The sequence below is a fragment of the Phyllostomus hastatus genome, unplaced genomic scaffold, assembly GCF_019186645.2.
Source record: "Phyllostomus hastatus isolate PE091 unplaced genomic scaffold, TTU_PhHast_1.1 phas_contig_30, whole genome shotgun sequence".
Taxonomy (NCBI): domain Eukaryota; kingdom Metazoa; phylum Chordata; class Mammalia; order Chiroptera; family Phyllostomidae; genus Phyllostomus; species Phyllostomus hastatus.
Window position 1 is genome coordinate 6,413,840 of NW_025333841.1, and position 1,153,433 is coordinate 7,567,272.

Sequence of the window (1,153,433 nt, forward strand, 5' to 3'; positions counted from 1 at the left end):
ACATCATGTTTTTTAAAATTTCATTGTTGTTCTAGTACAGTTGTCCCAATTTTTCCCCAGTTGCTCTCCTTTACCCCACCCACCTTCCCTCACTCCCCCTCTCCCACAGTCAAACATCAAATTGTTTCATCTATAAATGCTTCAATATATGTCTGTAAATTATAATGTAATTTTATCACTGTAATTTATCTCATCTAAAAAATTAACAATTTCTTAACTATGAAATATCTGGTCGATATTAAAATTTCCCCTATTAAGAGGAAGAAAAGAAGCCCTGGCTGGCGTAGCTCAGTGGATGGAGCGCGGGCTGGGAACCAAAGTGTCCCAGGTTCGATTCCCAGCCAGGGTACATGCCTGGGTTGCAGGCCATAACCCCCAGCAACCGCACATTGATGTTTCTCTCTCTCTCTCTCTCTCTCCCTCCCTTCCCTCTCTAAAAATAAATAAATAAAATTAAAAAAAAAGTGTTTAAAAGAGGAAGAAAAGAACAGAGAAAAATAGTTAAGAGAATAAAATGGAAATACATACCTATGAATAATCACTTTAAATGTAAATGGCTTAAGTATTCCAAACCAAGAAGAAAAAATTAAAAATGAACAATAAAATGGCAATAAATATGTATCTATCAACAATTGAATCTAAAATAAAACAAAATAAACAAGCAGAACAGAAACAGACTCATAGACACAAAGAACATTTTGACAGGATGGGAGAGGGGTTGGAGAGAAGGGTGAAAAAGATAAGGGGATTAAAAACTATAAATTTGTTATTACAGAATAATCATGGGGATGTAAAGTATTGCATAACAATATAGCCAATAAGCTCTGGCTGGTGTGGCTCAGTGGATTTTGTGCCAGCCTGTGAACCGATAAGTTACTGGTTTGATTCCCAGTCAGGACACATGCCTGGGTTGCAGAATGAGTCCCCAGTAGGGGGCATGTGAGAGGCAAACACAGATTGATGTTTCTCTCCCTCTCTTCCTCTCTCTCTCAAAATAAATAAATAAAATCTTTAAAAATATAGTCAATAATATTCTAATGACTATGTATGGTGTCAGACAAGTGCAAAATTTATTGGGATGATCGCTTAGTAGGTTATGTAATATCTAATCACTGGGGTATTTACCTGAAACTAATGTAATAATGTATGTTAACTATAACTGAAAAATAAAAATAATGTTAATATGGAAAAATAGACACATACACAAAAAGACATAGGATAGCTGAATGTATAAGAAAATAGGACTTATGTATATACTGTCTACAAGAGACTCACCTCAGAATGAAAGATACACACAGACTAAAAGTAAAAGGATGAAAAAGGACATTTCATGCAAATGGGAAGAAAAAAAAGCTGGGGTAGTATGTATATCTGACAAAATAGACTTTAAAACAAAGTCCATAGTAAGAGACAAAGAAGGATTCAGCATAATGATAAAGGAAATAATACAATGAGATGATAAAAGCCTTGTAAATATTTGTGCACCTGCCCTGGCTGTGTAGCTCAGTGGATTGAGTGTGGGCTGCCAACGAAGGGGTTGGTGGTTCAATTCCCAGTCAGAGCACATGTCTGGGTTGTGGGCCAGGTCCCCAGTGGGGGCCACATGAGAGGAAACCAAAATTGATGTTTCTGTCCCTTTCGTTCTCCCTCCCTTCCCCTCTCTCTAAAAAGAAATGCATAAAGCCTTAAAAAAAAACCAGAAGAAAACATTTATGCACCTAACATAGGACACCTAAATGTGTAAAGCAAATCTAGATAAATATGAAGAAAGAGATTGACAGTAACAGTCATAGTAGGGGCGTTTAACGCCCCATTGACATCAATAGATAGAACCTCCAGACAGAAAATGAACAAAAGAAATGGTGGCCTTAAATGACACACTAAGTTAAATGGATTTAATTTATTTCTTCAGAGCATTTCATCCCAAAGCAGCAGAATATACATTCTTTTCAAGTGCACATGGAATATTTTTAGGATACATGACATGTTAGGACACAAAAGATGTCTCAATACATTTAAGAAGATTGAAATCATATCAAGCATCTTCCCTGACTATAATGGTATGAAACTAAAAATCAATCACAAGGAAAAAAACCCTGAAAAACACACAAAGACATGGAGGCTAAATTACATGTTACTAAACAATGAATAGGTTAACAATGATATCAAGGAAGAAATAAAAAGATACCTTGAAACAAATTAAAATGAACACACAACAACCCAAGTATCTGGGATACAGCAAAAGCATTCCTGAGAGAGAAGTTCATAGCATTACAAGCTTACCTTGATACAAAAAAACCTCAAATAAACAATCTAACTTTACACTTAAAGGAACTTAAAAAAGAACAACAAAGCCCAAAGTGAGTAGAAGGAAGGGAATAATAAAGATCAGAGCAGAAATAAACAAAATACATTCTAAAATAACAATATAAAAGATAAATGAAACCAAGAGCTGGTTCTTTGACAAGGTAAACAAAATCAATGAACCTTTAAGTAGGCTCATCAAGAAAAAAAGAGAGAGGACCCAAATAAATTAAATCAGAAATGAAAGAGAAGTAACAACTGACACCAAGAAAGTAAAAAGGGTTGTAAGAAAATATTATGAACAACTATATGCCAACAAATTGGACAACCTGAAAGAAATGGATAAATTACTACAAACATACAATGTTCCAAAACTGAATTCAGGAAGAATCAAAGAATCTGAATAGACAGATTACAACTAGCAAAACTGAAGCAGTAATAAAAAAAACTCCCAACAAACAAAAGTCCTTGACAGATGGCTTACCAGTTTGATTTTTACCAAATATTCAAAGAACTAACACCTATTCTTCTCAAAGTATTCCAAAACATTCAAGAGGAGGGAAGACTCCCAAGCTCATTTTATGAAGCCAACATTATTCTAATTATAGTAGCAGATAAGGACACTACAAAGAAAGATAATTATAGGCCATATCCCTGGTAAACATAGATGTTAAAATCCTTAACAAAATATTAGAAAACTGGATGAAGAAATACATTAAAAGATCATACACCATGATCAAGTGGGATTTATTCCAGGGATGCAAGGTTGGTACCATATCTGCTAATCAATAAATGTGGTACACCATACACAAAAGGAAGGATAAAAATGGCATGATCATAGTCATAGATGCAGAAAAAAAACATTTAATAAAACCCAGCCCCCATTTATGAAAAAAAAAAACCAAAAAACAAAAAACCCTCTCACCACAGTGGGAAAAGAAGGAACATAACCTCAACATAGAAAAGTCCATGTATGACAAACTCACTGCCAGCATCATACTCAATGGGCAAAAACTACAAGTGTTTCCCTTAAGATCAAGAACAAGACAGGGATGTCCACTTTCACCTCTCTTATTCAAAATAGTATTGGAAGTCCTAGTCACAACAAACAGACAAGAAGAAAAAATGAAAAGCATTCAAATTGGGAAGAAAGAAGTAAAACTGTCATTATTTGCAGATTACATGATACTGTATAAGGAGAACCATAAAGATTCCACCAAAGAAATACTGAAACTGATTAATGAATTTAGTAAAGTAGCAGGATACAAAATAAATATCCAGAAATCAGTGGCATTTTTACATGCCAATAACAAAGGATCAGAAAGAGAACCTAAGAGAACAATGACATTCCCAATTGCTTCAAATACCTAGGCTAAAATACCTAGGAATAAATTTAACCAAGGATGTAAAATACCTGTACTCAGATAAGTATAAGATACTGAAGAAAGAAATTGAAGATATAAATAAATGGAAGCATATATCATGTTCATGGATAGAAAGAATTAACATAATTAAAATGTCCATACTACCCACAGAAGACTATAGATTTAATGCAATTCCTATCAAAATACCAATGGCTTATTTAAAAAAATTAGAACAAATATTCCAAAAATTTATATGGAACCACAAAAGACCCCAAACAGCCACAGCAATCTTGAGAAAGAAGAACAGAGTTAGAGGAATTATGCTACCTGATATTAACTACACTACAATGCCATAGTAATCAAAGCAGTGTGGTACTGGCATAAAAACAGACACATAGATCAATGGAATAGAATAGAAAGCCCAGAACTAAACCCACACCTTTATAGTAAGTTAATATTTGACAAAGGAGGCCAAAATATGCAATGGGGCATAGATAGCTAGTCAGTATGATGTTGGGAAAATTTGACAGATATGTGCAAAAATGTGAAAGTAGACCACCTTCTTACACCATACACAAGAATAAGCTCAAAATGGATTAAATGTTAGACTCAAAACCAAATGTTAGACTCAAAACTGGAAGAAAAGGTAGGCAGTAAAATATCAGACATTAATCATAGCAATATTTTTTTCCACTACATCTCCTTGGGGCAAGGGAAACAAAAGAAAAAATAAACAAATGAGACCACATCAAACTAAGATTTTGTACCACAATGGAAACCTTCAACAAAATGAAAAGACAACCCACTGAATGGGAGAACATTTTCCAACAATACCTCTAATAAAGGGTTAATATCCAAAATTTATAAATAACTTATTAAAAAACTCAACACCAAAAAACAAACAATCCAATTAAAAAATGGGCAAAGGACCTGAATAGACGTTTCTCCAAGCAGCACATACAAATGGCCAATAGACATATAAAAAGATGCTTGATGTCACTAATCATCAGAGAAATGCAAATTAAAACCACAATGAGATATCTCCTCACACATAACAGAATGGCTGTCATCAATAAATTAAGCAACAACAAGTGTTGGTGAGGACATGGAAAAAAGAGAACCCTCGTTCACTGTTGGTGGGAATGCATATTGGTGCAGCCTCTATGGAAAACAGTGTGAAGTTACTTCAAAAAATTAAAAATGGGCCCTGGCCTCATGCTCAGTTGGTTGGAGCATTGTCCCATACACCAAAAGGTTGTGGCTTGATCCTTGGTCAAGGCACATACCCTGGTTGCAGGTTCAATCCCCATTAGGGTGTGTATGGAAAGCAACTGATCCATGTTTCTCTCTCACATTGATGTTCCCCTCTCTCTCTCTGTCTCTTTCTCATCTGCCTTCCTCACTTTCTAAAATCAATCGATATATCCTTGGGTGAGAATTGCCTTATGACCCAGTGATTCCACTTCTGTGACTTTGCCTGAACAAACCGGAAACACTAATTTAAAAAAATATATATATATATATGCACCCCTATGTTCATGACAGTGTTATTTACAGTAGCCATTATCTGGAAGCAGCTAAAGTGTCCATCAGTAGATGAGCAGTTATAAAAGCTGTGGTACATTTCTACAATGGAGTACTACTTGGCCATAAACAATAAGGAAATCTTACATTTGGGACAGCATGGATGGACCTGGACAGAATTATGCTAAGTGAAGTAAACCAGTCAAAGTAAGACAAGCATCATATGATTTCACTCATATGTGGAATCTAATGAACAAACTGAACTAACAAGCAAAATAGAGACAGACTCATAGATAGCAGGCTGCCAGTTGTCTGGGGAGGGGGCTGAGGAATGGAGGGATTGAGCTAAAAAGAAAACAAGAGAGAAAACTCATAGACATGAACAACAATGTGGTGATTGCAGGGGAAGAGGAGGGTGGTATTGGGAGGTAGAAGAGGGTAAAGGAGGGATAAATGGTGATGGAAGGAGACTTGACTTGAAGTGGTGAACACACAGTACAAATTATGTATTATAGAATTGTATACTTGAAACCTATATAATTGTATTAACCAGTTTCACCCTAATAAATTCAATAAAGGGGAAAAAAGAAAAAAAGTTCCCCTATTGTTTCACAAATATGTTGGTACATTTTTATGTTTGATTCAGGGTTCAAACAAAGTCCATGCATGGCCTTTGGTCATGTTTCTCAAATGTCTTTCAATCATTATGTTTTCCCTTCTTTTTCATTTCCTTGAAATTTTGTTGTTCAAGAAATGGGAGACCATAAACTTTTTCCTCATTCTTTCCCTGGTGCCTATTGTAGTTCTTAGAAAAGATTCAAAACTTAATCACGGTTTGTGAATGAATGAGGAAATGGAGGGCCACAGTCTCATCAGCTTGGTGCAACACTTGATCAGACTTTCCACTTCTCAGAGGCCTTTACTTGTTGTTTATCCTTGGAATAGTCTCTCTTCATTGACCCTCTCAGTCTCCTGGTCTGTGAAGTGGAGCAGCTAATACCTGCCTTCTGCTCCACTTCCTGGGAAGGTTGTGACAAAGGCTGGGATTTTAAAAATAAAGCCTAAAACAGCTTTGAGCAATTGGTGCTATAAATACCAGGGAAAGAGTTCTATTATTAAATGTCCTTTGTTCATAGAAGCTTCAGGCAGAATAGTAAGGTTGAGAAGTAGAACCCCTTTCCTCTGTCCTTTGTGCTTCCTTGAGTGTGGCAACTAGAAGAGTTAGAACTAGGAGCATGCCCTGGGGTGGGGAGCCTCAAGGCTCCCTTTAGACCAGTCAGCCCTGCTCTGGCTGTGGCAGGCCTGCAATATCCTATTCCATCCAGGCAAATATAGAATAGCCTGGAGACCAGGAGAACTGAGACAACTGTTCCTGTTTTGAAAAATGTCGGAAGGATGTAGCTGCAGGTGGGGGTGAATGTGTGGCTCTAATAGGGAAGCCTAACCAGGAAGTCACTGGGCCCCACGGGGGAGAGCTGAGATTTAGGTTGGACTCCTGACAGCACCTGTGGCCCCAGTGTTACTGGCAACAATGGAGAACTTCTTGTCTGGAAATTCTGCACATATTTATGAGTCAATTAGTTTTTATTTGAAATAAAAAGATCAGAGAAGCTTTGATGAGTGGCCAAGAACTACTGCAGAGAAGTTAATAGCCAGTGAGGTCAAGTTTCAGCCTTCCCTGGTTTGGAGAGAATCCTATTCTGAAACCAGCAGCCATGCGATATTAATCTGAGCCAAGCAGGCAGCCAGGAAACAAAAGGGGACCTTCCCTACAGGCATTTTGTACATAAACTGCACTCTAGAGAGGGCTTTGCAGGGGCCTTTGCAGGAGGCTGTATTTAGTGTTTTACTTCCTACTCAGCCCCCTTACCCCGGACACATATTTTCCACAAGGTGGCACTTGTTGACACCGGGGCTTTTTTATTTCCTCTTAAGACATTTTGAGGGAGAGGGAAAGGGAGGGAGAAAGAGAGGGAGAGAAACATCGGTGTGTGAGAGGGACATCTATTGGTTGCCTCTCACACACGTCCTGACCAGGACCAAACTCACTACCCAGGCATGTGCCCTGACTAGGAATCAAACCAGCGACCTTTCACTTTGTGAGGTGATGCTGACCCACTGAGCCAAACCAGTCAGGGCTGCCTCAGGACTTTAACACACTGGGCATGCACACAGGGTGTTTGCTATGGGAATTACAAAAAATGACAACAGAACATAAAGTTTGCAAAATGATCAAAGCACTAGGAATTTTAAAAGTAAATTTAAAAGTAATAAGGACCTAAAAGTACCAATATGTGGAGGGGAAATTCTCTAAGCTTTCTGTATGCCCAAAGGAGGGGCTTATTTTAGAAATGGAAGAAGTATGATTTTTTTCTCCTCAACTCAAAAGTGGCTGAACTGATTTAGCTCAACCTAATAAAAGACAAAAACCAAATGTGTCCTGGTACAAGATTTCTCTGTGGAACAAAGTAGAAGCAACCAGAGGGGTAAGACCATGAAAATCTAGTGCCTTCAAATCATATTCTTCCAGCTGATTTTTCAGATGCCTATTAGAGGATCTTGAGGGGTAGGTTTTCTGAGTCAAATAGGCAACTAACTCAAGTTTAATTCTCTTTTTAATAAGTTACTGAAAGTTTTTCCATGAATCTGAAATTATTTTTTTAATCATTCTCACCTATGGAGCGCGGGCTGGGAACCAAAGTGTCCCAGGTTCGATTCCCAGCCAGGGTACATGCCTGGGTTGCAGGCCATAACCCCCAGCAACCGCACATTGATGTTTCTCTCTCTCTCTCTCTCTCCCTCCCTTCCCTCTCTAAAAATAAATAAATAAAATCTTTAAAAAAATCATTCTCACCTTAGTTTGTTTAAAGCTACTAGCATAGGCAGAATTTTTATATGTGTTTAAATCATGAATTTAACTGTGCATTGAACAATTGAAGAAGCAAGTGGTCCAGAGCTATTAGCACAAACTTCAGAGACAAATAGGCCTCGGTTCATATCCCTAGGTTCTCTTCCCTTACTAGATGCTTGAAGTTGATATGAAGCCTTACTGCTTCTTGTGCAGAACTTGGACAAATTTACCTCAGAAGTTTGTGACAAGTATTACCTAAGATGATAAACACAAAACACTTAGAATAGTGCCTGACATATAATGAAATCCCCCAAATCGTGTTGGTAATAGTAAGTAGTATTTATGAAACTGGGGGTAGCCCAAGGACTTTTCTTTATGTTCTTTTCTACCAAATAATCTAGATCAGTGTATTTTTAGAAAAGTGAGATTTTGTGATGACCAGCAGTAAGAAGTAGAGTTTATGTGGTGATTGAGTACATATATACATAGAAGAAGCAAAAGTGTTACAGAACAATACTTTTACTGTGTACAGTGCATTCTATTCTGTTCTACTCAGTTGTATTGTATTCTGTTCTTTTCTATTCTACTCTGTTTTATTTCCTGGTCACAGCCCACTAAATAGATTTCACTACTGTCTAATGGGTCTTAGCCCTCAGTTTGTAAAAACACTTGCTAGATGAATCTGGGTGAAACAATTACCACTCTCAGAATCCCAGAGAACTGTCTTCTTCTGAATTAACACCTCTGGTAAAGGTTTGGAGCCAAAACAAATGTTCCCTGAGTTTTCTTCCCCATTAAAGTCACCTCTTAGAACAATAAATGACAGCTGCAAAGTGACTAGACACCAGTCCTCCTCATACTTTCACCCCTGGCCTGGCTTTTAGATGATGACACTCTTTCTTTTCTAGATCTTTCTAGCAAGGCAGACCAAGATGTGTGTTTGGCTTGCAGAACCAGGCATGTGTGTGGAGGGAGGGGGAGGGAGGGCTAGAGAGGGAGGGGGAGAGAGAGATTGATTGATTGATTGATTGATTGATTGATTGTAGGAATTGGGGAAGAGAGTGGAAGGACTGCCAGCTTCTCAGTTTTTCACTCTTATGTCACCAACCCATCCAGTTTCTGACAGGTTGGAGCAGAGTGCTCACTCCCTCTGGAGATGGCTGAGACAGTGAAAAACAGCCAAAGCACCAACAGTCACCAGCCCATTGCTCCACCTCCCTAGTTTGGTCCCTTCGACTTGACAGAGCCTTGGTCCAGTAAGATGATCTGACCACAGCTGGTCTCCTACACTTAGAACAAGTTGGAAGCGAGAGAACTTGGGTAAGGAATTTGGTTTCACTAAAAATAGCTACAACATAGACCCTGTGACTACCACTCCTCGGGACAGTCTGATATGAACCACACAGGGTTCATTGACCCTTGCAATCACTTTGGACTATTTGCTTTTCCTGCCTGGAGCCCTTGAAACCAGAGGGGCTTAGGGAGTTGGGGGTGCTTTGGCTCAGATAAGGACTCTTGCAAATACCAGAAACGCATGGTGATGATATGACCAAGAAGCTTCCTCCTCTAGGGAGCGCGTGACTGCTGGCACTCATAACAACAGGTCCCTTTAAGATTTTGGTCCATGGTGAGATCTTGCTTGTTCCTCACCACCAGGCCCATTGCATCTCCACTTCTAAGGTAGGTGAAATCAAACTCTTTGGGGGAAATGCTACTGGAATTGTGATGCTCTTGGGAAACCCTGGCCCAGGTTTCCTCAGCCTGGGTCAGGGAGGAAAATGTTAGGGCAGGTCATAGCTTACAAATGAAAGTCTAAGTCCACATTCCTGACACACTGATCAAGCCTCAGCAGTGTTTTGGAATTATTTCTTTTCCTTGTACTCTTCTACTCCAAAGCCAAGTTATTAGCTAGCAAGAAAGCACCTTGAGTTTTAAATTTAACCCTTCCTCAACTTCGCTGTCTATAGATGCTTTATTTTAGGTACTTCATCGTTCCTGTCCTGCTATTAATGCTAAGAATTTGAATTTGACTCAGGGCACTGGTGATCTGTTTGCCTTTTCTGCTGTACAGCAACAGAGTAATACAGACCTGCCTAGAGCAGGGATTCTTATAGGTTGGGCAGTCTCTGCAGGAGAGGGAATCCAATACAGGTACCAAAACATTTGCTTGGATTCAATTTTTCTTCCTGAAATACTGCTGTCAGGACTCATCTCTGGTTTCTAGCTTGTTTATATAGCAAGGGGCCTTCAGAGAAGGAGTTGAAATTGAAGGGGACTTGGAAAGTTCTGGGTCTGAGGTTAGGAGTCTTCTGAGACAAAAAGAAGCTGCCATGGTAGTTGGAAAGTTAAACACTAACAATTTCTTGCTTAAAGTTGACTTTTGAGACTTGCACTAAGCAAACTACTATGCCAGCATTTCAGCTTGCCAAACCAAGTTGTTTTTATGTAAATGAAGAGACATTTTAGTAACAGGTATGTTTACTTTAAATGAAAATGACAATCTCAAAATATCACATAGCTGGAGGAAACAAATCTATAGACTCAGAATCATCTGTGCCTGCTTATTTTTTTTTGATGGACTACTGACTGATACTATTTAAACATCATAATCCCTTCACTTTTTCCCCTTCACCCATCTTCAAAGTAGATGACTGTCCAAATAACATAAATTAAAATCTTAATCTTATAAGAAACATTTTGGAAGTCATATGGTCTACCTTTTATTTGAATTGGAGCATGAGTTGGAATGAGTGATCATCTGGTCTATACCTAGATTGTTGCCTCCACTTCCCCTGTGATATTTCCACTTTGAAGCCACAGCTCTATCAGCATCACATTGTACTAGCACTTTCTACTTTCCAATATTAGTTTAAGGTTCATTCATGTTGTTGCAAAGGTAAATGAAACTAGCAGATTTTCAATTATTTCCCTCATGTTGCATGTATGCAACCATATGGCATCATTAATACCAGGCAATAGTCTTACCACCCAAAAGTGTTGTCACATTTTATTGAAAGTTATTGGGAGTTTTACATGTAAATTGGGCATACGTTTTATTGAAACCCTGTAGAGAGAAAATGGTTTGCTAGAGGTTGCCTCTAAATACCACACTTGCAAAATACTTTGAACAAATGACTCCACTAACAAAATCTCCATGAACAAACAGCTTTTTAGGAATGCACTTGTTAGTAGAGCAATGATTTGTGAACTCTATTTTATGAACCATTGCCAGGCTGGCTGCCCAGGAATAACCTGGAAAGATTATTTCAAAATATAATTTCTGGGCTGCATCCCTGGAAATTCATATTCAAAAGGTCTGGGAACGGAGCCCCCAGAACCTGCACTTCTGAAAGAAATTGTGATAATTCTGATGCATAGCCAGATTTAGGCAGCACTTTGCAAGTCAAGGTCCTCCTGCTTTTGTTTTATTTGTTTGTGTCAAATCTCCCCATGAATTAAGTTCAAAATTCTTCACTTGGCATTCCCCAGGTCCTCCATGACCTAACCCTAACCCACATTTCCAATATTATTCATTATTATTCCTCTTCACCATCCCCACCCCCCAGTCAAAGTGAATTGGCCATGTTTTCTATTTTGCTTTCAGGCCTGGACACTTTGCTAATGCTGTTGCTTTTGACTGCTGCGTCCTTCCTAACTTTTCTGCCCACCCAAGCCTGCTTCATTTCTCATGGTTTGTACTTTAGTGTGCATGACTTGAAGGGCATCTTTATTTTTTAAAATATTTTTATTGATATTCTATTACAGTTGTCCGAATTTCCCCCCCTTCCCTCCTCCACCCATCCCATCCCTCCTCCCACTCCCATAGTCAATTCCCACACTGTTGTCTATGTCTGTGGGTCATTCATACATGTTCTTTGGAGGGTGTTTTTTTAAAAAATGCTGGGACTCACTTCTGGGGATTCTGATTCAGCAGGTCTGGTGTTTTTAAGCACCTCAGAGGATCTGATTCTGACCATGTTTTTAGAAACACTGCATCTACCTCAAATTTTATTGGTTTCTAAAACCACTTCTCCAAGTGTTCATGCTTCCCCACCCTAATTCTCACAGCATTTGGTTTCAGCTCTGGAATTGAAAACTTCACCCTCTACCTTTTATTTGAATTATTCCTATATATCATCATTTCCTTCACTCAACATTCACTGAGTATGTAATATAAAAAGTATATATATATACACACACACACATATATATATGTATATATATTTGTTCTTTTTTTTAACCTTTTTAATTGTTGTTCATGTACAGTTTTCTGCCCTTTTGCCCCACCCCTCTCCACCACCCTAGCCCTCCCCACTTCCCTCCCCTGCTTCCACATCCCTTGTTATTGTCCATGTGTCCTTTATAATTGTTCCTGCAATCCCTTCACCCTTCTTCCCTATAATCCCCTCTCCAACCCCTCTTGTCACTATCAGCCTGTTCTCTATTTCACTGTCTTTGGTTATATTTTGCTTGCTTGTTTGTTTTGTTAATTAGGTTCCTGTTAAAGGTGAGATCATATGGTATTTGTCTTTCACTGCCTGGCTTATTTCGCTTAGCATAATGCTCTCCAGTTCCACCCATGCTGTTGCAAAGGGTAGGAGCGCCTTCTTTCTGGTGCATAGAATTCCATTGTGTAAACGTACCATAGTTTTATGATCCACTCATTTACTGATGGGCACCTAGGTTCCTTCCAGCACTTGGTATTGTAAATTGTAAATCTCCTCTACTATGAACATTGGGGTGCATAGGTTCTTTTGGATTGGTGTTTCAGGGTTCTTAGGATATAATCCCAGCAGTGGAATTGCTGGGTCAAAAGGCAGATCCATTTTTAGTTTTCTGAGGAAATTCCACACTGTTTTCCATAGTGGTTGTACCAATCTGCAATCCCACCAATAGTGCACTAGGGTTCCTTTTTCTCCACAACCTCTCCAACACTTGTTGTTTGTTGCTTTGTTTATGGTGGCCATTCTCAATGGTGTGAAGTGGTATCTCATTGTGGTTTTAATTTGCATCTCTCTGATGGCTAGTGATGCTGAGCATCCTTTCATATGTGTCTGGGCCCTCTGTATGTCCTCTTTGGAGAAGTGTCTGTTCAAGTCCTTTGCCCTCTTTTTAACTGGGCCACTTGGCTTCTTAGAGTGGAGTTGTGTGAGTTCTTTATGCATTTTGGAGATCAAACCCTTGTCTGAGGTATCATTGGCAAATATGTTTTTCTATATGGTTGGTTCTCTTTTTATTTTAATCTTGTTTTCTTTAGCCATGCAGAAGCTTTTTTATTTTGATGAGATCCCATTTGTTTATTCTTTCCTTAATGTCCCTTGCTCTAGAGGACATATCAGTGAAAATATTGCTGCATGGAATATCTGAGATTTTCCTGCCTGTGTTCTCTTCTAGGACTTTAATGGTGTCATGACTTATATTTATATCTTTTATCTACCTTGAATTTATTTTTGTGTATACTGTAAGTTGGTGCTCGAGTTTCATTTTCTTTTTTGCATGTAGCTGTCCAACTCTCCCAACACCATTATTTCAAGAACCCCAGCTTCTTGGCAGAAGGGTCTCTGTCTATTTCTCTCTGTAAACACCTTGGGCATGAATGTGCAGTGTGTCGATGGGCATGGTGAAGCTTAAATCCCTCTTTGATAGATGAAGCTTTATTTTTCCCTAAAAGATGTGGATGTGAGGCAGCTTCTATCTCCATGCCCAAAATGGGATTTGTGTCTAAATGAGATTTAGACACAAGAGTGGGATCTGAGAAGCCTTCTGTTGTTGGGCAATCTCAGCACGCAGTGATGACTGGATTCTAGGTAGTCTTGTGGCTTAGGCAGGATGGAAAGCACCTGGCATTTCTGAATACAGTTGTTCTGATATAAAGGAGGGATGAACACCATGAAGGAAGTGGGAAGAGCAGAGGAAGGGCAGGGGACATTGGGTGATGGGGATTTGCAGGGTCTTCCCTTGGGACTGACTTCCCTGATTTGCCTGACCTGGTATAATAACTGCAATCATTCTGAAATTGTCTGTGATTGAAATGTTGTCGCTCTTTAGTTATTTTTAATTTTATGTATATCCATAGAATGTGTAATTATATAAAATATATTCAATAACCCATATTACTAGCCTAATATGTACCTTTCAATATTTCTAATGTCATAATTACAAAAACCATACATATGTACAGATACATGCATCTATATTTTGTATTATAGATTATTTTACAGAAATTATATCTGGTTACTCACACTTTTCTGCATGTTACAAGAAAATTCTTGCCATTTACTAGCTGTGGACATTAGGGCTTCAGTTTCCTCATCTAGAAAATGAGGTTGATAATAATACCTATCTCATAGGGTTGCTGTGAGAATTCAATGAGTTGAAATACATACAGCACTTAAAACAGTGCTATATATGAGTGTTTGCTGTTTATGTCATTACTATTATAGTCATTCAACAAAACCTATGAGTAGGCTGAAGTTGCTTAATTTCCATGCACCTGCAGCTGCACAGAATTTTGTTATATAGATGGAGAATGATTTATTCAAACATATGACTTTCAGTGGACATTCACTTTACTTCCATTTTAAAAAATATTGTATTTTTTCCATTATCACTTAATCCCTTAAACCCTTTTTTGTTACTAAAAAGCAGCACTGCAATATGCACCTTTGTATATATATACCTTACATGCCCTTGCTTTTCTTGCTTTGAGACAGATCCCCAGGAATGGAGTAGCTGGGTTGAAGAGTGTATATATATTGTTTTAATTTCATTATATGTTACCCTTTGCTTTCTAAAAATCATGTAGCAAATGCACAATTCCACTAGCAATGTATGCTTATATACCAATTCCTGCAATCCAATCAACAGTTGATCTAACTGTTCTTTTAATATTTTAACAGTCCCATTGGGTCAAAATGGCATCTCATCCTTATTTTAACTTGAGATTCTCTGGGCACTCAGGAGACTGTGAAAACTGTTGGCAGGTGAGAATTCTGCTGAACCAAAAATAAAATTAAAATTTTAATGGTATTTAAAACTAAAAAAAAGAGCCCTGGCTGATGTGGCTCAGTGGATTGAGCACTGGCCTGTGAACCATAGGGTCGCTGGTTCAATTCCTAGCCAGGGCACATGCCTGGGTTGTGGGCCAGGTCCCCAGTAGGGGACATGAGAGAGGCAACCACACATTGATGTTTCTCTCCCTCCCGTCCTCTCTTTCTAAAAATAAATAAATAAAATCTTTAAAAAGAAAGAAAAAGAAAAATGTGTTTGTCTTTTGAATTTGCTTTTCTGTAAAGTGATGTTTTATATCCTTTGCCTTTTTTTAATGGGATTTTTTCCTTGTTGATTTGTAAGAGATCATTGTATATTAATTATATCTATAATCCTCCTCATTTGTTGTCTGTATGCAGCTATGATTTCAATTTCTTTTTTATTCATTTTAATTATTTTACCTTGTGCCAAAGTTTTGAAAAATTGTATATATTGAAATTTATTTTATGACCTTTCAGTTTTGAGGATTGGTCAAGATAGTCTCCCCACTCCTAGGTTGTACATATAGTATCTTAGAGTTTTTTTGCAAGATTTTTTACTGTTATTATATTTAAATATGTCTTTATCTAGAAACTATTTGATTTTTGGTGTAAAATGGAGATCCAATATTATATTCTTTGAAATTAATAGTCAGTTGCATCCATATTATTCATTAATGATCTATTTTTTTCCATTGAAATGAAGAATCATCTTTGCCATACATTAAATAAGTATTGGGATTAAATTCTGCATTCTCTATTTTATTCTTCTGACCTAATTGCCTGTTATTTTTATGACACTATCATAGTTTAGCTTAATTATGGTAACTTTAGGGTATATTCTGATATTTGGTTAAGATATTTCTTATTATTCTTATTTTTCATGACTATTCTAAGGGTTTTATTCTTCCATATAAGTATTAAGATTATGTATATAAATCCCCACTTTTCTTTAAAGAGTTTATTTACTTATTTTTCTAGACAGAGGGGATGGAGTGAAAAAGAGAGGGAGAGAAACATCAATGTGTGGTTGCCTCTCACACTCCCCCTACTGGGGACCTGGCCTGCAACCCAGGCATGTGCACTGACTGGGAATTGAACTGGGGACCTTTTGATTCACAGGCGGGTGCTCAATCCACTGAGCCACATCAGCCAGGGCTAAATCCCCACTTTTCATTTCAAAAATAATATTGGGAGTTTAAATCATAATTTTTTAAAAGATTTTATTTATTCATTTTTACATAGAAGGGAAGAGAAGGAGAGAAATATCAATGTGTGGTTGCCTCTCCTCTGCCCCATACTGGGGACCTGGCCCACAACCCAGGCATGTGCCCCAACTGAGAATGGAATTGGCGACCCTTTGGTTTGAAGCCCGTGCTCAATCCACTGAGCTACACCAGCCAGGGCTAAATCATAATTTTAAAAGTAATATTAATTTTGGTAAAATTTAAATTTTATAATACAAAGTCCTATGATTCTGTCATTCATTCTTTTTTTTTCAGATTTGACTTTAGTCCTTTAGTAAGCTATTGCAGTTTTCTTCATACTGACCCAATGCTTTTCTAGTTAAATTTATTCCTGTGTATTATATAATTTTTATTATCGTGAATATAATATTTCCCATTTTTATTTCTTGGTGTTGATTGCTTGAATAGAGAAACACTATTTCTTTTGTATAGTAATTTTGTATTATTTACCATACCACATTCTCTAAATAGGTTTCACTGATTTTACAAGAGTGTTTTGTTTGATTAGCTGTACAAATATACCATTAGCAGACAAAGAAATAGATGTCTTTTCTGATGTTTATACTAGTTAATTCTTTTTCTTCTTTTCTTTCTTTCTTTTTTGGTCTTTTTTTGTAAGCTAGAATCTCCAAGGCAATGTTGAGTAATAATAGGGATAAGAAGCTTTCCTGTCTTCTGAATTTGATTTGAAGAAGTCAGCATTTTGCCTTTTAGGATAATATTTGACATCTGCCTTTGGTAAATAGTCTGTATTATTTTAGGAAATTTTCTTATAATCCTATTTAACTTAGAAATGTATTGAGAATACAGTTGAGTTTTATCAGTTGACTTATAAGCACTTCTTGATATCATTATTCATATGGCTCTCCTCTTTAATTTATTGATGTAATGAATTATGTTAATAGATTTGCTGATATTGAACTTCCTTTGCATTTCCAAATGTAATCCTGTATGTCAGTTAGTAATTTATGTGAAATAAATCAGCTAATATCTCGGTGGCTTCAAAAACAACAATTTGTTATCGCTCATATTAGTTGGGGCCTGGCCGATCTTGCCTGGGCTGGGCTGAGTGACATTGCTTGTCACTATAGTCCTGTTGCTCTGTTGGGGCTGCTTTGCTTCAGGTTGTGATGGCTAGAAGGGCTCTGCCACAGGGAACTCTTTGGGGCCTGCAGGCTAGTCAGGCTAGTCTCAAGGTGACTGGCTGCCAGAACCATAGGACAGAAGGTAGAAATGTATAAGGAAGGCCTTAGCTGGCAAATGGCACATTTCCACCTCATTTTATTCACTCAAATGAAACATTTGGCTGATTCCAAAATTAAGGGGCAGGGAAATGTATACCAGACAAGTATTTATGGCAGGAACTCCAAAATCTCATGGAAGAAAATTGCTAGGTACTAGGAGGGGGAAAGAATTGGGGTCAATGCTATAATCCACCATGCATTTATGTAGCCATAATTTTACTTTATTGAAAGACAGCTGGATTATATTTGGAGGAATGTTTTATTCAAAATTTTAGCATCTCTCTCTCTATATTTTTAAATAATATTTTACTTATTTTTAGAGAGAGGGGAAGGGAGAGAGACATAGAAGGAGAGAAACATTGATGTACCAGAGATACTTTAGTCGCCTCTCGCACACCTACAACCAGGTACCTGGCCCACCACCCAGTCATGTACTCTGACTGGGAATCGAACCAGCATCCTTTATATTCACAGGTCAGCACTCAATCCACTGAGCCACTCCAGCCAGGGTAGCATCTATATTTTTTTAAATAACATTTATATATTTCTCTTTTGTAGCCTCCTTTGTAGGTTTGGATATTGGATTTGGATTAGCTTCATAAAAAGTAATTAAGGGGGTTACCAGTGACCTGCTTTGCAGATGACCCCAGCAGCTTTTGCCATTAAAGAAATCAATGGCTCTGGCTGGTGTGGCTCAGTGGATTGAGCATGGGCCTGCAAAGCAAAGGGTCACTGGTTTGATTCCCAGTCAGGGCACATGCCTGGGTTGTGGGCTAGGTCCCCAGTAGGGGGTGTGTGAGAGGCAACCACGCATTGATGTTTTTCTCCCTCTATTTCTCCTTCCTTTACCCTCTCTCTGAAAATAAATAAATTAAATCTTAAAGAAAAAAAAAGAAATCAATGACTAGCAAAACCATTGCAGACACTCCCTGTAGATTTCACTGCACTTTTGCCCCACGGGTATTTTCATTCACTGACACCAGCCATCTGAGTCCCCCTCAGTTCCCTTCCCCTTGCTACTGCTTGAACCTCAAACCCAAACCCTCATCTACAGCAGCAACCGGCCTAGGACTCTTCAGCTGCATAAGTGCACCACTCAAACCTATACCCCCACAGCTGGACCACGCCACTATGTGCACTCTCAGGGCTAGACCCTCCAGCTGTGTATTTGCATGCTGCCAATCCAGCAGCCATCACCAGATTCCAATGCCATGCAATGGCAAGATCTTAACATTTACAGAAGTGCGTGCTGATAGCCAAGACCCCCACATAATCTTGTGAGCCTGGGTCTTGCCTTGTGTCCTATCACTGGACTGAACCACTGGGCTTACCTGAAGCTAGATGCTCCAGCTGTGCACCTGCATGCCCCGAGCCTGACTCTCAACAATGGCCTTGTGTACTATGTGCATGCCCATGGGGAGATCATGCAGCAACAGAAATGCAGAATATTCCATCCAGCAAGAGCAGAATATATTCTTTCAAGTGCACAAGGAAAATTCCTAAGGATAGATGATAAGTTGTATCACAAAACAAATCTCAGCAAATTTTAAAAGACTGAAATTATATCAAGTATCTTTTCCAACCATAATTGTATGAAACTGGAAATTAATGACAGGCAGATAACTGAAAAATTCACAAATATGTGGAAATTAAACAACACATACCTGAACAATCAATAGAACCAAAGATGAAATTTAAAAAAAAATCTTGAAACACACAAAAATGGAAAACAGCATAAGAAAACTTATGGGATGTAGTAAAAACAGTACTAAGGGGAAAGTGTATAGCAATAAATGTTTACATTTTAAAAACCACCAATGCCAAATAAACCACCTAACTTAACACCTCATGGAACTAGAAAAAACAAGAACAAACCAAGCCCAAACTGAGCAGAAGGAAAGAGATAACAAAGATCAAAGCAGAAATAAATGTAATAAAGGAAAAAAAGTAGAAAAAGGTCAATGATAACTAAAAGTTGGTTTTCTGAAAAGTTAACAAAACTGACAAACCTTTAAGTAGACTACTAAGAGAAAAAGAGAGGCAACCAAAAAATAAACATATAAATGAAAGAGGAAACATTACACTCTATATCACAGAAATACAAAGGATCATCAGAGACCACTATGGCCAATTATATTGCAATAAATTGGATGACCTACAAGAAATGGATAAATTCCTAGAAGCATATTATCAAGTCTGAATCATGAAGAAATAGGAAATCTGAACAGACCAGAAAGAAGTAAGGATATTGAATCAGTAACCAAAAACTTCCCAGCTGAGGAAAGCTCTGGATCAGATGGCTTCACAGGTGAATTCTAGAAAACATTTAAAGAAAAATTAATGCTGAATCTTCTCAATTTTTTTCCAAAAAAACAGAATAGAAGGGAATACTCCCAAACATATTTTATGAGGCCAGTATTACCCTGATATACCAAACCCAGGTAAGGATACCACAAGAAATAATAAGTACTCCTGATGAATATAGATGCAACAATTCTCAACAAAATACCAGCAAAGTGAAATCAGTGCATTAAAAGAATCATATACAATGATTGAGTGGGATTTATCCCATGGATGGTTCAACATACAAATCTATAAATGTGATTCACTACATTAATAAAATGAAAGACTAAAGTCATATGATCATCTCAATAGATATGGAAAAAGCAATTGACAAAATTTAATATCCTTTCATGATAAAAAACCTCCCAACAAATTGTGTATAGAAAAAACATACCTCAACATAATAATGGTCACATATGACAAATTTAGAGCTAACATCATACTCAGAGGTAAAAGGTTGAAAGCTTTTTCTCTAAGATCAAGAGCAAGGCAAGTGTGTCTACTCTCACCACTTCTATTCAACATAGTACTGGGAGTCCTAGTCAGAGCAATTGAGCAAGAAAAACAAATAAAAGGCATCCATATAAGAAAGGAAGAAGTAAAATTGTCTCTGCTGATGACATGATCTTCTATATAGAAAATTCTAAAGATCACCAAAGAACTGTTAGAATTAATAAGTGAATTCAGTAAATTTTCAGGATACAAAATCAATATATAAAAATCAGTTGCATTTCTATACATAAACAATGAACTATGTGTAAAAGAAATAAAGAAAACCATCCCATTTACAATAGCATCAAAAAGAATAAAATGCTTTGGAATAAATTTAACCAAGCAAGTGAAAGATCTATACACCAAAAACTGTAAGAGACCCTGATGAAAAAAGTTGAAAAAGACAACAATAAATAGAAAGACATCCTTGCTGTGGCTGGCATGGCTCAGTGGATTGAGTGCTGGCCTGCAAACCAAAGGGTCGCTGGTTTGATTCCCAGTCAGGGCACATGCCTGAGCTGTGGGCCAGGTCCCCAGTAAGGGGTGCTCAGGAGGCAACCGCACATTGATGTTTCTCTCCCTCTCTTTCTCCCTCCCTTCCCTACTCTAAACATAAATAAATAAAACATTTTTTAAAAGAAACACATCCTATATTTATGGATCATGTTGAGGTATGCTCCCTTTATTCCCACTTTGCTGAGTGTTTTTATCATAAATGGGGGCTGGATTTTATTGAATGTTTTTCCTGCATCTATTAATATAATCATGTGATTTTTGTCCTTCATTTTGTTTATGTGATGTATTACCTTTATTGATTTGTGAATATTGTACCATCCTTGCATCCCTGGGATGAATCCCACTTGATCATGGCATATGATCTTTTTAATGTATTTCTGAATCCAGATTGCCAATATTTTGTTGAGGATTTTAGCATCTATGTTGATCAGAGATAGTGGTCTGTAGTTTTATTTATTTGTTGTATCTTTACCTGATTTTGGAATTAGGATGATGTTGGTGTCATAAAAAAGTTTGAGAGTCTTTCCTCTTCTTGAATTTTTTTGGGGTAGTTTGAGAAAGATAGAGGCTAGTTCTTTCTTACATGTTTTGGTAAAATTCACCTGTGAAGCCATGTAGTTCAGGGCCTTTGTGTGATGGGAATTTTTTGATTACTGCTTCAATTTCACTTGTTGTTGTCAGCCTATTAAAGCTTTCTGCTTCTTCTTGATTCAGTTTTGGTAGACTGTGTTTCTAGAAATTTGTCCATTTCACCCAGGTTGTCCAATTTCGTGGTATCTAGTTGTTCATAGTTTTTTTCTTACAATCTTTGTATTGTCATGGTTTCAGTTGTAACTTCTCCTCTTTCATTTCTGATTTTGTTTATTTGGGTCCTCTCTCTTTTTTTCTTGATGAATCTGGTTAAAGGTTTTTCACTTTTGTTTATCTTTTCAAAGAACCAGCTCAGAGAAGTTAATATTATTGAAATGTTCATACTTTCCAAGACTATCTATAGATTCAACACCGTTCCCATCAAAAGTTAAGTGGCATTTTTCACAGAAAGAAAAGCAATTCTAAAATTTGTAGGAACTACAGGATAGCTAAAGCAATCTTGAAAAAGATGAAAGCTGGAGACCTCACAAGTTCTTATTTCAAATTATATTGCAAAGTTACAGTAATCAAAACAGTATGGTAGTAACATAAAAACAGACACAGACTATTGGGACAGAATTGAGAGGCCACAAGCAGACAAGAATGCTCAATCTAAAAAGAATATTCTCTTTAATGAATGGTGTTGGGAAAACTGAATATCCACATTAAAATAATGAAATTGGACCCCTATCTTACACTACTCATAAAAATTAAACCAAAATGGATTAAGGATTCAAACATAAGGCCTCATACCATAAAACTTCTAGAAGAAGATATAAGGAAAAATCTCCTAGATATTGGTCTTGGCCATAATTTTCTGGATATAATACCAAAATCATAGGAAAGAAAATAAAAAATCAGTAAGTGAGACCATATCAAATTAAAACTCCTTTGCACAGCAAAAGAAACAATCAACAAAATGAAAAAGCAACCTATAGAATGGGAGAGAAATATTTTCAAATCATTTAAGTAGTTAATATATAAAATATATAAAGAACTTACACAACTTAATAGCAAAGAATAAATAAATAAAATCTGATTAAAAGGTGGGCAAAGGACCTGGATATATATTTTTTCACAGAAGATATATAAATGTCCAACAAGTACATGGGAAGGTATTCAACATCCCTAATCATCAGGGAATTGCAAATCAAATCCACAATGTGATATCACTTCACAACTATTACAATGAGTGTAATAAAAAAGCCAAGAAATAAAAAGTGCTGGTGAAGATGTGGAGAAAAGGAGCCCTGGTGTACTGCTGTGGGAATGTCCACTGGTGCAGTCACTATAAAAATAGTATTGAGGGTCTTCAAAAAATTAAAAATAGAGCTGAACATAGAAAAAATAGATTGAACATAGGCCTGCAAATCACAGGGTCACTGGTTCAATTCCCAGTCAGGGCACATGCCTGGGTTGTGGACCAGGTCCTCAGAAGGGGTCACACAACAGGCAACCACACATAGATGTTTCTCTCCCTCTTTCTCCCTCCCTTCCCCTTTCTAAAAATAAAATCTTTAAAAAAGATGTGAGATATACATATATGTATGTATACATACACACACAGTGGAATGTTAGTCATCCATAAAAAGAATGAAATCTTGCCATTTTTTACAATGTGGATGGACCTTTATGGCATTAGACTAAGTGAAGTAAGTCAGAGACAGACAGACAAATACTGTATGATGTCACTTGTATGTAGAATCTGAAAACATTAAGCTCATAGAAACAGAGAGAAGAATGATGGTTGCCAGGCTAAATGGAAATATGTTGGTCAAAGAGCACAAATGTTCATTTATAAGATAAATAAGTTCCAAGGATCTAATGTACTGTGTGATGATATAGTTAAGTATTGCATACTTGAATATTGCTATGAGAGTAGAGGTTAAATATTCTCACTTGTCCTACAACAACAACAAAATGGTAATTATGTGAGGTGATGGGTGTGTTAACTAACTTTATTTTGGTAAACATTTCTCAATATATACGTGTATCAAATCATCATATTGAACACCCTTAAAGGTACACAATGTCATGTGTCAATTATATCCCAATAAAGCTAGAAAAAAAAAGATTCAGGGGCTTCCCTTCATCCTTATGGTCTGGGATAGTTTAAATGACATTGAAATTACTTGTTTTTTTTTTAAGTTGAAATAAAACAGATGAACCAATATGTTATTTTATGTTATTTTATTTTATTTTTATTTTATTTATTTTTTATTTTATTTTCATTGTTGTTCAAGTACAGTTTTCTGTCTTTTACTCCTATCTCAGCCCAACTCCCAGCCCTCCCCAACTCCCTCCCATTTCTACCCCCCTAGTTTTTGTCCAAGTGTCCTTTATATTAGTTCCTGCAAACCCTTCCCCTTTTCCCCTGAAATTCCCTCCCCTCACCCCTCTGAACACTGTCAGACTGTTCTCTATTTCAGGGTCTTTGGTTATATTTTTCTTGCTTGTTTATTTTGTTGTTTAGGTTCCTGTTAAAGGTGAGATCATATGGTATTTGTCTTTCACTGCCTGGCTTATTTCACTTAGCATAATGCTCTCCAGTTCCACCCATGCTGTTGCAAAGGGTAGGAGCTGCTTCTTTCTTGCTGGTGTATAGAATTCCATTGTATAAATGTACCATAGTTTTATGATCCATTCATTTACTGATGGGCACTTGGGTTGCTTCCAGCACTTGGCTATTGTAAATTGTGCTGCTATGAACATTGGGGTACAAAGGTTCTTTTGTATTGGTGTTTCAGGGTTCTTAGGTTATAATCCTAGCAGTGGAATTGTTGGGTCAAAAGGCAGATCCATTTTGAGTTTTCTGAGAAAATTCCATACTGTTTTCCATAGTGGTTGTACCAGTCTGCAATCCCACCAACAGTGCACCAGGGTCCCTTTTTCTCCACAATCTCTCCAACACTTGTTTGTTGCTTTGTTCATAGTGGCCATTTTCAATGGTGTGAAGTGGTATCTCATTGTGATTTTAATTTGCATCTCTCTGATAGCTAGCGATACTGAGCATCTTTTCATGTGTCTCTGGATCCTCTGTATGTCTTCCTTGGAGAAGTGTCTGTTCAAGTCCTTTGCCCATTTTTTAATTGGGTTGCTTGTCTTTCTAGAGTGGAGTCATGTAAGTTCTTTATATATTTTGGAGATTAAACCCTTTTCTGAAGCATCATTGGCAAATATGCTTTTCCATATGGTTGGTTCTCTTTTTATTTTAATCTTGTTTTCTTTAGCCATGCAGAAGCTTTTTATTTTGATGAAATCCCATTTGTTTATTGTTTCCTTTATGTCCCTTGCTCTAGGGGACATATCAGTAAAAATGTTGCTGCGTGAAATATCTGAGGTTTTCCTGCCTATGTTCTCCTCTTGGACTTTAATGGTGTCATGGCTTATATTTAAATCTTTTATCCACCTTGAATTTATTTACTTTGTGTATGGTGTAAGTTGGTGGTTGAGTTTCATTTTTTTGCATGTAGCTGTCCAGTTCTCCCAACATCATTTGTTGAGGAGGCTATTTTTACTCCATTTTATGTTGCTGCCCCCTTTGTTGAATATTAATTGACCAGAGAGACTTGGATTTATTTCTGGGCTCTCTGTTCTGTTCCATTGGTCCATGTGCCTGTTTTTATGCTAGTACCAGGCTGGTTTGATCACAGTGGCCTTGTAATACAGTTTGGTATCAGGTATTGTGATCCCTCCTACTTTGCTCTTCTTTCTCAAAATTTCAGCAGCTATTCAGGGTCATTTATGGTTTCATATAAATTTTTGAAGTGTTTGTTCTATGTCAGTGAAATATGCCAATAGTACTTTAATAGGTATTGCATTTAATGTGTAAATTGCTTTGGGTAGTATGGACATTTTGATGATATTAATTCTTCCAGTTCATGAACACAGTATGTTTCCATTTGTTTGTGTCTTTCTTGATTTCTTTCTTCAGTGTTGTGTACTTTTCTCAATACAGATCTTTTACTTCCTTGGTTAGGTTTATTCCTAGGTATTTTATTTTTCTTTTTGCTATATAAAATGGGATTTTTTCTTTATTTCTGCTTCTGATGTTTCATTGTTGGTATACAAAAATGCCTTTGATTTCTGGATATTGACTTTGTATCCCACTCTTTTGCCAAATTCATTTATTAGGTTGAGCAGTCTTTTGGCTGAGTCTATGAACCAATATGTTATGACTACTTTTTTAACAGAACTATTTAATTCACCTTTCCAATCTCTTTTTTGATAATTAACCTATTTGATACTTCTTGTCAGGTTAATTTTGGTTCCTAAAAAATCATTTTTCTCTATGTTTTCAAATTTGCTGCTGTAGAGTTTAATGTAATATCATGTTATAATTATTTAATTCTTGGTGTGTACTTCCTCCCTTCCCATTTTGTCAATATTTATTCTTTCTTTTCCCTTAATCAGTCTTGCAAGAGGGTTATCTGTTTTGTCTTCTCAAAGAACAATTTTTCATTATTTCTTAATTCCAGCTTCTTTATTGTTAAAACCTTTTCCAAGTGGTTTTCCCAAATATCTTAAGATGAATACTAAGTTCCTTTACCTTTTCATTTTTGTTTGTTAATATTGAAGACATTTAAGAATGTAATTTTTTTTCTGAGTACAGCGTTCATTATGCTAGATAGGTTTCAGAATAAATTTGTCTTTTTTACTGCTTTATAGATTGTAATTTCACTTTTGACCCAGTGGTGTTCTAGCAGTGTATTTCTTAACTTTCAATGTTATTTTGTCATCTTTTAAATTATTTATTTAAATTCTATCACTGTTATACTCAGAAAATCTCTCTTGTAGTATCTGTTGAGAAAATTACTTCCTTTCCCTCTGTCTCTTCCATCTTCTTCTAGAAGACTTACCATTCTCCAGGATCTACAAGTCTCATATATTTTCCTTCCTGATTTCCCTCTCCTGGTATTTTTGACTTGGTACTCTGTGACTCTTCTTCCACTTGATCTTCAAGGTCACTATTTTGGGTCTCAGCAGTGATCACCCTCTTATTCAGTTCATCTACTGAACTCTTTCTTTGAGGAATCATATTTTGTAGTTCCAGAAAGTCTCTTTTTATGCTGCACATGAATCTTTGTATATGTTCTATTTTGCTGTTATTACTGTTATTGTTCAAGTTATCATTTGTCTGTCCAATCAGTTTATTTTTTTAGACATGCGTTGCCTACTCAACTTTCCTCTGGTTGCATGGCTGAACTTGCACAGTTGGCTATATACTATTTTGTTGTCAGCCTATCAGGGTCAGCTCACTATGAAAGAGATCTTTGAGAGCTCCTCCAAGTGCTAGTGGACCCTCAAATGGTGGGAATGAAGTACCTGAAGGCAGCCACCCTCTTCCAAGGTCTCCTTGCCTCTTCCTTCCTTAATTGACCTGGTCTGCTGCTTTAGTTCACTCTTTCTTGACCCCTTGGGGATGTAGGAGTGTGAAGAAATGGTCTGATATTATTTCCCCAACCTCTTGGTTATCCTTGTGCTGGAATTTTCTGGTCCTGGGTCCAGACTTTGCTCAGCACTAAAGAGAAAGCTCAGGAACAATTCTTTCTTTCTTTTTTAAGAAAGAGCTAATTTATTTATTTACTTTTAGAGAGAGGGGAATGGAAGGAGAAAGAGATGGAGAGAAACATCAATGTGTGGTTGCCTCTCATGTGCCCCCTACTGGGGACCTGGCCTGCAACTCAGGCATGTGCCCTGACTGGGAATCGAACTGGCCACCCTTTTGTTCACAGGCCTGCACTCAGTCCACTGAACTACACCAGCCAGGGTGAGAACATTTCTTTCTCCTGAAACTCCCACAATGTCTAGGACCTCACTCACATGCAGTTCTTCTCCATAGGCTTTAGTAGCTATTTAGCTGAGGATGGGTAAGCAGCCAGGAACTAGGAATGGGAAACAACTCATGAATTAGGTTATCATCTTCCAAAAATCTTCTGTGGTTTATGAAGGAAAAAAAAGGGGGCCTTTATGTGACTGGACCTTAGTTACATGATTTCCCAGGGCGTCACTTTATAGTAACACTTGACTGGCAGTGAGGTTCCAGGTGGGGTGGAATCTGTATCAGTATGTGTATAGCATGAAAATATTGCCATAAAAGATGTTTTAAATATACAATATGCTCATACAACTTGGGAGGATCTAGGAGAGTGAAGGTTGAGAAGGTTCATACAAGAGGATCAAACATATGTCTCTAATGACTTCAACTGGAAGCATTGGGGGTGAGGAAGCCAGATCTCACCCCAATGAATTCTGAAAAGGCATCAGGTCTAGCTGCAAAAGGTGACCAGGGAGTAGGAGCTCATAGAGAGATCTGTTAGGCCATGTGGGCTGTTACAGCCTTCTGATAATAATGACTTCTAATGGCTTTACTCCCACCTTCCAAGACTTCAATGAGTTTCTCTCAGCAGCAAACTCAAACCTGAAGCCACATAAGGAAGTGTCTTCTGGGTAACCTGATTTCTGGCCTTTTTCAGAAGTGGCAGTAGTAGCTGAGCTGACAACAGACATTCTATCACTGTGCCCCAGCTGGAAAACCAAAGTGTAGCAATACAGGATTATTGGTAGGGCTAAACTGGTCCCTGGAGAGGACTTCTGGGTACTGGGTCCCAATAGCATAGATCTCTTGACTGGCATAGTTTAATTTTGGTCTCAGAGTTATCTTCCTTGCTAACACCAAAGCCAGACCATCACTTACTGACTAGTCATGCATTTTTTGAGAATCATCTGGTCCACGCCAACCAGTGCCAAGACTGTTAGGTAAGTCTTCTTGACTGTGTCAGCATATGGCAGTACAAAGTGCATAGCATTTTGCTACAGAAAGACCTGGGTTCACATCTTGCTAGTGCTATTTACTGACTCTGGGAACCTGAGTGATAAAATGATCCTTTCCAGCCTTTTTCAGTATTTATAGATGAAGGGTGACAATATATATTTTTTGTCAAAAGTACAGTTTATATTCAATATTATTTTATATTAGTTTTGTGCATACAGTATAGGTGGTTAGATAATCATATACTTTACAAAGTGTTCCCCCCAATATTTCCAGTATCCACCTGGTACCATATGTAGTTATCGCAATATTATTGACTATATTCCCAATGCTGTACTTTCTATTTCCATAACTATTCTGTAACGACCAATCTATACTTCTTAATCCCTTCACCTCTTTCATCCAGTCCTCCAACACCTCTCCTCTCTGACAACCACCAATCTACTATCTGTGTCTATAAATAAATGTGGGTGAGGGGAGTAATAGAGTCCTGCTGGACCCCAGCAGTGGGAGTGGGGATAAGAACATGAAATGGGAAAAAGGAGGCTGCACTGACACAAGTGGAATGGAGAAAAATAAAGAATTACAGAAGTAGGAAACCGAGCAGGGAGTGTTCCTTAGAGAAGATCACAATTAGCTGCAGTCTGGTAGGTCCAGTGACACCAGCAGTGTGATGGATATAGTCATGTAGACCATGTGTCTGGTGCCTATCCATTCTGCACCAGGTAAATCACACCCATTGGGTTACAAACAATTTCAAGTCAAAAAAAGTGCAGGTACAAGTGTCTCATTGTTAGAAACTCAGCTTGATATTTCTCAACTATCTTCAAATGACTCTTTTCTCCCTAAAATGTAACAGTCATATCAGTATCAGCTGGGTATCAGGGCTCTTTGGTATGTGTAAATCCAGGCCTCAAAGTAGGTTCCAGGCAATTTCCCAAAGATGGGGAGGTCAGAGGCAAAAAGCACCTGTGACACAGTGAAATTCACTTAAGTGGCTAGAGGAAGAGGTAGACTCTCAGAATCTCTCTTTTCTAAAATCCTGGGCAATAAGACAATTGGAGAGAAAAAGAGAGAGGAGTCTCAGGCTGGCATCTTTAAAAGCAAAGGGAGTTTGTTGTGAAGTCTGTTCTTTAGGAGTCAACAACTGTGAAGTGAAAGGTGAGGTGGCAGGATCCAGCAGAAAGAGAAGTTACATTGTGCAGCAGGACCAGCAAAGCCTTGGCCAATCAGATGGGGAGCTATGGAGAGAGCAGTGTCTGTCAGAGAGCCTATGTTGATCTGAAGTAGCCAGATCTTGCTCACTTGCCGGATGTGGGCTGCTTTAGGAAGGTGACCTCAGGCAAGGCCAGGATTCTACACTTGATACAGACCCTGAAGGAGCTGACAGGTGGAGGCTTCCCACTGACCCCACTGCTCCCCACAACTGGCCGCAAGCTCTTCCTGGAAAGGGAATTGGAACAGCACCCATCCATGTCTACTTCATGGAGGGTCACATGTTGCCAGGAAATGAATGAAGGCCCTATAAGCCTTGAGATCTCTGCTCTTGCTCTAATGTTTGGCTTTATCTTTGGAGAAATTTTAGAGGCACTAATTATTCCATAATATTTACAAAATATGCAATGTCATATAGTAGAAAAAGCAAGGACCTTGGAAGCAGAAGGTCTCCTTCAGTCTCAGTCTAAGATGCTCCTGTTTACTGTGATCTTGGATAGGTTGTTTACCTCTCAAGTTTCTTTATGTGGAAAATGGAGAAAATAATAGTCACTAACTCAGAGGGTTGCTTAGAGTGTAGAATGGCATAATCTGGAGAAATATTTAGTGCAGAGCAAGAAACCTAGTACATTAAATAAATGGTGTTACAATGATGAGGCTCTTTACTGTGACTTTGATGTGCTGGGCACTGTGTAAACCATGGGGTGGGCATGGAGGGACTAGTCTTAGAAGAGTCTTACCCAGTACTTGTCATATAATAGCTTACAGTCTCATTGAGGAGTCAAACTGTGGGCAAATGAAAGTGTGCTAGCTACTTACCACTATACCCAAGAAATTTTCAAGAAATAAGTTTTTTTTCTCCTTGAAGTGTTTGCTGTTAGTATTGTCAGTAAATCCACTATAATGGAGGCAAGAACAGGATTTGAAAATCTTCTGGAAATTGACTGAGGCCATGGTCTTTTTGTGTGTATTATTTACTGGGACAGACAGTGACTCGGTCCTCTGATTCTGGTATAGAGAATCAGGACCATGCTGTGAGGAAAAGACCACTTTTGATTAGCCATTCCTCTTGACACAGGAGCTTCTGAATGATGTGCACTGATAGGGATTCTGGATGGAGCACCGATGCTGCCCAATGTGTTCCCTGTTTTGGAGCTAGAGTAGATCCTTGAACAAGCTCTATTTCATCGTTTTCTTATTCACTGGAGAAGAAAGTGGCAAAATATTTAAAGATGTTTATTCCTTACAGACATCCTAACATCACACTACAATGGTCCAAATGTTCAATTTCACAGGAGGCAGAAAATCACATATATGTTTGATGTAGATTGGAAAGGTGTTCTTTTTTTAGTTTAAGATTTATTAATTTATTTATAAAGATGTTATTTATTTATTTTTTTTAGAGAGAGTGGAAGGGAAGGAGAAAGGGAGAGAAACATCAATGTGTAGTTGCCTCTTACACACCCCCAACTGGGGACCTAGCCCACAACCCAGGCATGTGCACTAGACTGGGAATGAAACTGGCTACCCTTTGGTTTACAGGCCCACAGTTAATCCACTGAACTATACCAGCCAAGGCTAATATTTATTTTTTATTATATTTTGTTGTTTATGCTATTACAGTTATCCCCACTTTACCCCACTTTGCCCATCTACACCCACACTCCCCAGGCAGTCCCCATACCGTTGTTCATGTCCATGGGTCACACATATACATTCTTTGGCTAATCCCTTCACCTTCTTTCAACCAGTTCCCCACCCCCGCAACAGCTATCAGTCTGTTCTATGTACCTATGCCTCTGTTTCTACTTTGTTCAGTTTATTTTGTTCATTAGATTCCACATATAAGTGAGATCATATGGTGTTTGTCTTTCACTGATTGGCTTATTTCACTTAGCATAATATACTCCAGGTCCATCCAAGATTGGAAAGGTCTTAGTGTGAAGCCATTTTGGAGAAAATCATTGACATTTCTCTTATAACTTCTCTCGCTCTAAAGTCCCATTCTAGTCTATAGAAGACCAAGAAATGGAGACAGCTTAGTGCAAGAGTCATTCTAGCATTCTCATTTCAGTTATCTGTTGCTGTGTATAACAAATCACCCTAAAACCTAGTGGCTCAAAAAAACCCCATTTTGTTCATAGTTCTGTGGGTCAGGAATTTGGACAGGGCACACCAAGACTGGATCTTCTCTGCTCCGTGAAGTCTAGAGCCTCATAGCTTGAATCTCTGGGACTTTGATGGCTTTTCTGGGGTCCTATGTTTACAGCCTTGGTTCCTACCATCAGCTTGGTTCCTCAGTTCTCCTTCACATGGTCTCTCCATCTAGCCAGATTGGGCTCCCACACAATACAGGTCTTAGAGAGTCTGCCTTCTTACATGGTGATTGACTTCCCCCAGAGAGAACATGGAGCTGCCAAGTCTCTTAAAGGCTAGGCTTGGAACTGGCATAGCATCACTTTGGCCATATTCTATTTGTAAAAACAAGTCACAAGGCCAGCTTGGATTCATCAGGACATGACCTCTAGAGGGTGGAGTGGCATATGCATACAGGTTTAGGAGAAATTGATGGTCACTATTCCATTTACTATTCCTGTTCTTCCATAGCTTATTAACCCTAAAGTGTAGCAGCTAAAATTATCCATTTAATTTTGCTCATAATTTTGTGAGTTGGGAATTTGAGATGAGATCCATTGAGTTCTCCATTGAGGGGTTTTCTTACAAGATTGCAGTCAGATGTGAACTGGGACTGCAGTCATTTGGTAGTTTGCCTGTGCTGGACATCCAACATGGGTCTCTTTCTTGGCTGGCGGTCAACACTGGCTGTTGTCCAGGAGCTCAGTTAGCGCTGTCAGCTGGAGATCCGAGATGTAAACTCTCTAGCACTATGGTCTCAGGGTACGCACACTGCATGCCTGGAGCCTAGCTTTCCCCAAACAAACATCCCAAGAGGGCCAGGTGGAAGCTAAATGCCACAGTTACTATCTGTGGAGATTATCCTACCCATTGCTTATCTCACAGAAACTCACCAGGTCACCTGAGATTCTAGTAGAAAACAATCTTAAATTGTGATGTTGATCAACATTGTAGGGTTTGAATCAGAAATGAATCCTTGCAGAGCCCTCTAGTATTTGGATCTCAAGCTTCACATTGCTGAGACGTGAGCTTAAAATTAAAGTGACTTCCAATGTCCAGATCTTAGTCCAGTGGGCCTTTCTTGAGCTCAGGTACCCTCCTTGGGAGTGTAGTTTATGCCAGGCTGCTTCTTTTTGGACCGGCTTTCTGCTGTGTTTTTTTTTTTCCCCAAATGAAGAACACATTTGGTTGAGTGAGAAGCAGTCTTGTCACTAAAACATCTAATTTGGTCTTGCCTGATGACAACGGCACTATACTCAGCTAGTCCAAACCTGCCAGGAAAAAAGCCCAAATTGTATCTGTCCTCTGTGCCCCCACTTACCCCAATGGGAGCCTCCAGTGCAGACATTGAAACCTCGTGGCATCTTGCCCAGAAATACTGCTCAGAGCTGGGAGAGGACGAGAAAACATAGGATCCAGAGTCTGGTGTCTGGAGGGATTTTGGGCACTGGTATGAAATAGACACAGGACTAAGGATGAGACTCTTGGGATCTTTACCACTTTCATACCAAAGACTTAAGCCTCTGCCCCTTACTCCAGAAAAATAACCCCAGCTCTCTTAGAGGTGTGGCCATGCAGCATTTTATTATAGAATATTGATTTAATTCCAGGACTAGGTTATTCATCTGCACAGAAGTTGTGTCCCAAGTTTTATCAGATGTTTGGAGTTCTCTCCCATAGCAAGGACAGACACAACATGGATGGGACTATTTTACCATAGTGACAGGGCAGAGGAAAGTGGAGTGATCAGGTAGTGCAAATTGCTATACTGAAAAGTGGAGGTCCTTTCACCCTAGTGGGACAGGGCAGAAGGATCTAGGTGGGGAAAAGGAACTGCTACAGACTAAGCCAGGGCTTTATTGATGCCTCAAGAGTGAGTCCATTTGGCCCTGGCTGGTGTGACTTAGTGGCTTGAGCACTGGCCACTGAACCAAAAGGCCATCTTTAAATCAAGAAGAGTTTCCCTTATGAAGAATCCAACCATGGTGGCACCCTGATCTCAGAATTCCAGTTTCCAGAACTGTGAGAAATAAATGTTTGGCACTGGCTGGTGTGGCTCAGTGGATTGAGTGTCAGCCTGCAAACCAAAGGGTCACCAGTTGGATTCCCATCAGGGGACAAGCCTGAGTTCTGAGCCAGGTCCCCAGTAGGGAGTGTTCAAGAGGCAATCACACATTGATGTTTCTCTCCCTCTCTTTCTCCCTCCCTTCCGCTCTGTCTAGAAATAAATCAGTTTTTTTTTTTTAAACAAAGAGTGAGTCCAGGCATAGCTGGTGTAGCTCACTGGATTGAATGTGGGCTGCGAACCAAAGGGTTGCTGCTTGGATTCCGAATCAGAGCATATGCCTGGGTTGCAGGCCAGGTCCCCAGTGGAGGCCACATGAGAGGCAACCACACATTGATATTTCTCTCCCTCTCTTTCTCCTTCCCTTCCCCTCTCTCTAAAAATAAATTTAAAAATATTTTTAATAATAAAAGAGTGAGTGCATTTGGTGGTGGGGAAAAGACCATTCTCCTAATGCCCTCTCACAGATGTCAAACCTTCCAGCTGACCATACCAAATTACCAAGTAGCTTGGGGGCTGGAGACTGGAGCATGCCTTTTTCTGAGGCAGTGCCAACATTCTTTTCATACAATATTAAACATCTCACAGGGTTTTGAAGAGGGGAAAGCCCCTTTTCTGTTCACAAGAGAATCCTGGTGGCCTCCTTAGCAGGGTCTTCATTTAGATGAGATTGCTTGACCTGACACTTTAATATTCATATTCTTTGGTCTGTGCCATGAATGCCCTTATGATATCATTGATTTTTCCCCATATGGACACACATCACTATATTTTTCTTGCGTGAAGTGTTTATTTTCTTTGTCTTCTGATTATTTCTTTTGCAGGTAGCAAAGTGATCCATACTTGACTTATTCTTTGTGTTCATGGACAGAGTCCACTAATACTCCCAAGTATATTTCTCTTCAACTCACCTCAATTATATTAACTAACCTAGCTTTAGTCATATGTCAACTATTAGTTTCCTTCAATGAACAGGAAGATATCTGGCTTCCAGCAGGAAGTTACACTTGTTGGAGGTGCCATTAGTGATATTGCTTGGAGTGGTGGGGTGAGTTCTGATCTGTGCAGAGAACTTTCTTGGAAAATTTAATGTGGCAGGAAAGCTGAGGCAGGATAGACATAAGTATGATCCTTAAGATCTCCCAAGACAAAGACTGACTTTTTCCTAAAAGAAACTCTTGTTGCTTACTGGGGTAAAGGGGAAAAAGCAAATGTTATGTGTATACAAGAAAGGAAAGAGGGAGGGAGGGAGGGAGGGAGAGGAGGAGTGAGAGAGAGAATGCGGGGGGGGAGAGAGTGTTTTAGAACGTGCTGAGTTAAGGGAGTTCAAAAAGATCTCAGAGTTTAGGATTGGCAGATAAGTCCAGTGAAAATGTGCTTCCCACCTCCTTTCAAGAGGCCAGTTGGAATGTTGAGAGACCATGTGACTTAACAGAAGAGCAGTGTCTAAAAAGAGACCCACCTGATTTCTATCCTGGCTCTCCTGATGTTTTATCCAGGCTCTACCACTTACCAGCAAGTTGATTAACTTCCTGGAACCTCAATTTCATCATTGGTCAAATGGAAATAACAAAGTCTCAACATGTCCTAAGCCTGTGGTGAGGATGAAATAAGATAACGATGTAAAGTATTTAGTATGCTGGTTGGCACAGGGTAGGCACTAAATCCATGGTAACTGACTATTATTGGGTGTAAGCTGTCTAAGGACTGTATCTTCTGCCCCTCTACCTTTTCTCTAAAACCACCTGACTCTCCATTCCCTTTGAATTCCAGTCATTTGAAGAGAAATTCCTTCCCCCCACTGCAGTGCTGATATTAATTAATGGTCTAATCTGGGGTTGGATAATCACATTGTGTCATCAACCTCCTAACTATTAGATATTAATTATAAGAAAAACAGGCCTGGAGTTCCTCCCAGACCTAGGACAGAGGCTGCAAATTTCATTTAGAGGGTTGCCGACCTTTAGGCCCAGGCTGGCTGCAACGGGCAGACCACTCTCTGGTCTTGAAAGCCACAGCAGGCTCTTGTAATTGGGTTACCGCCTGGGATTCAATAGGACTAATCCATCTATATAATTTCTTCGCCTTGTTTAATGCCATTAACGAAACTGAATTAAGGAGCGTCTGGGGTTGGGTGGGATGAAGGGAAACGGATTTTCTGCATGGGAGTGGATGCCGCCTCTCCACTGCCAGTCTGGAGCCCATGGCCTCATTAATGGATGACTCTGAGTCTTGCCAGTGGCCATCCCAGTCCCTCATCATAGCTTCAGGCTTCCAGGTATAGGTGCGCCGCTAAAAGGCCATCGGGAAAAGGGTTTCCCAGGACGCCTCAGGTCTACCCTGTCCTTCCTTGTCTTTGTTTGGCTCTTTCTCCATCTCAGTCCTCCCCCTCTTGCACATTTTCTGAGCAGTTTTCCTTCTAGTTGAAATATTCAGGGACCTTACATATGTTTTGTGACTAGTGTGTCCCAGGCGATACGTACTTATTCCAGTACTCGCCCCAGTCCCACCTCACTCCGTTTGCATGGGGTTGGCCATTCTGGGTTGGGCACTCTACTTGCAGTTTGCCAACCAGAGCGTCCAGCTGTAGGAGGAGGGGCCTGCTTGTGGGGGTGGGGGTGGGAGGTGGCAGCCGCTGTTGTCAGTTTCTCTGGGTGCCCTAGTGACACCCAGATCCCAGCGCGCCCATCTCACAGAGATCCCGGCTATCTCAACTTGGGCAGCTGGACATTGGAGGAGAGAAGTCACCGACTCCTGGAGTGAGATTCCACTGATCGCTGCAGGCTGTGGCCAACAGCGGAGTTCCCAAAGTGTAGGTGGCGACCAGAGCGAGCTGGACAGAGCGGCGGGGACCGCAGCTGCTGGGAGCAGAGGGGTAACGGGGGCAAGGGGGGTGTAGGGTGGTCGCAGGGCTTGGATCTCGGCCGCTGACAGTGCGAGTGCACTCCGGCAGCGCCCATGGGCCCTGCGTGCCCCAAAGGGGTTGGGGAATGTCCGGCCGACACGCTCGCCTGCTCTCCGCGGGGCTCACCCGGGTTTTGACAACCCGCCGGCTGACGTCCGCGCGCCCCTGGCGAGCTCTCCCTTTACTACAGCGGACTGGCGGCTGCGTGCCGCCCCGCCCTCCCCGGCCCCCGCTCCCCGTGAGCCCACACTTTGCCGCGGATGTAGAAGGCGTCGCCGTGTAGAGTCACAGCTCCGAGACCCGAGAGTTGTTGGGAAGGAGAGTGCTAGCGAGGGAACAGGAGAGCCCTGAGGGGGTGTTGGTGTAGTGAGGGAGAGAGAGCAGGTAAGGGCCAGCGGTCCCTGCTCCTCTGCCTTGAGCAACTCGGGCCCCCCTTTTAGCAAAATAATATGAACCTGTGAATTGATTGAACAGAAGGAAGGTGCGACCCTCCCCTCTAGATTCTCCGCGGGCAAGGAGGTGCGCGGTTATGCGGTGTAACAGGCTCACACGTTGCTTATCACATGTTCAAACATTTCCTTTTCGGAGAGGCTCCTTATTTTTAAATGAATATTTTCGTCTTTGTTTTGATTTTTTTAAAACTGTCCTTCGGCTTTTATTTTGATTGAGTTGGCGGCCCGCTGTGGCTTGAGAAAGGGGGGAAAGCAGCCCGCTGGCGCGCGGGGCAGCCCACCCAGGCAACTCCCCGCGCGGCCCGCGGCCCGGGAGGCGGCGGCAGAACAGAGGAGTGCCGGCTGCCCCTCTGGGCGGCCCCGGGGTTGGGAGTGTGGCTCCACGCGAGCAGGCGGGCGAGCGGTTTGGAGAGACGCGCGAGGGACGCGGAGAGAGCGCCGCTTTGTCTCTCCACTTCTTAAGGCTGGCGAGCGGCTCCTCCCGTGGCCGGCCGCTGGGGCTTGCGGTGGTGGCAGCAGCGGCTCCTCCTTCACCTCTTTCCTTTCCTCCCCACTCTCTCACAGGCAGCAGCAGCGGTGGCAACGGTGGGGGGGAAAGCGGATCCCGCCCCAAGCCACACCGAGGGGAGCTCTCGGTCAAGACTTGCCGCCCTAAGCACTCTCCCAAGTCCGGCCCGCTCGGCGAGGACTTCCGTCTCCTGGGCGAAATTTGTGAAGCAAGCTGGGATCTATGAGTGGAAAGGTGACCAAGCCCAAAGAGGAGAAAGATGCTTCTAAGGGTAAGCCTGCCTGCCGAGTAAGCCTGCTTCCCTTCGCTTGGTTTTCCTCGCCCCCCTCGAGTGCGCTCCGCCCTTCCACGGCTCCCGGCCTTTCTCCCAGAGCATAAGCTGCCCATGACCTCTGCAACCCTGGGCGAGAAAGGACGAATCAGGGGCGCTGGGGGGGGGGGGTCTGTGTTTGCACCACTTTCCTTCTTTCCTCGTGGAATTGTCGCCCCGCGAATGCCTCCAGCCTCTTCCACTCCCCCTCTGGACACTCGGAGGCGGCGCTGCGGGCAGCCGAAGCTGCTGCAGCCCGGAGCGCCGGGTACAGGGCTGCCTGCTACCCGCTGGCACACGGTTTGTTTGAGTGCATGTGTGTGAGAGTGCACGAGTGTGCATTTGTGTGCTGCGCGGGTGCAACATGGTGACATACTCAGGAATCTGCCCCACTGTAAGAACCCAAGCCCGGATCCACCTACAACCCCCTCTCCCCGCCCCCCAAGCAAACAAAGAGCCTGGCCAAGACGCAAAACCCCTCCCCCACGCTTCTTTCCCCCACACGCCCCCTACTCTCTAACTCTGTAGCCTCCTCCTTAGAGGACAGGAGCTTGCAACCTTCCACATGCCATGAGCAAAAGTGAGCATTCCCAATGCCCCAGCGCCGCCCGCGCTGCGCCTCAGCAGTGCAGCCTCGCCAAGCCCCGGGAGAACAAAGGCTGTGGTCCCCTTGCCACTGGTGCCCAGCGGGAGCGGGCCTCCAAGGAAAGGAAAGTCCCCTCCCTTCGCTTTCTGGGGTTCAGCCACCTGGCCCGGGGAGCCTGGCCGCCTGTTCCCTGGAGTATGCGTTTCGGCCTGGGGCCTCCCAATGGAGGGCTTGGGAGGCGCGGCGGAGCAGGACTCAGGCTAGGGAAAACTCAGGAGAGGGAAGGGGCGTCCCTGTGGCCCCCACGCCGGCCCGTCCTAGCTGTTGTCTTGCTAAACCCGGTTTAGCTCTGGCAGTAAACTGGAGACAGCATCCTTGAAAATCCGGGTACAGAGGGAGGCACAGAGAGGGGGTGTGGTAGAGCAGTGGGGGGAAAGGCAGATGCCTTGGGTGCAAGTGTCCAGAATGGCCACAAAGCAGACATTGGGATGGACTGGATCTGCTGGAACCGCAGCGACCCACACCGAGTCCACACTACAAAAGTGGAACTGCAGAGGGAGGGGGGTGTGCACAGCTTTCGTTCATGGGGCCCCGATTCCTCTCAGCCTTGGCCCCCCTTCCCTCCCACTCCTTTCCCTGTTCCTTTTTCTCTTCTCCTCCTTCTCGCCTCTCCCCATGTTTCAGAGCTTTCTTTCCCCGGGAGATTCTAGGGCAGCGCCAGACCTCCCCCGCGGAAAGTTGTCAAAGTATTCAGCTCAAGGCCTCCATCCTTGTTACTAAATGGAACCGTTTCTCTTCCAACTAGGCAAAGCATTGACGAAAGGCTCGGGGAGTTTATGGGGAGTTTAGGTCTGTGGTCCTAGGGATCAGTGTTGCTGCCAGTCTGGCTCAAGGCTAGAGTTCAACACCTCAGACCTCTCAGACCGGCTGGCTATTTGATGCTCACAGGTTAATTGAAACCGTCATTTGGAAAGGAGAACTTCTGCACATTTCCAGAGCTTTCCTAATTGTAATGCATCTTTAATGCATTCATATAATAAGGGAACACAACTTCAGGGTCTTTAAAATGTTTTTTTTTTTCCCACTGAGGGCTAGTATAGGTAAATGCAATTGAAGATTGTACCACCAAATTGATCTAGGCAAGTGATTCCCCTTCTGAATCTGGTTGTATTTCAAGTTTGTTTCTGGAACTTTGGTTCCTGAATTCTGATTTCTATCAGGTGGTTACCTAAACTTTATTTCAGGCTACCTTTAAGAGAACTCTAAAATCAAATTCATTCACAGAAAGTGAATTGCTGTTTTAGGAATATGATTTGCAATTGTCCAGAACTGATTAAATCTGGAAGTATTACAGCAAGTTTCTGTAGCTCAATAATGAAAATTTTTCTAGTTGTATGTCATAATATTTTCTTATGTTGACTCACCACATCTGAAACTGAATACCTCTCTGTAGGAATTCTGTAATTAGCATTTGGAATTATGGTTGCAATTAGAATAAATTAAAGTAATTTTATAAGACAACTTTTAAGAAGGAATTGACTTTCCTGAAGAGATGGGAATCTTATGGCTGCTAAGAGTGGGTGTCTCATCTCTGTTTTCCTGTTGGTTGTTGAATGTAGAGTGTTTTCAAAATCGTGAATGCCTGATAGTCGTATTTTTCCCTTTCAAGGATGTTAAAATCTTCTGTCACTAAATTTTAAACACTACTTTTTGTGCTAGAGATGATAAATACCAGGTTTATTGATATTTTTAGTCAGTAAAGTACATTGACCATCTTTATGAAGAGGTTTGGTTATTTATAAATTTCCTATATATAGGTCATTAAAACTTTTTTAAGCTAAGGGACTCATGAGCACACTCTGCGAAACATAGCAAGATATAGGATTGAACATTTAATAGTTAATTTGAATATCCACATGTTTGATTTTCAACAGTGGTGTCACAGATGATTGAATCAAATAAAATAACTTTATAACCGTTTGAATGAATTTCATAATGTTTTCAAGAGTATACTGCTTGTTTAAATTCAGCCTCCCACCCCATCATTTGGGGTTTATTCCAATAGCCTATCATAACTACATATGTGACTATCACAGACTACAGCATTTATAGTTTTTAAAACACAGGTAGTAGGTAATCAGTAAATTATTTTGTGCTGTTTAGTGAAATAGGGCATTTAGAGCATAGAAATTGCCGATTTTCTCTTTAAATGATGTTTTCTTCAACTCCTGGAGGTTAAGGCCAGTGATGGACAACGATCTTTTGGATAACCTTTTCAATTATGTAGCCGGCCAAGACAGACTCTCTCCTCTGTGGCAGGGAGGAGGGCATCTTGATTATCTTTGAAACTGTTATTATGGCCCCTTGTACAGCAAATCATCTTTTGTGTATTTACTTAGGCTTCCCATAAACTTTGAAATTGGCACATGTATATATAGTTTTGGGGCACTTAGGTCCTGAATAGGAGGACCTATTTCCATTTCAGTGAAAAACAAAGCATAACATTTGTTTGTTCAAGCAGATACTTTCTTAGCTTTGACTCACTATTCTCTACCTTGTCACATAAGATCCTTTCAGCAGTTCTATGTTGGAAAAGCTTACAGTTAAGGCTGTGTCTGGTTTACTGCAACTGTATTTCTGTGGCATTTGGAAAATGTGTAGCCTGCTACAGATAAAACCAGATAATTTCTGGACTGAGTAAAATTGCTGGACAATTCTCGATTTCAAAACTATCATTTGGTTTGTATGTAGCTACCTGTTTGGAGTTGGGTGTGTTTTTCCTATCACCTTTTCCCTTGTACTTAGCCAGAAAGCTATCACACCTAGCAAATTTCAAAGCCACAGTGGGACTGCTGGAACCAGCAGCATGCCGGGCTTATGCTTGCTGGCTGCTGGGCAGTGCAGGACAATTCCAGGCATAGTCCAAGAAACCAGCCACTTGCACAGCTGTTGGCACATACATTTATGGGCATGGCTCATTTTCTGCTCACTTCCTGGCCTTTTCTAATGGCCTCTTTAATCATACCTAAGAAGGACAGGGCATTGTGGTCATGCAGCCAGCATATCACTTCTTGAACATTGAATGCCATTCCCAAAGATCATCTTGGTCTTAGTGGGTTACTGTAATAGCATCCAGCAAATGTCACTCTCAGGCTTGGGCCAGGTGAAGCAGGTGTTTAGAGGTGTTTTAACCACAAGAAATCATGACGTTGGTGACCGCTTATTAAAAACTAGCAATCATAATCTACCTATTACTCATGCAGGCACTTGTTCTTTCAGCTTGTGAATAAATCATCATGGACCAGTGTTTTTATGCAATGTTGTAAGCCCCATATTTTCTTCTGGACTGAAGGTGGTGATCACAGCCTTGGTGAGGGGTTGTGGCCAGGGAGGTCTGTGATCAGAAATGTTAGTGTGTTCTTGGGAATCAGTACACAAGATAAGTGCACAGTGCCCCCAAATCCCCTTCATTATCATTTCTAGCAGTGCATAGCTTCTTCATTGACAGAGGCTGAAGCTCAAAGGGGGAGCAAGTTGGGACATGGGTTAGGGGTACTGTATCCTCTCCATTACTTAGTACTGCTTCCTCTAAGTCTCTTTCTAGTGCAGTTCATATCATTAAAAGGGGTTAGGATGTATCCTCGAGCTGGAGATAAAGGTGAGGTTGGGGTAGGAATAAATGTTGGGTTGGGGACTGGGTAAGAAGCAGAAAGTGAGCTGTGGGCTGAAGGAAGGGGTTGAGGTTTATGCCTAGAGCAAGGAAATGTCAGATGGCCTCAAGAACAGGATCAGAACTGTGGAAAGAATTGGGTTTGGGTGCTAAGCTGGAGTGCTGATTTTTGAGGCAGTGAGTAGGGAGATGAAACTGTTAACATTCCAGGTCTCGTTGCAGCTGTGCTGTTTTATGTTCAAATCAACTCCTCATTTTGGGAATTACAATCAACAGAACAACCAGAATGTGTTGCAGCTCTTCAAATACATTCAATAAAAAAGGATTTCTAGTGCTTGCTTCATTATGGCTTATATTTTTAGAGTTGAGAAATTTGAAAAATAATTGCTGAGATTAAATAATTCAAGGAGAAAAAAAATACATGAATTAAAGTACAGTGAGTGGAGGGGATCCTACATGACTATTACCTTGTAAAGTTCAACATGATCTTTGAGATGTGAAGATTGGGCACATAATATGGTTTTAGCAATTAGTAGGGAAGACAAACATCCGCATAAATCATTGTCTGCCTTCACTGTTACAGTTCTCTATCCAGAAGACATGTCAACACTGGGATTTCTCAGCACAGGCTGAGGACTGGACTTCAGACTCATTGTCCTGGTTGATGTGGTTCATTTTAGTCAGTCCTTACCAACTCAAAATTTACCTTACCTATTTGTTATATATCAATTCTACAAACTCAGTTGATTCAGATTTCTGACATTTTTAAATGTCGCATTTTACCACTTTTATGAATGCCATATCTTGAAGAAACCTTTCTCAGGGGTGTAGATTTCTAGGTAAATACACTAATTTCCCCAAGAAAGTGAAATCGTATATAGTTAATAATCATTATGACCATCATTCCAGTCGGCTGGTCTAATTTCTCCTTGAAATGGATAGACATTTTTTTTTTCTCTAAAGAGGTGTTTTCCGGGGCATTAACCCTGAAAATGTGAGCTTTGTAATAGGAAAGAGAGAAGTTCTTGATTCTTGGGGCACAATGGAAATGTGAAGGGCTGTTTGATTAAGTACCTGGGTTTATGAGAAACAAAGCTTTGATTACAATTACTGTGTGTGAAGATTACTGCAGAGCAGTCTCCATACCCTGCTCTTGCCTCTGCCCTTTGAAATGACTGTTAGCACTGATTTTCCAATTGAAATGGTATTAGTATCACTGGCTGATGATCTTCCCCACAGGCAAAGGGGAGAGGGCACTAGGTGTCTGTCCTTGCTGATTCTTTTTAACTCAGGCTTAACTGCTAGTGTAAGGTTTGGGTTGACATTCTAGGGGGTACTGTGGGGCTAGGCTGAGCTGGGTTGCTTGCTTGTCCTGCCTACTGTCAGCTTTTGGCAGAGACCTCAGCTTTGGTTTGGACAATTACTATTTGACCCAAAAGAGTTCTCAGCTGTACATGTCTGTCCTATTCTTTGGATCTTGTCTGTAGTAGGGTCTGGGAAGAAGGAAAAAAATATTTGGGTGAAAGGCAGGCCTGATCAGAGGCCAAATTAGCAAGAAGTCAATTAAAAAATAGTATGAACTTGTTTCCTTTTTTGGAATTGCAGATTATATATAGTAACCAGCCCAAATCGAAAGCGTCCCTCTCACTTGACAAATGTTTACACCCATATAATCAGCAACAAAATCCATATACAAAATATTTTCATCACCCCAGGGAGTTCTCTCATGTCCCTTTCATGTCATTCCCCTTTCAAAGGCAACTACTATTTGATTTCTGTTATATATTAGCTTTGCCTGCTATTGAATTTAATTTAAATGGAAGCATGCAATATGCATTCTTTGTTTTTGAAACCTAGCCGTCTCTCCATTCAGCATACTGTCTTGTCCTCTGGTTTCTTGGAAGACCCCCTCCTGGCCCACATTAGGAGCATTTGTTGAATGATCTAGTCAGGAGGGAATTCCATGAAGCGGGGATATGTTTTATTCATTTATAATAGTAACAATAATGATTATGGTTATTATAGTTATCATTATAGTCACTTTTGAATTTTCGAGCATTTACTATTTACTAGACACATATTATCTTTACATATATCTTATCTAATCCTCATGGTAGCCAAATGAAGTAGTGATTAGTACTTAGGGACTTTACAGATGAGAAAATGGAAGCTTAGAGAGATTATGTAGTTTGTATGAGGTCACACAGCTGGTGGGTTGCAAATTACTAGCATAGTGCTTGGCATTGCACAATCAATAAATAATTGTGTAATGCATGTACCATGCACATGTCAAAACTCACTTCCAGTTTCTTGTCCTATCAGAAAGCTGTGTGACGGAGAACGTCTCTGTCAGTGACTCACTGTGGCTTAATCTGAACATGCCTGGGGATATTTACATTTTAACTAATAATTGCCAGAGGCAGAGCTTTAACCCTAAGGAATTAATAATGTCTGTGGTTGACTTTCTGACACTTAGATAATTTGGGGAAGGAATTTTGATTGCGGTCCTAAAAATAATAGTTTTTCTGAACACTGACTGTATGCCAGGTATTTCACATGAAATATCTCATGAAATCTTCATAACAATCTCTGGAGGACAGCTATACACACTATTATTGTTCTCATTTGACACATGCAAAAACTGAATCTCAGAGATTGAGGCCAGCCAGAGGTCACTTGCCTAGCAAGATTAGAGTGACAATTTGAGCCAGGTTTCACTGACTGCAAATTCATTTCCTAACCACTTTGTTATACTGCCTCCCTAGGCAACACAACTGGTTCTTCTCTAATGTAGGTTTGCACAAAGACAAAATTACTTCTGGTTTTCCAATGGGGACACAATTAGGAAGCGTGTACCTTTACATGCACGAGTGTTCCAGGGCTGTTGTCTTGGTGCAGCTGAACAGATCTCTCAGCATTTCTTGGGTGGATTTAGCATACCAGGCACTGTGCTGGGCCTGGGCATTCGTGCAGAGATGAAACAACCCAGTTCTGCTTCAGGGGTGCCCTTTCCTCCCTCTTTGGCCTTGGACATTGACTTTCTGCTTTCCGATGTTCATTGCCCCTCACTTGGCCATAACTGTGACTTTTAAGATTTAAGCATCCGTCAGTTTGAAAATAATAGTACTTTTTTTTCCAGAACTGTGTCTGGGAGCTTGTTTCACCTGTTCTCAAGACTGCACTTCCTCTTAATTCATTGCTAAGTAAAACTTCCGATTGTTTATTTTTTCCCATTACACAGCATATGTTTTGAGTCTGTCTTTCATCAGAATTATGTCTCATTTCCCTTCTCTGTCTTTCTCAATCCCACCTGTTTTTTCCTCCCTCTGTCCCTCTCTGCCACCTTCTCTCCTTTTCTGTTCCTGTTCTTGTCAACAGATGTCAGTGGTTTTCTTTAACTAAGTGTGGTTCCTTAGGGTATGCAGGATCATTGGAGGGTTCTCAATTTCTGGATTTTTTCCTTTGATAGCAGTACTAACTTCAGCAAAAGACATTCCCCCTCTTCCACAGAAGAATCCTTTCACCACTTATTATATAACTCATTTTAAATGGGAAAAAAGTGTGAGCTTTATATTTTACACTATTTATGCTGCCTTCAGTTAGATAATATTTCCCAAAATATATCTTGTTAACAGAGACATACACTTTGAGCAAGCATATTAATTATATTCTCAAAGTTAGGAAGTATGTAGTTTCTCTGAGCTGCAGAATCTATGTTTAACAGCCGTAATTAACAGTGGCGTATCTCTTGCATGGTGATAGGTAAGTTTAACAACAAATGTAAAACCCAGTTCTCAAATGATGTAGATAGCATTTCTACTCTTCTTAAACTGTGGGCTAGTGAACAGATTGAGTACTTACATATTTATCTTGCTGTTAAAAGTAGAAGTAAACAACCTAAAGAAGGCAGGCTGAGTTCAGTTCTTGAATATGCCTGCAGATACTTTCATAATCTTCTTTCAACCATGACTTTGAAAGTATCGTGAATTTACCTGCTTGTTTTGCCTTTGATTGTCTATATGTATGCTTGCCTCTCCCCTTGGGAGGTTTACTGAACATGAAGACTTCCAAGAGCTGTTGGATTTGCAAGTGATTTTCAGAGCTCTGGGAACAATGTGAGCCAGTCTCCTGGAAGCAGGGCCAGGCGCTCCTCGCTGCTCTCATTTCAGGGAGCATTTCCCGACCAGCTGGAAACCAGACAGCAGCGCTGACCAGTCGGTCAGGTTAACCAGCGTCCCTCAGTCACTGTGGGTCTGGCAGGCGGGTTTATTACAAACCTCAGTGTGCTCATTAGCCTCGTGATGTGGCAGCTGCCTAAAAAAGAAACACGGAAAAGTTGTGTCACCAAAGGTGAAACTTGACGAAGAGCCGCTGAGCACTGGGCATGACAAAGCTCCCTTGCAGGCAGTGGCGGCAGGCAGCGGAGGGTTTAGCCACTTGCCTGAGATGCCCACGGCCCCACCTGCTTGAATGGGGACGCTGCAAAGTGAGCCGCGGCCTGAGCTGGTGATACTGTCGGCTACAGGCAGGGAAGGGGTCGTCCTCAGGCCTTGATGGTGTGTCGCTAAGATGGTGGCAGCTGCAGGAAGCACCCCATCCTGTCCTTACTCTGCATACACTTGACTCACCCTCCCAATGCCTGAAAGGCAGACAAGGAAGGCAGGTTCCAATGAAAGCCTAGAAGTCAGGGCTTGGCCAACACAAGAGCTTTGGTTCTTCAGTCTTCTGGTCAATGCTAATTGGGTGTTAGCAGTTCAAAAATACAGGATACGTCTTGAACAGAATGGTCAGGGCTGTTTGGAATTTATTTGTGTGATTTTACATTGCTTATGTTTCATTGTATTGATTTTTTCAGATTACAAAATAATGTACATTTACTGGTGACAACTGGGAAAATCCTAAAAGCATAGAGAAGGAAATATCACCCAAGAGTTCCACTCCCAGGTTAACTTTTTAAGATTTTCCTTTGTCTTTTTTCCCCTGAATTTTAGGATACACTCATATACAAGGATAATTTTCTTCAAGTGTATGTGTGAGATCATATAGTATATACTATATAACCTGCTCTATTCTCTTAACAACATGTTAGAATGTTTTTCTATATGATTAAATCTGTACCATCATTTTTAGTGTGTGCACTAGGGGTAGACTTGAGTTTTGAGGGTGACAAAGGAGAGCTGGTGATTTCGTGCCTGTGAGTGTGAAAGGTTTTTCTGTACGGCCTCAAGAGCCTTCTCACTGAGCTCCACAAACATCAGTTGTATTTTACAAATGTACATATACAGATATGTGCACATATAAAGATATATCTATGCATGCATAATTCTGTAAATAGAAAAATAAATGCATGTTGTATACACACACACACACACACACACACACACACACACGCTTAGAATCAATTCTGAAGGACTCGAAACCAAAAAGAATCTCTGGGTGGTTGGCTATAGAAGATGTATGGTTTTTATTTGTATCTTCTCTTTTCTCTACAGTTGAGATATATAATGATATTAATGATATAATAAGTAAACTCCAAACCATACCAGAAGCCTTCAGAATGATACCAACATTCCATCTGAATTTAATATTGCTAATTTAATTTGGAGTATAGTTCCCACTTTACAATGGGCCATCTTCCAAGTAAAAGTGGCTACATGGTTCAAAGCATGGATTTTAGAAACTTGGGTTTGTATCTAATTTCCTCCACTATTTGCTATGTGATTTTGGGAAAATTATCTTTCTAAGCTTCTTCACAATGGAGATACTTACATTTATCTCCTAGGCTTATTTTAAAGATGGAATGAGATAATGCTTGGAAAATAGAATTTGGTCAATGGTGATATTGATAATATTAGTAAAATTGTAGTGATTTTTATATTAATTATTCAAGTTATAGGGTTCTTTTTAGAAGGCTTGTTGGCCATAGAAACAAATCTACAGATTCATACATCTGTGTGACAATCATGCACCAATGTAATGGATTTTTGTTATACTAACTCATGCATTAATACATCCATTAATTACTCAATAAATATTTCTGAGCCAGGCACTGTACCAGACACTGAGGATACAGTAGTGTGCAGAACAGGCAATCATCCCTGCCTTCATTGAGCTGATATTTTGCAAATTTACTTAGAGGAACCAGACTTTCAGGACATAGAGCACTGTGCTCCATTTTGGTCGTATGCTAAGTGCTGAGTACCCTGGTGCCTGTCATGGCCATGTAGGCTCTGCTCAGGTCCCATCATCAAGGAGGCACCCTGATCATGGGGTATTGGTTATCCTTGGCCCAGAGACTGATAGAGCTGAGGTTCTTGAACCTGCTTGGGCATCAGCATCACCTCCTAGAACATACATCCCCCACTGTAAGATGTTAATGATGTATCCCTGGCTGGTATAGCTCAGTGGATTGAGCACTGGCCTGCAAATAGAAGGGTTGCTGGTTCGATTCCCAGTTAGGGCACATGCCTGGGTTTCAGGCTAGGCCCCCAGTACAGGGCATGTGAGAGGGAACCACACATTGATGTTTCTCTCCCTCTCTTCTTCCCTTCCCCTCTCTCTAAAAATAAATGAATAAAATCTTTAAAAATAAAAAAAATAAGTTGATAATGTAGATCTCAGTGTGAGGTTTATGGACCCATTTTTAAATAAATCTTTTCAAGTGATTTCTAATACTCAGCCACTTTAGGAACTTATTGTTCCTGAGTGATGTTTCTCAAGTTTGCCTGAAGTTAAGTATCTTTGGTAGGGTATGTTAAAAAGAAAAAAAAGTTACACCTCCTTACCCTGGCCTGCTGGATCAGAAATTTAGAAAGAGAGTTCGCAAATCTGAATTGTAAACAAGTATCTGAGTGATTCTTATCTTCAGGCAAGTTGCCAAAATATTGTCCTGGAGACATCAAAGTACCCCTAGAAATAATGTGTAAATGCATATTTTTCTGGTGAATGGCGTTTATAGCTTTTAGAAGTTTCTCAGATTGTTCAGTTTCTCTAAAAATGTGAGGCGAGGTAGAGCCCTGAGGTCTGTGCCCAGCATTGTTGTCAATGAACTGAATGCTGTGGGTTCTGAGTTTTGTGGTAGGTTGAAGTAAATAACCTCCAGTGCTCATAGCCTGTTCATCTTCCACATACAAATACTGTTCAGAAGCTTCCTTTCTCCTCCTTTTCTCCTCTTTTCTCTCTTATTGCTAATCCTTCCTTCATTCTTCCTCTTGCTGAATTCTCTTTAGGAGAAAATGGAGAAGGGAACTTCAAAGCCTGGGCCTTTCTAGGGAGGGCAGGCCTTGGAGGGAGCTTTAGGAATGCTATCCAGAGCTGGCAATCCCATCACAGCTATTAGATGGCAGAGGTCAATGCTCAAATACTTTGACCGTCCCAGTTGCTTGCACCTCAATGGATCTTGATGTGGTGGGTTAAGGTGGTAGGTGTGGAACTTCTATGATACCCCTTTGCTAGTTCATAGCAGGTGGACAGGGGAATTCCTTTTCTTGGACACTACTTTCCTGCCTGTATCCAGATAGCAGTGTGAGGTTTGGACCAGGCCTAGATGCACCCCTACCTCTTCTCATCCTTTAGGCACCAAGCAGTGTCCCTGTAATTGGTTCATGACCAATCAAGTGCATTGACCTATTACTGCTAGTTACTTTGAATTATAAATGTTTCTTCTTTTTTATTTCCCTGGGGTAATTGGGATTTCAGGCTATATAGAATGACCTGATTTGTACCATAAGAGCCTTTGGGACTTTGACAGATTTCACCATTGAAAAAACACACAGCTTTCTCCATCCACCCCACTGGACATAAAAGCAACCTTTGAGTTGATGGAACAAAAAGTGTACTTATAAAGGGCATCATGCACAGAAGGGGAGGAAAGGGAAGTAAGACAGTTCATCCTCTTTTCTGAGGCCATTGTCTCCAGACAAATGACAAAACCAAATGCCTTGAAAAATCTTGTATTGATTTTTAGTGCAGAGGTATCTTCTTGGGATCTGAAACACCTGGTAGAAGGTAATAAACTTGTTCCCCTGCCCTTGAGCCAGAAGTTGACTTGCTTAGTTTCTATGGCAGGAGGAAATGAGAGTAGTTGCTCCTGTGAGAGTGAGATTTTGTCTAGGGTGCATCTCTCTTGACCATATTGTGTACAGGTGAGACTCACTTTATGAAATCCTGATATGTATAGATGGGTCTGAAATGGTGAATGGGGGGTAGTTACAATGTTGAAGGAGTTATTATTTTATGAACAGTTTTTATTTTAATAGCATCGTCTCTGGTGTGTCTAAATGTTTCTTTGGAGATCAGGGATTACTTGATTAAAAATGAAGAAATAAAAGGCATGCCTAGAGGCCTCTTGTGGAAGCATTTAGGTTTCCTGCAAATTCTAATTACCCTGTATTTTGCCATGTATAATACGCACCCATGTTTTGTGTGCATCATACACGAGATTATGTAGCCATGGTATGTAATCATTCTACCCATGTGCATCCTTATTTTCCCCTAAAAAATCTGGGCAAAAATGTGTGCATTACACACAGTAATATACAGTGTAAATCATTGCTCAGAGTGGCTATTTGTGCTTCCCAGGTTCTTTTTAAAAACTTTAAAGTTTTCTTTACTTTTGTTATAGTAAAATATATAACATAATAGTTACCATTTAATGATTTTAAATGTATAGTTCTGTGGCATTACATACATTCATACTGTTCTGCAACCATCACTATCATGCTTTCCAGGTCCTTAATCAGGAGTTATAATGGCTGGAAGGGACCATAATAACCATTTGTTCCAACCTTCCCATTGCAAAAAAAGAGGGAATCGAGCCCACAGAGAGGCAGTGAGGCACCCAAGGTCTTAGAGCAAGCTGGTGACAGGGACCTTGCCCAGTGCATTTCCATGTGACCACACTGATAGACTCAGGCAGGTGGCCTCTTTTACTATGATGGTAAAATCAAGGATTAATGTAAATATTTAGGCTGCCTCTCTGATTTTTTTTCTTTTTTTAATCAAGCAATCAATCAATCGTGATGAATTAGAACCAGAAAGCCCTTCAGACACCATTTGGCTGAATTCCTAATTTAAAATATTGTCTCTACTTGCTAGTTCTACATCTAAATTGAACTACAAAAAGATGCTAACATCCTAATTTCTAAAATCCTGGCAAATTTTCCCCCTGCCTTCCTTCCACTGCCTCCATGACATTCCATGGTTAAAACCAGGTCCTTTGTGGGTGGCTGTTATTAATATGCTTTCCTTGGGATGTTTACAGTAACTGCTGTGACCTAAATAAGATTGCTTGTATTGTTTTCCTTCACAAAGGCAAGAGCATTTTAAAAAAGTGTGTTCATTTCCTCTCATACCACCACATTTACCCATGACTAAAAGAACTAAAGTTTTGCAGTTTTTCCTATTTATGTATTAGATGAGGAAACTTTCACTGGAAGAAGAGTACATATATACAAGCTAAACATTTGGGGACTTTGTATGCCATAACCACTTTTTCTTGGAGTAGAGGTTCATAACAATATATCATCTTATGTACCATGTATCATCATGTTATATACCATGTATCATTATAGCATGATCCTTTAAAAGTTTATCCTATTTCTAATTGTGGTAAAATGCCTAACATAAAATTTACCATCTTAACTATTTTTAGGTGTGTGATTCTAGAAGTGTTAAGTATAATTACATTGTTGTGCAATCAATCTCCATGATGTTTTCATCTGGCAAAACTGAAACTCTGTCCCCATTAAACCACAACTCCTCTTCCTCCTTACCCCCAGCCTTGGGCAACCACCATTCTATTTTCTGTCTCTGTGAGTTATATTACTTTAGATACCTCACATAAATGGAACCATACATTACTTATGTCTTTGTGACTAGCTTATTTCACTTAACCTAACATCCTCAAGATTCATCCATATTGTAGCATGCACTAGCATTTCCTTCCTTTAAAAGTCTGAATATTTTATTGCATGTTGTATTATCAGTCAGGGTTCTCCAGTGAAACAGCCCATACCTATCTATGTCTACATAGACAGATATAGATACATAAGAGAAGATTTATTATAAGAATTGACTCACATGATTATTGAAACTGAGAAGTCCCATGATTTCTTATCTGCAAGCAAAAGAACTAGGAAGCTGATGGTATATATAATTCAGTGTAAGTATGGTTTAGAACCAGGGTAGCTGTTGGTATAATTCCCAACTGAAGGCTGAAGGCTTGAGGGGACAGGCTGGTGTAAGTCCCAGAGTCTGAAGGCCCAGAACCTGGAGTCCCAATGTCCCAGGGCAGGAGAGGCTGGACATCCCAGCTTAAGAAAAGAGAGAGAAATATTGTTCTTCCTCTACTTTTCTGTTCTATTGGGGCCCTCAGTGGAGTGGATGGTACCTGCCTATATTAGTGAAAGAGTTCTTCACTTAGTCTACTGACCCAAATGCTAATCTGTTCCAGAAACATCCTACAAACATACCCAAAAGTAATATTTACCACATATCTGGGCACCCCTTAACCCAGTTAAGTTGACACATAATATTAACCATCACATATATATAGTGGTACCTTGGTACTCATCGTTAATTTGTTCTAGAACTTGTGATGGGTACTGAACAATGAAGCATTTTCTCTTGTGGGGCAGTGTTGTGACTTATACAAGTTCTAACAAGTATGATAAGTCCCAAGCAAGCACCGAGTCCCAAAAAATTTTTTTCTCATCAAAATACAATGAGTACAGGGTTTGGTGAGTTCTGAAGCCACTGAGTACCGATGTATGATTGTATAGATCACATTTTCTTTATTCATTCACTTGTTGATGGATATTTGGGTTGCTTCCACCTTTTGACTATTGTGAAAAATGCTGCTATGAACATGGGTGTTGATTTTTTTAAAGATTTTCTTTATTTATTTTGAGAAGGTATGGGATGGAGAAAGAGAGGGAGAGAAACATCAATATGTGGTTGCCTCTTGCACACTCACCACTGGAGACCTGGCCTGCAACCCAGGCATGTGTCCTGAATGGGAATTGAACCAGCGACCCCTTGCTTCACAGGCCTGCACTCAATCCACTGAGTTACACCAGCCAGGGATGATTGTTTTTTTTTTTCATTGATAGGAGAAATCATTTTAAATAATTAGTTTGTTTCCTTAGTCTTTGGTCCTAGGTCATCAAAATAACATGGTGCATAAAGTGAAAGAAGAACCCAAACCATCAGGTACCTGGAGTACTGATGTGTTAAGCTAATGACTTGCAAGTTTGAGAACCATGAGATGAGTGAATAGGACTTTTCTTGTTCCTCTTAGATCTATTTATTGTTCATGGTGTTTTTTGTACAATGATTTTTTTGTAGAAATAATTTGGTTCTTCTATGATAGCTTTCAAGACCTTTATCCCTGCATTTGGAGTGAATTGTGCCTTCCTGTGCCCTTTGCAATTGATTTCCATTTGCCTTTTGCTTTGTATGTCTCTCCCACTATATTGTAAACTTCTTGACCCTGTCATTCATCTCTGAATTCCTGGGACCTAGGACAGAGCCCATAAAGCAAATGAAGTAAATGCTTGTTTGAATAGAAATTTGACTCAATCTGTCATTTGGAAAATGTTAACTTCCTAGTTAGTCTTGGAACAGTTTGACATTTTTATTTGTTTTTCTCTGCTTCTTTTATGTGTGAGGCATGGCTTATGTTCAGGAGCACAAATTAGGTTTACATATGTGGCAATTAAGGTTTTTTCCCCTCAATCCTTTTTGGGGAGTGGAAGAAATATTTGCTGAGTACTTTGCATCGAATAGAGGAAATATCAAGGCCTGAGCTTTAATTTTTGCTTTGTGTAGGTCTCTATGGTCATCCTCACTGTGCATGCTCCCCCCCAGTCACCTCTGAAGGTGGTTTGCACAGGTATCATGTGTGGCTTTGGATTGTATAGCTAGTGCTGTCAGTGGGGTTTGTATCAGGGCACAGATTTTCCACTCTCTGTACTGGCTCCCAAGCCTTGTTTTTTCATGCACCCTGCTGTCTTCTGAACCCTCCCTAACATCTTTATGTGTTTCCAGAAATAGAAATCTCTCAAAGTGGATTGTGCCTTCTAATAAAAGCCCTAGCAATGTTTAATATATTTTGTTTCCTGTTGGTGAAGAGAGCATGGATCTACATTACTTTCAAGTAATAGATAAAACTTTAGAAACACATGCCTGAGAATCTGGACACCGTTCTTTCAAGGAGCACTAGCCATAGGGCAGGCTCAGTGCCAGGCACTAGGGAAACACTGATGAGGGAGAGAGTCCTTGCTCTTGCTTCCATGGAGTTGATGGTGGGTGAAATAGACAAGGAATCAGTATTCTGACCTAGGAGGATAGAGAGTGAGGGAAGCTCATATGAAAGGGAACTGATCTAGTAGTGTGGTAGAAGTAGTGGGAACATTAACCTGACACCTGAAGAAGGAACAAGAAGTTGTCAGTTGATGAGAAGAAGAGCATCCTGGAAAGTGGAAACAGTATATGCAAAGGCTGGGAGATGAGCAAGAACATGGCTTATTTAGAGAACTGAAGGGAGTTCAATATTCCTAAAGGAGTGAGTCATCTTTGTTCCATGGACAGTCCTGCAGATGTTGGATTACGCCACTCATATCAGTGAATATTCTCATTAATTCCAAATTTTAAGCAAGAATACCAAAAATACCATTTCTCCATGCATTAATGAGCAGATCCTTTGATTGGATGAAATATGTGAAGAGACAAACTATTCAACATTCAGGCAGGCTCAATGTTACCTTATGTACATGTTTATATACTGACTGAACAAAAGCATGGGATACTATCTTTTTAGTAATGAACTATAGAAATGATCCCTAAAAGTATAGTCTTTGGGATACTATCTTTTTAAATGAATAAGACTCATTAGATTTTAAGTAGATGCATGATTTTTATGTTGTTTTTGTCAATGTTGTTTATTTTTTGCTGTTAGAATCAGAGGCTTTGGAAGTTTGTCAGTTGTGTGCCCCATGATAAGAAATCCATACGTACCTGCAGTGTGATTTTATTTTTATTGATAACAGCAGTGAAAGCTACCTCTTAGCTATTCAGAATATGGATTGTTTAGCAGTCAGACACTATCAGTCCAGAAAGCAGCTTAATCAACTTTATTCATACAAAAGTACATGCTAGTGATATGGCTAGTATTTGTAGGTCATGAATTTTTATTAAGTCAAAAAAACCCCATTGATATTTAACAGATAACATCAAGCAGGACACAGATTTATTTCTGACCCAAGTTGCACCACTTCTGTTAGCTCTCAGCTTTGATGTCAGCATTGCATGAAAGCAAATGTGCTTTCACTAATATTGCCCAGACTTTGTCACATAGAAATTTCAGGATAGTTCCATTCATATCATGTATTCACTCAGTGAACATGTATGGGGTGCCAGCTTTGTGTCAGTATTGATTGTAGGTGCTGGCGATACAACAGTGCATAAGCTATAGATGGTCTGTGCCCTCATGGGGCTCACAGTCTAGAGAAGAAGACAAATATAGTCACTTGGGGTGAATAAAATGTGAGCAATGCTGTAGTAAGAGAAACCTACTGTGCAAGCCCAGAGGAGGACAGCTATCTAACTCAGCTTTTGAAGGATGAGGGAAGGCTTCCTGAGGAGAGCTATTTAACTGCGATCAGAAAAGTGGGGTAAGAGCTAGCATGGCCAAGAGGAAGGGCAGGAGGATTTCAGGCCCTTCAGAGGGAACAGCACATTTTGAGAGAAAGTGATGGGATGAATGGAGGGAAGGAAGGGAGAGAGTGATGGACAGGGGTTGCAAATATAAGTATAAATGTGAATAATTGAATAATACTCATTATGGCAAGGAGAGGCATGGGATGCGCCTGGGGAAGTAGGCAGACAACAGCACACAAAGGCATTGAGGGATTTGTCTGTTGGGATGAGGAGTTTGAATTTCATTTTTTAAATTTATTTTTTTATTTTTGTTTATTCTATTACAGTTGTCCCAATTTTTCCCCTTTGCCCTCCTCCACCCAGCCCATCCCCTACTCCCACAGTCAATTCCCAAACTGTTGTCCATGTCCGTGGGTCATTCATACATATTCTTTGACTAATCTTTTTCCCTTCTTTTCACCATTCCCCCCATCTTCCTCTGGCAGCTGTCAGTCTGTTCCTTGTTTCCATGTCTCTGGCTCTGTTTTGCTTATTAGTTTATTTTAAATGCATTGGGAAACCTTTGGATCATTGTGTGGTGGGGGGCCCTATAATCTGATGTACATTTTAAAAAGTTCTGTCTGGTTAAGGGAGCAGTGAACATGCTGAGGGACTCAGGCTTAGACTTAGCAGGGTAAGCATGAAGGTGGAGAATTTTAAAGATTTCAGAGCACTATTCAGGGGTTGGAGGAGTTTGGGTTTAATGCTAACAATAACGGAAGTGGTACATTGATATTTAACTAAGGGGGTGGAGTCAAGAATGATGACTCCATGTTTCTGGAATGCAGTTCCATCTCTAGCACTTACAAACTGTGGAATCTGGGCAGTATCACTTCTCCGGGCATCTCCTTTTCTTCATCTCTTAGGTGTCCCCACTGTGATTTGTAGATTCATTTTCAATGGTGATTGATACTGAGCCTAATATCCTTTACTTCTAAATATATAGGAGACCTTCAATAAATATTGGTCAAATAAATGAATTAACATTAGTCAGTCAACCTCCCACTTCCTTACACAGGTACATTTCCTGGTTAGGTGCATATTAGTGTATTGTCTCTCTCATTATTATTTTCAAATGAGGACTAAATTAGTCAAAAGTGGAAATGAAACCTTAGAGGGAGTGTGTTATAATGGTCCCCATATTGGAACTGGGACTTAAGAACTCAGGTTGTATTTCTTATTTTCCTGTTGTTCTACATTAAGAAAATCACTTAAATGCTTTATATCAATATTCATGTCTGTACAATGCAGATGATGATGCCAGATCCTAAGTTTTAAGGGGTGCTATTAACAAAATAGCATTTAAGTGTTTAGTGTTTATAGTAGACCATTTTCCTTGGAACCTAAGGGTAGTTGTCATGGCCCTGGGGTAAGGCAGACAATAGAAGTACCTGAAGAGCTTTTGCTGGGAACCCTTGCATCTGGAGACTGTGGCTCACTGCCTTGTGTGGTGGCGGGGCGGGGGGCTGGTCCTGCACTGTGTGCTGCTGCTGTGTGGGGGATCCTTCTGTTCACTTTAAGGGAGAGACCTTGCTCTGCATAGTCTTGTGCAACATGGTCTTCTCTTGTTTCAGAAACACCACATGCAAAACCACAATTGTCATGAACCTGATTATAGTTAAGAGAAAATATACAGGTATTGGGGTTGCTGTTGACAAAGGCTAGATTTTCAGGTCAACAATATGAAGTCACACTGCTTTGGGATCATTGCACCAACGGATTGGTGTCTTCTGATTGTAGTATGGGAAGCTGGTATTATACAGTGGGTTGAAAGAAATACTTTCTTATGCACAAGCATACAAAATAATGTGAACTTCTAGCTCACAAAATTTGACAGATTTCATGGATTTTGTGGTTTTGCCATAATGAAGACATACAAATCTTTTTACATTTTCTTATTTTTTTTAGAAAGTAGGTATTGCTAGATTTGTTGGGGACATGTCGCAAGGTACTCAGCATACCATTTCCCCTTAGATAGCCCAGGTTGGCCCCTATAGGGTTTTTGAATCTGTACCATTGAATCTAATCTAATGAGTTATGCACCAGTGCAAAACAAAGATAATGCAGGTACTGACCAGGGCCAGTTTCATTGGTGCATGAACAAAAACTGCTAAGTGGTTTACATTTGAGGCTATAATAGTGAGAGTTGTTCCCAAATGGATTTGAGTGCTCTCTGTGAAGGGGACGGTCATGTTAATGCAGAAATGCATTAGCAAGTATGAAGAAATGAAAAAGGTTGTTCATTCTAAAATAAAACTAAAGTTTGTATTGGAAAATTTTATCTCAACTTTGAAAGCAAGAAGTTTTCATATGACATTTGTTCAGCAAATACTTACTGAATATCTACTATGTATCAAGCACTGCTGGAGACATAGGTGATGTAACAGTGAATCAAACTGAGACCCCTGCCCTTCTTATAGTTGTATGTGTATGTGTGTATATAGAGATGGGAGCTCCTAATAAGCAAAATGTAGGTAAAAACATAGGTTATCTGCTGGCAAATGTAGAGAAAAATCTGAGAATGTGTGGTGGTGGTGACAGCGAATGTGTGCAGTTTTATGTGTGGTGGTCGGGTATAGACTCGCTAAGGTGACATTTGAGTAAAAACTTAAGAGAAAGCCATGCAGATATGTGGGAAGAGGATTGCCAACCTTTGCATGCTGCCTGGGGGAAAAAGTGCCCAAGAATAAAATGTGTGTTACCCAGAACTAAGAGAGTCAGTGTTGTTTTTATTTCACAGGAATGAAGTCCTTCTTCTACGTTCCCCTATAAATTTGGCAAAGCAGAATTTAAAATGCAATATACAGTTACTTGATTCTTAAAAGTGTACAAACAGCTTTTTTCTCTATTGCAGTCTCTGCATCCACATAACATTGGATGTGCTAAATTGGTCTGTACTGTGTATACACCTGCTTTGGTGTTGAAAACTACTTGCTGATTTGCAAATGCAAGCATGCCAAAATTTTCATTTATGGAAATGAAAGCATGAACCATTTTTATATCTTGGAAGAATGATCACCTCCCTGGTATGGAGGTTTGTTACTGAACTAAAGGGGTTTGTTCACCTGCATGCATCAAAGCCCAATAAGACATGAACAGTAGTTTGCAGCAAAGAAAGTAAGGGTTTATTTAAGGAAATGGTGCCAATTCAGAAGACACAGGTGAACTAGTGCTTCAAAACCTGGTTTCCTAATGGCCCACAGCAGGCCAGAATGCAGGGTCCGGCGCCAGTAACACCTGAATGAGTGTGGTTGGTAGGATAAAAATATGGGTGCAATCATTTATACTTTTAATTTAAACATTTTACCCACAATGTCATATGGTGTGCTTGAGTGTGATATTGTTATCTCACAGAATTACATGCTTATGATTTTGTAATAAAAGATTTTGTAATATAAGACTGTGTTATTTGTGCCAGACACTGTATATATGGAAAAATTATTAGTCATAGTGATTAGGAGAGTTTGGATTGTGGACTCTAGTGATTGGTTGAGGCCAGGGTTGAGAGTAGTTGATCATTGTATCAAGTCCTGAGGTCAGCCATGGTGTCATTCTGTTTAGTGTCACAAGGGTGTGGTCCTAGGGTCTTCTGCTTTCATGGGCCTGAGGCTGAAACACAACTGAGGTCAAGATGTTATCATTAGTTTAAGTGAACCTCTGTTCCCTTGGTTGAGAGACCTGAGGCTTTATTCTTGACAGTTTTATGCTAACCAGAACCTGATGTCCTACAGGCTTTATGATTCAGGGAGTGGACATGTCAATATGTCATGGTGCTATTAGACTGGAGAAAACTAGCTTGAATTAAGGAAAAAGTCATAGTAAAGAAATGAAGTTTGTTTGATGTTACAGGTTCAGCTTGAGCTACTTTGGACCATATGAGTTCTGAAACTAGGAGGGAGTTCATAGCTAGGTGGATCCACCTGTCCTGAGGACCTGAAAGGTGCAGGAGAGAGAGAGTAGCGTTGAACCACATCGAGTAGTGAGTGAGTTACAGTCATGGGGAGGAGACATTCCCCTTTAATATCTGTTGGGGATTAATGTTAGAGCTAGTAGATGAGTATTTCTCTCACTTCCTTTTTTAAAATTTTTATTTATTTTTAGAGAGAGGGGAAGGCAGGGAGAAAGAGAGGGAGAGAACCATCAATGTGTGGTTGCCTCTTACATGCCCCCAACTTAGAACCTGGCCTGCAACCCAGGCATGTGCCCCGACTGCAAATCAAACCGGTAACCCTTTGCCTCGCAGGCAGGCACTCAATTCACTGAGCCACACCAGCCAGTGCTATTTCTCTCACTTTCAACAGTGCTCTAGCCCTTGGCACTTGCAGGTTGCTAGGTAGGAAGACCTACTGGGACTGGAAGAGCAGATCTCTGATCCTGCCAGTGGGGAGGCCACAATCCCCAAGAGACACAGGTGAACTGGTGCTTCAAAACCTGGCTTCGGCCTTTTCTGGACAATATTTGTGCATGTGACATTTTATCTTTGGTACCTACCTGTCTGATGAGTATGTGCAAATAGATGGAGTGTTGGGGTGGATATCTGCTGGGACAAGGAGCTGTTGTAATTGGGAAGGGGCTGGCAGATTGACCTTCCCCCCTCTGTCTTCAGTTAAGTGCTCATTTGTTATATAAAGATGTGAGTGGGACAGGGTTGGAGAGAAGGGAACTGTATGTTCCTGTGGGAAGAGTACAGGAGCTGGGTGCCCTTGGAGGAGCCTCTTTGTGTCACTGGGTCTCAGTTTTGTGAACCTATATACAATGAGAGTGGCATTTTCTAGTACCTACCAAGCTTGTTGGGGAATAAAATGAGATATGGTGTGTAAAAACACTTGGTGTAGCACTTCTATACATGTGTATACTTTTATAAGTGAATAGCTTTACCGTAGAAATTTTTTAATGGTGAAATATTCAGCTATTCAGGTGACACACAGCCTTTTCTTAAGAAATGATGCCAAATTATCATTATTCATTGGAAATTACATGTTTGCTTCCTAAGATTTTATCACCCAGATCATTTCATTTTGATATCTTTCACACCGCACCCCAGGGAAACATGTGGAAAATTTACTATCGACAAATAAAGATATTATACCTTGAAGGGGACAGGCCCAAGTCAGCAGGAGGGCTTGCATTTCTGCTGCCTTGCTGTCATTCAGTGATGGAAATATTATAGAATGTTTAACACTATATGTACAAGAACAAAAGTCAATTTCAAAAGAAGGAACCTTATGACACTTTAATATAAAAGACTGATGGTTCTATTGAAGTTCAAAATAGAAAACTGGAAGTTTTTCAGTAAGGACCCTTGAAAATATTTATGGTATGCAGTTCAGTGTCCCCCTTGAGGCTTTGCCCTTTCATATTCAAGTGAAGGTGTTCCTGAGACTGCTCACTAAAGTCACTTTTGCTGTGTGGACTCTCAGCATCTCATAGTGAAGAGACAATATGGTCTAGTGCTTAAGCACACAGAGTTTGTGCCCTAGTTTTCCCACCAGTAAAATGGGCATAACAATAGTGTGTACCTCATTGGGCTGTTGTATGAATTAGGTCAGTTAATGTATGTAACAGAATAGTGACAGACACATAGTAAATGCTATGTAAGTGTTTGCTACTAGTATTACTTAGGTGCTCACAACTGAGATTATTGGCCTAGATGGTCTTTGGTAAAATAAAAGTCTGGCCCTGGCTGGTGTGGCTCAGTGGACTGAGTGCTGGCCTGTGAACCAAAGGCTCAGTGGTTCAATTCCCAGTCAGGGCACATGCCTGGGTTTCAGGCGAAGTCCCCAGGTAGGAGCATGCCAGAGGTAACCACACATTGATGTTTCTCTCCTTCTCTTTCTCATTCCCTTCCCCTCCCTCTAAAAATAAATAAATAAATAAATAAAATCTTTAAAAATAAAACAAAAGTCTGAATAAAGTCTGTGTTCTGTAGAGAGGGAAAGGGGGGTGATAAGGGAATCATGTTCAGTAAATAACCAGCAATATCTGCCACAAATGTTCTTGCCACCTCATTCAATTCCCTGCAAGGCCTAGTTCAAACATTCACCTTTTCTATGTTACCCACTCTTCTCCCTAAACCTACTGCATAATTTCCAGTATAATCTCAGCACTTTCTCTACTAAGTTCTTGGATAATATCATTTATCATACTGTGTCATATTATCTGTTTATGGGTCTGTCTCCCTCATTAGGCTATGGGCTCCTTGAGGGCAGCCTGGTGTAATTTAAGTACTGTGCCTCAGAACATAGTAGACACTCAATCTGTGTTAGTTGAGCAGTGACTATAGCTGGGTAGAAGATTTCTCTCTCAGGGCTGTCCTTCCTTGTGGTGACTATCTTCCCCACTAGTAGACTAGAGCTAGCCCCAGGTGGCCTGAATGTGGTGCCTGAACATGCTGCCTGCCCTTGGCTGTACTCTCTCTGCAGTGGGCTGCTGGACAGCTGAAGGTGGTGATCATCACAACCAAGGTGGGCTGTGGCAATTTACTGGGGCAGAAGGGAAGTGGTAACTAAAATGATGATACATCTCTACCTTCATGGGACAGGGCTGGTAGCTCTATGCTTTGCACTGTCTCTTCTGAGGCCTTCTGAAAGGCCCTCAGGCAGATTGAGCTGCTGTTTATCCCATGCATTCCTGGCCATGTGTACATCTTTCTTAAAGAAGTGGTTTTATTGCATGATGAATAACTCATAAATCACAGCTTGTTTGCCTGTTTGCTCCTCACTAGACTGCAAGCCCTGCAAGAGGGCAGGGACTGTCTTTTTTGACTTTGTGGAGTAGCCTATGGTAAATGGTTATTAAATGAGTAGAAGAAATAGGTAATCAGTTTATCCTTCTGATACTATTTCAGCAATCTGCCCAAATACCGCTGAAAAATGTATCTGATTACTTGTTTCTCAGCCATCTCTTCTATTTCTTCAAACTTTCAATAGGCTGTGGAACCATTTTTTCTCACTTGGTACCTGGCACACAGGAGGGTTCAGTGAATGAGTGTTGAATTGAATGATACCTGAAAGCAGCACAGATGTCGGGTACTTCTACTTCCTGGGTGTATTTGGTGGCAGGAATACAGATCAGCAACCTATAGCACAGCAGTCGCTGGGGGAAGGGTGTCAGCATCCCACTACATATGGGGACAGAGACCCCACAGTCAGCAATTAATCAGGTGACTCCATTGCACACCATCTTCAACTCTATCTTAAATTGTATGTACAGCCTATTGTAATAATGATGCACATAAAGCCAACCCATGTCTTTGAGGTGGTCTACTTGATAAGTTGAGAAAGTATATGGTATTTGTTAGAATGAGGTTTTTCGTCCAGAGAGAAACAGAACTAAGGAAAAATTAACCCCCAGTATTTCAGAAAACTCAATATTTAAGGATTCTGCATAATAGCATTTTTGCAGGGGCCGCCCAAGCTTAGATAATAAATTAGTGCATGGGAAACCCTTAGGGAACATCATTTCTAGATGTTCATTTAGCTGAGTGTCCAGCAAGGTGTGAGGTACTGTGAAGAATACCATAGATTGATAGGGCCTATTCTTTTTCCCCAGAGTTTACATTCTCATTGATCTTAGAAGTTTATATCTGAAATGGCAGTGAGCCAGTGGAGAGGATATAAACTATAAAGTTGAGCTGTTTATTTTGTACATGTGGGAGATCTTCAGAGGGATCATGCTAATGTCAGGGTAAATCAGCAGAGCTGTATGAAAGGAGGGAGGCCTTGGATGATAACAGTAAAGGGAGTGGAAAGTTCAATCCAGGTAGGGGGTTGGGGGGAGAGAGGAATGGAAGTAAAAATGATCATGGGGCATTGCTGGTGGGCCCAGCCTGACAGGATCATTCATTCATTCATCAGGTGAAATTTATTTGATCAACTACTTTGAGCCAGGTCTTGTGCTATATACCGTGAAACAGCAATAGATGAGACATGGTCCCTGCTCTTGCTAATATGGGGACACACAGGGAGTGCATTTGTTTACTCATCAGTCATTCATGCCGTCATCAAACAACTAATAAGTGTCTCATTTGGATGTCACTCAGTGCTGCATGCTGGCCACACAGAAATAAATCAGATCAGTCCAGGAAACTTCCATATTGTAGGTACATGCAGATATTAAACATACATTCACCATTTGCAAAGTGCTTTTTCACATATGAGGCAGGTTTAATCCTCATACCAGTCCTGAGAGGTTGTTTTCATTCTACTCCCCATCTCACAGATTAGAAAACTAAGGCACAGAGCAGTTAAGTGATTTGCTTCTGATCACACTGCTAAGAAACAGCTGAAGTGGGACACGAACCCAGTTCCTCTGTGTTTTCCTTTATGTCTTGGGATCACAAGACTTACTGATTGAGAACTATATGAGCAGAAGAAAAGGTTGAAAACTGATTGTTGGTAGAAAAAGATGCATCTTTTCCTAAATGAATGAAAGAATCCTTTCTCTAAATGAGAGAATTGCTGTCAACTCAGGGAAGGTTGTGAAATGTTTGAAGACATGTAATGGGATGGTAACTAAAGGACTGAAAAATAAGAAGGCTCCACATCTGAGTGTATTGCTTCACTAGCCCACTGTGAGATCCTCAGTGTGGATTAGCCATGATCTGTGATACAGTCCGTGCTGTTCTTTCTTGCCTCAGAGCTCGGCTGCAGTTGTGGAGTCCTTCCAGACTGACTCCTGAAGACGAAGGCAGTCTTAATATTTGGAGAGGACTTGGATTAAAAATGAAAACTTACCAGACAAGAGCCTTCCATGTCAAAACTCTTCCTCTCACACCACACTCAAATTGCTTTGATCTGTTCCTTTCCCAAATAACCAGATCTAGGCTGCCCTAAGACAAGCCAGTTGGCATCATAGAATATTGACTATAGAGTTAAATGTTCTGTAAAGTACAAATGTTGTTAAAAAGGCACATGTGGTATCTTATCACCTGTATGTGTCAATTCTTGATCTTGCTGGCTTATAATTCATATATATGTTTTTAAAAAGAAAAACTGTTAGGTAGTTTGGGTGATTACATGGATTTCTCCCTCCCTCCCTGCCCTCCCTCCCTCCCTTCCTTCCTTTCTTCTTTTGCTGAGTCAATATTGTTAAGATAAAGATATGAAAAAGATCTAGAACACTTGTATGCAATTCAATTTCTTATTCTTTCCTGCAATCAGAAGATAAAGTGGGGAGATAACTGGAATGTGTTTGTGGCAAAGAATGCAGGAAAGAAATTGACTGTGATTATAGACCTCACACCAAGATTATGATTATAGACCTGACATCCAAATTGTGCAGATTGAGACCATATGCAACACATGGTGCAGTGTTTTTCTAGGCCTAGTTTCCTTGATCTTTCTTTCAAGTCCTTAGATACCAAGCTGACTGTTGAGAAGTTCTCTCTCTGGTAATCACATTCTGGAACCCTCCCTTGAGGGTTTTCATGGAGACTTTTCAAACTTTGCAATAGTGTAGAAGAAATTCCATATGTGACATAGTGGTGTGGAGTGTGGGTTGTTGGTTATAAATTTGTGATGGGATTGTCTGGGTGTTAGCATGAAAGTACTTGTATATACTTGGCAGCATTCTCTCTGGGGCTGTTAGAGTTGAATGGATAGGAATATCGATTGATTTGGAAGTCGCTCTGGCAGTATGGTGTAACTGATGTCTTTCACATTCCTTCTTTCCATTTTCTCTGTCATCCTCCTAAACTCTGTGACCTCAGAGAACAACCCAGCTTTCTATGGTTGAAGGAACTGATGTCTGCAGACCATAAAGCACTTGCCTAAGGGTTGTTTTTGTTGTTGTTGTTGTTTTTGTTTTTTGTATAGCAAAATATAGCTTCCAGAAATGCTTTCCATTAACCACATTGCTTGCTCTTTAAAACAATTTGATAAGGTAGGTGGGGCAGGTTGTTTTGTTACATTGTATAAATGAGACCCTTTAGGGCCAGAGAAGTAAGATTGCTTGTTCCAGGTCCAAGAGAGAGTAAGTAGCATAGCTGGGACTAAAGCACAGATCTTCAAATGTCTAATAGGATACCATAATGCCTCTGAATCTTTTTTTCCCCAGAACAGACATTTCTGTTGTGTTGAGTTTGTGTGTTGTGTCAAAGGACCTCCTACATCATTTTTTTGACACTACTCTTCATTGGTACTTGCAGTTGCCTCAGATTGGTAATCACCTTTTAAAACTGGTAGCTATTTTGTTTCTCTAACTTTCTTAGTCATTTGTGCTGCTATAACACAATCCCACAGACTGGGTAGCTTATAAACAACAGACATTTATATTTCATAGTTACGGAGTCTTGAAGTCCAAGACCAGAGTGCCAGCATGGCTGGGTAAGGGCCCTCTTCCAGGCTGCAGACTTCTTGTTGTAACTTCACATGGTAGAAGGGGCTAGAGAGTTCCTTGTGGCCACTTTTATAAGGACACTAATCCCATTCATGATAGCTTTACTTTATGACCCAATCACCTTCCAAAGGCCCCACCTAAAAACATCACCTTGGGCATTAATTTACCAATATGAGATTTTAAGGGCACAAAACATTCATACTATAGCACTAGCTATATTATGATTTCTTTGACGCTTTGAGATAGGCAGGTTTTATACATGTCTTGTAGCCCCCTTAGTACATAGCACATAATATACGCTTGCTGAGTATTTTTGTTGATTGACTGATAGTTGAAATAAATTGGGGACTGGCATATGTCTAATAGAAATCTGAAAATTCAAGTGTTTTTTTGGTTCTTGGCTCAGGATAACAAAATCATAGGTAATACAATTTGATCCTCTCCTAGCCTAATAAGGTGTTATGTAAAATTTGTATTTTGATTGGAGAAATTCTGTGTCTGCCAGCAGATTCTGACTGTTAGAACATGAATATACAGATTAATTTGTGGTTGCAGAGTTCTGGCATAGGGTTTGTGGAATACAATCTAAATGATCCCCAGAGCTTTCTGATGTCTGCCAATAGTGAACAAGTTGATCTTTTTCTCCTTTTAAGATTTCTATCTTTGGATTTTTTTTTCAGAGGTTCACCGAGTACTGTTCTGCTCCTAAAATCAGAACCTTGAAAAGCAAGGGTGGATCAAATACCTGATTTTTGCTAAGAGCCAAGAAGGTGGAAGCCAGTACAGTCAAGGTAGAAAATGGAGAGAAAGCAAGAGGAAGGATGAAAGGGAAAGTGTAAGCAATGCAAACAGGAATCTGGCATAAGCCTGATGTTTGAATCAGAAAACAAGGCTCCTATGGGCCTGGCTGAGTGTCATCGCCCCACATGACCTGCTGGCTAGAAAGAGTTAATGTGTCCCTTCACTAAGGCTGATCTTGCTTCCATTCTGCTGCATATCTAGCCCAAGAATCATCAAATTAAACACATAAAACTTTTTATTCAAATTGGATTTGGGTCCTGATATTAAGGAGTAAAAAAAAAATAACCATTTCAAAGCCATTTCATATGTTTATGAAAGTGTGGGGTTTTTATGGACCTGTAGGGAATTTAATACAAATAAAATAGAAATACAGAGTCATATCTGAACTATATGTTGAAATCATATTTTGATGAAGCTAGTTTTAAACAACTGTACTTATTGAGGACTCACTGGGGGCAAAATACACTCTAGGTAGGCTTTTCATTTTTTTTCTTACAGGGGAGAGAGAGAGAGAAAAAACTAGTCATATTGAAATGACGTGAACATTTATAAAAGCAAATAATAGAACAATGCATATTCTTCACTCTTGAAAAGTTTATGAATCAGTGGCATGTCAAAGCAATATCATAATCACAATGTAGAGAAGATAATCCATTGTTTTCTTGTATGAAGTCATTAGCATTCTAAATTATTCATTTGGAAATAACACATTGAAAAGAAAACAATTAGCACTGCTCTTTCACATGATAGCGGTGTGTCCTTGGGCCCACTCAGGAAGCTGTTGAGTAATGGGCATGTCGATTTGTTATTAATGCATTATATATTTCAGAAAAAGCATCAAATTTGGATATGAAATTGAATTTTTCTTTTTACAAAATAAAAGTCATTATGAGAGGTGATAAGTAGATAAGCAGGTAGGAAAACAAGGCAGTAAGGCAGAGTGTGGATTGGGTCACAGGGTCTATTCACACCCCATTTCTGCCGATGGGAGATTATAGTCTAAGAGCATGTAGTAGAGGTTGGATTAGAACCTCAGATCAGAAGCTATTCAAAGACTCTCTTTTTCCCACTCCCTGCACTTGTTTCTTTCACAAGCTTTTCCAATATTCTTTGGGTACTCTGTTGTACAATCTAAAAGAAATTCACCATCTAATAATAGTTTTATTAAGGAGGAGAAAGGAGCACAATCTAGAATTTGCATTTCACATGTTCCTAATAAGGCTTCTTCTTTTAAAAATAGCTCTGAGAATGGAGCCTTATTCTTTCATCAAGCTTGCATTGGGTACCTACTGTCAGCTCTTGGGGACACAAAGATGAATGGGACATGTCCCATTTGCCAGTAGTTCATAAACTAGTATGCCCTGTGGGGGAGGAAAAATAATTTTCCTTCTACCCTTCAAAATTCTTCTGGCTTATCTAATAAGCAAATTGACATGAGACAGATTAACAGGAGAAAATAGCCAATCTTGTTACATAAATACATATGGGGGTTGTGTAAGAATATGGGACCTGAGGACAAATGTGACAGTTGATGTTTATATGCCATCTTGAGCTGGGGTGGGGGTAATGGTTTGGACTTCAAAGGAAAAGTAGGAAGTTCCTCCTTCTTTAAGCAGGTTTTTCTGTCTGAATTGCTCTAGGTGGATAACAGTGAGGCAAAAGTCTCTCCTTAAGTCTTTTGTTTCTTAAAAATAACTAGCTAAAATAATCAATATCCCTAAAAAGCCATATTTGGGGGTAGCAAAACTCCATTCTCCCTCAGCCCCATGGGGTAAGAAATAAGACAACATCAAGGGCCTATGGGAATTCAGGGGTGGGAGAAATTGATTTTTTGCTGCAGGCCTCCTGGAAGAGGGCTGGTAGAATTGGGCCTTGATGGATGGGTAGGACATACAGAAATAGGGAAAACACAGGGAGCAGTCACAGGGTTGAGAAAGCATGTGGCATGGTGGCTGACAATAAGATGTAGTTTTTTTGTGGGGGTGTAGGGCTTGTGGAGGGAAATGATAGGAAGTCAGGTTAGTAATGCAAGTTGAAGCTAGATTGATAAGGATGGCCTTGAATGTCAGACCACTCTATTTTGGCCTTTATTCAAAGGTGCTAAGACATATTCCTGGCAGTAGCCAGGCATCTTAAGGAACAGAATCTATAGTGTATTGTGGTAAGAGACCCAATAGAAATGAATGCAAATGGTTGGAAGCCCAGAGAAAGGAACACCTCAAATGTCAAGTGTGGAAGCTGGGGAATAGCCAAGAAATGCTTCATGTAAGAGATGACATTTAGCTGATTCTTGAAAGATGAATATGAGTTCTCCAGGGGATGAGTTGGGGAATGGCCTTCCAGGCAGAAGGAATAGCAGCTGCAAAGTCTGAGAGGTTGGTGAGAGGGTGCCATGCAGTGGAATGGCGATTACTTTTGTATAGGAAGTGTTGCTGTAAGTGCATACCAAGAGATAAGAAAGACTAGGAAGAAGGTAGGGACTGGGTCACAACAGTCCTGGATGGCTGGGATAAGGAGCTTGGACTTAAAGGGCCATATGCAGGAAACAGGCCTGATGGGCCACTGCTTTAGAAACATCACTGTAGCTGAATTAAGGATGTTGGGTTAGCACAAATGGCAAAAGCTTGGCTTGCCGGGAGAGAGGGCTGGCAGTGGGACCCAAATGTGCAAAAACGTTTGGGGCTTAGAGTCTGGGATAGACTTGGAGAGTGGAATATAAGGATTTAAGGGACTGATTTTTATGCTTTTAATTAACACTATAGTTTTAGCACCAGGACTCTTTGTTCCAAGGAAATCTTACACACAGTCCTCTGTGCAGCAGGGAAAGGGAAACTTGTGGGGTTTTGTTTACACAACACTCAGCTGGACTAAGAGACTTGGCATTTTGACTATTCAGTACAAAACTTTCATGAAAACTAGTGGAGTTCACAAATGGTCTTAAATGAAATACCATGCAGCTATAACATGTGTTTTCACATTTACTCACCTGAGCATGAAATAGTGTTCTATCTTCATGTTGAACTTGAGTCCTATATTTGTAAATTTTGATACCTTCTCTTTAAGTATAATCATATGGTCTTTGAAAGGGTAGATATTTGTAGTTTATGTTCTGGTAAAGTGCATTGTTATACTTTGCAAATTATTACTCCACAGTATTTACATATTAATGTTTGAGAGGACTCCTATGCTTTTTTTAAAATGAGTTTGTGGCATGTTTATTATGACATTGTCCCTCATTTTTGCCAAGTAGAATTTGTCTGACTTTGTGGGCTGATGAATGGTGCCATATTTATTTTCTCTATCAGATGTGTGGGTGGTCAGTGCCGGTATTACTTACAAGCTCTGAGATTGCCGGCTGGGAGTCTAGATTCATTGGTGATAGGGATGTGTACCATCATCACTCATGAGAGATCGGGGCCACTTGAGATTTTGACAACTGGCTGTGTATTTGGTGTATTGTCATTGTTGGATGTTACTTATCTGGGGCACTGTTATTACCACATCCCTGAGTGAGTTGTCCCCTTTTTTCAGGTGTTGCCAACATTCAAATTTCAGAGATTGGTAACAGAAAGTTGTTCAGAGTAAGTTGAGATGATTGACATTGACTGAGCCTCTACTTTTCTATAATTAATGCAATGTTGACATATTGGTTTGGGGTGTGTGTGTGTGAATGTAATTGCTGACTTGACTTTTGCTTATCTTCATCTCTGTAATTAGAATATATTTTGTCTTGATGTTTAGATTAAACCTGCCATTTTCGCATAAACAGTTTACTATGTGCCAGCTGCTAGGCCAAGTACAGGGTGTAGAGAGATTATTTTACCCTTGAAGAGCTCACAATCCCATAAGGGAGACAGACAGTATACTTAGGCAAGTTCTTCAGCTGAGTTATATGCTATTTATTAGAGGAACATGAGAGGAAGGAGATGTTAATTTATGAAGGATAATTGCTCAAGGGAGGTTTCTCTAAGGAGGTGATACTTGACATCAGTCTTACTAAATAAATAGAAATTTGCCTAATTGAAATGCAGAAGGAACATTACTTGCAAAGGCTTACTATCATGAAAGAGGATGAAGAGTTTGGGAAGCATGTGTGGGGTTAAAAGGGAGGGTGGAAATATAGGCATAGGCCAGGTCACAAAGGATCTCATGTTTAGGTGAGGAGCTTGCATATGTTGCCTTAGGTAATGGAGGATTGGTGGAGAGATTTAGATGGAGAAGCACAATGTTCAAATTGGGTTTTAGGAAGGGCTGTCTGGTGGCAACATGGAGGAACTACAGCTGAGTTACCGGTGCAAGGTGGAACCCCATTGTGATCTGGTCTAATGCAAAGAGCCTGGGGCTAGTCAGAAAGACCTGGCTGGGTTTGAGTCCTTATTCTACTGCTTATAAGCTATGTGACATCAGGAAAATGATATCACTCTTCTGGGCTTCAGCTTCCCATCCATGAAATGGGGATGGTTGTTCCTATCTTCCAGGGCTATGGTAATGACTAAATAATATTGGATATGTACTAGCTGCATCATATGCCTGATATGTGATAGATGCTCAAGAAATGCCACTTGTCTTCCTAACTCCTCATATTTTCACTCCTGCCCTTCAAATGATGTCTGCAAAAATCTATTTTGCTCTGAGATTTTCCCAGAAGTGTCTGTTTGGGTCCTGTTTCTCTCAGATGGCTTTGTGGTGTTTACTTGTTCACTTAACCTTTGCCACCTCACTTCAATCTGACATAAACAGCATTTTTAAGGACCTGTTACTTTTTCCTCACCATCACTTACTGTGGCCTGTAAAACTCAAAGGTGTTGGCTTGTGGACTGCAGTGTACCTAGTCTTGCCTTATATTTTAAGTAGGCTCCTCATGACAATGCACAGTCCTATCTACAGACGAAACATTTGTTCAATGGCTCTATTAACCCTGTAAAATGTTGAATTTAATTCCAAACCGTGTTCAGCTACTTGGCAAAAGATGCAGTGATTTACTTGCTATAAATGCCCTGTACGTTTTATTTCATTTCAACATGCCTTTTATTGAGTGTCTATAACATCGAAGCCATTGAGCCAAGTGAGAAGTTGAGAGTTGACTCAGACATGGCCTGTGTCTTCCTAGTGCATGTTTTCTGTAGGGCAGGGAGGTGTGTAAACTGCTATAGGATCGCAGTGGAATTGAATGAGTGATCAATAAAAGAGCAGATAAATCAGCAAAGGATTTGCTGTGGGAAAGCAAAGGAGGGGGACCTTTATCAGGAAGGGATCAGAGAAGTACTTCCTGGAGGAAGGTGGCTTTTGAACTGAACCTTGGAAGTTCAGTAAGAGATCTAAAGGTAGAGATGGCAGTGCTACAGGAACAAAGACATAGTGTGTATGTCACTCATTGTGGTTGGAGGGTAGATGTATTTGGAGGTGAGGCTGAGTAAAATAGTGAGGGTCCTGGATGGCCTTGACTGCCAGGTTTGGCAGCATATTCCTTGCCAAATGGCCATTGAGAAGTCCTGGATATTATTAACAGATTATTTTGTTGTGTTTTTTTCATTACCTGCTTATTGTAAGAAACCTGGAAAATATAGAAACATGCAAAACACACACACACACACAGCATGATTCACCAAAGAGAAAAACCAGTTAAGGTTTTGGTGAATTTCTTTTTGGTGTTTAATTTATTCCACGGGGATATACATGCTTACAGCTCTACTTTTTATATTTTTTCTCCTATGGTATTGTGAACTGTTTTGTTTTTTGGTGTGATTAAAACATCCTTAACACATCATTTTTCATGACTGCATACTGTTCAATCATGTGGGTGTAATACATTTTATCTAATCGTTCTTCAATCGATGGCTGTTTCAGAAGTTTATAATTCTGTATATGAGGGCTATGATGAATGACCTTGTTAATCTCTGTAGTGTCAGTGATGGTTTTTGAGGAAGGGGAGGGACATGATCCCATGTCAGTTTTAGGAGGATCATTCTGGGGGCACTGTGAACAATTGATTAATGAGATGAAAGATTTGAAGCAGGGAGAACAAGTCGTTAGGGAACATTCCATCAGTGCAGGTAAAAGAAGATGAGAGATACACTAAGCCAGTGGCAATAAGAAGGGAGAAGAGATGATAAATGAGAAGGACTCTAGGCAGGAAAATGAACAGGAATTACGATTCATTGTTTGGTGAAGTATACCATTAGCATCACAATTTTGTAAAAAAAAAAAAAAAAGATCGAAAGTCTTTGGCCTCCCCTTTCTGCTGTGCTATTGCTGAATAAGAACCTCAGGCAGGGAAGTGGGTAGACCCTGTTTTCTGATAGCTTCTCTGACTATTCTTGTGCAAACTAAAATTGGAGAACCACTTACTTAGCCCTGTGGGCCCTAGGACCGAGGGCCTTGGTTTCTTGCTGGCTATATGCCAGAGGCCACCTTCAGTTCCTTGCCAAATGGCCTTTCCCAATATGACTGCTTGTTTCTTTAAAACCAGCAAGAGAAGGAGTATCTTAGCAAGATGATATATTAAATTTCAGTGCAGTATGCCCTGGCTGGTGTGGCTCAGTGGATTGAGCATTGTTTTGTGAACAAAAGGGTTACTGGTTCGATTCCCAGTCAGGGCACATGCCTGGATTGTGGGCTAGGTTCCTGGATGTGGGTACTGGAAAGGCAACCACACATTGATGTTTTTCTCCCTCTCTTCCCCTCTCCCTTCCTGTCTCTCTAAAAATAAATAAAATCTTAAAAAAACAATAAAAAATAAAAGAAGTTGTCTTGAATTGTATAACCTTTAGGCCTTGCAAAATGTAGATCTGTCCTGCTGGTCAAGGTGTCAGGTAGGCGGTTAGTTTCTTGGGTCTGGAGTTCAGCAGAAAAGTCAGTGCCCAGTGCATGGTTAACCCACAGCAGTAATGGGGGAGCTCCCAATTAATATCAGGCAAGCTGGTCTCAGGAGTTCTACTTCAGGAGATTTCTTTGATCTCACTAGAGAAGTCCTTGCTGCCCAAAGCTCACCCTGACAAACAGTGCCTAGCTGTGGCTGCCTCACCTTGGCCCAGTGACTGTTAGCAACAGGCGGTAATTAGCGGGAGGAATCCCTAAATCGCTATCCCAAGCACTTTCTCAAGAGCAGAGAGGACAAGTTCCAGAAGACTGCTTTTGTATCTGGCCCAGCATTCTTTGAGAGCTCATGCTAAGCAAAGAGGAGGAACTGGAACTGTCAGGCAGATATCTTCATGCTCTCCTCTATCCATCTGTTATCCACTAGGCATCTGCATCTCCAGGGCAAACATGCTTCTGAAGACTGCTGGCTCCTGGCTCCTGAGTTGTGTCCTATAAGAGCCATTGAATGTTTCTGCTTTCTTTCGGTATCCAGGACCTTACAGGTTCCTACCCCAGAATAGTGAGTCAGACAGTCCACAGTTAGCTGAAGTCTCCTGAAGATAACTCATGTAAGGCAACTTAACAAGTCAAATAAGTTGTATCTTTACACTTCTCACCATCTGCATGCTGGGGAATATTTTTGCTGAAGGTGGGAAGTTGAGGGGCTTTCCTTACAGGGGTGTCCAACCTGTGGCCCACAGGCTGCATGCAACCGAGGAGGGCTGTGAATATGGCACAACACAAAATTGTGAATTTACTTAAAACAATATGAGATTTTTGTGTGTGTGATTATGTATCGCAAGGTATTTAATGTGTGGCCCAAGGCAACTCTTCTTCCAGTATGGCCCAGAGATGCCAACCAACACTGCTGTATCTAGCAGATTCTTGTTGGCCAGCCCTGACCTGGCAGGGACCTCCATAGGGACACAGATCTGGACTAGGCTTTAAAGGTTTTCCAACATTGGGTTCCAACATGAGTCCTGGACCCTAAGGATGTGGAAGTGTTAATATTTCTTTCAGTGCTATATATACACTAGTATTGCCTTAGACTAAATGATCAATATGGCCTATATATGTGCTTCTGTTTTTCACATGTATGTGTTTACTATTGTGATGGCAGGTTAAGGACATAGGCTCTGGAATTTTACTGCTTGGTTTGAGATTCTCCATCTAGAGTGTACCAGCTGTGTGATGTGTGATGATGCTGGACAAATTGCTTAACTTCTTTGAGCCTCAGTTATAATGGACGTAGTAATTTTATCTTAGAAGGTTGTCAGGCTTAAGTTAGTTCCAAAAATTGCTTAGAACAGTTCGTGATACAAAGTAAGTGCTGTGTTAACCTTTCTTGTTATAAAATATGAATTAACAGAACTACTCAGTGTGTTCTAGGTGGTTCAATGTTTTCTCAGTCAAAAGATACTGAAAGTACCAGCACTGCCATGCTCCTTATGTGAGCGCTGAGCTGGGGATACAACCCAGGGCTCCTGACTACAGTTGCCACATAATTTTTGCTACTGCATACCCTACGTTTTGTCTCTTAAAACCTTTGCTTAATGAAAATAAGCTGACTTTTTTGTTGTTCTTGTTTTTATTCGGGGTTTATTGTCTTTAAGTAGTTACCTTTTGATATCAGGGACCTCTTTAATTAACCAGCAGTGATTGTCTGGGCACTCTCTTCACAGTTAATGTGTCCAGAAGAGCCCTTGTTCATAATCATTTGCTTCCATGGCTATGTTATATATTACTGCATTGCTTTCCTGAGACAATGGATATGTTTTCCTGGATACCTTTCTTGCTGATTTAGGGTTGGTAAGTACATTGTTTCATTGATACTCTTAGGACAGTTGACTTATTGCATGCTTTGTGAGCAGCACAAACTATTTTGAATAAGAACACCTATTGGTAACTCAAACTAGGGATATTTTTGGCCTCCTCACTCACTCCTGTACACTCGCTTGCTTGTTGTATAGCCAGAAGCCCATTTCACTAGTGATTGTGCAAGAAAGCCTAACTCTTACTACCAGGACCCAAGGACATACCTCCCATCCAGGGATAGTTGATGGATGTTAAATCATCATTAAAATGAGAAGACCTTTTCTGTGTTTGGTCTTTTTTCAAGATGGTACCTGTGTTAGGTTTCTAGGATTGCTGTAACGAATTGCCACATGTTTGGTAGCTTGAAACAAAGAAATTCAGTGTCTGTACAGTTCTGGAGGCTAAAAGTTGAAAAGCAACTTGTTGGAAGGGCCATGCTCCCTTCCAAGGCCTCTTCTAGCTTCTGGGGTTGCTGGCAGTCCTTGGCATTCCAATCTTTGTTCCACCTTCCCATAGCCTTCTCAACCCTATGTGTCTGTGAGTGTCTCCTCTTTCTCTTGTGTCTGAATTTCCCTCTTCTTATAAGGACACCAGTCATTGAATTAGGGCCCACCCTAATCCAATGTGACTTCATCTGCCTTGATTAATATCTTCAGAGACTAATTCCAAATAGGGTGATATTCACAGGTACTGAAGTGTCCTTGTTAGTTTAGGTTGCTATAACAGAATACCATAGACTGGGTGGCTAAAACAATAAACATTTATTTCTTTAAAAAATGATTTTATTTATTTATTTTTAGATAGAGAGGAAGGGAGGGAGAAAGAGAGAGAGAAACATCAATGTATGGTTGCCTCTTGCACGCCCTCTACTGGTGACCTGGCCCACAACCCAGGCATGTGTCCTGACTGGGAATTAAACCCGCGAGCTTTTGGTTTGTAGGCCAGCACTCAATCCACTGAACCATACCAGCCAGGGCCAAACATTTATTTCTCATAGTTCTGAAAAGTGGAATTCTGAGATCAGGGTGCCACCATGGTTGGATTCTTCATAAGGGCACTCTTCTTGGTGTTTAGATGGCCATCTCTCTGTATCCTCACATGACAAAGAGAGTGAGCTCAGGTCTTTTGATTCCCTTATAGGGATAGTAGTGCCATCATGAAGACTCCACTTTCATGACCTTTTTCAAACCTAATTTCCTCCCAAAGGCCTTACCTCCCAAAACCATCACATTAGGCATTAAAGCTCCAATGTATGAATTTTGGGAGGATATAAACATTCAGTCCATATCATGGGGGTTAAGATTTGAGCATATCTTTTGGGGATATACAATTCAACCCACAACAGCAGCTGTTTCCCTTTATCTGTTATTATTCCTATTTCTCATATTTTTTTTAAAAAGGGAAGTCCCCCCTACCTTCCCTGAGCAACCCAGTAGTACAGGAATAACTTGATTTATAAATTTGGATGAAAAGTCATAGACTGTTAAGAGCAGGAGGAAGAAAATAGAAGATATTACCCATTTCCCTTATTTTACCAAATGAGGCCTAGTGGAAGGAGAGTACCTGGTTAAGGGTAGAAATCTGGTAAGTGGTAGAGCTGGTCATCAAACTTCTCATATTCTGTAACCCTCAGGTCAATTGCTTTTGCATTTTCTCTTGATAATGATATTGGTTGTCATGCTTAAATAACCAACCTCATGTGACCACAGTATGTTGAGGCAAATTCCTATAAAACCAGGAATCTCCAGAAAATTGGAAGTTAAGATTGGTCCGACCAATATTGGAGTTTTTGTCTGTCTATGGGGGTAAATTGACAACCAAAAGGCTTTCTAGACTCCAACTCTCTCTTCCATCCATTTCACCTCAATCTGATCAATATTTTTGTTGAGCTATTAATCTGAACTAGAATCTGGGGGTTCACTGATCAGAAGAGCAGATACTATTCCTGCCTTTACAGAGCTCACAGTCCTGTGAGGGCTAAAACAATGCTAGACTCAACTGTGCTCATTCATCTGAGGGCTGTGAGGGGAGTAGCACACAATGGAGGCACCTGGTTCAATCTGAGGGTAGAGGGTGAGCATGGGGGAAGTTGAGGAGCTGAGACCCAAAAGATGACTGGGAGTTATCCAGAAAAGGAACAGTAGAGAAGGGTCGGAGGCAAAGGAATGTTCCCCACAAAGGGAAAGTGTGTATGAGGGCCTGGAGGTGAGCAAGAACAGCACATTTTGGAAGAGCTGAAAGAATCCAGTGTGGCTGAAGCACAGGGTATTGGAGGGGGTCATTGTAAACAGCTTTGCAAACTTTCAGGGATTTGATTTTTTCCCCCCAGAGGCAGTGAGAACTCGTCTCAGGGTGTCTGTGCTTGGAATAGGCATTCAGGCTGGGGACTCAGCTACCAAATGAGTTCGAGTAGAGCTTTATTTTGAATAAAGAAAGCTTCAGGGTATCTCCATTCTGGGTAGAACCACCTCTCCAGTGTTTTCCCCCTGTTATATGTTAAGAATTAGCTCCAGCATCTGTCTCAGGCCCTGGAGCTGGACAGTTTTCTGTAGGGTATGGTTTATAGCTTTTAGTCTGCGGTTAAAGGCATGTGTTTCCTGTTCTGTGTATGTGCATATGCACCCTGGCCCACACAGGAGCACTTATAGCCAGTATACACTGGTCTTGGTTTTTAACTTAATCACTCTGATAATTACTGCAGGGCCTTCTCCATCTTTTTGTAATAGTTCACAGTGAACTTAGAGTTTCTTTGGACTTGCTTTTTACCTTCTTGCACTGAGTTGACTATGGTTTCCTCTTCTCTCGTTGATCATATCCATGCTTTCCAGCTTCAAAAAATTCCTCAAATTTGTGTATACAGAATACCCTTTTGTTTCCCAATTCTGTTCATGGTGTTGTAATTAGTTCCTGTTAGAGTGATAAATATTAGTTCATCTCAGTGTCTCTCAAGTTTTTAAAATTTTACTATTGCTCCCCTAAAGATCCTTTTTAGACATTTTCCCTAGTTATAGGCTTATGAAACTTTAATAACACAGATGTTTTTGTATGTGTTTGTGTACTGTATATATGTCTGTGCTTTATATGCAAAAAGAACAAGTATGGGGTTAGTCTTTGTAACATGCAGAATTAAGAATGCAAGCCCTGTGGATGGGGTGGCTCAGTGGATTGAGTGCTGGCCTGCAAACTGAAAAGAATGCTGACATTTTAAACGTAAAAGCTAAATTAAAAATTAAAAAGCTACTAACAAACTTATTTGCATTTGCTGAGTAACTTTTAATTGATTTACATAAAATTGCAATGTGTCAAATTACATACGCAAATTTCCAATTTATAGAAATATATAATGATAATAGCAATGTGATCAAATGACAAAACATCATGCAAAACTGGTTTTCCAGTAAAAATTAACTTCTTTTTTTAATATATTTTATTGATTATGCTATTACAGTTGTCCCATTTTCCCCCCTTCACTCCCCTCCACCCTGTACACCCTCTCCCACCCATATCCCCCACTTTAGTCATGTCCATGTGTCATACTTATAAGTTCTTTAGCTTCTACATTTCCCATACTATTCTTACTCTCCCCCTATCTATTTTCAACCTACAATCTATGCTACTTATTCTCTGTACCTTTTCCCCCTCTCTCCTCCTCCCACTCCCCTGTTGCTAACCCTCCATGTGATCTCCATTTCTCTGTTTCTGTTCCTGTTCTAGTTGTTTGCTTAGTTTCTTTTGGTTTTGCTTTAGGTGTGGTTGTTCATAATTGTGAGTTTGCTCTCCTTTTACTATACATGTTTTTTCTTTATCTTCTTTTCTTAGATAAGTCCCTTTAACATTTCATAAAATAAGGGCTTGGTGATGATGAACTCCTTTAACTTGACCTTATCTAAGAAGCACTTGATCTGCCCTTCCATTCTAAATGAGAGCTTTGCTGGATAGAGCAATCTGGGATGTAGGTCTTTGTCTTTCATGACTTGGAATATTTCTTTCCAGCCCCTTCTTGCCTGTAAGGTCTCTTTGGAGAAATCAGCTGACAGTCTGATGGGAACTCCTTTGTAGCTTACTGTCCCCTTATCTCTTGCTGCTTCTAGGATTCTCTCCTTTATTTTTACCTTGGCTAATGCAATTATGATGTGCCTTGGTGTGTTTCTTCTTGGGTCCAACTTCTTTGGGGCTCTCTGAGCTTCCTGAATTTCCTGGAAGTCTATTTCCTTTGCCAGAATGGGGAAGTTCTCCTTTATTATTTGCTCAAATACATGCTCAATCTGTTGCTTTTCCTCTTCCCTTTCTGGTACCCCTATAATTCAGATGTTGGAACGTTTAAAGATGTCCCGGAGGTTCCTAAGCGTCTCCTCATTTTTTTGAATTCCTATTTCTTCATTCTTTCCTGCTTGGTTGTTTTTTCCTTCCTTCTGGTCCACCTATTGTTTTGAGTCCCAGTTTCCTTCCCTTCACTATTGGTTCTCCGTGCATCTTCCTTCATCTCTTTTATGGTAACCTGTATTTTTTCATGTAATTTGTGCCCAAAGTCAACCAATTCCGTGAGCTTCCTGATCGCCAGTGTTTTGAATTGTGCATTTGATAGATTGGCTATCTCTTGGTTGCTCAAAAGGATGAGTCCTGGGGGGTTGAGTTGTTCTTCTGTTGGAGACATATCTCTCTCTCCTTTTTTTTTTTTTTTTCGGTATGGTCCCTCTTGTTATGGCGAGGGGCAGAGCCTTAAGTGTTCACTGGGGCTGGGCACCCCAGTCACTAGATTGTGACGTTGTATGTGGGGGCAGGAGGGAACAAAGGAGGTAGATCCGTTCTCCTGGGGCCTCAGTAATGCCCCTGGGATCCTGGGTTACGTGCTCTGCCCTGGTCCACAGTGCTGCCTCACTGGGTCCGCCAGCCGCTGCTTGCGTACTGAGGGTCCACCGCTGCAATCTTGCACGCATCCCGGAAGGCTTACTCGCTCCCAGTTGCCTTACGCACCCAGTTCTCCCCTATCTCCACGCGCCACGACCCGCGCCCACTCCTCCTCTCCGCCCCTCCTACCAGTCTGGATGAATGGGTCTACTTCAACTTCTTGGCTGTCCGACTTCCATTCAGATAAATTCTCTATCAGTTCTGGGTGTTATTCTGGCTCTAAATAGTTGTTGTTCTAATCTTGGTTGTGCTTGGAGGTATGGTACGTCCACCTATGCCTCCCTCTTGCCGGAAGTCCTAAATTAACTTCTTAAAAGTATTTTTCTGAACTTAATTTTTAACTATTACTTGGTGTGGGAAAATAACTTCCAATTTAGCTTCTAGATATTTATTCAGATCTTGCTGACAGTTTTTCTTTTCATTTGACATAATTAATCATGAGTTGAATGTTATTTTTAGGATTAAAGAAAGTATAAACTGAGGACCAAATATAAACTAGACTCACAAGGTTGCCAATGGTCACTAAGAGGCATACACAGGTGTGTGTTGGCCACAGTTTTGCAGCATTGATCTTACATGTTTTGTGTACTATCAATGAATTCATTGTCAATGCTGCTCATGCAATATCCAAGAAAACCCAACAGGAGAAATTACATGCTAAGCAATAAGATTTTGTTGGGTAGGGTAAGCTTTAGAGGGCCACAAATCACTGTGAGTTTTGCCTCCCTCTCCCCGAAACAATTTCCACCACCTTGAAGGCTGTATCACCTGCAAGAGAAAGCATGGTTTATTTGACTGTCCTCTTAGAAGTCTAACATATAGGTCCTGTGAAAACTGCATATTAAAAAGCTATAGGCAGAGTACCAGAAAAGATGCAGGGAATGAGCCATTGGCCTGGAGAGCAGCTTGGGTAGGGCACTAAATGAGGGGGCTGGGCCACTAATGAGGATACTCTGGCAATGGGGTCAAGGTCAAGTTTAAGGGCACCTGCTTGGAGTTCTTCTGTCTCTTACGTTCATTGCATCCCAGTAATTTTTATACAATGACCAATTGATGTTCTCTGTGTTATCTAGTTTATGAGCTGTGTGCAGGCATTTCATCTTGTTCTATTGCCAGTATCTAGCACAGTGCCTGATACACAGTAAATATTTGTTAATGGAATAGGGAGAAGGCACTGCAGATGGATTCTAGCTACTACATGGTCTAGATGAGGGCTGGATCCAACAGGGAAAAAGAAGATGTAATATCTGATGAAACTCCCAAGCCACCATCTCCAAACAAAGCCTTCTCTTCAGTACCAGTGCGTCTACCTCAGCCCAAGCGAGGACGTCATTGTGAATAGCTAACTTTGACCATTTTGCCATTTACATACCGAAGTAGTTTTGATGTGAAAAGTTCAACTGGGTATCTTTCTAAAATATACTAGTTAACTACTTTCCTTTTTTTTATCAAATACTACTAAATGTAATTTACCTTTTACTGGAGACTCAAAGGCTTCCTAAGAATCAGTTCTTGGGGTATGAGGAGCATTTAATCCTACACTGCATGGTCTGAGAGCACTCTCTTGAGTTTTGGGCCTGATGTTACTGAGTTGGCTTTTTTGTCTCCTTTCTTGGCAGGTCAGTGACTATCACTTTCAGCTGTTGTTGGGTGGTATTTGTTCTCCTCCCTCTCATTTGATGGTTCTCAGATGTTCAGAGGATGATCAGTAGCAAATCTCATAAACACTTTGTGTACAGAAGAGGAAACTTCCAGTGAGGAGCTCCTTGTGAATAAAATTTCTAGAACTGTGTGTGTGTGTACATACTTGTACACTTCAAAGAGATCTTTTCTGCCCTTCTTACTGCCACTGTCTAAGTTCTGGACAAGTGAAATGTGCAAATGAGTTTTGTGCTACATAAGCAACTGATTGGTGTAACATCTTCTCAGGCGAGTTTATGGAAAGTATACCCATGAGGAAGTTTAGCTTCGCCTCTGTGGGCTCAGTCCAAGATTCCTTTTGTGGGAGCTCATCCTTGAATCAAGGGCTATAGATTTCCAATTCATAGAAAAAATAACCCATGGGAGATCTAGGTTGTTTTGCACATTATGACATGTACCTACTCAAGTAATTATATCAAGTAGCACTATCCAACAGTGTTTTTTAAAAGTGCTAAATAACATTTGGTTGGGAAAATGTAATTATTTGAATGGGAATTCTGACCCAGATACTTAACTGCTATTCTTAGAACATTTTATACTTAACAGACATTTTTTTCACCAAACATACTAACCAGATATAATATTAATAGCCATTATAAGTGTGAACACTTCAAATTTTCAGCATTTATAAAGACTGAGTCCTTGAGTATTGCCCCTGTATCCATTTAACAAAGTGTCCTCAATGTACCACAGCATGTGATCCCTCTTTTGATGCCAATTCCATGTTTCTAATTTAATTTTTAAATCCTTAATATAATGTGTTACAATGGTATGTATTATCTTGATAGGTCTGGAAATGGAAAAACCTTTGAAATGGTGCAAATTTATGATGTGCAAACATCCTGAAAGACTGGAGGAAGAGTAAAGAATAGAAGAAAAGGGGGGAGAGAGAGAGAGAGAGAGAGAGAGAGAGAGAGAGAGAGAGAGAGAGGGAGAGGGAGAGGGAGAGGGAGAGGGAGAGGGAGAGGGAGAGGGAGAGGGAGAGGGAGAGGGAGAGGGAGAGGGAGAGGGAGAGGGAGAGGGAGAGAATCCTCAAGGGAAATAATAGGGTCTTTGTAAATACATCACCAAATCACTGAGACTGACAGCTAAAAAGGTCAAAGCCATTTTAATAGTGCAGGAGACTAAGTCCAAGTAGCCTTGGAAAAATAATGATGTTTTGAGTAACTTGATGGTGTACTCAAGATTTGATATTGGGGACAAAAGAGAATCATGGCAGGACTCTGAAGCTGGGCACCTCATTGGCTGACCAATCCTTGTGTTCTGGGTAGGGAGATCAGGACACTAACCAGACCTGCCCCCATGATTCTCAAAATACTTCCCAGGCATCTAAGCCTGTGGGAGGGAGGGGAAAAGCAAGGGCTCTTATGCACTGACAGAAAAAGTGACATTAGGTGCAGGCTCATTAGAGCCAATAAGCTCAAGCACAGGTCCCCAAATGTGGGTTTTGTTGAACATTGCTGGCATTTCAATGTTCAAGATGGACATACTGTATTTATTTGTTTCTGATTTTCAACAGAAACTTCGTGATGCTTTACCATAATATCTCATGGCTTCTTTCAACTAGTTGCCACTGACATTAGAAAGTCTGATTATCTTGCAGCTTTCTGGGTTGGAGCTGATTTGGGAAGGCATTTTTAGGGTAATGATGTTCATTACCCTAAAATTTCTTCATTCATTCATTTTTTATTCATTCGATAAAGCTGCCCTTTAGAATTTATTGTGTAAGCTGCATACACCAAACATGTTCTGTCACTGGGAAATTCTATCTCCCTCACTAAGAAATTTTAGCATTATAGTCCCTAGGTGTAAGGAATCGATTCCTAGATAGCATTTGAAGTTCTATTCTGAATAGGCAGGTGTGTGTTCTGTATGGAACTGTCCATGTGGGTGTGGGGTGAAGGAACAAGGAAATACAAGAGCTGAGCAGTTGTGGGAGGAAGGCAGGAGCTGTGAAGGAAAACAGTTATCATCCACTGCTTTTTTAAAAATTTCTCTTCTTATCTCTTATACTTGATAAGTATGGGTGGAGTGCAAAAAACCCCAGAATTTATTTATAAAAGATATGTATTTATTCTTATATGTTTCAACCTCAGTCACTTTCAAAGTACTATCCATTTGATGCAATACACCCAGTGGGATGTTTTTTTCCACTGCTCAAAACAGTTTTTGAAATTGTTGATCTGGATGCCTTTTAGTGTGTCTGCCATTTATTGTTTCACCTCTTCCACATAGGCAAAACTTTTCCCTTTGAGGACTGTTTTTAGCAGGGAAACCAAAAAAAAAAATTCACTTGGGACAAGATGGGGTGAATAGGGAGGATGGGGCATGGGGGTCATGCCATTTTTTTTGTCCAAAACTGCTGAATACTCAGTGTGGTGTGGGCAGGTGTGCTCATAAATCACCCATCACGATATGTGCAAATGCGTTCAAAGAGCCTTCCAAAAAAAATTCACTGACGCCGAATGTAGCCTCTCACAAGAATGCTAGCTGGTACACTGATACAGGTGGATTCCTAGACCACTCCCCTAGCAGGGGAAACCTGTACTAAAGGGACCTGCCCTCCAGAAGGTAATTCCAGTTTTTTTGAGTCCTCATTCATAACTGTGTATGTAGAAACTTTTTCAAAAGTCCAGGTATCCCACTGTCAAGGGAGCACTCTGCTACTCTTCCACATTTACTGAAGGAAGGGAGGATGCTCATATAAGCTGGATACCTACTACATACCAGGCACTTTCACACATACTCTGTGTACTGGATTGAGTAGTGACCCTCGTAAAATTCATGTCCACCCAGAATGCCAGAATGTGACCTTATTTGGAAATAGAATCTTTGCAGATGTAATCAGGTTAAGCTGAGCTCATACAGAATTAGGGTGAGCCCTAAATTCAATGACTGGTGCCCTTATAAGGAGAAAGAGATTTGGAGACACACACATATACAGAGCCACGTGAAGACAGAAGCCAAGACTGGAGTTTTGCATTGCAGCCACAAGGCCAAGGAACACTAAAGATTGCTGGCAATTACCAGAAGCTAGAAGAAGCTATAAGAGCCTTCTGGCCTCCAGAACTGTGAGAAAATAAATTTCTGTTGTTTTAAGCCACCCAGTCTGTGGTATTTTGTTTATAGCAGTCCTAGAAACTAATACATTGTAAATAAGGACTTAGTACAGCCTGGATAGGTGGGTGCTCTTAGATACCTATTATAGATTGAGAAGCCGAGTCTTACTGAGGCATTCTCATTTCGCTGGCAGCACAGATATTTTGTGAGTACCTGCTATTGAGCCTGGCACTTGGAGGTTTATAGATGGTAAGTGTAGCCTTCACCCCCAGGAAGCTCCCTGAGTATGTTCATGAGTTCTCTGTACTGTGTTTGTGTGTGGTGGAGTGCTGGCAATGGAGATGGGTTTCCCCCATAGGCCTTGTGACAGGGGGCTGCTTGTCCGGCACTGCCTTCATCTGCTTATAGGCTGCTTTGGTCCCCTCCCCGCCTTTTTGGTGTCTCTTCTTGATTCAAAGATTAACAAGTTTAAGCAAGTCTGAGGATTCAGTGGGAGATGTGTCCCCAGCTACTTTCACCTGATTCTTTCCTGACTCCTAAAAGTTGAGGAGACAATAGCTTAGTATTTCCTGGACTGAAGGTTGAGCTCTAGGAAGGCTTTTTAGGTTGGAGACATTTGATGTAAATTTTGAGGAATTTTTCTAATGGGAAAAAAGAGGCAGAGCAGAGGCATTGGTGGGAAGGCATTTCAGGTTGAGAAAGGGGCAAGGGGAGAAGGTGCAGAGAGGCGCTGGGGCAACAATGTTAGTAGCAACTAGAATGTAGGTTGTGTGATTTTGCTGGGACAGGAGGAAAAAGGGAGATTGAGGCCAGGATGAGCAGTATTTCTTTTCCTCCCCCCATTTTCCTAGTTTTAACAGATTTATTGAAATATCATTGATACACAACAAACAACACATATTTCAAATGTATACTTTGATAAGTTTTGATGCATGTATACTGTGAAACCATCACCACAGCCAAGATAATGAACATATTTATCATTCTCAAGTTTTCTTGTACTTTTTACCCTCCCTGACTCCAATGCCCATACTTTGTCCTTGGGGGGCCACCAATGAAGAAGTATTTCTTAAAGTGTGGTCCACGGACCTCCAGGCATCCCGAATCCCTTTGACTGGGTCTGAGAAGTTCTACCTTTTCTAGTTACATACCTGTGTAAGATGGGATTTTTGTGTGTGTGTGTGTACGTCAGGAAAAACAAACTCACAACAAAATGAAAGGAAAATTCTCACATGAAAAGCCAGCTCTCCTCTAGTAAACCAGACGTTGAAGTGATTTGTGAAAATAAAAAACAGTGTTGCTCATACCTACATTTTTGGTTGTTTGGAAACTACAGTTATTTTACATAAAATGTGGTTATTTTTTATAAAAACGTGGTATTTATGTTACCATGTAATTACATTATTTATATGAACAGGTAGTAGGTCTATTCTTGTTAACTTCACATATATTAACACCTGGATATTTAAAAATTTCTTGCAATTAGGATTTCTAATATGATAAATATGGACAGATGTAACCCATATAAATAAAAAGCATTTTGGCCTCCACAATTTTTTAAAGATATTGCCCCTATTTTCCCCCTGCCACCTTTCAAATATTTTTTTCAAAAACCTTTTAGGATTGTTGCTACAAAGGGCTTAGAATGCTATGCTGAGGTTCATAAAATGTTTTTCCCCAAGTAGTAGGTACCCTTTGGAGATCCAGCAGTGGAGTGACAGGGTCTGTCTTGGTTTTGGAAGGAGGCCTCTGGCAGCATCAGGATGGCTGAAGACTGCAGGAGTCTAGGCAAGAAGGATGACCCACTTGAGGAGCGTGGCTTTGGGGAGTGAAGAGAAGCGATCTGTGTTGAGGGGTAATTAGGATGGAGGTACAGTCCCAAGACTTTGTTCTCATAGAATGCAGAAGTGAACTGCCCCCCTCCTCCCCAGAGGAAGGGAAGAGTCTATGGCAGTGGTTAAGAGGGAAGCAGCTTTTGTCTCCAGGGTTTTTGGCTGAACTGTGGCAGCTGTTCCAAACTACTGGATCTGTGAATTTAGGCATGTGGAATCAGCCTCTCAGATTACCTAATAAATATTCAAAAACAAATGTGCTTACAGATTCCTGACTTTCTTTTCAAAATCTTCACAGCATGTTTCTCAGAGGCAAGAAGTTTCTCATTGGCCTTTTCATCTCATTGGTTCTTTGTCTTGTTTATTCTGCTTATCAGACTTAGAGGGAATGTAGTGTTCACATTGCCCTATCTTTGGCAGTCTGTTGTTCTAACATTTTTCTTTTGAATGGCCTTAGGTGATTCTTCAAATGTCCAGATATTCTTCTTATCATTAAAGGAAATCTATCAGGACCTCTCCTTGCCAATATCTCTTTAGCCTTTAGCTCATGTTACCTTTGGACGGTTATAGACACCACCAGCACAGTGAAGCCACTAACATTTGATGAGTGCTTATTCTCTTCTTGCCATGTATTAGTGCCTCTAGTCCTCATAAAACCTCTGAGGGATGTATTAGTTTTATTTCATTCTACAAATGAGGAAACCAAGGGTCACAGTAATAACACTGCTTTCCCAAGGTTACATGCCTTAAAAGTGCACCAGCCAGGAGTTGAATCCTGCCAGACTGGTGCCCAAGTCTTCTGTATGAACCAGCACACCTTACCTACAAGCCAAACACCATTTATTCCCTCAATCTGTTAATGATTAGAGAGACTTACTATTTAGCAACAGATTTGGAAGAATGATATACTTAAATTTTTCTTGGAGAGAGTACTTTGTTATTCTGTAGAAGTTCACACCTTGCCTATTTTTATTGTCTGTGATGCCATTTATGTTTTTATGTGGTGGTATTTTTACCATTCTCTTTCTGCTGGCTGTCACTTTTATCTGCTGAACCTACAGCTGATTATCTGTGCTATTTTTTCATTTAACAACTAAAATATTGACAATAAACATCTCAGTCATTGCTTGCAGCTTAGAAAATATGTGATGAAACACATTTATTGTAACTCAGTTTTGGAAATGATCTGTCTTCATATTCTGGTGACAGATGCACTTGTAAAGAACTGGTGTTTACAGCGTAGATTTAGATCTTTCAGAAGGAATGAGGTGGTCTCTCTTAGCCCAAGGGCTTCTCAGGCAGTCCTGTCCTTTGAGTGTTTGAGCACTGCAACATCTTAATTTGGAGTAATTGCCAGGGAACTCTTTCTGGCTCTCAGAGTAATCAGTGTGTTGGTCCCAGATTTCACCAAACGCGTGACCTTACATTTACAGAAGTTAATGTGATTGGAGCTGCATTATCAAGCACTTCCTTTTAGCAGACATTTAATGAGTATTGACTGAGTACCTACTATGTGCCTCTTATGCACCAGAGTACTGAATAAGATTGATATGTTTTCCATCTTCATGGTTTGTTAGAGGAAACAGAACACTGAAGAGCTAAATACATATAAATAAGGTAATAAAAGGAGTGGGGAAAGGCTGGGAAGGAGATGCACAAAATTAAGACTTGTCCTAGTCTGCAGGTTGTGAGGAGGCTTCCCTGAGAAAGTGACTTTTCAGCGGGAATGGGATGGGTGTGGAGGGGTTAGTGCATGATGAGAGGGAGGGGAGATTTGCAGGTTGAGGGCTCAGCAGATGTGAAGGCCCATCAGAGAAAGAAACAATAGAAACAGAGAAGTTCAACAGAGCTGGAGCAGAGCTAGTGAGCAGAGGGTGGCACAAGATGATGCTGGACTGAACCTTTTTTTTGATGGCCATGGGAAGTCATTAAAGGATTTTAAGCCTGGGGTAACATGATCCAATTTGCATTTTGAAAAGGTCAATGCAGTTACTGTTCATTCCAAAAATAATTATTGAGCATTTACTACATTCCAGGCATTGTCTTTGGTTCTGGGAATAAGTCATAGAATAAAACAGACAAAAAAACTTCCTTGCCCTTGTGGAATTTGCATTCTAGTGTGGGCACAGGGGTGGAGTGGGTAGGAGGTAGTAAAGAAATAAACAAGTAAATACAGAAGAGCAGCAATGGTCTGGGAGTGTGCAGTGGGGGACAGGGTGTCAATCTATAATGGAGCAGTAAGGGACGACCACACACAGAATGTGGAGATTCAGCAAAGGCCTGAAGGAAGTGAGAGTTGGAAGCATAAGGGAGAAGAGTGGCCCAGGCAGAAGAGTAGGTGCAAAGGCTCTATGGGGTAACATTTTGTCCTTAGTGCAGAAGCAGCCCCTGGGTTGGGCGTAAGGGGCAGTGTGGCTAACTGCTGCTGCCTTGCTTCTTCAGCTGGCCTTCTCTGCTTTCACACCAGCTTCTCAAAAGGCAGTGAGTACTGTGGTTAAGAGTTTGGGTTTTGTAAAGGAGCAGAAGTGGATTTCAATCCCAGCTTTACCACATGCTGGACGTTTGGGCTTGAGAAAGTTACTTAATCCTCCTAAGTCTCAGTTTGTTCATCTTCAGTGTGTGGCTAATAAGAATATGTACCTTACAGGGCTGTTGTGAGGATGCATATAATGTGCTTAGCACAGTGTCTGATGCACCCAATAATTGCTAAATAAATGTTGGCTGCTATTGTTGTTATTGTTAATAGTGATTCCAGAAGGTTCTTTCAACTTTGCATCGACAGAGGGCAGTCCCTAGTTAGTCTTTGGAGAGAGGAGCACAGGACCATCCACTTTTGAACCCTCACTTTGTGACAGTCTTCAAGTATGGTGACTGGACCTGCTCACCTTTGTTTCCCTAGGGCCCAGACTAGTGCACTGGCTAGAGCAGGCACTGAATATAAGGCAAAGAGCTTGAGCTTCAACTGGATATATAAAGGTTGCTTCAGAGAGTTTTGAAAGGTTTCCCCTAAACACATACATAATCCTCACTGAATAGGCAGTTGTGGAAAAGTGCCAAAGAAGTGAGATCTGGAGTAGGCAGTAAGATCTAATCTTATCCTGACCATCCTCCTGGCTGAGACTCTGGGCCCATTGTTTAACCCCTCTGAGCCAGTTTCTCTCTGTCCACAATTAGAATAATAATACTTGCATTGCAGATGCTTGTGAAAAGTCATGGGTTATATAGGTAATAAATGGCCTGCCTAATGCCTAGCATTCATTCATTCCTTCTTCCTACATTGACTGAATGCCTACTCCTTGCCGGGCTCAGCACTAGGTATCAGAGACAGTGCAGAAAACTTAACACAATAGGCCTAAATGCTATCCTTTGAAAGGCCTGCTTATGAGGTTGGTCCCTGGCTGGTATCTGGGAATTTGGTTTTCAGAAGGATTCCTGCCATTCCTTAAATGATAAGGTGTTTCCCTGTGCCTAAACTGTTTATACAATATGGTTTGTGCTGACTTTGGGGAGTCAGTAATTTTGCTATGTGCTAGGCAGAGAGTGTCTACAAGACCAGCCCAAAAGATAAACACTGGATACTTAGTCAAATGAGCTTCTCTGATAGACATTTCATTTCTGTTGTCACACTTGTTGCTGGGGGAACTAGGTGTGTTTTGTGTGATTTTCCCTCCTGGTTTTCTCTGGATTTGTTCCCATGTGCTTTTTTCCTTTTGCTGATTTTGATTTGTATCTTTTGTGGTAATAAATCACAACTGTGAATGCAACAATTTGTTGAATACTGTGAGACTGAGCAAATCATTGAATCTTGGCGACTTTGGCATGTGGATATGGATAAAATTGTAGGGTGCACTGTTTGTCCTCCGAAAACTCACACTTTAGATAAAAAGTTTAACATGTTGATATTTAATTGCAATGCAGTGAGTGAGGTTAGTGTATGTGTGTGGAGGGGCTGGGGTAGCCTTGAGGAGGGGCATAGATTCTAGCCCTGGGGAGCCAGGAGAGCTCTTTGAGTTGAATCTTGAAGTTGGTTACGTGAAGCTGGAAGGGAACACATTAGACACCATTAAAACTTAATAGGGCCTTCTAAATAATTTTAGATCTGAGTCACTGTTTTCTTTAAGTGTTTGTTTAATGGCTTTAGGCTCAATCATCAAGTGTGGGTTGGGGACTCATTGTTGTAAACTACTCTGTTGTAATGCACAGGCCAAAGATGAAGAGAAATGGTCCCTACTTTCAAGGAGGGTCTGAAAGTTTATGCAGTGAGTTTTTTTTAAGATTTTATTTATTTATTTTCAGGGAGGGGAAGGGAGGGAGAAAGAGAGGAAGGAAAACATTGACATGTGGCCTCTGGCTTGCTCTGGGGACAATATAGGCATGCACCTTGACTGGGAATCAAACCAGTGACCCTTTGGTTTGCAGGGTAGTGCTCAATCTACTCAGCTGCACTAGCCATGGCTGTTTGTTTATTTTTAGAGAGAGGGGGAGGGAGGGAGAAAGAGAAGTAGAGAAACATCCATATGTGAGAGAAACACTTGATTGGCTGTCTCTCACACTCCCCTGGTGGGGGACCTGGCTCACAACCCAGGCATGTGCCCTAACTGGGAATCGAACTGGTGACTTTTTGCTTTGCAGGAGGATGCCCAATCCACTGGGCCACACCAGTCAGGCTGAGATGTTTGGGTTTTGAGGCAATCATGATGGAAGTTAATGCTTGTGATGATGAGAGCTAGCCTGAGGGTCAGCAGTCAGCAAAACATTTCCTGAGAGGCAGGGTCTAGTCAGAAGGACAGGTATGTTTCTTTTTTTCCTTTCTTCTTTCTTTAATTTTATCTCTTCAACTACAGTGTACATTCAATATTATTTTGTATTGGTTTCAGGTGTACAGCATAGTGATTAGACAATCATGTACTTTACCAAGTGTTCCCCCAATATTTCCATTACCCACCTTGCAAGAGAAGTAAGTTTCAACCTTGACAGGAGAAAGACATTACAGGAAGAGGAAACAGCATGTGTGAAATACTGTGACAAAAGGGACCACGATGTGTTTGAAAACAATAAGTAGTTCAGTGTATCAGGAGAGTAGCTGATGAACAGGAGGTAGGCACAAGCTCTGTTGAGGAACTGGGAGAAGAAATGAAGTAGGACATGTAGAAAAGTTGTTGGGCAGGGTGGAGACCCAGGTAAGGTAGGACAGCCTGAATATGTACTGGCACCAGTCCTTAAGGTTCCACCATGTTGATATGGCATTGAGAGTTTGCTACATGGGAGAAATAGGTGGAAAAGGAGACACAGAAGTTAAGGACATTGGCAAAAGGGATTGAAGTTGGGGACTGTCATATCTAAGATGAAAGGCAAAAATGACCTAATAGACTTATTGGAGTCCTCACTCTTCTGACTTCTCTACTTTTTTCCTGAGTGCTGAAAAGTGGCAGTAGCAGGCTGAGAGAGCTAGTGACCAGAAAATAGGCTGTTCAAACTTAAGATATCAGAGTTGAACTATTCCAGGGGAGTACAAATTCTAGGGGTCAACAAAAGTATATAGTGGTGACCTTCAGAGATTAGGAAAGCAAGGAACTGAGAGGCTAGTGGTTGGGTATGTTATTCACATGTACACTGAAGTCCTGTAGGGTAAGTGTGGAACTTTCAGTGGAGTGGCAGACTGGGAGCCAGGTGTCAAAGCCCCCCATGAATGTGAGAAAGTCCTGGGGCCCAAGGTGACAGTGATTAGAGGGAAAGGGCACTGTCACCTCATGGTTGTGAAACTCAAAGGAGAAGGGACATGTTTCCTATAATATGGATCTGCTCTTCTTCCTCTGCCATTGAAATCTCAGTTTGACCCACTTTGGTCCTTAGGGATAGACATACTTTCAAATCTGTGGAACAGCCACCTGTGCATTCTTCTCACTACCTGCTCCCCACATCCTCTCCATTTGCTTTGCCCCAGCTTCCTGGTGAGAACATTTTTCTCATTTTCCTACAAGAACTGTCCTCAGCTTAACTTCACTAAGCCTCCTATTGGGGTATGTTTGTGCTTGCATGAGGAACCTGCTTCCAAAGACCAGACAACCCTGCGTTTGGAGAGCTGCTTTGTTATTTACCAATATTATTTCTCAAAGTGTATTCCAAGAAAATACTACTGCTTAGGAGTGACAAGTTCCATGGCAAAATATTGGAGAACCTATTAGCCCCCTTTTTATTGATGTTGATTAATAATCTACATTAGTATATAAAGATCTTGAGAAATTTTGCAGTAGGGAAATCTTTAGGTAAGTTAGCATTTTCCAATGTATTTGACCACTGAAGCTCTTTTTTTTTTCACTTAATCCCCATCAATAGTGGATGGATAATATTGTAAAATGCTGGTCAGTTGTCAGAAAACAAGTATGTAGACTTCTTCCCCCCTGACCATTGGTCATTTGTCTAGAAGAGATGCATATTGAAACACTGGTATATTTTGATTCTACTACTACAAGATTTCACTGTATTCCCAAGTTTAAATAACATGAATTACTACATTTGGTTAGAATTAACACATTGAAATATTTTGTTTAGACTGTCATTCTTATGTTAAGTGGAAACATTAGAAAATTAACTAAAAGCGTTTCATTTTCCTTTGGAAGAATTCCCATAACTAAGATTAGAATCTAAAAAGGAAAATGCACATTTTCAGAGTCCTCTTGCTCTTATTTTAATTAAAAATGACAGCATAAATTTGAAGCTAACCACATTATTTACTCTTAAGGTAGTAATAAAATTTCTTTGCAAATGCATGTGGATCATTCATAAAAATTAATTAATGTCTGGGCTTAGATATATACTTTGTAAATATAAAAAGACAAAAGTACTAAAACACTCTATAAAGCCATAATGAAACATGAAATAATGGAAATGAACAACATACTCCCTTAAATAACACTTTGATCCTGAGAGAAGTACAGAACCCAGTAACCCAATTGTTTTAATAAGGAAAACAAACATAAATATGAACATATCAAAGTAATGTGAGGTGTTGCCAAAGTGGTACTTAGAGGAAGAAGCATTCTTCCAGGTGTTTATGTTGCTAAGAAAGGGAAGGCAAACATAATGAATTAAGCTTGCATATAGATGTTTTTGAGTAGGAGCAATGTCAGAAGCCAGAACATGGGCTGAAGGAAGTGATAATAGCATAGATAAGTAAACTGGAGGAAAAGCTGATAAACCCTATAGATGATTTTTGAAAACAAATGAACAATGGTTTGCCTAACTAAAAGAAAGAAAACACAGATTCATTTAATTAGAAATGAGACAGGAGAACTGACAATAAGTATAAAAGATTTAAAAATTTATAAAGTGACAGTACCCTCCACTGTATGCTAATAATCAGATAAATCAGACCTGGAGAGAATGGCTCCCTACAGAATGATAAAATATAAAAATTCATGCAAGATTAAGTGGAAAACAAGGGCAGACCAATTATAGTGGAAGCAATAAGAAGTCATTAAAGTCTTACCATGAAACCTGCATAAGTCCTGGGTACTTGGACACAATACATTAATAAAAAGACCTCAAACTTTGAAAACCATGATATTTTTGACTGTCTACTATGGCCTAGATCATTTATACATACACACACACACCACCAAAGTTCTGACCTATACAGTGATTATGGATGGGTACTATTTGTAACACTAGTTTACAGTACATAATAGGCTCTGAAAAATTAGATGACATACTTAAGTCACAGAGCAAGTAAGTAGTAAAGCTAGGATTTGAACTCAGATCTGTCTGGCTACAAATATAAAAAATTACACTATATTATACTTTCTAAAAGTATAAAAAAATCTACAACTCTCCTAAATTGTTTTTAAATGTTGAGTTGATGCTACTTTGCTCAATGCTCAGTTTACTTTTTTTTTTTTTACAAAATATGATTTCAATCCACAAATTGGTGAAAACCAAAAAAAAGTACAGGCCAATTTTACTTATGGATATTCATTATTTAAACAAATATAAATAGAAAATCATTCTACTTAAAATTTTATCTGATCAAGTGAGATTTAATCTAAGAACACCGGATAAGGTGATAAAATGAAAATTATGTGACAATTTATCATATTAATATGAGAACATAGTTAAAATAATATTTATCTTAGTAGATTTTGAAAAGACATCTAATAAATGGAACAACTCTTCTTTGGCAATGTGTTTGGTAACCTGAAAAAGAGTATGATTTTTACATATTCCAATATAAGATCTAATAGTACCTTTCATAGAGAAGAGAGTTTCAATAAAATAAGGAAAATTACAAATGACAAAGGTAGGACTAAGGTTCTACCATTTTTTTAAATGTTGTAGTAGAAATGCAAGCCATAGTCATTGGTAAGGAAAAAGAAATTAGGTGAATACCATCAGCAAAGAAAGCCACGCCTTTATTCAATCTAAAATAGGAAGGCCTACCACTTACTGTATGTGAGACATTGTGATAGGTACTGGGGATATACCCCAGAAAATCTATCCATATCTAGAACATACAGGGTCATCATATACTAGTTAGTATAAATGAGGTTAACATCATCTTGAACTTCAAGGCAAATGAACACAAATAGTCATGTTTTTCTAGGTGCAAACAACTGAAGAATATAATAAAGAAGATAATTCACTTGCAATGGAGAGAAAAATACATTAATACTGGGGCATTAATTTAATTTGGGACATGAGATTTATTTAAATAACCCTAAAGGGAGGAATCAAAGGCATTAAATAAATTAAGGGAGAGATACCTTGCTCTAGTTGAAGAGAAAAATATGTGGGGGAGATTCCAGTATTCCCTGAGTTAATATAGAGTGTCAGTGCATGCCAATTAAAGACCTGGTGGGATACTTTATGAGATGTGATAAATTGCTGGAAAGATTTATCTGGAAAAATAGGCAGAAAACCTAAAGAGCTTTTTTCTTTTCTCTTTAAAGATTTTATTTATTTATTTTTAGACAGAGGAGAATGCAGTGAGAAAGTGAGGGAGAGAAACATCAATGTGCAGTTGCTTCTCATATACCCCCTACTGGGGACCTGGCCTGCAACCCAGGCATGTGCCCTGACTGGGAATTGAACAGGAGGCCCTTTGATTTGCAGGCCAGTTCTCATTCTACTGAGCCACACCAGACAGGGCAGAAAACCTAAAGAATTTTGAAATTAATCATTTGAAATTATACTTTCCATCTAAGGTCTCTTTTTCCATATCCATCCACTTCCTAGCAACAGTGCCTGACTCATAGAAGGTTCTCTCTATATATTAGTTGAAAGAAGACAGGAAGGGATCCTTACTGTAGGGATTTGAAAGTAAGCTAGGGACTGACTAGTGGCTTTTCACAAGGTGTCAGAGAGCTGATGAGAAGGGACCTTAGGGACTTGGTCCCATCTTTAAGCAAGCAAGGCAAGAGTGGTTATAGTCAGAAAAGATGAGAATGTTTCAGGATCTAATAGTCTGCCTGATGATGTTTTCCTAGCAGAAGAGGGACTTGCCTCCTAGCTTCCTGCCTGGGCTTTTCCTCAGCATGTGGAATGCTCAGGCAGTGCTGCCATGAGACCTGGGGACTCTCACTCATCAGTCACTATCTGCATAAAGCAATGAGAGAAGTTCAATCATGGCCACCAGTCTGGACCTCATTGCTTTCTGCTGCTACTTGGGGTCTGTCCCCTCTACTTTTCAGATGCAAGAAATACTCCATTTTTGAGGCCCATCTCTGGTGTGAGATCTTTCTCAAATGCCCCTAAGAAAATGACCTTTTTCTGCTCCCTACTTTTGCAATAATTACTTGTTTCATGAAGGTCCTAAAGCAGGCCATGTTAACTCTTGTACAGGCACACCTAACAGATATTGTGGGTTTCATTCTATACCCACACAGTACAGTGAGAATCAGAATAAAGCAAATAATAATCTTTTTCCTGGTGGAGGGTCTTGCCTTCAGTTTGTAAGAAATACAATATGTGTGTAGTACAATAAAGTGAAGCACAATAAAACGAGGTATGGCTGAACAGGCATGCCCCCTCCACCAAATTCCTTGAGGGTGAGATGTAGGTTTCCTTCTCTCTCTCTTCCACAGCATCACTTCCCAATATGGTGATCAGAATCACTTGAGGAGATTTTAAAGAGATAGATATCACTGACCATGGTGATTCTGAGTCAGTAGATCTGGGGATATAATATATGATGACTATATTGCATTATGTTATATATTATATAGTATTGTATATTATTTCACATTATACACGTATGTATGTACACACACACACACACACACATGCATCTTGCAGATTATTTTGCTGAAGAACCAGATTTGGGAATTCTGGTTCCATAGCATTGAAGACAATATCCCACCCAGGAACTGGGTTTGGGGGATGAGGTAGGTGTCATGAAGAAAGAAAGCATAACTCTAACAATGAGAGCTAGTGGCCAGGGCCAGGGTAGCACCAGCATCCCTGGTCCCCAGGGTGATCCACTGCTGATACTGAGCTTCTAAAGCTCCTGTCCTGGTTGAATTACATTCCTGGCTACAACTAGGCTGGAACCCATGTTAGGGTAAGGAAGTGTCTGTAAGGCCAGCCTGCAGAACTGCAGAAGTGGATAGAGGAGCACTCAGGCCAGAGATCCAAGATGCACCTTCAAACCAGGGTGAGGACCTAAGGTGACATCAAGCTCCAGAGCAAAGTGAAAAGGGATCACAGCACTGGCAACCTTTATAAAGTCATGCGACACAGTGCAGAATCTGTCCAGTGTGCTGAGGCTTGGTGAGGAAACAATTACAGGCACACTCCTAACTCCTGAATTGGGGGAGGTAGCCACAACTGGCTTATTTGCTTCTGAAAGGTGGCCATATATCTTGAAATTACCAAATCCTGCTTCAGCATTGCTTCCAAAGGATGTGCTTAAAAATGAATTATGATATGTTTGACACATTTTCCCCCCAGCCCTCCTGACTCCAGGGAGTGCTGGCTTGGGTTGCCTGTGGTGGCTGGTAGCCTCAGCATGCCACATCTGACTGGCATTCTGTGTAAGTTCCACGATGTGAAAATGGTTAAAAAACATTACTAGGGCCCTATTCCTTGTTGGCCTTTTCTGCAGCAATGTACAGTCATGTCCACTTCCATCTCTACACCACCAGAGTGGTGGCATTCAACATTTTTCTTGCTCCATACCCTTGAGAGACAATACCATTCCAGTGGGTAAAGGTGCTCTGATTCTGAAGAGGGGAAGGCCATGATCAGGATCTCCCCAGAGTGGATATGGTTTGATAAAGCCCTCCCTCCCAAGGTTACTCTGAAATATCTTCCTGGGGGAGTGAGCCATGTTCCTAATCCCTGAGCGTCACTACTTGCCAGGGCAAAGAGCACTTTTACTCCTATGATTTCCTTGTTTCCTTTGATTGAGCAGAATTATCATCTCTAAATTCTAGAGAAGGAAGCTGAGGCCTGAGCTGCCTAAGTTTCTCACAGTTAGAAAGTAGGAAAGCCAGCAGTAACACCTGGGTCTTTTGACTCCAAGTCCAGTGCCACTTTCTGTGTCACTGTGCCCTATCCCTGATATTAAGATTAGTACCTGAGAAAAAAAATGGCAAAGTGAGAGACCAGGCCCATGGACATGCTGGCAGACTTGTATGAGGTAGCACTCAAGGCATGTTGGGTGTGGTGCCACCAGTAGGGGGCTAGGCTGGATCTGGGTGTGGCAAGCTGGAGTGAAGCCAGTAAGAAGACCCAACAGCCTGATATGGCTCAGCCAACAGACCCCTGGGTATGCTGCACTCAGAGCTGAAAATAGCTTTTAGGCTTTGGGCCTGGTGGGTGAAGCTTTTCTGTACACAGCAGGGGCAGGTTTTACTGTTCCTCTGATGTCTCTTCAGCCACACTTGTCTGTTGGAGAACAGCTCCCTCAAACAGTCCTAATTCTCACTGAAGGGCCATGACTCTGCCTTCAACAAATGCCACGGTGATTGTTGAGTGGTGGGTGGTGTAGTTTTGTGTCACATTCCAAATATAGGACAGCCATGCCTGTTCATTCCAGCAGGATTTATTTAGTACCATTTTTTGGGTCAAGCCCTGTGTACTGGGTATTCAGGATCCAGGGATGAATGAGCCACAGTCCCAGAGAGGTCACTGACAGATAATTCCAACCCAGTATGATATACTTCATAGGGACACAGATTGAGTGCAAAGCAGAGGTAGGGTGCATGTAAGAGGAAGATTCCAATTCCCTCAGAGTACTGGTGGAATAAAAAGGTCTGAGAACATTTCTTGGAGGAGAAGAGTCTTGACTTGAATTTGAAAAGATAAACAGGATTCATTCAAGTAGGAGAGAAAGGGGAGGAGGGCACTCTAGGGCAGGGATCTGCAAACTTTTTCTGTAAAGGGTCAGACAGTAAATGTGTTGGGTTTTATGGGCCATGCAGTCTCTGTCCCAGCTACTGAATTCTGCCTTTTAGTGCAGAAGCTGCCATGGCTAACTGCCAAGTATGCCCTGTAATGTTAGGTATTGTCCCTATTTGAGCCTTGAGGAAGTGGGGGACCGTGGAGTGAAGTGAATTGCTCAAAGGCCAAGCAGTAGCTGTGTGTTAAGCACCTCATGTGAACACAATGGGATCCAGGCAATGGTGGCTGGGGCCACAGGTGCATGTGGAATAAGGCATGTGGATGAGCTAGAGGAGGTGGGCATGGGCTGGTGCTAGCACATGGACCTATTTTTACCCTCTATTCTTGTCCTTTTCCACCTACCAACTACCCCTTTCCAAGGCCTTGATTCTATAGCAGCTGTTGACCTGTCAGCTACACATCTTCATTTGCACCAGCTCCCCTAACACAGGCCCTGACACTGAGCAAGAGCCTAGTCCATGTTTCCTTAGTTGATTAACCTAGGATTCAGTTCAGGGTTATGGATCATTTAAAGTACTGTTTGTAATACAATTGGAATCAAATTCTTTTGCTCTTTCTATTTGTTTTAATTGATGCAACTTACTGCTCATAAAAATGAAGACATTCAACTCTATGGAACTGCATCATAAACATAGGAACTCTTCCAGATTATACTGGCATATCCCCAAAGGGAAAAATATTTTTCATTCTTAACTAATTATTTTTAAAATGAATGGCAGGTGGAACACTACAAAATCCATAATTTTGCAAGCTGAATAAAGAACTGAACATCTTTTTCTTGCCAAAAGAATTTACTGGTGTTAATGACAACAGTGGTTTTTTTTTTTCTGGATCAGATTGAAGACATTTATGAACTAATCAGTCCTAAATATGAATATTCCCATAGGGAGGCTGTTTCTAAGGAGACTTAAAAATACCCCTGAAGTCAGATGTGTAGCAATTTCTATTTCTGTGACTTCCCCTCCCCATTTGCTTCTGTAATGGATTTCAGTTGGTTTGGTTCTTGTTCCATGCCATGACATTATTGCCTTATTAATTTTGAAAAGAAATTTTTTTTCCTGTCTCAAGGACAGCATATAAATGTGTACTATGTGATTTTTGTCACTGGATTCTTGTTTTGGAGCCTTAGGGCATGTCCATTGCCCATGTAGCTGCAGTGAGACTTAGCAATAGCACCTTCTTCCCAGAGGATATCTCTAAGAAAGTTCCACTTGGAAGCTGGCCCACTCGCAGCCCGCCCTCCACCTCTGGCCTTAGTGCACTCCCCTGTACCATTTGTCTTTCTTGACTTTGTCATGGTAATAGCAAGTGCTTCAAGATCACCAGCTCTGGACCTGGCTCCATACAAACATGCTCTTGGTGGAGCCTCATGAAAACTTTGAGAGCGTCTTGCTCTTATTCCCATTTTCTGAATGAGGAAACTGAGACTCCAAGGGGTGAGAAGAGTTGGCCAGGGTGACTCTGAGTGGAAGCTGCAGAGCTCTGATTGGACCCCAGAAATTTAGTCTCACTTCAGGGCTTATGTTGTTTTTATTTCAGTGGTTGGCCCACTTGTGGAAGGAAGTGCTTGCACTTAGTTGTAGTTCCTGCACTGCAAGGCACATGTGATAATCTAGATGTCCAGAATGGTGTAAGAGAGTAGAGTCTGGGAATCAAGGTCTGTTAAGGTACTGAAGGGAAAAGTATTAGCTAAATTCCTATGTGATGGGCTATATCTATGAACAGATTTCTGTGTTCATTCATATGTAGTTTTAATGGCCTCCTATTTAACCCATTGGTGAGGAAGAAATTTGTGCTCTAGGATTATGGGGATGGCTCCAACACAGTGGTCCCTATCCTTTTTGGCATCAGGGACTGGTTTCATGGGAGACATGGTTGGTGGGGTGGTGAGACAGCAGGAGGCAGAGGTCAGGTAAGCCTCCCTTCCTCGCTGTGGACTGGAGATGGGGGGAGGAGAGAGGAGGTAGACCTCAGGCAAGCTTGGCTTGAAGCCACTTCCTAACAGGCCATGGACCCCTGGTCTAACACACAACATCTGCCACTGACCAGATGATACAAACATCAGTTTATTAGTCACAAAAAATCACAGCCCAGGCAGTAGGACACCATACCGCCTGCAGGGCCACACATTTTCCTCTCACTTCCTCTGCTCCTGACTGGCCCCAGTTCTTCCTCATGTAGTGCTTCCTTGTGTAGTGTGCCTCCTGCTTCTAGAGGACTGTCACTAGTATCATAACCCTTTTTTTCATGGCAGTCGCTTCCTTGTCTGCATGTCTTATCACACTTGATTAAAACAAATCCAGGGTACTATTAAATTAGGTCTAGAGTGGTAACTGCTTTGCTCATGGTCACACAGGTAGTGATAGAGCCACTTCCAGAATTCAAATCTCCCAAAATATAGACATATGCCATTTCTTTTATTTACATGGTTGCTTGTTTTACAAACAGTGCAGAGGTGATGCTATTAAGAAAGCACCCTAAACACTTAAAATCCTGTCTGATCTTTTCATGGAGGATGAAAATTGGTAACTCATTCTGTGATGGGCTCTATGGATGAGGAATAGGAGGAAATGCAGTAAATTACAGTGATGTCAGAAGGTAACATTAGAAGCCCTTGGAGAAAATAAAAACAGCAATAAATGATTATATGTTTCTCCCTGTTCTACTTGCTACTATAAAATGGTACTATTGCATGCAAGAGTCATACTTACTTGTCAGGAGAGTGCCACCTGAAATTATTAGTGAGTAAGGTTATAATTGTATGTTTGTGGTTTAGAAATGAGTAATATGCTTGTCATTTTTCCCTGCCTCCTCTGCATTCATTAGTCATCTCTATTTCAGTAGTGAACCTGGTTGTCAGTTTAGGCCTGACTTTAGTCTGAGGTGCTAGAGGTAGGGGCTTAAGTCTTCCAGTTGGCCCACAGCTCAAGGGGTCTGGAGGACCAGGAGGCTCAGGCTGTGCCACTGCCCTGGGGACATGTTCTGAAGTAACTGATGTAACTGATGTTATTGTTTTATCCTAGACCTGCTTGATCCTTTACTCTCAGCCCCAGCTTAGTTCCATACACCAAAGAGATGATATGAAGAGAATTAGATGCATGAGGAATCAGGTGAGGGGATGCTTCATTGAGCAAATAAGTAGGCAGTTATTGGTGGGGGGTGAGGCAGGTACTCATTGCCTGGGACCTGAACAACAGGGTGGTACCACCTGAGACACCCATCAGATGTAATGCATGTGTACAGGGATGGGGTGGGGTGACTGTCTCCTCCTTGCTTTTTGCTATGCTTCTCATCTAAAACATAATAGGCAGAGGACTTAACTCAGATGGTTATATACATTTCTGGACAGCAATGGGCTTCTTGGGAAAGGGAAGACACACTTGATTTAGTTTCTAATAATACCTAGGGATTATAGCAGTAGTTTCCCCACTTTTTTAAAGTAGCAGGACCTTCAAATGAAATTTTAAACTTAGGCTAATGGATGGAAAAGATATATAGATGATAGATAGAAAAGAATGGCCTTGGACAAGACACACTCCTTCTGGGCCTTGATCTCCTCTGTACCAAAACAGTAGTGCTTAATCTAAATTTCTCAACCATTGACATTTTTAATAACAATTTTATTTATTTATTTCTAGAAAGAGGGAAAGGGAAGAAGAAAGGGAGAGAAACATCAGTATGTGGTTGCTTCTCAAGAGCCCCCACTGGGGACCTGACCCACAACCCAGGCATGTGCTCTTACTGGGAATCCAACTGACAACCCTTTAGTTCACAGGCTGGCACTCAATCCACTGAGCCATACCATGCAGGGCTCAACTATTGACATCTTGGACAGGATAGTTCTTTGCTGTATGGGACTGTGCTGTGTATTGTAAGATGTTCAGTGGCATCCCTGGCCTGTACCGATTAGATGCCAGTAGGATCCCTCCTGCTCCCACCCAAGGTATAACAACCAAAAATGCCTGCAGATATTGCCAAATGCCCCCAGGGTTCCCAAACCATCCCAAGGTGAGAAACAATGGCCTAAGTGGTCTCTGGCACTTATCCCCCCTCCCCTTTTTATGTTCTGAGTGGTTAGTCCTAGGAGGTTCATCTTAAGTTCTTAGTTAATGGTAGCCATTCTTATTGTTATGTACTTCCCTTTATTAGTCCTAGCGTGGCTTTCCTCTTCTAATACTGTGGCTGATATTTTTAATGTCCAATTTGGTAGCACAGCTCATCTTAGGAAGCAAAATGGTCTGCTTCACTTTCTTATTAGCAGTCTCCAGGGAAGTCCAGCCATCAGTAATCAGGTGGTTGCCATGGTGGAGATGGGAACATGGTCACTTTGTACTGTCCTCCCTCCTGCTGTACATTCTTAAATTTGGCCTTTCCTGTCCTCACTAATGTTCCCCCTGGTGTGCTATTCTCTCTTGCTGGTTAACTAGACACATTGCAAAATGGAACTTTTGTCTGCTCCCCCTTTTTCTTTCTTTACTAAGCTAGAAGCAACAGGATTCAACCTCCACAACAACTTCCTCTATTACTTTAGGTTGTTTCTACTGAAAGACCATTAAAATCAGCTTTTAGGTTTACAGCAAGAAGGGGAATTTGCCATTTTTATATTAATTTTCAGATAAAATATTCAGATAATTTTAAGATAAAAGAAAATGCTGGAAGAGTATTTATGGGAAGAATTCAAGCACAAGAATATACAAATGTACAATTGGATTATTATAGTCCAGGGGTGTCAAACTCCTTTTCACCAGGGGCCACATCAGCCTTACAGTTGCCTTCAAAGGGCCGAATATAATTTTAAGATTGTATAAATGTAACTACTCCTTAACTTTAAGGAGTTAAAATTACATTTGACCCTTTGAAGGCAACTGCAAGACTGATGTGGCTCCTGGTGAACATGAGTTTGAAACCCCTGGTCTAGTCTATCATATATTACCAAAAACAAGCTGGTCTTTTGGGATGAATGAGAAATATTAATTTCTGTATTTTCTTGATCTAGGAGAAAAAAAATTCAAGATGAGAAAACTAAATTAAGGATACTGACCTTAATGCCATAAAATGAGCACCCCACTATTTTGGAATTTGTCCATTTTTAATGAAAGTTAGCAATGACCACTCATCATATAGTCCTCATTAAGATTGCACAGTAGTCCATGATGCAAGTCGGCTGTTTTGTTAATTTGCTATTGCTATTGTGAGTTTTTTGTGAAACACTATGATATAAACATTTGAGAACACTTCTCTTTAGTCCCCAGCATAGGGCCTGACACCTAGTAGGTGCCTAAGACACTTTTGTTGAACTGTGTTAGCAGAATTGATCCTGGAAATCTGCGCAATTTGCTCATTGAGTTAAACGGCCACTCAGTTTTTAAAAATGGGAGTGACCTGGTGCATCCACTATATACCATACCATATTCAAGCTGCTTGAATTATTTATATAAAAATATTAAGCTCCTAGTATGTGTCAGGCACACATAGGAGATGGTTCACTAAACAGATAGTTCACAGTCTCTGTAGTCATAGAGTTGACATTCTAGTAGGGAAGACAGACAAATGGCAACAAAACCACAAAGAAATAACTTTAAAATGATAAGAAGTGATATGAAGGATACAAATATTTGAACTGAGAACTTATATATATCGTAAAAGTCATTCACCTCCAGATGACAGAAACTTCTCAAAACAATAGCTTAAATATGTTTCTGTCACATGAAAGAAATCAGGAAGTGATCATTATAGGGTATAGTGTTTCTATGATGTTGTTACTGGACTAAAGGGGTCCATTTGCCTACACATATCAAAGCCCAATAAGACATGAACAGGAGTTTGCAGCAAAGAAAGTAAGGGTTTATTTTTAGATAGTAGCCCATGCCCAGAGTCACAGGTGAGCTAATGCTCAAAGACCTGGCTCCCCCATGGCTTTCAGGGGATGGGTTATATTGGGGAGAGATCATTAGTCATGGTGACTAAGGGCATCAGGGTTGTGACCTCTACTGAGTGGTCAGCACTAGGGTAGGGGTAGGTAATCGGCGCAGCTGCTCCAGACGCAGCCGTGGCATTGCATGGTCTGGTTTCGCTGCATTTCTGAGCCTGGAGCTGAAACACAGCTGAGGCCTAGATGTTATCCCTAGTTTGACAGAAACTGTCTCTGTGGTCAACAGACCTGATGCTTTGTTCCTGAGTTAATTTGATGCTGATCAGAACCTCTGTGTCCTGAGGGCTTAATGCTTAAGGGAGTGGTTAAGCAAGGGAGAAGGAGGCAGGCAAGTCAGGGTGCTGGACAAGGCCAGTTTGAATCAAAAGGAAAGAAAAGAGAAAGGTCATACTAAAGAAGTGAAGTTTCTGCACAGGTACAGTGTCATCAGGACACAAGCACCTTCTAGGTTTCTGCTGACCACAGGTACTCCAGGTACTCTGGATTTAGAATGGGGTTTCCATCCTTACAGTCAGTTCTTGGTCCAGGAGACCTGGTGGCTTTCCAGTAAGGAAGAAGGAAGAAGGAGGTAGAGGAGGCAAAAAGGCCTGTTTCTCAGCTAAGTCAGTTCCTTTGAGAGCAATCTTGGAAACCCCACCCAACACCTCCACTTAATGTGCCAGTTACAAAGGAGGCTGGGAATGCTGTCTTTGAGCTGGACACGTGACCCACACTGAATAAAATGAGGGTTTTGTTAGTAAAAAAGAAAGTCAACTTGCAGAATTTTATGGAATTTGCTAAAAATAGCAAAGTTTTATTTTTATTATTATTGTTTTTATTGTTGTTCAGGTACAGTTGTCTCCACAGTTGTCTCCATTTTCCTCCCACCTCTCTGCCCCACCCCACACACCCCCACCTCCCACTCTCAGTCCTGCCCCCCATTTGGCTTTGTCCATGGGTCCTTTATACATGTTCCTTGACAATCCTTTCCCTTCTTTCTTCTCACCTCCCTTCTGGTTACTGTCATTTTGTTTTTAATTTCAATGTCTCTGGTTATATTTTGCTTGCTTGTTTGTTTTGTTGATTAGGTTCTACTTATAGGTGAGATCATATGGTATTTGTCTTTTACCACCTGGCTTATTTCACTTAGCATAATGCTCTCCAGTTCCATCCATGCTGTCAGGAAGGGTAGAAGCTCCTCCTTCCTACCCTTCCTACCCTTTCTGCTGCGTAGTATTCCATTGTGTAAATATACCACAGTTTTTTGACCCATTCATTTACTGATAGGCAAATAGGTTGCTTCCAGCACTTGACTCTTGTAAATTGCTCTGCTATGAACATAGGGATCCATAGGTTGTTTTGAATTGGTGTTTCAGGATTCTTAGGGTATAATCCCAGCAGTGGACTTGCTGAGTCAAAAGGAAGTTCCATAAAAATAACAAAGTTTTAAAAATGACCCTCCTTCCTTTCTACCTTCCTTCCTTCCTTCCTTCTTTCCTTCCTATTTAAGAACACTTCAAAAATCCCTGTTGTCACATAGGACATTCTAGTGGGGTAAGACAGAAAACAAATAACATAAACATAAGTAGATTATACATGTCACATTTTATATAAGGTTGAGAAAACATCATTGGCACTATTGTTATGGGTTTTTTATTGTGTTCAGTTTCTTCACCAATCGCCTTACTGAGCTCCCACATCAGTGGTGTGAGGTGGACTTCATTTCCCCCACTGCCCAGGTGAGGAAATTGGGTAAGTAAGTTCATACTCTTGCTCAGGTGTCACCACCTCCAGGAAAGCTTCTTGTTCAAATGTCTGTTTCACCCATGAAACAATGAGATCTTATTGGGCAGGGACTGATTGTACTGAGTTTTATAACCCTATGCCCTGACCCAGGACATAACATTTAGTCAGTACCCAATAAATGTCCAGTGGTTGAACATTCCTAGTATTTCATTGTCAGAGCTCACATTCCTAGTATTTGAGTGTCAGAGCCAAGATTCTGATCCATGAAGGCCTATTGGACTTCAACCCCATGCCCTTTGGTAGTGTGAACATTTGTCCCAACTTCATCTATTTTGTACATCCAGATTTTATTTCATTTTTTGCACTGTTCTGGAATGTTCATAAAATATCACCATACATCTAGATTTTAGATAATTGTATTTTCTAAAGCAGATCCAGTTCTCTTTTTTGCATGATGGAATTTGTTTACTTCAAGGTAAAATAAATGGACCCTCTGAGGCAAATCATTCTATACAAAGGGCATTCCTATGGTGCCCAAGCATTTTCTCCCATTCTCTTCAGTAAGCCAGATTCCAGGTATCTGGGCCCTACAGCCTTGGGTAGAGACCTAAGCTCTGTGCTTTTCTCCGAACAGTTCATAATCAAGTCACTTGATGACTTGCCATCCAAGGCTGTAAAGACATTAATTATTTAAATTAAGTGGGTGTTAAGAGAATCCGAAGTCAGTTTTACTTTGCCTAGAGGCATCAGAATCCAAGAGTATTAGAGCCGGAAAGGCCCTTAGTCATCCCTGGTGCAGTCTATTCATTTCCCAGGAAGAGGAAATGGAGATTCAGAGCAACAAAGGCACTTGGCCAAAGCTAGCAGATAGCAGCCGTGCCACCTGACTCCCACTCTAGTGTTCTTTCTGCTCTATCATGCTGCCACTTATGCAGCACATAAAAGGGATTCTTACCGAGTATGGGGAATTGTGAATGGACTCTTACTCAAGAGTAAAGAGGTGAATCATGATAATTTCACCATGTATTTCAAATAATAACGCAAGTACAGTCAACCCCAACCTGGCTTGAATTAGCAACATCTGCTATGGAGAGGTTATATTTTTTTTAGTAGAGTCTTTCTAATTCGGTGTTACTTGCCAGCACTGCAGAATGCATGAGGAGGCAAGTATACTTTTCTGATTCCTGAGAATACATTAAGATTCTAATAAGGCAGCAGCAGGATATAGCCAAGAGAACATGGGCCTTGGAGTCAGGTGATCTGGCTTTGACTCATGGCTTCACAACCTACTAACTTTGTGAGCCTTTGATAAGAACCTTCTTGGAGCTATTGGAGAATCTGGAGGCTCATACACTTGAGGCTAGGAGGAGGGCTGTTGGGGAGGGACGTGATGGCTTAGTCTGGAGCTCTAGAATGTGACTGCATTCCACTAGGTCTCTGTGGCCAAATTTAGACAGTGATTGTAATAATTTGGATTAGCATTGATAGACACAGCCTTTGGATAAACTTGCCTCTAGTTGGTTATATATGAACATTTCCCTTTGCTTTCATAATGTTTTAGTACTATTCAAGAAGCCTCTTTGATTTTTTTCTGGAATAGAACCTTCTATAAATGAAAAGATACATACACACGTGTGTGAGTCTGTGCATGTGCACACACAACCTCTCCATAATTAAGTACAGCAGGTCCTTGAATAATGTTTTGATATAACGTGGATTAAAAAAATCAGTTCATAGCAAACTTCACTATCTTTGGGGCTTGCACCTTGTCTCCATCTGTGTGGGCTTTTTCTGGGTCCTTCAGTGTCCTCCCACATCCCAAAGATGTGCATGTGAGGTGAACTGGTGTGTCCACACTGTCTCAGTCTGAGTGAGTGTGGAGTGTGAGTGCCCTGAGATGGAAGGGTGGCCTGTCCAGGAGGGTGTCCTGCTCATGCCCTCAGGTGCCCAGAGAGGATCTGGCATCCTGAGACTCTGAACTGGAATAAGCAAATTGGAAAATAAAGATCTGATTTGTTTTTATTCATTTAAAAATAGTGTATGTATAGCCCACATCTATTCCAGTGTTTAATATTAGAAGTGTTTTGGGCCCTTATTTAAGAGTTTGGTGATGATTTTGTGACTATAAATATACTTTAGGAATATAACTCTCATTTCTATCAATTAGCCTCTGGTAAAATTGCTTTCATTCTATGTTGTTTCCCTTAAAGTTGCAATTCCCAAGAATCCATCAATGATGTTATTGGAGGACTCCATGAATTAGTTAATGAAATATATATTGTGCATACTATGTGCAAGGCCCTATTATAGGTCCTGGGGATGCATTTTATGAAATGATAGTGAAAGCCAGGTGAAATATGGGTAGGGGAAAATAGTAGAATGAATGAAAACAAGGAGGATTGTGATGATGGCTGCCATTTATCTAGTGCTCACCATGGGCCAGCCACTGGCAGGTGCTATATATACATATACATCTCTCACCAGATCCTCACAGCTGGCCTATAGGACTTTTATTATTATCACTGCCCTCTTACAGTGAAGAAACTGAGACCCAGTATGTTCAGCAACTTTCTGAGGATCACACTGCTAGCAAGTACTGGTGCTTGGACTTGAGCTTAGTTGTGACCAGCTCCAAGGCTCAAGGTCTTAGCAACCTTTTATGTGTGTTAAAAAGGCAGTGTAGTGACTGGTGATGGGTTAAAGCCTTCTTTTTGAGGAGACAAGAGTATCTGAGAACTAGACTGTGGTGATAGTTGCCTAATTTTGTGAATTGATACAAAAAATCATTGAATTGCATATTTTAAATGGATGAATATTATGGAATGGGTATCATATCTCAAAGCTGTTATTATAAAAAGGCAGGGTAATTTGGTGGTTTTATGCTAACTAGGAGCTTACTATAGGCTGTGCACTGTACTAAGGGTTTAACAAACATTATTTTGTTAACTCCCATAACAACCCTGTGAAGTTGGTGTGCCATAATCCCCATTTTACAGATGAGGAAATCAAGCCTCAAAGAGACTAAGACATAGGTCTGCGATCATGCACCTAATAAGCATTGGAACTAGGACTCAATTTCATGTGTATTTGATTCTAAAGCTTGTGTTTTTTTGTCTCCCCAAAGCATGGTAGACATTGGCTTTCTTTTTAGTGTCAAAGAAATATGGCCCCAGTTTTTATTGGTCTTAGAATTTACTATCCTTTCTAGTACTAAATGGTCATGGAATGGAACTTTGCAGTGTTTCTGCCACATCACAGCTCACTTGTATTATTGTCCATGTAAAAGAAGCTGGGGGGTGCTGTTGTTCATCCAGCAATTTAATGACTAAATTTTATGTCAGGTATAAATTAGAGATTGAAAAAATGCTTCATGTCTAACAAGTTTAGAATGGGGCAAATGTATTTGCTATTTGTTATGCTCATTTCTGGCAGTAACAAATCATTTTATTTTAAATGTACTGTTCATTTTTGGGTGCTGTTTTGTTTTTCTTATATAAACTTTTTCCATTTATAACAGCCCTTTTTTTTCTAGAAATAGATAGCATTCATAAACTGGAAGTTTCATTGGGGAAATTTTCTGTGGCACTGCGACAGAACTGTCTTGGCAGAAATACTGGAATCCTATAAAATAGAGTTGTTATTGATATACTTTAATCAAAAAATTCTGTTTAGAAGCAGTAAAGTCATGCATTGTTAGGCATCCTTGGTTCTACCCTTATCCTGCTTGCTAAAACCATTTTCCATCTATGGAGTGACACCATAACCATATATCTCCAAATTTCTTTCCCTAGTACTAAAAGAGAAGTCTTTTTTTTTAAAAAAAGATTTTATTTATTTATTTTTAGAGAAATGGAAAGGGAGGGAGAAAGAGAGGAGAGAAACATCAATGTGTGGTTGCCTCTCACATGCCCTCTACTGGGGACCTGGCCCACAACCCAGGCATGTGCCCTGACTGGGATTCGAACCAGTGACCTCTTGGTTTGCAGGCCAACACTTGGTCCACTGAGCCACACCAGCTTGGGCTAAAAGAGAACTCTTTTAAAAACAAAAAACAAAAAACCTTTATTGAGGAAGAATTGACAAATATAATTGTATATATATATAATGTGCAATCTAATGATTTGATATACATGTACACCATAGAATGATTGCCAAAACCAAGATAATTTAACACATTCATCACCTCACATAGTTAATGTAGGTAACTTTTTTGTGTGGTGAGAATGTTAAAGATCTACTCTTATTTTTTATTATTTTTAAAGATTTTACTATTTCCTTTTAGAGAGAGGGTAAGGTATAGAGAAAGAAAGGGAGAGCAACATCAGTGTGGAAGAGATACATTGACCAGTTGCCTCTTGTACACCTACAACTGGGACCTGGCCCACAACCCAGGCATGTGCCCTGACTGGGAATCAAAGTGGTAACCTTTTGGTTCACAGGCTGGTACTCAGTCCACTGAGTTACACCAGACAGGGCAAAGCTTCATTTTCTTCTACCTTTAACTTTGTATCCTTTGACCAACATCACTCTATTTTCCTCTCCTCTTAGCCTTTGGCAAACACCATTGTATTCTGTTTCTATGAAATCAGCTTTTTAAAAAGGAGGACTCTTGAGGGTTGTAATGGTACTGTGAATCCCCCAGCATTGCCTCCCTGGGATGGTACAATTATTCCCAGTCCTCTCTGATGTCTAATAACATAATGACAGGGTTCATTTTGGTGTATCAGTCTCCAGGGCAAACCTTTGTAAGACTAGCTGTGATTGTCTGCTCTGGCAGGAGGCCCCTTCTCAGAGTCACCTGAGTATATCCTGCCCACCTCTGCTCTGCACTTTTGCTCGGGCTGTCCCCACTAGCTGGGATGTATTCATACTCTCTCCCCATTCTGCCTCTGCCTTTTGAGATCTTACTCATTTGTAGCAGTCAACAGTGATCTGTAGGCATCAAAAGCTACTCTTGCCGTTTGAAGCAAGTATAGCTGTTTAATTACTGCTGTTTAATTAGGTACTTACAAAATCGCTGGGATGGGAGGAAGTGGGGCCTCTGGTCTGGGTCTCCAGGCATGATGCCCACAACACCAGCACTGAACTGGCCCACCAAAGGGAGCCACTCCTGTTTTCACCTCCAAGGAGATGGGAGGCTACCACTGGAGCAATGGCTTTCAGGACATACAGCGAGGACTGCAGTCCAAGGGAAGGTGGCTATCACCACAGCCACTGCAATTGACTCTCAACACCCACAAAGCCAATGACTGGACACTGGAACACTGCTTGTTAGGAGTGAAAGACTAAACAGATTAAGATGTAGGAAGATGACCTTTTTCTTACCCTAGTCTTCTAAATACATGAGTATATAAAAATAAATAAAATGAATATATAGGGTTCCAGCACAAATAATGCCCCTCTTATTACAAAATCTTTTAGTACAAAATGATAAGTATGTAATTCTGTAACATAAGAATATTACACTCAAGCACACCATATGACATTTTAGGTAAAATGTTCAAATTAACACTAAACCTATTATTAAACCTATATTATTACCTATCAACCACACTCAAGCAGGTGTCACTTCTGCTGGGTTCTGTATATGTAAATCTATACTCCAAATATAAATAGAAAATATGTGACTATGAGATTAAATAATTTGCATAGATTGTAAGCATCTTGACCTACTAAAACACATTTTATTTCCTATGCCCCCTGAATTGTACTTCTAGAATAGTGTTTTGCCCAAATGCTCAATAAATGTTTACTAAATTAGTTGAAACTAGATATGTTGTTGGAAACTACCTTCCCCTGTTTGGGCTTTAGTGTTCTCCTTTGAGAAGTAAAGGGCTTGGATGCACTGATCTCTAAATTCTTTCAGCTTATATACTTGGAGTTTCCTTGGGTTGAGTTGCAGGGGCGGCCACAAGAAGAAATGCCATTATAGTTCTCTGTGTGCCAGGCTCTATTCTAAGCACTTAACATCCCATGTTTCCTTTGAGCCTCTCAACAGCCCCATGAGGAAGTTATGGTCCTTGTCCATTCGTACTTCACATGTGAGGAAATGGGTGCTCAGAAAAGAGAAGTCACTGATCCATGGTCACACCACTAGTGAGTGGCTGAGCTCAAATGCCAAGTCATGTCTACCTGACTGCAAAGCCTTCCTTCTCTCAGACAGAATGACATCTTAGGCATAGTTTTTTCTTCTTGTCTTCCTTTCCCCTTTCTCATGTATTCTTGTTTCATTTTCATCATCATCCAAAAGCATGGCAGGTCTCCTGGCCTATATCTTATGGGTCTTACCCCTTTTCTTGAAACTGAAGTTAAGTATAGTTTTCTTGGTATTGACCACATGTGACATGTGTTGAAAGCTGAGAGTCATTCACATTGCTGGTTTGGTTGTTGATGAACACCAATGAGCTGGTCCCATCTCCCTGAACAGGGACACATACCACAGGACCTGGTTTTGATACCTATCAAGAGATTAAAAGCTAGAGAATACCTTATTGAGTAATTTCTTTTTGGGGCATTAATTATCTAATATTGTTCTTTTTATAAAACTTGCTTATTTTTGTAATAAAATATTCAATATCATTTTAGGCTTAAAATCCATATTTGTATGCATAGAATGAGATCTGGAAATACACGCTAAAGGTATTAATCATGTTTATATGTAGATAGTACAGTCAGGATTTTTTGTGGATTCTATTATGTGCGTATACTGATGTTTTTCTATCATGAGCTTGTATTACTTTAGTAAGAACAGAAGAATTATAGAGCAAAATGTTGACCATGCTTTGAATTGGCATGCTCTTAAAGCTGAATCCATCACATGCCTTTCCTCTGTGCCCCTGACCCTCACTCAGTGAGATGCAACACTCTTGTATTTCACCAACCCACAGAAACCGGACTAAATTGTTATTGTCAATTAAGACAGGACAATTGTTATTGTTAAACCGGACAGGAATTGTTATTTAATTTTACAGATGAGAATACTGAAGCCTGGAGTGTCCATCTAGGAAGAGGCACAGCCAAGACTTACAGAATCCACATTCTCTTATGCTTATCACTTCAACACAGCATTTCCATTAATTAAATGAAATGATACTAGGTATTCAATAAAATGATAGTTATTGCCGCTGGTTGCTTCTCCTCCACTTCCTTCTCATCACTCTCCTCCTCCTTCTACTCAGTATCCTTATGGCAATTTATATTTTGAGAGGTTTCTGTCTGTTTATGAGTGTAGTAGAACCCCCAGAAGAGGAGGGGTGACATCAAGTGCAGAAAATCATCCCTGTGGCATCTCCTTCTCTTTCCTTTCTCTCTCCTCCTCCTTCCCTCCATCTTTCATTCTTAAGTTAGTTCTATAAATATATTTTGGACAATATTTTATTGCCTCAAAACATGTGGTTTACAAATAGGAAATACAAATTATGTTTTTAAAGTAAAGCAATGGATTCATTAAACATTTTAATATATAGGGTCTGGCAAAAGTAACGCCCCTATTCATTACAAAATCTTTTAGTACAAAATCATAAGTATGTAATTCTGTAACAGAACATCACATTCAAGCATACCATATGACATTTTAGCTGAAATTTTCAAATTAAAACATAAATTATTACAACCATATTATTACCCTACAAACCACACTCAAGCAGGCGTTACATCTGCCAGACCCTGTATTTTAAAGGGCTGAAGAGTAAACACCTTTCTCCTTGTCAAAAAAGTAAAGTACACTTTCTCTCCATCTCTCTTCCACCCCTAACTCACTCCCCCATCTGAAGTGAACTTCTTTTATTAAGTACAGAGTGTCTGTACACACACATAAAAACACACACCTGGCTCCTCTAGCAGTGGCCCAAGCACCACGGCACTGTTGCCAGTGCAGATGTCTCCTTACGCTGAATCCAGGGCAGCAGCCACAGCAAAATGGCACAGTGGTCATGCTTGCAGCTGTTCAACATACAAGAGAAATGACCAAAATGCCTTATTTTCAGGAGATCTTGCTTAGGCCTATGAATGGAGTCAGGCAGCAGGTTAGGCAGGAGAGGAGGTCAGCTTGGGTTGATTTAGAGGCATTCCCTTTAAAGTTAGAACATTTGATAAAAGGTTATTGCTGGAGGGGAGTGGGTATGCAAATATTGTCCCCACCAGAGGAGGGATATACTTAATTCAAGCAGACTCAATTCCCACTTCAGGGGCCACCTTTCCTTCTGCTTCTTTCCTGTCATCTCAGAAGCAGCTTTGGGATTTCTCAGGGTGGGACAAATCAAGGTTTGTTTTCAGTAAAGATCACAGGAAGTTGGCTGTTATTGCCCTCTCTCCAGAGAAAACAAGCCCTTAGTTTCTCAAGGCAGTGTCCACATGAAGGCACCAGAAGTGGCTGCAACACACACAGCATCTCTGGGCAAAGACTTCTTTTGTAGAGAAGAACCTTCCTATTCAAATCGAGCTACCAGAGTTCCCAAATACAGGCATCCACAAACACACTCAGAAGGTAGCCTCCAGCTCCCTCACATGCCTGGGTGGTTACCTCTCCCAAATCAGTTTCTCCTTCATGGCCACAACAAAGTTTTTCTGAAGTTTATTGATGTTTGGTTTGATCAGCTCCTAGGAAAGTGGATTAGGAGACAGATCCCAACATTAGGGCAGGAAAATTTAGGCCCAGAGTGCCCTTGGGTTTGTTCCAATGGAGCTTTCTCTCGTACAGAATTTTAGCAGTTAGTCTGATGACCCAGGAATGACCCTCATCTAGAGCAGCTGCTGCTCCTTAGAATTTGGACTTCTAAAGGTCTTAAGACACTAGAAAAAGTTAATATCCTGAATAAGCTTTCTTTCTGTGATAATTTGGCAGGCTTTCTCCATGAGGGACAGAGGTGAGGAGAAAAGGCAAGGCACCAAGCCAGGACTGACTCCACTACTCACCAGCCTCTCCGAACACCAGCTCCCAGAACTTATAAGGGGAGGGGGTGGGAATGGAATCTGCATTTGGTGAAAGGTGTGATTTTCCCCAACCAGACCATGTAAGCTCTTGAGAGGGTTCCAGGAGGCATGGGCACTGCTGTCCAAGCTATAAACATTCCAGCCAGTTCCTTGCAAAAGATGCCCCTGCAAAGACCTTTGTGCGACAGCAACAGCTGTGCTGACTGAAGAGGTGTTTGTGGTGGGTTCTCCTTGTTCTGAGTTGCAACCACTTTTTACTTTCAGAGATGCTCCTCAGACACAGTGGTGGGTACTTTGCTGGCATTGCTCTCCTCCTCCTCCTGGAGTTTATTTTCAGGATTTTCTTTGCTTTTTGCCTCCGGAGATCTGCCTTGATGAATGCAGTGAGGGCTGTCCCAAGGGTGAGAAAGACACATAAAAAGATGTTCCCATGCATGGTTCCATAGTTGCTGATAATCTGTCCCTGGGAGATGGTGAAGATGATCCCAAATACTTGGGCAGACATGTTTAGGAGGCCAGATGACATGCCTTCTGATTCTGGGTATGTCAGCTCCACAGCAAACTCAAAACCCCAGCGGGAGATGGCCAGTCATAAAGAAGCCCATTGTGCCAGTGGTGATGAACACTATCCACAGATGTCCCAGGTTCAAGGTCATGGTGTACACCACCATGCCCACCAGAGTCATGATATAGACAACCAGGACTATCTCCTTGTAGGTTTTGAACCTACTGAGCCAAATGCCTGAGATCACAGCCCCAAGCATTCCTGAAATGATGATGGTCAGGCCAATTCTTCCAGCATTCACTTCTTCCCCCGGATAGTGCAAGATCACCATGCGATTCAGCAGAGTGGACAAGGCATAAAAAGCCCCAGCATTCAGACCATAGGTGATGACAAGCAGTATGAAATTGAGGTTTTTGAAGAGCCAGGCAATAGAACTTAAGTATGAAGCATCATGGGATGCCAAGGCATAGCTCAGGGACTGGGCCCTGCTGGGGGGATATTTATGCTTCTCCTTGAATATGATTATGACAAGGATAAAAAGAAGAGTGGCAAAACCTCCTATTAGGTAGAACATGTGGCAGATGTGGTAGGCAAGCTTGTCCTTGTCTTCGATATTGGGTACCAAAATAGGAGGGACAAAAAACCCAATTGCAATTCCAAGCTGATTGCCAAAGACAGCTATGGAGCAGGCATTTGAAACCTCATTAGGTCCAAACCAGACTGAAGCTATGTGGGAGAGCATGCCCAGGATGAAGACCTGTGCCACAGAGCAGATGACCTGGCCCAGTATAGTGACTGCAAAGAGATGTGGCTGCAGACTGCCCAACTTCACCCAGGCCCCCAGGCAGTTGAGAGCGGAACCAGTAAGGGCAATGGTGCGCAGGCCGAATTTTTCCAGCAGCCAGGCCACTGGCAGTAGTAGAAAGATGTAGGTCAGCATGTAGCACATGGACAGCCAGTCAATGGCAAAGGGACTGACCTCGTAAAAGTTCATGAAGATGTTACTAACAGAGCCATACTGGATCCACTGAAAGGCATTGCACATTGAGTAGTAGCTAAATAACAGGACCACTGCCCAACGGCGCTTGCTCACCTTGATCACTGTGAAGTCCTTGCATCCTGAGCTACTGGGGTGCACTGAACTACTTGGGCTGGCCAAGCCACCTCCTTGGGCCAAGGTACTGGAGTGGGTTGAACTTCTGGGGTACACAGAGACACTAGGGTGAGCAGACATGCTGGGTTCTGCCTGGAGCACAAATTCCTGCTCAGGGGTGCCATCGTTTTCTTCCAGGTTGGGATATTCATTCACCATGACCACGGCCTCTCCTGGAGCCCTGGACTGGTGCTGAGGATTCTAGCACTCTTAAGGGATGGTAGCCTAAGCTGGTCCCCTGAAGCTGATAGGGCACTTGTCTCAGTCTGTTGGTCTGTCTCAGAAGAAATTGAGACTCAAGCTTGCATAAAAGCCACAAGTTGATCTCCCAATGCTCACCTCCGAGACTTTGCCCTCACTTTTCTGTGGAGCCCGCTGCCCCCAAGCCAGCTGCAAACTCCTCAGCCATGTCCTAGCTGCCGGTGACTTTACTTGTTCTAAGGCGTTCTGGCCACGTTCAGCCCCTGATGGAGGAAAGAATTCACTCTTCTGGTAGCCACTTCCCCTAACTCAGTCGCTCAAGGCTGGCTTGGGGCCTCGCCCCCTCAGGCACACGTGACCGCCCCTCCCATCCCTCCCCATCCTTGGGCATCCCTTGTCTTCCTACCTTGCTCCTCCTCTCCCTCCTGCCTCTTACCCCGCCCACTCCTAATGACCTTGAGCCTGGTGGCTCAATTGTTTTGCCACAAATTGCCTGGTGCATTCCTTTCCAACACCCCGTATGCCATGGAAACCATCAGCTTAACCCCTACCTCCTAAACTGTCCCTCCAATTCATGTGCCCCTCCCAGAGCTCTATGCGGAAAAAATCCCATCTGCCCTTCCGAGGTAACCTCCAAATAGAGTTTCCTCACTCCAGTCCGCATCTTCTGGCTATAAATATTTGTTTTAAACTCTCCTGAAGATTCACTGGAGATTCAAACTTAGCCATGGCAGATGGCCTGAGAGGCCAGCTTTCATGACCAGATTCTTCTCTTTTCAGCAATGAAACATAAATATTTTACAATCAGCATATTTTATCTGTGAACTAAGGCTTTCTGATTACTTTCCATCAGCAGAGCCTAGTTTATTTGTTGCCTTGGCTTTTAAAGATGTGTCTTGTATGTAATGTATTCGTGACAACCAGTTGCTTTTGTTTTAAGAAAAGTCATCTCAGAGGGACAAGTTACAATATGCTCCCCCCAACCCAAATGTAATTTTAGATGTGATAAAATAACATCTACAAGCATTACTATAAAGGGCCAGATGTGGGCTATAATAGTGCCTAGCATATGCCTCTGTTTATCATACTTTGTACTTGTCAGTTTATTTGTCCACACCCCATTCCTCCTCACTCTACTGTGTGCTCCTTAAGGGTAGGTCTGTGTCTTAATCACTTTCATATCCTCAGGGTCTGATACATATTAAAAGTAGAATAACAATGAAAAATAACATGGTCTCTGCACAAAAGGATAATTTACAAGCTTCTGAAACTTTCTGGAAATATCCTGAGGCTTGAGTTCATCATCTGTTCAGCAGGTGCAGGAGTGATTTTACAGAGTGGCTGCTCAGGGACTCTAGCTTGCCTCCCCCACCCATTTCTTCTTGGTCTTCTTGGTCTCCTCTTTGTCCTTCAGGGACATGCTTGCATCAGCAAATCCTGGCTCCTTCACACTTGGCAACAAAGAGTTTAAAGTCTGTTTATAAAGAATGTCAAAGTCCCATTTGAAGTCTACGTACTAGCTTTCCCATGTTTTCACTTTATTTAGAGTCCTAACTAGATCTTAGAAGTTGTCATCTCTGCTAACATATTCTCTGAGTCTGAGCCCAAGAAAATGAATCATGAAAATATTTAATTCAACTGCCAGAAACAGTAATGAGGATAAACATGTTAGAGGCCCAAATTGATTATCCTGTGCTCCCAGTCCATCTGTGAAAGCTGTTTCTTTCTCCAACCCTAAACGTTTGTAAGTGCAAGGGCCATAAGACCACAATCAGCAGGAAATTACAAAACTCTGGGCTTCTAAAAGCGAAGCCCAACCTTTGGAAGTTCATGGCATAGGAATTGGACAAATTTATGTTAAAGATATAGACAGAGGTAGCACTGGACCTTAACCACCACCTTTGTGGCTGACAAACTGGATGGCCCTGGGTAAGTCACCAAACTTCTCTGTGACTCTGTGGAGTCATCTGACAAGTGAAGGCACTCAATATTGAGTGCCTATGTGGAGTTACCAGGCAGCTTAAGGTCACCTCTGTGTATGGAATGTGCTTTGAAAGCTGGAAGGTGCTGACATGCTCACAGGAGGAGTTCCTCTTAGGGTGGCTGCTTGGTTACAGATCTTGCAATAGAGGTCAAAGTTTGCTTTAGCTCCACTTTGCAGACATTTAAGATTAGTAATCCCATGAAGTATTGCTCAAATTACTTCTGAAATCCTGTTATTGCCCAGAGAATTCAACATTGCCAAGCATGTGTGCCAAGCATGTGTACCAAGCATGCTGTATTTTTTACACAGTAGAAATGATCTTGAAGAATTGAATGAAAATCATATAGTTATACAACAACTCAAATTTACTTAAGGGAAGTTTTGTTTTTGCAAGAAACCTGTGATGAATTATTTGGTAAAGGAAAAAACCCTTTTGCAATGGACATAATCACCTTCTATTTCTTCTGTAAGTTTAGATTCTTGTGTCATCTTTTCTTCAGCCTGCAATGTATCCTAAAGTCTTGTAATATAAAATAATGCACTCTGTCATATTCTACAAAGATGATAATGTAATTTAAGTGTTTAGCAAATAAAAAGCAAATACTTATTCATGGTGATAGTAATTGTACCTGTTTATTGAATGCTTGCTATGTGCCCCACGCTGTGCTAACTGCTTTATATGCTCTGTCTTATTGAAGCCTCATTATTTGACAGATGTCGTCAGGCTGGACTATAGTAGTTTATATTGTATAGAGTTTGGAGCCTGAGTCATGGGACTGGGAGAGAACATAAAAGGTCTCAGGTTAAGAGGAGGACCCTGTAGTCCAGAAATGGAAAGCAATTTCCCTTGAGCCACTCAACAAGTTATTGGAAAGACTGGGATTAGAAAGGATGCTTCCATGCTCCCAACCCAGTGTCTGTTCCCTACACTACCCTGTCTCGACTGCAAATAACACCTCATGATCTATGGATGCCTGATCATAGTGGTCACAGGTTAAGGAATGAATAAATTATAAATAGATTTTATATTTTAAAAGTGCCCAGCAGTCCTGAATCCAGTGCCTTTCGTACCTGAGATCTGTTTAAGTCTGGTGAGAGCTGGCTAGATAAGGAGTCCTACTGAAAAATAATGCTAATATTAATAATAGCCTTGGTAAAATATATAAAGAAGAGTAGAGTTTAAAATGGAAACATGTTGAAGGACATAGAAAATCACACAAGACACAGCATTGGGCCCAATATGATTGAAACCACAGTTGGGCAAACTTTATCTATAAAGGACTAGATAGTAAAATATGTGAGGCTTTGAAGTTCATATGGCCTCTGTTCCAATTACTGACCTTTGCCATTGTAGTATGAAAAAAAAGCCACAGACTGTACAGAAACACATGGGCAGGTCTGTGTTCCAGTAAAACTTTATTTACAAAACAGGTGGCAGGCTAGATTTGGTTTATGAGCCATAGTTTGCTGACCTCTGACTTACACAATTCTGGTCCTGTATTGAGGAGTGTGAGTTGATATGTTTCTGACTGCATTGGGGTATGTATTCTTTTGTCAGGCAGGGAGGAAATGGCTAAGCCCAAGTTAGGATAGAGCAGTCCGTATTGCCCAAGGTCCCTGGTTACCCATGAGTGTGCCAAAGGCCACATTTCTCAGAGGGTATTCCTTACTGATATAGTGGCTATTGAGTTTCACTGTTCTTTTTGGAAACACAGCTTAAGAGGTATTTTGAGCAGTGAAGTCATATCAGCTAATGTCTCCTAGTGGTGATGATGTAAGGAGACTTGACTTGGGGTGGTGAGCACACAATACAGTGTACAGATGATGGGCTGTGGAATTGTGCACCTGAACCCTGTATAATTTTCTTAACCAGTGTCACCTCAATAGATTTTAAATTTTTTAAGTAAAAAAATAATTAAAAAACAGAGAAGCTCTAGCCTTAGACTCACCAAATACCAAACCCTACAAACTGTTCCTCTGAACTTAATTCCCCTCCCCACCATTGTTCTCCTTATTCAGTCAAAAGTATTTCTGAATAATGATAATGATGGTCATGCTGGTTAATAATTATTGAGGACCTTCTATGTGTTAGGCAATTCACCTGACTCCTACCGACAACTGTATGAGTCAGATACTGTCATTTCCCCCATTTTGTACAATTTTGACAATTGGCCTCAAAGAAGTTCATGGCTTGATCAAGGTCAAAGAGCAATTAAGTGGCTGAAGTGGATCTAAAGCCCAGGCTAGGTGATGATAAAGTCTACGGTTTTGATCACTCTACCACACTTCCATCTCTCCCCCAGGTTCTTGAGGGCACAGTTAGCCTGCCTTTCAATGTAGTCATAATCTTTGTCTTCCCCTGAATCTGGATCTGAGAATGTTTTCTCACTTCTTGCTCTCCCACATCACTCTTGTCTGTCCTTCCTTCCCAGTCTCAGGCCTGTAGCACTTCATACCTGGACTGCTGCATTGGCTCCTGACTGGCCTTTCTTTAAAATAGCTCTATTGACTAGAGAGAAGGGAGGAGAGGAATAATGTGGGAAAGAGGGGGAAGGGTCAAGTCAAGGAACACATATAAATGACCCATGATAATGGACAGCAGGGTGGGGACTGACTGTGGAAGCAGGTAATGGGAATGGGGGGCAGAGGAGACCAATGGGGGGAAAATTGGGACAACTGTAATTTAACAGTAAAAAAATAAAATAGCTCTATTGAGATACAGTTCACACACCATACAAGTTACCTGTATAGTCCATTTAAGAACATTTTTGTCACTTTACAAAGAAGCCCCAAACCACTTAGCTACCACACCACTATCCCCTGTGCCTCCTCCCTCCAGTCCTAACCGACCATGAATCTACTTTCTGTCTCTTTGGATTTCCCTATTTAGGACATTTCATATGAATGGAACCACAGAGTAAGTGGATGTCTGTGACTGGCTTCTTTTGCTTAGCATAATGTTTCCAGGGTTCATTATGATTTCAGGGCTCATTGATGTTGTAGTAGTTTATTCTTTTTTGTGGCTGAGTACTATTTCATTGTATGGATATACCATATGTGCTTATCTTTTTATTGATTGATAGACATTTGGGTTGTTTCTATCTTTTGTATATTCTGAATTATTTGTCCCCTTAAATGTATTTTGCACAGCATTCTCAGATTATTTTTCTTAAAGTGCAGCTCTTACCATGTCACCCCTCTGATTGAAAGTCATCTCTGATTTCCCATTGCTTCTAAGGACATTGTTAGAACTCCTGAGTTTGAGTGTTATTATGGGAAAGTGGCTGGCATAGAGTGCACAATTAGGCTGTGTAGGAATGGCAAGGGAACTGGGCCTTACTAAGCATCGAGCATTTTCGAGTTGCTGGACCCTTCCCACATTGATGGACTCTTTCCACATCAGTGGGTTCTTCCCACATTGCTTCTGCTTCCTATGAGCTCTCCCTTACTTTTTATCTTCCAGGGCTCTCCCATCTGTACTGCCCACATGGCATTCCACACATACTGCTGCACATTGGGAAGAAGATGCTGCTCTACGTGTCTCATTTCCTTTGCTGATCTGGGGAACCCTTGTGATCAGGGATCAAGTATGACTCATATTTATGATCACAAGTGTAATAATAATACCTGTCATTTGTTGGAGGCATTGTTATGTGCCAGGCCCTCACCTAGCTCCTTTCATTCTTTAACTAACAAGGCCTCAGGGTAGGTACTTTTATTTTAATTTCACAGATGAAGAAACAGACTTTCATGGTCTAAAGTAACTTGTATTGAATATTTGGTGACTCAGTAAGTTAATGATGATAGAGCTGAGGTTCACCTGACTCCAAGTTCATACTTCTACAATGCAGTGCCAACAAGGACTTCTTTTTCACTTCCTACCTCTCCTCTTCTTCCTCATCCTCTTCCATCATCAGGTATCATCACTCCCATTTTGAAGATGAGGAAATTAAGGTGCAGACAAGTTAAATGTCTTCTCCAGGGTCACATTCTTAGTAAATGATGGCACAGGGGCTTTAAAATGAGAACTTCTGTCTGTAAGCATATTTTTGTTTTCCCCAACTGTACTATGGCATTAGTATGTGCTGGGGCCTCAGCAAGCTCTTTGATGATGATAATTGTCATGTTATAAAACAATAGGAAGGAGAAGATGCACATACATAAACAAGAGGAACTATAACGTACTCTATAGTGATAAGGATTATAAATGCTGTGAAAATTTGAGAAGAGTCATGACTGGTTCATAAACGAGGAACTCCTGATGCTAGAGGGTGAGTTTAGTGAGGGAGAGAGGGAAAGAGAGGCATAAAGGAGATAGAAGAAGAGATTAAAATCTTCCCATGGGGCCATTCTCCCAGTTCAGTCTTCCACATTGACCCAAATTCTCTAACAGTCTGGGCACTGGTGTAACTACCATTGAGACAACTGTTAAGAAAGAAACAAATAGTTGCATAATATGGACATGAGCGTGTGGTTTTGTAATATGCTTATATTTCTCAAAAGGATAGTCAAAGACATTATACATTTGGATGATGTCTATCAGAATTACTTGAATTTCTATTTTAAATAAACTTGTTTTGGTGAATATATCAACACCATTTCAATGACTTTAATTTCTGGGAAAGTTCACAAAAGCAACCATCTATGCATCAAAGCATGAGTCATGCACAGATGTAGTTACGGCATGCTGTGTCTGTTGATAGGCCAGCCCTTCTGACTAGGGCATTAGCCCTAAGTAGAGGCCACGGCCTACGTAGGTTCTCCTCTTTTCTCTTTGGTTCTGTGTTGTGAAATATGGAAGCAAACCCCACAAGCCTTAGCTCTTGACTCAGTCAAAGGTCAAAATGGCTCAGTTTCTTCAGAAAGCACAGCCCTATATAATGCTTCGGCTGCATTCTTCCAGGGAGTCCCCCCAGGGGACTACAAGGACTGAAGACAGCTCATGTTAGATGCCTGGGAGTCTGCGCTGGCTTGGAAACCTACAGATTCTTTGGGTTCTGCTTTGCATTTCTCTCAAAAGCCCTTCTCAAAAGCTCTTCTCAGTCCTCAGAACAATCCACTTATAAAGCCTACTTGAAATTCTTAAGATTTAGCCTTGTCTATAGAGTTAACTTGTATTTCCAGAGTACTGTTTGCTACTCATATTCTGAAATTGTTCTGTACTACAGTGTCACAGAGTTGTTTCAGAGAGCACATCTGGTGGACTACTGAGATATTAAACCAATTTTTAAAAATCTGCATTTAATTTCATTTACTAAAGTTTTTTAAAAAAGATTTTATTTATGTTAGAGAGGGGAAGGGAGACAGGAAGAGGGAGAAAAACATCAATGTGTGGTTGCTTCTTGCATGCCTCCTACTGGAGACCTGGCCCACAACCCAGGCACGAGCCCTGACTGGGAGTCCAACCAGTGACCCTTTGGTTCACAGGCCGGTACTCAATCCACTGAACCACAACAGCCAGGGCTCATTTACTATATGTAGTTTTAAAGGAGATATATTGGGGACTGAATGCATTTCTTTTTCATTGCAAAAGTATTTCATATTTATTCTGAAGGTCTTGAATTTCCTCACATTCTATTTTTATTCCTCAAGTACTCCTCATATAACAGCTCTTTTAGTTCTCTTGAAAGGCAAAGTAGTACTCAATCTCCATTGAATATTCTTTTTCAAAAATTGTAAACTTATTTCTCACTTAAAAATATGATACCATGTTGGATTAAAAACCACAAATAATAGAATGTTTTCAAAACAAATGCTGTAGTTGGAACAGCAGTAAAATAAATCTCACTCATTTTTAGGTATTTGCAGCAGACTATTTACTAGCTTTTGGCTTCAAAGATTATTAAAATATACATTTATTGAATTCTAACCAAACCACAATATTAATAATCTCTGGAGGCAATAGTGGACTATTGGCTTCTTGCCCAAATGGCTTTGACGAGGATATGGCCTTTGGTTCTAATGCCAGCTTCTCAGCAGAATTTAGAGTTGCATCTCTGAGTCTGGTGCATTTATGGTTAGGTAGCAAATTTTCCTCAATCTTGATGGGCTTGTTCAGTTTGAAGGTGAATGAGTCGTATTTGAGGACTGAACAAACTCAGAACATCTCAACCTTACAAAAGAATGCTCCTCTACCAAAATTGGCACCAAGTTACTTGAAAGCCACTTAAAAGCTGATATGACATTAGCATGAGCAGAGCTTAGGAGTATACCTAAAAGAGAGCTTAAGAGGAAAAGTACATATCAATTGGATAAAATAATTTTAATCTCAGAAATCTGAATTATTTTAGTTTTCTTTCAACATGACAGGACTAAAGGAGATGGATGTCAGCCCGTACTTGCCATTAAATAAGAAAGGCATGGAGTCTGAAGGAAAGGGTCAGACTTGGGGAAGAACCCTCTTAGCTTAAGAAGAGCAGTCCCAAAGAGGTCCTCTTAAGTAAGGATGATAAATGGAAATTAATGGCTCAGACGCCACTAATACTAATATAACATACATTAAATATCATTGATTATGGTATTTGATATCACTACATATCACATACAAAAATAGATTGCTTCTCTATCTTGATCTTTTCTACATGTCTTGTGAAGATGCTAAGCCATAGCAGCTACTTTTCTTGGCTTGTCATATTGTGGGAAAAGAGCAGAGGATGGATGGTGGTATATACATTTCTTCCACTTGTGTCAAGGAATGTGGCTTACATATAAAGTTAGCGATGCCCATTTCCTTTTCAACATATGAAAGATCGCATCCTTACACTGAGGCTTGGTGTTTGAGCTTTTACTTTGTAAGAAAGTGGGAATTATTAGGAAGCTTTCCACCTTTTCTGGCTAGTGGATGAACCCTATTGTTTACAGGTATTCATGATTTTCAAAAGGAAAAAAAATACCCTCCCTCTTGCTTATATCATGGCTCCCCCAGAGGGGCCTCAACTGGGCCCTACGAGTGCCAAGTTTCTACACAGTAGTCTGCCTTCCCGGAGTTAGCTACCTTTTGGAGTTTAGTCCTCTGATAAAAATCCCTAGTATAATTTACTGTCAGTGCTGCTCAGAGCCTTCCATTCTTCTTCTTATTGGCCTGTTATCCTCCCTTCTCCCCACTGTCCCTGTCTATTCCCCTTCCTCTCTCCCTTTTTTCTTCTGTTGCTTCCTCTCCCTTCTTTCATTTCTCCATTCCTCTCACTTGTAGGTGCTAGCATATCCCTGGCTGAGGTACTTGTTTTGGTAGCTTTTCCTCACCTGTGTAATCTCCTGTACATGTGTCCTTAGTACATGGTCTATTGATTATGGTAAGGCTGGCTTTCAAGCTGGGGCCATCTGATCTGCAAATCCTGCTCATACCCTGTCTCAAAGAAGTTGTTTTGCTTTCCTAGTGGTTGCTGTGTGTGTGTGTGTGTGCGTGCACACGCACATGTGTGTGTGTTTGCTTTACTCAATAAGTGGCCAGATGGCCCACATGGCTATTGCAGTATTCTGGGGGTATGGATGGACCCTCCTTACACTCAAGTCTACCTCTCAGTTGCTGCCAGTATTTCTGGTAATGGTTCCAGGCTTTTTGGACTTAATTGGTCAAGGAATAAGTTGTCATTTTCATTACCAGTGATCTTCTAATACAGCAGTTTTCACACATTTTTGGTTTATTTGTTTTGCTTTGTGTTCTTTTACCAGTGATTCCTATAAATCCTCTGTGAAATATTATACCAAGTCCAATATTTCCAACAGGTCAAGTTGGAGCTGCTTTGCTTGAAATTTTGGTGGGAAACTCAGAGCTTGCCTTCTTCTTCCCCTACGGGTCCACCAAGGGATTCTGTGGAGAGTACTATATTTCTTCACAACAGGGTTTGTTATACCCCTGGGCTTGTTCCCTCTTTTACTTCATAGGTGAGATCCAGATCGCAGGGGAGCAGACATGGTACAGAAAGGCTCAAGGGCAGGTAATTGAAGTATTGTGCAACTAGGAGCCCAGTCACTGGTCTTAAATGAACCAAAGGGGCAACCCTCAAGTCTATATTTATATTAGTATTCTGACAGCTGTCTGGACATTCTTGGGGCTTAAGATGCAGTAGAATCATTGTTCTGTTTTTTAAAAATATATTTATTTATCTTTATATACAAAGAACTCACATGACTCCACTCTAAGACAAGCAACCCAATTAAAAAATGGGCAAAGGACCTGAACAGACACTTCTCCAAGGAGGACATACAGAGGATCCAGAGACATATGAAAAGATGCTCAGTATCACTAGCCATCAGAGAGATGCAAATTAAAACCACAATGAGATACCACTTCACATCACCCAGAATGGCCATCATAAACAAAGTAACAAACTACAAGTGTTGGAGAGGATGTGGAGAAAAGGGAACCCTAGTGCACTGTTGGTGGGACTGCAGACTGGTACAATCATTATGGAAAACAGTATGGAATTTCCTCAAAAAACTAAAAATGGAACTGCCTTTTGACCCAGCAATTCCAATGCTAGGCTTATATCCTAAGAACCCTGAAACACCAATCCAAAAGAACCTATGCACCCCAATGTTCATAGCAGCACAATTTACAATAGCCAAGTGCTGGAAGCAACCCAAGTGCCCATTAGTAAATGAATGGATCAAAAAACTATGGTATATTTACACAATGGAATTCTATACAGCAGAAAGAAAGAAGGAGCTCCTACCCTTTGTGACAGCATGGGTGGAACTGGAGAGCATTATGCTAAGTGAAAGAAGCCAGGTGATGAAAGACAAATACCATATAATCTCACCATTAACAGGAACCTAATCAACAAAACAAACAAGCAAGCAAAGTATAGACAAAGACATTGAAAGTGAGAACAGGCTGACAGTGGCCAAAGGGGAGAGGAGAGGGGATAATGGGGGAAAAGGGTGAAGAGTTTACAGAAATAATTATAAAGGACATATAGACAATAACAAGGGGGATGGAAATGGGGGAGGGGGGCAGGGAGGGCTGGGGTGGTGGGGAGGGGTGGGGGGAAAAGGCAGGAAACTCTACTTGAACAACAATAAAAAATTATTTATTTTTAGACATTGGAAGGGATGGAGAAAGAGAGGGAGGGAAACATCAATGTGTGGTTGCCTCTCATGCATCCCCACCTGGGGACCTCGCCCACAAACCAGGCATGTGCCCTGACTGGGAATCGGACCAAGCCGCCCCTTGCTTTGCAGACTGGCATTCAGTCCACTGAGCCACACCAGCCAAGGCTCATTGTTCTTTTTGAGACAGAAAAAAATCTTCTCTATCACTATTCCCTTCATAAAAAATCCTAGGCAGAATCAGCCATAGACAGCCATTTGACAAGTACTATGCCTTTGATGGAGATTAGTTAAGAGATTGAGATTTATTCTTATATTATAATGAGGTTATTTTCAACATTTATTCCAAGAAGAGAGGCTGCATCAGTGAGACCCAGCAAATACTAATTTACTTGATTCACTTGGCTATGTCATTTGAAGGCTAGGGCTAAGATGGGTTGTGCTCACAGGCACAGGGTTTTCAGAGGAAGCAAGGCAGGGAGCTGAGGTGAGAGCACTGCACTGGGGCAAGGAGCACAAAGAAAGCAGCTCCACTGTCCACTGTTAGGAGGTGCAGTCGAGAGGGGTGGTTCTAGGCTCTTTTTAGACTCCTTTTAGCCTCGCCTCCCCCTCTGAGCTCTGGAGTTGAATAGTGGGCTTCCTTCAACAACCCTCAGATGGTTGTCCTCACCACCACTGCCCTATTTGAAGCCCTCCTCTTTCCAGCCTGGACTATCATGGGAGCACAGCAGTGGTCTTTCTGCCTCCATACTTTTTAGCTGTTTTTTAAATTTTTTTTATTTATTTTCATTTTTTATTGGATTTATGGGGTGACAGACAACAGTATGGTGATAGCCAGTGGGAAAGGGGGGAAGTGGTTGTTTGTTTTCTAATGACTACAGTGAAATGTATATGCAGAAGAGTACATATAATATATGTACAAAAATTAATTATAATGAAAAAATAAAATGAACCCTCAGGGGCCCCCATATAGCCTGGGAAATAGAATGATACTACCTGTACTTTATAATCTTGAATCTGACAACCTTGCTAAATTCTTTTAATAGAATTCTAATAATTTATAAGATTCTTTTATTCTATGTAGTTAATCATATCATCTGTAAAAAATGACAGTTTTATTTCTTCCTTTCTGGTCCTTGTGACTACTTTTCCATTGTTTCACCTTACTGCGTTGGTTAAGACCTGTGCATGCAATGTTGAATCAAAGTGGTAAAACTGACCATTCTTCTTTTGTTCCTGATTTTAAATGGAACACTTACACTATTTCACTGGTGAGTTATGATGCTTCCAAATTATTGTGTATGGACAGATTTTATCAGCTTAGAGAAATAACCAGATATAATTAGCTAATAAATTTTATTGTGAATGGATGTCGATCTTTATCAAATATATTCTCTGTATCTCTTGAAATGGTCATATAGCATACTTTTTACTTTCATTCTCTTTTACTACTCTAAAGCAATGCAGCGGTTTAAACTCAGAAAGTTTTAATGTTAAAGCAAACTTAATTCTTGGAATTAACCCAACTTGGTCACAATTTATTTTTCCTTTTATACTTGGCTAAATTTCAGTTGCTAATATTTTCTTTAGCATTTTTACATTTATGTTCACAAATTAGACAAGTATATATACTTTTTTCTATTGCTTCTGCCTATTTTTGGTGCCAAGGTGAGAGTTTCATAATAAAACAAGTTGGGAAATATTCCTTTCTTCCTTTCTCTCAAAGTATTTGTATAATATTGGAATTGTCTGTTTTTTGAATGTTTAGTAGAAGTAGCCTGTAAACCCTCTTCCCCTTGGGTCTGGCATTTTTTAATGGAATGCTTTAAAAAATAATGATTATTCCCTGGATGGCATGGCTCAGTTGATTAAGCACTGGCCTGTGAACCAAAGGGTTGCTGGTCCGATTCCCAGTCAGGGCACATGCCTGGGTTGTGGGCCAGGTCCCCAGTAAGGGACACGTGAGAGGCAGCCACACACTGAAGTTTCTCTCCTCTTTCTCCCTTCCTTCCCCTCTCTAAATAAATAAATAAACACACATTTAAAGAATAAAAAAATAATGATTCTATAGAACCATTGTTGAGTCCATTTAAAAATTTATACTTTTCTAGTAACTTAGATATTTCATCAAAATTTCCAAATTTATGAGTGTAAAGTTGCTCATATCATTATTTGGCTTTTAAATTCTTTGCTGCATCTACAGTCATTCCCCTTTTAATTCTTAATATCGGTTATTTGTGCCTCTGCTTCCAGTACTACTCCCTTTTATTTCAAAGTCCACATAATCACCAAAACAATATTATTAAAACATGGTACTAGTCATATAGTTATCTTTCACACTTACAAATTGTAGCAGGACTTTCAAGGCTCTTTATGATCTAGTCCCAGCCTAGCTTTACATTTTTAGCCTTTTTTAATTCATAACTTTGATTTCTGTTGACACTGGACCCTGCCATGTTTCTCCTGGTGTATTTTAACATCCCTTGTACAGAACCTTCATTTATGCCATTCCCACCCTGTCCTATATGTTCATCCTTTGAAATACCTCTTGTTTCTCAATGCTCATCTCAAATTATGTCCCATGAAGCTTCCTCTATTTTACTCCAAACAAATACATACCTCATTCTCCTGTGTTTCCATCACATAGTTCCCCAAACTTCTCAATTGCAAATATGACCTTCTATTTGATATTTAATGAGTGCTTACATGTCTACAAAGTCCTGTAGGTTGTGACTCTCTTGAAGGCAAGACCCTGACTTATTCTTGCCTGCATTCTAAGCACCTAGCAGGGGATGACTCAGAATCTGTGAAATTCAATTGAACTGAATTAAAATGAGTGGAACTGAACAGGCAAAGTGTAAAATTGAAAAAGTGAATTGTAGGTCACATGGTGCAATCTAAGGTAATGGGAAGATGTCTTTACCTCTAAGCAGTCTTCTTTCATTCCCTGATTGAAGTCTTAAAAGGGAAGGAGACAGCTGTTTCAAGGAAGCTGGGAAATAGCTCAGAGGGCCAAGCAGAGACCAGGAGTGTTTGGAGTCTATGTATATTTGGGGGCAATTTTGGTTTACTGTTTCCAGGCAGTTCTCTCACCACACTAATGCACAGGACTGCTTCAGGGCTGCCACATCCATAGTCTTACAGGTTGTCTAGTCCAAACCCCACCATTGTGTACATGAGGAACTGGAGGCCAGAGAGGAGACAGTATCTCACTCAGAGTCACATAAAGTGGGAATCAAGCCTGCACTGAGATCCTGGGCATTTGATGGGAAGACCCAGATTGGGAACTTGGCCATCTGTGCAGACTACCCTTTCTTATCAGTTAATTTTGCAAGGTGACATGCTCTTTATTTTCATTTGAGCTTTTAGTGCCTTGAACACAGAGAGCACAATTTGTAATTGGTTTTGGACTCCCCACCATGACTCCCACATAGTTGGCCCTCAGTGGGGGATTGGTGGCTTGATTGAGTTAGACTTCTCCTTTTTTGACCCTTATTCATAAGAACTCCTAGTCTCTGAATATGGCATTGCCCTTGGCAAGGTGTAGTCTTCCACCAGATGCAACTCCGTTCACCTAGAAGTGGCTCCTCAGTGCACTGAAACTCAGCATTTCCACCTCCACTCCTCTATTAACTTCAGTTTCATATCCATTAACTCTAGTTCCTTTAAGTCCATTCCATATTTTGTTTCTAACTCATGCAGGTTTGCTATAAATGGTCTTGCATTGCATGCATGCAGTTTCTGGAGTTTTTTTTTTTTTTACTTAACTTTAGAGCTATATGGTAATTCTACTCATAGTGCCATAAAGAAAGGTGTGTGATTGTGTCTACCATGTCTATAAGATGCAAGATAATTTGGTTATGAATCTTGGTTTTCTGGGTCTTGCCACATTAAGAAAGGAAGTCTCCTTTGAGATAGTAATATAACTACAAACAAACAAACAAGCAGGCATAATAGAGGGGCTGTATAAAAGACATTATTTCCGAATGGTCCACTATACTTACTACTTTTTTCTTTATTGAAATTTCTATGGCTGAGGTGCTTCCCTTGGCATCTTCTATCAAGCAGAGTGACCTTAGTCAAGCCATTTCATCTTTCCTAGCCTCAGTCTCTTCATTTATTGACAGAGATCAAAATGTAGGGAGGATCCAATGAAGTAATGCCTGCCAAAGCGCTTAGACATGGTGTATGCAGTCCACTGTGCAGTAAGTAGTATGATTGTTCATTATTGGGGGGCCCAGAAAACAGTAAAATTCAGCTGTAGGAGGTGTTGGAAGAACAGAGACACTGTTGTGCTCTTGCACAGGTCTCCTAATGCTGGTATCTTCAGTGCTACCAAGCATGTGCATCTCGGCTCCGTGGACACACAGCGGGTTGGAGCCCCTGATACTTTTGGCACGCTGAGGGAGTTCATTGGGATCACCCCTTCCTTTGACATACAAAATAATAGCTTACCAAGTACTGCAGGGAGTCCAGAGCCCTCTTCCATATCTTCAAGAGCCCCTGGCTCCCCGGAGGAGGTGGGGGCTTATCTTTTCCTCTTAGACAGCTCCAGCTGTCACTTGTTTCTTCACTATCCCCTGGCTCTCCTAACAATAGCAGATGGTTGAAGAGTATACATGAGCATTCTGAAGGCAGCTGCCAAGGGGAAGCTGTCTAAAAATTGTGAGCACATGCAAGACGGTAAGCTAGAATTTAGCAAGGGACAACTCTGAAGGCAAGAAAGCACATGGATGTGTAAGCTGCAGTGATTGTGACAAAATTATCTCCAGCCCACTGGAGCTATGCCTTCTACTGGTGTGTTGCAAGGAGTTGATCCTCCCATCAATTTTACTCTCTTTCCATAGGGATGACTTTGCTGATTCTGGTCCATAGTAGTCTACAGGTGTTTGTAGCATGCCCCAGGACTCATCCCTGGAATGCTTTATTATTCTTGTCCCTGTCAATCATTTCAAGCTCTCTAGCTTTCTAATGGTTGTTCCACTTTTAGTCTTGGTGAGAGTTGTGAAACACATTTTGTTATAGAAAGAATGGAGATCCGATTAGCTTTATTGAGTATGATTACCTTATCTTAAGACCAGAAATCCATCCCTGGAGAGAAATCCAAGTTAATTACCTAGTTAATTTTCAGTAGCTAGTGTCAATGAATGGTGGGAAGATTGTGTGCATTGCTCTGAGTAGGTCAAACCTAAGCTTCTAGGAACATGGTGGATCTTCCTCTGCCCTATGCTTCCCAGCTACTTTTTCAGAGTTTCAGTTGGTAAGTAGTGACATCTGAATGTATATACATAATTGCCTGTCAAGCAGCTTCTTCTGTTAGCTTTGATCCTGGGAGGTAGGTTGCTTGAAGACTGCTATATCAAAAAGCCCCTGCTAGAAGCTAAGACCCAGAAAATCAGGGATCACAGACAATTAGAGACAGTTGTATGGAACAGGCTGGCTTCTATTGGTTTGGCCAAAAAGTTCATTTAGTTTTTTCCATATGATGGTTCTAGTAGTACTTAGTTGTCTTTAACTTCATTTGAAACAATTTTGTTAGATTGTATTCTGACAGGTGTCATATCAGTGTGCATTTAAAAAATATTATCAAAATTGGTGAACTTTTGTGCAGCCATTTTAATGTTGAAGATGGAAGAAAATATACAATGTTTTTGATGTTTTATGCTTTATTATGTTAATAAAGGTAAAGACACAACTGAAACGTAAAAAAAAAGATTTATGCAGTATATGGAGAAGGTGCTGTGACTGATCGAATGTATCAAAAGTGATTTGTGAAGTTTCTTGTACTATTGACATTTTGGCCAAATAATTCTTAGCTGTGGGGCTGTCTTATGCAATGGAAGATGTTTAGCAGCACCCCTGGTCTCTACCCACTAAGAGCCAGTGGTGGGAGGTAGCTGACATACTCAAAATATCTAAATTGATAAAGTTATTGGCCAAAATGTGTCTTTTACAGAAGAAAAGCCATGCAGACTTTTGGGCCAACCCAATACCTGTACATTCTACCCCCAAATCCCTCTCTGAACAAGGCAATTAGTGAAATATTTTGATGAGGTCATATGGTTTAGGAGTTGAGGATATAAAAGGTGCGCAGAGTTTGGCCAAATTAGCCCTGGGTAGAGGAACTGAATATTTAGAAGCTGTTTAGTAATGTCCCTTCAGGGAACAAGAACGAGTAAGGTATGTGTGATCTGTGACTACTTACTGCTGGAGATCACTTAACTGCCACTCAGCAATTAAGTGTGGACCAAGTGGAAGAGAAGGAAAAGTATACCTAGCAGCCACCTCTCTACACTTCCCAGGCCACTGCCCCATTTCAGGGAGGCTGTTGTTACTGCTGGTCTGTGCTGTTGCAACAAACAGCCTCCTGTTCCCTAACTCCCCACATCTCCCCTTTCTGGCCTCTTCTCCCTCCAGCATTTACTGTAATTCAGTGCCAACTACATCCTTCTAAGGCCCAGTTCTGACCACCATTGCCCTGTACTCAGACTTCAGCAGCTCAGGAATAGTCTACCCTCCTCAGCTTTCTGTCCATGGGCTTCCCAACCAACTGAACAGCGCCCTGGTCTCCTTCCCCTGTATTCATTTCCAGCTAAACTGGACCCCTCACTGCCTTCTGAACACACCCTGAAGTTTTCTACTTCTGCTACAGGTGTTTATTTACATGTACTTCTCCTCATAATTTTACCTGTCATTTGTCAGCATCATCTACTTTATTAAGCTTTCCTTGATTCCCTGCCCCCAATTGGATAGGATTTTTTTCCCTCTGAACTCACATAGCCTGGTCATTGGACTTTCTTCTTGGCTTCAATTCATGTTGTTTGTGACTTATCTATCTGCCTCCGTTCACAGTGAGTTCCTTAATGGTCAGGGTCTCTGCTAGATTCATTGTCACATTGTTGCACAGTATCCTAACAGAGTCCTTGATTAATGTTGGGGTGGCCCCAGCTGCCACTCTGAAAAGCTTGTAAAAACTCTGAGGTTCTGTGGGAGGTGATGAAAACACATTACTCCCCTTCTCAGGACTTCAGGTTTCTGCTCTGCCAATCAGGGGTGTTGGTCAAGGTCCTGGTTAGCTCTAATATTCAACTTTACAAAAAAATGCTTTGTGTAACCAGGTGTTCTCATAGCGTCCAAATGTTTCCTTTTGCAGCATTGGCTTGTGCTACCTTTTCATATTGTTGGATAGGAAGGAGACCAAGGGATAGTTTATGTTTTTTTTTCCTTCTGGGATCCCAGATCTCCCAATATTTCTATTGCTTTCCTAATTTGTGATCCTGGAAACCAATGCAGTAGTACAAAGTCATGCAGAATCTGCACAATACCATAGTAATGCAGGTTTAACTTTGGGTGCAGTGCCTGCTACATGAAAAGCATGCAATGAAGATTCGCTGTTTTCATTATCATTATTAACAGTTATTTTCCAATAAGATATGAGTACAAACTCCAGATTTGTCATTTACTAGTGATACGGCTAGTAATGTCACTTTCCTGATCTATAGAAAGCTCTACCAGGTGGGGACTTATCTTGCAGATACATTGTTAGTATTAAGTTACTTAAGCTTCCTAGCATGGTCATGATGCTTGAAGGTTGTATGTCATAGCTCAAAAATGTAGTTATTGTTAGGATGATGGTGATATTCATGATAGTTAACAATATACTATAGGAGCTTAACACATTTATCCAAAGGCCAACTTATGGATAATCTTCGCTGGTGGGGCATGCGATGGATAAACATCTGCAGGCTAGGATCCAGATTCAATTCAGACCATTGTCTCCAAATGTATCCAAACTCCTCAGAATGCCGAGGTTCCCAGAATGTGTTTAAAAACTCACCATTCTGTGTAACTCCAAATAGCCGAATAGAAGTGTTGCAAAACTGCAATTTGTGACATGTGTCTTAGCGAAATACCCAGAAGATCTTTGCTGTCTCTGTCATATCAATGCTTCTTTGATTCCAAATAGCAGATCACTGGCAACCGTACAGTCCAACTATAGAGAGACACATTTGAGAGATATTCAGTAACGGGCCTTCTAGGAAATTAATCCATACAAAGTACCAGTCAGGTATAATTTTCTTGGCTGTGGATGGAAAGGTGTTTTGTTTTGTTTTGTTTTGTTTTGTTCTGTTTTGTTTTGCCTTCAAATACACAATTTAGCTGGGTTATGGAGTCAGAGCAGTGTGAGAGGTGCAGACACAGAAATTGCTGTGTTAATGACAGTGTTTGTGAGACTGAGATAAAACTCAGATCTTCAGGTTTTGCAGGAATAAAGTGGTAGGGTCAAGAAGGTATGGACCACTACTGAGTTAATCCACAACCCATCACCTGCTTCTCATAACGGAAATACCTGCATTCAACAAGGATGAGTTTGCTTGATATACCTGTCAAAACACAAGACAAATATACAGTCTATCAAAGGATTTAGGAAGTGCAAAGCAAATTCTAGAAAGTAGCATGAGGGAGAGAATTTAATCAAATAGTTATTATTTAAAAATATTTTTTAAAAAGACCAAAAATTACATGAAGAATAGTAGTGGATTATTGTGGAAAGAATGCTGGACTAAAGACACTTGAATTCTCAATCAATTTTGTCAAGTACTCTGTTTAAGTATTCTCTAGCATCAGCTACCTGTTCTGTAAAATGAAGTGGCTGAGGTGTCTTTCAGTTCTAACACCCTTTGACTGTGATAATGACATGATAAAAACTGCATATCAATTAATAATATACATGTCCCTGAAACAAAGTGAAAAGGATTCTTTTACACTTTTTTAAAAAAATTTTTTTTTAGATTTTATTTATTTATTTTTAGAGAGGGAAGGGAGGGAGAGAGAGAGAGAGAGAGAGAGAGAGAGAGAGAGAAACATCAATGTGCGGTTGCTGGGGGTTATGGCCTGCAACCCAGGCATGTACCCTGGCTGGGAATTGAACCTGGGACACTTTGGTTCCCAGCCCATGCTCAATCCACTGAGCTATGCCAGCCAGGGTATTCTTTTACACTTTTGATCTAGGTGTGGAAAGTATTTACATGGGGATACACAAAACTAAAGAAGCAAAACTTCCATATCTGTAATGTAGTTACTTGCATTTGGTGTTCACAGCTTAATTTTTGTTTTTATTTTGTGGGGGTGAAAGTCATACAACATGCAATTAGCCATTTAAAAATGTCCGTACTTGCCCTGACTGGTGTGGCTCAGTGGACTGAGCTCTGGCCTGTGAACCAAAGGGTCACCGGTTTGATTCCTAGTCAGGGCACGTGCTTGGGTTGTAGGCCAGGTCCCCAGTGCAGGGGGGCAGGGGGACGGCACTGAAGAGGCAACCACTCATTGATGTTTCTCTCCTTCTCTTTCTCCCTCCCGTCCCCTCTCTTTAAATATAAATAAATAAAATGTCAAAATATATATAAAATAAAATTTAAAAATACTTGTTTAAAAATTTCCAAAAAAAAATGTTCATACCCATTAAGCAGTAACTCTGTATTTTCCCCCTTCCTCCAGGATGACATACTTTTAAAAATATACCTTCAAAGTGATTGCAAAGGTGGATTGGGTATTTGGGCACCCACAGCAGGGAAAGAAAGGAATATCCCTGCCTTTGTCTCTTTGCCAGTAAATTTGGAGGGCAGCAAAAAGGTGCTTGCATGTTTCTTGGGACACCCAGACTCCCAGAAACTAGCGTATCAGCCTTTGAAACCAAGATTCAGCTACTTTGAGAGACTTACGGACTTATGGGTAGGAACCCCCTATTTGCCATGGTGTTGAGCAAATACAAGTTCATTATTTTGAAAAAAAAAATCATTTAAAAAACCCCCAGGAAGTTTAACTAAGACCAAATAAAAAGTAAAAATCACCTAAATTTCTATCATGCAGAAAGAATCACATTTAGTGTAATGCCATTGAGAATCTCTTTCTACATGTTAACACATATGCTGTATTTTGAAAAGTGAGATCATATGGCACAATTTTATTATTTTTTCCTAGATAAAATATGGCTATTAAAATTACTGCATAAAACAGAACACCTGTTTCTTAACTTTTGTTTTCATTCAACAGTATATTTTGGACATATTTTTCTGTCAATAAATATACTTTTGGAGCATCATTTTAATTGTTGCTTAGTAGTCTATTTTAAGTATATATTACGATTTCCTCAGCTGGGCTCTGCTTTTGGACATTTAGGTGGTTTTCAGTTTTCAGCTATGATAATGATGCTGCCACCTGTGCCTAAATCTCAGCTTGCATCTGTGATTAGTTCCTTTGGATAACTGTGAATACTTGCTGTTTGCTCACTTGGTGATGAGGATGAGGTTGCAATGTAATGAAAATAAGGCAGAAATTAGTTACTCATATTAGAGTCATGTATTTGCAAACACACGTCCCGTGGCTCTTTTTATTTTATGCAATACACCCATAGCCATTATTTCATTTGATACTAGCAATGGCAAGTAGCCAATATTTTTTGTACACATATGTACCAGACACTGCTATGCCCTTTAGACTGAGGTATCTTATTCATCCTTATTTGTTATGTGCTATTATTATCTCCCTTTTAGAGTTGGGGAGAGTTAGGAAGCTCAGAGCAGTTATGTAAATTGTCCAACATGTGGTAAGTAGTAGAGCCAAATTTTTACTTTGTGGGTTTTTTTTTTTTGGATTCTAACTTTAGTATTCTTTCTGATGTACCACAAACTTGTGAATTATAGGATGTTTCAAGACTACATATGAACAAGTGATATAAAGTCCATACACCAGTTAACCTGGAAAGATTTAAGAATAAGGAAAAAACATGGTGTTCATGGATCGTGTTCCCTCCCTTGCCATCCAGGCTGGCTTTGCCTGGGGATGCCTGCCTCCTGTCGATTTCACAATGTGGTCCATAAGAACTATAGGTGTGGTACCTGCCATATTGGACCCTTTCCCAAAGTAAGACTAGGGTGGCCATGCCCAAGGGGTCAGGTGTGATTTATGAAAGCCCCAAAGAGGCCAGGAGCAGAGATTAGGAAAGATCCCATTTCCATTAAGAATCGCTGTGAATTAGGTTCTTGGGCTGAGTGCTCAAATGAATTCATCATTAAAGAGCTAAAAAATGTGTTAAAGGATACATTCGCTGAACTTTATGGAACTGTCTCATTCTGTGCTGAGGAACAAATGATAGTTTGTGCTGTTTATTTGTCAGGAAAAGGAAGGTATAAAATGAAATTTACACATTGGTAGGCCCCCAAAGAGAATGTCTTCTCTCAAAGAAAGCTACAGGCTATGGGAGAACAGCTAAGGCTACATTCAGGGACCAAAATAATTTTGGCATGCGGAGCCTCTGCCTGTTTTCAAGGACATCTGCTAAAGGTCTGAACTGTATTCTGGTTGGTCTAGGTGCTTGGTGACTCCACTGAACTGGGTCATCAAACTGGTAAGTGCAAAGGTTATGTATTGACAGAGGTCAGAGGTATGAGGTTCCTTGGAGATCATCTAAATGCTAACTAACTTCCTGCATTGACTGATGAGGAAAGCAAGGCCTGGACAAGGAAAGGGACCTCCACAAGATACCCAAACTATTAACTTCCAGTGTCAGAGTTCAGTAGTGACATTTGCAATCTTTAGTACAAGCAGTATCACCCCAGACATGTAGAACTGAATTATTTTCCTCATTTTCTGTCTCCTCTGCCTCTTCTACCTTCTTCACACCTCCTCTCCTTCTGCATTTTCTCTTTCTGTTCTTCTTCCTCCTCTTTCATCTTCATCTTTTCTATTCTCATATTCTTAACAACCACTTTGGTGTGTGTATCATACCTGCTGTCTAATTAACAACTCACTTTACATCCATCATTTCATTTGGTCCTCCATTCCTCTTGACCTTAGTGCTCAGAAACTGAGAACCTTACATAAAGTGTAAGCCAGAGGCCCCTCCCTATTCAGGCTGTGTGGCATCCTGAGCATTGTACAGATGGTGTATACATGCCACAGACTTCCTCCTGGGGATACTTTCTGTAGGTGTTTGAGGGTTGAACTTCTGTGGCACAGCCTCAGATTCTGTGGCAAAGAAAAAGAGAGGTCAAGAAGCATCCCTGACATTGGATCCAGACCCTAAATAGAACTTCCTTGGCCAGCATACTTCCCATGTTAACTGGCTGGCCCTGCACTGCCATGGGTCCTCACTCATGGGTGCTCTTGAGTCAAGACCATGTTCTATGTAGGCCTCATCACTCACACAGTTGCCCAGGGTCCATCTCCCTGAAGAGAGTCAGTTTTTATTTATTTTTAATTTTTTTATCCTCACCCGAGAACAGTTACTTATTGCTTTTTTTTTTAGACAGACAGGAAGAAAGAGAGAGAGACATTGATGACAGAAAGAAGCATCAATTAGTTGCCTCTCATAGATATCTGGACTGGGGATAGAACCTACAGTCTAGGTATGTGCCCAGGCTGGGAATCAAACACACAACCTTTTGGTTACGGGACAATGCACCAGCTCAATGAGTCACACATGCCAGGTCCCTAAGGAGCATAAATTTAATAACCTAGCCCCCTAAGACATTAGATTTCTATCCAAAAGATGAGAAGTAGGGAGAGAGAGGGAGAGAGCAATAAGCATGCAAAAGGTAATTTTACAGTGAGAAATTTGTTTTCCTTTCCTTCATTCATTTTGTTGTTCTCTCCACAAATATTCAGTTGAGTACCTAATAAGTGTTTGGTACTACTTTTCACTGCAAGATACATCATCCTCAATGACTTTATATTCTAATGGGGAGAGAGGGGAGACAATAAACAAACAGACCTATCTTATAGCATAGCCAAGTATTGGAAACAGTCTAATTGCCCATCAGTAGATGAGTGAATCAAGAAACTATGGTACATTTACACAATGGAATACTACACAGCAGAAAGAAAGAAGGAACTCCTACCCTTGGTGACAGAATGGATGGAACTGGAAAGCATTATGCTAAGCGAAATAAGCCAGTTGGTAAAAGACAAATATGATATGATCTAACCTATAAAAAGAACCTAATGAACAAAATAGAACCAGAGGCATGGACACATGGAACAGATTGACTGTGACCAGAGGGGAGGGGGAAGAAGGAGGGGGGTAATGGTGGAAAGAAGGGCAAGAGACTAGACAAAGAGCATGTATGAATGATCCATGAACATGGACAACAGTGTGGGAATTGACCGTGGGAGTGGGGGTGGGATGGGCAGAGGAGGGCATAAGGGAGAATATTGGGACAACTGTAATAGAATAACAATAAAAAAATCTTAAGAAAAAAAGGAGAGTTAGAGGTGTGAACAGAGAGGAGATGGTATGAAGTGGTCTCAGGGAGAATAGACAAATGAATGGGTTGGGGGAAGAGAGTAGGATGGCAGATAGCACTGAAGGCACACACTTGAGGTTTTAGGCCATCAGTTTATAGGAAAACAGATGACATGGTCGTGTGTTTTTCCAATCATGTTAAACTGCTTGGGAACAGGCATTGAAGAATTGGGTTAACTCACATTGGGGTTTTGTCAAGCGTGGATGGTAGAGGGAGGAAGGAGGAATTTAGTGTATGCCTACCTTTTCTCAGATTTGCCTCCCTCAGCCTCCTCAATGTTTCCTAATTTTAAAAAAGATTTTATGTATTTATTTTTATAGAGAGGGGAGGGGAGAGAGAAAGAGAGGGAGAGAAACATCAATGTGTGCTTGCCTCTTGCATGCCCCCCACCAGGGACGTGTCCCACAACCCAGGCATGTGCCCTGACTAGGAACTGAACCAGCGACCCTTTGGTTTGCAGGCTGGCACGCAATACACTGAGCCACACCAGCCAGGGTCCTTATTACTTTTGTGTGTCCTCTCTCACTTTGTCACTTGGCAGGTAACACTTTTACACAGGTGTGAAATATGTCCTCTCTAGTTACAGGTAGACATGGGGGAGAGTAAGAGAAGAGCAGAGCTCCAGAAGAAGCACATGAATGTAAGCAAGAGAGATTGGCATTGTGTTTGTAGAATATTTACTTTTAAGAAAGTTTAGAACAGTTAGTTTTGGGGAAAAACTCATTATAATTGTGTTTTTTTGTGATCTTTTGAGGTAGCAGTGTTTCCATTTTGGTCGATGTAAAAGCCTTCTGGTTATTTGTTAACAATGTCAACTACTAACATTTATGGAGTGCTTACCATGATGAAGGTATTTCACTGAGTGGTTTAGATGAATTAAGTCATTTAAGCCTCATAACAGTGACAGGAATTAAGTACCATTTCCACTATTTTTAGATGAGGTTAGGTAATTTGTCCAGTATAACATACCTAGCAAGGTTCAACTAGGTTTTGAACCCAGAAACTTGTGATTACTTAGTACATATCCTTCACCACTCCTGCACTGCCCTTCATTGCCCAATAATTTGCATGTTAAAATCTGTACACTCACCCATCTCTCTGTCCATTCACGGTAACTTTCCCAGTGCCCACTCTGTTGTAAGTAATTGTGTTAGTTGCTGGGTAGGACAAGGGTGTGGGTGGGGTTCAGCCCCAGATTCTTCATTCTTTTTGTGCTTAGTTAGGGATCCTCAAAGAAGCTAAAGGGAGAGTGGCATTTCTGCTTGGAAACTGTTATGGAGGCTTGTATTCTGGGCTTGCATTATATATTCTGATGATTGAGCCTGTGGGACTGTACCTCTGCCTCCTGCATCTCTGAGAACTTGTGATCATATCTTCTGGTTTTGCTGATTCTGTGGCTCTTAGGCTTCCATCTTGTTCTTCTCCATCTTTTTCTCCCCTGATCCCTTCCTCTGAGCTCATAACTCTTGTAGGAGAGTCTGAGACCTTCTTCTGGCTCCTTTCTACCAGGCTAGGCATGACAAACTGCCTTCCTATTATACTTAATGCCAGCATGTAAATAGAATATGCTTTCTGCTCACATACTGCTGCCATCTCTTATATCCATCTAGATCCAAGAAGCCTGTATCATCAACATAAAACCCATAGAGGCAATGCATGCTGGGAACCGGTCTTCCATATCAGAGCTGATAACCATGGATCAGTGAATTCTGTAGATCACATCTGTCCTAAACAGCAAATTAGCTATGCTTGACTTCAGCTACCATATTTTGCCTGCTGTGAGCTTGCTTTACCCTTCTATGAAATGTGTTTCCTAACATCATGGAAGAAATGCATAAGATTGATCAGAATTGACACAATTTGTGCATACTTCTACAGTTATCATTGTAGTAGCTGCTTTGAAAGGCTCAAGAAATCCTTTAGCCATTTTTCCTCCTCTATAAAGTTTCATTCAAATTTTAGTGGGTATATTTATGTGGAAGTCGGATCACCTTCCAATGATAGCGTTGTTAGTGTTTCGATGTTTGCCTGAGCAGATCGATTTGTCATTATGAAAAAATGTTTGAACTAAAAAGAATCCTCTGAACTTTGTTCACTAATCTTATCAAAGAAAGTAGAGCAGAACATGTAAACAGAAACCTGCAAATTAAATTTACTTTTCCGATTCAATGTATTTGATCTGCATTTGTTATTAAACTAGGGCAGTAGTTGCTTCTTGATTCTGCAATAACATTGAGGTTTAGACTATGTTACAAACTCCTTAAAATTTTCATGGGGTAAAGAATCAGCAATGTTAACTGCTAATAACATATACACTTTGATATTAAGTTAGGATACCTCATAGGTTATCTCATTATCCTTACAGTCAATCCCATGTATCAGGCTTTGTGAGCACCATGCGATGGTACCATTTCTGGAAACAGCTGGGCTAGCCCTACCACGTGGTGACAGTTTGTTTTGGGTAAGCCAATAGTGTCAGAAGCGTTAGACCACTGGCAAAGATGATTTGCAGCCATGCCAAGGTCCAGTTTCTTCTGCTTGACTCACAGGGGTGGGTTATTTCTCAAAGCTCTGTTTAGATTTTGGGAAACTGGGCTAATGGCATGAACTGTTTGCTTCCTGTCTATCTCTCTCAGGTGTTTCCAATCATTCCCTAATTCACTGTCTTAACCAGGCATATAAATTGGAGCCACTGGAAGGAAGGAAGGAAGGAAGGAAGGAAGGAAGGAAAGAAAGAAAGAAAGAAAGAAAGAAAGAAAGAAAGAAAGAAAGAAAGAAAGAAAGAAAGAAAGAAAGAAAGAAAGAAAGAAAAGAAAGAAGGAAGGAAGGAAGGAAAGAGAGAAGGGAGGGAGGAGGGAGGGAGGGAGGAAGGAAGGAAGGAAGGAAGGAAGGAAGGAAGGAAAGAAAGAAGGGAGGAAGGAGGGAGGAGGGAGGAGGGAGGGAGGGAGGGAGGAAGGAAGGAAGGAAGGAAGGAAGGGAGGGAGGGAGGAAAAACACAAGCTTAAGACTTAGAGATGTTCAAATAGCTCAAGTGAATGGAATGTAGTAGCAAAGAGGAGGTCACCTGGACTCTTCTCTGAATCCTGATTTCATCACTTGGCTATTCATATGCCCTTGGGCAAATCATTTACATTCTCCAAATCACCTCACTTTCTTCATTTGTCAAATGGGTAAAATGTTCACACTGCTTTCATATGGTTGTCATAATGGGCAGTAAACAGTGGTACACAGGTAAAAAATACACTAAATATTTGAGTGCTTACTACACATTATTAGCTCTTAAGTGTTGATCAGGCTTCTGCATTTTAAGAAGTTTAGAGGGTATCCGGAGTTCTATTCACACTGAGAATCACTACTCCTAAACAACAGCTTCCTCTAAACTGTCCTCAGCAGCTGGTGCAGATTGCATGCTATAATGCCACTTCATGAAAGTATGTATATATTGGGTGTCTGTGCTTTGCCTCACACTGTGCAAGTTATTGGGGACACAGAGACCATGAAGTATTGTCCCTATGCCTAAGACCTGAGTCAGCTAATACTTCATTCTGCTTTGTGGTGAAGCAGCAAAATATTTCCAAACATTATACAATAAACAGTCCTTGTGGCATTCAGAGGTGGGTTTTATTTCTAATAAAACTAAGCCTCTCCAAACATAATTGTTTTTTTAAAATAAAGTGTAACAAACTTTCCATTGGTAATCTTTATTTTAATTATGTTCCAGTGGCTTTTTAAAAGGAAGTGCAAGTCCTTTGCCCACTTTTTAATTGGATTCCTTGTCTTCTTAGAGTGCAGTCGTGTAAGTTCTTTATATATTTTGGAGATTAAACCCTTGTCTAAGGTATCATTGGCAAATATGTTTTCCCATACAGTTGGTTCTCTTTTAATTTTGATACTGTTTTCTTTAGCTGTGCAGAAGCTTTTAATTTTGATGAGACACATGAAATGATGTTCAATATCGCTAGCTATCAGAGAGATGCAAATTAAAACCACAATGAGATGCCACTTCACACCAGTCAGAATGGCCATGATAAACAAAGCAACAAACAACAAGTGTTGGAGAGGTTGTGGAGAAAAGGGGTCCCTAGTGCACTGTTGGTGGGACTGCAGACTGGTACAACCACTATGGAAAGCAGTATGGAACTTCCTCAGAAAACTGAAAATGGATCTGCCTTTTGACCCTGCAATTCCACTGCTGGGACTCTATCCTAAGAATACTAAAACACCAATCCAAAAGAACCTATGCAACCCAATGTTCATAGCAGCACAATTTACAATAGCTAGATGCTGGAAACAACCAAGATGCCCATCAGTAAATGAGTGGATCAAAAAACTATGGTACATTTACACAATGGAATTCTATGCAGCAGAAAGAAAGAAGGAGCTCCTACCCTTTGCAACAGCTTGGATGGAGCTGGAAAACATTATGCTAAGCAAAACAAGCCAGGCAGTGAAAGACAAATACCATATGATCTCACCTTTAACAGGAACCTAAATAACAAAACAAAGAAACAAGCAAAATATAACCAAAGACACTGAAATAGAGGACAGGCTGACAGTGACCACAGGGGAGAGTAGAGGGAATTTCAGGAGACATTGGGAAGGGTTCACAGGAACAAACTTAAAGGACACATGGTCAAAAACTAGGGGGAAGGTGGTAATGGGAGGGAAGTGGGGAGGGGTGGGAGGGGGGGCTGGATTGGGAGTAAAAAGGAGAAAACTGTATTTGAACAATGATTAAAATAAAATTTTTAAAAAACGGAAGTGCATTTTTTAAGGCTCAATTGGCATTTATTGAGAACTACCATATGCCAGACATTTTTAATGATGCTCTTTTTTTCCATTCTGATGGCAATCTGTGAAGTTGTCCTTTTGACAGTTTATGAGGAACTGAAGGCTCAGAGAAATTATTCCCTTGCTCAAGATCATGTAGCTAGTAAAAGACAAAGGCACGATTTGAATCCAAACCTGTCTGACTCCTAGTCACATTTTCTGCCCACCCTTCCCTGATGCATGTAAGAGTTAAAGATGAGAGCTGATTACTGAGCAATGTTTAAGGGCCACCTTAAACATTTTTTAAATTGGGCTAAATAGATGAATGTGATAAATGCATGTAAGTGCTCAAGAACTATTAGCTGTGTTGAGGTTAGAGGTCACTTTTAATGTCAAGAATGGGCTGTGTTCTCTCCAGTTCTTCTCCCACTGAGTGGATTAAATTTGCTTAAAGTTGAGCTTAATTATTGGAATGATGAAATAATAATTTGTGGATATCAACTGTGTGGTCCTCAGTCCTGCTAGTTTTCATGTCCTTCAGCTTAACTCAGGCATCTCCATGACCTCTAGTTGAAATATATGTGTGAGATTGTTCACAGATTTTACATCTGAACAGAATTTAATACTAAAAACAGCAACAGCAAAATGATTTGTTTTACATTTTGATCCTGAATTGCTGCTCTGTCAAGGTGCATGTTAAAGTTTCAGAGATGCCTCCTTTTCTTTAAAGCAGGACCACCAAGGGGTCTGGGGAGTAGGCAGCTACAGCCTACCAGAATACAGTGCTATTAATGTTGAATTGAAGCTGTGTCCTCAGTGTCAGTCAGCATCATACTGTCCTGTCCTTTTGCAGCAGAATTAATTGATCCCAAGTTCATGTACAGTGATACAGGAAAAACAGCCTTGCAGTTCCACAAAACTCACATCTTCAAATCTAAACATTTCAGAGAGAATATTCTTTCTTTTCTTTGGTGACATTGAATAAACACACCCATGCCATGGGCTGCAGTAGGTGGTAGGCTGTAATACTTCCTGTGGTTCTTCTGGGAAAACCTCAGAGGTACACTTGGTACCTGTGCCAAGTGTCCTCACCACTTTCAAGGTATTGAGTTCTCAGATGGAGTCACCTGTAGATCCAGGGAGAGCTCTGAGAGAAAATATAGGACTTTTTCTCCTCGCCAATTCCCAGGTGAGAATCAGATTGCAGCCTCAGCTAAGTGATTCTTCTTTTTTTACCTTTTCTGTGTTTAGATTTGCATGTGATCAAAGCTCATCAGAAACATTATGATAGGAAACAGTTACATTTTATTTATACTTCTACTTAATGTTTTTATTTCACTGGCCAAAGATAAGACAAGGAGACTATATCAACTCATTAAAATAAAAAAAAGGTATCACCCACTAATGTTGATTGCTTTAAGGCAGATTTATTTTTGTACCTGCAGAAGATGCTGTGGCTCTTCACTGCCTTTTCCTTTTTCTCTGTGGGTTCTGTTGAACATGAAAAACAGACACTGTTTTAAGTAAACAGGTATCCAAATGAGTTCAAATTACATTCCATACCAGTGCATTTATTCCAGTGATTGCACTGATTATGTTTGACCATGTGATAATTAGGCCACATTCAGATCACAAATTCCCATTTTACACCTTTGGGTTTTCTAATCCAAAATGTACTAATGGCCCGAAGAGTGCTTTGGTGTTAGGTGACCAGAGGAACCATTTGTATAATGTTTTTGCTAATGGACAGGTTTAAATGTAGGGAAGGCTGTCTTCACAGATCGAGGCTCTGAATGGTCAGAACAGGGCACCAGTATAATCATTAGAGGGCACTTTCTCTTCTGAGTAATGGTGGCTAATTGTTATAGATTCAAGCCACATAAATGAATGTAATTGGAGAAATACACACAGACATGCCTTTTGCCATTGGTTTGGAATGGGTAGTTTAATATATAGGTCTATATGGGTTTAACATTAAATCATCCATTTCAAACTAATGGTAAAATAGGCTAGAATAGAAATAATTAGCATGTGATCAAATTGAGAGCCTTTCGTTTCTCTTCCAATCCTTCTGATGTCAGCTCTTTCTTCCACTTAATTATTTGAGCACCTCAGACAACTCTGAGCCAGGTGAGGAGTAAGGACTCAAACATGTTGACTCCGAGGGATAAATAAGGCAAATGTTACCTTCCCCACATTAGGCTCATGGGCATTTTGAAAGAGGGCTATGTGGAGACAGCCATCCTTAATGGGAAGGAACAATATCCTGATGATCGCTTTTTAGCTACTAGCAGGTAACTCCTTCTGCAGAGGCTTTCCTTAGACAAGGAACAGTTTTTAGTGAGTGTCTAGGTAGAACTAGGAATAGATCCCACTGAGCCACCAATGGAATTAAGCAGTGCCTGTTGCAAAGAAGTCCCTGTGATGTCAGGTAGGGGACAGGAGCATCTACATATTGGAGAAAGGCAGAGTGGGACGATCTGGGGAACAGGAGGGAGTATGGGTTGAATCTATGGTTCAGATCATGAATCTACTACTCATTCATTCAGCAAATGGCACTAGTGATCTTCTTGGAGCTTACCATCTATGCAAGAAGATAGATGTTAATGAAATGGCTCATTCATTCATTGAAGAGGTATTAAACTTACTATGTTACAGACATGGTATGTGCTATGCAGAAAAAGTACAGGTTATGAGAGACCTGACTTCATATGGGGCATCAGTGAATTTCACTGATGGAACATCATGACCTGAGGAAGTGAAACTCGAGATGAGATATGATGAATGAATGTGAAGAATAAAGAGTTGTTTAGGCAAGTGTATGTAAAGGGAACATTGCTGAAAGAGGGAAGGATGGGCCTGAGGAAAGAATATTTTGTGTTCTAATATATTACATGAAGGCAAGCATTTCTGGAGCATAGCAAATGTGGGAGAAAGCAAAAGCTGAGCCTAAGAAGGTGGGAAGGGGACAGAGCCTTCTAGACCTACCTGTCCATAGTAAGGTGTTTGAACATTTTCATAAGAACAAAGGGAGGTCATTGTTGGGTTTTCTGTAAGATAATGTTTTAATTAAATGACTGGCTATAAGGAGGTGGAGAATGGATTAAAACAGGAGCCATACTGAAGGGTAGGAGACTATTTAGGAGGCTGTTGAAGAAGACTGGACAAGGCATGGTGGGGGCCTAGTGTGGGATGGAAGCAGTGGAAGAGAAACATGGATGGACTGTGTGACCTTGGGTGAGTTGCTTCACCTCTCTGAGCCTAATTAAGCTTATTAACTCTCAGATTTAGTCTACCATATCTATTGATTTAAGAGCAGGCTTCACTGCTCAGACCATCTGCTATGTGTAAGCTCCCTTTCAATGTTGACTATTCAACAGAAACATTCTGTCTATACTTGATATATGAAGGAAAAACAAAACTAGCTCAGAAGTGTTCTGAATTGTATTTGTTACAATTTCTTGAGGCTGGTGGTCTAAATACACTTTTGTAATAGAAATAGGCTTTGAAATAGATGAAGGAACATTGACACAACACTGCACCTGTTATTCCTTTCATCCTAAAGTACTAAACAAAAGATCCAAAAGAAGTTTCCTTGCATTCAGCAGTAATTAAATACAATGATAATTAGTTAGGAAATTGATAACAATAAAGAGAAATTTAGTGCCAGCTACCCATGAAGAGGCAGTTCAAGCACTACCTTTTGATCTTAGAGTTTCAAAGACTTACAAACAAACAAACGAAAAAATGTGTTTCAGCGTTATAGTGTCTTCCTCCAAATCTTTGAAACTTGGCAAACATTTCTTGCCAGCTCATCATGCTAAGCTCTGGATTAATTTTGCACAATATCCAATAGGCAACAAATGACTCTGTGAGTGATGATTTTGATTCTACATATTTAAACAACATTACCTTTGTAGACAAACCCTGGTTGAGGGTAGGCAGACACTGAAACTATATGCCTAAATCTTTCAAATGGTTCAGTTCTGTTTGATTGATATTTGTCTTGGTGCTCTGGGCAATTTTGTGCTAGACACCTTCAGGGAAGGCAATGGCGGGAATCTAGCAAGCAAACAGTGTTTAAAATATGGAAGATTTGAAGACCAAAATGGTGAAACAGAGTGAGCTCTGCACTCAATGATTAGAGATTAAAAATTATTTTCTGACAATTGGGCACATGTATAAAAATTGACCTTTTACTAAGCCTTAAAGGACATCTCTAGTATCAAAAAGTCAGTATCATGTAGACTAGGTTATTTAACAAAAATGTAATACTGTGTGACATCCACAACTATAAAATAGACTAAAGGAGGGGGGGAAATGTTGTCACCCCAATAGGTACAGAAATCATTCAATAAACATGTATGGTTAATAACAAGATGAAGGCTATCTATGAAAACTCTGTGGCAAACATTATGCCTAATCGTAATATATTAGATATGTCTCTCTCAAGTCAGCAACAGGACTAATAAGAAAACCTATAATCACTGTTTGTATTCAGTATTATAGATGCGGTTTGAACGGGCTCATTGGGAAAAGAAAAATAGAAGGATTGAAAATATATTGTTTTTGTCACAGATGGCAGGATTTTCTACACAGGCATTGTTAGAGAACATGTAGACAGACCAATAGAAGTGATACAGAGTTCAACGAGTATCCTGGGAGTAGGAACAATATGTAATAATCATTAGCGCTCCTCTTCCACAGTAAGAATCAAGGAAAAATATTTTAAAAGACAAATTCTAACAGCTAGCATGGCATCCAAAATTATGCATTGGTGTATTTTCTTCCTTTCTTTTGGGTCTTGAGTCATTTTTGCAAGATTTGCCCCTTTCACCCCCAAATGCTTGGGCCATGAGCTTAGTTATTCCTTTTTTCCAGGCCCTCTAAAGAGAAATTAACCAATTTAAAACAGAACAAATCAGGAAACAGGATTATTGGGAAGAGCTTAGAGAATATTATTTTGTAATGCTTCCTCTTCCAAGTATGTGGTGGCTTTCTTATAGCTGCTACTATGAAAACTGAAAACCATAGTGATAACCCTGCCTCTTCTGGTACCAGCTTATTCAATTCATTCCTGTCTCACCTAAGGAGTCAACTCCCTATTAGAATATATGTTTTCTCACTTGAGTGCATTCAAGCAAAAAGTTTATCAAGTTGCTTTCCTTTTAATCAACCCCATTGACTTTAAAAAGCTAATTTGGAAATGTTTAAGAAAAAGGACACATGGACAAAACGGGAGTTGGATCAAGAGTGGAAAGTGGGGATGGCTGGGGTGGGGGAAAGTGGTGGGAGGAAAATGGAGACAACTGTACTTCAACAACAATAAAAAATGTGAGAAAAGAAAAGAAAAAGAAGTATAAAAAAGAAAGGGAAGACCAAAAGGAAATATAAATACTTAATGACTTTCACCAATAAATAAGAAGCTATTTAAAGACACAAGCTCTGGTTCCTGTGATTAGATTTATAGAACAGAAGGAAACTATTGCTCTGGGGGGGGGGAATTAACCTTTGAGCAAATCATTGCAAGAAGATTTTAAAAGTATATTGAAAGCAAAAGTGTAACATCACCTCAAGGAATCCTTGAAACTTAGGGATGTTGGTGAAGATTTAGTAAAAGAAGATTTTGATGTTTATAGATAATATTTAGACAGTTGTGGATCCATTACACCTGTCATTGCATCCATTATAGAGGATATGCATTATGTTTAATACACAGATGAATGGGATATCAATTTGATAGAAGATAGTGTCTTCATAATAAGTACTGAATTACTAAATAATATGAACCTATATCTAAAAAAAAGAGGAAAATGGCAAAAAAAACCCTGCTTTGTATATAAAGAAGATAGATATCTTTGTCTTCAAAGATGAAAAATTTAATGGTTAAAGCAAGGACAGAATTCTTAGAAATGGAGAATAATTAGAAAGAAATGTAAGGACAGAACAAGGAAAATGATACCAAGATGAAACTCTATATCTTTAAAAAACAGATGAAGTGGGTTTACATGTGTATGCAAGTGTGTGTATGTATATCCTATAACCTTCTAAATCTATAACCTTCTAAGGAGAAAAAGCATGACTTTGAAAAAGTGTATATAGTAAATGCAAATAAAGGACCAACACATATTCTAAAAAATGAGAAGAAAAACTTTGCATATAGAACTACTGCAAGTGAGTGAGTCCCATGTACGAAACATACAAGCTTTCATAGGAAAAAAAATGTCATTCCTGAAATATAGAAACAATGCCATAGTAACTAAAAAGCAGCCTCCATACATCACTGGAATTGTCCTATTTTGTTTAATAAAAGGTCAAAATCAAATCTAATTTAGTGAGCTCAGAATATCAGCTACTTTTAAGCACATAAAGTCTTATAGCCTTAGCTATTTATGTAATTTATGAATATATATTAGAATTAGAGTTTATTTGCAAGATAAATTGCTAAATTAGAAAGAAAAAACTCATTCACACAGTAGCAAAACCCATAATAAATCTCGAGATATACCTAACAAAATATATCTTTTAAGAAAATATTAAATTTTGATGAACATAATGACCTATTATAAATAATAAACAAAATACAACATTTTAAAGGTTTATAAGACTCAATGTAATAAAGAAGTCAATTCTTCATGATTTAATTGTAGTTTAGTGCAATCTCAATCAAACTCCACAGATTTTTTCCCATGGAACTTTTGACAAATATCCTAAAATTTGTGTCGGAAAGGAAAGGGCAAGGATTAGTTAAGATTCTCTTGGAGAAGAAAAATAAGATGAAGTAACTAGCTCTATCAGGTATTAGGAATTGTTATTAAGCCATATTAATAAAAAGTGTGATATTGATACTGCAATAGACAAATATACCAATAGAATGCAATTGAAATTTCAGAAACAAATGCATGGGAAAAATGTAAATTTTCTTCCCCAGTCTAAACAGAAATGTCAACTCAAGATGGATTAAAGACTTAAATGTTAAGAGCAAAAATTATTTGTTTCTGAGTGTTTTGAAGAGTATCTTAATGATTTTCAAGTTGGAAAATGATTTCTTAAAACCATAGCACAGAAACCATAGAAAGAAAACATTGATGAATTTCACTTCATTATAAAAAAAAACTCTGATGAAATTTAACACAAAAAAACTTTAAAATAATGACACACTGGCTGGTATAAGGTATTTTTAACTCTTATAAATAAGGAGGGATTAATATCCAGAAGCTATAAAGTACTCTAATATTCACTATGAAAAATAAAAACAGTTCATTAGAAAAATGTGCAAGGATATGAGCAATTGAAGGGAAAATGATTCACCTATAAACATCTGAAAAAAGGTAATCATTTTCACTAGTAATAAGGAAAATGCAAATTGAATTCAAAATAAGACAATCCTTTACAACCATCAAATTGGCAAGTGTTAAAAAGCATCATAATGCCATGTGGTCAGACCAAGGGAAGATATAGGGAACTAGGAGTTCTGACTGAAGTATAAATTTATACAGCTGTTCTGGAGAGCATTGTGGCAATATCTAGCAAAGTCAACAAGGTGCATATCTTATTAAGATCCTGAAAAATCCCTTCTAGAATCTTATCATGGAGAAATCCTTGCACATGTAAGAAGACATGAATAAGAATGTATTGCCATTTAAATGTTTATGTCCAACAATATTGGAGTGGATTAATATTATAAATAATAACATATTTAAAGAATGGATTGCTATATGACACATAAATTAGTGAACTATATCCATATGCATTAATACAGATGAATCTGGAAAATATTGTTTAGTGTACAAGCAATTTGGAAAAGGACATGTACAGTACATTTGTGTAAAAGGACAGAAAAATAAAGAGTTGGCCATGGCAAGAGGGTCTCTTGGAGCTTAGATTTTTTTTAGATCTTTTTTCCATGATGAACAAAGAAATGGCAAATATGGATACATGTAACTAATCATTATCTTCATAAAACAGCAGTAATGGGAATGTCTAATTTGGGGAATAAAATAAGACTGAAATAAAATATTGAAAAATGAAAAAAAAAGAGTCTTTTGGAGCCATTGTATAGTGGGCCATACATAGCCCATGAGGTTCCTTTGAGGAGACCATTGAAAAAGTTTAGTCCAGTCTCCTTGTGCCTGACAAACCTGAAGCATTGAAGCAGGGAGACCCTCTTGTACATGTTTACTTAGAGAATATTCTTCTCTTTACCCTTGAAGAAAAGCCTGGTGTAACACCATCTATTATTGTGGCAGTGACTCGTACACTCTGTGGTGGCTCTCTGCCTGGGAGAGTTCAGAGGTCAGATGACTCAGGATTTTATATTAAAAGGCTGAGTCTACAATCTGAATCAGAGGAACTTAAATTGTGCTTTTTTCCTCTCTTTTATGCCTCACTGAAAACTTTTTGAAAGAAAGGGGACCAGTGATTATTTTTTTTTCAATCAGTTAGCTTTTGGTTGGCTTTTGTTAAAGATTAGAAAGTCATTTCTCAAAAATTCAGAATTCTCGGGCTTTTGGCCACATTAATAGTGAAAGTGATGCTCAAAGTTCTTCTGTTTTCCCCACACTCCTCTTCCCCATTTTTTTTTTTCATTCTCAGAACCTGACTGATGAAGCCAGCTCTGACAAGTAACTTTTTGGTTGATTAATCCCCTTGAACTCAGTGTAAGTTTCAAAGAGAAATGGGGAGGCGACTACAGAACCTCATCTCATGTGGCCTCCCAGGCTCCTGTCACCATATTTTAGGTGGTAGGTTTCAGGGTTCCTAGTGCTTGATCTGAAATTCTCTTTGCAGCTATTAAAGAGCATGACTGAATTACGTATTCATTGGGAACTTGTTCTATTCATTCTGGGAGGCTGCAGTTATTATATACATTTTGAATGTGCAGTTTTGTGCTAAGTATAGAAGCCATTGTGATATCTATTGATTTATGGACTTTCCTCACCTCTTTTTGCACAGTTTTCACAAGATTACATTGGGAATCAGCATATATGCATGCTCTTTTAATGACATGAGAATCTAGTCAAATTAACAAGTAATATAGGAAATTGGACTCAGTCCAGTGTCTAAGAAACATCATTTTAGACATTTACATGACTAGATCTATGGGTGTGGAAGTTTAAAAGTCTCCATAAACCTCAAAAAGATTTTTTATCTTAGATGTAGTTTTAGAATGCTCAATCACCTTGGTGAGGTTCTTCGGTAAACCCCATGAGGACATGGATTTGCTTGTCTTGTTCACTGTGGTACAGCCTAGCATAGTCCAGGCACATAGTAGGACCTCAGCATTTGTGAGATGAATGAGTGGGTGAAGAGGTGTAAGGAAGAAAAAAAGGGAGGAAAGAGAGAGGGTGGGAGAAATGTGCTTTGAGAAGGACTTCCATGGAGAAGGTATTCACTTTGCAAGGAACATCACCTTTCATATTTAAAATGCCTGCCCTCTTGCTTTGGATACCCAGGCTGCCAACCACGGGATACTTGCAGTTTATGATCTTTAAAACGTTTGAAGCCCATTGCAGGGACTAAGGGAAGAAAACCACATCAAGGCTGCGCCACTCCTTTTTTGGTTTTGACTTCAAACACAATGTTCAAGATGATGCAGGTATTTGTATAGAGTTAATATTCTTCCATAAGTTAGAAACAGCTGAATTGTAAATAGCCTCTTTAGATGTTTTAGGAAACTGCTTTACATGAATCACATTCATATAGAAAATACTATGTGTAAAGCTCATTAAATGCTTACAAATCGAATAAGTCATGGTAACTAGCCCCCAGATTAATAGAGGTAACATTACCAGCACTCTAGAAACCACTTTTCTGCCCTCATCCAGAATTTACTCCTCACCACAAGGGTAACCACTATAACTCTGAACACCATAGATTGGATTTTCCTATTCTAAATGTTTTATATAAATGGGATTATAGAATATGTAGCTTTTGTAACTAGCTTCTTTCACTTAGCATCATGTTTTCTGGGTTCATCAATGTTCAATCAATGGAAACTTGAGTTGTTTCCACTTTTTGGCTATTGTGAATAATGTTGCTATGAACACGTGCAAGTATTTTTGTGTACATACATTTTAAATTCTATTGATAGATACCGAATAGTGGAACTATTGGGCCATATATTTTTTCAAACTTGTTTTTTAAATGGCCAAACTGTTTTCCAAATGGCTACACCATTTTACATTTATAGCAGTAGCTTATAAAAGTTCTCTAGGTGCTCCACATCCTTATTAGTGCTTGGTATGGTTAGTGTTTTTAATTTTAGCCATTCTGGTAGGAAATCTATGGACTTTGTTCTCTATAGATTTTTATGTCTTTTTGTGAGACTCAGAAAATGACTCCAAAGCTAACTTTGCTAAATTAACTAATCTTAGATCGTTTCCTATCCGGAGCCTTAATTGGCACAACCAGTTTTTTTGTCTTTGCTAAAAATGTGCAGACAGCCTTCAAGATTTAGCTCAGGTGCCACTGCTACTGGAAAGCCTCTCTGACTCCTTTTTACCTAGCCTGCATGTGATGGCTTCCCTCTGAAGGTCTCTTTCCTTTCCGTGTCTTTCAGCCAGTCCTGACACAAAGTAGGTGCCCACATGCACCTTCACTGAGTGACTAGATTTTTCTGGTAGACTGTATGTTCTACACCTGATTATTTAAAAAATCTTGCACCCAAGTTCTGGGAGGGCTAGAAGTCCCCTACACAATCCCATGATTTTACTGATGAGAAAAGTTGAAGCTCAGAGAGGGGAATGGGTGTAGCCAGACAACCTGGGCCTAGTGATTGGGTCGCCTGACGCCTTCCTATTCCAGGGTTCTTTCTACCTACCCAGACAACCTCTGTCACTCATGTTTGCTTCCCCTCTGCTGCTAATTTACAGAGATTGAAACTAATCTTTCACAGATGTGTGTGTCTGGGGCAGGACCTGTACATTTTCAGGGCCTAAATTGAAGGTCAAAGAGATGTCTGTCCTTTCATTGAACATTGCATCCTCTAGCACAGAGAACCACCATCATCTAAGCCACAGAAAGGAAACTGAAAGTAACTTTTCAGCAAATACAATTTTTAATGATACACATATAATATTTTGTTCTTTTTAATATTCTGATCATGATTAAGAATTTCAAATAGCTCAGGGAGAATTAAGAAGATTTACACCCACATTATTACTCATAACCACTTACAGCAAAGAAAGAAATCTTTTAAAAAGATGTTTATTGCTTTCATACCAAATGAGAATCTGAATTAAAATGATTCCCTGCACAATCTTTCAAGTTGAAAGTACATTCAGCCATTTTCAAAATCCCTTGTAATAACAATAATGTTCTGTAATTTCATGGAGTTTGTATTTTTCAAAGGAGATTAGGGGAAATGATGTAAACATGAACTTCCTAATTCTGATCGTGCAGCAACTGCCCCGGGTCAATAATGTTACACCTGTTTGTCAGGTGGAGACACTAGTGCTCCAGTGTCTAGACTTGAAATTTTGACCCCTGGGCACCCTGTGAATTTACTTCAATTGGGAGAAACTTAGTTTTTCAGTAATTGTCTGACCCTCCGTTCTTAGTGTGTAAAATGTGATTATCATGTCCATTTCATAGAAATAATTTATGTAAGTACTTAATGCTTAGTAGGTCTTTCTTGTATGGTAATGACTGTTGATTCTCTACTGGAGAAGGCAGTGGACTAGAAAAGAGGGCTTTACTGATACCCCCGCCGCCAGGTATCATAAATTCTCCATTCATTCATTGATTTATTGAGAATAAATTGATTGCTTCATAATCCTGTAGTGGAGGGCGGTGTGATGTTAGGTGTTATTATTATGTTTTATTTTTTTAAAAATTTTGAATTACAGTTTACATTCAGTATTGTTCTATACCACCATCTGGAGTAGAACTCCTGGGCTTTATTATTTTTAACTTATGATTTTTATGAATAACCATTACTCCAAGTGCTAGTGTCTAGCATCCTAAAACAAGGCTCATAAAGAATGTTGCAATAGAAAAACCACTGTATCATATATCACATAATGATATAAATGAACAGATGAGCTAAAGCAACTCCTCTTATCTAAGTAAATGTTAGAAAGAAAGAATTCAGGGACTTGTAATTTATACTAACTCCTGGACCTGGTATATCCCTTTGTTAGATTAATGGCCTAGAACAAGCCAAAAATGTAGCTTCTTCCTTCCTCCCTCCCTCCCTCCCTCCCTCCCTCCCTCCCTCCCTCCCTCCCTCTCTCTCTCTCTCTCTCTCTCTCTCTCTCTCTCTCTCTCTTCTGCCAGGAGAACTTTCAGAACATGGCTGAAATCAGTCATAGGCTTATCATGGATGTCTCAGAAACTAGTTATAACTCCTATTTTTCCAGAGCAGGAGAAACTGTAAGGAAGGCTGCTAGAGTTGGAAAAAAGCCCTTTGCCTGGGAGTCAGGAGACCTGGCTTCTAGTTCCAGATCAGTTACTGCTTTATATTATGACTCTGAGAAAGTCACTTCTAGAATAGAAAAAAATATATGGTCCAGCAATTCCAATACTAATATCTACCCGAGTATTGAAAACATATGTCCATGGAAAAACTTGTACATAAATGTTCATAGCAACAGTATTCATGATACCCTATAATAGGTTTCAGTTTCCTCATCTGAAAACTACCAATATAGTCAAAACTCTTAATTATAAACTGTGTTGTACAGTTTTGTAGGATTCCACAGAGGTGTCCCAAGATCACTGAAGGAGACACTCTGCCACCTCAACCCCTAACCGCAACCCAAGTAGTTCCATTTTCTACTGGTTTATACATGGGGGCTCTTCTTAGGGTTTAATTTGAATAAAGGGTACCAATGCCTGAGTAAAACTGAAAATCCTTAGGCTAAGTGATCCTCAAGGTGGGCTTTAAGATTCTATGACATCTGAATAACCCCTGTGGATGTCTATGCCATTTTCAAGTACTGATATGTTAGCCAGTCCTTAGGCCAGAATGATGATGGTCATAGGTGTGTCCACTATGCTACCTAGGTACATCTTACACCTGGACTATTGGATTCAACAGAGCATCTGAACTATCAAAGAAAGTTTGAGTTTGACTTAATTTTGTTTTACTGTTGCACATTCATATCTGTGTGTACTATATTTAGTGGGGATCTAAGTGTATTTGGTGGGTCTTCAGTAAGTGAAATGCTTGATTAATCCATACATGCCATTGCTGAGGTATGCCAAGTAGCAGAAAGTTTATTGAATCACATAGTGAACAATTTAAATTTAGAGCAGTGCTTCTCACAGTTAAACACAGGATGTCATGAGGAAGAGCTAGAGAAGAGGCGTGTGTATGAGTGTTGGCCATTTTTTATAGATATATAGTAAAAGCTGATTTATTTGAGGCATAGAGTTATTTCAGGCAATCTGCATTAACTATGCCTGAAAATGGTTCTTCTGAGCTATTACATTTCCAAGTTACTAAAAAAAACACATGTATGAAAGCAGAAATCTAAATTTTGTCAGGATACACCGAACATCTCCAAGAATGTAAACTGGAGGCGTATTACACATTCCATTTTAAAATGTAGTGGCCTCCCTCTGAGTGACAATGGTGCTATTAATGTCATTTTACATGGGGGGGGGAGGACTTTGTGACCCTAGTGATTCTTTTATGTGAATTTCTCCATTTATTTTTAGCTTGTTTATCTATTTACCTATTCATTTCTTCATTTTTGCTTTGCCCCTTTCCTCTATAGGCTCTAATGCTTATGATAATTTACTTCATTTATGCATTCTATAACCTAGACAGGATATCTGCTGACACAGAGCAAGGTTTTGTGATAGGCACTGTTGGGGATAGTGATGATGAGCTATATTTCTTAGTGTATTATTGCATTTTGGAAGGTAGTGTTTTGAAGAGTTATCACTCTTCAAAAGAGTGAGGCTCTTCTTTAAGACATGTGAAACAAAGCAGATATTGTATTGAAGATGGAAGCAAAGGTGGGAAGATGGGAAGGACATGGGCCATGTATGTCTTTTATTACGTGTTATCTCATGTCACATTGATGTGTTAACATATGTCTGTTCTTTACTAGACTGATTGCCTGGAGAACAGATTTTTGACTGATAAGGGATTCCCAGAGTCTAGCACATTGCCTGTAGAGTTGGCTTTGCACATCATATTCAATGAATGAGAGAAAGGAAGTGTGAGCTATAATTTGGGAGAGACTGTTTACGAAAAGTAAAATTAGGTAAAGATATTTTGCTATGAATTGTTTGACACATTTGTTGACATCTGGGATGAGGAAGATTTTAATTGATTGGGCTTTGAATTATGACAGGTAAAGATTTAGATCCCTCCCAAATGTTCACGCCAGTCTTATCCCAAACATAGCCCAAATTTTTTTCCTCACTGCCCATTACACAAATGCACTGATCCTAGAAGTCATAAGGAATGCAATTGGATTCTAAAACATATTGCCATCTGTGCCATGTATGGCTGAATTATGAGAACTCATTCAGTCAGCAAGATGGAAATAACATCTGCGTAGACAGACAATAAACTCAGACCAGCTTCCCTCTGAAGCCCAGCTGCCATTGTGACTCATGGAAAGTTCCCAGCCTGAAAAAGCTAAGAAACACAGAGTAGTCTCCACTTGACCCAGGGTGTAGTCTCAAAAGGACAAGGACAATAAACAAACCAGTTTTGTGACACTCCTGAACAAATAGGTTTCAATTAACTCATTTATTTTCATGGACTCAGGTTGGCAGTAGGGCAGAGAAAAGGGAACGGTAGAGGAGATGAGTGACACTTTATCAAGGTAGGTTTATTACAGGAATGCAAGGTTGGTTCAACAATTGGAAATATATCATCATGATAAATTTGAGGCATAAAAGCCATATCATGAGCATATAGAGGAAAAAATACTTTATAGATTTTTAAAAATCAGGAATGAATGCTCAATTTTAAGTAAAAATTGGAATAGAAAGTTGCCTCTTAAACATGATGCAACATGTTTACTATAAATCAATAGTAAATATCATAATAAATCAAGAAATACAAATGGCATTTTTATTAAAATTAGGAATAAGACAGAGATTCCCCCATCATCGCTGTTATTCAACATTGTTTGAGAGGTAATCATTACAGTTATGTGTGAAGGAAAAGAAATTAGTTGTATAAACAAGAAAAATGGCAAAATTATCCTTATTGAATGTGATATCAGTATATATCTATAAAAACCAAAGAACAACTATAAGTTCTTCAAAGTGAAGAAGAATTTAATAAGGTAGCTTGATACAAAATAAATATTTAAAAAATCAATTGATTTAATTTATAATAGTACTAACCAGTCAGAAAAAAAACCCCACAAAATTTCATTCACAACAAAGCTTAAGTAATAAAGTCACCCAGAAATAGAATTAATTAGAAAGATATAATATGTGTGAAAAACAATAACATTTAATATAATAACAGAAAACAAGACCTCTTCAAAGTTAGAGACATATCATACCCATGCATGGCAACGATGATTATCTTAAACACTAACAATATTTTTAAACTTGAGATTGTGGTTCTGAAGTTTACATGGAAGAATAAATATGCTAGCATCTCTTGCTAATAAAGAAATAAGGAAATCTTAGAGAAGGAGAAGTGTGAGGCAAAATTTCTCCTGTCAGATATTAAATTGACTATAAAGAAGTGAGTGTGATATTGATCCAGCTGTGAACAAACACATAAATAGGTCAGAACTGAGAATATAGATCCAAATATATATGGGAACCTGCTATATGCTAAAGGAATTATACAAGTCTGTAAAGAAAGAGTGGCTTCTCAATATACAATGTTATAATATAAAAATAGAACCTCTTCTTTACAACACATACAAAGACATATTCTAAATGTATTAAGTTGAAATGTAAGAGAACTATCAAAGTATTAAAAAGCAGTGTAAGAGAATATGTGTATGACTTTAGGGTGATCTTCCTTAAGCAAGACATGCATCTAGACTATTTAAAGGAAAAAACTTCACAGATTTTATTACAAATGATAATCAATTGGGGTAAAATATTTGCATACATCTGTCAGTGTAAAGGTTGGTATTGCTAATATACAAAGTACTCCTACAAATTCATAAGACAAAGGAACTACCCAATACATATATGAGCAAAGGGATAAAACAGGCAATTTAAGAGAGAAAGTACAAATTTGTTGAAGTATTTATTTGGAATATTAAAACAATGGAAGGAACCTGAATGAACATCCATAGGGAAAATGCAATGATGAACAGGTTCTCATTTCCACTACTCATCACATAACGGCACCTTAAAATGAGATGCTGTTACACTGGCCCAAATAAACATATCAGTAACATTTATATTTGTCAAGGGTATGGAGCAAAAGTACTGCCCTGCACTGTTGGTGAGGGTGCCAATGACTACAACCTATTGGGAGATTAATGTGGCAGTATTTTTAAAAATCTTATTAAATTTATTGAGGTGACATTGGTTAATATGATTATATAGGTTTCAGGTGTACAGGTTTATGATACATCATCTATATATTGCACTATGTGCATTAACCACCCAAAGTCAAATAATCTTCTGTCACCATATTTGACCCCTTTTATCCTCCTCCATCTCCCCATACCCCCCTTCTCCTGTGGGAAATGGCTGACTGAATTGTGATAATTTCCAATTTTGGAGTAATATGTGGCTAGAAAAAAGTTGCCATTGACCTATATCTATCTGTCTACAAACTTGGAAGACTGTCCACTATATATAATTAAATAAAATGAGCAACTCTTACAATTGCGTGTATAGTATGGATCCCATTTTGTTAAAAAACAAGCCGAAGTATGGATGTATATTTTCTGTTCATTTATATGGAAAGATAACCATAAAGCTGTTAGTGGTGGTTACATTGGGGCTGTTACTGTATGAGGGAGGAGAATGAGGGAGGAGAGTGTGCTAAGATCTTTGCATACATTTGCTCATTCAAACCTCCAATTAATCTTAGAGGTAAGTAATGCTATTATCTCCATTTTACAGGTGAGAAAATCGAGGCTCCATGAGATTGAGTAACTTGTCTGAGATCATACAACCCATAAGTACAGAGCCAGTTCTATGGGCTCTAAAATCAGTGTTAAAACCTGTAATGTTCAGAACCTGAGAAGATGTGCGAGATGGTGATACATATGGATTCTTAGATTATTAAGAAAACATACCCAGTTTGTTTGGTATAGTGATGATGTGCTTTATAGTTCAAGGAGGACTTTGCATAGCTAAGGAATTCATTTACTGATTCTGTCTTGACCACTAACTCACAGGGCAACCTTGGGCCTGCCTCTCAGATCCCATGAGATGGAGACCTGAGCAGTTTGAATGACTGAACTAGAAGAATGCAGAATGAAGCCCTTGTGTCTGTACTGTCCCAGTGTTTTCAGGGAAGACAAGTTGTTTCCTTTGTTTTTGTATTCTCTGAACAGATGCTCAGTCTTCCTTTGTGGACTCTAGAGGATAGGCTGTAGCACAGAGGGGTCTATAGGCCCATCACTATCACTAATTCTCTACTGTTCATCCTTGAAATCATTAAATTGGTTGAAGCCATAAGAGCCATGCTTGTCAGTTTTGTTTTGTTTTTTTGATGGGGCTCAGGGATCCTAATAAATAAAAATTCATTCTGTCCTTTTCAAGTCAGTTGAGAAATAAAATTCAAAAAGCAAACAAATGGAGACAGAATGCTAACATTATTATGAATAACACTGATGGGAGAATTTGGCTTTAGATCTGTGCTAAGAAGTGTCTGCTAACAACTTGACTCCACCCTATCCCCCTGAAGTGCTTTCAAGTCCATTGTTTATCCATTCATCCACTGATGGGCATTTGAGTTGTTTCCACTTTTTGGATATTGTGAATAGTGCTGCTGTGAACTTCATATTCAAGTATTCGTTTGAATACTTGGGTTCAATTCTTTTGGGTAAATGTCTAAGAGTGGAATCTCTGGTAATATGGTAATTTTATGTTTAACCTCTTGAGAAACTACCAAACTGTCTCCTACACTCCTTTCTACACTCCTTTCTTATAACTTTCTAGTTATAAGTTAGCTGTCCCTTATGGAAAAATGTAGCCCAATGGATGTACCCCACTGGTGAGATCACTTAGTCCTCTTCCTTGTGGTGTAGAGTAAGTCACAGGTGGGTAAGAAGCCAGGAATATGTCTCCATATGATATCCCTTCACATATACACATAGGACAGGGAAATGGAGTACTCCTCCCTTCCGCGACAGATGACATAGCTGGGAAAACATAACTGACATCCACATCAGTTACTGAATTACAATAACCATGCCAATTTATTGAGGATCAATAACGCACCAGGGAATGTGACAGAATCAAGGAACATTTTCTGTCCTTTGTAGGTTCAGATTGCAAAAGCTTAGGATAGACTTTTATTTTAATTTATTTTCTAAAGATTTTATTTATTTATTTTTAGAGAGAAAGGAAGGGAGGGAGAAAGGGAGAGAAATATCAATGTGTGGTTGCTTCTCGAGCACCCCTTACTGGGGACCCAGCCCACAATCTAGGCATGTGGCCTAACTGGGAATCAAACCAGAAATCCTTTGGTTTGTAGGCCGGGACTCAATCCACTGAGCCACACCAGGCAGGGCTGGACATAGATTTTTTAAAATGAAGTAATGCACTAATCAGGATCCAGGATACATTAAAAAACCCAATTCTCCGAAATACAAATTTAACATTATATCGTAGTGTCTTTCAATGATAAGTGAACTCAGACTCTCATTTTGTCAGTTCATAAAATATTTAAAGGGCCATATCCAAAAATATTACACATAATTCAGTTCAGATGAGCACTGCACAAAATTGAATAATCTGTCTTTTAAAAATAATATTTAAATTAAGAAACCAAATGGAATCATTTGCTGTACTTTATTATTAAAATTGACTATTTTTACATAAATGGATGTTAATACATAGGCACCATACACTACCATCATTATATCTGTCAGTTTCAATGTACAAATGAGAGAATTTACCATCATCATGTAATACATGACTCTGCCCCTAAACTCTGAAGTGCAGGTATTACTAATGCACTGATTATATCTTCACCTACCCCACTAAACCATTGTCAGACACTGCCTGTGATGTTACACTAGTGCAACACTCCATTCTCAGAATGACTCCTGGTCCAAATGACTCATTTCTTATGGATCTGCCTCCACATACCCCAAACCCATGTTACGCACCATTGGGTACTACATTAGTGTGGGCCACAGAGAACATCCATCTCTTGCTAAGAATAACAGTGCTATTGTATAGATAAAGCCTAGCTCCGGGGTTTTGAATGGAAATAGACAAAGGTAACAATGCCTCCTTTATTTCTTTGTGTAAATTTCATTTAAACTCTTAGATAATGTAGATATACCTGCTCTTCTAGTTAATGGCTCAGTGCCCAATACTGTCAAATACCATGATGGAATATTCTGGCAGGTCAGCAGTTTTACTCATGTGATTGAATGTTAAGGATATTTCTTGTCTATGCTGGGCTACTAAACACCTCAAATAATTTTGAGTGTTTTTGACAGAAGAATGGGCAACATTTTTTTCCTAGAGAGTAAATGCCTTTGTGGTTTGGTATTTAAAACTTGGATGAATTCTAGTAGTCCATTTTCCATGTTGTTGTTTCAATCACAATCAATAAGTATTGTGATGCTTTGTTGAAGTGCCAGCTTTTACATTAAATTAAACTCAAAGTTGGTGTGGTTAATGTAATTCAAAAATACCCATTAGGGTTACCTGAAAAAAGTTAGGAACAATGATTGCAACTAGAACACAGAATTAAAGTTATCCAAGCAATTGAGTTCTACTCAAGTACTTGGGTTTAGGCGCAAGAGCAAAGCTGAGATTCAGCCAAGTGCAGTGCTGAAAATAGAAACTGCTTAGTAAATGCTAATTAAATGAGTGAATACATGTAATTAATAAAAAAGGAAGGTTATCCATAATATAATTTTAGGTGTCAGTGGGAAAAACCCATACTGCAGAAGAGACTTAGACTAAATAAAAATTCTTGTTTTGACAGGCTCACCATGCAAGAGTATCAGTGCTTTTATACACACATTATAGTTCTAGCTAGTCCTTTCAAGTGCTATCTCATTGATTTAAATATGTTATAATAGAAAATAGATCTGTCCATTCTATTCCACATTACAGGAGATTAATAAAAAACCTTTGTTGTGTCATATGTATCATATTGGTCTATTCGAGTTTGTCTGACCTTCTGTTTTCTCAGGCAACTTCTGATTTCCCACCTTCCCCAGTTCTCTCCAAGGATATTGGTTCTTGGTTTCCTTTGATGTTGCCTAGTCTAGTCTAAATTTTACTCCTAGCTGCGGAGAATCTCTCTGCCCTCCACCTCTAAACTTCCCTCCCCTCACACAAGTAATGCTTCAGTGAGATCAAATTCCTTATTCTGTGAGTCTCTTACTTGACCCGTATGACTGGAAAATGTCACCAACTTCCTTGGTAGATTTAGCTACCACAGTGATGAGATGGGGCTTTAATGTTGTCAGGCATTAAAGTCATAGCAGGACAAGGAACTCAGCTTCTCTGTGCCTCACTGTCCTCAGTGGTGAAAAGAGAATAATGATGATATTTTATAGGGCTATGATGAGGATTAAATAGGCAAACACTTAGTGCAATCCATGCATGCAGTAAATGCTCAAATAATGTATCAAAAGGTGATGGTGAACACTAGGGTTCCTCATAGAAAAGCCCTCCCAAGCCACTCTGTTAAACAAACTTCTCTGGAAAAGTAGCCCATTGGTCTCACTTAATTTGCTTGAAAAATGTAAGTATTCAAACTTTTTGAGAACCATTTGCCCATCCCTAGTTTTCTGACATGCTTCACATTCTTCACCTTCCCTCAAATTATAAAGGGCCCAGAAATTTAATTTACAGGTGTTCTATTTGCCTGTGATGTCATCTAAATGAGCCAGAAGACTTGATTAATTCATTCATAAAGTGCTGATAGAGGGCCTGCTATGTGATAGTTGCTGTTCTCAAGTGAACAAAACAACATCCCTCCTTCTTTCCTAGTGAAGTTGAAATCAATTAAGATAGCCAGGTCTTCTTTTCCAGTCTCCTTGTTTAGCTTTGCCCTACTCTTACCATTATTCTCTCCCAAATTACCTTAGTTTTGCCTTTTCCAATTGTTGGCTAATTAACTTTGACAGAGAGTATTGGAGCAAATTTAGAGCTGAAAATCTATGTTTTCCCTCTCCTCTTGCTACAACATGCTGCTGTTCTCAAGAACAAGCCTAGCCGTTCCTCTGTCATCCTGTCTGGGAAATGATGGAATAAGTCATTTCTAGGTAACCCTTACCTTGTGCTAGGCTTCAGTGTTTCTGACACTGCTCTAAGGGCTGTAGCACTTCCTGACACAAAGGAAAGGGCAGTGGAGTCAGACCCAACTGGACTCAATGCTCAACTTCACTGCTTCCTACTTCTGTGACCTTCAGCAAGCTGCTTCACCTCTCTGACCCTTAGTTTCCTTGTTGTTGATTGACGATAATAGTGATTACCACTTTTCAGGGTTGTAGTAAGCATGAAAATGAGAGTATGTTTGTAAACACTTAGTACAGGCCTGGCGTCAAGTAAGTATTCAACAAACATTAGCTTTTTTACTTAATAGCCTTAGAGTAAGGGATGCCTGGTTTCAAGTTTCAGTTCTAAGTTTACCGACTGATTAACACTCAGCAAATTACTTACTTTCTCTGAGCATTGGTTTTCTTTTCTGTAAAATGAAATTTGATATCTACTTACCTACATGGTTAGTCTAAGGATTAAATGAGATAGAATATTTAATGACATTGTACAGATCACAGCCCTTTCACTCTTATGTCTGTTGTTCACTAACAAATATTTTTTTAAGGTCTTGTGTTCAGCCCTGGAGGTACAGTGGAGAACAAGATAGACATGATCCTTTGCTCCCCTGGAGACATATGAATTAATTAAATAAGCACAGTTGGTGAAAAAGTTATGAAGGAAACTAGCATTGCTATGATAGAGAATAGTAGTTGTTTACTTTAAATTAAAGGATCAGAAGGGGCTTCTTTTAAGAGATGACATCTAATATGAGCAGTATATGAGGAAGTGGCAATGGGAAAAGCATTTCAGCCAGAGGGAACATCATGTAGAAAGGTCTTGACAGGAACAGCTTGGCTTGTTCAAAGAGCTAAGAAACCTGATTATTTTGAAAGAATATATCCCATCCTCTTTTTAGAAAAGTAAGGAAGAGCTGTTTACATTATCAAATATTCTAGAGAGGTCAAGGGAGTGACGGCAGTCAAAAAGATTTTAAGAAGGTGGCCACTGTAAACCTTTCAAAAGTAATTTCAGAATTTTTACCAGTTAAGATCCCAGAAAAAAAACAGGCAGTACACCCAAAGGAGTAACTAGAGGATAATTTAGTGAAGGATCTATTTACAAAGCTGTGGTTGGGGTTTAGGGTTAATGGTTAAAGGAAATCAGCATGGGGAAGCATGCACAAACAAGAAGACCAGGAAGCTGTTATCACCCACTGCCCTGAAACAGCTGGGGTGGAGGCTCTTACAGAGTCTGGAGAGAGCAGTAGTTGCTTGGAAAAGGCCTGCTGTCAGTCCCGTGGCCTTTGGTAGAGGAACACAAATAGTGCCAACCTGTAGCCCAGCACCAAGGAATATGGTGGTGGGGCCATGTACCCTACCCTTCATTCATCCTCTTGCCAGCCTCATATGGGCCAAACCCAAATGGAAGCCAGAAGGGAAGGTAACCAGTTTGATGCAATCCAGAGAGATTAGCCTTCTGGAGCACAGAGCAGGGTGGAGAGGGATGGGGTGTGGATCTGGAGAGACAAGTGGAGGCTATTCACTGCAGTACCTAAGATATAACTGTGGCAGGCTGAATAGCGATTCCCAAACATGCACCACACCTAACCATGGAACATATGATTATGTTACTTTACAACCATGGTAAAAAGGAATTCACAGGATTTTGAGATGGGGAGATTATCTTGGATTATTTGAGTTACCCTACTCTTGAGAAAGGTCTTTTTTTGGAAGATTTTATTTATTTATTTTGAGAGAGGGGGGAAGGAAGGGAGAAAGAGAGGGAGAGAAACATCTATCTGTAGTTGCCTCTCACATGCCCCCAACTGGGGACCTGGCCCACAACCCAAGCATGTGCCCTGACTGGGAATCAAACAGGTGACCCTTTGGTTTGCAGGTTGGTGTTCAATCCACTAAGCCATGCTAGCTAGGGCCAGAAGGGTCTTTATAAGGGTATGAGGGAGGCAGGAGAGTCAGTGAAGGAGACGTGAAAACTGAAGCAGGAGTCAGAACGATGTTCAGCCATGTGCCAAGTAATGCAGATGACCTCTAGAAGCTGCAAAAATTAAGGAAGGAAGTAGATTTTCCTCTACGACTTCCAGAAGGAACACAGCCCTGCTGACACCTTGCTTTCAGCCCCGTGAGACCTATTTTGCCATCCAGAACTACAAGAGAATAAATTATACCAGCAATAGGAGACCAATACCCTTTTATTCCCATAGTGTTTTTTTAGTTCTGTAAGCAGGTTCATGAATGAGGAAGAAATTCTTTTTTTTTTCATTATTTATAGAGGGAAAGTGAGAGTCAGGTTTGAAAAGGCTTGCCCACAGCTAGCAAAGGAGGCAGCTCTGGATGTAACCCAGCTCTCCTGACTCCAAGGTCAGTTTTCTTTTCACTTGACATCACACACTGTAGAAAAGTGACTGAAGGAAGCTATGTTGCAGGGAGTTATGGGGCAAGTATGTGACAAAGAGTAAAGTTGCAAAGTTGTCCAATGATGGTAGAAGAGCTTTCTTTATTGGAGTGAAGAGAATGTGCCACTTGATCTGAGCCTGCATTTGATTTCAGGGCTTCAATCCTAAACCTGTGCTTGCTACAAGGTGCTGGTTTCAAGCTGGGCACACCACAGACCTAGGGCTTAGGTGGGGACAAGATATTGGGGTTCCTTCAACCAGAGAAAATATTGGAATTCTAGGTCAGATTCCACTAAAAAAAGGATCTTGGGGCTAGAAAGACTTGAAAATTCTGGTGAACATTTAAATTGACACTGTAGAAGATAAGAGGAAGCAGAAACTCTAGGGTGATGGCTAATCAAACCCCATGGGACTCAGAGAAAGAAGAGGGAATAGCAGACTTTGTGGAGACCCCCAGAGGCCTGACTGTCCAGTTTTCAAGCAGAGGGTGGCTTTGAGAAGTGGCAGAATGTCATGCATATGACAGCATGTGGGCTGACATTTGATTTTGAAAGTGCATGGTAAAAATTGGAGCTCTGTCACCCATGAGGCTTAAACACATTTGTGATGCCAAGGTGTATCTGTTGGATTGGTCAAGGTCAAAATCAATAGATTTCTCAAATCTTCCCCTATTTCATAGGTCAGGTGTGCTATTATTCTATAGATCACTAGTGAATTTCTCTGTGATCCTTAAGTATTTACTTGACATAAAAATGACATTTAATGTTTACTTATTGGTCCCTTGGCAAACAAGGGACATTTTATATCTCTAATACCTTAAATATATCATCTGGAATTACTGCCCATGGAGCATTGCCTGGCTTCTAAGAAATGTGCTAGAGTTTCAAAAGGCTCTCCTTTGGGAGCAGTGGGGAAAAATACTATATTTTTCTCCTGTCTGCTCCTCTAGAAATGCTCTTTGTGAATGAAGTAAGCATATCAGAGAGCTCTGTCCCTGCAATGCATCTCAAGCCTCCTAAGCTCACTTTGAAATATACTTTAGCTCTAGGCACCAAAATTGCAGCGCAGCACCTTACCACAACTAGGCATTAGAGACCTGCCATTGTGTCGATGGTAGGGATGGTATTGGGAGCATTGGCACTGTATCCCATTCTACACTTTAGGAGAACCCATGGGAGGGAGGAAGTTCTCTTAGTCCTCACTGCCAAGAAAAACTCCCATTTCTCATGAGCAACTAATGTGTTTTCTAACTTATGGGCATTTGGAATTTTGTTATGCAGTGGTCAGACCCACTGAATAACAGAACTATGGCTGCATATTAGAAAGATTAATTAAGGCATGGCCCCAGTCTCAGGAATTTAATTTTTCTAGTGTGTGAATAATTTTCCAAAAGCTCTTTTCCCTCAGCTAAAGCTGAGGATCGCTGTTACAACTGATTGGGCATCTTTGCTTTGGCCACTGAAATGCTCAAAATTAAGTTCAGGGCATTTTCCTACAGCTATATAGGACTTTCATGGTGTGCAGTTTTTAGTGCATTTCTGGTCTGGACTTGATGTTAGTGACATTCTAATTTACACTTCCTCCTAATTGTTTTTACCTCTTTAAAAATCACATTGTCATTCTGTAGTTATTGAGGCTATTGAAAATGGTCTTCAAAATGAGGCAAAAAGATGAATTGATGGGAGGAGACACAAACCCAGCCCAGTTCCATGCAGTGTTTATCATGGGTCTGCTCATTTTCATGGGGCACTTTAAACACATTGATACTACAAATGGCATAGGACTGGTCACTCCTGCTGCAGAGATAATAGAATACACTATCCTTTGTGATGTTACCATTAAAGTATTCCAATAGTTCTTTTGCTTTTTAATTGAAAAGAAGAACAATCTTTTTAAAAATGGAAAAAAGGCAAGGTGAAAACCAAATCGGAATTCCACCCCTTGCCCCCAACACACACACATACATCATGAAAAATGCTCAGAAAACCAATCTGTCCTCAGAGGGCTTTTCTTTAAGCAAAATAAATAAGGCTAGAAAAATCAACAAAGCAAGTATTTATTTAAAAAAGAAATAAGCCCAGTCCTCAAGATACTTGAACTACACATTTGCTACCTACAAATCATGGAGACCCAACAAGTCATTGGCTTTAGTGCCTTCCCACTGCACTCTAGACACCATGAGCTACAAAGCCCTCTGAAAATGGGCCCCATTTACCTCTTCATCTCTCAAACCATTCCCCCCTACTTTAGTCATAATGCACTTCTTTCAGTTTCTAGAACATTCTCTTTCTTGCCCTGGGCCTTTATACATACTGTTCCCTTTGTTGGGATCATATTCTCTCCCTTGTCCTCACATTCACCTAGCTAACTCCCCCTTATTCTTTTCATGTTTCAGCTTAGATGTCACTTTCTACTAGAACTTTTCCTTGAGTCTCTAGACTTCTTGTTCCCCCACTGTGGCTACTTTTCCTGTGGAGCCACTTCTACTGAATAGTGATTATCCAGTTAATGTCCATCTGTCTTCTCAGACTCTAGGCCTCCAGGACTGAATCATTTGTTACTGAATTTCCAGCACTGACTGCAGTGGTTAGCACAGAGCAAGAACTCAATAAATAAAGTTTACTATTGTGATTATAAACTGTTTGTTTCCATGCTTGAAAGGCAGTTGGTCAATGTCAATAATGCTGATAGAAGTCATCTGGGGAGCAGAACAGCCACCATAATCAGTGAAAGAAGACAGAAGCTCAAGTAGCATGTAGACTCTATAGCTGGACATTACTTTTCCTTGCTGTTTATGTTATATCAGGGATAATAGGACAGGCAGCAATGGAGAGAAATCAGCTTATCACAAATTAATTTTCAGTTTTAGATCACTCTTGCTCTATGCAACAGAAGGTTGTAGTAGTTGGGAATTTGAATGATTCCAAGATGACTGCTTATTTCAACAACTCAAAGGAGTTTCTGAGGCTTTGTCCTGTACCATACTCACTTTGTCATGAAGTGGAAGGTGCCTGAAGAATGACAGTTTGGGGTAGAAGCACAAGGGTGGGTGTCATGAAATGTCATGGTGTTTACATGGCTTTTTTTGGCACTAAGATTTTGTCCATTTCCTTTTAAGAAAGCAGCTGTGTATCACTGGCCAAGTGGCTCAGTTGGTCCAAGTGTTGCCTTATACAACAAAAGGTCGCAAGTTCGATCCCTGGTCAGGGTACCTAGGTTGCAGGTTAGATCCTCAGGGTGCATACAAGAGACAGCCTAATGATGTTTCTCTCTCACATAAATGTTTCTCTCTCTCTTCTTTCTCTTCCTTCTTCTCTAAAACCAATTTAAAAAGACATATCCTCATGTGAAGCTTTCAAAAACAAGAAAGCAACTGTATATATTGGGAAGAGCTTTGAATTTGGAGAAAGAATTTCTTATCTGTCTACTTCCTAACAGTGTTACTTTGGGCAAGTTGGCTGATCACTGAGCCTTGATTTCCTCATGTCTAAAATGAAGACAGTAATGTAAGCCTTGTGGTCATCTGGTGGAAATTTTCTCATACCTAAGTGGGTGATTGATAAAAGTTTGTTAAGTTTGAATGTTAAAAATATATATCCCATTGGGATAAGTGTGAACATTCTGAATTCTTTCTTTCTCACAGTTATGGATAAATTTAAACATATTTATTGTTATTATTAACATTGTTTATTTACACAATACCCCTCTGCACCAAAAAGATATAGACAAAGAATATCGAGTAACTTATCATTCCAAATAAAATTGATTTGTTTAATAAAGCAATGGCTGCCAGAAATTCCAATTTTGCTCTGCTTTGATGTAATCTAAATGCAAACTGGGAGTTTTCCTATAGAGCTGAGGGGAAAAAGAAGGCTCACAAATCTCTCTAAATTAGCCCCTGAATTTCAGCAGCATTTCTTTCTGAGTATAATAAGGTATTCTGACTCTAGTCTTTTAATTATTCTACCAGGCTGAGAAAGGTGAACTGACAAATAAGCCTGGTTCTTCCTTGGTACCACAAAATTCAAAGAAGAACAGCAAGTCCCTTGAAGTCCTCCTCTGTTCTTTTGAAATGTGTGTGATCTGGCTCCTGAGACTGCAAGGTTATTAACTTGAAGCAGGAAGGTGGTAGAGAAATGAGTAAAGAAACGTCCATCCATCTCAGTTGTCATGGCTCCTCTGTAACTCAGACCCCAACAGAGCAGGGAGCAGTGAGCTGCGAAATACAAACATGAGCTCCCTCCCACTTGCTGCTACCAATATATCAAAACTCCTTAGGCTACTCAGTAACATGGCTAATGTTTTCCTTTTATCTATGCCTCCCAATGTCCAAGCCAAGTCCTCCTTTGCTTATGGCACTGAGGGTTCTCCTCCCTTTTTCCTTATTCATTCACTGTCAGTACCTAACAACTTCTCTGTGCAAACTAGCTGGGAACACATTATATGCTCATTTGTTACTTAGGTACAGTACAGATGCTTCCCGACTTACAAAGGAGTTACATTCCAATAAAGCCATCCTAAGTTAAAAATGCATTTAATACACCTAATTTACTGAACATCGTAGTGTAGCCCAGCCTACATTAAATGTGCTGCAAAAACACTGGTAAGACTGTGTACAGTGTAGAGTCTTGGTTGTGTAGCCTTGTGACTGGGTGGCTGACTGGGACTTGTGGCTCACTGCTGCTGCCCAGCATCATTACAGAGCACTGTGCCACATACCAGTAGCCCAGGAAATGATCAAAATCGAAGATTTGAAGTTTAGTTTCTACCAAATGCTTATTGCTTTCACACCATGGTAAAGTAAAAAAAAAAAAAAGTAAGTTAAGGCATCAGAAGTCAGGGACATAAAACTATAGAGAAGTATAGGAGTATAAATGGACTCTCAGAGACCACCCTAACAACTATATTTTGTGGTTTTCAAATTGTGCTTTGCATACCCTATGGGTGTACTCTCAAGTGGTATGAAGGGCTCCATAGAGGGGAAGTTGGTACCAGACGGGTGCCAAAAAAAGCTGAATGGAAAAGGCTGTGGCCAACCTATCATTCCTTCAACTAGAGAAGTTCTATTTTTATCTGCACCTCAAATTTGGCATCAGCATGAGGTTTCATTTAAATAAATGATGCTATGCCCAGTGCAATTAGTGGAGAAAGCATTTGCTCCAGCTCTGTTACATATCCATAGAGGAGTAGGAAACTGTTCATTGGGAATTATATTATTGTGCACCTGCTCTGGTTGCACAGATATGTGTTCTCTCTTCAGGTGTAATATGAACTTGTGAAAAGCAGGGTTTGTATTTGCTGACTGTGTTTATGAATAGACACCTTGTCACCTCCCATTGGATGAAGCAATATGTTCTTCATAGATTGATCGCTTTTAAACTTTTGAGTTGTCATTGTTTGAAAGTCTGATCAAAGTTGTAGACCTGTTACCATGAAAAATGCTTGTAAATAGTACAATTTACATATTCTCTCAAGGAATTAAGATGTCATCGAAACTCAGCCACACACTCTGAGAGTAAAAGTCCCTGCAGCATAGGCTTCTCTTGATTGACCACACTTAGACCATCCCAATATTGGAAAGTCTAGTTCATGAGAGACTGAATTCTTCATTACTTCACATGTAAAGATGCTGCCTGGCCATAGGGCAGGATGGCATAGCAGCAGAAAGCACAGGAGTTGGCATCAGCCAGAATGGGCTCTAGGTACGATTGCTCAGATTTCTACATATGTTTCCTTGGACAAATCACTTAACTTATCTGGGCCTCATTTTCCTTATCTGTAAAATGGGAATGCTGGTATTGTCTACGTTATAATGACCTCATAGGGTTGTTGTGAGGAGTTAGTGTGTTTATATGGTGTAGAGTAGTTGGACAAAATGCCAGTTTCCTAAAATTTATTGACCCAAGGGCACCTGCCTTGTGTGGAAAATTGAATTGGATGCTCTCTCAAGTCCCTGGTAATTTTGAGATTCATTGTTGGCTTATCTTTTCTGTGATGTTTTGTTGAATAATCCAGAAATTGTTATCTTCTTGCTTTGGATTTACCCTCAAGCTGGTTTTGTGACTAGAATCTTGGGTCATGATTGCTCTTCACCTCAAAGGTCAGCTTTAAAAAACGTCTTAAAAATACCTTCAGCTTCTTTGAAGAGATTTTGCACCTTTATTGTAAAGTGGCTCTGTGTGCCCCTTAGGAAGTTGAGGAAACTTTGAACAGAACTTTTGATATGTTTTATTCCGTAGTCAAATAGTCTAGGGAAATACACAATTATAAACAGATAGTGTAAGCTTGGAATTTGTCATCTGATTTGGCTTCAGACTTTTAAATACATCAGCCATGTGATGTTCTAAAAACTTGATCTTCGCCCTGGCTGGTGTGGCTCAGTGGATTGAGTGCAGGCTGCAAACCAAAGCATTGCAGGTTCGATTCCCAATCAGGGCACATGCCTGGGTTGCAGGCCAGGTCCCCAGTGGGGGCCATGTGAGAGGCAACCACACATTGATTCTCTCTCTCTCTCTTTCTCCCTCCCTTCCCCTCTCTAAAAATAAATAAAATCTTAAAAAAAAAGAATATTAAGTATTAAAAAAACCTGATCTTCAAAATGGATACCTTTTGTCTTGCATGTAGTAGCTCCACTCCAAATATGGCACCCAAATGAAACATGCTTTCTTGGATTAGGTCTTCTCTCTGAACCTGGGCTGGCTTTTGACCAATGGAATGTGGTAGAAGTGACACTACATGACTTCTTGGGCTAGATTATAAGAAGTCTTGTAATATCAGTCTGAGTTTCTTGGAATTCTCATTCTGGGAAAAGTTAGATACCAGGTAATAAGTCCAACTACCCTAGCTCCACCATGCCCAAAGAAGCTAAAAATGTTAAGAGACTATGTGGAGAGAGAAAGATGTTTGACTTTCCCCCACCCCAGCTGCTCCAGCCATCCTTAGCTAACAAGGGAGGGAAGAGGCTATCTTGGACACATAGTACAGGAGAATCTTCATAGCACTCCAGCTGCCATGTGGCTGGAGCTGCAGGAGACACCCCATGTAAGAACTCTTAACTTAGTCCAGTTAATCCACAGAACAGTTAGGTAATACAGTAAATTGTTCTTTGGATCTACTAATTTGGGGTAGTTTTTTTTTATAGCAATGGATAACTGAAAAGAATGCCTAAATCAAAGATGGAGGTGGGAAGGCACCCACAGGCATGAACAATGGTGAATTGTATGTAGCTGCCAGGAGGCCAGTATCTGGTAGGATTGTTGGAGGACATGTGACTTCCTAGTAGTAAGAGGGGCCAGATTGGTTGCCATTGACTCAAGTTGATGGGCTTTAACCCTCAAATAAAAAAAAAAAACTAAAACAAATTTAGGAAAAAAAAAACACTTGTAGCTCTGGCTGGTGTAGCTCAGTGGATTGAGCATGGGCTGCGAACCAAAGCATCGCAGGTTTGATTCCCAGTCAGGGCACATGCCTGGGTTGCAGGCCACGGCCCCCAGCAACTGCACATTGATGTTTCTCTCTCTCTCTCTCTTTCTCCCTCCCTTCCCTCTCTAAAAATAAATGAATAAAATCTTTAAAAAAACACTTTTGATTGGGTTAAGATCACTTTGCAAGAATACAGCTTATATCTCTCTCACACTGAACCCCTTGGTACCTAAGTTCATACCTTCTTTCTTATGACAAATTTTATAAAAGATTTTGTGTTATATTTTCCCCAAATTACTTGCCAGACTGACTTCATGCAACTGTCAAAACTAAGGTTGGCAAAGTAGAGCCTGCGGGTAGAAGATCCATTTTGTAAGTAAGGTTTTATTGGAACTTGCCCATTTCTTTACATATGGCCTATCTGATTTCACAATACAGTGGCAGAGTTGAATAGTTTTGACAGATGGTATGGTGTACAAAATCAAAAATATTTACTATCTGACCTTCACAGAAACATTTTGCCAAACCCTCATCTAGATCATTAACAGTTTGATGAAATTTTAGATTACGTGCTTATATTTTGTTAAAAGTACTGTTATACTTTGACTGAATCTGAGAACTTAATTTTTAATGCTGTTCTTTTAATTTCATTTTTTCTTAGGTATGCGTTTTCTGGTGTATTATCCATTACTGCATGTAATAATCCTGGTAGCTAAATATTTCATCCCTACTTTATAGATAAGGAGATTTGAGACCTCAAGAGAAAACGCAATTTTATTAACATCATATAGTTGCTGACATAATTGAGCTAGGATGTGAACCCAGTCCATAGGCTCCAAGTACTGTTTTTTTTCCTCCTATACCAATGTTTTTCAAAACTTAGTTTACTTTAATTTATGTATGTATGTATGTATGTATGTACCTATGTATTTATGTATGCATTTAACTGTTTGGTGGGAGAACCTTCTTTTACTAAAAAAAAAATGCTACCCATGAGCCCATTGTGTATAAAACAGATTAAAGCAGAACTTCTTTGCTCAAAGTGATCTGTAATCACACCTCTCCTCATTGCAGCTAGTGCCTGCTCACATGCAAGGGCACAGAAACACACACACTTAGACTTCAGCCTTAATCTACATAAATACAGTGTGGACCACTTCAGGACCTTTAACAAAAGCGTGGAATGACATGAGGCTTGGGACATCATCATTAAGTCTTTGTTTTTCCTAGAGCACAGATGTCTCATTGCTCTTCTGCCTCAATTCCAGTGATTCCCAAGGCATTCCATACAATTACAAAAAAGTGTCAAGGATAACTGTATTTGTTTGTGTCACTGCTGTCACCACTCCCACACTTTAAATTTCCCTATGGAAATCTAAAGTAATCTGAATACTATTGTTCTTTTTAAGTGCTATTTTTAATATAGTACAACCATATGATGGGATGTTAGATATAAAGATTAAAAGTTATAAAGATATTTAGTGATATGAGAACATATTTACAGTGCAATTTTGATTTAAAAAGAGCTTTATAATACACTTTGATCTCAGCTTTGCATGATGTCATTTGTGTGGAGGTGTGTGCATTAACTTACTTACCCCTAGACAAATAAAACTGGAGAGACCTGTGCTTTAATGTTGACAGTCATCTCTGGGTGGACAGGTTCTGCGTGGTATTTTTATTTCTTGCCTTAGATCTTTGTGTATTGTCTATTCTTTTGAAAGCATGTAGAAACAGTCAATCTACCCAAAATAAGTATCTCTATGTACTGTATTGTGACATTTTCTAATATTGCTTCAAAAATTTGAGACGAAATGGCTGGTCTGGAAGAATAGAGGCACCTTGGTTGCTGAATTCTTCCTCTCTGAGTCTTGCATTGTCCTTTCATTCCTTGTATGCCTGTATTTTTATGCCTCTTCATTTAAAGTGACATTAAAGAAAGGGTACAAAAGGCCCTTGGCGTTTTATTTTGCATGTTTAAAGATAGATCTCTATTTATGGCCTATCACTATTGGATGAAAACTCAACCTGAAATAAAACTGTGTTTTGAACAAAGAAGCACAAGTGTTAATTGGCATTGCATGTTTTGTATGCAGTAACTGTAAAGTATGAATGAGATTATATTTAGGCAGATAAATGATTTGGAAAATTTAAAGAGTTACAAATGAGTCTTTAGGGCTCATGAAAGGTAATGTATGATATGTTCTATTGCTTTGTACAGAAACTTTTGTACATCATAAAAGTGTATTGACTATATAAGTTTTTAAACATTTGTATTTTGAAGAAAATTTAAAAAGAAACTGTATCCCATTAGGAAAACAGGTTACACATTAATGCCCCCTTTTTTATTCAAAAAGATCAGTGTCACATTATGCAAGCATGTCTGTATCAGTTAGATCCTAAGTGACAGTATAATTTATAAGGTCTAAGGAAGCTTACATAAGAACAAATATTTTTCCAATACAATCAAATGCCACTTTGAATAAGAAGCACAGTAGAAGAGATGCAATGGATATGTGTAATGTGTGCTAAATTCATGATTGCCTTGGGCACTACTAACGCCACACTGGCTAATTTCACTTGACAGCCAAAAAAGAGGAACTAAGGAAATATGGCAGTTTCACCTCCTGCATCTATTTACAAACTCCCATGGTGACCTCATTAATCTTGGTGAGGAGAAGCACTGAAAGACTAGCTGCAAAATACCAAAATGACGGCTTGCAAAAATCAACATCCAGTCCATCTGCTCCTGGTTTTCTTTATGCTGGCGTTTGGCAGCTTTATAAAGGGGCATGCCAAGGTGTTCTGGGTCACAGCTGAAGGAGGAGAGTGCTGCCTCAACACTGGCTGGAGTGGCAGCAAATGTTTCTTGGCTCTGCTATGCCTGCTGGCCAGCCACAGAACTCAGTCTCCAGCTCTCCCACCTCCTTGCTGCCACTGGTTCTCACCATGATGCTGGCAGGAATGGTGGAGAGAAGAATGGAGGCTAGCATTGGGCATCCCACCAGAAACAATAGGTTGGCCATGCAGTCATTTGCATGTGCCAAGGGATACTAGCTTTTGCCTTAATCTGAGTACACCAGGCAATTTGTTGGACTAAGAATGCTTTAGTTGCCTTGATTCACTCTGTATTTTCCAACTGACCAATTGTTTGATGGCCAAGGAGACTGAATAGATTTAGATTTAGCAAACAGTTATTTTGCATTTGCTCTGTGCCAGGCTCTGTGCTGGTCACTTTGGCACTTTCATCTCATTTAATCATAATATTTTGAAGGTAATGTTACTATTCTCATTTTTAAATATTAAACTAAGGCCCTTTCTACTAACCCATGCTGTGGCTACTCTTACTTCAGGGAGAGATATGTTAATATTTTCATAAATAAAATTATATCATATATGTGACATAAAAATGATCATCTTTCAAAAGATATATGTCAGTGCTAAACATTGTAATTAGGTATAGAAAATTATACCAAGGATCTTGCACTGGTGAAGTGGTATGAGAATAGGGAAGTTAGGACAATGGCAATTGGCATATAATTGTAATCCTGAGCCTACACATTTCAAGGCTGTTCCTGAGTCCTGTAGCAGGCATTACAAGAAAGGCCATGAGTCAGATGGGTGCAAGTAGAACCAGGAAAATGCATTGTGATAGACACCGAAGGAGGGGGATGTTTTAAGATGGAGCAGGGATTCAACATTGTGTGATATAGACAGGAGGTCCAGAATGACAAGGACTGAAAAGAGACACAGTATTTTATTTGGGAGGTCAATGCAAACCTCACCAAGAGCCCTTTCTATGAAGTGGAAAAGGCAAGAGATAGATATTATAGAATGAGGAGTGAGTAGGGAGTGAAAGAGAAGACCATGTGTGGTTAGTCTACTGCTTCCAATGGTTTGGCTGGAGCAGAGAAGGGAGAATTGTGTGGTTTCTAGGAGACAGGTCCTTAAGGGAGGAGTATTTTTAACCTACAGGGGAGTTCCTATAAGGCTTTCAGCTGATTTTTCAAAAGAAACTTTGCAGGCTAGAAGGGATTGGCAAGAAGGCTTCAAAGTGATAAAAAGCAACCAAGATTGCTCTACCCAGCAAAGCTATCATTTAGAATGGAAGGGCAGATAAAGTTCTTTGCAGATAAGGTCAAGTTAAAGGAGTTCATTGTCACCAAGCCCTTATTATAAGAAATGTTAAGGGACTTACTTAAGAAAAAGAAGATCAAAACTATGAAAAATAAAATGGCAATAAATACATATCTGTCAACAATTGAATGTAAAACACAAACTAAACAAACAAGATGAACAGAGAGAAAATCATGGATAGGGAAAGGGTTTTGATGGTTGCCAGATGGGATGCGGGTGTGGGGAAATGGGTGAAGAGGTGAGGGGATTAAGAAGTACAAATAGGTAATTACAGAACATCCATGGGGATGTAAAGTACAGTATAGGAAATGTAGTAGCCAAAGAACCTATCTGCATGACCCATGGACATAAACAATGGTAGAGGGATTGTCTGAGGGAGTAGAGAGAACTGGGTGGAGGGGGGCAAAGGGAACAATACTGGGACAATTGTAATAGAATAAAATATAATTTAAAAATTTTAAGGCATTGAAGAGACTCTATCATAACTACAGTGTGAAATGAAAGGGTCTGTATGGAGAGAATGATTTGAGGTATAGGAGAGGACTTGGAGGCCGATGTCCATGAGGGGAAACGAGGGGATGGGGTTGTGGCACAGAGAGGAGGATTGTCCTTGAACTGAGGAGGGACATCTCAATCCTAATTCTTGAGGAGAGAACATGAGGAAGGATATGATTTGTAAATATTTATGTTGGGGATGTAGAAAGTTAAAAAAAATCATAGCCAACATCCTCAATTGTGTTACAGGTATTGAAATTGGAAAGGGCAGGTTTGAGTGAGATGCTTTGAAGCAAGATAATGAAGGCTTAACATGGTCATCAGAGAGAAGGAAGAATGTAGTGGGAATTTGGTTGAGACTCCAGCAAAGTTTGGAGAACATTCATTTGCAATGATGCCAAACTGCCTGGTTTGCATGAATTTCTCTTGCTGGGTAGAGCAGGAAGGGTAGATTTTAGCATTGCATGAGGGTTTGGGATTGGGGGTTGTGGCAGAGGACAGTAGTGGAAAGATGCTGAGGAGGCAAAGAGCTTGGGTTTGTGTCCATCAGATCTAGGCAGAGTAGGGATGAAAATGAAGACAGAAGCCTGGTAGATTGGAAGATAATACAGAGGTCAATGGACTGGACTCTCAGAGGGTGAGGTCAGGACTTGGGGTACAGAAAGAGGTGGCAAACCATAATCAAAAATCATTCCGAATGGGTCACTAAAAGACATAGAATGTTATATAGCTGGGAGGCAAACTTTTCAAGAGACTGGAGGTTTTTACATAAAGATTAAGGAATAATGAATTATGATATTGGGCTATTGGCACAATAGGGCCATATCCACAATATTCTGGTATTAAGATATAAAGTATAAGTGGAAGATTAACCAGGTTGGAGCTTGAGGCCAGTGGGAAAGTTTATGGCACTTCTTTGCAGCCCTGTGAGTTATAGATAAGTGAGAAATGGGTGAGAGCTCTTGGAGTACAAAGCTTGAATGTGGATAAGGACCCCAAACTTCAGGGCATAGTACTATGTCAGTATTTATTACCAGGCTGGCAGTTTGCTTGGCTACAGCTTAATCTGTGATGAGTGATATCTTGAGAACATTACACATTTCTTAATATTTTATATTCTGGTTGCTTTTGATACCTGTTATTCATTTTTCCCCTGCCTATTTCAAGGGGTTAAGGTAGGGATTCAGTATCTGAGATTCCTGGTATAAAGCATCAATAGAATTGACTAATAATGTATTGTTGGGTAATTTGGGAAAACATTTGAGGGGTTGGATCTGGCCTTTTTCCCACCCAGTTTTTAGAAGAGACTTTTAGATATTCTGTGACCTGAAAATATCCCCATATGACTATAAAGTGAATGTAATATTGAAATTATTTAATTTGCAACAGTCTTTTAAAAAAAAGATTTTATTTATTTATTTTAGACTGTCAGGAAGGGAGGGAGAAAGAGAGGCAGAGAAACACCAATGTGTGTTTGCCTCTCATGCACCCCTAGCTGGGGACCTGGCCTGCAACCCAGGCATGTGCCCTGACTGGAAATTGAACCAGCCATCCTTTGGTTCACAGGCCAGCACTCAGTCCACTGAGCCACACCAACTAGGGCTCAAGTGTTTTAAAATGGCTCCTGGGGCCCTGGCTGGCATAGCTCAGTGGCTTGAGCGCGGGCTGGGAACCAAAATGTCCCAGGTTCGATTCCCAGCCAGGGTACATTCCTGGGTTGCAGGCCATAACCCCCAGCAACCGCACATTGATGTTTCTCTCTCTCTCCCTCCATTCCCTCTCTAAAAAATAAATAAATAAAATATTTTAAAATGGCTTCCGGGGAAACTTGTGGTAAAAATGATGTTTGTGGCAGTATTTATTCATTTACTTGATTACTGTTTTCTTACTGCTCAGTGGCATGGCTGTATATACCTGATGATCTTCTATGTATTCACTGAGCAGAAGAACCAGCCCATCAAGGGAAAAATTTTTTTTTCTATGTACCTAAGACATAATATTTAAAAGCAGGAGAAACTTTTGGAAACTCTTCAGAAATTTCATAGTGTTACTTGACTGGGGTGAAGGCAGGTAAAAGTTTTTTTCTCATTTTATGAAATTAAGATATATTCATTGTAAAAAATATTAAAAACAAAAAATATACAGAAACAAAGAAAAAAGAAAAGTCACTTTTAATCTGACCAACTAGAGGTATTCATTAGCATTTTGATGCACATTATTTAATCATTTTATGTCTATATGCTTTTAGCAAAAAATGGGATCACAGTAACATTTAAAATTTTTTCCTGATTGTCTTATGAACATAATCAAATATCATTAATACTATTTCACAAAGTGATGTTCAATGTAGAATTCCATTGATTGACTGTATTTAACCATTTTCCTCATGCTGTATGTTGGGGGTTTATATATTTTTGAAAATACAAATCATGCTGATATGAACATCCATGAGAGGAAATTAATCTTGCAGACAGTCATGATTACGTACATGAAGTCTTAGAAATATAGTAGCTGGATCAAAGTGTTCTCCTCTCCCCCTTCCCTCCTTTTCTTCTTCCCACCCCCTCCCGCTTCTTTTCCCTTTCACTTTCCTCCTGCCTGCCTATTCATCTTTCTTTCTGCTTTCTTCTTTTCTGTTACAATGCAAACTTCAAATCAAATGTGACCTTGTGACTATGGTGCTATGGGTTTATCAGATGTGTTCCTGAGAACATCAGGGGTTAACAAATTTCAGCCCATGGGACAAATTCAGCCTGCCTTAGGGTTTGAATGGCCTATAAGCCAAAAATGCTTATAATTTTAAATGACTGGAAAACATCTAAAGAATGATATTCTGTGATATGTGAAAATTATATGAAATTTAAATTTCATTGTTCATTAATAACATGCAGAACACAGTCACACTTATTTGTTTATATATTGCCTATGGCTTCTTTCATGCTCCTATGGCTGAGCTGAGTAGTTGAAACAGAGACTATACAGTGTGCAAGTGTCTAAACATTTACTGTCTGGCCCTTTATAAAACAAGATTGATGATCTCTGATTTAGGTCAGAGGGCTTCAGAAAGTTATTACAGCTAATACATAAATCCTTTATTTTGACTTCAGAATATTTTGCTTTTATGCTCTAATCTATCTATATTGTAAATCTGTGTCCCCACTTTGTGAGTATAATAATAATCACAATTTCACATGTTTTTTGTGAAGAGTGGATGATTCATTTGAAGCATTTAGAATAGTGTCTGACTTAGAACTGATAAGCAGTCACCGGAAAGCATAGCAGATGGTTCCTTTGGGAGGATGCACCATTTATTTCCAAGGAAGGAAGCCCAAGCTTGCTTATTTTGAACCTCATATATGTTGGGCATGTATCTGCCTTCTATGACCATTGTGGATGCTCCCTCCTGTGTTTGGGGTGAGAATTATTCTCTCTGATGAAGTAGTGTCTTTGGGTTGGGGACTTGGTAGATATGTTTTGGGCATTCCTGGTGGTTGAATGTGGTCAAATATGTTATATTTATGTTACAAAGTCACCATCAGCCACACAAGGATTACTAATGCTCATACAATCAACAATTTTTAGAAAATTAGGACAGTGAAGGAAATGATAAGAACTGGGTTGAATAAGGAGAAGAGAAACTGACAATGTGGAGGGAGGCAGACAGAAGGGAAACTATTGGAATTTGATGGCTTTTTAAATCTTTCACTAGATTTAGGAGTCATTTTAAAAATAGCTGATTATTATGTGCCCCCAAAAGAATACAGGGAACAATATACAGAAAACGTGGGGTTTTAAACACATTACTAGGGAAAACTTCAGAACCAAAGGTTGATTTTTGCCCTTTTTAAAAAACTTTTTAAGTCTTCTCTGTGCTCCTTTACATATCCATTATAGCTTGTTCCTTCTCTCCCATCTTAGAAGAAAACAGTCCCTTCCTTCCTACCAAGGCTAATTTGTTGCTCCTATTTCCCCTTCCTCCTGTAGCTCCTGTCTCATTCCCTGCCTGGTTAATCTCCTATCTTCTTCATCAACTATCCTTCTGTGTCCCTTAACCTTCCACATTCCTAGTGATATTTTCTACAGAAAATTTATCACAGTGCCCTCTTGGTATTTGGAGGAACACACAGCAGGGCATCTAATATGAATGAAAGAGACCAGTTCCTGATGTTTCCTGACACAGTCAGTCCTCACTCATCCAGGTCAATGGAATGCAATGTTGATATTGCAGCTATTTTTTAAGTTTTCACCTTTTAAGTGTTCACTCTGTTCAAAATATTTTAAATCCCTTTACAAAATTTTCTTTGACCATTGAATTACTTGGATTACTATTTCAGTTTCCAAATGATCTCTCTCTTCCTCTTTTCCTTTCTCCCTCTCCCTTCATTTGTTACCATTGTTATTGGATCTTATGTCTTTTTAAAAGTATTTCTTTGCAATTTTTGAATGTTTCTCTATGGCCAGTATATGATCAGATTTTCAATGTCTTATGTGTGCTTGAAAGGATGGTATATTCTCTAATCACTGGGTTCTATAGGGTTCAATTAAATCAAACTTGCTAATTATGTAGTTCAAATCTTCTATGCCTGTAGTAATTTTTTGCCTGATTGATTTGTCACTTTCAGAGACATATTTGTTAAAACTCTGCTGCTATAATTATGGATTTATTGATCTTCCCTGTGGATATACCATTTTTGTGTCACTTATTTTTAGACAGTATTGTTACATTATAGATATATTTACATGTAATCATATAATAAACCTCTGTTTCCAATAAAATTAATAAAAATTAAACCTTAAACAAGAACTTACCTTTTAGAGGTATTGTATTTAGCAGATGGAAGCCTAACATTTACCTCCTGAAGTATATCATGGTTTTTTAACTTATAAATACAATACCCTGGTCATCATGGAAATTAGAATTATTCTTGATTTATTTTATTTATCATTTAAATCACAATTCCATCACCCCATCATAATCACTGCCAATAGTGCACCATACAGTCTTTTATTCTTCTCTGTACATTTTTATAGTTGAGATCTTATATAAAACACAATATTATATCTTGATTTATTTTAACTTTGCTGTTTTATACTTTCTCATATCATTACAAGCTCATTTTGGACATCATACTTCTGTACCTCTAACCACCAAGAAAATTAAAATGTACTTTGGGATACAATCAAATATACTTAAATAGTAAATAGAACAGAATCTAATTGTGAATTATAGAAATTAAAGAATATAACTTGAACATCAATCATGTTATTTATACCACAGTTTAGGACATTTGAATTATAGAATTTCAATGATGGTTGCAGTCCTTGGGGAAAACTTCATAGCAAAGGTGGAATTCAAGCTTACATAACATTGTCTTCCTCAGTACTAAGCCAGCTCCATTTAGCAAAAGAACTAGGGAGGGCATGAACCAGGCCTCATAATATAGAGTGGGTGATGAAAGAAAAAGGCCCATCAACTTTATTCTAGAGAAGAGGGTGATAGGATTCACCAAGCAGGATGGGATCAAGTTCTGGAGGACCTAGACCATCAAGAGAGCTATTCTCTGTATATAAGAGAGATGACTGTAGCTATGTTGTTGGCACATCAAAAAAAGAAAGAAGGAAGGAATTTTTATGTCTCTGGGTCATGCTGTCTCAACCATAATTCTCTGTTGAGAAGGAAAGGATGGAACAGAAGCACTTTAAGAAATGAAAGTGAAAACATTAAGATGATTTTACTGGTGAATTTGTAGTTCTAAGTAAGTAACAACCAACGCATTTTATTCTTCTTACAAAGCTTCAAGAATGTTTTTAATTGTCCTGATAGGAAATGGAAAGGAACCAAGCCTTAAGAAGCTTGAGTGATTTCATATGACCACACTACTAGCCAGACCTTAGGGCTCCTAGTTTGATGTTTTTTCTTTATTTCATACTGCTTCTCCAGGCTAAACATGATAGTTTTTTAGTGATGTAATAATGGTTTCTAGTTCTTTTACTCCACAACTTTTGGCCAGTAGGTGTAAGTTTTCCTTTAAAAATTTTACAGTACTAAATATCAGAAGGGGGTGAGGAACCAAACATCCCAGAGAAGGCCAGCCTGATAGTTGTTTTATAATTGACCTCTTCTTTCTAGACTAGATTCTTGTAGGATTTTACACTGACACACATGTGTGCTTGCACACCTGCACACACAGACCCATGTTTATCTAACAGTAGATCTCTTTTCACTGGTTTTGCCTGAAATTTGATGAACCCATTTTAGCAGTATACTCAACTTTATCAGCATCAGCTTAGAAAAGTCATCCTCAAAATAAATTATTGTTTGTCTTACAGTTATTCTTCTTTCTCTCTTAGGAATGCTTATCATGCCTAAATTAGTTCTGCCCTTCATATCATTAATCCTTTCTATCACTTTGCCATATTTTGATCTTTGATTATTGTGCTCTGCAGATCTTCATAATGTGAATATTTGGTTTCATTTTCTGTAGTATTATTTTGGCTCTTTGTGTCTCTCTTAACCTACCTTGCTCTCCACTTTTTACCTATTTTAGTAAATGGAACCTTCATCCACCCACTTGTTCAAGCTAGCTGCTTCCTATCTTTGAACACCTATAGACAAACCTTCACCAAGTCTTCTTTTCTATCAAACATCCAAAGTATGTGTTGCATCAGTCCATTTCACAAAGCAAAATAGTGGCCAAGGCAAGTCTGGAATCCAGATCTTCTGGAAGATTTACTATGGAAAGATGGAAATAGCATTCATTGGCTTTAACTCCAAGCACATCCGGGTTTGTTTCCTGGCTTCACCATTTTCCACCTGTGTGACCACAGGCAAATTATTTAATTTCTTTGGGCCCCTGTTTACTTCTTTATAAGAAGTTAAAATAGCTACATCTCAGAATTACATTTTTTGAAAATTCTTATATGATTCCATTTGTATGAAATGTCCAGAATAGGCAAATCTATAGAGACAGAAAATATATTTATGTTTGCCCAGGGATGGGAGGGTATGTGGGGGGAAAATGTGGAGTAGAGTCATCTGCTAAAGGGGATGGAGTTTTGTTTTTTTTTTGGCGGAGATGAAGAAATATGTTCCTAAACTGATTGTTGTGATGCTTGGACAATTCTGTGAATATACTAAAACCATTTAATTGTCTACTTGAAAGGTGAGTTATGTGGTATGTGAGTTAAATCTCAACAAAGCTATTTAAAAATGTTTTAAAATAGTGAGTAAAAGATGAGAAAGTTTCTGAGGTGGTGGACAATGGAGTTCCTTGGGCCTCAAAGCCCAGTCCAATCTTTCTGCCTACTCAACATTGCCATCTATCTAAGGAATTTCATCTACTTGTGTACTGCAACTTTATTTGACCTGATAGTGCTGACAACGCTAATGCAGAATTACCTGAGATATTTGAGAGAGTTGAGGACATACCTTTTAAGCAGTTTGATTTACTATTCATCTCCCCCGAGAGAGATCTTCCAAAGTGGATTTACTCTGATGCATCTTTACTGCAAACATTTGATACAGTCTGGAAGATTTAAAAGTTGGGGACATACCTTGGGCCTTCATTTGTAAGGGGTTCCAGTTACTGGTCTCCACATAAAAGTATGATCAGGGAGGCTGAAATGTTACATCCTGGCCCTTGATTTTATTAAGAGTTCAATCTAATCATCTCTGCTTCAAACCAACCTGAATTAACACAGCCCAAAGGAAAGTCCTTTGATGCAGAATTACTGAAAACATTCCCTGTGATTGAGAGGGGGAGACCTGAGTGGTGTGTGTATATATATAAGTGACTGTATGTATATATTATACATGCACATACTCATATATATGTACACGTATATATATATGTATTTGTGTGCATATATATATATATATCTCCATAATATACTCTATATGTACTCTATCTCTATCTCTATCTATTTGCTGTATATCTTATAGAATAAAATGAGTTTATTTAACATTAAGTCCTTTGAAAGAAAGCTGAATTATTTACCACAGAGGTCAGTGTTTAGTATTTGATGTGAAGGAAAAACATGAATATTTTGGAAAGATATAAAATAAAATGTGACTTTGAGAGGAATTAGTGCATTTACATCTTTCTTAAAAGCACAAAAACTAAAATTAAGAAATGTTCATATTTGTATGGTGTGGGAGAAAGCAACTGTCCTTTGAGTGGCCCATTTCTTTTTGAATCTCCATGCAAAAGGTAAACTGGAGACACGCTGGGACCAGGGAGGCTGGAGCAACCTAGATAGGACATTCAAAGGTAAACCATATGATTGGCCCTGAGGCACCTCACAGACTGTCATCTCAAGTACTGTTGCGGAGCCAAATGCTGAAGCGAATAAAATATGTTCTAGTTATGCTTGGGAGACCTCTCAAGCCCAGCTGCCTTACTTTCTTCCTCCCTTTGCTTTTTTGCCAAGATAATGCTAGAAGGGAGAGATTCAAGGGGAGGAGAGGGCTGGGATGACTCCATCACTGAATTATATTTGTTACATTTTTATTTGCATCTGAAAAGCTTTGATTTTTACCAGTTCCATGTTTACTCAGGAAGTTAAGGATGGGAAGGAACCAGGAAGAATGCTGGGTCTTGATCTTTCACTGACCTTGGGAAAATTGCTTTGACTCTCTGAACAACTTCTTTATTTACAAAAATAGAGATTGGGATAATAATACCTTTTCTACTCTTTTCACATATTGCTTGTTATCAAAATATAAAGCACCAAACTTACTTATCACTTAGATGATATTTTTAAAACCCTTTCACAAGTCCAAGTAATTCACATTTGAAATGAGACTTAAATGTTTAGCTCAACTAAAAGAAAATAAGTTAACATAAATGAAATGTTTTCTACATATTAAAAATAGTAAAAATTAAAAAGTAACATGAAGTATGTTGCTAAGGGTACAAGAAAGTGGCCACATTCATAGCCTTCTAGTGGGGGTTAAAATAATGCATCTTTTTTGACCCAGCAATTCCACTGCTAGGATTATATCCTAAGAATCCTGAAACACCAATCCAAAAGAACCTATGCACCCCAATGTTCATAGGAGCACAATTTATAATAGCCAAGAGCTGGAAGCAACCTAAGTGCCCATCGGTAAATGAGTGGATCAAAAAACTATGGTACATTTACACAGTGGAATTCTATGCAGCAGAAAGAAAGAAGGATCTCCTACCCTTTGTGACAGCATGTATGGAACTGGAAAGCTTTATGCTAAGCGAAATAAGACAGGCAGTGAAAGACAAATACCATATGATCTCACCTTTAACAGGAATCTAACCAACAAAACAAACAAGCAAGCAAAATACAACCAAAGACACTGAAATTGAAAACAGGCTGGCAGTGACCAGAGGGGAGAGGGGAGGGAATTTCAGGGGAAATGGGGAAAGGTTTGCAGGAACAAGTATAAAGGACACATGAACAATAACAAGGGGGGGGGGTGGAAATGGGAGGGAGGTGGGGAGGGCTGGGGAAGTGGGCTGGGATGGGGGTAAAAAGCAGAAAACTGTGCTTGAACAACAATAAAAATAAAAATAAAAATAATAATGCATGTTTTTAAAGGACAATTTGGCAGTATGTGTCAAAACCTAAAAAAGTTGTGAAATGTTTGATCCAGCAACTCCACTTTTAGGAAATTCATTTGAAATAAAGGATCAAAGATATTCAGCTGTGCATAAAGCTATTTTTTTTCCAAAGGAGTTTGTTGCAGGGTTATTTCTCATGGTAAAATATGAGAATACAGCCTCTTGTCCTATAATAGAAATGTAGTTAAGAGAATAGAAAACATGATGAAATATAATGTAATAGTTACAAAGCATTTTTAACAAAACAATTGTTGACATAGAGAAATGTTCTCAAAGGTAGGGATCCTTGTTTATGTGTCTTTCAGCATAGTATGGCATTGTTTATAAGAATGATGGCCAAGTAAACCATAGACTATGCAACATTAGAACATTAGTTAGTACTATAATATTGTACTTGCTCTGATAAAGTAGTAAGCATGGTTAAAAACTCTAAATTCTTAATGTTTCCTAAACAAGTCTATAAGGATATTGATATAAATGCTAAGTGAAAAAGCACACTATACACTCATTATAATTCATACTATCTATGCATACCCAATATATGCATAGAAAAATATAAGAGAAAGTATCTTGAAATAATGTCAACTTCTCTTGTATAGGAATTATGTGCTGAAAATGTTATCTTCAAAATTTGAATTCACATGTGCCAAGGGAAATAGTATTTGAAATTTTAAAAAGATAGTAACAACAATGCTGTAGACTTAGTGTTTACCTCTCCAAATTCACAAGTTGAAGCCCCAATCCCTACAATTGTGGCATTTGCAAGCAGAGCCTTTTAGAGACAATTAGGTTTAGATGAAGTCCTGAGGTTGGGGCCTCCATGCTAGGACTAGTGCACTTTTAAGAGAAGGAGAAGACCACAGCTTACTCTCTCTGCCAGATGAGGACATAGTGAGAAGGCAGCCCTCTGCAAGGTAGGCAAAGATCTCTTACTGTGCAAGCACCCTGATCTTGGACTTTCCAGCCTCTAGGACAGGGAATGTCTATTGTTTAAGCCACACAGGCTATGGTATTTTGTTACAGCTGCCTGAGCTGACTGAGACAAACAGTAGCAAAACTGGAGGGACTGCATCCTATTTCAGAGATCCACTAGTATCTACTCTGATAGTTGAGGAAAATTATGATATCTGTAATCACTAGAAAAAGTTTCAATAATTTTAAATGCATTAGTCTTGATACCAAAAGGTTGAGTCAACTGGCATTTCATAAAAATAATGAAAACTGTAGTTATTACTTATTAAGCATATACTAAGTTCCTGACACTGATAGAGGCACTTTTACACCTTAGGATGTTCAATTCTTATGACAACAAAGGATTTTATTTAATCCTCACTATATCTTTTCAAGTTGGTAATTATGTTAATTTAACAAATGTGGAAAAAACACGTAGCCATGATCTGCAAAAGAGCAAGAATTTGGTTTGTCTGTTTTGTGTGCTTCTGTTTGTTTTCATAGTAAGAGTTTCTAGAAGGGGTAGTATTCGGCTCTGATGGTGAACAAGTAACTAGAGTTTAAGCCCGAGTATTCTATTGTCTTAGGTACTCATTTTCATTAAGCATAGATGGGGAAACCTGCTTTACTCCTTAAGTTCCCCACTTTGGATGAAGTAGACCAGATGGCAAGGAGGGGCTATTTTAAACTTTTCACTTTGAAATAACTTTAGGCTTACTGTAAAGTGGCAGAATTAGCGCAAAGTTTCCACATACCTTTCACTTAATTTTGTTTAATTTTAACTTCTTGTACTACCATTGTATAATTACCAAAACTAGGAGAACAACATTGATATAATACTGTTAACTAACCTATAGATTTCATTTAGATTTCACCAATTATTCCACTAATGTCCTTCTGCTAGTCAAGGATCCCACAGCTAGTCAAGGATCCCATCTAGGATCTCACATTGCATTTAGTTGCCATATGTCCTTAGTCTATTCCAATTGGTGATATTTCTCAGTATCTTTAGTTTTTTTTTATTTTAATTGTTTTTAACATTTTATTTATTTACTTTTAGAGAGAGGGAAAGGGAGGGGGAAAGAGAGGGAGAGAAACATCAATGTGTAGTTGCCTCTTGCATGCCCCCCACTAGGGACCTGGCCCACAACCCAGGCATGTGGCCTGACTGGGAATCGAACTGGCAACCTTTTGGATCACAGGCCCATGCTCAATCCACTGAGCTACACCACCCAGAACCAGTTCCCAGTATCTTTTTTCTTCCTTGACCATTACACTTTTCTGGGAATGCTGGCATTTGGAAGTCAGGTTTTTTGTTCATTTGTTTTGTTTCAGAATGTTCTGAAATCTGGGAGTCAGGTTTTTTTGTTCATTTGTTTTGTTTCAGAATGTTCTTTAATATGTTTTGGTGTGGGGTTTCTCATGATTAAACTCAGATTATGAATTTTTGGCAGGAATAGCACAGAAGCAATATCATGTCCTTTGCATTATATCCTATTAAGAGGTACATTATTTCAGTATGCCTCCTTGCTGGTGATATTAACTTTGACCAGTTGGTTGATGTGGTGTCACCAGGAACCTTAGGTAGCAGCAACCCATTAGCAGTTACAGCCATAATGTCATGGAAAGGTACCAACAGGTGAGAGTGTGTGGACTGCTAAATTCTGGACCAGGCCCGCTAGCCTTTCCTACCAATATTTGGAATCTCAGTTTTGGTATCTGTGTGTCTGCAATGGACCTGGAGCCTCCAGCTTAAAGGCAGCCTGCAGTTTTCCCAAGGCACAAAGATGCCTATGGAGGGAGCTGGGGTAGGGATATCTAGCCTATGCTGTGCTAACAAAATCATGAGCCCTGGCTGGTAACTGCCTTCTCCTAAGAAAGGGACACTGTTCACTCATAGTCTCAGTCTATCTATGCTGAAAGGGTTGTACCTACCTTGAGCTTTTCTCTTTTTTAATTTTTATTTATTGATTTTAGAGAGAGAGGAGGAGAGAGAAAGAGATAGAGAGACATCAATTTGTTGTTCCACTTACTTATGCATTCATTGGCTGATTCTTATATGTGCCCTGACCTGGGATCAAACCTGCAACCTTGATGCATCAGGAATGATGCTCTAACCTACCTTGAGCTTTTCTAATTAACAGAAGTTCCATATAGGCTAGTGGAGACCCTGGTGAGGATTCAGAACGAAGCCTGTCTGAGTCTAAACCTGTGTTTTTCACTCTTTGCTCAGAAAGCTGAACTAAAGTTGAGATATATCTAATTTAAACCTTAACATTTAGAGATAAACAAGAATTTAGGCTTCCAATGGTTAAGAGACCTACACGTAGTCATACAGTACAGACTCAGGTCTGGAATCCAGGACAGATACTTAATCCAGGACTGTTTGTACCATCAAAAAAGCTTAGTCTAAAGGTATCATACTGTGCACTTCTGGGGGTGGGGAAGAATCTGTAATTCACAAAATAAGAAGTCTCCAGGCAGGGGCATACAGAGTCTAAACCAGGGGCGTCAAATTCATTTTCACTGGGGGCCACACCAGCCTCGTGGTTGCCTTCAAAGGGTCAAATGTAATGTTAGGACTGTATAAATGTAACTACTCCTTAACACTTAAGTGAGAGCTCAGCATTGCCACTGAGTAGAAACAAGGTGCTGAGCAGGATAAAACAAGGTGGAGGGACAGATTTGGCCTGCAGGCCTTGTGCTTGCACCTGTGGTCTAGAAAGATTCTTTAAGATGCCAAAAACTTGTCCCCAATATTAATTTATTTTTACCAAGTCTTTTTATAAGCTCTGCTTAGAAATCTATAGTAAGGCTTCATTTGATGCAAGGCTGATGAATGTTATAGCTTATTTGTAGATTTCAACCTTGAATTTTGGAGGTGATAATGTGACGTGGGGGGTTGGATGAGTGTTGGCTCTATTCTTGGTGTTCCCCATGGTAGTTATACAACTCTAGGCAGAACATTTAACCTCACTGAGATATATAACCCCCCACCCTCTGCTTAACAATAAATTGTGAATATTCTCCCATGTCATTATTCTTTTACATCACTATTTTTATGTCTATACAATATTGTGTGACTCAAGTATCCAGTTTCATCAGTGTCCTATGATGGTTAGATGTCTGTGCCATTTCCCATGTCTATGATAATTTCCCATGTGCTTCTATCTCTGTAAGCCCCCCTAATTTTGAATGTTATTTTCAAATGACACCTTCCACACCAGGTGTCTCTAGTGTAGAGATGTTTAAATATGAAAAATCGAAAGTAATAGTTACTCTTTATTGAACTTCCTTTCTATGGAAATATTTTGGGTTAGGAAATTTTCAAGATAGGTATCACCAGTGGTTCACCCCAGCTGGAGAAAAACCCAATGAGGCTCTTCTCGGAACTGTGGCTGTGATCAACGCAGCCTCTCAGCATCCTGGACCAGACACCTGTGCAGTAAAATAAAATCCTGGGACACCAAATCAATTGACTTGCTAGATGGATTACTTCCATATTGACATACTGGTGTCCAGGGAGCACAGTTTTCATTTTGATAACAATTCAGGATGAGTCCTCTGGATCATTAAATACAAGTACCACTTCTCTGTTTCTCTTGGCATTATTCCTGGTTGGAGATATTATAATCGTATCATTAACATAAAGGAAGAAACTTATTCCCCACCTTGCTATGGCAGGGCAGCATAGGTTTGATTAATCTATAAATGGCAGTAGACAGCTGACCACACAAGTTAAAGGGAAGGATGTCACAACCTTAGTCCTCATTTTGCTTCTCAAACTATTACTTAAGTCATTAATAATTTCTCTTCTCAGCAATCTCCAGAATATTTATATGTACTCCCTAGTGGCCAGAAAATGAAATACAGAAATTCACTGTGCGACCAGCCACCATAAGGAAGATGCCAGCAAGCATGCTCAGAATGAGGCATCTGTAACAATTTCCTCTTTTACCCTTTTCATAAGCCTCACAACTTCGTTTATGCTAGTTCTACCTGCTTTCTGTGATTGTATTTGTAAATGATGCAGCTAGATGGATTGGCTGTCCACTCGACTAAGTCTTTGGCTTTTTTTAAAAAATTGTGGTAACCTGTGACATGAGATCTACCCTCTTAACAAATGTTGACATGTACAATATGGTACTGTTAAGTACAGGCACTGTGTTGTATAGCAGATCTCTGGAATTTATTCACCTTGCATAAAAGGAGGTTCTTGGTTCTAGACTACAGGAAGTTTGGGCTCCCTGTGTCATGTACATGTTGCAATCCCACATGTTACTGTTTGCATACTCCTTCAAGCATACCCCTTCTGCATACCAATAACAGCAGAGCTGTTTTAAATGACAGTATTTACCTGCAGCCTTATGCTAACAAATTTTGGCACATTTCCAATCTGGTCATCCTTACACATCTATACAACATGAAGATTCCAGCTGAGGAACCTGTGATATTATCTCATCATTATAGAGTATATATCCATTCAATTATTCCTTTGTTCACTCAGTAAGTATTTATGGAGCACCCGGTATATGCCTGTTCACCTGTAATGAGAATTAGACATTTTATTTGCTGATTTAATTGGCAAGTTAGTGGGCTACTGAAAATAAGGCCATTCAAGGCTTATTAGCACATGGATAGTTGAAGCCAAAGAGCAGATTATATTCACAGCAATAGGGAGTATCAAAGGAGAAGAGAAAGGGATTAATGAAAGAGGTTTGGGAACACCTAGGTTTAAGCAAATGGTGTATAAATAAAAAAAAAAAGAGCCTGCTGGAGCACATACATTGTGAGTTAGGAGGGAAATGATTTTGCTTGTGGTTCCTAACTATGGAATGAGTGAAAACCAGAAGAGTAGTGATCATGCTTTATAAATTAAACTATTATTTTTATCTGTAACAATAAAACTGGGCTCTTTTTATCCTTATGAGAAGATCCTTTGTATCTTCAAAGGTATTTTTCATTACTAATGAAGTCATATAGATTAATTTTTTTGATCTCTTCATCAATACTTAAAGTGAACTCACAAATGCATAGCATCTGTTTCTTATATACTTAGGTCATCATCAAAATGTTGTACACAAATTTTATAGCCAAAATCTGAATAATAGATGTTAAGAAAACAAATGTTAACCTCAGCCACCATTCCTGAGATACTTCCAATATGATTTCAAGAATTCCTTTTTCCTCCAATGTATCTGAGTCCTATTACCATCAGCTAATTTACTAATGTTCCCATTTTGTATACATCATTTGGACCTTATCTAAGCCAATAAGTAGTCATTTTTGTCATTGCTGAGATTATTCAACTAAGTGAACACCAGCCATATCTTTGCTTCAGCCAACAGTTATCCGATTTTGATTTTGAAGAAGTTGGCGAAATGAATTTGTCATGCATTTCATCTGCAGAGCTGCACATCTGGAGTTACTTGCAGGATTTGCACCTTGCATTTTGCTGCTGATGCTGGTTCCATCTGGAGTGGCAAGGTGTTTAGAAGAACCCAGGGAGCTATTTGCAGATTAGGAACAGAGGCTAGGAGCTGGCTCTAGGGGAGGAGGAAGGATGGTGCAGAGGTTACAGTGACCCTCAGGAGGCCTGGATATTGAAAATAGTTATATCCCTAGAAAAACAGAGGATGCTTACTCTCATTCCTACCAAAACTGCTGCTGCCTTTGTTTATGTCACAACATTCATGCTATACCTCAAAGGAATCATAACCATCTTCTATGGTCTCTTGTCCCTTATCTACAGTTCCTCTTTGTGTAGCGGTCAAATCTGGAATGTGAGCCTTGCAGTTCAGTACATGTGCCCAAAGAGACACAGGCATTTAGTAAACTGTGTGGCTTTCTTTCCTTTCTTCAGGTTTTTTTGTAGTTTTTTCATTTAAAATATTTGTCTCACAAGCAATATTTCAACAGTTTAATATGTTTGGCTTAAAGCGATGGCAGGATAATAGGTGATTAAAAAATGTTCATTCTATTTTTGTCAATTTTCCATGTTTCTTTGCTGTGAGTAGCTTGTTATGCTTTTTAGAATATCCTGTGGTAAGCAATGAAATATAACATATCCCTATATTTAAAATGAATTCAATGGGAAAATTGCATTACTTTATAGAAATTAACACTAGAGCCTATTTAGTTGATGTGTTAACCTTCTCTTTGAAAATATTTTTATGATGTGGGAAAATGTGTCCTTCTCCTTTCCTATGTGGGTAGCACATACTCCTGATGATTCAGTGATTAACTGGATTTGCCAACCCAGTATAAGGCATATTCAGCTTCAAGTGCATGGTGTCGTGGAAGCAATTCAGGTTGGGGTCATGGCACATAGTTTCATTTTCTGACTCTGCCATTTACTTATTGTTTGGTCTTGGACTTGGCTTGGGCCCCAGTTTCCTCTTGAGTAAAATGAGAGAAATTATGCTAGATGAGCTCAAAATGCTACTTTGGTTGTAATTACCATGCTCAGTCACGGAGCTGGGCTCTATTGCTCTTGTATAGCAAAATAATAATAATAATAATAATGATAATAATGATAATAATAATAATAAAACAAGCAATCCCATCATTGGTGAATTTCCATGCACACAGGGAGAAACTCATAGTGGTTAAGGGCACAGGTTCTGGAGGAATCCTGTTTGGTTTTGAATCTGATCTCTATCACTTAAAAGCTATGCAACTATAGGTAAGTTGTTGTTGCAGGAAATTCCATCCTGTTTACCAGAGATATTAGGTGAAAAAGCCACAACTATGGACAGCTGACCTGAGTTCTGTTTGCTACTCACTATCCTTTATCCTCTCAGTGTCTTTATAAAAAGCTGTGATTCTATGAACCTTGTTAGTGTGGCTGGGTAGACATGCACACACACAGCCTCCTGACAAATTACCCCCAAAACTGGGACATCAGTTCCTATCTGTGAATCTGTGTCACTGAGTTCCTTTCCACAATGTGTTTGCTGTGATCTAGACACAGCCTTCCCTTTCTCTTCTATGTAGTTCTAATGGAGGATGCTAATGTTTCCTTTCCTTCCTCAGTCCTCAGTGGTGTCAAGAGGCCAACCATACTAGGAGGAGGGGTGCACCCTTAGAGCTCTATGTGAGGAAGCTACTATCTAACCAAAAGGCATTAGTATGATTAGGTGTGATGCCATTAATATTTCCCCAAACTGCCTTTATCCTATTAGTGCTGTAGGTAATTTTCGTGGCCAGGAAACATCTTCACTTGTGCTTTTAGTTTAATGGGAACTTATGACAGTGTTGCTCCATTGCTCTTAAAGAAAAAAATACAAAATTTTTTTAAAAAGCTGCATCAGAACACACAGTGAACTAATCCAGAATCTTAGTATATTACATTTTCATCTTGCACCTAGTTTTAAAAGAATCTTTTAAAATACATATACAGTGGTGCCTTGGTACTCTTTGTTAATTAGTTCTAGAACTCAGGACGAAGGCCAAACTGAAGAGTACCAAACAATAAAGCATTTTTTCTTGCGGGCCAGCATTGTGACTCATACAAGTTCTAGCAAGTGTGATGAGTCCTGAGCAAATGCTGGGCACTGAAACATTTATTTCTTGTCAAAATGTGACAGTACAGAGCTTGACAAGTTCTGAAGCCAATGAGTACTGGGGTATGACTGTGAAGTGCTGAGTTCTTCCTGACTCTGGTCTTTATTGCTACCCACCAGTGAAACCTGCTCATTTCATAGATGGAGAAACTAGGGGTCAGAGAAAAATATAATTTCTCCAAAGACTCTTGGCTACCTAGTAGCAGAGCCAGGACAGGGACAGTAGCCTCTGGATTCCTAGGTCATGGTTTTCCCACTCCACCTTGTGCTAATTTTTGCCTGCCAATGGATCATATAAATTAAAGTTCTCTTCTACCAGTATGTGAAGGTGTGTATTTGATATTTGGCTGAAAGGACCATTCATCAGCTGTTTTGTACAACTTACTCTATAGCTTCTTTTCAATGCCTTCCTGGTTTCCATGCAGAAATCTGTTACTGAAATGGAGAATACATTTCCCCTCACTTATCAATAATTTGTTCTTCATTGAGAAATATATGTTCTGAGTTTGAGTTTTATCTTTGATTTTCCCAGGTGTATGTGTGTCAGGACTATGTGGATGGGCTGGACAAGGATTGTGACATTCCATTGGGAAAGGGTTAATCATACTGGTAGAGAAAATGGGCTTGAAGTAAGAAAAAAAGTAATTATTCCAAGCACAACTACTCTCTTTTACTCCAATCAGATTCATTAACCTGACAACACCCAACAAGTCAGCTGATTTCCGCAGATCTGTCCATATCCTATCTCTGGTCATACCTGCATTCTTGACCTTAGTGACCTTCCCCCGAACCTAATTAAATCCTTCAACCTTAAGGAACCACTTTAACTGAAACCTTTTTACATCGTTTGTCACGTCTTCCAGTGCTGACGACACTCCTGCCCTCATGCTCCCCAAATGGCTCCACCGAAATAGTACTGAACATACCTTCCTGACTCTTCTTCCAAGACTTGCCAAACTGCTCCACCCTGGTCATTACCCAGGCTGATCCTTGATTCTAATTACCTACAGGTGACTGATTCTGGGAGCCAGTTCTAAGTCAAGGGTGTGAACAAACGAATGAAATGAATGAAGAGGTTGTGTGTGAGGGAGAGAGAAATAAGGGGTGAGGAGAAGGGTGGGTGCAGAGTGCTGATTAGGAAGGGAACTTCAAGATGTGGCTCCTGAACCTAAAATTAAATTAATGTCCTTTACTTTTGGATAGAGATTGGGAACGAGTTGAATACATTATATAGGCTGCTTCTCAATTTTCACCACCCTATGGACTATGGACCAAGTGGACTATTAGACTATATCACTTGATCCTGAAGGGAAAGGTTGATTGAAAATTCTTTGGAACCCTGTGTGGGTGAGTGAAAGAGAGTGGGAAGAATTCCTTTGTGGTCCTTCAAAGGAGTATGTCCTACCCATCCTCATGTCTTCCCCTTCACTCCCAGCATACTGTCACATACCTGACATAGAGCATTTGTTTGGGATCATTCACATATGTCTGATTTTTACTTGCTTCCACAAGCAGCCCCTTCCCTGAGGTTTATGCACACACACGTACATAGATGCAGGACTGTGGTTCTCTGACTGGGCCATATTCTCTTACATCCTCTTGCTTTTGCATCCACTATTTCTCTGTCTAGAACGTCCTTCCTCTTTAACTCTTATTCAGTCTTCCAGTATTAGCACAAGCATTATTTTATCCAAGAGGCTTTTCTTGCTGACTGTAGCACTCCCCGAGATGTTTTTTCTCTGTGTTCTGAGTCTTTCACATTATGGCATTGTTATCATAAGAGTGAAATAACCAAACATGATGGTTACATTTCTGATTTCATATAAAACTGTGAGGCTGTAGAAGGTATTGGCTGCATTAAATTCTTTCTATCCATTGTGCTTAACCCAAGGCCTGGCACATATTAGGCTTTCAGTATCTGTTTTCTGAATATGTGAATGGAAACCTTCTCCGTACACATTTAGTCTGCTCCATTTGACCCATTTGTTCACCTCTTTGATTGTTCGTGCCTAGAAACTGAGCACATAGACCATGAAGTCACCAAAATTAATGGGCATTGACAACAAGCAAAGCCTATTCATTCTTATCATCTAGAAAATAAAAGATACCTGTATCTCTCCTAAACATGAATTTCTTCTACATTTTTCTTACAATTAAAGACAAAAAAATTCTGGAAACATCCATAGTGCTGACTAGTATTCCAATCTCTAGAGATTACTATCATTTTTCAACCAGCTGTTTCATGAGAAGAACTGTAGCAATTGTTTAGCATTTTGTAGCTAATTGCAGGAACAAAGTGGCTACCAATGCAAAATTTGGTTTTTAAAAGAAAACATTATCTCCCTAAGCAAGCACACATGGTAAAGACAACATGAAATTATCACCAGTCAGCATTCATGAGCCAGGAGAGAGATGAAGTGGTAGATTTTTTTTTTATATCTAGTGAAGAAGTTGAAAAGTAAGATATTCTTTGTTTCAAGGAAATTTGCAGAATCCAATGATACAAATGTTGGAGAGTTAAAATGAGGTAAGGTGTGGCTCAGGGACTAAAAGGAATGTGTAAGAAATGCTGCTTGAACATTAGAGAAGCACCGAGAGGTAGGGTTTTTTAACATTTAGTTCAGGGACCCTCGAGTTTTTTTTTTTTTTTTTGCCTGTGTCCTTCCTAAAATGATAAAAGTATGTGGAAAAGGTACATAGCTGTCCATGTCATTATTTTTATACACATAAATCATAGTTTAAATAGTTGCAGAGGATGTAATTTTCATCATGTTGCATATTTATTATACATTCTAAGTACATTTTCATTACAACTGTGGAAATGCTCAGGTAGCTCATTCAGTTAATGGAAAATGTCCACCATGTAACTTCAATAGTTAGATAATTCCCCATTGTCAAACCAATCAGCCAACTCAGATTGACTTTCTGTTTGAAAGAGTCTGATTTTACTCTTCTGTGACAAGAATTACACTACTGAATTTTAACATCAAGATAGGCAGACAAGGCACACCCCCTTTCCATGTCTGTTACTTGGATGAAATAAAGATACTGCCTCATCAATACTTCTTACCTGAACACTCTTTGCTTTGCTCTATAGGACTCCCCTTCAGGAGCTTCTACGTTCTGGAATTCTTCCTTTTTTAGGGGGATTTATTTTATTTTATTTTTTATTTTTTCTATTATAGTTGATATTCAATATTACATTAGTTTCAGGTGTGCAGCATAGTGGTTAGACAATCATATACTCTATAAAATGCCCCCCCTAATATTTCCAGTGCCCATCTGGCACCATACATAGTTATTCCCATATTACCAACTATATTCCCCATGCTGTACTTTATATCCCCATGACTATTTTGTAACTACCAATCTGTATTTCTCAACCCCATCTCCCTTTGTTGTTTTGTACTCTGAAGGGCTTTGGTCCCTGAGATTGCTCCATGGGAAAATTCAAGGTGGTCAAGGGGTCTATCTCATCAAATGGGAAGAGGCACATTATGGTAATGCAGGTGGGAAAGAAAAAGCTACAAATGATGGACAGATATCCCAGCCTCCTCACCCTCTGCAAAGTTAGATATGCACCTAGACTTGGAAATTTCTGATCTGTGTACTCCTCTCTTATTTTACTGATGGGTCATTTTATACCTAGAAATAAAATTGGACTCATCCAAGGCAGCAATGTTTGTTAACCAGTGATAAAGTCACTAATGGAATATACGGTAGGTATTTTGATTTCTCAGCTAGTGTACTTCCTTCCCCGTGATGTCTCATTAATCTATCCTACGTTTATGTGACTGTAGTCTCTTTAGGCTGTCACACTGGAGTTTTCTCATAGAAGATAAGAGGTCTGACCTTGACATTTCTTTACAAGGAGGTATTTGTACATAGAGAACTCAAGAATGGTAGTTGTTTGTATCTGCTCTGACATTACTTGCAGGTTAATTGGGTAGGGTTACAGCTTGACAAGCCTTCATTCAAAAGCCTGTAATTTAACAAGCCTGTTCCATGTTAGTTGGAAAAGGCACTCTACCATGTAGTCAAAACCTCTGGATGGTTATTAATTTTTGAATCATTTACTATTTTCCTCATTTTGTTATTCTCCCAGATTACATTGTAAGGTCTCAAAGTACATAAACTCTGTCTTACTTCTTTATCTCAAAATCCTCTAAAACATTCAGTAGTAGGTACATAGATGTCTCTGGAGTCAAACTAGACTAAATTCAAATATCGGATCTGCTGCCTGCCAGCAGTGTGACTCTGGACAAAATATCAACCTTTCAATATCACAGTTTCCCCTTCTATAAAATGGGTTGTAAGTATTGAGTACGAGGTCTGTCCAGAAAGTGTCCAGCCATGTATTATGACAAATAGAGACATTTATTGAAGAAGATACAAGAAACATTGTACATAGGACAATGACACCTCAGTCCCTTTCAAAGTAGGCACCTTGGGACTGCACACAGTTCTCCCAATTGCCATCAGCTGCCCTGTCATATTTTCCTGAATCTCATCAATGGTCTGAAATCTCTTCCCCTTCAAAGATGATTTTAGTTTTGGGAAAAACCAGAAGTCACAGGACACCAAATCTGGGCTGTAGGGGGTGCTGAGTCACCTGGGTGATTTGATGTTTTGCCCAAAAACTCAGCACAAAATGTGACATATGAGTGGATGCATTGTTGTGATGAAGCTGCCAATCACCAGTTGCCCATACCTGTGGCCTTCGGAATCATCTGAATAGTTTCCTTGGAGGAATGTTCAAGCTTAACACAAAATTTGGTGCAGATTGATTGCTATACTTACTTAGTAATTTTAAATGCAATGGCCACACAGTACACATCGCTCACTCAACAGTGTCTACTGGCCTCACTGACTAGTACAGTGAAGTAGTCATTGTTCACACATGTGCATTCCAGTCCACTCTCCCTGGCTGCCAGGTTACATTGATGTCAAGCAAACCATTCTCGTTATATTATCAATGGCTGGACTTTTTCCAGACAGACCTTGTATATCATATAAGGCAAGTATACATGGTATAATTATAGTAGGTACTCAGTAAATGTTAGCTGTTGTTATCATTATTGTTGATTGAAGCCATCAAGTAATCTAATGGTAAGAGAATCAGGGGAGCAAGCCCGTGAAGAGCAAAAGGACCAAAAGTATATTAAATTCACCCAGAGGCAAGCTCCGAGGGAGAGAGGGCTAAACAGTGTTATGCAAGGCTCATCAAGTCACATGTGAAATAATGGTTTAGAACAATGCTGTTCAGTGGGTCTTTCTATGATGACAGAAATGTTCTATATCTACAACAGCTAATACAGTAGCCACAAGTCACATGTGCCTCTTGAGCAGTTGAAATGTGGCTAATCCTAATGAGAAATTAAAATTTTCATTTTATTTAATATTAATTAACTCATAGTTAAATTTAAACAGCCACATGTGGCTAGTCTACCATTTTGGCCAGCACAGTTTCAAGACTTATGCTTTATTTTTGTCAGACCATAAGTCTTTGTGTATTAAAGCCAGCTTAAATTGCAATGACGTTAAATCTAACTCAAGGATAGTGAATGCCATGTGGCTGTTGGCAGTGACTTGGCATCAGGGGCCAGTTCCAAGCAGGACCTCCTATGATAACACCTTCACCTCTCCATGTAGGTGTGCCCTCTTTCTCACTTTTCCTCTATATTCCAGTCCATCATTCTCCCTTGTTTCCCTACAGTCAGGCTCCTCTGCCAAACATATTTTGAGACCTGTGCATATGTAGTTAACTCCTTACCCATTAGGTACCAACTAATTAAGGTTAATAAGATACCCATGAGGCAGTATATTAAAACACCTGTGGTGCAAAATCATCTTTTCCCACACTATTTTTATATGAACAGTTATCCTCCATCAATGTAGGATTGATTCCATTCACATATTAAGTAGTATATCATGGGCAAGATCATTGAAGAGTTTGTGGACTGTCAGCAAAGGTTACCACCATTTACCAGAATAGATACAGAGGATATTTCAGTACTTTCCTCATCTTATAAAACATTATATTTTGAAATGTTAACTAGTAAGGGAAAGTGAAACTTAATATAAGTTAAGAAAATGAATTACACTTACTGTATTTGGAAGACGAAGAGGGGTATTAGTTAGACTACTTGAACCCAGAAGGGTGCTTATTGTTATTCATGCAGCATCTGGTGCCATTGTTCACTATATGAACAAAGTTTTAGGCCTCCTAAAACAACCCCTTTCTGCATTTTAATATCCAGGTTAAAACAATTCATTGTTAGTATTTAAAGTATTTGAAATGTGTACTGAGTCATAGTCAATATGTGAAATGGCTTGAACATTTGCTATTGTAAACAAGCTTTTTTGCAGAGTGCTGTAAAACATTTTTATTTGTGGAACCCATCCATATTAAAATTATAACTTTAGTAGCCTTCTGTGGAGAAAATGGTGAATCTGACCTTTTATGCCAATTGACCATGGAGAAGAGAACCATATTTTCTATAATCAAATCCCAACCATGTCATCGTGACCGTTTTCTTTATGCAAATGTTTCTCTGTCAGTCTCCTAATAACTCACCTTAATCCATCTTCAGTGGCCTTTTCCTTTTTTCAAGAAATTCTTATGAATAGTTTTTATTTTCTTAAAAACAGAGGTAGCTGTTATAAATTCTTAACCATGTTAATAGAGTAAGTGTATATATTAAAACTAATCCTCTCAGGAAGGCATGGGAAAGTGGGTCTTGCTTTGGGATGGCCATCAGGGCCCAGGAGCTTCTCTGAGTCCTGTGTCTAACACTGACCATACAGTGTTGGAAGGTCAGACTGAAAACAACAGTTGTCAGTGAATGGCCATGAATGCAAGGCCAGGCTTTAATTTTTTCTTCCTATACAGAGAGAGCTAGAAGTAGTCAATGAACAGTGGCTAAAAAAATCTAATACAGCATGTCCCAAACAGCTCCCTCAAATCCCATTTTCCTGTACTGCCAGTCCATCAATAACATCACTTTGTTCACCATCATTTTGTTTTAACATTGATGAAATGCCATAAGAAGTTAAGTCTTTTTATCGATCTATATATATATATATATAATTGATATATATATATATATAAATTGATAAAAAGACATTATATAAAATGAAATATATATCAATTTATATCAGTAAGCCTATGGTAGAAAACAATTGGTTTTATTATGTTATTTAGCTTAAAATTACAGAACCTATCCATGACATTAAGTGAGGACTTACTGTATAGGCCAAACTGCCTCCTTCCCAGTATGCATAGTGACTGTGCCCTTTACTATTCAGACCTCTGTATGTCCTGCAGTGTCTCACAACCTAAAAGTCAAGTCCTTCACAATTTTGCTCTTTCCCTCTTTCCCAGACTTTCTTCTCACCACTCTGCCCTCCTGCAGCCCTGGTGAACTGCCCTCCATTCTCTATCATCCACCATACTTTTTTGCCATTTCCACTTGCTCACACCATTCCTCCTCCAGGGTCTTTTGTCTCCTCTGGATCTGTCAGGCAAAGGTTAGGCATTCTATTAACCCAATTTGAATCTTACCTCCTCCAAGTTCCCAGAGCCCCCCAGGCAAACTGAAGGGTTTTTTTTTTCCTCTCTAGTCATCTGACACTTAGATACCACTGTATAGAAGATGAGCTGGTAATCAGAAACCCTAGCCTTTTGCTAGGTGTGTGATCTTGGACAAGAAGACATTTAACCTCACTTTCGAAGCCTGTGCCTTCATCTGGAAAACAAAGATAATGCCTTCCCAGCTCATGTCACTGGCTTGCTGTGAGCCTCAAAGGAGATAATGCATGTGACAGCTCTCACTGCACAATGAACTGCCATGAACACAGGCAGTGTTGTTCCTTTTATTATTTTTCTTCGATTGGAAAATCAGCCAAGGCTGTTTCAAAGCAATCATTCTGAAAGGTGTAGAGGGAAGAACTTTGTTCAGCTAGTCCCTGGACATGACTATCTAAGTGTCCCAGAAACTGTAGGATTTCAGCCTCCAAACTCTACTTTCTAGGCTGCCTCTGGCACCAGAAGAGGCATGAAAATCTTTAGTCACACAGCATGTTCTGATTTAGGGGTTGAAAGACTAGGTTACCGAAATCACAGAACTTGCTTATACTAGATAATGAGTTCCATGAGCACAGGGATTGGATCTGACTTTGCTCCGTGTCTTTCATAATGCTTAGTGCTATGCTGATGCCGGTCTTTAGAATGTGCTCATTCTCAGTCTCCTTTAGTGAGCTGTCTGATGAATGCTAAAAACATCTGATGTAACACATGTAACTGAAACCCTAGCTGTTAGAGTCCAAAACCCGTATGAGTCAATCTCATAGCTGTTACTCTTCTCTCTTCCTTAGTTTTCCTACAGATTTGAGAGGTTCTCCTAACCTTCATTAAACATTCAAGAGTTGAAGACTTTGAAATAGAGATAGGAGCCCTGCCTGGTGTGGCTCAGTGGATTGAGTGCTGGCCTATGAACCAGGAGTTGCCAGTTCCATTCCTGGTCAGGGCACATGCCTGGATTGTGGGCCAGGTCAGGTCCCCACAGCGGGGCATGTAAGAGGCAACCACACATTGATGTTTCTTTCCCCCTCTTTCTCCCTCCCTTCCCCTATAAAATAAATAAAATCTTTTTTAAAAAGCTCCTCTATTTAAAAAAATAGAGAGAGGAGATAATGACTCCATTGAAAGGGTGCTGAGAGGTGAGTCTGGGTCTCAGAGTAGAGACCAAGCAGAACTATAGTGACTGGGCTTCTGCAGGGTGGCATTCTTGTCTGAACCCTTGTTCTCAGGGGGTCAGGGGAGCCTAAGCAGCTTTTATTATAAAATGAACCAAATGGCACCAGCTAGAGAGATCCATTATCTTGTTCATACTCTTTTAACCAGCTCATCATGTACCTAGCAACTCACAGTAAAGAGATATGGACAGCCCGGTTCTGTTAACACCATACTCTTTTCAGCTGCTTATATTTTTTCCCAACTTCATTCTATTCTATCTTCTCTAATTCTGGATTCACCCAGCTCCTGGTCTCTTACCCCTATTACTCTTTCTAACCTTGAAATAACCTATTGATGTGGCTTTGATACTCCCAGGGGATATCGTAGGCTCAGCCTTTAGTAATTCTTCTCTGTATCAACCCAATTCATGTCCCTCTAGCACTCAACTCAGCACTGGCCTATGACATAAGCTACCTTTGTCTTCTGTCACTGAGGCCAAGGCAGCTCCTGTGAAGAAACTAGCACCCACTGGGTCTGGTGACCATTTTGGGCTCTATATCCTAGAGACAACAAATGATCTGGTTGTCTTATCCTTTCACCTTTCAGATGGGGTTCTGATCTCATAGTCTATTATAGGACCTGAAGTGGCATCCCCTTGGCCCACTGTGCTAGCCTGAAACCAGGAATTGATTTCTGAATAACTTCCATGCTTGAACTCTGATGGTTTCTTCTACTTCCTAAATGAATCTTTCATTCAGTTATAACATTCAGGTATAAACATTTACTGAGTATATAACATTCCTTTATGTCTCATGGATTTGTCTTATCTACACAGCCAAAATATAAGTTCTTTGAAGGAAGGATGCTCTTGAAGTGAAAAGAAACCATCCAACTGATTCATGAGATTTTGTTTATGTGCTCAAGATTATATAGGGCTAGATAAAAGTAGGCTTACAGTTGTGAGTACACAAAACAGAGATTATTCTTGTATTATTATTTCATTATTGTATTATTTTTCATATGAGCAATTACAAATCCACTTTGTCTACCCCCTATATTCAGAACACTTAGCACTTGCCAAGCACTTACTGTGCAGTAGGCTCTGAGTTAAGCGCTTTACATGTAACATTTTATTTAATTCCAACATTCTCCCTAAGAGGTAGGTACTGTTGTTCCCACTTTACAGATGAGGAAATTGAGGTCTTGAGAAGAGGATAAATAACTTGCCAGGAGCCACACAGCTAATGAGTACTGGAGCTAGGAATTCAATATATCGCTATTTGACCTTAGGGCCCCTGGGAATTCCCTGTCCTATGTATTACCTGGAAACGCTGGTGTGGTGGGCCACTATAGTCACTCCTGTCCAACCTTATTTATACCGCATTGCATTACATGGAAATGCTTCAGTTTTGAGTCTAGGATAAGAAATGCACCATGAACCGACTGAATTTTTGTTAACAGCTGAGACTAGGTTGTTGAATTTTACTTTCATTCAGGTTCAAATGAGTTTACTAAAAGATGAAACAATTAGTGCTGCTGTTATGTGGTTGTTCCTTAAGCATCTAAATGTAATATTTATGTAGAATTTCTCAAGTATCGTACCTGAAAACATTTTATTCCTTGCCATATTTGAAAAAAAAGGTTTGATTGCTGCAACAAGTGTGGATAATAGTTGGGAACTTAGAAGAATCTGAATGGCTGGATGAAAACTCAAGTAGATAAGGGTGAGTTTAGAAGTGATTTTGAATGCCCAAGCACACTGTTCAATAGCAGATATAGTGGACCCACTTACTGCTTTGTGGGAACAGAAATTCCTCCTGAAGTTGTAGTGGTAGAAGTGGAAACACTCTTCTAAAAATCTTTTATCCCTTTTTTTTACTTAAAATTATATCATGAAGACATTTTTGTGTTAATCAACTGAAATTTAGATAATTATTTTAACAGGTATAAGTATTCCATCAGTTGAATGAGCCATCACTACTCCCCATTTTTATTTGTTTGTTTATTTATGTATGTATCTTATTTTGTTTTAAATTATATTTTACATTCAAAATTATTCTGTATTAGTTTCAGATGTATAGCATAATAATATAATGGAAACACTCTTGAACTAGAAGCTTTGTGGCAAGCTCTGGCCTTTCAGGGAAGGCTGTATCTGAATTGTCACTGTTTCTGTAGCCCACCAAACCCTAGCCAGAGGGACACATTGTTTTGCTTCTTCACCTGTCTCACTGCGGGGAGCGACATGGCAGAATAGACATAGCATTAGCTATGGGGGAGGGGAGAACATACAAATCCTAGCTGTTTCCCTTTACTAACTGCCTGAGTCACTGTAAAATGGGGCTTGAGGACCACCCTCCTTCCCTCTCTCCATTAAATTTTAAGAAATACTTATCGAGTTGCTACTATGTGCCAGATTGAACCTATGTTCTAGTCAGTTAATCCTGCTGTGAAGATTAAATGAAAGTGGTGGGTGTGAAGTGGCCAGAGCATAGTTAGTGCACAGAGGTGTGGATTTCTTTCCTTTATCCCCATTTTGGCATTATAGCATGAGATGGCACACACACATACACGTGCACTCGGATCTGTGTGACTTTCATTTATTTTAGTCCCAGACTGTTGCCATTCACATACACAGCCCTTATGGCAGGTGAATCAGCAAATCAAAAATGGGCTTGATTGATTTGCTTGAGTGACTTGCCCTCAAAAAAAAAAAAAGCGGAATGAATGTATGAATCTAGTTGAGTCAGGTGGCTTTGTGGGTTTCCACTGGTGTTAGAATTTCAAACTTAGTTTCCTGCTGCTGGTTACACATGAGAGGCAATAGTAAGCTATCCAGTGTGTTGTAGTGATGTGATAAGTAACAGGCATCCCTAATACATTGCATTTTGGATTCAGAAGCCAGTACCCTTATAAGAAAATGACATTAGTAATGAAAAACACACTGTGTTAACGTATGACAAATTTTGCAAATATGACACCCCTAAAACTCATTTTATTTTGCAGGCATTATACAAATTATATTGTTATGTTGCAATTGTATGTCCTACTTGTTCATTCTCCTCCACATAAGGCTCTGCCCCACGTGTTTCACATCTTGGTGACACCACCAAATGATTCAGAAATCTGGAAGTCATCCTAGATGTTTCTCTGTCACCCACCTTCTCCCAAAACTGTTCTGTCTCAAACTTCTCTTGAGTCTGCTCCTTAAATAGATCTCCTCTCCATCCCCACTCTTAGTTCATGCTCTCATTAGCTCAGTCATTGATGATGGCAATCACCAAAAAGGCCTCTTTACCTCCAGTTAATCCCCCTCCTCCACCTTTTCCACCTCCCAACCACCTTACTTTAGAATACATTTTCTATACACAGTTAGTTGACCATGTCACTTTCCTTTTGAAAAGTCTTTCAATGGCTCCCTGTTGCCTATACAAAACAAAGCCAGGACTCCTTAGAATGATAAGCAAAACTCTGCCCAGTATATTTTCTTCTTTTCCAGTTTCAACTTCCATCATCCCTGTTTTTTTCCCCAATCATACAAAAATACTTACAATTCCAAAATACAGCATTCATCCATTCAGTGGATATTTATGTCTAGACACTATAGTGCAATGAACAAAAGAAACAAAAGTGACTTTTTTCATAGGTTTACATGCTATGTGGGGAAACAAACAATAAACACATACATTATTTTTAGAACGTATTTCTCTTTCATTTTACCCTTTCTTCTGTCTGAGGAAACTTCCTTGCTCTCTCTCCAGATATTGCCTACTCCTCTTTTAAGCATTACATCTAAGGTAGATTTCAGTCTGCTTTCCTCTTTTCTCTGCACTTACGCTTACTTTCAGTATAGCACGTGGTTTGCTGTTGTTTCTCATTGTTTGCATGTCATACCCAGCCCTTATGATGTTCTCTACTTAGTGGGACAGTATCTCTTTCTGCTTTGCCTTCACAGTACCCTGAACTGTGCCAGCACTTTATCAGGACTCACAGGTGTTTCAGTCCACAAAAGAATGAAAGGAAGGAGGAAGGAAGGAGATGGAAAGAAGGAAAGGGGAAAACAAAGACTGAATGGAAAAAGGGAAAGGAGGGAGGAAGAAAGGAAATAAATTTCTTTCCATTTCTTCTTGGCTTATAAGTTTTAACTAGTTTTGAATTAAGACCCAGTAGGATTGCATAGTCAAGAAAATGCCCCTAAATTTTACAACTGATGATATTTCCTAAAAAGGGTAGAAAAAATGGAGTTTCCCCATTGTGTATTTGGTTTGTAAGTCATTGTTTGAACAATTTTATGTTTTTTAAAATAATTTTTAAATTGTTATTCTATTACAGTTGTCCAAATTTTTCCCCTTTTGCCCTCCTCCACCTATCCTACCTCCTGCTCCCACAGTCAATTTCCACACTGTTGTCCATGTCTGTGGGTCATTCATACATGTTCTTTGTCTAGTCCCTTCCCCTTCTTTCCACTATTATCCTCCTCCCCTCCGGTCAGTCTGTTCCATGTTTCCATGCCTGGTCAACAACTTTATGTTAAACTAAGAAATGAAATGAAATATCCCTCACACACAATTAATCTCAGCTTTCATATCCTATTGCTATGTAATAATAGCCAGAACTTGTAAGAAGTATAAAAGCAGAAATCACATGGATAGCAGTATGATGATTGCTGGGCAGGGGCGTGGAGGTGGGTAAAGGAGGGATAAATGGTGATGGAAGGAGACTTGACTTGGGGTGGTGAACACACAATACAGTGTACAGATGATGTGTTGTAAAATTGTACACCCGAAACCTGTATAAATTTTTAAACTAGTGTCACTTCAATAAATTCAATAAAAACAGATTGATAGACTTGAAATGTCAAATTTTATTTTTAAAAGAACCTCTTCTATTCCTCAGAATATCAAAAATAAAAAAGCTCTTCTTTTTTAAAAGTTCTGTTTCTTGAAAAGAACTTTAAAATTTATTTTTCAATTACAGTTTGCATTCAACATTATTTTGTATTGGTTTCAGGTGTATAGCATAGCGGTCAGACAATCATATACTTTACAAAGTGCTCCCCCTGATATTTCCAGTACCCACCTGGCACCATACATAGTTGTTACAGTATCATTGACTATATTCCCCATGCTGTACACCCCATGACTGTTTTGTAACTACCAATTTGTACTTCTTAATCCCATTACCTTTTTCACTCGGTCCCCCAACCACCATCCCCTCTGGTAGCCATTACTCTATACTCTGTGTCTTTGAGTTTGTTTTATTTTTGTTTGTTTTATTCTTTAGATTCCACATATAAGTGAAATCATGTTATTTACTTTTCTCTGACTGCCTTATTTCACTTAGCATAATACCCTTTAGGTCCATTCATGCTTAAAAACTCTTCTTTAATGCTCCTTTTAATTATCTTTATACATTCAAGAGAATTCTGGTCTTTAAGAATCTTTTCAGGGCTGGTTTCATGGGCATGTGATCTCTGCTTAGTTTAATGCTATTCCATTGCCACATTGAAGATTTTAATTTTTGAACCAGAGGCATGCTGCTTTTTTGTTCACACTGAGCCCCACAAATTATGTACCTAGTCCTGAGTCTTCTTGAATCATTCTACAACCTCCTTGCTCCCAGTGATACTTTTTACATCATGTCCATTTGTATGGTGCTTGGTGCAAGAATGTAGGAAACCACCTTTTCAGTAAACATGGGCTTGCCTGGGAAAGTAGAGGCCACCTACCTGTCCCATACCTTCCCTGTGCACTATATATCCTAGCATCATTCATATGTTCCTTCATTAATTGAACAAACATTTCCCATGTGCATCCTGTGTACCAAGCACTGTACTATGCACTGCAGATACAGCAGTTAGTAAATGAGTGCTGCTCTGCAGGAGATGTAGACACAAGGCAGTAGAACACAAATGAATGTGGAGGTGATGAGATAATCACAGAGGGGAGCAGGGAGCAAAGAGCAGAGGCCCCTAACACTGCCTGGAGTTAAGGAAGGAGTTAAGAAAACCTTCTGAAGGAAGCTGACATACAAATGATGACCTGGGGGAAAAAAGGTGGAAGTGAGAGGCATGGCCTGAGAAGGGCATTTCAGGTTAAAGAAACAGCATACTCCCTTGCTGTTCTTTCCTCAGTAGGACGAAGCACTTGACCTGCAGTGGGAATTCCTCAGGGTAGGGGTCAGGTGTTTGCGTAACAGCGGGACTGGACTTTACACCAGAGTTTTACACTGATTCCAACCTGTGTATTGTTGTGCTTGCCCCCATGGATGGGTGGAACTACATATTGTTTAATGTCTGAAATGTTCTATGGCAGAAGAAAGCGGAAATAGCCACTGCATCCCTTGTCTCTAAGGCATCAATAAACCCTCTGGATATTTAGAAAGTCCTAAATTTCAAATAGATTCTACTAAAATTTATGAGCCCTTGAAGAGCTAGGCATCATACTTAGCTTGTGGGTCATAGAAAAAAAAATGTGGTGGGGCAGATTTGGTACTGTGGGCATTTTCTGCAGCTTTCTGATCTAGAGTTTGGCTTTTACAGACCCCAGATCCTTTGTTTACATTTGCTATTAGTCTTTCTAGAACATTCTCCCTTAACCCCATTTCTAGTTAGTTTTCCCTCAACCACAGTGAAGCCTTCTTGCTCTACAGATTATGTTGGAACTAAATTCACTACTGCTGTGTGTTTCTGTAGCACCTTGTGACTTCCCTGTCAAGTCCTACATCATACTTGGAAGATGTTATTTCCTTAATATTTAAGTTTCCTTATATACTGGAAACTTAAAGAAAGTAGGGTCTATAGTTCTGTAGTTTTACTTTTATTTTAACAGTTAAATCCAAGCTCCCAGCCCACTACCTGGCTGATACTACCTGTTCAGTAAGCATGTATGAGCAAGGGGAGCATCACTACCCCAGTTTACAGATGATGACATTGAGGCAAAGCTAGTTGATCCTGACCAAAGTCAAAGAACTGTAACAACTTTCCAGTTAACCTTACTCCTTTTAAAAAACATTTTAAACATTCAAGGGGCACGCTTAGAAATGAAAGAAATAAGACAAGGTAAATAGGACTTTATATAAGCAAAACACCAACTGTAAAGATGGTATGTGGTTTGTTTTCTCCTTATTCCCATGGGGTATGCAGTGTAATTAAGGGAGGTCAGATAACTGGATAGAAAATAAGTCCAATCCTCCAGGCTAGTTTGCAGCATGTGCCAAGAGAGTTTGTGTCAGTGGGCAGTGCTGTGGTGAGGTGGAGACGTGGAGAAGGTCAGAGGTGGGCACTAGGCCCAGCCATGGGAATCACCTAGGATACATCTCTCTAGGGAAGTGTTGAGGTAGGGATTGGCTAGCCAATACAAAGGCAACAATAACCTCTACAGCATATGTGTAAGGACACTCATGAACTGTTTCCCAGGTACTTTGTTCTGCAAACTGCTACACACCAGTCTGTAACTACAGGAATGCTGAGAGAGGTTCAGCAATGGGAGTGGTCAGAGAGCCTTGCCAAGGGTGGGGTTCTAGCAGATGCACAGAAAGTTAGAGCGGGTATTTTGTGACTCATGATAAAGAAGTCTGGGGGCCAAAAAAGTTTAATGTTCCTGCCAGTGTGTCATTTAGGACATTATCTGAACCATCAGGAAGTATTTATTGAGTGCCTAGTATGTGCCAAGAAAGTAAAATGGGGATTCTATTTCTGGTGGTTGAACTTTTAACTCCCATCTGTTTTCTTTACTTTGAGTTGAATATAAATATGATCTGGAGTAAAAAGTAAATCTATTTCTGTGCCTGCTCATTCTTCATACACCTTTCTGCTAAACAGTACCCAGCAGCTGTGCCAAGTCTTTCTGAATGCCATGAAATCATTTGTGCATTTTGATACTGTATTATGGAAGTATTAATTGTTTCTCCTCACTTCAAAGCTTTCTAAATAGCTTGAATAATGCTACTAGTCTCTTCTTTGAAGAGATTCTGTGTCTTGTAATGATTTCTCTAATTCCAGTATGGTAGATTAGATGGGAGTTGATCTCTTTCTCTCTTTTCCTTTTTATTTGTTTTTAAAAATTGGATATAATTGACATACAGTATTATATTAGTTGTACAACTTAGTGATTTGATATTTATATGTCTTGCAAAATGATCATGATAAGTTTAGTAACCTTCTGTCACCATACAAAGTTATTATAATATTATTGACTATATTCCCTATGCTGTACATTCCATCTCCATGACTTATTTATTTTATAAGTAGAACTTTGTACCTCTTAATCCCCTTCATCTATTTTGCCCATCCCTCACCCCCCTCCTCTCTGGAAACAATCAGTTTGTTCTGTGTATCTATGAGTCTATTTCTGTTTTGTTTTGTTTTGTTTGCTTGTTCTGTTTTAGATTCCACACATGACTGAAATCACATGGCATTTGTCTTTCTCTGTCTTACCTATTTCACTTAGCAGAATACCTGCTAGGTCCATCCGTGTTGTTGCAAATAGCAAGATTTCATTCTTTTTAATGGCTGATTAATATTCCATTGTATATATACCACTTCTTTATCCACTCATCTATTGATGGATACCTAGGTTGCTTCCATATCTTGGATATTGTAAACAATGCTGTCATCAACATAGAAATGCATATATCTTTTCAAATTAGTTTTTATTTCATTTGATTAAATACCAAGAAGTGGGATTGCAGCATTGTATAATAGTTCTGTTTTTAATTTTTTGCAGAGTATCTGTACTGTTTTCCACAGTGGCTGCACCAATTTACATTCCCACCAACAGTGCATGAGGATTCCTTTTTCTCCACATCCTTTGCAACACTTGTTATTGTCTTTTTGACAATAGTTATTCTGACAGGTGTGAGGTTATTATCTCATTGAGGTTTTGATTTTCAATTCTCTAATTATTAGTGATATTGAACATCTTTTCATGTGTCTTTGGGCTTCTATGTGTCTTCTTTGGAAAAATGTCTGTTTGTTCCCTGCTCATTTTTTTTATCAGATTATTCATTTTTTATATTGAATTGTATGTGTTTTTATATATTTCACATAGTAACTCCTTATTAGATATATCATGTTGGAATATCTTTGGGTAGTAACTTCTTATCAGATATATCATGTGCAAATATCTTCTGTCTTCAGTAGGTTATCTATTTGTTTTGCTGATGTTTTTCTTTGTTGCACAAAGGCTTTTAGTTTGATGTAGTCCCATTTGTTTATTTTTTTGTTTGTGTTGTCCTTGCCTGAGGAGACATATCCAAAAAAATATTGCTAAGACTGGTGTCAAAGAGTTTACCAACTATGTTTTTTTCCTAGGAATTTTATGGTTTCAGGTTTAACATTTAAGACTTTAATCCATTTTTAATTTATTTTTGTGTATGGTGTAAGAAAGTGGTTCTGTTTCATTCTTTTAAATGTAGCTGTCCATTTTTCCCATCACCTATTGAAGAGATTGTCTTTTCCTCACTGTATATTCTTACCCCCTTTAGTAGATTAATTGACCTTATAAGTGTGGGTTTATTGGACTTTCTATTCTGTTACATTGATTTATGTGTCTGTTTTGTACTAGTACTACACCATTTTGATTACTATAGCTTTGTAGTATAGTTTGAAATCAAGAAGCATGAACCTACATCTTCTTTGTTAAGATTACTTTGGCAATTTGGTGTCTTTAGTGGCTCCACATAAATTTTGGAATTATTTGTTCAAGTTCTGTGAAAAATGCCATTAGTATTTTGATAGGGATTGCATTGAATCTGTGGATTGCTTTGGGTAGTATGGACATTTTAGCAATATTAATTCTTCCATATATTCACTCAGTGTCTTTCCATTTATTTATGTCATCTAAAATTTCTTTTATCAATGTCTTACAGTTTTCAGAGTATGTGTCTTTCATCTTCTTGGTTAAAATTATTCCTGGGTATTTTATTTTTGATACAATTATAAATGTGATTGTTTTCTTAATTTGTTTCTTATAGTTCATTATTCATGTATAGAAATGCAACAGATTTCTGTATATTAACTTTGTATCTTCAACTTTACTGAATTTATTTATTAGTTTTGACAGTTTTTGGTAGAGTCTTTGGTAGAGTTTTCTACATATTGTATCATGTCATGTTAAAAGTAACAGTTTTACTTCTTTTTTTCCAACTTGGATACATTTTATTTATTTTTCCTTGTCTGATTGCTGTGGCTAGAACTTCTAATACTATGTTAAATAAAAATGGAGATAGTGAACATCCATATCTTGTTCCTGATGTTAGAGTAAAAGCTTTCAGCTTTTTACCTTTGGGGATGATGTTGGCTGTCAATTTGCCATATATGGCTTTTATTATGTTGAGGTATATTCTGTCTATTTGTACTTTATTGAGAATTTTTATCATAAATGGATGCTGTGTTTTAAAAGCACTTTTTTTGCATCTGTTGAGATGATTATATGATTTTAATTCTTTGTTTCATGACTGTGGTGTATAACATTAATTTATTTGCAGTTCTGAGAAATACAGTTTGCAATCTAATCCCTTCATTCCTTTACATGAGAATATTGATTCAAAGAGTGCAGGAATGAGTAACACAAAGTTATGCATTCAGTCAGAGGCAGAGCTGAGAGTGGAACTCCTGGCCCTGACCTCAAGGGCAGAGCCTCAGGCATTTTTCTTTCCTCTTCTAATTGCAATTCTCCTACCACCCATACGACATCAGCTTCACAAAGAACCTGAACAGACACAGTTTAAACCCCAATTTTATGTAATCATCACAATTTCAGCAGCAGGAAATGGAAATAAAGTTGACTTGTGTTGTCCTCCCTTTAAGGCCATCTTCATTTATCTCATTTCTGCTGGTTCCCTTGCCTGCATCCATTTTATAACTTGTACTTTTTTAGAATGCACAACATAGTCAAAAGCATTCCCTGTGTGCCCAATAAAGTGCCATACTGGTGGCTTTCCACAAACACTCTGCTATAATTTTTAAAGAAGCAACAGCTAGCCATGCCCCTAGCATGGTACTTGCTTGGCTGCAGGCCACTAGCTAGAGAAGAACGCACTCTGTTATCAGATTTATCTCCACCCCAGTCTTCCAAACTACTTTGTCATTGTCAAGAAACCTGACTGAGCCCCAGGTGCAGTCTCTAGACTTGTTATGGACCTGACTATGGGTAAGCCACACCACGTCTGTCCTGGTCTCCCTTTGCTGTATGTTGTTCCAAGATGAGGACAGCTCCTTTTGGGTACCAGAGTGTAGAGAGAGAGAGACCAACCAGCAAACTTAACAAAGCAAAAAGGCAGTTCACAGATACCTTTGTTGGATTTAGGTGTAAGCTGGTCTCTACACTTCCTGAGTTGAAGACCAATATTCCTTTGAGTGGAATTTCTCTGTGCATCAGAAGCAAAGGCAGCTCCACTTACACATAGCTTCAGCCTAACCAGGGTATTGAATATGAATGAAAATTTGCCAGACAAGGGTTCCAAACCAGGGTGGTGGCATGGTATAGTGCTTCAGAGTACACACTTTAAATGCATTCAGTTATGCCTTGAATCCTGATTCTTCTACTTAATATCTGTGTGGTATTGGCCAAGTTAACTTATTTTTGTTGTGCCTCTATTCCCTCATATATAAAAATGGAGAAAATAGTATCCAAATTAGAAGAGTGTTTTGAGGAGTAAAAGAGACACAGATCACTGAACTTTTGCTTCAACAAGACATCTTTGTTGTTCAGTAGAACTGAATTCATATCCTGGCTCCAAGACTTCCTGTTGGTCAGTTCTTTCATTTGTATAAAAGGGATAATACCCCCTACTTATTTCACAGGGTAATTGTAAGCATTAAATGAACAACTGTATGAACACTTCTTAGCATAGGGTATAACACATAGCCCTCAACAAATGGTATTTGCCATTGATATAATAATTTTACTTCATATGATACCAATCTCATCAAGAGCTCTTAATAGTAGAAGCAAATAAAAAATAGTTGCTTTTTTCTCCTTAGCAGACTTCAAACAGAATCATTGAAAATAGAGTTTACCCACGAAGAAGGGACAGGTGGTAGTTTTGGACATAGTTTCTCTATAGATATAGATATAGATATAGATAGATATAGATATAGATATAGATAGGTATATAGATATATATAGATATATAGAGATATAAAAATAGATAGATATATGTGTGTGATATATATAGATATATATATGATTATATATAATCACATATTTATAGTTTTGATTAATGTTAATGACAGAATCTCCCAGCACAGATATGATAGATATGATTATACAACACCCTGGCATAGAGGACAATTTTATTGAAAACTGAAATTGTATGAAAGAACACATGTAATGCTTTTCTAAAAATGCAATGTGCTGGTTAAATGTGTTTAAGTGCAGATGTGTGGAAAGTTTTGAACAGCATTGTACAGTGAAAAGAGCAGGGACATTGAGAAGAAACAACCATGGAACTAGAATTCTTGGACACATTACCTGATTGGTGTGAGCCTCACTTCTATTATCTGCAAAATGGTGTTTAACTGAGTAGTGTGAATATTTTGTGATTGCTACATGGAATATAAGTATACAATCTGGCACATAGTAGATCCTCAAAAATGGTAGTTTATTTATTTATTTTTATTCAACCATCTATTACTCATTTTAAAGTTAGAGACAATAATACACTACATTCATAAGTATTTTAGCATATATACAGTTATCTAGAGTTCAACATTTGTGGCACTGAAAAATATTGTTCAATTATAGTTGACATTCAATATAATTTAATATTAGTTTCAAGTGTACATCATAGTGGTTAGACAATTACATAATTTACAAAGTGTTCCCCTCCCAAATTCTAGTACCCACCTGTCACCATACATAATTATTACAATATTAATGACTATTTTACCTATAGTATGTTGAATTTATATGTCCATGACTATTTTAAGTATATTTTATTGATTATGCTATTACAATTGTCCCATTTTTTTTCTCCTCTTTATCCCCCCTCCACCCTGCACCCCTTCACCCTCCAGCATTTCCCCCTTAGTTCATGTCCATGAGTTGTATATATAAGTTCTTTGGCTTATCTATTTCCTATACTACTATTAACACCCCCCTGTCTATTTTATGCCTACCAGTTATGCTTCTTATTCCCTGTACCTTCTCCCCCCATTCTCCCCCTCCTTCTCCCCACTGATAACCCTTCATATGCTGTCCTAGAACTTTCTCAGCCTCTCCTCGTTTTTTTGAATTCTTGTTTCTTCATTGTTCTGGCTTGATGTTTATTTCATTTTGTTTCAAATCTTTGGTTTGAGTCCCAGTTTCCTTTCCTTCACTTTTGGTTCTCTGTATATTTTTCTTTATTTTACTTTATATAGCCTTCATTTCTTCCTTCATTTTGGGACTAAGCTCAATCATTCCTGTGAACATCCTGATTACCAGTGTTTTGAACTCTGCATTAAGATAGGTTGGCTATCTCCTCGTCACTTAGTTCTTTTTCCGGAGTTTTGATCTGTTCTTTCATTTGGGCCATTTTTCTTTGTCTCAGCACACTTGTTATGTTGTAAGGGGTGGATCCTTAGGTATTCACCAGGGCAGGCAACCCTCTTTGCTGCCTTGTGGCACTGTCTGTGGGGGACGGTCAGAGAGGGAACAGTGCCACTTGCTGGCTCTGCTCTGCCCCACTTTCTGTCACTTCCCTCACTTCCCACAGGCAGATTGTGCCCTTTCAGATGCTGATTCACAGGTGGGTGGTTTTGTGTTCATTCTAGGGCTCTGTGTGTCTCTCCCACAGACTCTCCTGTGAGACTGGAAGTTTCTCCCACTGCCGCAACCCCCACAAATTTTTACTCCCATAGGTTTGAGGCTTTAGTTTCCCTCACTGAAGCCCTTGGTTCTGCAGTCTGTCTCACTTCCAAATTGTTCTTCCTAGCTTATTGCCCCACAAATATGGGACTGACTGGTCTACCAGCTACCTCCTTGGTTGCATCCTCTGCCTCAGCTGCCCTTCTCTACCTCTCCTACCAGTCTGGATGGATTAACTCCTTGGTTGTCAGGCTTCCGTGAAGTTTGAATTTCTGGCAGTTTCTGTTGTTGTTTTTTTGTTTGTTTTTAAAATTGTCCTTGTCCTTCTTTTGGTTGTGCAAGGAAGTGAAGTGTTTCTACCTATGCCTCCATATTGGCCAGAACTCCTGAGCTGCTTTCTTTTTCCGAGTTCCAAGTTTGGAATGTTGGTAAATTGATGCTTCCATAGACCTCCTCCAAATCCTAGGCATATCAGTATATGAGCAGATCCACTCCCCCACAGTATTTTATAGCTATAGGTTTTGAGTATTTAGTTTTCTGGTCTGCCATTTTACCATGGATCCTCTCTGCCCACCCAGCTGCCCATCTCAGCCCCTTCTATTTGTCTGGATGAATGCTTCCTTAACTCCTTCATTGTTGAACTTCCATACAGTTTTGATATTCTGACAGTTATGGTTGTTTATTGTTTTTACATTGGCTATTATCCTTCTTTCGGTTGTGTGAGGAAGCAAAGTGTTTCTACCTATGCCTCCATCTTGGCCAGAGCTCCCTGAAAAAATGGTAGTTTATTGATTATCCTCATATTTTAGTGGCTTGTGTTATCACTTTTACATGTGATAACAAATAAAGGTGAAATCTTGATTTCCAAATGAGTTACACCCTAAAAGAGGAAAATAAATTTTTTGATAGATTTCTCCTCTCTGTGTTAGGGAATTACGTTTACAAAATACATTTGTTTGATGTGTGAGGCTGTTTGCAGATCACTCATTGACTCTACACATTCCTATACACTAGAGGAGTATTTCTGGCTATTTGTCATGTCTGAATGATATAAACACACATCCCATTGATTTTGTGTAATGGAGAAGAATGTGGCATTTACTCCATACATTTCCCCTTTTAACACCTTCCATTGTAACATCTTCCTGTTGTGGTGGGGCAAGAAAAGAGAGGGTTGTGCTTGTAAATTGCTTTCTGCTACTGCTACTGCTTTCAGAGTGAATACACAGACCAGAGCATTTAATGCTATTGGCTAAGTGCTGTTTCTGCATGTTGAAGTCATCAAAGGCTTTAACTAAGGCTTTTAAGCTATATCTGTTGAAGTTCTCCCCATGGGATTCACTCTAGGCCCTTTATGCTCTGGTCTGAATCTATCTTTATAGCCTTACCTCTTTTCTTGCCAGTGTAAACCATTTACTGTTCTCCACATAATTCCCACCTTTTCCTGTTTCTGCATATTTACTCCTGCTGTACCCCTCCCTTACTCTGCACACTTGAGAAGCCCTTCTGGCCATATCTGTCTGCTAAAAGTATATCCCTCTATACTAGTTGAATAGTGTTCTCTCAAAATTCACATCCACCTGGAGCCTCAGAATGTGACCTTATTTGGAAATAAGTTCTTTGCAGACATAATTAGTTAAGATTAGGTGTCCTTACAAGAAGTCATTGACAACACAGTGTCAAAGACACATGGAGGAGAATGTCATGTGAAGGCAAAGGCAGAGATTGGAGTTCTGTAGCTATAAGCCACGGCACACCAAGGATTGCTGGCAACCATCAGAAGCTAGAAACAGGCAAGGAAAGATACATCCCTGGAGCCTTCAGAGGGAGGATGGCCCTGCTAACGCCTTGAATTTGGACTTCTACTCTCTAGAATTGTGTGAGAATAAATTTCTATTGTTTTAAATGATCCAGTTTGTGGTAATTAATAAATAACAGTGGCAGCCCTAGGAAACTAATGCACCATTTTTCAAGGTCCAGCTCAAATATGACATCTTCCTGGTTCTCTTCAACTAGATGTCAGTTTCTCAATTTTCTTGATCTCTGTAGCACTGCTACTGTAGAAAGATCATAAACTTTGGTGCCAGAGACATTTTGACTTTAATTCTGGCCATCTACAGACTTGATTTTATCATCTACACAATGGGAATAATAGCAACTACTTAATAGGGCTGTTGTGTCAATATACAGGGTCCAGCAGAAGTAAAGCCTGCTTGAGTGTGGTTGATAGGGTAATAATATAGGTGTAAAATTTATAGTTTTAATGTGGACATTTCACCTAAAATGTCATATGGTGTGCTTGAGTGTGGTATTATTATGTTATAGAATTACATGCTTGTGATTCTGTTATAAAAGATTTTGTAACAAAAAGGGGGAGTTATTTGTGTTAGACCCTGTATATGACTCTCCCTTCCCCTCTAAACTGAGCCAGTCATTCTGCCCCATATTGCCTTAATTTGTATTGAGATCACTTGTTCTGCTATTACTAGTTCAGGTGTTGGAGAGAGCATGGATAGGTCTGCAATCAACTTGGTATACTCTAAGAGAAAAACCAATGGTAGAGAGAAGCAATGTTCAAGGAGTCGAACTTTCCAAATTGAGGGTATCAGGAGTCCAGTTTTCTATTGTGGGGGTTCTATCTATAAGTTTCTAAATTGAGTTATAAGGGAAATGGGAAATATCTGCTTTTAGCCCCTGAACTCCAGAGTTGTAAAACTTGGGATGGGTTTTCTCTCAATGGCTAAGTATACAATAGGAATTTTGGAGATGTTAGAGCCCTCTGTTGTATGCACAGCTCCTGTACACGGCTCCTGTACACATCCCTGGAATATCCTTGCACTTGGCCACATGTTATGATAAGGCCAAAAGCCCACCCCCTGGCATTCTGGTCTTTCTTCCTCCGGGATATCTTCTCAAAGTCCTCATCATCATATGAGGATTCCTGTTGTTTATTTTTTCCCTCCTGGAGCTTTCACTGCCAGGCCACAAATTGAGGGCTCAACATGTACACCCTGTCCTGAGTTCTTTTTGGCTGTCTGGACCCTCAGTCCCCACCCTCACCAGTCTCTTTTTAATGGTCAGTAGTAACATCATCCCATTACTTTAGTTCATTATCTCCTTCTCCAGGTATACCATCAGAATTATTTGAGAGCCTTTTTTGTTAAATCAGTCTGGAGTGTTTCTAGGCATTCACTTGTGCTCTGGTTAGTATGACAGACTTAATAAATACAACATGCCTCCCCCCTCTATCTAGATAAGCCATTGTATTCATTTACTAGATCTATCATAACAAAATACCACAGACAAGGTGACTTGAACAACAGACACTTATTTCCTCACAGATCTGAGAGCAGAAAGTTCGAGATCAAAATGTCAGCAGGGCTGGTTTCATTCTGAGGCCTTTTTTTCCTTAGCTTTCAGATGGCTGTTTTCTCCCTATGTCTTCATGTGGTCTTCGGTCTGTGTGAGTGTATATCTGTGTCCAGAGCTCCTCTTCGTATAAGGACACCAGTCCTTTGCATTAGAGCCTCACCCTTATGACCTCACTTTCTCTGAGTTACCACTCTAAAGGCTTTATTTACAGATACAGTCACATTGTGAGGTACTTGGGGTTAGGACTTCAATATATGAATTTTGGGCACACAGAGGCCAGCTCTTAACAGCCCTGTAGTTGCTGTATGATCAGAATCAAACAGCTTTGAGGTCACTTTGTGATGAATTTATTGTTTAGCCTTGGTTCCCCAAATATAAAATTTTCTAAGAGTTGAGATTTTAAGCCCATAGTTTATAGAGATAAATTATTCAAGCACAATTCACAGGTCTTTTTTATCAGGAGAAGCAAATGAGTCAAAGTTAACACTTGTTGAACACCTACCATGTGCCAAGCACTGTAATGGGATTTTATATTTATTTCTCACAGTCTCTCAGCAAAATTATACCCTCATTTTTCAGATGTGAAAATTAAAACTGAGAGAGGCTAAAGCAGTTTGCTCAAGGGCACAAAACTAGTAAGTACTAGAGTTGAGATTTGAATATAAATCTGTCTGATTGTAAGCCCATGCCCTTTCCACAGGCATCTCTTATCTGGAATTGAAAAACAAATTAAAAAAAAAAATTCAAGCTGTTGCATTAAAATGGAAGAGAAAATACCTTTATATCTTTGTAAAAGAGTTTGTAAATGTTCACAATCATCATTTATTCATATTTCCATTTATCATATACCCATATATTCTTTCTAGGATTGCTTCATTTGCTGCTTCTGTTTAAAGCTTGCCATGCAAATTGCACAATGAAGAATTAGGAAAGGATGACATCAAGGTGGTTAATTATCAATTGAAAAAAGAATTGGGGGTGATGGTACAGAGAGTCTTTTGAGCCATGCTGGTGTAATGAAGTGATTCAGATTTTTCCTAGGGCGTCTGCAATCAAGCTTCAGTTTGCTTTGTCACAAAACATTGGCTTGCAGTACCAAAAATGGTCTGTTTGTATGCATTGTTCTCATACAGTTTTGTTCCCACACTCTGAAAGTAGTCAGAAATTATACAGGGAAAGTCAGAAGCATCCAGTTGTCTGTATATTGTCTATGATTGGGACATATTTTGTGCTACTATTTCTACCAGTGAATAGTTCAGCTCCTAATGATGAATTCTTTGCAGAGGAATCAGTGTTCAAATGGCAGAAAAAATACATTTCAAAGGATTAGAAGACTAGTTGAAAATGATAATGGCAATAATAGCAATGCTTTCTACTGTTGAGAATTCTTTACAGTTTACATGGACCTTCTATCTTTCATTTGATTTTCACAAAAACACATGGAAGTGATCAGTCAAGGACTGTTATGTCTATTGATACTTTCCAGATGTGGAAGCTGACATTCAAAGAGGATAAATGGAGGCAGAGCAAACTCCTAAGTCTTTTGATCACTCCTGACTCCCTTGCTAAATTCTGAGTTCATTCACTTTCAGCTGTTGAGCATTTTTTCCTCTTGGAAAAATTTATAATTTAAATTTGGGCCATGAATAATTGTCTACTAGTTTCCAATATCCAGTGGATGCCAATAAAGATACAGTGGCACTTTTCTCCCTAGGCTGTGTGAAGGAGAGCATGTTAGTGAATTCAGTCCATAGCTCAACCTTCTATATATACTTTGCTCTCATTGTTAAACTCAAAACAAATAGCCACCAGTTATTGAACATTAGCCATAACAAGTGTCATCTTTGCATTATTTCTAACCCTTACAATAATTCTGCAAGAGAGATATCACCATACCCACCTTACAAATGAGGAAACTGAGTCTTGGAGCTGTTAAGTAACTTTCCCAAGGTTACACAGAGAGTAAGTGGCAGAGCTAGAACTTATATAATCATCCAATATGGCACCAGACCATTTCTTTTAATCACCATATGTCTTTAACTTGGAAAGAATTTATCCTAAGGAAATAGATTAATTAGGAATAAATAATAATTCTAGAAAAATACAATGGAATATGTACCCAGAATATGAAATTGTCAACATCATCTAATTAGCTAATAGTTTCCTACAGTCAGATGAAAAGTGTATGGTATAAACAGGCTTCTGTGGAGGTAGCCCATAGGCTGCCCTGGGAGTGTAAAGAGGGTGCCTTCTTAGCTTTTATTGGGTCAGCCAAAATGTCGGTTCCATTTTCTCCCTAAAATAAAAGGCACATTTTTTTCATTTTCACCAATATCTTTACTAATTTGGATAGTCTCGGTATGTCGGCTATCTTCCGCTATTGGCTCCTACTGGGTAGAGGCCAGGGGTGCTGCTAAACATCTTCCAATGCATAACACAGGCACCCAACAAAAAATTATTTGGCTAAAATGTCAATAGTATCAAGAAATTTTGTAAACCACTTTTAACATGTTCGATCAGTCACAGCACCTTCTCTATATACTGCACAAACCTTTTTTGGTGTGTTTCAGTTTCATTTTTACCTTTCATGAAATAATAAAACACAATACGGCAAAAAATTGTGTATTTTCTTCCATCTTCAATCTTAAAATGGCTGCACAAAAATTCACCAGTTTTCACTTTTTCAATTTTATTTTAATCATCGTTCAAGTACAGTTTTCTCCCTTTTACTCCCATTGCAGCCCATCCACCCAACCCTCCCCACTTCCCTCCCATGACCACCCTCCCCCTAGTTTTTGTCCATGTGTCCTTTAAATTTGTTCCTGTAAACCCCTTCCCATTCTCCCCTGAAATTCCCTCTTCCCTCCCCTCTGGTCACTATCACCCTGTCCTCTATTTCAGTGTCTTTGGTTATATTTTGCTTGTTTCTTTGTTTTGTTGTTTAGGTTCCCGTTAAAGGTGAGATCATATGGTATCTGTCTTTCACTGCCTGGCTTATTTCGCTTAGCATAATGCTTTCCAGCTCCATCCATGCTGTTGCAAAGGGTAGGAGCCCCTTCTTTCTTTCTGCTGCATAGAATTCCATTGTGTAAATGTACCAGAGGTTTTTGATCCATTCATTTACTAACGGTCATCTAGGTTGCTTCCAGCACCTAGCTATTGTAAATTGTGCTGCTATGAACATCGGGGTGCAAAGGTTCTTTTGTATTGGTGTTTTAGTGTTCTTAGGATATAGTCCCAGCAGTGGAATTGCTGGGTCAAAAAGCACATCCATTTTTAGTTTTCTGAGGAAGTTCCATACTGCTTTCCATAGTGGTTGTACCAGTCTGCAGTCCCACCAACAGTGCACTAGGGTCCCCTTTTCTCCACAACCTCTCCAACACTTGTTGTTTGTTGCTTTGTTTATGATGGCCATTCTGACTGGTGTGAAGTGGCATCTCATTGTGGTTTTAATTTGCATCTCTCTGATAACTAGCGATATTGAAAATCGTTTCATGTGTCTTTGGATCCTCTGTATGTCCTCCTTGGAGAAGTGTCTGTTCAAGTTCTTTGCCCATTTTTTTAATTGGGTTGCTTGTCTTCTTAGAGTGGAGTCGTGTAAGTTCTTTATATATTTTGGAGATTAAACCCTTGTCTGAGGTATCATTGGCAAATATGTTTTCCCATACAGTTGGTTCTCTTTTTGTTTTGATACTGTTTTCTTTAGCTGTGCAGAAGCTTTTATTTTGATGAGGTCCCATTTGTTTATTCTTTCCTTTATGTCCCTTGCTCTAGGGGACATGTCAGTAAAAAAGTTTCTGCATGAAATATCTGAGATATTCCTACCTACGTTCTCCTCTAGGACTTTAATGGTGTCACGGTTTATATTTAAGTCTTTTATCCACCTTGAATTTATTTTTGTATAAGGTGTAAGTTGGTGCTCGGGTTTCACTTTTTTGCACGTAGCTGTCCAGTTCTCCCAACACCATTTGTTGAAGAGGCTATTTTTACTCCATTTTATGTTGCTGCCTCCTTTGTCAAATATTAATTGACCATAGAGACTTGGGTTTATTTCTGGGCTCTCTGTTCTGTTCTATTGGTCCATGTGCCTGTTTTTTATGCCAGTACCAGGCTATTTTGATTACAGTGGCCTTGTAGTATAGTTTAGTGTCAGGTATTGTGATCCCTCCTACTTTACTCTTCTTTCTCAAAATTGAAGCAGCTATTCAGGGTCGTTTATGCTTCCATATAAATTTTTGAAGTGTTTGTTCTATGTCTGTGAAATAAGCCAATGGTACTTTAATAGGAATTGCATTGAGTGTGTAAGTTGCTTTGGGTAGTATGGACATTTTGGTTATATTAATTCTTCCAATCCATGAGCACGGTATATGTTTCCATTTGTTTGTGTCTTCCTTGGTTTCTTTCCTGAGTGTTATGTAGTTTTCTAAATACAGGTCTTTTACCTCTTTGGTTAGGTTTATTCCTAGATATTTTATTTTCTTTTTTCTATTTCACATGGGATTTTTTTCTTGATTTCTTCTTCTGCTGTTTTATTGTTGGTGTGCAGAAATGCCTTTGATTTCTGGATATTGACTTTGTATCCTGCTCTTTTGTCAAATTCATTTATTAGGTCAAGCAGTTTTTTTGGTGGAGTCTGTAGGATTCTCTGTGCACACTATCATGTCATCTGCAAACAGTGACAGTTTTGTTTCCTTCTTTCCGATTTGGATGCCTTTTATTTCTTTTTCTTGTCTGATCGCTGTAGCTAAAACTTCCAGTACTATGTTGAATAGAAGTGGTGAAAGTGGACAGCCTTGTCTTGTTCCTGATCATAGTGGAAAAGATTTTAGTTTTTGCCCATTGAGTATGATGTTGGCTGTAGGTCTCTCATATATGGCCTTTATTATGTTGAGGAATGCTCCCTCTATTCCCACTTTGCCGAGTGTTTTTATCATAAATGGATGCTGTGCCTTATCAAATGCTTTTTCTGCATCTATTGATATGATCATGTGGTTTTTTGTCTTTGCTTTTGTTTATGTGATGTATTACATTTACTGATTTGTGAATATTGTACCATCCTTGCATCCCTGGAATGAATCCCACTTGGTCATGGTGTATGATCTTTTTAATGTACTGTTGGATGCGGTTTGCCAGCATTTTGTTGAGGATTTTAGCGTCAATGTTCATCAGCGATATTGGCCTGAAGTTTTCTTTCTTTGTTGTGTCTTTATCTGGTTTTGGAATTAGGCTGATGTTGGCCTCATAAAAAGAGTTTGGGAGTCTCCCATCGTTTTGCATTTTTTGGAATAGTCTGTGAAGGATAAGGGTTAGCTCTTCCTTAAATGCTTTGTAGAAGTCTCCTGTGAAACCATCTGGTCCAGGGCTTTTGTGTGTTGGGAGTTTCTTGATTACTGCTTCAGTCTCTTTTGCTGTTATTGGTTTGTTGAGGCTTTCTGCTTCTTTTTCATTGAGTTTTGGAAGATTATATTTTTCTAGAAATTTGTCCATTTCACCTAGGTTTTCAAATTTCTTGGCATACAGTTCTTCGTAGTAATTTCTTACAATCCTTTGTATTTCTGTGGTATCTGTTGTAATCTCTCCTCTTTCATTTCTGATTGTGTTTATTTGGGTCTTCTCTCTTCTTTTCTTCATGAGTCTGCTTAAAGGCTTGTCGATTTTGTTTATCTTTTCAAAGAACCAGCTCTTGGATTCATTGATCCTTAGAATTGTGCTTTTAGTCTCTATGTCATTTAATTCTTCTCTGATCTTGGTTATTTCCTTGCTTCTGCTTGCTCTGGGCTGTCGTTGTTGTTGTTCCTCGAGTTCTTGTAGACGTAGGGTTAGGTTGTTTGTTTGAAATGTTTCTAACTTTTTTAGGTGGGCCTGTATCACTATGAACTTCCCTCGCAGGACTGTCTTGCCTGTGTCCCATAAGTTTTGGGTTGTTGTGAGTTTGTTTCCATTTGTTTCCAGAAACCTTTTGATTTCTTCCCTAATTTCATTCTTGACCCATTCATTGCTTAATAGCATGCTATTTAATCTCCATGATTTTGAGTGCTTTGGGTTTTTTTCCTTGGGGTTGGTTTCTAGCGTCAGTCCCTTGTGATCTGAGAAAATGCTTAGTATGATTTCAATTTTCTTGAAATTGTTGAGGCTTGTTTTGTGTCCTATCATGTGGTCTATCTTTGAAAATGTTCCATGTACATTTGAAAAGAATGTGTATTTAGCTTCTTTGGGATGGAGGGCCCTGTATATATCAGTAAAGTCCATTTCATCAAGGGTATTGTTCAATGCCACAATATCTTTGTTGATATTTTGTTTGGAAGATCTGTCCATTTTTGACAGTGGGGTGTTAAAATCCCCCAGTATAATTGTGTTGCTGTCCATATCTTCCTTGAAGTCCTCTAAGATTTTCTTTATGTATTTGGGTGCTCCTATGTTGGGTGCATATGTGTTTACAATACGTATGTCTTCTTGGTGGATTCTTCTCTTGAGTATTGTGAAGTGACCTTCTGGGCCCCTCTTTATGGACCTTTTTTGGAAGTCTATTTTGTCTGATGTGAGTATTGCTACCCTGGCTTTTTTTTCCCTGTCCAATTGCTTGGAAGATTTGTTTCCAGCCCTTCACTTTCAGCCTGTGCAGGTCTTTTATCCTGACGTGGGTCTCTTGTAGGCAGCATATGTGTGGGTCATTTTTTCTTATCCATTCAGCTATTCTGTCTTTTGATTGGAGCATTTAATCCATTTACGTTTAAGGTTAATATTGATAGGTACTTATTCATTGTCTTTTATGTACGTGTATTCCTCTCTCTGTCTCTCTGTCTCTCTGTCTCTCTGTCTCTCTCTCTGTCTCTGTCTCTCTCTCTCTCTCTCTCTTTTCCTTCCTTTCTTTAAAGCAGTCCCTTTAGAATCTCTTGCAGAGCTGGTTTGGTGGAGGTGTATTCTTTTAGACTTCTTTTGTCTGGGAACCTTCTTATTTGGCCTTCTATCTTGATTGAGAGCCTTGCTGGGTAAAGTAGCCTTGGTTGCAGACCTCTGGTTCTCATTACCTCGAGTATTTCTTGCCATTCTCTTCTGGCTTGGAGTGTTTCCATTGAGAAGTCAGCTGTTAGCCTTATTGGGGCTCCCTTGTATATTACTTCCTGTTCTTCCCTTGCTGCCTTTATGATTCTCTCTTTGTCTTGAAATTTTGCCATTTTAATTATGATGTGTCTTGAAGTGGGCCCCTTTGGGTTCCTCTTGATTGGGACTCTCTGTGTTTCCTGGATTTGTGTGACTTTTTCTCTCATCAAATTAGGGAAGTTTTCCATCATTACTTTTTCAAGTAGGTTTTCTATCCCTTGCTCTTCTTCTTCTCCTTCTGGTATCCCTATTATACAGGTATTATTACGTTTCCTGTTGTGTTGCCTTTCTCTGAATCCCTCTTCATTCTTTCTTTTTAAAATATTTTTTTATTATTTTTTTAATTTAATTTTTTTTTACATTCTTTCTGAGCTTCTTTTTCCTTTTCTTGCTCTTTCTGGGTGTTCTTTTCTACTTTGTCCTCTAGCTTGCTAGTCCAATCTTCTGCTTCATCAATCCTGCTTTTCATTCCTTCTATTGTGTTCTACCGTTCAGAAATGGCATTCTTCGTTTCCTCTTGGCCCTTGTTGATAGTTTCTATTTCCTTTTTCATGTTGATATAGTTTGCAGTGAGATCACTGTAGCTTCCCTCTAGTTTCTGGTAGCTCATTGTGAGTTCATTGAGCTTCCTAATAATCATTGTTTTGAACTCAATATCTGATAGTTGAGTTGCTTCTATTTCATTTAGCATTTTGTTCTGAGGCGTCCTCCTTTCCCTTCATTTGGGGATTGTTTCTTTGTTTTCTCATTGTTTGTGGGATTCTTCTTGTTAGCCTCTGTTTCTTAAGTTGGTCTGTTCTGGTTCCCTGTGATTATGGTGTGAGCTTCTGTGGTAGAATGCCTGTGACATTCAGTGGTGCAGTCCCCTTCGGGTATCCTGGTGTTCACAGCTTCCCCCTAGTCTTTTTGTGATCAGTTGGAGGAGTAAGGCAAAATGGTTTAAGACAGAAAGACAGTATTCTATTACATTTACAGTAGCAGCCAGTAGAGAAGAGATGGGATATCCTTTGGCTACTTATAGTGTTAACTGTGATCTTCCACCCCACTAGCCATGATTTAAAGGATGGAAAGAAGATAAGAGTCTTATTGGGGATGAAAGGATTGTTAGTTGGATCTAGAAAGCTGTGATGCTGTGGGAGGTCAGATTCTGAGGTAGGGTAGGAATAAAGATTAGTAAATAGGAGTAGTGTGTAAAAGAATAGAGACAACCCCCACAATAATATAGTTCAGGAAATTGCAAAGTGGGCTGAGATCGGGGAGGGGTGTTGAGTAGTATTTACCATTGTATGAACTAGGTCTTATTTACAGTAATATTAAAGCAACAATCATGTGGCAGAACCTATGAGATCTAGATAACAAGAATAAGGAGCATAGAACCTTGAGAGGTGTACTAATGAAACACAAATGAAGGACAGTAAGTTATCAACACACTGTGACTGAGGTAATAGGGGGAACCTATCAAATGACAGTATAACCAGCCAAGCAAAGAAGATTATACAGAAAGAAAAAGAATACCAAAATACTATTAAAATTAAAATGTCAGAAAAGTGAGAAAAAGATAATACAAATTTGCAGTAACTTGCAGGCTCAAAAGAAAAGGGAAAAAAAGCAGAAGATGGAGTGCAGGGGAGATACATTTGGAGTGGAAGCAATAATACTAGGATGAAAGGAAAAGAAACAGAAGGAATTGAGCGATATAAAAATAATAAGAATTAAAAAATAAAAAGTCACTTAAAAGAGAAGATAAATTCAAACAATAGAACAGCAACAGCCAAGAAAAGAAAAGAAAAGAAAAGAAAAAAAGGCAAACAAACAAAAAAAAACCCCACCTCTTTTTGGTTTCTAAGTGGCCAGACCAATTTTTCTGGTCTTGCTGGCTTCAGCAGGCTGAGGGGCCTTTTGAATGCTTATCACTCTTCCCAGTCAAAACTCAGTCAGACTCTCGGGCACTGTCCCCAGGGCCAGCAGCACACTCTCCCCAGAGCTGATCCGACATTCCCTTACAAGACCCTGGATGTGGGTATGGGCGCTCTTAAGCACGTTCTCTGGAGCTCACTGCCGTGGTCTCCTGTCCCCTGGGCTCCGGAGCCCGACAGAGCTCCTGGGTCTTTTCTGGATTTATGGTGGAAGCTCCAGGGATCTCAAAGGGGCGAGCACTTCCACCAATTTCCCCCTGCGGGCTCCAGGAACCCCTGAAGTGCCGCGTCCCTTCTGGGTTCACAGCGTGAGAGTTGGAAATCCCAGAGGGGCTCGTGCTCCCCCGAGTTCACCACTGCAGCCTCCAGAAACTTGCGAACACCTGCGCCCTTTCCTTGTTCAGGGCTGCAAGGTCTGGGTCTTCCACAGAACCACACTCCCAACTGGCTGGGGGCATGGGGGCACGTCCAGGCCGCCCCTGGTTGAGCAGGCTGGGGGCACTCACCCTTCCCAGGGCTATGTGTGGGTGCCTGCAGCCCCTGCGTGACTGTCTCCCAGTCCAACTCCCCTCCCTGTGCCTTCAAGCAACAAGGCCTCCCCTGGTGTTGCTCAACCCTGTTGTCCAGGGAGGGAGCAGTGACTCCATTCTCCTGGGAGCCCTGAGACAGACCCGGGAGCACCGGGCCTGGGGGCTGCAACCCCCCTGGTTCCCACGCTGATCCCTGGGTCCCTGTTGTCCTGAAGCAGGATGTCCTTTTTAGCGTCTGGTTTTTCAATGTCCGTTATAATTTTTGATGTCCTATTTTCATAAATGTTGCGATAACCTAGTCCCCTTGCTCTGTTCCTGCACTAATCCGCAAGTTTCTCTCCCCTGCACAGATGAAGGGGATCACACTCCCTCCAACAAAGCCCAACAAAATTGTTTTGAATGAAGTTAAAGACAACTAAGCACCACTAGAGCCATCTTACGGAAAAAAATGTAACAGACTTTTTGGCCAACCCAATACAAAGTTATTTCTGACTTCCTGTGTCTGTAATCCACTGAATCTTGTTTCCATATACCTATTACTTTAATTCATGCATAATCACTTAACTGAAAACATACTCACCAATATAAGTTTCGGTTTCTAATTGCTCTCCTGATGAAGGGTTAACCACTTCTGTTGGCAAGTGATATTAATAAGCATAATAATAAAGAGCCTTGGGCAGGTAGCTCCTTTTTACTAAGGGTAGTCCCCTCAGTTCATGAAGCTGGCAAAGAGTCCTGAACAAAACTGCCTTCCTTCATACTCCACTGCCTGAGTGATCTGTGTATATCCAACTGCCTCTTCTGCTGCTATCTACGATTTGCTCATTACACAAGGTGCTGGAGGCCAGCATCTATGCTGAAGGAGCAGAGGAGCAGGCGTTACGCAAAGCATCCTAATGACTCCACATGCATTTAGGTGAAGAGGCTTAGTGCATGTCCCATGGACTCCTGTGCAGCAGTGAGGAACATTATTTTGGATATAAAGATATAAAAAATGAAAGCCCAGGCCTTACATTACACTGCAGGTGCATCATGGGACTCTGCCTTTCTGATGATGGCAGCGACCTTTTTCCTACGCTGTTCCTTAAGGGTGCACTCTGACTTCCCAGTGTGGGCTGCCTCTGCACACTTACTTAACAACTCAGCCCCCTCACCACTAGCAGAAACAGAACCCTTAGAGAAATGGTGATCAACAACTTTTCTGGGAGGTAAACTGGGGAAAAGAAAACTGTGTATGGGATAAATAGTAGGCACTTCAATGTATAGGACCAGAAGGAAGGACAGAAGGATGAATGCATGTCCAAAATGAAAAAGGCTTTCTTAATCCCATGCTGGTGGTGGAGTGGTGGGAAATGTTTATTCTTAAAATGTTATATTACCTCTTTCCTGAATAGAAAAATACTAGTGAGAAAATTGCCACTGCTTTTCAGCCACTAAAAAAATGTAGTATCTAAGCATATTTGAGGAGCAGCGACATAGAAGCTGCATTTTAATCTTCCATCTTGAAATTAGCCTGCTGGCTCTAAGATGCAGCCTATGCTCTGCTGGCAGCTCAGGAGTGCTTTAGAGGATTTGCGAGCTGGAAGGGCCCTTGGAGATGGTCCAGTCTAGTGGCTCCAAAAGTTTTCATCACCAAGGGCACCTTTAATTAATTTCTCCCCGCATTTTCTGTTATGGAATATCTGGCTTGGTAAACAGATTACATTTATCACATAATAATTTCTTTTCCCATAGCATTTTGCTCAGAGCCATTGATAACTGCCCATGAGAGCATCTGGTCAGCATGAAATAATCAATGTGACCACAGTAAGCTGATATAATTCCTTCCCAAAGCAAACAGACTGTGTGGTTGAGTTAGCCTGGGGTCTGCTAGATCTCAGGGATCTTTACAATCTATTTTAGGCTTACTGAAATGTTAAAAATAGCTCATAGATTCCCATCATGACCTTCTTGTAATCCTGTGGAGAGCATTCATCTTCTTTTCCTATAAAGTACTGATGAGGAGACTAAGATATCTTTTCAAAGGTTTTATTTATTTATTTTTAGAGAAAGGGGACAGGAGAGAGGAAGAGAGGGAGAGAAACATCGATTGGTTTGCCTCTCACACATGCCTCCAACTGGAGACAGGGCTGCAACCCAGACACGTGCCCCAACCAGGAATCAAACCAATGATACTTTGCTTTGCAGGATGATACTCAACCAACTGAGCCATGTCCATCAGGGCTGGAGACTAAGTGAGATTTAATAACCAAAGAGATAAGCCCAATGTTACGTAGCACCTTAATGACTAGGAGGACCAGAACTCACATCTGAGTCTTAATTTTCTTCTTTGAATATATTCAATTTTCATGTGCTTTAAGTCTGAGAGCTCCATATTGTCTTGTACTGTTTGGTGACAAGGACTTTTTAATGAGCAGATGAGAAGGAGAATACAGCAAATAGCATTTGGAGAACTTTGAGGATGGCAGTTTTTGGTACAGACCTTTTGAACAACAGAGGGCATTAAGTAAGGTGGAATGAGAGTGTAGTTTTGTAGAAAGGGCACAATATTAGCAATGAGAAATAATGTGCATTCAATGTATGGTTCCACCACTTAGAGGCTATGTTACCCTGTGTCAGTTCCTTATTCCTCTGAACTTATGTGTCTGATACATGTAGGCATTCCATAAATATTTGTTTGCTGGATTGGTAGAATAGGCACAATGATGCTTACCTCATGGGATTGTGTATGGATTGAATGAGATTATATAAGTAGAGTTGCTGTAATGTGTCTAACACATAGGAGGTGCCAAAAATAAAAATCCACCATGGATTCATTAAATAACTTATAAAATAATACTAATAGATAACATTCTCCATTCTGAATTTGTATCCACTCAGCCTCCTTTCCATGAATTACTTCAGTCATCTCCTTATAGAATATCTCAGGTATTCTATAATGCCTTTGGCTCTTTGAAAGATTCACTTAGGCAGGCAAATAGTGTCCATGTTATCCTCTAATACTTTGTCCCTGAGGGCTGAAAATGCAGTGAGTTATTCTCAGCAGTGAAATTCACCCTTCTCTTTTGCTTTCATTTCTTTTACAGTGATGATCTTTGATAAAATGGTTGGCATTTGAATAAGAATATGCCAGGATGCTCATTCTGTCATTCTAGATAGAGTCATAGTGAAGTTCCACTTAGCTTTTTGGTTTTTCCTTCTTTTAGCCCTATGCCATTACCCATGTGAGACACATCCATTGGCCATTCTTAGTTAATGATATTATTGACAGATCTTTCCAGAAGGTGAGATAACAGAGCTTCAGGAGTACATACTTGATGTTTTCTTCATTGGAACTAATAGTTGAGAGCCCTGGCAAGCTCCTGCTCTCTTAGGTTTAGTGATATGTTGAGGCACAGGCTTAATTGTAGGACATACTGTCCTACATGTAGGATGCTATTCACATGGACTAAAATGAGTTGTGCACAGACTACAAGACTGGATGGCCATAATCTACACATTCCACATTGGAGCTCACAGGAGGCCTCTGCAGACCTTCATTACTGGCCATGAGTTGTAGGAGTGAGCCAGCAACTCTCTCATGCACTTCTCTGTAGCCTACTTTGATGCTCAGGAGAGGAACAGGTTGTCCAGGCTATGATCAGCAGTCTCCTCTCCTGGTCTCCTGGCCCCTATGGTGCAAAAAAAAAAATAGTGTGATTCTTTTTAAAGTATCTTTTTAAAAAATATTTTATTTATTTATTTTTAGAGAGAGGGGAAGGGAAGGAGAAAGAAAGTGAGAGAAACAATGTGTGGTTGCCTCTCGTACACCTCCTACTGGAAACCTGGCCAGCAACCCAGGCATGTGCCCTGACTGGGAATCGAACTGGTGACACTTTGGTTTGCAGGCCAGTGCTCATCCACTGAGTCATGCCAGCCAAGACCATCGTATGATTCTTATGGAAGGTTTAGAGTCAAGTCAGTAGGAGGGAACAGATGAGGTATTCTTCCCTGCCCCTTGGAATTTTAGGTAGAGTTGATGTAAATTTCATGAGCAAAGTAGAATCTTGGCTTGTCTAATGCTTGCAGAAACTAACTTCATCAGGCTCAGATAAAATTTTTCAATCTTGTAAATGACCTAGAGCAGTCTCGAAGATGAAAAGTTATATGTTGAGTGGCAAAACAAGCAAAATACTTGAAGAGTACAATGTACAACAAGCCAGTATAATGAGAATTTTCCCAGTTTTGTTTTTCTTTCAATATTGAGGGGTTTTTTCCTTGTGAACTACGGAGATGAAAAATACCTTGAAGTCTACTTAAGAATGGATTCTTAATTAAGTGTCTAGAGATTTGTTGTGTGAGGTAAAATTCTAAGAAGGTTCTTTCTATGGACAGGAAGAATGAGCTTTGTCGCAGCAAGCCAACAAAAGAGTGATTTTTTTCTTGTTGGCTTTTCTTAGGAAGCCAGTGGAGGAGAAAAGCACTAAAGAGGACATTATCTCATTGCTCAAAAGACCAGGGACCCAGAGCTGAGGCTACCTCCAAGCTGTCCCTTTCTTTACCAAATTGTTGTATAGATATGTGTGTATGTTCAAAAACATACTCCAGCTTTAGCTATTTGGGGGCTGTGCTTCCAGATGAAGATGATACTCTGTGCTTCTTCACTTAAGTAAGTATTTTTCTGCAGAGGAAGGAATGTGCAGGAGTGGGACCATAGGCTTAGGGGTCTAAGCTCTGACATTTATTACATACATTCCCTCAGTCAAATAGCTTACTTTCTCAGTTTTCTTGCCTAAGAAATGGAGAGAGTGGTAACACCAACTTCCAAAGCTTGTTTCATTGCTCAAATGAGATAGTCCATGTAAAAATCCTTCTCACCATGCTGGGTATAATAGTAAGTTTCTCACTATAACATAGATGAACCCTGGATGGTATGGCTCAATTCATTGGAGTGTCATCCCATATACCAAAAAGGTGGGGGTTTAATTCCCCATCAGGGCACATATCTAGGTTGTAGGTTGTGGGTTCTATACCTGGTTGGGGCACATATGAGAGGCAGCCAGTTGATGTTTCTGTTACACATCTTTCATCTATCTCCCAAATCAATAAACATCTTAAAAAGAAAAAAAGATAGATGATAATGACTGTTTTGTTGAATAAGATCTGTCTGGGCCTGCAGACTGTTTCTTTGAAGATGATTCTAATGAGAAGTCCTCATCTTTTGGGTCAGTGAATCTTATCAGGGAATAATGGACACAGGCCTACAGATGGCAGGTTTAAGCTCCGTCTGCTATTCTTTTAGAATGAGGCATTGGTTTCCAGGGATTCCTGGTGAAACACGGCTTCAGTATATACACAGTAGTGGAGAGGGGGCTCAGACACCTATAAATTAGCAGCAGTGCCACTTTTTCAGAGGAATGTGAGGCCATGGGTATGACCCAATCTGGCCCCATTGTATTTGGGAGCAGGGACCTCCCACTTGTATGTCATCATGTGAGGTTTGAGGGCTTTCCGTACAACACTGGGGATTTTCAATTTGTGAAATCTGAAACAGCATCTTTGATTTCTTGCCTTCAACAGATGAATACAGGGAGAGATCATTTAACTTAGATCCTGCCCTGGGTCAGTTGACCTGTGGCTTTCATAAATAAATTTTCACTAGCAGCTTTAGCAATGTCAACAGGATGTCAAACTAGGTCCAGAGTCATTATTTCCTGGCACTGTGTCAGCCAAGCCTGAAAATCTTGAGGCAAATCAAAATTTATTTTGTAGAAACTGGCTTTAAATACAAGCCATTCTACCCCAAGCCCTTTAAAAGGAAAGTAAAACTAAAATGACACTTAAAACCAACCATTCCAAGACAGGGAAACCTCAGAAAATGCCTGTGAAGACCTAATGGACAAGCTTCTCCTCAGAACTTATCCGGCCTTCACCTTGCTCTGAACCCCAGCCCCCATGAGGAACAGAGTAGAAAAGACTGCATTGTGTTCTGCATAAGAAACTTACCTAAGCATCTAGGTTTAGGGCCTCATTTGTAATTAGACAGTTTCTTGGAAGTACATCAAGCTCAGTCTCAAATCAGAACATCTCTTGGGGGAGAAATCTGTATTTAGATGTTTCATTTAAAAATTCATCATTGAATAGCACAGTATTTTGTTGCAACTCCTACTTGATGCAGTCCAAATTCTCCCTAATTCTTTTTTGATTACAATGATGTCATTAATAATGGATGGAATGGAGGGGGTGAGAATGTGCCAGAGGCTCAGCAGCAAACAGAGGGCAGCACAGGCAGGTAAGTCAGTGCTCTGTAGGGCTGCAGAATCCAGTTCATCGCAGACCAAGGGCTTGCCATCCTGCCTCCCTTTTCTGGATGCCACTGATTTTCATCCTAGAACTGCTCTGATTTGGCCTGGAGAAATGTCCTTTTAAGTAGTGGGCAGGAAATGAACTACTGAAAAGTTATTTGGCAAGAAGATTAAGTTTCCCCGAAAGTTGGGAAAAGGAGTTTTTGTGTTGGTACTGACAGCCTATACTTCCTCTTCTCACATTCTCTCCTTTTCATTCCATTCATCCCACCACTGACACTACCTTTTTCAAAGTCACCAGTGATCACCTGTATTGCTCAGGAAATTGTTCTTTCCACCTCTCATTTGATCTCTTAGCAGCATCCACTAGTATATTGCCCCCTTTTCTTGGTTTACTTGATTTCACAGTCTCCTGCTTCTCATTCCTCCCTGGATACTCCTTCTCAGTCTCCTTTACAGGCTTGTCCCTGTCTAACCAACCTCTCAATGAGAGGCTTCTTTAGTGTTTTATGAGGTTGACTTCCATATTTCCTTTTTCATTTGTAATTTGTTCCCCAAATGTGTTGTGCAAAATATTCTCTCTAAAGCAGAATACTGAAGTGGGTTTAACTGTGAAGAACATTGATTGTTTATTGGCTTTCTCTTTTTCTCCTTGGCCTTTGATTTTTCATTTCTAGATCATTCACCTAGAGTTACACTTTCAGAAAATATTAACAGATTATCTGCACTGTGTCAGACACAGTGCCGGCTACTATAGAGATTGTGGGCTAGGGGATAGCCAATTGCAGTGCAGTAGGATATGTGATTGATAGGCTGGCAGGGAAATGTCTGTTCATTCATGCAGTCATTAATAAGTACCTAGCTGTGTACAAATAGTTATTCAGCAGATATTAACTGAGAGTCTACAATGTACCAAGTGCTATATCACACACTAGGGACACTCTGTGGACCGGAGCATAGCCCTTGCTCATGTACAGACTACAGTTTACTTAGAGAGTCTGAAGGGCATCATAAAGGCAATGTTAAGTGTCCCACAGGGATGATTCGGGTACAAAGATGAGTATAGATGAAGGTCTCACTTTCAGACCATGTGTGTGTTTTGTATTATTATAAGTTTTGTTGAAAATATTGGTATTTACCAAGTCCCTGCCAGGTTGGTTGATGATAGTATGCACAGGAACAATTTCTGGGGCTCTGCTTCCCAGCATGACTGTGTGACCCTAGACCCAGTGAACTATGCTTCCAAGACTGGGAAGTCTCATTTTGTCTCAAGTCTGTTTCTCTGAGTTTCTGCTAAGCTCTCTAGAGAACGGAATAGAGATGGGCTGGAGGGAAAGAAGGGTACCTCTGTTCAAGCAGAAGGGGGCCCTTGGATCGCTGCTGTCACATCAGTCATGTCATAGAGGTGCTCTGGCTATGCAGGGACATGATCTCTCAAGCAGAGATAATTAAAGCCAAAGTTACCCATATTCTCATGTCTAACTTCCATCCTTTTCCTCACTAAAGTGTAAACTCTCCTCTACAGCATCTTGCCTCTCCCTTGAGCCATGGCCTTGCATTTCATATTATTAGTCTTTGGGGGCTCCTGTACAGAGGGGTGATAGGGAGTGGTGAAACATTGGAGCTCCCTGTGAAAACCAGCATATATGGATTTTCACACAAGTATTCTGACAGAAGGTGTGCTTCTATAGAAAGGAGCACATATGAGGTGCTCAATTAATATTTGTTGAATGAATGAATGTATCACAATGTGAGCAGGAGTTTGGCAGAATCTCTGCTGGCCAGCCATGATGCTAGACATTAAAATGTCAAGATGAATGACCCTGGGTCCCTGCCATCAAGGACCTCAGTTCACAGTCTAATACAAGAGATTGAAATACTGACAAGTAAATACCACTCAGTGTTGTGATTATTATGATAACAACTAATGCTGATTGAGCCCCTATTATGTCTAGGTAATGCTTCATGTGAACAATCTCATTTAATCCTTACAGTAGCTATGTGGGATCTCTTATAAGTCTCTGTTGTTCAGGTGGAGGAACTGCCACAATGAGTGAAATGAGGGACAGAAAAGTGACAAAACCTTAATTTAAACCAGCCAGAGGGACTCCAAAACTTGGGCTCATAAGTGCTTTTGCTGTTGCCTTTCAGTCTTGGTTGAAACTTGAGGACATCTTGGCATGTATCAGTGAGATTACTCAGGGACAGCTCTTTTTGTGCAGAGAGAGGCAGCCCAGGGATGGAGATTTAGAGAGAAGCAGTAGAACGTGGTAAGCTGGTTGGTTCATGATAGCACACCCAGTGTAGACTAGGGGGCCTTCTGCCCATAAGATTATTGAGCTGTAGTGTCAAATTTGAGATGACCCATCTTTGCTGAGGTGCATCTTGGGGACTTGAGAATCACCTAGTATGCCCTGCCCCTGTCTGTGGCTCTAAGGATGCCTAAGGGGCCCAAAAAGCACTGCAGAGATTAAGTCTTCACAAGAATTTCCCAACCCTGAGCTTAGCCAAGCAGTACCCTTCACTACTCGCATTTGGGAACAGCAGGGCTTGCAAGTGTGCCTCATGGACATCACAATGAAACACAGTACAAAACTTCCATTTTTCTCCTTTGACATTCCTAAAAAGACAAAATTATGATGTGGAACAAAGTAGGGGTGGGGGCAGGTGTGACTAAAATGGGGTAGTGTTTTGCAGTGATCAGTTGTGGTAGTAGTTCCTCCACCCTACACACTTGTTAAAACTCAGAGGACTGCCCACCAAGAAAAGTTAATTTTACTGTCTATAAATTTTAAAAAAGGAGATTTAAGAGAGAAGCAAGCAGGCCCCATGTAGGTTTTATTTTTCACCTCTTAGTTCCTGCACAAAAACACAGGCGTCCAAAGCCTTTGATGGTTTGGCAGGGTTGGAAGAAGGGTAATAAGAGAATAATTGGTTGAACTTAGCACCTGATTCTTTTCAAGTCATGAGAAACTAATTTATCTTCCCATGTGCCATCATTGTTGTTGAGCTACTAAATGCCCTTATTTAAAAATGCCACATGGGCAAGGTGGGATGATGCATGGTGATAGTGCACACTCTGCATAATCGTGTGAAGCTTGGAGAAAGAGCATTTTTGCCAGTGTTTTAGCCCACAGTCCCTAAATGCTGCACTTGACAGCATTCTGTCAGTGTTTGACATGACTTCAGTGCTTGTTTGTGCTTGTAGTGAGAACAGGTGGTCCTTGACTTACATATGCTGTGACCTATTATAGGGGACACCCACCAAGTTTTCTGCAAGGACTGAAGGCTGGAAACTTCAGTTCTGGTGTCAGAGGGCAGAAGGACCACTCACCTCTGCCAGATTTGGGATTCCTCTTTTTCCCCTTTCTCTCTTCTTGTTCTTCTTCCTAAAGTAGAGGTTTTGCTACAATCCAGGATACAGCAGGGGAAGAGAGGGAATAGTTTGTCACAGATGATATTCTAGCTAGACTAGCTTTGGTAATGTGCATAGACTTTTTCTAAACCCCTCCATTTATTGGTTATTGGATCTTTGGCAAGGAACTAATAAACTTCTTTGATTCTTTCCTCATCTGCAGCATGTGAATAATAGTACCTGCCTTGCTTAACTCACAGAAAGACTCTTTAGGTTAAATGTCAAAGTGCTGGGCACATTTGTATCACAATAAGGGCAAAATGAATACGATATATGATAGACTACCTTGGACACCTACCATTTCTTCCCATGGAATCCTGTGTTTTGATTTCCAGCGTTAATAGCCTCCAAATTACAAAAGCATTTTTGAAACCTACAGTACATTTCATCCAGTTTCTTTTCTTTTTTCTTTTTTTATTTTAATCATCGTTCAAGTACAGTTTTCTCCCTTTTACTCCCATTGCAGCCCATCCACCCAACCCTCCCCACTTCCCTCCCATGACCACCCTCCCCCTAGTTTTTGTCCATGTGTCCTTTAAATTTGTTCCTGTAAACCCTTCCCATTCTCCCCTGAAATTCCCTCTTCCCTCCCCTCTGGTCACTATCACCCTGTCCTCTATTTCAGTGTCTTTGGTTATATTTTGCTTGTTTCTTTGTTTTGTTGTTTAGGTTCCCGTTAAAGGTGAGATCATATGGTATCTGTCTTTCACTGCCTGGCTTATTTCGCTTAGCATAATGCTTTCCAGCTCCATCCATGCTGTTGCAAAGGGTAGGAGCCCCTTCTTTCTTTCTGCTGCATAGAATTCCATTGTGTAAATGTACCAGAGGTTTTTTGATCCATTCATTTACTAACGGTCATCTAGGTTGCTTCCAGCACCTAGCTATTGTAAATTGTGCTGCTATGAACATCGGGGTGCAAAGGTTCTTTTTGTATTGGTGTTTTAGTGTTCTTAGGATATAGTCCCAGCAGTGGAATTGCTGGGTCAAAAAGCACATCCATTTTTAGTTTTCTGAGGAAGTTCCATACTGCTTTCCATAGTGGTTGTACCAGTCTGCAGTCCCACCAACAGTGCACTAGGGTCCCCTTTTCTCCACAACCTCTCCAACACTTGTTGTTTGTTGCTTTGTTTATGATGGCCATTCTGACTGGTGTGAAGTGGCATCTCATTGTGGTTTTAATTTGCATCTCTCTGATAACTAGCGATATTGAAAATCGTTTCATGTGTCTTTGGATCCTCTGTATGTCCTCCTTGGAGAAGTGTCTGTTCAAGTTCTTTGCCCATTTTTTAATTGGGTTGCTTGTCTTCTTAGAGTGGAGTCGTGTAAGTTCTTTATATATTTTGGAGATTAAACCCTTGTCTGAGGTATCATTGGCAAATATGTTTTCCCATACAGTTGGTTCTCTTTTTGTTTTGATACTGTTTTCTTTAGCTGTGCAGAAGCTTTTATTTTGATGAGGTCCCATTTGTTTATTCTTTCCTTTATGTCCCTTGCTCTAGGGGACATGTCAGTAAAAAAGTTTCTGCATGAAATATCTGAGATATTCCTACCTACGTTCTCCTCTAGGACTTTAATGGTGTCACGGTTTATATTTAAGTCTTTTATCCACCTTGAATTTATTTTTGTATAAGGTGTAAGTTGGTGCTCGGGTTTCACTTTTTTGCACGTAGCTGTCCAGTTCTCCCAACACCATTTGTTGAAGAGGCTATTTTTACTCCATTTTATGTTGCTGCCTCCTTTGTCAAATATTAATTGACCATAGAGACTTGGGTTTATTTCTGGGCTCTCTGTTCTGTTCTATTGGTCCATGTGCCTGTTTTTTTATGCCAGTACCAGGCTATTTTGATTACAGTGGCCTTGTAGTATAGTTTAGTGTCAGGTATTGTGATCCCTCCTACTTTACTCTTCTTTCTCAAAATTGAAGCAGCTATTCAGGGTCGTTTATGCTTCCATATAAATTTTTGAAGTGTTTGTTCTATGTCTGTGAAATAAGCCAATGGTACTTTAATAGGAATTGCATTGAGTGTGTAAGTTGCTTTGGGTAGTATGGACATTTTGGTTATATTAATTCTTCCAATCCATGAGCACGGTATATGTTTCCATTTGTTTGTGTCTTCCTTGGTTTCTTTCCTGAGTGTTATGTAGTTTTCTAAATACAGGTCTTTTACCTCTTTGGTTAGGTTTATTCCTAGATATTTTATTTTTCTTTTTTCTATTTCACATGGGATTTTTTTCTTGATTTCTTCTTCTGCTGTTTTATTGTTGGTGTGCAGAAATGCCTTTGATTTCTGGATATTGACTTTGTATCCTGCTCTTTTGTCAAATTCATTTATTAGGTCAAGCAGTTTTTTGGTGGAGTCTGTAGGATTCTCTGTGCACACTATCATGTCATCTGCAAACAGTGACAGTTTTGTTTCCTTCTTTCCGATTTGGATGCCTTTTATTTCTTTTTCTTGTCTGATCGCTGTAGCTAAAACTTCCAGTACTATGTTGAATAGAAGTGGTGAAAGTGGACAGCCTTGTCTTGTTCCTGATCATAGTGGAAAAGATTTTAGTTTTTGCCCATTGAGTATGATGTTGGCTGTAGGTCTCTCATATATGGCCTTTATTATGTTGAGGAATGCTCCCTCTATTCCCACTTTGCCGAGTGTTTTTATCATAAATGGATGCTGTGCCTTATCAAATGCTTTTTCTGCATCTATTGATATGATCATGTGGTTTTTGTCTTTGCTTTTGTTTATGTGATGTATTACATTTACTGATTTGTGAATATTGTACCATCCTTGCATCCCTGGAATGAATCCCACTTGGTCATGGTGTATGATCTTTTTAATGTACTGTTGGATGCGGTTTGCCAGCATTTTGTTGAGGATTTTAGCGTCAATGTTCATCAGCGATATTGGCCTGAAGTTTTCTTTCTTTGTTGTGTCTTTATCTGGTTTTGGAATTAGGCTGATGTTGGCCTCATAAAAAGAGTTTGGGAGTCTCCCATCGTTTTTGCATTTTTTGGAATAGTCTGTGAAGGATAAGGGTTAGCTCTTCCTTAAATGCTTTGTAGAAGTCTCCTGTGAAACCATCTGGTCCAGGGCTTTTGTGTGTTGGGAGTTTCTTGATTACTGCTTCAGTCTCTTTTGCTGTTATTGGTTTGTTGAGGCTTTCTGCTTCTTTTTCATTGAGTTTTGGAAGATTATATTTTTCTAGAAATTTGTCCATTTCACCTAGGTTTTCAAATTTCTTGGCATACAGTTCTTCGTAGTAATTTCTTACAATCCTTTGTATTTCTGTGGTATCTGTTGTAATCTCTCCTCTTTCATTTCTGATTGTGTTTATTTGGGTCTTCTCTCTTCTTTTCTTCATGAGTCTGCTTAAAGGCTTGTCGATTTTGTTTATCTTTTCAAAGAACCAGCTCTTGGATTCATTGATCCTTAGAATTGTGCTTTTAGTCTCTATGTCATTTAATTCTTCTCTGATCTTGGTTATTTCCTTGCTTCTGCTTGCTCTGGGCTGTCGTTGTTGTTGTTCCTCGAGTTCTTGTAGACGTAGGGTTAGGTTGTTTGTTTGAAATGTTTCTAACTTTTTTAGGTGGGCCTGTATCACTATGAACTTCCCTCGCAGGACTGTCTTGCCTGTGTCCCATAAGTTTTGGGTTGTTGTGAGTTTGTTTCCATTTGTTTCCAGAAACCTTTTGATTTCTTCCCTAATTTCATTCTTGACCCATTCATTGCTTAATAGCATGCTATTTAATCTCCATGATTTTGAGTGCTTTGGGGTTTTTTTTCCTTGGGGTTGGTTTCTAGCGTCAGTCCCTTGTGATCTGAGAAAATGCTTAGTATGATTTCAATTTTCTTGAAATTGTTGAGGCTTGTTTTGTGTCCTATCATGTGGTCTATCTTTGAAAATGTTCCATGTACATTTGAAAAGAATGTGTATTTAGCTTCTTTGGGATGGAGGGCCCTGTATATATCAGTAAAGTCCATTTCATCAAGGGTATTGTTCAATGCCACAATATCTTTGTTGATATTTTGTTTGGAAGATCTGTCCATTTTTGACAGTGGGGTGTTAAAATCCCCCAGTATAATTGTGTTGCTGTCCATATCTTCCTTGAAGTCCTAAGATTTTCTTTATGTATTTGGGTGCTCCTATGTTGGGTGCATATGTGTTTACAATACGTATGTCTTCTTGGTGGATTCTTCTCTTGAGTATTGTGAAGTGACCTTCTGGGCCCCTCTTTATGGACCTTTTTTGGAAGTCTATTTTGTCTGATGTGAGTATTGCTACCCTGGCTTTTTTTTCCCTGTCCAATTGCTTGGAAGATTTGTTTCCAGCCCTTCACTTTCAGCCTGTGCAGGTCTTTTATCCTGACGTGGGTCTCTTGTAGGCAGCATATGTGTGGGTCATTTTTTCTTATCCATTCAGCTATTCTGTCTTTTGATTGGAGCATTTAATCCATTTACGTTTAAGGTTAATATTGATAGGTACTTATTCATTGTCTTTTATGTACGTGTATTCCTCTCTCTGTCTCTCTGTCTCTCTGTCTCTCTGTCTCTCTCTCTGTCTCTGTCTCTCTCTCTCTCTCTCTCTTTTCCTTCCTTTCTTTAAAGCAGTCCCTTTAGAATCTCTTGCAGAGCTGGTTTGGTGGAGGTGTATTCTTTTAGACTTCTTTTGTCTGGGAACCTTCTTATTTGGCCTTCTATCTTGATTGAGAGCCTTGCTGGGTAAAGTAGCCTTGGTTGCAGACCTCTGGTTCTCATTACCTCGAGTATTTCTTGCCATTCTCTTCTGGCTTGGAGTGTTTCCATTGAGAAGTCAGCTGTTAGCCTTATTGGGGCTCCCTTGTATATTACTTCCTGTTCTTCCCTTGCTGCCTTTATGATTCTCTCTTTGTCTTGAAATTTTGCCATTTTAATTATGATGTGTCTTGAAGTGGGCCCCTTTGGGTTCCTCTTGATTGGGACTCTCTGTGTTTCCTGGATTTGTGTGACTTTTTCTCTCATCAAATTAGGGAAGTTTTCCATCATTACTTTTTTCAAGTAGGTTTTCTATCCCTTGCTCTTCTTCTTCTCCTTCTGGTATCCCTATTATACAGGTATTATTACGTTTCCTGTTGTGTTGCCTTTCTCTGAATCCCTCTTCATTCTTTCTTTTTAAAATATTTTTTATTATTTTTTAATTTAATTTTTTTTACATTCTTTCTGAGCCTCTTTTCCTTTTCTTGCTCTTTCTGGGTGTTCTTTTCTACTTTGTCCTCTAGCTTGCTAGTCCAATCTTCTGCTTCATCAATCCTGCTTTTCATTCCTTCTATTGTGTTCTACCGTTCAGAAATGGCATTCTTCGTTTCCTCTTGGCCCTTGTTGATAGTTTCTATTTCCTTTTTTCATGTTGATATAGTTTGCAGTGAGATCACTGTAGCTTCCCTCTAGTTTCTGGTAGCTCATTGTGAGTTCATTGAGCTTCCTAATAATCATTGTTTTGAACTCAATATCTGATAGTTGAGTTGCTTCTATTTCATTTAGCATTTTGTTCTGAGGCGTCCTCCTTTCCCTTCATTTGGGGATTGTTTCTTTGTTTTCTCATTGTTTGTGGGATTCTTCTTGTTAGCCTCTGTTTCTTAAGTTGGTCTGTTCTGGTTCCCTGTGATTATGGTGTGAGCTTCTGTGGTAGAATGCCTGTGACATTCAGTGGTGCAGTCCCCTTCGGGTATCCTGGTGTTCACAGCTTCCCCCTAGTCTTTTTTGTGATCAGTTGGAGGAGTAAGGCAAAATGGTTTAAGACAGAAAGACAGTATTCTATTACATTTACAGTAGCAGCCAGTAGAGAAGAGATGGGATATCCTTTGGCTACTTATAGTGTTAACTGTGATCTTCCACCCCACTAGCCATGATTTTTGAAAGGATGGAAAGAAGATAAGAGTCTTATTGGGGATGAAAGGATTGTTAGTTGGATCTAGAAAGCTGTGATGCTGTGGGAGGTCAGATTCTGAGGTAGGGTAGGAATAAAGATTAGTAAATAGGAGTAGTGTGTAAAAGAATAGAGACAACCCCCACAATAATATAGTTCAGGAAATTGCAAAGTGGGCTGAGATCGGGGAGGGGTGTTGAGTAGTATTTACCATTGTATGAACTAGGTCTTATTTACAGTAATATTAAAGCAACAATCATGTGGCAGAACCTATGAGATCTAGATAACAAGAATATGGAGTATAGAACTTGAGAGGTGTACTAATGGAACACAAATGAAGGATAGTAAATTATCAACACACTGTGACTGAGGTAATAGGGGGAACCTATCAAATGACAGTATAACCAGTCAAGCAAAGAAGATTATACAGAAAGAAAAAGAATACCAAAATACTATTAAAATTAAAATGTCAGAAAAGTGAGAAAAAGATAATACAAATTTGCAGTAATTTTCAAGCTCAGAAAATGGGGAAAAAGCAGAAGATGGAGTGCAGGAGAGATAAACTGGGAGTGGAAGCAATAATACTAGGATGAATGGAAGAGAAACATAAGGGTTTGAGAGATATAAAAATAATAAGAATTGAAAAATAAAAAGCCACTTAAAACACAAGATAAAATCAATCACCCAACAACAGCCAAAAAACAAACAAACAAAAATAAAATAAAATAAAATAAACCTTTTGTTGGTTTCTAACTGGCCAGACCAGTTTTTCTGGTCTTGCTGGCTTCAGCAGGCTGAGGGCCATTTGAAATGCTTATCACTCTTCCCAGTAAAACTCAGTAAGTCTCTCAGGTACTCTCCCCAGAGCCAATTTGACTTTCCCCTACTGGACCCTGGGTGCTCCCAAGCACGTTCTCTGTAGCTCACTGCCTTGGTCTCATGGTCTCCCGGGCTCTGGGGCCATGGGGCCCTGCAGGGCTCCTGCATCTTTTCCGGTTTCACGATGCAAGCTCTGGGGATCACAAGGAGACGCGCCCTTCCCCCAAATTTCACCATGGTGGGCACGATGTTCTCGGGAAGCACCCACATCATTTCTGGATTCATGGTGCAAGCTCTGGGGATCGTAAAGGGATGCGTGCATCCACCAAATTTTTCAGTTTCGGGCTCTAGGAACCCTCTAAGTGCCGTGTCCCTTCTGGGTTCACAGCTCGAGAGTCAGGATTCCCGAGGGGGTGTGTGCCTCCACAATTCACCACCACAGGCTCCAGAAACCCAAGAACGCCTGTGCCCTTTCCTTGTTCAGGGTACGAGGTCTGGGTTTTCCACTGATCCACACTCCCACCGGGCTGGGGGTGCGGGTGCACTTCCAGGCCGCCCCTGGTCCTGCCGGCTGGAGGCACTCACTTCTGCCAGAGCTATGGGTGGGCGCTCGCAGCCCCTGCTCGATTGTCTCCCAGTCCAACTCCCCTCTCTGTGCCTTCAAGCAACAAGGCCTCCCCTGGTGTTGCTCAACCCCCATTGTCTGGGGAAGGAGCAGCGACTCTGTTCTCCTGGGAGCCCTGAGACAGACCCAGGAGCACCGGGCCTGGGGGCTGCAACCCCCCTGGTTCCCACGCTGATCCCTGGGTCCCTGTTGTCCTGAAGCAGGATGTCCTTTTTACTGTCTGGTTTTTCAATGTCCGCTACAATTTTTGATGTCCTGTTTTCAAAAATGTTTCAGTAACCTAGCCACTTGCTTTGTTCCTCCGCCGATCTGCGAGTTTCTCTCCCCTGCACAGAAGCAGAGAATCAAGCTCCCTTGAGCAAGGCCACCATCTTTGAACCTCATCCAGTTTATTTTCAAAGCTCTGAACAGAGAGTCATATTCCATGAGCAAAACATTTGAAATAAAATACAGATTCCCATCGAGGTAGCAAAAGATGCCAAATTGTTAGTGTACTATGAAATAATTAGGCAGTATTGAAAGATAGTTATTACCATGACTGTAATTCATTTGTACTTACAATCAAACTGAGCATTTTTGAGACATAGTCATATGGGTGAAGGATGTTCTTAATTCTACATCTATATCAATTTTTTAAAAAATATTTTTTTATTTATTTTTTGAGAGAGGTGGAGGGAGGGAGAGGGAGAGAAACGTCAATATGTGGTTGCCGCTTGCACACTCCCTGTTGGGAACCTGGCTGCAACCCAGGCATGTGTCCTGACTGGGAATCAAACCAGCAACCCTTTGGTTTGGAGGCCAGCACTCAATCCACGGAGCTATACCAGCCAAGGCTGTATCAGATTTTTGAGGTGAAGGCATTCTGTCTTGCTTTTTGGTTATGAGTCCACTCCCTCTGTTGAACTCCTGACATTTTGCTGGGACCACTCTTACAGCTTTTGTCATATTTTGCCTATGGTATAATTGCTGCATCCCCTATTACTCTAGAAGTCCCTCCAGGGAAGCTAGGTCTTCCTTGGAGCATTATGCAGAGTACTGTATACATTGCTGGTATCTGGATTTAGGTGTTGAATTCAAAGTTCAAAGCAATAGTTTACATTGAATTCTAAGAAGGCAGACTTTTTTATTTAGGAAGGCAAAACAGAATCTGCTGATTACAGAACATTTAGAGATATTGATAAGCAAAACAAAGTTAACATAATATGTAACCCACCACATAGGTTAAAAGGTTTATTATTTAATCTGACTTAATTTGTACAGTTACTGTGGTTGATGCTATGACTCTAAAGATGACCATGGCATGGTCAACACCTTCATAACTCTACAGTCTAGTGGGAAAGACAGATACATGTACTTAGTCCTGTGGGCAATAGGGAGCCAGTATAAATTGTGAGCAGGACACTGACAAGAGAAGAATATTTAAGGAATATTTATCTGACAGCATTACGCAGGATAGTGTAGAGAAAGTGAGGCTGGAAGCACAGAAATCAGTCAGGAGACCATTGCCAGGAGGCCACACATTTTACTATTTGGCCTTAACATAAAGATGATATCATTCAACCAAAGTGAACCTCTTTCTAAGTTAGTTACTCTAGGAACTTGAGACTTGGAGGCTATTGTTTCCCCCTTCACAATACTGAGCAACAAAGGACTCAGAGAGAGTCTCAGTGTAAGGGTGACAGGCAACTGTTTTCTCTCTCTGAGTGGCTGAGCTCTCAAACCACACTTCAGAACCTGAGCACTAGTGGTCATATTGTTAACCTGCAAGTCAGCCACTGGGTGTCCATGTTAAGAAATATCTTGGGCAATCCTACCCACTCTATCTCTGTTACCCTACAACAAAGAAAATTAGATTTTCTTAAAAATCTGGATTGTCTTCACTGACAACTTTCAAGAGACCTGTGTTTATAATTAGAATTCCTTGATTTATGAACTGCATTGAATAACTGTGTTATTACCAAAGTGATTGGACTGTCAGAGATTATCATTATTAATGATTTATTACAGACTGATGTTTTATAAGTCAGACTAAACAGAATTCAATTTTGTCTTGTTAAAAATTGACTTGCTATTATGGAAGAAGCAGGACTAATCTTGAGGCAAGACATGCTTTTTGAGACACTTAATGATCTAAATATAGTTGCTCTAAATTTAGCAGATGTGAGGTATTGTGAGATTTTGCTAATGAGCTTTGAGTGAGTAAACCAGATGGACTGGACAGTACAAGAAGTAACTGAAGCACACAGTGACCCAAAGAAGGTTCCTGAAGAATGTACCTCAAAAAGTCAACAGTGTAGAGACTTCTGCTCAAGATGGCAATGTAGGCAGACATGATTTGCATTCTTCCACAACCACATCAGACTTACAACTAAAATATAGAAAAACCATCACTCACAACCATCATAAATCAAGTTGAATGGAAGTCTGTCAGCTACAGAATTGAAGAAAACACATCCATCCAGACTGGTAGGAGGGGCAAAAACACAGAACAGGCTGGGTCCCACATCTTTGTGGTGGATAAAAATTTGGGAGAGATATCTTGGGAGCAAGGGGTCCCAGCCCCACACCAGGGCCCACAGCCCAGGGTACTAGTGCTAGGAAGATAAGTCCCCATAACTTCTGTCTGCAAAATCCAGCAGGGATGGAGCCAGTGGAAGAAACTTCTCTGAGTTTCAAGCAATCCCTCTTAAAGAAACCATGAACTTACTCAGACTCACTCCCTCCGAGCTCTAGCACTGGGGTAGCAGCTTGAAAAGCATCAGTGACATACAGGGATGAACTGAAGTGTCTGGCATCAAGGTGAGAGCTTGGAGACAGCTTTCTCCTGGTTAGAAAGGTGGACAGAGACCACTGTCTGATTTCTGAATCCTCCCCTCACAGAGCAACAGAGCCTGCAGGATGGTGCCATATATGAGACTTCATCAACCTTGTTAACTCTGTCCCCATCCACTCTGGATAACCCCTGAGGCTCCTTCCCACCCAACTTATGAGTTCACTCAAATTGTTAACAATGGCTTTTCCATATGAATGACTATCATTGGCTCATACTTCCTAAATCCTTCCAAACAAGCAGCAGCTGGCCTCAGTGAGCCCCCAGCCCCTGTACTTCTTGCTAAGTGGCCCAAGCCCAGGCACTAGCAGCAGCCAGCCTAGAGCCACAGCTTGGCCTCACCTGGGAATCTCCAATCCCAGCACAGGTAGCAGCCATCTCAGATGGCTTTATAGCTCAGGCAGGGTGGCCCTGGGCAAAACACAGGTGGGGGCTCACCTTGGCCTGCACCACCTGGGAAATTCCATGGCCTGTGCACCCAGTGGACAACTACAGACCATGTTGGAGCACCACCACCCTGCCCCTGCACAGCTGATCCTCCATGGAGGATGGAGGTTGGTGGTCAGTGGTCACAGCCAATCCTTGCAGCTGATTGGCCTGGGTAAATCCCTCCCATTGATCTGCCAACAGCAACCAAGGCCCAACTACAAGAGGAGGGTATACTCAGCTCACATGAAGGGGGTACTTCAAGTATTCAGCTTGGGTGATAAGAGAGGCCATGTCACTAGGCCCTACAGGACACCTACTACAGTAAAGCACAATACCAAAAGGGGAAGTCATAGCAGCTCTACCTAATACATAGGAACAAATGCAAGGAAACTGCCAAAATGAAGAGACAAAGAAACATAGCTCAAATGAAAGAGCAGATCAAAACTCCAAAAAAAGAGAATGAAACAAAATGGAGATAAGCAATTTATTAGATGCAGAGTTCAAATCATTGTTTATAAAGATGCTCAAGAAACTTAGTGAGGACCTCAGCAGCATAAGAAAGACCCAGTCAGAAATGAAGGACACACTAATTGAAATAAAGGACAATTTAGAGGGAAACAACAGGGGAGAGGAAGAGGCCGAATCAAACCAATGATTTGGAATATAAGGAACAAAAAATAATCAATTGGAACAACAAGAAGAAAAAGGAATCCCCCAGAATGAAGATATAGTATAAGCAGCTTCTGGGACAACTTCAAGCATCCCAACGTTCGCATCATGGGGGTGCCAGAAGGAGAAAAGAAAGGGAAAAAATTGGAAATCTATTTGAAAAAATAATGAAAGAAAACTTTCCTAATTTTGTGGATGAAATAGACATGCAAGTCCAAGAAGCACAGAGAGTCCCAAACAAGATGGATACAAAGAGGCCCACTCCAAGACACATCATAATTTAAATGTCAAAGGTTAAAGACAAAGAGAAAATCTTAAAAGCAGCAAGAAAAACCCAGTTAGTTATGTACAGGGGAATTCCCATAAGTCTGTTAGTTGATTTGTCAAAAGAAACTGCAGACTAGAAGGGATTGGCAAGAAATATTTAAAGTCATGAAAATCAGGGACCTCCAGCCAAGATTGCTCTACCCAGCAAAGATATCATTTAGAATCAAAGGGCAGATAGAGAGTTCCCCAGACAAGAGAAAACTAAAGGAGTTCATCATCATCAAACCATGATTATATGAAATGTTAAAGCAACTTATTTAAGAAAAAGATCAAAACTCTGAATAATAAAATGGCAATAAATAGTTACCTAGCAACAGCTAAATCTAAAAAAACAAACCAAGGAAACAAGAAGAATAGAGACAGAATTATGGATGCAGAGTGTTTTGATTGTTGCCAGATGTGAGTAGGGTGGGGGAATGGGAGAAGAGGTGAGGGGATTAAGAATTACAAATAGGCAGTTACAGAATAGTGACGGGGATGTAAAGTACAGCATAAGGAATGGAGTAGCCAAAGAACTTATACACATGACCCATGGACATGAACAATGGTGTGGGTATTGCCTGAGGAAGTGAGTGGTACTGGGTGGAGGGGAGCAAAGGGAGAAAATTGGGACAACTGTAATAGCATAATAAATAATTTAAAATAAATAAAAATATTTTTTAAAAGTCAACAGTGTAATGACAGTCAATTTCAAATATTTTTTGTACACTTTTGTCATATCTGCAGTTTAAAGTAACAATTATTTTTGGTTTTATAACCAAAAATCAATAAATGTATTTGCTTTTCAGGAAAAAGGGCAATAAAAATAGTACGTTAAAGTTCAACTTGTGCCTTCTGAAAATGGTAAAAGTTTTATGAAACATTTTTTAAAATGTGAGTGCTCCTGGTCAGAAAGGTGTAGAACCAAAGATAAATTTCAAGCCACCAAAGATTTGGAGACTTTTCATTTGAGAGATGAGGAAAGGAGATCTGAAGAGGTCATACTATCCCAAGGTCTTATAGTCAGTAAGTGGCAAAGGTGGGTGTCAAATTAAGCTCCCCACTACTTCCATGTGGGTGTCAAATTAAGCTCCCCACTACTACCACTACTCAGTCCATACATATAAGTTACTTATAGGCCTGAGAAAATGGCTGAACCTCTGTGTGCCAAGGGTAGTAGAGCTAGAGTACTTGCAGTGAAACCCACACTAAATGGATTCCTATTCTCACAAACATGGCATGGCAATTTGAAAACAACCAAGAAGCAAACAAACCCAAAAATTAAAAAATAAGCTGATACATTACACTCCTGGCAGACCTTTTCCCCTCTTCTGTTTTTTTGCTGGGGATATTTTTCATTTTATTTCAGGGAAAGGGATTGATTTTGATGGCTCCCCAAACTGTGATCTGGTGTGGGAGAGTGGGATCAGTGGGCTGTTTTGCTGCACAAGGTTCTGAGCTCTTCTGAATATACACCAGGTATCTTTCACCTTCATGGTGATGTTTAGGTTTTAAAGGATACTGTTGGGAGTTCAAGTACACCATTGGAACCAGTCTCAGGAAAAGTCCATGGAAATGAGCTCCTTTAGAGAGGATGCATCATTGACTAAAGCCTGTCTTCAGAAGGGGTGTCCTAGCCTAAACTCCACAGAGGAGCGACATTTATAATGGCGGAGTAGGAGTGGGTATTTAGTTGGCTACTGACTTTCGTTCTGTGTGAACACCTAAGCCATTGGGAAATGCACATGGGAAAACACTTGCTATGGATTCAGAGCCCATTTCTTCGAAACTGAGCTATGGTCATTCTTTCCTATTTATCTACCTGTTTTTATTTGAGCACATAAAGCTGTTTTAGAATACTATCAATTGCCCTTCATTAGGCTCTTCTTACTAGACTCGTGATTACAGTACAGCTGAGGAGAGTACACATGAGTTTTTAGAGACAGTAAATACTCTTATCATCATATCCTTGGGTAAAACTAGAAATACACAGTCTTTTTTTTGTATCACTTGACAGGAGGTTATGACTCTATTCACATATAGCCCTGTTAGGTATGTTGGAGGCTTGGGGCAGTTTGGCCACAGAGTCATTTTTAGGTTTGGAAGAAAACTCATCTGCCAAAGTAGATATTGTGACATGTTTTATTTTTAATGAGTGTATTTTCCTGTTTCAGCTTAGAGATTTTGGTTCATCATTTTAGTTATTTTTAAATTTTTTATTGATTGATTTTAGAGAGAGGAAGGGGGGAGAGAGAAACTTTGATTTGTTGTTTCACTGATTTATGCATTCATTTGTTGCTTCTTGCATGTGTCCGACTGGGGATCAAACCAGCAGCATTGGCTTATCAGGATAATGCTCTAATGATCTCAGCTACCTGACCAAGGCCATTTTGATACTCAACAAAAGCATTCTGCTTAGAATCTCAGCACCCTGATGGATTGGAGTTTCACAAAAACATTTGCTAAGTAAAGGGGATTCGTACTGTCCCAGACAGTGTTCTCTAGAAGGTTTTCCATAAACATCTGTAGCTAGAAGATTCCCTGTCAGTCTCTACTCCCCAGCTGAAGATGGGACTGCAGCCCTCACTGCTAACTAGGGAAAACTTGACAGTTACTAAAAAAAGAGGGTCCCTTTCTACCAGTAACAACCAACTCTGGTCTAGCATATGGGCTATCTCTAAGCATCTACTGCAGCACATATTCACTATTGCCAACTACCTTGGGAAGTTGGGGAGTAAATGGCCCCAAGGAATGGACTCAAGGGAAAAAAAACATAACTGGAATTCTGATTATGGTAGAAAATCCTTTTCAAGTTATAGTTCACAAGAAATTTTTTTCAGAAGAGAATTGATTTTAGAGGGTGCCCTCCCCCATTTCTACTGTCCTTTTCATTTCTTATTTCCTGAAGATGATGAATTATTCAATATAGGATACATGCATGTCTTGGTGACTGGCCCAAGTTGCTAGGGATACATCAAGTGGGTCAGCCCAGAGCAGCTGAGGGAGGTTTGGGGTATCTTCACAGACCTTGACTTTTCAACTTCAATTATAAATCCGTTTGGTAAAGTTATGGTTTAAGCTGCGTGTGGTCCCTGTGACAGGCTTTTGGTAAACAGCTGCAGTACAGAGGCAGCTCAGGCCTTATTTGTTATCATTTCTACTAAGCTACTAGAATAACTTCATGGGGAAGGTGATTTAGAAGGTGAAAGTGGGCAGAGTTTAACAGTATAGGTTCTTAGGTTCATGAAGTAAAATGATGCTTGGCAAGTGACTATTTTTGACTTTAAAAAAAAAGGTTCAAAGACCTTTTGATTTTTCCTCCTAAATAGGAGCAGAATGTTTTGTTCATGTAACTTCATTTCTGCTTCTTCTCTGGATATGGGGAAGTCTTTTTTGGAGGGAAGTTTGTCCCATTCAGAGAACAATAGATCACATTTTCCATTGCACATTTGTTTTATTATCCATCTACCTTGCTTCTGTGAACGTCAAAATAAACAACACCCTACAACATAAATTTGTCTTTTTCTAAATAAATGAACACAGTACTTATTAGTTGAATTCAAGCAGCTTTCCCATAGAAACATTATACCATTATGGCATAAACACAGCAGAAAAAAATGGACACCTTAGCATAGCACATGTTTCACTAGGAGCTTGACAAATATGTTGACCTCAAAGTAAACAAGCTATATTTTCTCAGACTTGATGAAGCTCATTAACTTTTTCAGGGCACTTGCTGCTAGGCACCCACCCAGCACCCTCCTGGCTTGAGTCCATGGCTTTGAAAACTATCAGTTTTCTGCCATATACTGGTTGAGGGACTGAAAAGATGAATTTACAATGATACTGCATTCATTCGGCAAATATTTATTTTGCACCTGCTCTGACCAAAAACAGTGGTAGGGACTGGAAGTGGAAGACACAGTAGCCCTTGCCTTAAAGGAGCTTATAAGCTGTTGAGAAGATTAAACACACACACACACACACACACACACACACACACACACACACCCCACAGCTAAAGCATGGAAATTATAGTTCATGATGGTGTATGGCAGAGGACCAGGGTGAATAGTATGGACCACAATTGCTGCAGAGTAGTCTAGGGAAAGGAAGTTAACCCTGTGGACTCATGGATCCAAGGAAGGGGCTCTGGCAAAACTGAACTAAGGAGATCTGGAAGAATATTGTAAGCACAGAGGAAAGGGAACCATGATGTTGCCCACATAAGGCAAGTGGTTGTTGAAGACCTTGTGTTTTTTAATTTTATTTTATTTCTTCAATAAAAAAATACGTTCTTTATTTGAATGCAGTGTACATTCAATGTTATTTTGTATTGGTTTCAGGTATATAGCATAGTGGTTAGACAATCATGTACTTTACAAAGTGTTACCTCTGATATTTCCAGTATCTGTCTGGTACCATACATTGTTATTAACATATTATTGACTAGGAAATATTCTCTGTGCTGTACTTTACATCCCTGTGACTATTTTGTGACTACAAATTTTTACTTCTTAATCTTTTCACCTTTTTCACCCAGCCTGCCCCCAACACTCCTTCCCTCTGGCAACCATCAGTCTGATTGTTGAGGACCTCTTCCTTGCTAAATGCTAGGAGCAAGTGAAGAATAGGCCTGGCATTGTCTGGGCTAGCTTGGAACTTACCCTTTACTATGAAAATGATTGTTTTAATTATATTTTATTGTTATTCCATGGTATGACAAATGTGCAAAGTGCTGTACATAAGTTGACAATCCTTTCTGAACTGCTTAAATAAAGGAGGTGAAGAGATTAGAGTAGGCTGTGAGTGTAGCCTGCCCTGGATCCTATGGCAGGATCCAAGAACTAGAAGATCAAGAACTAAAACTAATCATTTCATCATCTTGGGTCATATAGACACTCATCGCTTTTTCTAAGATCACTTCAAGTTCTTGTCTCTCCTTTTCTTCATACCATGCACACACACGCATTTTTTTGTTTTGTTTTGTTTTTTCTACTTTTATGGATTCATGGTTCCCATCAGCCTCAAATTTAAATCCACTTCCTGGTTCAAAGAGCCAACAGAAATTTATCACAATTCCTGTGTCCCAATGCCAAGTGGCCTTCTTTGGTGGAATTGTCCATTTTAATTCAATGAGCTATGCCTAGTGGCACAAGTCATGTGACTTTGAGAAAAGAACAAGAAAAATGACTGTCATTTCAGGTATAGACAGACATTGTTAGAAAAGAGCAAAAGCCCAAGCAGAGGCTTTATGTCTGACCCAAACATGGTGTGTTTGATCAACAGTGAGGAGAATGGCATCACTAAACACCAGGCTTGCCATGGTGAGAAGTGGTGAGAATGTAGAATGGAAAGATGGGTACCATGGGCCTGGGTTTTAGTAGGTTGCTTTAAATGTGGAGAAAGTAAATCTGGGTGTTTTATTGGTAGTGAAGTACATACCGATAGCCAGACTCTCAGGAATTTTGTAGAGAAAAATTCCTGTCCTGGATGTGGAGTTGTGGCACTGGAGTAAGGATTTTCTGAGATTGTTCCCCAGCATTTGGGTCTTTGATTTGAGGTTCTTGCAGATGCCTCTCAGAGAGGAACTTTGATGATTTTTCTCTCACCATGAGGAGGGCAATGCCCATTGGGGATTAGGAAACTCATGAGGGGTGAGGGCACCACTGGGTCCAGCCTTCTCCCTCTGGACAGTGCTGTGCTAATACCTTTGCACAAGAGGACTGTGTCCTTCAAAGGCAGACATGGAAGAGATTAAAAAATCTCTTGACTTTTACTCTTGAGACATGCCTCTTTTCTTGAAGAAAACCCCCAAAATGGGGTCAGATTTTTGGAAAATGCCTATTGCTCATCTTAGAATATTTAAATTCTTTATTTTATTTTGAAATTTATAAATTATACAGTTATAAACATTTAATACAGAAGTGAGAATATTTTCTCACTGTGGAAGATTCGGGAAAGTACACAAAATGTCCATGACACTAAACACCCAAAGAAGATCAAGTTGGCATTCTGTTGTATTCCTTTCCTGTATTTTATACATGTTGTATATTATTTAAAATAAAATTATAATAATGCAGTACACACAGTTTTGTATCCACCTTTTAAAAGATTTGTATTTACTTATTTTTAGAGAAATGGAAAGGGAAGGAGAAAGAGAGGGAGAGAAACATTGATGTGTGAGAGAAACATCTATTGGTTGCTTCTCACACACACTTTGACCAGGCCGGGTCCTGCAACCCAGGAATGTGCGCTGACTAGGAATCAAGTCTGCAACCTTTTTAGTTTGCCAGATGACACCCAACCAACTGAGACACACCAGTCAGAGCTCCTGTTTTGCCTTAGTAGTATATAGTGAGCATTTCCCCATGTCATTAATATTCCTGGTGGCTACATAGTTGTACTGAAATATAGTTACTTATTTGGGAGGGTTTGTCAGCTTCCCCTCTCCAAAATAATAATGCATACAAATATCTTTGTCTGTAAACATTTGACCATGTCTCTATTTTCTTAGTCTGGCTTTCAACAATTGAAATTACTAGGAGAAACAATGTGGTATTTTAAGGTCTTGTTACATAGTTTCAAATTGCTTGCTAGAAAAAATGTACCAATATATACTTCCAGCAACAGTACATGCGAGTGGCTGACTATTGTATCCTTTCTGGTGCTAAGTGATGGCATGGCTTATAATCTATACCAGCTGGATAGCTGGAAAGCTTTTACAGGGTAGGGACCATGACATTAACTTCTTTAATGATGCTCAACACGTATCAGGCACAATATGCATATTTTTTTTAATAAATCATAGTCAAATGGAAGGTTATAAGGTCTGTTACTATTACATGTGATTTGCTCCAGGTCTGTGCAGAATGCAAGAGGAAATGAATTGAAGCACGTGTAGGAGGAAGTAGTGGAAAGATGAGATTGAGAAGTGAAAGGCTAATGATGTTGTTAAGTACACTGGAAATTAATATAAGCAAGTAGGGCCAGGGAAAGAAACTTGTTAAAGATACAGTATGGGCAAATCTGTGCAGCAAAGCACAAGCAGGCTATGGATTGTTTCAATGTAAAAATCAGGAGATTGAACCTTGGACTTCAGTCAGATATGTCTGAGGATCCCCAGGACCTAAGTGAGAACTGCAATAATAAAAGTCAGAATTTTATACTTATTTATTACTTAATTCATTCATTTAACAAATATGTTTTTGAATTGGCATTATTTTCATAGTGGTAATGCAGCTATGAACATGGTATTGGGGCTCCTATTCTGGTAGTTTTTTCAGAAGCATCAGGAAAGGAACCTAGTACAAGGTTTGCACTCTAGACCTAAAGAATCATCTTAGCTTTCCAAGAGGCTGACTAAGTTTCACTCACTCTTCTCTGGCCACATAGGCCTCCTTGTTGCTCTTCAAATACACTAGACATGCTCTCACCTTAGTGAGGGCCTTTACAGTGGCTACTCCTTTACTGTGGAATGGGCTTTTCTCAGATGCCCACTAGACCAAAACCTTTGTCTTGTTCAAGTCTCGGTCATGTCTTACAATGTTAGTGAGACCTACACTACCACCCTATTCAATACCACACACAGCCTCTTTCAATTCCCACCTCAGGTATTCCTGCTTCCCCTTATTGTGCTCACATTTTCCTTTCTGTTGTCAAATTATACTATACTTTTTATTATGCTATATAATATACTTTTTAAATTCATTTTTTATTTTTGTTCAAGTACAGATGTCTCCATTTTCCAGGTACCACTTTCCTCTGCCCCACGCACCCCTACCTCCCACCATCCATTCTTCCTCCCTTTGGCTTTGCCCATGTGTCCTTTATACATGTTCCTTGATGACTCTTCCCCTTCTTTCCCTCATTACCCCCCTCCCCTCTGGTTACTGTCAGTTTGTTCTTTATTTCAGTGTCTTTGGTTATGTTTTGGTTGCTTGTTTGTTTTATTGATTAGGTTGTTCATCGTGGTGATTGCTTATTGTCTGTCTGTTTCCTCTCACTTCATGAAAGCAAAGATCTTTGTGTTGGCCATTCTATATCCCTGTAGCCTAGGACAGTCTGTGTCTTGCACACAGTAGGGGAACATTGTGTATTTATGGAATGAATAACTGATCATGTGCTGGCATGAATATGTTTGGCATTGATCTAGCATATTCAGAAGAGCAAGGCAGAAAATCTTCCATTTCCTGAGCTATGGGCTATGGACTCCAGATCAAAGTCTGTAGAAATACCCTCTTCCATTTCTTGGGGTTGATGGTGAGATCAGCAGGAGAGAAAGGACAAAATTACAGGGAAAATTTGAGTTTAGAATGTTGTGGCCAGCTTTGTTATGGTAGCAGTAATGCAGGCTAGCATTTCAGAGGTCTTTAAGTGAAGGACCTCATCTTTGGATCAAACATGAAGACCGGATTCCCATGGCTGTTGCTGCTAGTTACTACAATTAGTCCTTCCTTGACCACCTCCCCTCTGATCAGTGGTCTCAGCAAACAGTTGTTCACTGTGGTTATCATTCCGTGACCTGTCCCATAGACAAACTCAGCCTTGCCATCAACACCAGGACAAGAGAGGATTAGAAGAAAAAGATCCACTAGGAGTAGACTCTTTGGGAAGTCCCACAAAAGTCTCAGTAAGGGAGAATGAGGGAATGGGAAATGTGGGGGCTATCTGAGCAAGTTTGGAATTCTTTAGTGAATTGTGTGGCTGTTACTCATCCCTTTTGGGGTGTGGGTAATGGGGTGCAGGGAGAACCACAGCTGGATTTTTTGCTGAGTCATACACTTGTATTTGTGCTTTGCCTTCCATGGAGAAATCCAAGGTTGCTTTGCAATGACTTTGTTAAAATTAGCACTGTCAGAGAGCTCCTTAAAGAGTCTTGCAAAGTCTTCCAAAATAAATCAACATGGGGTTTAGTCATCCCTCTTGCTTCCTTCGTCAACTAGAAATTATTTTAATGGGAAAGTGAGCCAGTAAGATCTTTGTGGTTGCCAGTTTTGAAAATATAGGTTGTGATAAGTAAGGAAGTTAAGGTAGAAAGGGTCAGATGGAGAAAGAGGGTCAAATGCTGGTTATGTCACTAACTGGCTGTGTGACCTTGCATGAGTTCTGTAACTTCCCTGATTTTCATGTGTCTCACAAATCAAAAGTGAAGCTAACAACACCTGCTTTCTCAAGAGGCACTGGATGTGTAATTAAGTGGAATAATATATAAGAAGCATATTTCTTGGCACATATAGGTCCTCAACAAAGAACAGAAATGATAATAACTGCTTTTCCTATAGCCTTCATATAAATATGTTCCAAAGCAAGCTCTTTGCTCCCTTTCCTACTGTTCTCATTGAGAACTGCTTCTCCTTGACTTCCCAGATGCTCTCTGATGCCTTGATGGCGCATCTCTTCCTCTCTATCACCACTACTAATACTCTAGGTCACAGCCCCTCATTACTTCATACATAGGCTAGTTTAACAATATTTTTTCTTTTTTGAAAAGATTTTTATTTATTTATTTTTAGAGAGAAGGGAAAGGAAGGAGAAAGAGAGGAAGAGAAACATCAATGTGTGGTTGCTTGTCATGGTCCCCCTACTGGGGACCTGGCCCACAACCCAGCATGTGCCCTGACTGGGAATAGAACTGGTGGTCCTTTAGTTCCCAGGCCTGTGTTCAATCTAATGAGCTATACCAGCCATGGCCCAATTTTTTTTCTTGATATCCCCTACTTCAACCACCTACCAGGTAGGGAAATTCACCTATTATGGTTGTCAAATTCACCTAGCTTTTGGTTAGGATGTTTGTTTTGGCTTCCGCCCTATTCTGCTTACTGGGTGGTTGAATTATTTAGGAATAGTATAGTACTATGTGTAATTCAAGGATAGGTTCTTGGTTATTCAGTTCTGCTGTGCAACCTTTGGCACAGGTGAGTATACAGTAGGTGATCTGTAAAGGCTGGTTAGAATGAAAGTATATGGGAAACTGTGACCAAGTTATCCTGAGGGGTGTTAAATATCACTGTCACTATCTGAAATAATCCCTATTTATTTTTTATTTGCATACATATATGTTCTGGCCACATGCATTGTTGCCTGTTTTACTCCTGTGCCATGCCAGATGGAGGTAGATGCCCAGACAGCTCATCATTCCCCAGATAACACCTTCAAGTGAGAAGGGACTGTGCCTTTCATATTATTCTTTGCTATGTCCCCAGAACAGAGCCTAGTGCTTCTGGTGACCATATTTTCCAGTTGTTGGAAAAATCCTGCCTGTAAATGAAGTCAACAGAAAGAAAAGAAAGACTGAGAGATGGAGAAGAGAGGCAGAGTACTGCTGACATTGTTCAAACTCTCTGATCTTGTCATGCCTGAAGCCAACACACCCCTTGGTCATTCTATTTATGAGCCAGTAAATTCCTATTGTTACCAAAGTGAATTTGAGTGAAGTTTCTGCCATTGGCAATCAAAAGAAGGCTGACTAATACACCCTTTTACCTCTACTTCAGAAAGCTTCAGGAAAATCAAAAGGAACTTTTCATCAGCAAAAGGTTATAAATTCTGATATTAAAGTTTCTACATGGTTATCTTTTTCTGCCTTGATCAGTTCAGGGATGCAGAGATAATGATGCCACTGGAGACAGGGTGCCTTGGTAATGGGCTAAAGAGCACCTGAGGTGGTGGTGAAAGTTGCTGCTTTAGATAAAGGAAGTGACATTTGCGCTGACATATGAATGATGAGAAGCAGGCAGACAAGTGCTTATCTAGAGGAAGAGAATCCACATAGAGGAATCAGCAAGTACAAAGGCCTAGAGATGGGAAAGAGCTCAGCGTTGGTTTGACAACTCCCCAGAAGGTCCAAGTGGCTGGAGCTTTGTGAAAGAGGAGATGATGGATGGGTATGGAGAGGTAACCAAGGGTCACCTCCATCTTTCAGGAGAAGCCATGGCTTGGGGAATGATGAGCAGTCTGGTCATGTACCCTTGTCTGCAGTGATACAGGAGTAAAAATTGGCACCAACAAATGCAGTAGGGAAGGCCTGCATTCAATTCAGTAACATCACAGAGTGACTTACCTGGCTGGTACTGTGTCATTTGGTATCAGTGGACAAGAAGATGTCTGCAAGGTTGTAGGAGCAAATCAATTATTATATTAGAAAAGTCAGTGAATCACCCTCCTGCTTTGATCATGTAGTTATATATTTTCCGTTTGACACTTTAGTTAGTTAGCATAGCTGAGAATACATGAGAGTGAATGGGAATAAAGGAGAAACAAATTAACCTCTCACATTCACCAGGGCTTAATTTAGTGATTGCCTCATTGTCCTAGATAGGCCAGTAGTACACCTTATCTCAGTGGAAGGACTTTACTCTCAGAATTCTGCTTGGTTTCCAAAGGGCAATATCATAAAACATGAAATCATAACAGTAATAAATTGATATTATAAAGCTTATCATACTTTAAACATACTGATGATGTAATAGAATATGAATATAATAGAAGCGTATTTTTCCTTTTAAGTTCTGGGACATTATGCTTGCAAAACACCTCAAAATCATGTCTATTCTCTGGCACTGAAAGCATCTCTAAATCATTAATGTATATATGTATTACATAAGAAAACTATCATTTAAGAATATTTTGCCCTAGCTGGTGTGGCTCAGTGGATTGAATGAAGACCTGTGAACCCAGTGGTCTCTGGTTTGATTCCCATTCAGGGCACATGCCTGGATTGTGGGCCAGGTCACTAGTAGGGGGCATGTGAGAGGTGTTTCCCTCTCTCTCTCCCTCCTTTTCCCTCTCTCTAAAAACAAATAAATAAACTTTTTAAAAGTTTTCTCTTTTTCAAAAAAGAAGATTTGGTAATATGAATGAATTCATCTCAATTCAACAAACATATGAAGTGCTTGGTATAGATTTGCAGCCTAGAAAGAAGACTTATCTCCCTTTATGGAGAGTGATTGGATGGGGCAAGACATGAAGCAGGGAGTTCTATTATGAAGCATTGCTAGTACTTTAGGGAAGAGAAAATATTAGCATGAGCTATGAAAGTGACAGTGGAGATGATAAGTGGACAGCAAAAGATATTTAGGAACTAATCTACCAGGACTTGGTGACAATGTAGATTTGGGGAGATAAGGAGAGACAGTAGTCAAATGTGTTTATGTGGAGTCAACAGACTGTGGTCAACTGACTGGGAAAATGATATTGCTTTAGATAGAATTGGGTATTCTTGAGGAAATCTAGTTTGGAAAGATGCTTCCTAGTGGGCATCTGGAAAGCAGGTTTACAACTGAACATCCAATTATATCCTGAAGATGTAGCTTTAGAAATTACTCCCCCCCCCGGCGGGGGGGAGGGGCTCTGTTCGCAGGGCTCCCCTGACTGCCACAAATGAGAATAAGTCTACCAAGACATGATCTGCTTGGGGAGGAAAGGTGGCCGATCTCTCAAAGGAGAAGGGCCAAGAGCCTTTTCCTCAATGGGCTTTTATTGGGTTCATTTTACACAGGAATATAGGTAAAGCTCATCAATTATTATCAGGCAGTAAGGATCAAACAACAGATAACATAGTAAGAACTCTGAGGGCCTAGTTTGAGTCAGGGTCAGATAGTTAAAGAGCCATAAAACTTTGAGGAACAAACTCACTTCTTGCTTGGACCCTTATCATTTAATTGAGAGCATTCTAAAAAAAGCAGATTTCACAGGATTTTACATATTCTTTCTTGGGCCTGATCTCCCGGGTAACCTGCCCTTTCCATCACAGGGCTGCACCACCCTCTGTCATTGTTTCAGGTTTAAGTCAGGCAGGGGAAGTAAGGCAGCCAAGAGATTATGAGACTTCTCCCAGACAAAATGAGGACTCAGGCTATGTCAAAACCAAGGGGCAAGGGTTCATCACCCCCTCTTGCTATAGCCCCCCCCAAGTCCTTCCCTGTGGGGCCCCTGTGATTGTGCCTGTCTTAGATTGTCCCCCCCTTGTGGAATCTTACCCATCATTGGCTAACCAATCAAGCATTGGGGGGCAGGCAGGATAAAGAAAAAGGAGCAGAAGCTGTGCCCCTGCCAGGAAAGATAAGCTTTGTCTCCTTAGTGGCTTATGGTCCAAAGGTCATTCACTCAGCCTTAGCCATGGGGAGGGGGGGTGGTTACAGCTTCTGAAACCAGGCAGGGTGGTCCCCAACACACCCCACCACCCCGAGGTGATTGCTGAAGCCATGGAAATGGATGAGCTCATCCAGTAAGAAAATGTGAAGAGAGAAGATAATTCCAACAGATTGAGGCTTACAGAGTCCTATGCAGGCCAGCCTGCAGTAACCCAGCATGACTTTCCCCATGAGGTGATTAGAACCACTGGGTCTGTCTTGATTTGGGATTGAAGCCTTATGCTATGGAAGAGGGAATCCAAATGCTGTCACTGGAATCATGTTTGATAGCTGGATGATGAGCCTCAAACATTGAGAATAAACATCGCTTTCATTTAGGATATAGTTAAGGTATCTCTAATCTCACATTTAAACATTTAAGATTTTCAGAAAGGAAAAGTAATGTCCAGTAGTAAAATCAGCTTTAACACCCTGGTTTTTCTGGTTGTTTCATGTGTGTAAATTTCATCTCCCCAATAAATTTTCTGTTCATAATTTTTGGATGTCCCCACAACTCCTAGCACAGTAGCACAGTGCACAGCTACTGTAACATACATTCAAATATCTCTTGTAGAAAAAAAAAAACATATCACAATAAGTAGAATTATGAGACTAGATAGAAAGATCCTTGAAACACTGTCAAATCTGTTCACAGGCTATGTGTAGGACTGCAGTCAAGTCGTCCCATAAATATTGACTTTCTTCTTATGAATCACAAGATATGTTTCTTTGACTGAGGCAAAAAAAATGTCATGTGGAGAAACCATAATTTCGAGAACTCTTTATGGCTGGAAGTCAGAAATACCAAAGGAGTCAACAATAATAGAAACAGGAAAGGACAATTGTAAGACTCACCCAAAGGACCTTGATAATAGCATTTCTTTCCTTTTTAAAAAAAAAATATTTATTTATTTTTACAGAGAGGGGAAAGGAGGGAGAGAGGGAGAGAAATATCAATGTGTGGTTGCCTCTCACATGCCCCCTACTGGAGACCTGGCTGGCAACCCAGGCATGTGCCCTGACTGGGAATCGAACCAGCGGCCCTTTGGTTTGCAGGCTGGCACTCAATCCACTGAGCCACACCAGTCAGGGTGGTAATAGCATGTGTTATAATACACATCCCATCAACCTTGTCACTGAAAAAGGAGGGCCACTTTGGAGTTAGAGTTAATACCATAAAATTAAATACTGAATTTGCAAAGAATAAATGTCCAAAGCATCACCACCCAAGTTCATGATAAAATGAGGTATTAACAAACTTAGGTGTTCACATTGCAGTTCCTACCTGGAGGGAATGATGAATGGATGTATGTTCTAACCCAATGCATTTTTTTCTGACCTCTTCATTCCCTTCAGGAACTTCTGAGACATGATGTTGTGGTTGGTAGAGTTTGCTTTTAAGATGAGTAAAACTTAATGGTTGGGTATATTAATATTAACTAATTCTTCAGTGTTTGCTATCTACCTGGCACCATACTAAGCCATCTATCTAGTTTCACTTAATAATTGAAATGACCCTATGAAGTAAGTTTTATTGTTTGTATGTTTATAGATAAGAAAATTGAGGCTCAGATGGGTAAAGTAACTGATCTGAGGGAATATAAGAAGTGGCATAGCCAGCTCAAATCTAGGGCTAAATCTAAGAGCCATGCTCTTATTAAGAGCTATGTTTGCAAGATGTATTAGCTACATGGAAATCTGCCCATTTTTTGGTACATAACTGGAGAGAGGCACATCAGAATTTATGCAGTCTTGCCATTAACTGTTGAATACTTTGTCTGTGGAGATGAGGTAGGGAGTAGCCAAGATGAAGAGAACTTGGAGCACTTTTCCCAGCAGTTATTCTCACCACACTCCTTAAGTTTTACCTTCTCTGTGGTTAAATCAGTGAAAACTAGTCACACAACTCTGTGGCAGTTGATAACATATCATTTATCCTCATTTATCTTCTAGGTTATAACATTTTATGGAATTATCTAAGGGACAATATGATTCGATATTGCTAACATGAAGAAAACCACCAAAGGTAGAGTTGTCCATGTAAGAACACCTCCACAGTTCATTTGAATGATCTCAGCTTACTTTGTGGGGACATGTCAAATTAATTTCAGCTGAAGTTATATGAAAAGAAACAACCTTATCATTATCATTAGCATCCTTTTATACAAGCCATTAATCACATTAGTGCTATTTGCCAGGCACATTATATCCATTATTTTAATTAATCTTATTAAAAATCTCTTTAAGGCAGGGATATCAGATATTGTAAAAGAGGGATGCCTGAAATAAAAAAAAAGGAAACCATTAATAAAAATGTTCCTACTAAAGTAAATAGCCTCAGGAGCTGAACTGGAGGGTAACTAGTGTAGTGGATTCCAAGAAATTGTTGGAGCTCCACACACTGAGTTCTCTGAAGCTAAAATGTTGATGCCTTTTGTGATATTGCCATCCTCTCTCTCCTTCCCGAATCTCTGCCATCTAACCTGTTTTCCATAGCTATAATTACATATTACACAAATGATAATGTACAATGAATCATACAGTATATAGCTTTTTGAGATTTTCTTGTCACTAATTCAGCATAATTTCCTTGAGGTTCATCCAAGTTGTTGTGTGTAGCAAGTTGTGGTATGGATGCACCACAGTTTAACCAGTTATCTATTGAAGGACATTTGGATAATTTACAGGTTTTGAAAATAAGTCTTAGTTTCTCTGGAATTAATGCCCGACAGTGCAATTGCTGGGTTGTATGGATGGTCTAGTCTACCAGAGTGGTCATACTGTTTCCCTCTTGTTAGTTTACATTTTCAAGATTATCTTTGAGATGGAATATCTTTTTATATGTTCTGTTTCCTTCCTTTTCTTTGAAATTCCTATTCATGTAATTTGTCCAAATTTTATAATGAGTTTTTTGGCTTCATTGACTTTGTTGCAGTTCTTTATTTATTGCTACTGGTACTCCTTTTTTGTTACATATATTACAAATGTTTTGCAGTCAGTGACCTGTTAATTTGCTCATGGTACCATTTTAATGTACATATTTTAAATTTTAATGTAGCCATATTTGCCATTATTTCTCTTTATGGTTTGTGCATTTTGTGGCCTCAACTAAGAAATCCTTTTGCACTTTATTCATAGGTAAACTGCTTAGAGTTTCAAATAGTCTATCTGCTCTTAATTTGTACACAGTACTAACACTCCTGCTGATCTGATTTTGAAGCACCTCACACATTAGAGGCACTGTGCTGAAGGGGTAAGAAAATTATAGAGACACATACTCTAATGACAGTACCTAATGATGATTTTCTTCTCATCTCAACTAATTGTGCTATCTGCCAGCCAGTCATTCACTTCTATTCATACTTCAGGACTCAATAGCAACTTCCCTGGGAAGATTTCCTTGACACATTTCAAGTCTTGTTCCAAGTTTGTCCTCTGCATTCCCACATCACCATGCGCTGCCCTCATTATAGCACTCCTCATACTGCATGTAACTGTGTGTTACTTGCCTACATGTCCCACATGGTTTTAGCTCTAAGAGAGAATAGATTGAGCCTGTCTGACAGTTGTATCCCCTCACTGCAGCACTGGGTCCCATGGTAAGTGATCAGGTTCTCTTATTGAATGTGGGGATGAAGGAGATCCATTTAAAATAATCATATATTGGACCTCACAAAACACAATAACTCAGTGTACTTAGTGCAAAGGCAAACTCTCTTGTGATCCAGGACTTCCTTCCACAGGGGAGAAGCAGGCTGGGCAGAGCTCTGTGGGCAGAGCTCCTCAGAAATATGGTCTGGAGCTCACAGGGTACAGTGGAGAGTTTTATGCTCAAAGCAATGAGAGGCCTTGATAGTTGAAGGGGTCAGTTAAGCCAAACAGAGGGAAGGTCCAGTTCCCAGAGAGTATAGGTATAAATAGCAAGCCCCGTTGTCAATAGTCCAAAGATACATGAAAATAATATTGAAGCACAAGTAGACTGAGAGAGAGGCTATTACATTTTTTGTCCTCTATTTAGGAAGACAGAGAAGTGTATCAATTGTTTCAGAAAGCTTTTGCTCCAAGGTAGTTAAACTATCTGGTGGTATGGTTCCCCTCCTTTGTCAGATAGAGACATGGACACAGACACGTTCCACCCAAGAAAGATGGGTCAGAGCTCATGAAATTCCTGGCAGCTCCTTATTTCAGATGAAGTGATCACAAACTTTCATTTCAGACTCATTGTAACTCATGAAAATTGTTCCACTGGCTTCTTTTCCAGTAGCTCCTGCTGCTCTTGGGCTTTGACTACCTCATGAAGCAAGAGGTTCTTTTTAATCAGAGAGCAGAAAGTCTAATCTTATGTCATGGCAACCTGTTGCTGAAGAAATATACACTCCTGGATGCTGTCAGGAGCCAAAGATGCTCACAGCAAGGCCACTTAAAGTGAAAAGAGAAAAATAAAGAGCAAACTTCCCAAAAGCATGAGATGTGGGGAACATTTTGGTTAGTTTTTATCTTTCCTGAAGTGGAAGCACTTGTCCAGGAGTGAACTATCATTTAGAATTTGTGGTAAATTATAGGAAAGGAAATTCCCTCAGGCTAGACATCATGCTCACAAAGTAAAGTAAAGGATGGAGAGGCTCAAAGCTAAATATGTATTTTCTTAAGTCTTAGACTGTTTGGTTATTCAATGTCATGCTGCTCCTTTTTTGCTTTATTTCTTCTTATTCTTATATAGTTAGTATTGCTGTTTGAGTCACTACATAAATATAATCAGAGTCAGCTTCAAACAAATCTTTGATATTTTGTACCATACTACTCTTCTTTCTCCCTCTCTCTTTTTCCTTCACCATTGCTCTTTTGTAATTCAGGGACAATCTGGTATAGTAATAAGAGCTTTGGTCCAGATGCCAAGGCATCTTGGCTGTAGTCACAATCCTGACACTGACTCACTATGTGAACCTGGGCAAATCCCTTATCTTTTGTAAAATTCAGTATTCCCATCTATACAAAGAGAGGGTTGGATGACTTGATCTCTAAACTTCCTCAAGTTTCTGCTCATATTGGTCTCATTGTTATATATGATCACTGCTCAATTGGTTATTGATGTTATGTCTGAACATCAGACAGTAATGTGATCATTTTCCCAGCTAAAGTAGCTTTTTTTTAAAGGAATCGATTTGTCAAAAAGGAGTTAATGTGTTCTGCCTCCTTCATATAAATATTTCTATTTTTGTCAACATCAGACATTGGAATTTATAATCAGTGAGATACACTGAAAGCTAGCCCTTCTCTGACTCATTGCTGCCCCCTTCTGATGGTGATCTATCAGAATATGTACTCTCTGTTCATTGTAATCCAAACACCAGTGCAAGCTTCCTCACGTTATCAAGTCTGTTCCTCCTGCTATCTAGCTTAACTGGGTCAGAATTGCAAATGGATTAATTTTACTTGCCAACTCCAATCAGTTGGTGAAAGATATCAGGAATGTATGTTCAGGAGCATTGTGAGGACTGTTTAGCCACTACAGACTTAGAATTGTCAGAGTGACCAACATGTTAGGACTTTATCATCTAAGACCTAGCATGAGATTTTCAAGTCATCTCCTGCCATTTTATAATCTACTCACTGGGGGTTGTGAGCAGATGTTGCTCTATGATTCTCCCAAAGCTGTAGAAACACCTTTGTGTGACACGAGCTGGACCAATTGAGGGAAATTATCCACACACCACAGAACTACTTGCTGGTCACACTTTGCAGTTTCTTATGATCCAGGACAAATATTACTTATAGAATTATTTGCTGTGAAATGGGTAAGACGTAAATGTGATTTGTGAGGGTGCTGGGACCAAAAAAAATCAGAGAACCAAGATAATTCACTATGTAAATTGGTCCACCATTGGTTCTATGCATACTATATGCCAGGCACTTGAAAAGGCACTTTCCTTCATATCTAATCCTTGTGATAATCCTATGATGGAGGTACAGAGAAGGTTTAAGTAGTTTTCTAAAGTTCTCATGGCAAATAATGAGTAGCTTTACCGCTCTCAAGTGTATGTATGGAAATTGATGACAGCAATGAACTCTTGAGGATTTGAGTCTCTTCTAACAGTGGAAGGTGAGAAGACACAAACTCCTGTTCAGGCCTTAGTGGATCAATAAGAAAATATTCCTTCATCCTCCATCTAAGTCCTGAACAGAATGAGACATGGCAGTGAGGTAGATGAACATAATTATATCTCTCTGAATTCTGATAAAGCTGTTTAGAAATCATCACTTAGGTGTGGGGCCAAGCAGACCAGAACATGTTCCTTCAGGGAAGCATATTTCAAGAGAAAGCAGGGCTTTCAGCTTAATATGGCTATTTCATTCTTCCAAACTTATAAAATAGACCCGTTACTCCTTCCCTGGGGTGGGGTGCAGGAGGTAGTGGAAAGAGGCTAAGGGTGTTCTACTTCAGGCAGTCACCCCACATAGAATCATGGACATGGCAGAAGAAATTTCCCCTAATAGGTATAGAGTGCACTGTTGAATGGCACAGGTCAGTCAGGAGGAAGCCTAATTATCCAGACCAGAGCCAAGGAGTATAGTGCTTAGTTTGAGAATCTTCTACAGCAGCCAGTCTGGGGAACTAAGCAAAAAGTCTTAGTGTATAACTCCTAATGAATGACTCTGAGTAGCAATTTTCAGATGACACCCTGTGATGAGCATCTCCGGCTGGCTTACCAAGTGTTCTTTCCCATTGTAGATGATAAAATCCTAGCGACATCTCAAAAACGCCCTAGGTCCCTCCCCCAGGACTAAAAACAGGCCTAGCTAATTTCAAACTCCTGCTGTTATGCATATAAACTACATATATGAACAGTTCTTGGAAAGAGAGCTAACGTTCACCTACAGGCAAGAAGCCTGCTGTCCACAGCACTGTTCCCAGAGCTCTTGACTTTCCAGTGGGGATGGTCATGTGGCAATGGCAGCAGGGCTTGGGAAGAGTCAGTCATGGGACTGGGAATGATAATGATAAGGTCTTAAGGCAGCTTCTCTCTGAAGTCGACCCTGAGACAGGATTTGAGTTCAAGTGGTTGATTTGGAAGGTGATTCCAAGAAGCACCATTATTGGAGTAGGTAAGTGATACAAGAAGTAAGAAATGTAAAAGCCGATACAGAATATATTATTTAGCAGGTTCCCACTTTGGGTGGGGGGTGGGGGTTCACTCATCAAGGGGATTGTAGAAGTTGTGCAAAACATGCCTCAGAGTTAAAGAAATGAGTATTTATTGACCAACTCCTCTCTGTTAAGAGCTATTCCTGGAAACATCAACTCCATGAAAACATCAATTCCCTTGAATTACTAACTATCCAGCTGACTTCATGTCCAGATTGATCAAGTTTCTGCAGCCAGAGAGTGTACTCCGGCAGGCAGAAATTATAGGTCCTTGCAGTAGAAAACTGTCAGTGTATCCTGTTCCTACAGGACACACCAAGGGGATGTGGGTGGGATATAGACTGCTATGAGACCTGAAAGGACCTGACTCTGGATTTTCTAAGAAGATTCACTAAGTCTTTGCCTGGAGCACTTTTCCTACCACTTCATGTCCTCCCTAAGGAATTCTCACCATGAATCTCCCAACCTAAGCAGGAAATTTTTTTCCCTTTGGTCCAAATAAGAAAAATTATTTTTTCCTTCTTTTATTTTTTGGTTTGTAAAGCAAGAAAGGTCCAGCAGAAGCTCAGAAACAGTAGCAAGGTCTTAGCTTTACACAAGCTTTGGACACTATTAATGAGCTTGGAAGCTGTCAATGTGCTTTCAGGCAGATTGGTTTTAAAGAAAAAGGGCAAAAAAGTATATCCTCAGTCATGGATGTCCCAGCCCCGTTGTCTAGGGAACTGAAAAGGAATCCAGCATGAGGGGCTGGGCTTTATTTTGAGGAATAGGAAGACAGGCAGAGGATGCGAAGTTGGCCTCAATTACCATGTGGGGTGGCTATATAATAGTAGTGGGAGATGGATTCAGGCCCAAAGGACTAGAAGCAGATTTGTGTGGAAGGCAATGGCTGCTCAGGAGATAGGAGTGGATTCGACCATCTGGTCCAGTGCCCCTTTGCCTGGATCTCAATACTTTCTTGGCCATTAGCTGCTTGCTGTCCAGGGGAGATTTAGGAGGGAGGTAGGGATGTCTCTCAGGAGGAGAACTAAGGGCAGTATCTCTAAGAGAACTGAGGGTAGATTTGTAATTAGTGAATGAAGTTTGTCAAAGGCTCATGTACAATTTCCATGGCTTTTTGTATTTTCTTTATTTTGAAAGCCCAGAAGGGAAGGAATTATCTCAGTGGTAGCCTTGCTGTCACTAATGAGGCATTAGCTCCTGTGGTTCAAGCACAGTACACACAACACTAACAGGAGAGCAGTGAGGGCATTCCCTCAGGGTGGGTCTGCATTGAATCCTGGGGTAGAGGCATGATGTTTCCATTAAGTTATTTCTTCCTGGAGTCTTACCTTTGCACCATAATCCCCAAACAAGCTATTGAATTCTTCCAATCATTAAGGATTGGCAAAATCTGTCAAATCATATTATTTTTAAGGATGATTTTTGAAGGCTACTTGTCCAGTGTTGTAGTTGTTTTTTGTTTGTTTTTCCTTTTTCCCTGTTTATTTTTGTAATTCTGGGCAATTTAGGTCATCACATTTTTCACAAGTCTTACAGCATCTCAATGATTACTGAGGTTTCTGCGTAGGTGCAAGAGGAGAAAACCATAATAAGGTCCCGTCCCTAAAAGAAGAATGATGCTGTCTGGTTACAAATGGGTTCTGAGATGTAATGAAACAGTGTTTGCAATTTATTGCTGTGGAGTCATAGCCTGCTTTGATTGAGTTCTTTTTGTCAGGGCCTTGTTTTCTCTTCATAACAGAATAATATAAGAGCAAAAAGCACATTCTGAGGAAATGTCAGGCCCAAACACTGGCTGCAACCAAAGGAAGGGTCAGGACACTCCCTTCCAGCAACTTGTACAGTGCTCTTTCAGGAGTTCATCTTCCTAGCATGCAGCCTCAAAACTATCCCCACCCTCCCCTAACCCACACTGCCATTTTGAATAGGAATTTCAGGGAGAGACACTACAGAGCCTGAGTGTGAGGCTTTAAATCTGAGACCTTTTAAATTTTTTTATAAAGGAGGGGTTGCGACTTCCAGCCAAGATGGAGGCATAGGTAGACACACTGTGCCTCCTCGCATAACCAAGGTAGGGACAACAATTTAGAAATAGAATAACAACCAGAACTACGAGAAAATTGAACTGTATGGAAGTCGGACAACCAAGGAGTTAAGATGGACACGTTCATCCAGACCGGTAGGAGGGGCAGAGTTGGGAAACTGGGCAGAGAGGGGTCATGTGGCACAAAGAGCATAGGGACCGGGCATGTAAGGTTGCAGCAGGAAGACCCTGGGTGCACAAGTGGCAGCTGGCAAACTCAGCGAGGCGGCGATTGTGAAGCAAGGCACTGCGCACAACCCAGGATCCCAGCGCTGGGAAACAGAACCATGGGGCACTGATTGAAAACACCTGTGGGAGTTGAGGCATAGGGAGAGACTCCCAGCCTCACAGGAGAGGTCGTTGGAAAGACCCACAGGGTGCACAAGCCCACCCACATGGGAATCAGCACCAGAAAGGCCCAGTTTGCTTGGGGGAAGCAGCGGAAGGGACTGAAATCGGCAGAGAGAGGAGCAAGTGCCATTATTCCCTCTCGGGCCCCATCCCCCACATCAGCGTCACGACCCAGCGACTGGGTTGCCCTTCCCTGGTGAACACCTAAGGCTCTGCCACTCATACAAAACAGGCACGATCAGACAAAGAGAGAGAGAGAAAGAGAGAGAGAGAGAGAGAGATGGCTCAAACAAGAACAAATGAAAGCCCTAGAACCCATCCTTTTAAGCAACTGAGAGATAGCCAACCTATCAGATGCACAGTTCAAAACACTGATGATCAGGATGCTCCAGAATTGGTTGGTTTTGGTTGCAAATTAGGTGAAAAAATGAATGCTACAATAAATGAAATGAAGAAAAATACACAGGGAACCAATAATGATGGAAAGAAAGCTGGGTCTCACATCAATGGAGTGGACCAGAAGGAAGAAAGAAACAACCAAACAGAAAAGAATGAAGAAATAAGAATTCAAAAAAATGAGGAGAGGCTTACTCCAGGACATCTTTAAATGTTCCAACATCCGAATTATAGGGGTACCAGAAAGGGAAGAGGAAGAGCAACAAGTGGAAAAGTTATTTGAACAAATAATAAAGGAGAACTTCTCCAATCTGGCAAAGGAAATAGACTTCCAGGAAGTCCAGGAAGCTCAGAGAGTCCCAAAGAAGTTGGAACCCAAAAACGAACACACCAAGGCACATCATAAATACATTAGCCAAGGTAAAAATGAAGGAGAGAATCCTAGAAGCAGCAAGAGATAAGGAGCCAGTCACCTACAAAGGAGTTCCCATCAGACTGTCAGCTGATTTCTCAAAAGAGACCTTACAGGCAAGAAGGGGCTGGAAGGAAGTATTCCAAGTCATGAAAGGCAAGGACCTACTCCCATCATTGCTCTATCCAGCAAAGCTTTCATTTAAAATGGAAGGGCAAATAAAGTGCTTCTCAGATAAGGTCAAATTAAAGGACTTCATCATTACCAAGCCCTTATTATATGAAATGTTAAAGGGACTTAACTAAGAAAAAGAAGATAAAAACAGGTATAGTAAAATGACAGCAAACTCACAATTATTAACAACCACACCTAAAACAAAAAGAAACTAAACAAACAACTAGAACAGGAAAAGAACCACAGAAATGGAGAACATATGGAGGGTTATCAACAAGGGAGTGGGAGGAGGAGAGAGGGGGAAAAGGTACAGAGAATAAGTAGCATAGATAGTAGGTAGAAAATAGACAGGGAGGGCAAGAATAGTATGGGGAATGTAGAAGCCAAAGAATTTATGACACATGGACGTGAACTAGAGGCAGGGAATGTGGGTGCGGGAGGGTGTGCAGGGTGGAGGGGGATGGAGGTGGGGTAATGGGATAGCTGTAATAGCATAATCAATAAAATATTTTTAAAAATTTTTTAAGATTTTATTTATTTTTTTTTACAGAAAGGAGAAGGGAGGGAGAAAGAAAGGGAGAGAAATATCTATGTGCAAGAGATATTTGTTGTCTCTCACACATCCTCCACTGGGGACTCGGCCTACAACCCAGGCATGTGCCCTGATTGGGACTCAAACCAGCGACCTTTCAGTTTGTGGGATGATGCTCAACCCACTGAGCCATGCAAGCTGGGGCAAATTTGAAACCTTTGCCATGACATAAATTCATGGGCTCAAGCATAGCCACAAAAACACAATCACCTAGGAGCCATTAAAATGCAGGGTTGCCAAGATCTTGGTACAGTGGGTGTAGGGTGGGGTTTGGGAGTCTGTGCTCTTTAATCTGTTCTTTGGCTTGCCAAATTTTGGTCAATTTGTGCCAATCCCTTATTCTAAATTGATAAAATAATGTTACATTGATAGAAGAGCTTTGTAACCCTAGTTCAGTTCCATTTTTCCCCTTTCCTTTGTATGGACAGCTGACTTATTGATTAATGTGCCCTCGAAGCCCCTATCTCTGGTCAGTGTTTTGTTCTCACATCTGCCTATGATTTGAAGGATGGCCTTAACATTACTGAGGTTGAGTTTTCCCTGTCTTCTATGTGGACTTAGCCACTCTTGTTTAGCATGCAGAATGCAATGGGAAAATGACTGTGAAAAGCTCAAAATGCAAACTACCATGGAAACAATGTAGTATCAGTAAAACATGTATACTCAGCAGATGAAGGGGATGAAATTACTCATTTTCTCAACATTGGATTGATCAATCTCTGCTTGTCATCTTAAATAGAGTGATTTACAAGGAATTATAGATTTCTAGACTGAATTTGCCTGGGTTACTGTATTTTATGTCAGTCTTAAACATTTTTTAATGTGCTATGCTACTTCTGGGATACACACAAAAATGATCCCCAAGAGAGTAGGAAGCTGTTTGCTCAGAGACTTAGGAGTTTCTCTCCTTTTTATTCCTTTTTCCAGGAAGGAGAAGTAGGTGTTCTGTCAAGGTCTGTGTTGGGCATTTACATATCCATTCAAGTCACGGAACTATTCCTGAGTACCTTCTGAGGATGGGCGTCATTTTCTCGGTGTTTATTATTCTGAGTGTTTCCAGGTATATAAATAGATATGAGGAATATGCTGTCCTGCTTTGACAAGTTTACAGTAATGGTTGGGAAATTTGGAGTAGATGTAAGGTATTAGTTGCTTGTGATAGAGGATAAAATATTTGCCATGCAGATTCAGAGGAGGAAAAGGTCCTAGGATATTGGAAGAGTGAAATACTCTCTGGTAGTAAACAAGATTTAAGATGTACTTTGAAAAACATGCAGGATCCAATGAGACCAAGGCATTCCCACTACAGAGAACAGCTAGAGCAGTGGCCTAATGGTGGGCACAAGCATGATATGTTTGAAATTATCTTCAAAATGTACTGAAAGATTTTTAGGTTATCCTGGAAAAGGTCCAATTTCCCCTTTCTTGGGATTTTTAGGCATCAGGCATCTCAACACCTGTCTTGGCATGAAAAAAAAAAGCCTGGGGTATCAGGGCTTGTGAGCTGTGGGAATGAACAAATGCCAGTAGCCCTGCAGGCATGGGAGCCAGTTGTGGGGTTCCAGTGAGGGTCCAGCACTGGGGTACTTTATTACTGAAACAGGTCTAGTGGGTCAGGAAAGCCAAGAAATCTGCCTCTCTCACAGTGTAAATGAAAAAGCCTGGGCTTTGCAATCAGATCAACTGGGATTTCAGTTCTCATCCTGCCACTTACCAGTGTTATCCTAGGCAACCGTTAAATACAATATAATGGGTGTAGCATAGCTGTTAGAGCTGTTACATTGTAAATGCTCAATAAATTAAAAAAATAAATTAACTGCTTGAGTCATGTGTTTGGAGGTCAAGTTTCAAAGAGCCATTGTAGATGCTCACCTAGGTTCCCATAGAGCCACAGTTTATTTCTCTTTCTGTTTTATAAGATATTGTGTCTCCTTTATGTCTCAGTCCTTTGTTTGACTTTATCCAGGATCAGGATGGCCCATTACACATTCCTGATCTGGCAGAAAGAAAGACTATCCCTTCAGAACTTGCAGTGGATTCCTCATTTGGGGATTCTTTCAGCTGATGCTTCCATCTTGCTCTCCTTTGACATTCTGGCTCCTACTTGAGGTTTCTAATTCAAAGCCAACTTGAAGTTGGCTTTGTCCTGTCTGTATGGGATCCTGACCTTAAGCCTTCCATGATACCAATGTCACCTCTAGGCCAAGCTACCTTAATGCCTTCTTAAATGTACTCTGGTCTTTGCATGTGGCCGATTTTCCTAGCCAATCTTATAGATTGTTGTTGGTCAAAGGTGATCAACCTAGACATGACTGGGGGCCTTGGGCACTAGCTGGGGACCAGCCTTAGTGCTTGTTGACCTTGAGCAGGACTCCTCAGCCCTGGTGACTCCTGACATATGATACCCCTTAGGCAGGAGGATCATAGCTTGATCTTATCTCAGCACACTCTGAACAAGCTGGTGGTGGTCCATAATGGCTCCCTCTGGCCAGCCTAACACTCTTGGCCTGCCTTGAGCTGTCCATGGAGCTTTTGAGCAGCTTCTAGACTTCTGTGATAGGCTGGGAAGCTGGTGGTATAAGTCCTAAAATACATTGGCTTAACTTTGTTTAACCCAGTATTTCCCCAAATCATTAGATCATGACACTCTCCCTTCTCATGTGCACTTTGATTCATGTACACACCCACCAAATACCTATTTAACATACCTAGAAAACAGTTTCTCCATACTTTCAGAAAATGTCCAAATTCAGTTTTCATAAACATGCTGTAAGACGGATGATCTCCATTTAATTGACATAGAAAATGGAATTCAAAGAAATGAGACTACTTGCCCAATGTCACCTAGTGAGCTCGCACCAATTGGAAATCCTACTGGTCTTCTCGCACAGTCTGTCTGCAAGCATGAGGCCAGCCCTTGGCCCCTGTGATAGAAATGTCATGTGAGCACAAAGTAGGGAAACAATGCCCTTCTACAGGTCATCCATATCAACTAGAAGTCAGTGTTAGTACCCTGAATCTTAGAGCATGGGTGGGTTCTACTTTGGAACTGGATTGAAATCAGACAAGAAAGCAGTCAGGAAGCTTCTTACCAGTATATTATTCAGTCTTGCACCCAGGAGTTTGTCATGGGGGCTTCTGTCATCTTTACCTCTCCCTGGGCTTGGTAGAATTCTCCCATGAAAGGAGATCAGATTCTGCCATAGTTTCTGCCTGCTCTGCCTGGGAAGTGAGGTCCTTATCTTCCACAGCCACTCCCAAGCTTCCAGCTTCTGGCACTGGGTGGGGGTGGTTGAGGGGCTTTTTAGTGCTGATTGGTATTTTCATGCCCCAGGGACTAGGGAAAGAGTAAAACAACAACAACAACAACAACAACAACAACAAATCCTTTTTCCTAGAAGACTTGCTCACCTTGAGTTACAGAGGAAATCCAGATATGGACATCTAGAAGCTCAGTGATGCCCCAGCACACCCAAATGCCCAAAGTTTTCTTTCAGTGAAGTTCCAAGAGTGATATTTAGCATGGTACTTGGCTGTGTGCTTCTCTGAGCCTGTTTCATCATTCACAAAAAGAAGATAACCACACTTAGTCCTGTGTAATAGTGTGGTTGTAAGGATTAAATGAGATAATCGATGTACTTTGTAATATATGTTTCTGATGAGTCCCTGAGGGCAGGATTTGAAATAAAGAAATTGCTTCAGCTCCAGACAGATGTTATGAATATTTTGTTATTAGTCCCATACTTTTGGTAGCAATATTACTTAAAGGTCCAAGATCTGCACAACTGTGACTCACAAGCAAATGCAGAATAATAGCAGCACCTGCTAGCTCTCAGACCAAGTGTCAGAGCCCTGCAAAAAGGATTAGCTTCCTCAGCACTCAACCATGCAAGTAAGGGTGACTTGAAGTGCGGGTAATGTCCCAGCTCTTTAAATTGCCTAAATGTGTTAATATTACCCATGCATAAGTGCATTAGCAACTCAGAATGGTAGGACTAAAGCCTTTTCCTCCAGCCTCTACCTCTCTTTTTATAGATGACAAAGCTAAAGATCCAAAGAAGGGACTATATCTGGCTCCAAAGTGACACAAATAACAAATGATAAAAATATGATTCTTACCCTGATCTTTTACTAAATAAAAGATCATGTTTTATGTGATGGCAGTGTTCTGGTTTGGCATTTTTATAGATATCACTTGAAAAATATAAAAAATGATCAAGAGGAAAAAACACCTAGAATCTCATTTCACAGACAAACCCACTATTACAATTTGATTGTAAAATTGCCTTTCTTTCTGTCTTCTCTCAATGTTGAAACCCAGGGCTGTCTTCTCTCAATGTTGAAACTCAATGCTTTCCCTAGCACATCATGCTTTCTAATCAGCATCCTTATTTGATAATTTGATAAACAATAGTTAAGTTTGTAATTCTCAAAACCAAGTAAAGCTGCTGATGAACTCCAAATATTTGTGGTACACCACAAAAACAGGTGCAATAATGAGATTAGGAACAAATCAGATCACCAGGATGTCCCAGAGCAGAAAGCCCAGTTGGTGCTACCCTCTCAGGGGAATCCCCCAAAGCAAAGCCCTGCCCCAACCCCTGGCCTCAGAGATCATGCTCAGTGGCAGCCTCTATATCTGAAGGTGGCCCTCTAAGCCTGTGTTCTTCCCAACTGGAAAGGGAGCAGAAAATGCAAAGGCCAAATAGGATGTTTCTTATGGTTCCTTTAATAGCAGAAATGCAACACCTAGGCCCCAGGTCTGTTTGACTCAGCTTCTGTCCTCTCTCCTGTGGCTGGATTACTAGAGCTCCAGCTGCAGCCTGTATTTTAACTCCCTGTTCTATTCCCAACCCACAGTCTTCTTATCAGTCTGTTAGGAAAGGAGGAAGAGGAGCTAGTGGAGATGTGACTATGGGGGACTGAGACAGTTCAGAATGTCCTTGCAGTTGATTCTGCCTTAATGGAGGTAATGTTATAGAATCCTGTGTGCTGGTAGAGAGTAGAAACCCCTTTGTTCTTGCTCCCTTTGTTAAGCTGATCCAAGAAGTTCCCCCAAGGCTTTTCTTAACAGAGGATCCATATCCTGTGTGCTTCACTGTCTGACCACAGTTCTTTGGGGAGGCAGAAGCGAATGCTACTGTCCTAGCCAACTTGAATTATAGGAAATCCATGGGGGAGAGAGCCATGTATGTAGCCTCTTTGTTACACAGCACCTCATGGAAGCAGCCATCTATTTTTAGAGGGGGTGGGAGAGGCAGTAGCTTACTCTTTAGGGGTGGGGGTAGAATAATGATCTACCAGACTTTAGTGTTAAAGTGTTTGTAGCTGAGCTGCAAATGAGACTTCCTTGCTTGCCTCAGTGTGATGTTGTCACCATCACTGCACATTCCTGAGCAACCAAAACATGAATGCTGTGGCAAGGAGACATAGGACTGAAAGCCATAGGGCTATTGGACCAACTGCCTGAGCAACTGGATTAGAAAAAATATAGGTGGGCTAGTCACTAGGAACATTGAAACCTCAAGGCTGTGCTCAAATGTCACCCTCAGTGAGGTCTTCCCTGGCACTCTGTGTAAACTAGCCCCTTTATTTTGTGTTGTTGATCTTCCCTGCACATATTACTACCTGCTAATATGTTTTAATGTGTTTATTAATTTTTATTTTAAACGATTTTATTTATTTGTTTATAGAGAGAAGGGAAGGAAGGAAGAAAGATTGAAAAACATTGGTGTGAAAGACAAACATCCATGAGATGCCTCTCACATGCCCCCAACTGGGGACCTGCCCCAGGCACGTGCCCTGACTGGAAATTGAACTGGTGACCTTTCACTTTTGGGGATGAAGTCCAACTCACTGAGCCACACTGGTCAAGCCTGTTTATTATTTTTTTCTGTTGCTCATCTCACTCACTAGAATATAAGGCCCAAGAAAACAAGGACTTGTTTTTATTGACTTTTGTGTCCCCAGGGCATAGATAGAACAGTATCACGTGCATGGCAGATGCTCAGGAAATATATAATGAATAAATCAGTGGACTGAGTGAGTGAATGAATCAAGTATTAACAAGACCAATGAGTATGCCAATGACAGTGACAAAAACAATACCAGTTGATATTTATTGAATGCTGTATATTAATTAACCCACTTAGTCCCCACAGCAACTCTGAGAGGCACATTCTGTCCTTATCCTCAATTTCCAGTTAAGGAAAATTAGACTTGGGGGTTAAATGACTTGACTCTGTGACCTTGAGATCACGATGTGATCACAGGCCTTGGGACAATTATTCTAGTTACACCAGACTTGATAATATTTTGAATTGTGTTATTTGGATTTTTCCCCATGATTCTTACCCAACTCTGTAAAACTCTTTTGCTAGTATGATCACATGAGCTGGAGATCTGTGTAACCTGTGATGCCCATGAGCTTGTCATCATAAACCCAAACTGGCAGAGCAGAATATTCCTCATTTGCTCTATGGCAGAGAGAGCCACATTCTTTGGCACAGTTGGGGCCCCATGGTGAAGCCATACCTGATAGATAATGGTACTTTCTTTCCCTGAAGATTTGGAATAAAGAAGAATGACCCTTCTAACATGCTCTAACATTGACTTTCTCCAGCTGGGAGCATGGCCTAGACAGCCCTATTTATTTACTTAAAGTGTTTTACAAAGCCAGAACATGTTAGGGCCTTAGTCAATTTTTTATTTGCTTTTATTCATGAAATTGCAATTTGTATGTACTCCCCCCCACCACATAAAATGCCACAAAATACAGGGTGTGGCACAAATAATACCTCCTTTTTATTACAAAATCTTTTATTATAAAATCATAAGCAAGTAATTCTGTAACATAATATCACACTCAATCACACCATATGACATCTTAGGTGAAATTTCAAATTAAAACTATAAATTATTATACCCATATTATTGCCCTACCAACCAAACTCAAGCAGACCTTACTTCTACCAGACCCTGTATTTTAGACCAAAAATGCGTATCAACTAATAGCAGCCCACTGAGCTCCCCCCGAGCAGTGTATATTTATGTGTATATCTATAACTCCTCAAGGCCCTGCACAGGCTGATTTCCTTCTGAGAGCTCCAAGGTGCTGTCAGCATGATGCCAGGGCAGTACATTGAATCTTATTGTCATCCTGAGCACAGCGTAGCCACACAGCAGCACTTGGTGCAATCCATTGTCAGAGCAGTCACAGCATTATCTTGTGTTTGTGGAAATTAAAGTCTCTATCACGTGTTTGTATTCTAATGAGACAATTGAAGAGTTCTGTTATTCATTTTAGAGACCTACACATGAATGAGGGAAACAAAGAGACTTTGTGTTTCCTTGGAAGATTCAAGGGATCAAGCATCATGTACTCCACGGAGTCTGCTCAGTCACCTCCCTGCCCCAAGCATCCCAGATTTTAGGGAAATTTTGTGCCATTCAACCTAATCTGGAACTAAGTTCTTTCTCAGTGTCCAAACCAGTAGCAGATTTCCTCAGCCATTCTTTCTTTCCTTTAGGTTGAGGCACGATTATACTCACATCTATTAGGAAACCACTGAGAATTCAAAGTACTCTTCAGTATCTCATAGTGATTTGTCAATAATGAGTAAATACCTAATAGAAGGAGTACAGACTCCTGATATTTGCATTCCTTTCACATTAGAGAAAAATCTACTTGTTACCAATTTCAATTTTCAATATATTTTATCAGCACAAGTCATAAATTATTTAGGAAAAGTTGCTCATGTGACTTGTTCTCTTGGGGTGCACATGTCTCTTCTCCCAACTAGCTCAGGATTTCTCACCCTGGCTGTATATTAAAATCACTTAAGAGGGCTTCTAAAAATTACTCATGCCCAGGGTCTACTATGGCCACATAAATCAGAATGTCTGGGGGTGCAGCCAGGGGAGTTCTGATGTGTACCTAAGATCGAAGCCCACTGAGTGACAGAAGTTTCAGTGCCCCTGTCCCCACTGTTACTGTGTAGCCAGTGCTGATTGAGAACCAGTTCCTTAGAAAGGTGTTTTACGGGCAGACCCTATATTAAATGCCTGTTTGCTCAGTGCCCTAACAGTGCCATACCTGGAACTGTGGCCCTTGAACCTGACAGGTACTCAACATACATGTGCAGAGGATACTAAATAATCCAAATAATTCAATTTGCATTGAATTTGCAGTCACCTTGTGCCATCACTAGAAATATCAATGCAGTTGTGATCATATTTCATTGTGAACCCCCACTCCTATACCGCTTTCTGATGCCCCATGCAAATACTAAATCAGTATCTTCCTGGAGATTACAAAGTGCTCCTTTGAAACCTTACTTGAGCTACTTCTATGTAACTAAACTTAAAGAATCCTGACGCAAGTCAGTGTCCTTTTGATATAGTAGTTTTGGGTTTGGAGATTTCTTGTTTGGAAGGAACCAATAATCATGATCCACTAATGGATCATGATCCATCATGATCAATAATCATGATGCAGTCTGAGATCCACTTGGACCACGCCTTCCCATTTTATGAAGCAGAGGTCGAAATTGTGTGAAATTGGGTGCTTTGACTACTTGAGGCACATTGTCAGCCTAACCTGCAATGTGGGTGAGATGCATGGGGACCTTGAAGGGCTTGTCTAACTCTCCAAGGTTCAGGGTTTTCCCCTGGTAAATAGCCATGGACTTTGTGGTACCAGGAGAAATAGCTTCTGCAGACTACATTGGTTGCTCTTCAGCTGACAGAGTGTAGTTTTATTGGTCCCTACATATTTTGTCACTTTAATTTTTATAGATGTGTTAGTTTTTTGTTGTCTGTTCTACAGATGTGTTTTCTACTAGTGTATCAACATTCAAGTTTGACTGTTGGCACATTCAGTAATGGGTATTTGGAGAACTGCTTTTTATTGACAGCCTAGAAGATTGTATGCAAGGGATAGTCAGTCATCAATGCCTGATAACTAGATTTTCTTTTCCTGTTTTTAATTGTTAAGCTGTTTTTAAACTGGTAGGGACTGGAAATTCACTGGGGCCTAGATTTTCTTTCTCTGTTTTATTTTCACCATTTCCAGAAGCAAAGTAGATCTGTTTCTATGAAATTGATCTTTATTTAGGCCCTGCTCTTCCTATACTGGATAATAAAAATTAGACACTGACTCAGTGTCTAATCCAGTTCTCTAAATTAGAATATTCATCATTAAGTGCTCCTCTTTTCTACATAATATTTCATAACTGTTTTGCCTGTTGATTCTTTTAATAGTTATTTAAATGTGTCTCTTTAAAATAGGAGTGTTTTTTTTAATATGGGACCCCTCAGACACACCTATAACTGATTTTATATTGTTATTTAAGCATGTAGGTGATTTTGCATACAATATGTGTTTTGCTGGAAATACAGAAGCCATTAACAAATACATCCAGAATTGCCTTCATAGATTAAAGAAAGTCCTTGCCTGAAAATATATATTTATGGTATTTAAATATTTCTACCAAGATGCTTCTTATGCAGGGTTTTAATCATTTCATTATTTTCTATTCTTCCTCTTTTCTCTTTCCTAATTGTTACTTGGACAGAAAGATGGGGGAGAAATAGAGATAGATCCCTTTTACACTTCGTTTTCCTTCTACAAAAACAGTTAAAAAGTTAATGGTAGAAGGGTAAAACAACTAGTTAAAATGGGATTGTGAGACTATCTGTGGGAAGGAGGAGAAGTTAGTAGTGGTGATTGAATCCTGTTAGAAAAGGAGGGGTGGTTTCCTTCAGAGAACCAGGAACAGGTCAGATCAGAATGAGACTGCATTACCAAACATAAAGAGTGAAACATTCCCTCAGTCTATTATTCAGCTGATAGGCCACATGGAGAACATTTGTGTGTGTAACAAAAACGGGTACTGTAAGTACCCCTTGGTATAACCATGAGAGTAACAATTACTGTCAAGTGCCTTGCTCTAATGGTCTAACAGAAATATCTGACAACGTTATATCTGCAACTTGTAGGGTAAGAGGTTTGGATGGTATGGAAACATCAGTGAAAGTAGATTTTAGAGCCACCACTTGAATACCTACAATGGAGGAGTAAAAACTCTGTTAGTGTTTGTTTCTGTTATTTTACTGTTTTTTTTTTGTTTGTTTTACTGTATGATTGATTAGCTTAACAAATCTAAAACTATTCAGTTTCTCTACTCTCCTCACAAGACTCATAAGGTATTGTAAATCAATGTTTTTAACTTTGTTCTCTCAATTACCATGCATCAAATTATTGTCTACCAGTATTTAGTTCCACCTTGTTTTCACATTCCCTCCATTGGCCACACTTTTTTATTATTTAGAGTTCATATTTATTTAGATTCACCAGCAACTTCTTTGCTTGTCATTTTCTCTTACATTCTCCTTTTTTTGGATTCAGGTGCCTTCTTTTCAAACTACAGTATATCCTTTCAGTGAAGTTCTCTAAGCAATATACTAAGTTGGGTTATTGTTTTGTTTTGTTTTGTTTTGTTTTTGTCTGAAGATGTTGACATTTCAATTTTACTTTTTTAATGCTAGGTTAACTGGGTAGAGATGTCTTAGTTTCCAGTGCTATCTTCAGCATTGTTGCTGTTGTCAATCTGATTGTCTTTTATAGGCAATCTTTTATTTTTCTTCAACCACTTTAAATATTTTTCTCCAGCTTCCTACAGTTTCGTTGCAATGGTTCTAGATATGAATTTGATTTTATTTATCCTTTCTGGAACTTAATGTGTTTCTTAAATCTGAGGATTCACTTTTTCCCTCAATTCTTGAAAATTACTGCCATTATATCTTAAACTGTTTCCTCTCCACTCTTCTATCATCACCTTCTGAAAATCCTTTTAGACTTTGGTTGGCATTCCTCACTTTGCCCTCTGTCTATTGACCTTGTTTTCCTAATTTCTATTTGTTTAGCTCTCTATACCACGGTCTCGGTTTTTTCTTTTTTCTCTCAGAAACCTTCCAGTTTACTGATTCTTCAGATCTGCATAGATTTAAAATAGCAAGGGATTGATTGCTTAAATTTCATGACTCCTGACACCTTCAAACTCCTTCAAACTAACTAAAAATTCAACTGGAATAAAGAATACAGCCCTAGCTGGTATGGCTCAGTGGACTGAGTGCCAGCCTGCAAACCAAAGGGTCACTGGTTCAATTCCCAGTCAGGGCACATTCCTGGGTTACGGCCAGGTCCCAGTAGGGGGTGCACAAGAGGCAACCACATATTGATGTTTCTCTCCCTCTCTCCTTCCCTCCCCCTTTCTCTAAAAATAAATAAACAAAATCTTTTTTAAAAAGCTTAATTTAAAAAAAGAATGCAGACATGAGGTCTCAATCAGTAATTGTGGAGTGTGTCATGGTAGAAAGGGTACAGCCCTTGGAATTTTTCTGGATAGAACACACTCAATGAATGTCTAATGAATGATTGATTGAATTGTTGGATGACTCAGTGAACCTATTCCCCTATATAAATGCAAAAAAAAAAAAAACAAAAACAAAACCCTAGTCTCTGACCTCATATTGCATACACCTTAAAATGGAAGCCATCACATTGCTTTGTAATTGTTAACTCATCTGTACAAGTATACTGAGAGCTAGTAGAAGGAATGGGAGTCGGGAAAATATTTTCAGAGGCAGTAATGCATGTACTGGATTTTGAAGGATCATCAGGAGTTTGCTAAGAGTAAAAGGCATGGAAGTGGGGTGGGACTGTCTATTCAAAGGCTCAGAGATTCACAAGAGCCTGGGACTCATGGAGATGGACATATCAATGGCTGCCGACAGGGTTATGCTATGAAGATAAAAGTAACATGTTCCCCCACTGAACATAGGACCCGTGGCAGAACTATGAGGCTTGCTGACATTCTAGCACTTTTATCCTCTGTGTCACAGTGCAATTGACTGTATCAGTCCAGATGCTAAACACTGCAACTGGGGAGGAAAGAAGAATTACCAACTTAAAAAAAGAAGCAGATTTGGTATCCCTTTCATCACATACTCACTCATTATGTGCCAGACATTACGACAGGGATACAGCAATGCACAAGAGAGACCAGATCCCTGGTCTCCCTATTCACATGAAGATTATGCACTAGTGAGGAGATTCATGATAAATGTGTAACTCAATACTGAACTGGTGTCATAAAGTCCTAAATGCTCTGAAGGAAATCCAGCAGTGTGAACAGGCAGAGAGTAATTGGAGGGATGCTTCTGTAGCTTTGTGGGGGGTGTGAGGTGGTATTAAGAGAGAGACCTAGATGATGTAAAGTGGCTTGCCAAGAAAAGAGACAGAAGGCAGAGGAAATGCAAAGCTTTTAAGGCATAAACAAAGGATATGTCCAAAGGACAGAGAAGAGCAGTGAACTGGGGGAGAGTTAGAAGAGAAGAAGCCATGAAGGTAGGTATGGCCCATGCCAACTAAGGTCTTGTAAGGCCATGTGAAAGTGTTAGAACATTTTCTTAAGTAACAGGAAAAACCATTGGACAGTATTAAGCTAGAGGAAACAGTGAGATTTGGGTTTTGTTTTTTTTTAAAGATTTTATTTATTTATTTTTAGAGAAATGGGGAGAGAGGGGTAAGAGAGGAGAGAAACATCAATGTGTGGTTGCCTCTGGAGCACCCCTACTGGGGACCTGGCCCACAACCCAGGCATGTGCCCTGACTGGGAATTGAACCAACAACCTTTTGATCCATAGGCCAGTGCTCAGTCCACTGAGCCACACCAGCCAGGGCCAGGATTTGGGTTTTTAGAGTGTTGCTCTGGTGATTGTGTGAATAATTAAACTGGAAAAGACAAAAATGCTAAGAGGGGAGATAAATTAGCAACCTACTGGAGGAGAGTAGCAGAGGAGTGGTGGTAACTTGTACTAGGGTGTTAGAGTGAGGAAGCGTGATCAGATCTGGGACCTATTTTTGAGGTAGAACCCACAGGACCTGCTGATGGATTAGAACTGAGAGTATAGGAAAGAGGGAAACCCAGGATTTGTACTGAGTTTCCAGGAGGTACCTTTAAGTGAGATGTGGAAGATCAGCAGGAGGAACAGAGGTAAATATCAAGAGTTCCAGCTTGGACTTACAAAGGGGTAAAGGCCTAGCATGGGAATGCTACATAAGGGCATGTTGCAAAGGGTGAAGATGTGATACCGTATGGAACCCTGAGTTAGTAGAAATTTGCACACTAGTAACATGATCAGCTTGTGGATTTTAAAATGCAGCAGGGCCTCTCAAATGGCAGCTTCGAAGTGCTGACCAATATAGAGTAAAAATGGTTGTGACTCATGAGCAAAAAGAGCCTTGCTGACTTCCCAGACCTGATTCAACTTCTGGCCATATACAAGTTAAGTTCTTATTCTTCTCACCTTCCATTTTCTCTCTCTAAAACATAGCTCTTTCCATGATTATAAACCCAGAGCGCATGCACACACATATACTCGCACACATGAGGACACACACATACACACACACACTCCTGTGTCATTTCCAATTTTCAGATTGAAAGTGAATGACCTCACTTAAGGAGCTGGCCTAGCTCTCTGCTTCATGCTTCTAACTGCAGGCAGTTTCCAGAGGATGTGAGAATTAGTTACTCATTTACTAGTTACCTAAGGAAAAGCTAAAAATAGGCCTTTGGTGGGGCAGACAAATGCACTCCATGGGGATTTCTTTTTTGGAGAAATCCAAGGTGGAGTATGGCCAACTTATTTTTGCCTTAGCCTACCATGTGCCTATAGTTGTGAGTATTCTGCCTCTGGCTGCTTTCTGCTTTGAGATCCAGAAGGCTTCTCTGGGTACATGACTCTTGGGCCCCAAACCTCAGCTTCTCTTGCAACCTCACTAAAATTTTTGAGGATGGAAACTTTAGCAACTGTTGCTCCAGAAATGGAGTGCATTTTGCCAATGTGCCTGGGTTTTTGCACCAAGGGACAGGCTGAAAAGATGACATTCCCCAGCCTCAAAAGTTGCTCTGTGGGATGTTGAGTACAGTGTATGGTTTGGGCAGTGTGCTAGGCTATACATGGCAAGAGGACTGTAATCAGCTTAACAATTGTGACATTGCTAGTGGTATTTAAATATAAGCTTTCTGTTTCCCTGTTTCTCCTACTCATACATATCAACCTCAACCCACAACCAGCAAGTGTGGAGTGTCTTAAAGTTTTGATAATGTACCTCCCACAAGCTTTTTCTTCCCCCCTCCCCTCCTCTAAGCCCTTCCGATCTACAAGGCACAGCAGTGACGGGCTGTGCACTGAATAAAGAACTGGACAAAGGCTAGAGAACCTGAGAGAACAAGAGAGAGTATTGAATCTAGGTTCTAATTCAGGGAACCCAACTGTTGGAATTATATGGAGCAGGGAAGAGAGGCTGAATACTCCAGCGTGAAGGAAAATGACAGAAAGATCTTTTCTCAGTGAAAGGAAGCATTCCAACAATATTAGTCTCCCCCTGAGCCCTTGAGGTGGGCCTGAGAGAACAGGAGTGAAGAGAAGGTTGACAATAATAAAACACTAGGCAGCTTCGCTGAAGTTTTCTCTCCCAAACTGCCAATGGAATACAAAAGGCAGATGATGCAGATTCTCTCCTTTCCACCTATAAAGTTACTCTGGAATTTTATGAAGATGGCAAAAGAATTTTTTTATTCTTTCCCTCTCATGAATTTCTTCTTCCCCCCAAAATGTGAGGAATTTAATCATCTCTCAATATACTTTGAATCTTCTGTTAAAAAAGAGGTCTGAATGCTTTAAAATCATAGCAGAACACAGAGGAAAAAAGCGAGTCTGGACATGCTGAGTGAAGGTAAACTACTCCGTGTTTCTCCCTCAAAGAATGAAAGTGTAAAGCAGGTCCTGGACTCTCCAGGGTCTTTGCATTTGACCATATACCTCAGTAGAAGAAAGTGTGACAAATCCATCAATTCAATCCACCCCACATATAGCAAGCGCATACTTAGTGCCTAGTCAAGTGCCTGTCCTCTAGTAGATTTTTAAGAAATGTTTATTGACCAACTGCTGTTTGCTTTGACCCTGTACTAATCGCTGATGACACAGAGGTGAATAATACAGGTAGCACTTGCCCTCAAACAACTTACAGTTTTTAGGGAGCTAAAAGGTATGCAATGGAATAAACTAGTGCTCTTCCACCCTCCCTTTTGCCATCTGTCTCCAGCTCCACTGGGAGATCTTAATTTTTGTTGCTATTGTTAATGTCAGAGGAAGCATTTTGTAAACAGAAGAGCAAATGTGCCTCTTTAGCGGGAGAAAGATCCCATGACATTTATTTAGGCAAGTGGGATTGAACTGCAGAGGCAGACAATGCTGTGTCTGAGCTTTGTACATGTGGAACAGTTTGTCAGCAGCACTGCTGAAAGTCTGAGAGGGTGTTTCTTCATCCAACAGGTGTTGGCAAGAGTCTTCTGAATGTTTGGCCTCATCAAGGATAAAAGCATGGGCTTTGGGGTTCCATTATCACAGACTGAATAATCCCAGTTCAGATCTGAATTTGGACCAGTGCCCCTAAATGCATTCACATGACAAATTGTTATGGTTGGCCATATAGGCCCTAGCTATGGTATGAGGCCTGAAACCCATCAGCTCTGTAGGGGTTTGATGGACTAAGCTTTTTGGTCATGTGCCTAGGTTAATCCACAAGTATTCCCAGACTTGGATATCTTCTGAAGCAGCACAGTAGAAATAGTGCTGGCCTGGCACCCATGCATGTGGCAATAGTGCAGCATCTGCTGTGGCTCACTCTGCTGCTCTGAGGCTAGGCTGGTGAGTTTCCCTTCTAGATTTCTAACAACTATGCCTGATATCATGTCACCTTAGAGCCCTCTCACATAATTGTTCATAGTAGTTAGGGATCAGTGGAGTGTGAACCATTCCTAGCCTGGGGACCATGCTTACTTAACCAAGCAAGGCTGAAGTGAGTGCTCCCTGGAACTTTTGATTGGATCAGGGATTTACATGCTTTGCATCATCTACATCATCTTGTTACTCTTCCATCCATGTTGCTACTGAATCACTGGTTGAAGAATACATAGGAACCATCCTGATGGAGATGGCAGAAGAAGGATTGGGGAGCCATTCCAGGCAGGGGAAGTAGCCTGTGAAAGTCCCAGATGTAGGAGAGCAATTGTTTTCCCAATTTACTAATTAGGTCACTGAGGCTTAGAGGAGTTAGACGTGTTGCTCTGAATTACATACTAGTGGGTAGCAGAGCCCAGATTTTATCTAACTTCAAAGCCTGTGCATTTGCACATACACTGCCTCACAAAGGCCAGGCTGAGGGTTTGGGCATGTCTTGTAAGAAGTGGGGACCCGTTAAAAGGTTAGGAGGGAGGTTTATATGAAGAAAGCAGTGTTTTAGGATGACTGCTTCAGTGGCTGTGTGGAGGCTGGGTTAGCAAAGTGAGAGCCTAGAACTAAAGACCAGGTGGAGGGTCCTGTAAAAGCCTAGACACAATGGTTTAGGGCTCATTACCATGTACTGAGCTATTGATATTTACTTCCCCTTTCATAATATTTGTCACACTTCTTTTTAAAAAAGATTTTATTTATTTATCTTCAGAAAGAGGGGAAGCAAGGGGGAAAGAGAGGGAGAGAAACATCGATGTGAGAGAGAAACATCAATTGGCTGCCTCTCCCATGCCCCCAACTGGGAACCTAGCCCCCACCCCAGGCATATGCCCTGACTGGGGATTAAACCAGTGACCTTTTGACAAGGGATCAAGCCAGCTCAGGCTGGCACTCAATCCACTGAGCCACACCAGCCAGGGCAACACTTCCATTTTTTAATGCTGGTTTTTACCTAGTAGTCTATGAGCTTGAAGAAGATAGAGATAAGAATGAGTCTCTCTTATTTCCTGCTTTATCCTTGGGGCCCAGCACAGTTCCATACATGTAGTAAATATGCAATAAATACACACATGAAAGAATGTGAATGAAGAACAACAACAAAGATTTGAAATGTCTTGGTAAAGTAGATAAACATCTTAAAAATTAGAGTTAGGATAATAGAAAGCATTTCATGAGTACTTGATGTGAAGTCAGCAAGTGCCTCAACTTCATTTTCTCAATTTATCTTCACAGTCAGCATGGAAAGTAGGCCCTATTTTCTACAGCTAAGGAGATGCCCTTGAAGGAGGGATAGAGTTGAGCATGGTGACTATACTGTAGTGCATACTTGAAAGTCAGTAAGAGAATAGATCTCAAATGTTTTCACCATACACACATACAAAGGTAATTATGTGAGATGATGGAGGTGTTAACTAACCTTACTGTGGTAATTATTATAATATACTTGTATATTATAGCATCATGTTAAACATCTTAAACTTCAACAATGCTATTTGTCAATGATATCTCAATAGAGCTGGAAAAAAAAAAAAAGAAATGGTAGAGTGGTTGGTCACATCGCAAGGAATAGGCTGAGCCAGAATCTGGGTCGGATTAATTCCAAAGACTGTATTTATAAGCACTCTGTTGAGGGCCTGGGAGAATTTGGGGCTGAAGATTGAAGCTGGAAAGATTGGGGTTGAAGTAAGAAAGGGGAGAATATGCTTTCTGAGGTTTCTTTTGACGTACTGGTCTATGATTTTGAGGATTTTTGTTTTAGGCCTCTTTTGAGGTAGTAACAGGCCAGCCCAGTACAGATCAGATGCTCAGTAGATCGCTGATGATAAGGAAATTAGGCTTAGATAAGAAGTCAGGCTGGAGTAGAAAGTTAGCATCCATCAGCACAGGGGCGACAGGTGATATCCAGAGTCTTTTCAGGGCAAAGACTGTAGAGTGTGAAGCCCACAGGCCCAAATCCCCCACTTAAGTTGACAACTGTACTCAGCAGACTAGAAGAGAAAGGGGAGCTGACAAAGGAGTGTCTTACCCAAGGTCCGACACCTAGACTCATGTACACAGACAAGCCAGAGAAGTATGAGGAGAGCCTGGAGAGTAGATGCTCATTCTCTCCCCTGGCTGGCTGGCTGGGTAGTGCACATACCCAACAGATTGATCACCTGGGCTGGAGCAGAGAACTCAGATTCTTCTTCCCCAACAGTTCTGGGCAGGAATATGAACACCAAAGATTTGTTCTGAAGGAGCTTGCTTTGGTAGAGCCACTAACACATTTTCAAAACAGGTTGTCATGTAAGGAGAGCTCAAGAGAAGCATTGAACATACATACAGAGCCAAGTGGGGTGTTCTGTATTCCTAGTCCAAATGTGTAAGTGTGAACACATTGGGGCCATTTAGCAGGCAAGACAAGTGCAGCTTTAGGAACTGAGTGAGGGGCAGATAGAAAAAGGAGCAAGGGATTATTAGTGTTTTATGCTTCCAAAAGGTCATATGGCCAATAAAGCATACTGCAAAATTTTTGAAAAGAGAAACTCGTTAAATGTCCTTGCTACTAATAGGCACATATGACTGCCCTGATGATATTGCTGCCTAGATAATTACTGAGTCACTGCTGCTTGGAGGTCTTGTCTTTGCAGCTCTCAAACAAGTTCTCACAGTCATCTCCTCAGTGGTCACTTAAGCAGTAGGAATGCCTACAATGCTCACTCCTACCCAGCATCCTCTACCATATGACCCTGTGTGCTCACTTTCAGCTCCACCACACATTTTCTGCTTGACATTTTGAGTCATCCCCAGGATCCTCATGATATTATTAGCTAGAAGGCATCCCTAGAAGGATCACTTGCTCAGCCCGTCTCCTCCAACCCACTTAGAGCAAAAAATAAAATTAATCCAAGAAGCTGACAGTCCTGGTAGCTGGACAATTTTATTCCATAGACTGAGGCACAAATACATTCTTTCAACTATTAACATCTTACCAACAATTATACTAATGCAACTGTTTACATGGTGAGCCCTCCTCCTGCCAGAAAGAGAAAGAAGGCCCAGGGATCATCAAAACTTTCAGTGACCAAAAATATTAGTGCACTTTCACACACATTGCTCTCTGGCTGCCAAGAGCTGCCTGATATAGACCCATTGCCTTGCTCTGCCTACCTCTGCCTTTGTGTGCTGTGCATTGCAAGGGAATATATACCTTCACCTCCAATGCCAGCAACAATCTGGTTGCTTAGAATCAGAGTTAGCCTAGACATAGGATGACAGCTTTAGCAAAGAGTAGCAAAGCCTTTAGTATCTGAGAGACATATGAGCAATAATTGTTTAATGCAAATCTTTGTTTAGCTTTCCAACTATTTCTTGTTTTTTTCCGTTGTGCTTTAAAAAGATACTGATCCACAGACAAAAAGAGAGACGGCCATATGTTCTTTGTTCCCTGCATTTTCTCCTGCTCTACTTCTACCATCTTGTGTATGTGCCAAATGTCTTCATCTTCTCTTAGGAGTAACAAGTAGATCTGGGTTTATTAAAAAGAAACAAACATAATACTGGACTAAACGTGTGCACACACACATAGTGTCTCTCAGGAGTCTCAGCAGTGATCAGGAGGCTGAGAACTAAACTAATTAAGATCTTTATATGTATAAAAGCATAGAAGGCCATCTCTCCTCATTGAGGAAAGCACCATCAAAAGCAGATTTGGACAGCAGAAAGAGGTATTTAGGATGAAGTTAGGAAGATAGAAGAAAATGTTATTTCTTCTTCTTTGAAAATATTTAAAATCCCATTTTTTAAAGATTTTAATTATTTATTTTTAGAGAGAGGGGAAGGGAAGGAGAAAGAGAAGCAGAGAAACATCAATGTGTGATTGCCTCTCATGTGCCCCCTACTGGGGATCTGGCCCACAACCCAGGCATGTGCCCTAAACGGGGAATCGAACCAGCAACCCTTAAAACCTCATTTTTAAAATGGTCCATCTGAAAGGGCTTAAAGAAACCCACAAAGAGCCAATAAACCTATGAGAAAACCTTGGCTTCCTTTTCTAGTAATCAAGAAAAGTTAAATTAATAAAATATCTATTTTATATTCATCATATTGACAAAAGGTGGTTTCATTAGTTTATATTTTAATTATAATATTCATTGTTGAAGAGTATTAAATTGAGACATTCTGTTAGAAATTTATATTCACACCAATCCTTCTGACAATCACATTGACCAGATGTATAAATAAAGCCTTAAAATGCATATATTCTTTGACATTGTAGTTCTACACCTAGAACAAAAACTAAGAAATTTCATTGTCCTTTGCATTTTATCTGCAAATCTGATTTAGATGTTCATTGCTGCTTTATTCATTATAACATAAATGGAAACAACCTGATTGTTCAACATTAGGGGATTCTTTGGTAGCATATTATGTGGTCACTTAAAATTTGAAGTGTATAATGAATTTTAATAACATGAATAATACCTACATATAATGTTATGTGAATACATTGAGTTGTAAAAGTTTGGGTCTAATTAATTGTATGGGAGAAAACTAACAATATGTAGAAATAAAAGAATGAGGAGGACAAATATGCCAAGATTTCAACAGAAAATTATTTCCAGTTAGCGGGTTTGTGTGTAGTTATTAGCTTCTTTATTCTTTTCCTAATTTCCAGATTTTCCACCATGGGCATGTGCAGGTGGGCATAAGCAAAACTAAGCTAATTTCAATATATCAATGCCACAGACTAGAGGCAGGTAAGGATGCAAAGTCCAATTATATTTCAGTAATTTGAGGTGGGATGGCTATCATAGATTTCCTTTAACATAATGTGATCAAGTCTGTGCCTATGACCTCATATCAATATAGAATTATCTGAAAAGGAAATTTGTTAGTACTTGCTTTTCCCTCTTGGGTACATTCTATTACTGGTCTCATGTTTATCTAATGCATGCCATTCCCAATGGAAGGCTGGTTGGAATGAAGTAGCCATGCAGGTGGTAGTATAAGTTGGGCCTTATTTATTTTAATTTATACTTCATGAATATCAAATAAACTGGATGGACGAGAAATTTTCAATAAGGCATCAGAAACCTTTGCAAATGAATGTTACTCTTTTGTTTAATTTTTTTTCTCAATGTGCCATTTGCATTTTACTTCCTGAGTTATTTATTGTTTGTGTTTCTCATAGAATTGCTGGGTTAAATCTCTCTTAGTGCTATTTATGAATATAGTGCAGAAGCAATAAAATACTTATGAGGTCATTTTTGCAGGAAGAATTTGATTTCCCAGTGACAAGATGCAACTAAAAGTATTTATTAAATGTAGCCCTGACTGGAGTGGCTCAGTGGGTTGAACATCATCCCACAAACTGAAAGGTCACTGGCTCAATTCCCAGTCAGGACACATGCCTGGGTTTTGGGCCAGGACCCTGCTTAGGGGCATGTGAGAGGCAACCAGCGGATGTTTCTCTCCCTTTTTCTCCCTCCTTCCCTCTCTCTCTAAAAATAAATAAATAAAATCTAAAATCACTAGGACCATACTAATCCAACTTGGAGATTGAGCTTGCAAATGTGAATCATTACAGACTACATTTAAAAAACATTGATTGCACATGTATGCAGTACAGCTTTACAGATTCCTAGGAAAATTGAAATGACTTGCTATAAATAATAGAATTGATGCAGTAAAGTGTTAACAAAGAAAATAGGCTGTAGGCAGTGTGGCACAGCATGCACTTTTCTCACTTCTTTTGATAAAGGGAGTTGGATTCAAATTATTTGTGACACTGCTACTATGTCCTTGATAATAACAATGTGATCTTCATAATCAGATACCATTTTGACTCTGTGCTGTGAACATGGGGCTAAGTAGGGAGCAATCACTCAGGCACTGTTTTCTTCATGTTCTTTTTCAAATGGAATACCAACTCTGGGGATTAGTCAAAAGGCCCTAGAAGAAGATTCTTCCAAATCAAATATGTCAAAATACTAAAGCACTTCTATGCTAGAAGAAATAGCATTTAGAGGCTAACGGGACTACAAGGGAGCCCACCTCAGACATCCATTCATCCCATCTCTATTATATTAGAGAATCTACAATAGCCACTGGAGATTTTTGCATGGGCAAGTGTAATATACAGTCCAGGGTAAACTGACTGGACCATTGTTACAAAATCACTGTCTCACCAGCCTTCTTAGTAGGTTTAACTGAGTCTTATTTTGTAGTAATTTGACAGCCGTTGCTACCACTTAGAGTTTTGCTCTTATGTAATGCAAGCTCAGCCATTGGTGCAGTTTCTAATTATATGATAACTGCTTTGATTTTCACAGAGCCCTCTCTCTTTTCTTATGAATTCCTAGTATATTCACACCACTTTAAATTTTCTCCTCAGAATAATTGTGTGAGGTAAGCAGGGAAGATAGTACACATCCTCAGTCTTCTTTCCAAACCCCCTGGGAACCAGTGTTTTCTGGAATACAGAACTATTTTGGAATGAGAATGGTCATAACAAATATTATGATATGGAAGCTATTTCTGATAACCTAATTCCATAGTCATTCCTTGTGAGCTTCTGCTAATTTCCCTACTCAGGACTCTATGTCAGCTCAGAATATTCCCTGGTCTGAAGTGCCTTTTCTTCTCTACTTCACTTACTCTGAAGCATCCTTCAACTCTCCTCCAGGAAGTCTTCTCTAACACCCACTCTTTATATTGATACTTGCTCTGCTGGCCTCCTGTAGCACTTGTCCTCAGTATCACTGATTCCCTATTTTATTACCCTGTCCTTCATGGGATATACACATTATGTTTCACTAGTATGTATTGTTTGCTTTTGGTCCCGCACTGTACTTACTATTTTATATTGATCGTATCACTTAATCCCTATCATTAAGAACTTTAATTTGGCCCATTTTATAAGATTCATGGAGATTAAGTGACTTGTCCATGGACACATAGTTCATCAGTGGTGAAATGGGTATTTAAACTCAGTTTCCATATGAATTCAGAACCTATACTTTTAACTAGTACATTATTTGGTATTAGTCTATGTTCTACAAGCGCTCACACTATAGCTGGGAAGCTGTTTGAAACCATGTATTTCCTGATGGTGAATTGAATGTTTGTATCCCCCTCAAATTCATATATTGAAGCCCTAAGCCCCAATGTAATGGTATTAGGAGATGGGACCTTTGAGAGGTAATTAAGTTTACATAAGGTCAACATCATTAATCATTAGGGAAATACAAATCAAAACTACAATGAGATATGACAGCAAACCTGTGAGGATGAGTATTTTCAAAGTCAAAAGATATCAAGTGTTTGCAAGCATGTGGAGAGAAAGAAACCCTTATGATAGGAATGTAAATTGGTACAGCCTTTCTGGAAAACAGCATGATGATTCTTCAAACAACTATCCTTATCTCAAATTTTCAGCCTCTAGAACTTTGAGAAATAAATTTCTGTTTTCTAAGCTGCCCAGTCTTTGGTATTTTGTTATATCATCCCAAGATGACTAAGTCACTCCCCTTAACACATTGGAACAGAGTCAGCGGCCTCTCCTGTGCTCAATATTTGTACCTGCCTTGATAGTTTAATAATTGAGAGGTGACTGAACCTCATTGAAGGCTAGCTCAGCATGTCTTAGCTTGGCACATGGTAAGTCTACTGAAAACATTCCTGGGATGATGTAGTTCAACTCCAGATTGTATAATTCAGCAAAAAAAAAGTACAATGTGGCAAAATTACTTAACCTCTCTGTGCCTTAATTTACTCATCTGGGAATAATAATAGTACCTCCCTCAGGGTTAGTGTGAAGGATAAATAAATGAATTAATATGTGTGCAGTACTTAGAACAATAGATGGCAGAGAAAGCCCTATAGGCTTATACTACTGGTTTGTTGTTAGTATTTGTAACTTGAAACAATGGAGAAGGGTGGTTTTGATAATGCCACCAGAAATCCTTGTCTTACAGAAGAGAAGTGCTACCACTCTCTCATATTCAACTGGGTACAATGCTTGACACATAACAGGTCCTACAACAATATTGAAGAATGAATTAGTTGTGGAGTGATCTCAAACCATCACAGTACTGGAATGCTTATGTAGAAAATGTTCAAAAGGTAGAGGTTAGATAACAACTTTCCCTCATGTTAAAAATGGGTGGGTCCCAATAAACACTGACTTCCAATCTATCCCTCCCATCAGAGCCCCTGAAGCCCACTTTCTGGCTCAGTTCTGTGGCAGGGCCCCTCTTTCATGATAGATCATTCTCAGTTCTAGCCTTGATGTACATTTATAAACAAGGATGACACAGAAATAATTTTGTTTTCTGGCACATGAATGAAAATGATTTTTCTCAGAGCACTTCATGCCTGATTTGTCATTTCCTTTATGAGCCTGTTCAAGAGAGCTGGGCTATGGGATGCTTCGTGAAAGCCACATGCATTGTCTTCTCTAAGACACCAGGGAGATTTGATGGTTTTTCTTTTGGTGAGATTCTAAGGAGATGCCCTTCTATTCTTGGGTAGATTGCCTGCTATTACTCCTGGGGTTTGTCATGATGGCATCCAATCAAAGGACTTTTGTACAGTTGGGAGGAAAACCAATCAATCAAGCATTCTTGCTGGGAGGCACCTTTGAGACCATCTAGCTGAAATTCCCATCTGAGGGCAGAGACCACATTTGCTTGTTTCCCCTTGCATCTCTGTTATGTAGTACTGTACTTGGCATAGAGTAGATAAGTCATAGACATCTACTGATTAAATGAATATGTTCAAGGGGGAGAATGGAAATACTTCATGTTGGACTATTTGGATTTGGCCATTCTCATCTATACCACAGCAAAGAAGGCTTTTTTGTTGTCTTCACCTGCACCCCTAGCATGGCCTATGCAGCTCTCTTCTGTACCTTCATACATCCTTCATTTCCCTCATTACAGCACTTGCTGTACTATAATGTCTCTCTGTCTTTCTGCCCCCACTGCCACTCCTGCAGTTCTGTGTCTTATCTTGTCTACTACTGTCTCCCAGTGCTGAGCTGATAGTTGGTGGTCTAACAATATTAGTAGGATGAATGAGTCTAATGCCTCTGTTGGTGAGCAAGAACAATTATAGTGCCATACATCACATTTATATCATACAAAGGGCTTCTGTGGACAGACTTCAGAAGAATGCTGTATTCATGAGACTGCTGTCAGGGGAATGGTTGATCATCAAGTTCTTCATTTGGAACACAGGAACAATAATAGTGAATTCCTGGGAAGGTCAAAGGGATTCAGTGGGAAGATCCTCTGAAGGGCTCTAGCTCATGACCTTTATGGTAGCAGGTAGAATTTTGCTTTGCCCCTCACCCCATCATATGAGCAGGAAGAAGGATGGGGAAGAAGGAAAAATGGCAGTGCCTTGGGAAGCAAGCAAAGATTACCTCTCTTCCCACTTCGTTCCCCTCCCTACTGCCCTTGCTAAGTGATGGCTGCTAAATGGCAGCCATCAACCTTAAGGAATCTGGGAAGCACCACTCCAAATGAGGACCTGCTGAGTGTAGATCTTGGAGGATGAGAACAGTAGAGCACTGAGTCAGGTTCCAGGCAAGCTGTATAAAAACAGGAGCCTGTGGGCTCAAATGCTAGAGACATAGGAGATGGTGAGAATCCCAGGACAGGAATTGCCCTTATGATCATAATGAGCTAGATAGATGGGTGCCCACAAAGATTGAGCTTCAGCACTGGCTTTCACAGTTTCAGTATCTGAGAATTTGCTATAGTATATTTTTGCTGTTAAGTAATAGGGCTTGCAAAGTGACATCCCTAAGAGCACTAGAACGGAATGATTCCACACAATGGCATTCGTCTTAAACTAACAACCAGAGGGTTCTGGCAAGGGTGAAATGGAAGGGACGATCATTTCCATTGTTTCAACTGCTTCTCATTCATCCATTTCTTCCAACATTTACTCATTCATCCAAGAAACATTTTAAAAATCTGTTCATGTAGGTGAACAATTGGCCAATGATCCAGAAACATATTAGTGAATGAGATAGACACGGGAGCTGTCCTGGTGGCATTTACAGTTCTAAGAGGAAAAATGAAATCACATTACAAATATAATTTGAGTTCATGGAGGACATATGAGAAGAGCTATATTAGCAGAAGAAAGTATGCAGGGCCAGAGAAAGGGCCTTTGGTGCTGAGAATGGATGGATGAATAGGCATTAACTAGAAGGGAGTAGAAAGAGGAAGGAAATCATGAGAGACCTTCTCACTGGCAGAGGGAACCAGCATAAAAAGCCATCATAAAATAATAATGGGATAAATGCTCGGACAGGGGGAGGAGAAGATACTGTGAGCTTAGCCTAGTCTCCATACAACCTTGAGAGATAGGCAGGGCAACTATATTATCCCTTTGAGCACAAAGGAAATGGAGACTCAGATATTTTCATGCCTTTAATTAATGTAACGAGTCATTATCAAGTGCCTACTAGGGTTAAGTCACTGGGCTGGGGCCAGATGAACATGTTGTGGTATGGTCCCTGCCCTCCAGGAGCTTACTTTCTAGTGGGAAAGTAGAGTGAATTAGCCTAGGTCACAGTGCTGGTAAGAGGTAGGGCTGAAACTTGAAGTGATCCGACTCCAAATCCAATGTTCTTTCCATGTTGTCACATTGTGGCTCAACAAGGAAGAGGCCCTATCAGTCACATCCATGATGACTTGGTCAGATAAAGCAGCTTAGCTTTTGTTCTAGCAGCTGATGAGGACTTCCTTAACATTTACTGAGCACATTGGGAACCTGACACCATGCAAGGTAAAGTTGAAAGAAAAAGAAAACAGAATTTGGCCACAGCTCATCTGTGTGACAGCCACAGCTGCCCCTTTTTGGATTATTTCTGTGGGCTGGACAGTTTACACACATCATGTTATGTAACCCTAACAAACACCCTGTGAGTGAAGTAGATACTCATACAAATTTGCCTGTTTTACAGATAGGGGTGCTGAGGCTCAGTGAGGTTATGCAGCATTGTAAAGCTTGCTCAGTTACTAATTCTGGGTTTTAGAATATAAACCTGTGCCATCTGACTCCATAGCCCATGCTCTGAATCACCGTGCTACACTGAGTCTCTCTACCAGACTGGAATGAAGTAGATGATGCTAGCCTAGAGACAAAGAGACAGCCTGGGACAAAGTCCAACAAAGATTGCTCTTCTTGGCAGGACTCCCAGTCATAGTTGTTGAACAGGTGAAAAAGCACAAGATTGGACACAGAAGAACAGATTGACCACATCTGCTAATTTCAGATGTCAAGTGACTGTTGAATCCTGGTTTTCTACCATAGATTTATGAGGCCATAATTTATTAGGCTTTTTTATCCTCCTGGTGTTTTGTTTTGTTTTTTTTTTTTTACCCAAGTAATTTAAGCTATGGTACATATACAAGCTGAATTTTAGAGGCCTGCTGGGAAGTCAGATTTACCTCAAACCTTATTGTGTATCTTGATGTACAAAGTCCTTTTACATTCATGGTCTCATGGGATCCTCACAGCAACCCCAATAGATACTTCCTATTTTATAGTTGAGGAAATAAGAAGGCTGAGAGAGCCCAAGGTCATGAAGCTAGTAATGGATTAGAAGCCATTTCTGGGGACCTTTGCTGTTGCACATGGGTGAAGGCACACCTAGCCTTTGGAAAGCTTATCACAACTTGCAATTCTGTTTTTGTGTCAACCACTGAAATGAACCAGTCAATAAAACATTTGAATTTTCAAAATGTGTGCTGCTCACACAGGTGTATAATGATGCACACAGATTTCTTTTTCATTTCAGATGCAAAACTTTAAAAGTATCAATTGTGTTCATAAACACTGTATCATATATTATAGAAGGCATATAAAAAGTACAGTGTATTATTTTCTAGGTTTCCTAAAACAAGTAACATATATGAATAGCTTTAGTTGATAGAAGCTACTGGATTTCTGTTCAGATATAGGTTATTGGGGTGAGGGCAGGAGCTTCTGTTCTTTTTAGGGTGTACAACACACCTTCACTGCATTTGGATTTTGTCTGTGTACTTGGGAAGTGTCACTGGATTTTTCTCTTGCAGTGTCTCATTGCTCATAACTGGCAGGGTGGGTAGCTTTCAGCATTTTCACTTTCAAAACAAACATGACTGACTAATAACCCATGTAGATACAATGACTCCAATTGGTTTAGTGAACATTTGAAACCATGAAATGGGAATACATGAGAAAATCATTGTGTTTTTTTTTTAAGTGAACCTAATGCAATGGAAATGGTGTAGATGAAACAGAGGGGAAAGATGTGAACATTGGAAATATATTCCAGTTGGCTAAAGCTTAGGTGAGAGCATTGAAAATTAAGGAGATATTTATTCACTTATTCAATGAATATTTAATGAGTCAGGCATTGTTCTAAGCACTAAAGGTACAGCAGTAAAGGGAAAAAAAGACAGAAATTCTTGCCCTGTTAGAGCTGACATTCAAGAGAGGGAAAAGGAGGCAATAAACATAAATAAAACATTTTTATGTCAGATGTTGATAAGTAGTGTGGAGAAAAATAAAGCAACAAGAGAGATGAGAGTGCTAGAGTGTGTGTTTGTGGTGGGGCAGGGGTGCCTAGAGAAGGCTAAATTGTGGAAATGACATCAGAATAATGACCTGAAGGATGAAGGGTGGAGGTAATACTGATTATCTGCACAAAGAGCTCTAGGCAGAGGGAAGAGCACGTGAAGATACCTTGAGATGAAAGCATATTCAAGGCCAGCAAGGAGACCAGTGTAGCTCGAGTGGAATAAGCAAAGGAGAGAATACGAGGAGATGAGCTTAGAGATGGCCAGGAAGCTGGCCGGCCCACAGTAGGAAGTTTTGTTTGCAAGGTATCTGGTGGATGTTCAACTTGTGTAGTTTACACTGTTCGGTGCCTTGCCCATATTCTCTTTACCAGTCGTGTAAATTCCTATTCTTTAGCTGCTGGGTATGTTGGTTGCTAAGGCTCATAGTTGCCCCTTCCTATGTAACAGGATCCCTGTTGCCAGAGAGGTTTTGCTTCCTCATCGTTGGGGCCAGCCCATAGCCAATAACTGGTTCAACCCCTTTGCCTCAAGGTGGGATCAACCCTGTGGTACAGTTTGTGCCCCACAGCTCCTCATAGGATCGTGTTAAAGCTGGACACACCAACAGGAATATTCGAGATGAATATGTTGAAGGAAGAGAGAGCAGGGCAGAGGGGCTTGAACACATGGAATTAGGTTAAAGCTAGACTCCAGTTGAGCCCACCACCACCTTGCTTGGTTAGCTCCTTCCCCTGCCCTTTCCTACTTGGTCCTGTTCTCCTCCAATGAACCTCTGTCTCAGGATCTGCTTCTAGAGAGCAGAAACTAAGACAACCAGCTTTTAGCAACACAAGTTTAGAAAGCTAATATGCTCTATTTTCTCCTCAAATGCAGACTTTTGATTATATTTTATGGAACCAGTCACCCTGGATGCTGAGAGAGATCATTCATGCCAGTCTCTACTACCTTCCCTTGCCTTTGGAAGCCAGGGAAGACATTTGCAAGCTAGATGGCACTAGAGGCACCACTGTTGACATCTGTGAATACCTAATCCTGATCCTCAGCAGAGAAGGACATTTTAACTGCAGTTTTGATGGCATTGTGTTACAGGGAGCCCTGAGAACTCCAAAGCACCCTGTGTAGTATGAGTTGCCTTGGTCTTGGCAGTGGTTCTGTGAAAGGGGATCTGATGTCCTCAGGCCCATGGGAAAATCCTATCTCAAAAGTGGGTAGTGGAGAACCTCAGACTTGGAGAGGCCCTTCAGGAGCTTGGCTTCACTCTTTCACAACCCATACAAGGGAGAGAGCCATCAGCTGGAGTTTAATCACACCAATTGCTAAAGTTCATATTGATAACCAAACATTTGTTATGAAAACACTTGTTCTTTAAACCTTGTTCCTGATAACAAGGGCAGTTTGCCCACACTAATGAGAAGTGGAGGAAAGGCAAATTGATTACTTGTTATTTTTGAGATGGGTTCACATTTGCCAGCCATGGCTTAGCTCCCTTCTCTAAGGTACAGAACACAAATAAGAAGCTGTAGTTAAACAAAAGGTGTGTAAAACACCAGCATTGATCAGATAATATATTCACTCACACAATTGCAAGATTGCAGGAAGAAGTCAATATGTATTGATTATGAGTCCAAGTAACTGAAATAAGGCATCTAAAGGGACCCTCCTGTAGGTTCACTTACCAATGAAAACCAGAATCAATCAGTGTAACAGAATATCATCACAACCCTATTTTAAAATGACCAGAATTAAGACGACAGTCATAGGTGTCAACAGTGGCACCTCTAGTGCCATCTAGCTTGCAAATGTCTTCCCTGGCTTCCAAAGGCAAGGGAAGGTAGTAGAGACTGGCATGAATGATCTCTCTCAGTATCCAGGGTGACTGGTTCCATAAAATATAATCAAAAGTCTGCATTTGAGGAGAAAATAGAGCATATTAGCTTTCTAAACTTGTGTTGCTAAAAGCTGATTGTCTTAGCTTCTGCTCTCTAGAAGCAGATCCTGAGACAAAGGTTCATTGGGGGAGAACAGGACCAAGTAGGAAAGGGCAGGGGAAGGAGCTAACCAAGCAAGGTGGTGGTGGGCTCAACTGGAGTCTAGCTTTAACCTAATTCCATGTGTTCAAGCCCCTCTGCCCTGCTCTCTCTTCCTTCAACATACTCATCTCGAATATTCCTGATGGGGTGAGTTGCCCAGCCTCACTTCTTAATATTACCCTGTGAAGTAGGGCAGAGGAGGTGAAATTGATCTCACTTTGCAGATGAAGCAATAAAGATTCAGAAGTTAAGTGACTCGCCCAAGATCACAAAGCTAGTAAGGGGCAGACTCAGAGATAGTTCCCAGTCCTATCTGCTGTGCCTTTCCAGAGAAATTCATCATGAAAAGATAATGACTTATTTTTGTTATCATGCTTAGTAATGTACTTGTTTGAGTCTGTCCTGGTGTCTTTGTTTTCTTCAAGGGCAGGACTTTCCACCCCCTTATCTGGGGTTTCAGTTTCCGTGGTTTCAATTACTCATGGCCAAAGAATTTTAAATGGAAAATTGCAGATATTTTGAGAGAGAAAAACCGTATTGACATAACTTTTATCACAGTATACTGTTATAATTATACTCTATTATTAATTATTGTTGTTAACCTCTTACTCTGCCTAATTTATAAATTAAACTTTATCATAGGCATATAGGTACTGTATAGGGTATGGTACTGTCTGCAGCTTCAGGCATCCAGTAAGGGTGTTGGAATGAAATGTATCCCCCCACAGAAAAGGGAGGACCACTACAGTTTGCTTAAGTAGTGCTCTTCTCATTAAAGCCTCCTAGTGGCTGCCTGTGCTTCCCACAGAGTGGTCCTGCAAGATGAGCTTCTGGATTGTGGCTGTATTGTTTTCACTCATTTTCATCACTTGCACAGCCACCTCTGTCCTTGTCCATCTCCATCATGTGGAAGCATGTTTTCCACTTCAGTTTATTGCCTTGGGTCCTGATTAGTTAGCATGGAGAAATGTCATCAATCAATTCCATGCTCTGTTGTGTAGAATTGTAATCGACAGTCTTGAGAGCTGGTCTTAGTGCTTCCTGTGCCTTTACACTCAAGCTCCAGTTACTTCCCCAGGATTTCCCAAAAGCAAACAAATAAATAGGGAAACAAATGTACCAACCCACCTCAGTATGTTTAGGTCAGCTTGCTTCCAGTTCAACTGCACAGTTGGGGCATGTTGTAAGATATGGGGAACAAATACTTGGTGCCCTATGAGGGGAGCTGGTGGCTGTGACTTTTATTTTTTCCTTTTTTAGAGGAAAGTGAGAGCTCTCAATGATTCAGAGCATCAAAGATAGCAGGAACCTCCCTTGCCATTGTAATAAAGATGGCCAAAGGGAAGCAATTCAATTACAAATACTAGGTCTCCTAGGAAACTTTCTAGAGATCTTGCTCAGCAGGACCTTAATGGGCTGTCTTTGTGGCTGGTCACACCTGAGATAGGGCACCTAAGATAGGGCGATTTTCTGGTATTTGATAGTGTGGGTATTTGGTAGACTTTTTAAGATGCTGCATGGGTATGTTTCCAGTGGTGGGACTGGCTCACAAGGAGTCATTTCCACTCTCTCAACTTCATTCTCTTTATACCCAAGGGTAATCATTGGTGACAGGCTTGGCCAGGGCACACGGCACAGGGTTGAAACTTTCATCCTAAATGGATCTATGCTGTGTATGAAATGGCCAAGCTGAGTCACCACACACCCCATGGTGAATGAGAGGTGTGTGAGAGAAATCTACCACAACTCTACATAAATGCCAGGGCACCTGCTAGGTGGGCACTATGCCCCACCTAGTTATAATAAGTAAGCCTGGACTAGGCAAAACACCCTTTCTAAAGCAACCACCTGCACTTGGGTAGCTCCTGTAGGGCACCTGGCTAAAGAAGTCTTCCACAATACCACCTCCTCCCACGCCAAATGCTGAGTAACGTAAATACCTCTAAATGACAGCATTCCCACATGGGGCTTATATCCACCCGCTGTATTTAGATTCAAGCTAAACCCAGGGGGCAAAACTACTTATAATTTTCTTGCCAAAACATGGAAAAAAATTAGAGGTTTTTGCCTTTTAATTCAATGAGAAAAAGCCCTACCATCTTCTCCAGCAGCTAAGTATGTGGAGGTGCTGATTAAATCTTTGTGTTTCCCTCTGGAAGTATAGTTCCTCAGCCTGCATGGGGGGACCCACTTCAAGTCTTTTTGTTGTTGCTGCTGTTGTATTTAAATTCAAAAAGGAAAAGGAAGGGGGTTGTCTGGAGTAATTTTCTTTCAAGAGGCAATGCTGATGTCCCTTAATTGAATAATCCATCTCTAATGGTGTTTTTCTTCCCAGGATTGCTTCTAAGTCTGCCTCTAACCCTATTTTTCCTGCCTAGCTCAAAAGGTTTTCAGTTTGTACATGGTTTCCAGCCCCATGGAAAGAAAAGTGTATGTTATCACGTTAATATACCCTCCACAGACAAGCCTCTGGAGAACTGTATAGGATAAGACTAGAAGAGGGCAAGACGTATATTAACTTCATGTGAACACTCATTGGTTTTACTCACTTCTGTAGGCCCCAGACAGAGTGTACCATAGATCTGGTACATAGTAGGTTCTGAATAAATTTATATGCTACTGACTTCATTGAACTTAAGAAATGTATCTGTTTTAGACACTGGGTTTAGAATCAGAGGCCTGGTTGTGTTTCTAATTCTGTCATGTATTTTCTGTGTAACCTTAAGCAAGTAACTCCTGGAGCCTCAGCTTCCCTCACTGTAGCAATCAGGATAATGCTTGCCTTTTTTATGTCATGTAGTTGTTAGGAAGTTCAAAATTAAATGAAAATGAAGGACTATATGAAAAAAATCATTTTTTTCCCTGCCTAGTGTGGCTCAGTGGATTGAACACTGGTTTGATTCCCAGTCAGGACACATGCCTGGGTTGCAGGCCAGGTCCTCACTAGGGGTGCGTGAGAGGCAACCGCACATTGATGGTTCTCTCCTTCTCTTTCTCTCTTCCTTCCCTTCTGTCTAAAAATAATAAATAGATACCTTTTTTAAAAAAAGCACTTCTTAAACTGAAATGCTAAACACATTGAATGGATTACTGTTCTACTGGGAACACCTGGCATTGGTGTGGGATCTCTTCTGTGTCTGTTGTTATCAGTGAATGATAACCTTTAGGGTTTTTCACTTACTGCATCAAAAACTTTTGATGGCATTCAATACAAATGACACTGATTATTAGCAAATCTCTTTAGGATAATCACCTCAGAGCAAAGAGAGCACAGAATTATGTTGAGGCATTAATTTTATTTAAACTTTTCCAGTGTGTATAGACACATGGGTTGAAGGATAAAATATTTTACCATCAAATAAAAATTCACTCTGTTATACCACTGAAGGGGTTTGAAGAGTCCAACTCTGCAGAACCAAAGTGCTTCCCAGGGCACTTTGGACCCTTGCAGAGGGATGGGGGAAGCACTGGAACCCAGTCATTAAATTTATGAATGGACTAGATCCATTTCAAATCTGGATAAAAAGAAAGTAAAATAATATGTATCAGTTAGGAGGAGTGAAAGGACTGGGAGCTGAAGATGGGAAACTGAGGTCCTGTGACCTTTGAATACCTCTTGACATACCTGCTGCTGAAGTACCTATGGGTTTTTCCAAACCTAGCATTCTTATAAGACACTTGGGAAGATTTGTAAAAATGATTCCCTAGCAAGAGTGCCTGGGACCTAAAAGGCATTCAGTAAACAGTAGCTGCTGTCATCATTAATATCTCATTTCTTATTATCTATCTATCATCATCATCACAATGTAAGAGAGGTTTTAATGTATCTAGTCTGTACTAGGACACTCACCCAGTTTAGTGTTTGTTTTTCAGACTCCTATGAGTTGTGAGAGAAGTCCATCCCTCCCAAATGTCTCATTTCACAGAGACAGAAACTGGTAACCAGACAGAAACTAACCTGCTCTAGATCTTAAGCAAAGGAGAGGCAGAGACAGAACCAGAAATTGGAGCTCACTGCCTCATGCAACTTCTCCTTTTACTGGCTGTCCCCTCTGGCACTTCCATCACCAACAGAGATTGGACATTTTGCATTCTGGTGGGTTATGAGCCCCATTACCAGATGATTCTCTGGGTCCTATGTTTCTTATTAACTCATATTCCTCTCATTGCTATGAACATTTACACTGTAGAACAGTGGCCAGCTCTTAGAGGCTTCCTAATACAAATTGTGCTGTGAATGGATGGTTTCTGCTTCTCCATTCTCCACAGCTGGAGTAACTGAGCTCACTGTCCCTGTTTAACCAGCCTTTTGGTGACCATGACTTGTGAGTCTAGGCCCCTGGTGGTATGCCTTCTGTCCCATTGGAGAGGTTGATATTCCTTCCATTAGAGGGGCTTGCTGTCCTAAGTGTAGGCCTTGGCATCTCTGTTGGGAGATGAGCTTACCTTATGGTCATGAAAGAAACCATTTTTTAATGAGATGGAATTACATGTGTTGCTCTCCACCTTCCATCCCCTCTCTCCCCTGCCATGCATGATTCCTATACCTTGGCTAGAGATAGGGCTAACTAAATACAGATTCGTGCTGATAGAAACGAAGTTGGCTCTACTTCCAAACCACAAGGGCTTACTTTTGCAGCCTGTAGGAATCTTGTGCTAGAAGGAAAATGTTTGTATTAGGCTGATTTTATTTGCTTAGTGCACACATGAGTGGAATTGTGGTGAGTGCTGATACTGCAGTGGAAAACCTCTGTGTTAAAGCCCAATGCCAGCCCTGGGCAGCTGATGCTGAATATGACAACACGGCAATTTGCTTGAGGCTGTGTCTTGACAGAGCCATATGTCCAGGTTTCTTCTTCACATCACATCTGCTCTGTGCCCAACTTGGAACTTCAGTTACAGGTTGTGGCTGAGATTGTCCTACAGAATAGAAATGTTGTCTGGGGCAGGTGTCTACATCGTGTCTCTCAGTCTTGAAGCCTGTGATCTAGGGCAGTGGTTTTCAAACCTCATGGCCTAAGAAGGGCAATTTTAGGGACAGAAGAGGAAGAGGAAAGCCCACATGACTCCTTCTCTAACCACTCCTAAAACTAGTTTATGTACAGATATATCTGGTTTTATTGCACCTGTCTTTATGACACTTCACAGGTGTTGCATTTTTTACAAATTGAAGGCAAGACCCTTCACAAAACAAAATGATTATGACTCACTTTATTATAATGGACTCACTTTATTATAGTGGTCTGGAACCAAACCTGCAGTATCTCTTGGAGTATGCCTGTACTCACCTTATTGTAGTGGTCTGGAAACAAATTCACAGTTATCTCAGCTAAGCCTATGTTGGGTTTCCATGAAAGAGTTTGTTTGAAAAAAAAAAGGTTCTGCTACTGAAGGGAGGTTAAAAATCACATGGCATCTGGTCTACCATTTTCAGGCCTAGGTATCAGATGCAGAGTGCAAGATCAATATGCAAAATCAGTTGTGTTTCTATATACCAGCAATGAACAATCTGAAAAGAAAACTAAGACAGAAATTTAATTTATAGTGACATCAAAAAGAAGAAAATACCTAGGAACAAGTTTAATCAAAGAGGTGAAAGACATGTGCACTGAAAACTATTAAGTTAACTAAATAAATGGAAAGGTATCTGGTGTTCATGGATAAAAAAAAGTAATAGCCAAAATATGTATACTATGCAATGTGATCTACAGATTAAATGCAATTTGTTTTTGCAGAAATGGAAAATCCAGTATTCAAATTCATATGGAATTATAAGCAGCCCCAATATAGACAACAATTATTGTGAAAATGAAGAACAAATTTGGAGAACTCATGCTTCTTTATTTTGTTTATTTATTTTTACAATTACAGCTGGCATTCAATATTATTTTATGTTAGTTTCAGGTGTACAACCTACTGGTTAGACATTTATATAATTTTATGAAGTGATCCCCCTAATATGTCTAGTACTCACCTGGCACCATACATACATCATTACAATATTATTGACTATATTCCCTGTGCTATGATTTACATCCACATGACTATTTTGTAATTATCAATTTGTCCTCCTTAAAGGTACCCTTTATCTTTTTTCACCCAGCCCTGAACCCAACTTCCATTTGGCAACCATCGGTTTGTTCTCTGTATCTATAAGTCTGTTTCTGTTTTGTTTGTTCATGCTTCCTTTCTTTTTAAATTTTTATTGTTGTTCAATTACAGTTGTCCCCATTTCCCCCCATTACTCTCTGCTGCCCTACCCACCTCCACCTCCCCCATTTAGTCCTCCCCACACTGTTGTCCATGTCTATGGGTCCTTTATACATGTTCCTTGACTTGACCCTTCCCCTCCTTTCCCTGTTATTCCCCTCCTCACTCCCCTTACTACAAAGCTACAGTAATCAAAACGGTATAATATTGGCATAAGGTGAGACATATAAACCAATGGAATAAAACTCCACATCCAGAGATAAATTGATACATTTATGGCCAATCGATTTTTTTTGGCAAGGGTGACAAGTCCATTCAATGGAAAAAAAAGTTGTCTCTTCAGTATATAATGCTGAGACAACTGGATTCCCATGTGCAAAAGAATCAGGTTGGACTCCTACTTCACAGCATATGTAAAAATTAACTCAAATGATTAACAAACTCAATATAAATGCTAAAACCACAAAACTCTTAGAAGAAAATACAGGAGTGGTTTTTTATGTCCTTAGGTTTTGCAACAGATTCTTAGATATGACACCAAAAGTATGATCAACAGGAAAAAAATTAAATAAATTGGACTTCATCAAAATTAAAAACTTTTTGTGCAAAGGACATTATCAAGAAAGTTAAAAGACAACCTATACAATAGTGAAAATATTTCTAAATCATATATCTGACACAGGCTTATTATCTAGAATTCAGATGGTCCCCAACATACAAGTGTTCAACTTACAATATTTCAATTTTATGATGGTACAAAAGTGATACACATTCAGTAGAAACCAGAGTTTGAATTTTGAATTTTGATCTTGTCCTGGTCTAGCACTGTGCATTATGATACTCTAACAGGATACTGGACAGTAGCAGTGAGCCACAGCTCCCATTAAGGCAGGCAACCATGAAGGTAAATAACTGGTACTCTGCATTGTATTGTGTTGCCAGTGGGGAGTTTTTGGGGTTTTTTTGTTGTTGGTTTTTTTTTTGACATTGTGTTCTGAGCACGTTGAAGGTAAGCTAGGCTACATTATGATGTTCAATAACACATTACATTTATTAAATGAATTTTCTGCTTATGAGGTTGTAAACTTTTGATGGGTTGGTTTATTGGAGCATAACCCCACTGTAAATTGAGGAGCACCTGTATTAAAGAATTCTTAAAACTCAACAACAAAGAGAGAAAAAATGGGCATAGGACTTGAATAGACATTTCTCCAAAGAAGATATACAATGTCCAATAAGCACATGATAAGATGCTCAACATTATTAGTCATTAGATTAAGGTGAATCAAAACCATAATTAGGCCCTGGCTAGTATGGCTCTGTGGATTGAGTGCTGGCCTGTGAACTAATGGATTGTCGGTTCAATTCCCAGTCAGGACACATGCCTGGGTTGCATGACAAGTCCCCAGTAGGGGGCTTGAGAGAGGCAACCACACGTGAATGTTTCTCTCCCTTTCTATCTCACTCCCTTCCCTTCTCTCTAAAAATAAATAAATAAATGAAATATTTTTTAAAACTATAATTAAATACCACTTCATACCCATTAGAATAGCTATAATTTTCAATTATAGTTTATATTAAATATTATTTTGTATTTATTTCAGGTGTACAGCATAGTGGTTACACAGTCATATATTTTACAAAGTGGTCCCCCTGATATTTCTAGTACCCACCTGGCACCATACATAGTTATTACAATATTATTCACTATATTCCCTATGCTTTACTTTACATCCCCATGACTATTTTGTGACTACCAATCTGTACTTCTCAATATCTTCACCTTTTTCACTCACCCACAGCTCCCCTCCTCTCTAGCAACCATCAGTCTGACCTCTGTAATCATGAGTCTGTTTCTATTTTGTTTGCTTGATTACTTTGCTCTTTAGATTCCACATATAAATGAAGTCATATGGTATTTGTCTTTCTCTGACTGACTTATTTAACTTAGTATTATACCCCATAGGTTCATCCATACTGCCACAAATGGTATAATTTCATTTTTAAGATCAAGTAATATTCCATTGAATATATGTACCACCACTTTTTTATCTACTCATCTATTGATGGACACTTGGGTTGCTTCCATAGCATGGCTATTGTAAATAATTGCTGCAATAAACATAGAGGTGCATATATTCTTTTGAATTAGTGTTTTCAGTTCCTTCAGATATATTCTCAGAAGTGGATTGCTGTGTCATAAGGCAGATCCATTTTTAATTTATTGAGGACCCTCCATGCTACTTTCCACAGTGGCTGCATAAGTCTGCATTTCCACCAGCAGGATATGAGGATTCCCTTTTCTTCACATCCTCACCAGTACTTATTGTTTGTTGATTTATTAAAGATAGCCGTTCTGGTGGGTGTGAGGTGATATCTCATGGTGGTTTTATTTTGCATTTCTCTGATGGTTAGTGATGTGGAGCATCTTTTCATATGTTGTTGTCCAAGATATCTATAATTTTTTAAGAAAGAAAAATAACAAGTGTTGGCAATGAAGTGGAGAAATTGGAACCCTCATGCAATGCTGGTGGGAATGTAAAATGGTGCAGCCACTGTGGATAACAGTTCAACAGTTCCTCAAAGGGATAGATTTATCACATGACCCAGCAATTACATTCCTACTTATATACCCAAAATAATTGAAAACAGGGACACAAACAAATATTTGTATGCCCATGTTCTTTGTAGCATTATTCACAATAGCCAAAAGTTGGAAATAATCCAAGTGTCCATCAACAGATGAATGAATAAACAAAATGTGTTATATACATACAGTATAAATTTTGATACATGCTAGAACATGGATGAACCTTGAAAATATTATGTTAAGTGAAATAAGCCAGACACCAAAAAGCATATTGTGTGGTTTCATTTAGGCAAATTTATAGGGACAGAAAGTAGATTAGCTGTTGACAGCAGATGGGTGGAGAGGAGAATGTGGAGTTATTACTTAATAGTTACAGAGTTTCTGTTTATGGTGATTAATATTTAGAAATAGTGGTGATGGTTGCATAACAAGTTGAATGTAATTCACTCCACTGAACTGTATATTTTAAAAATGGTTAAAATGGTAAGCTTTATCTTGTACATCTTATCACAAAAACTATTGTGAAGAGAGAAATATTTTCCTTCAAAAGTAGTTATATTATTTAAAATGACTGTTTTCAACTCATCTTTTTCTCAGAAACAGAAAATAAAGATCACCACAAATAAGTCTCTCCTAAGAATAAAAGACTACTCATCAAAAGGAGGCTTTTATATTTAATATTTAGAGTAACTTCACTTTAAATGGAAGAAATACTATTGACCCTTCGGTCTACTTAGATTCTATTTAGAAATTTTCTTTTGTTGTAATTTTTCTGAGGTGACTAATGCTAAATATTGAGATAATTATTTTCTTTTGTCATGGTAATCTTTATAGAATACAGAAAGCAATTCATTGTAATTACTCTGGTCCATCACCACAGCCTCTTTCTTCAATCTTAAGAATCAAAGCCTCAAAACACAGCACATTTGTGGCTAACAAAGTCCCTGCCAATAAGTGTTTGGAGGGCATGGCATAGTTGATTCATATGTTAAGGATCTTATATGGCTGTAATCAAGATGTTGGCTGGCCTATATTCCTTTCTATTCATCAGGGCCTATTCTAAACTCATGTGATTGTTGACAGAGTTCACTTGCGTGTGGCTGCAGAACCCACATCCTCATTTTCTTGCTGGCTGTCAGCTGGGGGCCAATTTCAGCTTCTAGAGACTGCCCAGTGTTCCTGGACACATGGCCCTTCCCAGGACTTCTCATAGCACAGCTTATTTCTTCAAGGCCAGCCGGTGAATCTTTCTCTTCTAATGCTTTCACTTGATTATGTCAGGCCTACCCAGATTAATCTCCTTTTGATTAACTTAAAATCAAATGACCCAGACCTTAATTACATCTTAAAAAATGGCTCACATAATCATGAAAGCTAGCAAGTCCCAAGATCTGCAGGGTGAGTTCCAGTCCAGGTCCCAAGAGCTGAGAACCGGGAGAACTGATGGTATAGCTCTGGACCAAACGCAAGCAGGCTTAAAACCAAAGGAGAGCCTAAGTTTCAATTTGAGTTCAAAGTGAGGAAAAAAGCTAATGATTCAGTTTAAAAGTCATCAAGCAGAAGGAGATCTCCCTTGCTTATATTTTGTTCTATTCAGTCCTTCAACTGATTCAATGCAGCCTATTCACATTAGGGAGGGCAATCTGCTTCATTCTGTATGTGGATTGAAATGTTTGCCTCATTCAAAAACACCCTCACAGAAATACAATAATGTTTGATCAAATATTTGGGAACTAGTCAAGTTCCTATGTGAAATAGCCATTATAGGGTTCTTCAGTAATTACACACCCTTTTCCCTGACAAGTGGACTAATCCAATTAACATGACTCATTCAGTGATTGCTTTTCTAGTGAACCTGAGTTGGAGCTGAGGGCCTTACCTCAGGCTGTTTCCTACAGCTATTGCAGGAGCACATTACAAGTATGGTAATAGTATTTTAGGCTGTGTGCCTCCAGGGAACTTCTGGGAGAAGACAAGTGAGCTGCATTTGCTCTCTCATGAGGAGGTAAAGATGAAGCCAGGAGCAGAGGCAGGAGGCCTTCTCTTGCTAGAGAATATCAGGTAGGCTTGCCTACTGCCTCTTCTGCTTGCTTTCACCACTTCCTCCATTCATCAAAACCACCCTAAGAAAGAATGTCAAAAGGATGCTGTGTTCTTTTTCTGTCACCAGAAATCTGGTAAGGGACTCTCAAAGTCCCTGCAGACCAGAGAAAAATATAAAGAAATAGTCTGCAGCAAACAACTGGCACATGCTGGTTCAGGCCATGATCATTGCTTCCTAAATCTGATTGTGACCCACCCTGATCTCAGCCCAGAACATTTTTGCCAAGGTTCCCATAGCTTAATCTGAGGATCTGTTTGCCAACTAGGGACTGACTCAAGGGTGATGTCTGAGGCCTCTGAGAATATCTTACATACATTAACCTTGTTTCTGGGAAGTTATTGGTTAAATAAGTATTCCACAAAGACATTGGAAAAAAAGAAGGAACTGCTCTGTGCAAAACAATAAATAAATAAATAAATAAATAAATAAATAAATATTTCAGAAATCTAAAAAATAAAAGATAATAAATAATAAAAGGTTACTGCTGGTGGTACTCCCGCATTTCACAGGAACTCTAAAGGCATCTTGTCTACCACATAGCAATTAAACGCCTAATTGGGAGAGTGTGTACATGGAACATGTCACCCTGGCTTTCTTGTATGCAATCTTGAACTCCACTTAACTCTCCATTAAGGAGAAAAAGGGCCATCTTTAATATGAGAACTGGGAAATGGTTCCACTCCCTCAGCTTGTAAAAGTGGCAGCTTTCAATTTCTTGATGGTGCCAACAGGCACTCCTCAAATGACCTGGTTTCTCTATTTGAGTTTAATTAATGCAAATATTAGAGGCCTGTCAGAGGAGACTAACTGCAGGGACCATCAAGACAGACAGGGAGATCAGATTCGGGAATCTTGTGCTGCCTCCTGGCATGGACACTTTGCTCCATTGCAATCCAAGAAGAAGGATTGACAGCTATATGTCCCCCTCGCATTAATATATCTGTCCCCATGTGTGACCTGCATTATCCCTCTCCATCCTCTCCTTGATGCTTTGAAATTGGACTTCCTACTGAGGTTCCTATGGGAAAATGGGAACATCATCAGTAGCTAGCAATTTCCATGGCAGTGAAAGGGTTTTAAATGAGCGTGGCAGCCTGCTCCTTCCATCTGTGAAGGAGCAGACTGGCACTCATGTCTCCCCTCCCTTCTACATCTTCCTTTCTTCATTCCTTCCTCCTATGTATTCTGGCCACTGATTTCAGGTCTCCTGGTATGATCTTGGCCATGAGAAATACCTGCTAGGGTTTCTGGTATCCACCATGAGCCAAACTGGTCAGCAGAGCTTGGCATTCTGTAAAGATTTTAGGACTTTCCTAATTCTCCAAAGCTATATTCTGGGCATTTATAAATACCAATGGGAATACTGAGTTGGGGGCACAATACTCCCTTTCTCTCTCTGTCCAGGTTGTGAACAAATAAACAAGTCAAAAGAGAAGGGTATGAACAACAAAGCATCACCTTTATTCTTAATAAAGCTAATACTAAATGAAACTTGTCTGAAAAGGTGGACATTCTATTAATGAACCCTGTAATTAGATAGCTGTACTCACTTAGCCATAGGCATCTCTGGAACTCTCCTATCATACCCTCACATGGGGCCTCCATCTGCAAAACTTAAGGCATGGAGGAACAAAGCAGAATGCATACTTTTTGTGGTGAGCTGGCCCCCCAAGGAGAAAGAGCAAAGGAAGGGGCTAGGCTAGGGATGCTAGTTTTTCTTTTAAAACCTCACCAGTGCCCCATCCAGAAAATAGCAAATGTTGGGGCAAAGAGAAACCAGCAGCATTATGCTAGCGAGCTTCATAGTGAAGAAAATATAAAAGAGAGGGAAGAGGCTAGTGTGGCTCAGTGGATTTAGCGCTGGCCTGTGAACCAAATGGTTGCTGATTCGATTCCCAGTCAGGGCACATGCCTGGGTTGTGGGCCAGGTCCCCAGTAGGGGACATGTAAGAGGCAACCACACATTGATGTTTCTCTCCTCTTTCTCCCTTCCCTTTTGTCTAAAAATGAATAAATAAATCTTTTAAAAAATAAAGGAGAGGGAAGGATCCCCACTGTCCCTTACTAATTAAGCAATAAAAACAAAGATTTCATGATCATCTCATCAATTCCATTTGAGGACATCTGGGCTCACACAGATAATGTGACACATAGCTAGAAGTAGGCTCTTAGGCTGGGCTAGGAGTCCAGGCATCTCAATTCTAAGGTTGTTTCCCCTCCACTCCTCTCTTCCACTGGCACATGAAGAGTTTGAATTGTTTAGTGGTCTCTTTGACATAATGACAGGTCAAAAATAGGCTTATTGAAGAGAAACAAGGCTCAAGAGAATCAATTTGTCAAGAATTGTTGTTTTGCAGACTGCCTATCATCATCTCCATCACTGCCATTAACACTTTCATGCAGTGTTAATGTTTGCTGGATACCTACTTAATCATATTCTATATAGATATATTTACTATAATGTGAATGCAGGGCAGAGTTAAGTGCAAGATTTCTTTCCTCCTATGCCTGAAGAGTAGAATTAGATAGCCTGCAGAAAATATTTTCCCTTTGAGAAGTGTATATTCCATGCAATTACCATTATCAAAGGTGATCTATATTAAATAGATACTGCATACTGTTAGACATACTGTTCATAAAAGTCTGTATTCCTTGAGTATATAACCAGGATCCAGCCACTTCTTTCCACCTACACCACTGAGCACTAACTACTGTCATCTGTTGTCTGGATTATAGTAGTAACCTCTTTGCCAGTCTCTCTGCTTCTATCCTCGTGCCCTGAAGTCTGTTCATAGCAACAAGAGTGAGCTACTAATCACATAAGCCAGATGATATCACCATTCTGCCTGAAATCATTTGATGGCTCCCTGCCACTCAGAAATAAAGCCAGAATATTTCAGTGGCCTACATAAGTGGGCTTCCTGTTAGCTTTCTGACCTTACCTACCACTCTCCTGCACTGTCCCTCAGTTCTAGACACATTGGCCTCCTTCGTTTTCTTTAAAATTAAAAAAATAAAGTCGTACTCCTATGTCTGGATCTTTGCACTTTTGACCCCTCTACTGGACCCACTCTTTAGATACCTCAGTGGCTCACTCTGTTCTGCTCTTCCTTCAGGCTGCTGTTCCAGTGTCACCTCACTGAGACTTTCTGTATTTTTAAAAAGATTTTATTTACTTATTTTTAGAGAGAGGGGAAGGGAGGGAGAAAGAGAGGGAGAGAAACATCAGTGTGTGGCTGTCTCTCACACACCCCCCACTGGGGACCTGGCCTGCAACCCAGGCATGTGCCCTGACTGGGAATTGAACCAGCCACCCTTTGGTTCACAGGCGGGCACTCAATCCACTGAACTATACCACCCAGGGCTTCTGTGTTATCTAAATAACACAGGCTAAATTATGCTGCACTGATAGAAAGCTCACTGACATGTCAGGAGCTTAACTTGTAAAGATTTTAGGGGTCTAGTAGCAATTCAGAGCAGCTCCTTTTTCATCAGTGATTTGGAAACCCTTGGCAGCCTCATCTTCCTGTTTTGTTTACTAACTGTGTACCCCCTTCCTTTCCCACCTCATATGTGTAAACACCATGAGGGCAAAGGGTTTTGTTTACATTTTTTCACCTCCTGTATATTGTATGCATTGAATAGTTCCTGTTATAGAGTACATTCCCAATAAGTATTTGTTGAAATAATATTGGAAAAGATGGTATTGTGACAGGGAATGGAAAATGAAAAAGGCCAAAAGAAGCAGCTTTTGGTGTGTGTTTTCTTCTCAGGTGTGAGATGGTGAAGATATGTCAATTCCACATGTAATAATTATTGTTGTTATTAAAATAACTGTACAAAGCTTATGGACTTTAGAATCTAGTTAGGTTTTCAGCATTGAGGTTTGGATATTATATTAGTTTTCTATTGCTGCCACAACAAATTGCCACAAACTTACTGGCTTAAACAACACAAATTATTATCTTACAGTTCAATAGGCCCGAAGTCAAACACACTTCTCACTAGGACAAAACTAAGGTCTTGGCATGGTTGCATTCCTTTTCAGATGCTCTAGAAGAAGATCCACTCCTTGCTCATTTTCATTGTTAGCAGAATTTGGTTCCTGGTAGGATGGAGATCCTTGTTTTCTTGCCAAGCTTTAACTGAGGTCTCTTCCCAGCTTCTAGACACCATGTGTATTTGTTGGCTCATTTCCTCCTTCCTCCATTTTCAAAGCCAGACATAGCAGGTCGAGTCCTCTCACACTTTTAATCGGTCCTGGCTCTTCTTCCTTTTCAACTCTCTGACCCAGTCTTGTGCTTCGTTTTGATTTTAAGAGCTTGTGGTTGCCTGGGGCTTCAGTAGCTAATTCAAGCCAATCTCTTTCATCTATGGGTTAGCTGAGTAGGAACCTTAATTACAATGCCAACCTTGTAACAAGGTAACATATTTATAGGTCCCAGTGTTTAAAATGGTTGGTATCTTTGAGGGGCCTTTATTCTACCTACCACAGGTATCCATGCTAGTATGGAGATATGGTATAGTGAGGAAGAGGGTAGGTTCTGGAGGCATGAAGACCTGGAGTTGAACCTCAGCTCTGCAACTTGGGAGGTGAGGTACTATGGACATGTTCCTTAACCTCTTTGACATTCAGTTCCTTGTGTGATGAATGGGGACAATAGTGATACATGCCTCATAGATGACCCTCATAGGGTTGTTGTGAATACTGGAAATGATGTGCACCGGACACTGTTTCACTCCTTTGTAATATATACTGTGAGTATTCCTCATGTTCTAAATGTGACCACCAAACCCAGCTTAGAGCCCACCTCAGAAGACCTTGCCTTTAATAGGATAAAGAGTCTGAGTGCTGTTTTGCTAACACCCCACTTAACCAGCTGGGTTTGTAGGGAATGAAGGGGAATTTGAATCTAAGTGTTTATGATTCATTTGTACCTAAATCACTAAATGCTATTTTAAGGACATTTGATTGCTTGAGGCTTTTAAAATAATTGTAATGCTCTTTTTCTGATGCAGAAATGCTACCAAGAGTAAACAAACCCGAATATCATTTTCTTTGAAATTCTTCTCCAATTTAGAGTGAGTTCCAGCATGGCACAACATATTCTTCCATCTGTAGTCCTTGTGGGGGCAGCACCCCCCTCTCCCCAGAAACACAAACTCCTTTCTCCTTTTTTACTGAATGGGAAGTTAGACACTGTGGCAGACACGAGCGCGCGCGCGCACACACACGCACACGCACGCGCGCGCACACACACACACACACACACACACACAAACCCTTACAGTTGAAATGTTTTTTAGAAAGACTTTTTGGATCTCAGCTATTCAGCTATTATATTTGGGATTTTTGTTGTAGTGGTTTCCATTCACTAAAACTGTGCCTGTTTTAACTATCTAAGAGGGTCAAGTTCTTCCGCAGCACATAGGTGAGAACTACATTTCCTGGAAATGTTAAGAACCATTTGTTTGAGCTTTCAATTGATGAATATTATGACACAACCAAATGAACTAACTGCCTTTTCATGAGCTTAAGTGCAGCTTGTGACTAACCAAGAAGAGAAGGATTTAACCAGTGCATATTTTAAATGAAACAAGATGTACTAGGACTCACCTCTTGATCAGCTTGAAGAGCCTTCTCCTTCCTCTTTTCTGTCTATATTCTTTTATCTTTTTACTGCTTCTGGAATCACTGGCACCACCATATTACATGGAATGCCAGGAAGCACAAAGCCACAATGCAATACACATACTTTATTGTTTTTGAAAAATGTTGTTTATAGGTCAGCCCATGTATTGGTATTTGCATTATGGTTCCTGCCAAAGGGTTAGTCAAGATGGGCTGCTAATGTATTTGGGTTAACTCTGATCCATGTCACTATGGGTAGAAGGAGGCACCAATAGGTGACAGAAGCCCACATGGTCAGAGTGCACTATCAGGCAGGAAAAATCAGAGAAGCCTGCTTGCTTAAAAATAAGGGTTGTATTTCCTGATTCATAAAGTAAAATGAGTTTGCTACTTAGATACCTTTTGATGGGGGGATATGGAGAGGCAGAGGTGAATGATGGCATTGATCACTCTTCCACTCATATAATTTTAAAGCAACATTACAATATAATTTTCCGGTCACTACCACTAGGACCAAGGAATTTCTGTCTGTTACAGAGCCTTTGAGCTCGGGTTTCCTGAGCTCTCAAGATATCCCAGGGACTTGGGGCAATCATGAGATATGGATCAAAGATTATCTTTTGAAACATAAAATAACAATATGAAGGAAATAGTGGTAATAAGTCATGCAAGAGTCTCCTGGCATGTGATGTGAATAAGTAGTGTCAACAAGCACATTTTCTAGGAGGACATGGCTGTAATGCTTGAGAGTGCATTCTATAGTATACTTCAGTCCTCTGAGCTTTAATGCTCCAAAAATGGGAAATACTAATAAAAAATAGGCTTTCTATAATAATTTAATCTGCGATATAACCTAGTAAAATCTTAATCTCAAAGGCCGAGAAGAGTCCAGGCAAGAAAGTTTTCTTCTGTAGCCATAACATCATTTTGTGAGCCTAACCAGAGTTCCTGTACTAACAGTTATTAATTATGCGTGGAAAACAGGCAAAATTTGTCCAAAGTCATCTCTCACTGGAGAAAGCCCTTGTCCCTGGCTGAGAAAGGACCCTACTGATGTGTAGCAGTAATGCTTTACATCTTGCCAGTCTGAGGCTTTCTGTGACCTGGATGATTGGTCATGCTTGCTACTGCAGTTTTCTATTTCTGGTGTGGGCTGTGGGGGCCAAACTCCCATGAATGGAATAGCTGAACCATTGCAGGATGCTGAGCATCTCTGAGAGTCACAAAAGGACTTCCAGAATTGGCACTACTTCTTTACAAAGAAGCTTGTAGACCAGATAGGCTTTACCCATCATAAAGTCCAGTGATCCTCAACGAAGGCACTTTAGTCCTCCTCCCATGGTGGGGAGATATTTGGCACTATCTGGAGAAATTTTCGGTTGTCACAAGTGGAAAGGGATGCTACTGGCATCTAGTGGGTAGAGGCCAGGGATGCTATTAAACGTCCTGCAGTGCACAGAGCAACCTCTTAAAACAAGGAAGTAGCCCTGGCTGGCGTAGCTCAGTGGATTGAGTGCGGGCTGTGAACCAAAATGTCGCAGGTTTGATTCCCAGTCAGGGTACATGCCTGGGTTGCAGGCCATGACCCCCAGCAACCACACATTGATGTCTCTCTCTCTCTCTCTTTCTCCCTCCCTTCCCTCTATAAAAATAAATAAATAAAAATCTTTTAAAAAAACACAAAAACAAAAAACAAGGAAGTATCTAGTCCCAAATGTCAAAAGTGGCAATGCTCAGAAAACCTGGCCTAGTTCAAATCACTTATTTTTGAAATGAGAAAACTGAGGCTCAGAGATGTAGCATGGCATTCCAAAGGTCACCAGAAAGTCAGCAGCAACTCAAGGTGGGGATGCTGGTTTCTTAACCTCCAAGAGAGCATTTTCCAACAGTTTCATCTCTGTCACGGACGGCGTTTCCTCCATGGCAGATTGCAGGCAATGTGCTGAACTCTTCCCATTTATTTTCTCATCTTCTTAGCACATACCTTCAAGGTGCTAGAGGAGACTCATTTTATGCCTGTAAAAGAAAACTACCATGTGCAAAGTGTTATAGGCCATTAGGCAAGCAATAATAATATCAAAAGAGGCATGGTTCTCACCTGCCTGGAGCTTACACTCAAGTTGCGAAGGAAAGACATGTATATGAAAATAATTATCCGTCTAACTTTTCAATGAAAGCCTGTGATAATAACCAAAAGGCTGTCCCAAGACAAAACAAGATAAATTTCTTAAACTGTTATGTGGAAATTAAGAGTTAGAGTGGGCTCTGTACCTTAGCTTTCAGAGAAGGCTGCAAAAACAGGAAGGAGTGCATCTTTCATTTGGTTAATGAAAATTCCTTGAGTGTGTATTATGAGCGAGGCACTGTGTTGTAGCCACATATTTAATGCTAAATGGGAGAAATGTTTCTGTTTCAGAGAGCTTGTATATTTGTGGGAGAATCAGATAAGAGAAAAGTATATACATACATACACACACACACACATAAAAATAATTACAGATTTTGACAAGTGCAAACCTACTTAATGTGCCTGAAAGACATCTTTGAGGAGGTAGCATTTAAGTAGAACCCAGAAAGACATAAAGGGGGAATCACAGTGAACAGCAAATGCAAGGTGTTAAGGCAGGGAAAAGCCTGGCATATTCTAGACACTAATGGAAAGCTACTGTGAGCGAGGAGAAGAGAGGCCCACAATGGAATTGAGGAGGTTAGGGAACTGCTATAGTAGCAAGTTTGTATTTCATTCTACCATGAAAAGAGTAAAACAGTGTGAACAAACAGAATTTGGAGGAAGACCTCCAAATGGGGATGGGGGAGATTGCAAATGAGATGGTTACTGAACTTTCTAGAAATATTTGTTGTTATTTCTACCTTGGCAAAATGAAATGATCATTAGTATTGATCAGTTCCACTCAGTGAATGGTTTACTTAAGTTACTCATTTACATTTAAACCTGCTGTATTCATAATGTTCACTGTGGCAGTAAAGCTTGGAGATCAATATAGATAAGTAGATGGTTAGTAAGCTGGGAAGCAAAATGGAGGTCTTGATCTAACTCACCCTGTGGTTGAATATACTTTTCAGCATGACAGGTGTTCAGTGACATGGAAGAGTAATCACTCTAATTACTCTGTTTTCTTCTCATTTTCTCATTATGTGAGGTCATTTCATAATCTGTGTATTTGTCATATTTTCTGTTTCATAGATGTTTTTAACTATTTGCTTGTTGGAGTCATTGATAACTTTGATTGGGAATCCTATGGCTGTACATGATTTCCATAGCTCTGGCGATCTCAGATTTGCTTTGATTTAAAATTATGTACCATTATGTTGAGTCATCTTTGTGATGAGTTAACTTAAAAGCAAAAAACAGCCTCATCAAATAAGTCAGAGCTTGTGAATGGCTTACAGCTTGAAGTCAGTAACCTTGCCAATTACAGTGTTCTGGTGAGGGGTAGGTGCCTTTGTGGCATTGTCTAAATAGTTTCCTAGAACCTTGCATTTCTCTCTTTGAGTAAAGAAAAAAAGAAAAAGTCATTGGAGACAGGGGTTATCTTTGAAGCTAAAAATAGTGAAGAACCCGAACTCTATTTAATACATCAATGTTTGTACAAAGCAGTTTTGCTTTAGGCTTACTGGTAAACACACTGGATCCTGGCTTCTAGGCTGGGCTTTTCCAATAACTGTGTGACTTGTCAAGTTACTTCCTCTCCCTGAGCTTTATTTTCCTTCTGTTGTAATATAAAATGTTTCATTATATTATCTCTAAAGGAATTTTGTTTGAAACGGCATGGAGGATTGCATTACAGTGTTTGAGGTAATACTAAATATTTGAGTAGCTGTTTCATGTAGCCAATGTTATATTTATTGATAAAAATTATAAAGTAAAACAGCTGAATTTTCTAAACGTAAGAAGAATAAATGATTGTCAACTTCTTTAATTAAAATACATTTTAAAAGTCTACTACATTGGAGAGGAGAAGGTAGGGAATTTCAGGGGAATTTCAGGGGAGAATGGGAAAGGTTTACAGGAAGAAGTATAAAGGACACATGGATAAAAACTAGTGGCGGGCGGAAATGGGAGGGAGGAGGGGAGATCTGGGTGGGTGGGTTGGGATGGGAGTAAAAGATAGAAAATTGTACTGCAACAACAATTAAAATAAAATTTTTTAAAAAGTCTACTACATTGGAAGCCAATCGATGTTTCTCTTCCTCTCTTTTTCCTTCCTTTCTGTCTAAAAAAATCCACTACATTGGAATTATTTTTTATTTTATCAATGATTGTTTTGCTATAGCTTGATTATTTTTTATGTGTAATTTGAAGTAGGAGTACTATATTTCTGTGAACTAGTTTAGCAATGATTGTTTTGCTATAGATTTTTCTTTATGTTTAATGTGGAATTACAGTACTACATTTCTGTAAAAATTAGTAGCTTAAGCCAGTTCATTAGGCTTGGACTTAAACTCTCTTCTCTTACCATGACTGCCTCCCACTTCTGAACTTGATCTTGATGATTTCTGAGAAGCCTGGAGAGTGAGGATGGTTTCATACTGGTCTAGTGCTGCCACTGGGAAACCTATTCTAGATGCAGGTTTGCCCATCCAATGGCTAGTCAATAGTACACATTTTATATTAGGAAGTAGTTCTTCTTTTTAAATATTTTTAAAGATTGTATTTATTTATTTTTAGATAGAGGGGAAGAGAGGGAGAAAAAGAGATAGAGAAACATCAATGTGTGGTTGCCCCTTGCACATCCCCCCACTGGGGACCTGGCCTGCAACCCAGGCATGTGCCCTGACTAGGAATTGAACTGTCGGCCCTTTGGTTCGCAGGCCAGTGCTCAATCCACTGAGCCACACCAGCCAGGGTGAAAAGTAGTTCTTTCATAAATTGTGTCATAACTATCATCCTGCCCCTAAAAGTCACTTATTTTTGTCACCTCCATGTCTGAGTATGCCACCTGTCAGTGTCTGCATGCCTGTGGATGTGTGGATTTGCATGTGTGCTCTTGTCTCCTCCAGCTCTCTACTACTCTTGTGGAGTTAAGAATCCTGAGAGGGTGAGCTGTGTGATCACGGCCAATTGCACAACTTCCTGGCAAATGTCTACTCCTTGGCAGCAGTTGTCATGGAGCTCAGCAGCCTTTCTCAAAGCACAGGATCACACGGTTTAGAAATCACCCATGATCCACTGTTACCTGCCTCAACAAGTCAACTTGAACCTCAGAAACTGGAGGAAAACTTTGTGTAAATCTATTTTCTACCTAATCACTGGAGCCTTTGCTCTCCCTCCAAGACTGGATAAATCTATTGTTAGGAAGGGCAGCAGGGGTCATTGAGTAAATGTACATAAATGGTTGAAATGAGCAGAGGCAGGAGTGGTTTTCGGATGGTAGAGATTGTATGTAAGAGAGAATGCACAAGAAAGGGAGATGGTAGAAAATATTGGACTAAGTCAGGGAAATAAAGAATCCCACTCTTTTTGTCCTGTTTTGATGAACTGAATTCTTTGAGAGCTTACTTTCTCTTTTCTAGAGGTAGTGCCCCTTGGAAGTATTATGTGTTCACCCCTTTTTAGGAAAGTAGAATTAAGGTATCACCCTGCCTTAGTGCTGGGGTGCTGTGGGAGGTCCCCTGTCACTTCTGCTGCTGTCAATTGCACATACAGCCACTATCTTCATTGAGGGAATTCTGGGAATAAAGGGATTTGATATAATTGTTTAAATATTTCCATCCAAAATGTTCTCAAGTTAAGAAATTTTGTAGGCCCAAGTGAATGTTGCCTGAACAATTTCACTTATGGTTAAAAGGTCCAAAATATTTGTAGCTCTGATGTCAACATGACCCCAAGCTACTGTTTTTCCTGAATTGACTGATGTTTGGGACATTGAATAGAGACAGCCTGAGACCCAAAGCTGAGCCATTAACTCCCAGATGCTCACGATTTCCAAGGAAATGTTCTGTGCCTGTGGTTATTACACAGATGGCTCCTTAAATGCTCTCATCTTGGCACCTTTTGCTCTTGCTAAATTCAATTTGAAGAAAGAACAGGAGAGAGAGAATTTTATCAAAAGCAATTATCCTGTACTTTTGTGACCTTCATGCTTTTCCCATCATGATGGATTTTGGGGCTCATTCATGTGTTAGTCAGCATGTCCCACTCACCAGAATATTGTTGTATGTTACAAATAACCAGTTGTATCTAATTAAACAATAATGATGGCAGTGCAAGGCCTTTCCTGGGAATTAATGACCAGCTGGGAAAAACTAATGGCTGGAGAGTCATTACATTGGCTCTTAGTTTCAGTCTGCCATTAATCTCCAGAAATGCCCATTTGTGATGTCATTCTCGGTACTGAAAAATAAAAAAAATTAAAGACCATTTACTGATGTCTGTCATTTACTTCTAAATAACAAGTTTCCTATGTATTATCAAAAATTGTCCTTTTTCATTTTGCAATTGTCCTTTAATCTCAAAATAAGGTTCTTATATGCAGTACATGAAAATGGAATCTCTCAGCTTCTACATAATCATGGGTGTTTCTTTTAAAAAAAGAGTTCCAACTTTAGGATGTTTTCTTTAAATATTTTGGATGGTAAAACCAGAATTTGTCTTCAGCTGTGATGCTGGAATTTGATAAGTGTCTATATTATCATAACTATCTGCTCATGGCAGGAAATGGTTGCAAATGTTTTTGAAGAGCAGCTGTTGCTAGTAAAGATGTGCACTCAGTGCAGTTCTAAGAAGTTATAGTTACATTCTTAGTAGATGAAGGGAACTCTCTGCCAGGAAAAGCTGTGGTAGTGTATCTATATAAAATTTTTGAGCACTGCTGCTGAATGCTGGAGGAAAATAGAAAACTGACTTAAATATTCATCACCTTCTTGTTTAATTTAATGACTTCTGAAGGAAGACAACAATTTCACATACAGGCTATCTATCTAGAACTTGTTCAAAACTCATAATACTAATTTAATATTACTTTAGTTTTTATACTACTTTTACCCCAACATGAAAAAATAAATTCTTGAAGACCTTTAAGATCCCAGCCAATACGCTGGAAATGTTTTGCCAGAGACAGAAGCTTTAGATTCCATTTAATTTCAGCCATAAGCTGTTTATATTCTCCAAACACCACAGCATTATTTCCCCCATAAGAAGTTCAGTGATGGAACAAGTCCTTCTAAATGCATGTTGAGCGCATATATTTGAGGGAGTAGAGTGAGTCAGCATGTCAGGAATCACAACTTTGGAGGTACCGACTCACTCCTAGCAAAATCCACATCCTCATTGGGAAGGGTGTGAAAGAGAAAAAATCCATTCTGGGGTCAGTTCCATATTTCTACAAATGCAGATCAAGTTTGCACCCCCTTTGGTGTGTGGTTATCAGGCTAAAGAATGTTCCAGTGTACACTAGGAAAGCAGACATCTGTTCTTACAGAGAGAAAAAAAAAACCTAGAAATTCAGTCATGCTTAGGAAATTGACAAAGGGCCTAAAAAGAAAATGTGGGCTGAAAGGGGCTTGGTGCATATCTAAGGTCAAGAGTAATGAACCAGGCCCTGCTATTCCACATTTCGACAAGGTAGGTCTTTGATCCAGTATTGATTGTGAGGCTTGCAGCTGGAATTTCTTATCTTCATTAAGGGGTTTTCAATGTCTGAGGAATATTTGCAACAGCCCTAGTTCTCTCTGGAAATCAAAGAGTAAAGAGCAGTGCCCTTGATTCTTCCATCATACTTAGTATATATACCATGGAAATCAGGTTCTTGCCAGCAGCAGAACAAGGAAAGAAAAATAAACTGATAGTGATAGCCAGTTTCAGCTGTATATACAGGGGTGGGCAAAAGTAGGCTTACAGTTGTGAGTATGCAAAACAGAATTTATTATTGTATTATTACTTATTAATTATTTTATTATTTTCCATAACAGCAACTCTAAATCTACTGTTGCCAGTCCCTGTATTTATATTGTATCTCATATTGAAGCGTGAACTCTGCATGGTGTTTATTTAGATACAATATGGTTACTGGTATTAAGATATTTTATCACACTCCTGACACAATTTCACATTGTTACATTTTCATTGTACTAGCAACAGAGGTATCTGTAGTTGAGTAAGCTATTTCCGTGCTTTAAGTATTTTAAACAAAGCCTCTAAAAATAAAACTGTCAAGCTATTAAATGCTTTCTTTGAAAAATTTTGGGGGAATGTTGTTACTTTAGTCTTCCCTAGGAGTAAATTTGATTTAAGACATTCACTGCTTTCATAAGCTCTAACTTGAGTTCATTTTGTTATGTGGTGACCACAGTTCTGGATGACGCCCCTCCTGGCACACAGGAATACATTATGTTACGGCAAGATTCCATCCAATCTGCGGAATTAAAGAAAAAAGAGTCCCCCTTTCGTGCTAAGTGTCACGAAATCTTCTGCTGCCCGCTGAAGCAAGTACACCACAAAGAAAACACAGAGCCCGAAGGTTTGTGCACGACAGACGTGTGTTTTGCTTGTTTTCTCTCATTCTTCTTTCTCTTTCTTGTTGACTGTGCATTGCCCTCTGGTGTGCTGTGTGTTGTTTGGCCCCTGACATGGTTAGGTGGCCCCCCAGCTCGCTGGTGAGTGTGTTATGCAGTCTCAGATAGGACGCTGTGTAATACAGTCATCTCTGGCACAGCACACAGCATCCTCTTGCTTCTCGCAGCTGAAATATTTTCAGCTGCTGTCATTACACTGCCCCGTTTTGGCTGCTAAAGTTGCTTGCTCCTGTAGCCAACATCTGGCTCAGTCTGTTCCTATTACCTGGCATTCCTGAGGCAGCAGTCGGCTGAGGAATGGCACTTCAAAACTGAAATAATGAGAAGACTGTTCCAAATTTTCTTACTCTCCTCCACTCCATAAAGCTTTTGCATTGCGCTAGAAGAATGCTCGTGGTCTACTTAGTTTGCTGAAGCAGACACAGACTTGCCATGTAATGCACGCCCACTTGCTCTTTGCCATAGTGAAATGCATGCCTCAAGGAAACTGTGAGTAGTTTTTTTTTTTCCTTTTCAGCTCAAGTACAGGTTTGGGAAACTCTACTTGCTGTTACTTAAATTAAGGTCAACGTGTCCCTTGCAGTCCATGCTACAAATCTGTCTCAGAACTATCTTGTCTCCCCAGAAAGAACATTCATTCATTTTTTCCAACTTTTTTGAATATATCAAATACTAAAACTTTCACATCACAAACTATGGTAAATTTTTTGCCAGCTGTGTACATTCCAACTTTCAAAATGACATTTAAGATATGTACTGTGTATGCTAATTAAATGCTTGTTGGAAAAGAGCCTGTTTCCTCATATCAAATACTATGAAAACAATTTACCAATGAATAACATTGAAGTGACAAACTTCACCTGTCCTATGGCAGTTGGTGTAGACTTTTGCATAAATGGTTCAATCTCTAAAACCAACCTTGTTCCCATTTCAAGTTGCCCTTTTGTAGTATTATGGGTGTCTTCAGTACAACCATCTTTCTAACTGGGAAAAGACTGCCACGTGGTGCTATTCAAAGGGAATGACTCCAAACTGACCTTAGTCCATTATTTTAGAAGCAATTGTTTACATCTCAAAGTCTCCCCCTGTTCTTCCTTCCAAATAGAGTTTTAAATGTTCATTGGCTGAAAATGAGAAGTGTAATTTTTTTGTTTAACTTTATTTCAGCAATAGAATAAAACATTTCCATTTTATTTTACCCATACTTTGAAGTCCAAGCTATCTTCTTTGGGTGTGAGTTCCAATGTCTACACTTGCTTATTTGGAGATGTAAGTGGTGATGCCTTACAGTTAGTAAAATAAATCTGGAGATTTAGTAGAGAAGATACTAACCTGATTTTATGCTCTACTGTAACAAAAATTTAACCAGTGACAATTGGTTTGCTATATATAGTACATTCCGATTAGTTCTGCTTTCCTTTCTCTAAAATTATGTATGAGTGTGTATTTACAAATACAAAACAGTATCTGCATTATAGATATATACTGCCTATTATATAATTATATAACAGATACCATACTGTTTATTCTACTGGCATATCATACTGAAAAACAAAATTTGGTTTGAGCAAGAAAAGTAAGTCTTTTAAAAAGCAGATGGCTAGATTCAGTCAAGCAATTGGTTAGAAACTTCAAATTGTTTTAACAATATCCAGATTTTAAAAAGAACAGTTGAATAACTAAATTTAAGTGTCCCTCCCTTTACTTACTACATATAATTTTGGCAGGATCTATTAATTTTCAAAATATCATCTGGAATATATTGTGAATACTGTTAGGAATGTTTTCAAATATGGAGAATTCTTTAAAGAACTTGTAGCAGTTAAACTCTCTTATACAAGATTTGGATAGTTTTTAATCTGTCCTTTTATCCACAAGTTTAATGGTTGCCATCATACATTAATGTGGCTGTCATCCTTTCCTTTGTAATACCGTGATTACAGGCATTGCCTTCTTTCAGACTGAAGGTTTCCCTTAGTTGTGCTCTCCTGCCACTGCAATACTAAGCTAATATTTCACTCCTATTCCTTATTATGAATTATTTGCAAATAGTATAGATTTCTTACAAAGGTGTCCAACCTGTGGCCTGCAGGCTGCGTGCAGCTCAGGATGGCAATGAATGTGGCCCAACACAAAATTGTAAATTTACTTAAAATATTATGAGATTTTTGTTTTTGTGACTGCATGTCACAATATATTTAATGTGTGGCCCAAGACAACTCTTCTTTCAGTGTGGCACAGAGATGCCAAAAGGTTGGACACCCTTACTTAGGTTTTCTGGGATGATATTTACAATTTTACTATACCTGCTTCAAACGAAGGCTCAGAAACTAATGGTGAGCTGAGACCTTACCATGAAACCAGTTGATCTCTGTACAAATTAACAGGATCCAGAAGACATTAGATGAGGGTGAAAGAAAACTTAGAGTAGAAGAGACCTTGGATAAATAAGGAGGCATTGCTAAGAAATTAACATGCTTACTTCGTGTAGGATACCAAAGCTCGTCATTGCCAGGAGGTGAAGTAACTATGGGTTTGGAAGGGTTCAGTGGCCATTCCAGAGACCTGGAATATTTTTGCAAGACTGGTTTTTAAGTGCTGTAAGGTATAATCCTCAGTTTTCTCTTGCAGTTGCTATAATGTATTATTATAATTAGTACCAATGGATAGAATCTTTATTCTAAATTATGTCATACCTTGAAACATTTTATTTTCATGCTAAGCATGTTGAAGAGAGAGTTTCTCTCATGATCTCAGTGCCCAGGGATGAGATATTACTCGATCTTGTCTATGGGCACCCACCAATTGCACTGCAGGTGAAGGCGGTGGAGAGGATCATGAAGCCACCCATGGTTTGATGTGTGCACACTGAGTTGCCAGTACAACTGCTTCAAATGAGGTTGGATTTATATAGTCCTCATGTGAAAATTAAAACTATATTTAAATTTAGGGGAGAATAAAATTTTGAGTTGGATAAGCCTTAAAAATGATTAAACTAGGCCAAAGAGGTTTATGTGGATTATGATAAAGATGGAATGAATTTTCTTCTTCCTTACCAAATTGATAAATCTACAAACATTTTCTGCATTATTGTAGGCAAACTCAGTGTTTCTTTTGGTTCGCGATCAATCGTTTTTTGTAGGGCCAGGTTATTTACATAGTTTATGGCCAGTTGAGGTTTGGTACAGACAAATTGTTCACAATCATCTGTCTCTTCAGAGTTTTGTATTATGCCCAGGACCCTGAGAGTTCATGTAAAATAATACATAAAACGAGTGATGTATCTCACTAGCTTTTCAGGGTACACTAAGGCCAAATTACACTCTGCCAAAAACAGCTTTCTATTTCTGGGCAGCCTATTCTAAAATAAGTTCTTAAATCTGTTCCAAATACTTGTGATTTTTGGTGACGTGATTATTTTCATAAAAACCACTTATGATGTAATCTTATGTGTGTAGCAGAATTTGGCTGAAGAAGCACATGCGGTATCTGAGAGTCTAATTTGGCCCGGTACCAACAACTGTCTTTGTTATGAGAAAGCCACATGGGGAGTGGAAATCATGACCAAAATCTTTTTCTTAGTGTTCCAGGAGCCTTTTGGAAAGAGAGACTATAATCTTCATAGCTGTATTCTTTTGTTCATTTTTCCTTTCATTGTCATGTGTGCCAAAATGAAATCTCTGATTTAGACTAACTTCTCAAAGCCAGTGTGTTATCAGCAGAATTGCTGCTTCCTAAACACCAGTCATTGTGCTTTTGCTGAAGTTTGAAGATTGTGCAAAAGAATCATACCAAGATACACATGCATGCATGTGGCTGCTGTTGAAAATATAGAGACAATCAAGTCATGGATTCCTAGCATTTGCTTTTAGTATTGAGATCCTGATTAAAATAATACATTTAAAGGAGTTCACATAATATGCAAAAACATTACAGAGCCCAGAGATTTGTCTTCATCTTTTAAAATCAAGCCTTTGGCCTCTTTCATACAGCCCTGTTTTCATGTGATTGAACACACACACACACACACACACACACACACACACACACACACACATTCCATCTCCCTTAGGATATCTATCACCTTTTTGATTCAGAGAGGCATCCAATTATAGTGACTCTGGTTGAAGAACAGCATCTGTGTTCCAGACCAGTGGTAAAGTATGTCAACTTTCACCAATCAAAAGAGAGCAAATTTCTGTGCAAAATGTTAAGGGGGCATATTTGTAACTAGCACAATGACTATTACTGATAATGCCTTGGTTTCTCTATCCCAGAAAGAGAATATATCAGTTTTGTCTAAATGGTAGGATAGGAAGAAGATAGAAGGATATTAAGGAACACACTGAGGAAAATGTTTTTATTTTCTTCCTTACCTTTTCTTCAACTGTCATCTGCTGTCATATGTCTTCCTCATTTTAATACTAATTTACCTTTTGAGACAAATGGGTCTCAAACTATTTGAATGAATAGTCAGTTCAGTAAAATGAAGCAACCTCTGATACTTGACACCTGAAAATGTCTTGACTTTCAGAAAAGATATAACTAGGTTCCATATCTGGAGAATTGAGGGGATATTTCTATTTTGTTAGGAAAAGATAGGGCCATATGTTTGGGTGACTTGGAAGAAATCAAATACTTTATTCTGAGCTTTTTAATTTCAAAATAACTGTGTCTTAGGGTCTCACTGCCTTTTGTTTATGACCTGAGGGTTGACAGAAACAACACCAGAGAATTTTCTTTGCTCGTTGAAGCAAAGGGCAGCTTAATTGCATAGTCACAAGACAGATAAAAAATTGGTCCATGTCAAAATCAAACTAAAGCCAGATATCTGAAGGCCTTGGTGATTAGCAACGAGTAAACACCATTGTTTCCCTACAGAGTGTTTAAATGTGTTTCTCTTGGTTGCATGTCAGCTACTTCTTAGAAGACAACTTGTTATGTCCTAATAACATTAGGAAACTAATAATGGCACTGAAGTACATTTGTTCTTCTCTGCTATTTCCCGCCTTATGACAGCAAATGCAAAATTAAGTCATATTTTGGGGATAGATTCTACTCATTGGGAAACTAATAATATGATCAAGGAAGTATACTGAAGCAGTCAATAATTCAGTTTCAGGCCAGGATGGGCATTTTTCATTCTCTTATTAGATATATGCATCTCAACCCCATCTCTGGGCTGGCTTTTATCATAGAAACTACCAACCATTCATTCATTGATGACTCACTTTTTCAAGCAACAGGCCTCCTTTCTCCCTTGAGCCTAGGTGTCCCTGTTGAGGTGGTGATGTTTTACTGGGAAATGGTCTCTTCTTTACAACTCTCATAATTGAGGTTTCCCTTAGTTAATATTGGAGGCAGATATTTCTTCCCATGTGAAGCCAACACTGATGACCTGTTACAAGTAATTATGTTTAAAATAACACTGCCTTGGGAAAGTGCTCTGAAAGGTCTACTAGATGGATGACAGAGTTATAGTGGTGTGCTTTTTTAAAATGTCAAAATCTAAGTGCTGATACCTGAAAAGAATCTGGAACTTATCCGTCCATACAAGTACTGCCCCATCAAACCTGTTACTTCAAGGGCTGCATGGCCAACATGCTTCTGAAGATCTGGTATATCCTCAATTCCTCTTCACTGTCTTCTCTTCATGGCCAGTTGATAAAATCACTTAAATTGTGGGTTTTTTTAAACAAAAGTCTGCTTTTCTGACCCAGCAGAGTATGGCCCAGGTAGACTATGTACAATCATACATTTGGAAGTCAACTACTAGCCCTGGCTGGTATAGCTCAATAGATTGAGTTCAGGCTGTGAACCAAAGGATTGCCAGTTCAATTCCCAGTCAGGGCACATGCCTGTGTTGTGGGCCAGGTCCCAGGTAGGGGGTGCATGAGAGGCAACCACACATTGATGTTTCTCTCCCTCTCTTCCTCTCTCTAAAAATAAATAAATAGAAGTCAACTATTAGGCAAACATCTGGGCTCTGAAGGGGAAGGGTTGTACTCATGTCATAGTAACCACAGCTTGTGATTCCTGGAGAGAAGAGATTCAGCCCAACAATAGCGTCATCACTGATCAGTTCATCGACAGGACCACCATAAGGGCTCAGACCTTCTATGATGGGAGTCATTCCTGTGCTAGAGGGGTTTGCCATATTCCAATGCCTGGGCCACTCTGCCCCAGAAAAAGAGAGGTCTTAAAAGAGACTGCCAAGAAGCTAGGACTATGCTGCCAGTCGAAAGGAACGATGCTCACAACCAAAGAACATTGTTTTAGTTCACAGCAGAAAGCATATTTCGCACCTGGCGGGGGTGGATGTTATCAACATGACCACAGTTTCAGAGGTGGTTCTTGTTAAGGAGGTTGCACTTTGCCATGCAAATATCACCATGGCAACAGATCATAATTGCTGGAAGGAGAAGTGATTTTGGTGGACTGGGTTTTAAAGACCCTGGAAGAAAATGCCAATAAAGCCAAAAGTTTACTCCTCAGTACCATACCTCAGATGGGGTCCATGGAATGCTCAGAAAACCTCCAAAACCTGAAAAATATGGTCCAGTTCTCTGTTTTATTACCAAGACATTAAAATAGTATGGTTTCCCAGAAGACACCAGGACTTTCTAAATCTAGTCATTTGGGGAATTCCTGTTTAATCTGAAATGTGGAAAAGCTTTCATGCCCTTGCTGCTAAGGAAGAACATGGGATAAGACAAAACCATGCCAATGTAAGGGATGCCTTCTGAAAGACATGGACTGCTTAAAAAAACTGAGGGGAAGCAAATGACTAGGAAACATGTGGAAAAATTCCTACACTCTAGAAACAAGATAAGAAGGCACAATTCACCCTTTTTCCATTAAATTCACAATAATAAAGAGTGGGAAGTAACTTTCAGTTCCTATGTTGCTAAGGAATATGAAGATGAACTGGGTCTCTGAGGCTAATAACTGGTGTCACTGTCAATTGGTACAAACTTTCTGGAGAGCAGTTTGGTAAAATGTATTAAAAGGCTTTAAAAATACTTACATTGGTTGTGCTGGTTATTCTACTCTTATCATAAAAATTTATCTTTAAAAAATTAAAAATGCATATGAAGAATATGTATAAAGAAGGATGTTTAATATAGTGTTAGTTTTAATAGCGAATATTCAGAGCAATCTGAATCTTCAAAAATTGGAGATAAATTACACTTTAGCTGTAATTAAATTGTGGAAGAGCCAGCTGAAGGTCATGTTTTTATATAATATTTAATGTCCTAAAAATTGGTTGCTCTATAATATGAAATGAAAAAAGGACATGTAAGTATTTTACATTACTAATTTTTTTAAAGATTTTATTTATTAATTTTTAGAGAGGGAAGGGAGGGAGATAGACAGAGAGAGAGAGAGAAACATCAATGTGCGGTTGCTGGGGGTTATGGCCTGCAACCCAGGCATGTACCCTGGCTGGGAATCGAACCTGGGACACTTTGGTTCCCAGCCCACGCTCAATCCACTGAGCTATGCCAGCCAGGGCTTACATTACTAATTTTGTTTTAAAATTCTATGTGAGTGTATAAGAAGACTAGAAAGAAATATAATAATCTTTTGTTAATGTATTTTGGGAGTATACTAGATAATTTTAATTTTCTTCATATTTTTGTCTTCACAAATTTTTCTGCATGAATGTAATCAAATCATAAAGATGTTTTATTTTTTTACTTGTATTTTTCCCATTACCATTTACCTCCCTTATACCTGCTTTGCCTGCAACCACCACACTGTTGTCCTTGTCCATGAGTCCTTTTTCCTTTTTGCTCAGACCCTCCACCCCTTACCCTCCTCCCACTAGCTGTCATCCGCTCCCCATCTGTGAGTCTGTCTCTGTTTTGCTTGTTAGTCCAGTTTGTTCATTAGATTCCACGTGTAGGTGAAATCATATGGTATTTGTCTTTCTCCGACTGCCTTATTTCACTTAGCGTAATGATAACAAATACTTAGAAAGAAAAAAAATTACAAAGAAAATATACCTTTCTCACTGAGCATAGTATGACCCAGGTAGAGTATGTTTCATGTGCAAAAAGGCAGAGCCTCAGTGACTTTTAGCTGTTTTCCCAAATCAAGCCCAACACAAATGCACAGAGGCCTGCCTGGTTAAAGAGATGTACCCGAATGTGCTGCTGCCTCAGCTCCCATTTTCCTCTGCCTTTTGTTTTAAATGATAACTCGCTTGTCTGGAGAAAGACAATGCAAAAATTAACTCTACTCTCTTTTACATGTTCTTAAATGATTATCAGACAAACATTTTCCAAATTATGTGTCATGGAACACTGATCATGTCTTTGTGAAAAGACAGATTCTGTGGTCAAATGCATGTTTCCCAAATCCTCACCACTCATAGTGAGTCACAATGCATAAGGCTATATTAAAGGTTTGGAGGAGTCTTACAGATTAGGAATCTCTCTTACTTTGAGCACCTCAATGACAAACATCTTCCAGCTGTCAGACTTTTTTTATTCATAACACCTGTTAACATCCCACAAGTTTGGGGAAATGCCATGCTGGCTCCACTGAGCAGTGTATTTGAATCAAAGCTGGGCTTTGACAAGTAGCACACTTTTGGAAATGAACACTACTCCCTTTTCCTCTGACCCTCACCTACTGTCTCTAGGGAAGTGCTAATCAAAGTGTAGTCTGTGGATGAGTGCTGGGTCTGAAATTGTTTGTTACTAATCCACAACGAGATAAGGAGCTTGTGCCAAATATAAGCCAATGCACTGCTTCCTTCATCTACCATATGTCTTGCTGTGGAAAAACAGTCAGCTGAGCTAAAGTAAAAAATGTACTTAGGGACATAGTTCACAGACCAACGCCAAGTCTGTGGGCCATAAATGGCAATATTTCGAGTACTTAGATGATTCTCGACTGTGACTAAACATCAGAATCACCTGAGGGCCTTTAAAATACTATTGATGCCTGAGCTCAACATCAGACCCAAACCAACCAACTCACCAATAACTTCCCCAAACAAAAAACATGCACAATCTCTTGTGGCAGAGGTTCAACATGGCTTATTTAAAGAAAAAAAGGTCTCCAGGTGATTCTAATATGCTAACAGGGTAAAATCTTTGCCTTAGAAAACTATCACCTTGGCGTAAGGTCTGTTGTGTGATGTCAGCTGTCAATTCAGAATTCTTATGCTGATTGCATGGGCCTCTTTGGGACGTGCCTTGTGATTAAGAGGCATTGCTGGACAGGCAGCACTTATATGACCTTTAGAACTTGTAGCCATTTAAGGTATCCCTCTATCTCACCACTGGCCCCCACATACACAGCCACACACTCCTTTTTGAAATCCTCTGCCTCTTTGCTGCTCTGTGCTTTTAGAAAAATAATCAGGCTTCTCCACCAGAGTGTGGTAATGTGCCACCTTGTGACCAACATCCTTTCTTGCAAGTAATTGTTGCAATACTTGTTCTGCTCTCAAAATATGATTCAGCTTGCATATGTGGGTGGAAGAGTGTCTAGGGACCATGTATGAGTGTACTTAAGGAAGAAGGCGGAGAAGGAGTATTCATAGGCCAGAAAAGTACTACTACTTCTTGACTTGTTTGCTACTGCTCTAGGGTGAGATTGCAAAAGTTGACTCAAGCTGCTCAGGACCTGGATGTCTGTCCCCAAATTACACCAGACACAGTCATCATTGAGGTGCCTATCATATAGACATCACCAGTTACTGCTGCATAAATTTAGTACAGTATGGATGTGAAAACTGACTTTGACATGATTGAGAGACTTTAATTGCTAGGCATGTTTGTAAATCATCCCTAGCATTGCATATTTCATTGATTCAGGTCTTCATGTGTTATATGCTATAACATTTGTTAGTCTGTTTAAGAATATGCAGCTTGGGTGGTGCCCTCAGGAAAGTGTGGAATGAGAGATATAACATCCTGCAGTTTATTAACACTTACCCTTATCTTGCTTCATAGCCAGTATCCACACTCACTCCAACATCAAAATCACATGTCCACTTCCACCCATGTGCTAGCATATTTCTACTTAGGAGTCCCAGCTATTTTAAGAAATATATTCTCGGAACAGTTCCAGGTCAACCTTCCAACATGTCCAGCTTTGGAAGAAATAAGTATACATTGGCTGGAAGACCAAATCTACACAGAGGAAGGGAAAGAGTTCATAGTTCCACTGAATGACTTCTACATACAGTGACAGTGCTCTGCAAAGCCACTTAGAGATATGATCACACAAACCCTGTCAGATAGGGGCTGCTTTCAACATTTCACATACAAGCAAACCAAATTTCAGAAAGGTGAAATCACTTTCTTGATAAATGACAGTACTCCATTTGAACCAAGTTTTTCTGGCCTCCAAAGCCCATGCCCTTTCCCCTCCATGGCTTTTCCAAAAGCTCAGCTTTCTCCCTCTTGCACTATATGAGGGTTTGTTGCCCAAAACCAATTTTAGTGCAGAAGACACATCTTAAGTTTCAAGGAATAAAATGTTCATTCTCAGTGTTCCCATGATAAGGAGTGGTCATAAGCAGAAGGATCTCAGGAGGTACTTGCTAATTCTGTGGACCTATAGTTAGGTGTAGTACAGCACTCAAATGAAGTAAATGAAATGACCCTTATCTTCAAGTACATGATTACTTTGTCCAGGATGCAGGAAGAAAGAGTAGAATGGTCAGTGAATACCTAAATTCAATTTGAATTTCATAGAACTGTCTCTCTATATATATTTATAAATATTTATATATATATAAACAGATCACTTGCCTGATCACCTTTCTTTAAGCCAGAGGATGCCCTTCACCTATAATGGTAGAAATGAGGAAGTATCATCTCTAATTATTAGGAAGCTGATTCTATCACTTCATTTTTCTCTCAGCTCAATAAAATTTCCACCACTGATACCACTGATAGAAATATTTCCTCTGAGTACTTCTGCTATTACCTACAGGTCTGTATATTGGCAATGAACTCTCTTTTATCACTCATTAGAAACCTACTTTCTATTTTTATTTTTTACCCGTTTTAAAGATTTTATTTCTTTATTTTTAGAGGGAGGGAGAGAGACATCAATATGTGGTTGCCTCTTCATCAAACCCCCTCCCCACCCCACTGGGGACCTGGCCTGCAGACCAGGCATGTGCCCTGAACTGGGAATCAAACTAGCAACCCTTTGGTTCACAGGCCAGTGCTCAATCTACTGAACCACACCAGTCAGGGCTTATTTTTTTATCTTTATTGTCTTTTTCCATTACCATCTATCTCTTTCATACCCTCCTCCCCCAGTAATTACCACACTGTTGTCCATGTCCATTAGTCCTTTGTCCTTTTTGCTCAATCCCTCCTCCCCCTAACCTCCCTCCCACTGACTATCATCCTGCTCTCCATCCATGAGCCTGTCCCCATTTTCCTCGTAGTTTATTTTGTTTGTTAGATTCAACATAGGAGTGAAATCATATGGTGTTTGTCTTTCTCTGACTGGCTTATTTCACTTAGCATAATGTTCTCCGGGCCCATCCATACTGCCTCAAAGGGTAAAATTTTCTTTTTTATGGCTGGGTAGTATTCCACTGTGTAAATACCCCATCATTTTTTTATCTACTCATCTATCTTGAGGCAAATAATGGAAACAATAATTGGCAATTGTCCAGAATGTACTATTGTACTGTGTACCATGTATTTTATCTAACATTTTCTTAATTCTCACAACAACCATTAGAGTTAAATTGGCTTTTTCTTTACTTTCCATTTTATGGATAAGGAAGCCCAGACTCAGGGAAGTGAAATAACTTGGAAATGGCACCAATATTCATATGCAGCCTGTCTCCCTCCAAATCCCATGGTCTCTCTATTATAACAGAATGTCATAACAAGACTGGCCCTACACAGAGCTCTCATCTGTTCTCCATGTACTTCAGTGTCATTTTATTGAAAGGCATTGGCAAGTATACTACATGAGCAGAGGTAGAGGGACCTTGTGTCTGCTGTCAGAAAAACAATAGATTCAAAAGCTGACTTGTACTTCAGAGAAAAGAGAAACAGCCAGATTTAACTTTAATGTGTTTACAGGGAAAATTCTCAACACACTTGATTTGGTCAAAAATGTTTTACAATCTGTAATGTCAGAATTGGGATTTATTCACTATGCTGGTGTACATTTATTGAGCTTCAGGCCAGGTCTTAATCACCTCAGGCCAATTGACCTTCTACCTCAAAACCTGGTCACATGAAATATCTGCTGACCTAAGTCCCTGAATGGCAAAACTTTCATTGCATAGTGAGAACTAGCTTAAGGCACGTGAAGAGAATGTCCTGCCAAATCGGGTTGGGTCATTGTCAAGATAGTGTTCTATGTGACTTTCACAAGAGTGGGATTACATGAAATGGTCTATTCCTATCTGGAAGCATGAAGAAGGAGGCCTCAGGAAGTTGTGTGATATGTTCTGTGCAGTACACTCTGCATACTGTGGTTTGGTCAGATGCTTAGCTATCAGTTTTTTCACATATTTTCTGTGTCAGGCACTTTGGGTTTATTATTGCCCATTTTCCCAACCCATGAGGTAGGTATCATCAATCTTGAAGCACTCAATGGTGAAACTGGAGAGTAGAGACATGAAAGAACTTGTTCAAAGTCACACAGCTAATAAGTGTGTTGATTAGAATTTAAAGCCAAGTATCTGGAGACTTACCTCTTTTACTACACTGTGCTTCCTCAGGTCATCCTATACCCTAACCCCTGACTCCCCCGTTCAAGTACAAGACTGAAGAAGAGCTCAGCAACATCTTATCCACTGCTGGTGAGAAATAAGGTGCACTTACTCAGTACATCCATTGGAAGACATTTCCTGTTTTTCCACATCCTGGTTTGAATGTTGGTATAAGCAGTAGACAAGGGGTTAAAGCAGCAGGCCTGATATTTGCCACATGTTCTCCTTTGTTTCTTACATGAACATCTACTAAGTGCAGGTCATTTTTCTTGCAGTGCCTCCTTAAATGGGATAATGCATCAAACCCGTAGTTTTCCTCATGGAACCACTAGACCCTAAAATAGCCTTAACTGGTTCTTCCATCAACTGCCTCTCCAAGAAAAGGAAAGAGTTCTAGCCCTGGCCAGTGTGTCTCAGTTGGTTGGACATCACCCCACAAAGTGAAAGTTTGCTGGTTCGATACCTAGTGAGGGCACATGCCTGGGATGTGGCCCGGGTCCCCAGTAGGGGGCGTGGGAGAAGCAACCACACATTGATGTTTCTCTCCCTCTCTTTCTCTCTCCTTCCCCCTCTCTCTACAAAATAAATAAAATCTTTTTAAAAAGTTAGGAAAATGGAGACAACTGTACTTGAACAATAATTAAAAAAATAAAAAGATTAGAAAAAGGGAAGAGTTTCAGGAGTGTCGTGTTTCTGAGGTGGGGTTCACACAGATAGAAAAAGCCTGTTTTTAAGTCATCCAGCTTTGGTGTCTCCCAGTAAGAGCTCAGAGTCTCCATTTTTGCTCTAGGTTTTTGTGCCCACCTTGGAGTAGAGTAATCTTGTGCACTAAGGGTGAACACCCTTCTAGAGTAGTCTCTCTGAAATTCACGGAGATTATAGGACAAACATGTCCATATTAGGGTTACTTGCTCCTTCTGTTCCTGTCTCTCAGTATGAGCACAAGTGACTTTCCAGGATTATGTGCATACAATTAACCAAGGACCTCATTGAGGTGGGAGCTGTCTCAGTACAACTCTCCCAGAGACCTGTCATTGTCCCCATGGTGGCACTGTTGACTTTACCCCTTCCAAAAACACAAAACAGTAGGACAAGTGAAATGTGGTCTCTGATTAGTATTCAAAGAATGTGAGAACACACACACACACACACACACACACACACACACAAACACACTCACACCACTAGTTGAAATAGTTTATCAAGGAAAAACACTTACAAGCAGAGAAATAATAGAGCTCACACTGTCCCTCTACTAGAGCCCTTTCAGCCCGGCAACACCCAGCCTGACCACAGCACTCTCTGGGACAACATGGGCTCAAGTAGGGTGTTCATACAGTGAGGATATTTTTCTAGCAGGCTGCCTTAGCCTGTGAACACAATCTATTTCTTTTCATGCAACAAAAGGCACTTCAAAGAGTGGGGTTTAGAGCTGCTGGCCAGTGAGTAACTTTTCTTTTTGTTCTTTCTTCAGCCATTTTCCCTCTGTAATCACTTGATTTTTCTCTGAGAAGGTAGCATTTTGGATCCATGTTAGAAACTTTGTGAACTGATTCAGTAAATTTCTAATTGGCATGCATGGTTAGCTGTTAACTTAGTGGATAATTAGTTCAATATATCCAGAGAGTTTACTGTGGGAGGGAAAAAAAATCCCCAAAGCAAATCAGAATAGTTCATGAGCCTTTTATTCTAGTGCAGTTTTTTGTTCAGGAGCAGTTACTAGTGTCTTAAAAGAGATCTATCTTCCTTCCTGGTTAGAACTATATTTAAACATACATTCTTTATTTCATCCCTACTGAATAGAGCTTTATTAAATAGATACCACAGGCAAACCACAGTGTCTGTCAACAATAAATACTCAATAAATATTTCTCATTACAACTAACTAAATAACAAATTTTGATATTCTGAGTTCGACTGGCCATTTGCCCTAATTCTAGGCAGCAAGTAACTGACAGTACTTCCAATTGTCATTAACAGAATTAATGTATTGTCAATAGATGCTTATTGTCTTGTACAAGCCAGGCATTATTCTGGTTATTAGAGTCAGCATTGACAAGAGGCATCGTTTCTTTCCTGAGGAGCAAAAACTGGCAGGAAAAGCAGACCTTGAACTAGCCTACCAGTTAGCTCTTGTATTTTAAGTCATCCTTAAAAAAAAGTGTCTTAAAACAAGAACAAGCCCTGGCCAGTTTGGCTCAGTGGGTTTGGCATCATCCTACAAACCAAAAGGTCATGGGTTCGATTCCCAGTCAGGGCACAGGCCTGGGTTGTGGGTTTGGTCCCTGGTCAGGGTGTATGCTGGAGGCAACCAATCAATGTTTCCCTTTCACATCAAAGTTTCTCTCCCTCACTTCCTCCTTTCCCCTTTCTCTAGAATCAATAAAAGAAAAAAATTGTTTAACACAGAAATGAATTCCTTCTTTCTCATTGTCTATAGGTTGGATAGGTCTGCTATAGATAGTCTATGATTAGCAGATATTTGGTCCTGTCTGAAACAGCCATGGAGACATTTGGTCTAGACCATGTAGTCCTATCCAAAATGTCCACAGAGACATGTATTTGGTCCTTGCCAAAAGGTCCTTGATATCTGGTCCTGTTCCAAAACATCCACAGAGGCATGTGTTCCATGCTGAAAGGTTCTTAAAGTGTGAAAAGATGAACAGCAGGGCCATGAACGAGTTATCCAGGTTCTTGGTGGATACAGTCAAATACAGCCACCAACCTCACGAACGTAGAGATAGAATCAAATCCCTATTACCAAAACTTTTCACAGATAGAAAATAACAAAGCCAATAATCAGGTCAATATATACTTAAGAGTAGTTGTTCATCGACCTCAAAGTAACTCTGACAATATTCATGGTAAGGAAGAAAAGAACAAATGTGAAATCCAAGATTTCTCATGAATTGCAAGAATAATAACGTTGGTACAGTTTGAACAAGGTTAAATGTTTGTGTGCTATAATGAACCATGGACCAAATGTCCTGCTGTGGTAGTTGATAGGTTCTACTGGTCTAGGCTGGGTGTTGCTGATTGAGCCTGAGTGCGCTCATACATTTGTGGTCAGTTGGTTAACCAAAGTGGTTCTCATTGTTCTAGGAAGGCCTGTCTAGGACAACTCAGCTGTCTTTCACAGTTCTCCAGCTGAAGTCCCATGAATCCATTTTTATATTTATTTATTCATTTAACACTTTTTTGAGCAACCTTGCTGTATGTCAGACACTACATGGCCCTGCCTTCAATTGCTCAGGAATGAGTTCTAGGCTTGTGGTAGGCATTTAACACTTTTCAGCTTATATAGAGGAACCATGAGAGCTAAGGAGGTCACCAAAGGAGAAATAGTGGGTAGAGAAGTGAGCCCTGAGGTGCACCAGTATTTTAAGGTGGTATAGAAGAGATAGGACTGCTTAAATGTGAAAGAAGGAAAACCAGGAGAATGTGGTGCTTGGGAAGCCAATGGAGGACTGACCTCTAGAAAGCAGCGTTAGATCAGTAGAGCACAATGCAGTAAGGAGTACTAATTTAATGCAAGCCTCTTGTATACATGGTGGGGCAAGAGAAGATTTATAGTTGTTCTTATGGAAAATAATACAGTGATTAATGAAAATACAAGAATAAACTCTGTGTTTTTCATACTCACAACCATAAACCTACTTTTGCCACACCCTTTATTCCTTTTAACATTTAGTTTTTAGCCCAATTTATTTCAATATAGTCATGTGCTGCATAGCTTTCCTATCCACAACGGAATGCATATATGACAGTACTCTCATAAGACTATATTGGGGCTGAAAAATCCCTGTGGTCTAGTAACATAGCCATCCTAGTGTCATAGCACAACACATTCTTCACAAGTTTGTAGTGATGTTGGTATAAACAAACCCACTGAGCTACCAGTCATATAAAAGTATAGCACATACAATTATGTACAGTACATAATACTTGACAATGATAATAAAAGACTATGTTACTGGTTTATGTATTTAGTATACTATACTTTTATTGTTATTTTAGAGTTTACTGTTTCTACTTATAAAACAATTTGCTGTAAAACATTATGCCCTGTTACACCATTAGCAGCCTCATACATCTTGTGTTTACCATGTGTCTTTATTGCGCCATTTTCTCTTCTGCTTGATTTGATCTCATTTTGTTTTATGTAGTAACAGGCTGCACAGGCTGTTAGGAGCAATAGGCTATATATACCATATGGCCTAGGTGTGTAGTAGCCTGTACCATCTAGGATTGTGTAAATGCACTCTGTGATGTTTACAGAATGACGAAATCGCCTGATGACACATTTCTCATCACCTATCCCCTTCATTAAGCAGCACATGACTGGATAGATGTCTCTCCACTTCTCACACCCAAGTAAATAACTGAAATAAATCATTGATGTGGGTTTGATTAGAATGACCCTTGGTAGATGAAATGATAAGGAATTACATACTGCCTACCTTTTATTTCTTTAGCAGTAGGTCTTTGTTAAAAATGTCATTGATCTTTCTTTCCCAGAATGCATGTATTGTTTAAGTCTTTGCCAAGACTAAATTATTCTTTTGTTATTTGTCCTTTTTAATGTAGTTAAGCTTTCCAGATACTTTTAATAGCCTAAAAATATGGGACCACTGGGAATTTAGATTAAAAGTAAATTGCCTCTCGAGTTTAGGATTTTTGAGTGGACATACTTTGGAGTTGTATCAATATGCTGTGATCAAGGATGACATGACATGAGTTTCCAGTAAAGCAAGTTTTCTGCCAACACTACAAATATGTATGCTCTTGCTAGACTATGGAAATTGATTCCTTTTCTAGAAACGAAGGTTTCTTGCTGAATCAAAGAGGTAGTATTTCAAAAGAGCAAATACACAGTTTTGTGGTGAAGAACTGTTGAGTTGACAATATGATATAGAGTCTATATAATAGAGCTGAGTTTTTATCTACTACTTACAAATTCAGATGCCATAGAAATGTTAACTTCTCATGCAAAATAGGATGAAAGTTTTCTGTACAAGTTGTCCCCTTGTCCAAGGTAAAATAACTCTTCCTTAATGGCCTCAAGATAGGGGAAAAAAACTTTGCATTTTCAGGATGAGGATATTAAAAATTAAATTAATTAACTTTTTTTCATAATGTAAGCTGGTCCAGAGGGTTTTGGCAAAACTTATTTTTGAAGAAAGCCTTGTACTTGAATCAGCCCTTAATTAAGATTGCATTAGGCTGCTACCCATTCTAAGACCAAGGGCTACAGCCACTAGACCCTTTTTGGTCAGTGCCCTTTGTACTAGGACAGGAAAATGACATTGTAGAAACCACTGCATCCATGCACCTACCCCTAACAGCATTCAGCTTGTCCTTAGCCCATCCAATGCTACCTTTTTGCCTGATCATGTCTCAATTAAATCTGTGCTGAGACAGTACCCTGTACCTTAAAATGTAGGCTGGGGTCTCAATAGTGGGACACATTAGCTAGCCAAGGAGAGTGCCTATTCTTGTAGCTTGTGAAACCATTTGATAGCTGTCATTCTCTTATCATTTGTCTGCTGGTCCTGAGAAAGGACTTTCAGGAGGAAGGAGAAATATCTCTGTAGGTAGGGGGAAAAGTTAGATTTAACACACAATCTGAACTTTCTTTCCTCTTCTGCTTAGTACTATACCTGCTAGTGGCAGAGTAGACAGTGGAAAAATCAGATACAGACTTGTGTCCCTAGAGTGCTCCAAATAGTAGTATTTATCATCTCTATGCATTGGCACCTAATTTTTTTCTGTACAGAAGATCAAAACAAATCAACAAATGCATTCTAATACTTGATACCAAATAACATTGGGTTAAAAATAATACCAAATTAAAAATAAGAAACAAGTGAGAACAAATTCAATGAACATATTTGTTAATTCTTCTTTCCTGCTCTGAAAATTAGTAAAATTAGTTGGCAAAATTATATTTTCCTTCAATTATTTCAGGCCCTGTGATAAACTAGAACAGGGTTTCTCAGCTTGGCACTATTTACCTTTGGAGCCAGATAATTCTTTATTGTCAGGGGCCATCCTATACTTTGTGGGATGTTGAGCAGCATCCCTGGACCCTATGTACACTGCTGCTCACCCCCAAGTTGTAACAACAAATATGATGTCTTCAGACATTGCCAAACATCCTATGAGGAGAGAAATTACCCCATTAATAACCACTGAGTTATATAATAACTATGGAAATAAGAAAGATATGGTCAGAAAATTCCTCTGTTTTTAAGTGCTAGTCAAAATGCTTCTGTTTAATCACAACCAATGTCATCCTTCCTTGGGTACTAATAGTATCAACTTAATCCAATTTTTGCCTTACCCTTCCAATCCTTCCCTCACCCCTCCAAAAGCTTTTTTAAATTATCTAAACTATAAAACTTTCCAGTAGATCTCAGTGCAGTGATTTGTTCTAAAAGTGAGGCTTCTGGCTAAATCAGTCCTTCCAAGTCATTTAATGAGTACATACTTGGTTTTTTTCTGGGTCTATTATAGGAGATCTGGAGCAGTGTGACAGGGTTCCTGCCTTCTAGGTACTTAGCGTTAAATTCTCATATATGAGAAGTAATGTAAGTCAGTTTGTGTCAAGGGCCCAGGACCTCATGCAGGAAGGTCTTTTCATTGCAGTCTTTGTAGAAAGCTCCTGCTCAGTCCACTCTATATTTTCAGCAGTGTTGATGAAGAGCAAGGGTGAAAGCATTCCTCAATATTTGCTTTTGCATGTTTTCCTATGTAATTCAAAATTCAAAGGCTTACAACGTAAAATCTAACCATCAAGACTCAAGTAATATTGACCACAGTTGGCTAGTTGCTTCTCTTTGAGTCCTTAAAACAGCCGTAAAAATGTACCATCATTTTCCTTATCCTCTTGGTTCCTTTACACAACAAGGACATGAGATCAGAAAAAAAGGGATTTTGTGAAGCCTTGTATAATATATTAGGTGACATACAGAAATTAAACTCATCGAAGTTCAAAGAAATTAATAGTCTAAAGACTTATCAAAGAGTAGAGTAAAATTGACCTCTCAGCTAATTTAATATATTTTGATTTATTTTTTTCAAAATTAATTGCAGTTTAGCTGGTTCTTACTTTCAGCTTTGCCTTTATTTCCTTCCCAAAGTAAGTGACCATATTTTGCTGTGTATATTGCACACTTTTTTGCCCAAATTTTTGAGGGAAAAAATAAGGATGCACTTTATACTTGAGTAAAATGATTATATAATCTCATGTATAATGCACACCAAAACATGAGTGCACATTATACATGGCAAAATATGGTATGTAACTTTGGGTATCTTCCTTCCTTGGGCCTGTGAAGTGAGAAAAAAATGGATTGAATGGGTACTGAATTCTCTTCCTGTTTTGAACCATTCTCTATGTCAGAATGGTTCAGGACTCAATTTGTTTCTAGGAAATTGAATTAATAGATATTGATGAAGCTTGACTTCATATGTTGCAAGTGTTGCTGCCTTCCGCTGGGCAGTTTAATGTTCAAAAGCTAGAGAGGTTACGTGGTCATATGGTGATGACCATGGGCTTCTTCTCTCTCAGACTCTCACTGAAAATAATGACCTTGATTCTGGGCTGGCTTCATCCACTGAGGCTCAGAGAGTTTAGGTTAGGCAGAACTGGAGAATCTGGTAGGTGTTTGAAAATAACAATTTGATTTGAATTTTGAGCTATAAGTGATTTAAACCAATCTTTTGATATAATGACTCCTCCATCTGGGATAGTACTTGTGTCAGGGATTTAAGCTCTTGCCTAAAATGTAACTAAATATATATTTTTATTACAAAATAATTTATTCTACAGTAATAGGTATTACACACAAGATACTGCTTTGGTAAATCTCTTGTTGGCTATAAGATAGTAGCTACATAAATATGTATTCCAATCTGTTTGTCCATAAATAAAAGACCTGATTTATTGAGTATCCACATTTCTGGGCAATTTTTTTAACTTGGGGTCTTTCACTCTTTTTTTTTTACTGGGGACAATACAGTGCATCCCTTAAGTGCAAAGTTGGTCAAGTGCAAAACTCTTAAAAGCCTTGCTCAAATGCAACCTCAGCTTTTGCCTTCCTGGGTCTATTCCCAACACTCCCACCCTGAGACCCTCTTGGAATCAGCCCTTCCTTGTCAATTTCTCAGCACTTTACTAACCCCTTCATTTTAGGTCTTTTCACTGCTTGCCTAAGATTAAACAGTTTTGTCTTCCCATAGAGGGCAGGACCCATGTCTTCTTCCTGGCACATAGTAGGTACCCAGTACAAGTTTCTCCACTGAAGGCTACAATCCTGCTGCTTTAGAAATGAAGCAGGGTGGCATATTAAGTAAATAGAATGCCCCATTATCTCTTAATGCACAAAAGAATAGTTTTCAGAATTGGAAAATACTGTGTGTTACACATCTCTGTGAAGGGTATGTTTGTCTTACTAGTAAAAGGTTTTCGCAGAATGTGTTGCACAATAAGTTCTGTCTCTTGAGTGTTGTTTTACCTTAGTGGAAATTTTAAAATGCAGAGTAAACAATAGATTCATTACTTTATCGAGGCAATTAGTCTCCACATAGAATTTGCTTGCAGGTTATGTGTGGTTAAAAACATTTCAGCTGATGATTGTATTTTCTGTATTTTAAGTTCTGAGCTGTGAGAATTCATTCATATATATTATTTTTGCCTAGTGTCTTCTGCTGGGTGCAATTAACTACAGCATAAACTGCTGCGCATGATATTCTGCAGGTCCTACAGAATTTATCTTCCCCAAGGCGTTCATGAGAGACAGAGGTAGTGGAATGGAAAGCATACAGAACTCACTGTGGAACAAACCTAGTTTTCAACACCACCTGTAACACATGCTGGGTTATTAGGACAAATGAGGGTAAAATAGAGACAATAATAGGATTGAAATTACAAGGCTGTCTTCAGGATTGATTGACCATAGTGGCTGAAACACAGAAAAAGATCAATAAAGCTGAACTATTTTTATTATTATCATTGATAATAACAATGAAGATTGAGCTCTGGGTGAGTCTTTTAACTCATTGGGTCCTCCTTCAGCCAATCCAGCCATTGTCATATACAGTTTTCAGCCACTGTTCCAAACTACTTAACGCGCCCCATCTTGCACTGTGCTTCTAGACTAGTTCCTGAGTTTCACATGAAGCTCCATCCCTTGAGCTTAATAAATGCTAGTTACTCTTATTGTTGTTAAAATTGTCCTTACAGCAGCATTTCCAAATATGTTATCCAAATGAAATGCTCCCATAGGGAAAGCTCCTGAGAGTAAAAACTGTCTGAGAAACAGCTGCTTGCCATCTCCCTGCCCTGGAGGTGTGCACTGCACATTAGAATATTATAGACTCTGAGGAGCCCTGTCTCATTGTTATTTTATGCAGATGAAATTGTTTTTGCCATTACAGAGTACCTCCCCCTATAAAAGTTCATCTGTTTTTGCTCTCTTCATTTTAATATCAATGACCCTTATAATTCTTTCACTCTACACACTTCAGGAGAGTCCTTTAATATACAGGGGCTATGAAGTTGCAGTCACTGCGATCAGACCATCAGGACCATAGAACATACCAATCTGTTCATTAGAAGTTTCTAGGTGGTTGGTTGTCAGTGCCATTTTCTAGCTTGTATACAAGTTTTTCCAGTATCACCACATGCTTTGGTACCTGGTAAGCTTTTTCTTTGATATCAGGTGAATTTTAAAGTACAGCCACTGGAACACGGAGTAATTGTATAAAAGAGTCTACATGCCATATATACACCTCCATGCTATGAATCCCTGTGTCACAAGCTTTATGACTTGTCTTTCAGTTTACTGTGAATTAGTATGCCAACATGTCAGTTTAGTGCCACAATGCCCATCTTGGAATAAAAGTTGCTTACAGTATATAGCTACTGTGTTAGGGTGTCTTGGATCATAAGTAAATCCCACTTTAAGTATCACTATTTGAGCATTTTAATTTACAAAAGCTGTAAATGGGAGTAATTATTAATTTTACTAATGGATTCACTGAAAGATTGCTTTGTAAGTCCTTTCCAAACTAGAATACTTAAATAAGCATTGATTTATGCACAACTTTCTAAGATAAAACCATTTTATTAGATAAAGTCAGGAATAGCAGCCTTCGGCTATGTGGTTTGATTCCTTCCCTTAGCAGCATTATTTGGTTCTCTTTTTTGTTTGTTTGTTTGTTTGTTTCTGCATAGTGTGCAGACCATGAAGAAGCCTTGATGACTCGAATATTTGTAAAATATTACCATTGAGGTCTTTTGTTTTACCGCTTGATAAATTTGTACTTTAGCCCTGTGTTTTCACATTTTATATTCTCTGGAAAGGCACTATTCTTCAATTTTGTTTTGGGTAGATTTTGTTTGTACACTCTGAAATATTTGTAGGGAAATGAGTTAGCCATTTAGGGGTCTGCCGACTTTGAGACCACCTGGGTGTCATTAATACATTGTAGACATATGTTGCCTAATGGCATTCATTTAGCATAAAAAAGATAAGAGGTTTTCAGAAATAGCAAACTCATTCCTAGGAGCACCTAATACACTGGGTGAATGATCCTGAAACTCTGAAGTGTTACAATACTAAGGTCCTATGGGAAATGGCGCACCGAATATTTCAGGAAGGGCACATATAATGATCTCCTTGTATAAATCAGAAAGCAAACCATTGGGGACTGAGAGGACAGATTGATATTTTTAGGAAAAGCTTTTTGCTAGATGCTATTTTTGTAAATGCCCTCACCTGAACCATGAGAACTGCCACTGGGGAGGGGGGTTCACATTTTCTAGAAGCCTCACACATTAGCCCAGTGGAGTTGAACTATTTCTTCATTCCTTAAAGAGGTAGAAAGTCCCTGTTTAAGAAGTCAGACAACTATCCTGGTGTGAGTGTGGTTGCCATTATGGAACCAAGTATAGTACAGAGTTTTGGGCACTATTGTTGGGAAAACTATAATAGAATTCAATTTTGTCAGACTGCCCTTGGAAAATGTCATCTTATTTTCAGCTAAATGTGAGCCTACTCAATAGTATCCATTGCCTACATTTTTAGTGTATACTATATGCCAATCACTGTGTTTTCATTTCATTAAATGATTTTATTTAATTCCTGTTTTGCAGATGACAAAACGGGCTTAGAGAGATAACTTGTCTGATATAAGTAGCAGAACAGGGACTCAGACTTGGGCAATCAGAGTCCAGAGGTTAAGTTCTTAACTGTCGCTTTCCAATTTGAAAGGGTCTTCATGTTTATCATAGGGTCCTGAGAAGGTAAAGAACAAGTTACTTTTCCCTTTGAAACAAAGTCAAGAGGAAGCTCTGAATTATTTTGTTTGCTGCAAATTATGGAGCACCACTATATGCCAGGTACCAGGTTGAGGCTTTATTGCATGGTTATCTTTTGTAATCCTCTCACCACTATTGTGAGTTTGATCTTATTATTTACTCCCAAGAAAATGGAGACTTAGAATATGAATTTGAATTCTCTTGCCCAAGGTTAACTAGTTAGTAATTTGTGGTGCTGGGATTTGAACCCAGATGTCTCTGACTCCAAAAACTACAGTCTTTAACTACTCTGTATTTATTTCCCCAATGAGCAACTCAGAAGACATTTTGACTACTGCATTTATCACTCACAACTGGGATGCAGCAGTGATGGCTTAAAGAAGGGAAAATGAGTGAAATGACAGTCCAGTCTTCCTGTGCTCTTTTCCAATGAGCCTAGACTCATTATTTTTAAAGGAATTCATTGCTCAAATTCTTGGGCTAATGGTCCTATCTGCAAAAGAAATGGATTGGTAGCTGCCTGTGTCGTAGTGGAAATGCCCAAAGGAAAAAATGTTTCAGCAGGAATATCATTCTTAAGCACAAATCGAGTAGGGCATATAATTCCCTTGCAGCAAGATGGAATAATCTGCTCACTGAAGCATAAAGATAACATTCCTTTTCCTTAGGAGTTGTGAAGGTATGGGATAAGTGAAGGGATGGATATGAGTTGGGGGCTTTTTAACATAGAAAATTCTAACCACTCCTGATTCCTTCTCTTTAAAGACCAAATGTTATAATATTATGGGCTCTTTGAACAAACTTAGACAGAATATCAGTAGAATTTCATGAAACTTGGCTTAGATTTATGGCCAAAATCTTTGACACAGCCCCACTTTTAAGATGTACTTTGCATCACTAAAAATAACACATTAGTGTTATGTATCTTTAGTTATCCCTTAACTTCAACCCCCATAAAGTCAGTTTTTACAAAGAGTAGAAAAGTTGGTTTTGTTCTAATATTTAAGATTATTTATAGTCTGGGGCATAACAACAGAATAATTTCACCTCTTGCTCCTTTATACTGGAAAGTGAGCCAATAAAGTACATCTAGTGCATGTACAGCCTTGCCACTAACTCATCAGGTCAGTCATGCATCCTATTGTCTGTCTCCCTCATTCATCTCCCACAGCAGATGTCCTCAGCTCTCTGCCACTTGGCTCAAGCCTTCACCCCATCTGAAGCCTACTGTATTATTCAAGTTCTCTAGAGAAACAGAACCACTAGGAATATCTATCAGGGGTGGAGAGAGAGAGAGGCGGAAAGAAGGGGAGAGAGAGATAGAGAAGGGAAGGGAAGGGAAGGGAAGGGAAGGGAGGAGACATTACATGAAATGGCTCATGATGTGGCCAAGAAGTTTACAATCTGCCATCTGCAAGCTGGAGAAACAGAGGAGCTGATGGTATAATTCAATCCAAATGAAAAGGCCTAAGAACCAGGGGAGTTGAGAACCAGGAGCACCAATATAAAGGAACAGGAGAAGATGGATGAGCAGGCCAAACAGAGAGCAATTTTACCCTTCCCCTGCCTTTTTGCTCTATTTAGACCCTCAATAGATTGGATGAGGCCCACCGACATTAGTGGGGATCATATGCTTACTTAGCCTATTAATGCCAATACTAATTAATCTCTTTAGAAGTACCCTCACAGACACATTCAGATATAATGTTTTACCAGAAATGTGGAAATCCTTTAGCTCAATCAAGATGACATAAAATTAACTATCACACCTACTCAGCCAGTGAACTCCCAGTGTAACAGAAAAAAAAAGCCCAGGTGAACTTTCTTCGTTTCCCTTGTCTGCACCTTAGAACTTACCAGCATTTGCAGTCACCCTCCATTCCATTCCCTATCTCACAGGACATTTCTCCTTTCATGCTCAAAATGAATCCTCCTTTCTGCATGTGATGTGATAGACCTTCTTCCTGCCATTTTGTTGACCATGATCTCAATCAGTTCTTCCCTCTCCCTTGATATCTAGCTTTTTCCTTCCCATTGGCCATTCTGGCATTTGGAATATAAATATGCTCAGGTAAAGGAGCTCTGGAGACTGGACACCTTTTGGTGCTAATGGGCAAGAGTAGAGAATAGAGGAAGATGAGTTTCAGGTTCATTTGCATGCTTCAACTATCCCCTATATAAAAACAACTGATTGGTGAAGTATTCTGATCTCTTAAATGGGTATAATGATAAGGACATGATATGGTTATTTTGGAGATTAAGTGAAAAAATAGTACCACTGAACAGTGTGTATCACCAAACATAGAAACTAGAACCTAGTACATATTCAAAAATAATGATAGTTGTGGTCGTGGTATTATTTATAGTACTTCTAGCAGTAGTGGGAATAATTATATGAGGAAATTGAACTGAAATATCTTCAACTTGTCCTATACTTCTCTAAGTACAAGTTTGGATCCCACAATCATCTGTCCAATCTTTAGTCACAGTGTTTAATACATTATATTAACTGTATTTAAAATTTCTCCCATTTTCATTACCTCTCACAGCCACACTGATCCAGGCATATCAAACCACTTGCCACTCCCCAATTATGCTGTGGACTTCCATGCCTCATGACTCTGTTCATGCTGTTCCCTCTGCTTTTCCTGTCTTCCCCACTCCTCCACAATTCCTAAAATTATGCACCTTGACTAGTGATGTTTTCCTCATCCCAACATTACTCTGGTTAGAGTTAGTGATTCTATAGCCTGTATATGTATTGTCCCACATTGATGTTCATTGACTTGCTTTTCCATCTACTACACTTGGAACTCCTGGAGGAATAGGGTGAGATAAGCCTGAGATCTCCAATGCCTGGGAACTTGATAAAAGCCTAATGATTATGGTAATGATCAATTGCTATGGCCTCATGACATTGCCCACTTTAAACAAATTTTATATCACATTATTGGAGATTCTCTCTCTCTCTCTCTTTTTTTACTTTTAAAGCTGTTAAATAACAATGTTCCTTTCTTAAGCATTCTTACAGATGGGAATTAATACAATATTTAGTTCCCTCCTTTATGTTCCAGTTGATGCTAAGAAATCAAATCTTTTAGCTTCTTGATTACAAGCTGGAAGTAGCCTCTTAAAAATAATTGACTACACTGAGCAGAATCCCTTCTCAGCCACTCTTCTGTCACCTCTCTGTGAAGGTGTGAATGATTTTAGTGATATTGCATCAATTTGAAAAAACAACTATGCCATCTTTCCTTCTCAATGTGTTTGAGGCCACTTAGCAAACTTGGAGGCAGAAATTATCATCAATTTACTCTTTTATCCAAGATGCAAAGCATGGCTTTATCATTTAGCAAACAAAGAGTTGCAGACAAGAGAATTCAATTGACTCAACCTCAACCACATCGACAGGGTCAGGGGTATGATGCTGGTAGGTGGGAAATGGGTTGAGGAAGGATAAAGCATGAAAGGCTTCCATGGACAAGGGACTAGATTGGTACTTACTTTTGATATTGGCAACCTTGTGTCACCTTTAGTTTGTTCACATCTAAGTCATTGGCCACAGATATCCTAAAGGCCTTACTTTCCTTTTCTTTCTTTTTCTGCAAGGAAATAAGACCCTTTCTTCCAAAAGTGGATTTTCTACTTAGTCCTTCCTTTGTTGGCATCCTCAGGTGGAAATGCTCTAAAAGGTCAATTTATCCAAATGTGTGTTTTTTTAATTTTTACTGCAGTCATTTCAGTACTGCTTACACCTCTATCTTGAACATTGTGGTTAAGACCTCCAGCTTATCCACTCACCAGATAATTGACTTTGGGCATGGTATTTAACCTTTCCAGGCCTTGGTTTCCATATATGTAATAAGATCAAACATAATATTAGTGACTAGCATTTGGCATCATTATGAATATTCATTGGAGAGTACAGAGGGAAAGTTCAGTTTTATTGTTACAAATTGATTTTACTTTTCCCTCCCACCCCCACCCCCTGCTGTGGGACCCTGCAGACCAAGCACAATTGTCTTCAGATATGTAAAAACGTTTATTTATTAATGTCCTCAAGAGTCTTAGTGAAGAAGCTTCATCTGTGACCATTACCTCAAGTTGGTCATTCTTTCTTGTAGTAATTTGTATGCCAGGATACAATCAGGACCAAATAGGGTGAAAGGTATTGTACATTGTCATCAGTTATCTGAAAATTCTCATGTATAAGTAAACTTAATAAGTGGTCAGTCTGACAGAGTAAGACCTGGCTTTAAACCAGTCATCTGAACATTTTAAGAAAGCCCCTTTAATTTCAGGGCTTACCTTTATTTTATGTTGCAGAACAAATGACCTCAGAGAAAATATATTTGTGACTAGAAGACTAAAACATCATTTTTAAAAAGGTTTTCTAGTTTTGGTATCCCAAATCTGAATTATTTATCTTCTTTTTTCATATTCTCACTTTCTTTTTCAAAATAATTTTTATGGAATTTTAGAAAGAGAAGGAAAGGAGAGACAGACAGACATATAGCTATCAATTTCTTTTTCCACTTATTGATGCATTTCTTTTATTGGTTAATTCTCGTATGTGCCCTGACTGGGGATTGAACCCGTAACCTTGACATATCTGGACAATACTCTAACCAACTGAGCTAGCTGGCCAATGCCACATTCTCACTTTCTTAAATCAACTATAGCACTTGCTTTTAAAACAAGGTTTATATACATTATTGACATTTTGGGCCAGATAACTTTGTTGTCAGGGATTGTCCTTTGTATTATAGAATGTATAACAGCATCCCTAGTCTTTTACAATTGACATAAAAATAGCACACCAGCCCTGCTCTCAAATTATGACAAACAAAAATGTCTCTGGAATGCCAAACGTGCTCTGAGCGGTGGCAAGGACATTCCCAGTTGAGAATCATCACTTTACAGTATCTTGTCCATTTTGAACCTCAATGCCAGAATGTGGGAAGAATTTTCTATTTTTCCTTTCTAAGGAAAATAGAAAAAAATGATGGCCAAGGAAGATTTAGGTTTAAGGAATGATGTGAGTAATCCAACTCAATTTCCAGATATTTTTGTAGTATTTTTTTAGTGTAAGGAATTGTGTGCTTTACTTTTATTCCCATTAATTGATTTCCTCATTATCTGGACATAGGTTTTGCCTATGTCTTAATTTATACAATAGATTCATACATTATACATCCAGGCTGAAGAATATATTTTAAAGCAGATATACTTCATTTGTTCCTCTAGATTCATTCTATAACTTTTGGGGGACCTTCTCTGTCCATAGGGTGTGGGCTGAGTCAGTCACCTAGAGTCCTTTGCCCTCTAGCTTCAAGTTGGTTCATGTTAGAGTAGGCCAGTGGGTAGCACAGGAAAGAGACTGGAGGAAAGGGGAGAGAAAACTTAGGGTTCTTCCATCTTTGGCCACAGTTTCTTTTAGGTGGCCCCTCTTCCAAGGCCGCAGATTTCTCTGGCTTCCGATAACAACTATCTCCTCTTGCCCTTTCAAATTTAAGTAGTATAACAAATTTCTACTCTTCCTCATCCCTGGGAACTTCACCCTTTCATAATGGTTCCCTGAATGCTGCCCACATTTCTGTGAATGGCCCCTTTGTTAGACACTATTCACTTACTTCCCGGAATGTTCCATCTGTTTCCTTCCTGCCTAGCGATGATCCTTCTTTCAGCGAACCCAGGTAGTTTTTGGTAACTTCTTTCCATCAGGGTATTGTCTGCCTATGATGTATGTTGTAAATTTCCCATCCCTCTATGTTTAACTCTGCTCAATAAAAGTTGTTGGCAAACCTCAGCATTATTATGTGTAACAAGGTAAAGGTAAGAAATTATTTTGACTCCTTTTATATGAAGAATATGGCGGTTACATTGTCCTCATTTCTGCAGGAAGAGATAAAGGGGGGTTTATCTTTGCTTTAGAATGGTTCTAACCAAGCACAGAAATCCTGGATAAAGCAATTATCATATTCTTGACTTGATCTGACCTTGGGGTTCAGTGTGTATTGATGATCATATCATCTTTATCATCAGTAACAGCCAACAGATATTTTGTGCCTCTCATATAGGATGACCTGAACTCAGTGCTCGGTACAGGGGTACAGAGTGTATGAACCTTGGTCTTTTTTCTCACGTTGTAGAAATTGGGCTGGGCACATAGATTATGGGGAGACAATTTGATATTTTTTTCCTTTGAAAGCATTGAAATCAGCTTTCTTTTATATTCTTCCTCTCATCATTACATCTGATCAGTCAGTCCCCCACTGTGTTCCATGTAGTCACCAAATCAAAGAAATTCCCCTTCTAAAGCAGCTCTGTCCAATAGCAACATGATGTGAGCTACGTGTTTAATTTTATATTTTCCAGGAGGCACATTAAAAAGAAACAGGCAAACTTTATTTTAATATTTTATTTAATCCAATATATTCAAATCGTCATTTGAATATATGATCCGATATATTCATATCGTCATTTCAATATTTAATCAATATTTGATAATTTGGTGAAATAGTATACTTTTAAATACTAAGTCCTTAAAATATGTATATTTTATACTTAACAGCACATTTCAATGTATATACCAAATATTCCTTGGAAATATTTATTCTGTATTTTGATTCCATCAAATTTACTATTGAAAAGGTAGATGTCTATTACCCAAGTTGTTCCAAATATACTTGAAAACTTTGCAATAACTGCATGAAAACTAGTTTTTACATTTAAATTTAAGTTAATCAAATTTTTAAGTAAGTTATGCATTCAGTTCCTTAGATGCATTACCACATGTGAAGTACTAGTGGATACTGTATTGGTCCATGCAGGCCTAAATTATCTTCAGAATGAATCTCTTTTCACCTCTCTAATACAGCCTTAGATGCAAGCTTTGCCATTGGTTGTTTGGCTTGTTACCATACTTCTATCCAACCTCTTTATCTTTAATGTTTCCCTCACCCAAGACCATCACCCTCACTGATTTCTGAAGGACTTTGGTGTAACCCATATCTGATCATATCAGTTCACTGTTTGAGGATTCTTCAGTGCCCACTGTTGACTGCATATAAAGCCCAAATTTCCTTAATATGGCCTACTAGGCACTGACCTGGTCCCTGTCAACCTCCCTGGCTTCTTTTACCTGTTCTATATTTCAAACACACTGGACTATTCCCCATTCTATAAAAGCATCATGCACTAACAGCTCTCCACAAATTCACATGCATTAAGTTTGCCCAAATTTGAATCTTTCAGGGCCCAAATTAAGTGTCATATCCTATAAGAAGCCTTCCACTAGCCCTGCTGTCAGGCATTATTAATGCCCCCACTTATATCTCGAATAATACACTTTTCCTATTTTACTACAATCAGATGTGAGTTGATCTGGCTCATGAACTCATCTAGAAGCTCAGAGAAGAGGTTAGCAAAGTACAGGCCCAGGGCCAAATTGTGTGTCTTTCTAAATAAAGTCTTACTGAAACACAGCCTTGCTCATTCATCTGCATATTATCTATTGCTCTGTTTATGCTCCAGTGGCAGAGATGAATAGTAGCAATGGAGACTGAGTGACCCACAAAGGCTAAGATATTTATTATCTCATCTTTTATAGGAAAAGTTCACTTGCCTCTCTGTCCTAGGGGATGGAGATTGTGTCCTATCTATTTGCAGTACATAACACAGTGGCAAGTTGTGTGTAAATGTTTGTGGACTTGAACAACAGATGAAATGAATGAAATTGGATTGATGAGTTGAATGAAAATTGGTGTTTTTATCTGTCATTAATAAGATTTTTTGAGGAAAGAAAAATATGACCTACTTAAAGAACAAGTATAAATGACCCATGGACATGGACATGGACAATAGGTTGGGGATTGAATGTGGGAGTAGGGAGTGGGTACGGCAGAGGAGAGCAACACAGGAAAATTGGGACAACTGTAACAGAACAACAATTTAAAAAGACAAAAAAGAATATCCCTTTTGTCACTCTTTAGAATTCTTTATGATATCTTATTGCCATATGGTAACTGTTTGCTTGAATAAAACAATTTTGTTTTACCACCTTCATTTTTTAATACTATGTACCACCTGTAATTTGTACTTTATTTGATTTTACTTGTTTCCCAAGGGGACAAATTGATTAAACCCTGAGAACTTGAATGCCTCCAACACACAGAAGTGGCAGAGGCTGTGAATTCTAGTCTTGGCTTGATCTTTGGCCTAAATGGTTACTTTGGATGAGACACTTGACCTAACTTGTTAGAGTTATTTTCTGATTCCTCAGTATAAATTACAATCTCCCACCTTCAGGTTATTGCTTGAAGTGTGTGTGAATACAATATGCAATTTTGTAATGAGTATTATTAACATAGCGTAGATTTTCCTAAAACAAAAGCAGGTATTTTTCCTCCAGAGAATGGAGAAAAGGGCAGTACAGGCACCAATTGCATTTTCTAAGGTTTTATTTATTTATTTTTAGACAGAGGGGAAGGGAAGGACAAAGAGAGGGAGAGAAACATCAATGTGTGGTTGCCTCTCGAGCACCCCCTACTGGGGACCCAGGCATGTGACCTGACTGGGAATCGAACTGGCGACCCTTTGGTTCACAGGCCAGCACTCAATCCACTGTGCCACACCAGCCAGGGAAGGTTTAAATATTGCTTAGAGTTAGGCTCCATTAGTAGAAGTTTTCCATTTGGGGGAAGAAATTTGGGCCATCAATAATCCCATCATGACTGAGTACTAACAGCAAAAGACCACTTGGCATCACTTCTAATTTTAAAACTAGAATTCTGAAAGACAAAGTTGGAGATGGTGTCACACTTGAGTCATACCTTTATGAATGAAGAACTTGAAAGATGAGAGGCGAGACATCATGTACAGAGGTCTGGAAGCTTTATGACATGAGGCGAACAGTGGAGGGGCTATCATTGGGAGCTTCCATTTCTTGGAGAACTTTCTTTTTGACAATAGCTAGAGAAATTCATTATCCACACCCAGTCTTACAGGTTAGGTTTCTAGCTTATTTTTCTTCAGAATTCTGAGGTTAGATGGTTCTACTTATCTCTTTTCCTCATAATAACCTTATGATGTAGGTACTATTATCTTCCTTCTATGGGCAAGGATACTGAACTTTAAAAAGACTAAGTAGATTTTTCCTGTATGTAGATCACGTAGCAAGTAAGTGGCAGATCTGGGATTTGAACCCAAGTCTCAGTAGCCTGTGGCCTTAACCACTGTAGAAGCTGTATTATTTTATGAGATGAAAGAAACTAGGCTTTGGAAGGGTGGGAGAGTACACATACTACACTTTGAAATATTCTACCATTTTCATTTGAAGGATTAAATCCTAGAGCTAGAAGGGGCCAGAGAAATCCCCTAATTAACCCTAAGAAGTGGAGCAACTTGCCTGCATTACTTTAGCTAAGTGAGTGGTAAATACAATACTCTGGTTTCCTGACTCCTAGTCCTTATACTACAACCCAATTTACATTTCTGGTTGAGTGTAAACAGGTGTACACTCATTTTAAGAAAATTATTTTTGCTCAAAGAGGAAAGAAGATGAAACTGTATTCCAGAAGTAAACCAAAGTTGATTTGGTTGTGCCAAGTCTGCCGGGAACCCAGGCAGAGAGGCCAGCACACAGCAGATTGCATATTTCAGAGCTTGGTTGCTGACAAGCGGGGTTCTGTGAGCAACTCTCTACATCTCCCTGAGCCTTCATTTCTTATCTGTAAAATGAGAAACCTGAACCGGGTGAAATCTATGGTCCTTCCTGGCTGATAGTTTATGATTTGGGGAGTGTGATTAGGAGGGGAAAAGACAAATTTTGGCTCAATATAAGAAATTCTTTCAAATAGACATGGCCTTGCTAAAATGAATTGGGATACCTGTAGAACTGCAGAATTTCTATATTCAAGGAGAAATGGACAGCAATTTAGTGGGAATGTTGCAGAAATTATACAGATATTAATAATTAGGTTACAATTATGATTGTTTCTGTACTTCACACTGCACAAAATAAGGTATGTTGAAATTTCCAGGCATAACCACATCATGTGACCTTGTGGTTTAACATGTACTCATTCAACAACTGGTTATTCAGTATCTTCGAGGATTCCAGGTACTGTGCTAGGACTGGGGACATTAAAACTTAGGACGTGGCCTCTGTCCTGAATGTCATAGACAAGAGGTCAGAAAATTGTAGCCCTACACCAAACCCTACCCAGAATCTCTCTTTCTAAATAAAATATAATGGGAACACAGCCACATCCATGCTCACTTTCATGCTTTCTATGGATACTTCTGTACTACTACAGCAGAACTGAGTAGTTGCAACAGAACCCATATGGCCCTCAAACTCTAAAATATATACTGTTTGATTTTCTGATAGCAAAAGTGTGACAACTCTTGCTGTAGACAGACATGTACATCTTTAACTTCCCTTCAGATCAGAAGTTTTTCAGAGACATTAAACCATATAATCATTCCACCTTTGAGTGAGAAGAGACCTGAGTGGTTCAAACTGGCCTGATTTCTCACACAACCCTCTTCATATTGTCTCTACAGCATCCCTGATACCCTGTCACATCTTTAAAAAGGGAAAGCACATCTGCACCCTACAGAGAAGTGGCAGCATTTTATAAAATTTAGCCTGACAATTTATGTAGAAAAAATGTGAGTGATCCATAGGTGGCCATTGCATTTTAAAAGGGATTAAGAACCACTGATCTTCATGTTACTCTTTGAATTTCAAATGAAGCATGTTCTGACTCTTTATCTGGCCCATGATGATGACTTTGATCCCTACGAAACTTGAGGAATAAAGGCTTGGGGCCTGTCCCTATTCCCACACAGAAGGACAAGAGCCCATTGTCTGCAGCCATGTTTTTACCACCCTGGAGTATGCCTAAGTCCAAAAACCAGGACTTAAAGGACCTCAATAAATAATTCTAGGGAGACACGGAAGAATAAATAGAATCACCTTCATCACTTTTTACCCTCATATCATGTAGGACATATTGCAGTACACTCCCCATAGTAGGAATTCTCTGCCAACATGTGTTGACTGATTTCTAGAATCTGTTGTCAACCAGGAGAGTACTATGACAGTGTGATGAATGATTTGTTGGATATTCTGTTCACTTATACATTCAAACCCTTGATTCTCTAATTATTTCTAAAATGCAATGTGAGATGCCAATAGGAGTCCTGAAAATTCTTCGGATAAACCCATGAAAGTATTCTTAGAGAAAAAATTATTTTTTCTTTTATTCTTACTTTTGACATAATTTTGGACTTCCAGTAAAGTCACAAGAACAGTATGCTATAATGCACACTGTTTCCTATATTTTTTGTAATTAAATGCTGCAATCAATAACCTTATGCTTATGTATGTTCATATTGTTGGAGATGCATGTTCAGGGTAAGTCCTGATAATTAGGATTGCTGAGTCAAAAAGGTAAGTGCATACATAGCTTGGTTAATATTGCCAAAGTCCCTTCAGAAGGGTTGTTTGTATAAGTTTGTATTTCCAGAAATATATGAGAGTGCCTGTTACTCCAAAGCCTCCCCTACACAGTGTTATACTTTAAGATTTTTGCCGGTCTTATAGGTGAGATATGGATTCTTTATGTAGTTTTCACTTGCATATCCTTCAGTATGAGTGAGGGTGCTTCTTCCCATAAGCTTAAAGGTCATTGTAATCTTTTTTTGTTTGAGTTATCTATTTATACTTTTGGCCATTTTTCTATATGGGATTGTTTTTTTCCTTCATATTTTAAGAATTATGTATGTATTAGAGATAGGCATTTATCTGCCATACATGCTGTGGATATTTGTCCTGGTTTGTCAGCTATCTTTTTGCTTATGGTACTTATTGACATTCCTTATGTTTAAATTATTGTTATGTGGAAAGATTAACAATCATTTGTTTTGTTGTATCTGGATTTTGAAGTTGTAGTTAGAAGACTTCTTACTATACCCGGCTTAAAGACAAACTCACCTATATTTTATTCTAGTGCTTGTGTGGTGGTTTCACTTTACATTTAGATCCTTGATCCATTTGGAACTTACTCTTATGTATAACATGAGCTGCAAATCTAATTTATCTTTTTCCCAATGGCTACCACCATTTATCAGAAATGTTTACCTTTGCTTTAGTTATTCAAAATATCCATCTTTATTATATCTAAAGTTCCATATTTACTTTTGTCTATTTTTGAACTTTCTGCCCTTTTTTACTGGTCTCTATTGATGTGCTAGTACCACACCTATTCAACTATAGAGGCTTTATAATATGTTTTATTGTCTGAACTGTTCACAATTTTTAATTTTTGTGTTTCCATGGCTGTTACTTTTTCTACATGAGGTTCAGTGACAACTTGTCTAACTGTATAAAAGTTTGGTTGGCATTTTTATTGGTATTATATAAATTTATAAATCTAATTTATAAATGAAATGAACTCTATACTATTGATTCATCCTATCAAAGAACAAAGAATGTCTCTGCATTTCTTCAAGTCTATTTCTGTGTCTTCTTTGAGTAGAAAAACTTTAAATTAAGAAAATTAGATTTTTATTTGGGCTACTGAAGTTTTCAAAACATGAGAAATATATTTAATGCTCATTTATTTCATATATATAACAAATGAAAAAAGAAAAGATTTGTTCCAAAATTGTTCCAACTATACCCCAAGATGGGAATGTCCTACTCCACTATTTACTCCATCATTCATTCAGTTTCATCATGGGCTTCACTGAAGGCAGAGATCAGGTTATCAAAACCAAAGAGAATAGTTGGCAGAGATAACAGTCATGGCTGATAATAATCAAGATAAAAAATATTTTAACAGTCTAGAATTATCAGCACAAAGTCAACAAGTGGAGAAAATTCTACAATGAGGTTTAAAAATAGAATCACATAGATAAAAGTCAAGAAGAAACTGCTTCAGCTGCAGTGCTTTTGATATCTGGAGGAGGTATCTATATTGACCCATACACTTAACAGGAGTCCATACCTTCTATTTAGCAGCTGTTAAAATAATATGTTCACCCACGCTTCATTAAAACAATTGTGGTGACCAGATTAAAGAGAGCAGTGCATTGCTTTGTTTGGAGCAACCTGTAGGTAGCACTTTCTTCATTTGTGATGAAACATCATAAATGAAGTGAAACACGGATGCCAAGGGGTCAAGAAAGCATCTGCTGTGAGGAACTATTGAAAGAGCTAGAGATATTGGAGAAAAGGACCTGAAAACCTAGAGCTCTTATCTTTTAATAAAAAGGTCTCAGGATTTCAGCAATGCTAAACAAGAAGCAACCGGAAAGTAACAAGAGCACAGTTCTTGATTCTTCTTCAATTTCATAGTACAGTTCCAGATGATTGGAGTTTGAATGGAAGGGAGAAGAGATGGAGAGAGGGGTTATGGAGTGAGAGAATGAGAATGAGAAAATAGACTAAAATGGAGCAACAGCGCAAACAGAGAGCTCAGTTAGGAGGATGGTGGCACAGTATAGGCAGAAGACAGTGGTGATTTGTGCTAGACTCAAGGGTGATAGTGGCGATGGTGAAAAGAGGTTAGATTTAGAATATATTTTATGGGTGGAATTAATGAAATTGTTGATGGATTGGATGTAGGAGATTAGGGAGAGCCAACAATGAAAGATGAACTTTAGGTTTGGGTTTGCACAACTTGGGAGACCATGCAGCCATTCACTGAAATAGGGAATATTGGGGGGAAATCAGAATGGAGTAGTGGTAGGATTGGAAACCTAGAGTCCTTTTATGATCATGTCAATTTTGAGGTGTCTTTAAACATTGAAATGAAGATATTTAATATGCAGTTGGCTTTATGTATATGGAAATAAAGAGACAAATCAATACTGAATCTATTAATTGTCCACAGCTCTTGCCTATATGATTGATATTTAGTACTCTGAGCTAGAGCTAAGTGGTTCATTACTATGTATTATATAGCACCTATCTGAAAGGTATGTTCAGTCTAGTTTGGGAAATAAAAAACTATTTTAGAACAATTCAAGAAGCAAAAGTAAGCAATTAAAGAAAGAGATGTAAAAATGAAACTGCAAAGGAAGTCCTGACAGGAGATCACTGAAGACTACAGTAAAGAAGGCTTCCAGCAAGTGGTAGCATTTGTTCCAGACCTTGAAGGGTATGCCCAGGGAGAGAGGAAGGATGTGGGCATTCAAAACTCTGAAAAAAATACTCCATGACCTTAATTCTTCATGAGAGTGTGCTTCAATGTAGTTTGACCCAATGACTTTGACCTTTCCTGAGAGTGTCTTGGGTGCTGTGATCCACTTTGCTTTGGGGTAGAAATACCCCAATTTTGCAATAGTGTTTGCTCCTGGTTAAGGGATGTGGATAGTGGAGTGCTGCAGGGCACATGACTTTCAAGGAATCTCAAACACTTGTGCCCTCTATGAACTACATCTAGCACCAGAGCTAGTCACCTCCTGCTGGGACTGCATCCCCTGCTTGGACTAGAATGCGGAGTGGTTTTCTCAGAGTGGCTCTAACTTAGTTTCTCAAGTAAAGAAGCTATGAAAGGAAATACAGATGTGCAGGTGGGAGGGTGCATGAGGCAAAAGCACTTCCTGCACTTGGAAGTGTTGACAGTGCACTCTGAATATAGACAGCAGGTTGTGTGTTTCTGCTAAGGCAGCTGCCACCCACAGGAGCACAGGCTGTGCTATTCTAGGAAGCCACCAAACCTGATTGTAGCTCTTGCACATTTTACCTTGTGATACATTCTTCTAAGTACATCCACACTGTACAATGCCAAATTCATGTCCTCAAATCCCCGCCCTGAGATAGAACCCAGCTCCCCTTCTCTAGCCTTGCTGAAGGGCACTTGCTAGAGTGGTAGTTTTCTAGGCTGCTTTGGGAACTCTAGGGGTTCTGAGTTGCAAAGTGCTAGGAGAAAGATGATGCAGTTAGGGGATAGACATATTCAGGGTGGGGCTAAAGACCACCTCCCCATGCAGACCATCTCTGCTTTGAATGGTTTTGTATTTTGAGTTTCATATGCTTTCATTTATATAATGTATGAGATTCATTGTTCTGAAAAGTATACATATTAGATTCAAACTCCTAATTTGACTAGATTCTTTTGTTAAATTGGGATTTTTCTAGAACTGTTTTCTTACTCCTGGTCAACAGGTTTATTAGAATTACTGGGTACATAATTTAGCAAGAAAAACATGACTTTTAAGGGGGTCTAAATCTTTGAACAATAACAATAAAAGTGACTAGAATAAGATGGCCATGGAAAAATATGAGCTGTGTCCACAAAGTATCCAGACATTTATTGAAGCAGATACAAGATACAAGAAACATTGCACATAGGACAATGATGACTCAGTCTCCCTCAAAGTAGGCACCTTGGGACTTCACACAGTTCTCCCAAGCCTCAGCTGCCCTGTTGTACTTTCCTGAATCTCATTGACAGTCTGAAATCTCTTCCCTTTCAAAGATAATTTTAGTTTTGGGAAAAGCCAGAAGTCACAGGGCACCAAATCTGGGCTGTTGGGGGGCTGAGTCACCTAGGTAATTAGATGTTTTACCAAAAATCTCCTGAGTGGGCTCATTCTTATGATGAAGAGCTGCCAGTCCTCAGGTGCCCATAGATGTAGCCTTCTGAATCATCCAAATAGTTTCTACAGAGGAATGTTCAAGCTTAACACAAAATTTGATGCAGATTTGTTGCTCTACTCGGTCACTCATTTGGGATGGGGTGGCCACACAGTACACATGCTCACTCAATGGCGTCTACTGCCCCCAGTGACTAATACAGTGAAGTCGTCCTTGTTCATGCATGCACATCCCAGTCCACTCTCCTTGGCTGCCAGGTTAAATCCATGTCATGCACACTGTTCTCATTATATTAACAATGGTTGGACTTTTTCCAGACAGAACTCATATATATACAACATTTGCTATCAAATTAAATAATTAAAACAGTATTTTAGAAAATAGTGTTGTTATTTAGGGATATTTTTTCATTAGTCTATTCATTCATTAACAGCTATTTATTGAGAGCCCACTGTGTTCCATCCTGGAGCCACAAAGATAGATAGAGCTTATAGACTCTATAAGCTAGGGATAGTTTTCAGGGATAAAGCATTTGAATGTAGTTCAGTGGGAAGACAGTTTCAAAAATTGAATATTCACCTCTTTCAAAACTTACCACAATATGGCACAAAGCAAGAATGAATTGAACTGTTTCTTCTGATATACTTACACAATGTAGAGTTATATTGCAAAAGAGACTTTTAAAAATAGGATGTGTATATACAACAAGAACCGAAGTCAAATTGACAATGCAGAAAAGAACATGAGGTATATACGTAGAGTGATATATTGCATCAATAATTCTCCTTTTATGAACCAGGAAAACCTTGATAATGCGGTCTCAAGTGTGTGTGTGTACATATCCCACAGGCACAAATAATTTGGAACTAATTAGTGATCAAGAATCATGGTAAAAAGCATCATTGGACAAGTGTTATTGACTCCAAATAATGATTGTGCATATAGGTGCATACTGAAAATAGGAATCTGAGTTTCTGTGTGACACTTTCAGGTCCAGAGTGGATTGGACCAGTCAGGCACAGGTGATATATGACAGGTAATGGTTGTGGTAGGAGGAGCTGTGACAATGAGATAGAAAGCTTTTTGAGAAAACATAATGCCACATTTGAAGAATTAGCTGTCCACAACAGTCAAGTGAATGGCTCTAATAATCCAATGAAAGGCGTATGAGAGGACAAATTAGAAACAGAATGTTTGCCATTTAGCTTCAACTCTTTTTCCTTCTTAGGGAGCGAGTTCATGATATTTTAAATGAATGAAGAGGAAATTTCAAATTCTGTGGGAGCGAAGTGTGTCAGGTTTTCTAAAGCACATTAAGTCTAAATGTGGTAATGTATGACTGTCTTCAGAGGGTCATCCGGAGAACTGACTCCTTTCTGGAACTCAGGCAGAAATGATGGGACTGACTGTACCAATGTAGGCACTATTTTTCAGAGTATGGCTTTTGTTTCCTTCATTTGCTTGTCAGTTCCAAAATTTGACTCAGTGCTGTCACCCCATCTGGCAGCAAATCAAAAGACTAACTCTGCTGCAGAGGAAGCAAATGTAGCTGCAAAGTTGTGCTTCTGTGATGACTAATGTTGTTGCTACTTTTCTGAAACACTGAGGGATTGTAAGTGTGAGAGGAAGGCTTCACCAGGACTCTAGACCAAAACATCATCAACCAGTCAGGAAGGATATGCAAATAGATGACTCTAGTGGCCAGGAGATTCCCAACAGTGGCATATTTAGACAACCGAGTCACTATCTTACCAGTTTCATACACTCAGGTTAAAAAATCACATTCTGGGGCTCAAAGGATCATGCATAAAGTTGGCCTCTAAAATGGATTCTACAAGTGCTGCTCATTTGACCCTCACTCAGTAGACTGTGGGGTTGGAAATCCTGAAGGTTCAGTCTGAACTGCCAAGACCCCCAGTCAGGACAAGAATGTGCTACACAGTAGCCCACACTAAGATGAACAAAATAGGCTGAAATGAATATGAGGAGGCCTCCACCCTAGCAGTCTAGATGCTTAAATTCCAGGTGCATATCTCCCATCTGCCCTGCTAGCTATTTAAAGGGATTGTAGATGTTTCTACTCAAATTCTTTACCTAGTGCTTGCATGGCCTCTGAGTCACCACTGACCCCTACCCAGGAGTAGCAATTATGCAGCTATGATAGGTGATGGCTTGACATCCAAATGGTGGAAGCTTCAAATTTTAGTGGTTTGAATTGGAGAGCTAGAAATGAAGGCATAAAGGATAATTAGGAGGTAGATATATTATAGCAAGAAAAAAGTAGTGGACCTGAACCAAGGTGATTGCCTTTAGAGTTGGACAAATGTGGGAGTGATTGGGCAGAATGGTGCAGGAGAACTTCATGTTGTCTAGGATGTGTCCCAGAGAGAGGAAAGAAAAAAAGTGATGAGCCTGGAGTTTCAAGCCTTAGTCCCTTGAAAATTGGAGGTGTCCTTCACAAAACAAAATCAGAAGGAAGAGTTGTTTAAGATGCTGAGTTCTGTTTCAAATATTATGAGTCTGAAGTGCAGATGGAAAATTGCATTGCAGAATTGATGCTTTAGAAGGAGGCCAAAATTTGAGAATTATGTGAGTAGTATACAAGAGTAGATGAGACCACTAAGGGAGCACATGTAGAAAGATAAGGCAAGGAGTCAAAGCCAGATCCCTTGTGAATACCTGGTTTTAGCACAGAGAGGGAAACAAGGCAGAGAAACTAGAAAAAGGGATCAGGGAGCAATGGTCAGAAAAGTAAAAAGAGCCAGGACAGCACAATGTGATGGAAACCAAGGTAAAAGAGGGGTTAGCCAATAATATTAGATACTTCAAAAGATCAAGGGAGGTGTGAGCTGAGACAAAACCATTGGATTTGGTGGCTGGAACTCTGTTCTCTCTCTTTATTATTACACAAGTGAATTAAGACGATCACCACCACCAAGTCTTTAATAATGGTATACCAAGCCCAGTGATCAGTAACTGAAAGACTTTGGAGAAGTAAAATGATACAATTTTTACTTTATTAATTTATTCATTCAACAAACCTTTCCTGAACTTTACTACATTCCAGGCATTGTGCAAGATGTTATCTTTTTGTTACCAGTTTAAGTTGTGATATTAGCGGAAACTTCCCCTGCCTCATAGCTACGCCTTGATGTAATTATTAATTGTTCTTCATTTCATCCTCAAAAATGTCCTGATTTGGACAATAAATTATATTTATTACTTATGGTTCACTTTTCCAGACTCATCTGGCCTAGTCCAGTCCTATGTTCTTCTTGCCTATGCAAGGGCTCTCTGAGCTCGACTGGAATGGGGCCCTTATGTGTGCCATGCTGTCAAAGAAAGGAATCATTTTGAAATCTTAGTCTTCACAACATGTGTTGCGTGTTTCCAAACATGAGTCTTACAGCACATGTAATGTCTTAAAAAACATAGAGGCTCTGAGACTCACCTGCCCAGACCTGATATTCATGGGTTATCTGCCAAGAATCCATGGTTGGCATTCAATGTGGATTGATTTGATGATTGAAAGTAGGCGTGTCACTTACCCACAGGAATAATTCATGGTAAAACCTAGCCTAGATTCATTGTCTTTATTTCAGGACTGTAGACATCTTTTCCAGATTATATTGTATGAAGAATTAAGTGAGGGTGGCAGAACTGACTTGGCCAAACCAAAATTTCTCCAGTGTGGTAGCAAGGATCTGAATACTTTTAGCTGGTCAATAAAGAGTTATGTATATTAGCTAGAGGCACTTGGAAATCCAGTGTGTGCTTATTTGTCAGATTTATAAATAACTTAAACCTATGTAGGAGTTAATTAATTTGGCTCCCCTCCACCTACAATTTAGCTTTTTCAGGGAATAACTTGACCCTTCTTATACCCAATGTTTGCAGGAGTTGTAAAGAGAACTCCCAATAGAACAAATAAAACCTCGCTTGGCTTGTCTGAGTTTGACTTCTTGTGTACCTCTGTGGAGAAACTTTAAGATGTCAGGCACAGCACAAAATGTCAAAATAACTCTTCAGTTAAGGACAAACACATATACTGTATTATTTCTGGCTAGAGTTATTTATAATTCTGTATTTTATCCTTTTAAATGACTGAGATTCTAAAGCAGGAGTTAATCTGTGATTTGGTAACAGTAATAAAGACAATTAAAAGTACTCCAAATTTTGTTCACTTCATCCTGACTTCTCCATTCCCTAGAGAACTTTTTAAAAGAGAATTATTGCATTTGGGACAATAGTAGGTCAGTTTCTTCACCTCTGAGATTCCCCATGGTTACATAAGAAGTTACAGGAGCTTTCTCAGTTGTCAGAATCCCAGAATGCAAGAACATGGAACAGTAGGAATAAAAAAGACTACCTGTCATGCTGACAGATCTTACTTGTAACCCTTTTGAAAAGATCTGACAGATTAGACTGCAGGTAAGGCATGTGAACTGAGCATAACAGATGAAAATGAATTGAGTCATTTGATGTCACAATGTAAATGAAGTGTGACTTTGTAGAAAGTACTCATTCCAAATGCCATGTCCCTTGTGTCATCCAATCTTTCCAGCCACTCAAGTGGATACCATCACTGAATATCATGACGAATCTAGCCCGTTAACTGTAATGGCAGTTTGTATTGTTTTGTTGACTTCATTTGAAAAAAAATAATCCCTATGAATCACTTATTTCATAAATGTACTGAATTTAATCTTAGGCTACCAAAAAATAATGGTTGGAAATAGTCTCATCACTTATCCAAGCAATTTTGCTGTAAGATCTGAGAACAATTAGCAGATAAAGTGAAAAGCCATCAATCACCTCTTTCCCAAGCTATGAAGCACATGGGACTTCACCACTGCCCCTCTTTGAGAAGTGGGTCCAGAAGGCAGAGGAGGCTGTTTCTCTCAGTCATCTTCCCCTTAGGTTACAGCCTTGGCTATGAGAATAGAACCCACTCCTGACTCCTGCACCAGCTGAAGGGAAGGATGATGATGATAGAGCTGCAGGCTGAGGTCTCATGACTGGACAGAACAACTGCCATGTAGTAAGCTCTTATTCTGTGTGAGATATTACCCATAAATGTGTAATATTGAATTTAATCCTGACATCTCAATGACAGAGTTTCTGCCATTGTCTTAATTTTACAGATATAAAAACTGTGAAACTTTCTAGCTGTATCAGCTCAATGACTATATGACCTTAGAACCAGAATGCAAATCAAGCTTTTTAGACTAATGTCCATGCCCATTTATCCACACTGCAGCCTCAGATGAAGTTAACAGTAGGGTAAATTATCCTAACTGAAGCCTAGCTGAAGTCCTCATGTTTATGGGTCTATGCATAGGCCTAGTTAGAATCCTTACATTCATGTCTGCAAAGATTTCCCTGTCATGCATATTAACCCAGGTGCTTCTGATTACAGACCCTTTGCTAGGCCCTGACTGCCATCCACTTACTCCCTGTGTCTTACAGTCCAAGAACTTTGGCCTGCATTCTAAACATCTTGGATTCCCTGGCTGAGGGTTTGTCATGATCAAACTACTCAGCCCTAAAGGTAGACAGAATCTCCTTTTGTATGTCTGCAGATGGAAGTACCTCAAACCATACTCAGGGTGTGTATTATTTTCCTGTGGCAGCCATGACAAATCACCACAGATTTGGTGACTTAAAAGAACTAAATTGTATTCTCTCATTTATCTGGAGTCCAGGAATCCAAAATCATGTTGTTTGCATGGCTTCACTCCCTCCAGAGGCTCTAGGGAAGAATGTGTTCCTTACCTCTTTGGGTGGCTCCAGAAATTCCTTGAGGTTCTCTGCTTCTATCTTCATATCACCTCCTCTTCTGTGTCTTCTCTCCTTCTGTCTGTCTTGAATATCCCTTTACCTTTCTTTTATAAGGATATTCATAATTGGATTTAGGGCCCACACAGATAATGCAGGAGGATCTCATTTCAAGATCCTTAATTTAATCACCTATGCAAAGAACTTTTTTCCCAAATACGGCACGATTCACAGATTCTGGGGATTAGGATGTGGACACATATTTGAGGGAATCACCATTTAACCCATTACAGGGGACTCAATGCTCCCCAATGATGCTCTGAACAATAGGGAATCCAGCTGTCTAGTACAGAATTGAATCATTAGAAATATGAAGATAAGATTGCGGTTATTCTTCACTGCCACATTTCTAAATATCACCCCTCACCCATCATGCCCTCAAGTCCCCAGACTCTCCTGACATCCCATGAGATCAGTTTCAGGTCAACATAGGTCCATTAGTTCATGGAAACAAAGTAGTTTATGAGAGAGAGCATGAACTTAGGAGTCGGACAGAACTGGGTTACACGTTACTGCAATACTTCCTGGTGATATGACTTTGGACAAATTACTAAAGCCTCTTTAGGACTCAGTTTACTCACCTGCAAAACAGAAATGAGATGAAGAAATCCATTTCAGTCAGAGGTTCCTATAAGAGAAAAATGCCTTTCCCTTTAGACCCAGCAAGACATGGGTTGGTTCCCTGGCTCTGCCACCCTCTAACCATGTAATTTGGACAAGACATTCTACACCTCAGTTTCCTCATCCACAGAATATGTATGATACCTCTTACCTTGCAGCGATGTTAGTATTTAATAATAAAGTGTACAGAAAATGTTGTTGGTGTAGATGCACACTTATTAAATTTATTATTATTGCTGTTGTCATCATTAGCTACAACTAGAGTATGCCGAATCTATGCCAGACATTGTACCAAGCAGAGCGGAGCAAGGCAGATGCATCTGGTTCCTCCAGTACAGAAAGTGAACTTAGAAGCAGAAAGACAATATTGTGAGAAACTAGAAACACTACTTAACTTAAGCTCCTGAAAATTAATTCCTTGGGATACAGTTAAGTCATCTTCACTCGAGTGAAATTGCATAAATGTGAGTTTAGAAAGGAACAAAGAAGCTGGAGGTGAATTAAATTTTAATGAGCAACCATTTTAACTATGGTGAACATTTTGCTATCAGGACCACAGATCAAAGGTTTCCTGTCAAAATTCATAGATATTAAAAATGTCCTGGGGATAAGTAGAGAAATGTAGACAACTGACAAATGAACCCTTCTTAATTGCATTTCACTTTTCTAGCTGAATGCTTATGGAGTTTTCCATCTTGTTTTACTGGCTAATTCCAATTAGGGTCATTAGAGTGACATAACCAGCTTGACTGTTCATAAATATCTCACATTGTACAGAAATTAAAGTGTTGCTGCAGACATCAAGATATTACAATTCAGACCATCGAGGGAGCCTTCTAGGACAATAATCGAGGAGTACACATTAGCCTTGTATACTCTTTTGATTGTAGTTTAATACAGAGCAACAGCTCAGTCTCCCAACATCAGTACAAATGCAATAGCACAATGGATGGCAGGGGAAAATGACTTCCCTAAAAAAACAGCCAATTAACAGTTTGACATACAAAAGGCAGACCTTGCCATCATTCTAGGCATTGAGTCAAGGAAGTATAAGGTTTGTTGCCTGAATGGGCAGATCCAAGTCCTGAGGATCCATTTTGGTACTCATTTATTCAATAGACAGTATCTAAGTACCTTGAAAATGTACCAGCCTTATGCCAGATGCTGAGAATACTGAGATAAAGAAAAGTCAATCATTCAGACTTAAGTGATAAACTCAAAGTTATTGTAATACACTGTTGTGCATTTTGGGAAGGGTATGGGCAGAGTGCTGGGAGAGTATGGTGGTGGGGGAGCGACCCTATGCCTTGCAGAGTTGGCGGGGTGCTTCCCAGAGGGGAGGCCATTTCAGCTGCATTTGAGATGAATGAGAATGGAGTCTGGGTATTAGAAGAGATTTTACTAAAGGCAGAGGGCAAAGGCATAGAATGTGAAAACACAAAAGGCATAAGGTGGGTGAAGGTAAAGAGAGAAAAGACTGGTTATTTGGATCTGGACTTATCTGGGGAATATTTCTGAGGTAGATTCACCAGGAGCAGGTGAATGGATAGGATGGAGGTGGGAACAGGGCATGTGGAGGTAGGAAGGCCTCAGGCTTGGGCACTGGGCAGGCAGTTTGGGCTTTCCTGGCCCCCTTTCTCCATGCAGCTCAATCTGGGCCATCAGAGCCAGTGCTTCCCTGAGCTTCTGCAGCCCCATCTGGCTGATTAACGGCTAATGCAAACATCAATTCATCGTTCCTCATTTCATTTCTTTAAAAAACATTTTACACTGTAGATAATGAGGAAAAATCTCCTTTGAAAAGTCAAGCAAGACCTGTCATTTTAAAGAAATTAATCTAAAACTGTTGCAAATTGTAAGCTAATAAGTGGGCAGATGTTGGTCATTTGATTCAGTAGTTTAAGATTTCTCTGTCTCACAAAAGAAAGATCAAAGCTTTGGTTAACCATAAAGATTTTCCAAAAATAAAGGGGAAATGCCAAATGTTTGTTTATTTGTTTGTTTTCTCCTCTCCGTGTTCGTATTTTTTTCCCTCCATTTGGCCTGGTGCTAGTAGAATTGGTGATGTGTTGTGACTTGAAAACTAGCAGTTGATTATGGAGTCTTAGTGTTAACAGGGACAATTTCAACAACATTATGGCTCAGAGGGGTTATGTAGCCTGTGCAGGATTACACAGCTAGTTAGTGTCAGATGGAGCTGGACCACAAGTCATAAGGCCAATGTTTCATTGCCTTTCCTTTGGTAGTGAATGGTGGTGACATTTGGCTAGGTAGTGAGAAAGACAGTAGGAGGTGAGATAAAGCCAGGGGGAGAAATTCTAACAAACTCTGGAAAGCCATCCCCCAGGAAAGGTTCAGATTCGCAGATAGATTGACCCATGCTTGGGAAGGAATTGCCGAGGGATTTTGATTCCCTGCAAATAAAACAGTCTCCTTCTTCTCAGGGGCAGATACAGACTGGGTATTTTTATGTTGGTTCCCTTGCCCTCCCCCTCAGCTTTTTTTTCCTGGAAATCAAAGACTGAAATCTCCCCCTGGCTTTTCCCATAGGGCTAGTTGAAAAAATGAGTAGGGAAAGGAATTTGGATTTTATTGTAAGTCTGATGGGTACTCCCTGGAAGATTTTAAGAGATAAATAAATGAATAATTTATTTTTTTAGAAGATGGCTCTGGCCCTGGCTGGTGTAGCTCAGTGGTTTGAGCATTGGCCTGCAAAACAAAGGGTCGCTGGTTTGATTCCCAGTCAGGGCACATGCCTGGGTTGCAGGCCAGGTCCCCAGTAGGAGGTGCACAAAAGGCAACCACATATTGATGTTTCTCTCCCTCTCTTTTTCTTTCCCTTCCCTTCTCTCTAAAAATAAATAAATAAAATCTTCATTTTAAGTGACTCTGGTGCTGAGTGGAGAATAGATGGTAGGGAGTTACAGAAGCTAATAAAACGTTAGAAGCAATTTTGGGGCATCAGATCAGGAATGGTAATAGCAGTGACAGAGAGAAGTACACAGAAATCAGGATACATTTTTGAAGGTAGAATAAAAAGGATAGTGGAAGAATTGAACATGAAGTGAGAAAAAGAATATAGTCAATCCTAATTTTTGTGTCAGCAACTGGGAATGGCTGGGGGAAAAGATTTTGGCAAAAAGAATCTTGAGTTTGGATCTGACCATGTTAGTTTTCAGGTACCTATTAGACATTCAAGTAGGCAGCTGGATGTAAGAGTAGAAATGTAAGCTTGAGAGTCATCCACACATAGGTAGTATTTAAAGCTATAGGACTGAATAAGGTCACTTGGGGTGAGAAGAAAAAGAGGCTACAAAACAGATTGAGGAGAGGCCAGTGAGATAGAAATAGAACCAGGAGAGTGCAGTGTCCTGGAAGCCCAGGGAAGAACAGGTTTTAAAACGGATGGACTAGTCAGCTGTTTCAAGTCCTGCTGTGAGTCAACTAAATTAAGAGGAGAGAAGAGGCCACTAACTTTGATTGCATAAAGGTCATTGATGACATAGGCAAAAGCAGTGTCTATAGAGTGGTGAAGACAGAAACTGGATTACAGTGAGTTAAGGGGGGGGAAAGAATGGTTAAACCCTAACCAGCAGGGCTCAGTGGTTTGGGCATCACCCCAAAAATCAAAAGGTCACTGGTTCAATTCCTAGTCAGGGTACATGACTGGGTTGTAGGTTTGGTCCCCAGTTGGGGTACATAGGAGAGGCAACTGATTGATGTTTCTCACATTGATGGTTTTTCTCTCTCTTTCAGCCTCCTTTCCCCTCTGTCTAAAAATAAATAAATAGAATCTTTAAAAAAATAAGAATGGTTAAGAGTGGGAATGGTGACTATAGACTACCTGTAAGAAATTTTGTTGTAAAGAGAACAGAGAAATGAGGTGGAAGCTGGAATGGAGTTGTGGGGGTCAAAGGAGATTTTGTAAAAATAAGCAATAACCAGGACATGCTTCCTGATGAGGATGATCAGATAGAGAAGGAGAAAGTTAAGTTGCAAGAAAGAAAGGGAATAACAAGAGAAGGGAACCCCAAGAAGGCTAGAGGATATGGGATGAATACTGAGCACATGTGGAGGAGTTAGCCACAGAGAGAAGGAAGGACAGTTCACTATAGTGCTTCTGCTTTGTTATCTGAGGCAAGAACATCATCTGTGAGTGAAAGGTTGGGTGTTTGATGTGTTTATAAGTTTGAAAAGGGTGGAAAAACTGAAATGCTTGCTTTGGAGAGTGGGAATGTGAACATTAAAGCAAGTGTGGTAGGATGTTCAGGCAACATAGAGGGCTCATTTGAAGTTTATGCCCATGATTTCTAAATGAAACCTGTCAACACAGCTGTGTGTTTTTCTCAGACAATATTCAGCTGCTAAAATACAGGAATGAAGTAGGCAGAGAGTACAGATGATGAAAATTGGGACTTTGAAAGGCAGATATAGAGGGAGAGAGAAATTAATGAGTTAAGCTTGTTCGCAGGACAATGAATAGACTGATGGGTTGTTGACTCTAACATCTGCATAGAATGAAGTGAACACATGAGGTAGATGATAAACTGAGAGCAGTATGCTGAAGGTCTTCATAAAGTTAACTACTAGAATGAGTTTATATGATAGCTGAACTGGGAAAAAGAAAGAAATAGGCAGATAAAGAAAGAGAGATTGAGAAGTGACTTGTGAAATAGGGGGAAAGAGTGTTTCTGGAAAGAAGGAGAAGTCAAAATGTTGAGACATCAGGATAGAGGTAGAAGAAAGGTTAACATTGGGTAGAGTGATGAGATCATCATCGGCCTTGATAAGAGCCATTTTAATGGAATTATAGGATCCATTGTAGTGGGTTGCGAATTGATTAGGTAATAAGGAATTTGGGACAGATAAGTAAAAGTTGGCTGTGAAGGGAGACTAAAATAAAATAGATGGTATTTGGAGAATACCAAATACAACCTGTTTGGAGGAATATGGTACCTTAAGTGAATGCAGTTTTTAAAAACTGAGCAATATTTGATGTTTTTAAATTGAAATTATTATTGAAATAATAGTAGATTGACATGCAGTTGCTGGAAATAACACAGAGAAATTGTTGCAGAACCTGCGCAGCTCCCCTCAATGTTAACATCCTGCAATAACATAGTACAATATCCCAACCAGGACACTGACCCTGATATAAAACATCATCCCTACCCAGATTACCCCAGCACCACCTGCACTCACTTGTGTGTATATATGTTAAATTCTGTGTAATTCTATCACTTGTGCGAGTTGTATACAAATTGCCACTGCCAAGACACTCCACAGTTCCAACACAGGAATCCCTCATGTTGCCCTTTTATAAATATAACCACACTCGTTGTGCTCCTGGGTCCCTAACCACTTGCAGCCACTAATCTGTTCTTGATTTCTATAATTTTGTAATTTCTTTTTTTAATATATTTTGTTGATTATGCTATTACAGTTGTCCCATTTCCCCCCTTCTCTCCCCTCCACCCTGTACCCCTTCTCCCACCCACGTTCCCCCCCTTTAGTTCATGTCCATGTGTCATACTTATGAGTTCTTTAGCTTCTACTTTTCCCGTACCATTCTTGCCCTCCCCCTATCTATTTTCAACCTACATTCTATGCTACTTATTCTCTATACCTTTCCCCCCTCCCCTCCTCCCACCCCCCTGCTGCTAGCCCTCCATGTGCCCTCCATTTCTGTTCTTCTGTTCCTGTTCTAGTTGTTTACTTAGTTTCTTTTGGTTTTGCTTTAGGTGTGGTTGTTAATAATTGTGAGTTTGCTGTCCTTTTACTATACATGTCTTTTCTTTATCTTCTTTTCTTAGATAAGTCCCTTTAGCATTTCATAAAATAAGGGCTTGGTGATGATGAACTCCTTTAATTTGACCTTATCTGAAAAGCACTTTATCTTCTCTTCCATTCTAAATGAGAGCTTTGCTGGATAGAGCAATCTGGGATGTAGGTCCTTGTCTTTCATGACTTGGAATATTTCTTTCCAGCCCCTTCTTGCCTGTAAGGTCTCTTTGGAGAAATCAGCTGACAGTCTGATGGGAACTCCTTTGTAGGTTATTGTCCCCTTATCTCTTGCTGCTTCTAGGATTCTCTCCTTCGTTTTTACCTTGGCTAATGTAATTATGATGTGCCTTGGTGTGTTTCTTCTTGGGTCCAACTTCTTTGGGGCTCTCTGAGCTTCTTGGATTTCTTGGAAGACTGTTCCCTTTGCCAGATTGGGGAAGTTCTCCTTTATTATTTGTTCAAATACGTGCTCAATTTGTTGCTTTCCCCCTTCCCATTCTGGTACCCCTATAATTCGGATGTTGGAATGTTTAAAGGTGTCCTGGATGCTCTTAAGCTTTCCCTCAATTTTTTGAATTCTTATTTCATCATGCTTTCCTGCTTGGTTGATTCTATCTTCCTTCTGGTCCACTGTATTGTTTTGAGACTCAGATTCCTTCCTTTCACTATTGGCTCTCCTCCGCGTATCTTCCTGCATCTCTTTTATGGTAACCTGCATCCTTTCATCTAAATTGCACCCAAAATCAACCAATTCCGTGAGCTTTCTGATCACCAGCATTTTGAACTGTGCATCCGATAGATTGGCTATTTCTTGGTCGCTCAAAAAGATGAGTCCTGGGGGACTGACCTGTTCTGCTGGAAACATGTCTTATGTCTTTCCCTGTCTCTCCTTTTTTCTTTTTTTTTTCCTTCGGTCTGGTCGCTCTTGTTATGGTGGGGAGTGGAGCCTTAGGTGTTCACTGGGGCTGGGCACCCCAGTCACTAGATTGTGACGTTATATGTGGGGGCAGGGGTGGGAGCGGGGACGGGAGGGAACAATGGCGGTACTTCCGTTCTCCTGGGCTCAGACCCTTCTCTGGGATCCTGGGCTGCGAGCTCTGCCCTGGTCCACATTCGCTGCCTCACTGGGTCCGCCAGCCACAGCTTCCGTACTCAGGGATCACCACTGCATTCTTGCGCCCCGGTTGGCTGTTGCACCAATTTCGCCCCAAATTTTCCCTGACCTCCACGCGCCGCCGATCCGTGCCAGCCCCACGCCCGCCCGGCTCGTTGTCTCCTACCAGTCTGGATGTATGGGTCTACTTCAACTTCTTGGCTGTCCGACTTCCATTCAGATAAATCCTCTATCAGTTCTGAGTATTATTCTATCTGTAAATTATTGTTGTTCTAATCTTGGTTGTGCGAGGAGGTACGATGCATCCACCTATTCCTCCATCTTGCCGGAAGTCCATAATTTTGTAATTTCATTAATGCTATATAAATAGAAGCATACAGTATGTAACCTTTTTGAATTGGTTTTTTTCATTCAGCATAATTCCATGGGAATTCACCCAACTATTGTATGTATCAATAGTTTACTACTTTTTATTGCTCAGTTGCACAATATAGATACATCAGGATTGCTTAAGCATTCACCCATTAAAGGACATCTGAGCTGTTATCAGTTTTTAGCTCTTATAAATAAAATTTCTACAAACATTTGTGTACAGGTTTTTGTGTGAATATAGGTTTTCATTTCCCTGGGATAAATGCCCTGGAGTGTAGTTATTGGGTCATATACTAGTTAGTTACATGTTTAATTTTTTAAAGAAGCTGCCAAACCATTTTCAACAGTGGCTATACCATTTTACTTTTATACAATACCAGCAATATATTATTGATTCAGTTTCTTGTATCATCACCAGAACTTTGTGTTATTATTTTTTTTATTTTAACCATTCTTGTGGGTTTATAGTTGTATCTTATTGTGGTTTTAATTTGCATTTCCCTAACAGCTAATGATTTTGAATGTGTTTTTATGTGCTTATCTGCCATCTGGACATTCTCTTCAGTGAAGTGAAATGTCTATTCATGGCCTTTGTCCATTTTTAATTAGATAATTTCATTTTTACTATTGAGTTTTGGTAGTTTTCTTTACATTCTAGATAATCTAGGTTTTGGGGGGTCAGATACATGGTTTTTAAATAGAGGGATGGGCAAAAGTAGGCTTACACTTGCTCAAATGGAAAAAGACATGAGGGTTATGATTATTACTATAGCTTTATTAACTCAAAAGGATATCATAGTGGTGAAGTAAACCTACTTTTGCCCACTCCTTTATGTTCTCTCAGACTATATCTTGTTTTCATTTTCTTCACATGGCTCTTCTTAGGGCAAATAATTTTCTTTCAGTACTTCAAAACTGCTGTGCTGATTCTTCCTGGTCTCCATGGTTTTAGATGAGAAATCTGCTGTCATTCAAATTGGCGTTCCTCTAAGGATGATGTGTTGTTTTCTCTTTGTCTGCTTTCAAGATTTTTTCTTTGTACTTAGTCAGAATTTTCATTATGATGTGTATTGGCATGCATTTGGTTTCAGGCAATTTGCAATTCACTTAGCTTCTTAAATGTGTAAGTCTGCATCTTTCACCAAATGTGGAAAATTTGAGCCCATATTTCTTTACAAATTTTTAGCTCTACTTTCATTCTCCTGTCTTAGAATTCCCATGATATGAATTTTGGATCTCTCATTTTTGTTCCACATGTTGCTGAGGCTCTGTTCATATTTTTTCACTCTAATCTTTGTTGTTCATATTATGTGAATTCTGTTGATCCATTCTCAAATTCACTGGTTCTCACCTCATCTCTACTCTGCCATTGATTTGTTTATTTGTATAATTTCCATTTGGTTGTTTTATAAATTCTATTTATCTTCTGAGATTTTTTCATAATTTTTTTCACTTATTTCATTTATTTTAAGAGAAATTGCCCTGGCTGGTGTGACTCAGTGGACTGAGTGTTAGCCTATGAACCAAAGGGTCGCTGGTTTGATTCCCAGTCAGGGCACATGCCTGGGTTGTGGGCCAGGTCCCCATTGCGGAGCATGCAAGAGGCAACCACACATTGATGTTTCTCTCCCTCTCTTCCTCCCTCTCTAAAAATAAATGTATAAAATCTTCAAAAAAAGTTCTTTACAAAAAGAGAAATGATAATTGCTCTTCAAACATTTTTGTGGTGGCTACTTTAAAATCCTTGTCAGGTAGTTCTGACATCAAAGTCATCACAGTGTTGGTATTAGTATTTATCATTCAGGTTTTGGTTTTCCTGGTTCTTTGTATGACAGGTGACATTTTATTGTGTTGGGACATTGTGGCTAATGTGTTGGAACACTCAAGGTCCTATTTAAATCTTTTCTCTTAGTAGGCAGTCACTCTGTTTAGGTTTGGCATGCAGGCATATGCTGGCATACTTCTGGCATACTCTGTGGCTTATGGTCCCAAAGGCAGTTTAATTTTTATAATCTTTACAGTGTTATTTTGGTTGGCTTGATTTATCTGTGACATGAAGGCTCCCACTGGTTCCTGCTGGTACTGCCTAAGGGGGCAGCGTTTTCCTGGGTCAGCATGGTTGAAGAGGCTTCCTGAGAAATCTACTTATCATGACTGGGTCCCACTTGCCCCAATATCCTTTGGCAGAGAAAGGAAATCTCAATTTCCTTAGGCAATTTTGTGCAGAAATAAAAAATGCTTATGGTGCACCCTGGCTGGTGTGGCTCAGTGGATTGAGTGCCAGCCTGTGAACCAAAGGGTCACTGGTTCAATTCCTAGTCAGGGCACATGCCTGGGTTGTGGGCCGGGTCCCCAGTAGGGGGCACATGAGAGGCAACCACACATTGATGTTTCTCTCCTTCTCTTTCCCTTCCCCCCTCTCTAAAAATAAATAAATAAATAAATAATCTTTAAATGCTATACAATGTTTTTTTTTAAATGCTTATGGTGCAAGATACTTGTTGGGGTAGGATTCCCCTAAATGATATTGCCTGGCAACCTGATGTCTATCAAAGAGGGAGCAACTGGCAGGTCTGCATGGACAAAGAACCTTTCTGGACTAGGTGTGCTTGTTGTGGCAGGATGCACCTTGCCAGTGCTGCTGGGCCACTGAATGTTTCTTAATAAGGAAGGAGAGTCCTGGGCCAGCAGAGAAGGAAAGTGCTTCCCTTTGCCATCTGTAGCTGGCAGGACTCCCAATTATTTCCTCTTGCTGGTGTCATGAGCCTCACCTGATATTGTCAGAGAGATTACCATTTGATCTGGGGAAAAAAACAAGCCTTTCTGGGCTGCCTTCTTTTAGTCATCCAGGGATCAGGTAATGATGGGTCTGAGTCACCTTCCCTTGAGGAAGAGTGGTCATAGGACACTCTGGCACCATAGTGTTCCTTGAGCCTTGGGATCCAAGAACAGTCAGCTTTTCTTTTGTCACCTTTCAGAGTTCTCCTTTGTTTGCCTCTCACATTATTCCCAGAATTTATATCTGTACTTTGTATGGAGAGCAGGGAAAGATGACTCTACATCATCTTGTGTGGGCCAGAAGTCCTATTATGTATTAAATGGCAGTAATGAAAAGCAAACAGAGAGAGGACAGTCAATGAATGATGTCCCACAAAAGACTAAGAGAAAAGGACTCATGACGCAGATGAAAATACCAGTTTTAGCAAGAGGTAGGGAGGAGGGAAGGTGCAGATTCAGGTAACTTTATACATTTGGTAGTAGGAATTCAAGGAATTCATAACTGATTGGGTCAGGTTATTTTTCCGTGAAACAGAGGCACAGCAGAAGAGGCCAGGAGTTTGATGTTCTTGGCTAGGAACCCCAACTATGCTTCTTACTGACTGCGAGACTTTTGGCAAGTTACTTAATCCCTCTGTGCCTCATTTTCCCATAAAAGAAAGATAATAACATACATCTATAGGAATATTATGATGATTAATTAAAATGAATTAACGTTGTAAAGTGCTTAGCATCAGGTGTTACAGTGTTTGTTTTATACATAAAAATATCCCATAGGGTTCTTGTGAGTATTAAATGAGATATGTTTGCTAAGCAAATGATTAACCACCTGGTATATAGCATTCAATGAATGTTGCTATCGTTTTCTTACTTATTCTTTTCAGCCTTGAGGTATTTTCTTACAGTAAAATCCTTGGTCAAAACTTGCCAAACTCTGCTCAATCGTGTGCTTCGGTGGAGAGGGTCCAGGTGAGAGTGAGCATGGGCCTGTGGAACCAGTCTGGATAAAAATAGTGGGGACGCGGTGACTGAGTATGAGGAACTCTCAAGATGCAATTAGAGCATTTTCCTGGGAAGCCCTTAGCCTTGGTGCACATTCCACTGGGGCAATGATTGCCTGCAGTGTTACATGCAGCTTTCTACCCTCCTTTTTCTTAATCCTGAGTGCTCCTCCAGGGTGAGGACCAGCAATAAGAAAAGGTACCCACATCTTCACATTGCAACATGCCCTCTATGCTACAACATATACCCTCTCCCAAAGTAACAGTTGCAAGTCCCTGAGAAAACTATCATTTTCAGGTATTTCATGAAATTTGTTCATATGAGCAGTCAACTACATCACCTGTGAAACAAGTCATGGTTCTACTTGTTCTGCAACAGTTGAAAAATTATACAGTCTTTCATCATGATGGGAAAGGAATACAGAGAAGAATTAGGAGTGCCATCTTGTGGAGTGATATATCATTACCACGTAGGAATAACAAAAAGCCTCCAATGGAAGCTAAGTATATTTTTTTAGTCTGAAAGGAACACCTAAGAACTATTTGCTGAATAAATGAATGAATGAGTAAAGGGGATAGGGGTAGAATAGAGACTTGCTTTGAAAAGTGGGTCTGGATCTCACCTTGATAAAATGTCTGGTACACTGTCCATTGTTGATTTACAGACCTTTAAAACTAATGTTGTGCCCTGGCTGGTGTGGCTCAGTTGGTTGGAGCATCGTCCCATAAACCAAAAGATCATGGGTTTGATTCCCAGTCAGGGCACACACCTGGACTGTGGTTTGGTCCCTGGTCAAGGTACATGCAAGTGGCAGACAGTTGATGTATCTCTCCAAAATCAATAAGCATGTCTTAGGGTGAGGATAAAAATATTTTTCAATAAAAAATAATATCCTGGCTGGTGTGGCTCGGTGGACTGAGTGCCAGCATGTGAATCAAAGGGTCATTGGTTTGATTCCCAGTCAGGGCACATGCCTGGGTTGTAGGCCAGGTTCCCTGGTGCAGGACACACGAGGGGCAACCACATATTGATATTTCTTTCCCTCTCTTTCTTGTTCCCTTCTCCTGTCTAAAAGTAAATAAAATCTTTTTTAAAACTTTAAAAATATTAAATAAATAAATAAATAAATAAATAAATATGCTATACAGAGCTATTGTGTACCTGCCATAGGGGACACTGAAGAATAAAACAGTTGCATGGAGAAATCAAGGACTACCAACTTTTCTATGTTCTAGCCTTGTCTGTGGTAGGTTAGTAGACTATCTAATGATATTATTCTCTTCCTGTAAGTATCAATGTGCTACAAATTAATAAAGCATTTAAATAGCATGAAGAATATGGCTAACTTCAGATCTGGTGGGTGTTATCCATATTGTAGCAGGTTGAACTAAATGAATTTGACAATCAACTATTTTGACTTATAATAATATCAATTTCATATGGGCCAGTCTAATATTTCAAATCATTCACTTTAAAAATATTTATTTTGGACCTATGATAAGTCTAGATAATGTGCAAGACCCTGGAAGATACAGCGACACATAGGACACGGGCCTTGCCTCCAAGAATCTGACCATTCAGTGTGAGAAGTAGACACTTAGATAGTATACCTTGTATTGTAGTCATTTCTTTTAAGCGCTGACAGTGTTAGGTTAAGCCAAAATCTGGAAAATGTTAAGAGAGGTCTAGGAAGGCATAAAAAATTTGGTATGGGGAGTAAGAGCATAGACTCTGGCACCACAGTGTCTGGGTTTGATCCTAATTTTGCTATTGACTAGCTGGGTGGCTTGGGGCAAGGTAGTAAATTTCTCTATACCTCAGTTTCCTTATCTGTAAACTGGGAAAATATATTGCCTACTTTATATGATTGAAGTGTTCAACAAGTTAATATGTACATAGCACTTAGACTAGCTCCTAGCACACAGTAAGTGCTATTTAGCTATCATCATCATCATCATCATCATAATCATTTCTATTACTGCAGAAGAAGCTTTTGAGGCATGTTTGTAGGATGATTTAAATTTCAGTATCATTCTTTCATTTTTTAATTTAATAAGAATTAACTTACTGAGGTCCCACTTTTTCCAGTTCCTGTGAGGAATGGGTAGGGACACCATGACCTACTCCTTTTGAATAGATTATCATCTCTTTCAAGTCTGGCCCTAAGGCAGGAACTAGAGCAAAGGAATGGAAAAGTGCAAGGACAGAGAACAGGAGTACTGGTGTCACTGAAATGTATGGCACATGGCAGCTTGTGGAATCATGTGGAAGGGTAAGCCAATGCCTAGACTATTGGAACCTACTCATGTGGCTACTTGTGAAGGTAAAACCCATTCTTGGTTGGCTTTAACAAAATCAACAGCAATGGCTGGAAGGAAGCTAAACAAAATGAAGGCAGCATGTGTCCCAGTGCTAGCATATAGTAAGTACCTCCAGTGTGCTCTTTAGACACTAGATGAATGCTGAATGCTCTGTGTTCTCAAACTGTGAAACACCCTTCCATAAAATATATTTTCTGTTAAATTGCTTAAAACTAAATTAATTTTAGTACCATGGCAAAAGTATTGACAGCTAAGAAGTAAGATTATAAAAGTTAACTGGTGTGGAATATGGATAGTCACAATTTTACTTAGCCACGTAACAATATATTGTAACATGGCTTTACAAAAAGTGGATATGTTCATCATTTCATTGCTCAGTATTTCAAAGTTCTTAGGCTAGTGCACCATTGTTGTTGGTGTCAAATATTTCATACAGTGCCCACATAGGAAGAGCAACATGTTTGCACTCCCCCATCCCCCGACAAACCTGACCACTGAAATTTGTAAAGGCCTTCAAAGTTAATGACCTATTAAATAGGTCACAGAGATAAAAGGCAATGTGGCTTGGCCAACACCATAGTGCATCAATTTGTGGTAGAAATGGACTTTCTCATTTATGATCTGGCTATCAGAACAGGCTGCCTATCTTTCCACCTTTGCTATTCACTAACAAAACAAACAAAATTTGCCCAATGGCAATGTTAAACATGGTTGAAAACAGCATGGAGTTAAAGGACCGGCACACAAAACAAATAATTGAAAATAAACAGCATCAAAATTCTGTCTGGGTAAAGTATTTGCTACTGCTATGGGTGCTAAAATTTGTGATACAAATACAGCCCTTGAGGGCGAAATGTGAAGTATGGGAGCCCCCTTTTCTCCCCCCTTTCCCAAATAGTTACTCCTGTGTTGTAGTCCCCCCTTATTATGTGCTAGAAGAAGGGAAGGTCATAGTAGATTGGTCTAGATTTAGAATTAATACCAACAATGTTTAGGTGTTTAAAATGTGTTATCACATTTAATTTTTGCCAGAGCTCTGAGACATAGATATTTTTATTCTTTTCATTGTAATAGTCTAAAAACTTCAATACAAAGAAATAATAAATTAATGTTTTCCCTGAAAGCAGAAAGAGCCAAATCTAACAAATCAACAGTTGAAAAATGAAGGTGCTCTCTATTTTCACTAATTACTGCCCCAAAGCCCAGGACCTTTTCTTGGAGGTGCAATACCAGGAAAATCTTACTATCCTATTTTAGCTGTTAATACACAAAGGCATCACACATAAACTTGCCACATTTAGCAAACAAAAATAGTGGATACCTGGTGAAATTTAAATTTCAGAGAAATATCAAAATTTTTAAGTATGATTTATGTCCCAAATACTGCATAGGATATAGTTATACTAAAAAAAATCATTGTTATCTGAAATTCAAATGTAACTGGGCATCCTATTTTATCTGGCAATCCTAAGTGCTATTTATAATTTCCAAATTACATAAATGAAATACAGCAATAAGGCCAATCTTATACTTGTTTTATTATCATGGGAATCCTACAGAATGAGCTTCACTTCTTTAGAGACAAATGAGCAGCAGATGTCTTATTTGGTTAATGGACCATCAGCTGAGTACAACCAACATATATATAGTAATTTAAGGAAGAGATGGGAAACATACTAAAAATGCAGGCTCATATAGAAATGTCTCTTTAGTTTACTTATTTTGGATTCATAGTGTTTCAGCTCTGAAATGGCTGTGGAGGACAATCTGTGTAATGTTTCCTCCAAGAATCCTCAACCCCAGCCTGGAACCTCAATCTTTAATTCTGCAGTTGCTGACAAAAAGACCACAAAGGGATCTTTGGGGCTGAAGATTAACCCATAGTCTGACTCCAAGGCCTTGCACCTAGAGGAAGGGGCCCCTCTCCCCCACACACATCTGTATGTGCCTTGCACTTGCCAAAGTATGCACTCCCAGGCTGAGCCTGCTGAGCAGGTGCTCTTTAATTAATTTGCACAAAAACACTAGACTCTTGGCCTTGACTCAAACAGACATTTAACACTTAACAGGCATACTGCAGAGATATTGCGGGTTCCAGACCACTGCACTAAAGTAAGTATTGTGATAAAATGAGTCGTAATCTTTCAGCTGGTGCAGGGTCTTGCCCTCACTGTAAAAAATGCAGCATCTGTGAAGCACAGTAAAGCAAAGCACAATAAAATGAGGTATACTTATATTTGAAAAGTCACTACTAAGACCCAAGGACCATATTAATACAGAGATAAATGGGGCATGTCCCTCCCAGGAATGCAGAGTCTGCTGGAGGGCAGACAAGTAAAACAATCACCACAAAGTGTGGCTTTATATGGGGTATGCAAAAGACACAATAGGAGCAAAGGGGAGGGGAGGCTGTTTCAGCCCACTGGCATGAACTAAGAGACAGTCTCGGAGGAGTTGGAGCTTGAGTAGAATGCAGATGGAAGAATGGGGTTAGTGAGGCAGGAGAGCATTGAGAGGGAGGAAAGGCATTCCAGGCAGAGAGCAAAGTGGCATGAGCAGATTCACAGAGATGTGAAACTGAATGTCATGCTTTGGAAACCTCTAGATACTCATTTTAGCTGTAGTGAGTCTGGGGGATGAGGGGCTGTCAAATAATGAAGGCTCTTGACAGAGACAATCCATTTGAGAAACACTGGATTGAACAGTGAGGTAGTTATGTTCCCTGCTATATCCCCCCCATGTCTAGGATAGTGACAACCAAATAGAAGGCACATGATACATATTTTATTAAATGAACGAATGAACTAGTGAATGAATCTCAGTTCTTTTCAGAGCCTTTAATAGGCCAATGTATGTTACAGATCTTAAGAAGGGTATAGTATACAGAATTTATATCTTATTTGACTACATACTTTTTATTTCACTGAATAATACATTTTCAAAGACTATTGTTTTTTGGAATATATTTGGAGAAATCATGTCTTAAGGAAGCATGCAAATAAATATCTACATAAATGGCCATAGCATGAGAGAAATCCAGGATAAGGCTTCAGGGGTTACACTTAGGTAAAAGATGCACAACTTTCTCTGTCAATTCTTCTTGAAACTGGATGATTGATTGATTGCAAATCTCCCGTATGAGAGGCCAGACACAAAGTGAGCTGGCCCCAGTCTTGCAAGGCCATTTCAGGGACAGTAATTTATAGTCATGTTTTACTTTCCTCCATTCACAAGTCCAAATTACACCCCAGCTAATCAGGCCAACTATTCCCACACCAGTGCTAACCTCTGAAACAGTGGTCTCAAGATAATTACAGCATCAATCAAGCACTAACTTTACATCAAGCATTTTGTACATTTTATCTCATTGATTTTCCATGACAGTTATGGGCATGGTGATACTATAATAAGAATCACTGGGCTAATTATACTTTACAAACATTATCTCTTTTAATCATCATAACCTGATCCATTGATAACAAAACTGAGACAAAAGGTTAAGTTGTGCAAGGTCACAGAGCTAGTAAGTGGCAGAACAAGGACTTGAACCTGGATCTGATACTAAAGTCCATGTGCTTAACTGCCCCACCATGTTACTGTTAGGTCTACCATAAATACTTTGTAGTGCATAAGCAAGCAGAAGTTGAATGCAACTTTTCTGTAACTCTTCTGTATGTTCACACAAATGTATCTTCAAGAAAACAACCCTAATCTCAGTGACAACCATGAGATAGGATCCATTCATGACTATTTGTGTAGTCATGGATCGAGGATGTACCATTGCTCTGTATGTTACAGATGAAGCTTGTTGACAGTGTTATTGAATTAAAAGAGTCAGCTGGAGTCATGTTTAATGCTGATTCATAACTGACAGCTGATGCTGGATGTTGACTACTATTAGCATTACACCATTAGATACCACCTGGGATTGAACCAAACCAAACAAGTCAGGAGTGTACTGTGCTGCACTCTAAACTGCTCAGTCTTTCCTACTCTCCCCACAAGAGTTCTAGGTTTCCATGAATCTGTTTCATGCATCTTTTCACATGTAGATCCAAATAAAAGAAAGGAGGTTGATCATGATAATTAATGGGACATTACTTTCCAGGCTGTTGGCACACGGCCCAGCCACTTGTGAAATGTTACTATACTACTTAGTCTTTTTCTAATATGTTAAGTATTTTTCAAGATTTTATTTATTGATTTTTTTTAATGAGAAGGAAAGGGAGGGAGGAAGAAAGGGAGAGAAACATCGATGTGAAAGAGAAACATTGATTGGTTGCCTCTTGTATACACCCTGACCGGGGACTGAACCTGGAACCCAGGCATGTGTCCCGATTGGGAATCAAATGGGCGACCCTTTTGCTTTGAGGGATGACACCCAACGACCTGAGCCATACCAGTCAGGGCTATACTACTTACTCTTGCTTTTTGAACATTAAAGCATTTATTCACAACATTGCATAGTCTTTGTAGATGAATTATATGAATGGCATACAAGGGGAGGGCCCCCCAAACAGAATTAATTTATTAAAAACTTGTGTATTTATTCTTATGTTTAAACTTCAGTCACCTTCCAAGTACTCTCCATGTGATGCAATACACCTATTGAGACATTTTTCCACTGCTCAATAGTTTTTGAACTTGTTGATTTTGATGCCTTTTGGTGTTTCTGCCATTTTTTGTTTCACCTCTTCCACATCAGCAAAACATTTCCCTCTGAGGACTTTTTTCATCTAGGGAAACAAACAAAAAAAGTCACTCAGGGGAGATCTGTTGAATAGGGAGGGTGGGGCACAGGGGTCATGCTATTTTGAGTCAAAAACTGCTGAACACTCAGTGTGGTATGAGCAGGTGTGCTTGTAAATCACCCATCATGAAATGCACAAATGCATTGAAAGAGTCTTCAAAAAAATTCACAGAAGCCAAATTGCAGCCTCTCACAACAATGCCAGCTGGTACAGTGATACAGATAGGTTGCTAGACTGGCCAGCGGGGGAAGCCTATACTACAAGGGTCCACCCTCCAGAAGATTATCCTGTTTTGGGGGGGGTCCCTCCTCATATTTTAAAATTTGCAGTAAAATATAACATATACAGAAAAGTACTCATATAATTAATGATGACTATTTACAAAAGGAGCACACCAAAAAAATGAGCACCCAGACGAAGAAGCAGAACATTCCCATCACCCCAAGAACAGTTACTCTGTTCACTAACCCTAAGGCTAACTTCCTTTCTGACTTTGAAAAGGGTAGATGCTAGGATTATATCCTAAGAACCCTGAAACACCAATCCAAAAGAACCTATGCACCCCAATGTTCATAGCAGCACAATTTACAATAGTCAAGTGTTGGAAGCAACCTAGATGCCCATCAGTAAATGAACAGATCAAAAAACTATGGTACATTTACACAATGGAATTCTATGCAGCAGAAAGAAAGAAGAAGTTCTTTGCAACAGCATGGATGCAACTGGAGAGCATTATGCTGAGCGAAATAAGCCAGGCGGTGAAAGACAAATATCATATGATCTCACCTTTAACAGGAACCTAAACAACAAGACAAAGAAACAAGCAAAATATAACCAAAGACACTGAAATAGAGAACAGTCTGACAGTGTTCAGAGGGGAGAGGAGAGGGAATTTCAGGGGAATTTCAGGGTAAAAGGGGAAGGGTTTACAGGAAGAAGTATAAAGGACACATGGATAAAAACTAGTGGCGGGTGGAAATGGGAGGGAGGAGGGGAGGGCTGGGTGGGTGGGTTGAGATGGGAGTAAAAGATAGAAAATTGTACTGCAACAACACTTAAAATAAATAAGTATATATATATATATGAGATTAGCTTAAAAATAAAATTCTACTTAGATCAGTGAGTATAATAGAGAATAGTATAAATTATTTTTTCCTTAAGAAGTATGTGGAAATATTTCAGATAACTAGTATCTCCTGCCTTATTTTGAATTATTCTGGGGAATAGCAATAAGCACATAATTTTGTGGATCCTGTTCATACTTCTGCAAGTTGTGTATTGTGATGAGGTACATGGATGACACTGTACCTTTTTCCTTTAATAGCAGGGAGAGGAGTATTGTAGCATTTACCATTGGTGACTAAGTTACAAAGGAATATTTTAAACCCTGGGAATGAGCTTAAGATTCACATTTTTTTCTGTATGTCAAAAAATTAATATAATTAGGACTTTGTTTTTAGAAACCAAACAGATTTAGAACAGGAATTCAAACCTGAATATTTCATACATGAGTAGCCCAAGAGATGTTTCATTAATTAAAGTTCTGGACAAACTTCTTCATGTTTATTTTTAATTGTGGTAAGGCATTTCAAGGTTAAGGTTAGTATTTGAACTTTTTACGTCTCAGACTTTTTAGTGAGATCTAAAATATTTAATCCACTTGATAATGAAAATAAACTATTAGGAATCAAAAAAAAAAGAAAAGAAAAGGGTAAATGCTAAAAGAATCACAACAGTGACCTGTCTACAAAATGTCAGACATGAAATTTGGACCATTTAACTCCAGAGCTAATACACCAGATAATGCATGCCTAAAACCACAAAACTTCTGAAAATTCCATAAAAAGAAGAATTTTCTAGTTTTTTAAAAAGCCTTTGATTGTATCTGGAGCAAAAATGATAGGTACCTCAACAACCAGGCCTGAAAGAGTGACCATGGCAGTAGACAGGCATATCTGAGATGATGACAGGCTTCCATGAAGCTGTGTCTGTGGGAGCTGATAGCAGTACTGATCACAAAAGGCTAAGGGCCAAGTCCTAAACCTCTTTAGCTCTGTAGTCCCTCCAGATACCCCTTCTCTGGGCAGGTATTCTCATAGAGGAAACTGCCAATGGGGAGACTTAGTTGGCCAGCTAATACTGGTCCTAAGTGCAGCCAAGTTTCATGGGGCCAAGATGACCCTTAGCTGTGCTGATACTGTCAGTGCCAGGCTCTGCACTCTATATCTAGTCTCTAGTCCTCTAAACTCCCCTCTGCAATTGTTAGTCCTTTTCACAGATGGGAAAACTGATGCTCAGAAAAGTTAAATGCCCTGGCCAGGGTCCCTCACCTAGTAACTGGACAGGCCAGGATTGCCCATGTCTTTTTAGACCGGAGCCTCCGCTTATAACCATCATATGCCAAATTTGAAACACCTCTTAGCTTCCCAGAGAGTCACTTTATTGCAGAATGCTTAACTATGGCCCCCAGAATTTCAAATTGATGTCTTGAATTTCTGCTCTTTTGTGATGATTCGGAAGAAATTTGCATAGCTTTAAAATGATTATTGATCACATCAGTTACCACTGATGAGACCAGAGAAAGACTGCAGGATCCCATAGGGCCTCACTTGTTAGTGTGGTCCCTGCACCAGCAGCTGAAAATGTAGGATCTAAGGCCACACACCAGACCTTGTGAGTGAAAATTTGCATTTTAATGAACTCCCCAGGGGATGTGTGCAAGTGTTAAGTTCAGGAAACATAGTTGAATGCCAGAGAACATAGTTTAGTCTACTCTGTTCAAAATGGGTTTACATGGAGCTTCTGTTTATCTTGGGAAAAAGACATGGGCAATGTGAATGACATTATTGATCTTCTTTCAAAAGAATAAAAAAGAAACTGTCTCCTCCTCACTGAAGCAATGGGAGGTTGTGGGAAAATTGTAATAAGAACAACCTCCCTCACTCCCTTTGCTCTCTTTGCAGGCACGTACTGTCATTAGCATTAATTGGAGTTACAGGATTCACACACCTGCTGGGGAAAATAGACACCTTGTTTTACTGCAATGTTTTACAGCATGTTTTGCTATAAGGAAACATCAGCCAGCTCAGCTAGGCCTTTGTTGATGTTAATAAATCATGTGCCATGTCAAAAAGATATTTAAACACCCTAACTATGGGCTGCATTATTTGGCTTCTAACCGCATTCTAACTAGTAACAGCAAAAGGAAATAGGTTTTCACTAAAACTATGCCAGCAGAGAGGTTGGTACTGTGACTCTGAAAGGGTTCTTCCTGCTCTTCAAGTTATTGTGTCATTAATGAACTGACCACTGTGCAAATGTTAGCTTTCTAGATTTTAACTCTGTGAGATGATAAAGTTGATGTCTTGCAAAGAAGACCCTATCACAGACTTATTCATTCATTTTTTCCAATACATATTTGTTAACCATCTATTATGTAGCAGACACCAATTTTGGTGCTAAAAGATAAAGTGATGACCAGATCCAGCCCTTGATCTCATGGGCAAGGTAGACATTTAACAAATAATATCCAGTTTGTGCTTTTGAAAATGGAAGTACTGGTGTCAAATGAAATACAGGGTGCAGTAGGGATCACTGAGGGGGGACCAAACCAGTTGTGTGGACATATGGGTAGGGTTAAGAAGAACATTCCTAGAGAAATGACATTCAAACAGAGTCTGAAAAATGAATGGCTATTAACTAGATGAAATAGGCAAGAGTTGAAAGCGAGTAGATGGTTCATTCCCAGCCCATGCAGAGTCTCTTTGGTGGGAAAGAGCATGGAACATTCAAGGATCTGAAACAAGTCCAATTAAGGCTTGAGAGTAGAGAGGGGGGATGAGTTGTGTATGAACCTAATCCTGCAGAGCTTTCATAGTCATGTAAGGGATGGCGATGCCATCTCTGGGGCCATGGTGACACCTTGAAGGGTTATTAGTAGGCTCAAATAGATGGGTATGGCTTGTTCCAGGCCTCACATCTATAAAGGACAGAGTGGGGATTCAACCCAAGCCTATCCAACTGCTTAGCCAGCCCTCATAACCATGACAATGTAGCACTTGTCCATTTATTTGTGGCTACATTTTTTCTGAAATCTCCAGGTCATCTCTAATTCAAATTGCCTAACTTGATTTATTTTGAAATATGTCTCATGTGCTTTGCGCTAGGTGACAGTTGGGCATCGGAACACAGTGCCTAGATGGTAGCACTTAGATGAAGGATTCTAGCTTTCCATGTCTAATAAACTGGTAGAGTGTAAAATAGAGGGCAGGATCACAGAATCCTACCAGGAGAAAGCTGACATGTGGAATTACTTTCTGTAAGAGGAATCCATGTTTAATAGATCTGGTATTTTTTAAGGGGCTGTCCACGCAAGTCAATAGGGAGAGACAGTACATGTAACAATAATTAAACCAGTATGCAAGACATTTTTTTTATTTTTGCACTTAAAAAGCCCTTTGACATAGCTAAGTATTTCTCTCACTGGATGGTTGTGAACATTAAATGAAGTAAAATATTATTAACCCATTTTACAGATTAGAAAAGAGGTTTAGTGAGGCCATACGATTTCTCCAAGTTACATGTTAAGCAAATGATAGAGTTGATATCCAAATTAAGGTCCCTCCTACTCTTGAGTTCTTAACTAATTTTTGCCATTTAGAGGCTTAGGACATATTTATTTTGTTGAATAGATCCTTGTCATTATCAAGAAGGAACCGACTGACAAATGGTAACAGCCATATCTCAGAAGACCCCAGATTTATTTCCTGCCTCCGAGTTGCCTTTCAAATTCTCAAGAAGGCACATTTATACACATCACCTAATTTGATCCCTATAAAAGTCTTAACATAAAAGTAACAGTTAATAAAAGGATTTTATAAAAGAGGCTATTTGAACACTAAGAAAGTGGTTGGTAAACCTTTTCTATGAACAGCTAGATAGTAGAAATTTTAAGCTTTTCAATCTCTGCCCCAACTTTGCCACTGTTAGAAAAGTTAGACAGTAACCTCAGACATTACACAAACACATGGGCATGGCTGTGTTTCCATACAGTTTTGCTTATGAACCCTGAAATTTGTATTTTGTATAATTTTCATGCATCATGAAATAATCTTCTTTTTTTTCAACCATTTAAAAATGTAGCCCTGACCAGTATGGCTTTATTGGTTGGGCGTCATCCCACAAAGTGAAAGGCCACTGGTTTGGTTCCTGGTCAGGGCACTCACCTGGGTCGTGGGTTCAGTCGGTGGCTGGGGTGTATATGAGAAGCAGCTGATTAATGTTTGTCTCACTGTCTTTCTCTCTCTCTTCCCCTCTCTCTAAAATTAAATAAATAAATATTAAAAAACACTCATCAAGCTGTACACTTAACATCTAGGTATTTTTTAAATGTAAAAACAGATGGCAGTGCACTGACTTTGATCTTCGGGTCATATTTTGCCAAGTTCAGCACTTAGATGTCGAGGTGCATGCATAAGGGTGTATACCTAGTAGCTGTTGTACTATTTGTAAAAATGTTGCATGTTTATAATCATCAGGGGTTAGAAGTTTGCTCTATACCCAAATTTTAATTCAGGCAGAACAACAGACTTTGATTTTATTCAGCTAGAGGAGTATCAGAGGGTTAATTACACATGCTTTCATCTGAAAAAAGCTGCCAAGAGTCCTTTGGCCCAGGTTCAGGGTTGACATGTTGCCTAACCATAGTTTGTTCCTGTGCTCCTGGCCTGTTCGCATGGGGTTCAGGATCTGAGGCTTCCTGGACAAAGGAAGGGGCTGCTTGGCTCAGGGTGAAGACTAGAAACACAGCAAACACCACTTATGCAGGGGAAAGGGAGACTAGTTTTGTCATGACTGGATCCATAGAATTGGCAGTGTCTTCCTTTCTACTGTGTCGCAGGCACACGGTGAAAAGCAAAGTATCTGGCTGATAACCACTTGCTTCTTCCTAAAGAGCAGCCAGCTGACAGTGTGAGCTGTTACTGCACTTATGCTGCCCTGATTCAGCTAGTTCCCAGCTCTGTTTTCTCTTTGCCCAATAAATAAATGCAAGAGTGACAGTGCTGTCCCATCACTGAGGATGTATTCTTAGCACTGGATGTAGTACATAACTGCAGCTTACCATGTGGAAAAAGAATGGAAGGCTTTGTTTTACAGCTGGTGAATTTAAGGCAGGGAGGGGGTGGTACACAAAGGGAAGAATGCCAACTCTTTACTATCTGCCAAAGCAGCCCCTCATGTTAAGGTTCATGATTTAGGATAGAGGATAATGCTATGAATGGGGATGTTAATTAACTGTTCCTAGAACATTCAATCCAAAAACAAATATTGACTTTAAGGTCTTAGCATCCAATTATCTTGCTTGCTGTACAAGAGACACAGTGTTTTTGTAGATACAACAGCCACACTTTTGTGCACAGACAAATGTAGTGGATGTGACAAGGGAGGACTGCAAATGCTTGTGGAGGGAGCTATGTGTCTGTCTGTCCCCAAACCAGCAAGGATACATTTGATTTCCTAGCTAGAGCTGTAGGTATTAAGGACCCATTCAAATAGGGGAAACCCCTCTACATATGTAGGATATGTGTGTGTATCATATTATATGGTATGTATAATACATTTTGTATTTACATTTTATATCTGGATGAATAGATAGATAGATAGACCTAACTAGAGACAATGAAACCCTCTGCTTAGCTTATAGCAAGCTTGGAAAAACAGATATATATGTATACAGATATATATATATATATTACATATTTATACAATATATATTACATATGTATTTATATAAAATATATATATATATAGCTTTCTGGGAGCTAAACAGGGGGTTGCATCGTCTCAAAGTGAGATATGATAAGACTGTTAGGCATTTTGGGATCTGTCCCTTTATAAAATCAAAACATCTTTGGAAATTTTTGTAGTTAGCCACTGTAGTCAGCAGTCCCTTCAAGGCTTGAAGAGCCAGGGGCTGAGACTACTCCAGAAGTGAGTGTATAGGACTATGACAACTAGGCAGTTCTGCTACTAAGGGTGTCTAGGATTTGGAGATCTCCTTAAGGCATGCTCATTTTGGACCTGAGATCCAGCATGCATGACATGTTTAAGTCTGATTTAGTGAACTCAAGGAGCTTATAATCCAGGTCTATATCAGCTATTATTGTTACCATTCTTATATGCCAAACATTGTACTACGTATAATTTTATGTATTATTTCACTTAATCTTCACAATAACACTATGAAGTAAGTACTATTATTATACCTATTTTATAATGTGGAAACTGATACACTGAGAGGTTAAGTAACTTGCCCACATTTACATCTTGTAAGTGTTAGAGCCAGGATTCACACCTATGCAGTCTGACTGCAGATACCCAGATCTTAACCCCAACACTATGCTGCCTCCCCAAAGGACAGAATCTAAGTTCTTCAGGTTGTGATTGTAGTGAAGGTATGTAATACATTCAGAGAAGGGCATACATTCCATTTTTCAACAATCAACCAGTTAATTTGTTCTTTGTCTGAATAGTCTTGCTCTTAGTCCAAAAATCTAGTTCTCATAAGAATGGATGAAATTAAAATTAATTCACTGTCTTTCATTCATGCTCACATTTAATAAGTATTTATTGTACATGTTAGGCTTGTAAGTAGAAATTTTATCAGAGGCAGAATTTATGTAGATCTCCCACATGCAGTTTTTTATCCAGTCAAAGGACATTGCGGAGGCATAAACGTGGAGGTGCCACCTAAAACCAGGCAAAGGGATGAGACTGCCACATGCAAGAGTCTGTACTATCCAATAAGATAGGCACTAGCCACATGTGACTAGTTAATGTAAATTAATGGTAATTAAATAAAATTAAAAATTCAGTTATTCAGTCATACTAGCCACACTTAATTGCTCCATGACTGCATGTGACTTGTGGCTCCAATACTGGACAGTAAAGGTATAGAGCATTTCCATCATTGCAGAGAGTTCTATCAGATAATGCTGATCTAGAGAGAGAGTTGGGAAGAAGAACTAGGAGAGGTGTTGACAAAACCTTGGGTACCACCTACAGTTAAGAGTCCGGAATTAGAAAGTGGGGCAGTAAAGGAGAAGATGAAAAGATGACCAGGATAATGTGGGGTCAGGAAAGCCAAGAGTGGTGAATATCAAAGAGCAAAGTGTGCTTCTCAATGTCAAAAGATGCCCACGTCTTTTGAAGTTAAGACTTGAAAAATATCCTCTGGATTTGAAAAATAGGATACTTGGTGCCACCTTGGTGGGCATTGATGATGAGGCTGCTTTATGGCAGGCACTGCTGGACAATGGAGGTTCCCAGTCCCTGCTCTCAAGTCCAATGGGGCAGATATCACATAGAGGTGCACTATCAATTTGCTTTTTGACAGTCTGACTGGCCATTGGTTTTAACAGCATGGATGGCAGAATGCCTCCCACCCAGCCTGATGCTACCTCAGTGGTTCTTTCAATGCTCGTAGTTTGAACATTTCCAAAGCCGTTCTAAGAGTGGTTAAGTACTCAGAACTCTGAGAAAGTGGCACTATTCAATTCAAAGGTGATGCCTGAGTTTGGTAATGAGAGTAAAAAATTGAGTCTGTGACCTTTGTCAAATGCATAAGTAATCATTAATAAGAACTGGATGGCAAGTGAAGTAAGACCAGGCAGCATTGTAGAGAATATAAATCTCAAGGGCCATAAAAAGCTTTGACAAGGGCCCTTTTAGTTGACTTAAATTAACCCCCTGTGTTCTTTTAGGCACACTTAACATGGTGATTCTGCTGCAATCAGGAGCCAGAGAGGAACATAAATCTACAGATTCAGGATTTTGAACCAGTGCTTGTGATAATGTAATATATGTCCAGACACATGTTCCTGGAAGCTGGAAGAAAATGTAGCTTTCATTTTGACCTGTCCTTGTTGATTAGTTCCAGGTTTTCTTTTACTTGCAGCTTTCTAGGCACCAACCTGGTGGAGTGTTAGAGGGTCTGGGCCAACTCTGTTTGGATGTAGATTCTGATACAGCTCTGCTGTTGACTCACTGACCTATTGATAAAGTCCCTATGGCATAGCAGTTTACAAGAAGAAAACTGGAGGCCTTGATAGTGAGCTGAAGTGGAATCATGGATGAGGTGGGGTAGTATGGATAGAGGCAAGCCTAGTCACTCTCAGTCTTCTAATCTGTAGTAAATTGTCTGTTAAGGTCTTCCTTTGTTTTGGCCACACCCCCAGTATCCTACTCCACTCACATTGGGGGTTCTGGAATCTCAGTTCCCAAGGGGGCTGCAACCTTGCAAAGTGAGGCTTGCAGCAGTTGCCTGATCCTTCTTCCCAAGAATCACACAGAAACTCAAAGGAAGGAGAATGGCTAATGTAAAGAAATCACCTTTAACTGGAATGTAATCAACAAAAGAAAAAAGCAAACAAAATATAACTGGAGTCATTGAAATTAAGCATAATCTAACAATAGCCAGAGGGGAGGGGGGAGGGGACAGTGGGGAGAAGGATTTTCAGGAACTACTATAAAGGACACATGGACAAAACCAAGGGGGAAGGTGGAAACAAGGGAGGGAGGTGGGTTTGGCAGGGTGGGGGGAGTAGTGGGGGGAAAATGCAGACAACTGTAACTGAACAATGATAAAGTAATTTTAGAAAAAGAAATCACCTTTCAGCCCTGGCTAGGTGGCTCAGTTGGTTGGAGCTTTGTGCCATACACCAAAAGTTTGTGGGTTCAATTCCTGGTTGAGGCATGTACAGGAAGCAGTTGATCCATCCATCTCTCTCTCTCTCTCTCTCTCTCTCTCTCTCTCTCTCTCTCTCTCTCTCTCTCTGTCTCTCTCTCTCTCTGTCTCTCTGTCTCTCTGTCTCTCTGTCTCTCTCTCTCTCTCTCTCTCTCTGTCTCTCTGTCTCTCTCAACTTCTATTCCTCTCTCCTCTCTCCCTCCCTTCCTCTTTCTGTAAAATCTATAAGCATATCCTCAGGTAAGAATTGTGGGGGAAAAAAGAAATCTCTTTTCAAACACTTGCAAGGAGCTTTCACCCTGTTACCTTTCTTTTTGGCACTTGTGTGAGCCCACATGCACATACGTGCAGGCATGAAAACCACACAGCAGCACCTTCCCACCTGTTCATCTTAGCATGAGCACAAGGAATTGTTGAAGAAGGGCGAATGTGTTAAGTGAGCTATACTGTAAGTAATGTTGATGTGCATTAACTGTGCCTTGTTGACAGACTCTGACAGTATCTCCAAGATGAATAATGTTTGTTGAGGTTGGCAGAAGTTCAGAAACCAGATTATTTCTTCAGTTATAACCATCATCTCCCCACCTGTTCACACCCACCCTCACATACCCCAACAAGGCATGCATATCATCTAGCGCAGTTCCTGACACATAGCAAAGACTCATCAAAAGCTACTTTTATTCATGAAGTCACTGTGCTAATAATCATTGTTAGGAATAGATGAGAGGTGGAATAAAGGGTCCTGATCTTCAGTATTAGCAGTAACAATTGCCATTTATTGAAGGCCTGTCATGTGTCAGCTCCTTTACTTGAATCATCTCCTCTTAGCCTCAGGACAACCCTGCATAGTCCAATTTACAGACATGGAATTTAAGTTCAGAGGGGCGACATAATTGCCCAAAGTTACATAGTTCCTAAGTGGCAGGGTCAATCCAGGTCTTTGACTCTGGAGGCTGTACCCTTTCCATTTTTCCACACTGCATTCAAGATGTAGGACAAAGGAGACAATGAGGAGCCCAGGATTAGGCCAGAGAGAGGCAGGCTGGACTGCACAGAGCAGGGTTAAGGGTCACCCCACATCCCTTGTAACCCAGGGCCTGGGATCAGTGAGCTGGACCTTTGCAGCTGCTCCACATATTTTCTTTCTTCTCAGTCTGTATTGGAACTTCATCCTTCACTTGTTTGTTTGTCCAGAGAATCAGGTGGTGAGAAATCAGGTGCTGTCCAGAGAATCAGGTTGTTGAGGTGTCTGCCCTGCTGAAGCTATGCCCTGCTTTGCTTACTATAAATAACTCCCTCTCAGCTAGTTGCCACCGATGGCATTTTATAGGGAAGGTGACCAGTTTGAAATTAGTCCTAAAGAGATGTCAGGATACCAATATTCTCTCGGTATATGCAGTGTTCTCAAACTATTGCAGAAAGTTAGGAGTGTTGAGATCTTATCTTGAAGCAAAAGTGATTTCATCATATTCATAATGCCATCCCGAGCCTGTGGTCTGGAGATTTACAGTTCACCAGAGATCTGCTTCTTTACTTATGAACCAAAAGGCAATGATGACTTATTAGACCAATATGCAGTGGAAACTGAGTGTGGCCTGTGTGCACTAAACATTTTATCCTCTCAATTCCCATTCATTGCAATAGGGCTGCAATTTGCTTTTTGTGACAGAGTTGGCCTTGAAGAACTAATGTTCAGGTAAGGGACCTCTCTGCTATTCAAGCAGACCTGGAATATGAATGCATTTGTGTATGGTATGTGGAGACCATTCCAGATGATTAAAAAGAGATGGGGGGCTGTGAGTTTATTTACATGGGTTACTTTCATTATTTTCCATTAGTTTATAGTAAAATAATCAATTGTGGATTTATTAATTAGCATAATGAAATGACTGTTATATAAGATAGAATGCACATATTGATTTTGGCAGCATCCTTTAGCAAGGATAAATGATTTTACTTCTGGGAGTTTCTGTAATCAAAACTTGATGCAAAGCAAAGAGAGCTGCAGGACAGGAATGCTTCAGGGCAGGATGCAGGCATTGAGCAGTTTAAGGAGGGGGCATGGGATGTGCCAAGAGACTTGAATTTCCTGGGTGAGAAGGGGGAAGACAGATTCATCTTAACCTTTAGATGGTGGTGAATGAAAAGAGAGTTGAGTGTCTGATGGCAGGCATTAGGACCCAGGAGCTTTCTATTTTCCCCTGCTCTGTTCAGTGGCCAAGTTGCTGAGGTCTGAGCTGTTGCTTCCTCTTAACTCTGTCTGGAAAAGACTGTTCATAGAAGATCTAGCCCTTGTTTGAAGAAGATCATATGAATCCAAGGCAGGCCCCTTTACTCTCCCCTGGATGTATTTCCCCAATTACTGCAATGAGGGGGGAGGACAAGTTTACATATGCCCGCCAAGCTCTGATGTGAGGAGGAAGTACTGTGATGGGGACACTTAGGAAGTGCTTGAGCTGCTCCTGCATTTGCTTCTCCCCTCCCACCTTGACTTGGAAGAGCAGACACAGCTTCCTCATTCCTCAAGAAAATGTTGAGTCAACAAGAAATAGCAGCTAAAGCATTTTATGACCATGGGGATTAATACTGTGTATACCAGTTCTGCACAGTGGTGAGCAGAACAGCGCACAGCCCTTAGGGTCCAACTGATCTGGCTTCAAATCCTGTCCCTGCTTACTTTTTAGGCATCTAGCTATCGTCAAGTCAATTAACCTTACTGTGTTTCATGTAATAAATGGGGGCAATAACAGCACCAACTTCCAAGGGTTGCTAAAGCAATTGAATTAGATAATCCATGTAACACAGCAATCACAGAACCTGGCATGGGGTGGGTTCTCAATAAACATTCCTCACTCCCAACCCCGTTATGTCCTTGCTGTTTCCAGTCTCCTTGCCTGTCCCTCAATATAGCACTCACTAATCCAGCATTTCAGTGTCTGGGATCCTGTATTAGGCATTTTTTTATTTCCTCCAGCCTCTGCTTCTTTGCCATGTCTGGTAACCAGCAACTCACTATCAGCTCACACACATTTCTAAGCACCTAACAGTTCAGGGAGAGCAGCTAACTCTTCTTTCAAGAATTGGATTGACATTTTAATGATGACAGAAAACAATCACAAGATAGTTATTTTTAGTTTTTCTCAGAAATTCACTGAGGTGCCACCCTGGAATTAAATTCACCTCCACATGTATATTTAACACTTAACTAAGTTCAGAGCAGCTTGGGAAGATATCCAGTGACACATGCCATAGGTAAAGCAGAGATGATGGGGACGGGAGAAATGTTTGGGAGGCCTGAGGTAGCAGTGACCAACATATATAAAATGTAAGGTGACCTAAGGGTCAAATTGTGATGCCACACAGGTTCCTAGGGCAGCATGTGATTAGGTGCCAAGCAAAGAAGCACCACACTAGGTGTACAAACAGGGATGTTTGTCCTCTCTCCTATCCCCTGCCTCACCCACCCTCTGCTCCCATCTGGGCCTCCACAGCTTCTTGTATACAACTCTATTATATGACTGCCATCACACTATATTACTATGGTTCAGGGAAAGACTGTGGGTTGTGGTGCCCAAGGAAGCCCTCGTGGATGAGAGGGGCTTAGTTCAGCCTAGAAGTAGGTAAAGGTTTGGAATTAGACAGAGGGAAGGAGGGCATTCCAGTTGGAGTATACACTGGGAACACAAGCCCGGAGCCAGAAATATACACAGTACATTGTCTCTGGGTGTTGGGAGAGGTGAGAGATGGGGATGGGCAGGACTAAGTTCACCAGGATGACTGGAATGGGGAATTTGAAACCCATAATGAGTGATGCACAGCCTGACATTTATGGAGGCTGTGCTCTGCCAGAGGGCGGGGTGCTGGGTTAGGGATAGGATGTTGAAATCAGCCAAGAGAAAAAAGATTCTTGCTGTAAGGTTTCTGAGGGCTCTCTACCGTAGCTAGAAACATATGGCCCTGGCAAGGGTCGTTGTTTTATTTGGACCCACTGTTTATCCTCCCCTGATGTAAATTGTTGGGCAAAATGGGTCCTTGTTTTATTTGGGCCCATTGCTTATCCTCCCCTGATGTAAATTGTTAGGGAAAAAGCAAAAAGGCAGCTGTACTGCCTCAAGGAGTAATCATTAGCTAATGCTGCCATCTCCAGGAACTTGCCTGCTAATGACCAGCACACAGCAGGCCTGCTTCAAACCGGCAGCCCTGGTAGGCTCCTCCCTGACCCCCACCCCCAGCTCCCACTGTCTGGATTGGCTCCTCCATCCTGAAATTTCACTGGGCAGCTGGAGCAGGGATCCGCTGCCCAGGCCTCCTAGAATCTTTGACTGCCAGCTGCCTTATCTGTTGTCTGGTCTGATAGGGATGTGTAACAAACACTGTCATCAGAAGGATAAGAAACCACTTGTGTTAGTGTGCTGGGGCTGCCGTAGCAAAATACCACAGACAGAATGGCTTAAATAGCAGAAATTAATTTTCTCACTGTTCTGGAGACTAGCAATCCAGGATCAAGGTGTTAGCAGGTTTGGTTTCTTCTGAGGCCTTTTTCCTTGGCTTGCAGATGGCCATGTTCTTGCTGTGTCCTCACGTGGACTCCCTCTGTGTGTGCACATCCCTGGCTCTCTTTGTGTGTCCAGTTTCCCTCTTATATATGGACACCTTTCCATTTGGATTATGGCCCATCCTAATGGCTTTCTTTTAACTTAATCATCTCTTTCCAGGCCCTATTTCCAAGTGCAGTCACATTCTGAGGTACTGGAAGTTAGGACTTCAACACATGAATCTGAGGGGACACAATTCAGTCTATAACACATCTTGTACAGTGAAGAGGGTAGCCTGATTCCTTGAGACTTTGAGTAAGTTCTTCCCTTGTCTGGATGATTCCTCATCATTAAGCTACAGGAGACATTTCCTCATCATTATGATAAATGGGTTAGAGCTAGAAGCTTTGAAATCTTGTTCAAAAAATAAGTGATGCTATGAAGTAGAGATAAGTTTTTCAGAAAAGAAATGCAAATTTTTGACTTGCTAATGAATGTATTTTCACAGTATAGACTGATTTCTTATTCTAAGAACAAACTAATGTAGCAATTACATTATAGAGTTTGAACTTGGTCTATGTCTGTATTAATGTGTTTATTAAATAACCATATTTTAGTGTCTTATATATGCCAGGTACTATGCTAAATGCAAAAGAAGAAAGCTAATGTATTAGGTCATATTTTCTAATTAGCTTTTATTATAATTTAAGACATATATTCCACAAGAAATTGTTGGACCCTGAGGTAAACATCAGAACCAATACTGAATTTAACCATTTTTCTTGAAGGAAGGTAAAGGGATTAGCCAAAGAACATACATGAAGGACCCATGGATATGGACAACAGTATAGGGGCTGACTACGGAAGTGGGAGGCAGACTGGGTGGAGGGGAATGAAGGTGGAAAAATAGGATAACTATAATAGCATAAACAATAAAATAGTTTTAAAAATAACCATTCTTCTACCTTTAACAACGAGTTTATAAGTATAGTCTTAAGGCTTTAATTGACCTTGCATAGTTCTGTAGTTTATTCTTTCATTCATCTGTGCACTCTGTGAATATTTCAAATATCTCTAGTGTGCTAGGCACTGTACCAGCTACTGAGGGTAGTGTGGTCAATGAAACCAGCAAGGTCATTGTCCTCATGGATCTTACAGTCTAGAGTGGATTTGAGTCTATTTTGTTTATTTCATGAACTGTGATGAGTATATTCTAGAAGCTATGTCAGGAGTTGCCAAGAGCACCCTGAGGTTCATTGATTCATTAGAATGACATACAGGGCTCAGCATTTAGTCACACTCATGGCTAAGATTTATTACATCAAAAATATACAGAGCACCGTGGCTGGTGTGGCTCAGTGGACTGAGTGCTGGTGTGGGAACCAGAGGGTCACTGGTTCAATTCCCAGTCAGGTCACATGCCTGGGTTTGTGGGGCAGGTCCCTAGTAGAGGGCACTCAAGAGGCAACCACACATTGATATTTCTCTCCCTCTCTAAAAATAAATAAAATCTAAAAAAAAAGTTTTAAAAAATACAAAGTCAACAAAGGGATGAGTTGCATGGGGAGGACTCTGGAGGAAACCAGGTACAATCTTCCAAGAATCCTTTCCCAGTGGACACACACAGGACTTGCTTATTTTCCCCAGCAACACATGTGACAGTGCATGTGAAATGTCATCTACCAGGGAAGCTCATTAGTGACCCAGTACCCAGGGTTTTTACTGAGGGCTGACCACATAGACACCATCTGTCTAGTATAACCAAAATTCCAGATGCCCCAGAAGGAAAACAGGTAGGTATTCAACATAAACCACATTGTTTGTTCAAAATTGTTTAAAGGCAGTGAGCCACTTTTATCATTTAGTGAAAGTTTCATATCAGTGTAGGGAACTGTTTGCCAGCCAAGTGACCAGGCACCAGCCAAGGCCCAGTGGTGCAAGCAGGCCTCTCTAAGGGCAGCAGGCTCAGGGCCCTTAACTTGGTAAAGTAATGAGCTAAGAGTTAGACTGAAATATTTTCCAGATTTGGCCATACAACTAGAAAGGCCAGAATGGTTATAGGATTCACATTCTTATCTGAAAGGTTTTGGGAGTCTTATAGTTTGGCATTGTTTATTTTCAGCTGACTTAGGCCCTCTTGAAACTCCAGTGTACTGGATAGGATAGATGCTTAATAATTCAGACACATCCTGATTTTTGCACTCTAGAAATTCTAAGTGTAGCTCATAGCCATCAAAAGGAAAACCACTTCTGGAATGGTGGCTTCATTTCTACCAATAACAAATTCTTATCTTCTTCCTCTATTCTCATTTGACATTTAAATCTGAATAACTCTGAAAGTGCTTCCCTTTTTGGCTGTTGGTAGCCAAGAAAGTCAAAACAAGGAACAAAACAACACTCCAGATACGTAAAGAATCCTTAGCACTTAGCTCTTGGAAAGGCAAACATTTAAGATATGCTGACATACAAGTTGAATGCTTGAATTCCTTAGTGCCTAGAATAGTGCCTGGAATCCAGTATGCTCTTAACAAATAACTGATGAATGGATAAGTGAATTAATGGATGGATTAAACATATAAATGCCAAATAGTGCTTAGGAAAGGTGTGAAAATTGGAACTAAACTATAACATGGTCAGTTATCTGGGTCCATACTTCAAATTTAATTTTTTTCATGTCTCAACTATCAGAAACATTATCATCAATAAAAATGAATAATGGAAGGTGCTAGTTCAAACATAGATACTTCTGACTTTTTTTTTCTGATAATGAGAAATAGCCTCAGAGAATAAAGGTCTGGAAAATACATTGTTCCAAAAACTGTATTGTCAATTAAATTCATGGTTTGTGCATTGGTCCCAACAACGCAAAGGATTTGGGTACTTCAAAGTGGTGTGAAATCAACAAGCTCAGGAACATGGACACAGGGACAGATGGTCCTATGTGTGAATTGTAGGAGGCCAGGGCCAGTAAGGTCTTGCTTATCACTATCTCTACACAAGCTACCTGCAAGCTTTTTGATCACACATCTCAATCTGAGTATGAGTATTTATTTATATACAAATGAAGTATGTGAATGCATCTAATACAGTTTATATTTTAACTGCTTATATTATAAAATATACTCAAGGACACAAATAGAAACTGGTAAGAAAAATAAATACAGTTGAAGGTCCAAAATATTCTTTCCATAGCCAATTGTCTTGCCCTTTCCTGAGACTCATGCATCCCACTTGGGAGAACACTGTTCTAGATTATGGTGCGTCATAGGCAATCAATTAATGATATTTACTGTATTATTGAATGTATTCAAGTCCAAGTTCTGCTACTGACTTGTGAACCTGAGCAGGTTCTACTGCCCATATTCTGGGCCTTTGTTTTATCCTTCATAAAATAGAATAATTAATCATATCTGCACTTTGGGATTATAAAAATAAATTTAAAAGTGTAGTAAATAATAATTGTGATGATGATGATAACAGTGGCAAACATGGTTAATTCCCTACTTCTTAGATGAAATGATATTAGACTCTGCTCTCATCACACCATTACTTTTGATCATGGATGTCCGTCATATATTTAACTTAAAATGATGTACTCCATACATAGGATCTGTTCTTACTGGAAATTCTGTTCCAATTGGTGAACAGAATTTCCTGCTGACAGACATTGAGGAAAGCAAAAACAGAAAAGATTATTACTCTTTAAGGACATATCCAAAAGTGGTGCCTTTCAACAATATAGGTTTACTAACCTTGTGAAGAAAAGATATTAATGGAAATAGTATAAAAGGAAGAGTAAAAGATGCTTAGAGGAGTTGAAGGGTGGCATCTTTTTATGAACTAACTCCCCCAACTAATCAACTCTGAGACATATAGGGACCTGCCATGCACCTCGCCACTCCTGTCAGAACCTATCTGTGCCTCTGACCATGGGCCTCGCTGAACTAAGGTAGGAATAAAGTGAGGAAAAATTCTTTGAGGACCCATTTTTCTCTTCTGCCCCCTTGAGCCCAAATTCTGCTGATCTGTAGAATAGTGCATGAATATATTGTGTTGACAAGGGACAACAGAGGGTACAGATAATAGGAGAGAGAAAGGCAGTAACTTCCTTACCTCCCTTTCTTTCTTCAAGCCACAGCCCCTACCACTTTCTCCAAGGTTGCTACAGGCCTACTGATTACAAAAGCCAGTGGACACAAACAATCCTGAACTAACTTGATCTTTCAAAGGCATCTTGAACCTTCAGGTAGCCCTTCTCCCTTCCTGGACCTCTCTTCCTCCTTGGTTTCTATGTCACCACTACTTCTGCATTTGCCTTCTCCTTTTTGTCTATTCCTCCATAGTCTACTTGATTGCTTCCTTTCCTGTTATAACTGTTATTGTTTCTCTAGGTTTCATCCTCAGACTCCTTCTCATCTCACTGTATACATCCTTCCTAAAGCATCTTATCTCACCTACTCCACCATCCATGACTGCCATTACCACCTCTTTGCTCTCCACTCCAGAAACTTTATCCCTCCAGGTCCCTCTTCTGTATTCGAAATCTACTAATTCTAGATCATCTCCTCTGCCATGCCCCCCACAGACATGTCCAAAACTAAATTGCATATGGGCACATGCAAACAATTAGTTGGCAAAGAATTAGTAACATTGGTTTATAGTGTCACCTATCACTCATCTTTTGAATGATATTGGCCAAGTTTAGTTTTCTCACCTGTAAAAATAGAAAATTGGGAAAATGAGTTCCAGGGTCCCCCATCTTAATGAATGACAACTTTCCAATCAACCAGTTGACCAAGTCAGAAACCTTAGCGGGGTGTCCAACCTTTTGGCATCTCTGGGCCACATGAGAATAAGTGTTGTTTTGGGCCACATATTAAATACACAAACACGAATGAAAACTGATGAGCAAAAAAAGGTTTTAAGTGAATTTACAATTTTTTGTTGAGCTGCATTCATAGCCATCCTGGGCCACTCATGGCCCATGGGACACAGGTTGAACATCCCTGAGAGGATTCCTTGATACCTTCCATCTCCAGGCCATAACCAAGTTCTCTCAATTCTTCATCCACACTGACTTTGAAATCTGTCACCATTTTCTCTATTCACAGTGTCATTGCCTGAATTGCTCTCTGGCCAGTTGACAACCTCTTAAAAGGTCTCTCTGCCTTTCATCTTACAGCCACTGAAATCACTCTAAAATGCCAAACAGATCAGGCCTCTCCCTTGCTTAAACCCTTGTATGTTTCCTCATGGCACACCAGATTGTGTCCAGTCCGTTTCCCTGGTCCATGAGGCACCACATAATCTGGCCCCTAGCAACTTTTCACAACTTTATCTCTCATCCTATTCCTGAAAGTCTGCACTGTAAGCATTCCAAACTGCTTGCATTTCTCAACTATGTCAAACCATCTCAAGCTTGTATGTCTTTCTAGTTGTTCCCACTGCCTGGAATTCTCTTAACCCCACATTTTTTCTCACCTCCATCTAACTGACTTGACTAATGACCTCTGGCTTCAAACCTTAGCTCCCTCCACCTGCTCTGAATAAGCCATCCCTCACAGACCCAAAGGCTAGGCTTTGTAGGTACCCTGCTCTGTGCTTTCAGAATGCCTTGTGACACATCTGTCATCACACTTACCACCTTGTAAGGTCATTATGTGTGCATTGGTCTCTCTCTTCTGGGAGCTAAGAGCTACTTAGGGCAGAGCTTTTGAATGATTCTTATGGGTTCTGCCAGTTCCTAGGGCAGTTACTCTCTTTGCCCAGTTGCCTCGTGCTCTTTTCTCAAGTCTTGGCTTACTACCACCTCTTCTGGGATGCCTTCCCTGACTCCAGCCTCCCAAACCCTGACCAATATGTAAGATGCCCCGCCTCTATAGCATACAACTTTGCTTTCTTAATATCTGTTTACTTGTCTGTCTACTCCATGAAGGGCTGAATTCCTTGAAGAAAGGGACTAGATTTTATTCAATATTGTGTTGCCCACCCCAGCCTCTTATAGCCAAGCACAGAGCCAGGTACAGATTAAGTCCTCATTAGACTGATTTTACTTTTCATTTGAAGATTGCAATTTTGCCTCATTTCTATTTCATTAAAATTGCATTTCTGTTTTTAAACTGCTTCTGGTTAACATCAACTTTTCCAAGCATTATATAGTTTTACAAGTTTGAATTGTTATTTTGTCCTCCCGGTCAAGTTTTTTTTTCCTTTTAAGGGAAATAACAAATATACAGGGTCTGGCACAAGTAACACCAACTTTTTATTACAAAATATTTTATTACAAAGTCATAAGCATATACTTCTGTAACATAACATCACACTCAAGCACACCATATGACATTTTAGGTGACATGTTCAAATTAAAACTATAAAATATTGTACCCATATTATTACCCTACCAACCACACTCAAGCAAGCCTTACTTCTGCTGGACCCTGTATGTATGCTTTTCAAAAAAACAGGTATTGTAATAGTCTGTTAGGACTGCCATAACAAAATACCATACACTGTGTGGGTTAAACAATAAAAATTTATTTCCCACTGTTCTGGAAGTTAGACATTAAAGATTAAAGTGCTATAAGTTTTGGTGTCTGATGAGTTTTCTCTTCCTGGTGTACAGACGGTTACCTTCTTTCTGTGTCATCACATAGTGTTTCTTCTGTGCACATGTGGGTAGAGGGAGGGGAGGAAAGAAGCAGACAAGGGGAGGGAGTACTCTCTAGTCTCTCTTTCTTTTCTTATAAGGACACCAATCCTATCAGATTAGGGCCTCCCCCTTGAGATCTGATTTAACCTTAATTATCTTCCTAAAGATCTTATCTCCAAACTGAGAACTAGAGTTTCAATGTCTGAATTATTGGGGACACACAGTTCAATCTATAACAGGTACACATCTCAAGGTTATCTAAATTTTGTGCAAGTCAGCCTTGGCCTGTGTGGCTCAGTTGATTGAAGCATTGTCCCATATACCAAAAGTCTGCAGGTTTGATCCCCAGTCAAGACGCACACAGAAGGCAACCAATCCATGTTTCCCTCTCCCCCCCTTTAATGAATAAACATATATATTTTTATTTTTTAATATTTTATTTATTTATTTTTAGGTAGAGGGTAAGGGAGGGAGAAAGAGAGGGAGAGAAACATCAGTTTGTGGTTGCCTCTCATACTTCCCCTCCTGGGGACCTGGCCTGCAACCCAGGCACGTGTCCTGGCTGGGGATTGAACTGGTGACCTTTTGGTTCACAGGCCAGCACTCAGTCCACTGAGCTACAGCAGCCAGGGCTATTTTTTTAATTTAAAAAATGTGCAATACAGTGAAATTATGTTTAAATTGTCTCAGAACCACTACAGCAGTATTGGTTGTAACCCCAACCTGTGATCCAACTTTCCGAGTTTCCATGACCTCATGTGTTAAAGGAGGGAGTTTATGCTGCTGGAGCTGGGCAGGGACAAGTGGAAGCCCCAGAGAACACTTGGGCTAGAGAGACAATGTTTGAGTTCTTCCCCTTCTTATCCTTTCATTACCTCAAAAACTTAGAATCACTGTGGAAGGCTTCAAAGGTCCATCCTCTCCAGGTCAAGCAGACTACCTTCTTCAAGAACTTTGCTTTTATCATTTTCTGAGTATCAGGGATTCAAAACTTCCCTGAGGTAGCCTTCTCCTGGAACCCAGAAATAATGGAGTTGGTGCTATCTAGGGCACTTTCTGACCCCATCCTTCTGTGGCCATCTGATACATGGATTGAGAATACAATGCCAACCTGAGATTAGGACTCTTGGGGGGCCACTAATGGGGGCCTCTCTGAGTGGTTCTGTCTGTCAGTCCTGGCTAAAGAGACCTGTGCTCAGGAGACATTAGCCTGGTATGTCCTGAAAGGGTTTTTCACTAAATAGTGGTATTAAGAAACAGTAGTTATAGGGAGAAATAAAGGATTCTGGGGACAAATTAGTATGTTTAACCCAGAGTTTCTCAAAGTTAATAGACTTCTGCACTGTTCGTTTTATTATAACTTTCATCATGCCAAATGTATAATAGGAATCTCCAGGAGTGGGGCCTGGTGAATACACCTTCCCAAGCATCCTTATCATGGGGTCTTTTTAGTCATAGAATCTTGGTTGAATTGATGTTCTCCAGGACTCACTTGGAAGTGCTAACTCTCAGAGAATCACATTAAAAAATGCTGCATGTGGTACATCTTGACTCAAGAATTTCCTTCAGGCCTAGCTCTGCTTTTTCCCTCCCCGTACCTGCCTACCTATCTGCTCCCAGTAATGCCAAATCCACTTGGCCTCCCTTCTTGGCTGGGTCTTTTCCTGTTCACCTCTTTCTTGGATGACTTAGAAATCCCATAGGATTCCGGTGCCAACCTCGTTTCCAGGCTCTATGCTTTCTAGTGAGAATTGGCAGGTATGCAAATCAGACTCTGGACCATGAGAACCTGGCTTGTTCTCAACACTAGGTGTAGAGCTTAGACTCTTGCCTGGTTAGGAGGGACACAAACCGCTGAAATCACCAGATACCTTTCAAATAGAGGCTTTCCTTAGCCCAAGGTAGAGTAACCTAGAGAGGCACTAAGGAACATGTGTACTTGCCATCTTATAAAAGACTAGTTTGTTCCTGAACGCAACAAACAAGGAAGAGGAAGAGGAAATGAAGTCATCTTTATCACATGCTTAAGTGTGCCAGACACTACAGTAAGTGCTTTATATACATTACCTAGTTGAGTTCTTACAATCACCCTATGAGATATTTAGATACAATTATAACAGTCCATTTTACACCATTGGAAACTGAGGCTCAGAGAGATGAGGAAAAAGGCTCAAGGAAGCACAGCTTACACTGAAGAGTATAACCAGGTTTCAAGTCTGTGTGGCTCTGGGGCCCATAGTTTTTACAACTTTTCTCTTCCTCGCGAATCTTCAGATGGAATGGGGCCTTTGTGCATTGTATTGACCAAATCAAAGAGAAGCTTGAATGGCTATTTGAAGTAATCACTGCCTGTCCCCTCCCTCAACCTCAGTCAAATGTTTTGTAGTCAATAGAACTATAATCGTTCAGTGTTTGTTTTATACACAATGATCCAAGCTTCAGTGGAGTCTTTGGAGGGAACCTACAATTCCAGTTATCATCCTTACAGTAAAGTATTAACCTACATCCTTATCACCTCTCTGATATCACTGAGCAGAGCTCCCTCCCACCAGCCTTCCCCCTCATATTCTCTGCATTGTAGCCCAAATTTCCTTTCTGAAAGTAGTTTTAATCTTTTCTGTTATAAAATCCAATCACCTTTTGAATAAAGTCTAAACTCCTTAAACTGAGTTTCTAAATATCCCCTGCCTACTTCTTCAGCTTATGCCTTCCTAGTCTTCTCCTCTGTGCCTGTTCTTATCCCTTTCTGGTCTGGTGTCTGGTGTGTCCCATCTGGTTTCAGGTTCTTTCACACCTCTAAGTGTTTCTCTCTTTATTTTTACTGCCTGGAATACCTTGCATCCCTCACCAACCCTATCTGCCTTGGGACTTATCACACTCAGATCCATTGTCACCTGCTCTGTGAAATGTTTCTGGTTCCTGCTCATCTTCTTGAAGTCTTGCCAGGTCTGCTATAACCTCCCAGCCTTGTTGTTGTGAAGATGGCCTGCTAGAGGAAGACCATCACACTCGGTTTGGAACAAACTCTTTCCCAGAAGGGACCTGGGATTATTTATTCTTGTGTCTCAAGCACCCAGAATAGGCCTTGCATGTAATAGGCACCCAGGAAATGTTTGCTAACTAAAAGAATGAAATGGAAGTTTCCCTAAAACAAGCAAGTATTTTTCATTAATTTGAAAATCAGCCAATAGAATCTTCAGAGTAAAGTGGACCAAAAGGAATGTAATTGGATTATTTTCCTATTTTCATGAGATATGAGTTTAGAAGAATCTTAATATTTAATTTCTCCCTCCATAAAACTTTTTGATTTTTATTGATTTTTAGAGAGACAGAAACATCATTGTGTTGTTCCACTTATTTATGCCTTCATTGGAGATCTAACCCACAGCCTTGGCATATTAGGACAGCGATCTAACCAAGTGAACTACCCTGCCAGGGCCTTCGATAGAACTCTTAAGAGGAAAATCAAAATTGCCAGGGTGAGAGGATTAGTATGCAACTGAAATATGCTAACTGTCCACCAGGTGGTGCTATGAACACAAAGAGAAATCTTTCTCCCCTAATGTTTTTCCTCAGAGAGAAACTGCAGAAACCAAATCACTTTTCCATTTTCCCTGCATTGCGTACAATCTTTAAAAGAAATTAATAACCCTTACAGCATAGTGGAAAATCATGTGTTCCTGGAACATGTCTTCCGGCTAATACAGTGCACGTGTGTACACATGTGGTGTGCATGCACACAGCCCCTCTTCTGGCACCTGTAAAAGATCTAGATGTTTAGTTTAAAGATGCATGATTTGTGGTATATCCGGAATTTCTTCATCCTAAAATTTAGGTGTTATTCGCTATGATGTCAGAAGCAGAAATGAGCAGAATAGAAGCATGTGCTATGTTGCTTTTAAACCTACCATAAATTAGACAATTATAGAAAACCTGTCCAAGTATCAGAGGTGGGCTGTTAGCTCTTCTTACTAAGAACCCACAGACACAGTGGTACCAGCTATGTGCACTACTTCAGTTTTGAATCTATGAAACAATAATGGGGGAATACATACAACACAGTCAATATTTGGGGAGTTGTAATTTTTATAATCAGTGACTTAGGTAAATTGAATCTTGTTTTCAAAATCTTACCTCCAGTGTCTGCCTTCAACATATTCCTTATGGGTTTGTGTTCAGAGTGATATATTTCAACTGTATTCATGTTTATCTTCCCCTTCAGATTCAGCTCTGTGGGAATCTGTGTGCTTTTTCCATTTGTATCTCTTCCATATGGCAGAGGTACATTGTGCAAAGGTACATTGTCAGAACTCAGTTAATGTTCATGGATCACTTGCTTATTGATCAGTTTCCACAAAAATGCTGCCAAAAATGTCAGGGAGGATAATTAAGAGATTACAGGGAATACAAGCAAGTGGGCAAGAAGGGACCAAGAGGAAGAGAAGAGGACTAACTTTTATTGACTGCTCACAGTGTGCTAGGCACTGCCCTAAGCACTTTACATGAATTTCTCATTTAATTCTTATAATAGTCCAATGAAGGAATGATCATCACCCCAATTCCACCACCTATATTTTTGCACATCTATGGCTATTACATTAAAATACCCAATTAGGTGGCATTGCTAGGAGTGTCCAAGGCTTCACCTGTACCTCTGTACCTCAGGGCCTTGGTGATGCTGACTGGGATTTGAGTTGCAGGCACAGTAGCCAGTGGGCTGTTATTGAAGCTGGGTCCTGTTTTCATGGGGCAGAGGGGGAATCTCCCTAGCTGCCTCTCTGCTCCTGCTACCATCAAAGAAAATGAGAGAGAGGTGCAGGCTATGGTAGTTGACAGCAGTGGTTCCCATCACCTGCTTGGGGTGAGGGGTTCCCTATGCAGCATTTCCTTTCCTTCCTGGAACTCATTAGTATTTTAGGAAATAAGTGACATGGGCAGGTCTGATGGACTTCTGGCAATTGGATTCACTGGAGGATGCTTTATGGAGGAAGGCAGCACAGAATCATGAAGACTCTAGGTTGGGAGAAACCATGCAGGGTATACTGTTTAACCACCAAGCAAGCTTTTGAGCCCCTTAACAGTATTCCAGCCAGTTGCCATCTATGTGATATTTAGCAAGAAACTTCACCTCTCTTAGCCTGAGATTCCTCTCATGAAAAAAAGAAAAAGAAAAGAAAAGAAAAGCAAACCTTACAGTGTTGTCATGAGGATTCAGTGAGGAAACATATACTCCTGGAATATATTAAGTACCCATTTGTTGTTTTTTAAATAGACTTTTTTTCAGAGCAGTTTTAGATTCATACAAAATTGAGTGGCAGATACATATATTTCCCATGTACTCCCTGTTCCTCCCCCTTTATTAACATCCCCCACAAGTGTGGGACATTTGTTGCAATTGATGAACTTACACTGACACATCAAAATCACCCAAGGTCCATAGTTTACATTATGGTTCTCTCTTTGCGTGGTACATTCTGTGGGGGTGGACAGCTGTATAATGACCTGTATCTATCATTATGGTATCATGCAGAGAATTCTCAGTGCCCTAAAACTCCTGTTTGCTCTGCCTATCCATCCCTCTATCCCCTGTCTGTCTCCCACTCCAACACCTAGCAACCATTTCCCTGGCTTTTCCAGAATGTCATAGTTAAAATCACACAGAATGTAGCCTTTTCAGATTGGCTTATTTCACCTAGTAATATGCATACTGGGTTCCTGCATGTCATTCCCTGGCACTATAGCTTGTTTTTGTTTAGTTCAGAATAATCCATACTCTGTAAGAGCCATAGGTTATTTATGCACTCACCTACTGAAGGACATCTTGCTTGCTTCCAGGTTTTGATGATTATAAATAAAGCTGCTATAAACATCTGCATGTAGAATTTTGTGTAAACATAAACTTTCAACTCATTGGTGATTTTTTAAAAGATTTATTTATTTATTTATTTATTTATTTTTAGAGACAGAGGAAGGGAGGGAGAAAGAGACAGAGAAACATCAATGTGTGGTTGCCTCTCATGTACCCCCAACTGGGGACCTGGGCCACCACCAAGGCATGTGCCCTGACTGGGAATCAAACCAGTAACCCTTTGGTTCCCAGGCCAGCAGTCAGTCCACATGAACTTCCTGTTCCAGAATCATATGGAGCCACACCAGGCAGTGCACATTGGTGACTTTTAATGTAAACTGAATTTGCCCTTACTCCCATAAATTCTTCCCAAAGTGAGAGATCAGTGCAACCAAGATGCCCAATTTTTGACAAAATGCTCTTTATTAATTAGCCAAGAGGCCATGGTGGCACAGGAAGTAAACAATATACCACGAATCTGTTCACATCAGTTTCTGTAGACATTTTAAAACAATTAAACTGTCAAGGGGACCAGGAGACAGAGCTTTGCATTTTAATGGGAAATGATTAAATACCAGGCATTATTGCTTTTGATGTGTCTGGGCTCTAAGAGGAGGGCAGAGTATTGATTGGGACCTCCAGGAAGGGACGAAGCTTACTTGGGCTGCTTGGCCACAGTGTAATGAAAGCTTCATGATCTGTAACATCTCAGGCTGGAATTAAAAGCGACTCACCAGAGAGCTAACTAGATTTGTCAACTTTGGTTTAGTTGGACTTTGCCTGTAGGGGCAGATGATAGATTGTGACTTCAGAGGGTTACTCTTTGGTAGATGGGCAGAAAGAGAGAGTTGGTTGCTGATGGCAACTATTGGAAAAGGGTGAGTGACACATCAGTGAGTGCTGACCCCAGTATTGATTAGATCTGGATTGAAATTGTCATAAAGGAAGTGAAGACTGCCCATGCAGCCCCTATCTATGTTGACTAATGCAAAACTCTACCCTACAACCTGTGAATATTTATGTGTCACAATTATGGCAGCCACACAGGTTCAGGCTTCCACTGCATTCACCATTTAGGATATACCATTCTCTATTGAGTTTATTCATTCATAGGTGCTTGTCGATTGCATGTGGTCCCTACTCTGGCCACATATAGTCCAATAAATGACGGATCATGTAAACAGCTTAATGCAATCCAGTGTTATAGTTCAATGATAGAAGTTTATGTTGGGGACAGTGAAAGGACCAAGGATACCAAGGTCAACCTGAGAGGCATGAAAAGTCTGGCAGAAAAGTCTTCCTAGAAGATGTTCTACTTGAAAGTAAGCTGACAAAGGGAGAAGGATGTCCTCAGCTGAGGGAAGATCATGAACAGACCTGTGAAGGTACAAAAAAGCATGGGGCATGCAAAGAACTCAGTCAGTCTAGTGTGTGGGTTTAGGAGTTGTCTCTTGAGCCATTGGGCTGAATCAGCACAAACCTGTACCCCTAAGGCTCAATAGAACAGGTGAGCACTACCATCCTCTGTGCCTTTCTGTTTAAAATCCTTCAATTTGTCCCACTACTGAAGAGGATGGCAATTGGAGAACAAGGCACTATTTGTTTTCCCAAAATGAAAACACCTTTGTGACAGCTGTCATTGATTTACAAATATGTGTCAATTAGCTTAATCAATATTGCATGCCTCCATAACACCTGACCAAGATCAGCCACATTGCAGACTAGGCAAATAGGGAGACCCAGAATGTAAGAGAAGATAAAAAAATGGAGTCCTGAGAGGGCTGCCATGCCTAATAGGGGGTTAACTCCTGCAGTGGAGTTACAACAGTCAGAGAGCAGCACAAAAGCACTGAGTAGCAGGAAGGCTTGGAATGGCTGAGAATTAGTTTGGCGGCTAAGAGAGAAAGAGTAGCAGAAATAAATTCCACCTGTCTTGCATTTTGGCTCCATGTCAGCTGTCACTTTGTTTATTTCTGTGCAGTCTAGACATCAAAGATTGAGTTACTCTCCCCCAGGGGACCCCATTGCTCACTGCATTGACTGGTGCAGCCCCTGCAGGGCCACAAGAAGCTACGGCACATCTGAAAGAAAAACTGTGTCTCTCTACTAGACCTGATAAGACCACTCATTGAGATGGCTTAATTTTGTCCCTTGGGAAATGCCTTTTTTTAAGAGCTCTTACATTGGCTGGGACAGACTGCCTCCATATTAGGGTTTGCTATTTTTGTTTAAAGGAAGTTGACATCTCTTCTGTGTAAGGAGTTCACGGAAGTCTAAATTCTTCCATTAGCCATTTTGGTTTGCAAACATGGATCTGAGCATAAGCAACTGTGTGCATGGTGGCCTGAGTACTAGCTCAGCTTCCCAGTCACAGGACAATGGAGAAGAGCCCTGGCCACACTCTGGAGCTAATCATCTGGCCCTCTAAGGATGACTGACTGGTTAACAAACGGATTTCTTAAGGGACAGGACTGGTTACATAATTTGCAGGGCCCAGTGCAAAGGACAACAATCAAAAATGTTGTCCTTTGTTCATTTTTTAAATTAGAGAAACTACTTTTTAAAAAAGATTTTATTTATTTATTTTTAGAGAGGGAAGGGAAGTAAAAAGAGAGAGAGAAACATCAATGTGCGGCTGCTGGGGGCCATGGCCTGCAACCTAGGCATGTGCCCTGGCTGGGAATTAAACCTGTGATGCCTGGTTCGCAGCCCAAGCTCAATCCACTGAGCTACGCCAGCCAGGGCCCTTTGTTCAAAATTTGTTAAGAATTTTAAAACAGTAACAGCAAAACATAAAACCAAGTACAGGGTCTTTCTCAGAGTGGGTCCAGTGCCATGGCACAGGACACACTTCCAGAAAGCTGGCCCTGCTGAGGAACAACTCTATGGCCCATTTGTGTTTTGACAGCTCTTGATGTTCAGGCTCTTGAGATGTAGGCTGCTGGTGGGGGCTGGGGGAGGATATTTAATTTCAGGGCAGAACAAATTTTCTCCATCTTCTCTGCCTACTGCTGAAATCCCGTCCTACAGCTAAAGCAATTTCACTTGAGGCTGGATCTCTTTGGGAGGGGCTAATGTTTGCAGCTGTCTGTTACACTCTTAGTTTTGAATGGAAGAATGGAGGGAGAGAGCACAAGGGAATTTTGATTATTCAGAGAAGCTTAAGGAAAAAAATTATGTAAGTTTATGGAATGCTTTTGGATATACATCATCTTCCTTTCCATGTAGCACTGAGTATGGGTGTTGGTGGGACTCAATAAATATAGCTCCTTGTGGGTGTCAGTAAGTCTTCAATATTCATTGATAGTGACAACATTCAGACCTTGAGACAGATTTCCTCTTGCTCTGACTCAAGGGAAGTTTTCCCAGAGTCACACAGGAGAATCCAATCTGTTCAATAGGAAAGGCTCATTTGTTCCCAGAATAACTGAATATCCATTTCCATTTTAATTTTTAACCAAAAGAGTAGATCTTTCATAAGGCAAAAATAAAAAGAATAGCAATTTGGTTTGGGGTTTCACTTTTTCTTAAAATTTTGATTCTTATATTAACACTGTTGAGTGCTTCAGTAATGTATATTATATAATGCTAAAATAGTCTTTGTTTCTTGGAGGGTTTTTTGTTGTTGTTGTTGTTATAATTAGCTGAAAGCCTAGACATAGGCTGCAAGTAGATTCTCTGAATTTTTAACAAAATACTTAACTAGGAAAATGTGTTTTTTGGCAGGAAACTCAAAATTCAGGTAGAATTTCAACATTGTACAAGTAATAGATACAGAGGATTGAGCAACTGTAATTCTTATGTCTATTTTGCTTGTAGCATTTTCTGTTCATCAATAATTTAATTTCAAAATAAAAGACACATTTTCTACATCCCAAAAGCTATTGGGGAGCCTTTCAGACTACAATGTTCCTGACAGTGAGAGAAGCATCTACCAAAGAAGGCAGCTAGCTTCTGAAGTGCCTCTAATGTGCTGAGGGATTGTATTACAGACTATTTTTTGTAATTCTAGAAGGCAAAACACAATTTTCTGCTTGGAAATAATAAGTTTAAGCAAATAGTATGGCTTAAAAAAAGCTTATATCTGAGTCCAAGCAGTGGTCTGATTGTTGCCAGAACAATACCGCTACATGATGAATCATTAATGATCTGTGAGAGTCATAATGGTCTGTCACTAATGCCCATTAATGATCTCTCTATACCGCGAGTAAGGGCTTGATGCTTCTGGCCAGTACCTTGGAGAATACTTCAGATATGCCTTAAACTTTCTCTGATCTCCTCTCTCTGTGTCTGCTCCAAATGTAGACAGCAGTTGTCTGGGTAGGACCAGCTTATAAAGAAGCATGGCTTTGTTAAGGAAGTCGTATTCAGGTAAGATTTCTTTAAGCAATGTTTTTGAAGGACATGGATTTGAAAGCTTATCTTGGACATTAATGCTTTTCTAAAAATTAACAAAGTTATGCTGGGGATCTTTCTGTTGAGATCTTTTCTTTCCGGATGGGACAGGGCTCTTGAGTTTCCTCATACTCCATGGTGTTTGGCTGTTGAGCATAAACTCTTTGAAAAATGCTTCTTTTGTATTTTTTCCTAAGAGGAATTTTAGATATTAATTGTTATGGAAGAGTGAATGAGTATATCTGTCTATTTAAAACCCTATTTGTGATTAGAGAAATGCACCACTGGCTGGCTTGAGAGAGACTTCCTCCTTCCATAACTGCATTTACTCTATGCATACAGCACAAAACACTCATTTGAATTTCTAAAGGGAGAAAAAAGAATGAATGATTATAATTTGGCTTTAAATGTATTTTGCTTAAAGCTTAGCAAAAGGAAAGAAAGGGAAGACAATAGAGAGCTAAGGAAAGGTGGACACAATTACACATTAATTCTGAGAATCTTATTAGGTGTGTCTACAGGGAAATTACAGCAGCTAGGCACTCCAGAATGTCTAAGCATAACAAGGAGAGGATCCGTTCCTCCATGGCGGCCAGGGAGATGCGGCAGATAGCTAATAGGACCAACGCCCAAGAGCCTCCGTCTCACAGGCAAAAACAAGATGAGAGAAGGTTGTAAGAGCGGCCACTTTCAAGCCTCTGAAAACAGCAAGATAGGGATTCTTTTGGAGGGTCAAAATGATTCTAGGGTCTACTTTTGGATGAGAAATTTTACCATGCACCTAAATGTAAAATGACACCTATTTCTTGGGGAAACTCTTTGCCAATCTGTGTATTATCTGAATGAAGTAGCCTCATCAAGCTAAGTGAAACCTTTTGTACTTGAACATTGAACTGGAAAGGGTCTCATGGAGTGCTAACCCCTCTGAATGTTTTATTTTGCTAGAACATTTTGTCCAAGTGAGTGATTACTTTTTGCAATTTTTGTTTCTTGAAAATCCTTTCCCCTATCCTGAAACTGCTGAGTAGCATGTGTTTATTCATGGAATTACCTGGGATTAATAGGCTTTCCCTTTTGAGTATTTGTCAGGATCTTTTTGAGTACTTGGGGTGGTCCTGGAGCTTCAGCAAATGAAGGCTCCGCTTTATCTGTCATGTTGCACGGGCACTGTCTACTTGGTTATTTTTCAATTGATCTCCCCATGAAAAGGAGAAAAAACTCATTTCAGTGGTTAGGTAATCAAGAGCAATATTAGTGATGAAAATCATCATAGAATTCTTGAGGTGGGCTCAGCATTTCATTTTTTGATTCTCACAATTCATGCCTCTAAGAAACCCACCCAAGTTTCCACTTGTAAGATGGGAGACAGTTTACAATCATCCTTTAAGGAACAGACTACAGACTCTATGCCCCTTATCTCATGGTATAGTATGGTATGTGTAGCAGATTCATTTAAACTTGCAGCTCTGCTTGTAAAGTATTTGAGTGGAACATGCATATCAATTCTTTTCTGAGTAAGGTCTGTGACACAGGTAATTGTCATCAAACAATCATTGCATTGACATGAGCATCCATTAATTGGAAATGATCTAAGCTCTTTGATTAGATTCAAGCACCAACCAATTTTGTGCTTACAAGGCACTTCTAGATAGGTTAATGAAATGTTCTAAATAGACGTGTCTTTTTAAGTAGATATATGTTCATGGCAAACTGAGCCCCTTTGCAGAAATGAATGCAAACTATGGGACAGATTGACAGTTACTAGAATTTCTTTTTGAAAGGAATGCTATTGATAAAAGTACCTGATGCAAGATAGCATAAACTCTGAGCCCATGGTAGCACAGTACAAATGAGACCAGAGGAAAGGATTACTCAAGCAAAGAAGGGTGAGTCCCAAGAAAGGTCAGGTAGTTTATCTCTTTGCCTTTAGACAGAAAAATGCTTCACCCCAGGTGTACAGATAGATTGTCCCAGTCACTGCTCTGAGAAGCTCCCTAAATATTTCATTTCAACAACTCTCAAAGCAAGTGCCATTCACCATAAATCCCACCTCCTCCAGTTAATTCGGGTGCCCATTCTTTGGTCTAGAGGGAAGCTGAAGTACAGACAGTAGCTGTGTTCTGCATAACCCCTCAAAGCCTTGAAGCCCTCACAGTCATGCTTATATAAGTTAAAGAATTTCATTTCTTTATCCTATCCTTTTAGTCTTGTTTCTAGCCAACCTGTGTTTGCTCACCCACTTACTTCTCTAAGTGTTTTTGTCCTTGCTGTGCTGCTGCTTTCTGTTTGTCGTGACTACTTCATCAGCTTTTCAAGGTCCCTTTATGTTTTTCTCTGTTTCTGGCTGGTGATGGGCCACCTATTCAGTGGCCTGCCTAATAGTCTGCATGTCATATTGACTTAAGAGTTTTCAAAACTTAGAACACATGAAGGCATATTTCCCTCTTTGGGAACTTTAGGAAATAACATGTTTGTTAATTTTCTTATTGAAAGATAATTAGGAAATGATATATTTATTGTTTGTTTTATTAATAATCAGTCCATTTTGGGGGGTGCAGATGTGTACTTTCAGCTGTTCCCATAGATCACTCATTCCAAACACTGAGGCCATTGTCACCTGGGCAGTGCCTCATGGTGCCTTCTCATAATATGCACTTCTGACTGCCTGCACCTGGGTTTGGGGCTTAGAAGATAGCCAGTACTTATTGAATGAGTGAATGTATTCACAATAGCTGCATGGAACACTCAAAACTATTCCAGTATATTTGCTTTGGATATAATTAAACAATCTAAGCTGATCTTATAAAACTGACCAGAAAGACTCTCTTCAAATTGTGTCTTTAGAATGTATAGAGGAAGTCTATATTGGCCATTTGCCATTTGCTTTCAGAAGTGGAGATTTGGCCTTGTCAATACTATTTAGAAGGGAAGAGGTCTTGGCCCGTAAGACAATTCATCCCAGCATCTAAGTTCTTCCACAGGAAGCAAATATGTCTTAGGCAGAAGAGGTTCTATAAGTTTCCCTTGGGATACCAGGCCAGTGGGAGAGAGATGAATATGCTATTACTTTTGTTTTCATTCCAACAGTGCCACTTGAGCATGGCTTAAAAGTGTAAGCAATCTGCAGAACAACTGTGTCTTTATACAATTAAATTGTTTCCAGAAAGTTATATGTAAATTGAGTTTCATTTGAAATCTGCATGGGCCATGTAGTAAGGAAAGGAGCCTTTCTGTGAGTGTTTTTTAAAAACAAAGAATTTGTTTATAATATACACATTTAAAAGATTACTCTTTAATCTATTCATTTGAAAGTCTGAATTTTTTATACCAAATGAAAACATGATATCTACATTCTGTACAGAAGGAATTGTTTGACTAGGGCTTGGTAAAATATGTTTTAATATAATAGTGCCTCATTTGTGAGAATGTTAAAAATGGTTGGTTATCTTTAAATCTGCTTGCTTTGTTTTGCAACTTTCTGAATAAGTTATTAGTATTTCTTAAAACTTAGCAGCTGTTATCTGAGATGACAGGACACTATTGCCTTCTAAAATAGAACTTTTTAAAAATCTTATTCAAAGGGACTTATAAATAACAGGCATGACCATTTACATATTAAAGAGGGTTTACACATGTTTCTTGAATCCCAAACTCTAATTCATTACCTATACCAATTCCCTATGCCTAGTTCAACGTGGACCTGCAATGTCCAAATATTGACTCTTTCCCAACATACTCTATCCTTTACTATGTTCTTAGACAACTAACTTATGATCCAGGAGCCTTTCATTGCATGACACGATGGGTGTTATTTAGGCATATACTAAGGCTCCAGAGGAGTCAGAGTTGCAGATGTTTACTAGGACTCTTTCTTTGGATGATTACATGCATGCATCTCTGCAAAGACCAAAATACTCTGGCATTCTTTGTAATATTCATTTATTGATTTTTCCACTGAGGCCTAACTGCATAGTTGAGTAAGAAGATATTTTTCCAGCTCTACCAGTAGCTAGTATTTAACAAAATATGATCAGGTCTCCAAATGCTATTCATCATGTTCCTTCCCTGTATAAAAACCTTTACTAGCTTCACTGAATGCCAACCAGTTGGGCACAGGGTATGGCTGACTTTATAAGAAAAGCCTACAGCAATCTGGCTCAACATACCTTTCCAGTCCTTTCTCTTTCCTTTCCTAAGAGAACTGCTTCAGTCTATCCAGCTGCCTCCATTACACCTAGAGGAATTAGTCCAATTCATTAGTGAGTACTCTATGCAGTGCCCTCTCTGTGATGTGCTACACACTGAAGGAGGTGCCAAGATGAAAGAGCCATAGGCGCTGCCTTCCAGGAAGGCACAGTCTGGTTGCCCAGCTACCTAATACCAGACACACTGTGCTGAGTGCTGTAATGGAAATACAAAAAGCCACAGGGGAACAGGACTAGGACAGATGCCTTCTGCTGGCTAGATTTGGGACGGCCTCATTGAGGAGGTGTAATTTAACCAGGGACTTAAATGTGTATCAGACTGGTTGATATTCTCTGAGGAGCCTTTCTTCTCCCCTCCCCCAACCAAATAAGATTATATCTCCTCTAGAACTCTGATGTTACTAACTAACCCAATCATATGACACTCATGCTAAACTCCTTTGTATTGTATTGAGCTTTGTACTCATTTCCTTTACTGGATTGTAAATTCCTAGGAGGTAATGCCCATAATCAATACTCCAATTTACCTACCATAATCTGTAGCATAGGACTAATAACAATAGTAACCAAAAATGTCATTTATGGGGGAAAACCAGTATTGATTGAGTTCTGAGGGTTCCATGACTTTTTAGTTAACCACTGCTACACAGTAGTATGCCAACATAGAGAGCAAATCTCATCAAGTTCACAATTACTGAGCTAGACTGGATTATATCCAAGGTGTGAAGATTATTTTTGCCCTCTTTCATTCACTCAATAAATATGCAGTGAGAACCTACTATGTTGCAGGCATGTACAGTACTGAATAAAACATAGACTATATAATGTAGAAGCAACTCAAGCAGATTTTTTGCTCCTGTTCCCACTATATCACAACATAACCCTGTCCTATAGATCTTAACACTCCGAAAGACAAGGAAAGATGAACACACAGACAACAAATCAGGTTCCTTTTTTTTCCTTTTTGTAACATTTCATTCTCTAAGTATGTTGCCCACTTGATCCTTTTCTTGGTCAACAGTTTCTTTGCTCCTTCTCATTAAGAAATAGATGCTTAAATAATCACTTTAATGGTTAAACTGTGTGAGAAGCAGCTACCATTTGTTAAGCATCAACTACAGGCCAGTTCCCAGGGTAAATACTGTACAGGTAGGACTTGAATGCTTACAACAATCCTGCAAGGTAGGTGAATATCTTCGTAATTTTACTACTGAGGGAACTGAGGCTCAGAGAGGTTAAATAATGAGACAGAGTTCCCCCAGTTAATGAACATTGGAGCCAGTCTTTGAAACAGGCCCAAGATATACTAGATTTTAAGCAAATATCAGTTTGTTGATTGGCTGTTACTGTTCAGATTGCAAGATCTTTATATATTTAAAATTCCAATGTAAGATGCTGGTAGTCTGGTTACTATCAAGCCCAGGCAGGCGTCTTTATGTTCCAGTAGCAATTCTACAAATGCTTTGTGCTTAATGGAAGCAAAACTATTGTTTTATATACTATAGTTCACTTTTCTTAAACATTTTTACAGAAATAAATAATTGACAATTCATCTAACATAGGAAAAATTTAGAACCTCGGTTAAAGTTATAGTTTCTGTCAGATGCTCAATTTCAAACATCCAAGTAAATATTACAATGTCAAGTCATCTCAAGAAAATTAAATAATATGATTTCATAGACTTATGAAAGCTGACTCATAACATTCATAACTCATGAAAATATCCAAAATCACATTTCAAGCATTAGCTTCGGTGTTGTCTAACTACATTATTTCTATATGGAAAAATTCTGTATTCTGGGCTAAAAATTTTGTAACCCAGCTGTTTCCAAACTTTAGTATGTGCCATCAGTATCCTCTCTGAAACTGGTTAAAATTGGAAATTCCCAGATGATTTGTTTGGAGCCCAAGAATATACATTTTAACAAGTACTCCATATGATTCTGGAACAGGAAGACTACACATATGTCACTTATAGAACTCCTCCTGGAAGTATTCTCTACTAATTCCTCTCTTCCCAGTCTTCATTGTTGTCCTTCCCTAACCAGCCTCCCATATCAACATACAAGAAGTTGAATGTATATTACTTTTTAAGGTTTTTTGCCATTTAGGTACAATTTACATACATTAAAGTGCTCAGATCCTAATGAATTTATTTTTTAAGGATTTTATTTATTTATTTTTAGAGAAAGGGGAAGGGTGGGAGAAACAGAGGAAGAGAAACATCAATGTGTGGTTGCCTCTTGCACGCCCCCTACTGGGGACCTGGTACACAACCCAGGCATGTGCCTAAGTGGGAATTGCACCAGTGACCCTTTGGTTTGCAGCCCATGCTCAATCCACTAAGCTACACCAGCCAGGGCTAAAGTGCTCAGATCTTAAGCAGACAGTGATTAGTTTAGAAAAATGCATATACTCATATAATGCATATTCAAGATATAGGAAATTTTTATCACCACAGAAAGTTCTCTATTCCCCTACCTAGTCAATATCCCTCTAGTCCCAGAAGCAACCACTGAAATTATTTTAATGATCATAGGGTAGTTTTCCCTATTTCAGAATTTTCTATAAATGGAAGGAAACATTATTATATGTGCTTTTTCTTTGTGTCTGAATTCTTCCATCCAGAATAATGTTTTTGAAGTTAACCCATAAGCCTCTGTGCATCAGCAAGTCATTACATTCAGTTGCTGAGTAGTATTCCATTGCATGAATATGCCAGTTGTTTTCCTGTTCTCTCATTGGAGAGACATCCAGACACTTTACAGGTTCGAGCTACAATGAGTAAAGCTTCTATAAACAATCTTTATAAAACTTTTGTGGACCTAATATTTTAATTTTGGAGTGGAACAGATACATAGCAGTGAAATTCTTGGGTCATAAAGTTGTATAAGTTTAATTTTTAAGCCACTGCTGAACAACTTCCCATCATTTTACACTCCACCAGTGAGAATTCTGAGGGTTCCACATAATCCCCAACATTTGGGGTTGTCAGTTCTTTTCATTCTACTGATTCTGATGTTTATAGTAGCATTACATTTTGGGTTTAATTTGCATATATCTGATGACTCATGATGTTAAGTAATTTTTCATGTGCTTAGGTAGCTATTTGTATGTCTTCTTTATTGAAGTATCTGTCTAAGCATTTTGCCTATATTTTACTAGGTTTTCTGTCTTACTAGTGGGCTGTTCACCATAGCCTCTCCTTATCCATTTAATGTCTGTAGCATTTTCAGTAATGTTCTCATTGTCATTTACTATTGTATATTAATATTTTGTATATTTTTCTCTTTTTCATCTGTCTTGCTAGTGGTTTAAATGTTTATTAATCTTTTGAAAGAAAAGATAGATGATGTTCATCTGTTTTATGTCATTAATTATCTTTCTCATTTTTATTATGCACTTTCTCCTACTTTATTTGCAATTTAGTTAGTTCTTTTTCTAGTTTCTTAAAGTAGGAATGCAAATCATTCATTTTATAACTATGTTCTTTTTGAGTAAAGGCATTGATAGTTATACATTTCTTTATAAGTGCTGCTTTAGATTTACTTCATTTTTTACATATTGTACTTTAATTATCATTGAATTCAAAGTGTTTTTTAAATTCCCTTGTAGATTTATCTTTATTCATGACTTATTTGAATGTATGTTATTTAATTTCCAAATTTGGGGGGATGGTCTATTTATATTCTTGATATTGTTTTTAAATTTGATTTTTTTCAAATTTGATATTTTTATACTCAGATAACATATTCTGTTTGATTTGGTCCTTTAGAAATGCCCTTAAACTTGTTTTATGGCTGAACTAATAACAGTCTACTTGAAGAATATTCCATGTGCCCTTGAGAAGAATGTGCTTCCTGCTATTGGTTCATGTAGTGTTCTATAAATTTATATCAGGTTAAATTGATTAATAGTGTTCACTTCTATATTCTAATATTTTGTCTAAATATTCTATCAATTCCTTAGAGATGAATATTAAAACCTCAAACCATGATTATGGATTTATCTATATTGTTATTGCTATCAATTTTTGCTTCAAGTACCCAGTAACTTTGTTAGTAGCCGCAAACACATATATGAATTTATATTCTTGATGAAGGACTGTTTTGTAATTATAAAATTTCCTTTTTTATCTCTAGTAGTGTTCATTACCATGAGGTCTACCTTATCTGATAGTAGTATAGCTGCACCATCTTTGTTGGGCTTAGTGTTTGCAATATATATTTTTTCCAACCTTTGATGTTCATTTTGTGTCTTTATGTTTAAAGTGTGTTTCTTGTAAATAATATATAATTGGGTCTCTTTTTTTTTCCAGTCTCCAAATTCTGCCTTTTATTTAAGGCTTTTAGACTATTTATGTTTATCAGAATTATTGATATTTGGGGGTTTAAATATTCCATTTTGGTGTTTGATTTCTGTTGTCCAATCTTCTCTGCATCTTTTATATTATTTTTAGCAGTTTCACAAGATTACAATATGCATCTTTATCTCTGCAACTTTCTTTTTTTATATCCTCACCCAAGGATATGTTTATTGAATTTTTAGAAAGAGAGGAAGGGAGAGAGAAAAAGAGAGACATTGATGTGACAGAGAAACACTGATAGGTTGCCTCCTGTACACATCCCAACAGGATATCAAACCCACAACCTAGGTATGTGCCCTGACTAGGAATTGAACCCACAACATTTTGGTGTATGGGACAATGCTCCAACAAACTGAGCAACCAAGCCAGGGCCCTGAAACTTTCAATATATATTCTATTACCTACAAACAAAGTAAGAAATTTGCAGCATTATTCTTCTAATCATGCCACTCACAACCTTTGTGATTGTTTCCACATACATTTTATTCTATATGTGCTATAAACCCCATTGTTATATTATTTTTACTCTAAACAGCAAATAGACTTTGATTTCTATATACATAAATTTTTACTCTAAACAGCAAATAGACTTTGATTTCTATATACATAAATATGCACATACTATTTTTTCATAATGACCCTTTATAATTGTGAATAAAGTTACTCCTTCTGATGTTTTTTAATTTCTTCCTGTACAATTATGTTTCTATATAGTACAATTTTTCTTTGCTGTAAAGGCTTTTTTGAGCATTTCTATGCTGGATAAAGGTTCTTTAAGCTCCTCTGCCTGGTGTAGCTCAATGGATTGAGTACCGGCCTGTGAACCAAAGGGTAGCCAGTTCAATTCCTAATCAGGACACATGCCTGGATTGTGGGCCAGGTCCCTGTAGGGAGTGCCTGAGAGGCAACCACACATTGATGTTTCTCTCCCTCTCTTTCTCCCTCCCTTCCTCTCTCTCTAAAAATAAAAAGAAATTAAAAACCTTTAAAAATGAAAACATTTTTAAAAATTCTTTAAGCTTTGCTTTCCTGTAATTTTTTTATTTCACTTTCATCTTTGAAGAATAATTTTTCCTGAATATGTAATTCAGGTTTGCCAACTTTTATTTTTCTTTCAGCAGGTGAAATGGTATTCCATTGTCTTCTGTCCCTCATTGTTTCTGATGAGAAGTTTATATATTATTCTTATCATAGTTGCACTCTATGAAGTGTTTCTGTTTTCCCTGAATGCTTTCAAGATCGTCTCTTTATTTTTGTTTTTTAGTACTTTGACTATGATACACCCAGGGGGGTGTTGTTTGTTTCATTAATCCTATTTGCTATTTTATGAGTTTCTTGGATTTCAGATGTTGTGTTGAACAAATCTTGAAAAATCATTAGCAGTTATCCCCTCAGATATTTTTTCTGCTCTTTTCTCTCTTTCTTCTCCTCCAGGGACTCCAATTATTCATGTCAGATGGTTTGTAATTATCCCACAGATATTAGATACTCTGCTCTAGTTTTTTACTTTTTTATTTCTTTCTGTTTTTTAAGCTAATTTATATTCCCACATTTCCAAGTCACAAATTCCATTGTCTGCAATATCCAGTTAACAGGTAATTTCTTAAAACAAATTCATTATTTCTGATACTCCACATTTCATTTCTAACTTTTCCATATTTCTTTATAGTTTCCATGCTGATGCCAAAATTCCATATCCATTCATTCATCTAGGCCATCTCTGGGACTGGTTCTATAGATGCTTTACATCTTGAGAATGTGTCTTATTTTTTGTCCTTTTTGTAAGTCTATTGTTTTGTTTGTTTATGTAATTTCTGTTTGAATACAAGTCACTATGTGTAAAATAACAGAAACTGAGGTAAATTACATCACTGTCCAAACATGGGAATACCTTTTCTTCTACTAGGCCACTAGTATTTGGTTTGGGATCAATCTATTGTTAGATTGATCTGGATCTGAGCTTTATTTTGTTGTTTTAGTTAACATTCAATTCACCACAGGTTTCACCTTATTTAAGAGCAAGATTACAACTTCTCTTTAGCAGGGCTTTCAAGCTGAGTACCTGGGGAGTTGTCTCTCTTCTACTTCCTTAATCTCATATTTCAGCAGGCTCTGTTACTGGACCCTAGCAGGAGAGGGTGTTCTCTCTTTTATCTCTTGCCCATCACAGCAGTAACAGGCCAACAGAAGGTACTCAGTACACTCAAGGTCTTGAGTGCCTGTGGGGTTTCCCTCTATTATCATCCCCACCTTCCCTGCACTGTGCTCCTAGGATTGAGTGAAGGGTGTCGTCTCTCTCAGCTTTCCTTCCCCTTCTCCAGCAGCAAAAGACCACTGTCTCCTACTCATTGTAAAGATCAGAATTGTGGAGGCATTCTAATTTATACTGCCTCAATTTTGTTTACCACCACATCTTAGACTTGGGCTTGAGTACCACTATTGCAGAAGTAATAGCACTCAATAAAATGTTAGTAAAATATCCACCAACCACATAATATTCTAAAATTATCTGCATACATGATTAAGCAATAATTGCACATATGGCCTGGTTAAACCCAGACTTCAACTTGGAGGTCAAAGTTTATTTATGATAAATTTTCTTTTTTCTTTTTTCTTTATTAATTTGAGAGAGAGAGGAAAGGAGGGAGAGAGACAGAAAGAGAGAAAGAGAGAGAGAAACATTGATATGTTGTTCCACTTAGTTATTCATTCATTGATTGATTCTTGGGGGATCGAAACCTCAACCTTCTCATATTGGGACAATGCTCTAACTAACTGAACTACCTGGCAAGGGCTATGTTAAATTTTCAATGAAAGGTCTTTGAAGAGTCTAGGGGCTATGACTCCAGGATTGGAGTATTTAGGAATGGGAAAAGGGAAGACTATTTTCTCTGTCTATTCACATTTAAATACTAGATGAGAGATTGACTCCATTCTGACACTTTGGAGAACCTGAAACTTTGGAGAACCTGGAGTTATAACCCATATACCCAGAACAGGAAAACTGTAAAATTGTATCAGCTTAGAGTGGAGTATAAGCAAATAAGCCATTGCATATCAGATTATGAGTCTTAAAACACTTTTATTTAATATAAATATGTTGCTATAAGGATCCTCAGCAGAGTATGAATTCACAAGTTTCGCTAAATGTGGTTTTGGAAGGGATAATATGATATTAAAATACTGGGCAAGTAAAAGTCAGTGTTATATTTAAAATGTAAGTTTTCCTGTCCTTCTTCTGTTTCATGTTTAGTCTTAATACCTTGTTGAATTTGGGAGACATTCTTTTACACAAAATTGAAATAATGAGTTGTATGAAAGTATAATAATATCTGATGGGGAAAGCATAAAAATCACAAAAGTTATATATTTTACAACCCTTTGTTGTTCACTGTAGTACCTTTTGGAATATGTTTGGTGGGCCAAACTTCCAAGAATCTAAGGACAAAGAAATATTCATTATTAGCTTCATTTTACATTTTGCTAGGTATATTTCCTTAGTGGATCACAAAAAAATGTATTGGCCTCCTTGACATCTTAATAATTCTAGGGTAGATCTAGAAGAACTGTTTTCCTATAGAATTAAATAGGATAAATTTGTTTTGCATTTATTTCTTCCAAGAACCTCATTTTATTTCATCACGTAAAAAGAGATGCGATTATGGGCTTTAGTCAGAATACTATTTTGTTCACTCAAGAGTCATTCTCAGGAAGGTTGAACAGATTTGAATTTCATATGAAAGCTTTCTTTATGTGCTTCAGTAACTCCTTCCCTTTATATAAGAGAAAATCTTGCTGGAGAGATCTGCAGATCTCCCCCATGACTGTGAGGCCTGGATTAGCACCAGGGGGCCTTCACTGAAGACTGTTCTGTTGTTCCTGTACCTCACTAATGGGAGTGCTATGACTATTTCCCAGAGAGAACGTTGATGTTGTAGTTATTCAGTGCTTCCAGAAATTTGATGCTGAGTAAAATTTGCCTTCAACTCCCACTAGAATGCCTCTGAGTTAAGAACAAAACAAAACTAAACTAAACTAAACTAAACGTGAATCTTCTTTTTGCTAAGAGGAAATGTAGGTAGAATAGATGGACAGGACACAGGTTGTGGAGACAGGCTCTAGCCCTCTAATGTTGGGCAAGTTCCTTAGTCTTTCTGAACCTCACTTTCTACATCTGTAAAATTTGAGATAAACACAATACCCACCTTGCAACATTACCTAAGGATTAGAGATAAGGTTTGTAGTGAGTGTGGTGCTTAACAAACATAGTCTATTATGGCAACAAAGCACAGTGTTAAAGACAGGGACTTGGACCTGACTATTTGAGGTCCAATCCTGCCTCTGATATATACTAGCTGCCACTTGGGCAAGTTGCTTAATTTCCAAATTTTTCATCCAAAAATTAGGGATTATAATAGTGCCCACCTCATCAGCAGGCTTAAATTAAAACATCTGAAGGGCCAGTGTTTGCACATGCAAAGGACCAGTGTTTGGCACATACAGTATTTGCTATTATTCTTTTTTATTCCAGACAGCCCAGGCCAGGGCTCGCTCAGGAGATGGGATACCATTGGAGATTTCCACTAAACATCAGTCACTTTGGTTACTTTACAGTAGATGGAAGGTTCTACAGTTTATTGTGTATGTACTATATGCCAAGTACATGCTAAGCTCTTTACAAACATTAACCCAGTTAATTCTCACAATTACCCCAGTAGGTCGGTACTGTCATTATTTTCATTTCAGAGCTGAGGAAACTCAGAAACAAAGAGGTGAATTGGCATGCTAAGGTCACACATCTAACATGCTGTGGAATCAAGATTCACACCTGTTTTTAGTTGCAGAGCCCATGGTCTTCACCGCTCTGCCACATGACACACTATCTTTGGCATTAAGTGGAGAGCGTGCTCACTGATATTGTTGGTAGTGGGAAAAGCATGAATTTGCCTTTGAAAAATAAGGGCCAGACACTGCAATAAGGTGGTGTTTGGTCTTCCATCTCCTGAGTAAGCTCTGGCCTGGGCTGTCTGGAATAAAAAAGAATAATAATGAATGCCGTATGTGCTAAACACTGGTCCTTTGCATATGCAAACACCAGTTCTTCCTGTACTTCATGACTTTTTCAATATGATGGAGCAACTGAATATAATGGACAAATAACTCCATGGCTTTGTGATAAACTCCCATGGTCACTGTCTTACTGATTGGTAGTGGATTGATTAAATTCAAAGAGCTTCCATGTACATGGATCTCTTATTTTATAGACAAGGAAATAGCAGCCCCAAGTGTAAGACAGAATTTTTTTAAAAAGATTATTTATTTTATTTTTAGACAGAGGGTTAGGGAGGGAGAATGAGAAGGAGAGAAACATTAATGTGTAGTTGACTCTCACGTGCCCCTAATGGGGACCTGGCCCACAACCCAGGCATGTGCCCTGCCTGGGAATCAAACCAGTGACCCTGTGGTTCACAGACTGGTACTCAGTCCATTGAGCCACACCAGCCAGGGCTAAGATAGAGTTTTTCTAAAGCCCCAAGTCTATTTGGTAGGGGAACTGAGACTCAAACCCAGGATGCTTGTTTTCATCGTTCCATCAAGCCTGTAGTTTGAAAAGTGGAAATGACAGCTTATCTTGGATACAACTAAATGCTGTTTCTAATCATCATGTGCAAACCCATAACAAACACTGCCTAATTGCCATGTCTGGTCCTTATTTTTCAAAGGCAAATTCATGCTTTTCCCACTACCAATAATATCAATATCTTTGCAGGGAGGAGAAAATGAGCTCCAAGCTTCCTGGGCAAGTAAAAGTAAATATCACTGGAACTGTGTGCCAAATATCCTTAGTTAGGAAAGAAGCCATTATATTATCAATACCCTTTCCCCTAAATGGTATTTTCTCTGCTGCAATCACAAACACCATCTGCAGCCGGCTCCTCTAAAGGGTAAAGACTTGAAATTCATAATGTCTGGTGCTGGCAATCTTAATGCTGAGAAATCTCACAGTATGGCTTAGGAAGAACAAGAGTGCTGTTTCTGATTCAATGAGACATAAAGGAGTTTGTTCTTGACCTGTGTTGACCTATTGTGCTCTGATTGTTAGATTCAGAGAGCTGTATCCCTTGGTAAATAACCATATCATAGGCTTCACTAGTTTTTACTTGTTGCTTTTCTGTTAGCAGTGATGGAGAGTGTCCATGCTTCGCCCTGCAGATTCAGCAGCTGTCTTCTCACTGCCCTGTTGGTGCAGTGCCATCCATGTACTCAAGGTGGTCCCCTTAACTCAGGAAATTATAAAATTGGGGGAAAACAGTGAGTGAAAAATAGGTCTTATTTCAGATACATCTTTTCCAACCCATCAAATCCCACTACTTGTTTTCCCATAGTTCACATTAAATAGACACCCTATCTAGACTAGATGGCTAGCCAGCTAGTACATTTGTCAAAATTAAGAAACCATCACTGGTACATAACTATCAACTAAACCCTATACTTTGTTCAGGCTTCACCAGTTTTTCCGCTAATGTCCTTGTTATGTTCCAGAGTCCCATTCAGGGTAGCGCATTGCATTTAATAACCATGTCTTAGTCTCCTGTTGTCTGTGACAGTTTCTTCATGTCTTATTGTTTCTTAGCTTGGACTGTTTTAAGAGTAACTCCATGTGGCTCATGTATACCAAGGATAATACCACTGACTATCCCAGCATCTTACCTAGTAGTTTACAAATTCTGACCTGAATTTTTGAGGACTATATTTTAAAATTCTGCCCTAAAACCACCTTCCAACCCCAGCCCATAAGCCCCTGTAAGTACTGTTCTGTGACTCCCCTTTTGAGCTACACTGAGACTCTGTCAAGGGCATACTTTCTCTTACTCAGCATGTTTCACATGCCCAGATTTTTATGACCAGCAGGCTTCTCTGGTGGTCTGTATGTTGGAGCTTTGGCAAAGGGATCCATGATGATTCATTCATTTTACAATACCTGCTGTTTAGTAGGTCTGTATGGACCCTACAACCTCTCTGTGAACACTTCCAGTGACGGAGGACATACTACTTCCCAAGATAATCCATTCTGTCTATTTTTGGATAGCCCCTATTGTTAGAGATGATTTCATCAAAGTGAGCTCTAGTCTGTTTCCTTGTAGCTTCTCTTTATTGGCCCTCTTTCCATTCTCTAGAGAATCAAGATATTGTATGGAAAGTGAGCTCCACATACAGTCTCATTCCAGTGGTTTGGGAGGATTCAGACACACTTGGGTGTTCCAGCTTTGTTCAGATAGTATCACTTGATAGCTGCATGAATTTGGGCATGTGATTCAAACTGGCCTCTGCAGACCTTATATGATTATTGTGAACATACAAAAATACCCAGCACACTGCCAGACACAAAGAAGATTCTTAATAAATGGTAGTTGGTCAGGATTATCAACTCCAGAATACCCAAACTGAAATGTATCATTTGTGTTGTATTATGCAGGGGTGGGCAAAAGTAGGTTTACAAGTTGTGAGTTTATTCTTTTATTATTCTTTCATTATTAATTATTGTTTTATTTATTTGTATTATTTACATTGGAACAACTGTAAACCTATTTTTGCCCACCCTTGTACTATTATTATACTCTTTCTCATAGCAGTGAATTCTACTTTCCCTTCTCATAAACTAATTTCCTAAAAGATTTGATTTTATTTTTCTATTGACCTTTTTCTTTAAATTTGAGGTTTAATTAAGCTGTTACCAAACAGAACTGAAGTGTTAAACAACCTGAGAGGACCAGTTCCTAACATTCGTGAATTCCATATATCACTAACACATGAGATTAGTCATGGCAATGGATGGCAGCATTTGACAGGGATTAGCAAGTACCCCTGCTAATCAACAGAATATGCAAATCAGGCCGCTGCTGGTAGCTTTGATCTAAATCTCCATGGCAACACCAGGGGTAGCTATATACCTGTGAAGAAGTGATGTCAAAGCTACAGAGTATGATAGGAATCACTGCAATGAGCATCAGCGGGAAAAACTTCTTGAAATTCATACAACTTTCTATAAGTTTAGCAGTATCTTTACTTACCCTGAGACCCTAATACTGGAATGTTAATTTGGCAATAATATAAGCAACAAAAAAAGGCAAGAGGAAGTAGGAAAAAGGTCAGAAACAATCTACAAAGTATATAATTTTTCTGAGCAAATAACTATAAATTAGCATTATGTGCATATCTGTGTTTAGCAGGATTGTCTGGGTTCCAGCACTTGTTAGCTGCATGAACCTCAGCAAATGTTTTAGCCTCCCTGTACTTTGTTTTCCACATCTGTAACCCAGACATAATAATAGTTCCTCCCTCACAGGGTTGCTGTGAGAATTGAATAAGTAACATACTTTAAAGTGTTTACAATAGTGCCTGGCCCAGAATACATGCTCAGAAAAATAGCTGCTATTATTATTATCACTCTCTTGTCATTATCATTCTGCTATTTGGTCATGATGCTAGAATACAGACTACCTTTCAATTGTATACCCAGTGAAGAAAGTACAGGGCAAGAAAGGTTATATTTTCCATTTTCTAATTTTGTTTGTGCTGGTAAAGAGACTCGGAAATGTCAGCACTAGAGAGCTTTTACAGGTATTGTCATTTTCAATTTCAGTGAAACACTTAGGAAAATGATAACTGTGATTTTGGTTGAGTCACAGGATCCACGTAAGGCCACATTATTGTTTAAACTCTCAACAAAATCTAGGTTCGGGCAGATGTCTGTAAAATGTGATTTGATCAAAATTGAATTATTTTAGCTCTGAAACCAAGTCACCTTTTGATCTAATTAATGTTTCAGTATACATGTAGCTCAGAAAAGCAAACCCAGGTTCCTGCACTGTCATGGACCAATTTTCTTTGTGGTCTCAGCTCATTTCACCTTGCCTCTTTCTGTTGTCTGATTACATTTCTAGTCCAAGCAAGATAATTGCAGTAATTCAAGTTTGGATTTAATTTTCAATGCGTACATTTGATGGGAGATTATTCTAAAAGATACTGGGCTACTTGCTTTATAAGGTCAAAATTGTTGCTTCTTTATTAAAACGCAAACAGAACTCTTGCAAATCACCACCCAGTGGTTCAAAATCTTTTGGAGGCAGCCTAATGGGGCTGAAAGGTAATTGTCCTAGGAATCTGAAACTTTGGGTTTGAAATCCTGCTGGCCTCGTGTACTGGCTGGTTCTTTTTCCTTCCCTTCAATGTTTTTTCTTTGTTTTCATTCTTATTATCCTACACTTTTTTTAGTAACCAACAGAAATTCCTCTTTGGGATGAGGTAGGGCCTAAACTGATTAATAAATAGATTCATTGTGTGATATTGGTGAGAAAGTTTTCTGTTCTGTAAAATGGAGCTGATTGAAACCTACTCTGGTTACTTCAGTAGTTTTCATGCAGATCAAATAAGATGATGGTTGTAAAAGGGCTCTGCCATGAAGCTAGATGAATTTATTTATTTCATTTATTGAGTCCCTATCTGTCTAGATGTGGAGATACAGAGAGGAAATTCTAGTCCCTGCCGCAGGGAGTTCACTATAGGCATGACAGGCAATTAGACAGAAATGAATATTATAAATGCCATACCAGCTATATGTACAGGGTGTTGTGGTGCAGAGAAGAGGAAACTGTGTCTTTACAAGGATATTGTCAAGGAAGGTTTCCCAGAGGAGATGGTGCCTGAGATAAATCTTTAAGAGTTTTCTGAGTAGGAGGCAATATAATTTTCAAAGGTACAGGAATGGGTGTTTGGGGAAAGGTGAATACTTTGGTATGCCTGAAATACAGTGCGTCAGAGGGACAGTGGCCAGAGGTAAGGGTAGCAAGGAAGTCTGGGGCCAGACAATGGAGGGCTTGTAAGTGGATAGCAACTGAGACTTGTAACAGGGCACAACATGATCATATTTGTCTGTTAGAATTGTATTGTAGCAGTGAGCAGAGCTATTTCATCATAGGCCGGAGAGGAGGCTATGATGAAATTCAGGAAAGAAATGAAATAGATACGAGGGAAAGTCTTAACAATAGGAATTTATTTTACAAAAGATTTTATTTATTTATCTTAGAGAGAGGGGAAGAGAGGGAGAAAGAAAGGAAGAGAAACATCAATCAGTTGCCTCTCACATGTCCCCAACTAGGGACCTGGCATGCAACCCATGCATATGCCCTGACTGGGAATTGAACCTGCAACCCTTTCATCATAGGATTATGCCCAGTCCACTGAACCACACCAGTCAGGGCAACAACAGGAATTTAGAAAATAAATTAAGAAGGTAGCACCTGCAGTGCTTGGTTACTCCTTGATGTAGGTGGAGCAGGGACGAATTCAGGATAATGTCCAAGTTTCTGGTTTGGTTGAAATGGCAAATGAATCTAGAAAGGAGTAGGATACAACAAACAACCTTAATAGCCACATAGGATAATAGAAGAGGAACCAGTTTGGGGAGATGAGTTCAATTTTGGATTTGTTTTGTTTGAGGTCCTGAGTGATATTTGAGTAGAACAATCTGTCTCTAGAGTTCAGAGGAGCTACCTGAGCTGATGAAAGTGCAGGAGAGGAAGAATTTTTCCCCAACCCTCTTTAGCATGCCTGACTGGGTCTGAAAATTAAACAAAGACTAATTAACAGGAGAAAAACATACAAATTTGTGTAATATAAGCTTCATGTGATATGAGAGTATTTATAAGGAAAGAAAGACCAGGAGGAACAACATAGACATGAGTATTTGTGTGCTAGGTTTAATGACAAGAATGCATAGTCTGTAGACATGATAAGCCAAGGAGTATGATGTAAGAGCAGTAAACTGGGGGAAACTTAGCAAGGCCTGCATTTTAGCATTCTTTTTAGTTCGTTTCAGTGTCCCTTTGTCTTCAGAAATCATGGTGTTCATTTGCTCTGTTACAGGGTGGGGGGATGTACTTCTCACATATGAGGGTTTTATAACCTGTTTCAGGGGAGAAGGGAGGAGAGGGAGTTGGGGTGACCTTCCTGCTTCTGCTGTTTTCTCTCCTTCAGCTTAAAATGTTTATTATGTCAAAGTGCCATATGTTTGGTATCATGTTCTGAAGCCCATCAAAAGCAGTGGAGAGCTTTGGCTAAGTCATTCAGTTATTTGGAGCATTGTCCCATGCACCAAAAGATTGCAGGTTTGATTCCCCACTCAGGGCACATACCTAGGTTGTGGATTCAATCCTTGGTCAGGATGTGTATGAGAGTCAACTGATCAATGCTTTTCTCTCACATCAATGTCTGTCTGTCTATCTGTCTGTCTGTCTCTCTCTCTCCCCTGCCTCTCTCTGCCTCTCTCTCTCTCCATCCCTCCTTCCCCCTCCCTCTCCCTCTCTCCCTTTCTCCCTCCCTCCCTCCCTCTTCCCCTTTCTCTAAAATCAGTAAACATCCTTGGGTGAGGATTTTTTTAAAAAGCAGTGCAGATTTTGGGAGTTGTCATAGTAGAAAAGTTAATTATTTCCTGCACTATTCATGAGGCTGGATCCATATCATATTTCAAGAGTCAGCAAAGTGTCACCCCCTTTTAGATGCCTTCCTTGACCTTCTGGTCTCAATCAGCCTCTCCTGTATTACTCTTGAATAACATCTTGTCTTTTTGCTTCATAGCAGTGATCACAATCCATAAGTACATATTTATGTTATTGGTTTACTATCTGACTCTTCATTAGACTATAGTTTCTATGTGAGCACGATCACATCTGCCTTGTTTACTGCTGAATACCTGCAACTCAGCCAGGCACACAGTAAATGCTCAAAGAACAGTCATCGAATGGATGAATGAAGAGTACATACCTAGAAAGAGGGGATTAAGAGAGAAAATTAGAGGGCATAAGGCAAAATCTTAAGGAACTCAAATGGTCAGTAAGAGGAAAAGGAACTCAAGAAGGAGAATGCGAAAGAGCAGTCAAATCTAGGTAGGAGAAAAACCAGGAGAATGCATATCAGAGGAGCTTGTGGAAGAGTGTCAAGAAGAAAGCAGTAAAATGCTGCCAAAAGGTTGTATAAAGTAATGACTGAGAAGCAGTCATGGGATGAAATGATATGAAGGCTGTTGATGATCTTAGTAAAAGCTATTTTAGCGCTTTGGCAGAAGTAAAAATTGAATAGTAACTTCCAGTCAATGTGTTGTAGAAACTCCATTTTTCCATAAAAACACAGAATTAGTGGATAAAATATTAGATTAAGTTTGTAATGACATACAAAAAAATTCAAAAGCCAGAAAGGAAAATCTCTAGGTGATAGAAACAAAACAACTATTCAAAGCCAAAGCAAAGTCCAATAGTAGAGGCTAAATGGCCAAGGGTATCAGAACTGACTATATACCCTGGGGCTTCAGTTGAAGCCACTGCCCTGGTACAGAGTCCTGAGCTTCCTGCATAAAGCTACAAGTCAGAAAGTCCTATTCAGTTCATAATAAATGAGGGCTCAAGGTCTAATGATGCAGAATATAGGCAGAGTGTCAATTCTGGGCCTAGAGTGTAAGAAATTAGAAACCCACATTTGAATTTGTACTAAAAAGCTGCAAAAATAAAAGAAAAAATTTCCCAGGCTGGTGTGCCTCAGTGGATTGAGTGCTGGCCTGTGAACCAAAGGGTTGCCTGTTTGATTCCCTGTCAGGACACATGCCTGGGTTGAGGGCCAGGTCCCTGGTGGGGGGTGTGAGAGAGGCAACCACACATTGGTATTTCTCTTCCCTTCTTCCTCCCTCCCCCTCTCTCTAAAAATAAATTAATTAAGTATTTTTTAAAAAGAAAAAACTGACCTGGATCCAGTGAAACTCTTAGAGCACTGGCATAGAAAGAACACAAAACTATGGATATAGATAACTCTGCTATCTGAGGTTCACGTGAAACTTCTACAGAAAATCCCTCTCCTGCTGAAGGTGAGCCTACAGTCAAATTTCCAGAGCAAGAAATGAAATAAACCACTGCAGGGAGAGTCAGTGACAACAATAAACAAGGTAATTTATATCCCAGGAAAGTTGTATCATAAGGCAATATGAAAGACACTTGAACATAAGTATCTTCATGATGTTCAATAGGATAAAGGAAGGAATAGGATCCATAAGGTATGAATAGCACATTGTGAAAAATAGCAGACATATTAGAAAAGATGAAACAGAAATAATAAATATTGTACAAGTGTGTGTGTATATATATATGCGTGTGAATATGTATGTATTTATACATATGTAATTTTAATATGTCATATATATTAATAAGTAATATATAGTATACGTGGATGTGGCAATGGAACAAAAACAAATCAAACAATAGCCTATACCCAACTAGAGAGGGGATCAGTGAAGTGCCCATATTCTACATAGGAGATTAAAAAAAATGGAATTGGAAATAAAAGTAGTGAGTCATGAAGGAGAGAATGAGCTCTCACATACAGCTAATAGAAGTTTCAGAAGATGACTAGATAGAGATTTGAGGAAAGATCATAGATGAAGAGTTGATGGCTAAATTACCAGACTTCAACAACTGAAGAAGAATGCAGTGAGTAGGAATATTTTAAAAATATGTTTTAAATATATTCAAACACCAATGAAAATATGACATGTCCCTCTCCAAAACGGATATTGCAGTCTATACAGAGGAATTATTAGGAATACATACACAATATAATACAAAGTACAAAATAATATATATTATTTTTTCAAAGATTTTATTTATTTATTTTTAGCGAGAGGGGAAGGGAGGGAGAAAAAGAGGGAGAGAAACATCAATGTGTGGTTGCCTCTTGTGTGCCCTCTACTGGGGACCTGGCCCACAACCCAGGCATGGGCTCTGACTGGGAATCAAACCAGCCACCCCCACATTCACAGGCCAGCACTCAGCCCACTGAGCCACACTAGCCAGGGCACAATATATAATAATATATATTAAAATCAGAGTGAATGATGAATGTGGAATAAGGAAGTAGAGATTATTGTGAAAGATAATTTTTTCAATCATCTTGTCTATGAAAGTTGAGAAAGACTGAAAAGGAACTGGATGAGCCAGTCTAACATATTATTTTATGCTATATGAATAGCAGAGTTAGCACAGCAACCTTCTAAGTCCACTCAACCTGCAAACACATTCAGAGAGCCCAAAGTATAAATGGCAGGGGACTTTTAAATTGAGGGATTCTCCAAAGCTGTTCCATCCCTTGAAGCTACCCCAGCAGCCTATTCTGTCATTTAAAATGGCACCAGTAGAGATATTCCTTTGTAGTATAATATCGCCTCTCAGAATGAGCCAATTCCTGGAGGGCCATGATGACTACTAGTACTCATTAACTCAGCACTGATGAGAGTATCTGGTTAACTAGCTATTTTAGTGGAAAGCAGTGACCCAGGGATGGGATATAGGAAAGGACAATTTTAATGAAGAGGAGAATTAGGAAAACCTGGATCCCGAGGTACCTGTGGGGCCTCAAAGGACAGTGGGAATCTGGGCTGAGGTGCTGGCTTTACAGCATTGCCAGAGGCTGACCTAGAGTGTGTATACACATGTATGTACACACACACACACACACACACACACACACAGGTCCACACACAGCTATTTTGGTTCTTCTTATAGTGAAATAGAGCACTGTTATTTCTGTTAGTAATTTTGTTAAGTACATTGTTTTCAGAACACAGGATACCACAATTCTGACAGAGAAGATAGGCACTGGAATTTTAGGGGCAAGAAGAGGAATGCAGTAAGTAGAAAGATGTTTTAAATATGTTTTCAGCATATTCAAATACCTTGCCCTGGCTGGTGTGGCTCAGTGGATTGAGTGCCAGAGATTCCCTGTCAGAGCAAATCCCTGGGTTGCAGGCCAGACCCCCATTTGCGGGCATGTGAGAGACAGCTGACTGATGTTTCTTTTGCACATGGATGATGTTTCTCTCCTTTTTTTTCTCCCTCCCTTCCCCCCTCTCTGAAAATAAATAGATAAAATCATTTAAAAAAACACATTCAAATACCAAACAAGTCCTGGTTTTCCCTGTTCAATAGCAATATTGAAGTCTACATAGAAAATTACTGGGATTATCTGGCTTGGACACTTCATTTCTTAGCTTAAAGTTTTATCATGCATCCTTCAAGGCATAGCTCAGTCACATGCCAAATAGTTCTCAATATATGTTTACTGAATGAATGAATGAATGAATGAACGAACATTTATTCAACTACTCTTGCCTCAGATCTCTTCTCTAAAATGAGATTGTTAATTGAGCATCGAGACCCCTGTCAGGAAATCAGGTTCTAAAAATTACTTAACATATTCAGGAGAAAGTTATTAAATGATTTCAATCTGGGAATTATACTTTTAGCTGTTTGTCAGAAGGAAAAAGAGCAAATGAGTTAGAATGAATACAGGAGAAACCCCTGATTGCAAAAGAATAGTTATGGGCTTCAGGCATAAAAGTGCATACAATGTGTGTAATATTTTTCTCTCTTTTGGCTGAACTCAAGCTTCCTGTAGCTGAAAGCAGATGGCACACAAAAAGCTTACAATGTAGAAAGCCAGTTTTCCCTGCATGAAAAGAACTAAGAGAATTGGGAGCACTTTAAGTTCTTGTCTCTGCTAAGTAGTGATGATGATAAAAACCAGGAAGTGTCCTTGGGGTCTCAGTAGTCTAAAGCCCAGATTACCTGAGTCAGAGCAGGTCTTGGTGTCAAAGTACTCTCTCTGCTAAGAAACCCAGAATGACATTAAGAACTGGTTTACAATTGTTTTACTTTACATGAAACATAGCAGTTTCCTTTAAATATCACTCTAAGAAGTTATTAAAAATACATGAACTATGCTCATAACTAAACATAGGTAGAGTCTATTCCTGTTTGTATCATAATTCACTTTGTTAAGAAAAAGAAAGAAAAAACATAACTGAGTTGAAAATCACGCTATATTCTCCATCTTTTTCTGTTACCCAAGCCAAGAGATAGCCATATCCAGGTACCACATTGTTCAGCAACCCAAATTCCAGCCCCAGTGCCAAAGAGGAAAAAGTTGTATTTAAAGGGCTGGCCTTGTACACATAAATTGTATTGGCTAAGGATCCTTGGCTTAAATAGTGGCACTGCCACCTGTGTACAGGCCAGGAAACCACAAATATATCACTTAGTTTTTCTAGACTTCACTTTCCTCACCTGTAAAATGGCAATAATGGTAATACCTACCTTAGAGGTTGTTGTAAGGATTATAGAAAAATAGAATTACATCACTTAACAGAATGCTTTTCCAATTATAACCACAGAATTTATTAAGTGTTACCACCATTTGAGACATCCATTTTGCACCCCCCCAAATCTAAAGTAGAGAGTTTAAAAACCATCTAGGTGAATGAATAAAGAAGACATGGTGTGTGTGTGTGTGTGTGTGTGTGTGTGTGAGAGAGAGAGAGAGAGAGAGAGAGAGAGAGAGAGAGAGAGAGAGAAATAGAGACAGAAAGAGACAGAGACAGACAGAGAGAGAGAGAGAGGAAGTCTCTAAGGATATGGAGAGTCATTTTGTTCAGAGAAAAGCCTGTAGTGTATAACAATGGAAAATTATGCAACAATAAAAAAAAGGAAATCTTGCCATTTGCAACCACATGGATGGATCTGGAGGGTATTACGCTAAAGTGAACTGTCAGTCAGAGGATGACCAAAATGTACAATTTCATGTATGTGTAGAACCTAACAAAACAAAACAAACCAACAGACTCAATAGAAACAGAGACCAAAGTGATTGTTACCAGAGGGGAGGGGTGTGCGGATGGGTGAAAAGTGGGAGGGGAATATGGTCAGTAATATTGTGATAAGTTTTCACAGTGACAGATGATTACTAGAATTAGTAGGGTGATCACATAGTAAGGAATAAAAATGCCAAATCACTATATTGTACATCTGAAACTAATATAACCAATATAAGATTGCATAACAACTAAACAAGTGTTTTAAAATCCAGGGCATCTGCACAGTTCTGAGGTGGACTGTGGAACTGTCTTTTGTCCTGTTCTTAAAATCTGGAGAATACCCTTTCCTCTGAATTCAGCAGGTTCTTCTGCCGAAATCCTGGTTGGTATCCAAAGCAAGATGTCTTAAGATTCTTAATCCTGAGGGAGCACAGAAGTATTTTCCCATTACCTCTCTGCTTTAAAAAATAACAGCTCTTGATAGCAGATTGGTGGAATCAGTGTCATTGGCAAATAAGAAATCAATCTACAGATCTTTATGCTAGCTGCGAAGCCTGCACCCATATGCTAAGTAGTAATGAACATGACATCATTTGCAAACACTGCATTCCCTTCCTCAAATCCTGAGTTTATGTCACCTTCCTCCAGAAATTCTATTTCCTGAACAGCTTAGATCCAGAAAAATCACTGATTGTCCATTAGTGCTTCAAATCCTCCATCATTTAACCCCCTAGCTTTTCATTTAGATTATTTAGTTCACTGGGCAAGAAATGAACCCAGAGTTACAGATATTTTGCCTCTGAGTCTTGCACATTTTTAGTCTGCCAAAATGTCTCAACATAGAAACACCTCATTTATGTTTGTTAGCCACCAGTCAGTTCATAAAATAGCAACCGTTGAAGATTGAAGATCTTCTTTCAAGATCTTCAAATATTATTGAATAAAACAGAATGAGAGTCACTTAGAGAAGCAGGTGCTTTTGTTTTGGCTCTGGATTCTGAGTCACAAATGAGGAAACCCATTTGGTTAAGAATAAATTTATTGTGTCTACAAAGTATTTCCCACATGCTGGACGAGAGAAATTTTAGAAAGTGGGTGTGACTGCCATGACACACATGTTCCAAGTTCACCCAATATAATCTTCCAATGTCAACAACACTAGCTTATCTCTGTGCCCCACAAGAGAGAACCTGAAAATTTTCTCAGTAATGATGTTGCTTCCCATCTCCCTGTGACTACTTCTTGGTTGCAGGTCATGGGTAATATAAACAGTACATAGTGTCATTTTTATGACAGAATGAGAGCCTTGAGGGGAATCAACTCACATGCCCACCAACATAGTTAAGGTTTCTGTTCTATTCATAAAAGTTTCTATAGGAGAATCAGTAGTCATGGTATTTAACTACCCCTACTTAAAATACTCTTTTCCTTGTACTAACGTTAAATATCTACATATTGGAGCTTAAACTCATTTCCTTATTTTCTTTCCCTATGATCAAGAAAGAAACCTTGACCCCAGCAAACCAGTATTTCTCTCCAGGTTTTCTTGATTAAATTACCAAACAAGTAATCAGAAGCCTTAAACTCTTGATGTTTCCGTTGCTATGGTTAATTAGATGGCAAAGAGCTGAATTCATTCATATGATTAATGCCATGAGGGTGTTTTATGGTTTTAATGCCCATATGTTATGTCTGAACAATAAAATTTTTATATGGGTTATAGTATTTTTCTTTTTAAAGGATCAGAATTAATAAGTATGTTCCAAATTAATTTTAAATATAAACCAGGTATGCCTTTAGTAAATTGTGTAGCTTAAATATCCAGAGAATATCTGGCTGGCGTAGCTCAGTGGATTGAGTGCAAGCTGCGAACCAAAGTGTCACAGGTTCAATTCCCAGTCAGGGTACATGCTTGGGTTGCAGTCCATGGCCCCCAGCAACCACACATTGATGTTTCTCTCACTCTCTCTCTATCTCCCTCCCTTCTCTAAAAGAAATAATAAATAAATAAATAAATAAATAAATAAATCTTTAAAAAATATTTAAAAAATATTCAGAGAATAATCTCCAAGAGGGGACATAATGAAGATCAAACCACTGTCCTAGTGCAATGCAAACCTAGGTTCCCTGGCTTTTTATCCTGAATACAAATCAGTAAAGCCAATCAATTGCTAAATAACTGATTCTGGAGACCTTTGTTTCTGAAGCATAATTCCCCCAGTGATCTGACTAGGACAGACTCGTTGCCAGCTAATAAATGTGTCAGGTTATGTTACAAAATACAGCAGTCACTCTTTCTGTCCTTGGAATTCCAGTGTGACATTGACGACATTCCCTTAAATTGCATTTTTCTTTTTGCTTGAAGTGGTAAGAGCCTTTACTAATGGCTTTTGTATGACCTCTTCGTTTGTATTTCTATCCAGTCATTTCTCTGGGTTTTGGATGCGATTAGATTGGCCACAAAAGGAGGTACTTGTTGCCCAGTCTATTAAATACCCCCTCTGCTGCCCTACTCAATCAATGGTGAGATACCAGTGTTGCTTGACTTTGATGCTCTTGAACCTGCCACTCTTTCCTCCCTTTGAGCTCATCATCAGTCCTTGACCTGATAACTGGTCAGGTGTTTTGATGAATGGTCATGAAGATGGACAGCAATCTGGCAAGTAGTTCCATTTATGTTTCTCTTCATGAAGGAAGGGTGTTTGAAATCTCTCACTTTTAGAGTTTCAGAAAGATAGGCAATTCCTTCCTGCTTAAAAGGTATAGAGGCTGCCCCTGCTTAGGCTGAGTTCACTTATTTTTACTCATCACAGACACATTTGTTTGGATTTCTATCTTTCTCCTGGAGATGCCTCCTGAGAGCAGGTCCCCTCAACTTCTTTACATCTCATCTGAGACCTGCCAAAAGAGACTGGCAGCCCTGACTGGCATGGCTCAGTTGGTTGGGCGTTGTCCCACAAAGCGAAGGGTCTCCAAAAGAGATTGGCAGTCTTGACCTGTGTAGCTCTGTTAGTTGGTCCCATAAAGTGCAGTGTGGATGGTTCGATTCCTGGTCAGGGCAGATGCCTGGGTTGCGGGCCTAGTCCCTGGTCAGGGAGCTTACAAGAGGCAACTGATTGGTGTTTCTCTCATACATCAATGTGTGTCTCCATCTCTTTATCCCTCCCTTCTTATATCTCTAAGAATGAATAGATAAAATCATTTTAAAAATAAAGATTGACAGAGAACAATTCGCATTCTATGCTCTGATAACTCATAACTCTCTCTGAAAAGAATGCTAAACCTTGGTTCTCAAGTGAGCCCACGAAGAGTGGAGCCAAGGAGACTTTTGTGTTTTTCTTTGGAATCCAATTTAGAGTTTATATTCTGGTGGGGTGGGAAGGAAAAGAGGAGAGCAGAAGTATGAGGAGGGAAAGATAAACACATCAGAGGAACAGGGGCATATAAAAGAAAACCATAGCCTCCCAAAGCCAAATGACTTTAAGGAACATTTCATACAGAGGTTTTCAAATGTTTTGTATTTAATAATGGAATCTTTGTTTCATAAGAAAGCATACAGCAAGCCCTAGTATATAAAATAAATGAAAGCAGAGGTACTATGGTGAAAACATGGGTGAGGAAACTTACATCCCCTCCATATACTCTCAGTGCTCTGTAGAATACAATTTGAAAGTCATTAATTGGGTCTACAGGGTTACTTTAAAGATGGGAAAACTGAAGTCCCAACAGTAGAAATGGCATGCCCAAGGTCACACAGCCCATTAGTGACAGAGTCAGGATTATAACATATGCCTCCTGTCACCCAGGCTAGAACTCTTTGTGAATTGAATTGGACAAAGGAGCTACAGTGTTTGTTTTTCTTGAACATGATCAAGGAGATCTTGGTGTACAGTGCAGTTGGAGAAGGAGGTAGGAGAAGCAAGGAAGAGTGGACCTGTCCATTATATAAGAGTTGGGAGCCATGGAAATTGAAACTATGAATCTGGAGTAGACCCAGGAAGTTCCACAGCAAGGGTTACAGTGTGAATTGGTAAGCGCAGAGTAAGACAGGAGGAAAAGGTACACTGGAAATAATTGTCAATGGAAAGTCCTTTCTTCTTCTTTCCATGAAAATGCCATACTACTGGTCTGGGGTGACAGTAAAACACAAAGGAAAGGTAATACATACTTCTCCAGGGTAGGCTGCAGTTCTTTCTTTCTTGCCTTCCTACGATGACAGTGTTTTGGGCATAGTTCTCCTTTGAAGATTAAGATTCGAGAGTTACAGTCACATTCTTGTCTAAATTTGAAAGTACCGAAGAAATACACATGAGAGTTAGGAAAAGATCAAAATTGCTTAATTAATGGTTAAGCTGATAGCATAATATGATTTGGATCCAAAGTCAAAATGCCCTTCTTCCAGTTCCCCCAGGTGGTCCCCTAATCTCGTCAGAGGCCTTTGTGAGTTCCCCTAGTGGAGGAGACAGGGGAATGCATGTAGTCTGTAGGCAGACAAAACAGATATAGAGGCTCCTATCTCAATTCTCACTAGTCATGTATAACTTCTTGTCTGTGGAAAGGAAATAATAAAAGGGGAGGTATAAAAAGGAAGAAGTACATTTTATGGGCTGATGGGAACATGCAGCAGGAAGAGCTTCTGGGCCCCCTACACACTCTCATTTTTCAAGATTATAAAATTTAAAAAAGGCATTTTTAAACACCTATAGAATCTTATCAGCTTTGGCCTAGTAGTTCCCTGAGCTCATGGCATAGGGGTTAGTAAGAACTGATGTATTTACATGTTTTTGCTTGTGACTTTACCATGATGTGACTCCCCATTATATATTCCTGAACCCTTATCCATGTCTGTTTACCTGATACCCACCTCAGAGTGGCCATATCAGTAATTGTCCAAGCATCCTGAAGATACCTTATGAAAAGTGTTCACACAAGCCAACAGTGAGTACTCTCCCTGTAGAGAGTAGAGGTAAAAGAGTGTGTGGGAAAACCCTCATTTTCTCAGTGCCATTTCCTCATCCCTACTCTTTTCAAGTTTAGCCCTTGCCTGAATCAGAACTTTGTCCATCTTTAGCTCTTTTATGCCTGCTTTGGTTTAGGCTTCTCCCAATAGAGAAGCAAGAAGAAAGGAAAGAAAGGCCCTTGGGGTTGGGGCCTCAGAAGATAGAAACATGCACAGAATGAGTAGGAACATCTCCACCACCCATCCCATACCCCAAATGTTTGGCTCTGGTCAGAGCTTCTTCTGACCCTTCTTTTGGTGAGAGTATTTTCCTTTGTGGTACTTGGAATTTGAATCACATACATCCTGAACCAGGAAACATCCTCCTACCCTTCAGACTCAATATAAGTCAGTCATCAATTACTTTCAGTAAACTTTTATTGAGCATAAATTCTGTGGCAGTAACTGTGCCAGGAGATGGGACTATGGTGCTGACCAAGACCCAGTCCTGAGTTTCAGGGTGTCATAGTTCAGTAGGAGCAGACTAGGACTTTCCCCCTTGAATCAAAATCCAAAGAAGTGGATACTTGAATTGACTTCTCCTTCTACCTTGGCCTCCATTTTCTTGTGGGGAGGCCAAAAGAGCAAAGCTGTAGACTAACCTATTTCTGCCAACACAAAATAGTGCTTCTGATGAGGCAAGAGACATTCAAGATTGGGGAAAAGTGTAAGGGGCAGGTGGCAGCAGCTCCCCAGTGGAACATTGGAATCTATATAAGGGTCAGGTGTTTCAGCTCTGATGGGCTAAGAAGCCTGAGTTTCCTAGCTGGGAGTTCAGTCAAGAAAACACCGGCTGAGGTCTGGGCATTTGGTTTTGCATCTACATCTACTCCGAAAAGATATGAAAGGGGGGGAGTCTAGTAAAGAGAGTGTAGTGGCAGCTGTAAGATGGAGCAGCCCTACTATTGGGGGCGTCCTTTTTGGCATCAGAAATCAAGTAAAATAGTAAAACAATCCTGTTTGAAGGTAGGGATGTGCATAGGCCATTCTCTGTAACATTCTTGACCTCAACATTCCTTCTTTCTTCTCCTGCAGATTAAAATATAAAACAGGGAAATGACAGAACTTGTGGATACAGTGAGGTGGACAAAAGGCCAGACTTGATTCCTGAATTGGAGGGAGAGAGGTAGCCTGAGCTTGAAGAGCAGGAAAAAAAAAATGAAAGAATTTAGGAGACTGGAGATGGGCTGGCTAAAATAAGGAGGTTAGGCTCTGTATTTTCCCAGTACTCCTTATGGTGAATGATTCAAGCTCTCTGCTTGGACCTGAACGTAATGATGAGGGGGCGTAGAGGAAAAAACGGGGTTCGGACGGCGCAAATTGGCTCGAAATGGAAAGTCAGCATAAACCACTGGGTGGCAGCGTGGTGCGCGGGCGTAGCTCTGCAGTTTCTGCTGCTACTGCTGCTGCCGCGGGGCTAAACCCGTCTGGGAGCTCTGGTCTCTCTCCTGAAGGGCTACAAGTGTCGCCAGGCGAAATACCTCAGTTGGGGGGGGGGGGGGGTGTGAGTCCAAGCTTGGGGCAGTTGACTGGCGAACTTCCCAGGAACTCAAGCTGGGATATAACCTGGCCGGCTGAGAGAGTCAAGTACTAAGAATCACCCCACCCTGCCATCCCTCATTTCCAAGCACCACCCCCCTCCACCCCCACCCCTCTCCTCCAATGCAACTACCTCATCCTGGTGCCTCCTCCATCTCCGCTCCCGAAGCTCCTTTCGGGAAGAGGAGGGAGAAAGGATTAGGTGATGGGGCTGTGCTTAAGACCCTACAGGTGTTAGCCTTAGAGGCCCGAGGGGGACTTGGGGGGTGGGGTGGGTGGGGGCGGCTCTTGGCCGGAGCGCTCTGGAGGGAGGGGCCGCTAGGGGAGGGGGCCTCTGAGAAGCTGTGGCGCTCTTCCGGAGGGTGTCTGCAGGACGGGATTCCTGTGCTGAGATTGTGCCTCACCCAGAGCAGCAGCAGCAGCAGCAGCCGCCGCCGCCGCCGGGAAGCCGGGAAGATGGGAGGCCATTACCTGTTTGATCCCCGTTGGAAAGCTGGCACCGGCCAACTTTTCCCAATAGCCACCCCAAGAAGTTGCAAGGACTAGTCGGAGGCTTGGAGGGGCCAGGGTGAGGGCGCGCTCCTGGGCACGTTTCCCCTTTGCCCCCTCCCTTTCGAAGCTTGCGCTCCGGGCCTCTCTCCCCCCCGCGCTCTCCCTCCGCCCGCCTCCCTCCTCCAGCCCCCTCCGCGAGGCACAGACGGGGGGGTTGCCGCCAAACTCCGACCCGAGCCTCTTGGACTTGCACTGTGTCCTGGGGCGCAGGGGCCGAGCGCACGCAGTCGTGAAGCTCTGCCTCCGCCCGCCAGTCTCGCCTTCGATCCTGGCCCGGGGCTGTGGCGTCGACTGGGACCCAGGCAGCCCAAAGCCCAAGCGGGAGCCGGACCACCGCTGGAGGAGCTCGGACGGCATGCTGAGCCCCCTCCTTGGCTGAAGCCGGAGTGCGGAGAAATCCGGAGAAACCCGGAGAAACCCGGAGAAACCCGGACGAGCGCAGGCTAAAGACCCAAAGGCAGACAAGGCGCGAGACAGAGAGGGCGAGCAGAGCAGGAGGGGGCGGAGGAGGTAAAAGCCAGAGAGGGGCAGCAAAAGAAGTGGTGGTGGTGGGCGTCGTGGCCATGGCGGCGGCTATCGCCAGCTCACTGATCCGGCAGAAAAGACAAGCCCGCGAACGCGAGAAATCCAACGCCTGCAAGTGTGTCAGCAGCCCCAGCAAAGGCAAGACCAGCTGCGACAAAAACAAGTTAAACGTCTTTTCCCGGGTCAAACTCTTCGGCTCCAAAAAGAGACGCAGAAGGAGACCAGGTTGGAAGGGGCTCTTGGCTGGTTTTGTTCTGTTTGTTTCATGCTTTAAGAATTTCGAGGGGATGGAGGTCTTGTAGGTAAGCGTAGGTGAGTTTGTCTTTGGCCCATGTTGTGCGGATGTGGCCACTTAACCAGTGTGAGTGCGGAGGAAAGCAATTGCTTTCCTGCCTTCTTTGTATTGGTACCATGCTTGCTGCATTGCCACTGCCTTGGGACAAGCGCAGAGCTTTGGGGCATACCCTGCCGAGGCAGTGCGCCCCCAGCTTAAGACGCGCCACATGTGTGCATGTCCCTGGGCTCCGGGCAGGCTCAACCCAGACAAGACTATTGTGTGTGTGTTGGGAGGTGGGGAGAGTGTAGAAATTGCAGGTGCGGAGCTGGACAGATACCACTTCCCCCCACACCCAGGAGAACCCAGGGAATCCCTCCCTAGCTTTCATTCCTGCAAGTCTGACCCTTCCCTTCCAGCTTCTATGGGCTTCTTTTGTTTAGGCATTCAGTTTCTTTGATCACTTTTAAGGTAATCGGTATAGATTTGACTTCTGGTGCAGCTTTGGAGAGGGGGGAGTGGATTCCTAGCACCTTTTGGCAGATAGCTTAGTGATCTGCTTACAATAGTAGAAGTGCGGTTACTTGTTACTAAAATGCAGGATTGAAGAGAGAATTTAAACTCATAGCTAGAGCGTGGGTCTTTTAGAACCTATTCAGTATGAGAGTAGCGCGATGTTCAGTGCCGGGGAAAATTCACTCTGTTCTAGGCGTCAGGTTGCGTCAAGGTAGACCTTCCGACGAACCTACAGCTTATTTGGCTATTCTCAACCAAACGAATCCTCTCCGCTTGTTTTCTTTTAACTCACTAAATACTGCAGAATTTTAGACTTACTCGTCACTATGCTATTTCTCTTTTTATGTGTACTACACACCCTGTAATGGAAATGCAAACATACATTTTCTGTTGGCCGGAAGTTTTTAAGGCATTAGCTGTAAATTAAGCTAGTTTAAAAAAGGCTTAAGCGGTTGCGAAGCGTGATTACCTGGCCCAAATAATCACGGAAATATTTCAGTGCAGGTGTCTGTATTCTATATAAACAAATTTTGGATGACATGGCTGTTACTGGAAAATTAGGTACTTTATTAATTTATGATGATTCATAATTGAAAATCATTTTAATTGAGAACATATTTTAGACAATCATATTTCTGATACTAAATTTGAAAATAAGTATGAACTAATTTTCTTTCCTTCCAACCAAAAAACCCCTGGTTGTTTTGCACCCATTTTTTCTAAGGATAATTAATATGCTAGTGTATGGTAATGGTTGCTTTATTCTTCCCTCCTCCTCTTCTTTTTTTTTTTTTTGTATCCCAGCTCAATTTTCTTAATATAAGTCCTTCGATGGGGTTATGGTTATTTATGCATTTCAGCTTTCTTAGAATGGAGGGGACTATTTATTCAAATCACCGTAATTCTGAAGGAAATCTTGAGTAGCGTGTTTCAGTCCCTGGTTGGCAAACCATTCTAAATGATCTTTGTACTTATTTTCCTTCCACAAGAAAAGTGGCACATTATTAAAAGGCAGCATGTGCCGATTGCCATCCCATCCTTAATGCTCAGTGAGAGAGAGGACCAGTCTGCAAGTGAAAGCACAAGCTATGAGAAGCTGTAGCTTCTTTGAGAAGCTTAGGGCTTTCCCAGTGTTAAGAGATAGAAATCAAGTGTTTTCAATCAAAGTTTGTTTTCTTTCTTTCAGAGGTCTCTTTAAAAGTATAGCTTGACCTTCTCCATTAAAAGTTGTAAATTGAATTAAAAAAAAGTTGTAAATGAAATTAAAAGTTTGAATTCTGCGTCTTTTCAAGTACCTATGTACAACTTAATTGATCCAACCCATTGTTCTCTTTACAGAGCCTCAACTTAAGGGTATAGTTACCAAACTATACAGCCGACAAGGCTTCCACTTGCAGCTGCAGGCAGATGGAACCATTGATGGCACAAAAGACGAGGACAGCACTTACAGTAAGTAACTGCAAAATAAATTAGTATACCTCAGCATGTTGTTGGCACTGTGTTTTTTGTTTTTTTTTTAATAAACAACCTTTGCTCTATCCTTAAAAGAATGCAAAATATAGTCAACACTGTATCATCCTGTTTATGCAGATTAACTTAAAGGAAGTTGAACCTGAAAATACCTAAAATAGTGAACTATAGCAAATAATGTTAACACCATCTGAAGAACAATCCAAATGTCATCGCCATGGTAATCTGGATAGATTTTGGCCATCATTTGGATTTTATTACTTTTTTCCCCACAGAAAATTTACTCACCCACACACTGATCCTGAAATAGCATGTTATCTCTACTCTTAAGAACTGGTCTGTCCCAAGAGAGAGAAGCAGTTTCATGTCATGAGAATTCATCATTACAAGCTTTCATTTCTATTCTCCCCTCCACACACACACTGATAGCTCTGAAACTAATTGGGATTTTAACATTGAGATACCTCCACAGGTGGGTAAAGAGATTTCTTTTAGTGTTTTATTTTTAACCATGGATTAAATAAAGACCAGATTGGAGACCATAATGGTGAACCTAAAAAGGAAACAGGTCCAAAATAAAGTCAATTTCTTATCTAATGATTGAAGTAAGGTGATTCCAAGGTGTTATATAATCTTTTATTATGTATGCTTTATTTTTTCGGAGTAATAAAAAGAAGTGTACAAATAGTGAAGCCCTCTTTTCAGTGATAATAATTGGTGTTTTGCAATTTGTGAAGCTAAAACATCAGTTTTGACCATTGATTCTCCATTTTCCATAATTTATATTTCATTTCCCTCAGACTTTGATAATTTCCCAGAAATATTCCCACTGTTGGCTAACAACAGCCAAGGAAAGCCGGTATAAAAACTAATGAGTCCTCTGCAGCGTTTGTAGAGATGTGTGGCTATAGACAGCAAAGCTAGGAGCTGTGGTCCCAATGTTGTGTTAAAGAGTTCACACCTGTTAAGGCTGAGTTCCTGAGCTGATGGCCACTCTATGACCTCAAAAGGAAGTCACCTTTAATTACCCTTGAAGAAAACTCTTTTGGTACTTAGGTTGAAAAATATACATACTGAATGGTTCTTCACTGTTTTTGCAAAATGCCATGTTACTGTTGTGATATTGAAGTATTGTAGACATTGTTTTATGCATGTCTGAAAAAATTAGTCAAGTGTAACTAAACAGTTTTACTGTAATCATATAAAAGACATTAGTACATGATGATCAGTAATAAAACATTCTCATAAATCAATATGTATAAATCAGTATTTGGGGAAGGGAATTAGGGGATGTAAACTGCTGTTTTCCAAAGTACCTCAGCAAAATGCATCCTTTGGGCATTGAAAGGAAGCTTATGATTAGCTGCTAATGAGCCTCCACAAGTTGACTTTCCCCCAATTATTTTTAACATCTCCAGATCCAAATCAGAGAAAAAAAGTTGTTTTTGGTGCAGTGTTCACATGTGTTTTCTGAAAAAAGAAAAATAGACAATTTATTTGCAGTGCCTTATAAACAGCAATGTGCCAAATATATAGAGATCACACCTAATGCAGTCATTTTAGGGTATATGTGTATATATATTCACATACACCCACACATACACATATATGTATCTAAATCAAGGCTCCATTTCTTACTATTTAGCTTTAAATCACATAGATTTTACTCTTCAATTCCTCCATATACATAGCTTCTGCCATTGGTTGTCTTATAACTCTGACTGATATGCGTGGTATTTCTTTGTACTAATGATATTGTAAGACCTTTCAAGAGCATAGATTGGTAACCAGAATCTGTGTTTAGACAGAATGAAATAATGAGGTAAGTCAATTGATGGTAAGTATTACCATAACATGAAGTATGTGAATGAAAATTATCTCAAAAGAAAGAGCAAGTCTGTGGGGCTTGATTCTCCCAGATGCTAAGTGTGACCAGAGGCCAGGGAGCTAGCTTATCTTTCTAATTGAGGATATTGTAAGTTATAAGTCGTAACGAAACAAGTCTGTTTAATGATTAAAAGGATCACTAAAATGGAAGTTTGGCCATGTAAATTTTTTCCCCTAAAGCCAAGCAATTTTCTTGGCATTCATTACTTAATTACTTTAAGTGGGTAATACAAGGGAAAAGTTTTTTTCACTTTTTCATTTATATAATATTTCCTTATTATATATTCCTAGATTTCCTTAATATGTATTCCTGGTATTGTGTTCATATTTTCCTGATTTTTAATCATACTTTTCTCATTTAGTTTAATTTGATTGGTTTTATGATACTTAATTCTGACATGGTAAGCAAGATGATGATAAAACAGATCAGTTCACATTTATCCAGATATATTTATTTCCCAAAACATGTTTGATGTTATGTGTTTAAGATGACCATGGGTAGATTTATTACAATGATAAATGTCCATCAAATAAAATTTCATCATGAGGAAATCAGCCTTTCTAAATTACGCATTTCTCTGTGAAAAGGAAAAGATGATAGACATTTCATGGCAGCAGTTTTATTGCATCTGCCCTGGGTGCAGTGAGAGCTATGGTAAAAGAATAGAAAACTTTCCCTTTAGAGCTATAGTAGTATTACCAGTTCAGCATGTTAGCTTTTTCCAATCTTCGTTAAGATACACTTTTATTAACTACTCCCTCTGAGAAATTGACCTTAGCCAAACTGATGAAAAAAGGATGGCATCAGTGTCATTTTCAGAAATACTGAGTGGAAGGTAGAAACAGTTTAATTGTTCTTAGGTAGACTCAACAGAGAACAAACAAGAAATAAAGGCCCTTTTATTTATTAAAAGCTTCTTTAAAATTTTGATGAAAATGAAATGTAGGTATTTAATCAATGTGTTTTAGATATAAAATGAAATCAATTAGTTTCTTCTCATATTTAGAATAGTTTTATCCTAATCAAAACAAAATCCTAAGTCCATGAGGAAGTGCTCCAAATTGAGATAAATAAAAGCAGAGAGGAAAATATTGATTCTGTCCAAGCTCACCCTTAGTAAAATTTCTTTGCATTTTTATCTAGAAGGATGGTTCCTTTAGAGAGACTTTAAGCCAACCCAGTTCGTGATCTATCTTTAATGTCTAAAGAAAAGATTGGCCTAGTATGACCAGCCACTTTCTGGTTTTGCTACCATCTTCATTTTTTTTGTTGTTTTAGAGTAGTGATTTTTGTTTTTGAATCAGGGTTCATAGAAATTTATGGTACATCGTGAGAAATTCATGTTCTACTATATAGTTAATAACATTGTTCAGGAATAGATAATTCCAGGTGTAGGTTATTGTTCTTTGCTCCTCTTCGTCATATCGTCATACTGCTCAATAAAATCCACATCAGAAAGTGGCTGGGGCACACAGTGAAAATCAAATCTATCTCTGTCTAAACTTCTTATAAGCTGCATTAAGAGAACTAAGGAGGTTGAGAATATTATAAAAAATGAAGTTCTAGAAATAATTCTGGATATCATTTATTATTTTCTGCCATCTTAGTATGATTAAACTAGGATTCAGATGTATGCTGGTAGTCTAGTCATATGTAGTGGTGTGGCTTTTAAACTAAATCCATGTGGAGGTTTTGGTTTGGTTTAATTTGTTTTGGTTTTTTAGATCTCAAAATTCTTAAACTATGAACTTCTATATAATTGCGACCTATGACTTCCAAACAATGTAATATTATCATGTTTCACTGTATAGATTGCTATCAATCCACAAATGTGTGTTGAGCACCCACTCTGAGCAAGGCTTTGTCAACAGAAAGAGATATAGACATGACCTGCTCAAATATTTGAGACTTGTTTCTTTGCATTGCATTGTCAAATATAGCATGACATCCTGGCTTGTAAGCTGTGCAATTACTTTCCTTTACCTCACATAACAGAAGGGCACAGCTTTTAATATGATGAGTATTGAATGAAGTGCCATCAGTGGCATATAGTAGGAACACTTGTATTTTGAACTGTACAATATGTCCTAGCTCCCATTTGGTAACAACCTGATTTTAAGGGAAAGATACATTGTAGGCTCACCAAGGAATACTTAGTTGTTCCTTAGTATTTCTCATCCATATTACCCCATCTACTAGAGCAGAATCTATATGCACTGATAGGAGATCTCAGAAAAACCCTTCTTACCCTTGGTGTGGCTCCTTTATATTCTTGTTCACAGAAATGATAGCAGACTGACATAGCATCCTCAATAAACTTACACACCAAGACAAAAATTATCAACATTGGGCTAGGACTCTTGAGAGAAAGGTGCATAGACTATTTTCAAAAGTGTGTGGCAAGCACTATGCTTTAAAAATGTACTGTTTTATTTTTATTCAGGGCGTAGGAGGGAGTAGACAGCTGGTAGGGGGAGGACGCCCACTAGTTTTCTCCAGTGAGTGGTTTGTGATTGTGAGGAGAATCTGGGTGTAAGTTTCACGCAGTCAAACCTTCAAATGGAGAAATAAAGGCCTCTTTGGCACCAGCTGGCTGCCCACTTACAACTATTTTGCCAAAAATTAGTAATTAAAAATAAATTAACTTATAAGTTCATTATTTTTATTCCCATAAGCTTTGCTCCTAAGATTAAGAGCTAAGACCACTCTGAACTCCAGGAAAGTGCTGGTTCTTTAAGAAATACTACACTGGGAACATAAGAGTACAAAATGCCTATTTTTTCAAGGTCCAGATTTATTTTTGGGTTGTTGCATTAGAAATAATACAGATAATGTAGATGAGGGAATTGGACTAGTGTCCTTTCTAAGATTCTAGGAATCTCTCCCCAAGAGGCAGGTCGTAACTGTCTCTGTGAGTTTCAGTAGTTATCTAGGGAGCAGTTTAAAACCTTAGTTTATTGAGGATAAAACTATTTTAATATACAGACCCATTCCTGGAACTGGATCTTTCCAGAAGCATTAAGATTCCCCACCTTCAACACTATACAAACTATAGAATTGTCTTCCATTTTCTCCAGGATGTTTGAGTGTATGTAGTTATAGTCCCGGTCATGTGACTGTAAGCATGAATCAAGTTTCTTAAAAGGTAGAAGAGGTCCTATCTATCTGTATGTGTATAAATATATATCTGTCTTTTCTCATCAAACACACATCTCTTTTGGAGGATCAGATAGTACTTTAGAAACTTTGAAAGCTCTGGAATTCAGAATATAACATGTTTTCCAATTCTTTTTTATTTCAGCTCTGTTTAACCTCATCCCTGTGGGACTTCGAGTGGTGGCTATTCAAGGAGTTCAAACCAAGCTGTATTTGGCAATGAACAGCGAGGGATACCTGTACACCTCGGTAAGCCTTTCACTGAGTTCATATTTTCACTGTTATAGTTTTCATCTGATATGAAATAAAACATGCTACATATGTGTCATGGCAGATTTCTGTGATGCAAGAAAGAGTATTCTTGATGGAAATATCTCATTTGAAAGGACAAATTAACTTGCAGTGAAAACTATATTTATTACTAATTAATCATTTGAAGCTAACATTTTCGGTGTAAAATCAAAGATTTAGTAAGCATTTTTGCATCCATTAGTGTTTGGGTTATTTTATATAGCATATAATGTAATAACCTGTCTTTCTGTCTTGGTTTTATAAACATTGTAGACAGCTATTCAACATTGGGAACATGGGGCCAAATTAAGATTTAGGGTTTTTTCCCCATTTCAACATAGACAGAAATGTTATAACACCAGGTTTAGGATTTCATTCTTATCTATAAATCTAGTTACAAATTACAGTAGACCACTTAATCTATGGATATTTTAATCTTTATTTTTGATTTCATATATTTTAAGAAAAATGATGGATAGAATGTTAAAAATGGAGAAAATTGCTTGTAAAACTTTGTACTAGATAGCCTTGAAGCTATTACCATGACTGTAGAAATCTATTTCTCCAACTGCAGAAATGGTTACCTTTAACCACTTTTGCTCTCATGTTTCCAGAATTCATTTCAAATCCCAGTATGTAGAGAGACTCCTGATAGGCACAGAAGAAAGCATGCTTTAGCCCTTTTTTATCAACATAATCCTAAAAGCCTGGTCTCTATCAGTATTCCTGTCAGGCCATTTCAACTGTCTGGTTGTTTAATAAATGCATGGGTTTTATTCCTTTTATAAATGAGATATTTGGATTTATTGCAAACCTCATGAAATCTGTCACTTTATTAATATATTGCTATTACTATAAATGATAGAAAAGTGGATTTTCTTTTCAGATTTGTGCATCGAGGTAAGATAATTTAATTACGAACCATTTTAATTAACCTCATTCAGATCAGCAGACTACCTCAGCAGGACTAGTTGCAAAGGTAGGTTTTTAATCAAATAAATGACTGCTTTCTGAAACTACTATGCAGCATGGGAAGGAAATGGAATATACTGGGCATACTTTTGAGAAGATAAATACCAGATGACATAGGAAATAATTACCAGGAACTGATTTCACTGAATTGTGGTTGCCATTATAGTGCCATGATGGGAAAAATCGACATTTTTAATCTTGCAACAGTATGTTTTGTTTTAATGGAAATAATATTTAAGTGAGAATGACAAAAAAAGTAATTTAAGTTAGGTAATATGTCAGGTTTCCCCACTCAAGAAAATTAGGATATTCAGTATTACCTTTAGGGAACCGATGTTAAAATTGTATAGCCTACCATTCAAATTGACTGTTACTCCAGATGAAAACTGGAATAAGTGTCAATTTCAGCTCATTTCTAAGGAAGACTTCCCAGGGTAATTAACATTGTACATTGATGGGATTCCTTTCCATGTTGGAAAGCAAATAGAAACCAAAAGACAGCAAATGTGGGATGCTGTGTGCATTGTAAGTAAGCACTTGCTATTATAGGAAATAAACTATATTTTTGTTAAGGAGGAAACACGTCTGATTGATAATCCTAGAGCTTATATAGGGGGAAAATATCAAAATTAGTCTGCTCCAGGGAAGATTCAGTCTTTTTCACTTCTTCTCATACCTCCTATTGATCGTGGTTTGGAGTCCCTTCACTGTTGATGACCATCCTCAGTAGATGCTCCATTCTGTTATTTAAAGTGTGGTGTTCACACTCATTTAGGATAAATTACTTTTAGGCCAACTATGGTTTGGTTTTTGTGCTTACTCGCTAGGAAAGGTTGTAACCTGTATCTAAAAGGCTGATGTCTTAATGACTTCAGCAACTTGTGTCCCTGTGACCAAAAAGCTAAATGAATGTCATACTTCATTTGAAAGAGGAAGAATCATTCCTCCCTGACATAAAATCATGGCACTTAACACTACAGATGCTGTATGCAGCTTTGTTAGCTGCCACTTAGCAAAGAGAAAATTGGATTGCACAAAGATCTAAGGAGCAAGCAAAGTGAGAAAATGAAGTAGGGGCTACTGAAAAGAAAATTGTTAGGAAGTTATAGAAAATAATCTTGGTGAGGGATGACTAAGGTCTGCCTTAAAGCATTTTCAGTGGCAAAAGCTAAAAGGAGATGGATTCAGGAGATGTTTTAGAAGTAGAATCATCAGAATTTAGTGGCTGATTGGAGTTGGAGGGGAAATGGGGTCACCATGGATGGTGAACCTGTAAGGTTGCCAATCACTGCACAGGTGGAAATAAAATATCTTCAGGTAGAGATCTTTTAATAATGTGTACAATTGTAGGTTATTAGGGAACCTAAGAGAAAGGGAGAATTTAACCTTTAGCAGTTGGGTTGATGGTGAAGTTATTAACCAAGATGAACAAAAGAAAAGGGCAGAATTGGGAAAGAAGATACCTGAACACAACCCATAGCTTGATAAAGAGATGTGAGGTACAGATAAATAAAACATAGGAATTATCACATGTAGGTGGTATTTGAATAGTTGAGAGAATATGTAGCATAACAAGAAGAGAACTTGTCAAATAATATCAGGGAATACCAGCATGGTCAGCAGCAGCACAACAAATTGTGGCAGATATGACGATATTGCAAAAGATGGAGAGAGAGTTTTCAGAATAGTCAGTAATGCCAGGTGTTTCAGAGAAAAGTAAACAAGAACTAGCACTATAGCATGTGAAGATCTTCGGTAATCTTGACAAAAGCACTTTCAGTGGACAGAGAAATCAGATTAGTGGCTTGTGGAATGCATGGGAAGAGAGGAAGTAGAGGCAACAGTAAATAATTTCTAAACCTAGGGAAGCAATGGGTGAGTATATACACTCATTGTGGAAGGCTTTGAGGCTTCTTCAATTAAGACACTTGAATATACTTATTAGCTGAAGGGAAAGAGCCAGTAGAGAGGAAAAAATTAGAGACATAGGAGATGGGATCCTTTATAGAGTGGAGCCCCAGAGTAATTCAGAAGTATAATGGAATTTAGCCTAAGTGAAAGGATTAGATTCACTTTGAAAGGAAGGGTCACTACTACAATAAAAGGCAGAGAAATAAGGACAGATGCAGATGTACATATAGTAAGTCTGCAGGTGATAGATGAGGAAGTTGAAGGATTTCCAGCCAGATGCCCTATATTTTCCCATTGAAGTAGGATGAGAGGCCATCTGTTGAAAATCAGAGACATAGAGATGGCAGAATGTTTAAAATAGTTGTTTTTGGGAAAGAGATGCAGTCTGTTGACCATGTGCGGGTAAACTGTAGCCCATGGGCCAAATCTGGCCTTCTGCCCATTTTTGTAAATAAAGTTTTATTGGAACACAGTCACCCCATTAATTTACTTATTGTCTAAAGCAGGTTTTGTGTTATAACAGCAAGAGTTTAATAGTTATAAAAGAGACCCTGTGGCCCACCAGCCTAGATTTTTTACTATCATGCCCTTCAGCAAAAAAAAAAAAGAAAGAAAAAGAAAACAAAATGTTGCTGATCCCTAGCGAGACAATGGTTCACGTATTAGAATTACCTGGGGATCTTTACAAAGAATTCCATTCTGAGCTACACTCAATCCAGTTGTATCAAAGTATCTAAGGGTGATATCTGTACATGAATATTTCCTAAAGCTACCCAGCCAATACTAATGTGTAGCCTGGGGTGAAAACCACTGGTCTAGGGCTAAGAAAAATGATTGCTGGATGGCATTGAAAACCCCTGCAATGATGTCAGAAGCCAGGAATTTATAGGTACTTTATCCATTGTTCAAAATTTCTGATGCTGGTCTTATTTTTTCTGCTCTTGCAAAAAAAAAATTACCTTTATATTCTGAAAGACTTTCTTGAAATGAAGAAAAATGCTGATCCTTGGAAGAGATCTCTTATTTTATTCCCTTTTCTTTTTTGCTACTTTTTTTTCATTTATGCTTCTACATCCCTTAATTTCTTTTAAATTAAGGTTTACATTTTACCATATCTTCCTACCTTTGTCCGTTAATGAAGAGATAATACTTCCATGTTGTTATTGCTACAGAGTTAGCAATTTACTTCCCATGATTAATCTCAGGATTTTTGCACTGCACCCTCCCCCCTCCTTTTTTTCTTGTTGCCATGGGGGACAGACTTGATGTAGGCTCAAGTGGCAGTGAGAAACCATCTGTGGCACAGAAAGTCATAATTAGCCATTATTTCATAACACATTTACTTTTGTCCTTGATATAACTAAGTCTTTCTGGAATTGTAAGGAAATTATTATTCACTGTGCATGGAAAACTTTGTTTATATCTTTGGGTTTTCTTTACCAATAATAATGAGTTGTACACATGGTTTTGAGAGTTCCTCAAAACTTAATAGTATAAATATTTAATAGTATAAAGCTATTTGCAATACATATTTCAGAACTGCTTGAAATAAATAATCGTTAACTGGAAAATCAAGAATCTTACATGTGAAAATATTATTAATGTCCTAGTATCTATTTTAATAGAAGAGTAACAACAGATGCTAGAAACAGGACAATAAAATCTCAAGAGCTAAATCAGAAGCATTTTCTCTTGATTTTGAAATGCCCCAGTAGAAGCATTTTTATCTGCCTAATTACTTACCTTTCATCAACCCTTATTTTCTATTTCCACATTACATAGTGTTACTTGGGTTGTTGTTGGGGTTGGCGTAGCTAAAGTGTGTAGACAAGTAGAAATACTTTGACAAGTAAACCTTTGCCATCTAGAAGGACTTATAGGAGTGATTTTACTCTCTTGTTTTATGGTCCTGGGACCACCACAGCAAAGTAGATGCAAGACCAGGAAGCAGGTCTCTCTGAGAGCAAGCTCGATGCCATGGAAATGAAGCGATGTGTGTTACTTGACCCCAGGGGCCAAGTTAGACTTGGAGTCTGAATAAAGGGGACATATTTTCCTTCTTTACTGGATTTTACCACATAACTTACCAGGTTTCTCCTGCCATCACAGACATGATCTAATCAGTACATTGTCTGATTTTCCAATATACAGGGTAGAGCAAAAGTAAGATTACCGTTATAAGTATGTAAAACACAGTTTATTCTTGTGTTATTATTTATTAATTATTATATTATTTTCAATATAAACAACTATAAACTGACTTTTGCCCCACCCTGTATAGCTCTTGCATTTTTCTCTCCTTTGCTATTAGTAAATAATCCATTGGGAAATGCTTTGAATAAATATCCTGCTCCTAGGAGCACAGTTTGTAACATATTTCCAGGAATCTGAAACCTATTTAGATAAATAAGATAATTAGTTAATTGATAAATGACCATTGCTTCTTAGATATGTCATACAAGTTTTCTATTAGTTAAATTCAGGTAGAGAAAAACTAACATTTTTCCCCCAAAGTGAACACAAGTCATAAAAATAGGATTCAGCAACAAAGGATTTTTGGGGTTCACCAGTTAAGTCATTGTGCCTAAATGCCATGATTTAGTGGAAGGTTAGATTATATTGTCCAGGTGAATTAAAGTTTTGTTCTGCTTTATGTTTTAATTTCATATGAAAGGTGGAGCATTGTTTTATATCAAGATGCCTCAGATGTTCAGTATGTTTAGCTATCAACTGTGAACTAGTTCCTCTGATTTTAGTGTGTGACAATTTAAGACTTAATTTTCAGTGATATGGCTTCACAGCTATTGCCCATATTCTAATACAGAAAGGATGTTAAATTTTGGATGAACTCATAGATCAATTCAGAGAGATCCCTAGAAAATATTTGTGCAGAGTATTCACCGCAAACATTTGTAGCATGCAAAATGTTATGTCAGATCTTTATATCAGCAAGGTCATATAATTTAACTGCTAGAATTTTTATCATAGAGGCTTATATGTTTAATAAAATTAAATGGAGGGTGCTGGTTTAAATATTATAGCTTTTTAGAGAAGTGGGATTGGTTTAATTTTAAAAGGAAAAAGATTTAAAAGAAACATGAGCACTATCATATTTAATATAGAAGAAAATGATCATTATCAAATCAAAATTAAGCCCTGACTGGTGTGGCTCAGTGGGTTGGGTGTCATCCCACAAAACAAAAGGGCACTGGTTCAATTCTGGGTCAGAGCACATGCCTGGGTTGCCGACTAGGGGTTGGGGCACATATTAGAGGCAGCGGATTGATGTTTCTGTCTCACATGGCTGTTTCTCTTCCTCTATTTCTCCTTCCCTTCCCCTCTCTCAAAAAATAAATAAAATCTTTTTTAATTAAATGAAAATTGATCTTATGGGTGGATTTTGCATATAGCCAGTAGTACCATGTAACAAACAAATAGACACAAACAAATTTTAAATTCAGATTAAAACTTGAGCTTATTTGTGTATTTCAGTTAATTCAAAAATTCTCGAATTTGGTTTATTTAATATAAAATTAGTAAAGTATTGACCATGAAAACTTAGGTTGTCAATTTTGGTGCATACATCTAAAAAAACTTTTGTTTTCAGTGGCTGTGGGATAAACATTTTTAGTGGGCATTTTCAGTTCAAGCTAATGGGTTCTAAGGGAAGTTATATACTTGCACACATATTTCTGAGTGGTATCACTAAAAGTGGAAAATGAAGAAAATGAAATTATTTCACAGGAAAAAAAGCAGAGAAAATAAACACATTTTATTTGCTAATGAATGGCTTTGCTAGCCCATGGAGCTAACTTTTATGTTTTAAAGAGACTTTCAGTTATTGTGTTGGTTGAGTTAGAAGTCATTAAAATTATTGTATTGAAAAACATATTGAAATAGCTGTGTTCATCTTACATATTCTTTCAGAATACCAGTGAATTAGTGTAATTTTCAAACATGAAATACATTTCCCAAGTCACAGAATATTTCACATCTTTAGTTCTTTTTGTAGTTCATAGAAGTTTCATTCAAATGTGAAAGAAAATCTAGCTCAGCACTATTTGAATATGAAATTAAATAAATCTGATTGGTTGTACCCTTGAAGTCAAGTGCCTTCTCTTTATGGTCTCTGTAAAAATAAATAACCCTAACTGGTAAATTATTCAGGGTGAAGGTCTAGTTTCATACGAGAAAGAATGACTAAGGATAGTACTTCCTCAGAAGTCAGAAAGACAATAGTTATAGCTAAATAGCATAAGATTGGCTCTGTATAATGTTTTTGAGGCCAAGTTGAAAAATAATCCAAATGAGAGGTCATGGGGCACATATTTAAAAGAGTGTCTCATGGCTTTAACTCAAAAGCTAAATTCATATTTGTAGGAAAAAAGCCAGTCTCTTGAAGCTAAAGAATAAAATACTTGGCAACAACAATAAAGAAGGAATCAGGCAAGTACAGCCATATGTAAGGAGGTAATATACACAAACACACACACGGACACACATACAATGCACATACATGAAAGACAAACAGAAGAAACCATATTTATTGCTCTGTTGCTATTATGGGACAAGTTGTTTTGGAATTACTAAAATAGTCCTGTTTTAAATATATATCCTACACCAAACATGTAATACCTTTGGAGATTGCTCTCGAGACATATTTGGTAATGCTTAATAGCTTTATAAAACAGAGCAAATAAGATGTTTGGCTATATTTAATATAATTACCCAGTGAATCTCATGTCTTGGTGAAGACATTGTTTTTAGTTCCCGCCTTATTTTGTTTTACTTTATTTTGTCCTGTGAATATCATTATTTACAATGCCAGAGTGGAATTTTTATTAATAAAAATTATTCAATTATTATTGAATTTTTATTGGGATGATGTTGGCTAATACAATTATATAGGTGTAAAATGTTATGATATATTATCTGTATTTTGTATTGTGTGTTGACCACCCCAAATCCAATCTCCTTCCAGCACCACTGACTCCCCTTTACTCTCTTCTACCTCCCACCACCCCCCTTCCCTCTGGTGATCACCCCTCTGGTACTGTTGTCTATGAGTTTTGGGGGTTACTTTTTGCTTAATCCCTTCACCTTTTGCACCCAGCCCCATAAGCTCCTCCCTTCTGACAGCTGTCTGACTGTTCTCTGTATCTGTGAGTTTGTTTTAAACAAGGGTTATAGTAACAAACAAAGAAGGACACTACCTAATGATAAAGGGAGCAGTCAAATGAGAGGATTTAACCCTTATCAACATTTACGTACCTAAATATATAAACCAAACCTTGATGGATATAAAAGGATACAGTCATAGTAGGGGATTTCAACACCATATTGACATCAATGGATAGATCTTCCAGACAGAAAATCAACAAGGACACAGCAGCCTTAAATATTTGCATAATTTTAATCCACAGAAACCATCAAGACTTTTTTCTTGTGGCCCTTCTTTCCATTAAAATGGTATTTTAAAATAGTTTACCTAGCCCTAGCTGGTGTAGCTCAGTGGATTGAGTGTAGGCCAGAGAACCAAAATGTCACCAGTTTGATTCCCAGTCTGGGCACATGCCTGGGTTGCAGGCCATGTCCCCAGTACGGGGTGTGCTAGAAGCAACCACACATTGATGTTTCTCTCCCTGTCTTTCTCCCTCCCTTTCCCTCTCTCTAAAAATAAATAAACAAAATCCTTTTAATAAATAAATAAGTAAATAAAGAAATAAAATAGTTTACCTAACGAATCTTATGTAGTAACTGATTTGATTTTTCTTCCCTTACCCTTAGTCATAGAGTAATGACCAATAAAAATTACCTTTTTGATAAATATTTATTAAAATACTTATAAAGATGTATATAATAAACAATGAAGACATTATCATTATTTGTGTCAGCACTTTTGAATATCTAAAAGAAGTTAAAGGGCCCGATTATAACCTTTCATGGATCCTTTTGAGTGTTAACATTTTAAGGTTATATAAAAAAGTGAATTACTGAGACACAAGAAAAAAACTGGAGCCAGAAACACTGGTTTCAGTGGTTACATTGCTTAAAGGGAATTGTGACTTCTGAACAGGGAAACCTTAAATGAAAGCATTTCTCTGATCATTACAATAGCTGGAACCAAAGTTAATAATTGGCAAGCCCCTGACTAATACATTTAATGTGTTTTGCCCAGGTTGAATGTGTGAATAGATAAAATGTCTATGCTAACATTTGGATTAATTTATTCATCAGATACGCTCATGCTGCTTTTGACAGTCCTGAAAGTGGAACTACTGGGAAAGCCTCAACTTATTTCATGGGTAGATTTTGCATATAGCCAGTAGCTGTAATATATAACATCCTCTTTCTTAAGAGCCTCAGATATGCACAGGAATTCTGGTTCAGCATATAACAGGAGTAGCCAGAATTAGAGATGATAATCCATTTTTACCTGAGAAAAAAGTTAGTATAGACATTTCGAAAAGCCAAATGTAACTAACCCACCCCAAGTTGTTAGAATGCAGACTGGTATAATACAGAGTATGAAAAATGCTTACCAGCGGGAGGGTTTGAATCATCCTGTAAATTTTCATAATTGACAGAAGACGCCAGAAAATGACAGTAATCGCTTTCAAAAATGAGATTCCAACAGGTAAAACTCTATTGTACAAGTATATAACAAATATTGTAACAAAAAAACCTGCACATAACAAATCCATGCCAATAATCTGGCCACAAAATCATCAAGGCTACAATAACCAAAGTGTTTGGTTGCTTGCCTGATTAAAGAATTCTCACAAATGTTGTATAAAGTATTCCCTGGTCCCTGCCCACATCATAACAATGATTCAGCGTAATACAAGTGCTACCGAAAGAGCCTCTCTGTAGGCTATTTGCACTGCAGAAACCTAGGGGAGACTTAAAGCTAGCACTTTCATACTGTATCATAGCCCTTAAATGAGAGATTTTCTAAAAACTGTATTCATTCCTCTAGTCTGAGAGAGCCCAGTTACCCATCTAAACTCCCAGAGTATCTGAGGCATGAAAGGGCTCAGGAGGTTTGTCATCCAGTCAATTACTAGATATCTGTAGAACATCCACAAGGTACTAGGCACCACAAAGTGGTCTTATTGATCTGTACTGACAAAGGTGGAGTTTACAGTGTACATCAGGAGACTCAGCTTATGTTCAGAGTCCTAATTGTCAATAGTTGCTCTACTACAAGAAGGGTCAGCATAAACTGTTTCTCCCCAACTTCTGCGGCCGTGCAGTGCTATTTTTAGTCCAGAACTCACTGTTAGAAAATTCCACATAGGGAAATAATTTATTTAATATTGTATTTATTTATTTTTAGACAGGAAGCGGGGGGAAGAGAGGGAGAGAAACATCAATGTGTGGTTTCCTGTCACACCCCCCCAACTGGGGACCTGGCCCGTAAGCCAGGCGTGAGCCCTGACTGTCAATCGAACCTGTGGCCCTTTGTTTCACAGGCCAGCATTCAATCCACTGAACCACATCAGCCAGGGCAGGGAAATAATTTCAATGCCCTTGGGGTTGCAGTGGGTGAGGGTGCATCGCTATGGAAATTGACCAGTTTTATTAAACAATATATATTGGATGTTCAGAATCACAATCTTCAGCAGATCACATTAAGGCCTTTTTTTTTATTTTATTTTAATCATTGTTCAAGTACAGTTTTCTCCCTTTTACTCCCAATCCAGCCCACCCACCCAACCCTCCCCTCTTCCCTCCCATTACCACCTCCCCCTAGTTTTTGTCCATGTGTCCTTTAAATTTGTTCCTGTAAACCCTTCCCATTGTCCCCTGAAATTCCCTCACATTAAGGCCTTTTTTATAAAAGTTTTATAAATGTGTGACTCTTAAAAAGTCTCTCACTTGAAAATAAAGACAACTGTACTTGAATAGCAATAAAAAAGCACTTTGCAGAGTGTTTTTATGTAGAAGGAAGGTCTTATGTATAATAAAATTATTATGAAAAATAAATACAAAGTCTCCTTGTGTAACTCAAGTGGTTTACAGTAGGTTTAACCAACCAAAGCTTTAAGTACTTTGCAGTCTATCTCACACTTTTGGACAATGACTCAGGGACATCTTATTCTCCAGTTTTCTCTAATTGTATGCTGCAGTGGTAGGCCTAGCAAAGAGAAGCAATGCTGACCCATAGACAAAGGTACAACTTGTTGGATCTGTAATATACAAGATACATTAAAATCTGATAATTTGAGGATTACCAAGTATTCATTCCTTCAGAATGGAATTACCAGTTTATGCCAGTGACTTTCATGACTGCCAAGGAAATGGAGCAAGGTTTTGACCTTTGCCACCCTGTAACTCATATATCACTTCTCTCTGATTAGATGGGTGGTTAGATGAGTGGTTAACACCAGAGACAGTAAGTGGATAAAAAGCACATTTACTAAAGTTGTTTATCACATTTATATTCCTAATATCTTTGCCTACCAACAAGGGAAGCCACCTAGCCCACTCATTGTGTTTCTTTATACTCCTCTATTCCTAAATAGAATTGTTTACTCAAACAAAAATGTTCTGTTTCCAATAGGGTTATCAATAAATCAGAGCACTTGTATGTCACAGGGGTATTTGAATCTAACAATTCTTAAATTTCACATAAGATAACAGGCTTGAGAAACACTTTCACTGTACTGTTTTTGACCTAGGTACGAGATTCTATTCAAACCAGTAATTAACCTTGAGAATAGAGGTCAACAGAACCATGATGGGTGTTTTTGCTCAGTGCTTTTCTTTGCTCTGGACCTTGGCCTGATTTCTGTCCACACTGCAGACATGCAGGGCAGCATTTTATCTTACATGGTTTGCGAGCTCTTTTGGTATGCCTTCTTTCCAGATTTTGAGGTAGATGTGTATTTCCTTTTCATCATTTTAGCCTTTTTTTTGGTCACCCTTCATCAATAGCTGCTAAATCAAACCACTAAAGCCTTGGTGAAACTTGTGGAGTTTCAGTGTCAGGGAAGTTGTTTTGTTTTGCTTGTTTCCAATATCTAGAACACATTCTGGTGATGTTTCCCCGTTGCTTGTGGCTCTTGCTGTTGGGGAGGTAAAGCCTCTGCCTCTTGGACCTTGCATCTGGACACGGAGAAAGAGTGGCAGTTGTTTTCCTACAAGCTTCATGGATAGTAGTTATTTTTTTAATTAAACACCATCAAAGTATTCAAATGATGCAAGCAGACAGGTGAGAATTATAATAGTGAAGAAATATAAGAATTCCAGATATTTTGGAAACAGTTCTGGACTAGACATTTTTCAGACCCAGTTGTCTTTCTTTTTTGAACAAGCAGGTCACCTCAGTCAGGGCAGTTGCAGAAGCCAAAATGAAAATGAAGTGCAATTGCTTCCAGAAGGTTATTAGCACTCTCTGAAATTCTAACTATCCTCTATGTGCTAAGCTCTATCCTCAGGTTCTACAGTGTGGGAGCACCTGCCCCAGGCACTTCATAATCCCTGTTCCTACCTTAGTTGTAAACATATGCCATAAAAGGGCAGAAATTCAATAAGTCAGTAGAAGCATTGATGGCAGGTGTTTTCATGTAAGTTTACCTTCATTGCTTTTTATTCCCCATCTGTGCTAATATTCATACAAATAGCTATACAAACAGGTTTTAACTAGTTTGATTACATACATAAAAGGTCGGGTCTTCTTACTATTTTATTTAGCATTTTCTGTCAGAATATTTGACAGTTTTTATGGTAAAGATAGAAGCATTTATATAATGGTCTTTTTATATGGTCAGTCTTCCAGTCAAGGTGGGGAAGTATTTGCCATTTTTGTCAGAATAATTGTGAACTGCCTTAGTTTAAAAATTGGAACCATAATGAGCTTTGATTGGTGCTGTGGTAGGTTACTATACTGGATAAATGCTGGTATGAAAAAGTGTGCCAAAAGCCCTGGTGGCTAGTATGGCTCCGTTGTTGGAGTGTCATCCTGTAGCCGAAAGGTTACGGGTTTGATCCCTGGTCAGGGCGCATGTGGGAGACAGCCAGTTGATGCTTCTCTCTCACATTGATGTTTCTCTCTCTTCCTTCCTATCTCCCCTCTTCTATCTCTAAAAGTAATGAAAAAAATGTCCTCAGGTGAGGACACAAAATAAATAATTGTTTTAAAAAGCATGCTGAAAGAAGTTTGAGAATTATTTGGTTTGGATTTTTATTTTCTTTTAACCACCCTTGCTTCATTGACTGTTTTTATTATTATTTCTTGAAATATTGTTATGCATCCTTAAATAGTGATTTAACCTTTGAGAGGCTTTACAAATGTGCAGTCTAGCCTTTTCCTATGTATCTTCAATACAAGTGTCATTTGTACAATTTCTTTGAGTTGTTCCTTTAATATGATGTAATTTTCTTAGCTGTCATTACATAGTTTTCTTCAAATGCAAAATTCAGGAATCCAAGAAATTATACCAAGATATCAGTGCCATTTGTACAGAGGTAGAAGCATAATATCTCTCCATATGAAATGTATCATAAGAGTATGCGATATTGACCCACTGATTTACTGAATAAACAGCATCTACATAGCTCATCACTCTAAGCTGAGGGATCTCAAACTTCATATGGTGTTTTTAAGTCAGGGAAAATGAAAATAATACCCACTGTGAAAAAACCTGGAAAGTCTCTTCAGCAAGTTGTTCATTTTTGGCACATTAGTTAATTATTTCACAAATTGTTAAGCATGTTCCCATTTTACCTTTAAAAGCACAAGAACACTTTTTCCCCTGAAATTTACCAACATTTAATTTCTTAATGAATCAATGCCTATGTCATTGGTTATAAATTAGCATGTGGGTTTACTCAACCAAGTGGCTGCACTGAATTTTCAAACATTGGTTGGAGCGTTAGGGAAAAATTGAAGCCAACCAGTATCCTTTGCATAAGTAATGTATTTTCTCTGAGAATTTAAGATTAAACTTTGCTCCTAAAAGTCAGCAGCAAGATGTTTAAAAATCACATTTTTTTCCATGGAGAGTTTAACTACAGCAGTAATGGAGAAAATTTGTCCTTTTTATAAGATCTTATCAAACACTTATTTGCTGTTGTTGCTACCCAACCCTACCATTTTTCCATGAACCAGTGTTTCATTCAATATATTGAGGAAATTAATCTTTCAGGAAGGTATATACAGAGCTGCTATACCAGAATCCATGATGGGTCAAAGGTTCATGGGGGATCCTTGAAGTAAAGGTACTTTCTCTGTATAGAAGGATCCTATGTGAGAGGGTTTAGTTTGTGGCATGACATAGAACCTTTGCCATAAAAAGAGTTTCCATTGTAAGTTCTGTTTCTCAGACTCTAAGCTTAGAATTATAGAGATAGCCCAGTATACTAAGAATATCAAAATACATAATATTATATATGGCGATTTATTCTTTCATAGCCCTATTGCCTACATCACCTTATATCACAGTATGTGTACTTGACAAGTCATCAAGAAAAACTACTGTATTCGAATTATTTTGTACTGCTGAATTAAATGCAAAGTCACAATAGGTATATTTTATAACAACAAACCAAAATAGTTTGAAATTCATCATTTTGTCTATTTAAATTTTTTTATTATGGCCTAAAGTCATACTGAAAGGGTTCTTCATCACTAGACATTGTGGGTATGTACGTCATCTTTATATGTGAGGCAGTGCTGCCAAAAAAACTTTAAGTGGCTTTCTTGTATGATATATGAACTTTTTTCAATTGTCTGATGAGTGTCAGTCTTCTGCAGAATTCTAGAATCACTACCTGTTATAGGATCTTATGGCACATTCATATAGTTTCCAAAGGTCTCAGAAACTTTTTCTTCTATCAACAGTAGTCTCCAAGGCAATTATATACCTTCAGTGGGCATCCCTCTTAATTCAAGGGAAAACTGTCCCTCTATACAGTTTTATTGTATTTCCTTATGGTTGCTAAATGAAGCTTCCTTACCAACTCAATTTTAACTCTTGCTCTTAATTGAAATTTTCTTTTATAAGAATACCTAGTAGTTGTTTTCCTTCACATGTGTCATTGTGAATTCAAATGAACTAGGATTTTTTTTTGCTTTGTTTATTTTGTCTACAACAATAACCTTCTTTTCTGAATGGCTCATGGAAGGACTCACTGCCTTCACATTTTTATTTAGCAAAAGTCCCTTGATAGAAGCTGGGGTATACATCCTGAAGGCCATAATTCTGTTTGGATTCATTGACTCAATTGTAAATATAGAGATTCAAGAAGTATCTGATAATATCATACTATTCTCTTGTAATGTTACAACCTGATATGAGCTTGTATGAGTGCCTCACTTTGTGTTCTTAGAATGCAGTATGTATAGTTTTTATGTACCTCTTTTATTCCCCAGATTTTGTGTGTGTGTAAATTTCATATCTCCAAACCCTGTTTTAAGCTATTTCTCTTTCTTTTTAAAAAAAATTTATTGTATTTTTGTCTATTACCATTTAACCCCCTTATACCCATCCCCCTCCCCTCCACCAGTTTGAATTCATCACTAAATAGCCAGTAGGCAGTCAACTAATATTCAGTATATAGATGATAGAAGAAAATTTTACTATGTAACAGGATAAAGATTGAGAAAAATAAGTGATTTCTCTCTTTCACATAAAAAAGAGATGCCTCAATCAAAAATGATACAACTTGGTAAGGAACCATTTAGAAATAATCCAAGTTACATAGGTATTTCCATGTGTGTATGTGTACTCGTTTCTCTCCCTCTTTGTCATGGAGGTTTATGTGGATACCATGCCTTTGTCACCATTCCAAAATAGTGGCAAATAAAATGCTATTTGATTATATCCTTTTTTTTTCAATGCATGAGAGACACTGGTTGAACAAGTGGTAATGTCACAATTGCACTGGTAGGTACACTGAACTAGACATCTGGGAATGCAGCTTCTAAATCCTGTTCAAATGACTGTATGAACTTGGGCAGCTCTTTGTCAGAATCTCAATTACCTCAGCTATTAAATGAGAGTATTACATTTGATTCTTGTGGCCCGTAGAATCTATATTGCAAGCCATTAATACTTCAACTTTGCATTCATTATTAATTTTTTAAATATTTATTTATTTTTAGAGAAATGGGAAGGGAAGGAGAGAGACAGAAACATCAGTGTGTGTTTGTCTCTCATACACCCTCTACTGGGGACCTGGACTGCAACCCAGGCATGTGCCCTGACTGGGAATCGAACTAGCGACCCTTTTATTCGCAGGCCCACACTCTATCCACTGAGCTACATCAGCCAGTGCTCACTGTTAAATTTTTGATAAAATCCACGGCAATAGAGTTAAGTAGTGTGCAGATAGAATGAGTACTTGTTAGTACTGGTTGGCCAGGGGATAGTCTTTGAAATAGATGAGGAAAGGAATACCTGAGGAAAGAAATAATTATTTTCTACTCATGATCAAAAGAGTAGACATCATTTTCTAAAGAATGTTTCATGAAAACATTATTTTCTTTTTCTCTGCCTTTGATTATCAGGTTTATTTATGTAAAAGTAACATTAAGATTCCACTGGGAACAAAATCGGGCTTGACCAATACAGAATGACTATTTATGTCTTGTAATTGCCTGTACTTAATGGTCCTGCTCTTCATCCCACTGAACTATGGAAAATGTCACATTTCCACGGTGTGTGACTCATATAATTAATGAATGTGTGAACAGTGTCAAAATATAGCAATTTGCTGTATGTAAAGGGAGGGAGCTAGCTTTTGAAAATGGTAAGGTATATACCTAGATATTTTTAAACATAAAATATTCTCATTGGGGCTTAGAAATAAACCTTTATTGTGCACCCACTTAGTTATTATATCATCTAAGGAATGGTTCACTTGCTTCCTCTCTTTTCTTGACCCACTGGTAATGAACCAGAAAACATATCAAATGGACTTGAAGCTCAAATGTTATTACTCTATACAACAACAGAAAATACATGATTTTCTTCCTTTGTTAATATCAGGGCTGTGTGTGTGTATGCTGGTTTGTTTAGTTTCATCCCATAGTGCAGTCTTCCAAACATTTGTTATTTCCCTTTTCGTGCAATTCAAAGTAATGTGGGTAATTGTGGTAGTTAGAGGCTTTACTCTCTCAGATGGTAATTATCCATTCTCTAGCTTTATTCCAAAGCCAGTAAAACAGTATTAGAAAACTTGATACTTATCAGAAGGGATTTCTGGGCAACTGAATGCACAAGTTTTAACAAATATATAATCATAGGTCAAATTAAAACAAATTTAGCTCCAAAGTTACCTGAGATATATACTGTGTCAGGAAGTTTTATTAGTATTCTACAAAATGTTAGCAAGCTTCTGATATATTCATGAGAGTTTTCTTTCTTCTATGAATTTATCACATTATAATTCCCTAGAATATATATTACTTTTGCTGGCAAGAAAACATGCTTGAGATTTCTTCAGAGGAGTTGTTAGCAGATAAAATGTACAAGCTTTGGTGGCCTGAAGGAAGAGGAAAGGCTAATGTAGTAGGTTTGACTTAGTTTTGTTTATGTACTCCTTTACATTTAATTTTATCAAAAATTAAAAAAATACTGGCATTCGAGTTTCTGAAAATTAAACCCAAGGACTTCTGTCCTATTCTCTCATAAATGAGCCAGGAAAAGCTGTTTCATAGTTTATAGTCTCATTTCACCTCTAAATGGTAGAATTAAAGATAACTTTTAGAGGATACAGAATCTGTCATAAAATTCTTAGTTATACACAAATTGTTTCATTTTAGAGAAGCACAGTAAGATCAATATTACCAGTTCCCTCCTTTGAAAATATATTTGAAGATAGAGATGTGTATAATTCTGTCAAGAACTGCAAGGATTTTGAATACATGTAAATTGTAGGACAATGCTGAGGAGTTTATGATACAGCTTTCTACTATTGACAGTTTTTTTTGGTTCCTTAGGGAGACAGTCCATCTCGGTGGTTTGACCTTTAAGGACACTGTAAATATTCCTTAAATATGGCAGCGCATAAAATTTTTTATCTCATGATATAATTATATAAATGTAGGGGAAGGAATTATAGAGGTAGCCACAAACTGCCTTATTTTTTCTGTTCATAGGGTCACAGACTATATGGGAATAGGAGAGCCCACTTCTGAGACCCAATACAGGCATCATACACATATACATTCTCCACTGTCATTTGACACCTGTGTCATCTTGGGCAAGTTATCTTACACTTTAACCTTCAGATTTGTCATCTAAAATGTGGGGTATTACATATTCCTGGGATTCAGTAAGATTACTTACGTGAATTGTCTGGCACATACAGGTGCTCAATAAATGTTTCTGTCCCCATCACTGTGGTTGAAGAAACATTGGACTAAGGAAGCCTTCTATGTAACAAAAATCTTGGAAACATTTGTTGAGGCTCATGCAGTTTCGGAATCTAAAATGTAATTTTTGTTGCCCTGGCTGGTGTGGGTCAGTGGATTGAGCGTCAGCCTGTGAAACAAAGGGTCACCAGTTTGATTCCCAGTCAAGGCACATGCCTGGGTTGCAGCCTGGCCCCCAGTAGGGGGCACACGAGACACAACCACACATTGATGTTTCTCTCCTCTTTTTCTCTGCTTCCCCCTTTGTCTAAACATAAATAAATAAAATCTTTAAAAAATGTTTTAAAAGCAAAAAAATAAAATGTTATTTTTGCTTATAAGTGCAGCTTAGGGAAAAGCAGTCAGTTTTTAAGAGTTTTTGTATGAAACATTTTTGTAAAGAATAACATCTCTTGTGGGAGCTTTGTGATCCTGTTTTACTTGGTTGAGTGTACCTGTTTGTACATTATAGGCTTGAAAGCTCTTGTATGTTAAATGAACGGAGGAGTATCAGTGGAGAAGAAAACATTACACTCATGCAAGTTCATGTTATATAAGTTTAGGATCATTTCATAGCTAAGACTTTTCATGGTTCACCTGTCTTGCATTAAAAACATATGGTCCAGCCCTGGCTGGTGTGGCTCAGTGGATTGAGCTCTGGCCTGTGAACCAAAGGGTCACTGGCTTGATTCCCAGTCAGGGCACATGCCTGGGTTGTGGGCCAGGTCCCCAGTAGGGAGTGTATGAGAGGCAACCACACATTGATGTTTCTCTGTCTCTTTCTCCCTCCCTTCCCCTCTGTCTAAAAATAAATAAATAACGTATTTAAAAAAACACACACATATGGTCTGGTCATAAATGTGCAAACAGTCATAGATTTCTTTCTTAGCTTTGTTGTGGACTAGAGATGAGTCTTAGTTGTATATGGCGTATATCGGAAAGAAGCAAAGAGCATGTGAACACTACTAAGAGAAAAATTACATGACTGAATCTAACAGCTTAGTTATCCACTTCAAGGCATAATTTATTTGGAATGCTACTTTACTTCCCAAGCTATCATCCCATAGTTCATCACCGTTCCTGCTATTCTGTTTTGCAGAGATGTTCTGTCAGTGCATGGCTATAAAAGGCAGTGCATCACAATGTGAAAAATGAAAAGCTCTCTGGAAAAGGATCAACTAAATTTCAAGGCAGACCTGATTTTAAATATTAATCATATTATCAACCTTTTAAATTTCTGATTGGTTGATGGATGGGAAAGAATTTATAACTTTGTGAATTCCTTATAAGGAAATCTCAGTCTCCACCAAGATGATGTACTTGACTTCAGATAATGTACTATTTTCCCTTTATAGCCTACCTTTTTTTTATGGATTTGGAGACTGGGGCCCAGATAAGACTTTCTGAATTCAGTGAGACATATGGTGAAGGAAACATGTATCCATGGAAATAAGTCTCTAGTAAACATTTAATTATGGTTTCCAAGCGCATTAATCCCATCCATGTTTAAACATGCCTTTCACAAAAATAATAAAAATCAACATGCCTTTCAACCTAGAATGGCCTCATAAATTAGCTTATGCCTAGTTCCAGATCACCCTGTTTTTTTAAACTTCTGTACTAACAAACCCCAGCTGCAGGTTCACTGAACTACAGGTTTTTCAGCTTTTTCTTCTCTGTCTTTTTCCGTTGTGTCTAATCTTTGGTCACCACCACCCTGTACCTCTCTCTATACTAAGCCATTTTACTACAGATTGAAGATATTTTTATTCATTTAAAACAAATATGTCTTCTCTAAAGCAAAACCCTTAATTAATAATAATTATGCCTTAGCAACTAGCATCTGTTTTCTCCATGTTTTAACTGCAGCCCGAATTATTACAAAATTGAAAGACTGAGAGGGTGTAACAACAAAATCTCTTGGAGAACTCAGGCCCCTTCTCTTGACTCTCATTCTTTATAAAAGAGACACAAACACCAAAATATTCTAAGTGGTTATTACTACATGGTAGTACTTTTATGCCTTTATTAAAGTTTCTAAAATTAATTTTATTGCATTATTTTATAAATGATAATAAAGCAAAACAATAGGTTCTTTATACAGTGTTAAACTTACCTCAATTTTTAATTCCGCTTTGTGTAGGTGTTAATATGTGACATTGTCACTAATATGTATATTTGAATATTAGAATTGCCTTATTGTGAAAAAGGAAGTAAAATTAATAAGAGCAATGAAATAAATATAAAAATCAGAAGAATGTACCTTTCACCGAATTATTGTTATATGTGATATACACTGTGGAGTTAAAATATAGTAGATGACTATTATCATTCCTTAATATTTTCATAACAAGGGGATTAAGAAGTACAAATTAGTAGTTATAAAATAGTTATTGGGATATAAAGTACAGCATAGGGAATATAGTCAATGATATTGTAGTAACTGTGTATGGTGCTGGATAGGTCCTAGAATTGTTGGGAGAATCACTTCGTAAATTATATGGTGGTCTGACCACTACACTGTACACCTGAAGCTAATGTAAAATAATATTGACTGTCAACTATAATCAAAAAAATTAAACAGTAAATAAAATTAAAACTATAACAAAAACATAAATACTTTTAAAAAGATTTAGATTTTTTTTATCCTTGGAATTGAGAAAATAATGTTTCTTGGGCTAGGTGACCAGTACATAAAAACTTTATATATCAAATTAACATTTCTGTTTGGAGCTATTCACAACACATGAGCTCTGCTTTTGCATCATACAAACTTTAGCTTGCTTCCTTGGGGGGAGAAAAAGGACATGAGAGAGAGTATCCATAGAATTAAGAAACTTGTAGCAGCAAGTTAGCAAGTAGTAGGTTATCAGAACCATAACCATGAGGAGAGGACTCCCAGGTGTTTGTCCTACACTATTAGTTTACCATGTGCTATGCACCACTATTTAGTTCTCCCATGATTGTTATTCTCTCCAACACCACTGTCCATTACCTGTTGACAGTGTTATCTGCTAGTTCATTGTCATACCCTCCAGCGTTACTCTTGCTATAAATCATGTTGATTTCAGTATCCATGTAGATGATTCTCAATTGCTCTGACTCTGTTCCTTGAGTTTTTTTCTCCAATGATGTTGTCTATCTGATATCAGCCATCCACTCTTATGGAAAACAGACTGTTATTGAAATTAACCTTGGACCTCCCCCATCTGAATTTCAAGCATCGTACTCTTTGACCTTCTACCTTTACAGTTCATTCCTTGTAGTCCCCAGACTATAACAATGTCTTTTTTGTTGTTGATATTTTATTTTTCCTCATATGACAATATGTTTATTGGGTTTTTTATGAGAGAGAGAGAGTTGAGAAACTTCGATTGGTTGCCTCCCATACGTGCCTCTACCAGGGATCAAACCCACAATGTAGGCATGTGCGCTAACCAGGAATCAAATGATCAACCTTTTGGTGTATGGGACCATGCTGCAACCAACTGAGCCACCCAACCAGGGCTTTAACAAATTTTTTGATCTCACTGGGATAGCTGTATGTTTTCCCTTGTATGTAAACTGTATGTAAAACCTTTTCAGAGTTCCTCATCCCTGACCCCTTCTATTTCCTCACTTATTTATCTCCTTCCCTAACTTAGGGTCACACATCCATCATAATCATTCTTTCATACACTATGGGTTTAATTCAGTTTTCTTTCTCTCTTCCAAATTTAATTGATGGCAACATCCCCACTCCCAGTTAAATTCACATATATGCCAATTCACCATGTGTACCAATGCCACTGAAGAAAAGCATCACCCTGCTGACTGGTTTCATTTTAAATTCATGACCATTGTTGGCCCATCCCTGCTGCCCAATAAGCCTACTGCACAGATGAGTTTCTGACTGTAGTTTGTTTTCTTATATATAATATAGGGATAATAACAGAAAACTTTGTCATAGAGTTGAGAGATGTAAATTTGTTAGCATATATAGAGCCCATAAAACAGTGCCTGGGACGAGTAAGTGCTTAATTTCTCCCTCTCATCTCCCACCTGTTCTCTTCTTCCCCCTCCTTCTCTTTATCAGTATTGTTAGAATGTCCTTCGTTGAATGACTTACACCAACCTAGTTGATTATTTCTTACCTTCTCCTGAAATTCTGTGTTTGTGTCTTCCCTCTCCTCAGACTAAGATTCTTGTCTCACAGAGAGAATAGAAGGGGAAAACAAAATGTCCTTGTACTTCTACCACCATATCTACTTACCTACTTATGTCTGTGCCCACATACTCTGTGATTCATTCTGTTATTATGGATTACTTTTGATTGCTTCTATATAAAGCCAGCCATTATGTTTGCACTGGATCAGCCCCATACTCTTATTCAAGATTAGCACTTCAGAAATTGTTCCCCCTTTTTTCAGTGTCATCAAATTTTCCTCTGTAATATGTAATCTTCACCAGCATACAAACATGCTCTTATTTTCCCCATTTAAATAAGAAAAAATCTGCATTTATTATACATCCCTCACCAGCTACCAATCTGTTTTTTTTAGTTTCCTGTTACTGCAAACTCTTTAAAGAATTATGTACTCATGTTTATGTCATCCCTTCCTATTCTCTCTTAAATCTATTTAATTCAGACTCCCCTCCCCCATTATTCTGCCCAAGCACTCTTCTCAAAGTTACCAACTACCCCTTTATTTCCAAATTTAGTGACTAGTCCTCAGTCTTTCTCTTATTTGGCCTGACAGTGGTGGTTGATGAAGTTCAGCACTCCTTCTGCCTGAACACACTTTCTTCAGTTGGCTTGCGGGATACCACATTCTTTTGGTTTTTCCTCCTTCCTCACTTAGTCCTTCTAAGTCTCCTTTGCTGGTTCTTTCTTATTTTTCTCACCTTCAGATTTTGGTGGGTTCCAGGACTCAGTGCTTATTGTTATGTTCTCTGTATTTACTCTCTTGATGTGTCACTCTCATGACTTCAAATACTATCTATACATAGATGACCTCCCCCCAAATCTCCAGCCTGGACCTCTTACCTAAAATCAGTTGCTTCCCCGACATCTCCATTTGGATGCACAGTTAGCATCTTTCAGTTAACTTGTCCAAATAGCAATCTTCTTATCCCTTCCCCAAATTTGCTCTTACCCACAGTCTTCATCTCAATAAATGGCAACTTCACCTTTCCAGTTGCTAAGCTCCACATCCTTGGAGTTGCATTGCCTCTTTTCTTTATCTAATAGTATACATCCAATGCATCAGCAAATCTTGATTTTTTTTCTTCAAAATATATGTGCCAGAGAAAACAGTTCTCATGCCCTTCATTTATGCCTGTTAAAGTCTATCCTGTGATACCTAAATTCTGGCAACAGCCTCCTAATTAGGGTTTCTTTTTTTCATCCTACACCTCTCCACTCTGTTTTCTACATAGTCATCCTTTTCAGATCCTGTAATAACTCCTCTGTTCAGATTCCTCTAGTGGCTTCCTCAGAATTACACCAACCTAGGAATTCCAAAGTCCTTAGTAAGACCCTCTGTGACATGGTGCCCCATCTCTCTGTCTGCACCCTTCTAATAACTCACTAGCTTCTCTCTCACCACTTACTACACTCAAGTCATTTTGGCTTTCATGCTTCATGACAAGCCCTCCCCTGCTTTAGGGTATTTGTACTGGCTGTTCCTTCTGCCTGGACTCTTTTTCCCCAGATAGCCTCATTTTTCACTTTCTCACCAACTTCAGTTCTCTGTTCAAATATCACCTTATCACAGAGGCTTCCCTAACTAATTTAAAACAGCACCTTCCACCCTCATTTTCCATCTCCCACTGTCCATTATTTATATAGCATGTATAAATAGGTGAAGTCATGATAAACATGTGGAATGTATATTTGTTGAATAAAATGTTTATTTGTATATTCGTTGTATCTATATACTAAAATATGTCTCTTAGAGGCAGGAATTTTGTTCACTGTTTCTGTTGAATGAATGAATATGTACATGCTTATTTGTCTCCCTCTACTAGAATGTCAGCTCTTTGAGGGCAGTGATCTATCCTGAATGCATGGAACAGTGCTTAGCATATAGCAGGTGTTCAATAACTGAATGTTTAAGTATTTAATTATTAATTAGTTCATGCTTGAAACAACTATTGTTTTTAAGATTTTTACTTTTATTATATTCCTTGATGAGTGGGAAATGCTGATTTATTTTTAAAATACTGGTACATATAAATATGAAAAACAGGTTTTTCTTGCAGGAAGCAGATGGCATTCAGCCTAATATACCTTGACCTCTTGTAGTGCATTCATTGATTCCTTTCTCACTTGTTTAGATTTGTGGCTAGGAAATGTTAATGAGTATTTTCATTATATATTCTCCCCCTAAGAGTTATGTAATCACCTTTAATGTCTTCTTAATATCCCTTATAATGAGGTAGATTAATAATGGGGATGATGATAATGATGGTGGTGGTGGTGATGTGGGTGTGCTGCAGCTAAAGAACAACTTTGAGTCTTGCTGTTCAGTTCATACACACACATACACACAACCCACTCACTACTAAAAAAAATTATGAAGTGGGTCACTCTTATAAAGTATTTTTTAAAGAGACACAATTATACCTATTCCCTAGATTAACTCAAGTTATGCTAGTTCCTTTTTTTAGTAAGGGTCTTGAGATAACCTGATTTAATAAAATGATGTATATATAATTCATGTCTCAATTGTTGTCAATGTGAATTTCAGTTATTTGAGGACTGACTGCAGAAAACCCTGCTCCTCTGTACTTTTTTTACTCCTAGTTTTTATTTTATATGAAAATGGAAAGAAGTTTAAACATCACCCCAAACTCACCACCCAGAGATTTTGGTGTCTGTCATCCATATGCCCCCCTCTCCATATATACATATATACACACACACTTGATTGTATATAAATGTTATAATTCAATATGTGGTGTTCTATAACTTGCTTTTTTCACTTACATCTTATACATGTATTTCAATGTCAATAGATGTACAGCCACATCATTTCTTAAATGTGAGTAATATAATATATGTATGTATAGTAATCTGCTTAGCCAATCCTGTTGATGATTGTTTATATTGTTTCCTTTTTATTGTTGTTATAAAATAATGCTGTGGTGAACATCTTTATACATGCATTTTTCCCATTTGATTTACAAGTGTTTTTAAAGTTTCTTCAATGTCATTATTTTGTATTCTGTGTACAAATGGATTGCTAAACAATATGTTTCTCCTTTATTCTGTCTTTAAGTTATTGTAAGTTTCAAAGTAGTAAAATTTGAATAAATGATATTTTACTGTGTACTTTGCCCTAGAACCTTCTTCAAGTACATTCAAAGGAGATCAAAAGGGCTCATTAACAGAAAGAGCTATTGTAGTTAAAGAGCAAAGCTGTTGAACATTTTCACTTAAAATATACCAACCTTATCTCTTGACATTTTTTGTTATATCTGATGCTGACAATAAAAATTTGCAATAAGTTCTAATTTTTGTGCTTATGCATATTCAGGTCTGAAAAATGAAAGGCTATGACAGGTTTGCATGTAGCAACTTTCCACTGACACATTTCCTTCCTATCTGATTCTGACACGTCAGCCTTTGAAAAACAGTTCCCATGAACAATACTGAGAATTGGGCTATTTAGATCAAAAGGGAAAAAAACACAAAATCTTTTAATGCTTGCATCTAGCACCTGGAAGCCCCTTTTTATTGAATTTATTGGGGTGACATTGACTAATGATATAGGTATCAGGTGTACAATTCTATACACTTCATCTCTACATTGTATTGTGTGTTCACCACCCCGAGTCAAGTCTCAGTTGACTTGGAAGCCTCTTTGAAGAAGTGCTGAAAAGTACATCATGCTGTTATTTGTTATGTATGCAGGAGAAATCCTAAAGGTATTTTAGGGGGAAGCAGCAGGGGGCATCTAGAGATAGTAAGGACAGCATGTGAACAAGGGTGAGGGACAGAGTTCTGATTTACATTATTTAAGTGACATATTTCCATTATATTCTTGTCAACTTATATGTCACTGTCATGCAAAGGTATTACATTTCATTCTCAGCTTTTAGAAGAAGCCAGGTAAGGCAGAAAAAGAAAGAGGGCTTTTGTCAAAAAAATGTCCTGGTCTAGCATCAGGTGAAAAGGTTATTGATAACTGACTGAAGTAGACTGGATCCTTGTAACATCGCCTTTTCTGTGCCATATATAGAGCCAGGCTAAGTCCATAGGAGTGCATTTCTTTCCTAGTTACCCGAAACTCACTGCAATTGCTCTGAGATTTTTTTGTCTTTTATTAAAGAATATCAATACTGTGAAGGACCTTATAGGTCATGTAAAAGAAGGCCTCTTCTTATGTTTTAGGGGTAAGCCCTCTTATCTTCCCCTTGATTGTTTCCTTTCCCAAAGGCATGGGGACTGGATCCGTTAACTATTCTTATCACCACAATTTATCTAATCAACTACTGACTTTTTCCCATTGGGGTACAGCTCATTTCATCCTAAAAAGCCCCTTGTGGAACTCGTTTCCCCTTCAAAGTGTTTGCCTGTCTCTGTTCCTTGATAGCCAAGGGCCAAATTAATCTGTCTTTGCTTTCTCATCTACTTCTTAATTCCTCAACCCTTTTCATTCTGTCTTCTGCCCTCATTATCATCATTAAACGTCTGTTGCCAAGGTCACTAGTAACCATGAAATAAAATGCATTGTTCCCTTCAGTCCTTTCTTTCCCCTTTCTGTAGCATTGGACTGTGTTGGTCGCCTCCTCCCCATTGAATCTAACTCTTCTCTTGGGCTTTCACAACACTGTTTTCTCTCTGTTCCACACCACCACTACTTTTTCTTTTGATTCCTTCCTTTTCTTTACCTCTTTTAAAATGTTGTTAGCTTCCCTACCCCCAGGTTCCAGCCTCAGTGGCCATCTTGTATTCTGCATGTATTCTCATGGCTTCAGGTACCATCCATCCATATGCAAATAACTTCCCACTTGAGAACAAGACATGTATATCCAACTGGCTACCCCACATCTCCATTTTTCTTACCCCTTAACAGCTCTTCAAACTCAAAATAGTCAACACTAACTACATCTGTCTCCAAATAGAACAGAATAGTCTTCTTATTCTGTGGTAATAGCCTTTTGATGTCCTAGGTTTAAACAGGCTCCAGCATCATTAATGAATGATATTCAGTATTTGTCTTCAAGATGCTTGCAGTGGTTAAGAAGGAGGGCTCTGCCAGACTAAATGGACTCAAAACACAGATCAGCTGCTTATACAGTCTGTGACTCTTGGTTAAAGGAGTTAATCCTTCTGTTCTTTAGTTTTCACATCTATAAAATGGGGGTAATTGTAAGAGAGGCCTCCTTAAAAGAAATAAGATGACACACAGCATTTTAGAGAGTTAAACACAGAGAGTCAATAAATATTTGGTCTTATTATTTGCTGTTACAGCCCATGCAGTGATGTGCTGACTTCAGGCCAATATGTTGCATTCTGTAAAATCTTGGAAGACTATGAGGATCTTATCATTATATTGTCATATTTTGCCTTTTTTTCTAAGACTGAATTAATAAGATTTATGTAAAGTTGAAAAGTACAGTTATTCACAAGGGTCAAGCTGATCCACAAAGCCACCACACCCATCACTGCAGCTGGATAATTCAAAAGGAAAAGGAACTCAACAAGCCATCCATTCCCCACGTAACATCACAAGTGAAGAGAGGAACTCTGAAGTGGATTGTTGAATAAGCTGCTGTTGGGAGACCCTGGTCTGCACTCTATCTGTATGCTTACTAAAGGGAGCGCAGGGCAGGGTTTCCCATACAGAGGGCACAGGCTACCATCGAATGTCAAAATCTGATCAGAACTCGATTTCAAAGATATTTCACCTGGAATCTACCCCACCAGTCCAGTGAGTGCTTCATGACAATTCAGCTGGTCTGCTGGTAAGAAGCTCAACCTTGATAAGTCTCTGCAGTAGGTTTTTTTTGTTTTAACTTGAGGTAACTGGTTCATTGTAACTGCCTTCTACTCTTAGGTTGAACAAGAATTTTAACTTTTTAATTGAGCTCCTCTCTCTCCCTCTTTCTCCTTCTCCCTCCCTATCTTTAAGGGAATACAGATTTTGTGCATGTTTATTCACTGTTTATGAATGTAATATATGTTTTTATAGAAAAAATGGAAAATATAAAAAACTACCCATAAAAATATCCCCTAATGAGACATTCTTTTAACATTCCTTATACTGGCTTTCTGACTCTTTCTCTCAATAAATAGATAGAGGCAGAGATGGAGATACATATAGATTTAGAATCACTCTATGTATACCATGCTTGAAATCTTCTAATTATCATAAATATTCTCACCTATTAAAACATTTTTCCACATCATCATTTTTATGGCTGCATAATAAGTCTATTTAAGTTGTTTTCTATTTCTTCATTTTTTTGTTGTTGTTTTTTGGGTTTTTTTTTTTGAACAGGGAACTGTTCACACCTAAATGTGTGTGATCTCTATGTTTAGGTCAGGGCACTTAAATCCCTCAAAAAGTGCTAGGAAATGGAATAGTTAATAGTGTATAGTTAATAATACAAATTATGTATTCTTCTGTATTCTGTTCATATATAATAGTAATTGATATCTATATCATACTTTAATATAGTGTTTTCACATTCATTTCTGTTTGATCCTTTTAACCACCTTGTGAGATAAGGCAGAGTTTTCATTATGTCTTCATAGATCAGGAAATTGATGTTCAAAGAGATGAAGTGATTTGCCAAAGGACACAGTTAATAAATAAGTGGAAGAATCGGAATTTGAACTCAAGTCTTCTGATTCCAAGCCAGTCCTCTTTTTCAGTACCAAACTCTCCACTTTGTTTAAGTGCTTCTTACTAACATTTCTTGCTTGAATATTCTCTTATACACATTTTTTTGGTTATTACTTAGTACAATTTATCTTTGTTACCAATTTCCTCATTAGCACAAAGTTGAATACGACTAGATCCTACCAATAAAAACACATTGGATTTTTTCTTTCAGAAATGCAAATGTACTGTATGCAATACCTGGAGAAAATGCTTAGATGTTGGATCCTTATTGATGATGTGTTTATGTGGTAGCTTACATAGCAATTCAGACTTTTCTCGGAAAGAGGAAAATTCATTCTTTTTCTCTAATGGTTTAGGGAAACTGACTGTAGTCATTCAGATTCTGACCATCTTGATTTCAAAATGCAGATAGCTAGGTTAAGAAATTTAATGTAAATGCCAGAGAATTAAACCTTAGGACAACACTCCCCTATCAAAATTTCTTACAGATAGGATATATGCTTTAAAAAAAAAAAACACTGGCTAAAGAGTGCCAATGAGAATGGCCCACCCTACAGCCCACCTTTAATTTCTTGCATGTCATCTGGTCTTTTCAGCTAGATATCAAGGCTATAGTGGAGCAGGATTGAGTGTGTGTGTGTGTGTGTGTGTGTGTGTGTGTGTGTGCACGCGTGCATGCAAGAGAGAGAGAGAGAGAGAGAGAGATCCAGAGATAAAGAGACTAAATGTGCCTATATCTGGAATTGGGTCCCTCCTCACCTAATGAGAATGTGCTGATGACCGTGTGCCTCCCTAATTTAGTAAATGGTACTATTGCTCCTTTTTTCCCTTCACATCAGATTGCTGTTCTTTTTTATTTAAAATAGGACCCTTTAAAATTTACTTTTACTATATTTTCCCATTACTAATTATCCCCCTTCCATAGCCACCACACTGTTGTCCATGTCCACAAGTCCTTTTTCCTTTTTGCTCAATTCCTCCACCCCCTAACTCCCACCACCATCCCCACCCACCCCAGAGCTGTCAGGACCTTTTGATGCTGTGTTTGATCCTGGGGCCTATTTAAAAAAAATGGTCAGGCAAACATGTTTGCTCCCTGTTTAATATAAGTGTGAAGATTTTGCTTTTCTCTCAAGAATTAAGGGCCATTCCATCTCAGCTAAACTGCCTGCATTGAATGAGCACTTAGAGAATGCTGAAACCATCTACTGCAAAATAGTCTGCATATTCTTTATAAATGGGAATGAAATGCTTTTCATCATATCCCTGTGCTCAGAGTTACTGTTTGGGCATTAACTACAGTATGCTGAGTGCTTAAGGTAAATTTCCAAAGACCCCACCAGAAGAATAGTACATTGCAGATAATGGATTCTAAGAGTTTATTAAATATTTCAAAATTATTTTCTCTGTATCTTCCTAAAAGCCACAGGTATTGGCTTACCCACTATCCCCTCAAACCAAGCAGGAAAAATAGCAGTTTAAGTACAGCTGGTGTTTATTAGCGTGAAACTATCTTATGTACATAATCAGATCAAGAAAACTTGAAACCATAAGAGCCTTGGCTTGAACTGAACCCCAGAGTCAACATTAATATGATATTTGAAGAATTGACACAGCTTCCCAGGTCTCACAGGACCAAGGAAGGGCAGGAAGCCTAGCTTTGTCCCTTCAAATTCATTATTAATGAAAGAATTTTAGGCTTTAGTGAGGTCTGGATCTTGCCTCCGGATGATCTCTGGAAACTCATCTAGAGAATATTCTCCAGGGCTAGAAGGTTATGATGGGTCTAAAGAAGCAAACTCTAAGGCACTGAGAACCACTGTTGTAGAAACAGAGACCTTGGCTGTGTTCCCTCAGTTCCTGGGAGCTTGTCAGATCAGTGTATCCTTGAGTGTTGGCTATGCACAGCTGAATTTACAAACAATGTAGGCAGCAACCAATGAACACCTCAATAAGTGGAACAGCGAACTGAAATTTCTCTCTCTCTGATTATCAATAAATAAACTTTTTAAAAATAAATAAATAAAAACAATGTAGGAATAAAACTGAGGGTGGCCAGTGGTGAGGAAGGTAGAAAAGGGTAAGAAGAGACTATCTTTCTTACACTTTTGTTTCTTTGGTTTGTCAGAGGCATACTCGTTACTATATGTTGCCTGACTTCTTGGAACTAGATCATTGGATATTTTTAGAGAGAGAGGTTCAGTTTCTTCACCACTTTTTTTCTTTTCCTGTTTCTTGGTCCCTCTGCCACCACTTCTCTTATAAAGAGGTAAAATAAGTTTTCTTGGCCCTATGTGGGAAACCCTCATGGCATTTTTGAACTGCCAAGTGTTCTATAACCAGCCATCTATGGAGGAAATTTTTTTCTTTTTTTATACTTAACATATATTTTTTTATTGTTATTGTGTTCTATTTTCCCATCATACAGTTTATATTTTTGATGATGATCCAAAGGATTTTGTCCAAATAATTCATGAATATACAACAGGAAAAATAACTAAATACAAACTTATACTGGAAGAAAATTTTTCCTTAATTTTTTATTAATGTATTTTTCTTCTGTCTCTGTCTCTCTCACACATACACAACCACAGACTAGTGATTAATGATTAATTAACAACTGATCTCTCTTGAAACAACCTCCTTTTATTCAGTTGAACTTTATTACTTGCTTTTCTGAATACTTTGTCCTAAAATATCTTAAATGAGGTGATTTCACTGAAACAAAGGGATGATGTCTTTTCAAAGCCTAAACAGATATTGAATATTATATTTCAGAACTAATAATTTGGAATAACTTTGAACTTCATGAGGGCCCTGCCCACAGCCCCCAAAAGCACATTGTTGTCCACAAGAGATTGTGTCAGCCAAAGTTTCCTTCCAATCTGGAAAGGAAGCTTTGTGTCATAACAATTTTCAGACTTCACTGCATCAATCAAACAGATTGTTCTTACAGTGGTTACTTCCTCGGGAATTTGCCAACTAGGAATTTGTACCATTTAGCCAACACAGGCTACCAGAACAGCCATACTCTCTACTTATTCATTTATGGAGCCATTTCAGAATATGCTCTCGCAGCAGCTGCCTGTTTGTAAAAGCAGGGTTGGGGGTGGGCTGAGAGAGACCTAAATAGAGTAGACTAGTAGACTGTCAAATGATGACAGGTGAATCACAGCAGAAGATGCCGTGGGACTTTCTATAGGGCTTTCCCACTGTGACTATGAAATATCTAAAGTTTCAACTACAATAATTTGTGTAAAGTATAAACCATTGAAAATATAGACCAGAGTGTGTGCGCCTTTCCTGTCCTTGTGTGAGTACGGACATGTGTGAGCTCACACACACATCAACTCTAACTTATTTCTGATCTAAATATGGATTTTAGATATTTGACCAATTTGCTTTTTAATAAATGAAATTTGCCTGTTTATTTGAGTGTCTGCACCTAAGGCTACCTGCAATCAAATGTTCATTCATTTACTATAGGCTTACATATTGGAGAAGGGAAGAGTAGTTGAGGATGACTCACTTGGGACTAGATACAGAATGCAGATAGAACTCAAATATTGCCACTCTCATGGTTTTAATGGATGTCTGTATAGAAGGCATGAGCTTAGAAATGACTATCCTTGTTTCTGGTATGGGCCTAATGTGAAGGGCATCACTTGCTTTGTAGATTTTGCTCCTTCAGAGTCATTAGTCAATTTTCCACTGTCTTTGAATAAATAATGGAGGTAATGCTAATGGATTTTGTTGCACAATTTGGCTCAGACTTGATTAGAAGAAAATTAGGACATGGAAAATTGTGATGTGTGTATGTAGAAAATTTTAAATCCAAGCCGTCTCAGCTTTAACCCACTTCCTAATTCTTCCTATCTAAGGGGGCTCAGAAAATACAGTCATTTTAATATTAATCTAAGGAAAATATAATTAGAAAGATAAGCTTTTGTCCTGAATACAATGCTGCACAATCCAGAACTCCAAGAGAAACATTTTGAGATAATCTGTTCTGTTGTGCGTGGGTCACCGGCCAGCAGTGACCACGGAACGCTGTGGATGGCTTGACGATAAACACGCGAGAAAAAACAACACATGCACAGAGACAGACTAGTTTCTGTGGGGAAGTAGGGACAGAATGGCCACCCCCCCTAGTGGGGAGCGCGCTGATTTACCGTCCATACCTGCTTTTATTGGGATCATTTTGCATAATAATTCAGGTAAAGTACAGTACTCATTAGGGGAAGTAAGGAACCATAGAAAACTAAGAACTCTGCCGGTCTATTGAGTTGGGGTCAAAGAGCTGTAAGACTGAGGAACAAACTAACTTCCTCCTAAGACCCTTCTCATTCAACTGAGAGCATTCTAAACAAAGAAGGTTTCACAGTAATTTACATGTTCTTTCTTAGGCCTGATCACCCCGGGAAATCCGCACTTCTCAGTACCGAGCTGCACCACCCTGTCATCGTTTCAGGCTTAGGTGGAGCAAGGGAACTAAGGCAACTGGGAGACAAGGAGATTTTCTCCCAGACGCTGAGAACTCAGGCTATGTCAGAGCCAAGGAGCGAGGGTCCATCACCCCCTTTTGCTGCAGCCCCCCAAGTCCTTCTTTTGGGGCGGCCTCCCAAAGTGATCGTGCCTGGCTTAGGTCGTTCCCCCGTGGGGAATCTTACCCGTCTTTGGCTAACCGACCAAGCTTTTTGGGGGGTTCAGTCATGAATAAAGCAGCAGAAGCAGCATTCCTGCCAGGAAGATAAGCTTTTGTCTCCTTGCTGGCTTACGGTTCCAAGGGCGTTCCCTTAGCCTTAGCTAGGCGGGGGTTTCAGCCTCTGATACCAGTCAGGGCGGTTCCCAACACTGTTCTTGGATTACTTACTCTGATTTTTGTCCCTTTCCATTAATCCAGAATCTGGCTTTGTGGAGTCGGTTTGCTAGCCGCTGAAGCTCTTTAGAAAGCACAGTTCAGAAGCCCTGAGTAAGGGTTTCAACCAGACTATTAAAAAAGGAAATGTGAAAGCTGAGGGCCTTCTGAAGCAAAGGTCCACTTCAACTATCATGTCTATCAGCTGGCTGGTGACAGCACCCAGCAGCCACTCAGGAGGCATCAACACCTGTGAACTACAGCTGATGAATTCTCTGGACCTGGAGAGAGTGGGAGCTAGCTGAAAGTCATTCCCTCCTTTTTAATGATTATCCATTAGTATGGCGTGGTTTTTTATTGCAGAGTAGATTAGAAATCATTAGGAAATTGAAAACTGAACAGGCCCTTGCTGCTTTTAGTGTTTCGAAGCAACTTTTGAATGGAATCAAATGCCCCTTTCAACCAGATGTACTTTTTACCTGAATTATATTTTATTCCTCTGTCATGGATACATGCTCCATTCTAGCTAAAAAGGAAAATTTTCTGGACATGGATTCAGTATATGCATTGCTGATTGCTGCATCTATTTTTTGATGCTTTTTAGAAAGCATTATTTGGTAAGCTAATTTTCTCATGTTGAACAATGTGTGTGTGTATATGGATATATATATATATATATATATATATATAAAGCATATTCTAAAGGCATTTTTCAACTAGCATTTTAAGACTATTAACCATATTGACTTCTATTGAGACAGTTTAATCATTCATTTTTAACTGGGAACATTTTTTTTATTTTACTGTACTCATCATTACTTATTATTGTACTCTTGTGTAAAAGTGAACTATTTTAGAGAAAAAATTATAAAAATTAAAGGAACAATGGATCTGATTTTTGTCAGTGTTTAGAAAGTGGATCATTCAATGCCAAGGCTATAGAAATCAGGGAAACTTCATTATGACCTTATGAATTTCAAATTTACTAATATGCATTTTTTTATATTTTCCACATAGACTTGGATAAGGCTTTGTGTAAATGCAAATGTTCTCATTTCTTATACTGAAGCCTTGGTGGGGGAGTTTTTGCATTTTTATTTTACCTTCTCTAAAAAGAAGCAGAACTTGGACTATGCAAATTTGGAGTTTTTGTTGAGGATTGTATTTTATTTTTCACAAAGACTAAGGTGATAAAGAAAGTTAGGACCACCTGGTGAAATTTGCAATACATTTAAAGAAATAGGGCTTAGTGCATGAGACTTTGTCATGGACATTTGCACAGCTTGATTCTATTTCTCATTATATCCCAATTATTGAATCAAATAAAATGAAACCATTCCTGTAGAGTGAAACACATGAAAATAGCAAGCTACCCATGAAAATTAATAAAGAAATATTCATCTTTAACTATTCCTATACCTTTATTTCTTACTTAATCTAGCAATTCTTTCATCTTTCTTGTTTTTACCACAGTAGTCTAAGATAGGTAACAATATTGTCTAATATTATTGGTGAAAACAGAAGACTATGTGAGAAACAAGGAAAACCTCAAACCAGAATCATGGTGTTTCCGGGACTCCCTAGTATGGAAAGCATCTAATATAGTTAAATAATGCAGCAGCAGTAACATCATCAGAGTTCACAGTGAATTACTTTCATTTATCCCCACTGGAGCTCCAAAGCACCAAGTGGAGTCAGTATCAGAGCTTAGAAAACTAGAACCTTTAGTTGTAGGTTTCTCTGTAGAAAAAGAAAATCACAGTTTAGATTTCTGTCCGAGGCACAAAGCAAGCCATTACTCTGTGTCCACAAGTACCAATTGTAGAGGAGTACCAGGAATCTGAGACAGTAAGATTTGAGGGTTATACTGCTTCTAATAAAGGTTCCCGAGCTCTTATTCAGTGTGCAAAAAAAGGAGAGGGCCAAGTAAGACAGCTTTGGGTCAAGGAAGGAAAATAACATGGACATACTCTAGCCAAGTAACCATGTGGTTTGGGTCACTTGTTATCTATTCACTAGTCCTAACTCTTCTGGTGAATGAGAAGTAGTGGTAATAGACTTCAAGAAGGGCAATGCATTGTGTATTATCTGAAGGAGCAGAACTCCAATGTGTTTCTGTTGTACCTTTGGACTGTGCAAGGTGAAGTTAGGGGCAGACATTATTCTTCCTACTTATATTTTTATTAGGTGAGTACTAAAGTGAGTGACCTGGCTGGTGTGGCTCAGTGGATTGAGTGCTGGCCTGTAAACCAAAGGATCACCAGTTCGATTCCCAGTCAGAGCACATGCCTGGATTTCGGCCAGGTCCCTGGTGGGGAGCCTGTGGGAGGCAACCACATGTTGATGCTTCTCTCCCTCTCCTTCTCCTTCTCTCACCCTCTCTCTGAAAAGAAGTAAATAAAAGCATTTTTAAAAACCCTTTTAAAAATCCCATTTCTAAAGTGAGTGTATATTCCCTGTGCAACACCCTGAAATACAATAAATTTTAACTCATTTTTTTCTAAAAGTGGAAAATATCTTATGTAGATAGAGCAACATTCAAATAAAATGTATGCCATGGAGTACTTTTAGGAAGGGCACTCCAAATCATTGGTTTTCCATGCTAAACAACGTATAAATTGTTTAAACAAAATATACAGGTGGGTTTAAAAAGATCATGAGGCTGCTGTTACTTATTTGCAACCCAGAAGATTTTCAGGGCAGGCTACTGCATGTTGCTTCTAAGGGAGTGGGTTCTAACAGTGGTTTCCCCTTACAGAATAAATTGGAGAACCAATTAAATTTTAATCCCCCAATCAATATTGCATTAATTACATATATGATACCTATGTTTAGATGTGAATACTCCAAGCATGCATTAAATTAGTAAAAGCATATGGCTTATGAAAACAGGAAGGATGGTTAAATTTATAACATCCATTTTACACTGAATTTTTTAAAAATCACTTTATGAAACATTTTGGCCCATTGACTTAGAAGATATTAATGTGATGGTGAAGATCTGTCATTCATTTTTTTAAGCCATTACTCATGTCCTTCACTAAAATGTGAAGCATTGGAGAGATAAGAAGACCAACTTCCAGGATCATATAAGGTGAAGGTTGATAGAAAAAGCAAGCTAGTATTTCACCATCAACTTGAGTTAAGATCCTATGTTTTGACTTACGTCATTGAGGTATGATGTGAGCCAATTTCTTTCAATTTGAAGTGTTCACTACAGTATGCAGGAGATGAAGGTTTACTAACTTTGAAAAATAACTTCCTCTTTGAAGACAATTTTGAGAAAAAAATTAAGCCATTACAATGTGGCCTTGCAGAAATAATATCCATCATCCCTTAACTTGTAAAGAGTAAGTAAGGTCACTATCATTATTTCCATTACATAAATTATGAAAACCAAGGTTCAAAGCATTCGCCAGACTTTAGCAAAGGGTCTTAGTTAAATTGGTGACAGAGCCAAAGGTCCCTCCCCACTAGAACTCTTTGATCTGAAAGAATATAACTGGACTTACATAAGCTACTCCAGGCACTGGAATACACAAACATTTCTCAGGCAAACTCAAAAGTTCTTTCCTGTAACATTTTATAACAAGGATTATTATTCTATACTGGTAAATGTAACTCATATTTGTCAATTATACCTTTTGAATTATCTACCTAACCAAAATAAATAAAAAATAATGTAAAAACTACAATTAGAATAATTGAATTAGCTGCTTGCTTTCATTTTAAGTATCCATACAAAAGGAAATGAGGTTTTAAGGATTAATTTCTTGATGTGCCAAGCAACCTAGCTGATAGCTATGGTAGTGATGGCAATTTCTGCTAGCAATTCCTGATAGTATTTGCTCACACATTTCTTTAAAGGAAACTTGCCTGTTTTGACAGGCTCGCATTTTTTGCTCATTCGGAAAATTACTTGAGTGCAGAAAATTTATTTTTCCTCCTCCCTTAGGAAAAACATTCCTCCCTCCTGAACACAAATATTACAGTCCTGGTGAAATCTAGCCATTCAGCTCCACTAGTCGCCTTAGTCTCAGTAAGCTTTTGAGCAGTTACAAATGGGAGCCTATTTCAGAGTCTCCATTTTCACAACTGATCCTCAAGAAAAGAAAACAACCAGTTGGGCATAATAAATATTTTACTATCGACTTGGACATGGTCACTCTAAAACACTGAAGCAAATCAATAAGGCAAGATCTATGTTAGAATCTTCTGCTGTCTCATACAGCATAGTAGTCAAAAAAGAAACAAAGTCATCAAAGACCTATATTAATCAAACAATTCAAGTTGTCATTTGTGGCATCTTTGCAGTAGTCACATTGAGGGTTGGTTGTTTCTTCCAGCAGGCAAAATACTGGAAAAGAGACTGAATTTCAGTTGTGGATTACCAGACTAAACTTTCATAAAGCCTAAACATCAGATCGGTTTCTTTAAGCATATGGCCACAGTTATAAACTGAAAAAATGAGATAATTAGTAGGTAATGTTGTTCCAGGATCACATGCAATATCATTGTATAATATGGGGTCAGTTTTTGTAAATGTTTTAAATAGATTATACATATCTATGTGACTTGAGGCAAAAGCTCCTAATATTTGATTTTTAGGGGTAAAGTCAATGATTGCTAGAGATATAGCTGTGATTCTAATAAGATAATTAAAGAGCGTGGAGTGATTAATGTTATTTTAATAGTAGATGCAGTCACATGGACATGTCATCTGTGAGTTAGTGGCTTTAATGGATTGTGTTTATTTATAATAAATGACACCCTAGGGGATCAAAATTAAAACAAAAAATTCAACTAAATCTTTTTATTCATTTCCAAGAATCTAGTTCAGTACACTGCCCATAGGCAATCAATTAGCATATGCCAATTAATTAGCTTTGGTTTTGCTAAGATTGATTTCCTATAATTCCTTCAGAACAAGGCTTCATTTAAGAAGAACAACATGCAGGAGTCATTTTACTAAGAATTGAGAGTTGAGCTTGGTATACGGGGCTGATCTATGAAATGCCGTCATTTCTGAAAGGCCTCAGTAGGTGTCTTTTTTCTTCCAAAGATTTTATTTATTTTTAGAGAGAGAGGAAGAGGGGGAGATAAAAACATTGATGTGCGAGAGAAATATCAATGTGGTTGCCTTTCACATACCCCCAACTGGGGACCCAGCCTGCAACCCAGGCATGTGCTGTGATTGGGAATCAAACCAGTGACCTTTCATTTCACAGGCTGGCACTCAATCCAGTGAACCACACCATCCACAGCAGTAGGGGGTCTTTAAATACAAGAAAATACTCCATTCAGCACTGTCAGTAAAGATGAGTAAGGTAGGCCTGAACAATGCCTGTAGCTAACACTTTTATTCCCTTCTGTATATGGCACTTCCATGGTTAAGTTGCCTCACAATGTTCCCAAGTAAGAATTTCCCAATCACCTGTGTTTTCCTGGTCATTGTATATATTTTCCAAGATTCAGAGGAGTGTCTGCCTGTCATTTGTTTTACATTTTAGCAGTATTTACATAGAAAATTGAAAAGAACACTGTGTTTCCCCCACCATTTTTAACCACTTTGCCTTCTAGCATTAAGCTAGTGACCTGATAGCATCTTCCAGAAGATTTGCTAGTGTTAGACTCATATCCTTCTCAGGACTGGCAATGTGGAATAGCTATTTTCCTTCACTGGCTGTCATAAGAACCCCACAGAGCTATGCTCCATTCCTCCGACAAGCGCAGTTGAACTCCTGGCCAACCAAGAGAGTGCCACAGGATGGTTCTTGTTCTCTGTTCCTATCAGCTCTCAGAAATCACTACCTTTTGAGAAAGACTTCTTAGAAAACTTCCCAAGGTAACTCTGCAGTTTTCCCTCCCAACACCTATGGAATTTACATATGATATTTCACTTTATTCCATAGGATAAGTAATGTCAAGCCCTATGCACATCACTGACACACTGCAAGTGTTCAATAAATGTCAGCACTCCCCTATTATCAAATATCCATTATCATAACTGAGCCTCTCCAGTGGTCCTCAGGATAAAATAGCTATTAAACCCTGGTCAGGATGCTCTTACAAAGCAATAGCTTCTTCTCTGACTAGATAGCTATGTGTTCTCCAAGACCACATAGCATGCTGTAATTACCCCTACTTCCATACTCATCGTGCCAACAGTACTTGCACACTTATTTCTCCTGTTTCTTTAACCAGAATGTAAACTCTGAAGAAGAAAATAGCCATGTCTTAACCCCTGCCATATCCCTTAGTGCTTAGCATGGTGTCTGAACTGAGCTTTTCATGCATGTAGTAGGTGTTAGTAGATGCTCGCTGAATGAAGTGTCCTAGTATCTATCACAGGCACTGAATGACTCCCACAGACAGTGGTCTCCCAGAAAGGTGTGTGTTCTTCGGTTACATCCCCAAAACACAGGGTTATTGTAATCAAAATATGTGGTATGAATACATGCAAAGCATTAATATAGGCAGTCATGCTCCAATTATTAACCTTAAGTTGGATGCAACGTAAGAATCATGCTTATATATTAATTACAAGTCCTTTGACTGGGTAGTAGATAATTATCCTTTCACCATCATTATGCAGTATCATTACTAGTTGGATAAAATACGCTTGGGGTAGCAGCCCCTAAAAGGCACTTTTCATCTCAAGTAACTCACCCACACACGTCAACCCTGGTAGCCCCTTCTTAGCACATCTTAACCCTCTCTCACTTTTCCTTTCTTCCACCAGTTATTGATAGTTTCACCAAATTATACATGTAATCTCAGTTTCTCCTGTTTTCCTTTAGTAAGATCCTAAATAAATGTTTCTTGCTCCCTTGTCATCTTTACGCTTTCTACTCCTTTCATAATAGATTCCTCTAGAATGTACTTGCATACTCCCATCCATCCATCCACCCATCCATTCATCTATCTGAGCAATAATCCACTGATTGGCCAATACTTGGCAAACACATCCCCTGTCTTCTCTGAACTTTTAGTCAAATGGGAGAAACAGGCTTTGAACTGCTGATTACAATCAAGAGCCTGCTCAAGGTCTTCTTTTTACCATCTGACCACTGCTGGATGAAGGTGAGCATGAACAGATTACTATTACAGCAGCATTGTAATAGTATTTTCAGATGTGGGTATTAAGAAATGACAAGAGAGGCCTAGGAACTGGGACATAGACACAAAGGAGGTGCATTGTTAGAATGGGATTCCTTTTTAGGAGTCACTATCCAAAGTTAAGCTCTTATGATTCAATGCCTGGCAACAGAAGAAGCTGCTTCACTCCTCAAAAGCTAAGGAAGAGCAGGAGAGTAGAGAGTAGAGAGCAGCTCTGGAGAACTGCTCCAGGGATTTCTCAGCCAGATGTTTATAAACTATTGTCCTAATTCTTGAAGGTGGAAGGTCCTAACCTGTGCTTTAAGGACAGGAAGAAAAGAGCTGTCTTGACCCCAAAAATGAGTTGATAGGATTTCAGTACCTGCCACCACCCCATTTTAAGAACCAAACGCATAAGTCATCCACCCTGAAGCAGATCTGATGCTGACCACAGATGCAAATTGGTTGTCAGCCCTGCTCTGGTTTATACATGGGGTGATATGACTGTTAGCAGCCATCACTGCACCAATCTTTCATTCAGGCAGGAAGTAATTACTCTTTGTATGAATGCAAATGTCCTACAATACTGCTGTTTGTTCTTGAATTTAAAACATCTGCTTTAGAAAATTCTATCCCTTCACATGAGCTAGGCAGCCCTTTACAAATCTTAACCTACTTAATCCTCCCAGCAACCCTATGAAGAAAACACTATTGTTTCGAAAAAGATGTGCAGAGACAAAGGTGGGTCACAGGACTTGCCCAAAGTTACCCAGCCAGACAGACCTGGTTTCTAGTTATTGTTTTTGCCAGTTTGTGACTTGAAAACCTGTTTTCTTAACTGGTATGTGAAGTTCTCTTACTATAGAACAAATGGAAGGGAGGGGAAGGAGTCTATAGTACAGCAGTCCTGAGCAGCTGTTTGCCACTAGTTGTGGCAAACAGCCAGTTTATCCACTTTTCCTTTTCCCAGTGCGCCAAAATCAACAAGCTAAGAAGTTTGATTGAAGTGAGTATATCTTAAAAATAACCTTTTGCCAAAAGAGCCACTAGAGGCCTACGCTTGTCCCCGTACTCTGTTTTATAAGGGTCCAGTATCTAGTCCATTAGTTTATATCTGGAATATAGCCCAGTTTCTTTATAACACCTAAATCAGGGTGCTGACCCTCTGCTACTGGCTAAACCACCCCAGGCATTCAATTAGATATAGGTAATTCTGAGTCTGCTTATTAGCAAGGCATATTGTAATGGAGTCCTGATGTATAACCACTTGCCTCCTATGGTCATGGTAGTCCAGTGAGTGGAATAGAGGTACAGTTTGCATTTATAGCTGTTGACAAAGTTAAATGCATTTATTTATGTAAGTTGTAATTTACAATTTAAACCATTCTTTTTTCTTTCTTCTTCACTATGCTTCCTTATAAATTATTCCTTTCTCTAAAAAACATCTGAAGTGTGGCACTGAAGTGATTTTTTAAAATCCCATTATACTTAGTTAGCAAGTTGTGGCATATATTTCTTATTTAGCATCCCTCTTTCTTAAAAAAAAAGCTTATCTTTCCTTTGGTAAGCTGAAGACAAAATATGGTCCATGGCAAAGAAATGAGATATGAATCATTCTATACTATGTTTGTTTAGCCTGAGATTCCTGTGTTCTACATAGGGCAATTTAAACAGCTAGCTGTTACAGGTATGTCTCAGTTGGTTTAGCATTGCCCCATAAAGCAGAAGGTCACCAGTTCAATTCCTGGTCAGGGCACATGCCTGGGTTGGAAGCTGGTCCCAGTTGGAGGTATGCAAGAGGCAACTGACTGATGTTTCGCTCACACATTGATGTTTCCCTCCCTTTCTTTCCCCCTCTTTTCCTCTCTCTCTAAAAATAAGTAAAATAAAATAAAATATTAAGCACAAGTTATATCAGGTTTTAAGCCCCCATGAAGCATACCAGAGTTAATCACAAGGTCCCTAGCTAAACTTTTATTGGTATATTAGTGTTTTATTTAATCTATTTTAATTAAATCATTTAAAATCATAGTGTCTTCTTTGGAAAGATGATTCATTTATTCTTTTGTTCAATACAATAAACTAGCATTTCTAATACATTGAGAGGATTGCACTTTCATATATCACTGAGATTAGCCCTTGAAGTTCACTAGCCATCAGGGTTTGCTGTTTTCAATGATTAATTACCTGTTGACACACTTTTCAAAGGTATTTTCTTTAGCTATTTCCTTTCATCCTGACCTATCCTTTTTATGAATAGCCTTTCATGAATGCCTCAAAAGTGTGTTAATAAAGGTTTATTTTGTTTCTTTGGGTAGAGATGCTGGCTTATAACTATAATGCAGTTCATAACCAGAAAATGAAAGCCCCAATATTTGTACCTCAATAGGGGCCTAAATATCATTTTATGACAACTCAATGATTTAATATTTATGCAAAGACCTCAGTAATCTGGAATAATTTGTCCCTCCAATCTATCAGGCCACCAAGTTTCATCCCTCTATTCAGCAAATTTCAATGACATAATTAATGGAACTTGAGGTACTATTCCAGATGCTGGAATACAGCAATGAACAAAACATAATCCCTGTCCTTGTGGAGCTATCTTCTGGGGTGGGGTAGATGGACAGTAGATATTATTTGGACAAAAGCCAGCAGGGATAAGGGGATATGGCATGCTGAGAGGTAGGGTAAACTTTGATGGGCAAGAGGGAAGGTTTTATGTGGATATCTGGAAGAAAAACATTCTGGGCAGGGGTATCAACAAATTTCAAGGGCCTGAGATGAGAAAATGCTTGACATGTTCAAGGGACAAGCTAGGAAGCCAGTGTAACATAAAGTGAAAAAGAGCACATGATAGATGAGAGTATAGACGTAGCAAGGATCAGACAACATGATCTTGTCCAAGGCAAGGACTTTGATTTTGCCTTTGAAACAGGAAGCCATTGGAGGGTGTTGAATAGAGGAGTGACATGATTTGCCTTACGTTGTAAATTAATGTCTGACTACAAACATGGCCTTTATGGCACCAGTGGCCAGCTAACATAGTCAATTAGAGAATGCTGTCAAGGAGTCCACAACCTCTCTCATCCCTCATCAACTTTACTTTGTTCCACAGCTACAAAATAGACATGACTTTAAGCAAACATTGTGGGCAAATGTTCTGTGGGTCACAGTGGAATTGGCAAGAGTGTGTCATTAGCTCAGGCCATCCCAACCAGACTGTGAAGAGAAAAAACAAGTATATTCGTTTAACTCAGCCATGAGCAGTGTAGGAAAAACAACTCCCACTGAAGTGAGTCAGTAGCCTCTTCATAAACCAGAGCAAGCACATTATGCTTTAAATGATGTCTCAGTAGCCTCAAGGAAGTAACACACCTTTCTAAGCACCTAATTTACTACCAGGCTGTGACTCAGGCTTAGGGAAAATTGAACCTATTATTGCCTACTCAAAATACAGTAAGCAACTGTAGGTAAACATTAAAACTATTTAGAAGAATAGAAAGAAAATGTTGCTAAGAAGACAAATAAGTAGTCTTGAGCAGTTCTCACACCAACTTTGTATGTGCATCTGTCCTCCAGTGATTGTTTGCACAACCCTCCCTTTGCTTCCTCATTGGAGTTGCACATGTAATTTGATGTGTTTCCCCAAAGTTAAACACTGCAGTTCTGATGACTTCACCCCCTGTTTAACATGTTTCCTCCTGTTTCTAATGCTAGAAAATTAGCAAAGTCACTGACAACTGAGTGTGGCCTATGGAGTCACTTCCAAAGCTGTGAGGTTTGAAACTCTGTTACTGTTTACTAAAAATATTTGTACTGTCCTTTATTCTGGTCATGTAGCCTATAGCATCCCTGTTCATTCCTCTTCCCTATAATTTTCAGCCAATATCCATCTTCTGTAAATAATCTCTCCATAGATCAGAATTGCAGGGAGTGTAATTTCAGTGACATCAGAACACTAAAGTGTGTTTAAAGCATATTTCTAGTGATTTACTAATAATCTCACCATGCAGAAAGATGATTTTAAAATGGCCTCTTGCCCTGGCCAGTGTGGCTCAGTTGGTTGGAGCATCATCTTGTAACTGAAAGGGCATAGTTTGATTCCTGATCCCTGGTCCGGACACATACAGAAGGCAACCAATTGCTGCTTCTCTCTCACATCAGTGTCTCTCTCTCTCTCTCTCTCCCCCTTCCAGTTTTCCTTCCTCTCTTTCTAAAAGCAATGAAAAAAAACAATGTCCTCCAGTGAGGATTAAAAAAATGGTGTCATATTATATTTTATTGGCATATAGTTAGTATACAGTATCATTTATAGTTCACTCTGATTACATTGACTCATGTTTAACTATTCCTAGAATGGATGAATTATGTTTTTTAGGTACTATAATAGTGGCAACTTTGGTCATTCTGGTATGATACTGAAGGATCTATTTTTAGGTTTCAAAATAAACTATTTCAGTTCTAAACTATACCTTGACCTTGGATAGTCACACTTCTTCAGAGATTGGTAAATGCTTAGCTTCTGCTGATTATGATAATAGAGCACTTAACTATGAGATGATATTACCAAGTGCATCCTTTCCAAATGGAATGAGGGCCCAATTAGTTTATCCTAGTAGGAAGCTATTCACCCACAGTAGGTCTGTATCTTGCTTGGCCACTGTAGACTAGAACTATATTTGGTCTGTTGCCTCTCACTGAAGGTGAGAACATATTTTGGGGTACTACATGGGTTCTGATGCAGCTCGGGGAGTGCTGTTTGGACAACTGTCTGGGAAAAGTAATTACTATTCCCACAGTGCTAAGCATCATGAATGTCAGCATCTCATTTAGCAAAAACAGTGCACATGATAGGCACTCAAGAAATCTTTGTTGACTTGAATGAGAATCCCCATAAAATGGTACCTAAAATAACCAGCCTTCATAAGTCAGCCAGAGATGATACTGTACATTCTGCAAACCAATAAACATTTTAAAAAGATGTTCAAAGAAGCTCTGACTCACTAGGCAAAATCACGTATCGTGATTCTGTGTACAAACCAATTCCTTTCTAGGGCCAGAAGTTTTACTTGCTTTATCTAGGGACAGTATAGAATAGCTATATCTGAACATGCTATGCTTAATCTGAACCAGCACATGTAATTGAATGTCTCCTCTCCTTAATAATTGGCATTTGAGAGTCAACCAAAGAACAGGTCCATATCTCCTCTCTCCAATGGGGGGTGGGGAGGGCTACACAGAAAAGAGAAAATAGATCTCTGACAGAGCATTGGAGGGAAGAGTTGGATGTTGAACCCACACAGCCCTCTCCTTGGAGACACAGCTTTGGCAGAATAGGAAAAGGTTGTATGTCTGGTCCACTCTACCCTCACCTTTGCATCAACTGACTGTTTATTTTAGTTGGAAGCTAGCATTTAACCAGTTTTGTCCAAAGCTAAGTGAGAGAGTTTAATTCTGAGAACCGCTATCTCCTTGAAAGGCCATATTCTCTTTCTTTTGAGGAAGGTGTTTGTACCCTCCTGATGCTAAGGGATATATTAGGCACTGTCAAACGGCAACATCTCAAATTCATTCTGAGAGGTTTAAAAAACAGAAGCAATCCAACTGCTGATATGATTCAAGAATAGATGATGTAACTTATAATGACCTGGGGCTCTGATTTATCATATACCAATCACATGCACTTAAAAGAACCTTTGTGTGGAATTGAGCCTTAAGGCTTAAATGCAAATATATTGTGAACATTGAAAGCTTTAGCCCTCTTGCTTATGTTTAAAATAATGTATACAGCACATTTGCCAGTGTAGATTTTTCATCACCAGCCATCTGCAAAAAATTAGTATGAGATCAATTATTTAGCTTCCTTCTGTTCAGATACAATTTCATTACCCTCTTCCTTGATGCTGTGAAAGTCTTCAGAAATAATCAATTGTAAAGTTCTTTAGCATTCCAGCCGAAGCCAAGCCTGGAGGTTTCTGACATGCTGACGTTTGATTCTTTTTCCTCAGTGTGCTGTGAAAAGAAGAGGTACTGATTATTAGCAAGTGGCCTCAGAGAATTGCATAGCTGGTGGCGGTCCCTGCACAAATACACTGCCTGCTAAATCACAGTGTGCAGAACCAAGGCACGAGGCAGCTGGGATGTTTAAAAAGTGCAGGCCATTTTTTTTAAATAAAAATGCAGAGCACAAGAAAGAAATTTAGAAGAGATTAGTTATGAATTCTCTGGGACCCAGTGCTTCTCTCTAATCACAGTAAACAGCTCAGCTTCTGAAGCACAGGAATTGGATCGGAGGAGGTATTTTTCCATTCATAAGAAAAATCTCGGCTCCTTTCAGTCTTGTCCTTATTTCTCCAATCTGGCTTGAGTTGAGGAATCTTCTGGTACAGTTGTAGGTGAACACGTGCAAGATTGTGGAGGGCCCTGAACAACACCAGGCAAGGGAATTTGGATTTTATTCTGTAGGCAGCAGTGAGCCATTAAAAGATTTTGAACAGGAGGAATGTAAAAAATAGGACTTGATTTGGATGCATGTTTAGTATAAAAGTGCAGTGATAAGATATATTAAGGGAGTGTTATGGTTCTGTTCACAGCATGAACATAACTGGAGAATTCATCTCTACTAGCTGTCTAGTTCAGCTTTTACAGCATGCAAATTTTCAGGGCCAGCTGCAAGAGCTTGATGGTAAAAGAACAAAGTAAGACTTGATCATGTGAATGTAATTGTAAAGAGAGGGATTTTAGTGATCAAGATCACTGGTAACAGAATAATAATCATTTTAAAGGGTGACTGTACAGTCACTTGCTATTTTGTTTGAGTTCTTTGAAACCACTTCTATGCTATATAATTACCTTAACTTTTAAGGGTTCCCTGTGGGGATAATTTATGCATTTTGCATTCTCATGCAAATGATGTAACTGTCTACACTGTTGAAAATGAAAGCTGAAAATTATTCTGACTAGGTGTGGTTACACAAAGCTTATGAAATATTAATCATTTTTATATATTCTTATAGTTTGTGTTACATTCTTGCATTGTTTTGAACTACAGTAATACATAGGTAACAAATAGTTGAAATTTTAAATTGTGTATTTTCAGAAAGAGCTGTAGTTTGCCTATTGCAAAATTTAATGTCATCAAAACCCTTTCTTTAAAAATTAATATAAAAATGAGCCCTGGCTGGCGTAGCTCAGTGGATTGAGCGTGGGCTGCGAACCAAAGTGTCACAGGTTCAATTCCCAGTCAGGGTACATGCCTGGGTTGCAGGCCATGACCCCCAGCAACCACACATTGATGTTTCTCTCTCTCTCTTTCTCCCTCCCTTCCCTCTCTAAAAATAAATAAATAAAATCTTTTAAAATTTTAATATAAAAATGGTGTAATATTTCAAGAATTCCAGAACAAACACTATTTAACTGAAACTAAGCTACTAAAAGTTCATTTATGAATTGTAGCTGGTACTCTGAACACTCCTTTAAAGCTCTGCATTTTGAGAAGTCAGGCTTCACTGCAGTGGTTTATACGTAACCATAATATAGGCTGGTGGGAATATAAATCTCATCACAGGTGGCAGCACCTTGTCATAAATAGGGAATTATCTTTTTTACTGCAGCATAGCTATACCTCTAAGCATTACATTTCTCTTATGAAAGTAGAATTCACTTAGTGATAATGACATTCATATTTCAGAGTCTTGTTTTAATGAACTTTCTCAGAACTTCTTTGCACTAATCCTGAGTTTCTCAGGACTTGGATTTCCTCCCCCCTCCCCAGAGGTGGATGTACATTACATGTACGAAAATCTCCAGGAAGAAATAAATGAGTTTGCTCCTCTATAAATCTATATATACTAAATTAAAAGAAGAACACCACCTGCTCTGAGTGGCCTCTTGGATTTTACCCTGAGCTCAGAGCACAGCTGGGAGTTTGGAGAGGAAACAGAGAATTCCTCCAGCAGAGGAGACACAACTTACTTTTCTGCCTTCCCCATTATACCTTTGGTGTAGGTGTGGGGATGGTGGGTATGGCAGGCCTTTCTCCAAGGCCACAGGATTATGGATTTGGGAAAAACAAACCACATTTACTTTCTCTGTTTTTACTTCCTATGGTCTTTCTCCACCTCTTTGTCCCCTTGACCCTGTCTCTGCTCCCTCTCCTGCCTTCCCTCTTGCAAGCACAGGCTTACACATACATACAAGTCTGACTTGATTGATTTATATTTCTCCTTACCTATTACCCACATCTTCACCTAAAGAAGCAGAAGCCTAGTTTTAGTAAATGTGCCTGAGGCTTATCCCCTAAGAACTTCTAGTGTAGAGGAGGTCACTGCAAAGCAAAAAAAAGAAAAGAAAAAGAAAGAAGGAAGGAAGGAAGGAAGGAGAGAAGGAAGGAAGGAAAAGGAAAAGGAAAAAAGAAAGAAAGAAATTTTAATGTGCCCAAATTCAGTCATGAACATTTTTCAATAAGAGAATGAACTTTTCATGGCATGATCTAGGAGAATGTTAAGTGCACACATTTACATAATTGAAATGGAAAACTGCATGGTGGAGAAAACAGTGGGCTGGGAGACAGGCTGGTGGGCTATAGCTGATGCTCTGTGTTAAACCTCTTCCTTCTGCAACCCAGGACCAGTTAGGGCTGCTGGGTTCTCAGTGTTTTGCAGCCCTGGAAACATCTTAGAGATCAGGTTGCCTTAAAATAAGGGCCTCTCACATGTCATCACCTGCTACCTTATACAGATTCCACCTCCCTTTAGAAGGAGCTGCTACCCCGCCTGGATTCATTCTCTAGAAGAAAGTGTGAAAGCCAGATTTCAGTGTAATTAGCATCTCTGGTTCCATTTCTTCAGCTGTAAAAAAAAAAAAAAAACACTTTAGAGAGGGGAAAAAAGGTCTACGAAAATCCATTATAATCATTTCTTTTGTTATCATTATCATTATTACACTGTCCTTTATCTGTCACTTGAATGTCATAACTATTTAAGCACTTGTAGCAAACTTTAAAAGCAGGCACTGCTTAGACATAAGGTACTATTAGACTTTCATTATTGTTGTTATTAGTAACCTACATTATGAAAGTAGAACTAGCAAAACAGTGATTTAGAACAAAAGAAGTGAGACAATAATGTACTTTTTTGTGGCATAGTAATTAAAATAAGACATGGAAATGTCATTTGGCTCATTAATACTGGATTATTTAACAGATCTCTTTAATGCTGTGTGGGTTCTACAATACATGTTATAGTAATTCAGATTTTGGGATCTCAGGCTATTTTAAGCCCCACATTAAAAACTCATGTATTGTTGCCTTTGAAAAGGAATCACTACTGGAAACAGTCATCACACATACAGTTAATGTGTAACAGGAACCCATCTCAGAAATGGAAAAGTGCTTCTCTACTCCATTTGCTTTCATTGACCACCATTAGTTTTCATACCAGTTGCAAATTGGGAATGGGGATGGAGAATGCTGCATTTTCTTAGATCTCACACAAATTGAAAATTCAAGTGAGGGAAGACATGCCACCATCAGTGAGCACTTACACTTAAGCTAGCTGCTTTCCATGGCCTCTGCAGTCCTCCCATGAGGTGCTGCGTGGTGCTATTCATTATGGATACAGGATCAAAGCACAGGTGAATTGCCCAAGGTCAGAAATCTGAAAATTGGAAGAGGCAGGTCTGCAAAGACCTCTTCAGAGTTTAAAGAGGCATGACTCACGAATAGGAGGAAGAACTGAACCTCCAGCAGATGTTGGAACTGTATGTTTAGAAGAGAATTGACATCGTAGCTTTCACCTGCATAGTGACTATTTGGGTGAAAAGGTACACTTGCAATTAAATGTATAAAGAAGTGACTTGTTCAGGACTTCTTTCCTGTGGTTGCTTCACTTGTAAGGTGGGAGGACTCCACTCTCTCAGGCCAGAAGGATATAGATCCACTCAAGTTATTACAGAGAGCTACTGTCATAATTAAATCCGATCATTACATATTCAAAGGAGTCTCCCACAGTACCTTGGCACACAGTAGGCTCTCATTAAGTAGTAGTTTAGAATGAGTTCTTCTATTTGAGTCTTAATTTAATGAATTGACTCACCCATTCAGACTCATGGTAAATGACTGTCCCTAGCATCCTCTCATTAGCTCCTTTCAATGGACTCTTTATAGAGAGATAACTCTCTTTATGACTCCTATCCTCAGAAATAATTTGCAGGTGTAATGTGATGTGCCAGTCCAATAGCCATCTGTGACACCTTTTTCATCCTTCATTTACAGATAGAGGCCTTTGTGCCTTGTCCTGCGAGACTCAGGCATTCATAGTTTGCAGTGGAAAGCACACATTAGTGGCTTCCTTTTGGAGCAGTCACTGTTGTCTAGCATTGCTTGCTTACCTATGCAGGAGAAAAGATATGAAGTCTCTTTTGAAAGTCTTTGAAGAAGACTCCTGGTTATTGTATTCTCTTCTATAGAGACTGTATCAAATTTAACACAACCACTATCCAACACAAATCAAAATTTCGATAATCAATATTTCCTGAAGTACCACAACACAGGTAGCAAACCCAAGGCCTGCAGGCTGAATCCAGCCCTCCACCCTGTTTTATCTAGCCCAGCACCTTGTTTCTATCCAGTGGCAGCACCGAGCTCCTTGCCCCTAGTTAAGGAGTAGTTACATTCATACAGTCCTAAAATTACGTTCAGCCCTTTGAAGGCAACTGCAAGGCTGGTGTGGCCCCCGGTGAAAATGAGTTTGACACCCCTGTACTACAACATCCTGTGCACCCACTTTGCTATGATTTTATTTTTTTATCTTCTCTTTTTAAAATATTTTATTTATTTTTCAAGAGAGGATAAAGGAGAGAGAAAAAGAGGGAGCCACCATACCAACGTGAGAGAGAAACATCAGTTGGTTGCATCTCACGCACCCCCTACTGAGGACCTGGCCTGCAACCCAGGCATGTGCCCTGACTGGGAATCGAACCAGGGACCCTTTGGTTTGCAGGCCCTCGCTCAGTTCATGGAGCTACACCAGCCAAGGGTACTTAAAAATCTTATTAGGGCCCTGGCTGGTGTGGCTTAGTGGATTGTGTGCCGGCCTGCAAACCAAAGGGTCGCTGGTTCAATTCCTGGTCAGGGTACATGCCTGGATTGTGGGCCAGCTCCCCAATTGGGAACGTGTGAGAAGCAAGCACATGTTGATGTTTCTCTCCCTCTCTTTCTTCCTCCCTTCCTTCTCTCTAAAAATAAATAAATAAAATCTTTTTAAAAAATGTGTAGTTTTAAAAAAGATTTTTAAAATAAAATGATGGTCACACAGTCCCTCCACAAAAATCTTATGTAAAATGAAGTACATCTTCTGCCAACTAATAGAAGTGACTGAACAGTCTGTATTGTTCTATAAGGGTTTAGATCATACTAATGCTGTTTGGGCCAGATATACAACCTTTTTGTACAGCCTGTCCCTCTACTTTGTTACAAATCTCAGCAAGTTACTTTCATTTCATAATATATTTGCCTGACCAGGTTTGGAGCTAAATGAGGCCTTTGGATCATATAATTTTTATATCACATCAAAAATAATCCCTCTTAAAGAAGGAACTTTTACCCTTTGTGACAGCATGGATAGAACTGGAAAGCATTATGCTAAGTGAAATAAGCCAGACAGTGAAAGACAAATACCATATGATCTCACCTTTAACAGGAACCTAATCAACAAAACAAGCAAGCAAAATATAAGCAGAGACATTGAAATTAAGAACAATCTGACAGCAACCAGAGGGGAAGTAGGAGGGCATAATTGGGGGAAGGGTTTTCAGAAACAACTATAAGGGACACATGGACAAAATCAAGAGGGGGTGGAATCAGGGGAGGTAGGTGGGGATGGCTGGGGTCGGGGGGAGTGGAGTGGGGTAAATGCAGACAACTGTACTTGACCAACAGTAAAACAATTTTTAAAAATCCCTCTTAGGCTTTGTAAGGGATTCATTGTTTTTGTTTTGTCTTCTGCTTTTTTCTAGCTTATTTCAGTGTGTTCTATAAAACAAACCTCTTTGTAAAATTTGCCAGTATGAATAATCCATTGAACGAGATTGCTTTACAGAAATATATGAAAATCTAGAACAAGCCAATACAAAGAACTAAGTTAACTCCAGGGCTAAAATATGGTCACGTTTGCATCCTGATTCTGTTTTAAATAGCCTATTGGTTGAAAGATTCCTTAATATTTTTTTTTCATCTTTGTTTGTGGGGAATTGAGAAAAAGCAGTACTGTGCTGGCATATTTTGTGGAGTCAACATAAGGTAAATTAAAAATGTCCATGAAATACCTTAGAATATCAAATTTCTACCATGAAATTTCATTGTAACTATATAAGGAAGAATAGTCCCATGTGCATATTCTTTGTTAAAATTTGCATGTTTTTTACAAATGGTTGCTAATTAACAGGTGTACATTTAATTCACTTTGTTGCATGGTATTTCATGAAGCCCATTTTACAGCACTCTGTTTCTTTGGTGCTGTGGCTTGAAACACTTCAGCCTCTCAGCCTACTGCTGCAATGAAAAATGAAAGGAGGCAAAACAGTTTTCTGGGAACCAAGCTTGGAGGAGAACACTAAATGCAGAGTGTAATTCATGTGCAGTCCTAATTTTTTGGCACAATTTCTATTCTTCTGTGTTAATAAAACATATATAGTCAAACCCTTTATTTGTTCATTGATTCCATAGTGAAAAAGAAAACATTGAAAACAAGAGAACTAATTAATTACTTTATTTATTTTGCCCTAGTTTTCTGGGCATGCATTATCAGAAGGAATTCCACATTTCACGTCTTTGGAGCTTTACAATTTCAGAGCTTCTTTCACATACATGATCTCATTGGATCCTCATTCAATACATCCATTAAAGGCAGCAGGCTGGTAGGACCCCCCTTTTTCTAACGAAAATCAAAGTAATTAATTTAACTGGAAAGTTTAGCTATTTGCAGACCCAAACATCAACAATATAAGCTCAATGTTTTATATTTGGTTAACAGGAAATCTCTTTATTCTTGCAGCTGAAGTTCTGTTTTACCTTTATTATTCCCTCCCTCTCCAGTTTTTTTAATTGAATTTCTCTGTAGGCAGCTTTCCTGCTTTTAATAGCTATTCTTTCTACCCTCAAAGGCAAGTTCTAACTTGTCAGTCTATACTCTAAAACAGCCGCCCATTCATATAGTGACACCCTTAATCCCTATTGAATTTGCGCAAGCTTCCTTTCTATGATATTTCATTCTGCCATTTCTTTATTCCATCACATATGTATTGATCATTGGCTATAAGCCAGGCCTTATACTAGGAGCTGCTCTCAAGTATCCCACAGTCCAGAGGATATCAGAATAAACAAGCCATCCTCTGTTTATCATGAACTAATAATTTTGTTTAGCTGTAGTGTACTGGGTGAGAGTTGATTCCCTCTCCCCCAACCTCTCCCTTTCCAGGCTTTGATCTTATAATAATGAAGTTCATGCACATCAAATATACCCTGGGAGAGAACATCAAAGTCCTGAATATAATAATTAATCTTGGGTTTTGAAATCTCTGATAGAAGGGAAGCATATATAGAGAATATAGGTAGTTACAGTGTCACCCCTGTGGGTATGCTTTATTTTTTAAGGTTCTATTCTTTTTTAACCAGAATTGAAAATCTAATTTTAATCTGCATATTATTTTCATTGAGCTGGGGGATAATTGATGCACATAATTCAGACTAGCTTAAATAACCTGCTAACTTTAAATCTCAAAAATTAATTGTCATCAGAACACAGCTAAGAATTAGAAAAGTGACCCTTGATATTGGCAGTAATTGTTACATTAATTGGATTGCCAGGCTACTGAAAATGTGACTGGAAGACAGGAAGAGAAGGTGGGGAGAGGCTTAAAGGGTGAGAAAGACTAATTGTAACATGTTTCTAGAACCTGCTGAAAAGAGGAAATTAAGTTTTAGTAGGTTCATTTTTTTAAAGATTTTATTTATTTTATTTTTATAGAGGGAAGGGAGGGAAAGAGAGAGAAACATCAATGTGCAGTTGCTGGGGGTCATGGCCTGCAACCCAGGCATGTACCCTGACTGGGAATCGAACCTGCAACACTTTGGTTCGCAGCTCAATCCACTGAGCTATGCCAGACAGGGTGTAGGTTCATTTTTTTAAAGTTTCTTTAAATGCCCACTCATATTATAAATTGTTTCTTGTTCTGTGATATCTGCTTTACAAAGTGTTACATCTGAGTAAAACAAAACGTATTGAGAAATATTAATCTATACCAGGATGTATGCACTTGGCATAGCATAAATATATGCAAAAGACTATACTTACAGCACAATGCTGTTATCTCAGACTTGTGGTCAACATTTTATGTATGGACATCCTCAGTAGATCCTGTTGCTCTCTTGAGATCCAAGGAAATCAGTGTAGTCCACGTGAAAAAATATTTCTTTTGATGGAAATGTGTTAAAAGGAAACATTTATAATTTTCATAGCAATCCTCAGACTTTGTTGTCCTACTGAGATAACAAACTCAAGTGAAACATTGCTAGCCTATCAGTGGGACTATAGCTGAAAAGACAAAGCAGTGGGGGGAGTATAGAAAACCTGCTATTAAGACTTATGTTTTCCAAATTACTTCTCTTAATCAGAAAGTCATCTAGTCATCGTGTGTGTCTCTGGTATTACAGATGTATTTAGAGCACTGAAGTGGCATAAATGATATACTGGTATTTTTTAGCCGTCACCTTTTTTTATTATGGCTACTGAGAATGTAGTTCCACTTTGCCTGCTGAGTGACATGCACTCTACATGTCTCTGCCTTCAGGGAGGCCACCATCACATCCTATGGTTCTTCTGACCTAGCTCCAGTTCTAGAGACCAGAGAGGTATTACACCCTCCCCATACTTTGCCCTTGCTGCCAAAGGCAACCCAGGCCACTATTGCTTCTTCTGACCTTAACAGAGAATAGCAATTTACACAGGCTCAAAGCTTTTTCTTCTGAGACAAAGATGTTTTATGGCACACCATTGGATCTGGCAGTTATTTGCAAATAACATTACTGGTTGTATTAATACCTTCTTCACTTACCTCCCAAAGTCCATGTGGAAGTCTAAGGTGTGCTGAAAAGGGCAGCTGACCACTACCATTTGTGGCTGTAAGTATTCTCCAATATGTCCTCTTGACCTGACATTGAAGGTTTCAAATGTTTTCTTCTCACTAGTGATATTCCAACCTCCAAATACCTATCTCCCCTTAATAGTAAGTAAATTGGTTAAAAAAAAAATAAAAGAAGTGTTAGGTTTTGCTCCTAGATATGATCAGTCTGGAAAGGTCAAGTCCTGGTCCCTCACCCAAAATACAATCATTAAAACTATCCGATACGGATTTCCTAGAAATAAATTTCAATGTTCATGACATGGAGAGTATTATCCTAAGTGAAATAAGCCAGTCTGACAAAGACAAGTACCATATGATTTCACTTAGTTTATGAGGATTGACATACACACACACACACACACACACACACACACACACACACACAAAACAACAAGAATTATCTTCTGGAGGACAGGCTCCTTGCAGTACAGGCTTTTTTCCCCCTACTAGGTGAGTGTTCTGGGAATCCATCTGTATAAATACATGTACCAGCTATCGTTGTTGTGAGAGGCTGTGTTTGACTTCAGTGAATTTTTTTTGAAGACTCTTTTAATGCAGTTACCCATTTCATGATGGGTGATTTATGAGTGCACCTGCCCACACTGCATGCAGAGTGTTCCGCAGATTTGACCAAAAACAGCATGACCCCCATGCCCCACCCTCTCTATTCACCCATTCTTGCCCCCGGCAATTTTTTTTGTTTGTTTCCCCAATGAAAAAAAGTCCTGAAGGGAAAACATTTTGCCAATGTGTTAGAGATGAAACAAAAAAAAATGGCAGAAGCACTAAAAGGCGTCAAAATTGACAAGTTCAGAAACTGTTTCGTGTAGTGGAAAAAATGTCTCAGTAGGTGTATTGCATCAAATGGAAAATACTGTGGAGGTGACTGAAGTTTAAACATGTAAGAATAAATACACAGTTTTTTATAAATAAATTCCATTTTGGGGGAGTCCCCCCTCATATTAGAAACAGACTCATAGAGATAGGGAACAGACTGACAGCTGTCAAAGAGGAGGAGAATTATGGGCCTGGTTGAAAAAGGTGAAGGGATTAAACAAAAACACGCTTATAGACACAGACAACAGTATGGTGATTACCAGAGGGAAAGGGGGCTTGGGGGATGTTGGAGGAGGGTAGAGTGGGGACAATTGGTGATAGAAGGAGACTTGACTTGGGATGGTGAACACACAATATGATATACAGATGGTATATTATAGAATTATATACCTGAAACTTGTATAATTTTATTAACCATAGTCACCCCCAATAAATTCAATTTTAAAAGTAGTAGAAATTATTTAATAAATAACCCAGAAAAAATAAAACTTTGAACACATACACACAGAGGGTTCAATATTTACTGAGAAAGACCTAACCTTGAATTTTAAGAGGAATAGAAATTGATTATTTCATGAACTAAACAGATGATATTTCTCTGAAAAAAAAATACAAATATGCACGATGTAAACAATTTTAGGAGAAATCAATGCATAAGAAGTTATAAGATATAAAGCACCTTTTCTTTTGTAGTCATGCCAAGTAATTTCTTAGTGACTGATTGTTCAGGGAATGCTTGGCATCTTTTTAACTCATTCATTACAATAACAGATATTTATTTAATACATAGTAAATACTGAGCACAGTGGTTGCCACCTCTAATTAGTGCCTTCCATGTGTCAAGGCCACTTTGGTACCTTCTTCAAGAGCACTAATAATCATCTCCAGACTGATCAAAGGAGTGTAATTCCTTGCCATATTTCTAGTTGGTATCCTCTGAATAAGGCTTCCCTGATTAGGGTCATTTCTAATTTCTGTTATTCATATGAATCACTGCTGAGACAGAAACAAATGCAACTGCACCCCCTTTTCTTTGGGGACCTTTCCTATGTTGGGTGCAATGTCCCTTTTTTCACATCATAAAAATCAAGGCTCTTCTGCCTACTCATTCCAACACTGGATAAAATGACAGTGTCACACAGAGAACACAGCACTCCTTTGGTTGCTTTGACAGTCTTTTTTTGGCCTCATTTTTCTCGCTCTCTACTGAGTTTTTTAGTCCAGATTTAGTGGTGATGACTAAGAGATTGCCAGGATGTGACAGAGCACGCAGTTCATTGAGTCCTTCCTTACCATTTTTCAATAGTAACAATTGCCATGTTTTACATCCTAATGTTGTAGGTGCTAGTATCTGTGTCGTTTCTTTACGAATAACAGATACTAAGTCATGCATACAGGATCAGTATGTGCCATGACAGCTTCTTTCTACATATAGCTTATTTCATTATATGGTATTAGGGAAATTCCCTGCAGACTTTTTACTAGTTAATACTTCTGAATCCTGGAATTTGCAGTACTTAAATCTGAATCTCTGAAATTCAAATTTAGTGAACAATAATCAGGTGGTCTGCTGTGTGCTAGGCAATATGACTGGTCATTTATGAAGGTAGAAGATGGATTCAAAAATAACACAAGACCCTTGCCATTTGGAGCCAGTCAAGCACATGCCTGAGCTACAGGGCCAAGCTGGAGATCTAGCTAGAGTTTATGGGAGCACAAATACATACTTGAAGAGATCAGATATGATTCCAGAGGTAGTCATATTTGAGCAAAGCCTTGAGGGATTAGGGAAAAGCCAGTAGGTAGACAGATAGAAGAATGACACTCAAAACCAAGGAAATGAATGGCATCTGGAAAGACACAAAGACACAATTCTGTGGTAGAGGTTGAGATGGAAGGCAATGTGGTGACTGAATTGTGGAAACCTTTAAATGCAACATCAAGTTGAGATTTTTACTAGAGGCATGGTGAAACCATGAAAAGGTCCAGGGAAAGGGAGCTTTATGTTAGGAGTAAAATCTTTTAGCAATAGGGAAGAGGCCAGTTAGGAAATCTTTACAGCAGGCCAGTGAAGAGGTAATAAGGACACAAACTATAGTAGTGGCAGTGGGAATAGAAGTCAAAATCATGGACTGGAGAGCCTGTAGAAGAACATCAGGGTCCCCCGAAGTTTGAAGTGTGAGCATTTGCAAGAATGGTGGACTCTAATTACTGAGATAGGGGACCCAGAAGTGGAGGTTAGAGAAGCTATGGCTCTGTACTTCAAATATTATTCTGCTTTTACGGTTTTGAACCTCTACCCATCCTTCAAGGCTCAGTTGCAATAGTACCCTCTCTGTAAATCCCAGCACTCCCTGGTCCCCCAATCAGAATTAAGTCCTACAAAGAGGATTTTTCACAGCCTGTCAATAGAATACTTTGGTTCCTATCACATGATAGTTTTCTTGGAAATATGTTTCTTCTGGGGTAGGTTGAATTTTTATGAATCTACTGAGGATCTATCAAGTTTGCCCCAGGCACAAATAAACCCAAAACCTCACTCTAGTCTGTGTGCTCCATAGATTACTGAATGAGTTAGGTTTTGTGGGTTCTGAGGGGGGAGAAAAGTTCAATTGTTTAACTTTCAGAGAAAGGCAGCCTCAATTAGAGGACTCTGCCCCTCTTTGCTTCACTGACTCAGATAGTGCTTTAGATCCTGTTGCTGAGGTAGTGTACATTGTTTAGAATGATATCTCATATGAAAGTGAAGGCAGGTAGTGTCATGGAGGCATTACTAAAAAAGACAGGTATTCAAAAAGCTTGCAGTATTTTTACAAGGTAGTTTATTTTAGGGTTTTATCAAAAGATGTTCCTGATAACATCTCAGCAAATGAGCAAAAATCTAAAGGCTTCCTTGATGCCATTGTCACATGTAGCTCAGTCAGCATTTTCTTATCTTCCACCCCAAATGGACACTTTGCTACTCCGTGGATTACATAAGGATTAAAATTTGCTATTCATTTACCCCGACTGGTGTTGCTCAGTGGATTGAGTGCCAGCCTGAAAACCAAAGGGTCCCTGGTTCGATTCCCAGTCAGAGCACATGCCTGGGTTGCAGGCCAGGTCACCAGTAGGGGGCATATGAGAGGCAACTACACGCTGATGTTTCTCTCCCTCTATTTCTCCCTCCCTTCCTTTCTGTCTAAAAATAAATTAAATCTTTTTTAAAGAACATTAAAAATGAAATTTGCTGTTCATTTCATTTTGCTTACAAATGGCCTTTTTAATAGCTGTTTATTGCATACACACACATACATAAAACTTGAAAGAAGGTTTTCTGTTTCTGTCTTTGTTTGTGAAATGGTTGGTTCAGGAACCCTTCATCTGTGTGAGCAATTCCAAAGAAAACATGGCCAAGCATGTGGTAGAACATCACATTCCAGGGTTGAACGTCCCCTGGGCTGCTCTGTCATGTCTGCTTGTGGAATTACTGTAAATTCCTTGCTTCTATATTGATTTGTTTGTAAATGTTACTGTAAAGCAAGGATGGGGGTGAGGAGGAATATTTCTTTAAGTCAAGGTTCAGTGATCTAAAAATCAATTTGGTTTACCTAAAACTAAATGGGAGTCTTTGTAGCATCCCTTAAGAAATATAGGCAGTTAGAATTGTAACACAGATTTCAGCCTTGGGCAGTTGAAAATTATAGTTTATAGTAACCGGAGAATCTATGAAAATTAAGTACAAGAACTGAATGTTTATTTCCTCATATTTAATCCCAAATGGAACAAAGCTCCATGTGACATATTTAGGCTTGTATTTTGATCTTTGGCTCTTGAATTTGTCTAGTATATTACATTTATGTGGCTGGTCCTAATTTTCCCATAACCTTATTACAAAGAGAGTTAATCATTGACTAATAACACTTGCACTTAGTGCTTTTTCTAAAGCATCAGACCAAACGTTATACATATTCTTGTTTTCCAATGATAATAGTTTATGCTATTAAACTAGAGCACTGGTCATAAAAGCTTTAAAAAGTATGTCCTGACCTTCCATGGGGTAATACCACATGGTTCTCCATGAAACCTATTGCTATAAGTATTGAGCTTTAGTTTATTTACTTTTCTTGTAGGAACATTTCACACCTGAGTGCAAATTCAAAGAATCTGTGTTTGAGAATTATTACGTGACATATTCATCAATGATATACCGTCAGCAGCAGTCAGGCCGAGGATGGTATCTGGGTCTGAACAAAGAAGGAGAGATCATGAAAGGGAACCATGTGAAGAAGAACAAGCCTGCAGCCCACTTTCTGCCCAAACCACTGAAAGGTAAGCTGCATATTATAGGCTGTGGAGTAAATGAGTATGCACCTAAGTCAGTCTTTTCTTACACATTTGAAAATGGAACATAATTCTTCTCTATTAAGGCATTTTATACAAAATTTAGTAATATTTTAAATACTTAAAAACATTAACGCACCAACAATACCATCTTATCTCCTAATTTTAATTTTCCATAGTATATTTCCATTTTACATATATAATACCATATTTATATAAAATGTAGTTTAATTGCTAACTCACGACAGCCAAGAACCCCAAATTAAGCCAAAATATGGTCCCTGGGGAGAAAAACAGATGCTTATATGTATGTACACTTAACAGTTATTGGAAAAATCCTTGGAAACTCTGTAACAATATAGTCCCAAAATTTTTCATTTGTGGTTTTATTTTCCAGTCATTTTAGCAGATTGCTAGCAAATTAGAAAGGGTGAACAATTGGAATGGGCTGCAGAACATAGTAATGTGTTAGAAGTAATGAGACATGGTAGAAAAGGAATAGAAAAAGCAGGCAAAGCAGAGCAAGACCTCCAAGAGGTTACTGGCCTGAGGTCAGGCAGGGGTTTGAGTAAGGCAGATTGCCCAGTCAGTTAGCATACTGCGGCTCCACAGCACATATTCTGGAGCCATACTACTTGGATTCAAATTCCAGCTTTATCCTTTACTAACCGGATGGTCTTGGGAAGACTGGCTACATGTGTGTGCCTCAAGCTCCCTGTCTGTAAAGTATGGATAAGAGTAGGTTCTTCAGAGGATTCTTATATGCATTAAAAGAGATAATGAATGTGAAGCACATAGAACAGTATCTAGTATATTGTTAGTGCTCCATAAACATAAGCTAGTACTGTTATTTACAGCATAACAATAATGATATTTACCGTTTCCTGCACTAAGTATTGTACTAATATTTAGACACTTTGGGAGTTTCATTTTAAAGCATCATAGAAATCAGTATTTTTAAATGTTTTAAATTTTAATATTTGGCTTGCACAGCATGTTCTAGATCATTTAAACTTCTAAGGGTTTTATTAAATGCATTTTTTTCATCAATCCTCTCAGACGCATAACCACAAATGATGGAAATTAAGCATTAGAATTCTTTACACACAACTTCACCAAGAGTAGATTTTGTTTAATCTCATATAGTTCACTTCCTACTGAGTTCTTAAAAGTGGCATTTTTCATGTTTGGCTTAAAGCATGGAAGCTTAGTAACCAGAAGAAAAGTCGAGCGCCAGTGCAGTGTGCCCATTCAAAGATCTTTGACACCACCTTTCTGTGCTTTTCAGTGGCCATGTACAAGGAGCCATCACTTCACGATCTCACGGAGTTCTCCCGATCTGGAAGCGGAACCCCAACCAAGAGCCGAAGTGTCTCCGGAGTGCTAAACGGAGGCAAATCCATGAGCCACAATGAATCAACGTAGCCAGTGAGGGCAAAACAAGGGCTCTGTAACAGAACCTTACCTCCAGGTGCTGTTGAATTCTAGCAGTCCTTCACCCAAAAGTTCAAATTTGTCAGTGACGTTTACCAAACAAACGGGCAGAGTTCACTATTCTATCTGCCATTAAACTTTATCATCCAAACTAATGCCCCATAATTTAGATTGAGCTTGTGCAAAGCAATGCCAAGCATTATAGGTGAACTAAATCTGGGAGAAGGACTGCCCGATTTTCTCATGATCTCACTTATACTTTGGGGATGACAAACCACAATCATTTCACAGCACTAACGCTGGTAAAAATTTGCCCTCCAAGCAAGAAAATTTAAAAGACCACAATCTCTCTTCAAAAACAAAACAAAAAAATTAACAGCTTAAATGTTTTGTAGGGGCAAACAAAATTATGTGAACTGTGTTGTTTTCTTGGCTTAATGTTTTCTATCTACGCTTGATTCAAATGTATTCTTTACTTTGGTATAGTGCCAACTTTCTGATTTCTGAAATTCAGTGGTTCTATTGATTCTGTGTCACTTAATCCAAATCAACCAAATTCAGGGTTGGATCTGAATTGGCATCTCAGGCTCAAGGTAACAATGTTCTTGTGATTTTACCACCTTTTTTTTTTAGATTTGTAGTATTCTGGTCAAGTTATTGTGCTGTACTTTGTGCATATAAATTGAGTTGTATTGTCAAACCCAGTCAGTAAAGATCACTTTAAAAAAATCATTATCCTCAAGTGTAGATTTCTCTTAATTCCATTTGTGTTATCATGTTAAACTATTGTTGTGGCTTCTTGTGTAAAGACAGGAATTGTGGAACTGTGATGTTGTCTTTTGTGTTGTTAAAATAAGAAATGTCTTATCTGTATGTGTATGAGTCCTCTTGTCATTGTATTTGGCACGTGAATATTGTGTACAAGGAAATATTAAGACTGGTTACCCCTAAAAAACATATACTTATACATGCTTCTGGAAAAGTGTTTAAGACTTAGCTAGGTTTCCATTTAGATCTTCATATCTGTTGCATGGAAGAAAGTTGGAATCTTGGCATAGAGTTGCATGATATGTAAGATTTTGTGCATTAATAATTGTTAAAATCTCTGTTCCAAAAGTGGACATAGCATGTACAGGCAGTTTTCTGTCCTGTGCACAAAAACATTTAAAAAGTTGTTTAATATTTGTTGTTGTATACCCAAATACGCACCGAATAAACTCTTTATATTCATTCAAAGAAAAAAAATCCTCCAACATGTCTTTATTGAGTTTCTGTTACTTACCATTACCTGTCATAGAAACTGGAGTTAAATCTTGAATTATACATGGTGAGATCACTGCCCTCAGATAATCTACAGTCTAAAGATTCATATTAGCATGAAAACTCTTTAAAGTGTGTATATTGTACTAGTTATTGTACTTCATATTGGAACAAAGAGTTCTCACTCTCATTCAGTGATGGAATTATACAAAAGAGACCTATGTTCTAGTATTCTATTTCTGCTGTTTACACTATTTCCCCTTTCTTTTGCTTGGTTTTTAGGTGAAGGGAAGACACAAGACTAATCATCTAAGGTCCTTTCCATTTCTGAGAGCTGAAGGAAAATACAAACATTTTTAAGATTGTGACTTTTTCACTAGCTCCCCAAAGCTGCCATTGCCTGGCATTGCATGCTTCAGAGTAGTTGATATATGAAGGTAAAAGTGGAGGAACAGGTAAAACATAATTGAATGTTTCTTTTTAGAGCATCCATCAAATACATTTACTGGGGTCCCAATTAGTGTGCTTTTGTAAAGAGGGGAGGCTGTCCATTTCTAAAATGTTTCGGCCACATTCAGCAGGAGCTCCTAGCCCAGCCCAGTGCAGTCAGTCACCTTGTGATTGCATCTTAAGACATCATCTGACCTGATCTTTAAAGTCTACCTGCATGAAGTATGGCTGCCACCCTAGCTTAGACTCAGGCGTCCTTGTACGACATACCAGAATTAGATGCATTCACACCCCCCATTAAATTTAAGAGATTATTTATTTTTAGAAGGTAAAGGAAGGTGAAAAAGAGGGAGAAAAACAATGTATGGTTGCCTCTCATGTGTCCCCTACCAGAGACGTGGCCCACAGCCCAGGCATGTGCCCTGACTGGGAATTGAACCAGTAATCCTTTGGTTTGCAGGCCTATGCTAAATCCACTGAGCCACACCAGCTAAGACAATCCCCTACTCAGTTTTGCTAATTTTCAATCACTAGGGAAGTACATTGTCTCTCTCTTGCTCCAAGGACTTTAAAGTTTGGTTTATTGACTATTTTTGGTTACTGCTTTTGCTTTGTCATTGTTCAGGAAAAGTGTAGGTCTGCTGGTAATAAACAAATCAGTACATTGGTGTCTCAGTGAAGCCTGGCATAAATAAGAGGTGGTCAAAATACCCCCGAAGGATCCTTTACTGCCAGCATTCTCCTTGAGCTGCCTCATGTTGTTTTTAACAGAAGGTGAGGTTTGTATAAATCAATAATTAAATAGTCACCCCCTCCCAAAAAAAACCTCCCTACAAGTGAGGATGCTTTTACATATCTTCATTACACACACACACTTACTTCAGTAACATTTCTTATGGCAGAATATATTAGCCCTGCCACATGTTTGATGAAAGAATAGGTTTGGAAAATACTGCAAAGACTTGGCTCTCAGACCTTTCGTACACATTAGAAACATCTGGACTGAGATTGCTCAACCGTATACCTCCAGAGTTTTTTATTGAGCACATCTGGGATGGGCTCAAGACTCCAGATCTCTAACAAGTTCCTAGCTGATGCTGAGCCTGCTGGTCTTGGGGAACCACACTTTCAGAACTACTAATTCTTTCTTTAGGATTCAAAAATGTGTATTATTAGTACAATGACTTGTCAAAAGCCCTGTGTTAAGGAAGCCTGCTTAACTTTGAGAAATACTGGGATAAGTTACTGGCCATGATCCATAGTTTCACAAAGCACATATTAACAATGCAGTAGACTAGTGGGCACACAAACCTTTGTGGGCACCTGAATCACCTGTTGTATTTAGTCTGCTTCCATGGTTTTAGGCTATGTTTGGGAGTCTGCTGAATCTGATACCCCACAGCTTGAGCACCACTGCTGTATGGCGAAGCTTTCCATCTCATGTCACCACTATCTGTGTGTATCTAATCCTTGCACTGTATTGACCCTTAGGGACAATGTGGGGGGAACCCCAACCACTTTCTTCAAACTACTTATAATTATTTGAAAGCAAAACAAATACCAGCTTTTTCCTGCAGGAGCTGTTTGTACCTGGAGAGAAACATAATCATTGTGAAGGAATCCTTAAAGGATTGGCAGGGAAAGTGATCTGTAGCACTTCCCTCCTCTCCCTTGCCCCTGTCCTAAGCTAATCAGGTTCACTGAAGAATGTTTCAAAGATCCCAGCTACATCTTCCCAAATGTTCCAAGCATCCATTGTCCAAGTGAACACTTGGAGAAAAATGAATATCTAATAGGAGCATCTCTCCATCTGCATTAGATGAGTATAACCATTCTCTGGTATATAGGGTGACAGAATCAGAACTGATAACTGTTTTTTTTCTTTTATTGATTCCAGAGAGAAGTGAAGGGTTGGGAGAATGAGAGGGAGAGAAATACCGATGTGAGAGAGAAACATCAGTCAGTTGCCTCCTGCATGCACCCTACACGCACCCTGAACGCATGCGGACCAAACCTCCAACCCGGGATGTGCCCTGACTGGGAATCAAACCAGCAAACTTTCAGTCTGCAGGACGATGCCCAACTAACTGAGTCACACCAATCAGGGCAGAACTAATAACTGTCTTCAATAAATGTCACCCAAATATGCCTTAGAAACCTCATTTAGCTGAAGTTGTCCTCACTAGCACATCAATGTTTCTACCAACAGGCTTTTCAAGGCAATCAAGCCTTTTTCTATTATGCTTCCCCAAATCTTTCAACCTCTACTCAAAGCCATTTCCACATTTTAGGTATTGATTACAGCAATATCCACTTGCCAGCACCAAAATCTGTATAGGGATATGGCAGTGGCATAATGGATGACCATTTTGAATCACTAAGTAGTACCCCAAATTATTAACCATATTTACAATGACAACTTTTAACTGCTCAGTATGCAAAGATGTGGTCCCATGGTTTGGCTGGATGCAGTTAGCTGTCCTGGGAAGAAAACACCAGGTTGCCATGTTAGCTTTTTCTGTCACCTTGGGTATGCTTTTTCCCACTAAGGATTGAGAAGTCTATGAGCTATAGTACACTCAACAGGATATATCTCTAATTCTGGGCTGCTTTTTAGTTCTAAATGAGAAGAAAGAAAAAAAATCCTAACTTAGAGAAATAGAATTTGGGTCTTTCATGGGCCCTCATATCCCAGGCCTTTTTAATGTCTAAACATAATGATGCTTTTTTAAAATAATTATTGTATTGTTCAATTACAGTTTTCTGCATTTTACCCCAACTACTCCCAACATAATGCTGCTTTTTAGAGGTCTGTTTGCATTTCTTGCACAAAGAAAGCCTATGCCAAATCAATCAGCCATTTTGCTAATATCACATGAGTACCAAGTGTCTGGTATTTATTTCATCACATTTACTCTGATTTACAAAATGTAGAAAAGTACATGGCATCACTTTGAGAATATTCCAATTTCTATGTGGGCATTTTTGAAGAGGTTTGTAACAGATGCAATTTTGTCATCTTGCAGGAAGTCTTTCTATGACACACAGCATGGATGGTTTTCTGTATTAGAATTCTAAACCAGTTGTCAAAATATCAGTCCAGTTTCTCTGTGTCTGCTAATTCTTTTTTCAAATGGTATGCCTCTCTGTCTCTCATACAATCATTTTACACGTGCACACACAGAGAGATGTGCCCCCTACAGATCTCAGAGATGCTCTATTCCTTTGGGAGGATGAACAAACATGTCTGTCCAGCAGGGAGACTGGGACAGCCAAGGTAAAAAGCCAGGGCTCTCTGCCTTCTGACATTGTCCTACCAGCTGTGACACTTCTGTACACTAAAGAGTATTGCAGAGGTTTGTCCCACATGTCAGCATATCTGCACATTTTTTACACTAAATAATTGTGTGCACTCCTAAAATAATTTGTTGCCAATTCTGTAAAGTTAGCAATTAGAGTAAGAAATGTACACAGGTAATGAATGAGTAAAGCTCAGCTCCTGTGAGTCAATTGCTCTGCCTGTGGGCTCAGTGGATATTTATTAGCTTATGAGCTGTCAATGCCACACAGCATGTAACTGAGACCTGGATAAAGCAGTCACGCACGGATGAATGAATTGAGGCTGAGTCAGTCTTGCAGGGGAAAAAAAAGATAGTCTGGGGTTTAACAACAGGGAAATTTTCTTTCCTTACTGAGATTAATAAAGTGAAACTCTAATTGTAAATAAATACTGAGTTTTACATTCTTCATTATGTAAACCTCTCCATCGCTAATACCCTTGTACAAACTGGATGATTACAACCAAAGTGTTCTTTTTTTCTTTTAAAACTGCAAAACCAAAATGGATTAGTTCTAAAAGGCTGGCTGCACTACAATTTTCCCTTTAATATAAAATAGCTGGACAAAACAGCTTTAAAAATGTTTGCATTTCATGGATCTTAGGAACATTTCAAAAAATGTTATTACATTCACCAACATATTCAATGTCAAATACACACAAAGTAAATGCCTCTGCGTGTGTGTGCACATGTGTGTGTGCTGTGGGGTGGTAGGACACAGAGTCCTGCTTCCTACTCTCATTGAAGTTTCAGTAAAGAAGCCTTCAAATTTCTTTGGAGTAACACACATTGAGTACAGGGTGGGGCATAAGTAGGTTTACCACTGTTCATACGGAAAATAACACAATAATTAATAAATTATTGATTTTAATTAATAAATAATACAAGAATACACTCTGTGTTTTGCTTACTCACAACTGTAAACCTACTTTTGCCTGACCCCATACAGTATCATGTGACAAACTCTGCTAGAGACCAAATACACAGATTTTACTTTCTAGAAACTGTCAATCTAGTGTAGCAGATAGAAATGCAACTATCAAATTTAGTCAGATTATGATTATATCCTGAGGACCCCGAAACACCAATCCAGAAGAATCTACGCACCCCAATGTTCAGAGCAGTATAATTTACAATAGCCAAGTGCTGGAAGCAGCCTAAGTGCCCATCAGCAAATGAGTGGGTCAAAAAACTATGGCACATTTACACAATGGAATTCTACACAGCAGAGAGAAAGAAGGAGCTTACACCCTTTGCAACATAATGGATGGAACTGGAGAGCATTATGCTAAGTGAAATAAGCCAGGTGGTGAGGGACAAATACCATATGATCTCAGCTTTAACAGGAACCTAATCAACAAAACAAACAAACAAGCAAAATATAACCAAAAACCCTGAAATTGAGAACAGGCTAACAGTGACCAGAGGGGAGAGGGGAGGGAATTTTAGGGGAAAATGGTGAAGGGTTTGCTGGAGCAAGTATGAAGGACATGTGGACAATAATGGGGGTCAGGTGGAGGCAGGAGGGAGGTCAGGAGGGCTGGGGGGTTGGGCTGGAGTGGGGGAGAAAGGCAAAAAACTGTACTTGAACAATTTTAAAAAATGAAAAAAATTAATTCATTTAAAATTTTAATCAGATTATGATAAACACTATAATACAGTCAAGGTGCCAGGATGGAAAAACTTGATTAGGGAAATTTGAAAAATTTCAAAGAGAAGTTAATTTTTGAGTTGAGTCTTAAACCATGAGCAAGAATTTAACAGCTAGAAAGCTAGCATGGACGACTCTAGACCAAAATAACATTATAAACCAAAAGAACAAAGTCATGAAATAGCACTGAGTGCCCGGAAAACATTAATTAGCCTAGTAGCTGAACAATAACAGTCAAAGCACCTGGTATGCAAGAGATGATTGGGAAAAGAATGCTCTCCCTACAATGTTTTATTCTTTTTTGTCTCACAGCCTGAAAGAGACTGTAAGCCACCTAGGTTTGGATATTGGGATGTCTCTGAAACCTATTTGTTCTATATATTTTGTAGAAACTCAATGAACAAATTATTCTCTTCAGTATACAAAAAACAGAGAAAATGATGTATGAGCAAAGTATGATTCACAGCCATGCTTATTAAAGTAGAATGGATCGGCCTTACTAAATTCCTCCTTCCTGCCTTTTGAACAATCCATTCTCTGCTTGCTGTGAAAAGAATTTGCCAAGCAATATGAGCTGTTTGGCCAGTTCAATCATATAGAAAAAGAAAAAAAAAGCAGCAAGATGATGAAAAGAAAATGTTCTTCGAACAAATTATTTCCATCCAAAATGTATATTTTAATGATTTTTTAAATAAAGTTTATTTGGAATTTTCAGGTTTCCAAAATTATGTGAAATAATCCCTTTCTTCTCCCACCTGAAGACATCCACACACCCACACACAATATTTGTGTATATCTTTGGGAGGGGGAGCTAAGATTTTTATATAATGTTCAAACTTCCTAAGTGCATCAATTGATTTGTTTTGACAAATGCACACATCATGGAACCCAGACCCTTATCAAGGTATAGAATATTTCCATCACCACAGAAAGCTCCCTTCTGTTCCTTCCCAGTCAATACCCACCCACCCAGGGGAAACCAGTGATCTGATTTTGTTCATCTTAGATTACATGTTTCCATTTTAGAACTTATTACAAATACCATGTGTGTTCTTTGTGTAAGACTTCTTTTGCTGACAATGATGTTTTTAGGTTCATCCATATTGTCATTTATTTCATTCCTTTTTATCACTGAGTAGTATTCCATAATATTTCTAGCTCACAGTTTATCTATCCATTTTCTAATTGACATCACCTGAGCTGTTTCCAAATTTGAGCGGTTTTGAATAGAGCTGTTATAAACATCTTCTGCACTGGTTTGTGGAAATATATTCTCATTTCTCTTGGGTAAATACTAAGGTGTGGATTTACTGTGTCCTAGAGTGGGTGTGTGGTTTATTTTATGAGACTATTACAACTTTTCCCAAAGTAGTAATGCTATTTCTACACTTCTACCAGCAATGTATAAAAGTTCCATTTGCTCCAAATTCTTCTCAACATGTAATGTATCCACTGTTTTAAATTTTACCCATTCTGGTGTGTGTGCAGTGGTATCACATTTGATTTTAATCTGCACTTCCCTGATAATTAGTGATGTCAAGCACATTTTCATGTGCTTATTGGCCATTCATGTATCTTCCCTTGTAAAGTGTCTGCTCTCCTGATTTGCCCATTTATAATGCCCATTTATATTTTGATTATTGATTAGATATATAATTCTTTATATAACCTAAATACCAGTCCTTTGTCAAATATATAATTTACAAATATTTTCTCCCACACTTTGGCCTTTGTATCAATTTTCTTAATGGTGTCTTTTAGTGACCAGAAATTTTAACTTTGATAAAGCATAATTTACAAATTATTTTATTTTATGTTTGATTTTTATGTCCTCTTCTTAGCTTTTATGTTTATATCTCTGATCCAGCTCAAATTAATTTTTGTATATGGTGTAAGGTACTAGTTGAGGTTTTCAGTTTTTTAAATATGTGGATATTCATTTTTTTCAGCCCCACTGGTTGAAAAGACTTTTCTTTCCACATTAGATTGTTTTGATGGTTTTTTTGGTCAGAAATCAGACAACAATGTATGTGTGAGTATATTTCTAAACTATTTGATCTTATTGGTATATTTTTTTATATTTTTACCCAGTACTACAGTGTCTAAATTACTGTACCTTTGTAGAAGGTCTCAAAGTCAAACAGTGATTCCTTCAGCTTTGTTCTTCTTTCCTAGATTGATTTTGAAAATTCTAGGTCCTTTGCTAGTAGCTGGAGGTGCCCCTCAAGACTCACTCTTTAGTCTTCTGCCCTTTTATTTTCCCCTCCCCTGAAAGTGCTCACCTGATCTCACATTTTCACCAGTCATTGTCCTGAATAATATATCTCCAAATCTTGATCTCCAGCTAAGTCCAATGTAAGCCCCAAGGTCATGTATATATTACCCTAAAGCTAAGACATTTCTTCACATTCTTTTGTTCTATGCTCTGATTTCAGCAAGAAAGGTATTTTTATTCATTATTTAAAGATATTTGTTAAAAAGAAGGTTATTTTTGATATGTACATTGGTACATACTGACAAGTTTCTTTTCTTTTTTTTTATTTTATATGTGACTGATTTCCCAATATATCCATCCCTCAGTCCAAGCTCCAGATGATTCCAATGCATTACTTCCTGAAAAATTCATATCATTGCAGAAAAAAGCTTAGTGTAATTTTAATTTCATTAGAAATTAGATTAGAATTTGGGAGATATGCATTCTAGTTCTAGCTATCTCACTCACTTGCTTAATGACTTAGGATAAGTCACTTCTCCTCACTCAGATTTTTTTTCCTTTGGTAAAATGAGTAGTGTGGAACCAATGATGTTTAAGGTCATCCTAGTTATCCTGGCCTAGGATTATATTGAGGGCTGCTATGGTCTGAATGTTTGTGTCCCCCTAAATTCATATGCTAAAATGTTAATGCTCAATGTAATGATATTAAGAGGTGGAGCCTTTGGGAGTCTTAGGTCTTGAGGGTGAAGCCCTCATGAATAGGATTAGTGTTTTATAAAAAAAAAACCCACAGAGACCCATCACCTCTTCATCCATGTGAGGGCACAACAAGAAGGCTGGACCCTGGAAGCAGGACCTCACCTGACAGTGCTGGTACCCTGATCTCAGACTTCCAGATCCCAAAACTAGGAGAAATAAATTTCTGTTGGTTATGAGCCACTTAGTCTGTGGTATTTTGTTATAGAAACCAGAATGGACTGGGACAAGTACATTTTAGGTAGCTGATGGCAGAAAGATACTTCAGTGAAGTCCTTCCCTCAAAACATAGTACCTAGGCAATTCCCAGTCTATTTATACTTCAATTTGGCCCTGGATCTAGAACTATTTTAGGACTGCACCATATTTGGACCTCAAATGAACTATTTCAGGACTGTATCATATTTGAATCTCAAACTCTGAAAGTAAAACCTCTCATGAAAATGGTAAAGAAGATGAAATATTCTACCTTTATTATCAAGACTAAGGACCAAAAAGTAAAAAAAACCTTCCAAGAATGATGACCTCATCTGCCACACTAACTCATTAATTTATCAAACATTTATTAGGTTCTTACTAAAGTCTATTTCTAATGTAAGTACTCAGAATATAGGAATGGAATAAATACGGTCCTCACCCCAAAAAAGAATATAGTCAAATTAAGAAGACAGAATGTCTTTAAATAAATATCCTATTGACCAGAATACAGTATAATATTTACAAGGTTTTGCAAGACTATTTTCTGATAAAGTAGCAACATCATAGCAAATACCAAGGTTTATGCCACCAATTATGGAACTTGAGTTAGTTCAGTCCCTTGGGCTGTAGGGTTTTTTAAGGAAACCTCATTTTCCCTTTCCATCCTCGCATTGCTAGCATGAGAACACATCAAAGATCTTACATTTTCTCATGGCCAGAATTGTTCCCACAGAATAAAATAGAAACATAGTGCAAAATGCCCTAGATCTAAAACTACCATTTAGTGAGACACTACCATTCTGAAAGTCACTATTAAACATTTACAGAGTAAAATTTTAACAAACACACACAAATAAGCAAACCTATGCTCCCACAACCCTCGCCATTTACAGTATCACCATAATTCTTTACTCGGGTAGAAGATAGTGTTCAGGAACCTTTATTTCTGCCATGGTATTCACTCAAATAGATCTATTGTGGTTCCTTTCAATTCTTGGTTACTAGTTCTGACTCCTTTCCACATCTTCTCTCAATATGAAGAAAGCTATGAAAATGTAGTTGGGAACAAGTCTACAACTGTAGGAATAAGCATGAGTCTACTCTGATTGATTTTTGTATTTTTATCTTGAAATAATTAGATTCACAGAAGATGCAAAGAGTACAGAGATGACCATGCGCTCTTTACCTAGTTCCCCCAGTGTTAACAACTTACATAACTATTGTACAATATAAAAAAAAATTGACATTTGGTACAATCCACAAACCATATTTAGATTCCATGAAATTTACAATGCACCCATTTGTGTGTGTGTGTGTGTGTGTGTGTGTGTGTGTGTGTGTGTGTGTGTTTCCATGCAAGGTTATCTATGTATAGATTCATGAAAATAAATAGAATGAGTATAGAAAATGTGACAGAATATTTTTCTTTTTTATTGAATTTATGAGGTGACATTGGTTAATAAAATTAAAGAGATTTTAGATACACAACTCTACATTACATCATTGGTATATTGTATTGTGTGTTCACCACCCCAAGTCAAGTCTTTTTCCATCGCCATTTATCCCCCCCATACCCTCTTCTAACTTCCCTCATACCTCCTTCCTTCTGGCTATCACCAGACTGTTGCCTGTGTCTATCTTTTTTTCCCCCTGGCTTAATCCTTTCACCTTTTTCACCCAGCCCCCAATCCCCTCCCCTCTGACAGCTGTCAGTCTGTTTTCTGTATCCATGAATCTCTCTCCACTTTGTTAGTTTATTTTGTTCATGAGATTTCACATATAAGGGAAGTCATATGGCACTTGCCTTCTATGATTGGCTTATTTCACATAACAATAGTTTCTGGGTCTTAGCAATACTTATATTTGACAAAATAGACTTTAAAACAAAGCCTGTGGAAGGAGACAAAGAAGGACACTACATGATGATAAAGGAACAATCCAACAAAAGGATATAACCCTTGTCAATATTTATACACCCAACCTAGGAGTGCCTAAATATATAAAGCAAATCTTGATCGATATAAAAAGAGAGATGGACAGAAATACAATCATAGTTGGGGATTTTAACAACCCATTGACTTCAATGGATAGATCTTCTAGGCAGAATATCAACAAGGAGAGAGTGGCCTTAAATAAAATAATCAGATTAATTTAATTGATAATCTTCAGAGCAATTCACCCCAAAGCAGTAGATTATACATACTTTTCTTTTAAAAAATGTATTGTATTGATTATGCTATTACAGTTGTCCATTCTTTTCTCCCCTTTAGTCCCCTCAGTCCTGTACCTCCCTCCCACCATCATTCCCCCACCTTAGTTCATGTCCATGGGTTGGACATATAAGTTCTTTGGGTTCTCTATTTCCTACACTATTCTTAAACTCCCCTTGTCTATTTTGTGCTTACCATTTATGTTACTTATTCCCTGTATCTTTTCCTCCATTCTCCTCCTCCCCCTCCCTGCTGATAACCCTCCATGTGATCTCCATTTCTGTGAATCTGTTCCTTTCTAGTTGTTTGCTTAGTTCACTTTTATTTCTTTAGGTTCAGTTGTTGATAGTTGTGAGTTTGTTGCTATTTTACTGTTCATAGTTTTGATCTTCTTTTTCTTAGATTAGTCCCTTTAACATTTCATATAATAAAAGCTTGGTGATGATGAACTCCTGTAACTTGACCTTATCTGGGAAGCAGTTTATCTGCCCTTCATTCTAAATAAGAGCTTTGCTGGATAGAGTAATCTTGGATGTAGGTCCTTGCCTTTCAGGACTTTGAATACTTCTTTCCAGCCCCTCCTTGCCTGTAAGATTTCTTTTGAGAAATCAGCTGATAGTTTTATGGGAACTCCTTTGTAGGTAACTGTATCCTTTTATCTTGCTGCTTTAAAGAATCTCCCCTTATCTTTCATTTGGCTAAGATAATTATGATGTGCCTTGGTGTGTGCTTCCTTGGGTCCAACTTCTTTGGGCCTCTCTGCGCTTCCTGGACTTATATGTCTATTTCCTCCACCAAATTAGGGAATTTCTCCTTCATTATTTTTTCAAATAAGTTATCCACTTCTTGCTCTTCCTCTTCTCCTTCTGGCACACCTATGATCTGGATGTTGGAATGTTTAAAGTTGTCCCAGAGGTTCCTAAGCCTCTCCTCATTTTTTTTTATTCTTTTTTGTTCATTCTTTTCTGGTTGAATATTTCTTTCTTCCTTCTGATTCAAACCATTGATTTGCAGCCTGCTTTTCCTTCCCCTCACTGTGGGTTCCCTGTACATTTTCCTTTATTTCACTTTTCATAGCCTTCACTTCTTCCTCTATTTTGCAACCATACTCAACCATATCTGTGAGCATCCTGATTACCAGTGCTTTGAACTCTGCATCTGATAGGTTGGCTCTCTCTTCATCAATTAGTTCTATATTTTCTAGAGCTTCAATCTGTTCTTTCATTTGGGCCTTTTTTTTTTTTTGTCTCAGTGCACCTGTTATGTAGTAAGGGGCAGAGCCTTAGGTATTCGCCAGGTCAGGGCAACCCACGTTGCTGTGTTGTGGCACTGTCTGTGGGGAAGGGGTCTGAAAGGAAACAGTGTGGTTTGCCCAGCTTTCCACTGGCATTCAGTCCATGATCAAATTCGGCCCTTCAGGTGCTGATTCTCTGGTAGGTGGCTTTGTGTATGTTCTAGGACCCTATGAGTCTCTCCAATGAACTCTCCTATGTGGCTGGGAGTTTTTCCTGCCTCCTCAACCCCCACAGGTTTTTTCAGTCTAAGGTTTTGAGGCTTCATTTCACCACACTGGAACCCTGGGTTGCTTGATCTGTCTCCTTCCCCAGTTGTTCCTCCCAGTTTATCCATACACAAATGTGGGACTGCCTGCTCCGCCAGCTGCCAGCTTGCCCACCCCAGTCCTCCAACTGCCGCCTTGCCCATGAGTCCTCTCTGCCAGGCTGCCAGTCTCCACCCATCCTACCAGACTTGATGAATGTTTCTTCCTTAACTCCTTGGTTGTCAGACTTCCATACAGTTCAGTTTTCTCTCAGGCCTAGTTCTTTTTTGTTTTTAAATTTGTTGTCCTTTTGGTTGTGTGAGGAGGCACAGTGTATTTACCTATGCTTCCATCTTGGCCAGAAGTCTATGTTTTCAAGTAAGTTTTCAATTTCTTGCTCTTCTCCTTCTGGCATGCCTATGATTTGGATGTTGGCATGTTTGGAGTCGTCCCAGAATGTCCTTATACTATTCTCATTTTCTTTCATTCTTTTTGCTCCTTGCTGTTCTTGTGGAATACTTGTTTCTTCATTGTATTCCAAATTATTGATTTGAGTCATGACTGTACCCCCTCCACTGTTGGTTCCTTGTAGATTTTTTTTATTCACTGTGTATAATCTTAATTCCTTCCTTTATATGGTTGCCATAGTCAGTGAGTTCTTTGAGCATCCTGATCACCAATGTTTTTAACTCTGCATCTGACAGATTGTTTTTCTCCATTTTGTTTAGTTCTTTTTCTAGATTTTTGTTCTGTTCTTTCATTTGGATCATATTTATTTGTCTGCTCAATTTGGAAGCCTCCCTATGTTTGTTTCTGTGTGTTAGGTAGAGCTGATTTGACTCCCTCTCTTAGTAGTGTGGCCTATTGTAGAAAAGGCACCTGTAAATTGTGTGGGGTGGAGCCTTAGGTAATCACCAGGGTGGAGCAACCCTCTTCACCACTGTTTGGCTCTGTTTGTGGGGAGGGCTCACAGATGGGATAATGCTGCTGCCTGGCTTCTGGAGGTTTGCTCAGTACCCTCCCTGTTTCCAGTCATTTCACTTACTCCCCATATGTGACAGGCACCATTCCAGCTGTTGCCCTGACACTAAATCCCAGAGAGGGTGGGTAGGGTCTGCGTGCATTTTAAATCCATTCAGGCCCTTTCAGCAGAATCTCCTGGAAATCTAGCAGCTTCTTCCACTGCCCCAACACCCACTGGTTTTTATAGTCAGAAGTTATTAGGATTTATCTTCCTGGTGCTGGAACCCTAGGCTATGCAGTTTGGCCTGGGGCTGGGGGGGTCACTTGGTCCCAAGATATCCCTGCTGATTTTTATCCATCACACATGAATGTGGGGCCGCCTTTTCTGCCATCTCTGCATCTCTGCACCATTGTGCCTCTGTGCCTCTCTGCTTATTTCTGCATCTCCACCCCTTCTACCCATCTGGATTAATGTGCCTTCTTTAAATCCTTGGTTGTCAGACTTCCCTACAGCTTGATTTTCTGACAGTTCTGGCTGTTATTTGCTTTCAGGTCTGGTTGTAATTTTTTCTGTAGTTGTGCAAGGAAGCAAAGTTTGTTACAACTCCATCTTGACTGGAAGTTCCATTCAAGAAGGTGGCAATATGTTTTAATGGGTATTACTTAAAATGGAAAGAATGAGAAAAGAGATTAAGTATGAAAGTACATGAACAGAAACATAGGAAAATCTTTGACTGAGAAAATGAAAAAATACAAAGGAGTTGGATGAAATAAGGAAAATAATCATTCACCCAAAGAATTAGAATCTTTACAAGAAGTGACAAAGATCATAATCTATACTACACTGATATGCATGTTCTCCCAGGATGTGGAGGAAGAAGTTAAAAAGATGACTATAATGGCAGGAATGGCAGGTGGGAGGTATTGGGCAAATGCACACAACTAGCGCTCTTGAACAAGGAAGCAGAGGAAATTGTGAAACCAAAATAAGCAAGATCCAATAAGGAAATTATTTCTGAAGAAGGAAAAAATTAATACCAATATGAAAAATTTCAGGGCAAATCTTTTTTTTTTATGATCAAGAAAGCAAGCATGCAGGAAAACAAAGTGAATATGAAGAGGAAGAAAATCATATTTGCCTCAGATTTCTGAGACTTATAGAAGATAATGGAGCATGGTTGCAATAAAACTTTTCAAAGTGTTTTTCGCTTCAGTAAGTTCCATGAAATTCTCCATCAGAAAAATGATTTTGGTTTCTGTTGGATTAAAAAAAAAGTTTATGCCCTGGCCAGGTAGTTCAGTTAGTTGGAATGTTTTCCTATGTGCCAAAAGTTTGCAGGTTCAATCTCTGGTCAGGGCATGTATGGGAGGCAACTGATCAATGTTTCTCTCCCTTCTTGTCTCTCTAAAATCAATAAACATATCCTCAGGTGAGGATTTTAAAAAGTTATGAAATGCTGCAAGTATGCTCCTTTTTTGGTGGTTTGATAAAGCACATTTTATTAAAAATCTTGAGAATTTGTGTGTCAAAGAAACCATACAATTTTAATTTTTAAATCCATAGCAACCCAAATATACTTATTTGAGCCTAGAACCCCCTTTTCATGTAATAATGATTGGTATTCAACATTCAAAGAATGGGTTTTGGGGGAATGGTGGACATAGTATTGAGGGAAATATTTTAAACCAAATATCATCTTCTCAGGTAAGTTATTACTGTAGATGTGTTCTCTGAGCCTTTGCACAACTAAGACCAAAATGTATCCTTATATCCTTTCTGATTATATGTATATGACATTCATTAGCCAAAGTAATATACATCAAATGAATAGCCCACAAATGAAAAGTGTGACTTCTGAAACCAATTCAATACAGATTTAACTTTAAGTAACTGAAATTGCATGTAGCTGATTGTTTAATGAGACATTTCTTGCTGTCTCAGCAAGAAACACTGGGGTGTTTGCAAAAACTCCCAAGTCTGAGAAAAATAGGTGTCATGAAACTTCTTTAAAGTGAGGAGTTAAGCCATTTATTTGGACTTGCAAAGGGTGTGTCCCCAAACTGGATATGCCACCATGTGTTCATCATCCCTCTCTAAATAATATAAGGAAAGGCTAAGAATTTTTGAGAGGTTAAGGAACATTGTGAGAAATGTAGACATTTAGTGTGATATACCCATATATAGTCCCTTCCAACTGCTCATAGTGGCAGAGAGGAAACTATCTCTCCCCACTTGAAGCCAAGTGAGGGACACTTCAAGAGAACTGTTTAAAGAACTTATGTCTCCCCTGGGGTTTACAGAATACAAAGACTGTTATTTATCTACTTCCTGAAAAGTTCAAAGATGAGAGGCTAGCTGCTGTGTTTGAAGTGTGAAGAGATGTGACTGCAGTTAAAAGTTCACTGGGGCAGCCCTGGCTGGTGTGGCTCAGTGGATTGAGTGCCAGCCTCTGAACCAAAGAGTCACCAGTTCGATTCCCAGTCAGGGCACATGGCTGGGTTACAGGCCAGGTCCCCAGTAGGAGGCACTCGAGAGGCAACCATACATTGATGTTTCTCTCTCTTTCTCCCTCCATTCCCCTCTCTAAAAATAAATTAATTAACTTTTAAAAAGTTCATTGGGCAAAGATAAATGAATTTCCCATTGGCTAGATACCGTTTCTGGAAGGGAACTGGAGGGAATAGGATGGAGTAGCTATGAAAAAGACTCTGCACAAGAATATCACCTAAAGGTGCAGGTGACCCTAAGATGGGTGAACCACTGAAACCAGGGATTATAGAGGAACTCATAAGTGAGCAGCTGGAGGAGGTATCACCCATGTGAAAGGAATTACAGGTGAGATATCACCAATAAAGAGTTTCTCATAGCTCACCAAAATTATCCCTTGAAATACATACTAAAAACTTAATGAATTTTAACTATTAATTTTATCAGTATTAGAATCTCTAGACAATGTAAAATAAATAAATAAGCAATATAAATTTAAAAATAAGAGTCAATCCTTCCTTCTTGAAATTTTCTTTTGTGTTGACTCCTGTGATACCACTTGCTCTTGGTTGTTTTTCTACATCATGCCCACTCCTGTTAGTCTCCATTGCTGGTCTTCCTCACTTTCATTATGTATACACATTAGAGTGCCCCAGGGCTCAGACTTTGAGGCTTTGCCTTCTTACACAAAATTATATGATGATCTCATCCAACCCAGACTTTAAATTACATCTACAAATAAATGAATCCCAAATTTACATCTCCAACCCAGACTTGTCCTTGAACTTATTATTTGTATTTTAAGATGTTATTTATTTGTTTATAGAGAGAGGAGGAGAGAAGGAGAAAGAGAGGGAGTAAAACATCTATGTGTGGTTGACTTTTGCACACCCCCTACTGGGGATCTGGTATGTGCCCTGACTGGGAATTGAACTGGCAACCCTTCGGTTCCCAGGCCAGCATTCAATCCACTGAGCCACACCAGCCAGGGTTATTATTTGTATTTTCATCTGCCTATATGACATCTCTACTTGGATGTTTACTTGGAAACTCATACTTAATGTGTACAAGGCAGAATTCTTGATTCCTTCCCTACCCCAAACCTGATCAGACCCCAAACGTGATCTTTCCCCAGATTTCCCCATCTGCTTAACCCATTCTCATTTAGGAAAAACGTAAATGGAAATACCCCTACTAAAAACAGAATGCCATTAACAGAATGATATCATTTGCTTCCAAAGACTCAGTATACTGGAGCGATATGAAAATAATACTAAAAGTGAGATATTTCATAGCAAACTTTGGCGATAAGGTTAGTTATCTTAGGGTAAATCCTTCAGCTGCAAATGCTGCCAGTGAGTGTTCTCTGGGTAAATGGGAAATATGTTGTTCAGACCAAAAACAGAGAATTACCATATACTTCACTCTATTCTTGATCCTTTTTCTCTAATAATTTATATCCAGGCTGTGAGTAAATATTATCAGTTCTACCTTCAAAATACACCCCCAATCTGAACACTTCCTTGCACCCCTGCCACTATCACCCTAATCATAGCCAACATTATCACCTCTTGTTCAGACTATAGGCTTTTCTTTACTAGTTTCCAGGCTTCCATCCATCCTCATCAGTCTATTCTTTTTTAAAGTAGATTTTATTGATTATGCTATTATAGTTGTCCCAATTTTCTCCCTTTGCCCCCTTCTACCCAGTGCCCCCCTTCCCTCCAGCAATTCCCCCCTTAGTTCATGTCCACGGGTGGTGTGTATAAGTTCTTTGGTTTTCCCCTTCCTTATACTATTCTTTTTTTATAGAACCTTTTTAAAAACTATTTTTAAAAGACTTTATTCATTTATTTTTATAGAGGGAATGGAGGGAGAAAGAGAGAGAGAGAGACATCAGTGTGCGGTTGCTGGGGGTCATGGCCTGCAACCCAGGCATGTACCCTGACTGGGAATCGAACCTGCGACATTTTGGTTCGCAGCCCACGCTCAATCCACTCCTATACTATTCTTAATTTCCCCCTGCCTATTTTGTTCCTACCAATTATCCTTAATCTGTGCACCTTTTCCCCCATTCTCCCCCTTCCCCCTCTCACCTGATAAGCCTCCAAATGATCCATACCTATGATTCTGTTTGTGTTCTGGTTGTTTGCTTAGTTTTTATTTTTTGTGTTTAGATTCAGTTGTTGATAGTTGTGAATTTGTTGCGTTTTTAATGTTCATGGTTTTCAGCTTCTTTGTATGTTTTTAATAAAATTTAATGTATTTAAAATATTTTATTTATTTATTTTAGAGAGACAGGAAAGGAGGGAGAAACATCAATGTGTGGTTGCCTCTCATGTGGCCCCTACTGGGGACCTGGTCTGCATCCCAAGCATGTGCTGTGACTGGGAATTGAACTGGTGACCCTTTGGTTCACAGGCCTGCACTCAATCCACTGACCCACACCAGCCAGGGCTGATCTTCTTTTTCTTAAATAAGTCTCTTTAACATATTCTTTAACTTAATAACCAGAGTAATTATTATAAAATTTAAGTCAGATTATTTCACTTTCTTATTACAATTATTTAATGGCTTCCCATTTCACTCAGAGTAAAAGTCGAAATTCTACAAGGTTAAACACATTCTGCCACCCTCACTACTTCTCTGACCTCATGTACTAATTCTCTCCCTCTCTTGATCACTCCACACCAAGTACACTAGCTTCCTTACCTTTCCTTAAAAATATCAGACCATATATGATTTAGGGTAGCACTTTTCATGTGCTATTCTCTCTATCTGGAACATTGTTTACACAGATCAAGATCTTTGCATGGCTTACTCCCTAACTTCTTCCATGTCTCTTCTGAAATATCACCAGAGTATCAGAGTATCCTTCCTGAACCACTCTAATCAAAATTGCAACCTATCTCTGCCACCATCACTCAATATCCTCTTCTCAGCTTGGTTTTTCTTCATAAAACTTATCAACACCTAATATATTGTAGAAGGTTTTTTTATATCATTATCTTTTTTTTTCTGCTGTGAGGGTAGAATCATCATCTTTCTTGTACTGTAGCTGGGGACATATCCCCAAGGTGAGAAACAATGTCTGACATAGAGTATATACTGAATGAATATGTGTTAAATGAAGAAACAAGTGAATCATTGTTTTCAATGTAGCATTGTAATAAACAAAGAAATAAAAGAGAATAAACTAAAAAATAGATAAAAATAAAAGTAAATCTATTATATGAGTAACAGGAAAATGAGGGAGAACTTGAAATAAGTAACAGTTAATGAAAACATGAAGAGGAATGAGGTAGAAAAAATAGAATGGTAATAGTGATGTAATATTAGAAAGGATAGTAACTGTACTGGGCAAAGCATTGGGGAGAGAATACAGTGAACTTATTTTTGCAAGGTAAGAATGTGAGATTGATTGATTGATTGATTGATTGATTTTCACCAGGATGGGATAACTACAGACTTTGAGGGGCTCAGGAAGGAGTTGAGAGGGTCCTAAAGTTTTCATCTTGGGCTTAACTTAAGGTTCTTCACAAGCATGAAGTAAAGGCTAAAGAATAGTAGTAAACTATCTGCTTGAGTGTGGATGGTATGGACATGAAGGCAGAGGCCCTTAGCTAATACCAGGAGAGTTTTAGTTCTAAGTATTTACAAAATCTTTGTCCAAATATTAGTTGACCAATAATCTAACTGAGCAGAGACTTCAGTGGCTGCACACAACAAAGAATTTACTTATAATAAACACAAACTTTAGAAACAGCTCAGGAACGTGACTAAACACGCAAACAACACCAAAGAGCAAAGATAACACACACCAGGGAGGAGGAGAAATCTGATTTCAAGCATTGACATATCATGTCATATAAAATACTCAGTTTTCAACAAAAAATAATGAGACATGCAAAGAAACAAAAGGGTATGGCATACAAACAGGAGGAAGTGTGTAGGAACTCCCTGAAGTATAGACATTGCACTTGAATACACTTTAAATCAACTATTTTAAATTTCCTCAAGAGCTAAAGGAAAGTGTAGACAAAGAGCAATAAAGAGATAAAAAATAGGCATTTACAACTATAAATTTCCCCATAAACATTGCTTTAGGTTTATCTCATAAGTTTTGGTATGTTGCAACAAAATGCTTACTGGTACAATTAGTGAATAAGGGTTGAGTTTGGGATATATTTGAAAGTATAGTATACTGAATGTGCTGAAACACTGAATTTGACTATGAAGAGAAAGAAATAAGTCACAAAGACACTTAGAATTTTTACCTAAGCAACCTGATTTATGATGGTGCTGTTCAATGAAATAGGGAACACTGGGGAAATGAATTGTATGGGTAGAAATCAAAAGTCTTGTTTGGATCATATAAAAATTTAGATGCTTATTAGATGTGAATCTGCATTATATAATCTAGAAAACATATGAAGGCCATTAGTAAACTTTGTAGACTCAAATATTTAGATTTGGGTAAAAGAGGCAGGAAAAGCAACAAAGGAAGTTGAAAAGGAAAAGCCAGTGGAACATTCAGAGAAGCAAGGGACTGTGGAATCCTAAAAGGCAAGTGAAGAAACTGTTTCAAGAAAGAGACCATGAGCCCTCACCAGTGTGGCTCAGTTGGTTGGACATCATCCCACATAGCCAAAGGTCACAGGTTCAATTCCAGGTCAGGGCACATGCCTGGGTTACAGATCTCACATTAATGTCTCTCTCTCTCTCTCTCTCTCTCTCTCTCTCTCTCTCTCTCTCTCTCTCTCTCTCTCCCCTCCCTCCCTCCCTCCCTTTTCCTCTCTCTAAAAATAAATAAATAAAATGTTTTTTTAAAGAGATCATGAAACTGTGTCAAATATTCTTGTTAAATCCTTAATATAACAACTGAGAATGGATCATTAGATTTGGCAATATGAAAATTGTTTCAGTGGAGTGGAGGGGGTAAAAACCTTATAGATGTGGGAGACAAGAAAAATATAGTAAGTATAGACCAGTCTTTTGAGGAGGTTAGCTAGAAAGAAGCAGAGGACTATGACAGTATCTAGGGGAGAGTGGTAGTTATTCTCTAAACTACTCTCTCATGATTTCCTGACTCTTGGTATTCACATCCTTGTGTAACCCTCTCCCTTTGAGTTCCAGCTGAATTTAGTGACTCACTCCTAATAATAGAATGCAGCAGAAGTGATAAGGTGTCACTTCTGGGAGATTAATTTACATAAAGACTATAGTTTCTTTTTTAGCTTCTTTTTTTTTTCTTTCTCTGTCTCTCAGAACACTGGTGCTAGGGGAAGCAAGCCGCCATTCCAACTCTGTGGAGAGGACCAAGGTGTGTGCCAAGTAACTAAGGGCCTGAGTCTAATAACCCAAGAGAAACCAAGGCCTATCCACAACTTGGTAAGTGAGCAAGGAAATGAATTCTTCAGCTCCAGGAGAGTTGGGACTACAATCCCCACTGAGAGGACCTGAGCTAGGGCCACCAAGTGAGTTGCTCCCAAATTCCTGATACACATGAACAGTGAGAGAATCCATACTGTTTTCAGTTGATAAGCTTGGGGAGATTTGTTACATGTCAATAGATAAACTAATAGGGAGTGGAGGAGCAGGGAAGATTGTTGTACAGTCTAGGAAGTATTCCTCTTTTTAATGGGGATATTTTATAGCATGTGTGTATTTTGTTTCTTGTCAATATACAATGAAACAGTGGAGAGGGGTGCTGATTGTAATCCTTGAACTAAGGTGGAAGGGTTGCTGTTAGATAGGGATAAAAAGGGTGAGGTAGTATGTTTGTGTAAAATGAAATTGGGATAGTAGTTTTGGTGGTGCAAGGATGTATAAATTCTCTTCTGATTGCTTGGGTTTTCTCAGTAAAAGAAGGAAGTTCAGCACCTTATAATGAGGAGAGACAATAAAACTAAATTTGTGATATGTATTTTTTTAAGATTTTATTTACTTATTTTTAGAGAGGGAACGGGGGAGAGAGAGAGAGAGACAGAGAGAGAGAGGGAGAGAGGTATCAATGTGCAGTTGCTGGGGGCTGTGGCCTACAACCCAGGCATGTGGCCTGTCTGGGAATCGAACCTGCAATGCTTTGTTTCACAGCCTGCGCTCAATCCACTGAACTATGCCAGCCAGGGCGTGATATGTATTTTTTATGAAAATTAACCTACTGTATAAAGACAACCCATGGAATCTGAGAAAAATAAAACTGTATCCCGAACAAAGAAAATATGATTTTTCTTAACTGTTGTCAAAATTTTCCTTTAAGCTTTCAGACCTCCCATCCCTCTCCTTAAATAAATTAAAGGCCTAATGAATATAAACTTTACCACAGCCAAATATAATAGGTATAAAAATTCCTAGGACCTTTTATTGGTCACATCTATCTGTGAAGACCATATACACACAGCCACATAATGACAAGAACAATATGCATTTGAGGGCGACACAAAGGAATTTGGGCATTTAGAACTCACACTGTAGAGGCAAACACTGTGTCTTGGATTTGGATTCCATGAGCTATGCAGTTTGGGTCCACTCATGTTTAATCAGCATAATTTGAACTAAGTAAACTAGCCTCAATCAGAACTGGACAACAAGAACTGGCTGAGTGCTCAGTAAAGAATTATCAAGTGTTACAAATTAATGAAAGAATTAGAAATCTACAAATACAAAAGCAAAACCCTTTAAAAAGCTACACATATGAGGTTTGCAATTGACATTCTAATAACCTCGTCATTGATAAATGGATAAATAAAACATACCTTAGTTCAAATCCACTGAGTTCTCAGAGCATAATTTAAAAATTTAAATAGTAATTCAGAGAACTCATACTGCAGATAGAAAGCTTCAAAGTGCTCCCTGATAATTCCCTAGCAGGGCATATGCCTGGGTTTTGGGTTTGGTTCCTGATTGTGGTGCAAATGAGGGGCAACTAATCGATGTTTCTCATGTCACTGTTTCTATTCCGTTCTTTCTCCCTCCCTTCCCCTCTCTCTAAATTTAAATTAAAATATATTTTTAAAAAGCTTTAAAGTGCAATCAGTTATGATGTCCAATGTCTAACTACCACACTTGAAAAGTTTAGTATGAAATCACTTTCACTTGCCAGTGTTGGTGGGACTCATTTCAGATATGAGTCTACATATTTGGAAAAAAGTTTGGAATAGATGGAATCTACAGAATAATCACAAAAACAGCTGTTGAAATTACTTGCATGCATGAATCAAACATTTATTCTCTCTCCTAAGCTAAATCATAGATCAAGCCCAATCACTGATGGGTCTTCTAACTCCATCTCACAGTTATGTTTATCTTTTCTATGCACTGCACCTGTAATATTTTGGGGCTTATATATAGTGTGAGGTATCTGAAGTCCATATCTAGATAATGTACATGAAACCTATAAAGATTAATTTGGTCCCACAACTGGGAAGTAAAAGGATACTATTATGGAAAGAAATCATGTGCTGTTATACCACCATTGCTAAATAAATCTCTTCCTAATCTTAATTCCCACAATATTTTATCTCTTTTTTGGCAGTTAGTATGTTGTTCTTGTTCTTATGTTGTTATTTGTGAGTATGAGTCATAAACTTAGAGCTCTTTGAAGGTATGTATTATCTCTGATTCCTCATCAAATATGGTAGTCATTATAGCAATTCACAAAATATGTCTGATTCTCCAACCAGAAATGGTAAGAAGTGGGTGACACACCCCTGTCCCTTCGAAGTTAAGTCTGCCTCTTCGTTTGGTGGTTAATTAAAATGTGAATGGAAAGAATGCTTGTCACTTCCAAGTGAAAGCTTGCTTAGAACTAAGATATAATCCACCACATTCTTTTTTTCTGGCTCAGCAATTATGGAAGCATAGAGATAGAACTTACCTCAATAAAGGCTTGTGAGTGAAGAGATATGCAGAAAATTTCCCCCAACCAACATGTGGTAGACATGTAGCATGAAAAGAAAATACATTTTTTGTTATTTTAATACTCTCATATTTGAGGGTAGTTGGTACAGCATAAGTAAGCCTATTCTAATACATTGTACAACCTCTAGCACTAAACACAGTACCTTGTAGATACTGTTCAATTACTAAGGGACTTTCAGATCTGAGGGTTAGTTTCATTCTCTGAGGAGTCTTTGAGATCAGTGGCATAGACTGCTATCACTGTGGAAGCCTATATACAGAGTGGGAGAAAAGCAGGTTTACAAATCTGCTTTTTTTGTGAGTATGCAAAACACAGTTTATTCTTGTATTATTATTTATTGTATTATCTTCCATACAAACAACTGTAAACTTATTTTTGTCCCACCTTGTATTTCTTTCCCAGCTTACTGTGAGGAACATATTTACATGAAGAGGGTGATATTAATCTTTCTCATACAGCTTACCCTGCCACTAATCAACAATTAAGTCAACATGATTTTTTAATACCTGCTCTTCATCAGTATAGCCACAAAATCCTAGGACATCAGATTTGGCAGGTACTACAGGGAGCTTCTACATACCTCATCCATCATATAGATGACCATGAAAATGACCATTTTACAGATAACACATGATCAGAGCAGGAAAGGATGAAGGCTCTAATCAGGGGCAGAAGAAGGAGTAAGTGTTAGTGACTGAAGTACTTACAGCCTAGTGGGCATGTGAGAGAAGAATATAAGATCATAAATAATGAATAAACTGATACAGGCTATTATTGAAATGGAAGCCCATTAAAGGAAAGGCTAGATTTATCTATCTATCTATCTATCTATCTATCTATCTATCTATCTATCTATCATCTATCTATCTTATTCTATATATACACATTAATAACATAATAGAAATTTGTTCCATGGCACTCAGGTGAAACTAATAGTGCATTTCCTTATTTTAAAAAATCTAATTAAAATGAGCTTTGTCATTACCAATATTAGTGGGAAATTAAATCTCAGGCATTACTGTGAGGTTCCACACAATTATTTTCTTTGCATAAAATTGCTGAGACTAATATAATCCAAGAAATTTGGGGGAAAGCTGTTAAACCAATTAAATCATTAAGAAAACATTTAAGCCATATGATACATTCAAATACAGTCAGTTTTCCTGCTCAGAGCCTACATCCTTGACATGAATTTGGCCACCAGAGTACCCACTGCCCCTTGGAAAGCAGTGGTACTTAGAGGTCAGTCACTTGGATCCACACATGTAATCCTCCAGGTCAAAAAAAAAAGCTGACAACTCCTAACTTTGTGTGTGAGAATGCTTTACATCCCCCAACATTCACAAAGTCCATGAATTTTCAATCACCTCAGCATAGGGAAATACAGCTCTTAAACACTTCCCTTTACCAAAAAGTCTAGGCTTATATGTATGTAAATATCGAGACATCTGAAACAAAAATAAAATGTAAAACCTTGAAACCACCAGTGCAAAAAATGCATGAAGAAAATTGGATCTTTTGGATACGTACTAGGAGAAACATTCACTAATAAATGACATTAAAAATCCTACACAAGTTGAATCAATTTCTGGAAAAATATAAAATGCCAAAATTGGCATAAAATTAAAAAACTTGATTAAGCAAATCACATTAAAGAAATGATAATTAAAAAGTTTCTCTTCAAATAAACATTGGACCCAAATGGTTGTATTATTTTTATTTTTTAATTATGTTTTATTGATTATGCATTATAGTTCTCCTGATTTTTTCCCCTTTTGCCCTCTCCACCCAGCACTCCCCATTCTGTCAGGCAATCCCCATGCCATTGTTAATGTCCATGGGTCATGCGTATAAGTTCTTGGGCTACTGCACTTCCTATATTGTACCTTACACCCCCATGGCTGTTCTATAACTACCTATTTGTATTTCTTAATCCCTCATCTTTTTATCCATCCCCCTACACCCCTTTATGTTTGAGCCTTGGTTGCTGTTGTCAGACCAATGGTAGGGATTTACTGAGGCCAGTCAGCTGCAAGGACTGGCTGTGACCACTTACCACCCGCCTCTGCCTTCTGTGAAGGATCAGCTGTGCAGGGGTAGGGTGGTGGTGCTCCAACATGTTCTGTAGCTGTCCACTGGGTGTGCTGGCCTTAGGGTTTCCCAGGTGGTGCAGGCCAAGGTCAGCCCCCACCTGTGTTTTATCCAGGTCCACCCTACATGAACTATAAAGCAATCTGAGATGGCTGCTACTTGTGCTGGGCTTGGAGATTCCCAGGCGAAGCCAAGTTGGGAATTTAGGCTGCTTAGTGCCATGACTGGGGCCACTTAGCAAGAGGTTCAGAGGCCTGGGGATCACTAAGGCCAGCTCTTGCTTGTTTGAGAGGATTTAGGAAGTTGTGCAGCCTGAGCCAAGACCAGCCATTCATATGGAAAAGTGGTTTCTACACACCCATAAGTTGAGCCTATAAGTTGGGTGTGGCAGAGTCTCTGGGGATCTCCAAGGAGGGTCAGTGTTACCCAGGTTGATGGATTCTCAGATATGGCACCAGCCTGACAGCCCTGTGACTCTGTGGGGTAAGGTTTAGAAAAGGGACAATGTCCATGGCTAACCTTGATGCTAGACACTTCAGTTTCTCCTCTATGTCAGTCATGCCTTTCAAGATGCTACCCTGGTGCTGGAGCTCAGAGGGAATGAATCAGAGTAGGTGAGTCTGTGTGTGGGTTCTTTAAGAGAAACTGCTTGCACTCCAGAAGTCTCTTCCACTGACTCACTCTTGCTGGTTTTTGTAGCCAGAAGTTGTGGAAACTTATCTTCCAGGCACTGGAGCCCTAGGTTGGGGGGACTTGGTGTAGGTCTGGGGCTACTCACTCTTGAGATATCCCTCTGATTTTTATCCACCACACAGGGATGACAGACAAGCCTGTTGCATGTCTGTACCCCTCCTATCAGCCTGGATGAATGTGGTTTCCTTGATTCTGTAGTTGTCAGACTTCCATTCAACTCAATTTCTAATGGTTCTGAGTGATGCTGGTTCTATATTTATAGATTACCAGTTATCTATAGTTATAACTTTGATGTGGACGTGGGAAGAGGCAAGTCATGCCTTCCTACACCACTATCTTGACTGGAAGTCTCTCTTATATCCATGTTATATCAACTTTCAAAGACTAGATAACCATTACCTTATACACATTGTTGTGCAGTGATATTCATGTTATATGGCTCTCATAGCCTGATACCAAAACCAATTAAATATTTTGTAAGAAAAACATTTTTTTAAATATTGATATTAAAATTCTCAACACATTAGCTAGCTGAACTCAAGTGTACAGAAGAAAAATAATACATCATGTCCAAACAGAGTCTACACCAGGGCTAGCATATAAAAGAACAGTTTAGTGCCAGAAAAATCTGTTAATGTAATTTTCCACTTTAATATACCAAAGGTGGTTCTCTTTATGGTAAAATAGGTATACTAAAAACCTATCTCAGTGTATGTCCACAGCTTAAATATTATGAAAGTAGTGCCCACTTGGACTACCATAATAGATAATTAGATTCTTGAATTGGGGAGATGAGCCTCCTCTACTCTGCACTTGTCAGACCACTCCAGAGACTTCATTCTTCTCTGAGTGCCACATTTAAGATGAGCAGAAGCTACAAGCAAGGTACCAGGATGGTGAAAGAACATGAAACCATGAAATATTTGAAACAAATAATTTTAAGAAGTTGAGACATGCAGATATACTAAAACTTTTTCAATTATTTTCAGGGTTGTTACATAGAAGAGAGAAAGAGCAATTTCTGAATGTCTAGAACTTAGAAGAGAGATTAGATCAGTTTTCTGTGGCCCTAGATTCAACTATTAGGATGAATGGTTGAGGAAGATAGGTTTGGGGCCAGCATAAAGTTGAAATTCCTAATAGAACTTTTCAGAGAAATACTGGACTGCATCCTGAGATAGTGAAGTACCCATCACTGAATAAGTTTAAAGAGAGGGAAACAATTATTTGACATGGATATGCTGTTTAAAATGTTAACACTGGATTAAGAATTCTGAGATGTTAATAGGGATATTTTCTAATGTTTCTTTTGACCTAGAAAAGTTCTGTGGGGACTTCCAGTCAAGATGGTGGTGTAGTCAGACATGGCTCACCTCTTCCTATGATGACATCAAAATGACAACTAAAATATAGAACAACCATTACTCAGAAATATCAGAGATCAAGTTGACTGGAAGTCTGACAAATATGGAATTAAAGAAACCACACCCATCCAGACTGTGCCAAGGAGCTGGCAAGCTGGTGCCATATCTAAGACTCCATCAACCTGACTAACAATGTTTGACCCTCCTTGGAGGTCCCCAGAGTCTCTGCACCACCCAACTTATGGCCCACTCAATCTGCTTTTCCATATGAATGGCTGGTCTTGGCTCAGTCTTCACAATTTCCTAAATCCTCTGAAACAAGCAACAGCTGGATTCAGTGTGCCCCAGGCATGGCACTAACAGCAGACAGCCTAGATTCCCAACCTGGCTTCACCTGGGCATCTCCAAGCCCAGCACAAGTAGCAGCCATCTCAGATTGCTTTATAGTTCATGCAGGGTGGACTTAGACAAAACACAGGTGGGGGCTGACCTTGGTCTGAACCACCTGGGAAACCCCAAGGCCAGCACACCCAGTGGACAGCTATAGAACATGTTGGAGCACCACCACCTACCCCTGCACAGCTGATCTGCCAGGCAGGGTGGAGGTTGGGCGTAAGTGGTCACAGCCAGTCCTTGAAGCTGACTGGCCTGATTAAATCCCTCCCATTGATCTGCCAACAGCAACCAAGGTTCAACTACAAGAGAAGGGTATACTCAGCCCACATGAAGGGCACACCTTGAGTACCCAGATTGGGTGACAGGGGAAGCTATGCCACTGGACCCTATAGGACACTTACTACATTAGATCATGCTACCAAGACAGGAAGTGAAATCAGCTCTACCTAATACATAGAAACAAACACAGGGAGGGTCCCAAAATGAGGAGACAAAGAATCATGGCCCAAATGAAAGAGCAGATCAAAACTTCAAAAAAGAAGCTAAACAGAATGAAGGTAAGCAATCTGTCAGAGGAAGAGTTTAAAACACTTGTTAAGGATGCTCAAGAAACTTAGAGAGGACCTCAACTGCATGAAAGAAATCCACTCAGAATGAAGGATACACTAATTGAAATAAAGAACAATTTACAGGGAAACAACAGTAGAGTGGATGAAGCTGAGAACCAAATCAATGATTTGGAACATAAGGAAGCAAAAAACAACCAATCAGAACAACAAGAAGAAAAAGGAATCCAAAAAAAAAAAATGAGGATAGTATAAATAGTCTCTGGGACAATTTCAAGAGGTCCAACATTCATATCCTAGGGGTGCCAGAGGGAAAAGACAAAGAGCAAGATATTGGAAATCTATCTGAAAAAAATAGTGAAAAAAAAAACCCTCCCCTAATTTGGTGAAGGAAATAGACATGCAAGTCCAGGAAGCACTGAAAGTCCCAGTTATGATGGATACAAAGAGGCCCACTCCAAGACACATCAAAATTAAAATGTTAAAGGTTAAAGATAAAGAGAGAATTTTAAAAGCAGCAAGAGAAAAGTTGTTAGTTACATAGCAGGGAGTCCCTATAAGACTGTCAGCTGATTTCTCAAAAGAAACTTTTCAGGTTAGAAGGGCCTAGCAAGAAATATTCAAAGTCATGAAAAGCAAGGACCTGCAGCCAAGATTGTTCTTCCCAGCAAAGCTATCATTTAGAATCGAAGAGCAGACAGAATTTCCCAGACAAGAAAAACTAAAGGAGTTCATCATCATCAAACCATTATTATACAAAAAGTTAACAAGACCTACTTAAGAAAAAGATCAAAACTATGAAGAATAAAGTGGCAAAAAATACATATCTATCAACAATTGAATCTAAAAAACAAACTAAGCAAACAAGAACAGAGACAGAATCATGGATATGGAAAGTATTTTAATGTTTGCCAGATGGGGAGGTGAGGGAGAATGGGAGAAGAGGTGAGGGGATAAAGAAGTGCAAATGGAGCCCTGGCTGGTGTAGCTCAGGGGATTGAGTGTTGGCCTGCAAACCAAAATGTCTCCAGTTTGATTCCCAGTCAGGCCACATGCCTAGGTTGCAGGCCAGGTCCCCAGTAGAGTATGAGAGAGGCAACCACACATAGATGTTTCTCTCCCTTTCTTTCTCCCTCCCTTCCCCTCCTTAAATATAAATAAATATTTTTTAAAAGAAGTAGAGATAGGTAGTTACAGAATAGCCATGGGGGTATAAAGCACAATATAGGAAATGGAGTAGCCAAGGAACTTATATGCATGACCCATGGACATGAGCAATGGTGTTGGGATTGCCTGATGAAGTGGGGATAGTGGGTGGAGGGGGGCAAATGGGGAAAAATCAGGAGAACTGTAATAGCATAATTAATAAAATATAATGTTTAAAACAGTTCTGTGAATCATTAGTAGTCAAATCACCCTTATATCCAAATTCAGCTTTAGCCTATGTGGTATTATATATCAAACTTCAGCTGTATAACAACAAAAAAGAGAAAAAGTACAAAACAGGGAGTTGGGTGGATGGGTTGGGATGGGAGTAAAAGATAGAAAATTGTACTGCAACAACAACTTAAATAAATTTTTTTAAAAAAGAAAAAAAAAGCACAAAGCAGTGTTCCATAATTACATTTCCTTTTGGTAAATCTCTTGGGCTTTCCTTTTCAGTATTAGGTCAAAGGGAAGATTGATTTTTCTATTAGGTTGCATTAGATAAAAATCTATTGCCAGATACCAGTCTCTGTGCCCTTGTGTCAGACAGTGCTGGTCATTACCTATCCAAAAGCCATGCTCTTCTTCTACCTGGCAAAGAGAACCCTGATTTTGTTCAGGATAGGCAGCAACATGCTCAGAGAAGGTGGGTTCCTCTACTATCTAAACCAAGCATGATAACCCCATTGCTATTTTGCCAGTGATTGTTTTATGAGTGAAAATGTGACCCAGTTTCCTTTTCAAAATATGAAAGGGAAGTTCTTCTAGGTGAAGGAGTACTTCTGTGAAAACTTTCCTCCCTGATGAAGAGCAGAGGATGGAAGTCCCTTTTCCCTACTCTTCGATGAGTCCTATGGCAATGTGGTATGTTGAGCTGTGGCAGCTATCTTGCAACAATGAAGAGAATTCAAACTATTCACAGGGAAACCATCTTAGAGTTCTGCCATTATAGACCTCAGGAAAAGGAGCACTATGGAATTCTTAAGTGAGATAATAAATCACTACTGTTTTAAGTCACCTTTTAATCAGATATTCTGTTACCTGACACTTTAATATCCTCACAAATAGGGTCCCAGAAGAATAATTCAGGTTGAGTGAACTGCAGAAACTATATGACAAATACATATATACAGTAGATACTTCTCTCCTTGGGCAGTAGCATAATTAATTAGATATGGAAGAATCTACTTTTTGTTGATCGATATCTATGTCTATCTATTTTCTCTCTTTATCTATCTATCTATCTATCTGTCTGTCTATCTATCTATCTATCTATCTATCATCTATCTATCTATCTATCTATCTATCTATCTATCATTCACTAACTGTAGCAACTAAGTTAAGTGACCTGCCTTCCTCAATCTAAACAATCTGGTTTAATGATCAATTGAGCTACTTTAAGTGTTGTTAATCCCTGCATTGTCTCACCCTTACACCTGTGATGTACAGTCTTCAGCCACCTGCCACTTAATACATAACTACCATTTTATCATTTATAGAGTCTTTTTTTTTCTCACCCCTGGGCATGCTGTTTGATTTCAGAGAGGGGAAGGGAGGAAAAAGGAGAAGTAGAGAAACATCTATGTGAGAGAGAAACTCTGATTGGTTGCCTTTCACGTGAGCCCTGACTGAGGACAGAACCTGCAACCCAGGCATGGGCCCCAACCAGGAATCAAATCTGAGATGTCTCAGTTTGCCAGACAATGCCCAGTTAACTGAGTCACACCAACCAGGGCCATGACCACCACTTCACAGCTGAGAAATCAATGACCCTGAGTAAGGATCCAAGGTCACATGGCTAAAAAGTACTGAGGGCAGTAACTGACAAGATTCAACCTCACACAATCTGCCTCCTAAATCCCTATTTTTAACAAGTACCCTATAGTTCTCCATGTTGAAAGACAGCATGCTAAATGTGAGGAGAACTATGACTAATACCTAAGAGAAAAAGCAGAGATTACAAGCTCAGTAACAGCAGCAATAGGTAGGACATACTTCCCTGGGTTAAAAGTATGAGAAAATCTTCCAAACAGAGCCAGCTTGCTAAGGACAAAACTTACAATTAAGTGAAGTAGAAGCAAAGAGGGTACATATGTCTTATGAAAGAGTGAAAATTCTTCAACTTGCATGGATGTATACTCACCACTACAAACACCAGCTTGAGTATGCTAACTTGGAATGGTAACCCTGTTAACCTCATGCTGTCATTTTATGTTTGGTTATTTTTAAAAGGTGAACTTTTGATCAGTAAATAATGGACTGTTTTCTACCATTTTATATATTACCTAGAATCCTCTGATTTCTTTCCTTTTCTATTCAGAACTCCAAATATCTCAGCAATAATTTTGTAATGACATGATTTTCATTAACTCTTTTCAGATACTTTAGAAATGGTCTTTTAGTTATAAGTCATAGTAAAATTCACTAAAATAATGTTGTTAAATTCATTGGTGCTAATTGCTTAATACCAATGACAATGATAACAGTTTGCCTAAAAAGTGAAACATTTCAGCTGCATGCAGAAGAAAAGTCATTTAGGTAGTAGTCAAGGTACACATAGGTGCTAGTCTCTACTATGAGACTCACTCCATGAATAAGCAGGGGAAAATCAGTCAATCCCTCTGAGCCTTAGTTTTCTCACATGTAATAAGGGTACTGATGCCTATGAACTGTGCTGTTTTGAGGATCAAATAAAACAATGAATTTGAAATTCTTATGGAAGCAGAAAAACATGCCACATGCAAAATATTTTCTTACTTTTCATTTAAAACATTCAGAAATTCCAATTTTTTATTAATCTAAACTGGCCTCTTAGCTATCTCTAGTTTGCATATATGTATTCATGAGTCAATCAAATGGAAATATATATTGGTTTGAAGTCATTATTGCATTTTTAGGTTGAAAGATAGGGAGGAGAAGGAGATGGCAGTGCTTGTAGAATTGGGGGCAATAAATACATTCTGCAAACCAGAGATTATATGGAAAAATGAGTCATCATCAGGCAACCAATTCATTCCTAAGGAGGTCTATTAGTAACTATAAAAGCACAAAAAGAAACAGCTGTAGGGGTTCATATCAGAATTACCATAATATATTCATATAATTTTGTAGGAAATCATGATAGTGTCAGAAATTGATAGTCATTGTCTTCAATTTCAACTCCATTAGAGGCAAAGCCAAACAGATTTCATAAAACTGAAGTGTATCTGCTGCTTAGATGCCTAACAACACACTGCATGCTGGAAGGATTTTTTTTTTAAAGAATTACAAAACCTGTTTTTAGCTTCTGTTAGCTATAGTAAAAGCTTAGGATGTATAGGCCTAAGAGAGTTTAAAGGATTGACAAGTCCATAGAGGCAGCAGAGCGGTTGAAGGGGTTTGTTTCATTACAAACCAGCTTATTAGTAAAAGCATTACTAGTCTTATAATTCAATCATCATTACTCATGGTCAGGGTATTATCCTTGACTAGCCTAAATTAATCTCAATAAAAATTTGCTTGAGTATAGAGTGACTCATCCTTAATGGTTGTGATTTTAAACAATTACCAAATAGGTTTTTGAAAAAATAGTTGAGCCTAATGTTCAGTTAAAGGATAGCAGAAGCAGTCAATGCTCTGAGTCTCTCTTCCCAGAAAGAAAATGGTTGCTCTACAAATGAGTACAGGGTTTTGTTATTATAGGATAACCATAATGGTGTCCTCTACACATTATGTATTGTATATTTATTTCTTTTTTAAAAAAGATTTCACTTATTTATTTTGAGAGAGAAAGGAGGGAGAAAAAGAGGGACAGAAACATTGGCCTGCAACCCAGGCATGTGCCCTGACTGGGAACTGAACTGGTGTCCTCTCAGTTTGTAGGCCAGCACTCAATCCACTAAGCCACAACAGCCAGGGTTAATTATTCCATAAAAGCACCGTAAAGAGTGATTTTAAGACTGTCTTGTATGATCCTAGGTTATATATTTAATCTTAATGAGTCTTAGTTTTCTCTTCTATAAAATAAGGAATTAGGCTGAGATTATCTCCAAGTCTTCTTCAAGATAAAAGAAAATATGACACTGGTTTTCAGTACTTTTCAGTTTAGTTAATTTGGGTAAAGATAATTCAAGGAAATACACAAAACTGAATCACAACCCCTTTTGAAAAATACATCATTATTTCTGAATGATAATTTTCACAATTTAACACTTGTTCCCCTTAAACATAAAACTGTGTAACTTAATGATGTATCTACAGAATAACATGTATAAGATATTGGAATTCAAAGCAAATATGGAATTTAAGAGATTTATTTTGAAATGTCAAAGCAAATTATATTAGAAGAAAATTGTAGTGACCCCCCAAAAGAGCCTCACTTCCCAATCTCTATAAAAGATACACAGAACTAGATGTACCTATCCATCCATGTTAATACCACTGTAGCATAAAAATTTAAAGAGTAGTTTTATTAACACATAAAATTTAGAAGTGGGATCTATAAACAGTTATTTTTTCTTGGGGTGACCTTAACTCCTACAGAGGTGTACTCAAGCTGTCAGGGTGATTTTACCCCAAGCCCATTAACAACTATAAGTTGTGTGAAGTTCCTACAGATGAAGAGGGCAGAACCGATTCTAGGGCCTTCTATTTGAGCTCCTAATAATGTTCCTTTTTCAGAAAAGACTTGAGTCACAATTCAGAAAACCAGAGCGAAAGTGGTCTCTGCCTCCAGAGATGAAGTTTTAGAAATGAAAAAACTTGTTGTTCCCAGAACCCAGTACCTACTTGTCAAATTCCTTCCTTCTGGGGGTGGGTTACATGTCCTCTGTTTCAGACATCTGGGATAAATACAAGAAACAAAACAAATTTCTCCAGTATGTCACAAATCCAGGCACAGCTTTCAAGAGTGACCATGAAGTGGCAAGAATTACTGATCTCTGTGAAGTAATACTGTATAAGGAAAAATGCCTACTCAACATACCATCATATGCATGTATATATATATGTATGTATACAATAATATATTTATTAGCATAAATATGAAACTAATATATATAATAATAATATAATATATATCATATACAATTATATATTATATATTATATAGTCTAGAATATATAATAAAATGATTAAGTATAATAATATAGGATTATATGGGATTATATATAATATATAACACACAATTATACATATAATCATATATAATATGTAATATATAATTATATATTGTAGTATATATATCACATATAATTATATTGATATAATTATAGATGATTATATATAATATATTACATATTATATTAGTATTATGTCAGCATTATATTATATTTAATTAGTAATATATTGGTATTATATATATTAGTATTATATATACTAATATATATTATTATATATACATAGATATATACATATATATGATAGTATATTGAGTATTACTTCACAGAGATCAGAGATATATATATAGAGATAGATAGATAGATAGATATAAAATTCCAGATGTCTGAAACAGACACAGGTAACCCATATATATATAATTATATATTATAAATATAATATAACATATATTATACTTAATATAATTAAATATTCAGTATATAATGATATATAATTAATATAATTAGATACAATTATATTTAATATATTTAATATAAATCATACATAATATGATCTATAATATACAAACATATAACATAATATATAACATATATAATTTAATATATAAGTATATAAATATATAATTATGTATGCAATTATATAATTATATATTATGTATGGTTATGTTTATTTATAGTGTATTTACTTATTCTATTTTATTATAATTTATATATTATGATTTATTTATAATAAATTATATTTCTTTATACTATATATTTATATATGATGATGTTATATATAATATAATGTTATATTATATTATATTATGTTATGTTATATATGTTATTGTATATAATTATATATGGTATATATTATATTTAATTATATATTGTATATGTAGTTTATATTGCATAGAATATATATTATATATGATATGTATTGCATAGAATATTTGCTCTGTATACTATATAATGCATAATATATGCAATGCTCTGTATAAGAAAAATGCCTACTCAACATACCATTATATATATGTATTTATGTGTGTATTAGAATATATATTAGTATATATTACATACTAATATACAGGTTGCAGTGTATATACTAATACATGTAATATATACTAATTAGTATATATGTAATGTATACTAATATGTATTGTATATAATATACAATACTAATATATAATACTAATATAATACTAATAAAATATGATGTAATACTAACACTAACATATATAATACTTATATATACACTAATATAATACTAATATATGTAATACTAATATGTGTATATACTAATATATTGCATAATATATTATGCAATATATATACTATATTATAATTGCAACTAAGATTAGTATATAGTGTATAATATATTATTATATAATATGTTATATATTATATACACATATGTAAAAATCTCTATGTATGATGTATTATACATTATTATATATTGTATATTATAATAGTATATATAATAATATATACACACATATATGCATATATATGACAACAGAATAATAGATCAACAGGAGTAATTTTTGTCTGTGTTCAGTTTAAAAAGGATTTCAGAAAAGCATCTCTACTACAACCTCATACAACCTCCCCCATAACACTAATGAAGGCAAATAAAAAGATGAAAATTAAGCAGCAATGAAAAGTAAGACTAAGAGACAGCCTACTAGCAGACACTTGAAGGAATTTCTGCTTGTTATGAGACTAATTGAGCACTGGAAAAGTAATCAGTACCCCATTAAAGCTCCCTCTCATGCAACAGACCGAACTGGTCTGCCTGCACAAAGACAAGAAGTTATACTGTCTCTCATTTACTACCTGCCCCTTGCACTGATATCCTAGGGTATGTAGAGATCTGAAAATTGGGCCAGCATTAGTCTATTGGAAGAGTCCTATCAGATCTTTTTAATAAATAAAACAATGTTTATTTGGTTTTTTCATATTTATAAAATTGATATATCTTCACTGTGGAATTTTTGAAAAATTAGAAAAATACAAAAAAATGAACAAAGTTACTTCCAATTCCACTACCCAGAAATAATGATTAGCCCTGGCTGGCATAGCTCAGTGGATTGAGTGCGGGCTGCGAACCAGGCATCGCAGGTTCAATTCCCAGTTAGGGCACATGCCTAGGTTGCAGGTCGTGAACCCCAGCAACCGCACATTCATGTTTCTGTCTCTTTCTCTCTTTCTCCCTCCCTTCCCTCTCTAAAAATAAATAAATAAAATATTTTTTAAAAAAGAAATAATGATTAACTTGAGAATATATGTCCATTTATTTTTATCCATTATTCTATTTTTTGCAAAATAAACGCATATTGTATATACAATTTTAACTTGTTTTTAAATTTAAAATGACATAATTTGTGTCACCACATATGTTTAGAACATTATTGAAATAAGGATGTATATACAGTGAATATATATTCCATTATCATTACCTCTACTATATCCCCATAGAATTATTCCATTATTCCATTGTATGTATGTATCACATATATTTGTGACTAGTTTCCTATTGTTGGGTGTTAGGGTTATTTACAGTTTTTCTCTATTGTCAGTAATATTCTGTTGAACATATATGTAGTTTTTAATATATATTCATGCTGGGTTTTTTTAGATTTAATTATTTATTTTTAGAGACAGGAGAAGGGAGGGAGAAAGGAAGGAAGAGAAACATCAATGTACCAGAGAAACATCAGTCAGTTGCCTCTCACATGTCCTCAACCAAGGACCTGGCCCGCAAACCCAAGCATGTGCCCTAACCCAGAATCAAACCAGCAACATTTTAGTTTACAGGAGGACGCCCAATCCACTGAACTACACCAGTCAGGGCTCATGTCTATTTTCTTAAGATAAAGTTTTTAGAGGTGAAACTGGTAGGTGAAAATAAATGCTTATTTTTAAAATTGTAAATAGTATTCAAACATATTAAACAATTTTTAAAAAGTATTAGGGCCCTGACCACGTGGTCAGTCAATAAGTGTCATCCAGTACATCAAAAATGTTGTGGGTTTGATCCCTGGTCAGGGCACATACCTAGGTTGTGGGCTTGATCCCAGTGAGGGCACAACTAGAAGGTAAGCAATGATATTTCTCTCTCTGTCTCTCTGAAATCAGGTTGCAGGTTCAATTCCCAGTAGGGGCACATACCTATGTTGTGGATTCGGGAGGCAACAGATGTTTCTCTTTCACATCAATGTTTCCCTTTTTTTCTCCCTTCCTCTCTCTAAAATCAATAAACATATCTTTGGGTGAGGATTTTTTAAAGTATTTAAAAATGTTTAATGTTCACTGGCTTTAAGGTTTCTGTTGCTCCTAAGTTTTGCATATAACTGAACTTATAAATATGTTAACACTTGCTGAATTAATTACACTGTGAATTCTAAGGTATCCACTTCCCCTTGCATATATTTCTATGCTTTTTCTAACACTATGGAGTTTCTTCATGAGAATGGCTAATGAAAGCATCACCAATATGATAAGGTATCATTAAGCAGTCAGTCATCTGCAGCATGATTCATCACAAGCTTCTTCTAAATGTTGGAGTTGTTTTTTTTATTTCTTCTGTTATCTTTGTTGTTTTAATTTTAGTCTGTGCAAATTTGTTATCTCTTGTTGATTATCAAAAGTGATATTCAGCAGGGACCAGGGTACTAGTCGTACCCACTTTGTGAAATTGTGAGGGTTAAGTGTGTGAATCCAGGGAAAGCATCAGCATGATGGCTAACTCAATCAATAGTACCTTTGGGTTTGCATACCCCAAGGGCAATGCCTTGTCCATGAAGTCCTTGGGCTCCACAGGGCCACTCTCAACAAGGATAAAAGTAGTTCAAAGCCCACTGAGAGTCCTGGCACAAACACCCTGTCTTTGCCAGCTGGGCCCCTCAACTCAGGTCCTTGGGGCCCCACAGTAGCCTCAGAGCTACATGCCTCCAGCATCCCACACTCCCTTGGACCATCCCCCATCTGCTGCCCAAGCACCCAGCACATCAAGCACTCCATTCATCCAGGAATGTTTATTTTTAATTCCTTTGAGACATTATACCCCAAAATACTTGATTTTAGCCTTCTGAAATCCACAAGCAAAGAATTCTACCTGAACTTCTGACAGAACTGTGAGCTAATAATTGGTTGTTGATTTAAGTGAGTAAATTTGTAGTAATTTGTTATGCAACAATAGAAAAGTAATAAAGACTTGAGAGATTAGAACAATCTGTAATCAACTGTAATGTAGCTATGCTTACTGTGCTTAAAGAAATAAAGGGAAGCTGTAAAAGATCAGCAGGAAACAAGAAACCATGAAATTTGTAAGAGACTTCTGTAGTCATCCACAATAGAGTAATAGGAATCAGATTTACTCTCCTGACTTAAGCAACTAGAAAACTGAATATAATACATAAATCAATTGTTTTCAGGCTGGATAACAGGCAGCATAGGACTATTATCACAAAAGGAGAAGAAATAAATTATGTGATCCCTCCAATTTCCCCATCTGTAATAAGTTCTCGCTCCCTCTACAGAGCAGAGGGAGGGAGAACCCAAGCAGAGCCTGGTGCTATTACAGATCTAAAGAGTCAAAGATCTGTAAGGAGGCCAAAATGCAAGGAGGCCAGTGCAGCTGGTAATCAACCATGTGCAGAGTACCTGAGAGGAGAGAGTGGCAAAGAGAAAACTCCAGTGAATGCAAATGTGTTCCCTTGGGTCCTTGGTGTATTACTCCAGTACATGCATGAGAAGAAACTACCAGGCACAGGAAATAGAATCACTGTAAAGCACTAGGATGAACAATTTCCAAAGGCTCCATGGGGCTGAGCATATTTTGTATTCTCACCAGCCAAAGTGAGAAAACTTTTTGGCACACAGGGCACAGGGTAGAGTTGTTAGAATGATAGCACCATAGTGGAGGAGATATATTAGATTTTGAATAAAAGATAATGCAGGAAGTTTTCTTGCATTTATACAAGCACATATTCCAAAGAGCTAAACACCAAATTCCAATATTATTACTTTTATTCTCAGAGCACTCCTGTGTAGCAGGCAAGGACACAGTTGTGTCCCTCTGCTTTGACAAATAGTAGAAAGCAAAGAGAGAGTAGCTTACCTGTCAATGGGAAGTCAAGAGGAAACCAGCGTATGGACTGTCTAGTTCTCTATTCTAACTCTGAAATCTTATCCTCACAGCACTCTTTTGTTTCTCCATGCAGTGCAGAGAGGTATAGTTTTCAGAGCTTGTGGTCCAAGCATCCAGCAATCACATAAGAACCAGGTCCAACTGCACTTTGGGGAAGCACACCTAAACACCTGATATATATGGAAGAAGGTATATGCAGCTACTCATGAAAAGTACTCCATGCTAGGCACTTGGCTAAACTGTAGTTTACAGGAATAAATTGACTTAATTCTTGTGAAAACCCAAAGATGGAGGAACTCTTATTATTCTCATTTTACAGATGAGAAAACTGTTGTTCAGAGGGAATAAATGAATGTCCAAGATCACATGGGAGTGAGCAGTGAATTGCTGTCTTCAACCCAGTCCATCAAATTTTGTTACTCAGGTTATCTAGATGGTCTCTTACCAGCCCTTTATAAAAAGGCCAAGAGACAGCAAAGGGTGGCATTTGAGCATCTAATGAACAAGTGAAAACCTCAAATGTTGACACTCACAAGAGAGGATAAATAATTACTGTTCATAAAAATTAATCTCAGATTTTTACATGTAATATGTCATCTATTTTTAACTTAATACAGTATATGAATGTATTTATAAGAATTGTACTTTCTTTTGGGTACATCATGTGGAACAGAATTTACATAGAATATACTTATACCTTTTAAAATTCTGATTTAATCACTTATAACTCTATGGTGCTCTGTCAAATAAATGATTATTATACTCATTGGTGTTTCATCTGAGAATGAGATTGATAATTATATTTACAATGGAAAACAGGAACAAATAAGTCCATTCACTAATATATAATAACCATTAAGAACTGTTTAAATTGCATACCTTAGGACAGAGAGCAACTTATATATAACATCCCTAGCTATTTGTCCATAAAAGAGTACAGAAGGGCATATTCCACAGGAAGCATCACAGCACTATCTAGGTAATAATCCCTATTTCAAGTCCCTTTTTTTTGAATGGGAGTATAAATAATAAACAAAATGGATATAGCAGTAGTTTCTATTTTGTATACTTGTTTAATATTACCTCCATAACTTTTCAACCTTCATTTAAAAGCCTCTGCCCCATTAGATTCATGCCAATCACAATGCATCCATCTCCACCCCAGCCCCATTGCTGTCACCTTCTGACCTTTGGGCATTCCCTATCACAAATGAAGCTTCTGTGTCTCATTCATTTTCTGTAGCTCCAGCCAACTACCACCAACATTCTGGTAATTCAACATATGTAGGAGGCTCCCAGCCAACTCTCTGAACTCACAAGGCCTTGCATTTTCAGAGCCAATGAAGGAGTTCCCCTCCCCTCAATGAGGTACTCCCACCAGAGCCACTCCCCACACTATTACCTGTGTTTCTCTGAAATCACTGGTTCAAGCAGCCCATGCTGACCACATCCTGTATCCCTTCAACTCTATGGAATTTTTCTTTTGAATATCTCACAGATAACTTCAACATAATATGACTAAAATTGAGAGGAACCAGAAGCAGTCCCATAGGTTTAAATTTTTTAATAGCATGTGCAGGTGTTAGCAGCACAGGCTTCTTTCTGTGAGAGATTTTCCCATTGGATGAGGGTGTGTGGACTCCCTCCAGTCTCTGGGATGAAGGTATCAGCAGTTCTTGTTGGATTAGAGTGTTTCATCCACCTGAGAATTGGTGTCATCCTTAAAGTGGCGGCTCGGCTCCGGCTTGTTGTCCAAGGCCCTCTGAGCTCTGCGGTTGTTGTGGGCCTTTTCGTTCAACAGCTGTAGAATGCTGGTAGTCATCTGTCTGACAATGGACGAGAGGAAAACTTGGGCAGACAAGTTCAGGTTCTGGGCAGAGCGGTTTCCCTGCAGGTGGCGGTTCATGTGGCTCATGCGGAGCTGCAACTTGGTCTTTGTGGTGCTGGAGACTGTCTGCTTCTTCATCTCATAGGAGTTAAGATAGCTTCTTTTTTCAGACATGATGTTTTATCCTAATTGGCCTAGCTTGATTGTCCAGCTAGCCTGAGCCTTTCAAGACACCAGACACCAGTGCTCAGGTGGGAACCCACTCTGTCCCTATACTCTTAGCAACTCGTTGCCAGGAAACAGCCTTTGTGACATCATAGACACTGGGATGTCACTGGTATCCACTAGGCCTAAGCCTTAAAATATGTGTGTTACAGCCCTAGCTGATGTGGCTAAGTGGATTGAGTGTCAGCCTGCAAATCAAAGGGTCACCGGTTCAATTCCCAGTATAGGTCATATGCCTGGGTTGCAGGCCAGGTCCCCAGTAAGGGGCACGTGAGAGGAAACCACACACTGGTGTTTCTCTCCTTCTTTTTTGCCCTCCTTTCCCCTTTCTAAAATAAATAAATTAAATCTTTTAAAAATATATGTTTGTTAGGAACTTGGTCATCCTAATCACTGGACCAAAATGTGAAACCAATATAACCATTAGAATGGCTGATAACATCTAATGTGGATGAGGATGTAGAGCAACCAGAACACCCACACACTGTTGGTAGAGTGAGAAAAGGCTACAACCATTTTGTAAAAGGTCTGACAGAGACTAAACATACACTTCTCTATGACCCAGCCATTCTTCTTTTAGGTATTTATTTAATAAAAATAAAAATATGTCTACACACGATGTGCACCAGAATGCTTATATCTTTATAACACTTTTATTGAAACAGCCAAAACTAGAAATAACTCAGGTGTTCATCAACAGAAAAAAATGGATAAACAAACCATGGTTTATTCATATATTCAGCAATAAATAAAATGAACTACTGATATACACAATAATATGGATGGATCTTACAGGTATTATGCTGAGTAAAGAGGCCAGACATAAAAGAGTACATACTATATATGTATGTATATGTATATATGTGTATGAAGTTCTAGAAGAGTCAAAATTCTGACTTTTTCCAAGGTGGAGGAGGAGCAGGATTGATTGTAAAGGGAACTTTCTGGACATGGGTGTGAATTACATAAATGTATCCATTTTTTAAAATTGTGTAATTGAAATATGCATTTTAATGTTTTCCATTTTTGCCTACAAATGTACAAAGGTAATAATCAAGTAGCTTGGGAAGTTGGGGGAATATAGATGAAACAAGAATGGCAGAACGTTGATCGATGTTGAAGAAGGTGATAGGTACATAGAGTTTTATTGTAACATTTTGCTTATTTTATTTTATGTTTGAAATGTTTTATAATAAAAAGTAAAAAAAAGGAAAAGATGAAAAAAGGTGAGAAAGAAAGCAGCCATTATTAATTCATCACCGTATCTTTGTCTGAGAATCCTCTTCAGCCCATTAGTGTCTTCGATAATCAGTTAGAAAGACATGTGAGATAACACTTATTTTCCATCATGGACCTGTAGCATATGCTCCTAAGTTTGTTAAAATAACACACACGCACAGGCACACACAGAATAACTAGAATGATTTACTCCAATATATTAAAGGTCTTACCTTCAGGTGGCAGAATTATGAGTGATTTTTACCCTCTCTCTATCTTTCTACATTTTCCAAATGTATAATTATGAATATACATTTCTTTCAAAATTAGAAACATAAACCATACAAAATTTTTAAAATGTCATTTCTATTGAGTTTCTCCTGTATCATTACTATGGTGTCAAAAATTCAACAGGCTTCACCACATTATCACTCTTAGGAAAAGCAATGCTGCTAATCATATTATTTCTTTGCAAAAAAGCTTTTGCCAAGGTATAAGCCTCCAGGGTATATTTTTTGTAAAGATAAATAAAAATGCAATACCTCACAGGAGATCTGCTTATTAGACATTGGGCACGCTATCTGTAGAACCAAAATAACTCCTCAGGAGTTTCCTGCCAAATTCGCAGCTAAACTGTTATGCAAATGTAACTACATCTAAATTAAAGTGCTGAGATGATACAGCCAACAGACATTGAAGTATAATTGCTTTTCTTGGTGTAAGCAGAAAGGTTGGGATGTTTTAAAGTAAACAAGATGTATCACACTTCATTTTATTTCCTATTTGGTTGGGGGTTCAGTTTATAGTATACAGAAAAGAAAAAATGATAAATGAAAATACATAAAGTTAAGAAGAAAGGAAAGGATAAAATTTAGCATTTGAGGTAAGGATATCTAAGCCCTCATAAAACAAAACAAAAAAAAGTGGACATCAACTTAGTTTTAGGTGGAGTCTGTAAGATTTAAAACTATACATAAAAGGGGTGATAGCCTGTATATTATGCATGTTAAAGTCTCTTCATTTAACTTTCCTGTGTTTGTGTCTGCCTCCCTGTTACAGAACAGACAAGGGGGGCCTGGGACAACATACTATTATTGAAAGAAGGTCCCGGGTCCGTTATGCCCACCGCCCTAGGAAAGACATCTCTCAATGCCAAAGATTCGTGAAAAGGAAAGGAAATGTTTATTTAATGCTATACAGACTTCAAGTAGTGACCTAATGTCTTCATCAAAAATCCTAAAGTCCCTTAAAACACCCACAAACACACAGTCCTTCCTTCCTTCCCCCTTTGCCCAGTCCAGAGTACCATATCTCAGGAAAGGAAATAGAAGTCCACGGCTCAGGCAGTCCTCTGGTTCTTAGTTAGTCCTCCATCTCGACTGGGAGACCTCCCTGGGTACCCAGCACCCTCGGCTGAGTCGCCGGGATCTCTGCTAAAACCAGGTGGTGGTTCCCCCTTCTAAAGCTGTGGGGGTCCCCACTCTGTCCAGGCCTCGTGGTTCTCCCTCTCAGGGCTGCGGGAAGGGGAGAGTCCCCACTCTGCCAAAGCCGCGTGGTTCTCTCTCTCAGGGCTGTGCATGGCTCTCCTTCTCAAAGCAGCATGGTTCTCTCTCCTCAGGGCTGTGCATGGTTCCCCCTCCAATGGCCGCCAAGTCTGGGCTTTAAATCCCCGCGGCCAATCTTCCTCTGCAGCCTCATTTCCGACTCCTCCCACACTCGGCTTCACGTGCCAGAATTCATATCCTTCCAGCTTTACTGGGCTGCCATCTTGAGTCTGGGCAGGTGTGGCCCCATATCCTGGAGCCAATCTTCTCCAAGCTCCCACGCAGGTGCTGTAGCTTGGGGGATCTGCCCCCAGTCACGTCTTGGTGGGGAAGTTACTTCCATTCCCCTGGCTCAGAGAAGATCACAGCTATTTAACATATCTAAGTGACCAGCCAAAGGCTATAGATATGTTAAATGACTACGCCAGAGGGTAGCTGCAAGGCTGTTGCTATGCAAAACAGCTCTCAATGGCCCTGCTCCATTTGTCCCTTCCCCCAACCCACACTGTGGGGGGGGGCGGGGGTGGAGACATCTTAAAATCTCCTGGACACCTTAAGTTCTGGACCCCATTTCAAATGCCCATTTGGGGTCCCCCCTCTTGGCTGCACCCTGTAACATCCCCACCTCTATTTTTAAATAGCTAGCTCCCAAAAGTAGAGTCTATCTTTTACTTCTGGCTACTTGTCATTGGGCACACTCTATATCTTCCCCATAGTTTTACCCTAAGAACCTAGTGCAGTGCCTGAGAAAAAATAGGCACTTAGTATTTGTTGAATAAATGAATAAGTCTTCCTATTAGTATGTTACATGGTACCTTGCCATAGAAAAAAATCTAACAGATATGTATTGAAGTAGTTATTCATTAATCCATTTATTCACCCCATTAATACTATTGAGTGTTCGCTATGTGCCATACCATGCACTCTCTACGTGCTGGAGACATACCATTGAGCAAAGTAAGAGGTGCTTATGTTACAGAACAGACAAGGGGGGGCCTGAGACAATATACTATTATTGAAAGAAGGCCCTGGGTCCGTTATGTCCGCCGCCCTAGGAAAGATGTCTCTCAATGCCAGAGATTTGTGAAAAGGAAAGGAAATGTTTATTTAATGCTATACAGACTTCAAGTAATGACCTAATGTCTTTATCAAAAATCCTAAAGTCCCTTAAAGCACCCACAAACAGACACAGTCCTTCCTTCCTTCCCCCTTTGCCCAGTCCAGAGTACTGTATCTCAGGAAAGGAAAACGAAGTCCATGACTCAGACAGTCCTCTGGTTCTTAGTTAGTCCTCCATCTCGACTGGGAGACCTCCCTGGGTTCCCGGCACCCTCGGCTGAGTCGCCGGGATCTCTGCTAAAACCAGGTGGTGGTTCCCCTTCTAAAGCTGTGGGGGTCCCCACTCTGTCCAGGCCTCGTGGTTCTCCCTCTCAGGGCTGCGGGAAGGGGAGAGTCCCCACTCTGCCAAAGCCGCGTGGTTCTCTCTCCTAAAGCAGCACAGTTCTCTCTGGGATGCAGGAGTCTCCACTCTGCTAAAGCCGTGTGGTTCTCTTTCCTCAGGGCTGCGGGAAGGGGAGAGTCCCCACTCTGCCAGAGCCGCGTGGTTCTCTTTCCTAATGGCCGCCAAGTCTGGGTTTTAAATCCCCGCAGCCAATCTTCCTCTGCAGCCTCATTTCCGACTCCTCCCACACTCGGCTTCACTTGCCAGAATTCATATCCTTCCAGCTTTACTGGGCTGCCATCATGAGTCTGGGCAGGGGTGGCCCCATGTCCTGGAGCCAATTTTCTCCGAGCTCCCACGCAGGTGCTGTAGCTTGGGGGATCTGCCCCCAGTCACGTCTTGGTGGGGAAGTTACTTCCATTCCCCTGGCTCAGAGATGATCACAGCTATTTAACATATCCATGCAACCAGCCAAAGGCTATAGATATGTTAAATGACCATGCCAGAGGGTAGCTGCAAGGCTGTTGCTATGCAAAACAGATCTCAATGGTCCTGCTCCATTTGTCCCTTCCCTCAACCCACACCCTGGGTGGGGGGGTTGGAGACATCTTAAATCTCCTGGACACCTTAAGTTCTGGACCCCATTTCAAATGCCCATTTGGGGTCCCCCCTCTTGGCTGCACCCTGTAACACTTACACTCTAATAAAAAAAAAACTACCATTTGGTCAACTTAACAGAATATATTTTTTATTATTTTTTAAATTATATTCTATTGATTATGCTATTACAGTTGTCCTGATTTCCACCCCCCCCCCCCGTCTGCTCCCCTCCACCCAGAGTCCCCTACTCCCTCAGTCAATCCCCCAACCATTGTTCATGTCCATGGGTCATGCATATAAGTTCTTCTGCTACTCCATTTCCTATGCTGTACTTTACATCCCCATGGGCATTCTGTAACTATGTATTTGTACTTCTTAATCCCCTCACCTCTTCATCCATTCTCCCCCAGGTCACTCCCATCTGGTAACAATCTGGCAACTAACTTCTTTTCTCTTGCTTTTAAGAGTCTCTCTTTATAATTAACCTTTGGCCTTTTAATAATGTTATGTCTCAGAGTGGGCCTCTTTGTAGGAGGGTACAGCCAGGGGGCCCCCAAAAGAAGGATTTGCAATGGGGTCCAGAACTCAAGGTGTCCAGGAAATATTAGAAAGATATATAGGATGTCCTCGCCCTCCACCACAGGTGTGAGTTGGGGGAAGGGACACATGGAGCAGGGCCATTGAGAGCTGTTTTGCATAGCAACAGCTTTGCAGCTATCCTCTGGCATGGTCATTTAACATAGCTATAACCTTCAACTGGTTGCATAGATATGTTAAATAGCTGTGGCCATGCTCTGAGCCAGGGGGATGGAAGGAACTTCCCCCCAAGATGTAACTGGGAGGCAACTCCCCCTAATTACAGCGCCTGCATGAGAGCTTGGAGATGATTGGCTGCATGACATGGGGCCACCCCTGCCCAGACTCATGATGGCAGCCCAGTAAAGCTGGAAGGATATGGGAGTGCTGGCAAGTGTAGCTAATTGTGGGAGGAGTCAGAAATGGGGCTGCAGAGGAAGATTGGTGAGGGGATTTAAACCCAGACTCGGCAGCCATTGAAGAGAAGACCATGCGGCTGTGGCAGTGAGGAGAACCAGACGCTTTGGCAGAGTGGGGGCCTCCCTCTCTGCAGCCATGAGAAGAACCACCATGCGGCTTTAGCAAAGGATCACCATGCAGCTTCAGCAGAGAATCACCACGCGGCTTTAGCTGGAAATACCGGCAACACAGCTGATGGTGCTGGGAACCAGGGGAGGCCTCCCAGCCGAACACAGATTACTGGGAAGAACCAGGGGCTGCTTGAACCATGGACTTCTATTTCTTTTCCTGAGATATGGTACCTCAGACTAGGCAAAGGGGGAGAAGGAAGGACTGTGTGTGTTTGTGGGTGTTTTAAGAGACTTTGGGATTTTGATGAAGACATTAAGTCATTACTCTTAAGTCTGTATAACTTGAATAAATAATTCCTTTCCTTTTCACCAATCTCTAACATGGAGAGCTATAATTCTCTGGCATAGGGAAAGGTGAACCTAGTACAGGGGGACCAAGGAGAAAGGGGAGTCAATTTGGTAGCATTGTGGGACCCTCTTCCCTGGTAGTCAATCAGGGAAAATCATGGGAGACCACATATGCAGTAGCTTCAAAGTAATGCAACTACTTGTACATGCGCAGTAAAAGCCCACCAAAACTAGCCAGGAAGGATCTGCCCTATAAGAATAGAGTTCCTCCAGCCCATGAGACCAATCTCTGCTTGCAGTTGGCCTGCTCCCATGTTCTCTGCCATAAACTCTGGGTGTTCGGTTCAACTCTGTCCCGATCACCAAGAACCTGGTTACTTGTGCCTACCTGTGACATCTTTGCATCATCATATGGGACCTTCAGTGCTTCCTGGACTTGCATGTCTATTTCCTTCACCAAATTAGGGGAGGGTTTTGGGGTTTTTTTCACTATTTTTTCAGATGGATTTCCAATTTCTTGCTCTTTGTCTTCTCCTTCTGGCACCTCTGTGAGGTGAATGTTGGACCTCTTAAAGTTGTCCCAGAGGCTGCTCATACAATCCTCATTTTTTTGGATTTTTTTCTTATTCTGAGTGTTTTTTTGCTTCCTTATGTTCCAAATCATTGATTTGATTTTCTACTTCATCCACTCTACTGTTGTTTCCCTATAAATTGTCCTTTATTTCTGACTGGGTCTTCTTATGCTGCTGAGGTCCTCACTAAGTTCCTTGACCATCCTTATAATCAGTGTTTCGAACTCTGCATCTGTTAGATTCCTTATCTCCATTTCATTTAGCTCTTTTTCTGGAATTTTGATTAGCTCTTTCATTTGGGCCATGTTTCTTTGTGTCCTCATTTTTGCAGCCTACCTGTGTTTATTTCTATGTATTAGGTAGAGCTGCTTTGGCTTTGTGTCATGATAGTGTGGCCTAATGTAGTAGGTATCCTAATGGGTCCAGTGGCACAGCTTCCCCTATCACCCAAGCTGGGTACTCAAGGTGCAGCTTTTGTGTGGGCTGAGTACACCCTCATCTTGTAGTTGAGCCTCGGTTTCTGTTGGCAGATCAATGGGAGGGATTTACTCAGGCCAGTCAGCTGTAAGGACTGGCTGTGACCACTTATCCCCAACCTCTGCCCTCTGTGGAGGATCAGCTGTTCAGGGGTAGGGTGGTGGTTCTCCAACGTGGTCTGTAGCTATACACTGGGTGCACTGGCCCTGCGGTTTCCCAGGTGGTGTAGGCCAAGGTCTGCCCCAACCTGTGTTTTTCCCGGGTCCACCCTACCTAAGCTGTCAAGCAATCTGAGATGGCTGCTACTTGTGCTGGGCTTGGAGATTCCCAGGGGAAGCCAAGCTGTGACTCTAATATGGCTTCTGCTAGGGCTCACTAAAGCCAGCTGTTGCTTGTTTGGTAGGATTTAGGATCCAAGACCAGTCATTAATATGGAAAAGCAGTTGGGGTGGGCCCATAAGTTGGGTCGGGTAGAGGCTTCAAGGTGATCACACCGTGTGAGCTAGGTTGATGGGGTCTCAGATATGGCACCAGCCTACTGGCTCTGTTGGGGTTGGGGCTCAACAAAGGGACAATGGCCTCTGCTCACCCCGATGCCAGATACTTCAATCTCTCCCTGTATATCACTGGTGCCCTTCAAGCTGCCACTCCAGTGCTGGAGCTCAAAAGGAGCGAGTCTGAGTAGGTGAGTACATGTGTAGGTTTCCTAAGAGGAACTGATGAGGGCTCCAGCAGCCTCCTCTACCAACTTAGTCCCCACTGCTTTTTGTAGCCACAAGTTATGGGAACTTATTGTCCTGGTACTGGTACCCTTGGCTGGGGGGCCTGGTGTAGGTTTGGGACTCTTCAGTCCCTAGATAACCTTCCCAAATTTTTATCTGCCACACGTGGGTATAGGAGCAGCCCATTCTGCATGCGTGTCTCTCCTACCAGTCTGGATAGATGTGGTTTCTTCAATTCCATAGTTGTCAGACTTTCATTTAGCTCAATTTCTGACATTCTTGAATGATGGTTGTTCTATATTTTAGTTGTAATTTTGATGTGGTTGTGAGAAGAGGTGAGCCATGTATGCCTACATTGCTGTCTTGACTGGAAGCTCTCAACAGAATATAAGTTTTGGTTTTCATTGACACAAATTAAAAACTTCCCCCATTTTCATTGTTACAGTAGTAAGCAACTCCTAGGTGCATTGGGTCAACATTTCATTTCTAAGTTACTTTGTGTTGGTAGGTGAATGTGATTAAAAGGGGTTTAAGGGCCCTGGCTAGTGTTGCTCAGTGGATTGAGCACCAGCCTGCAAACCAAAGTTTTGGTGTTTCGATTCCCAGTCAGGATACATGCCTGGGTTGCAGGCAAGGTCCCCAATATGGGGATGCATGAGAGGCAACCACACATTGATATTTCTTTCCCTTTCTTTCTCTCCTCCCTTCTCTCTAGAAATAAATAAATAAAATCTTTTTTTAAAGTGGTTTAAGGCAACAAGTATAAGCATACATAATTATTGTGATTAGAGGACTTTTCAAGACAACACATGAAAATTGCTGCGGAATTTACATTTTTTGAAGACTGCATCCTATGAACCAGGAGAGAGAAGGTTTCCAACAGAAGCAAATTACTCTTATTGACAAAGATGAATTGTTTCACGGTGACTCTCCTCTTTCTAATTTCCTGGCTAGTCAAGATCAATCAATACTCCTTAGACAGTATCCATTTAAGGTTCTGACAAGTGTTATTTTTTAGAGGCCCTTCTTTAAGCTTCTCATTAATGAAAAACAGTATTGTAGCATCTATCGGCACTTCCACTCTGTTTCCTGGCCTTGCTCCGTCTGGTCCTGATATTACAAACAGCTGAAATCAGTACAATGTGATATTATGCAAATATGCTCTGGCAGATTGAGCTAAGAATAGTGTGCATTGGGCTATTTCACTTTATTTGGTATATAGATGAATTTGGCATTTTTAAATTAAAGAACTTTATGGACATTTAAAAATATCTCTGCATTAGAAATGTTTCCTTATGACGGTTAAACAAACACCAGTCTGTGGAATAACTTTAAACTTGAGTTTAAAACTAGGAATTCAGGGAGGAATAAAAAGAGGTCATCAGGAAGCAGATAGTAGTGATTTCCATGATGTCCTGTTTGATGAGCTAGAGAAGCATGGGCTGAGTGCCCAGTGGAACTTGGTGAATCCAGCCCTGGTCAAATTTATTACAGCCAAAAGGTCCTGATTATGGCTCACCATAATCTTGAAGAATGTTCTAATGTCACACTGCAGAGCTGGAAATTTGGGCTTGTCTTATTTAACAATTTTTTAATGACTCAGGAGGACATTCAAAACATATATAAAAAGTCTACTTATCCTAAGAATTTGGTAGGGTCAATGACTGTGTTGTTATGGCATAATCAGAAGACTTAAAGATCTCTCCAAGCTAGATTTTTTGAATCTAAAAGATGAACCTTGACTGATATAAATAAATATAAAGTTTTATATTTATGCTGAAAACAGCCAGTTCTTATTTTAGGGGAATTCTTAGTTAACAATTAGGGAACACCTCTCCTTTCCAGGACATAAATTAATTGAGTATTTTCATAAGGCAACAAGGGAAAGATTTTGAACTCAAAAGGAGTTAAGAGTTTTTCAACAGAAGATAAAGATAATATTAAAGAATAATTAGATTTTACCTGTAATTGTTTTCAATCTTTTGCTGGTAACATTTCTTTCTTTAAACAAACAAACAAACAAACAAACAAAACAAGAAGTATGCCCTGGTTGGTGTGGTTAAGTTGGCTGGGAACTGTACAGTAAACCCAAAGGTCACAGGTTCAATCCACAGTCAGGGCACATTCCTGGGTTGTGAGTTCTGTCCTCAGTTGGGGCAAGTACAAGAGGCGACCAATTAATGTTAATCTCTCACATTGATGTTTCTCTCCCTACCTTCCCCTCAGTCTAAAATCAATAAGCATGTCCACAGATGAGTATAGAAATAAATTAAATTATGAAAAGTGTAAACTTTACCCCTCTCAACTTTCTCAGGAGAACCAAGCTCTGAACATCACCTGTTTTTTGTGTCTTAGGAGAGACTACACCTCACTCCTATAACCAACATGATTGATACTTTTAATTTATAATTACAAGCTTTATTTTCTCATTTGGGACACAGAGAAGTGAGCTTCCCTTGTACTTAAAAAATTGCAAAGTAACCAAAATACAGGTGGTCTCAGGACAGAAAGGAAGCAATAACAGTTTTGCAGACCGTCTCATGTTGTTCCATTCCATTGTAAAGCATGCAATGCACAAATTATCATTTAGGAATAAAATGGCCAAGTACTGGTAATACCACTCTCCGGGAATATGAAAGAGAGTTTATTAAGCCTATTTTTTAAATAAAAGATTGTCACACAGAAAATGGCATAAAGGTCCTGGCTTGGAAAAATAGGGTTTTTCAAGCATCTTCTGGCACATTACTAAACATAGAATACCTGAAAAAAACACATTAAATTTTTTATTTACTGAAAATAGAAATGAATAGAGTATAAAATTCAGCTTCCAAGATAGCTAGTGTAGCCCTAGTTTTATTAACCAATATGGAATGTCCAAGGAAAAGAGGTAATGGTTCTGCTTTGCTATATACCAGACCATCCTTGTGTACTGTGTTCTGTTCTGGACACTATATTTTGAGAGACGTTGCCAAACAGTAGCATATCCAAATACTGCTAACCACACAGAGGATGGATATTCTGGAAGATATATGGCGAACAGATGAAGGACCTGGGGACATTTAATCAAAAGAAGAAAAGACTACTGTAGCTGGTGTGGCTCAGCTGGTTAGGCATCATCCCACAAAATAAAAGGATGCTGGTTAGATTCCCGGTTGGGGCACATGCTTAGGTTGCAGATTTGGTCCCCTGTCAGGGCACATACAAGAGGCAACCAATTGATGTTTGTCTCTCACATTGATGTTTCTGTCCCTCTCTTTCTCCCTACCTTCTCCTCTCTCTCTAAAAAAAAAAAAAAAAAAAGAGGAAAAAAAAAGACTAGGTAAGGACATGGTAGTGAGCTTCAGTTATTGAAGGCCTTAATGGCAAAGGAGGAATAGAATCATTCTCTGAATTCTACAGATCAAAAGTAAGACTGAGGAGTTGAAGCTTCAGGAAGGCAAAGTTTGGCTGGCTTCAGGAGAGACCCATGTAGCAGAACTCTCCAAAACTGGAGTGGACTATTGTAAGAGACAAAGGTGTATGTCCCTGTTACTGAAGGCACTCAAGCACCTCAAGAATGTCTTTGAAAAAGGAATCTGAGCAGTAACTGGAGTTGGAGCAGATAATTTCCTATGGGCTCTTCCAGCCCTAATATTGTAAACTTTGGCAACTGCATAGAAGCCTAATTTCGAACATGAAAATATTTTTCTATTCTTACTTATAACCCTAACCCTATATGTAATCAGTTAACAAGCCCACTTGGTTATTTCTTTACAATGGGTTTTGCATCACTCTTGTATTATTATTCCACAGTGATGTGGAAATTACAATATTATCCTACTTGTAAAGTTATGTCAAAATTGCTCTGATTGGTGTGGCTTGGGTATCATCCAGCAAACAAAGTGGTTGCAGGTTCCATTCCTGGTCAGGGCACATGCCTGAGTTGTGGGCCAGGTCCCCAGCTGGGGCAGACAAGAGGCAACCAATGGATGCATCTCTCACACATTGCTGTTTCTCCCCTTCTCTCTCTCCATCCCTTCCCCTCTCTCTAAAAGTAAATAAATAAAATCTTTGGAAAAAATTGCCAAAGTAAATATCTACACATTCCTGTTTACAAAGGTGGTTCAACATTTTATTATACCTCTGTAAACACATGTCTTTGCAATGTATCTTGGTACAAGTTCCATCAAGAAGTGGCTTATCTTCTGACTTCTTAATCTGGGACGCTATGGGTTTTCTTTGACCAATAGAACGTGGAAGAAATAACATTGCATGACTTCCTAGTCTAGGCCTTAAGAAGCTTTTCATCTTCTGTTCTCATTTGCTTGTATTATAACAACCCTGTGAATAAGCCTGGGCTAACCTCCTTGAGGATGAGACACCAAAGGGAGAGAAAGATCACATGGTGAGAAAGAAAAGCCCAGCCATCTCAGCTGTAGCAGCCCTTAGAGCTGGAGCCCCTGACAAGAGAGAGAGGACATCTAGGACCAGCCAACTTCTCAGCCAATCCACCTACAGGCTGAACATTCATGTGGGTCCAACTGGTGTCATATGCAGCAGAAATGAGCCATATGCCATCTCTGTCCTGCCCAAACCGACAACCCACAAAATCATGAACAAATAAATGGTTGTTGTTTTAGAAGGCAGTTTGTTATTCAACAATAAAACCAATATGTGTTTTTATCCAGCAAAGTTGCTTTTAAAAATAACCCTCTGAAGGCATATATACACATGGCCACTGCAGTGTTTCTACTAAGGATCAAAATACAAAATAAAGAGGACTGGTTAAAAAACTTATGGCATACCCATGAAATAGAATACTCAGTAGCACTTAAAAAGAATCAGAGATGCCCTGGTTGGTGTGGCTCAGTGGATTGAGCTCTGGTCTGTGGACCAAAGGGTTGCTGGTTCAATTCTCAATCAGGATGCATGCCTGGGTTGCACGCCAGGTCCTTGGTGGGGTACCTGTGAGAGGCAACCACACACTGATGTTTCTCTCCCTCTCTTTCTTCCTCCTTTCCCCTCTGTATAAAAATAAATAAATAAAATCTTTAAAAAAAGAATCAAGTGGTCCTCTATTTGCATACGTGGAAAATTGTTTAAGGTATATTATTTAGCAAATAATCAGTTTCACAACACTGAATAGTTAATCACACTTATGCAAATAGACAAGTATAGCCATATGTGTATGATTGTATACACATAGAAACTATCCAGAAGGATGCACAAGAAACTATTAACAGTAGTTAGCTAAGGATTTGGGCTGAAACTTGAGGGGAGAAAGAGGACTTTATATCCTTTTTTCCTTTAAATATTTTACTTTGAGTATAAACTACTTAAATATGCTGGTTTAGAAATAAATGAAAAAATCACAAAACAACTTCTAATTATTCCCTGTACCACCAGCTACTACTCCTTGCAATATATTCTGTTTAGTATCACCACATTGATATAACATTCTTTTTTATGATGTCTCTCCTCTACTCATGAGGTCTCAATAACCTTCCACTGCCTAGAAATGGTCTTCAAAGTAAGGGAGACTCTATTTTTATATTTTACCTCAAACAGTAAGAGAGAAAGAAAAGTTCTTTGAATATTGAATACATGGATATAGACTGGCACTCTTACTTGGTATTAATGTGACCACCTATTACATAAGGGAGGCACGGTGTTGAAGGAAAGAGCTGGAGTCCCTCCACACAGATGAGTGTATAGTGATGCTGGGGCTCATCCTTTTACTTTCTCCTGATTACAACAAAATACACTTTCTGTGAGCCTGGTTACATTGACTTGAGGATTTTCTATCTTAAAATAAAGAAACCTTTAATGAATTGATATGTAACTTAAAAATATTCCTTCAAAGAAACTCTGCTTTGAGGCTAATATAAATAACATAAGCACAAATTAATGACAAGTGAATGGCAGATCTAACAGATTTCCTACTCCTGGTAGAAGCTCTTAGTCAACTGTATTACAAGATAAAACCAGTGACTAATAGATCTGGCAATGAGAAAAAAGGACATAAAAAGAAGAAAAAGAAGAACGTTAACTCCAGAGTTTCAAATGTATAAAATCATATACTTATTTCAATATATTATCCAAGTTCATTTAACAGTGAGGAAAGTTTTGAAGCCTCTGCTAAGGATTTTCACTTGTTAACAAACTACAAAATTTCACACCATCCTGGGAACAAACTTGTTCATTTGTCCTGAGAAACTTACTGAAATAATACATGGAAAACATGAGAATAAAACAGAAATGCACAGATTACATGATATTGTATATAGAGAATCCTAAAGATTCCACTAAAAAACAACTGGAATTGATAAATTAATTCACTAAAGTAGCAGGATACAAAATAAATATCCAGAAATAAGTTGCATTTTATATACCAATAATGAACTATCAGAAGGGGAAACTAAGAAAACAATACCATTCACGATGGCAGAAAAAAAATAAAATAAAATAAAATACCTAGGATTAAATTTAACCAAGGAGGCAAAACACCTGTACTTGGAAAATTGTATGACACTGAAAAAAGAAATCAAAGAAGTGGAAGCATATACCATGCTCATGGATAGGAATAATTAACATAATTAAAAGGTCCATACTACCCAAAGCAATCTATACACTGAACACAATTCTTATTAAGATACCACCGGCATATTTCACAGAACTAGAACAAATACTCCAAAAATTTATATGGACCACAAAGGACCCAAAATAGTTAATAGCATTTTTAGAAAGAAAAACGAAGTTGGAGGAATCAAGATACCTGATATCAAATTTTAGTACAAGGTCATAAGAATCAAAACAACATGGTACTGGCATAAACATAAACATATAGATCAATGGAACAGAACAGAGAGCTCAAAAATAAACCGACACCTTTATAATCAATTAATATTTGACAAAGGAGACAAGAATATACATCAGAATAAAAATAGTCTATTCAATAAATAGTGTTGGGAGAATTGGACAGATACATGCAAAAAATGCGATGAAACCTTTCTTACACCACACACAAGAATAAACTCAAATGGATTAAGGACATAAATGTTAGACTCAAAACCATAAAAATCCTAGAAGAAAACATAGACAATAAAATCCTGGACGTTTCTCGTAGCAATATTTTTTTCTAATATATCTCCTCAGGCAAGGGAAACAAAAGGAAAAGAGTGAAACTAGATCAAACTAAAGAACTTTTCTACTGCAAAGGAAACCATCAACAAAATTAAAAGACAACCCACTGAATGAGAAAACATATTTGCCAATGATACATCTGATAATGGGTTATAAAGAATTTGCAAAACTCAACAACAAACAAGCAATCCAATTAAAAAATGGGCAAAGGACGTGAATAGACACTTGTCCAAAGAAGACATACAGATGGTCAATAGACATAGGAGAAGATGCTCAACATCAGGAATCACCAGAGATATGCAATTTAAAACCACAATCAGGTATCAGCTCACACTTGTCAAAATGGCTATATCAATAAATCATCAAACAACAAGTGCTGGTGAGGATGTGAAGAAAGGGGAACCCTAGTACACTGTTGCTGAGAATGGAAATTGGTGCAGCCACTGTGGGAAACAGTATGAAGTTACCGCAAACAATTAAAAATGGAACTGCCTTATGACCAAGTTTCTAGGGATAGATCCAAAGAAACTCCAAACCTTAATTCAAAAAGATATGTGCACCTCTATGTCCACTGCAGTGTTATTTCCAATAACCAAGATTTGAAATTAGCCCAAGTGTTCATCAATAGATAAGTAGATAAAAAAGCAGTACATTTTTAAAATTGTTTTGTATTGATTTAGAGAGAGAGAGAGTATGTTAGAAAGAGAGAAACATTGATTTGCCATTCCATTTAGTTATGGTTAATTCTCCTATGTGCCCTGACAGAGAATTGAACCCAGAACCTTGGCATATATGGAAAAAGTTCTAACCGTACAGAACACAGAGGACTTCCGGCAAGATGGAGGAATAGGTGGACGCACCGTACCTCCTCGCACAACCAAGAATAGAACAACAATAATTTACAGATATAATATCACTCAGAACTGTCAGAGGATTTATTTGAATGGAAGTCGGACAGCCAAGAAGTTGAAGTAGACCCGTACATCCAGGCTGGTAGAGGACGACGAGCCGGGCAGGTGCGGGGCTGGCGCGGGTAGGCGGCGCGCGCAGAGGTCGGGGGAAATTTGGCACGAAATCGGCGCGACAGCCATCCGGGGCGCAAGAATGCAGCGGTGATCCCTGAGTACGGAAGCTGCGGCTGGCGGACCCAGTGAGGCAGCGAGTGTGGACCAGGGCAGAGCTCGCAGCCCAGGATCCCAGGGAAGTGTCTGAGCCCAGGAGAACGGAACTGCCGCCATTGTTCCCACCCGTCCCCAATCCCGCCCCCGCCCCCGCCCCCGCCCCCACATATAACGTCACAATCTAGCGACTGGGGTGCCCAGCCCCAGTGAACAACTAAGGCTCCGCCCCCCACCTTAACAAGAGCGACCAGACCGGAAAAATAAATAAATAAATAAATAAATAAATAAATAAATAGGAGAGACAGGGAAAGACATAAGACATGATTCCAGCAGAACAGATCAGTCCCCCAGGACTCATCCTTTTGAGCGACCAAGAAATAACCAATCTATCAGATACACAGTTCAAAACACTGGTGATCAGAAAGCTCACGGAATTGGTTGACTTTGGGCGCAATTTAGATGAAAGGATGCAGGTTACCATAAAAGAGATGCAGGGAGATATGCGGAGGAGAGCCAATAGTGAAAGGAAGGAATCTGAGTCTCAAAACAATACAGTGGACCAGAAGGAAGATAAAATCAACCAAGCAGGAAAGCATGATGAAATAAGAATTCAAAAAATCGAGGAAAAACTTAAGAGCATCCAGGACACCTTTAAACGTTCCAACATCCGAATTATAGGGGTACCAGAAGGGGAGGAGCAACAAGTGGAAAAGTTATTTGAACAAATAATAAAGGAGAACTTCCCCAATCTGGCAAAGGGAACAGTCTTCCAAGAAATCCAAGAAGCTCAGAGAGCCCCAAAGAAGCTGGACCCAAGAAGAAACACACCAAGGCACATCATAATTACATTAGCCAAGGTAAAAACGAAGGAGAGAATCCTAGAAGCAGCAAGAGATAAGGGGACAATAACCTACAAAGGAGTTCCCATCAGACTGTCAGCTGATTTCTCCAAAGAGACCTTACAGGCAAGAAGGGGCTGGAAAGAAATATTCCAAGTCATGAAAGACAAAGACCTACATCCCAGATTGCTCTATCCAACAAAGCTCTCATTTAGAATGGAAGGGAAGATAAAGTGCTTTTCAGATAAGGTCAAATTAAAGGAGTTCATCATCACCAAGCCCTTATTTTATGAAATGCTAAAGGGACTTATCTAAGAAAAGAAGATAAAGAAAAGACATGGATAGTAAAAGGACAGCAAACTCACAATTATTAACAACCACACCTAAAGCAAAACCAAAAGAAACTAAGTAAACAACTAGAACAGGAACAGAGCCACAGAAATGGAGGACACATGGAGGGCTAGCAGCAGGGGGGTGGGAGGAGGAGAGAGGGGGAAAAGGTATAGAGAATAAGTAGCATAGAATGTAGGTTGAAAATAGGTGGGGCGGGGGGGAAGAATAGTACGGGAAATGTAGAAGCTAAAGAACTCACAAATATGACACATGGACATGAACTAAAGGGGGGGAAGTGGGTGGGAGAGGGGGTACAGGGTGGAGGGGAGTGAAGGGGGGAAATGGGACAACTGTAATAGCATAATCAATAAAATATATTAAAAAAAAAAGAAAAAGTTCTAACCAACTGAGCTACCCGGCCAGAGCCAGCAGTGATACATTTAGACAATGGAATACTAGTCAGGTGCAAAAAAGGGAAGGGAAGGGAAGGGAAGGGAAGGGAAGGGAAGGGAAGGGAAGGGAAGGGAAGGGAAGGAAGGGGAGGGAGGGGAGGGGAGGGGGAGGGAGGGGAGGGGAGGGGAGGGAGGGAGGGGAGGGGAGGGAAAAGAAAAGAAAAGAAAAGAAAAGAAAAGAAAAGAAAAGAAAAAGAAGAAGAAAATTTTACCTTTTGCAACAACATGGATGGACCTGGAGAATATTATACTCAGTGAAATAAGCTAGGTAGAAAAAGACAAATACCATATGATTTCACTTATATGTGGAATCTAATGAACAAAATAAACTAAACAAAATAGAAACAGAGTCATAGATACAGAGAACAGTCTGACAGCTGTCAGAGGGAAGGGATTTGGGGAACTGGGTGAAGAATGTGATGGGATTAATAAAAAAATCTCATAGACATAAACAACAGTGTGGTGATTACCAGAGGGAAAGAGGGGTAGAGGGAAGTAGTAAAGAGTAAAGGTGGGGGGAAATGGTGATGGAAAGAGACTTGATTTGAGGTGCTGAACACACAATACAATATATAGATGATGTGTTATAGAATTATACACCTATGGCCTATATAACTTTATTAATCAGTGTCACCCCCAATAAATTCAATACAAAAGACTGAAATACATTCTTTGTCAAAAAGCCCTTTTGTATTATGCACAAAAATTATTGTGACAATACAGTAGCAGGGAGATTCTCAAAATCATTATGTCAAATCATAGAAGCTAGATATAAGGGTACATGCTATATAATTCTATATATGTGAAATCCTAGAAAAATTGAACAAAAACATTAGTGTTTGCCTGAGACCAGGGTCAGAGGTAGGGACGGGTTGCAAAGGGGTGCCAGAGAACTTTTTGAGGTGATGGAAATGGTCCATATCTTGATTGTGGTGGTGGTGGTTCAATGGCTGTATGCATGTATCAAAACTTGAACATTTTAAATGAATTATGTTTGTTGTATTTAAATTATATTGACTTAAATTACCTAAAATTAAATACTAGAAAATTATACTACATTAAGTACATGAGAAAGCAAATAAGCACTCTGCCTCATGCTGGAGATACAGCGGTAGGTAAAAAAGTGTCCTTGAACTTTCATGTTGATTACAGATTTATACCTGGGAGTGTCTAGAAATAAAATAATCACAGAGAGTTACAGGCTCCAAAAAGGGACTAGGAAGTAAAGTGCAGGTCCTAGGAATGCCTGTGCTGAAAGGACTGACCCTAGCTTGTCAAACCAGGGAAGGAAGGCAAAAAGTGGTTCAAACAGATGGGGAATTCTGAACTTCTATAACCTTTATAAGCTATAGCTCCCATTTAGCTGATGGCACAAACTTTTAGTGTAGGATTGTTATCCATAGATATCTTAACTTTCTAACTAGACCATAAGCAATTAGAGTGTAGAAGCCATATTACCTATTTCTTTGTATTTGCAACTTGCAGTACCTAGAGAAAAGCATACATAGTAGGAAATTCATAATTTCCAATTGACTCATTTGCCTGTCTGCCAAAGAGAACAGAAGCATCCAGTGTTTCTTCTTAAGACAGCTAGAGGCTATTAGAGGAAACAGACAGGGTAACTGCCGATCTGTCCTCTTTGCCCCATCCCTTTCTGTGACCATATGCACCATGGCTCTTTGCTGTCCCATGTTGAGATGTGTCCCCCAGCCTGCTCTTCATACACACTGTTGGTAGGAATTTTTAAGATATCTCAGGCTCTTTTTCCCAACCATTTTCATTTTAGTGTTTTACTTCATAAATTTGATCTGTGCTTTAAAACTCAACTTTTGCCTTCCCATTCAATCAAACAATTCAGTCACTTTGACAGCCTTGGCCACATGGCAAGGGCTCAAGAAATATGTATCAGTCTGTTGAAATGTCAACCTCAGCCCAAGAAAGGGCTCACTCTATTGTCCTAGAACATGAATTCAGCCTCTATCTGAAACTGAGCTGAAAATAGCTCCCCCAAAGTTGTTCTGTGGGTGCCATCTTTAAACAGCCACAGATTTAACTGTTACCATATATAGCTTTTAAGAGCCAGTCTTTTGGATTGTAATGGCAAATCTACATGCTCTCTGTCTTACATGCTGTTTCAGGTCACTGTTTGGTCAGGTTGATTCAGTGTGTGAAAACTGGCCATTAGCAAGGCTAAAAAATAGAGAATTCACTCTTCTATAGATACATGACTTTACAGGTATAGGGATATGAAAATGGTTGATGTCCTAGAACAAGCAGAGTATCTCACAGGCTTGAAGAAAGAATCTCCCAGAAAGTGCTGGGGAATTTTTTTTAATCTAAAAGTAAGCAGACAAGCTATAAATGGGATTGCCCTCAGCATGACCATTGCTTACTTTATACACTGCTCATTCGATTAAAAGACTTTGGGTAGTAGCTCTACTCAGACTTGCTCTTTACAAAAAGGCAATTAAGGAAAAGCAATGAAATACTTGGTGATGTCAATAGTTTTGTAAATTTTGGTGTGACAGTTATTTTTTATGTAAACAAAATCATGAAAATTTAGGATTGATTTAGTCTACAAACCACAATTCTATATTAAACATGAGTCCTTGTCCCTCAAAATACAGCATCTCTTCAGTCCAAAGCCACTGTACTTTAGAATACTGACATGATATGTTCAAAGTTAATACAGAGGGAAAACATAAACCTACAGAACTTCAAATCAAGGAACATTGCACTACCAAAACTGCATCAATGAATCATGTTATGAGGTGTGGTGTGTGCTGTGGCAGATTGGCTATTATTCATGTCACTGTGCTCTATTAGTCTCAATATTGGAAAGAAGACATGAAATATAAAGGCAGCCATTTCTGCATGTGAGGAATCAGAGTGAAGATATAATGAGAGAAATTGTAAGTAAAAAATGGCAACAGCCAGTTAGCATAAATAATTACCTTTGCTAGGAGCCTTCAGGAGCCTCCAGGAGTCTCAGGAAACTAGGATTTTCTAGATTGCTTTTAAGTTTCAGAAACTTATTTTTTAGCCTCTTTGTCAAGTGTCAAAGGATTTGTTCCCTTCAAAATGTTACTTATTTGTCCTTTTAGTTTTAGTAAGGATAATATTCCTTTTCTTGGAAAGTGTTTTTGCTTTGGTTATCTTGTTCAGTTCTCAAAACAGCCCTAAGAAATTAACAAGAAAAGTGTTAGGAATTGAAACCCTTAGAAATTAAGAATTTTTCCAGTGTCATCAGCTAGTATGTAATTAGCAGGAGCTCAAACTTACATATACTGATTCCAAATTATTTTGTTGAACTGCTTCACTCCCCCTCCTTTTTATTTTTATTTAATCTTTATTGTATTTTTATATTACCATTTCATCCCCTTATACCCTTCTCCCACCAGCAATCACCACACTTTTGTCCATGTCCATGAGTCCTTTTTCCTTTTTGCTCAGTCTCTCAATTCCCTAACCTCCCCCACAGCTGTCATCCTGCTCTCCATCTATGAGTCTGTCGCCATTTTCCTTGTTAGTTCAATTTGTTCATTAGATTCCACATATGAGTGAAATTCTGTGGTATTTGTCTTTCTCTGACTGGCTCGTTTCACTTAGCGTAATGTTCTCCAGGTCCATCTATGCTGTTACAAAGGGTAAAATTGTCTTCTTCTTTATGGCCTAGTAGTATTCCATTGTGTAAATGTCCCATCGTTGTTTTATCCACTCATCTACTGATGGACACTTGGGCTGCTTCCATATCTTGGTGATTATAAATAAGGCTGCAATGAACATTAGGGTCTTATGTTCTTTCAAATTAGTGTTTTGGGTTCCTTCAGATATGTTTCTAGAACTGGGATTGCTGGGGCAAAAGGAAGATCCATATTTAATTTTTTCAAGTATCTCCATACTGCATTCCACAGTGGCTGCACCAATCTGCATTTCCACCAACAGTGCAAAAAGTTCCCTTTTCTCCATATCCTTACCAGTACTTGTTTGTTGATTTATTGATGGTAGCCATTCTGACAAGTAAGAGATAATACCTTATTGTGGTTTTATTTGTATTGGTCTGATGATAAGTGATGTTGATTTGAGCAAGAATAAATTCAAAATGGATAAAAAACTTAAATTTTAGACCTGAAACCATAAAAATTGTAGAGGAAAACATAGACATCAAAATCTCAGACAATGCTCGTAGGTAGCATTATTTTATTGAATATATCTTCCCAGGCAAGGGAACAAAAGAAAAATATACAGATGGGACCACATCAAACTAAAAAGGTTTGCACAGTAAAGGAAAACATCAACAAAATAAAAAGACAATCCACAGAATGGGAGAACATATTCGCCAATACATCTGATAAGTGATTAATATCCAAAATGAATGAAGAACTTACAAAACTCAACAGCAAAGAAGCAAACAACCCAATTAAAAATGGGCAAAGGATCTGAATACTTCTCCAAAGAGGACATACAGATGGGCAATAGACATATGAAAAGATCTTCCTTCTTTTTAAACATCATTAATCTAGTTATCAAAAATGCATTTGCCATGAATCCTGGGTTTTAAAAAGATTCAAAAGCATTTGGGGACTTCCGGCAAGATGGAGGAATAGGTGGACGCACCGTACCTCCTCGCACAACCAAGATTAGAACAACAATAAAATACAGTCAGCATAACACCCAGAACCGACAGGGGATTCATCTGAATGGAAGTCAGACAGCCAAGAAGTTGAAGTAGACCCGTACATCCAGACTGGTAGGAGACAACGAGCCGAGCGGGCGCGGGGCTGGTGCGGGTCGGCAGCGCACGGAGGTTGGGGGAAATTTGGCGCGGAATCGGCGCGACAGCCATCGGGGCGCAGGAACGCAGCGGTGGACCCTGAGTACGCAAGCTGCGGCTGCCGGACCCAGTGGGGGCAGCGATTGTGGACCAGGGCAGAGCTCGCAGCCCAGGAGCCCGGGGAAAGGTCTGGGCCCAGGAGAATTGAACTGCCGCCATTGATTCCCCCCCGCCCCCGCCCCCGCCCCCCGCCCCCGCCCCCGCCCCCGCCCCCGCCCCCGCCCCCCCACATATAACGTCACAATCTAGCGACTGGGGCGCCCAGCCCCGGTGAACACCTAAGGCTCCGCCCCCCACCTTAACAAGAGCGACCAGTCCGGGAAAAAAAAAGGAGAGACAGGGAAAGACATAAGACATGTGTGCAACAGAGCAGATCAGTCCCCCCAGGACTCATCCTTTTGAGCGACCAAGAAATAGCCAATCTATCAGATGCACAGTTCAAAACGCTGGTGATTAGAAAGCTCACGGAATTGGTTGATTTTGGGCGCAATTTAGATGAAAGGATGCAGGTTACCATAAAAGAGATGCAGGAAGATACGCGGAGGAGAGCCAATAGAGAAAGGAAGGAATCTGAGTCTCAAAACAATACAGTGGACCAGAAGGAAGATAAAATCAACCAAGCAGGAAAGCATGATGAAATAAGAATTAAAAAAATCGAGGAGAGCCTTGGGAACATCCAGGACACCTTTAAAGGTTCCAACATTCGAATTATAGGGGTACCAGAAGGGGAGGAGCAACAAGTGGAAAAGTTATTTGAACAAATAATAAAGGAGAACTTCCCCAATCTGGCAAAGGAAACAGTCTTCCAAGAAATCCAAGAAGCTCAGAGAGCCCCCAAAGAAGTTGGACCCAAGAAGAAACACACCAAGGCACATCATAATTACATTAGCCAAGGTAAAAACGAAGGAGAGAATCCTAGAAGCAGCAAGAGATAAGGGGACAGTAACCTACAAAGGAGTTCCCATCAGACTGTCAGCTGATTTCTCCAAAGAGACCTTACAGGCAAGAAGGGGCTGGAAAGAAATATTCCAAGTCATGAAAGATAAGGACCTACATCCCAGATTGCTCTATCCAGCAAAGCTGTCATTTAGAAGGGAAGGGAAGATAAAGTGCTTTTCAGATAAGGTCAAATTAAAGGAGTTCATCATCACCAAGCCTTTATTTTATGAAATGCTAAAGGGACTTATCTAAGAAAAGAAGATAAAGAAAAAGACATGTATAGTAAAAGGACAGCAAACTCACAATTATTAACAATTACACCTAAAGCAAAACCAAAAGAAACTAAGTAAACAACTAGAACAGGAACAGAACCACAGAAATGGAGGGCACATGGAGGGCTAGCAACAGGGGGGTGGGAGGAGGGGAGGGGGGAAAGGTATAGAGAATAAGTAGCATAGAATGTAGGTTGAAAATAGATAGGGGGAGGGCAAGAATAGTACGGGAAAGGTAGAAGCTAAAGAACTCATAAGAATTGCACATGGAAGTGAACTAAAGGGGGGGAACGTGGGTGGGAGAGGGGGTACAGGGTGGAGGGGAGGGAAGGGGGGAAAAGGGACAAATGTAATAGCATAATCAATAAATTAAAAAAAATAAAGAAAAAAAAAGCATTTGGTATGTGGGTTTGACTTTGCAGTTACAGAATTGTCAATACTAACTCAGGACAACTGTCAGAACTCTGTTCTTGTACAAGTTGAACCCTGGGCTATAATCTCAATGGTGTAGGGGGCTAAGTGTATTCAATTTAATTTATTCTTAGTAATTCCTATATATAGACCATCATGAATTTAAAGACAGGAATTAGAATTCAGTTCATTTGTAAAGTGCAACAAGAATGTGTTAATACCTTCTCAATGGATCCAGATCAGCTGAACTGAAATTAAACTTTTTCATTGAGTCAGGATGTTTGGCCATACTATTTTTGGTCAAAATTACTGTTTTCTATTAAGTACATGTGCCTTTTTTACCAGTAATGTTTGGTTATTAGCCTTGAGTATTCATGACCTTAGTATAGTGATTTAGGTGACCTGATCTAGGGAACATAATGAGAATGCTGAAAAGGTAGAATTACAAATAAGAATGTCTAATAAACATTCTCTATTCTAACTATGAGGACCATGGCACTCTATTATGACCTCATTACACTGTGAAAATTCCTTTCTAGAAAAAAAAAGAAATAGAAAATCCAATTAAGGAGTTAAGTATGAGGTTAAACCATATGAAATAACACATTGATAATCTTTTTTTTCTACCAAAAGAAACAATGAGTTTGAATGGTACGATATGATATGACCATAATCCATAGTTCAGTGTATTGTATCAATTATGTATTGATTCAATTCACTTCAAACATATAGGCACCCATATTGTGTCAGGATTTGTAGGAACAATAAGGCAAACCTCATCGGAACAAGTAGAGAATGAAAGGAACACAACGTAGGAAAGAGAGATTTCAAACAGAGACATAAAAATGTCTTCTTGAAAGTTAAATTGGCCTTGAGTTTTGATAAAGAGACATGATAAGACTGCAGATAGAGTGGGTAATGTCTACAAAGATAGGGATGTAATGTGATAATTTCTAGAACAGAGAGCTGTAAAGTAGGTCTAAAAGTAAGGTTTATAGGAAGATGAAACTGTGTTGCTGAATATAGAATAACAATGGTGACTAGTTTAGGTTTTATTCTGTGGATTCAGCAAAGGCATTTGAGCAGGTGTGTGAAATAATTAGAACTGTATGTTAAGAAAGCACCCTGGTATGGAGAATGAAATGAAGGGAAATGAGAATAGAAACAGAAAGATGACTTAGGAGGCATTTGTCGTGATATTAGGAAAGAATGAGGGCTTGGATTATGTTAACTTGACCACAAAGCACAGGTCACATGCGATCAATGTTATAGTCTTACAATCAGTAAGACTTGGACTACGTAGATGTAAGGCAGGGGCATCAAACTCATTTTCGCCAGGGGCCACATCAGTCTCACAGTTGCCTTCAAAGGGCCAAGTGTAATTTTAGGACTATAAATGTAACCACTCCTGAACAGTTAAGTGAGAGCTTGGTGCTGCCATCAGGTAGAAACAAGGTGCCAGGCCGGATAAAATAAGGTGGAGGGCAGGATTTGGCCCACAGGCCTTGTGTTTGCCACCTGTGATGTAAAGGATGGTGAGAAGTGAGAATGATTCAACACTACAGTGAGTAACTGTAGTGCCATTAAAGAAGTGAGGAAATCAGGAGAGGCAGGATGTTGCATAAGAAGTTTATAAGGCAGTAGTGAGTTTCATTTAAAAACCATTGAGTTTAAGGAGTCTAAGGAACATTTACCTGAAAATATCTGCCCAGAAATTAGTAAGATTTGATCTGGAGCATAGATGAAAGATGAGTGCTAAAGATGGAAGTACAGGAAGTAGTTACAGAAAAGGAGAGATGAATATGCTGGAGGGAGAGAGACAGAGGAGAGTAATGAAATAAAAATCCTGGTAGGATACATTTTTTTATCTAAAATGAAAAAAGAAAATGAAAGAATGAGTGATCAGGGAGAGGACTTCGGAAGTGAAAGGGAAGGACCTTGAAGGAACTCACAAAGATGGCTTTGATCTTCTTGGGTCTTCTTTGTAAAATTTGAGATGAGAGCAAGAGGAGTTAAGGAAAGATTATATCTGAGGAAAGTCATATCTGAGGAACTGAAAATATTGGCCTAAGTGAATCTAATCAGCTTGGCTTTCTTATTGATAGAAATAGATTAAAGTTGTATATGCAATGTACTATACTAACAACGATATAAGTCCTTTGGGGACAGATACTGAATCATCTATTCAATATAAATGTGTCATATGAATAAGAATAAGGTATGGTTCTTGTTTTCAAGGAGCATGTTGTACCCCTTACCACACTGAATATAGTAAGTGTCCTGGCTTATTGATTGATTTGGTATTCCTCTATTCCTTCTTCCTGAACAATTGCTGTGGTTTGCAATTTGATGGGATTGTACTGCAGATTTTGACCTTTGTCCACCCATAAGATATATGCCACTGATCATATATTCATACAGTTTACACAGTTCTTCTTTGTGTGCTAAGACAAGAGAGAATGTTAGCAACCCCCAGGATAAGGACACAAGTGATTCTAGCGGCTCTTTCAACCAAATGGTTTCAAGGTAATGGTTTCCAAAAGTAAATTCAGGAGGCAAAGCAGTACACCTCTCTGTATTTCAGTATCCACATGGTAGACTGTGATAAGAACAGTAATTTTCAAAATTTGTTAAAGAAGCAGAACCTTTTGTTTTTGAAACAAAATTGTGTATTAAAAAGCTCAATGGGTATATAAAACAGATCACAGCAGAAATGTTCTCTATGAATCAGAAGTGTGGGGCTTGGGTTCTCACTAGCTAGGCTTACTCTTTCCTCCTCTCCATTTTACCAATGAAGAAAGACAATTACAGAGAAGCAAAAAATTAAGTTGCCCTAAAATTCATTGTTAATAAATGATACAGCCAAGACTGGATTCTAAGTCTCTTTCTACTCTACCATATTTGCTCAAGAGTATTGAATTTACTAGGGATCTATGCTGTCTTACATTCATTGGAAAGTAAAAAAAAAGTTAAAGATAGAAAATCTTCCTTAGAGGAGTTAACAATCACAGCATGGAAATGAAACAAAATTGTATTTATTCAGAGAATATTTTCTGAACATTTGTTACTTTTAATGCGCTAGGAATTTAAAGGCTAATAAGACCATAGGCCCTTAAGTTCACAGGACTAATAGAGTGTGTTGTAGACTAAATAACAGCCCCCAAAGATATCCAGATCTTAATCCTTGAAACCTTTGAATCATACCTTATATAGTAAAAGAAGCTTTGTCCAATGTGATTAAATTAAGGATTTCAAAATGGAGAGATTATCCTGGATAATCTAAATGGGATCTACATGTAATTACAAATGCCCTCATAAGGGGGAGGCAGAGGCAGATTCTACTACACAAGAGAGAAGACTATGTGGCAACCTCAGCAGAGAGATATCTGAAGTTGCTAAGGCTTTGAACATGGAAGAAGGGGTCATGAAGCAATGAATGCAAGGAATTCAGAAGACCTATAGAATTTGGAAAAACAAAGGAAATAGATTCTCTCCTATAGCTTTCAGAGAGAGCTTGGACTTGCTGACACCTTGGTTTCAGGCAGTGAAGCTGATGTTAGACTTCTGGCCTCCAGAATATACAGTTCAGAGAATGCATTTCTGTTGTCTTAAACCTTCAAGTTTGTGGTAATTTGTTATAGCAGCAATAGGGAATTATTATAGGGAAATACTCACATAACAAGATAACAAAGTGAAATGTGAATGTTTGCTTTGTCAGCACATACACTAAACCTGAAATGATAAAGAAGAGAGTAGCATGAAACAGAAACATGGCATGTTTCATAGTGGGGAGAGGATAACAGTTCAATAGTTTATTCTAGATAAATTGGCTATATCCATATGACAATCAAGTAAATGTGGATTTCTATTTCACACTACAAAAATCAGCTCTAGGTGGCTTAAAAGGCAAATATGATAAATAAAACTTCTGTTAAGAAAAAAATTCTTGAAAGTATCTTTATGACTTTAGAGTAGAAAAGTAGTTCTTTAAGAAGACAAAGAAAACATACATTATAAAAGGAACAACTTGAAAAATAAAATCACTGTAAGTTAAAAATATCATACAAAAATATTTTTAAGTAAAAAGATACACCACACATTGGAAGAAAATATTTGCAATGCACATGAGCAAAAACAAAAGGATTAGTATCCAGAATATGTAAAGAACTCCTATAAATCAATAAGAAAAAGGTCATTCCAATAGACAGGATGAAGGTATGATTTTAACTTATGATGTGGTAACTCTATAATGGGGTGCAGAGCATGGGCCCCCAGACAATAGGGGAACCCAATCCTGAGGGCAGGATTGTGGTGGGGGAGCAAGGGAAAATGGAAAGCACAGCATTTAAGATACTTTTTATAACAAAGACAAATTAACAGCCAGGACTTCCTGAAGGGAAGAAGGCTGCTGCCCAGGGTGAATTGCATACTGACAGTGAGAACATGCAGTGACTCATAACATAGCTGGGGTGAGGTGAGGGGCTGGGTGTCCTAATTGGATGCCTGTTCATTGCTGGGAACTGTTGCCCTGACTAAAGATGGCAGCCAAAAGAGTGTTAAAGACACTGGGGAACTGGCAAAAATGGTAGACACTAACACACCATAGGAAGGTCTGGATTATAAGGTCACATAGAAAGTTCTAAGCTGAGCATTTAAATTAGGGCAGGCCGAAGGTCAGGAAGAGAGTGATGAGGTCAGAGGAGGTCTGCAGAAGAGGTCTGCAGAGAGGTTTTCAGAGAAGTCAGCCACAAGGTCAGTCTGCCTGGAAGTCTGCCTGAACAAGATGGTGGCAGAGCTGATGGAGTTGCAGCGACGCACCAGACCAAGCACACAGGCATGTGAGAGATGCTTGGAGCTGAACTGTGACCAGGAATGCTGAGTTGCAGACTTCTGCTTCTCTGAAGGACATACGAAGAAGGCACTCTTTTGGTATGGGGGCTCTTGGTACAGGGCTTTAGAGCTAGGTACAAGCTCTCTCCCTCTGGGCTTTTGGCATTTTGGACATTCTTGGCCTCTGACGCTGCTTCACACATGGATGGGAGTACTCATTGGACCAGGAAATGTGGGGCCCACCAGCAAGTTAGACCCTATATGGCCAGGAACCCACTCCTAGAGGCAGGATCCCACACAGGGACTCATGCCTCCCTGGGCTCCAGCATTGGAGACACCTTGATCCATTGTAGCATGGCACACAGTTTCTTGAACTGCTAGCTACATGGAGACTGAGAGCAGCACACCCCAAATCCTGAAGGAGAGAGCTGCTGTGAGAGGATGGTGACTCTGAAACCCACAAGTGCACATTCCAGAGAGGATGGAGACATGTTTGTGCAGCTGGCTTAAGAACAGATAAGGATATGGGGAAATTTCTGAGCATGGGTTTTGCTTATAGCCTAGTGGGGAGCAGGGGAAGTGCTGGGTATCATAGAAGAGGAGGGCTGTGAGCAGGAGTGCTCTCAGTCCCCCCACCCCAAGGTTGGAACCCTATTAATAAAAACCTGTTTCCTTCCACATTAATTATTGAGTCATGTAGATTCAAGACACCAAGTGGCCGAGCACCAGTTTGCATGGTTACAACTCCACATAGAGGGAAGAGAAGGAAAACAAAGTCTACCTTCCATTCAGTTTCCTTCTGATACTCCCCATGTGTAACCAAATAAAAGTCAAAGGCAAGGAAATCCTTTGCTATCCTGAATACTGTTAAACATCATGGACCACATAGCAGGATAGGAAGGAATGAATTGTAATCTGGAGTTACACAAGACCCGCAAGATTTTAAAACCCTAGCCATGCTATGTGTTAGAAAGTATGTAGAGCCTGGCTGGCATAGCTCAGTGGATTGAGTGCGGGCTGCGAACCAAAGTGTCGCAGGTTTGATTCCCAGTCAGGGAACATGCCTGGGTTGCAGGCCACGGCCCCCAGCAACCACACATTGATGTTTCTCTCTCTCTCTCTTTCTCCCTCCCTTCCCTCTCTAAAAATAATAAATAAAATCTTAAAAAAAAAGAAAGTATGTAGACCAAATGCAAATCCCATATAATTATGTTGGGACTCCAATTGCTTTAGAGAGCAATTTGTTAATATTTATTAAAGCTTAGCTCATACACACTTTATGACCCAACAGTTTCACTTCTATGTATATGTTCTACAGAAATATATAATATATATGGAGCAAAAGAGAAGTATAAAAAAGTTCATAGAATAATTATATGAAAAGATTTTTTGAAAAAATAATCCATCAGTTAGAAGGATTGTTAACTACATTATAGTATACTCAAGGATCCAACATGGAAGAATCTCACAAACAACATTGAGTGAAAGTGTGTATCACAGAAAGATACTTCCATAATAATTCCATATAAGGTTTATGAAATATAGCAAATAATACTATATGGTATATAGTTCTACATGTATATGTAGTTAATTGATAGAATTACATGGAATATAGACATTAATTCAGGGTTAAGGAAGAGGGGGCCCAGGAAGCTTCAATATACTGATGATATTATTATTAACTTGGTGGTGAGTAAATAAGTGATCAAAATGTCATTTTATTCAAACTTATATATATGCACATATATATAATGATTTTTAAAACATGAGGGGTAATAGGTGCTAAAAAAGAGGTATGCCCAAGGGCCTCTGGGAGTGCAGACAAGGATCCCATATCCTAGACCTGGTAAAGATGGTCAGGGAAGGACAGCAAGATGAGCTAATCAAATGGTTTAGACCATCATAAAACCTCTGGGAGGTCAGTGTAGGAAAAAATCAGTGTGGTGTGGATACATCATCGAGGAACCAGACTTTAAATGTGTCTCAAAGAATGGGGAGGAATTTCAAGGAGAGAGGAGAAGTTGAAAATAAGGCAGCTAAGTCAGAGAGATGGGACACAGGCACATTTCTAGAGAGAGCTGAACAATGAATGTTTCCATGCAAGAAACAAGTTTTATCCAGTAGGGCTTTAAATTTTATTCATTTAGAAACCAGAATCTCCCCCAGAAAAATTTATGCTCAATCCACAAAGGGCAGCTCAAGGTAGGGGGATTTGTTGGTTATGGTATGGCTAGCATCCCTTCAATGTGTATTATGCTCTAATGCTTGCAAAACTTGTAAACCCTCACAGCCCTGAGAGGTGGGAAGGCAGGCAGCATTGTCACCATTTTATAGGGGACAAAAAAAAGCTTTAGAGAACTACAATAACTTGCCCAATGTTACCTCACTAATAAGTAATGGTGTCAGTTGTAGAACCGGTTCTTTCAACTGCAAGTTCGAAATTTACTACCTATTCCACATTTTCAAAGGTGAAGTTAGATCAATATTCAGAACACATTCTCTTACATAAGCACAAATCAAATTAAGGGCTTTTTAGCAAATTGGAATGGAATGAGAGTGCTCACAGGCCCATTGCTAATAATTTGTTTGTATAAGGCAATTATTTATTTCAGTGGGGTGAACTGCCCAATTCCTTGGGAAGGGCAGGTTGGTAAGTGATTGGTATTTTCCAGTATGTATAACCTTTATCAAAGTACACAACCTGATTAAAAGTGTAATCTTCTAGTGATAAATGGTTCAGAGATTACATTTCTTCTATTAGACCTGAAATTCTATAAATAAAATCAATGAAATAAAACTGGTGAGTTCTGTTAATAGAGTAGTCATGAAAATTGTTCTTTGGGCCTCTAGGATATATAATTTATTTTTAATGTAGACTGAAAAAACTGTTAGAAATGTGTCTAATTTACACTTCTTTTTTTCTCTCCTATCAACAGATTAGTAAACCTATCTAAGAGCCCAGAGAAGGGACAATGCATGATCTCAGTGCACTTGTGGGTAACCAATTGGGTTGAAATGGTACAGAAACATATCAATCAGTTTACCTTTGGAAACCTACTCTGACCCTACTTGCTTGATATTTTGGGGGCAAACAAAGACATGATATACATTTTCTGACGTCAAGAAATTTGCAGTTACATTTGGGAACTATAAAACATTGCAAAAGTAAATAATGAGGTATAGACTATAAGCAGTGCTTGGAAAACACGAATTACAATGCCTATCAAATTTTTACTACTCAATAAAAATAGGTAAAGTGGCATCTTGGGAAACTTTGTGCCAAGAGTTGGTTTCTTTCTGAAATATTTTAGGAATATGGTGAATCCATGTGTTTCTTACACGGTTTGAGTCCCACACTGTGTAAAAGGCAGAAAACTGCAGAATGGCTCCTGAACTGATTATTCAACCAACACAGCCATTGATTTGCAAAGGTGATTCAATTTACTTTAAATTGCCTGTACCTTGGACTGATAATAGTTTAAACAGATAAAAACCATCTGTTTAAAATTTTTCAAATAGTATTATGTAACTTGCATTATTCCCCAAGTAACAAAAAGATAATACTTTATCCAATCTTTTAGCACATGCCAAAAATATTAAGCATTTAACCATGATTTTAAATATAACTGGAGATACTTTATAATTAGAAAAATTTTCATAAAAAAACAATAAAACTAGTGTTTAAGGCTAAGAAACAAAAGCAGTATGCAGTAATTGGATGAGCTCAAAGAAAAAGAACAAAGAATAAGCAATAACATATTAAATTATTGTTAATTGGAAAAGCCAAGATGTTCCTCCAGGCAGAAATAAGTAATTAGAATGTGGTGAAGCTCATTATCATCATCTGGGTTGGAAATAAAAAGTAGATTTCATCTCCTCCCTACTCAAGTTTCTCTCAGTCAACAACATTTAGATAAATCTACTGGTGAGACAAAGCAAGAATGTGATCGAACAGAAGAGTTCATCCACCCATTGCTAACAGAGCCAAACACTAGCCACTGAGAATTGTGGTGGAGAAAGATTGGCCATTTTATTATGGATGGTACCACCCAGGAGAACAGGAAACTAATGCTCAAAAGCCCAAACTCCTTGATGGCGCTTAGGTTATAGATTATCCATATATAGGGCAAAATTACAAGACACCGTTGGTTAGGGGTTTGGGGTCATGCTGGGACCTCTTTGGTTGGAGGTGGGGCAAAGGTAATAAATTATTTCTTTGGTCTTGAGGACAGCTCTGAGGTCTCTTCTGCAGTCCTTCCATCTGGTTTCATGGGAACATAGTGTGGGGGGTCATTCCACCTTAAGACTCAAGAGCTGAAACATAACTTAGATCAAGATGTTATCTTTAGCCTGCCAGAGGTCTAGGACCTTGTAACCAGGTCTGGGCTATTGTCTTCTGCTGCCTCAGAGGTTGCTAATATAGGTAAAGGTCAGGTCTCTGAGGGGTATGTACATGGAGAGAGATATGATTTCTAGAGCTAGGATTTTAAAGCTAAATTTAATCAAAGTCATAAAAACCCATGGTTTCACGAGAAGTAAAACATAGTATCTCCACCCTTTTTTTCCCTTAGAAACAGAGTGTACCTGCAGGCTTCTGATGTCCTATCTTCAATCAGCACCTCTGAGCTCAGGGCCACCCCCACACAGCAGGATGTGTGAAGCAAGGCAGATAGCAGTCTGCCGTAAGAACAGGCTTCAACTCTCCAGATCTCACTGATGTACAGATTTCTGCTAATTGGAATATTGTCTGACTAGATGTATGGCCTACACCGCTCTACCTGCTGATCTTCCTGCCTCCACCCACTCTCAAGCCTTGATTAACAAACCTACATGACTCCTTCTAGTCTGCCTGTTCCATTATCACTCATTTCTCTAGGGTTACAAGATGCTGTGGATCTTTCCTCCAGGTACACTGCTCTGAATTTTCCTATTCATTTTGTGCTGCAGTATGAAAATCTATCCCACATACCAGGAAGCAGGCCCTAGATTCATGTTTCTCAAAAAGTGTCTTCCCACAAATCCACATGTAGCTTATTTTTTCCTCAACATTCAGGTCACAGCTAATGTCACCCTTTATAGAGAGAGGCTTTCCCAGGCCACTCTTGAGAAAGGTGCCCTACCCCCACTTTAAGTCATTATCACATTATCCTCTTTTATTTTCTTCATAATAGTTAACACTATCTAAAGTTACCTATGCATGTCTTTCTTCTTCAGTGAGAATGCAAACTGCCACAAGCAAGAACCTGATCTTTCTTTCACAGAACTTTCTTCACTGTGCCTGTGACCACATCTGACATATAATAGGTAGGTTCTCAATAAATATGTGCTGAATTAATCCAACACTGAGCTAACAAAATCACCCAGATATCCAGGAACATCACTGTGTATTAGGTCAATGAGAATACAGAAAAGCTATTTGTGCTCTGACTGGTGTGGCTCAGTTGGTTGAGCGTTATCCCCCAGAGAAAAGTTCGCTGGTTCAATTCTGGTCAGGGCACATGTTTGGGTTATGGGCCAGGTCCCCAGTTGGGGGAGTGCAAGAGGCGACTGATCAATTTTTCTCTTGTACATCAATATTTCTCTTCCTTTCTTTCTCCCTTCTTCTCTCTAAAAATAAATAAATAAAATCTTTAAAAAACAAAGCTATTTGCCTTCTGTTACCTACTAATGACCTTCCTTTCTCCTTTGTATAAAGCCAAATGTGGAAATATGTAAAATTATATTTGAACCAGATATGCATGTGCATTTGAATATGCCACTAGGGTTGTCTCATGTAGCTACAACCTTTTAGCAGTTGAATGAACCTTATAAAACTGAATTCTTTGGAGAAGTAGTTGTTTGGACAGATAATTTTTTTAGATAAATGTAGATTAACCATTAAGTGCCAGAAAAGTATTAATAGTTTAGTGGATTTTTTCTATAATTTTTAAGCACTTGCAATATTATGGTTTATAGCAGACGACTAAAGACTAAAATATGCCCTGGCTGGCATAGCTCAGTGGATTGAGCACGGGCTGCGAACCAAAGTGTCACAGGTTCGATTCCCAGTCAGGGTACATGCCTGGGTTGCAGGCCATGACCCCCAGCAACCGCACATGGATGTTTCTCTCTCTCTTTCTTTCTCTCTCTCTCTCTCTCTCCCTCCCTCCCTTCCCTCTTTGAAAATAAATAAATAAAAATCTTAAAAAAAAGACTAAAATATATTTCTCATATATATTTGATCTTCCTCCATGGTTCTGGTTCACAGCTTCCAAAATCCTTGGAATTTCCTAAATAATGGGTGCTTAAAGTTATCTTTTGTTATGGTAATCAGATGACTTTTGTAAAGCACCTAAGGATGGGGGGTGGTTGCCAACAAAGTGATTAGAGGGTTGTAAATTTCAGTCCCACTTCCAGACCTCTGGGGAGGGGCTGGAGATTGAGTTTAATCTCTAATGGCCAATGATTAAATCAATCATGTGAATAAGAACTGGATTTGGAGGGCTTCTGAGTTAGTGAACACTTAGAGATTTGGAACGTGGAACAACTGGTTAAGCATGGAAGCTATGAGTCCTTACATCATACCTTGACCTGTGCATCTCTTTCATTTGTCTGTTCCTGATGTTGGGAACAAGGAAATTAAGAACTAAATTTAACCTTAATAGACAAGAACCACATTGTAGCTAAAAAGAAATGATAAAAGAGACAAAGTACAGTTAAAGCAAACATCCTGTGTCTAGCAGATGCTCTCCCCTGGGTAGGCTAGATAAGCAGTGCTTTGTAGTTTTTAATGAGAAAATAGAAAACTAGCTAGCTAGAGCCAGGAGATTACTAGGTTAATGAACAAACATCCTGCCTTCCCGCCTTATGAAAGAATGCTTGGTTTGAAATTTCCGCGCGCGGTCTTTGTAAGCGAATTACTAACTGCCACGTCTGCTTCTGTATAACGCTTGCTTGCCCGCCCATATATAAGAACGTAGTTGTAAGCGCTCGGCGTGGCTCTCGTTTGCAGCTCCTTGTGGGCACTGTGTCGCTGGACACTTTAAGAGTTCTCCCCTGCGCAGGTTAAACTTGGCCAATAAAGTAACATCTTTGATACCCTGAAAGTCTCTGATATTTGTTCTCCAGTTTGCTGGATGCTACATTTTAGAGGCCCCAGCGAGATCACAGGTCGGAGATTGAAGGGACGGCTCGAGCCGGGTGAGTAGTGAGGATCCTCTTTCTGTTCTCGGTTTCAACTCCGGAGTAAGGAAACTACCCTGTGGTTGTAGGTGGGACGCCGCCGGCAGTCCACCCAGGGGCTCCCAAGATGTGGACGCCGCCTGGGAGTTTTTCAGTTACTGGGAAAGAAAGTTCCGTGACCGGTCACATTAAAGAGGGAACTTTTGCGCTGCGCCGCGCTGCGATTGAAATATTTGAGTGTGTGAGTGAACGAGCTCGTGAGTGACTGTGTTTGTAGCCCCACGGGGAAACCTACGGGGCATGAGAGGGCCCTAACCTGCGGTTCCTGTGTCGGATCATATGGCATAACGGCTGGCAGTCTAACCCGGACTCTGATCGGGCAGCCTTAGCCAAGATCGACATCACCTCACGAGAGGGCAGGCCAGGCGGGCGAGCGACTGTGTTCTGTGTCTTGTTTTGTCTGCGCATTGTGTCACAAGTTGACTTCTGAATTACATGCCTAATTCGTGTGTGAGGGATATTGCCTTGTCTGTCGCCTTGTTGGTTTGTATTATTTGTCTCTTCTCCTATCTCCTGGACCTCATCAGAATGGGCCAACAGGAGTCGGTGCCGGGATCCCCACTTGATTGTCTGTTAAGGAATTTTTCCGATTTCCAGCGGCGAGCACGAGGGTATGGAGGACCCCCACCGGATCCGGAATTTTTAAGAACCTTAAGTCAACTCGAGTGGCCTGCATTTGATGTTGGGTGGCCCTCGGGGGGGACCTTTGACTTGCCCACCCTTTTTGCTGTTCGAGCCACAGTATACAGGGTTCCCCATCCAGATCAGTTCCTCTATATAGATGTCTGGGTCGACATTGCCACCGAGCGGCCCCGGTACATCAAGAAGTGTCAGGGTGGAAATCAGGGAGGGAGGCGGGCGGTGTGCCTAGCATCAGCGGGGAATAAGGTGAAAGGGAGGGGAACTGAGACCCTGGTCACCGCATCAGGCGGGCCCCGGGATGGCCGAGACTGTACCCCGTCTTACCAGGGCTGCTGGAGGACCATTTAGATCCTGTGAATGCACCCCCGCCTTATCCCCGGAAGGAGGAGCCTGATTCTTCCTTGCAGGAGATAGGTGGAGTTTCCAGCCCACCACATACGCGAGGGGGAACTCGCCACGGAACGGGCATGGGAGGCGCCGCCATCTTGCCGCTCCGGGAAGCGCCCCCCGCACCGGATGCGCCGCTGCGGGCACCCCCACAGTTAATCTATGTTCCCTTTTCCACTAGTGATTTGTATAATTGGAAGCACCAGAATCCCCCGTTTTCTGAGAAACCCCAGAGATTGATTTCCCTCCTAGAAACCATTTTTAGGACTCACCAGCCAACTTGGGATGATTGTCAGCAGATTTTGCAGACTCTCTTTACATCAGAGGAAAGAGACCGTGTTATAAGGGAGGCGGCAAGATCTGTATTGGGACAGGAGGGGGAGACAATAGCTGGTAGAAGTGAGATGGAGGACATCCTCCCCTCTCAACCCCCTGCTTTGGACCCTAATACTACTGGGGGAAGGGACGCGCTCCTCCAGTACCGCACGGTTCTTTTAAGGGGATTAAAGGCAGCAGCAAGGAAGCCTACCAATTTTAGCAAAGTCAGTTAATGGCTCAGAGAAAAGAAAATTTACATATGACAGATAGAAGGTCAGAAGAGAGGGGCCAAGAAGATCTAGGTATTAAGACTGCTGCAGGCTGGTCAGAGTTCCTGCAGCCCCAGCAGATCCACTCCTGTGAGTGAAATGGGAAAAGTGTGCCTGAACTGGCATTGCTATCTTGAATTGGTCAAGAAGCCAGATTTGGTGGAGGAAAAACCCCTACTGGGGCAGGGCAATATCCTTTTCGAAGACTTTTTTAGTGAGAGTAAGGCCAGAAGGCCAGTCTGCTAGATGTTAGCTGGCACATACTCTGTTTTGTACATTGGATCTGTTAAACTGGAAAAGCTCAAACCCTTCTTATGGACATAACCCTGCTAAAAAGACTGATTTGATTGTGTCAGTTTTTTTGCCACTTATCTCCTCAATTGGGCAGACATAGGAGCCTTATGGAATTCTTTGCTTCAGTAAGGGGGGATGAGCAGAGGCTGGTGTTGGATAAGGCAAATGGAAAGGCTTGGAGATTAAACCAAGAAAATCCAAATGGGGCTCTGGGCCTTCCCAGGGCAATACCTATAACTGAGCCCAACTGGGACCCTTAAGGAGATGGCCTTTCTCTCTTAGAGCATTATAAGGCATCCCTAAACAGAAAGTCTAAGTAAGTGCAGGCCGTGCAACAAAAGTCCACAGAGGACTCTTCCCAACACTAAGAAACAGTTAAGGAGATTCCCGAGGATGGCAAGTGACTGCTGCATTTGAATTCCAAGCTTTGGGCTCACTGCTAATCCACTGTGTGAGGCTCTGAAGGGACCAGAATATAGCCCTTTAAAGTGGACAAAGGACCGCACTCAGGCTTTTGAGTCTCTGAAAGTGCACCTGGCTTCATCACCAGACTGGAATTGTCTCATGGAAAGAGAGTGAATGTGTGTATCAACTCAAGAAATCACACAGAAGGTTAGTAAAATCCTAGGAATTAAGTGAAGACTCCCGTGCCACATCCCCGACCGCTCTAAGACCCGGGTGGAGGGGGAGAGAGGAACCACGAACTGTCAGAGGCACCAAGCAGAATCGGTGAGTGCCACATGCTGAGTCTAAGTACTGAGTTTAAGTATAATCCTTCCCAGTGTGGGAAAGGAACCAGGATTAAAAAAAAAAAAAGATTAATGGTTAAATCTGAATGTGTAAAAATTATGTGTAAAGAATGTGAAAGTTTTAAACCTGGAGTAGAGGAAACCTGAATTGTTTTCTGGTTTTGTAGGAAACGAGCAAGATTTCTAACATTGGTGTTGTTTCTAATCAGAAACCTTCTGTACTTTAAGACCTAGGAAAGGTTGCCTGTAACTGGTTGGGGAGGATGCCTTTGCCACTCGGGACTCAGGCAGGGTCATTTGGGGCTGATAAGTGCTTCAGCAATGGGCAAAGCAGCATGTCTCTGCCAAAAGACCAGGCCTGAAGAAGCATGTCTCTGTGCAAGAGAATGCCCCTACCTGTGTACTGTTCTGGAAACTCTGTGTTTTGGATTTTGCTCTGTATCTGCTCTAAAAAAGAAATTAAGAATTCCAGGGAAGGTTAAAACTTCACACTCTATAGGAAAGTAAATAGGAAAGTGAAAGATACATAAATGAAAAAGGTGTATAAAAGAAAGAATAAAAGGTTTGTAAATGTTAAAAAGGTCCATGGAAAACTGTAAAGATAAATGGAAAAGTGAAAGTTTTAGAAAAAAATTTATGTGGTGTGTGTTAGTAATGAAAGGTATAAGGCATAAAGATACAATCTTGGTGGATATCAGAAGCTGTATAAAATAAAGGGTTTGTGAATGTTGCAGAAAGTCTGTGGAAGTGAAGGTTTTAAGAAGCCTGGTGGATATCAGAAGGGAAAAGATTTTCCTTCACGCTTTGTATTTTTCTCCCTACCTGATCCCTCCAGAATTTTGCATTCTGAAGGAGTGATAATATAAGGTTTCTTTGCATAAAACCAATAAGACTGGTCGTTAATAGTGGTTTTGTTAACTGAGACTTTGACTGGAATGTCACACCTGAAGGAGGCATGTATGGGTTCTGGTCGTCACCAGAAAGCCCTGAGGAACTGGGATTGACTTGTGAAGCTAGCGTAGGCCCACGAAAAAGCCTGGTACTTTGGTTGGTTGTGTGGTTCATGGCAGTCTTTCCAGGGAAGGAACGAAGGTTGCTTTTCTGAAAGATGGCCAAAAGGAACCTGTAAGCACAATGGAAGCCTCAAGGATTTGAGTGAAACAACTGGTACAGGCGAAGCCAGATGGCAAATGTGTGACTCTGCTTCTGTGCTCCAGGGGGGCGGACTGAGAAGTCAATCTAAAGGCTCCCTGTGTGAGTTCCAGCAAGGTAGACTCAAGGATCATAAGTGATCCAGGCTGCTCTTGGTGTGTTTATGCAAACAGTCAAAATTAAAAGTGGGACTCAAAGTAGTCCCCGTAATAAGTGAGGGTGATCTTAAGGAGAAAAATTGTGGTTCAAGGAAAATCACAATACTTAGTATTGGACATCAGATTGGTGCAGCTAACTGTCTTAAAAGTTTGTTTTCATTTGAAAGTTGAAAACTGGGTTTGTAATATCACCAAAGATGTACAATTTATAGGTATGGAAGACTTGTGAAATTGCCATTGCTAAATGTTATTGCAGGAAGGACCTTGCAATTGAGTGTCTTCCCAAGAGACAGTCTTACAGGCACAGAGACTGGTTTGGGGATTGTTGTGTGAATTTAACCTGTATGTTCTTCTGTTTTCATAGGGCATATGCCTATGACTTCATTACCTGAGTAATTGGTTGAATGAGTGAGTGAATATAAACCTCACTTTAAGGAGCCCATTTTCATCATCACCCCCCTGAGACTCACGGTTTGGCTGAACTGAGTGGTTGGGTTGGTGAATGGTTTGGGCGGTCTGTGGGCCTCACTTTAGAGCTAATTTTGCCTTTTCTGTCTTGATGGCTTGGACAGAAAGGGCCCAGGTATCTGAAAGGAGGGAAATCCTAATACATTCCCCTCAGTCCGAGCGAAGTATAGCAGGCCACAAGTTTCGGATAGGTGTAGCATGCCTTGTACACCTTCCTCCAGATAAGCCATTCCTTACTTACGTCCCTGCCTTTGTCATTTAGTGGTTATGATTTAATTGTGCCTTCCAACTTTTTCCAAATCTGTCACCTCCAGAATAGGACCAGGATGCCAACGGTCCAGTAATGCCAGCCTTTGGACACCGAACCTGCGACTTCCTGGTGACAGCCAACTGACCAGGATTCTGTAAGGTCCTTCCCCTTACAGGAAGGACTCCCTCTGTGCTGCACACCCCCCTCCCCTTTCGGGGCACTCCTGACCCATGGGTGGGTAAAACAACGTCCATTTTTCAGCCGGAAGCAGTTACAAGAAGATGAGACCTTCGTCCATTGTCCTTTAAAAGAATTTAAAGTGGGTATATCTAAAAGGAGGGTGCAGCCAAAGGGTCCCCAAATAGAGATTTGGAGGACAAAATCCCCAGAAAATCAATTAGAAGAAAAGTAGACTGGACCTTGGGATATACTCCTGCTAGCAATCACTATAGGGCCCTACATTTTAAATAGGGTCATAGCCTTTATTAAAGAAAGAATAGAAGTAGTAAAGCTAATGGTTGTATCCCAACCCTATACTATGATTCCTGATGATGAAGAGTCAAGGGTTTGACAAACCCCCAAGAGAAAATGGGGGAATGTTGGGAACAAGGAAATTAAGAACTAAGTTTAACCTTAATAGACAAGAACCACATTGTAGCTAAAAAGAAATGATAAAAGAGACAAAGTACAGTTAAAGCAAACATCCTGTGTCTAGCAGATGCTCTCCCCTGGGTAGGCTAGATAAGCAGTGCTTTGTAGTTTTTAATGAGAAAATAGAAAACTAGCTAGCTAGAGCCAGGAGATTACTAGGTTAATGAACAAACATCCTGCCTTCCCGCCTTATGAAAGAATGCTTGGTTTGAAATTTCACGTGCGGTCTTTGTAAGCGAATTACTAACTGCCACGTCTGCTTCTGTATAACGCTTGCTTGCCCGCCCATATATAAGAACGTAGTTGTAAGCGCTCGGCGCGGCTCTCGTTTGCAGCTCCTTGTGGGCACTGTGTCGCTGGACACTTTAAGAGTTCTCCCCTGCGCAGGTTAAACTTGGCCAATAAAGTAACATCTTTGATACCCTGAAAGTCTCTGATATTTGTTCTCCAGTTTGCTGGATGCTACACCTGAGTTATATCCTTTTATAATAAATTGGTGATCCAGTAAGTACAATTTATTTTGAGTTCTGCTTGCTGCTAGCAAATTAATCAAAGCCAGGGAGGGGGTCTTGGCAACCTCAGATTTATAGCCAGATGGTCAGAAGTACGGGTAACAACTATGGGGCAGTAAGGGCAGTCTTGTAGGACGGAGCTCTTAACCTGTTGGAATTGGATACTATCTCTGGATGATGGGGGAACTCAGGAGTTGGAAAATTTTAGTTTAAGGTAGTAGCTAATAAGCCTAGTAGTTAATGCATGTAAAAAGTTATTGTTTCAGGAACTGCAGTAGGGCCCACCCTGACACCAAGAGACCACAACCTTTGTACTCCAGAAGAGACCATAAAGCAATCAAGGTGGTATCTGAGCCATTGTGTTCCAGGGAGAGACAGTCTTCCCCCCTGGACACAGGTAAAGAAAATCACCACGGATGAAAGGATATTAGGGGATTGCTAGACTACAGCTTTTATCTAACTAACCTGTTTCCTGAATTCCAAATCCCTTACCTACACTTTTCACCCTTATAAAAAGGCTGGCCTGAAAGGAAAAGGACAATGGTCTGTTAGGGTATATACTGGCCATCTTCTCAGATCATCAGCCATCTGACTAAAACACCCATAAAGATTCAATCCCTCTCTCTGTTTACTGGTTTTGGTAGTGCCAGGCAACGGGAACGCTGGCTTTTCCAGTTTCATGGACACATAGTATCAGAATCAAGTTGACACTCTGCTGGTGTCTAAAAATTGTTTGTTGATATGGGGAGAACTGCCCCCTGTGGCAGGAAATTGATTCCCAGAACACCAGAAAAGTATTTCTTGGCCTTAATAAAATGTAGCAAGGACAGGAAACTCTTAATAAAATGTAGTAAGGGCATACGACTTGAGTTCACCTGAACAAAGATTCCCAAGCATTCAGATATTGCATTCATTAAGGGTGAACCAAGCCCTGTTACCAGCATGCGTAGGATGGAGCAGTCACTTGAGCGAATAAATTTATTCTGGTAGTTTATCAATGCTTTCCAGAGCATTTGGACTCCCATGTTGGCTCTTTTAAAGAAATATACCTGTTTCCTTGAAATCCAGCAATTAAAATGATCTTTAATCAGTTTCTTTTACCACTCTATTTTTGCAGGCTAAGACTGAGCAAATCTTGCTGCACCCACATATTTGCATATGCCATTTAATGCAAAGTTGCAGCCTTATATTATCTCTTTTTTACAGATGAGCAACAAAGGCCCAGAGAATTTAAATAACTTGTCTAAAATCCACACAGGTGTGTATGTATATACTGGTTTTTCTGAAATTGATTACTTGGTTTCCCAAATAAATAGTACAGGCAAGACCTTGTTGAATTCTAAGTCCTCGTCTCCTAAGAAGATTTGTCCATTGCTTCTCATTAAATAGAAATTAGATGTCTAGATTAGTTTTTATTTGTATCATCTTCCTTATTTTTAGGATTTTGCATAGTTCTTTTTTGAGAAAAAAGTTATATATTGTGATAAAATTTCATACAGTGCAGAATGATACACAATGAAATGTCTCTAATCTCAGTTCCTCCCCGCTGAGGCAGCTGCAACCCAACTGCTATTAATGGTCACTTGTGTATCCTTCCAAAATATGCATAGACTACAAGAAACTACACACACAAAAAATACATACACACACGTATATTACATAAATGGAAGCATCTATACCTTGATTTTTTTCACTTAATGATATATCTTAGAGGGTATTCCTTATCATTATAAACATGCATTTTTCTGTTTGGTTGCTTTTTTAGCAACATTTTACAGTTAAATCTTTGAAGTACACATGAAAGATGGAAAGAATGATACAGTAAGTACACATTAAGCAGATCTTATAATTAACAGTTTACAATATCTACTTTATCACATATCTATCCACCAATAAATTCAACTTATTTTCTTTTTTTAAAGATTTTATTTATTTATTTTTACAGAGAGGTGAAGGGAGGGAGAAAGAGAGGCAGAGGAGCATCAGTGTGGGGTTGCCTCTCACGTGCCTCCCACCAGGGACCCAGCCAGCAACCCAGGTATGTGCCCTGAATGGGAATCGAACCAGCAACCCTGTGGTTCCCAGACCAGTGCTCAATCCACTGAGCCACACCAGCCAGGGCTCAACTTATTTTCTTTTTCTTTTTAAATGCTTTTTTTAAAGAGTATTTTTTTAAAGATTTTATTTATTTATTTTTAGAAAGGGAAGGGAGGAAGAAAGAGAGAGAGAGAAACATCAATGTGCAGTTGCTGGGGGCCATGGCCTGCAACCCAGGTATGTGGCCTGATTGGGAATTGAACCTGCAACACTTTGGTTCGCAGCCCGCGCGCTCAATCCACTGAGCTACACCAGCCAGGGCTTCAACTTATTTTCTTTAATGCATTTCACAATAAGTGGCAGACATCAGTTCACTTTCTCAGAAAACACTACAGACTGTAGATCATCAACCAGAATAAAATGTGTATTTATAGTTCTTTATTTTTAAAAAAAGATTTTATTTGTTTTTAGAGAGGGGAGGAGAGGAAGAGGAACATCAATGTGTGGTTGATTTTTGTGAACCCCCTTCTGGGAACCTGGCCAGCAACCCAGGCATGTACGCCTAGACTGGGAATCGAACCAGCAACTCTCTAGTTCACAGGCCGGTGCTCAATCCGCTGAGCCAGCACACCAGCCAGAGCAATAGTTTTTTACTTAAGGGAAAATTTATATAAAATGAAATGTAGAAATCTTAAGTGTTAATGTTCAATGAGTGTTGCTAACAGAATACAACATAAAATCTAAAACTCTATCAAAATAGAGAACATTACCATCACTCCAGAAATTTCCCGAATGCCTCATTCCCTGTCAACTCCCACCCACACCCTCACCAGAAGCAATACTCTGATTTTTTTTTCACAGATTAGTTTTGCCTGTCCTAGAACTTCATGTAAGTGGAATCATATACTATGTACTCTCTTGTGTAAGGAGGCCTATTTCATTCAGCATAATATTTTTGAGATTCACTGATATAGTATATATCACTTGTTTATTCCTTTTTATTGTTTTTCATTGTATAAACATGCAATATATATTATTTTACATAAATGTAAATCATCCATCTCAAATTAATCTTTGTTTATGATGTGAGGCAAGGATTGAGTTTCATTATTTTTCCATGTGGATAGCCAGTTTTTCCTCTGCTATTTGTTCTCTTCAGTGTTGCATTGTTTTAGTGACTTTCAAAAATTAAGTAACTGTTACAAGTGTGGCTATTTTTCTGAACTTTTTTCCATTTATCTTTTTTTAAGAACTAAAAACAATTTTTGATTGATTTTTTGAGAGAGAGAGAGGGAAACATTGATTTCTTGTTTCACTCATTTATGCATTCATTGGTTGATTCTCCTGTATGTGGTCTGACAGGATCTAACTGGTAACAGTGGCCTATCAGGATTATACTCTAACAAACCGAGCTACCCAGTCAGAGAGCTCCATCATTCTTTAGGCCAGTATTATACCATCTTGAGTGACATGACTTTACAGTAATTCTTGAAATAAGGTAGTATATTTCTCCAAATTTGTTGTGATTGTTCCTAACTGCTTTCACTGTTCTAGATCCTTTTCATGCTATATACATTTAGGAAAATAGGTTATCAGCATGATAGGATTGTGTTTGATATTGCATTGAATCTGTAAATCAATTTGGGATAATTGACATCTTAAAATGAGTAAGTGTTCCAATTCATGAACATAGCAAATATCTGCATTTATTTAGGTGTTAATTTCTATCAGCCATTGCTTGTAGTTTTCAGTGTAGAGGTTTGCAACGTCTGTTGTTATATTTGCTTCCAGGACTATGATGTTTTTCACTGCTGTTGTAAATTTCATTGCTTGAATTTTAATTTCCAATTGGAGCTGTTTTATATGAAATATAATTGATTTTATATGTTACCTTGTATCCTGCAACTTTACTAAAATGACATAGTTCTAATAATTTTAGTTGTAGATTATGTGATATTCTATATACATTCCTTCATGAGATCTACACATAAGAAGATTTTTGTTTCTTCTTTGATGAATTTATATCTTTTTTGCCTTGCTGAAGTTTTTTATGATGAATGATTGTTGAACTTTGCCCTATGTGGGTGTTTTCCATTCAATAAACATGGAAAATTACAATGATTCATTGTTTGAATTAAACCAGTCTTATATTCCTGGGGTAAATGTTACATTGTTATGATATATTATATCTTTCTGTTTCTGAACTTTTAAAAAGATGTATTTATTTATTTTAGACAGAAGGCAAGGGAGGGAGAAAGACAGGGAAAGAAACATCAATGTGTGGTTGCCTCTCATGTGCCCCCTACTGGGGACCTGGCCCCCAATACAGGCATGTGCCCTGACTGGGAATTGAACCAGTGACCCTTTGGTCCTCAGGCTGGTGCTCAATTCACTAAGCCACACCAGCCAGGGCTGTTTCTGAATTTTATTTGCTTTAACAGTGTTAAGAGTTTTGTGCCTGTATTCATGAGGGATACTGTCTCCTAGTTTCTTTTTTTGTAATAGCTTTCTCAGGTTTTAAAATTAACTTTCTGTTTTGCCTTATAAAATGAGGTGTGAATTGATCCCTCTTCTATTTTCTGAAAGAGTTTAAGATTCATGTTTTTCTCTCCTTAAATGTTTGAGAAATTTACCAGTGAAACTATAAAAGCTTGAAATTTGAACAATTCTTTTTGGACTTTTAAAAAAATAACATTCAATATCTTTTAGATTTATTGTGTGATTTAGATTTTCTGTTTTATTTTTGTCACTTTTGGAGAGTTGTATTTTTTGAGGAATTAGCCTATTTTATCTAACTTATCTACTTTGTTATAAAGTTATTTATAAGATTGCTCTACAATATATATTTTAGTTTTATTATTTTTTTAAAAAATCCTCACCTGAGGATATATCCATTGAGAGAGAGAGCAACCTTATAAATAATTATAAAGAGAGAGAGAGAAAGAGAGAGACAGAAACATTGATGTGAGAGAGAACTATCCATCAGCTGCCTCCAGTACATGTCCTGTCCAGGGATTGAACCCACAACCCAGGCATATGCCCCAAGCAGGGTTCAAACCCACAACTGTTTTAGTGCACAGGTCAATGCTCCAATGAACTGAGCCACCTGGCCAGGGCAATATTTTTAACATCTATAAGATTTAATTATACTGGTATTTTGTACTCTCCCTCTTTTTTCCTTGATCAGCCTAAGAGTATATCATTTCTATTGAACTTTTCAAAGAATTCTTTTGACCTTGTTTGTGTTCTCTAATAATTTCAGTTTTCTATTTTCATGGATATATGCTCTTCATTATTTATTTTCTTTCACTTATTTTTAAAAGTTTTTAGAGAGGGGAAAGGAGGGAGAAAGAGAAACGTCAATGTGTGGTTGCCTCTTGTATGCCCCCTACTGGAGACCTGGCCCACAACTGAGGTATGTGCCCTGACCAGGAACTGAACTGGTGTGACCCTTTGGTTCTCAAGCCGGTGCTCAATCCACTGAGCCACACCAGCCAGGGCTCCTTCCACTTATTTAAAATGAAAGATTAGCTTTGCTTTTTTTTAAATCTAGCTTTTTGGAATGAAACTTTTTTCTACTATAATTATTTAAAACAATAAATTTTCCTCTGAGCACTGCTTTATCTACACCCCACACTTGATACGACATAATTTCACTGTTGTTATTATTATTGTTGTTATTGTTATTAAGTTCAAAATATATTTTAAGTTCCCTTGTGATTTATTCTTTCTTCTCCTGCTCATTTAGTAGTAAGTTGTTTAATTCCCAAGTATTTATTTCTTTTTCTAGATACATTGTTGTTATTGATTTGTAATTTAAACTCCCCTGTGATCAAAGAACATAACTCTGTAAGACTTAAGTCCTGTTAAGTGCATCATATTTTTGCTTCTCTTCCAGACATTGGTCTTTCTACACTTGAAAGGAATATGTACTCTTACAATTGTAAGGTACAGTGTTCTATAACTATTACCTCAAAGTGGTGGACAGAAGTTCTATAAATCTTCTATATTTTTTTTTCCTGAGCACCCCGGTTTTCCCAAGGAGTTTATTGGGCAGACGAGGGGACAGAGAGGCCTTGCTTCTGAAAGAAGGTGTTGACCCCTTGGTGGTGAAGCCTGGCTTGTGTTGGCAACAAAGGACCTGGTGGGGCAGCAGGAACTTAATCTTGGAGTCATGGAACTGCAAGACTGCCAGTCAATGGCACTAGCTGGTCGCTATCTCCTTCACTTTCATAATATGGATTGAGTGGGTGTGGGCATGGTGGCAAGCCTCCATGTCTTGGTATCACTGGGTGATGGTGCTTGCAGTTGTCAGGTCCCAGTATTCCTGGTACATGTTGTGGGTCCCACTTCAGGAGTTGTAATGCAGCCAGTTACCTAATTCTTCACCTGAAGTGGGAATTTTTTGAACACTTGCCCACAGCAGACAATTTCCCTTGAAGATTTCTTCACCTTCTTCAGTTGAGACACAAAATACCCACAGTGGGACTTGACAACGACATGGTTAGATGCAGAGATGCACATATGGAAAATGGGTGGTGCATGGCACTTAGGGGTGGGCAGGCTGAGCCCCACCACCTTATACTCTCTCAATGCCAGACCTTCATAGCATTCTCTCCATGTTTGCCACCACCCACAAAAGGAAGGAAATCTATATCTTTACTGGTTTTTGTTTTGTTCTTCAATTACTGAAAAAAGAATGTTAAAATCTATAGATATGGAAGTATCTATATTATATCCATATACTATGGAAGTATCAAGTTTTCTCTTTTACTTTGTCAAATTTGTTCATTATTTAGAATCTCTGTTGAAAGGTACGTAAAGCCCTGGCTGGTGTGGCTCAGTGGTTTGAGTGCCATCCTGTGAACCAAAGTTGCAGGTTCGATTCCCAGACAGGGAACATGCCTTGGGATATATATATCCATTTTCTCCTTTTCTCATCCTTTATGATATTTGTGTCATAGTATATATTTCTCCCCAATACAATTTATTGGCTGTAAGAAAAGTTGAAATTTCTTATCACATCTAAAACAAAAATCATTTTAAAGGTGATTTTATTGGTTCCAAGTGTTAATAGTTTACATATTAACATAAAGACTCTAAGAGTGTCAGTACCCCAGGATCATAGAATGTGAGAGCTGGAAAGACCTTAAAAATCATCCAGCCCAGTGTTTCCCCAGAGGAGCACTAGTGCCATTTTGAGGGAGATTATTCTTCATTGTGCAGAATTATCATGCACATTGTAGGGCTTTTAGTATCACTGGCACCCGTTTTCTAAATTAAAAAAAAATGCCAGTGACCATTTCCAAAGTCCCAACCGGGGCTATTGTAAAGCCCTCTATTAAGAACCATTGTTACTAAATCATTGTCCAGATTAAGAAACTGAGATTCAGAGAGATTAGGTAATTTGCTTGAAGTGGAACACCATTTTCTTAAAAACTAACTAAATCCCAGTTCTCATTTCAGTTCTCTTTTAACTGTACCATGCTACATCTGAGATTGGTGATAAAACTATCCCAGCTATAAATAAAACCTAAAATAAGCTAGGAGATATTGTTATTTCTTATGTCCTAAATTAATATCTGTTGGAAAAATCACCCTAAAGAAGTTAGGAGGTGGAGGCCCTGAATATGATTCGAGTATAAATTTCATGGACTTCCCATAGCCATTTAATCATTGTATTAGAATTACATTTCCTGTTATCCTGTCTGCTCAAGTGATTTACCCATGTTTATAAAATGCTCCATACAAAATCTTCACAGGAAAAAGCCCAATATAATCTCAGTAGAATCATTAGTGCTTTATTTTGGTTCTGTATAAATATGTGTACATTTCTATTTTTAAATTCTGAAAACCTCAGTTCTTAGTATTTTTTTCTAGACTTCAGAGAGCATGAATACAATCTTTTGCTGCTTACTGTCATAAACATAACTACTTAAACAGCTCGTCAAGCAGCTTGAAAACTAGTTCTCAAAGTTGTACTGCTCACACACAACTTAGTTTGTTCGTACATTTCCAGTATGAGACAGGTGCTTAACTCGGCCTATACAAAATCTGAACCTGTTTGAGCTGAGCGATGTGGTGAGCCCGGCAGGTGGCCTGGCTGTTGGATAACCACTGAGAAGAGGCTGTGGTTCAGAATGCCTGGGAAAAGAAATAACACAAAGTCTTGAGCAGGAAAAGGCTAAATATGTACTAGACACAGAGATTATGCCTCTTCTTTTAGACAAGAAAAAAGTTTAGATGGGACTGAAAACAAAGCCAAAAGGCAAATACATGAATAGATACATTTAGCAGATGGATGGGGCAAAAGGGTTCTGAGTGGGTGTTGGCAGAGACTGTCATAGTTCCCGGATTCTAACCAAACAGATTGATGCTGCTTAAGTATGTGAGACTTTTTTGGTTAGCATTTGTTAGTAATTAATAGGAAATATTTTCTTTTAAAAATATTTTATTTACTTTTAGAAAGAGGGGGAGAGAAACATCAATGTTTGGTTGCCTCTTGCACAACCCACACTGGGGAATCTGGCCTGCACCCCAAGCATGTGCCCTGATTGGGAATTGAACCGGTGACCCTTTGGATCGCAGGCCGACACTCAATCCACTGAGGCACACCAGCCAGAGCAATAGGAAATATTTTCACTAGAATATTTTATCACTAGGCTGCATTAGATAACTTATTTTTTTAAAGAAGATTTTATTTATTTATTTTTAGAGAGAGGGAAAGGGAGAGAGAAAGGTAGAGAAACATCAATGTGTGGTTGCCTCCTACACACCCCCTACTGGGGAACTGGCTCAAAACTCAGGCATGTGCCCTGACTGGGAATCGAACCAGTAACGCTTTGCCTCACTGTCAGGTGCTCAATCCACGGAGCCACACCAGCCAGGACAGATTAATTATTTTTTCATATAAAATATTATGTACCTACTAGAAACCTGCTATTGTTTTCTAATGCTGTAGTGAGAAATAGAAATACCAAATGATCTCACTTATATGTGGAATCTAAAAAAAATACCCAAACTCATAGATGCAGATTGGTGGTTTCCAGAGGCAAGGGGTAGAGGGAGGGTGGGCAAAGTGAATGAAGGGTGTCAAAAGGTACAAACTTCCAAAATAAAGTCATGGGGATATCATGTAAAGGATGACTATAGTTAACATTACTTTACTGTATTGTATATTTGAAAGTTGCTAAGAGAGCAGATCTTAAAATTTTTCATCACAAAAATTCTGTAACTGTGGTGACAGATGTTAACTAGACTTAACTGTGGTGATTATTTCACAATATATGCAAATATCAGATTATGTTGTACAGCTGAAACTAATATAATGTTATATGTCAATTACACCTCAATGTAAACATGCTGTAGCTACCAAAGGGCGGGGGGGGGGGAGAGAGAGAGAGAGAGACAGACAGACAGAGAGACAGAGAGGGAGAGAGAGAGAGGGAGAGAGAGAGATTTCTGAAGTTAACTTCTTCACTGGGGGTATATAGACAACAAGGAGGATTAGTAAGTTCAGGTGGGGGGTGTTAGGGAAGTCTCTGATAAAATATTGTCTGAGCAAAGACATGAAGGAGATGAAAGAAAAAGTGATGAGGATACCTAGAAGAAAGATGGGGGCAAGCAGCTGCAACACAAAGCATAAATCTAAGACTGGAGCAAGACTAGTATATTCCAGGAAAACAGTGACAATGTGACTGGAAGGGAGTAAGGGAGATGATAGTGGTAGGAGATGAACACTACTATTACTGTAGATTCATATCTAATTAGAAATGTATGATGAGTTTCATTTTGTGATTTTGCAAAAGGACAGAGGTAGCTATGTGTAAAACTTTTCCTCAATGTTTATATCATTTTATGTGTCCATTTCTTTTCCAGTACTGAACTTCTGTTCCCTTTATCCCTAACTTCATCTACACCTCTCTGTTCATCCTTTTTCTTCTCCTATAGAACTGAATTTAGCAGGCATAGCTCAATAAGTCCAGGAGAGAGGGCAGGCCTTTGTGGAAAAAAAATGCCAGTTCTGAGTATGAGCTTCTAAGATGGCCAAGTTGCATTCTCAAAGTCAGATTCAAGATTGTTCCAAGAGTCATGGGTGCCAGCCAATTTTTCCCCAGAAAAAAATCCAGGCTTCTCAGCTGCTGAGTCCTACTTCCTTCTTAGTCCTACTTAGTCTGTATTAATATTTTTCTATCAACTGTGATCTTAGAGTCTTCCACAGAGAGAAGTGTGTCACTCACAACAGTCTGCTTGAAGATGAGCATCTCTCCTCTACAGTGCTAGTAACTGACTTCTGGTCGTGATCTCCTGATTTTACTCCCGTCCAGTGGCTTGAGAACTGCTGAGTCCAGCAAATCCTTAGGACACCATTAACATTATAATATGTCTGCTATGTGCAAAGTAAGTTATAGTAATCCAGATGAAATAGGTTCATGGTTTAAACCAGGGGGAAATAGGTAGAGAGGGAGAAATAGAGATAGATTTCAGGAATATTAGCAGGACTTTGGGGTAGATTAAATACAAAATTTGAGGGAATAGGTATTAGAACTGACTCCTAAGTTTTTGACTTACCAAACTAAATGGAAAGTGGAACTATTCACCGAGGCTTGGCATACTGGAAGAGGATCTAGCTGGTGAGGGAAGATTATGAAGAAAAATTGAGTTTGGGCTATCAAGGAACATAAAGGACACATGGTCAAAGCCAAAAGGTAGGGGGGAGGGGGAGCATGGTGGGGTGAAAATAAAGACAGCTGTACTTGAACAATAATACAAATGTTAAAAAAGAAAAACTGAGTTTGAAATACCTTTACAAATTGAATACCAAGTAGATAGAGGGACTGAAGGTTTCTGGAGGTCAGAGGACAGATTTGCTTTGGAAATAAAAAATTTTGAAGTCATCAGCATATAGATATTAAATGGATCTTGGATAGCAAGGAAAGTTCCTAAAAAAGAAGGTAGAGCCCTGACTGGTGTGGTTCAGTGGTCACTGGTTCGATTCCTGATCAAGGCATATGCCTGGGTAGGGGGCATGCAAGAGGCAACTGATCCATGTTTCTCTCCCTCTCTTTCTCCCTTTATTCTCCTCTCATTAAAAACAAATAAATACAATCTTCAACAAATGTAGAAAAACCCTGGCTGATGTGGCTCAGTGTTTTGAGTTGCCAACCTTCAAACCAAAGGGTCACCAGGTCAATCCTTAGTCAGGGCACATGCCTGGATTGCTGGCCAGGTCCCCAGTAGGGGGCGTGCGAGAGGCAACCACACATTGATGTTTCCCTCTCTCCCCCTCTGCCTAAAAATAAATAAATAAAATATATTTTTTAAAAAGGTGGAGTGACTTTGGTGAATTAGTTGGAGATAGGGAGGGATTGTGGGATTTGAACAGATAAATTATATAGTATTTTAATGATATTAGAGAAATATAAACTGTTTTAAAAACAACTTGTTCTTAAAGCTTCTATTGATTGATTGAGGGAGAGAAAGAGAGACATCAATTGGTTGTTCTATTTATTTATGCATTTATTGGTTGGTTCTTATATGTGCCCTGACCAGGATTGAACCCGCAACCTTGGCCTATCAGAACGATGCTCCAACCAACTAAACTACCTGGCCAGGTTTTAAAACTCTTAGTTTCTGGAAATGTTCTAGCCCACAGAGAAAAATATTCTGCAGTTTAATCTCAACCATAACTGGCCTATGTGTGTTATGGAAGAATTTGCAGGTAACAGCTTATAGGGAGGACAGTACTATGGAGCCAAATGTAATAGTGAGGGTTGAGGTCATGAAGATGCCTTTATAGATCACACTTAGTGGGAAATAATAGGCTAATATTACAAAAATGTGCTGAGAATGCATTTCTTTTGTGCTTTTGGCTGCTAATCAGCTCGGCACAGCCAGTGGTCTTTGATATATAGCCACTCTGACTTCTGTGGTAGCTGTGATTAGAGACACTTTGAAATGAAAGCTACCTGTTCCTGCTGCTAAGGACAAAATAGTGTCAAAACTGGAAGTTTTGTTTTGTATCCAAGAAAGGAGGGTATAATTTGGGGTAAAGAGGAAATGGAGAGAGATCGGTTTCTTGGTGTATGGTAAAGAAATAGTTCACTCTTGATGCGAGTATCAGGTTCATAAATTGCCTAGGATAATGTCTGGCTCCCGCTGAATGCATAATAAATGTTTGTTGGAGTTGATCTTCTCTTTAACTATGTTTCTCACATGGAATTGTTGTAATTAACTTATTTTATCATCATCTGGCATGCTAATAATCAGGTCATTAAACAAAATAAACAACAGCCCCAGCTGGTATGGCTCAGTGGATTGAGCATTGCCCTGCAAAACAAAAGGTCACCAGTTTGATTCCCAGTCAGGGCACATGCCTGGGTTGTGGGCCAGGTCCCCAATGGGGGGCACGTGAGAGGCAGCCACACATTGATGTTTCTCTCCCTCTCTCCCGTCTTTCTAAAAATAAATAAAATCTTTTTAAAAAGCGACAACTGAAGAAGTGGTTAAATATTAATATTTAAAGTCCAGTATTCTGCATTATGTGTTTATTTTTAGTTTATTTTACACTAATAACGTAGTTCCTCACAAGTGTCCTGACAATTGTTCAATACTTCTTAGTAGGCAATTGAATTAAGATGTTCTGCAAGTATGGGAATATTGACCTGGTGGTGTTGAGCGGCTGTTTATCTTTACTGAGACAAGGACAAGGGAAAATGGATTTCAATTGTATAAATTAAACACCTTCTGTGACATCAGATAAAACTTATCTATATAAATTATTTGAAAATGACACAATACAACCAGATTAAACTTCCAGAAGCATAGCTCTGATCTTACAATTCCATACTCAAAAACTTTCAATGACTCCCCATTGTCAGAAGAATAAAATTAACTGCTTAATCAGGTTCTCTATGATTTGCTCTACCTTTCAAGGCTATATCCTATTCTTTGCCTTCACAGACCCTGAAACTTGACCTAAGCTATTCTTCACATTTCCTTGTTTCTCCATCCACGTTTTTTTTCTCATGCTGTGTCTTCTAAAGTGTATGTCCTTCCTCACACTCAGGTTTATTCAAATTTTATCTGTTCTTTATATTAGATTGGGTTCATTACTCAGTAAGTTATCTTTGATCCCTTCAGAATAATAAACTTTCCTTTCTCCAAAAACTTCCATGAGTTTTTTATGGTACTAATACTGATAGGCCAATCTTCTCTTTTTCTCTTTTCTTTTCTCTTTTCTTTTCTTTTCTTTTCTATTCTTTTTTCTTTTCTTTTCCCTTCTCTTCTCTTCTCTTCTTTTTCCTTTCCTTTTCTTCCTTCCTTCCTTTCCTTCCTTCCTTCCTTCCTTCCTTCCTTCCTTCCTTCCTTCCTTCCTTCCTTCCTTCCTTCCTTCCTTCCTTTCTTTCTTTCTTTCTTTCTTTCTTTCTTCTTTTCTTTTTTTTTCATGTGCCAGGGCCAATGATCACTAGATGCCTGGGTACCAAAAAATCACACTTCTGAAATCTCTGATGTTGATTCTGCACATAGAGCAATCAAGCTGCCCTATGTGTGCCAGTCATGACAGAAGTCCTTTTTCTTGAAATTCTCAAATCCCCAAAGCTATAATAGAAAATCTTTCAAAATTTATTAGAAAAACCAGAACTCACCTGATTTTATTTAGTAGTAAAATCTAACCTGATGTGATTTGAGACTTTCTCTAGTCTTTATAGTAGACTCCTTTATCTGTGGGTGATAGTTCCAAGATCCCCAGTGGATGCCTGAAACTACAAATAGTACCGAATCCTGTATATACTACATTTTCTTTCTACATGTATACCTATGATAAAGTTTAACTTATAAATTAGGCATGATTAGAGATTAACAACAGTAATTAATAACATAATAGAACAATTCTAACAATATACTGTAATATAAAAGTTATATGAATGTGGTATTTCTCAAAATACATTATTGTACTGTACTCACTTCTCAGTTAAAGGTAGCATTTTATAGCTTCCCTTTGGCATATCCAAAACATCGCCATTCTTGTGCTTTGGTGTCATTATTAAGCACAGGCATACCTCATTATATTGCACTTTGCTGTATTGTACTTCACAGATACTGTGTTTACATATACATTAAGGCAAGAACCCCCCCCCCAACAAAAACATTGACTCACTGAAGACTCAGATGATGGTTAACATTTTTTGGCAATAAAGTATTTTAAAATTAATGTATGTACATTGTTTTTTAGACATAATGCTATTGTATGCTTAATGACTTACACACACTAGGAAACCAAAAAAATTTATGACTCACTTTATTGGGATATTTGCTTTATTGCAGTGGTCTGGAACCAAACCTGCAATATCTCTGAGATATGCCTGTAAAATCATGGTTACTTCAACACAAGCACTGAGATACTGCAATGGTCCATTTGATAACCTAAATGGCTACTAAGTAACTAACAGGAAGGTACTGTATACATACTGGATGCACTGGACTAAAGGATTATTTGTGTTCCAAGTGGGACATGGCTAGATAGACTACAGGGTGTGCAATTTCAAACATATGAGTTGTTTATCTCTGGAAATTTTGATTTAATATTTCTGGACTACTGTATCTCAGTTTAGTGTTAATATTCATGTATTTCAGTTCAGAAATATAAATGTGTTTAACAATGAACTATTTCCCCAAATTTCAGTCAGTGTGTTTTTAAAAGGCAGTATATAGGTCTTAGTGCTGTTCTAAGTCTGAAAATTTATAAATTCTGAACTATATCTGTTTCTAAGGTTTTTGGATAAGAATTATAAACTTGATTATACTCATATACAGTGTCATTTTTTGCTTCCTAACACATAAACAACCATTCTATTCTGAGAGTATCTGACACCGGTGAGTCTTGGTGGGAATTAGAGCTTCATCTCCATTGTGGAGTTTGGAGTGCTCAGGTAACAAAGTGCCTTTTTCTTCCTGGCACCTGATCATGTATGTATATAACCTAGACTTTACCAATTGAATACTTCTTCCAAGGATCTTGAGTTCTGAAGGAATCATGCAAAGAAAGAGGGAAAATTGGAGCTTGTACACTGAGGTAGTAGAATCAAGTGGCCAGTGGTAGTGTTGCCAACACCAGCTGCTCCTGTATTTCTCACTGCCTAATTTCCTTTGGTTCTTGAGTGTTTCTGAACCTACTTTGCCAGACTTCCTACTGGTTGTCCTGTCATCTATCCAATATCCTTTCAATAAATGTTTCTCTATTAAGTGAGCCAGAGTTTGTTCTGGTATTTATATCCAAAAACCTTAACTGAATTTAGACTATTTTTTCCATCTTCCCCTGTCTTAGTTCAGATTCTATAACAAAGCATCATAGACTGAGTAGTTTATAAACACCACATAAATTTATATATCACACTTCTGGAGACTGGAAGTTTGATATCAGTGTGGTGCCAGTGTGGTCAGGTTACAATGAGGGTTCTTCTGGTTTGTAGACTGCTGACTTCCCATTGTGTTGTCACATGACAGAAAGAGAGCTAGTAGCTATCTGACCTCTTGTTATAAGGGCACTAATCCTATTGATGAGGGCCTTACTCTCATGATCTAATTATCTCCCAAAGGCTTCACCTCCTATTACTGCCACATTGGGATAAGGGTTCAACATATGAATCTGGAAGGACATAAACATTCAGTCCGTAAAACTATACTCATCTAAATTTGAAGCTCCTAAAAAATAAAAATAAGCCCTGGCTGGTATGGTTCTGTGGATTCAGTGCCAGCCTGCGAACCAAAGGGTCACCAGTTAGATTACTGGTCAGGGCACATGCCTGGGTAGTGGCCCAGATACCCAGTAGGGGGCGTGTGAGAGGCAACCACACATTGATGTTTCTATCCCTGTTTTTCTTCCCCTCCTCTTTCTCTAAAAATAAATAAAATATTTTAAAAAATCATATTTTTTCATCTTAGTGTACTCAAAACACCTAATAATAACAGAAAATTGATTACTTTTACATATGGCAATCACAAGATCATATTGGTATTTTAGAAGAATCCTTTAATGTATGGAAAATGGCATAGCAAAAGAAACATTAGGAGTACTCCAGTTGGGAGGTGATAGTGTTATGATTAATGTAGTGAAAGTAAAGATAAAAAGAAATTTTATGGATTTAAGAAATTAAGGTGTTCCGGATTTAGTGATTGATTGATTATGGTGGATAATAGGAAGGAGGAGAAATGACTCCTAGATATCTGGCTTGAGTCACTGGTTAGATAGTGGTGGCATTCAAAGAACATAGGAGCAGTGGCTGTTTTGGGTGGTAAGGAAGATAACTGGGTCAGCTGGAAATATTTTGAACTCCAGGAGCAGAGGAGAGAGGTCCTATAGCAAGAGTGATGGGTCTAACACTTAAAGGCAGAGATTGGGTTATCATTACAGTATAGTTGGTACTTAGCCCTGGCTGGCGTAGCTCAGTGGATTGAGCATGGGCTGTGAACCAAAGTGTCACAGGTTCGATTCCCAGTCAGGGCACATGCCTGGGTTGCAGGCCACAGCCCCCAGCAACCGCACATTGATGTCTCTCTCTCTCTCTTTCTCCCTCCCTTCCCTCTCTGAAAATAAATAAATAAATTCTAAAATAAATAAATAAATAAATAAAAATTAAAAATAGCACAATATTAAAAAAAAAACAATATAGTTGGTACTTAAATTCATGGGAGTAGATGACATTTCCCAAGAGGAGAGTATAGATTGAGAAGAAAATAAGACCTAGGGCAGAGCATTGAGGAACATGGAAGTGCTTAACTAGAGCTGAGGAACTGTCAAAGGGGGAACAAGAGAAGCAAGAGCATTTCACTATGTATTGTGATGGTAACAAACCATAACACATGATCATTGTCTTCAAAAATTGGGTGAAGGGAAGAAACAAGCACATCAATGCAAAACAATGTGGCATGTTAAATCAGGGGCATACTAATATGGGTATAGGAGAGGTGAATGCAAGGAGAATCACAGTAATAAATGAGACTGAGACACATTATTTGGAAGTCTACTTAGCCACTTATCTGTATGGCATATAGTATATTCATGGGTGTGTGTGTAATATCAAATGACCATGACACAAGACCACATATTTAATATTAATCTTTCTCTGATTGGATTTCATTTCAGTTCAACAACATTTTCTTTCTCTACTATTTCCTTTAAACGGCTTTGTGGTGCACATTGCTTTTGGTCAATAGAGATTTTCTTTCTTTTTTGCCAGTATAAGGAAGTCCATGGTTTAGTTAGAAACAGCCAAACATCTGATAACCTCTTTAAAATATATTCCAAATAGCCCTGGCTTGTGTGGCTCAGTGGATAGAGCTTCAGCCTGAGAACTGAAAGGTCACTGGTTTGATTCCTGCTCAGGCACATGCCTAGGTTGCAGGCCAGGTCCCCAGTAGGGAGCGCACAAGAGATAATCACCCATTGTTTCTCTCCCTCTCTTTCTCCCTCCCTTCCCCTCTCTGTAAAAATAAATGAATAAAATCTTAAAAAAATAAAATAAAATATATTCTGAATAAATGTTTTAAAAGTTACTATTAACACATTCTGAAGAAAATTATTTTTTTCCTTTTTTAAAAGATTTTATTTATTTCTTTTTAGAGAATGGAAGAGAAAGAGATGGAGAGAAACATCAATGTGCGGTTGCTTCTCGCATGCTTCCCAATGGGGGACCTAGTCTGCAACCCAGGCTTGTGCCCTGACTGGGAATCGAATCAGTGACTTTTTGGTTTACAGGCCAGCACTCAATCCACTGAGCCACACCAGCCACGGCAAGAGAAGTATTTTTTATTTGGCTGAAAGTGGCTGTGTATGAAGTAAGTTGAGCATCATCATTTTATTGGCTTGCTCCTGGTCCTTGATTTTTTTCCTCTCAGGAGGAAATTGTTTAAAGCACAAAGAATTCCCAGTTTCTAATTCCATTTCTGTTGCTAGCTAAATTTGGAACCTCAGAAAAGTCACCTTTGCCACCTCTGGGCCTTGGTTGCTACATCTTTACAAAGGAGCTGCTGTCAGCTCCAGAGACCTCATAGAATTGTGGAAATCAAGGAGAAATAGATGCCAAATTGTTTGGGTAACATAAAGTGTGTGGAAGACACTAGTGCTCTTGCAATTTTCTGTGTGCTCCGCTATAGAGCCTAATATCATTTTAGTTATGTTAAGACTGTGTGAATACTCTGGTTAATGGGCTATGAGTAGGTGTGACATGTGTCACTGCTAAGTCAAAGCATTAAGAGTTCATATGCTATCTCTGAGCTCTCTATTCCTCTTCCTTAGTAACCATGAAGACAACATGTTGAGATAGTGGCATAAAAATGGAAGGAAAACCTATCTTTGAGTCACTAAGTAGAAGGAAATCCCACCTCCCAAATGATCTTCAGTTTACTTTGCATGAATGAGAAATAAATTGTTGCATCTCTGAGATTTTGGAGCTATATGTTACTAAAGCATATCTAAACCTCTACTGGTTAACCCAGTATTATAAGCATAAGGCATTGTTATTTGAGATGTTCTATGGAAGTGTGTGGTAAAGTAGGGATATGAAATTCTCAAAAGCTTTTGGTGGTGGTCCTAGCAAGAGAAACTAGAGGCTTTATGGTTTCTTTAGCAAAGATACTTCATTTCCCAATGTCTTTCCAGATTACCTAAAAATTTACTATTCCAGCCAAGGTATCAGCTCTGCTATGGGTCTTATTTTGATGCTAAGGCTAAAAGCTCACTTCTGCCATTGCTTCCTGCCTTTCAGATTATTCATACAAGATTAAGATTTAGAGGCCTGGTAGTGCTGGCTGGTATGGCTCAGTGGATTGAACACCAGACTGTGAAGCAAAGGGTTGTTGGTTTGATTCCCAGTCAGGGCACATGCCTGGGTTGCCGGCCCCCAGTAGGGGGTGCATGAGAGGCAAACACAGATTGATATTTCCCTCCTTCTCTTTCTCCCACCCTTCCCATCTCTAAAAATAAATAAATAAAACCTTAAAAAAAGGATAGAGGCCTAGTAAATGCTCCACTGGGGCCAGTAGAATAGAGGTAGGGATGGGACAAGGTTGGGAGATGTCAGTCCTATGAGGTTATTTTCACATAACCCCCTCTTTATTTCTTCTTTGCTTATTTTATATTTTTATTGTCTGTTTTCTATACTCTGCTTTCTATTTATTTTTTACTCATATATCTTCTTAGTTTTTTGAGTGGTCACACCATGCTCACGGCTGTAAGAAATACAGGCTAGTTTAAGGTGTTATGCATGCCTTTAGGTTTATAATACATTGTGGAGATAAGCTTTACACACAGCAAAGAGGACTAGTGTAAAACTAAGTGATTTAGTGCTAAACTGAGAGACAAATTATAAATGCTGTAGGAGACAGCCGACAGGAAAAGCAGTGGAGATTATTTGGATGAGGAAGAATTTGGAACTGGGGGCTTGGCTTAGGAGGCTGTTGCAGTAATCCATGGGTGAGGGGATAAATATTTGGAATCTAGCATAGAGAAGAGAGATAATTCAGATGAAAATGACAGGCATTTTGAAAGAAAATGGATAGAGTTTGTGACTAATGGAATGAGAGTTATATGAGTAGGAAACACCAAAGATTATTGAAAATTTTAAGCCTGAATAGCTTAAGAAAATAAAACTGTTTTTAACAGGGACAGAATTATTTAAAAATAGAACAGAATTTTATTGGAAGAGGTAGTTACGGAAAAGGGAGTTCACTTACAGATATAAGCTTTTGGGGGAGAAGAGCTCACAAGTCAAGAAGACATGTCTACTATCCAGGCAGATCTGTTAGCACTAGGAGCCAAATGAAAAGATCAAATTAGAAATGTGTGTGATATGTGAAGCCATAGTATGATGAATTGGTGGAGGATTGGATGGAGGATAAGTGTATCAGAGAGACTGGTAAAAACAACTGGGGATGTTTATTCATTCAGTCATTCATTCATTTATTCATTCAACAAGCATGTATTCAGCACAAAGTATGCGTCATGTATTTGTTAAAACATTAATTGCTTGCCCTGGCTGGGTGGTTCAGTTGGTTGGAGTGTTGTCCACATACCAAAAGTTTTGGGATTTGATTTTTGTTAGGGGCCCATATGGGAGGCAACTAATTAATGTTTCCCACATAGATATTTCTCTCTCTTTTTCCCTCCCTCCCTCCTTCTCTGCCTACCCTCTGTCTATCTCCCTCTCCCTTCCTCTATCTCTAAAGTCAATAAACATCCTCTGGTGAGAATTTTTTTTTTAAAACATATTGATTACTGAACAGATTGGTAATTGGGATTTGGGTTAATTTTACTATCTCAGCATTTCCAAGATGGAATGCAGGAACCATAGTAAAAATGGTACCTATATTTGAAAAGTTGTTTTACAGGCATTCTTTGTATTTAGAGCCTATCTAATAAAAGAAAACCAGCACAAAAATTCTTTCATTTGAAACATGAGACACTATTTGTCTTGAATGAAGGAGCTTGCCGAGTCTGTAGCTATGGCTTTAATATTATTATATTAATGTAGAAATAAGGGTTAGTGTGCTACATATATATTGCGGCTTCCACATGGCTTTTAGTGATGGCCACTTTAAAAAAAGACATTCAATATTTTAATTAATCATGACCACAAATTTGAGGCAGGTTTTAGCTAAAAATTATGAGGTCGTTATAAAGATTTTATGTATTTATTTTTAGGGATAGAGGAAGGGAGGGAAAAAGAGAGGGAGAGAATCATGAATGTGAGAGAGAAACATCTATCGGTTGCCTCTTCATGCACCTAGACCAGACCAAACCTGCAAGCCAGGCATGTGCCCTGACTGAGAATCAAACCAGTGATCTTTTGCTTTGCAGAATGCTGTCCAACCAACTGAGCCACACCAATCAGGTCTATGAGGTTATTTTAGAAATCAACAAAATGACTCTGTATAGTAGGGAAAGCCTACTTGCCTCAGAATGATAACAGACTATAGAGGACAGAAGAGTGTACAGGATAACAGAAATAAAGAGAAAAGAATGATTCCTCATAAACCAGCTTCTCACCATACCTCCACAGATTATGGGAGGAGAAGTCTGGCCTTGAAAATTACCATGTTTAGCCCTAGGTTGAGATATTTTGCCAAATTTTCCTTTGCAGAATTTGTTTACAAGTACCCTCATGGTCCAATTGCAACATTTCTTAGATCGCAACTCCTTTTGTTCTTTGTTTTCAAAACTCCAGGCAATATGTAGCTTCTGTATTACAGAAAGATGAGTTTCCTGGAGTGCCCTTCAATGGGGAAATATACTGATTCTTTTGTTAATGGTTTTCAAAATTCCAGGCAATGTCTGGCTTCTGTATTACAGAAAAAATGAGTTTCCTGGAGTGGAGTGCCCTTAGAGTTGCTTCTTCAAAATTCAAGAGCGTGTGTGGAAATACACTGATTCTTTCATTTCTACCCAATAGCTGTATCGCAGTGCAACTACCTAGGGTTAAGTGGAATATTTAATTAGATCAGAAGTCTTGGCTTGCTTAGTACAATTTTAACCAATCAAATCAGCTGGCAATAGATCAAATACGGATTGGTTGTCTAAAAGTTGAAATCTCTCCTAGGAAGAAGAGGTATCTGAACCTTCTCTAGGTGTCAGGTATTTTCTATATATTTAAGGACCACTTCATAGATAAGGATGGAGGCAAGACATTTGCCAAATTGAATTCACTGTATCAGTGTGTGTTTGTGATCAGAACAATAAGAGCCTTATGCTATTTACTATTGACTAAAACTTAGCTCCTTTAGTTTAGAGAGCTTTATTGATTTTATGGTTATTTTTGAAACAGTATGCATTTAATATCAGTATTTATTTCCACAAAATGCAAAGTTTACATTCAGAAGAAATTTTTACCATGTTTGAATGTTAGCTTAAAACTAACAAAAACCAAGTATCCTTGTGCTAAGAAAATAACTCCAGGACAGAGGGGAAGCTTTGCACCTCAGCCAGTAAATCCTGCTTCTTAAGCTAAGTGTGCATAAGGCTTTCCCACACGTCTCCCGTTGCTACGGAAACCTCTTTCGGTGTCTGAGCTCTAAACAGCTGACTCATTTCAAAGTCTGGCTCTGAAACCTCTCAGCTCACAGTTTAGAGAGACAAATGGAAACAAAGAAAAACAGAAACAATGAAATAGCAATATATATTATTTAATTAAAATTAATAAATTATGTGTCTTGATATATAGGGAAAAGGTAAGGTAATGCAAATCCCCAGTTGTTACAGACTGCAGTGAAGATATCATAGAAACGTGGAGTCCACAGTCTATAAAAAGATTTCTGTCCTCTGGATTTAGTGACACAGAATAAAACTGAAGCTTAAGACTCCTTCATATCAAAACAGTTCAAGCAGATACATATGTAAATGAAAGTAGAGAGCCTGGCCAGCAAAGCAGCAATGGGTGGGAGTGGAGGAAGAGAAGGGGGAGGGGCAGAAGTAATTAAGAGTACCCCAAGCACTCTTAGGAAATGTCTAAACAAAGCTCTGCCAAGAATGTGCTAAGGGGGTCTTCTTGCTTTAGTCTCTGTCTTTGGCCCTATTAACTCAGCATATTCAATGAATGCACTTTGGCATGTTTATTAAATGGGCAGATACCCCAAAGAGAGGAGCTAGAGTTTAGGCCAGAAGACCTCTAACATTCCTTCACCATCTCTGACTAAGGAAGTAAATTTCCCAGCACTCTTGTTGTCAACTGGCCCAGGGGATTGGTGGGATATTGTATATATTTTTATATTTACAACTAGAAATTGTCACAGGTATTAATGAAACTTTGAATCTGAACTCCTGAAAAAGTGATTTACTTTTATATATTAGAATCAACTTTAGTTTTGTCAACGTAAGAAACATCCAAACCTGTAAGAAATTTTATTTGTTAATTTGAGCCAAACTGATGACAGTTTCTGGGAAGCTAAACCTCAATGGACTGAGAAAGTGCTCCACTAAATATCAGTTTTACTACTTGTTTCATACATCAGAATCAAAGGGGAAGATGTAAGGGAGTTGCATGAAATCCAGTGGTGATTAGGGAAGCGGGGGGGCGGCGGGGGGAAACAAAGCAGGGGCTGGGCAAACCTCTGGGACTGGATAAAAAGTAAAATGAATAGACACTTTTTTTTTACACAGATGAGGATGGGATAGTTAACAGTCAACAATGAACCTGATAACAATAACGATGAGGGGATTTGTGGTCTCCCCTCTGGTTGGTGGTTGTGCTTGGAGGAATTGGGGAGCAAATTTGATATTCCAAAGGCATATTATCAGGTATGCCTAGATGCAATAAAATGACAGGCTCAGTTAAGGTAAAAACTGAACTTTGTTACTGAAAAATGCTGCCCTAGGACATGACTGCCTGCCACGAACTGCTGTTAGTTCTAATTTGAGGCCCACCTCCCTTGTTACTTTAGATCTGAGTTTGTAATGCGCCATTCAGGCCTCCCCTGAGTTTGTCAGGTTTAGCATGTGACCTCTTTTTTGTCTTCCCTTTGGTCGTGAGAAACTTCCTTTTGAAAACTCTGTGGTAGGGATTAGGAAAAAATATCTGTTTTTTGGACATGCCTGTGTAAACATAGGAAACATTCAAACCCGTAGAGAATTTTGGTGAGTTTTTTTTTTTTTTTTAGCCAAACTGGCAACAATTGCTGGGAAGCAAAATCTTAATGGACTGAGAAATGCTTTGGAGAATGGAAGTTTAGCCCCTTATTTTATACATTACGATCAAAAGAGAAGACTAAGTGGGTTACGTGAAATCCATTGGTGATAGATTAGGGAGGTGGGAGAAAGCAATGCAGGGAAAACTTTGCGACTAGATAAAAAGTAAAATGATGGACACTTACTTTCACATTGGTGAGTATGGGATAGTTAATAGTCAACAATTAACATGATAACAACGAGGGCATTTGTGGTCTCCCCCTAGTGAGGTGTCTGTGCTTTGAGGGGTCCAGAAAAAGAAAATTTGACTTTCCAAAGGTATATTAGCATAGATGCAAAAAAAACGACAGGCTCAGTTAAGGTAAAGATTGACTTTTGTTAGGGAGAAATACTGGCGTAGCACATGAACTGCTTTTAGTTATAAAGTTTTAATTTCAGACCATCCTATGTGGTTCCTTTAGGTCTCTTGAGTTTGTAAGTCTGCCTTGCAAGCCCAAGGTCTCCCCTGAGCATGCCAGGTTTCGCATGTGACTCCTTTTCTTCTGCACTTGGTTATGTCTTCACATTTCAATGCAGGAAATGTAGATACATAAATATAGATATTGTGATTTGTAAGAATCATCTGAATGATCAAATATATATTTCTTATATATTTGACTTCCTTCACAATTCCTAGCTCACAGCCCCTGGAACTCCTGGAATTTCCTAAATGTTGAGAATGATAAAAAGTGTCTTTTGTTATGTTGATGGTGACTTTTGGAAAGCACCTGAAGGTGGGGCTCGTTGCCAGGAGACCCAAGCAAGTGATTAGAGGGTTGGAACTTTTAGTCCCGAAACCAGATCTCCAGGGAGGGGGTAGTGGCTGGAGATTTAATTCATCTGCCAATACTCAGTGATTTAATTAGTTGATTATAACTATGTAAGGAAACCTCCATAAAAACCCTAGAGGACTGAGTTTGGAGAGCTTCTGGGTTTGTGAATATGTGTAGATTTTGTCAGAGAGGCTCTCTTGGAGAGAGCTCCTTGTACATATCTTCCATCTAGCTGTTCCTTTTACAGTAAACTAATTGTGTCTTGAGTTCTGTGAGCTGTTCTAGCAAATTAATCGAACCCAAGAAGAGGATTGTGGAAACCTGACTTATAGCGACTCAGTTGGAAATACAGGTAACAACCTGGTCTTGTATCTGGTGTCTGAAGTATGCGTGTATATCGACAGAGTATAGTTGTAGGACTGAATCCTTTACCTTTGGAATCTGATGCTTTTTCTGGGTTGATAGTGTCAAAATTGAGTTGAATTCTTGGACACCCTTCTGGTGTGGAGGAACCTGCTGCCCCCATATTGGGCTTGGGTCCAGAAATTTTACATATACACATATATATATTCATTGCTCTTTTATATATTTCATTAATTTAGAAAAAAGTATTTATACTGTCTTCTATCTGTGCCTCTGAAAATACAGGTTGTAATATAGCCTAAATGAATCTTTAAGCATCAGTTTGTTCTATTCACCAATAAAAATTATTACTGATTTCATTGTGGGAAAATGCAAATAAATAATACATACCATCAAAGTATTATTTTGGTGAAAACATATGTAAAGAATCATTAATGAATGCATATAGAGTCTGTGAAATATTTCAAGCATTGTTCCCAAACAGGTAAGATTGTGAATAGCAATAGGCAAGTCTTGTACTTTTAAGAAAAGCTATTGCTCTAGAGAAGTCACTTTGTGTGAGTCCAAACTTTGGTGTAGGAAATTGTCATATCCAGTTACTTGTGGTATATTCTGATCAATTTATTCAGTGCATTGCCATTAAATTAATGGATTTAGTCAATAATCCTTGAAAGGCTAACTAGTCTGGGAAATCTTGGAATGCTGTTGAACCAACATGTGTGGAGCTCAGAAAAACATATTATGGTTGGCTGAATAATGACCCATCAAATATGCTCACATCCTGAACCCTAGAATCTGTGAAAATGTTAATTTACATAGCAAAAAGTACTTTGTGGATGTGATTAAATTAATGTCCTGAGGTGGGGAGATTAATGTGAAATATTCAGGTAGTCCAGTGCAATCAATTTTGTAAAAGGTAAACAGTAGAGTTAGGGTCAGACAGAGAAGGGCTGTGCTGGTAGAAGCAGAGGTTGGAATGATGCTTTCAGGACTGATGAAGGGATTACTAGGCAAAGAACACTGGCACTCTGAAAGCTGGAAAAGGCAAGGAGATATTTTATCTGGAGTCTCAGAAGAATTCAGCCTTGACAACACCTTGATTTTAACCAAGTCCACTTCAGACCATCAAAATGGTAAGATAATACATTTGTGTTATTTTAAGCCTCTTTAGTTTGCATCAGTTTGATACAGCAGCAACACTAACACATTTACTGATTAAATTCAGGAAGGAACTTTACTATGGCCTTACAAACTAGAGAGAAAAATGATTGACTAGATGAGGGGTGTCAAACTCATTTTCACCAGGGGCCTCCATCAGCCTTGCAATTGCCTTCAAAGGGCCGAGTGTAATTTCAACTCCTTAACAGTTAAGGAGTAGTTACATTTATGCAGTCCTAAAATTATTTCGGCCCTTTTAAGGCAACCGCGAGGCTGATGTGGCCCCTGGTGAAAATGAGTTTGACACTCCTGGACTAGATGAAAGGATAGGTAAACGGTGTCACACCTGATGGCAAAGTACAAAATAATGATTGTTAATTACTGTTGTAGAAAATTACAAGTGAATTTTGTTTGTTCATCTTATATTCTACAATTTTGCTCAGTTTATTGTTGTTTAGTTACAGTTGTCCCCATTATCTACCCCCTTGCTCTCCCTTGCCCTGCCCAACACCCATTCCCATGACTTCCTTCTTTTTTACATACAACATTATTTTGTATTGGTTTCAGGTGTACAGCATAGTGGTTAGACAGTCATATATGTTACAAAGTGCTCCCCCAATATTTCCAGTCCCCACCGGACACCATACATGGTTATGACAATATTTTTGACTATATTCCCTATGCTGTGCTTTTTATTCCGGTGACTATTTTGTAACTACCAATTTGTACTTACTAATCCCCTCACCTCTTTCACCCAGTCCCCCAAACACCCTACCATCTGGAAACCATCAGTCTGTTCTATCTATAAGCAAATTGATTGGTGTTTGCCTGTCCATTTCTGAGGGGTTTTTTATTCCTTTAGATTTTCTAGCATGACACTTAGGTTCACCTCATTCACAAATTAGTTTAAAGGATAAATTACATTACAATTGAAACCAGCATAGATCATCATAATTTGTTCTATCCTCCACTCTTGCTATTAACAATAAAGCATTTTTCCTGACACATTAGTGAAAACCAAATATCATATAAGAAAGTGGTTTTTGTTTTTTTACCTTTATGGTACTCTGAAGTTATAAGTCCTTAAAAATATTTCTAGTATCCTAAAATGTAAGTTCAGCAGAAAGTGGGCTCAAACAAAAGCTAGTATTATGGAAGAGTCAGAAGAAAAAAAATATATAAAATGATCTGAATAGACATTTTTTTTTCCAAGAAGATGTTGATGGCCAACAGGCTTAGGAAAAGATGCTCAACATCACTAATTAGGGAAATGCAAATCAAAACCAAAATGAGACATCACCTCACACTTATTAGAACGGATATTCAAAAGATAAATCACAAATGTTGGTAAGGGTGTAGAGAAGAGAGGACCCTTGTGAACTGTTGGTGGGAATGTAAATTGGTACAATCACTATGGAAAATACTATGGAGGTTCCTTAAAAAAACTAAAAATAGAACTACCATATCTTCTAGCAATTCCAGTTCTGGGCATTTATCCAAAGAAAATGAAAACACTACTTTGAAAAGATACATGCACCCTCATGTTCATTGCTTCATTATTCACAATTGCCAAGACTTAGAAACAAGCTAATTGTCCACTGATGAATGAAAAAAGAAAATGTGACACACACACAGAGGAATATTTACAGCCATAAAAAGGAACAAAATCTGGCCATTTGCAACAACATGGATGGATCTGTTTATCTTTAAAGACAGATTGAGGACCTGCCACAGCTTCCAAATCTTTGGAATTGGTGACCTTTTGTTCTAGTCACTGTAGGTATTTGAGCAGAGACTGAAAATCATATGTCAAGGATGTCAAAGAGATATTCCTACACAGAAAGGGCAGTTAGACTAGGAAGGTATGTCAAAGCAATGTTTTGGTTATTTAATTTCATAACTTCAGAGAAAGAAGAATCCATTTGAACTGGGAATCAAGCACAAAAATTAGAAATTGTTACTTTGACAGTGATAAAAAGTAATTAGGCTATACATTTTTTTAAAGATTTTATTTATTTATTTTTAGAGAGGGAAAGGAGGGAGATAGAAACATCAATGTGCGGTTGCTGGGGGTTATGGCCTGCAACCCAGGCATGTACCCTGTCTGGGAATCAAACCTGGTACACTTTGGTTCCCAGCCCGCGCTCAATCCACTGAGCTACACCAGCCAGGGCTTCAGGCTATACATTTTTATAAATATATCTATGTGTGTATGATATTAAATGTAGGCTTTGGAAATTACAGACTCTATAAATGTTAACCAATTTCTCTAAGTTTGAATTTCTTCATTGACAGAATGGGAATAACCATATACCTAGTTCATAGGATTTATTTGAAAATCATGAGATAACATGTGAATTATTTAATTATATGCTCTCAATAATCTACCTATATGATTGCTGTTGGTGTACATATGTAAGATAGGCAATGAAGAGCTCAGATGTATTTAACATATAAGTGTTCTTTCTCTCCAAGTTAAACTTCTCTTCATATAAACCTCATCTTTTCAACCACATTATTTTATACATTGGTATTTCACTGAATGAGCTCCTTTGCTGCATAAACTTACAGGCAATATTACAAAGTAGAAGTTTTAAACTTGATAAAAAGGTCAGAAATTTCCTTTTATAATGTCCACATTGGCCCATGTAAGTCATCTTGTTGTTCATGTTAGGTCATACCTTGTGATGACAATGATATATGCATTCCACAAAAATATTGTTCACTTTTTCCTCTATGTTGACCTATTCCTAGCTTCAGTTTCTCACATTATATTGAGGTATATTAAATATGAGATAATTCTGTAAATAAAATGAACAGGAACTCCACCCCATGTTTTTAATAAATCCAGTGCCCTGCCATAATTCTACATTGTATTGAATCTTTTAATGGTATATTAATGAACCAAGATTAGAACTACATCGAGTGGCAATTTTCCTTCAAGAAGATTTTAATTTCCATGAACTGCAAGAATGAGTGCTCTTAATTGGTTCTCTGGCTTTTATAATTTTAACTCTATCCTGATGATTCCCAAATCTATATTGTCAACATAGAATGCTCCCCTGATACATCTAGTCATTTATATTTGGTCCACCAGCACTACCAACTCAATATGCTCTAAATATAATTTGTCATCTTCCCTAAAAATCTCACCCATTCTCCTGTATTTCCGATGACATATATCCAAACACTAGGACAGTATCTTTAGAGTCATCCTAGACTCCCTTTCTCTCATCACCATTTAATCAACAACCCACACTTCTGGATTTTACCCCTAAACGTTTCTTCCATCACATTATATCCATTTCTCTCAACTAGTGTACTAATTTAAGCTACCATCATTTCTCCTGGGTTAACCTGACATTAGTGTATTTTAATAATTTCTTTGTCCCTAGTCTCATTTATTTCCATGTATGCTACATGAATTGTCAGAATAACCCATTTTAAAAAAGAGGTTTCGTTGTGTTTCTCTTTTGCTAAAAACTTTTCAATGCTCACTGCTGTTCTCAAAACTAAGTACAAGCTGCCTGACTTGGCAACCTAGTTTTTCATGATCTAACAAATAAACTTGCCTATCTTTCCAGTTCCATCTCTCACAACTTCTGACTTGCACTTGACATTTCGACAACAAAGAAGTGTCTTTAGTTCTTTACATAAAGAGTTGCCAGATTTAGAAAAAAATATATAGGACACCTAGTTAAATTTGAATTTCAAATAAACAATGAATACTTCTTAGTGTAAGTCTATCCTATGTAACACACTGTTTCTTTGCTTTCATTTATGCTATCACATGTCCTGGGAATGCATTGGCCAATTTTAAATTCAACTCCATTACTATCTCTTGTAGGGCACCCATCCTCCACATTTCCTCCCCTCCCACCAGTCCTCATGTACTGTAATGGTTACTTTTTGTGTCTTCTATCAGCAATGTTCTGTTAGGGCAGGGATCCTATTTTATTTTTCTCTGTGTTTCCATTGTCTAGCATAGTGCCTGATACAAATGTTTATATTTTGTCCTTAAACCCAGTGGAAAGAATATTTTCCACTGCACAAAAGAAAATTAGAAGAAAATCTTTCCTAAACCAGAAAACTCAAAGTTGATAAGACAGTATATTTTCCCCTAGAGACTAAAAAATTAAAATAAGTTTAATGGAAAAAATTATCTTCTTTATTTTTCAGTTTCGTGAAACCTACTTTATTCCATAATTTTTCAGCAGCTTCTTTGACCTCCAAACAATATGATCTACTAGCTTACATTGTTTGATTTTTTGCTTATGCTCCAATATGTCTTTAAATTCATATAGTTTTATGGATTTCAAAGACCTATATAAGCAAGGGAAACTGATATAAATCCCAATTAACAACCTTAAAAGAAACTCACACTAACTATTTTCTGGGTACAAGTTTATTTGCTCATTGTCTTCATTTTATTTTACTAAGGGTAGGTTTTTACTTAGCAATTGAAAAAGAGTGTATTTGAATATCCACTAAAAATTGAGTCAGCTACAAATTTGATATTCAACTCTATGCTCACCCAGAAGACAGGTAAACACATTAATCAGTGAGTAAAGAAAGGTTACTCATTTGGAGAATCTGAACACAGGAATTAAATTTTTGCTAGCAGCCTGTCCTTTTTTCAAAGCACACTCTTCAATAGTTCATTAAATTACACATTAATTCTTAAAACATAATATTATCTAGTTTTAGTCATAGAAGTTGCAGCAAAACTTGCTTTATGCTGTACTCAAAGTGTCTTGCCATAGGTCTGACTGCTGAACAAATACTTCAAAATGGATGGATCCTGGGTTTTGTAGATTTCTAAAAACAAAAGAACAAAAAAAAAATAAAACAATCTCCAAAAGCAAACAAAAAACATACACAAAAAACATACACACAAGATAGGACTTGAGGGTGAATATATTAGTTCATCAGGACTGCTAAAACAAAGTTCTATAAATTTGGTAGTTTAAAACAACAAATCTATTGTTTCACAATTCTGAAGACCAGAAGTCTGAAATCAAGATGCCAGCATTATTGGTTGCATCTGAGTATTAGAAGGAGCGTCTGTTCCATGCTTTTGTTTTAGCTTCTGGTGATAGCTTTTAGATTCTGGTGTTCTGTGGGTTATAGGTGCATCACTCCAGTAAGATTTAATTCATTTTTAGAGGGAGGGAGAGAAACATTGATTGGTTTCAGGTTGCATCTCGCATGCCCTTAAATGGTCACCTGGCCTGCAACCCAGGCATTTGCTCAATCCACTGAACCACACCAGCTAGGGCTTTTTAAACAATATAAGATCCCAGCTCAACTTAATCTTGCTTACCTTTTAGGTCACAAGCACTGGGTGACAATTATTTTACTTCCACAGTATTTGTAAGTTCTAAGAGATTTGTTGAAATAAGTGTTTTGATTTTAAAAAGTATGAAACCTTGTAAAAATATCTTAGCAACCAGACTTCAAGGCATGTGATTCATAATAATTAGATGGATTTATAAGATTCTGATGTCATACTAATTATGTCTCAACAATTATATTTAGGTTCTAAGTATCTATATAACAATTACATATAGGTTAAAACACATAAATTAAATGCAAATATCTATTCCACCAGCAACAGTTTTTGCTCAGTTTGAGCAATTTAACTGGCTTGGCCACAATAATGGTTAAAACAATGGTTCATGTACATAGTTAAAGTGTGTGCTAATTAGGTTTGCAGATGACACCAGCTAGTGAATTTGCTAGTATGTTTCAATTCAAAGTGACCTGAATACTTAGATAAATGGTCTTTTAGAAAAAGAGAAATTCAATAAATGTAAGTGCACATGGCATACATAGTTGGCTAGAATAAGTAGTTGACTCCTAGCTACCTACCTACTTCTAGTTTCTGGATCCATTTAATCCCTCAAGATTGTCTTTTCTCAAATTTAGCTCTGATCATCAGTATGCTTGACAGAAATAATCAATAGACCCTCATTGTTCATCACATTAGGTTCAAACTTCTCATTCGGGCATTTAAAACTCTAACATTTATTTTATATCAACAAGGTCCCCAGATATTTGGAAATTAAACAGTACATCTTACTAAACCATGTGTCAAAAGAAATTATTGAAGAAAATTAGAAAATATTTGGAACTGCATGTAAATCTAAATACAACGTAGAATTTAGTGGTACTCAGCTAAAGCATTGCTAAGTGGGAAATTTGTCATTAAATGCTTATATTTATTAGAAAGGAAGAAAAGGCTTAACACAGTAATAGCAACTTTACCTTAAGAAATTGGAAAAAGAAAAGTAAATTAAACCCAAGGCAAATAGAAGAATAGTAATACAGATAAGAGCAGAAATAGTGAAATTGAAAGTAGAAAAACAATAAATACTATCAATAGAACAGAAATTGTTTCTTTGAAGAGATCAGAAAATCTGAAATATCTGAAAAAGAAATTTTTAAAAACTGTTATAAAGTAATGGCTTCAGACACTGTGTCTTAGGTGCTTACACAACTTAGGCTCCTGTAACAAGATACCACAAACTGAGTGGCTTATCAACAACAGAATTTTATTTCTCACAGTTCTGAAGTGTGAAATCATGGTGCTAACATGGTTGGGTTCTGGTGAAAATCCTCTTTCAGATTGCAGACTGCTGATTTATCACTATCTTTCCATGGCAAAAAGAGAACTAGCTAGCTCTCTGGCCTCTTAGAAGGGCATCAATCCCATTTATGAGGGCTCTACCTTCATGACTTAATTACCTTCTAAAGGGCCTCACCTACAAACGGATGAAGCAAATCTTTGTTTCTGTTCTGGGGAGAAACAAATATTTAGTCCACTGCATTCATAATTTAAAGTATATGAAACTGCTCATGTGGAGAAAAGGATATATATAATACTGGAGTTTGCAGAAAGGGCAAAAATGATAGGATAATTAACAAGCATATAAAGGAATAAATGTCTTATACAGTGGTAATTTATAATTGTTTAATAGTGTGGAGTAGTCATCAAATTATGTAGATCTACAAATGCATATAAAGGAAACAAAGTGATAATGTGGGGAAATAAAGAACAGTTTTAATTTTGTAAGGAGAAAATGCTAGTTAAATTATTAAATGGTTTTGGTAAAAAACAGCATTAGCAAAGATATTGGTGCTTTATTAATTCACTTGTATTTTTTTGGAGAATGCAAACCTATATTTTAAAAAGGGAAAAATAAAATAATTGTAAGATGATTCCATTGCAAAGAAATAATGTGTATATACTTTACAACTGAAAATCTGTAGAAACACCTTTAGATGAAAATCATTGGGTAAAACTCAGGGATTGATTAGTTTCAGAAATAGGGCCATACTCCAAAAAATACAGACAAAATGCTCACATGAGGAAAGTCTGGGTGGTTGTTTTAAAAAAGAGAGAAAAGAAAAACATAGAAATAATAGTAATGAGAAAATCCTAAGGCACACAAATAATATGGAATCATATCCATGGTCATTAATGGTTTTGCTAGGGCAGTGTGTGAATGAAACTATTAAAATGGTGAAATTGTTGAGTGCAGAAAATGAGTATGTGAGATAGCTAACAACAAAGCCATATAACATAGAATAGAGAAACATTATCAAAATTATGAATCAGCACTTTTTACATATTTGGTTTGTGAAAGATAATTGTGGATTAAACTCTTGATAATCTATGAAAGAAAATGATAAGCATTCTTATGAAAATGTTGCATCAATAATAGAAAAGTAAAATTGCATTTTCAGGTACACCTTGGAATTAATGCAGTAATGAATAAAAAATGTATTTTTTAAATAACATGATTTATTTAGTATGAGCTTTGACAACATCTACAACTCAAAATAATAAATATGGTCATTATAACTTCTTCTCAAATTGCCTGTATACTATCCTTCATATAAATACTAGATCTAATCATATCAAAGAGAACATGATTTAGATATAAATATAGCTTTTCTTTTCAAAATGTAAGTTAATGCTTTTTCTGGAGAGAGGGCTTTAAAAAGAAGATAGATTCTTATCTGTATAGCATTGTCTTTGAAAGTGTTAGGCAAGTTGGATTACTACATACAGTTTACGAATTGGATTGCAATTTTTTTTCTTTCTAGTCAAACCAGCAGTAGACACACCAGAGGCTAGGTAGAATCTGACAAACAAACCATCTAGAGAATGTGTATTTACTTTTGGTAGTCAAAAATTGCATTTTAAAGTATTTATATTTTATAATTATAAAGATATTTCATATGTGTTCCAGAAATGTTGGACAATTTTAAAACCATAAATAAGAAAATAAATTACTTCTATTTCACTACTAGAGAAAATTGTTGATATTTTGATGTACCTTTTCCCAGTTGTGTGTAAATATGCCTATATTAATATAAATGTGTCCCACAGCTTTTCAATCCTTATTAATTTAAATAAGATTAAAGTTTTGGGGACATTTGTCATGTATAGATAATTTGGATTTTAAATTGGATTATAGGACTTCTGCTTCTGGCCAAGATGGTGTGATAGGAACTGAATTCTCCTACCTGATATGCCTAAAATTCCAGATGAAATATATAAAGCAACAACTTCCAATTTATTGGTCATTAGGCCACAAAGGAGAGTGATCTCTAAGAAATGGAGAAAAATGAGATAAGTCTTATAATACCCCAGTTTATTGCCTGGGGAGATACTGTAGGCTACAGTGCACAAAGGAGGAGCCTGGACAATGTCCTTGAATTGAGGAGATGAAGCTGTGAGTCCAGAAAGGCTAGAATTTGCAGGAAAGAATACTAGAGAGAAAATTGCTTCACAGAAAGAGAATTCTGGAGCTCCCACGGGGCTGGGAATAGTTCCTGTTCCCATTATTCATGAGTCACTGGAGTGCTTGGAAGGTTTTTGCCTTTGTAGTAAAACATGGATGAAAAGTCAGAAAGCCCTCCATGTTATTTGGTGCTTAGAATCTATTGGGTTGGCCAAAAAGTTCATAATTTTTTCCATAAAATAAAAGACACATTTTTCATTTTCACCAATAACTTTATTGATTTGAATATTTTTAGTATGTTGGCCATCTCCTGCTATTGGCTTCTAGTGGGTAGAGGCCAGGGGTGCTGCTAAACATCTTTCAATGCATAAGACAGCCCCACAGCAAAGAATTATTTGACTAAAATGTCCATAGTACTAAGAAAGCTCGCAAACCACTTTTGACACATTCGATCAGTCACAGCACCTTCTCCATACACTGCACAAATCTTTTTGTGTTTCAATTGTATTTTTATCTTTCTTGAAATAATAAAGCATAACATACCACAAATGTTGTATGTTTTCTTCCATCTTCAATATTAAAATGGCTTAACAAAAATTCACTAATTTTGGTAAGTTTTTTTAAATGCACACTGATGTGACAGCTGTTACAATACAACCTAACAAAATTGTTTTGAATGAAATTAAAGACACCTAAGCACTACTAGAGCCATCATAGGGGAAAAAAGAACTAAATGAATTTTTTGCCAAGCCAATACCAGGTAAAGCCACTAGCATGGCCTCTTTGCAGAAGAGAGTTCAAGTCAAGGGTAGGAAGGAAAGAAGAGACAAGGATTGTAGTAAGCAGGAAGGAGGAGCCTGTGAAAAATTCAAACAAAATCTGATGGGGTATAGTGGGTTGCAGGGAAGGCAGCCAAGCCAGTTCCATTCTGAGAATAGAAACTTGATTAGTGGGTAGGACTGTGTGTGGCTGTGTGTTTAAATCAAGGGTGGGGCAATGAGTTGGGGAACAAGAAACAGGATGGTAAGATATGCTGGGGATGCAAAGGTTGGGGGCTCCAATTTGTTGGCAATGCTAGAAAGCAAGGGAGCAAAACTGGGAATCGGTACATACACCTGGATGCCTGTGCAGGACCTGATGAAGTCCATGGCTGAGGAAAGAAAGGCCTTCTGACATAGCTTTCCCAGCAGTGCTCAGGAGAAACCCTGGAGTTCTGTGGTCATGTGCCAGGGCCACTGCCCCTGAGGGAGAAGAAAGGGTACCGAGTGAGCAGGACTCGGGAATTACAGTCTTCACTTCAACCAAATTGCTCTGCCTTGCTCATGTTTGTGGATTCAGTTTCTCCAAAAGCTTCAGTTGGAACATGATGTCCACATCTAAAATTTTGGCAATCCATCTCTACCATTTAAGTATAGGAGGCATTATGGAATTTCAGCCTCCAATTATCTGAGACCTCCAATGTCTTTTTCTGTTTGTGATGAGAAAGTAGTTACTGCAGACATGCCAGCTGCCTAAAACAGACGTGAGGTTAGAGGAGATATGTCTGGGTATTGGTGGGTGTAAGCTCAGAGTTGGATAAAGGATGCCAAAAGTAGCTTCATAAAAGGGAGCTGAGATATTCACAATATATTAACTGTATGTATAATATGAACTATAAATACACAGACATGCTCACAAGCATATATATGTGTGTATACATATATATGGAAATGGAAAATTTTTCTTTGATTGGTGGATTTTTTGGTGAGTTACTTCTCCCTTTAATTTTTTCCCCTTGGATTAATCAAGTATTGTGTGATTTTGATTTGCAGGAGAGATGTCTGCTCTATATACCTCAATTTTATCTAAACCTGTGACCTCAAATGACCTCTATTGATGCAACCTAACCTAATCTCCAGTCTGAATTAAGTGCATTGTCATCTTCTTTTGATTTTCTTGAGCATGCGTTCAATAAATGTTAGCTGAATGGATGAATGAATGAATGAATGAAACTAAGTACCAGAGACTCACATTTGCTGATTCAAAATGTGGAGCCTACCACATGCCTGAATTTTCTGCCTTTATAGAAAAAAGACCCAAATAAATACAGCTTTATATGGGTGAGGGATTAAGTTAATTTTTTGCTTAACCTAACAAGAAAATGGGAGATACAAATTAAAAGAATAGTGAGACAATATATTTTTACTCGTAATTTTCCCCCAAATTTGAAATAGGAATAATATAAAATGGTTCTGACCATGTAGGTTATTAAAATACATTAGTTAATGAGAAAATTGATTGTTATAACATTTACAGGCTAGGATTTTAGCAATCTTTACAAAAATTTAAAATATGCCCTTTCAGTAGTGATCAGTGGTCTGTTTCAAATAAGCCAAGATTCTATATCAAAATGTCTTTCTTATGAGAAAATGCACACTTTTGCCTAAGGATTCAAGTACAAAAATTTTGATTTAAATTATATTACTCAAATAAAATTGGGAAATGTGTATTTATCAGGAGGAGAAGTGTTTAATTAATTATGGCATATATGTACTTCAGAATTCTAGGGAGTAGTTACTAAAGTGAGGTAGATCTACATGTGCTGTCATGGAAAGACCTCAGATCCATTTTATTAAGTGACAAAAGCAAATGTCAGATGAATATGTATTTCATTACCCATGCATGTAAAAAATACAATATATATTTTATGGCATATATGGAAAAGCCTAAAATCAGCTTTAAAATAATAATACACATAAAAAAAAAAGCCCTGGCTGGCGTAGCTCAGTGGATTGAGCGCGGGCTGGGAACCAAAGTGTCCCAGGTTCGATTCCCAGCCAGGGTACATTCCTGGGTTGCAGGCCATAACCCCCAGCAACCGCACATTGATGTTTCTCTCTCTCTCTCTATCTTCCTCCCTTCCCTCTCTAAAAATAAATAAAATCTTTAAAAATAATAATAATAATACACATCAGATTGTTGCTCCTAGTTACCTCTGAGGATAGGGCTGAATTGGTGGGGAACAACTTTGTAAAGAGGAGAATAGTAATTGATCTCTATTTTTAGAATGTTTTGTGGTAAGTATATATGCACAATTACTTTTGTAATTAAAATATTTAAATAAGCCTAAGAACAGGAATAAGGGCTGGGCATTAATTAGTTAAAGAAACTGTTCACTTATGCAACAGACAAATGCTTAAATTTAAATGGTTTAACACAACACATTTTTTGTTTCTGTTCACATGCATTCTGATTTTTGTTGGCAGAGACTTTTTGCTCTCAGGCAAATCAGGGATCCTGGTTGCTTCTACCTTGTAGCTCCACTGTCTCAACACGGGGGCTCTATGTTTGCTGCTGAATGGCAAAGGCAGCATGGAAATTACATACTGGCTCCTGCCTAACTACAAATGTATGTTCCAGGAAGGAGGGAAAGACAAGATGTGAATGAGCACTTGTAGTGTCTTCTATAAACTGTCATATAGTAGGTGCTCAATAAAAAGCTACTATTATAATGTTATGACAACAACCCTCTTCATTTCTTGGAGTTTCTGAGAAAACCATTTTTTCTTTGAAATTCACCAACTTTTCAAGTGCCTACTATGTGACTGGTGCTTTCAAATATAGGACCACATCTTGTTTTCAAAGGATCCTGTAAATCTTAGCAGGGAGTCCTGCACTGCCCTTTGCAATAATCTCTATAATCTCAGTAGCCTGAGAAGTCTTCCCTTCCTTATGATGCAAAATAAAAATGTTAATTTGTGAGTCTTTGGTACAATCCACATGACTGAGCATTCCCAAATATCTGTATAGATGTCATCAGGCATACTGGGAAACAGGATATTCCTGTGGAGCAGATATACATACAAGAGGCAGTAGAAGGATGGTTAACTATTTTTTTCTTTTTAAATCAGAGTTAATATGTCAACTAAGCAACCATTGTTTTATCTCCTAAGAGGACTCCAGGGCTTTAAGAATTCAGCCCTTGTAGATGTTTGCTTATACTGTGATTTCAAATGGGAAAACAATTTGAGGATGTATTGAAGATGCCAGGAGATATGCCCAGGCATCTAAACATCCTCCAAAATGCACTTTCTATTGTGACCCTAGAAAGAGATGCCAAGAGACTTCTGCAGGGAGTAGGAATGCTCAATGTGAGGGGTAAGGCAGAAAATTTGGGTTGTTTCTCTGGGAGCAGGATACATAGGCTTCAAAGGAAGAGGAAGTGGCAAGCTGGTCAGTATGCCAGGGTGCCTAGCTGGACAGGAGGAGACATGGAGGAAGAGTTGGAGAAAGGTGCCTGTAATGCAGGAAACTACTGGGACTGGATAAAAATGACAACACCTACCCAGAGTCCACTGTCAAGGAGCCCTGGGGCTCAGGCAGGAGGACCCTAGGTAAATAAAGCCTACAGATAATCCCCAAATGGCGTTTGCTTCTTTTTGTTAGCTTATTTATTTTTAAAAAATATTTTATTTATTTGTTTTTTAGAGAGAGGGGAAGGGAAGGAGAAAGAGGGAGAGAAATATCATAGTGTGGTTGCCCCTCACATAACCCCCAACTAGGGACCTGGTCCGCAATCCAAGTATGTGCCCTGACTGGGAATCGAATGAGGGACCCTTTGGTTTACAGGCCTGTGCTCAATCCACTGAGCTACATGAGTCAAGGCTCACCTTTCTTCTTCAGGCCTGCTTTTAGTATCTTGGCAACTGGGCCCTTGTTTTTGTTGCCTGGAAAACTTGGAATACTGAGAAGGTATATGAACAAAGAAACAAAAGATCTGCCTCAGGCTATGATGAGTAGAAATACTCTGGGCCTAGATGAATTGAGGACTGAGTTCTAGTACTGTACTAGTCCTGTCACTCCATCGGGCACTATGATATTGGGCAAATTGCCAACTACTACGAGTCTCAGGTTCTTAATTCCTGATATGGGTGTGGTAAGCCCTGACTTGGACTGGTATATAATGTAAGTGAAGCATCTGGATAGTGCCTGACATTGATTGGATCTTTAATGAAAAACAGAATTTCTAATATAATTTTGAACCCAGCCTCTCACTCGCTTCCCTGTGATTGTGTGTGTGTGATGACATTTCAGAGAACATGCAGCACTCTATGGCACAAGATACCTAGTGAGCCAGAAACGCAACTTTGTACATAAGACTCGCTGAATTTTCTATTAGTGGCTGTATTATTTAATTTGAATATGAGGAAGTCTTCCCCAGTGGAATGCAACTCAAAATTCCTAGAATTTGAGTCAAAGACTAACTCCTTTCCTCTCCCCAGCTGCTCTTCCCTATAAACCACTATTTACATTCATTTCACCCCACCCAAAATCTTGCCTTTGCTGAGAGCTGGCCAAATTACACTCAAGATAGCATAATTAAAATTTCCTTTCAATGGAGTAGGCTCTGGCTGTCCTAGGCCAGGGAAAAAGTGCCAGCCTCTGGGCACCACTTCAAAGAAATATCACTCTGTTGTCAGATAATCCTTGCAGACATAGTGTATTAGAGCACTTAGTTTGTGCAGTGTTCAGAGGCATGGGGACAAGGGCACAGGACACTTTCCACACCTGCTCCAGGTGGGGATTTCTCTGGTTTATTCATGATCCTAAAGGAACATTTAAGAGCAGTTTTCCATCCTAGGCTTTTTTTCTAACCTGTAAGACACACCTATAATAATAAATGAGCCATTGATTGAATCGGTACTCTCATTTATAAAGATTTAATTTTGCACACATTCTTTAATTGGCAAAGCCAAGCCAGGTATAGCTTTAATTTTACAAAACAGCAAACTAAGATACAAGAACCCTAGGGGAACCATCTTGTACATTTTCTCCCAATTTCTTTATCTCATCTTTTTTATTGCTGCATGCTTTTACATTGTTCCTATTCCAATGCCATGTTATCTTGCTGATCACAAAATGAGATGTAAGGTTCCCCATTTTATTTTACAGAGCAGCAAAATTCTTATCCTTAAACCTGTTAAACAGCACTAAATACATGGCCAATATCATTCACAAACCTAAACTCTGAAGCTAATCTTTTAAGAGAAAGAACATTTGAAATATAGCCTAAAAAATAAAAAGGTAAAATCTGCAATTCAACACTCCACCACATGGAGTCTTGATTTCCCTCTTCAAAAACTGGAGAAACTGCCTCAAACTTTACTCAGGACTGAAGCTGCTGGACATGATACTGGAACTTTCACTAGCTATTGTGGTAGTACCACCACCGGTGGCAGCACTGGCCTCAGCTCGCTGTCTCTCATCTTTCAAAGCATCCTCATACCAGCGTGGGAAGGCAGTGGGGTCAGTCCCAGTGACCCTGGTGAAAAACTCAAGGACTTTCATCTTGGTGGTTTCAGCATAGGCTCTTGGACCCCACAGGAACTCGTAGCGTGGAGGATCACTGTTGGGTACCTGCTGGCACTCCAGGTACTTTTCCTGCACTAAATCTTTGGTAATGAGTTTCCTGGGTTCCCCATAGATGAAATCCTCCCTCCCAGCATACACCCCAATCATATTCAGCACTTCCCAGATTCTCTCTTCTGGGGCACGGTTACCCTCCATAAAGATTATGCCCAAGATCAGTATCAGGAAGCCAGTCTTGGGCATGCCCTGGTCATCACTAACTATCCCATCATAGGTGAGGTCTAGTATTTTGACAAGCACATAGGTGTGGCTGGTGGGGTCCACTTCCTTCACTTCAATGCCAAAAACAACTGCCATGCACTCACAGACTTTCTTGAAGATGTCAGGGAAGTGATCCTTGTGCTCTTTCATGACATTCTCCAGTATTTCTGCCTCTGTGATAGGCTCCTGTGATACATACTTGATACTCAGGTATTTCACCAATTCAGCCACCTTCTTTTGCAGCCCTCCTGTGCACAGGGACTCCGGATTTGGTGGAGCCGGTGAGGTGCTTGGACCCTCTTGCCTGCTGGAGCCCTCATTTGATTTGCCTGATGGAATGGCTTCAGTGGCAGGGGGGAAGGAGCAGGCTCCCTGGGAAGTCTGGGGAACACTTGATATTCCAGCAGCAAGCACAATCTTTGTGGTCTCCGGGATCAAAGGAGAAAGAGAGGAGGAGGAATCTTCCTCCTCAGTTACAGGAACCTGTGCAGCTACCGGGCCTGGAGCCTCTTTTTGAGCCTCAGGGCATTCTTGAGGCTCCTGGAACTGACTCTTTCCACTGCCAGGCATGATGTCTTGTTTTGGGAGCAGCAGGCAGGAATGTGAGCTGGAAGTGGGTGTTGGGGCCAGTGGCCTGAGGGAGAGAGGAAGCATATGAGAAACAAAATAGCCCTTCCCGGGTCCTCTCAGCTGTGAGAAAGGGCAGGTCTCTGTGGGTCCCTCTCTATCCTCTCAGCTGTACCTAGAGGGCCTAGTACTCTTCCCTCTGATCCTCACAGATGGGCCATTTAGACAAAGGCCAAGAACTCCCCGAGATCCCTGATTTGCGAATGGAGGGGGAAAGGGAGGTTCAGCCTGACAGCATTTCCCTGGGCCCCCAAAGGCTGACGGAGGAATTGGGGTGAATTTCTGTGGAGATTACGCTGGGTTCTGTGGTATGCCCCATCCTCCTCCCCAAGGAATTCACATTTACTTCTGACAGGGAATTCTTAACCTCTCCCTTATGCAGACCCGAAAATGCGGCCCTGAGCAAGGCTCCTATCACCCCTAAAACACCCACAAGGAAGTACAGAGCATCGCAGTCAGCACGTCTGCCTAACTTGTATGAGGTTGAGTTAAAGGCTGAGAGTAGGAAAGTGTTCTGTGAGCTTTTTTTCTCTACGATAGGAGGTCCCATCAGTCCTCCATAAAGGGCCTCTCCTTAAAATCTCGCAGAGCCTGGGACACCTCTGTCTACGGAGCCAAGTACTCACATATTCACGTCTGAGAAAAAGCCTCCCCTCAAACTGCCAAGATGGCTGTCCCTCAAACTCCCAAGATGGAGTCCGGACAACAATTTGCAGGGCAGATAACAAGGGCAGGGTGGGGGCTGGGGCATCTTCTCTTAGCGATGAGAACTCCGTTTAGTCCTTTCTCAGAGTCCTTACCTTAAGGCTTAGCAGGTCCACGTACTCCCTCCTTCTGCTGATCTAAATCCAGTCTGAAGCTTCTGGTTCCTCAGACTCCTTAGGCCAGAAGTTTCTCTACCTCACTTACTCCAACTCTGTCTCTGATCTGCAGGAATGACTGAAGGGGCAGAGCCTCGGGCTGAGGCCCCTTTTATCTATGGTAGGAGGTTACATCACCCCTCCCCTCTGGAGCCTCCCCTTGAAGCCTGCGGGGCCTGAGACTCCTCCCTCTGCTGACCTGAGTCCGGGCGCCTCAGAGGAAACCTTGCCTCCCACAGATTCCCAAAGTAAAAGTCAGGCTACAACACACCCGGGTACAATGCTTTGCATTTCCCAGGGCTCCTAGGAGCATAGTGGGGTTGGATGCCACTCTATGTGAGATGGGAAAATCCTTCAGTCTTTGCCTTGACTTCTGCTTGAGCCCTCCCCTTTCCCCCTCTACCAACCTGAGGCCTCAACCCCTCACATCAAGACCCTTACTTCACCCAGATAATCAAAATGGAAGAGAGGTGGGTCATCAGCCCGACAAGCCTGCATGGAGTCTACTAGACTGACAGTAAAGACAAGGTAGGTTTCTGTGTGGCTCCTTATGTGTTCTGGGTTGGGTGTTACCCTATCCTCCAAAAGGTATTCATATTTTCTGACAGAGCCTGCCCCCTCTGCCTTAAACCCCTATCTCACTGAAAAGCACATCACAAAAATACAGAGTGTGGGTGATGTGGCCTGTTTCTGACAGTCCTGCCTGCGGCCTCCCAGGGCTGAAAGCAGGCCTACACCTCTGTGGAGCCTCTCTGTCTGGGTTGGGTGGCCAATTCAGCCCTCCATAAAGTTCTCACTTTTACATCTGGCAGAGCCTAGGATTACTTACTCTGCTGATCTGAGTTTTGTCCCATGATATCAAAGGCATCACCTCCCTAGAAATGTACCCCCTCTCCTGGTGAAAGTCAAGGTCTACAACATCTTGCCATCATGTCCCAAGGTCTCCCATGCCTAACAGCTGGGGTAGGATGGGCTGGGGGAGAATTCTCTTCTGTGGTGGGGGTCCTTAGTCCTTCAGAATCATTGCCATGCATTGACTCCTGGCCCTGAGTTGTCCTTCTACCTCTGCAGACCACAGTTCATCCACCTCAAACCAAGAGTAGAAGACAGCAGCCCAAGCTTGTCATCTTGGCACATGCAGGTAAGGCAATAAATCTAAATTATTTGAGGACAATTGACATATTTCCAATAATCTCAATCTATCAGGAAAATTTTATAGTTGCATCCATAACAATTGTGGACATTTTTGTGACGTTTCTTAGGTAATTTTTAGATTTGCATGCTGCTATGAATGGGATATTTAAAAAAATCATAATGCATTTATTATCCTGTAATTCGTCCATTTTTCTACAGACAAATAAATAAAAGTTTGCAGTATCAATGAGAGAAAGGGAAGTGCCTTTTTATAAAATTTAATTTTATTCTTCCAGCTTTATTGAACTCTGCTTGACAAACAAAAAATTGGGTTTGAAGTGCACACTGTGATGTTAAATATGCATATACATTGTGAAATAATTATAAGTAGCTAATTAGCATATCCATCAACTCACATGGTTACCATTTTTTGCGTGTTGTGAGAACACATAAGGTTAACTCTCTTAGCAAATTTCAAGTACGGGGAGGGGCGGGTACCAAAAAAACCCAGAATTATCTTCTGGAGAGTGAGCCACTTGCAGCACAGGCTTCCCCTTACCAGCTCAGTGTTCTAGGAACCCCTCTGTACCAGTGTACCCTCTCACATTGTTGTGAGAGGCTGTGTTTGGCTTCAGTGGAATGTTTTTGAAGACTGTTTTGATGCATTTGCCCATTTCATGGTGGGTGATTTACCTGCTCACACCACACTAAGCATTCAGAAGTTTTTGACCAAAAATGGCAATGACCCTTGTGCCCCACCCTCCCTATTTATCCTATCTTGCCTCAAGCAACCCTTTTTTATTTCCCCAGATGAAAAAAGTCCTCAAAGGGAAATGTTTAGCCAATGTGGAACAGGTGAAACAAACAGACAAAAAAACAGAAGCACTAAAAGGTATCAAAATAGAGGAGTTCAAAGACTGTTTTGAGCAGTGGAAAAAAAATCTTGATAGTTGTGTTGCATCAAATGGAGAGAACTTTGAAGGTGACTGAAGTTTAAACATGTAACAATGAATACACAAATTTTTATAAATAAATTGTTTTTTGGGTCCCCCCTTGTATATAATAGAGTATGATTAACTATAGTCACCATGCTGTACATTAGATCCCCAGTACTTATTCATCCCACATTACTGAAACATTTTACCCTTTGCCCACCATCTCCTCATTTTTTCCACACTTCAGCTCCTGGCAACCACCATCCCAGTCTGCTTTTATGAACTTGATATTTTTAGATTCCACCTGTGTGAGATCATGCAGCGTTTGTCCTTTTCTGTCTGACTTATTTCGCATAGAATAATGGCTTCCACGTTCATTACTTTGTCATGAATAGGATTCCTTCTTTCTTTTTTAAAACTGAGTAATATATTCCCCTCCCCCCTTTCTCCAGGGTGGAGCAAAAATAGGTTTACAGTTGTTCATGTGGAAAATAATTAATAAATAATAATACAAGAACAAACTCTGTGGTTCACATACTCACAGCAATAAACCTACTTTTACCCCACCCTGTATGTGTATGTATGTGTATAGAGAAAATGAACATTTTCCTTACTCATCCATCAACTGACACTTCAGTGATTTTTATATCTTGACTATTGTGAATAATGCTGCAATGAACATGGGAGTGCAAGATACCTGTTTCAGATAGTAATTTCATTTCTTTTGGATATATACCCAGAAGTGGAAATGCTGAATCATATGGTAATTGTACTTTTAATTTTTTTCAAAGGGACCTTCTTTAAACATTTTGCTTATTTATTTTTAGAGAGAGGGTGAGGGAGGGAGAAAGAGAGGAAAATATCAATGTATGTGAGATAAATTCATGTGTGAGAGATACCTTGATTAGTCGCCCCTTGCTTGCCTCCAACTGGGGACCTGGCCCAGAACCCAGACCTTTTGGTTCTCAGGCCAGCACCTCATCCACTGAGCCACACCAGCCAGGACTGTCTTTTTAATTTTTTGAGAAACCTACATAATGTCTTCCACAGTGGCTGTACCAATTTACATTCTTGCCAATATTTATTATCTCTTGTCTTTTTAAAAAATATTTTATTTATTTATTTTTAGAGAGAGGGGAAGGAAAGGAGAAAGAGGGAGAGAAACATTGATTGGTTACCTCTTCCACACCTTGAACTGGGGACCTGCTCCACAACCCAGGCATGTGCCCTGATTGGGAATCAAACCCCTGACCTTTTGGTTTGTAAGATGATACCCAACCCACTGAACCACACCAGTCAAGGCTCTTATCTGTTGTCTTTTTAACAATGGCCATCCTCACGTATGTAAGGTGAGATCATTGTGGTTTTGATTTTCATTTTTCTGATTGGTGATGTGGAGCACCTTTTCATACACCTGTTGGTCATTTTTATGTATTTTTAGAAATATATATTCTGGTCCTTAGCCCACTTCTTTTTTTTTTTTAGTTTTATTTTTTTATTAGTTTTTTTTAATTTTATTTTAATCATTGTTCAAGTACAGTTGTCTCCCTTTTACTCCCATTCCATCCCACCCACCCAACCCTCCCCTCTTCCCTCCCATTACCACCCTACCCCTAGTTTTTTTTAATTGATTAGGAACAGAAAGTAATTCTTTTTTTAAAGATTTTATTTGTTTATTTTTAGAGGGGAAGGGAGGGAGATAGACAGAGAGAGAGAGAAACATCAATGTGCGGTTGCTGGGGGTTATGGCCTGCAACCCAGGCATGTACCCTGGCTGGGAATCGAACCTGGGACACTTTGGTTCCCAGTCTGCGCATAATCCACTGAGCTATGCCAGCCAGGGCAGAAAGTAATTCTTTTTTTTTTTAAAAAAAAGATGTTATTTACTTATTTTTAGAGAAGGAAGGGAGGGAGAAAGAGAGAGAAGAGAGAAACATCAATGTGCGGTTGCTGGGGGTCGTGGCCTGCAACCCTGGCATGTGCCCTGACTGGGAATCAAACCTGCGATGCTTTGGTTTGCAGCCTGTGCTCAATCCACTGAGCTACATAAGCCAGGGCTCTTAGCCCACTTCTTATTCAGGTTATTATTATTATTTTTTTGGTACTGAGTTGTCTGAGTTCCTTATAAATTTTGAATATTAACCCCAAATCATATATATGAATTGTAAATATTTTTCTCATTCCATAAATTGTCTTTTTTTCTCTATTGGTTGTTTCTTTTGCTACACAGAAGCTTTTTAGTTTTATGTCATCCCACTTTCTATTTTTGCCTTAGTTGATGTGCTTTAATAAAAAAAATTAGTTATTTATTTTTTAGAAAGAAGAGAAGGGAGGGAGAAAGGGAGAGAAACATTGGTCAGTTGCCTCTCATATGCTCCTAAACCAGGAACCGAACTCGCAACCCAGGCATGTGCCCTGATTGGGAATTGAACTGGCGACCTCTTGCTTCACAGGATGACTGTTAACCAACTAAGCCGCATGGGTCAGGACAGTTGCCTGTGCTTTTGATGTCATATCCAAAAAAATCATTGCCAAGACCAAGGTCTGTGTTTTCTTCTAGTAGTTTTAAAGTTTTAGGTCTTACATTTAAGTCTTTAACCCATTTAGCATTGATTTTTTGTGCTTTTTGAGATAGGGGTCCAATTTCAGTCTTCTGTATGTGGATATCTAGTTTTCCCATTCCCAATCATTTATTGAAGAGATTATCATTTCCCTGTTGTGTGTTCTTGGCACTCTTATTCAAGATTTGTGAACTGTAGATGTATGGACTTATTTCTGAGGTCTTCATTCTGTTTCATTGCTCCATGTATCTGTTTTTATGCCAATACCACAGTGTTTGATTATATAGCTTTCTAATATATTTTGAAACCATAAAGGATAGTACCTCCATCCTTGTTTGTCTTGCTCAGCTTTGCATTGTCTATTCAAGGTCTTTTTTGGTTCCATGTGAACTTTAGGACTGTTTTTATTTCTATTTCTATAATGAATGCCATTGAAATTTTGATTGCATTGAATCTGTAGATTACCCTTGGTAGTAGGGACATTTTTAACAATATTAATTCTTCCTATCTATGTATACAGAAGTCTTTCCATTTATTTGTGTGTGTTTTTTAATTTCCTTCTTTGATGCTTTATAGTTTTTAGTATAAAAGTCTTTCACCTCTTTGGTTACATTTATTCTTAAGTATTTTATTCTTTGTGTTGCTATTGTGAATGGAATTGTTTTCTTAATTTCCTTTTCAATCATTCATTGTATATAGAAATACCACAGATTTTTTAAAAAAAATATTTATTTTTAAAGGGGGGGAGGGAGAGAGGGAGAGAAACATCAATGTGTGGTTACCTCTTGTGCACCCCCTACTGGGGGATCTGCTCTGCAAACCAGGCATGTGCCTTGACTTGGAATCTAACTGGAGACCCCTTGGTTCACAGGCCAGCACTCAATCCACTGACCCACACCAGCCAGGGCATACCACTGATTTGTATGTTGATTTTGTATCCTGCAACTTAACTGAATTAAATTATTATTTCTATCAGGTTTTTCTATTGAGTTTGTAGAGTTTTCCATATGTATAAACATGTCATTTGAACTCGAAGAACTCCTTTTAGCATTTCTTGTAAGGTCTATTGATGACGAGGCCTAGTGATGATGAACTCCCTCAACCTTTGTTGGCCTCAGAAAGTCTTTATTGTGCCTTCATTTCTGAAGGACAGCTTTGCCAAATATAGTATTCATGTTCATGTAGTTCATTAATATTATTTTAATGTCCACAGAATAAGTAATGATGATCTCTGTTTCATTTTGATATTGGTAATTTTGTCTTCTTTATTCTTGCTTAGTCTGACTAGAAGTTTATTAATTTTATTGATCATTTCTAAGAACCACCTTTGGGTTGTTTTCCTGTTTTCAATTTCATTGCTTTTTACTCTAATTACTTTTCCTTAAAACTTTGTTAAGTTTAAAACTTTCATTTTTACTTATGTCAAAAAATATTTTTAATCTCTCTTTGGGCTTTTTTCTTTACCCATGAATTATTGAAGTGTATTATATAATTTCCAAATATTTGGGGGATCCTCTACTTGTTATTTATTTTCAGTTTAATTTCTTTGTTGTTTGTAAACATACTTTGTGTGATTTCTATTCTCTTAAATTTGTTAAGGTGTGTTTTATGGCTCTGAATATATTCTATCTTGATAAATGTTTCACACTTCAGAATAATATACATTCTGTTGTTGTATGGAACATTTTATAAATGTCAAGTAGGTCAAGCTGATCAATAGTGTTGTTCAGGTCACCTATATAGCTTCTGGTTTTCTGCTTTTTTTTTTTAAGATTTTGTTTATTTATTTTTAGAGAGGGAAGGGAGGGAGAGAGAGAGAGAGAGAGAGAGAGAGACAGAGAGAGAGAGAGAGACAGAGACAGAGACAGAGAGAGAGAGAGAGAGAGAGAGAGAGAAATATCAATGTGCGGTTGCTGGGGGTCATGGCCTGCAACCCAGGCATGTACCTGACTGGGAATCAAACCTGCGACACTTTGGTTTGCAGCCCGCACTCAATCCACTGAGCTACGCCAGCCAGGGCTGGTTTTCTGCTTCTTTGATCTATCAATTACTGACAGAGTGGTATACCACTATAATTGGATTTCTCTATTTCTTTTTCTTATCTCTATTAGGTTTTGCATTACATATTCTGACACTTTGTTTTTAGTCACATATCTGTTTAATATTGCAGTATCTTGGAGAACTGACTCCTTTTTTAAAATAAGATTTTATTTATTTAATTATTTAGTTAGTTAGTTTTAGAGAGGGGGGGAGGGAAGGAGAAAGAGAGGGAGAGAAACATTAATGTGTGATTGCCTCTCATGTGCTCCCTACTGGGGACATGGCCTGCAAACTAGGCATGTGTCCTGAGCAGGAATCGAACCGGTGACCTTTTGATTTACAGGACAACACCCAACCAACTGACCACACCAGTCAGAGCCTTGCAAATATATTTTAATGTTTGTCAGTATTACTGGAGAAGTGAAAAATTAGGATTTTAATTTGTGTTTACAGTTGTTAGTAAAGATTGTTTTAAATACATATTGGACAGTTTTATTTTTCTTGTAAATTCATTTCTGTTTGCTTGCCTATTTTGTATTAGGGTGTTTCATTTCTTTATGAATCTGTAGTTCTTAATATATCCATAATGATATGTGACAGTTTTAGAGCACCTAACTGTGTGCCAGAATATTTTAAATACTTTATATTTATTATTTTATTTATTCTTGACAGAACCCAAAGAAAAAAATAATACATTATTTCTATCTATTTGACTACAAAACTGAAGTACTAAATGGTGAACAAACTTGCCCAAGGTCGTAGAGTAAGTGGTTGCATAGGAATTTGAACCCTGAGAGTTTGTATCCACAGCTTACTTTCTTAATTGGAATTACATTGATTTTATTGATTTATTTGGTAAGGAATAATATCTTTTAAAAATTCAGTAAACACGTAGTCTTATTTTAAATCAGTTTGGTGCATGATATAGATTGGTTTTGCAGTTTTTAATGAACTAAAATAGAAATTTCTAAATACAGCAGGGTCTATGCTACAAATATCTTAAGATAAAATAAGATATTTGATAGAACTACATGTGCATGAACAAATCAGATTTAAAAAATCTGAACAGGTTTCTATATACCTTCTGGATTAAAAAACACCCACATTATTAATGACTGTGGATACCAAATGGGTAAAGGAAGGACAGGGGAAGGCTGTGAGTTCTGGTTTAAGAGCTCTTCTTGCAAAAATCTAATTTTATACTATATGCTATTGTTGCTAGAGCAGTAAGAATTGACACCTTTATTGAGTCTTCTTATGGTCACTGCTCTCTATTTTTAAAATTTTAAAATAGCTTTCAATTAAAATTTTATAATTTTGTATATAATGGTCTTGCACATCTTTAATTGGATTTTTCTCTAGGTGCCTAGTATTTTTGTTGCTAATATAAATACTTTAAATATTTAATTACAATTTCTAACTCTTTGTTGCTAACGTACAGAAATGAAATTGATTTTTTGTATGTGGATATCACTTTCAGCAATGTAGCTGAATCTGCCCACTCATTCCAAACAATGTGTCTGTATGTTCTCTTGGTTTTACTTGTCTGCGAATAATGCGTTCTATTGTTTTCCTTTCCAAACTTAACATCTTTCGTTTCTTTTTCTTGTCTTACAGTGCTAGGAACTCTAGTACAGTGTGAATATGTAGGATACTGATATGTTTCTTAACAGCTAGGCTTGTATAGATTCACAGTGAACATAAGTATACTAAAGGTATGATGAACTCTGCAGTTAATAAATCTCCTACCAGTTATGTAGCATTAGTATGTTTCAGGTACTGTTCTAAATGTTTTATATAAGTTAGTTCATTAAATCTGCCTAAAATCCTCTGAGGCAGGGACTAGTGTTATCTTTATTTTCTAGTTGAGGGATCCAAGGCATAGGGAGAATATGTTACTCCTTTCATGTCACATGGCCTGTAAAGGACAAAGCCCGCATGGTGTACTACAACGCCAAGCTGAATTAAGTTTGTTTGGAATGTATTTACTTTAAATAGACAGAACTGTAATGTCACCTGCTTATAATAAAATGACGGTATTGACTACACTTATTTTGAGGTCATGAGAAATGCAAACCATCTTAAATCATACATATGTGGAAACATAAAAAGAAATCTCCCAAGCTAGTTAATTATTTTTCTATCTTCCTTTGCCTGTGTAATCACATACAGACAATGTGGGCTGGTTTCTAAAGGTGAGCAATTAAATACTAAATGGCCATCTAAAGTAGAACAATGATCAAAGAATAGTGAGTACACTGCTTGGCTGTGTGTTAGTAAATTACATGTAGTCCATTTTTTCTTTTTTTATTTGTTTTTTAAATATATTTTATTGATTATGTTATTACAGTTGTCCTATTTTCCCCCTTCACTCTCCTCCACCCTGCACACCCCCTGCCACCCATATCCCCCCTTTAGTTCATGTCCATGGGTCATATATATAAGTTCTTTGGCTTCTACATTTCCTATACTATTCTTACTCTCCCCCTGTCTATTTTCTATATACCATCTATGCTACTTATTCTCTGTACCTATTCCCCCTCTCTCTTCCTCCCAATCCCCTGTTGCTAACCCTCTATGTGATCTCCATTTCTGTGGTTCTGTTCCTGTTCTAGTTGTTTGCTTAGTTTGCTTTTGCTTTTGTTTTAGGTATGGTTGTAATTATCTGTGAGTTTGCTGTCATTTTACTATTCATATTTTTATCTTCTTTTTCTTAGATAAGTCCCTTTAACATTTCATAAAATAAGGGCTTGGTGACGATGAACTCCTTTAACTTGACCTTATCTGAGAAGCACTTTATCTGCCCTTCCATTTTAAATGAAAGCTTTGCTGGATAGAGCAATCTTGGATGTAGGTCCTTGCCTTTCATGACTTGGAATACTTTTTTCCAGCCCCTTCTTGCCTGTAAGGTCTCTTTTAAGAAATCAGCTGGAAGTCTGATGGGAACTCCTTTGTAGGTAACTGTCTCCTTTTCTCTCGCTGCTTCTAGAATTCTTTCCTTCATTTTAATCTTGGCTAATGTAATGATGATGTGCCTTGGTGTGTTCCTCCTTAGGTCCAACTTCTTTGGGACTCTCTGAGCTTCTTGGACTTCCTGGAAGTCTATTTCCTTTGCCAAACTGGGGTAGTTCTCCTTTATTATTTGTTCATATAAGTTTTCCTCTTGTTGCTCTTCTTCTTCTCCTTCTGGTACCCCTATAATTCAGATGTTGGAATGTTTCAAGATGTCCCAGAGGTTCCTAAGCCTTTCCTCATTTTTTTTTAATTCTTTTTTCTTCATTCTTTTCTGGTTAAATATTTCCTTCTTCCTTCTGGTGCACTCCATTGGTTTGAGTCCCAGTTTTCTTCCCATCTCTATTGTTTCTCTATGCATTTCCCTATATTTCACTTAGTGTAGCCTTCATTTTTTCATCTAATTTGTGACCAAAATCAACCAATTCTGTGAACATCCTGATCACCAGTGCTTTGAACTGTACATCTGATAGGTTGGCTATCTCTTGGTTGCTTAGATGTATTGGCTCTGAGGCTTTGATCTGTTCTTTCGTTTGAGCCATTTTTTTTTTTGGTCTGGTGGTGCCTGTTATGTACTGAGGGGTGGAGCCCTAGGTGTTCCCTAGGACAGGGCTACCCAGTTGCTGGGTTGTGACGCTGTATGTGGGGGTGGGGTCAGAGAAGGAACTTTGGCACTGGCTCTGCTCTCGTATTTCAGTCCCTTCCGCAGCTTCCCACAAGCAAATTGGGCCCTTCTGGTGCTGGTTCCCATGTGGGTGGGCTTGTGTACGTTCTAGGACCCTATGGGTCTCTCCAGTGAACTCTCCTGTGAGGCTAAGTCTCCCCCAGCACCGCAACCCCCCCCTAAGTGTTTTCAATCAGTGCTTTTGGGCTTTATTTCCTGGCACTGGAGCCTTGGATTGCATGGTCTGTCTCACAGCCTGTTTTTGCCTGGTTTATCTACGCACATATGTGTGTCCGTGTTCAGCCAGCAGCCTTGTGTGCCTCACTGGGTCTGTCCGCTGCCACCCTGAGCCGCTGGGATCTGCCTGCCGCTGCCTGCATGCCCGGGACCGCCAACCACCACTTTTTCTTTCCTCGACCCCTCTCTGACGGCCACTGGCTCTGCCCCTCTTACCGGTCTGGATGAATGGTTGTCACACTTCTGTACAGTTCAATTTCTGTCAGATCTGGTTGTTATTTTGTTTCTAAATTTTTGTTGTCCCTAATTTTGGTTGTGCGAGGAGGCACAGTGTGTCTATCTATGCCTCCATCTTGGCCGGAAATCCTATTTTTTCTTGAAAGAGATTGTTATCAGAACTTTTACATACAAAGTCTTGTTAGTTTAAGAAGACTCACACTGGTGTTTTTAAATTGATGTGAGGGCCATGACTGGTGTGGCTCAGTGGATTTAGCGCCGGCCTGTGAACCAAAGGGTTGCTGGTTCGATTCCCAGTCAGGGCACATACTTTGGTTGTGGGCTAGGTCCCCAGTTGGGGGCATGTGAGAGGCAGCCTATTGATATATCCCTTGCACATTGATGTTTCTCTTCCTTTCTTTGTCCCTCCCTTCCTCTCTCTCTAAAATTAAAATATAAAATCTTTGAAAAAATTGATGTGGGGTCACTGGCAGATCTTTTTGTTCATGTATAATTATACCTGGGTAGTATTTTTAAAGTAGAGAGGAGCATTTCCTATCCAGAGCCCATCAGGAGTGAAATGCCAGTGCTCCTTGTATAGAATAAGTCCAATTTGCATTTTTGTACCTGTGTAATGGAATGATATGTTGACAACTAACAATGTGAACTGGCTCATAGGATCTCTGAGCCATGTGATGCACTTATTTGTGGCTTATAAGTGACAAGTTTTGTTTGATTACATCTATTCTGTAAACACTAAGGTTTTTACATAGGTGGCATTTGCTATCATGGTGAAGTGTAGCACTTAAAACCAAACTAATTCGATGCTAATTATGAGAGATGGCAATGGGTGGTGTATGGAACAGGAATTCCATACTCAAATTAATTTAGCCTCCCTACCTTATCCCACAACTCAATCATACTTCTGCCTAGTGTAAGATTATTCTGGATATCAATTCTTAGAATTGTCTTATATCAGATCAATTTCAGATATTGCTCTTCTTTTTTTTCATAAAACACACAATAAATACACCTTAAAATGGAGTGTGTTCTTTATATTTTGTTAAGGTATTTTTGCCCTAGCAGAAAAGACAAATATGTAACCCAGCAGTAACAATACTGTGTGTTAAGTGATAGACTAATGTAGAAAATGCTATAAATATATAATAGAAAAGATAAACCTAGGTCTTCTGGGAAATTTGGAAAGGCTTCATAGAGGTGATAGCTTTTGGCTTGAGAATAAAAAGATAAATGAGAGTTTACTAGGGCAAGGGTCCTTAAGTACAAATTATTATTATTATTTTAAAAATCACTTCCTCTTTTTTTATTAAAGACTTTATTTATTTATTTTTAGAAAGAGGAGAAGGGAGAGAGGAAGAGGGGGACAGAAATATCACTGTGTGAGAGAAACAATTGGGAGGGGGATTGAAGAACTGGGTGAAAAAAGTTAAGGGATTAAGAAGTACCAATTGATAGTTACAAAATAGTCATGGGGATGTAGAATACAGCACAAGGAACATAGTCAATAATATTGTAATAACTATGTATGGTACCAGGTGGGTACTAGAAATACCAGGGGAACACTTTCCTTTTTTTAAGATTTTGTTTATTTATTTTTTTAGACAGAAGGGAAAGAGAAAGAAAGGGAGAGAAACAGTGTGTGGTTGCCTCGTTGCCTCTCACATGCCCCTAGCTGGGGACCTGGCCTATAACCCAGGCATGTGCCCTGACCACGAATTGAACCAGCAACCTTTTGGTTTGCAAGCCTGCACTCAATCCACCGAGCAAAACCTGCCAGGTCAGTACAGGTTACTTTTTAAGTCAAGGGTATGGTTGCTCTCTCAGTGTTCTGCATTATTAAATCATCCTTTTACCATTGACTTTTTTCTTGGCCTATTCCACTGTACTTTCTTTCCATGATAAATAAATTCTGCTGTATCAAGAACTTCTACATAGAATATTTTGCTCTCAAGACATGCAGAAATCACTGGCAACTGTCTCCCAACACTTGTCATCTGAACTGTAGACTCACACCATATGCAGCTAAATACTGGACATTTTTACCTGGGTGTTTTAAAAGCAACCCTAAATTAAACCTATTGAATTCTTCCCCCCACCCCTGAATATTTGCATAATCTATTCTGGTAATGTTTACTTCTTACTCAATGACTGAAGACAAACCTAAGAGTCACATACAGAGCCTTATAAAAGCAAAGAAGAGGGAATACCCTAACTCTGCCTGTGGTAGCTTGAGGTTGAGCATTAGAGAAAGGTTCATAAAGGGAATCATGGTGAAAAGAGACCTAATGAATAAAAAAGAAAGTGATGGGTGTTGAAAAGAGAGAACAGTGTACCCAAAATACATGCATTTAAGAAACTTGTATGTTGAAGACTTCCAGCAGTTTTATGTTATGGTATATATGAAGTTAGGAATGTAGGGGCAGAATCACATTTAGGAGGAGGGCAGGCAGGTAGCTTGTACAGGGTGTCACCGTATTGTGGGTGCTAAAGCATTACAGTGTTAAATAGTAAATGGCATTGGTTAGTTCATTTTTCTATGTACAGTTTATTATGTAACTGGCAAAACATAAATTTGACCCCTTTTGATGGAAATATTCAGTATCTCGAGGAGAAATAAAAATGCCCCTAGTGGTTCTGACTTATCATTACTATTTTTTTTTGCAGAACACACTTGCAAGTTGCAGCCTCCAAACACAGGTACACAACTAAACCCAAGACTAGTCAGAGGACAGTCACCTAAATGCAGCAGCAAAGTATAGGGCTATTTACTGTGTTTTGTGTAAGAAATTTAATCTAATAGTTACATTCTAAATTGTTCACTATGCCTCCCAATAAGTTGTCAGGATTTGAAAATTGTATGAATAATGTTAATGGCATTAATCCTTTACCTTAAACATAAGAATAAAATTTTATAGGAAATTCATTTCTTCCCATCCTCACTTTTATAAATGGTTGAAGAAGTATTTAAAGAATATTGACTTGATCGGGTGCCAAATTATTAGAAATACTGGGAGTACCACATTTTATCATTCTAGCTCTGAATACAGGGGAATAATGGAAGAGGAGGCTACAGACATCAGCAAGGGACAAATAAGAGCAGGCCATATAAGATATATAAAATATGAAATTTATCCTATGTGTCATTAGGATTCATGGAAAGGATTTAGCAAGGGATTGGTGTAATCCCATTTACATTTTCAGCCAACTCACTCTGCTATCCATGTAGAAAATAGCTTGATCAGGGAAAGGAGGGACTACAATTAAAGGCAAGAAAACTACTTGGGATGCTACTGACATAGTCTAGGTGTGATGAGGTACTGAACTCATCAATGCTTGCAGGAATGAAGAGGACATCAGAGATTCAGATTCTTTTCTAACAGACAGATGCCATAAGACTTGGGGACTGATTGTGTGAAGGATGAAATAGAGGTATGAATCCAGAAAGGCTTATTCACCCATTCATTTAAAAAATATATTAATCTACTACTTTGTACCAGAAACTGTTAGAGCCCAGAAATCCAAAAATAAGTAAACACAATCCTTATCTTCAGGTAAAAGAAGTAGAAATGTATATGAATAATTAAAAGACAGCATGATGAAACTATAATTAAATTATGTACAAGCTGCAGTGAAGAATAAAGACGAGGAAGTAAATGATACTACCTGGGAAATTTTGAGGAAGGCTTCAGAGAGTGATGAGGTAACCCTTGAGTCAACTCATGAAAAACACATAGGAGTTGTTTGGATGATCATGGATCATCTTGGTAAAATTATTTCTGGAAGAGGGAACTATGTGTGCAAAGACTTGTACGTTTAAAACACATAACCTTATTTGGGTAATGAAACTTTAAGTTGTTCAACCTGAACAGTGTGGTTCACCCTGAGGTGAGGGAGAGAGATATGACAACAATTAATAAAAGTTAAGGATGAAGAGCTAGAATGGCTAGCTCATAAAATGGTTTGGAAAACCCCAAGCTCATGAACTTGGCCTTGTCCTAAGAGGTAATGACTTGAAGGCTTTAAAACAGAGAATTGACATGGTCTGCATTGTGTGTTAGAAAAGATCCTGCTCTTTGAAACAGAATTCTGCAAAGCTGATCATACTTTTTTGACTGTGTTTACAGTACTTACTATTGTATCACTCATCATACTTGAGTCAAACTGAGAGGGTTTGAATCCTGGTTCCATCAGCCACTTACCATTAGACCTTGGGTAACTCATTTATCATTGATTCCTTTTCTTCTTCTGTCATAAGGGGATATTAATAGTGCCACTCACATTGGGTTCTTGGCAGGATTAAAAGAGATAATGTATGCAAAACAATTGTAACAGTGCCTTAAATTCCATAAGCACAAAACAAATAAAAATACTATTTTTGTGTGTTTCCAAGACAATCTACACTACCAGACTTTGACCTTTCCAAGGGTAAGAATTGTGTCTATTTTTGTGTTTCAAAATCCTAGCATAGTGCATAGCTATGATGGACAAGATGGTGTGACAAGCAGATCCCTTTTGAGTGAAGCACTTGCTGCTTAGTCTGTTGGGAGTACTGTCAGCAGGGAACCTTCATTTGCCAGCCACTGCAGGGATCACCTCAGTTAACCAGAGCTGCCTTATTCAAGGTAATATCCTTTCCCAATGTGACTCAGACACAATTAGAATTGATTTAGAAGTATACAGGCTTAGTAATATCCACACCTAAGGGGGGCAACTCTAAAGGGCAACTGTAGCTTCAGAGAGCCCTGTGGGATTAGACAGGGCTATCATTGGGCTATATCATAACTTGACTTGCCCCACTGTCCACTCCTCTTTCCTTCCCTCTCTCTTCCATAGGTGTTTATCTCAAGGGCACTCCTTAGCAAATATCCTACACATTGAAGTCCATCTCATAGCTGGCTTCCCAGGGAATCCAACCCACAATTGTAGCATTTAGTAGTAGGTGGTCAAAACATTAGTCAAATGCATGAATGGATGGATGAATGAATGAATGCTCATCATATTTCTGCTGCTGAATGTTAAAATCATGGACTTTATGTGTTATCTAACTTTTCCTCCCTTCATCTTTATTTAAGCATTCTTTTTTTAAAAGATTTTATATATTTATTTTTAGAGAGGGGAATAGAGGGAGAAAGAGAGGGAGAGAAACATCAATATGTGGTTGCCTCTCGGGTGCCCCATATTGGGGACCTGGCCCACAACCCAGGCATGTGGCCTAGGCTGGGAATCAAACCAGTGACCCTTTGGATCACAGGCCAGCACTCAGTTAACTGAGCCACACCAGCCAGGGCTCCTCCCTTCATCTTTATGGAGGTGTAGTAAACAATGTGCTCTGAAAGGAGAATATTGTGGAACCAGGAATAAATTATACTCTGGCAGAGTACAGACTTTCTGTGCCAAAAGTATTTCTGTTGGCTTCTCTCCTTGTAATTAAACCATGTTCATCCTTGAATGTGTCTTAAAAAGAAATGCTTGGATTTTAAGAAAACACTAATACAATATGAAAGGAAGCTGTGTTGATAATGTCTTCATTAAGAGATATTTAATGCAAGAAACTTTTAAAATACTACATAAAGTAAATCAACTCAGTACACCATGTGAATATATAGTCTCTTGTTTCTTAGTGTTCTTGTTGGTAAGAAAAGACATGCCATTTCTTGATTCATGTTGTCATATACAAGAAGATACACACACACACAAATGAAATGATCTGGCTATCACAGAGAGCTCAGTTCTGCTGTCACGTTCAGGCTGCTGAAAGGTTGAAAAGTTGCCTCTTGCATGTCATCACAATTTTGAAGGCATAGATCTAACAACACTGGACATGCATATAGCTATAATAATTAGAATTTCCTCCTCTAAGACAGGTATGGATGAAGTCTGAGTTGTGGATAGGGACAAACACGTAGGTGCACACTATAAAATTATGCACATAAATGACAGTTCTGGACTGTGTTGAGAGCTGACCTGATAAGAGGCAGGCAATGATTTCAATAAAATGTGGACAGACATCTAAATTCTAGTTTCCAAGAAAGGAAATTATGAAGATATGATATATTTGGGAAATAAAATGCAATATAAGCAGGAGTAGTCAAATAAATCACTTAATAATTGATATCATTGGGCATGCAAGGACTAAATCTAAAGAATGGTCAGGAAGATAAACGTTCTTATTTAACAAATATATATTAAGCTCCTACTATGTACAGTCATTACTAGATTGTAGAGGCAGGAACCATGCTTGAGCTGGTGCAGTTTCTACACTGCAGAGTGCTAGGATTTAGGCTGGCCTCATCTCAGCAACTAGCTTAGCATGTTCATGGCATGACCAGGAACATAGAATGGGCCTCTGGGGTTTGCACATTCCTGCCATGACCTAAGCAATCACTGTAGATAAAAGCTTCACCCCTACAAGAGAGGAGTGTTGGGTCCTAAATTTCTGCAAGAGGATGAAAAATTCCCCTGAAGTTTTATATAATAAGGATGACATGTTACAAGAGAAATATATGCCATATTCGAGAGTTGTATATTGAACATGTGCTTTGTGTAGTACACTAGGCCCATATACAAATAGGAAAACTAGTCAGTTTCTGGGTATTTGTTTATGGATTTCAGGAAAAGGACTTGAAGTTACTTTTATCTTTATGAACACTGTAGAAGAAGAAAGAATTGAGATTAGGTTTGAATTTTATAATACTCAAATTCAGCAGATTGAAATGAACAAATGAGAGAAATAGTTGGGTGCCAATTTTTCAACTTTATAAGAGGTCTTTCTTGATATCCCTAGAGTACTTTTAACATGAATATGAAGCCAGTAGCTCAGATACCTATCGAAAGATTTCTTTCAATATCTTGAAAGTAGAAAATGAATCTATGCCTTGGTCCAAACATGGGTCATGTCTGAAATTTACTAGTAAAGGAAATCAGAACTAAACAAATGCAAAAAGCCCATACATAGAGTCAAACTTGCTTGGGGTTTGATGTGATGAGGGAATGTAATACCTCAAATTGGTCTTAGAGTTAATCATTTCTAGTGTATCCTCTGAAGATCTTTATAGTCATTCTTAGAATAAGGGTTATTCCTGGTTCAGTTTCATACAATTTTTAGGTTAACGTTGGTTCCTCCTTGTAAATACATAGCTATTAAATTAAAAAAGAAATAAATACAGGATCTCATCTCATTTTATAGCATTTAAGATTAAAATGATGGCTCTTAAGTAATCAAATTGCTTCTATAGAAAGATTAGCTGCACAGTTATATAGGCATTCAGCAAAAATTTTAACAGCTTTATTGAAGTATTATTGACATATAAATTATGTATCTTTAAGGTATATGGGAGTATAACAATATTTTAATATACATATACATTGGGAAATTATCTCCAAAATCCAGCTGGTTAACATATCTATCGTTTTTACATAGTTACCATGTATATGTGTGTATGGAGGTAGAACATTTAAGATAAATCCTTGTAGCAAATTTTAAGTATACAATAAAATATTATTAACTAGAGTCACCATGTTGTACATTATATCTCCAGAACACTTTTGTCTTGCATAACTTGAAGTTAGTACACTTTGACCAGCATCACTCCATTTCCCCTTCCCTCCAGGCCCAGGGAACCACCATCCTAACTCTCTGCTTCTAAGAGTTTGACTGTTTTAGATTCCACATGTTAGTGAGATCATGCAGCATTTGTCTTTTTGTGTTTGGCTTACTTTACTCAGCATAATGTCCTCCAGGTTCATCCATGTTGTTGCCAATGGCAAGACTGCATTCTTTTTAAAGGATGAATAATATCTCATTGTGTATGCTACACACACACACACACACACACACACACACACACAATTTATTTCTTTAATCTGTCAAAGGATATTTAGGTTGTTTTCATACCTTGGCTATTGTAAATAATGCTGTAATGAACATGGTCATTCAGACATCTCTTTGCAACAATCCTGTTTTCAGTTCTTTTGGATATATACCCAGAAGTGGGAATGCTGTATCATATGGTAATTCTATTTTTAATTTTTTGAGGAAACTCCATACTATTTTCTATAAGGGCTGTGTGAATTTACAATATAAACAACAGGTTCACTTTTTTCCACATCCTCATCAATACTTATCTTTCATCTTTTTGACAATATCCATCTTAACAGATGTGAAGTGATATGTCATTGTGGGTTTTTTAAAACTTTTTTTAAATTCTCACACAAGTATATGTTTATTGATTTTAGAGATAGAGGATGGGGGAGAGAAAGAGAGAGAGAGATGTGAGAGAGAAACATTGATCAGTTGCTTTTTGAATGTGCCCCAACCAAGGATCAAACCCACAACCTAGGTATGTGCCCTGACTGGGGATGGAACCTACAACATTTTGGTGTAGTCAACTGGCCAGGGCTCATTTTGGTTTTGATTTTTATTTCCTTGAGGTTTAGAGATGTGGAACACCTTTCATACAACCATTGGCCAATAAAATTTCTTCTTTTGAGGGGTGTCAATGTAGGCCCTTTGCCTATTTTGAATCAGGTAATTCATATTTTTGGTATTGAGTTATATGAGTTTTTTATATGTTTTTGATATTAATCCTTTATTGGATGTATGGTTTGGGGATATTTTTTCCTATTTTATAAGTTGCCCTTTCATTTTGTTGATTGTTTTCTTTGCTGTGCAGAACCTTTTTATCTCATAAAAGGTGTAATCTCATTTGTCTATTTTTGCTTTTGTTGCCTGTGCTTTTGGTGTTATATCCAGACATTATCACCAAGACCAATGTCAGGAAGGTTTGTCCCTATTTTTTCTTTTTGTTTAAGTCCTTAATTCATTTTATGTTAATTTTTGTGTATCGTGTAAGGTAGGATTCCAATTTCATTCTTTTGGAGGTAAACATCCAGTTTTCCCAACATCATTTGTTGAAGAGACTATTCTTTTCTCATTGTGAGTTTTTGTCACCCTTTTTGAATATCAATTGACTGTAGATACATGGTTTTATTTCGGGCTTTCTATTCTGTTCCATTGATCTATATATGTCTGTTTTTATGTGAGTACCACACTCATTCGATTACAATTACTTTATAATATAATTTGAAGTCACATTTAACATACTTTTTATTGCATATGTAGTTACATGGAAAATAATACAGAAGTTGTATCATTGGACCAAAGGTAAAGAAGACTGTCCTTGCATTTATGGAGTTTACAGTCAATGGGACATAGTAAACAGAATACTGCAATCCAGTATAAGAGGGACTATGAGAGAAGCTTGAAGTGAGAGCAAGAGGCTTTGGTTACCCACAAAATGTACAGCTAATTAAGAATGGAGTAGGGAAAATGTACAAGGGTATGTAGCTAATGGAGAAGGTAATGATGTCCAAGCCAAGTCAGCATGACCATTAAGAGTAAATCAAGCAAAAATGCAAGGCATAGCATTTCAGGCAGAGGGCTCAGTATGTGCAAAACAGTGAGCTAAGTCTAAGAGACAGTTGGGATGGAAATTATGGAAGTAACAAAACAAAGAAGAACTTCAATAGGATAGAAAAGTTAACTTTTAGTCCTAATATGATATCTCATCACTTCATTAAATAATTCATTTCAGGAGTTACCATGATATAAATGGCATATTTCCTTTACTTTGTAATTCATGTATTTCTGAGAACCACTTGTGATTCCTGAATGTTTACTCTCAATTTCATCTGTTTGAAAAATTAATTTTAAATGGCCCATATTTCACAACCATCTATGTATGAGGATTAATATAGCATTATATGTTTAGTACTGAAATTGGCCCAACTCTGAGTTTTTCAAGATGACTCTCTTACCCACCCAGCCTGGGGCCAGAATGCCATAATGGTGGAAATTTGCAGCTTTCTGAATAACAGCACATGGCAGCACTACTTAGGTAAGCATAGAGATCCCATAATTTTAAACTCATCTCTCCTCATCTAAAACACTTTCTGTGGTAGCCTAGTGACTTCAGAAATAAAGTTTAATGTTCTAGAAAAACAATTTAAATCATGGGACAAACTTACCCCAAATTAATATTTCTGGTTCCTTACCTTGCATTTTCCATATTCTTCACACTTTGAGTGCACCAGCCATGTCAGAATTCTTTACCATAGCCTAAATATGATCTGTAGAGTTTTAGCTTTACTCATGTATCTATTCCTCTACCTGGAGTTCCCTTCCTCACTGCACCCAACCTGTGTGATGGCCCCCTTCCTTAATATTTACTATATCATCTCTCTTTGAGCCTATTGAATTTATTTCTAGTAGGAGCACTTATAACCTGTTGGGCAATGGTGATTAATACTGAGTTCAACAGAACTGTGTTCAAATTGAAGTTCTGCCATTTTTGCTAGCTGTGAAGCCATGTACCTGTTAATTAACCATTTTAAGCCTCTCTTCCCTCATCTGTAAAATGGGAATAAAGATAATACTCTTGGGCCCTGGCTGGCGTAGCTCAGTGGATTGAGTGCGGGCTGCGAACCAAAGTGTCGCAGGTTCGATTCCCAGCCAGGGTACATGCTTGGGTTGCAGGCCATAACCCTCAGCAACCGCACATTGATGTTTCTCTCTCTCTCTCTCTCTCTCTCTCTCTCTCTCTCTCTGTCTCCCTCCCTTCCCTCTCTAAAAGTGAATAAATAAAAATCTTTAAAAAAAAAGATAATACTCTTGTCATAGAGAATTGAATGACATAATTACCATGAAGTATTTGTAAGCACTCAATGAATGTTAGTACTTTCATTAGTATTTCTATAGTTGTCTCTCTTCATTCTTAGATTTGGATCTTCCACAACCATATCTGGATGTAAATAGCACTTATCACCAGCCTTGTAAGTAGTGAAGACCCAATAAACAGTTGTTAAAATGAGTTGATTTTAGCTAGGATCAGTTCCCTAGTGGGAAGCTACTCAAAAGTAGCTAGGGTCAGTTCCCTAGTGGATCAACAAATTTGTGAATAGACGAGGACTTGCACTGGTTCTTATCCAAACATATATCTAATTATAACCCAAACTTATGATTGTCTTAGGTTTCATTGCATTCTGTAGATATGATTTTATCTGGGTGTCATGTGACTTATTTTGTGGTTTCAGATTATGAAATATAGGTTTTTGACTAAGAGAAGATTTGTAGGAAATTTCAAATTTCTGTCATTTGGTTCCTGTTTTGTCACTTTTTTCTATATTTAGAGTTCACTGAGTGAAATGATATCTTAGTCACTGTTGAGTGGAAACCCATAGTCAAACTACAAATTAGAATAAAATACTAGCTTCTTGATATATTTGTTCAAAATGTAATTTCCTTCTGCTCCCATTATAATTTACTAAATAAATACAGTCTAATTATATGTCAAATATTTTTTTCTTTTTGTTATACACTGAGATATTTTTCTACCATTTAGTGGTTATTTGGAATCTTGCTAACTAGGAATCATACCAACGGCTGAACATCCCACTCAGAGTCTCCTCAACACAAGAGGCTTAGGGAGTGTTGAAACATAGATCCATTAGGGCAGGATAACAATCAGAGGGAGCAATGTACAAATGGCTAACGGATTCTTAAGCACAGTTTCAAAAGAACAAAGTCATTTGTTTTAAATATATTAGTTGTGATATTCCAAAGCATTATTTAGATAAATGTCCATAGTTCAGGGCATACTATGTAGATCAGCACACCAATATAGCCCTGTATTAGAAATGCATGTTTTGACTTAAATTGTAGAAAGAACAAAGACACAGATATTAAGATATTTTCAGTAGACTCTGACCCTGACACTGAGATGGCATTTTTTAAAATTAATTTTCAATTACAGTTCACATTCAGTATTATTTTGTATCAGTTTCAGGTGTACAACATAGTGGTTACACAATCATTTACTTCACAAAGTGCTCCCCCCGCTCCGATATTTCCAGTACCATACATTGTTATTATAGTATTGGGATGAGGCATTCTTTTTTTTAAGATTTTATTTATTTATTTATTTACTTTTAGAGAGGGAAGGGAGGGAGAAAGAGAGAGAGAGAGAAACATCAATGTGCAGTTGCTGGGGGTCATGGCCTGCAACCCAGGCATGTACCCTGGCTGGGAATCGAACCTGCGACACTTTGGTTCGCAGCCTGCGCTCAATCCACTGAACTACGCCAGCCAGGGCTATGATGAGGCATTCTTGAAGGTCATTTTGAGATGGTCTAAGCATAAGATTTTCAAATACGAGCTTGAATAATCATGCTTGATTCATGTTGATTTTATAATGTTAATAATCAGTCATTTCTAAAGTTTTGTTGTAGATTGTATTTACTTCAAATTCCTTCTTTATGTTTATGTTGCAGCAGTGTTCTCTCAAATTTAAGATTGAGTAGGACTTCATGATTTCTCTTGGACAATAGAATCATGGAAGTAACCATGAGCCAGTTCCAAACCTAGGCCTTTAAGAGGCTTGCATGTTTCCATTTGCTCTTGGACCCTGCTATTGTCAGAAGAACATGGTTCTTCTGCTCAGAATAGCCCACTGGATCCCAAAAGAAGATTAGAGAAAATTGGAGCAGATTTGCTACCACAGCAGAACTCAGCCTAGTTCAGCCAATCCCCAGGTGTGTGAGAAAGCACATCTGAGATAAGAAGAGTTATCCAGCCGAGCTCAACCCAGATAAACCAAACCCTAGATATATGAAAAGCAAAACTAATATTGACAGACCTGTCCAGCAGAGTCCATCTTAGATTAGTTGATTCACAGTGTCATGAGCTAAAAAAAATGGTTTGTATTTAAGCCACTGAGATTTTATGGTTGTTTGCTACCTAGTATTAGTGTGGCCATAGTTAACTGATAAGTTGTATGCAGATGTATAAAACATTTTGTAATATTATGTAGTAACAAGAACTCTATTATCATGGGTGAAAACCACATTTATGGAATCTTGCACAGATGTATTTCCATTTCTTAGCCTGTCTACTTATCAAAACTGGAATCTAACTATATTTTCTAATAAAAGTGGATTGTCATGAATTAAACCAACAAAGTCTAAATTCAGAAAATCTGGGTCTAAATTTAGAAATCAATACTTATGCTTTATAAAATAACATGTTTAGATACCCAGTTATTTATATGAAAGTTATTCTTAAACATTGGGCCATGGTTTTTTAGGGAGTGGATGCATGGAATTTATTACAAATGATCCTATAAACCATAGTTATGTATATTTTTACACACTAACATGTAATTAGTATTTCACATGAAAGGGCTGGGAATGACCATCATAGAGTATTTTATGTAAGGCAATGAATAGTCCAAATGTAAAATTATGAAAACAATTTTATTCACAATAACACTAAAAGAAAACATTCTTAGGAACAAATTTGACAATAGAACTACAAATCATGTACACTGAAAACTATAAAACATTGTTGAGGGAAATTAAAGAAGATTTAAATAAGTGGAGAGACAGTTCATGTTCATGGAGTCAATATTGTTAAGATGGCAAATTGATCTATAGATTCATTACAATCAAATTCTCAGCTGTTTTTTTTTTCACAGAAATTGACAAACTATTCCCAAAATCCATACAGAAATGCAAAGGACTCAGAATAACCAAAATTATATTGAAGAAAAACAAAGTTGTTGGGCTCAAACTTCTCAATTCAAGAGTTACTATCAGGTTAATCTAGTAAAGACAGTGTAGTAGTGGTGTACAAACAGGCATATCAGTTAATGGAATGGAACTGAAATTTTTGAAATACTATTACATTTCCAGTTAATTGATGTTTGACAAAATTGACATGTCAATTTGATAGCGAACGATAGTCCCAAATAGTCCTGGGACAATTAGATAGCATATAAAAATGAATATATATCATTACCTCACACAATACCCAAAAGTGATTAAAAATCTATCATACCAAAATAGTTTTAAGAGGTAAAACTATAAAAATTTTAGAAGAAAATGTTTGGGACCCTGAATTAGGCAAATTCTTAAATATGATACCAAATGCATGATCAGTTAAAGACTATGTTTATGAACTGGACTGTATATAAATAAAAGCCTCTGTGCTTTAATAGACAACATTAAGAAAATGAAAAGACAATCCACAAACTGAGAGAAAAATGTTTGCAAATCATATATCTGTTGAAGGGCTGGTATTATGATTAATTAAAGAACTCTTAAAAATAAGAAATAAGATAATTCAATTAAGAAATGTGCAAAAGATTCAAATAGAAAATTCAGCAACAAATGATATATGGATGATGAATAAGTACATAAAATAATTCATGACATTATTACTCATTATGCAAATACAAATTTAAAAAACAACAACATACCACTAAAATGGCCATACATTGTTGGTGGGAATGTGAACTTGCAGCCACTTTTGAAAACAGTTTGACAGTTTCTTAAATAGTTCATCATAAACATACCACACAACACAACAATTCTACTCCTATATATTGATCCAAGAGATAAAAACATGTTCCCATGAAGACTTTTGGGGGAATGTTTATAGAATCATTTTTAAATAACACTTATAAACTGGAATTAGTCCAAATATCAACTGGTAAAAGGACAAACAAAATGTGGTTTATTTATATGATACAATATATTCATCAAACAAAGAAAATGCTGACACATTTTACAACATACATGAACCTCAAAAACAATAGTAAGTGGAAAAAGCCAAATGCAAAAGACTATATAGTGTATGATTTTTTATATGCAATTTCCAGAAAAGATAAATCTATAGCACTGGCTGGTATGGCTTAGTGGATTGAGCACCTGTTTGTGAACTAAAAGGTCACAGGCTCCATTCTCAGTTAGGGCACATGCCTAGGTTGTGGGCCAGGTCCCCACTTGGGGATGTGCAAGAGGCAACCGCACTGATGTTTTTGTCCCTCTCTTTTTCCCTTTCTCCCCCTCTCTGTAAGAGATAAATAAAACAAATTTAAAAAAGAAAAGATAAGTTTATAGAGTCAGAAAAGAGTTCACTGACTCTTTTCTGACTCTTTTCTGGGGCTCAGTCTAGGAGTGGGTATTGACTCCACATGGACATGACGGAACTTGTTGGAGTGATAGAAATGTTCTAAAACTGGATTGTAGGGACAGTTGAACAACTTTGTGAATTTACTGAAAATCACTGAAATCTATACCTGCACTTAGAGGGGATAAATTACCTACAACAAAAGCTATTAAAAATGGCACATGAAAACATGTCATTATCTATGCTGCCACACCAAATCCCATTAAAACAACAAGTAAATAAGACAAATATAAATCATAACCACAAAGAGAACATGAGAAAAGACTATAGCACAAGAGATAAACAAAAATTTGAAAGCTATGCCATGGGTGGAAGATTGGTAAATGACTTATCAGAACATAAAGAACTGAACTCTAAGTAGCAAAAGAGGAGAATAATGACAAGAATTGAACTAAACTTTTGTTGTCAAACATAAGCAAGTATTGCTTGAAGGCCCCAAGTACCCCAGAAAAGCATAAGTGAACTTGAGGTAATAATGAAAGCATAAGGACTGGTTAAAAATCTAAATAAAATGTTGTTAGACTCCCTGGTCTCCAATACCAACACATGTAGCTTCATGTCTATCCTAACAAATTAAGAAATATGAGGTTTATTTTCTGGACAAATTGTATATACTAAAGAGGTTCTAGACTGCATATTCTGATATTTATTTAATCTTATATAAACTTAAAATATTCCCCATTAATTTAATGTCACAAAAACTAATGGTTAATTTTTAGGATGTGAATGAAATTTACTGTTCAGTAGAAATAGAAAAAAAACTTTCTGTGACTAAAGAAATAGCGAATGTATCAAATCAACAAACAAGCACTGATGAGGATGTGGACAAAAGGGAAACCTCACGCACCTTTGGTGGGAATGCAGACTGGTGCAGCCACTGTGGAAAACAATATGGAAACAATTTCCTCACAGAATTAAAAAAGGAATTGCCTTATGACCCAATGATTCCATTTATGGGAATATATTTGAAGAAACCCAGAACACTGATTTGAAAGAATGTATGCAACCTTATGTTTATTGCAGTGATATTAACAATATCCAAGAAATGGAAACAGCCCAATTGTCAATCAGTAGATGAGTGGATAAAAAAACTGTGGTACATTTACATAATGGAATGATACTCAGCTGTAAGAAAGAAGGAAATCTTACCATTTGGGACAACATGGATGGACCTGGAGAGTATTATGCTAAGTGAAACAAGCCAGGTGGTGAAAGACAAATGCCATATGATTTCACTCATATGTGGAATCTAATGAACAAATTGAACTAACAAGGAAAATGGGGACAGACTCATAGATACAGAGCAGGATAGCAGCTATGAGGGGGAGGGTGGACCGTGGAGGGTTTGAGCAAAAAGGAAAAAGGACTCATGGACATGGACAACAGTGTGGTGATTGCTGGGGGGAGGAGGGTAAAACTGGAGTAAATGGTAATGGAAGAAAATAGAATACATTTTTTTAAATATTAAGAATTATTTGGCAATATCATTTATTTCTTTTATACAATTTTCTTGCAGGATCATATGTTTATTCTTCCTGATAAGCACACAATTAATTTTAAATTCTGCAGTAAATTTAATTGTTTTAAAAGTTGTGTTTAATATACAGAATAATTAGGGGGAAATGATCATTTGTGTAATATTGAGTCTTCATATTCAGTAATGTGGCATGAGACTTCATTTATTCTTCTTCAATTGTTTCTTTAAATAAGGTTTTGTGAGATTTTGGTGTATTTTAAATATTTGTTAATGATTTATTTTTAGAATTAATAAACTTCTTTGGTGTTTTCTTCCTGTTCCCACCCTCACTATATGATTCTCATCTTCACTCAAATTTGTATTTAGTGGTCTTCTGTTAATAGCCACTTCCCTGGCTTACCTAATAAATATACCATGCATCTTTTGCCAAAATAGAAAATGAATAGGTATACACAAAAATACAAAAGGAGGGAAAGTGGTGATATAAATGAATATCCAAGAAAACTGTGGTTGTACTTTAGTGCTTTAGAGAGGATCCTTGAAGAAAGTTTGACTCATTGATTTAATAAAGTAGTGTAATTGATTCTCAGGGTTTAATGTAATAGATTGTTAGCTCCTGTCTCCAGGCAGTGGTTATTATAAGCCTGGCATTTCACTTAGATGATGAGGAAAAACTCCCTTCAGCAACCTGAAAAGCCATTTAGGTTGAGGATAGAGATTGTACCACTCAGTGTGAAAGTATTAGTGAAAAGTAATCATGGTTTTCATCAGAGGTATCATTCTCATTAATGAGTTTGAAATCCTAATGGGATTGTACTGCATTATGTGTTTGAGAGTGTGCATGTGCTTTTTAATTTAATTTAATTTTTCATATTTATGGGGGTAACATTGGTTAATAAAATTATATAGGTTTCAGGTGTACAAATCTATAATACTTTATCTGTACATTGTATTGTGTGTTCACCATCCCATGTCAAGTCTCTTTCTGTCACCATTTATTCCTCCTTTACCCTCTTATACTTAACCCCATCCACTTTTCCCTCTGGTAATTACATAACTGTTGTCTGTGTCCATGAGGTTTCTTTACTTCTTAAAGATTTTATTTATTTATTTTTAGACAGAGGGGAAGGTAGGGAGAAAAAGAGGGAGAGACACATCACTGTGTGGTTGTTTCTTGCATGCCCCTCACTGGGGACTTGACTGGCAACCCAGGCATGTGCCCTGACTGGGAATTGAACCAGCGACCCTGTGGTTCACTCAATCCACTGAGCCACATCAGCTGGAGCTGTTTGTTGTTTCTTTATGTTCCAAATCATTGGTGTGATTTTGGCTTCATCCATTCTGTTGTTTCCCTATAAATTGTTCTTTGTTTCAATTAGTGTATCCTTCATTTCTGACTGAATCATTTTTATGCTGTTGAGGTCCTCACTAAATTTTTTGAGCATCCTTATAACCTTTGCTTTGAACTCTACATCCATTAGATTGCTTGTGTACATTTTGTTTAGTTCTTTTTCTGTAATTTTGTTTTTCTCTTTCATTTGGGACATTTTTCTTTGTCTCCTCATTTTGGTAGCCTCTCTGTGTTTGTTTCTGATGTTAGGTAGAGCTGCTATGTCTCCCTGACTTTCTAGAATGAATGATGGTGTCCTGTACAGTCCAGTGGCACAACCTCACTTTTCACTCAAGTTGGGTACCTCATGTGTACCATCCCAGTGTCTATTGTATGCACCTTCCAGTTGTAGTTGAGCCTTGATTGCTGTTTGCATGTCAATGGGAGGGATTTACCCCTAAGCCCATCTGGCACAAGGATTCACTGTGAACATTGTGAAGGATCAACTCTGCAGGGTGGCTCATCCCACAGACCAGGGCTTGCCTCAGCAAGGTTCTGATGCCCACTGAGTTTACTTCTTGAGTGTGTCACTTGTGGAGGTATTTGGAGGGTATGTCAATGTGGTCTGAATCTGTTCACTGGGTGCACTGACTCTGGGGTCTCCTGGTAGGTGCAGGACAAGTAGGTGCAGGACAAGTTCAGCAGCTGCCTGTGCCTTGTCTAAGGACATTCTGCATGAGCTGCAAAGTGATTGGCAGATGGCTACTTCTTGTTCTGCAGTTGGAGGTAACCAGGAGATGCTGAGCTGTGAACCAAGTCAACTGTTGCTAGTGCCAGGTCTGGGGCCACTTAGCAAGAGGTATGGGAACACAGGCCAGATGCTTCTTGTTTGAGAGATTAGGAAAGTCTGAAGCATGAGCAAAGACAGGACACTCCTATGGAAAATCCAATGGAAATAGCTTGGGTGCATCTGAAAGTTTGGTGGAGCAGGGTCTCAGGGAATCCCAAGGGCAGGGCTAACAGTGATAAGTTGATGGAGACTCAGATATGGCATCTCGCGGCTGGCTCTGTGTGGAGAGGGTTTATCAAAGGGACTATGGCCTGTGCCGGCACATCTGTCTGGGAGAAAGCTTCCCCCCAACTATTTCCCTCATGCCAGACAGATCAGCTCCACCCTGTATGTCCCTAGTGCCTTTCTAGCTGCTGCTCCAGTGCTGGAGCTTAGAGGGAGTGAGCCTGTGTATGGCTCATTTAAAAGCAACTTCCTGGAACTCCAGAAGCTCTTCAGTCTCACTTAGCCACAATGCCTGCTGATTTTTACAGACAGAACTTATGGGGACTTCCTGACACTAAAATCCTGGCCTCAGGGGTCTCATTTGGGCTGGGACGCAACATTCCTCATGGGGAACCTCTGAAGCTGAGATATTCTTCCTAATTTTTGTCTGCCACACATGAGTGTGCAACCAGCCCGTTCTGCCTCTCTGCCCCTCCTATCAGTCTCAAAGTGGCTTCATATATATACAATATATATTTTATTGATTATGCTACTACAGTTTTTCTCCCTTTGTCCCCCTCTAACTGGTACCCCCATTCCCTCCAGCAATACCGCCTTATTTCATGTCTGGGGACATACATATGAATTCTTTGGCTACTCCATTTCCTATACTGCTCTTAACATCTTGCTGTCTAATCTGTACCTACCAATTTGTACTTCTTAATCCCTACACCTTTTCCCCCATTCTCCCCCTTCTCCCTCCCAACTGATAATCCTCCAAATGATGTCCATATATCTATGATTCTGTTTCTGTTCTTGTTTGCTTAGTTTGTTTTTTTTAGATTCAATCTAAAACAACAAACTGTTTTTTTTCTTTTTTCCTCCCCTTGTTTCTCCCTTTTTAATATATTTTATTGATTATGCTAGTACAGTTGTCCCATTTCCCCCCTTCACTCCCCTCCACCATGCACACCCTCTCTCACCCACATTCCCCCCTTTAGTTCATGTCCATGTGTCTTAAGTTCTTTAGCTTTTACATTTCCCATACTATTCTTACCCTCCCCCTATCCATTTTCTATATACCATCTATGCTACTTATTCTCTGTACCTTTTCCCCCTCTCTCCTCCTCCCACTCCCCTGTTGCTAACCCTCCATGTGATCTCCATTTCTGTCGTTCTGTTCCTACTCTAGTTGATTGCTTAGTTTGTTTTTGTTTTTGGGATGGTTGTTATAATTGTGAGTTTGCTGCCATTTTACTATACATGTTTTTTATCTTCCCTTTCTTAGATAAGTCCCTTTAACATTTCATAAAATAAGGGCTTGGTGATGATGAACTCCTTTAACTTGACCTTATCTGAGAAGCACTTTATCTGCCCTTCCATTTTAAATGAAAGCTTTTCTGGATAGAGCAATCTTGGATGTAGGTCCTTGCCTTTCATGACTTGGAATACTTTTTTCCAGCCCCTTCTTGCCTGTAAGGTCTCTTTTGAGAAATCAGCTGGAAGTCTGATGGGACCTCCTTTGTAGGTTACTGTCCCCTTATCTCTTGCTGCTTCTAGGATTCTCTCCTTCATTTTTACCTTGGCTAATGTAATGATGATGTGCCTTGGTGTGTTCCTTCTTGGGTCCAACCTCTTTGGGACTCTGAGCTTCCTGGACTTTCTGGAAGTCTATTTCCTTTGCCAGATTGGGGAAATTGTCCTTTATTATTTGTTCAAGTGAGTTTTCCACTTGTTGCTCTTCCTCTTCCTCTTCTGGTACCCCTATAATTTGGATGTGGGAATGTTTAAAGATGTCCTGGAGGTTCCTAAACTTCTCCTCATTTTCTTGAATTCTTAATTCTCCATTCTTTTCTGTTTGGTTGTTTCTTTCTTCCTTCTGGTCCACTCTATTGATATGAGTCCTAGTTTCCTTTCCATCACTATTGGTTCCCTGTGCATTTTCCTTTATTTCTCTTATTGTAGTCTTCATTTTTTTCATTTAATTTGTGACCAAATTCAACCAATTCTGTGAGCATCCTGATCACCAGTGCTTTGAATTGTGCATCTGATAGGTTTGCTATCTCTTGGTCGCTTAAAAGTATTGGCTATGGGGCTTTGATTTGTACTTCCATTTGAGCCTTTTTTGGGGGGAGGGGTCTGGTCGTGCCTGTTACACATGAGGGGCGGAGCCTTAGGTGTTCTCCAGGGTGGGGCAACCCAGTTGCTGTGTTGTGACATTTATGTGGGGGTGGGGTCCGAGAGAAAACAATGGTGCTTGCCCCTCTCTCCATTGGATTTCAGTCCCTTCCACCACTTCCCCCAAGCTAACTGGGCCTTTTTGGTGCTGATTCCGTGTGAGTGGGCTTGTGTACATTCTAGGACCCTGTGGGTCTCTCCAACGCACTCTCCTGTGAGGCTGGGATTCTCTCCCTGTGCCTCAACTCCCACAGGTGTTTTCAGTCAGTGTCCTGAGGCTCTATTTCCAGGTTCTGGGACCCCGGGTTGTGCGGTCTGTCTCACTGCCCAATTTCGCCTGGTTTATCTGCACACGAATGTGCCCCAGACAGCCAGGCGCCTTGTGCGCAGTGCCTTGCTTCACAGTCGCTGCCTCACTGGGTCTGCCAGCTGCCTGGCCCGCTGTGGTCTTGAGCTCAGGATGCCTTACACACCTGGTGCCACCACTTTTTGTGCAGCGACCTCTCTCTGTCCGGCTGCCTGACTCTGTCCCTCCTACCAGCCTGGACAAATGTGTATATTTTAACTCCTTGGTTGTCCGACTTCCATACAGTTCAATTTTCTGTCAGATCTGGTTGTTATCTTGTTTCTAAATTGTTGCTGACCTTATTTTGGTTGCGTGAGGAGGCACAGTGTGTCTATCTATGCCTCCATCTTTGCTGGAGGTCTAGATTCAATTGTTGATAGTTGTAAATTTATTGGCATTTTAATGTTTGTACTTTTGATGTTCTTTTTCTTAAATAAGTCCATTTAACATTTCATATAATAAGGCCATGGTGATGATGAACTCTTTTAGCTTTACCTTTTTTGGGAAGCATTTTATCTGCCCTTCAATTCTAAATGATAACTTTGCAGAATAGAGTAATCTAGGTTGTAGGTCATTGCTTTTCATTGCTTTGAATACTTCTTGCCAGTCCCTTCTAGCGTGCAAGGTTTCTTTTGAGAAATCAGCTGACAGACTTAAGGGAACTCCCCTGTAGGTACCTAACTTCTTTTCTCTTGCTGCTTTTTAGGTTCTCTCTTTATCTTTAACCTTTAGCATTTTAATTATGATGTGTTAAGGGGCCATCTTAATACATGGGCCATCTTGTTTGGAACACTCTGTGCTTCTGGATTTATATGTCAATTTCCTTCACCAAATTAGGGGATTTTCTTTCATTATTTTTCAAATAAGTTTTCAATTTCTTGTTCTGTCCCTTCTCCTTCTGGCACCGTTATTATTCAAATGTTGGTACATTTGAAGTTGTCTCAGAGGCTCCTTAACATATCCTTGTTTTTTGGATTCTTTTTTCTTCTCACTGTTCTGATTGAATGTTTTTTTTCTTCCCTATGTTCAGAATCATTGATTTGATTCTTGGCTTCAACCACTCCATTGTTGGTTCCATGTAGATTTTTCTTTATTTCATTTAGTGTAACCTTCATTCTACCTGGGTCTTTTTTATGCTGTTGAAGTACCCAATGAGTTCCTTGAGCATCCTAATAACTAGTGTTTTGAACTCTGCTTCTGATAGATTGCTTATGTCCACTTTATTTAGTTCTTTTTCCAGAATTTTGTTTTTTTCTTTCATTTGGGATATTTTTCTTTGTCTCCTCAATTTGGCAGCCCCCCGTGTATGTTTCTGTGTTTTGGGAAGAGCTGCTTTGACTCCCTGTCTTAGTAGTGTGGCCTATTGTAGAAAAGCACACCGGTAAGTTGGATGGGGCAGAGTCTTAGGTAATCGTCACAGCAAGGCAACCCTTGTGAACCAGGTTGATGGAGTTTCCAATATGGTGTTGCCACTGTATGGCTCTGTGTGGGGGGCGGGCTCAAAACAGGGATAGTGCTTCTACCTGGCTTCTGTAGTTTTGTCAGGGAAGTAGCTGCCCCTGGCACTTGTCTTGATGCCAGACATTTCAGTTTTTCCCCATATCCCTCTGGGGCTCTTCCAGCTGCTTCCTAGGTGCTGGAGCCCAGAGGGAGTGTGTCTACGTGAGTCCTAAATCCATTGTGGGCTCTTTAAGAGCCAACTGCTGTGAATCCTGCAATTTCTTCTGCCACCCAACCTCCACTGGTTTTTATAGCCAGAAGTAATGGGGACTTATCTTCCTGGCACTGTAACTCTGGGCTGGGTGGTCTGGTGTTGGGCTGGGATCCCTCGCTCTAGAGGTATTCTTCCCAATTTTTATTCACCACACATGGGTATGGGACCACCCAATCTGCATCTCCATGTCTCTGTGCCTCTGCGTGTTTCTTCCTCTCCTACCTGTCCGGATGAATGTGACTTCTTTAATTCCTTGGTTTTCAAGCTTCCATCAGGTTCGATTTTTTTGGATGATTCTGGGTGATAGTTGTTTTGTTGTTTAGTTTTAATTTTTGCTGTGGTTGTGTAAGGAGGTGAGTGGTATTTACCTACATCTCCATTTTGACCGAAAGTCACACCTCTGCTTAGGAGTCTAGGTAAGAATGGAAGCCATCCCTGAGCTCCAGTAGAGTAGGGATAGGCAGAGGCTTGAACACTGTGGAGGGGTGGGGAAGCAGGCATTATGGAGAATGGAGTATGTGCGGCATGGGGCTACAAACAAGATATAGGCCATACCATTTGCACCCTCTTCTTTATATTCTTAGTTGTAGGACTTCTCTTTAGCTGGATTTCAGGTGGTTCTGAATGATGGCTGTTCTGTAGTTTAGTTATAATTTTGATGTTATTGTGAGAGGATGTGAGTACCACATATACCTACACCACCATCTTTACTGGAAGCTGAGAAAACAATTCTTAAAGCAGCTTCTCACACTAAGACAATAAACCCTGATACTTTTATTATATATTCTGGCTATTAGTTATATGCAGTTTAGCACTTTTCATATACTCTATTTTCTTTTGGATTATTATTGTTTTGAGGAAGTGAGTCTTGTCTTCTCAGTAAGGTTGTAAACCTACTAAAGGCATATACATAGAGACACTACATTCCCTACATGATTGAAGTCCCTATAGCAATGCATTAATGTAGTTGGATTAAAATACTGCCAAATTTGATTTATTCTTCCCTTTTCATTTACTACATTTTAAACATGTGTTGAGGTTTACATGTAGATTATACCTTGACTGTTGCATGAAGGCTAAATTTAAGGCAGATAGAGAAAAGTTAAGTTATTATTGCAACAATGGAAGGAAGACTCAACAAGAATCAGGATTAAGTAGGCCAGTGGTCGTAGGCATGAAGAGGAGACAGATTTGAGGCCTGCTTAGGTAGTGAAATATATAGGACATGTTTGGTAGTATGGTGCAATCAAAAATAATTCCTAGAGTTGATTTCAATTTAGGAAATTTAGGTTTGATTTTTTTCAGTTTTTAGTTGTGTGATTTGGACCACTTAGGATTTTATTTACATAGTCTTTGGTTTTGTTTAACTATTTGCTTTATTAATGATAATAATACTACCACATAAGGTTGTTGTGTAGATTAAATTGAATATATAACAAGCTTTGTCAATTCTAAAGCACTACATAAAAGTTAGACATTATTTACCTCTTCAAAAGTATTATATTTCAAGGGAATACTAATAGATATTTACAAATCCATCTCCAAAAAAAGATCTGTATCTGTTTTTTTGCTGTGTGAGGGCATCTAAAAGGAGACATTGGTGAAGTATTTTCAGTATCGTGTAAGTTGTTTTCCTTGCTACTAATAAAGATACTAGGGTATAATAATAATTTTAAAAAGCTAGAATGCAAGCCTTATTCCTTAAGGCCTAGCTCAAATTTTCAGTCCTCAATGTGTTGATGGTAAAGTCACATTCTATACCTTCACCTGGTTTTCCCCATCTGTTAACTAGGGTATTGAGTACACTCCTAATTTCTACCATCAGGTAGTAACTACCTTTCAATTCCCAACATTTCTATTAATCCACTTCAAGAAGAATTCCTGAACTATTTTCAGCTCTTGCCAACCTAATGGAAATGATAACCTTCCAATTGGAGAAATTAATTCCTATTTTCCTGCAGCTTCATTAGACAATATTGAGTAGTATAATTCTTATTTTCCTGCAGCTTCATTAGAAAATATTGAGTAGTATAATTTTTTCAATTCCCTTCTTCCTCAAAGGACAATCAGAGCCTTGTATCTGGGAGGCTGATTTGTCCTAAGTCTGTGATTAGGTATTGTTATTTTCCCTAGTATGGCCTTCCTGTTTTCCTCCATGGTAAATATTTCTTCTACTTACTCATTATTTTATTATTGAAGTTTTCCCATTCCTTAAGGCCTACCTAAACTATTAACATCCCTGAAATTGTCTCCATTCTTCAGATTTTGCTATTTTTTTATTGTTGAAGGCCATAGTATTGTTTAGTGACTAACTCAAACTATTTTTGCAAAGACTGTATTTCTTGTCATGTATGGTCACTGAAATTTCTGTTCTTAACTTGTGTTCAACTAGTGTTTTTAAAGAGTTTTCCTTGACCTTCAGAAGCTAAAACAAATAAGCAAGCAAATGACACCTCTGTTTGTCTTTGCAGATTAGTTCTGTTCTAGAACAGTACTTCAATATCTTGTTTGATCCTAGGTACAAGCCCAAAGTGAAAGCTTAGATTATTCTAAGGTCTTTTTTTTGCAGAAGTCTTAAGTAGCCACACACATGACTTTCTAAATTACCATGGGTGCATGGCTGCTTTTGGATATCTTAGTTTCACAAAGAAACTTTTCCCAGGTTTTCATCACGTGTCTTAGGTGGTCTGTTGTATGCTTTGAGTGCAATTTTTTGCACCCAGTATCTGAGGGTTGTTAGTCCAGGTTGCAAGTGTTTTTGAGCAAAGTCTACCACTTTTCTAGACTTAATTCCAAGTAAGATGAAACAGAAATTAGGTCCTCATGTTAGTCTTTCATCTAACTACAGATAGATTACAAAAATCATACGTAAGTTTTTAAGTAAGGTCTGCTCTGCTCCCTCTAGAACCAGAGACCATGGTTTTACTTTGGGAACACAGGTTGCCAGCACTTAGAAACCAAGATCATTGCCACACTCAGGAAAGGACAGATAAAACACCACAAAACTTTTCTACTATTTTTAAGTTGCATTTTTCTTAATACAGTGTTTGTTTGGTTGCTGTAAACTTTTGACTGTTTTCCAGAGTTTTGACAAGTTTATTTTTATCCTCACCCAAGGACATTTTTTAATTGCTGGGAGAGAGAGAGAGAGAGAGAGAGAGAGAGAGAGAGAGAGAGAGAGAGAGAGAGAGACATTAATGTGAGAGAAACATAAATCAGTTGCCTTCTTGCATGTGTCCAGACCAGGGACTGAACCCACAACCTGGGCATGTGCCTTGACCAGGAATTGAACCCAAAACCCTTTGGTCCACAGGATGATGCTCCAACCAATTGAGCTACACCAGCTAGGGCACAGTTCTGACAAATTTGATTCTGACAATTTCTGCTTATTCTTTTATATTTCTTTGGGGGCAGGGGTAGACAGAAGCTTTGAGTTGCCTACTCCACCGTTGTGCTGATATCACCCATCTATACTATTATTTATATTCACATAATTACTTATACTTGTGTGCATGTGTGTGTGTGTGTACTCAAATTACTACTGGCAGTACTTACTTTCAGCCTGTAGAGCTTCCTTAAATATTCCTTACAATGCAGGTGTGCTAGCAGTGAATTCTGTTTTTAAGTGGAAATGTCTTTATTTCTTAATGATTTAAATTTTTTAAGTATTTTATTTATTTATTTTTAGAGAGAGGTGAAGGGAAGGAGAAAGAGAGGGAGAGAAACATCAATGTGTGGTTGCCTCTCACGCGCCGCCTACTGGGGACCTGTCCTGTAACCCAGGCAATGTGCCCTGACTGGCAATCTAACCAGCGACCCTTTGGTTCACAGGCTGGCACTCAATCCACTGAGCCACATCAGCCAGGGCTCCTATTCATTTTTTAAAATATAGTTTTACTAGATGTAAGGCTTTTGGTTGACAGTTTTTCTTTGAGCATTTTGAATATGTTATCAGACTGTTTTCTGGCCTCAAATGTTTCTGATGAGCAGTCAGCTATTGATGTTATTGGAGCTCCTTTATAAATGACAAATCATTTTTCTCTTACTGGTTTTAAGATTTTCTTTTTTCTTATCTTTTAGTGCTTTACTATCGTATGTCTATTTTTGGATTTTTGCTTTTATCCTATTTGAAGTTCATTAAGATTCTTGGATGTGTAGATTAATGCCTTTCAAGAAATTTTGATCCCTCGCTGGTGTGGCTCAGTGGATTGAGTGCCTACCTGTGAACCAAAGGGTTGCCGCTTCAATTCCCAGTCGGGCTACATGCCTGGATTGAGGGTCAGGTCCCCAGTTGGGGATGTGTGAGAGGCAACCACACATTGATGTTTTCATCTCTTTCTCCTTCCCTTCCTTTCTCTCTAAAAATAAATAAATAAAATCTTCAAAAATTTTTTTGAAAACTTTGAGCCATTGTTTTTCAAATATTTTTTTCTTATACTTTCTCTCTCCTTTCTTTCTGTCACTCTCATTGTGCATATTTTGATACCCTTGATGATATCTCACATTTTCCTGAGGCTGTCTTCATTTTTCTTTCTTGTCTCTCATTTTCAGATTTTACAATCCCTATTGACCTGTTTTCAGTTTTACTAATTCTTTCTTTTGCTAGTTTAAATATACTGTTTAGCTCCTCTAGTGAAACTTTCATTTCAGTTATTGTACTTTTTAGCACTAGAATTTCCATTTGGTGCTTTTTTTATAATTTCTATGTCTGTATAGATAGGTTTTGTTTGATGGGACATTGTCATCATAAACCCCTTTACTTCTTTAAGTATCTTTGTTTTACTTCTTTGAACATACTTTTAGTTACTACTTGGAAGTTTTTTGTGAAATCTGACATTTGTTCCATTTACAGGTTGTGTCCTGTAGTCTGATTTTTTCTGCTTATGTGTGTCAGTTTTTCCTCTTTCTTCACATCCGTCCTAAATTATTTTGGAAACCGGACATTTTAGATAATACATTGTATCAACTCTGGGTACTGGCCCCTTGTCCACCCCATGGGCATATTGTTGTTGAATTACTTCAGTGAATTTTATTTTTTCCTGTAGTGTGAGGCCTCTGATGTTGCTCATTAGAGGGTTCAGACTGGGCATGCACACAGTCACCCTGGGGTGACAGTGGTTTTCGTGGGGCTCTTTTACTGTTTGTTTCTTTCCCTGACTACATGTAGATTACAATAAGTTCCATTAATTGCACGCTCATTTGTATATTGTTTTAATTTCTTAAATTAAAAAAATCCACTTTACTTTTTTCTCAGAATACTCTAACTCCTGGAGAAAGAAGGCAAGAAGTTGCAGAAACAATGGTGGCATTAGCTCTTGGAAGAGTTAAGGCACAAGACTGAAAACCTGGAGGGTTAACAGGTATGGCTTTGGCAGAGTGACAATTGAATGGGGTAATTGTTGTAGTAATGCTGATGGTAAGGAATGGGTGGTGAGGTTAGAATTTTTGAAAATCTTGTTATAGATACATAAAAATGATTAAGAAATGTAGTCTTCTAGTTTTTCCACTCTTCCTACTTGCTAAAAAAGAATTCTAACTTGCCATGCCCTAGGCTCCTTTTCCTGCACTCTGGAAAGAGAGTTCTGCCATATAGACTGACTCTTGAAGTTTTGTGATATAGAATGAATCAATAGTAAAGAGACCATACAACAATATTAAGAGGCATATAGAATGGAGAGCTGGAGAGCATTTTTATGGGTTATAAAGAGAAAAGCTGGGATTTATGAAGGAAGTGGGTGAAAGAGAAGGGACATTTTTAAGGAAGTGTTAGTATGGTTAATAAGTCCTGATTCACAGTTGTGCTGGTTATTCTCCACTTGTTCCTGCAGCATCATTCTCCATCATTTTCTTCTCTGCTTTGTGCCCTTGAAAGCACTAGATACTGCATCTCCTGTGTCTGTTGTTGGGTCTAGGGTCAGGTTCAGTAAATAAGAGGTACTAGCATAACATCAAAGGATGGGAAGAGAGAAAAATTGGGTAGGGCATTGATTCCCTACCCCACGCTCAACCTGGCTATGCTTTTGGAACTGGCTGCAGTCCTTCACTAACACCCATAATTCATGTTGAGGAGCCCTTCCCCCACAGCTACAGCTCTCACTGAGTTTTAGTACCACCACTCTTCTCCTCTGGCACCTTCAGTCCTGAGCTTGGTAGCAGCTTCTCTCCTTTCTTAGTCTCTGGGCACTTTACCATCTTTGTTGATTTCTCCTACCCTGCCTACCTCCTTGTAAAAATGACCCCTATAGTATACCTTCCTCACTTATACCATTTGAGTATGCCATCTATGTTCTGCTGGAACTCTGTCTGGTATAACAATGTTTAAGAAATATAAATAAATACTTGGCTTATTTTGAAATTACTCTTGATTGTATAGACTGCATTTGGACAAGATACAAATCTAGGTGTAAAGACAATAAAAATATTGTAAGCATATAGGGTAATTTTAGCCTCTTATGTAAGATTCTATAACTCTAAGAAAGGGGCATGAGGAAGTGAATTATGTTTCTGGCAGGGTTTTGAGGTAATATTGGATAAATTTAGAAAAGAAATAGATTTCATACTTTTTGCTCTATCTGTGAACTTCATGATTTTAGACATGTAATTTGATTTCCTAATGGCTTTGACTGGTCTTAATGAAGTCAGTTAATGCTTTCCTTTAATTTTAATAGAAACTAATTTGATTTCCTTCTTGCCTTTCTAAATTATAATTTCTTTTCTATTATCAAAGAGCTATAGCTAACACATGTGGACTGCCTGAGTCCCTAGAATCAGTTTTTTAAAAAGATTTTACTTATTTATTTTTAGAGAGAGGGGAAGGGAAGGAGAAAGAGAGGAAGAGAAACATCAATGTGTGGTTGCCTCTCACATGCCCCCTGCTGGGGACCTGGCCTGCAACTCAGGCATGTGCCCTGACTGAGAATCAAACCGGCAACCCTTTGGTTCACAGCCTGAACTCAATTTACTGAGCTACACCAGCCAGGGTCTCTAGAATCAGTTTTTAATAGGTTTAACATTAGTATATGCAAACATAACATAATGCTTATTACAAGAGATTCTGTTGCACATAGCAAATTTGTGGAAATGTTTGATTCCAGAAAATTAAGGAGCTGTACTTATAATTTCAGACCCTTAGGTAGATGCTCCTGGTGATTGGTGGTTGTTAGTGCAGGATGACCAATGAGAAGGCAGTTGAACATGTAGAAAGAGCTGTGTCCAGTTCATGCTTGCTTTCCTTGGCTCTTCATAAATCATCACTTTTTTCCATCTTTGTACAAGACTGTCATCTAAAGCTATATTCATGAAGAGCTGCATATGGAGAAAAGCCATTCTAAAGTGTAATGTTGAAAGAAAACCTGGTGTGAGTCTTTTCATAAGGAAATAGTTTCTAATTTTTCTTTAAGCAAATTCAACATAGGAAATTCCAGTTTTATATATCATATATAGCACATTTGTAACATGTTTTCTTTTCCCCAGCATTTTTTTTAAAGTACCTGCAGAGTCTTACTAAGGAAACAACTTGACTCTAATAAACATTTGTAACTCTCAGCTATTTTCTGAACTAAATTCTCTGTAGTGTCTGGGCTTTAAGCCACTATCCCATTAGGTTTGTCTAAGAAAATTTTGTGGCTTATCCCAGACAAGGTAAGTAGGGCAGCCTGCTTGGCAACACGGCTGCTTACATCCTTCTTTCTTGGTTTTCCTCTTCTGTATTCTCAAAGAAACCTTCCCAGAAAGATTTTAGCTACACTCTTCAATTCCTAGACTTCTCTGGCCCGTCAGTATGAGATCTTAACAAATGGGGATCATTATCAAACATTTGGGGCACAGCTGGAGGACTGATGAATCTCCCACATCGCACCCTACCCTGACAAGCCCAAATCCTGTGAAGCTCATCTGGCCAAAGTCTTCAGAGCAAACATGAACAAGGCAGATCAAGGAGCCTTGAGACATCATTAAATTTTCTTTCCTGCCTCTTGTACTAGTGTATTAAATTTCTGGTTTAATGAATTGCTTATTTTAACATCCATTTTACATGACCCAGATTGTTATAGAAAAGCCTTTCTGAGTCCAGGAGGCAGGAATTGGTTTGTCTTTAGCTATAGTCTGGGGAAAAGTATCATGCTTAGCCACCCTTCATTTTCTGGCCTTGAGAGACCAATGTCGGTATCTGTGACTTAAGCCCTTGTACTCTAAGAAGCCAAGAAAAAATGAGGGCAAAGTGGAGGGAAAGTGAAAAACCATTTACTGAGCATCCATTATATGCCAGAGACTTCTGTAAAGGGTTTTACACACAGTACTTTAGTTAATCCTCATTAAACCTTAGTAAATAGGTCCTATTATAAGTCCCATTTGACAAAAGAGAAAACTGTGACCATGTTGATTGAAGTCACAAGATACACATTTCAATAGCAGATCTGGGGTCTAAACTCAGGTTTATCTGGCTCCATAATCATGCAATTTTTATTATACCATGATACAATCCACTTTTAAGGTACCCATCTTTTTGAGTTTCCCAGACATTTTGAGCCAGGTTTTCATGGCTGGAGAGCTTCCCTGACAGCATTATATCAAACTGAAAAGGATATCTGGCTTTTACAGCCCAGCTCTCTGCCTCTGGATAAGACTGCAACTACACTCTGAGATGACGTGCAGAAATCATTAACTTCAAAGATCTTCCTGTACTTGCTTATAGGAATGGACTTAATCTGCTATTTTAGAATCATAATATTTACATTTTAATGCTACTTCTGTCATACTCATAGCCACTTTCACATCCCTTACATTGAGCAGGTGATGACTGATATTGGCATTGTTCTGTGGTGCTTCTCCTCCATACCCAATAGCCACAAGCTGGACTGAAAAGACAGCAGGATTCTAGTTATAGCCATGTGACCAGAGACATTCACTGTTTCCAGATATCAAGGAACCAGGTAGGATGTGGGTCTTACCCTGAGGTTTGTAAACCTTAGTGATGCCACTGCTAACCATTTTGCCCTACTGTTGCTTCCACTGCTCTACCTACTACAGGTGCTGTTTGGGGGAACCCATCTACAGAATGCCCCTGCTGCTCCTTGAAATTTCATAGTCTTTTGGCTGTATAGCTTTTGAAATATCTAGAGCTCCTGGGGTCTCCTGGTTTAGTTGGAGATAAGTAGCCCTGAGAACCTCCTTCATCCAACAATAAGGGAAGACAGAGGTGATGAGAGGAGGATTAATAGGCTCCTCCTGGGACTCCTAAACCATGTGGTATTTATTAGTTATTTTAATTTGCATGTACCCCTTCCCCAAGTCTTCCCTAGCTTTTTAGCTTTGTCAGCCCTTAAATAGCTGGCAGCATTGGACTGGTGTCAAATGTAAAATAGGGAAGTTTGCTTCATGGGAACTTCCCAGGCCTCTCTACATCACTCTCTGGATGATACCTTCCTATGCGTGAGCAGGTGAAATTATTAAAGGAAATTCTGTTTCAGAATTCCCTTTAAGACATACTAGAGCTTAACTGAGCACGGGCCAATGAGAACAGATGCAAACAACAGGTAGGGCTGTGCAGTAATGTGCTAGCTGTATGTCTGCCATCTTGGGAGTAATTATTATTTTACTGTTAGAGAATGTGTGACCAAAAAAGATTGGAGACATACTTTAGCGCTCATCTAGTTAATTCTTTGCTTTTCATTATTAGGCAGAATCTTGAATATTCATTTCTCCCAAGGCTCTGCAAGAGCTGTCTTGGAGAAACTTCTCATGGGTATGAGCAGAACACTTATCAAAACAAAATGGAACTTTTGTCTGCTTTTCTAAATGCTTTCTACCTTATCACTCCCTTATTCTCTTGAGATGCTATAAACTGGCCACTGATTCCATTCAAAGTCCTTGGTCCCTGTTTGTTTCCCCATAAAGTCCTCAGCTGGCGTTTCTGGCTGTGCTGCTGGGAACTAGTGGGAAGGTTTATGTGTCTTTCAGTTTGATCTCCTGCTGCCACACTTTAAATTACATGTGGCAGTGCTTTGTCACTTCCCCTCCTATTTCCCTATCCAGAGTGAGGCCCCCGTAGATCCTTGAGAAGAAAAAAAAAAGATAATGCTTTATGTCCTCTCGGCTCTTTATCTGACTCTCAGTATGTCAATATGATGTTTCCTATGGCTAGTAACAGGGAATAGCAGGGAATAGCACTTCACAGGTAAAATCTGATTCCCTTAGAGTTTTCTTGTATCTCTTCACCCCTCAAAGACTTCTTGTTGACTTTACTTTCAGTGCCCAAAGCAAACCAAGGAACAGTTTAAATGAAGGGAAGAGAAACCAGGTCTAAAGAAGCAAAACACTGGAGCAGTACAGGGGAAAGGTGGCCAGGAAAGTGGGGCTTCTCTCTGATCCTGGGAGTGGCTATGATTAGTATTGAAAACTTAAGATATTTCTGTGACAGTGATTTGAGATCCCTAGGTTTTTGCCTGTCTCTGGCTCCAGCACTTTATCACTGTGAGACCTTGTCAGAACTCTGCTCCTTTGTATCATTCATAAGTCATTCATAAGTCATTCTCCAAACGTGAGTCACCAAAATTGAGCCCTCCCAAAACAAAAATAGGCTGCCTAATTAGTAAACCTTAGTAATACATATATAATTGTTTTCCTAGCTCATTTAAAAGGAATTAATAGCAGATGTTGTTCAGGAAAGATTAACCATAACTACTTTAATAAGAATATGAGTAGGGCACATGATATTATAATTCAAAACTTTAATATAATGAACTATCCTCCTTGAGACTTCCTTTGGTGTTCACCTATATTGCTCATTGCTATGGAATTACAATGAATAAAAATAGTAAAAGTAAAAGGAATGTTATTATATGAAGGGTCTTGTAGGGGGTCAAGACTCCAACTTCAGCAAATAGATGACCTAACATTATCTAATGACAGTTTATAAATATTGATAGTTGTAAAGAAGACCTTTTTGTTTATGTTAATTGAAAAGCATTTTTAAAAGGGCTGACAAATTTTTCCTTTATCCTTTTCCACATGTTCAGTGAATTTAATACTATAGCTATAACTGCTTTGTATCACAACCTTTTGAATTAAAAAATATTATTTATTTATTTATCTTCATCTGAGGACATGCTTACCAATTTTAATTTTAGAGAGTGGGCAAGAGAAGGAGAGAGGGAGGGAAAGAAACATCAACGTGAGAGAGAAACATCAATTATCTGCCCCTTGCACATGCCCCAACTGGGCCCAAACCCGCAACCTACGTATGTGCCCTAACCGAGAATCGAACTGGCAACCCTTTGGTTTACTGGACAATCCTCCAACCAACTGAGCCACACTGGCCAGGGCTGTATCATAACTTCTTTGAACTGGATATGTTGTTCAATAATTTAACATCCAGTGTGTAATACATTGATCACAAATACCTTCTGTCTGTATAATAATTAGTTTTCAGTGAGTATTCAGATCATTTCAAATATTCTGCCTCTCTAATTCTATACCTAGATAAGAAAATGAGATTAGTGGTAACCGTGTGGCAGAGTCAAAGTTAGAGCTCAAATCTCCTGATTCCCAGACAGGGAGTCTTCCCAATGTGCAGTGGTCCCTAACATAGAGGTTACAAGAGGTAATATAAACATTCAGTCTTCCCCGCAAGGGACCTGCTTGACACTTGTTGACAGCTACCAAAGTGTTTCATATTTTATTGGAGGTTACTATGTCTTCAGTGAGGTCTTTAAAAAGAAGCTTAACAATAACTGGCAAAATTGCTAAAACAAATACACAGTTATTTGATAATGCATATGCTGTTGAATTTGCCTTTTAATAGCATTAATAAAAACAACAGAAAGATTAAAATTCATAAGAATGTGTATATGAGTGTTAATTAGGCAACAGCAATGACAGGAAAATGTAGAACAGTTTTTAAAACTGATTTTAGAAAGGATGGGACACAGAGAGAGAAACATTGACATGTTGTTCCACTTATTTATGCATTCATTGGTTGATTTTTTAAAAATTTTATTTTAATCATTGTTCAAGTACAGTTTTCTGTCCTTTACTCCCATCCCAGCTGACCCATCCATCCCTCCCGACCTCCCTCCCATTTTAACCCCCCCTAGTTTTTGTCCATGTGTCTTTATACTTGTTCCTGTATACCCTTCCCCCTTTCCCCTGAAATTCCCCTGAAATTCCCTCCCCTCTCCCCTCTGGACACTGTCAACCTGTTCTCTATTTCAGTGTCTTAGGTTATATTTTACTTGTTTTGTTGTTTAGGTTCCTGTTAAAGGTGAGATCATATGGTATTTGTCTTTCACTGCCTGATTTATTTCACTTAGCATAATGCTTTCCAGTTGCATCCATGCTGTCACAAAGGGTAGGGGCTCCTTCTTTCTTTCAGCTGCATAGAATTCCATTGTATAAATGTACCATAGTTTTTTGATCCATTCATTTACTGATGGGCACCTAGGTTCCTTCCAATACTTGGCTATTGTAAACTGTGCTGTTATGAACATTGGGGTACATAGGATCTTTGGGATTGGTGTTTCAGGGTTCTTAGGATATAGTCCCAGCAGTGGAATTGCTAGGTCAAAAGGCAGATTCATTTTTAGTTTTCTGAGGAAATTCTGTGCTGTTTTCCATAGTGGTTCTACCAGTATGCAATCCCACCAACAGTGCACTAAGGTTCCCTTCTCTCCACAACCTCTCCAACACTTGTTGTTTGTTGCTTTGTTTATGATGGCCATTCTGACTGGTATGAAGTGGTATCTCGTTGTGGTTTTAATTTGTATCTCTCTGATTGCTAGCGATATTGAGCATTTTTCATGTGTCTCTGGATCCTCTGTGTGTCCTCCTTGGAGAAGTATCTGTTCAAGTCCTTTGCCCATTTTTTAATTCAGTTGTTTGTCTTCTTAGAGTGGAATCGTGTAAGTTCTTTATATATTTTGGAGATTAAACCCTTGTCTGAGGTATCATTGGCAAATATGTTTTTCCATACAGTTGGTTCTCTTTTTATTTTAATACTGTTTTCCTTAGCCATGCAGAAGCTTTTTATTTTGATGAGATCCCATTTATTTATTCTTTCCTTTATGTCCCTTGCTCTAGGGGACATGTCAGTAACAAAGTTTCTGTGTGAAATATCTGAGATTTTCTTACCTATGTTCTCCTCTAGGACTTTAATGGTGCCACAGTTTATATTTAAATCTTTTATCCACTTTGAATTTATTTTTGTATAAGGTGTAAGTTGGTGGTTGAGTTTCATTTTTTTTGCACGTAGCTGTCCAGTTCTCCCAACACCATTTGTCCAAGAGGCTATTTTTACTCCATTTTATGTTGCTGCCTCCTTTGTCAAATATTAATTGACCATAGAGACTTGGGTTTATTTCTGGGCTCTCTGTTCTGTTCCATTGGTCCATGTGCCTGTTTTTATGTCAGTACCAGGCTGTTTTGATTACAGTGGCCTTGTAGTATAGTTTAGTGTCAGGTATTGTGATCCCTCCTACTTTACTCTTCTTTCTCAAAATTGCAGCAGCTATTTGGGCCGTTTATGGTTCCATATAAATTTTTGAAGTGTTTGTTCTATGTCTGTGAAATAAGCCATTGGTACTTTAATAGGTATTGCATTGAATGTGTAAATTGCCTTGGGTATTATGGACATTTTGATGATATTAAGTCTTCCAATCCATGAACACAGTATATGTTTACATTTGTTTGTGTCTTCCTTGATTTCCTTCCTGAGTGTTATGTAGTTTTCTGAATACAGGTCTTTTACTTCTTTGGTTAGGTTTATTCCTAGGTATTTTATTTTTCTTTTTGCTATTTCAAATGGGATTTTTTTCTTGATTTCTGCTTCTGCTGTTTCATTGTTGGTGTACAAAAATGTCTTTGATTTTTGGATATTGACTTTGTATCTCGCTGTTTTGCCAAATTCATTTATTAGGTCAGGCAGGTTTTTGGCGGAGTCTACAGGATTTTCTATGTACACTATCATGTCATCTGCAAACAGTGACAGTTTTGTTTCTTCCTTTCTGATTTGGAGCCATTTATTTCTTTTTCTTGTCTGATCACTTCATGCAGACACCGGCCAATGGTGTCTGCATCATTATGGATGAAATGAGACATTCACACAGACTACCGAGTCCAGTGGAGGAAAACGGACAGCATGGCTTTTCTCTCAAGGGGAGCAAAAGCCCTGCCTTCCACCATGACAGGCCTTTATTAGGTTTCTCTGCTCATTACATGATGGTCCTCATTTACTATACACAGGTTTGCTTTAGGTGGTTACCTTTTATAGAAAACAAAGGAGCCAATGCTGCTAATCACATCACAGAAGAGGGATATTTGCAAATGAAAAGGCAAAAGTAGTTGAACTGGTTACACTCATCCTTGGAAGGTTTAGCATAGTTTTTAGTAAGTTGCTTTGCAGTAAATGTCCTCAATTCAGGGTGAGGGAGTTTTAACAAAAAGCAAGACTCATAGCAGCCTAGGTACATTACATGTCTGATTCCCCACAGGAGAACCTATCCATGGGTGTGGGTCCTGTGCATCTCTGAGTGGGAGCTGGGCCTATGCCACTCAGAATGGTCTCCTACAATGGCTGTGGCTAAAGCTTCTGATACTATATTGAATAGAAGTGGTGAGAGTAGACAAGCTTGTCTTATTCCTGATTTAGTGGAAAAGATTTTGGTTTTTGCCCATTGATATGATGTTGGCTGTAGGTCTCTCATAATGGCCTTTATTATGTTGAGGAATGCTCCCTCTATTCCCACTTTGCTGAGTGTTTTTATTATAAATGGGTGCTGTACCTTGTCAAATGCTTTTTCCACATCTATTGATATGATCATGTAATTTTATCTTTGCTTTTGCTTATGTGATTATTACATTTACTGATTTGCGAATACTGTGCCATCCTTGCATCGCTGGGATGAATCCCACTTGATCATGCTGTATGATCTTTTTAATGTATTCTTGGATGTAGTTTGCCAATATCCTGTTGAGGATTTTAGCATCTATGTTTATCAGCGATATTGGCCTGAAGTTTTCTTTCTTTGTTGTGTCTTTATCTGGTTTTGAGATTAGGATGATGCTGGCTTCATAAAAAGAGTTTGGGAGTCTTCCATCATTTTTGATTTTTTGGAATAGACTGTGAAGGATAGGGGTTAGCTCTTCCTTAAATGCTTTGTAGAATTCTCCTGTGAAACCATTCGGTCCAGGGCTTTTGTGTGTCAGGAGTGTTTTGATTACTGCTTCAATTTCATCAGCTGTTATTGGTCTGTTCAGGCTTTCTGCTTCTTCTTCATTGGGTTTTGGATGATTATATTTTTCTAGAAATTTGTCCATTTCACCTAGGTTTTCAAATTTCTTGGCATACAGTACTTCATAGTAATTTCTTACACTCCTTTGTATCTCTGTGTTATCAGTTATAATCTCTCCTCTTTCATTTCTGATTGTGTTTATTTGGGTCCTCTATCTTTTGTTCTTGATGAGCCTGCTTAAAGGCTTGTTGATTTTGTTTATCTTTTCAAAGAACCAGCTCCTGATTCATTGATTTTTAGAATTGTGCTTTTAATCTCTATGTCATTTAATTCAGCTCTGATCTTGGTTATTTCCTTCCTTTTACTTGCTCTGGGCTGTCTTTGTTGTTGTTCCTCGAGTTCTTGTAGATGTAGGGTTAGGTTGTTTGTTTGAAATGTTTCTATCTTTTTTTAGGTGGGCCTGTATCGCTATGGACTTCCCTCTCAGGACTGCCTTTGCTGCATCCCATAAATTTTGGGTTGTTTTGAGTTCATTTTCATTTGTTTCCAGAAACTTTTTGATTTCTTCCTTAATTTCATTCTTGTCCCATTCATTGTTTAATAGCATGCTATTTAATCTCCATGATTTTGAGTGTTTTGGGTTTTTTTCCTTTGGGCCGGTTTCGAGTTTCAGTGCCTTGTGATCTGAGAAGATGCTTGGTATGATTTCAATTTTCTTCAATTTGTTGAGGCTTGTTTTGTGTCCTATCATGTGGTCTATCTTTCAAAATGTTCCATGTGCATTTGAAAAGAATGTGTTTTAGCTTCTTTGGGATGGAGGGTTCTATGTAGATCTGTTAAGTCCATTTCATCTAGTTTATTGTTCAATGCCACAATATCTTTGTTGATATTTTGTTTGGAAGATCTGTCCATTTTGAGAGAGGGGTGTTAAAATCCCCTAGTATAATTGTGTTGCTGTCCATATCTTTCTTGAACTCCTCTAAGATTTTCTTTATGTATTTGGGTGCTCCTATGTTGGCTGAGTATATATTTACAATATTTATGTCTTGGTGGTGGATTCTTTCCTTGAGTATTATGAAGTAACCTTCTGGGTCTCTCTTTATGGCTCTTTTTTGAAGTCTATTTTGTCTGGTATGAGTATTGCTACCCTGGCTTTTTTTTCCTGTCTGTTTGCTTGGAAGATTTGTTTCCAGCCCTTTACTTTCAGTCTGAGTAGATCTTTTGTCTTTAGGTAGGTCTCTTGTAGGCAGCATATGTGTGGGTCATACTTTCTTATCCATTCAGCTATACTATGTCTTTTGATTGGAGCATTTAATCCATTTACATTTAAGGTTATTATTGATAGATACTTATTCATTGCCATTTACATACCTCTCTCTCTCTCTCTCTCTCTCTCTCTCTCTCTCTCTCTCTCTCTCTCTTTCTCTCTCTCTCTCTGTCTCTCTCCTTCTTCCTTTCCTTAAAGCAGTCCCTTTAGCATCTCTTGCAGAGCTGGTTTGGAGGAGGTGTATTCTATTAGACTTCTTTTGTCTGGGAAGCTCCTTATTTGGGCTTCTATCTTGATTGAGAGCCTTGCTGGGTAAAGTAGCCTTGGTTGCAGATCTCTGGTTCTCATTACTTGGAATATTTCTTGCCATTCTCTTCTGGCTTGGAGTGTTTCCATTGAGAAGTCCACTGCTAGCCTTATTGGGGCTCCCTTGTATGTAACTTCCTGTTTCTCCCTTGCTGCTTTTAAGATTCTCTCTTTGTCTTGAAATTTTGCCATTTTAATTATGATGTGTGTTGAGGTGGGCCTCTCTGGGTTCCTCTTGATTGGGACTCTCTGTGTTTCCTGGATTTCTGTGACCTTTTCTCTCATCAAATTAGGGAAGTTTTCAGCCCTGGCTGGCGTAGCTCAGTGGATTGAGCTCGGGCTGTGAACCAAAATGTCGCAGGTTCGATTCCCAGCCAGGGTACATGCCTGGGTTGCAGGCCATAACCCCCAGCAACCGCACATTGATGTTTCTCTCTCTCTCTCTCTCTCTCTCTCTCTCTCTCTCTCTCTCTCTCATCTCTATCTCTATCTCTATCTCTTCCCTCTCTAAAAATAAATAAATAAAATCTTTAAAAAGAAGAAAAAAATTAGGGAAGTCTTCCAACATTACTTTTTCAAATAGGTTTTCTATCCCTTGCTCTTCTTCTTGTCCTTCTGGTATCCCTATTATACGAATATTATTATGTTTCATATTATCTTTCATTTCTCTTAATCCCTCTTCATTCTTTCTGAGTGTCTTTTCCTTTTCTTGCCCTCTCTGGGTGTTTTTTTTTTCTACTTTGTCCTCCAGCTTGCTGATCTGATCTTCTGCTTCATTGATCCTGCATTGAATTCCTTCTACTGTGTTCTTCAGTTCAGAAATTGTATTCTCCATTTCCTCTTGGCCCTTGTTGATAGTTTCCATTTGCTTTTTTATGTTGATATAGTTTGCAGGGAGTTCATTGTCATTTCCCTGTAGTTTCTGGTAGTTTATTGTGAGCTCATTGAGCTTCCTGATAATCATTGCTTTGAACTAAATATCTGATAGCTGAGTTGCCTCTATTTCATTTACCATTCTTTCTGAGGCTTCCTCCTTTCCCTTCATTTGGGGATTGTTTCTTTGTCTTCCCATTGTTTGTGAGACTCTTCTTGTTAGCCTCTGCTTCTTAAATTTATCTGTTCTGGCTCACTGGGTTTATGGTGTGAACTTCTGTGGTAGAATACCTGTGAGATTCAGTGGTGTAGTCTCCTTCAGGTGTCTTGGTGTTCACAGCTTCCACCTACTCTTTTTTGTGATCAGTTGGAGGGGGAAGGGAAAATGGTTTAAGAGAGCAAGAGAGTATTCTATGATATTTACAGTAGCAGCCAGTAGAGAAGAAATAGGAGATCCTTTGGCTATGTGTTGTGTTAACTATGATTTTGCACCCAAGTAGCCACTTTTTAGAAAGGATGGAAAGAAGAGAAGACTCTTGTTGGAGAGGGAAGGATTGTTAGTTGGATCTAGAAAGCAGTGAGGTTGTGGGAGGTCAGATTCTGGGGTAAGGTGAGAGTAAAAGATAGTAAATAGGTGTAGTGTGTGAGAGAATAGAGTCACCCACTATAGTAATAGATCCCAGTAAACTCTGAAATGGGCAAAGATTTGTGGGGGTATTGTGTATTTACAATTGTATGGAATAGCTACTATTTACAGTGATATCAGAGCAACAATCACATGACAGAAATCTGTGAGATCTAGATAACAAGAATAGGGAGTATAGAACTTTGAGTAGTGTACTAATAGAGCACAAATGAAGTGAAGGACTGTAAATTAGCAATACACTATGAATGAGATAACAGGGGAAACCTGTCAAATGATACAATATAACCAGCCAAGCAAAGAAGACTATACAGAGAGAAGAGGAATACAAAAATACTATTAAAATAAAAGATGTAAGAATAATGAAAAAATAATAACAGAAATATGCAATAACTTGCAGGCTCTCTGTAATAGTAAAGTGAAATTTGTCTCATCTCAGCTGTTGGGATGCCCCCTCTTTGGGTCCAACTCTGGTATTTTCACAGTTCCTGTTTTTTTTTTTTGTTTGTTTGGTTTTTTTTTTGGTCTCACTTGTGGGTATTTAAAACGAAAAAAGAAAGAAAAAAAGAAAGCAGAAGAAGGAAGGAAGAGGAGATAAAATTGGAGAGAAAGGAAAAAGAAATAAAGCTAGAAAGAAGGAAAGAGAAGCAAAAAGAATTGAGAGATATAAAAATAATAAAAATTTTAAAAATTACTTAAAAAACCCAAACAGACTGAAAATCAATGAATTGAACAAACAAACAAAAACTCTTGTTGGTTTCAAAGTGGCCAAACTGGTTTTTCTGGTCTTGCTGGCTGCCACAGGCTGAGGGGCATTGGTTTCGCTTTTCTCCCTTCCTATTCAGCACTCAGTCTTTCATTCTCCCCAGAGCCAGTCTGGCTCCTCTATGCAGGGCCCTGGGTGTGGGATCCGGGCCTTCCTAAGCATGCTTTCCATGGGTTCATGGGTTTAGGCTCTGAGGCTCCTGAGGGGCGCGCACTTCCCCTGGGTTTACAGTTGTGTGCTCCAAGTCTTCCACAAAGCACATTCTTCCCAGGTTGCAGGAGGACACCCAGACTGCCCTTGGTCACATGGGCTTGGGCGCACACTCTTCCCAGGACTATGTGTGGGTGCTCACAGCGCCTGTGTGTTTGCCACTCAGTCCCCATTCCCCTCTCTGCACCTTCAAGCAACCAGGCATGCCTGGTGCTGCTCAATCATTGTTTGGTAGGGGAGAAAGTTGGGTCAAGAGCCCTGTGGGAGACCTGGGTAGCTCTGGGCCTGGGGCTGCAGCCTACTTGGTCCCCCTGCTGATCCCTGGGCCCTTATTGTCCTGAAGCACTCTCCTTACCATCTGGTTTTTCAATTTCTGCTGCAATTTTTGATGTCCTATTTTCATATATGCTGTGGTACTGTTGGCTGTTTGCTCTGTTCCTCCGTAGATTGGCTAGGTTTTTCTCCCGTGTGTAGGGGTAAGTGGAATCTGCTCCCTCCTACCACACTGCCATTTTCCCTCTGTGATTTTTTTCATTAAAAAGATTTTAATTGCCCTGGGTTGGTGTAGCTCAGTGGATGAAGCACCGGCCTGCAAACCGAAAGCTTGCTGGTTTGATTCTCTGTCAGGGTGCATGCCTGTGTTGCAGGCCTGGTCCCCAGTTGGGGGCATGGAAGAGGCAACCAATTGATGTTTTTCTCCCTCTCTTTCTCCCTGCCTTCTCCTCTCTCTGAAAATAAAAATATAATCTATTTTATTGGTTGTTCGAGAACAATTGTCTCCATTTTCCCACCTCCACTCTCCGCCACCCCAGCCATCCCCAACTCCCACCCCTGATCCTATCCCCTCTTGGCTCTGTCCATGTATCCTTCATAGATGTTCCTGAAAACCCTTCCCAATCCCCCCCCCCATTATCCCTTCCCACCTCCCTTCTGGTTATACAAAACAAACAATCAAGCAAAATATAACCAGAGACATTGAAATTAAGAACAATATAACAATAGCCAGAGGGGAGGGGGAGGGGACAGTAGAGAGAAGGGTTTTCAAGAATTGTGTGTCAAATGACACATGGACAAAACCAAAGGGGGGGTGGAAGCAAGGGAGGGAGGTGGGTTTGGAGGGGGTGGGGAGAAAATACAGACAATTACAATTGAACAATAATAAAATAATTTAAATAAAAATATTTTTAAAATTCCACAAATGGGAGCAGAAGCATAAAATGGAGTAAAAATAGCCTCTTCAACAAATGGTGTTGGGACATCTCGACAGGTACATGCAAAAAAACAAAACTTGATCACCAACTTATACCATACACCAAAATAAATTCAAGGTGGATAAAACACTTAAATATAAGTCATGACACCATAAAAGTCCTAGAGGAAAATATAGGCAGGAGAATCTAAGATATTCCATGCAGCAATATTTTCACTGATATGTTCCCTAGAGCAAGGGTCATAAAGGAAAGAATAAACAAATGGGATCTCATCAAAATAAAATCTTTTAAAAAAGATTTTAATTGTATTTTCCCATTACCATTTATTCCCCTTATATACCATCCTCCCTGCAATCACCAAACTGTTGTCCATGTCCATGGGTCCTTTTTCCTTTTTGCTCAATCCCTCCACCCTCAAGCCCCCACCCAGAGCTGTCAGCCTGTTCTCTATCTATGTCTCTGTCTCTATTTTGCTTGTTAGTTCAGTATTTTTATTACATTCCACATATGAGTGAAATTATATGGTATTTGTTTTTCTCTTACTGGCTTATTACATTGGGTGATTCTTGTATGTGTCCAGACTGGGGATCAAACCCTCAACCTTGGAGTATTGGGAAGATGCTCTAACCAACTGACCTACCCAGCCAGTTCCGAGAACAATTTTTTTTTATTTTAGGAAGTATTTCTTTGGACACTATGCACAATGAAATCTGTATTTGTAAAAGATTTATTAAAATTATAGAGTTTCACCAAATGGTAACAGTAGTAATATCTGAGTAGTGGGATTTCAAGTGAATTTCATTTTCTTTTTGTGTCTATGTATTTTCCAAATGTCCTACAATGATAATGAATTATTCTAGAGACTAGAAAAAACATTTTTAATTGTTTTGAGACTTGAGATAAACATATATTACATACAGGACTGGTAGTCTCTGAGTTATGTGCCCATCAGTAAATGGTTTTCCCATAGAGTGACTCTTCTAATATTTTATGTCATACAAATGAGGTATATTTATGTACTAATACTTCAAGTTTAAAGTCATATAATTTATTTTTTACTCTTCTAGCACATACATGGTATGGCATGAAGCCATCCCTCTTGTCACTTGTGTTTAAGTCATACAGTTCAAAGAATTTAGGTCAACTACATTGACCTAATAAGTACACATGTATTGACATTGTTTAGGACTTGCCATGTTAGATGAATGTCTTTATAAGGAACTACTTAATCATTTTATTTTTCATACATCTATTAAGCTGGCACCATGGTCTAAATGGAAACCATTTTGCTATGCTTCAGCATTATCTGGTTTTAATGAGCCTCTGGAGGTTTCTGGATGGATTTTGCTGCCAAATGTGATTCAGCCTAACACTGCAAGTGAAGCATTGAACCCAGGCTATTTTGTTTGCCAATAGATTTCTGCTTGGAGTGGCATCCTATATATTTGGAAGATTCTAAAATGACAAATTCCTAGTACTTTACCACAAGACCACTCAGATGAATTCAATGTGGTGGTCTTCATTCTAAAAAGTTTCATCTAATTATCTTCACATAACTATGGTACTATAAGAATAACTCATACCTACCTTTAATAAGTGAATTGAGTCAAAGGATTTGATCTTGAGTTAGCAGTCAGTTAGTGTATTTGTATACTGTACAGTTGTTAAGCAGTATTTTTGTAATATTTGTGTGAAGGATAATGGGGGTTGATACTGTAACCTTTGCCTTCCAGTTGTTTTCCAAAGGGTTGAAAGGGAGAAAAAAGAGCTCAGCCCCTGAGTGTCTTATATGTGTACAGAGGAAACGGGAGAGTGCATTTTACATGAGAATGACAGGAACAAGAGGGAGTCATTCTTCACACTGTCACTACATAAAAGAATGAGGGAAATCAGTAAAGCTTTTGCAGTAGTCCATGTCTGAAGTCATAAGGACCAGGATTAGAGTGGTAAAGTGGAAAATGGAGTTATAAAAGTCCCAGAGCATTATGATAAAGAATAAACAACTGGCTTGGTGATTAATTGATCATGGGGAGAGGGAGTTGAAGGTATCAGAGATGTTTAACTTTCTTTTTTTTTTAGTATATTTTATTGATTATGCTATTATAGTTGTCCCATTTTCTTCTCCCCTTTATACTACTCTGCGTTGTACACCCCCAGCCTTCTCACCTCCTTAGTTCATGTCCATGGGTTCTACAGGCTTCTCTGTTTCCTATACTATTCTTAACCTCCCCCTGTCTATTTTTTACCTACCAACTATGCTTCTTATTCCTTGTACCTTTTCCCTCATTCTCCCCCCTCCCCACTGATAACCTTCCATGTGATCTTCATTTCTCTGATTCTGTTCCTGTTTTAGTTGTTTGCTTAGTCTGTTTTTGTATTTTTGTTTATATTCATTTGTTGATAGTTGTGAGTTTGTTGTCATTTTACTGTTCATAGTTCTGATCTTATTTTTCTTTGATAAGTCCCTCTAACATTTCATATAATAAGGGCTTGGTGATAATGAACTCCTTCAATTTGACCTTATCTGGGAAGCACTTTATCTGCTGTTCTATTCTAAATGATAGCTTTGCTGGATAGAGTAATCTGGGATGTAGGCCCTTGCCTTTCATAACTTTGAATACTTCTTTCCAGCACCTTCTTGCCTGTAAGGTTTCTTTTGAGAAATCAACTGATAGTCTTATGGGAACTAGTTTGTAGGTAACTGACTCTTTTTCTCTTGCTGCTTTTAACACTCTCTCCTAAACTTGAATCTTGGGTATTTTAATTGTGATGTGCCTTGTTGTATTTCTTTTTGTATCCTTCTTCTTTGGGACTCCCTGAGCATCCTGGACTTGCATGCCTAGTTCCTTCACCAGATTGGGAAAGTTTTCCTTCATTATTTGTTCAAATAAATTTTCAGTGTCTTGCTCTTCCTTTTCTCCTTCTGGTACCACTATGATTCAGATTTTGGAACATTTAAAGCTGTCCCAGAGGTCCCTAAACCTCTTCTAATTTTTTTGAATTCTTATTTCTTCATTCTGTTCCAGTGGATGTTTATTTCTTCCTTTTGTTCCAAATATTTGATTTGAGTCCTGGTTTCCTTCCCTTCACTGTTTGTTTCCTGTATAGTTTGCTTCATTTTACTTTTAAAAATATATTTTATTGATTATACTATTACAGTTTTCCCAACTTTCCCCCCTTTAATCCCCCTCCACCCTGTGACCCCCAACTCTCCATCATCCCCCCCCCCCTTAGTTCATGTCCATGGGTTGTACATATAAGTTCTTTGAGTCCTCTGTTTCCTAATCCATTTTTGATCTCTCCCCATAAATTGAATGCCTACCAATTATGCTCTTCCCTGTACCTTTCCCCCCAATTCCTCACCTCCCCCTCCCCACTGAAAACCCTCCATGTGATGTCCATTTCTGTGATTCTGTTCCTGTTCTAGTTGTTTGCTTAGTTTTTGTTGTTTTTCTTTTATTTTGGGGGTTCCTTTGTTGATAGTTGTGAGTTTGTTGTCATTTTACTGTTCATATTTTTATTCATCCTTTTCTTACATAAGTCCCTTTAACATTTCATATAATAAGAACTTGGTGATTGTGAACTCGTTTAACTTGACCTTATCTGGGAAGCACTTTATCTGCTCTTCCATTCTAAATGGTAGCTTTGCTTGATAGATTATTCTTGGATGTAGGTCCTTGCCTTTCATAACTTCAAATACTTCTTTCCAGCCTCTTCTTGCCTGTAAGGTTTCTTATGAGAAATCAGCTGATAGCCTCATGGGCACTCCTTTGTAGGTAACTCTTTCCCTCACTCTTGCTGCTTTTAAGATTGTCTCTTTTTCTTTAGTCTTGGGTAACTTAATGATTATGTGCCTTGGTGTGTTCCTCTTTGGGTCCATCTTCTTTGGGGTACTCTGGGCTTCCTGGAAGTCTATTTGCGTTGCCAGATTGGGGAAGTTTTCCTTCATTATTTGTTCAAATAAGTTTTCAGTTTCTTGATGTTGTTCTTCTTCTACTGGCACCCCTATAATTCAGATATTGGAACGTTTCAGGTTGTCCCAAAGATTCCTTAACCTCTCTTCATCTTTTTTTTTTTTTGGATTCTTGTTTCTTCATTCTGTTCCAGTTGGATGTTTATTTCTTCCATCTGTTCCAAGTCATTACTTTGAGTCCTGGTTTCCTTCTGGTTTCTTTCCTTACTGTTGGCTCCCTGAATATTTTGCTTTAATTCATTTTGGATATCTTTCCTTTGTTCTTTCATTTTTCAACCAAGCTCAATCAGTTCTGTGAGCATTTTGATTACCGGGGTTTTAAATTCTCCATGAGACAGGTGGGCTATATCTTCTTCACTTAGCGTGCTTTCTGAGGTTTTGCTGTGTTTTTTCATTTCTTTTTGGACCCCATCAGGGGCCCTATTTCTTTGCCCAGGGCCCCTGATAAGTTGTAAGTGGGTGAGGCCTTAGGTATTCACCCAGTCAGGGCAACCCTCTTCGTTGCACTGCGGCACTGCCTGTGGGGGAGGGGCCAGAGAGGGAACAATGCAGCTTGCCTACTCATCTCTAGCACACTTTTCAACAAAATCTCAGGTGAGACTGGGAGTTTCTCCCATTGTGGCAACCACCCCAGTCCACAGCTACCTCTGAGTCTCAGTTTCCTCTTAAGTCAGCTCCTCCCGAGTAGCATGCTTCCTTGCCACCACCAGCTCCTCCCCCGTGGTCCGCAGCCTCACCACTATTTCTCTTTGTCTGCTGCCTTACTGGTCTGTTTGTTCTGTTTGACTGTTTCTTTAATTCCATGGTTTTCGGAGTTCCATGCAGTTTGATTTTCTGGCACTTCTGGTTGTTCATTGATTTTAGATTGGTTGTTTTTCTCCTTTTGGTTGTGCAAGGAAGTGAAGGGTTTCTGCCTATGCCTCCATCTTGGCCAGTACTCTCATTTCACTTTGTATAGCCTTCATTTCTTCCGTTACTTTGTGAGCATACTCAGTAATTTCTGTGTGCATCCTGATTACCAGTGTTTTTAACTCTGCATCTGATAGGCTATCTCCTCATTTCTTAGTTCTTTTTCTGGAATTTTGAGCTATTCTTTCATTGGGCCATATTTCTTTGTCTCAGTGCACCTGTTACATTGTAAGGGGTGGAGTCTTAGGTGATCTCCAAGGAGGGGCAACCCACTTCACTGCATTTTGGCTCTGTCTGAGGGGGAAGGGTCAGAGATGGAATGATGCTGCTTGCTCAGCTCTCCCCTGGCTTTCAGTCACTTCCCCTACTACCCACAATCAAATTGGGCCCTTTTGGTGCTGATTCCCAGGTAGGTGAGTTTGTATACATTCTAGGACCATGTGGGTCTCTCCAACAGACTCTTCTGTGAGACTGAGAGTTTCTCCTGCCACTGCAGCCCCCACAGGTTTTTACATTCAGAGGTTTTGAGGCTTTATTTGTCCATGCTGGAACCCTGGGTTGTGTGGTTTGTCTCACTCCCCAGTTGTTCCTCCTGGCTTATCAACACTTGAATGTGAGATATCGCCTGCCAGCCACCATCTTGTCAAGCTCCCTCTCTACCCCAGCTGCCTGTCTCTGCCCCTCCTACCAGTCTGGATGAATGTTTCTTCTATAACTCCTTGGTTGTCGGACTTCCATACAGTTCGATTTTCTGGCACTTCTGGTTGTTTTTTTTTTTTTTTTAAGTTCGTTGTTATCCTTCTTTCAGTTGTGCGAGGAAGCAAAGCCTATTTACCTATGCCTCCATCTTGGCCAGAACTCTGAGATGCTTAACTTTCAATCATGAAAGAGAAAAGGCCTCTTTCTCAGAAATAAGAAAATGTAGAGGCAGATCTGTTCTGGGGGTAAGTTGATGGAATGGATTATGTTAAATTTCATCAGACTGACCAATAAAGAGTATTCTGTGAAAATGATGTAATTGGATTTCTCTGTGGCATTTTACAAAGCCTTTTCTAGTATCCTATACATAAGATGGATAAATTGGGACCAATTGTGTTGATACACATGGGGTAATGTATTTTTATCCTAATTAATAGATGAATTTTAGTCCATCTCTAATATGTCTCTATCTTATATCTTGTTATATTAATCATTTATACTAATGAATTGAGTAAGAACATAGTAGACATGCTTAGCCAACCATTAGTAGATACAAAGCTAGTAAAGATAATGATGTATATTGGAAAATAGATTCTGCCCATTTTGTGACCTATTGATATCAGGTTTTGGATTCTGATTTTAACAAGATGAAATTTAATAGTGACACATTTTCACATTCTGATAAAACTAGCTCTTGAAATACAGTGTTGCCGTTTGAGGGTGATGTGCCTTAAAAAATGAGGACCGTGTAAAAAATTCTCCCTGTCTTTCTCAGTAAATTCCATGAGCATTACAAGACTACATTAATCGATGTTCAGTAAAAAGAAATGATAGGCCTACTTCATTTTATACAGGCCAAAAGATACCTGGTCATTTTACCCTGTTCTTGGTTTGACAGTGCAAAGGACTTGACTGGGATTTGCTCAGAGGAGAAGGACCAGGGTGGTGAACAGACTCTAAACATCAACATCCTCCACCATTTAAAGGAACAAAAGATGTTTAATCTCAAGAAAGCTCAGAAATGAAATATGAAAAATATTACAAGTTAGCTCACTCAGGATCCTTTCCAATCCTCTTTCTACCACACTTTCCTCTACAGAGAATCATGAAACCACAAAATTGCATTTCCTCAATTCCCTTGCAGCTAAGCTTGTGCATGTGATCTAGGCTTCACCAGATGTCTATTAAATTTGAGAGGGAGGTTGTGGCTATGAATAAAGAGATAGAATCTTCTAGGGAATCTACAGGGGTAGGCAAAAGTAGATTGGGCATTCTGTTTGGCTGTATTGTTACTGGTTGTGCAATATCCAAGGTTGGGTACCTCACCCTTGCAGACATTCTGTGAGTTATCCCGCAAGCTATAAATGATATTTTTCTGCTTAAGCTAGCTAGAGTGAATGCTATTATCTATAACTAAGAACTCTGACTGATACAAGTATAGGTCTCAGAACAATGGATAGGTGCTACAAAGGTAATGATTTCATTAAAGATGACCAGTGATGGAATGGGATGCCTCAGAAAGATCATTAACTGTGCTCAATTATAAGGTGAACAATCACTTGGTGGGTACAAAAGCATCAGGAAGTGCTTCAATAAGACAACTTTTAAGTCTCTTTCCAATTACCTGAGGTTGTATTGGAATACATTGAAAGTATTCCATTACCAGATCAAAATTATTCTCGCTTTGATGTGAATGGCAAGTAGACTTAACCATATACTGAGGTGTATAAAAAGAACAATTTACTTCATACCAATCCCATTTTGAAAGTAGAGAGCAAAGGTCTTTGAGGAAAGAGGACTTTCATTGCTTTGTATGTACTTTGGATAGACCCCCTGATAATCTCACCCATATTCTTCATGGTTTTAGATAGATATTTCACAGGTATTTCAAAATGTATTTAATTGTTCATTACTTGTAAAAAATAAAAGGCAAGTAAAAGCACCTACCTTGGACATTAAATATTACAATGTATTTGGATTCATTTGACTTCAATTAATATTCTAACGCCATAATAATGTATAACCAACACTCCGCAGATAGTCTTGTATTTCTAAATCAGCATTTCTTTACCTCTTCCCCAATCTTTACTTGTAAAAATCTGACCTCTTCTTTATTATTATTATTTGTTTTAATTGTTGTTCAAGTAGTTTTCTGTCTTTTACTCCCATCCCAGCTCACACCCCCCCATCCCTCCCCACCCCCCTCCCATTTCCATCCCCCCTAGTTTTTGTCCATGTGTCTTTTATACTTGCTCCTGTAAGCCCTTCCCCCTTTCCCCTGAAATTTGACCTCTTCTTTAAGCTCCTTCACAAATGCCAACTCTCATGAAGACTTTCCTGAACATTCCAATCTCATTTCTCCCACACAAGCTTTACATTTTCTATTCTAACTGGAATGCTCTTCCCTTAGACATAAGTATAGAAAACTCTTTCTCTTCATTCAAGTATTAGCTCAAATGCCACTCTGTAGAAGAAGAGGCTTGACCACCCTAACTTAAATACAATGCCAGTAACCTGTCCCATTATCCCATTTTTTAAATTTCACTTATCAGTATGTTAATTACTATCAAGACCTGAAACCACCCTACTTGTTTTCAAGTTTGCTGTTTCCCTCCCCAACTAGAAACCAAATTCTATGAGTGCAGGGAGTTTGTTTATTTATGTTTTTACTGCTGTATCTCCAAAAACTTTAATAGTGATTGACCTATAGTAGAACTTCATAGATATTTGTTGAAGGAAAGAAGGAAATAGTGGATATGTTCTTTCAATAAATGTAATGTTGCCTTTTTCTGAATCCATCTTCATTGTGCTTATACTTCTTTTTTTTAAAAATTTATGTTTTAGAAAGACATTTTGGAAGGAAGGTGGATTTTTTTTAGTTTTTTACTTATTTATTTATTTTTAGGGAGAGAAGGGGGGAGAGAGAGAGAGAGAGTGAGAAAGAGAGAGAGAGAGAGAGAGAGAGAGAGAGAAAGAGAATGAGAGAGAAACATCAATGTGCGGTTGCTGGGGGTTATGGCCTGCAACCCAGGAATGTACCCTGGCTGGGAATCGAACCTGGGACACTTTGGTTCCCAGCCCGCGCTCAATCCACTGAGCTATGCCAGCCAGGGCTATTGTGCTTATACTTCTTATATAAGAATATTAATATTCTTCCTTGCATGTAACAATAAAGACTGTGTCATACTGATTTTTGATTTCTCATGTAGTCCCTACCACATAAGAAGGGCTCAGTATATACATTTGTCAAATTGGACATGATCAATCATTCCCAATAAGATTTTTTTTTCATATTATATACAAATAGAAGATAAAATAACATTTTAAATAGGAAGATATATATGTGACTATCTTTAGTTTAAACAGAACTGCAAACAGAAAAGGATTCAGTGTAATGGGGTATACAAATAATATAAGAAACACACAAATAGAACCATATTTTTAACAGTTCTTATCAAAGGTTTGTGTGATGGTTAATTTTTTGTGTCACTTTAGGTGAGACTAATATTTAAGTCTGTGAACTTTGAGTTAAGCAGATTGCTCTCTGTAATGTAGATGGACTTTATCCAATCATCTGAAGTTCTGAATCTGCAAAAAATCCAGCTTACTTGAGCAAGGGGGAATTCTCCAGCAGACTTCTTTGGACTGGAACTGGATCATTGACTTTCCTTATCTTCAAATTGCCGACCTATACTTCAGATTTAGACTTGCCAACCTCCATACCTCCATAGTCACAAAAGCCAATTCCTGAAAATAAATTTCTTTATATACACACAGAATTTTGTTGGTTCTGTTTCTCTAGAGAACCCTGACTAATACAGTGGCCATTTAATTTATTTGTCTGTCCATTTCATTGATGGCCAAATTTCATAACTGGGGTTTTATTTTTTTGGCTCAGGTTTTTTTTGTTTTCCTAATAAAATGAGAATGTCCCCAGAGGAGTGAATACCTGAATCCTTATTAGACATTTATACTTTTGCAAATGACTTTCAAAGCTTTTCCTCAGAACAAGTTTTGACAAGAGAAGGGAAGTAAAGGAGAAACAAGGATGTAAGAGAGTGATCCTCCAAGTCTTGGCAAGCTTTATTAAATGGAGTTTGATGAATTATTGGCTATAACTTGATTTAATCTACAAAAGAGGTTTTATATATATATATATATTTTGCTTAAAATCCAAAATGCTTAAAACTGCAATTTTATCATTTGGGCATAGTCATAGCTAACACTTATACTAATTGACCAAACCATTACTGTTACTGCTTCTCAGAATAATGTAGTGTTTACACCCCCAGAAAAAAAGCCTAGGGATATCCTAGAACAAGCCTTAGGTCATTAGAGTGCATGAACATTTCTCAGGCTTTCAGAGCACATTAGACTGGCTAGGATGCACAGGAGACATATGCTTTGCTTTATACATAGCCCTATTTGAATGGGAAATGTCAGAACTCTGCTAAATCACTCTTTACAAAAGAAGCAAAAGAAAAATTATGTTCACTTGACTGAATTCCATAAAGCTTGTCAATTTGAGGGGAGTGTGTCAGTTGAGAGTATAAAGGGGAAACCCGTCTTTATGAGCATAAACACTGATACTCTGTTTCTCACTCTTGAAGCCACATAAAGTCTATCTGGTCTTATTCTATAATGAGTTAAATTGGCCTCTTATTACATAATACTAAATATCTGCTCTCCCAAATCTATAGTCCTACTACCTAAAGCCCTTAACTGTGGCAACCCACTTACAGGATACTCATCAGAACTCCATATTCCAAACTTTCCCTCCCTATCTGCGTATCCCTCCCTTTCCCCCTGCCCCTCCTTTCCTTCCTCCACTTTCTTGTCCTCTCTGTCTCCTTCAAGTTTCTTCACATTTTCCTCCTCTTCCCCTTCCCACAATTAAAATATTGACTTCCTTATTGTGAGAATTGGAACTAGTTTTTAGGGACAGACAATAAGTGCATAAATTTAGAATCAAAACAATGAATTATCATCCAGGTTCTCTCATTAGCTGTGAGTTCAAAACATTCTCAAATTCAAACAATTCTTGCCATCTCTTCTGCAAACACTCTAGACCATGTCTTCATCATTTCTCATGTGCACTACTGTCATATTCTCCTAACTAGTCTTTTTTACTTCTATTTTTGACCGTATGAAGTTTATTTTCCACAAAGCAGCCAGAAATACCCCTTTTAAATGTAAATCAGATCATGACACTCCCCTGCTAAAAGCCTCCCATGACTTCCTATTTCACTGAGAACAAAATACAGGATCCTTCTACATAATCAAGCTCCTTTGATATCTCTGATCTCATGTCCTGATATCCTCCCTCATTCTAGTCACACTCACTCCCTCTTTTTTCAAAGTCATTCCTACCTTAGACCTGTTGCTTTTCTTACTTCTTGATGAACTTTGTCCTAAAATCTTATAAATGGCTGCTTCTTTCCTCTTCTTCATACCTCAGTTCCAGTGTTTTCTCAGAATGGTCTTCCTAGATCCCAACCCAAAGCAGTCTTTTCACATCACTGTCTTTCACACACCCTTCTTTATTTTTCTTATATAACTTATCACTAAGAAGATTTTCCTATTTATAGTGCCTCTCCCTTCTAGAATGAAAGCTCCTTGTGAAGAGAGACCAAATCTGTTTGTTCATTGCTTTATTTCCAAGCCCTTGGAGAAAATCTGATGTAGAGTATGCATTCAGCAAATAATTCTGGGAGTAAATGATCAAAGAGATGATGGGTGAGTGGTTTACGGCACAGGCCCTTAGAACCAGATTGCCAGGATTTGAGTCCTAACTCACTGACTACCAATTCTGTGGCCTTGGGAAAGGTGCTTAACTTTCCTGTGACTTGGCTTTATCATTTGTTAAAGTGTTGATATAAATGGAAGATATCATGTAAGGCTGATGTGATGATCAAGTGAATTAATATACACAAAGTGCTTACAACAGTGTCTGGTACATAATACATGGTATATATAAGGGTTTACCATTATTATCACTACTAGTATTGCTGCTGCTACTGGTGCTAGTATTATTACTACTGCTACTTACTACCTAAGTCATATGGTTCTGACAAGAATCAAATAAGTTGAAGGAGATGGAAATAATTTTCTAACTATTATTTCCAAAAGATAGTTATTCTTTACAAAAAATAGAACACTATGCATATATCAGAGATTGTTACGTGGGGTTTTCGTTGAATTAATGTATTAAACTTTAGGTTGTTTACATTTTTAAAGAGTTTGCGAATCCAAATGGGTGAATTATAAGCAGTGAGAGGTGTGTGAAAGAAAGAATTCCAGGCAGAAAAATATACCGAGGATTTCTCATATTATGCCACCAGTGCTATCTGTGTTATATAAGGCTGCTTCTTGATATTGGCACAGTTTATTTCTTTGGAATTATAAATTCAGAACATTGTCAACATGCAATGAATGGAAATATTTTAACTGAGAGAGCTATTGTTTCATGAAAGACCATTGGACATAAACCTCAGCTTTAGGTATCTGAGCATTGTTTGTAAGGATGATTCACTGTAAAGGCTTATATTTATGGGTTTGTTATTTATAGACACAGACCAACATGGTGATAGAAACAGAGCTTTATGACTATTAGAACAGAAAGGTTTATAGTATTGTGATTCAAAAAATATGTGGTATCTTTTTTAAAAAATATTTTATTTATTTATTTTTAGAGGGGGAAGGGAGGGAGAAAGAGAAAGAGAGACATTAATTTGTGGCTGCTTCTCACATGTGCCCCACCAGAGGCCTGGCCTGCAACCCAGGCATGTGCCCTGACTGGGAATTGAACCAGTGACCCTTTGGATTGCATGTCCACACTCAATCCACTGAGCTATACCAGCTGAGGATATGGTATCTTTTATAGTGAGGAAATTCTGATCAGCTACAGATAGCTGTTCAATATGGCTCAGTATGACCAAATTCACTCAATATGGCTAAAACCAGTATTATTCCTTGTGGTGCTCTATTACAAAGGACGATTTTCATGAATATATTTTTAAGTAGAGTAGTAGTGCATGAAAAGCTGCCATTTTTGAGTCATAGGTTCACCACAGTTTGGCATTTTGTTATAGCTAAATCATTTGTTGTGTTTGATGGAAATATAATACATTATTTTGGGTGTTCTTATCCTATCTAACCACATTTGGGTGTCAGTAGCATTCAGAACACAATTTTTGTTTACACGTTTTTGTACTTAGCAACTCTAATGTGACTGAGTCTGAAACAGAAGCTAATGCTTTTCAGCTCCAGTCATTTATCATTTTTCTTAATATTTTGAGTTAGGTGTTTAATTAAAAAATGTGGGTTGTCAAATACTAAAGTGGGCAAGAACTGTCAATGAGTCTAAAAGTATAAAACTAGAAAAATTGGCCTCTGGAGGTTTTTCACCTCCTTTTTTAAGTACTCCACTATGAGGTTATAGGAGAAAGATGTTGATTTTGGAGTCATCTGGCCTCTATTTAAGTGCTGGGATTTGCCATTTACTACCTGAGTGACCCGGTCAATTAACTTCAATACAAACTCAATTTTCTTATCTATAAGGTGGGAAACTAATACCTACCTCTCAGGAAAAATGAGTTAATAGTGCACATCAAGTTCATAATGCAGATGAAAGTTCTTTTTTTAGCATGCAAATTTTATTTTTTTTATATTAGCTGCATAATATACAGAAAATTACCATTTACACAGATAAGGACCTGAACATGATATATTTTTTAATATAACACCTTACAATCATGGTGTACTTTTCGTTTTTTAAAATTTTTTTAAATCATTGTTCAAGTACAGTTTTCTCCCTTTTACTCCCAATCCAGCCCACCCACCCAATCCTTCCCACTTTCCTCCCATTACCACCCTCCCCTTAGTTTTTGTCCATGTGTCCTTTAAATTTGTTCCTGTCAACCTTTCCCATTCTCCCTTAAAATTCCCTCTTCTCTCCCCTCTGGCCACTGTCAGCCTGTCCTCTATTTCATTGTCTTTGGTTATATTTTACTTGTTTCTTTGTTTTGTTGTTTAGGTTCCTGTTAAAGGTGAGATCATATGGTATTTATCTTTCACTGCCTGGCTTATTTCACTTAGCATAATGCTTTCCAGCTCCATCCAAGCTGTTGCAAGGGGTAGGGGCTCCTTCTTTCTTTCTGCTGCATAGAATTCCACTGTGTAAATGTACCATAGTTTTTTGATCCATTCATTTACTGATGGGCATCTAGGTTGCTTCCAGCACTTAGCTATTGTAAATTGTGCTGTTATGAACATTGGGGTGCATGGGTTCTTTTGGATTGCTGTTTTAGTATTCTTAGGATAGAGTCCCAGCAGTGGAATTGCTGGGTCAAAAGGCAGATCCATTTTTAGTTTTCTGAGGAAGTTCCATACTGCTTTCCATAGTGGTTGTACCAGTCTGTAGTCCCACCAACAGTGCACTAGGGACCCCTTTTCTCCACAACCTCTCCAACACTTGTTTGTTGCTTTGTTTATGATGGCCATTCTGACTGGTGTGAAGTGGTATCTCACTGTGGTTTTATTTGCATCTCTCTGATAACTAGCAATATTGAACATTGTTTCATGTGTCTTTGGATTTTCTGTATGTTCTCCTTGGAAAAGTGTCTGTTCAAGTCCTTGGCCCATTTTTTAATTGGATTCCTTGTCTTCTTAGAGTGTAGTCATGTAAGTTCTTTATATATTGTGGAGATTAAACCCTTGTCTGAGGTTTCATTGGCAAATATATTTTCCTATACAGTTGGTTCTCTATTTTAATACTGTTTTCTTTAGCCATGCAGAAGCTTTTTATTTTTGATGAGATTCCATTTGTTTATTCTTTCCTTTATGTCCCTTGCTCTAGGGAACATGTCAGTAAACAAGTTTCTGCATGAAATATCTGAGATTTTCCTACCTATGTTCTCCTCTAGGACTTTAATGGTGTCACATTTTATATTTAAATCTTTTATCCACCTTGAATTTATTTTTGTATAAGGTGTAAGTTGGTGCTCAAGTTTCATTTTTTTTCACGTAGCTGTCCAGTTCTCCCAACACCATTTGTCCAAGAGGCTATTTTTACTCCATTTTATGTTGCTGCCTCCTTTGTCAAATATTAATTGACCATAGAGACTTGGGTTTATTTCTGGGCTCTCTGTTCTGTTCCATTGGTCCATGTGCCTGTTTTTATGCCAGTACCAGGCTGTTCTGATTACAGTGGCCTTGTAGTATAGTTTAGTGTCAGGTATTGTGATCCCTCCTATTTTACTCTTCTTTCTCAAAATTGCAGCAGCTATTCGGGGTCGTTTATGATTAAGTATAAATTTTTGAAGTGTTTGTTCTATGTCTATGAAATAAGCCATTGGTACTTTAATGAAAGTTCTTAATAAATGGCAGCTATTAAGGTTGCTTTAGCATTTGAAAATCAACCATTATAACTCAGTACATTAACAAAATAAAGGAGAGAAACTATATGACCATTTCAATAGATGTAGTAAAGTCATTTGATAAAACCCAAAATTCTCTCATATTAAAACCTGAGCAAGTAGTCCAAGGGAATATCCTTCTGAGATAAATGACATCTTCTGAAAACCCTGTATCTACTTTGGCAGACCTTCTGCAAAGATGGCCACCTGTAATTTTTCACATCCATTTTAAATGCATGTCAATCCTTCAAAAAATGGTGGGACCTGTCTTCTCTATTCTTGAATTCAGGCTGGCACTGTGGCTTTTGTTGACCAATAAATGTGTCAGAAGTGTCCCTGTGTGACTTCTGGTACTGGGCTGTAAGAGACAGTAAAAAGATAAGTAGTTACCAAGGGTTAGAGGGGAAGGGAGGATGAAAAGGCAAAATCCAGAGGATTTTTAAGATAGTGAAACTACCATGTTGATAGTAAAATGGTGCATACATGTTGTTATAAATTCGTAGAAATCCATAGGCTGTACAATATTAAAAGTATACCTAATGTAAACCATGGGCTTTGGATAATAATAACGTGTCAGTGTAGGTTCATCAGTTGGAGCAAATGTAGTACTTTGGTGGGAGATGTTGATAATGGGAGAGGCTGTGCCTGTGTGGGGACACAGGACATATGGGAAATCTTTGTATTTTTCTCTGAATCTAATCTCCAAAAAAGTCAATTACACAAAGAAAGTAGCAGGGGGGGGCGGAGCAAAGAAACAAGGAAGAAGGGAGGGAGGAAGGAAAAGATACCAACTGACAGAGGACTTGAAAAGAGAATATATAAAGAACTTCTCACATCAAAACTAAAAACACAAACAACCTGTCCTGGCTGGTGTAGCTTGGGAGGTTGCAACATCATCCCATAGCCAAAGGGTTACTAGTTGATTCCTCATCAGGGCAAAACCTGGGGTGTGGGCTCTGACCCTGGTCAGGGTGCATATGGTCCCAGGTCTCGTGTGAGTGTGCCCAGAAGGCAACTGATTGATATGTGCCTCTCTCACATTGACATTTTTCTCTCTCCCTTTCTTCCTTCCTCTCTCTTGCAGGGTTGTCAAACCTGAGGCCCATGAGCCGCATGCAGCCTAGGATGGCTGTGAATGTGGCGCAATACAAAATCATAAATTTACTTAAAACATTATGAGATTTGTTTGTGATATGTGTCACAATGTATTTAATGTGTGACTCAAGATAACGCTTCTTCTTCCAGTGTGGCACAGAGATCCCAAAAGGTTGGACACCCTTGCAAGGCAGTGGAAGAATGTCCTCAGATAAGGATAAAAAATACAAACAACCTAATAAAAATGTACAAAATACTCAAATGGAAATTTCACCAACAAAGATTCGCATGTAACCAGTAAGCACATGAAGATTTGCTGAGCATCATTAGGCCAGAAGGGAATGCAAATTAAAACCACAATGAGATATCTACATACCCACTCAAATGGTTAAAGTTAAGAATCCAACATCAAATGCTGGTAGGGATGTGGAGCCACTGGAACTCTCATATTTTGTAGGTGGAGCTGTAAAATGATACAACTATTTTGGAACATAGTCTAGTAGTTTTTTTTATCAAGTTCAACATACATCTACCCTGTGATCTAGTGATTCCATTCCTAGATATTTTCCCAAGAGAAATAAGACCATGTTCATACTAAGACTTCTACATGAATATTTATAAGAGTTTTACTCATAAAAGTCTAAAACTTGAAACAACTTGAATGTTCATTAAAGAGAGAATGGATAAACAAATTGTATTAGAGTCATACAACAGAATACTACACAGGGATTTAAGAAAATGAACACTAATATATGCAACAATTTGAATAAGCCTCACTGTATGTTGTGTTAAAGAAGCTAGAAAATTATAAAAAGTAAACACTTCATGATTCTATTCATATGAAGTACAAAGAGCGGCAAAATAAATCTATAGTAATTAAAATTCAAACATGGTTGCAATGGGATTGGGTTGAAATTGACTAAAAAGGGGAACAACAGTATCTTCTGAGGTGATGCAAATATTCTCTATCCAAAACTAATCCAATGATACACTTAAATATGAGTATGTGCATTCTCTTCACATAAATTTTACAATAGCAAAAAAGGACAAAATAAATTAGAGGAATTATTAATGCCATATAATTATTGTCTCCCAGTGCTGAAATTATAACCTAAGTGTCCTTTTCCTTCATGATACTGTGCATTCCACACAGGCCTATGATACAAAAAATAATAAAGTTAATCAACTCCATATAGAGTTTACCTCCATTCCCCATGGTAAGAAAATTCTTATTTGATAAATCACCCCACTAAAATGGTTGTTGTGAAGGAATATAACTGCATTTAAAATTAATGTAAAAAGTTTGCCCAGGTCCTGGATTATGGCATAATTGTATTTGCATTGGGTGTAACCAATTAGCTGGGTAATATCAGGCAAGTCACTTTACCTCCCTGAGTCTTGGTTTACTCATTTCTAGAATGGAGAGATCTAGCGCTAATATTCTGAATTTTTACAAAATCATTTAACTATTTTGCCAAGGCTTTAGCAGAGAGGTATAAAAGAGCACATACATCTGGAACACCAGACTATGGGAAGCCACTAAAGGCAGATTTTGCCAGTCCTAGCCTGGAGGAGACCTGTAGAGAGAAGGAACAAAAACACTGCATTGTCATTGGATACCAATTATTTTTTGCTTCACATGGATCACTAAAGAGATGAGATAATTAAAGTTAACTTTTGTAAACTACCTCCTTTATTTTAACATTGTCAATATTTGAATATTAGGAGGAGATTCCACTTGGACATTAACTAGGCCCACCCACTTTCTGCAATTGTTTGGGGTTAGTAATACCCAAAAACTGAGTTAGTTATATTGTTTTAAGCTATAATTGAGTTCTATTTTGTTACTATCATATACTTCCATATGTACAGTTACAGATACTGTAAGGAACAAGGTGAACAAGAATAATAAGCACATGAAGTGAACAAAAAAGGTAGCACAGCATAACCTCCCATATGATTTTCTCTAATTTAACTCTTCTTCAGATAATGGGAAAGGAGAAATAAGTAGGGGCACATGTTACGAGTGTGTATGTTGGGGGGAGTCCAAGCTTTTTATTGGGTACAATGCAATGGCACCTTTTTTTCTGGACTGTTTGCTTTGATGTTTACCTTCAGTTATGGTTTCTATGGTATTGATCATTTTTAAAGGGCTCTAGTATATTTTTTTAGATGAAATTTAATTTTGTACAATGTATCAAATGTTATTTAATCAATTCTAAAATTTAATTCCTAGTAGTCATTTCATAGCCTACGATTTTCTGGTAATCAGTCTGTAATTCACCAAGAATCTACTGAGAGCCCACAGCACTAGGCTGGCTCTTGAAGGTTCATAGTCAAGGTTAATGAGGTCTCCATCTTTAAAGAACTCACAGCTTGAGTCAAGAAGTGGGTCTTTGTCTACAGATATTTGGAAGGAAATTTCACTATCTATTCAGTACATAAAATAAACTTTTGCACGTGAACATGGGGAGACAGATTATGAACATCAACATGGCATCTGCAATGTTTGTGTGTGTGTGCACATGCACGTGCACACAAGGCTATTACTAGGGACTATTGGCACTCAGGTTTACAGTGGCATAAAAAAGTGGAAAGCTAGGGAAAATGGCTTGAAATGTTGATCTTAAAACACCTCTGTTGAGAATATCTAAATAGATGAATGAATAAAAAGTGGTTTTATTTTAATGATTTTGATAAGTGCCTTTATGTGATCACAAACAGACACACAAATTAAATCAACATTAATAAAGATCCTCTGGCCCTGGTTGGTATGACTCAGTGGATTGAGTGTGGGCCTGCATACCAAAGGGTTGCTGGTTTGATTCCCAGTCAGGTCTTATGCCTATGTTGTGGGCCAGGCCCCCAGTAGTGGGTGCACGGAAGGCAGCCACACATTGATGTTTCTCTCCCTCTCTTTCTCCCTTCCTTCCCCTCTCTCCAAAAATAAATAAATAAATCTTTTTAAAAAAAGGTCCTCCAAGGAATTCTGAAGAGGAAAAGAAATTAGTCCAGTTATGGTGTAAACTGATATTAGCATTTCTACTTTTCGAATTTTCAAGCAAATCAAAGCAGAAAGCTAGCTTCTAACTACATCAAGGGAAAGATGGAGGAAAAATGTGATCAAGGCAGTAGTACATCTGTGGCAATTTAATGATGATTTCAGGCTCATACCCAAATCACACTTAATAAGAAATTAAGAGCTAAGGGGAAAACAATTTCAAAGGGATTTGAACACCGAAGAAAATATCTGTATATATAGATACAATTAACTGATGGTTTGATTTTAAATCTCTAGGAACAGGATATCATGTGTGCAATTGGGAAGACTTAAGAAGAGAAAACAAACTGCCTTAAGGCTTTTGGATGTTCTTGAGGCACTTAAAAATTATTTCTCCATCTCTTTTTTGAAACCTGTCCCATAGGGTAAAAACAAATAGAGACTCAGTCAACTTGCAGTCAAGGTGGCGGTGTAGGCAGACATGGCTTGCCTCCTCACATGACCACATCAAAATTACAACTAAAGCCCTGGCTGGTGTGGCTCAGCAGATGGGGCACTGGCCTGTGAATGAAAGGGTCACCAGTTCGATCCCCAGTCAGGGCACATGCATGGGTTATGGGCCGGGTCCCCAGTAGAGGGTGTGTGAGAGGCATCCACACAATGATGTTTCTCTCCCTCTCTTTCACCCTCCTTTCCCCTCTCTAAAAATAAATAAATAAAATCTTTTAAAAAATAAAAAATACAACTGAAATATTGAACATTCATCAGTTAGGAATGTCAGAATTCAAGCTGAATGGAAGTCTGACAACTATGGAATTAAAGAAACCACATCCATCCAGACTGGTAGGAGGGGTGCAGATGTGAAACAGGCTGGTCACACACCCACATGGATAAAAATTTGGGAGGGATATCTCATGAGTGAGGAGTCCCAGACCTACACCAGGCCCCCAGCTCAGGGTTCCAGTGCCAGGAAGATAAGTCCCCACAACTTCTGGTTGCCAACACCGGCCGTGATTGAGTCAGTGGAAAAAACTTCTGGAGTGTTAAGCAGTTCCTTTTAAAGAACCCACATACAGACTCACCTACTCAGATGCAATCCCTTGAGCTCCAGCACCAGGATAGCGGCTTGAAAGGTACCAGTAGTATACAGGGAGAAACTGAAGTGTCTGGCATCAAGGCGAGCAGGAGTCTTTGTCCTTCTCCTAAACCTTCCCCCCACAGAGCCCTCAAGCTTGTGCCACATTTGAGACTCCATCAACTTGGTGAACACTGTTTGACCCTCCTTGGATATCCCGAGGCGCTGCGCCACCCAATTTACGGACCCACAGAAACTGCTTTTTCCATAAGAATGGCTGATCTTGGCTCCTAAATCCTATCAAACAAGCAACAACTGGCTTCCATGAGCCCTAGCAGCAGCCAGATTAGATTTATAGTTTGGCTTCCCCTGCACAATCTCCAAGCCCAGCATGAGTAGCAGCCATCTCAGATTGCTTTACAGCTCATGTAGGGTGGACTTGGGTAAAACACAGGTGGGAGTTGACCTTGGCCTGCACCACCTGGGACACCCTAGGGCCAGTGCACCCAGTGGACAGTTACAGACCGCGTCAGAGCACCACAACCCTGCCCCTGCACAACTGATCCTCCAGGCTGGGTAGAGGTTGGTGGTCAGTGGTCACAGCCAGTCCTTGCAGCTGACTAGCCTGGGTAAACCCTCCCATTGATCTGCCAACAGCAACCAAGGTTCAACTACAAGAGGAGGATTTATTCAGCCCACACAGAGGGCACACCTCAAGTACCCAGTTTGGGTGATAAGGGAGGCTGTACCTCTGGAACATACAGGACACCTGCTGCATTAGGCCACACTTGCAAGACATGGAGTCAAAACAGCTCTACCTAATACATAGAAACAAACATAAGGGGGCTGCCAAAATGAGGAGACAAAGAAACATGGCCTAAATGAAAGAACAGATCAAAACTCCAGAAAAAGAGCTAAATGAAATGGAGATAAGCAGTCTCTCAGATGCAGAGTTCAAAACATTGGTTATAAGTATGCTCAAGGAACTTAGTGGAAACCTCAGTACCATGAAAAAGACCCAGTCAGAAACAAAGGATACACTAATTGAAATAAAGAACAATGTACAGGAAAATAACAGTAGAATGGATGAAGCTGAGAATCAAATCAATGACTTGGAACATAGAGAAGGAAAAACCAACCATGTAGAACAAGAGGAAAAAAGAACCCCCCCAAATTAGGATAGTATAAACATCATCTGGGACAATTTCAAGAGGTACAACATTTGCATCATAAGGGTGCCAGAGGGAGAAGAGAAAGAGCAAGAAACTGGAAATCTATCTGAAAAAAATAGTGAAAAGAAAACATCCCTTATTTGGTGAAGGAAATAGACATGCAAGTCCAGGAAGCAGAGAGAGTCCCAATTATGATGACTGCAAGGACACCCACTTCAAGATATATCATAATCAAAAGGCCAAAGGTTAAAGATAAAGAAAGACTGGAAAGCAGCAAGAGAAAAGTTAGCTGCCAGATGGTTGCCAGATGGGAGGGGGCAGGGAGAAAATGGGAAAAGAGATGAGGGGATTAAGAAGTACAAATAGGTAGTTACATTATAGCCACTGGGATATGAAGTAAAATATAGGAAACGTAGTAGTCAAAGAACTTATATGCATGACCCATGGACATGAATAATGGTGGACGGATTGCCTGAGGGAGTAGGGGTTGTTGGGTGGAGGGTAGCAAAAGCGAAAAATCAGGACAACTGTAATAGCATAATCAAAAAAATATAATTAAGAGACATCCGGCCAAGATGGAGGCATAGGTAGACACACTATGTCTCCTTGCACAACCAAAATAAGGGCAGCAACAATTTAGAAATGAGATAACAACCAGAACTGCCAGAAAATTGAACTGTATGGAAGTTGGACAACCAAGGAGTTAAAATAGACACATTCATCCAGACAGGTAAAAAGGGTGGAGTCGGGCAGCTGGGCGAAAAGGGGTCGCAGCTCAAAAAGTGGCTCTGGGCGTATAAGCCATCTCAGGTGCGCAAGACTGCAGTGGGTGGACACTGGGTGCACAGGAGGCAGCTGGCAGACCCCGGGCCCAGGGTGGCAACAGGGAGACTCAGTGAGGCGGCGACTGTGAAGCAAGGCACTGCGCGCAAGGCAGTTGGCTGACCTGGCAATCTCAGGGTACCAGCACCAGAAAATATAGCCTCAGGGCACTGATTGAAAATACCTGTGGCAGTTGAGGCACAGGGAGAGACTCCCAGCCTCACAGGAGAATGTGTTGGAGAGACCCACAGGGTCCTAGAATGTGCATAAGCCCACCCACATGGGAATTAGCACCAGAAAGGCCCAGTTTGCTTGGGGGAAGTGGTGGAAGGAACTAAAATGGGACAGACAGCAGAGCAAGCGCCATTGTTCCCTCTCGGACCCTGCCCCCACATACTGCGTCACAACTCAACTACTGGGTTGCCCTGCCCTGGTGAACACCTAAGGCTCCACCCCTCATATATAACAAGCACGACAATACAAAAAAAATGGCCTGAATGGAAGAGCAGATCAAAGCTCCACAGCAAATACAACTAAGCAACCAAGAGATAGCCAACCTATCAGATGCACAGTTCAAAGCACTGGTAATTAGGATGCTCACAGAATTGGTTGAATTTGGTAGCAAATTAGACAAAAAAATGAAGGCTATGCTAAGTGAAATGAAAGAAAATGCACAGGGAACCAATAGTGATGGGAAGAAAACTGGGACTCAAATCAATGGAGTGGATCAGATGGAAGAAAGAAACAACCAAACAGAAAAGAATGGAGAAATAAGAATTCAAGAAAATGAGGAGAAGCTTAGGAACCTCCAGGACATCTTTAAACTTTCCAACATCTGAATTATAGGGGTACCAGAAAGGGAAGAGGAAGAGCAACAAGGGGAAAAATTATTTGAACAAATAATAAAGGAGAACTTCCCTAATCTGGCAAAGGAAATAGACTTCCAAGAAGCCCAGGAAGCTCAGAGAGTCCCAAAGAAGTTGGACCCAAGGAGGAACACACCAAGGCACATCATAATTACATTAGCCAAGGTAAAAATGAAGGAGAGAATCCTAGAAGCAGCAAGAGATAAGGGGACAGTAACCTACAAAGGAGTTCCCATCAGCCAGTCAGCTGATTTCTCAAAAGAGACCTTGCAGGCAAGCAGGGGCTGGAAAGAAGTATTCCAAGTCATGAAAGGCAAGGACCTACTCCCATCATTGCTCAGTCCAGCAAAGCTTTCATTTAGAATGGCAGGGCAGATAAAGTGCTTCTCAGATAAGGTCAAGTTAAAGGAGTTCATCATCACCAAGCCCTTATTTTATGAAATGTTAAAGGGACTTATCTAAGAAAGGGAAGATAAAAAACATGTATAGTAAAAGGACAGCAAACTCACAATTATGAACAACCACACCTAAAACAAAAACAAAAAGAAACTAAGCAAACAACTTGAATAGGAAGAGAACCACAGAAATGGAGATCACATGGAGGGTTAGCAACAGGGGAATGGGAGGAGGAGAGAGGGGGAAAGAGTACAGAGAATAAGTAGCATAGATGGTGGGTAGAAAATAGGGGGAGGGCAAGAATAGTATGGGAAATGTAGAAGCTAAAGAACTTATGCCCCATGGACATGAACTAAAGGAGGGAATGTGGGTGGGAGAGGGTGGGCAGGTTGGAGGGGAATGAAGGGGGGGAAATGGGACAACTGTAGTAGCATAATCAACAAAATATATTTTAAAAAATAATTTCCCTGGCTTAAAATCTTACTCCACAAGTAATATCAATAATAATACTGAGCTCAAGGAACTTAACATTGAGTTCTGTTTATTTAATATTAGCTCAAGAAGTGATAAATACAATAAAATCAAAATTAATATTCTGATCTGGCTAGGTGCTGATAATTGGAGAAACATTCAGAGTTTTTGGTGCTCAGTCACATTTCCCAGGAGCATGGTTATGATTACTTTAAGTCATTGCTACATTTCAAAAGAAGTACATTACATGCTCCCTTCTCAGCCAAAATTTTCTGATAATGCATTGATACCAGTTTTTAAAGAATTCAACTGAGTATTGCCCTACTTTGGAAAATGACTTTTATATTTTACTTTATTAAGTGAAAAGGGAATGCATGTTTATATCATGAATTATATTTGAAGTGTCCTAGATACAATACAATTGACAGGGAAATGTTAGAGATTAAGAATGAGAATCCACAAAGACAACTGTAGAACACTTATAATATCACAATGGTGAAAAGTGCATATGTTGTAATTGTAGGGTATTTATGCCATCCTTTTGTTTTCTAAATGCTTGTTTGGAAATCTTAGTATGAAGGAATAGCAACTTGCATGCCCATGACCAGATCAGCCTCTTTGTTAAATATGAGCTGAGTAGGGAGGGATAAAGGGAATACCTACCCAGCTAGGACCAAACATCCATCCTGCCAATTAATAGGGTGAAAATGTTGCAACATTGGACTCACATTCTTTCAGAAATAGCTATGGGGACTGTTGGTTAGTTTGTTTCTATCTGTACAAAGTTCCATGCTAAATTTATGCTGTTTCTGTAGTATTTGGGTAGCCATACATAATTATCAAAGGAAAATAATCATTAAAGTAAAAGGCAGACATTTCAGTAACCTAATCCACTCCTATGCAAATATGAGCTGGCTTGATGCTTAAAATGTCTGCTCTGTTGCACAAAATGGGGTTTGATTGCACCAGATTACTCTTTAAACTGATATTCTTTTGGTTTAGGGTCCCTTAGTGAATAAAATATGGTAAGGATCCATGAGGACAGGTGCAATGAAGGCCACAACATTCGTAGAGTTCAAATAAAGTCTAAGTCTAAATCATTTGATAAAATTAAGGAATTAATGAAACTTTTCATTAGCAGCAGCATTATTCAATGATTTAACGTCCAAAAGTGAAATCAGCCAATTGGAATGACTGCTCACTACATCACAGTGCTGTGTTACTCATGTCCATTGTAGGATCAAAGGTATTTCATTGATTTCATGTAGTAGATTTAGCTTGTTAGGGCAAATATCTGATAAATCTCTACTGTTCTTCAACTATAGAAAAAGGATAACAACAGTGCCTACCTCACATGATTATAACATTACATAAGTTATTATACATATAGTGTTGTGTAGAACAGTGCCTGGAACAAATTAAGCATGGAAAATTCATTGTCATCATCACTGCTATTAATATTATTTAATCAATGCATTCAGAATTATTTTTTAAAAAACAGAATTTATTGGGATGACATTGGTTAATAAAAGTATACAGGTTTCATGTGCACATTTTTTTCAAAATCCTCAAGGCCTTTATTTTTTTAATATATTTTATTGATCATGCTATTATAGTTGTCCCATTTCCCCTCCTTTATTCTCCTCTGCCCTGAGCACCTCCTTCCACCTGCATTTCCTTCCCCCTTTAGTTCATGTCTATGGGTCATCCTTATAAGTTCTTTGGCTTCTCCATTTTCCATACTGTTCTTAACTTCCCCCTGTCTGTTTTGTGCCTACCATTTATGCTTCTTATTCCCTGTACATTTTCCCCCATTATCCTCCTCGTTGCTGATAACCCTGCATGTGATCTCCATTTCTCTGATACTGTTTTTTTCTAGTTGTTTGCTTAGTTTTAGTTTTTTATGTTCAGTTGTTGATAGTTATGAGTCTGTTGTCATTTTGCTGTTCATAGTTTTGATCTTCATTTTCTTAGATAAGTCCGTCTAATATTTCATGCAATAAGGGCTTGGTGATGATGAACTCCTTATAACTTGACCTTATTTGGGAAGCAGTTTATCTGCTGTTCCATTCTAAATGAAAGCTTTGCTGGATAGTCATCTTGGATGTAGGTCCTTGCCTTTCATGACTTGGAATACTTCTTTCCAGCCCCTCCTTGCCTGCAAGGTCTCTTCAGAAATCAGTTGACAGGCTTATGGGGAGTCCTTTATAGGTAAAACTCTCTCCTTTTCTTTTGCTGCTTTGAAGATTCTGTCCTTATCTTTCATCTTGGGTAATGTAATTATGATGTGCCTTGGTGTGTTCCTTCTTGGGTCCAACTTCTTTGGGACTCTCTGGGCTTCCTGGACTTCCTGGAAGTCTATTTCCTTTGCCAGATTGGGGAAGGTCTCCATTATTTTTTCAAATAAGTTTTCAATTTCTTCCTCTTCCTCTTCTCCTTCTGGCACCCCTATGATTCAGATATTGGAATGTTTTAACTTGTCCTGGAGATTCCTAAGCCTTTCCTCATTTTTTTTTTAAATTCTTGCTTCTTCATTCTGTTCTGGTTGACTATTTATTTCTTCCTTCTGGTCCACATTATTGATTTGAGTCCCTCTTTCCTTCCCATCACTGTTGGTACCCTATAAATTTTTCTTTGTTTCACTTTTCATAGCCTTCATTTTTCCCTCTATTTTGTGATCACGCTCAACCATTTCTGTGAGCATCCTAATTACCATGTTTTGAACTCTGCATCTGATAGGTTGGCTATCCCTTCATTGCTTAGTTGTATTTTTTCTGGATCTTTGATCTGTTCTGTCATTTGTGCCTTTTGGTCTCGCATGCCTATTGTGATCTCGCATTGTAAGGGGAGGGGCCTTAGGCATTCACGAGGGTAGTGCAACCCAGGTCATTGAGTTGTGGCCCTATATGTGGGGGAGGGGTCAGAGAGGGAACAATGTCGCTTTTTCACCTCTCTGTTGACTTTCAGCCACTTCCTCTGCTATCCACAAGCAAAGTGGGCCCTCCTGGTACTGATTTCCAGGTGGGTGGGTTTCTGTACATTCTAGGACCTGGGGGGCTCGCTAACGAACTCTTCTGTGAGGTTGGGAGTTTCTCCCACCACTTCATCCCTTACAGGTGTTTTCAGTCAGAGGTTTTGAGGCTTTATTTTCCCAAACAGGAACCCTGGGTTGCGTGATCTGTCTTGCTCCCCAGTTGTTCCTCCCAGGTTATCTGCATGCAAATGTGGGACTGCCCACTCTGCCAGCTGCCGCCTTGCTGTGAGTCCTTTCTGCCCCTTCTACCAGTCTGAATGAATATTTCTTTAATTTCTTGGTTGTTGGACTTCCATACAGTTCAATTTCCTGTCCGTTCTGATTGATTTTTGTTTCTAAACTTGTTGTTGTTTTTCTTTTGGTTGTGCGAGGAGGCACAGTGTGTCTACCTATGCCTCCACTGTGGCCAGAAATCCTCCAGAATTATTTTTATGAGTGGTACATTTGACCAAACTAATGTTACAGAATAGAAATTGAGTTCAGCATTTAACCATTTACTTTCATGTTCTTGGGAAGCCCATAACCACCTTCAAGTGAGTGAACCTAAGAAAATATGCTGGAGGAAAAGAGGCTACTTGGAGTATGTCTTAGGTCCTGTTTCCCAAAAGAGAGATTCTTGGGTGGAGATTTTCAAGCAGGACGTTTTTTGAGGAGTGCTGTAGGCAACAACTGAGAGGCAGTAATGAACGTAGGATTGGTCACAGAGGAAAGTTAGGCTGCAACACAGTTGAAACAAAGGTCCTAACTGATTCCTTGGGGATCTCTAGAGCTGAGATGGCCCTTCAAAGTTATTTCAAGTTTAGGCAACTTGGAAAAGGGGCCAGGAATTTTAATGTCTCCATCAACCAGCCATTGGATGAGGGATGCTCTTGAGGAAGGAGTACGACTTTGGGCTAGGCAGCTTCTTTTGACAATTATTTGGATAAGTTGTCCACTGGCAGCAAACACTTCTAGACACTATGGCTAAAATGTCTTGGTCCTGAAAAGGAGGATCTGGGTTGCATGCTGTAATACTCACTACAAAAGTAAAACTAGGTTTTCCATTCAATAGCATCCCAAGTGCCTGATATGTGAGGCCATCCTGGGTTATCTATCCAGTTACCACTGGCTGACCACAGACACATCATTGAACTCAACATAGATAAATCAAACCACCCAGACTAGAAAAATATCCTAGGAGACTCACAGAATCATGAGAGATAAGAGATAGTTGCTTATTTAAGCCATTATGTTTTGAGGCAGTTTATTATGTAGTGATAGATAACTGATACAGAATATTACAGACCATATTCATCCAAGGCCATGAGTATAAGAGTAAGGTGATTGTAGTTACAGTGTAGTAACAAGTTTTTCAGACAGCCATTGCCAAGAGCATTAAGATCAACATATATTTGAGATTAAACCAGCAACACAGATCATACTGATGGAAGCTTGGCTGTGAGAATGCAGTACAATTCCTATGCCAAGAGGATACCAACTGCCAAGCACATGAGGTAGGCACACAAGCCTCTTGGGAGCAAACTAGGGTACACTTCTGGGTGTCAGTGTTCAAAGCATTTGCATCATCTGACAGCATAACTACAGAGAGTTGCTTTCTTAAGGTATTCTTTGAGAAACTGGGAATTTATAAGGAACAAATGTCATTGTAATTAGATATTGGCATTATACCAATTTACTTGAAAGCTAGAAATATCTATTTTTTTCTCTAAGGAAAATAAAGTTGAATCAGTTGAAACAACTTTTAAATATTTATTTGTTGAACAAATAAACTAGAAAAAAAGAATAACCTACATTCCCATCATTCTAACAAATTATTTTTATTATCTCACATTTCTCTTTAATCCCTGTCCATATTTATATTGTGATTAAATAGTTTTAAATATAGGGTAGATACAATTTTGTTTTAGATTAAGATCTTTTAAAGAAAATAATCAGAACTTGAATTATTTTACATAATGCCTGAAATCTTTACTAATCAAATGAGATTAGGAGCTCTAGATAGATGGAAAGGCTTCAGGAATTCCTTGCTGTCAAAAAGTGGTTATACTTTAGAAACCTTTGTTTCTTTTTGCTTGTATTTTAATATATTTTTATCTTTAAAATATATTAAATTACAGTTTACTTTCAATATTATTTTGTATTGGTTTCAGTTGTGTAGCATAGTGGTTAGAAAATCAGATACTTTACAAAGTATTCCCATATAGTTATCACATTATTGACTATATTCCCTATGTTGTACTTTATATCCTTGTGACTATTTTGTAACTACCAATTTATACTTCTTAATCCCTTTACCTCTTTCATCCAGTCCCCCAACCCTACTTCCCCTCTGGTAAACAACAGTCTGCTCTGTGTCTATGAGTCTATTTAAATTTTGTTTATTTATTTTGTTCTTTAGATTTCACATACGAATGAAATCATATAGAACTTGTCTTTCTCTGACTCATTTCACTGAACACAATAACCTCTAGGTTCATCCATGCTGTCACAAATGGTTAGATTTAATTCTTTTTTATGGCCAGATAAATAGACACTTGAATCACTGGGTCATAAGGCAGTTCCATTTTTAATTTTTTGAGGAACCTTTATACTGTTTTCCATAGTGGCTGCACCAATCTGCATTCCCACTGACAGTGCATGAGGGTTCCTTTTTTTCCACCAGCACTTGTTTGTTGATTTATTGATGGTAGCCATTTTGACAGGTGTGAGATGACATCTCATTGCGGTTTTAATTTGCATTTCTCTGATGATCAGTGATGTTGAATATCTTTACATATATCTATGCACCATCTGTATGTTTTCTTTGGAGAACTGTTTTAAAGACCCTTTTTAAATATATTTTATTGAGTATGCTATTACAGTTGTCCCATTTTCCCCCCTTCACTCCCCTCCACCCTGTATACCCTCTCCCACCCACATTCCCCCCTTTAGTTCATGTCCATGTGTCATACTTACAAATTCTTTAGCTTCTACATTTCCCATACTATTCTTGCCCTCCCCTTATCTATTTTCAACCTACAATCTATGCTAGTTATTCTCTGTACCTTTTCCCCCTCTTTCCTCCTCCCACTCCCCTGTTGCTAACCCTCCATGTGATCTCCATTTCTGTTGTTCTGTTCCTGTTCTAGTTGTTTGCTTAGTTTCTTTTGGTTTTGCTTTAGGTGTGGTTGTTCATAATTGTGAGTTTGCTGTCCTTTTACTATACATGTTTTTTTCTTTATCTTCTTTTTCTTAGATAAGTCCCTTTAACATTTCATAAAATAAGGGCTTGGTGATGATGAACTCCTTTAACTTGACCTTATCTGAGAAGCACTTTATCTGCCCTGCCATTCTAAATGAAAGCTTTGCTGGACTGAGCAATGATGGGAGTAGGTCCTTGCCTTTCATGACTTGGAATACTTCTTTCCAACCCCTGCTTGACTGCAAGGTCTCTTTTGAGAAATCAGCTGACAGTCTGATGGGAACTCCTTTGTAGGTTACTGTCCCCTTATCTCTTGCTGCTTCTAGGATTCTCTCCTTCATTTTTACCTTGGCTAATGCAATTATGATGTGCCTTGGTGTGTTTCTTCTTGGGTCTAACTTCTTTGGGGCTCTCTGAGCTCCCTGGATTTCCTGGAAGTCTATTTCCTTTGCCAGGGTGGGGAAGTTCTCCTTTATTATTTGTTCAAATACATGCTCAATCTGTTGCTCTTCCTTTTCCCCTTCTGGTACCCCTATAATTCGGATGTTGGAACGTTTAAAGATGTTCTGGAAGTTCCTAAGCTTCTCCTCGTTTTTTTGATTATTTTTTCATTCTTTCCTGTTTGGTTTTTTTCCTTCCTTCTTGTGCACTCTATTGTTTTGAGTCCCAGTTTCCTTCCCATCACTATTGGTTCTCTGTGCATCTTCCTTCATCTCTTTTATGGTAACCTGCATTTTTTCATCTAATTTGCACCCCAAATCAACCAATTCTGTGAGCTTCCTGATCACCAGTGTTTTGAACTGTGTATCTGATAGATTGGCTATCTCTTAGTCGCTCAAAAGGATGAGCCTTGGGGCATTGATCTGTTTTTGTGTTTGAGACATGTCTCTCCTGTTACGGTGAGGGGCAGAGCCTTAGGTGTTCACCGGGGCTGGGCACCCCAGTCGCTAGATTGTGATGTTGTATGTGGGGGCAGGGGCGGCAGGGAACAATGGCGGTAGCTCCGTTCTCCTGGGATCTCAGTCCCTTCCCTGGGTTTCTGGGTTGCGTGCTCTGCCCCGGTCCACAATTGCCACCTCACTGGGTCTGCCAGCTGCCGCTTGAGTACTCAGGGTCCACGTGCTGCGATCTTGCACACCCTGGATGCCTTACATGCTCTCGGTTGCCTTATGTGCCCAGTTCTCCCTGTTCTCCGCGCGCACGACGACCTGTGCCCGGCTGCTGCTGGTCTCTGCCCATCCTACCAGTCTGGATGAAAGGGTCTGCTTCAACTTCTTGGCTGTCTGACTTCCATTCAGATCAATTTTCTGTCAGTTCTGGGTATTATTCTGCCTCTAAATTGTTGTTGTTCTAATCTTGGTTGTGTGTGGAGGTACGGTACGTCCACCTATGCCTCTATCTTGCTAGAAGTATCTTAAAGACCCTTTCTGAAAGACCTGCAAAATGATGCATTCTAGAAAGAAGGAAATCAAACATACAAGGAGTGGGATGCAAAAGTTGAAAAAAGGAAAGGGGGGACTGTGAACAAAGGTGAAAAAAGCTCTGAGTGTATAAACCACAATTTAGAAAACTATGTCCTGTGGGACAAATGCAGTCCACTGCCTATTTTTGTACATGTAGTTTTACTGAACACAGAGACTCTCATTTATTTACCTATGATCTGTGGCCACTTTCAGGCTGCATTAGTACAATTAAGCAGTTGTGATAGAGACCATATGGCCTGCAAAGCCAAAAATATGTACTATCTCATCTTTCCAGAACAAGTTTGCTAACATCATATAAATGACCTATCACACTAGTGACTAATTCTGGTGCATTCATATTAATGACTAATTTGGAGGTGATATCAAAAATAAGGTGGGATTGATACTAGAAAAGAAAATAGGAGATGGGGGGCTGGTTGGAATTATTTCTAAAATACTTATATTGCTTGGAAAGAGTTAGAGATATTGCCAGGTATGTATGTTAAACATTTATATGATTTTTAAAGATACTATAGTGCAGCAGGTTTAGATTTCATATTAAAAGCTTAATTCAATTTCAGGTTACCCTTCACATTGATAATGTAATAATTTTTCTCCCATACTGCTAGCAACCTTCAGGATTCACTTAGATGGCAGGTTAAGCCAGTAGACTGGCAAGCTCTTCCTCTGCAAGTGGCATGATTGTTCTCTAGTAAGCCACATGTAATTCTAAGTGACAAAACTTTATATGGAGAAAAATAGCCCCCACAAGAAACTCAACTACTAGTGATACATGTAAAATAATTTTAAAAATTATTCTTAGCCATAAAAAAAGAAGTTTCTGGGGGGAGATTATTTGTAAATTTTAGAACTTGAAAAGAATATGTCCTATGTAAATGCAAACAATTTATATAGCTACAAAAACTTCTGTACCTAACCAATTTATCTCCCAATTGTACAGAAGTGTACTAAAGCAAAAATTTTGTGAATTAGGGTTTGAACATTGTTATGTTTATAGAAAATTATAGTTGTTATATTTAAATCATTTAGCATTAGGCACATAAAAACTAGCTTGACCAAATCTTACATTTTTAACCAGTAATTTTGATATTGTACAAACCACCTAATGTCATAAGTTGGAATTTAATCCAAGGAAAATATTTGAGGCAACTTAACATAACTTAATTTAGAGCAATAATAATTACATTGTGAATCATTTTGAATGTCAGCTCTTACATTATTTTTTACATACAATACATCTCAGTAAAATCAATTGTTGAACCTTCATCTAACTGGCAGTTCTGAATCTATATATGTACATTGTTCATTATTCTGTCCACAGAATTTTCTATTGTTTTTTTTTACCTTAAGCCAGTAATATGTCTTTCAGAAAGTTGAAGATTCCATTTTTTTTTCATTTTTTGTTATCTGATGCAGACATCTTTAAAACTTGCAATGCACAGCTCCTCAGAATCATGAGCTTCCCAGGGAAAAAATCATGTCATATTCAAATTTTTACCCCTGTGGCCTGGCACATAGTGGGCACCTGTTAAAATGTTTATTGAATGTATTAGCAATATCTCATAATCCCTAACTCTTCCAGAACAAGTTTTGCTTCTCTTCACAGTGCTCATTTCTTCCTCTACTCCTACTGTATTGTAAACATTTGTTTTTTTTTTCTGTCTTCTCTAGGTACAGCTACCAAAACAAAACAAAACAAAACAAAACAAAACAAAACACCGGACTATGTAATCCCAGTCACTAGCACCAGTACCAGTTTCTTATACAGTAATATGTACACTGAAAAAGTTTTTGAACTAAATGTGTCTTTGGAAGTTATATCATTTTCAGAAGGGTGGGTTTTAGACTTAGAAGAGATAGGAAGATGTATGCCTTGTGATGTTATCACTCCCCTTTGATTTCTCAATACATTGTGGGCTCCTTGAAGGTAGGGTAAAAGGCCTAGCCATCTTTCTCTGCCCAGTACCCAGCACGTCTATGGCACAGTGCTCAAATGTTGAACTGAATTGAACTCCTCCCTCTAATCTTAGGTTGGACTTTATTATAGATTAACCTAGCCCAACCATTAGAGTCAAATAGCTTCCTGGTTTGATTCAATAAATGCAATCAAATTCAAATCTTGAATGTCTGCAATAAATCTTAGAGTTTAAAGTGCCAGATTAGACTATTCTGCCTTAATTACTTTAGCTTTCTTTGATTTGAACATGGCCCATTAATTTAAATTAAATAAACAATTCAAAGCCTGTGGACAATAAATTAGATAAATGTAAATGTCAAAGATTGCAATCTCCTGCCTATATATATATTTTTAATTGTTGTTCAATTACACTAGTTCCCATTTTTTCCCCATTGCTCTCTCCCGCCCTGCCCAACCTCCTCCCACATTTCATCTTCCTGCTCTCATTGGCCTTGTTCATGTGTCCTTTATATATGTTCCTTGATGACCCTTCCTCTTCTTTCCCCATTATCCCCCTCTCCCCCTCCTCTGGTCACGGCCAGTTTGTTCTTTATTTCCATGTGTCTGGTTCTATTTTGCTCACTTGTTTTGTAGATTAGGTTACACTTATAGGTGAGATCATATGGTAAATGTCTTTTACCTCCTGGCTTCCTGCCTATATTTTAAAGATAGTGCATATGTAAGACATCAGAACCAATTATCTGTAATATTTTTAGAGACTCATTTGCCTGAGTTATAGGTGCTGTTAACTTGCAACAGTGTAACCTATTCTCAAAAGGTTCTCATTTTATTTATTTTATTTTAATCCTCACTTGAGGATATGTTTATTGATTTGAGAGAGACAGAGAGAAAGAGACATGGATTGGTTACCTCCTGTATGCGCCTGACTGGGTATCAAACCCACAACCTAGGAATGTGCCCTGGCTGGGAATTGAATTGAATATATGGAGCGATGCTCCAGTGAACTGAGCAACCCAGGCAGGGCAGAAGGTTCTAATTTTAAATGTGGGGGGAAATACATAGTCACGGAGAAGTCAATTTATGTTGAGAGTCCATGATAATGTTAGTACTTAAAATAACAGCTCTCTTCCCACTAACAAATATTCTTGACATAAGAATTCATTGTCCATTTTCTTACTTTTCTTTCAACAAAATAAATGGTATAGAGAAAGCCAGCATCCAAATGACAAAAACAGTTTCTAGGATTCATGATCATCATAATTTAGGAGTGCCGTGAACTTACTAGAGCACTGTAAACTGCTTAAAGCTGAAAATTTTAAACAAACCTAGACCCAGCTGATAAATATATCCCATATTTGTGAAATGTGTCATGAGTCTTACCATTAAATCAGTGCAATTACATTTTAAGCACCAAGAACTCCATAGCACTTTTGGGATTAAGTTATATCCTTAATCATTAAGCACTTCTGACAGATATTCATGTGAATGACTCTGTGACTGGTACACAAGGATTTGGGGGACAATGAGAGTGAGGATGCCTCAATGAATGTATGATGGTTATTAGAAAACCAGGAGTTTGCATGAGAAGCTTATCCGGAATGGATACAAGGAAACAAAGGTAAAGTTGGGGACTTTTATCAATCAGGCTCTAAGCAGGAAACAAATGGCAAACTTATCTTGGATAATTTGAAGAGCAATTAACACAGGGGCTATTTACAAAAGTGTAGGTAGGGTTTAGGGAAAGTCACAGGGAAGTATGAAGTACCCCAGAGATAACAACAAGACCTGTTACCAGCCCGGGTATTGAAGGAACAACAAGGGAAACAATCATTAGAGCTTGGAGAAGATAGATGGAGAGGACAACATGACAGGAGCTATGGTCTTTAGCAGAGGGCCATTGCCATCCACTGTAGGGCAGCAGGGAGGGAGGCAGGGGAATACCTACTCTAATCTCCCTTTCACTTTTTTACCTTGCCTGCCAGTGCCTCCCACTGGCGAAAACCAGCAGGAAGCTGTAGACAAGGGAGCTTATTGATATAAGTCTACATAAGTCAACCTCCCAGGGCAATGAGCAAGAAATAGAAGACAACAGAGTTTTCCACTGTAAGAATTTCTGGAAAAATGTTACCTCATGCCTATATGTCTCTGAAGGTGGAATGAATATAAATTAAGTTAATTGTGAGGAAGTGAATTAATTCATTTTAATTAGTTGATATAATTGAAGATTACCACAGAACAATTTAAGTACAAGTACAATTTTATAGCATAATTTGCTCTGTAAATGTGTTACAGATTTTGGTAAACCAAGTATGTGGTATAGTAGAGAACAAATAATTTAGTGTCAGAAGATCTGGATTTTGGTCCTGGCTCTGCAAACTGACATGCTTTGTGACTTTGGGCAAGTTACTATATTTCTCTAAGCTTAGTTTATATATGGGTAAAATGGAAAATAACACATGTTCTACCTGCCCATACCTTAAACAGTGGTTATATAGATCAGATGAAAATATATTTAAAAAACACTTTATAAACCAAATGTCTCTTCTAACACATGTGTCTACTCTTCCATCATTGCAAAATGGGGTTTAAAGATATATGTTGGGCTTCTAGAGAAGTAAGCTGACATTTAAAAAAAATTTTTTTTTTTACAGTGACAGAGCTATCTTTTTTCACCCAGACGGGACTCTGCCAGCTTCCCACTAGACCTAATTAAGTTTTAAATGAGATTCAGGAGGACATAATAGCTTATTCTCATTGTTCTTTTTATATCATACAGTCTCTAAATATTCATTGTGCTCATATACTTAAGCTGTAAAGCAATAGAAAAAGCCAGTGGGCTTTTTGAAATTTTTATTTTCCTTCATATAGTTGGCTGCACAAGTCATTTTAACTTCATATTGGTGTTTACTATATTTACATTGCCCTTTGTCTGAAGAGCTCCTAATCGTATTTCAAGATCCAAAGTAAATATCCTTTCCTCAGGAAAGCCCTACCTTTCTCCAACTTAAGTAGATTTGTACCTTCTCTGTTACATATAGTGCTTGGAACATATCTCTATTATCACAGGTATCACTGTGCATTGTATCATAATTATTTGCTTCTATTTCTTTATTTCCCAGTAAACCTTGAGGGTCTTGAATGTAAGGGCCATGTCCTATCTGGGTTTCTATCTCCATCAATTAGCAAAGTGCCTGGCACTTTATGTGAGCTCAGTTAATTGGAATGCAAAGTTCTGGGAAAAGATGTAGATATAATACAAAAAGAAATGCAGAGGTCTAGTTTAACAGGTATCATTTCTACTCCTCAAATTAGTTTATTAGATTCAAACTGCTAATATTTGGGATAAGATGCTCACTATTTTCTTCCATGACTAAACTTCAGCAGAAGATACACATTGATTTAGATCAGCGATTTTTCAACCTTTTTCATCTCATGGCACATATAAACTAATTGCTAAAATTCTGCAGCACATCAAAATGTATTTTTTTTGCAATCTGACAAAAAGGTATAATTTTCATTCATTCACACTGGATAGCTATAGTTGTGTTGGCTGTTGTCATTTTTTTTTAATTTGACAATCTAAGGGAAAAGAGGTCAGTGTCCCTGACAATATAGTTAGGTATTGCATGTTCTAAAAATTTTTGTGGCACACCATTTGAAAATTGCTTACTTAAATGAAAGTCCTCAAAAGAGTTGCAAGCTGAGAGTGATCATAAATATATATGTTAAGGAAAAACTTGCCTGAAAAATGAACTTGAAAAACTTTACCAAATACTTTAAACTCTTTTGACAGATCTTCTATTAGCATTTTTCCTTTCAGTACCTGTTTTCCACTTGCTAATTCATTTTTGTTATCTATGAGTACTTGCTGCAGATATACTGCAGCAGGAGCCACAGGTTTAAGAAAAATATATTTTGGGGAAGATAGAATTAAAATCGAAACAAATTATATATATACTTAATTCTACCCCTCACATACAAAGACAGAAAACTTAATGGTAAAAACATGTATCATCAGTATTTTGTGAAATGTAGTTTGTTATGTTGGCCTTTTTCTTAGCCAGAATTTGTAGGGGTTAAAGATTAAAGCAGTGGCTCAAAGGATGATTGCTATGCTTTTGCCTCAATGAGATAGATGGACTGATGGACAGTAGAGGGCATTTCTGGATGTTCTATTTGTGATTATCTGATCTTAGGGGTTGGGTTTAAGAATGGTGAAGCAGATTTTAGACTCTGTATGTGTTTTCCTATTTTTTTGTAACAAATAAAGCCACATAAAGGCCAAACTGATGTTTAGATTTTAACTATTATGTTTTTTTTTTGGTCCTTTCAAAATACCTCAATGTTTGAAAGATAACTTTGTACCAGTCAGCATGACCCAGTCAGAGGAATATTTTGAGTTTAAAAATGTTTCTCTTTAAAGAAGATAATGTACCTGAGCCTACTGCTAGGCCTCCCTCTCCTTTGCCTGTATTTTAAGGAGCAGTAAAATAATGAGTCATAAGCATCTCTCCTCACTTCTAGACTTCTGGGCTTCGAGGTGGAAGGTCTGTCCAGTGGGAAGCTGGTTCTACTATGATAGGCAGGACTTGTAAAAGGGATTACAAACATTCATGCCTCTCAGGATGATGCTCTGAGAGCCAAGTCTACTAACAACTAGCACTCCCTGGGATGGGAAAAAATGAGGGATGGGATTATCAGGGTATTCTTATACTTTAGTAGTGGTCCAATAGGAGCCACTAATGTTGCCATCATAAGTAACATCCATCCCTGAGATGGACTATGCCCAGCCCATGAGGAGTGGAAATACTGAGTGGTTTGTTTTATTTATATTTTAAATTTTTTTGTCACTCCTTTCAACAAATAAGTTTTTTTTTAAGTGCTGAATTTTGAAAGGTACTTAATTCCATTGAACCATGTAGTTATGTTAGGGAGAAGTACAAAAGAAGGTAAAATATTGAAACCAGGCCACAGAAATCATGCCACAAGACATACATCTTCTATTTAATTCACATTCTGATTTTGGGAAAGGAAGCAAGCAAATCTGATTTTCAAGACCTAAATGCTTATATTATGTTCCTCTAAAGTAGCCCTCACTCAGCTAGGTCCTTTATTTGCAATCTCAATTTCTTCAAAGGTATGACTCCTTTTCATAGCTAGTATAATATAAGAGTCCTGGACTAGGAGAGAGTTAATAAGCCTTTAATCACTGTGATAACATAAGCAAGAGGCTAAAAATGATGCAGGGGCTGACTCTCTTTGTTTCATTTTCTTCTATGAAACTGCACCAGTTGAGGGTCAGGTCATCAGTGCAAAGGTGAGGGTTACCTCACTGTTCAAAAAGTCTAGAATGAAAGGCACAAGCATTTTTAAGAAACCTGAAGTGAGGGACAGAGAGATAAGGGAGGAGGCTTATAGTGGAAAAGTACTGGGTACTAAGACAAAGTAGGAAAGTGACTTTAAGGTTTTCCACTCTTCTCCAAATAAAGAGGACTTGGTGGAGACCCTTAAAAAATTCCTCTATCCAGGGCTTCAGATAAAGATATTTAGGAAGGAAGGCACAGGGGTTAGTGATGCAAATATGTGAAGATGGTGACTGGTCAGAGGGATCTGAGTCCTTGATTGTAACTCGCCTCAGAGACTCTTATGCTCTGACTGTGCACCAAGTCTAGTGTGGGCTGGCAGCTTTTCCCAATGATGCCTGCCAAGTAAAGCCTTTCCAATTGCCTAAGGTTGGGATTGAAAAACACATAAAGTTTTTAAAAGTATATTTTATTGATTATGCTATTACAGTTGTCCCATTTTTTCTTCCCTTTATGCCCCTCTGTCCTGCACCACCCACCCTCTAGCACTCACCCCCCTTAGTTCATGTCCATGGGTTGTACATATAACTTCTTTGGGTTCTCCATTTCCTATACTGTTCTTAACCTCCCCTGTCTATTTTGTGCCTACCAATGCTTCTTAATCTCTGTACTTTTCCCCCCATTTCCCCCCCTCCATCTCCCCACTGATAACCCTCCATGTGATCTCTATTCCTGTAGTTCTGTTCTTGTTCTAGTTGTTTGCTTAGTTTTTGTTTTGTTTTTTAAGTTCACTTGTTGATAGTTGTGAGTTTTTTTTTATTCTACTATTCATAGTTATGATCCTCTTTTTCTTAAATAAGTTCTTTTAACATTTCATATAATAAGGGCTTGATGATGATGAGCTCCTTTAACTTGACCTTATCTGGGAAGTACTTTATCTGCCCTTCCATTCTGAATGATAACTTTCCTGGATAGAGTAATCTTGGATGTAGGTCTTTGCCTTTCATGACTTTGAGTACTCTTTCCAGCCCTTTCTTGCCTGTAAGGTTTCTTTTGAGGTATCAGCTGGTAGTCTTAGGGGCCTCCTTAGTAAGGAACTCTCTTTTTTCCTATTGCTGCTTTTAAGATTCTCTCCTTATCTTTAATTTTGGGAAATGCAATTATGTGCCTTGGTGTGTTTGTCCTTGGGTCCAACTTCTTTGAGATTCTGTGAGCATCCTAGATTTGCATGTCTAGTTCCTTCCCCAGACTGGGGAAATTTTCCTTCATTATTTGTTCAAATAAGTTTTCAATTTCGTCCTCTTCCTCTAGTCCTTTTGACAACCCCATGATTCAGATGTTGGAATGTTTATAGTCGCAGAGATTCCTACGCCTCTCCTCATTTTTTTGAAATCTTATTTCTTCATTGTGTTTTGGTTACATGTTCATTTTTTCCTTTTGTTCCAAATCATTGATTTGTGTCCTGGTTACCTTCCCTTTACTGTTGGTTTCCTGTATATTTTCCTTTATTTCACTTTGTATAGCCTTCATTTTGTGAACAAGCTCAATGATTTCTGTAAGTATCCTGATTACCACTGTTTTGAACTCTGTGTCTGATAGGCTGTCTATCTCCTTGTCACTTAGTTCTTTTTATGGAGTTTTGATCTGTTCTTTCATTTGGGCCATATTTCTTTGTCTCAGTGCACCTGTTACTTTGTAAGGAGAGGAGTCTTAGGTATTCACCAGAGCAGGGCAACTCACTTCACTGAGTTGTGGTGCTGTCTGTGGAAGAAGGGTCAGAGATGGAATGATGCTGCCTGCTCAGCTCTCTGCCAGCTTTCAGTCACTTCTTCCACTACCCACAAGCAAGTTGGGCCCTTCTGGTGCAGATTCTCAGGTGGTTGGGTTTGTGCACATTCCAGGACCCTGTGGATCTCTCCAATGGACTCTTCTGTTAGACTGAGAATTTCTCCTGTTGCCTCAACCCGATAGGTTTTTACAGTCAGAGGTTTTGAGGCTTTATTTCTGCATGCTGGAACCCTGGGTTGTGCAGTTTGTCTCACTCCCCAGTTGTTGCTCCCAGCTTATCCGCAGGCAAATGTTGGAAATCCAGTCTTCCAGCTGCTACCTCGCCTGCCCCAGTCTGCCCTGGCTGCTCATCTCCACCCCTCCTACCATGTTGGATGTTTCTTCTTTTACTCCTTGGTTGTTGGACCTCCATACAGTTCAATTTTCTGGCAGTTCTGTTTGTTTTTGTTTTTAAATTGGTTGTTTTCCTTCTTTTGGTTGTGCAGGGAAGTAAAGTGTTTCTATCTATGCCTCTATCTTGGCCACAAACCAAAATAACAATAATCAGGAAGTTTTTTAAACTTGTGCCTTTCTTTCTTCCCCCATTTCTCTTCGTATCTAAGGCAACCCAACTCCAAGGCTACGTTTACCTTATTTACTTGAAGCCTTATAGATTATTCCAGTCTATATTCCTCTGAAGCCCCATGCAACTTATTTTGGATAATTCTGTCATGAAGTACTGACAACCACTATCTTTGTGAGAGCTACAAATCATTTACTTTCTATCTGTTATCTCCCCACCTTGAATGTCATTATCTTTAGTCAAAGGGTTATTTATACCCTACACATGTCTGTAATTCCTAGCAGAATTAAGTGTGTAGTAAATACTTAATTCAGTTGTGGGGGAATGGCCTATAGTATATGATTTGAAGGGCATCTTCCTAAAATCTCCCCCAAATAATTCTTTAAGTTACTACCATCTTAAGAAAGTGAATATATCTACTACCTACTAGAGTAACACAACATAAGTGTTTGGTTTTTCCATTATACATTAGCACTCATCTTAAGGAAATATTTATTCTGTTTGGGAGTGAGATGTTAAAAGAAGAGTAGCATTTATTGAGTGCCAGAAGCCATGCAGACATTTTCTAATACTTATTGATTCCTTACAGTAATCCTGAAGCAGGCATTTTCTCCATTTTAAGAAATATGATAATGGGGCACAGAAAAATGATTTAACTTTCCTGTAGCCACACAGTTCTTAAATGATAGAGCTGGTTTTAAATCCAGGTCCATTTGAATATTAAGTCTATTATTTATTATATTTTCCAAGAAGACAAAAAAGGCCTAAAGCCAGGGACAATATGGATGCCAGAGAGAGGTGTCATAGTACAATAGGAGATGGGTATCAAAGACCACCCAATAAAAATCTTCCTCCTACAAAATTAGATTACTAAAGATTATAAAGTTGAAAGAAATTAAAGAGGTAAATAAATGGATTTACCTCTTTAATGGAACCCAAATGGAACACAAAATACCTATTTTGTGTTCATGGATTGGAGAACTTAATATTATTAAGATGACAATATTCCACAAATTGATTTACAGATTCAACACAATCCCTGTCCAAGTCCCAGCTGCTTTTTATTTTTTCAGAGATTAACAAGTTATCCTTAAAATTCACATGGAAATTTAAGGGACCCAGAATAGGCAAAACAATCTTGGAAAAGTTATTACACAGCTACAAATGAAGATAGTATGGTACTAGCCTAAAGGTAGACACATAAATCAATGGAATATAATTGAGAACCTATAAATAAACTCAAGAAATCTGAGTAACTGATTTTTGACAATGGTGCCAGGATCATTTAATGGGGAAAGAATCGTCTTTTAAATAAATGGTGTTGGGACAATTGGATACCTGCATGTGAGAGAATCTAGTTCAACACATACCTTACACCAGATACAAAAATGAACACAAAATGCATCAACAACCTAAATGTAACAGCTAAAACTATACAACTCTTAGAAGGAAACATAGAAATAAACTGTATGACCTTGGATTAGGCAACAGTGTCTTAGCTAAGACAGCAAAAACATAGGGAACACAAAAATTTTTAAAAAATTGATAAATTGTATTTTGTTAAAAATTTATAAATAGCGTATCAAGGAATATCATCAAGAAAATGAAAAAATAACCCACAGACTAGAATAACATATTTGCAAATCATACATGTGATAAAAGGCTTATTTTCAGAATCTATAAAGAACTCATAACTCATGACAAATAATCCAGTTAGAAATTGGTCAAAGAGCCTAATAGTAATTTCTCCAAAGAAGATACACAAATGGCCAATGAGCACATGAAAAGATGCCCAATATCACCATTCTTCAGGGAAATAGAAGTCAAAACCAGGAGATACCACTCCATACCCATTAGTATACCTATAATAAAAAAAAAGACATAATAGTAAGTGGTGAGGATGTGGAGAAATTTAAAACCTCAGGTACTGCTCATGGGACTGTAAAATGGTACAATGGTGCAGCTGCTTTGGAAAAACAATCTGACAGTTTCCTCAAAAAGTAAAACATATGGGTATCATATGACCCAGGAATTCCACTTCTAGGTATATATCTAAGTAAAATGAAAAAATATGGCCAAACATATACATGTATGTTTATAGCAGCATTATTAATAAGATCCTGAAAGTAGAAATAGCTCTGGCTGGTGTGGCTCAATTGCTTGGAGCATTGTCTCATAACCAAAGGGTTGATCCCCAATCAGGGCACATATCTAGGTTGCCAGTTTGGTACCTGGTCCAGGTGTGTACAGGCAGCAACCAGTCAATACTTCTCTCTCACATTGATGTTTTTCTCCCTCCCTTCCCATCTCCCTAAAAGCAAGAGAAAAATCTCCTTGGGTGAGGAAAAAAATAAAATAAAAATAAAAGTAGAAATAACCCAAATGCCCCTCACATGATGAATGATAAATAAAACTCGGTGTATCTGTATAATTAGGTGATAAAATGGAATAACAAGTTCATTTATGCTTCAATATGGATGAACCTTGAAAACATTTTGCTAATGAAATGAACCAGACAAATAAGGCTGCATATTATATGATTTTACTTTCATGAAATATCCAGAATAGGCAAATTTGGAGCAACAGGAAGTACAATAGTGGTTTTCGTGGGGTGAAGGTGATGAGGGGAGAATGGGGATTGACAGATTAATGATTATAGGCTTTCTCTTTGGGTTGATGAAAAGGTTCTATGACTGAATAATTATGATAGTTATACAACACTGTGAATATAGTAAAATCCATTGAATTTTCTATATTGGTAAATCTTATGCCTAGAATTATACTTCAATAAAACTATTTAAAAATTAAGTTATTTTTGTTACTCTTGCTTCTATAAGGAGGTAGCAATTTTCTAGTAAGTTTGTTTCACCATTCAGTTTTTGAATTTTCCTCCCAAACTCATTTGTACATTTAATAGTTTCATATTTGCTTCTGGTTCTTAATACAGCCTAAAATGAAAGAGGTCAGTTTCTTCAGCTATGTTGGTATTGATGGAAAACTTAGGTCACTGATTGACAGGCAACTCTGTGCCTATCTAAATGAGCTTAGTCATTCCCATTTCCCTTACACATAGGCACATAGTTTTGAAAGACAGGATAAGGTCCTAGCCATCATACTTTTATCTAAAATAAGATAATTCTTTAAACCAGGTGACATAGCTAGATTTTCTACTCACTGAAAGTTACTTGAGTCTATTACTTATATTGCAATCAAAAATAACATTTCATCATTTTGGCAAATATATTTTTATAGTAAGTGTGTTGCTTTTCTCCTGAAATGCAGTGACAATGCTCAATACTTTCTCTACTATTTGGAAAAGTCCCATATGTGTAGTGATATATAATTAATTATACTAGTATCCAGCAAAAGAATCTAAAAATTCACACATCTAAAACTCAGAAATATTTATAACTTTCACTTCTCTCTGCCCCTTACTTTATGTAATAGAATTAGAATGGATAAAAAGAGGACTTAACACTTAATACTTTAAGCTTACATTATCTGGGTATTTACTGCTCTTCCTATTTTACAGATGAAGAAACAGAGGCAGGCACATAAAGATAAAGTAATTTCATTTTCTAATTTTATTTTTCAATTACAGTTTTATATTCAATATTATTTTATATTAGTGTCAGGTACACAGTATAGTATTTAGATAACCATTTATTTTACAAAGTATTCTACCTGATATTTCCAGCACTCACCTGACACCATACATAGTCATTACAATGTTATTGACTGTATTTCCTATGCTGTACTTTACATCCCATTGACTATATTCTACCAATTAGTACTTCTTAATCCCTTTACCTTTTTTTTAGTATTTTATTGTTATTCTATTATGGTTGTCCCTACTTTCCCCCTTTGCCCTCATCCACTGCCTCCACTCCCACTCCCACAGTCCATCCCCACCCTGTTGTCCATGTCCATGGGTCTTTGACTAGTCCCTTCTCATTTTTTCCACTGTTATCCCCTTTCCCTGTGGTCACCTTTTTCACCCAGTCCTCAAAACCCCCTCCCATCTGACAACCATCAGTTAGTTTTCTGTATCTATGAGTCTGTTTCTATTGACAAAGGAATTTCTTGAAGTTCATATATGACAGATAGGGATTTTGATTCTTGGTCTCCCTAATTCCAATGCCTGTCTTTTTATCCACTGCAGTGGGACTACAATTAAGTGTCCTAAATAAGTGAATTTATAATCAAAGCTAACCACACTTTTATCAATAAGTTGTAGATATACCTATATAATGGAAAGACTGAAACATTTATTTTGTCACTGGATTTGAAACATAGGGAAAGAGGAAACCCTTTTATAACTCTGGTAAAAATGCCATGAATTTCAGATAAAATCCAAATGTTATCACCATGGTAATCTTCAGAGGTTCAGCTGGCTGACTCACTATTACAAAGACCAAAGTTCACTCGCCCATATAATATGTACATGTTGGAGGGTTGCCGATGATCTCTGCTTCTGTTTAAATAAAGTCTCTGCTGTATTTTTATACAATTACAATTTACTGTGAGCTTATGCTTGCTCTTTTCCCCCTCATTATGTTGTTTCTTTGACTACGGATAAATTATAAAATTTTATTTTCATTTGTTTTCTTTTGTCACCATCATTCTCTTTTTTTTTTACTTTTAAAGTACACTTTATTGATTATGCTGTTACAGTAGTACCAGTTTTCCCCCTTTTTCCCTCCTCCACCTGGTATACCCCTTTCCTCCAGCAATCCCCCCACTTAGTTTCTATCCCTGGGTCATGCGTGTAACTCCTTTGGCTTCCCTCTTTCCTATGTTATTCTTAACACCCCCTGTCTATTTTGTTCCTGCCAATTATGCTTCTTAATCTTTGCACCATTTCCCTCATTCTCCCCCTTCCCCTAACCAGCTGATAACACTCCAAATGATCTCCATACTTTTGATTTTGTTCCTGTTCTGGTTGTTTCCTTAGTTTGTTTTGTTTTTGTTTTTTTTAGATTCATTTGTTGATAGTTGTGAGTCTATTGTCATTTTACTATTCATAATTTCGATCTTCTTCTTTTTCTTAAATAAGTCCCTTTAACATTTCATATAATAAAGGCTTGGTGATGGTGAACTCCTTTAGTTTTACCTTGTCTGGGAAGCACTTTATCTGCCCTTCCATTCTAAATGATAGCTTTGCTGGATAGAGTAATCTGGGTTGTAGCTCCTTGCTTTTCATCACTTTGAATACATCTTACCAGTCCTTTCTTGCCTGCAAAGTTTCTTTTGAGAAATCAGCTGACAGTCTTATCAGAGCTCCTTTGTAGGTAACTCTCTTCTTTTCTCTTGCTGCTTGTAAGATTCTCTCTTTATCTTCAATTTTTGGCATTTTAATTATGATGTGTCTTGGTGTGGCCCTCTTTGGGTCCAACTTCTTTGGGACTCTCTGCGCTTCCTGGACTTATATGTCTATTTCCTCCACCAAATTAGGGAAGTTTTCTTTCATTATTTTTTTAAATAAGTTTTCAATTTCTTGCTCTTCCTCTTCTTCTTCTGGCATCCCTATGATTTAGATGTTGGAACATTTAAAGTTGTCCCAGAGGTTCCTAAGCCTCTCATTTTTTTTTTTAACTCTTGTTTGTTCTTTCTGTCCTGGTTGAATGTTTATTTCTTACTTTTGTCCCAAATTGTTGATTTGAATCCTGGTTTCCTTCCCATCACTGTTGCTTCCCTGTATATTTTTCTTTATTTCACTTTGTGTAACCTTCATCTCTTCCTTTATTTTTTGACCATACTCAGTGAGTTCTCTGAGCATCCTGATCACCAGTGTTTTGAACTTCACATCTGATAGGTTAGATATCTCCATTTTATTTAATTCTTTTTCTGGGGTTTTGTTTCTTTCATTTGGGCTGTATTTCTTTGTTTCCTCAATTTGGCATCCTCCCTGTGTTTGTTTCTGTGTATTAGATAGAGCTGCTTTTACTCTCTGTCTTAGTAGTGTTATATATGTAGAAAATGCACCTATAAATTATGTGGGGTGGAGCCCTAGATAATTGTCAGAGTGGAGCAACCCCCCTCACTGCTCTGCTGCTCCGCTTGTGGTGGGTTGGCTGGAGAGAGGACAGCACTGCTGCCTAGCCTCTGGAGGTCCATCTGGAGCTTGTCCCTTTTCCAGTCACTTCACTCACTTTCTGTATGCAATCGGCACCCCTCTAGATGCTTCCATGAGGTTTGCATATGGAGTAAGTCTTGCAGGCCCTTAAAGCAGTGATAATCCAGCAATTTCTTCCACTGTCTCAACCCCCACTAGTTTTTACAGCCAGAGGTAATAGGGGTTTATCTTTCCAGTGCTGGTACCCTGGGCTGTGCAGTCTATCCTGGGGATGGGATCATTTGCTCCTAGGGTATCCCTTCCTGACTTTTATCTACCACATATGAATGTAGGACTGTTGGGTTCACCACCACTTATCAGAGGCACACCAACTCTCCACCCCATCTCCACAACTCCGCCCTTCCTACCCATTTATATGAATGTGGCTTCTTTAACTCCTTGGTTGTTGGACTTCCATACAGCTCCATTTTCTAATGGTTCTGGGTGTTATTTGTTTTTGAGATCTGGTTGTAATTCTTTCTATGGTTGTGCAAGGAGGCAAAGCATGTCTACTTACAATTCCATCTTGACCAGAAGTCCTGAATTATAAAATTTTAATTTATGTTTGTATTCTTTAAGAGTATTTGTTTTAAGTAAGAAAGGGATTAGAAAGTGCAAGGGGTTAGAGCAGTATCATTATATTTATGGATACTTTTTAATCTACTCAGTGAAGATTAAATGGTCATGCTAACATTTTAATGAAAGAAAAAACAAGAAATTTAATGCCTTCAGTCAATATTTCTGCTGTATCCAATAGTTTTACAACTAATGTACTATCTAAGAAAAACATTTCTAGAGACATACTAACTATTGGAGACAGTATTTTTTTAAAAGACTTTATTTATTTATTTTTAGAGAGAGGGGAAAGGAGTGAGAAAAAAGGGAAGAAACATCAAAGTGTGTTTGCCCCTCACCCACCTCCTGGTGGGGACCTGGCCTGCAACCCAGGCGTGTGCCCTGACTGGGAATCTAACTGGCAACCCTTTGGTTCACAGGCCCATGCTCAATCCACTGAGCTACACCAGCCAGGGTTGGAGACATTATTATGTATCATTGATAAAATGAAGTAATTTAAAGAAGAAATCCCCAAAAGTTAAAACCCAAACCACATGTCCTTCATTTTTCCCAAGTGGTTTGCCGTCAGAGCCAGTGGCTAGCTCTCTGCCCTCTAGTGGTCAGGTATTGTATTTAAAGCACCTGTATTACACAGGAGCAGAGCCAGAGTAAACTTCCTACATAGGACTCTTGTTGACTACAGTGTTCGCTTTTATGAGAATTTACTAACAACAGCCCACACCATTATTAATATTACTGATTTCCATATGATTTTGTGCAGTGGGGGATTGGGGTTTATTCATTCATTTAACATTTATTATGGGCCTGGTACTTAAGAAAGTATTGAGGACATAATTATGAATAATGTACAGTTTATACCCTCATGGAGTTTTTATTTTGGTGAATAACAGAATTTACATTTATTTGCCACCTACTTTTATGCCAAAATTTATGTTAGTCATTTTATTTTATGTTTTTAACTACTTTAAATTATAGTTTGCATTTAATACTATTTTTGTATTAGTTTCAGGTGTACATTATGTTAATCATTTTAAATACATAATTTCTTATTTTTACTTTTTAAATCATTTTTGTTGTTATGTTATTACAGTTGTCCCAATTTTTCCCCCTTTGCCCTCCTCTGCCCATCCCACTCTCTGCTCCCACAGTCAATTCCCACACTGTTGTCCATGTCCATTGGGTCATTCATACATGTTCTTTGATTAGTCCCTTCCCCTTCTTTCCACTATTATGCCCATCCCCCCTCCCCTCTGGTCACTCTCAGTCTGTTCCATGTTTCCATGCCTCTGGTTCTATTCTTACTATGGTAAAAGGAAGATATTCCTTGCCCATTAAAACATAAACCAAATAAACGGAGGTACAGAGAGATTAAGGTAACAAATGGGAGTGATGTGATGTGAACCAAAGTAGGCTGGCTCCACAGATCACAAATTTTTACACCAAATCAATCTTAAAACCAAAGACTATATAGAAACCTATATCTAAAAGGTCTGCTTTGATATTTTGATAAGCAGTCACTCACAGTATTTCTGTCCACAAACATTAGTGTTGTTGCTTGCATTGAAATTTAGCAGTCAAAATAGAAAAGGAATTCATTTTCTTCCTTCTTGTATTTCCCCATGCCCCAAAGACAGAGAAACAGTCATTTTTTTCTTTCACTGATGCTAAATATTTGCTACTGATCTAATGCAACTTTTATGTTTAATGTATTGAAACCTGAATGCTGTAACATAAAAATTCTCTTATTTTTATTTTTTTAAATTTTAATCATTGTTCAAGTATGTAACATAAAAACTCTGAGAAACAAGAGGAATAGATGGTAGCTGAGAATATAATCCTATCATCTTCCCAAGTATTTGGATATTTTGCATTCATTTCCTCTTCATTTTTTAAAGAAGATTTTATTTATTTATTTTTAGACAGAATGGACGGGAGGGAGAGAGGGAGAGAAATATCAATGTGTGGTTGCCTCTTGCGCATCCCTACTGGGGGCCTGGCCTGCAACCCAGGCATGTGTTCTGACTAGGAATCGAACAAACGACTCTTTGGTTTGCAGGCCTGTGCTCAATCCACTGAGCCACACCAGCCAGGGTCATTTCCTCTTCATTTTTAAAAGCCCATTTTTTTCTTCTAAAGCACACATTTTACATTTCCTCTAAAATGAAGTTTTTATAGATGAATCTCAATCATACTAAATATAGCACCATGAAAGAGTCATCATTTGCACTTCATCAATTAGCAGCTATTTTTAAGATTGGTTACTTATTTTGTTATTCAATATGCCTCTCGTTTCCCTTCACATTAATGAGCTAAGACATGACTATGTGGGTTTTTCACTTATTGGTTGACTTGGAACAGTGTGCAGGAAAGAGGGAAAAAAGGAAAAATCAAAGGAGTTTTAACAAGCTTCTCTCTCTTCATAAACCTGTAAACTGCTGATTTTGGAATAAAAGGACAGAAAAAGTCACCAGGAAACCCAGTTAGCAGTTAAGCAAGGTCATTGCTTATTTTTCATAAGAATGTTTTAAAATTTCCTATTCCAGCACATGAAAGAACCCTTTTGGCTTTTCTCTCTTTGATCAGGTCTAGCAGTTTTATAACTCTATAGCAATCACACTTCAATTTTTCTCCACCAGACATACCTCTTCTTCCCTGGCCTATTTTCTCTACTTTTATAGGTCAGCATTAACCCATCGAATAGAACTATTCCAACCTGTAGCCTTCAGTAAAGAGGGACTACATGTTTTATGTGCTTTCTCTCAATCCCTTTTATTTCACTGTACATTTTGGGAAGCCAACTATAGTGTCCTCAATTGTGGATTAATCATAAAACATGCTGTATATTGAATGAATGGGTTTATTTTTCTTACACAAGGAAAGGAGCAGTAAAATTGCATTTAATTTTTCCTACTAAAGTGATTACATATTTATAAGGTTTGATCAAAAATCTTTTTAAAACAATTTATATTTGTATCTAAAATGCTACTTCTGAAAAAATGTATATTGGGTTATTCAATGTAGCAAGAATTAAGGGGATTGGTTTGTAAATGCTAAACAAATACCTAGGAAGGCTTTTGAAAGATAGACAGTTTGAGCATGGGCTGATAGAAAAATAAGATGTCAAGTAATAATTAGATTAACAGATTATTTATAACATAAGTGAGAAAGGCAGCAATACTTCCTTATTTGTCAGTTTCCAGATATTATACTAAATATTCCAACAACTTGAGCATTGTGTTAATAAACTACATACTTGTCTGTCTTCCTCACTAGACAGTGATTTTCTTGAAAGGTTGCATTTAATCTCTGTATCCACAGTAACAGTATAGTGTGTGTGCAAGTGCATTACATAGTAAAGGTTCAATAAATATTAATTGTATGAAAAATGAGAAAGCTCAGTCATGTGAAAGGAAATTATAAGAATGATGAAAAGAAGTAACCAATATTAAAAATAACTGCTAATTGATGAAGTGTTAAACAGCAGCACAGCCCTGACCAGTGTGGCTCAGTTGGTTGGGCATCATCCTGCAAAGCGAAAGGTTGCCAGTTCGATTCCCTTTCAGGGCACATGCCTGGATTGCAGGTTTGGTCCCTGGTTTGGATGCATATGAGAGGCAGCCAATTGATGTTTCTCTCTTACATTGATGGATTTTTTCCTCTCTTTTTCTCTCCCTTCCTCTGTCTCTAAAAATAAATAAATAAAATCTTTAAAAAGCACAAATGATGGACTTTTGTAGTGTTATATTAAGTATAACTAACACTGTTTCCTCACCATCATCTCACTAATTCTGGCCTTATACATGTAATTTTATAAAGTTATAGTAAGTATATTAAAAGTAGACCACTGAAAGATTCAGAATCACACTTCATATGCCCGGCCAGAAGCATGCAACCAATAGGAAAATAATTGACTGAAAAATAGTAAGGTTTCCAACCATGATGAGTAGACTGGTACCAGATTAACCTCCCCTCCGTAAACAACCAAAAAACTAGATAAAATATATAAAGTAACAGTTTTTAAACTTTGGACAACAGATAGCTGAAGACAATTTCCCAAACTTGGTGAAGAGGACTGGAATCCAAACAGATCACAGTGGTCCTAATGATCTGAGAAAGGAAAAATGAACATTCAAGGAAGATTAAATGGCTGGAATCTACATAGCAGGGCATCGAAGAGAGAGGAGCTGCATAGAGGAAGGGCACCCAGTTGTCTGAGTCATGAATATCCCATGAGTTCTTGACAGTCTTGTGAGAGTTCTGGGTGAGAGTGTCTGATGCTTACTAGAGAGAAGCTGCTATGAGGGTGAGAAAAGAACAGAAATACTACAGCTCAAATGGTGCTGGGAAAGAGGAAATTTGACCAAGCCAGAGTAGAAAGTCATCAGTAACAGTTAAGTAACATCTTGAGCTGAGACACCAGAAAGAATAACTATGCCCTAAGATTAAGAACTATACCTAAAATTAATACATAATAATAATGAATGTAAACAGCAATTGAAAAAATTAAAAACCAAGAGTTATTTTTCATTTAAAAAATAGAACTACATTATAGCTGACTCTAGATCTACACAGCAAAAACTAAGACTAAACCTTCACAAAAACTACTGTGGGATACAAAGTTTGGAAGTTGAATTTCACCAAGCAGGAAGATCTTGGAAAACAGTAAATTCTATTTATTCTACCTACCAAAGTGTAAACCTAAGCTAACACAGGTTTAACATGATAGGCCAGTAGTTAAAAGGAAATCAACACTCTTGATGAAAATAAAAGAGTATAGTGTATTTAAAATGTGCCATAAAAATGTTCACCAGAATTTTTAAAAAAATGGTAGACATGCAATGAAATAGGAGAATGTGATTCATAGTCGATAACAAAAGTCTACAGAACCTGATCCACCTATGGCCTGGACTTTGCATTCAACAAATAAATACTTTACAGCTGCTATTATAAAAATGATCAAAGAACTAAAGTGTGTTTAAAGAATTAGATTAAATCATGAATTTAATGTGTGAAGAGATAACGACTCCTAACAGATAAAGTGAAAGTATGAAAATAGAAGTTCAATAACTGAAAAGAATAATTCACTAATCAGGTTTAATATCAGATTGCAGATAGAAGAGAGCAAACTAATTAGTCAGTGATCCACAGATCAATGGAACAGAATAGCACAGAAATAAACCCACACTTATATGGTCAATTAATGTCTGGCAAAAGAGGGAAGAACATATGATGGTATAAAAACTGTTTATTCAATAAATGACATTAAAATTGGATAGATATATGTAAAAAATGAAACTAGACCACCTCCTTATACCATATATAAGTATAAACTCAAAATGGATTGAAAACTTAAAGGTTATACTCAAAAGCATAAAACACTCAGAAAAAATATAGGCATAATAAGTGGAACACAAATCAATGTTTCCCTCTCTCTCTCTCTCTCTAAATCAATCAACAAATTACAAGTGTTGTTGAGGATGTGGAGAAAAGGGAACCCTTGTGCACTGTTGGTGGGAATGCAGATTTGTGCAACCACTATGGGAAAACAGGAAGTCCCTCAAAAGATTAAAAATGGAATTGCCTTATGGCCCAGCGATTCCACTTCTGAGTGTACATCTGAAGAAACCCAAGACACTAATCCAAAAGACTGTTTGCACCCTTATGTTCATTGCAACATTGTTTACAGTAGTCAAAATATAGAAACAACCTAAGTGCCCATCAATAAACAAGTGGATAATGTGGTACAATACATGTATATAATGCATTATTACTCAGCTATTAAAAGGAACAAAATCATACCATTTGAAACAGCATTGATGGCCCTAGAGTGTATTATGCTAAGTGACATAAGTCAGAGAAAGACAAATACCATATGATTTCACTTATATATGGAATTTTAAAAGAAAATAACCAAACAAAATAGAAACAGACTCATAGATAAGATAACAGAAGGGTTGCCAGAAGGGAGGTAGGGTTTGGAAACTGATTGAAAAAGGTGAAGGGATTAAGAAGTACAAACTAATAGTTACAAAATAGTCACCAGGATGTAAAGTATGACATGGGGAATACAGTCAATAATACTATAATAATTACGTATGGTGCCAGGTGGGTACTGGAAATACTGGGGGAACACTTTGTACAGTATATGATTGTCTAACCATTATGCTGTACACCTGAAACTAGTGCAAAATAATATTGAATGTAAACTGTAGTTAAAAAATAATACTAAAAAAAGAAAATTGATGTTTAAAAATTTCCCAAATTAGATAGAAAAAGATTGACAGAGAGATCAAATAGCTCAAAAAAAAGCAAATTCACTGAAAGTATCAAAATTAGTCACATTATAATCAAATTACTAAACAAAAGTAGAGAATATCTGGAAGGCAACTATAAAATGGTAAGAATGGCTACTGACTTCCTATCAGAAATAGTGTAGGCCAGAAAATTGTGAAACAGCATCATTAACATACTTAAAAGGATAAAAAATAAATCATATTCTTCAAGAATGAGGGTAAATTGGGACAACTGTAACTGAATAACAAAAAAAGTAAAAAAAAAACCAATCAGGGTAAAATAAAGATATAAAGATATCACCAGATAAATAAAAACTGATATAATGTGTCATTAGCTGATTTGTAATATAAGAAAGGCTAAAAGATTCTCATCAAGCTAAAGGGAAGTGATATGAGATGACAAACAGCATCTAAAACAAGAAAAATCATCAGAAATTATAATAGGTACTTGAATACAACTACTAGGTTCTATTATTCTTCTCAGATGCAACTAAAAGACAACAGATTGATTGAAGTAAAAGTAATACCATAAGTTTAGGTTTATAATGTGTATTCAAGTAATAAATATGCTACCAATGGCACATATGAGAAGTGAGTAAATGTGATTAAACCATTGTGTGATTATTATATTTGAGAAGTAAGAAGAGGGAAGTGGCAGGTGTTAAGTGATAAGTGTGGGCTAGGAATATGAAGGGTCATGTGTGAAGGGTCAGCTTTCTCAAACTTATAATAGCTGCACAACTGTATCTAATCTTTAATTCTACTCATTCTTTGTATCCACCTTCCAGATTCCTGGAACAAGGACTACTTTCATAACTATGTGATTAGTGCACTTGCAGAGAGCTTCATGTTAAAAATGCTTTTCAGTTGCTATCTTAAATTTTTAAAAAGTGTCTTTATTATTAAAATTTTGTTATGTAAGTTAAGTCAGATGGGACAACAGACCTTGCACCAGAGACTGAGAGTCTTGGCTCAGATGAGCCCTCAACCCCTGCCACTTTCGTAAGACAGATTGTTGGTCATCTGCTCCCATACCTTCTGGCAACCTGGACCATGCCTGGTCTCCTCTCTGCCTGAGACCTGCTATTGTCTGCTCTAAGCAACAATCAGGGCAAAGATGTGGGGAGAGTTGAAGTTGGCCATACATGGCCCACAGAGTGAGGCATGGTGGCAGCCATCCCCACTCCAGTCTTGCAGCACTTGCATGGCATGTCTGGTGGGTAGCCAGGCTGACTGTCCATCTTGGTGGGGGCAAGTCTCTTGTCTACTCAACTCCAATCCAAGTACAAAACACAGCCCAGTGAAAAAGTTTAAAGATTTTTAAGAGTCACTCATCTGTCGTGGTAATTTGGTATGATGCCTAAGTGGACTTCCCCAGACTACTCCCCTATCCATGGTGCAGTGGTGTAGGGGTGTTACTGAACAGAGTGAGATTTGGCTGCTTGCTGCCATACACAAGCATAACACAGTAATTCATGGGGGAGGGGAAAGTTTTTACTAAAAGGTTGCCTAATTTGGGAGAGCTAGGAACTTTCTGGCTCAAAGCCATTGTCTTCTTCAAAACAGAAATAACCCAGCTGCTTCCAGGACCAGAATCAGTGTCCAGACAGCTGCTCCATTCTTGTCTGTCTTCCTGGGACCCAAAGTTATTACACGAATGGGAATTCTTCTCTCTAGCTTCAGGCTCTCTCTGGAGTGTACACTTGTGGGGCCAACATCTCCATTGCCTTGCTGCAGCTTTTTCTCTCTACTGGAGCTGGGGCACACTCCCAGATCACTGCAGCTGGTTGTGCAAGGGTCTCTGTTCATGGATCCCTGGTATTCAAGGCTACTTGTGCCCCTGGAGATGGTGAACATTCCTATCCCGAATGTCTGTGCACTCAGAGTGAAAGAATGGGCATGGTCTGGGACCTATGCTGTGTGGCATGGGACCACAGCATCCAGTAGGTTGCTACTGGTGAAGCACATGTCCCACATGTGTCTGCTCCCATCTGGGCAAGCAAGGGCAAGGTAAGATCCACAAGCATGGCCCATTGTTCACCAGGTCCAATGAATGTTCTGCATTCCCCAGCCCCAAATTGGCAGGTAAGAAGAATGCAAAAAAGGCCAGTATCCTGCACCCTCTATTTAAAAAAGGGCCAGTATTCCGCACCCTCCTAAAATCCTGTGTGATGTGAGAGCATCTAGCTTGCCAGCCAATCTAGGCCAATGTCCATTATACATGTCACCACACAGTGTCTCTACCCCTCCTCCTGCTGCCATGATCTGGGAGTGGGTAAGAGGGTTTTCTAGCTGCATGCAGGAACACAGCATCTCTGCCTGGTGCGGGGACACATGCTGGCTTGTTTACCTCCCCTGGGGGTATGGAGTGATACACTGGCTGCTGCTCCAATCTGCTACCTTGAGGTTTCCTGCAATGCCTCCCTCACTTTGGGGAGTGTACCCTTTCTCCTGTTGTGTCATGCTATGCTACTCAGTGGCCAGGGCAATGCATGCTGGTGCACTGCACTAGCTTGTTTACTGTTGCCTCTGGCAGCTTCCTCCTATGGCCCCTCCTTCCTTCTCATGAAGAAGGCAGACTCTTTGATGTTGCTTGGGGTTCCCTCCCCAACTCTGGGGATGACAGCCTTTCACGTCACTTCAGGGTTTCTCCCCGCCCCTCTCTGCCCAGTGATCTGTCCAGATCCCCCTTGTTACATCCCTGCTTTAACACTCTGGACCTTTGTCATCTTACAAAGACAAATGGGCAATGGTCTCATTCTTCTGTAGCTACTTTCTGCTGGCCAAAGATGCAGTCCTAACTATCTCCTGGTCCAGAGATCTCTAACAACAGGGTTCTGGAGTGGAGGGATGCGTTCACACAAGGGAGAAGGATCTTGTAGAGTTCAGGTCAGTTGGTTGTCCGTGGGAAGTGGCATGCACAGTGTCCAAAGGATGGCACTGCTGGACAAGTTGGCATCCTTGTATTCTGGAGGTAACAGATTTGGCAAGAGGGTAGAAGGCATAGTCAGAACCATAACAAAGGTAGGGACTAACTTTACAGTTTTCCAGATTAATAAAGGAGTGGCTCTTTTGGAGGAAGGTGTGCAAGGCGTGTCATACCTGTCCAAAGCCCTTTACTTTGCACACTATACTTAACTTGGACACAGGGGAATATTCTAGGATCCCCCCTTTAACACTCTGGACCTTTCCAGACTAAACCATTAGGGTAGAAAAGGAAACAGTTTTTTTTTTTCTTTTCACCCCACCTTGACCCCCTCCCCACCCATCCCCACTTCCCATGGTCAAACCCAACTCCTTTGGTTTGTCCATGTGTCCTTCATACATGTTCCTTGATGGCCCCAATTACCCCCTGTCATCCCTCTTCCTCCTCCTCTCTGATTACTGTCAGACTGTTCTTTATTTCAATGTCTCTGGTTCTGTTTTGCTTGCTTGTTTGTTTTGTTGATTAGGTTCCACATAAAGGTGAGATCATATGGTATTTCTCTTTCACTGCTTGGCTTGTTTCACTTAGCATAATGCTCTCCAGTTCCATCCATACTGTTGTGAAGGGTAAGAGCTCTTTCTGCTGTGTAGTATTCCATTGTGTAAATATAACATAGTTTTTTGATCCACTCATTTGCTCATGGGCATGTAGGTTGCTTCTAACACTTCGCTATTGTGAATTGTGCTGCTATGAACATTGGGGCGCATAGGTTCTTTTCAATTGGTGTTTCAGGGTTCTTAAGGTATATTCCCAGCAGTGGAATTGCTGGGTCAAAAGCAGTTTCATTTTTAGTTTTCTGAGGACATTCCATTCTGTTTTCCACAGTGGCTGCACCAGTCTGCATTCCCACGAATAGCACTAGGGTTCCCTTTTCTCCACAACCTCACCAGCACTTATTCTTTGTTGATTTGTTTATGATGGCCATTCTGACTGGGGTGAAGTAGTATCTCATTGTGGTTTTAATTTGCATCTGTCTGATGGCTAGTGATGCTGAGCATCTTTTCATATCTCTGGGCCCTCTGTATGTCCTCCTTTGAGAAGTGTCTGTTCAGGTCCTTTGCCCATTTTTTAATTGGATTGCTTGTCTTCTTAGAGTGGAGTCATGTGAGTTCTTTATATATGTTGGAGATCAAATCCTTGTCTGTGGTATCATCTGCAAATATGTTTTCCCATATTGTTGGTTCTCTTTTTATATTAATGCTGTTTTCTTTAGCTGTGCAGAAGCTTTTTATTTTGGTGAGATCCCATTTGTTTATCTTTCCTTTATGTCCCTTGCTCTAGGGGACATCAGTGAAAATATTGTTGCATGGAATATCTGAGAATTTCCTGCCTATGTTCTCCTTTAGGACTTTTATGGTGCCATGACTTATATTTAAGTCTTTTATCCACCTTGAATTTATTTTTGTGTATGGTGTAAGTTGGTGGTTGAGTTTCCTGTTTTTGCATGTAGCTATCCAGTTCTCCCAACACCATTTGTTGAAGAGGCTATTTTTACTCCATTTTATGCTGCTGTCCCGTTTGTAGAATATTAATTGACCATAGAGACTTGGGTTTGTTTCTGGGCTCTCTATTTTGTTCCATTAATCTATGTGTCTGTCCTTATGCCAGTACCAGGCTGTTTTGATTACAGTGGCCTTGTAAAACAGTTTCATATCAGGTATGGTGATCCCACCTACTTTGTTCTTCTTTCTCAAAATTGATGTGGCCATTTGGGTTTGTTTATGGTTCCATATAAATTTTTGAAGTGTTTGTTCTATATCTGAATTATGTCATTGGTACTTGAATAGAGATTGCATTGAATCCAGAAATTGCTTTGGGTAGTATGGACATTTTGATGATGTTAATTCTTCCAATCCATGAACATGGTATATGTTTCCATTTGTTTGTGTCTTCCTTAATTTCTTTCTTTGTTGTTGTGTAGTTTTCTGCATACAGATCTTTCACCTTTTTGGTAAGGTTTATTCCTAGGTACTTTGTTTTTCTTGTTACTGTAGGAAACGTTTTTTTTTTTTGTTGTTGATTTCTGATTCTGATCTTTTGTTGTTTGTGTATAAAAATGCCTTTGATTTGTGAATATTGACTTTGAGCCCTGCTGTTTTGCCAAATTTACTTATTACATCGAATAGTTTTGGGGTGGGGTCTATATGGTTTTCTATGTACACTATCATGTCATCTGCAGTGACAGTTTTTCTTCCTGCTTACCAATAAGGATGTCTTTTATTTCTCTGTCTTGTTTGATTGCTGTGGCTTGGACTTCCAATACTATGTTGAATAGAAGTGGCGAAAGCGGACATCCTTGTCTTGTTCCTGATCTTAGTGGGAAAGGTTTTAGTTTTTGCCCATTGAGTATGATGCTCGCTGTAGTTTTCTCATATATGGCCTTTATTATATTGAGGTATCTTCCCTCTACTCCTACTTTGCTAAGTGTTTTTTTCATAAATGGGTACTGTACCTTGTGAAATGCTTTTTCTGCCTCTATTGATATGGTCATGTGATTTTTGTCTTTCCTTTAGTTTATGTGATACTTTATATTTATTGATTTGTGAATGTTGTACCAGAAAAGGAAACAGCTTTAATTCAAGCTGATAGGCTGCCCCATATTTCACCAACTCAACCATCTAGTCCAGCCAAATTGTTGAGTCTTGAGAGGCAGCATTGCAGATGGGCTTCTTAAGTGGGGCCTACACTGTGTAAACAAACACCCAGGTTATGAGGTCATAGGCTTACACCCTATGGAAACAGAAGGAAGAACACAGGTTAATTCACACAACAAAGCACAAACCAGTCTCTGAGTCTGCAAGACTGTTTTTTGAGAAGATGTCTAGCTGCAAGCCCTTGTTGGACTGCCATTAAGCAGTGAAAACTTGACAAATTCTTCTCGCCCATAAATTGAACATCTCTGATGACATCATCAGGTGCTGAGGTAACATTTGTATGGCATATAGAGAAACCAGTTCAACTTCCAAATGAAAACAAAACTTTAAGGACATTTAGCTGTACCAGAGTCCAATATCTATAACTGAGCATTGTGATTTTCCATAAAACATGATTTTTCTTCTTAAGATCACCCTCATCATCATCAAAGGGGCTGCCAATTTTTAATTTTTGTCAATTATTTGCATAAACACAACAACCACAATTAATCATATTGACTGTTTAAGTGTGCTTTGGTGGAACTCACACAAGGAAACTTTAGATTGAGCGTTAGGGCACAAAAGCTAAGCCACATACTTACCATCAGGCTTTGCTTGCAGTACCTATATTCCTCAAGTCCTTGAGATTCCCAACACGTCTTAAGATTCCTCCTTGCCATCTTTCAGGAAAGCAAACTTTGTTCCTTCCCTGGAAAGACAGGCATGGACCACATGACCAACTAAGTTATCAGGCCATTTCTCTAGTAGGCTTTTGCTAGCTTCAAAAGTCATCCCAGTTCCTTAAGGCTTTCTGGTGACAAGAACCCAGGCATGCCTTATTCAAGCATGACATTCCAGTCAAAGTCTTGGGATTAAAACCACCATTGGCCACTGGTCTTATTGGTTTTATGCAAATAAATTTTATGCCATCCAAATTCTGGAGTGGGTCAGGTTGGGGGAAAACTACAAAGTATGAAGGAAAATTCTGGTCCTTCAAATATCCACCAAAATTGCATCTCCATGCCTTATACTGTCTGTTACTTACTTTCCAACTTCATATGAAGCTTTAATTCTCAGAAACCTTGATTTCTTTTCAAAATGGAAATAAGACATAGCCTAAAGCAAAGACAGAGTTTCAAAATGGGGGAGGGGACTAGAACTAGCCTTATAATCTTGTCTCATATCAACTAGTCACACTAACTAGTCACACAGATGACCTTTCCTAGGTCCAAATGGCCTGAAGTCCCAATGGTAGAGACATTCTCTCACCTGTCAGTACAGCAACTGGTCTCATGGCAGAGACATTATCTCTTACCCCAGCTGGTATATAAACTGACAACATGGCATGAAGCCCTAAATGGCAGAGACAGAGGATTCCCATTGTAAAAATAGCAACATCCCCCCAAGTCCCCAAAAGATCAAAAACAAACTTAGAATAACTGTAACCAAGAGTTGAGATTTCTTTCTTTTCAAGTTTAAAACTTTCACAACCTTCTATACACCTTATACTCATTCAAAAATAACCATAAGTCACTGTCAGTCCTTGTCCTTTTTAACAATGGGAAGGACCATATTCTAACTCACTATCAAGCAGCTAAAAGTCTTTAGGTCTGCAAGCACATTCTGTAACTTCTTGAAACACAGGCTATGCAAAAATGTTATTGTGCAATGACCTGAATGCCTGGACATAGGGGATCTTGTCCCACTTTCTTAACCATTGGCAATACTGCTCCACCTTCCTGATGGTATAGCAAGTTAGGGACCCATTTATGGGCCATTTCCCCCCGCATAGTCGAAAATTTACATAGGCTGCACACAATCCAGTCTGTTAAAATTTTACCCAGTGGGCTCACTCCAGTAGCAGAAACAGAACATACCCTAATGGCCTGGACATATAGGTCAAAAGCTATGACCAGAAGGATGCAGATGAACTGGGAACATATAAACAAAACCTGAACCCATAGCTCCATCTCACAAGCAGGGTTTTGGGTCTCATCTTCTGTCAACAGATGTTACAGATTGTGGCCCCATACCATCGCCCTCCAGAACTCTGGTGGTCCTCATCCAATCCTAGCTACATAGCCTTCTTGGGGATCTGTGTGTGGGGCCAGAAAAATGAATAGTGGCCCTTGAATGGTGGCCTCCCAAAACTTGGGTGATCCTCACCCCCTCTTAGAGTCTGCCTCCTTCCCAGATCCAGTTTCACAGTGGCCCCCAAAACTTGGGCAATCCTTGCCTGGAGCCTTGTGCATGGCTCCCAGAGAAGTCCCCATTGGACTCTAGTTCATGGCCTCCAGAACTCAAATGGTGTCCTTTGAACCCCAGCTCATGGCTTCCAGAACCAGGGCTGTCCCTGGCAAATCCCAGTTATGCAGAAAACCCAACTCATGCAGTACTCACATGGCACACAGCTCAAATGGTGGGTGTGGCCTGCCAAGTTGCTAGGGGCCAAAATGGCAGAGCACCCATGTTGCTTGTAGCCAAAATGACAGGGATGGCCTACCAATCAGAGATGACCCCAAGTAGCTCTAACTGGACCCACATGGCATAGTACCCAACCCCCAGTGTGTATGCTGGTTTGGCTCACCTAGTCATGGGGTCTCCTTCCTCCCCAGACCTGTTTCCTTCCACCATCTAGGCATTCCCAAAAACCCTTGCCTTGAGATGGGGTGCAAGGAATTTCCCTAAGACTGGGAATCCCCACAGCCATGCTGTTGGAGTTAGCCTGGAACAGGTGTCTGGGACCTCTAAGGTCCACTTTGTCCCATCTGGCTTATCAATTCTGTTACAGGAGCAGTCCGGCAGCAGGCAGGCCAGAGCATCTTTATGAGCATGCTGATGTTGTGAGGCAAGGCCTCTGGGTACCTGTGAGGATATGCACTCACTTTGCTAGTATCCCCATGCCCAGGGACACCCTTTCAGCCAGCTCTAGACCTGGGGGTATTCTCTTTCTCCTTACAGCCTTCCTGAATCTGGCTCATGTTTTTATTTTCTGGCCAACTGTAAAAACCCTCCAGGGATGAGCCACAAAGTACTAATTGTGTAATGTTAGCCATTTGGCATACAAGTTAAAAGTTCTGATATTTGTATTTAAGACTGGCATTGTGCATTATAAAGATGCATGGTAAAATTCATGAGAATTATTTAAAATTTTAATTTCTCTTTACTTAGAATCACATTCAATATCAAATATAAAACCCCATGACAAATTTAGAGGCTAAAGAAAAAAGGAAAATACCTTCCTTTATATATACCACTAATGGTATGTTTTCTTTCATTTTCAATAAGGGCTCTATAAATTATGTGTCTGGTTAAGCCTGTCATACTGGTCTTTGAAAATGAAAAATAAATAGATCACGCCTCAGTCCTGTCCAAACACCTCTTACAATTCTCCCTTATTTATAAAACAAAGGTGCAAAAATCCTTAGATTGAACTTTAACTCACTTTTACAAATGTTATTGCACTACTCAAGAAAAAAAAATAATCAACACAATATTACCTGAAATGATATTGTGCTGTCTTGCCCCCATGGCTTCTTATGCCCACTTTCTTATCAATTCTAGCTCTTAAGGTTCTGGTAACCTACCAAAGTTACCCAAATTTAGCCTTTCTCATTACTCCTGGATGAGAGTGAATTCTCTATCTCCTACACATTGGTAGAAGTTCTATAAATACACTATTTAACCAGAAAGGACTTCAAGATCATCTGGTCTCAACATCAGCCATACATTAGGATAACTCAGGGAGAAATTTTTGAATACCGATACCCAGGATTCACCTCTGAACAATTAAACAGAATCTCTGGGATGGAGGCAATGGAATTTTAAAAATATCTTCTAGATGATTCTAATGAGTATCCAGAGTTGAGATTCAACTCCTTTTACAGATAAGTCATTGACAACCAGAGTGTTTGATGTCAAATAGCTATTTGGGGAATTATAGGATAAGAGCCTATGGCTATAGATTTTTTTACTTCATTATAGATTGTCCATTTCACGTATTTACCACTTATATACAATGTGATATTGTTAATCATGATCTCGTATATGCATACATGTTTTGTATCCCAAATTAGATTGTGAGCAACATGAGGGGAAACAGCTATGTATTTGTTCTTTGTACTCCCTTTATTGTCTGTAATGTAAGTGTTCAGAATATATTTGTAGATTGGTTTATTTTTACTCATTTGTTTTAGCCAAAAATCTCTGACATTAGACAGCATGTATCTTGTTTCTCAGAACTCAGGGGACTCTGGTGATGTTAAGATTTTATTGTTTAATCAATTAGTAAAAATTGGAGGAAGACAGAATTCTGGTGAATGTCCTACTGTTGATTTGGACAACAGATCACTACTACCCAAAACTATCATTGACTTGTTTATAAGCTCTCAATCTGCTTTTTATAAATTTTATTTTTCAATTACAGTTGGCATTCAATATTATTCTACATTAGTGTCACTTGTACAGCATGGTGGATTCAAAAGGGCTTGCGCATTGGAGCTTGATCACTTGTTTTCTTTGGAAGCTTAATGTAAGGATGTGAATGAACCTAGCTACAATGCTGAATGATGAGAGACATGTACCTGTCAGTCCTGTCACTATGGCCCAATAATTTGGCAACTGTCAGTGATATAATTGAGGCCATTCTGGACATCCAACCTTCTTTAATTTTTCCAGTATATCATAAAAAAGACAGCCTAGCAGAGATGAGCTGTCTTGACCCAGATGAGAAACAATTCCCAGCCAACACAGAGAATCATAGAAATTAATAAAGAATTGCTATTGAAGCTATTCATATTGGGAGTAGTTAGTTACATGGCAAAAACTAACTAATACAGTTTTTTAAAGCAAACCGATAACAATGTGATTGCCTATTAATAAGGGAATACTTGAATAATTAGTGGTATGTTATGGGATATTATGTAGCTATTAAGAACAATAAGTTAGATATATCTATTGATCATCTTTTGTTTCTGCCTCTCTAACTAGATTGTGAGTTCTTGGAGGACAAGAAGCTTGTCTCTACCTTTCTTGGTTTCCTCCACAACACAGTGGGGACTAATATTTGTTGGTTGATTTGATTGCTTAATTGTTCTGTTTAAAAGTGAAACAAGTAGTCTAGTGAGAAGAGTTAATCTACTGGTATTGTCTCCAGAATGTACCATTTGGCAGAATTAGCTTGGTAGGTCTGCCAATTAAAGTTATAAGAGCTTAATTGGTAAAAGTCCAACTGTAATGAACAATAATTTTTGCCATCAGGGCTGGCTTGATGAGCAGCATATTATCAGTGAAGTACAGGGTGCTATGCTCAGAAAAACTTGTGAGTCAAAGGTCTGAGGAGACAATCTTGAAATTCTTAATAATTTTAGTCTTGGAATTGTGTTTTGTAAATTAATGCAGACAGGAGAGTGGAGCCTCAGTTTATATGTGGTCTTACCATTCCACCTGGCTGAGATGATTTCTAAGCCACAGGATCAGGGTCCAGAGTAATGATGTAATAGCACTAGATAAATTGTATTAGGATGCAGAGGAAAGGAAATATGAGGCCTGTCCAGGAGGTATCCAGCCATGTAGTATGAAAAATAGAGACATTTATTGAAAAAGATACAAGATACACAAAATATTGTACATAGGACAATGATGCCTCAGTCCCCTTCAAAGTAGGCACCTTGGGATCTCACACAGTTCTCCCAATGGCCATCAGCTGCCCCATTGTATTTTCCTGAGTATCATCAGTTGTCTGAAATCTCTTCCCTTTCAGTTTTGGGAAAAGCCAGAAGTTGCAGGGTGCCAAATCTGAGTTGTACAGGCCTGAGTCACCTGAAGGATTTGATGTTTCACCAAAAAACTGCATGAGACGTGATGCATGAGTGAATGCACTGTCCTGATGAAGCTGCCATTCACCAGTTGTCCAGAGCTGTGGCCTTCTGAATCATCCAAATAGTTTCCATGGAGGAATGTTTAAGCCTCATTCAAAATTTTATACAGATTCGTTGCTCTACTTGCTCTGTCATTTTGAATATGACAGCTACATGGTACACATGCTCACTCAAGGGTATCTACCACCCGCACTGACTAGTACAGCAAAGTCGTCATTGTTCACAAATGCACATCCCAGTCCACTCTCCTTGGCTGCCAGGTTACATTAATGTCGTGAAAACTGTTCTTGTTTTATTTGCAATGGCTGGACTGTTTTGGGACAGACTCATATATATTGTTTCAATTCAAACAGAAAAACACTGGAATTGTGCAAAATAACTGTTGCTACCTTTTGCTTGTGATGGAAGAAATGAAATTAGCCTAAGATGGCACATTTGACAATGAAGAATATAAAGAAATGCCTCGTGGGCATGACACTAGCTTTTGCTGGCTGTCTATCATTTTTTACCCCCTACAAAGAATCAGCTTTTGATTTTGTTAATATTCCCTATAATTTTTGTGTTAGTCTATTCATTTTTGTTATAGTCCTTCTATAAAATTTTTCTGTCATTTTATTTTATTTTGTTTTGTTTTTTTTTTCCTTAGTATTTGGATCAAATATTTGATCTGTATAAAATCAGGTGCCTTATTAACAACAACAGTTCTCTAAGTTGACTAGTCTGACACTACACTTAACCAATTTTCTGGGAAAGGTGGAGAGAGTTCCACAACTATACAACTATAGCTAACCTTCAATTTAAAAACAGATTTATGTAGAGTAAAACAGTTAAATCCAAAATATGGAGTGCCTGTTTATACCAATCACATGCTGGTACAATGCAACATGTGAATCCATGAAAACTGTGCTTTGTGGATAGGTCTTGTTATGTCTTTGTTGTTTTCAAACACATCATGTTTCCTGCTCACTGTCAGAAAGTATAGTAAGGCTGGTGGTTAGGTGTTATGGACAGAACACACATAAACCTAAACAATCAGCTAAGGGAATCAATCCGGTGCTCTTCAATCTGGTGCTCAGTACAGACTAGTATTTGAGAGCATAGGATATAGTATCACACAGACCTAGTATGATTGTCTTCTGATCACTAGCTGAATCATCTGCTGGCACTTTCCTTACTTGCTATAAATCTCCCTTTTCTTGTTTATAAAATAAGGAAAATAATAACACCTTCCACTTGCAGTTATTTTGAGTATAACATGAAATTAGTCACTTTTGCCGAGAAGCTTTCTCTAACATGAAATCAGCTATAAGTTTTCCTGTTATTTTTCCTTATTATACATAATTATTCTCCCTTAGAGCACTTATCTCAATTTGTATGTATTATTCAGATACTTATAGATTAATTTGTCTAATATTTGCCTATTGTTCCAGGCTGTTAAATGGATGAGTATAGGGGCCATATCTATTTTGTTCATCACTTTATGTGTGCACTAAGCAAAATATTTGCTGCATAATAGTTGCTCAGTAAGTATTTGTAGAATGAACAGTTAAATGTTTATTACAATGCTATGTGTTTAAAATAATCAAGCAGCCAACTCAAGAACCAAAAGAAATACAAAAAAGGAATGGTCATTTATTTTCTAACTTATTTGATGTAGGCAGCCTTGAACTTCTCCCTCAGCCAATCCTTGGTCAGTTTAAGCACTCTAAGTCTCAGTAGGGTTTAGTGTCTTGCTTACTTTATTTCATTGCATATCCATTTACTGAGAGCCTCCTTTTGCTCTTATTTCCCCTGACACTTTCCTATTATTGGAAGAACCACAACTTTAGGTCTCTGGGGGTAGTCTCTTTTGAGGTAGAGGATTGGCCCTTGCACAGACCCAATATTATTCATTTTTTTCCTGGCTGTTGCCACTTTTATATACTGCAGCTCTGTCTGTCATAAAGGGCTTCTGACTCATTCATTTCTGAGTGTAGAATTTTTTTTGAAGAAAAAGTCAGGGTATATTGAAATATGTCCAAACCAATTAATCCATACCACAAGTTAAACATAGAACATTCAATTTTATTTTTTATCACTCACCTTCATCTCTCATGCCTCCACCCAAAACAAACCTCTGTGTCACAAAAGTTATCAAACACAGATTCTGGCTTGTGCATTTTTAGCAATATTAAGTGCATTCAATATTTTGTACAAGAAAGGATGTGGCCAATTTCCTGGAGGGCATTGTATCAGCACTGACCAGAACCAGCTTGATATTAACCAATGGTCCAGAGACAAATGAACCCTCTATATAGGTAGCATTTCCTTTTTTTAATTTTATTTTAATCATTGTTCAAGTACAGTTTTCTCCCTTTTACTCCAAATCTTGCCCACCCTCCCAACCCTTCCCACTTCCCTCCCATTACCACCCTCCCCCTAGTTTTTGTCCATGTGTCCTTTAAATTTGTTCCCGTGAACCCTTCCCATTGTTCCCTGAAATTCCCTCTTCTCTCCCCTGTGGTCACTGTCACCCTGTCCTCTATTTCAGTGTCTTTGGTTATATTTTGCTTGTTTCTTTGTTTTGTTGTTTAGGTTCCTGTTAAAAGTGAGATCATATGGTATTCGTCTTTCACTGCCTGGCTTGTTTCGCTTAGCATAATGCTTTCCAGCTCCATCCAAGCTGTTTCAAAGGGTAGGAGCTCCTTCTTTCTTTCTGCTGCATAGAATTCCATTGTGTAAATGTACCATAGATTTTTGATCCATTCATTTACTGATGGGCATCTTGGTTGCTTCCAGCATCTAGCTATTATAAATTGTACTGCTATGAACATTGGGATGCATAGGTTCTTTTGGATTGGTGTTTTAGTGTTCTTAGGATAGAGTTCCAGCAGTGGAATTGCAGGGTCAAGAGGCAGATCCATTTTTAGTTTTCTGAGGAAGTTCCATACTGCTTTCCATAGTGGTTGTACCAGTCTTCAGTCCCACCAACAGTGCATTAGGGACCTCTTTTCTCCACAACCTCTCCAACACTTGTTGTTTGTTGTTTTGTTTATGATGGCTATTCTGATTGGTGTGAAGTAGTATCTCATTGTGGTTTTAATTTGCATCTCTCTGATAGCTAGCGATATTGAACATCGTTTCATGTGTCTTTGGATCTTCTGTCTGTCCTCCTTGGAGAAGTGTCTGTTCAAGTCCTTTGGCCCATTTTTTAATTGGATTCCTTGTCTTCTTAGAGTGTAGTTATGTAAGTTCTTTATATATTGCGGAGATTAAACCCTTGTCTGAGGTATTATTGGTAAATATGTTTTCCCATACAGTTGGTTCTCTTTTAATTTTGATAGTGTTTTCTTTAGTTGTGCAGAAGCTTTTAATTTTGATGAGGTCCCATTTGTTTATTCTTTCCTTTATGTCCCTTGCTCTAGGGGATAAGTCAGTAAAAAAGTTTCTGAATGAAATATCTGAGATTTTCCTACCTACAGCATTTCCTATAGAATGAATAGATGTCTCATATATATTTATTTCACCCCAACATCTCAGTGTCAAATTAATATCAGTATCTTTCTCATGCTCTTTAAATCTAGTACTTGACTGAATAAAACAAATCAGTGAAAATGACTCTAAATTTCCCTCCACATATTTGATGTTCCTTCTATGTCATTTCATTGCATCTTATCCTTTTGTGAATCAGACTATACTTTTTAAATATTATATAACTGTGTTGTCTCTAATGACAGAGTGTATAAAACTTTCTAAAGGAAGATAGAGTTGATTGGTATGGCTATTATGCAGAGCAAAATACATGCTTGTTAATATGGATTATTATATTTAGTAAATTCATACTTGTAACATGTTAATTTTTATTTTCCTGAAACTCCTCACGTATAAAATTTCACATATTCATACTTTATAAAATGGAGGTAAACAAGTAGTTCAACATATAAATCTTAGTATCTGCTTGTGGACTCACTCCCTCAATAGGCCTGTGAAAGTGTTAAGACCCAGTGACTGAAATATGAGCAGAAAAGCATACCATTATTTTTACACTTATTGAAAATCATGTTTTGTTCAAATTTCTCAGCAAGGACATCTTTGGTTCATTTATTTCAAGTAAGTTCTTTTTTTAGTGTTTCAGGTATAGAAAGAATTCTCAAGCTCTGAGTAATGAATCACTGTGTGGTTTGTCAGACAATGTCACTTTAGAAACTATGATTTCTACATGACAATATGTAGCTCATACCTGGATTCCTGACAGTCATGTCTTTTTGGAATTATTTTGTGATAAAATATAACCTTTACAGGGAAGGGTTACTGTAAAATATGATGCATACATGAAGATAAGTTCAAACAGCAAATGCCCCAAAGCCTAGTTGTAATACTGATCACAGGGTTAGCACCATCTCACATACGAACTATTATAATGGCTGACAAACTGGTACCCTTGACTTTAACCCCACACCAATATGTCTTTCTTAAATATTTTATTGTTTTTCTTATATTACTGTTGTTCTCAAAAACTTTCAGAACTAGTAAGAGTTACCATGCTTTAGGGCTTCAGCTTTGTTATATTTTATACATCATCTCTACTCATTATGGTAACACTGCAAAGGAACAATGATGACATCTATTTTATTTTTATTCAAATAATGGCGTTGATTAACAGTGATTATGTTAAAATGTGTCAGATCATATTCATTCCTCTGCTCCTTCTCACTCACTTAGAGCAAAACCCAAAGCTCATTTTGTAAGGCTTTTTATGATCCAACCCTGATCACTTTTCAGACCTTGTCTTCTATACCTTCACTTTTTGGTGAGTGCTGCCCTGCCACCCAACCTTCACAACATGTCATAACTTCTTCCCTGATTTATGTTTTATCCTTAGCACTATCACTCTCTAGAATACAAACTATTTTATAGACTAATCTTATGTATTGTTTATCTTCCCTCACTAGAACGTAAGCACCAATAGAAAAGAGATTTTTGTCTTTTTGCTCAACTATATCTTCAGCACCTAGAATATGGTAGGTGTTTACTTAATATTTGGTACCCTGTGACTTCTGGATTTTCCAAAAACTAAATTCATCTTTGAAAAGGAAGAGATTTCAGGTGGTCAGTGAAATTCAGAAATATACGACAGGGCAGCTGATGGTGATTCCAAAAAAGATGTTGCAGAGTGTTTCGAACAGTGGAAGAGGTGCCGGGAGAACTATGTGAGGTCCCAAGGTGCCTACTTTGAAGGGGACTGAGGCATCATTGTCTTACGTACAATGTTTCTGGTAGCTTCTTCAATAAATGTCTCTATTTTTCATATTGAATGGCTGGATACTTTTGGGATATATATATATTCATATATATGAATATATATGAATATATATATATATATATATATATATATTCTTCTGTAATTTTATTTTTCACTCCACTGATGGACATTTAGGATGTTTCCATCTCTTGGCTATTGAACATAATGCTTCAATGAACATAAGTGTGCAAAACCTCCTCAATATAATTATTTAAATCCTTTGGATATATACACACAAGTGGAATTGCTTGATCATATAGCAGTTTTGTTTTTAATTTTGTGAGAAATCTCTGTACTGTTTTCCATAGTGGATGTACCATTTTACATTCTTACCAACAATACATCAGGATTCCCTTTTCTCCACATTCTCACCAGCACTTGTTTATTGATTTATTGATGATAGCTATTCTAACACATGTGAGGTGATATCTAGTTGTGATTTTTGATTTGCATTTCTATGATATTAGTGACATTAAGCATCTTTTAATATACATATTGGCCATCTGTATGTTTTCTTTGGAGAAGTGTCTATTCAGGTCCTCTGTCCATTTTTTAAAAATCTGCTTTTTGCTTTTAAGCTATATGAAAAACACATACTTTTAATCTCTTTACTTCCTGAAGCGCTGTTTAGCCCAATATCACAAAGATAGCCAGAAGAGACTATTAGCAAAAACAGATTTCATCAAATTCCTAGAAGATGTTCTAGAGTGCATGGGAGAGTAGTGAATGATGAATGAAACAGAGGAAGCAATAGTCTACAACTGTGGAGAAGATGAATTTGACTTGCACAATCATTAACAAACTCTTTTAATACTAAGGCATTAGTAAAGAAAGATGTGATCTCCAAAAACTAAAGCTTACATACATTCCCACCACCATCCACCAGATATTTATCACCTAGGGAAACAAATAAGCACACAAAATCATAAAGGTGCTTCCCAAAGACTCAATGATGTGTATTTGGGTTACAAGGGCAGCTAGTGTAGAAGTTAGAATCTTTAGGATGATTTTGGCTTCTGTGAGTAACTTTATAAGTTACTCCTTAAAGCAAAAGTTTCTCCTTAAAACAAAATCTGTGAGGGACCAAGCTTCTTGCATATGCAAAGATTCTTGTCATTTTTCTATTGCTATATCTCAAAATATAAAGGGCAAATAAAAAGTACATGTTTGAGGACAGTCAGGAACATGAAAAAGCAGGTCCAGGAAAAGCAAAAATAATCAAAGGACTGAAAAAGACCTCTTAGGCAACAGTCTGGTCCAGGGAGTTTTTTTGATTACTGCTTCGATTTTGTCAGCTGTTATTGGTCTGTTAAAGTTTCCGCTTCTTCTTCATTCAGTTTTGGCAGATTGTATATTTCTAGAAATTTGTCCATTTCACCTAGATTTTCAAAATTCTCGGCATATAGTTGTTTGTTGTAATTTCTTACATTCCTTTGTATTTCTGTGGTATTGATTGTAATCTCTCCTCTTTCATTTCTGATTGTCTATTTAGGTCCTCTCTTTTTTTGTCCTGATGAGCCTGCTTAAAGGCTTCTCAATTTTGTTTATCTTTCCAAAGAATGAGCTCCTGGATTTATTGATCCTTAGAATTGTGCTTTTAGTCTCTATGTCATTTAATTCTGCTCTGATCTTGATTATTTCCTTCCTTCTACTTGCTGTGGGCTTCTTTGTTGTTGTTCCTCCAGTTCTTATAGGTGTAGGGTTAGGTTGTTTGTTTGAAATGTTTCTATCTTTTTTAGGTAGGTTTGCATCGCTATGAACTTCCCTTTCAGGAGTGTGTTTGCTGTGTCCCATATGTTTTAGATTATTGTGAGTTCATTTTCATTTGTTTCCAGAAATTTTGATTTCCTCCTTGATCTCATTCTTAACCCATTCATTGTTTAATAGCATGCTATTCAGTCTCTATGAGTTTGAGTGTTTTCCTTGAGTTTGGTTTCTAGTTTCAGTCCCTTGTGGTTGGAGAAAATGCTTGATTTGATTTCAATTTTCTTGAATGTGTTGAGGCTTGTCTTGTGTCCTATTTGATCTTCAAAATATATAAATTACTCACGTGACTCCACTGCAGGAAGACAAAAAACTCAGTTAAAAAACAGGCAAAGGACTTCAACAGATACTTCTCCAAGGAGGACATACAGAAGACCCAGAGACATACAAAAAGATGCTCAGCATCACTAGCCATCAGACAGATGCAAATTAAAAACCTAGTGAGATACCACTTCACACAGGTCAGAATGGTCATCATAAACAAACAACAAACAACAAATGTTGGAAAGGATGTGGAGAAAAGGGAACCCTAGTGCACTATTGGTGGGAATGCAGACTGGTGCATCCACTGTGGAAAACAGTATGGAATTTCTTCAGAAAACTAAAAATGGAACTACCTTTTGATTCATTAATTCTACTGCTGGGATGATATCCTAAGAATACTGAAACATTAATTCAAAAGAACCTATGCACCCCAATGTTCATAACAGCACAATTTATAATAGCTAGATGCTGGAAGCAACCTAAATGCCCATCAGTAAATGAATGGGTCAAAAAACTATGGTACATTTACACAATGGAATACTACACAGCATAGAGAAAGGAGTGCCTACCCTTTGCGACAGCATGGGTGGAACTGGAGAACATTATGCTAAGTGATATAAACCAGGTGGTGAAAGAAAAATACCATATAATCTCACCTATAAGTGAACCTAATCAATAAAACAAACAAATCAGTGAAATAGAACCAGAGACATTGAAATTAAAAACCAACTGACAGTAACCAGAGGGGATGTGGGAGGGGTAATGGGGAGAAAAGGGGGAAGGGTTTTCCAAAACAACTATAAAGGACACATGGACAAAACCCAGAGGGGGTGGGATCAGGGAGGGAGGTGGGGATGACTGGGATGGAGGGGAGTGGGGAGGGGGAAATGGAGACAACTGTACTTGAACAATGGAAAAAAAGAAAAAAACATAAAAGACTTCTTAGGAGATAATAGAAGTAAAAGTTGTAGAGATTTCATACAATATAGAGGAAGCAGAGAAATAAATATATGAGAGAAATAACATGAAGAATTAATTCAAGACAGCTATTATTTGACTATTTGGAATTTTTAAAAGGTTTCAAAAAATTATAGAGAAAAAAATACTGGAAAATACAATGATGCAATGCTTCAAAATTCTAAGGGAAAATAATTTTCATCTTAGAATTCTATACACAAATTACTAATCATATCTGAGGACAGAACAAAAACCATTTCAAATATGCACGTTCCTGAATATTGTCTCACTCACTCTTCCTTAAGAATTTATTTGTGTGATCCAGCAAAATAAGGTAGTACCCTAAGAAGGAAGAAGATAGAGTCTAGAGCATAGTGAAAGGGCATTCAATGATGATATATTCATCATTCAGTGCTTATTATGTCCAGTTACACGATGGATGTTCAATGTTGAGCAATAGATGCATAGAGACAAAATTCCTGGTGAAAGTCTGATACTTATTTGATTCCTGTTCTTTTTTAATATGGCCTTTTTCTTGCTTTTTCTTTTGAAAGTTCTGGATTCTTTTATGTTTGTACTCTCATATTTTACTATTATGCATATGGATGAGTTTTGTTGTTATTGTTATGGTGGTGGTTATTCATTGCAGGTTATCTGACAAATCATGTCCTTCAGTTCCTGGACTCTCCTTTTGGAGTCAGTTAGGAGGCCTTCAGGAAGCCAGCATTTTCTGCTCCTTCATGCTAATGAAGGTGAAGCCTATGGCTTTCTAGTAGTACCTGGGGTTGGAGGCATAAATTCACTTTAGGGATGCAGTATTAACATGTCTATTTCACTAACTTGACCAGCATGCTCTCCAACATAAAGTTGATTATTTTATCTCCATTTGTTTGACTCCTGTTTTGTCCCTCAGTTGGTTCTGATTTCAGGTGAGGTAGAGATATTCTTTATTGACTTTGTTCAACTCCAATATCTCTCACAATTCCCATTACACATAATTTGAAAACCACAATAATATGTTAATAAAATGTTTAAAGCTCTATGCTACAGCTTTGTCTCTTGATAATCTTCCTAACTTCTCACCTAAATCTTGTAGCCACACTGAACTATTTGCCCATCTTCAAATATCCCATGCCTTCATGCCTTATCTCAATGCTGAGCTTTGCACATTCCATTATCTCTGTCTGGAGCATTCTTCCAATCTATCCTATCTGATATTCCTCTATCCTATTTAATCTATTCCTCACCTATCTGAAAACTTGTCCTCCAGAATGTCTTTCCTGATCTCTCTTAGATCCCTGTATGTTTCTCAACACAGTACTTATCATATTGTAATGCAACTTGATGCCTACTTTTTTGTTACATAGTAAGCCTCTTTATGTCGATAGTGCCATCAGCTACAGATTGTAACTATGAATCTGTCTTAAAGTGATTTCTTTATTAAACAGCATCTTTCCTCCTTCAATTTGTGAACCTACAGCTTATCTAAAGTTTCCAATTATTTTTACATTGACAGCAACAGTTGGGATAACTGTGGCAAACTGCATATATGAATCATTTATGACTCAGATGCTGCTAAGTTAGGAATTGCTTATCTTTTTATTCAAGATCAAGTTTTCTCTTTGAATATTGATTTTGAAGTGTTTGTTAAGAGATAAAGTTTGATATTAAAATGTACACACTACACAAAGCAATCTATGGATTCAGTGCAATCTCTATCAAAATAACAATGACATTTTTCACAGAACTAGAACAAATAACCCAATAATTAATATAGAAACACAAAAGACCCCAAATAGCCACAGCAGTCTTGAGAAAGAAGAACAAATTCAGAGGTTTCATACTACCTGATATCAAATTATACTACAAGGCTAGAGTAGTCAAAACAATGGTACTGGCATAAAAACAGACACACAGATCAATGAAACAGAATAGGGAGCCTGGATATAAACCTATGCCTATATGGCCAATTAATATATGACCAAAAAGGCAAGAATATACAATGTGGTGAAGACACTCTACTCAATAAATGTTGGAAAAAATGGGCAACTACATGCAAAAAAATGATACTAGATGACCTTCTTATACCATATAGTGTAAGATTAAACTCAAATAGAATTAAAGACTAAGTGTAAGACTCAAAACCATAGAACTCCTAAAAGAAAACATAGAAAATAAACTCTCTGACACTTCTCTTAGTAATATTTTTTCTGATACATCTCTTCAGGCAAGGGAAACAAAAATATTTAAACAGGTGTCACTACATCAAACTGAAAAGTTTTTGCACAGGAAAGGAAACCATCAACAAAATGAAAAGAAGACAACCTACTGAATGGAAGAAAATATTCACCAATCATACATCCATAAGGGTTTAATACCCGAATTTTATTTTTTAAATATGTTATTTATTTTTAGACAGAGGGGAAGGGAAGGAGAAAGAGAAGGAGAGAAACATCAGTGTGTGGTTGCCTCTTGCATGCCCCCCTACTGGGGACCCAGTCTGCAACCCAGGCATGTGCCCTGACTGGGAACTGAACCAGCAACCCTTTGGTTCACAGGCTGATGCTCAATCTACTGAGCCATACCAGCCAGGGATAATATCCAAAATTTATAAAGAATTCATACAACTCAATACCATAAAAACAAACAATCCAATTTTAAAATGGGCAGAAGCCCTACCCGGGTGACTTAGCTGGTTGGAGCATCATCCCTTACACCAAAAAGGTTGTGGGTTTTATCTCTGGTCAGGGCACTTACCTAGGTTGTGGGCACATACAGGAGGCAACAGATCAGTGTTTCTCTCTCATATCAATGTTTCTCTATCTTTCTAAATCAGTTTAAAAAAAGAACATGTCTTTGGGTAAGGATTTAAAAAAATTATAAATGGAAAGAGGACCTTAATAGACACATCTCCAAAGAAGACATTCAGATGGCTAATGCACGTATGAAAAGATGCTCAACATCACTAATTGTCAAAGAAATGCAAATCAAAACCATAGTGAGATATAACCTAAGACTTGTAACAATGACCATCATCAATAAATCAATAAACAAAGTCAAATCTCCTCCTGTCACCACTTATTCACCCTTTACCCTCTTCTACCTTCCCACCACCCTCCTTTCCTTTTGGTAATCACCATATTGTTGTCTGTGTCTGTGAAGTTTTTTTTTCTTTTGCTTATTTCCCTTACCTTTTCACCCAGCCCTCCAACACTCCTCCCCTCTGACAGCTGTCTGTCTGTTTTCCATATCTATGGGTCTGTTTCTATTTTGTTTCTTTGTTTATATTGTTCATTCACGTTCACATATAAGTGAAATCATGGTATTTGTCTTTCTCTGACTGGCTTATATCATTTAGGGTAATTAGCTTTACAGGTCCATTCATGCTGCTATAAAAGGTAAGATTTCCTTTTTTACAGCCGAGTAGTATCCCATTGTGTAAATGTACCACAGGTTTTTTATCCACTCATTTACTGATGGGCGCTTGGGCTGATTCCAGCACTTGGCTATTGTAAATAACACTGCTATGGACATAGGTGTGTATATATACTTTCAAAGTAATGTTTCAGGTTTCTTCAGATATATTCCAAGAAGTGGAATTGCTGGGTCAAAAGGCAGTTTCATTTTTAATTTTTTGAGGAAACTCCATATGCTTTCCACAGTGGCTGCACAAGTCTACATTCCCACCAACAGTGCATGATGGTTCCTTTTTCTCCACATCCTCACCAGTTGCTGGAGGCAGGCAATGCTGGGCCATATGCAAATGGATAAGTGAGCTGGGTCAATTAGCTGTGTCCAAGAGCAAGAGACCAAGTGAGCTAGAAATAGAGATTGAATTAGAGATAGAGATAAAGTTTTGTTGGTCTGGCAGGGGGAAAAGAGTATGTTAAAGCATGGACAGGCTGTAAAATCTTCCACCTGGAAATGACACATCTGTACACATTTCATTGGCTAAAACAAGCTATGTGACTATGCTTAACTTCAAGATGTCAGGGTAGCACAATTTTCCCATGTGCTAGGAAGCAAAGAAAGAGCTTTAATGTTCATGATCATATTAACAATTACAATGTTCAAGTACCATCCTAGAAGTCCAAGGAAAATCAAATGGGGTAATGGATAGCAAGTCTTATGTATGTAACTTTAATGTTCCATTTAGATGTAAGAGATGATTTTAGCTACACAATACAAGTCTGGTATAATTTAACTAAGATAAATATGGAGTTTATTATACTTGTCAAACTTGAAAAATCAATCAGAGGCAGGGGGTAATATATAAGCTATGTGATATGTATTTTTTCTTTGTTTTTGCTTTCCTTATTGGCGTACAAAGTAGAATAGGTGTATAAAGGCCAGAATAACTAAAGTTGTTCTCTGTTTCTACAGCTCCATGCTAAGAAAGAACTAGAAATTCTTTTAGCTAAATAATGCAGAGTGAAAGTGCTGAGATGGGTTTGATCTTGGGTGTGTAAAATATATGATTGTCTTCTTGATATTCCATCCTGAAGGCAGACAAAGGTAACATCTTTCACACTTTCCCTTTTTATCACTTATAATCTGAAATTTCCCTTTTTCTAATATACCAAGCAATCCATCAAGTGCCCAAGGATCAGAATGCTTGATAAACTTTTTCATAGGGCAAGAGGAAAAACCAGTGGGTCTAAGTGGCCACAGAAGAGAGAAATGAGGCAGTGTGGTTACAAAAGGAAGAAGTTTCTCCTTAATGGAAAATGGTTGGTCAAATGGGGGAAGCTCAAAGAGTAGAATGAAGACCCTATGTCCATTTGGAAATTTGGCATGAGTTGAGTGATACAGAGGAGACAGTTTTATTCTGTGTACTTCAAATAATTTGAAACATACAACACAGAGAATAATTTTATGCTCGTTTGGGCATTTGTGTGTTATCTGACAGTAAGACAATTTGGTTAAGTTCTTCATCATTCTTTCTTTACACTTACAGGTTAAATTCTGGTTTTACATATATTTGACAAAACTATTTTTCCAAATAAGAATATTAAGTAATTATGATCCAGTTACCATATATTATCATCCTCACTCCATAAAATCGGTAATTTTATTACTATAAAAGTGGAAGGACATAATCTGAGACTAATGAACAACTGGCCCCTATCTCCATTGTATATAACACAAAACAGAATATTTAAAAATTTCATATTTATATGGGGAAATGTGATTCTGGAAAGTTGAAAAGCTGGAGACATAGAAATTATTAAGAGTCATGCGGTCACTTATTCAGAGGATATGGCCTCACTGATGCCAGGAGATCCCAGTATTTTATGAACACTAACTTAAATAGAGTAATACTGAAAATTGTAATTCGTCTAGTCTGGTTATGCAAGTCTCTAGTAAAAAAATAATGTGGCATATCAAAAAAATTAAACTTCTTGGACAAGATAGGGTGTTGCATACACAGCTAGTTGCCTGGTCAATAACTGTGTTCCATTTCCACTTCTTTTTTACTTGCAGAACTCAGATTTTGTTTGGGTTGACAATTTGCCAAGTTATTCATAATAGTAAAAATATTCATCTTCCCAGCCACTATTGCAGCTATGGGTGAGTATAAGACCTAGTTCTAGAAAATTAGATGTAATCAAAAGTCATAACTCCTCTATCAGGGTGGAGCTATATTAGAGGCCAGTTAATAAACAAAGTCCTGGCTAAGATTTGGCTTACGAGACTGTTAGCATGCTAGAGACTTGGTAAAATTCATGCAGTCTATTCCAAGAGGTAGGAGATAAATACTAAAAGATTCAGGAACCTGTCAGATCATTATAGTTTTTAGGGGTCCAGCTGTCAAAAGTATGCTGGGACCCTTTTATCAAAGGAAAAGACAAATTTTTGCACTTGCTCTACCTATTTCAAAGAAAGAAGCACTCTGCTTGGTAGACCTCTTTGGGTTCTGAAGGCAGCATATTTCACACCTTGCAATAACGTTCCAGCCAATACACCATATGAAAAGTAAAGCTATCAGCCTTGAGTGTGGCAAAAAGGAGAAAAGATCTCTGCAGCAGGTCAAGATGCAAGTAACATTGCTGCTTGAGCTATATGACTCTGTGTTCCCTATGGTTTTATCATTGAGGGAAAGATGTTATATAGAATCAGTAGAAAACTCAGCGGGAGAATCACAACATGAGCCCCTGGAATTGTGGAATAAAGCCATTCCATATATACTGGAAAATTAAAAGCTTTTTGAAAAACAACTCATTATTGTACTGGACACTGGTATAGACCGATTAACCTTAGGACACTAATTAACCATACAGCTTCAATTTCCTTTTATGAGTTGGGTTTTGTCAGATCTAATGTCTGATGATCCCAGAAACAACCATAGTAAAATGGAAGTGCTACATTTAAGATCAAGTGCAAGGAAGACAGAGTACCAGCAAGCTATATGAAATAGTAGCCTAGATCCCAGTGTCATCTACCACGCTTGCACCATCATTTCTCCCTCAGCCATGCCTCTATGGCCATATTATGATTTTGACATTATCAACTGATGCTGGAGTCTTCAAAATGCTTGAGTTTGGTTTAAATATGGGTCATCTTGGTAGATGAATATAAACCAAAAATGAACAGCAGTTGCATTACAATCTCATTCAGGGGTGGCCAAGCAAGGGACAAATTCTCCCAATGGGTAGTGTTTTAAGCAGTGCACCTGGCTGTCCACTTTTTTTGGAAGAAGAAGTGGTCAAAGGTTAGAATGTACATAAAGATTACTTCCAGTGAAGATGGCAGTGTAGGCATAGGTGGCTCATCTCCTTGCATAACCACATCAAAACTACAAATAAAATATACCATAATAATCACTCAAGAATGTCAGAAATCGAGTTGAATGAAGTCTGACAACTATGGAAATAAAGAAACCACATCCATCCAAACTGGTAGAAGGGATACAGATTTGGAATGGTCTGGTCCCATACCCATGTGCAGTGGGTAAAAATTCCAGAGAGATATCTTGGGAACAAGGAGTTCCAGCCCCACACAAGGCTCCCAAGCCTGAGGTTCCACTGCCAGGAAGATAAGTCCCCACAACTTCTTTCTGAAAAAATCAGGAGGGGTTGAGTTGGTGGAAGAAACTTCTGGAGCCCCAAGCAATTACTCTTAAAGAACTGACACACAGACTCACCTACTCATATTCACTCCTTCTCAGCTCCAGCACCAGGGTAGCAGCTTGAAAGGCACCAGTGGTATAATGCAAGAAACTGAAGTGTCTGGCATCAAGGCGAGCATAGGCCATTATCCCTTTCTGGACCATCCCCCAGAGCCACAGAGCTGGCAAGCTGGTGCCATATCTCTGGTTCCAACAATCTGGCTAATGGTGCTTGACCTGCCTTAGAGATCCTCAGAAGCTCTCCCACAGCCAATTTACAAGCTCACCCAAGCTGCTCTTCCATATGAATGGCTGGTCTTGGCTCATGGTTCACAACTGCCTCAATACTCTCAAACAAGCAACAGCTGGCCCCAGTGAGCTCCAGGCCCAGCACTAGCAGCAGCCAGCCTAGATTCACAGCTTGGCTTTGCCTGGGAATCTCCAAGCTCAACACAAGCAACAGCCATCTCAGATTGCTTTATAGCTCAGGCAGGGTGGCCCCAGGCAAAACACAGGTGGGGGCTGACCTTGCCCTGCACCATCTGGGAAACCCCAGAGCCTGCACACCCATTGGGCAGCTACAGACCATGTCAGAGCACCACCACCCTGCCCCCACACAGCTGATCTTCCACAGAGGGCAGAGGGTGGTGGTCAGTGGTCACAGCCAATCCTTGCAGCTGACTGCCCTGGGAAAATCCCTCCCATTGACCTGCCAACAGTAATCAAGGCTCAACTCCAAGAAGAGGGTGTACTTAGACCACATGAAGGGTGCGCCTCAAGTACTCATCTTGGATGACAGGGGAGGCTGTGCCACTGGACCCTACAGAACACCTACTACATTAGACCACACTACCAAGACAGGGAGTCATAGCAGCTCTAACTAATACATAGAAACAAACACAGGGAGGCTGCCAAAATGAGGAGTCAAAGAAACATTGCCCAAATGAAAGAACAGATCAAAGCTCCAGAAAAAAGAGATAAACAGAATGGAGATAAGCAATCTATCAGAGGCAGAGTTCAAAACACTGATTATTAGGGTGCTCAAGGAATGTAGTGAGGATCTCAACATCATAAGAAAGATCAGGTCAGAAATAAAGGATTCACTAACTGAAGTAAAAGACAATTTACAGGGAGACAACAGTAGAGTGGATGAAGCCAAGAATCAAATCAATGATTTGGAACATAAGGAAGCAAAAAACAACCAATCAGAACAAGAAGAAAAAAGAATCCAAAGAAATGAGGATAGTATTAGCAGCATCTCAGACAACTTCAAGAGGTCCAACGTTCTCATCATTAAGGATGCTAAAAGGAGAAGAGAAAGAGCAAGAAATTGGAAGTGTATTTGGAGAAAAAATAATGAAAGAAAACTTACCTAATTTGGTGAAATAGACATGCAAGTCCAGGAAGCACAGAGAGTCCCAAACAAGAATGGAAAGAGGCCTACACTAAGACAAATCATAATTAAAAAGCCAAAGTTTAAAGATAAAGGGAGAATCTTAAAGGCAGCAAGAGAAAAGAAGTTAGTTACCTACAGTGGAATTCCCATAAGACTGTCAGCTGGTTTCTCAAAGTAAACTTTGCAGGCTAAAAGGGATTGGCATTAAATATCCAAAGTCATGAAAAGCATGGACCTACAGCTGAGATTGTTACACCCAGTAAAGCTATCATTTAGAATTAAAGGGTAAAGAGCTTCCTAGGTAAGAAAAAAGTTAATGGAGTTCATCATCACAAAACCATTATTATATGAAATGTTAAAGGGACTTATTTAAGAAAAATAAGAAGATCGAAACTATGAACAATAAAATGGCAATAAATACATGTCTATTAACAATTGAATCTAAGAAACAAACTAAGTAAAGAAGAAGAATAGAGTCAGAATCATGGATGCAGGGAGTGTTTTGATGGTTGCCAGATGGGAGGGGATGTGGGAGAATGGGTGAAGAGATGAGAGGATTAAGAAGTACAAATAGGTGGTTATAAAATAGTCATGAAGATATAAAGTACAGTATAGGAAATGGAGTAGCCAATGAACTTATACACATGACCCATGGACATGAACAATGGTGTGGAGACTGTCTAAGGGAGTGGGGTGTGCTGGGTGGAGGGGGACAAAGGTGGAAATATTAGGACAACTGTAATAGCATAATCAATAAAATGTAGTTTAAAAAAGGATATACATACAGACTCATAAACAGTGACATGTAGTTTGTCTGGCAGGTAGGAGCGTGAAAGAAAAAAGATTGAAAAGTCTGGGTAAAGGAACTGTGGAGTAGAACCATGTGGATAGACATAGTTGAGTTGCACAATGTGTGAAGTTCTTCACATTTTCATATTTTAACATTCACCAGAGAGCATTTACTATGGGAGAGACACTGAATAACCAAATTGATAAAATGATCGATCAGTAGATATTAGCTAGTCTTTGACATCAGCAACCCTAAAACTCGTGTGATGGACACATAGAGGCAGAAATTGAGGTTACACACAGATGTAGGAACATTGGTTCCCATTCACTAAGGCTGATCTAGCTTATTCTGGTATCAAATGTCCAAGTAGCCTGCAATAAAGGCCAATATTGAGCTTCCAATATGGAACCATTGCTTGAGGATATTAATTGACCATGAGTGTGGCAAATTGGTCCCCTTTCATCCTGAAAGAGCCAGTAGTTTGTTCTCAGAAGTACATACGTATCCCAGACATGAGTTTAGCTTTCTTACCTGCAGGACCTGAGCCAGCATCCTACCAAAAGGCTTATAAAGTAATCTATCAAAATGAGATCCCACATGTTTAACTACTATGCTGTACATCTGAAAATAATATAATATTGAATGTCAACTGTAATTGAAAAAAATGTTTTTTGATTTTAGAAAATGGATCCCACATAATATATCAGAAAAGGAGCCCTGTTAGCTCTAGTACAAGCACAACAGAGTTAGAAAGGAAGAAGTGTCAGCCCCTGTGGGTTAGCTCTGGGTAGCATATTGGGAAGTTCATGTGTAAATTAGAACTGAAAGCCCTGGGGTTTAATGGGGCCTGGCTAGTCTCTCTTTTGGAATATTGTGGAAATAGCCAAATAAAAATTAATCCTAAATTCCAACAGATATACAAGAATTTCAGCAGTTTTTTGTCAAAGCTGGGCCACAGTTATTAACAGGCTGTTTTTTCTCTTTGCCTCACTCTCTGGCTGCTGTAATTTTAATTTAGAACATCTCAGAATTTTCTTCTTGCCATTATCTCCAGGTAGATAGTGTAAAAATTGAGTTGGACACCCTCTGATGCATGAGAATTGCTTGCTGGTGGGGGTGTGGGAGCCTCCACACATTGGAATTGGTATCAGACCCTTTTTAAGGTGGTAGTTATAGGGAAGAAATGCAAGAGAGAAAAGTTTGGACATTTCTTACATCACCAATTACTTGATGTAGTTTGTGAGATTCCAAAAAAGGCCACTGAGGACCACTCTGCAGACCCTGACCAGGGGTAGGTACAAGTAAGAACCCATCATGACCTCCTGGCTCCTCACTTCACACTAGGTGAACTTAACTCCAAAAGAGAAAAAAAAAAAAAAACACTTGCTTCCCCAACCCCAAATAGCTAATGTGATGATGATAGTTGTTCAGATCCGAAATGGTGGAAATAGGTGCTGGGAGTCATCCAGTGCAGTAGCACAGCCAATCCTAGAGAAGCCTATGGGAGCCCTGGGGAGAAGGGCAGGGCATCCTGGAATTGAATACCCCAAGAAATAGAGGCCTAAGAGAGGAGCCCATGCTTTGAAAAGTTCCCATTCTGGCTGTGTCAGGTAAGCTCTTGCTGTCTCCTGATCAAGTATTCTTAGGTGACTAAGAATCTTTGTGGGTTGCCTAAGGAAAAATTTCCTCTAGGGCATAAAGCAGCCCTATAGGGATATGCAATGCATTTGGCACATCCAGAAACATACATGTAAGAGCTGGTTTTCCACAGAAGTTTGTTCAGACTCTATGGAAGAAATTGTACTTATAAGGCTAACAAACCCCAGGGCACTCAAATTCCCAAGATGGCTGAAACGAGGGTCCTTTGATATTTCTAAATTGAGTTTTGCATGGATAATTTAAAAAACTGACTATAAAACTAGAATGAATGAGAAATATGTTTAATTAGTCTCCTGAAACTTCAAAAAGAGGATTTAGATAAATAGACCAACCTATGATGTTATTTAGGTGTCAACTCAATTCTTTGAGGTATGAAAAATGGCTGTCCTTATTTTAAAAGGGGAAAGTCATTGGAACATGACTTGTCAAGGATAGATATAAATTGTAAATGTCTCCAGGGCAAAATTGGGTATACACACACACACACACACACACACACACACACACACACACAGACTGTCCAGAAGATATCCAGCCACGTAATATGAAAAAATAGAGACATTTATTGAAGAAGATGCAAGATACAAAAAACATTGTACATAGGACAATGACGCCTCAGTCCCCTTCAAAGTAGGCACCTTGGGACCTTACACAGTTCTCACAATTGCCATCAACTTCCCTGTCATATTTTCCTGACTTTCATTGACAGTCTGAAATCTCTTCCCTTTCATAGGTGATTTTAATTTTGGGAGAAGCCAGAAATTGTAGGACACCAAATCTGGGCTGTAGAGGGGCTGAGTCACCTGGGTGATTTGATGTTTCACCAAAAAACTCTGCATGAGACATAATGCGTAAGTGGGTATGTTGTGATGAAGCTTCCAATCACCAGTTGTCCATAGTTGCAGCCTTCTGAATCATCCAAATAGCTTCCATGGAGAAATGATGAGGTATAACACAAATTTTGATGTATATTTGTTGCTCTACTTGCTCAGTCATTTTGAATGATGGCCACACAACACACATGGTCACTCAATGGCATCTACCACCCCCACTGACTTGTACAGTGAAGTCATCGTTGTCCACACATGCACATTCCAGTCCATTCTCCTTGGCTGCCATGTTACATCAATGTCACACAAACTGTTCTTGCAATATTAACAATGGCTAGACTTCTTCCAGACAGACTATATGTATACGCCCAACATCAATGTAATGCAAACCATTCTTGTTATATAAAAATGGCTGAAAAATAACATGGCTGGGGACTGAGGGAAGATGGCAGAGGAGTGAGTAGAAGTCACACTGACTTCCTCCCAAGACCAATCTGGAATTACAACTCTATTGTGGAGAAACCACCTTGAAAAAAATAACTGAGCAATAGCCAGAGAGAAGCACATAACTTTGGACAGACAAAAGAACCAGCTTTGGCACAACCTGTCTGGTAAGGAGTGCAGTAGAGACTCAAGAGGGCTGGCTGGGTGCCCATAGGTGGCAGCACCAGAGGGAAAATTAAGCAGCCGGTTTGATTCCCCTGAGAAGAAAGGGGTCTACACCCTAAGCTAGGGTCCCCAGCCTAGAACACCAGAGTCCAAAAAGCACACAGATAACAACCAGTGACAAAAAGCGGGAGGGTTCCTCTTTACCAAAGATGGATGGCTGGCAACACAAAAGTTGTTTAAAGGGCCAACACACAAATTTTCATTTGCAGCCACTTACCCTGGGCTCTGGAAAAGGTAGGGGCAGGGTGGGCTGGTGATGCCTGAGGAGAGACTGGGGACAGAAGCTTTGGGGAGAGAACTGAGAGAGCAGATGCTGGGTCCTGGTTCTGAGTCATTCCCCATATTGCAGCAGCCATTGTGCTCAGGCAGACCACTCCCCTCAGAGTGGCAGCAGCCTGAGGGGAAACAATAGCCCTGACCCTAGGAGAGTATCTGCCCTGGCCCTGTGGTGCTTAAGCCTGACTGCTGAATGCAGAGTGACTAGATTAACAACTGAAGGAGACAGCCACGGACAGTAGATCCCTGGCAAAGTAGGGGGGCAGAGTGGACTAGAGAGACTTGAGGAGAGACTGGGGATGGAGGCCTTGGGGAGAGAACTGAGAGAGTAGCCACCGTGATCCTGTTACTGAGCCAACCCCATATGCAGCAACCATCCTGCTTGGGCAGATCACTCCCCTCCAAGAAGCAGTAGCCTGAGGGGAAACAATAGCCCCCACACCAGAAGGGATTCAACCCCACTCTACAGTGCTTAAATCTGGTTGCTGAGTGCAGCGTGACCAGAGTAACAATTGAAGGAGACAGCCAGGAACAGCAGATCCCTGGAAGTATCAAACAGGCTGCCTAAGGTCCTGGACTTATATGTCTATTTCCTTCACCAAGTTAGGGAAATTTTCTTTCATTATTTTTTCAAATAAATTTTCAATTTCTTGTTCTTCCTCTTCTCTTTCTGGCACCCCTATGATTTGGATGCTGGTACACTTAAAGTTGTCCCAGAAGTTCCTAAGCCCCTCGTTTTCTTCTTTTTTTTTTAAGTATTTTTTATTGATTATGCTATTACAGTTTCCAATTCCCCCCTTATCCCCCCTCTGCCCTGCATCCCCCAACCCTCCAGCATCCCCCCCTTAGTTCATGTCCATGAGTTGTAAATGTAAGTTCTTTGAGCCCTCTGTTTCCTATACCATTTTATCCCTCCTTGTATATTTTATGCCTACTAATTATGCTTCTTCCATGTACCTTCTCCCCCATTCCTTCCTTCCCCTCCACACTGAAATCCCTCCATGTGATGTCTATTTCTCTGATTCTGTTCCTTTTCTGGTTGTTTGCTTAGTTTTTTTGTTTTTGTTGTTTTTCTTTTCTTTTAGGTTCATTTGTTGATAGTTGTGAGTTGTCATTTTACTGTTCATATTTTTTATCTTCTTTTTCTTAGATAAGTCCCTTTAAAGTTTCATATAAGAAGAGCATGGTGATGATGAACTCCTTTAACTTGACCTTATCTGGGAATCACTTTATCTGCCCTTCCATTCTAAATGATAGCTTTTCTGGATAGAGTAATCTTGGATGTAGGTCCTTGCCTTTCATGACTTGGAATACTTCTTTCCAGCCCCTTCTTGTCTGCAAGATTTCTTTTGAGAAATCAGCTGATAGTTTAATGGGAACTCCTTTGTAGGTAACTGTCTCCTTTTCTCTGGCTTCTTTTAGGATTCTCTCCTTATTTTTAATCTTGGGTAACTTAATGATGATGTGCCTTGGTGTGTTCTCCTTGGGTCCAACTTCTTTGGGACTCTCTGAGCTTCCTGGACTTCCCGTGAGTCTATTTCCTTCACCAGATTGGGGAAGTTTTCCTTCATTATTTGTTCAAATAAGTTTTCAATTTCTTGCTGTTGTTCTCCTTCTGGCACCCCTATAATTCAGATATTAGAACATTTCAAGTTGTCCCAGAGGTTTCTAAGCCTCTCTTCGTTTTTTTGAATTTTTATTTCTTCCTTTTCTTCTAGATGGATGTTGATTTCTTTCTTTTGTTCCAAATCATTGCTTTCAGTCCTGGTTTCCTTTCTGTCACTGTTGGTTCCCTGAATATTTTGCTTTATTTCACTTTGAGTATCCTTCATTTTTTTTTCATTTTTCGACCAAGCTCAGTCAGATCTGTGAGTATTTTGATTACCAAGGCTTTACATTCTCCATCAGATAGGTTGGCAATCTCCTGCTTGCTTAGTTTTCTTTCTCAGGCTTTGCTGTGTTCTTTCATTTGGGCCATATTTCTTTGTCTTGGTGCAACTGATATGTTGTAAGGGCTGCTGCCTTAGGTATTCACCTGGGCAGGGCAACCCTCTTTGTTGTACTGTGGTGCTGCCTGTGGGGGAGGGGCTAGAGAGGGAACAGTGCAGCTTGCTTGCTTGTCTCTGGTGCACTTTTCAACAAACTCTTGTGAGACTCCCATCATGGCAACCCTGTCACAGGTGGGCACAGGTAACCAGGTTCTTAGTGATCAGGAAAAATAATTGAACCGAACACCCAGAGTTTATAGAAGAAAACACGGGAACAGGCCAACTTCAAGCAGAGATTGACCTCATGGGCTAAAGGGACTCTCTTCTTATAGGGTGAATTTTTCCTAGCTAGTTTTGGTGGGCTTTTACTTGCGCATGTACAAGTAGTTGCATTACTTTGAAGCGACTGCACATGTGGTCTCCCATGATTTTCCCTGATTGACCACCAGGGAAGAGGGTCTCACAATACTACTGAATTGATCCCCGTTTCTCCTGGGTTACCCCTGTACTAGGTTCACCTTTCCCTATGCCAGAGAATTATAGCTCTCCATGTTAGAGATTGGTGAAAAGGAAAGGAATTATTTATTCAAGTTATACAGACTTAAGAGTAATGACTTAATGTCTTCATCAAAATCCCAAAGTCCCTTAAAACACCCACAAACACACACAGTCCTTCCTTCCCCCCTTTGCCCAGTCTGGGGTACCATATCTTAGAAAAATAAATAGAAGTCCATGGCTCAGGCAGCACCTGGTTCTTCCCGGTAATCCATCCTCAGCTGGCAGGACTTCCTCAGTTTCCAGCACCATCGGCTGTGTTGCCGGGATCTCCAGCTAAAGCCGCATGGTGGTTCTCTGCTAAAGCGGCGTGGTGATTCTTCTAATGGCTGCGGGGGTGGGGGGGTGATCCCCCTACTCTGGCCAAAGCACATGGTTCTCCTCACTGCCACAGCCACATGGTCCCTCTCCTTACATGGCTGCAGGAGTCTCCACTCAGCCAAAACCGCATGGTTCTCTCTCCAATGGCCACCAAGTCTGAGTTTAAATATCCTTCCAGCTTTACGAGGCTCCATCCATGAGTCTGCACAGGGGTGGCCCCATGTGGAACCAATGATCTCCAAGTTCTCACGTAAGTGCAGGCACTGTAACTGGGGGGAGTTGCCTCCAAGGCACTGTAACTAGGGGAAGTTCCTTCCATCCCCCTGGCTCAGAGCATGGCCATAGCTATTTAACATATCTATGTAATGTTAAAGGTTATAGATATGTTAAATAACCATGCCAGAGGTTAGCTGCAAAGGTTAGATGCTATGCAAAACAGCTCTCAATGGCCCTGCTCCATGTGTCCCTTCCCCCAACTCACACCTGTGGTGAAGGATGAGGACATCCTATATATCTTTCTAATATTTCCTGGACACCTTGAGTTCTGAACACCATTACAAATCCTTCTTTTGGGGACCCTCTGGCTGCACCCTCCTACAACCCCAGCTGCAACCCACAGTCAGCTCTGAGTCTTAGTTTTCTCCTTAACTCAGGCCCTCCTGTACTGCCCACAGAGCTAGGCAGCCAGCCCTGCCACCAAGGCTGCTGCGTTGCTGCAGTTTTTCTGAGTCGGCCCATGCAATCCGCTGCCTTACTGGTCTAGTTGTTCTGGTTGATTTTTTCTTTAATTCCTTTGGTGTTGGAGTTCCATGTAGTCTGATTTTCTGGTGCTTTTGGTTGTTTATTGATTTTAGATTGGTTGTTATCCTCCTTTTAGTTGTGTGAGGTAGCAAAGGGTTTCCACCTATGCTTCCATCTTGGCTGGAACTCCATCCTTGTTTTTTTTTATTATTTTTTCCTCTTTCTATTCTGGTTGAATATTTATTTCTTCCTTATGTTCCAAATCATCTGAATCCTGGCTTCCTTCCCTTAACTGATGGTTCCCTCTGGATTTTTAATTCTTTCAATTACTGTATAATCTTCATTTCTTCCTTTACATTGTTGGCATATTCAATTAGTTCTCTGAGAATCCTGATCACTAGTGTTTTGAATTCTGCATCTGATGGATTGTCTATCTCCATTTCATGTAATTCTTTTTCTGGGGTTTTGTTCTATTCTTTCATTTGGGCCATATTTCTTTGTCTCCTCAATTTGGCAGCCTCCTTGTATTTGTTTCTGTGTATTAGGTTGAGCTGTTTTGACTCCCTGCCTTAGTAGCATGGCCTGTGTGGAAAAGGCACCAGTAAATTGTGTGGGAGCCTTAGGTAATTGCCAGGGTGAGGCAACCTGTTTCACCTCTTTGTGGCTCTGTGTTGGGGGAGTGCTCAGAGAGGGGACAATGCCACTGCCTGGCTTTCTGGAGGCTTGCCCAGCACTTGCCCCATTTCTAATCACTTCACCAACTTCCCATATGCAACTGGTGCCCTTCCAGCTGTTGCCCTGGTGGTGAAGCCCAGAGTGGGTGGGTTTGCGTATGTTCTAAGCCTGTGCAGGTCCTTTAAATAGCAACAATCTGGCAGTTTCTTCTGCTGCCTTAACTCTCACTGGTTTTTACAGCCAGAAGTTATGGGGATTTATTTTCTTGGTGCTGGACCCCTGGGCTGTGTGATATAGCCTGAGGCTGTGATTGCTTGCTAGCAAGATATACCTCCTAATTTTTATCCACCATATATGAATGTGGGACTGTGGATCCACTGCCACCACTGCCCCCTCTCTGCCCATCTCTGTGACTCTGCCTCTTCTACCCATCCGGATGAATGTAACTTCTTTAAATCTTTGGTTGTCAGACTTCCATACAGCTCGATTTTTTGATGGTTCTGGGTGTTACTTGTTTTGAAATGTACTTGTAATTCTATGGTTGTATGAGGAGACAAAGCATGTCTACCTATGCCTCCATCTTGACCAGAAATCTGGGTTTGTTTTAATATAATAGTTAAACCTCTGGGAAAAGGTTACCTGAAATTCTCTGCAAGCCTCCACTTCTAACTTCTGATCCAGAGGAAGTGTGAGGGAAATTTTCACAGTGAGTGTGTATATTTTGGCATCCTAAATGTTAAGCTAAGTATTTTCCTATAGATTTGCTATGGAGTTTCATGGATGGGTGCACATTTTCCAACACTATAGTAAGGGCTTATGAAAAGGAGCATTTCTCAGGCCTGCAAAGGTCTATTAGTAAAGTGATGTCTCATATATGGCTTTCAGAATGACACTCTCTTCTTCCTACATGTGTGAAAGTAGAGTAGCTAATAGTTATTTGGTTTCTACGTAGTTAGTCATTTGGACAGTATAGGATAGTGGTTAAGAGAACACGCTTTGGAGTCAGACATATGTGGGTTCCACTCAAGGCTTCTCTCTCACTAGCTGTTTAACTGTGGGCAGACTAGTTAAAATTTGAGAGTCAGTTTTCTCATCTGTACAATGGGTGTTCTAATAGAACCTACCTCATAGATTGTTGAGGTGACAAATTAGAGCAGTAGCCTGTGGTCTTTACCAAAGCCAGAGCCTATGCACTCATTTATTTTCTTATTTATCCTACTCTAATTGAACTTACCTTATGTGGAGGCACTGTGGTAGGCACTGGAAAAACAGAAAAATGAATGGAATACAATACAGAATCTTGTTCTTCAGCATGCTAATGTTCTAAAGGAGAAAACAAGCATGCAAATAAACATGATACTACATGGTAAGTACAAGAATGGGTGTTAGTGCAGTATGCTTTAGCAACACAGATAAAGGATATCTTATTCAGATTAGTTATTGTTAGGATGACTCATGTAGATTAAAGGTGTGTTGAGGTTCTACAGATAACTAGGAAGTAGTTGGATGGAGAAAGGGTTCTATTGGGAGTTCCAGACAAATAGGAAAATATATGTGAAGTCATAGAAGTATTAAAGAGGGAGGAAGAAAATGGAGCATCAAACAGTTCAACAAGTGAAGGGATGAGATATGAGGCAGTAGAAAGGGCAAGGGCCAGATAATCTAGAACCTTGTTAGCCTGATAAAAGGTTTTATGCTGAATCACTAAATAAATACTGAAAAATTTGTAACAGGGGACTGATCTAATCTGTCTTTATATTAGTGGTCTTGAAAGTATGGTGCAGAGTCAAACAGTGGAAGCATCACTTGAGAACTGTTAGAAATGCACAGTCTCAGGCCTGACCCCATACTGCTGACTCTGAGCCTCTGGGAATGGCCCCAAAAATCTGTGTTTTAACAAGCCCCCCAGGCAAGTCTGATGCACACTCAGTATTGAGGACGATTCATCTAGGACTCTGGCTGCAACAGATAAAAAATGGGTTGTTGGAGGTGGGAGAGGATAAGATTGGATATGGGACGAACAGTTATGAAGCTATTATGCAGTTCATAGACTATGTGGGTGTTGAAAATTCTACCTCTGAAAATCAGATCATCCTTAATAAATCTTGTAGTTGTCTTATTAGTTCCTGGAGCTTTCACTGGTTGCAGCCCTATTTCGTGACTGGTTTCTCTTTTCTTGTAATTTTTACCTAAAATATCAAAACTGTTGCTGAAAAGAACACACATTGGACTTAATCCTGTAGGCCTAGTGTTTTTGAAAGCCATTTGCATGATATAAAGGGCTTTCACAATCTGAACTCAATACGAACCTCTTTGCAAACTCATGATGTTTTGCACAGGCTATGCTCTCTGCTTGGATGCTGTATTTGACTGATTGGGCTGCCATACAAAATATCACAGACTGGGTTACTTAAAAAAAACATAAATACATTTTTTTACTTCTGAAGGCTGGAAGTTTGAGATTAGTGTGCCAGCATGTTTGGGTTTTGGTGAGGAATCCTGAAGTGTCTTGCAGACAGCCACCTTCTCATGTGGGAGAAAGAAAGTGCTGGTGCCTTTCCTCTTCTATAAGAAGAGGGTACAAGTGCTATGGGATTAGAGATCCATTCTTATGGCTTTACTTAACCTTAATCACATCCTTAAAGACCTTACCTCCAATAGTGTCACATGGGGTTAGGACTTCAACATATGAATTTGGAAGAAACACAATTCAGTCCATAACAAATGCCCTTTCTCCACTTCCTAATTGATAAACTTCTATATACTCCCTTCGAAATTCAGCACACATCCTTCTGTTTCTATACTGTTCCTCGGTATCATTCCCATGATGGTAGGAAAGGATTAGCCTTCAGTTCTGTGGGAAATGTTGCTAATGAAAACTACTAATACCCTAAGGTGATGTATTGGGTTGGTGAAAAAGTTTTTTTGTTTTTTTCCATAACATGGCTGTGGTAGCACTTAGTTGTTTTTAACTTCATTCAGTCTAAGTTTGTTAGATTGTATTGTGACAGCTGTCATATCAGCATGCATTTAAAAAACTTATTAAAATTGGTGATTTTTTTGTGTAGCCATTTTAATTTTGAAGGTGGAATAAAATACACAACATGTTTGGCATATTGTTTTATTATTTCAAGAAAGGTAAAAATGCAACTGAAACAAAAAAAAAGACTTGTGCAGTATACGGAGAAGGTGCTGTAAGTGACTGAACATGTCAAAAGTGGTTTATGAAGTTTCATGCTGGAGATTTCTCACTGAACAATGCTCAGTGGTCAGGTAGACCAGCTGAAGTAGATAGCAATCAAATTGAGACATTAATTGAGAACAATCAGCATTCTACCACACAGGAGATAGTTGACATACTCAAAATATCCAAGTCAATAAAGTTATTGGTGAAAAGGAAAAGTGTGTCTTGTGCTTACTTCAGCAGCACATATACTAAAATTGGAACAATCCAGAGAGTAGCATGGCCCATGTGCAAGGATGACATGCAAATTGGTGACACATTCCATATTTTTATCAAGGAACACATATGAAGGACACATAGACAAAGCCAAAGAAGGTAGGTTTGAGGGTGGGAGGCAGGGATGGGTAGGGCTGGGGTGTGTGGTTAGGTGGAAATGGAGACAACTGTACCTGAACAACAATAAAAAAAAGAAAAATATGTATTTTATTTCATGGAAACATCTAAATGAAATTTTTGGCCAACCCAATATAACCAATTTCAGGCTGTAGTAGTTCTTTATAAAAGACCTTACTAAGTCTTGAAAACCTGAGTCTTAAAAATGCATTACTAGTACCCCTATTTTAAATAAAAGAGCAATACCAGTAGAGGTTCAAAACTGACGAGGAAGTTCAATTCATGTTTGAAACTTGAGATATACCCAAGAGTGAACTCTAGTGTAAATCATGGACTTTGGATGATAATGACTTGTCAATGTAAGTTCATTGATTGTAACAAATGTACCGTGCTGGTGCAGGATGTCAATAGTGGGGAAGGTTGTGCTTGTGTGCAGGCAGAAGTTTATGGGAACTTCCTGTACTTTCCACTCAGTTCTGAATTGTAAACTTATCTGTAAAATGAAATTTTTAATTAATAAAAATTCAGGTCAGTAAGCTAAAAAAACCTCAGTTTTTCTCAGTAAATTGTAAGTGAAAAAGAACATGGGTCTAAGTAATGAGTAAGCTATTAACATTTTATCCAATGATTTTCTGGAAGAAACTGATAAATTGCTATATCAGGCTTTGAACATGTTGATAAAGGTGGTATCAAAAAGGGTTCTGTGTTCACATAAGTATGGAAGCAGTGGGTTTAAACAAGCCAAACAAGTTTTTTAAAAGATTTTTATTTATTTATCTTTAGAGAGAAGGGAAGGGAAGGAGAAAGAGAGGGAGAGAAACATCAGTGTGTGGTTGCTCCCCAGACTGAGGACCTGGCTCCCCATACTGAGCTCCCCATACTGAGGACCTGGCCTGCAACCCAGGCATGTGCCCTAGACTGGGAATCAAACCAGCGACCCTTTGGTTTGCAGTCCAGTGCTCAATGCACTGAGCCACCCAGCCAGGGCAAAATCTGATCAGTTTCTTATAGTATTCTTTTCAGAGCACTCAGTATACTGGAATGCAGAATGAATGCCCAGAAGTGGGAATATTTTAAGAAGCACTTCTCAAACTTATCTGACAATGGAACCCCAGAATACTTTGGAAATATGGCTGAGGATATGGGAAACCGCTGGGCATAGTTTTCATAATATAGTTACATAATAATATATTTGAATTTTAGAAAGATTAGTCTGGAAACGATGTAGAGTTGTAGGTTATCCAAAAATAGGGCAAGGGGACCACCTAATGGGTTATTATAAGAATCTCGATGAGAAAAGATGGGAGCTTGCTTAGAGCAGGAGGGTGAGAGTAAAGCAGAAAGGATGATCTGTTGTCACATGGAACTGAATCCCACACAGGGCTTTCTTGAAGCCCAGTTAGCTTTGGTTACTTGGTGTATTTGCTATAAATAGAGTCTCCAAAGGGAACTTTAGAAAAGATTTCAGGGACTGTGTTCTGTATATTAAAACAGGTATTTGTCTATGGCATGAGTTGGCATAATTATGCTCTGAACCATCTTCACATAGAAGTGTGTGGGGTGCTTAGGTTCTGTTGTCCACTTCTATAAGCTATCCTTATGTGTTTCTATGGTAACAATGTCTCTGCAGCTGCTGGCATTTCAGTGTAATTGATTGAGACACCACATTGCAAATGCAGGGCTCCTGAAAGCTGTCCTACACTTGTTCCATAAAGGTGATTGCTGCTCCTTTATCATCCATTCTAGCTGTAAAAATCTGAGGGTAACAGTTTCTTAATAAAATAAAGGCAAGTTATTTGGTTTCCTGAGAGAAAAAGTGGTTTAAAGAGCTTTAGAAAAGCATGGCTTTCTGTGAATTGTCTGATTATCTGCGAACAGTTTATCCAGAAAGTACTTCTAACTTCAATCTTTTGGTACCAGTTTCTTACTGAACTGTACTCTGCTAAAAAGTTGTGTCCTTTTGCACTGATTTTCGTGGCCTAATGGACTACTTTACAATCAAACCGACTCAAAAAGATACAGAGTAAGACTCATGCACAATCACTTTTTGCACTTTTTAAAATTCTAATGTCTTTGAAATGCTCAGGCCAAACTGGGCACTACCACAACTTCATCCCACATGACCCATGTTAAGATACCTAAAAACTCCAACCAATAAGAATAATAATACTGATAGCAAAATTAGAGACAGTGTGCTACAGTAGAAAATCAGCTGGACAAGGTGTCAAGAAACAGAAAGCTCTATTCTTTTCTCCCTGACCAACTCATTGTATCACTTTGGACAAAGCATTGTACTTTACTCCTTGAAGTATATTTCTCCATCTGTAAAATGGGTATGCAGATACTTACAATAATTGACTCAGTAAAATATTTTGAAATAAGTTTGAATAAGTATTTATATTTACAGTGCATTTTCATAATCATTACCTTATTTATTCATATGCTCATTTTCTCCAATAAGTATCATTGAAAACCTAGTATGTGCCTGGCTGTCTTCCAGGTCCTGAGAATACAGAGGAACCTATCCTCAGGAAACTGCCACTCTAGTTGAGAACACAGCTAAGTAAAAAGGAAATTGAAGTACATTGTAACAAATGCTATGAGAGGCACAGCTGTAGGATACTGTGAAATACTTGCAATGGCTCTGTGAGACAAGCAGAGAAGCATTGATCATACCAATTTTACAGATGGGAGACTCAGATTCAACAAATAATGTGACTTGTCCAAGATTACATTGCTAGTTACTGGTAGTCTGAGAACTTGAACCCAGTTCTCCTGATTCCTTGGGGTAATCTTTCTAGTTCAGAACCCTATCTCAAGTATTTTCCAAAACAATCAAAGGGAACTATATGTATTGACAATGCATAGGCATGTAGAACACAGTGTTGTGGGACTTACAAAAAATTAGTGGGTTGGAAGCATGACTAGAAGATTACATATATATGAAAAAATTTCAGAATCACATGATAAAACATCACATTGGATAGAGATTTGGTGATCTCTTAGGATGGTAACACTACGAGACTAAAAATATTTAGGAATGTTCATACATTTTGGCTTTGGGGCTAGCCCAGCCTGTGGATGAGGAGACCCTAACCAAAGGCATATATTTTTTACTTGACTTATTTTACATATATATGTATTTTGGAGAGTGAGAAGCAAAAGGAGGTGGTAGGGAAAGAGAAAGACATTGGGGAGAGTGAACCACGATCCCTCCTTCCATTAAAGAAGTGGGAGGTGCTTGAAAGTAGGAAAGGAGAGGGCTTGGCAAAGTAAGGGGAAATATTTGTCTCCAGCTGGAAAGAATGACTCTGAGATGAATGGGAACTTTGATGACAAATCACTGGTAACTGTGACTGAGGTTAAAGGAGGTAGGCAGGGGACAGTAGTATCCTAACATGGCAGGGAGGCCTAGGCACAATCACGTTATAAAAAATGTACACTGAAATTCTCGTTTTTCTACAATCCATGGCCATTTTCATTTTTGCCATTATCATCATCATCTTAATATTTTAGGGCTCTAGTCACTTACAAAGCACTTTCTAATGAATGTTTTCATACAATACAGCAATTTTGTCAGGTAGTTATGAGCCTTTACCATGTTTCAGATGAAGACAGTGGTTTTCAAAGCGGTCAAAAATTTTCCCAATGTCACTTAGCAAGTAAGATCCCAGCTTTTATTGACTACCAATCTAATTAACAATTCTGAGATCATGGCAGATCCTAAATGCATGGCATTTTGATTGGCATCTTCCTAGGGAAATTTTAGGGACTTGCTTTCATTCCATTAGCAACACATTTTCAAGTCATCTCTTAGGGTTGGTTGTTTCTGAAAAGATTTCCACAGATGGCTAACCCCATCTATTTTGTTTTCAGTTCTTATTATCCCAATCAGAGTGACACTGTCTGACCTTGCCCCCCAATTCTGGATACTCATCCTATATGGAGGCGTGTAGCTTTCTATCCCTGACTGACTGGCCTACAAATACAAGGTAGTAAAATTATTTTAATGATGAGTCTTGAGAATGCCCTCTGTTTCACCTTTTGTTACATGCTGTTTTTATTAATGATGTAGCTAAGCCTGACACTTGGAAAAACACAATTTAAGCTCTGAAATCTCTTTCTTGCCCCACTGATCATGCTGAATAATTTTCAGCTCTTCCTTTTATGGTTTATCCTCAGATATTTAGAGACAAATACCCTGCACAGTGACCAACTTTCTTCTCAGCTGCACAGATCAAATCGCAGTCCTGGAGGCAGGAGATTGATGGCAGGGACCAAGTGTCTTAAAATGGCACTTTAGGTCCTGATTACTGGAGTTATATCTTGCATTGCATGAGGTCAGTACATATCATTTTATAAGTGCTTATGATATGTTTGTATTGTTTATTTTCAGTTTATAGGATGTTCAGTGCTGTGCTAGCCAGAGTGTGGCCTAAAGCCTTGTTCTTTTTTTTTTTTAAAGATTTTATTTATTTATTTTTAGAGAGGGAAGGGAGAGAGAAAGAGAGAGAGAGAAAGAGAGAAACATCAATGTGCGGTTGCTGGGGGTCATGGCCTGCAACCTAGGCATGTGCCCTGACTGGGAATCGAACCTGCGATGCCTGGTTTGCAGCCTGAGCTCAATCCACTGAGCTATGCCAGCCAGGGCTAAAGCCTTGTTCTTAAAGATCATCTCTATTAGCCTAACTGGGTAGAGGACTGGAGGCAGAGGAATCTGAAATACCTGCTAGAGCTCTATTGTTTAGATGAATACTCCTCAGAAATCAAGCAAAAATCCAAACTAATCACTGCATTCTAATCAAGGTTTCTAGGTGAAGATAAATTCCTATGTGTGGGGATTTTTTGTCTTGGGATTCTGGCTGATGAGGAGATAAATTCCTACCCCCTTCCACTTCTCCTTTTATTGAAAAAAAAAAAAGCATGTAACACTTGATCAGGAAGCAACATGGCTACCTAGGGACAAACACAAGAGATGTCATCCCAGTTTACTCTAACAAGCTGTGGGAACACTGTGTATTAAGAGAGCCACAGTATGGTCTGAAGAGAGGGCAATAAATACAAGCAGGAGTTTGATTTTGCAGGCTTTTGCAGCTGGCAACAATCTGAACCATATTTGGAGCCATTTTGAGGAGAGCTATAACATGATAAAAGGCTAGAAGGGGGCATTAGGGCCATATGAAAAAAGGCTTGTTAATTGTTTTCACATTTGGGATGGAGTAGAGCAGCACCAGGTATTTGCTACAGACTAGATAAGAACCGCAAACTACAAGAGGAAGAGCTTGGGGAATTCAGTGTTTGGAGCCTTTGGGGCACATTCATGACAGGTGTCATTCTTGAGCTCTGTTGTGTATTGGTTTGTTATGATTTCAAATCCAGTTGTTTATGACTTAAGTGAAGTTGTTTTGATCTAAGGGTGAATTTGTTTACATTGAGGAAGCTGTGCCAGGATGTTGTCACAGACATATGTTGTTGTCAAGAAGCACTCAGTAGCTCAGCTGTTGACAGGCACCGCTGGGGACTTATAGATAAGATCATATGGGCTATGATGTAATGGACATTTAAAATTTAAATACCAAAAGTCAATGAGGACTTAGAGCATTCAGACTCGGCAAAGCTAACCTTTGCTGATCTAAATAGCTCTTTAAAGATCTTGAGACAATTGTTCCTGCCATGCAGCCTCTTGGTCAGCAGTGGTTTTTAACCATGCAGCAGTCACAGGAAGGGAATGGACATCTGTTCCTGCTTTGGTGAGGCTACTCCTCATAGGCAGTGGCACAAGTTGTGTAATGGTCTCTGGACCAATAACTCCTGGAGCACCCCACCTTGCCTGCCAATGCCACTTCCATTGCCTGCTAGCTACGTGTCTATTAGCAAGGGAACCAAGCCAGCAACTGATATCCAGATTTTAGTTGGGAAAAATGACTCTTCCAAGAATCAACCTTTAGAAAGAAACACCTCAACTAAATTTGGACTTTATTTCTCTCATCTTCTTTTTGCCCAGAACCATAGTGTAGTTAGTCTGTCATTGGTTTGGCTTATGTTATTTTTATTGGCTTTTTAAGAGACATTATTCCATATGCTATTGACTTATATGAGGACCACCCCGCAAAAAGCAACTGGAATTATCTTCTGGAGGGCAGGCCCCTTGTAGTAGAAGCTTCCCGTGCTAGGTGGGTGTTTGAGGAACCCATCTGTAGCAGTGTGCCAGCTGGCATTGTTGTGAGAGGCTACATTTGGTTTCAGTTAATTTTTTTGAAGACTCTTTTAATGCATTTGCCCATTTCATGGTGGGTGATTTACTAGTGCATCTGCTCACACCGTGCTGAATGTTCAGCAGTTTTTGACCCAAAATGACATGAGCCCAGTGCCCCACCCTCCCTATTCACCTGATCTCACCCCAAGCAACTTTTTTTTTTATTTCCCGGCATGAAAAAAGTCCTCAAAGGGAAACTTTTTGCTGATGTGGAAGAGGTGAAACAAAAAATGGCAGAAGCACCAAAATGTATCAAAACCAATGAGTTCAAAAACTGTTTTGAGCAGTGGAAAGAATGTCTCGATAAGTGTATTGCACCAAATGGAGAGTACTTAGAAGGTGGCTGAAGTTTAAACATGTAAGAATGAATACATAATTTTTTATAAGTAAACTGTTTTGGAGGGTTCCCCCTTGTAAGTTATTATTATAGATTATAATTTCTGCTATGAACCTGTGTGAAATTAATTGACAAAAACAATCTTGGTCTCTGAGAGTAATTTTGCTGTAAACGAACCAAGCTCTTCTATGAGTCAAGTGTTCCTTTAGTGGATTTACAACCATAATGTCATTATAACCACTTACCAGGTTAGCACTATTATCAACATCATTTTACAGATAAAAAAACAAGCTTGGAGAGGTAATAATTTGTTCCATACTATGAACTAACAGTTTTAGAAGGTTCCAACTCAAATCTGACTGACTCCTTAGTGTACTGTGCTACTGTTCTGGAAAGGTTTTCACACTGCCTCCCAAATCATTGGTTATCTCTCTTTTCTGGACAGTGAAAGACAAGAGTAGCTGTGGGTTGGCCTAAGTGCAGCTCTTTCTAGCTCTTTAACACCTGGGCAGAGATCAATACCATCCTGGCCCGATTTCATACAGCTTTGCCTTCAGAAGTGCATGGTCCTTACCAAAGACAAAAATGTATGAGAATTGGAGATTTTCTAAAATTCTGGCACCTACTGGCTTTTTATTCCAGAATAATGTAAAACAATAATGAAAATAAATGTCACAAATGCTGAGATATGTGACATATTACCTTAAAGTGTTAAATTGCTCAGCAAAACATTCTGACTAGCATAATAGCCTTACTTTAAAAACTATAGGATTTGGCCATAGCTTGTGTGGATCAGTGGATTGAGTGCCAGCCTGAGAACCAAAGGGTTGCCGGTTCAATTCCCATTCAGGGCACATGCTTGGGTTGTGGGCCAGGTCCCCGGTGGCAGTCACATGGGAGGCAACCTCACAATGATGTTTCTTTCCTTTTTTTTCACCCTCCTTTCCCCTCTCTCTAAAAGTAAATAAATAATAAAATCTTTTTAAAAAATAAAAAGAAATGTACAGGGTCCAGCAGAAGTAAAGCCTGCTTGAGTGTGGTTGGTAGGGTAATAATATGGGTGTAATAATTTATAGTTTTACTTTGAACATTTCACCTGAAATGTCATATGGTGTACTTGAGTGTGATGTTATGTTACAGAATTACATGCTTACAATTTTGTAATAAAAGCTTTTATAATAAAAAGGGACGTATTTGTGCTGGACCCTATATACCTCTCTCATTCCCTGGTTGGTTGCTTCAGTGGGTTGGGCACTGGCCTGTGAACTGAAAGGTTGCTGGTTTGATTCTTGGTCAGGGCATATGTGTGGTTTGCAGGCAAGGATCCTAGTTGGGGGCGAGTGTGAGACTACCAATTTATGTTTCTCTAACACATTGATGTATCCCTCCCTCTCTTTTTCCCTCCCTTCCCCTCTCTGTTTAAAAATAAGTGAAAGTCAAATTTTAATATTTATACCTCTCTCTTGATCTTAGATGGAGTGAGGTTGTCTTGGGTGTCAGTGACAACTTCCAAGACAGAAGGAGTTTGTGAGGGCCCCATATTTAAGAAAGCTATACAGATCACTTCTAAGTGCTAGGTCCAAAGCACATTTCAAAGCTGGAAGTCCATAATTCTAAAAGCATTTTCACTGTACCAGGCATCCTACTTACTCACCAATTCAACAACACCCCTTCTTTGGTCACAGCAATTCTGTTCACAAATTGGTCTATAACTGTGCTAGATGATACCCAAATACAAATGATGAACTCTTCATAAACAATGCTAGATCCCAGTTTCCTTTGGCTTCATATGGACTTCTGTGGGACTGCAATGATGGATTCTGCCTTTATGGGTAAGGAAAACTTCTATTCCCATTTCTTTACTTTTTTAATTGATTCAACAGCTTTTACCATGAAAATACTGTGTGTCTGACACTGTGTTTAGCTCTAAGAACACAAAGGTAAATATGATATTTCTGTCTTCTAGGGCTTACAATCTAATCGGACAAGATGGACGCACCCAGGCAAGTGTAATAAAATGTCACAGAGAATGTTAAAATGACACAAGAACCAAACTAAAATAGCTCCTATGTCTAACACTCAGAAATTTGAGCAACAAAATAAAGTGAAATAGTATCGGATTATAACCCAAAGTATAAAATAAATACACATAAGTCCATGTGGGTATAAATAAATGATTGAATAAATAAGTGAGGAGAAGGAACAAATTTTCCTTGTACAAGAATTCCAATTGAAAATGTGGAAGGAATGAGAGAAATACGAAGTCACTATTGGAACACTATAGTGGTAAGTGCTGCAAGCCAGAAATAATGAATGCTAAAATTAATAGGTGAAACTTTAAGGTGAAATGGGATATTTGTATAGCCTCAAAGTATCCCCCAAATATTTGTTAGTTGCTGTAATGGTTTTAAGAAACATTCACAAATTCTTTGATGCTTCTTCTTCCAGGAAGTAGAATTTCATTTCTTCTTAAGTGTGGGCTGAATTTAGTGACTCACATCTAACAAATTCAGTATATAAAGTGAAAGATAATGAATTTACAGTGGAGACATATAGCATTTTGAGAAGAAAAATCTGACCAGTACTCTTCAGAAGTGTCAAGGGTATGAATAACAAAGGAAGAGTGAGAAACTGTCCTCAACAGGAGGAAAATAAGGAGACATGACAGACAGCTAAATGTAAGTGGGATCTTGGATTGGATCCTAGGAAACAAAAAGAATATTAGTAGAAAAACTAGTGAAATTGAAACAGCTCTATAGTTCAGTTACTAGTATTGGAATGATGTTAATATCTTAGTTTTGATGAAAATACAGTGACTTTGTAAAATGTTAACATTAGAGGAAGCTGTTGAAGGGTTTATGGAAACTACTATCTTTGCCACTCTTCTGTAAATATAAAAGTATTTAAAAATCTAAAGTTCACAAGTGATACAGGTGCATGAAAGTAAAACCAGACTTTGATATCACTGGAGGGTTTTCCAGAGGAGGTATCACTTGAGTTGCATCTTAAAAGAAAGGAAGATATTTGTTATAGACAAGGAAAGGAAGGCCAGTGCAGAGAGGGCATTCTAGATACAGTGAGCTCCTTGGGAAAGCAGCAAAGGTACAAGATAGGCAACTAGTTTGGAGAAACAAACTAGCTGCAGGATTTGGAATTTCTCTTTATTAAAGATGAATTGTCCTAGATTTCCACCCCCAGCTGAAAATGTTCTCTTCCAAGGTCACACAAGCACAGGGGGATGCATGTTGAATATCTCAGTTTCATTTTCTCTTCTGGGTATTTTCTTTCTTTACCTGTGTTTGCTCATTGATAGTGAGCTGTCATTCTGGTAAGCAGAGATACCATACATGAGTAAGAAATTAAAATGGAAAGAGCTAGTGATGGAGTGTTATTTACAACTTGAATAGTCTCTGTTGAATATAATAGCCATGTTGTTAATCCAACTCCTAATGCCTTCAAACAATAGTTAAAAGCTCCTTAATTATGATGGTGTTTTTGTTAGATTGATGGTGCAAGGACTACAGTGGGGTTAGGGGAACAGTGGAAGAGAAAACATGACAAAAATAGACCCTAAAATAAATGAAATGTTCCAGGATATCCTGTTCCATTGGCCTACTCCCCTCAGCACCCACCATACCCACTTTTTATTTCCCTAGCATATTTAATGAGTTGTTGGCAGGGAACATATATACCAAGTAAAGAACAGAGCCATATTCTCTAGGAGCTGAGAGTAGCACATTTACTTCTAGAGGCTCAATTTGGCACTATGAGATAGACTCCTGAGATGGCGAGTGACAGAGCTGGATCATAGATGGTACCCTCTGTCATTACAGCTTGCAAATGGCTTCTGAACCAAGACAACTACTCATCATTACATGGAGATTTTAGGCCTCTTTGTTGAAGGATAGCTTATGTCCTTCTCTGAAGAAGAGCCATAAATGGACAAAACCATGATTATTGCAGTGCAGAGGAAAGAGATTAGGATTCTACATCTTCGGGAAAGTGGAGAGGGGCTGCAGTTTTCATGGCTCTGATTACCTGTAGGACATGGCCTTGTACTAATATAATGGTCAGGGCTCCGTTCTTTTTAAGGTACATAACCAGCACAGGGAGCCCAGCTCAAGAAGCAGACCTAAAGACATGCCATTTCAATGGAAGAGGGCAATTCAGTGTTAGGGAAAAAAAGAGAAAGTCATTAAAATGGGTATATGTCCTATGTAGGACCAGGCCACTTCTGCCCCCAAAGAAGGCTGACCGCATTTTCCTTCCACTGATTACCCTTATTCCCATCCTACCACACAGCCTTATCCCAGGTGATATTTTGCAAAATAATATTTATTTTTGCCAAGTAAAACTCCTTTCAGAGGAAAGTAATTGAACCTGCATGTGTGTGGTATGGGTGAGGGGCAGGTGTTGAATTTGGCCCATAATGCAAGATTTATTTAGGGTGATCAAGAAAGACCTCTTAGAGGAGTAATATTGGAGTACAGACCAAAAGTGTTTATTTTGACATTTGGCAGAAGAGCATTCCAGGCTGAAATAAAGCAAGTACAAAGGCACAAAGATAAAAGTATACTCGGTGCATTTGTGAAACAACAAGGAGACCACTGTGGCTAGAGTAGAAGTAGTGAGGGTAAGAATGGAGTAAGATCAGAAAAATAGCCAGGGGATAGGTCCTGTAGGCTTTTCAGGGTCACAACTAGGGCTTTGGCTTTTGCTTGGAATGAAATGGAGCCCTGGTTGGTGTGGCTCAGTGGATTGAGTGCCAGCCTGAGAACCAAAGGGTCACTGGTTCAATTCCTAGTCAGGGCACATGCCTGGGTTGCAGGCCAGGTCCCCAGTAGGGGGCGTGTGAGAAGCAACCACACACTGATGTTTCTCTCCCTCTCTTTCTCATTCCCTTCCTGTCTCTCTAAAAATAAATAAATAAAATATTTAAAATTAAAAAAGTGAAGTGGAGAGCCATGGATGGTTTTGAACAGAGGAGTGACATATTCTTATTTACATTTCAAAAGGATCCAATGTACTTCATAAGTTATGTAGATGTCTAACCCTTATGATGTGCACTTCAAACTAATATAATATTAAATGCCAACTGGAATTGAAAAATTAAAAAAAAATTTAAATAAGTAAATAAAAATGATCCACAGTTTTCTCTATGGATAAAAGTGTGGGAGAATAACTTAGGATGGTACTGTGGGCATCCACTTGGCCTTCTCTAAGTCAAATAATTTGCCAGGACTCTGGAGACAATGTGAGAGACTTAGAATCTAGTGCCAAAAATTCCACATTTTATTATTTTATTGTAGAAATCTAAAGGAGATTCAGGAGTTTTTGTCATTACTAGTGTGTGCAGCTGCAATGTTTCATTCTAGTTTGCATCCATAATGAATCCACTGAGGAGGGCTGACAATCATTGGCTCACAGAAACATTGGGAGAAATTCACAACAAATATACTCTCTTGATATAGAGAAAAAGGCAGACCAGTCATGGTAAGGTAAGAAACACATTTCAACTGCTTTAGAAAAAATAGAGTTATATACCCGTCTATCCCATTGCCACTCTAGCTGAATCTCATAGTATGTCAAATTCAACATGTACAAAATGAACTCTTCATCATTTTTTCAAAACTTCACTCCCTATTCTTTTCTTTATCTCAGCAAATTAAATCTCTGTCTACCCAGGGCCTCAACCAGTAAACTGAATGTCATGCCAGACTCTTTCTCCCTCCCTTACACATAAAATCCATAAATAATCCTTGGGACTTCTGTCTCCAGATTATCTCTAGATTACAATAATTTATTCCCATCCCCATCACCATCTTCTTAGTCCAGGCTACCATCATCTCTTGCTTAAACCACAGTATTTTTCTCCTCTCTGGTTTTCCTGTTGCTAGTTCCCATGCTTTACCCTCACAATTAAGTTTCTACCTTGCAGTTAGAATTATTTTAAAATGGAAAAACCCTGGCTTTTCCATAGGTCTTCACTGCCCTAAGTATAAAGTCCTCAGTTCCTTGCTTGACTTATATTAGGTTGGCCAAAAAGTCCATTATGTGTTTTCTGTACAATGGCTCTAGTAGTGCTCAGCTGTTTTTAATTTCATTCAAAACAGTGTTGTTAGATTGTATCATGACAGCTGTCATCAAAACTGGTGAATTTTTATGAAGCCATTTTAATATTGAAGATGGAAGAAAATATGCAACTTTTTGACATATTATGCTTTATTATTTCAAGAAAGGTGAAAACAAAAACTAAAACACACACACACAAAGATTTGTACAGTGTATGGAGAAGTTGCTGTGACTGATAGAATGTGTATAAAGCGGTCTGCAGGACTTCTGGCCAAGATGGAAGCATAGGCAGATATACTTTGCCTCCTTGTACAACCACAAGTAGGACAACAAATTTAAAACCAAAATATAACCAGAACTGTCAGAAAATTGAACTGTATGGAAGTCTGACAACCAAGAAATTAAAGAAGAAATATTCATCCAGGCTGGTACAAGGGGCAGAGATGAGCAACTGGGGTGAAGAGGACTGATGTCAAGGCTGCAGCTGCAGGGCCGGGACCAGCAAGGCAGGGGCTGGTGGACTGGGTGAGGTATCGGATGGTGAGAGCGGTCCCACATTTGCATGTGGATAAAGTGGGAGGAACAACTAGGGAGTGAAAAGACTGCACAACCCAGGGTTCCAGTGTGGGGAAATAAAGTCTCAAAACCTCTGACTGCAAAAACCTGTGGGGGTTGAGGCCACAGGAGAAACTCCCAGCCTTACAGAAGAGTTCATTGGAGAGACCCATAGGGTCCTAGACTGTGCACAAAACCATCCACCTGGGAAATCAGCTCCAGAAGGGTCCAATTTGCTTATGGGTAGTGGGGGAAGTGACTGAAAGCCAGCGGAGAACTGAGCAAGCAGCATTGTTTCCTCTCAGACCCTTCCACCCACATACAGTGATGTGGATTGCCCCACCCTGGTGAACACCTAAGGCTCTTCCCATTACTACATAACAGGCGTGCCAAGACAAAAAAAAAAGTCTGAAATGAAAGAACAGATAACAACTCCAGAAAAAAATACAACTAAGCGATAGCCAACCTATCAGATGTACAGTTCAAAACACTGGTAATCAGGATGCTCAGAAATGATTGAGTATGGATGCAAAATAGAGGAAAAAGTGAAGGCTGTGAATAGTGAAATAAAGGAAAATGTACAGGGAACCAACAGTGACAGGAAGGAAATTGGGACTCAAATCAATGGTTTGGAGCAAAAGGAAGAAATAAACATTCAGCAGAACAGAATGAAGAAACAAGAATTCAAAAAAGTGAGGAGAGGCTCAGGAATCTCTGGAACAACTTTAAATGTTCCAACATCCGAATCATAGGGGTACCAGAAGGAGAAGAGGAAGAGCAAGAAATTGAAAACTTACTTAAACAAATAATGAAGGAGAACTTCCCTAATCTAGCAAAGGAAATAGATTTTCAGGAAGTCCAGGAAGCTCAGAGAGTCTCAAAGAAGATGGACCCAAGGAAGCACACAGCAAGGCACGTCATAATTACATTACCCAAGATGAAAGATAAGGAGAGAATCTTAAAAGCAGCAAGATAAAAGGAGACAGTTACCTACAAAGGAGTTCCCATAAGGCTATCAGCTGATTTCTCAAAAGTAACCTTACAGACAAGAAAGGGCTAGAAATAAGTATTTGAAGTCACGAAAGGCAAGGACCTACATGCAAGATTACTCTATCCAGCAAAGCTATCATTCAGAATGGAAAGGCAGATAAGGTGCTTCCTGGATAAGGTCAATTTAAAGGAATTCATCATCACCAAGCCCTTATTATATGAAATGTTAAAGGGACTTATCTAAGAAAAAGATAAAAAATACAAACAGTAAAATGAAAACAAACTTACAACTATCAACACTGAACATAAGAAAACAAAACCAAAAGTGAACTAAGCAAACTAGAACAGGAACAAATTTGCAGAAAGAGAGATCACATGGAGTATTAGCAGCAGGGAGGGGGAGGAGGAAGAATGGAGGAAAGGTACAGGGAATAAGAAACATAAATATTAGGTGGGTACAAAATGGACAGGGGGTGGTTAAGGGTAGTATAGGAAACAGAGGAGCCAAAGAACTTATATGTACAACCGTGGACATGACCAAAGGTAGGGGAATGTTGGGGGCAGGTCCAGGGCAGAAGGGAATAAAGGGGAGAAAAAATGGGATAACTAATAGCATAATCAATAAAATATATTTAAAAAGGGAAAAAAGTTGTTTGCAAAGTTTCTTGGTACTTTTGACATTTTGGCCAAATAATTCTTTGCTCTGGAGCTGTTTTATGCATTGGAAGATGCTTAGCAGCACCACTTGCCTCTACCCACTAGAAGCCAATAGCAGGAGATAGCTGACATACTCAAAATACCAAAATCAATAAAGTTATTGGTGTAAAGGAAAAATGTGTCTTATTTTATGGAAAAAAGTCAACAGACTTTTTTGCCAACCCAGTAAGATCCTCACATATTTGGATCCTATTTGCCTCTGTAGTTTCAACTCTTGCAAAATCTCCCTCTTCACAGGTGTTGTGCTCTCTAGGCATACTCAACTGTTTGACAACTGTGATGGTTAATTTTATGTGTCAACTCGCTAGGCTACAATACACAGATATTTGATCAAACACTGTTCTACATGTTTCTTTTCAGGTACTTTAAATATAACAATAACATTTAATCAGCAGACTTCGAGTAATGCAGATTAACCTCCATGTGGGTGGGCCTCATCCAATCAGTTGAAGGTCTATTTTTTTAAATGTATTTTATTGATTATGCTATTACAGTTGTCACATTATCCCCCTTCACTCCCCTCCACCCTGTACATCCTCTCCCACCCATATCCCCCCCTTTAGTCATGTCCATGTGTCATACTTATAAGTTCTTTAGCTTCTACATTTCCCATACTATTCTTGCCCTCCCCTTATCTATTTTCAACCTACAATCTATGCTAGTTATTCTCTGTACCTTTTTCCCCCTCTTTCCTCCTCCCACTCCCCTGTTGCTAACCCTCCATGTGATCTCCATTTCTGTGGTTCTATTCCTGTTCTAGTTGTTTGCTTAGTTTCTTTTGGTTTTGCTTTAGGTGTGGTTGTTCATAATTGTGAGTTTGCTGTCCTTTTACTATACATGTTTTTTCTTTATCTTCTTTTCTTAGATAAGTCCCTTTAACATTTCATAAAATAAGGGCTTGGTGATGATGAACTCCTTGAACTTGACCTTATCTGAGAAGCACTTTGTCTGCCCTGCCATTCTAAACGAAAGCTTTGCTGGATAGAGCAATCTGGGATATACGTCCTTGTCTTTCATGACTTGGAATACTTCTTTCCAGCCCCTTCTTGCCTGTAAGGTTTCTTTTGAGAAATCAGCTGACAGTCTGATGGGAACTCCTTTGTAGGTTACTGTCCCCTTATCTCTTGCTGCTTCTAGGATTCTCTCCTTCATTTTTACCTTGGTTAATGCAATTGTGATGTGCCTTGGTGTGTTTCTTCTTGGGTCTAACTTCTTTGGGGCTCTCTGAGCTTCCTGGATTTCCTGGAAGTCTATTTCCTTTGCCAGGATGGGGAAGTTCTCCTTTATTATTTGTTCAAATACGTGTTCAATCTGTTGCTTTTCCTCTTCCCCTTCTGGTACCCCTATAATTCGGATGTTGGAACGTTTAAAGATGTCCTGGAGGTTCCTAAGCTTCTCCTCGTTTTTTTGAATTCTTATTTCTTCATTCTTTCCTGTTTGGTTTTTTTTTCTTCCTTCTGGTCCACTCTATTGTTTTGAGTCCCAGTTTCCTTCCCATCACTATTGGTTCTCTGTGCATCTTCCTTCATCTCTTTTATGGTAACCTGCATTTTTTCATGCAATTTGCACCCAAAATCAACCAATTCTGTGAGCTTCCTGATCATCAGTGTTTTGAACTGTGCATCTGATAGATTGGCTATCTCTTGGTCGCTCAAAAGGATGAGTCCTGGGGCATTGATTTGTTTTTCTGTTTGAGACATGTCTCTCTCTCTCTCTCTCTCTCTCTCACTCACTCACTTTTTTTTTTTGGTCTGGTCGCTCCTGTTATAGTGAGGGGTGGAGCCTTAGGTGTTCACCAGGGCTGGGCACCCCAGTTGTGACGTTGCATGTGGGGGCGGGGGGCAGGAGGGAACAATGGCAGTAGCTCCATTCTCCTGTGACATCAGTCCCTTCCCTGGGATCCTGGGTTGCACGCTCTGCCCTGCTCCACAATCGCCGCCTCACTGGGTCCGCCAGCTGCCGCTTGCGTACTCAGGGTCCACCCGCTGCGATCTTGCACACCCTGGATTCCTTACACGCTCCCGGTTGCCTTATGTGCCCAGTTCTCCCTGTTCTCTGCGCACCTCGACCCGCGCCCAGCTGCTCCTCTCCGCCCCTCCTACTGGTCTGGATGAATGGGTCTACTTCAACTTCTTGGCTGTCCGACTTCCATTCAGATAAATTCTCTGTCAGTTCTGGGGCAGTTTAGAGGCAGTTATTCTGCCTCTAAATTGTTGTTGTTCTAATCTTGGTTGTGCGTGGAGGTGCGGTGTGTCCACCTATGCCTCCATCTTGCTGGAAGTCCCCAATTAGTTGAAGGTCTTAATAGAAAAGACTGATATCCATTGACCAAGAAAAAATTCTGCTAGCAGAGTCCCTTCAGATTTAAACTGCAACACCAACTTTTCAGCCTTCTGGCCTAACCTGCAGCTTTGGATATGCCAGCCTCCACAGTTGTATGAACCAGTTCCTTAAAATCTCTCCTTCCCTTCCCTTCCCTTCCCTTCCCTTCCCTTCCCTTCCCTTCCCTTCCCTTCCCTTCCCTTCCCTTCCCTTCCCTTCCCTTCCCTTCCCTTCCCTTCCCTTCCCTTCCCTTCCCTCCCCCTCCCCTCCCCTCCCCTCCCCTCCCTCTACTCCCCTCCCCTCCCTTTCCTTTCTTTTCCCTTCCTTCCACTCCCATCCCCTCCCCTTCACTTCCTTTCCCTTCTCTTGTGCTAGATTTCACTCTTGCTCTTACTCTAAAGACCTCAGTCACCATGTTGTGAGGATGGCCAGGCTACATAGTTGTATTCTGGCTGGGCATCCCAGCTTGGCTGTCAACTTACAGTCAGCATCAAACACCAGATGTGTGGGTGAAAGAGAAATTCTTTAGATAATTCCAGTTACCAGTCTTCCAGTCTTCCAGTCTTCTAGTCTTTCAGATGAAGCCCCAGGCATTGTGGAGCCTCAACAATGAAAGATACTGAATTAGAACAGTCTCTCTACAAAAGTGTAAAGCCTGATGCCAAGACACAGACTTGGTGATTGGAGTAGACTAAATCTTAGCTCCCATTTGCACTCTCAGTTAGGCACCCTCATGCAATGAACAACTGTATACAGCCACCATTACTGTGCTCATTTAAGCCCATGGGGTCATACCTAGATTATGACAATAGCTTTTCAGTGTATTACCTGACCCTGCCTCTACTTGTACTCCTCTTCATCTTACCCTGTATGCTTCTGCCAAAATACAAATATCACAATATTACTCTCATGCCTGAAATCTTATGATGACTCTCCATTTCTTAGAGAATAAATTCCAGATTCCTTAGCTTAATGCAAGCAGTTCTCCATGAGGTGAGCCTGATCCTCTAGCCTTGTCTCTGTGCCTCACACTCTAAGCTCTTGTAACATGAAAACTTATAGTTCTCCACCTGTTCCCTGCTGTTGTATGTTTTTCAGGTTTTGCTCCTTCTGATTCCTCTGCATAGATTACCTCATAGGTTCATACCTCTTCTCTGCCTTAACTACTGTATTTTTAGGACTATAAGATGCACCAGACCACAACCAGGTTTTAGAGGAGGAAAATAGGAAAAAAATATTTGAAGCAAAAAATGTGGTAAAATATTTAATGGCATAAATAACATAATATTTCACCAATGTAAATGTAAACTACATTTACTAGTCAGGTAAGCTACATTTGGACTATAAGATGCACCTCCATTTCCTCCCAAATTGGGGGTGGGGTGCGCCTTATAGTCCAAAAATACAGTAAATCCTATTTATCTTTAGGTTCAGTTTGGTGTTACTTCCTCCAAAAACCTTCCCCTTGACAACTCAGCTTGTGTTGAGGAAGGCATGAGGATGCAGTGCTGCTCTGCTGTGTTCCCTTAGCTCCAGTGCCTTGCTCTACCTTTCTACCACCATTATGAAACTAACTAACTACATAGAATGTCAATATCGTACTTATGTGTCTCTCTTCCATACTAAATGGTCAGTGAAGATAAAGACTGTTTCTTATTTAATGTTGTATTCCCAGCAAGTAGCAGAGTACCTGCCACATATTATGGGTTCAACATGTGTTTATTGAATGAAATAATGAATGGAGTAATGAAGTAAATGAATGGAGAATCATAGAATGCTAGCACCAAAAGGGATTTAATAAATTATCCAGTCCAATTTCCTTATTAAACCCATGAGAAAACAGGCCCAGACATGGTAAATAACTGATGAAAGTCACATAGCTAGTTAAAAATTGAGCCAGGTTTAGGATAAAAATTCTTTCTCTTTTTGTCTTTCCATTTATCTACACCAATCTTAGGCTTATTATCTCTTAAATATCCAATGAAATAGACAGGTACTTTTCTTAAGAGAATTTTCAATTTATAAATCTTGGTTTAAATGCTTTTCTTTCCTATTTTCTGGTAAATACCATCTGTCAACTGGTATTTTATATGAATGGAATAACAGAAGGTTTGTGCTCTTTGGAAAGTGTTAGAAGTTAATACTTCCCGCTGTGATCCTTATTTGGTTGCTTAAAGAAAAAAAAAGTATTTTTCAGCATGAATAAGGAAAAATAACTAATTCTTTCACAAACTGGTTGAATTCAAAGATGTTTTGAATTTTATGAAACTTTTTTGGAAGTATGGCATGTCTTTTTTTTAAAATAATTCTATCCTCCCAAAAGATATCAGAATAAGAGATGGAAAATATTACTAGCTCTGAAGCTATTGATGAATTTTCAAGGGAGAAATGGATGATTTAGAGTTCACAGAAACTAAACTTCTACATATACATAAAGTTGTTGATATAATAAAGCAAACAACAGACGAGAAAAAATTTTCAGTAAATGTGACAAAGGTTTAATATCTATATAATCTAAGAAGCTCATATAAATTTCTAAGAAAAATATTTGGGCATTCAGTAGATAAGTGGGCAGTGAAGATGAACAAGTTATGAAAAGAAGTGCTATTATCAAACAAACATAGGAAAATATTTAAAGCCTCTAACAATCAAAGAAATAAAAAAGAGAACATTAATGGGGTGTTTTATAGCCATTAAATTATTAAAAACCAAAATGTTATTGATCATCTATGATATTCACAAGTTTGTGGGAAAACTGTCACATGTTCATATTACTGGTGGTAGTATAAGTTGGGATAAACATTTTGGGTTTGGATATGTATGGCATTTAGCATGGTAACCTTACTTCTGAGAATTCAACCACATGATATAATCCAAAAGGAGAAAATAAAGTATAGCTATAAAAATATCCATTTAAGTATTATCTGTGATAGAAATAAAGGAAACCACTTAAATATTTAATAAAGTAAATTATCTGGTGAAGCAGTAATCAAGTAAATGATGACACATTATTTTGGAAGACAATGCAAATGACACAAGAATGTTTATGACATAAAAAGTGAAAAAATATAAAGAACATATATAACTATAGGATAATCATGGTTATGAAAAAATATTTTGTTGGCGTGGGCCATATTCCCTGTCCTAATGCCCCCATGAGAGAGCTGTTGCTCCACTTCCCAGAAGCAAGTAGTATCAGAGAGATATTTTAAGTCCTTCTTTTTTATCTTCCACTTTTTTCCTCTCCTAGGGAGGATTTATATGATTAGCAAGATAGGGAAAAGATCATTGGGTACATGCATACATATGTTTATTGCTTACTCTCTTTAGGGGCACTTGTTTTCCTCTCTACCCTTGCTTCCATATATGGTGAGAACAGTTGGATCAGAACTCAGAACCTAGCTTCTATAGGCAAGACTGGAAATAACCTTTCTTTTTGTCCCTCTGACTCCTGCTTATCCCAGGTATATGTCAAACCATGATCTTCTATGTGGCTAACTGGGTAAAGACCTGGTTTACAAACCCAACTCTCCAAATATGTAAGTCCTATGATATCAACTTGAAAAGAAGTAATGCGGAACCTCCACTTTGGCAAGCAGTCCAAACTACTTCTTCCAATCCACTGTTACCAAATGTAAACAAACATTTTCATCTGGTTCCTATGCCTACTCCTAGACTGCTTTCAAGAAGAAGGAGAAAAAAGTTGAATAATGAGCTCCCCTCAACCCTAAAACAGAATCCTGTGGGCCTAGAAGGAAATCCAGTAAAATTAGAACTATTTGATTTACTAAGAGTATAAATATGGTTTTGAATTCTTTCCCTTTCTTTCATTTGGTTTTCCATTAATTTTGTTTGAGATATGAATAGCTCCAAACTTGAGGCAGGTGGTAACTACTTTTCCTGGACTTAGTCCAGGTAATGCAATGTGGTTGGCATAAACCCAGAATCTACTTTTCCTAGGACTTCTGCAAGCTTTGTGTGTGCATGGATAGTCTTGTAGCTCTAAGGGACCATTCATTAGTATAAGAGTGGTAACCCTGCTTGAGTTGGATCAATAAGATCTCTTCATTAGTATTTTAAAAGCTGATATGAGAGAATAAAAGTAATATAGAAACTGATCAGCAATGAGGAAAAATATATAATTAGGGGGTGGTGAAATTCCTGGTTCCAGTCACTGCTAACAAACAACTATATACCTCCTTCTTTTCTACTTGGTAACATAAACCAGTAAATTCTCACTTTTGCATAGGCTGGCTTGAGTTGGAATCTAGCCATAGTTTGACTACTGCAGATGGAAACTGTCTGTGAAACTATCCCATCAAGGGGTGCTTTTGTAGCAATAATGAAGCTGCCCTGATTGTCAGCCCAGGCCTACTTAGGAAGGTTGTACCAAGTTATATCATTAAACTTAATCTCTGTCAGAGAAAAACTTCTGCATACAATCCATAATAAAAATCATATTTTAAATAATCTCAACACCAAGTATTTTTTCAGGAGATGAAGTCAAAATTGTTCAAAATCATTCACTGTTGTATTTCATCAACTCTGTTAGAATCACAGCAGGTATAAATGAGCACCAAATTCATGAATTGTACATTAGTTTATGTCTTTTCCCCAAGGCTAATTGTTGTCTCATTTTTTCTTCCATTAAAGTTGTCAATGCACAGTGATATGTGGTTAACCTTGTATCTTGATGAGAAACAAAAATAATTTTAAAATGTGGGTATAATTATACAATGCCACAAAGTTTGTTTCTTTTTCTTCCCTAATAGCTCTCATTGAGGAAAGGGTTTTTGGAAATTAACATAATCAGCTAATAAAATAAACAAATATGTCAACAAACAGTGTTTATGCATCTGCTGACTGCTCTCCTATGAAGAACATTATCCAGAGTTGGTCTTTAGCTATTAGATGGCACAAATGTTTTGTGTGTATGTGTGTGTTGGCTAAAATCTACACTGCAGGCTGTTTTTAAAGCTTAGAGCTGCCTTTCCTGATCTAAATGGACATGAGTGATTATAGATTCTACACCTGAAGACAGGGTCCCTTTATTTCTTTAGCACCCTGGAGATTCTTTACTTTTACAAAGCCTTTTAATAAATGCCTCAGATGGCAATCAATATTTACTTTGCCTTAGGTAAAACCTGTTTCTCTTTTACTTTAAGTATCATTTGAGAATATAGAGAATATTGACCATGACCAGAGACTCCAGAACTAATTAATACCATCAGCCACTTGTTGGCATCAACTTCTCTTTCTCCATATCCATTTAATATTCCTCAGTAACTCCCATGTGGCTATGTCTGTTGGCCAACTTTCAGTTCTCATTTTACTTACGGTCTCAGCAAAATTTTTATTTTGTTACTTCTTTCCAACCTTGAAACACTTCCTTCTGAAGTATTACTTTCACTTCCTTCTCCTACTAGCTCACTAACTGTTCCTTCTCAGTCTTCTGTTGATTCCACCTAATCTACTTAATCACTTAATGTAGGATTGATCCAGATTCAATCCGTGGACTTCTTCCCTTCTTCAACTACACTTTCTCTTTAGGAGGTGATTTTCCTTTTCCTTGGCTTCAAAAATTGTCTATATACTGAACATTTCTAAATCCATCTTTCTATATCTAAGCAATAAATTCCAAACACATTTTTTTTCAACTGCTGACTACACATTTCCAATAGCTAATAAGAATGTCAAACTTTACATGTCTGCAAGAATTTAAGATTATTCCCCCACTAAATTATGTCCTCTCAGTCTTCTCTATCTCAGTTGATGTCAATTTGAACCTTTCACTTAATCAAGCCTAAAACCTCAGAATCATCTTTGCTACCTCTCTTTTTCTCATACACCATACCTAATCCAGGAGGAAATGAAGAATACAATTTCTGAAATTAAAAAAAAAAGCACTAGAAGGAATTACAAGCAGGCTGGATGAAGCAGAGGACCGAGTTAGTGAGCTGGAAGACAAGGTAGAAGAAACACCCAAGTAGAGCAGCTACATGAAAAAACACTCAAAACATATGAAGAGAACTTAAGGGAACTGCAAGGCAACATGAAATGCAACAACATTTGAGTCATAGGAATACCAGAAGGAGAAGAAAAGGCTCAAGGGATAGAAACCGTGTTTGAAAATATAATGATACAAAACTTTCCAAGACCTGGAGAGGGGAAAACCACACAAGTTCAGGAAGCACAGAGGGTCCCAATAGAGACGAACCCAAGAAGGCCCACCATAAGACACATCATAATTAAAATGCCAAGTTTTAAAGACAAAGAGATAATCTTAAAAGCAGCAAGGGAGAAACGAGGTAACATGCAAGGAAACTTCAATAACGCTAGCAGCTGATTTCTCAACAGAAACACTGTAAACCAGGAGAAAATGGCTATAAATATTCCAGGTAATGAAAAGGAAAGGCCTGCAACCAAGACTACTCTACCCAGTATGCCCTCAATTAAAAAGGAAAGTGAAATACAGTTTCCCAGACCAAAAAGGCTAAAACAACATACCTCCACCAAACCAGCCCTGCAAGATATGCTAAAGGGACTGCTTTAAAAAGAAAAAGAAAAAGAGTGAGAGAGAGAGGAACACATACTCAAAGGGGGAAAATGAGTGAGTATCTAGCAGTAATAACCTTTCATGTTAATAGATTAAATAAAAAGACATAGGGTAGCTGAGTGGATAAGAAAACATGGCCTGGACATATGCTGCCTACAAAAGATGCACCTCAGAAAAAAAGACTTACACAAAATGAAATTGAAGGGCTGGAAACAAATATTTCAAGCAAATGGACAGGAATAAGAAGCCAGGGTAGCAATATTTATAATAGACAAAATAGACTTCAAAACAAAGGCCATAAAAAGAGACACTGAAGGACACTTCATAATACTCAAGGGAAGAATCCATCAGGAAGACATAAACATTGTAAACATATATGCACTCAACATAGGAGCACCCAAATATATAAGGAAAATCTTGGAGAACTACAAGAAAAATATAGACAGCAAAACATTTATAGTAGGGGATTTTAACACACCACTGTCAAAAATGGATGGATTTCCAAACAAAGTAACAATAAGGATATTGCAGCATTGAATAATGCCCTAGACCATATGGACATAACTGATATATAAAGAACATTTCATCCCAAAGAAGCAAAATACACATTCTTTTCAAATGCACATGGAATATTTTCAAAGATAGACTACGTGATAAGACACAAAACAAGCCTCAACAAATTCAAGAAAAATGAAATCATATCAAGCATTTTCTTGGACCACAAGGGCCTGAAAGTAGAAACCAAACTCAAGGTAAAAACTCAAAAACACTCAAACTCAAGGAGGTTGAATAGCATGCTATTAAACAAAGAATGGGTTAAGAATGAGATCAAAGAAGAAATCAAGAAGTTTCTGGAAAAAAATGAAAATGAGCTCACAACAGTTCAAAACTTATGGAACACAGTGAAGGCAATCGTGAGAGGGAAATTCATAGCGATACAGGACTACCTAAAAAAGATAGAAGCATTTCAGATAAACAACCTAACTCTATATCTACAAGAACTGGAGGAACAACAACAAACAAAGCTCACAGTGAGTAGAAAGAAGGAAATAACTAATATCAGAGCAGAATTAAATGACATAGAGACTAAAAGAACAATCCAAAGGATCAATAAATCCAGGAGCTTGTTCTTTGAAAAGATAAATGAAATGAACAACCCTTTAAGCAGACTTATCAAGAAAAAAACAAAGAGGGCCAAATAAATAAAATCAGAACTGAAAGGGAGAGATTGCAACTGATAGCACAGAAATACAGAGAATTATAAGAAATTACTGTGGACAACTATATGCCTAGAAATTTGAAAACCTGAGTGAAATGGGCAAATTTCTAGAAAAATATAAATAATGTCCCAAAACTAAATGAAGAAGAAGCAGAAAGCCTGAACAGAGTGACAAGAGCTGATGAAAAAGCAGTAATCAAAAATCTCCAATCACACAAAAGCCCAGAACTGGATGGTTTTACAGGAGAATTTTACAAAACACTTGAGGAAGAGCTAACCTCTATCCTTCTCAGACTATTCCAAAATATCTAAGAAGAGGGAAGACTCCTAAACTCTTTTTTATTAAGCCAGCATCATTATAATCCCAAAACCAGATAAAGACAACAAAGAAACAAAACTACAGTTCTATATTACTGATGAACACAGGCACTACAATCCTCAACAAAATATTGGCAAACCGCACCCACCGATACGTTAAAAAGATTATACAGCATGATCAAGTGGGATTCATCCCAAGGATGCAAAAATGCTACAATATTTACAAATCAATAAATGTAATATATCACAAACCAAAGGATAGTCAAAAATCATATGATCATATCAATAGATGTGGAAAAAGCATTTGATAAGGTACAGCACCCATTTATGATAAAACACTCAGCAAAATGGGAGTAGACAAAGCATACTTCAACATAATAAAGGTCATCTACAAGAAACCTACAGCCAACATCATACTCGATGGGCAAAAATTGAAAGTTTTCCCATTAAGATCAGGAACAAGACAAAAATGTCTGCTTTCACCACTTCTATTCAGCATAGTATTGGAAGTCCTAGCCACAGCGATGAGACAAGAAAAAGAAAAAAAGGCATCCAAATTGGAAAGGAAGTAAAAGTGTCATTGTTGTCAGAAGATATGATAGTGTAATAGAGAACTCTATAGACTTTGCCAAAAACCTCCTCAAGCCAATAAATGAATTTTGCAAAATGTCAGATACAAAGTCCATATTCAGACATCAAAGGCATTTTTTGTATACCAACAATGAAACATCAGAAGCAGAAATCAGGAAAAAAATCCCATTTGATATAGCAACAAGAAACATAAAATACCTAGGAATAAACCTAGACAAGGAGGTAAAAGACCTGTACTCAAGAAAACTACACAACACTGAAGAAAGAAGTCGAGAAAGACACAAACAAATGGAAACATATACCATGTTCATGGATCAGAAGAATTAACATCATCAAACTGTCCATACTACCCAAAACAATTTCTAGATTCAATGCAATACCTATTAAAACACCAATGACATATTTCACAGATATAGAAGAAACATTTCAAAAATTTATATGGAACCTTAAATTATTTAAAATAGCTGCAGCAATTTTGAAACAGAAGAACAAAGTAGGAGGGATCACAACACCTGATATCAGACTATATTACAAGGCCAGTGTAATAAAAACAGTCTGCTACTGGCATAAGAACAGACACATAGACCAGTGGAACCAAATAGAGAGCCCAGTAATAAACCCAACTCTCTATGGTCAATTAATGTTCTACAAAGGGGACAGCAGCATAAAATGGAATAAAAATAGCCTCTTCAACAAATGGTGTTGGGACAGCTACATGCAAAAAAAATGACTCGATCACCAATTTATACCATACACGAAGATAAATTCAGGGTGGATAAAAGACTTAAATATAAGTTGTGACACAATAAAAGTCCTAGAGGAGAACATAGAAAGGAAAGTCTCAGATGTTCCATGCAGCAATATTTTTATTAATATATCCTTTAGACCAAAGGACGTAAAGGAAAGAATAAACTACTGGGACTACATCAAAATAAAAAGCTTCTGTATGGCTAAAGAAAACAGTAGTAAAATGAAAAGTGAACAAACTATATGGGAAAACATATTTGCAAATGATACCTTGGATAAGGGTTTGATCTCCAAATATATATAAAGAACTCACATTACTCCATTGCAGGAAGACAAACAGGCCAATTAAAAATGAACAAAGGACCTGAACAGACACTTCTCCAGGGAGGACATACAGAGGGCCCAAAGACATATGAAAAGATGCTCAACATTACTAGCCAGCAGAGAAATGCAAATTAAAACCACAATGCGATACCACATCACACTGGTCAGAATTGCCATCATAACCAAATTATCAAACAAGTGCTGGTGAGGTTGTGGAGAAAAAGGAACCCTACTACACTGTTGGTGGGAGTGCATACTGGTGCAGCCACTGTGGAAAACAGTATGAAATTTCCTCAGAAAATTAAAAATGGAACTGTCTTTGGATCCAGCAATTCCATAGCTGGAATTATACCCTAAGAATCCTGAACCACCAATCCAAAAGAACCTATGCATCCCAATGTTCATAGCAACACAATTTACATTAACCAAGTGCTGGAAGCAGCCTAGGTGCCCATCAGTAAATGAGTGGATGAAAAAACTGGAAAACAGTATGGAATTTCCTCAAAAAACTAAAAATGGAATTGCCTTTTGACCCGGCAATTCTGCTGCTGGGATTATACACTAAGAGCCCTGAAACACCAATCCAAAAGAACATATGCACCCCAGTGTTCATAGCAGCACAATTGACAATAGCCAAGTGCTGGAAACAACCTAAGTGCCCATCAGCAAATGAGTGGATCAAAAAACTATGGTACATTTACACAATGGAATTCTATGCAGCAGAGAGAAAGAAGGAGCTTATACCCTTTGCTACAGCATGGATGGAACTGGAGAGCATTATGCTGAGTGAAATAAGCCAGGCAGTGAGGGACAAATACCATGTGATCTCACCTTTAACTGGAACATAATCAAGAAAAGAAAAAAGCAAACAAAAGATAACCAGATTCATTGAAATTAACAACAATCTAACAATAGTCAGAAGGGAGGGGGGAGGGGACAGTGGGAAGAAGGGTTTTCAGGAACTACTATAAAGGACACATGGCCAAAACCAAGGTGGCGGGTGGAAGCAAGGGAGGGAGGTGGTTTTGGAGGGGGGAGGTAGGAGGAAGGGAGAGAATATGGACAATTGTAATTGAACAATAATAAAATATTTTTTAAAAAGAAATAAGAAAAAAGGTAAAAAAAACTTGTACATACTGTGGTTTCTCTTCAGATTGTATAAATCTTTCACGTTTAAAAAAACAGTGGTACATGTATATAATGGAATACTACACAGCAGAAAGAAAGAAGGAGCTCCTACCCTTCAGGAGAGCATGGATGGAACTGGGGAGCATTATGATAAATGAAATAAGCAAGGGGTGAAAGACAAATGCCATGTGATCTCACCTATAAGTGGAACCTAGTCAACAAAACAAACAAGGAAGCAAAATACAACCAGATACAGTGTAACAAAGAACTAATTGACAGTAACCAGAGGGGAGATGAGAAAGGGATAATGGTATAAAATAGGGGAAGGGCCATCAAGGAACACGTATAAAGGACATACAGACAAAGCCATAGGGGGCAGTTTAGAGGGTGGGAGGCATGGTGGTGTGGGGCAGGGAGTTATGTTGGGATGAAATTGAGACAACTGTACTTGAACAACAATAAAACATTTTAAAAAATAATAAACAATTAAAAAAACAAAACAAAAAAGACATTTTAGCCTCTACCTTCATAATATGTCCCTTCTCAGGCTGTTTTTTAACCTAGAATGTCTTGTATGATTTTGCCATATCTCCTACTGCTCTTGATTTTCTCAGTGGTATAAATGTTTAATCTGTCCATATTGTTTGATTAAATGAAAACATTTAAGTTTCATTAATTTTCCTAAGATGTATCTATGTTGTTTTCCCCTAATATTACTTTTTCCTAAATTAGTTTCAGGTGTATATATAATGGTTAGACAATCATATATTGTACTTTACAAAGTGATCCCAATTATTTTAAGTACCCACTTGGCACCATATATAATTATTATATTATTGACTATATTCCCTATGCTGTACTTGGTATCCCTGTGACTATTCTGTAAATGCCAATTTGTACTTGTTAATCCTTTCACCTCTTTCACTCAGTCCCCCAAACACCTTGCCCTCTGGCAACCATCAGCCCATTCTCTGTATCTATGAGCCCGTTTCAGTTTTGTTTGTTCATTTTGTTCTTTAGATCCCACATATAAGTGAAATCATATGGTATTTGTCTTTGTTTTACTTATTTCACTTAGCATAATACCATCTAGGTCCATTAACAGTATCACAAATGGTAAGATTCCATTCTTCTTTGATTGTTGTTCAAGTCCAGTTGTCTCCATTTTTACCCCACCATGCCCCACCACCCCACCCATCCCCAATTCCCACCCTCAAACCTACCCCCTTTGGCTTTGTCCATGTGTCCCTTATACATGCTCCTTGGTGGCCCTTCCCCTATTATCCCTCTCCCCCCTCCTCTCTGGTAACTGTCAGTTTGTTCTTTATTTCAATATCTCTGGTTGTATTTTCATTCTTTTTTTTTAAAGTGTGGTTGCCTCTCATGTGGCCCCCACTGGGGACGTGGCCTGCAACCCAGGCATGTACCCTGCATGGGAATCGAACCTGCGATGCTTTGGTTCACAGCCCATGCTCAATCCACTGGGCTACGCCAGCCAGGGCGTATTTTCATTCTTTTTTATGGCTAAGTAATATCCCATTGTATATATGTATCACCACTTTTATATCAACTTGTTTATTGACGGGCACTTGGGTTGTTTCTATATCTTGTAGTTGTAAACAATGCTTCAATGAATATAGGGGTGCATATATTCTTTTGAATTAGTGTTTTGGGTTTCTTCAGATATATACCCAGAACTGGAATCACTGAGACATAAAACAATTTCAGTTTTAATATTTTGAGGAGCCTCCATGCTGTCTTCCTTCGTGGCTACACCAATCTGCATTCCCACCTACAGTGCACAGGGGTTCCTTTGTTTCACTTCCTCACCAACACTTGTTGTTTTTTGATTTATTGATGATAGCCATTGTGACAGGTGTGAGCTGATATCTCACTGTGGTATTAATTTGTATTTCTGTGGTGATTAGTGATGCTGAACATCTTTTCACATGTCTATTTGCCATCTGTATATTCTAACCTGTACCTCCAACATATTAAGTACACTAACTTTAGAGTCTTTGTGCTCTCTGCTTCTGCCTGGAAAGCTCTTCCCCTAAGTCTTTCAATGGTTGGATTCCTTATTTCATTTTGGGTTCTGCTCAGAAGTCCCTACCTTAAGGAAGACTTTGTGGAACATTTTATCAAAAAGACAGTCCATCCATCCTATCCATACCTCTCTATTTCTTATTCTGCTTTATTTTTTTCACAGAATATACTACTTTCTGAAATTATACATTATAGTTTTGTTTGTATATTTATTCATTGTCTCTCCACTTATACTATAAGTGACATGAAGGCAAAGGCTTCGTCTTGTTCACCATGATAACCTTAGTGCTGAGCATGTAATAGGTAGCCCAAAATACCTGTGGGATGAATGAATCAAACATCCTGTTTTACATAAGAGAAAACTGAAGCATGACAGGTTAAGTAACTTGTCCAAGGTCACAGAGACAGAGCTTTGATTTGAAGTCACATCTCCATAGTATTTACTTTGGTTGAAATTACCCATACTCATGCACAATGGTTGAAGAGAAAAACCTGAGGTAAGATCATATCACAAAGCTCTTTCATTATATATAAATATATATATTTACATTTGTGCTCAAATGACATACTTCATAGCACAAGGCAAAGCCCAGCAGACTAGCATGCTGTAAATTTCTAATACACTAGTAGATGAGATTTCTTTTTCTGGGAAGTCAATACAGATTGCTTATTTATAAGATGGAATGATCCATTACATAGAGACTATAATTCTTTTTTTCTTCATCTTATTATTGTTCAAGTACACTTGTCTCCATTTCTCCCACCACCACTCCCCCCAACTATAGCCATCCCCACCTCCCACCCTCGATCCTACCCCTCTTTTGCTTTGTTCATGTGTCCTTTATGCATGAGATTTAATACATTGCTTTCCAAAGACAAGCCTGCCATTAAACCCAAACTTCAGCTGATTATGATTGGATTTTTTCTTAGATGTGTCCTTTTTTAATGGATTATTTGATTACAAATAACTCATCTTTTAATACTATTCATTACTTAGAAAAGAACTGGAGAGATTAAACCAACATCCTTGCTACTGCCTTCTGCAGATGGAAATGAGGCTCAGATATCCAGGACTGCACATTAATTTGACTTTTTAAAAATAGGGACTGGCAACTTTAATAATTCAAGACATAGATATCTCTATCTTTGACAGGAGCTTTTTAAAACTTTGGATCCTAAGATAGAAATCATTTCCTTGGTACAAAGTACAAGGAAATTTTCTTTAATTGTGGTCTTTTATAGATAGCTCTGTTTCATGGTACATTAATGCCAAAAGCTTTTTTTTTCTGAGAAAAAGAATGCTCTATAGTCCTAGGTCTGTACTATCATCCATAAAATGTTTTTCAATGTGTATAAAGTTTTAACATGTTTGGTTCATTTCTTTGGATCTCTTAGATCTTAGTGTTCAATGATTTGCCCCTTTGAATGAAAATACAGAAGGCCAGAGTTCCCTCCCTCCTTAAGCAGCACCACTGTTCAAAGAATCTGTAAAATCCAAAGGGATCTGTTCTATACATGGTGCTTTGATGGTATGAGTGTTGGCAAAGAATGACTTGTATCTATACGTGGTATCTATATGGGCAAGATCTTCAACTCTTTTGATAAAACTGAATTTTTCTGAGTCAGAAGTTTGACAAAGGGTATGTTTCCTCCTGGATTGACCCCTATTTTTAGGACAAAGCCAAACACTATATTGAGTGAAGGGAAAACACATGAGTTTGTGTGTGGAGAGAGCCTTGGGATCTACTTTTGAAGGGGAGCTACCAATTAGAAGCATAAAGACAAATTTTACATTTTTGGACAGCTCTAGGATTATTTGAACATGCTTTCATGAGAAAGGTCATCCTTGGAGCCTACATTCAGTTCTGTCTTCTATTTTAGAGCAGCACAGTTAATAGTTTGGGAGTCAAAAGAAACGGGTTTGAATTCCAGATTACTCGCTATTTGACCTTAAGCGGGTTACATAACTTTAGTGTCTGCATTTGCTTACCAGCAAAGTGGAGATAATATTAGCGCCCATTTTATAGAGTTTGTGAAGATTAAGTGAACTGATACTTGTGAAATGCTTAGTGTGGTGTCTGACACATAATTCAATTCAGCAAATGAGAGTTATGGTTGTTGGTGGTGTTGCTTTCTTTAAGTGGAATTTTGTTGTATCTGTGACACTTACCAGCTATGTGACTTTAGGGAGGTCAGTTCACATGTCTGGGTATGATTTTTTTCATTTTTCAAATAGGGATAATAACAGTCTACCTGAGGTTATTGTTGTAATAATTATATAGGATAATCAGTATAAAGCTCATAGCAAAATACCTGTCATAAATAAACAAACAAATGTGAATATTATTCTTTTAAAAAAGATTTTATTTATTTATTTTTAGAGAGAGGGGAAGGGAGGGAGAAAAAGGGGGAGAGAAACATAATGGGTGGTTGCCTCTCATGTGCCCCCCACCGGGGACCTGGCCTGCCACCCAGGCATGTGGCCCGACTGAGAATCAAACCAGTGACTCCCTGGTTTACTGGCCAGTGCTCAATCCACTGAGCTACACCAGACAGCATCGGATATTATCCTTGTTGCTTCCTTTTCTTCATGACCAATCCACATCTTTTTCTGAAATAAGAAATCTCTTAGCAAGAAGGGAAAATAGAAGTATGGGGGTCAGAATATGATTGTATTATAGGAAGACCTGTATACAGAGGAAGGTGGGAAATTCATGAAACATAATAACATCATGACATAACTACATAATTTATAAATAGGAAAATACTATAAATTCAATTAAAACATTAAATATATTTTTATTTTCATGCTGCAGGGAATGAAAACATAATTCATCAGATATGATTAAGAATGAAATTGAATAGCCAAGTGTTGGAAGCAACTAGGTGTCCATCAGTAAATGAATGGATCAAAAAACTATGGTACATTTACACAGTGGAATTCTATGCAGCAGAAAGAAAGAAGGAGCTCTTACCTTTGTGACAGCATGGATGCAAGTGGAAAGCATTATGCTAAGCGAAATCAGCCAGGCAGTGAAAGAAAAATACCATATGATCTCACCTTTAACAGGAACCTAAACAACAAAGCAAAGAAACTAGCAAAATATAACCAAAGACACTGAAATAGAGAACAGGCTGACAGTGTTCAGGGGGGAGAGGGGAGGAAATTTCAGGGGAATTTCAGGGCAAAAGGGGAAGGGTTTACAGGAACAAGTGTAAAGGAAACATGGATAAAAATCTAGGGGTGGGTGGAAATGGGAGGGAGGAGGGGAGGACAGGGTGGGTGGGCTGGGTTGGGAGTAAAAGATAGAAAATTGTATTGCAACAATGATTAAAATAAAATAATAATAAAAAAGAATGACATTGAGCCCTGGCTGGGTGGCTCAGTTGGTTGGAGTATCATCCTCTACACCAAAAGGTTAAGGGTTCAATCCCTGATCAGGGAACATACCAAGGTTTTGGGTTTGATCCCTGGTTGGGGAGCATACAGGAGGCAACCAATGGATGTTTCTCTCTCCCATTGATATCCCTCTCTCACTCTTTCTATCTATCTATCTATCTATCTATCTATCTATCTATCTATCTCTGTCTCTCTCTCTTTTCTCTCTCATTCAGTCTCTCTCTGTCACTCTCTCTCCCCCATCCCTCTGCCTTTCTCTCTCCCTTCCTCTCTCTCTAAAACCAATGAATATATCCTTGAGTGAGGATTGAAAAGGAAAAGAATAAAATTGAGAATAGAACTTATTCCACAAAGTGGTGAAATAGGAAGATTTTTTAGGGGAGATTATAATAATTAAATTAATTCCCTAGCCCTTTTCAGGAAATAAAACCCTTGCCCACTTTGAAGTTACTGGAAGGGAGTATTTGATCTCATGTGGCCATTGGCACAACACAGTTCTTCTGTATCACCTGACAACATAATCTTCACATGTACTCTTTAAATCCTGTTCATAGATCAATTTTCCCCAAACTAGGTACTCTGTCTAGACATATCAAGGAAGTGTTTGCTGTTTGTGCCATATATGAAAAAAATATTCAGTACTCTCCCTCATTACCACAATTTCTGACTTAAAATGACATATAGAAGAAGTGAAAAGGTCAGATCTAAAATATTAAAATGCCCACAATCAGTCAGAACTGCCAATCTCATGATTATTCTATTAAATATATTTTATAGATTGAAATCTGATAATATTTTGGTATGTGGCAGATATTAATGCTCTAACTGCCCTTTAATTATTTTGAGATAACTTGTAGAACCCATACAACAAACACTCTAGACAGACTGTGTGCTGATTCTAATCAGTAGCCTAAGTATTTAAATAACATAAAAATATTTCCAAATACTCAAATGGCTTAGTTCTATGGATGGCGGGCCTTTAGAAATCTTGTAAATGTCATTCATGGTTTAAAGTAACATTTTCCTGTGAGTGATAGAAAGTTTGACCTGCCTAACTTTCTCTAGAGACAGTTGTAAAGCACTCAATTGCTCTTTAAACTATTTTCCTAGGAACATCTATTTCAAACACTTATTCCTGACTGCTCAGATATATTTATATTGAGTTGTACTAAGAATAGATTTATAGGAAATTGGTGACTGAACAGATTCTGGTTTTTAAATGATTTTGCTTCTGCTGTTATTGGATTTTGATTTCCCAGACTGGTTAGAAATAAAAAACCAAAAGTAAATCTGAACAGATTCAGGTAGCTTAAGTGAAATTTAATTGGATCATAACCCAAGTAGCAAGTTGCAGATGCTCAAAATAATCTTGGAGGTAACCAAAAGGGTTTGATTATAAATAGTTACTTTTTAGTAGTAATAGTTTGTAAGATGCTGTGTATCTGTATTCAACTCTTTGAGCTATTTTTTTTCTAAATTGCTTTTTTACATAGAGACAGAGGTTCTTACTTTGGGCAGTCTCATGATTTATTTTTAAATTGATTTTCATCTATATTTGAGAAGGAGGTACACAGTTTACCAGAAAACAAGTGATTAGTGAAAGGGATGCATATGGATTTCCAGAGTTGCAATAAACTCTCAGGTGGTAGTAAATTGTGGTTCCTAGCTTTGATTTTGGGGTGGGAGTATTGCAGGGATGTTTATTGTTTACAAGGGAACACCACACTTTAATGAATGCTTTTTAGTGCCTATCACTAATGCAGCCATTTAGAAAGGACAGAAATATTTGTTACGTATTTTTATTTACACATTACATTTTTTATTGTTAAATGATACATGGTGCAGTGAATACATAATGGATGTTATACTGCCACCTCTTGGTTATGTAAATGAGGATCTCTGCAGTCATAATTCTCCATATTCAAATAGAAAAGTATAAGTGCTTAAAAGTCAACTAAGTCTTTTCTATTTTGGTTTAGGAAAAACGGTTGTAAATAAATATCTATGCATGTGTGAATGCTTTAAGAGCTCCTAAAAGATATATTATCTATGCATTAAAATATATAAGTGCTTATGAAATGACAGTGACATTTTGTACTGTAGCATTCCAGAAAGCAATGTTCAGACTTGGAATAAGTTTAGAATTGTTTACAGTATCTTTCATTCAATCAAGATCAACTTAATCCAATATTTGTTTAAGTATAATCTAAAACAGAAATCCAATTATTTTCTTTTTCTTTCTTTTTTAAAAAAAGCATTTGCTCCTCATTTTAATCAATTTTAATCACTTTAGCAAGGTGTTAGATAACCAGACGACAAGCCAGAAAAGCTGGCATTTTCTTATTAAAGAATGTCTAAAACCTTGACTGAAACAGAATTTTGTGCCCCAGGAACAAAAAAGCTAGATGGCTAATTTTTTCCATCACTAATGTAGGAAGGAGCTTATAAAGAAAATATGCAGGGTAATATTCCTGTGGTTCAGTGTATACTAAAATCAGTTACTTATTTCCACAAAAATGGAAAGAACTAAGCCCAGTGTTACATCAGTATCACCATTTGGATAAATATTTTACTATTTTAATAACAGGTCTTGTTTCCACCATGCTTCATATTTTGCCCAGCCTCTCTACATTTATCAATACACATGATCACATAGTTTCCTTGACAGCTGGAGCACATAATGCAGTCAGGAAGGATCCACTGCCTTTTTCTGTCACATAGTCAATGGTGCTCTTATTTAAGTCAAGCAATAATATTAATATGCTATTGTCCAGACATAAAGGTGACTGCTGACCCTGTCAGCAGAATGGATGCACACTTGGTGACTGGTGAGAGCAGTAATGATGGTCATACATATCTGCTTGCCTGTTTCCCCTGGCAACTAAACACTGGCCCAGAATTGGGGACAGTATGTGTGACTCTAGAATAGGTTCTATTCTATGCAAAAGTGTTAGTTAGGGAAAAAAATCAAAACCAGAAAACACCTTTGAGACCATCTAGTCCAACTATTCTTAAAAATGTGAAAACAAGAGCCTTGAGAAAACATGTGAATGGTTCACCTAGAAAATGGATGACAAAGCAGGACCAGAAGTCTGGTCCTCTAACCACAAGGCCAGTGTCCTTTTACCCCACTGTGCTGTCTCTGTGCTCTTTAGTTCTTCTTTAAGCCTTCATGTGTTTTCAGTTGAGATCTGATTCCTTCAGAGTAGCTTTCCAGTTACAAGTGGTAACGGCATTTAAACTGCAGTCCCTTACTCAGTGCCCTGATCAGTGAGTCCTGTTGCTTTTAGCAAATGATTATAAGTATAGGGGCAGCGCCTAGGCCAGGGGCATTTTTCAAATCCAGGACATAACCTCTTTTGATTTTAGAAATAAGTGGGCACACCTCAAATTATAATCTCAGGCAATTATCCAAAGAAGAAGTTCAAAAACAGACCTGCAAGCTTTACATAGCTAATGGAAAAACTGCCACCCAGAGAAGTGAAGTTCCTTGCACAGGTCTCACAGCAGGATTGTGGCTAGTGGTGGCTGGTACTTTTTCTGCAGCACATTGATACCTACATTATTGCTCTAGTACATGAACTGATAGGGCATTGGAAGAGTTTTTAAACTGTTAAAGGAAATTTGAGACTAGAGGTGCTTCATAGAGGTTTATTGACCCTGAAGGGATGCTCATTGTGTAAGATGGCAGCTGGAAGAAGGGGTACTGATTTTCTTAAATTGAATTTCCATCAAATAACAGGTTTCCCTACATTCCACTGTCCTTATTGACTGACCTCAGACCTGAATGAGTGTTGCAGAGGATTTAAGATATCCAAATAAGTTAGAGATCCAGCTGTGCTATGTTTTTCTGGCCTTATAATTAGCTCCTGGACCCCAAACTATGGAATAACATAGTATGTTTGTTAGAACGACTCAATTTACACAGGCAACAGAAGCAACGAAGAGGCTCAGGCAAGGGACTACAGATTACTCATGTTTCATGCTATAGTTTTGCATTGGCCTCTGAAGAAGCAATTATTGCAGTGGTTGTGATGCAGAAAGGGATTCTTTAGGTTATTTGGCAATCACACAGAGTTGGAAAGAGAAGAGCTTTGAACTTCAGGTAATGAAGGTCTCACTGAGTCAGTTAATGTGCATTGTTCTCATTTGCTTGGCAACCAGCTGGACAGAGGCCATGCAAGGCCAGCCAGAGCACATTGCTTCCATTAAGAGAGGTGAGGCACATAGATAGTGCTATGGAGGAAGTGGCCTTTTTGGGGGCTGGGTCACTATTCTAAACCTACATGTTAAAAATGTCATTATGGCATTTAATTACTTGAACAAGAGAGAGAAAGAGAGAGACTGTGTGTATGTGTGGAAGATATATCTGAAAGTGTATTTTGAATGATGTGTGGAAGTATGATGTTGTGGGCCTGCCTGTGCTGTGTGTCTATCGCTGTCTTTGTCATTTGGGTAAAGCATTGTGAAAGGATGTGCACTATAGGATGTGTGTGACATATATGTTCAGGGGGGCAGGGAGGGGGAAATTCTGTATACCAATAGTTCAGCTAGGTGAAGAGAATGGTAATTCAGTATTCAGTAGTGAGATAGCTGAGGGGCATTGAGGGGTCTGATATTTTGGGCTTTCTGGGACTTTAGGACCAGACATCATCTTAGTGAGAAATTCTGGACCTCTATCATCGTGCAGACCACCAGTAATAATAGTTAAAATTTATTGAGCATTTACTATGTACCAAGTACTGTGCTAAACTCTTTCCAAGTATGAGTTCTTTTTATTCTTATAAGAATGCTGTGAGGTGGGCAGTATTATTGCCAGGTTTCTGTGCATGATGAAATTGAAGAACAGGGTGTTTAAGTAACTTCCCTAACGCCACTCAACTAGTAAATGGCAGAGCCAAAATTTGAACCCAGGCAACCTGACTACATAGCCCATGCATTTTTGCCACTAGCCACTACTGTCTTTTATCTATCACCTCCCTATCAAAATCCACTTGTTCTGAGGATCCAAACCCTCTCCTTTTACAAATGAGTAAATGGAAGCCAGGAGAGGAGAAGCAGCTTGCATGGGGTGCAAATGGCCATTGGTAGGGCCTGCTGTTCTCATACACTCTGCTTTTTCTTTGACGTTGGGAAGCCAGTTTCCTGGGTGAGGCACCTCCTCCATGAGCACTATACACAATCCTGGTCTTAATGTCATCAGCAGCCTTAATTGCAGGAACTTGAGCACAGTTGTTCAGGAACAGCGTCTTTTTGTTGGTTTGAAGGCAAATGGAATAATTCTATTTTTCCCTTTCATTATTAATGTAATGAATGTTGGTATATTTTGGTCAAGGCTGTGCATATATATGCACCTTTCAAAGTACCCCAATCTACTAGCCTTGGAGTATTGGGGGTAAAGGGAGTTTGACAAATCTAGTGAAACACCCCAGAGGTTATTGCCTTTTTTTAAATAGTCAAAGTACTAAGGCAGGATCTGTGATAAGACCAGAGGCTAAGCTATAGGAATATGAAGATTCACTTATGAATGGTTCTTGGTGATGTGACAAAATGAAATGAAGTATAAGGAACTGCAAAATTGCTTTTTAACTTGAAATTTTACACTGCATAGCCATGTATGTGTGATAAGCAAAACAGGAACACAGATTTTTGATAAATGTTTTTGACCATCTTAATTGCCAAATTGTGTGGACTGCTTAGATGCTGGAATCATTTATGCATGAACTAGGCAAGGCTGCTCACATCAAAACTGAGCTGCCTAGGGGTGAAGTAGCCCTAGCAGTGGTTGTGAGATACTTCCTCCCTAAATTTTTGGACAGCATATGGCCCATCTAGTTGTCTGCTACCTTGGAAATATGGCATTATCAACCAAGAAGCACTCTAGACTTGGAAGAAATAGATACAAAGCCCAACTTGTGAATCGGGAATGCACATTACGCATTTTATTCTGGACATGTGGCAAATGAGCCCCCAAATGAACTCGCTATATAAATCAGTAGATGAACCAACTTTCCAGAAGACTATCAGAACAGCCACGGAAGATTAAAAGAGGTTTATTTAACAGTACAACCATCAACCCTGACTGGTGTGGCTCAGTGGATTGAGTGCCAGCCTATGAACCAAAAGGTCACAGGTTCAATTCCTAGTCAGGGCATATGCTTGGGTTGCAGGCCAGGTTCCCCAGCTGGGGGTGTGCAAGAGACAACCAATTGATGTATGTCCCATACATTGACCTTTCTCTCCTTCTCTTTCTCCTTCTCTTCCCCTCTCTCTGATAAATAAATTTAACAAAGAGTACAACCTTCAAGAATGGTTAGACTCCTCACCTCAAACCAGCAAACAGGACAGAAGACTGGCAGTTCTGGTAGGTGCAGGCTCCTCTGGTTAAAGAAAAAGTTTCAATAAAAGTTATACCATATGGTTCTTGACTTTTAAAATTTTACTTATATGTGGGATATAAAATTAAAAGCAACAAATGAACAGACAAAACAAATCAAAAAAAACCTCATAGAGAGGCCACAGTATGGTGGTTGCCCGAGCAGAAGTGGGGAGAGGTAAGTAAAAAAAGATAAAGGGGAGATAAATGGTGACAGAAGATTTAACTTTGGGTGAGAAACACACAATAAAATATAAAATTGTACACTTGAAACATGTGTAATTTTTTTAACCAATGCAATCCCAATAAATTTAATTTATATAGTTCTACCAGGTTAACTGCCTATAGCTGGCTGGAAATGGAGGGGGTGAGTGGGAGGAAGATTGACAGTAGCTTCTGACCTACAGGGAAAATACAATTTTAAACATTTCTTTATTTCTTCTTTAAAAACAACAATAAAAAAGAATTTAATATCAGCTGTCAACAAATAGAAGGACAGGAGGAAGATGAGTACAAGGGATTTGGAAGTTAGACAAATAGGTGGAAATTCCTCCCAAATATTTTCAGTTTTATTTTTGGATCATTGGGCTAATATTCAGAGAGATGATAGATTTGTAGCTAAGAAATTATGCTCCTAAAATTCTAATTGTTATTTGAAATAATAAGAACTTAATATCATGGTTGTTAATCATTTTGATAGCTTTCAACACAAGAAATGTCATCTATTCTCTGCAAGGTTTTATGTTCCTTTTGATCCATTTCTTTGTGCATTTCATAACTCCTACAGTTAAAAAACAATCACTAGTGCTTATTCTGTTAAATAAGAAAAATTTGAAGCTATTGTACATAAACCTTGGAAAAATAAACAATTATACTAATCTCAAAAGCTTGAATTACAATCAATGATATTCAAGTACATCATCTCATTTGAGTCTGACAAACACCCTTTTAGATATTTAAGATGGACACTGTTATTTCCATTTTAGATAGAAAACTAAGGGTCCAAGACATGAAGTTACTTACTAAGATCATCTTGTAAGTGGTAGGGCTAAATATAAACCAGGTTTTTAACTCTCTACCACTGGTTATTGGACAGGAGACCTCTACTGAGTAAGGTGAATTGGCCATTCATCTCCCCACTCTCCTCAACCCAATATTGGGACTTTGCATGAGGCTGGGAAGAATAGTTTGTGTGAGAACAGCTCCCCCTGGCTCAATAGGCCATGGCCTCATCCAGAACCAGCTACATAACTTTTGAGGTCAAGTGCAAAATGAAAATCCAGGGCTCCTTGCTCAAAAATCATTAAGAATTTCAAGACAGATACAGCAGAACATTCAGCCAAGTCTGGGGCCGTTCTAAACATAGGCCTTTTGTGACTACACATGTTGTATGCCCAGGGAGCTGGCCCTGGCCCCACACACAGAAGAGGCTGTAAGAGTTTAGGAGACTTCTTTTCAGGCACCACTCTATCAGGAAAATGACCAGAGTGTGCCTGACATGGCTAGCTCACAGGGTCTAAGAGAGACTGTGGAGGAAGTTTCTGTTTCCCCAAATATACAGTAGAGAAAAGTAAGGTGAAAACAAAAATTGAAGTTCCAATGAAGACATCTGTGCAAACACAAACAGAAATGACAAGAGTTGATTAAATATGATGTCAGACATTTATGAGGTACTCAAAGAATATCTTTCAAAGGGCTAACAGGATGGAAGCTCTGCTTAGTCACATAACCACCCCCATCCCCTAATGCCAACAGGTATTGTAATACAGAAATATGAGAATACATGGATCATGCAAGTAAGTGATTCCCAGCAGCTCAGAACTTGGTATAAATCTTTTTGGAGGAAGACACAATTTCTTGCTAGGTAGAATCCTCCAAAGGCTTAGCCAAAGCATTTTCTCAGTGTCCACTTCCCCAGGTTTCACAAATTTCGCATCAGCCACAGGGTTTGTTACAACCTACTGATGGCTCCTATCAAAGATTCTGTAGGGTTGCTGCCCTTGAAACTAAAAGTTACATGGGACCTGGGAGCATGGCACTAAATAACAGGAACACAAATAGCTCCTTTCCTATTAAAGCTGAAACTAGTATCTTGAGAATCAGTTAAAAATTGAGACACGGGATTGAAGCCAACCTAAATATGAAATCCCCGTCTGCTACTTATAAACTTTGTGATCTTGGCTGTCACTAGTCTTTCCAACATCGTTTTCCTTCCATGCAAAGTGAGAATAATTCCTATCCCATTAGGATATTGTAAGGAATAAATGAGATCATTAATGTATACAAATTGCTTAGCATGGTGCTTGGCAATTGGTAGGGACACAATAAATGCAACTGATATTATTATTGGAAGAAATAAATAACTATTGCCACTATTAAGGCCAGATCTTAAAGCCCATTTTATCTCCTCTTGAGAAGTATGATGATCTTAAAAAATATCAACACTATATGTTTTTGGTATGTCAAATCTCAGGCTTGTAAAATATAACTGGGCCTTTTAACAGCTTATGTGATTTTGCTGTTGTTTAGAGAGAGTATATGGAGTCATAACAAAATTGTGTCAATGCAGCATTTTATTTTAAAGTCTATTTTACATTTTTGTTTATTTTGGTGAGTTTTCAGTTAAAACACATTCAGTTAACATATAAGTTTTAATGACAGTTATATAAGTAACTAATGACAATCTTATAAAATAAATTATATGTTGGGATCAACTGTGAAAGGGAACATGGAGAATAAAAAGGGTTGTACTGTCAGGGACAAGAGCTTATTTTTAAAAATTTACTTTAATGTTATAGAATTGTTAATTTAGAAATACATAGTATTTTAGATATTTTTAGGTTTAAAGAAGGAAACAAATTCACAGGAATATAAGATGCTTTTACTCATGCATGATTAAAAGAATAAATCAATAGTTGCCTTGTTCTTATATTTCCTTTAAAACATGAAACTAGAAGAAGAGCTCAAATGCCCCAAATCACTGAAGAGTTGTTTATTGATTATAAGTAAACAACATCCTTTGATCTTTGCTTTTAAAATGTAGTATATATTTTCCATAAATATCCACACCAAAACAAGGACTTCAGTTTTACCTATTTCTTCTTCCTGAAATTCACATCTCCAGGCTTTGGCTCCAGATGCACATCTACACCATCATTTCCCCACCATCACTAAAACTAAATCCACACCTGGAAGTCAATTGAATACTTCTAAACAACTTTTTATAAATTTTATCCCTCCACTCTTTCTTTCAAAGACCTTCAGTTGCATCCAGGTGGATATAGGATAAAGTACAAACCCCTTACTTAATGTATCATCCATGGCCTTTTACAGTGGACTCCTCTTTTTTCAATGTTATCTCCTACACTCTCAGAGGAAACTAAATGTCCTTCCTTCATGCCTGATTCACCTTCCACTTCTCTGTTTCCTAGATGTTCTTCAAGGAGCAGCTTGTGATGAGCATTCTGTAGGAAAAACACTCCCTTCTTTTAGGCACTTGGGATGTCTGCTTTTACTACCTTTTCTGCACACTCAGGCACCTGAACATTCTTGGACCTGAGTACTTGCTGCCTGCATGCATAGCCTTAATCCCCATGCTGGCATAGATGCCTCCTTTTCTCCCCATCTAACAGAGCAGGCATACATCAGTGTTTGTTGATGATAGTGGTAGAGCAATTGTGAAAAACATTGATAAATAAATAACCCTAATCTTTTCCCTTATGCACCCCAATCTCTTATCTACAGTTTCTGTTTAAACATAGGATTGTGTGCTTGCTCCATGTTACTTGTAATTGTTACCAAGTCATTTTCTCACATGCATGCTATCTTCCTAACAAGAACCTCAGCTCCCTGAAAGCAAGCATGACTCTTTTGTTTTTCTTCATTTCACATAATGTTGGTCTTGGCAGGGCCAACCCAGAGTTTCAGTTAAGACTCGTTGCCTAACTAATCATATGTAATCAAGAAGTAAGGCATGGAAAGCACCTGAAAGGATGAGGGTATTTGCCAAAGTCCTTATATACCTCCTTCCAAGTTCTATTATTTTCACTGGCAATGGTACATCCAGCAGCTTGACACAAAGACATTTCTTAATAAAAATTTTAATGTCTCTCTCCCTTATTGGTGTGTGACTGAGTCATGGTAGTAGTAGAATTTTTTGGAAGGTAAAGTGTTATACTTGAGGTAGAATGTAATTGATGCTGAAATGCATTTAATTAAGGAGAGCTTTCTCGAGGGAGTAAGATTGAAGCTGGGATTGGGGCCACCAGTATGATAGAGTGAGGAAAGCCCTAGACTAGAAGGCAGGAAGCCTGGGCTTTTACACCTGTTTATGTATTGACTGCATCTCCTTAGACCTCTAAGTTAATTTTATTTGTCAAATGAGAGAGTTGCTCTTGCTAAGGTTTATAGGATCTCAGAATTCCTTTTCTCTTGCCTAGATAGACTTTTAATTTTTATTTTTTTAATTTGCACAAGTTTTTCAATTATAGTTTACATTCAATATTATTTTTGTATTAGTTTCAGGTGTATAGCATAGTGGTTAGACAACCATATACTTTACAAAGTGTTCCCCTGACATTTCTCCATCAGATATTATTGTAAAAATCTTCTTCCAATGTCTGCATCAATAGGCCATTAAACAGCCTCATATATCTTTCATGGAGGAGATCTCACAACCTATCTAGAAAGCTCATTCACTTTTCATGCATCTCAAACTCTTGCACAAACTTATTTCCTCAAATGATGTCCTTTCTACCTTCAAACTCTTGAAATTGAATGAGATGACTAGGGTAAATTGGTAGATCTAACTGGAAGCCACATTAGGCACAGGAGAATGGACAACATGGTAGACGGTGAAAAATCAACAACCCTAAAACAAGTGAGTTCAAAAAAGGGAAAGGGTAGGAGAGTACAGAAATATCGGATTCTATACAGAGAGGGTTCAAAAGGCAAGAAAAATGTGGGGAAGAATCATGCCATGCAGGAGCTGATAAGACTAGGAGGATGAGACCAAAAAGAAAGCTACATTTCATTGACACAGGGTGGACCATGTGTGCCCTCACTGACAGCAGCAGTTACTTCTACCACCCCTATTTTCTGAGTACATTGCTGAACATGTATCAGCTCTCAAGGAAATCTGAAACCTAGTTCACAACCTCTGGTAATGTGTGTAAATTATCAGGTTTGCTTCCTGCTGTGATTTCATTAATTTGGCAAAGTATCTAAGTGAGGATTTTGAAATATTCTAACAAATTCAGTTTCAGCAAAACCTTCAATCACCCAAACTGCACCATTTCAGCTTGCTGAGAACATTGATCAATGGGTACTTGGGCTCACAGTAGTTATTTCTGCCTTCAGACTATCGTTTTCTCTTGTTGTGGTTTTCATCACCCTGTTGACAGTGTCCCTGAGTCACTTGCTGTCTGAATGTGCACATCAGCTGCGTGGGAGGCAATCTCTAGAGGTGCTGAGGGAAGACAGCCTGAAATGAAATATTGTCTACAGCAATCTGAACAGGGCTGCCTGGAAAGTGGTGGGGTTCTTTGTGTGTCAGGAAAAAGAAGCAGGGGAGAGGGAGGGAGCTATTTACTGAAACCCTTGCTGCTATGTGCCAGGAACAGTGCTAATTGCATGTATTTTCTCATTTACTGTCCAAAAAATGGTTATAAGCTGAGTGCTATTATTATCCCCACACATATTATAGTAATAAAGGCAAAAAATCAGATAATTACAGGAAGGGGTTCTATAACTATACTAAGAGGACAAAGAGGTACAGCAACTCATGGCATTGAGTGATCTAGTAGGTAGTTGCACCTCCATGTGCCTTCCAGTTCACCACTCTGCTTTGGCCTGTTGCTTTGTCAAGGCCACCTCTGAAGAAATCCCTCTAGTTCCTACCTAAGCCATCGGGATTTATTTCCAAAAAGCTAGTTTGACTGAATGTGTCTTTTCTAGCCCTTGCTTTAGGTTTCTGTAGACAGAGCCAGGGATTTCAGAAAACTCAAATGGATGGTTTTGCCCTCTTCTAGTTCTGTGAAGCTTGTAAGCCTTCAGATTTTTCAGACACAAGGAGTCAGACTGCAATCTAAACATGAAAGCCCCATGAGTTTAGGCATAGAAAACTGGCAACTGCTACTAGAACCTCTACTCTTCCATCCATGAGGCTGACATTGACCCTAGCCATGCCTTACACAACTTCTACCTTATAAAGCTGTGGAGTGAGTGAAATAAAGCCCAGTTCCTCTGCCTGCCTTGAATCTAGGGCTTGGCCATGACCAGTCCTTGTGGCATTTGTTCAGAGATTTGGTAGAAGCTATAAGTTACAGTGCCTCCCCCCCCCCCACCCTTACCAGCTCAACTAGAATCAAGGACCTGATGGTGCAAAAAAAAGCTAGGGCTAAACCAGTTGCTAAGACACCAAAAGCATCAGTTCCATCAAATAGGGTTCCAGGTAAGAGATTAATCTCCAGATGCTACAGGCCAATGGTCCTCAACTATTATGAGAACAAGGGCCATCTTAATTTCTGTAAACTCTTGGAATACTGATAGAAAAGGATAAGAGGGTTATGACTGAGAGGGGAGAGATTATCTGGAATTGCCTGAGCAGGGTCAGAGAAGTCACTGAGTGGGTCAAGGGAGCAGAGAGGACCTGGGCTTCCTGGGTATCCTGCAGGAGCACGGGGGCTGCTACATGCTTACAGAAATATCAGGTAAAGTGTAGTATTTGTAAGGTGTCTAGTATGTACCAGACATTGTTCCCAATGCTAGACACATTCTTTTAAATTCTTCTGTCAATGCTATAAATGAGCTCCTATATTAATTTTTTATATCAGAAAAATAAGGCTCAGAGACATTGAACTCATTAACTCAAGGGCACATAGCTAGTGAGTGGCAGAGTCCAGAGTAAAATCCAAGTCTGTCTTATATTATAGTTCTTTTCACTGTATGAGTTCCTTTAAGAAAAGGGAGCTAAAAGTGCTGAAGCATGCACACCTCTATCCAGAGTTCCATAGTTACCACTAAGGGTGCAAGAGGTAAATGTGCAGAGTAGGAGATAGGTGGGATAAGGAATGCAGGGAAGCTTAAGAGTGCTGAGAGAATTCAGACTGATAAGCATCCCCTTACTTCCCAATGACCTCAGAATTTACAGGAATAACAGAGGCAAAGGCCAAGAGAATTTTCATTTAATACTGGAAAAGTAGGAGCAATGGTGTTATGTCAGTAGCACACTATTTTACTGGCCATTTTTCACATAGTGCCTGCTGCAGAAATAGAGTCCTTCACATCTCAGATGTTGGCCTAATGAGAGTATGTACCACAATGCAGCAAAGGGCTCTCAAATCAATAGCACTTTCTGGCACATACCTCCTTGGTAAGCACTTTTGTAAGGTGGACATAATGATAAATGTGCAATGTAATATTTAAGAATAACCTTCAGCTATTAAGCTGATCACCTATCAAGCTGTTACCTTGCAACATAAACTCACTAATTTAAGCTCACATAAAATCCCAATAGGCAGGTACTTCATGTAACACACCCTAAACTGGCTGCCAAGAAAAGAGGAAGGCAGAGAAATAGGTAGGGAAGGTTTGTGGCCTTCTTAACTGAAGAAGCACACCACAAAGAACTTTAGTGTCTGACTTTTCACTGTCCTAGTAAATAACAGTAAAAAGTCTGTTGCCTTTCTATTTATGTACTTTCCCATTATTCCATGTGAAGTAGTCTGCCACAGTCCTTGCAGTCCCTACTAGGAATCAGCTGAACTTAAGGAACCTTACAAATAAGCCCAGCTTAGAGAGTTGGTATCAGAAAATGAAAAGTCTTTCTGTGCTTTTCCCAATCAATTCTTCATGTGGAATATCGTCTGAACCAACAGCCACCTTCATTTTTAAAAAATATTTGCCTGTCAAGGAGAATATTCTCCCCATGCTTAATTATCACATTTCTAGTCTATGTCCAGAGATCTCCCAGAATTTTTGATACAACATATTAAAAAAATGATGTGACATTGTCTTTTAGTAGGCAGAGATGGCAAATTCTGAACCATCTTTAGTCCCTCAGCTGGCCTAATGACCAGGAGAATTAGAAATAACTGTCCTATCCCTGAGCATTTTTGCCCACAGTCTCTGCTCAGATACTTAAAACAAAACAAAAATTAAATGTGCAATGAGTAACAAGTTTATGTTTGCCTATTCTAGTCCTCACCAGTCAGTCATGGTTTTTCATGTCTCACACTTCAAATTTTTCATTGAGGTAACATTGATTAAAAACATATAAGTTTGAGGTGTACATTATAATTCAATATCTATATACACTATAATGTGGTCACCACCAAAAGTCTAGTTTCCATTCATCAGTATACAACTGACTGTTTACCCATTTCACTCCCCCAGTCCCCCTTCCCCTCTGTAACTGTTGGCCCCCAACCTATTGTCTGTGTCTGAGTTATTTCTGTTTTGTTTTGTTTGTTTGTTACTTTTTTGTTTTATATTCCACGTACTATGTTCAACATCACTAATTATTAGGGAAATGTAAATCAAACCACAATGAGATATCACCTCATACCTATCAGAATGGCATTATAAAAAAAAAAAAACAAGAAATAACAGGTATTGGAGAATATGTGGAGAAAAGAAAACCCTCATAAACTGTTGGTAGGATTGTAAAGTGGTACAGCCAATATGGAAAACAGCCTGGCTGTTCCTTAAAAAATGAAGAATGTAGTTACCATATGAACCAGCAAGCCCTCTTCTGAGTATCTATCCAAAAAGCTCAAAAACATTTATTCGCAAAGATATATGCATCCCTATGTTCACTGCGTCATTATTCATGGTGGCCAAGACATGGGGGCAAAGTATCCTTCAACAGTTAATTGGATAAAGAAGCTGTGATACATATAAACAACATAATACTACTCACCCTTAACAAACTTTGAAATACTGCCACTTGTGACAACATGGATGGGCCTTGAGAATATTATACTGTAAAAGAAGTCATACAGAAAAAGCTAAGAAGCGTATGATTTCACTCATATGTGAGATATAAAACCGGAACTCATGGACACAGACACCAGTATGGTGGTTACCAGAAGGAAGGGGTATGGGGGACTAGTAAAAAGTAAAGAAGGGCAAATATATGGTGAAAGAAGATGATTTGACTTTGGATGGTAGGTACACAATGCAATATACAGATTATGTATCATAGAAATGTACACTTGAAACCTATATAATCTTATTAACCAATGTCACCCCAATAGATTTAATTAAAAAGATATTTGTGTTCTTCTGTTCATTTCAACATAATTCACAATAGCCAAGATATGAAAACAACCTGAAGAAGATGTGGTATACACACACATGCACACACACATATTTACACTGGAATACTACTCAGCCATAAATAATAATGAATTATTGCCATTTGTGACAACATGAATGGAACTTGAGGGTATTGTGCTAGGTGAAATAAGTCAGATGGAAAAAAGTTGAGTCTTTTTGATAGCTCAAATTCCAAATGCATACACACATGCATATTTTTATGCACACATACATACACATATAAAATACTATGTGTATGTATATGTGTATGTAAGGCAACCTTTACTTTCAGACTGGAAAAGAGTATGGATTCTAAGCATGAAACCAGGCTAGTTGTGCTCTATGAAATAATGATCAGAGCAACATTTGTTGAACATATATTATAGGTCCAGCAAACTGCCAAAATATTTCTAACATTACTGAATTTGATTCTCACATTTCATTTATCACCATTTCATATATGAGGTAAATTGAGACTCAGATAGTCTAAGTAATTTGCCCAAGTTCATAAAAATAGTAAGCAAAATAACTGCCTGCAGCCCAGGTTTCCTTGTTGCACTGTGTACATTGTTTAGTTGTTGATTTCACTGTCTACAGAAAATATGGCAACCCTGTTTAAGATTTGGTGGGTTATTCAAGGATCTGTCAATCTTCATTTTGGTAGCACAATGGAAGAAACAAATGCAAGTGCAGGTCTCATGCAGTGATCAACAAACACTCTAGGAATAGCTGCCTCACATAGCACTATATCCATTTGAATCTCTTCAGATGCAGGTGTTAGTGTAATTTAAATAAGGTGCAATTATAGTCCTTTTCTATGCAAACCATGATGTGCATAAATTAGTTGTTCACCTACATTGGTGTGTCTTAAAGACTGTTGGGTATATTAATGCACAAAATATTATTTTTTTAGTAAGTCTTTCTGAGAATAACCAGCAACACAGAGGGAAAGAAAGCAGTTACCCAACCAGATTATGAGTTTTAAATGAAGCTTTTTCAGAGTAGAAACAAAATGAATTAGCATAGGAGCTAACCAGATGGTGCAAAAAGGCATTACTTGACTTAATGGTCTCTTAGGATAAGGAAGGAAAGAGGTTTTCTAAAATATATAAACTAATCTAGCTGTTCTACTTAGGCTCCCTGGCTGCAGTAGAGTATCTGGAGTTAAAGTAAATATGATGACTAAGAACAAATAAACATGAAAATCCACCCATCCACACACTGACATAAAATCTTCTGTCCTAATGTTCAAAATGTTACAGGTTAAAAAGTTACTTGAGTCCTGTGTTATTTAGTTAAAGGTCTTTATGGCATCAATGGAGAAGAAACTCACAATGGGATTATAAGCTAGTTGTGAGATGTTGGAATTTTGCATAGGTTAGTGCTTACCAATCACTGGAATCTTGTTAAAATCAAGTTAGTCTGGAGAAAAACCTGAAATTATGCATTTTTAACATGTTCCTATGTTATGTTGAGTAGCAAAGGTCAGTATGCCTTCACAGGAGTAAGCTAGTTGGGCTGCTAGTTGAGTGAGAGAACTGCCTATGTTAGGGGAGGATACTAGTGTACATTAGTGTTGAATACAAACTGTGAACTATTTTTTAAACTTGACAATGTAGACTTCATGAAAATTAAATATTTTTTTGCCCATCAAAAGATGGCATTAAGAAAATGGCAAGCCTCAAAATACGTATATTAAATAAACATATTATACATTAAGGCTTTATCTTTTTAAAACTATTAGCATATTTTTAAAGCTTTTATTTATTCATTTTTAGAGAGAGGGGAATAGAAGGAGAGAAATATCAATGTGTGGTTGCCTCTCATGTGCCCCGTACTGGGGACCTGACCACAAATTAGGCATGTGACCTGACTGGGAATGAAACCAGTGACCCTTTGGTTCACAGTAAGGCTTTATCTTTTATCACGTGTTTTGACCAAGTTTTTGTCTATTTTATCATTTGAACTTTAATTTTCATCATTATAAATTTGCTATCTATGTAGGTTAATTTTTATGTTGCCAAGTCCATCAATTATTTTTCATTAAAAAATGACCATTTCTAGTGTTGATGAAAAAAAAAGATCATAAAAAACTTTCATATTGACTGGCACAGACATGACCTAGAAATATCTATATCCAAAAAGTATAAAGCAGAAAAAAACTCCTGGACATGGACAACAGTGTGGTGATTGTCAGGGGAAGGGGGTGGGGGGAGGTAGAAGAGGGTATAGAGGGGATAAATGGTGATGGAAGGAGACTTGACTTGGAGTGATGAAGAAACAATACAGCATACAGATGATATTTTGTAGAATTGTGCAACTGAGACCTGTATAATTTTGTTAACCAGTGTCATCCCAATAAATTCAATAAAATTTTTAAGAAGTGCAAAGATCTGCTTAGGGCCTGCAAAAGGAACAGGGGAGGATTTGCTGGGGATAATACTCTACCAGAACCCCCTTCAGATCTAAACAAAATAAGTTTCATTTACCAGTTTATGTATTGATTGCTTAACCGTCCTACCTCAGATCTGACCAGGGAGGACAGTTGAAGAGGATTACCATTTTGGAGGGCTGTTAGAAGCTGTAGAAAAGGGATTATAGAAGCTTGGAACCTAATTCAAACCCTTTTGGCAACATCAACAATTGGATCTCAAATATACCAGATGTCAAAAGTCAACTGGCCTGTCAGAGAAAGACAAATACCATATGATCTCAGTTATATGCAGAATCTAATAAACAAAATAAACTGATGAACAAAATAGAAACAGAGGCATGAATACATGAAACAGACTGACAGCTGTCAGAGGAGAAGGAGGAGGTGGGGACTGGATGAAAGAAGGTGAAGAAAATAGTCAAAGAACTATATGCATAGGGCTCTATGCATAGCCCATAGACACAGGCAACAGTGTATTGATGGCCAGAGGGAAAGGGGGTAGGGGTTGGGAAGAAGGAGCAAAAGAGGGGAATGGGGACATCTGCAACAGTGGCCAACAATAAAAATAAAGAAAAAAGACAACTGGCCTGATGGAGGTCTTTCTAACCTATTTCTCTGTCTTGCTGTATAGCACTCTAAGGGCAAGGTTCTTGCCAAATAATTGTCATGGAGTCAGCTCATTTATTGTGGCACAGGGTACCAGATGTGTCCCTCAGACCACTCATTACCTACCCTACTCCAAAAAGGATCATTACTGTCATTAGGGTAAATGGATTTATCAGTGAGGCCTAATTAATACTCAGCACAGTAATGATTTTGCATGTCATTATATACATGACCAATTAATTCTGATGTAAGTTCCATTGATTCACAACAAATTGCAGACTGAGAACTGTGCCCTGTTCTCAGTCTGCAATTTGTGTTGCATGTAATGGCTTCTGACCAACCTCACCTAACATATATTTCACCTACCCAAATTTTGATGAACTCTGAAGAACTACAAAGCCCAAACTCATTATTTCTACTTATAAATCACCTCCATGGTTTCATTCACTACCCATTACAAACCATGGGTCTGGTTTTAATTTCAAATCATTTTTTGGTGTAGTGCATATAACATTTTAAGAAGTTAATATAAATGTGACAAGCAAATGAATGACAGGAAAGATTAATACCACCCAGGCAAGACTGTAAGGGCACTTTTGAATGAAAAACACAAAAGTAATAAGCACACAAGAGAGGTAAATGAAATCTCTCAGTATAAAGCCCAGCCTATACTTAACAAGTATCCAGCAATGTTTTGTTAAACCTGAATCTTAACAACTTAGATACTAAGAAAATAGGAGCAAGGAGCTATCTTCTTCTGCTTCCATATGTACAAGATCAGTACAGAAGGTATCCAGTCATGTAATATGAAAAGTAGAAACATTTATTGAAGAAGATGCATGATAAATGAAACAATGTACACAGGACAATGACACCTCAGTCCCCTTCAAAGTAGGCACATAGGGACCTCACATAGTTCTCCTAATCGCCATCAACTGCCCTGTCATACTTTCCCAAATCTCATTGATGGTCTGAAATCTCTTCTTTTTCAAAGGTGATTTTAGTTTTGGGAAAATCCAAAAGTCTCAGGGTGCCATATCTGGGCTGTAGGGGGGCTGAGTCACCTGAGTGGTTTGATGTCTCACCAAAAAACTCTGTGCAAGACATGATGCATGAGCAGGCACATTTTGGTGATGAAGACACCAATCACCAGTTTGCCCATAGTTGCAGCTTTCTGAATCATCTGAAGTGTTTCTGCAGAAGAATGAATGTTCAAGCATCACACAAAATTTGATGCAGATTTGTTGCTCTGCTTCATCAGTTATTTTGAATTTGAGGGCCACACAGTACACATGCTCACTCATGGGTGCCTATTGTCCCCACTTACTAGTACAGTGAAGCTGTCTTTGTTCACACATGTGCATTTAGGTCCACTCTCCTTGGCTGCCAGGTTACATTGATGTTGCACAAACCATTCTCATTATATTAACAATGGCTGGACTTTTTCTGGACAGACTTTGTTGATTCTTTACCTGTTTGCTACTCAAAGGGTGGTCTGGGCACCAAGCAGCATGGACATCATCTGGGAACTTGTTAAGTATGCAGAATCTTAGCAGATATATTAAATCAGAGTCTTTATTTTAACATTGAATATTTTCACAGGTGGCTTGTATACACATTAAAGTGTGAGAAGCATTGATCTATAAGGGTGTCAAACTTATTTTCACCAGGGGCCACCTCAGTCTCACGGTTGCCTTCAAAAGGCCAAAATAATTTTAGGGCTGTATAAATGTAACTACTCCTTAACTGTTAAGGAGTTGAAATTACATTTGGCCCTTTGAAGGCAACTGTGAGGCTGAGGTGGCCACCAGTGAAAATGAGTTTGACACCCCTGGTCTAGACTTAATTAAGGACAATTAAAAGAAAACATAAATTAAGAATTGCCACAGTCTACTAAGAGTGCCAGAACTCCTTTCTGGAGAGTAATTATACATTATAGGCCATTCTTTGCTAAGTGGAACTGATTTCTATCTAAATTATTTCCCTCTCACTTGTCTAGTAGAAGTCAATACTGCCCATTCAAGGTCTCAAGTGAGAGTCCAATAGTTGCTCCCAATTGACTTAGAGTTTTCTTACTTGAAATGGTTTAGTATCAAGGCAAACATGGAAATTTTTCTGGGTAATCTTATTTTTAAATTGATATTTTAATAAAAATAAGTTTAAAACTTAAAGAGACTATAGTAAACACTCGAGTTGATTCAGTCATCCATTTAACAAATATGTAGTAAAGTTTATTAACTAGAAGTACACGAATCATAGAGATCTCACTCAAAGCCAGGACATTGGATGAAGGAAGATGGCAGAGGAGTGAATGAAAACCACACTAACCTCCTCCCAGGGCCAATCTGGAATTACAAGTCAATTGTGGAGAAACCACCCAGAACAAACAACTGAGAAATAGGCAGAGAGAAACTGTATAACTTTAGACAGAAGAACCATCTTTGGCACAAGTTGTCTGTACCTGCAAAACAGCACACAAGACATGGTGGGTGGAGTGACCCTAAGTCAACAAGCTGGAGGGAAGGACCCACCAAAGAAAGACCTAACAACAATCAGAACCCAATTATATCCACAGAACCATCATAAATGGCATAAAAGGGCATCCCAAGAGCATCAAGCTCAGGTGATCAAGGAGATTGCACCATTGAATCTTACAGGCCTACTATCATAGAAGTTCACACTACAAACTCAGAAAGTCAAAAAAGATCAATTTAAGAAGCAGAAGCCAACAAGAAGTGCCCCACAAATGTGGGAAGACAAAGGAACAGCCCCCAATGAAAAGAATCCTCAGAAAGAATGCTAAATGAAATAGGGGCAAATCAACTATCAGATACTGAGTTCAATATAATGGTTATAAGGAAGCTCAATGAGTCCAGTGTGAATTACCAAACACTACAGGGAAACTTTGAGGAACTTACTGCAGACTATATCAGCATAAAGAAGGACATAGAAACAATCAACAAGGGCCAAGAGGAAATAAAGAATACAATTTCTGAATCAAAGAACACAGGTGGCAAACACAAGGTCTGCAGGCTAAGTCTGGCCCTCCACCCTGTTTTATCCAGCCTGGCACCTTATTTCTACTCAGCAGCAGCTCTGAGCTCCTTGTTCCCAGTTAAGGAGTAGATACATTTATACAGTCCTAAAGTTACATTTTGCCCTATGAAGGCAACCACAGGGCTAATGTGGCCCCCAATGAAAATGAGTTTGACACCCCTGCAGTAGAAGGAATCAAAAACAGGCTCAATGAAGCAGAGGATTGAATCAATGAGCTGGAGGACAAGGTAAAAAAAAAACTCCCAAAAGGATCAAGAACATAAAAAAAGACTCAAAAACAGTGAAGAGGGGTTAAGGGAAATGCAGGACAACATGAAACAGAATAATATCCATATAATAGGGATACCAGAGGAGAAGAGGAGCAAGGAATGGAAAACCTGTTCTTAAAAGTAATGGTGGAAAACTTCCCTAATTTGATGAGAGAAAAAGCCACACGAGTCCAGGAAGCAGAGAGGATCCCAATCAAGAGGACCCAAAAAGGCCCACTGCAAAACATATTATAATTAAAATGGCAAAATTTAAAAACAAAGGGAGTATTTTAAATGCAGCAAGAGAGAAACAGGAAGTAACACACAAGACAGTCCCAATAAGGCTAGCAGGTGACTTCTCAACAGAAACACTACAAGCCAGGAGAGAATGGCAAGAAATAGTACAAGTAATGAAAAGCAGAGGCCTGCAACCAAGACTACTCTATCCAGCAAGGCTCTCAATTGAAATGGAAGGTGAAATTAGGAGCTTCCCAGACAAAAGAAGGCTAAATGAATACACTTCCACCAAAACATCATTGCAAGATATGCTAAAAGGACTGCCTGTGTGTGTGTGTGTGTGTGTGTGTGTGTGTGTGTGTGTGTGTGTGTGTTGGCTATTGTCCATTTTAAATTTATATTTATTATTATTTTTTATTGTTACACAAAGACAGTTGTCTCCATTCCAACCCACTACTCTCCCCCACCTCAGCCATCCCCACCTTACACACTTAATCCCACTTCCCTTTATTTTGTCCATGTGTCCTTTACCATGTGTCCTTTACACTTTACACTTGAAAACCCTTCCCTCTTTTCCCCCATTATCCCCTCCCACCTCCCCTCTATTTACAGTCAGTTTGTTTTTAATTTCAGTGTCTCTGGTTATACTTTGCTTGCTTGTTTGTTTTTATTGATTAGGTTCCACTTATAGGTCATATCATGTGCAATTTGTCTTTCACCACCTGGCTTATGTGGAGAAAAGGGAATCCTAGTGCACTGTTGGTGGGAATGTAGACTGGTGCAGCCACTGTGGAAAACACTATGGAATTTCCCCATAAAAGTGAAAATGAAACTGCCTTTTAACCTGGAAATTCCACTGCTGGGATTAGATCCTAAGAACCCTGAAACACCAATCCAAAAGAACCAATGCACCCCAATGTTTTTTTTTCTTTTTTGCACCCCAATGTTTATAGCACCACAATTTACAATAGCCAAATGCTGGAAGCAATCTAAGTGCCCATCAGTAAATGAATGGATCAAAAACTCTTGATACATTTACACAATGGAATACTATGCAGCAGAAAGAAAGGAGCTCCTACCCTTTGCAACAGCACAGATGGAACTGGAGAGCATTATGATTAGTGAAAAAGGACTGCCTTAAGAAAAGGAAGAAAAACAGTGAGAGAGAAAGGAACAAAGATATAAAGGGAGTAAAATGTCAAAGAATAGGTACCTACCAATATTAACCTTGAATGTAAATGGATTAAGTGCTCCAATCAAAAGACATAGGGTAGCTGAATGAATAAGAAAACATGACCTGCACATATGCTGCCTACAGCAGACCCACCTCAGAATAAAAGACCTAAACAGAATGAAATTGAAGGGTTGGAAAAAAATATTCCAAGAAGACAGACAGGAAAAAAAGCTGGGGTAGCAATACTTATATCTGACAAAATAGACATCAAAACAATGGCCATAAAAAGAGACACTGAAAGACTCAGAAACCAACACAACATCGAAGAAAGAAATTATGGAAGATAAAAATAAGTGAAAGCTTATACCATGTTCATGGTTTGGAAGAATTAACATCATCTAAATGTCCGTACTACCCAAAGCAATTTATAGATTCAATGCAATCCCTATTAAAATGCCAATGAGCCCTGGCTGGCATAGCTCAGTGGATTGAGCGTGGGCTGGGAACCAAAGTGTCCCAGGTTTGATTCCCAGCCAGGGTACATTCCTGGGTTGCAGGCCATAACCCCCAGCAACCGCACATTGATGTTTCTCTCTCTATCTCCCTCCCTTCCCTCCCTAAAAATAAATAAATAAAAATCTTTAATATAAAAAAATGCCAATGACATATTTCTAGGCATAGAACCAATATTTCAAAAATGTATATGAAACAATAAATTACCCTGAATAGCCACAACAATTTTGAGAAATAAAAAAGTAGGAGAGATCACCATACCTGTCATTGAACTATATTACAAAGACATGGTAACCAAAACTGTCTGGTACTAGCATAAGAACAGATACATAGATCAATGGAACAGAATAGAGAGCCCAGAAATAAACCCAAGTCTCTATAGTAAATTAATATGTGACAAAGGGGGCAGAAGCTTACAATGGAGTAAAAATAGCCTCTTCAACAAATGGTGTTGGGAAACCTGGACAGGTACATGACAAAAAATGAAACTTGACCACCAACATACACCATACACAAAGATAAACTCAAGATGGATGAAAGACTTACATGTAAGTCATGATGCCATAAAAGTCTTAGAGGAGAACATAGGCAGGAAAGTCTCAGATATTCCATGCAACAATATTTTCACTAATATGTCCCCTAGAGAAAGGGACATAAAGGAAAGAATAAACAAAAGGTACTTCTTCAAAATAAAAGGCTTCTGCATGGCTAAAGAAAACATTAGCAAAATGAAAAGGGAACCAACTGTATGGGAAAATATATTTTCCAATGATATCACGGACAAGGGTTTGATTGCCAAAATATATATAGAACTCACATGACTCCACTGCAGGAAAACAAACAATCTAATTAAAAAATGGGCAAAAGACCTGAACAGACACTTCTCCAAGGAGGACATACAGAGCACCCGGAGACATTTTAAAGGATGCTCAGCATTACTAGCCATCAGAGAGATGCAAATTAAAACCACAGTGAGATACCAAATCACACTGGTCAGAATGTCCATCATAACCAAATCAACAAACAATAAGTGCTGACGAGATTGTGGAGAAAAGGGAACCCTAGTACATTGTTGGTGGGAATGCAGATTGGTGCAGTCACTGTGGAAAACAGTATGGAATTTCCTCCGAAAACTAAAAATGGAATTGCCTTTTGACCCAGCAATTCCACAGCTGGGATTATACCTTAAAAATCCTGAAACACTAATTCAAAAGAACCTATGCACCCCAATGTTTATAGCAACACAATTTACAATAGTCAAGTGCTGGAAGCAGCCTAGGTGCCCATCAGTAAATGAGTGGATCAAAAAACCATGGTACATTTACACAATGGAATACTAAGCAGCAGAAAGAAAGAAGGAGCTTGTACCCTTCATGACAGCATAGATTGATCTGGAGAGCATTATGATAAATGAAATAAGCCAGGTGGTGAAAGACAAATACCATATGATCTGACCTATAAGTGGAACCTAATTAACAATACAAACAAGCAAACAAAATATATCCAGAGACATTGAAATTAAGAACAACCTGACAGTAACCAGAGGAGAGGTGGGAGGGGATAATAGGGGGAAAAGGGAAGGGTTTCCAGAAACATGTATAACACTCTCATTGACAAAGTCAAACAGGTGTAGGATTGAGGGTGGGAAGTGCGTGTGAGTGGAGTGGGGGGAAGTGGTGGTTGGAAAATGGAGACAACTGTATTCAAACATTAATTTAAAAATGACTATAAAGAAAATAAAAAATAAATAATCTTTGGAAAAAAGCCAAGACATAAACAAGTGAACAGGTCCTTATAATCCAGTTGAATAAGATGTATGATGGTGGAAGTACTAGGTTGGACATATTGCCAGTGTTTGACCATTTTTATAAACCACTGTTTCATATGGTTCAACTCCACACATTGAAGACCTAGGAATTTCAGGGAAGACTTTCCCAAAAATTGGTGGTTAAACTTGAACCTTAAAGGCAAGTAAAGCTGGCTATGTGAAAAAAAAAAAAAGAGTGGATAGAATCTCTCCATTTGTGTGTACAAACTAGTCTCTATTTAATTGTACTCTTCATTTAGTATCTCTAAGCTGATTTCCTGACCATAGATAAAACCTCTGATTCACTAATTTCTTCTTTTTTTAAGTATATTTCATTGATTATGGTATTACGGTTGTCCCAATTTTGCCTCTCAGGTTGGTACCCCCATTCCCTCCAGGAATCTCCCCTTTAGTTCATGTCCATGGGCCATGTATATAAGTTCTTTGGCTTCTCCATTTCCTGTACTATTCTTAACCTCCTCTTGTCTATTTTGTGCCTACAATTTATGCTTCTTATTCCCTGTACCTTTATCCCCATTCTCCCCTTTCCTCCTCCCCACTGATAACACTCCATATAATCTCCATATCTACAATTTTGTTCCTGTTCTAGTTGTTTCCTTAGTTCATTTTGTTTTTGTTTCTGTTTTTTTCAGGTTTGGTTGTTGATAGTTGTGAGTTTGGTGTCATTTTACTGTTCATAGTTTGATCATCTTTTTCTTAAATAAGTTCCTTTATTTTTTCAAAGTATATTTTATTGATTATGCTACTACAGTTCTCCCATTTTTTCTCCCCTTTATTTTTCTGCACCCTGCACACCCTCCCCCCAGCATTCCCCCCCTTAGTTCATGTCCATGGGTCATACATATAAGTTTTTTGGCTTCTCCATTTCCTATACTATTCTTAGCTTTCCCCTTTTGATTTTGCACCTTACCAATTATGCTTCCTAATCCCTGTAAATTTTCCCCCATTATCCAACCTCCCCTTCCCCAATGATAACCCTCCATGTGATCTCCATTTCTGTGATTCTGTTCCTGTTCTAGTTTGCTTAGTTTTTGTTTTTTAGGTTCGCTTGTTGATAGTTGTGAGTTTGTTGTCATTTTATTGTTCATGTTTTTATCTTCTTTTTCTTAGATAAGTCCCTTTAACATTTCATTTTGTGACAGGACATACTGTGCAGTAGCCATTCTCAGATAGCAGTTCAGGACATACTGAGCAGTGGCCATTCTCAGATAGCAGTTATGTCAAGGCCGCATGCTAATACCCGCATTCTGCTTCTGTAAAATGGCTTTCTGCCAGCAACTGCGCTCCTCCCCGCTCCTCCTTCTGCCCTTGCAGCAAGAATATAGGCAAGCCCCAACGTGAGCTTGGAGCCCAGAATTTAGAGATGGTCTCCTCTGGGTCCGCATGCATGAATAAAACTCCACAAACTCTGACACTGTCTGAGTCGCTTTTCTGTAACATTTTGGTTCCCTGACCGGGAAACAACTCACACAAGCAGGCTGTTGCCTCCGGTGAAGGCGGCCATGGGGCGGCTGGTGCGGCCCCGCGGCAGTGATAAGGAGGCACGTGCCCCAGTGATTTCGGGTCCTGAACATCCCAGGCTCTGAGGGCTCTGCCCCCAGACTGCTCTTTGACCCAGGCTGGCAGGGTGCAAACTAGTGAAATCTGGGAAGGCACCTATCTGGTAAGTGCCCCCAGGACCTGTACCCGAGACCAAGCCCACCCTTGTGATGGAAGGAGGGACTGATCACCCCTCAGGCCGAAGGCCCAGGTAGGGTTCCCACTGTTCAGGCAAGTGTGAACGTGATAAGCTCTGAGTGCTTGTGTGAATGACTGTGTTTGTTGTAAGATAAATAGAAAAGTGAAAGTAGGTAATGGAATGTATAAGGCATGGAAATGCTCGGTATTGGACATCAGAATGGCGCAGCTGACTGTCTTGAAAGTTTGTTTTCATTTGAAAGTTGAAACTGGGTTTGTAATATCACCAAAGATGTACAATTTACAGGTGTGGATGACCTGTCCACATTGCCATTGCTAAATGTTATTGCAGGAAAGACCTTGCAACTGAATGTCTTCCCAAAAAGTCTCATAGGCACAGAAACTGGTTTGGGGATTATTGTGTGAATTAAACCTGTGTGTTCTTCTGTTTTCATAGGATGTATGCCTATGGCTTCATTACCTGAGTGATTGGTTGCAATATAGGCCCCACTTAAGGAGCCCATTCTTCATCATCGCCCCCTAAAACTCAACGGTTTTGCTGAACTAAGTGGTTGGGTTGGTGAACGGTTTGGGCGATCTGTGGGCTTTACTTTAGAACTGATTTCCCTTTTCTGTCTTGATGGCTTGGACAGAAAGGGTTCAGATATCTGAAAGGAGGGAAATCCTGATATATTCCCCTCAGCCTGAGTGAAGTATAATGGGCCACAAGAGTTTTGGATAGGTGTAGCATGCGTTGTACACCTTCCTCCAGATAAACCATTTTTTACCTAAGCCCCTGCCTTTGTCATTTAGTGATTATGATTTAATTGTGCCTTCCAACTCTTTCCAAATCTGTCATCTCCAGAGTGTAACCAGGATGCCAACGGACCAGTAATGCCAGCCTTTGGACACCAAGCCTGCAACTTCCTGGTGACAGCCAACTGACCAGGATTCTGTAAAGTCCTTTCCCTTACAGGAAGGACTCCCTCCGTGCTGCCCCCCCCCTTCAGGGCACCCCCGACCCACGGGTAGGTAGAACGACGTCCATGTCCAGACAGAAGTAGTTACAAGAAGATGAGACCTTCATCCATTGTCCTTTAAAAATTTTTAAAGTGGGTGTATATCTGAAATGAGAGATTGTTACAGAGTGTAGCCAAGAGGGGGGACACCAAATGGGCATTTAAAATGGTTTCCAGAACTCAAGGCATCCAGGAGATTTTAAGATGTCTTCATCCCTTCCCCTACAGGTGTGAGTTGGGGGAAGGGACACACAGAGCAAGAACATACAGGGCTGTTTTGTACAGCAACAGCTTTACAGCTAATCCATGGCATAGTCATTTGACATACCTATAGCTTTTGGCTGATCACTTGGATGTGCTAAATAGCTGTGGCCATGATCTGGGCCAGGGGGATGGGAAGAGACTCTTCCCCACCCAAGATGTGACTGGAGGGCAGGCCCCCCGAGTTATAGCACCTGTGTGGGAGCTCAGAGAAGACTGGCTCCATGACATGGGGCCACACCTGCCCAGACCCATGATGGCAGCTGTATGGGAGTGGGTACTGGCCCATCCAGGATCTGCGGGCCGTCAACAAAGCAGCCATCACCCTCCATCCGGCCGTCCCAAACCCGTACACCCCCCTGAGCTAGCTTCCTGCAACAGCAATGTGGTTTACCTGCCTTGATCTGAAGGATGCCTTTTTCTGCATTCCTGTGGCACCTTCCAGCCAACCCATTTTTGCCTTCAAATGGGAAGATCCTCACACAGCGGTCAAGACTCAGTTGACCTGGACTAAACTGTCCCAGGCATTTAAAAACTCTCCAACCTTATTTGGGGAAGCCCTATCAGGAGACCTGAAGCCCCTCGCTAAGGGGGGCCAGACCTAACAATTCTGCAGTACATGGACGACCTCCTCCTGGCAGTCCATCCCAGGAACAGTGCTGGGAGGGAATGCACATGCTGTTGAAGCGCTTGGCTGAATTAAGGAAAAAACACCAGAAGCACATCCTGAACACACTCCTACTCTTCACATCGAGTTGCAGAGGGTGCGTGCTGTGTATCTGAAGTGCCCCCACAGCCGTCCGCGCAGTCCTTTGTCATGGCCCTTCACAGTGCTCCATAGGATTTGCCTTCCCCAGTGGCCTGTTAGCTCCCTTGGGGTTCCGGCCGCATCGCCTGGTGCAGCGCTGGGCAACCAGGCCTGTCAGAAGTACTCACAGTGTGATAAGGAGCATGGACGGGAAATGGCAGAGGTGCCAACACCCTCCAGAACCTCGTCTGATTTCTGGGGAAAATGCTCGTTCTCCTGAGAAAAAAAGCCAGCCTGCACCCTGCTGCTGTGGAACTCGGCCCCTCTACCAGGCTTTGAAGGGTCTGGACACTAAGCTTCTAGAATGGGGAGAAAATGAAGAGAAAGCCTTCTAAGATATCAAGGGGTGCCTCAGTGATGTTCCTGCCCTTGGACTGCCAGATCTGGGGCAGCCTTTTGATCTGTATACCCACAAGAGAGACAAAGTAGCCCTTGGGTCCTGACCCAGCCTGTCGGACTATGGCAACACCCGGTGGCTTACCTGTCTAAGCAGTTGGACCATGTTGCCACTGGCTGACCGCCTTGTCTTAGGGCAGTTGCTGCTGCCATGACCCTCTTGAAAGAGGCAGACAAGTTCACTCTAGGTCAAGAAATCAGTCTTCACATACGACACTCAGTGAACAGCCTCCTTGCTGGGCAGGGACGTAAGTGGTTGTCGAACCCTAGATTAACTCAGTACCAGGGCATCCTCCAGGGAAACCCGAGGGTGCATGTTAAGACCGTGAAATGAGTCAATCTAGCCACCTACTTACTGGTAGAACTTGGAGGTCCAGACCATGACTGTCTCGAAGTAACTGAAGAGGTCCACACCAGACGGCCAGACCTCCGGGACCAGCCCCTAGCCCAATCTGATGTCACCTACTACACAGATAGGAGCAGCTATATGGTTGAGGGCAGGAGAGTCGTCGGGTACGCAGTAGTGGACAACTGCGGAATAGTGGAGACTTCCAGATGGGAGAATATATATACCGCAAGGGCAAGCTAGCAATCTAGTAAGGCAGTGCCATGCCCTCACCCACATGGGCAAGACCTCCCCAGAAAATCTTCTGAAAATATATTTCTATTTCCCCAACCTGGCAGCACTTTGTGCTTCCACTTCAGCACAATGTATAACATGTGCTCGGAACAACACCGCTGGGCACCCGGAGATGAGGCCAGGGATACAGCACACAGGTAGACAACCCCTTGAAGACCTGCACATAGACTTTACTGAAGTCAGGCCTAGCCGAGGGTTTAAATACCTCCTGGTGATTGTGTGTACCTTCTCTGGATGGGTTGAGGCTTTCCCCACCAAGATGGAGAAAAGCCGGGGAGGGAAGTCACCTGAGTCCTCCTGAGAGAGGTCATCCCGAGGTACAGATTGCCTCTGACCATTGGAAGTGACAATGGGCTTGCCTTTGTCTCACAAAAGTATAAGAAACAGCCAAACCTTTGAACATCACATGGAAACTACACACTGCCTATCGACCCCAGAGTTCTGGGAAGGCAGAGTGGATGAATCGGACTCTCAAAGAAACCTTAGCTAAATTCTACCAGGAAACTGGACTGCCCTGGAAGGACTTGCTGCTGCTAACATTGCTTAGGTTGAAGGAATCACCCCTTGGATCCACTACAGCTGGGCCAAAACAGCAGCATATCCTGAGCACCCGAGGACTAGGCCTGCACTTAGACTACCCACGCTGAGGCTCTGGAGGACGCCAGCCAGTAAACAAGACACCAAGGAATGGACCATTGTTCTGCAGGGTACCTGACTTTAACTGGCACCTTCACAGGAGTATTGGGAGTTGGACTAGAGACTGTGACCCCTGTGGAAAGGAATGCTGTTGAGCGGATTGCCCTAGGAATAGTTTATCTCTGTTTGGTCTCTGCATTTGAATTTATTGTATGCTTCACTTGACTAATGTGGCCCCTGTCTCAGCCCCAGCCTGCAAATGTAATACCCCTGGACATAGGATTATGCTCAGCGGTAGACTGGTCTCTTACTGTCTCCCAGGGTCAGCTTTCAGCTCCTCCACTGACATGCCATCAGGTTGTGTTCAGCCACAGCAATCTCTCTGCACTTGGGGAGGGAAGGTATACCAGACTGGAGTGATATCCAGGACCATAGGATACCAGACCCAGAGGTGTCATGCATATGGGACCTTGCATCCTCTGGACCTTGGTCCAACACCTGGAGGCCATGGTGACTCGTAGGGCAGCTGCCAAAGTGTTAGCTTTCCAGTGGTACCAACACCAGTATCAGCAGTTGCAACCTTCCCCAGCACCTCAGCCATATAGCCAGGTATATGGTGATGCTAAAGGGATGGAAACACCTTATAGCATCAAAAGTGGGGACTTTGACAGGACATACTGAGCAGTGGCCATTCTCAGAGAGCAGTTATCTCAAGGCCACACGCTAACTCCTGCATTCTGCTCCTGTAAAATGGCTTCCTGTCAGCAACTGCACTCCTCCCCCCTCCTCCTTCCACCCTTGCAGCAAGAATATAAGTAAGCCCCCGCCTGAGCTCGGGGCCCAGAAATTGGAGACGGTCTCCTCTGGGTCCGCATGTGTGAATAAAATCCCACTTTGCAAACTCCAACGCCGTCTGAATTGCTCTTCTATAACAATATAATAAGGGCTTGGTGATGAAGAATTCCTTTAACTTGACCTTATCTGGGAAGCACTTTATCTGCCCTTCCATTCTAAATGAAAGCTTTGTTGGACAGAGTAATCTTGGATATAGGTCCTTGCCTTTCATGACTTCGAATACTTATTTCCAGCCCCTTCTTTCCTGAAGTTTCTTTTGAGAAATCAGCTGATAGTCTTATGGACACCCCTTTGTAGGTAACTGTCTCCTTTTCTCTTGCTGCTTTTAAGATTCTCTCTTTGTGGGACAACACCCAACTAACTGAGCCACACTGATCAGGGCTTAATATACTCTTATTTTCCTTTTAATATCTGTAGAAACTCTAGTGAGTCTATTTATTCCTTATATTGGGAATCTATGGTCATTCTCTTTTTAAATCAACTGTAAGTTTATCACTTTATTAATCTTTTTTAGGAAAATAACTCTTGGTTTCATTAATTTTTTCAATCATTTGTCTTTCTATTTCATTGCCTTCTCTTCTTTTTTTTCCTTCCTGATACTCACTTTGGGTTTAATATGCCTTTATTTAACTTCTTAAGATGGATGCTCAGATAATTGATTTGGACATTTTATTATTTTCTAATGTATTGCATTCATGTTATAAATTTCCTTCTAGGTACTGCTTTAGCTGCAACCCCACAAAGAGTGATATGTTGTTTTCTAATTTTCATTGAGTTCAAATATTTTCTAATTTCTCATGTGATTTCTTCTTTGACCCATGGTTGTATAGAAATATGTTGCTTGCTTCCAAATATTTTTATTGATTTATAATTTAATACTGTTGTGAACAAAATGTATTCTATATTGTTTCAGTATCTTAAAAATTATTTAGACTTGTTTCATGAAATAGACTGTGGTCTATTGATGAATGTTCCATGTATCCTTGAAAGGAATGTGTATACTGTTGCTACTAAGTATAGTAGTCAATAAATTTCAACAAAGTCAAGTTGTTTGATGGTGTTCAACTTTTCTCTGTCCTCATTGATTTCCTTCTACTTGCTTAACCAGTTACTGAGAGAGCAATGTTGAAATCCTCAACTAAGATTGTGCTCTTGTCTAACTCTCATTTCAGTTCTGTGAAGATTGCTATGCAATTAGATGCATAAACACTTATGATTATTATATCTTCCTGATAAATTAATCATTTTATTATTATAAAATGCTCCTCTTATCATTGGCAATATTCTTTCTGTTGAAGTATACTTTGTCTGATGTTACTGTAGCTATTCATGCTTTCTTAAGATTAGTGTTTATATGATAAATCCTTTCCCATTCTTTTGCTTTGAATGTATGTGGGCATATTTAAAGTGTGTCTCTTATAGAGAACATATGGTCATGTCTGCCTTTTTTATTGATCTGGCAATGTTTGGATTTTAATCAGTGCACTTAGTTTATTTACATGTGATATAATTCTCTGTATGTTTGGGTTTAAATTTTCTACATCAATATTTTTTTCTGTTGACCCCACCTGTTTGTTTTCTCCCTTCTCCTTCTTTCCCTACATTTATTTTTATTGGGAAGGTTTTTGTTTTTTTGTTTTTGGGGGAGTAGTTGTTTTTTGGTTTTTGTTTTGTTTTTAGGATATATATTTCCCCCCAGGTTGGCTTATTAGGTTTTATTTATTGTTTCTCTTTTTAATTGTTACCCTATTATTGGCAATATACATCTTTAACTTATCACAGTCTACTTTGAATATTAATACATCACTTCATGTAAGAACCTTGTAACAACCCCCCCAATTTTATGTCATTGTCTTCATACATTTTACTACTACACATGTTATCTACCTCACAATAATTATTTTTATTCTTTAAATACTCATTCATTTTTAAGTATGGGGGTAAAGTTTTACAATTTCCAGCTTTCTTCATTCCTTTCTATAGATCTGAGGTACCATCTTAGTATTATTTTCTTTCAGCCTGAAAAACATTTCTTGTAGTACAGTTTTTTTGGTGATGAATTCCGTCAGCTTGTGTTTGTCTGAAAAAAAAATTCTAGAATGACAGTTTTTTTTTTCTTTTAGTATTGTTTCTGGTGGAGAATCAGTGTTGATTTTTATATTTCTTCATTTATATGTATTTACATATGTTCCTTTTACTTTTTAACTTTAATATTTTCCCTGTATTGCTGGTTTCCAACAATTTGGTTATGATGTGCCTTGATGTGATTGCTTCATGTTTTTTTTTAATTTTCTACTTGTACTTTGTTTAATTTTTCATACCTGTAGGTATAGGGAACCTATCTGTGTGGCAGTGAAGAATGTAGCCCAGCCCCGGATTTGGAAAACCAGTGGGGAGAAAGTTGGCACACAGGAACTGAGCCCACAGATTGGTTTTCCCATGGGGAATTAGGCCTGCATTGTACCTAAGCTGCTTTGAGGCTTACTTTTTGCTAAAACTCCCTCACCCTGAATTGAAGCAGAAAATGTTTACTGCATATCTTTAAAGTAACTTCCTAAAATCTATGCTAAACCTGCCAAGGATGGAGTGTAACCAGTTCAACCACTTTTCCCCTTCCATCTGCAACATCCTTTTCTTTGAAGTAATTGGCAACATCCTTTCCTTTGTTATCTGTAAAAGGTAATCACCTACAGCAAAACTGTGCACAGTAAATGAGGACTATTCTTGATGTAATGTACCAAGAAAAGCAATAAAAGCCTGTCCAGGCAGGGGTAGGGGCCCTCTCTCACTTAGAGAGCAACCTTGCTGTCCCTTTTCTCCACAGTACTTCTGTAGTCTGCGTGAATTTGTTCATCGCAGCCACAGCACATGGACCTTGCAGGCCAGACTCTGCATCACGTAGGTTTATACTCATCATCAAATTTTCAATTATTTGTTCATGATTTCTTCAAATATTTTTCTATACTCTTTTCCCCTTCTGGAAATACATTTGCTTTATTTGTTGATACTGTCCTACAGATCACTGAAGTTCTGTTGTTTACCATCATTTTTTGGTGCTTCAATTTATGTAGTTCTTACTGCCACATCTTCAAGTTCAATGTTATTTTCTCATATAGAGTTTAAATGCTGTGAAAACTATCCAGTGTGTATTTCATTACAGTTATGGCGTTTTTCAGCACCTGAAGTTCCATTTAGTTCTTTTTTAGAGATTCAATCTCTTCATTATGTACATGCTTTTCTTTAGATTCTTTAACATATTTAAATAGCTGTTTTAAAAACCTTTGTATACTACTTCATCTGTGTTATTTCGGGTCTAGTTTTTTTTTTTTTTTTACTAATTTTCCCCTGTGTGTACATCATATTTTCCTGATCCTTGTAGGTCTATTGATTTTTGATTGGTTGATGGATATTATAAAAGTTACCTTGTTGAGTGCCCACACTTTATTGTCTTCTTTTCATGGAAACTTGTTTTGGCAGGCAGTTATTATACTTGTGAGTCAGCTTGATCACTCACTTTATGGTTTTAAATAAAATTTGGTTCAGTGGGGTCTAGAGTAGTTTTTAAAAATATTCATTTATTTAATTTTAGACAATGAGGAAGGAAGGGAGAAATAAAGGGAAGAAAACATCGATGTGAGAGAGAAACATTGATTGGCTGCCTCTGCCATGCAACCTCACTGGGGACCAATCCTGCAACCCAGGCATTTGCCTGACTGGGAATCAAACTGGTGACATTTTTGCTTTTCAGGATGAGTTCCTACCAACTGAACCACATTGGTCAGGGCTAGAGTAGTTAATTCTAATAGTATTTTAGTTTTGTTACTAAGGTGTGATCTGTTTGGGGATGAATTCAGTTGCTTATGGGCATGTAGAGCCAAGACTGAAGCCCAGGTGTGTCTTGACAAGAGCCTGTGTTCCTAACTAGCACCATGTCCATGGATAAGCTATTGAAGGGTTGATGGCATAAGCTATGGTTCCCACCTGCATTGAAAGGGGCTATCAATTTGATCCGGGGTGGTCAGAGAAGACCTTGCTGCGCAGGGGTACCAATTCTGACCCTGGAGCCTTGCTAAAATTCAAACAGTCAGAGAAGACAGTAGAGAGTTTTCTGGGTAGTGAAAATTCTAAAAGCGTAGCTGTAGAAATAGCAATGTTCAAGGCAGGACTGTTCTTGTGACAGTGAGTTGTCCAGTTGTGCCAGGATGGGTAGAGTAGAAGTAGGTCAAAATGGCAGCAATGAGGGCCAATTCTGACACTCCTCAATAATCAAAAGTGGGGCATATCCACTTTAGGAAGGTTTATGCTTCTTCAGAATCTACCTGGATTCACATGGTAGCTCCATAAGGCAAACTTGAGCAATCCAGAGCCACCCAGCCTATTATCTGAACTGGAATCATATTCAAGGACTAATGGAAAACACATAATGTGCCATTTCTAGTCCAGCTTTTTGTAAAGTAAATTGCTTTGAAAAGACATACTTATGCAAATGTGGTATTACTATCAGTTACCACATTTGCATAGCCATCTGCTACATTTTCAGAACTAACCTCAGAAATCTCTCCACTCCAAGGCTCTAGATAAGGCCTTGTAATACCTATCAGGTTATGTACCACCAATAGGCTTTTATGATGGGTAGGAATCCATCCTATGACATTGAATCAGAAACCATCTGGACATAATGATTAATAATAGATGTTTAATGTAGTCCTGAACAGAGACTTTGCACATCAATTCTACCCAGCATATGCTGAATATGTAGTGTCATAGCCTGGGAACTTCCTCTGGCTTTTCCCATACACTCAGAGCCTAGCAAGGTGGAAACAGAGATTCCCTCACTCATTCATTCAGTCATTCAACCAACATTAAGTATTTACTGAGCATTTATTATATATGAGACACAATTCTAAGAACAAGATTAGATATAAACAAAACAGACAAAATTCACTCTTTTCATAGATCTTACATCCTAGTGGGAAAAATAGAAACAAATTGATCTAAAGTATGTCTGGTAGTGATAGTGCATGAAAAGAATAAAATAAGACTGAAGGACAGAGTGTGACTGGAGTGGTACACCAGATTGACTAAGCATGAAGACCTTTCTGATGAAGTGACATTTAAGCAGAGAACTGACAAAAATGAGGGAGAGAACCATGCATATGTTTGAGGGAGAGTGCTCCAGGGATAGGGGACAGTAAGTGAAAAGTATCTGAAGGAGAAGTTTGCCTAGGATGTTCAAAAAAGAAGAAAGAGGGCAGTGTGTCTGAAACATAGTGAACAAAGAGGAAAGTGGTAGGAGATCAAGTCTCCAAAGAGGATATAAGCAGTGGCCAAAAGACATATGCAAAGATGAAAGATGTTCAACATCACTAATTATCACAGAGATGCAAATTAAAACCACAATGAGCTACCACCTCATACCTGTCAGAATGGCCATCATTAATAAATCAACAAATAATAAGTGCTGGTGAGATTGTGGAGAAAGGGGAACCCTAGTACACTGTTGGTGGGAATGCGACTGGTGCAGCCACTGTGGAAAACAGTATGGAGTTTCCTCAAAAAATTAAAAATAGAACTGGCTTATTACCACATGACCACTTCTGAGTATGTATCTGAGGAAACCTAAAACACTAATTTGAAATAATATCCTCTTGGGGTCCGACCTTCTTTGCAGCAAAATGGCTAAATGCACCAAGAAAGTCGGAATTGTCAATAAATATGGCACCTGTTATGGCACCTCGCTCAGGAAAATGGTGAAGAAAATTGAGATCAGCCAGCACGCCAAGTATACTTGCTCCTTCTGTGGCAAAACCAAGATGTAGAGGTGAGCAGTGGGGATCTGGCACTGTGGCTCCTCCATGAAAACGGTCACTGGTGGCACCTAGACCTACAACACCACTTCTGCTGTCACAGTAAAGTCTGCCATCAGAAGACTGAAGGCATTGAAAGACCAGTAGAAGCTCCACAATTTGAAACATTGCTAGCCAATAATAAATGGGTTAATTTATGTAACAAAAAAGAAGTAACATATGCACCTCTATGTTCATTGCAGTGTTATGTTCAATAGCCAAGATATGGAAGCAACATAATTATGTATATATATATATATATATATATATATATATATATATATATATATATATATATATAATGCAATATTACTCAGTCATAAAAAGAATGAGATCTTACCATTTGCAACAGAATGGATGGACCTAGAAGGTATTAGGCTAAGTTAAATAAGTCAGTCAGAGAAAGACAAACACCATATGATTTCGCTTATATGTAGAATATAAAAGCAAAATAAACAGACTCATAGATATGGAGATCAGATTGATAGTTGCCAGAGGGAAGGGAGCAGTGGCGGACTGACTGAGTGAAAAAGGGAAAGGGATGAAGACATATAAATGGGTAGTTACAAAATATTCACAGGGTTGTAAAGTACAGCATAGGGAACATAATCAATAATATTGTGATAACTGTGTATGGTGTCAGTTGGGTACTGGGAATATCAGGGGGATCACTTTGTAAAGTATATGATTGTCTAACTACTATGTGGTAGTAGTAGTAGTTATGAAATGAATACAAATTAATACAAATTAATGAATTAATGAAATGAATACAAATGAATACAAATTAATATTGAATGTGAACTGTAATAACAAAGAATAAAAAAATAAATTTTAAAGAACAGGCAGCCACCTAATCATATGGAATATAGTAAGAAGTTGTTTTTGAGGGAGAAGAAGACACTAAAGTGTTTAAGCAGTGGAACAAAATGTGATAACTGAAGTTCTGATTTAACTTTTTGGAATAATGTCTTTTAAAAATTTCCTCAAGTGATTCTAACATGAATTAATGGACTGGGAATCATTGCATAGCAGAATTTCTATGTCTGCATTTTGAGAACAGATTTCTGGCAGAGAGAGCAAAGGCGGAAGCTGGTAAACCAGTTAGAAAGATATTCCAATAATCCAGGCAAAAATTAGTGACGGCTTGGATTAGGGTGATTTGTGAATGAGAGGAGCATGAGTGGCTCTGGGTGTCCCTGCTAACATTTTGGCTACTGCTGCAAAGTATCCAGTGCTCTGTCCCTTCAGTCTTTCTTCCTCTGTAGCTCACCCAGTTGTTCCTCCCTGCCCCCCCTCAGGCTTAGAGGGTCATAGGAATGACCCTCTGGAAGGGAAGAGTTTGAGAGTCTTGGTTAAACATTCTAGGGCCCTGTCCACTGTAGCTCAGTTGTTTGGAGAATCATACCATAGCCAAAAGGACGTGCTTTCCATTCCTGGTCAAGGCACATGCCTAGGTTGTGGGTTTGATCCCTGGTCTAGATCCAGACATGAATGATCCCAGGTCCAGGCATTTATGGGAAGCAAACAATCAGTGCTTCTCTCTAGCATCAATGTTGATCTCTCGCTTTCTCCCTCACTTCCTCTCTCTCTAAAGGCAATGAAAAAATCTCCTCAGGTAAGGATGAAAAAAAAAACATTTTGGGGATCTCAGTATAAAATCCCTCTCCCTGCAATGACAAAATTCCAGAAACTGAGGTTTTTTTCCCTATAGCCTTACCCCCCAACACAAATTAAACTAAAGCTCTGTAGTGAAACACTTGGCCTGCCTCATATCTGCTTACCCAGTTTCTCCAGTTCCAGCTCCATCCTTACCCTTTTTTCCTCCAAAGTCTACTTTTAATAATGGGCGCCAGCTATTGAGTACTCAGTCTGGGTTATGCACTGTTCTAATCATCTTATATTAACAAATTCAATTCTCACAACAACACTAGGAGGGGATTGCCATAATTATACCTGTTCAACACATGCTATAACTGAAAAAAGAGTTAAATAATTTGCTCAAAGCCACATTCTAGGTATCAAGACAATGATTTAATACCTAGGTCTGTATGACTCCAAATATTGTGCATTTAAATCATTTACCTGTCTCCCATTCCAGAACCCAGACTTCAGGTGAGACCTGGAATCTGCTGACAAACACCTTGACCTTACTGCCTCCCTGGATTTCTGCTTCCTGTCTGCCCTTCCATATTGCACTTTTCCTCTCTGTTTCCATTGCCCTGAACTCCAAGCCTGTTTCCGCTGCTTAGCCTTTTTTGCTACAGCTTTGAAGAAGTGGTTGTATCGGGTTTTTGGCTTTCTGTCCTTTGGAGTGGGGTGAATCTGACTATGTCTCCAGGAAGTTGCCTTCTTCCAGAAAAGTGAAGTTTGTATGCATAGCAGCTGGATATCCTCATTCCTTGTAGTAACATCTTTTCTTGCCACTCTGGGGAGCTCAATTTGCTCTTACCTCTGGGAAGTCAGCAGACTTACTTGGAAGGGAGAGTGACACTTCTTACCAGCAATCTAATTTGAACCCTGCAGAATGTGAACTTCTAAAGGCCCTCATAAAGCCAAAAGTCTGTCAGCACCTGCTATATTTCACCATCTCTGACAAATGGAAGTGAAACTTTCCCCAACATTTACCCATTGCTTTTGCCTCTAACAGTTTTATATAAATATATATCAATATATCATATATTACATATCATATATGTATTTCTGCACAGGTCTGTGAGCATACATTTTTACATATCAACAGTGCATTATATAGTGGCTTATCTGTTTGCAGTTAATAAAATGCATTTGGGAAGGAAGCCCTTTGAAGTCTCCCAAGTGCTTACCTGTAAACAATGATATTGAGTGGCTCTAGAACTAGCTGTATGTGTTAGCACAGAGAATGCTGGAGTATGCAAGCTGAGCACTACCAAGTGATTTATTATAAGCCACCCTAGAGACAAATTAAAAATTGTTAATATAAGATATGAACAAAGGAAAGTATTTGAGTCCTGGCTGGTGTGGCTCAGTGGATTGAGTGCCGGCCTACAACCAAAGAGTTGCTGGTTTGATTTCCAGTCAGGGCACATGCCTGGGTTGTAGCCTGGGTCCCCAGTAGAGGGTGTCCCAGAGGTAACCACACACTGGTGTTTCTCTCCCTCTCTTGCTTTCACCCTTCCCCTCTCTCTAAAAATAAATAAATAAAATATTTTGAAAAAGAAAAGTTGTTGAAATATAAACTATTAAGAAAACTTGGAGAGGGCATAATTTGTATATGATATGTAGCATTAAAATGTGATTTATAAATGAATTTCATAAAGTTGAGTGTTTACTGCAACTGGCTATAAATATAGAGAGAAACAATTCAACCTCTTGCATACAAAAGAGTATTCAGATATAATGTTAACTGTTATCTTTACTCAAAAACCTGTTTTTTGGTTTTTGTCAACAAATAATGGTGGGTTTATTATCTTATATTTTCAGTCAGAAATTCATCTGTGTGTCCTGGGCCTGATAAAAGCCTTCAAGTGGCAAATGGAGTGTGTCAAAGGGCAGTGAGGTGACACTGACAGAGCCAGTACTGGCTTCAGCAGGCTCTGACTATAAGTAATGGGGATGTGTGGGGGTGTGTTAAAGGAACTAGGCACCTCTGATGTTCCCTTTGTAGTCAAAGAAGTGGAATATTGGTGAAGGGTTTTTTTTTCTGTCTTCTGATCTCTCTAAAAAACATCTCCAACTAAGCAGTTGGCAATCCTAAACTGGTAGCTAGGTCAAGAGCTGTCATTTTGTCTTTGGTTGTTGTCTTTCTATCTCTTACCTCAAGATTCTTTTTCATCATATCCCAATTATACTATGGTCCTGAAGAATTATCTACCCTGGCTTGGTAAGTCTCTGGGTTGCTTTTCCTCTTCCCTTCTTCCATATCCAAACCAACAGTTGGTATGTGTTTAGCAAATGAAAATTTACTTCAATATTGGCCTGAGCTAAACAAAGCTGAAAGGTGCTAGCTTGTAATGAAAACTGCATTTATAGGAGCCACAGAAGGATGGCAGTGCATTACTGGCTACTCTGGAAGGTGAATTAGCATGGTATTTTAACAGGTTTAGAACAAGGTAGACCTGGTTTCTCATAGGAACTGTACTATTTTTTCCAGTTTTCCTGAGAGGAGAGAAGAGTAAAGGCAGCAAGCACCACTCACCAGAGAAGATTTCATGAAAGACATCATTGTAGACCTAGCCGTGAAGGATAAATAGTCCCAGATAGTTTGTGGAAGACTGAGGGATGAGTCTACACTATACCATTATAACAGTGTTATATCCCCCATAGTGTCTGGCATATGTATAGTTGTATAATCAGTATTTTTTAAATGAATGAAAACAAGTTGTAGGGCTTTGTGAGTAGATGGAAGGAAACTGCATGTTGTAAATGGTTACTTTGGATAGGTACAGTGATGGGAGAGAGGTATTTCTTCCCAGTTTGGCTTTGCATTCCTGTGCATACAACTCTATTTTCTCAGCCCAGGCATTCAGGGCCTCTGGTCTTCTCCAACCAGAGAATTCCAAGATATATCCTCTTCTCATGGGCTTTCATTCACTTTGACACTCCTCAAGACCCTACTTTTTAGAAATTTAGTGGCCTGAATAGTGGTCATCAATGGCTTAAATATCACCTTTGTTTCTCAAAGGTCTTGGGCTTTTCCCTGGCAATATTTTGTAAGGTGGACTTCCAGCCAAGATGGAGGCATAGGTAGACACACTCTGCCTCCTTGCACAACCAAGAGAGGGACAGCAACAATTTAGAAATAGAATAACAACCAGAATTGACAGAAAATTGAACTGTATGGAAGTCGGACAATCCAGAAGTTAAAATAGACCCGTTCATCCAGACCGATAGGAGGGGTGGAGTCAGGCAGGTGGGCATGGGTCACAGTGTGAAGAGCAGAGAGCGTTGGGACCGAGTGAGTAAGGAATCCAGGGCGTGTAAGACCGCAGCACGTGGACCCTGAGCTCACAAGCGGCATTAGGCAGACCCTGGGCACAGGGTGGCAACCCGCAGACCCAGCGAGGTGCTAATTGTGAAGTGACGCACTGCGCACAACCCAGGATCATAACGGGGAAATAGAGCCTCAGGACACTGATTGAAAACACCTGTGGGAGTTGAAGCTCAGGGAGAGACAGCCTCACAGGAGAGGTCCTTGGAAAATCCCATGGGGTGCACAAGCCGACCCACATGGGAATTGGCACTAGAGGGGCCTAGTTGGCTTGGGGTAAGCGACAAAAGGGACTAAAATCCGACAGACAGCAGAGCAAGCACCATTGTTCTCCCATACACTGTCACAACGCAGCAACTGGGGTGCCCTGCCCTGGAGAACACCCAAGGCTCTGCCCCTCATACATAACAGGCACGGCCAGACCAAAGGAGAAAAAGAGATGGCTCAAACAGAATTGAAAGCCTCACAGCCAGTACTTTTAAGCAACCAAGAGATAGCCAACCTCTCAGATGCACAGTTCAAAGCACTGGTGATCAGGATGCTCACAGAATTGGTTGAAGTTGGTCACAAATTAGATGAAAAAATGAAGGCTATGCTAAGTGAAATGAAGGAAAATGCACAGGGAACCAATAGTGATGGGAAGAAAACTGGGACTCAAATCAATGGAATGGATCAGAAGGAAGAAAGAAACAACCAAACAGAAAAGAATGAAGGAACAAGAGTTCAAAAAAAAATTGAGAGGGTTAGAAACCTCCAGGACATCTTTAAATGTTCCAACACCTGAATTATAGGGGCACCTGAAGGGGAAGAGGAAGAGCAACAAGTGTAAAACTTATCTGAACAAGTAATAAAGGAGAACTTCCCCAATCTGGCAAAGGAAATAGACTTCCAGGAAGTCCAGGAAGCTCAGAGTCCCAAAGAAGTTGGACCTAAGGAGGAACACACCAAGACACATCATAATTACATTAACCAAGACAAAAATGAAGGAGAGAATCCTAGAAACAACAAGAGATAAGGAGACAGTAACCTACAAAGGAGTTCCCATCAGACTGTCAGCTGATTTCTCAAAAGACACCTTGCAGGCAAGAAGGGGCTGGAAAGAAGTATTCCAAGTCATGAAAGGCAAGGACCTACATCTCAGATTGCTCTATCCAGCAAAGCTTTCCTTTACAATGGAAGGGCAGATAAAGGGCTGTCCAGATAAGGTCAAGTTAAAGGAGTTCATCATCACCATGCTCTTATTATATGAAACTTTAAAGGGACTTATCTAAGAAAAAGAAGATAAAAAACATGTATAGTAAAATGACAGCAAACTCACAATTATTAACAACCACACCTAAAGCAAAAATAAAAACTGAGCAAACAACTAGAACAGGAACAGAACCACAGAAATGGAGATCACATGGAGGGTTATCAACAGGGGAGCGGGAGGAGGAGAGAGGGGGAAAAGGTACAGAGAATAAGTAGCATAGATGGTGGGTAGAAAATAGACAGGGGAAGGGCAAGAATAGTATGGGAAATGTGGAAGCTAAAGAACTTATGACACATGGACATGAACTAGAGAAGGGGAATGTGGGTGAGAGAGGGTGTGCAGGGTGGAGGGGAATGAAGGGGGCAAATGGGACTACTGTAATAGCATAATCAATAATATATATATATATTTTGAATATATATGTGTATATATATACATATATGAATATGTATATATAAATTTTTGAATATATATATTATATATTGAATATATATTGAATATATATGTATATATACATATATGAATATGTATATATATACTTTTTTGAATATATATATATTTTATTGATTATGCTATTACAGTAGTCCCATTTCTCCCCTTCTCTCCCCTCGACCCTGTACCCCCTCTCCCACCCACATTCTCCCCCTTTAGTTCATGTCCATGTGTCATACTTATGAGTTCTTTAGCTTCTACATTTCCCATATTATTCTTGTCCTCCCCCTATCTGTTTTCAACCTACATTCTATGCTAGTTATTCTCTATACCTTTCCCCCCTCTCTCCTCCTCCCACCCCCCCTGTTGCTAACCCTCCATGTGACCTCCATTTCTATGGTTCTGTTCGTGTTCTAGCTGTTTGCTTAGTTTCTTTTGGTTTTGCTTTAGGTGTGGTTGTTAATAATTGTGAGTTTGCTGTCCTTTTACTGTACCTATTTTTTCTTTATCTTCTTTTCTTAGATAAGTCCCTTTAGCATTTCATAAAATAAGGGCTTGGTGATGATGAACTCCTTTAACTTGACCTTATCTGAGAAGCACTTTATCTGCCCTTCCATTCTAAATGAGAGCTTTGCTGGATAGAGCAATCTGGGATGTAGGTCCTTGTCTTTCATGACTTGGAATATTTCTTTCCAGCCCCTTCTTGCCTGCAAGGTGTCTTTTGAGAAATCAGCTGACAGTCTGATGGGAACTCCTTTGTAGGTTATTGTCCCCTTATCTCTTGCTGCTTCTAGGATTCTCTCTTTCGTTTTTACCTTGGCTAATGTAATTATGATGTGCCTTGGTGTGTTTCTTCTTGGGTCCAACTTCTTTGGGGTTCTCTGAGCTTCTTGGATTTCTTGGAAGACTATTTCCTTTGCCAGATTGGGAAAGTTCTCCATTATTATTTGTTCAAATAAGTGCTCAATTTGTTGCTTTTCCCCTTCCACTTCTGGTACCCCTATAATTCGGCTGTTGGAACGTTTAAAGATGTACTGGATGCTCTTAAGCTTCACCTCATTTTTTTGAATTCTTATTTCATCATTCTTTCCTGCTTGGTTGATTCTATCTTCTTTCTGGTCCACTGTATTGTTTTGAGACCCAGTTTCCATCCCTTTATTATTGGCTCTCCTCCGTATATCTTCCTGCATCTCTTTTATGGTAACCTGCATCTTTTCATCTAATTTGCAGCCAAAATCAACCGATGCTGTGAGCTTTCTGATCACCAGTATTTTGAACTGTGCATCTGATAGATTGCCTATTTCTTTGTCACTCAAAAGGATGAGTCCTGGGGGACTGATCTGTTCTATTGGAAACATGGCTCTCCCTGTCTCTCCTTTTTTTTTTTTTCGGTCTGGTCCCCCTTGTTAGGTGGGGGGGTGGAGCCTTAGGTGTTCACCGGGGCTGGCACCCCAGTTGCTAGATTGTGACGTTATATGTGGGGGTGGGGGCAGGAGCGGGGACGGGAGGAAACAATGGCAGTAGTTCTGTTCTCTTGGGATCTCAGTCCCTGCTCTGGGATCCTGGGCTGCGAGCTCTGCCCTGGTCCAGAATCGCCGCCTCACTGGGTCTGCCAGCCGCAGTTTGCGTACTTAGAGACCCCCGCTGTGTTCTTGCGCGCCGGATGGCTTTCGCGCTGACTTTGCTCCAAGTTTTCCCCAACCTCCGCGTGCCACTGACCCGCACCCGCAGGCGCGTCCACTCCTACCAGTCTGGATGTACGGGTCTGCTTCAACTTCTTGGCTGTCCGACTTCCAATCAGATAAATCCTCTAGCAGTTCTGGATGTTCTTCTAGTTGTAAATTGTTGTTGTTCTAATCTTGGTTGTGCGAGGAGGTACAGTGCGTCCACCTATTCCTCCATCTTGCTGGAAGTCCTCATAAAATATATTTTAAAAAATATTTTGTAAGGCTCCATCACACTTTCTGAGGGCAACAGTATATCCATGTGCCTAAGCATTTTCTGTTTAAGAACAAACAATGTTATGGAATTCAAATAACTAGGATTCTTTGCTTTACCAAATGCCAAATCTTGACATTTTGTCTGCATTGTTGGTTACTCCTCTTGTTAAAATTGTAGGCCTTTGACAATGGCCTAAAGATCAAAGAAATAAAAAGCTATTTGCCCAAACTCATATATCAAGTTATGGCAGAAATGGAGCTAGTACCCATATATCCCCCTCTTTTTTTGGTTCCTGTATTGTATAATTGTGAGGCAGGAAATAAAATAGGAAACCCTGAGACAGCTGCAGTAGCTGTCATCAGTCAGCATCCTGATTTCTGAGAATCACCTCGTGACACCTGAAAATAATTAGCATTTTGGTTTCTTCCCCTGAGTGGACGATCAAGGAGGATTGTGGTGAATCACATGTGTAGAAGCTTAATTTAAAAACCCTATGGAGCCTGTAACCATTAAATAGAAGAGAGCCATTCTCTAGCCAGAGGTGGTCTACTCATGTTTCTTGCAATGATGAAGTCAAGAGAAACAAGGCTGAAGCTACTATCCCTTTGGATCCTAGAAGAAATGAGGATTTTGTGAGTCGGGATGATTTTGGGTTTGGAATTTGTAAGATATGTGTTTACTTTGGAAGTAAATATTTTAGTGTAACTTTTGTTATGACTGCATTTCTGCATGTAATTGTTAAGATGCAATTCCTGACATTTTCTGTGTGATTCCAGGCCCTCTTTTTCCCCCCTTGTTTTCTTTTTCTCTTACCTCCTGGTGATTAGGCCAAGGGCTGGTAGTAGGGGATTAGCTACTAGGAGCAAAGAAAATTAATTTGGAACTTTTGAGATGATCCCTAACATACTGTAATGATGTGCTTTCTGATAAGTACTTATTCACCTTGGTCTGCTATGATCAGACTGTATATACAACAGATCATGGCATTCCTCTTTAACTGGACTGGATTTTTCCTATCTTTTTGCCTGACCACTTCAGCTTCAGGAAAGCATGGGGCCATTTCAGGATTTCGTCTCTCTCTAATTAAAGGGATCTCAATTGTCAGGGTTTCCACTTATTTCCCTGGATGTTTTGGTTGTTAGTGTTGGCTCTGGTTAGTGGTTTCTGGTTTTAGGCTTTCTTCTGTTTCTCAGAGGATTTATCAATTATGATGCCAGAAATTTTCTCTTGCTTGCTTCACTTTTCTTTGTGTGGTCAATTCAGTTCTTTGCTCACACCCACCAAGAGCCTGGAGCCCATCTCCATCTGCAACAATGAAAGTGACTAACATTTGTTTCATTCCTCTCATTCATTTATACTCTTCTCTCAACCCAATTCTCATCTCCTTCATGGGAACATAGCAGGAAATTTCACCCATACTAAAATGTTAGGGATGCTCATTGACATTTAGTTTTTCAAGTCTGAAAATATCAATAGACACCAAAGTTTGGCCGCTGTGGGTGTGGATGATCATTGAAGAACCCCAATTTGCCAGAGAGCATCAGAACTTGCTTGTCCAGAGACAATGAGAGTAGCTAATGAATTTCTGCATACCTGCATTCAAATGTAAACTATGAAACTTAATCTCTAGGTGACTCTGGGCAAATTAAACTTCTCAATGACCCAGTTTCCTTATCTATAAAACAGAAAAATAAAAATTTATTCACAGGATTGTTATCAGATTTAAGTGTAATAATACATGTTAAGAGCTTAACAGATGGAGGGAAAGCCTTGGCTGTACTTGACATATGTAGGTAATTTAGATGATGGGATTTAGATTTTTTAAAAAATATATTTTATTGATTATGCTATTACAGTAGTCCCATTTGCCCCCTTCATTCCCCTCCACCCTGCACACCCTCTCTCACCCACATTCCCCTTCTCTAGTTCATGTCCATGTGTCATAAGTTCTTTAGCTTCCACATTTCCCATACTATTCTTGCCCTTCCCCTGTCTATTTTCTACCCACCATCTATGCTACTTATTCTCTGTACCTTTTCCCCCCTCTCTCCTCCTCCCGCTCCCCTGTTGATAACCCTCCATGTGATCTCCATTTCTGTGGTTCTGTTCCTGTTCTAGTTGTTTGCTCAGTTTTTATTTTTGCTTTAGGTGTGGTTGTTAATAATTGTGAGTTTGCTGTCATTTTACTATACATGTTTTTTATCTTCTTTTTCTTAGATAAGTCCCTTTAAAGTTTCATATAATAAGAGCATGGTGATGATGAACTCCTTTAACTTGACCTTATCTGGACAGCCCTTTATCTGCCCTTCCATTGTAAAGGAAAGCTTTGCTGGATAGAGCAATCTGAGATGTAGGTCCTTGCCTTTCATGACTTGGAATACTTCTTTCCAGCCCCTTCTTGCCTGCAAGGTGTCTTTTGAGAAATCAGCTGACAGTCTGATGGGAACTCCTTTGTAGGTTACTGTCTCCTTATCTCTTGTTGTTTCTAGGATTCTCTCCTTCATTTTTGTCTTGGTTAATGTAATTATGATGTGTCTTGGTGTGTTCCTCCTTAGGTCCAACTTCTTTGGGACTCTGAGCTTCCTGGATTTCCTGGAAGTCTATTTCCTTTGCCAGATTGGGGAAGTTCTCCTTTATTACTTGTTCAGATAAGTTTTACACTTGTTGCTCTTCCTCTTCCCCTTCAGGTGCCCCCTATAATTCAGGTGTTGGAACATTTAAAGATGTCCTGGAGGTTTCTAACCCTCTCAATTTTTTTTTGAACTCTTGTTCCTTCATTCTTTTCTGTTTGGTTGTTTCTTTCTTCCTTCTGATCCACTCCATTGATTTGAGTCCCAGTTTTCTTCCCATCACTATTGGTTCCCTGTGCATTTTCCTTCATTTCACTTAGCATAGCCTTCATTTTTTTCATCTAATTTGTGACCAACTTCAACCAATTCTGCGAGCATCCTGATGACCAGGGCTTTGAACTGTGTATCTGATAAGTCGGCCATCTCTTGGTCGCTTAAAAGTACTGGCTGTGAGGCTTTCAATTCTGTTTGAACTATCTTTTTTATTTTCTTTTGGTCTGGCCGTGCCTGTTATGTATGAGGGGCAGAGCCTTGGGTGTTCTCCAGGGCAGGGCACCCCAGTTGCTGCGTTGTGACAGTGTATGGGAGAACAATGGTGCTTGCTCTGCTGTCTGTCGGATTTTAGTCCCTTTTGCCGCTTACCCCAAGCAAATTGGGCCCTTCTCGAGCTGATTCCTCTGTGGGTGGGCTTGTCTACATTCTAGGACCCTGTAGGTCTCTCCACCAAACTCTCCTGTGATGCTGGGAGTCTCTCCTGGCACCGCCACTCCCACAGGTGTTTTCAATTGGTGTTTCGAGGCCTTATTTCCTGGCTCTGGGACCCAAGGCTGCACAGTCTGTCTAGCTCCACAGTTTCACCTGATTTATCAGCATGGGAATGTGGGACCGCACCATCAGCCAGCTGCCTTGCATGCAGTGCCTCACTCCACAATCAGCACCTCTCTGGGTCTGCCCATTGCCACCCTGTGCCCAGGGTCTGCCAGCCATGCCTGCGTGCCCAGGGTCTGCCTGCTGCCTTCTTGCATACCCAGGGTTCCTTGCACACCCAGTGCCACCACTCTTTGTACCGCGACCCCTCTTCTCCCAGCTGGCCGACTCTGCCCTGCCTACTGGTCTGGATGAATGTGTCTATTTTAACTCCTTGGTTGTTGGACTTCCATATAGTTCAATTTTTTGTCAGTTCTGGTTGTTATTTTGTTTGTAAATTGTTGTTGTCCTTATTTTGGTTGTGCAAGAAGGCACAGTGTGTCTACCTATGCCTCCTTTTTGGCCGTAAGTCCAAGATTTTGACTTTTTAGTGGAGATTTAAATGAAATTTTGTTTTTTGAACTGATGAAATCATCAGATTGAGATTTAGATGGTGTGACTTTGGACTTTGAGTTGATGCAGCAATGGGATGAGACTCTTGGGAACACTATGAATGTATCTGGTACTTAAAAGAAATGTATTACCCTGGCTGGTGTGGCTCAGTGGATTGAGTGCCAGCCTGTGAACCAAAGGGTCACTGGTTCAGTTACCTGTCAGGGAACATGCATGGGGTATGGGTTGTGGGTTGGGTCCCCAGTTTGGAGTGTGTGAGAGATAACTGATTGATGTATCTCTTGCATATCGATGTTTTTCTCCCTTTTCTTTCTCCATCCCTTTCCCCTCCTTTCTCCTCTCTCTGAAAATAAAGAAATAAAATCTTAATAAAAAGAGATCTGTTATTGGAGAGCACAAGGCAGGCTGTAGTAGGCAAAATTCTAAAATATTCTCCAATATTTTCATCCCCTGGTGCATAATCCCTTCCTTTAAATGTGAGCAGAACCTGTGAATATGATGATGTCATATCTGTGCTTAGGTTATGTTGTGTGGTTAAAATGAAGGGACTTTGCAGTGCACATGTAATTAAGGTCCCTAATCAGTTTGACTTTGAGTTAATATAAAAGGAGATTATTATAGGTAAATCTGATATAATCAGGGGAGAATTGAAAGGAGAGTGTAGAAATCAGTCAGAAGTCTCTTTCCTGCTGGCCTTGAAGAAACAAGCTATATGGAAATGAATTCTATCAACAACCACATATAAGCTTGGAAAAGTGCCCTGGCTGGTGTGGCTCAGTGGATTGAGTGGTGGCCTGCAAAACAAAAGATCGCAGGTTTGATTCCCAGTCAGGATACATGCTTGGGTTTTGGGCCAGGTCCCCAGTAGGGAGTGTACAAGATGCTTTTCTCCCTCTTTCTCTTTTCCCTCCCCTCTAAGAATTAAATAAATGAAACCTTTTAAAAAAAGCTTTGAAGAGGATTCCAAGTCTCACAGGAGGCCACAGCCCTTGTGAGACATTGACTATCCTGTAAGACTCTGAGAAAAGGAACAGGTAAGCCATTTCTAGACTCAACACACAGAACTGTAATATAATAAATAAGTACTGTTTTTAAGCCACTAAATTTGTGGTAATTTGTTATGCATCTTAGGTAGTTAGTAAATTATAATTTCCTTCTACCACTTACTTGGATACCTTTGTGCTTGACATTTATTAGGTCTAGATTTCATGTCATGGGTTTCTTCCTCTAATTTCCATCGGATCTCATCTTGCATGACTTCATAAGTGTCCCTGGTGTCTATAAGCTCAACCTTCTGAACTCTATCTGGAGTTCATAGTATTTCCCTAGCATCTCTGCCCTTGTAGCCACATCCACTCAATGAGCTGGTGCTACTTATCCTTGGAAGTCTCCTTTATGTATCTCCTTGTTCTTACTTTGGTTGACAACCTTTGGTGAGACCTCAGTGTCCCTCTGGCTTTCCTAGCATTAAGCAGCTCCATCTGAATGCCTTGGGGAACAGATGTCCTCCTTCACTCGGTGATTTTCAGCTGCCATTGTTGACAGTTTCATAATGAGCCTGTCATGATAGAGTGACAGCTCCTGAAAGTGCTGTCCTATTATGCAGTGCCTGCTTCCTGGTGCCTCACAGTATGTAATTAGCTAATCTTCCAAATGCTCCTCATGTTTGTCTCTATGCCAAGCAAGCATGGGAACACTCTGCTTGATTTCAGTCCTATCAACAAAATCTAAGGAACATCTGTGTGTGCATTGGGCCATGGCCTCCCCTTAGTGTCTTCAGTGGCCTGAGTAGCTTTGGACCTAACCTGGTGGTTGGATATTTGCAATCTAATGAAGGAGGCACTACTGTCTGTGGAGAGTACTGTCTCCTTGCCTGATCTCAGAGCTCCCCAAACAGGATTATTATTGTACATAAAGAAACTGAGGTTCACTGGGGTTAATAAACTTGCTTAAGTGTCAGAGCCATGTCAGTCAGACTTCAAAACCCAGGTGCTTACCTGTTTAAACCATTGTAGTGTACAACTCATTCTCTTGGGTTATGGGAAATTTTGGCTGAAGAATTTGGAGACTTAGTCCTTTCTTTTCCTCTGTGAATCTTTTTTTCCTATTGAAACCAGAAAAGTCTGCGTTCATGCTGCCTGCCACTACCAGAACTAATAAATAGAGATGTGTTGAATCTTTATGGGTACTTTATTCAGATGTCATTGATCTGAGGAGACAGCGGGTTATGTACCCTCAGAAACCATCCTGATATCTCATCTCAAGCCAACCTTTTTATGAGGAAAAGAAAGGGTAGGTAATGGGTTTGGAAAAAAGGTTAATCTGTTGATCAATGGAATACAATGGCTCAGATACCATCCCCGTCCTTGCAGTTCCCCTGGGGCACAAAGGTTGAATTGCTTATTGACCTAAAGTCAAGTATTGTTCATTCCAGTTCCTGGAATAACAGCTTTCCAAATGCTTTAATCACTTAAGCCTATTAACTGAGACTGAAGCTAAAATCTTTAACTCTTGAGTTCCTCTGTCACTATATAAAATGGGGGAAGATCAATAAAATGGGGGAAGAGAGAGGACTGTTATGTGAAATGATTTTCAAGAGAAATCCTAGATCTCCCCTTCAAAGGCTTTATGAAATATACATTAGGGCCTCCAGTTTACCTGCTTATCTTTGAATATCTTGATTTTTAACTACTTGTCATTTTAACTACTCAGGGACATAAGGCCACTACTAATTTTAATTGATAAAATATACTAATGAGACAATAAAAATTGATGGTTTATGTTCAAGTTATGATGTATCATTTCTTGTCTAGTCAATACATATTTGCTTAATGCTTGTTTGTCCAATGTAATACATTACATGATATGGGGAATTCAGAGAAGTAGGAGAAATATCACCTGCCTTCCTGGAACTCAGCACAATTCAAAGATGTGGGAATAAACTGCATATATATAGTCTAAGACAGCAATGTATAAGAACCAGAGTATAAATAAGGTATTCAGTGGAGGCATTTGTCAATGTCTTTATTTGAGATACCGCGTCTCCCTTGCAGGACACTTCTCATTGGGCCCCACTTCACTGAACAGTGAGAAAGGTGGGTTAGACAATATTTGAAGGAATTTTCAATGTTGGCATTATGGGATTCTCTAAGATGAGACAGATCATTTTGGTGGATGTAGATGTAAAAGCTTATTGGTTTCAGTATTGTATGCCCAGCATCACTCCTGGGATGAAGGGGGGATGGAGGAAGTGGGAGTCAAATTGGGCCATAAGAGATGGAAAGAATATTAGTAAATGGTAAGAATAAGTGAAAGAATTATATTTCAGGTCAAATAAGGAATATCAGCAGAGGGTTGGCAAATGGAACATTTGGATGGAATCAAGGGGTTCCTTTGGAGAGAAACAGAATACAAAGTTTTAAAAGAAGGCAGGGACAAGATTGTAGAGGACTTTGGTTGGAATGATAAATAATTGATGTTGGGGAACCACAGAAGATGTTTATAGTAGGGTAGGTAGGTGGGTTGGTCAGTAAGTTGGCTAGTTGGTTGGTTTTAAATAAGGCAGTGGCATGATGAGAGAGAGATTTAGATAAGAAAGCCCTCATGATTATATGGAGAGTAAAATTAAGGAGGATGAGATTAGAAACAGAGGCCCAAAGGTCCATGTAGGATATTATGAGAGGCTGTTCTAAGGCAGTGACAGTGAGAATAAAGATTTAAAAAGTGGGATATTTCAAGAATCATTGTGAGGGGAACCTTAGCATGGTTTGGTGTATGACTGAATTTGGATAATGAGAAAAATGAATGAGACAAAAGTGATGCCAGAATTTCCTTCAGTGGCACCATGAAAATAAATATTTAACAAAAAGAAAGAAGTTGGGGTTGGGGAAGACTGGCTTGGAGGCATGGCGGAATGCACTTTGAAACTGAGTTTGAGGGCTGGCAAGACATATACCAACAAGTAATCCAAAGTGTTGAATTGATATCATGAGCAAGGTATGAAGTAGAGCTGAAGATGTAGAGTTTGTTAATTAGAGAGATGAGGATTAAAACTGTAAAGATGGCTAAAATAATTGAGTGTGTGTAGGTATAAAAAATAAGATTAAAACAAATGTGGGAGAACTATCAAGTTTAAAAGCAGAAAGAGACTGTTTTTCTCTGCTCAATCTTTCAATTATTCTTCCACACACACCCTATCCCTGTCTATACTAGCTTTTTATCCTCTGCTGACAACCACGCTACAATTATCCCTATTTTTGAGCTACCGCACTTCTTGACTCCTATATTTCCTTCCTCTTCACCTTTACATCCTTCCTCAGCCTCTCCATATATCATTCACTCTCCAGTGTCCTGCATTAAGGACTTCAAATCTAAGCAACTTCTGGGAAAAAAAAATCACCAAAATCTCCCAATGATCTCATGTCTCCACATTTGATATTATTTTTCTCAATTTCATCCTCCAGAACCTCTAAATAGTTTGATGCTGTTGATCCCCTACTTTTTTAAGCACCCTATTATCTTGTTTCTTATTTTTTAAAAAAAAATTTTCTCAAGACTAATTTAAAGAATGTGCAAATATTAAGTGAGAAAGAGAGTTTGCAATGAGATGTAACCATGTGAGGAAATTGCAGATCTAACATAGAATATCAAGATTTGGATAGAAGAAAGATCCTTATTTTTAATATATTTTAAATAGTAGCCTTGGAAAATGTGGCAGCAAGCTTTGTGCTTGACTGTACCTAGCAGTATATGGACACATGATTCAATGACACAATCAACTCCTTTCTGTGTTTTACCCCTAATAAACCATAAGCAATTCCTTACCTTTTATTCTGTCTTTCTACCTGGCAGACACAAAGACCTGAAATCATAAGCAAGAGAGAGGAACAGTCTCTCAAGGGAGAGCAGGTTTCCTCAGAAATGCTTAAATTGATCTGTTAAGAAGTTTGTGTCACTTACTGAGTTGACATTCTCTTACACACCTTATTTTTTGTCTGTTTATTGAGAATACACACTAAAAAATAGTATAATCAAGTACCACTTTTCTCATAAGCAAAAGAATAAAGGAAGTTGTTGGTCAGCTGGGCTGTTATTGCAAAGCTCTAGGAATAGTCTGTTCCAAACTCATACAGATTATTGACAAAATCTGGTTTCCTGAGATTGCATTATTGAAGTCTCCTTTTTCTTGTTAGCTGTCAGCCTTGGATTATTTTTATCTGCTAGAGAATGTCTGCAATCCTTGGCCCATGGTTTCCTCCATCTTTAAAGCCAGCAAAGGCACATCAAGTCCTTCTTGTGCTTACAATATTTCTGACTCCCCTCCTCTGCCACATCATCCTGAACTCCTCTTATTCTTTTAAGGTTTCATGTGATTACATTGAACCTACCAGATAATACAGAATATACTTTTTATCTTAAGGTCAACTAATTAGTAATACATTGTCAAAGTCCCTTTTGCCAGGTAACATAACATAACCACAGATATGAGAACACAGGACAAAGTTCATGGGCTCCAGAGCATATACTCTGAACTGGTAAACTCTGATATTAAAACAAAACAAAACAAAAAAACAACAACAACAAAAAACAAGCCCTGGCTGGTGTAGCTCAGTGGATTGAGCGCGGGCTGCGAACCAAAGCATCGCAGGTTCGATTCCCAGTCAGGGCACATGCTTGGGTTGCAGTCCACGGCTCCCAGCATCCGCACATTGATCTTTTCCTCTCTCTCTCTCTTCCCTCTCTAAAAATAAATAAATAAAATCTTAAAAATATTTTTTAAAAAAGTAGAAAAGGAAGTGATTTTAAAATATATATAAAAATGAAAACAAAAACAAAAACAAAACATCAACCTCATATAGCCCTGGCTTGTGTGACTGAGTGGGTTCAGCACTGACCTATGAACTGAAAGGTTGCCAGTTCAATTCCCAGTCAGGACACATGCCTGGGTAGTATGTCAGGTCCCCATTTGGGGGACCCAGTATCTCTCACACACTGATGTTTCTCTCCCTCTCATTTTCCCTCCCTTCCTCTCTGTCTGAAAGTAAATAAAGTCTTTTTAAAAGTCAACCTCATATAAATAAATTATGGTATGTCCATATAGTAGAATGTTACTCAGCAATAATGATGAACTACTAAGTGCAATGATATGGACAAATCTCAAAATTATTAGTTTGAGAAAAAAACGCAGGTACAAAAGAGTTAGATAAAATTGTATTATATTATTCATATAATGCTTTAGAATGGGCCAAAGTAATCTATAGTGCTATAAAGCAGATAGTTGTTGACTGCAGGTATAGGTAGGGGGAATAAAAGCATTAAAATAATTGTGATGAAGAAATTATGCTATAGCTTAGGAGTTGGTGGCTACATGAATATACGCACACTCAAAATAACTGCGTATTATGGTACATGAACTATAGTTAGATAATGTGATTTTTTAACATATACTAGGAGGTCCAACAGCTGACTAACAAGAATGCTAGAATAAGAGAACAGAAAAAATGGAAGGAAGGGAACCATTCCTTAAAATAATAGATGACAATTTCCCAGAGTGGAAAGACATAAGTGTTCAGATGAAAAGAGCCCATCTAGTGCTCAAAAGTATAATGAAAAATGACTTACTTTCTCTCTCTCAGACACACACATTACTGAAAAGTTTCAGAATATGCCCTGGCTGGTGTGGCCTAGTGGATTGAGTGCTGGCCTTTGAACTGAAAGGTCACCAGTTCTATTCCCAGTCAGGTCACATGCCTGGGTTGCGAGCAAAGTCCCCAGTTGGGGATGTTAACATCGATGTATCTCTCACATGTCGATGTTTCTCTCCCTTTCTTTCTCCCTTCCTTCCACTCTCTCTAAAAATAAAGTGTTTTTAAAAAGAGAACTGGAATCTCAGAAAATATATTTTTAAAAATTCAGAACAGCAAGGATAAAGACTAAATTCTAAAGACTTCCAGAAATTTTAAAAAAAGGTCTATAAAAGAGTAAGAACCGGATTGCCATCAGAGCTAGAGTATACAACATCAGTAACTAGAATACAATGAAATATACAGAAAGTTATAAGAAAAACTGCAATTTTATCTCACTGACACTATTAGTCATCCTCATAGTAAGATAGATATTTTCAGACATTAAGGACTCAGAAAGTTCATCTTTTTCTTGTTAGATTGTGAAAAAACATATTTTACTGTTGTTCTATTACACTTGTCTGAACTTCTAACCCATTGCTCTCTCCTGCCCTGCCCACGCCCTGCTTCCTTGGTCAATCCCCACATTGTTGTCCATGTCCATGGGTCATCCATACATGTTCCTTACCTAGACTCTTCCCTTTCTTTCCTCTCTTTTCCCCCTCCCCGTGGTCATTGTCAGTCTGTTCCTTGTCTCCATGCCTCTGGTTCTATTTTGCTCATTCATTTTGTTCATTGGGTTCCAGTTATAGGTGAGATCATATGGTATTTGTCTTTCACCCCTTGTTTATTTCACTTAGCATAATACTCTCCAGTTCCATCCATGCTGTTGTGAAAGGAGTTCCTTCTTTCTTTCTGCTGCTTGGTATTCTATTGTGTAAATGTAGCACAGTGTTTTGATCCATTCAATTACTGATGGGCACTTAGGTTGCTTCTAGCACTTGGCTATTGTAAATTGTGCTGCTATGAACTTTGGGGTGCATAGGTTCTTTTGAATTGGTCTTTCAGGATTTGTAGGGTATAATCCCAGCAGTGGAATGCCTGGATCAAAAGGTATCTCCATGTTTAGTATTTTGAGGAAATACCATACTGTTTTCCACAGTGGCTGTGCCAGTCTGCATTCCTATCAACAGTGCACTAGGGTTCCTTTTTCTCCACATCCTCACCAGGACTTGTTGTTTGTTGATTTGTTAATGATGGCCATTCTGACTGGTATAAGGTGATATCTCATTGTGGTTTTAATTTACATCTCTCTGATGGCTAGTGATGCTGAGCAACCTTTCATATGTCTATGGGCCTTCTATATGTCCTCTTTGGAGAAGTGTCTGTTCAGGTCCTTTACCCATTTTAATCGAATTGTTTGTCTTCCTGGTGTTGAGCTGTATAAGTTCTTTATATCTTTTGGAGATCAAACCCTCATCTGAAGTATCATTGGCAAATATGTTCTCCCATATGGTAAGTTCCCTTTTCATTTTGATGATGATTTCTTTAGCTGTGCAGAAGCTTTTTACTTTGATGTAGTCCCATTTGTTTATTTTTTTCCTTTATATCCCTTGCCCTATGGAATGTATAGGTGAAAATATTGCTGTGTGGGATATTTGAAGTTTTTCTGCCTGTGTTTTCCTCTAGGACTGTTAATGGTGTCTGGCTTACATTTAAGTCATTTATCTATCTTCAGTTTGTTCTGGGGTATGGTATAAGTTGGTGGTGTAGTTTCATTTTTTGGCATGTACCTGTCCAGGTCTCCCAACACCATTTATTGAAGAGGCTATTTTTATTCTATTTTATGCTACTGCCCCCTTTGCCAAGTATTAATTGACCTAGAGACCTGGGATTATTTCTGGGCTCTCTATTCTGTTCCATTGATCTATGTGTCTGTTTTTATGCCAGTACCAGACTCTTGATTACAGTGGCCTTATAGTAGAGTTTGATATTAAGTATTATGATCCCTCCCATTTTGTTCTTCTTTCTCAGGATTGCTGAGGCTATTCAGGGTTGTCTTTGGTTCTATATACATTTTTGAAATATTTGTTCTAGATATGTGGAATGTGTTATTGGTATTTTAATTGGGAGTGCATTGAATTTATAGATTACTTTGAGTAGTATGGACATTTTGACCATGTTAATTCATCCAATCCATGAACATGTTATATATATTTCCATTTATTTGTGTCTTCCTTAATGTATTTCTTCAGTGTTCAGTAGTTTTCTGAGTAGAGGTCTTTTACCTCCTTCGCTAGGTTTATTCCTAGGTACTTTATTTTTCTTGTGGCTATAGCAAATGGGATTTTTTTCCCTGATTTCTGTCCCTAATATTTCATTGTTAGTGTACAAAAATGCCTTTGATTTCTGAATGTTGACTTTGTATCCCGCTGGTTTGCCAAATTCACTTATTAGGTTGAGGAGTGTTTTGGTGGAGTCTAGAGGGTTTTCTATGTACACCATCATATCATCTGCAGACAATGACAGTTTTATTTCCTCCTTTCCAATTTGGATGCCTTTTATTTATTTTTCTTGTCTGATCACTGTGCCTATAACTTCCAATACTATGTTGAATAGAAGTGGTGAAAGCAGACACCCTTGTCTTGTTCCTGTTCTTAGTGGGAAAGCTTTTTAGTTTTTGCCCATTGAGTATGATGTTGTCTGTAGGTCTCTCATATATTGCCTGTATTATGTTGAGGTATGCTTCCTCTACTCCCACTTTGCCAAGTGTTTTTATCACAAATGGGTGCTGTACCTTATAAAATGCTTTTTCCATACCTTTTTCCATATCAAATCACATGATATGATCATGTGATTTTTGTCCTTTTGTTTACATGATATATTACATTTTGATTTGCAAATACTGTACCATTCTTGCACTATTTGCATATTCATTGTACCAATATTTTGTTGAAGATTTTAGCATCTATGTTCATCAGCCTGTAGTTTTCCTTCTTTGTTGTGTCTTTATCTGGGTTTTGGATTAGGATGATGCTGTCCTCATAAAAAGATTTTGGGAGTCTTCCCTGTTCTTGGATTTTTAAAAGATTATATTTATTTATTTTTAGAGAGGGGGAGGGAGGGATAAAGAGAGGGAGAAATATCAAGGTGTGTTTGCTTCTAAACTGCCCTCTGTGGGGGACCCAGCCTACAATCCAGATATGTGCCCTAACTGAAAATTGAACCAGCAACCCTTTGGTTCACAGGGCAGCACTCAACCCACTGAGCAACACCAGCCAGGGCTCTTCTGGGATTTTTTGGAATAGTTTGAGAAGGATCAGGATTAGTTCTTCCTTAAATGTTTGGTAGAATTCTTCTGTGAAACTGTCTGTTCTAGGGCTTTTGTGTGATGGGAGTTTTTTAAATTACTGCTTCAATTTCACTAGCTTTTATCAGTCTGTTCAGGCTTTCTGCTTCTTCTTCATTCAGTTTTGGAAGGTCATATGTTTCTAGAAATTTGTCCATTTTACCCAGGTTTTCAAATTTCTTGGCATATAGGTGTCTGTAGTAATTTCTTATGATCCTTTGTATTTCTGTGGTATCAGTTGTAATCCCTCCTCTTTAATTTCTCATTTTGTTTATTTGGGTCCTCTTTTTTTCTTGATGAGTCTTGTTGAAGGCTTCTCAATTTTGTTTATCTTTTCAAAGAACCAGCTCCTGGATTCATTGATTCTTTGAATTGTTGTTTTAGTCTCTATGTCAGAGGTGTCAAACACATTTTCACCAGGGGCCACATCAGCCTCACAGTTGCCATCAAAGGGCTGAATGCTATTTCAACTTCTTAACTGTTAAGGAGTAGTTACATGCATACAATCCTAAATTTATGTCAGCCCTTTGAAGGCAACCTTGTGGCTGTTGTAGCCCCTGGTGAAAATGAATTTGACACCCCTACTCTATGTCATTTAATTCTGCTTGGATCTTGTTTATTTTCTTCTTTCCACTCACTCTGGGCTTTGTTTGTTGTTGTTCTTCCAGTTCTTATAGGTGTAGGGTTAGGTTGTTTATTTGAAATATTTCTATCTATTTTAGGTAGCTCTGTATCGCTATGAACTTCCCCCTCAGGACTGCCTTCACTGTGTCCCATATGTTTGGGGCTGTTGTATATTCATTTTCATTTGTTTCCAGGAACTTTTTGATTTCTTTCTTGATCTCATTCTTAAACCATTCATTGTTTAATAGCATAATATGCAGTTTTCATGAGTTTCAATGTTTTGGAGTTTTTTTCCTTGAGATTGGTGTCTAGTCTGAGACTCTTGTGGTCTGAGAAAATACTTGATATGATTTCAAATTTCTTGAATTTGTAGAGGCTTATTTTGTGTCCTATTATGTTGTCTGTTTTTGAAAATGTTCCATGTGCATTTGAAAGATTGTATATTTTGCTTCTTTGGGGTGACAGGTTCTGTATATACCAGTTAAGTCCATTTTCTCTAGTGGGTCATTCAGTGCCACAATATCCTTGTCAATTCTTTGTTTGGAAGATCTATCCATCATTGACAGTGGAATGTCAAAAATCCCCTAGTATAAGTGTCTTGCTGTCTATATCTTTCTTGAAGTCCTCCAAAATTTTTCTTATATATTTGGGTGCTCCTATGTTGGGTGCATATGTGTTTACAATGTTTATGTCTTCTTAATGGATTCTTCCCTTGAGTATTATAAAGTATCCTTCTGGGTCTCTTTTTATGGCCTTTGTTTTGAAGTCTATTTTGCCTGATGTAAGTATTGCTACTCTAGCTTTTTTTCCTGTCCATTTGCTGGAATATTTTTTTCCAACCTTTCACTCTCAGTCTGTGTAGATCTTTTGTTCTGTATGTTACTTCCTGTTTCTTCCTTGTTCCCTTTAAGTGTCTATCTTTGTCTTTAAATTTTGATATTTTAATTATAATGTATCTTGGAGTGGGACTCTTTTGAGTTCATTTGATTGGGACACTCTGTACTTCCTGGACCTGTGTGGCTTTTTCTCTCATCACATTAGAGATGTTTTCTGTCATAACTTTTTCAAACAGGTTTTCTATCCCTTGCTCCTCTTCTCCTTCTGTTATCCCTATTATACAGATATTATTACATTTCATGTTGTCCTACAGCCCCCTTAAGCTCTCTTCATTCTTTTTGAGTCTCTTTTTGTTTTCTTGCTCTTGCTGCATTTTTTTTCTACCTCATCCTCCTGCTCATTGATTTTATCATCTGCTTTATCTAACTTGATTTTAATTCTTTCTACTGTGTTCTTCATTTCATATATTGTATTCTTCATTTCCTCCTAGCTCTTATTGATAGTTTCTATGTCCTTTTTCATGCTGGTGTAGTTCACTGTAAGTTCCTTGTTGCTTCCCTGGAGTTCTCTGTAGTTCTCACAGAGCTCCTTGAGCATCCTCATAACCATTATTTTGAACTCAGCGTCTGAACGTTTGTTCACTTGCCTCAATTTCATTTAGCATTATTTCTGGGGGTTCCTCTTTTACTTTCGATTGGTTATTGTTTCTTTTTATCCCCATTTTAGGTGACTCTTCTTATTTGTTTCTGCATCTTAGTTTGATTTGCTTTGACTCCCTGTCTGTGTGGTGTGACCTTCTATAGTAGGAGACATGTGGGACTCAGTGGTATAATCTCCTTGATATCCTGAGTTGGGTACTTTTGGGATGCCCTTTATGCAGTTTGTGTGGGCTCTCTGGTTGTGATAAAGTTCATCTTCATAACTCCCTTCTTAAAGCATTCTCTGCATATATAATCCAGCACAATAAAAAGCTAAATTATAAGAGAAGATGTTGGATCCACCCTAGAAGAATATTGAGGGAAATTCCTAGGATATCACTAAACTGAATGCTCTATTCACCCACTCTAACTCACAGTGAAAACAGTTGAAACTGTGAGTTAGAGTGGGTGAATAGAGCATTCTCAAGAAACCAAAAAAAAAAAAAAAAGAAAAAAAAACCCTTAAAAACAATGGATTCCATAAATGAATCACATAACTGTAAAGTAGAAAGGACTATTAAAGAGAGTGAAGCAGTATAGCCCCCAATGGACTCTCAAAATTGATTGGCCATGGCTTCCTTTGAGCCTCATACTGAGTAGAAGTTAATGGTAATGCAATGAAAATTGAGTAGGAAAGGGACTGGAGACAAAGAAAAGTTCCAGAATGATGTAGGGGAGAGTAGAAGGCCCAGGAATCTGAGAAAGCTGGCCACCATATCTATGAACACTAAACCAAACAACATAAACTTAATTTTTCTTAAAAATGGACAAAGTTTATCAAGGCCAGATCTCATACAAAATAATTATAAGAAAAAAGAGAATAAGAGACATAGCGTCCTACAGGTGATAAAAGCATGCCAGAAAGACCTGCCCACAAAATAGACGAAAGTCAACCTTATGTTATCAAACAAAGCTACACAATATTAGGAAAATGATACAATATGCAAAAGATCAGCATATATCAGAATTGAAACATTTTGGAAAGAAGGTAACAGTATTTAGTAAAGAAATATAAATAATAAAGAATCATTTGTAAAACAAAGACTAACTAGAAGGAATAAGGAAGTAAAGACACAAGAGTCCCTTTTAAAATGTAAGATAGCCCTAACTGGTGTGGCTCAATGGATTGAGTGCTAGTCTCTGAACCAAAGGGTGCCAGTTCAATTCCCAGTCAGGGCACATGCCTGGGTTGTGGGCCAGGCCAGGTCCCTAGTAGGGGGTGTGGAAGAGGCAACCACACATTGATGTTTCTCTCTTTCTCTTTCTCCCTCTCCTCTCCTCTGCCTAAAATAAATAAAATCTTTAAAAAAATAAAATAGAAGAAAAAACATTTTAATATCTTTAAAATAAGTGAACATAAAATGGGTTTGAAGGGAAATTATAAATTTTAATTATAGGCAAAGAATATTTTACATATACAAATAAATATGTATTGCTGAATAAGAAATCCAAAGGAACAGGATACTGAAGTCTGCAATTGAACAAAAGTGCCTTGAATAAATAATTTTTGAAACTATGTATTCAAAGTACATACTGAATGGCTTAGAATATTGACCCCTAGACCAACAATGCCAAGGCAAATTCTAGTAATACTATTTGACTTTAAAGAAAAAAATATATACCCTGTCTGGTGTGGTTCAGTGGATTGAGCATCGACCTGTGAACTGAAAGGTCACTGGTTCAATTCCCTGTTCGGGCACATGCCTGGGTTGCGGGCTGGGTACCTGATTGGGGGCAAACAAGAGGCAACTAATCAATGTTTCTCTCACACATTGATGTTTCTTTCCTTCTTTCTCCCTCTCTTCTCCTCTCTCTGAAAATAAATTTAAAAAATGTTTTAAAAAAGAAAAAGAAAAATCCTTTAGACATCTAGGGAAAAAACATTTTATTTATAAAGGGAACAAAAAAAATGTAATGACATATTCATAACATCTAGGAAAGATAAGTGGGAGCCAAGGGCTCCATTTCCAGCAAAACTGACTTTCAACTATAAAGGATCACAAATTGTTATCAACATGTAAAAAGAAAAACAGGGGATATTATTTTCATGAGCTCCTCCTGAGGAACCTGGCAGAATGAGCTTTAGATACTTTGTAATAGCATGGATGGAACTAGAGAGCATTATGCTAAATCAGCCAGGCAGTGAAAAACAAATATCATGTCATCTCACCTTTAACAGGAACCTATCTACAAAAACAAGCAAGCAAAATATAACTAGAGACACTGAAATTAAGAACAAACTGACAGTAACCCAAGGGGAAGTAGGAGGGGATAACAGGGGCAAGAAGGGTTTTCAGAGACATGTATAAAAGACACATGGATGGAACAAAATGGGGGTAGGATCAAGTGTGGGAAGTGGGAATGGCTGGGGTTGGGGTGAGTGGTGGGGTGAAAATGGAGACAACTACACTTGAACAACAATAAAAAATCAATGTATAGAAGAAGCATGGAAAACTTAAGCATGGTTACCAAGCAGAGCATGCATCTTTACAATAGAAAAAGTAAAGGAACAAACTGATGAAAGCTGGAGACGGTGGTGAGGTGATATAAAGGGAAAGAGCAACTATATCTTCTCAGGCTACAAAGTAGGAAAGCAAGAGATTTGTTTGCTTTTAATGGATCAGTCAATGGAATAGTTTAATCATGCTATCTGAAGTTTCAGAGGTGATCAGGTGACTTCCCACTATGGAACTCAAAAGGGTTCCTGGAGGCTCCTTCTGCCCTACACCTGTCCCTCAAATCCAAGAGGCCAGCAGATGACCTAAATGGAGATAATTTGACTCAAAATCCTAGCACTTTCATTCTTAAGCAGAGTGATTCAAGGACAAAATACACATGATTAGGGTTCATCCATGCAAGCAGCAGTACCCTAAGCTCAAATTGTTTCTGCCCTGGTTCCTTTCTGTTTCCTAGCCTTGTTTTTAGCCTCCTGTTGCATTAGCAAGCTTTCCAATATCCTGTCAATAAAAAAATTGTTGCTGTTGTTTAAGTTACTGTAATATTGTGATTTGTAAGAAATATATATTTAGTCATTCAGATGACCAAAAATATATTTCTCATGTATATTTGGTCTTTACTCATGGTTCCCAGATCCTAGCTTCCAAAACCCTTGGAATTTCCTGAGCAATAAGAATGATCGGAGCATCTTTTGTTAATAATGTTTGATCTCTCACCCTCAGTTCCTGAAATTGTTTCAGGGGCATAAAGGTGAAATGGGTGTTGTGTTCTTTATAACAAACCCCTTTGCACCAAGACTGGGTTTATGTTAATAAGATGACTTTTGGAAAGCACCTATGGGTGGAGGCTGGTCTCCAGAGCAAGTAACCATGAGTAGAAGTTTAGAACTCTCAGTCCCACGCCGTGATTTCCAGAGAGAGGTTGAATTAATCATCAATGGCCAGTGATTTAATCAACCATGTCTAGTAAATTAAGCCTCCATAAAACCCCAAAAGATCTGGATTTGGAAAGCTCCTGGGATGGTGAACACATGGAGCTGCTGGGAGAGTGGTATGCCTTGAGAGGGCATGAAGCTCTGTGCCCCTCCCCCATACCTTGCCCTATGCATATCTTCCATCACGCTGTTCATGAGTTATATTCTGTTATATTAAATTTAATGCGTAAAATGTTTCTCTGAGTTCTGTGAGCCACTCTAGCAAAGTAATCAAACCCAAGGAAGGGGTCATTGGAATTCCCAATGTATAGCTGATTGGCTCAGAAGCACAGGTGATAGATAATCTGGACTTTAGACTGATGTCTGAGGGGTGGTGGTGGGTCGACTTGTGGGACTGAATCCTAAACTGGAATCCAGCACTATCTGTGGGTAGATAATATCAGTATTGAGTTGACTTGTTGGACACCTAACTTATGTTTGAGAATTTCTTGGTAATATTGGTAACTCCCCACCCAGACACTTTACAATGTATGATTTCCAAATACCAATAAAATTTACAAACCAACTTCGTTATAACCATACTTTGATTAGGGAAGACACACAGGTTCAGTGTCTAGGCTTCTCTCTTTCCTCAATACCTACTTTGCAATTAGGTGTAGAACCCCTTTTAATTACCCAGAGAGTTTTTTTGGTGTTGGTTGTAGTACTGGGGGTGGGAGTGAAGACAATGAAAAAATACAAATCCAGTGGATTCCAGAGTTTCTCCTTTAGATTATTCAATTAACAAAGGAGATTGAGACAAAGAGAAGGGAGGAAACTTTCCCAAGTCATACTTTGAATTTGCAGTAGACATACCCACCTAATAAATGAACCAAAGAAGGTCAAAATGGGGGAAAAGATAATGACAGGAAAACATGTTTGGAGTTTTCTGTATAGCAGATCCTGAATGTTAGGTCACTCCTATAGGATGGAATGAGAAATGCTTGAGCATTCTCCCTCTTTCCTGTGTTGTTTCCTTTTAGCCTACTGAGAGGCCCAAACTCCCAACAGACCAAGGCTTTAGAGTGCTGCCAATCCTTGGCCCAAGCCATTCAGCCAACCTGTTGGACCACTCTGGTGACAAGAGGATGCTAATTACTGGAGATTTGTTTTCATATGGAACATGAAACTTCCTCATTATTGGAGGATTTGAATCAGTTAAATTATACAGATTCTCAATGATGACAAATATGCTTATTTGATTGGGTGGTACAAATACTGTATGGATGCCTTACCTCCTAATTGTTAGCAAAATGGAGACTAGAATGAAGCAATGAAAACTTGATGGGAGGTCAGGAGATATTCTGGACTTTCCTGGTTACATGAGGGAATAATGAAGTAGAAACCAAACCCAGGTAAAAACAGGAGTAAAAGCCCTGACAAGGAGAGTGCTCTAAGGTTGTCCTTAGGACAAGACAGGGAACATGAAGGAGATAGACAATTATTAGTTGAGTGACTACCATATGTCAGAACCATTATATATATAATCTCATTTGCATCTCATCATAATGCTATAGGGAGGGGTATAAGGATTATTATTCCTAGTCTGAATATAAGAAAATTGAGATTCATAGAGCTGAAGTTACTTCCCAATGTCAAGAGCAGGTCAGTGGCATGCCCCACTGCAAAGCCAGTACTATTTTTAATGTACTATTTCTAACCATAGTGGATGCCTAATACAAGGAGTAGGAGGTGCCCCAGTATGGACTTTAAACCTCAGGGCTTATTTTCATTCCTGTCCATGGTCTGCAGAGCAAAGGAAGAGCTAGTGAGGCTGTGTTTTTCATACTCATTTTAATCTAAAATGTTTGACAGGTATTAGATGCTGTGGAGGATAAAATGCCATGGCAGGCCCTTTGAAAAATGTGTCTGTATTATCTACTTAGTTGGAGCCCCTCTGAACATCAGAACTGCATTTCATTGAATATGGTATGGGAGAAAAAGCAAGTGCAGACTTTCTCTCTAAATTGTTCCTGGGCCTTTAATATTGAGAGAAGATTATTCTCAGGTTGGTCTAGGGAAGATGGATGGCCATCATTGCTGCCTCTGGCTGCCTTCCTTCCTGGCTGAGGATATTGCATGTCTGAACATAGTGTCTGTCTGTCTTGTTTTTCCCCAAAACATTAAGCCTTATAAAGTTTAAAATACAGTAATCTCTCCCCAGTCACAGGTTTATATTACTGAGAGAGGGAGTGAATTTATAATGTACAAAGAGAGATAGCACATTGTGGCAAAAGAGGCTAACTCAAGGAGATTTGGGGAGGGGGTGGTTACAGGGTTCTCTGCCTACTCTAGTGATTTTGAGGGCAAGTATAATGGCCTACTAGACTGTGAACCTCATTAGGGCTGAGAGTCTATAATACATGGATTTACATACAACTCTATGCCCAGCACCTGGCATGTGGGCCTGGCACATAGTTGGCAGTTGGTAAGTATTTGTTCCATAGATGAAGGAATTTCCTGTCATGTTGTGAGAGATACTAGATTATGAGCTTCTTGAAGGTAGAGACAGTGTCATACTTGTCTTTGGTTTTCCCACATCTGGCGCAGCATTGGTTCTTAATCAATGCTGGATGAAAAGACTTTTGCCAGAAAATCTGAGGCCAGCCCACACTTCAACTAAATCTATCCTTGTCTACTATTTTTCTGTCCCTTATCTTCTGACTCCACTTTCTTGTCCAGTGTTCCGTGATGTCTTCTTCCTTTAGTAGTTTCATAAGGGGCCAAACTACCCAGGACATTCAGCATATTGACAAGAAATGTGAAAGAGTTTTCCAAACTTGGAGTTTATAATTATGGGGAAAACTTGAACTTGCTGGAGGTCTGTATTTGCTATATGCAGTACAGACTTTTAAATTAGAAAAAAATCATATTGGATAAGGAAGTAGCTTTTGTGAACACTGAAGTACACTCCCAACTTGATGGGCCCTACAGTATTTGAATTTGAGAGTCTGATTTGTATGTTTGTGTGTGCTTCCATGTCCTTCAGTGGGTGGTTGAGCTTAGGCTGCACAGAGCTACAGCCTAGAACCACTAGTAACATTTTTAAGCCACTGGTAACATTCTGCTCTGTGACAATGGGGAGTTTAAACAAGGATCTTGAATCACTCTGGAGAAGGAAAAATGCATGGGTTGACTCTGTAGTCTTAAGTATATTACTTAGTCTCTCTGTGCCTCACTGTTTTGTGTGTTAAATTTTCCAAATAATATTTAACTTACGGATCTTTTTTAAAAAGTGAAATAAAATATGTGACTGTATTAGGCTTCTCTAGAGAAATAGAACTAATAGGAAATGTGTGTGTGTGTTTGTAGCTTGTGCATGTGTGTATGCAGTGTGTATGTATTTAATTACTAACTTTCTCTAAGGTTTAGATGTAGAAGTCAACTTTAGTAAAACAAAGAGCAGCAGATAACAATATCAGTTGTGGGACTGTTTTTCCAGAACTGGTAGAAAAAATTCAGTGCAAGACTTCTAGAAAAATCATTCCCTTTTTATATCCTTATTGGAACAGAATAGCAGAAACCCTATGCATTAGAAAAATACCTACCTTGTTACTTCCTATAGTGCCCACTGCTTGAAAGGTAAAAACTGTGCTGAGCACTTTCCATAGATTGGTCATTTAATTGCTATGACCCTAAGAGGTAGGTTGTGAAATTGCTCCCATTTTACAGATGAGATTTTTAAAAAGATTTTATTTACTCTCAGGGAGAGGGGAAGGGAGAGAGAAAGAGAGGGAGAGAAACATCAATGTGTGGTTGCCTCTCGTGTGCCCCCTACTGGGGAACTGGGCCAAAACCCAGGCATGTGCCCTGACTAGGAACTGAACCAGCTACCTTTTGGTTCACAGGCCAATGCTTAATTCACTGAGCCATTCCAGCCAAGGCTACAGATGCAATTTTTAAAGCCATAGAACTTAGTGACTTGCTCAAAGTTACACACAGCTAGTAAGGGGTAGAACTGGTTATGAACTCAGATCTGTTTATCTCCATAGTCTCCCTCTAGGAAAGTTTACCTGTATTTTCTTCCTACCAGGTCGGACTTGTTTGCCCTGCTCTGTGCTCCCACAACACCCCTGTGCCTCTTTCAATAACAGTACTTGCTGCATGGTAGGATAATTTTCCATGTATACCTCTATCATACTCTACTGTGAACCCCTTAAGAATAAGGACACTGTTTGTTCACCAATTACTCTCCAGAGTTCTTTATACATGTTTGTTGAATAAATAAATGGATCCAAGCATATCATAAGCTGCAGTTGACTGTGTCCAATGTGGAAGATTCTGTGGTTGTGGTAGGGCTTCTGCACTATAGCTGTGTATGATTCTGATTCACAATTCATACTTTTAGTCCCAAACTGCACACTAGCTGTAAAGAACTTTCACTGAATCCCTGCTCGTTTTACTGTTCTCTGCCATAAGTCCCTTTCACATTTCAAATATCCTTTTTATTAGACAAAAGTTTCATTGAACCAAGATGAGCCCACTTTGCTTTTATCAGCATTGTCTCCTTCCATTTTGTAATTTTTATTCATCCCCTGGAACTCATTTAAGTAATTAGTCTCCATGTTGGTGGTTAGCCATTTATGTTTGGTATGTTGGCTTGATCTGGTTTTTTTCTGAAAAATATTCCATATTAATTTTAAAATGTACGACTAGTGTTCACCACATTTATCAACTGTTGAGTACAAAAAATGCCTTCTTCTTGTCAGGGCAGATTAATAACTAGCAAGCTTTCCAACAGGTGCAAAATGGGCCCTACCTCACTGACAATGCATTGTCTTTTGGCCTTTGTTTTGACTTATTTGTTACTCTCAATAAATTAATTATTTGTAATTAAATCTTCACATCCAACCTTTGAATGATGGACATATACATTCTTTGGCATTTTCTCTGAGCAGAAACTGGTGCCCTAAGCTCAGGTGCTATAAACACCATTTTAATGATGATTTTTCCTTGTGGTAGGGTGGGGGAGGGAGATGGGGAAACACTGTTTATTTCTAAGAACTATCATAGGATAGGTATGTTGGAAATCTGATATTTAAAATTTTATTTACAATCCCAAAAATCTTATATTTCATAACTTTGGGCAAAATAAACTCAGAAAAGATTGATCTCTATAAAAGAGAGGGCATATCCTAATTTGGGATGCTAGCTTATGTTTGGCAATTAACTTCTTCCCTTCCTCCTGAGAGGACTTGAAATTCCTGAGGAAAGTGTGGACAACATGTTTTGCATTATTTAGTTGGGTGATTACTGATGGCCTGTCAGCCTGAAGGTCATCTAGAATAACAGGTAATAAATCTTCAAAACTTCTTTGGGATGCAATTCTTGCATCTTTTGTGTAAAAGCAGTGTGTTTGACACTTTTTTCCAAGCTCAAAGAGCCCCGTTTTCTCCACCAAACTAGCCAAAGGTGAACTCTATGTCTTAACCTTTTGGCTTTGAATGATGATGGAAGCCTTCAACTTCGTGTTGTTTGGTGAGAGAGAAAAGTGCTCCATGAGCCAACAGAAAGCAACGATTAATAACTCCGGGTATATTGTATGCAAGGTGTTTGCTGCAAGCTCTGTCCACTGTTCTTGGATGGAGGAGGCAGCTACTCCAGCTGTGGAGTTGTGTGAGCAGACAGGCCGCAGAGGCAGTGCTTAGATGAAATAAAAAAAGTTATGTAGTTAACAGCATTCAGAACGTGGAGTCTAAGCTTGCAGCTCTGTGAGGGCAGCTGCTTGAGAAAGCAGGTGCTGGGAAGACAGCTGTAACAGCACAGTCTGTCTCCTCTCAGTTGTCACAGAAGTAAGCCATACAGTCTTCAAAAGTTGGACTGCCCCCTCTGAGACCCTTTTTCTCTACCAGTGCCAACACTCGAGTTGACTTTCTCCCCCCTCTCATATGCCTCAGGCTCTGGCAGGGAGCCTGCAAAGGGCCTTTAGCTCAGTTTTGGAGCTTCAGTAAGGATAAGCTTGCTGTCAAAAATACTGCTCTAACTCTGCATGGGACATAGAAATGACCAATTTATACTCTGTGAGTGCTAGCTGACCAAATTCAGCTCTACCATTTAGAGCACTGGAGCCCTGGTTCTCAAACTTATTGCACTTTAGAATCATTGTGGGGTGGGGGGACAATACAGATCCCAGTGTCCCCACCTTTGTAAATTCTGATTTATCAGGTCTGTGGTGGGATGCAAGAATCTAGGTTCTTAACAAACTGCTGCCCAGGTGGTCCTTGGAGAATACTCTGGAGAAGGCCCAGAATGTTGAATTGGATGAGTTCTCAATGGCCATGTCTGGAAAATCACTATTTTATAGATGAAGTAACTGAGGCCCAGTGAGGAAGGCCTGTTTGAGGTCACATAATGATGTGATGCCAGAACCAGAACTAGAACCAAGATCTCAACTCTCGCACTCCTCATACTTTCTCCTGAGAAGGAGACAGGTTAAATCGTGATTCTGTATTCTTTTGTATTTTCCTAAGTGGACACAGCCTGGTATAGCCTGCAGTGGTTTTCAACAGGATATGTCCGGGTTTCAACAAGACATGTTGGCATTTTGAAATGTGGGGTTGTCTAATGCATTGCAATCCCTTGAGTATTAATGCCAGTAGCACCCCTACTCTGAATCATTCTGATAATTCAAAAGGTCTGCACACATTTCCAAATGTCCCTTCGTGGTGGTAGGAGACAATGCTGCCTCCATTGAGAATCATTGGCATGAAAAGGAGTGCTGGTTGATTATTCATCCTAAAAAGTTTGATGTTTTTATTTTGCCACTAATTACTGTAACTGGAGGCATATCCCTGGCCCAACTGCTGATGTTCTACACCTCTGTTTCTTCAACTACACCAGTGATTATCAATCTTTTTCATTTCATGGCATACATAGACTAATTGCTAAAATTCTGTGGCACACCAAAAAATATATTATTTTTTGCCTATCTGACCAAAAAATAGGTGAATAATTTTGATTCATTCACACCAGATGGCCTTTATTTTGTTGGCTGCTGCCATATTTTAAAAAATTTGACAATCAAAAGGAGAAGAGGTCGGTGCCCCTGACTAAATTTGCAGGTATTGCATGTTTTTAAAATCCCTGTGGCACACCAGTGTGCTACAAGAGGCAAACGGTATGTAGTGGCACACCACTTGAAAATCACTGAACTACACAATTGTATGGGAAGGTCAGAAAGATCTCTTAGGGCCTGGCCAGATGACTATCTAAATCTGAAAAGGAATTGACTTGTGGTTCATGAGGCACTGGTACAGTGCACAACCAGGGTGTTTTGCACTGCTGCCAGGAAATGGTCTGATTCCAAATGAATAATACTGTCAGGAAATGGGTCTTATTCCAAAGGAGACTAATGGGATCACTTCGGGGGCTTAAGCCCAACATCTGGAGCCACTTATCAAGCAATTTAAAGTCTCCTATTGCATACTGTTGGCTTTATACCTCCCACCCTCTGCCTTTAAGAGAGCATGACTTGGACTTCCAGTCAAGATGAAGGTGTAGGTAGACATGCATTGCTTCCTCATGCAACTACAGAGAGAATTCCAACTATATCTCAGATAACACCCAGAACCATCAGAAAATCAAGCTGTATGGAAGTCTGCCAACCAAGGATTTAAAGAAGCCACATTCATCCAGATGGGTAGGAGGGATGGAGTCACAGACAGGTGGAGAAGTGCAGAGACATGGTGTGGCATGCAGAAGTGTCAGCAGTGGCACAACCGGTGGTCCCATGCTCACACGTGGTGGATAAAAATTGAGAAAGAAACCTAGGGAGTGAGCAATCCCAGCCCCAGGACACATCACACAGCCCAAGGTTCCAGCACCAGGAAGATAGATCCCCATAACTTCTGGCTATACAAACAAGTGGGGGTTGAGATGGTGGAAGAAACTGCTGGATTTTCAGGAGAATCTGTTTAAAGGGCCTATACAGACTTAGAAGGTATATAAAACCACCCTGTCTGGGATTTTCCACCAGGGCAGCTGCTGAAAGGTCACAAGTCACATATGGGAAGTGAGTAAAGTGACTGGAAATGGGGCAAGTGTCTGGCAAACCTCCAGAAGCCAGGCTGTGACACTCTCCCCTCTCTGAGCCCTCCCCCCACACGGAACCACAAAGTGGTGAAGTGGATTGCCCAACCCTGGTGATTACCTAAAGCCTTGCCTCACACAACTTACAGGTGCCTTTTCTAAGACAGGGAGTCAAAGCAACTCTATCTAATACACAGAAACAAACACAGAGAGGCTGCCAAATGAAGGAGACAAAGAAACATGACCCAAATGAAAGAACAGAACAAAACCCCAGAGAACTAAACAAAAAGGAGACAACCAACTTCTCAGATGCAGAGTTCAAAACACTGGTGATCAGGATTCTCAAACAAATCAATGAGTACAGCAAAAACATAAGGGAAGAAATGAAGGTTACACTAAGTGAAATAAAGAAGAATCTACAGGGAACCACTCATAGAGAGGGTGCAGCCAAGAGTCAAATCAATGATTTGGAACACAAGGAAGAAAAAAACATTCAATCAGAACAGCAGAAAGAAAAAAGAATTCAAAAGAACAAGGATAGGCTTAGGAACCTCTGGGACAACATTAAATGTACTAATATCCAAATCATGGGGGGTGCTAGAAGAAGAAGAGGAAGAGCAAGAAATTGAAAACTTATTTGAAAAAATAATGAAAGAAAACTTCCCTGATTTGGTGAGGTAAGTTGACACACAAGTCCAGGAAGCACAGAGAGTCCCAAACAAGTTAGAAGCAAAGAGGACCACACCAAGAAACATAATTAAAATGCCAAAGTTTAAAGATAAAGAGAGAACCTTAAAAGCAGCAAGAGAAAAGCAGAGTTACCTACAAAGGAGTTCCCATAAGACTATCAGCTGATTTCTCAAAAGTAACTTTGCAGACAAGAAGGGACTGGTAAGAAGCATTTGAAGCAATAAAAAGCAAGGACCTATAATCTAGATTATTCTATTCTGCAAAGTTATTGTTTATAATGGAGGACAGTTAAAGTGTTTTCCATACAAGGAAAAACTAAAGGAGTTCATCATCACCAAGCCCTTATTACATGAAATGTTAAAGGGGCTTATTTAAGAAAAAGATCAAAACTATGAACATTAAGAGGGCAACAAATTGACAACTATCAACAGCTGAATCTAAAAACAAAACAAAACAAACAAACAAACAAACAAACAAACAAACACAAGCCCTGGCTGGTGTAGCTCAGTGTATCGAGGGCGGGCTGTGAACCAAAGCATCACAGGTTCAATTCCCAGTCAGGGCACATGCCTGGGTTGCAGGCCACGGCCCCCAGCAACTGCACATTGATGTTTCTCTCTCTCTTTCTTCCTGCCTTCCCTCTCAAATAAATAAATAAATAAATAAATAAATAAATAGCAAAAAATAAACAAATAAAATATAAAAAAACACAAAACAAAGCAAACAATTAGAACAAGAACAGGGTCACAGAAATGGAAATCAGATGGAGGGTTATAAGTGAGGAGGAGTAGGGGGAAGAATGTGGGGAAAAATGCAGGGAATAAGAAGCATAAATGGTAGGTATAAAATAGACAGGGAGAGATAAAGAATAGTATGGGAAATAGAGAAGCCAAAGAACTTATATGCATGACCAATGGACATGCTCTAATAGGGAGGAGTTGTTGGAGGGAAGGGGGCTACTGGCTAGGGTGGGGCAAGGAGGGGAAAATTGGGACAACTGTAATAGCATAATCAATAAAATATATTCTAAAAAAGAGAACATGACTTGCTTGTGTTCATCCCATCAGCTCTGGGTTGGCAGTGACAGAGATTTAGTGTCCAGAAGTGATGTGGACTCCCATCACAATTCTCGCTGAGGTGATTAGTTTTATAATCCCTAGCCAACTTCAGAGGTTTTAAGCTACCTCAGCTTCTTTATGAAATTGGAAAGGCTGTGCTTGCAGCCCCAATTCCCCAGTGCATTATGGAGGCACTCTGTTTTATTCAGGGGGAGGGGAAAATGCACTCAGGAATAGTGCATGTGGCGGGGAGGCTCCATGGCCCTCACCTAAGTCCTAGTATGGGAACATTTGATTACCTTTATCCCAGTCTGAAGCTATGTTCTATGTTAGTGGAGGCCCCCAAACCAGCACTCTTGGGCTAAACTAAAGCCAATTAGTGTCTCAAATGAACATAGAACTCTTTACTTTTCTGTACTGCAATTTGCTTCCTTAGGCTAGCTCCTTTGGGAGAAAGGCATCAGATTAATTTCTAGGATAAGAATGTGATTAATGAAAATAATAAGCTGCTTTAATTATCTTTTCATCCACCAGTTACTGCCTATCAAAGAGCTCTGCAGCAAAGCTGTTGATCAGAGTAGTTATTTCTTAGTTCATAGTAGTTATGTCATAATAGTCTTTATTCTAGGTTCATTTTCCTGGAACAGCAGAGCTGAAAGGAACAGAGCTCATTAAGTCCAACTTCCTTATTTTATAGCTGATATCTATTAAAGGGATGGGACTTGCTAACAGTCACATAGCTAGATAAAAACAGAGATAAACCTAGAATAGAGATCTTCTGACTCCCAGACCAGTACCTCTTCCACACTTGATTCCCTCATGAAGGTTGCCTTTGTACAAAATTCCCCATTTAAAATCTGTTACTAAATTTTCTAGACCATGGTAACAAAGACATGCCAACAAAACTTTCCAGGCCCTCACACAAATACATACCAAGTATTGTGCTGTGGCCAGTTTCAACTAATATGAATGGATCAAAAAAACTATGGTATATTTACACAATGGAATTCTATGCAGCAGAAAGAAAGAAGGAGCTCCTACCCTTTGCGACAGCATGGATGGAACTGGAAAGCATTATGCTAAGCGAAATAAGCCAGGCAGTGAAAGAAAAATACATATGATTTCACCTTTAACAGGAACTTAAATGACAAAACAAAGAAACAAGCAAAATATAACCAAAGACACTGAAATAGAGAACAGTCTGACAGTAACCAGAGGGGAGAGGGGAGGGAATTTCAGGGGAAAGGGGGAAGGGTTTACAGGGACAAGTATAAAGGACACATGGACAAAAACTAGGGGGGGTGGAAATGGGAGGGAGGTGGGGAGGGCTGGGGAGGTGGGCTGGGATGGGAGTAAAAGACAGAAAACTGTACTTGAACAACAATTAAAATTTAAAACATCCCTAAATTTATGTCCTAAAGGAAACCAGTGAGAAGAAGTACTTTTCTCTTTCCTCTGGTAATATACTTATTTTTTTTATCTTGCTACCTGATACAATGTTTGGGAATGTGGCTCCATTCTTCCAGAAGTAAATCACCATAATGGTGCTAAAAAGAGAAATACAATCTCAAAATTTTAAGGAATCACAGATGAGGTGGGGCTTTCTAGATAAAAGACAAACCCTATACCAACATCTGTGAGCTGAGATAGAGAAGTGACATTAGGTGAAATATTTCCCAAGAAGATTTTTTCTTTTAGCCTTTTGGAAATCTCAGGACATTTCTCAAACACTGGAATTCCCTAAGTCAAGGCAGACACTACGTACTGCACACACATACATGGTTTAACTTGTATTGTATCAGACTGCAGGCCATTTTCAGTTTCTACTCACCCTTCAAAAAGAACCAAATTATTTATTTCTGAGGATATGGCACACAAACATATCCTGTGGCACAAACAAGCTAGAAACATAAAGATTGGCACCACAGTCAGCTCCTTGGCTACCTCTGGAGCTTCACAGTAAGTCATGCCTTACCAGGCTTCCAATCCTTATTTAGAAGTCTCTATACTTGGCTCAGACTCTTGGGTTCTCTCTCTCTCTCTCTGAATGGAATCACCACCTACTTAATTGCCCAAGTCAAAGGGCTGAAGATCATCCTTCCTTTTCCCCTCTGCCCTTCCTTCCAATCTATCACCAAATGTGGTCTAGTATCCTTTCTTAATAGCTCTTTGATTTCTCCACTTTGCTCTTTCTCTGAGCTACCATCACCACTTTATAATCTTATACCAGGTCATGTACTAAACTAGGGAAACATCAATGAATGAAGCAGACTAGGACACTGTCCTCATTGAGTTAGGCATGGTTAGGCATGGCCATTTATTCATTTGCCTCCTTCAATGGACCATGAAATCACTGAGAGAATGGATCAAGTCTATTTCACCTCTGTAGCTCCAGAACCTAGCAAAGTATCTGGTGTATATTAGGCACTCAGTAAGTATATGCCAATGGATGAATATTCAACTTTCACAATCATGTAGCAGCCTCAGTTCAGCTCTGCTTGTCTTTTATGAGCCCCCTAAAACTGCCCAACCTTCCCTTCTTTCTTATACTTCCTAGTCATTCCAGCCCTTTTGGATCCTTTTGTGTTATACTACCATTTCTTTCACTTCCTATGCTTTCTGGAGCTCTGGTCTGTGTCCCTATCTCTGTAGAGCCTGCTCAAGTTTCTCTCTCATATTTACAGCAAAAATGCTATCAGTCCTGCCCCTAGTAGCCTGGCCAACAGGTGCATCAGTTGGGCTCAAGGCTGAGGTTATAGGATTGACTCAAGCTCCTGAACATACAAGGTCTAAAAGATAAAAAAATCTTGTCTCAAACTGGAAACTCTAGTCTCCAATCATATTTAAGTCAAAACATCATCCCTGCACACACTCAAACTCTATGCTCACTACCAGAACATCTATTTCTATTTATTTTTCTTATTGTTGTTCTAGTATGGTTTTCCCAATTTTCCCCCATTGCTTTCCCCTGTTCTGCCCAGTCCCCACTCCCACAGTCTATCTCCACCCTGTTGTCCATGTCCATGGGTTGTTTATACTTGTTCTTTAACTAGGACCTTCCCCTTTTTTCCTCCCCTATCCCCCTTGCCCCTCTGGTCCCTGCCAGTCTGTTCCTTGTTTCCATGCCTCTGGTCCTATTTTGCTCATTGTTTGTTTTGTCCATTAGGTTCCACTTGTAGGTGAGATCATATGGTATTTGTCTTTTGCTGACTCTCTTATTTCACTTAGGCTAATACTGTCCAGTTCCATCCAGGCTGTTGTGAAGGGTAAGGGTTTTTTTCCTTTCTGCTGAAGAATATTCCATTGTTTAAATGTACCAGTTGTTTGATCTACTCATTTACTGATGGGCACTTAGGCTGTTACCAGCACTTGGCTATTGTAAATAACACTGCTATGAACATAGGGGTGTATAGGTTCTTTTGAATTGGTGTTTCAGGATCTTAGGATATAATCACAGCAGTGGAATCACTGGGCGACATTTTTAAAATAAAATTATACAGAATTTGGGTGTACAATTCTATAATACATCATCTGAATATTTTATTGTGTGTTCACACCCCAAAATTCTGTTTCTAGGTTAGGCCAACATTATCTGAAGACTTGTTCTGTTCAAAAGGATGGGCCCTGGCTGGTGTGGCTCAGTGGATTGGGTACTAGCCTGAGAACCAAAGGGTCACTGGTTTGATTCCCAGTCAGGGCACATGCCTGGGCTCTGGGCCAGGTCCCCAGTAGGGGGCACATGAGAGGCAACCACACATTGATGTTTCTCTCCCTGTCTTTTTTCCTCCTTTACCCTCTCTAAAAATAAATAAAATCTTGTAAAAAAATATGGGCTAAAATTGCAATTGATCAATTATAGCCCTTCTATTTCTCTGATTCAGGAGAGGGAGCAGAGAGATTGTCTCCGCTCCATAGGATACAAGAGGTGAATGCTCTGAGTCTGTTTGTTTATTGTTGTACTCCCAGTGACTAGCTCATAGAAGCATCTCAATAAGTGTTTCCTGAATAAATGAATGCTGAGCATCATGGTGACTGAGAAAAAGAAACTTAGAGTACATCAAATTAAATCTCTTTATTCTATAAATGAGAAGACATAGGTCAAGAGTGACTGAGGTACAGCAAAAATATCACACAAGTTAGTGACAGAGCCTGGACTGAAATCAGGATTCTCAATCCCATTGTTCTTTCCCCTGCACCAAATCTTCCACCCAAGGCTTAAACCCAAATACGAGCTCCCTATAGGGATTGATTAAAGTCTGACTTCTTAGTACACATTCTGATTCTATATGTTTTGATGAATTTTTAAAAAGCACTGACATTTTAACATGTCAGTCAGAGTTGCTCTCCTTTATTCCCATTCATGTTTCTCTATACAGCCATTTTTTTTGCAATAAAATCAAACTTTTTAAGCACTCTGTGTTTTTAACACATAAATGAACACTATCAAAGCCAGGCACAATTGATAACCAGAGATAAATAAATTACTTGTTTTAGTGTCAGAGAATTCTGATTGTTTGGTGCTGATTTAATGGATTTGGGGGAAAATAAACAAGGGAATTCAATAATGAGCACCTGCTCTTTCCAATAAACTTTCTGGGAAACAACCCAAAGTGAAAGGAATCAATTTGGATATAAATGAAACAACCAGCCAGTCTAATGGGAAGGCTTAAAACTTCCTGGCTTCATGTGCAGCCCTTTGCCTTCTACCATCCTGGTCCCTGTACATCATGAGGTCTCTGTGTTCTATTTTAGTTATAACATTTCCATGTGTGCAGAAAAGCATCCCTTTCATATTCCTGACTTCCTTGGAGAAATAGATCTATGACAGTTTAACTTTTTACAAAATGATTTCACATCTCTTGGTCTTTTTAGTTTCTTCTCATGAGAGTCCCCTAAAGTAGCCAGGGAAGGAGTTGTCACACCAGAGAGATGAAATGACTTGTTAGGGGCAGAGACAGGGACAGAAAGCCAGGGCTCCAGATATAGAGTCTAGTCCTCTTCTATCAATGCCATTTCATCACTTAAGTAGACACTCTGTAAGGCAACTTCTTCTTTGTTCTTTATCACAAAATTTATGCATTGATATATTCTAGGGGGAGCAATTAAAAGGACACAGGTTGGCATCACTTTAGTTTAGTGTTGGCAATATGGAGCCCTAAGAGAAATGAGATTGATTTATTAGTTTTTCCCTTCTGTTTCATTATGGGGATGCAAAAGAATGTGGGCCCTGAGATGACATTTCACAGGAAATATCTGGACACCAAAGCTTTAAAAATAGGAATATTATATTCATGGACAGCAAAGTTCTAGTCTTTCAATGTTACACACCAGTGGCCAGCAAACTATGGCCTATGGACCAAACCTGGCCACTGCCTCATTTCTAAATAAAGGTTTTCTGGCACACAGGCACAACCATTCATATATGTATAGTCTATGGCCACTTTCACACAACAATAATGTTTCTGAGTAGTTGCAAAAGAGGTAGACCTCAAAGCCTAAGTTATTTATCTTGTGATCTTTTATAGAAAAATTTGCTTACCCTTGTGTTAGAGAAATCAAGCATTAACTGCATTCATGAGGAACCTTTTGTCATGACAGGGAAGCTTTGTCCAGAACAGAAATTGCTGGGACTTGGAAGGAGACTACACATTGCTAAAGTCCCTGAGTAGGTTTGTGAGGATGGATATTTGGCCTGTGATAAGCATAAATATTTTTCTTGCCATTCTTGATGAAATCAATCATGGGCACTCATTATTTTTACTGTGAAAAGTCCTATTATGATGACTTCCAACCATTTAATTCCTGGCAGGATTCCCTCTTCATTACAGTAATATGATATCAACCCTGTGCCAGAGGGTTAAAGGACAATGGAATCAATATCCTGCAGCAGACACTGACTGCAGAGATTATGGATGTCTTCCTCTTAAGTGCCCTATTTCTAACTTTTTCCATCAAGCAGGACCACCAACATATGACGTGTGAGGGATCTGGCTTTGTGGGATATTTTAAGTTTATCTACATGTAAATACTGTGGATAGTTCAGGGCCACATTGGCCATGGAGAGGACACAGAGTCTCTGAAATATCTGCAAATTTCTTTGTAAGTGACAATTGTCTCTAAGTAGCTGTTCCAAGCACTCTGATCCATTTTGTGGGTCTGGATATCAGTATTAACAAGAAGAATCAGGAAGCTCTCTATCCTCTCCTAGGAGGAAAGGTTTGCCAGGCTTTGCAATAAAAAGGTTATGCCTTCAGAATGCCAGATTGCATTGTGAATAAAGGTAGAAGAGGCTAGGATGGAATACCAGCAAGAATGCACACCAGGATCTGTAAGGATTTTAGTTCTCTTCCTCAGCCCTCTACTCACCTACTTTTACTATATTAATTTGCTAGGGCTGCCATAACAAAACACCACAGACTGGGTGGCTCAAACAACAGAAATGCATTGTTTCACAGTTCTGGAAGCCTGGTACCTGAGATCAAGGTGTCAGCAGGATTGGCACTTTCTGAGGGCTGTGAGGGAAGGACCTGTTCCATGCTTCCCTCCTAACTTGTGGCAGGTTGTTGGCAATTACTGCAATCTCTGTCTTCATCTTCACATGACATTCTCCTTGTGTGAGTGTCTCCAAATTGTCTCTTTTTGTAAGGACAGAAGTCACATTGGAGGTAGGTTCCACCTTATTTCAGTATGACTTCATTGTAAGTAATTACATCTGCAATGACTCTATTTACACATAAAGTCACATTTTGAAGTACTGTGGTTTGGACTTCAATATATGGGGGGAGGCAGGGCACATTTCAACCCCTAATCCCTACCCACCAACTTTTTCATCCCCCACTCCTACCTTTTCAGGGCCCTTCTCTGCCTCAAATTCTGGGCATGTGCCAATGCCACTAGAGGCTGACATAAGACTAAAGTCAGAGCATAAAGTATTGGAAGTCACTTGCTTCTTAAGTATGTGAACCTGGACACATTATATAATGTCACTAGGCCTCATTTGCTGTCTGTATTGGTAAGCTGGGAAGAACAACATTCTTGACTTTACAGGATGTTTGTGTGTACTATATTACATGGCCTGGCCCATAGCAAGGCTCAATAAGCAGTAGCTATTATAATTAGCAGTAGCAGCTAACTATGGCTTCAGCACTGGGGACAGCCTTGGCATTAGAACAAAGGAGAAAGCTGAAGATAACATGCCTGCAAGGGTTCATCCCTTCATCCAAAAGAATATTGAGCTCAGGCACACTTATGGGGAATGGGGACTTAGCAGTGAAGACAACAAAGTTCCTGCTATCAAGTAGCTGACAATCCAGTGAGAGGCATACCAGATCCAAAAGGAGGAAATGCAAGACCCAGCACAAATAATGCCCCTTTTTTATTACAAAATCTTTTATTACAAAATCATAAGCATACAATTCTGTAACATAACAATATCACACTAAAGCACACCATAGGACATTTTGCTGAAATGTTCAAATTAAAACTCTAAATTATTACACCCATATTATTACCCTAACAATCATACTGAAGCAGGTATTACTTCTGCTGGACCTATATATATGATCAAGTAATATATTGATAAATGCTTTGAAGAAAAAGAACATGGGTTAAGAGGATAAATTCTGAAAGTGATTGGGTAGGAAACAGTCTTGAGAAGAAATAGGGAATTGCTGAGAGGGACAGAGGACTCACTAGGTGATATTTGCCCCCATGCCCACTGGGCTTGGCTGACTCTGGCTTTAGTGAACAAACAGGCAACTGTGCTACATACTTTAGGAGTAAAGAGTCTCATCAATTAGCTCAGGTGTGAATATTGATTCCTATTCCCCTCTTTTCTGTCTGCTGAAATGTTATATCTCTTCAAATAAGTACCATACCACTGAACATTTAATTATGTACTGTCCAACATTCCTCATTGTTAATTCTCCCATTCTGCTCTCTTCCACTGTTGACTTCTTGAAAGCAGGACTCTTATACTTTTTTTTGTAATGATCTCACTCTTGGTACAGTGCTGAAACAGGTGATAGTTTCTCCATAATACTTACAGATTAAATGATTTACAGAGAAAAATTAAGTTCCCCTATTTTCATAGGAGACAAAGAATGAGTAGAGCAGAACTTCTAAGTTTATTATGCTGATGTTGAGAGAAAAATGTCATCTCTGCCTACTGGGGTAACCATAGTTTGATAGGCTAGCATCACCTGGATACTGTTTCACAGAATACTGTATTCCCCATGGCACATTCTGATTTATGTAATAGTACTAGCCATTATGTACTCAGCACTTCCCATGTGCCAGTAGTGTTCTAAAGGCACTTTACATACATAACTCATTTAATCCTTCTCACCACCTATGAGGTAGGTAATGTTATCCCCAGTTTACAGGTGAGGACACTGAGGCCCAGAGACTTGAGGTAACCTGCTCGAAGTCTGATTGTCTGAAGTATGAAATAGGTTGAGGTGCCAGGATCTGTATATAACTTAGATGATAATAACAAATGGCTTGAGACACAGTTAGCAAATTGGCCAAGAAATTGGTTCTGGGGTCAAACTTATCTGGGATCAAATCCCAGCTCTGCAACGTAAGAGATATATGACCTTGGAGAAGTACTTTTCCTTTCCAAATCTCAGCATCCTAATCTATAAAATTAAGAAAAAAAGTAGTATCTGCATAATAGGATTTTATTATTTTATTTTTAAGTATTTTTATTGATTATGATATTAGTTTTCCCAATTTCCCCCCCTTTACCCGCCCTCTGCTCTGCCCCCCAACCCTCCAGCATTGCCCTCCTTAGTTCATGTCCATGGGTTGTACATATAAGTTCTCTCAGTCCTCTGTTTCCTATGCCATTTTTTATCTCTCTCCATCTATTTTATGCCCACCAATTATGTTTCTTCTTCCCTGTACCTTTCTCCCCCTATTCTTCCGTCCCTGTCCCCAGTGAAATCCCACCATGGGATGTCCATTTCTCTGATTGTGTTCCTGTTCTGGTTGCTTGCTTATCTTTTCTTTTCATTGCTTTTCTTTCTTTTATTTTCTAGATTCATTTGTTAATAGTTGTGAATTTGTTGTCATTTTACTGTTCATGTTTTTAATCTTCCTTTTCTTAGATAAGTCCCTTTAACATTTCATGTAATAATGGCTTGATGATGATGAACTCCTTTAACTTGACCTTATATGAGGAGCACTTACATGCCCTTCCATTCTAAATGATAACTTTGCTGGATAGAGTCATCTTGGATGTAGGTCCTTGCCTTTCATGACTTGGAATACTTCTTTCCAGACCCTTCTTGCCTCCAAGGTTTCTATTGAGAAATCAGCCAATAGCCTTATGGGAATTCCTTTGTAGGTAACTCTCTCCTTTTCTCTTCCTGCTTTTAAGATTCTCTCTTTATCTTTAATTTTGGGTAATGTAATTATGATGTGTCTTAGTGTTGTGGGAAATAACACGCACGCAGGAGAGATGGTGGAGCATGATCCTTTATTACTCATGTGGGCTCAGAGGAGAAACCCCAAATTCTGAGCAATGAGCTCAAGCTGGAGTTTCCTTTATACACTTGTTACACAGGCAGAAGGAGGAAGGGAAGGAGTGCAGCTGCTATAACGGGGGTTAGTGTACAAACTTGAGATAACTGCTTATCTGGGAATGGCTGCTGTCTGGGAATGGCTGCTGGTCAGCTCCTACCTAAGAATAGCTACTGCTCAGCTATGTCCTGTCACATTACTGTGTTCCTCCTTGGGTCCAACTTCTCTGGGACTCTCGGAGCTTCCTGGACTCCCTGGAAGTCTATTTCCTTTGCTAGATTGGGGAAGTTTTCCTTCATTATTTTTTCAAATAAGTTTTCAATTTCTAGCTGTTGTTCTCCTTCTGGCACCCCTATAATTTGGATATTGGAACATTTCAGGTTGTTCCAGAGGTTTATAAGACTCCCTTGACTTTTTTGAATTCTTGTTTCTTCATTTTGTTCCAGTTGGATGTTATTTTTTTTCCTTTTGTTACAAATCGTTGATTTGAGTCCTGGTTTCCTTCCTGTCACTGTTGGTTCCCTGAATATTTTGCTTAATTTCACTTTGGGTATCCTTCATTTGTTTTCTTGTTTTTTTGTGGTTTTTTTTTTGGTTTTTTTTTCATTTTTCAACCAAGCTCAGTCAGATCTATGAGAATTTTGATTACCAGGGTTATAAGTTCTCCATCAGATAGGTTGGCTATCTCCTCATCACTTAGTTCTCTTTCTGAGGTTTTGCTCTGCTCTTTCATTTGGGCCTTATTTCTTTGTCTTGGCACACCTGATAAGTTGTAAGGGAGTGGGGCCTTAGGTATTCACCTGGGCAGGGCAACCCTCTCTGTTGCACTGTGGTGCTGCCTGTGGGGCAGGGGCCAGAGAGGGAATAGTGCAGGTTGCCTGCTTGTCTCTAGTGCACTTTCCAACAGACTTTTGTGTGAGACTGAGTTTCTCCCACTGTGGCAACCACTGTAGTCCACAGTCAGCTCTGAGTCTCAGTTTCTCCTTAAGTCAGCCCTGCCTGCACAGCCTGTTCCCTTACCACAGCCAGCCCTGCCTGCACGGTCCACCGCCTCTGAGGCTGTGGTTTTTCTTCATCCGCTGCCTTACCAATCTGATTGTTCTGCTTGACTATTTATTTCTTTAATTCTGTGGTTGTTGGAGTTCCATGTAGTTTGATTTTCTGGCACTTCTGGTTGTTACTGATTTTAGATTGGTCGTTATCCTCCTTTTGGTTGTGCGAGGAAGTGGAGGGTTTCTACCTACGCCTCCACCTTGGCTGGAACTCCACATCCAATTTGGACTATTTCAAACTCTCAATTTATGTGAACAATTGATGCTTTATAATAAAAGGGCCTGGTATATGCCTTTCTTTTAATATTTCCTTGCAGTGAGTGGATATTGCATGGAATGTTGGACACAGACAGAGTCTTTGAGATTGGTGAACATTTTCAACTCTCTTTTTAATGGCAGAAAATTTTATATGAAAGCTCAATATATGTAAAAATTAACTAGATTTTATTGAAATTGGTGGTTGAGTTGTATACCCTGTCAATAACTTGAGGGTACCAGAGGCATCTTCATGGACTCCCAGGGTTTTAGGAATTATTTGAAACCTCTAGTTTCTCCGAGTTTCAGCTTCTTCCTCTGTCAAATGGGAATAGTGCTAGTGTCTACCTCATAGGGTAATTGCAGAGACCAAATGTTATAATACAGTAAAGTATTTGCATAATGTCCAATACATGGAAGGCTTTCATTAAAAGGACCTCCTTCTCTTCCCATGCCCCTGAGCCTATCTCTTTGTAAATAGGAGAATTACATCCTAGAGAGTAAAGTAATTACTCTCAGTCACAGAGGAAGTTAGTACTACTGCCAAAGCAGCTTCCTCAACTTCCACTCCAGAGTGCCTTTCAGTACCCCAGAGTTGTTCCCCTGCTCCCTCTCTTGAAACTTATATAATAAAAAAGTGTCTGGTCCTGCCCTAGCTGGTATAGCTCTGTGGATTGAGTGCCAGCCTGTGAACTAAATGGTTGCCTGTTCAATTCCCAGTCAGAGCAAATGCCTGGGTTGCAGGCCATGTCCACAGGTGTGGATGCATGAGAGGCAACTAGATATTGATGTTTTTCTTCCTCTTTGTCTCCCTCCCTTTCCCCTCTCTAAAAAGTAAATAAAATAAAATAAAAGTGTCTGGTCCCCATTGCGTCGGCGATGCTATATGACTGAATCATGAGAACAGAATAAAGAAGATCACCTTCTAAGCATCACATAAATAAGCAAAGAAGGAGCCTCAGTGTTTTTTTTGAAACACAGTGAATCACAGTTCTATTATCTGTAAGTCATCTTAAATCCATAGATTACTAATTTCAGAGTCTAAATGACAGTGATGGTCTCCCTGAGAGCCTAATGTACCTACACAGGAAACAACCTAACAGAGGTGCTGCTTATGAAATCACATAAAACATTCTTTACCACTTCTACATAGTAGCAAAACCATTAAGCAGGGCATTAACATTGAGAGACTTCCAAAAATGCAGAGCCCTGCATATGTGATCTGACTGCAATGGTCTTAAACATGGCTTTGGTTGCATTTCTAAACTGAATAACCCTTGCTCATAAGCATTTGATGAATTCAGGCAAACAAAAATCAGCAGAATCCAAAATGCACCCTATTTTAATATCATATATTTTTATCACTGAACAAGTGTATTTAAAGTAGCCTGAGAACCTCTTTTGCAGTCTTTCCATATCTTCAGTCATTTTTTCAAAAGACAGTAATTAATATGTCATCATTATTCAACATGTGAAGTGTTCCCACTCTTCCCACACCAAAGTAGAATGTGATTCATAGTCAAATAAGATTTTAATTTCCATACCCTAGCTGAGATTTGTAGTATGGAGCTAGGCAGCTCAAAGGGAGGCTTTGGCTTTCTTCTCAACTAGGCCTCCCTGCAACTGCATGATAAAGCCATCTTGTCCATAAATGGAGATGCTTTGTATATTGGTTGAAAACTCCTCAGGTATGCCAATAAGCACAGATAATCTATTCCATCACTTTTTTTTGTGAAGCTGGGGCCAATATTTTCTGTATCTTTACAAAAATATATGATGGATGGTAGACGATATTATTTTTTATTTACATACCCAGAAACCCATGAAATCAAATGGAATTACAGATAGAATTTAAATGATAGATTTAAATGTATATGAAAAGAATTGGCTTTGTGGGCAGGATTCACATGTTGGAAGGTATTGGTTATATTGCTTAAATAATGGATCTCAGATTTCTAGGGCCCGTAGATTTACCATGATATTATAAGAGGTGGAGGTCATTGTGACTTTGTTGATACCAGCTGTCTTATAGGTTGTCCTAAATAACTTATGATCTCACCTCTAATTAGACAATTATAAAAGTTTTGATAGCCCTGGTTGGTGTAGCTCAGTGAGTTGAGTCAGGCTGTGAACCAAAGGGTCACTGGTTCAATTCCAAGTCAGGGCATATGTCTGGGTTGTTGGCCAGGTCCCCAGTGGGGGCCCCTTGAGAGGCAACCACACATTGCTGTTTCCCTCCCTGTCTTATTCCCTCCCTTCCTTCTCTCTAAAAATAAAAAAATAAATAACATCTTTTAAAAATTATGATAAAATTTTCTATTTAATCAGTCAACAAGGAAAACATCTCTTGGATTTATGAAGGTTCAGAATCAGATGTAATTTTTCATTATTAAACAAAAATGGGTAAAAATGAATTACTAAACTGAGACATAATTTAGAGATTTTATAATTTAGAACACTATGCTTAGAAGGACTTTCAAAGTAAAATGGTCTAGTGGTTTTCCAATCTCAAGTCCTAGGGTTCCTATGGGTTTTCTAAGCCAATAGTTGGATATCTGGATTTATTTTCCATTGGAAGCCCTAGCTTCTCAAAATAAAGCTCCACAGGCTACACTAGAACATCAAGAGTCTTTGCTTTAAGCTGGAGTTTTATGACCTTAGTGTGGTTTAACAGGTTACCTCATATCATCAGAAGCTCTTATTGACAGATCCCTGTATATTTAAACATTTAATACAAGAAAACAAATTATTACTTAATAAAAATAGTTTTTATAGTGGGTTTAATATTACAAATAATGATATCATTAGGGGATGGCGATAGAAATTTTTTAAAGTTATGAGAAAGTTGTAACTCATTGAACTTGTTAAAAGCCCTTGTTTTAAAAATAATCAAGTACAGATTGGTAGTTACAAAATAGTCACAGGATATAAAGTACAGCATAGGAAATATAGTCAATCATACTATAATAAGTATGTATGGTACCAGTTTGGTATTTGAAGTATTAGGGGGAACACTTTGTAAAGTATATGACTATCTAATCACCAAGCTATATGCCTGAAACTAATAAAAAATAATATTGACCATAAAATGTAACTGAATAAAGTTTTAAAAATAAAAAATAATATAAAAAAGAAAAGAGATTAAATTATGTAATGAAAACCTCAAAAAATAAAAATAAATAAAAATGACCAGACATAGGCACAAAGCATTCCTGCCCCTTACTGGTCATCCTGGATCACTTGTAAGTGCAAGGATAATAGCTTATGTATTAATCAATAATGCCTGTCTCAGCACTTGCACTAATACACTCATATTCTCTGTAGATCAGCCCTTTATTTAATCACTCACTCTACTGAGGGAAGAAGTTTCAGATTTATGAGTCACATAAATCTTTAGTTGTTATTCTTAAATTCCCCAGTCTAATTTTATTTACTTTTCTATGGCTGTTATCTACACAGTTGAGTGGGTCTACCATCTTAACTGGATTGATTAGTCGATTCAGTTAAAATATCATAGGGTATTACATTCATCCCAATGGAGTCACACTAGATGTGGCAAAGTATATATAGACCAGAAACCCACCCCGTACTGGCAAAATCTCAGCAACTCTGAGGGTGAAAGTGGAAGAGCGGGAATATATTAGTTTATCACTAACCCAGAGGAATGCAGGGACATCCAACTCTTTAGAGACCATTTTCTGTTGCTAGCTAGTGATATCTCTACTTTCCCCCTCTGTCTTAGGCCAACTTTCCTAAGCAACAGACTTTGGGATGAAAATCTGTGTGCAGGCATTTTGTTAGATAGTGCTGTCAGAAAAGCACCATAAAGGAGGGGAGACAGCAAGAGTTGGCAAAGGGAGGTTCTATTGACAAGCAGTTGCAACAGAGCTCAGTTGATCCTATGGAGAGTTTTAGAGCTGGACTGGCCTTTTCAGTCATCAAACCAGAGTAAGGGACCCTGGCTTTGTACATCCACAGTACCAGACATTGGATGTGGGCTGTCTATGAGGAGTAAGAGTAACCTTGGGAGATGCAGTTCTGTTTAGTTGATGGTGATTCTTGGAGCCAACAGCAACCAACACTCTATAGTTAAGATAATGAGTGCCTCATTCCTAATTTGGGAATCTGAGGACACATCAAACATGTATTATAACTTCCTCCTCTTAATCCCCCTCATGTATCCCCTCTGTAGACAATGTTTCCTCTGCATTATTCCAATATAAAGAAGAACCTGGAAAGCAGACCTAGACTATCATTACCTACCCCCACCAAATCCTCCTCATAACTGGTACAGCATTTTTGAGAGCTGGCTACCTATGGTTAATGTGAAGTTTACAGCTGAAAGACAGAGAAAAACAAATAGTGCCTGAGTGTATTTGAAGTTCCTTTTATTATTTAAGGAGCATTCTTTTGTTATTCAGTTATATAAGGATTAGAAGACAAACAGTAATCAACAAAATAAATGAATCATTTGAATAGCATGATTGCCATTCTGTAGTGATCTGAAAAATCCAATATTGCCTTTTAAATCAGATTCACTTTCATCTATAGAAAAGGACTTAACCTTTTCCAGTGGCCACCTAAGTGGATGGTCAGACAGACTAAGAAAATACTTCATCCTTCTCTAGGTTTCCTTTTATTCTTTTAGCCTTCCTTTGTTCCCATTTATTCTGCATTTTTAACTTTTTTTTTGCATTGAAAATCTTTTATCAGATCATGTCTACAAGAAGCCAAAGTATTTGAAGACAAAAATTTCATTAGTTTATTTAGTTAAAATAGTGTCCATTCCCTTTACCCTTGCGAGTGTTGGCTGGATTCAAATAAGCATGTGTGTAGGGCCACAGCCATTAAAGTTATGGGGAGATTTTAGTATACCATATTTTATTAATATCTTTATGTAAAGTATTGATGCTTGAGCCAGAGATTAAAGCCTATGAAGCTAAAGAAGCAAACTTGGATTGCAATATTCTTCATGTATCTCTGCATTTTCATAAAGTGCCCAAGATCATTGGTCCAAACAGTCTTGTTCATAACTTAGGAACTGTTCACTAAAATTTCATGGCACCTTGAAAATCCAAATAGTATGTTAACCATTTGGGAGAAAAAAAGGAAGGCAAGAGACCTGCCATTTTAAAGGCAAATTTCTTCTTAATTTGGTTTATACTAATTGGTCCACCAACGGAAAAAAAAAAAAAAAACCAAGTTTAGATTTTCGTGAACCTGGGTTAGGATCCTAGCAGGAGCATGTAACTACAAGTTAAATATTTAGCCTCAATTGAGGCATTTTTTGAATCCTAACCATATGCTGTTGAGTGAGAGTTTCTCTACTAAAGAGAAGTGCCTCTTGTTTGAGGTGGAAGAAGAGATTGTTAGAACAGAATGTTCTTCTTTCTTCTTGTGAAATAAGTCAATAATTTTACTTTTGAAACACCAAATATACTTTTGAAAGAAATTATCTGGTGATGTGTGCAAAAATCTTCTAGCTGTGGAAATGTTTGCACATCTTTAGGATTTGACTACATCAAAGATTTGTCTTCAATACCTGTTAACACATCACGTTTCTGCATCTCAGTTTGCATATATTTCAAGAAAACTATCAATAATTGTTTTGTTAACAGTACATTTGAGGGACTAATGAGAAAGAAAATGAAAACTACACTGTTGTAGGTCACAGTGACTTCCTCTTTTGGTTTTATCTCACATACCCATTCGCACATTCCTTGAAATTCCTCCCACATTTAGGCTCCAGGACACTGTAGGATAATTCTCCTCTCATTTTCTTCTTGTTCTTATTTGATGGTTTCAGAAACCATGAGCATCTTCTAAGGTTCAATCATCAGCCTCTGCATTTCTTAAGCACTAGTCACTCCTTTGGGGGAGGTGATCTATCTAAGAACATAGTTGCAAATCTAACTCTGATCTCTCCCTTGCAATGCAATCCTGTATTTTCACCTCAAGGTCTTCTGTGACATATCGAAATTGCCAGCATCATTCCTCTTGTGCTTTGGGGCCATTATTAAGTAAAATGAGGATTACCTTAACACAAGCACTATGATACCATGACAGTTGATCTGATAACAGAAATAGGTACTGTCTAATGAGAAGGTAGCATATATAGTGTAGGTACACTGGACAAAAGGATGATTCATGCTCTGGGGGACATAGAGTGGGAAGGTATAAGAGTTCATCATTCCACGGAGAATAGCATGCAATTTAAAACTTATGAAGTATTTATTTCTGGAATTTTTCATGTAATATTTTCACACTGTGGTTGACCACAGGTAACTGAAACCATGGGAAGCAAAACTGCAGATAAGAGGGGACTATATAAAGAAGACCTAAATAAATGGAAACCAATCCAATGTTCTTAGATCAGAAAACTTAATATTGTTTTAAAAAAGACTTAATATTGTTAAGATTGCAGTACTCCCCAAGTTGACCTAAAGACTCAATGCAACATCTGTCAAAATTCCAACCATCTTTTTTTTTTTTTTTTTTCAGAAATGGGCAAGCTGATTCTAATATTCCTACAGAAACTCAAGGGATCCTGAATAACTATAACAATCTTGAAAAAATAAATAAAGTTAATGGATTCACATTTCCTGGTTTAAAAATTACTGCAAAGCTACAATAATCAAAACTGTCTGGTACTAGCATAAGGATAGATGTATAAATCAATGGAATATAACTTAAAGTCCAGAAATAAACCCATTCACTTACTGAATATTGGCAAGGATACCAAAACCATGCTGGAACAACTAGATATCCATATACAAAAGAATGAATTTGGACCCCTACCTTATAACATTAAAAATTAGCTAAAAATGGATCAAGGACCTAAATGTAAGAGATAAAATTGTAAAACTCTTAGAATAAAACATATGGGTTAATTGTTTGACCTCAAATTTGCTGATAGTTTTTTAGACATATCACCAAAAGGGCAAGCAACAAAAGAAAAAACACAGATGAGTTGGACTTAGTCAAACTTTTTAAAAACATGTTTCAAGGAACAGGATCAGCAAAGTTAAAAGTCAACCCCCAGAATGGGAGAAATATTTGCAGCATATCTGACAAAGGTCTGGTATCCAGTATATAAAAATAACTCTTATAACTGAATTATAAAAAGGCAAATAAACTGATGAAAAGAGTGGAAAAAATTGAGTAGACATTTAAAAAAATTATCCTGGTTATATTTTGCTTGGTCAGAGACATTGAAATTGAGAACAAACTGACAGTAACAAGAAGGGAAGGAGCAGGGAAATAATGGGGGAAAGAAGGGAAAGGGTCATCAATGAACATGTATAAAGGACACATGGACAAAGCCAAAGGGGGATAGGATTGAGGGTGGGAGTGGGTGGGGTGGGGGAAAGTGGTGGTGGGAAAATAGAGACAACTATATTTGAACATTAATTTAAAAAATTTACCCTTAATTTTATTTTTATTTATTTTGTTTTTAATTGTATTTATCGGGGTGACATTGGGTAATAAAATTATATATGTCTCAAGTATATTATTCTATAATATATCATCTGTATATTGCCCTTTTTTTACACATTTCATACTTTATACATGTCACATATGTAAATTATGACTGTTACAGTTATTTATTCCTTTTGGGTGAATGTTTGCATTTTTTTAAATTGTTGTTCAAGTACAGTTGTTTCCATTTCCCCACCACTGCTGCCCTTGGACCCCAGCCATCCTCACTTCCCACCCTTGATCCTACCCTCTTCGATTTTGTCCATGTGTACTTTATACATGTCCCCTCTGGTTACTGTCAGTTTGTTCCTAATTTCGATGTCTCATTATATTTGGCTTGCTTGTTTGTTTTGTTGATTGGGGTCCTTATTTTTATTTTTTAAACTTTTTTATTGTTGTTCAAGTACAGTTGTCTCCATTTTTACCCCACCATGCCCCACTGCCCCACCCATCCCCAATTCCCACCCTCAATCCTACCCGACTTTGGCTTTGTCCATGGGTCCTTTATACAGGCTCCTTGATGACCTTTACCTTCCTTCTAGCTATTATCCCCCATTCTCCCCCCCTCTGGTTACTTTCAGTTTGTTCTTTATTTCATTGTCTCTTGTTCTATTTTGCTTGTTTGTTTTGTTGATTAGGTTCCATTTACAGGTGAAATCATACAGTATTTGTCTTTCATCGGCTGGCTTATTTCACTTAGCATGATGCTCTCCAATTCTATCCATGCTGTTATGAAGAGTAGGAGCTCCTTTCTTTCTGCTGCATAGTATTCCATTGTATAAATGTACCATAGTTTTCTGATCCACTCATTTACTGATGGGCACTTAGGCTGTTTCCAGCACCTGACTATTATAAATAACATTGCCATGAACATAGGAGTGCATAAGTTTTTTTGAATTTGTGTTTTAGGATTCATAGGGTATAATCCCAGTAGTGGAATTGCTGGGTTAAAAGGCAGTGCCATTTTTAGTTTTCTGAGTAAATTCCATACTGTTTTCCACAGTGGCTGTACCAGTCTGCATTCCCACCAACAGTGCACTAGGGTTCCCTTTTCTCTACAACCTTGCCAGCACTTATTGTTTGTTGATTAGTTTTTCCTGGCAAGTTGGTGTGCCTATAGTCCCAGCTACTTGGGATGCTGAGGCTGCAGGATCACTTGAGCACACGAATTCTGGTCTGTGGTATGCTATGCTGATGGGGTGTCTGCACTAAGTTTGGCATCAATATGGTGATCTTCCAGGAGTGGGAGGCCACCAGATTGCCTAAGGAAGGGTGAACAGGACCAGGCTGGAAATGGAGCAGGTGAATATACATTATTTTAAAGATTTTATTTATTTATTTTGAGAGAGAGGGGAAGGGAGGGAGAAAAAGAAGGAGAGAAACATCAATTTGTGGTTGCCTCTTGAGCACCTCTACTGGGGACTTGGTTCTCAACACAGGCATGTGCCCTGACTGGGAATCGAACCAGTGACCCTCTGGTTCACAGGCTGGCACTCAATCCATTGGCCCACACCAGCCAGGGCTGAATAGACATTTTCAAAAAAAAGATATAAAAATGGCCAATAAGCACATGAAGAAGTGTTCAGTATCATTAGTCATCAGGTAACTGCAAATCAAAATCACAAAGAGATTCCATTGTACACCCACTATGATGGTTATATAAATGTTTTATTAAAGATTTTATTGTTACTCTATGACAATTTTCCCAATTTCCCCCCTTTGCCCTCCTCTACCCAGCCTCCACCCCCACTCCCTGTTATCCATGTCCATGGGTCATTCATGCATGTTGCTTGACTAGTCCCTTCCCTTTCTTTCCACCCTTATCCCCCTCCCCTCTGATTGCTGTCAGTCTGTTCCTTTTTTCCCATGCCTCCAAATAATGCTTTAGATGGAAAAAAGCAAGTTTGGTGAGAATGTGGAGAAATTGGAGCCCTTGTATATTGCTGGTAGGAATGTTAAATGGTGCAGGGGCTGTGTGAAACAGTTTGTCACTTACTCAGAAAGATCAACAAAGAGTTATCATGTGAGTCAGCAGTTTCACCTCTAGTATTATACCCAAGAGAACTATAAAAACATGTTCATACAAGAACTTGTGCATGAGTGTTCCTAACAATCTTAATAGCTACCAAGTGGAAACAAACAAAAATTATTAACTGATGAGTGGATAAACAAAATGTGCTATATCCACACAATGGAATATTATTTGGTCATAAAAGGAATATTGTTATACATGTTACAACATGGAAAACCCTTGAAAACATTATGCTGAATATATGATTTCAGAATAGGCCAATCCATAGACACAGAAAACAATTGCCAAAGATGGGATTAGAGGGAGATTGAAAATGATTGCTACAGGTACTGTGTGTCTTTTTGAGGTGATGAAAATATTCTGAAATTAAGAAATATACTACTGAATATACAAATTAGTAGTATACTAAAACCCACTGAATCATAAACTTTAAAAGTGAACTTTATGGTATATGAACATTACGTCAATAATACAGGTTAAAAACAAACAAAAAAGAGACATTACACAGAAGAAAATCTGGCCATACAGACAAACTAAGGTTTTAATACCAGAGAATACCCAGACAAATTATATCCAATAAGGAACACAGGACAATGCGGGCTTGAAAATGTCATGGAATCCATTAAAAATAAACTTATTGATTACCTATTGTGCTCCAAGTGTATTGTAGGGTCTGGAATTATGGACAGGGACAAAAATATGGTCTCTGCCTCCAAGGATAACACTGTTTAGAAACAGATGAGAACACAGGCAATTTCAATATAATATGATAAATGCTATGAATTCAGAGAAGCAGCACTTTACACTAGACAATCAAAAGCTTTCTGGAGGTTACTTAATATGAACTGAGCTTTGAAAAATAAACAGAGCTTAGCTAAATGAAGGTGGTAGCAGTAGTGGGTGGGGGAAGATGGTAGAGATGGGCATTACAGCAAAACAAAATAGCATGTGCTCAAAACATTCTAGTGTGAGAAAGAAAGAAGATATTTAGGGAACTGAAAAGGCTTCAAGATGACTTGGGTACAGGGTGAATATAAAGACATGGTGAGAGATGGGGCTGGAGAGCTTGTGGGTGCCCGTTCATGAAGGCCCCCTGTGTGCTAAGCTAAAAAGCATGAGCCAAAAAAAAATGTACATCACAAGACATGATTCCCAAATGGGAAAAGTACAAAACACTTTTAAAACTGTTATTAGATTTCTTCCTCCCCAGAAACATAACTTTTCAAACATCTGTTTATCTATTTTCTCTAGTGTATTATTTCCTTTGGGTACTAGACAGCTTGATTTTTCTCAGACATGGTGACTCTATTTAATATAGAGACAAAGACAAAGGTCAATTTGTGGAGTATCATGGCAACAGTAAAGACGCTGAGACTGGAATTCTGAGAAATAACCACAGCTCTTGACCTTTGCCAGGAGCATCTCTCCTGATGCCAGGAAAAGAACAGTTCTGCCTTAGTTTTTGTGTCTCTTTATGTACTGAGAATAATGCTGCTTTCCTGTCAGGCATTTCACTGATGCCTGCTGTGATCTCCTATCCCCTCTTCTCATTTATTCAAGAGATTGAGGCATCAAATATTCCAACGCTTAGGTTTTGAAATAAGGCTTTGTGTCATTTTATTTCAGGTTAGACATGGTAGCAGAAAACTGAGAAGGAGATTGGATAAGATGGAGTCAGTCTTACAGAAGTAAACAGCACTGTTTATTGTCTAATTAAGAGCACTGCCTTGTCATCGGGGGAACAAATGCAGAAGCAATTAGGAGGCTTAAAATAGAGCATTACTGGTTGAATGTACAATACAGCCTCCAAAGTGTTAAAATTGATAATTCCTTTTTTAAAGTAGAGTGATGATTTGTATACATTTTTTCCACTTATGAGGCACACTAGATCATGTCCTCTGGTTTCAGCTTCCCTGCTAGTTACAAGATTGAACTGAGTCTGACCTCTGTTTTCTACTCTCTCAAATTGGAATACTTTTCCATTTATCTTCCAGGAAGTGCTTGCTCTCCTGGATTTCCTTGTTTCTCATTGGTCATTCCTTTTTAGTCTCGTGATATTTTTTTCTCCTCTGTTCAACCTTTAAATTTTGAGGGCCTCATGTTTTGGCAGTAGTCTCCCTTCTCTTTGATACATGCTCCCTAGATGAGTTCATCCAATTATATGGTTCTGATATTGTCTATTAACTACTGACTCCCAAATTATATCTTTACATTCAACCTGTGCTCCAGGTTGCAATCTTATACATTCAATTGTCTCTTTGAATGTCTATTAGGAAGCTAAAACTTTCTTATGTTCAAAACAAAACTTTCGATTTCTCTCTTTCTTGTGCCAAATCCTGCTTCCTCTTAATTTCTTCTAACTCAGCTAATAACATCACCATCTACCAGTGGCTCAAGCAAAAACTCTAGATTCCTCTCTTTTCCTTTCTCATCCATCAATAATTTCTGTTGATTCTAACCTCCAAAACACGTGCTAAATCCATCCAGTGCTGTCCATCTCCACTGTTATTACCCTAATCAAAGCTGCTGCATCTTCCACTTGGACTAGCTAATAACTAACTAGTCTTCCACTTCTACTCTTCCTCCCTACAATCTACTTAACACACAGCAGCCAGAGTTTATTTTTTAAAATACACATCAGATTATGCTTAAAATTCTCTAATATTATCACCTTATATTTAGAATAAAATTCAAATTCCTTACCATGGCCTACAAGGCCCTCTGTGATCTGACCACTGTTTACCTCTGTCACTTAAGCTGGGATCACTCTTGCATTGGACCTTTTGTTTATAAAACACCAAACTCATCCATGCTTTAGGACTTTTGATTTTGCTGTTCCCTTTGCCTAGAAGACTCATCCTACTTTTGGGGTCTGTTTATAATTTATATTATAAAGTTTTATTGTAACACAGCCATATCCATTTGTTTACCACTGACTATGGCAACATTTGTGCTACAATGTCTGAGTCTAGTAGTTGAGACAGATATCATATGACCTATGCTCCCATTAAGCAAGTTTGCCAAACCTGTCAGGATCTTTGCATGGCTGTCTCCTTACTTAGTGTTTTTGTGTTAATATCACTCCCTCAGAGAGACATGCCCTCTCTCTCACCCCAGTCACTCTTTCACATTATCCTCCTCATTTCTTCACAGCATGTCTCTAAAATTATCCTATTTATTTGATTGGGTATTGCCTGTTAACTCCACTAGACTATAAGTTTCTTTGTCATATTCCCTACTGGGTCCCTAGGTCCTAGCACTGTACATGGCATTCTATAGGTCCTCAATAAATATATTAGATAAATTAATACATGAATGTAGGTGGGACATCAAGTTGTTCCCACAACAATGGTTCAAGTTAAGACTCCATATACATAATAGCTATAAGGTTTATTTAGATCTAGTTTATGAACAAATTTATGTCCAAAGAAAGACCTCACAATGTAAAGGTACCTGAGCATTAGAAGATGGATGAAGAATCACTGCGTAGTAAAACCAACTTCAAATTAATTTATAATTAATTAATTGTATCCTGTAAGAGTAAATATTTTAACATCTTTTGAGCAACAGTTAAAGGAATCAAATAAAGTTTCCGAAATTGCTAAGGTACTCCTTCCATTCATCTTAAAAGGATGCTAATATTACCTTGTTGAATTCATTTTAATCAGCAGATGGAAGGAAGTGGGAGGGATAAAAGCGGGCATTGAAAAATGACCCTTTTAATAGATTCCCAGACTTGGCTTTATTTATGTCATCTCTGCACTTTTTCAGCAATTATTTTTGCTGCTGTCTTTCTTTCCAGTGATGTACATCCTTGCACATCCTCCCCCACCCCCAAAAGCCCTCATTCTCTTGGATGTTTCTGTGGCTTCTCAATTGTCTTTAAGCTCCCTCTGCTGGCACTAAGACTGTAGAGTTGGTTTCTCCTGGAATCTATAACATAAGCTAGAGTATATAGGATTAAAATAACTATATTAAAAGGGCAACCTTTTCTCCCTTTCACTTAAAGAAAATTAAATGTTGTCTTCCTTTATACATTTTAGTGAAATGAACAATTGGAGGCTTTATTAGGCACAGTCTGAATGACTGGTTCAATAAAAACCCATGTTAACAAAAGAGCAATATGGTTACTTTAATCTTTTATCCTAAGTATTAGATCTGTGTGAAAGTACAGGCAGCCTATGTAGATTCTCTTGATTTCTCATTTAGGTACAATGAGATGTGTACACATGTGTTTACAAAGTAGCAAAAAAGATAGGTGATACACAGTAGTGCGTGTACCTACCCCTTTCACCTTCTTTTCTTTTAGACTCCTTTAAAAGTCACTTTGAAGGTGTTAACATTTACCATATTGAACACGACAAATGGCATGATTTTTTTCTAATAATTGGATGTTCACTAGAAAAGATTGATCAAGGACTGATTTTCCAGATAAATTTAGATATCACTGATTTGAAGGGGAGAGTGAGAGTTACAGGTTTCCCCACAGATAACTTCAGAAGCTGTAAGCACTCTCCTCTTTGCTCTGAACTGCAACTGAACTGGCTATATGCCCTTGGGAAAGAAGCTTAACTTTTATGGATTTATTTAATTAATTACAGGATGCAGAAGTTATATGAGGCCATCACTAATGGTTTGGCATTAATTAAAATATTATCTACATAAAGGCTTTTCTAACAAAAGTTGTCTGGAAAAGATATGTGAATATTTAAACTTTTTAAGTATATTTTACTGATTATGCTATTATAGTTGTGCCATTTTTTTCTCCCCTTTATCCACCTCTACCCTGCACCCCACCAACCTCCAACATCCCTGTTCATGTCCATGGGTCATACATACAAGGTCTTTGGCTTCTCAACTTCCTATATTATTCTTAACTTCCCCCCGTCTATTTTGTGCCTACCAATTATGCTTCTTATTCCCTGTACCTTTTCCCCATTCTCACCCTCTTCCTCCCTGCTGATAACCCTCCTTGTGATCTCCATTCCTGTGATTCTGTTCCTGTTCTACTTGTTTGCTTAGTTTTTGTTTGTTTGTTTGTTTGTTTGTTTAGGTTCAGCTGTTGATAGTTGTGATTTGTAGTCATTTTACTGTTCATAGTTTTGATCTTCTTTTTCTTAGATAAGTCCCTTTAACATTTCATATAATAAGGCCTTGGTGATGATGAGCTCCTTGAAGTAGACCTTATCTGGGAAGCACTTTATCTACCCTTCCATTCTAAATGATAGCTTTGCTGGATAGAGTAATCTTGGATGTAGGTCCTTGCTTTTCATGACTTGGAATACTTCTTTCTAGCCCTTCTTGCCTGCAAGATTTCTTTTGAGAAATCAGCTGATAGTCTTATGGGCACTCCTTTGTAAGTAACTCTCTCCTTTTCTCTTCCTGCTTTTAAGATTCTCTCTTTATCTTTAATTTTGGGTAATGTAATTAGGATGTGTCTTGGTGTGTTTCTACTTGGATCTAACTTCTTTGGGACTCTCTGAGCATCCTGGACTTGCATGTCTATTTCCTTCACCAGATTGGGGAGGTATTCCTTCATTATTTTTTCAAATAAGTTTTCAATTTCTTGCTTTTCCTCTTCTCCTTCTCGTACCCCTACGATTCAAATGTTGGAATGTTTAAAGTTATCCCAGAAGTTCCTCAGACTCTCATCTTTTTTTTTTTTTTTGAATTCTTGTTTCTTCATTCTGTTCTGGTTGGATGTTTATTTCTTCCTTTTCTTCCAAATCATTGATTTGCATCCTGGTTTCCTCCCCTTCACTGTTGTTTTCTGTATATTTTCCCTCATTGTACTTTGTATAGCCTTTACTTCTTCCTTTATTTTGTGGCCATACTCAATCATTTCTGTGAATATTCTGATTACCACTGTTTTGAACTCTGCATCTAACAGGTTGTCTACCTCCTCATTGCTTAGTTCTTTTTCTCGAGTTTCAATCTGTTCTTTCATTTGGGCCACATTTCTTTGTCCTGGTGCAGCTGTTAGGTTGTAAGTGGTGGATCCTTAGGTATTTGTCAGGGCAGGGCAACCCATGTTGCTGCATTGTGGCACTGTCTGTGGGGGAGGGGTCAGGTAGAGAACAGTGCCATTTGCTAACTTTCTTGCCTTTTGCCCTGCTTTCAGTCACTTCCCTCACTTACCACAAGCAGATTGTGCTCTTCCAGGTGCTGATCCCCAGTTGGGTGGGTGTATGTACATTCTAGGATCCTGTGGGTCTCTCCAACAGACTCTCCTGTGAGACTGGGAATTTCTCTCACCACTGCAACTCCCACAGATTTTTATAGCCAGAGGCTTTGAAGCTTTATTTCCCCAGGCTGGAACCCTGGGTTGTGCAGTTTGTCTTGCTACCCAGTTGTTTCTCTCAGCTTATCTGCATGCAAATATGGGATATTGTGGTCTTCTGACAGTCACCACCTTGCCGCCTGTCTTCCCTCAGTTCCCCAGGCTGCCCATCTCCACCCCTCCTAGCAGTTTGGATGAATGTTTCTTCTTTAACACCTTGGTTGTTGGATTTCCATGCACTTTGATTTTCTGTAAGCTCTGGCTGTTTTTTGTTTTTAAATTGGTGGTTATCTTTCTTTTGGTTGTGTGAGGAATCAAGCATATCTACCTACACCTCTATCTTGGCCAGACTCTGGAACATTTACACTTCTTTATTTTACATTTTAAAACTTGGGTGTTTTAAGTTTGGTATGTGAAAGAAATATGCAAACAATGACTTTTATGGAACACTTAAAACATCATTAGCAGTATAAACTCTAGTTTTCTACATTAGTGGCATACATTCTAGTTATATGCATTTGATTGGTTTGTGGACAGCCTCTAGGAGGTTGAAAACAGCTAAGGTGATGTGGAACTAAAGTGGACATGCAAAAGTAAAAAAGGGTGAAACAGGAAAAGATCCAAAAAGCAACTTTTTTTTCTTGAAATTTGCCTGTGAGTAAAAGCAGCTGGCTATTGCAAACCTTACCTGAAGTTACCCATCCAGCAGAATGACATGTTATTAATAAGATTCAAGTGTCTTCCTAGGAAGCAGCCAACCTCAAATACAATCAATGTAAAATAAGTGATCTACTTGGAAGTTATAAAAAGTACTATAAATCTATTAAAGTGGGAAGGATGATGTAATGACAAGTACCAGTTTTAGGGCAATTATATTAAAGTCTAGAGAAAGGATAATTGGAGTGCGTCTTTGTCAGTATGTCCAGCTATGCCTAGGGAGATAGTGTCTTAACCATTTAAGACCTGTTTGAGAGCACTTGGAGTAGAGGGAGCACTCCTTTGTCACCAGAGACTGAATTTTCTGGATCCCCCTTTAACCAGGACATCATCCTTATCAAGCCACATATAGATCTTGTGATCTCCCTTTTGGAAAGAGATTTGACTTATTTAGCCAACAGAGACATTTCAGATTTTTTTGTAACTATTTATTACTCTAAATTGATAGATTCAATGTTGATTTATCAACAAGTCTAATGAGAATTTAGGCGACATGAGCTGGATAATTCCATTTTGAAATGATCATCACTATTTCAGAAATATAGGGCTCAAAGGTGAAAGATCAGACCTTCCACAAAAAGGAAGCATCTTTATTGCCTACCTTATTTCCAACTCCCTCAATCCTCAAAGACTCCTATTTCATCAATATTGAGTGTGTAAGACCACAACATGGACTTTTGTAATTACTAAGAAATGTTTTATCTCTTAAATTGCAAATGTTAATACCACTCTCAGAGTTACCTTTTATATGACTCTCTCACTCCTTTTCACTCTAATAAAAATACTGATTCCTTGACTCCTTCATTTCCTTCTTATTTAGCAGCCCCACAGAGTCTCACTGTCTTTCCAATGTTGCCTGCAGCCCATGGTCAACAACATAAATTTCTGTTTCATCAGCCCTCTCAACTCCCTCCCACACTTGTTTTTTAGTTTTCTTTTGTGTTTAGCTAATATTGATTGAAAGTTTACTAAGTCAGGCAATTTACATAGATTTTTCCATCTAATTTTACCAACCCTATGAGGGTTCTATCCCCATTTTATAGATGAAGATCTTAAGTATTTGAGAGAATAAAGAGGTTGTGAAAGCTCACACACTTAGCAAGTAGCAAAACCAGGACTCAAAGCCCTGTTTGTGACTGAAACCTTCATTCTTAACCACAATGCAATACTGCCCCCTACTGCTGCACCTGCTCTACAAATTCTTAGTACACATCTGCCTTCTTCATATTAAGAACTAGAGAGCTGGTAAAGAAAATCTCATAAAATTATGGGTATGAATGCCTCTAAAAATCCTTGATTTCTTACCTCAATGAAGTCCTTTATAGTGCATATCCATCCCTTTACTTATTATTAGTCATCTCTAGTTCTCAAAATAAGAATTCTAAATCTTTGCCTTTCTACTCAAATTTTCTACCCAACTCCCAACTCTCTCACTCTCAAAGACTCCTATGTCATCAACATTAAGTCCACTGGAATGAAATCCTTCATCTTCCCAGTATTCTACCTATACATTTTTTATCTGCACCCATCCATTATTCTTCCCAATTGTATGAGCCTGAGTGTCTCTCTTCCTATTGAAAATCAGCCTCTACACTTGTGTCATCTGTTGGTTCTTCCTAAAACATGCTTCTTCAAATTTTCCTCAGTACTGGATTTTCAATTTTAATCTATTATCCCCTCACCCTCAGCATATAAATGTATTTAAATGACTTCTAGTTCTAAGGAAAAGTCACTTGATTGTTGCTGCATCCAGCCCTACTGCCTGAGTTACTGTCTCCCTTCTTCCCTGCACAGCAAACCTTTAAAGAGTAGCCAGCCTACTTTGGATATTTATTTCTGTATCTCTCATTCCTTTCTGAAATTAAGCCTCCAACACTCTACTTAAGCTTTCTCTATTTGCTGTCATAATGTCATGCATATTAATACCATCTATCTTTGTTTTGCCTGGCCAATGCTAGGTCATTTGGTCTCTATCTCTTTTTAAAACTCACATTTCCCTTAGTTTACCTGACATCACATTCTCCTAGTTGTTTTTCCTTATCTCTGTTCATCTCTTTTTAGTCTTTTTTTTTCATCATGCACCTCCTCTCTGTCTTTCTGCCCCTTAAATATCACTCTTGCCAAAAGCTTCGCCCTTGATTCCCTTCACTTCTCTTCACTTAGGAAGGTACGTAAAATGAGAGACCATCAACTTCCATGATTTTAAATTTCATCTATGTACCATTTTCAGTTGATGGCATTACATCTTTTTTTAATGAAAAAATAGAAACTATCAGATTCAAAATTAAATTTATCTTGCCATTGCAAAATCTGAAGCCACAACTTCTCCAAGCCAAATAAAGAAGACATATCAACATAAATATGCTACAGATCCTCAAAGTCAACATGACCTGAACTCAATTTTGTCTTTACACCAAACTCATTTGTCCTATTAATAATTTCATTCAACAAATATTTATTCCATTCCTGTCCATTCACTAAGACCTGCAATAAAAAGGCAAACTCTTGTTCATGTTGTCCATATAACTATTACATATAATTAACACATGTTAATATCAATACATTTGGTTTTTTTGTATACTTTATTTACTGAAGTATTTTAAAGTATAAATATGACATTTTATCCCCAAATATTTCAGTATATATCCCTTTCAAAAACAAAGCATTTTCCTGCATAATCACTATATGTGTTATCATATCTACCAAAATTAAGAATTTTAATCTCCAGATGATAATTATATTTTCCCTAAAATTTCTTTCATAGTGTTTTTGTTTAGAATTAAATTAAGGACTATGCATTGCATTTGATTGTTAGGTTTCTTACATTCTTTTTAAAATATTTTAATTTCATTTATAATCTCAATAACCTCCTAATGGGGTGTGTGCCTGTTGGACTGAACAAAGGTCTTTCTTCTTTTTTTAAAATTTTTGGATGGGGAAGGGAGGGAGAAAGAGAGGGAGAGAAACATTAATGTGTGAGAGTAACGTCAATCAGTTTCCTCTCCCACACACCCCAACTGGGGACCAGGTGTACAACCCAGGCAGGTGCCCTGACCAGAAATGAAACTGGCAACCCTTCACTTTACAAGACGATGTTCAACCAACTAAGCCACACTGGTCTATGTAGAATAGCTCTCCAATCCCCATTCTTTTTCCCTATGGTATTGATTTATTGAACAGCCCAAGCCAGTTATCCTGAAGGGCTTTGTCTAATCATTTTCTTGAATCATTTAATTTATTCCCTCATCCCCTGTATTTTTTTAAAGCTGGAAATTAGAAAGAATGGCTTAATTCAATTGACTTATATTTAAATGAATCACTCTGAGTAAATCAATAATCACCCTGGAGGATATGCTCTGGAGTGGGAGCAGGGACAAGGAAACTAGTCAGGATGTTATTGTAATAGTCCGGGTAAGTGATGATGATGACTTGGATTAGGATAGAAATTGAGATTAGGAGTTGTTGAGAAATGGTCATATTCTGTGTGTGTCTTGAAGACAGGACCAACAAAATTTATTGCCAGATGGGTTGTGGCAAATTAGAAGAAAGAGATAAAAATTATTTTTTAGTTTGAAATTGAGACAGGGTAGACTGAGGAAGGAGAAGATATGGGGGTAAGATACAGAATTTATATTTAGACATGATACTACTTACTGAGTTACCTTGATACTTTGACAATTCTCTTTTCCTCACCTCCCCATATTCAATCATCAGTATTTTCTGATTTTACCTACTAAGCACAACAAATTCATTCTTTCCTATTCATCTCTATTGTTACTGCCATAGCCCAAGTCATCATCTCTCCACTGGATTATTACCATAATCTGCAAACTTGGCCTCCCTTCATTCCCTTATCTATAGGTCACCTGAGTAGTCTTTCTACAAAAGAAAAATCAGTTCATATCACTTTCCATCATATATCATATATCCTCTTAGTGAAGCTCATTTACCTTCAGGTCTGTGTGCCTCAGCAAAACCCATAAGTCTCTCTATCATTTGTCCCTAATCTCATTTGTCATTCCTTCACTCCCTCCACCCTCTTTTACTCTATGATCTTCCCATAGTGAACTCTCATAATATGTCAGACAAAGCATGCTGCTTTATATCCCTGGGCCTCTGTATGTGCTATACTGTGTACTCTCTCAGAAGCATGGGTAATGTCTCATTGAAAATTTTTCATTGTCAGCCCTGGCTGGGGTAGCTCAGTGGATTGAGCACGGGCTGGGAACCAAAGTGTCCCAGGTTTTATTCCCAGCCAGGGTACATTCCTGGGTTGCAGGCCATGACCCCCAGCAACCGCACATTGATGTTTCTCTCCCTCTCTCTCTCTCTCTCTTTCTCTCTCTCTCTCTCCCCTCCCTTCCCTCTCTAAAAATAAATAAATAAAATCTTAAAAAAAAATTTTCATTGTCAATCTATTACAGTTGCTCCAATTTTCCCCCATTGTTTTTCCCTGCCCCACCCACCCTCATTGAAATTTGATTCTTCAGAATTTAGCACATGTGACAACCCACTAGGAGGATGTCAGTTACAGCTGACTGTTGACTTGCTGTATTCCTGGCAAAAACAAAAGTTACTTTTAATCTTTATACAACAATTCACAAAGCTACATATTACCTTTTCTCATCCAGCATCACCCCAAAGACCCATTTAAAATTCTGGATTCAGCCCTGGCTGGTGTGGCTTAGTGGACTGAGCACCGGCCTGTGAACCAAAGGGTCATCATTTCAATTTCCAGTCAGGGCACATACCTGGGTTCCAGGCCAGGTCTCTGGTAGGGGTCTTGCAAGAGGCAACCACACATTAATGTTTCTCTCCCTTTCTTTCTCCCTCCCTTCCCATCTATCTAAAAGTAAGTAAGTAAGTAAGTAAGTAAATAAATAAATAAATAAAATCTTTTTAAAAATTCTGGATTCAGCCTTGGCTGGTATGATTCAGTGAATTGAGAGCCAGCCTGTGAACTGAAAAGCCATTGGTTCAATTCCTAGTCAGGGCACATGCCTGGGTTGTGGACGTGCAAGAGATTGATGTTTCTCCCTCTCTTTCTCAATCTTTCCACCTCTCTCTAAAAATAAATAAATAAACTGTTTAAAAAATTCTGGATTCAGATAAATATTACCCATACTGGTTAAACATAATCACTCTAGCCTAAGCACTCTTGGGATTTTCTTGAAATTTCATTTTGCATCAGTTTTGAAAAATCATTCATTTCCCTCTGAACTTAGAGGAAATTATGAGAGCTATATAAGAAAGCATTGTAAAAAGTAAAATTGTATGGTGGTATTTTTGTTAATATAACAGCGATTGCCTTCAAATAAAAATTTCTATCAAGGGCGAAGTGTGCAAATTAGTGATTGATTTTTTAAAATTTTCTTGTCTTCAGGGCCAATTTCCCCTAAACAGAACAGGGCTTTAGCATTCATGTCTCTGATTCATGTGGGCACTCAGCTTGTGGATCCTGTCTTTAATTTAGCTCTAAATGTGTTATATTTCATTTTTCTTTGACCATGACTCAACTTGGCCTTGGATTGCTTCCTTCCAGGAAGCCAATTACCCAGAGAAAGAGCACTTAGTTGATGATCATCAGAGTGAGTTATTTTATTTCCCCTTTATTGCTGAAAAACTTTGATTGGAAAGTTGAAGGACTCATTCTCCTGGCACCTAGAAGAACAACAAGACTGTGTCTGGTTCTTCAGTAATCCAGAGGAATGTCAAAAAATTTATGATTGGATTTCCCTTGTGAATAACCATGGCAGGAGAGACTGAGAACAGATTTCTCAGGTGTTTATATTTCCCCTGTGACAAATTCCCAATGCTATAATTCAAAGTAAAAGAAGATGTTTTCTTTCAAAGATTGGGATTGTTTCCTTTCACTCTTCTCTGGCATTTTCCCATTCCAATTACTTCCTAACCTAGAACACACTATACCAGTCATTCCAAATGTAAAAATGACTACTATTTGAGGAGTTCATAAAGAATAAATACTATATAGACATGATAAATCATAGATTCATGGTCTCATTTCTTCCACAAGCCAGAAGAACTCTCAGCATGTTGGTCAGATTTACCTGGATTTTACCACTGTGGCTGCTGTGAGTTGAATAAAAGAATGCTGGAATATGAGTCAGAAACTCAGGTTCTAACCCAACTCTCCTACAAGTTAACTTGCTGGATTGTCTCATACAAGTCTTTTTCTTTTCCTGGATCTCAATGTGTTAAACTGTGAAAAGAAGTCAGGAAAATTACCTTTAAATGCCCTTCCACAGTCTAAGGTTCTTTACTCTTTTTTAGCATGGATGTATCATAGTCCCTCTGATTCTCAACTCCAAGGTCCAGTCCAACAAGCTCTTCTCAGTAAGATATATGACAGATAGCTATTAGAATAATTATCTGTGAACTATAAATGCTTCCTTCTCAGAAAGGAATTAGAAGTTAAAAAAAAAAAACTACTTGAGAATTTTCTTTTCTCTATTAAAGAGACCTGTGATTTTTTTCTCTTCATTATCTACTTGAAAAACATAATACTAAATGCAAACTCAGATACTTCACTTAACATTGCAAAGGGCCAAAAAAGAAATGAACTTTTCCAGTATGTAGTGCCTAGCAGAATGCTATGCTCACAAGTAGGCTCTAAATAAAGTTTGTTAGGCCACCTGGAGAATATCCTTATTTCTATACATAATTTCAGTATTTCAACAAAAAATCACATTCTCATAGTAATTAAAATCAAATAAACAAAGCATTTCAGCATAAAACAAACTTCTCATTGAAATAGGATATTTATGCATTGCATGTGTTTTCCAGAAATTATCAGAAACTTTAAGACTCTAATTTTATACCATATAATCTGGTAAAAAAAAAAAACCCTATTCCTGTTGTTTGGAATGTAAAAGAACAAACTAAAGAACCATTAATTTCAGTATTTCAACAGAAAAATCATACTTTCATAAAAAGTAAAATCAAATATAACAATGCATTTCAGCACCAAACTTCTCATTGAGATAGGATATTTATGTATTACATGTGTTTTCTGGAAATTATCAGAAACTTTAAGACTCTAATTTTATACCATGTAATCTAGTAAAAAAAAGTTTATTCTTGTTGTTTTGAATGGAATAAAAACAACTAAAGAACCAGAAGGGGAAAAACATAAAGAACCAGAAGGGAAGTATGCCATTTCTATACCAACCAGATGACTTTCGCTCATAGTGTTTGTGATTTTAAGTCAATACGTTGCACTCAGTTATTTAAAAACTAACCAGTTAACAATTAATTTGATGGAATACAACTGGCAGTATGCAAATCATTTTGGTTTTTCACAAGATTCAGTCTTCTTGTTCTACTTTTACATGGTTTGTTTAACTAAATTCAAGCAGGAGCTTTTTTTCCTTTCCCTACTACAAAACATATAGACAGAGACAAAGCAGTGCTTGGCACATAATAGGTTTTCAATAAATATTTGAAATATAAACCAGAATTATCAGTTGGCCTAGTTCTTAAATTCAGATGAACATCTATATACACTTGTGATGACTGTCTATTTTATTCTTGAAAATTTTGACACTATTCACTATAGCCATTAAGCTAAGACAATTATAATTAAGTTAACTGCTCACTGCCAAACTTGATTTCAAATTCTCAACCTCAGGAGGATTAATGAATTACAGAATTAAAAGGTGTCATGCAGGATAATTGGTTCTTACAGAAAGACTTACCTCATTGCTTTCACAGTTAACACAAAAGTAGGTATAATGAAGACTTAAGTATTTTTGTGAAGTTAAGTAATTAACAATGGACTAGGAATAGAATCCAATTTCCTCCTCTAGCTGTGATATATTAGGCATCACTATCATCCTTTCAATAATGAGGAAAAGAGTATTATACTTTGTTTCCTTTGTCAGTAACATCCTGATGACTAAGTGGATATTTTGAGAGAGGACCAAGACCTTTTTTTTCTTCCAGGGGAAGAAATTTTAATCTAGGAATGCATTTAAAGAATACAACACTGCTATATTCTCCTCTAGGACTTTAATGGTGTCATGACTTATATTTAAATCTTTCATCCACCTTGAATTTATTTTTGTGTATGTTGTAAGTTGGTGCTCAAGTTTCATTTTTTTTTTTTTTGCATTTAGCTGTCCAGCTCTCCCAACACCATTTGTTGAAGAGGCTACTTTTACTCCATTTTATGCTTCTGCCCCCTGGGTCAAATATTAATTGACCACAGAAACTTGGGTTTATTGCTGGGCTCTCTATTTTGTTCCATTGGTCCATGTGTCTGTTCTTATGCCAGTACCAGGCTGTTTTGATTACAGTGGCCTTGTAATACAGTTTGATATCAGGTATTCTGATCCCTCCTACTTTGTTTTTATTTTTCATTATTGCTGCAGCTATTTGGAGTCATTTATGGTTCCATATAAATTTTTGAAGTGTTTGTTCTATATCTGTGAAACATGCCATTGGTACTTTAATAGGTATTACATTGAATCTATAAATTGCTTTGAGTAGTATGGAAATTTTGAAGATGTTAATTCTTCTCATCCATGAACACAGTATATGTTTCCATTTATTTGTATCTTCCTTAATTTCTTTGTTCAGTGTTGTGTAGTTTTCTGAGTACAGGTCTTTTACTTCCTTGGTTAGGTTTATTCCTAAGTATTTTATTTTTCTTGTTACTATATCAAATGGGATTTTTTCCTGATTTCTGCTTCTGATGTTGGTATACAAAAATGCCTTTGATTTCTGAATATTGACTTTGTATCCCGCTGTTTTGCCAAATTCATCTAAGTGCCCATAAGTAAATGAATGGATCAAAAAACTATGGTACATTTACACAATGGAATTCTATGCAGCAAAAAGAAAGAAGGAGCTCCTACCCTTTGCTACAGCATGGATGGAACTGGAGAGCATTATGCTAAGTGAAATAATCCAGGCAGTGAAAGGCAAATACCATATGATCTCACCTTTAACAGGAACCTAATCAACAAAATGAACAAGCAAGCAAAATACAACCAAAGACACTGAAATTGAGAACAGGCTGACAGTTACCAGATGGGAGAGGGGAGAGGATAATAGGGGAAAAGGGTGAAGGGTTTGCAGGAATAATTATAAAGGGGGTGGAAATAGGGGAAGGAGGTGGGGAGGACTGGGGTGGTGGGAAAAGGCAGAAAACTGTACTCAAACAGCAATAAAAATGTAAAAAAAAAATACAATACTCCTAAGGAACAGAAGCCTGCTTATCTACTGCCAAAACCAGTCAAGACAAACATTGACTATTCAGCTAAAATAGGATTTAATAGTGTTCCTTTCCCCATCTCCTCCATGATATTAAAGTTCAAATTTGGAATCCAGTTGTTGGTTAGTTCCATGCTCAAGATAATCAACCTACATTTCACAATGTCCTCTGCTAAATACATTTCACCCACTCCAATCAGTTACCATTAGTTTTCATTAATTCTATTGCAGCTCTTCACAACCCTACTCCTATCCCCACCTCCAGTTTACCTGAAAACTAAATAACAAGTGAGGTTTGTCCTGTTTATCCAGATTATCAGTAGATAATCACTAAGAGTGCTCTAATCCTAGAAACTATCTCTTCCCTGGCAGTGACATATGATGTTCCAAAATTCTGTGAACCAGAGACTCAATGCCATGAGCTGGAATTGTCATGTACTAGCTATTAACACTCCAATGGGAATTCAGATTGAACTGCAAATATGAAAAAGCATTTAAAAGCAGAGTCAGCTCTTTGGAAAAATTCCATTGTTTCTTCAAGATAATTTTATGTTAATTTATTATTTTCTTTACTTAAAACTCTCTTATCCAAACTAAAAATTTGCTCTAGAAAAACATTCACTTCACTGGTAAAGTCTTTCACTCTGTCTAAAGTCATGATAAATGACATTAAAATGTGGAAAACAGGTACATGTCCTAGATAAGTTTATTCAATTTCTGCATCATTCTTGTTTCCAATTGTTCTGAATATAGCAGGGCCAGAAAAATTATGAACTTTTAATTTTGAATGGCATTTAACAATTGACTTAATATTTCATTAATGAAGCAAGGTTCTAAAAAAATTCCAAAAAGTAAACGGCTAGCAAATGCTTTGCTTGTGAAATATTTTATTTTTATGAATGTTTTTGAAAATGGTCCTCTAATGAGAAAAGGAGATTTTAAATAAGGGAAAAATAAGCTGCAATTAACCAACATCAAAGTCTATAATTGTCAAATGGAGATAAGAGTCAGGATGTGTGTATTATATATGTTATTTTTCTTATCCTGCAACCTAAGACAGAATAGGACAATTAGAAATTACCTAGAAAGAAACCAGCTGGGTTCTTATTTGGATTCTGCCATCTATGAGCTATATAACCAAGAGCAAATGGTAACTTCTTAATCTGTGCATCTGTGTTATGCCTTTCTTTTGAACTACTATAGGAACCCAATGAGATATGGAAGCAAATATGGCAAAGCTTTGTGAACTGTGGACTGCTACACAAATGAAGAGTCACACCTAAGAGTTTTGCAAACTGTAGAGTGCTATGGACACAAAGACTTAGAAATCACCTATGATCTTTCTTCATTACCAATGAGCGGAGCCAATCAGAGGCAGATTCCTGAGATACTTCATTTTTACTCTTTTCATATTTGAGGTTCTGTATATATTAAAAATTAAGAAGTAACAAAGTATATTTATAAGAATTGGTGTTTTTAATATTTATAACCTATATATAACATACTTGTATATATAATTTCTTTTGGAACTATGTCAAAAGCCTAAATTTGAGGTCATTTTCAAATTTCAGACCTTGGCCAATAGGCTTTTCTAGATTGTACCTTTTGATAGGAACTTCTAGTGAGTTATTATATAGGTGACATGATGGGAGCTTTTATACTAATTACTTTATTTGCTCAAGGTCAAAGTTCAAGATAGAAGAAATGGAAACCAGATTACATTTTTCCTTTTGCCACTGAACAAAGACACCATGCACATATTCTAAGTTTGTGGCAAGGACTAGAAATGTGGAATGAATTAAAAAAGAATAAGGGCCTTGAATGTCTAAGTAAATATAAAAAACTATGTTGCTTTCTGTACTATGATACTGAAGAAGGAGGAGGAGGAGGAGAAGAGGAAGAGGAGGAAGAAGAAAAAGGAGAAGGAGAAGAAGGGGAGATGGAGGGGAGATGGAAGGGAGAGGGAAGGGGAAGGGGAGGGGAAGAAGAATACCATACTGAGAAAGCCTCATTCTGTCTGGAGAGGCAAGAAAAAAATCACATTCAAAGTTGTGATTCGCCTGAGAAAAAATTAATGAAGCCAGAGGTATCACACTACCTGTCTTCAAATTATACTACAAAGCTATGATAATCAAACAAGCACGTTATTGCCCTGACTGGTGTGGCTCAGTTGGTTGAGCGTCATCTCATAAAGCAAAAGGTTGCTGGTTTGATTTCTGGTCAGAGCACATACCTAGGTTGCGGATTCAGTCCCCGGTCAGGGCATGTGTGAGAGGCAACTGATAGATGTTTCTCTCCCTCTCTTTCTCCCTTCCTTTCTCCCTCCCTTCCCCTCTTTCAAATACATATATACATACATACATACATACATACATACATACATACATACATAAAAAAGAACATCATAGTATTGGCAGAAGAACAGACACACAGACAAATATAACGCAATTGAGAGCTGAGAAATAAAACCACGTGTTTACAGGCAAATACTTTTTTACGAAGGAGCCAAAAGCACGCAATGGAGAAAACAAAACCTCTTCAGTAGTTGGTGCTGAGAAAGTTGGAAAGCCACATCCAAAAAAACAAAATTAGATTACAGTTATTCCCCATGTACAAAAGCTAATTCAAAATGGATCAAAGAACTGAATATAAGATCTGAAACAATGAATTACATAGAAGGAAACACAGGTACTAAAGTAATGGTCCTTGGTTGTAGAGAACATTTTATGAATTCAACCCCAAAGACAAGGGAAGTAAAAGCAAAAATAAATGAATGGGACTATATCAAACTAAAAAGCTTTTCTGCACAATAAAAGAAAACTGCCAACAATACAAAACATCAACCAACCAAATGGGAGATAATATTGGCAAACAACATCTCCAACAATTGATCAATATCCCAAATATATAAAGAAGTCATAAAACTCAACCCCAAACAAACAAACAATTCAATTAAAAAATGGACAGCCCTACTCAGCGTGGCTCAGTTGGTTGGAGCATCATCCCATAAACCAAAAATTTGTGGGTTTTATCCCCAGTCAGGGCATATACCCAGGTTGCAGTTTCGATCCCTGATCAGGGCACATATAGGAGGCAACCAATCGATGTTTTTCTCTCATATCAATGTTTCTCTCTCTCTCTCCCCCTTCCTCTCTCTCTCTCTAAAATCAATAAACACAACCTTGTGTGAGGATTTAAAAAAATGGCAGAGCCCTGGCTGGTGTGGCTCAGTGGATTGAGCACTGGCCTGCAAACCAAAGGGTCACTGGTTCAATTTCCAATCAGGGCACATGCCTGGGTTGCAGGCTGGGTCCCCAGTTGGGGGTGTGTGAGAGGCAACCACACATTGATGTTTCTCTCCCTCTCTTTCTCCCTCCTTTTTCTTCTGTCTAAAAATAAATTAATTAAATCTTTAAGAAAAAGAAAAATTTAAAAAAAAGGGCAGAGGACCTGAACAGACACTTCTCCCAAGAAATCATACAAATGGCCCAAAGATATATGAAAATATGCTCAACTTCACTAGCTATTAGGGAAATTCAAATCAAAACTACAATGAGATACCACCTCACACCTATTACAATGGCAACTATCACCTAGACAGGTAACAACAAGTGTTGGAGAGGTTGCAGAGAAAAACAAACCCTCATTAACTGCTGGTGGGAATGTAAACTGGAACAGCTACTATGGGAAACAGTATGGAGGTTCCTCAAAAATTAAGAATAGAGTTACCATATGACTCAGTAATCCCTCTTCTGGGTACCTACCCAAAAAGCTGAAAAACATTTATTGGCAAAAATATATGCACCCCTATGCTTATTGCCGAACTATTCATGGTGGCCAACACATGGAGACAACAAATGTGTCCTTTGATAGATGACTGGATAAAGATGATGTGGTACGTATATACAATAGAATACTACTCAGCCATAAGAAAAGATGAAGTACTGCCATTTGCAACTTGAGAATATTATACTAAATTAATTAAGTCAGTCAGAAAAAGCTAAGAACCATAGGATTTCACTCACATGTGGGATATAAAACTGAAACTCATGGACATAAACAATAGTATGCTGGTTACTAGAGGGAAGGGAGTTGGGGTCATAAAGGTAAAACAGGGCCAAATATATAATGACAGAAGATGATTTGACTTTGGGTGGTGGGCACACAGTGCAATATGCAGATCATGTGATATAGAAATGTACACTTGAATCCTATATACTCTTACTAACCAATGTCACACCAATAAATTTAATTGAAAAAGATAAAACATATACAAACATGAAAGTTGTTCATGTATAAAAAAAGAAATAGGCTTAATTTGAATATATGATAAAACAAACAAAAAACTATGTTGATTTTTAATGGTAAATAATCTATTTCCAACATTTTCCTTTGGCTGAATTAGTACAAGTTCTTCTGGACTTAATTCTCATTAAAAAGTATTGTTTTTAATGTTTCTTTAAAATTAAAATATAAAAATATTTGCTTATACAAGATTATGTAAAACTAATTTGCATTTATGATAAAGCACTCTAAACATTGTGGTAGAATTTTATTAAAATTAATAGTTACAAAACAAAATTGTGATTGTTTCAGAGTTGTATTCAAAGAAACATACCTAAGCAACCAAACTCATTTCAAAAAGTAATTCTGAATTTCACACAAATATATCAAAAGGACTAAAATGGCTACAATTCATAACCCCCAAAACACCTTTAAAAACTTCTGTTCACTCCATTTCTCCCATGACCTTTGGATCCTACAAGCACTCTTAACTTTTCAAGAAGCCATAGCCTCATGAGCTCTTCTAGTTATTTCTTGTCCTTTGCCAAATTTATGTTGCCATCTGTCTTAGGGTTGGAAGATAACATATATGACAAAGTCAAATTGGAATTTCAAATAAACAATGACTATTTATTGATATACATATGTCCTTTGCAATTTGGGGGCAAATGTATACTCACATTTTTCTTATTTATCTTAAATTCAAATTTAATTGGGTGTTCTGTTTTTATTTGCTATATGTGGCAACCCTAACTGGTACCCTAGAATAGCCACTGATGCGATGCTTCCACCCACTGGCCCCACTGTACCATCACATGTCCAGAGATCCTGAAGGCTCCATGTCTCCTGGTTTGTTCTGGATCACAGTGGAGGCAAGGATACAAATCCTCTTGGGAAGCACAATTTCTTTCTCCGTGTGTTTTTTTTTTCCACAAAGAATACTCATGGAGAATTTTATCTTCCACCTTATTTTATAACATTTGAGCAAAACTCATAAAGGTTAAAGAAAATCCCCAAAGTAACCCACAGTAGAAGTGAGGATAAGGAAAACCTTGATCAAATTTATACAGATATGAACACTACATGGGTAGTAGGTGATATGAAAGAATTATCATTACATTTTTTAAGCAAGATAACATTCTTGTGATTGTGTTTTACAAAAGAAAAACTTGCCTTTTAAAGATATGTACTGAAGTTATTATAGATAAAATGGTTTGGTGTCTAGGATTTGCCTTAAAATATAGCAGTAGATGGGGAGAGTGAGTATGTAGGAGTTTGTTATATTATTTTCTATACTTCAGTATATGCTTGAAGTTTCTATAATAAAAAACTTTTATTAATTAAGGCAGCTTATCATCTATATAGGATCCTTCTTAGAAGAGGATGCTGGAAAGACAGCTACATCATTCCAGAACAACAGGCAGAAGAGGCTACTATGAAGAAAACAGTGGCTGATGTAAAGCTAACCAGGCCCCAAATTAGCACTTCCCTTTGGCCTTTTCAGTTCCTCAGGGCTCTAATTTATTTGATAACAATCTCCCCTCTACCCACCAGTGCTCTCATAGAAAGCAAGATTTGGATAAAATGCTTGGTGGGTAGAACCTGTTAATGCGAGAGCCCTTGGGTAACACTGCATTTCTCCCTAAGGGTCTGTGTAGTGCTATATAGAAACAGTTTCTCATCAAAAGGTGGTATTAGGCTGGAATCATAAATTATATTGCTCTAACTTTAGTCCTCTATTTTTAGGAAGGGAAAGCTTACTGCCACAATGAACATCCAGGGGAAAAACCAAATCCTAACAGCCTCAGAAACAATTGTTTTACTGGATAAAATGTACCTAGGAATGTTACATGAGTTATATATGGAAACTTCTGTCCTGAACTGCATAGACAAACTTAATTTTATCTGGCTGTAGCCTCCTTTCATCAATGATTAGCCCTCATGCCCCTGCAACACACACCGCGTTTTGGAACTTTTTACAGAATGATAGAAGCACAAACCAAAGGTGGTTTTTAAAAATTAAATATAAAAATTTAAAATATGCAAACAAATTCAAAATACTATTGTGTGTAGACATAGAGATGATAGGCAGGGATTTGTTTCCATTCAGTTTAACTATAATTTTTATTGAATGACACCTAAGTGCCAGGCACTTAATTCTGGATTTTTTTTTAAACAAGTCATGTATACAAAATAAGGAGACATTTAATGGTGGTGACTTACAAATTCCTAGGCATCTTACATAGATTATGTTAAAAGTAAGGGTCCTCAGACTTTACTCATTTTTCTGAATATTGCTTGATTAGGTTGGACTTGGAAACCTTGTTAGCAACCTGGGTAAGTCTGTCAGATTCATGGGAAACTTGTCTTTTTAAATAATGGCTGCAAAATGTCAAAACTGTCTCAAAATTGAAATGTTGACATATTTGATTTTGGAGTCTATTAACTAGATATTATATCTGGAAGACACGCACTGTGATAAGAGCAAAGGTCTTAGAGTTTGACATCTGAGTAGGAATTCATGTTCCACCAACTCACTAGATACTCAACCTTAGAAGAAGTTACTAACCTTGATGAATCTCAGTTCCCTTATCAGCACATGAGGAATAGTAAGGTTGTTGGGAGGACCAAATAGCTATACAAGTGTTGGTTCTTCTTCTTAGAATCCCTCTCTTCTTGTATCTATCACAGTAACAGCTATGTGCTACTTCACCAGTTTAGAATAAAATAATTTTACCTTTAAAAATAATGACACTGAGCACTCATTTTGTCACTGTGAGAACCTCCTTCTTTATACCATGGGGTCATTCCTACTGGAATAATCCCACTCATTTATGGTAGCTCTCATTTGGCCTCTTCACTTGTAAATCTGGTATTCCTCCTTGACACTAGAGAATGCTATCACTGCCACAAGAACTTGCTTGCTATAGGGAGGTATAGTAGACTATGCAAGGATTATTATATAGTACTCAGCAATTCCAAAGAGACTTTCCATCACTATTACTATTGTCGTTCCTGGTGACCACTACCAAAATATTAGCACTGCTACCATGAGTATGTCTTCTGACAGACCAACCCCAGTTCTTCTAAGTACCACATAGAATAAGCAGATGTGCTGTCATAGATACATTGTTAAAAGCAAACCATTCCACATATCAATTTTTTTTTCCTATTCATCACTGTGATGGCTTCACTGCTACTCTTGCAGTAACTTTCCATGGTTTGGAGAAGAAAAAGAACTACAAAATCTGTTCCTTAGAGTTATAATCAGCTATGCTGTTTGTTCATCACCTTCACCCCTGGTCTGGGCTTTCTGTTTTATACTCACACACTCTCACATAGCCAATAATCCAAAAGCATACCCACAGTGCATGGGCAGAAAGGCCAGGAGTACTTTTCAGCTTCCCAACATGTTGTGCTAGAAGAAGCCTCTCCCCTCAGAGAAGGATGCAGGCTCACTTGCTGAGCTTCAATTGCCAGTCCATATTCCATATTCCCTTAAGATGAATTACTCCTTAAGGGACTATTTATTTCTTTCTGCCAACTAATCTCAGTAGAGACCATCTCACCTCAAACATCCAAGATGTCCTAATAACATTTAACCTCAAAGGGGAAAGGCATTGAGGTCTCCATCTCTCCTTTTACTTTTTTTATTGTGGGAAAATAACAGAAAATTTAGTTTTCTAAGTGTGAAGTTTAGTGGCATTGAGTTCACATTGTTTTGCAACCTCACCACCATTCATCTCCAGAACCTTTTTATCTTCCCAAACTGAAACTCTGTACCCATTAAAAAATAACTCACCATTTTCCCTCATCCTCCACTGGTGACCACTATTCTACTTTTCATCTCTAGAAATTTGACTACACTAGGTAACTCACATAAAATGAATCATACAACATTTGTCTTTTTGTGACTGGCTTGTTTCACTTAGCATTATGTCTTGAATGTTCATCCATGTTGTAGCATGTGTCAGATTTTTTTCCTTTATAAAGCTGAATAACATTCCATTTTATGTATATATTACACTTTGTTCATCCATTCCTCTGTACATGGATACTTGTATTGTTTCCACCTTTCTGGCTATTGTAAATAATGATGCTATGTATATATACAATATCTCTTTGAGTCCTTGCTTGCAGTTCCTTTGGATATATACCCGAAAGTGGAATTATTGGATCACATTGTAATTCCATCTTTATTTTTTTTTTAGTTTGACAACTTTTTTACTACAGGTTTTCTTACTTTCAATGTAAATTTTGACTATTTGCTCCCTAACTATTTCTCCTTTAAAACTTAGTTCAAGGTTTCTCCATGAAGCCTGCCCTTGCTATCCCCTAGCCTTTCAGGCTTGTTAGGTGTTCTCCTTTGTATGCTCCCATAGAATGCCTCTGTGTTATTACATCTCTAACTTAGAATACCTCTGTGTTATTACTTACCAGATTGAACTGCAGAATTGCTTACTTTCTTATCTTCTTCTCCATTTGACTATGAGCTCTAGCAGGGCAAACATTTTCCTTATGTAGCACTACATTCTCAGCTTACAGCATTTCCTTTGGTACTAGAAGCCATAACTGGCCCTTCTACACAACTCAAACAATTCATTTCATTTGATTTTATATCCACCCCCTCACAATGAATTTATCCAGTTGTTTTAATTTTAAGTATATTTTATTGATTATGCTATTAAAGTTGTCCCAATTTTTCTCCCCTTTCTCCCCCTCTTTCCTGCACCATCCTCCAGTATTTCCCCTGTTAGTTCATGTTCATGGATTGTACATATAAGTTCTTTCACTTCTCCATTTCCTATACTATTTTTAACCTCTCCCTATCTATTGTATGCCTACTATTTATGTTTCTTATTCCCTGTACCTTCCCCAACCCAATCTTTCCCTCCCCCTCCCCACTGATAACCCTCCATGTGATCTCCATTCCTGTGATTCTGTTCCTGTTCTGGTTGTTTGCTTAGTTTTTGTTTTTATGTTCAGTTGTTGATATTTGTGATTTGTTGTCATTTTACTGTTCATAGTTTTTGATCTTCTTCTTCTTAGATAATTTCCTTTAACATTTTATATAATAAGGGCTTGGTGATGATAAATTCCTTTAAATTGACCTTATCTGGGAAGCATTTTATCTGCCTTTCCATTCTGAATGATAGCTTTGCTGGATAGAGAAATTTTGGATGTAGGTCCTTGCCTTTCATGACTTCAAACACTTCTTTCCAGCCCCTTCTTGCCTGCAAGATTTCTTTTGAGAAATCAGATGATAGCTGTATGGGTACTCCTCTATAGGTAACTTTCTCCTTTCCTCTTGCTGCTTTTAAGATTCTCTCCTTAGCTTTCATCTTGGCTAATGTAATTATGATGTGCCTTGGTGTGTTCCTCCTTGGGTCCAACTTCTTTGGGACTCTCTGGGGTTCCTGGACTTCCTGGAAATCTATATCCTTTACTAGACTGGGGAAGTTTTCCTTCATTATTTGTTCAAATAAGTTTCAATATCTTGCTCTTCCTCTTGTCTTTCTGGCACACCTATGATTCAGACGTTGGAAGGTTTAAACTTGTCCCTGCGGTTCCTAAGCCTCTCCTCATTTTTTTGCATTCTTGTGTCTCCATTCTGTTCCAGTTGGATGCTTATTTCTTCTTTTCATTCCAAATCATTGATTTGAGTCCTAGTTTCCTTGCCTTCACAGTTGGTTCCCTATATATTTTTCTTTATTTCACTTTGTGTAGCCTTCACTTCTTCCTTCATTTTGAGACTGAGCTCAGTCATTTCTGTGAGCATCCTGATTACCAGTGTTTTGAACTCTGCATCAGATGGGTTGTCTATCTCCTTGTTACTTAGTTCTTTTTCTGGAGTTTTGATTTGTTCTTTCATTTGGGTGATATTTCTTTGTCTTGGCACACGTGTTAAGTTTTAAGGGGTGGAGACTTAGGTATTCACCAGGGCTGGGCAACATTTTGGTGCTGTCTGGAGGAAGGGTCAGGGAGGGAACAATGCCACTTGCTTAGTTCTTGTCCCACTTTCCATCACTTCCCACAAGCAAATTGTGCCTTTTCAGGTGCTGATTCACAGGTGGATGAGTTTGTGTACATTAAGGATCCTGTGGGACTCTCCAACAAACTCTGCTGTGAGACTGGGAGTTTCTCTCATTGTCATAACCCCCATAGATTTTTTACAGCCAGGAGCTTTGATTCTTTAGTTTCCCATGCTGAAACCCTGGGTTTCACAGCCTGTCTTGCTCCCCTATTGCTCCTCCTGGCTTATTTGCATGTGAATGTGGATCACCCTTGTGATCATCCCCCTTGCCTTGCCATGTGTCCTCTCCACTCTGGCTGCCCATTTCTGCCCCTCTTACCACTCTGGATAAATGTTCCTTGAACTCCTTGGTTGTTGGACCTCCATGTAAACGATTTTCTGGAAGTTGTGGTTGTTTTTTCTTTTAAATTGGTTGTTATCCCTCTTTTGGTTGTGCAAGGAAGTGAAGAATTTTAGCCTATATCTCCATCTTGGCTGGGACCCCCCAGTTGTTTTGTTCTAGTGTTTCCTGGAAGTATTACCTTAAAGATATTTATTCAATATTAAATATCTTTCTGGCCCTCACACCCTTTCTAGAATATCAAGAAACATTTTTTGGGACAACTTGTTCCAATCTTTAAAGGCTATGTATAGACATTTGTAAAAACTGATCAATTTTGATGTAGTTAGATGGCAAACTTAGTCATGTTAATGCAATATATTTTGAGTTTCTCATTTCAAAATCATAATATGTTCAATTTTAATGAGGCCCCAATTTCATCTCATCTGCCTCTTGAGCTGTTAGCCTCATAGGTACAAGGTTAGGCTTGTTTTATTGTTTAGTGAAAATGAAAGTTGACAGTTCTATTCATATTAATCACATTAATGAGAAATTTTGGAACAAGCACTATTAAAGCAACTCACTCCCTACATTGTGTTGGCATAATGGTACTAAGGGGCCTTGTCTATTCACCCTGTATTTTCCCTGCAGCGTATAATTTAAGAACCAGCACTAGAAGAAGAATGGGATGGTTCTGCATCATTTCAAATTTAAATGGAAACTTTAGGTGAATTCCTTTCTTAGGCAAATTTCTTGGAAAACAACAGTCACAGTTTTCTGGTCAGCTCACTTTAACAGATACAAAGAGCTTCTCAAGTAGTTCCAAAGAGAAATATAGAGTTATTCAAGCTATGAAGCCCCTCCAATGAGGCAGGATTGCACAGACACTGGAGTCAGATGACTTGTGGCCAGAAAGGAATAAGACATTACAGGGTAAAACACAGAGTTTCTCCAACTGTTCCAGCCATAATTCCCCTCCCCACAGGAGTAGACTTTGGTATGTATATTTCTTCAAGATCTCATATTTTATCAACTAAAATCATGCAAATCTTGCTTTCCAGTCAAGAACATGCTCATATTTGTTTTAAATTTATGTTTTTCCTTCCAAATCTTTATATACATTTGGGACTAATAATAATTATAATAATAATAATACTGTCAGAATACTACCACCAGTAGCTAACATTTAACGAATGTTTACTATGTGTCAAGCACTGTTTTAAGCACTTTACCTGCATTAAGTCATACTTGTATCAACCCATTTTACAGCTAATGAACTAAGACACAGAGAGGTTAACAAACTATTTTGAGGTCACAAAGCTGGGAGAGGGTGGGATTGGGTTGGTTGATACACCATATTTCTCTTTCCATGATCTCACGTATCTTCAGAGCATAAATATTACAGCTGAAGATTCACTGTATAGTGGAAAACAAAATGTACTAAGTAAAAGTCAACAAGCTGAATGTCATTACTGCCTTTCTATAAGATTCTTTTGAGTATTAATTCCCAGTTCTCAAAATGAAGGCATGTGGTATCCCTAAGGCTTTTCCAGATCTAATCTGTTTTATCACTTAAGAGCTTTTAAATTACTATTGATAATGAGAACTAGAAATGAATGAAGTCTACACTATGGTTTTACCATTATTCCTTCTGATATCCTGTGAAGAAGCCTGGTAGCTTTCAGTGCTCTTAGAATAATAATCAAAATCAAGGTTGTTTTCTTAAACATGACTTGAGACTGGAAGTCAATTAACTTTTTCCTATAAAGAGCCTCATAGTAAATATTTTAGACTTTGTGACTCTGTCATTTTAGGCAAAAACAACCAAAGATGATATTTAAAGGAATGGGCATGTGTATGATTCAATAAACCCTTAGAAAAACTTGTGCTGGGCTGGATTTAGCCCAATTCAGCTCTAGTGTGTGAACCCCTACCATAGACAAAGAATTTTGAAGAACTGACCCTTGTTCTCAGCCAGTTTAAATAAATGAAGTTATTGTTATATCCGATACGTTGTCAAGCAGAGTGTTAAATAGTAAACTTGCTGTGGTGATTTATTTTAAAATATTTTAGTATAAACAGGTTAATGTTTATTACTGTGTAAGGTAGTATGAAATCTGTACCTGGGGCAGTTAGCTATCATATAAAGTTTCCTGATAAGAATTCATGCTCTAGAACTGCTTAATGAACTTTCAGCATTTGAAGAACCTCAAATCAGGGGTCTGCACTACAAAGTGTGCTATAGCAAGTGCTTTAAATAGTGTTATCTAAATCTATACCAGAGATTGTTAATTGGCATATCAGATATTAGAAAATTATTATCAACAAAATGAATGTTGTTTAAAATGTGTGGTTGAATAGAAAGATTGTATGAGTTGACTCATCCTTGAGTGAATAAGGTAAAATGACCCATGGAGAGTATCATCTAAGACCTGAACAAACCCTATTTGGTCTACAGTTCTGTTACAAAAGGAGGACTCTCATACATGATCTGACTGGAAGTTAGCTGTTCCTGCTATCAGAATATCATTGTGCTAGATTTGGGGAAATCCTTTTATATAAGGCAAATGATAGAGTGCTTAGAGGTCCAGTCAGGAGAGGGAATTCACATTAGTAATTTGAACATGGAAAATTTACTATAAAGAATTACTGATTGAATGTGGCAGGTGGGGGTGGGTAGGACAGAAGAGAGTAATAGGGGAAAATGGGGACAACTATAATTGAACAACAATAAAAATCAAGAATTATTGATTAGATAAATGACAGTTAACTATTTTTTTCTTTTTATTGAGGTAAAATATACATAACATAAAATCAATCATTTTAACTATTTTAGAGTAAAATTTGGTGGTATTACATACATTGACAATATTGGATAACCATCACCAGTATCCAGTTCCAGAGCTTTTTCATTATTCCAAACTGAAACTCTGAACCCACTCAGCAATCACTCCCCATTCCCCATTATCCTCAGCCCTGGTAACCTCTAATGGTAGTTAACTATTAAAAGGGGTAAAAGAGAATTCCACAGTATATAGAGGTAGTAAGTACTGAGGGAAAAGTGAATAGTAAAGGAACTTAGACACTTCAAGATAGAACCCCTGCAAGACTGAGCTTCAGATTTCCAAGGAGAAGGAGTGGATGCCACAGAAGCATGCTGCACTTCTGTGATAATGAAGAAATTTGAAAGGGGGGCACATGTCATGGAAATTAGAGTTTCAGTCACAGTGGTAACAAAGAAATGTGCCAAAGAATGCCTGCCTCTGAAGTGTAAGAGCCACCTGCTGCTACCCCGGTGATGAAGAAATTTGCCAGAGGGAGCACGCTGCTGAATTGTGAAGGCTGATGGGCTCCCCACATACTGATCTTCTTGCTGTCACATGGAAAAATAGGACACCATACTCATAGATACAGACAACAAACTGATGGTTGCCAGATGGGAGGTGGGTTGGAAAGCTGAGTGGAAAAGGTGTAGGGATTAAGGATTACACTGGTAGTTACAAAACAGTTACAAGGGGTGAAAAGTACACCATAGGGAGTACAGTCAATCATATTGTTATAAGTCTGTATGGTGCCAGCTGGGTACTAGTCTTATGAAGAGGATCACTTTGTAAATTATATAAATGTCTAACTTCTATGCTGTATACCTAAAACTAATAAAAATAATATTAGTCAACAATAACTGAAAAAGTACATTATATGGTTAGAGAAATCAAGACTGTGTAGTATTACAGAGGAATAGACATAAATCTATAGAATGGAATAGAAAACCTAAGGATAGATCTACACAAATATGCTCAAAGATTTTTTTCATTGAATTTATTTGGGTGACATTGGTTAATAGGATCATATAGGTTTCAAGTGTACACTTCTTTGACACTAGATCTGTATATTGCACTGTTCCCTCCACCTAGTCAAACCATCTTCTGTCACCATATATTAGGCCCCTCTCCACTCTCCACCCTCTACCCCCTTCCCTCTGGCAGCCACCGCATTGCTGTCTGTGTCCAAGAGTTTCAGTTTTATGTCCCATATATGAGTGAAATCATGTGGTTTCTTAGCTATTCTGACTGACACATTTCACTTAATACTCTCGGGGTCCATCTATGTTGTCACAAATGGCAGTATTTCATTTTTTTCTTATGGCTGAGTAGTATTCCATAATATATATGTACCACATCTTCTGTATCTAATCCTGTTTTGAAGGACACTTCTGTTTTCTCCATACCTTGGCCACCATGACTAATGCTACATAGGGGTCATGGCTACCATGACTAATGCTACAGTGAACATAGGGGTGCATATATCTTTGTGAATAGGTGCTTTCCAGTTTTTCGGGTAGATACCCAGGAGAGGGATTGCTAGGTCCTGTGGTGACTCTATTCTTAAATTCTTTTAGGAACTGCCAGCCTGTTTTCCATAGTGGCTGTATCAGTCTACATTCCCACCAGCAGTGAATGAGGGCTCCCTTTTTTCCACAACCTCTCCAACACTTGTTATTACTTTTCTTGTTAATAATATTCATTTTAACAAGTGTGAGGTGGGATCTCATGGTAGTTTTAATTTGCATCTTCCTAATAACTAGTGAGGTTGAACATCTTTATATATATCTGTTAACCATTTGTATGTCTTCTTGGCAGACTTATCCATTCAGGCCCTCTGTCCATTTTTCAGTTGAATTGTTTCTTTGGTGTTGAGTTTTATGAGTTATTTATATAATTTGGATATTAAACTTTGTGGAGCTGATGTTTACAAATATCATCTCCCATTTAGTCAGTTCCGTCTTTGTTTTGTTGTCAGTTTCTTTTGCTGTGCAAAAACATTTTAGTTTGATATACCATCGTCCCTTTCATTTATTTTTGTCTTTACTTCCCTTGGCTTTGGGGTCAAATTCATAAAATGTTCTCCATGAGCAAGGTCCATACGTTTAGTACCTATGTTTTCTTCTATGTAATGTATTGTTTCAGATGATATATTTAGGTCTTAGATCCACTTTAAATTAGTTTTTGTACATAAGAAAAACTGTAATCTAGTTTCATTCTTTTGCATGTGGCTTTCCAATTTTTCCAGCACTATTTATTGAAGAGGCTTTCTTTTCTTCATTGTGTGTTTCTGGGTCCTCATGAAAAATTATTTGCCCATATATATGTGGTTTTATTTCTGGATTTTCACTTCTGTTCCATTGATCTGTATGTCTGTTTTTCTGCCAGTACCATGTTCTTTTGATTATCACAACTCTGTATTATAATTTGAAGTTAGGTATTGTGATACCTCCAGCTTCATTCTTTTTTTTTTTCTCAGAATCTCCTTGGCTGTCCAAGGTCTTTTGTGGTTCCATGTGAATCTAACTATTTCTTTAAAAAAAAATGACATTGGGATTTTGATGGGGATTGCATTAAATCTCTATATTACTTTCGGTATATGGCAATTTTAACTATATTGATTCTTCCTATCCATGAACATGGAATATCTTCCCATTTTATTGTATCATTTTCAATGTTTTAAAATAATGCTTTGGAAAATTGGTGGATTTCCACATTTATGGTGTTTCTATCCAATTTCAGTACCCACATTTTGTGAGGAAAAGATGTTTCAACAATGAAGGAGGAATTCTTAAATTAACTGTAATGATTGAATAGAGAAAATTTGGTATTTAGGCTATTTTAAGGTACCATCATCAGAGTTTTTTGTTAAAACATTTTTTAATCAGTATTGTTTTTGGAAGTAATATACTTTGAAACCCTTGAACTAATAGCCTCAAAAATTCTTACAAGACAGTGTCAGATCACGTATTACTATTGTTTTAAATAAATAATATGTTTGGGTGTTTTTTGTTATTTTTAAAGATTTTATTTATTTATTTTAGAAAGGGAAAGAGAGGAAGAGAAACATCAATGTGTGGTTGCCTCTCATTTGTTCCCCACTGGGGACCTGCCCATAACCCAGGCATGTTCCTTGACTAGGAATTGAACCGGCAATCCTTTGGTTTGCAGCCTGGACTCGACTCACTGAATCACACCAGCTAGAGCTAAATAACATATTTTTGAATAGTAAATTCAATCATGGAGTGTTGACTGTGTCTTCATTAAAAGTATTAATCCCTCTCAGGGTCTCTGGTGAAGACCTTCAAAACTTTTTTTCTTCCCAGAAAAATTCGAAAGTAAAATTGTAAATTCATAGAACTTATTTTATAATGGTGTGCCTCAGCACCTGCCTTTCAACTGATGCCTAGTCCTTACTGAGTTTATACTTGAATAGTAAATATATCTTCTGAGTTTTACAATGTCTTAAACTCAATGCACAGTTTTTTCTTCTTTTCCCATTCTTTCCTTTTTGTAGTTCATTAAAACATCCTATTACAGGGCTGATGAACTTCCTGGCTGTACTTGTTGGGGTGCTGGCTTTTTCCCATGTCTTTGTCTTTCATAAATTCAAATTATATATATATATGATATTATATATAATATTATATTATATATATATATATATATATAATTCTTTTCTTCAACTTGTGGTGAATACAGTAATTTGCATCAAAAAATAAAATAATGCTTTGTAGCCTTCAGCAACCAGGTCTTTCAAATCCTTTGTTAAGTTTATTTCTAGGTATTTTATTCTTTTGGTTGCAATTGCAAAAGAAATTGTTTTTCATTTCCTTTTCAAAAGTTTTCTTGTCAGCATACAGGAAAGCAGTGGATTTTTGTACACTGGTTGAGTATCCTGCAGCTTTACTGTATTTGTTTGTTTCTAATAGTTTTTTTAGTGGAGTCCATAGAGTTTTCTAGGTACAGAATCATGTCATCTGCAAAAAGTGACACTTTTACTTCTGTTCCAACTTGAATACCTTGTATTTCTTTCTCTTACCTTGTTGTTCTGGCTAGGACTTCCAGAACTATTTTAAATAGGAATGATGAGAGTGGGCATCCTTGTCTTGTTCCTCATTTTAGTGGAAATGTGGCAGAAAAAGAAAACCCCATGATAAGCTTCTGTGCTCTGTAGCCCCCATGATAAGCTTCTGTGCTCTGCAGCTTCTGCAAATTCCCCCTGTGCTTTGTTCCTTTGTTTCCCACATAAGGTAGCTAGACCTAACTTCCACATTTAGCTTCTGTAACCTCGCTTCGCCACATAGGTAGGAAGCCTGGGGCTATTTAAACCCCGGGAGGTCAAAGTTCGGGGCTCAGAATTTGGGTTTCTTCTCTTGAGCCCGTGCATGTAATAAAGAATCAAGCTCCACCATCTCTCCCATGTGTGAGTTATTTTCTGGAACAGAAACACTTTCAATTTTTTGCCATTGAGTATGATATTAGCTGAGGGTTTGTCACGCATGGTCTTTATTATGTTGAGGTACTTGCCTTCTATTCCTATTTTATTGAGTGTTGTAATCATAAATTGATGTATATTATCAAGTGCTTTTTCTGCATCTATTGATAAAATCATATTATTTTTATGCTTTCTTTTGTTAATGTGGTGTATTACATTGATTGATTTGCATATGTTGAACTATACTTGTGTCCCTGGGATGAACTCCACTTGATTGTGATGTATTCTTTTAATATATTTTGGTATTCAATATGCTACCATTTTGTTCAGGATCTTTGCATCTGTATTTATCAGAGATATTGGTCTATAATTTTCTTTGTGTTATCCTTGCCAGGATTTGGTATCAAGGTTATGTTGGTCTCATAAAATATATTAGGAAGTATTGCCTCATATTCAACTTTTTGGAAGAGTTTGAGAAGGATAGGCTTTAAATCTTTTTCGAATGTTTGGTAGAATTCAATGGCAAAACCGTCTGATACTGGGCTTTTATTTTTGGGGAGGTTTTTGATGGTTGCTTCAATTTCTTCACTGTTGATTGGCCTACATAGATTTTCCATTTCTTCATGATTCTGTCTAGGAGGGTTATATTTCTAGGAATCCATCCATTTCTTCTAGGCGACTGAATATGGTGTCATATAGTCTTTCATAGTAATCTAGTATGATCCTTTGTATCTCTGTGTTGTCTTTGGTAACTTCTTTTTCATTTCTGATTTGTTTATGAGTCTCTTCTCTTTTATCCTTAGTGAGTTTAGCCAGCGGTTTGTCAATTTTAGTAATATTTTTAAAGAACAAGCTTTTCATTGTATTATTTTTTTGTATAGACTTTTTGTTCTCTATTTCATTCAGTTCTGCTTTTATTTTTATTATTTCCTCCTTCTGCTGACTTTGGGTTGTTTTGTTCTTTTTCTTTTTTAAGTATATTTTATTGACTATGCTATTATAATTTTCCCATTTTTTTCTCCCCTTTATCATGCCTCTGCCCTGCACCCCCAACTCTCCAGCATTCCCCCCGCCCTTAGTTCATGTCCATGGGTTGGACATATAAGTTCTTTGAGTTCTTTGTTTCCTATACTATCTTTAACCTCTTCTGGTCTATTTTATGTCTACCAATTACGCTTCTTATTTCCTGTACCTGTCCCCCTCCAATTCTTCCTCTTCCCCTCCTCACTGAAAAACCTCCATGTGATGTCCATTTCTCTGGTTCTGTTCCTGTTCTAGTTGTTTGCTTAGTTTTGTGTTTTTAGGTTCAGTTGTTGATAGTTGTGAGTTTGTTGTCATTTTACTGTTCATAGTTTTTGCTCTTTTTCTATGTCCTAGATAAGTCCCTTTAACATTTTATATAATAAGGGCTTGGTGATGATGAACTCCTTTAACTTGACCTTATCTGGGAAGCACTTTATCTTCCCTTCCATTCCAAATAATAGCTTTGCTGGATAGAGTCATCTTGGATGTAGGTCTTTGCCTTTTGTGACTTCAAATACTTATTTTCAGTCCCTTCTTGCATGTAAGGTTTCTTTTGAGAAATCAGCTGATAGTCTTATGGGCACTCCTTTGTAGGTAACTCTCTCCTTTCCTATTGCTGCTTTTAAGATTCTCTCCTCATCTTTAATCTTGGGTAACTTAATTATGATGTGCCTTGGTGTGTTCTTGTTTGGAATAAAATTCTTTGGGACTTTCTGGGCTTCCTGGACTTCCTGGAAGTCTATGTCCTTTGTGGGATTGGGGAAGTTTTCCTTCATTATTTGTTCAAATGAGTTTTCATCTTGCCCTTGTTCTTCTCCTTCTGACACCCCATATGATTCAGATGTTGGAGTGCTTAAAGTTGTCCCAGAAGTTCCCATGCCTCTCCTCACCTTTTCTGAGTTCTTGTTTCTTCATTCTGTTCTGGTTAGATGTTTATTTCTTCCTTTTGCTCCAAATCATTGATTTGAGTCCTGGCTACCTTCCCTTCACTGTTGATTCCCTGTATATTTTGCTTTATTTCATGTTGGATAGCCTTCACTTCTTCCTTCATTTTGTGACTGAGCTCACTCACTTCTGTGAGCATCCTGATTACAAGTGTTTTGAACTCTGCATTCAGATAGGTTGGCTATCTCCTCATCACTTAGCTCTTTTTCTGGAGCTTTGATGTGTTCTTTCATTTTGGCCATATTTCTTTGTCTCAGTGCACCTGTTAAGTTTTAAGGGATTGAGGCTTAGGCATTTTCCAGGGTGAGGCAACCCTCTTTGCTGTGTTGTGGTGCTGTCTATGGGGGAGAGGTCAGAGAGGGAACAATGTTGCTCACTCCCTGCTTTCTAGTCCCACTTTCCAATAAATTCTCTCAGTGAGACTGAGAGTTTTTCCCACTGTGGCAACCCCTGCAGTAGTTTACAGCTAGCTTTGAATCTTTAGTTTCCCATTAAACCAGCCCTGCCTTACCCGCACAGTCCGCCATCTTACTATGAGTCCTCTCAGTCCATCCTGCCTCACTTGTGTGGTCTGCCACCTTGCCATGCATTCTCTTTGCTCTGAAGCCCATCTCCCATCTTTGTCCCCACTACTCATCTGGGTGAATGTTTCTTTAACTCCTTGGTTGTCAGAGTTCCATGCAGTTTGATTTTCAAGCACTTCTAGTTGTTTACTGTTTTTATTTTTTATTAATATTTAAATACAGTTGTCTCCATTTTCCCACCACCACTTTCCGCCCAACCACCCTCACTTCCCAACTTCAATCCTACTCCCCTTTGGCTTTCTCCATGTGTCCTTTATACATGATTATTGAGGACCCTTTCCCTTCTTTCTCCCATTATTCCCTCCCCCCCCGCACTCTGGTTACTGTCAGTTTATTCTTAATTTTAATGTCTCTGGTTATATTTTGCTAGCTTGTTGGTTTTTCAAATTAGGTTCCACTTATAGGTAAGATCATATGATATTTATCTTTCACTGTCTGGCTTACTTCACTTAGCATAATGCTCTCCAGTTCCATCCATGCGGCCATGAAGGATAGGAGCTCCTTCTTTCTTTCTGCTGCTTAGTATTCTATTGTGTAAATGTACTACAGTTTTTTGATCCACTCATTTACTAATGGGCACCTAGGCTGCTTCCAGCACTTGGCTATTGTAAATTGTGCTGCTATGAACATTGAGGTGCATAGGTTCTTTTGAACTGATGTTTCAGGATTATTAGGGTATAATCCCAGCAGTGGAATTGCTGGGTCAAAAGGCAATTCCATTTTTAGATTTCTGAGGAAATTCCATACTGTTTTCCACAGTGGCTTCACCAGTCTGCATTCCCACCAACAGTGCACTAGGGTTCCCTTTGCTCTACAGCCTCTCCAACACTTGTTTATTAATTTGTTTATAATGGCCATTCTGATGGATGTGAAATGGTATCTCATTGTAGTTTTAGTTTGCATCTCTCTGATGGCTAGTGATACTGAGCATCTTTTCATATATCTCTGGGCCCTCTGTATGTCCTCCTTGGAGAATGTCTGTTCAGATCCTTTGACCATTTTTAATGGGATTGTTTGTCATCCTGGAGTGGAGTTGTGTGAGTTCTTTATATATTTTGGAGATCAAACCCTTGTCCGAGATATCATTGGCTGTAGTAGACCATTCTGCGTGGCATGGGCTCAGCTCCCACTAGGAGATGCACAGAACCCATGCCCATGGATAGGTTCTCCTGTGGGGAATCAGGCCTGCAATGTACCTAGGCTTCTAAAAGTCTTGCTTTTTGCTAAAACTCCCTCACCCTGAATTGAGGGCATTTCTTGCAAAGCAACTTCCTAAAAACCATGCTAAACCTTCCAAGGATGAGTGTAACTGGTTCAACCACTTTTGCCTTTTCATTTGCAAATATGCCTCTTCTGTGATGTGATTAGTGGCATTGCCTCCTTTGTTTTCTATAAAAGGTAACCACCTAAATTGAGCCTGTGCACAGTTAATGAGGACCTTCTTGTAATGTGCCCAGTAAGACAATAAAAGATCATTGGAGCAAGGGTAGAGGTTTTTTGCTCCCCTTGAGAGAAAAGCCATGCTGTCCTTTTTCCTCCACTGGACTCGGTAGTCTGTGTGAATGTCTCATTTCATCCATAATAATGTGGACACTGCAGGCTGGTGTCTGCATCAATTGGCAAATATATTTTCTCATACAGTTGGTTCCCTTTTCATTTCACTAATGTTTCCTTTAGCTGTACAGAAGCTTTTATTTTGATGAAGTCTCATTTGTTTGTTCTTTCCTTTATGTCCCTTGCTCTAGAGGACATATCAGTGAAAATACTGCTGCTGTTTATTGTTTTTAGATAGGTTGTTATCCTTCTTTCAGTTGTTCATGGAAGCAAATCATTTCTACCTAAGCCTCCATCTTGGCTGGCCCTGTTATTCTTTTTTTATATCTTTAAGATGTAATGTTAGGTTGTTTACTTCAACTGATTTTTTACAAAGGTGCAATAGCAATTCAATGGAAGAAAGATGGGCTTTTCAACAAATGATGCTAGAGAAATTGCATGCTCACAATCCAAAAAAAAAAATGAAGCTTGACTTAAGAATCACATCCTATAAAATTAATTCAAGCTATAAGATGGACTTAAATGTAAAACATAACAATTGTAAAGTTTTAGAAAAAATCTTTGGAGACTATCTCCAGGAGTTGGGGCTAGAAAACTATTTCTTAGACTTGATAGCCAAAGTATTATTCATAAAAGAAAAAATGGATAAACTGGACCTCATCAAAATAAATACATTTAGTCTGTGAAAGACCCTTTTAAGAAAGTGAAAACAAACTACAGACTGCAGCAAAAATGAGAATACCACATATTCTACAAAGGAATAATATCTAGAACATATAAAGAAATCTCAGATTCAACAGATTTTAAAAAATCTAAACAATAAAATTGAAAAGTGGTTAAAAAAACATGAGCAGATATTTTACTGAAGAAGATATACAGATGGCAAAAAAGCATATGAAAAGATGTTTAGCATCATTATTCATTAGGAAAATGCAAATTAGACATCATGACACATCTACCTGACTAAAGTAAAAAATAATGATAATACCAAGTGTTGGTGAAGATGAAGAGAAAAGATCACACACACATTTGTTATGGGAATGTGAAGTGCTATGGTAAACAGCTTGAGAGTTTGCTAAAAACCTAAAATGTAATGACCATATTACCTAGCAATTGCACTCTTAGGCATTTCTCCCAGAGAAAAGTAAACATGTTCATACATAAACTTGTACATAAACATTTATTACATTCTTTGCAACCACCAAAACTTTGAACACAGATGTTCTTCAGTGGGTGAATTGTTAAGCTGTAGTAATTCTCACCATAGAGTATTATTCAGTAATAAAAATGAATGAACTGTGGCTACAACAATTTGAATGACTCTCTGAAGAATTATGCTTTGGGGGAAAAAAGACAATCCCTAAATCTTACACGTTGTATGTTTCCATTCATATAACATTCACAAAATGATAGAATTACAAAAACAAAAATCATATTAGTGGTTGCCAGTGGTGAGGTTTGTAGGGAAGTGGTGTTGGCTGTAAAAAGGCAACATGAGAATTCTTGTAGTGGTTAAAATGTTTTCTGCCCTGACTGTATCAATATAAATATTTTGGTTGTAGTATTGTGCTATAGTTTTGCAAGATAATATCATTGGGAAAATCTGGATAAAGGATACAAATGGTATCTATTATTTAGGGAGGGGGCATAAGGGGACTAAATGATAATGGAAAATATAATAAAGAATAAAAACTGCATATGAATCTACAATAGTCTCAATATAAAAAGTCTAAATCAGGAAGAATCAGGGAATCTGAATAGACAGACCACAACTAGTGAAATTGATGCAGTAACTAAAAAAAAAACAAACAAAAACAAACCTCTCAAAAAAAAAATCCTGGACCAGATGGCTTCACAGCCAAATTTTACCAAACATTCAAAGTAGAACTTACACCTATTCTTCTCAAAGTATCCCAAAAAGTTCAAAAGGAGGGAAGACTTCTAAGTTCATTTTATGAGGCCAGCATTATCCTAATTCCAAAATCCAATGCTGACACTAGAAGGAAAGAAAATTACAGTGAAGATGTTGCTGCGTGGAATGTCTGAGATTTTCCTGCTGATGTTTTCCTCTAGGACTTTTATGGTGTCATGGCTTATATTTAAGTCTTTCATCCACCTTGAATTTATTTTTGTGTATGGAGTAACTTGGTGGTCGAGTTTCATTTTTGTCCCCTAAAGCAAGGGAAATAAAGGAAAGAATAAAAAAATGGGACCTCATCAAATTAAAAAACTTCTACATGGCTAAAGAAAACAGCATTAACATGAAAAGAGAACCAACTATATGGGAAAACATATTTGCCAATGATACTTTGAACAAGGGTTTGATCTCCAAAATATATAAAGAACTCACACAACTCCACTCCAGGAAGACAAACAATCCCATTAAAAACTGGGCAAAAGACTTGAACAGACACTTCTCCAAGGAAGACATACAGAGGGCACCAAAAACATATGGAAGGATGCTCAGTATCACTAGCCATCAGAGAGATGCAAATTTACACCACAATGAGATACCACTTCACATCAGTCAGAATGGCCATCATAAACAAATCAACAAATAAGTGTTGGAGAGGATGTGGAGAAAAGAAAACCCTAGTTCACTGTTGGTGGGAATGCAGACTAGTGCAGTCACTGTGGAAAACGGTATGGAATTTCCTCAGAAAACTGAAAATGGAACTGCCTTTTGATCCAGCAATTCCACTGCTGGGATTATACTCTAGGAGCCCTGAAACACCAATTCTAAAGAACCTATGGACCCCAATGTTCATAGAAGCACACTTTATGATAGTCAAGTGCTGGAAACAACTTAAGTGCCCACCAGTAAATGAGTGGATCAAAAAACTATGGTACATTTACATGGTGGAATTCTATACACCAGAAAGAGAAAGAGGGAGCTCCTACCCTTTGCAACAGCATGGATGGAACTGGAGAGCATTATACTAAGTGAAATAAGGCAGGCGGTGAGGGACAAATATATGATCTCACCTTTAACTAAAACATAATCAACAAAAGAAAAAAGCAAACAAAATATAACCAGAGACATTGAAATTAAGAACAATTTAACAATAGCCAGAGGGGAAGGGGAAGAGGACAATAGGGGGGGTTTCAGGAACAAATATAAAGGACACATGGACAAAACCAAGGGGAATGGTGGAAGCAAGGGAGGGAGGTGGGGTTGGCTGGGGTAGGGGGACTGGTGGGGGGAAAATGCAGTCAACTCAAATTGAACAACAATAAAGTAATTTAAAAATAACAAAGAAAATTACAGACCAATATTCCTGATGAACATAGGTGCTAAAATCCTCAACAAAATATTAGGAAAATTAATCCAGCAATATATTTAAAAGATCATATATCATGTTCAAATGCAATTTATTCTGGAAGTGCAAGGTTAGTACAATATCTGCAAATCAATAAACATGATACATCATGTAAACAAAATAAAAAAACACATTTTGATATCAATAAATGCAGAAAAATCATTTCATAAAATCTAGCATGAATTTATGTTAAAAACTCTCAGCAAAGTGGGAATAGAGGGAACATACATCAAGGCAACAAAGGTTATATATGACCATAGCCAACATCATGCTCCATAGGCAAAAACTACAAGCATTTCCCTTAACATCCTGAAAAACACAGGAATGTCCACTTTTACTACTCTTATTCAACATACTACTGGTAGTCATAGCCACAGGGGAAAAAAGGCATCCAAATTTGAAAAGAAGCAAAACCATCATTATTTGCAGATGACATGATACAGTATATAAGGAACTCTAAAAATTCCACCAAAAACACCCTAGAACTGATAAAAAAATTATTTAAAGTATCATGATACAAAGTAAATATCTAGAAATCAGTTGCACTTTTCACACCAATAATAAACTATCAGAACAGAAAATTAAGAAAACCATCTGATTAATAATTGCTTCAAAACATAGTTAGGCATAAATTTAACTAAGGATGTAAAATACATGTACTCAGAAAATTATAAGACATTGAAGAGAGAAATTAAAGAGAATACAAGTAATTGGAAGCATATGCCATGTTCATTGATAAGAAGAATTAACATCCTCAAAAAATCCATACTGCCCTGGCTGGTGTAGCTCAGCAGATTGAGCATGGGCTGTGAACCAAAGGGTCGCTGGTTCAATTCCCAGTCAGGGCACATGCCTTTGTTGCAGGTCAGATCCCCAATGGGGGCCACTTGAGAGTCAACCACATATTTATGTTTCTCTCCCTCTCTTTCTCCCTCCTTTCCCCTCTCTCTAAAAATAAATAAAATAAAATCTTTTTAAAAAATGCCCATACTACCCAAAGTGATCTATAGATTCAGTGCAATTCCTATGAAGGTACCAATGGCATATTTCACAGAAGTAGAACAAATATTCCAAAAATTTATACAGAATCATGAAAGACCCTGAATAGCCACAGCAATCTTTAGAAAGAAGAACAAAGTTGAAGGACTCGCTATGTAGTATGATATCTGATATCATACTACAGTGCCATAGTAACCAAAACTGCATAGTACTGGCATAAAAACAGACACATAGATCATTAAACAGAGTACAAAGCCTAGAAATAAACCCATGCCTTGTTCAATTAATATTAGACTAAGGAGACAAGAACATACAATGGAGTAATGATAGTCTACTCAACAAGTAGTGTTGGGAAAACTGGACACATGCATGAAAAAATTGAATTATACCTCCTTCTTATATCATACACAAGAATAAACTAAAAAAAATGGGTTAAAGACTTAAATGTTAGACTTGAAACTATAAAAATCCTAGAAGAAAACAATGAACACAGATACTGGAGCACTCTGGGTCTGGAGTGGCTGGAAAAACCTGGTGGTTGTTGAGCAAACACACACTCCAGATCCATATTTTTCTGAGCAAGTTTGGTCTATGATAATACCAAATGAAGTTCTCTCTGTTCTGGCTTTTTCTACAGGAAAATATGAAGGGCATCTCAGAGGGATACCTGGGATTCACTAGCAGGGGGGAAGGGAAATTAGGGGGTAGATTGGATTGAGGAAAAGGAAAAAGAACTCATGGACATGGACAACAGTGAGGTGATTGCTGGGGCAGGGTGTATAAATGGAGAAATGGTAATAGAAGAAATCAGAGTCCATTCTCTCACCCTAGGACTTACTGTCTGGAAAAATTGTTTCCTCTCCCCAGACAATTTCAGCAATGGTTGGATATTTTTCCTCTTTACTTAAAAAAGTATAGCATCCTTTAAACCATATGATTATTCTTCAGGAAAACAAAGGTGTTGTTTTATTTCAAGAGAGAAATAAACATTAATGGTTAGCATATGCTTTTATAAAATAATCAATGAATATGTATTTAGAATGGGTCTTAAGAAGCAGAGGAGTGAAAGCAATTGGAGTTGGAAGTGAAAGCAAATACTCTAGAAACTTAGCTCACCTTTGTAGCCTCAAGGGTTGGGCAGCCAACAGCTGGATTTTCAAAATCTCAGACCCACTGGACTCATAGCTGGAAAGGACCTCAGACATCATCCAATAAAATTATTTTTAAACTGGTATAGCCATATACATTTTTGTTAACATGAAATAGTTCTTGGAAACCCACTACCTAAAAGATATACAAAAAGTGATATTTTTATCGAAGCAATGATAGGAAGCTCAGAGAGCTGCCATCTACACAGCTTGTCTTCCACTCATAACTCCACAACCTTTGACTCATACAATAATTCTGCAATGCACAATTTTTATATGGAGAACTGAATCCCAGAGAAATGAAGAAGCTTACCCAACATCACTAAGCTAGTCAGTGACAGAGTTGTGTCTAAAATCCAGGTCTTTAAACCCAGTGTTTTCTGCTATGTCATATTTCTGAAAAGTCTACAAAATTTTCAGAAAGCAATAACAATTTTTTTCACTTATGTCCACTTTACTTGTGGGGTAGATTCTGTGTTAGTGCTCTTATTTCTAAATATTGGGCTTTTATCTCATTTCTTTTGCTCACCTTTTAGTTGGGTTTCTTAATTTACATGGATGGAAGACAGGGGTCACAACAGCAACATCATTTCAGGGAACTGTACATCCTAGTTAAAAAGCTTTCATGAGCAGCAAAGAACATATCATTGTGAAGCTGACACTTAATTTGATGATAAAAGAGCTACTAAGATAATGCTTGGCACTTAGTAGATGTTAAGTAAATGTTAGTGCCCTTTTATTTTCCTCTTCACTTGACAAATTACATTGGAAGACATATTTCCAAGTGCCAATACAAGCAAAACACTTGCAAAACAATAGGAATTTCATTGTATAGATGAACACCTTAGCTGGGTATCTCAAGGACCCAGGAGGTCTTGAAGATTTTACTTAAAGAAATACAAGCAAAGAGCCTTATATTTTTCTCTTCACATCTGGAATCTTCTGCAAATACTCTATCTGTGCCAGGTACTCCAGATTAAACACACACACCCACACGCACACACAAAAGAGATGAGTTAGTCCCCCTTAAATGCATTGTTGTGTTAATGAATTAATCAGTCACAATGGCAGCCTTAGAGCAGCAGGGTAGCTGTTAAGAATTGGCTGCTGGACAGATGCAGAATGCAATCAAGGATGAAATAAAGTAAAGCAAGATTGGGTTTAAAAAAACCTCTCAGCAATTAACTGTCAATAGGGCCTTGGAATAAAAGCAAAAGGGGGTTATTTTTCAAAGTCTAATGAAGAAAATGTTTGCAGAGTTTGTGGTTCTTTCTGCTTTATTGTTTGTTTTTCACAATAGTTTGAATTTCTGTAAATCTAACAAATAAAAAGAAAAATTAATTACTAATTGTACATATGTGACTATGTGCACATGGTATAATTTAGTAAGCCAGTATGTAGAGAAAAGGAGACTGAGTTGCAGGGCCTTGGGCTTAACTCTGGCAGTTGTCAGTCTTCCAGTGAGAAAGTGCCTTCCCTTTTTTTTACTCCAGTTTTTCCATCTAGAAAATGACAGGGTAGACTAGATACTTAAGGTAGATATACCCTTCCAGTTCTAACATTCCCAAACTCCGTGGCTCTTGGGAGAAGTTTTATTACAAAGATAATTTTCAGTGTGTTGTAGATACTCTTTCTAAGGTGAGCAACTTGAGTCCTAAGTACTAAGCTCAATTTTCTTGATTATGTTGTGGAATATTCATAATTTTGAGATAAAAAGATCCTGTGAAACAAATGGATTAATGGCTACCTAAAGGGATTTGATTTGAATACTATTTACAATTTTGTTTTTCATCCCTAAATGCCAGTCATTATCTCTAGGGATAGTATGTCTAAAATTTTCCAGCTCCACAGGTAATAGACTTCACTGCCAAGAACCTTCATATGATGCTTATCATAAATTTTCTCTCCTGAAATTTCATATATTTTCTGTCTTTTCTCAACTACAACCCCTCCCAGCCAAGTACCAACAGAAGGATGTTCTGTTTATTTTTAATTTTTCAAACTGGTGTTCAGTAGCCTTAATATCCCAACTCCCACCTGCCATGCCCTGCTGAGTTCAGACCTCTGGCAGAATCTTGGACAGACTGAGTTATGTGACTACAGAACAGGGAGCATTTCTCCCTTGTATGCTTGAATGGTGCAGATCTCTCCATGATGTGGCAAAATCTTGATCTGGTTGGGTGTGATAAACACTGCTGGCCTCACCCTGATGACTCTGAGATCCAACCCCACTATAAAGGCATATGAGCACCCAGCAGGTGTCAGCTATACTTGGTGTATCTACCCAGGGGCTTTTGTGGGTGTCCTCAGACACAGCATTACCACTGAATTTGAACCTATATCAGTCTAGTGAACACCACTCACCCCTGCTTGGTGACTTATTGAGAAACTAACTCATGCAACTTGAGTACCACCAGAGGCTCTTTCAGTGACTCAGCCTCACAAACTGCCAGCAGGTAGAGACACATGGAGGCAGAACACTGGGTGCCTTGAGACTTTTGCTGACCTGCCCTCAGGTCTGGTGTTGGTAAAAGATGGCCTTGGTGTATGGCTTGGTCCTTCCCATGCATATCCAGAGGCAGCCACAAACTGTGGATCACTTAGTAGTTCCAAACATGTTGCCCAAGGCCAATCACAAGCAGTGTCTGACACTGTTCTACATCAGATTCCCTCCCAAGAGGCCCCAGAGCCAACACTGCCAGTGGCTAGCTTCAGACAACATCAGAGCAAGATCCAATTAGTTTCACAACAAACATATATAAAGGGAGACCTCAGCAGGCACCAGACCCTGCAGAGTGAACTCTACTGTGTGTGGTCATCACAGTGGCTCATAAACTGTGGTCATGGTTGATCTTACAGTCAACAAGTGTGATGGTTGACCCCACACATAAACAGGCCAATAGCAATCAAGACTCAATTATAACAGGAAGACCCACATAATCCACACAGAGGACATTCCTGGGGCACCTAGATCATGTGATCAAGAAGACTGTGCCACTGGACACCACAGAACACCTACTACATAAGGCCACCCTACCAAGACTGGGAGTCATAGCAGATCTACCTAATGCATAGAAACAAATACAAAAAGACAGCCAAAATAGGGAGACAAGGAAACATGACCCTAATGAAAGAACAGGAGAAATCTCTAGGAACAGAGCTAAATGAAATTGAGGCAAGCAACTTATCAGAGATAGAGTCCAGGAAAATGTTTATAAGGATGCTCAAGAAACATTGTGACAATTACACGGGATTTCAGGAGAACTACAAAAACATGAAAAAGAACATAGAAATCATAAAAAAGAACCAGTCAGACATAAAGACTATATCTGAAATTAAGGATATACTGGAAGGAATAAATAGTAGGCTGGATAAAGCAAAGGATTAAATCTACCTGATTTAGAAGACAAGGTAGGAAAAAAAAACCCAAATCAGTGCATCAAAAAGGAAAAAAGTTTTTTCAAAAATAAGGATAATTTAAGGGATCTTTGGGACAACCTGAAGAGTAACAACATCCACATAACAGGGGTACCAGAAGGAGAAGAGAGAGAGCAAAGGGTAGAGGACCTATTTAAATAAATAATGAACAAAAACTTCCTTAACCTTGTGAAGGAAAAAGACACACAATTTCAGGAAGCATAAAGAACCACAGAAAACCCTGAATAGCCATAGAAATCTTAAGAAAGAAGAAAAGTTGGAGGAATCATGCTACCTGATACTGAACTATACTACAAGGCCATAGTAATCAAACAGCATTGTACTAGCATGAAAACAGGCATAGATCAATGAAACAAAATGATATAAACCCATGCCTTTATGGTCAATTAATATTTAACCAAAGAGGCCAGAACATACATTGGGGTAAAGATAATGTATTTAATAAATGGTTTTGGGAAAATTAGATTCATAAAAAATTAAATTAGACCACCTCTTACATCATACAGGAGAATAAACTAAAAAATAATTAAAGAAAAATATAAGACTCAAAACCATAAAAATCCTAGAAGAAAACATAGGTTGTAAAATCTCAGGCATTTTCATAGCAATATTTTTTCTGATATATCTCCTCAGGCAAGAGAAACAAAAGAAAAATAAACAAATGGGACTACATCAAGCTAATATGCTTTTGCACTGCAAAGGAAACCATCAACAAAATCAATATGCAACCCACTGAAGGGCAGAACATTTACCACTGATACATCTGATAAAGAGTTAATGTCCAAAATCTGTGGAGATTTTATACAACTAAACACACACACACACACACACACACACACACACACACAACAAGGTCCTTTGCATATTTTTTAATTGGATTTTTTTTTCTGACAGTGAACTGTCCACTCTCAGAAAAAAAAAATCCAATTAAAAAATATGCAAAGGACCTGAATAGACACTTCTCCATAGAGGACATACAGATGGCCCATAGACATATGAAAACATGCTCAATGTAACTAAACATCAGACAGATGCAAATTAAAATCACAAAGAGATATCACCTCACACTAGTCAGAATGGTGATCATTAATAAATAAACAAACAACAAGTGTTGGCAAGGTTGTTGACAAAGGGGAACTATAGTATACTGTTGGTGGGAATGTAGACTGGTGCAGCCACTGTGGAAAGCAGTATGGAATCTCCTCAAAACATTAAAAGTGTAACTTGCTAATGACCTATGGATTCCACTTCTGGGAATATATCTGAAGAAGTCCAAAACACAGATTTGAAAGATTATATGCACCCCTATGTTCATTGCAGCATTATTTATAATAGCCAAGATTTTGAAGCAGCCCAAGTGCCCATGAGTAGACAAGTGAATGAAAAAGCTGGGGTACATTAACACAATGGAATGCTACATAGCTGTTAAAAAGAAAGACATTTTACTTTTTGTGATAGCATAGATATACCTAGAGGGTATTATGCTAAATAGAGTAAGCCAGTCACAGAAATAAAAATATCATATAATTTCACTTATATGTAGAATCTAAAAGAAAAAAGTAACAAAATAGAAACATTCATAGATATAGAGAACAAATTGAGAGCTATTAGAGGGAAGTGAGGCTGGGGAGTTGGTGAGAAAGGTGAAGGGATTAACCAAAAAACAAAAACTCATAGACACAGACAACGGTATGGTGATTACTAGAGGGAAGAATGGGTGGGGGAGGTAGAAGAAGATCCAGGGGAGATAAATGGTAACAGAAGCAGATTTAACTTTGGAGCACACAATACAATATATAGATGATTTATTATAGAAATGTACAACTGAAACCTATATAATTTTATTAACTAATGTCATTCCAATAATTTCAATAAAATTAAAAAAAAATACCCTGGCTGGTGTGGCTCAATGCATTGAGTGCTGGCATGTGAACCAAAAGGTCACTGGTTTGATTCCCAGTCAGGGCACATGCCTGGGCTGTGAGCCAGGTCCCCAGTAGGGGTCGCATGAGAAGCAACCACACATTGATGTTTTTCTCCCTCTCTTTCTCCCTCCCTTCCCCTCTCTCTAAAAATAACTAAATAAAATCTTTTAAAAATGACTTAAAATATAGTAATAATTTAAAATAAGATTAAAAGAGCAAAACAAATTTCATTTAGGTGAGCATAGAACTGGAAATTCTCCTATTTGTTTAACAGAAAAAAAATAAAGAAATGAAGTGGTGTCTATAGGATGCAGCATTGTATGCTGAGCTATGTTTTGAAGTGGTCTTAGAAGCTTGTGTAACTCTGGAGGCAGAATTAGCATGACTCAGCAATGAAAGAAATATGAAGGATCGAGGAGAAGGAGATGTCGAGGATGACTGCCAGATTTCAGATTTAAGCAAATGGTATCCTTTACTGATGATAAAACATGTTTTGAAATTAGGCATTCTGGGGAAAAATTAAGGGAGTGATATGATAAGATCTAAGGCCTGTGAATGGGAAGGAAAAAAGTCAACAATTAAATACATTAAAAATGAAAAACAATAAAATGATCAATTAGAAATAGTTAAGTAAAGAATAAATAATGTAAGAGTCAATGGGTACAGTGGAAAAGACACAGATTAATTTATTGTCATTGTTTGGCCTTGTTCTTGATTTTTTTTAACAAAACCTAAAGACTTTACAATCTAAGTTTAATATGCCCAATTTAGTAGTTTCAGGGGCTTTATAAGTACTTAATTAGATTAAAATTTCTTGGAAGTGTTACCATTTTACAAACAGAATAAGGTAATGTTGACCTAATTCTGTTTTTATTAAGGAAGCATCTTGGTAGAATCAACCTATCATTCTGCTCAGAATCTTATTGTAGTGTCTATTTCCAAAGGATTAAGAGCAAACTCCTTAACCTGTCAGAAGGATCTTCACCATCAAACCCTAACCTACCTTACCTCCTCTTATGATCCTTTTCTTGCATTATGTTTCAGTCCCATGGGATATATCATAATTGTCTGTAAAAACCATGCCTTTTTTATGACTGAATGCCTTTTCACGTACTATTTCTTACCCCTGAAATGGTCTTTACTTCCTTTGCCATATAATAAAATCCTTAATTTCTTTCCAGACTAAAAAGAAAAAGGCATCACCTCTAGGAAGATCTACCATTCAAAAAGATTTGGTTGACTAGACCACCAAAATCCCTCTGCTTTTTGCAAATCTCCCCACTAGAGTACTGTTCACACAATTGTAATTTTAAATGTTCTCTTGATGTGTCAGTTTCTTTTGTACAATGTCACCTCTTCAAGGGACTAAGTAGCCATCTTTACAGCCATATTTCCTAGAAGAAAACCTAATACGTGTAATTAATTTTTCAGTACCTATCTTCTTCTTTAACATTTAAAAAATTTCAATATTGTTTATATTAGTTTCAGGTGCACAGCATAGTAGACAATAATATACTTTGCAGAATGTTCCACCTGATATTTCCAGTACCCAATTTATACCACACATAGTTAACAAAATACTATTGACTGAATTCCCTCTGCTGTACTTTATATCCCTGTGACTATTTTGTAACTACCAATTTCTACTTCTTAATCCATTCATCTTTTTCACCTATTCCTTCAAATCCCCTACCCTCTGGCAACCATCAGTTTTTTCTCTGTATCTATGAGTCTGTTCAATTTTGATTTTAAGTTTATTTTGTTGATTAGATTCCACATAAAAGTGAAAGTGTATGGAATTTATCTTTCTTTGATGATTTATTTCATTTAGCACAATACTCTCTGTTTATCAATGCTGTTGCAAATAAGATTTCATTCTTTTTAAAGGCTGAGTAATGTTCCATTTTATATATGTACATCACTTTTCTATCCACTTGTCTATTGATGAGTACTTGAGTTGCTTCCATATCTTGGCTATTATAAATAACAGTGCAATAAACATAGGGATACATATATTATTTCAAATGAGTGTTTTGGGTTTCTTTGATTATATATCCAGAAGTGGAATCACTGGGTCATAAGGCAGTTCCATTTTTAATTTTTCAAGGACTGTTCCTACTGTTTTCCATAGTGGCTGCACCAACCTGTATTCCCAGCAATAGTACATGAGTGATTCCTTTAAATAATCATTAATAGACAATACTAATTTATTTACTTTGTAAAAAATCTTTAGATGATGTCCCAATATACAATCTACAGCAATACTTATTTATATCCTCTTTCTTCTCTAATCAACTAAACTTACACCACAAACCCTCTAAAACTCTAATCTCTTTCAATACCCAACATGGGGATTTTTCTTTCCTTAGTCTTCTAGCTTTCTGCTTTCTTTCTCTTCCCTATCCCTCAAAATTTTATTCAATACATAAAACATCTTCACTTCCAGCAATAAATCATTGTTTCTTTTTAGAATACTGAGAAGATGGGAGAAGTAAGGCTGCTGAATGAGAGTCTGTAAACATCCTCATGTAAAAATGTTTATTTTGCCACATATGGATCTGGAACTCAGGAACAAAATCTGACTATTCACTTTGAGAATCATTTGCACACAGATAAGAATGAAACCATGTAAATGTAATTAGTCAGAAAGTCCATACATGCAGAAAAAAAAGTGAGCCAAACATGAATCTCTGACAAGTCAGTTTAATCAGCCATTAAAGACTCTGAAAAGTAGATAGCAAAGCAATCTGATAATTTAAACTAATAGAATCAGAAAAGTAGTATTTTAGAATTCAAGGAAGTAGATTTTCAAGAAAGAATACTGTGATCAATAGCCTTAAGCTGCGGAGAGATCTAGTGAAGTAGAATCTCAAAAGTGTATGTTGTATCTTGCAATATAAAGTTCAACGTAAACCTTGCTAGAGATATTCACTAGAGTGGTGAGCTCCAACATTGTAGTGTGCTAATGAATATCTGCAAACTGCAGAGTTAGAAAGTATGAGTATAGACAACTGAATAAATTAATGATCATAAGTAAAATCTTTACTACTTCTTGACAAACTCAAAGGCATGCCCCATTTTATATCTCTTAACTTTTATTACATTTTACTATTGAGCACTAACATATCTCTCATAATTCAAAATAAGAAATTGAAGCAGTTTAAAATATAAATCTATATACATAGGGAACTTGAAATAATAATACCAGATATTTGAAAGTACATAGAGCAAATTGGTAGTTCATTTCACCACATACTCTAAATTATATATTCACTGTAAGTGATCAATAAATTTCAACTTGCATTTCCTGGCACTCAAGACAAAACATTAAACCCAGTTGGTCATGCAGCTCTTATTATCTCAGAGAATACAGCTTCATCACAAAAGAACATTTGAGGCCACTAAAATCTTGAAAGAGTCTGGAATTAATTTTAAACTAACCTCAGCTTTATTTATATTCTTACCCCCTTTTGTCTTGTTTTTTTTTAAATATTTTTAAAAAGATTTTATTTATTTATTTCTTTAGAGAGGGAAGGGAGGGAGAAAGAGAGGGAGAGAGAAACATCAATGTGTGGTTGCTGGGAGTTGTGGCCTGCAACCCATGCATGTGCCCTGACTGGGAATCGAACCTGCGACACTTTGGTTCACAGCCCGATCTCAATCCACTGAGCTAAGCCAGCCAGGGCTTCTTGTTCTTCATAATGTATTTTATATACCTGGATTGGCATTGTTAGAAAATGTGTATTTTCACCAATGAATTAAGGATATTTTAAAGTATCTTATAACTTTTTTCCTTACATTTCTATGCAAACAAAATAAACAGCCCAAAGTTCAAGACACTTTTTTTTCTGATAATAAGTATCAATTAGATATAAACTGTGTTTTTGTTTTTACAGTGACTCAGAGTAAAAAAGTCTGGCTTTTAAACTAAATGATAATCAAAAATATAAAATGGAAGCTATAGATTATAGCTTGACAACATTTGATTAGAAGAAATAAATGTCACTTAAGAAAAATAAAATAAAAATAGTGGAGTTCCAGTCATGATAAAGTAATTAGTAGGGGGACTTTTCCTTCTGTCACAAACAACTAGAAAGCAGAAAAAATATATGTGAAATAGTTGTTTCAGATATTGGACAACAGGCAAATCAGAACTGTAACACCCGAGAGAAAGCTCTACAATTGTCCCAGGTTTTTTTTTTTTGCATAGGGGGATTTCCTGGACCATAGCACAGAGAGGAGAATCCCAAGCCAAGCATGATAGTATCACTGAGTTGAGGAGAAACACACAAGAGTTTAGGGACACTGAACTGGCTAGAATTTGCCAGAAAGAATACTAGGGAAGATCGAACTTTGAAAATAAAGAGATTCATCACTTTACCTAGAGGTAGAGTCCTTTTAAGACTGGTTGCTGACTACTAAACTATGTATGCATGTAGAGACACTGCAGAAATTTAGTAGTGAACCAAGGAAGTTCAATCTATAGTGAAAGGGCTAAGCTAGCCCAGAATATGAGATAATCTAGATCCATGCTAGCAAAGCCTCAAGCAAAACTCAAGATTTTGCTTCTGGTCATGATGGATTTCAGGAACCATCATAAGATGGATAATTATCTTTCTACTATAAAAACTAGAAACTGGATAAAATATCTGAAACTCTTTTTACATATTGAGCCACAGACATATTTGAACTATGATTCCTAGCAGAATAAAGAAAGCTTTTTTTTTATTATGAAGACATGAATGTTTAGGCAGAAGACTTGGGAGAATAAATTTTGTGTTGCCATGTCAGTGCAATGATTGGTAAAATTTTGGAATAATTCTCAGAAACATGGCTCATTCCAGTTTCAGGCTGTCCTTAAAAAAACAAAAAAAGGAAAGGGAAGGGAAGGGAAGGGAAGGGAAGGGAAGGGAAGGGAAGGGAAGGGAAGGGAAGGGAAGGGAAGGGAAGGGAAGGGAAGGGGAGAAAAAAGAAAAACTTCATAGTTAAAATGAGCAAAAATGAATCTAGGACTCAGACTTTGAAAAATTTGCTTCCTTAGAAATAAAAAATAAATAAAAAAGAAGAAAAATTTACCCTTTGCAACAGTAGGGATAGACCTGGAGAACATTATGTTAAGTGAAATAAGCCAGTCAGAGAAAGACAAATATCATATGATATTTGGTATTATATGTGGAATCTAATGAACAAACTGAACTAACAAGGAAAATGGGGACTGACTCATAGAGAGCAGGCTGACAGCTTTGGGGGGAACTAGGGTATAGAAGGATTGAGGAAAAAGGACTCATGGACATGGACAACAGTGTGGTGATTGTAGCAGGGGAAATATAAGGGGACTAAATGGTAATGGAAACATAAAAAAGAAATAAAAAGTCAGAAAACATTTGGAAGTAACAGATTGCTCATTATATCCAACTGTAAGTGTTTTCAAGGCGAGAGAAGCTGGACAGAAGAATGTATGATTAAGCATGTGCAACTTGCCAGGGTTATAGTGAATGATGTATCTGGGAAGATTGTAGAGATTATCTGATATGATCTTTTGTGTATGAAACACAGGTCAAGAAACACACTCAGAGTCACAGAGCTATGTGGTAAAAAGATAATCTCCAGGATTTCTAACTTTTGGAGTGGTGCAATTTCCATTATCTCATATTCATTTACTCTGTGATAAAATAGTTATTTTACAAAATGGCTGCATGTGTTTCATACAATGTAGTGGACATTGATGGGGAGCAGTATATCACAGAAAAGGTAACAGGAGCCTTTACCTAAAATTGTAATGATTCAATCTTTAAAGAAAAAAATGCCTTAATTCTTTGGTAAACAAGTATAATAATGCCTAAGTATTTAGAACCCAGTCAAGCAGTGCTAGGGTGAGAATGTTTACTGAACCATTTGATTGAAACTATATTTTTATTGCAAGTTAATTGTGTAAAAATGCTTAAACTAATTGGGCAAATGGGTTAAAGCTCCTAAAAAAACTAAAAATATATACTATTAAAAAGTCAGCTTCTGCCTGCTTTGCCTTGTCAGCTGCTGCATTTGTATAGACACCAGCAACCTCAGACTGCCTCTGTCCCTGCAGAAAGGTGGAGCTGCTATGCAAATTAAGAGCTACTCAACCAGCACACTTATTTTTAGCCAGGGCTATTTCATAATTGTGAGTTCCTCAGGAGAGAAAAATGCTTACAAAACAAAAGGCAGTCAAGTGAATAAATATAAGGTTATGGTGAACAGTTCATTTAATCTATGTATACAGTTGCTAACGTGTAGCGCATTGGGGTTTTTCCGAAATCACACACAGCAACCATGTGCCCCAGAGTTACTGGGGCCCAATTCACTAAACAGCAAACAACATACTGTGGCAGGAAAAGAAAACCCCCATGAAAAAGCTTCTATGCTCTGCAGCTTCATTGATAAGCAGTGCCCTCTGTAACTCTTGCAAAATTTCACAGTGCCTTTTTGTTTTAGGAGCTGACTAGCAGCCATTCCTAAGGCAACAGTGTTATCTCAAGGCCAAAACACTGACCTTCGCTTCTGCTTCTGTATGCTTGCTTTAGCAGTTCCCCCCTCCCTTTTTGCCTTGTAACAAGTATTTAAAGGAAACTCCCACTTAAACTCTTTGCTCAGAGAATTTGGGTAGTTAACCCTTCTGAGCCCAGGTGTAATAAAAGTTTGTGCCTCGCCATCTCTCCCTGCAAGAGTTATTTTCTGCAACATTCTTGTTCCCTGACTGGGAAACGACTCACGTGAGCAGGCATTTTGCCTCTGGTGAAGGTGACCGAGGGGGTTGGCGGGGGAGCCCTGCTGCAAGGGAAGGAGTACGTGCCCCGGTTGTTTTGGGCTTCCCTGGGGCGGAGACTCCTGTGCCACATCCCCACCACTCTAAGATCCGGGCGGAGGGGGAGAGAGGAACCATGAACTGTTGGAGGCACCAATCAGAATCGGTAAGTGCCCCAGGGACTGGACCCGAGACCAGAGAGAGATTGATCACCTCTCAACTGGAAAATTCAGGAGTCTGGGCCAAGACCCAGACCATCAGACTCCTACTTGGGGGAGGAAACTCTGTGTGACTGTGTTTGTGAATGTATCTGTGAATGCACGAACCAGCCAGGCTTACGGAGTCTGATCGGGCCCTCACCTGCGGTGGGCGTGCGAAAGATCCCCTTTTCCTTTGTTTGTCTGCACCAATCGGGAGAATTCATCATGGGGTGGGGGTGGGGGTTCTGCCACAGTACTATATTGCATGAATGTTGAAGATTGGACAGCAAGCCATGTGGGTGTGCTGCCATTTTGGGTAAAATGGAGGACGAGCCACGTGAGTGCCCCACCACGGAGGGTGGAGCGTGCATGGTTGTCCTCATCTTGGATAATGGGTCACATGAGAGCCCCTCCATCTTGGAACTGGGCAAGGTGCCAGGCTAAGGGCTCTCTTCAGATTATAGGCTTTATGCTGCTGCTGTGTGAGCACTGCATCAGCCTGGTTCTCTGTGTAACTGGTTCTGATAAGAATGGTTCTGGTTCTGAAGGACATGAACTGAAGTCCAAGGGTGAGCATCTGACCTATAGGGTGTTTGCAGGGTCTGAGCTTCAGAAAACTGCAGGATGTCCCTGCAAATCTAGGGAATTTTAGTGAATGATAACTGCAGTGCCAAGGACTTTCGGCTGCCACATGCTGAGTTTAAATATAGTCCTTCCCAGAGTGGGAAAGGAACCAGGATTAAAAGAGAATAATGGTTAAATCTGAATGAGTAAAATTATGCATAAAGAATGTAAAGTTTTAAACCTGGAGTAAAGGAAACCTCAACTATTTGTTTTCTGGTTTTGTGGGAAAAGAACACATTTCTAACATTGGTGTTGTTTCTAATCAGAAACCCTCTGTACTTAAAATCTGTTTAAGGTTGCCTGTAACCAGTTGGGGAGAATGCCTTTGCCACTTGGGACCCAGGAAGGGTCATTTGGAGCTGATGAGTGCTTCAGCCAGAGGCAAAGCAGCATGTGTCTGCCAAAAGACCGGGCCTGAAGGAGCATGTCTCTGTGAGGCACCAATGGACGCACTGGTGCAAGAGAATGCCCCTACCTGTGTATTGTTCCGGAAACTTTGTGTTTTGGATTTTGCTCTGTATCTGCTCTAAAAGGAAACTGAGGATTCCAGGGAAGGTTGAAACTTCACACTCTGTAGGAAAGTAAATAAAAAATATATATGTTTATATATATAAACATATATATATATATGTAGAAGGATATATAAACATATATATATATATATATATATATATATATGAAGAAGGTCTGTGGGAAACTGCAAAAATAAATGGAAAAATAAAAGTTTTAGGAAGGAATTACGTGGTGTTAATTAATAATAGAAAGTATAAGGCATGGAAATGCAATCTTGGTGGATATCAGAAGCTGTATGAAAGAAAAAAATAGAGGGTTTGTAAATGTTGCAGAATGTCTGGAAGTGAAGGTTTTGAGAAGCCCGATGGATATCAGAAAGGAAAGGATTTTCCTTCATGCTTTGTATTTTTCTCCCTACCTGATCCCTCCAGAATTTGGCATTCTGAAGGAGTGAGGGAAGACATAAGGTTTCTTTGCATAAAACCAATAAGACCAGTCGTTAATAGTGGTTTTGTTAACCAAGACTTTGACTGGAATGTCACGTCTGAGGGAGGCGTGTTTGGGTTCTGAGCATCACCAAAAAGCCCTGAGGAACTGGGATTGACTTGAGAAGCTAGTGTAAGCCCACGAGAAAAGCCTGGTACTTTTGTTGGTTGTGCAGTTCATGGCAGTCTTTCCAGGGAAGGAATAAAGGTTGCTTTCATGAAAGATGGCCAAAAAGGAACCTGTGGGAACAATGAAACCCTCAAGGATCTGAGTGAAACAACTTGTACAGGTAAAACCAGATGGCAGATGTGTGGCTTTGCTTCTGTGCCTTGAGGGGTGGACTGAGAAGTCAATCTAAAGGTTCCCTGTGTGAGTTCCAGCAAAGCAGAATTAAAGATCATAAGTAATCCAGGCTGCTATTGGTGTGTTTATGCAAATGAACAGTCAAAATAAAAAAAACAGAATTCAAAGTAGTCCCTTTAATAACAGTGAGGGTGATCCTAAGGAGAAAAATTGTGGTTCAGGGAAAATCACAATGCTCAGTATTATATATCAGAACGACACAGCTAACTATCTTGAAAGGGTCTTTTTGTTTAAAAGTTAAAACTGGTTTTGTAATATCATCAAAGATATACAATTTACAGGTATGGAGGACCTGTCAAATTGACATTGCTAAATGTCATTGCAGAAAAGACCTTGCAACTAAATGACTTCCCAAAAGACAGTCTCACAGGCACAGAGACTGGTTTGGGGACTATTGTGTGAATTAACCTGTGTGTTCTTCTGTTTTCATAGGATGTATGCCTATGACTTCATTACCTGAGTGATTGGTTTCAATATAGGCCTCACTTAAGGAGCCCATTCTTCATCATCGCCCCCTGAAATTCAATGGTTTGGCTGAACTGAGTGGTTGGGTTGGTAAGCAGTTCGAGGGATCTGTGGGCTTCACTTTAGAACTGATTTTCCCTTTTCTGTCTTAATAGCTTGGACAGGAAGGGTTCAAATATCTGAAAGGAGGGAAATCCTAATATATTCCCCTCAGCCTGAGTGAAGTATAATGGGCCATAAGAGTTTTGGATAGGTGTAGCATGCCTTGTACACCTTCCTCCAGATAAACCATTCTTTACCTAAGCCCCTGCCTTTGTTATTTAGTGGTTATGATTTAATTGTGCCTACCAACTCTTTCCAAATCTATCACCTCCAGAGTGTAACCAGGATGCCAACGGACCAATAATGCCAGCCCTTGGACACCAAGCCTGCAACTTCCTGGTAACAGCCAACTGACCAGGATTCTGTAAGGTCCTTCCCCTTACAGGAAGGACTCCCTCCGTGCTGTACCCCCTCTTCAGGGCACCCCTGACCCACAGGTAGGTAGAAAAACATCCATTTCCAGCCAGAAGCAGTTACAAGAAGATGAGGCCTTCATCCATTGTCCTTTAAAAGAATTTAAAGTGGGTGTATATCTAAAATGAGAAATTGTTACAGGGTGCAGCCAAGAGGGGGAACCCCAAATGGGCATTTGAAATGGGGTCCAGAACTCAAGGCGTCCAGGAGATTTTAAGATGTCTTCACCCCTTTCCCCCCAGGTGTGAGTTGGGGGAGGGACACACAGAGCAAGAACATGCAGGGCTGTTTTGTACAGCAACAGCTTTACAGCTAACCCATGGCATAGTCATTTAACATACCTATAGCCTTCAGCTGGTCACTTAGATATGCTGAATAGCTGTGGCCATGCTCTGGGCCAGGGAGATAAAGAAAGCCCCCCCCCCCCAAGATGTGACTGGGAGGCGGGTCCCCCATGTTACAGCACCTGTGTGGGAGCTTGAAGAAGATTGGCTCCATAACATGGGGCCACACCTGCCCAGACCCATGATGGCAGCCGGACGGGAGCAGGTACCGGCCTGTCCAGGATCTGCAGGCTGTCAACAAAGCAGCCATCACCCTCTACCTGTCGTCCCGAACCCGTACACCCTCCTGAGCCAGCTTCTCCCAACAGCAACGTGGTTTAACTGCCTTGATCTGAAGGATGCCTTCTCCTGCATTCCTGTGGCACCTTACAGCCAACCCATTTTTGCCTTTAAATGGAAAAATCCACACCCAGTGGTCAAGACTCAGTTGACCTGGACTAAACTGCCCCAGGCGTTTAAAAACTCCCCAGCCTTATTTGGGGAAGCCCTATCAGGAGACCTGAAGCCCCTCGCTAAGGGGGGCCAGACCTAACAATTCTGCAGTACATGGACGACCTCCTCCTGGCGGTCCATCCCAGGAACAGTGCTGGGAGGGAATGCACACGCTGTTGAAGCGCTTGGCTGAATTAAGGAAAAAACACCAGAAGCACATCCTGAACACACTCCTACTCTTCACGTCGAGTTGCAGAGGGTGCGTGCTGTGTATCTGAAGTGCCCCCACAGCCGTCCACACATTCCTCTGTCATGGCCCTTCACGGTGCTCCATTGGGTTTGCCTGCCCCAGTGGCCTGCAAGCTCCCTTGGGGCTCTGGCAGTGTTGCCAGGCTCAGCGCTCAGCAACCAAGCTTGTCGGAAGTACTCACAGTGTGATTAGGGGCACGGGCAGAAAATGGCAGAGTTGCCAACACCCTCCAGAACCTTGTCTGATTTCTGAGAAAATGTTCGTTCTCCTGAGGAAAAGCCAGCCTGCACCCTGCTGCTGTGGAACTCGGCCCTACTACCAGGCTTTGAAGGGTCCGGACATTAAGCCCTTAGAATGGGGAGAAAATGAAGAGAAAGCCTTCCAAGATATCAAGGGGTGCCTCAGTGATGTTCCTGCCCTTGTACTGTCAGAGCCAGGGCAGCCTTTTGATCTGTATACCCACAAAAGAGACAAGGTAGCCCTTGGATCCTGACCCAGCCTGCTGTACCATGGCAACACCTGGTGGCTCACCTACCTAAGCAGTTGAACCATGTCGCCACCGGCTGGCCACCTTGTCTGAGGGCAGTCACTGCTGCCGTAACCCTCTTGCAAGAGGTAGACAAGTTAACTCTAGGCCAAGAAATCAGTCTTCATGTACCACACGTAGTGAACAGCCTCCTTGCTGGGCAGGGGCATAAGTGGCTGTCAAACCCTAGACTGACTCAGTACCAAGGCATATTCTAAGGAAACCCGAGGGTGCATGTTAAGACCATGAAATGAGTCAATCCAGCCACCTACTTACCGGCAGAACTTGGAGAGCTGGACCATGACTGTCTTAAAGTAACTGAAGAAGTCCACACCAGTCGGCCAGACCTCCAGGACCAGCCCCTGGCCCAACCTGATGCCACCCACTACATGGATGGAAGCAGCTGTATGGTTGAGGGCAGGAGAGTCGCCAGGTACGCAGACCAGGAAACTGGACTTCCCTGGACAAACTTACTGCTGCTAGCATTGCCTAGGTTGCAGGAGTCACCCCTTGGATCCACTACAGCCGGGCCAAAACAGCAGCAGATCCCGAGGACGCAAGGACTAGGCCTGTGCCTAGAATACCCACGCTAAGGCACCAGAGGACGCCAGCCAGTAAAGAAAACACCAAGGATGGACCATTGTTCCACAGGGTACCTAACTTTAATTAGCACCTTCACAGGAGCATTGGGAATTAAACTAGTGACTGTGGCCCCTGCGGAATGGAATCCCCGCAGAGCAGGTCACCCTAGAAATAGTTTATCTCTGTTTGGTCTCTGCATTTAGATTTATTGTATGTTTTGCTTAACAAATGTAGCCCCTGTGTCATCCCCAGCCTGCAAATGTAATACCCCCGGACATAGAATTATGCTCAGTGGTAGAGTGGTCTCTTACTATCTCCCAGGGCTAGCTTTCAGCTCCTCCACTGACATGCCATGGGGTTCTGTTCAGCCACAGCAATCCTCTGAACTTGGGGAGGGAAGGTATACCGGACTGGAGTAACATCCAGGACCATAGGATACCAGACCCGGAGGTGTCAGGCATATGGGACCCTGCATCCTCCGGACCTTGTTCCAACACCTAGGGCTACAGCGACTAGTAGGGCAGCTGCCAAAGTGCTAGCCCTCCAGTGGTACCAACACCAGTATCAATAGTTGTAACCCTCCCAAGGACCTCAGCCTTATAGCCAGGTATATAGTGATGCTAAAAGGGATAAAACACCTTATAGCATCAAAGCGGGGAATGTGGCAGGAAAAGAAAACCCCCATGAAAAAGCTTCTATGCTCTGCAGCTTCATTGATAAGCAGTGCCCTCTGTAACGCTTGCAAAATTTCACAGTGCCTTTTTGTTTTAGGAGGTGACTAGCAGCCGTTCCTAAGGCAACAGTGTTATCTCAAGGCCAAAACACTGACCTTCGCTTCTGCTTCTGTATGCTTGCTTTAGAAGTTCCCCCCTCCCTTTTTGCCTTGTAACAAGTATTTAAAGGAAACTTCCACTTAAACTCTTTGCTCAGAGAATTTGGGTAGCTAACCCCTTTGAGCCCGCACTTAATAAGTTTGTGCCTCACCATCTCTCCCCGCAAGAGTTATTTTCCGCAACAATACAAAGTAAGAAAACAGCACAGAGGGGTACCTACAGGGCTAAGAGGTTTCTGCAAGCTGTATTACCCCCTGAAACCATATGCATAGTGGGCCCTATACTCCTATGATAAAGTATTCTAGGGTGTGTGCACAAATCTAAGTGGGAATGGAAATGAATGGAGATTCCCAAGATTCCTCTGAGAGTCCAAAGTGGAAGCCTTCTTAACCAACATCATTTGGCCTCTTCTGACCCCTACCCCAGCTCCTTCACCTCCTGCAACATCTCTATTTCTATAGTCTGGAGAGCAGTGGACTGAACAGAGAAGGTAAGATAGATCAGCATGGGAGAAACATATGTGTCTCTCTGAGCCAAGAACTTACAGGTGTTTTTCATCTGATCCTCAAAACAACCCTGGGGAGTAGGGATTATTAATGCCTCTATTTTACAGATGAGGACACAAAGACTCCAACAAGTGAAGGGACCTGTCCAGAGTTATGCAGCTGAAACAGGAAGAGGAAGAATTTTAATCTAAGTAGTCTGACTTTAATTCCCATGTTCTTTTTACCATATCATCAGGTTGCTTTTCAAATGAGGTGGTAGCTCCAATGTCACCTCCTCCATGCAAGTTCTAAATTCCCTGTGCCATCAACCGATTTGGATTGCATCATTAGTTTACATCATAATATCTTAAAGGTCTGTATGTGTGTATGCATGTGTTCCTCTGGGAACCCTTGGAAAGCAGGGCCCATTTTTAATACCGATCGTGGGCTCTCAGATGCCCATCACAGGGCTGGTAAGGAACAGGTTATTAATATATTGGTTGCAGTGAGGTGAAATTTGTCTTTTTAAAAATTCTTTTTATTGCCCTGGCTGGCATAGCTCGGTGGATTGAGTGCAGGCTGCAAACCAGGCATCGCAGGCTTGATTCCCAGTCAGGGCACATGCCTAGGTTTCAGGCCATGGCCCCCAGCAACCTCACATTGATGTTTTTCTCTCTCTCTCACTCTCTCTCTCCCCCTTCCCTCTCTAAAAATAAATAAATAAAATCTTTAAAAAATTCTTCTTATTGAAATAACATGTGTATAATATAGTGTTTATCCAAATATCTGGGCACTTCTTTACCCAGTCAATTTGACATACAAAATTAATCATCACAAATATATTTGTACTCTAATTCTTTGTGTGGCTGAATAATATTTCATTGTAGAGATATGTTACACTTTGTTTATTCACTCATCCAGTGATGGACAGTTAGGTTGTTTTCTAACTGTTGGCGATTGTGAATAGTGCTGCTATGAACATTTCTGTATAAGGATATATTGGAATACTTGTTTTCAATTATTTTTGGGTGCATAACTAGGAGTTGAATTGCTGAGTTGTATTCTAACTCTATGCTTAATATTTTAAAGAAGTCCAAAACTGTTTTCCGATGTGGTAGCTGCATTATATTCACACCAGGAATGAACAAGAGTTATAATTTCTTCACAGTGTTGCTAATGCTTGTGATCTTCCTTTTATCTTTTAGAAAAAAAAATCACCATTCAATTTTGTTTGAGTTAATATATTATTGTGGTTTTTATTTATGTTTCAATAATGACTAATGATGTTGAAGCATCTTTTGTGTGTGATTATTATTATTTATATATCTTCTTTTAAGAAATGTCTATTGAAGTCCTTAGCTCACTTAATTTTTTTTTCTTTTGTCATTGTGTTGTAGGAGACATTTATATGTCCTGAAAGTTAAATCCTTATCAGATATGTGATTTTCAAATATTTTATCACCTTTTAGATTGTCTTTTCACTTTTTTGATAATATCCTTTTATGTACAAAGTTTTTAATTTTGATAAAGTACAATATATCTATTTTTTCTTTTGTTGCTTGTGCCCTTAGTTTCATGTATAACCATCCATTTCCAAATCTAAGATCATCAAGAATTAGTCCTGCTTTTGCTCTCTTCAGGTGCCCTAGTGAGAATAATATCATCTTTAAACCCTGTGTGACAATCACTGATATACAACCATGATGCCCAGGGAAGACAGGGTGGCTTGGAAGTCCAACTACTTCCTTAAGATCATCCAACTTCTGGGTGATTATCCAAAATGCTTCATTGTGGGAGCAGACAATGTGGGCTCCAAGCAGATGTAGCAGATTGCATGTTCCTCTGTGAGAGGCTGTGGTGCTGATGGCAAGAACACCATGATGTGCAAGGCTATCCGAGGGCATCTGGAAAACACCCAGCTCTGGAGAAACTGTTGCTTGATGTCCCAGGGAATGTGAGCTTTGTGTTCACCAAGACCTCAGGGAGATCAGGGATATGCTACTGGCCAATAAGGTGCCAGCTGCTAATCCTATTAGTGCCATTTCCCCATGTGTAGTCACTGTGCCAGCCCAGAATGTTCATCTGGAACCCAAGAAGACCTCCTTCTTCCAGTCTTTAGATATTACCACTAAAATCTCCAGGGACACCATTGAAATCCTGAGTGTTGTGCAGCTGATTAAGACTGATGACAAAGTAGGGGCCAGTGAAGCCACACTGATGAACATCTCTCTACCTTCCTTTGGGCTGAGATCATCTAGTAGATGTTTGACAATGGCAGAATCTACAACCCTGAAGTACTTGAAATCACAAAGGAAACTCTGCATTCAACTTGCTGGAGGGTGTCTGCAATGTTGCCAGAATATGATTGCAGATTGGTTACCCAACTGTTGCATCAGTACCTCATTCTGTCATCAGTGGGTACAAGTGGATACTGGCTTTCTCCTTTAAATAATGAGGAAAAGAGTATTATATTTTGTTTCCTTTGTCAGTAAAATCTTGATAACTAAGTGGATATTTTGAGAGAGGACTAAGACCAAATTTTAATCTAGGAATGCATTTAAAGAATACAACACTCCTATGTTCTCCTCTAGGACTTTAATGGTATCATGACTTATATTTAAATCTTTTATCCACCTTAAATATATTTTTGTGTATGGTGTAAGTTGGTGCTCGAGTTTCATTTTTTTGTATGTAGCTGTCCAGCTCTACCAACACCATTTGTTGAAGAGGCTATTTTTGCTCCATTTTATGCTGTTGCTCCCTTTGTCAAATATTAACTGAACATAGAGACTTCAGTTTATTTCTACACTCTCTATTCCATTCCATTGATCCATGTGTCTGTTCTTATGCCAGTTCCAGGCTATTTTGATTACAGTAGCCTTGTAATAGAGTTTGATATCAGGTATTGTGATACTTCATACTTAGTTCTTCTTTCTCAAAATTGTTGCAGCTATTCAGGGTGACTTATGGTTCATATAAATTTTTGAAATGTTTGTTCTGTATCTGTGAAATATGCCATTGATATTTTAATAGGGATTGCATTGAATGTATAATTTGCTTTGGGTAGTATGGACATTTTGACGATGTTAATTCTTCCATTCCATGAACACAGGATATGTTTCCATTTGTTTGTGTCTTCCTTAGTTTCTTTCTTTTTTTATTTATTTAATTTTTTAAATTTTATTTTAATCATTGTTCAAATACAGTTTTCTCCTTTTTACTCCCAGTCCAGCCCCCCCTCCCACCCCTCCCCACTTCCCTCCCATTACCACCCTCCCCTTAGTTTATGACCATGTGTCCTTTAAGTTTGTTCTCGTGAACCCTGCCCACTGTCCCCTGAAATTCCCTATACTCTCTTCTGTGGGCACTGTCAGCCTGTCCTCTATTTCACTGTCTTTGGTGATCTTTTGCTTGTTTCTTTGTTTTGTTGTTTAGGTTCCTGTTAAAGGTGAGATCATCTGGTATTTGTATTTCACTGTCTTCTTTCACTTAGCATAATGTTTTCCAGCTCCATCCAAGCTGTTGCAAAGGGTAGGAGCTCCTTCTTTCTTTCTGCTGCATAGAATTCCATTGTGTAAATGTACCATAGTTTTTTGATCCATTCATTTACTGATGGGCATCTTGGTTGCTTCCAGCATCTAGCTATTGTAAATGGTGCTGCTATGAACATTGAGATGCATAGGTTCTTTTGGATTGGTGTTTCAGTATTCTTAGGATAGAGTCCCAGCAGTGGAATTGCTGGGTCAAAAGGCAGATCCATTTTTAGTTTTCTGAGGAAGTTCCATACTGCTTCCCATAGTGGTTGTACCAGTCTGCAGTCCCACCAACAGTGCACTAGGGTCCCCTTTTCTCCACAACCTCTCCAACACTTGTTGTTTGTTGCTTTGTTTATGATGGCCATTCTGACTGGTGTGAAGTGGCATCTCATTGTGGTTTTAATTTGCATCTCTCTGATAGCTAGCGATATTGAAAATCGTTTCATGTGTCTTTGGATTTTCTCTATGTCTTCTTTGGAGAAGTGTCTGTTCAAGTCCTTTGCCCACTTTTTAATTGGATTCCTTGTCTTCTTAGAGTGAAGTCGTGTAAGTTCTTTATATATTTTGGAGATTAAACCCTTGTCTGAGGTATCATTGGCAAATATGTTTTCCCATACAGTTGGTTCTCTTTTTATTTTGATACTGTTTTCTTTAGCTGTGCAGAAGCTTTTAATTTTGATGAGGTCCCATTTATTTATTCTTTCCTTTATGTCCCTTGCTCTAGGGCACAAGTCAGTAAAAAAGTTTCTTCGTGAAATATCTGAGATTTTCCTACCTACGTTCTCCTCTAGGACTTTAATGGTGTCACGATTTATATTTAAGTCTTTTATCCACCTTGAATTTATTTTTGTATAAGGTGTAAGTTCGTGCTCGAGTTTCATTTTTTTTCACGTGGCTGTCCAGTTCTCCCAATACCATTTGTTGAAGAGGCTATTTTTACTCCATTTTATGTTGCTGCCTCCTTGTCAAATATTAATTGACCATAGAGACTTGGGTTTATTTCTGGGCTCTCTGTTCTGTTCCATTGGTCTTTGTGCCTGTTTTTATGCCAGTACCAGGCTGTTTTGACTACAGTGGCCTTGTAGTATAGTTTAGTGTTGGGTATTGTGATCCCTCCTACTTTACTCTTCTTTCTCAAAATTGCAGCAGCTATTCGGGGTCATTTATAATTCCATATAAATTTTTGAAGTGTTTGTTCGATGTCTGTGAAATATGCCATTGGTACTTTAATAGGAATTGCATTGAATGTGTCAATTGCTTTGGGTAGTATGGACATTTTGTGTCTTCATTGATTTCTTTCCTGAGTGTTATGTAGTTTTCTGAATACAGGCCTTTTACCTCTTTGGTTAGGTTTTTTTCTAGATATTTTATTTTTCTTTTTGCTATTTCAAATGGGATTTTTTCCTTGATCTCTGCTTCTGCTGTTTCATTGTTGGTGTACAGAAATGCCTTTGATTTCTGGATATTGACTTTCTATCCCGCTGTTTTGCCAAATTCATTTCTTAGATCAAGCAGTTTTTTGGTAGAGTCTATAGATATTCTATGTATACTATCATGCCATCTGCAAACAGTGACAGTTTTGTTTCCTCCTTTCCGATTTGGATGCCTTTTATTTCTTTTTCTTGTCTGATTGCTGTGGCTAAAACTTCCAGTACTATATTGAATAGAAGTGGTGAAAGTGGACAGCATTGTCTTCCTGATCTTAGTGGAAAAGATTTTAGTTTCTGCCCATTGAGTATGATGTTGGCTGTAGGTCTCTCATATATGGCCTTTATTATGTTGAGGAATGCTCCCTCTATTCCCACTTTGCCGAGTGTTTTTTATCATGAATGGGTACTGTACCTTATCAAATGCTTTTTCTGCATCATTGATATAATCATGTGGTTTTTGTCTTTGCTTTTGTTTATGTGATGTATTACATTTACTGACTTGCGAATATTGAACCATCCTTGCAACCCTGGAACGAATCTCACTTGTTCATGGTGTATGATCTTTTTAATGTATTGTTGGATGCGGTTTGCCAGTATTTTGTTGAGGATTGTAGTGTCAATGTTCATCAGTGCTATTGGCCTGAAGTTTTCTTTCTTTGTTGTGTCTTTATCTGGTTTTGGAATTAGGATGATGTTGGCCTCATAAAAAGAGTTTGGGAGACTCCCATCTTTTTGGATTTTTTGGAATAGTCTGTGAATGATAGGGGTTAGCTTATTCCTTAAATGCTTTGTAGAATTCTCCTGTGAAACCATCTGGTCCAGAGCTTTTGTGTGTTGGGAGTTTTTTTATTACTGCTTCAATTTCTTTTGTTGTTATTGGTCTGTTCAGGCTTTCTGCTTCTTTTTCATTGAGTTTTGGAAGATGATATTTTTCTACAAATTTGTCCATTTCACCTAGGTTTTAAAATTTCTTGGCATACAGTTCTTTGTAGTAATTTCTTACAATCCTTGTATTTCTGTGGTATCTGCTGTAATCCCTCCTCTTTCATTTCTGATTGTGTTTATTTGGGTCTTCTCTCTTTTTTTCTTCATGAGTCTGCTTAAAGGCTTGTCAATTTTGTTTATCTTTTCAAAGAACCAGCTCTTTGATTCATTGATCCTTAGAATTGTGCTTTTAGTCTCTATGTCATTTAATTTTGCTCTGATCTTGGTTATTTCCTTCCTTCTGCTTGCTCTGGGCTGCCTTTGTTGTTGTTCCTTAAGTTCTTGTGGAAGTAGGGTTAGGTTGTTTGTTTGGAATGTTTCTAACTTTTTTAGGTGGGCCTGTATCGCTATGAACTTCCCTCTCAGGACTGCCTTGACTGTGTCCCATAAGTTTTGGGTTGTTGTGAGTTCATTTTCATTTGTTCCCAGAAACCTTTTGATTTCTTCCCTAATATCATTCTTGACCTATTCATTGTTTAATAGCATGCTATTTAATCTCCATGATTTTGAGTGTTTTGGGTTTTTTCCCTTGGGTTTGGTTTCTAGCTTCAGTCCCTTGTGGTCTAAGAAAATGCTTGGTATGATTTCAATTTTCTTGAAATTCTTGAGGCTTGTTTTGTGTCCTATCATGTGGTCTATCTTTGAAAATGTTCCATGTACATTTGAAAAGAATGTATATTTAGCTTCTTTTGGATGGAGGGCTCTGTATATATCAGTAAAGTACATTTCATCAAGGGTATTGTTCAATGCCACAGTATCTTTGTTGATATTTTGTTTGGAAGATCTGTCCATTTTTGATAGTGGGGTGTTAAAATCTCCCACTATAATTGTGTTGCTGTCCATATCTTTCTTGAAGTCCTCTAAGATTTTCTTTATGTATTTGGGTGCTCCTATGCTGGGTGCATATATATTTACAATATTTATGTCTTGTTAGTGGATTCTTTCCTTGAGTATTATGAAGTGACCTTCTGGGTCTCTCTTTATGGACCTTTTTTTGAAGTCTATTTGTCTGATATGAGTATTGCTACCCTGGCTTTTTTTTTCCTGTCCATTTGCTTGGAGGATTTGTTTCCAGCCCTTCACTTTCAGCCTGTGTAGGTCTTTTATCCTGAGGTAGATCTCTTGTAGACAGCAGATATGTGGGTCATTTTTTTTAATCCATTCAGCTATTCTATGTCTTTTGATTGGAGCATTTAATCCATTTACGTTTAAGGTTATTATTGGTAGGTACTTATTCATTGTCTTTTATGTACGTGCGTTCCTCTCTTTCTCTCTCTCTTTTCCTTCCCTTCCCTAAAGCAGTCCCTTTTGAATCTCTTGCAGAGCTGGTTTGGTGGAGGTGTATTCTTTTAGACTTCTTTTGTCTGGGAAGCTTCTTATTTGGCCTTCTATCTTGATTGAGAGCCTTGCTGGATATAGTAGCCTTTGTTGCAGACCTCTGGTTCTCATTACCTGGAGTATTTCTTGCCATTCTCTTCTGGCTTGAAGTGTTTCCATTGAGAAGTCAGCTGTTAGCCTTATTGGGGCTACCTTGTATGTTACTTCCTGTTTCTCCCTTGCTGCCTTTAAGATTCTCTCTTTGTCTTGAAATTTTGCCATTTTAATGATGATGTGTCTTGAGGTGGTCCTCTTTGGGTTCCTCTTGATTGGGACTCTCTGTGTTTCCTGGATTTGTGTGACTTTTTCTCTCATCAAATTAGGGAAGTTCTCCTTCATTATTTGTTCAACTAGGTTTTCGATCCCTTGCTCTTCTTCTTCTCCTTCTGGTATCCCTATAATACGGATATTATTATGTTTCATATTGTCTTGCATTTCTCTTAATCCCGCTTCATTCTTTCTGAGCCTCTTTTCCTTTTCTTGCTCTTTCTGGGTGTTGTTTTCTACTTTGTCCTCCAGCTCGCTAATCCGATCTTCTGCTTCATTGATCCTGCTTTTCATTCTTTCTACTGTGTTCTTCAGTTCAGAAGTTTTATTATTCATTTCCTCTTGACCTCTGTTGCGAGTTTCTATTTCCTTTTTCATGTTTAGTTAGTTTCCAGTGAGATTGATGTAGTTTCCCTCTAATTTCTGATAGCTCATTGTGAGTTCATTGAACTTCCTGATAATCATTGTTTTGAACTCACTATCTGATAGTTGAGTTGCCTCTATTTCATTTAGCATTTTTCCTGAGGCTTCGTCGTTTCCCTTCAATTGGGGGTTGTTTCTTTGTTTTCTCATTGTTTGTGGGTTTCTTCTTTTTTCTTCTTGTTTCTTAAATTGATCTGTTCTGATTCCCTGTAATTATGGTGTGAACTTCTGTGGTAGAATATTTGTGAGATATCAGTGGTGCAATCTCCTTCGTGTATCTTGGTGTTTACAGCTTCCCCCTACTCTTTTTTTGTGATCAGTTGGAGGAGTAAGGTGAAATGGTTTAAGACAGCAAGACAGTGTACTATGACATTTACATTAGCAGCCAGTAGAGAAGAGATGGGTTATCCTTTGGCTCCTTATAGTGTTAACCGTGATCCTCCACCCCACTATCCATGTTTTAGAAAAGATGGAAAGAGGGTAAGACTCTTACTGGGGACGAGAGGATTGTTAGTTGTATCTAGAAAGGTATGAGGCTGTGGGAGGTCAGATTCTAAGGTAGGGTTGGATTAAAGATTAGTATAGAGGAGTAGTGTGTAAAAGAATAGAGACAACCCCTGCAATAGTATAGTTCAGAAAATTGCAAAGTGGGCTGAGATCAGGTAGGGGTATTGAGTAGTATTTACAATTGTATGGACTAGGTCTTATTAACAGTAATAGTAAAGTGACAGTCTTGTGGCAGAATCAATGAGATCTACATAACGAGGATAAAGAGTATAGAACCTTGAGAGGTGTATTAATGGAACACAGATGAAGGATAGTAAATTATCAACACATTGTGACTGAGATACCAGGGGGAACCTATCAAATGACAGTATAACCAGCCAAGCAAAGAAGATTATATAGAAAGAAAAAGAATACCAAAATATTATTAAAATAAAAAATGTCAGAAAAGTGAGAAAAAGATAATACAAATTTACAGTAATGTGCAAGATTAAAAAAAAAGGAAAGAAAAGCAGAAGATGGAGTGCAGGAGAGATACATTTGGAGTGGAAAGAATAATATTAGGATGAATGGAAGAGAAACATAAGGGATTGCAAGGTATAAAAATAATAAGAATTGAAAAATAAAATGTCACATAAAACACAAGATAAAAGCATACAATCAATAATAGCCACAAAACCCAAACCAAACCAAACCAAACAAAACAAAGTTAGAAAAACCTCTTGTTGGTTTCTAACTGGCCAGACCAGTTTTTCTGATCTTGCTGGCTTCAGCTGGCTGAGGGGCCTTTGAAATGCTTCTCTCTCTTCCCAGCCAGATCTCAGCAAGACTGTCAGGTACCCTGAGTGCTTCCGAGCACACCCACTGTCCGGAGCTTACTGCCACGTTCTTCTGGATTCCGGGGTCCTGCAGGGTTCTAGCTCTATGATCTTAGAAGGCACCCACAACGTTTTGGGATTCACTGCACCCTCCCTGGGAATCGTAAAAGTGCACGCCCCTCCACCAAACTTTTGAGATTCGGGTTCTTGGATCGCCCTAAGCGCCGCGCCACGACCCTTCTGGGTTCACAACATGCGCAAGTCAGGCTTCCCAATGGGGTGTGAGTGGAGCCCTTCCCGGCTCTGTGTTTTCCACCAATCCACACCCCGACCTGGCTAGGGGTGTTGGCGCCTTTCCCGGCCACCCCTGGTCGTGTTGGCTGGAGGCCCTCACTTCTCCTAGGTCTCTGGGTGCGTGTTCATATTCCCTGGGTGATTTTTTCCCAGTCCAACTGGCCAATCTGTTCCTTCAAGCAACAGGTACTCCCCTGGAGTTGCTCAACCTGTATTTGGGGGAGGGAGCAGTGACTCCCCTCTCCCAGGAGCCCTGAGACAGACCCAGGAGCACCGGGCCTGGGGACTGCACACCCCTAGACCCCGCACTGATCCCTGGGTCCCTTTTGTCCTGAAGCAGTCTCCTTACTGTCTGGTTTTTCAGTGATCACAATAATTTTTGATGTCCTGCTTTCAAAAGTGATTCAGTAACCTAGTCCCCTTGCTCTGTTTCTCCACCGATCCGCGAGTTTCCCTCCTCTTCACAGAAGCCGAGAAACACGCTGCCTAGAGTAAAGCCGCCATCTTCCATCCAGTTTGTTTCTTCAGTGTCGTGTAGTTTTCTGAGTGTGGGGTGACTCTGCCTGCAGGCGCCCCCTGGCCAACATGGATAAGAATAAGTCTACCAAGACATGATCTGCTTGGGGAGGAAAGGTGGCCAATATCTCAAAGGAGAAGGGCCAGGAGCCTGTTCCTCAATGGGCTTTTATTGGGTTTATTTGCATAGGAATACAGGGCATATATGTGAAGTTCATCAATCATTCTCAGGCAGTAATCATCAAACAATAGATAACATTCAAAGACCTATGAGGGCTTATTTAGAGTCAGGGTCAGATAGCTAAAGGGCCATAAAACTTGGGGTAAGCAAACTCATTTCATGCTTGGTCCCTTATCATTTACATTGAAGGTATTAGCAAAGCAGGTTTCACAGGATTTTATGCATTCTTTCTTAAGTCTGATCACCCAGGGGAATCTGCCCTTTCCAACAGAGGGCCATACCCACCTCCAGCATTGTTTCAGGTTTAAGTTGGGCAGGGGAAGTAAGGCAGGCAAGAGATTAGGAGACTTCTTGTAGGCAGAATGAGGACTTAGGCTATGTCAAACCTGAGGGGTGAGTGTTCATCACCACCTTTTCCTATAGCCCCCCCAAGTCCTTCCCTGAGGGCCCCCTTGTGACCGTGCCTGTCTTAGGTCATCTCTCCTTTGTGGAATCTTACCTGTCATTGGCTAACCAATCATCCACTGGAGGTCAGGCAGGGTGAAGTGAAGGGGGCACAGGCAGCACCCCTGCCAGAGAGATAAGTTTTGTCTCCTTAGTAGCTTAGGGTCCCAAGGTCTCTCACTCAACCTTAACCATGGGGGTTACAGCTTCTGAAACCAGGAAAAGCAGGTCCCAACATCTGAGTACAGGTCTTTTACCTCCTTGGTTAGGTTTGTTCCGAGGAATTTTATTTTTCTTGTTGCTATGCCATATGGGATTTTTTTTTCCTGATTTCTGTTTCTGGTATTTCATTGTTGGTATACAAAAATGCCTTTGATTTCTGAATATTGACTGTGTATACTGCTGTTTTGCCAAATTCATTTATTAGATTGAGCAGGTTTTTGGTGGAGTCTGTAAGATTTTCTGTGTATACGATCATGGCATCTGCAAACAGTTTTGTTTCCTCTTTTCCAATTTGGATGCCTTTTATTTCCTTTTCTTGTCTGATTGCTATGGCTAGGACTTCCACTACTATGTTGAATAGAACTGCTGAAAGTGGATAACTTGTCTTTGTTCCAGATCTTAGAGGGAAAGTTTTTAGATTTTGCCCATTGAGTATGATGTTGGCTGTAGTTCTATCATATATGGGTTTGTTAGGTTGAGGAATGCTCCCTCTATTCCAACTTTGCTCAGTGTTTTAATCATAAATGGGTGCTGTACCTTACCAAATGCTTTTTCCACATCTATTGATATTATCATGTGATTTTTGTCTTTCCTTTTGTTTATGTGTTGTATTATGTTTACTGATTTACAAATATTATGCCATCCTTGCATCTCTGGGATGAATCCCACTTTGTCATGGTGTATGATCTTTTAATGTATTGCTGGATGTGGTTTGCCAATATTTTGTTGAGGATTTTAGTGTCTATGTTCATCAGCGATATTGGCCTGAAGTTTTCATTATTTGTTGTGTCTTTATCTGGGTTTGATATTAGGATGATGTTGGCTTCATAGAAGGAGTTTGGGAGTCTTCCACCTTCTTGAATTTTTTGGAATAGATTTTTTGGAAGGATAGGGTTTAGCTCTTCCTTAAAGGCTTTGAAGAATTCTCCTGTGAAACCCTCTGGTCGATGGCTTTTGTGTGTTGGGAGTTTTTTGATTACTGCTTCAATTTTGTCAGCTGTTATTGGTCTGTTCAGGCTTTCTGCTTCTTCATTCAGTTTTGGCAGATTTTACATTTCTAAAACTTTGTCCACTTCACTTAGTTTTTGCATTTCTTAGCATATAGTTCTTCATAGTAATTTCTTACAATCCTTTCTATTTCTGTGGTATCAGTTGTAATCTCTCCTCTTTCACTTCTGATTGTGTTTATTTGGGTCCTCTCCCCTTTTTTTCTCAATGAATCTGCTTACAGGCTTGTCAATTTTGTTTATATTTTCAAAGAACCAGCTCCTGGATTTATTGATCCTTAGAATTGTGCTTTTAGTCTCTATGTCATTTAATTCTGCTCTGATCTTGGTTATTTCCTTCCTTCTACTTGATCTAGGATGTCTTTGTTGTTGTTCCTCCAGTTCTTGTAGATGTATGGTTAGGTTGGTTATTTGAAATGTTTCTGTATTTTTTAGGTAGCCCTGTATCACCATGAACTTCCCTCTCAGGACTGCCTTAGCTGTGTCCCATAAGTTTAGGGTTGTTGTGAGTCCATTTTCATTTGTTTCCAGGAACTTTTTCATTTATTCCTTGATCTCATTTTTGACCCATTCATTGTTTAATAGCATGCTGTTCAATCTCCATGGGTTTGAATGTTTTTGAGTTTGTCCTTGAGGTTTGTTTCTAGTTTCAGTCCCTTGTGGTCAGAGAAAATGCTTCATATGATTTCAATTTTCTTGAACTTTTTGAGGCTTGTTTTGTGTCCTGTCCTTTTCTATATCTTTGAAAATGTTTCATGTGCATTTGAAAAGAATGTGTGTTTTGCTTCTTTGGGATGAAAGGCTCTTTATATATCAGTTAAGTCCATTTGACCTAGGATATTGTTCAATGCCACAATATCTTTGTTGATATTTTGTTTGGAAGATCTGTCCATTTTTGATAGTGGGGTGTTGAAGTCCCCAACTATAATTGCATTGCTGTCAATGTCTTTCTTGAAGTATTCCAAGATTTTCTTTATGTATTTGGGTGCTCCTATATTGGGTGTATATATATTTACAATGTTTATGTCTTCTTGATGGATTCTTCCCTTGAGTGTTATGAAGGGACCTTCTGGGTCTCTTTTTATGGCCCTTTTTGAGGTCTATTTTCTCTGATATGAATATTGTTACCCCGGCTTTTTTTTTCCTGCCCATGTGCTTGTAATATTTGTTTCATGCTTCATTTTCAGTCTGTGTAGGACTTTTGTCCTGTGGTAGGTCTCTTGTAGGCAGCATATATGTGGGTCATGCTTTCTTATCCATTCAGCTATTCTATGTCTTTTGATTGGAGCACTTAATCCATTTATGTTTAAGGTTATTATTGATAGGTACTTATTCCTTGCCATTTTTCATACCTGTGTTCCTCTCTCTCTCACTCTTTTTCTTCCTTTTCTTAAAGCAGACCATTTAGCATCTCTTGCTTAGCTGGTTTGGTGGAGGTGTATTCTTTTAGACTTCTTTTGTCTGGGAAACTCCTTATTTTGCCTTCTGTCTTAATTCAGAGCTTTGCTGCACAGAGTAGTCTCAGTTGCTGGCCTTTGGTTTTCATTACTCGGAATATTTCTTGCCATTTTCTCCTGGCTTGTAGCATTTCCATTGAGAAGTCAGCTGCTAGGTTCATTGGGGCTGGTTTGTATATTACTTCCTGTTTCTCCCTTGCTGCCTTTAAGATTCTCTCTTTGTCTTGGAATTTTGCCATTTTAATTATAATGTGTCTTGAAGTGGGCCCCTTTGGGTTCCTCTTTATTGGAACTTTCTGTATTTCCTGGATTTGTGTGACTTTTTCTCTCATCAAATTAGAGAAGTTTTCCATCATTACTTTTTCAAACAGGTTTTCTATCCCTTGCTCTTCTTCTTCTCCTTCTGGTATCCCTATTATATGGATATTATTATGTTTTGTGTTATCTTGCAGTTCCATTATCACCTCTTTCTTCTTTCCGAGTCTCTTTTCCTTTTCTTGCTCTTTCTGGGTGTTGTCTTCTACCTTGTTCTCCAGCTCACTGATTAGATCCTCTGCTTCATCTATCCTGCTTGTAATTCTTTCTACTGTGGTTTTTATTTCTGAGATATTATTGTTCATTTCTTCTTGGTTTTGTTTATAGTTTCTATTTCTTTTTTCATACTATTGTAGTTCTCACTCAGTTCCTTGTAGTTGTCCATGAGTTCCTTTAACATCTTTATAACTATTATTTTGAATTCTATATCTGGTAGTTTGCTTACCTCCAGTTCATTTAGCTCTTTTACTGGGGAGTCTTCCATTGCTTTTGATTGCATGTTCTTTTTTGTCTCCCCATTTTAGGTGACTCCTTTTGTTTGTTTCTGTGCTTCCTGATATTTCTATTTGCTAGCTGTTTTTGTAGGGTGAACTTCAATGGTGGGAATTCTATGGGGATCAATGGTGTGGTCTCTTTGATCTCCCTGTCTGGATGCTCTGGGTTTTCCCTTTCTTCTGTTTGTGTGGGTTCTCTTGTTGTATTTGGGTTTTTACTTTTGGTGGTTACTTTATTGGTGGTTTCTCTCCTCCAGCAGGTATACTGATGTTTGTAGCTCCTACCTATTCTCGTATGTGATCAGTGGCAGGGGGTGGGAAAAATGGATTAAGACAGTGGGGGAGTATTTTATGGGATTTAAAGTCCCAGCAAGTAGAAAAGAGATAGGGGATTCTTTGGATAAATATAGCATTAACTGTGATATTTCATTTAACTAGCCACTTTTTATAAAATGTAAAAGAGAGATAAGACTCTTATTAGAGGGGAGGAAATTATGGGCTGAATTCAGAAAATAGAGCACTTGTGCAAGGTTACATGATGAGATATAGTTAGAGTAAAGGATAGAAAGTAGGAGTAGTGTGAGAGAGAATAGAGTTAACCACAACAATAATAATGCTCAGGAATAAAGTGAAGTGGGCTAAGATCAGGGAGGGTTGCTGTGTAGTATGTACAATTGTATGGAACAAACAATTATTTACAATAGTATTGGAACAACAATATGACAAGAAATAGATAATTTGGATAACCAGAATAGAAAGTACATGACCAAGAGTAGTGTGTTATTGGAATATGAGTGAAGTGAAAGAAAGAAAATTAAAATACAATAAAGAGAGAATAAGGAAAAGAGGTCAAACAATGCAATTAAATAGAGAAATAAAACAAGGAAAACTAAATATAAGAAAAGTAAATTAAAAATACTAATAAAATAAAAGTGGTAAAAATAATGAAAAATACACATAAACAATAAAATTCTGCTCTATGGGATAGCAAACTGACATTTGTCTCAGTTTCTCAATTTTGGGGATTAGTCTTGTGTTCCCTCTTTGGATTTGTCTCTGTACCTTTTGTAACTCCATGTCTTATTGTCTCACTTGGGGGAAGAAAAAAAGAGAGAGGAAAGAAAAAAAATAAACTCTCCTCCCCGTATTCTGCTGACTTTAAATCTGTTCAGTGAGTTCTGCTGGTCTTCCCAGATGCCACAGGAAGAGCTGGTCTGGGCTTTGCTTTTCTCTCTTCCTATGGTTTTGAGAGGATGGGGACCAGGTCTGGGCCACAATATTCACAGTTGCTCAGCCTCTGGCCCAGGTCCTCAGTGAGTTGCCAGGCTCAAATCAGCCACTCAGTCTCTGGGCACACAGTGCAAGTCAAGCTAGGGCATGTGGTTCCATTTAGCCACTCAGTCTCTGGGTGTGCACAGCTCAAATCACCTACAGGGTGAAACAGCTGCTGCTCAAGAGTTCCTTTCAAAGCAGCTGCCCACTGTTCTTAATAAGCACATGGCTTTTCAAACAGCCCAACTTTCTAACCAGTCTGGAGACTATATGAATCATGGTCTGACATGGCCCAACTCCTCTCTTCTCCAGGTGTTGCATGGCACCCCAATTTCTCTGGTGCTGGTGTCCACAGTCCTAGTGGGTATATACCACCTCTGTGCACCTCCCAATTTGTCTCTATTCCCCACAGTGATTCCAGCATCCAGGTACCTCCTGGTGCCTGGCTGCCCTCCCTGCTGTTGTAGGGGAGGGAGCTGGTGAACTAACTCTCCTACCTGTATCCTGTGGAGGGTGCTGGGCTGGGGGCCACAGTGGCCTGGGTCCCTGCACAGGTCCCTGCACAGGTCCCAGGGACCTTACCGTCCCAGCACACTCTCTTCACTGTCTGTTTTTCAATATTCTCTGTGATTTTTGGCCTCCAAACTTCATATAAGCTGGGGTTCCACTGGCTGTTCACTCTGTTACTCAGAAGTAACTCAGAAGATTGGCTAGGTGTTCCAGCTGGGCACAGGGAGAACTGGGCTCCACTCTCCTGTACCTCACTGTTATCTTGCACACACCTATTTTAACTTTTTCCTCTGTATAATTCAAGTTACTATTTAATGTCCTTTCATTTCAACCTGGAGGACTCCCTTTAGCATTTCTTGTAGGTTAAGTCTGCTAGTGATAAACTCCCTCCATTTGTCCATCTTAATTTTTTCTTTTTAAAAAATTATTGTTGTTCAAATACAGCTGTCTGTATTTTCCCCCACCACTTCCCCCCAACCCCAGCCATCCTCATCTCCCTCCCTGCTTCCAACCTCCTTGGTTTTGTCTATGTGTCCTTTATAGTTGTTCCTTAAAACCCTTCACCCTCCCCCTCATTATCACCTCCCACCTCTACTCTGGTTGCTGTCAGATTGTCCTTAATTTCAATGTCTCTTATTATATTTTGCTTGCTTGATTTTTTTGTTGATTAGCTTCCATTTAAAGGTGAGATCATATGGCATTTGTGTTTCATTGTCTGGCTTATTTCACTTAGCATAATGCTCTCCAGTTCCATCCATGATGTTGCAAAGGAGAAGAGCTCCTTCTGTCTTTATGCTGTGTAGTATTCCATCATGTGAATGTGCCAGAGTTTTTTGATCCATTCATTTGTTGCTGGGCACTTAGTTTGCTTCCAGCACTTGGCTATTGTAAATTGTGCTGCTATGAACATTGGGGTGCATAAGTTCTTTTGAATTACTGTATCAGGAATTTTTAGGGTGTAATCTCAGCAGTGGAATTGCCAGATCAAAAGGCCATTCCATTTTTAGTTTTCTGAGGAAATTTCATACTGTTTTCCACAGTGGCTGTGCCAGTCTGCATTTCCACCAACAGTGCACTATGGCTCCATTTTCTCCAAATCTTCTCCAAGATAGGTAGGAAAATCTCAGATATTCCATGCAGTAATATTTTCACCAATATGTCCCCTAGAGCAAGGGACATAAAGGAAATAATAAACAAATGGGACTTCATCAAAACAAAAAGCTCCTGTACAGCTAAAGAAAACTTTAGCAAAATGAAAAGGGACCCAACTGTATAGGAAAATATACTTGCCAATGATATCATGGACAAGGGTTTGATATCCAAAATATATAAAGAACTCACACAACTCCATTCCAGGAAGACAAACAATCCAACTAAACATTGGGCAAGGGATCTGAACAGACACTGTTCCAAGGAAGGCATACAGAGGGCCCACAGACATATAAAAGGATGCTCAGTATCACTACCCATCAGAGAGATGCAAATTAAAACCACAATGAGATACCATTTCACATCCATCAGAATGGTCATTATAAACAAATTAATAAACAACAAGTGCTGACAAGGTTGTAGAGCAAAGGGAACCCTAGTGCACTGTTGGTGGGAATGTAGACTGGTGCAGCCACTGTGGAAAACAGTATGGAATTTCCTCAGAAAACTAAAAATGGATCTGCCTTTTGACCCAGCAATTCCACTGCTGGGATTATACCCTAATAATCCTGAAACATCAGTTCAAAAGGACCTATGCACCCCAATGTTCATAGCAGCACAATTTACAATAGCCGAGTGCTGGAAGCAGCCTAGGTGCCTGCCCATCAGTAAATGAATAGTTGAAAAAACTGTTACATTTATACAATGAAATACTAAGCAGCAGAAAGACAGAAGGAGCTCTTCCCCTTTGCAACAGCATGGATGGAACTGGAGAGCATTATGCTAAGTGAAGTAAGCCAGGTGGTGAAAGATAAATACCATATTATCTCACCTATAAGTGGAACCTGGTCTACAAAACAAATAAGGAAGCAAAGTATAACCAGAGACACTGAAATTAAGAAGAAACTGACAGTAACCAGAGGGGAGCAGGGAGGGAAATAACCAGGGAAAGAAGGGAAAGGGTTATCAAATTACATGTATAAAGGCAAAATGTGCCAGCAAGGGCATTGCCACATTGACTTATAGCTTGGGAGTGGGTGTCAAGCAAATAGAACACTGGAACCTCCACACCAATACTCTGAGTAAAATATTCTAGAGACTATTAGTCTCAGGATAGTTCAAAACTATGCAACAGGCAATACCAGCTATGGTTGCTCAACATGTTGCCATATGTAAGCATCTCCTAGGGAAGTATATCTGGCAGAAGCAAGGAAGAGGGGAGGCGGCTAGCCATGGTTGTGGCTGTGATGAGTGCTCATTACAGGGTTCCCTTCGAAGACTCTCCTTCACACTCATTATTTCATCCATGACAGAAGGACAGATGAGATGAGAAACCTGTCATTGGTCCAGGCTCAGATTAGAACATTGAGAAATCAGAGAACTTGCCAAGAAAATGACAAAGAGCTTCCTATACTTTTCTTTGTTTTCTGACTTTGCTCAGGAGGAAATTCCTAGGGGGAGCTGGTAGGAAAGGATGAAGGAAAAGTGCAATGCTAAGCAGAGAGCATAGAAATAGAGTCAAACAGGACTGAATTGCATTTCCAACTATTATTTACAAGGAAATACTGGACAAGTCAACTCCTCCTTTTGAGTTTTAATATTCTCATCTACAACATGTTCATGACTCTATTTCTTATCATTTTTGTGGACATTAAATAAAAAATAGGGTTCCTAGCTAGGTGCCAGGTATACAGCAAGTACTCAACAAATAGTTTTTATAATAGGCCCAGCTTTCTAGACAAGGAAAGTCTTTAGCAGAGATGAAAGCAGCACCTATGTCTCCTCACAAAGGTAGTTGCTCAAACAAGTGGAATGGCTACAACAGGAGTTTGTTTTCTATCATCTTTACCAATCTTCTCTATATTCCTAACAACCCTCACTTCATCAATGGTCTTTAAAGCAAGTCTGGCCTTTCTATCCCTTCTTTATTCTGGTCCTCAAAAGGGCAAAATACTGAAAGGAACTTCAACATTCTCTAAGTTCAATTTCATTTCAAATGTAGGAATCATCTCTTATTTCTGCTTGAATGCTTCTGGTGATGGGTAGTTCTGCTCACTGAAGTAATCCTTTCCATTTTGGAATAGCTCCTGCTATTGCACCATGCTTCTAAAGAAAGAAACCCAAAATAGTAGATGTGATCTACCTGCTGATAATCTTTTCTGAGCCTCAGGTGGGTATACATGGACTAACAAAGGAACTGAACATTTGAAATTAGTACAATAAGGGAAAACCCAGAAAATCTGTTCAACAAGGAATTGGGGGAGCCATGCAAAGGGCAGAGAGGAACGAGAGGATAACTTCAGAACAAAATATTTAAATGACTGAGGACAACAGGCTGGGCTCTGATGGCCTCAGCCAAAAAAGAAGAATAGGGGTGTAAGAAAAGTATGTGTGTGTGCACATGCACACATATACATTGTTACTCAAGAAAAAAAGTTGGAAGAGGCATTAGAATTTGCCCACAGAGAATTTAAAGTCTAACTCTTGGGCTTCCACTTTAAAGCCTGTAATACCCTATCAGGACTATTGGCTTGCCAATACTGGCCATGTTCCAAAGCTCTGACTTGTGACCTGAAGATACATTTGATTTCTGCTCTGCCCTAGTGGCAGACTATGCACTGAAACACACCAAAATGATATGTTCTGGAAGTGGAAGCTCAGTCATCTTTATTTTTGGAGAGTGTTGAAAGGGAGGTGTGACCTAGACATGATTTGAGTCTTTAGTTATATCTAAGACATACTTTATTTTGTCTGGAAGGGCAGCTGTCCAGAGTGATGAAGCTGAGGACAGAGACTGTTAGACTTGGTGCTCCCCAATTTGACACCCTCTCCTCTCATTCCAGTTAATGTCTTTAGGACATATGACCACAACTATTACTAACCCACAGGCAAACAACTGATTTAGACTTTTCTTGGTGAAAGCCAGACCAATATTGGAGTTTGGTTCTCCACATATTATTTCGCTCTGTCAAAACTATTCCCAAAGAGGTGTTTGTTGGAGCAGTCTAAACTTTTCTCTGGAAATAGTTGGTGCATAAACACTGTATATAAACCACATGTGGTTTGAAAGTGCTTGTGATAGCATTCTCCAGTTTAAAAAAATCAATAAACTTTCATTAAATATTGATGCCACACTGTTTCCTGACACTCAGTGTGTAACTGAGCTCCTGAAAAGATTGTGCATTACCTCTGATTGTTGCTTAACATCAAGATAACAATCAAACACTATAAATACTCTCATCTAAACACACAGGCCAATACAGAGGTGTGTGTGTGTGTGTGTGTGTGTGTGTGTGTGTGTGTGTTTGTGCTTACACAGGCTGAATTCTCAACTGCTTCACCAAAATGGACATGCCTCCTAAAAGCCAATTACCAGCTGGCTGTGTGACTGTTTTTGAGAGTTCAGACCTTAAGTGAACTATAGTGAAATTACTTTCCTAGTTGTGGCTTTTTATCACAAATATTGGACCCTTAAAATCAGTTTTTATAAGTGCTGATAAAGTGAAATGTTGACTAGGTTGTTACTTAAAAACAAACCATTCTTACTCTTTTAGGATTTTCTAGCAGGAACCACTGAACTTGATATATCATTGAAATTTCCCTTTATAACTAGGTATTAGCTTTCTGAAAGAGTTAGTGTCCCAAGTATAAGCACTTAAGTCCCAGCTCTGGGCCTACTAGCTGTATAATACTAAGAACATCATTCTACACTTCAGTGTGAGCCTCAGCTTTTTCTTATGAATGGGTAAATACCAACTATACTTCATAGTTATCAAGAAGAGTAAAGGGAATAAAATGTTCAAAGGTGCTTAATTATACTAGTTATTTTCATTCCTATGCAGTTCACTAGTGTATGTTTTATTAAATAAGTCAGGTTATAATCTTCTCCAGTTCCATCCATGCTGTTGCAAAAGGTAGGAGTTCCTTCTTTTCTTACTGCTGCATAGTATTCCATTGTGTAAATGTACCATAAGTGAAATAAGCCAGTCAGTGAAAGACAAGTACCATATGATTTCACCTATCAGAGGAATCTAAAGAACAAAATAAACTAATGCACAAAATAGAACCACAGACATGGAAACATGGAACAGAGAGAAAGTGTCCAGAGAGGAGGGGACAGGGAGATAATGGTGGAAGGAAGGGGAAGGGACTAGTCAAAGAACATGTATGAATGAACCAGGGACATGGACAACAGTATGGGAATTGACTGTGGGAGTGGGAGATGGGTGGTGGGATGGGTGCAGGAGGGCAAAGAGGGAAAATTAAGACAACTGTAATAGAATAACAATAAAAATGATTTAATAAAAATATAAATAAAAATAAGTCAGGTCATAATACAATATGGTGACTACCTTTAAGCACTGATGGAAACTGAATCAGCTCATTGTGGTTTCTATATCTTTTGTTTTCTTCTTCTATGGGATCTATTTTTAGTTGAATAATATCCATAGGGATCAAGAAATTCCTTTGATTAATGGTTGTTTGTTTTCTACTGATCTATATTTGATACAGTTTATTTTTGGAACTTACTCTTAAACATCATAATATATCATTCATTTTTTTTGTTTTAGCTTTAATACAAAGGAATAAGATTCTTGCTTGTATTTTCAAGAAGTTGGGCTTTAAAATGTTCCTGAGAAGTGCTATGAGCCTTTTATTTTTCTTGGTAAACAGAGAATAATATTAAAGCCATTGGGAAAAAAATGAGGGAAAGCCTGTTCAAAGAAATTTGCCATGACATTACAAACAAGAAGACTTGCTGAGCTCAGGATGTCTAGGGCATGTTCTATGGGCTCATATCTAACCTCTACTTCACATGCATAGAAGAAAAGGGGCCTGGTTGAAGGATGATAACAGGAGTGCAATTTAAAGTTCAAGGTGATCAAGGAGAGAAAACAGCTTCTGGAGGCAGCTAGCAAGGAAAAATTCAGTGAGGGTGAGGAGTGTGAGATGTCCTTCAGTAGGAGCTGGGCCTAGAAAGGATGAAGCCTGGAAAAGTGGATGTTTCTTAAGGCAATCCAGTCTAAATGTTATTCTGGAAGGGCAATCAGCACTACCCTGCCCCATATGAAGGGTGGGAATGGAGGATGCTAGAAGAAAGCAGCAAATATTAGCTAGCCAAGACCCTGGTTTTCACACATATGCTTTGTAAAGATAAGTCAAAGAAAACCCAGGGTAAAAAGTCAGAAAGCCTGAGTACTTTCCTCAATTCTGCCACTCACTAGCTATGGGACATTGGACAAGTCCTTAGCCTTCTGTAGGCTTCTGTTGCCCTATCTATAAAATGAGAAATTTGAATGAGCTGATCTTTAGGGAGCCTTCCAACTTTATCATCATTCTGTGAAAGCAGAAGATAAAAACAGAGATGTGAAAGCAGACTTCTTGTTGTTATTATTTCTTTCTATCCCATCCTCTTAAGAGTAAAAATCAGGTTCTTTCTATGTAAGAATCTTGGGAAAACACTAATTATGTAGAGTTCAGTAAACAACAAAATTTAAATACTTCCCACCACCACTTTGACAGCTGTATAAACTGATTTTGCTGTACTGTCATGGGCTTGAATAGCCTGGATTTCTTAGGGCTAGCCAAATCATATTTAAGTACTTGAGCTTGGAAACGTTTAGAAAGACTTATCCCTGGACAGGGAGCCTGGGCTTATCTGTAATTGCAATCACAGAGGTGCTGGGTACCCTCCCACTGATTCCAGCACTTCTCTGAAGAGCCTAGCAAATGTTCAAGTGTGAAAGTTCCCATAGAATCCTGATCTTTTTAGTGGAGTTGTGTTTTCAAAGCAAGCTCAAGACCACAGGGGTTGCTGGGCTTAGGGTGAACAATCAAATTCCACGTAAATAGCCTCATCTCCCACCCTTCATCTCCCTTTCATTCTCTGGGTTTTGCTATCCATTTGGGAGCTGCTCTTTTGTTTGATTTGAGGGACCCCCTTCTGAGCCAGAACCCTTTGTTTTAGTCAGAGTATGCTCTGGATGCCAGAGTCTACAATAACTTCACTGTTTGTCATTGCCAAGGTGTTCTTTGAAGTGCTAACTTGCCCTTTGATGGATATGGTAAATGTAGATGGAATGGAAAAGACCATCATTCCTTTCTCATTCTCTTGCTAGGCTAAGCCAAAGATACATAATTCGTTTGGGGTGACAAGGTGACAAGAGGCAGCTGTAGCAGCAACTGCTGCAGCAACAATGTCATAAAGCTATCTGGCCTCAAGCCTGGTTGTCCAGTTCACACCCTACAGTTAGGATTCTGAAGTTCTGCCCTGGCTGGGTGGCTCAGTTGGTTGGTGTGTAATCCTGTACACCAAAAGATTGTAAATTCCATCCCTGTCAGGGCACTTACCTAGGTTGAGGGTTTGATCCCCAGTCAGGGTGTGTTGGGAGGCAACTGATTGATGTTTCTCTCTCCCTCTCTCTCCCTCCCTCTCTCTCTCTCTCTCTCTCTCTCTCTCTCTCTCTCTCTCTCTGTCTCTCTCTGTCTCTCTCTCTCTGTCTCTCTCTCTCTCTCTCTCTCTGTCTCTCTCTCTCTCTGTCTCTCCCTCTCTCTCTCTCTAAAAGTCAATAAACATATCTTCGGGTGAGGATTACAAAAACTCCTGAAGTTCTGGCATACTGAGGGATTCTGGATTTTTCAGAATTCTCTTTTTAAGTGTTGTGCTCCACTCATACTTGTGTCCTGATTTTGGATTTGAAAATGAGGTTTCTGCATTCATTTTGTCAGTGGCATGACTGAAGTTCTGCATGAGTACGCTGTTTTTTAACTTTGTACAATGCTAAACAATTAGATCAAGTATACATTAAATTCTTTCTTCCTTCTATGACACACGTTTTTTTAACTTGGAAGGTCAGTAGAGTGTTTATATCTCTGTAGTCAAATCCCCTTCTCAGGCAGTCAAATGAGAATGGGAAGGATCCCCAGACTGTCTTCATGATGTAAAGCCCTTTGACATTGAAATTTGAGACACAGAATGTAAGAGCTACAAAGAGCCTTAGAGGTTATCCCACTCCCACCTTTTACACATAAAGTCACTGAGGCTCAAAAGGGGAAGTAATTTTTCCAAGGTCAAACACAAATTAGGTGGTTGAGATGGGGCTCAAACCTGCACTCCTATTAAAACCTGTTACTATTTATCAAACAAAAGAGACAAGGTCCAAGAGATGAAGGAAACATAGGAATATGAGCTAAGAATGAGTTTAGGATTTACAAACATCTAAGCCAGAAAAGCTGTCTTGCTTTAAAAGACTATTTTCATCAGTAGCAACTAAAGAAAACTAAGCATAAAGCTATGTGCCTAGAGGAAATGAGAAAAAAAATCAGTGTTATGGACAGTACCATCATACTGTTTAGGGAAATTGACAAGAAACCTGAGAAAGGGATTTTTTTTTCCAGACCCTAATAAAAATGGTTCTGCCTCTAAAGCATGGGAGACATGGGCTGTAATGTCAAGGAAGCTCAGAGTGACCCTGCAATTAGAGGTTAACTGACCCTAGGGGAGAACAGGAAGGACTTGGAGGGGCATAAGTAAGCATTGAGACTGAGTCACTAATATGAAACTATTCGGTATAAAATATAAACCATTAGTACATTCTGCCAACAGTATATGGACCCTTCAGGCAGCAGTATCTGGGCTTGCCCACTGTATTACAAGAGGAGTCCTTGTAGTGTAATTAATGAGTGGTGCATGTGTCCCTGACTGGTGTGGCTCAGTTGGTTGGGCATCATCCTACAAAGTGAAAGGTCACTGGTTCAATTCCCAGTCAGGGCACATATCTGAATTGCGGGTTTGGTCCCTGGTCAAGGCACCTGCAGAAGGCAACTGATCAATGTTTCTCGCTCACATTGATGTTTCACTGCCTTTCTTTCTCCCTCCATTTGCCTCTCTCTAAAAATAACTAAATAACATTCTTTTAAAAAATAGTGGTGAATGTGGAGTCAGATATACTTGAATTTGTATCCTGGCATTGCCTTACCTCTTGTATGATGCTGGACACATTGCTGAGTTTCTATGAGTCTCATTTTCTTCATCTCTAAGATTCAAGGAACCTCAAAGGATTATTGTCAATATTCAGTGTAATAATACTTATTAATGATCAGCTGAGAGTGAAAAGGTCCACAGAATTCAGGTACAAAATGGCTTGTCTCACAAATGTGTCTGCTTTTCCTTGGTGGAATTATAAAAGCACTTACACTCTCTGAGCTGGACTCTCCTGAGCTATAAAATGAAAATAATAATAATAATGGCAACAATAATAATTGTGCCAGAGAGTTGTTATCAGAATTCATAGAGATGTTGTATGTACGGTGTCTGATCCATCAAGGTGGTTATTATTATTAAATTGGGGTCAGAGTTTCCATAGATAAAAAGAAAAATGAAGAGCCAAACCCAAGAGGCCTGATCTTCTTTACCCTTTTCCTGAAATGGTGGCAATGTAAAGATGTCAATACACCTACAGAAATATGATAGAGGCTTTTCTTTAGGGGGTTATCCAGGCTTAGGCCAGAAACTACTAAAATAATTACAAATATCCCCCTTCCTCTTTCACTGACTTAGCATTACCAGCATTCCCAGCAGAATTGCTGGCTCCTCTCACATGCCTCCCTGGCAATCCAAGACTTTTCACACCAAAGTCACCACCTAGGGTGGGCACAAAAACACTTCTCTTGTGGTCCCATCAGTCACAATGATGGTGGTGACATGAATCACCTCCTGAGGTCTTGCATCAGAGAGCCTACTGCTACTTCTGGTTATTGTGTTTTGAGTCCTAAACATCAATCAAGCTCCTACTGTGTGTAAGGCTTTGTACCTGGTTCAGAATAGGCACTCAAATATTTGTTAATGAATGGGTTGATTGACTAGAGGGATTACCAAAGTTAATAAAACATTCTTTACCTTCAAGGTACCGACATCCAGTAGAGAAGACTGATTCATACAAAGCTAGTTTTCACTCAGAGTAACCTGTGATGAAGGCTATGTAAAAAGTGCAAGAAGTACAATTAGGATAATTTCCAACTAGAGGAAACTGGGAAAGCTATTAGGAGAAGGAAGCATTTGACATGCAACTCAGGGGCAAATTGAGATTTTGACAGTCAAGGGAAAGGACATTTTAGTCACAGAAAACAGCAACTACAGAGGAACAAGAAAGAGTAGGCCTTCTTATTGGCAAAAGAGAAATAGTGGTGTATGCATGTGTGTGTGTGTGCTGCGGTCATATCATGGAGAGCCATAAAGCCCATGCAAACAATTTTGGTCTTCACTTCTATAGGTGACTGGGGATAGGGAAGAATTGAAGCAAGGGATTGATAAAGCAAACTAGATAGTTTGGGTTTTATCACTAGATAATGACACTTCAAAGTTTCTTCAACACAAGTTTCCCACCTAAGGCTTCTGAGGTCAGGAGAAAAATTATAAAGCCATCAAAGTTTGTTCACATGAAAAACCCATTGAGAACAACTTTGAGGAGAATTTAGTTGACAACATTTGGGAGCTGGTTCCCCAGGGTAATCAACAGCTGCCCTTGAAATATCCATATGATCCTTGATTTTTTAATTTTATGTGACACCAACTGTTAATATCAAGGTTAATACTTGCTGCAGTAGAGATCACTGCTGGCAGGCATGCACCAAACATTTGGATTCAGTTTTATTTGGATTGAGTTGGAAAGAAGGGACTGCTTTCTAGGGTCCACCAAAGGGACAAAGGGAATGAATGCATTATGCATTGTAGGTGAACATAATAATACTGGTATGAATGTCATAAAACAATTTCTGCCAGATGTTATTAGGTTTCAACATTTTAAAAGTGGTCCTGTAGTCAAACAGGTTTGGGGAATGATCATCCAAGAAAAGCTAAACTACTTTCCTTGCTGCAGGTATCCTCAGAGCCTTCCCTATGCTGATGTGTTTTGCAACCCTCAGAAGGCACTAGAATGCATATTATTTTCCACACTTATTTGGTCTCAGAACTCTTTTTTTGGGTGGGGGATCAGTACATGGGACAATGATTCTTTGGAACTCATATTGGGCAATGCTATTGCCAAGAACAGGATTAGATTCAGAACAGCATTTTAGGTTTGGGTTTTATAGATCACTGACGATGGTGTTTGCTCCACATTGAATGTTTGTGACTCTTCAAAAATTATGTTGAAACCTAAGCCTCAATGTGAAGGTATTTATAGGTGGGTGTTTGGGAGGTAATTAGGTCATGAAGGTGGCGCTCTCATTAATGGGATTAGTGTCCTCACTCCTGTTGTCACATGAGGACATGGAGTGGGTTCTCACCAGACTTCAAATAAACCAGTGTCTTGATCTTGGACTTCTAATCCTTGAGAACTGTGAGAAACAAATGTTTGTTATTTACAAGTCAACAAGTCTATGATCTTTCATTATAGCAGCCAAAACAGACTAAGACAGTGCTCTGATGTAGGAAATTTCTCTCTACCCGACTGCCCCACTACTTCCTAGCATGACGTCCATCAGTTAGAACAACTCTTTTTCACTCATTTCTGTGTATATGTTTTACAGGCTAACTTCATCCATGATTTTCCAAGCATATAACACATTGTCTTCTGTAATACCCTTCTTTCAGCCCTCTTGTTTGATCTATCTCTGTGGTCCCAAACAGGTCCTCATGTCTGTGTTGTCCCTTCTTTCTAAGCCATCTCATGTGATTCTCAAATCATCAGTCCGATCATGTTGTTACTGTGTTCAGTTATATCATTTTTGTACTTTAAAAAAATCCTCCTTATGCCATTTAAAGCCCATCCATTTAGACCCCAGCCTATCTTGCCAACTTATCTCTTGAGTTCCTCATTGCATTTTTGCCATGCTGGAATCAAACTGATCCACTTGCTAGTCACTCCTAATCTCTACTCTTTAGACCTCCTTGCCTACATGATTGTACTAAATCTGTTGTTTCCCAGGAAAACCCAGTTCAAATACTTCCCCTCCAAGAAACCCTCCCCTGATGATATGCAAGGGGAGGGATTAATTTTCTCATTTGATTGGAAGCCTATTGTATTAATTAAAAATATTTATACTGGTTCCTCTTATTGATATCTATGTGCATGTTCAGATTCTGACCTTGCAACTTCCTAGCCGTGTGAGATTGGGCAAATCAATGAACTGCTCTTAGCCTCAATTTCTCATTTGAAAAATAGGACAATCTTAGCATCTATGAACAGAGTAGTTGTTATGAAGATGAATTGAAGTAATACATATAAAACAGCAGGCTACCTTAATCTATGCCACTTTCCCACATTATATTACAAGCTTACATTGTAAGCTTCTTGAAAAAAGGAACTGAGCCTGATTCTCCCATATGTCCTTGCAACTAGCTCAATGTCTGTCCCTCATAGGCACTTATGTTGTTGAGTGAATTGCATGTTATTGATCATGCTTCCTCCTCTCTACCATCTTGACCAGTGGTGAAACCAGAGTGAAGTTACCCTACCAGGCTAAACACACAGTTCTCCTACCTATGGCTCACTGCTGCCCTTTAGTTTCAAGTGCGACTGCTGGGTAGGGTAAGTTCAAGAATAAGCTGTTATAATTTTAAAAATAACCCAGAAAAGGAAAATAACAACTCATTAAAACAAAAATGAAGTCTCACTATGGTACAAATTGTCAATCCTGAGCCATATCAAAATTAATCAAAATCCCTCTTCTGTCCTGGCTAGTGTGGCTCAGTGGATTCAGCACTCACCTGAAAACCTGAGTCATCAGTATGATTCCTGGTTAGGGCACATGCCTGGGTTGTGGGCCAGGTCCCCAGTAGGGAGCATGTGAAAGGAAACCACACATTGATCTTTCTCTCTCTCTCTTTCTCCTTTCCTTCCTCTCCCTCTGAAAATAAATAAATATTTTAAAACAAAAATCTCTCTTCCTTTTTTAAAATCCCTCTTCTTTTTTCAGTATACTTTATTGATTATGCTATTACAGTTGTCCAGTTTTTTTCTCTCCTTTATTCCCCTCCACCCTGCACCCCCTCGCACCAGCATTCCTCCACCTTACTTCATGTCTGTAGGTCACATATGTAAGTTCTTTGGCTTCTACATTTCCTATGCTATTATAAACCTCTCCCTGTCTATTTTGTATCTACCATTTATGCTTATTATTCCCTGTGCTTTTCCCCCCATTCTCCCTCCTTTCCCTCCCCACTGATAACCCTCCATGTGATCTCCATTTCTGTGATTCTGTTCCTGTTCTAGTTGTTTGCTTAGTTTGTTTTTCTTTTTGTTTTATTTTTAGGTTCAGTAGTTGATAGTTGTGTTTGTTGTCATTTCATTATTCATAGTTTTTTAATTATTTTATTGTTATTCAAATACAGTTGTCTGCATTTCCCCCACCACTCCCCCCAAATCCATCCCCACCTCCCTGCCCTGATTCCAACCCCCTTGGTTTTATCCATGTGTCCTTTAGAGTTGTTCCTGAAAACCCATCCACACTCTCCCCCGCCATTATACCCTCCCAATTCCCATCTGGTTACTGTCAGATGATTCGTATTTTCAATGTCTCTGGTTATATTTTGCATGCTTGTTTGTTTTGTTGATTAGGTTCCACTTAAAGGTGAGATCATATAGCATTTGTGTTTCACCATCTGGCTTACTTCACTTAGCAAAATGCTGTCCACTTCCATCCATGCTGTTGCAAAAAGTAGGACCTTTCTTCTTTCGTTCTGCTGTGTAGTATTCCATCGTATGAATGTGCCATAGCTTTTTGATCCATTCATTTATTGATGGACACTTAGGTAGCCTCTAGCACTTGGCTAGTGTAAATTGTGCTGCTATGAACATTGGGGCACATAGGTTGTTTTGAATTAGTGTTTCAGAGTTCTTAGAATATAATCCCAGCAGTGGAATTGATGGATTAAAAGGCAGTTCCATTTTTAGTTTTCTGAGGAAATTTCATACTGTTTCCCACAGTGGCTGCACCAGTCTGCACTCCTAACAACAGTGCACTAACTAGGGTTCCCTTTTCTCCACATCCTCTCCAACACTTTTCCTTAATTTCTGTTTTCAGTGTTGAGTAGTTTTCTGAGTACAGGTCTTTCATCTCCTTAATTAGGTTTATTTCTAGGTATTTCATTTTTCTTGTTGCTATATCAAATGGGATTTTCCCCTGATTTCTGTTTCAAATATTTCATTGTTGTTGGACAAAATACCTTTGATTTCTAAATATTGACTTTGTATCCTGCTGTTTTGCCAATTTTACTTATTAGATTGAACAGTTTTTAGGTGGAGTCTATAGGATTTTCTAGAACTACTGTTCATAGTTTTAATCTTTTTCTTAGTTAAGACCCTTTAATATTTTATATAATAAGGGCTTGGTGATTATGAACCCCTTTAGCTTTACCTTGTCTGGGAAGTGCTTTATCTGCCCTTCCATTCTAAATGACAGCTTTGCTGGATAGAGTAATCTTGGATATAGGTCCTTCCCTTTCATGACTTCGAATACTTCTTTCCAGCCTCTTCTTGCCTGCAAGATTTCTTTTGAGAAATCAGCTGATAGTCTTATGGTAACCATTTTGTAGGCAATTTTCTCCTTTTCTCTTGCTGCTTTTAAGATTCTTTTCTTAGGTTTAGTTTTTGGTAATGTAATTATGATGTGCCTTGGTCTGTGCTTCCTTGGGTCCAGCTTCTTTGGGACTCTCTGAGCTTCCTGGACTTCCTGGAAGTCTATTTCCTTTGCCAGTTTTAGGAAGTTCTCCCTCATTATTTGTTTAAATAAGTTTTCTATTTCTTGGTCTTCCTCTTCCCCTCTGACACCCCTGTGATTTGGATGTTGAAATGTTTAAAGTTGTCCCAGAGGTTCCTAAGCCTCTCCTCATTTTTTTTTTTGAATTCTTGTTTCTTTATTCTATTACAATTGAATGTTTATTTCTTCCTTTTGCACCAAACCATTGATTTGAGTCCTGGTTTCCTTCACTTCACTGTTGGTTCCCGGTATATTTTGCTTTATTTCACTTTGCATAGCCTTCATTTCTTACTCTATTTTGTAACCATACTCAGCCATTTCTGTGAGCATCCTGATTACCAGTGTTTTCAACTCTGCATCTGATAGATTGGCTATCTCTTCATCACTTTGTTATATTTTTGGAGTTTTGGTCTGTTCTTTCATTTGGGCCATATTTCTTATTCTTGGTGCAGCTGTTACAGTGTAAGGGGTGGAGCCTTAGGTATTTGCCTGGGTGGGGAAACCCATGTCGCTGTGTTGTGGTGCAGTCTGAATTAATGTTGCTTCTTTAACTCCTTGGTTGTCAGACTTCCATACAGTTTAATTTTCTGCAGTTCTGGTTGTTTTTGTTTTTAAATTGATTTCTGTCCTTTTAGTTGTGCTAGGAGACAAAGTGTATCTATCTATGCCTCTATCTTGGCCAGAAGTATAAATCTCTCTTCTTATATTTAGCTATTACATATTTTCCTCCTTTACTGTCACTGGCTTATTTTCAAAGAGTAAATTTTACTCCTTTTGTGGTAAATTGACCAAGACTGCCACCTATTCATCAGTTGGCTGAAATGCCACACATGAGGCAGTCTTCCCATTCCCACTAAAATCTAGTAAATTCCTTCTGAGAAGCTACCATTGACCTCAATCTAGTGAGCTTATCTGGCAATGAGCATGAGGATAGGGATCCAGGTCACAGATCATGTCTTTTGCTATATAGAAAAATATAATTCCAGTCTTGCTGAGATAAATACAGATGTGTTTAAGGTAATAGAATCATAGTTAACCCCAACCAGTATGGCTAGGTTGGTTGGGCATTGTTCAACAAAGCAAAAGGTTGCCAGTTCAATTTCTGATCAAGGCAAGTTCCTGGGCTATGGGTTCTATCCCCAGTTGGGACACATGTGAGAGGCAACCAATTGATGTTTCTCTCGCAAATGGGTGTTTCTCTCCCTCTCTTTCCCCCTCCCTTCCTCTCTCTCAAAATAAATAAAATCTTTTAAAAATCATAGTTTAGTCATAAACCCAAATATTACAAATATCTCTGTGGTGGTTATTGTCTAGTTGGAGTCTCCAGAAAAAAAAAACACAGGATGGAAAGAAACATTTAAATATCAGAGAAACAATGAATAATTTTAAAATATAAGCATGTTCCAAATATGCACAGGATATGCTTATACTAAACAGTTTTTATTGTTGATCTGAAATTCCAAATTAACTGCATATGCTGTATTTTTATTTGCTAAATCTGGCAACCCTACTCCAGGGCCCCCTTTTCCTATCCACTCTTCACCCTTGGATGTCTAGCTCTTTGTCCTGGGAAGCTGATAACAGATTGCAAAACTTGGAATCCCCTTGCTCTCTGGCTTTCATTTGAGTTTGGCCAATGGGAAGTACTGAAATGAGATGTCAGGGTAAAAGGAGAAAGAAGCCATGTACTTATGCCTCCTCTTCATGTTCTGGCAGTGACTACATTTATCATTGGCCATAAATCCTGTCTAGTATCCTCTATTTCATGGCTCCAAGTTCTCTCTGGGTTCTGATAATACCATTTTTTCCCACTTGTTCCTCTGACTTAAGGACAGAAGAGCTCCCCACAGTTACAGATTCTTGGTACTTCAGCATCCCATGATGTTTCCTTAACCCTGTGCATCATTCTATAACTAGTATATTTATTCAATGGTTTTCAACTAAACTCTTTGAGTGTGTTATTTATTTCCAACTGATACAATCTTTAAATGGCATAGAATACATCCACAGCATGAATCACTTTGGGTCCATCCAGTTAAGGACACTCTAAAACCAAACAGGATTAATTTTGAGCATAAGAAATTTGTACCTTGATTTCAGGAAAAACTTTATCATATATATGCTGCTACTGATCAATGTCAACAATAACAATAGTCCCATGATTCTGTCACTTAACATATCCCAGGATCAATGATATTCAAGAGTTATTGGGGGCAGCCAGTGCCTTGACAGCTGCAAGGTGCTGTACTCTGAGGGTGAAGTGAGATCCTTCCAAGTCTATACAGGCATAGCAACTTCTAGAAGTTTTCAGATCTCCCAGAAACTCTGAGCATCATCAGGAAGAAGCTTAAGGATATTTCTTCTAATCAATGTATAGGAAGACCCTTACTTTAGAGGATAAAAATCTTCCTATGGAAGACCAACTCCACTGAGTTTGTCTGTCAAAGGTCACCCTCACTAGTTCTCTCTCAATTATCTCAGCAGTATCTTCAACCATATTCAAGATGTATGCTTATTCCTTCCTTCATTTGATTGCTTGTTCACTCATTTATTCATATAATAAGCGTGTTTTAGTGCCCAATATGCACCAAGTACTGTGCCAACTGCTATAATACAGAAATGAATTATGACCTAATCCTTGACTGGCTCATATTCTAGTGGACAGACAGATAGTTACATAAAGAGTGGTAAAAGGGTGTCCTATGTATGACAGCTATCTGTGCATGGAAGAGTAACTCAAAAGACACAGCACTTTTTAAAAGAGATAGCCCCCCAAGGTGAATTTTAGAAGTTAAGTAGTTCACATGATAGATTGTCTGGAGAACAGCAGTAGCATGGAGGCTTAAGGCACCCAGTTGGGCTCTGGGAACTATATACATAGTACAGTATGTATATAGAAAGTATGTATTGGAGGGTGTGAACTGGAGACATAGACAAGAGAGTCACATCCTGAAGGTCCTTGTGTGCTATACAAAAGGCTTAAGTCATGACACCGTAAAAGTGCTAATGGGAAACATAACCAGTAAAATTTCAGCTATGCCACAGAGCAATATTTTTGCCAATATATCTCCTAGGGCAAGGGAAATAAAGGAAAATATAAACAAATGGTACTACATCAAACTAAAAAGTTTCTGCATGGCTAAACAAACCATCATCAAAATGAAAAGGGAACTGACTGTATGGGAGAAAATATTTGCCAATGATACATCAGACAAGGGTTTGATCTCCAAAATAGATAAAGAACTCATATGGCTCAACACTAGGAAGACAAACAACCTAATTAAAAAATGGGCAAAGACCCTAAATACACACTTCTCCAAGGAGGACATGCAGAAGTCTCATAGACACGTGGAAAAAAATGCTCAACATCACTAGCCATCAGAGAAATGTAAATTAAAACTACAGTGAGATATCACCTCACACCTGCTGGAATAGCTATCCTTAATAAATAAATAAATAAAAGCGCTGGCAAGGATATGGAGAAAAGGGAACCCTAGTACACTGCTGGTGGTAATGCAGACTGGTGCATCCACTGTGGAAAATGGTATGGAATTTCCTCAGAAAATGAAAAATGGAACTGCCTTTTGACCCAGCAATTCCATTGCTGGGAATATATACTAAGAATCCAGAATCACCAATTCAAAAGAACCTATGCACCCCACTGTTCATAGCAGCACAATTTACAATAGCCAAGTGCTGGAAGCAGCCTAAGTGCACCTCAGTAAATGAGTGGATAAAAAAAACCTTTGGTCCATTTACACAATGGAATACTAAGCAGCAGAAAGAAAGAACTCCTAACTTTTGCAACAGTATGGATGGAACTGGAGACTATCATGCTAAGTGAAATGAGCCAGGCAGTGAAAGACAAATACCATATGACTTCGCTTGTAACTGGAAACTAATGACCAAAATAAACTAACAAGAAAAATAGAAACAGATACATAGAAAAATGGAGCATACTGAGAACTGTAGAAGGGGAGGATGGAGGGGGATAATGGTGGAAGGAAGGGGAAGGGACTAGTCAAAGAACATGTATGAATGACTCATGGACATGGACAACAGAGAGGGGATTAACTTTGCATGAGAAGGTTGGGCTGGGTGGAGGGGGGCAAAAGGGAAAAATCAAGATAACTAAAAGAATAAACAATAAACAATAAAAATAATATAATAATAATTGAGAACACTTGTATGATTCTTAATGTGTACCAGGCACTATTCTAAGTATTTTGCATGCAGTAACCTCAAAATAACCCTATGGAGTAAGTCATATTTTTATCCTCATTTTACAAATAAGGAAAGTAAAACAGAGATTAAATGACTTGTGTAAGTTCACATACCAATTAAGTGGCACAACTAGGGTTCAAACTCAGGCAACCTTGGTCCAATATTACTATTCTTAACAATTATGCTCCTAATATTTCCAGGCATTGAGGACACATAAGAAAAGAAGATGAGATTTTTGCCTTCAAGGATCACGAAACCTATGGGGAAAACAGTCTCAGAGACATGTATTTACAGGACATGGTGATTGGGAAACCCTCTCTCTTGATTTAGATTTTTTCCCACTTTAAGCCAGTCTTTTCAATCCCCCTAAAGCTTAGCTTGTTTACAGTTCCTCTGACAGCTTTCTCTTCTGTTCATAATCTGGTTCCCACCACTTTGAATGGGAAAATTTGCATCTGTTCTCTGGTGTTCCCAGCTGACAGATCCTCTTTATGTACTTTGGCCACCAGGAATTATACCACTGGCTCTTCCTGCTCCAGACACTAACCAATCCCTTGGCACCTACCCCTGGCCCAGAACCACTGGCTGGCTATCTAGCCACATACCCTGTGAGAAAGAGATTTGGACATTTTCTGTGAACAGCTAATTCTTACAGGAACTCTTGTTACCATAGCAACAAAAATAAGCTCACAGCTACCTTTTAATCCCTGAGCCTGGTAAACATGGAAGTGACAGAAAATCACAGACCTTTGAAGCAGGTACCAAGCCTCTTTCCACACTTAGATGAGGAGTGAAGCCACTCACACTGTACTTCTTAGTGCTGAAGCATCCTCAGTGTTGTCCGCTATTCCTCTGTAGAAAGAAAAATAGGGGCAACATAGATAAACTGCCTCTATTGTTTTAAGCAACCTCAATTCTTTATGGTCACCAGGAAGCATGCTTTGATGTTGGTAGTGGAACTAGAAGGGAAGTAATTTTTGCTTTACTTACCACATCAAAAGAGACATTGCTACTGATAATTAATAATAATAATAATAATAATAATAATAACAACAACAACAACTAACATTGCTCACTATCTGCCAAGCACTGTGCTAAGCATTTAACATATGTTGTTGTTTTTATTTAACCTAAAAAAATTCTACAATGTAGATATTATTGTTCTCCTTATTTTACATATATAGAAAATGAGGGTCAGAGATGTTAAGTCACATACCCAAGATAACAGCTAAAAGTGGCAAAGCAGGGATTCAAACCCAAATCTGTCTGACCTCAAAGCCCATTATTGGCTTCTCTTTTATATTGAATAACCTCAAAATTCCTGCTGGGAGCCCTGGCTAGTATGGCTCAGTAGATTGAGTGCCAGTTGCTGGTTTGATTCCTAGTCAGGTCAAATGCCTGGGGTGTGGTCCAGGTCCCCAGTAGGGGGTGCTTGAAAGGCAACCACATGTTGATGTTTCTCTCCCTTTCTCCCCTCCCTAAAAATAAATAAATAAAGTTTTAAAAAATTCCTTCTGGAAGAAATACACAAGGGTTTTGGTTAATTTGATAGTTATTTGATGTCATTGCCTAGAAAAAATAACATAATCAGCTGATGGCTCTGCCTAGCACACTTCAGTCCTTGATCCAGGCAGAGTCTAGTTCCCAAACAGGCCAAAGCACATGTGCTGCCAGTCATTCTCAGAAAGGCTGGATCTGGTTGTGAATTCTGGGGTATTGACCAGCTTGGTAGCCCAGTATCTCAAGCCTTCATCCACGGGTGGATAGGGTAGATGGACACCTATATATGGGGCCATCTACCAGGGGAACCTGCCAGTTATATGCCATCTGTATACTTCAGCTTGAAGGATTGCTCAGAGCGAATAGGGCCACCATCCACATTCCTATAAGCCTTATGTGGCTGGAAACCCACAATGTTTCACTCTATTATATATGTGGGCAGGAAGAATGCGGTTGGCTACTTAGCATCTACATCCCATTCTTATGTTTGATGAATATCCCATTGTCAGCATCAGTGAGGGGCAGGGTTCCAGATCCCATAAAGGAAACTGAAAAGCAAGATATTTACTCTTACTTACCATGGGACTAGGTATGGACATAAAATCTGTGCTAGATCAGTGAAATATTTCAATCTCTGAAGCAAATGGTAGAAAAACCAAGGGCATTTTGGAGAGTACCTAGTGTTGGGAACAGTAGCAAGAACATTGCCAATGAGAATATCACTCTAACCAATTTGTTCCTGGAGCATGACCTTAAATGGTCAGGATTAGATGGGCACTTGTAGCTGTGTAGCCCTGTCAGTCACAAGTCATTTATAAACAGCACAACTTGAGAAACCCCTCAAGTTACTACAACCAATTAATACCTACCACTCACATTCCATATCATCCCTGGTCTTATCTGGCTTGAAACCCACAGTGCACCACTCTATTGTGTACTGGGCAGCAGGAGATATGGTTGACTGTCTAGCATCTATACTTCATTCCTATGTTAGCTGGGGGTCTGTCTACTGAGCTTCACTTGTCTTTTGCCCCACTCTGATTTCCCAGCATTGATATTGATTCCCAACATCTTTCCCATAAGTCCTATCCTTTTTAACCCAATCAGAGACTGGTTCTATAGTTTACAATCAAGAATCTGGACTAGATGGTCTGAAAATTTAGCTGTGTATCTGATAATGCCTGTATGGCTCTCTCCCCAACTCTCTAACAATCCTAGAATCTTAAACAAATACTCTGAAAAATCAGCAGATTATTTTGAACTAAGAAAGAGACACTTTCCCCCAACAGAACTGCGACTGACTTGGGGGTATATCTACTTTCCATTTCCTTCTCCCCACCTCTCTTCCAGCCTTACTCTTTATGCCAGCCCACAATTAAACCTTTAGCTGAGATTCCTTTTTTCCCCAGGAACCTTCTCTCACTGAGTACAGACTAAGTGAGGTAGTCCACTCCCCCAGGGCCTTGAGATTGCCTATCACACTGATGCAATCTTATGCTTAGCTTATATGACTTTCCTATGAGTCTGGTGCTCCTTAAGGGAAAAATCATGTCTGATTCATCCTTATATTATTATATGACTAAGGACTGAATACAGTGCCACACATATACCCCAAAACAGAATCACCACCAGTCAGAAGATCAAATTCTCTGGTCTCAGTGGGTAAAAATTAAAATTTCATCAAGACTACCTATGTTCCTTCAAGAAGCTCCAGGGGAGAATCCATTTACTTGCCTTTCAGCTTTTAGAGCACAGGTAGCAAACACAAGTACTGCAGGCCAAATCTGGCCTGGCACCTTGATTTTACCCGGCAGCAGCGCTGAGCTCCTTGCCCCTAGTTAAGGAGTAGTTACACTTATACTGTCCTAAAATTATATTTGGCCATTTGAAGGCAACTGCGAGGTGGATGTGGCCCCTGGTGAAAATGAATTTGATGCCCCTGTTTTAGAGGATGCTCACATTCCTTGGCTCATGGCTTTCTTCATTTTCTAACTCAGCAACATAGCATTTTGAAATATCCCTTTCACCCTGACCCTCCTACTTCTCACTTACAAGAACACCTGTGATTACATTGGACCCACACAGGTAATCCAGGGTAATCTCACCATCCCAATATTCTTAACTTAATAACACCTGTTGGATCTCTATTGCCATCCTAGAGTAACATTATTCACAGGTGCTGGGGATTAGAATGTGAACATTTTCAAGTGTGATCATTATTCTGGTTACCAAAGGAACCACTGTCTGTCAGTAAATCCTTTGTGTATCAGAACCACCTAGAAGAATTGGTTCTGGTGAAGATGGAGGTGTAGGTAGAAATACTTCACTTCCTCATGCAACCAAAAGAAGAATAACAACCAATCTAAAAACAATAAACAACCAGAAGTGCCAGAAAAGCAAACTGCATGGAACTCTGACAACCGAGGCACTAAAGAAACATTCACCCAGACCAGTAGGAGGGCAGGAGGGGTGGAGATGGGCAGCTGAGCAGAGAGGGCACATGGCAAGGTGGCAGACCACATGGGCAAGGCAGGGCTGGCTGAACAGGAAACTAAAGACTCAATCTAGCTGTAAACTACTGTGGGGGTTGCCACGGTGGGAGAAACTCATAGTCTTACACTTGACGGTTCGTTTGAAAGTGGGGCTATAGGGGAGCAAATGAATGGCATTGTTCCCTTTCTGACCCCTCCCCCACAGACAGCACCACAACACAGCAAAGAGGGTTGCCTCACCTGTGTGAATACCTAGGGCCCCACCCCCATACAAAATAACAGGTGAGCTGAGGCAAAGAAATATGGCCCAAATGAAAGAATAAATAAAAACTCCAGAAAAAGAGCTAAACAACGAGGAGATAGCCAACCTATCTGATGCAGAGTTCAAAACTCTGGTAATCAGGATGCTCACAGAATAGAATGTGCTGGGTTGCAAAATGAAGGAACAAATGAAGGCTACCCAACATGAAATAAAGCAAAATATACAGGGAACCAACAGTGAAGGGAAGGAAACTGGGATTCAAATCAACGATTTGGAACAAAAGGAAGAAATAAACATCTGACCAGAATAGAATGAAGAAAAAATAATGCAAAAAAATGAGTAGGGGCTTAGAAACCTCTGGGACAACTTTAAGCACTCTAACATCAGAATCATAGGGGTTCCAGAAGGAGAAGAACAGGAACAAGATGAAAACTCATTTGAACAAATAATGAAGGAAAACTTCCCCAATCCCGCAAAGGAAATAGACTTCCAGGAAGTCCAGGAAGCTCAGAGAGTCCCAAAGAAATTAGACCCAAAGAGGAACACACCAAGGCAGATCATAATTAAGTTACTCAAGATTAAAGATGAGGAGAGAATCTTAAAAGCAGCAATAGGAAAGGAGAGAGTTACCTACAAAGGAGTTCCCATAAGGCTATCAGCTGATTTCTCAAAAGAAATCTTACAGGCAAGAAGGGACTGAAAATAAGCATTTGAAGTCACAAAAGGCAAAGACCTACATCCAAGATGACTCTATCCAGCAAAGCTATCATTTAGAATGGAAGGGCAGATAAAGTGCTTCCCAGATTAGGTAAAGCTAAAGGAGTTCATCATTACCAAGCCCTTATTATATGAAATGTTAAAGGGGCTTATTTAAGGAAAAGAAGAAGATTAAAAGCTATGAACAGTAAAATGACAATAAAGTCACAACTATCAACAACTGAACCTAAAAAAATAAAGAAATCAAAAACTAGGCAAACAACTAGAACAGGAACAGAATCAGAGAAATGGACATCATATGGAGGTTTTTCAGTGAGGAGGGGAAGAGGAGGAATTGGAGGGGGACAGGTACAGGGGATAAAAAGCATAATTGGTAGGCGTAAAATAGATGGGGAGAGGTTAAGAATAGTATAGGAAACAGAGAAGTCAAAGAACTTATATGTACAACCCATGGACAAGAACTAAGTAGGGGAATTCTGGAGGGTCAGGGCAGAGGGGGGATAAAGGGGGAAAAATTTGGACAACTGTAATAGCATAATCAATAAAATATACTTAAAAATATAAAAGGGATCACCTAGGGGAACCTCAATGCTCACAAAGATGAATCTCTGGAGGTGCCTAGAATTTGCCTGTCAATGAGTGAATGTGTATTTTAAAGAAGTGTCAAAGTTGATTAGAATATCTTGTGATGTCTGTAGCATAGCTAAATGTTATTTTCCTGGAGTCTTACTAAGGTATGATTGACAAATAAAATTTTATATATTTAAAGTGAACAATGTGAAGATTTGATATATGCATGAATATGGTTATTAGGCTAGGAAGTTACTGGAAGACAAATACAAGAAAGAATAAGGGCAACAAAGCCAGACTGCATGGACACACTTGTAAAAAGAAGGAACATTTTTTTTATTGTTTTAATCATTGTTCAAGTACAGTTTTCTGCCTTTTACTCCCATTCCAGCTTACCCACCAATCCCTCCCTACTTCCCTCCCATTATCACCCTCCCCTTAGTTTTTGTTCATGTGTCCTTTAAATTTGTAACTGTAGCCCTTCCCATTCTCCCCTGATATTCCCTCTTATCTCCCTTTTGGTCACTGTCAGCCTGTCCTCTATTTCAGTGTCTTTGGTTATATTTTGCTTGTTTCTTTGTTTTGTTGTTTAGGTTCCTGTTAAAGGTGAGATCATATGGTATTTGTCTTTCACTGCCTGGCTTATTTTACTTAGCATAATGCTTCCCAGCTCCATCCATGCTGTTGCAAAGGGTAGGGGCTCCTTCTTTCTTTCTGCTGCATAGAATTCCATTGTGTAGATGCACCATGTCTTTTTGATCCATTCATTTACTGATGGGCATCTAGGTTGCTTCCAGCACTTAGCTATTGTAAATTGTGCTGCTATGAACATCCGGGGGCAAAGGTTCTTTTGTATTGGTGTTTCAGTGTTCTTAGGATATAGTCCCAGCAGTGGAATTGCTGGGTCAAAAGGCAGATCCATTTTTAGTTTTCTGAGGAAGTTCCATCCTGTTTTCCATAATAGTTGTACCAGTCTGCAGTCCCACCAACAGTGCACTAGGGTCCCCTTTTCTCTACAACCTTTCCAACACTTGTTTGTTGCTTTGTTTATGATGGCCATTCTGACTGGTGTGAAGTCGTATCTCATTGTGGTTTTAATTTGCATCTCTCTGATAGCTAGCAATATTGAACATTATTTCATGTGTCTTTGGATCCTTTGGATGTCCTCCTTGGAGAAGTGTCTGTTCAAGTCATTTGCCCATTTTTTAATTGGGTTGCTTGTCTTAGAATGGAGTCGTGTAAGTTCTTTATATATTTTGGAGATTAAACCCTTGTCTGAGGTATCATTGGCAAATATGTTTTCCCATACAGTTGGTTCTCTTTTTATTTTGATACTGTTTTCTTTAGCCATGCAGAAGCTTTTTAATTTGATGAGACCTCATTTGTTTATCCTTTCCTTTATGTCCCTTGCTCTAGGGGACATGTCAGTAAAAAAGTTTCTGCATGAAATATCTGAGATTTTCCTACCTACGTTCTCCTCTAGGACTCTAATGGTGCCATGGTTTATATTTAAATCTTTTATCCACTTTGAATTTATTTTTGTATAAGGTGTAAGTTGGTGCTCTAATTTCATTTTTTTGCACATAGCTGTCCAGTTCTCCCAACACCATTTATTGAAGAGGCTATTTTTACTCCATTTTATGTTGCTGCCTCCTCTGTCAAATATTAATTGACCGTAGAGGCTTGGGTTTATTTCTGGGCTCTCTGTTCTGTTCCATTGGTCCATGTGCCTGTTTTTATGCCAGTACCAGGCTGTTTTGATTACAGTGGCCTTGTAGTATAATTTAGTGTCAGGTATTGTGATCCCTCCTACTTTGCTCTTCTTTCTCAAAATTGCAGCAGCTATTCGGGGTTGTTTATGGTTCCATATAAATTTTTGAAGTGTTTGTTCTATGTCTGTGAAATAAGCCATTGGTAGTTTAATAGGTATTACATTGAATGTGTAAATTGCTTTGGGTAGTATGGACATTTTGATGATATTAATTCTTCCAATCCATGAACACGGTATATGTTTCCATTTGTTTGTGTCTTCCTTGATTTCGTTGTTCAGTGTTGTGTAGTTTTCTGAATACAGGTCTTTTACCTCTTTGGTGAGGTTTATTCCTAGGTATTTTATTTTTCTTTTTGCAATTTCAAATGGGATTTTTTTCTTGATTTCTGCTTCTGCTGTTTCATTGTTGGTGTACAGAAATGCCTTTGATTTCTGGATATTGACTTTGTATCCTGCTGTTTTGCTAAATTCATTTATTAGATCAAGCAGTTTTTTGGGGGAATCTATAGGATTTTCTATGTAAGAAGGAACATTTTTATAACAAAAGAATATTAGCTGAATATTAGTGGAAGAATATTAGTTGAGAGTCAGTGATACCAAAATCCTACCATTTTAGTTTGCTAGGGCTGCAGTAGTACGACATGCTGAGTTACCTAAAAAACAGAAACTTATTTTGTCATAGTTCTGGAACCTGGAAGTCCAAGGTTATGGTATTTATAGGGTTGGTTCTTTCTGGGGCTGTGAGGGAAAGATCTGTTCCAGGTTTCTCATCTCTGCTTGTAGATGGATGTCTTTACCTGTGTCTCTTCACATTGTCTTCTCTCTAGGCACATCTGTCTCTGTATCCAAATCTCTCCCTTTTATAAGGACACCAGTCATACTGGATTATAGCTCATCCCCATGACCTGATTTTATTTTATTTTATTGAAGATTTTTAAAATCTTTTTTTATTAATGTTCAAATACAGTTACCTCCATTTTCCGACCCCCCCCACCTACCCACCTCCCACCCTCAATCCTAACCCCCTTTGTCTTTGTCCATGGGTCCTTTATACATGTTTTTTTAATGATTATTTCCCCCATTATTTCGCTTTCCTCTCTCCTCTGATTACTGTCAGTTTGTTCTTAATTTCAATGTCTCTGGTTATATTTTGCTTGCTTGTTTTGTTGACCAGGTGCCACTTATAGGGTGAGATCATATGGTATTTATCTTTCACTGCCTGGCTTACTTCACTTAGCATAATGCTCTTCAGTTCCATCCATGCCATTGCAAAGGGTAGGAGTTCCTTCTTTCTTTCTGCTGCATAGTATTCCATTGTGTAAATGTACCATAGTTTTCTGATCCACTCATTCACTGATGGGCACTTAGGTTGCGTCCAGCACTTGACTATTGTAAATTGTGCTGCTATGAACATTGGGGTGCATAGGTTCTTTTGAATTAGTGTTTAAGGATTCTTATTGTATAATCCCAACAGTGGAATTGCTGGGTCAAAAAGCAATTCCATTTTTAGTATTTTTTGAGGAAATTCCATACTGTTTTCTACAGAGGCTGCACTAGTCTTCATTGCCACCAACAGTGGACTAGGGTTCCCTTTTCTCCACAACCCCACCAATACTTATTCTTTGTTGATTTGGTTATGATGGCCATTCTGACTGGTTTGAAGTGGTATCTCATTGTGGTTTTAATTTGCATCTCTCTGATGGCTAGTGATGCTGAGCATCCTTTTATATGTCTTTGGGCCCTCTGTATGTCCTCCTTAGAGAAGTGTCTGTTCAGGTCATGACCTCATTTTAACATGATTACCTCTATAATGACCATCTCTACTAACAGTATCCTCTTCTGAAGTAAGGGCTCCAACATATTTTTTGTAGGGGGACACATTTCAACTCAACATACACCCTTTACCTCTCTTGCAGGAAGGGTCTTACTCTTCAGTTTTCATTAGCAGTGGAGCAGTAATTTTCAACTAGGGCTGCATATTAAAATCACCGTGGAAGCTTTAAAAAAATCTAGATGCCCAGGTCATACTCCAAATGCTGTAAATCAGAATCTCCAAGGTGAGTGCACTCTGACAACAATATTTATAAAAACTCCCCAGGTGTTCCTAATGTGTGAAGTTGAGGACCATTGCTTAGAAAACTGAGATATATTCAGAAAGACCCAATTGGGTTCCTAGAGATCTGCCAGGCAGTGCAAATTTATTCAGCTTACTCCCAGTCATCACTAGGTCTCATTATGAATATTTATCATCTAAAATGCCCATACAATCACAGACCACAAAGGGAAACTCAGTTCTGTATAAGAAGTAATTAAACAATATCCTACATGTAGGCTTAGTCTCTCTTTTCTGAAATTTCTATGACTTTGAGTGGAATACCTGATAGTAACATCATAAAGAAAATGAGAGGAAGGATGGCTCTGAAATTTCAATTTTGAAATAAGTATGATTATGGGCACTAGCCATCAGAACATTTCTAGAAAACATGCACAAAGGATGGTTAACTAAGCACTCCTTAACCCATTGCCATGGCTAAGGGCCAATGCCAATTCAGCCAATAGAGACTCATTATGAGCATGCTTGTATGACTGAGTATTTTCCTAAGAAGCCATGTCCCCACAAAGCAATACTTTACAAGGCATTTGCTTCTGACCCAAAAGCATGGATTGGTAAGTGATTGATGGTCAGGAGAAGTTTCTGAATATGAAGAAAGAGAATCCATATCTCTTATGAGTACATAGCAGAGTAATGTGATGCCCACTGAAAAAGAAAAAGTAGCCAGGAATGAGCTGTTTAAAAGCCATCTAATAAGGGACTTCTTGTAACTTTCTTTTCTGCAGTTGGAAGAAAGAGTTTCACAGAGACATGCCCTGGTGTTAGCCCAACCACCAGTAAAGATTATGAGTCTGAGCAAGACAAACTGACAAAAAAGGAAGAGGAAGACACCCCCATCCTATGAGGACAGTAAGTGACCAGGCAGTGGATGCAACTGCATTTGACCTTTTTGTGTTGTGAGATTAGGCTTGGGGGTAGAAAGGCACCACAACAAGGACATCCAGTATATTCTTATTAATCTGGCATAAAATTAAAGAAAACTGTCTCAGAAAACTGCATGTAAATCATTACTCTTAGGTAATATAAGGACTATGGACTGATATTTGTTGATTCCTTATCCTAAGCATTTTACATGCATAATGGCATTTAATAGTCATAGCTCTATAATGAAAAGTATTATTGTGTTATTGTTATACATAAATTAGAAACTATAATGATTGAATAACTAGTAAGTGATGAAACAACATGTGAAACCAGGACATGGCAATCATAGCCAATATTTTCTACTGCCTCAGAAACACTTTACCCTTGTGTTCTTTGTCATCTCTGGGATGTGTGTAAGATATATTTGGGGGAGGAGATTGTCCCCATTTAAAAACTACATGTCCCTGCAGACTGGTACAACTACTATGGAAAACAGGATGGAACTTCCTCAGAAAACTAAAAATGGATCTGCCTTTTGACCCAGCAATTCCATTGCTAGAACTATATCCTAAGAACCCTGAAACACCAATCCAAAAGAACCTATGCACCCCAATGCTCATAGCAACACAATTTACAATAGCTAAGTGCTGGAAGCAACCTAGATGCCCATCAGTAAATGAATGGATCAAAAAACTATGGTACATTTACATGATGGAATTCTATGCAGCAGAAAGAAAGAAGGAGCTCCTACCCTTTGCAACAGCATGGATGGAGCTGGGAAGCATTATGCTAAGTAAAATAAGCCAGGCAGTGAACGACAAATACCATATGATCTCACCTTTAACAGGAACCTAAACAACAAAACAAAGAAACAAACAAAATATAGCCAAAGACACTGAAATAGAGGACAGGCTGACAGTGATCAGAGGGGACAGGGGAGGGAATTTCAGGGAAAAGGGAGAAGGGTTTACAGGAACAAGTATAAAGGACACATGGACAAAAACTAGGAGGGGGGTGGAAATGGGAGGGAGGTGGGGAGGGATGGATGGGTGGGCTGGAATAGGAGTAAAGAACAGGCAAATGTACTTGAACAATGATTAAAATAAAATTTTAAAAAAGAATATAAAAAATAAATAAAAACTACATGTCCCTGTATAAAAAATGAGGGATGCAGAAAAGATAGTCACTAAAGTCTCTCCCTTGTCCATCATTCTATAAAAGTCTGTGACTATAAAGAACGAAGAGTCATTGAAAGCCCAGGTCAATTAATTGTGTGCTGGGGATGAAGTTTTACCACAGGCAATGAAAAGAGTATCAACAAAGAATTGTGAAGCTATTTAGTCATAGAACAAAATCAGGGATTAGAGCTAGAGGAGTTATTCTAAAATCGGTTCTAAGGCAAAACCATAAACCAGGATGAAAACTTCAAAAATAGATCAGGAAGCAGAGCACTAGAATTGGTCCAGGTGAGTCACAAGAAGTGTAAGTGCTCTGTAGGCTCATTTTTATGTGATAGTGACCAAGGCTGGAAGGATTAAGGTAAATCTATTGGTAAGAATCACAGCAGGTATAATAGAAACAATCACCATTGGTGTATTCACTCTTATGGGTTGGGGTGGGGGAGAGTAGAACTTGACTCAGAAAAAAATATTGGACCAAATGTAGCTTTGATTTTTAAAGGACATATTTTAAAATATTTTAAACATTTATTTATTTAATTGAGGTAGGAACACTTAGCATGAGATATACATTCTTAACAAAATTTTAAAACATATGAACAGAAAGTATAGAAAACAGGTAGAAAGATATATACAATGATAAGATATTTTGAGTTTGCTTAACCCCAACCCTCAAATGGGAAAACAATCTTAGAGATAGGTTGAGGGAACATGGTGGACAAAGAGCTTGGTGTTGCACAGGGGACTAGAGCCTGGGTCTCTGGATAAAATCTCCTCTATGGCAAAGACAGCCTGGGAGGGGCAAGATAGGAGGAAGAGAAAGTGGGAAGAAAAGGAGTTGGCCCTTAGAGAATCTTTAGGGAAGTCCTTATTTTTTCATAACAGAAGAAAGAATAATTACTTGGATTTCTGTATCATTATGCCTTTGTATACTGAGGCCTAAAATTTCATATGCTGCTTTTCATCTTTTCATAAAGATGAAAATTTCAATTTCATCTTTAAGCCTCACAGGGCCCCAAAGGCTTAGCCATGAATCCTGTTCTCTCTCACTATGCTCTCCACCCAGTGGCAAAATCTCCCTACCTGGATAGGTCCCCTAAGAGACCAGCTGCATTTCACCAGGTTCTCAACCTAATGGGTTTTACCTCTTTGCCAGAGTGTGGAATTATTCAAATAAACTAAACTTCCTTTGGAACCAGGGTCACTCACAGCCCATGCTTGTTCATTACAATTCTAAATACACCCCTCTGTAGCCCTATGTGGCATGCGATTTCCTCTTAGAAGAAAGTTGTTTGATTAATAAACTTCTGCTTGATTTTATCTGTCTGGTGCTGAGTGTTTTGTGATGGTCATCTTGTAATATTTAGGGCAGGGGTCCCTCACCAAGAGAGTGAAAAGGAGGCAATCAAAACAGTTTTAAAGGACATTGTTTTCTAAGATATGATATGGGGACCATCTGTGGCAGATTTACCCAGGGAATCATCTTGCATGGCTTAACACCACCCCAGAACTGCAGAGGTCCTTTCTGGGGACTGGACCTGGGAATATGCTTGTTGGATTCCCTATGGAGCAGATGATGAAGTGGAGATTAGAATGAAGGAAAGTTTTTAGGGAGTACTGTTGGAATCAAAACTTTTAGGAGCGCCCTGGCTGGCATAGCTCAGTGGATTGAGCATGGGCTGTGAACCAACATGTCGCAGGTTCAATTCCCAGTCAGGGTACATGCCTGGGTTGCAGGCCATGACCCCCAGCAACCGCACACTGATGTCTCTCTCTCTCTCTCTTTCTCTCTCTCCCCACCTCCCTTCCCTCTCTAAAAATAAATAAATAAAATCTTAAAAAAAAACAAAACAAAACACCTGGCTGGCATAGCTCAGTGGATTGAGCGTGGGCTGGGAACCAAAGTGTTCCAGGTTCGATTCCCAGCCAGGGTACATTCCTGGGTTGCAGGCCAGAACACCCAGCAACCGCACATTGATGTTTCTCTCTCTGTCTCTCTCCCTCTCTGTCTCTCCCTCCCTCCCTCTTTCCCTCCCTCCCTCCCTTCCCTCTCTAAAAATAAATAAATAAAATCTTAAAAAAACTTTTAGGAGCATAAAGAAAGAAAGCAGTATTGGGCAGAGAGAGAACTTGGACTGTGATGGAATCTCAGGAGAGAGCTCAGCTGAACTCACAGTGATCTCCAAAGCAGAGATGGCCCTTTAGAGTTGCCCTGAGTTGAAGCAAGGGTGCCAGGCTTTTATAGTCCATTATCAACTAGTCATTGCATGTATGTTGAATCGTAGATGGCAACCTTAACCTTGGGTAGAGCAGCTTTCTCCAGCTAAAGAACATTCTTAGACAGGACTAACAACTGAGAAGTACTCCCAAAAGCTATGATACCAGTCATTTAGCTCTGAGAATGTGCTTGCTGTCATATCCCACCTTCCACTACAGTTTATATCATATGGCACTCAGATGTACTTCCTTATATAAGATATGGAAACAACCCCTCCAGGATTCCATTGGGCCTCTATTCCTGGGAAACTTATAAGAAGAAAGTTAGTGAGCTAAACTACAGTGCTATTGCAGCTGCACTCAAGGCTACAATTGGGTTCATCTCTCTCCTCCTTTCCTATCAATTCTAAATACCCCCCAACCACAATTCACCTTTCTTTAAGTCTAGGTGGTTTATTGGTGACTTGACCCAGACCCCCATCCCTGAGTGGTCACCACACCTTTCTCAGGCCATAGCTGCAGCATTTATCTATTTATCTTCAAACTGGCACTCAAGATAGTATGAAGGCATGGATCATCTAGGTGCCACCCATATCCTCCCTGTTCCCATTAGGTAACAGTAGCTCAATCTCCTTTCCTAATGATTAGAGTTGATGACTCTACCAAAGTGATGACTTCTCTTCTTACCTGCTGGTTCCTTGGAACAAGGATCTCAAAGTGCCTAAGCATCAGTTATAACTTCAGGTACAGTGAGAATCTTGCTGCATTCCCTGATAGTAACTTTCCCCTTTTAGGGATTAGAAAATCTAATCCCACATAATCTAGAATTACGAGGATGGGAAGCATAAATATCCCAGTGTAGATTACTGGAAGTAATGGTAAGCAGGGACACTTATACACTTTGATTGCCAGACTCATGTGTTTCACCAACTGGGAACACAACATCTTATCAACATATTTATTAAGAGTATATACTGTGGCCTGGAAGATAGTGCCCCACCTTACAGGGCACCAAGTTGGTGTCCTTAACAGGCCAGCTGTTTCTGAGTGGTATGGTATATAATCTCATGGTAATAGATCCCATGGTAATATATTCTCTTTTGCTGTGAAGAGGGTCACTTAGTCCCATGCAGTGTTATGTAAGATCTCATGTCAATAGATGCAATGAGGATGTGGATTTGTGAGCCAGATAGACAAACTCATACCAAGAATGTCTGCTGATTCTAGTCAAAATAAACCTTTGCCCCTTCTAAGATTGAAGGGGCCCAACACAGTCAAATTACCATCAAGTAGCTAGTGGGTCTCATCAAGAGAAGATGCTATATAAATGACTCTAAATTGATACAATATAGATTTGACGTTTGCAGCAGAAGTGGCAAGATCGACCTTGGTGAGTAGGAGCTTATGCTTTGAGGTCCATGAATATCCTCCATCACTTCCACTGTGGCTATTCCTTTCATGTACCCATTTCCCAGCATTGGAGTGGCTGATGACAATGATTCAATACCATTGTCTGGCCAAATTATTCCATCTATTTGGTCATTGAATGTCTCTTCTGGGGTCTATGTTCTATGCTGTGTTTGAACTTGTGATACTAAGACATTCATACTTCATACCTACTCCTAAAGCCCATCTCTATGGCTCTACCCTCGAATTCTGTACTCAATCTTCCAATCCTTTCCCTTCCAGGTTCTTGAATAGCTAATAAAATGACTTGCCACTGTTGATACATCCATATATATTATAACTTTAATCTTCTAAACCTTCTTCTCCACACAAAGTAGATAACTAGTTGCATCTCCCTGAACTCTGTCCAATGGGAAAATTTCCTCTCATCCCCATCAGTCAAAACCAATTTGAATGAGGTTATATAGCAGCCTACTGACCTAACTATGGCCTAATCTTGGCCTTTTTTCTCCTCTATCAGCTAATCATAAGATCCACCCCCCTCAATGTGGCCATAGGTATGAATAAGAGGGAAAAGAGTTACTGTAATAATAGTGAATAACATGGGAGTCTGGGCAACTTGTTCATTCAGCTTACTTCATTCAGTGTTCTATGATCCTGCTCCTGCCCACTTCCAGATGTACCAGTTTCAACTTATGGTAAACTACCTGGCCTGTCCAAACATTTGAACTGATGGGACTGATAGAATGCAGTTCCTGATACAAAGCTCTAGTCGCATGTTTACTTGGTAACTTCTAGTATGCATTTGGTTTTTGTAGAGGCAAGATTGGGTAATTTAGTGGAGATCTGTGAACAATCACTCCTGAGTTCTTTAAGCTATTAAGTGTGGCATTTATTTATTCCATTCCATTACTGCCAAACAACATGAAAATATTTGTTTACTGACTTAATAAAATATAGTTGTGGGGAGGTATGTCTCAGAGATTTCTATTTGGCCTTTCCTCCTACAAAAGCTCTTGCCTCATAGGCCTTTTGCCAACTCCCATGTACGTCCATTCTGATCATATACTTAGAAATAAGGAAATGATCAATGGGTGGGTACATGGTATACTCGCTGTGAAGCCAAGAATGCACTTATTATCTAGCCTTCATATATCCCCTCTCTAACAATGGGGCCATGATGACACTTTGAATTGCCGGATATCAATATTAACTTGAAAAATGTGTCCAATCTTCTTCAACTTTCTGGGTGCTTACTTTTCCTCAATATATAGTTCCTCAAGTAAGTGGTCATGTGTTCTTTTGCAAAAAGGACTGAGGGAATCAATACAGTATACATTTCCATGATATTCCAGTGTTTTTCCTCCTAAGGAGCCAGCTTTTCCTTCAGACAGTTCCTATGTCATAAACCAGGCCCACATCTGGAAGCTAGGCATAAGATTGTGTCCTTTTATTAGGGTAGTTTCTCTCAACTTCCTGATCATTAATTTTTTTGTTGTTTGATTCTATATATTAAACAATACAGAGCTACAAATCTGTCTTGCACTAGAAATATTGTATTCAGTTAACAATTTGCATAGCTCTCTGATGGTCAGTGCTCCCGACTCCTACTGATCTTGATGCTCATTGTGACAATTGCATCTACCTTGCTTCTGACAGTTAAGTGCCACTCTCTGGCTTTGATTATTACAGGGCCTTATTATCCATTTTCCTATTGGTGAGCTCAGTTTTGACAGCCTCACCTACTATCAGCCTTGGTCTACAGAGAAGAGAAACCAGTGGACTTCTTACTAATGCTAATACATCTTTCACCAGCCCATTTCTTATTGCTTTGGTAAATGGAGCATCTTTTGGGTCCACCTGTGGAACATAGTTTTCTATTGTTACATAAATATATCTAGGGTGTCCACATCTCTGACTTTTAATCTCTTCCTCCATTGTTCTGCCTTTTCTAATTTACTTTGTGTGGGCTATTATTTTCTTCAGGGTTATAGTAGTCATTTAATAAGATGTTTACCCGGAAATCCAGGGTCCTTGACAAATTGTTAATTCCTATATCCTGGAAGAGCAGTTCCCTATTTTTAAACTTATCCTTATTCAACTTTATTTCCCCTCTTTTTGACCCATAATCAAGATTTATCGGAACCTAATTCAACACATACTTCACAGGTTCAGGCAGCCAGTAACACTGTCTAACTCCTGTATACTTCCTTTGGGGCATACTCATTTTATCTTTTTAGCAAGCATGTCCTAGCTGAATTGTGAGTGACCTCAGCTATTTTCCTAGTAGCTATAAGGTAAGGTGGATCAGATCTCTGGGAAAGGAAAGAAGTTTCTTAATGATGAGAAGCCTCTGAATAGTCTTCAAATAAGGGGAAAGCACTATCCCTTAACAAAAAGGAGTATCTCAGAAGGTTCAGAGAATGTCATGATTCAAATTTTGAAGTGTATCCACCCAGATGTCCCTATGTCAAGAATGTGGTATAACCTTGGATAAGGTCTTCAACTTTGGGAATTTCCTAGAGAGTACTGGCAGCTAAGACCTGACTGAGAAAAGCACTCCCAGCATCTGGAGAAATAAGATCTTTAGTCCTGAAGGGAAGTGTTGGTGGCAGAAGCAGACCATTCTTTACTTCTGCATTTTTATCAAACTTCCAGGTGATTCTGATGCACACTAAAGTTTCAAAAGGACCACCCGAGGAGATCAAATGTACATTTGCCTCCGCTATCCTTAAAACATTTTTATAAGAGTTGAAATCTCAGACAAAAGTTGAAGTAAATATGGAATTTTAAAAATAAAGACACTTTTAATTTTCAAATAATATGCAAATAGTGAAAACAAAAAGTGTTAACAATTTAAAAAATTGTTTCTAATATTGTTACTTGAATTCTACAGATTAGAATTTCTTCATTAAACAAGTACAGAACAGAGCCTTCCCCCCACATACTACTCTTTAATCTGTTACAAAATCTAGATATTACCTGGAAGTGTCATTTTAATAACATATATGGTTGCTTTTAGAGTCTCTTCTGCCTACATTTCAATCATAGGTTTTCCCTTGTAATCATAAAGTTATTCTCTTATTTACCCACTAGTGGACACTGTTGAGCTTCCGAATTTAAAGCTATTTCTGATAAGAGGCAAAAGAGGAGAAAGAAATGGAGAAATAAAATAATACAGCAACAATCTTTCTACAATAATGTGTATTTATTCACCATGTAACAGGCTAATAAATGTTTATGTCAATCATATTTCTAATAACAAACAAAGTCAGAAACAGCTCAACTTGCATTGCTCATGGAGAATATTTTTACAGCAGGGAAACACTGCTTGATGGCTAATGAGACAACTAAACTACAAAACAGTATTCCATTAGTCAGGGAAATAACATATTTTCTTTTTATGAAAAAAAATTCTTTTTTTTTCTAGTTTCTTTTTCTTCAGAACACATCTTTGTGAGAATGTTGTCAACCTATTCATCAAGATTCAAAACAAATACTGAAAAGTACAAAGGTAACAAGTTAAAAGTGAGTTTGTAATCAGAATTTGGGGCAAAATACAATGAATGAATTTTAGGTAATTTATAACTTATTTTATTTTAATGAATTAAATTCTGAGCTCATCATATAGATTATAAATACTTCTGTAAAGATAATCCAAGATCATTTTATTCTCTGAGTTATTGTGATGTGCTAGCACTCACTTTATAATATTGGACATAGCATTTTTTAATAGGAGGAATATAAGCTCTGGAACAAAATCAAGGAATAAACCCCATTCCTGCTACTTACTTGCTGCCTGACATTGGGCAAGTTGCTAGACTTCTATGATCCTTGATTTCCATATTTGTAGGATAAGTGCTATATTCATTTTAAGTTTATTGTGAGAATTACAGGAGATTGAGCACTGGTGGAAAAGCCCAGTAAGCTTCCTGGTACAAAGGAAATTGTCAGTAAATATTAATTTTATTTCCATCCCCTAAAAGATGCCAGGATAAGAGAGCTCCTCTTTTAAGATGGAGCAAAAGCCCTGGGCTTTCAAATAAGCATAGGCACCAGAAACCAATGGTTGATTAATGTCTCTTTTGCTTTCTAGTACATGCATTTTGTGAAGAAGATTCTGAGTGTGTTTTGCTCACCATTAAATTCCAAGTGTGCATGGTATATATTAGGGGTCCAATCCATATTTATTGAATGAATGAATGCATCACTGAGATCCAGAAAGTAGGAGTAGTTCTTGTGACATGCGATTTGTACTGTTACAGAAGTTAAAAGGTGATAATGATAAAGTACTCTAGGATGTTATGGCAATGCTGAGCCATGCATAGGAACTTGTTGGCTATACTCATCAAGGCTTTCAATAAGTTTTCCAGATTGCCAATCCAACTAGGTTCTCACATGAGAATCAAGGGAAGCCTAGAATCCCACACGATCCTTTTCCTATCTACAGAATTTGCCATGTTTGAACACTACCTGCAAGCCATCCTGCAGAGTGTTGCCCCACTACCTTAAATGTGCCGCACTTGATAAATACAAGTTCATCTAATATCAGGTTCTTGGGCTGTATTCTCCCAACAAAAAATTAGTCAGTGTAACAAAGTGTCATTTAAGTACAATGAGATCGCAATGACTTTTGAGTATTTTCCAGAGAAAGAGGGTAGTTCTCTACAGCTCACCATACTCATCAGTTTCATTTCCAGTTGTTTCAAACTATAATAAAACTACTTCCTGCATTGTGGATGGGATCTGCCTGGTCTTTCTGCATTCAGAATTCATCTATATAGTCATCAAAGGGCTTCCAGTTTACCATGCTCTTTCCCTTTCATATATATTTTGCTAGTACTCTTCTTAGTGTTTATTTTTTCTACATACACAGAAAGCTATATTATAGAAACTAAATCAGAGGTGTAAGAAGTATCATGTAGTTCAAAGAAAATTAGAGTAAAACCGGTCTGTTTCAGATTTTAGCTCCTCCATTTCTTAGATGTGTTGCTGTAGGTCTCAGTTTTCTTGCTTATAACATAAAATTATCTACTTTATATGACCTATAAAGGGCTATGGGACAACAAGTAGAGTGTATACTTTATACAGAACCTTCAGGAAATACTCCTTCCCTGAAGCCCAGAGATGCTTCACTGATTCTCTGCTATTTTCAGACTACACCATAAAGAAATATCATGTCATCTTTATGTTGTTGCTGTAAGCACTGCAGTCAAACACTCGGTGCTACAGAATATATCTTGGTGGACACAGTAATCTGTCAGGACTTCTGGAGGCCCAGTATATCATACATGTTCCCATGGAACATGAAGCCTGGGCCAAGGAGGTCCTTTCCAAAAATAATAGTTTCAACTATTTCACTTATCATTTATAAAGTACTCATTAGGTGTCAAGAACTCTTCTAGACACTACATGCATTAACTTATTGGATTCTCACTTCAACCCTATGATTAAGATACTATTATTATCCCCATTTTATAGGTGAGGAAACCCAGGAATAGAAAAGTTGTGTAACTTATCCAAGATCACACAGTTGTTAAGTGGTTGAGCCAAGATTCCAACCTAAATCATCTGGCTCCAAAGTCTAGGCTCATAATCACTCTTTTAGACTTTTCTATCCTCACTTTTATTTAAGTTGACTTTGAGATATAGATTAACAATGGACTTGACTTCCATCTTGTCTTACTCATATGTAAGTATCTCTTGGTATTTACTTAGTATAAGGACACTGACCATTTCTGCTCTTATTTCTTAGGCAACCTGACCCCTGGCCCTTGTGAGACCTCAACTTTTATTTCTGCCTTGGTGATATTAGCCTATCTTATCAATCTAACCTGGATAAAATAGGACAGTAGCCACATTGTCTCCTTCTCTTTGAAAAGTATACCTAAATTACAATTCATTGAGCACTTGTGTGACAGGCAGGACTCTGGCAAGGAAATAGGTTGCACACTCAAGAGGAGTAATTGAAGAGAACTTAATCCAAGACTATAGGGATATGATCTGGGGAAGGCAAAGCACCCAGAGGTGGAAAGAGTTGGAGCCAAGGAAAAGGGGCTACCTGACAGCAACTGTGGCCTTAGGTAGATGAACATATTTTTTTGCCAAACTATACCCCAGCAGAGAGGGAACCAGAAAAACAAATACCCTAGACTCTCTCTTATCTCCTGAATTTTTAAGTATTTTTTATTGATTATACTATTACAGTTTTCCTAATTCTTTTCCCTCTATCTCTCCTCCACCTTGTCCCCCCCAACCCTCCAGCATTCCCCCCTTAGTTCATGTCCATGGGCTGTACATATAAGTTCTCTGAGTCCTCTGTTTCCTATACCATTTTTTTATCTCTCCCCATCTATTTTATGCCGACTAATTATGCTTCTTCTTCCCTGTACCTTTCCCCCACTATTCTTCCCTGTACCTTTTCTCCACTATTCTTCCCTTTCCAATTCCCACTGAACTCCATCTGTGTGATGTCCATTTCTCTGGTTCTATTCCTGTTCTGGTTGTTTGCTTAGTATTTGTTTTCATTGTTTTTCTTTTCTTTTAGGTTCATTTGTTGATAGATGTTTGTTTATTGCCATTTTATTGTTCATATTTTTTATCTTCTTTTTCTTAGATAAGTCCCTTTAATGTTTCATATAATAAGGGCTTGGTGATGATGAACTCCTTTAACTTGACCTTGTCTGAGAAGCACTTTATCTGCCCTTCCATTCTAAATGAAAGCTTTTCTGGATAGAGTAATCTTGGATGTAGGTCCTTGCCTTTCATGACTTCTAATACTTCTTTCCAGCCCCTTCTTGCCTGTAAGGTTTCTTTTGAGAAATCAGCTGATAGCCTTATGAGAAGTCCTTTGTAGGTAACCACCTCCTTTTCTCTTGCTGCTTTTAGGATTTTCTCTTTGTCTTTAATCTTGAGTAACTTAATGATGATGTGCTTTGGTGTGTTCTTCCTTAGGTCCAACTTCTTTGGGACTCTCTGAGCTTCCTGGACTTCCTGGAAGTCTATTCCCTTCACCAGATTGGGGAAGTTTTCCTTCATTATTTGTTTAAATAACTTTTCAATTTCTTGCTATGTTCTCATCCTTCTGGCACCCCTATTGTTAGGAACTGCCCTGCCTGGTTTCAGAAACTGTAATCCCCCATGGCTAAAGCTGAGTAAAGGACCTTGGGACCATAAGCCACTTAGGAGACACAGCTTATCTTCCTGGTAGGGGCGCCACCTCTGTCCCCTTTCTCTTCACTCCGCTTGCCCCCGGGCAGATGACTGGTTAGCCAATGACCGGTAAGATTCCTCAAAAGAGGGACAACCTAAGACAGGCATGGTTGTTAATGGGGCCCTCAGGGAAAAAATTTGGGGCCTGTAGAAAAAGGGGGTGATGGGCCCTCACCCCTCAGCTTTGACATAGCGTGAGTCTTTATTCTGTCTGCAAGAAGTCTCCTAATCTCTTGGCTACCTGACTTAAGCCTGAAACAATGCCTTAAGCCTGAAACAATGCTGAAGGTAGGTGCAGCCCTGTGCTGGAAAGGTTGGGTTCCCTAGGGCCATTTGGCCTAAGAAAGAATGCATAAAATCCTATGAAACCTACTTTGCTAATACTCTCAATTTAAATGATAAGGGTCCAAGCAGGAAGTGAGTTTGTTCCCCAAAGTTTTATGGCCCTTTAACTATCTGACCCTGACTCAGAATAAGCCCTCAGAGTTCTTTGAATGTTATCTATTGTTTAATCATTTCTGCCTGAGAATGATTGATGAGCTTTACGTATATACCCTGTATTCCTGTGCAAATTGAACCCAATAAGCTTGTTAAGGCAAAGGTCCAGCACTCTCCTCTTGAGAGAGTGGCTGGGGTACTCTGAGGTGCTCTCCCCTTGAGAGAGAAGCTGCACCATCCCTTTTCCTCCACAGGACTTGGTAGTCTGGTAGTCCGTGTGAATTTGTCTCACCTCATCCATAATGCTGCAGACCCCAGGAGCCAGGATCTGCATCACCTATAATTCGGATACTGGAATGTTTCAGGTTGTCCCAGAGAATCCTCAGCCTCTCTTCATTTCTTTGGATTCTTGTTTCTTCTTTCTGACCCAGTTGGATGTTTATTTATTCCTTTTGTTTCAAATCATTGCTTTGAATCCTGGTTTCTTTCTTGTCACTGTTGATTACCTGAATGTTCTGCTTTATTTCATTTTGGGTATCTTTCATTTGCTCTTTCATTTTTCAACCAAGCTCAATCAGTTTTGTGAGCATTTTGATTACCAGGGCTTTAAATTCTCCATCAGATAGGTTGGCAATCTCCTCATTGGCTAGTTCTCTTACTGAGGTTTTGCTGTGTTTTTTCATTTGGGCCATATTTCTTTGTCTTGGTGAAGCTGATAGGCTGTAAGGGGGTGGGGTCTTAGGTATTCACCCAGGCAGGGCAACCCTCTTTGCTGCCCTGCCTGTGGGGGAGGGGCCAGAGGAGGAACAGCGCTGTTCACCTGCTTGTCTCTAGTGCATTTTCCAACAGACTCTCATGTCAGACTGGAAATATCTTTCACCATGGCAACCCCAGCCTTAGCCCCTAGTCAGCTCTGAGTCTAAGTTTTCCCCTCAAGTCAGTCCCTCCTGCACAGCTCTGCTGAGCTAGGCAATCAGCCCCGCCCCTCAGCCACCTTACCATGGTTTTTCTGAGTGGACTCACATGGTCCACCTTACCAGTCTGGTTGTTCTGGTTGATTTTTTCTTTAATTCCTTGGTTATCGGAGTTCCATGCAGTTTGATTTTCTGGCTATTTTGGTTGTTTACTGATTTTAGATTGGTTATTATCCTCCTTTTGGTTGTGTGAGGAAGTGAAGGGTTTCTACCTATGCCTCCATCTTGGCCAGAACTCTTCCTCTGAGTTTTTGATGGTACTCCCATTCCTCAAATCCAATGAGAAGCCAGAGAGAAATGGAGCCCACTGATGTAATAAGCCATAATAGTCAGTCTTCTAGGATGCATTGTAAAGCAAAGAATGGTGTAGAGTAGATCCAGAGGAAAACTGAAGAATGCCAAGTACAATTTCATATGTATCATAATCCTTTCACATTTATTAACTCTTTTAATCTCCCCTCCAACCCAGGGTGGTAAGAAATAGTGTCTCCATTTTATAAATAAGAAAAGTGAAGCTCATAGAAGTTAAAGATAAGGTGTCTTGCCCCAGGTCGCACAAATGGTAAATAGCAGAGTCAATATTTGTTTTCATATTTTTTATTCAAGACTATGCTCTCTGTACAATTTACAATAGCCAAGTGCTGGAAGCAACTTAGGTGCCCATCGGTAAATGAATGGATCAAAAAGCTATGGTACATTTACACAATGGAATTCTATGCAGCAGAAAAAAAGAAGGAGCTCCTACTCTTTGCAACAGCATGGATAGAGCTGGAAAGCATTATGCTAAATGAAATAAGGCAGGCAGTGGAAGACAAATACCATGTGATCTCACCTTTAACAGGAACCTAAACAACAAAATAAACAAACAAACAAACAAACAAACAAAATATAGCCAAAGACACTGATATAGAGAACAGGCTGACAGTGACCAGAGGGGAGAGAGGAGGGAATTTCAGGGGAAAAGGGGAAGTGTTTACAGGTATACATATAAAGGACATATGGGGGAATGGAAATGGGAGGGAGGTGGGGAGAGATTGGGTGGGTCAGCTGGGATGGTAGTAAAAGAAAACTGTACTTGAACAATGATTAAAATAAAATTAAAAAAGAAAATGTTAACTATATTTTTACAAGCCATCATAATTACCCATTGACAAAGTGATGGTGACCAAGAAATGGGGGGGGGGGATAAAAGACTATGTTCTTAACTACCATGCAATAATACCTCCCTCTCCAATATCACAAATCAAAAAATGATATTAGAAATTAAAACATTACAAAAGACATGTTAAGTGAGCTTATTTTATCCTATCTACTAGCAAGTTGACTTTTACCAAAAAGACCTGAATTTTTCACTGGACTAATAGTTCCATATTCACCCATATTTTGCTTGAGTTTTAAAAAGTGGAAATAAAAGGGATAAAGAGCATAGATCTAAATGATGCAGAGAAAATGACAGAGTTGATGTCTCAAAGGGCCAGTCCCTCCATAGAAACATTGAAACATCAGGCAAAACTTGTAAGAACTCTGTAAATAGTCAAAGGTTTAAAGTAAAAAAGTGAATGATGAATTAAGAAAAAGGCAACTTTGCAAGAGTAGGAAGATTTTGTGGCATTTTTGCTTGTTCCTTATCCACTTCTCTCCCTGGTTAAGCATCAGTCTTGAAGACAGCAACCCACAGTCACTGTGTTGGAGCCTGGTCTCTAGTTCCAGAAGGAGAAGAACAGACTTTATTCTGAAACCATTGTGTTTTCCTGTTCCAACCTGTATGTGAGCTACCTAAAATACTGACACAAGGTGCTTGCCTTTATTTTGCCTAGCATGGAATTAACTCATATCTGAATAGCAATAAATGATTCTTGAAAACATTATAAAGCAAAGTAAAATGCACAATGCCTGAGGCAAAGAATTGTAGTCCAGTCAAACAATAAGGCACCAAAAGCCTGAAAGGAACAGCTAGGGAGATAGTTTCTTTGAGAAATTAGGGCATTCAAAAGTGCCAGTGTATGCTGGAAAATTTAGCAGGCCACATGTATGCCCAAGGCAGAATGCATGCTCAGAAAAGACCTGAGGATATCCTAAATTTTCATCTCTAGACTTAGTGCAAAGAAGTAAAGGCTCAGGCAGAATTTTCAACAGCCGTCATGCCTGGAATATTTGGGGGATTTTTCTTCCTTGACTTACACTTTCAATTTTTATTTCTATGTTAATTATTAGATCAGTCTAACTATTTTTGTTATAACATACAAAATATTTTGTGTCTAAAAAGCAGGACACAAAACATGTTCATAAATAAAATAAATAGGTTCTCAGCTTCCAAGACCACAGAGTATGTAAATACAGTCCTCACATCCTCTCAAAACTACAGTATTACAACTAAACTACAAAACAGCTGTCATTCAGAACCACCTGAAATCTAGCTGAAAAGAAGTCCTAAAGATAAGGATGTAAAGAAGAAGCCATTCTGATAGGTGTGAAATGCTATCACATTGTGGTTTTAATTTTCACTTCTCTGATGATTAGTGATGTTGAGTGTCTTTTCACATGCCAGTTGGCTATCTGTATGTCCTCTTTAGAAAAGTGTCTATTCAGATTTTTTGCCCATTTTTTAATTGAGTGTTTGGTTTTTTGGTGTTGAGTTTTGTAAGCACTTTATAATTTTTGGATATTAACCCTTTATCAGGTATAGTGGTGAATATGTTCTCCCATTCTCTGGGTTGACTTTTTATTTTATTGATGTTTTCCTTTGCTGTGAAAAACTTTTTAGTTTAATGCAGTCCCATTTGTTTATTTTTTTCTTTTGTTTCCCTTGCCTGGGAAGATATATCCAATAAAAAAAAAATTCTATGAACATTATTCCCAGTGAAAAAAAGCCAGTCACAGAAAGACAAATACCATATAATTTCACTCATATATGGAATCTAATGAACAAACTGAACTAACAAGCAAAAACAGAGACAGACTCATACATGGAGAGCAGATGACATCTACTATAGGTGGGGGGAGGTTAGGGGATGGAGAGATTGAGCAAAAAGGCAAAAGGATTCGTGGATATGGACAACAGTGTGGCATTTGCTAGGAGGAGGGACTATTAGGAGACTAAATGGTAATGGAAAAAATACAATAAAGATTAGGTTTTTAAAAAGGAACTTGAAAATAACTAATTAATTGAAAAAAATTAGAATAAAGAAGAAACCACAAGGAGACTGGTAGGAGGGGCAGAGACACAGAAAAGGCTTGTCCCACACCTAAATGTGGCAGTTAAAAATCAGAACGGATGTCTTGGCTGCAGAGGTCCCACCTGAAGAGTGAGGGTTCTGGAGTGCCACAGCAGGCCCCCACCCCAGCCCAGGGATCCAGTGCCAGAAAGAGAAGTCCCCATACCATCTGTCTGTGAGAACCAATGGGTATTATTGCTGAATGAGCCAGAGATCTTCTGGAGTCCCAGGTGCTACCCTTAAAGGGCCTGGGCACAGACTTACTTGTTTTGAGCTCCAGCACTAGAGCAGCAGCTCAAAAGGTGCTAACAACATACAGGCAGAACTGAATTGTCTGGCATCAGGGTGAGAGCTGGAGGGGCAGCTTTCTTCCAAACAGAAGTGCTGGCACAGGCCATTGTTCCTTTTCTGAGCTCTCTCCCAATAGAGCCAGCAAGTGCAGGCAGGTATTTTATCTGAGTCTCCACCAACCTGGCTAATACTGTTTGCCCCACCCTGGTGATCCCCTGAGACCCTGTTCCTCCAAACTGTGGGGCCCACCCAAGCTGTTTGCAGTAGATTTTCCATACAAATAGCCTGTCTTTGTTGGCTCATGATGTAAACTTTCCTAAAATGTCTCAAGCAAGCAGCACCTGGTCTCAGTGGGCCCTGTACCTTTTGCTAAGTGGCCTTAGTCCTAGCACTAGTGATAGCTGGCCTTGGTTCAGGGCTTGGCCTCCCCCTGGGCACATGCAAGCCCAGCACAAGCAACAGCCATAGGCATATTGCTCTGTAGTTCATGCTGGGTGGCCCTGGTCAGGCCACAGTCAATGGCTGACCTTGGGCTGCACCTCTTTGGAGGCCTCAGAGCCAGCACACCCATGGACAACTTTGACCACATCTAAGTCCCACTCAATCACCTCCTTAAGCAACACTCTCAAGGGGCAGACTCAGCAGGCACCAGGGCCCTGCTTAAGCAAGTCCTGTTCCAGGGGGTCAGCCCCTGCACAATGGATCTTTCATTGTGGTTGTGGCCAGTCTTTACAGCTGATTGGCCTGGGGGTCCCACCCATTGACATGTGAACAACAATCAAGGCTCAACTACAACAGGAGGGTGCACACAGCCCACATGTGGGGCACTTCTTGGCTGACTGGGAAGACTGTGCCACTGGGCCCTACAAGATACCTACTACATAAGGCCATTCTTCCAGAATTGGGAAACAGCAGTTCTAGATACTACATTAAAAAAAACAAGCATAGGGTCTGAAGTGACCTTGGGCTAATGTGGACAGCCCCAGATACACACAGAGAGAAAACCACAGCCTTAACAAGAGTCTTTGGGTCTCTTTGGGTCCCAAGACTTTGGGTCTTTACCATGGTAAATCCCCCTAGCAGAGGGAGTCAAACAGTGCCCCATCCTATTCTTAGCCCTGAGAAGCTGTGGAAGAACTACAACTAATTACACCTGTGTGGTCTTAGGGAGGAAGGCCCTCACTTTGAAAGAGGAAGCCTCAGTTCTGCCGGAGAAGTCTTGGCCTTAATGGAAGTTAAGATGAGGACTCTGAGTGCTGAGGAGAAAGCCACTCCTTAAAAAGGGGACCTCACAGAGACCTTTCCCTGCCGTTATGCTTATGAAGCCCAGGAAGGAGTAGCCATGTGTTGCATAACCAGATATTTCCTCTAGAATCTCAGGAATGTGATGTCTTTGTTTAGAGGCTAGCAGACTTGGGTGGCTAGAGACAGGAGCCCAGGCTATGATAGACACAAGGTGAAGACCCTGAGTGAGAGCCTAAGGTCCACTGACTCCTAAACAATGGAGTCCCACCCTGGCTTTGGCCCTCAGACACCTTGGACAGTCCTGCCAGATAAGACCCACTGACTTCTGTTTTAGATCCAAGGAACTTTTTCTGGTGTCTGTTCTTCAGCTATTTGGCTGAGGGAGGATTTGAAAGACTGGCATGGAATCAAGGTGCCAAATCACCTATCCATTGGCCCACACTCCTGCCTGCTGTCCTGAACAACAGCCACCATGCTTCACGGTCAGAAGAGTAAGCTCCATGCTCATGAGAAATGCTGCCATAACAGGGCTGAAACCCAGAATCTTAAGAGTGCTCATGCTGCTATAAGAGAGGAAGAAGAGTCCACTTGCTCCTCCTCTTCTGTCTTTTTTGTGGATGCTTTCTTAAGCTCCACTGGTGCTGGCACTCTCTAGGTGCCTCTGAGTGCCTTAGCCACCACTAGAGCCACTGTAGATGTTTCATGCAAAAGATTTGCTGTAAATGTGAAAGTCCATGTTTAGAAAAGTAAAAACTCCTTCCAGGCTTCAGCTTCCACTGAGAGCCCTGGCCAAGTTCTAGTAAGGTGATTATGTTGATAGAATACCTTCTGTAGAAGTATAAAATAAAGGAGCCCATTAAAAAGGCAGATATGCTGAAGATAGTTTACAAAAGATACAGGGAGGACTTCCCTGAGATCCTCAGGAGAGCCTCTGAGTGCATGGATGCGGTCTTTAGCTTAGAATTGAAAGAAGTCACATCCAACAGTAAGTCTCACACTCTTGTCAGCAACCAAGATGACACCAGGAGTGGGAGTCTGAGTAGTGGCTAGAAATTTCCTATAAAAGGGATTCTGATGCCTCACCTAGGTATAATCTCTTTTTATTCTTCACCTGAGGACATATTGTTTCATTGTTTTTAGAGAGAGAGGAAAGGAGAGAGAGAAACATCTATGTGAGCGAGAATCATCCACTGCTTGTCTCCCCTACATGCCCAGACCAGGGATCAACACCCAGACTGGAGATCACATGCATCTGGACCAGGGATCACACACACCTGACACAGGATCAGGGGTAAAACCTGCAACCTAGGTATGTGCCCTGACTGGGAGTCAAACCCGCAACCTTTCAGTTATGGAATGATGCTCCAACTAAATGAGCCATACTAGCCAGGGCCTGGGTGTGATCTACTTGTATAGCAACCACACCTCTGAACAGGAGATCTAGGAATTCCTGAATATTATGGGTGTCTAAGATAGAAAGAGTTCATTTTGGGGGGAGCCCAGGAAGCTTATCACCCAAGACTTGGTGCAGGAAAAATACCCGGTGTATTGGCAAGTACCCAACAGTGATCCCCCACACTATGAGTTCCTATGGGGCCAAAGAAACCATGCTCAAACCATGCTAAGATAAAAGTCCTGGAGTTTTTGTCCAAAGTCAGTGATACTGTCTCCACTGCCTTCCCACCCAACTATGTAGAGGTTCTGAAAGATGAGAGAGAGTCCAATTCAGAGCTGCACCCAGGGCTGGCAATACTTCCAAGGCCAGTAGGGCCTCCAGGGTCACAGGGCCAACTCTACTCTCACTCTGGGTGAGGATAAAGCAGAATCTTCACTTTCTGATTGAAAAGCCATATTAAGCAGTTTCCTCATATGTAAAATATCTTGTTGGCTTAGCTTTATTTTGTTTTTGAATTTTCAATTTGTGTTCTTTTAGACAGAAAGTTTATTTAAATTTTTTAAACTCTAATTTTTAAGGGATTTTATTTATTTTTAGAGAGAAGGGAAGGAAGAGAAAAAGAGAGGGAGAGAAACATCAGTTTGTGGTTGCAACTCACGTGCTCCATACTGGGGACCTGGCCTGCAATCCAGGCATGTGCCCTACACTGAGAATTGAACCAGTGACCCTTTGGTTGATAAGCAGGTTCTCAATCCACTGAACCATACCACCTAGGGCTGGGATTTTTTTGATTACCACTTCAATTTCACTAGTTGTTGCCAGTCTATTCAAGACTTCTGCTTCTTCTTGATTCAGTGTTGGAAGATGGTATGTTATTAGAAATTTGTCCATTTCACCCAAGTTTTCAAATTTCTTGGCATCTGGTTTTTCATAATAATTTCTTACAATCCTTTATATTTCTGTGGTATCCATTGTAAGTTCTATTTATTTCTGATTTTATTTATTTGGATCCTCTCTCTGTTTTTTCTTGATGAGTCTGGTTAAAGATTTGTTGAGTTTGCCCTGGCTGGCATAGCTCAGTGGATTGAGTGTGGGCTGCAAACCAAAGTGTCACAGGTTCGATTCCCAGTCAGGCCACATACCTAGGTTGCAGGCCATGACCCCCAGCAACCACACATTGATGTTTCTCTCTCTCTCCCTGCCTCTCTCCCTTCCCTCTCTAAAATAAATAAATAAATAAATAAATAAATGAAATCTTAAAAAAAAGATTTGTTGAGTTTATGTATCTTTTCAAAGAAACAGCTCCTGGATTCATTGATCCTTTGAATTGTTTTTTTTTTCTGTTTTTTTTTTTTTAGTCTCTATGTCATTTAATTCTGCTTTGATCTTGATTATTTCCTTCCTTCTACTCACCCTGAGCTTGTGTGTTGTTGTTTCTCTAGTTCTTGTAGATGTAGCATTAGGTTGTTTATTTGAAATATTTCTATGTTCTTTAGGTAGGTGTGGATTGTCATGAGCTTCCCTCTCAGGACTGCCTTCCCTGTGTCCCATAGGTTTTGGGTTGTATGTTCATTTTCATTTGTTTCCAGGTACTTTTTGATTTCTTCACTGATCTCATTGTTAACCCACTCATAATTTAATAACTTGTTATTCAAAGCAAGCAAAATATAACCAAAGACATTTAAACTGAGAACAGGCTCACAGTGACCAGAGGGGAGAGGGGAGGGAATTATAGGAGAAAAGGGTGAAGGGTTTGCAGGAACAACTATAAAAGACACATGGACAATAACAAGGCGGGGATGGAAACAGGGGAGGGAGGTGGGGAGGGCTGGGATGTTGGGGAGTAATGGGGGAAAAGGCAGAAAACTGTACTTGAACAAAAATAAAAAAAATTTTTAAATAATAAGTTGTTATTCAGTCTCTCTATATTTGATTGTTTTTGTGTTTTTTCCTTGAGTTTGGTTTCTAGTTTCAAGCCATTGTGATCCAAGAAGGTACCTGATATGATTTCAATTTTCTTGAATTCGTTGAGGCTTTTTTTGTGTGTCCTACCATTTGTTCTATCTTTGAAAATGTTCCATGTGTGTTAGAAAAGAATGTATAATTTGCTTCTTTGGGGTGAAATATTTTATACATACCAATTAAGTCCATTTGATCTAGAGTGTCGTTCAATGTCACAATATCCTTGTTGATTCTTTTCTTTGGAAGATCTATCCATTGTTGACAGTGGGGTGTTAAAATTGCCTATGATGACTTGTTTCTGGCGATATCTTTCTTGAATTCCTCCAAGAATTTCCTTATATATTTAGGTGCTCCTATGTTGCATATATATATGTTTATAAGTGTTATATACTTTTGTTGGACTACTCCCTGAGGTATTATGTATTGACCTTCTTTGTCTCTTGTTATGACCTTTGTTTTGAAGTCTATTTTGTCTGATATAAGTATTGCTACTCCAGCTTTATTTTCATGTCCATTTGCTTGGAATATTTTTTCTATACCATCACTTTCAGCCTTTGTTGATATTTTGTTCTGAGTTGGGTCTCTAGTAGACAGCATATATGTGGGTCATGTTTTCTTATAATTCAGCTACCCTATGTAATGTACTCTACTTTGATTGGAGCATTTAATCCATTTATATTTAAGGTTATTATTGATAGGTACTTATTCATTGCCATTTTTACCTTTGCACCTGTGTTCCCCTCTCTCACATTTACTTTCTCTTCTTAAAGTAGTCCCTTTAGCATCTCTTGCAATACTGGTTTGGTGGAGATGTATTCTTTTAGCTTTGTGTGTGTGTGTGTGTGTGTGTGTGTGTGTGTGTGTGTGTGTGTGTGTCTCAGGGGCTCCTTATTTCACCTTCCATTTTAAATGAGGGCCTCGCTGGGTAATGCAGTCTCAGTTGCAGGCCTTTGCTTTTAATTATTTGGAATATTTCATGACATTCCCTTCTGGATTGTAGTGTTTTTGTGGAGAAATCATCTAATGGCTTTATCAGAACTCTCCTGTATGTTACTAGCTTTTTTCTCCTTTGTTGCCTTTGAAATTCTCTCTTTGTCTTCACATTTAGCCATTTTAATTATGGTGTGTCTTGGAGTGGGCCTATTTGAGTTCATCTTGATTGGGATCCTCTGTAATTCCTAGGCTTGTGTGACTTTTTCCCTTATCAAGTTAGGGAAGTTTTTTGCCATTACTTTTTCAAATAAGTGTTCTATCCTATGCCCCTTTTCTTCTTCTTCTGGTATCCCTAAGATGTGAATATTGTTATGTTTCATATTGTCCTGCAGCTCCCTTAAACTATCTTCATTATTTTTGTATCTTTTTTCATTATTCTGTCTGTGTGTGTTTTTTTTTCCTACCTTGTCTTCCAACTTGCCGATTTGATCCTCTGCTTTATCTGGCCTGCTTTTAAATTTTTCTGGTGTATTCTTCATTTCATATATTGTATTTTTCATTTCCTCCTGGCTCTTATTCATAGTTACTATGTAGTTTCCACTGAGTTTTTTATAGCTCCCATAGAGCTTCTTGTAGTTCTCACTGAGCTCCTTGAGCATCTTTATAACCATTACTTTGAACTCTGCTTGCTTCAATTTCATTTAGTACTCTTTCTGAGGATTCCTCCTTTCCTTTCCATTGGGGATTGTTTCTTTGTCTCCCCACTATAGGTGACTCTTTTTGTTTGTTTCTGTGCATTAGATTGATCTGCTTTGGCTCTGTTTTCATGAGGTGGCCTTCTATAGTAGGAGACCTGTGGGGTTCAGTGGTACAGTCTCCTTGATCTCCTGAGTTGGATGTGCTTGGGATGCCCTTTATGCCATTTATGTGGGCTCTTTTTGTAATTGGGTTTTGGTTGTTGGGTCTTTCTTTGGTGGGTTCTTCCCTCTGACTGGCTGACTGAGAGTTATAATGCTCACCATATTTTGTATGCTATTGTACAAGTGCTGACAGAAAAATCAAAACAACCCAGGAAACAAAACCCATACCCACAAAAATAACCCCCAACTGCAACCACATTATCAACAACAAATGAGAAAATATTAATAAAGTTGGAAAGAGATTAACACTATCATAAGAAAGGAAAAACAACTATGAGATGATTAACAGAAAGAAAAAAATATTTTGAGAGGTTAGAGGGAGGAGAAATAGCAAGAGTAGGAAATAGAAACAAGATGGATAAAGAAAGAAAAGAAAATTTACATTGTAAATAAAAAAGGAGAGAAGAAGGCAAAATTGAGTAAGAAAAGGGAAGAGTACAATATGAGGTATAAAAATTTTTTTAAATCGTAAAAAAATAGGAACCAAATTTAAGAAAAACATCCACCATGGCAATGTCAACAACAAATAAGCAAAGTTAATAAAGTTAGAAAGGTAATAAGAAGGGAAAAAAGATTATCAGCTGTCTAAAGGAAATAAATGTGATTTTGAGAGGATAGAGGGAGTAGAAATAATAAGAGAGAGGAATGAAAACCAGACCATGAGAGGTAAAAATAAAATTTAAAATGAAAAAAGAAAGGTCATGAAGAAAACAAAATGGTTTAGGAGATGAGAACAGTAAAATTTGAGATTTTAAATACAAAAGTAGTTAACATCTTGCATCAAAACTGAAGAAATGCAACAACCACTACCACATCAACAAGCAACAAGCAAAGTTTGATAAAGGTGGAGAGAGATTTAGTATGAGAAGGGAAGAAGAATGAGAAATGACTAATGTCAATAAAAATGGTTTTGAGAGGCTAGAGGGAGGAGAGGTAGTAAGAGTGTGGAATACAGACAAGGTGTAGAAAAGGAAAAATAAAATTTAAAACAAAAATAAGAAGAGGGAGGGAGAAGTCAAAATAGAGTAAGAGAAAGGAGAAGTGGAATATGAGATTTAAAATAAGCTAAATTAAAACATGGTGAAATAACAGCAACAAATTTGAAGGAAAAGAAACAATGTTAAAAAGCTATGCAGGAGAAAAGAATAACACAAATAATGAAAACAACCATGGTGGAATTCATCTCAGCATAGTCTAGTGTTTGCCACTGTTTTCTCTTTCTGGATCCACCCCTGTAATGTCAGGTGGTGTCCTAGTCTAGCCCTAGGCAACTTGTTTGAAACTACAAGTGATCTACAGTCTGTGGTTGTCTCCTTCAGGCTCGGTTGGTCCTCACTGTTCTGCCCTGCCAGCTCTCAATCAGCACAAGGTCCAGGAGTAGTTCATCTAATGTCTGAGAGCACTGCCAGTACCACCTCCATCTGCCTCCAGAGGGGGCCTCTGGTGTGATTGGGAGGATGGAAACCCTGCATCACCCCCAGGGGGTGATATTCAGTCTTCAGGAAAGATGGTGGGAGTATTTCCTCACACCCCCCACCACACATCTTGGTCTGTCCCAGGTTATTTCCAATAATGTATAGTTTCTGATGAATTAACTATCCGTTTCCTGTGAGAGGCCAATCTGTGTAAAAGAGGCAGCTATTTCCTGCTTGGAACTTACTGCAGCTCTGTATAAGAGATAAGGTTGGGCGGGGCCCTGAATACCCCTAGCTGCACTTGTCTTTAACATCTCTGCTCTGCTGGTTTCAGTGGATCAGGGCCTGAGGAACCAGCATAGCTCATAGTATCTGATAGAAGTTCAGAAAGGGCCCTTTTAGAGCTTTTCTTTCTTTATCCTCTAGATATGCACTGAGTAGGGAACTCCTGAGCCTAGCCTCACTGTTTTGCAGAGCCTGCAATTCCACACATGGGGGTTGGGCATGCCTGCCTGTGAGGGGACATGCCTGGCTACAACAAATCTCAGGCATTCTGGTCCTGACCATCTAGTATTGAGCCTGCCATACTGGTAGGAGACTGAGGACCAAACTCTTCACTCTGCACAGTTGCCTGCTTACCATCCATGCTGGGCCAGGTCCCACAATCACTTTGACATGCTGTGGCAGGAAAAGAAAAACCCCCATGATAAGTTTCTGTGCTCTGTGGCTTCATTGATAAGCTGTGCTCTCTGTAACATCTGCAAAAATTCACAGTGCCTTGTTCCTTTGTCCCCCATATATGGTAACCAGACCTGACTCCCTAACCAACCCCCCCGCATTTGGCTTCTGTAACTTTGCTTAGCCACATAGGCAGGAAGCCCCGGGGCTATTTAAACCCCAGGAGAACAAAGCTCATTGCTCAGGATTTGGGAATTTAACCCCTCTGAGCCTGCGCATAATAAAGGATCGTGCTTCGCCATCTCCCCTGAGTGTGAGTTATTTTCCACAACAATGCCACTTTCTCTTCTTCCTCTGCAGTTGGGCTCAGTGGGACCAAACTGTGCTTTCATTTTGTTTTCTTTGTTGGCAGTATGGCTGCATGCAAGCATGCATGAACATGGGATCCCTGCCAAGTTTCACCTCAGCTCCACTTTTAAAAGAATATCTATGTGGCCCCACACTGCAGCACTAAGCCCTGGGCTGGTTTTCTATGTGTCCCACCTCCCCCAAAAGCACAAAGTCTCTCCCAGTCGCAGTTGTCCACAGCCTACCAGTCAGTGCCTCCAACAGTTTTAGGAGATAGAGTTTCTCTCTGGAACTCTCCTGGATGGTGCTGCAGCTACGAACATGCTGCTCACTGTGTATGTGCAGCCTAGCTCTCCTAGACTTTGTATATCCTTCCAAGTCTCTCCCGATTAGGGTTGGTGGTTTCCCTGTGTGGGACCAGGGCCTGTTTCAGAAGGGGGGAGAGCCACTAAGCTGCATTTACTGTCTGATCTCTCCTCTGCTGCAGCACTTCACACAGACCATTTCCCTCTCAACTTATAAAATCTCTTACCAGACAAAGTATCCTCTGTACTCCTTGGCTTTGAAAATTCCTATTAGCTGATATCCCATTGATTATTCAGGTCACTTGTTAGAAGATCAGCTAAAAATCCATGCTGGAGGCATGAGCAATTAGGTTCAGCTTCCACTTACTCGGTTGCCATCTTCTGAATCTGAATCTTAAAAGCAGTAAGAGAAAAGCAGTCAGTTAGCTACAAGGGAGCCCCCATAAGACTGTCAGCTGATTTCTCAACAGAAACTTTGCCGGACAGAAGGGATTGGCATGGAATATTCAAAGTGATGAAGAGCAAGAATATACAACCAAGATTACTCTACCCAACAAAGCTACCATTTAGGATTGAAGAATTAAGGACCTTCCCAGAAAAGCTAAAGGAGTTCATCAATACCAAAGTAGTATTACAAGAAATATTAAAGGGTTTTCTTAAAAAAGAAGAAGAAAAAAGATTAAAAATGTGGATAATAAAATGACAATTAATACATATCTATCAACAACTACTTTAAATGCAAATGGATTAAATTCTTCAGTGAAAAGACACATGGTGGCTAAGATAATAAAAGAAGATCCTTATATATACTGTGTATACAAGATTCACAAAATGGAAAGACACACACAGTCTGAAAGTAAAGGAATGGAAAAAATATATCATGAAAATGAAAACAAAACAGAACAAAACTCTGAGGTAGCAATATATATATCAGAGGAAATAGACTTTAAAACAAACAGCAATTCTACTTTGGGTATTTATCCGAAAAAACTCAAAACACTGAATCGAAAAGACGTATACATGTATGTGTTAATAGCAGCATTATTTATAATAGCCAAGAGATGGAAGCAATCTAAGTGTCCATCAATAGATGAATGTATAAGGAAGTGGTGCATATATACAATGGAATATGACTCAACCATAAAAAAGAATTAGTCCTGGCTAGTGTAGCTCAATGGATTGAGCTTGGGCCTATGATCCAAAGGATCACTGGTTTGATTCCCAGTCAGGCATATGCCTAGGTTGTGGGTCAGGTCCCCAGTAAGAGGCATGTGAGAGGCAACCACACATTGATGTTTCTTTCCCTTTCTTTCTCCTTCCTTTCCCTTCTCTAGAAATAAATAAAAATTAAAATTAAAAAATCTAAAAATAAATAAAAAAGAAAAAAATTAAAGCCATCTACTACAACATGGATGGATTAAAGGGTATTGTTGAGGAAATAAGGTATTGCAGGGTATTGCTGACTGAAATAAGTCAGTGAAAGACAAATGCCATATGAATCAACTTATATGTGGAATCTAAAAAACAAAATAAACAAGCAAATGGAACAGAAACAGATTTATGGAAACAGAGAATATTTTGATGGTTTTCAGAGGGAGTAGGGAGGGGGATGGTTGAAAAAGGGGATGGGATTAAGATGTACAAATTGGTAGTTACAGAATAGTCATGGGATGTAAGGTACAGCATAGAGAATATAGTCAATAATATTTTAAGAACTATGTATGTTGTCAGATTGGTACTAGATTTATTGGGGTAATCATTTTGTAAGTTATGTAAATGTTTAATCACTGAGTTGTGTCTAATATTATATGCCAACTGTAATTGAAAATTTTTAAAAATTTAACAGATATGTTCTACTCATTTAAAAGTCATTTCTAAATCAATAGTATGCCATTCATTTTCTTTTCAAACCTCTTTTTCACATTATACAAAGAAATCCTTTAGCCCAATCTCTATCCCATTTCAACTTGATAACAGTTGTCCTCTCTAGATCTATTTTAGTTATTTAGCAATAATTTAAGTGTACTTATCATGTACCAGGTGCTGAGTGCTTTACAAGAATTCTCATTTCAACCCTATGAAGTAGGTTTCTGTTATCCTTCATTTTATAGATGGGAAGTTGACACATAGACAGCTTATATAACTTGCTTAATGTCACACTGATAGTAAGCTACTGAGCCAGATTTAAAATCAGACTGTGTTGCTTGAATCTACACCTTCAAATAAGGCTAAATTACATGTACAACCACCTATAAGGTCATGTACAATTCATGGTATATACAGATGTTTAGTTAATATTTGGTGAATAAGTAATTGAATAAATAAATGGATCTGAAGATTTGTACAGGTCTGCCCTTACTTCCATTGCAGGCTGCTCTTATTCTACTTTTTATTTCACAAGAATTCTGACTTAGCTTGGTCACTGGCTTACAGCCCTAATATTACTTCTCCAGACTTGGCATCAGATACCTGGTTTTTATGGCATGATCCTTTATAGACACTAAGGGCTTGGGCTCAGACTGACCCTTGATTCTCTCAGCTCTTGGAAATCTCTAGTAGGGCCCTGCCCTAGCACATTCCTTAATAAATAAATGTAAAACTTGCCCCACTTGGCTGGAATCTTAGGTACTCCACCCCAGGTATCCTCAGAAGTGTAGTTCAGAAATTCTAATAAATAGTGTCTGTACTGCTCTAGAATTATCGCATAGCATTGCTTTATATATGCCCATATGTCCAATCCACATTTGAGAGAAAAATTCTAAATATTTAACCATCCCAAGGACAGCTCTGGTGTGATCCTAGGGAGGGAGTTTATTGGAAGAAATGTGGTTTTAGTTTTCAAGTATAAAAACAAGAGTGTTATCTGAAAGGCAACAGGAGGCTTTTGTTAAAAAAAATCAATCTTTTCCAAACCATTGAAACTAAAAATATACATATTAGAGAAGGCATAACCCTTATATTTCCTGATAGAGTTACATGATAAAACTGTTTATTTTTTCATCTCTTTTATTTTCTAGCTTCTAATGGCTGTTCATTTTGTTAATATTTCAATGAATTTGATAGTATTAAACTTACACTGTTTCAAACAATTTGAAAGTAAAAATGTTTCATTTTAACCAAGACATTATTAAAAATTATGCTACAGATCTCTAAGCCAATTTTACCCCTCGTCATGGGGGAAACCTCAACCTTGTGGATCTTCCTGTGTCTTACTTTTTCCCTTTCCACCTAGATTTGGCCTGGTTCACAAATGTAGAATGCAAATGGCAGAGAGATTTTCAATATCAACGTGAAATTAAAAATGATCCAAATAGTGCATCAGGCCTGACTAATTTGTTTCACTAGGCTTTTCTCAAGTAATTTAGGACATTTCAGAACATGCTAAACCTAGCTTGATAGGATGAGAAGGAACTTGGAGTTACAGCCTCCTATACATATAACCATACTAATCACTCCCTAGTTCTGAGAGCAACTGCCCACCCCATGCTGTGGAGACCCTGGAAGAATCCAGGTTTTATAAAATATCTGTCCAGGGTTGGTGTTTTCCCAATTTGCAGACAAAAGAGAACAATGAGAAACAGGACCCAATGTGACAGAAAAGCCCAGGGAGTGACAGTATGACTTCTCTTCTTCAGGTGTGATCACAAGGGACTTAGACAATGGAAAATGTCCCCTCCCAAAGAACCTTCCTCTGTAGGCACTAACAATACATAGACTTTCACTGACCGAGTCAGAGACACTCTCTCTCCCAAAGGCTCCTGTTTTAACTAAGCTCATCATTTGTGAAGAAGAGTGACTTATTCAGTTTAGCCTAAGTGAGGTGGATAGGGAAAGGGTGGATACTATAGATAGGGGTCAATAAGGGAAACAGAGAGTTCAAGGGAATCTACAAACTATGTAGTAGTAAGATCAGCTAACAAAGTACAGAACTGATGTTGGAATGAGGCTTCCCAGCCAGGGACTCTATGTAGAGCAATGAAACTCATTTTCAGAAATGGAATGTGGAGAAACTGATGTGTGTCACTTATAGGACAAAGTGTATAAAAAGAAGTGCCTTGAACATGATCTCCTTGCCCACCCACCAGCTGAATGGAGAGGACTCTAAGGACCTAGAAGAGTACAGAGCTATAAGATGCAAGGAGCCCAAATCCCTGAATAACCACATGTTTGAAAGGCTGCTTTATTGGGAGCACCTGTATTAGACTGTGAAGCGAGTGAGAAACTTTGATTGTATTAAGCCCCTGAAGATGCAGGGTTTTGGTTACAGTTGCTAACCATCCCTTAACTAATACATCTACAAGCCATAATATGACCAGCCCATATGATTACCAGAACTGAATAAAAGGCAGTTCTTGTGAATCTTGACAGCAGGAATTCTTAGACTTTTTTTTCAGGCACTATATTGTTAATCTGACTCATCTGTAACCTGATATTTGTTTTCTCTCTCACTTCTTTCAGTTCCATCTAGCTTCCTTTCATTTTCCTTTAACTTTTCTATGGCATAGTTATAACCTACTTACAGTTCCTGCTTCCTTATGACTTTAGCTGGCTCCTGAGTCCTCAAAACCTCTTCCATTTGGGCCTTTCATACCTTAGAATTTCACTGCTATCTAGTTTTGGTTGTATTTCCCATAGTAAGAACTTGACTGGTCTAGCTTGTTTTTGTAGGATAGAGCTGTCTGTGCTGGGTACCTCATAGGCTAATGGCTGATTTAATATATGACTGTCCTTTGGTCAAGTTTCTACCTGCCATTCAATAAGCCATAGTGTTTGAGTGGGAATAAAGGTTAGAATGGGATTGTGTGGCATAAAACCTGAGTAGCATGAAGTCATGATTGCACCTGCAATTTCTCTGAGAAAAGGAGAGATGAAAACTAGCATTTTTTAAGCAGTGAATTTAAGATGATCAATATGCCAGTTGCTTTACACATATGTTTTACTTAATTCCCCACAACAACCCAATAAGTATTACCATCACTCATTTTATAGATGAGAAAATTGAGCTGCAGATGGCATTTGTGGTTTGTTCATGGTTATATGGACAGAAAGTGGCAGTGCAGGAATTTGAATCCTGTTCTATCAGATTCAGAAAAAAAAAGAACTTTATTTACTTGCCTCATATAACTTGTTCACAGCACATATATGGCTGTGGTAAAAATGTTTTTGGATAGCTGTATGCACCTATATGCTCTTCTAATGACAGGATGAAGGTGATATCCTCAAAAAAGTGAAAGGCAAAAGTCATCACTCATAGAAACTGAGTATTTTGGACAACTATCTCTTCCGCTCTCCCAGATTCTTCTCTGTTTCATGACAGTAGAAAAGTACCCAAGCAAGCTGTGGAGATATCTTCCCAAGAATCTGTCTACAGATGGTCCTAGGTATAGTGTATAGCATTGTCACTATGCTTTCATTTTAATCTCTTAATTGCATTTTATATGGTGTACAACACTCTTACATTGCTTTTCTAGACCTTTACTTTTCAAATACCAGTGCACCTTGAACATTTGCTATGTACCTGCACTATCCCAAATGCTTTACATGCAAAAGTTTTATTGCTTCTCCCAACAATCCCATGATACAGAAGAAGGAAGAGAAATAAATCTAAGACCTAGCGGGTAAGTGAATGGCATTTGTGGGTAGCATTATTCTCCCTGTATGTTAGAGATAAGGAAGCAGAAACACAAAAGAGTTAAGTAACTACTAGAGGTCACACAGCAAGGAAATAACAAAATCAGGATTTACACAGACCCAAGTAGACTTGCTTCTGAGGCTATGTTCTTAATCCTTGTTTTTACTGCTTCTTTGTCCTTACATCTTCAGCTTCTAACCTCTTGCTTCAACTCTTCGCTGTGGCCTCTCACTTGACTATGGCTCTAAAAATGGACATTGCCCTGGTGGTCCTGGCCTATGGCTTTCTTCATCTGTTAAGACACACTCTACTGCTCCTAGGCAATTCTCCAATCCAACCCAGTCCAGTTTCTTCATTATATCCTGGCCACAGCCTGTGTGGCTTTTTTCAGTCCTGGCACTAGGGACTAAACAAAGCCCAAGCCTTCCTTTTCAGAACTCGAAACTTCAGCTCTTCCTGTTTCCCATCAATCAAAGTTACTGCTCAGAAATTTCTGCAAGGACAAGTTAAAGGCAAAGAGCTCCACCAGCCTACATAATAGTATTTTTTTTCAATAAAAAGTTACCATAGTGGTACACTGACTGCTAAACCATTCCCTTGCAACTAGGAGCATTAGCACAACCCACAATTTTAAATTTTTCAATAGAGAAAGACTCAAAACAAGTTAAAGTCACAGTCTCTTTTTAGTAGTCCTGTTGTAATCAGACAAACCTCTAAGGTGGGAAGAAGTTAGTCCCTTAACAAGGGCCAGCTCTTAATTACTCTGCTTCCAGGAATGCTGAGGCATGGTCTGCATTCAACAGTGCTCCGGAAGACTGGCAGTGGGCTCTTTGTCATCTAATCACCTGGTAAGAACATCATCTTTGCTTAGTCTTTCCAGACCCTCTGAATGGCCAACATTTGGAGTAAGCATTGAAGAACAGAGAGGGGATTGTTAATTATTTCATGGGCCTTCTCTTCCAGAGGACAATAGATCAGGCTAGATGTTTATTGAGTGATGAGGAAAAGGAGGGAGGTGGGTGCAGTGGTTTCAGGATGGCCTCTGGGTCACAAGGTCAGGTTTCTAAAAGTTATTGTACAGACTGCTGTTGGTAGCTCTGCTTATTAGAGAGAATTAGATCCTTTGTGTTGTTTGTAAAAGCGAGAAAGTCCCAGCCAGACTGTGGCTTAAGTGAAACTTTTATTGCTGTCAGTCACATGGCTCCTCTAGTCTGAATCCACTGTGGGAGTTCTTGAAAAGCCAACTACCTTTCCTCATTCACAAATCTGTCTGGGTAGATCCAAAACACTTCAGAGAGTGGAGAATTCCTTGTCAAGGCTATACAGGTGTTTTTCATGAGATGACATGTTTAGACAGTTTGGCAAAACTATGGGTTGCAAGAATTGTTAGCTCTCATCACCCATTATTACAATTATTTCTTACTCAACTAGACATAAACTCTATGAGAGCAAAAACCACATCTATATTGTTTCCTGCTGAATGCTCAGGGCCAAACATAGAGCTTGGCACAGTAGAAAATAAATATTTATTTGTTGAATAAAAACAAATGTTTAAATAGCATTTGATATATGTCTTTCTAGTGTTCTAAATGAGACTTCTCTCTCTCTCTCTCTCTCACACACACACACACATTCTCTCTCTCTCTCTCTCTCTCTCTCTCTCTCTCTATGTAGATAGATAGATAGATAGATAGATAGATAGATAGATAGATAGATAGATAGATATGGACTAGTTTCAATTACTAATACCAGTTTATAGATGAAGAAACTAAGGCCAATTCATGTTAAGTATTAACAATAATCCCAAGGTCACAGAGCCAGTAAGTGGCAGAGCTGGTATTTGAATCCAGGCAGTTGGGTTCCTGTGCCCTGACCATGTTCTTAACTACTATGCTGTATGCCAGTGATTTTCAACCTTTTTCAACTCATGGCACAGATACATTAATCATTAAAATTCTGTGGCACACCAAAAAATTTTTTTTCAATCTGACAAGATAATAGGTATAACTTTGATTTATTCACACCAAATGCCTATTGTTGTGTTGGCTATTGTCATTTTTAATTTGACAGTCTAAGGCAGAAGAGGTTAGTGCCCCTAACTAAATAGGTACTTCATGATTTACAAATTCTTGTGGCACACCAGCGTGCCACAGCACACCAGTTGAAAATTGCTGTTTTATGCTAAGGATAGTGTAGAAATCAAGGACAGAAATGCAAGGGCTTTTCTAATGTGGAGAATAGTGAGACTGAAAGACCATGCCTTTGTCCGTATCAGATTTACTTTAAAGAAACAAATGTCCTTATTCCCTCAGTCACTCAGTGAAAGGATGAGGACACTAAACACAGTGGGCAAGCAAAAGCTTGGAGTGAGTTCTGTGAAAACCTGGGAAGGCCTCCTTGGAGACCATGGAAGTGAAGAGAAGAGAAGCAGGGCCATAGAGACACAAAGGATGGGGGTGGGGTGGAAATAATATTGGCAACAGGGAGCAGCAGCTTCTTCAATTGCTTTAAGGGATGACCATCTTGAGCAGTCAGGTAGACACAGAGAGAGTATCACAGCAATCCTGAGGGTGACATCTTATAATTAGCCTTTGTGACTGTCTCTCATTGGAAAGAGGGAGATAGCCATTTGGCGAGTCCTATTCCCTAGCATTTTCAGTGGTAAACAAGAAAGTGACTTTCACAAAACCTCAAAATCAGCCCTGTGTCCTCAGACATCTTAACAACAAAAGCACTCATATCCGTATTGCCAGATTTACAGAACTCCACTTTGCTACTGAGGAAAAGAAGAAAACAAGCGGAAAAAATGAGAAGACACTGGCATTCTAAGGAGACACAGAGAGCTAATAAAATTACCCATATTACTTAGGTGATACTACATATTATACTAACAATGTTCATTTAGTTCCTGAGTGTCCCCTAAGATATGCACTCAGAACTGTTTAAAATATTCATTTGCTTTAAATCTAGTTATCCATATTTCCATTTTGAGGTACTGCATACTCAAGAATGCATTTAAATATTCTATTAAAATGGATTCATTGTCAAATAACATAGAATCCACCAAAGTAATAGCTAGTATTTCAACACTAAGCCTTCATCACAGCTACGTCAAACCCTTGATACCTCCTTCATTTCTTTCCAATTCTGGCACCTGTAACCATAGTAACATACACTGAAATCTTTCAAGCAGAACAGAACTGACAACCACACTAACAGCACAAATACCTGAGCTTAGAAAAGAGAGGGGTGGCCCAAGGAGGTAGCTGTTGAAATTAAAAGCTAATGACAAGAAAACAGCTGGAAACAAGTGCCAGCTCATACTGCTACCTCCTTCTAGGATATGAATGGTATGTAGAGCTCAGTTTGATTTATGTTTTATTAGTGATGGTGCCATCAATGAATACTTCATTAGGCATCATTTCAACAAACAAGTGGAGTGGAAACTTAAGAAAAATACATTGTTTGGAGAAAAACCCAAGTGCTGCATCCGTTTGCCAAGAATTTGTGCCATGCATGTTTTCTGCTCATCCATGTCATGAGAAAAAGAAAAGTGAACTGCTCTTACTTAATCCTTTCAAAATGTAAACACGTGTCCGTAAACTGCAAAGAATTGTCTGCTATTGAGAAAAGACTTTCATTAGCCAATTAGAGTAATTACATGGATTAAGATTTCTTGTTTCTCATGGCTTCTTTTTTTCCTTTTAATCCCTAATTCTTTCTTGCCCAGGAAAGGAATGAATAAACAGCTGATATAGCCAGAAAATTAAATGGGGGCAAACTAGGGCATGCTCATTTTCAGATCCCAAAATGTAATTGAAATTTTATGCTTACCACAACATAACACACTGTGATGATTTCTGTGCAAGGGAAAGCATAAAGGGTCATGTTTCCCCAAGACTTCAATTACAGTAACTTCTCTCTTCCCTAAAACAGCATTTGGTCTCAGAAAATTGCCTTTAATGATGCAGGTGTTTATCAAGAGTATCCATCATATTTAGTCTCAAGCACTCCATATTAATTTACCACTTTCATTAGCAGGAGTTTTTTCTTCCAGACGACAATAAAAACTAAACGTAATTTCAAACAGATGTGCTGTTTTTCTATTAATCAGAAAAAAAAGAAAGAAATTGCTATTGGCTGGAAACAGAGGACATGAGATTCCAGTACTTAAATGCACACAGCGTGGATCTCTGGAGCACATTCTTTTTTAAAATTTATTTTTTAATTAATTGTTCTTCAGTTACAGTTGTCCTCATTTTCCCCCATTACTATCCTTCACCCTCCCCTCCCCATATTCCACATTCACTCCTCCCCTTCCCCATTGTCTTTGCCCATGTGCCCTTTATACATGTTCCTGGACTCTTACACTCTGGTTGCTCTTCAGATCATATAAATCTTTTGCCTTTTCTGGAGTATATTCTGAGCTGGGTCCATATGCCTGCCCCCTTTCACATCACAAGGAAGTCTGCCCATGCCCAAGCACCCACTTACAAGCACCACCAATACCTGCTAAGGAGACTATTTTTCCAGCTCAATACATATTATGGGCATTATTACTATTAAGAAAGGTGAACCGAAATGCCACTGAGAACAACATAACCAGAATCAATTTTAACTATTTCAGCTGGCAATGTTTCCTCAGCCCTTCAAAATAATCACAATAATTAATTGTTGACTGTATTTGTAAATGTTTCTATGTGCATATATACAGAATGCCACATTCAAAAGTCACTTCTCTGAGAGCCTCACTTATCCATGATAAAGACCTGTCTACTTAAAGTAATTTCAAGTATAAATTTAACAAGCAGTGTTCAATACAATTCAATAAATATCTGTGTTGGATTCTTGATTCATACTTATAAGGGCAGGGAAGGGTTTGGGACTAGTTTCCCATTGCTGCCAGTTTGTTTCCAGAGCAAGGAAAGACTTTACTGTATGCTTTGGCCTGCAATGCTTTGTCTGTTAATTAACAGGTCCTCCTTTCTATCAAGGTAAGTTTCTTGGTGATGCAGAAGCTGGATGTTAGCAGACATCCCCTCTAAAAATCTCTTAGAAGAAGCTGCCCTCTCAAAGAATTACTATGTTCTGCATAGTCCTGTATTTAGGTGAAGATGCAGAGCCTCTCTTTATGAGAAGCATTAGTTCTATCACCTCTAGGTTAGGAATGATGACCCTGAGAATAATTTTCTGTTACATGAGAAAGGTCATTGGAAATCATCTACTCCAGTCACTGTATTTTACAGATGATTAAAAGAAAGCTCAGAAAATGAAAGAACCTGAATTCCTTAAACAACAAACTGATTATTTTTCTTTCAAGTGAAAATCTCTTTTTGGCTCAAAAATCCTTTAAGACAGAGACCATACTCCTTGGCATGGATTATAAGGCCCACATAACTGAGCCTTGCCAACATTTCCAGTTTCTCCTTCTTGCCACGACCCTTAACTCTCACCTTCCATTCTCCACACACTTCAAACATTTAAGGCAATGGGTTTTCAACTTTGGCTGCCCACTAGAATCAGCTGGCATATTTTGAAATATTCTGAGGTTCAGGCTGTACATCAGACCAAGAGATTCTTATTTAATTGATTTCCCTTGGGACTCAGACTATGGTATTTTCTATAAGCTGTCTTGTGTGGTTCTAACATTTTACCAAGGATGAGAAACTTCAAGTTAGATGATCTCTAAGCTTTGTGAACGTGAGCTCCCTTTTGATGGCCAGTGTGTGCAGGGGAAGTTGTTAATGAGGATTAATTTAAGTATAACTTTATTTTTTAATAAAAATTTATTTATTTATTTATTTTTAGACAGAGGGGAGGGGAGGGAGAAAGAGAGGGAGAGAAACACCAATGTGTGGTTGCCTCTCACACACCCCTCGCTGGGAACCTGGCCCACAACCCAGGCATGTGCCCTGGCTAGGAATCGAACTGGTGACCCTTTGGTTCACAGGCCAGTGCTCAATTCACTGAGCCACATCAGCCATGGTACATATAACTTTAAAAGTTAGAATTTTAAGAGGTAGAAAAGAGGAATAAGAAGTGTAGAAGGTCAGGTCTGCTGGCCCAGCAGAGCATAGTGGCACACAGATGCAAATAGTCTTATGTACTTTCTTATGTGGGATGATTTGGATGGATGGTAAGAATATAATTCAGTGTCTCTATTTTAATCCACTTCTATTTACATTTTGCCTAACAAATATTAGGACTGTTCCCAATATGAACAAGCATAGATACTTTAGGTAGTAATTGTATAAACAGGCATTCCTCTAGATTTGGAAACAAGTTCTGTGCATTTTCATTCTAGAAAGCCAGGAAGAGTCAAATCCAAGGCAACAAAACAATAGTAAATGAATTTTTATCTTTAAATGGATATAGGAATCTCTATAGTCATCAGAGGATGTGTAGTGGTAGTAGTAGTAAACTGAGGAATTTATCTATCAATGTTTGTATCCATTATTTTTACACATGACATTTTAGTAGTCAGTTTCTATTTCCCTTGGCAAAGCAGTTGAAATCTGAACTGGATATGCAACCATTTAGTATCATTGCAGTGTAACCTGGGGATATATTTCAGTTCTGAGTTAGAAGGGAATAAAAGATCTAAATGTTTGCACCACACATTCTTGGTGATACAGTTAGGATATAAAGATCCCAAAAGACCAAGATTCTATAGGTATGGTTTATAAAAGACTCAAAGACATTTGAATGATTATCTAACAAATGCTGTGATATTTAATGAGGTTAAATGTGAAATGACAGAACACATACTTAAAAGTAAAATACCCAATCAATCTAGTTATTTATTCAATAATTGCGGCACATTGCACTAGGCATGGGTGGTACAACAGTTGAGTAGACAACATCCTTAATGTCAGAGTGCTTTCAAGTCTAATGGAAGAGATGGCAAATGAAAACAGCATGATAAATGCTAAGTTTGAAGAAAGGACAGGGTACTGTGGAGCACAGAGCAGAGTCAATTAACCAGGATCATGGGAGAGAAAAGCTTCCTGGAGTGACATTTCAGTCCTAAAATATGTGTTTTGGGTGTGTGTGTATGTGTAACTTGTTTAGAGAGAATAGCTCATTTTGGAAATTGAAATTTCATCCAGTTAGGTGTGAGTGTGGGTATACAGAGTGTGAGTATGGAATATGGCAATAGAGAAAGCTACATGGACAGAGGAAGCAGACTGAGTCCTGTTATAAACATTCCATCACAACATTCTTGTTGACTGGAAGCATCTTTAAGGAAAATAAAAAAATTAGTCCAGTCAGACTATGTATACACTGGACACACAGCCTGTGAATGAACTGGTTCAGAAAGTATTTTTTGAGATGCTCTAGCACAATCACTCGGTTACTTAATTTCACTCTATGAATCTACCTGAATAACCTTGTGTGGAAGTGATCTTCATGAACTGAACTATGAAAATGGAATAAAGTATTTCTTTTGGGGGCTCTCAAACCCACTTTTATTTTTTATGTTTTTGGTCTAGGAAAAGTCAATTAAGGGTCAGCTCACCCTGACCCTGACTGACAGAAGGAGGTAGACAGAGGGTGTCATCAAATAGATTCTTAAAATGTACAAGACTCTTTGCTTCAAACCTCATAAAAATTCAAACAACAAGGAATTTTGGCAATAGAGAGATCAAGGTCACTGGATGAAATCCTCACTGGCAGACAAAGTAAATGACTAATTTGACTCATGGTTGGCATGGTACTTGCTTCTTTGCAAAGAAATACCTCAAAGATTGGATGAGATTTCATGATGTCATAAAGTGCTTTGAGTTGCTTATACCTAAGGTACAATAAAAATGCAAGGTGATTTTGTAAGGAGCACTCAAATGCTTCCAAAAATACCACAAGGTTAACAAGTTCAAAGAAATTTTGAACAGTAATAGCAAAATGCTTGTTTTTTTTTAATTTTTAGCATCTTTGCTAGAGGTGGGGGGAGGGAAAGAAGCATAACTGAATAAACCCTAGAATTAAGATATCTTTTGAGTGACAATCTCTTTTAGTTTTACATAGTTAAGAGAACCCCTATGGGGTTAATAGAAGACTTTGCCTCCTCAGCAGTTACATATTCCATTTAAAACTCTGGGTAACAAATCATTACCAGGTCTTCTGGGATATCATTTTTGCTACCTTTGGAGCCCTTTCTGGAAGCAGAACATTATTGTGGTACTGCACAGGAAGTGGGACGCTCCTAGACCCTGCAGGACATCTAGGGTGACTGTCATGTCTGAGACCTCTCAATGTCACTCCAAAAAATGAGCCAACTTTAGACTGTGAGGACTAAAAGAGACAGTAGTAATGCAACTATCATTACTGTGTAGGTAGAAACATAGGAACTATCAGATTACTCAAAACTATGGGGCTGGTCCCAAAGTTGGGACGAGAACCCAGTTATCATTTTTATTTGTATGTTTTCTTAAGTAGGAACACAGAACAATAAAAGTAAGAGTTGATATTTGCTAAGCATTGACTATGCCCAAGGCACAATGATAAACTGTTTATATACATTAGCCCATTTAGGTCTCATAATATCCTTGAAAATTAGGGAGTATTGTAATTCCCATTTTACAGATCCAGAAACTATGTAACTTGCTCAGGGCTACACATCTAGCAAGAATCAGAGTCAGAATTCTAACTCAGACCTATATGATTGTAAAGCCCATTGCCATCCTGTTTCTAGAATGAAGTGAAGAAGAAAATACTGAGTCACAACTATGCTCCTAAGTATCCTGCCAGGGTATTTAAAACTTTGACTAACAGATAGTACCTTGCTACACCTGTAGTCTAATCCAGACTAAAATACCTCTGCAAATAGAAATTTTTGTTAGAGAATACTGCATCACTAAGAAGGTTAGTGACATGGACTTGATGATAATATTGCCACTCAGAAATTTTTATGGTAAAGACACATGTTGTAAAGGCCTTTGACCTGCGATTGTCTATATTGGTGAGGGCAAAAGGAAAATAACAGAATTTGAGCCGAGGAAGCCCTGGGTTGTTCATTAGTTGCTCCTCATGGCACTCAGTTTTTTAGTTTCTCCTATTTGAATTCTTAGCACATATTAATGTAAATTTTTGTTCACAAATCTTTCCTTTAAATAGAATACAGTCTTTTTAAGAGTAAGGACCTTGTACTTTTTTTGGTATTCCTGGTGCCAAGCAGCATCTGACACTTGGTAGATGTTAATTAAAAGATTTGTGGAACTAAATACATGTTTGCTGAATGACTGTGCTGGAGCTAAATTGATAGGACTTTATAGGTCATTCTGAAGCCAAACCAAATGGGGCTTTTGGCAGAATATGAACTACTATAAAAGGTCTAGTCTCTGATACTGTTTTGCTACTTTAAAACACTTTTGGAAGTGAACAGGGACATCCAGTTCAGTTTCTAGAAGTTTCTCAGATGACTACACCTGAAGAGACTAAATGTGAGCCTGGTTCATTTAGTTTTGGTTACTAGGTTTGGCTATTGGGAGTGCGTTAGAGGATCTGAATAATGAAAGAGTATTACATGATTAATGGGTGTATTGCATGCATTAGATTGGCCTGAATCAGGTGCTTTACAACATATTTTGTCTATAACTTTGTATCATGACAATACATAATGATCAATAAGACCCAGTAATTTAAAACAACAAAACCTAGCTCAGATAGCATGGCAGGCACAGCAAAAGAAACCAGGGCTACTTCCACTTTTCTTTGTTTCATATTTGATGGTTTCAAGGGCTGCAATGTCAAGTGAAAGAAACATCACAGTGTAGGCTAATTGCCTCCTCCACAACACTCACTGTCCTCCTGTGTTCACCTGTAGATCTAAAAGCCTACTCTAAAATGAAACCCTAAATCTGATTTCTTCCTGTTTTGAAGGCTAAGGTAAAGTAACAGAGAGAGGCACAAAAGTGTTCAGGCAGCACCCAATGCTCAGTGTGCTGCCTGGAGTCCCTCCAAGCAGCACTTAATATCTCAGCATAGAAAGTCTCAGTCAAAAATATTTTTACCAATGTGGTAAGAGTAACATGATATTCTTAAGTAGATGAATCTATGATTTAAAAAAGAGGCATTCAAATAAGTGGCTAGTTTCCCATTAGAAGATTTTTTTCAACTAGATGGGAAAAAAAGAAAATTAACTGGGATCATAGGACTCTCTCCATCTTGGGTGCTAATGTTCTATTGACAAGTTATAATGAGGGTTTCTCTGTCCCAGAGTGAGGAATAGGCTCTCATTAAAACTTGGAACAGTAGTGCAAGCTTTCAACTCCCTTGTTTTTTAAACTTCACTGGTTTTTAGAAATACTAAATGAATTGCCTGACAAAACGATGTTATTGATTTTAAAGTGTGTCTGCTTTCTTGTGCTTGCATTTGCATTTGAATCTGAGCTACTTAGAATGTCAGTTGTTGGATAGAAGAATGGAAATGAGAGGTCTGTGGTGGGCTCAAAAGACTGATGTGTTGACTCTTCCACTTAGTCACTGTGGAAATAAGCCTCATACTAACCTTGGCTTCTTCTTGATCAAAACACATCAATTACCATGGTTTGAACACTGCTTTTTTGTGTGTTAGAAGAAAGGAGGATCCCAAATTTTAGACCATTAAATAAGATAGCTATTTCACAATGCAACCCTATCAAGATGCCAGACAGTAACTTTGGAAGGGGCTGTTAATGTGCACTCTCAAAGATCCAAATATAAGCACATATTAAATAATCCAAAAATCACTTAAGATTTGTTTCTGAGAATGCACTATATGATGTGTGTGGAGGGGGGCAGGTGTGGCAGATGTGGCTCCCTAATTATTTCTTCTTATGCTAATATTAGCATGGACTTCTATACCTCAAGCACATAACTGGTGGCAGAAAGAGGGAGAAGTCAAAGTCCACAAGAAGTAGCTTTAAGGAAGGAAAGTGTTTCAGATTATGTTGATTTGGAGTTCACACCAGAGGACCAACTCAGTGAAAATGTCTAGTCTTGAGGACTGGGGCTCTATATCTTCCACAGAGGGTGTATAAGGTATTTTCAGGGAATGGCCACAGTAGCGGGTAGCTGGGAGCAGAGGGAATATAGCAAAGCAATCACAGAGGATGCAATCTTTGAGATAGAGGATAATCAGCCTTTTCCTAAGTCCCAGATTTGTATGGAAGGGAAATTTTGAAAGAACGCAACTGGTGTTATGAGAAGATGGAAAGATGTTCAAGGGGAAAAGACTGCTATAAAGCCAGCATACTGGAGTTTAGGAGTTGTTGTAACTCTAAGAGTAGAGTATAATGCTGAGGAATCAGTTTGCAAGAGGGCATGGAGGGGAGGGGAAAAAAGAGATACAGCCTAGATGGAAAGAGGTTGAAAGAGAATGAGAAAAATAAATCAAAATAAACCTACAGCTAAGCTGGTGAGTGGGATCAAGTAAAAATGTGATTGTTTTGAGATAGATGTGCATTTTAAAATTTATTTTGTAGGAGAGACTGAAAATAGCTGACAAAGGAGGTAACTGGAGAAGCCTAGTTTTGAAGGTAGTGAGACACAATGGCATTAGAAACACTAGAGGTATAGGGAGTCTGAGAAGGAAGAGGCACATTCTCTTCTGAGATTAGTTGGGAAGTGAGGAGAAAACAGGTGTGTGGAGAGACATGTTATGGAGGTATAACTGGGAACTCAAATCATCATACAGTAGGAAGTGAGGGATGGGATTGCAATTCTGAAGAGAGGGATAGGGGTTGGAATCATTAGTAGCAGGAGTTTCCTAGGAAATACAAATTAACCAAGTAAAAAGACTATTAAACAACAATGGGAGTCCTGGTGGAATAACATAATCACACTTGTATTTAACTAAGTGTGCCCAAGTTGAGCAATATTTTTAGGCTAAGAATAGAATCAAGTCCGGGATCAGGGAGAAATGTTCTAGGAAGGCAAGTTAGTGGGGCTTGATCCAGTGAAGAAGGAGGTATATGGAATAATCCCAAAGTGCCTTTCTCTTTAGGATCCACAAGATGATGCTGCAGTGTTGTCGCTATAAGATGCTGGTCTCAGGAAAAATCCCACTTATTTTTGCAAACACAGAGAAACTGAGAGAGCTGTCATAATTTTTTTTGAAAGGAAACATGGAGTTTTAACTAAAGACAGTCAAAAATATAAAGAGACAATGCAGGCAAAGGGAAAGAAGAAACAGGAATTTAGGCAACTTGGTGTAAATTTTTAAATCATATTGAGGACTGGATTTTTTTCTTTTTTAACAAAAGTGATTTTATTTTATTTTTGTTTATTTTATTGATTATCCTATTACAGTTGTTCCAATTATTTTCTCTACTTTATCTCCCTCCTCCCTGCACCCTCCAACCCTTCAGCATCCCCACTTAGTTCATGTCCATGGGTTGTACATATGATTTCTTTGGCTTCTCCATTTCCTATACTTAACCTCCCCCTGTCTATTTTGTACCTACCATTTATGCTTCTTATTCCCTGTACCTTCCCCCCATTCTATACCTCCCCCAACCCACTGATATCCCTCCATGTGATCTCCATTTCTGTGATTCTGTTCCTGTTCTAGTTGTTTGCTTAGTTTTCTTTTTGTTTGTTTTTTTTTTTAGGTTCAGTTGTTGATAGTTGTGAGTTTATTATCATTTTACTGTTCATAATTTTTTACCCTATTTCCTAGATAAGTCCCTTTAACGTTTCATATAATAAGGGCTTGATGATGATAAACTCCTTTAAGTTGACCTTCTCTGGGGAGCACTTTATCTGCCTTTTGCATTCTGAATGATAGCTTTGCTGAATAGACTAATCTAGGTCCTTGCCTTTCGTGACTTCAAATACTTATTTCCAGCCCCTTCTTTTCTGCAAGGTTTCTTTTGAGAAATCAGATGATAGCCATATGGGTAGTCCTTTGTAGGTAACTGTCTCCTTTTTTCTTGCTGCTTTTAAGACTCTCTCCTTATCTTTAATCTTGGGTAACTTAATTATGATGTATCCTGGTGTGTTCTTCCTTGGGTCCAATTTCTTTGGGACTCTCTGAACTTCCTGGACTTTCTGTAAGTCTATTTCCTTCACCAGATTGGGGAAGTTTTCCTTCATTATTTGTTCAAATAAGTTTTCAACTTCTTGCTCTTTTTCTTCTTCTGGCACCCTTATGATTTGGGTGTTGGAGTGTTTGAAGTTGTCCCAGAGGTTCCTAAGCCTGTCCTCATTTTTTTTTCAATTCTTCTTTCTTCATTCTGTTCTGGTTGGATATTTTTTCCTTTTGTTCCAAATGATTGCTTTGAGTCCCCGTTTCCTTCCTTTCACTGTTGGTTCCCTGTATATTTCCCTTTATTTCAATGTGTGTAGCCTTCATTTCTTCCCTCATTTTGCAACAGAGCTCAATCAGTTCTGTGAGCATCCTGGTTACCAGTGTTTTGAACTCTGCATCAGATGGGTTGCCTATCTTCTCATTGCTTAGCTCTCTTTCTGGAGTTTTGATCTGTACTTTCATTTGGACCACATTTCTTCATCTTGGCACACAAGTCTTGATGACTGTTTCCTTAACTCCTTGGTTGTTGGACTTCCATGCAAATGATTTTCTGGAAGTTCTGGTTATTCTTTGTTTTTACATTGGTTATCCTTTTTTTTTCAGTTGTGTGAGGAAATGAAGTGTTTCTGCCTATACTGCCATCTTGGCCAGGCAGTGGATTTTTTTTCATATCCCACTTTTGAATGAAAATCGACCTAAAATTTCCTATGGAAGCTAACATAGGGTATGAGCTCATGTTTGCAGCTTCTCCTATTATTTCATGACTAATATCTCATGACTAAAAGAAGTCGCCACAGGAGGTAAGAACTCTTGAGGCCAAGTATATGGGTTTAAATCCAAGTTGTTGAGATCTAGACAAATTACTTATCCTTTCTGTGCCTTAATCTTTTTCATGTGAAAAACAGGCACAATTATTATATATGTCTCATAGGCCTGTTGTAAAAAGTAAATAAATGAGACTTTATTCATTTAATATTTAAAATACTTAGTGTACTGGTAGAAAGTTAGCCATTTGTATTATTAATTCCTTCTGCCCAGTATTTCCATAGAACATGGCTTATACAACAATTAACATGCACATACAATTCTTCCTATTTTTGTGTGTATATTTTTCTCATGTCTGGCTTTATATTGTAAGTTCCTGACAGGCAAATTCCATATCTTATACATCTTCATATTTAGCATTGTTCTGATAAACAATAGATGTGCCACAAATAACCCTGCTACTTGATGGCATGAAACAAAAAACATTTTTCTTTTGCTTATTAATTCAATGAGTCAAGAATTTGAAAAGCAGGCATCAGTTTTAACTTCTTTATCTTGATGGTTTCAGGCTCAGTTATATCTCTCAAATGATGGATGGAGTAACATAAATGGGTGGGGGCTGCAATAGGTGGGGCTAGAGGACCCACTTCCAAGATGGGCTCATTACTCACATGTGTAGAACCTGGGCTGGAATTTCTGAAGTATAAGCTCAATTGGGACTATCCATAAGAAAGGTCATGTGTCCTCCTGAACATGCTAGTGTCAGGGTAGTTTGTCTTCTTGCATGGTGGCTTAGAGTTCCAAAAGCAAGTGTTCCTAAGAACAAGATAGAGTGATTTGGCCTTTATGACCAAGCCTCAGAAGTCACAATGTGTCATGTCTGTCACACTCTATAGGTCACAACAGCCACAAACCAACCTAGATTTAAGAGGAAGGTCTATAGGCTTCACTTCCCAATGAGGGGAATACAACAGAATTGTGATTGTAAACTATCACAATCCCTTCCTTCCCATGGTACCTTTTGTTTATAATACCTCAACATCTCTCATAACTATCTCTCCTTTCCATTCCCTCTGCTACTTCTCTAGTTCAGGCTTTTGTCTTTTTTCACCTAGAACACTGCAATGACTTTCTAGTTGGTCTTTCTTCCTCTACTCCTGTCTTCTCTTATCCATTTTCTATAGAGAAACCAGAGTTAATTTGTAAAAAACATAAATCAGATCTTGCCATTCACTTCCTTAAAATCCATCAGTATTTTCCTATTTCTTTTAGAATAACATCTAAACTCCTTATTGCTTCTGCCCACCTTTCTGATTTCCTATATCATCAATCTCTGCCTCATGCTTTATACCTTGGTCACTCTGGCCATCTCTTGATTATCCTCCCCCACTGTTCCCCATCTAAGCAAATGGAACCAGTGTCACAAATGTTCTGTTCATTTCTCTCCACCCCCACCATCTTAGTCCAGTCTCCCATCATCTCTCTTCTTGACCACAGTAGTAACCTCCCAGCTAGTCTCCTTGCTTTATCCATGCCTCCTCACAATTCATTCTCATCCTTCCCCTGGAGGGCTCTTTCTAAAACATGAATGTGTATACTATAAGCACTTCAAACTCAAAATTTTCAAAACTGAACTCAAACCTGACCCCAAACCTGCTTCTTTTTCTGAATTCTTCTTTTTTTCAGTGAATGGTCCACAGTTTTCAAATCCAAAATTGTAGGCTTGATGCTGCTAGTCTACCCTGTCCTCTACAACTCACAATTAGGCAACAAGTCCTCAAAGCAGACAATGCACAGTATAGCATAGCACTTAGAAAAAGACAGTCCTGAGTCTAAGTCTAGTCCCTTCTACCTACTTGCTATGTAATTTAGGGAAAGTAACTTCTCTGAGTCCAGATACTTATGCCTATAAAATTGAAAAAGTAATAATATGTATTTCTCAGAGCTTATATACATTTTCAAGGAAATAATTTTTGAAAACTATTTGCATCATGACTCCCATATAAAAAGATCAGTAAGACCTCTCTAATGGTTTTTCTTCTTAATATAGTTTGAATAAATAAGCTAAAAAAGCATTTAAAATCTGACAAAATTTAAAATTAATGTTTATTAAATGATATTATGGAATTAATTTTATTAGGTGTATAAAGTGAGGTTTTAGAGATTCTTATGGATATATTTATCATTTAAATGACTCATTTATATTGCCATGGGGCAAATAGATGATTCATATATGATGAAATATTGGCAATTGTTAAATTTAAATTATAGATATTATTTATACTATTTTCTATTTTTCTTTAGGTTTGAAAATTTTAATAAATATGAACCAAAAAAATAAAAACAAGATTAAAAATTTTATCTGTGAAATGCCCTGGCTGGTGTTGCTCAGTGGATTGAGCACCGGCCTGTGAACCAAAGGGTTGCTGGTTCCATTCCCAGTCAGGGCACATGCCTGGGTTGCAGGCCAGGTACCCACTTGGGGCATGTGAGAGGCAACCACACATTGATGTTTCTGTCCTTCTCTTTCTCCCTCCCTTTTCCTCTCTAAAAATAAATAATTACATAAATCTTAAAGTATACAACTTGATGTTTATATATATATATATATATATATATATATATATATATATATATATAAAAGATCACCACATTCAAATTAAATAACTTATCTATCACCTCTATATAGTTACAATTGTGTGTGTGTGTGTGTGTGTGTGTGTGTGTATTGGTGAGAAGATTTAATTTAAGATCTATCTTCCAGTAGATTTAAAGTATACCTTATCCCCACTCCCCACACACAAAGGTGAGGTAATGGGTATGTTAACTTGATTGTGGTAGCCATTTCACAGCGTATGCCTATATCAAAACATCACATTGTATACCTTAAATATATACATTTTTTATTTGTCAGTTATACTTGTCAATAAAGCTTGGGAAGTTTTTATAATAAAGAATCTGAATTACTTTAAAAAAAGAATCACTAGTGGTAATGAAAGGTATTGTTAATGAGCATATGGATGGAGTAGGGGCAAGATTTAAAAGTTAAGATGCATAGATGATAACTGCCCTAAGAAAAATTATATGATATGAGTACTATGATATCTTCAAGAAGCTTTTTTATTTCAAAAGAGGAAAAGACCTCATGTAGTTAGGTATTTCAAGAGAGAGATAAGGCTGGAGATAAACTTCAAAGAATCAGTAACATTTTACCAGTGGATGTTGAGAACATTCAAAGTAAAAGGAATAGCAGAGGCAAAGGAATAGAAGTGAGAACATGCAGGTAAAAGTGTTTAAGGCAAGGCAAAGATTGTGCTTAGGAAACAAGTTATGTATAGTGTATACGGAGACATCAGTCAGGGAAGGGAAGTCAGCATTACCCTCGACCTCCAGGTGATGATTTCTATCAGACACCATACTAAGCATGGCCATTATCTGGTTCAATCTCAGGTAACTTCCAGATTGAAAGGGAAGATGTTTATATAATTAGGCTCCATAGATTTCTTAAATTCTGTTCTACTTGGCAGAAAATTGATACTAATATTAATGTCAAGATTGAGAGATGTTATAACATAGTGATTTAAAACAGCCTTGGTTGATCTAGATTGCCTGGATTTGAATTGTAGCTACACCACTTACTAGCCTGTAATGTTAGAGACATTATTGTTATAGGTTGATTTGTGTCCCCTCTCCCAAATTTATATGCTTAAGTCCTAACCTTCAGTACTTTAGTGTATCACCTTATTTGGAGAGAGGATCTTTACAATCAAGTTAAAGTTACAGTGGGCACAATATAACTTGTGTCCTTATAAAAAGCAGGCATTTGGACAGACAGACATGCACAGAAAGAAGATGATATGAACAGATATAGCAAAAAAGATATACACTTAAAAGCCAGGGAGAGGGGCCTGGAACAGATTCTTCCCTGACAGCCATAAGATAGAGCCAACCCTGCCAAAACCTTAATCTCAGACTTCTAGACTGCAGAACTGTGAGACAATCAGTTTCTGCTACTGAAGCCACTCAGTTTGTGGTACTTTGTTATAGCAACCCTAACAAAGTAACACACCTAACCTTTCAGGCTTCAGCTCCCTCAATTATAAAATGAGTATAATAATAACTGTCTTATAGGATAGTTGTAAGAAATAAAACATAAAAACACATAAAGTGCTGAGAGCTATGTTCAAAATATAAGTAATCGTATGCTACTAATGTTATGATTTTTCTCTGTCAAACCATTTATCTTTCTATGTCCAAATAATTTCCTTGTGAATTTCTTTGTAAGTAAGGTTCAGATATTTGTTCTTTATTTCAAAAGAACTCCTCTTAGCTTATAATCATTGTCCCTTTTAAAGGTTGCTTCCTATGTACTTTTTTTACTTTGCTGTCCAATCAAACTGCTTCTCAATGCAAACATGCCTCTTTTGTTAATAATAATATATTCTTTCACTCATGTTGTCTGAACTCCTGTGACCCTATCAAATAGACTTCCCATAGATTCCTTATTCTAGTATGCCTTTGTAGGATGCACTCTCAAGAACATATCTGCTTTCTATTTCTACCTATAAATAATGAAATAATATCAACTGGTAGAGATGATTACTTACCTGTGAAAGAAAGTGTTATTTCTTTCTACTGCAATGCAGTGCAATAGAAATGTCACTCTGAGTCAGGTTATATTAAGTAGCTTTCTGTCACATGACAGTGTGAAATGACACATGCTGTGCTTCTGGATTAGACCTGGGGTCACAAATCTAAAGAAACACTTTTGTACAGAAGCAAGTACTAGTGGCTGTAAGTAACAAACCTACTATTCATTTTTTTTCCTTATGAGCTTTTAAAAAATTTCATTGGAGCAATAAGGGAATTGAAATTAATAATGTAATTTAACCATATCTCTTATGTGGTTAATGTTTTGAGTATCTTGGTACCTATCTCTGCATCATAGAGGGGGGAAGGCCTCTTTTAGTGAGAAATTAACATCTGGGAGTATAATCCTGTTTGCCACTTGACTAGCAGATGACCTGATGTGAATTCCCTTCTTTCTTTAGGCCACAGTTTATCCATGTACAAAATTGGATGATCTCAAAGTTTCACCAAGCTCTAAAATGCTATGATATGCTTAAGGTGTGTGGTAACACAATGTAGGACAATATAAGGACATACAGACCAGCTAGCTCTGTTTCTCCCCAGTGGCATTTTGGCTTTCTATTTGAAGTCTCTTTTACTTGTGTTTTAAATTCTGCTTTAGCTTCCCGTAAGGATTTACTGACAGCATCAGAATTAGAGAGCTAAATGCCTTATAGGTTCCAACAATTAAATAATGAATACAAATATATTACCAGAAAGTTCTTTCACAAGGTAAGTAACGTTCACATTCAATGAGAGGCTTTAGGCATGTACTGAGGTGAGGACAAAAGACAAATTACAAATAATTGATTGAGGTTTTCATGTGTGTGATGAGCAACTCCATTGTCAATTATATGTGAAATATAATCATCCTCCCTATTTTACAGTAGACAAAAGTTACCTTATGGATGTTATATGTAAATGGGGGTACTTGAAAATATTCATCTGTAATGAGACAGAATTTGACTGGCATGAATGAGAACAAAGGAGAACAAGAGATCCTTGATTCAGAACATCACATGGAGGAATTTCAGTGGGGAGGGGGAAGGGAGGAATGAGGGGAAAGGTACAGGGAAGAAGAAGCATAATTGGTAGGCATAAAATAGACAGGGAGAGGTCAAAATGGTATAGGCAACAGAACTCAAAGAACTTATGTGTACGACCCATGGACATGAACTGGGGGGGAGGATGCTGGAGGGTTGGGGGGTGCAGGGTGGAGAGGAGATAAGGGGGGGAATTGGGAAAACTGTAATAGCATAATCAATAAAATGTAATTAAAATAAAGTTCAAAGTAAAAAAAATGGCTCTGGGATAGGAGCATGAATACTCCTTCCTCTGCCCTACTGCCTTCACACACTCACCCTAATGTAACTGAGAAAATATGGTGGCAAAGATGTTACAAGTACAATGAAAAGCACTTTTAAGATATCTGACTTGGAATAAGTGTCTGAAAGAATTAAATTTAGACTAGAAAATTAATATTAAAATGGTAATAAAATCTATCCTAGGCTGGGCATACCAAAGAGTGTGGGATTTGGGAGACAAACTGACTGGCATATGTAGTGGGGAGGTGGTGTAAGGGCTAACTATGGCAAAAGTCATTAGAAAGGACCTGGTTTATTCTTTCTACTAGAAGCTGAGGAAAACAGTTCTGAAAAGCTAGTATTTTTAAATCCAACCATAACAAATTGTACTCTGATGCCATAGAGTGGTGAGTTACAAATGCATCCATTTATGTCATATTTGGGACACAGTACTGTCAACTTGCTCTGAATTATAGTTTGTTCTGTAAATGGCTGGAGGGGCACTAGGAGGAGTGGCATTCAAGAAAACCAAAGTGTGGGAGAGCCTCTAGGTTTCTGGCTGAAGAGGAAAACCCCTTTGATCTAAGGATTTCCAACCTGAGGACCAGGGACCTTGGAAGAAAAACTCATCATGCATTATGTGCAGAAAACATACATAATGTTTCTCACATACATATATGCCACCATTTTCCACTACTTTTCATTGTTAAGATAATTATTCATTTGGGATTCATAAAACAAAACTCCATCTTAAGATAAGTACACGTGTGACTCATAGTTATATTGAGGTGTTCTGTACTTTGTCAACCACCAGATAATGTGGAATTACTTAATATTTTTAAAAAGAGATTTTCATCCTAGAAGTGTTTAGGGTCTTTCCTTTAATGTCTTGGATGGTGGCAATGAACAAGTCTAACACAAAAATTTCTTGGTAAAGGTTTGCCTTAGTGCATTGGTTATAATATCCATAACAAATTCAGAAAATTTAGGGATACTGGTGGAGAGAGTTTACTAGAGAACCTGTTGTTTCTTTTTCTGGGGTGATGTTATGGTGTTCTTTAGAGCATCTGATATCTCTAGAGCCAGGCAGAGAAGGTGGAGAGTGAGATACAGGAGTTTTTTGCATTGCCATGGGCAGCAGACTAGAAGGGAAGAAGAGAAGAACAAGTATCAGAAAGTAGTTTCTCTTCTTTAGAGGGCATGAAGTGCACAAAAGAATTAGGTCCCATCAAGTCAACCACTTGGCATTCGTAGGGAGTGACTACCAGTCAGCTTGGGCTGCTATAATACAGTACTGTAGACTGGATGGCTTATGTTGTAAACAACAGGAATATATTTCTCCTAGTTCTGGTGGCTGAAAGTTCAAGATCAGAGTGCCAGCCCTGTAGGATTCTGGTGAGAGTCTGCTTCCTGGTTCATAGATGACTCTTCTCACTGTGTCCTCACATGGTGGAAGGGAAGAGAAAGCTTTTCTGTAGTCTATTTTATGAAGGCAGTAATCTCATTCAAGAAGAATCTACCCTCATGACCTAATCAATCCCCAAGGGTCCTACTTCCTCATACAATCACATTGGGAAATTAGATCTCAACATATGAATTTTGGAGTGACACAGATATTCAGTTCATTATAGTGACTTTACAGGATTCTGGCCTTTCTCTTGGAAAATTTTGCAAAATTCTCATGATTTCCAGAGGAAAGCCATTGTGCACATGCTGTTAAATAACCTCTCCCCAACACACACACATACATGCACAAACACATGGTGCTTTGGGTCTCAAGTAGGAGTGAGGTCACTTGAAATATGTTATATAAACATTCTACTTACTTTCACTCCCCTTAACCTCCACTCATCCTCTTTGTGATCAAATGAAGGGTTTCTTTGTTCAAGTTCCTCACTGAGTAGCAGTGGATCAAATGAGTACTGCTATAGTTAAATTTCAAAGTATTCACTGAAATGCGGTTGTGCGTGAGCCAGGAATGAAAGCATTATGTACACTGAGTACAATGCTGTCCAGTCCACTCATGGTGAAAGACCCCAGAAACTTCCTAATAATAAAAATGAATTTGTTACTGCTTCACATCAAAGGACTGGCATGTTATCAGAGTAATAAAAAGGAACAGTGATTTTAGTTTTGCAAATATTTATTTTTAAGAGTAAAAGGAAAGGTGGCTTCTATGGTAATATAACTCCGTCAATGTGCAGAGGACAGCAACTTCCAATAATCCAAAAATGATTTGAATGTTAAGGCAACAATATAACTTGGAGAACACATTTATTTAAAAGAAATAATGAAAGAGGGGAGCAAACCTTGCCTCCCAATCCACAGCAGATCAGACATTATAGAAAACACAAAGAAGAAAAAGAAAACTAGGTTGCAAGAAATTATTTTTGATACCTAAATGCTTCTGGAAAGTGAAGGACAGATTTTAACTACACAACCTGCCCAGGTTCTCCAACTGTTTGGTCACTTTTTGGCATTTTCACCACTCTCCACTATTATTAAATATTATTACTGCATTTGCCACAGATGTCTTGCTTTCAAAGATTTCATTTTAAAAGCTGAAGTACCCAAGTGTTTATTGTTTGTAATACAGTATATTCTAATGGTGCTCTGTAGTTGATGTTGCAGCCATCTTATACTCAATTTCTATTGTGAGTTATTATTTTAAAATGTGTAAAGTGGCTACAGAAAATTGCTTTATAAAGACACCTGAACAGCAAGTTCTCATATGAGCAAAGAAATTTTAAGATGCTGGAATGTGGCCTTGGCTGGTATAGTTCAGTGGGTTGAATGCAGGCCTGTGAACCAAAGGGTTGCTGGTTCAATTCCCTGTCAGAGCACATGCCTGGGCTGCAGGCAAGGCCCCTAGTAGGGGCATGTGAGAGGCAAGCACACATTGATGTTTCTCTCCCTCTCTTTCTCCCTCCCTTCACGTTTCTCTAAAAATACATAAATAATGTCTTTTTTTAAAAAAAGATGATGAAATGTGAAAAAAGATAATAAATAGCTTTGTTACTCTTCTGAGCTCTTAAAAGTTGAAAGTGACTTGTTGAGGTTTTGCTGGTGTTTTTTTTTCTTTTTTGTTTCTTTTACTTTGTGCAAGTAAAAGACAACTTATTAGGTCTCCATCTAGAGCACACTTCTTTCTAACTTCTTTGCCCTTATAAATCAGGCTATAAAGAGGTGAGAATCAGCTCCAGATTTGTTGCACCTTTCCTTCCTAGAGTCATGAATATTGCTATTTTCATTGGCTTTATAAGAAAATACAGTGCTGTTTGTAGTCATTAAAATGGCCATTATTTAAGGAAGGTCTCATTAATGTTCACTTTCTAAAATTCTGCCCTTGGGGCATTAAGTGGTGAAAAGAGCATGAGCTCTGGAGTGAAACAGCACAAGATTCAAATCCTGGCTCAGGATTCAGAGCCACAGTTTTCTCTGGCTTACAATAGGGACTACAAAGATTATAAAGGTAAAGTTAGATATGGCATACATATAACTTAACATAGGGTTAGGTGCCTGGTAGGGACATAATAAATAGTAGCCAAAGTGCTATGACAGTGGCCATGAATTCTTTTTGTTTTGTTTTCCTTTTTACTTGATCTATTTGGGTGACATTGGTTAACAAAATTACACAGGTTTCAGGTGCACAATTCCACAACACATCATTTGTACACTGTATTCAATGTTCACCACCCCAAGTCAAGTCTCCTTCCATAACTATTCATCCCCCCATATATTCCTCCACCTCCCTCCACACTCTCTCTTGACAATCACCACACTATTACCTGTGTCCATGAGTTTTTCATTTTGTAGTTTTTCCTCAATCCCTCCACCCCCACCCCTGATAGCTGTCAGCCTGCTCTCTATCCATGAGTCTGTCTCTATTTTGCTTGTTAGTTAATTTTGTTTATTAGATTCCACATATGAGTGAAATCATAAAAGGAACCCACTGATGGTGGGAATGCATATTGGTGCAGCCACTATGGAAAGTAGTATGGAGTTAACTCAAAACATTAAAAATGGAACTGCCTTATGACCCATGATCCCACTTTTGGGAATTTATCTCAAGAAACCCAAAACACTAATTCAAAAGAATACATACATGCACTCCTGTATTCATTCATTTCAGCATTATTTATAATTGCCAAGATTTAGAAGCAGCACAAGGGTCCATCAGTAGATGAGTGGATAAAAAATCAGTTTAGAGCCCTGGCTAGCTTGCTTACTTGGTTGCACATTGTCCCATACACCAAAAAGGTTGTGGGTCCTATCCCTGGTCAGGGCACATACCTAGGTTGTGGGTTTGATTCCTAGTCAGGGCAAGCACAAGAGGCAACCAATCAATGTTTCATTCTCACATTGATGTTTCTCTTCCTCTCTCTTTCTCTCTCTTCCCCTACCACTCTTCCTTTCTCTCTAAAATCAAGGAGCATGTCCTTGGGCGAAGATAAAAAAAGAAGCTGTGGTACATTTACACAATGGAATACTACTTGGTCATAAAAAGAAGGAAATCTTATCTCTTGCAACAGTATGGATGAACATGGAGAACATTATGCTAGCTGAAATAAGCCAGTCAGAGAAAGAAAAGTGGCCATGATGACTTTCCTTGGGAACAAAAATATAGAATCTCATCTGGGCCAAAGAGAATGGCAGTATGTGCAAATCCATATAAAGCAAGTCTTTTATTAATCTCATTCCACGAATGTTTGGGAAATACACACACATATACCTTCACAATTAGCCTTCCGTCTTTCTGAGTCCCAGTTTTCTTGAAAGCAGTAAAAGGGAAGGAAGATATAATAATTAATGGAAAAATAACTTGACTGATTGGCCAGTCCCCCGTGCTAATGCCAACTCAAAGTAAATTTATACAGTACCTAAAGGAAAGCTCCCCAAATAAGTATCAGTAGTGGCTTTAAGACAGTATGTGAATAAAAGCTCACAAAATAATGCTATAGAGAACCCCACTCACCTTTTAAATATTATTCCCATCCCTATCACCAGAAATCAGAAACTTTATAACTTGTTTGACCCAGGCTTAGGTGATACAGAGGATGAGGTTGCAGATAGCACTATTGTGCTGAAAGACCTCGGCACAGAAGAGCAAGCTAATGATGTTTCTGAGTTAATACAACCATTCTGGTCATCTTGTAGATGTGTGTTGATACATTTCACCACATATTCCTTGTACATACTTATATAATCTGTCCCTTTTAGCCAGCAACACTAAAATAATGGATTCTTGAGAGTGATGCCGGTTGGGGTGTTGCATTTGCAAGAAAAACACACTCCACTTCCTCAATATTGGCTGCTTTAGCGGAGGCTCTTAGAGCTGACAACACAACAGAGTACTTCATAAAGAAAGTCTCATGATAGCTGTTATTTATTATGCAAATTCTGTCTGCCATGGCAACATTGCATCCAGGAGTTTGCTTTATTTGCACTAGGACATGGCCTGCATATTCAAATGAATGCAGCCGTACATTATGCCTACACATTACAAAGATTTTGTTTTCCTTGACACTTACAGGAGAACAAACTGCAATTAATATAGCCTGTTTAAGCAGACAGCACCCAATTAGTTATCATCCATTTTCAGATTGGGATGCTAGACAAAAAACATGGAGCTGGTCTCCTTATTCAAAAGGAAAATACATCCAAACTATAGGTTTTCAAAGACACATTTAACTCACAATGGCAAGGATACTCACTTAGCCTTTAATGTGAAATGGAGTGTTAATTTTTCTCTGTCACCTCTTAATTGCTTCCTTATTATACTGTTCAAGCAGTTAATTGCTAGACTGAGTGAAAGAGTGTTTTCAGGGGAAAGGAAATGCCACAGCATGAAAGAAAAAAAATAGAAGCAGTTCACTAGCGTAATTGGGTCTGATATAACATTAGCTATGGTATTCCTTTTAATGGTATCTACAAAAATTAATAGGCAAAGCCAAATTGTTTGTGATTGGGAAAGCAGAAAAAGATTAAGTCAGTTGGCATGCCTACATGTGACTTTCATCACTGTCATTTACCAAGCAAGCAAGTGAGCTCTCCCATGCCATTCCTACTTGGCCCATATGTAAGTTGCCTTCCCCATGTGTGATGCAGATGGGACCATCTCCATAAACTAGCTATTCCTAGTGCAGAAACAGGTTCCAGGGAGTATTTGCTTGCTGTCTTCCCTGGGTTAATTATTCACAATATAACTGAGGGAGAAGAGCAGGCAGAAAGCAGTTGTGTCATGCCGCTCCTTGCTTTGAAGCTCCCCATACAATTCTATTTGTTCCTCAGAGAACTGACCCTTCCTTTCAGTACTATCAAAAATAAGAGTTGACATTGTCAGAGCTTGATTGTTTCTTCAGCAAAGAAATGGATACTCAGAAAAAAAGGCAAAAAATACAGACATTTATCTAAACTATAAAATATAAATCACCAGCTTTAAGGAGGATGTTTGCATGGCAGTGTTAGAGAATTCATAACAAGTATTATTTCTACATCCCCTAATTTTATTAGAACATGGAAATTATTACTGAAGAAAGATGGCAATGAAAATACCTGGTTTAACAGTGAAGTTAGAAGAGATATTTTTATTTGTATTGCATTTATTTATGATCAACATAAATCACTTTGTTGAATCTTAAATTTAACTTCCCAATGAAATATAGAAAAACTGTAAACCGTTTACTGAATTGTGTTCATTAGCATCTACTCAATGATTAATTTATTACTTCATTCTACCCTCTGTTTCAGTTTGTTTACTGTTTTCTGAAGTCTGCTGATTTTCCCATTTTCCCTCTGAAAAGACAAGGTTGAAAGATGGAGAAAGTGATGGGGGGATTCCTTCTATCAGTGAAACAATAATATGAAACTGTACCAATTACTCACCTCCAAAAATGTAAAGGAAGACAAAATTCAATCCTAAAGTAGACAGTGCTCAATCTTAAGGTAATGAACAATTAAGCAAGTAAATAAAATATTCAATATAAAACATCACAAAGAAAATCTTCTAGGCTTTGCATTGTTCTACACATGACTGCAGGGAAAATGCTCCAGAATAGTGGTTGTTGACTGAGAATACATACATGGGAATCAGGAGTCCATAAAAACACAAAATATTATATAAGAATTCTATATGTATGACAGTCACTGTATATTTTGCTCATAGAGGGTCCTTAGCTTTCATATTAATTTTATGCTGTGTAAAAAGTTACGACAAATTCCATGCCTTAAAACAGCACCCACTTTTATCTGATAGTTTCTGTTTGAAGTCTGCACATGGCTTACCAGGATCCACTGCAAGTCTGCCATCAAGGTATGAGCCGGGACTCTGTTCTTATCTCCAGGCTTTGGGGAAGGGTCTGCTTCCAAGTTAACTGTGGTTGTTGAAAGAATTCATTTTCTTGTTATTTTAGCAGTCATAGCAGCTTGCTTCATCAAAACAAAGGAGATCAAGACCCTAGACTCAATCTGAAAGTGTAACTGGAAAAGACATTGGCATTCGGACTGCCCGTTACTACCAAATCCAATAAGCAGTGACAGCAATTGAATCTTTTATGGGTGCTTTATTCAGATGGCCCATGATCTGAGAAGATGGCAGGTTCATACCCTAACAGACCATCTCATCTTTTCTTTCCAGGCCAGACCTTTTATAAGGTGGGGGTGGGTGGATAAACAAGGTGTGGTGAGGGCTTTGAAATTCGGGGGGATTAGATGAGTGAAGCTGCAGCATTCCTGTGCTGGGCAGTTAGCTGTTCCCAGGTGAGGGTGGTCATCTGCTCTCCCTGGAACAAAGGTCTGGATGTCCCCAGGCTGTAATCTATCAGTGCCCCAGGAGGCTGGCTGTTTTCCCAGGAGCCAGGATGGGCCTAATCTGTAGTTTCTGAAACAAAAGTTTAACATACACATTACTTGCTAGACTTAGAACTTTTTACCTTAAGCTAAGATTTTCCAAGTCTTGAGTCCTCTATTAAAAGCAAGAGGGAATCTAATACAAAGTAATATATTCACTGGGGTAACAGGTCATCAATTTTGACATATTGGTTATAAGCAAGCCAAATGTTTTGCACACACTCAAGAGGAAGGGAGTATATGAGACTGTGAGCACCAAGAGGCAGGCAAAATGGAGGCCACCTTAGCTTTTCAGGTTTTCAAATGGACCTAAGATGTTTTTAAAGTTATAAAGCACCAGTCTTGTCTACAGAGTACAAGTGTATTATTCACAAAACTTAATGTCTTGAAACAATAATAATCACTTCTTATGTTTCATGGTTTTTGTGGCTCAGGAATTTAGACAAAGCACAGTGTAGATGGCTTACACCTGATCCAGCATGTCTGAAGTCTCAGCTAGAAGACTCAATGACTAGGAGCTGGAATCTTCTGAAGGTTCATTCACTCACACATCCAGGGGTTTATGCTTGTTATTGGTTAGGGGTCTTGGTTTTTCTCCATTTGTGTTTCTCTGTATGGTCTCTTTATTGGAAAGTCTGGGCTTCCTCATAGAACAGTGACTGGGTTCTACACATGACTGTTTAAACAGAGAGGGGTGGGGGGAGAGAGAGAGAGAGAGAGAGAGAGAGAGAGAGAGAGAGAGAGAGAGAGAGAGAGAGAGAGAGAGAGAGAGAGAGAGAGAGAGAGAGAGAGAGAGAGAGAGAGAGAGAGAGAGAGAGAAGCAACCATATGATGTTTTTTCTGACCTATCCAGAATTTCTATAGCTTAACTTATTTTTCAAAAGATTTTATTTATTTATTTTTAGAGACGGGGAAGGGAAGGAAAAAGAGGAGAGAAACATCAGTGTCCAAGAGATATATCAATTGGTTGCCTCTCACATGTCCCCACACTGGGGACCTGGCCCACATCACAGGCATGTGACCTGACTGGGAATCGAATAGGTGACCTTTCCATTGGCAGGCCAGTGCTCAATCCACTGAGCCACATCAGCCAGGGCTATACCTACTTCTAATGTATTCTATTGGAGAAAGCAGTTACAAAGATTCACTCAGTTCCAAGATGAGAGAACACAAGTTCCACATTTCATTGGCAAAGGAGTTAGGAGAAATATGTGGGTGGGGTCATTCTGGAAAACACAATCTGCTACAATAAATGAATGTAGGCCTTCAACAAATATTTACTGGGCTCCTATACTTTGTATAGGTAACTGTTATACTTTTTCAACAAATATTTATTGAGCTGTAACCCTAACATTCAAAGAAAACACCCTAGAAAAATCCCAACACTAAACAGAAACTTATGATTTGTAACCGTGACTCAAGTATCTCACAGAAATCTACTCTTTATCAGAGCCTTTCACCTTTAACAGACACAAACTCTACAGTCTCAGAGATAATCTTTATCTTACAGTAGAAATGCTCCATAAATGGCTGTGGCTGGTGTGGCTCAGTGGTTGAGTGCCAGCCTGTGAATCAAAGGGTTGCCAGTTCAATTCCCAGTCTAGGGCACAAGCCTGGGTTCAGGACCAGGTCCCTAGTAGGGGGTGTGCAAGAGGCAACCACACATTGATGTTTCTTTCCCACTCTTTCTCCCTCCCTTCCTCCTTCCCTTCTGCTATGTCTAAAAGTAAAGAAATAAAATATTTTTTAAAAAATAAATGTTTCATAAATGGTTCATCTGTACTTTATAAAATTTTTTAGAGGGGAGAGAAAGGAGGGAGAAGGAGAGAAAAAGAAACATCAGTGTGAGAGAGAAATATCGATTAGTACACACCTCTAGTACATATTCCAACTGTGGATGGAACCTGCAACCTAGGCATGTGCCCTGACTGGGAATCAAACTGGCAACCTTTTGCTTTGCAGGATAGGGCCTAAGCAACTGAGCCACACCAGTCAGGATGGTTCCCCTGCATTTTGTAATTATATTATACCAATGATCATATAATTCATTTCTTTTTCCTTATTAAATACATGTTTATTGACTATGTATTGCAAGCCAGGGACTGTTCTGGGCACTGGGATTAAAATGATGAACAAGGTAGACATTGTTCCTGCCTTCACTGTGCTCTCAGTCCAGTGGAGGAAACTGAAAACTAAACAAGAAATTATAATGCACTGTGATAAATGCTATGATAAGGAACATACAGAGTGCCATGGACTTGGGTCAGGAAAACCTTCTTGAAGGAAATAAAAATTACCTGCAGTTGCAAACTGTGGTTTCTGTAAAGGCAAATACTCCCCACAGTATACAATGTAGGCAGACCCTTAGTGACTGTTTAGTAAAGCCTTGGTTAGTAGGTTAAATCCTGTCACTCTCTTGTGAAACCTTCAATGGTATACAACTATTTTATAGAACATTAAGAAGGAGCTCCTACCTTTTGCAACAGCATGGAATGGAACTGGAGAGCATTATGCTAAGTGAAAGAAGCCAGGTGGTGAAAGAAAAATACCATATGATTTTGGTATAAGTGGAACCTAATCAACAGAAAAAACAAGCAAGCAAAATACAACCAGAGACATTGAAATAAAGAACAAACTGACAGTAACCAGAGGGAAGCGGGGAGAGGGATAATAGGGGAAAACAGGGGAAGGGTTATCAAGGAACATGTATAAAGGACACATGCACAAAGCCAAAGGGGGTTGGTTTGAGGGTGGGAGGCAGGGATGGGTAGGGTGGGTGAGCATGGAGGTGTGAAAATGGAGACAACTGTACTTGAACAACATAAAACAAGAATATTTAGAGCCTTATGTGACTTGGCATTGCCCTTGTTTTCCAGTTGTATTCATCACCACATCCTTCCAAACACCTTGCATTCTCACCATTCCTAAAATATGGCATACATTTTTACACTGCTATAATCTTTGTCTGTGATGTTACTGTAGTCTTGTATGTACTTCCTACTTCGTGTGTGTATGTTGCATGTCCTCCCTTATTAATACCAAAAGCATTCATTTCAAATGTTATATTATGTAGCTCTGGCTGGTGTGGCTCAGTGGATTGAGTACAGGCCTACAAAGCAAGAGGTCTGAGATTCTATTCCCAGTCAGGGCACATGCCTGGGTTGTGGGGGGGCATTAGAGAGGCAACCAGATATTCATGTTTCTCTCCCTCTCCTTCTCCCTCCCTTACCCTCTCTCTGAAAATAAATAAATAAAATCTTTTAAAAAAATGCTATGTTATGTAACTGAAGCCTTTCTTAACTTCACCCAAGTTGGAGTTAACTGCATATTTCCATTGGTCTCCACAGCACTAAGTTTATAACACTTATTTCATTTTGATTGGCATTACAATTACTGGTGTATGTCGGTCACCTCCATCATTCATTTATTCACTCATTCATTTACTCACTTTTAAACAAGTGTCTATTAAGTATATGCTATATATTCTATATATTATGCTAGATCCTGGGGATATAATGTAGAAAAAATAGGCAAGGTTCCTGCCCTTAGAAAACTATGTCACTGCACTTAGCACAATAATTCATTCAATGCAAAAGCATAACGTATGATGAATAAATAAATGGTTTGAATCTTGAGTTTATGTGTCTGTGTCACACAAGTCCTATGATTTGGAACAAAGAATATATGTTATTTATTTTTTTTAAGATTGTATTTATTTATCTTTAGAGGCAGAGGGTAATGGAGGAAGAGAGGAAGAGAAACATCAACGTGAGAAACATCAATCTGTTGTCTTTCGCACATGTCCTAACCAGGGACTGAACACAAAATCTAGGCATGTGCCCTGACTAGGAATCAAACTGGTGACCTTTTGCTTTGCTAAATGATGCCTAACTGAGACACACTGGTCAGGTATATGTTATTTATTATATGGATCAATTGGCTCAAGTTCAAATGATCCCAGGATGGGTTGTTTCATAGTTTTTGGTGATTACCATTTTAATGAATAGCTACATTGTCCCACATAAGCTGAAAGATTATATCATTTGTATAGGTAGTTTTATTCACTCTAGCAAGATAAGACTATGTGTATTATGCCTAGTCTATAGTTTTGCTAAACAAGTAGCACTGTTTGCATACATATCTTTTATACAGTTTTATTGAGAAATAACTGACGTGCATCACTGTTGAAGTTTGAAGTGTATAGTATAATAATTTGATTTATGCATATTGTGAAATAATTGCTACAGTAGGTTTAGTTAAAATCCATCAGCTAATATAAATGCAACAAAAAGAAAAGAAAAAATTATCCTTGTGATGAGAGGAGTCACATATCTTAAAAACATATTATGCAGGATGAGATTACTAGATGGATTTTCTGATTTTCTTTCCTTCTGATAATAAATTGATGAACTATTTGTCTTACTGTACATGTCATACTGCCTTTATTTTTACAACAAATTGTTCCTACTGTGTTACATGCACTGTGTTAGGCACAAACTTAAGTAACTGTCTCCAGAGATTGGCTATGAAAATGATAGTTACTCCCATCAAACTATTGCAAGACAGTAGAAACAAAGACAGTGTTTTTCTAATTCCTCTCTAAAATAATTAAAGAATCAATCTTTATATTTTGATAAGTAGTAAAATGTTTCTCCCAGTCATTCTCTTTTCTGTGTTGGCTTTGGTTTATATGTGTGGTATCCCTGCCAAATTGACCAAACAAAACAGGAAAAAAAGTCTTCCTTCAATATACCACACTAGTGTGTACTGCCACCTGCATGCCATCACCACATGTCCCTGAATTTAACACCCTGAAAGAGTTCTTGTGCTTCCACTGACAACTGGCATCAGTCCAATTTGCAGAGATCAAAGTCACTCTACACTTCTGGCACCAAAGAAAACACGACAATGGCAGCCAATAGGTAGCCCATTGCATTAGGCAAGCATATTGCCTCAAAATACAGTCATTACAGATTTCTTTAAAGTCTCAATCTGACCCCCTAAACAGGGTTTTTTAAAAATTAACAATCCTTTTAACTACTTTATTTCTGATTATACAAACCAACCAGATATTACTGCCTGTGTTCTCTGAGCAGTTATACAAAGGTTTGATAATGCATCTAGTCACCCATTCCATCACTTATCCTTTCAGTTTGTTGGACTATTGATACAGTGCCATTAGATGACAATTTGGGATCCTTAGTTGCATTCTGCAGGTTTTCAAAGCTTGGAGGAGTTTCTGGGTTTCCAGAAATTGTGTTCCTGGAGTCATGTGGGTTTAATAAGCTAATAAATACCATCTGAACATATTTGTGACATTTTTTCTGGATAGAACATGAAGATGGCAAGGCTATCTGAATATAAAACCACAAGAAAACTCTGTGGTTGTGGAAGTTTGTATTTGGGAAAACATTCTGGCAATTGGCTATTAACCAGTCACTTGGAATGGAGAAAGGAAAATATACACCCTGGAATTCTTAACACATTTCCATTGTTCCAGAGATCTTTATTGTGACTTACTTCCAATTAATCACCGACTGTATTGATATTTGTCTAGTTTGTCAAAGGGACTTTTTTATCAGGATTCTTGAGGAGCATCTGAGTGTGTCATTTTTTCACAGTGTATGACAAGTTAATACTGTGGGCAGGGATTATAATGATAATGGCATCAATGCACAGAGTATACCACACAACCATTATTTCATTTTTGGTATTGGAGAGTAAGATTTCCACAATAAAGTGATATTTACAACCTGCCTTTCTGTTCTCTCCCTCTTCTCAAACTGAGCTTATTATATCATTATAGTTTAAAACATGTCTTCCTTTACCATACAGCTGTAAACTCTTTTGAAAACAGATGTCTTATTCATCCCAGTATCCTCTCCCTATGTAGCAGCATCTGGTATGGTACCTTGCACATAATCACTGCTCAATAAATTGGTTTGTTTTTAAAATTATCAAAAGGCAGGATAAATAAATAGGATAATATAGGCATGAACCAAAGACCCTGGGAACTGTGGAGAAGGGAATAATGCTCAAATAAATTAATAATGGTAGTAAAACAGGAGGGGAATAAGCCTTAAGAAGCTGGAAGCAATAAAATATTAGAGGATTTGGTGAATTCTAAAGGATCAATCAGATGTTATGATTTTAAGATGAATTAGTTGATTGGGTTTGAACATCTGTGTGCATTGTGATGGTGCATCATAATTGTTGCTCGTTATGGTGCTACTGATTCCCATCAGGACAAGAACTTTGGGACATATATTTTAACATTAGTTATTGGTTTCTGCTGAGACACATGAGTACTTTTATGAAGAACTCTCCATTTGGCAAACATCAAAGTAATGGATTGAAGGTAGTTATGAAATCTATAGCCAGGAGAAACAGCTTGTCTTCAATCTTCAATGTAAAAGATTACCCTCATATTCCAAAATAATTCAACTCTAGAATCCACTTTGGGTCCCCATTTATAACTGAAAAAAGAGAGTGCAAATGAATAAAGTATGTCTTTCCATCAAGCAGAAGATAGGGAGAAGGAGAGAGGACAATTTAAAAATAAGCATTCAGACTCTAGATAACCTGATATTCACTCTCTTTCTAAACCTTATCAGCATGTCCTAAAACTAATCACTGTTCCTTTTAATTCATGTTGATACCTTCTCTCTTTAAATAACACCTCTGACAAATTTTTAAATGATCCTCCTCTCTCAGCATAATATTTTTTAAAAAGATTTTATTTACTTATTTTTAGAGGGGAAAGGCAGGGAAAGAAACATTGATTTAGTTGCCTGTTGCAAGCCCCCAACTGGGGACTTGGCCTGCAACCCAGACAGGAGCCCTGACCAGGAATTGTACCAGTGACCCTTTGGTTTGCAGGATGATGTCCAACCTGCTGAGCCACATCAGCTAGGGCACTCAACATAATCTTAATAATTCTAATAACACAGGCTGATTTACACATGTAAAAATCTCAAAACAGTATATATACCCTGATCGACATGGAATTTACTCTTAGTATAATATGTATGCCATGAATTCCTTTCTGTAGTATAGCTGATTGATGATCTCTTGCACCATCTTATATTTAAAATAAAGAATGTAATTTATATAGCTAGTGCAATTTGAGAGTAAAAAAAACACTGACTGTGGTAGATAAATCGAACAATCTGATGTCTGACTTGACACATCCATTTTTATTAAGTTATACATTCATTCCCACTTCTCTGCATTAAGTTCTTTACCTAAATCTCTCTTCTTTTTAACTTCCAGTTCCCTTTTGTCTAAGCATACAAAGTCCCCAATAACCTTGAAATCCATTTAGCAGACAGTCCTTTTGTAAAATTTTATAATCTGCAACATATACATCCCTTTAATTAACAAAGAACCATACATCTCCTCCAGAAGAGACTGAAAACATGAAGCTACAGAAATATTAAAATCTTATATAACTTATAAAGGGATTTAAAACATCTGTTCATAAAAATATAAATTATCTTTTTGTTGTTAGCTTCTAAAGGTTTCATTTTTAAAAATATATAGAAGGTCCTCATTATACCACAAAACAGTAAAAGGAGACTATTTTCCTGGCCAGCCAATGAATTTATGCACTTTCCCACAGAGTTGGAAATTACTGTTAACATAATCTTTGTCTGATGTTCCATCTCTGTATACTTTATTTGATGCCACCAACTCAAATATAGGTTGCTATAAGAACCAACATAAGAACAAACACAGGTTATCTAAAAGTGCAGATCTTTGATTGTTTCCCCGCCTGAGCCCAAATTTACTTTTTTTCTATACAATAATTAGAAAAAAAATGTAACAATGAACATATTTCAAAATGTTTCTTTTAATAGGCTATTTTAAAAACCTTTAATAAGTTATCTTATTAGTAAGCTTTAATAAGATATCTGTAAATGCAAATTACCAATAATGGTAAGAAATTTTAAAGAGACCAAAGGAAGAATATGAACAAATAGTGGAAAAGAGTAAATGGTAGATGTGCAGGACCAATGCTAGAACTTTATTTAATTTTGCTGTAAATAGTCAGATAAGCATATACAGTAAAATCCCCATGAGTATTGATGATATGAATCACTTAGTAATTCATTTCCCAAAAAATACTCAGTGCTTACTATATACCTTCAATAAATATAGAGAAATGAAAGACTTGGTCTCAAGGAAGTCAAATTCAATGGGTAGGGAAGAATCATAGATAATCAGTGCAATGATTGTTGTGATAAAGGGATGTGGGGATGGGTAGCATGGAATCACAGAAATGGGGCACCAGACTCTGCCTTGAGAGTAAGGGAGGGCTCAGTCAAAAAAGGGGATGAGGAGCATCTGTAGTTAAAAATCATACAGTGTGTAACCTCAGATTCTTTCACTTAGTAATATACATTTAAGGTTCCTTCATGTCTTTTCATGGCTCAATAGCTCTTTTCTTTCTAGTGCTGAATAATGTTCTATTGTCTGAATGTACCACAGTTTATTTATTCATTCAACTACTGAAGGACATCTTGATTGCTTCCAAATTTTGACAATAATGAATAAAGGTGCTATAAACATCCATGTGCAAGTTTTTGTGTGCATAAAGTTTCCAGCTTCTTTGGACAAATATCAAGGAGAGTGACTACTGCATCATATAGTAAAAGTACATTTACTTCTGTGAAAAACTGCTAAACTGTCTTCCAAAATGGCTGTATCATTCTGCACTGTCACCAGCAATATAGGAAGCTTCTTGTTGCTTCATATCCTCACCAGTATTTGCTATTGTTAGTGTTTTAGATTTTGCCATTCCAAAACACATAGAGTAGTAGCTCATTGTTGTTTTTATCTGCATTCCTTGATAAATGCTATGGAATATTTTTTTCATATGCTTACTTGCCATATGTATATCTCCTTTGATGGAGTGTCTTTTAAAATCTTTGTCCCATTTTTTACTCAGATTGTTTGTTTTCTTACTGTTGAGTTTTAAGTAGGGTTCTTTTGTGTGTGTATATTTTAGATAACCATCCTTTATTAGATGTGTCTTTTGCAAATGTTGTCTCCCAGTCTATGCTTAGTCTGCTAATTCTCCTAACATTGATTTTTACAGAGCTGATTTTTTTAAACTTTAAAAAGTCCAGTGTATCAATTATTTTTTCATGGATCATGACTTTGGTATTGTATTTAAGACATCGTGGTCATACCCAAGGTCATCTAGGTATTCCATATGTTATCATCTAACTTTATAATTTTATGTTTTACATTTAGGTTCATAACCCATTTTGAGTTAAATATTGTTAAGGATTTAAGGCCTTTGTCTAAATTTTTTTTTATCATGTGGATGTGCAGTTATTATAGCACCATTTGTTGAAAAGATTATATTTGGTTTATTATATTGCCTTTCTCCTTTATCAAAGATGAGTTGACATATTTAGATGAATCTATTTCTGGGCTCTCTATTCTATTCCATTGATTTACTTGTCTATTTTTTTTTTCAGCAGTAAACCACTGTCTTGATTATTGTTACTTTATAGTAAGGCATGAAGCCAAATAATGTCAATCCTCTAATTTTGTTTTTCCTCAATATTGAGTTAAGTTTTTTGCCTCTCCACATACATTTTAGAATTAGTTTGTCAATATCCATATAAATTTCTAGGGTTTTGTTTGTGATTGTATTGAATCTATAGATCAAGTTGGGAAGAACTGTCATTTTGACAATATTGAGCATTCTATTCATAAGCATAGAATATCTCTCCATTTATTTAGTTCTATGATTTCTTTATCAGAGTTTTGTAGTGTTCCTAATATAAATCTTATATATATTTTATTAGACTATGCCTAAATATTGCATTTGAGGGGGTGTTAATGTAAATGGTATTGTGTTTTTTATTTCAAATTCCACTTGTTTATTGCTGGCATATAGGAAAGCAATTAACTTTTGTATATCAACCTTTAATGCTATACCCTTACTAATACAGTCATGCACCACATAACAATGTTTCAATTAACAAAAGACTATGTATTCAATCATAGTCCCTTAAGATTATAATGGTCCTGAAAAATTCCTATCACCTAGTGACATCATAGCCAGCATAACATCCTAGTGCAACATATTAGAATTGCCTACAGTATTCAGTACAATAACATGCTGTATAAGCTTGTACCTTAGGAACAATAGCCTATGCCATATAGCCTAGGTGAGTAGTAGGTTATGCTATTTTGTATAAATGCTCTCTGTGATGTTCATACAATGGTGAAAGAGCCTAATGACACATTTCTTGGGACGTATTCTGGTTGTTAAGCAACACATGGCTATAATCATTTATTACTTCCAAAAGTATTTTTGTTGATTCTTTCATATTTTCTACATAAATGATTGTGTCATCTGTGAACAAAGACAGGTTTTTAAATTCCTTCAAAATCTCTGTAACTTTTATTTCCCCTTTTTGACTTATTGCATTTGTGTTGGGAACTGCCCTGCCTGGTATCAGAAGCTGTAACCCCCACGGAGGCTAAGGCTGAGGGAACGACCTTGGACCGTAAGCCAGCAAGGAGACAAAAGCTTATCTCCCTGGCAGGAGCACCACTTCTGCTCCTTTTACTTCACCCTGCCTGACCTCCAATGCTTGGTTGGTTAGCCAATAACAGGTAAGATTCCCCAAGGGGGGAGACGATCTAAGACAGGCACGATTATGTGGGAGGCCCCCAAGGAAGGAGTTTGGGGCTACAGCAAAAGGAGGTGATGGACCCTCGCCCCTTGGCTTTGACAAAGCCTGAGTCCTCATTGTCTGCGAGAAAATCTCCTAATCTCTTGGCTGCTTTACTTCCCTTGCTCCACCTAAGCCTGAAACAATGACAGGGTGGTGCAGCCCTGTGCTGGAAAGGGCAGGTTCCCTGGGTGATCAGGCCTAAGAAAGAATATGTAAAATCCTGTGAAACCTGCTTTGTTTAGAATGTTCTCAATTGAATGATAAGGGTCCAAGAAAGAAGTAAGTTTTTTCCTTAAAGTTTTTTACAGATCTTTGACCCTGACTCAAAATAGGCCCTCAGACTTCCTTGTTATCTATTGTTTGATCCTTACTTCCTGGCAATAATTAATGAGCTTTACCTGAATTCCTGGGTAAACGAACCCAATAAAAAGCCTGCTTGGGCAGGAGAATGAGGCTCTCTCCCCTAGGGAGAGTGGCCAAGGTGCTCTCCACTAGACAGAGTGGCCGTTCTGTCCCTATTTCCCCACAGGACCTGGTTGTCTCTGTGTATGTTTTTCTCATGTTTCGATGGGCCATCCACAGCATTCCGCAGTCACTGCCGATCAGTGGCCGCAACACATTTGCAAGAACTTTCACTATGATCCTTAAAAAGACCTCCTTACCTTGTACCTGGTTTTAGTGGAAAAGTGTTTCGGTAGATTTTCAAAATGAACAGTTCTCAGGGATTAAACTAGATAGCCATTGGACTCTATGCTTTGGCGGGTAGTTGAGTAAATTCTTACAGCACGTTTTCAGTAGAATTCATAGCACAACCTGAAATGTCAACACTGAGTCAGGGAAATCAATGCCAGTATAATTGGTTTAACTTACAAAATGTTCTGAAATTCACAAAATAATAACTAGCATGTATTTTACATCTAGTATGTACCAGGTGTCATACAAAGTGATTTAGACACATGCAGGTAGGTTAGTTTAGGAGGGATATTAGCAAAACAAATAATTATCTTAAATCACATTAGCATGTTACCAATTAGAGACATCAATAACTGCCTTGGATTTATATTTCCCTTTTTTCTATGTACTCTTCCAGAGATTACTCCCAATGCCTTAGGCAACTTACAGCTTATAATCAATCATAGCATCCTCATAGCATTCTTATATAATTTCATTTTGACAGAATTTTTTAAAAAGAACCCAATTATGTCACTTTCTCCACCAATTCCTTCACACAACATACAGTATTTAGTTATCTACTGTGTGCCAGCCCAAATTGTTATGATAGCATCATGTATCAGGCATTGCTTTAGTACCAAATGTTTTCTTCTACTCTGGCTTACATACATGGCATAAGACCAAACATAAGAAACAGTTTAAGCCAAATTTGGAATATCCTGATGAACAGGTCTGAACAGGGACATCTTTAGGTAGAACTTCATGAACAATGTGGAAAAGAGGTATTATTGTCAAGTGCGTATGGAGAAATCAACTGAAAAAAAAGACAAGAGAGAAGTCAACACAGCCTTTTTTTCCAATAAATTTAGTCATTTCAACTTTTCTCAAACATTCTCTAGGAGGACTGTTTTTTATCCCTTTCACCTAGATAGTCTCTCCAGTTTTTCTGTTTCTATGTTTTATATGAAGGCCAACATGCTAAATGCTTGAGTGTGTCTAATAAACTCCCTATTAATGCAGAATATAGGAAAGAAGAATTATGCCCTGGATGTTGTGCATCATAACTCTGTTCACAAAACCCAGGCCTTTAAACAATGGCCTTCTCTTGTTTCCATTTATTCAAGGTGTGATTCAGAGTGATGGTTTAACCAGCCATTCCTCAGCAGGTATTCATGTGGTTTGGATTTGGGAAGCACATGGATTGCCCAGCACTGTCCCTGTTGAACATCAAATGTCAGCCTTTTCCTGACAGAACATTTTTCTAATTGGTCAAGGTCACCTTGGATTCTGCTCCTGCCTTGTATGGAATTTTCAACTTTTATTCCCCTTACCTTCCAGTCCTGTTTTCCAGTGTGGTGTCTTCTACAAATTTAGTAGAATTTCTCTAACTTTAGACCTTGTAGGAAAGAAATTAAAAGTTGTGGAACAAACTATATATAGTCTCTGGGTTATGTTGTCCCAGGTTCCCCCTGAAGCATTTTTAGGGCCCTTGGAATAAGACCCATATAATAGTACAGCCCAGGCTTGATATCTCTAACTCATTAATAGAAATGCCTTACAGATCCACAAAGCTTTAGTGAAGTCCAGATGTGACCTACACTGTTTGCTCTCCTCTTTGTTCAAGACCTGCATCTCTGTGGCAGAAGGAAATTTAATTAGTTTAACATGAGTTGCTCATTATAAAGATAGTGCCTTGGAATCTTTTGTTAGTAAATGGCTTGCTTGTTTTTTTTTTTATTATCTTCATATGCATTAAAGTGAAGATGGCTTAGTATAAAGAACAATTTTCTAACTGTTAGAGCTATACAGAGTAGGAGTGAGTGCCTTGAAGAAGTGGTAAATATTCTGTCACTGGAAGTAGTCAAACAGAACACTAAGGTAAGGTTCCTGTATTGGTTCAGATACTGAACTGGGTGACTTTCAGGTGTACTTTCAATGCTAAGTTACTGCAATTCTCATATTGTTTTGTGTTTTCAAGTAATATCTTTTCCCTCATTTTTAAAAGATCACCTTTTAATTGTTTCTTTTTAACGTTCTGAGGCTTCTACAAAACAGTGACTGATTTTTCTCTTTTTCCCCCTATATTCTACACCACAACAAGCATACTATAGGATTATAAATGAGCAGAGGTTTCTCATGGACTAAAAAATTTGGCATTTACAACTACTATTGAAAAATAAAAAAAAATAGACACATCTAGTGCTTGGGAGTGAAGCAGATAAAGGAAGAAAATTTTTCCTTTATTAGCTAATCCTTACAGATAGATAAATTAAAATGGTGGGAATTGACCTATAAATGCAGAATTCTAGGGACTCACAAAGGTGACATAAATGACTCAGTAAGATCTCTGAGTTTTCACATAGCTCCTTCTTGCAAGGGCATAAGACACATGCTCACCCAAAGTCCTTTCCAGGACTGATAAATAGCAAGTCACAAGCTGAATAAAATACAAGCCAAATTTACTAAAGTTATATTCTTCTCAGAGTTCAGGATAAATTAGATTGCACTCTTTCTTCCCAGCCTTAGGAGAAACATAGCACCTCATGATATGAGCTGACCACTGCCTACAGCTGAATCCCCCCAACTCAATTAATATAGAATGAATTGCTAAGGGCTTCAAATAACTAAAAACCTCACTAGATTTGTGAGGCTGCACAATAGAATCATCATTAATCTCCTGTTCTTTGTGCACTGGAATACATTTAGAATTAATTCTTTGGAAATGAATGGAAAAAAGTGAAAAATATCAGTGTTGCACTGGAGCTAGCCCTTGTTCAATGCCTGTGACTTATGACAGAAAAAAATACTTATCAAAGGAGATCCAGGTTGAGAGACTGTGTCCCTGTCATGTGAACTGATAAGCGCAAGATTGTGTGTGTTTGGACCACCTACTTAATTTATTAAGTTTTTAAATGTCTAAATTACATTCTACATCATCAAAAATGCTCTATTTCTTTTTCTCTTTTTTAAAAAAAAGTTATACATGGTCCAGCACAAATAATGCCCTTTTTTATTTTATTTAAAGATTTTATTTATTTATTTTTAGAGAGGAAGAAAAGAAGAAACAGGGAGAGAAACATCAATGTGTGGTTGACTCTTATGCACTCCCACTGGGGAGCTGGCCTGCAACCCAGGTATGTGCCTTGACTGGGAATCTAACCGGTGACCCTTTGGTTCACAGGCCCACGCTCAATCCACTGAGTAACACCAGACAGGGGAATACCCCTTTTCAATGAGCTGGTAATCTATATCAAATCTTTTATTAAAAAATCATAAGCATGTAATTCTGTAACATAATAAATCATGCTGAAGAACATCATATGACATTTTAGGTAAAATGTTCAAATGGCTGTCCATCTCATGCAAGACATTCACATACCCTACCAACCACACTCAATGGCATTACTTCTGCTGGGACCTGTATTTTATTAATTATGCTATTAGAGTTGTCCCAATTTTTCCCCTTTGCTTCCCTCCATCAAGCCCCCCGACTCCCTCCACAATTTTCTGTGTCCATGGGTCATGCGTGTAAGTTCTTTGGGTGCTCCTTTTCCTTTACTGCATTTTACACCCCCCGGCTATTCTGTAACTACTTATTTGTACTTTTAAATCCCCTCACCTCTTCACCCATTCTCCCACACCCTCCTCCCATCTGGCAACCATGAAAACAATCTCTGTATCAACGATTCTCTCTCTGTTCTTCCTGTTTGCTTAGTTTGTTTGTTTTTTTAGATTCAATTGTTGATATATATTTATTGTCATTTTATAATTCATACTTTTGACCTTTTTCTTAAATAAGTCCCTTTAACATTTCATATAATAGTGGTTTGGTGAAAGACTATACTTTCAGGGATCACTTCTATAGTTTGTTAATAATGGTTTGGTGAAGATGAAGTCCTTTAGTTTTTTCTTGTCTGGAAAGCTTTTTATCTGCGCTTCAATTCTAAATGATAGCTTTGCTGGGTAGAGCAATATTGGCTGTAGGTCACTGCTTTTCATGACTTGCATATTTCTTGCCAATCTCTCCTAGCCTGCAAAACTTCTTTTGAGACATCAGCTGACAGCCTTATTGGAATTCCCTGTAGTTAACTAACTGTGTTTCTCTTGCTGCTTGTAAGATTCTCTCTTTATCGTTAAGCCTTGGCATTTTAATTATGATGTATCTTGGTGTGAGCCTCTTTGCATCCAACTTGTTTGGGACTCTGTGCTTCCTGGATTTGCATGTCTATTTCCTTCACCAAATTAAGGAGGTTTCCTTTCCTTATTTTTTTCAAATAGATTTACAATTTATTTCTCTTTCTCTTCTCCTGGAACTCTTATGATGCAAATGTTGGAATGCTTGAAGTTGTCCCACAGGCAGCTTACACTGTCCTCAATGTTTTGTATTCTTTTTTTCCGATTGTTTTTCTGATTGGTTGGTTTTTGCTTCTTTATGTTCCAAATCATTGATTTGACCCTCAGCTTGATCCACTCTACTGTTGTTTCCCTGTAAATTGTTCTTTATTTCAATTAGTGTACCTTTATTTCTGAATGGATCTGTTTTATGCTGCTGAGGTCCTCACTAAGTTGCTTGAGTGTCTTTATAAGCAGTGTTTTGAACTCTGCATCTGATAGATTGTTTATCTCCATTTTGTTAGCTCTTTTTCTGGAGTTTTGATCTGTTCTTTCATTTGTCTCCTCCATGTCTCCTTGTCTCCTCATCTTGGCAGCCTCCCTGTATTTGTTTCTATATATTAGGTAGAGCTGCTTTGACAACATATCTTGGTAGTGTGCCTTAGTATAATAGGTGTCCTGTAGGGTCCAGTGGCACAACTTTGCCTTTCACCCAAGCTGGGTACTTGAGGTACACCCCTTGTTTGAGCTGAGACTGGCCTCATATGATTGTTGTGATGATTAAGTGAGCTGGTGTGAATAAAGTATTCAAGGAAGTGCTTGACACATGGCATGTGACCGGTAAGGATAATGTTTAATGACTGTTATTATGTAATCCTGCTAATGGTTAAGTGTGGTTAAATGTCCAAGCTCTAAAGTCAAACTGTCCAAAATGCAATCATATTACAGATTTGCCTTAGACAATTTACTTAAACTCATTGAACCTCAGTTTCCTCACCTGAAAAAATAGGTTTTATAATAGTTATTGTAAAGATAAAAGAAAAAAACATAAGTGATTTGACTAATATAATACCTAGCTCCATGTAGTAGCCAATTTTAGGGTGCTTTCTTCTAATTTTAGTTTCTTCTCAGGGCCACACAGGGCCACATTGCCTGAGTTTCTATCTTACCTCTTTTACTGTACAACCATGAACAAGTTATTTAACCTCTCTGTGTGACAGTTTCTTTAACTGTAAAATGGGGATAAATAAACAATACCTGTAATGATCATAAGAGACTACTATGAATAATTATATGCCAACAAATGGGATAATATAGAAGAAATGGATAAATTCATAGGAACATACAGCTTGCCAAGACCAAATCAGGAAAAAATAGAAAATAGGAAAATACCAATAATGGATAAGGAGATTGAATCAGTATTGTAAAACCTCCAAATGAAGAAACTCCTAGCACTAGATGGTTTCACTGGTGAATTATAAAACATTTAAAGAAACATTTAAAGAAAAATTAACACTACTCCTTCTGAAATTCTTCCCAAAAATGAAGTGCTGGTAACACCCCCAAACTCATTTAATGAGGCCCTTATTACCTTGATACTAAAGCCAGATAATTGAACTATAGAACAATATCCCTGATGAACATAGATGCAAAAATACTCTATAAAATATTAACAAACTGTCCTGGATGGTGCGGCTCATTTGGTTACAACATTGTCCTGTAGACTGAAATGTTGTGGGTTCAATTTCTAGTCAGGGCACATACCTAGGTTGCAGGTTTGGTCCCCATTTGGGGCACATACAGGATGGAAACCAGTCAATGTTTCTCTCTCATATTGATTTCCCTCCCTATCTCTCTGTCTTTCTCTCTCTCCTTCCTCTCTCTCTAAAAGCAATGAAAAAAATATCCTCAGATGAGGGGAAAATGGACATGTTTTAAAAGATATATTAGCAAAACAAACTATTAATGTTAAAAAGATTACACACCATGGTCAAGTGGAATTCATCCCTGGGTTGTGAGAATGGTTCAATGTATTCAAATCAATAAATATAATATATGACATTAATAGAATGAACACAAAAATCATATAATCATCTCAATAAATGCAGAAAAAGCATTTGACAAAATAAAACACCTTTCATAACAAAAATTTTCAACAAATTTAGTAGAGAAGAACACAGCTTAGCATTATAAAGGGCATATATGATAAGCCTACTGCTACCATCATATATGCTCAGTGGTGAAAGGTTGAAAGCTTTTCCTCCAAAAACAAGAGAAGTGTGCAGACTTCACTGCTGCTATTCAAGATAGTACTAGAAGTCTTAGCTATAGCAATCAGGCAAGAAGAAAAAATAAAAGGCATCCAAATCAGAAACAAAGATGTGAAATTGTCTTTATTCTCTATGTTATGTATAGAAAAAATCTGAAAGACCACTAAAAGGCTGTTAAAACTAATCGATGAATTTAGTAAAGTTACAGGATATAAAACCAACATACAGAAATTGTTTGCATTTCTATGCTGCAAAATATCTGAAAAAGAAATAAAGAAAGCAATCCCATTCACAATAGCAACATAAACAATAAAATTCTTAGGAATATATTTAACCAAGGAAGTGAAAGATCAATAAACTGAAAACTATAAGAATCTGATGAAAGAGCCCTGGCTGGTGTGGCTCAGTGGACCGAATGCTGGTCCAGGAAACAGAGGGTTACTGGTTGATTTACAGTCAGTGCACATGCCTGGGTTGAGGGCCAGGTCCCCAGTTGGGGGTACATGAGAGGCAACCACACACTGATGTTTCTCTCCCTCTGTTCCCCTCTCTCTAAAAATAAACAAATAAAATGTTCAAAAAAACACTCCTATGAAAGAAACTGAAGACAAAAGTAAAATGGAAAGAGATCTCATGTTGATGTACCATAAGAATGAATATTGTTAAAATGTCCATACTACACAAAACCATCTACACATTTGTGCAACCACTATCAACATTTATTTTTTTCAAAAAAAATAGAAAGAAAACCCCACAAAATTTGTATGGAACCACAAAAGACCCTGAATACCTAAAACAGTTCTGAAAAAGAACAGAGTAACACATTCCTGATTTGAAACTATACTACAAAACTGTAATAAACAAAACAGTATGACACTGACATAAAAATAGACATATAGATGAAGGGAACAGAACCTAGTGCCCAGAAATAATCTCTGCAATGTACAGTAATTTAACATTCAATAAGGTATCCAACACTACTCAATGGGGAAAGGATAAGTCTCTTCAATAAATGGTGCTGGGAAGAGTGGAAAAATAAAATTGGACTCTTAATTCACGTCATTCACAAAAATTAACTTGAAATGGATTAAAGACTCAAATGTAAAGACTCAAATGTAAGACCTGAAACGGTGAGACTCCTAGAAGAAAACATAAGGGAAAATATCTTTGATAAAGGTCTTGGTAATGATTTTTTGCATATGACACCAAAAGTACAAGAAACAAAGGTAAAAATAAATAAGTCGGATTACTCCTAACTAAAAAGCTTCTGTATAGAAAAGGGAACAATCAGCAAGATGCAAAGGGAACTTATGTAATGGAAGAAAATATTTTCAAACCATATATTGAATGAGGGGTTAATATCCAAAATATATAAAGAATTCATACAACCCTATGCCAACAACAAAATCTCATCCAAAAATGGGCAGAGAAACTGGATAGCCATTTTCCCAAAGGAGATATACAAATGGCCAACAGGTAGTTGAAAAGGTGGTTAACATCATTAATCATCAGGAAAATGCAAATCAAAACCACAATGAGATTGTCACCTCACACCTGTCAGAATGGCTATCTTCAAAAAGACAAGAGATAACAAGAATTGGCAAGGATGTGGAGAAAAGGAAATCCTTGTGCACTCTTGGTGGGAATGTAAATCAATACAGCCACTATGAAAACAGTATGGAAATTCTTTAAATTACTAAAAATAGAACTACCGTACAATCCAGAAATTCCACTTCTAGATATTTATCCAAAGGAAATGAAAACAGGATAGTGAAGAGATTATCTGGAGCGGGAAGATGGCAGCATGGTAGGAGGCAGCAGATTCCACTTCCCTCTACAAACGGGAGAAAAACCTAACCACTCTACAGAGGAACAGAGCAAACAGCCAACAGTACCACAGCATATATGAAAATAGGAGATCACAAATTGTAGTGGACATTGAAAAAGCAGATAGTAAGGAGAGTGCTTCAGGATAATAAGGGCCCAGGGATCGGCACAGGGACCAGGGAGGTTGCAGCCCCAGGCCCGGTGCTCCCACATCTGCCTCAGGGCACTCTGGAGAGAGCTGGGTCAACCGCTCCCTCCCAGGCCAAACAAGTCTTGAGCAACACCAGGGGAGGCCTGGTCTCTTGAAGGCACAGAGAGGGGAGTGAGGATTGAGTGGCAATCACATAGGGGCTGTGAGCACCTACGCATAGCCCTGGGAAGAGTGTACAACAAAGGGTAGCCTGGCCTCGTGCCTGAGCCCGCAACCGGGGACAGTGTATTTTATGGAAGACCTGGAGATCACAGCTGTGAACCCGAGAAAGGCACAGGTGCTCCACAGGATTCCCGGAGCTCACAGCCGTGAGCTTGAGAGAGCATGCTTAGGAGGGCCCGGATCCCACACCCAGGGCCCTGCTGAGAGGCACCAGACTGGCTCTGGGGAGAGTGCACATGAGGCTTACTGAATGCTTAACGGGATGGTAGAAAAGCGATACCAGTCACGCCTCAGCCTGCTGAAACCAGCAAGACCAGAAAAACCAGTTTGGCCAGTTTGAAACCAACTAGAGGGTTTTTTTTGTTTGATTGTTTGATTTCTTTTAAGTAACTTTTTTATTTTTAAATTCTTCTTATTTTTATATTTCTCAATTCCTTTGTTCCTCTTTCCTTCTTTCTGGTGTTATTCCTTCTTCCTTTCTTTCCAATTTTATCTCTTCTTCCTTCCATTTTCTGCTTTTTTCTTCTTTTTTTTCCTCTTGTTTTGAACCTGCAAGTTATTGCGTTTTGTATTATCATTTTTCATTACTCTTACATTTTTTATCTTAATACTATTTTGGTATTCCTCTTCTTTCTGTATAGTCTTCTTTGCTTGGCTGGTTATATTGTATTATTTGACAGGTTTCCCCTGTTATCTCATTCATAGTATATTGCAAATTTACTGTTCTTCACTTCCTTTGTATTCCATTAGTACACAACTCAAGGTTTTATACTCCCTATTCTTGTTATCTAGATCTCATAGAGTCTGTCATATGATTGTTGCTCTAATATTACTGTAAATAATAGCTATTCCATACAATTGTAAATACTACACAACACCCCTCCCAGATCTTAGCCTACTTCACGGTTTCCTAAACTCTATTACTGTAGTGGTTAACTTCATTCTCTCACACACTACACCTATTTACTATTCTTTACTCTCACCTTACCTCAGAATCCGACCTCCCACAACCTCACTGCTTTCTAGATCCAACTCACAATCCTTCCCTCCCCAAAAAGAGTCCTATCTTCTTTCCATCCTTTCTAAAAAGTGGCTACTTGAGTGGAAGATCACGGTTAACACTATATATAGCCAAAGGATCTCCCATCTCTTCTCTGCTGGCTGCTACTGTAAATATCATAGAATACTCTCTTGCTATCTTAAACCATTTTGCCCTGCCCCTCCAACTGATCACAAAAAAAGAGTAGGTGGAAGCTGTGAACACCAGGGTCCCCGAAGGAGACTGCATCACTGAATCTTACAGGTATTCTACGACAGAAGTTCACACCATAAATCCAGTGAGCCAGAAGAGATCAATTTAAGAAGCAGAGGCTAACAAGACTCTTCAGTCTTATGAACAATGGGAAGGCAAAGAAACAATCCCCAAATGAAGAGAAAGGAGGAAGCCTCAGAAAGAATGCTAAATGAAATAGAGGCAACTTAACTACCAGATATTGAGTTCAAAGCAATGTTTATTAGGAAGCTCAATGAGCTCACAATGAGCTATCAGAAACTACAGGGAAACTACAATGAACTCATTGAAAACTATATCAACATGAAAAAGGAAATAAAAACTATCAACAAGGACTAAGAGTAAATAAAGAATACAATTTCTGAACTAAAGAACACAGTAGAAGGAATGAAAAGCAGGATGAATGAAGCAGAAGATCATATCAGCGAATTGGAGGACAAAGTAGAAAAAAACACCCAGAAATAGCAAGGAAAGGAAAAGAGGCTCAGAAAGAATGACGAGGGATTAAGAAAAATGCAAGACATTATGAAACATAATAATATCCACATAATAGGGAGACCAGAAGGAGAAGAAGAGGACCAAGGGATAGAAAACCTATTTGAAAAAGTAATGATGGAAAACTTCCCTAATTTGATGAGAGAAAAGGACACAGAAATCCAGGAAACACAGAGAGTCCCAATCAAGAGAAACCCCAAGAGGTCCACCTAAAGACACATCATAATTAAAATGGCAAAATTTCAAGACAAAGAGAGAATCTTAAAGGCAGCAAGGGAGAAAAAGGAAGTAACATACAAGGGAGCCCAATAATGCTAGCAGATGGATTCTCAATGGAAATGCTTCAAGCCAGAAGAGAATGGCAAGAAATATTCCAAGTAATGAGAACCAGAGGTCTGCAACCAAGGCTACTTTACCCAGCAAGGCTCTCAATCAAGATAGAAGGCCAAATAAGAAGGTTCCCAGACAATAGAAGTCTAAAAGAATACACCTCCACCAAACCAGCTCTGCAAGAGCTGGGACTGCTAAAGGGACTGCTTTAAGGAAAGGAAGGAAAAGAGAGAGAGGGAGAGAGAGAGGGAGAGAGAGAGGGAGAGAGGGAGAGAGAGAGAGAGGGGGAGAGAGAGAGAGAGAGAGAGAGAGAGAGAGAGAGAGAGAGAGAGAGAGAGAGAGAGAGAGAGAGAGAGAGAGAGAGAGAGAGAGAGAAACACAGGTATGTAAATGGCAATGAATAAGTACCTATCAATAATAACCTTAAATGTAAATGGATTAAATGCTCCAATCAAAAGACATAGAATAGCTGAATGGATAAGAAAGCATGACCCACACATATGCTGCCTACAAGAGACCCAACTCAGTATAAAATACCTACACAGACTGAAAGGGAAGGGCTGGAAACAAATTTTCCAAGCAAATGGACAGGAAAAATAAAGCCGGGGTAGCAATACCAATATCAGACAAAATAGACTTCCAAAAAAGGGCCATAAAGAGAGAGCCAGAAGGTCACTTCATAATACTCAAGGGAAGAATCCACCAAGAAGACATAAACATTGTAAATATATACACACCCAAAATACGAGCACCCAAATACTTAAAGAAAACTTTGGAGGACTTCAAGAAAGATATTGACAGCAACACAATTATATAGGGGAATTTAACATTCTGCTGTCAAAAATGGACAGATCTTCCAAACAAAATATTAACAAAGATATTGTGGCATTGAACAATGCCCTCGATGAAATGGACTTAACTGATATATATAGAGCCTTTCATCCCAAAGAAGCTAAATACACATGGAACATTTTCAAAAATAGACCACATGATAGGACACAAAACAAGCCTCAACAATTTCAAGAAAATTGAAATCATACCAAGCATCTTCTCAGCTTATAGGGACTGAAACTAGAAAACAACCCCAAGGAAAAAAAAAACCAAAACAGTCAAAATCATGAAGATCGAATAGCATGCTATTAAACAATGAATGGGTCAAGAATGAGATTAGGGAAGAAATCAAAAAGTTTCTGGAAACAAATGAAAATGAACTCACAACAACCCAAAACTTATGGGACACAGCTAAGGCAGTCCTGAGAGAGAAGTTCATAGCGATACAGGCCTACCTAGAAAAGATAGAAGAAACATTTCAAACAAACAACCTCACTCTATGTCTACAAGAACTCAAGGAACAACAACAAAGACACCCCAGAGCAAGTAGAAGGAAGGAAATAATCAAGATCAGAGCAGAATTAAATGACATAGAGACTAAATGCACAATTCTAAGGATCAATGAATCCAGGAGCCGGTTTTTTGAAAAGGTAAACAAAACTGACAAGCCTTTAAGCAGACTCATCAAGAAAAAGAGAGAGAGGACCCAAATAAACACAATCAGAAATGAAAGAGGAGAGATTACAACTGATACCACAGAAATACAAAGGATTGTAAGAAGTTACTATGAAGAACTGTATGCCAAGAAATTTGAAAACTTAGGTGAAATGGACATATTTTTTAGAAATTGACATATATTTTCTAGAAAAATATAATCTTCCAAAACTCAATGAAGAAGAAGCAGAAAGCCTGAACTGACCAATAACAGCAAATGAAATTGAATCAGTAATCAAAAAACTCCCAACACACAAAAGCCCTGGACCTGATGGTGTCACAGGAGAATTCTACAAAGCATTTAAGGAAGAGCTAACCCTGATCCTTCACAGACTATTCCAAAAAATCCAAAAAGATGCTAGATTCCCAAACTCTTTTTATGAGGCCAACATCATCCTAATCTCAAAACCAGATAAAGACACAACAAAGAAAGAAAACTTCAGGTCAATAGTGCTGATGAACATCAACACTAAAATCCTCAACAAAATATTGGCAAACCGCATCCAACAATACATTAAAAAGATCATACATCATGACCAAGTGGGATTCATCCCAGGGATGCAAGAATGGTATAGTATTCATAAATCAGTAAATGTAATACATCACATAAACGAAAGCAAAGACAAAAACCACATGATCATATCAATAGATGCAGAAAAAGCACTTGATAAGGTACAACACCCATCTATGATAAAAACACTCAGCAAAGTGGGAATAGAGGGAGCATTCCTCAACATAATAAAGGTCATATATGAGAGACCTACAGCCAACTTCATACTCAATGGGAAAAAACTAAAATCTTTGCCACTGAAATCAGGAACATGTCAAGGTTGTCCACTTTCACCACTTCTATTCAATATAGTATAGAAGTTTTAGCCACAGCAGTCAGACAAGAAAAGGAAATAAAAGGCATCCAAATTTGGAAAGGAGGAAACAAACTGTTACTGTTTGCAGATGACATGATAGTGTACATAGAAAATCTTATAGACTCAGCCAAAAAACTGCTTGACCTAATAAATGAATTTGGCAAAACAGCAGGATAAAAAGTCAATATCTAGAAATCAAAGGCATTTTTGTATACCAATAATAAAACAGCAGAAGCAGAAATCAAGAAAAAATCCCATTTGAAATAGCAAAAAGAAAATTAAAATACCTAGGAATAAACCTAAGCAAGGAAGTAAAAGACCTGTACTCAGAAAACTACACAACACTGAAGAAAGAAATCAAGGAAGATACAATCAAATGGAAACATGTACTGTGCTCATGGATTGGAAGAATTATCATCAAACTGATCATACTACCCAAAGAAATTTACACCTTCAATACAATACCTATTAAAGTACCAATGGCATATTTCACAGACATAGAACACTTCAAAAATTTATATGGAAGCATAAATGACCCAGAATAGCTGCTGCAATTTTGAGAAAGAAGAACAAAGTAAGAGGGACCACAATACCTGATACCAAACTGCATTACAAGGCCACAGTAATCAAAACAGCCTGGTACTGGCATAAAAACAAGCACATGGGCCAATGGAACAGAACATAGAGCTCAGAAATAAACCCAAGCCTCTACGGTCAATTAATATTTGATAAAGGGGTTGCAACATAAAATGGAGTAAAAATAGCCTCTTCAACAAATGGTGTTGGGAGAACTAGACAGCTATGTGCAAAAAAAATGAAACTCAAGCACCAACTTACACTCTACACAAAAATAAATTCAAGGTGGATAAATGACTTGAATATAAATTGTGACACCATTAAAATCCTAGAGTAGATCATAGGCAGGAAAATGTCAGATATTTCACACAGCAACATTTTTACTGATATGTCCCCTAGAGCCAGGGGCATAAAGGAAAGAATAAACAAATGAATAAAAAGCTTCTGCATGGCTAAAGAAAACAGTATTAAAATAAAAAGAGATCCAACTGTATGGGGAAACATATTTGCCAATGATACCTCAGACAAGGGTTTAATCTTCAAAATATATGAAGAATTTACACGACTTCTAAGAAGACAAGCAACCCAATTAAAAAATGGGCAAAGGACTTGAACAGACACTTCTCCAAGGAGGAAATACAGAGGATTCAGAGACACATGAAAAGATGCTCAATATCGCTAGCTATCAGAGAGATGCAAATTAAAACCACAATGAGATACCACTTCACACTGGTGAGAATGGCCATCATAAATAAAGCAACAAACAACAAGTGTTGGAGAGGCTGTGGAGAAAAGGGGATCCTAGTGCACTGTTGGTGGGATTGCAGACTGGTACAACCACTATGGAAAACAGTATGGAATTTTCTCAGAAAACTAAAAATGTATCTGCCTTTTGACCCAGCAATTCCACTGCTGGGATTATATCCTAAGAACCCTGAAACACCAAAGCAAAAGAACCTTTGCACCCCAATGGTCATAGCAGCACAATTTACAATAGCCAAGTGTTGGAAGCCACCTAGGTGCCCATTAGCAAATGAATGGATCAAAAAACTATGGTACATTTACACAATGGAATTCTACACAGCAGAAAGAAAGGAGCTCCTACCTTTTGTGACAGCATGGATGGATCTGGGAAGCATCATGCTAAGTGAAATAAGCCAGACAGTGAAAGACAAATACGAGATGATCTCACCTTTAACAGGAACCTAAACAAAACAAACAAACAAACAAACAAACAACCAAGCAAAATATAGCCAAAGGCACTGAAATAGAGAACTGGCTGACAGTGACCAGATGGGAGAGGGGAGGGAATTTCAGGGGAATTTCAGGGGCAATGGGAAGGGTTTAGAAGAACAAGTATAAAGGACACATGGAGAAAAACAAGGCGGGGTGGAAAGAGGAGGGAGGTGGGAGGAATAGGTGGGTGGGCTAGGATGGGGCTAAGGGACTGAAAACTGTACTTCAACAACTATTAAAATAAAATGTTAAAAAAGAGATTATCTGCACCCCCATAGGTATTACAGCTTTATTCACCTTAGCCAAGATATGGAAATAACCTAGGTGCCCATCAGTGGAGGAACTGATAAAGAAGATGTGATATATGCTTATGTTAGAATATTAATCACCACATTAAAGAACAAAATCCTCTCATTTGTGACAACATGGATGGTCTTTGAGAACATTATGCTGTTTAATGTCAGACAAAGACAAATACTATATGGCATCACTTATGGGTAGAATCTAAAAAAGTTGAACTAATAGAAACTAGAAAAAGACCTAGAAAAAGAATAGAAAAAGAGACTAGAATGATGGTTACCATGGTCTGATAGTTGGGGAAAAGGGAGAGAGGTATGGTAAAGGATATAAACTTCCAGTTATAAGGTGAATAAGCTCTAGAAATCTAATACACAGCACTGTTATTATAGATAACAATACTATACTACTGTATATACTTGAAAGATTTTAAAGGACTAATCTAAAAAATACTCACTAAAAAAATGAAATGGTAATTATGTGATGTGATGGAAGTGTTAGCTAACACTATAATGATAATCATACTGCAATGTATAAATGTATCAAATTAATGCATTAAACACTTTCAAGTTACACAATGTTATATGTCAATTATATCACAAAAAGTTAGAAAAATAAAGTTAAGGGAAGAGTTGGTAAAACAAAATCTACATCATAGAGTTGTTGTAAATTAAGGCTTAAATGAGTCAATACATGGAATGGCTTAGCATAACACTTGGCACACACTAAGTGCTAATCATTGTTACTACTTCAGTATAGGTTATGGCACTTAATTATTTGGGAATAAAAGACAGTGCAATTGACTTGTTCACAGACTGGAAGTCTGTGCAAACCTGTGTATGATTCATACATGGCTATGTTCCACCCAAAGGTATTTAGTGGCTAAGGCAGTCACGGACTAGTTCTGCAGAACTGCAAGGGAGCATAGAATTAAGGTAAAATACTACTAGGAAAAGAGATTGAATTTCATGTCAAAAGATTTACATTTGAGTGCTTATTCTGTTGCCTACTAGATGTATAGCCTTGTGAAACTCACCATAACTGAGTCTTAATTTTCCAACTATAAAATGGGCACTATAAGTCCTATCTTACAAGCTTTTCTGAAGACCATAATAGAAAGTCCAAGAAAAGCGCTTGGCAAATTAGTAAGTGCTAAGCAAATAAAATGTCCCTTTTTCTCATTTCTTTTCTCAGTTGTTGCTATTGTCATTGTTGTTTTACATATGTGTATGTCCTCATCCTGCTCAATTGTAAAATGGGTTTTTGCCTTGGGGCTTTGTAGCACCATCTGCTTAGATCTAAAAAGTGGGGGATCTGGATCTGGGGTGGTCAGAACTGATGGAAACTTTAAGGCCTCTGATTAAACTTGGCACCAGTGTCCTAACAATCACACTTACACTTAAACTTGGGTGGTTGTGAATATAGGTATGGTCACTAATCAACCAGGTGGCTACTGCTGCCCGAAACATGGGCAATTAAATACAAGGGCCATTTTTATCCAGGGTGTTTGCTATTTCATAGCCAATTACCCGGGCAGCTTCACCCTACTTTGAACTTTGTGGGAAGTAAGGGCAGCATATGCATCTGCAGCCTCAAAAGCTTCCCTGTAGCTCCTGCCATCAACCCTATTCATCTCATTCTAAAGGAGCATTGGCATCCACCTGCCTTTTAGTATTTAACTCCTTCATTTAGAAAGAAGCAGCAGGAAATTTGAACCAAGAGCTATTTTTATCTTTATAATGGCAAAAGCAATTTTAACACTATATCCATGTTGTAATCTGCATTTCTGCAATCTGCTATATTTTAAAATATCAAAATCAAGAATGAATGCCTTCTCAGATATTCACATGGCTCCTTAATGCAATTTTTTCCTGATTAGAATAGTGCTCAGTCAAGAATAAGACATTTTATGTTATGTCCCTAGAGCAAATGGAAATTTTACTGAAGACCAGTTGTATTTAGATTTACCAAAGAAAAATGCAGCTTTATGCCATGTGCTTATTTGAAAAGAGATTTCATTATTAAAATGCACCAATTAGGCCTATAGCATTAAAGAAGTCCTAAAGTGGAGGCTTATTCGTGTCTATACACATCCAAAGACATGCAGTGACACACACACTAGATGGCCAGCTAGTGATCTATCTCTCTTCCCCCAGCCTACCTCCTGAGGAGGTGATCATGCATAAGAAGAGAAGAGGGAGGGATGTGAAGTAAGGGTGAAAATGACATCTTTGTGTTCTCCATTACTATTGGTAGAATTAGAATTCTGATAACCCCCATTTTTGTTACTCCTCAGTTACTTATATTGCTTCCCTGAATCCTTCCCTTATACTCAAGCAAAGAGAACTCTACTTTTCCATCTTCCTCCAACTATTCTCAGAGTAGCCTTCCCAGGCCGTTAGGAGACCAGAAATGACTTTTACAAGATACAAGCCAACTTGAAAGAGATAGAGAGTTACTTCCTTCAGAGCCTAGTTCCAGGCATCTCTTTTACACCTCTCTTGCGTACACCCTATAGCACTGATGATCTATACAAGTATGTCTCTAACTTTACTATGCATACAAGTTACCAGAAGATCATATTGAAATGCAAGCTCTGATTCAGCAGGGATGGTGGCCTGCAATTCTATATTTCCATTGGGCTCCCAGTTGTTGAAAATGCTGTTGATCCACAGGCTATATTTTTAAGAGTATGAGTCTATACCACACACTTTAACAACTGTTTCTAATCTCTTCTACCTCTCCATAAAGTTTATCAAGTCTCCAAGGCTAGGGATCCTCTCTTATACTTCATGTATAGTCCTCATAATAATGTGCTCATAATTGGGGTCATTTAAACGTGTCTGTATTAACTGATTAATTGTTGTACTGAGGGCTTCAATATCAGACAACTTGAACTGAAATGCCAGTACTTCCCCTTATAAGTTGTAGAACTCCTGGCAAGTTTATTTACCCTCACTGAAACTCAGTTTCTTTATCTGTAAAATAATGGGGTAACTGTGAAGATTACAAAAACTAATTATGTGAAGCATCTTGCACAGTGCTTGATGCATAGTAGGCTCCCAATAAATATTATTTCTGTGTTGCTTTAGATTTCTTAAAAAAGAATTTAGGATGATGAAATCATTCTATAAATGTCAGCTGACATTGGTAAGAGAGAAAAACACTTTTAAAAAAGTATGTTTCTGAAAATGTCTGTTTGAATGATTTTTCTGACTCCCTACTGTGTTTTGTGATTTTTAAATTCATTTTTATTTTCTCTTTCTTGCATTTCGCAAGGTAACTTTAGTGTACTGAAAAAATCCCTGAATTTTTCTAATCAGAAAACCTAGGTTCCCAGTTCTGTTGCTATTACCTAGGAGACACTGAGTAAGAATTTAATCTCTCTGAGCTTCAGCTTTCTTGTTTGTAAAAGAGAATTGATAATATCCACCTTGCCAATTGCTTGTATGTGAACACTCTTTATAAACTATAAAGCACTGTGTACATGTAAAGAGTTGATATCTGGTTCTAGAAGCTGTTATTTATCTATATGTATGTATCTACCATTTTTCTCTTTTTATCTATTTTCTGTTTTAGAATCTTGGGTTTATAGTAGTCTTGGGCCCTGGCTGGTGTGGGTCAGTGGATTGAGTGCTGGCCTGCAAACCAAATAGTCACCAGCTTGATTCCCAGTCAGGGCACATGCCTAGGTTGTGGGCCATGTCCCCAATATGGAGTGCTCAAGAGGCAACCACACATTGATGTTTCTCTCCCTCTTTCTCTCTCCCTTCCCTTCTCTCTAAAAATAAATATATAAAACCAAAAAAAAACACACAAAGATTTATAATCATCTTAGTATTTATCTTCATATCCTTTTGGAAGATGAAGTTACTCTGAAAGTATTTATAAAGACTTTTGCCACTCTGCTATTATCTCCATTGTAAAAAAAAAAAGTAAAATAAGTCAGGGAATGTAAATGCAATTTGGAAAAATCATCCAGCAAGTTACAGGCAGATTTATAAAGAAAAAAAATATTTTTAGTTATGAAAAAGACTCATAAAAACATCTTCCTCAAAGTCAAAAGTGAGCTGTTCTTTTTAAAATTACATTAAATTATGAAATACTCTTGGAGAAACAAATGCCAGAGAGTACCAGTTTCATACTTATATATAAAAAAATTATTTTCATGGAAATTCAATCATAGCAGCTCAGATTCAGGTCAAAATGTATTACCACACCAATCTACCATTTACTGTTTTAATGTACTTTTTAATATAAGCAAATACCATTATCACAAAAAGGAGTTGAATGGAACTTATAATGGTATCTGATTGGCACTATAAGCAGAATCATCGTTTTCAAAGGTCCAAAGCAATTGCTAATGATTCCAGCCTGGTTTAGGTTATTGGTACTATGCTTACCATTCTTTTAATAAAACTCAGCTCAAAGGTAGCTCATAAGAGAATATAGTCCAAGATTATCTTTTTCTGTATGCTAACATTTTTGCAATTTTTACATTTGCTGTACTTTATGCTGAAATAAAAATAACATTCTATATATTTTTTCAATTGGAAACTTTTTCTTAGTCCCTTAAAATCACTAGTCAGTGATTTACCTCTGATTTGGCATTGAAAAAGTTGTAAATACCAGTAGAGCTGTTTTAATGTCATTGATAGATTAAACCAATGTGATCTTCTGCAGGACATCCAAATGGCTCCAGTTTCTTCAGAGTATATTATGACAGACGATGTGAGGGTTAATATAGCCCTGAGCAACACTGAAAATGTGTAGTACTGTCTGTATCATGTGAATGTGAACTGCTTTTGATCCTCTTTCCTGATAGGAATGGAAAATAATGCATTTACCATATCCATGGCCACATACCATATACATGAAACCATGTCAATGTGTTCTAGTAGATATCTAGGTCAGCAGCTGTAATTAGGACTATTACTTGATTAAATTTACTATAGTCCACTGTCATACTCCAGTATCCATTTGGTTTTATAGAGGTCCAACTGGTAAGTTAATGAGGATATGATAAAGACTACAATTCTTGCATCTTTCAGGTTTTTAAGGTGGCACTAATCTCTACCATTTCCCTAGGATGCAATTTTATTTTTTATTTACTCTCTTGGCTGGCAATAGGGAAGAGTAGGAGTGATTAGGAGGCTTGAACCTGGCATTTTCAATATGACTGCTCTTACTCCACAAGCCAAAGACCCAATATTGGGGTTTTCCCAACTATGTATCAATTATATCTATTCTAGTTACACACTTGTGGACTGAATGAATGATCACCAGGTGAATCCATGAATAGAGCAGATGTATCGTGAGCTAAACCTTGGCCAGGGACTCCATTTATTACCTGTCCTTATATATTCTCACTCTACCAGAGGAGCCATGGTGACAGTTATAGTATCCAAGTATCAATGTCAACTGAGCCTCACAATTCTCAAAATACTTGCTATTACCTTTTTTCTAATATATAGTTACTCAAGTAGATGCTCTTAAGTCTCTTTAGGGAAGAATTGAAGGCAACATTACAGGGTTTTCTGCTTATCTTGGTGTTAGATATGAGAATATGCTGAGTGCTAGAAACTGGGTAAAGTATAATGATCTGGGGTATGGGGGATGCCCTTTCTGGGCATTTAGTTTTGATTTTTTTGTTGTTGTAAAATTAAGAAAAGAGCTTGTTGGATTTCCATCTATCTTGCTCCTAGGAACACCATGTTCTGTTAACCATTGCCATAGTTCTCTGCAGGTCAGGACCCCTTGGCTGCCACTTTGACCTTGCTGTTCATTACAGTAATTGCATCCACTTTGCTCCTGATTGTAAATCACTGACATCTGGCCTCTATTATTTCCAGATCCTATCATCACCTTTTCCACCAAGTAGCCACATTTTATTATGGCATTTCCTACTGTCAGCCCTGGCCTACACAGGAAAGACAGCCAGTAAGCTACTCAGTAATTGTGGTGCTTCTCTCACCAGCACATTCTTTATTGCTTTGGTAAATGGAATGTCCTCTGAGTCTGCCTGCAGAAAATATTTGACTGGTGAGTTTTCTTGTTTTGCAGTGTGCTCCCTTCCACTGGCATAATCAATTCTAGAGACTTGTGATTCCTTTCTCCACCATCTTCCATGCAATTTCTAGCATTTTTATTTCGCTTTGTGTGGAAGATAACTTTCCCTTGCTTCTGAGAATCATCCTAGTAGCATCTTAGCACTATCTCCTAGGGCTCTTGACAGAGTAAGTCCTATGTTATGGGAGAGTAATACTATATCACTACACTGTCATTTATACAACTTTATATTTTGTTCTTCTTGATCAAGCACTCTTAAGATTCAGTCCCATATATGGTGCCATAGCTCCTGTTAATATATCTTGTTTAGGTCCTGCAGCTTATTTGATATACAGTCCATTTTCTTTCTTAAGAGGCCAGCATTCCCCCAACTGGGTAATGTAACAGTTTTAGTCATGGATCTGGTGGCCAATTAGGGGCTTGGGGTAAATTCTAGGAGGGAGTATACAGTCACAGAGAGTTTTGGGGAGTGTTGGAAGTCAAGACTTTAGAGTACATTGACCCAGATGCCTTAGAATTCCAATTCTTCCCATCATTTTTCTCATCAGTGCCCTGACCTTGGCATAGCTGACTTGCTAGGGTTGAGAATTCAATGTTAGCTGGGCATCTAAGATCCTTATAATTAAGTCCTGGGCTTAAGCTTAAACTTTTTCTGCCTTCTAGGTGAAAGAGATGAGGGTTTCTTTATATGCTGCCAAAGAAATTTTGCATCTACACTTCACCTTAAATCAGCTACTAGCACTCATAAGCTTTTCATTGGCTTGGTCAAAGGCATCAATAGCATCTAGAAAAAGCCATCCTTTTCCCCAGTCCTTATAATCGCTACTTATCCCAAATACTCAAATATACAAGATATTACTCCTGCCAGTGTATTCACATCTTCTGATATCATATTCCAGTTCACAAGTGATAAAAGTTTATACAATTTCACAGCTACAGAATGCCAAAAATTGTCAGTATTCCACATACTGACAGTGAAATGGTTTTCATTCTGAGCTTGCTGGTGGATGATCCACTTCCAAAATCTCACTTTACAGTTTTCTTCCTACAGCCCAGTCTTAAGTCACATTCCTTGGGAAACACACCCTGAGATGGATATCTATATATGGGAGGGTATGGGGGGGGGAGTTCTCTCACAAATAACACCTCTAAGAGAATTAGAGAAGCAGGATTGGATACAGGAAGGATTTAAACAACACAGTTACAATAAAGGCTTCAGCCAATCCCACAAGGGGTTCTCAAGTTAGGATGGCCCTTCAAAGTTGTCTTAAAATAAGGCAAAGGAACCAAGCCCTGCATTAACCAGTCACTGGATATGGGTTGCTGTCTGAAGGGAAGGTATAACACTGGGTGGAGAGGTTCCCTTCAGATGAGGCCAGATCCTGGGAAGTGATCTAGCTATGAGTCATTAACAGTCAACACTCTTAGTTGTCTAGTGGATGAGTACCTCAATACTGAATGGGAAATTTGTGTGGCATGTCATAACATCCACTATAATCCCCCTACTTTTTGGGTTAATGTTGGTGGTTATGCAGAATTATGACAAAGGAGTAGTAAATATGGTGCTTATTTGGAGGGGTCTTTCAACAGTAAATAATTCCCCACTATTTTCATATTGGCAGTGCTTCTCTTTAGAACTTGGCAGACAAGGTAGGAAAAAGCATATTGGGAAAACATTGAAGGAGTCTCCACAGGAAATTTACCCCTGCTTAGAGAACATTTCATTCATGATGGGTGTAGTACTAAGATTTTGGCATGCCATAGCATGAAAATGTTACGACTTTTATCAGTGGTGAATCTCAACTGCGGTTTGTCCCCTGGCTATTCACTAATATAGAAGGAAACTCTCACCTTCAAATAAAAGCATACCTACATGCATTATTCAGATCATTTATTAATATAATAGTCCTTTTTGGCATCGAGCTTATGTGTAATAATGCCTCCTGCATTGCATTCATTTATTTATTCATTCAACAATACTGATTGCACACCTACACTTACTATATATCAGAAACTGTTCTAGGTGTCAGAGATACAGTAGTTAATAAGGTAGACAGTTCCTGTATTCATTGAAAACACATTCTAGAGGAGGGATGGGAGATAATAAATAAGAAAGTTTTAAATTGTTATAAGTGATGTAATAGTAATAAAATAGTAATGCAACAAGTAATTGACTTTTCATGTGTGTAGAATGAAAAGAAAAGTTAACTGTAGATACAACAGATAAAGTAAGCTTTTATAAGGAGATGATTCCCGAGCTGAGATCTATGATAAGGATCTAGTTATATGAAGATATAGAGGCAGAAGTTCATTTGAGTTGAGATCAGAGGGAAGTCAGAAAGCAAGTCATGAGAAGGTCTGGGGCAGTTAATTTCAGACAGAATAACCAATATAAAGACCCTGAGTTAAGAATGAGCTTTGCATATTTGAGAATAAAAAAGAAGACCAGTGTGACTGGAGTTTAATAAACAGAGGGGAAAATCATATAGAATATAATTGAAAATTAAATATGGAGCAGATTACATAGGACACTGGAGGCCATAGTAAATAACTGACTTTACTTTTACAGACAATACGAAGACAGGAAATTGTGAGCAGAGGAGTAACCTAATGTACTTTATATTTTAAAACAATTACTCTGGCAGCTATTATAAAATAGACTTCAAGAATAGAAACAGGAATGCCAGTTAGGAAATCATCTCAGTAATTCAGAAGAGAGATGATGGTGGCTTGGACAAGGACGGTCGCCATAGAGATGGTAAGGAGTGATCAGACTCTGGATATATTTGAAAAATAAAGACAAAAGGATTTCCTGAAAAACTAGATGTAGGGTATGAGAGAAAGATAGGACTTTCATTGACCACACTATAACTAGGGTCAAAGTGTCAAGTGAGTGATTTGGACAATGAGTTCACTGAAGGTAGATTAGTGAGGGTCAAATCAGGAGGGTTTCAGTTCTAAAAGGGAAGTGTGTTTGCATGTGTGTGCATGCATGTTGAGTGAGTAAGTACAGAGGTAATCAAATATAGTGAGCATTTTTTTTATTGAAGCTGATCTTATTGCCAATTTACTTCTAGGATTGGCAAAAGCCAATGCTTTCTGTTTTGATTGACTAAATTAAGATCTTCATTTTGTCAAACTATTCCTAGAGCTGATACTCCAACACAAACTAAGGCACATGCATTTGGTGACTTCTGAAGTAGCAATGATTGTTGTAGTGTCTCAAACTGTGCTTAAGGGGAAGATGGTGGCTAGGGTATCTGCATGCACTGTGTATATGTAAGAGAAGAGTAAGAGCAAACTCAATCAGAGCCATGGCTAAAAATCCAGCCCATTCAAGATCCTTTTGCAGTTCACAGGCAGGATGGTAGTCTGCAAGCAAAGCCAACCCACAGGTGCTGGGCTGGAACACTATAGATTTCTTGTGTGGAACTAGCCACAGAAAAATCCTTCATGTGTTCTTCTAGACTCAATGGCAGTTTTAAGTTTATATGAAGTGCTGACACAAAGCACAAGTGTTAGTGTTAGAACATTTTGGAAGTTCAAAGCATTACCTGATAGGAGAGGATGTAGAAAGCAGGTATTAACCATCCTGCCTGAGAAAATGGCAGTTAAACAAGAGAAGAAATTTTTAACAAAGTGAAAAAGAGTTATACATTTTTAAATCACACTATACTATCATTTTTCTCTTTAATGTTTCTATATCCCCCAAACTGATGTCTTGTTCATTATTAGCAGAATGACTGACGCATAGTAGATGCCCAAGGAGCATTGTGGATAAATGAATAAACAAGCATTCTTGCCAATGGATTCATACTGTCCAGCAAATACACAACTGAAGTTCCAATTTCCGTTCTTGTGTTTGGCCTCTAGTACATAATTAGACCATGGCTAGGCAGTGCTACTGGAGCAGTTGGTTTTGTGGAACTGGTCAGTAAATGAAGGGAATGAACCAGCCAAATGACTTGTTTAACTGGTATAATTTTCTACTTGGTTGCCTAGCTTTCTGTCTGAATTGATAAAACAAACAAATAAATAAAAACAAAATAAATTTTTAAAAAACATACTGGTGTCTGATAGATATAATTACATCCCTGTCTTGAGCTGTGACCATCAACATGAACCTGAAAGACTGAACAATAGGATCGAGGCTGTGTCTATAACCATTCCTTTTAGTCACCTCTGGGCTGGGAGTGGAGAACAACCAGATCAGTTGTTTGATGATATAAATTCAAAATACCCAACTGATTAACTCAATTTTTCATGACTTATATAATCAAGGCTCTTATATAATCATCATCCTCCCACTCTGTAAGGTATCAGGCTTCTTGCCACCTCTCAAATTCCCCTCTTTTAAAACTGCAAATATTAGACACGTGAACTCAATCCTGTTTGGAGATTTTCCCATCTAAACCTCTCCAACCATTCTCTGCACCTCCCCCTACCTTGCTTGGCAGCTGTGTGACCCACAGAATTTTTCCTTCTAATCAGGGCTGCATTCCATGTTCAATTTTTTTTAGTAACTACACATGGGGCGCTCTGTATTAGCAAGCAGTGTTTTTCCAAGTCACTCCTGATTTGATGAATTGAAGGTTTCCACAGACTTTCCCATGTGCCAACTGCTTAAGCTAACTAATAACACCAAATGAAACTGCATCTCAAACAAAGGCATATCAAGAGGAGGAACAAGATGACTCTGATGACATGAAGGCTGTCTCATCTGAGGTGGACATAGGTGAGGCAGAGTCTTCATACTGTACAAGCCATTGCTAACACAGAGTAAAACAAGAGAACACACAAAGAGAACCTGAAATAATACCTATAGAAAGAGAAATTTAAATTGCAGATGGATTTGTTATAATTTCTAATCATTCACTATAAGTGGAGGCTCTTTTCTGCTGCTTTCCTGTTTGGCATGTAATCTTCTGTAACAAACATGTAGTTTCAAACATTAGTTTAATAAACAAATAAAATACATAATACTTTGAGAACTAATAGAATATTTCCATTAGTTAAAAGTAATAGCTTTGCTCTGGGGTAGTATAACCCTACTCAGTCTTTCCCAATGACTGAAAAAACTGATTTTATACCATTAGCTTTTACTTCCTGTTATAATGCAGTTTTGTTCATCACCAGGAACCTAAAATTATAAAAACATTTCATGAACTTGCTTTCATTATATTATATAAATCATCTAATGCTGAGGGAGAGAAAGACATGACACAATTTGAATGGTCCTAGAACAACCTTAACAGCAACTTGCTAACAAACTGTGGAGTATTACACTGTTTCAGAATTAGGGAAGCAATTTCTTTTATTTATTTTTACCACTTCACTTTTTGGCTCTACAACATATTCCACCCACCAGAAAGCTTTATCTCAGCTAAAAACCATAAATTCTTATTTTGAATTCTGAAATTCCAATTCTTTACTAAATTCTAAGTACTTTTAAAAAATAGAAGTGGCCATGCCTGACATTTATTCTTACAGGTAAAATACATAGCTACATTCGTATTTTAAAAGTGTATATTTAAAACAAATACCTTGTTAGGAGCATAACTGAAAATGAGAATTTCCCCCCATTAGTTTGGTTTTAAATTGCATATCAGGTTTCATGTTTACTATCAAAATTGTACTGTTATGGGAGTTCCAGCCAAGATGGAGGTGTAGGTAGAAATGCTTCATTTCCTCACACAACTAAAAGAAGGATAACCACCAATCTAAAAACCATAAACAACCAGAACTGCCAGAATAGCAAACTACATGGAATTCCAACAAACAAGAAGTTAAAGTGACATTCATGCAGACTGGTAGGAGGGGAGGAGTTGGGCCACCAGGAGGGTGGAGAGGACATGCTGCATGGCAGCGGATGGCACAGGAGAGGAGTACTGGCTCACAGGGAAACTAAAAACTCAAAACTGCCAGCTGTAAAACACTGTGGGGGTTGTGAAGGCAGGAGAAACTCCCAGTCTCACAGGAGAGTTTGTTGGAAAGTGGGGTTACAGCAGAGTCAGCTAGTGGCATTGTTCCTTCTCTGACCCCTCCCCCACAGACAGCACAGCAAAGAGGGTTACCCTGCCCTGGCAAATACTTAAGGCTCCACCCCATTATGACTTAATAGGTGTTCCAAGACAAAGAAATATGACCCAAATGAAAAAACAGATCAGAACTCCAGAAAAAGAGCTAAGAGATGAAGAGATAGACAACCTATCTGATGCAAAGTTCAAAACACTGGTAATCAGGATGCTCACAGAACTGATTGAGCTTGGTTGCAAAATGAAGGAACAAATGAAGGCTACTCAAAGTGAAATAAAGAAAAATATACAGGGAACCAACAGTGAAGGGAAGAAAACCAGGACTCAAATCAATGATTTGGAATAGAAGGAAGAAATATACATCCAACAGGAATAGAATGAAGAAGCAAGAATTCAAAAAATTGAGGAGAAAAAAAATTAAATTAAAAAAAAATTGGGGAGAGGCTTAGGAACCTCTGGGACAACTTTAAGCGCTTTAACATCTGAATCATAGGGGTTCCAGAAGGAGAACAAGAGCAAAAAGATGAAAACTCATATGAACAAATAATGAGTAAAACTTCCCCAATCTGGTGAAGGAAATAGACTTCTAGGAAGTCCAGGAAGCTCAGAGAATCCCAGAGAAGTTGGACCCAAGAAGGAACACATCAAGGCACATCATCATTAAGCTACCCAAGATTAAAGATAAGGAGAGAATCTTTTTTTAAAGATTTTGTTTATTTATTTTTAGAGAGGGAAGGGAGGGAGATAGAGATAGAGAGAGAAACATCAATGTGCGGTTGCTGGGGGTCATGGCCTGCAACCCAGGCATTTACCCTGACTGGGAATTGAACCTATGACACTTTGGTTCGCAGCCCATGCTCAATCCACTGAACTACACCAGCCAGGGCAGGAGAGAATCTTAAAAGCAGCAAGAGGAAAGGAGAGAGTTACCTACAAAGGAGTTCTCATCAGGCTATCAGCTGATTTCTCAAAAGAAACCTTGCAGGCCAGAAGGGGCTGGAAAGACGTATTTGAAGTCATGAAAGGCAAGGACCTACATCCAAGATTACTTTAGTCAGAAAAACTGTCATTTAGAATGGAAGGGCAGATAAAGTGCTTCCGAGAAAAGGTAAAGTTAAAGGAGTTCATCATCACCAAGCCCTTATTATATGAAATGTTAAAGGGAATTATCAAAGAAATAGGAGATCAAAAACTATAAGCAATAAAATGACAAAAAACTCATAGCTATCAACAACTGAACCTAAAAAAAAAACACCCCCCCCCCAAAATAAAACTAAGCAAATGACTAGAGCAGGAACAAAATCACAGAAATGATCACATGTAGGGTTATCAATGGGGAGGGGGAGAATGTCAGGCAGGGGAAAGGTACAGGGAATAAGATGCATAATTAGTAGGCATAAAATAGATGGGGGAGGTTAATAATAGTATGGAAAATAGAGAAGCCTAAGAACTTATATATATGACCCATGGACATGAACTAAGCCAGGGGGATGCTAGAGGGGGAGTGCAGGGCAGAGCGGGGATAAAGGGAGAAAAAATTGGGAGAACTATAATAGCATAACCAATAAAATATTTTTCTAAAAATAAATTGTTCTGTTGCCAAAAAGAAAATTGTACTCTTGTTCCACATATCCAAAGAGAGAATCACACCACTGATAAGATACTTGAATTTCAATGATCATTATGATATCAAAATGGTATTGAAGTTTCTGGGGGATGTGTTTCTCATTTTAGTTAAGTAACAGGTATAAATATGCTAGAATCAAAATTTATAATGAGGGCACATTTTGATATTCTTAAAGTAAAGAAGTTGAGTTAAAATATGGAGGAAAGGTCATCAAATTATCTATTTTCTACTGATTGATAGTATTTTTGAATTAATTAATTAAATAATTGATTGAATCCTCACCCGAGGATATATTTTTATTGATTTCAGAGATGGGGTGGGGGGGGGAGAGAGAGAGAGAGAGAGAGAGAGGGAGAGAGAGAGAGAGAGAGAGAGAGATTGATTGGTAGCTTCCTATATGCGTCCTGACCAGAGATCAAACCTAAAACCTAGGTACATGCCCTGACCAGGGATGCAACCTGCAACCTGTTGGCGTATGCGATAATGTTCCGACCAAACTTGCCACTTGCCCAGGACAACTGTAATATATTTTATTACTTTCATTTTTGATGGTATAACTGGTACAACAAAGGGTGATTCAAAAATATTGGGTTGGCCAAAAAGTCCATTTAGTTTTTTTCATACAATAAAAGACACATTTTTTGTTTTCACCAATAACTTTATTTTTAATTATATTTTATTAATTATGCTATTACAGTTGTCCCATTCCCCCCTTCACTCCCCTCCACCCTGTACACCCTCTCCCACCAACTTTCCCCCTCTTTAGTTCATGTCCATGTGTCATAATTACAAGTTCTTTAGCTTCTACATTTCTCATACTATTCTTACCCTCCCCTGTCTATTTTCTACCTACAATCTATGCTACTTATTCTCTGTACCTTTTCCCCCTCTCTCCTCCTCCCACTCCCCTGTTGCTAATCCTCCATGTGATCTCCATTTCTGTGGTTCTGTTCCTGTTCTAGTTGTTCGCTTAGTTTCTTTTGTTTTTGCTTTAGTTGTGGTTGTTAATAATTGTGAGTTTGCTGTTCTTTTACTATACATGCTTTTTTAATCTTCTTTTCTTAGATAAGTCCATTTAATATTTCATAAAATAAGGGCTTGATGATGATGAACTCCTTTAACTTGACCTTATCTGAGAAGCACTTTATCTGCCCTTCCATCCTAAATGAAAGCTTTGCTGGATAAAGTAATCTGGGATATAAGTCCTTGTCTTTCATAAGTTGGAATACTACTTTCTAGCCCCTTCTTGCCTGTAAGGTCTCTTTTGAGAAATCAGATGACAGTCTGATGGGAACTCCTTTTTAGGTTACTGTCCCCTTATCTCTTGCTGCTTCTAGGATTCTCTCCTTCATTTTTACCTTGGCTAATGTAATTATGATGTGCCTTGGTGTGTCTCTTCTTGGGTCCAACTTCTTTGGGACTCTCTGAGCTTCCTGGACTTCCTGGAAGTCTATTTCCTTTGCCAGAATGGGGAAGTTCTCCTTTATTATTTGTTCACATACCTTTTCAATCTGTTGCTCTACCTCTTCCCCTTCTGGTACCCCTATAATTCTGATGTTGGAATATTTAAAGATGTCCTGGAGGTTCCTAAGCTTCTCCTCAGTTTTTTGAATTCTTGTTTCTTCATTCTTTTCTGTTTGGTTGTTTCTTTCTTCCTTCTGGTCCACTCCATTGATTTGAGTCCCAGTTTCCTTCCCACCACTATTGGTTCCCTGTGCATTTTCCTTCATTTCTTTTATGGTAACCTGCATTTGTTCATCTAATTTGCGACCAAAATCAAGCAATTCTGTGAGCTTCCTGATCACCAGTGTTTTGAACTGTGCATGTGATAGGTTAGGTATCTCTTGGTCGTTCAAAAGGATGAGCTCTGAGGCACTGATTTGTTCTTCTGTTTGAGCCATCTCTCTCTTTCTCTCTGTCTTTTTTTTTTTTTTTTTTGGTCTGGTCACTCCTGTTATGGTGAGGGGCGGAGCTTTAGGTGTTCACCAGGGCTGGGCACCCCAGTTGCTAGATCGTGATGCTGTATGTGAGGGTGGGGTCCAGAGAGAACAATGACAGTAGCTCCGTTCTCTGTGGGACCTCAGTCCCCTTCCTGGGATCCTGGGTTGCACGCTCTGCCCTGCTCCACAATCGCCGCCTCACTGGGTCTGCCAGCTGCCACTTGCATACTCAGGGTCCACCCGCTGAGATCTTGCATGCCCCAGATGCCTTACACACTCCTAGTTGCCTTATGCACCCAGTTCTCCCTGTTTTCCACCTGCCATGACCTTCACCCCAGTCTGGATGAACGGGTCTATTTCAACTTCTTGGCTGTTTGACT

The 1,153,433-nt window shown here is 38.9% G+C and overlaps 3 protein-coding genes, 2 non-coding genes and 6 pseudogenes across 9 annotated transcripts; 6 read left to right on the plus strand and 5 right to left on the minus strand.

Annotated features, from left to right (window-relative positions):
* Positions 1-9,437: 9,437 nt before the first annotated feature.
* FGF13 (fibroblast growth factor 13) lies at positions 9,438-537,551 on the plus strand. Of its 5 annotated transcripts, none has more exons than XM_045839428.1 (7): positions 9,438-9,723; positions 37,653-37,867; positions 337,385-337,552; positions 468,022-468,132; positions 473,343-473,446; positions 534,662-534,860; positions 536,161-537,551. In XM_045839428.1, exons 2-7 carry the CDS (start codon positions 37,819-37,821, stop codon positions 536,295-536,297), a joined length of 768 nt encoding a protein of 255 aa, XP_045695384.1. In that variant the 5' UTR covers positions 9,438-9,723; positions 37,653-37,818; the 3' UTR covers positions 536,298-537,551. The 5 variants fall into 5 exon arrangements, with proteins under 5 accessions (XP_045695384.1, XP_045695387.1, XP_045695385.1 ...); XM_045839431.1 differs by lacking the exon at positions 9,438-9,723 and adding an exon at positions 36,400-36,606; XM_045839429.1 differs by lacking the exon at positions 9,438-9,723 and adding an exon at positions 36,400-36,543.
* Positions 54,902-55,020, minus strand: LOC123819141 (annotated as a pseudogene).
* On the minus strand, positions 116,421-117,977 carry LOC123819110 (feline leukemia virus subgroup C receptor-related protein 2-like). The gene is given in 3 exon segments (XM_045839426.1): positions 116,421-116,509; positions 116,512-116,731; positions 116,733-117,977. Coding segments are annotated over 3 exon segments (1,554 nt in total).
* On the plus strand, positions 343,350-344,196 carry LOC123819035 (annotated as a pseudogene).
* A 69,134-nt stretch (positions 537,552-606,685) lies between the features above and the next one.
* LOC123819162 lies at positions 606,686-606,823 on the plus strand (annotated as a pseudogene).
* Positions 606,824-628,151: 21,328 nt separating this feature from the next.
* LOC123819063 lies at positions 628,152-647,198 on the minus strand (annotated as a pseudogene).
* On the minus strand, positions 635,629-635,761 carry LOC123819160. Its single transcript, XR_006785797.1, has one exon. It is a non-coding gene; the product is annotated as a U11 spliceosomal RNA (small nuclear RNA).
* Positions 647,199-663,087: 15,889 nt separating the features above from the next.
* LOC123819064 (putative MAGE domain-containing protein MAGEA13P) lies at positions 663,088-664,125 on the minus strand. The gene has a single exon (XM_045839367.1). The coding sequence runs from the start codon at positions 664,123-664,125 to the stop codon at positions 663,088-663,090; it is 1,038 nt and encodes a 345-aa protein (XP_045695323.1).
* Positions 664,126-813,758: 149,633 nt separating this feature from the next.
* On the plus strand, positions 813,759-813,862 carry LOC123819153. Its single transcript, XR_006785791.1, has one exon. It is a non-coding gene; the product is annotated as a U6 spliceosomal RNA (small nuclear RNA).
* A 71,398-nt stretch (positions 813,863-885,260) lies between these two features.
* On the plus strand, positions 885,261-885,601 carry LOC123819121 (annotated as a pseudogene).
* Positions 885,602-1,007,759: 122,158 nt separating this feature from the next.
* On the plus strand, positions 1,007,760-1,008,508 carry LOC123819065 (annotated as a pseudogene).
* The last annotated feature ends 144,925 nt before the right edge of the window (positions 1,008,509-1,153,433 follow it).

What these genes read in the sequence shown, in the direction of transcription:
- FGF13 (XM_045839428.1), top strand. Translation starts at nt 37,819, where the DNA reads ATGAGTGGAAAGGTGACCAAGCCCAAAGAGGAGAAAGATGCTTCTAAG. An exon ending in GGAGAAAGATGCTTCTAAGG is followed by an intron (nt 37,868 to 337,384) that starts GTAAGCCTGCCT and finishes TGGTGACCACAG; the next exon opens with TTCTGGATGACGCCCCTCCT. An exon ending in AGGGATACCTGTACACCTCG is followed by an intron (nt 473,447 to 534,661) that starts GTAAGCCTTTCA and finishes CTTTTCTTGTAG; the next exon opens with GAACATTTCACACCTGAGTG.
- LOC123819064 (XM_045839367.1), bottom strand. Translation starts at nt 664,125, where the DNA reads ATGCCTGGCAGTGGAAAGAGTCAGTTCCAGGAGCCTCAAGAATGCCCT.